The following is a 1,134,638-nucleotide window of genomic DNA, read 5'->3' as shown; positions in this document are numbered from 1 at the left end:
GAGACAAATAATGGCAAAACTAAAGAGAGTAATAGACATCTCTGTAATAATAGTAGGAGACTTCTATACACTACTCTGTTCAATAGACAAGACATGTAAACAAAGGATCAAAAGACAGAATGTAAATAATATGAACTAGACCTAACAGACATACAGAACACCCTAAAACAGAAAGATATACATTCTTTTCAAGTGCTCATGGTTCATTCTCCAGGATAGACCACAGGCTGGGGCATAAAAAAGGCTTTAATAAATTTTAAGATTGAAATTAGACAAAGCACAAGGAAGCAAAAGTACAGATCAACATCTGTTATGAATACGGACATAAAAACCTTCAAGAAAATGTTAGCAAACCAAATCCAGTAACACATGAAAAAGAATTATACACAATGACCCCACTCATTAAAGTTGTTACTTAACGCTGGGGTAGAAAGGCAAAAAGTTTATAAAACACATGGGGTTTCTTTTTGTGCTGATAAAAATATTCTAAAATTAACTAGTGGTGGTTTCATGTTATCTGTAAATATACTAAAGATCATTGAATTGTACACTCTGAATGAATTAATTGTGGATTATATTTCAATAAAACTATTGGGGGAAAGATGGTCAAAAGTGTCCTGCCTTCTATTGCTGCTTCCCCTCAAGAAAATAAACTCAAAAGAAGTTATGAATTCACACAAGCCATCTGGGGCTTCCACTTCTCACCAAACGAAGGCCTTCAGCTTTTCATTCCCTGGGGCAGAGATACCATAGTAGATACAGAAAGAGATCACTCTTGAATTATCTTCCCCTATTGCCACCTTTTATATCATTCCTGCCTCCCTACTGTTGTTCTACAGGACAATTTTGAAGGACTCAAGCATGGCCCATGGCTCATGTTACCTGGTCTGTTTGTTCATTTACCTTGCTTCTCTTCTTCCTCTCCCAGTTTGTGGTTTTGTACAAATGTCCCTGACCATGCCATATTCCTTTGTGGCTTTGTAAATGCTATTTCTTTTGCCTAGGATGCACTTTCTTCTGAAATTCCTTCAAGTCTCAGCTCGGTTAATGTACATCTTCCTCTGGATAGTTTTTCTGAACTCCCAGACTCCTTCCTCTACTTTCCGTGTTTCTCTGCTATCCCTGAGACCAATGACCATGTCACACTATCTTTGCCAAGCATATTTTGGAACTAACGCAGAAAGTACACCTGCTCCTTTTTTTGTGCTTATTCACAAAACATAAACATAATAATGGTGGGACCATAAAAAATGTGGTCCTGTGTGAAACACTTAAAATGTAATTTAGTCCATATTTTGCTTCTAGCTATCTTGGAGAATTTTAAAGCAAAGAGTAATTCTGGCTGGTTTTAGAAGGGTGATCATACTTATAATTTATAGTTTAAGCACTCCTTACCTGAATTATGTCTGTAGCAAATTCCTGTCAAAATGTTCTGCTGTTAGGTGGTTCCGGGTCAAGATGGCGGCTTAACAACATGCGCGTTTTAGTTCGTCCTCCAGAACAACTACTAAATAACCAGAAACAGTACAGAACAGCTCCTGGGGCCACATCAGTGACCAGACACACAGCATACCCAAGTCTGGACCAGCTGGACCGGCTGCGAGCACCCCCCAGAACCATGAGTTCCCAAAGCTGCGGCGGCCAGTGCCCCCCCCCCACAGGCTGCTTCCCAGAGGGGAAATGAAAGGACTTTACCAGCAGCAGGGACTGGGCACAATCAAATGCCAATTATGGAACTGATTAACAAATTCTGACTACTAAAAATAGGCCCCCAGCTTAGGTGAACCTGATCAAAGCAGAGGTTGCTCATTTTTACTCTGGCACCAAGGGGGCAGGACTGACAGAAAAGGGGGGGGGTGGGAAAGAAGGAAACAGGTTTTTGTGGCTGTGTATCTACAAAGGCTTGACTGCCTCTGGATACAGCGGCAGGACTTTTCAGGCTGCAACTGCCCCAGGCATAGGCAGAAGTGAGCTCTTTGGGGGGCTTGTCTGGAGCCTGTGCCTTCCCAAGGGGAGGGGTGAAGCCTAACTCAGCTGGAATCCCTCCATCAAGGAATTCACACACCAGGGCTTGGTAATTTGAGGCCATTAAAACCAGCCTACAACCTCTCCTCTGTCTCCACCACGCCCCCAGCAGGGAGAGTCTGCCAAAGTTAAAGGTACCGCATCATCTGATGTTGGTGGGACCTGCAGTCAGACAAGCGCCACATACTGGGCAGGATAAGAAAAACAGAGTCCAGAGACTTCACAGGAAAGTCTTTCAACCTGCTGGGTCTCACCCTCAGGGAAAACTGATGCAGGTGACTCTTTCCTCCTGATAGGAGGCCAGTTTGGTCTGGGAAAATCTGGCTGTGGTATATAATATCTAAGTAGACCCTCCTAAGTGCGTGTGGGGGGAAGGCACCACACAAGCAGGGCAAGAAACAAGAAAACAAGAACTGAAAAATTCTCCTCTGTAAAACAAAACCTAAGCTAGAGGTCCAGATAAAGCTGAAGGAATGTCAAAGAACAGATAGACAACAAATTCATCCAGCAAGAAAACCCTAGATAAAAGAAGTGAAAGCAATCTCCAGAATAAATAATTAAGGTAATTAAATGCCTAGCCACCAGCAAAAAATAACAAATCACACCAGGAAAATTGAAGCTATGGCCCAGTTAAAGGAACAAACCAACAATTCAAATGACATACAAGAGCTGAAACAATTAATTCAGAATGTACGAACAGACATGGAAAACCTCATCAAAAACCAAATCAATGAATTGAGGGAGGATATAAAGAAGGCAAGGAACGAACAAAAAGAAGAAACTGAAAGTCTGAAAAAAATCACAGAACTTATGGGAATGAAAGACACAGTAGAAGAAATGAAAAAAACAATGGAAACCTACAATGGTAGATTTCGAGAGACAGAACATAGGATTTCTAAACTGGAGGACGGAACATCTGAAATCCGACAAGAAACAGAAACTATAGGGAAAAAAATGGAAAAATGTGAGCAGGAACTCAGGGAATTGAAAGACAATATGAAGCACACGAATATATGTTGCGGGTGTCCCAGAAGGAGAAGAGAAGGGAAAAGGAGGAGAAAAACTAATGGAGGAAATTATCACTGAAAATTTCCCAACTCTTGTGAAAGACTTAAAGTTACAGATCCAAAAAGTACAGCGCACCCCAAAGCAAATAGATCCAAATAGACATACTCCAAGACATTTAATAATCAGAATGTCAGAGGTCAAAGAGAAAGAGAGGATCTTGAAAGCAGCAAGAGAAAAGCAATCCATCACATACAAGGGAAGCCCAATAAGACTATGGGCAGATCTCTCAGCAGAAACCATGGAGGTGAGAAGACAGTGGGATAATATATTTAAATTATTAAAAGAGAAAAACTGAAAACCAAGAATTCTATATCCAGCAAAACTGTCCTTCAAAAATGAGGGAGAAATTAAAACATTTTCAGACAAAAAAATCACTGAGAGAATTTGTGACCAAGAAACCAGCTCTGCAAGAAATACTAAAGGGAACACTAGAGACAGATACGAAGTCAGAAGAGAGAGGTGTGGAGAAGAATGTAGAAAGGAAGACTATGAGTAAAGGTAAAAAGAAGGAAAATTAGATATGACATATAAAATGCAGAACACAAAATAGTAGAAGAAAGTACTACCCATGCAGTAATAACACTGAATGTTAATGGACTAAACTCTCCAATCAAAAGACATAGTCTGGCAGAATGGATTAAAAAACAGGACCCATCTATATGCTGTCTCTACTCAAAGGACACGAGGCCAAGGACACAAATGGACATTTACACACCAATGTTTACAGCAGCATTATTAACAATTACCAAGAGATGGAAACAGCCAAAATGTCCATCAACAGACAGTTGACTAAACAAACTGTGACATTTACATAAGATGGAATATTATGCAGCTGTAAGACAGAATAAAGTTATGAAGTATGTAACAACATGAATGGACCTTAAGGACATTATGCTGAGTGTGATTAGCCAGAAACAAAAGGACAAATACTGTTTGGTCTCACGGATATGAACTGACATTAGTGAATAATCTTGGAATATTTCCTTGGTAACAGAGACCATCAGGAGATAGAAATAGAGTGAGATATTGGGCAATTGGAGCTGAAGGGATACAGATTGTGCAACAGGACTGAATATAAAAACTCAGAAATGGACAACACAATACTACCTAACTGTAATGTAATTATGTTAAAACACTGAATGAAGCTGCATGTGAGAATGATGGAGGAGGGCTAGGGACATAAATGAAATCAGAAAGAAAGATAGATGGTAAAGATTGAGATGGTATAATCTAGGAATGCCTAGAGTGTATAATAATAGTGAAATGTACAATGTACAAATTTTAAAAATGTTTTTGCATGAGGAAGAACAAAGGAATGTCATTATTGCAGGGTGCTGAAAATAGATGATAATTAATACTTTAAAATGTCACCTTGTGCGTGAGACTAAAGCAAAAAATGTTTATTCGTTACAAAATTTATATTTTGACTAGAGCATTTCCTAATATAACTCATGTAGATAGTTTGATTGAATGTCATAAGTACTTGGAATCTCAGGTAGGACATGAGATTTTGTTGGTTTGTCCAGAGTGATTCCCCGATGAATCCCAGAGTGATTTGATCAGTGACTGGATAAGTATTTGCAAGCCCCCTTCATGGAATGGTGAGAGCGGGGAGAAATTCAACTTCCCCAAGTTGAATTTTTGATATTCTCAGAAGCAGCGTGGACAACCAAAGCTACAGGATGCACCCCCAGTCTTGGGGTTTGTTCATATGAAACTTAACCCCGCAAAGGATAGGTCAAGTCTACTTAAAATTTAGGCCTAAGAGTCACCCCCAAGAGAGCCTCTTTTGTTGCTCAGATGTGGCCTCTCTCCAGCCAACACGATGAGCAGTCTCACCACCCTCCCCCTCTCTGCATGGGACATGACTCCCAGGGATGTGGATCTTCCTGGCAACATGGGACAGAGATCTTGGAAAGAGAGGAGACTCAGCATCAAGGGATTGAGAGAACCTTCTCGACCAAAGGGGGAAGAGTGAAATGAGACTAAGTGTCAATGGCTGAGAGATTCCAAACAGAGTTGAGAGGTTATCCTGGAGGTTATTCTTATGCATTAAGTAGATATCACCTTGTTGTTCAAGATGTAGCGGAGAGGCTGGAGGGAACTGCCTGAAAATGTAGAGCTGTGTTCCAGTAGCCATGTTTCTTGATGATGATTGAACAATGATATAGCTTTCACAGTGAGACTCTGTGAATGTGAAAACCTTGTGTCTGATGCTCCTTTTAGCTACTATATCAACAGAAGAGTAGAACATAAGGAATAAAAATAAATAATAGGGGGAACAAATGTTAAAATAAATTTAGTTTGAAATGCTAGTGGTAAATGAAAGCGAGGGTAAGGGGTATGGTATGTATAATCTTTTTTTTTCCTCTTATTTTATTTCTTTTTCTGTTGTCTTTTTATTTCTTTTTCTAAATCAATGCAAATGTTCTAAGAAATGAAGAATATGCAACTATGTGATGATATTCAAGAATTACGGATTGTATATGTAGAATGGAATGATTTCTTAATGTTTTGTTAATTTTTTTTAATTAATAAAAAAAGTTAAAAAAAAAAGTCTTCTGCTGTAAGCACCGTAGAACAAGGCAAAGACTTGTAGTGCACAAGCATTTTTCTCCAGCAACAGATATTAAAAGTTTGTCAGATACACAGGGGCAGTAGGGGGTATCTAAAACTGATATTAGAGGCATGTCTTGGGCATAAAGACTATCATAAGCTGGAAATTATACCTAAATTAATCTCAAAATTCAATACAATTCAATATAAAATATAAATAAATTTGGGGGGATTACTGAATTAAAAACTTTCACATATTAAATGAACTTGTGAGAATAGGAAAATTCTGGATGAAAAAAAGCATAGCAAAAGGTTTTAATGTTATTAATATGGTAGCAGAGAATAGAAATATCAATAAATGAAGAGAGCCTAGACATATATCTAATATCAAATGGGAATTAAGTATGTGACAAAAGTGGCATGCCAACTCAGGTGAAAAGATGTATTATTTCATAAAAGGTGAAAGGTCAACAGGTTAGCTCTTAAAAATGTTAGTATCCAGATACCTTCTTTGGATACCGGTTCTAAATATAAAAAAGAAATTATAAGAACACTAGGATATATAGGCATATTTTTTAAAATTAATTTTTAAAGTGAGAAATGTATAAACAAGACAGGAATTTACAAAGAAAAACACTGATGAATCTGACCACATAAATATTTTGGAAAAAAAATACTTACCAAAAGATAAACAGGGAGAAATTATTTACAGCATATGCCAGATAAAGAGCTCAATTTTAAAGTATATTTGGAATTCTTATAAAATGCATATAATTTTTCATCTACCATCTTGACAGATGAAAAATATGATAAAGTGTTGGCAAGGGTGCAGGGAAATTGGCATTCTTATATACTGCTGGTGGGGGAGTAAGTTCATAAATCCTTTAGAGGAGGCAATTTGGCACCATCTTTCATAATCCAAACTGCAAACACCCTTCCCAAGTTATACAAATTTATCCTACGGGTCTATCTTCACAAATAAGCGGATACCTTCCCAAGAACATTCACTGTAGCAATGTTTGTTGTAATAGAAAAACAAAGAACTTGTAATAACTTTAATGTCCACCACCAGAGATAATAAACTAAGGTACATTAACAGATGAGAATGCTATGCAGCCATTAGTAAGAATGCATAGCAATGTATTGACAGGGAAGATCTCCAAGACTGTAAATAAAAAAGCAGATGCAGGGGAGTATATATAATATGATCCCCTTCTTTTAAAATAGAGATTACATATTTGCTTATATATGCATTACTTTTTTGATAATTATTTAAGAATCTATTAATAATATTTACCTCTGGGAAGTAGTACTACTGGAGGTAAGATGCAAGAATTAATTTTCATTTTATGGTCTTCTATACAGTTTTGAATATTTTTAAAATATAAAATCAAGAAAATCCTACTCAAAGATTATGGACTGTTCTTTTATGTACAATTCTTTAAATTTATTTATTTGACTTTTTTTTCCAACTCAAATTGACTTAAGTACTCAAAGTATTTGCAGATGTATTTCTAGGAGTTATTAATAGAGTAACAACCACTTGACAGGACAGGCTTTTTTTAAATTAAATATTGCTATATTTATTTAAAGATGAAAAACCTTTACCTAAGTGGGGGGAGTTAATTTTTATTTTTAAATAATATGGCCATTGCACAAAATCAAAAACATATTAAGCAAGCAAAAAAAAAAAAAAAAACCCCTAAATTCACATATAATCATTCTTCCCATTATTAATGTTTTAGTGTGTTTTCTTTTCCTTTATGAATGTATTAAAATATAGTAATAACTATACATAAAAATGTGTTTACAAAGCTGAAAGCAAACTGTACCTACAGCTCTGTAACCTGCTCTTACTTCCTCCAACATGTAACAGGTACTCGATAAACATGGTAAATTGAATTGTTGAATTAGTATTGGACCATTTCTCCTCATCAAAAATTAATTATTCCTTGTTAAAATAAATTTAGAGTGAAATGCTGGTGATCGGTGAGGGGGAGGGGTTGGGGGTAATGGCATGTATGAATTTTTCTCTGTTTTCTTCTTTTTTGCATGGGCAGGCACCGGGAATCGAACCCGGGTCTCTGGCATGACAGGTAAGAACTCTGCCAACGAGCCACCATTGCCCACCCTTCTGTTTTCTTTTTATTTCTTTTTCTGAATAGATGCAAATGTTCCAAGAAATGATCATAATGATGAATATGCAACTATGTGATGATATTGTGAATTACTGATTATATATGTAGAACGGAATGATCAAAAGTAACAAATGTTTGCATTTGGTGTTTTTGGTATTTAAAAAAAAATTAATAAAAAAATTATTCTTATAAAAGACATTTAGATGGTTTCCAGTCTTAAATAAGTAATGAGTAATGAATATACTTATACCTAAACGTTTTCTGACTTTAAGATCACTCCATAATTGGATCAAAGAGTATAAAATGTTGAAAGTATCTGACAAATACAGTTTTTCAGAAATTGCTCTGGTGTTCACTCCTACCAACAGCATAGCATGTCTCACTGTTCCCCTGCCAACATTGACTATTAGCATTTTAAAAAGTCATTGCTATTTCATAGGTGAAAAACAGAAAGCCTCAGAGTCTTCCCATATATTTACTCAAGAGTGACAGATATCTTCTCATCTAAAAACTGAAAGTTAAAAGAACAATTGTCAAGCTTACTCATTTTTTCAAACACCATTAGTTTTCTGATCTCCACTAACAAAAACATACGGGGTTAAGTAGCATATAAGTCAGATTAAGAATCTCTTTAAAATTCTTCAAAATAACCTAATAAGGAAAAGGCATATTTTTATTCTATACTTCTTGTCTTACACTAGAGGTAAAATCCTTGAAGTATGTTTATTTGAGGCCAAAACTTCAGTGTAAAGGTGAGAGAAATAGATTCTGTGCAAGCAATTATTTTGCATATGATGAGAACAAAGACCATAACTTTATACAAACAAAATGATGTTTCACTGACTTAGGAAAAACAGAAATATAGCATCAATGTGTACTGAAAATTTCTTCCTTTAGTGATATTTAGGGTTTAGTAGCCAACTACTTTCCTGAGATAGCTCCAGGGCAGCACTTGGGGGGATGGGGGTTGATAATGTGAGATACAGGACTTCAAAAGAGCCTAGTGCAACAAAAAATGCTAAGATAACAAATCTCAAAACAAAAATAAGATCATTCTGATTTTTTGTAAAAGATTTTTTTATTCAGAGTTTATGTAAGATTAAAAACTACAAGATTTTGCTTGCAGCTGATCAGCAAAAAGAGAAAGGTTAAACATTAATTATCACGTGACTGGCTAATTAAAATGTTCTGACTCAGAGTCAAATTACTAAATGACATACTAGTTACTTTGCAGAGGTTTAAGAGTTTTGGAGCAAAATAGCTCAAAGCAAAATATGTCATCTGAAGCAAAGGGCTAATAGGTTTATAAAATACTGATTAAGAAAGCTGATGAAGGGAGGTTGAGTCAGAACTTCAGATTATTTTAGACTTCTAGCACGTGGTTACCATATGCAAGGATCTAGGAGCCATTATTTTCTAACTTTTTTTTTGGGGTGGGGGCGGTGTGTGTGTGTGTGTGTGTGTGTTTGTGTGCATGGGCAGGCAATCAAACCTGGGTCTCCCGCATGGCAGGTGAGCATTTGACCACTAACCCACCCATACATCCTACCTGTTGACTTTTTGAGATAAACAACTTTAACCCACACCACTAAACAAGAATAAAGAAACACTTTACAAATCAGTCAGAAAACATAAAGCAGTCCTACTTCTCCGGTAGAATTTTAGTTGAATTAAATCAGAAGAGAAACTGATCATTGCACATATCACATTTGTAACACTACATCTGTTGAGTAGAATTTCCATTCCAAGTGTTGTTTTCATCTTCACCATCATCTTGAGTCCTCAATCTATATATTTTCCCTTCCTTTTTAAAGTCTTCCCCACGTTTCTCCAGCACTCTTTTTCTGACTTGTTCCCTGGTAACACAAAGAAAGAGAAAAAGAAGACTATATAAAATGAAAATAGTAATACAAAGTTTTTTCTTTTACATTTCCATTAGTGCAGGCAATTGTACTATACTTTTAACTCCACCTACAGTGATGAAAGTTTATGGGAGATAATTATACCTACTAATGTAGTATTGACTTCATTAGTCTTTGGCAGTTCTAACTTCATCTATTCTCCTAGGCACTCAAGCCAAATAGTATTTTCCACTTCTCTGTGTTTCTTGATAATGTACCAAGCTTTAGAAGGGTGGGACCATTTTCTAACATTTCCTTTTTATTTATGCAAGTTGGTATATCTACTAAAACATTTACAACTTACATAGCATCTTGGAGGCTACCCAAAGGTCCATTCATGGCCTAAATGACAGAAATAGTGATTTAGCCAATCTTTAATCCTTTCAAAATCTCTTAAGAATGACTTATTTGGGTTCACCAGTGTGGAAGCTGATCCCGGAAAGTCTGCGCCTGCTCCTCCGACGATTCCGGACTTTATGGAGAACTTAATGTTCTAGATGATATTTTGACCGAGGTACCAGAACAGGATGATGAACTCTATAACCCAGAGAGTGAACAAGATAAAAACGAAAAAAAGGGATCAAAAAGAAAAAGTGACCGGATGGAATCTACTGACACCAAGCGACAAAAACCTTCAGTTCATTCAAGACAGTTGATTTCAAAGCTGCTAAGCTCATCTGTTAGCAATAACAAAAGAATAGTGAGTACAAAAGTAAAGTCAGTCACAGAGTATAAAAATGAGGAATATCAAAGATCTGAACGAAACAAGCATCTACATGCTGATCGGAAGATCCGTTTGTCAAGCAGTGCATCCAGAGAACCTTACAAGGGTCAACCTGAAAAGACTAGTCTCCGGAAAAGGGATCCTGAAAGGAGGGCCAAATCCCCTATACCAGATGGTTCTGAGAGAGTTGGGCTTGATGTGGATAGACGTGCAAGTAGATCCAGCCAGTCTTCTAAGGAAGACGTGAACTCTGAAGAATATGGCTCCGACCATGAGACTGGAAGCAGTGGTTCTTCTGATGAGCAAGGCAACAACACTGATAATGAGGAGGAAGGAGTGGAAGATGATGTGGAGGAAGATGAAGAAGTAGAAGATGACGCTGAGGAAGATGAAGAGGTGGATGAAGATGGGGAGGAGGAAGAGGAGGAGGAGGAGGAGGAAGAAGAAGAATACGAACAGGATGAGAGAGACCAGAAGGAGGAAGGGAATGATTATGACACTCGAAGTGAGGCCAGTGACTCTGATTCTGAATCTGTTTTCTTCACAGACGGGTCTGTCAGATCTGGTTCAGGCACAGATGGATCAGATGAGAAAAAAAAGGAAAGAAAGAGAGCTAGAGGCATATCTCCAATTGTTTTTGATAGAAGTGGAAGTTCTGCATCAGAGTCATATGCAGGTTCAGAAAAGAAGCATGAGAAATTATCATCTTCCATTCGTGCTGCCCGAAAAGATCAAACCAGTAAACTCAAATATGTCCTTCAGGATGCAAGATTTTTCCTCATAAAGAGTAACAACCATGAAAATGTGTCTCTTGCCAAAGCTAAGGGAGTATGGTCCACGCAACCTGTTAATGAGAAGAAATTAAATGTTGCGTTCAGATCTACAAGGAGTGTTATTTTAATATTTTCTGTCAGAGAGAGTGGAAAATTTCAAGGGTTTGCAAGACTTTCTTCAGAATCACATCATGGAGGATCTCCTATACATTGGGTGCTTCCAGCAGGTATGAGTGCTAAAATGCTTGGAGGTGTCTTTAAAATTGACTGGATTTGCAGGCGTGAATTACCCTTCACTAAGTCAGCTCATCTCACCAATCCTTGGAATGAACATAAGCCAGTAAAGATCGGACGTGATGGACAGGAAATTGAACTTGAATGTGGAACTCAGCTTTGTCTTCTATTTCCCCCTGATGAAAGTATTGACTTGTATCAGGTCATTCATAAAATGCGTCACAAGAGAAGAATGCATTCTCAACCCCGATCAAGAGGACGTCCATCCCGTCGAGAACCAGTACGGGATGTGGGAAGGTTAGAAACATTCTTTGGACTGATAATAGGCACATGTATCAGAATAACATGATGGAGGAATGTGATTCGTCAAAAGTTTGTCCTGCGGTAAAGAATAAAGAGAAAATCCTCAAATCAAGCTGCATGGACTAGTTTGTGGCTTCATTGAGGATTTCACATGGTCACCTTGGTCTCAGTCATTTTTCAAGAGGAAAATGGGGATCTTTCCTTATGTAGAAAAAAGTGTTTGCTAAAGAGCCATAGCCAGTTTAGATTAGTTAATATTCTGTTAATACAATGTGTACAATTGAAATGAGGTAGGCATTTGTTGCTAAGAACAGGATAGAAAGGAGGAAGAGGAGGAAGTCTTTATTTGCAAAAATTGTTAATATTTTGTAAAAAGCCTTTTCTTTCAGGTGTGTCTCTGGATAAGCCTTATCAGATATGGGACTTTTATAAAGGATCACTAATATTTTTTCAGAAGATGACGCCTCATTTAGAGGAGAAAATATTTAAGTTATTTTGATATTCAAGAGGAGCATTATTGGGACTGTTTCAAATTTTATCACCGTGCTGTGTTCACCCCATTGCCAAATATTCTCTAACATGTACCCACTGAATTCACACATCTTGCTGAGCTTCTGAAAAAGATAGGTTCTTTCCAAAGGGGATCAAGTGGCCCTGGGAGACCCAGCAACAAACCAAAAAAGAAGGGCTGTTGCTGTGTCTGTTTACAACTTTTCCAGATGCTGGCAGTACCTGTGGACTTAAAAGTGTTTTTTAGAGGATCGCCATGGTTATTGATCACTACTTTATGAACTAAACAGCATTTTCCAGGAAAAGGAAAGGGGTTTAACTTGTTACAGAATTGGAGAAGTCTTTGCAAAGGACTGATTTAAGCCCTTCTACCCAACACCTTTCCCTGTATAGATTTGCATACAGCTAAATCTAAAATATTCTGCTAAAGACTGTTGGATGTGTGGTTGATGGGATGCAACCTTTGGTTAAGTTTCCTTTTGGTGGAAACATCCTGTGGTAGGTACAGATAATCCAACAAGAGTCCCCATTTCTTTGAGCTTAAAAAGGACACTGTCGAATAGGTAGGAGGAAACCTGGCAGAGTCCCCTTATTTTGGGCCTAAAAGGACTGAACACCGAGATGTCTTTTGAAGTTTTAAGATAAGAGGTTTCCAGTGCAATACAATATAAACGAGTGAAGTTTTACCTCAGTTTTGCAATGGACTGCAAACTATACTTATTACACCACTACACCTTCTCTCAAGCCTGCCAGGGCCTCCATTTATGTATGTGGCTTACAGCTTAAAGTTAGTAGTTGGACTACTATATGAACTGTTCATATCATGTTTTATACCGGTCGTAAATGCACTCCCCAAACTACAAGAAAGCGGCGTCGACCAGAAGATTATGATATTCATAACAGCAGAAAGAAACCAAGGATTGACTATCCCCCTGAGTTTCACCAGAGACCAGGGTATTTAAAGGACCCACGATACCAGGAAGTAGACAGTTTCACAAATCTTATTCCCAACAGACGATTTTCAGGAGTTTGCCGAGATGTGTTTTTAAACGGGTCATACAATGATTATGTGAGGGAATTTCATAACATGGGACCACCACCACCTTGGCAAGGAATGCCCCCATATCCAGGAATGGAACAACCTCCACACCATCCTTACTATCAGCATCATGCTCCACCTCCTCAAGCTCATCCCCCTTACTCAGGACATCATCCCGTACCACATGAAGCAAGATACAGAGATAAACGAGTACATGATTATGATATGAGGGTGGATGATTTCCTTCATCGCACACAAGCTGTTGTCAGTGGCCGGAGAAGTAGACCCCGTGAAAGAGATCGGGAGCGAGAGCGAGACCGCCCCAGAGATAACAGAAGAGACAGAGAGCGAGATAGAGGACATGATAGAGAAAGAGAAAGAGAAAGAGAGCGATTATGTGATCGGGACAGAGACCGAGGGGAGAGAGGTCGATATCGAAGATAATGCACTTTTGGAAGCACTGATTGTTTAAAGATAAAAAATCTTGGTTTTTTTTTTTTTGTGTGTGTGTGTGTGTTTACAAGTAGTAAATTTATTTTCAGCTGTCTACTTAAAATTCTTTGTGTAGAAGGATTTATTATGACCCTCTTTGTTTCAAGCATGCAGTATAATAAGAACTGGAAAAACTCAAATCGGCCAAAAATGCAGTTGACAATTGAGTTGACACTTTCATTGGAGCAGAATGGAACAGTCCACGAATGTAGATACTGATTCTTTTCTCCATAAATGTTCATCTACTTATAGTGTGTTCATCCTAAGGTTATTTTCCTCTTTGTTTTCATTCTTTTGGATCTTGATTGATAACTGCCATATTTTGCTTTGATGTGTTTATGTAGTTGCACACGGTTCAGTAAAAATAATGCTGCTATCAAGTATGCAAATATTGAAGTATGATGGTTTGACTGTATGGCAGTGTTGTAGCAGACTCTTGGTTTCTCCTCCTACCTGTTCCCCCTTTTTTTAAACTTATAAAGTCACTGTTTATATTTTTTTCAGTCTTCAATGATGAGAGCAATATTAAGAAGACATTATTGCTGTCTAATTTTTAAACTTTTGGAATAATTCCTATGTTCAGCAGCATGGTTGATGCTGGTGTTTAGCCTACTCCTCCAAACTGTATACATTGGCTTGGAATGTTCACAACTTGCATGAGTGGCAGCAGAAGATAATTCCCATATTCTACATTGCTACTGTTTTTATAAAATAAATGGGTAAAGATTAAAAAAAAAAAAAAAAGAATGACTTATTTATAAACAGCTAAGAACAAACAGGATGTCCTCATCTGAAATTGGGGAGAAAACGGGTGAAATTTAAGCTAAGAGAATTCTTTAACACTAGAACAGAAAGAATAAAGCTGAAAAATAATAGTAGCAGTGAAAGCTTTCCCCTCTTAGACTTACTTATATTCATCCTTTGTCCCAACCCAAAACCTTTTCCCTTACTTGAGAAAAGTTCAAAACCCACAACAAGCTACCCTATACAAAAGCAATTCAAGATTAAATGCTTCCACCCATTGCTCAGCGATAATTCTAAAATTCAGTGTTAACAAGGTTTAGTTTAAATACTGTTCTAAGACAAGAGATAAGAATTTTTCTTTATTTCCACTTGAGGATGTACTATAGAGATATAATTGGTTTTCCTGCCTAATAGTTAAGATATAAACCAAGACAAAGGTTTAAATGGGCCTAATCACACACAGTGCTTACATAAATCATCATCTACAGAGTCAACAGGACTCAAGGCTAGGGATCTCCTCAGTGATGGCAGACAGAGGCAAGAATGTTTCATTATTTATCACAAAGGATTGGTGTGAGGATTTGCTAGAAGACCCATTAGTGTTTTACAATAGTGGGAACAAACTATAATCAAGGTGCTCCTATTATTACAGAGGGATATCATCTCACCTTCTAGGAAAATATATCCTGATATATTTACAATAACCTGTTTCAAATATGCACCATCTTAACAAACAGAAGTAGGAGCTAAAATAGTGTGGTCTATATTACTGTTCTAACTTTTGCCATCTGCAAAAAAGAAAGACCTTTTGGTTAAGGACTTGACCAAACTAATTTTCAGGAGACACCATTTACAAAAGAACACCCAGTTTCCTCAGTTTGGTCTTTCTCTGAATGACACAGAGAACACTCTCAGTCAATAATCAGGATTAAAATTACCTAGAGCATAATGATTCCTTTTTTTTTCTTGATTTTAATTAAGAAACCAATCAACATTCAACACGAACATTCTTAACATATGAATATTTACAATCAACGACTCACAATATCATCACATAGTTGTATATGCATTACCATGATTATTTCTCAGAACATTTACATCACTCCAGAAAAAGAAATAAAAAGAAAAAACTCATGCATACCATACCCGTTACCCCTCCCTCTCACTGACCACTAGTATTTCCTTTTACCCAATTTTCAATGATTCCTTTAAAGAATTTATGCAGGAAGATTGTAAGCAAATAATGGAATAAAATCTCTGTTCAGGCAAACCATGGCTAGCAAGAAAGAATTATTTCTACCTGGGAGGTGGGGGATGGGGTGGGGAATCTGCTTGTTACAGCCATAGGATAAAAACATTCAGTGAATAAAATAAAAGAGGTGAAGTTCCTTTTCATGGAATAGGTTTTAGAAAGACAACTGCAAAAACTCAGGTAGTGAGCTTCCCAAGATAAAAGATATGACAACATTTCAGAACATCTGGTTTTCCTTCCTCCAAAGCAGGGACTACAGAGGGGATTTACAGAAAGAAACCAAAGTACCCATAACAAAACTCTTTGTTTTGAATAATGTATAGTCCTTTTCGAATTGGGCACTAATAAACTATTTCTGCAAATGGAGAAAACATAAACGGATACCTTTTTTCTGAGTTGCTAGATGAGGCATGATTTGAGTGTTCCGCCGATGCTGTTCTCACAGAATTCTGTGTAGGAGGATTACTAAATAAGAAGTTGCTAATCAATCTCCAGATGGCAAGGAATGGGTAAAGTACTGTCCCCAACAACGTCCAAATGTCTCCACTCGAAGAGGGTACCATAGATGTAGCTGGTCTTCCTGCCTAGAAATGAAGAAGGCCCTGATGACTGGTTTACTGCAAGAAGGTAAAATTTCCATCTTTTGTTGTTTTTCAAGTGTACATCAACTGCTAGGTATTCCTAAAGCTCTTGCTTTTAAAGGATTAAACACAATATGCAAACCAGAAAGTAGTTCTTATTTTGAAGTTTTATAATATAATTAAAAACTCTGAGACAGAAAATATATGCATTAGCCACTACTGGTCATTTTCTATACATGAAGTCACATGAGTAAAAACAAATTCAAAGTTACACTATTGCCTCACAATATCAGCAATACAAATATATAAAATATAAGACTGGAATAGACTGAGCTAACATTTCTGGATAATGTGGATTTTAATTATCCACAATACACCTTTTCCTTTCCCTAGCACTAATTAAAAGAAATGATCAAGAGTAGAACAAACAGGAATATAATAACAACAACAAATATATCCATATACATACTGGTAACAGTACCACAGAAGCACTTGGAGCAAGTTCTAAATCCAGTAATTTCTTTTTATAATCTTCTTTGGTAAATTCCATCCTGGGAAACATGGTTGCTAATGAAAAATTACCGTAAGTGTTGCCAACAGTCTGTAAATATAACAATAAATTATAGTACCTTTATAAAGATGTTACATTACTCACCAACATATACAGTGACTTTTATTAACATTGCCTTAATTTTTAATTTTATTTAATATTTTTAAAACTGCTTTTATTGTATATCTTTATATACAAAGCAAAGAAAGAAAAAAGCAAGTTTTCAAAGCACTCTTCAACAAGTAGTTACAGGACACCTGAGTTTGTCATGAGCTACCATACCATCATCTCAGATTTTTACTTCAAGCTGCTCCAGAAAATTGGAGGCTAGAAGGCATAAATATGTTTTTTATTTCTTTTTGTGAAAAGTAACATATATACAAAAAAAGCAATAAATTCACAACAATTAGTTGTAGGATTTCAGAATTTAGTATGGATTATAATTCCACAATTTAGGTGTTTACATCTAGCTGCTCTAAGATACTGGAGGACTAAAGGAAATATCAATTTAGTGATTCAGCAGCACTGACAATTTTAAAAGTTTAAATGTAAATTCAAAAAACATTTTTAAAAGCTCTGTACTTAAAAAGTAGCTGATAAGTTAGCGAATTCAAATTTTTAAAAAGCTTCTGTAACTCAAAAATGACCACATTCATATGGTGTGTGAATGTACCTCAATAAAACTGTATTTAAAAAAATGACCACAAACTAGCAAGAAATATAGTTCCTAAAGTCATATAAAGTAGCTGAACTAAATCAAAATGAGCAATTATTTATCTCCTTAAAGTATGACTACAGCTCAGTTTTTTATTAGGGTTTTTACTATCCTTTGGCAAACTTAATATTAACTCTCACAAATAACACATTCGGATAATAGGTATATACTGGTTTGGAGATATTATGTACCCCAGAAAAGCCACATCCATTCAGTATTGCTGGGTGGGATTTTTTTTTTTAAGGAGAAAAATAAAGAAATTTTTATTTATAATTAATTTTAATTTTTATTAATTAAAAAAAATTACAAGAAACACAAACATTCCCAATACATACTATAATTAATTTACAATAATGAAACAAAAGCTGAGAAAGATTTCCTCCAGTAGAAACTCACTAAAGGTAATTCTAAAGTAGATATTATGTACAGAATAAAAGTAATCTCAGATGGGAGATCTGATCTGAAACTAATGGGAAATAGTAATGGGAAAAACGGTAACAACATATTGAAAAACACAGCATTAAAATTTGTAGAACTAAAATATACAAGTAATATTTCAAAAGAGGAGTTAATATGTTTAAAATGGTTTGAGGTCTAATGTCATAATATTCTAAGAGGAGCATAAGTTATGAAGTAACTTCATAACTTGTTCTTTTGACTTTCATTGATTCAATCAACTAAACATTCAGTGACCGCCTACCATAGACCTTAGGAATATACAATACTTTTGATTAGCTAGAAGAAAACAAGGAAAAAGGATAGGAATTATCAGGGGCAGTGGGAGTGTATTTTAAATAAAATACTCAAGGAAAGTCTCACTAAGAAGGTGTGTTGAGTAAAGTTTTGAAGGAAGTGAGGGAGGTAAAACAGCATTTCAGGCGGTGGTGCGAGGATACTTCAGCAGTGGAATTCTCGCCTGCTATGTGGAAGACCTGGCTAGGTTCAATTCCCAGACCATGCAACTCCCAAAATAAAAATAATAATAGTTTAAAAATTGCATTTCAGGCAAAGAGAATTATGCTCCAAGAGCATTCTGGGAGGAAGACCGGAGAGCTAGTGTAGTTGGAGAAAAGCAAGAACGGGAGAGCTGTAGGAAATGCAGCCAGAGATAACTGGTCCACATTGTGGGGCCTTAAAAATATTGGTTTTGGGGTGGGCCACGGTGGATCAGGAGGCAGAGTTCTTGCCTGTCATGGCAGGGACCCGGGTTCAATTCCCAATGCCTGCCCGTGCAAAGGAAAAAAAAAACTGGTTTTTACTAAGAGTGGAATAAGAATTGATTGGTTGATTTTAAGCAGAGGACATGATCTGACTTACTTCTATTTTTCTTAAAACATGTAAACTTCTACTGCCTGTTGACATTTTTTATTATCACAATCGACATTTTTTGTGTGTGAAAAATAGCATGTACACAAAAAAAGCAATAAATTTTACAGCACATTGGAACAATTAGTTACAGAACAGATTTCAAATCTTGGGATGGGTTACAATTTCAAAATTTTAGATTTTTACTTCTAGCTGCTCTAAGGTACTGGAGACTAAAAGAAATATCAATATAATGATTCAGCAATCATACTTGCTTGTTAAACACTACCTTCTCCATAAAACTCCATCATCAACTTTGATCTTTCTCCCACTCTTTAGAGGTTATGTGGGCTATGCCCACTGTAACTCTTTCATGTTGGAAGGGGTTCCAATAATATAGGATAGGGGGATAGAACTAGTTGATGTTCTGGAGAGGCTGGCCTTTCTGCACTGCAGGACTTCTCTGGTCCAGGCACCCATCTGGAGGTTGTACGTTTCTGGAAAGTTACCCTAGTGCATTGAACTTTCGTAGAATCTTTTTTTTTTTTTTTCCGGAGGTTATTCATTTTGTTGGTTTTTGCTTTATTTATTTCTTTATTTATTTATTTAAAAAATAAGAAACAAAATAAAATACATAATCAGTAATTCACAATATCATCACCTAATTGCATATTCATCATTTCTTAGAAAATTTGCATTAACTCAGAAAAACAAACAAATAGACAATAGAAAAAGAAATGAAACGAACACAGGAAAGAAAAAAAAAGATTATACCTATCATACCCCCTACCCCTTGCCTTCATTGATCACTAGCATTTCAAACTAAATTTATTTTAACATTTCTTCCCCCTATTATTTATTTTTATTCCATATGTTCTACTCGTCTGTTGACAACGTAGATAAAAGGATCATCAGACACAAGGTTTTCACAATCACACAGTCACATCGTTACAACTGTATGATTTATTCAGTCATCCTCAAGAAACATGGCTACTGGAACACAGCTCTACATTTTCAGGCAGTTCCCTCCAGCCTCTCCATTACATCTTGAATAACAAGATGATATCTACTTGATGCATAAGAATAACCTCCAGGATAACCTCTCGACTCTGTTTGGAATCTCTCAGCCATTGACACTTTGTCGCATTTCCCTCTTCCCTCTTTTGGTCGAGAAGGTTTTCTCAATCCCTTGATGCTAATTCTCAGCTCATTCTAGGGTTTTTCTCAATTCCTTGATGCTGAGTCTCCGCTCATTCCAAGATCTCTGACCCACGTTGCCAGGAAGGATCACACCCCTGGGAGTCATGTCACACGTAGAGAGGGATAGGGTGATGAGACTGCTCGTTGTGATGGCTGGAGAGAGGGGCCATATATGAGGAACAAAAGAGGCTCTCTTGGGGGTGACTCTTAGGCCTAATTTTAAGTAGGCTTGACTTAACCTTTGTGGGGTTAAGTTTCATATGAACAAACCCCAAGACTGGGGGCTCTGCCTATAACTTTGGTTGCTAATGCTGTTTATGAGAATATCAAGAATTCAACTTGGGGAAGTTGAATTTCTCCCCGATCTCACCACTCCCCAAAGGGGGCTTTGCAGATGCTTTTCCACTCACTGATCGAATCACTCTGAGATTCATCAGGGCATTACTCTGGACAAACCAACAAAATCTCATGTCCTCCCTGAGATTCCAAGTACTTATGGCATTCAATCAAACTATCTACATAAGTTATATTAGGAAATGCACTAGTCAAAATATTAATTTTCTACCAAATAAACATTTTTTGCTTTAGTCTCACACAGAAGGTGACATTTTAAAATATTACCATCTATTTTCAGTACCCTGCAATAATGACATTCCTTTGTTCTTCCTCATGCAAAAACATTTTTAAAATTGTACCTTGTACATTTCACTATTATTATACACTCTAGGCATTCCTAGATTATACCATCTCAATCTTTATAGTCTATCTTTCTGATTTCATTTATGTTCCCAGCCCTCCTCCCTCTATTGTTCTCACATGCAGCTTCATTCAGTGTTTTAACATAATTATATTACAGTTAGGTAGTATTGTGCTGTCCATTTCTGAGTTTTTATATCCAGTCCTGTTGCACAGTCTGTATCCCTTCAGCTCCAATTACCCAATATCTTACCCTATTTCTATCTCCTGATGGTCTCTGTTACGAACAACATATTCCAAGTTTATTCACCAATGTCAGTTCATATGAATGAGCCCATACAGTATTTGTCCTTTAGTTTTTGGCTAGTCTCACTCAGCATAATGTTCTCAAGGTCCATCCATATTGTTACATGCTTCATAGGTTTATTCTGTCTTAAAGCTGCATAATATTCCATCGTGTGTATATACCACAGTTTGTTTAGCCACTCGTCTGTTGATGGACATTTTGGCTGTTTCCATCTCCTTGCAATTGTAAATAATGCTGCTATAAACATTGGTGTGCAAATGTGCGTTTATGTCTTTGCCCTTATGTCCTCTGAGTAGATACCTAGCAATGGTATTGCTGGGTCTTACGGCAATTCTATATTCAGCTTTTTGAGTAACTGCCAAACTGCCTTCCACAGTGGTTGCACCATTTGACGTTCCCACCAACAGTGAATAACTGTGCCTCTTTCCCCACATCCTCTCCAGCACTTGTCATTTTATGTTTTGTTGATAATGGCCATTCTGGTGGGTGTGAGATGATATCTCATTGTGGTTTTGATTTGCATTTCTCTAATGGCCAGGGACGTTGAGCATCTTTTCATGTGCCTTTTGGCCATTTGTATTTCCTCTTCTGAGAGGTGTCTGTTCAAGTCTTTTTGCCATTTTGTAATTGCATTGGCTGTCTTTTTGTTGTTGAGTTGAATAATCTCTTTATAAATTCTGGATACTAGACCTTTATCTGATATGTCATTTCCAAATATTGTCTCCCATTGTGTAGGCTGTCTTTTTACTTTTTTGATGAAGATTTTTGATGCACAAAACTGTTTAATTTTGAGGAGTTCCCATTTATTTATTTATTTCTTCAGTGCTCTTGTTTTAGGTGTAAGGTCTATAAAACCGCCTCTAATTATAAGATTTATAAGATATTTCCTACATTTTCCTCTAACTGTTTTATGGTCTTAGACCTGATGTTTAGATCTTTGATCCATTTTGAGTTAACTTTTGTATAGGGTGTGAGATACGGGTCCTCTTTCATTCTTTTGCATATGGATATCCAGTTCTCTAGGCACCATTTATTGAAAAGACTGTTCTGTCCCAGGTGAGTTGTCTTGACTGCTTTATCAAAGTTCAGTTGTCCATAGATGAGAGGGTCTATATCTGAACACTCTCTTCGATTCCATTGGTCGATATATCTATCTTTATGCCAGTACCATGCTGTTTTGACCAATGTGGCTTCATAATATGCCTTAAAGTCCAGCAGCGTGAGACCTCCAGCTTCGTTTTTTTTCCAAGATACTTTAAGCAATTCAGGGCACCCTGCCCTTCCAGATAAATTTGCTTATTGGTTTTTCTATTTCTGAAAAGTAAGTTGTTGGGATTTTGATTGGTATTGCGTTGAATCTGTAAATCAATTTAGGTAGAATTGATATCTTAACTGTATTTAGACTTCCAATCCATGAACACGGTATGCCCTTCCATCTATTTAGGTCTTCTGTGATTTCTTTTAACAGTTTCTTGTAGTTTTCTTTGTATAGGTCTTTTGTCTCTTAGGTTAAATTTATTCCTAAATATTTTATTTTAGTTGCAATTGTAAATGGAATTCTTTTCTTGATTTCAGCCTCAGATTGTTCATTACTAGTGTATAGAAACACTACAGATTTTGAATGTTGATCTTGTACCCTGCCACTTTGCTGTACTCATTTATTAGCTCTAGTAGTTTTGCTGTGGATTTTACAGGGTATCATATCATCTGCAAACAGTGATAGTTTTACTTCCTCCTTTCCAATTTTGATGCCTTGTATTTCTTTTTCTTATCCAATTGCTCTGGCTAGAACTTCCAACACGACGTTGAATAACAGTGGTGATAGTGGACATCCTTGTCTTGTTCCTGATCTTAGGGGGAAAGTTTTCAATTTTTCCCCATTGAGGACGATATTAGCTGTGGGATTTTCATATATTCCCTTTATCATTTTAAGGAAATTCCCTTGTATTCCTATCCTTTGAAGTGTTTTCAACAGGAAAGGATGTTGAATTTTGTCAAAGGCCTTCTCTGCATCAATTGAGATGATCATGTGATTTTTCTGCTTTGATTTGTTGATACGGTGTATTACATTAATTGGTTTTCTTATGTTGAACCATCCTTGCATACCTGGGATGAATCCTACTTGGTCATGATATATAATTCTTTTAATGTGTTGCTGGATTCGATTTACTAGAATTTTGTTGAGGATTTTTGCATCTATATTCATTAGAGAGATTGGTCTGCAGTTTTCTTTTTTTGTAATATCTTTGCCTGGCTTTGGTATGAGGGTGATGTTGGCTTCATAGAATGAATTAGGTAGCTTTCCCTCTACTTCACTTTTATTGAACAGTTTGAGCAGGGTTGGTACTAATTCTTTCTGGAATGTTTGGCAGAATTCACATGTGAAGCCGTCTGGTCCTGGACTTTTCTTTTTGGGAAGCTTTTTAATGACTGATTCAATTTCTTTACTTGTGATAGGTTTGTTGAGGTCATCTATTTCTTCTTGAGTAAAGTTGGTTGTTCATGCCCTTCTAGGAAGTTGTCCATTTCATCTACATTGTTGTATTTACTGGCATAAAGTTGTTCATAGTATCATGTCATTACCTCCCTTATTTCTGTTGGGTCAGTGGTTATGTCTCCTCTTCCATTTCTGATCTTATTTATTTGCGTCCTCTCTCTTCTTCCTTTTGTCAATCTTGCTAAGAGCCCATCAATCTTATTGATTTTCTCATAGAACCAACTTCCGGTTTTATTGATTTTCTCAATTGTTTTCATGTTCTCAATTTCATTTATTTCTGCTCTAATCTTTGTTATTTCTTTCCTTTTGCTTGCTTTGGGATTAGTTTGCTGTTCTTTCTCCAATTCTTTCAAGAGGACAGTTAATTCCCTTATTTTTGCCCTTTCTTCTTTTTTGATATAGGCATTTAGGGCAATAAATTTCCCTCTTAGCACTGCCTTTGCTGCATCCCCTAAGTTTTGGTATGTTGTGTTTTCATTTTCATTTGCCTTGAGATAGTTACTGATTTCTCTTGTAATTTCTTCCTTGACCCACTGGTTGTTTAAGTGTGTGCTGTTGAGCCTCCACATATTTGTGAATTTTCTGGCGCTTTGCCTATTATTGATTTCCAACTTCATTCCCTTATGATCTGAGAAAGTGTTTTGTATGATTTCAATCTTTTTAAATTTGTTGAGATTTGCTTTGTGACCTAGCTTATGGTCTATGTTCAAGAATGATCCATGAGCACTTGAGAAAAAGGTGTATCCTGTTGTCGTGGGGTGTAATGTCCTATAAATGTCTGTTAAGTCTAGCTCATTTATTGTAATATTCAAATTCTCTGTTTCTTTATTGATCCTCTGTCTAGATGTTCTGTCCATTGAGGAGAGTGGGGAATTGAAGTCTCCAAATATTATGGTAGATGTGTCTATTTCCCTTTTCAGTGCTTGCAGTGTTTGCCTCATGTATTTTGGGGCATTCTGGTTCGATGCATAAATATTTATGATTCTTATGCCTTCATGTTGAAATGTTGCTTTTATTAGTACATAGTATCCTTGTCTCTTTTAACTGTTTTACATTTGAAGTCTAATTTGTTGGATATTAGTATAGCCACTCCTGCTCTTTTCTGGTTGTTATTTGCATGAAATATCTTTTCCCAACCTTTCACTTTCAACCTATGTTTATCTTTGGGTCTAAGATGTGTTTCCTGTAGACAGCATATAGAAGGATCCTGTTTTTTAATCCATTCTGCCAGTTTATGTCTTTGGATTGGGGAGTTCAATCCATTAACATTTAGTGTTATTACTGTTTGGGTAGTACTTTCCTCTACTGTTTTGCCTTTTGTATTTTGTATGTCATATCTAATTTTCCTTCTTCCTACACTCTTCTTCACACCTCTCTCTTCTGTCTTTTCGTATCTGTCTCTAATGCTCCCTTTAGTATTTCTTGCAGAGCTGGTCTCTTGGTCACAAATTCTCTCAGTGATTTTTTTGTCTGAAAATGTTTTAATTTCTCCCTCATTTTTGAAGGACAATTTTGCTGGGTATAGGATTCTTGGTTGGCAGTTTTTCTCTTTTAGTAATTTAAATATATCATCCCACTGTCTTCTCACCTCCATGGTTTCTGCTGAGAAATCTACACATAGTCTTATTGGGTTTCCCTTGTATGTGATGGATTGCTTTTCTCTTGCTGCTTTCAAGATCCTCTATTTCTCTTTGATCTCTGACAGTCTGACTAGTAAGTGTCTTGGAGAACGTCTATTTGGATCTATTCTCTTTGGGGTACGCTGCACTTCTTGGATCTGTAATTTTAGGTCTTTCATAAGAGTTGGGAAATTTTCAGTGATAATATCTTCCATGAGTTTTTCTCCTCCTTTTCCCTTCTCTTCTCCTTCCAGGACCCCCACAACAGATATATTTGTGCGCTTCATATTATCATTCAATTCCCTGAGTTCCTTCTCATATTTTCCCATTTTTTTCCCTATAGTTCCTGTATCTTGTTGAATTTCAGATGTTCCATCCTCCAGTTCACTAATCCTAACCTCTGTCTCTTAAAATCTACCATTGTAGGTTTCCATTGCTTTTTTCATCTCTTCTACTGTATCTTTCATTCCTATAAGTTCCGTGATTTGTTTTTTCAGACTTTCCATTTATTCTTTTTGTTCATTCCTTCCCTTCTTCATATCCTCCCTCAATTCATTGATTGGTTTCTGATGAGGTTTTCCATGTCTGTTTGTATATTCTGAAATAGTTGTTTCAGCTCTTCTATCTCATTTGAACTATTGGTTTGTTCCTTTGACTGGGCCATATCTTCAATTTTCTTTGTGTGATTTGTTATTTTTTGCTGGCATCTAGACATTTAATTACCTTAATTAGTTTATTCTGGTGATTCCTTTCACTTCACTTACCTAAGGTTTTCTTGCTAAATGAATTTGTTGTCTATCTGTTCTTTGACCTTAGGTCAGCTTTTTCTGGACCTCTAGCTTAGGTTTTGTTTAACAGAGGAGAACTTTTCAGTTCTTGTTTTCTTTTTTCTTGCCCTGCTTGTATGGTGCCTTTTCCCTCCCCACCCTTAGGAGGGTCTACGTAGGTATCATAGACTCCAGCCTGGTTTTCCCGGACTAAACTGGCCTCCTATCAGGGGCAAGGAGTCACCTGCTTCAGTTTTCCCTGAGGGTGAGACCCAGCAGGTTAGAAGACTTTCTTGTGAAGTCTCTGGGCTCTGTTTTTCTTATCCTACCCAGTATATGGTGCGTCTACCTGCGGGTCGCACCAGCAAAAGAGGTTGCGGCACTTTTAACTTTGGAAGACTCTCCCTGCTGGGGGCATGGTGGAGATGGAGGAGAGGTTGTAGGCTAATTTTAATGGTTTCAAATTGCCAAGCCCTGGGGTCTGAATTCCTTGAGAGAGGGATTCCACCTGAGTTGGGCTTCACCTCTCTCCTGGGGAAGGCACAGGTGGGAGACAGTCCTGAAAGCAGCCCGTTTCTGCCTATGCCTGGGGCAGTTGCAGCCAGAGAAGTCCCGCTGCTGAATCCAGAGGCTGTCATGTCTCCGTAGAGACACAGCCACTAAAGGCTTCATTTCCTCCCCTTTCCTCTTTTTCTGTGAGCCAAAGAGCAACCTCTGCCTTGACCAGGTTTAGAGTCTCTTTCCTTTCCCTGTGGGAAGCCGCCTGTGGGGGAGGGGTGCCGGGCACTGGCTGCCGCGGCTTGAGAAACTCACGGATTTGGGGGAGCTTGCAGCCAGTCCAGCTGGTCCCGACTGGGGTACGCTGTGTGTCCGGTCACTGACGTGGCTCTGGGCGCTGTTCTGTACTGTTTCTGGTTATTTAGTAGTCGTTCTGGAGGACTAACTAAAACGCGCACATTGCTAAGCCGCCCTCTTGGCCTGGTGGTTATTGACTTTCGTAGAATGTTATGCAACACCCTAGATATTCTTTAGGACTAGCAGGAATGGTTTTGGTTGGGGTTTGGCAAGTTATGGTAGGTACCAATATCTAACTGCAGTTTGTGTAAGAGTGACCTTCAGAGTAGCCTCAGACTCTATTTGAACTCTCTCAGCCACTGATACTTTATTGTTATACTTTTCCCACTTTTTGTCAGGATGGCATTGTTGATCCCACAGTGCCAGGGTGAGGCCATCCCTGGGGGTCACCTCCTACACTGCCAGGGAGACTTTCATCCCTGGATGTCATGTCTCACTCAGAGGGGAAGGCAATGATTTCACTTGCAGAGTTGGGTTTAGAGAGAGGCCACATCTGAGCAACAAAAGAGGTTCCCTGGAAGTAACTCTCAGGTATAGCTAAAGGTAGACTAAGCTCCTCCACTATATACATAAGCTTCACAAGAGCAAATCTCAAGATCAAGAGCTAGAAATGTTCTAAGAAGTGATCATGATGATGATCACAACTATGTGATGATACTGTGAGTTACTGTGTTTATGTGTTGAATAAAAAAGAAAGAAAGAAAGAAAAAGATCAAGGGCTGGGCCTATTGATTTGAGTGTCCCTAATGTTTAACACAGTTATCAGGGTTTTTTCCAGTGGTAAAGTTTAATAGCTTCATATTTTTCTCCCATCCTTCAAGGGGCTTTGCCAATACTTTGTAATTATCTGCTTAATATACTGTGGAATGTATCTAGGCATTACATTAAGCTATACATGATTATGGGTGAAATCTTTTTTATAGTTTCCATGGAGATGTGACCCAACAAATTGTAGGTGATAACTTTTGATTAGTTCGTTTCCACCTAATGAAATGAGTCTCTACCCATTCAAGGTGGGGTTGCATACTGGAATCCTTCAAGAGGGAACCATTTTGGAAAAAGCTTTCGAGCCAACAGAGCCCACAAAGCCAGAGCCTTTTAGACATGCTGAAGAAAACACCCCCAGGGAAACCTTATGAAATGAGGAGAGAAAGCTAGCAGACATCGCCATGTGCCCTCCCAGTGAGAGAGAAACCCTGAATTTCATCAGCCCTTTGGAGTTAAGGTATCTTTCTCTGGATGCCTTAATTTGAACATTTTCATAGCTTTAGGACTGTAAACTTACAACTGAATTCCCTTTTTAAAAGCTATTTCGTTTCTTGTATATTATATTGGAGCAGCTTACAAACTAAAACAAGGCACTTCTTAAAATCCTGAACAGATCAGAATTTTCTTCATGTTTAGAACTTTAGGAGGTTTGGCCTCCTCCTAGTCTCAAGGTATAAATAATGGTTCATAGCCAACCAACACCACACATATAATCACTGATCTAAGAAGCTACACTGGGCAGCATCATCATCATCACTTTTACAACTTTAAGTAATCTATACTTTTAAAACCTTACAAAGACAACTGTTTGTTTGTTTCATAGATGTCATAGAAAGGACTAATACCTGTTTTTCATAATTAAAAGAAATTTTTTTTGCTGTTGTCACATAGATACCTCTCACATTCTTCATTTTAACATAAGAACATCCAAAAATACCAAATTAGGCCACTGTAGTCAAGTGAAAAAGCTTAACAGAACTGATAATAAGATCCAACCCTCTGCCTCCAACCATATGACTTCCTTTTCATTTACCTGTAGGAAAAATACTAAGAAACGAGCAGTGGGTATCCCATCTTGGGAGGCCCAGGTAGGGCCCCAAGATAAAAGAAGAATTAAAGGGACTATCTAGACTTGGTTCTGTTATAAAGCTTAGGAAAAAAGTTCTTAAAATAAATTTTTACTTTGTCCATCCCAACTTACCACTGAGGCACCCAGCTTTTTGGATATCTGTCTTTTGAGAACTTTGAGGTAAAAGACTAAATGGAGAAAAGAGGTCTAACTGAAGAGATTTAAACCCAGCATCTTAATTTTAGCTTAGCAGATACATACAAGAAAAATACTGTTACATATAAGTTTAGATCCTCAAGAATACCTAATACCCAGAATTCATTATGAATAAAAAATCAGAGAATAAAGATTAATTGGAAATTACTCTTACATCTTATTTTCTTAGAAAATCTCACATCCTATTCAGATTTTGAGTAAAACAACCTTTAGAAGTAAATTCCTGAAGGAAATATTTGTTTCCAATCAAGGATTATTGATCTTTAGGCTTTGACATAGGTGGAAAAATAGCTTCCATGTACTCTAAATAACCCACAGAAAATATGAAGAGGACCAAGAGTTTTCCTTTTTGTATGAATGGGACAACTGCCTCAGACTGGACCTTAGGCAAACTTGCTTTTCAATCCTTGAGCTGAGCAAACTAATTAGTAAGAAAATTTTTCAGAGACTATTGTACAATATCAGCACATATTCCTTTCTACACAAGCAGATGTACTGCTCCTGCAGGGCACTAATACATGACAGAAGCTCCACAATATCCCAGAGATGTCGTCTGTGTTTCCCGTGAAGATGTCACAATTTACTCACATTCTGTAAGTTCTACTTTGAAATTTTCACCTACATTTCAATAACCTATACATTTATCTTTCCCACACACACAAAAAAGACAATCTACCTGTGCAGCAAATTGTCTTGCTTCTTCTAAAGGAGCATCAGAAGGGAACTGACTTGTAAAGGAAGAGCCATCAGGAAGACGGAATTGAATTCTTGCAATAGTGCTATGAAAAAAGAAGATTAAAGTCAGTACCAGTATCTCTATACATGCTCCAACAATATTATTAAAAGTTAGAGAAAACGATGTAAAAATGAACAATGACTACACTATTTTTCTGAGAAAGACATGTTTTACTTTATATTAATAAAAGCTTTATGGATACAATTCACATAACATAAAAGTTACAATTCAGTGGTTTTTACTAAAATCACAGAGTCGGCCAACCATCATCAACTACTCTACAATTCCAGAACATTATCATCACCCCAAAAAGGAAATCCTGTGTCAATGAGCAATCACTCCTTATTTCTCCATCTCCCCAGCTCCTGGAAACCAATAATCTACTTTCTGTCTCAATGGATTTGTCTATCCTGGACACTTCATATAAATGGAATCATACAATATTTGGCTGTTTGTAAATGCTTCTTTCATTTAGCATAACATTTTCAAGGTTTACCCATAAAGCAGTATGTTATCATTACTCATCTCGCTGAGTAAGATTCCATGATATGGGATATACCGCATTTTGTTTATTCGTTCACCAACTGATAGACTTCTGGGTTGTCATCACTTTCGGCTAATATGAATAATGCAGTTATAAATGTGAGTGTATAGTCTTTTGAGGAGGCAAATGTTTTAAATTTTCATGGCTATATACTTAAGCATGGAATTGTTAGAGCACTTATTAACTCTAACGTTTAGCTTTCTGAGGAACTGCCAAGGTGTTTTCACAGTGGACGCACCGTTATACATTCCCATCAGCAATGCACTACAGTTCCAATTTCTCCTGTCTCTGTCAACATTTATTATTTTCCTTTTTTTTATTGAAATAATAGCCATTGTAGTGGATATGAAGTGGCATCATGGTAATTTTGATTCATATTTCCCTAATGGCTGATGATGTTCAGCATCTTTTCTTGTGCATACTGACTATTTGAGTATCTTCTTTGTAGAAATGTCTACTCAAGTCCCTTGTTTCTTATCTAGCCCCAGGAATTAATTCAGAGCTGCAAACTTTCTGAGAAAAAATTTCCTTAAAGCCCCAAACCTCCTCAAACCTATGCTTATAAAATTCTGGGCCCAAAACAGGACTGATTGTAAAAATTCAGAAATGGGAAACTTCCGGAGAAGATGGTGTCTTAGTAAGACGCGCGGGTCTTAGTTCCTCCTCCAGAACAGCTACTAGGAAAGTAGAAACAATACAGAACAGCTCCCGGAACCACAACAGAAACCAAGAAGACAGCGTACCCCATTCTGGAATGGCTGACTGGCTGGAAGAACCCGCTCCGGTGATATCGCCGAAGGGCGCGGGCTTCCCCGGGCTGGGGCGGCAGGCGGCCGGAGTCCCTCCCTCCCTCCTTCCCGGGCTGGCTGGGAGAATTGGACAGGTGGTCCCCTCAAGCTGCAGCGGCTGGCGCCGCACCCCCGACGCGTGGCACCCCGGAGCAGCTGGGAGAATTGGATCAGAGATCCCCAAGCCACGGAGAACGGCGACCGGGGTCCCTTCCAAACACGTGGCTTCCCGGTCCGGCTGGGAATGGTGGATACGCACTCCCCCAAGCCGTGGCGGCTGGTGCCCCGGGCCGGCTGGGAAATTTGGACAGGCGCTCCCCCAAGCTGCGGAGGCCGGCGCCCCCCCACCACGCTAGGCGCCCCGGGCCGGCTGGGAAATTTGAACAGGCGCTACCGCAAGCCGTGGACCCGGCGACCCTCCCCATACGCGGATCCCCGGGCCGGCTGGGAGATTCGGATTAGCACTCCCCCAAGCCGCTTCGGCTGGCGACACCTCCCACAGCGAGAGTTTTCCAAAGTTAAAGGAGCCACAGCATCTTGTACTGGTGGGTCCCGCAGACAGATGAGTGCCACGAGCGCCACCTACTGGGCAGGATAAGAAAAACAGAACCCACAGATTTCACAGAAAAATCTTTCAACCTGCTGGGTCTCACACCCAGGGAAATCTGATTAAATGCCCAGATGCCAGCAGAAGATAACGGATCACGCTCAGAAAATCGAAGACACGGCCCAGTCAAAGGAACAAGCCAATAGTTCAAATGAGATACCAGAGCTGAGACAACTAATGCTGAATATACGAACAGAAATGGAAAACCTCTTCAAAAACCAAACTGATAAATTGAGGGAGGACATGAAGAAGACATGGGCTGAACAAAAAGAAGAAATAGAAAAACTGAAAAAACAAGTCACAGAACTAATGGGAGTGAAGGACAAAGTAGAAAAGACGGAAAAAACAAAGGATACCTACAATGGTAGATTTAAAGAGACAGAAGCTAGAATTAGTGAATTGGTGGAGGGAACATTTGAATTCCAAAAAGAAACAGAAACTATCGGGAAAAGAATGGAAAAATTTGAACAGGGGATCAGGGAACTAAATGACAATATGCAGCGCACAAATATAGGTGTTGTGGGTGTCCCAGAACGAGAAGAGAAGGGCAAAGGAGGAGAAAAACTAATGGAAGAAATTATCACTGAAAATTTCCGAACTCTTACGAAAGACCTAAAATTACAGGTCCAAGAAGTGCAGCGCACCCCAAAGAGATTAGACCCAAATAGGCGTTCTCCAAGACACTTACTAGTTAGAATGTCAGAGGTCAAAGAGAAAGAGAGGATCTTGAAAGCAGCAAGAGAAAAACAATTCATCACATACAAGGGAAACCCAATAAGACTATGTGTAGATTTCTCAGCAGAAACCATGGAAGCTAGAAGACAGTGGGATGATATATTTAAATTACTAAAAGAGAAAAACTGCCAACCAAGACTTCTATATCCAGCAAAATTGTCCTTCAAAAATGAGGGAGAAATTAAAACATTTTCAGGCAAAAAAATCACTGAGAGAATTTGAGACCAAGAGACCAGCTCTGCAAGAAATACTAAAGGGAGCACTAGAGTCAGATACAAAAAGACAGAAGAGAGAGGTATGGAGAAGAGTGTAGAAAGAAGGAAAATCAGATATGATATATATAATACAAATGCAAAATGGTAGAGGAAAATACTATCCAAACAGTAATAACACTAAATGTTAATGGACTGAATTTCCCAATCGAAAGACACAGACTGGCAGAATGGATTAAAAAACAGGATCCTTCTATATGCTGTCTAGAGGAAACACATCTTAGACCCAAAGATAAACACAGGTTGAAAGTGAAATGTTGGGAAAAGATATTTCATGCAAATAACAACCAGAAAAGAGCAGGAGTGGCTATACTAATATCCAACAAATTAGACTTCAAATGTAAAACAGTTAAAACAGACAAAGAAGGACACTATCTACTAATAAAAGGAACAATTAAACAAGAAGACATAACAATCATGAATACTTATGCACCGAACCAGAATGCCCCAAAATACGTGAGGAATACACTGCAAACACTGAAAAGGGAAATAGACACGTATACCATAATAGTTGGAGACTTCAATTCACCACTCTCATCAATGGACAGAACATCTAGACAGAGGATCAATAAAGAAATAGAGAATCTGAATATTACTATAAATGAGCTAGATTTAACAGACATTTATAGAACATTACATCCCACAATAGCAGGATACACCTTTTTCTCAAGTGCTCATGGATCATTCTCAAAGATAGACCATATGCTGGGTCACAAAGCAAGTCTTAACAAATTTAAAAAGACTGAAATCATACACAACATTTTCTCAGATCATAAAGAAATGAAGTTGGAAATCAATAATAGGTGGAGTGCCAAAAATTCACAAATACGTGGAGGCTCAACAACACACTCTTAAACAACGACTGGGTCAAAGAAGAAATTGCTAGAGAAATTAGTAAATACCTCAAGGCGAATGAAAACGAAACCACAACATATCAAAACCCATGGGACGCAGCAAAGGCAGTGGTAAGAGGGAAATTTATTGCCCTAAATGCCTATATCAGAAAAGAAGAAAAGGCAAAAATGCAGGAATTAACTGTCCACTTGGAAGAACTGGAGAAAGAACAGCAAACTAATCCCAAAGCAAGCAAAAGGAAAGATATAACAAAGATTAGAGCAGAAATAAATGAAATTGAAAACAATAGAGAAAATCAATAAGACCAGAAGTTGGTTCTATGAGAAAATCAATAAGATTGATGGGCCCTTAGCAAGATTGACAAAAAGAAGAAGAGAGAGGATGCAAATAAATAAAATCAGAAATGGAAAAGGAGACATAACCACTGACCTCACAGAAATAAAGGAGGTAATAACAGGATACTATGAACAACTTTACGCTAATAAATACAACAATTTAGAGGAAATGGACGGGTTCCTGGAAAGACATGAACAACCAACTTTGACTCAAGAAGAAATAGATGACCTCAACAAACCAATCACAAGTAAAGAAATTGAATCAGTCATTAAAAAGCTTCCTAAAAAGAAAAGTCCAGGACCAGACGGCTTCACATGTGAATTCTATCAAACATTCCAGAAAGAATTAGTACCAACTCTCCTCAAACTCTTCAAAATAATTGAAGTGGAGGGAAACCTACCTAATTCATTCTATGAAGCCAACATCACCCTCATACCAAAACCAGGCAAAGATATTACAAAAAAAGAAAACTACAGATCAATCTCTCTAATGAATATAGATGCAAAAATTCTCAACAAAATTCTAGTAAATTGAATCCAACAACACATTAAAAGAATTATACACCATGACCAAGTAGAATTCATCCCAGGTATGCAAGGATGGTTGAACATAAGAAAATCAATTAATGTAATACACCATATCAACAAATCAAAGCAGAAAAATCACATGATCACCTCAATTGATGTAGGAAAGGCATTTGACAAGATTCAACATCCTTTCCTGTTCAAAACACTTCAAAAGATAGGAATACAAGGGAACTTCCTTAAAATGAGAGAGGGAATATATGAAAAACCCACAGCTAATATCATCCTCAATGGGGAAAAATTGAAAACTTTCCCCCTAAGATCAGGAACAAGAGAAGGATGTCCATTATCACCACTATTATTCAACATCGTGTTGGAGGTTCTAGCCAGAGCAATTAGACAAGAAAAAGAAATGCAAGGCATCAAAATTGGAAAGGAAGAAGTAAAACTATCACTGTTTGCAGATGATATGATACTATACGTCAAAAACCCGGAAAATCCACAACAAAACTACTAGAGCTAACAAATGAGTACAGCAAAGTAGCAGGTTACAAGATCAACATTCAAAAATCTGTAGCATTTCTATACACTAGGAATGAACAAGCTGAGGGGGAAATCAAGAAACGAATCCCATTTACAATTGCAACTAAAAGAATAAAATACCTAGGAATAAATTTAACTAAAGAGACTAAAAACCTATATAAAGAAAACTACAAAAAACTGTTAAAAGAAATCACAGAAGACCTAAATAGATGGAAGGGCATACCGTGTTCATGGATTGGAAGACTAAATATAGTTATGATGTCAATTCTACCTAAATTGATTTAAAGATTCAATGCAATACCAATCAAAATCCCAAGAACTTATTATTCAGAAACAGAAAAACCAATAAGCAAATTTATCTGGAAGGGCAGGGTGCCCCAAATTGCTAAAAGTATCTTGAAGAAAAAAAACGAAGCTGGAGGTCTCGCGCTGCCTGACTTTAAGGCATATTATGAAGCCACATTGGTCAAAACAGCATGGTACTGGCATAAAGACAGATATATTGACCAATGGAATCGAAGAGAGTGTTCAGATATAGACCCTCTCATCTATGGACAACTGATCTTTCATAAAGCAGTCAAGCCAACTCACCTGGGACAGAACAGTCTCTTCAATAAATGGTGCCTAGAGAACTGGATATCCATATGTAAAAGAATGAAAGAAGACCTGTATCTCACATCCTATACAAAAGTTAACTCAAAATGGGTCAAAGATCTAAACATCAGGTCTAAGACCATAAAGCAGTTAGAGGAAAATGTAGGGAGATATCTTATGAAACTTACAATTGGAGGCAGTTTAATGGACCTTAAACCTAAAGCAAGAGCACTGAAAAAAGAAATAAATAAATGGGAGCTCCTAAAAATTAAACCCTTTTGTGCATCAAAGAACTTCATCAAGAAAGTAGAAAGACAGCCTACACAATGGGAGACAATATTTGGAAATGACATATCAGATAAAGGTCTAGTATCCAGTATTTATAAAGAGATTGTTCAACTCAACAACAAAAAGACAGCCAACCCAATTACAAAATGGGAAAAAGACTTGAACAGACACCTATCAGAAGAGGAAATACAAATGGCCAAAAGGCACATGAAGAGATGCTCAATGTCCCTGGCCATTAGAGAAATGCAAATCAAAACCACAATGAGATATCATCTCACACCCACCAGAATGGCCATTATCAACAAAACAGAAAATGACAAGTGCTGGAGAGGATGCGGAGAAAGAGGCACACTTATCCACTGTTGGTGGGAATGTCAAATGGTGCAACCACTGTGGAAGGCAGTTTGGCGGTTCCTCAAAAAGCTGAATATAGAATTTCCATACGACCCAGCAATACCATTGCTGTGTATCTACTCAAAGGACTTAAGGGCAAAGACACAAACGGACATTTGCACACCAATGTTTATAGCAGCATTATTTACAATTGCAAAGAGATGGAAACAGCCAAAATGTCCATCAACAGACGAGTGGCTAAACAAACTGTGGTATATACCTACGATGGAATATTATGCAGCTTTAAGACAGGATAAACTTATGAAGCATGTAATAACATGGATGGACCTATAGAACATTATGCTGAGTGAGTCTACCCAAAAACTAAAGGACAAATACTGTATGGTCCCACTGATGTGAACCGACATTCGAGAATAAACTTGGAATATGTCATTGGTAACAGCATCCAGCAGGAGTTAGAAACAGGGTAAGATAATGGGTATTTGGAGCTGAAGGGATACAGACTGTGCAACAGCACAAGATACAAACTCAAAAATAGACAGCACCATAATACCTAATTGTAAAGTAATCATGTTAAAACACTGAATGAAGCTGCAACTGAGCTATATGGTTTTTTTTTTACTATTATTATTACTTTTATTTTTTTCTCTATATTAACATTCTATATCTTTTTCTGTTGTGTTGCTAGTTCTTCTAAACCGATGCAAATGTACTAAGAAACGATGATCATGCATCTATGTGATGATGTTAAGAATTACTGATTGCATATGTAGAATGGTATGATTTCTAAATGTTGGGTTAATTTCTTTTTTTCCGTTAATTAATAAAAAAAAAAAAGAATAAAAAGTTGGCGTGACAGAAAGGTATGGGAGCACAGGTTGCATATGCCATTGAAGTTAAGCCAGTATTAAATCAAATGAAACTGTTTCGACTTAGGATGTTAAATTTAAGCTCCAAGGTAGCCAAAAAAAAAAAAAATCTGAAAAATATGTAATAAGGAAATCGAAAAATAAACTATGTACAAAGTACAAACGGACTCAAAATGGTTAGCCATAAAAAATCAAATAAACATGAAAGTAGGCAGAAATGTAAGAATTAAGGGGAACAAAAGGATGTAAGACTTAAAATAGTCAACAAAACAGCTAAAGAAAGTTCTGCATTATAGTATAGCTACTTTAAATGAAAATCAAATAAACTCCTCAATCAAATGGCAAGATATTAGCATAATGGATAAAAATTAATGCCTCAAGTATTCCACTGGGGTATGGAAAAGTTTTGGTATTGGATGGTGATGATAGTAGCACATTATGAAGGTAATTAATTATCACTGAATCATATACTTGAAAAGTGGTTAAAATGGGAAATTTTATGATGTATACATATAATCAGAATAAAAATTAAAAAATAAAAATCCATAGAACATTACAAAACAAAGACCAAACCATAATATAAACAATCACTATCATTACATCATTAATAATATAGTTATGATATTGGTTCATTAATTGTAACGAAACTATCATTAACTGTAATTAAGGGAAAATGTCCATAACAGGGAAAACTGGGTATGGGAGTGGTATACGGGAATTCTGTACTTTCTGCATTATTTTTTCTGTAAACCTACCATTATTCTATAACAAAAAACAGTACCAAAAAAAAAATCAAACTAAAATGATTAAAAATAAAATCAGTTGATCATAAATGTAATGGTTTATGTCTGGGCACTGAGTTCTATTACACTGATATCATATACATCGGTCCTATGCCACTATCACACTGTCTTTATTACTCTAGTTTTGAAATTGGCATGTGCAATCCTCCAGATTTGTTCTTTTTCAAAACTCTATTTGCTGTTTTGGGTCCTTTGCGTTCACATACATATTTTATGATCAGATGGTCAATTGCTGCAAAGAATCAGTTGGGAATTTGATAGGGATTTATGAATCTATAAATCAGTTTGGCGAGAAATGACACCTTAACAATATTAAGTCCTCTGATCTATAAACATGAACTATCCTTCCATTTATTTAGATCTTTAATTTTTTTCAGCACTGTTTTGTCGTTTTCAGTGTGCAAGTTTTACACTTTGCAAATTTATTCCTAAGTATTTTATACATTTTGGAAAACAGTTTTTAAAAAGTCATTTTTCTGATTACAATGGTTAATACTTTTAAATTGTCTACTATGGAAAATGCTGAAAAGCAAAAAGAAAATTAACCATAAGTCAACTAGCAGGAATATAGAAATATAATTTTTTTTTGTCTTTACAACATATTTTTGTTTTGTGAATTACTTCTCCTATGCTACATGTCATTCTATTTTGGTATGATTATCACTCACATTTCTGTCACCTCCCTCACCACAGGGATAGGCACATCACCTACCCAAACCATAAAACTCATACAGTAGACCTAGTGAATGATCTGGCAGTGTTCACATGAACCAAGAAGGGCTAATCAGAATTCTCTGCAGTGACTGATATGGGCTTTGAGAGAAACAGGACTAATCTTTTCTCTTCGGGATCAGGAGCTCAAAATCCTGAAAGTTCCAGGAAGCTTTGAACTCTCCTGACACCTTTAGAGTATTTCTCCTGAAAATGAAGCTAAAATAAAAGAAATCAAGGGTGGGGGTAGGGGTGGAAAGAGAGGAGAGAAGGTCGTAATACTATCCTTAAGATCCGTAGATCTAGCTATACCTAACCAAACCCACCCTTGCATTTCCCAATAGTGAGAGCTAATGTACCACCATTTTTTTTTGTACTGCCATTTTTGATTAATCATATTTGAGTTGGCATTCTGTTATTTTCATCTGCAGAATCCAAATAAACATGAGCTAACTACTATAATCATTTTGAAACCCATGTGCTTTCTTCTTTTGAAAATATTCTTAGGCTCTTTTTAAAACTTATTATAACTCCACCACCACCTTTGGTCCTTCACCCACTCGTTAGGGGTATCTGGGCTATGCCCATTCTGGCTTTTTCATACTGGATGGATAAGGTTTAATGAATGAGTGTGATTGCTCAATCATCATGCTCATGTTTCTTTTGGTCTCCAGTATCTTGGAGCAGCTGGAAGTAAAGACATAAGGTTGCAGGATTATAACCCATACCAAACTCTGAAGGCTGTTCTACAACTAACTGCTGCAATGCACTTTAAAATATATTGTTTTGTATGGTATTTTTCACAAAAAAGCAAAATATTTCTACAGGCAAATAAGCAGGTATACCTAAATTAAAAGATAAAAAAATTACTATTGTTATATTCAACTCAATGAACTGAATTCACATTCAAAGATAAATACTACTGGCAGCTGACAAACTAGTTAATAGGTCCTGGAATTGACCATAGCATACATCAGTGTTTAAAAAAAAAAAGGCCTACCACAAGCACTGCTCTCCTCAGCAGAGATGTACACATAAAATGTCACAGCATGAAATAAAGTACCTTCTTTCTCTAGCATAAGATTCCCTCTTGACTTCCATTTCTGTTTGTTTGGCCAGCAAGGCAGCAGATTTGGCAGCATTTACTCCTTCCTTTGTTTGTGCAAAACGAGCAGCTCTCTCTGCACGGTCCTTTAAAACAAGTGTGGGCACCAATTATCTTTCACTACCAGAATGAACTATTCACACATTTCCAAACACAAGTTAAGAAACAAACACAGACATGAAATCCCTTAAAATAATTTATAAACTATGGTATATCATTCTGGATCTTGTATTTATAGTTCTATCGTCAGAGGCCTGAAGTTAACATTGAACATCCAAGGAATTGATTTGGTACACTACTGTATTTCCAGACCCTGAAACAAGGTCTGGCATATAGTAGATGTTCAATAAATACTTGCTGAATGAGAAAAGGAGGAAATAATATTAAGGTAGGCATGGTTTTCAGGCATTTTACAACTGCTTATTCTAGAAGTATTTGTTGCAAAACCACACCAAGCTTCTATGATATGCTAAATCCTCTGAATGTCACACAGAAGTGTTTTTGTGTCTGAAGGAGAGTATTAGGTAGCCAGTTCTTAGCTTGTTTTCTGTGTTGACAGCCATTCTGACTACTTTAATAAAATTCACAACATAACAGACAGAAAAATTACTTTGAAAAAAATAATCTAAAGACTCAATTTTAACTGTATCTTACTTAAATCAGTGCAGTCAGTACTCTGAGTCAATTAAATCTACTATTTTTAGGAATAAACCAAAACCACTGGGCAAGGGAAAACAATTTTGCAAATGTCCTGGGGTCAAGCAATAAAAATAATACTCACCAGCGCGATCTGCTGTTTTATACGCTCTCGAGCTGCCCTATCTTCTGCCTTTTCTCTATTTCTTTCTTCTAACATTCTTTTTGTTAATTCTTTTTCTTGTTTTCTTTTATAATCCAACATTTCTTTTCCAGTTTTCCTCCTCTCAATTTCCTTCTTAATCTCTCTCTGAATAAAAAAGAAAATAAATCCTATAGCTGAATAATCTTATAGGTTGATCCAGATATTATTTTGTGTAGGGAAAACTGATTATAGGGTTCAGCTAAAAGAATAAAACATCTTAAAATCTAAGGGTCGTTTACTAACAGCATGGTTATCAATTTATAAATTTTTGCAAACATCTGTTAAGATTATGAGGTGGCCAATATAACTACATCAAGAAGAATTACATATCTTTATTTTTTAAGATGAACATGCTAGCTTCCAAAGGCAACAAAGCAATTATTTAACTGGCCTGAAAAATGATACTCTTCCTATATTAGAACCCCAAGGAATTGAGGCAGTTTAGGTATATATGACAAGTAGAATGAATGGTGAACTAAAACACGGCAAATTTAGAAAAAAAAAAACCAGCAAAATTTCTATATCTTTGTCACAAAAAGGAACTATACATTTGATCTTCTGCCTTAAACCAAACAATGTTAACTCAGCCCCTTAATTCCTTTCTTTTTTTAGATGCATGGTCCAGGAATCAAACCTGGGTCTCCAGCATGGAAGGTAAGCATTCTACCACTGAACTACCCAGCCCCTTTATTCTTAATGGGAAAGAATCATTGCAGTAGAAGAGATCCAATTTATTCCTGGCAATTTACAAAAAGAACATAAAAAGTATACACTATGATCCTACTAAAGACAACAGATAATTCCCCTTTACAAAGCTGCAATCTAGGAAGCTAGCCTAGTTCTGACAAACTGAATAGAATAATCAAACAATCCTTAATCCATAATGAAAAATTAAAACAATGCTACGTGAGTGACCTCTACCTGTTCTTCCTCTTTCCTTTTCTCTTCTCTCCTTTCTTCCAGTTTTTTGGTTAGTCTGTTTTTTCAAAGAAAAAAAGTACAATAACTTAGACATCATACTAATACATTTAGGAGATTTATTTAAGCAAAAACAACTGCAAAGATGCAGAAACCAGTGTGAAAATCCCCTGAAAGCATAACACAACTTATTGCCTCATCTCTGATCTGTAAAGATACTTATGAGTCAATGCACACTCATCAGAGGCCTAACTCCATGTCTAAGTATCTTACTTCCAACTTACCTTTACCCCTCCACTTTTTATCTGATTTATCTGATACTGATTTTTAAATATACAAATGAGTTTTCAAACAAATATATCAAACAATAACTTACAAAAAAACACTAATACCAAACTACATCATTCTCCTTCTAAGCTGTAAGAAGTTCATCAATCAAAAACCAACGTCGGGAACTAATTGGAAAAATTCAGAAATGGAAAAATCCAGAAATGGATAGCACAATACTATCTGATGGTAGCATTAACATAAGTATATGGAATGAAGCTGAATGTTGAATATGGTTGAAGGAGAAGGGCTGGGGGCACATATGAAACTAGAAGGAAAGACAGAGGATAAATACTGTAACAGTATAACTTAGGAATCCAAGAGCGGACAATGATGGTGATTAAATGTACAAACAGAGAAACATTTTTGCATGAGGGTGAACAAATGAATGTCAACAATGCAAGGTGCCGAAAATGGACAGTACAAAGGAAAAAGTACAATCAACAGAAGATAGGATCTATAGACATCAATAACATTGTAATATGCTTCTACTGAATGTAACAAAGGCATTATCCCAAAACTAAATGTCAACAGTTGGAGGGTGGGGTGGTCTATCAGGAAGGGGTATGGATTCTTTATGGAAGAAAGGGAAATTTCATATAGTTTATGATGGCGAAGGCATTTCTATTTACTTAGGTTGGATTACAATGTGCAAATAAAACTTCAAAAATGAAGAAAAAAAAAAACTAATGTTGAGACAAAGCTGAAAATTCAGGAACCGGCACAAATATCTATGGCCAAATGATTCTTAAAAAGGGTGCCACATACATACAGTGAGGAAAGAATAGTTCATTAAAAAAAAAAAAAGCTGAAAGTTGGACAGACAGAAGAATCCAGTTAGAACCCTACCTCACACCATATAGAAAAATTAACTCAAAATGGATCAAAGACTTAAGGATAAAACTGTAGAAGATAATATAAGGGCAAAGCTTTGTGACCTAAGATTGGCCTATGAATTCTTAGATACAACACCATAAGCATGAGCAAAAAAAGAAACAGATAAATGTGAATTCATCAAAATTAAAAACATTCATGCAGCAAAAGAAATTATCAAGAAAATGAAAAGACAATCTATACAATAGGAGAAAGCAGTTTCAAACTATGTACTAAATAAGGATTTTAATGCCCAGAATATATAAAGAACTCCAACAACTCAACAAAAACACAATCCAATCTAAAAATGGGCAAAGGACTTGAATAGACATTTCTACAAAGAAGATACAGAAATGGCCAAAAAACACAAGAAAAAATGTTCAACATCATTAGCCATCAAGGAAATGGAAATTAAAACCAGAATGAGACGTGACATTATGCAAAGAATAGGTACTATATGATGCCCCGATAAATCCCAGAGTGATCTGAACAGTGAATAAAAAAGTATTTGCAAAGTCCCGTTGGGAAATGGTGAGAAAGGGAAAAATCCAACCTCCCCAAATTGAATTCTCGATATTCTCACAAGCAGTGTGGACAACCAAAGCAATAGGCTGAGCCCCCAATCTTGGGGTTTGTTCATATGAAACTTAATCCTACAAAGGATAGGTCAAGACTACTTAAAATTAGGCCTACGAGTCACCCCCAAGAGAACCTCTTTTGTTGCTCAGATGTGGCCTCTCTCTCCAGCCAACACAACAAGCAAACTCACCACCCTCCCCTCCCCCTGTTACATGGGACATGACTCCCAGGGGTGTGAACCTTCCTGGCAATGTGGGACAGAAATCCTAGAATGAGTTGAGACTCAGCATCAAGGGATTGAGAAAAACTCTAGAATGAGCTGAAACTCAGCATCAGGGGATTGAGAAAACCTTCTTGACCAAAAGGGGGAAGAGTGAAATGAGAAAAAAAAAACAAGAGTCAATGGCTGAGAGATTCCCAACAGAAGCGAGAAGTTATCCTGGAGGTTATTCTTACACATTAAATAGATATCACCTTGCTAGTCAAGATATAATGGAGAGGCTGGAGGGAACTGACTGAAAATGTGGAGCTGTATTCCAGCAGCCATATTTCTTGAAAATGATTATATAATGATAGAGCTTTCATAATGTGACTGTGTGATTGTGAAAATCTTGTGTCTGATGCTCCTTTTATCTATCTTATCAATGAATAAAACAAATGGAATAAAAATAAATAATAGGGGAACAAATGTTAAAACAAATTTAGATTGAAAGGCCAGTGATCAATGAAAGGGAGGGGTAAGAGGTATGGCATGTATGAATTTTTTTCTGTTTTCTTTTTATTTCTTTTCTGAATAGATTAAAATGTTCCAAGACATGATCATGATGATGAATATGCAACTACGTGAATTACTGATTATATATGCAAAACAGAATGATAATAATAAAATTAAAACTTTTTAAAAATTAAAAAAAATAAATGGTTCAGCTGCCTTAGAACATATTCTGAAAGTACCTACAATGACTAAAACATAGAATTACTGTAGGACCCAGCAATTCCATTCTTGGGTATATATGCAAGAGAAATCAAAATATACATCAACACAGAAACTTGAACTTTAATGTACACCAGACAGCATTACTCATAATAGCCAAAAGGTAGAAACCATCAAATATGCATCAAAAAACAGATAAGAAAAATGTGGTATACCCATAGAATGGACTATAATTCAACCATAAAAAGGAAAGAAATACATGCTACAACATGGATAAAGTTTGAAAACATTATGATAAATAAAAGAAGCCAAACATAAAAGACCATATTATATGATTCCATTCATATGATATCCAAAACAGGTAAATCTATAGAGACAGAAAGACGATTAGTGGTTGCTTAAGGCTGGAAGTGTGGGGTTGGGTGGGAAGGGGAAAGAGAAATGATAGTTAAAATGTATAGGGTTTGCAAGGTAATGAAAATGTCCAAAAGTGATGGTGGTGATGGGTGCATCCATAAGTGAAGATACTTAAAACCATTAACTTGCCTACTTTACGTGGGTAAACTATATGGTGTGATTTATATCTCAATGAAACCAATTTTTAAAAAGCAATGGATACAAAATCACTGCCTGAATTTCTAAGGAGCAAGATATTCACTGTTGCAAAGTATCACCTCATAAATTACTTATTAATTAGAGAAAAGGGTACCTTTATAATGGAAAAATCTGACAGATACCATCTTAACCAAATGATCAAACAATATCACTAATAATGCATACATCTGATATTAGGTGCCTCTTAATGCGAGTAATGAGAAAGACAAAACACCACCTAATAGTGTTCTTAGCAAAGTTGAGCTTAAATCCAGTAATTTGCAACAAAGGACCAGGTCAAATGCTATTCTAGAAACAACAGTCTAGGACTCTTAAAAATGACCAAGTCTTTACAAAAATAGTTTTTGTTCTTGTTGTTTTAAAGAAGGAAATTTTATAATAATATAATATCATATATAATCCATTGGGAATATATAACAATTACAAACATGGATGAACTTAAAAACAGACCACCAAAATATACAAAGCAGAAACTGACAGAATGGGAGAGAAAAAGAGACAATTCAATAATAGTAGTCAGACTTCAATACCCCATTGTAAATAGTGTATACATCAACTAGCCAGACAATCAACAAGGAAGCAGAATCCTTGGACAACACTATAAACCAAATAAAGCCAATGGAATTTTTTTTTTAATTTTGTACCAAATACACATTTTTTGCTTTAGTCTCACACAGAAGATAAAGCAAAAATAGTTTTAAAATTGGAAATAATATGTTTTTAATATTTGTCTAAATCTACAAATACTTAACCAAAATGGTGATAAAATAAGCTATCAAGGTCTAGCTCAGATATAACCCATTTTGGCCTTTTTTCAAAGCCAGACAAGTATCATCTGTGGGTGCAAGGTGCATTGTTTTTCAATGGCCTATTTTTTCACCTTTCTGGAAATGTGTATGTGTGTATACATCCCTGTATGCATATTTAAACAGTGTGCTGAGTCCTATCTAGAATATAGAAAACTACGCAGAACACGTTGCAATCTTTATCTTTAGGACAATTTCCTTTAAGAATCTCTTTTTCCCCCTTCTACCTTTGTGTTCAGATACTGTGTAACTTAGTCTGGAAGAAACAATGAAATCAATTACACAGCCTTTAATATTGAGAGGCTTTTAATCTGCAATAAATGTAAAACCAGGAAGAAAAAAAAAAAAAAAAAAAGACCAAGCCTTAAAAAATAAAAACAAGAACAGGGACTTCCGGGAAGATGGTCGACTAGAGTAGATCTAGATTAGTCCTGCTCCACAGAAAAGTTAAAGAAAGTACAGGAGGGCAACTGAAGCTACAATTCAGGAATGCAACTGACCTGGGAAAGCCTTCTGCACCACATGTGGGAGATGTGGTAGCAAGGGCAGAGGAACTGAGAGCAGAAAGCTGGAGCCTGGAGCGGAGGTGTGTAGCCTGCAGGAGTGCACAGATGGGAACACAGGACTAGGAAGTAACCCAGGCTGCATTCCTTGGGCACACTACCCTCACCAATTAGCCCCGTAACCAGCAACCCACCCCACATCCCACGTATCTGAACCCAATCAGCTCCCCATCCCGCACGCTCCAGGCACCCCCACCCCACCAGCCCCCAGTGTATTCACCTACCCCACATCCCACCCCTAGTGCAACCCAACCCACCTCTCCTGCACACCTCCCGAGCACTACCTCCCACTTCGTTTCCTGCAGGCTATTACCAGCGCATATATGTGTGGGCACTAACCTCCATACCTAGGCTACCCCGCTCCCTGCCCATAGTGTCACACAGCCTCACTCCGCCCTCCCTGACCTCAGCGCATCTGTTTATGGCACTCCCAGGCCCATGCATGCACACAGGCTCTCAATCACATCATTCAGTTCTGGGAACCACACTTTACATCAGTCCTAGAACCACGCATGTGCACTGCCTTCAGCCTCACTTCCCAGCTCTGAGAAAGTGCCGACCTGTGCAGCCAGGTCACACCTGCCCCCAATCCACAAAGGCATAAGGCCGACCTGCTACCACAGCTCTACGCACATGCACGAAAGGCCCTGTGCCTTAGACCAGAGTACACCAGGGTTAGCCCCCCAGATCGGTGTACCGGCACAGCTACATCCTCCCTGGCCGCTGGGTGCCCACATTCACAAGCATCAGTGCAACACCACCAAGCTACGCTCGTATCTTACCCTGAAACAAATCACTGCACTGAGTGCCCACCCCATGCCCTGCTCCCTGCTGTACAACCATCCCGCAAATACAAGGCCTCAGATTACTAAAAGAAACCAACTCGCAAAGTAAATCAATAAAAATATTTACATGTGACAAAGACAGTAGAAGATCACTAAGCATATCACAAGGCAGACAGATATAACCCTGCCTGATGACCAAATTAAAACACCAGGAGACACAGATGCTGGAACAACTAATCAAAGACATTCATCAACTCTACTTAATAAAATAAGTGGGACAGCAAATGATATAAAGGAGATCAAGAAGATAGTAGAAGAGCAAAAAGAGTAATTTGAAAGAATAAACAGAAAAACAGCAGAAATCACTAAAGACTGTTGACCAAATAAAAAACATACTAGAGGCACACAACACAACACCATATTTGAAGAGACAGAAAGAAAGAATATGATATAGAGGACAGAATAATTGACTTCAAAGACTGAAAACAGCAAATGGCAAAAGAGATGGAAAAAACTGAATGGGAACTCAGGGAAATGATAGATAAAACGAAGTGTGCAAATACAAGAATAATTGGTGTCCCAGAAGGAGAAGAGTGGAGTAAAGGGCTAGGAAGAGTAGCTGAGGATATAATGGGGAAAAACTTCCCAACCCTCATAAAAGACATAAATATACAAGTCAAAGAAGCCCAAAGAACTCCAAACAGAATAAATCCAAATAGGCCTTCCCCAAGGCACATACTAATCAGTCTGTCAAATGTTGAAGAGAAGCAGAAAATTCGAAAGTGGCAAGAGAAAAACAATCTACTATATAAAAGGGAAACCAAAGAAGACTGAGTTCAGACTACTCAACTAGCACCCTGGAGGCGAGAAGGTAGTAGTATGTTATATTCAAGATCCTGAAAGAGAAAGACTTCCAATCAAGAATTCTGTACCCAGCCAAATTATCCTTCAAAATTGACGGAGAGATTAAAGTTTTCACAGACAAAGAAGTCCTGAAAGAATGTGTTAACAAGAGACCGACCCTACAAGAAATACTAAAAGGAGTTCTGCTGGCTGGGAAAAAAAAAAAAAAGGAGAGGGAAGTCTAAAGGAGGGCAGAGAATTGAAGATTATCACTAAGGGTAATTTAAATAATACAAAGAGAAAGAGGGAAAAGAATATATAGATCTGACAAATAAAATAAAAAAGATAAGACGGTGGAATCAAGAAATGCCTTTTCAGTAATACCTTTGAATGTTAATGGACTCAATTTACCAATTAAAACATACAGATTGGCAGAATGGATTGAGAAACATAATCTAGCTATATGCTGTGTCCAAGAGACTCATCTTAGACACAAGGATACAAATAGATTCAAAGTGAAAGGATGGAAAATATTTACAATGCAAGTTGTAACCGAAAGAAAGCAGGAATAGCTATATTAATATAGGAAAAAACAGACTTTAATGTAAAGACATCATAAGAGACAAAGAAGGCTGTTACAAAAAGGAACAATGTCGTGAGGCATGCAACTATATGAATCAACATGTGGGACATTTGATGAGACGAAATAAGCCAGAAACAAAAACACAACAATAGTATGATCACCTTTAGAAAATGCTTTTAAGAAAACAGGGGCTTTCCCCTTCGGGGAATGGTGAGAGTGGGGAGAAATTCAACTTCCCCAAGTTGAATTCTTGATATTCTCACAAGCAGTGTGGACAACCAAAGCTATAGGCTGAGCCCCCAGGCTTGGGGGTTGCTGACATGAAACTTAACCCCACAAAAGATAGGTCAAGTCTACTTAAAATTTAGACCTAAGAGTCACCCCCAAGAGAGACTCTTTTGTTGCTCAGATGTGGCCTCTCTCTCCAGCCAATATGATCAGCAGCCTCACCACACTCCCCCTCTCTGCGTGGGACATGACTCCCAGGGGTGTGGACCTTCCTGGCAACATGGGACAAAGATCCGGGAATGAGCTGAGACTCAGCATCAAAGGACTGAGAAAAACCCTAGAATGAGCTGAGAATTAACATCAAGAAACTGAGAGAGGGTGTCCGGAGAAGATGGCGGCTTAGTAAGATGCGCGGGTCTTAGTTTCTCCTCCAGAACAGCAACTAAAGAAACAGAAACAATACGAAACAGCTCCCGGAGCCACGAAAGAGACCAAAAAGACAGCGTACCCCATTCTGGAACGGCTGAACGGGCAGGGAGAATCCGCTGCGGTGAGATACCCGAGGGGCGCGCGTTTCCCAGCTGGGGCGGCTGGCGACTAGGGTTCCCTCCACGCACGTGGCTTCCCGGTCTGACTGGGAACGTCAGATAGCGGGGCCCTCCAACCACGCTTGGCGTCTCGGACCAGCTAGGCAATTTGGACCGGCACTGCCCCAAGTCGCGGCGGCCGGCGACCCCCCCCTCCACGCACAGTTTCCCGAGCCGACTGCGAGATTCGGATTGGCAAGTTAAAGGAGCCACAGCATCTTTTACTGGTGGGACCCGCAGATAGACGAGCGCCACGAGCGCCACCTACTGGGCAGGAAAAGAAAAACAGCCCAGAGATTTCACAGAAAAACCTTTCAACCAGCCGGGTCCCACACCCAGGGAAATCTGTTCAAATGCACAGACACCAGCAGAAAATAATGGATGACGCTCGGAAAATTGAAGATATGGCCCAGTCAAAGGAACAAACCAATAGTTCAAATGAGATACAGGAGCTGAGACAACTAATGCTGAATATATGAACAGAAATGGAAAAACTCTTCAAAAACCAAATCAATAAATTGAGGGAGGACATAAAGAAGACATGGGCTGAACAAAAAGAAGAAATAGAAAATCTGAAAAAACAAATCACAGAACTTATGGGAGTGAAGGACAAAGGAGAAAAAATGGAAAAAACAATGGATACCTACAATGGTAGATCTAAAGAGACAGAAGCTACAATTAGTGAACTGGAGGGTGGAACATCTGATTCCAAAAAGAAACAGAAACTATAGGGAAAAGAATGGAAAAACTTGAGCAGGGGATCAGGGAACTGAATGACAATATGAAGCGCACAAATATACGTGTTGTGGGTGTCCCAGAAGGAGAAGAGAAGGGAAAAGGAGGAGAAAAACTAATGGAAGAAATTATCACTGAAAATTTCCCAACTCTTATGAAAGACCTAAATCTACAGATCCAAGAAGTGCAGCGCACCCCAAAGAGAATAGACCCAAATAGGCGTTCACCAAGACACTTACTAGTTAGAATGTCAGAGGTCAAAGAGAAAGAGAAGATCTTGAAAGCAGCAAGAGAAAAACAATCTGTCACATACAAGGGAAACCCAATAAGACTATGTATAGATTTCTCAGCAGAAACCATGGAAGCTAGAAGACAGTGGGATGATATATTTAAATTACTAAAAGAGAAAAACTGCCAAACAAGACTTCTATATCCAGCAAAACTGTCCTTCAAAAATGAAGGAGAAATTAAAACATTTATAGACAAAAAAGTCACTGAGGGAATTTGTGACCAAGAGACCAGCTCTGCAAGAAATACTAAAGGGAGCACTAGAGTCAGATACGAAAAGACAGAAGAGAGAGGTATGGAGTAAAGTGTAGAAAGAAGGAAAATCAGATATGATATATATAATACAAAAGCCAAAATGGTAGAGGAAAATATTATCCAAACAGTAATAACACTAAAAGTTAATGGACTGAATTTTCCAATCAAAAGACATAGACTGGCAGAATGGATTACAACCCAGCAATACCACTGCTAGGTATCTACTCAAAGGACTTAAGGGCAAAGACACAGACGGACATTTGCACACCAGTGTTTATAGTAGCATTATCTACAATTGCAAAGAGATGGAAACAGCCACAATGTCCATCAACAGACGAGTGGCTAAACAAACTGTGGCGTATACCTACAATGGAATATTATGTAGCTTTAAGACAGAATAAACTTATGAAGCATGTAATAACATGGATAGACCTAGAGAACATTATGCTGAGTGAGTCTAGCCAAAAACTAAAGGACAAATACTGTATGCTCCCACTGATGTGAACCGACATTCGAGAATCAGCTTGGAATATATCATTGATAACAGAGACCAGCAGGAGTTAGAAACAGGGTAAGAAAATGGGTAATTGGAGCTGAAGGGATACAGACTGTGCAACAGGACTAGATACAAAAACTCAAAAATGGACAGCACAATAATACCTAAGTGTAATGTAACTATGTTGGAACACTGAATGAAGCTGCACCTGAAATAGAGTTTTTTGTTGGTTTGTTTGTTTGTTTGTATCTTTTGTTTTTGTTCTTTTCTTTTTCCTTTTTATATATATATATATATTTTTATTAGTATTATTATTTTAATTCTCTTCTCTATATTAACATTCTATATCTTTTTCTGCTGTTTTGCTAGTTCTTTTCCTAAATCGATACAAATGCACTAAGAAATGATGATCATACATCTATGTGATGATACTAAGAATTACTGAGTGCATGTGTAGAATGGAATGATTTCTAAATGTTGTGTTAATTTTTTTTTTATTAATAAAAAAAATTAAAAAAAAAAAAAAAGAAAGAAACTGAGAGAACCTTCTCGACCAAAAGCGGGAAGAGTAAAATGAGACAAAGTGTCAATGGCTGAAAGATTCCAAACAGAGTTGAGAGGTTATCCTGGAGGTTATTCTTATGCATTAAGTAGATATCACCTTGCTGTTCAAGATGTAGTGGAGAGGCTAAAGGGAATTGCCTGAAAATGTAGTGCTGTGTTCCAGTAGCCATGTTTCTTGATGATGGTTGAACAATGATATAGCTTTCACAATGAGACTCTGTGAATGTGAAAACCTTATGTCTGATGCTCCTTTTAGCGACTATATCAACAGAAGAGTAGAACATATGGAATAAAAATAAATAATAGGGGGAACAAATGTTAAAATAAATTCAGAGCGAGCCGCCAGTCGGGAGGGATCTGGGTACTGAAGAGCAACTACTAGGTGAACAGAAACAGTGCAGAACAGCTCCCGGGGCCACGGCAGGGAATGGACACACAGCGTACCCCAGTCTGGACTGGCTAGTCTGACTGTGAGACTCGGCTGCAGTGAGATCCCCGAGCGGCGCGCGACCCCCCGAGCACCGGCAGCTGTGGTGGCCGGAGTTCCTCCCTCCCTCCTTCCCGGGCCGGCTGAGAGTCTCGGAGAGGCAAGTTTCCCAAGCCGCGGCGGCTGGTGCCCCTCTTTTGAGGGCGGCTTCCTGGTCCGGCTACGAGTCTCGGATCAGAGGGCTACCCAAGCCGCGGTGGCCCTCCCCCGCGGGCAGCTTTCTGGTATGGTGGCGAATTCCCCAGGCCGCGGCGGCCTGCGACCGACGCCCCTCCCCTGCGGGTGGCTTCCTGGTCCGGTAGCGAATTCCCCAGGCCCGCTGTGGCCGGCGACCGACACCCCTTCAGGGAGAGGAGGGAATTTCCGACAGTGGCAGGGACTGGGTCCAACCAAACACCAATAGGGAAATTAACAAAGGAGCCACAGGGTCCCCTCAAGCCGCGGCGGCTGACGCCCCCACCACGCGCAGCCCCACGAAACAACTGAGAGAATTGGATAAGAAATCCCCAGGCCACAGAGAACGGTGACCGGGGGGATCCCTTCCAAGCACGTGAGACAAACGTGTGCCACGAGGGCCACCTACTGGGCAGGATAAGACAAACAGAACCCAGAGATTACACAGAAAAATCTTACAACCTTGTTGGGTCCGACACCCAGGGAAATCTGACTAAATGCCCAGACACCAGCAGCAGAAGATAACGGTCCACGCTCAGAACATTGAGAATATGGCCCAGTCAAAGGAAAAAACCAATAGTTCAAATGAGACACAAGAGCTGAGACAACTAATGCTGAATATACGAACAGAAATGGAAAAACTCTTCAAAAACCAAATCAATAAATTGAGGGAGGACATGAAGAAGACATGGGCTGAACAAAAAGAAAAAATAGAAAAACTGAAAAAACAAATCACAGAACTTATGGAAGTGAAGGATAAAGTAGAAAAGATGGGAAAAACAATGGATACCTACAATGATAGATTTAAAGACACAAAAGACAGAATTAGTGATTGGAGGATGGAACATCTGAATTCCAAAGAGAAACAGAAACTATCGGGAAAAGAAAGGAAAAATTTGAACAGGGTATCAGGGAACTCAAGGACAATATGAAGCGCACAAATATACGTGTTGTGGGTGTCCCAGAAGGAGAAGAGAAGGGAAAAGGAGGAGAAAAACTAATGGAAGAAATTTTCACTGAAAATTTCCCAACTCTTATGAAAGACCTAAAATTACAGATCCAAGAAGTGCAGCGCACCCCAAAGAGATTAGACCCAAATAGGCGTTCTCCAAGACACTTACTAGTTAGAATGTCAGAGGTCAAAGAGAAAGAGAGGATCTTGAAAGCAGCAAGAGAAAAACAATCCATCACATACAAGGGAAACCCAATAAAACTATGTGTAGATTTCTCAGCAAAAACCATGGAAGCTAGAAGACAGTGGGATGATATATTTAAATTACTAAAAGAGAAAAACTTCCAACCAAGACTCCTATATCCAGCAAAATTATCCTTCAAAAATGAGGGAGAAATTAAAACATTCTCAGACAAAAAAATCACTGAGAGAATTTGTGACCAAGAGACCAGCTCTGCAAGAAATACTAAAGGGAGCACTAGAGTCAGATACAAAAAGACAGAAGAGAGAGGTATGGAGAAGAGTGTAGAAAGAAGGAAAATCAGATATGATATATATAATACAAAAGGCAAAATGGTTGAGGAAAATATTATCCAAACAGTAATAACACTAAATGTTAATATACTGAATTCCCCAATCAAAAGACATAGATTGGCAGAATGGATTAAAAAACAGGATTCTTCTATATGCTGTCTACAGGAAACACATCTTAGACCCAAAGATAAACATAGGTTGAAAGTGAAAGGTTGGGAAAAGATATTTCATGCAAATAACAACCAGAAAAGAGCAGGAGTGGCTATACTAATATCCAACAAATTAGACTTCAAATGTAAAACAGTTAAAAGAGACAAAGGACACTATATACTAGTAAAAGGAACAATTAAACAAGAAGACATAACAATCATAAATATTTACGCACCGAACAAGAATGCCCCAAAATACGTGAGGAATACACTGCAAACACTGAAAAGGGAAATAGACTCATATACCATAATAGTTGGAGACTTCAATTCACCACTCTCATCAATAGACAGAACATCTAGACAGAGGATCAATACAGAAATAGAGAATCTGAATATTACTATAAATGAGCTAGACTTAACAGACATTTATAGGACATTACATCCCACATCAGCAGGATACACCTTTTACTCAAGTGCTCATGGATCATTCTCAAAGATAGACCATATGCTGGGTCACAAAGCAAGTCTTAACAAAGTTAAAAAGATTGAAATCATACACAACACTTTCTCGGATCATAAAGGAATGAAGTTGGAAATCAATAATAGGTGGAGTGCCAGAAAATTCACAAATACGTGGAGGCTCAACAACACACTCTTAAACAACGCCTGGGTCAAAGAAGAAATTGCTAGAGAAATTAGCAAATACCTCGAGGCGAATGAAAATGAAAACACAACATTTAAAAACTTATGGGTCGCAGCAAAGGCAGTGCTAAGAGGGAAATTTATTGCCCTAAATGCCTATATCAGAAAAGAAGAAAAGGCAAAAATGCAGGAATTAACTGTCCACTTGGAAGAACTGGAGAAAGAACAGCAAACTAATCCCAAAGCAAGCAAAAGGAAAGAAATAACAAAGATTAGAGCAGAAATAAATGAAACTGAGAACATAAAACAATAGAGAAAATCAATAAGGCCCGAAGTTGGTTCTATGAGAAAATCAATAAGATTGATGGGTCCTTAGCAAGACTGACAAAAAGAAGAAGAGAGAGGATGCAAATAAACAAGATCAGAAATGGAAGAGGAGACATAACTACTGACCTCACAGAAATAAAGGAGGTAATAACAGGATACTATGAACAACTTTACGCTAATAAATACAACAATTTAGATGAAATGGATGGGTTCCTGGAAAGACATGAACAACCAACTTTGACTCAAGAAGACATAGATGACCTCAACAAACCAATCACAAGTAAAGAAATTGAATCAGTCATTAAAAAGCTTCCTAAAACAAAAAGTCCAGGACCAGACGGCTTCACATCTGAATTCTATCAAACATTCCAGAAAGAATTAGTACCAACTCTCCTCAAACTCTTCAAAAAAATCGAAGCAGAGGGAAAACTACCTAATTCATTCTATGAAGTCAACATCACCCTCATACCAAAGCCAGGCAAAGATATTACAAAAAAAGAAAACTACAGACCAATCTCTCTAATGAATATACATGCAAAAATCCTCAATAAAATTCTAGCAAATTGAATCCAACAACACATTAAAAGAACTATACATCACGACCAACTAGGATTCATCCCAGGTATGCAAGGATGGTTCAACATAAGAAAATCAATTAATGTAATACACCATATCAACAAATCAAAGCAGAAAAATCACATGATCATCTCAATTGATGCAGAGAAGGCATTTGACAAGATTCAACATCCTTTCCTGTTGAAAACAATTCAAAGGATAGGAATATAAGGGAACTTCCTTAAAATGATAGAGGGAATATATGAAAAACCCACAGCTAATATCATCCTCAATGGGGAAAAATTGAAAACTCTCCCCCTAAGATCAGGAACAAGACAAGGATGTCCACTATCACCACTATTATTCAACATTGTGTTGGAGGTTCTAGCCAGAGCAATTAGACAAGAAAAAGAAATACAAGGCATCAAAATTGGAAAAGAAGAAGTAAAACTATCACTGTTTGCAAACGATATGATACTATACGTCGAAAACCCGGAAAAATCCACAACAAAACTACTAGAGCTAACAAATGAGTACAGCAAAGTAGCAGGTTACAAGATCAACATTCAAAAATCTGTAGCATTTCTATACACTAGGAATGAACAAGCTGAGGGGGAAATCAAGAAATGAATCCCATTTACAATTGCAACTAAAAGAATAAAATACCTAGGAATAAATTTAACTAAAGAGACAAAAAACCTATATAAAGAAAACTACAAAAAACTGTTACAAGAAATCACAGAAGACCTAAATAGATGGAAGGGCATACCGTGTTCATGGACTGGAAGACTAAATATAGTTAAGATGTCAATTCTACCTAAATTGATTTACAGATTCAATGCAATACCAATCAAAATCCCAACAACTTATTTTTCAGAAATAGAAAAACCAATAAGCAAATTTATCTGGAAGGGCAGGGTGCCCCGAATTGCTAAAAACATCTTGAGGGAAAAAAATGAAGCTGGAGGTCTTGCACTGCCTGACTTTAAGGCATATTATGAAGCCACAGTGGTCAAAACAGCATGGTATTGGCATAAAGATAGATATATCGACCAATGGAATCGAATAGAGTGCTCAGATATAGACCCTCTCATCTACGGACATTTGATCTTTGATAAGGCAGTCAAGCCAACTCACCTGGGACAGAGCAGTCTCTTCAATAAATGGTGCCTAGAGAACTGGATATCCATATGCAAAAGAATGAAAGAAGACCCATCTCTCACACCCTATACAAAAGTTAACTCAAAATGGATCAAAGATCTAAACATTAGGTCTAAGACCATAAAACAGTTAGAGGAAAATGTTGGGAGATATCTTATGGATCTTACAACTGGAGGCGGTTTTATGGACCTTAAACCTAAAGCAAGAGCACTGAAGAAGGAAATAAATAAATGGGAACTCCTCAAAATTAAACACTTTTGTGCATCAAAGAACTTCATCAAGAAAGTAGAAAGACAGCCTTCACAATGGGAGACAATATTTGGAAATGATATATCAGATAAAGGTCTAGTATCCAGAATTTATAAAGAGATTGTTCATCTCAACAACAAAAAGACAGCCAATGCAATTACAAAATGGCAAAAAGACTTGAACAGACACCTCTCAGAAGAGGAAATACGGATGGCCAAGAGGCACATGAAGAGATGCTCAATGTCCCTGGCCATTAGAGAAATGCAAATCAAAACCACAATGAGATATCATCTCACACCCACCAGAATGGCCATTATCAACAAAACAGAAAATGACAAGTGCTGGAGAGGATGCGGAGAAAGAGGCACACTTATCCACTGTTGGTGGGAATGTCAAAGGGTGCAACCACTGTGGAAGGCAGTTTGGCGGTTCCTCAAAAAGCTGAATATAGAATTGCCATACGACCCAGCAATACCATTGCTAGGTATCTACTCAAAGGACTTAAGGGCAAAGACACAAACGGACATTTGCACACCAATGTTTATAGCAGCATTATTTACAATTGCAAAGAGATGGAAACAGCCAAAATCTCCATCAACAGAAGAGTGGCTAAACAAACTGTGGTATATACATACGATGGAATATTATGCAGCTTTAAGACAAGATAAACTTATGAACCATGTAATAACATGGATGGACCTAGAGAATATTATGCTGAGTGAATCCAGCCAAAAACTAAAGGACAAATACTGTATGGTCCCACTGATGTGAACGGACATTCGAGAATAAACTTGAAATATGTCATTGGTAACAGAGTTCAGCAGGAGTTAGAAACAGGGTAAGACAATGGGTAATTGAAGCTGAAGGGATACAGACTGTGCAACAGGACTAGATACAAAAACTCAAAAATGGACAGCACAATAATACCTAATTGTAAAGTAATCATGTTAAAACACTGAATGAAGCTGCATCTGAGCTATAGGTTTTTGTTTTGTTTTGTGTTGTTTTGTTTTGATTTTACTATTATTACTTTTATTTTTTTCTCTATATTAACATTCTATATCTTTTTCGGTTATGTTGCTAGTTCTTCTAAACCAATGCAAATGTACTAAGAAATGATGATCATGCAGCTATGTGATGATGTTAAGAATTAATGATTGCATGTGTAGAATGGTATGATCTCTAAATGTTGGGTTAATTTCTTTTTTTCCGTTAATTAAAAAAAAAAAAAAAAAGAGAAGGGATAATTGGAGATGAAGGGATACAGGCTGTACAACGGGACTGGATATAAAAACTCAGAAATGGACAGCACAATACTACCCAATTGTAATGCAATTATGTTAAAACACTGAAGGAAGCTGCATGTGAGGTATAGGTTTTTTGTTTTTGTTTTTTTTTTTTCTTTCTATTATTGTTTTAATTCTTATTCTGTTGTCTTTTTATTTCTTTTTCTAAATCGATGCAAATGTACTAAGAAATGATGAATATGCAACTATGTGATGTTATTAAGAATTACTGATTGTACATGTAGATTGAAATGATTTCTAATTGTTTTGTTAATTCTTTTTTTAATTAATTAAAAAAAAAAAAAAACAGAAAAAAAAAAAAAAAAAATGGATCAAAGATCTAAACATTAGTTCTAAGACCATAAAACAGTTAGAGGAAAATGTAGGGAGATATCTTATGAATCTTACAATTGGAGGCGGTTTTATGGACCTTAAACTTAAAGCAAGAGCACTGAAGAAGGAAATAAATAAATGGGAACTCCTCAAAATTAAACACTTTTGTGCATCAAAGAACTTCATCAAGAAAGTAGAAAGAGAGCCTACACAATGGGAGACAATATTTGGAAATGACATATCAGATAAAGGTCTAGTATCCAGAATTTATAAAGAGATTGTTCAACTCAACAACAAAAAGACAGCCAACCCAATTACAAAATGGGAAAAAGACTTGAATAGACACTTCTCAGAAGAGGAAATACAAATGGCCAAAAGGCACATGAAGAGATGCTCAATGTCCCTGGCCATTAGAGAAATGCAAATCAAAACCACAATGAGATATCATCTCACACCCACCAGAATGGCCATTATCAACAAAACAGAAAATGACAAGTGCTGGAGAGGATGCGGTGAAAGAGGCATACTTATCCACTGTTGGTGGGAATGTCAAACGGTGCAACCACTGTGGAAGGCAGTTTGGCGGTTCCTCAAAAAGCTGAATATAGAATTGCCATACGACCCAGCAATACCATTGCTGGGAATCTACTCAAAGGAATTAAGGGCCAAAACTCAAACAGGCATTTGCACACCAATGTTTATAGCAGCGTTATTTACAATTGCAAAGAGATGGAAACAGCCAAAATGTCCATCAACAGACGAGTGGCTAAACAAACTGTGGTATATACATACGATGGAATATTATGCAGCTTTAAGACAGGATAAACTTATGAAGCATGTAATAACATGGATGGACCTAGAGAACATTATGCTGAGTGAGTCTAGCCAAAAACTAAAAGACAAATACTGTATGGTCCCAATGATGTGAATCGACATTCGAGAATAAACTTGGAATATGTCACTGGTAACAGAGTCCAGCAGGAGTTAGAAACAGGGTAAGATAATGGGTATTTGGAGCTGAAGGGATACAGACTGTGCAACAGGACTAGATACAAAACTCAAAAATGGACAGCACAATAATACCTAATTGTAAAGTAATCATGTTAAAACACTGATTGAAGCTGCATCCTAGCTATAGGTTTTTGTTTTGTTTTGTTTTGTTTTCTTCTTACTATTATTACTTTTATTTTTTTTCTCTATATTAACATTCTATATCTTTTTCGGTTGTATTGCTAGTTCTTCTAAACCGATGCAAATGTACTAAGAAACGATGATCATGCATCTATGTGATGATGTTAAGAATTACTGATTGCATATGTAGAATGGTATGATTTCTAAATGTTGGGTTAATTTCTTTTTTTCCGTTAATTAATAAAAAATAAATAAATAAATTCAGTCTGAAATAGTGGTAAATGAAAGCGAGGGGTAAGGGGTATGGTATGTATAGTTTTTTTTCCTCTATTATCATTTTATTTCTTTTTCCGTTTTCTTTTTATTTCTTTTTCTAAATCGATGCAAATGTACTAAGAAATGATGAATATGCAACTATGTGATGATATTAATAATTACTGATTATATACGTAGAATGGAATGATTTCTAAATATTTTGCTTGTTAATTTTTTTAATTAATAAAAAAAGTTTAAAAAAGCAAAAAAGAAAACAGGGACTTAGACTGTAAGCTTTTAGAGCTGACACATTAAGTCTGGAGTGGTGATTAATATTTCTGGATTTTGAGAGGCTATTTTATATATATAACCTGATATTTAGAGATAAGAATGAGGCCGAACAGGTTGGGGTTAAAGTAATTCAGAACATCGGGGTAAGGAAGACAGTGTCTATATATTAGAACCACATGTACTCTTTGAACTAATGGAACAAAGGTTCATTTGACTTGGAACTGCAATCTTCTATAGTGCATAATCTAATTCAACCTATCTATATAGTTCATTTGAACAACTTGAAACACAGGGAGCAGAGAATAAGAAAGAGGTCCTTTAATCCTGTATAGATTATTGTAATACCTGGAAACATCCTAGAGTATATTAAGTAGATGATCAAAAAGTTGGCAAAGTATCCAGAGGGAAGGGAGAAAGACTATGGAACTATCAAATCTTACCATTAGGGAATCCCCTGATACTGTGTCAAACTTTAGGGATACCGAAATCAATAGGTCATGCCCTCGATCATAAGGCTTACTCTTGTGAAGCTCATGTAAGTAGCAGAGAAACTTAGACAACCTATAGGCATGCCTCAGAGTTACTTCTGGAGGACCACTGTTGTTGCTTAGATGTGGCCTCAGTCTCTCTAAACCAACTCTGTAAGTGAAATCATTGCCCTCCCCCTCTACGTGGGACATGACATCCAGGGGTTTAAGTCTCCTCTGGCGCCGTGGGATCAACAATTCCATTCTGACCAAAAGGGGGGAAAGAAGTGTAATGTATAAAGTATCAGTGGCAGAGCGAGTTCAAATAGAGTCCAGAGGCTACTCTGGAGGCTCCTCTTATGCAAGCTTCAGGTAGACCTTGCTCCCTGTCATAACCTGCCAACCCCCAACCAGGACCATTCCAGCCAATCTTAAAGAACACCTAGGGCAATATATAAGATTCCACAAGGGTTCCAGGCACTAGAGTAACTTTCCAGAAACCTACAACCTCCAGATGGGTCCCTACTCCAGATAAGTCCTGAAACCTAGCCCAGCCTCTCCAGAACATTATACAGTTCCATCTCCCCTCCCCATATTAGCAACAGATACTTCCAATATCAAAAATTAAGAATTGCCATAGTCCAAACAACCCAAAAGAAAGGTATGGAAAGATCAAAGGTGATGGTGGAGTTATATATAGAAGATAGGACTTAACAAATCAATATGAATGCTGAATCATTAAATTGATAATTCTTTTAATCTCCAATATTTTAGAGCAGCTAGAAGTAAAAACCTAAAATTGTGAAATTGTAACCCATATCAAACTCTGAAATATGTTCTACAACTAATTGTAGTGCTATGCTTTGAAATTTATAGCATTTTTGTATATATGTTATTGTTCACAAAAAAAGAAGGAAAAAAGGTTAATTGTGATGATAAAGTATTTAAGCCCTCTAGCCTCCTATATTCTGGAGCAGCTAGAAGGAAAAATATGAAAGGATTGTATGGTATCCCATGACAAACTCTGGGATCTATTTTGTAATCACTTTTTGAAGAGTGCTTTGAAAACTACTGTTTTTTTCTTTGCTTTGTATATATGTTATACAATAAAAAAAGTTTAAAAAAAAAAAAAAAGACTGGGCATAGCCTAAATACCTCTACAGAGTGTGAGAAAGATCAGAGGTGATGGTGGAGTTATACAGAGAAAGCTGGGTTTAACAAATGAGTGCTAAATCATTTTACTGATATTTCTTTTAGCCTCCAGTACCTTTGAGCAGCTAGAAAGAAAAACCTAGTATTGAGGAATTGTAACTCAAACCAAACTATGAAATCTGGTCTACAACTATTTGTTGTGATGCACTTTGAAATGTATTGCTTTTAGGTACATATGTTATATAAAGAGAAGTATAAGAGAGAAGACAGGATTTAACAAATGATTATGACTGCTGAATCAATATATTGACATGTCTGTTGGTCTCCAGTGTCTTAGAGGCGCTAGAAGGAAAAACCTGAAATTGTGGAACTTTAACCCATACCAGACTGTGAAATCTGTTCCACAACTACTTGTTATAAAATGTATGTTGAAATTTATTGCTGTTTTGTATATATTTCACAATTTAAAAAGTTAAAAAAAATGAATAAAAAAAGGAAAAAAAGGAAAAGTTTTGGATTAACAGAAACAAAACCAAACACAATCATCTTGACACAGGGGGCAAAATATAAAGGCTACAACTAGAGAAACTTTCGATATAGACCATTTTAGATAATCTTACTGTATCAATTTTTACTTTCTATTTTTCTAAGTTGTGGTATCATATATAATATAAAACATGCCATTTTAACCTTTTTTAAGTAAATAACTCAGTGGCATTACTTTTCAATGTGGTTATATTATTTACACCTTCCATTACTAAAATTTGTCAACGAAATTCCTGGCTCATTAAACAAGAACCATCCATTCCCCTCTCTGCCCACCATCCCCTAATAACCTCTAGTTTACTTTATTTCTCAATTGGCTAGTTCTTAGTATTTCATATAAAATTTATCTCTAGCTTTTTTCACTTACAAAAATATTCAAGGTTCGTTCATGTTGTAGAATATAGTAGAACTTCATTCTTTTTTATAGCTTGCCATGGTCAGGTTCATGAGTCAACTTGGCCAGATGGTGGTGCCCAGCTGTCTGGTTGGGAAAGCACTGGTCTGTCCAATGCTCTGAGGACATTTCATGGACTTAAATCATGATCACACTGGCTGCATCCACAGCTGATTCCATTTGAAATCAGCTAAGGGGAGCGTCTTCTGCAATGAGTGACACTTAATCTAATCACCAGAAGGTTTTTAAGGAAGATTCAGAAGAGACAGTCACTCTTCCTGCTTCAGCCAGCGAGCCTCTCCTGAGAGTTTATTGAGGACCTTCACTGGAGCTGCCAGCGTGTGACCTGCCCTCCAGACCTTGGACCCTTACGTTCCCACAATTGCCCAGCCAGCCTCTCCTGAGAGTTCGTTGAGGACCTTCATCGGAGTTGCCAGCTTACAGCTAGCCCTACAAACCTTGGATTCTACGTTCCCATGGTTACGTGAGACAGTTTTATAAATTTTATATCTACGGACATCTCCTGCTGATTCGTTTTCTCTAGAGAACCCTAGGTAATACAGAGCTCAATATTATTCCTCTGTATGGACTTATCACATTTTTTGTTTGTCCATTCATCTGCTGATGGATGTTTCCACCATTGTGAATAATGCCACTATGAACACCAGCCAGTTTACAATTTCTTAAGTGTGATAACAATATTTTGCTAATATCTGAAAATACCTCTCATCTTAGGAGATGCATATTGAAGTATTAAGGGGTGAGAGGAGATAGTGTCTCCAACTTTTAGATAATTCACAAAAACAAAATTCATTATGTTATTCTTTCAATATTTTTTACTTTGAAACTTTTAAAATTAAAAGGCTATGCAAGTAACTCTTAGGCAAACCTATAGGTGGGCTAAACTTCTCCATTACAGATAAGCTTCACAAGAGCAGGCCTCAAGACCAAGGGCTTGGCAACTCTGCAAGTGAAACCACTGTCCTCCCCCATACATGGGACATAACATCCAGGGGTGAAATTCTCCTTGGTGGCAGGGGGGATGACTCCCAGGGATCAGCCTGGCCCTGGCACTGTGGGATGAACAATGCCTTTCTAATAAAAAGAAGGAAAAGAAGTATAACAATGAGACATCAGTGGCTGAGAAAGTTCAAATAGAGTTGAGAGGCTACTCTGGAGGTCACTCTTGTGCACGCTTCAATTAGACACTGCTACCTATTATAACTTGCCAAACCCAACCAAAACCATTCCTGTCAATCTTCAGGAACACCTAAAACATCATATAAGATTCTACAAGGTTCCATGCACTAGTGTAACTTTCCAAGAAACCTACAACCACCAGATGGGCCTCTGGACCAGATAAGTCCTGAAATGCAGAAAGGCCAGCCTCTCCAGGACATCAACTAGTTCCGTCTCCCTATCCCATATTAATGACAGCCCTCTCCAAAGTGAAAAATTACAATGGCCATAGCCCAAATATCCCTAAACAGTGGGATAGAAGGATCAAAGATGATGGTGGAGTCATACAGAAAAGGTCAGGTTTAACAAACAAGTATGAATGCTGAATTATTATACTGATATTTCATTTAGTCTCCATTATCTCAGAGTAGCTAAAAGTAAAATTCTAAAATTGTTGAATTATACACCAATACCAAACTCTGAAATATATTCTATAATTAATTGTTGTGGTATGCTTTAAAATGTATTGACTTTTTTGTATTTGAGTAATTTTTCACAAAATAAATAAATAAATAAAACTTCCCTTAACTCTTGTTTCTTACCTCCACCCCCAATTATTTACTCTTAGCATTATATACTAGTGGTCAATGAGAGGGAGGGGTAAGGGGTATGGGATGTATGAGTTTTTTCTTTCTACTTTTTTTTTCTGAAATGATGCAAATGTTCTAAAAATGATCAGGACGATGAACACACAACTATATGATGATATTGTGAGTCACTGATTGTACACCATATATGGTCTGTATGTGTGTAAAGACTTGTCAACAAAATCTTAAAAAAAAAGAGAGATTAGATAGCAAGTCACAAACAGACATAAAGGAATCTTAAATGCATATTGCTAAGTGAAAGAAGCCAGTCTGAAAAGGCTACATACTGTATGATTCTGATTGTATGACATTCTTAAATGCATATTGCTAAGTGAAAGAAGCCAGTCGAAAAGGCTACATACTGATTCTGATTGTATGACATTCAGGAAAAAGCAAAACTTTTGAGAAAATTAAAAAGACAGTGGTTGTCAGGGGATCAAGGGAAGGACAAGAGGATGAATAGATGGAGCAGACATATGTTTAGGACAATAAAACTATTCAGTATGATCCTATAATGGTGGATAATGATATCGTAGATTTGTTGAAACCTAGAGAACTGTGTAACACAGAGTGAACCCTAAACATAAACTATGAACTGATAAGAATGTATCAATGCTGGTTTAACAACTGTAACAAATGTACCATACTAATGCCAGATGTTAATAATAAAAGAAACTTTGGGGGAGGGGAGAAATGATGTATATGAGAACTCGATAATTTCTGTGCTATTTTAGAAAGTCTATTTAAAAAAATTTCCTTCACTTAAAGGCAGTTCAAGACTGAAAAACTATGTTCTTATTACACAGAAGACATAAGCGTAATGAGTTTCTGAGCCAAATGATATCAATTTTACTAGCTCACCTTTCTCCATAACAAAATTCCTTTTCCTTAGAGCTAGATGAGAAAATAACCTAAGATATAGGGTGAAGTAATTAATTTTCTAAAACCCTGGTCTCTGGAAATAGATGTTGCATCCTGAAAATCAGAGTAGGGACAGGACCAAGCCTTTGATGTGAAAGGCAGGATAGATCCTCTCCCAAAGGTGAGGTAAAGGCATAAGGTTGAAACAACAGCAGCAGGGAATCAAGATTCCCAAAAGTGCATCTCGTTTCTTTCTGTTTTGCTAACACACAGGCCTACTGCTGCACACCCTTACTAGTAAAGAAGTACAAAACAATCAGGATCTAGGTTTTGCTGAAATGAAGCTGACCTTTCTTGAGTCATGGGCAAACTTAAAGATCCAATCTCAGCAATCATTCTGAAGTTTATTTCCCACAGGAGCTATGTGATCCAGAAAATATTCACTCTAAAAAAATTTTTTTAACTTCCATGTAACACTAAGTGGTTTAAATCAAGATTAAAAATATTCCTCAAGTGTCACATAAATACCTGAAGTTTCTGGGAACAACCAGGTTATATGCAAACAGCTAAATATCTCAGAATTTAGAAATAATAGTTACAGCTTCTGAATATATATGACTTCTGTAAGAGTTACAATCTAGGACCCTTTACAATAGGCCCCAAACTGATAACCTACGTTCTCAAACTCAGCTCATCAAGTTTTTATAGTTAGTCTATATGACTGAGGCTTGATAATATTTGTCTTTTTGTTCCTGACATATCCTTCAGCATACAGTTCTTAAGGTTCATTCCTTCTTGTGGTCACTCAGTAGTCCATTGCATGTATACACCACAGTTCTCCCTTCTATTCTTCAGTTGTACTCTTAGGTCACCTCCATCCATTGATTCCATGTTATTATTTCTTTTTTTTTGAATGTTATATTGGGGAGAGGGGGTTCACATTTCATTCTATTTCCATGTGAGTATTCCATTACTGCAGCACCATTTGTTGAATTTTTTTTGTTTGCTTGTTTGGCTTTTGTTTGTTTGTTCTGGGATGTGCCTAGGCTGATTCTATGTTACTTTAACAAGGGGAAAAAGAAGACTTTTTTGTGTGTGAATACTCAACTTGACACAAAAGCTTATATAAAAAAAAAAATGATAAACAGACATTAAATTTTGTCCAGCACCGACTGTGACCAGCAGAATTCACTTTCATAAACTCCTTTTCACAACTCTCTACATTCATTCAGAGCTTATAGTCAACAATGACTATAATAAAGAAAATCCACTTCCTCCAACTCTTTACTACTTTCTATACCCATTCAGGGTATAGAAATGACTATAAGAAATAAAATCCATTCTGTTAAACTTGCTATTACCTTCTGTATCCATTTTACCTATGATTTTTATTTATCCAAATGGCACAATCAGAAATAAATCTGATACTAAATTTAAAAAATACATATATTCCTGAATATGACATCCAGGGTTGAAAAGTCTCCCTGGTGACATGGGAGATGGCTCCCAGGGATGAATTCAGACCTGGTACCATGGGATCAACAATTGCATCCTGACCAAAAGGGGGAAAAGAAGTGTAATTAATAAAGTATCAGTGGCAGAAAGAGTTCAAATAGAGTTGAGACGCTACTCTGGAGGTTGCTCTTACACAAGCTTCAGTTAGACCTTGCTGCCTATCATAGCTAACCCTCAACCAAGACCATTCCAGCCAATTCTAAAGAACACCTAGGGCAATATATAAGATTCCACAAGGAGTCCAAACACTAGAGTGACTTTCCAGAAACCTACAACTTCTATATGAGTCCCTGGTCCAGTTAAGTCCTGAAACCTAGAGGCCACAGCCTCTCCAGAACATCAGATAGTTCCATCTCCCTACCCCATATTAGTGACAGATCCTTCCAATATGAAAAATTAGAATGGCCATAGCCCAAACACCCCTAAAGAGAGGGATGGAAAGATCAAAGGTGATGGGAGTTATACAGAGAGGATGGGATTTAACAAATGAATATGAACTCTGAATCACTAAATTGATATCTCTTTTAATCTCCAGTATTTCAGAGCAGCTAGAAATAAAAACCTAAACGTGTGGAACTGTAAACCATGTCAAGCTCTGAAATATGTTCTACAGCTAACTGTGGCGCTGTGCTTTGAAATGTATAGCTTTTTTGAATATGTTATTTTTCACAAAAAAAAAGAAGGAAAAAAGGCAGTTTTGATGATTAAAAAATATTTAAGCCTTCCATAAGTCTCCTATATTCTGGAGCAGCTATAATGTAAAATCTAAGAGGATCATATGGTAGCCCAAGAAAATTACTGGGATCTGTCCTATAACTACTTGTTGAAGAGTGCTTCGAAAACTATTGCTTTATTATTTCTTTGCTTTGTATATATGTTGAACTGTACAACAAAAAAGTTAAAAAAACAAAACAAGTTATACTAAAGTTAATTTTTCAAAAGCATAAGCATATATATATGTTGTTTTTCAGTTCATATTCTAATTAACTTTGCATTTGGAATGTGATGCCGGTGAGAAACACTAAAGACTACTGGACAAGGTCTGAGACAGAAGAACAATGGTGACAAATAGGTTCAAGAGAAAAAACGTTTAGAACACAACAAAAACCTAAACAAAAACAAAGATGCACCAAAATTAGAAGGTTAGAGAAGAAAAAAACTTAAGCAAAAGAAAAGCAACAATAGGCCACAGGACATTTAAATAGCCAGTTCATTCCTCAGATTGGCAGTCACTGAAATCTTCTGACCTATTCTAACTAGGCATTTTTAAACACTTTTATTTTTGTTTCTCCCACTATAGCTCCCCAAAATCTTCTAGTTTAATACCAGAAGAAAAGTATTAATTTCATTTCCTAAAATTATTTATTTTGCAAAAACAAAGTCATTAAGAAGAAGATAAGAAAAGCTTAAATCACAAACCTTATGTATTCTGCTTTAGTTCTTTTACTTGGCAATGTTCCATTTCCAGCACAAGCTTGATTCTAAAATACATTCCGTGGCTAAGATTAATCATAAACACTACCATGTCTCCCTAACGGACATTCGATTTTTTAACAGAAATGCAGACTAACTGCGAGTTTTATTTTTGTGTCCGTTACTTAACATGATCTTCTCTCCATTTCTATTCTCCTATCTACTTTTTTTTTTTTTTTTTTTTTTACATGGGCAGGCACTGGGAATCGAACCCGGGTCCTCTGGCATCGCAGGCAAGCTTTCCTGCCTGCTGAGCCACCGTGGTCCGCCCTCTTCTATCTTCTTTGACTACCTCTTAAGTAGAATCACATTCAATTAAATAGTTTCATTAGACTTAGTGATGCTACATGAACTGGCATGACATAACAGACAGAAATGTATATTCAAAAAGGAGAGAACCTTTCCATACGCTGATATATTTATGTTCACTGTATCACAATTTTATCTGCATGTTAATGACAGAATATAGACTGAACAACTCCCTTAAGGTTGTCAAAATAATAACAATGGTATAAAATATATAAATGAATATTCAAATATCTTTCTCAAGATAAACCATCTGGTAAAAATTGGTAAAGCATGAGTCTGTATGAGTAAATGAATGAATGAATTAATTAACCTAAATGCTTATATATGGATTATTTTTCAAATTGTGGGAGGTGGAAGGGCTACCCTGATTTCAGTCCCCTAACACTACAATCACGTCTAATTTTAAAGTTTAAATAAAGACAAAAATAGTTCTACTAAAAATATTCCTGAGGCAAGCAGCAAGTGGGAGCTCTATGGAGGTGGCAATGGGCACAGGGGTGGTGGCTGCACCACGACTCCTCTAAACTGAGAGCTTACAGCCATCCCGACTCCTTCCCTCTTCTTCCCTCCCCACTTTTGTTTTCCATTTCCCTTTCCTCTCTAGCTCTAGTAATGGGCTTTATCTGCTAGATTTTAATATCCTTGAGTCTGGAAAAGTGTATAAGTTTTCTTAAAATAAGCACTAGTTTACTTGGCCTAAAACTGTTGAGAGATTGTTAATACCCTTGAAGTGGTTTTTGTGAATATGAAAAAAATGGTGAGACCCTGAGTTAGTCCCTCTTATTACACTATTGAACTTAAGTCTACTTAATTTATCAAATCATGTTTATGTCTTGCTTTTATATATTCGTATCTATCAATAAACATTATAATACTTGAAAAAAAATTCCTGATTACCCATAAACCATTCACAGTTGACATAATTTTTAAGAAAAACAGCTTAAAATATTATGAATTGAAAAATACTGTCCCATTAAAAATACTATTAGAATTTGTGACCAAGAGACCAGCTCTGCAAGAAATACTAAAGGGAGCACTAGAGAAAGATATGAAAAGACAGAAGAGAGAGGAGTGGAGAAAGACTGTAGAAAGGAAGACTATGAGTAAAGGTAAAAAGAAGGAAAATTCGATATGACATATAAAATCCAAAAGGCAAAATGGTAGAAGAAAATACTACCCTTGCAGTAATAACACTAAATGTTAATAGATTAAACTCCCCAATCAAAAGACATAGAATTGACTTCCGGGCCAAGACGGCAGCTTAGCAATGTGTGTGTTTTAGTTCATACTCCAGAATAACTACTAAATAACCAGAAACAATACAGAACAGTTTCTGGGGCCGCATCAGTGACCAGACACACAGCGTACCCCAGTCTGGACCAGCTGCGAGCCCCCCTCAGAATTGTGAGTTCCGCAAGCCAAGGCAGCCGGTGCCCCTCCCCCACAGACTGCTTCCCAGAGGGGAAAGGAAAGATACTTTACCAGCAGCAGGGGCTGAGCCCAACCAAACGCAATTGTGGAATCAATTTTAAAATTCTGACTATTAAAAATAGGCCCCCAGCTCAGGTGAACCTGGTCAAAGCGTAGGTTGCTCATTTTTGCCCCTGTGCCAAGGAGGCAGGGCTGAAAAAAAAAGGAAGCAGAACTTTTTGTGGCTGTGTTTCTACAAAGGTTTGACTGCCTCTGGATACAGCGGCAGGGCTTCACAGGCTGCAACTGCCCCAGGCATAGGCAGAAACAAGCTTGTTTGAGGGCTTGTCTAAAGCCTGTGTCTTCCCCAGGAGAGGGGTGAAGCCCAACTAAGGTGGAATCCCTCCCTCAAGGAATTCAGACACCAGGGCTTGGTAATTTGAAGCCATTAAAACCAGCCTACAACCTCTCCTCTGTCTCCGTCACACCTCCAGCAGGGAGAGTCTGCCAAAGTTGAAGATATCACATCATCTTATGCTGGTGGGACCTGCAGGCAGACAAGCGCCACATACTGGGCAGGATAAGAAAAACAGACTACAGAGACTTCACAGGAAAGCCTTTCAACCTGCTGGGTCTCACCCTCAGGGAAAACCGACACAGGTGACGCTTTCCACCTGATAGGAGGCCAGTTTGGTCTGGGAAAATCCGGCTGGGGTCTACAATACCTACGTAGACCTTCTAAGAGTGGGGGGATAAAGACACCATACAAGAAGGGCAAGAAACAAGAACTGAAAAACTATCCTCCGTGAAACAAAACCTAAGCTAGAGGTCCAGATAAAGCTGAACAAATGTCACAGAACAGACAGACAACAAATTCCTCCAGCAAGAAAACCCTAGGTAAAAGAAGTGCAAGCAATCTCCAGAATAAACTAATTAAGGTAATTAAATGCCTAGATGCCAGTAAAAAAATAACACATCACACTAGGAAAATTGAAGATATGGCCCAGTCAAAGGAACAAACCAACAATTCAAATGACATGCAGGAGCTGAAACAATTAATTCAGAATATACGAACAGACATGGAAAACCTCATCAAAAACCAAATCAATGAATTGAGGGAGGATATAAAGAAGGCAAGGAATAAACAAAAAGAAGAAATCGAAAGTCTGAAATAACAAATCACAGAACTTATGGGAATGAAAGGCACAGGAGAAGAGATTAAAAAAACAATGGAAGCCTACAGTGATAGATTTCGAGAGGCAGAACATAGGATTAGTGAACTGGAAGACAGAGCATCTGAAATCCGACAGGATAAAGAAAGTATAGGGAAAAAAATGGAAAAATATGAGCAGGGACTCAGGGAATTGAATGACAATATGAAGGGCACAAATATACCTGTTGTGGGTGTCCCAGAAGGAGAAGAGAAGGGAAAAGGAGGAGAAAAACTAATAGAGGAAATTTTCACTGAAAATTTCCCAACTCTTATGAAAACCTTAAAATTACAGATCCAAGAAGTGCAGCGTACCCCAAACAGAATAGATCCAAAGAGACGTACTGCAAGACACTTACTAATCAGAATGTCAGAGGTCAAAGAAAAAGAATCTTGAAAGCAGCAAGAGAAAAGCAATCCATCACATATATGGGAAGCCAACTAAGACTATGCATAGATTTCTCAGCAGAAACCATGGAGGCGAGAAGACAGTGGGATGATATATTTCAGTTATTAAAAGAGAGAAACTGCCAACCAAGAACTCTATATCTAGCAAAATTGTCCTTCAAAAGTGAGGGAGAATTTAAAACATTTTCAGAAAAAAAATCACTGAGAGAATTTCTGACCAAGAGATCAGCTCCACAAGAAATACTAAAGGGAGCACTACAGACAGATACGAAGGCAGAAGACAGAAGTGTGAAGAAGAGTGTAGAAAGTAAGACTATGAGAAAAGGTAAAAAGAAGGAAAATTAGAAGGAAATATAAAAGTCAAAAGGTAAAATGGTAGAGGAGGGTATTGCCCGTGCAGTAATAACACTGAATGTTGATGGATTAAGCTTCCCAATCGGGGGACATGGACTGGCAGAATGGATTAGGGAATGGGACCCATCTATATGGTGTCTCTACTCAAAGGAGATGAGGGAAAGGACACAAATGGACATTTGCACACCGGTGTTTATAGCAGCATTATTTACAATTACCAAGAGATGGAAACAGCCAAAATGTCCATCAACAGAAGGGTGGCTAAACAAACTGTGATATATACATATGATGGAATATTATGCAGCTGTAAGACAGAATAAAGTTATGAAGTATGTAACAACATGGATGGACCTTAAGGACATTATAGTGAGTGAGATTAGCCAGAAACAAAAGCACAAATACTGTATGGTCTCACTGATATGAACTGACATCAGTGAATAAACTTGGAATATTTCATTGGTAACAGAGACTATATGGAGATAGAAACAGGGTAAGATATTGGGTAATTGGAGGTGAAGGGATACAGATTGTGCAACAGGACTGAATGTAAAAACTCAGAAATGGACAGCACAATACTACCTAACTGTAATACAATTATGTTAAAACACTGAATGAAGCTGCATATGAGAATGATAGAGGGAGGAGGGCTGGGGCATAAATGAAATCACAAAGAAAGATAGATGATAAAGATTGAGATGGTGTAATCTAGGAATGTCTAGAGTATATAATGATAGTGACTAAATGTACAAATTTAAAAAATGCTTTTGCATGAGGAAGAACAAAAGAATGTCATTACTGCAGTGTGCTGAAAATAGATGGTACTTAATATTTTAAAATTTCAACTAATGTGTGAGACTAAAGCAAAACATGTTTATTTGGTACAAATCTATACTTGGACTAGTGCATCTCCTAATATAATTTATGTAGACAGCTGAATGTACACCTTAAGTACATGGAACTTTGTATAGGACATGAGAGTCTGTTGGTTTGTCCAGGTGATGCCCTGATGAATCCCAGAGTGATTTGATCAGTGAGTGGAAAAGTATTTGCAAAATCCCCTTCGGGGAATGGTGAGAACGGGGAAAAACTCAACTTCCCTGTATTAGTCAGGGTTCTCTAGAGAAACAGAATCAACAGGGAACACTTGCAAATATAAAATTTATAAAAGTGTCTCACGTGACCGTAGGACCGCAGAGTCCAAAATTCACAGGGCAGGCTGTGAAGTCGATGACTCCGATGGATGGCCTGGATGAACTCCACAGGAGAGGCTCACCAGCCAAAGCAGGAATGGAACCTGTCTCCTCTGAGCCCTCCTTAAAAGTCTTCCCATGATTAGATTTAGCATCACTAATTGCAGAAGACACTCCCCTTTGGCTGATTACAAACGGAATCAGCTGTGGATGTAGCTGATGTGATCATGACCTAATCCTATGAAATGTCCTCATTGCAACAGACAGGCCAACGCTTGCCCAATCAGATAAACAGGTACCACAACTTGGCCAAGTTGACACCTGTCCCTAACCATGACATTCCCCAAGTTGAATTCTTGATATTCTCACAAGCAGTGTGGACAACCAAAGCTATAGGCTGTGCCCCCAGTCTTGGGGTTTGTTCATATGAAACTTAACCCCACAGGAGATAGGTCAAGCCTACTTAAAATTAAGCCTAAGAGTCACCCCCAAGAGAACCTCTTTTGTTGCTCAGATGTGGCCTCTCTCTCCAGCCAACACAGCAAGCAGACTCACCACCCTCCCCCTGTCTACGTGGGACATGACTACCAGGGGTGTGGATCTTCCTGGCAGCGTGGGACAGAAATCCCAGAATGAGCTGAGATTCAGCATCAAGGGATTGAGAAAAACTCTAGAATGAGCTGAAACCCAGCATCAAGGGACTGAGAAAATCTTCTCGACCAAAAGGGGTAAGAGTGAAATGAGACAAAGTATCAATGGCTGAGAGATTCCAAACAGAGTCCAGAGGCTATCCTGGAGGTTATTCTTATGCGTTAAGTAGATATCACCTTGTTATTCAAGATGTAATGAAGAGGCTGGAGGGAGCTGCCTGAAAATGTAGAGCTGTGTTCCTGTAGCCATGTTTCTTGATGATTGTATAATGATGTAGCTTTCACAATGTGACTGTGTGATTGTGAAAACCTTGTGTCTGATGCTCCTTTTATCTACTTTGTCAACAGATAAGAGGAACATATGGAATAAAAATAAATAATAGGGGGAACAAATGTTAAAATAGATTTAGTTTGAAATGCTAGTGATCAATGAAAGGGATAAGTAAGGGGTATGGCCCGTAAAAATTTTTTTTTTCTGTTTGTTATATTTTTCTGTTGTCTTTTTATTTCTTTTTCTGAATTGATGCTAATGTTCTGGGAAATGATCATGATGATGATATGCAACTATGCGATGATATTGTGAATTGCTGAGTGTATGTGTTGGGAATGTTTGTGTTTCTTGTAATTTTTTTTAATTAATAAAAAATTTTTAAAAAATTCAAGATATGTCTGAGACTAAAGCAAAAAAAATGTTTATTTGGTACAAAATTTATATTTTGACTAGTGCATTTCCTAATATAACTTACGTAGATAGCTTGGTTGAACAACCTTGGGTAGGACATGAGATTTTGTTGAGTTGTCCAGAGTGATGCCCCGATGAATCCCAGAGTGATTTGATCAGTGAGTGGGAAAGTATTTGCAAAGTCCCCTTTGGGGAATGGTGAGAATGGGGGAAAATCCAACCTCCCCAAGTTGAATTTGTGATATTTTCACAAGCAGTGTGGACAACCAAAGCTACAGGCTGAAGCCCCAGTCTTGGGACTTTACCCCACAAAGGAAAGGTCAAGTCTACTTAAAATTAGGCCTAAGCATCACCCCCAAGAGAACCTCTTTTGTTGCTCAGATGTGGCCTCTCTCTCCAGCCAACACAACAAGCAACTCACCACTCTCCCCGTCTACGTGGGTCATGACTCCCAAGGGTGTGGACCTTCCTGGCAACGTGGGACAGAAATCCTAGAATGAGCTGAGACTCAGCATCAAAGGATTGAGAAAATCTTCTCGACCAAAAAGGGGAAGAGTGAAATGAGACAAAGTGTCAATGGCTGAGAGATTCCAAACAGAGTTGAGAGGTTATCCTGGAGGTTATTCTTATGCATTAAGTAGATATCACCTTGTTATTCAAGATGTAATGAAGAGGTTGGAGGGAACTGCCTGAAAATGTAGAGCTGTGTTCCAGTAGTCATGTTTCTTGATGATGATTGTATGATGTAGCTTCACAATGTGACTGTGTGATTGTGAAAACCTTGTGTCTGATGAACCTTTTATCTACCTTGTCAACAGAGAAGAAGAACATATGGAGTAAAAATAATAGGGGGAACGAATGTTAAAATAAATTTAGTTTGAAATGCTAGTGATCAATGAAAGGGAGAGGTAAGGGGTATGGTATGTATAATTTTTTTTTCTGTTTTTATTTTCCTGTTTTTTTATTTCTTTTTCTGAATTGATGCAAATGTTCTAAGAAATGATTATGATGATAAATATGCAACTACGTGATGATGTTGTGAATTACTGATTATATATGTAGAAGGGAATGACCATATGTTAAGAATGTTTGTGTTTCTTGTAATATTTTTCTAAAAATTCAAAAATTAATTAAAAAAAGAAAATTACTGTCTCATTAAAAATACTAAACTACAAACAACAAAAACTCTCAAATTTGTATCTGATTATTAGACTAAATAATTTTTTTTAAATAACACAGTAGACATCCACTTATGAAGAATCCAGTACAGGTTCTGAAGGTTCAGTACAGACATAAAATTATCTAAAGTTCTTGCCATTTGAAGCCGATTACCCTATGTCACAGACAGACAGAAGAAGTGACAGAAATACACATTACCAAAATGTAGACTAACCAGATGTATAGTTGACTGATGACTTCACTCACAGATATAGAAAAGTCTAACTTTCCAGATGGTCATCTTTATGGATACAAATAAATTGATCAAGAGATCACAAATTTCAGCCCAGAATTCTGAAGCTTCAGTTGTAAACTTTTAGCTTTTATGCCAATTAATGCAATTTGTCTTTTTAAAAAAAATGCTGTTTAAAAAAATAAGAGCAAACCTTTCCACTCTGATGGTGAGGTCCTCTGCAGGTGTCTGAGGTGAACATCCACTAGGATCCTGAGGAGGAGCAGCACAGCCTGAACTTTCTCCTCCTTAATTATTAAATAACAAGAAATAAGAGAAGACTGCAATTAATGTGAAGCTTTAAAAGAAGTAAATCTTTTGAGTTACAACATTTATTAATAATCTTACTTAGTAAACATTACATATTTTCTCTTAGAATGGAAAAGAAATAAATGACTTCACTCACACATATAGAAAAGCCTAATTTCTAGACCATTATAAAATAATGTATATAAGTATATAAGGCAGTTATACAGTTGAGAGCCACCAAGATGATGGTCAGGGGTAAAAAATAAAGAATTATCAAATAACCTGGCAGAATGGGGAAGAGCAAAAATAGAATAAGCGTATGTGACCATGGGTAGGCTTCACTCTAGAGCAGTGCTGTTCAATATCGAGGCAGTCCAAAATGGTCACCACTAGTTATATCTGGCTTCTGAGCACCTGATACATGGCTAGTGCAGCTAAGGGAATGTGTTATTAATTCTATTTTATTTTCATTAACTTTAACCAAAATAGCCACATGTGGTTGTGGCTACAGTATTGAACAGTGCAGCTCCAGAAACCAAGTTTGATCCTGGTATGGTTCTATATTTCAGTTAAGCTGGCCCAACAGATCTGCTTAGGCAAACCATGTGACTCCTTAGAGAGGCTCTTTATATCCATACTAGTATTAAAGACTTCCTGAAGGATAGAATTTTGTCTAGAGGGCAGTTATGGTCTAGATTTTCCTTGATGTATGCCTAAAGCCAGTCATTTCCTTCCTTACCATTTATTATCAATTAGATTCTTCTTTACATTTACAATCTTTGGAAGAGCATGTAGTATGGAGCCACAAACCCTGGGTTCAAATCCTGGTTCTGTCACTTTGATAAATTACTTAAAATCTCTGTACCTCATCTGTAAAATGGGGATATTAACCTCATACAGTTATTGTGAGAATTATGAGTTAAAGTAAAGCGCTTACCCCAACTCTCCAAGTAAAATCACTACCCTTCCCCACCATGTGGGACATGATGTGCAGGGGTGTGAATCTCCCAGGGAATGTGGGACATCACGCTGAGTGATGATATAACTCCTCCTATTAGGGAGATGACATCGAGGGCTATCAGTGTTCCTGGCAACACGAGATATAACTCACTTGCTCTGAGACTGTGGGATCAACAATGCCTTCAAGACCAAAGAGGGAAAAGCAATGTAACAAACAAAATAAAGTATCACTGGCTAAGGAGTTTCAACAGACTCAAGAGGCTTTTCTGGATGCTACTCTTACGCAAGCTTCAGCTAAAAACTGCTAATTGCCATGGTTTGCCAAACCCCAACCAACATCATTTCTGTTAACCCTAAAGAATACCTAGGGCTCGACCTGACATTCTACAAAATTTGCCTGCACTACGTTTACTTTTCAGAAACTGAAAGCCTTCAGATGCTTCCTAGGCCAGATAAGTCCTGAAACCCAAACGGGCCACTCTCTCCAAGAACATCAACCAGTTCCATCCCACTACCCTATATCGTCAACGCCCCTTTTCACATGAAAAAAATGACAATGGGCATAACCCAAATATCCCTAAAGATTGGGAGAAGGATCAAAGGAGAAGGAAGAGTTATAACAGAGGAGTTAAGATTTAGCAAAGAAGTATGACTACTGAATCATGACATTGATTATATCTTTTTAGTCTCCAGTGTCTTAGAGCAGCTAGAAGGAAATACCTGAAGTTGTGGAACTGCAACCCATACCAAACTCTGAAATCTGTTCTATAATAACTTGTCAAATTGTACTTGGAAATTTAGTGCTTTTTTGTATACTTCACAATAAACAAAAAAGTAAAGCACTTAAAACTTTACAAAGACTAGCACAGCGTAAGTTATTTATAGTTACTATACTAGGCGAAATAATTAGTATTACTTAGGCTTTATTATAACATTGTTATTCTTAATTCTCTCCTGTAGTGATTGAGGAATTTTAGACCTATCATTTAAAAAATATTTTAAAATCTTAAAAATATTAAAAACTACATAAAGAGACAAAAATGAATGACTGTGAAAAAAAGCAAAGAATAACCAAAAAGTGTCATTAAATCTAAGATGATGAACAAAGTATGAGTACGTCAACTTCTTAGGTAGCTGGTATTACATTCAAAGTGACTGAATTATACCATATCTATTTGGATTCTACCATCTTCCAATGACTTTTAAAGCTTCAAAGAACAGAAAAGAAATAATGAGATGATATCTAAGCTGCAAAACAGCAGAGCTGAAAACATCTAATAGCCTTAAATATAGGCACTAAGCTATATATATATAACTAGCTCCCAAATACTGGATCATGAAAGAATTTGAAGATCATAAAATCATAGTTGATGTCTTTGAGTAATCATAAGAAATGGCCAATATTTCCCAAATTTAAGGGAAGAGGGAAAAAAGTTGGGAATCTAAGAAATCCATCACTTTAAGCAACAATAAAATTGTAAAACAAATTAAATAAGAGAAATGCTATCTAAAGTGTACTGAAGCTGTCACACCACCATATGAGAGTTGATGGGCACATCCTTATCCAACTCTTCATTCAGTGATGTTATCTAAGTGGCTTTAAAACAGCCGTAGCAGGAATATGTATACCTTAGAAATTAGCAAATGCTACAAAAAGGGCATTCTTTTTCTTAGAGAGCCTGTCAAACATTTACCAGCATACCAATGAAATCAACCTTGAATAAGAAGGTTGGCACTTCTTATTCACCACTGGCACACCACTGGCACCCAGCATGTGTTCAATAAGAAATTAACTACCTTTCTTTAATAAATAAAATGAAAGGAAATAGGGAATATCTTGAGGCAAATGAAAGTGAAAACACAAAATACCAAAATTCTCAGGATGTAGCAAAGGCAGTGCTCAATGGGAAATGCAAAATTTTAAATACTTCTATATAAGAGAAGCAAAATCTCAAATCAAAAACTTAACCTCAGATATGGGCCAAGATGGCGGCTTAGCAAGGAATGGGATTTAGTTCAACCTCCAGAGCAGCTAATAAATAGTCAGGAACAACACAGAACAACTGCTGGGGCCACATCAGCGACCAGACACAGAGTGCACACCAGTCTGGACCGGCTGTGAACCCACCCAGAACCGTGAATTCTACAAGCCACAGAGCCCAAGCTCCTTCCCCACAGGCTGCTTCCCAGACGGGAAAGGAAAGAGATTTTACTAGCTGCAGGGGAGGAATGCAACCAAACTCCAACTGCAGAATTAATTAACAAATTCTGACTTCTTAAAATAGGCCCCCAGCTCAGGTGAACCTCCAGTAAAAGCAGAAGTGGCTGGTTTTTACCCTGGCAGAGAGGGCGTAGGGCTGACGGAAGAAAAAAAAAACATAGGTTTTTTTTGGACTTGAAAAGCTCTGGGCCCTGAAGGAAAGTAGGGGGCACATAAGACTGGGAAATACACAGACAACGTACCAACTTAAGCTCATGATTGGCAAACCCGAGGAATGGGGGTCCTGCCCTGAAAAGGATTTTTCTCTTTTGTTTTGGCGGCTGTGTTTCTATGCCTTGACTGCTCTTTAGATGCAGCTGCAAGGCTTCTCGGGCTCCACTGTCCCAGGCATAGGCTTAATTAAGCTTGTTTGAATGTTTGTCTGGTGCCTGTGCCTTCCCCAGGAGAGGGGTGGGGGCCAGCTCATGTGGAATCCCTCCCTCAAGAAGTTCACATTCAAAGGTCTGGAAAACTAAAGCAATTAAAACCAGATTACAACCTCTCCTCTGTCTCCAGCACGTCCCCAGCAGGGAGAGTCTGCTGAAGTAAAAGGTACCACATCACCTTATGCTGGTGGGATCTGTAGGTAGACAAGCACCACATACTAAGCAGGATAGGAAAAACGGAAAGCCCAGGGGTTTCACAGGAAAGCCTTTCAATCTGCTGGGTCTCACCCTCAGGGAAAACTGACGCATATAACTCTTTCCTCCAACAGGAGGACAGTCTGGTCTGGGAAAATCTGGCTCCTTAGAAGACCCTCCTAAGCAGACCCTCCTAAGGGTGGAAAAGAAAGGCACCATACAGGCAGTGCAAGAAAAAAGAAAACAAGAACTGAAAAATTCTCCTCTGTTAAACAAAATCTAAACCAGTGGTCCAGAATAAGCTGAACAGAACATCAAAAAACAGACAGACAACAAAATCATCCAGCAAGAAAATCCTAGGTAAAAAAGTGAAAACAATCTCTAGAACAAACTAATTAAGATAATTAAATGCCTAGACACCAACAAAAAATAACAAATCACACTAGGGAAACTGAAGATATAGCCCTGTCAAAGGAATAAGCCAACAATTCAAATGAGATACAGGAGTTGAAACAATTAATTCAGAATGTTCGAACAGACATGGAAAACCTCATCAAAGATCAAATCAGTGAATTGAGGGAGGATATAAAAACGGCAAGTAATGAACAAAAAAGAAGTAATCGAAAGTCTGAAAAAACAAATTACAGAATTTATTGGAATGAAAGGCACAGTAAAAGAGACATAAAAACAATGGACTATGTCCGATTTCAAGAGGAAGAAGACAGCATTACAGAACTGGAGGATGGGACATCTGAAATTTGACAAGCAAAGAAAATATAGAGAAAAGAACAGAAAAATGTGAGCAGGGACTCAGGGAATTGAATGAAAACATAACGTGCATGAATATATGTGAACTGGAGGATGGAACATCTGAAATTCAACAAGAAACAGAAACTATAGGAAAAAAAATGGAAAAATATGAGCAGGGACTCAGGGAATTGAATGACAATATGAAGCAGACAAATACACGTGTTGTGGGTGTCCCAGAAGGAGAAGAGAAGGGAAAAGGCGGAAAAAAACTAACGGAGGAAATTATCACTGAAAACTTCCCAATTCTTATGAAAGACTTAAAATTACAGATCCAAGAAATGCAGCATACCCCAAACAGAAAAGATCCAAAAAGATGTACTCCAAGACGCTTACTAATCAGAATGTCCAATGTCAAAGAGAAAGAGAGAATCTTAAGAGAAAAGCAATCCATCACATATAAGGGAAGACCAATAAGACAATGCGGAGAGTTCTCAGCAGAAACCATGGAGGTTAGAAGACAGTGAGATGACATATTTAAATTGCTAAAACAGAAAAACTGCCAATAAGAATTCTATATCCAACAAAAATTGTCCTTCAAAAATGAGGGAGAAATGAAAACATTTTCAGACAAAAAAATCACTGAGAGAATTTGTGACTAAGAGACGGCTCTGTAAGAAATACTAAAGGGAGCACTAGAGACAGATAGGAAAAGAGAGCAGAAGGAGCTGTGGAGAAGAATGTAGAAATAAAGACTATGAGCAAAGGTAAAAGAAGGAAAATTAGTTATGACATCAAAAATTCAAAAGGCAAAATGGTAGAAGTACTGCCCACACAGTCATAACACTAAATGTTAAAGGATTAAACTCCGCAGCCAAAAGACATCGACTGGCAGAATGGATTAAAAAACAGGACCCATCTATATGCTGTCTATAGGAAACGCATCTAAGACCCACAGATAAACACAGGTTGAAAGTGAAAGGTAGGTAAAAGATACTCCATACAAATAACAATCAGAAAAGAGCAGGAATAGCTATACTAACATTCAACAAATTAGACTTCAAATGCAAAACAGTTAAAACAGACAAAGGTGGACACTACGTATTAATAAAAGGAACAATTCAACAAGAAGACATAACAATCATGCATATTTATGCACTGAGCCAGAATGCTCCAAAATACATGAAGCAAACACTGAAAACAGAAATAGACACATATATTATAAGTCAGAGACTTCAAATCCCCACTCTCATCAATGGACAGAACATTTAGACAGAATATCAATAAATAAACAGAGAACTGGAATAATACAATAAATGAGCTAGACTTAACAGACATTTATAAAACATTACACCCCACAACAGCACGATACTCCTTTTTCTCAAGTGCTCGTGGATCATTCCCAAGGATAGACCCTATGCTGGGTCACAAAGCAAGTCTCAATAAATTTTAAAAAGATTTAAATCATGAAAAACACTTTCTCAGATCATAAAGGAGTGAAGCAGGAAATCAATAATAGGCAGAGTGCCAGAAAATTCACAAATACATGGAGGCTCAACAACATACTCATAAACAACCAGTGGGTCAAGGAAGAAATTACAAGAGAAATTAGTAAATACCTCGAGGCAAAAGAAAATGAAAACACAATGAATCAAAATTTATGGGATGCAGCAAAGGCAATGCTAAGAGGGAAATTTATTGCCATAAATGCCTATATCAAAAAAAGAAGAAAGAGCAAAAATTGAGGAATTAACTGCCCACTTGGAAAACTACAGAAAGAATAGCAAATTAACCCCAAAGCAAGCAAAAGGAAAGAAATAATGAATTTTAGAGCAGAAATAAATTTAACTGAGAACATGAAAACAATAGAGAAATATCAACAAAATCAGAAGTTGGTTCTATGAGAAAATCAATAAGATTGATGGACCTTTAGCGAGGTTGACAAAAAGAAGAGAGAATATGCAAATAAATAAAACCAGATATGAAAGAGGAGACATAACCACTGACCCCACAGAAATAAAGGAAGTAATGACAGGATACTATGAACAACTTTATGCTGATAAATTAGACAATGTAGATGAAATGGACGACTTTCTAGAAAGGCATGAACAACCAACACTGACTCGAGAAGAAATAGATGACCTCAACAAACCAATCACAAGAAAAGAAATTGAATCAGTCATTAAGAAGTTCCCAAAAAAGAAAAGTCCAGGAACAGGTGGCTTCACATGTAAATTTTACCAAGCATCCAGAAAGAATTAGTACCAATCTTGCTCAAACTCTTCTAAAACAGTTGAAGGGGAGGGATAACTACCTAACTCATTCTACAAAGCAAGCATCACCCTCATACCAAAGTCAGACAAAAATATTACAAAAAAAAAACTACAGACCAATCTCTCTTATGAATATAGATGCAAAAACCCTCAACAAAATTCTTGCAAATCGAATCCAACAGCATATTAAAAGAATTATACACCATGACCAAGTAAGACTCATCCCAGGTATGCAAGGATGGTTAAACATAAGAAAATCAATTAATATAATACACCATATCAACAAAAAGAGGCAGAACAACCACACGATCATCTCGATTGATGCAGAGAAAGCATTTGACAAAATTCAACATCCTTTCTTGCTGAAAACACTTCAATGGATAGGAATAGAAGGCAACATCCTGAACATGATAAAGGGAATATGTGAAAAAGTTAACATTATGCTCAATGGGGAAAAACTGAAAACTTTCCCCCTAAGATCAGGAACAAAACAAGGATGTCCACTATCACCACCGTTTTTCAACACTGTGTTGGAAGTTCTAGCCAGAGCAATTAGACAAGAAAAAGAAATACAAGGCATCAAAATTGGAAAGGAAGAAGGAAAACACTCACCGTTTGCAGATGATATGATACTATATGTTGAAAACCCCAAAAAATCCACAGCAAAACTACTATAGCTAATAAATGAGTACAGCAAAGTGGCGGGTTACAAGATCAACACTTTAAAAATATGTAGTGTTTCTATACACTAGCAATGAACAATCTGAGGGTGAAATCATGAAAAAAATTCTGTTTACAATTGCAACCAAAAGAATAAAATATTTAGGAATAAACTTCACTAAAGAGACAAAAGACATATACAGAGAAAACTTTAAGAAATTGTTAAAAGAAATCACAGAAGATCTAAATAAAAGGAATGGCACACTATGTTCACGGCTTAGAAGACTAAATACAGTTAATGGTCAATTCTACCTAAATTGATTTACAGATTCAATGTTATACCAATTAAAATCCCAAAAACTTACTTTTCAAAATAGAAAAACCAATGACCAAATTTATCTGGAATGGGAGAATGTCCCAAATAGCTAAAAGTATCCTGGGAAAGAAAAATGAAGTTGGAGGCTTCAAGCTACCTGACTTTAAGGCGTACTATGAAGCTACAGTGGTCAAAACAGTATGGTACTGGCATAAAGATAGATATACTTTGGAATAGAATAGAGTGTTCAGATATAGACCCTCTCATCTACGGACAACTGATCTTTGATAAGGCAGTCAAACCAACTCACCTGGGACAGAACTCTTCAATAAATGGTGCCTAGAGAAATGGATATCCACATGCAAAAGAATGAAAGAGAATCCATATCTCACACCCTATAAAAAAATTAACGCAAAATGATCAAAGACCTAAACATTAGATCTAAGACCATAAAACTGTTAGAAGAAAATGCAGGGAAATATCTTATCAATCTTTTAATAGGAGGTGGTTTCCTAGACCTTACACCCAAAGCATGAGCACTGAAAAAATAAATAAATGGGAACTCCTCAAAATTCAACACTTTCGTACATCAAAGACCTTTGTCAAGAAAGAAAAAAGAGGGTGGGCCACGGTGGCTCAGCAGGTAAGAGGGCTTGCCTGCCATGCCCAAGGACCCGGGTTCAATTCCCGGTGCCTGCCCATGTAAAAAAAAAATAAAATAAAAAAGAAAGAAAAAAGACAGTCTACACAATGGGAGACAATATTTGGAAATGATATATCAGATAAAGGTCTAGTATTGTGAATGTATAAACAGTGTTCAACTCAACAAGAAAAAGACAATCCAATTACAAAATGGGCAAAAGACATGAACAGACACATCTCAGAAGAGGAAATACAAATGGCCAAATGGCAAATGAAAAGATGCTCAACTTCCCTGGTTATTAGGGAAATGCAAATCAAAACCACAATGAGATATCATCTCTCACCCAACAGAATGGCCATTATCAATAAAACAGAAAACAACAAGCGCTGGAGAGGATATGGAGAAAGAGGCACATTTATCCACTGTTGGTGGGAATGTCATGGTACAACCACTGTGGAAGGCAGTGTGGCGTTTCCTCAGGAAGCTAAGTATAGAACTGCTATATGATCCGGCAATACCATTGTTAGGCATCTAATCAGAGCACAGGCGGGCAAGAACACAAACAGACATCTGCACACCATGAAAACAGCCAAAATGTCCATCAACACATGAGTGGCTAAGCAAGCTGTGGCATATACATACGATGGAATATTATGCAGCTGTAAAGCAGAATAAAGTTATGAAGCATGTAATAACATGGATAGACCTTAAGGATATTATGTTGAGTGAGATTAGCCAAAAACAAAAGGACAAATACTGTATGGTCTCACTGATATGAACTGACATTAGTGAACGAACTTGGAGAATTTCAGTTGGTAACAGAGACCATTAGGAGATAGAAATATGGTAGATATTGGGAAATTGGAGCAAAAGGGATACAGATTATGTAACAGACTGATAGTAAAAACTCAGAAATGGATAACACAATACTATCTAACTGTAATACAATAATGTTATAACACTGAATGAAGTTGAATGTGAGAATGATAGAGGGAGGAGGCCTGGGGGCACAAATGAAATGAGAAAGAAACATAGACAATAAAGACAGAGATGGTACAATTTAGGAATGCCTAGAGTGTATAATGATAGTGACTAAATGTGCAAATTTTAAAATGTTTCTGCATGAGGAAGAACAAAGGAATGTCAATAATGCAGGGTGTTGAAAATAGATGTTGAAATAGAAAATAGATGGTAATCAATATTATAAAACTAACGTGTGAGACTAAAGCAAAAAATGTTTATTTGGTACAAAATTATTATTTTGACTAGTGTATTTCCTAATATAACTTATGTGGACAGTTTAATTGAACACCATAAGTACATGGAACCTTGAGTAGGGCATGCAATTTTGTAGGTTTGTCCAGAGTGATGCCTCAATAAATCCCAGGAGGATTTGAACAGTGAATAAAAAAGTATTTGCAAAGTCACCTTGGAGGAATGGTTGAGAAAGGGGGAAAATTCAACTTCCCAAGTAGAGAATTCTTGATATTCTCACAAGTATTGAGGAAAACGAAAGCAATAGGCTGAGCGCCCAATCTTGTGGTTTGTTCATAGGAACTTAACCCCACAAAGGATAGGCTAAGCCTACTTAAAATTAGGCCTAACAACGTGGGACAGAAATCCTAGAATGAGCTGAGACTCACCATCAAGGGATTGAGAAAACCTTCTCAACCATAAGAGGGAAGAGTGAAATGAGACAAAATAAAGTGTCAATGGCTGAGAGATTCCAAACAGAGTCGAGAGGTTATCCTGAAGGTTATTCTTTACGCATTAAACAGATATCACCTTTTTAGTTAAGGTGTAACAGAAGTAGATGCTGGAGGGAACTGCCTGAAAATGTAGAGATTTGTTCTAGTAGCCATGTTTCTTGAAGATGATTGCATAATGATATACCTTTCGCAATGTGACTGTGTGATTGTGAAAACCTTGTGTCTGATGCTCCTTTTATCTACCTAATCAACAAACAAGTAAAACACATGGAATAAAAATAAATAATAGGGGGAACAAATGTTAAAATAAATTTAGATTGAAATGCTAGTGATCAATGAAAGGGAGAGGTAAGGGGTACGGTATGTACGAATTTTTTTCTGTTTTCTTTTTATTTCTTTTTCTGAATTGATGCAAATGTTCTAAGAAATGATCATGATGATGAATACACAACTATGTGATGATACTGTGAATTACTGATTATATATGTAGAACAGAATGATTGTAAGTCAAGAATGTTTGTATTTGTTCTATTTTTGTTAAAAATTAACAAAAAAAATTAGGCCTAAGAGTCACATCCAAGAGAACCTCTTCTGTTGCTCAGATATGGCCTCTCTCCCTCACCAATACAACAAGCAAACTCACTGCCCTCCTCCTCTCTATGTGGGATATGAGTACCAGGGATGTAGACCTTCCTGGCAACGTGGGACAGAAATCCTAAGGTGAGTTGGGACTCAGCACCAAAGGACTGAGAAAACCTTCTCAACCGAAAGAGGGAAGAGAGAAATGAGACAGAATAAAGTGTCGATGGCTGAGAGATTTCAAGCAGAGTCAAGAGATTATCCTGGAGGTTATTCTTACGCATTAAACAGATATCACCTTTTTGGTTAAGGTGTAGCAGAGATAAATGCTGGAGGGAACTACCTGAAAATGTAGAGCTGTGTTTCAGTAGCCATGTTTCTTGAAGATGATTGTATAATGATACAGCTTTCACAGTGTGACTGTATAATTGTGAAAACCTTGTGCCTGATGCTTCTTTTATCTATCTTATGGACAGATGAGTAAAACATATGGAATAAAAATAAATAAATAATAGGGGGAACATATGTTAAAATAAATTTAGTAGATTTAAATGCTAGTGATCAATGATAGGGAGGGATAAGGGGTATGGTATGTATGAATTTTTTCTGTTTTCATTTCTTTTTCTAAATTGATGCAAATGTTCTAAGAAACGATCATGATGATGACGAATACACAACTATGTGATGAAAAAAATGTTCATATCGTGTGTTGATTGGTTTTAATAAAAATTAAAAAAAAAACAAAAAACAACCTAACCTCACACCCAGAAGAACAAGAAAAAGATGAGCAAATTTTCAGAGTATAGAAGTTATCCTGGAGGTTATTCTTACACATTATATAGACATCCCTTTTTAGTTCATGGTATTTTGGGAGTGGCGGTAACTGATTCTTGAAGATGATTGTATAATGATATAGCTTTTACAAATGTGACTGTGATTGTGAAAACCTTGTGTCTGATGCTCCTTTTATCTAGGGTATGGGCAGATGAGTTTAAAAAATGGATAAAAATAAATAAATAATGAGGGGACAAGGGGTAAAATAAATTGGGTAGATTGAAATACTAGTGGTTAATGAGAGGGACGGGTAAGAGGTATGGAATGTATGAGTTTCTTCTTCTTACTTTCTATTTCTTTTTCTGGAGTGATGCAAATGTCCTGAAAATGATCATGGTGATGAATATATAACTACATGACGATATTATAAGCCACTGACTGTAGACCATGTATGGACTGTACATGTGTGAAGATTTCTCAATAAAAATATTAAAAATAAATGAGATAAAAATTAAAAATTCACTGGATGGGCTCATCTTCAAAAAGGAGATGAAACAGAAAAGAGTCAGTGAACTTGTAGAGCAACAGAATTATCCAATCTGAAGGAGGGGGGATAGGATTGAGAAAAAAAAAATGACGACAGTCTCAGGAATGCGCATGACTGATATAAATGTATATATTAATTCCAGCAAGATAGGAGAAAGCAGGACAGAAAAATATTTGAAGAAATACATTTACATTAAGCACATGTTTACAGATTCTCAGCAAACCCCCAAAAGGATAAATATGAATAAAACATATCTAGGTATATCATGGTCAAATTGTTGAAAACCAAAGACAGAGAAAATCCTGAAGGAGAAAACACTTCCATGTTAAAAACAATTTGAATAAACTCTGATGACAAGAAGACAGTAAACAACATCTTTATAAAGAGTTGAAGGAATAAATTAACTGGCAGCCCAAAATTTTATATCCTGCAAAAATAATGACGATAAGGCAAAGACATTTTCAGGTGAAAGAAAACAGGATTCTTCTGCCAACAGAGTTATAAAACAAGAAATACTAAAGGAAAATTTTCAGGCTAAAGGAAAATGATACCAGAGGAAATATATCTTCTGGAAGGAATGAAGAATTAGGAAATGATAAATATACAGGTGAATGTAAAAGATAATTATTCTGTTGGAGAGCTAAATGGACTACCACAATATAGTCCCTCAATACTACAGGGATCCAGAATTTGAATAATCTGAAGAGGTAAAATCTGAAAAGTATACTACTGAGAGGGAATCTGACAGCTGTTCTTCAAATACTCAAAGACTTGTCATGGGTAACCCCAGAAAACTGCATTCGAACCAACAGGAATTTACAGAGCACACAAACTGATCCCAATAGAAGATAACCTGTTTTCCATCATTATTCAGAGACTTGATGATTACTTGTCGTGGATGCTGGATGACCTTAACTTCTTGATTTTATGTAACCCTATGTTGCTTAATACAAAACAACATTATACCAAATATCTCTAACCACGATATCTAATATTCAGAATAATGTTTCTCTTTTATCTTTTAAAATATCCCCTTTGCAAGTACACCTATTTATAAATGTTCTAGTTCATATATTAAAAAACTAAAAATTTTACTTTTTAAAAAATGCAAATACTATTCCCTTAATTGTGTACTGCATTTTATAGTTTATAAAAACAATTTGAAATAGATTAGTTTAAAATCCCCTGAGATAGGTTGGGGAGAGATTTGTAAAACTCTTAGGTGTAAATATGATTTTCTCTGCACAGAAGCAGAAATCATAGATCAAGTGTTTTGGACTGCTGACCATATGGGATTGAATTTATCCTTTCCTGCCATGAAATGATACATAGATATATTTAAGACAACCCCTAAAATTAAATGAATCTGAAGAAAAATCAGCCAATACGTTTATTTTTAAAACTATTAATCCACAGCCTCTACTTTAAAGTGAAGTGAAGGAGTCTTTCTATTGTACCCAAGAGGGTACATTCAAAATTTACCTGCTGCAGTATCTGACTTTGTATCAGGAGAAGAGGGCAGTCTCTCACAAAGCTCTGTATTTTTGGACTGAGTGTTGTCACAAGTGTTGCTATGTTCAAACGAGGTGGGTAGAGTAGAGACAGAACTTTCTGACTGGTTCTCATGTGCAGCTGATACTTCACCTTTCAATGAATGCATCTAGGAAGAAAACAAATTGGAATTTAATTAACAGAGAAGATCTAAATTTGCCATGGTAGAATGAGATCAAAATATGAGTTAAAGCAATTTATATTCTATAGGAGGAAGAAATGCTAAACTCCAAGTGGATGAATCTAAACTATAACAATCACATTATGGAATTAAACTAAGCTGGTGAGAGCATAAAAAGAAGATTCTTAAAGCATACTGTTGACTTTCCTTCAAATTAGAATTGAAAGAAAAAAGTCACAATCTATATTAGTTATTTGCCCACGGAGATCCACTTCTTTTCAAAAGACGTCAAGAGGACACAACTGAGCAATTACTGAGTGTAGGGTCCTTAAAATATGCCAAGCAAAATACCATTAGGGCCACAATGTGACAGCAATTCTCCCATGCAAAACAATGATGATGTACATTATGTGACTGGCAATGAGGGAAGACAAGAGAAGAAAGAATAAGCCAACACTTAAGTTTTATGTAAAGGCACCTCTAGCCTCATAACGCTGTTTTCAAAATCAGTCCAATTACCTTAAAAGTTTAATGACATTGGCAGGTTCCTGAATTACAGAAGGGCTCAATAAATATTCCAATATCAAATTCCTGACATACCGTTTTTTCATGTTTATGCAAAGAACAGTTTCTGTTCCTTCTCACCTGCTGGACTTTGTGAATTCTGGTAACAAGTTCATCTGCAGAAATACTTCCTGCTATTACTTCCAAGGGAATTCCATTGTCTCCAATAAAGAAACTGGATGGAACACACACTACAGGATCTGTACAGTTTAATTAAGTCTAACAATTCATATGAAATAAGGGGACAAATTTATGAAACAATACTGATAACAAAGCAAAACAAATTATGTCTGTAAACTTCATGTTTATGAAATAATTTCACCAAGAAACAGAATTACCATAAGACCTAGAAGGGACTCAAACAGTATACCAATGATCATTGCAGCATTATTCATGACAGCAAAAAGGTAAATGCAACCCAAGCATCCATCAATGGATGAGGAGATTTAAAAAATGCAGTATAAAATTCTGAAATTTGTTCTACAACTAATTGTTCTGATGAGTTTTGAAATTTGTTTTTATATATGCTATTTTTGAAATACAAAAATGTTGATTGTAATGATAAATGTACAGCTATGATGACATGAATCACTGACTGTACACTTTGGATGTTTACATGGTATGTGAATATATAATACATATTAAAAAAAAAAATCCTAAAAGAGCAACAACAAGTGAATTGCTAAATAAAGAATAGTACATTCATGTAATACTAGTACCTAGTTGTTAAAACTTGTGCTTTCAGAAAATCTGTGGAATATAGGATATGCTCACAATAACCATCAAGAAAGGGGTATAAAATGATACGCAGTTAGAGGCAAATTTTTTAAATATACAAAAAAATACGTATAGTCATATATCTATGAATAAAGTATTAGATTAAAATTCAAAAACTGCGGTATATAAATAAACAGCATATTCCATTAGAAGGAATGCAGTTCTGATATATACTACAAAATGGATGAACCCTGAAAACATCATATTGAGTGAAGTAGGCCAGAAACAAAAGGACAAATATCATACAATTTCATTTACATGAAATAACCAGAACATGCAAATTCATAGAGACAGAAATTAGATTATAGGTTATGAGGGGGGCGGGATTGGAAATTAATCCTTAATGGGTAGAATTTCTGTTTGAGGTGATGGCAAGAATTTTGCAATGGATAGTAGGGATGATAGCGCAAATTATGACTATAATTAATACCATTAAATTATATACTTGAAAGTGGTTAAAATGGAAAATTCTACATTGAATATGCATTATATTTAAAGGATAAAAAAAGAGAATTTCAACTATTGTCTCATTAAGGTCTATATACGTGAAATGATTTATGATTTATTTCATGCCTCGTGAAACTAGTTGCCTCTTGCCATTGTTACTTCCAACAATCTATGTGAACTGCTCCATATTGCTTTTCAGATATTCACAATAAAATACTCGATCTCAAAGGACACTAGTAACATAGAGAGTTTCCACAATAAGAATACATGGTTCTGTAAAAACAAAACAAAATACAAAAGAATAATATGTAAATTTCATGAATTCATCAAAAGAAAGATAAATCCTCTTCCTGAATAAATTTAAAACTGGTTCTTCATTGAAAGGATACAGATTTGTGAAAATTGTAGGCAGGCTTCACTGTAAAACAAAATCAAACAGAAAAAAAGGAGATGAATATAATTGTTTCCCAAATGCTGAGCTGTTTTTATAAAAACTTACTGTACCAATCAAAAATTATTTCTCAGAAATTACCTATTTCTTTCACAATCCTGAGAAAAACATAACTCTTATTTCACAAGACTGTTTTTAGTTTGTTCTTTGTTTGTTTATTTTTGGCATGTGCGGGCTCCGGGAATTGAACCTGGGTCTCCGGCATGGCAGGCGAGAATTAGTTCGTTCATTTTATAATTTTCAGATTAAAGAATTACCTGGTTTTGCAACCCACAAACTAGTGGCTGGACCTGGTTGCTATATTTCCAGAATTAATGTCTGCCATGTTGTTTCTCCAGCAGCAATTAGGTATACCAGAATACAATATATTCACCTATTATAAGACGATTTCAATTCCTATGACCTACTTGTATATGTGATGACATAATATTTTCATAACAAAGGTTTGAAACAACCTAAATATCTTCCAACAAAAAAAAAGTATGCAACCATGGAAAAGAAAAGGGGAGAGAAAAATGTGTCAAAATGCTACCATTTTGAATTCTCGCCTGCCATGTAAGAGACTCAGGTTCAATTCCCAGTCCATGTACCTACCACCCCCAAAAAAGCTACCACTTTTGTAAAAATGGAGAGGAAAACAAATATAAATATGTTTTCCTGATTATCTGAATAAATATCTCTAGAAGGATACAGAAGAAACTAGTGACACTGGTTGGCTCCAGAAAAGTAAAGTGAATGGTTAGGGACAGCAATGGGAGAGAGAGTTTACATTGTAAAACAAATAAGAGACATTAATCAACATGGATGAATAATTCCAGTAATCAAATTAATGCTTCCAAGAACTAAAATTTTTCCTTTTTTTTCTGAATACAAAGAATGATTATTGTAAAACGTTTGAAAACATAGGAAAGCATAAAGAAAAAAATCACCTAGAATCCTATCCTTAGAAATAACCATCATAAACCTTTGATGCATTTCCTATCAGTATATTTTCAAAGCATGCTGTCTCCATATATAAACAAATAAATAAAATATCCCCAGAACATTATGCATTTTTGTTATTATTGTACAATAAAGTAAAATTTTCTTTTCATAATTTAAATGACACAGTTGATTCTATTAGGAGGTAGTCCTAATAGAATGAAATATCAGCCATCATTATATAAAGTATCCATGCATCTGGTAATGAAAAATCTGTTTTAAAATGGTAAGTAAATCAGCCTGTATATAATCACAAAAATTCTGACATTCTCATTTCTTTCACATTCCCAATAAACCCATATATTCCTCCTGTCATTCTTGACCCTAAAAGGTATTTCTGGAAGATGATGGACAATATAAATAAAATATGATATACATTAAAATATCTATTTTAAAACACACTATTACATTTCAGTAAATGTAAAATTCAGTAACTAAAAATTGTTACGATGCAGGCTGAACTATGATGTGTTTTATGACCTTTTTGTTTTATGGAAAATCTTTAAATAAAAAAGTGTTCAAATCTATAGGTAAATTTCTAAACAATTTTTATCTTGAGAGCAATTTGGTAATATTTTGCAATTGCTAATGAATTAATGTCTATAGATACTGATCACTGACAGATGATATTATCATAAAAAAGAGACCAGAAAATATCATGTGCCTTCTAATGGAGCATGCCACCACCAATAAAGTAATCTTGATTAAAAAAATTAAGCCTGAATCTGATCAAGTCTCAAGATCTAATTTATAGGAAACAGAGGAACAATTAAATGACAACAACAAGGATGCAATGAACAAAATCCAGACTGTAGAAAACTATAAAACAAATGACGTATTTTCTTTAAAATCACTTCAAGGAAAAAAGACAGGGAGACAAGGCAACAAATTAAGAGAAATCAATCATAATCAGGACCTTGTTGGACCTCGACTCTAACATACTGAGACATACTGAAATATTGATAAATGAAATGATATGATACCTGGGATTTGTTTCAAACTTATATGGAATGAGTTGAACTTGATGGGGAAACAGATAAAACAAGACTGGCCATGTGTTGATGATTACTGAAGCTAGGGGACAACAAGGGGTCATTTATAACATTCAACTGCTTTTGTATATGTTTGAAATTTTCCATAATAAATAGTTTAAAAAGTGGGGAGAGGGATAGGAGAACAAAACAGGTTTGTGGATATCAAGTACTGTGAGGAACCTAGAAACCTCCTGATTTCCAAAAATAACATCCAAAACAGTAAGTGGTCAACTTTTCAAAGATACTTAATATATAATTTACAGCTATTTCCAAATTCTTAAGAGGTGGGGATCACATTTCTTCTTTCATCCTGGTAAATGTCACAAAGCTACTTAATAGCTAGACTTTTTTTTTTTTTTAGGAGACTTGACTTTTTTTTTTCCCCCAAGATAATGAATTTGGAAACAGCACTCATTATTTAAGTCCCCAACATGCTGTAGACCTTCAAAAAATCTAAGAGTCCAAGAGTATCACTATAAATCACAATCAAAGACCATGATCATGTCAAAAATTCAACAACTATTAAAACATAAGCAAACCTTTTGGTATCGATTCTAATAGCAACAAAACTGTGTGCAGATGCTTCTGTCACTTTCTCATCTTCCCAACTTGCAGCCATCTGCGTAGACTGCTCATCATCACCTGTAAAATATTTCAACAATTCTTAATTACATAAAGCCAATATTTGCTGACTACAAATTGTATTCCCTGGAAATCTGGAACTTCAAGATTAAATATAATCTCACAAATAACGTTTTCTACCAAATTTGAAAACTGAGTTTTTCAGTACATTGAAGAGTGAATACGTTGTTGACATGAGAGCAATGAAAAATAAAACTCTATTTGGAGTAATCAAAATATTTTCTATAAGACTTCAAATTGCGATGCAAATAGCATCACAAAATAAGTCATGGGTACAAAGAAATATACAGTGCCTATTTTGGATTTTGTACAAAACATGATTTTAGAAAATAAAAGTACAATACCCCTTCTTTATGTATCATCTTTTTGTTGAGGATTTCAATGACCTGCACACAATTGCATTTATTCTCAAAATTCTTCCGTGATATACAGAGGTAGGCATAATTCTGGCTGCAGTCTGAACTTGACTTTTACTGTTTGTGTATTAATTATCATGTTATAATAGTTATGATGAATCAGAACTAATCTATGGTGACAGAATCAGCATAGTGGCTGCTTTGGTGGTAATGGGGAGGGGCTATTACCAGGAAAAAACACGAGGGCATCTTCTGGAGTACTGAAATTGTTATACATCTTGTTCTGGATGACAATTACACAGATATGTTCATATGTGAAAATTTATCGAGCTGTTCATTTTACATATGTACACTTTACTGTAGGCACACTTCAATAAATATGTTTAAAAATTATACCTATTAAGAGATTGTATCAAGCTTAGACTTATAGAATCTAGACTATGGCAATATCTAGACTCTAACCACTTATTATCTGAGGTTAGCAGAATTAAGTGCTTCCTCAAAAGTGAGCAATCTCTATCAATTCATGGATTTCAAAAAAATGTTTTAAGGCCACATTTTCAGTTTAACAAAAAAGAGGTAATTTCATCTTTTATAAGCTGATTTCTCCGCATATCTCAATCCACCCCTAGTCTTCCCCATCTCAGTTTACAGTAACTCCATCTTCTCAATTCTGAGGTCAAAAACCTTAAGTCAGCCATACCTTCAAATGACTTTATCTTCAAAACATATCCAGAATATAATTATTTCTTACCCTTTCCACTGCTACCACCTTGACTCAAGCAACCACCAAATCACTGCAATAGCCTCCTAACTGGTCTCCCTGCTTAGTCTATCCTTAACACAGAAACTTTCTTTAAAGAGAAAGTCAGATCACATCACCCTTCTGCTCAAATTCTACATTCACTCCAAACTTAGAGTAAAAAGCCAAAGTCCTGGGTGGGCCGCAGTGGCTCAGTTCGCGCTTCCTGGTACTTGCCCATGCAAAAAAAAAAAAAAAAAAAGGCCAAAGTGCTCACAATGGCACAATGGCCCACAAAACCCTATATATCAGACCTCCAGTTATCTCTAATCTCATTTCCTTTTACATTCTCCCTTACTCTGCTTCAGCCATTCAGACATCCTAGCTATTCCTCAAAATGGAAAGACACACTTCTGATTTAAAGTATTCTACCTGGAATGTTCTCCCCCAAGACATCTACATGGTTAACTCTCAACTTCCTTAAGTCTTTGCTCAAGTATCACCTTCTGTTATGGATTGAGTCATGTCCCCCACAAAGACATGTTCAAGTCTTAACCTCTGGTACAATGGATGTGAACACATTTGTAAACAGGATCTTTGAAGATTATATTAAGATGGGACTGACATGAATCAGGATGGGGCCTTAATTCAATGTGAGTTGAGTCCTTAAAGGCAGAGGAAATTTGGATGCAAAGTAAGTAGGAGTGAAAAGGAGAAAGAAGGCAGATGGTCATGTGAAAGAGGTAGAGACTGAATTCTAGACTGCTGGTAAACCACCACTAGAATGCTACAGACTTCAAAGAAAGCATGATCCTGCCAATACCTCGATTTTGGACTTCTAACCTGTAAGATTGAGAGAAAATAAATCCCTGTTTTTTAAAGCTAACCATCTGTGGTATTTGTTACAGAAGACATGGCAAACTAAGACACTTTCTCAATATGACTTTCCCTCATCACTCACTTTAAAATTATACCCTTCTAAAAAATCCAAAGCTTCCTATTTACTGCATTTTTTCCCCTGTAATACTTATCTTCTTTTAAAATGCTATGTGCTTTACTTATTGTGTTTATTATTTATCTCCCCCATCTACAATGAAGGCCCATTAAGATAATAATGTTTTATGCTTTAAAACATTATTTTTTAACTCAAATGCCTACCAGAAAAACCTGGTATACAGCAGGCATCTGGCACATAAGTACTCAATAAATATTTTGTGGAATAAATAGCTAAATTTCTACAATCATAGACAACAGTATTATATCTTGATCTATCAATATTAAACTCTAATGCTACACATTTGAACATATTTTGCATGAGATGAGATTCAGGAACAGCAGGAATAGAAGCTGAAGAAATTTGGCCATGGAAAAGTAAACAGAGGGAACAAACGTCTTTCTCAAACTCCAGAAAATAGTTCTGCATTTAAAAAAAAAAAAAAGGCCAACCATCCAATCAAAAAGACCATTTAAAAGCAGTAGTAGGGCTTTCTCCTTGTTGAAGTCTTTCCTTCCACTGCAGTCATGTCCAGGTCAGTCTCCTAAAGAGCCCAAACAGCTGTGGAAGCTCCTCATTGGAGGATTAAGCTTCGACGAGAAAGTCTAAGGAGCCATTGTGAGCAATGGGGAACACTCACAGATGGCATGGTAATGAGAGATTCAAACACTCTCCGAGGCTTTGGGTTTGTCACCTATGCCACTGTGGAGGAGGTGGATGCAGCCATGAATGCAAGGCCACATAAAATGGATGGAAGTGTTGTGGAACCAAAGAGGGCCGTCTCAAGAGAAGACTTGCCCTGCAAGGAGAAAGCAGCTCACTGAGCTCTCCCATAGAACGCCAAGTCTATGCTGCCTGGAGCATGGGATTGCTGGTTTTAGGGCATACAGTGCAGTACTCAAGACCATGAAAAAACTGTTTCATACAGAAGAGAGGACATTCACATCCAATTCCATGTGGGAATTTCTAGGGCCAATTGCCCAGGCCCATGCTCAAGACAAGAGGCATACACAGAAAGGAACAAGGAGGCCCCTATACATTGACCTGGAACTATTCTCCTAATTCATTACATGGATAAGCCCTGAAAGCGAGCACTTACACAATCGTCAAGAACTGAGAAAGGTGTTTTGGTTGTTGTTTTTGTTAGCTCCTGGCACTCAAGGAAAGCTCAGTTATAATACCTGGTGGATATAAGCTTAAGGACCAGATCCCTCAGTTTCTAAATTCCAGTGATTAATACTAAAATAACAAAATGTCCAGGTTCCAACAAAGGATTACAAAACATACAAAGAAATAGGAAGGGATGGCCCAGGCAAAGGAGAAGATTAAAGCATTAGAAACCATCAACGAGGAGGATCAGACCTGGAACATTCCAGAAAAAAAATTTAAGAAAATGGTCCTAAGTATGGTCAAAGAGCTAAAATGGACAAAGAATTAAAGGAAATACAGAAAATGATATATAAACACACAGAGAATACCAAAAGATAGATGAAAATTATGAAAAGGAACCAAACAAAGTTGAAGACCATGGTAGCAGAAATTAAAAATTCTCTAAAGAGGTTCAACATCAGATTTGAGCTGGGAGAAGAAACAATCGAGAAAACTGGAGATAAAGACTATTGAAATCATCCAGTCTGAGGAGCAGAAAGAGGAAAGAATGAAAAAAAGTGAACAGAGCATGAGGAACCTATGGGATACCATCAAACACATACACACACACATATATACACACACATTATAGGAGTCCATGAAGAAGACAGAGACAGAAAACATACAAAATAAAAAATAAAAAATAGCTGAAAACCTCCTAAATTTAATAGAAGATGCAAGTATGCACACTCAAAATGTCAAAAACTCCAAACAGTCTGATAAATCCAAATATACCCAAACACTGCCATATTATAAGCTGTTGAACGTCGAAGAAAAAGAGAATTCTGAAAGCCACAAGAGAAGCAATATACCATATAAAAGGGAGCCTTGATAAAATTAACCGCCAATTTCTCACAGGAAATCACTAAGGCAAGAAGGCAGCACTCAAAGCCAAAAATAACAATCAATAATTCTATATCCAGAAAACTGTTTCAAAAATGAAGAAGAAATTAAGACATTCCCATATAAACAAAAGCTAAGGGATTTTGTCACCATCATACCAGCCCTCTAAGACAAGCTAAAGAGAGTTCTTAAAGTTGAACAGAAAAGACAATAGATCGAAGCCACATCAAGAAACAAAGTTCTCCAGTGAGGGTAAACAAACACATGGGTAAATATAAATGCCAGTACTATTGTATTTACTTCCTACAGATCTACACAAATGTATAAAATGTGATGAGAAATCAGTGGTTTGGAGCTCATTCTATATATAAAAATATAATCTGTGACAAGAGCTACATAAAAGTAGAGAGGCAAAAGAGTATAAGAATACAGTTTATGTACACTAAGTTAAGTTGGTATCAAAGAAAAGAGACTGTTACAGATTTAGGACTTAAATTTAAGCTTCAAGGTAACTACAAAGAAAATCAGTGAATGTGCACACTCATAGAGACAGAAAGTTGAGTACAGATTACCGGGGTGGTGGGTAGGGGAACTGGGGAGTTAACGCAAAATGGGAGTAGGTTTTCTGTTTGGGTGAAAGGAAGGTTATTGTATTGGATGGTGGAGAGGGTACGGCAGCATTGTGAAAGTGATTAATCCCACTGAATGGTATGCTTGGGACTGGCTGGGATGGGAAGATTTAAATCGTATATATGTTTCCACAACTAAAAAAAGTGAGAAAAAGAGAAATCGATGAGATATGGATGATTAAACACATGCATGATACTGGATGAGATCTAAATATGAAGGAGAAAAGACTCAAAAGGATATTTTTGGGACATAAAAAACTACAATACAGAATATAAGCTTTATATCAACATTAAATTTCTTGAACTCGATAACTGCATTTAAGGTTAACTTAAGTTAACTGCACTTGTTCACAAGAAACGTACATGGCAGTAGTAGGTGTTCAAGGATTCTGATGTGTGCAACCAACTCTGAAATGTTCAGAAAATAAATCTGAAAGAAGAAATGACAAGGCAAAGGTAGAAAAATGTTACAATCATTGGAGCTACGTATCTGGGGTGTGGGACTATGCTGGAGCTCTCTGTATGGTATTTGTATTATCTTTGCAACTTGTCCTGTTAGTTTGAAATTATTTCAAAATACAGAGTTAAAAAGTAAACAAGAACTACAATACATCCACATACCTGGACTAAAAAGAATGCCCCTTTAGCATTTCCTAAATGTTGAAGAAGGACAATGAGAGAAAACTACCATTTGCAGTGAGATCATTCTGCCTTCAGCGACTATGAGGCGAGAAGAAAATAACTTAAATTTCCACATAAATAACTCAACTGGCAACCTATAAAACAGCTCTACGGGATATTCTTACTACAAACACTTCCCACAGAGATTGTGGAAAATGCAGTAACCTTTTCATTCATGCTTTCATATATCCAGTATCTTTTTTGAGTACTTATTATGTACCAGACACTGGGCTAAATACCATCTTTAAAACAAACAAGACAGTATCTGCCCTCGATACAGCTTAAAATCTAATGGTAGGGAAAAAAAATTACACAAGTATATAACCATAAATAAATAATTACAGTGATAAATGCTGTGAAGAAAAAGAATTATGAGAGAAAATAATGAGACCTCTTCTGACCAGGGAAGTCCTGAAGTAACATTTAAGGAAAGACCTAAAGCATGAAAGGACCGAGCCATGCCAAGAGCCAGAAGAACTTGCCAAGCAAAAGGAATGTTTGTGCAAAGGCCCAGAAGAACATGCTTGGAACTTTTAGGGTAAGATCTGTGTGACTGGGAGAGTCATGAATAACAGGTAACACAAAATGAGAGAAGATTTAAATAGGGGCCAAGTCATGCAGAGTCTTGTAAGCTATGGCTAAGACATCTGGGTTGTTTTTGTTGTTTTCTAAGTATAATGAAAATAAGCAAGGAAATGACATAGTCAGATTTTTTTTTTCAAGTTTTAGCCAATTGCTTGACAACTGGATTACAAACGGATAAGAATGAAATGGAGACCAGTTTATAGGCAACTTCAATGATTCAGGTGAGATATGATTGTAGCTTTGAATAGCATGGTTGCTACAGAGATAAAGTAGATGGATTCAGGATATGCGTTTATACTTAGTAGGCAAATCATCAGGACTTGGGATGGAACACATAAGGAATTAAGTGGAACTAAGAGAGAAGTATCACAGACTCCTACACTTATGGTTTCTCCAACTGACATATGGTAGTGCCATTTACTGAAATGTGTAAGACTGGAGGAGAAAAACCTAAAAGTAAATATACATTTAGGTTTAAAAATCCTGTGTGGTACTCAAGTGGGGATGTCAAGTCAGCAACCAGAAGTATGGATCTGCTTTTTGTGGTGTTGGTGCCTCTCACTCTCTTGCCTATTCTGTACCATTCAGGGTCCCAAATGTCATATCTGGGAGTCTCCATCCATGACTCAACCTAGTGGTGGTAGCAGCTACCTCACTGGGGGTTGGGGGGAGGCTGAATGGAGTTACTCAACTAAATTATGATCATTAATTATCAATTTCAGTATCTTTTGTATCTTATTTCTAATCAAATTGTGAATTGTGCCATGGAGTTAGGTGGCCTCAAGATTTTAGGAGGAAACATTTTTTGGTGGTATTGGGAACTATCCAAAGTAAAAGCACCTAAACAGAACAACACAGAACCCAAAAACAGAGTTGCAGATGCTAATATTGGTACAGTCAGTCCTTCCAACACAGATAACCCCAATAGTTCAGGTGTGTGGCCTATTTTAACCAAAAAAAATGCAGTAAATAGCATCTATCATTAAAATTTTTAGCCCATGAGCCCCCAATCTTAGGGTTTGTTCATACAAAACTTAATCCCACAAAGGATAGGTCAAGTCTACTTAAATTTAGGCCTAAGAGTCACCCCCAAGAGAACCTCTTTTGTTGCTCAGATGTAGCCTCTCTCTCCAGCAAATACAACAAGCAAACTCACCACCCTCCCCCTATCTCCGTGGGGATGACTCCCAAGGGTATGGACCTTCCTGGCAATGTGGGACAGAAATCCTAGAATGAGCTGAGACTCAGCATCAAGGGATTGAAAAAACCTTCTCGACCAAAAAAGGGAAGAGTGAAATGAGACAAAATAAAGTGTCAATGGCTGAGAGATTACAAATAGAGTGGAGAGGTTGTCCTGGAGGTTATTCTTACGCATTAAATAGATATCACCTTGTTAGTCAAGATGTAATGGAGAGGCTGGAGGGAACTGCCTGAAAACGTAGAGCTACGTTCCAGTAGCCATGCTTCTTGAAGATGATTGTATAATGATACAGCTTTCGCAATGTGACTGTGTGATTGTGAAAACCTGTGTCTGATGCTCCTTTTATCTACCTTATCAACAGACGAGTAAAACATATGGAATAAAAATAAATAACAGGGGGAACAAATGTTAAAATAAATTTAGACTGAAATGCTAGTGATCAATGAAATGGTGACTGTATAATGATACAGCTTTCACAATGTGACTGTGTGATTGTGAAAACCTGTGTCTGATGCTCCTTTTATCTACCTTATCAACAGACGAGTAAAACATATGGAATAAAAATAAATAACAGGGGGAACAAATGTTAAAATAAATTTAGACTGAAATGCTAGTGATCAAGGAAAGGGAGGGGTAAGGGGTAGGTATGTATGAATTTTTCTCTGTTGTCTTTTTATTTCTTTTTCTGAATTGATGCAAATGTTCTAAGAAATGATCATGATGATGAATATGCAACTATGTGATGATATTGTGAATTACTGATTATATATGTAGAACAGAATGATCTTAAGTTAAGAATGTCTGTGTTTGTTTGTTGTTATATATATTTTTTAATTTAAAAATTAAAAAAGGAAAAAAAAATTTTAGCCCAGGAGAAAAATTCGTCCACAGAGAACAGAAACCTTTGCTTCAGACTCCTTGGCAGAGTACTCTTCCTTCCCAGGAATAAAACCAAAATCTCTTTTTCAGTTTTACTTATTTCAATTTACAAAGCTACAATACTTGGAAAACCCTTATTAATTTGATGGCTGAACCAGCATCAATCTCTCCAGTCTCTTAACATCAGGTCTCTGATATTCTTTAATTTATCCACAAAAATTCACTAAATACAAACAGCTTGCCTAAAATGTTTACCATATGAACGGTTATATGAATCAGTGTACCCTTTCAGCTATAAAAGTATCTTTTTAATTTTTCCACTGAGTACATGTTATTCCCATCTTTCTGTTGAGGTCTCAGATATAAGAAAACCTTGGGTTCTGGCTATATACTTCAAAGTTATGAATAGAGCACTAGACAATTTGTAAATGTTTCATGAGTCCATTATCTACTTATTTCAGGAGTGAGATTAATACTACTTAGTCTAGGGGATTAATTTGCTAAAACCGTAGAAGAGCCAATAAAATTTTAAAACAGACCAATGAGCAGACTCTTTGTCAGGTTGCTAACAGTCTTTCTACAAACACTCAAGAGTCATTAACATTATAAATGTATATAAAACACGCCCTTGAGTAAAAAGTTAAAGAATGCCTATGTACACACAGCCCGAAAGTACAAGACCTAAACTTTTATTTTAGTCTTATAATAATTTTCACTAAAATTACCAAATAGGTTTCCAAATGTGTTAACTAAATTCAGTTGTTTTCAAATTAACTGATTACCACAGAATGATTTCCAAAAATGTTTGCATACCCTAAATTATGTTTTCATTTAAACATACAACTACCATAATCTTAGATTTCCTGATTGATACAGCAATTTAATAACTACACAACACTCAACAATTGTTCAGTTTTCCTCAAGAAACAAAAATGCAAGATAGATTTTTTGAAACTGCTAAAAAATGTGACTGTTAAGACATAAGACATAAATCCTTTTATGACTCAAATGTATGTCACTAACAACTACGGACCTGAGTTTCCTAAACCATAAAATGGGGATAATAAAATCTGTTCTACTTACCAAAAGGATCAATTGAGATTTTACGTGAAAAAAACTGACAGCTTAAAATGTCATAAAACTTTTAACAAGCATCAGTGTCATTTAATTTTTCTTTTCTTTTTTAATCCATTCTTTTCCTTACAGGATTTCAGCAGTTATATATGTAAAGAATAACATAACTCCAAAACAGTAACTTAAAAGAATCGAAACTATTCAAGCTCTCCAATTAACAGCACTGGCTAAAAATTAAGTACAAGTTAAAATAATTATAAACTTCAAATTTAATGTTAAATGAAATTCATATTTCAGCAACTTGTTCTTCACAGTACTGCATATACTTACAGAACTATTACCTAGTCTCCCAAGAGACTCGTGAATTACGAGCAAACGGTTGTTAAACACAAACTAAACATAATATACCTCAGTTAATTGTAATAAAAAACACTGATATGATTCATGTAACGACAACTGGTAAAACCATAGCTACAGAAGGTTTACAGTAAATAGCAAGATTTCAGTAATAAAATGAGGAAATGTAGAGCAAAATAAAATAACTCAACATATGATTGAGTTAGGGAACGCTCTCGAAGCTATGTAGGTTTTAGTTTAGAAAGGCAACAAAGGGAAGAACTAAGGCCTGAGAGCCGACTTCTTTTAAACAAATGGGTAAAAAAAAAAAAAAAAAAAAATCAACTCGCGACAAACTAATCATTCCACATTAGATTTTCCCAACAGTGTCCAAAAAAAATCAAATCTTGTACATAAAGCTTAAAAGTTTGTGATTCAGTAACATATTAACACCAGTAACCGTGAGCATCTATCTGCATCAGGTGATTTCTCTTTGTTGTTTACCGATGACACAGCTTTCTTCCTGACAGTCCACAAGTACTTGCGAACTCAACCGCTTAACTAACAGCCAGTCTCCGTCCCTACGCTACCTAACCCTCGGAACTAAACCCGGGTTTAAGCATCCCGAGGTGGGCCCCTGGGGACAGTGAGCTATCTTGACGGGGCGGGAAGGAACAGGACGGACGTCTGTGAAGGGTCTTAGCGGGGACGAAGCTGGCAGCGCGAAGGAGCCTGCCCGCCGCCTCCCTATACCCGCGCAGGGAGAAGTCGGCGGCTTGGCGCGCTTTGGAGACCAGGCCCAGAGGGTGCCAGGACAACCCGCCTGTGGGGGCCAGGCCTCCTGTGTCCCAAACCGACAAAAACTGGGGGGAGAGGGGGAGAGGAGTTGGGGAGCCGGGGGCGGGCAGTTTCGGCCTCTAACTGCACGGAGGAAAGGGGGGACGCCTGGGGCGCGGGACCACGGGAATGGGGACCCGCACGGCCTCTATGGGGAACACAGCGAGGTTGGGGCCGACCGGAAGCGCGGAAACGAAGGCGCAGCCCCAGCTTTATGAGGTTAGAGGCGCCCGTGCCTCGGGCACAGCGGACGGGTGGTTGAGGTAGAGAAAGTGGGTGGAAGTAGATCAAAAGGGGAGTCCCGGCCGCATCTCGGGCCCCAGTCCCCTTCACCTGCCACGAACACCACGAAGACCGAGCCGCTTCGCTTGGCCAGCGAGATGGCGGCCGAAACGGAGCCCTGGAACCACAGCATCGTTCTCCTCCGGCCCAGGCGCTCACTAGAGGTGTTGACGCCGCGGTCCTGGAGCTGGCCCCGCCCTCCCCTCTTAGTCGGGCCCAGCGGCCCCCAACCCGGGCAGGTACGGCCTACGCTTCAGGCTCCGCACGCGCGCACGTCCCACAGCGGCCCCCCGGGATCAGCGCAACTCGCGGACGCGGCGAGTGACGTCACACGTCGCTATCGGGCACGGTCCCGACGCCTTGTCTCGTTGGCAAGTCAGTGTACGCGCGCGCGCGCCCGCTAGTCATCAAGCTCCCCAGTTACGGAAGTGGAAGAGGATAGTGAGAAGGCTGACTAACGGCTACGGTGCGGTGGCGGGCCCGCCAAGAGGCCCTACGGGAATTGTAGTGTTTTAGGCTGGTTAGCCGCATGTTGTGGAAATGTGACTGTGGTTTCCGGGGCATGGCTAAAGGGGGCAGTAGTGAGAGTTACGAAACATAATCTGTAAAGGGGAGGGAAAGCAGTGGTCCTCTCTAATGGGAGGTTGTTATCCTCGGTCTTAATGAAGCCTTAAATATGAAGAAAATCGTCTCCGGCCTTACTCGGACACTGCCTAATGAAAAGAGATGTTTTATGATTAGTGACGACTGTGTGAGATAGGAGTCTCTCCGTTTTGAATCAAATAGGCTTTGTAGGGATTAATTTCAAGGCTTTGATTTCTGTTGACCTTAATTACCAACCCAACCTCGAAGAAAGGGCAGGGAAAAAAACTACCACAGTCACTTTTTGTAATACAGGACAGTCCATTTGCCAAAAGGGAGATATTGATAGAGTGCAGGACCTCAGGAGTTTCCTAGGCATTAACTAGAGATCATTCCACAAACTCAAAGCTCTTAACTATGCTTTTGCTTCAGCTGCTTTCTGAAGTAACACAAAAGTGCAGAATAGAAAATTGTTTTCCAAATATATTCTATGGTAATAGAAAATCAGAGAATAGATCATTAAATTTTGTTTCGAATTTTATGTGACAATGTCCTATAATCAAGATATGACACTTTGTGATTAGTTACCATGAAAATGGAAAACTGATTCATGTATAATATTTTCATGAAATAATGTAGTCTCATAGATATTAGCTAAGGGCTTGTATGGTTTATTTAAAGTTGCATATACTATTGTGCATTGTGTATCAATCATTCTTCTACAGTGCATCTATTTGACAATCTTTGCAAGATTAGGAAGTGAAAAACCCTTTTCCTATAAATTGTTTACCTAAAAGTAGCTAACAAAACCACAGTAAATCTTTGCTTTTTTTCTCAGTTGGGCATCTCATATAGCATAATTTTAAATGGAAGTATAATGCTGATTACAGACAGTTGTTACTTATATAGGTCACCATTCCTTAGGTTAGGAAGTATTAGGGTTGTTCTTTCACATCAACTTTAAGTTGAATTCTTTAAATTCAATCTGTAAATTCTTCTGGTAGAGCTTGTCTAATATTAGAATTAATATTATAGGAATCATTCCTAACCTTCCATTCATCCATCAAATGATTATTACTCATCTGTTATGAGTCAGGCATTATTCATGTTACTGAGGGATAAGAAGGTAGATTCTCCAGACAGACAAGGTCCCTGTGGACTGTACAGTCTAGTGAAGAAAGCAGAACAGGTAATTGTGAGTGATAATGAGTGCCACCAGAGGGGAAATTCAGAGGACCAAAGGTGGTCTGATAGGATCAGAAACAGCATCTTGAGGAAATGACAGGTTAAGAGAAATCTAGCTAGGTGAGAGAGGAAGAGGAGATTATTCCAGGCAAAGAAAACAATGTTGTGAAGACTCTGAAACAAAGTACTTGAATGCAAAATGTCCAGTGTGGGTAGTACATAGAAAGGGAGTTGTGGTGCAAATGAGAATGGAAAGATAAGCAAGGATCACATCACATAGAACTTTGGAATTTATTTTAATGATTTTGGACAGTTTTGTAAAGATTATAGAAAACCACTGAAAGATTTTAAACAGAGGGGTAAATATAAGATGTGCATTTTCAGTTGCAACCATATTGGCTGCCATATGGAGAATGAATTAGAAGAAGGAATGGGTGAATGTGAAGTCAGGCGAAGAAGCTATTGTCTGTATAAAGAAAGTTGGAGAAGTGGATACCTTTATTATATTTTGGAGGTAGATCAACAAGTTTTGTTGCTTGATTAGATATTGTTCTAGTTTGCCAGCTGCCGGAATGCAACACACCAGAGATGGATTGGCTTTTAATAAAAGGGGATTTATTTTGTTAAAAACATGTAGTTCTTCAGAGGAAAGGTAGCTAATTTTCAACTGAGGTTCTTTCTTACACAGGAAGACACAGGGTGATCTCTGCTGGCCTTCTCTCCAGGCTTCTGGGTTTCAACAACTTACCCTGAGCGATCCCTTTCTGCATCTTCAAAGGCCTGGCCTGAGCTGCAAGTGCTAAGATGAGGTGTATTGAGCTGCTTGGCCGTGCTATGTTGAGTTCTCTCATTTAAGCTTCCAGCCAATTAAATCAAACATCATTCATTGCAGCAGGCACACCTGCAGGCCGACTGTAGGTATAATCAGCAACAGATGAGGTTAACATGCCATTGGCTCATGTCCCCAGCAATAGAACTAGGCACCTTCACCTGACCAAGTTGACACCTGAACTTAACTATCACAGATATGAAGGTTGAGAAAGGAATTAAGGGATCTTGGGTCTCTGTCTTGTGAATCTGTGTAAAAGGTGGTACTGACACAGAAACTGTGGATTAAAAAAAAAACAAGCTAGTGGGAGAGGCACATACAGATTGTGAGTTCACTATTAGACTTGTGTTTGGAGTGCTGGAGAAGTATTCACGTGGAGATGTTAAGTAGAGAAATAGATAATAGGTTTGGAGTTTAGAAAACAGTTCTTAACTACAGATAGGAATCTGAGATTCCTCTACATACAGGGGATAATTGAGGCTCTGGAGCATGCTATCATTTAAAGAAGAGATTGTGCAGAGTGAGACAAGGGTGTTTGATTGGGGTCTTCAGGTTCTCAAAATATATAGAGTTGTACACAAAAGTATAAGCCAGTAAAGGATACTCAAGAAGGAGAACTGGGAGCTAGGTAGAGTGTAGAGGAATGGTAGAGTGTGATACCAAGGAAGCCAAGGGTAGAGTTTTGAGAAGAAGGGAGTGATAAGAATCTATATTGAATACAGCTTTTGGGTTAAGAAGACACTAAAAAACATTCACTGTCTTTAGCAATGTTGAGGTAATTAGTAAGCTTACCAAGAATAGTTTTGGTGGGTTCTTCTATGTGGTACCCAGAATGGCATTTTGTTGAAGAATGAGGGGAGGTAAAGTAGGAGAGTCAGTAAGTGTGAAGGGAAGGGGAAAGAAAAGATACTATCTGTACAGGGATTTGGATTGGAAAGGGCTGTTTTGTGTTCTTTTTTTTGTTACATGGGCAGGCACCGGAAATCAAACCCAGGTCCTCTGGCATCGCAGGAAAGCATTCCTGCCTGCTGAGCCACTGGGCCCTGGAAAGAGCTGTTTTAAAGATTGCAAAATCTTTAACAAGATTAAATGCCAATAGAAAAAAAGCTAATCTTAGAGAGGTTGAAAACATAGCAAAGAGCTATGGAAAGGGACATAGGATATGTGAAAAATATTGTTGCTAGCATAACAGTGATCATTATTCCTTGCTGGCAGAGTCCACTTTCTACTGAGAGGTGGAAACTGCCAGAAACTTAGTTTTTCGATTTTCCCTTCAGCCAATGGGACTTTGTTGGAAGGACTGAGTGTGGGAGTGCAGTTATGGGGCACTGGTAGGAAAAGCTTTCCTGATAAATAGAGACACATGGAAGAAAACACAATGCTTCTTTGCGGTTGTGTGCATATGATGTATGGTACCACTGCAGCCATCCTATGGCCATGAGGGTTGGCATTGCCAATGCTCTGACAATGGTAGAGTGGAATATGGAAAGAACTTTTATCTACTATGACATCACAATGCTCTGAAATCCAACACTAGAACTATGCAGTCTCCATACTTCTTGTTTTGTGAGATAACAAATGTCCTCATTTTTAGGCCCTGTAAGTTGGCTCTTACTTTTTGTAATCACAGCCATTCTAAACAAACTGGGATGGGATCTGTTCTAGTTTGCTAGCTGCCAGAATGCAATATACAGAAACAGAATGGCTTTTAAAAAGGAAAATTTAATAAGTTGCAAGTTTACAGTTCTAAGGTTGTGAAATTGTCCAAATTAAAGTAAGTCTATAGAAATGTCCAAAATAAGGCAACAACAAGAGGTTCCTTCACTCAAGAAAAGTCAATAAGTTCAGGGTTTCTCTCTCAACTGGAAAGGCACATGGCAAACATGGCGATGATGTCTGCTAGCTTTCTCTCCAGACTTCTTGTTTCATGAAACTTTCTTAGGGGTGTTTTCCTTCTTCATCTCTAAAGATCTCTGGCTGATGTACTCTCATCTTCTGGCTCTGCCATAGTTCTGCACTTCTCTCCTCATTCTCAAGCTTTCTCCAAAATGCTTTGTCTTTTAAAGGATTCCAGTAAATCAAGACCTACCTAGAATGGGTGGAGTCACATCTCCTTCTAATGAAAGTTTAATACCTAGGTGGGTAAGTCACATCTCAGTGGAGATCACCTAATCAAGTTTCCGAACATACAGTATTGAATAGGGATTAAGAGAAAAGGCTGTTCACACAAGACTGATTAGGATTAAAACATGGCTTTTCTAGGGTACATAATCCGTTCAGACCAGCACAGGATCCAAAATACAGGTAGATAGAAACACTCTTTCCTTTTTTTTTTTAATTTTAACTTAAAAAAAATGACAACAAAGAAACACATTCTTAATATATAATCATTCCGTTCTACACATATAATCATTAATTCAAAATATCATCACATAGTTGCATGTTTATCATCATGATCATTTCTTAGAACATTTGCATCAATTCAGAAAAAGAAATAAAACAGAAAAAAAAATTCATACCATACCCCTTTCCACTCCCTTTCATTGATCACTAGTATTTCAAACTAAATTTATTTTAACATTTGTTCGCCTTATAATTTAATTTTATTCCATATACTCATCTGTTGACAAGGTAGATAAAAGGAGCATCAGACACAAGGTTTTCACAATCACACGGTCACGCTGTGAAAGCTATGTCGTTATACAATCATCATCAAGAAACATGGCTACTGGAACACACAGCTGTACGTTTTCAGGCAGTTCCCTCCAGCCGCTCCATTACATCTTGAATAACAAGGTGATATCTACTCAATGCATATGAATAACCTCCAAGATAGCCTCTCGACTCTGTTTGGAATCTCTCAGCCATTGACACTTTGTCTCCTTTCACTCTTCCCCCTTTTGGTCCAGAAGGTTTTCTCAATCCCTTGATGCTGAGTCTCAGTTCATTCTAGGGGTTTTCTCAATTCCTTCATGCTGAGTCTCCGTTCATTCTAGGATTTCTGTCCCACATTGCCAGGAAGGTCCACACCCCTGGGAGTCATGTCCCACGTAGACAGGGGGAGGGTGGTAAGTCTGCTTGATGAGTTGGCTGGAGAGAGAGGCCACATCTGAGCAACAAAAGAGGTTCTCTTGGGGGTGACTCTTAGGCATAATTTTAAGTATGCTTGACCTATCCTTTGTGGGGTTAAGTTTCATATGAACAAACCCCAAGACTGGGGGTTCAGCCTATAGCTATGATTGTCCACACTGCTTGTGAGCATATCAAGAATTCAACTGGGGGGGGGGTTGAATTTTCCCCTGTACTCACCATTCCCCAAAGGGGACTTTGCAAATACTTTTCCACTCACTGATCAAATCACTCTGGAATTCATTGGGGCATCACTCTGGATAAACCAACAAAATCTCATGTCCTACTCAAGGTTCCATGTACTTATGTTCTTCAACCAACTATCTACGTAAGTTGTATTCAGACATGGACTAGTCAAAATATAAATTTTGTACCAAATAAACATTTTTTGCTTTAGTCTCACACATAAGTTGAAATTTTAAAATATTAATTACCATCAATTTTCAGCACCCTGCATTAATGATATTCCTTTGTTCTTCCTTATGCAAAAACATTTTTTAAATTTGTACATTTAGTCATTATCATTATACACTCTAGGCATTCCTAGATTATACCATCTCAATCTTTATCATCTATTTTTCTTTGTGATTTCATTTATGCCTCCAGCCCTTCTCCCTCTATCATTCTCACATTCAGCTTCATTCACTGTTTTAACATAATTGTATTACAGTTAGGTAGTATTGTGCTGTCCATTTCTGAGCTTTTACATTCAGTCCTGTTGCACATCTGTCTCCCTTCAACTCCAATTACCCAATAACTTTCCCTATTTCTATCTCTTGATAGTCTCTGTCACCAACGAATATTCCAAATTTGTTCACTAATGTCAATTTATATCAGTGAGACCATACAGTATTTGTCCTTTTGTTTTTGGCAAATCTCACTCAGCATAATGTCCTTAGGGTCCATCCATGTTGTTACATACTTCATAACTTTATTCTGTCTTACAGCTGCACGATATTCCATCGTATGTATATGCCACAGTTTGTTTAGCCACCCTTCTGTTGATGGACATTTTGGCTGTTTCCATCTCTTGATAATTGTAAATAATGCTGCTATAAACATTGCTGTGCAAATGTCCATTTGTGTCCTTGCCCTCATGTCTTTCAGTAGAGACAACATATAGATGGGTCCTGTTTTTTAATCCATTCTGCCAGTCTATGTCTTTTGATTGGGGAGTTTAATCCATTAACATTTGGTGTTATTACTGCACGGGTAGTACTTTTTTCTACTATTTTGCCTTCTGGATTTTATATGTCATATCTAACTTTCCTTCTTTTTACCTTTACTCATAGTCTTTCTTTCTACAGTCTTCTCCACTCCTCTCTCTTCTATCTTTTTGTATCTGCCTCTAGTGCTCCCTTTAGTATTTCTTGCAGAGCTGGTCTCTTGGTCACAAATTCTCTCTGTGATTTTTTGTCTGAAAATGTTTTAATTTCTCCCTCATTTTTTGAAGGACAATTTTGCTGGATATAGAATTCTTGGTTGGCACTTTTTCTCTTTTAATAATTTAAATATATCATCCCACTGTCTTCTCGCCTCCATGGTTTCTGCTGAGAGATGTGCACATAGTCTGATTGGGCTTCCCTAGTATGTGATGGATTGTTTTTCTCTTGCTGCTTTCAAGATTCTCTCTTTCTCTTTGACCTCTGACATTCTGATTATTAAAATGTCTTGGAGTATGTCTATTTGGATCTATTCTCTTTGGGGTACGCTGTACTTCTTGGAACTGTAATTTCAAGTCTTTCATAAGAGTTGGGATATTTTCAGTGAAAATTTCCTCCATTAGTTTTTCTCTTCCTTTTCCATTCTCTTCTCCTTCTGGGCCCCCCACAACATGTATATTCGTGTGCTTCATATTGTCTTTCAATTCCCTGAGTCCCTGTTCATATTTTTCCATTTTTTCCCTATATTTTCCTTTTCTTGCCGGATTTCAGATATTCCCTCCTCCAGTTCAGAAATCCTATGCTCTGTGTCTCGATATCTACTGTTGTAGGTTTCCATTGTTTTTTTCATCTCTGCTACCTTGCCTTTCATTCCCATAAGTTCTGTGATTTGTTTTTTCAGACTTTCGATTTCTTCTTTTTGTTCATTCCTTGCCTTCTTTATATCCTCCCTCAATTCATTGATTTGGTTTTTGATGAGGTTTTCCATGCCTGTTCATACATTCTGAATTAATTGTTTCAGCTCCTGTATGTCATTTGAACTGTTGGTTTGTTCCTTTTACTGGGCCATATCTTCAATTTTCCTAGTGTGATTTGTTATTTTTTGCTGGCATCTAGGCATTTAATTACCTTAATTAGTTTATTCTGGAGATTGCTTGCACTTCTTTTACCTAGGCTTTTCTGGCTGGATGAATTTGTTGTCTATCTGTTCTTTGACATTCAGTTCAGCTTTATCTGGACCTCTCGCTTAGGTTTTGTTTCACAGAGGAGAATTTTTCAGTTCTTGTTTCCTGCCCTGCTTGTATGGTGCCCCTTTCCCCCCCACACTTAGGCGGGTGTACATAGGTATTATAGACCCCAGCCGGATTTTCCCAGACCAAACTGGCCTCCTATCAGGAGGAAAGAGTCCCCTGCATCAGTTTTCCCTGAGGGTGAGACCCAGCAGGTTAAAAGACTTTCCTGTGAAGTCTCTGGACTCTGTTTTTCTTATCCTGCCCAGTATGTGGTGCTTGTCTGACTGCAGGTCCCACCAGCATAAGATGATGCGGTACCTTTAACTTTGGCAGACTCTCCCTGCTGGGGCGTGGTGGAGACAGAGGAGAGGTTGTAGGCTGGTTTTAATGGCTTAAAATTACCAAGCCCTGGTGTCTGAATTCCTTGAGAGAGGGATTCCACCTGGGTTGAGCTTCAACCCTCCCCTGGGGAAGGCACAGGCTCCAGATAAGCCCCCAAAAGAGCTCACTTCTGCCTATGCCTGGGGCAGTTGCAGCCTGAGAAGTCCTGCTGCTATATCCAAAGGCCGTCAAGACTTTGTAGAAACACAGCCACAAAAACCTCTGTTTCTTTCTTTTTTCCCCCCTTTATCCATCAGCCCTGCCCCCTTGGCACTGGGGCAAATATGAGCAACCTCTGTTTTCACCAGGTTCACCTAAGCTCAGGGCCTATTTTTAGTAGTCAGAATTTGTTAATTAGTTCCACAACTGGCATTTGTTTGGGCTCAGTCCCTGCTGCTGGTAAAGTATCTTTCCTTTCCCCTCTGGGAAGCAGCCTGTGGGGGAGGGGCGCCAGCCGCTGCAGCTTTGGGAACTCATGGTTCTGTGGGGCTCACAGCAGTCCAGCTGGTCCATACTGGGGTATGCTGTGTGTCTGGTCTCTGCATAGCCCTAGGAGCTGTTCTGTACTGTTTCTGGTGATTTAGTAGTTGTTCAGGAGGATAAACTAAAATGCATGAATTGTTAAGCCTCCATCTTGATCCAGAACTTCATGTCATTTCTTTTAGCAATTTCTTGTAATTTTCTTCATCTAGGTTTGTTGTATCCTTATATTTATTCCTAAATATTTTATTCTTTTTGTTGCAATTGTAAATGGAATTCATTTCTTGATTTCCCCCTCAGAGTGTTCATTACTAGTGTACAGAAACACTACAGATTTTTGAGTGTTGAAATTGTAACCTGCCACTCCACTGTACTCATTTATTAGCTCTAGTACTTTTGCTGTGGATTTTTTGGGGTTTTTGAGATATAGTATCATATCATCTGCAAACAGTGAGAGTTTACTTCTTCCTTTCCAATTTTGACACCTTGTATTTCTTTTTCTTGTCTAATTACTGTGGCTAGTACTTCCAACACATTGTTGAATAACAGTGGTGATAGTGGACATCCTTGTCTTGTTCTGATCTTAGGGGGAAAGCTTTCATTTTTTTCACCATTGAGGATGATATTAGCTGTGGGTTTTTCATATGTTCCCTTTTTCAGTTTGAGAAAGTTCCCTTCTATTCCTATCCTTTGAAGTGTTTTCAACAAGAAAGGATGTTGAATTTTGTCAAATGCCTTTTCTGCATCAATTGAGATGATCATGTGGTTTTTCTACTTTGATTTGCTGATGTAGCGTATTACATTAATTGATTTTCTTATGTTGAACCATCCTTGCATACCTGGGATGAATCCTACATGGTCATGATGTATAATTCTTTTTTAATTTAGTTATTTATTAATTTAAAAAATTAACAACAAACTAACTAAAACATTAACATGTGATCATTCCATTCTACATATATAATCAGTAATTCACAATATCATAACTTAGTTGCTTATCATCATTTCTTAGAACATTTGCATCAATTCAGAAAAAAAATAAAGAGACAATAGAAAAAGAAATAAAACGAAAACAGAAAAAAAAGATTATACCTAATATACTCCTTACCCCTCGCTTTCATTGATCACTAGCATTTCAAACTAAATTTATTTTAACATTTGTTCCCCCTATTATTTATTTTTGTTCCATATGTTTTACTCGTCTGTTGATAAGGTCGATAAAAGGAGCATCAGACCCAAGGTATTCGCAATCACACAGTCACATTGAGAAAGCTATATCATTATACAATCATCTTCAAGAAACATGGCTACTGGAATACAACTCTACGTTTTCAGGTAGTTCCCTCCAGCCTCTCCATTACATCTTGACTAACAAAGTGATATCCATTTAATGCATAAGAATAACCTCCAGGATAACCTCTTAACTCTGTTTGGAATCTGTCAACCATTGACAATTTATTTTGTCTCATTTCACTCTTCCCCTTTTGATTGAGAAGTTTTTCTCAATTCCTTGATGCTGAGTCTCAGCTCATTCTAGGATTTTTGTCCCACGTTGCCAGGAAGGTCTACACCCCTGGGAATCATGTCCCACGTAGATAGGGGGAGGGCAGTGAGTTTGCTTGCTGTCTTGGCTGGAGAGAGAGGCCACATCTGAGCAACAAAAGAGGTTCTCTTGGGGGGTGACTCTTAGACCTAATTTTAAGTAGGCTTGACTTGTCCTTTGTGGAGTTAAGTTTCATATGAACAAACCCCAAGATTGGGGGCTCAGCCTATTGCTTTGGTTGTCCCCACTGCTTGTGAGAATATCAAGAATTCAACCTGGGGAAGTTGAATTTTCTGTGGGTATTAACTTTTGATCAGAGGGAGATGTGACTCTACCCATACCTGGTGGGCCTTGACTGGAATCCTTTAAAAGAGGAAACATTTTGGAGAGAGTTCCTTTTAGAGCAACAGGCTGAGAGCCCATGCAGCCAGAAACCTCTGGAGATGAGGAAGGAAAACACCTCTGGGAGAGTTTCATGAAACAAGAAGCCAGGAGAGAAAGCTAACAGACATGGCCATATTTGTCATGCATTTTTTCAGTTGAGAGAGAAACTCTGAGCTTCATTGGCCTTTCTTGAGTCAAAGTAACCTCTTATTGGTGCCTTAATTTGGACATTTCTATAGACTTTAATTTGGACATTTTCATGGCTTTAGAACTATAAACTAGCAACTTATTGAATTCTCCTTTTAAAAAAGCCATTCCGTTTCTGGTATATTGCATTCCAGCAGCTAGCAAACTAGAACAGGACCAAACTACAGAATGAATGTTTTTCTGGCTTTTGTCCTTGAATTATTTGAAAAAGCAGCTTGCTTCTTCTGTTTTCCATTTGGGGTTAATGAAGCTAATGATATGCCAATACTGTATGATTCTAAACTACTTATGAGGTTTCTGAGTAAATAGAATAATAATATCCTTCTCTAAGGATTGTGTAAAACCGAACTCTAGCCATGTACTTTGAGTTATTTTTCTGATAATTGTATGCCTTAGTGCTTTGTTACTAAGTATAAGGAAAGAGATCCTGGGCCCCATCCCCTCCTCCATTTTGAGAGCAAGTCACATAGCTGCCTATGTGAGCAGGACAGATGTTAAAGGTCAAAGAATGTAAACCCTCCCTCCCCTAATAACCAGATCTTACAGATTTCTGAAACTCCATTGTAACCAAATTTCACAAGACTGTTAATCTTTATAAGCTGTTCCTGGACACTCCTCCCTTTCTCTCTTTTCCTCTTTTGGCTTTGGCTGGAGTGCAGATCTCATCTCCCAACTGGCCACCATTGGGGAAACTTTCTCCTATCTGTAAGCCCCTAATTAAACTCATGGGTAATCTTCTATCTAGCGTGTTCTTTGCTCTCAGGGTTATGCTGGGCTGGAAAATTTGGTGAACTAGCCAGGAGACCAAAGAGTCACTGACTATAGAGAACATGAGTCTGGGGAAGGGGAATCTGTGGAGATAATCCAGGGGTGGCCTGCTTCCTTGGGCTGAAAAGTGGCCAACCACTTACTTGACTGTGCTGCAGTTAGTTTTCTGTCATATGCAGTGTGGCCATCTATGGCAGGCTGTCTCGAGGATTTCAGGGGCCTTTGCAGTGGAATTATTTAAGAAAGAGAAAACAGTAGATATGGAGGATGCATTGAATGAGAGCCTATGCCTTGTAAATAAGAATTTAGAACTATTAGCATGCTTGTATGCTAGAGTGAGAGGGCATACCGTGACTTCCCCTGACTGGGATCCAAAGGTTGGGGTCTCATAGATTCTTTATCTGATAAAGAAAAGGAGAAAAAATAAGAAATTTAGGAGGCAAAGGGATAAGTGTTGCCATCTTGTAAGAAGTGTTTCCAAAGGTTCCCTCTTTATTACAAGGAATTAATACTCAATTCTTTAGTATTCCTTAAATAGAGCTAGTCCACACGTTTTTGCCCTCACCTGGGAAGATGAACAAAGAAAGGAGTTTCATCTGCTGTGGGCTCATAGCAAAAGATTTCACCAAATGGAAAAAATGTGACTCTATTTTGTTATATTAATTATGTCATGTTAACCAGTAACTCTTTTCCAGAACTAAAAAAAAATCTTCAGGATGATTGCTATTTTTGTTTTGCATGGGCAGGCACTGAGAATCGAACGTGAGTCTCCAACATGGCAGGCAAGTGGTTTGCTTGCTGAGCCACCATGGCCCATTCTGTTGCTGTTTCAGTTTAACAGCTAGGGATGGGCAATTGATCATGGTGGACTGCAATGCCTTGGCTGCCCTATCAAATTCTTAGGTATTGTATGGTTTGGAAAGGCAAATGCATTCCTTTTGTAGTAATTGATAAGATGCAATGTTTTCTTGGGATTATTGGCTTTCTTGGGATTATTGGGGTATTAGAAACCTTTCATTCTTCACTCAGGCCAAAATGTGAAAACTCATGTATGTTTTTTTTTTTTTTTTTTTTTTTTTTTAAAGAGAGAGGGAGGAAAGGAAGGAAAGAAAGACAGAGAAGGAAGGAAGGGAGGAAGAAAGGGAAACATCTTTATTTTTATTATATTTTGTTTGTTTGTTTGTTTTTTACATGGGCTGGGGCCGGGAATCGAACCGGGGTCCTCCCGCATGGCAGGCAAGCACTCTTGCCCGCTGAGCCACCACTGCCCGCCCCTCATGTATGTTTTGATTAGAAAAAGCTATTCCTGAAAACAGGATACCTCCCAGCAGGCTGCTTTTGAAAAGGCCAGATGGGCCAGCCCACTGGCTCAGGCTTTATGGGGTGGTGGACACAGACCTGCATTGTGAATTAAATATGACCAGTTCTGATACTGGCTTGGGTGGGGTTTGTGGCAAAGGCCAACAGGCAAAGCAAGTTCCCATAGTCTTTTGGTTTCAGCTCTGGAAAAGAGCCTAACTGTGGTCCAGCCTTGTTCCAGTTTGCTAGCTGCCAGAATGCAACACACCAGAGAAGGATTGGCTTTTAATAAAACAGGATTTATTTTGTTTAAAGTGTATAGTTCTTCAGAGGAAAGGTAGTTAACTTTCTACTGAGGTTTTTTCTTACATGGGAAGGCACAGGGCGATCTCTGATGGCCTTCTTTCCAGACCTCTGTGTTCCAACAACTTTCCCTGGGGTGATTCCTTTTTGCATCTCTAAAGGCCTGGGCTGAGCTACGGGTGCTGAGATGAGGTATGCTGAGCTGCTTGGGCTGTGCTTCCAGCCAATTAAGTCAAACATCATTCCTTACAGCAAGCATGCCTCCTAGCCAACTGCAGATGTAATCAGTAACAGATGAGCTTCATGTACCATTGGCTCATGTCCACAGTAACAGAACTAGGCACCTTCACCTGGCCAAGTTGACACCTGAACCTAACTACCACATGTCCACCCCTTGTCAACTTGGCAACTATATGCATCACCTTAAATGATATTAAAGTGGCAAAAATTCTCTTCTGGCTGTGAACCTATGAATCTCAAAACAAGTTATCTGGTGCCAATATGCAAAGGAGGACAGTCACAGGATACACGTTTTTATTTCCATAGGGAGAAATTGGAAGGAACACAGGAGTCACAAGACTCAAACTGTTCTGAAAACCTACAGAACAAACTTCATTGGATTTCAAAGTGTGAAGGTCATTTACCCTTCGGCTTTAGGAAGTGACAGTCCTAGCCTTTCCAAGGGGCTATGCCGTGGCCCACCTCTTTCCGAATTAACCTCGGGGGACATTGAGGAGACCACCTATTTCTCAGCTCCACCCTCTCCAAGCACCGGGGCCACACCTGGGCTCTCTGCCATTTCTGGGGCACACAGTCAGTCCCTCTATGTGGTGGCAGCCAGGCTCTCCCCTGTCCCCAAGGAGCTGCTATGCCTTCTCCAAGGCCTGAGGTGTCACAACTCTTCCACTGCAATGAGATGGGAGACTCATCCTCTGCACAAACTCATCCCCTCCATGTGTATGGGTGGGTCCACTCTCCTGGCCCAAGGTTTCTTGGCTTCAGACCTGAACTTCCATGGTTCTCACTCTGCAAACCCCAATTTGTCTCTTTTGTGTCCCCCTTTGTCCAGATTGGCAGTAATTCCATTTACACCAACAGTCTCTTCAAACACTTCAAGACTTCTCCATCACTCTCTTCACAGTTCCTCTAAAATCTTTCCCTTACCCATCCAAAAAACTGTTCCAATATGTCTGGTACTTGCAAGCTGCAGCAGCACCCCACCCCTCTGGTACCAAATCTGTTTTAGTTTGCTAGCTGCTGGAATACAACACACCAGAGATGGATTGGCTTTTAATAAAAGGGGTTTATTTAGTTAAAAGTGTATAGTTCTTCAGAGGAAAAGCAGCTAACTTTCAACCTTTCAACTGAGGTTCTTTCTTACACCAGAAGGCATAGGGCGATCTCTGATGGCCTTCTTTCCAGACCTCTGGATTCCAGTAACTTTCCCCGGGGTGATTCCTTTCTGCCTCTCCAAAGAGAGGTGCTGAGATGAAGTATGCTGAGCTGCTTGGGCTGTGTTATGTTGAGCGCTCTCATTTAAGCTTCCAGCCAATTAAATCAAACCTTATTCATTGCAGCAAGCATGCCTCCTAGCCGACTGCAGATGTAATCAGCAACAGATGAGCTTCATGTGCCATTGGCTCTTGTCCACAGCAACTTAACTAGGCACGTTCACCTGGCCAAGTTGACACCCGAACCTAACTACCACAAGTCTCTTAGAAAAACAACTGTGTGTGCCTGTATTACCTTACTGAAAGTTGAAGGACGTAGTCCTTCAACTTTCACAGGCTCAGAAATGCCCTGTGAAATTAGGAAGAACCAACCCCATACAGAAGTGGGTAGTACTTATCTGCTACAGGGCAGATTTTTAACAACAGCCCTTCAAGTGCAAAAATGATTGATATCCTGAGACCAGTTTCCTGTGTAGAAGAATGACGCTTGCCCCTCCCTGATGATCCTCCTGAGATGGATGTCTCTGTGTCCACTGTTGACAGATGTGACAGTATACCTAAGCTTGCCTGGTATACTGATGGATCAACACATGGGCAGTCTGCCATCTGGATGGCAGTAGTTGTGCAAACTAGTACGGACACTATATGGTGGGAAACTGGAACTATGCAAAGCAGCCGATGGGCTGAATTAAGAGCTATGTAGGTGATAATTGTTCATGAGCCAGGAGATGAAGTAATTATTTGTGCTGACAACTGGGCAGGGTTCCAGAGCCTGGCAGTATGTATGGCCACATGGAAGCAAGAGCAATGGACCATTTTGCTGCCCCTATGAGGAAAAGAAATGTAGGAAGATAATCAGACTACCTGTTATGAGCAAAAGATAACCATGTTTTATATCTCTGCCCATATCACTGATTCTTTATCTGGCAATCTCAAAGCAGATGTTTTAGCAAAAATTCATAGTCTAAAGCTTACATTGCACAAGGCTGCTGAATGGTTGCATAGAAAAACAGAATACCTTGAGTATCAGACTTTGTGGAGATTGGCACAGCAATCCAGCTGCCCATCACCAGATGATAACTGAAAGAAGTCGTAGACACCTGCCCCTCCTGTTCACTGCAATACCCAAGGATGCTTCCTCATCACCTTGGCCACATTAGCCACAAGCAGGTTCCAGTCACCAGGTGACAGGTAAATTATATGCAGCCCCTCCCCTTATCTGGAGGTGTAAAATATACTTTTACAGCCATGGATGAAGCCATTGGATTGTTGCTGACCTTCCCAGTAGGGAAAACTAACCAAAGAGCTACAATACATAGCTTAGAAAAACGGCATTCTTTGGACAGTGATAGGGGTCTGTATCAGTTTGAATCTGTGGTGTACCCCAGAAAAGCCATGTCCTTTAATTCTCATTCAGTATTGCTAGGTAGGAGCTTTTTGATTATCCGTGGAGATGTGACCCACCAATTGTGGAGGTAGCTTTTGATTAGATGGTTTCCATGGAGATGCGTCTTCACCTATTCAAGGTGGGGTTGCTTACTGGAGCCCTTTAAGAGGGAACCATTTTTGGAAAAAGCTTAAGAGCCGCAAAAGCTCACGCAGACAAAGAGACCTTGGAGATGAAGAAGAAAAATGCCCTTGGGGGAGCTTCATGAAACAGGAAGTCAGGAGAGAAAGCTAGCAGACTTCTCCATGTGCCCTTCCAGCTGAAAAAGAAACCCTGAACATTATCAGCCTTTCTTGAGTGAAGGTAACCGCTTGTTGGTACCTTAATTTGGACATTTTCATAGCCTTGCTTTAATTTGGGAATTTTCATAACATTAGCACTGTGAACTTGCAACTTAACAAATTCCCCTTTTTAAAAGCCATTCTGTTTCTGGTATATCACATTCCAGCAGCTTGCAAACTAGAACAGGGTCTGCCTCTTCCAGAAAACTAATCCAAGTCTGGGCTACTGTACATGATGCCTTATGAATATTTCGTTTGCCTTCCATCCCCACAGCAGCAGGGTTAATTAAAAGGATGAATGAGCTTTTTTTTTTTTTTTTTGGCATGGGCAGGCATCGGGAATTGAACCCAGGTCTCTGGCATGGCAGGCGAGAGCTCTGCCTGCTGAGCCTCTGTGGCCCTGAATGGGCTTTTTAAAGAGTATTTAAAAGGTGATAAGCCATCTCTGTAGCGGTGGAAACACTGGCTGAATCTGGCCCTTGCCAGCCTCAATTTATGGCCCCAAGCAACTGCTACCACCCTCATTGATCTGATAACAGTAGGACCCATTCAGGTGCCACAAATTCAAGTAAAAAGACCAGCAATTCTACAGTCACAATGAGGTAATGAAAATAGCTTGCTCTTGCCTATGCCACAAGCATTAGAAATTGGGGAAAATAAGGTTAATTGGCTGTGGTCCTGGCCAATACAGCCATATTGGTTGGGAGTCCTGGGTCCCTAGGGTATTGAGGTTACCCAAAATTTTATTAGACCACAGTTTATACACAAAATGCTAAAACTTGTATATGTAACCAACCCAGAACTCCCCAAACTCCAAGACACAGCATATATAACTCTGTGTATACTTATGCCCAAGCTAAATGTGGATTTGACTCCAGAAATCTCCCTGCAATTGGAGGGGTCAGGGGAAGTGTGGTATCTATTTATTAATGGAAATTTAGCTTGTATTCTTTTTTTTTTCCAGTGGGCAGGCACTGGGAATTGAACCCAGGTCCGGCATGGCAGGCAAGAATTCTGCCACTGAGCCACCACTGCACTGCCCACTTGTATTCTTTTTGCCCTTAGTGTCATAGCAAATATCTTTCTGCAATAGGCTTCGTCAGTAACCTACGTGCACAATAGATCTCAATGCTGAGTGTGCACTTAACTGCCCCTGTCAGGCCACAATCCAGGCCTGCCTTGGATTGTGGCCCCTGTGATTGGTCTGTGTAGAATACCCTGCTGGCTTGGCAGAATTCAGCACATCAGAAAAATCTGGAAGAGAATCTTCTCATTTAGGACTGAAATCACAGGTTTCATCAATTATCAGAAGAATGATTTCATTTCCTTTCTTAGCCATGGTGTTATCACTTTGATGTGATGGTGATACACAGAGGAGTTATCTCTGTGTAGGGAATTCCTAATATTCTATTATACTGTTAGTGATTTATACTTTTAATGAATGCAATGTCTGTCCTATGGTCAATGTCATCTGCTGTGTGTGTGTGTGGACTACAAGAACCCAGGGCCTGGGCCCCAGCCCCTTCTCCATTTTGAGAACAAGTCACACAGCTGCCTATATGACCTAAACAGATCTTAAAGACCAAAGAATGTTAAACCCTCTCCCCTAATAACCAAATTTCACAAGAGTTTGCTGAATTGCCATTGTAACCAAATCTTGTGAGACTGTTAAACTATAAACTGTTCCTAGACAGGCCTCCCTCTCTTTTCCTCTCTCAGCTTTGGCTGGAGTATAGATTTTCACCTCCCAGCTGGCTGCCATTGGGGAAGATCTTCCTTCTGTCTGTAAACCCTAGTTAAACCCATATGCAGTTTTCTGTCTAATGTGTTCTTTGGCCTTGGGGTTGTGCTGGGCTGGAACACTAAGAGTAGCCTGAGTACTTGCAGCATCATCTTGACTTGGCTGCTTATTAGAAATGCAGACTCTCAAGCTTCACTGAATCAGAATCTGCATTTCAACAAGATTACCCAGTTAAGTTATAGGAACATTAACATTTGAGAGGCATTCCTTTAGTGCTGATTATTTCATTTCCCCTTGTGACCAACCAGCCCACCTCTGAAGACCTCCCAGCCCCAGCCAGTAAGTAATTAAGCTCAGTGCTGAGATAGCCAGAGCATTCGGCTGTTTTTTTTGCTCTTGATATCACTTAATAGGAGCACTCCAGACCAGCAAAATGACCAGGTCCGGAAGCCTGGATTCTTCTGATCCTCTATTTGTTATTAAACAGTCAACAAATATTTGTTGAACAACTGCTAGGTGGTTGGGAATGTAGCAACAAGTAAGACAGACAAGATCAATCTTGGGGAATTTATATTTTAATGGTAGAGACTGTAAACAAAACAAATATCTGATATTGATAAATGATATGCAGAAAATTGAAACAAATTACATAAAAGATAGTGATTGGACAGCCAATAAAGGCTTCTCTGTTGAAACAACATTTATATGACCAGAGGAAGTGTTCCAGGTAGAAGGAGCAGCAAGAACAAATATCTTGAGGCAGTATGAGATAAGATCAGAGACATAAGCAGTGTACTAATGTTGAGCTCAGTAAGCCAGGATGAAATATATTTGCAGTTTTAAGTGTCATGGTAAGCCAGTGGGAGTTTTAAGGCAGGGGTATGACATGAACTGATTGTCTTTTAGATCATTCTGGCCATTGTGCAGACAGGGGAATGGGGTGGAATCTGGGAGAATGGCTATGAACGCTGTTTCAGTAATGGAGACATAGATAACTAGTCAGATTCAGGATTTAGTATGGAGGTACAGTCAATGGGACTTACTGACGGATTTGATCAAAAGGAGTCAGAGAAGAGAGGATAAATCAAAATTAACTCAGGTTGTGTTTTTCAGTTAAGCAAATGAGTGGATTCTGGTGCCGTATATTAAGTTGGGCAAGACTGCAGGAGGAGTAGATTTTGGGAGGAGGGTAGGAACAAGAGTTCACTTTTGCTATATTAAACTTGAAACACTTATTAGCTATTCTCATGGAGAATTCAAGAATCCAGGTGGAAATGTGAGTCTGGAGATCTAGAGGAGAAGTAAGGGCTAGGTATAGCTTTGGAAATTAGTAGTATGTTACTTGTTCTTAAACACATGAAACTGCATGAGGTCAATCAGGGAGAGTGTATACATAGAGAACAGGAGGGGAGGGGAAAGCAGAACAGAAAAGAAGAGACAAAAAGGGAAGGAAAAGAAAGGGAAAAGAAGGGGGGGCAGGACAGGAGGAAAGAGATTTTAAGTAATCTTTCCAAGGTTATATAGTGTGCCGGTTTGAATCTGTGGTGGACCCCAGAAAAGCCATAGCCTTTAATACTCTTTCCATATTGCTAAGTGGGAGCTTATTGATTGTTCCCATGGAGGTATGACCACCCAACTGTGGGTGGTAACTTTTGATTAGATGGCTTACGTGGAGTTGCGACTCCATCCATTCAAGGTGGGGTTGCTTGCTGGAGCCCTTTAAAAGGGAACCATTTTGGGAAAAGCTATAGAGCCCTCACAGCCAGAGACCTTTGGAGATGAAGAAGGAAAATGCTCTTGGGGGAGATTGATGAAATAAGAAGCCAGGAGTGAGAGCTAGCAGATGCCGCCATGTTCACCAAGTGTCTTTCCAGTTGTGAGAGAAATGCTAAATATTATCGGCCTTCTTGAACCAGGGTATCTTTCCCTGGATGCCTTAGATTGGACATTTCTAAAGCCTTGCTTTAGTTGGGATATTTTCACAGTCTTAGAACTATTATAAATTCCTCCTTTTAAAAGCCATTCTGTTTCTGGTATACTGCATTCCAGCAGCTAGCAAACTAGAACACATAGCTAATAAATAATGGAGCTGAGGTTTAAACTCAAGTACCTGGTTCCAGTGAGTATACTGTGTTCTAACTTTTTTATTTTGAAATAATTTCAAATTTACAGGACAGTTGCAAAAGTAATAGAAATCCCATTCAGATAACTGCAACATATATCCCCAGAGACCCAAATCAACCAATTCACCAATTTTAACATGTGCCAAGTTTTCCTTAATATTCTCTCCCTCCCTCTCTCTAATATATCTGTGTGTCTGTCTATCTATCTTCTGAACATCTGAGAGCAGGTCCAGTATGTGTACTCTTTTTTTATCATTGTTTTTTATTGTGAAATACAACATATATACAACAAAGCAATGAAATTCAAAGTATATTTTAACAGATAGTTATAAAACAGATTTCAAAGTGGTAAGCTGTTCTTTTTTTAAATATTTATTTATTTATTTATTTATTTTTAAATTAAAAAAATATGACAACACAGCAGGCAGAATTGTTGCCTGCCATGCTGGAGACCCAGGTTCGATCCCCAGTGCCTTGCCCATGCAAAAAAAAAAAAATGACAACAAACAAATGCAAACATTCTTAACTTATGATCATTCTGTTCTACATGTATAATCAGTAATTCACAATATCACCACATAGTTGCATATTCATCATCATGATCATTTCTTAGAACATTTTCATCAATTCAGAAAAAGAAATAAAAAGAAAACAGAAAAAAATTCATACATACCATACCCCTTACCCCTCCCTTTCATTGATCACTAGCATTTCAATCTAAATTTATTTTAACATTTCTTCCCCCACTATTTATTTTTATTCCATATGTATTAGTCGTCTGTTAATAAGGTAGATAAAAGGACGATCAGACACAAGGTTTTCACAATCACACAGACACACTGTGCAAGCTGTATCATACAATCATCTTCAAGAAACATGGCTACTTGAACACAGCTCTACATTTTCAGGCAATTCCCTCCAGCCTCTCCATTACATCTTGACTAACAAGGTGACATCTATTTAATGCATAAAAATAACCTCCAGGATAACCTCTCAACTCTGTTTGGAATCTCTGAGCCATTGACATTTTATTTTGTCTCATTTTTCTCTTCCCCCTTTTGGCTGAGAAGGTTTTTCTCAATCCCTTGATGCTCAGTCTCAGCTCATTCTAGGATTTCTGCCCAGTGTTGCCAGGAAGGTCCCCCGTTGTGTAGGCTGTCTTATTTACTTTCTTGATGAAGTTCTTTCATGCACAAAGTGTTTAATTTTGAGGTATTCCCGTTTATTTCTTTCTTTCTTCATGGCCATTGTGGTTTTGATTTGCATTTCTCTAATAGCCAGGGAAGTTCAGCATCTTTTCATGTGTCTTTTGGCCATTTGTATTTCCTCTTCTGAGAAGTGTCTGTTCAATCTTTTGCCCATTTTGTAATTGGGTTATCTGTCCTTTTGTTGTTGAGTTGAACAATCTTTTTATATATTCTGGATACTAGACCTTTATCCAATACATCATTTCCAAATTTGTCTCCCATTGTGTAGGCTGTCTTTTTACTTTCTTGATGAAGTTCTTTGATGCGCAAAAGTGTTTAATTTTGAGGGGTTCCTGTTTATTTCTTTCTTCAATGCTCTTGCTTTGGGTGTAGGGTCTAGGAAACCGCCTCCTAGTATAAGATTTATAAGATATTTCCCTACATTTTCTTCTAACAATTTTATGGTCTTAGATCTAATGTTTATGTCTTTGATCCATTTTGCGTTAACTTTTGTGTAGGGTGTGAGATATGGATCCTCTTTCATTCTTTTGCATATGGCTATCCATTTCTCTAGGCACCATTTATTGAAGAGACAGTTCTGTCCCAGGTGAGTTGGCTTGACTGACTAATCAAAGATAAATTGTCCATAGATGAGAGAGTCTATATCTGAACTCTGTATTCTATTCCATTGGTCAGTATATTTGTCTTTATGCCAGTACCATGCTGTTTGACCACTGTAGCTTTATAATACGCTGTAGAGCAGGTAGCATGAGACCTCCGAAAGCAGGATATTTTTAGCTATTTGGGGCACTCTCCCCTTCCAGATAAATTTGGTTATTGGGTTTTCTATTTCTGAAAAGCTAGCTTTTGGGATTTTAATTGGTATTGCATTGAATCTGTAAATCAATTTAGGTAGAATTGACATCTTAACTGTATTTAGTCTACCAGTCCATGAACACGGTACACCCTTCCATCTATTTAGGTCTTCTGTGATTTCTTTTAACAATTTCTTATTGTTTTCTTTGTATAGGTCTTTTGTCTCTGTAGTTAAATTAATTCCTAAATATTTTATTCTTTTGGTTGCAATTGTAAATGGAATTTTTTTCATGATTTCCCCCTCAGATTGTTCATTACTAGTGTATAGAAAACCACATCTTTGCATCTTTGCACCAAATTTTTGCATCTATATTTAAAAGAGAGATTGGTCTGTAGTTTTCCTTTTTTGTAATATCTTTGTCTGGCTTTGGTATGAGGGTAATGTTGGCTTTGTAGAATGAGTTAGGTGGCTTTCCATCCTCTTCAATTTTTTGGAAGAGTTTGAACAGAATTAGTACTAATTCTTTCTGGAAGCTTGGTAGAATTCACATGTGAAACCATGTGGTCCTGGACTTTACTTTTTGGGGAGCTTCTTAATGACTGATTCAATTTCTTTCCTTGTGATTGGTTTGTTGAGGTCGTCTATTTCTTCTCGAGTCAAAGTAGGTTGTTCATGCCTTTCTAGCAAGGTGTCCATTTCATCTACATTGTCTTATTTATTAGCATAAAGTTATTCATAGTATCCTCTCATTACTTCCTTTATTTCTGTGGGGTCAATGGTTATGTCTCCTCTTCCATTTCTGATCTTATTTATTTGCATCCTCTCTCTTCTTTTTGTCAGTCTTGCTAAGGGTCCATCAATCTTCTTGATTTTCTCATAGAACCAGTTTCTGGTTTTGTTGAGTTTCTCAATTATTTTCATGTTCTCAATTTCATTTATTTCTGCTCTAATTTCATTTTCTTTCCTTTGGCTTGCTTTGGGGTTAATTTGCTCTTCTTTCTCTAGTTCTTCCAAGTAGACAGTTAATTCCTCAATTTTTGCTCCTTTTTTTTTTTGATATAGGAATTTAGGGCAATAAATTTCTCTGTTAACACTTCCTTTGCTGCATCCCATAAGTTTTTTTGTTTTGTTTTGTTTTGCATGGGCAGGCACTGGGAATCAAACCCGGGTCTCCGGCACAGCAGGTGAGAACTCTGCCTACTAAGCCACCATGGCCCACCCTGCATCCCATACATTTTGATATGTGGTGTTTTCATTTTCATTTGCCTTGAGATATTTACTGATTTCTCTTGTAATTTCTTCCTTGACCCACTGGTTGTTTAAGAATGTGTTGTTGAGCCTCCACATATTGGTGAATTTTCTGGCACTCTGCCTATTATTGATTTCCAACTTCATTCCTTTATGATCTGAGAAAGTGTTTTCCATGATTTAAATCTTTCTAAATTTATTGAGACTTGCTTTGTGACCCAGCATATGGTCTATCCTTGAGAATGATCCATGAGCACTTGAGAAAAAGGTATATCCTGCTGTTGTGGGGTGTAATGTTCTATAAGGTCTGTTAAGTCTAGCTCATTTATTGCATTATTCAAATTCTCTGTTTCTTTATTGATCCTCTGTCTAGATGTTCTGTCCATTGATGAGAGTGGACAATTGAAGTCTCCAACTATTATGGTAGATGTGTCTATTTCTCTTTTCAGGGTTTTCAGTGCTTGCCTCATGTATTTTGGAGCATTCTGGCTTGGTGCATAGATATTTATGATTGTTATGTCTTCTTGTTGAATTGTTCAATTTATTTTTTTTAACTTTTTTATTAATTAAAAAAATTAACAAACAAAACATTAAGATATCATTCCATTCTACATATACAATCCGTAATTCTTAATATCATCACATAGTTGCATATTCATCATTTCTTAGAATATTTGCATCGATTTAGAAAAAGAAATGAAAAGACAACAGAAAAAGAAATAAAACGATAACAGAGAAAAAAAAAGATTATACATACCATACCCCTTACCCCTCGCTTTCATTTACCACTAGCATTTCAAACTAAATTTATTTTAACATTTTTCCCCCATTATTTATTTTTATTCCTAATGTTCTACTCTTCTGTTGATATAGTAGCTAAAAGGAGCATCAGACACACGGTTTTCACATTCACAGAGTCTCATTGTGAAAGCTATATTGTAAGAATTCAAGAGTTTTGCCATGCAAAGGAGGACTCCAAGAGACGTTCTCTCATGCAACACGCAAGGGGTTTATTTACCACACATGTGTGGGGCTCACTGAACACGCAGGAACAGAGAGCCCCGAGCCTGGGTTTGGGGAAGCTTTTAAGGGGTAGGAGGAGGGGGGTGAGGGTCGAGCATGGGTTACAGGTGCTGCTTCATGCAAGAAGCAGATAACAAACATTTTGCAAGAAGCAGATAGCAAACATTTTGCAAGAAGCAGATAACATTTTTCGCGCATGAGTCATGGGAGCTGCTTCATGCAAGAAGCAGTTGTCTCGTTGTGCAAAACTCCCTTACTTAACCTTCTCAGTTGCATTCTTAGATAAACTTCCTCCAGCAGTTACAACCTTGCATAATCAAGGCAGCAGATAACCTTGCATAACCAAGGCAGCAGATAACCGCCCCTGGGAAGTTCCGGGTTGTTTTTCTTAGCCTGATGGGGCCCATAACTCTTTTCTTTACAATTCTTAACTCACACCAAATGCATAGCAGTGAATATAAAATGACACAAATACTTTTGCTGGATATTTCTATCATTCAGAAGCTAAAATATATGTAAATAGCTAAATTAAGCAAGAAAAATTAGCTACTGTTAAGCTTTATAAAATCCTTCTTTACAATATCATTGTTCAATCATCATCAAGAAACATGGCTACTGGAACACAGCTCTACATTTTCAGGCAGTTCCCTCCAGCCTCTCCACTACATCTTGAACAACAAGGTGATATCTACTTAATGCATAAGAATAACCTCCAGGATAACCTCTCAACTCTGTTTGGAATCTCTCAGCCATTGACACTTAATCTCATTTCACTCTTCCCCCTTTGGTCAAGAAGGTTCTCTCAATCCTTTGATGTTAATTCTCAGCTCATTCTAGGGTTTTTCTCAGTCCCTTGATGCTGAGTCTCAGCTCATTCCAGGATCTCTGTCCCACGTTGCCAGGAAGGTCCACATCCCTGGGAGTCATGTCCCATGCAGAGAGGGGGAGGGTGGTGAGACTGCTCATCATGTTGGCTGGAGAGAGAGTCCACATCTGAGCAACAAAAAGGCTTTCTTGGGGGTGACTCTTAGGCCTAAATTTTAAGTAGACTTGACCTATCCTTTGTGGGGTTAAGTTTCATATGAACAAACCCCAAGACTGGGGGCTCAGCCTATAGCTTTGGTTGTCCACACTGCTTGTGAGAATATCAAGAATTCAACTTGGGGAAGTTGAATTTCTCCCCACTCTCACCATTCCCTGAAGGGGGCTTGCAAATACTTTTCCAGTCACTGATCAAATCACTCTGGGATTCATCGGGGCATCACTCTGGACAAACCAACAAATCTCATGTGCTACCTGAGATTCCAAGTACTTATGACATTCAATCAAACTATCTACATGAGTTATATTAGGAAATGCTCTAGTCAAATTATAAATTTTTTGGGCCACGGTGGCTCAGCAGGTAAGAATGTTTGCCTGCCAAGCCCGAGGACCTGGGTTCGATTCCTGGTGCCTGCCCATGTAAAAAAAAAATATATATATATATATATTAATTTTGTAACGAATAAACATTTTTTGCTTTAGTCTCACACATAAGTTGAAACTTTAAAATATTAATTACCATCTATTTTCAACACCCTGCAATAATGACATTCTTTTGTTCTTCCTCATGAAAAACATTTTTTAAATTTCTACATTTAGTCACTATTATTATACACTCTAGGCATTCGTAGATTGGTAGATTCTCCCTGCTGGGGTGTGGTGGAGAAGGAGGAGAGGTTGTAGGCTGGTTTTAATGGCTTCAAATTACCAAGACCTGGGGTCTGAATTCCTTGAGGGAGGGATTCCACCTGAGTTAGGCTTCACCCCTCCCCTGGGGAAGGCACAGGCTCCAGACAAGCCCTCAAATGAGCTTGTTTCTGCCTATGCCTGGGGCAGTTGCAGCCTGAGAAGCCTTTTAGAAACACAGCAACAAAAACCTCTGTTTCCTTCTTTTTTTTTTTTTCTGGCAGCCCTTCCCCCTTGGCGCTGGGGCAAAAATGAATGACCTCTGCTTTCACCAGGTTCACCTGAGCTGGGGGCCTATTTTTAGTAGTCAGAATTTGTTGGTTAATTGTTAGTTAATTCCACAATTGGCGTTTGGTTGGGCTCAGCCCCTGCTGCTGGTAAAGTCTCTTTCCTTTCCCCTCTGGGAAGTAGTCTGTGGGGGAAGGGCACTGGCTGCCACAGCTTGGGGAACTTACAGTTCTGGGGGTGCTCACAGCTGGTCCAGCTGGTCCAGACTGGGGTACGCTGTGTGTCTGGTCACTGACGTGGCCCCAGGAGCTGTTCTGCATTGTTTCTGGTTATTTAGTAGTTGTTCTGGAGGACGAACTAAAATGCGCACCTTGTTAAGCCACCATCTTGGCCTGGAAGTCCACCCTTAACTTTTCTCTCCCTCATTTTTATAAGACTATTGTTGGATATAGAATTCTTGGTTGGCATTTTTTGCGTTCAGCATTTTAAGTATGTCTTCCCACTGCCTTCTTGCCTTCATGGTTTCTGATGAGAAATTAGCGTGCAATTTTACTGAGGCTCCCTGTATCTGATATGAACCTGTGAGCACCAAGGCTTTTTCCAGGTCTTCAGTAGATTCAAAATCCATGTAGCCAAACTTCCTAGACACACCAATTCTGATGTCCATCATTTTTAGCAAAAAGGGCCACCGATTCAGGAGCAGATTTGTTGAAGTTCAGGTTTCTAACAAAAACAATGAAAGCTGTAATTTCTAACACTTCTATTTTCTGTTTCTTGGCTTCAAGAGTGGTTTACTGCTTGGACATTTCCTTCTGTCATTTTCCAGGTGCTTCTTTGACAGGCTTTTCCTCTTCTTCCTCCTCCTCCTCATCATTGTCCTCATCATCTTCATCGTTGTCATCTTCCTCCTCTTCATCTTCAGTCTTGGCCTTCACAGGAACAGCTTTTGTAGGAGCTTTCTTTCCTTTGGCTGGTGAAGCCTCCATAGCATCTTCTTTAGAGTCATCTTGCCATCGTCATTGCCATCATCTTCATCATCTTCATCCTCATCATTGTCCTCATCCTCTGGGGCAGAAGCAGTAGCTGCTGCTTTCATCACTGCTGGCTCCAATTTATCCTCATCCTTATCCTCTTCTTTGCTGTCTTCATCATCTTCCTCATCACTGTCATTTTTCTTGGCATTCTAACCATTCTTTGCCCCCTTGCTGGGGCCATGGCTCCCTTCCTACCAGGGGTTGCCACCAACACTGCCTTGCCAGGTGTGGTTCCCTTCTTGCCAGACGTTGCTACTGCTTTGGCTGGTATAGCCATCTTGGCTGGTAAGGCTGCTGCTTTTTCACCAGGAGTGACAGCTGCTTTCTTGGCAGATGTGGCAACTGCAACTTTTTTTGTTGGGGAAACCACCACCTTCTTTGCTGAAGTTGTGATGGCCTTCTGTCCTCTTTTTGAGGAATGACAACCTCTTCTCCACTGCTCTCTTCTTCATCTTCTGACATTTCCTCATTGTCACCATCTTCTTCTACCTCCTTTCGGGGAGGAGACATTTTCTTGGGGTCTACTTGATTTTTACCAGCATTCGTGAACTTCATCACAATGGCAACTTAGGATTGCAGAGTATAAGGTGGAAGAGTGGTGCAGATAAGCCCTGAGAAACACAAGCAACATTGATGGCAGCCACCTATTGCTTTTCTTTTGAAGCTTTTACAATTCTCTATCTTTGGCATTTGATATCTTGTTATGACATTTATTTGTATGATCCTGTTTGGAGTTTATCTGAATTCATTGAGCATCTTGGATGTGTAAATTCATGTCTTTCATTAAATGTGGGAAGGTTACAGCCATATTACTTATTTGAATATTCTCTTTCTCTCTTTCCTCTCCTTTTGGGACTCCCACAATGTATATACTAGTATGCTTGATGGTGTCCCACAAATTCCTCAGACTGTTTACTTCTCATCATTTTATCCTCTTTCTGCTCCTCAGACTGGATGGTTTCAATAGTCTTATCTTCAAGTTCACTGATTCTTTCTTTTGCCAGCACCAATCTGCTATAGAACCCCTCTAGGGAATATTACACGGAATATTTGTCCATGTTTCCTTTAACTCTGAGAATATTTAGGGTTGTTTTAAAAAAAGTCTTTACCTGGAATGTACCAGGTCTGATCCTTATTACTGATGTTTCCTAATGCTTTAATCTTCTCTACCTGGGCCATCCTTTCCTGTTTCTTTGTATGTTTTATAATCCTTTGTTGAAACCTTGGCACTGTAAAATTTAATGTGTTATTGCTGGAATTTAGACTGAGGTGTCTATTCCTTAAGCTTGTATCCAGTGTTATGACAGAGCTTTCCTTGAATGCCAGGAGCTAAACAAAAATACGTTGAAATTTTTTTTAAAAAGGAAGAAGGTAAAAAAACAAACAAAACAACCCCACCTTCCCAGTGTTCACAGGTTGACCTGTGTGAGTGCTATTCTTCAGGGCCCATCCATACAATGAGTTCATGGAATAGCTGAATAGCTGCAAGCCAAAGTGTAGGCGCTCTTGGTTTCATGATCTGAGCACATTATATGTCCTACAGGCAGCAATCCCTTGCTCCAAGTAGCATGACCTGATTGCTTTCCCAGAGCATTCTGTATGAGAGCTCATTGAACTGCCTTCTTCATGCAGGGCAAGTTCTTGGCCAGCGAGTCTCACCAGACAGATTAGGCATACATGCTCCAACTATATGCGTGAGTGTTACTCTCCTCCTCCAGAATTGAAACCAGGGACCTTCACTGGGATTGCAGGCCAGACATGCACTGAACCAGTAAAGGGAGAGGGAATAGTCAGCCAGGGTACCAGAAGATCCTATTTCCAAATGGCCTTCTTCTTGATTCATCACTTCCCCTGTTACTGTATTCCTTTAACTGTTCTCTAGAGCTTTTAGAGATATTTCTGTCAGTTCTTGCTGGTTTATCAAAGCTCCTTTGGGGGATGGAATCCTGCATCATATCACTCCATCATCTTGATCAAGGTGGGCTTCCCCTTAATCTAGGAAGCCCAGCTGCTATGTAAAGAAGTCCTGGCCATGCCCTTGGAGAGAGAGGCCATGAGGATAGAGAGCTACCTTGGAGGACGAAAAACCTTGTGGAACAAATGTCCATGTGAAAAACTTGGCATTGTAACTGACAGCTAGTCCTAAGATCCCAGACATGTAAGGCCATACTGAACCTTCTAATTCAGCCCTGGTTGACTACAGCTGATATTATATGGACCACAACCAAGCTGTACTCTTTGGGCTACACCCAAATTCCTGACTGAAAGCATTGTTGCTTTAAAGCACTAGGTTTTGGGTAGCTTGTTAAGCAGTGATAACCGAAACAGGGCAATAGAAAATTGAAACAATGTTTTCCTCATTTTTTTTCTTCTTTCTTTTCTTGTAGTATGTAGCTAATGGCTTATCTGTTTCAATGCTTTTACCCCCAAAGGACCATCCTCTGAGTTTTATCATTTTTCTGTTTTCTTTATCAGAAGATCTTATTGTTTTTCTTTAACATGCCCCTCCCCCCACCCATTCTTATGTTGGTGAAATAAAAACAAAATGAATCCAAGTGAAGACACTAAAAGGAATATGTCACAAATATGCAATATGTAGCCACAACATATGTGGGCATGGTTATCTTGTAAAAGCTTTGTGGTTATACAATTGTCTTCAAGAATCAAGGCTGCTGGAACACAGCTCCAGTTTCAGGTACTTCCCTCCAGCCACTCCAAACACCATGAACTAAAAAGGGATATCTATGTAATGCATAACAGTAACCCCCAGGATAACTTCTCCACTCTATCTGAAATCTTTCAGCCACTGAAATTTCATTTTGTTTCATTTTTCACTTCCCCCTTTTGGTCAAGAAGGCCTTCTCATTCCCATGATGGTGGGTCTTGGCTCATCCCGGGAGTTCTGTCCCACATTGCCAGGGAGATTTATATTCCTGGGAGTCATGTCCCATGTAGGCGGAAGGGCAGTGAGTTAGCTTAGAGAGGCCACATCTGAGCAACAAAGTGGTTGTCTGAGGGTGACTCTTACGTGTAATATAAGGAGGCTTTATATTAACTTTTCCTCTGCGGTAATAAATTTCATAGGGGCAAATCCCAAAATCAAGAGATCAGCCTATTGAATTAGTTGTCCCCACTGCTTGCAAGAATATCAGGAATTCCCCATCTGGGGAATTTCCCCAAGGGGACTTTTCAAATAGTTTTTTGTTCACTGAGCCTTGGGCTTTCTTGATTCCAATTAACATGCGTCAACTTTGAATCACACCTGCGTGTACAGAGCACATTCATGCTAGCACCACACTGAGCACTAATAAAAGGTGAGCTCTAACCTCTCCGCATTTTAAGACTACAGGTACCACATCCTATTATCTGTTAATGTGGGGTTCTGGTCCCTTTCATAAAGTGTCTGTTCTAGTTTGCTAGCTGCCAGAATGCAATATACCAGAAACAGAATGGCTTTTAAAAAGGGGACTTTAATAAGTTGCTAGTTTACAGTTCTAAAGCTGAGAAGATGTCCCAATTAAAACAAGTCTATAGAAATGACAATCTAAGGTATTAGGGAAAGATACCTTGGTTCAAGAAAGCCAATGAAGTTCAGGGTTTCTCTCTCATCTGGAAAGACACATGTTAGACACAGTCAGGGCTTCTCTCAGCTGGAAGGGCACATGGCGAACACGGCATCATCTGCTAGCTTCTTCTCTCCTGGCTTCCTGTTTTATGAAGCTCCCCGGGAGACGTTTTCTTTCTTCATCTCCAAAGGTCCTGGCTGGTGGACTCTCTGCTTCGTGGTACTGCAGCATTCTCTGCTCTCTCTGAATCTCTTTCTCCAAAATGTTTCCTCTTTTACAGGACTCCAGTAAACCAATCAAGACCACCCAAATGGGTGGAGACATGTCATCACCTAATCCAGTTTAACAACCACTCTTGACTAAATCACATCATCCAGGGAGACAATTCAATCACAGTTTCAAACACACAGTATTGAACAGGTATTATTCTACTTTTATGAAATGGGATTTTGATCAAAACATGGCTTTTCTAGGGGGCATACTTCCTTTCAAACCAGCACAGTGTCCATGGCTAGCCTCTGATGCTTTTGTACTTGAATTTCTTTCTATTGAGCAGGTTACATGGAACATTCAACTCCCAGCTGCTACCTAAAGTAGCTGTGGATGTGTTAGCTTGACTCCTCCCATACCTCTCAGGAACTGTGGGTTCTACTCAGAAAACTGTAAACTGTTCACAGGCCAGGTTTTTGCCTAGTGGATAAGGAAAGCATTTTCTTGGCTTTAGGAAGGGTTCAGATCTCTATTTTGTCAGCTCAGATACCAAGCTAATTACCTTCAATTGTCTTTGGCAGCATGGGAAAAACATTTTGTGCTCTAGATTCACAAACACACCCAACATGTCTATGCTATTCATGGACTAAAGGCTTAAAAACCATATACCACATTCTAAGCTTCCTGATATATATAAAAGTAGATCAACAGTTGTGAAGTGAACTTTTCCCTTCCTATAGAAGGGGTTGCTGGGGCTAATATTGCATAGGAAAGAATATCCCAATTTATTGATAAAAGTAGTATCTGCCCCTAAATATGGTTAGTACTTTGGGAAAACCTACTATAGGAAGGATTGCTACGAGGACTGTGGGACATCTGAAGGTGTCCTTAGAAAGATTTGAAGACTGGGTCAAATCACATCTTACATGTTTCCCATGGGTGGTACCTCCTCCCAAGATTTTTATGTAGTGGAAATAAGATTCTAGATAAAAAACAAAACAAAACAAAACAGGGCAACATACCTACTAAGGAATGGGTATGGCTGTAATCAGTCTCATACTATTCCCATGTGATTGTCAGAGAATGGATAGTGTGGCTAAAGGCTGACTTTACAATAGCCTCCTATCTTGTTTAAGCTTAAATTTTTAACCGATTTCCTATAGGCAGTATTCAGTTCCTACAGTGTAAACCAAGAGTCTAAAGCAAAAACTTGGGTTTACTAAAGAACTGAAAGCAGGGACTTGGAGAGATATTTGTGTACCAAGGTTCATTGGGCAAAGAGGGAAGCAACCCAAATGTCCATCAGCAGATGAATGGATAAAAAAATGTGGTTTATACATACAATGTATTATTACTCAGCTTTTAAAAGAAATGAAATTTTATACATGTCATTACATGGGTGAACTTTTAAGATGTTATTTTGAGTGAAATAAGTCCGAAAAAAAGGTCAGATATTGTATGATTCCACTTATATGAACTAGCTAGAACATACAAACTCCTAAAGACAAATTAGAATACAGTTTACCAGGGGTGGAGGGCAGGGATGTTAATGTATAATGGGTATAGGTTTCTGATTTGGATGATGGGAAAGTTCTAGTAATGGATGGTGGTGAGGGTAGTGCAACATTATGAGAAAGTCACTAACCCCACTGAATGGTGTGCTTGGGAGTTGTTGAGACAGGAGAGTTCATAATATTTCCACAATTAAAAAAAAAGAACTAAAGAGACAATGACAATTGAATGTAATACACAATTACTGGATGGGATCTAATAATAAAGACTCAAAAGGACATTATCAAGATACATAGAAAAATTGGAGTATAGCTTTATATCAACATTAAATTTTTTGAGTTGATAACTACTTAAGGTGATTAAGTGAATATTCTTGTTCTTAGGAACTGTTCATGGAAGTATTACATATACAAGTAGCATGATGTACATGACCTATTCTCAAACAGAATAGGTCAGAAAACAGATAGATGGATAGACGGTTAGGCAGACGATGGATGGATGGAATATTGCAAATGTGGCAAAATGTTAAAATGGTGGATCTGGGTATGCTTATGTAGGGGAGTGTGTGCGCTGGAGTTCTCTGAAAGGCCTTTGTATTATTTTTACAACCATCCTGTAAGTCTGAAAATGTTAAAAAATAAAAAGTTTGAAAACAGAATTCTAACCTCAGAGTTAAAGATATTATTCAGTGAAACTGACTGAAATAAATCATGGACTGCAGCTTGCCTCTATTTCTAGGCATGACTGAAGAATAATTCTGGCTGTTATCTGTCCCATATGAGACATTCTGAAGGAAAAAAAAGAGTTGTTAGGCCTTGGAAGAGAATGATTATTCTAGATCTAATTCTTACTCCTTCCCCTGTGTAAGGCTCGCCAATTGGACATGGTTGTAAGGCAGTTCAGAAGTTCAGAATTCAAAATGAAGTTGTTCCAGTTTATGGGGAGGCCTGAGAATCTCTGGGACTAAATGGGACTTGCAAATGTTCTAGAATGAGTGAATGTCTGCACCAGAGTCTGATAATATTTGTTGCTTTTCGCTTTCAAAGTAAACCCCTAAAGCAAATCTGTCTCTTAAGGCAAACCACAGATGGCAGACACCCACCTTTTGGATTTCCGAACAGTCTGACTTTGCCTGGCTAACAAGTGGGGAATGTCGTCCATAAATCATTTGAGCAGAAACTGGATAATTGGGTGCTCAACATATAAACTAAAAACACAAATTCTTCGTCTAAGCAAACAATGTTCTATTTTTAGTAGTCTGATGTGTGTGCAGTCTCCACATTGTCCACAACTGATTGGCATTAACTTTGTCAAAGAACAAAATAACATGAATTGTACTTATAACGTATAACACCCATAGGATAGAAAGAGATAATTTTTAGGACCTTTGTAAAATGACATGGTTTACTGTCTTTCATTGTCTGTAAGTCTGGAATTGAAATCTTCAGTACAGGTCATTAAGTGTTCAAAACAGAAACTCATTTAAAAAGGTATTTGTAATTTAAAAGAGACAAAGAGAATCTATATTTGTAAACATTTATTCTCTTGAACTGAAAAAGGCTTGCATCAGCACACATTGTACAGCCTTGCAAATTACACGGAAACTGAAAAAAAGGTTCCTTTTCATAAGTGCAATGAATCTTTGATATCCAGTGATCCGCTGCAAACAATGAAAACAAATTTTAAACCACTTAAGAAGTTTCCAGCACTCATCAAATGCACTTCCTCGGGTGACTAAAAATAGGATCCACAAGGAGGGGAATGTAAATAAGTGGCATTCAGTTACTGAAGGGACATTTACAAAAAAAAGAAATGCAAGTATTTTCCTGTCAGAATGATTCCTATATTTCTTTGAATCTAAGTGGTTTGATTAAGAGGTGTTAAGAACATAATTTACTCGACACTTAATGTTGATACTACCTAAATAAATAAAGGACCTTATGCGGAAGTTCTATATTTTATGGAAATTGTTCCTCTGTTTAGAGATTTAGGGGATGAGTAATTTTGAATTTGAGGGCTCTCTTTGGTCATCCCCCATCCTCCAAAAAAGACAGTATTTAGTTATTCCACTCCTGCATTCTTTTTTCCCCCGAATTCTAAGTTGGGTCACGATGTGCTGGCTGCAAAAAAGAAATACAGGTTGCAACTGGTTATAATTATTTTGAAGAATAATTTGCTGTACAATAGATCTGATACAAGAAATTCAGAAATATAAAACAAAATAACTATAAAAGTCAGGAGGCATTTGAACAGCATTTCCTCAGAAAAAGCTGCTAACTCTTATCACTCCGATGTGGATTCCTACAGTTATTTGAGGCAAAATGCATCTTTTTCCTGCCACTTTGCTGGATCACTGTCCTTTCTTCAAAAGCTATAATGCCATGACCACACATTCTAGGAGTCTCTATAATGTTAACAGAGGCTCCAAATACCAAGCCAATCAAAGATGGGAGAGGACAGGGTAATCATAAAGGCGAAGGTGGTTCTGTTACTGAGAACTCGCCCTTTCCAAAACATGAAAGTCATAGTGCTTCTTGCTCGTTCTCAGCTTAAACTTGCTAACTGAGTTAATTTGTTTCTTCAGTGCATTCTGTGCAGCTGAAATGGAGGGGAATGTGGCTAAGACGGTATATGTGGAGGCCAAGTCATTGGGTTTAGAGCGTTCAGGGTTGACGGTATTGTCCCCACTACCACAGCAGAGGGGATGATGATGCAGCTGGGGCTGGGACTGTGGGTCCCGGAGCCACCGGATCTTAGCGCCAATTTTAAAGAGTTCTCCAAAAAGCTTCTCGGCTTCCGTGCGTGTTATTCCATCTGGGAGTTCAGTAATTTCCAAAACTTTTCCAACAACTAAAATGAAAAAGGTGTAGGATTAATACAACCCCGCCACTAAAAAGGTAGGTAAAAAGTACTATAGACCTAAATATGATAAAAGGAATGAATATTATTTTCTGAAACCATTCAAATCTAAGAAATTGTAATTGTTTTGGCCATCTTTTAGGTCATTCTCATTTAACCCTCAGGTAGAGTGTAGAACTACCTACCTATTTCATGGTCTTCACTGACAGTTGCACACACAAAGTACAGCACTGGACAGTGGCTTCTCTCAGTTAGGTATATCACAGGCAGACAGTTTTCTGAATTTAACATTCCCATTGTAAAGTAAAGATAACAATATTTGTCCCAATCACCCCAAGGTTACATGTGTAGAAAGTTAAAGTACATACTTGAAAGCATTTTATCATAGAGAGCAATATATTTGTTCATTCAGACTACTTCCCGTATAGGCAGTAAAGGACTGCTGCCATTCTTGAAGCATACAGAGGCAAAGAGTCTCATTATGGCAAAGAATTCATTCCAGCTGTCCCTCTTACATACTTTTTTTTCCTTTGAACCCTATGCTTTTCCTAAACCCACCTTTATCTTACTATATTCTCACAACTGAAATAAGACAGAGTTAAAAGAACGTATCTGAGAACCCTAAGTTCCAGATGTCATAATTTATTGTGGCTTTTGCCGGGACTCTAGGTAGAGGAAAAGCCATTTCTATGGGGTCTTTTGTTGTTGTTGTTTCTGTGGTCATGTGGTATATTCTGAACAACTGTCAAATTAGTCAACAGTTTTAGAGCCACATTCACCTGCTTCTCCTGCTCCAAGGTCAGTGGATGCAGCCTTTTTGGCTTGTTTCCTTCCTCGGTTTCCATGCCTGTTCCCAGCCTGACCCTGGAAACCCACAAACAGATGAGAAGCAAGGTTAATGATACCGAAAATTTTGTTCAAATATTTAAAAACTTAACACTTGTACATACTCAATTCAGATATTGTACTTCAGCTGAAAACAAACAAATATTCCCAGGCCTTCGGAATTCTGCTTGTGCAGCAATGGCACTTCCTTCCCTCATTAGAAGTCACTTGCTAATGACCTCTAATGAGTAGGGGGATCCTAACCTCCCAGCCACCACACCTTTAGGTAGTGCTAGTGAATACTGCTCAGCCACACAGTGTACCATCTTCTCCCTTGCTGTCCTTAATGGAGCCAGTGACTAACATTTATGCACAAGCTGGTGGAGGCACACAGCTCTCCTTTGCATGGTTCCAACAGGTGGCCTCAGGGATCCTTCCCACATGCTGAGCAAGAGAAGTATGATGTACCAACAAAGACTAGGAGGTGAGACAGCTGGCTTTCACACCTGTTGGTTTGGAATGTGTCCATGCAGAACAGCAGGAGGGTTGTACTGCAGTGGTTGACCAAGTAATGGATATCTGGCATCTCCTGAAAGCCAATAAAATTTTTTTAAACTTTTTCTTTACTTTTATAAATTTATTTACCAGAGTTTTTAAAAGTTGTTACCAACAATTAAAACGAGAAGGATAAAACATATTTGGCAGAGTAAAACAAGTATAAGTACTGACATTTAAAAAAAATTATCATTTCCATATATCCTTTAAATAATTGGAGTAAATTTCTGAAAGACTAAGAACTAAGTGCTTATGAAGGAGGATGAATGGTAGGAACTGGGAGCAAGAGGACAGAATGGAGAGAGATGTCTTTATATTCTTCAAAATATCTGTCGATTTTTGAACCTTGTCAATGTATTATCTAAATAATTAAGGAAGATTAAAAAAAAATGAATGACAGTAGAAGGTAAAAAAAAAAAGGAAGAAGATGTGGAAGACAAAAAATGTGAGAAACTCTATAACTAAATCCTAACATCCCATGTGAAATCCACCAAAATATTTAAAACACCTATTCTACCCACGTATGATCCTAAAAACCATATCTTTCCATGATGATTACAAATGAACATGACTTACAGTTTAGGGGAATAAAAACCTGGATAAACACTAAGCTCTGTATCTCTCCAAACACATTATCAACTGCTGTAAATACATGCATATACACATTTACATATACTTACATATATATTTTTACAGTTTAACCATCTGATATATTTACATTCTAAGTCCTAGGTCTGCTCTTAATTTTTTTTTTTTTTCACATGGGCAGGCACCGGAAACAAACCCGGGTTGGGTCCTCTGGCATGGCAGGCGAGCATTCTTGCCTGCTGAGCCACTGTGGCCTGCCCTTAATTTCTTCTTAAATAGAAATTTGTATTTAAAATTTGATTATGAAGAGTGGCACAGTTCTCGTTATTCATGAGCAAGTATCCCCCGCCTTTCTGAATAAACAAATGGGGGTAGTCAGGATAAAGATCGTCCAATTATTTTCTTTCACTCAGGAGAGCCTGAAGTCATCAAATGGTAAGGGCTTAATAAATGCTGACTGAAAAAACTTTGACCTGGAGAATAGTGTTTTCATTTGTGTTACATCTCATTTTATTTTATTTGGAGGAGGGTTATGGAAGATGTAAGAAAACACTTCCAAGAAATCTAACCACTCTTCTTCTGATAGCTTTATAACAGAGAAGCAAGGTGTGCATTTCCTACAACTGCTTGGGGGCTCTTTTCCTGATTGACACTGTGAAGGTGTTTAGGCAGCTCCTTGGCAGGACATCCCCATGACATACTCCCCTCCTTCCCAAGTTCTAGTTGGAGGTCACAGATATGACATGGGAGCTGAGCACTGAGATCAGAGATGTAATGCGAAGTGTGACAATACATAAAATACATGGCAAAGAACGAGAAGTTCAGTGTTACAATAATGAAGTTAAAAAGTTAATAAGGCTCCAAAACAGTACTAAAAGAGTATAGTGAAAGTTGCTTAAAAGTTTTGGCAAACTCCTGGACAAATACAGAAGTTTAGTCCTGTGGAACAGTATTATTTTAAAATATGGAGATGAGAATTGTAGTCAAGCTATAAATGAAGACCAGATACCCTTCCTTACAAGCAAGGGTTGGTGCTCCTCTTGGGACAATTAATATTAGATCACATATTTTCTTTTTACTATATTTTACAATTTACTAAATATTTACTATTTTTTTCACAACTGTTTCAATTTAGTTTTTACATCATGCTTTATTTTACTAGATTATCAAAGTAATTGGTTTTGTAGAAACTTTTGTTGTTGCTGTTGTCAAACCCTGCGTGGAAGGCTAACTCTCAATAGTTCGCAGTGAGGGAGCTGTTCTGCAATGCAGGAAGCCCTGACACAGAAGCAGGTGGTCTATGAATGGTTTAGTACCAGGTTTTAGACGAATGCGTGGTGCACAACGGCAAGGGGGAGCCCTGGTTCTGGCTATGCGCTATCTTCCAGGGGCTTTATTAAAATTTAGAAATAGAGAATTGTTAAGGGAGAAAATAAAACTACTTTGATAAGCTCATCACTGCTTTGCAATTGGAAAATTTTGAGAAGATAGGATTTTTTCTCTATTAGAGTTCCTGTGGGTTTACAGAAATATCATGCAGAAAGTACACATACCCACCTCTTCAACACAGTTTCTCCTATTAATGTTTGGCATTAATTGGTACTTCTGTAACAACTGATGAAACATTACTATAATTATGCTATTAATTTAGCCCTCTATTTACATTAGGATCTACTGTGCGCTGAACAGTTCTCTTTTTACCTTTCCAAACACACAATTCATTAGTGTTAATCATGTTCATAAGGTTGTGCCTCCATCACTATCATCTATTTCCAAAACAGTCCCATAAGACCAAATAGAAACTCCATACCCATTAAACACTAACTCCCCATTCCCCTCCCCCACTTGACCACTGGTAACATGAGTTTTTTACTTTTTTTTCATATTCTGCTTATTTCATATATGTGGGATCATACAGTATTTGTTCTTTTGTGTCTAGCATATATCACTCAACATGATGTCTTCAAGGTTCATTCTTTTTGTAGCATGTATCAGAACTTCATTCCCTTGTTTGGACAATAATAACCCACTGTATGTATATACCATATTTAGTTTATCCATTCAGTGGGTGATGGACACTGGATGTAATATGTTGTGACATGTGAATCCTCTAATTTTGTTCTTCTTTTTCAGGATGGTATTGATTTGAGGGGTGCTGACCCTTCCATATAAATTTGACAATCGGCTTTTCCATTTCTGTAGAGAGGTCTGTTGGAATTTTTAGTGCAACTGCATTGAATCTGTTTATTCCACATACATGGAATGACTTTCTGTGCCGGTTTGAAAGTATCATGTACCCTAGAAAAGCCATGTTTTAATCCTGATTCAATCCTGTGGAGGCAGCCGTTTTTTTTAATCCTGATTCAATAATGCAGGTTGGAATCTTTTGATTAGTTTATTTCCATGGAGATGTGACATGCCTAATTGCTGGTATTAACTTTTGATTAGATGGAGATGTGACTCCACCCATTCCAGGTGGGCCTTAATTATAATTCACTGGAATCCTTTAAAAGAGGAAACATTTTGGAGAGAGTTAGAAATGACAGAAACGACAGAAGCCTCAGAGCTGACAGAGAGAGCAGATGTAGATGCTTGAAGAACAGTTGCTTCAGAGAACAGAGACACAGATGTTTGGATGCTTGAAGCCCAGCAGACACTGCCATGAGATGTTAAGCAAGCTGGAACCAGAAGAGAGCCAAGGGAATGAGGAGTCCCCACATGGACAGAGGGTGAAAGCAACAGAGCCCAAGAGCAGGGGACCAGCAGATGTTAACCACCTGACTTTCCAGTTGACAGAGGGGTTCCTGACCCATCAGCCATTCTTGAGTGAAGGTAACCTCTTGTTGGTGCCTTAATTTGGACACTTTCACCTCCTTAGAACTGTAAACTTGTAACTTATTAAATTCCCCTTTTGTAAAAGCCGTTCCAGTTGTGATTTATAACATTCCAGCAGCTTGCAAATTAACACAACTTCCATTTATTTAGGTCTTTAATTTCTTTTAGTAATATTTTGTAGTTTTCTGTGTGCAAGTCCTTTACATCCTTGGTTAAATTTGTTCAAAGATGTTTGATTCTTTTAATTGCTGTTGTAAATGGAATTGTTTTCTTCACGCATTCTTCAGATTGTTTATTACTAGTATACAGAAATACTATTGATTTTTGGGTATTGCTCTTATACCCTGCCACTTTTCTGAATTCATTCATTAGCTCTGATACCTTTGTTGTGGATTTTTCTCTCTATATAAGATGATGTCATCTGTAGAAGAGGGGGAATGTTACTTCTTACTTTCCTACATGAATGATTTCTTCTTCTTGCCTAGTTGCTCTGGTTAGAACTTCAGTACAATGTTAAGTAACAGTGGTGAATAACAGTGGGAATCCTTGACTTGCTGTTGATCTTACAGGGTAAGCTTTCAGTTTTTCACCATTAGGTAAAGTGTTAGTTGTGGGTTTTCACATATGCCCTTTATCAAGTTAAGGACGTTTCCCTCTATTCCTAGTTTTCTAAGTACTTTATGAAGAAAGGGTGCTAGATTTTGTCAAATGCCTTTTCTGCATCAGTTGAGATACTCATGTTTTTTTCCCTCTTCATTCTATTAACGTGGTGTATGGCATTAACTGTCTTTCTTACATTGAACCACTCTTGTATACCTGGGATAAATCCCACCTGATCATGATGCATAATTTATTTTAATGTGCTATTTGATTTAGGTTGCTAGCATTCTATTGAAGACTTACATCTATATTCATGACAGATATTGGTATGTAATTTTCTTTTCTTGTCATATCTTTTGGCTTGGTATTACTGTAACGCTGACCTCATAGAATGAATAGGGAAGTGTTTTCTCCCCTTTAATTTTTTGGAAGAGTTTGAGCAGGACTGGTGTTCATTCTTCTTAGTATGTTTAACAGAAGTCATCACTTAAGTCATCTAGTCCTTGGCTTTACTTTGTTGAGAGTTTTTTCATTACTGATTCAATCACTTTATTTGTTATTGGTCTGCTGAGACTGTCTATTTCTTCTTAAGTCAGTGTAGGAAGTTTATGTGCGTCTAGCAATTTGTCCATTTCATCTAGGTTATCTAATTTGTGGACATGTGATTGTTTATAGTATCTTCTGTGGGGTCGGTCGTAAGGTCTCTGCTTTCATACCTGATTTTAGTTATTTGTATCTTCTCTTTTTTTGTCATTCTAGCTAAAGGTTTGCCAAAATGATAAAATTTTGTTGTATATCCTTCCAGTCATTGCTCTCTATATGTATGTATGTATGTATGTATGTGCTGGATATTTTGTAACACTTAAAAAGTTGAGATATAATTTACATACCATGCAGATAAAGGGATTTGCTAAATTCTGAATATTGTACAAACCTATATAACTATGACCCTGGTAAGATACAGAACATTTCTATAACCTAAAAACTTCCTTTCTAGTCAATTCTAATTCCTATCCCTACCACTATCTGATTTCTAACATTATACACTAAATTTGCCTATAGTTACATTTCATTTATGTGTTAGTGTTAGTAGCTTGTTGGATCTTCTCTATTGTCGAGTGGTATTTCACAGTAAGGATATATCACAATTTGTTTATTTGTTCTATTGATCGACATGTGGGTCATGTCCAGTTTGGGCTATGACAAAATAAAGTTGTTATGAATATTGTTGTATAAGACTGTGTGTACGTATTTTCTTTTCGCTTGGCTAAATAGCTAGGAATGGAATTGCTGGGTCATATGGTAAATCATTAACTTTGCAAGAAACTGCCAAATCTTTTCTCAAAGTGGTTTTATCATTTTATACTCCCATCACCAGTGCATGAGAGAGTTTTAGTTGCTTCCTATCTTCACCAACACTTGTTTTTTTTTTTTTTAATGTTTCCCGACATACATGTATTTCTGTATTTACACATATACACATACAGAGGCAGATATGTGATACACATATTATAGGGAATTTTGTTCACAACTTTTTTTTGGGGGGGGGGGGAGGAGTAGGGGTGGGGGAGGGGTTCATGGGCCAGGAATTGAACTCGGGTCTCAGTCACCTACATGGCAGGCAAGAATTCTACCACTATACTACCTATATACTCTACTTGGTGCTGTTACTCTTTCTGATTTAAGTTATTTTAGTGGGTATTATCTCATTCTGGTTTTAATATTCATTTCTGCAATGACAAATAATGAACACCTTTTCAAGGGCTTGTTGGGTTATTTTTATATCTTTTGTGAAATATCTGTGTAATCTGTTAGTTAAAATCATTCATCATTTTGTCAATATTTTCCTTTTAAAAGATTTTAAAAACATGGCTTTTAGACAACTGCATTTCTTTTATGCATATACCATAATTTAGCCAATCCTCACTAAATAAAACTTAGGTTGATTTTCAAATTTTTTGCTATAGTATTCTTTTGTGCATTATTTTTTGTGTGCATTATCCTTAGGATAAATTCTAGGAAATAAAATGAATCGTCTTTTTAATGCCTGTTCCTCTAACTAGATTGAAGGTCGATGAGAATGAGGACCTTTGCTTTATTTAATCTTTTCACATCAAGAGCACAGTATGCCCTCAATTAATGGTTGTTGAATAAATTCCTGATACATATTACTTTAATATAGAAATCAGAAAAACAGAAAAAAATATAGAAGTGTGTGTTATTAGGATTCTAAGGATAAGTTAACCTATTTTAATTCTATCAAATAAACAATTAGCATATGACTAAATAATTATCAGATCATTTTCTCTGTGAAAATCAGCTTTTCCATTCACAATTTAGTTGTGGATCTTATCTCAAAAATTAGCTTCATTAGAATCAAGCTGTTTGTAGTTTAGCAAGAAAGTGCAAGTGAAAATTACAGTGTTTCCCAAATGAAATGAGCCTCAGTGATGAAACAGTACGGTCAGAAGAGTATGTAGTAATACAGCTATACTCGCCTTGTTGGAGAAGAAAATGCAGTCCTGAAGGAGGAATGAAAAGCAGTAGTAGGTAGAACCAAGGTAAATCACAGAGTGACTGGGAATAGATGCCTAAAAATTCTGTAAGGCTTTGACTAGTTTCATGCATACTTACCTTGCCCAGGGACATAAGGTCTAGAAAAGTGGGACATGATAGAAAGTGATGATCCAGAGGGACATACAGTTTTCAGGGTAGACAGCTGAGCTGGTGCTGGTGACTGAGCTGGTGAAATAATGGGACTATTGAGTTGAGGGCTGTGCTGCAATTACAATACATCAAGAAAATGGGTCAGTATTTTAGGCTTTTTGTAAATTTCCTTATGGGTAAACATTTTTTATTCTTTCTGATAACAAATAGTACTTGTTATTAAAAAATTCAACCATTATAGAAATAAAAAATCTCCAACTTCCAAAACAAAAAAAAGAAATCCTGGCAGCACTATTTCTATGCATATGTGTTTATACATACATTTTTCTTTTTTTTACAAAATTGGAAACAGATTATAGATCCTATTTTGTATAACGTGTTTTTTTTTTTTTTTTTTTTTTTTACATGGGCAGGCACCGAGAAACGAACCCAGGTCTCCAGCATGGCAGGTGAGAACTCCGCCAGTGAGCCATTGCAGCCCATCCTGTAATTTGCTTTTATAATTGACAAAATTATAGATACTTTTCCATGAGAGAATATAAACATTTACTCATTGTTTTTCTCACATTAATTGTCATTTTATTCTGATATTTTAGTTCTAAACAATTTCATCATTAGAGAATAACCAAAAATAGTGCAAAGACTTCCCAGATTTTCTATTTGCATCATATTGTATTTGCTTTCTCTCTTTTCTATTTTTTTTCCCTGAACTGTTTGAGAGTTGTATACATAATGTCTCTGTACCCTGAAATGCTTCATGTCTATGTCCCAAAACCAAAGACATTTTCTTATGTAACTATAGTAAAATGATCAAAGTCAGGAAATTAACACTATGATATCCTAATTTATAGAATTTATCCAAATTTTGTCAATTGTCCCACTAATATCCTTTGGTAGAAGAGAAGAAAAATTTCACGTTCTAGCCCAGAATCTAGTCTAGAATCAAGTGCTGCCCCTTAGTTGTCATGTCTCTTTAAACTCCTTTAATCTGGAATAGCCTCAGTCTTTCTTTTTTCATGACTGACATTTTTGAAGATGAGCTTCTAAAGATGATTTTAAAGATGTTATTTTGTAGAATTTTCCCTCACTTTGAGTTTGTCTGCCATCTCCTCATCAGTAAGTTCATGTAAAGCATTTTGGAAATATAGACCAGAGGTGACAGTGTTCCCTTCTCAATGCATCACTGCAGGAGGAATGTGATGTCCATTTACACCACAGTGTTGGTGATGTTCACTTTGATTACTTTGTTTAGGTAGCATCTGCCAGGTTTCTCCACTGTTAAGTTACTAATTTTTTTCCTTTCTAGTTATAAGTATCTTGTCAGGAGATATTCTACAAAAATATTCTACTTCTCATTATATATAAATCCACTAGTTTTAGAATCCAGTGATGATTCTTGCCTGGTGGTTTCCAGGGGTGATTTTCTAATTCCATCATTATTTCTACATTTATTAATTCACATTCTGCTAAGAGGAAGAACTTCATTTTCTCCTCCATTTATTCATTCATTTATTTCTATCAGCACCGACTCATGGGTCCTCATTTTATTTTATGAGCTATCATTCATTTCTATCATTATTTTGATGCACAAAAACTTCAAGTCTAATACCGTATCCTCTGACATGGTACTTTCTTACTTTCTAAGTAAGGAACTTACTTAAGTTCCTTAACTTCCTTAAGTTCCTTAAGTACTTCCTTACTTTCTAGATCAGCAACATGTTCCAAGCTCATTTTGTACTTTCCTTGTCCCAACAGGTACAGCAGTCATTTCTCCAAGAAGCCCTTGTTCCTTTCAGTGGAGAACTGTATTTAAAAACCATGATCTGGGTGGTAGTCTATCCCATTCTTGTTAACAGGTATATTTTAGGGTATATTCCTGAAAGGCACCAGTAATTTATTTAACCAGTAAACTATTGATAAAGGTTGAGGCTATTTCCAATTTTTTAGTGTAACAATGGGGAAGCAAGAAAGTACTTGTACACATATTTTCGTACGCTTGCTCCACAATTCTTAATGTGCCAATTTCCAAAAAAAAGGATCTGTAGATCAAAGGTTATGACGCTTTGACATTTTGAAAAATGTTACCAAAAGGAACTCCAAAAAAGAGGTGTACATATTTTATACTACCACCAAGAGTATATACGAGATATTTGTAACTACATCTTTGCTAACACTGCAAATTGTTACACTCCCTAAATTTCCCAAATAAAATAGATTAAAAATATTTTCATATATTTATCTGTTTAATGACCATTTAGGTTTTTTAAATTAATTTTTAATGAGAAAATTTAAAAACATACAGAAAAGTATGACGAATGACAAATACCTTTGCAATACAGGCCTGTCAAATCTTAACATTTTGCCACATTACAGATGCTGCTCGCCTGAGTTCCTATTTCACTGTCTTCCTTATTCCATCATTTCCTTCCAATCCAGAAATAACAACAGCTAAACGTGATATTTATCTCTTCCACACATTTGTGTGTCTTTATTAAAAGACTTTATTTTGTTTTTTAAGTTTTAGATTTCCAGTAAATCTGTGCAGAGACTAGAGAAATCCTATTTATTCCCACATATACAGTTTCCCTTATTATTAAATCTATCATTAGTATAGGACTTCTATTATAATCAGTGAACCAATATTGATGATTATGAACTGAAGTCAATATTTTTTTCAGATTTCCTTAGTTTTTACCTAATGTCCTTTTATTCTTCCTGGACCCATCCAGGATATCACATATTTAGTGGCTATTTTCTTAGGCTCACTCCTCTGGGCTGTGAAAGTTTCAAAAACAAAGAGGAGTTTTTGATGACCTCGACAATTTTGTGGGGGTACTGCTCAAGGATTGTGCAGGTTGCTCCTCTATTGGAATTTGCTTTTCCTCATGATTAAACAGGGGTTTGGGTAGGAAGATCACAGAGATCAAGTATCATTCTCATTATATCCTAAAGCACCAGGGAAACACTTCACATTGGCAGCTGAGAAGAGACATAACACAGGGTATTTCTTCTTCTCCCAGGGCTTAATCTCTCATTTGTGATGATCCACTTATAGCTCCAGAGGATGATTTTGGAAAAAGAATTTAACTCAAAAAAGGAAAACAGGCTAAAGAGAAGACATTAGCAGGAGGAGGTAAGAGTGGGTGGCATGTGTTACACTCCCCTATGTTGAAGGGAGGGGCCACACCAATTCGGAAGGGGCATTATGCTTCTGTCACATTATGTGCCTTGCAGTTTCCACTGGAAATGTAGATTGTGGTGGGTTAATCCTCAAAGAAAAGGGAGAGAAAGAGTCAGAGAAAATCCCTTCATCCAGGGATTATACAGAAACGTCCTTGACTTCCCAGTGAAGGTATCTGGAATCTCCCTCATTCGAATTCGCTGGAGGGAACAGACCGGATTTTGTCAAAACCTTTGACAGCCAAACCACCCTGACTGGCACCAACTCTTGTTTTCTTCATCAAAAAGTCCGTTTCAATACATGGTGACAGGTCAGAGATACCACCTGCCCCAGACCTACGCCGGACGCGAGAAGTAAGTTGGCATTCAGCAGCCCTGCAGTGGTCCCACAATGCCAGAGATCTGAACAGGAGAAGAGTCTTCCCAATAGCAGCCAGTTGGGAAATGGAAGTTAATGCTCCGCTGTCTTTTAGTTTTTGAACTAGTCTATAAATGATTTTTGATCCTTTATTCTACCTTGATTTTGTCATATGTACTGAAAGTATTTTTTCAAACCTTTTAAAATTCCAATCATATAAAAATGTAGAGAGAAGGGTATAATGAACTTTCATAAAGCCATCATCCAGCCCAACTGCAATCCCTTCTGCATTTAAAGCAAGTCTCAGCTACTCTATATCATTTTGCTATTTCAGTATATAAATGTTCTAATAGATAAAAACTGTTTTTTAACTGCAACATCATTATCAAACTACAAAATTAACATATTTAAATATTCTTTATTCTACAAAATTTCTGAGTCATCAGTATCAGCAAGATCCATATGTTGCATCTGTTATACATCTTGAGTCTCTTTTTTAATCTATAACTGCCCCACCCCTCTCATTAAAAATGCCATTTGTTAAAAAAAAAAAAAACAGGCTTATTTTGTCCAGTAAAATATCCATGGTATCACGAATTTCCTCTACTTCTTTTCATATTTCTGGTAAATTAGCAGCTAGCTATACTCAGAGGCTTGATTAGATTCAGGTTCAGATTTTTTGATGAGCAAATCTTTGGTGACGCTGCATACTTCTTTTCATATCGTATTAGGAGGCAAACAATGCTTGGGTGTCCCAGTTAGTGAAACTACCATTGATCAGTGGGTTCAAGTGTTCGCTGCCTAATCTATACGTTTTGAAGTTTGCTGTATACAATTTAATTAGTGTTTTCAGCATCTGCTCATGATCTTTGCCTCGATCCATTACAGTAATAGGGTTACAAAACTTCCATTGCTCTGCATTTATTAGTTGGATTTCTTGTATGATGAAGAACATTACCTCAGCAAGTATTTGGTTACCTTAAAATATAATGTACCCGGGAATGGTAGGAAAAATGCTTGACTCTTTTTCTCTATCAAAAAAATTATCTGGATATAGAGATGTTCAAACTTCTCTATTAATCTGCTTAAGAGAATTTCAAATTCAGCGTTAAGCCATATGGGTCTTATTATGTAACTAAAATGCTGTCAAGTTTCAAAATGATAATGAATAGAAGAAGCATTATACCTGGACAATATTGTCAACATTGCTAAATTCCAAACACTTCTGTCCTCTCTGGTGATCACAGTAATATTTGTTTTGTTTCCAGTGGGGAGGTGAGTGGGCACGAGATTGTGGATTGTTTGGTACACTCAGCTGCATCATCACCATTCCTCCACCAGGCGGCGGAGGTGGCACAGCTGAAAAACAGAATGAGGATGCTGCAATCAGTATGTTTAGCAATTACCTGTTATCTTTGAACACCTGCATAATAGCAATAATTTTACATTTATGAAGCTGTTACTATTAGATATGTATGCCAGATTTAAGTGCTTTCTGCCTTAAGCGATGTGTGCTTTAAAAAGGCATTAAAATTGACCCCACAAACATAAACATTGCATTTATCCTAAAAATAAGAGGCAAATAGGAAAGCCTAATTACCACCTGGAGGAACAAGTATATATAATCTGCAAAGGGGTTTAATTTTTAAGATGAATTAATTTTAAAACAGGAATTATTCTGAATACACAAAGGAAAACTCTGGGAAAAAATTAGTATTTGACAGAAACACTGACACAGTAAAAAGTCAGCTTTATAGAGAGTGAATTAGTAAATAAATTTCATGTAAAGGAAACCATTTTGAGACACAGGAGCCAGTAAGTGTAATTTTGGTGTCCTGAAATATCCTGTAACTCTGGGAAATCATTTAATCTTTTTAGCTTGTGTTTTCTCAACTGGAAACTGAGACTAGGTAGGTCTCTCTGGCTGCCTTTAGAGAATAAGTGTAAGATCACTTGTGTGTAAAAACACTTTGTAAACTGCATAGTAGAGATAAATGGATTATATCTCTCTTTTTATCTTATTTACTTCTTTTGCCTACCAGTACCATAACAGTACTAGTGTTGGGCACGTACTTCATCTGCCACTAATCTCGTCTGTGTTAGGAAGACATCCCATGCTCTGTCTTCAGAAACATAGTTTGCACTGTAGTAGCCATAATGGTAGTTCCAGCTCCCTAGAAATGGAACCAACCTAACGTGCTAGGCAAAACTTAGAAAGGCTTAGGGACATCATTAAGTTCTTCTTGGTTATTATAGCTTATACTATGTGCAGCCAGTACTAAGTAATTTACTTGATAATCATTTATTGATTATCTGTTTTTTTTTTCCAGGTGCTTAAGTCTATTGTCAACAAATCATTACACCATAAAATATGATTTTAAAATAAAAGTTTGTCTTTAGAACTGGGAAGAGGTGATTCTGAGTCAAAATTTAGGGATGGATGAGAAGGATTTTGGCAAACAGAAGGATGGGGAATAGGTGTTCCAGGCAGAGGGAATAATAAATACAAGGGCATTTTTGGCATGAAAAAGCATGGAGTATTCTGGAAACAAAGTTCTGTATGACTTCAGCATGTATAAATAGGAGGCTTGCTTTCCAGGGAGTTTGTATGAGAAATCCATCTAAGTTTTTTATTCAGAGAAATGACATGATGAGATTTGTTTCAGCACAGTAATTTTTGAAAAGTGTGTGTGTGTGTGTTTGGGAAGAGGAAAGTTGTGGGGAGAGGGAAGATGGACAAACAAATCACTTTAAGAGACTACTGAAAATCAGATTTGAAAAGCATTGACCAACACTAGCAGCAGTAGAAAAAGAAAGATGGTGTCAGATTTCAGGAACTGCTAACTGCAGGAATGTGAAAGAGGAGGTTAGGAATTAATCATGGCTCTGAAATTTCGACCTTGGCCTCTAGGTGGAAGGTGAGGTAAGGAATTCAAAAGGAGGAGGAAGTTGGAGGGAAATACTGAGCTGTTGTGCCTCTGATACATCTGGGTAGGGATGTCTGGTAGGCAGTCAATTATATGGTTTTTTCTCAGCAGAAGACTTGGCAAGACCCGAGAGAATTTGAGGGGAAGACAGGAAGGAGAGGCTGAAGTAGGAAAATCAGGATAGCAGTGTGGTGGTAGCAATGTTAAGTCAAAGTAGAAGTGGACTAAATATGTTAAAACTGAATTAGTATAGCATCCTTAATATCCTGGTTATGTTTTGGCATATAACAAGTCGGGAAACTTTCTAGAAATGCCTAGGGAACTTAATTTAACTACTTTTCAAGTGGACAAACCATTCCCTTTTTGTTTTATCAGTTATCTGTTCATACCTGTACAATGGTGGCTTTGTAGCTGTTGGGAATTGCATGGTGAAGTAGTTCGAGGAAATTGTACTTGTTCTGATCCTGGATGTTGCAAGTATCCTATTGATGAGCTATGGAGGATAGATAAAATCAAACACACACAAAAATCACAGCACAATATGATGGATGACTATAAAGATTCTTGGAATGAGCAGTCTAATAAATTTATTTAAATAAAATTTCATATAGGTTAGCAGTAAAAGTCAAATCTAATTTAACCTTTTCTGTGTATTATAAATACTTTATTACATAGAAATCACCATACATTTATGACAATAACACTGATTTTTAAAAACGAGGAGAAACAACTCCTAATTCCATCATTTTAATAATTTTGCAATGTATTATATATTTAGGCCTTGTATTACTCAAATGATTATTTAAAAAAGAACAAAATTAGCTGACCAAAACTTTACAAAGTGAAAAAATACACTTTTGGATCTCACTGAGCTATATTTTAGAAAAGAGAATATGTAGATTTACAATGACAAAACCCAGAAAATATTTTATTTCTTACATAATGTACTACGTAAAAATAAAGGAAATAATAGAACATGATTCAGACACATTCTAACAAATACTGACAAAAATAAATGGCTGTTAGTATTAACATCATTAAGCTTTTTATCGCTGTGTTTTTTTGAAGTCTCTGAGAGACTCAACAGAATATGGGATTTGTTATACTATGTCTCTAAGTTGTCTCTGTTTAGAAAATTCTTCTAGGATAATAGTTCAAAATCACAGAGTGATACTTTAAATTTTTCTGAGAATTTTCAACTAATTACAAATCTTAAATGTATACATAAAGCCCTATTAATTCTTAAATAAGCCCTCATTAGAAAAAGAAGTACTTCTTAATTTAGCTTGAACAACTTTTTGCACTTATATTGCATATAATTGTACTAAAAATATTATTTTAGTTCAACTTTCAAATTACAGAGAATATGGGGGGGACATGTTAAATAACACTATGATGAATACAATCAATAAAATCCAGACTATGGCAAACTTTAAGACAACAGTGTAGAAATATAAGAAATATTTGTGAGATAGTTAGAAATACAAATACAAAATAATAACAAATGGATATTAATGAAACTAAGGAATAACTGTTAAATTTTCTTTATTAATTTGGGAATTACTGTTTTTTTGGAGTCACTTATTCAGTGCAGGTTAATAAAAGGGGGAAAAAAAAGGAATATAAAGGGAGGATGTTATAAAGAGTGGTTCTGGACCATATATGACAAAATGTAAAAACAGTGCTTCCTGATATTAAATGTTAACTATGACTGGGATGCATTATTTAGTATCAGCTACCTATGGAAATGATGCAGCTTAAAAGATGATTTGTAAATGTGCTGCTACTATGAACAGAAAGTGAGCTCTCTGGGGTCAGGCAGAGCCCCCCCGATGTGGTTCTTTAAGAACAGTTCAATGGCTTACTCAAGTTCTGAGGCACAAGGGTGAGAAGGCATCCCAAACAGGGATGAGAATATTCCGGTCACTGAGATGAGTATCCCAATACCACTACATGATAAACTGCTATTCCAGTTTACCACTCTAACAAGCTTTAGTTTTAATTAGTATAAATCAGTTTTATAGCATTAGATTACCCTTTAAGTAAATAAAGTTTTAGAATGATAAAACTGCAGTGTAGGGCAGGCAATGGTGGTGCACTGGCAGAGTTCTTGCATGCCATGCTGGAGACCCAGGTTCGATTCCTGGTGCCTTAACCATGCCTAAAACAAAACAAAACAACAACAAAAAAAACTGCCCTGTAGATTTCTACTAATCTCCCTCAATAGACAGACACTTCAAGGGACATAGACTGGGCAATGACTTGCCCTCTAAAATCACTTAAAGACTTATTTTCAATCATCATCTAATTTGCTTTCTAAAAAGGCAGAATAAGAACACATTAGAAAATAGAAAAGCATGAGTCAGCCTTTAAATACCACTCTTACTTTAAAATACAAATATTTGTATAAATATGTCAGAAAGAAAAAATAGCTTTGTACTATTCTTATCTTTTTAATGGCTCTTGATATTTAATACTTGGCATGGGTTTGAGTACAAACTCTTTTTGCTGTGTGACTCTGAGTATGTTATTTAAATATGTTATTCAGGATTTTCACCAATAAACATGTATTAACACCTGTCTCAGTAAACTTAACAAGGATATTGTGAGGTTAGAAAATAATGTTTATGAAAGAAGGTTTTAAAACAGCAAATTGTCATCTTCCAACCTTAATTAAGGAGCTCTATGATAAAAGATTTTGCCAAAAAAAGCACAATATAATGCAGAAGGGGGCAGCCTCTCTAGAACATCGACTAGTTTCACCCCCCTATCCCATATTATCGACAGTCCCTTCCAACATGAAAAAGTTAGAATGGGCATAGCCCAAATACCCCTAAAGAGTGGGAAAAAGATCAAAGGTGGAGTTATACAGAGAAGGTAGGGTTTAAGAAATGAGTATGATTGGTGAATCATGTTGCTATTTCTTTTAGTCTCCAGTATCTTAGAGCAGCTAGAAGTAAAAACCTAAAATTGTGGAATTATAACCATACCAAACTTTGAAATCTGTTTTACAACTAATTGTTGCATTGTGCTTTGAAATTTAATGCTTCTTTAGTATATGTTATTTTTCACACACACAAAAAAGTTGACAGTGACGATAAATGCTCAGCTATATGATGATACTGTGAACCACTGATTATATACTTTGGATGGCTATGTGATATGTGAATATATAACATACATCAATAAAAAATAATTTAAAAATATGCAAATCACAGAATAAAATATAAAATGCTCGTCCTTAAAAAAAGGCACAATACAAATAGTCAAACAAAATGTATAGCTTTTTAAAAATATATATAGCTTTAATAATTATAGATATATTAAAATGAGATATGTCGCTATTTATGAAAAGTGCAGTAATGAAAAAGGGCCAGTACCAATTCGGATCGTAAACTGAAAAAGATTTTGTCAGTCAATATGTACCAAGGACCTTAAAAACCGTTTTTCTAGTAATTCCCCTTTGAGGGCTCTATATCAGAGAAGCAATTAAAGCTGCTCATAAGATGGTTCAATGAAGTGAAAAAATGTTTATGATTTAAATGTTCTTCAATAGGCTAAATAAATTATTGTATGTACATAAAATTGTACATCAGGAAAAAATTGTATTAACAAAAATTTTTAAGGTCATAACAAAATACATACTATGTCAAATGAATAAAATATGCGGTAGGATCTCAACTATGGTAAAACTATATATGAAAAGAAAAAAGACTAAAGAGAAAAATATTAACTAGCCAACAGCAGTTAATTGAGGGTAGTGGAAACATGGCTGATTCTTGCTCATTTATACTTTTTTGATTTTCCAAAGAGGTGTGTATACATTTTGTAATTATGAAAAGTAAATACCAAAAATACTCTGTGGAAGCAGACAAAAAAAATTAGATTTTTAAAGGTTATTGCATGGATTTAATTTCAACTAACAATCTGAATTTACTTCAGAAATCTTCGGCAGATGCTATAGCATGGCCACCTGGAGATGGTTATACTGATATTCTGCAATATAAACCTCCAGTTCGTTTAAGGGTCAGACTCTTAAGTCAGACTTGCTGTGTCTGGAAAAAAAAAATTAATTTTCTGCCTCAAACTTTCTGCAAATGGAGGTGATTTCCACCTTAGACATTTTTGTGACAAGGGTATATACTTAGGACAATATAAATAAACTCTTAACCAATCAGAATTTGACAAAACTATATCCTCAATTAATGTCAAATAAAACTTAAATTTTTTTAAAATTTTTATTGTATAACATAACATATAAATAAAACAAAGAAAAAAAAAGGAATGTTTTCGAAAGCACTTGTCAATAAGTAGTTACAGAACAGAATCCAAAGTTTGTCATGGACTACCATACCATCATCTCAGATTTTTTCTTCTAGCTGCTCCAGAATATAGGTGGCTAGAAGGAATAAATATGTATATTTTTAATCATCACAATTTTTTTTCTCTTTTGTGAAAAATAAATAAAATTTCTGTTATCTAATATCTTGGTTTTCCTTTAAATGCTAATGCCCAATTTGTCAGGGTTAAATACTCCATATTAAGAAATAATCATTTAGAGCTCACCAATACTCAAATGTGAGATATTTTTAAAAACCGAATAAGAATGAAAAACAGAGAAAAGAAAATATTTAAGAGAAGAAGAGGGAAAAAAAGATGGAAGCAGAAACACCTCAGAAGATTGTTGCTTCCAGGGAACACTAAATCTACCTTTGTGCAGCTAATATGAAATGATGAATCCCGAGGATTACACAACTCTATTAGGATGATAAAGGAAGGAAACATTTAAGCCTCTGGCAGGTGTGGGATTACAGACATATCATAATTCTATTCTGTGATAGATTTAAAGCATGTAGTTTATATTTGTAGTTTTATTTAAAATAAAACATGTAGTTTTATTTAAAGCAAGTGGTATAATGCATCTGCCAAACAATAATTTTGGCAGATTTTATTTTTAAAAATAAAAATAAAAAATTTTATTATGGCTGATCCTAAGCTATTCTTTTTGGCTATAATTTAGCTACTTCTCAGGTCTGCTCCTAGATGGAGATCATAAAATCGTCATTGACAATGAGGTGGAGAACATGCACCCCATTACTCTAACTACTTTATCAAATCTTTTAGGTATGATATAAAAAAAAAAAAGCCAAAACAGTATCATTTCACATTTTTGGACTCAAAATGTGTCTTATTAAGAGGCTGTTCTTTCCCAATCTGATTTTACTAATTATCATTAACCATAATAAAACAACATTCATACTCTATTGCGAAAGAATGATCATTTCCCATAATTTGTTTGGAAAAAAAAAGATTCAAATGCCTGCAAAAGGGCAATATGGTTCATTATTTCTTTAATTATTATGCAACTTAGAGAAAGATATAAAAAGCCATAGCAGTTCTGAAACTAATGAAGACATCCAGGTAGAGAATGCCAAATCTGTATTTAAAAAGCTTTCTTCCCATTTTCATTATACCTTCTTAGAAGTTGTTCATTAAAAAGATTAAAATAGAGTATATGGTGCTAGGTACTACATGTTATTTATTATTATAGGAAGTCGAATATTACCACAGAGCATATCTGTGAGGAGGAAATTCTCCTATCTCCTGATATTACTGGTTTCAGGTTCAATGAGTCCTCTGCTCTAACCTGGTCACTTTTGTAACTGTTCAGCGTAGGCTAGAAGAACAGCAGAGTTCTTAGGTTCTCTATGATCCAAGTTTCATGAGAAACCCAGGGGGAAAATTGGGTAAAATTTCAGAGCTATTAAAAATTATGTCCTTATTGTTGCCTTCCTTTAATACAAACAAAAAAAATTGCACCACCACAAGCCAAATCATTAGGCCTTCTATGCCGACAATGCTGACTTTTTGAGTAAGGGTTTTACAGGCTGGGCTGTTGATTTCTGCTCAGTTGTGTAAAGACTCAGTGATATTAAAAAGGAACTCTCAAATTAGGGAATTCAATTGAAAAAGGAATTGAATTAAAACACAAATATCACATGATCATCTTAATAGATACAGAAAAAGCATCTGACAAAAGCCTAAACACCTCTATGGTGAAAACTAGGATTAGAAGAAAACTTCTTCAACAAGGTAAAGAGTATCTACAAAAAACTCACAGCTAACATCGTACTTAATTGTGAAAGACTGAGCACTTTCCCCCTAAAATCAGAAACAAGATAAGAATGTCCACTCTTGCCACTTCTATTCAACATTGTACTAGTGGTTCTTGCTAGGACAAGCTGGCAAGAAAAAGACACAGAAAATCCTAAGGAATAGACATAAGAAACTATTAGAATGAATAAATGAGTTCAGCAACGTTGCAGCATACAAGGTCAAAATGCAAAAATCAACTGCAATTCTTTACACTTGTTAATGACCAATCCAAAAATGAAATGAAGAGAACAATTTCATTTGCAATAGTATCAAAAAGAACAGAATACTTCAGAATAAATTTAATAAAAGAAGGACAAAATATATACTTTGGAAACTATAGTTTCCAAACTATACAAACTATCATTGAAAGATGCTAAAGAGAATCTAACTAAAATGAAAAACATTCCATGTTCATGGATCATGAATACTGTTAAGATGGCACTATTATCCAAACTGATCAGATTCAACGCAATCCATATCAGTCTCCCAGTTGATTTCTTTCTAGAATCTGAGAAGTTTGATCCTAAAATTCATATGGAACTGCAAGAGACCCAGAATAGCCAAAAAATTCTTGAAACAGAACAAAGTAGGAAGATTTATACTTTCCAATTTTAAACTTACAGAGCAACCTAATTAAAACAGTGTAGTACTGGCAGAAGGACAGAGAAAAAACATCAGTGAAGTAGAATAGAATAGAGTCCAGAAATAAACACACATGCTTATGCTGTTTTTTTTTCTTTGAAACATTTTTTATTGTGAAATATGACATATATACAAAGAAAAGAAAGAAGCGAAATTTTCAAAGAGTAGTTACAAATAGATTTCAGAGTTTATTATGAGTTACCATTTTACTATATCAGATTTTCCTTTCTAGCTGTTCTAAAACACTGCAGGCTAGAAGAAATATCAATATAGTGAGTCCTTTGTTAAATTCTATCTTCTCTGTTATAACACCTCCTTCTTCTTTGATTCTTCTCCCAATCTATAGGAATCTTCAGGTAATAACTGCATACAGAATTGGCTCTGATTTACAGAACTGTAGCATGTAATTTTAGTTTTGATTTGTCTTTAAACTAGGTATACTTAGAGATGGTTTTAGATTTCTAAATGGGCAGATTCCTTTTGGCTACTCTTTATTTTTCTTTTTTCTTTCTCTCTCTTCCTCTCTTTTTCTTTTTCAAATAATTTATATATATATTTTCTGAGTATTTAGGAAGAATTTATTTCTTATAACACTTCCCCTCCACTTTCCTAGAGATATCCCATAGCAATGAGCATCAGAAGGTCTCATTCTTCTATCTTCTGGCCCCCCAAATTGCAGCTCTTGGCTCTCTGCTTGTTGACTTGGGTCTTGGCCATGTCTGCTCTCTCCTCAGTCTTCTCCAGCTCATGCTGGACTCTCCAGCACTTGGACAGCTGCCTGTCGTCCTATTCTTCACCCTCCTTGGCCTCTTGCCTGCTTTCACTGTGACCTGCAGCTTGTCCACCAAGTCTTGGAGCCTGAGGATATTCTTGAATTTCTGATCTTCTGAATAAAGGCTTTTTCACGATAATTGTCCTTTACCACTGTTTTTCAGAATGAATTACCCTCACAAGTGGATAATGAAGGCTTTTTGATATTTCATATATTTCTAAGGCCCTCCTCTTACATGAATTCCTTAAAAGTAGTACTGCAGATAAAAAATAACAATGATAGCTAATAATTATTGAGTACTGTATGTCCCAAATACTCTCCTCAAAGCTTTATATAAAATATCTGATTTAATCCTCACAAAAACTCTAGTAGTAGCTGTAATTATTACTATTTAAAAATAAGTAAACTGAGGGACAGAGAGATTACATAATTTGCCCAATGCTATATGGTCAGTAATTGGTGGAACAATATGCCATGGCTAAAAGGCATTCATAAAATATTTTAGTAGAGCCATTCTGTATTAGGAATGAAAATTCATATTAATATTTCTTTAACATAAATTCTCTGACGTTTAGTAAAAAGTGAGTGTGAGGCAAAAAGAATTCCCAGATTTACTAAATTTTTTTCTAGTGTGAATTATGTGATGTTCCATAATGGAAGCGAAAAAATCAAAGTTTTCTGACATTATCTACATTACATTAAGAATTATGTAGTGGGTGCTCCAGTGGCACAATAGGTCAATGTGCAATACTCAATAATTATCTAATATTGAACAAGGTGTTAACTTCATCTTAAGAGCTTCTCTACATCCCTAACATTCAAGGCTTTCTAACCGGTATGAATTCTGTAATGGTCAATGAGCTGTGAGCCAAGAATAAAGGCTTGCCCACATTCTCTACATTCACAAGGTTTGATACCAGGATGAATTCTCTGATGTTCAGTAAGTTGTAAACTACGAATAAAGGCCATTCCACATTCCCTACATTCATGGGGTTTCTCATAAGTATGAATTCGCTGATGATGAGTCAGTTGTGAAATATGAATAAAGGCTTTCCCACATTCCTTCCATTCATAGGATTTGTCACCTGTATGAATTCCTTGATGTTGAGTAAGGTATGAACTGCGACTAAAGGCCTTCCCACACTCCTTACACTCATAAGGTCTGTCACCAGTATGAGCTCTCTGATGCCGAGTAAGCTGTGCATGCTGTCTAAAAACCTTCTCACATTCCTTACATCCATAGGGTTTCTCCCCAGAACGAATTCTTTGATGTTGAGTAACTTGAGCTGTGAATAAAGCTCTTCCCACATTCTTTAGATTCATAGGGTTTTTCACCGGTATGAATTCTCTGATGCACAGTAAGTTGTAAATGCTGTTTAAAGGCTTTCCCACATTCTTTACACTGATAGAGTCTAGCATCTGTATGAATTCTCCTATGTACAGTAAGTTGTAAGCCATGAATAAAGGCCTTCCCACAATCTTTACATACATAGAGTTTCTCACCTGTGTGAGTTCTTTGATGCAGAATAAGTTGTGAGTGCTGTCCAAAGGTCTTTCCACCACATTCTTTACATCCATATAGGGTTTGACACCAGTATGAAGTCTCTGAATAGAATAAGTTCTGAAGTACGACCAAAGGCCTTCCCACATTCCTTACAGTCATAAGGTTTTTTCACCCTTATGAATTATCTGGTGTTGGACAAGGGGTGAAGCCCGACTAAAGGCCTTCCTACATGCCTTACATTCAAAGCGTTTCTCACCAGTATGAACTCTCTGATGTTGAGTAAGGTGTAAGCCATGGCTAAATACTTTTCCACATTCACTACATTCAACCAGTTTCTCACCAGACCCATTTCTCCGATGCAGAGTAAGGGAAGTGTAATGTCTTAAAAGAAGGCATGTTTTCACAGGTGATTCTTGCTTGCTTGAATTAGCATTCTTGATTTACTTGTCTCTTAAACTGAACTTTGCATTCCCAGTTATCTTTTAAACTAGAGACCTGATGATCACAGCATTGAAGACGTTCCATTATCTCCCAATTGTATGACTCTATTTCAAAAATATCTTTTTGTGGTAATTTCTCATACCTGGATTCCAACTCTGGGCACCATTGTCCTGTCATATCATTTGCAATCAACCAGGGCTCTTTCCCTTGCTCCAATAAGGAAATGACGATCAGGCTTAGAAATGAAAATCCTAGTGAGACCAAGTTACTAAAGTTCTCCAAAGTCACATCATTGTACAAGTTCCTCTGGGTAGGTTCTAGGCACTTCTATTCTTCCTGAGAGAATTCTATGGCTATGTCCCTGAAAGTCACCAATCCCTAGGCCATGAGATTTGAACTGCCTGATCTCATACAATTCCTCTGGATTCTTCTCTTACATAAGTAGAGAGTCCTGCCTCGATGATGTTTACTCTGGGCTCGGTCCTGGAGATGGGAAGAGTGGGGGCTGAAGAGCAGGGTCAGGAAGGTATGAGACTTTAAATCTGTAGGAGGGCTGCTTGCCAAGGATGGCTATTTTTTCCCGCAGTAGGATGCCAAAGGACGGTCAGCTTTCCAGTGTCCTGTCGGTTACAGGCCAACAATTCTGGTTGTCCAGAGGGTACTGGGGCCAAGCCACTTATAGTAGGAGTGGACTGGTGTTGGATGCTGGGCACATTGAAGTGAAAGGAGGGATGCTTAAGCTACAGTGTGAAGACATAACCGGTTTCGGCATCATGTTAGAACAAATCGGGGTGGTTCAGTCCAACACTCATAATCATGCAGTGAACTGAGGTTGAAAGGGTTTATTGCAAACGAGGCAGGGGGAGAGGAGTGGGAGAAGGGGAAGAGGAGGGGGAGGGGGAAAAGTAAGGTGGGGAGGGGAAAAAGTAAGGTGGGGAGGGAAAAGGGGCAAGAACACTTTCTTCAAGAGCCTGAGGAAAAAATCCCATTCCTATGTTTTTTGACAAACGTGCTAAGACCATTCAATGGGAAAGGAATTGTCTTCTCAACAAATAATATTGGGATAACTGGATAGCCAAATGTAAAAGAATGAAGTTGGACCCCAAAGCCAAAGCTGTTAGAATGCAACACACCAGAGATGGATTGGCTTTTTTGTTTTTTAAATGAGAAATCTTCACACACATACATTCTATATATGGTATACAATTGATGGCTCACAATATCATCCAACAGTTGTGTATTCATTACCATGATTGTTTTTTTAGAACATCGGCATCACTCCACAAAAAGATATAAATATGAAAAAGGAAAAAAATCATATATACTACACACCTTACTCCTCCCTTTCATTGACCACTAGTGTTCCTATCTACCCAATTTATTTTGCCCTTTGTTCTCCCTATTATTTATTATCCATATTTTTTTTACTCATCTGCCCATACCCTGGATATAAGGAGCATCAGATACAAGTTTTTCAAAATCACACAGCCACACTGTAAACGTTTTATTTTTATACAATCGTCCTTAAGAATCTAGGCTACTGGAACACAGTTCAACAGCTTCAGGTACTGCCCTCTAGCAACTCCAATACCCCATAAACTAAAAAAGGATATCTATATAATGCACAGGGATAACCTCCAGGACAACCTCTTGATTCTGTTTGAAATCTCTCAAGTCACCAAAACTTTATTTTGTCTCATTTCTCTTCTCCTCCTTTTGACAAGAAGGTTTTCTCAATCTCTTGATGCTGGGTCTGGCTTATCCCAGGCTTTCTGTCCCATATCGCCATGGAGATTTATATCCCTGGGAATCATGTCCCATGTTCAAGGAAGGGCAGTAGGTTTACTTGCTGTTGGCTTAGAGAGAGAGGCCTCATTTTAGCAACAAAAGAGGGTCTCTGGGGGTGACTCTTAGGTCTACTTTTAAGTAGGCTTAGCCTCTCCTTTGCAGGAGTAAGTTTCATAGGGACGAATGCCAAGATCGAGGGCTCAGCCTATTGATTTGGTTGCCTGGATTGGCTTTTAATAAAAGGGGATTTATTTAGTTAAAAACTTATAGTTCTTCAGAGGAGTGGCTCAGTAGCAGAATTCTCACCTGCCATGCTGGAGACCCAGGTTCAATTCCTGGAGCCTGCCCATGCCAAAAAACAACAACGAAAACAAAAACAAAACTTATAGTTCTTCAGAGGAGAGGCAGCCAATTTTCATCTGAGGTTCTCTCTTACACCAGAAGGCACAGGGCGATGTCTGCTGGCCTTCTCTCCTGGCCTCTGGGTTCCAACAGTTTTCCCTGGGGTGATTCCTTTCTGCATCTCCAAATGTCTGGGCTGAGCTGCAAGTGCTGAGATGAGGTATGCTGAGCTGACCTCTCACCTTTAAGCCTCCAGCTAATTAAATATCACTCATTGCAGAAGGCACTATCCTTAGTTGACTGCAGATGTAAGCAGCCATAGATGAGTTTCATATGCTAATGATTCAAGTCCACAGCAACAGAACGAGGCACCATCACCTGGCCAAGTTGACACCTGAACCTAACTACCACAACCCTTACCTCACATTATATACAAAAATTAACCAAAAATGGTTCAGACCTAAATGCAAGACTTAAAATTATAGAACTCCTAGAAGAAAATAAAGGGCTAAATCTTTATGATTTTTGTACTTGGCAAAAGATTTGTAAATATGACACCCAAGCATGAACAAGTTACCATGGGACTCAACAATTCCACTCCTAGGTATATACACAAGAGAAATGAAAAATATGTCTGCAGCAAAACTTGTACATGAATATTAATAGCAACATTGTTTGTAACAATCAAAAGGTAGGAACAACCCAAATGTCATTAATGGATGAACAGGATAAACAAAATGGGCTGTATCATATAATAGAATATTTTTTGGTCATAAAAAGAAATTAAGTGCTGATGCATACTACAATATGGGTAATATATTCACCTATTTTTGGACATACGGGCTCATTCCAGTTTTTAGCTATTACAATAAAGCTGCTATGGGGATTGTGTACCAGAGTTTGTGTGTGTGGACATATGCTTTTATGTCTTGTGGTTAAAGACCTTGTGTCATATGTTAGGTGTAAAGTTTACATTTTAAGGGACTGCCATTTTTCCAAAGTGGTTTTATTTTTTTTAATTGATGTTTGAGAATTCTTTATATTTTCTCCATGCAGTCCTTTGTCAGAAATGGGTTTTCAAACCCATTTTTGTTGCTTCCTCTTTCAAATTTATTCTTTTATATACAGACAGTGTCCATCTCGTACATTCCTTCTGTTGGAAAGACTTGCTTTAATAAAATTTCTTACAGTGCATGTCTGTAGGAGATTAATCCCTTCAGCTTTTGCATGTTTGAAAAAGTCTTTATTTCTGTTTCTGAAAAATATTTTTATTGGTATAGAATTTTAATTTTTTCCTTTCACGACTTGAAATACAGATATTGATCTACTATCTTCTGGCTTGAACTGTTTCTAATGAGAAGTCTGCTGCCATTCTTATCTTTTTCCTTCCCATGTGTGTTTTCTCTGGATGGTTTAAGATTTTTTTCTTTATAAATTTTTAAGTCATTTTTTTCATGTCTCTTTTGCCTGGGGTTTGCTGAACTTTTTGGATTTGTGAGTTCATAGCTGCCACTAAATTTCAAATATTTTCAGTCACTATTCATATATTTTTATTCCTTCCTTTACTCTTTTTCAAGGAGTCTAAATCCACATGAAATCAGCCCTTTTAAAGAGCACTGGTGTTCTGCTCACTGTTATTTCAGTCCTTTTTCTCACCAACAGAGTTGTCTTGTTTCATTATCCTTATTTAGATTTTAGACTCCTGTTTCTTTGCATACTTTGTCATTTTTGATTGGCAGCAAGGCACTGTGAATTTAACTTTTTTGGGGTATTACATATTTTCATATTTTTAAACAATATTTTGAGCTTTTGTTCTAGATCACAGTTAAGCTATTTGGAAACAGTTTAATTATTTTGCATCTTGCTTTTTGTTTACTTGGGACAGAGCAATTCTTTGTCTAGGGCTAATTTCCCCCACTAATGAGACAATACCCTTTTTTTTTGAGAAAATATTTTTTTAAGTTCTCTACTCCATGACCCATGTATTATGAGGTTTCAATACTGGCTGCTAGGAATACAAACTATTCCTGACCCTCTGTGATCTCCAACGATTGTTCTACCTACTCCTTTTTTTTTTTTAATTCATACCTGGTTCATTATATACAGTCAAAATCAGTGAACTATAGTAACATACAATGTGATGAATTTATCAATATAATCTTAGCAAAAAAAAGTTCCAAAAGAATAAATGCAGCTTAACATTCTTTTTATAAAGCTAAAATAACAAAAATTTAAAAAATAATAAATTAAGGACTTTGATGCAAATATATATATATATATATATGAAAAAGAAAGCAATGAAATCTTAAATAAAGAATTCAGAACTATGGCTCCCTGGGGAGAGGGAAAGCAGAGGAAATTACCTACTCCTTTTGAGTACTCCTTTCTCCTGTCTTTAATTTTTTTTTTAATTAACTTTTTAGTTTGAAATACTTTTCAAACTTAAGAGAAAGTTACAGAAATAATACAACCCTCATATGGAGAACGCCAATATACCCCTTTATTCCTCAGATACCCAGACCCACCAAGTTTAACATTTTGTCACATTTGCTGTATTGTTCTAGCTATCTATTCATCATTCAATTCATCCATCCATCCATCTATGAATTCATCTGTCGATTTACCAACCCATTTTCTAAACACTTAAATGTAGATTGTATATATCATGCTCCCTAGACCCTTAATACTGCCATGCACCTTTCCTAAGAACAAAGATATTTACTTATGTGTCCACAACTTAACTTTAACTTGTTTTCTTCTTGGAGTCCTTTAATGTGGCTTCTACCACATATTATCTTGAAGGTTACAAATGATCTCTCCTTCTCATATCCAATGTTTTTTCCTCTTAATGGTCTTCATGATCCCCAACAACATCCAACTGTGAATTTTCCTGAATTCACAGAAACTGAAATTTCCTTGTATGCAGGTTACCATGTTATGATGATAGTATTCTGATGTTGTCAGGCTTCCTATCTGACATTTTCTCTTGGTGATTTGTGGCTAGCTATTAATCATCTAGTACAGGGGTTGGCAAACTATGGCCTGTGGACCAAATTTGGTTCACTATCTATTTCTATATGGCCTATAAGCTAAGAATATTTTTTTTTAACAGATGATCATTTGCATTCAGTTTCATGATAGAGAACTTTAACTTTGAATCCTAAATAAGTAAAATGTTACCCCCTCCAAAATAATTCCATTCTTTTCATTATAAGGCCTATATTTAAAAATTGTACTTAATTATTATTATATTTATAACATTGTAAGTAAAAGCTTTGTGGAAATTTATTTTCTCTTCTTATATAAATATTTAAATAATATCCATAATTTTTAAATCTTGACCTGTAAAGTCAAATATATTTAATATTTGGCCCTTTACAAGAGAACTTTGCTGGCCCTACATCTTGTATGTATGTTAAAGTAAACAATATCTAAATTTACACTAATCTCCATCACCATACTTAATTGCTGCTAGTGTGATATTTTCCAGCAAGGTATCTCAAAACTGTCCTTAATCCTCATCTCTAATATTACCATATATTCCTTCTGTTTTTGCTCTCTACCAACTTGAAATCTCTCAAGTACTACTATTGGACATTTTTTTAAAAGACTGATTTTGTTATATCACATTCATATATCAGAAACTACAGTTACTTATTATCATTAAGATACTTAAATTCCTTAATCTGATTTTGAGACTCTGAAGCATAAGGTTTAATGGAAGAAAAAAAAAGCAAGTTGCAAAATAAAACATATAGTAAGATTGCACACATGCAGAAAAATTCATTCAATAGAAATAAAAACATCCACAATATCTACACCTCAAAAACAAAACACTAATCCTCCCTTCCCAAACTACGAGCTTTTCATATATCTATTTAAAAAAAGTAGTAAAAGTGCTCTAAACAGTGAGTATGCTATGAATAATTGCTTTCCAAAAGGGCAGCGGGTTAATCAAGCAGAATTTTAACATTTTACTCAATGTATTTTTTTTTTTTTTTTTTAAAGGAAAGACAGAGAGAAGGAAGGAAGGAAGGAAGAAAGGGAAACATAGACAGATAGAAGGAAGGAAGGATAGAAGGAAGAAAGGGAAACATCCTCAAACATTTTCTTGTTTTATTGTATTTTTGTTTTTCCGTTTTTTGTTACATGGGCTGGGGCCGGGAATCGAACCGAGGTCCTCCGGCATAGCAGGCAAGCACTTTGCCCGCTGAGCCACCGCGGCCCGCCATCAATGTATTTTTATAGAGTTTAATTTTTTAAAACTAGAGCTTATGAATTATACAATTAAAAATGCATAAAATACAATGTTTAAAAGGCATGATTCCTAACAAAGTTCATATATATGTATGGACTCCAAAATGATGCAAGTGAAGTGTACCAAAACTGACTTGTTTTTTCATACTTTTTACATTTAGGAATTTTTTGTATTTCCAAATTTTCTACAGACTATATTTTATATGTATAATCAGAAAGCCCCAAGCAAGGTAAATAAAGACTGTTTTAGTAGACAAAATACAGATTAGAATTATTGTGGGTTATTTTTCAACAACAGAAATGTACCGAGAGAGTCAGAGTCAGAGATACAAGTATCCTGTATGATCAGTTTACTTATGCATAAACAAATAGCTTTATGTATGAAAAATTACCTATTTTTGCATGAAAAATTACTTATTTAAATAATATCCTTTTTATGATCCAAATTATCACTCATTTTCAGTGGAGTTCACAAAAATGAAATAGCTATACAAAAGAAAGAAATTGGACCCTACGTCACACCATACATAAAGTTAAATCAAAGACCTAAAATAAAACTCCTAGAAGAAAATATAGTGAAGTACCTTCAAAAACTTGTATTAGTAATGGACTCTTAAATTTTACACCAAAAGCACAAGCAAAAAAATAAAAAATAGGCAAGTGGGCCTTCAGCAAAATTAAAAATGTGTGTGCTTCAATGACATTATTAAGAAGATGAAAAGACAAACTACAGATTGGGAGAAAATATTTGGAAATCATATATCTGATAACTTGGTGGGTCTGGGTATCTGGGGAGTAAAGGGTATTCTTCATATCCAGAATATATGAAGAGCTCTTACAATTCAAAAACAAAAGGACAGACCACCAAATAAAACATTGGCAAAGGATTTGAACTGACATTTCCACAAAGATAACACAAATAGCCAAGAACACATGAAAAGATGCTCAATATATTAGCCATTTTGGACATGCAAATCAAAATCACAATAAGACACTATTTTACATTTACGAGAATGGCTAGTATAAAAAAATAGAAAGGGTGCTTCATGGTGGCTCAGCAGGCAGAATCCTCACCTGCCATGCCGGAGACCCAGGTTTGATTTCTGATGCCTGCCCATGCGAAAAAAAAAAAAAGAAGTAAAAAAATAGAAAAAGTATAGCTGAGGATGTGGAGGAACAGAAATTCTTGTGGCACTGTCGATGAAAATATAAAATGGTGAAGCTGCTGCAGAAAGTGGTTTGGCAATACCTCAAAAAGTTAAGTACAGAATTACCATATGATCTGACAATCCCACTTCTAGGTGTATACTCCAAAGAATGAAAGCAGGGACTCAGATATTTGCACACCAATGTTCATAGTGGCATTATTCACAATTGCCAAAATATGGAAGAAACCCAAGTGTCCATCAAGAGATGAAGGGCTAAACAAAATGTGGTACGCACATACAATGGAATATTATTCAGCCATAAAAAGGAATGAAATTCTGATACATGTGACAACATGGATGAACATCGAAGAGTGAAATGTCAGACACAACAGGACAAATTCACAAGATCTCACTTATATGAAGTAATTAGACTATGCAAATTAAGAGTCAGAATCTAGAATACAAGTTACCAGGGGCAAGAATGGTGTGGGAATGGTGAATTAGTTCTTAATTGGTACAGAGTTTCTGTTTGGAGTGATAGAACAGTTTTAGTAATGATGGTGTTAATGGTAACACCACATTGTGAATGTAATTAACACCACTGAACTGTATACTTGAAAGTGGTTAAAATGGGGAATTTTACGTTGTACATATGCCACCACAATAGAAATTAAACAATAGAACTGTACAATATGTGTGAACTGTAATGTAAATTATGCACTCTATTTAATAAGTATAATAAAATTGGTTCACCAATTGTATCAAATTTATTACACTAATGCAAAATGTTAACAGGGAAAACTGTGTGGTAGTGGTTGTGGTTTTATAAGAATAGTATACTTTCTGTATATCTCTGCAAACCTACAACTGCTCTAAAAATAAACAAAAAAAAATAAAAAACAAAATAGCTACAGCATCCTTTTCCTCCCTTCCCATTCATGATCTTTTTTGTAATAAAATTGATATTAATAATAAATTTTGCTGATAAAAACATGTTTACACACAAAAAAAGGTTACATCCACTGAAGATGCAAAGAATGCTTTGAAAAGCCAACATTTTAGTATTGAATGTAACTTTCTCACTATACTTTATTTCCCTGGACTAGGTGTTATAACAACAGAAATGAAAATTCCAAAAAAGATATGGTTCAAATAGACAGACTTTATCGTCAACAATTATTTCAAAGGATGGCTAAGGCAAACAAAAAAGCTCAAAAAACTAAAAACTCAGAAAAATCAAATAAGTACAAGAAAGATCTTAGTAGAACAAAGGAGGTAGTGGGGAAATACCAGGATACAAAAATCAGGAAAAAAGAGAGTGTGGAAAGAAAAAGGGAGAAACTTAAAAATAGATTTTTTTCATAGAGAAAAATTCTTAAAATATGCAGTATATATTTTTTTCAAGAAGTTCCTCTCAAAATATGTTAGCCTTTTGAGATTACAGATCAAAGATTACGGTACATTAACCTTGTGAATTTTAAGACAAAACAGGAAGAATGAAAGGCAAAATAGAAAAAGCCACTAAAACGAAAGCAGTTCAAGATATTATTCCCCTAGCTTGCCACTTTTGAAGAATCTTAGTCACACATAAGATCACAATCCAGTCTAAATACAAAGGAGCCTCAGAGATAATTGAAAGGTTGTTTGGAAAGTAAAAATAATTCAAATTCTGCTTTTCTATACAAGGAATTTCTCCAAGAAAATGAGTGCTAAGCAACCCAAGCTAAGTAAGACATTTTTCAAAGCAAAGGCTCGCTCATTAAGTGTTTTAAGAATCTTACTTCTTGTTATAATCTGGTACTGGAGTGAAGACCATTTAGAAAAACATGACTGTTTGGACCCAGGACCCTGCAGCTTATAGTTGATGATACACTTTTCATCTAACAAAGAGATTTATTGTACTTGTTCGTATGGAGTAATTTACACCATTTTATTTTGAGACACTATATCCTGGATGAAAATCTAATAAAATGACAAATGGAGACAAAATGACTTCACTGCATCACTCCAGAAAAATAAATAAAAAGAAAAAATTCACACATACACCCTCTCACTGACCACTACTATTTCAATCTACCCAATTTTTTTACCCTTTATTCCCCCTCATTTATTTATTTTTTATCCTTATTTTTTTACTACTATGTTCATATACTGGATAAAAGGAACATCAGACACAAGGTTTGGGCAATCACTTGTCACATTGTAAAAGCTGCATAGTTATACCATCGTCTTCAAGAAACAAGGCTACTGGAACACAACACTGTTCAACAGTTTCAGGTGCTACCCTTTAGCCATTCCAGTACACCACAAACTAGAAAAAGATTTCTATATAATGCATAAGTATAACCTCCAAGATAACCTCTCAACTCCATTTGAATCTCTCAAGCCACTGAAACTTTATTTTGTCTCACTTCTCTCTTCCCCCTTTTGGTCAAGAAGGCTTTCTCAATCCTATGATGCCGGATCCTGGCTCATCCCAGGAGTCCTGTCCCATGTTGCCAGGGAGATTTACACCCCTGGGAATCATGTCCCATGGAGGGAGAGGGTAGTGAGTTCAATTAGAGAGAGAGGCCACATCTGAGCAACAAAAGAAGCTCTCTAGAGGCGACTCTTAGGCATAATTATAAGTAGGTGTAGCTTTTCCTTTGCAGGCATAAGTTTCATAGGGCCGAACCCCAGGATTGAGGGCTCAGCCTACTGAAATGGTTGTCCCCACTGCTTGCAAGAATATCAGGAATTCCCCAGATGGGGAACTTTAATATTTCTTCCTTTTTTCCCTGGTTCCCAAGGAAATTTTGCAAATATTTTTCTGTTCACTGCCCAAATAACTCTGGGATATTATCAGGGCATCACACTAACCTGTACAAACCAACAAGATCTCACATCCTAGTCAAGATTCCATGTAATTATGATGTTCAAATAAACTGGCCATGCAAGTTAAATTAGGCAATGCGCTACCCAAAATATAAATTTTGTGCTAAATAAATATCTCTTCTTTTGGTCTCACACAGGAGTTGAGGTTTTAAAATATGGCATATTGTCCTTTATACCCTGTATTCTGATTTACCTTAGTCCTATACAGATCAGTTTCATTCATATCTCTAGTCGAAGTCTGATCACTTTTTCAACTTTTTAAACAGTTGCTGTCTGGAGTAATGTGGCTTTCATAGCTTCAGTGCTCTAACTCTGAGTCTCAAATGTCACATAAATACCTGAAGTTTCACGGAATGACTAAGTTATACACAAATAGCTCAGTACCTCAGAATCTAGAAATAATAGTTACAATTCTTGAATATTTGTAACTGCTGTAAGAGCTTACAATCTAGGGTCCTTTACTAAAAGCCCCAAACTGATAACCCATGCTTTCTACTTCAACGGTCTGAGTTTGTATATTATATTTATCCATATGACTGAGGCATGATAATATTTGTCTTTTTGTTTCTGACATTTCATTCAATATACTGTGTCCTTAAGGTTCACTCACCTAGTTGCATGCCTCACCAAGTTCCCATTTTTTAAAGCAGATTTCAATGAAGCAAGTATTTCAATTTCTTCTCTACCACATGCCATCTGTTATCATAACTGAGTGACAATAACCTTTTATCAGCAATTATAACCCAGGTTCCTAATCTTATAAAAAGCTGCCCCCTAGCAACTTTAAAACGATGTCATGAGAATGAATAAAAGGCTTTGTAACATACTTTTAACAAGTTGGACTAAAGGTGTCCAGTTCAAGAGAAGGCTTGTCAAAGAAGTTGCTACTCTTTCAAGTTGCAGTACTTAATGAAATACTTTATGACTTGCTTTGACTTACTATCATTTGCTTCTCTTCGATACCTTTCTCTCCTGAACAATGAAAAATGAGCTCCCCAGAGCCTAAAAAAATTTGGGGATGGTACCTTACTACTAAAGTTAGATATGAGAAATATATTCTGCCCATATTTCTAGAGAAACAGTAAATATTTTCAACAAACAATTGCTTTCAACTACAAGACCTATGGCCAACTATCACTCCATTTGGATAAGTAAAAGGAAATAGACTTAATTTTTTAGGTACATGAGAAAAGATTAGATTCTCCTGTAATTTACATATGGAGTGTTTTGCTTATACTGGTTTTGTTAGAAGAAATATTAGAAAAATGGACTGCATAATAGTTTTTCTATTTTATATTAGGTAATGCCCCTTGTACAACTTTAAAATTACCAATAGACCATAATTCTGATAAACAGTGAGATGCTAGGGGATTAAGTTTCTTAGTTATACTCACCTTAAATTATTTTGTTGACTAGGTGGAATGAAACTATAGTAAACTGGCATTCCTGTCGTGGGTATAGATCCTTGATTAGACTGATTAGGAAACAGAACAGGCTGTTGATAAGTCTGATGGGCAATTCCTTGAGACCCTTGAGGCAGTGAAACCTAAAATTTGAAAGACAGTTTAAAGGGGAAAAAATTCTTCAAAACTTTGCAAGGGTTAATGTCTGTAGTTTCCATAAACTTTCGGTGTGAGTAGTGAGGAGTAAGCTTTCCTGATAAGTTAGCCACAATACTACCACATTCTCTTGAGTCAGCTATTGTTTTTGGCTAGCATTTATCAAATGTACATTAAGCTAGATGAATCAGAGTCTAAAAAAAGACACAATTTACGTTTTTGATGAAAAGTTATTCAAAAAAACACTTTTCAAATATGAATACCATTTGACATGGAAACAGTAATACAGTTTACCTTAGGCAGAGCTAAGTAAAAGTCAAGTAGAAAAAAAAGAGTCAAGTAGGGAGTCAGCATGGTACAAACAGATCAGAAAGTGTGACTGTGAGCTTTGGAGCTATGGTATCAAGCTCTATAACTTTGACTATTGAGATGGCATGGGGCAAATGGTTTAACTGTTCTTAAGGCCCTCAATTCCTTATTTGAAATGATGGGAATGCCACTTCCATCACTGGGGAAGTATTATCTCCATTATGGGATAGCACATTTAAAGGATCTAGCACAGTAGATATTCGGTGAATAGTGGATCCTTTTATTTCCTGTTTTTTTTGTATTCCCATATCGAAACCACATAGGCATAATGGGTCCTTTAGTTCTCATTTCAATTCTTTAGTTTCTACACTTTCTAAAATAGAAACCACATAGGCATGAGTTCTTAATTTACAAACATGCCACAATATAAAAGTCAAATTACAGTGATTTTAGTAAATAAAGCCAATATAAAAACTTCTGGATGATGGTGATGATGTTAGTAACACTAGCACTAATGGTAGTAATAGCAGTGATACTGATGATAATGACGGTTAATTTACTACCTTGTTCTACCAGGTTTGTTCTAAATGCTCCATGTGTATTATCTCATTGTCTTTATAACAGACCTAAAAAGGTACTTTTATCATCCCTGTTTTGTAGATGGGGAAATTGGGATTAAGTTATTTGTCCAAGGTTGTATAGCTAATAAGTAGGAATGCCAGGAATCGATGCCATGCCCTGTGGCTGCAGAGCCTCAGGTCTATAACTACTTCACTATTTTCTATACATGACTGTGTGATTTTAAGTTGATGAATTTCTAAGTCTTGCCTAAATGACATGTTCTGAAATTTGCACTCTAAAATATACAATAACTCTTAATTATTCTATCTTTGGCTCAATTATACAGTATATAATTTAACTGGCTGAATTTATCTAACTTTATGTAAGATGACATATTTCAGTTTTTTGTCTACTGAAGCAGTGTAACATTTTGAGACTATTATTTTGACTGTATTTAAGTTAACATATTTGCAGGGCAGATCTAGGAGAAACAACACAGTTCAATATGGACAGTTCAAACTATCAGAACAAATATGTAATGTGTAAGAAAAAAACCAAAGTACCAGAAAAGAGAGAACATTGCTTGAGAATGTACAGCCATGGAATACACTCTACTAAGGACAGATAACTTTTCTGATTTTTGAGATTACAATTGATCACCATCCAGCTTGTCAGCCAAAAGTAGTAGCAACTACAAAGCAGGCTGTCATCCACTGTCAGAGCAACACTTCCTGAAATCATTTATTATATGAAGTGCCATGAAAAAATTCTTTATAATTCTAGAAATATTTTCAATATCTAGCTTTATTTAAATTTATTTTTGCATGGGCTGGCACCAGGTTTTGAACCCATGTCTTTGGCATGGCAGGCAAGAATTCTGCCACTGAGCCACCGTCGCACTGCTCTAGCTCTACTTGTTTTTTTTAAACTACACTAATAATGTTATAATTTACTTAAACATTTCATTTCTCTCACTAGATTATAAGTTCCTAAATGTCAAGGGCAGATCATTTTTATTTGACTCTTTGGCATTCAGCCATTATTGGATTAACTGGCATGACCAGGGTCTGTAAGAAGGGAGAGTTCTTGGATTTGTAATGGTCCTGGTCTAATGCCTGGCTATGGGGAAAAGTAGGAAGGGCAATGTGTCAGGAGCCTAGAGTCAAGAAGGAAGGGTATGGAGTAAGGCATGGAGGATGGGAGGATGTGGGAGAAAAGAAAGATGAAAAATTTGGTTTCACAATATATCTTTTTCTGCATAGTTGCTTTCTATTATCAAGGTGCTTTAAAATCAGACATACCCTCTTAATGTTCAATAACCCTTGACAAATCTACATTTTACATTTTAATTTTCTGGAATTATATGTAATTTTCTCACACCTTTATTCATATCCTTTGCTATTCCCAGAATGTCAACCAATTTACAACACATATTTCCTTGAAGAGCTTCTGTATTAAGTCGTTAACCTGTTTACTGCTTTATTTTATGATTACCTCAGTGACTGGACTGTACTATCACCACAAACTTGTTTACATGCATTTAGATAAAATATAGGTATCTTTTATTTTCCCAATTAGGTTGTTTTTTCTTGTTAAGATACATGAAAACAGTCTTCTTTAAAAAAAATTTTTTTTCCCCTTATTTAGACTCAGCTTATGGAAAACCAAGAGGCTAATAAAACAGACCCACTTATAAGTTATTCCAGAAAGATGAGGAAATTAAAACAAATTTCTGAAAATGTGGCTGACTTATTGTCATTTTACATAAAAGGTATTTAACATATTTTAAACAAAAGGCTATATCTTAAAATGATAGGCTTTAGAACTATAAATAAAAATCCACTATATTTAAAGTACATGAAAAAAATCCCCTTTTGGGATCCAGATGGGGAAAAAAATCAGTTTCATCCAGCAAGGGAAAGTATCCATTCTTTCTTATTCTATAAACACTGACTGATGGTCCGCACTAAATCTCACCATTTCAAGTATCTATTCCCTACCTCTACTTTCTCTCCATTCTAGTCTCTTCACAAAGGAAACTTTCTAAGGAACTATAGAGTAAGCTGCTTACTTACATACCTAATATAGTTGAAATACAGGCAAAGCCAGACAAAACTTACTTCCCAATATCAATGTGGTTCTGATGTTTTTTCCCAAATATCCATAACAAATGAATAAAACAATAAAATGAGGATAAAACAAAGCTGTTCGAACAAATAAAACTCTTAAAACTATAAAGTTCAGACTACAAAGTTATTCCAGATTTATTTCCCCTGTATGAAGAGAGAAGACGCACTATAGCTATTCAAAACCACTTCTATCCAAAGTTAGTAGGAATGACAACATACCTGATAGGATGGCACTGAAGGATAGGGAATGACAACTCCCTGAATTTGATTTCCAATGCTGTTGGGTTGGCCACTGATGAGGCTCTGACTCTGGGGTTGCTGAACTCCAGCTATTCCTTGATAGTTTTGCTGCTGGTTGGACATAACTTGATAACCTGTAATGGCACAATGAGTTCAATCCTGCTTTGAATTTAATTAATTTCATCTAATGGGACATTTTCATATTTTAAGTAAGTATTTTTGAGTTCTAAAACTATGAATTTTGTTTGTACAGCTACTCCCCCCTCAACTCTCTAATATGAGGGCGGACATTAAAAAGTTTACTATGTAGGTTATTCCAGTCAGCTCTTTTTTTTTCCTTCTAAAATACTTTCAAGTAGCATCTGTGTACAAAGAGAAATTGTTTTATTTCCATAAGTGAAGAAATCTGGAGACTTGGTTTATGCAGGACAGTTACTATTCCATGTACAGTATAACCTATTATGACAAGAGATTGCTGGGGATTAGCAAAAGGAAGATGCAGGGCCCCTTGTCAAAAAATTTAAATTTCACGATGGCATTGGCAGATCCTTAAATATGCAAGCTCAGAACTTTGTGTGAATGCGGCGGTTACATGTCCATGAATTTGTACTGGCTATGAGGAAAAAAAAAAGGGGGTGGGGGTTGACTTTCTTAAAATGGTTGTATATTTGAAAAATCACACTAATATATGAATCCTTATGTGTGAGGCAAAAGGAGTTATTTAGTAATTTACAAGATTATTTCATTACTGTATTAACTTCATTTCACACAAAAACAGACCCTTAAAGAGATTAAATTGCCTTAAGTTATAAATAAACACCTAAGGGACAATGGTCCCTAAGCTAAAGACACTATTTGTAATTCTAAGTAGTAAGAGTATAATAACATTTTTATTAAGTGAACTTATCACTTCATTTAACTAAGAATATGAATTATATTTTATTTCCTGATCCTAAAGGATTCATTTAGGTAAACCAGTTAGCTAAAACTCATGTAAATTACAAGAAGCTATCACAATTAAAAAAAAAATGAAACCGGATAAAAACAACTAATCATCTAGCCTCAGGGTATCTAAAAATTTTTTGCAAAGATGATATGAGCTACAGAACTATCTACACATAGTCCCAGCACCTGTCAGTGAAATTATTTTCCTTGAGAATACTATACACAAACTCTGCTATCTTATAAATATTAGTTTTCATTTCTATCCTTTTTAATTCCTAAAGCAGTAGAAATGGCAAAGATCCTGTTTAAGTTATTGATTGTAGGCAAGAGTATCATTGCAGTTGCCTGGAAACCTCAACCAATATGCTCAGTGATTAAATAAATGAAAAGCATCTAGCATTAACCTCTAAATATATAAATAAAAAATATATTTGGGGGCGGGCCACGGTGGCTCAGCGGCAAGAACGCCTGCCTGCTATGCCAGAGGACCCGGGTTCGATATCCGGTGCCTGCCCATGTAAAAAAAAAAAAAAAAAAAAAATATATATATATATATATATATATATATTTGGAAAACAATCAACATTAGCAAAAAAAGTAAGAATATAGGTAGAATGAATTCAATGAAATAGTGAAGGTTTTATAAAATAATGTTATTTTTATGGGAGCAATGCATAACGGCTATTGTAAATGTGCATTCTAGTTCTTATCTGAAAAAAAAAAAAAGTGATCTGCTAATATACTGTTTTACCTTTCTCCCGTATAAATTTCCAATAAGTCTTAAACTTGTAGGCAGGTAACAAAAGAGAATAGAACAAATTTCTTTTTTGCTCTTCAGTCTAACATACAATAGTCAACCTTGTCTTCTCATCAAATGACAAGTACTTCAAATTCATACCAAAATACCAAAAACCTCAAAATAAATACTCACACCTCCCTACTTCCTGGAAAATAAAAGACAGGAATAGAAATTGGATGAGAGTATGAAACTTTTTTCTTGTGTTGGAAATGCCAGTTCACAACACACACCCAAGCATATATATATATTGTAGACAAAGAATTTGGATTCAGCTCTCCGCTCTGTAGACTGTAAAGAAAACTTCTTAAAATGAATGTCAAAATTTTAGTCCCCTAAAATGGGAAAAAATGTAGCTATCTCGCAAAATTCACTGTAACATTATCTAATTTACAATACTTTGGCTTAAATAGCCATATGGCCTTAAGGAAGTATTTGCATATTACTATTGTAGTTCATTCAAAGAATGCTCAAAGTTACAGGCTGTCTTGAAAGAAAGCTTCAAAAAATTTTCCAATTTATGTGCAAATGTGGTACTGATTCCCTTATCTATCCAAATTTGCCAATTTTTAGAGATTTACCTGGAAGCCCCAAACCTAAAATTCTCTGTTATGAAAAAAAGTCTGACACAGAAGGTGTTCAATAAATAGATAAGAGATTCCATGTCATAGTAGTCTAATATTGAGTCACCTAGATATTACTTCATAAAATTTGCACCAGTAAATTTCCAATAATATTTTAGATTCCTTAATCCAATTTAACTTCCATTAATATCCATACTTGCTAAATCGTTATACACCTTTACCCTAAACAAGGCACATTTTGAATATATGACAATATGATGAAATCTAAAACATGTGACTCCAGTATCTGGAGATTTGTTACAGGGATTATAAAAGGATACTTCTGAGCTGAGGATAATATCGTCAAGTGGGTGAGATAAAGAGGAGCATGACATGGATCCTATTTTTGAAATCAGGCATTCTTAACCATGACATTGTATGAGAACAGCTAGCAGTGTATGAAAATGAGAGAAATTAAACCTGATTTACATTCACGGAGGCAGTGACATTTGAAGAAAAAGAAAGAAAAAGGAAAGAACTCTCCAGTATAAGGTAAAAAAAAAACAAAAACAAAATATTTATAGAAGAGGACATAGTCAGGAGCAGCTGGATATATAAGGCATTTGGGAATGAAAAGTGGAAGAGCAAGGTCGAGTAGGACAACGATGGAGAGCCAAAAGTTTTATAAACAGGAGTGATGAAAACTACCAGGAAGTTGTAGAATTAAAACATCCTGTTAGAATTTTTAAAATACATACAGGTTAGATATCTTTCTTATGAGAAAGGAAGTTAATTTACAGACAGCTGTAACACAATAAGTAAAGATGGTATTTTAAATTAAAATACGTACTCATTAAAATGGCATGTAGAATTAGACGTCTAAGTAAGCATTCCATTTTTTAAAAAAGCATTAATCGTATACACCTTGTATTTTAGCAAATTTGTGTACATGGCAGTAGTTTCCTCAAGCCTTTTTTCTTAAATCCAATTACTGATTTTGTAAAATAGCTATGATAATGTAGCATTTTGATTAAGATATTATTACAATTGATATTAAATGTGCCCAACAAAATCACACATCACTTTTTTAAAAATTAATGGAACTTCAGTGATATGCTTGGTATCTCAAACCGTTTCTGTCATTTACAGAACGGTGCACTATACTTTTGTGTTTTCTTCAAAGAAGCATCTGAACACTTGGATCTGCTTAACACTTTCCAAAGGCATTTCATATTATAGCATTCTGAAAATGTTTTTCTTCACTCATCTAGAATGGTTTCCACACACTTGTTACCAGTTAACCATGAGTAAGACTAGTATTACTAGTAAAGGTAAATACCGAGATTAAAGCTTTTATGAAGGTTTTAAACCAACCAATAAATTACAGACTTGATTCAACAGTATTCTTGGATCTTACTTGTATAGTGATCATGTGTACAGAAGCTTAGTGAAATGTTGCTGTGAATTGATATTGTAATCAATAAAGTGCTTTCAACAAGAAAAAAAAGATTGTGAAAGTAGAAAAATGACTAGCATTAGTACTTCATTTAGTAGTCACATAATTAAATGTAGTAACATAAATTTGGAACATGCATGCTTGCTTTGGCGGCACATAAACTAAAATTGGAGCGATACAGAGATTAGCATGGCCCTTGTGCAAGGATGACACGCAAATTAGTGAAGCGTTCCATATTTAAAAAAAAAAAAATTGGAACATGCTTTTGAATAATGAAAAACTTAGAGGAACTATTAAAAATAAGAATAACAAGCATCTTAAAAATCTTCACAGACCATTCAAAACTTTTCTTGTTAATTGTTCCCTCATGGCTGGTAAATGGCACGCTTTTAAGAGTAAGGGCAAAAACTTGAACCTGATCGCCCTTCTAAGACAAACAAACACATATCAACTATCAATGGTTATGTGGGAAAGTGTGTACTTGATATTTATACTTGCTGAATAAATAAGAGAAAAATATCTTCTTAACAGAATAGCACCAAAATATATACTTTCACATGAAGCTTATTATGTTCCAATTGGCTGACTGAAAACAGCCAGTTTCTTAGTGTTCAAATTTAGTGAATGGCTTCTGACAGCAAAAAGCTGAATTTAAATTTGAAAGTGGCACACTTATAAGTAAGACTAAACACATATATTTGCCTTTTCATTAAGATGAAACTTAATATCATGAATATAAATCACATCAATCTGGAACTCATGGACCTCTACCTCTCATCAAGCCTCTCCTATGATACTGCACAGCAGCTGAATCACAGATTTCATATAATAAACCCCAATGTGCTTAACTGATATGGAAGAAGACAAAACTGTTTTAGTTTATCTCTTATATGCAAAGTTTGAAATGAAGGTATCATTTGAAAACTTCTGAAAATAAGTGGACATTAAAAACATTTAAATCATAAAGAAGGGAAAAGAAATAGAGCTATGAGAAAATATTTATACTCTAAGACTACAAAAGTGGAGATACTGATTTATACCATATATTATTCAAATTATAAATCTAAAGATATAATATAAAAAATAAATGCAATCTAAATTATGAGGTTCTATTTAATTATAAAGTAGAGATTCATATTTGGGAAACAAAAGCCACTAAGAAAAAAAATCACTTGTAAAATAATCACTCATAGATATCACTATTTACATGTCATATAAATGACTAGCATTACTTTCTATGCACAGATAACAACATACATACCAACTTACATTATTTATAAAAATGGGATCATAATTTTTAAACACATACTATCCCAAAATCTTTTTTCCATGTGTAACATGTTTCCATATCTGATCAAGACGAGTTTTACAAAGTTATAAGAAGGAAATATTTAAGTAAATTCTGAAAACATATTTCAATCTCAAGTTGAGCAATCAAAGGATGAGAAAATAACTCAACTAATCTGAACCCTCTACTAAACTTTAAGGAAGAAGACATATGTAAAGAATTTAAAAAGACAAAAAGATTCTTTTAGGATAAACTATGTCGGCTTCTTGTGTCTACTCTGGAATTCAGCCCAAACACAAATTCAGCCGCAAATTCCTCTGCCTTTTCATAAAATACTATATAATTATCCTTTCTTCAATGGTACCACAGGATAATATTAATAGGTAGCATTCAGATGATATTTATTAGATTCAGGTACTGTTCTAAGCACTTTATATATTTGAACTCATTTAGTGCTCACTATCTTATGAAACAGGTACACTGTTAACCCCCATTCTTCAGAGGAGAAAACAAAGGCACAGAGAAAATTCATACTCTATCCTAGGTTACCATCCAGTAAATGATAGAGCTAGGATTTGAACACAGCAGTCCAATTCTAAAGTTTATTTTGGAAAGACTTTTCAAGAATAAATGCTGAAGTAGAAGGGTACTATAGTAATACTACTCAAAAAAGAATTCTATAAATATGGCTTTCCATTTTCTAATTTTGGTTAATGAAGACTTCCACTGTAGTTTAACATACCTTAAGTCTCAGATAAATCACAGGAAAACAATTACCGTAAACATACCATCAATCAATCAGGAAACTGTTTGAATCAGGAATCTGTTCATTTAAATTAAAGATTATTTTGGAGTATAAGCATTACTACCTAGAATTGGAATGAGGGTGAAAGATTGTTGAGTCCAGATGGTGGCCGTATGAACTTGGGGCTACAAAAGACCAGGAGTTTATTATATGATCAGACCATAATGTCAACTTCCTGGAAGGGACTTTCCCTCAAGGGTTCTGCTCATTACTCCCAAGATTCATCTGGTACTGTAAGGTTATATTTTCTCACTTTATCATCATTAGATTTCATGTGTATAAAACAATTAGAAATCAGAAGAGGAGGCTCAGGTCCTATGTCCCTTGGCTCTGTATCTCTCACCCTAGTATTTCATGTAAATCCGCAATGTTCCTCTTTAGTATTTAGCTTTTCTGTTTGCCTTAAAGACTCCCTTTGCTCAAAATGTATACTGTTGCCATATTCCAGATCGGTCTACACCAAGATTTCTCTAGCAATGTTATCATGAACTGATAGAGGTTATATGTCCGGGTTTCCTAATGTTGGAAACATTACAAAGTTGGGTGCTTTGCCAAGAAGTCATACTTTACCCAGTGGAGCAATGCCAGCTTTAACCTGTATACCTGTTAAAGGGGGATTGTTCTATTTCATGATTGAAGTCTTGAAGTTCTGTGAAACAATGGCTCTTTTCCATATACTAAGTAGCTTTCCATTCCTTTTTACATTTGAGGCAGGAAAAACCACCAGGTATGCTTGTTTAATGACCCCACTGGGCAGGGAACCAATAGGGACTGAGGAAACTTTCTAACGTTATCACAACTAAAGGCATCATTTAATATTTAAGACTCTGTATGACTGATACCCCAGGAGGGAAATTATACTGGCATTAGGATAGGGACTTGAACTGGCTTGAGATGTCTGACTACTCATTTCAATGATTATCACAACAAATAAAACAAAAACTGAGAGACCTGGTTAAAAAGCATATCATTTTGGAATATACTCTCCAAAGAGCAGAGTTTTAAAGGCTGCAAAAAGATTATTGACTTTTTCTATTGCAATTAGACAGTGGGATTGGTGGTGATTACAGTTCTTATAATTATAAACAAAACTAGAAATATCGAACTGTAAAGCACTGAAAGCATAAAATAAACACCATTATCACCATTAATCCAATCAAAGGCAAGAAGCTCACTGTTGCCTAGGCAAGACAAAAAGCACTAACAAAATGCTTTAGTATCAACATAAAAAAAAGGAATCATCTTATATAGGGATATTTCATTTTATGTAGACTTGTTTAATAAAGTTTATATCTTAAATAATTGTTCAAGTTGCTCACAAATTCCTCTGAACCTTTTAAATAAAGGAATTTCATGCTGCTGAACATAAACTGTTAAGACAGTGGCACTTAATCAGAAGGGGCACTGTGGTTCAGGTTCATTATCTAATTATTTAGACAAAAGGAAGAGGGGGGCATAGCTCTGATAGTTTCAAAAGTGTAACTTGAAGACTGCCAAGTATGAGAAAAAAATCCAATAATCTGGAAGAAAGGGAGAAAGCTGAGGTTTAGGAAGGATGAAGCAGGTTCCTACAGAAGAAAAAGTAGCATTAGGTTAAAAAAAAAGATACAAGAAGAGTTATTTCTGGTATTTTGACAGTCAATATATTACCAACCTAAATTATTCTTTATTCATTAAAAAGTGTATGTTGGTATCGCAGAGATTAAAAATTTTTTTTTCCAGTGATATATCTGGATTTAACCTGGAAGTTAGAGGAAGACAGGATATCTTTTATAGAAATTTGTGTCAACATTGTGGGAAAGCATTTTGTAAAGCAATCAATGCCAACAGTAATTGATATCTAACAACAGAATAAACATCCATATCCTCAATCTGGATTTTATTTACCAGTCATTCTCCTTTATTGTAAGACTGCACTGTTGTAGTATTAACCCATTTCTTCCAGAACTTTCGGAGGAAAGCACTATCAATTCTGCGGGCTGAGAGAACTAGGACAATATAAACTGATGGCTCAGGCACCTCTCTAGAGGCCTCCAAATATTCCAAATATGTATTTTAACTCTCCCTTTAACAGAGAAGAGACAGAGAAAGAATAGAGGGCTCAGCAGAAAACTATTGCACAGGTTTTTAACAGGCTAGTTTTATTTTATATAGGTGACCTGAACTACCATCTTTTTTTTTTTGAAAGCATTCATTTCTTTTTTATTTGAAAGCATTTCTTAAAAAGATGGATTAGATCTAATCAGAAACATAATGAAAGGAACCAAAGAACTGCTTAATCAGAATAGACATAAATCTAAAGTTATTTCTCTTAACAGCAACACTAATATATATATATAAAAAGATTGAACTTGAGCAGCAGAAACAATGTAAGTGTAGATTTTTTTTTGTAAATTTAAAGACAAGCCATTTTGCTAACTCAATTTATTTGTATACATGTATATATAGGTAAGACAACTTAGAAGAACTGTTCCTGAGTAATCAAAATCTCAAACTTACAATCCTGGTCTGTTTTATATCTATGGTACTACTTAATACTAGTAAGCAGACAAGTTCAACTAAGGCCAGCCCTTTGGTGAATTTCATGACACAGTTTCTCTAATACCTTCACTAATCTTTCTCCTCTGTCATGCCCTGTGCTCCCACTCCTGCACCTGAAATAAACATACACGCACTCAACATTTCTAATAAAAACAACTACACAGAGGTTACAGCTTACAGCTATTTAAATGACTATAACATGGAAGAGTCTACATAACTCAAGGAAATCTATAGGGTACTTACCAGATACATCTGGCTCCAGATTTCAGGGGCAGCAGATTAACAGAAGGGAAAAGGGAAAGAGGTGGCTCTATAGGTTCTATACAATGTCTGAATTTGTACTGGTGATCCAATACTAAGAAATGCTCTCAGACTCAACAACAACAAAAAAACCACAGAGAGCCACCTAGTAATACAAGTAAAAAATTCTTTTAATTTGGGTCAAAAGTCATTGACTTTGTGACTACAGTCCCTATGCCACAAAACTAAATACTGTATTCAGTGCATCCCACCCGCTCCCCAACAGGGACATTTCTTTCTTCCTCACCTTTTTATATCCTAGTTACTTTAAAGTTTAAGTCTTGCAAGGCTGCTAAAATTCTGTGCATCTTACAGACTGTTTACCCTAAAGTGTTCCTTCTCTGGTGTGGCTCTAAGGATCCTATAATAGCCTGGAAGTAACAAAGTTTAATCAATTTGTAAACCTATAGTTACAAGTTAGTTGGACAGCTGACTGAAGACATAGGCACTGACACTTTTTGAATTTATCAACTGGTTGCAAATAGTATCTAGAGGGATACAGAGATGAATTTGACTTCTGCTAATGAGTTTGGCATACTTAAGACGTTAAACTTTGTAGATAAGCTCCAAATCAAACTGAATCTACCATCCAAATGTACTTTGGAAAGGAAATGAAGGCAATAGCTTCCACCGATTTTTAAAAATTTTAAGTTAAGTTATGTTACACCAAGGTTTCATTTAAAGTCAAATCCCTATTTCTGAGTTATGATGCATGATTAAAAGGCATTACAATTAATGTTAACATTTGTTAACACCTTAATACAGCATTAAAAGAAAAAAGCAGTGGAGACCTGAGTAAAAAGAAGCCAGGAAGCAGCTGAAAAAGAGACCGGTTCACTGTGAGAAATGTAAACCTCTCAGACAGTGCTACGGCCCCGAATCCAACAGCTCAGGAACAAGGAACAAGGCCAATTATAGCAAAATATTAAACATAAATGGTGAAGCTGCAAAATTTTCAAAAGAGTCATAATAATGAAGGCAGCTACACAGAAAAGAGCTAAGGCCTCATAAAACTAAAATTTTTATTATAATTAATCCCTATAATTACAGTCTATATCTTTATAGAATGTAAAGCTCCTTATATGTGGTATACTTTATACTGTGCAAACTATAAATTTTATCAGAGGGTTAAGTAATAAATCCCTATTATTACAAACTAGCAATTAACCAGATACTTTGAAATAGTTGCTTATAAGACTCCAGTTATTGACAATATGTTGCTAAACTATTGAAGACCAATTCTCTAATATCCCACACTTTCTGGATCTAAAAATGACTCAAATGAGAGTAACACATAGAGTCATGAAATTTTAAAGTGCACAGAGACTTTAAAAGACAATATGGTAAATCTCTTCACTTTATAAGTGAGTAAATTGAACAGAGGCCTAAATGGTATGCTTAATACCATTTAAAAATGGCTAAGAGCTGTCAGGATTCTGATTCCTATTTTGCTAATCTTAACTGCTATATGATGCAGTGTCAAGGATGTCTTAAGTTGCCAGAATTTCTTTTTCTGTCGGTACAGGTTGCTTCAACCTTGTTTTGAATGACCACGGTCAGTAGTTTCACATACATAGCAAAATATGGTATATTCATTCCCTGGCAGTAATGTCAGGACTTCTTTCAATTCAGTTTCCATAATAGATGGAAGAGGAAATCAATACTCTTGTGGTTTGCTGGAATACACAGGCAAAGAAGACCAAGGCACTTTATTTTATCCTTGAGATATTGCTCCAATTCTGCCTTTGTACCAAAGGGGAAAATAGTAGAAAATCCTCTATTTCTGTCGCCCATAGCTTAATTGGTTTAAGAATAACTTGATTCAATTGGGTCCTTTAATTTAGGGCAAAATTTCTTTAAATTAATTTTCAAAATTTATTATTTGTGTCATAGGGAAGAAAATAATTACAAATCTATCGATGCTTTCAATTCTTTTGTCAAATAATTATTTTCACCATTTTCTGTAGTAATAGAAAAGAGCATGTTTCTTGATACTTTGAGGGGTGACCACGTGTTGTTTGACAAGAAAAAAAATGAAAGGGATGTGACAAGTTATTTCTTATTTTAATAAGATTGGGAGGGTGGGATTGTATGAAAATGTAAGGAAAAAAATGCAAAAAAGAAACTCAGAAAGCACTGTGTTCACATAAAAAGATGTAAATTCTAAGATGGAAATTACTATAAATCTGTAAAAACAAAATTGCTTTGTTCATCTTCTAGTGCATTTTACTTTTCTAATAGGATACACACAACATAAATACAACTCTTCTGTAAGTTCTGACATAAAAAATGACCATTAGTTAACTATAAAAGTCTTTAGATCACAACTTTTGTTAAGAGTTCATTTTCCTAATTCTATAAAAAGGTTCAATAATCACCAACATAATAGTTAGTACTACTAGAGATTCTGTTAAAGGGAAAAGTTTTATTCAACTTATTAGCATAACAAAATTTATTTTCCTTTTAGGTAAGGATTTTAGGATACATTTCTTTTATTCTTCAAATGGAATTAGATTCAATTAGGTGAAGCTGCAAATGAGAAGAAAACTACATAAATAACTGAAAGGGCAAACTCTACTCCTATAAAGAATTACATTACGACTGACCTGTAAGAGTTAAATGCAACATCAAAAACCAACCAAAGGTACGACTCTTTTCTGGGACAGGAGTCTGTGCCTGCAATGCAGGTGTAATCTGACTTACTATTACCTTCTCATAGCAACTAGCATTAGAAAAACCCTACAATTAAAAATATCACTGATGATAAACACATGTGCCTGTCACATGGATATTCTGGCTGTCAATAAGAAGGAATACCATTTTCAGTTATTTTCCATCAAGTGGGAAAAATTTTGCAGAGATGCATTTGTACTAGCAGACTGGTCCTACTTGTGAGTAAAAGTTTTAGTTTTGTAATCAGTTTGACTATGCAGAGAAATAAAATTTAGTTATGGAAAAGAATGAACTAATAAGTTCATACAAATGTGGTACACAGGATCTTGGCACTCGTTAAGAGTGTAAGTTAATTCAATGACACCAGGTATTTGATGGAATAGAGTGAAGGTATTTTCTTTTTTAATATCATAGATATTAACTACAAGTTTAGAAGACAAAGACAAAACAATATGAAAAAGTCAGTAACCCGAGGCCCAGAAAACCTCAGAATATAATTTCTATTAGAATGCAACAACTATGCATTTAAAGCTGGGCGGCCACAGCGGCTCAGCAGGCAGAGTCCTCACCTGCCATGCTGGAGACCCAGGTTCATTTCATGGTGCCTGCCCATGCAAAAACAAACAAACAAACAATGCATTTAAAGCTAATGAGCAGTGTCATGACTAAAATTCTGGTTCTTTGTATAAAGAACACCTTGATACCTTTCAAAATTAGAGCTTACGCTAATTTACATTACTTTATGTGGAACGAATTATTAAATTTCAGGTAATCCTGAAATTAAAGAGAGTCATATTTGAGGCAGAGGATAAATTCAAACTTAACTTTTATGACCAACGTTTCTACTTAGTATCCTTTGGAAGAACGTTTGTCACACGTGTAATATGGAACCAGCAATATGTAAAAAAGAAAGAACCTACGTACTAAGCACAGAATAACTCCCAGGGTTAACAGTTTAGGGGCCTGGAAGTTCCTTTGAAGGGCTGATAAGAATCACGCCTGGTAAAAGAAGTTGGTGAGTTGCAATCATCACTGAAGACTCTTCTCAAGCAAGGAGAAGCAAGAACACTTCTGATCAGATCATTTAATGCAAAGGCATTTCTCATAGTATTAAGGACAGTAATTAATCTCAGTGGAGGGGGAGGGTCACATTGACTCAGTGAGTTTCAATGACATAGCCTGAGAGCCTCCAATAGAGATAAGCAGCTTAAAATGCTCCAAAGAAACCAATAAATTTTTTTCTGTTTCAAATTCTAGTTACAAAAGTCTGCAAAAATATCTTATTAAAGATCTGGGAGAAAAGTACATATTTAGGTGGGAAGTATACAGAGAAATGGGTTTGGTAAAATTAATTAAGGTAATTTTTTACATTGAGATTCCAACTGTTTTCACTGAATGCTTGAAGAAAGTTTGAAAAGGGGCAAAAAGAAAAGAATATTGTTTTAATTTATTTTATATGCCTAGTAGTAGACTGTATTTGGTTTAAATCACCTTTCACTACACAATCAATAAACTGAAAAAAGAAAACACAGAAAAGATATAAGAACATTATTCCTTTTTAAAGGCATCAAAATCTTATCACTATACTAAAGCTATCAATTAAAGTTAGATTGTTTTAATCCTTACTTCTGGTTAGCCATTCAGAAGACCTCTAAATTTACCTTTTGGACCCCTCTCTTCTGCCACAGGTAAACCACAGAGGAATCACCAGGCTGCAAAGAGGGCTTCAACTACAAGGAGAGTGAGGAAAAGGCAGCTGCTTGGCATGCTGCTCAGCCTGTTAGACTCTTCCTATTACGGCTCCCCATTCTTTATTATGTAAACCTGACAGTGTGATATTTATTAGAGGATGCTTTCTGAATCTTTCTGAATCTCACTGGTTTGCAAATAATATGTGCACTGGTTTGCACATAATTCAGACCCTTGAAATACTGAATTTGGAAGTACCTTAATAGTAAGATGGAAATAATGTGGGATGAAAAAAGCAATAACCACGGCTAAGAATTCATGGCATAAGAAATACTACTCACCTGTCTGTTGTGCAGGCTGTGGCAGTGGCTGATTTAGATGTGAATTGTAATGGACAGAAGGAATTGGGCGATACTGAGGTTGACTGGAGTGATAGTGGCTTGGAGCACAGTAACAGGCTGGCATCTAGGGTTATAGGTTTTGAGAGAAAAAAAATCAGTTTTAATTGCAAGATATATTTTTTCATGTAAGGAGTATCAGAGTGTAAATACTAGTAATTTTTCCCAGTACCAAACCTGTGAAAAAAATTTTCTTAGTTTTAAAATACATCGAAAAAAATTAAAAAAAAATATTTCAAATGCATTATATGTAAAAAAAGATTTGGTAGGTTTTAATTTTTTGCCATATTTGTTTCAGATCTTTTTCTCTCTTTTATAAAACCAAACACTACCAATGTAGCTAAAAGCCCACCCCATCATCCCTTTGCTCTCTCTTCCACAGAAAAATCATCATCCTATAGTTGGTTTATATCATTCTCATAAATGTTTTCAAACTTTTATTATATATCTATTATCCATAAACACTGTATTGCTTAGTTTTTAAATTTATATTAATGGTATTCTACTGTATATAAATTTTTGTGACCTTATTTTTCAATTAACATTGTTTGTGAGACTAATCTTTGTTGAAATATGTAGTGTGAGCTTATTCCATTCAACTGTTGAATAGCATTCTGTTGTATAAATACATTGGTTTATCCATCCCCACACTAATGGATGGTTGTACTGGTTCCATTTTTAAGTTTTTTTTCTTTCATATTTTCAATGCAAAGTAAAATGCCAATGAGACTAACTTGATTTTTCCTTCCAGAGCTATTCTTATTGGTTCTCTTAATTAAAAAAAAAAAAAAAAGACCACAGTTTAAAGTAAAAATTTTAATATTACATTTTGGTTTTATACCATATATAGATGCAACATGTATGACAATAGCAGCACAAAGGATGGGGCAAGGGGCAAATGGAATTAAACTCTTATAGGATTACTATTTTACCTGCAGTTTCAATGTTAACTCAAAGAGAGTTGTGATAAGCTAAAGATACATATTACAGTCCCTAGAGAACCAAACACACTGCAAAATTAAAACGGCTATAGATAAAAAGACCCTAGATAAAAGACCCTAGAAGAAAGAGAATGGAATACTAAAATTGTTCAAATAATACAAAAGAAGGCAGGAAAAGAAGCAGATAGTTAAAAAATACATATAGCTGAAAAAAAAAGAAGAAATAGAAAATCTGAAAAAACAAATCACAGAACTTATGGGAGTGAAGGACAAAGAAGAAAAAATGGAAAACACAATGGATACCTACAATGGTAGATCTAAAGAGACAGAAGCTACAATTAGTGAACTGGAGGATGGAACATCTGAATTCCAAAAAGAAACAGAAACTATAGGGAAAAGAATGGAAAAACTTGAGCAGGGGATCAGGGAACTGAATGACAATATGAAGCGCGCAAATATACGTGTTGTGGGTGTCCCAGAAGGAGAAGAGAAGGGAAAAGGAGGAGAAAAACGAATGGAAGAAATTATCACTGAAAATTTCCCAACTCTTATGAAAGACCTAAATTTACAGATCCAAGAAGTGCAGCGCACCCCAAAGAGAATAGACCCAAATAGGCGTTCTCCAAGACACTTACTAGTTAGAATGTCAGAGGTCAAAGAGAAAGAGAGGATCTTGAAAGCAGCAAGAGAAAAACAATCTGTCACATACAAGGGAAACCCAATAAGACTATGTGTAGATTTCTCGGCAGAAACCATGGAAGCTAGAAGACAGTGGGATGATATATTTAAATTACTAAAAGAGAAAAACTGCCAACCAAGACTTCTATATCCAGCAAAACTGTCCTTCAAAAATGAAGGAGAAATTAAAACATTTATAGACAAAAAGTCACTGAGAGAATTTGAGACCAAGAGACCAGCTCTGCAAGAAATACTAAAGGGAGCACTAGAGTCAGATACGAAAAGACAGAAGAGAGAGGTATGGAGTAAAGTGTAGAAAGAAGGAAAATCAGATATGATATATATAATACAAAAGCCAAAATGGTAGAGGAAAATATTATCCAAACAGTAATAACACTAAAAGTTAATGGACTGAATTTCCCAATCAAAAGACATAGACTGGCAGAATGGATTATGACCCAGCAATACCACTGCTAGGTATCTACTCAAAGGACTTAAGGGCAAAGACACAGACGGACATTTGCACACCAGTGTTTATAGCAGCATTATCTACAATTGTAAAGAGATGGAAACAGCCAAAATGTCCATCAACAGACGAGTGGCTAAACAAACTGTGGCGTATACCTACGATCGAATATTATGCAGCTTTAAGACAGACTAAACTTATGAAGCATGTAATAACATGGATGGACCTAGAGAACACTATGCTGAGTGAGTCTAGCCAAAAACTAAAGGACAAATACTGTATGGTCTCACTGATGTGAACCGACATTCGAGAATCAGCTTGGAATATATCATTGGTAACAGAGACCAGCAGGAGTTAGAAACAGGGTAAGATAATGGGTAATTGGAGCTGAAGGGATACAGTCTGTGCAACAGGACTAGATACAAAAACTCAAAAATGAACAGCACAATAACACCTAAGTGTAATGTAACTATGTTGGAACACTGAATGAAGCTACACCTGAAATATAGTTTTTTGTTTGTTTGTTTGTTTGTTTGTATCTTTTGTTTTTGTTTTTTTCTTTTTCCTTTTTTCTCTCTATATATTTTTTATTAGTATTATTATTTTAATTCTCTTCTCTATATTAACATTCTATATCTTTTTCTGCTGTTTTGCTAGTTCTTTTCCTAAATCGATGCAAATGTACTAAGAAATGATGATCATACATCTATGTGATGATACTAAGAATTACTGAGTGCATGTGTAGAATGGAATGATTTCTAAATGTTCTGTTACTTTCTTTTCTTTTTTTTTGATTAATAAAAAAAATTAAAAAAAAAAAAAAAGAGCTGACCTCTGGGGAGGTGGCTGGTTTGGAAAAACTACCAGTAGTTTCAGTTTCGGTTAGTGGCCGTTGCAATGCAGGGGTGAACTGCTAAATCTGATGGTGGAAGTACAAAGTGAAACCAATATACCAGGACCTGCGTTGAGGATAGCACAGATCAGTTTAGCAGGAGTGATCTAGTGATCCGCTTCTACAGAGACATTTTTTTTGAAAAAGTATCTTTGTATCACTTTTATTTGCATTTTGCAGGACCATAACAAATTATGTGGAAACGGCTTATGTAAATAGCATATGCAAAAATGTGATGATCAGTGACTGTTCTCTGTACTTCAGCTCAACAGCCCCATATACACCAAACCCATTAAACACAAAGAATGATGAAATGAGAAAAAAAAAAAAAAAGGCAAGGTGGGAGTCCATTTGTAAGAACTCATTCACTGTGTTCTCACTCTCCGAATGTAAGCAGTTCTGGGGGGCTATTAGACCCGGTAGCATTCTTCACGCCTGTATTTACAAATGCTTAGAGTTGTAAAGCCAGACAAAACTCAGTCCTCTGACCCACATGCTCATTTCCCCAGTGAAGGGCCTGAGCTAGGCAAGGTGCAGGGACTTATGTTGTGATGTCACCGTTTGGAAGAGCAGAGCCGCCTGACTCAGCACCTGTCACCGTTTGGAAGAGCAGAGCCGCCTGACTCAGCACCTGTAGATGGCCGGGGTATAGACACCAGGGTGTATTACCAGGCTCATGAGGTTTATGGCTCTATTTCTTTCTAATGCCCCATCAGGAAGAGCAAATGCGGGACTCCTATCAGAGAAGCACCTGACTGGAAGGGGTACAAAGCAGCCTTCTGGGGTGATGGACATGTCCTAAGTCTCCATTTGCTATTAGATTGTGGGTACAAGGTCATCGTGCTGCATGCTTGAGATTTATACATGCTACTGCACATAAATTACATCTCAGTAAAACAGTTAGCAACAACAAAAGGAAGCCTTTAAGCCAAAGGAGAAGAAATGCATGAGCCTCAACAGTTGATTCTGGGAAAACTGATAAGCCGCTTGAAGGGCAGCTGCTGTGTGAGCGCAGCTGGTTATTTTGTGCAATAATCATCCCCCAGGTGAAAGCATGATACCTGGTTCTCAGTAGGCATGCAATTAACATCTGTTGAGTTAATAAACTAAAATTCATTGCTACATAACGAATTACACCAAAATAAATACTAGATTGAGTAAAGATTTTTTAAAATGAAAGAAAAGGTTACTGATAGACCTGAAAAACAAAAAGTAAAATTTTCTACATGTTGAAAAATAATAGAAATAAGATTTAAAAGAAAATGGCAACTCAAAAATAAATATATGAATGAAAATATATTTAATAAATGAGACTAACGTTAAAAAAAATATATATAGGACAAATAAAAAATAGTAAAACAACACATTTCAATCTGACCATGTCAAAATTATATTAAATACGAAGAGACTAAATACTCCAATCAGAAGGGAAAGACTGTCAGAAGAAACAAACAGTCAAAATCTAATTACAGAACAGCAGACTAGACTGGCTCGAGATCAGCCCTGCTCCACGGAAAGGTTGGAGAGTGGACAGGAGAGTGACTGAGGTGGCAATTCAGAAGTACGGCTGACCTGGGAGAAGCTTCTGTACCACATGCGGCAGCCCTGGTTGCAGAGGTTGAAGAACTGAGTGGCAGAAAGCTGGCGCCTGGTATGGAAGCGTGGAGGCATGGGAGTGCATGGACTGGAGTGCAGGACTAGGAAGTAAGTCAGGCCGCGTTCCTTGGGCGCACTACCCTCACCAGTGCAGTTCCATGACCGGCAACTCAACCCATACACCACGCACCTGAGCCCCATCATCCTCTACCATTCTACACGCTCCAGGCGCCCCCAACCCACCAGCATCTAGTGCATTCACCTGCCTGCCACCCCATCCATAGTGCAGCCCAACCCACCTCTCCTGCACACCTCCTGAGCACTACCTCCCCCTCCGTTTCCTGCAGGCTATTGCCAGCGCATAAAGGTGTGGACACTAACATCCATACCTAGGCTACCCCGCTGCCTGCCCATAGTGTCACACAGCTTCACCCCGCCCTCCTTGAGATAGGCGCATCTGTTTACAGCACTCCCAGGCCCATGCATGCACATAGGCCCTCAATCACATCATTCAGCTCTGAGAAACATACTTTACATCAGTCCTAGACTGTGCACACATGTGCACAGCCCTCAGCCTCACTTCCCAGTTCTTAGAAAGTGCTGACCTGTGCAGCTGGGTCACATCTGCCCCCAATCCACGAAGTAGTAAGGCCGACCTGCGGCCACAGCTCAGCGTACATGTGCAAAGGGCCCCCATGCCTTAGACTAGTGCATGCTAGGATTACGCCTCCCAGACTGGTGCACCCACACGGCTAGATCCTCCCTGGCCACTGGGTGCCTATGTTCACAAGCATCAGTGTAACACCCCCAACCTGCGCTCATACCTGCCCTGAACCAAATCACCACACAGAGTGCCCACCCCATGAATTGCTCCCTGTTGTACAACCATCTTGCAAACACAAGGCCTTAGACTACTGAAAGAAATCAACTTCCAAAGTAAATCAACAAAGATATTTACATGTGACGAAGACAGCAGAAGATGATTAAGCATATCACAATGCAGACAGATATAGCCCTGCCTAATGACCAAATTAAAACACCAGAGGAGACACAGACACTGGAAAAACTAATCAAAGATGGTCATGCAACTCTACTTAATAAAATAAGTGGGATAGCAAATGACATAAAGGAGATCAAGAAGGCAGCAGAAGAGCACAAAGAGGAATCTGAAAGAATAAATAGAAAAATAGCAGAAATCATTGAGATTAAAGAGTCTGTTGACCAAATAAAAAACACACTAGAGGCACACAACACCATATATGAAGAGACAAAAGAAAGAATGTGATATAGAGGACAGAGTAATTGATTTTGAAGACTCAAAACAACAAATGGCAAAAAAAATGGAAAAAACTGAACGGGAACTCAGGGAAATGCTAGACAAAACAAAGTGTGCAAATATAAAAATCAGTGGTGTCCCAGAAGGAGAAGAGTGGAGTAAAGGGCTAGGAATAGTAGTTGAGGATATAACAGGGGAAAGCTTCCTAACCCTCAGAAAGGACATAAAAATACAAGTCAAAGAAGCCCAAAGAACTCCAAGCAGAATAAATTCAAGTAGGACTTCCCCAAGGCACATACTAATCAGCCTGTCAAATGCTGAAGAGAAGTAGAAAATCCTGAAAGCAGCAAGAGAAAAACAATCTACTACATACAAGGGAAGTCAAATAAGACTGAGTTCAGACTATTCAAGTAGCACCCTGGAGGCGAGTAGGCAGTGGTATTATATATGTAAGATCCTGAAAGAGAAAAACTTCCAGCCAAGAATTCTGTACCAAGCCAAATTGTCCTTCAAAATTGAGGGAGATATTAAAGTTTTCACAGACAAAGAAGTCCTGAAAGAATTTGTCAACAAGAGACGGGTCCTACAAGAAATGTTAAGAGGAGTTCTGCCAGCTGAAAAAAAAAAAGGACAGGAGAGGGAGGTCTGGAGGAGGGCACAGAATTGAAGAGTACCACTAAGGGCAATTTAAATAATAAAAGAGAAAGAGGGTAAAGAATATATAGATCTGACAAATAAATTTAAAAAGATAGATGGTGGAATGAAGAAATGTCTTCTCAGTAATAACTTTGAATGTTAATGGAGTCAACTTACCAATTGAAAGATACAGATTGGCAGAATGGATTAAGAAACAAAACCCAGCTATATGCTGTTTATATGAGACTCATCTTAGACACAAGGATACAAATAGATTGAAAGTGAAAGGATGGAAAAAGATTTTCCATGCAAGTTATAACCAAAAGAAAGCAGGAGTAGCTATACTAATATCGGACAAAATAGACTTAAAATGTAAGGACACCGTAAGAGACAAAGAAGGACACTAATATGCTAATAAAGGGGACAATTCACCAAGAAGAAATAACAATCATAAATGTTTATACTCCCAATCAAGGAGCTCCAAAGTACATGAGACAGACATTGGCAACACTGAATGGAGCAACAGATGTTTCAACAATAATAGCAGGAGACTTCAATATACCACTCTCCTCTATAGATAGAACAACCAACAGAAAATCAAGAAGGAAATAGAGAAGTTAAATAATTTAATACATGAATTCGACCTAACAGACATATGGGTTCATTGCACCACAAAGCACAAGGTTATACATTCTTCTCTAGTGCTCATGGAACATTCTCCAGGATAGATCATATCCTGGGGCACAAAACAGGTCTTCAGAAATTTAAAAATACTGAAATTATTCAAAGCACTTTCTCTGATCACAATGGGATGAAGCTGGATCTCAATAACCACCAATGAATGGAAACATTCACAAACATATGGATATTAAATAACACACTCTTAAACAACCAGTGGGTAAAAGAAGAAATTGCTAGAGAAATCAGTAGCTATCTGGAGATGAATGAAAATGAGAATACAACTTATGGGATGTGGCAAAGGTTGTGCCGAGAGGGAAATTTATTGCCTTAAATGCCTATATTAAAAAATAAGAAAGAGCAAAAATTGAGGACTTAACAGCAAACCTGGAGGAACTTGATAAGAACAGCAGATTAATCCCAAAACAAACAGGAGAAGAGAAACAACAAAGATTAAAGCAGAGATAAATGAATGGGAGAATAAAAGACCAACAGAACGAATTAATAAAACCAAAACTTGGTTCTTTGAAAAAAATCAATAAAATCCTCCAACCACTTTTTGAAGAGTGCTTTGAAAACCACTGCTTCATTATTTCTTTGCTTTGTACATATGTTATACTATACAATTAAAAAAGCTAAAAACAACAACAAAAGAGTAAAAATCGAGGAAGGAACAGCAAACCTGGTAGAACCTGAGAAAGAACAGCAAACTAACCCCAAAGCAAATAGGAGAAGAGAAATAACAAAGATTAAAGCAGAGATAAATGAATGGGAGAACAAAAGAACAACAGAAAGAATCAATAAAACCAAAAGTTAGTTCTTTGAGAAAAATCAACAAAACTGATGGGCCACTAGCAAGACTGACAAAAAAAAAAAAAAAAAAAAAAAGAAAGAGGATGCAAATAAACGAAATCAGAAATGAGAAGGGATGCATTACCACAGATTCTGTAGAAATAAATCATAAGATGATACTATGAACAACTACATGCCAACAAATTCAACAACTTAGATGAAATGCACAAATTCCTGGAGACAAACAAGCTACACTGACTCAGGAAGAAATAGAAGATCTCAATACACCAATCATAAGTAAAGAGATTCAATTACTCATCAAAAACCTTCCTACAAAGAAAAGCCCAGGGCCAGATGGCTTGTCAGGGGAATTTTATCAAATGTTTCAGAAAGAACTAACACTAATCTTGCTCAAACTCTTCCAAAAAATTGAGGAAAAAGGAACTCTAACTCATTTTATATCAAAACCAGGTAAAGATGGTATAAGAAAGGAAAACTACAGGCCAATCACCCTAATGAACACAGATGCAAAAATTCTCAACAAAATATTAGCAAATTGAATCCAACAGCAAATTAAAAGAAGTATACACCATAGCCAAGTGGGGTTTATACCAGGAATGCAAGGATGGGTCAACACAAGTGTATTAGTTAGGGTTCGCTAGAGAAACAGAATCAACAGGAAATATCCATAAATGTAAAATTTATAAAAGTGTCTCATGTAACCATGGGAAGGTAGAGTACAAAATCCGTAGGGCAGGCTGTGAAGCTGATGACTCCAATGGAGGGTCTGGATGAACTCCACAGGAGAGGCTCATCAGCTGAAGCAGGAAGAGAGACCGTCTCTTCTGAACCCTCCTTAAAAGGCGTCCAGTGATTAGATTAAACATGATTCATTGCAGAAGACACTCCCCTTGGCTGATTAAAAATGGAATCAGCTGTGGATTCAGCTGACATGATCACGATTTAATTCCATGAAATGTCCTCATAGCAACAGACAGGCCATACCTGCCCAACCAGACAAACAGGTACCACCACCTGGCCAAGTGGACGCATGACCCTAACCATGACAGTCCACCCCTTGTCACCTATACTCACCACCTTAAACCATACCTAATTTCTAAGTAGAAAACAATAAAAGACACTTTTTTCCCCTCACCTAACAATACTCAACTGCCCTGCATATAACTGGAAACATTAAATATCCCCAGAATAGGGTGCACATCCTTGGGTAATATTCATTCTTAAACTTGATATCTTACAACTTAAATAGTATAACACAAACAAAACAGCATTACAGTCCTCACTTCTGTAACTGATCACATGGTCATAGGTCATGTTTATCACTACCTTCTTCTACTACCCATTCCATGTTCCCTTTACCCTCAGCAAGCACTTCAGCTGACCGTGACTGTTTGGCAGGGAGGGGTGACCCAAACCTTCGTTCCTGAAGTTTCAGAGCCATTGATAGTCCTGACTGGATGTGTTGTTGCAGTTTTCAATTGATTTCAATCACAGGGCATGGCAGTACTAAAAGATGCCCTAGGGGATCTCCTATATTTCAAGAAAACTCTTCTTTTACCTTCATTGTGTAGCTGAAGTCCTATTTCCCCTTGACAGTCAGAGTCAATCACCCCAGCCAGTAATGTAATCCCTTTCTTGGCTTTTTGATCCAGGGGCATGAGAAGCCCAAAGTGACCAGGTGGCAGTCTTAGATTCCAGTTCAGTGGAATCATTGTTGTTCATCCTGGTGGAAACACTCTCCCTTTTGGAACTAAAACCTGTACACTAGTAGAGCTCAGGGTCGCAGGGACAGGAAGTAAAAATTTTCCTAGGGAATCATTAGGGGTAATAGCCAGCGGTGCCACTCCCATTACTACCCCTTGGTTCCTGGACCCATGGATCCTGGCTATGGGAGTGAACACATTCAGGGCTTCTCTCTCGGCTGGAAGGACACATGGAGAACACAGTGTCATCTGCTAGCTTTCTCTCCTGGCTTCCGGTTGCATAAAGCTCACCGGGAGGCATTTTCCTTCTTCATCTCCAAAGGTTGGTGGACTCGCTGCTTTATGGTGCTACAGCATTCTCTGCTCTCTCTGAATCTCCCATTCTCCAAAACGTTTCCTCTCTTATCGGACTCCAATAAACCAATCAAGACCCACCCAAGTGGTTGGAGACACGTCGTCACCTAATCCAGTTTAACAACCATTCTTGACTAAATTACATCTCTAGGGAGATGATCTGATTACAGTTTCAAACATACAGTATTGAATAGGGATTATTCTACCTTTATGAAATGGGATTTTGAGTAAAACATGGCTTTTCTAGGGGACATACATCCTTTTGAACCAGCACAGGGAGAAACAGCAACATATAGTGGGCGCTGATTCAGGGCATACATAGCTTCTTGGAGAACACTACCCCAGCCCTTGAAGGTATTGCCACCTAGTTGGCACTGTAATTGAGTTTTCAAAAGGTCATTCCACCGTTCTATCAATCTAGCTGCTTCTGGATGATGGAGAACATGGTAAGACTAGAGAATTTCATGAACATGTGTCCATTCCCACACTTCATTTGCTGTGAAGTATGTTACTTGATCAGAAGCAATGCTGTGTGGAATGCCATGATGATGGATAAGACATCCTGTAAGCCCACGGATGGTAGTTTTGGCAGAAGCATTGCGTGTAGGGAAAGCACACCAATATCCAGAGCATGTGTCTATTCCAGTTAGAACAGATCACTGCCCCTTCCATGAAGGGAGTGGTCCAATGTAATCAACCTGCCACCAGGTAGACGGCTGGTCACCTCTGGGAATGGCGCCATATCAGGGGCTGAGTGTGAGTCTCTTGTGCTGGCAGACTGGGCATTCAGTCGTGGCTGTAGCCAGGTCAGCCTTGGTGAGTCGAAGTCCATGTTGCTGAGCCCATGCATAACCTCCATTCCTACCACCATAACCACTCTATTCATGACCCCGTTGGACAATGACAGGAGTTTCTCAGGAAAGAGGCTGACTGGTATCCACAGAATGGGTCATCTTATTCACTTGATTATTAAAACTTTTCTCCATTGAAGTCACCTTCTGGTGCACATTCACATGGGACACAAATATCTTCGTTTTTAGCCCACTCAGAAAGGTCTATCCACGTACCTGTTCCCCAGACCTTTTTGTCACAATTTTCCAATTATGGTCTTTCCAAGTCCCTGACCATCCAGCCAAACCATTAGCAATAGCCCATGAGTCAGTATACAAATGCACTTCTGGCCAGTTCTCCTTCTAAGAAAAATGAACAACCAGGCATATTGCTCGAAATTCTGCCCACTGGGAGGATTTCCCCTCACCACTGTCCTCCAAGAACACTCCAGAAATGAGTGCTGCAGCTGTCTACTTTTGGGTAGTACCTACATATCATGCCAAACCATCTGTAAACCAGACCCGAGTTTTCTCTTCCTCAGTCAATTCACTGTAAGGAACTCCCAAAGAGGCCATAGCTCTGATCTGGGAAAGAGAAGGTAATGTGGCAGAAGTGGAGACCATGGGCATTTGGGCCATTTCCTCATGTAGCTTACTTGTGCCTTCAGGACCTGCTCTGGCCCTATCTTGTACATATCATTTCCATTTTATGATGGGAGTGCTGCTGCACATGCCCAACTTTATGGCTTGGTGGGTCAGATAACACCCAGCTCATGATAGGCAACTTAGGTCTCATGGTAACTTGGTTGCCCATGGTTAAGCGTTCAGTATCTACTAAGGCCTGGTAGCAGGCCAAAAGCTGTTCCTCAAAAGAAGAGAAGTTATCTGCAGCAGATGGTATGGCTTTGCTCCAAAATCCTAAGGGTCTGTGTTATGATTCTTCTATAGGGGCCTGTCAAAGGCTCCAAACAGCATTTCTACTTGCCACTGACACTTCCAGCACCACTGGATCTGCTGGATCATATGGTCCAAGTGGCAGAGCACCTTGTATAGCAGCTTGGACCTGTCGCAGAGCCTCCTTTTGTTCTGGTCCCCATTCAAAATTAGCAGCTTTCCTGGTCACTTGATAGATGGCCCAGAGTAGCACACCCAAATGAGAAATATGTTGTCGCCAAAATCCAGAGACCACCTAGCCATGTGCCTCTTTTTTGGTCGTAGTAGGTGCCAGATGCAGCAACTTATCCTTTACTTCAGAAGGGATATCTTAATATACCCCATTTCACAGAGGTGAAATTTCACTGAAGGCCTCTGAATTTTTGTTGAATTTATCTCCCATCCTCTGACATGCCTTACCAATGCAATGCAAATGCCTTACCAATAAGTCTAGAGTAGTTGCTACTTCTTGCTCACTAAGTCCAATCAACATGATATCATCAATATAATGGACCAGTGTGAGGTCTTCTGGGAGGGAGAAATGATTAAGGTCTCTGTGGACAAGATTATGATATAGGGCTGGAGAGTTGATATATCCCTGAGGTAGGACAGTGAAAGTATACTGCTGACCGTGCCAGCTGAAAGCAAACTGTTTCTGGTGGTCCTTACTAACAGCTACTGAGAAAAAAGTATTTGCCAGGTCAGTAGCTGCATACCAGGTGCCAGGGGATGTACTGATTTGCTCAAGCAATGATAACACATCTAGAATAGCAACTGCAATTGGAGTTACCACTTGGCTGAGCTTACGATAATCCACTGTCATCCTCCAAGATCCATCTTTTTTCTGCACAGGCCAAACAAGAAAGTTGAATGGGAATGTGGTGGGAATCACTATCCCTGTATCTTTCAAGTTCTTAAGAGTGGCAGTAATCTCTGCAATCCCTCCAGGAATCCGGTATTGCTTCTGATTTACTATTCTCCTAGGTAGGGGCAGTTCTAGTGACTTCCACTTATCCTTTCCCACTACAATAGCCCTCACTCCACGAGTTAGAGAGCCAATGTGGGAATTCTGCCAGTTGCTCAGTATGTCTATTCCAATTGGGCATTCTGGAATTGGGGAAATAACAACAGAATGGGTCTAGGGGCCCATTGGACCCACTGCGAGACAGACCTGAGCTAAAACGCCATCGATCACCCAACCTCCATAAGCCCCCACTTTGATTGGTGGACCAGAGTGATGTTTTAGGTCCCCTGGAATTAATGTCACTTCTGAACCAGGGTCTAATAGTCCCTGAAATATCTGATCATTTCCTTCTCCTCAATGCACAGTTACCCTGGTAAAAGGCTGTTGGTCTACTTGGGGAAAGCTTGGAGGAAGAGTAACAGTATAAATTTGTGGCAGTGTAACCAGGTTCTCCCCAAAGGGACCTGGCCTCCCCTTCATTTAAAGGGCTCTGGGTCTGTAAACTGTCTCAAGTCCAGAAATTGATTAAGAGGCAGTGACTGTGTTTTTGTAATTCAAGTTAGACTTCTGTTCACTTGACCTAGAGCTCTTTTGTTTATACAGCTCAAACAAGAATTTAGTACACTGCCTATCTATTGTACTTATAGGTACCCCATGATTTACTGGCCAATGCCACAAATCCCTGTGAATCAGATTATTCTGACTTCTGCTCTGAGTTTGCTGTCTATTATAATAGCCATGTCTACACTGTTTTTGGCGATTAAGTGCTGCCACCAAACTTCTGCCAACTCGGGATCTGGTTATCCCCATTATGTTTAAGGATTCCAGCTCAGTGACAGCAGTTTCCACAGCTGTGGCTGACCTACAGAGAAGTGCGACTACAGAGCTCTTCAGAGATGATGGTGCTGTGCTAGCCTTATAAATTTCTCACTGTTCTGGTAAAAGGTGCATCCTCTGGACATTCCTGGGGTGTAAGAGCAGGATTTGCATGATAAAATACACTCTAACATTCGAATCTCTCTAAGCCTCTAGATCCCCTCATCTACACTATACCAGGAATAACACTGAATGCAGAATCTCTGCTTAGTGGGCCCATATCAATAAATTCAGCCTGATCGAGCCTTATATTCCTCCCACCATTATCCCACACCCTTAAAATGCATTGCCACACATATTCTCCTGATTTCTGTCTATATAAACTGGAAAACTCACACAGTTCTTTTGGAGTATAACATACCTCCTCATGTATATTTTGTACCTCACCTTTAGGGGCCTATTGGTCTTTAGTCTAGTTATAGGTATGGAAGAAATGAAGGGTGGTAGGAGTGGGTCATGAAAGGAATTAGAAGTATCTTCTAAACCATTTGCATCAGGGCATTCATTTGCAGTTTCATCTGATGAAACAGGATTAATCACTCTATGACTAATCCCTTCAGGTGGAGGTTGGATGGCCAACTCCTCAAGGAAGACTGGAGGTCGGGTGACTATGTTCTCAGGGCAGACTATTACAGGGTTTTCTAGAGAAGACTCAACATGACCTAGGGTTTCAACCTTGCCACTGACATCACTATCAATCCATGTCACCATCCCATTTTTCTAGGTCCCACTCCTTTCCAATCAATGCCCTCACTTTAATGGCAGACACCATGCAAGATTGAGATTTCAGTTTACACTGTAAAGTTGCTACTCTAACAATAAGATTCTGAGTCTAATTTTTGGAGGTCTCAAGTCTATGGCTACATTAAATAAGATTTTCCTTCAGGACGCTCATAGAAGTGTTCACATCTGTCAGATGGTGCATGAGCTTCTCATTCGAGGCTTTAAACCCATCCCTTTTAGTCATTAATGTATACAGAGTATCTAACAACAACCAGCCAACATCTCTATAACTCCTATTTCCACAAAACTCTGTAAAGGTGTCAAAAACATTATCCCCCAGAGCCTGGCTTTGTACCAGAGAAGCATTAGAGGAATCAAATGGTGATATTTTGATCATCTCTTTTGCCAACTCACCCCACGGATCGGAAGTATCATTCTGATTATAGGAATCAGAGTCCTTAGTGCCTTTGAGTCCAGTCAGAGTAGAAAACCAATCATAAAAATCAATTTTTAAGATTCTATTTCTTAAGCACCACTCCTGGTACCAAGTTGTATTACTTAGGGGTCTCTAGAGAAACAGAATCAACAGGAAATATTCGTAAATATAAAATTTATAAAAGTGTATCATGTAACCATGGGAACGTAGAGTACAAAATCCATAGGGCAGGCTGTGAAGCTGATGATTCCAATGGAGGGTCTGGATGAACTCCACAAGAGAGGGTCATTGACTGAAGCAGGAAGAGACTGTCTCTTCTGAACCCTCCTTAAAAGGCTTCCAGTGATTAGATTAAGCATGATTCATTGCAGAAGACACTCCCCTTGGCTGATTAAAAATGGAATCAGCTGTGGATGCAGCTGATATGATCATGATTTAATTCTATGAAATGTCCTCATAGCAACAGACAGGCCAGCACTTGCCCAACCAGACAAACAGGTACCACCACGTGGCCAAGTTGACACACGAATCTGACCATTACAACAAGAAAATCAATTAATGTAATACAGCACATTAATAAATCAAAAGAGAAAAATCATGATTATCTCGACTGATGCTGAAAAAACATTCGACAAAATTCAGCATCCTTTTCTGATAAAAACACTCCAAAAGATAGGAATCAAAGGTAACTACCTCAAAATAATAAAGAGAATATATGAAAAACTGATAGCCAGCATCTTACTCAATGGAGAGAGACTGAAAGCCTTACCTCTAAGATCAGGTACAAGACAAGGATGCCCACTGTCACCACTATTATTCAACATTGTGCTAGAAGTTCTAGATCGAGCCATCAGGCAGGACAAAGAAATAAAAGGCATCCAAATTGGAAAGGAAGAAGTAAAACTCTCATTATTTGCCGATGATATGATACCATACTTGGAGGATCCTGAGAAATCTACAGCAAAATTGCTTGAGCTAATAAATTCAGCAAGGTGGAGAGATATAAAATTAATGTCCAAAAATCAGTAACATTTCTATACACAAGCAATGAGCTAGCTGAGGAGTTAGTTAAGGAAAAATTTCCATTCAAAATAGCAACTAGAAGAATCAAATACTTAGGAATGAACTTAACTAGGGACATAAAGGACTTGTACACAGAAAACTGCATAACATTGATAACGGAAATCAAAGGAGATCTAAATAGGTGGAAAGACATTCCCTGCTCATGGATAGGAAGGCTAAATATAGTTAAGATGGCAATTGTCCCCAAGTTGATCTACAGATTTAACACAGTAACAATCAAAATTCCAACAACATACTTTGAAGATTTGAAAAACCTAACTATCAAATTCATCTGGAAGGGAAAGAGACCACGAATAGTGAAAAGCATCCTAAAAAAGAAGAACAAAGTGGGAGGATTAGCACTCCCTGACTTCAAAACCTATTATAAAGCCACAGTGGTCAAAAGAGCATGGTATTGGCACAAAGACAGAGGCACTGACCAATGGAATTGAATTGAGAGTGCAGAAATAGACCACCAAATCTATGGTCAACTGACTTTTGACAAGGCCCCCAAATCCCCTGAACTGGGACAAAATAGCCTTTTTGGTAATTGGGCATGGGAGAAGTGGTTATCAATAGCCAAGAGAATGAAAGAGGACCTCTATCCTACACCCTGCACAAAAATGAACTCAAAGTGGATCAAACACCTAAATATAAGAACTAGCAGCACAAAGCTTCAAGAAAATGTAGGGAAACATCTTTAAAACCTAGTAATAGGAGGTAACTTCCTAAACTTTACACCCAAAGAACAAGCAATAAAAGAAAAAATAGATAAATGGGAACTCCTCAAAACCAAATGCTTCTGCACTTCAAAAGACTTTGTCAAAAAGGTGAAAAGGCATCCAATTCAATGGGAGAAAATATATGGAAATCACATGTCAGACAAAGATTTGATTTTCTATATATACAAAGAAATCATACAACTCAAGACCAAAAGAGCAAACAATCAAATTATAAAATGGGCTAAAGATATGAATAGGCCTTTTTCTAAAGAGCAAATACAGATGGCTCAAAAGTGCATGAAGAGATGTTCATTTTCACTGGCTATAAGGGAAATGTAGATCAAGGCTACAATGAAATACCACCTCACACATAAAAGAATGGCTGCTATTAAACAAACAGGAAACTATAAATGTAGGTGAGGATGTGTAGAAACTGGGACACTTATGGACTGTTGGCAATGTATAATGGTGCGCCACTATGGAAGACTGTTGGTGGCTCCTTAGGAAACTAAATATCGAGTTGCCCTATGACCCAGCAATAGCACTACTTGGTATATACCCAGAAGAGCTGAAAGCAATGACACAGACATTTGCCCACCAACGTTCATGGCAGTATTCACAATCACCAAAAGATGGAAACAAACCAAATGCCCATCAACAGACGAGTGGATCAACAAAATGTGGTATGTACATACGATAGAATGTTATGCAGCAGTAAGACAAAATGATGTGCTGAAGTACATGACAAGATGGATGAGCCTTGAGGACATAATGCTGAGTGAACTTAGCCAGACACAAAGGATATGCTGTATGATTCCACTTTTATGGCCAGCATAAAGGTATAATCGGAGGCTTTATAATACAGAATATAGGGGACTTAGAGATACATAGAAACTTGATAGGGTGAACCATTAGCTAATGAGGATAAACTCCAATGTAAGGGAATAGACAGGAGTGAAGGTGATTCTCTAGTGGGTCTAGAAGTATTATTATCATATTGAAGATGAACAAGATTGAAAGGGGTTGTATAGACCTATGCGTCCCACTGAATCACATTAGAAATGTGAATGAGTTCTTGTAAAAATTACTTCAAAGATATGATTCTTGTACAAAGAGTGTTTAAGTCCAGGGTACAGAGGGAAAACTGCTATTGCATGTTATGAGCTATGTTCAAAAGGAAACCATCAACACTACCACACCAACAGTAGAGGTAAATAACAGGATGAGGGACATTTAAGAGGAGGGTTAGATGTCCTATTTTGCGAGGGTGTGTTTATTGGTTTTCTGTCTCTTGGGAACAATGAAATTATCTACAATTGGGAATGCTGATGGACTGTGGACTTTGGGCCCTCTACATGATGCCCAATGACTGTAGGGGGTTGAAGGATACACTGACAGAGAAGTAGATTGGCGAACGATGGTATATACTTATGAACGAAGGTTGTCTTGCTACAAAAAGGTACAATGTCACGAGGCAGGCAACGATGTGAATGAACATGTGGGACATTTGGTGAGAGAAAATGAACCAGAAACATAAAAACAACAATGGTATGATCACCTTTAGAAAATGCTTATAAGAAAACAGGGGCCTAGACTATAAACTTTTAGAGCAGACACATTAAGTCCAGAGTAGTGATTATTATTTCTGGATTTTGAGAGGCTATTTTATATACATAACCTGATATTTAAAGATAAGAATGAAGTCGAACAGGTTGGTGTTAAAGTAATTCAAAACACAGGGGTAAGGAAGACAGGGCCTATATTTTAGAAACACACATACTCTTTGAGCCCAATGGAAGACAGATTTATTTGATTTGGAACTGAAATTTTCTGTAGTGCATATCTAATTCAACCTATTTGTATAGGTTATTTGAACAAGTGAAACACAGAATAAGAAAGAGGTCCTTTAATCCTGTATAGATTATTGTAATGCCTGGAAACATCCTAGAGTATAGTAAGCAGACAGTCAAAAAGTATTGGCAAAGGCCCCTGACAGAAGGTAGAAAGAATATGGAACTATTAAACCTTACCATCAGGGAATTCCCGGATACTGTGTCAAACTTCAGGGATACCCCAAATCAAAAAGCCATGCCCTCAATCATGAGGCTTACTCATGTGAAGCTTATGTAGGTAGCAGAGAAGCTTAGACTACTTATAGGTGTGCTTTAAGAGTAACTTCTAGAGGATCACTGTTGTTGCTCACATGTGGCCTCAGTCTCTCTAAGCCCGATTCTGTAAGTGAAATTATTGCCCTCCCTCCTGTGCATGACATACAGGGGTGAAAATCTCCCTGGTGACGTGGGAGATGACTCCCAGAGATGAATCCAGCTCTGGCACTTTGGGATCAACAATTCCACCCTGACCAAAAAGGGGAAAAGAAGTGTAATTAATAAAGTATCAGTGGCAGAGAGAGTTCAAACAGTCGCGAGGCTACTCTGGAGACTGTTCTTAAGCAAGCTTCAGGTAGACCTTGCTAACCTATCACAACCTGCTAACCTCCAATCACGACCATTACAGCCAATCCTAAAGAACACCTAGGGCAATATACAAGATTCCACAAGGCTTCCAGGCACTAGAGTGACCTTCCAGAAACCTACAACCTCCAGATGGGTTCCTGATCCAGAGAAGTCCTGAAACCTAGCCCAGCCTCTCCAGAACATCAGATAGTTCATCTCCCTACCCTGTATTAGTGACCGACCCTGTCAATATAAAAAATTTAGAACTGCTATAGGCCAAAAGACCCTAAAGAGAGGTATGGAAAGATCAAAGGTGATGGTGGAATTATACATAGAAGATAGGATTTATCAAATCAATATGAATTCAGAATCATTAAACTGACATCTGTTTTAGTCTCCTGTATTTTAGAGCAGCTAGAAGTAAAACCCTAAAATTGTGAAATTGTAACCCATGTCAAAGTCTGAAATATGTTCTACAACTAACTGTGGTGCTGTGCTTGGAAATTTATAGTTCTTTTGCATATGTTATTGTTCACAAAAAACAGAAGGAAGAAAAAGTTGATTGTGATGATAAAAACGTATTTAAGCCCTGTACCCTCCTATATTCTGGAGCAGCTAGAAGGAAAAATCTGAGAGGATCGTATGGTAGCCTATGATAAACTCTGGGATCTGTCCTATAACCACTTTTTGAAGAGTGCTTTGAAAACTATTGCTTTTTTATTTCTTTGCTTTGTATATATGTTGTACTATACAATAAAAAAAGCTAAAAAATAATCAAGACAATATCTTAAACATCTTTGATATTTAATGCCAATCATAATGCCAATGAGACAATAAATTTTTTTGGAATGTTAAAATAAACAACAACAACAAAAAACCAAACGTAATTACACGCTGTACATAAAAGACACACTTTATAAAAGCTGGAAAAAGACATACCATTTAAGTGCTACTTAAAAGAATACTGAAGTCAGTATATTAATATTATATAGATTTCAAGACAGGAAATAATACTGAAGATAAAGAGGAATATTACACAATTATATTAACCAATATATCAAGAAGATATGATAATTATAAATGTTTATGTGCATAACAGCCTTAAAAGACTGTAAAAACTGACATAACAGAGAGGGTAAATGGACAAATCCACTATCATTTACTGCTAGGACAAGTGGAAAAAGAAAAGATGTCTTTTTCCTAGGGTTGATGTAACAAAATACCACAAAACGGATGGCTTAAAACAATAGAAATTATCTTATAGTTCTGGAGGAAAGAAGTTTGAAAACAACAATCTGCCTTCTGGTCTCCCAAAATTCATGTCCTTCCTATCTGCAAAATACATTCGCCTCACTCCAATATCCCAAACTCTTCACTATTCTAACATCAACTCTAAAGCTAAGATCTTATCTAAATCAGTAACAGGTACGGTCCACCTCTAGGCATAATTCCTCTTCATCTGGATCTGTGAAACCTACAGGACAAGGTACCTTTTACAAAGCACAACGGCAGGACAGACATTCCCATTTCAAAAGAGAGAAACTGAAAGGAAAAAAGAGGTCACAGGTATTAAACCCAGAGGGGCAAATTCCAATCAATTTTAAGGCCTGAGAGTAATCTTCTGTACTTGATACTCTGCTTTTGGAGCCTGCAGGGGCTGTAATGGCTTTTCTCTCTCCAAACACCAGGGTGGTAGCTCTGCCCCTTTAGCCTGAGGAGGTCTCTTAGCCATAGGCTTCTGAATACATAACTTTGCCTTTGGAGCCAATCTGTTTTCATTTCTTCCTCTGAATTTATGGCGTTTCAATCATCAGACAAGAGGGTCCTCTACAGATCTTTACTGAATATACATATCTCTATTGCGGGCTTTTGCTGAGATGGCTGAATGGATCTGAGCCACAAGCCTAATAGCAAACATTTGCCAAGTCACACCCTTGCCCTGTTTCCAGAACCCATTATTTGGATTGGCTGAGAATTTTCCAAATGATCATTTGCTGGTTTGTTCCTGCTTAAAAATCAATTCCTCAGTTTATCTTTCCTCTCATATTTTATTATAAGCAGTAAAGAGAAACCAGGAGTATGTGTGTAAAGATTTATCAATCAATCAATCAATCAATCAATCAATCAATCAATATATATATATATATAAAAGGAGAGAGAGAGAAAGAGAAACTAGGCAAATCTTCCACATTTTGCTTGGAAATATTCTCAACTAAATATCCAAGTTCATCATTTATAAGTTCTGCCTTCCACCTGATATCAGAACACAATTCTGTTAAGTTCTCTGCTACTTGATGGCAAGGATTACATTTCTTCCATCTTCTAACAACACATTTATCATTTCCTTCTAGAGTTTCATGAGAAGCACTAACATTCATATTTTATATTACTTTTCAAGGTAATCTAGGCTTCTTCTACTAAGCATCTCAAAAATTCTTCAGCCTCTACCCATTACCCGATTCCAGAACTATTTCCACATTTTTAGGTGTTTGTTAGAGGAGAACCCCACTTACTGTTATTTCCTAAGACTACTATAACAAAATACTACAAAATGGTGACTTAAAACAATAGAAATGTACTGTTTCACAGTTCTGGAGGCTTAAAGTCCAAAATTAAGGTTCAGAAAGGCTATTCACCCTCTGAAAAATGCGTGGAAGAATCTGTTTGATGCCTCTCTCCTGGCTTCTGATGGTGGCCATTAATTTTTTTACTTCAATCTTGGCTTGTTGTCACATGGCATTCTTCCCCTGTGTATGTCTACCTGTGTCCAATTCTCCTTTTCTAATAAGGACATCCTAATACTGGAAGAGGGCCCACCCTAACTTAGTTTGGGGTCATTTAACTGATTACATCTTCAAAGATCTATTTCCAAATAAAATCACATTCATAAGACTAGAGGTTAGGACGTGGACAGGTTATTTTGGGGAACAGAATTCAACCCATAACAATGTAGAAGATGCGAAGGACACCATCAACCACTTGGATTCAACTAACATATAGAATACTAAATCCAAAAACAACAGAATACAAATTTTAGTAGAACATTCCCTAAGGAAAGACCACATGCTGGGTAATAAACAAGACTCAACAGGTTCTAAAACACTGAAATCGTAGTTCTCCAATGACACAAACTAAAATATGAATAGTAAAGACATGGTATCTAGAACTCCCCCAGATATTTGGAAATTAAACAGCACATTTCTAAATAAGCCACGAGTAAAAGAAAGAAGTCACAAAAAATTAGATAAAAGTTTGAATTTAATGTTTATGAAAACATAACATATCCAACTTTGTGACAGTAGTTAAAGTGGTACCTAGAGGGAAATTCTGAGCACAAAAGACTAAAATCAGTGACCCAAATGTCTACCTTAAGAAGCTAGAAACAAAGGAGCAAAATAAAGTTAAACAAAAAATAATAATGATAAAAGCATAAGTCACTGAAACAGAAAATGATAATCGAGAAAATAAATGAAACTATAAGGTGGTTCTCCAAAAAGATCAATAAAATCAATCAAGTTCTGCCTGAACTGATAAAGGAAACAAAGAGAGAAGCAAAAGATTAACAGTATCAGGAATTAAAAAGTGGATACCACTACATATCAGGTCATCAAAAGTTTAATAAGGAGATATTAATAACTTTATGCCAATAAATTCAACAGCTTAGATGAAATGGATAAATACTTTGAAAGACACAAATTGCCAAATCTGATATGAAAGAAAAAAGGAATAGAAGTAACCCTGTCTATTAAGGACATTGAATTTGAATTTGTAATTTAAAAACCTTCACTCCAACCCCCTCTACCCCTCACCAAAAAAACACAAAAACACAAAAAACTCCAGGCAGGTTAACTGAACACTATAAATACATGGAACCTTGAACAGGGCATGAGATTTTGTAGGTTTGTCCATTGTGATGCCCCAATAAATCCCAGAGTGATTTGAACAGTGAATAAAGAAGTATTTGCAAAGCCCCCTTAGAGGAATGGTGAGAAAGGGGGAAAATTCAACTTCCCCATTTGGAGAAGGCCTGATATTCTCACAAGCAGTGGGGACAACCAAACCAATAGGGTGAGCCCTCAATCTTGGGGTTTATTCATATGAAACTTGTCCCTGCAAAGAATAGGCTAAGCCTAATTAAAATTAGGCCTAAGAGTCACCCACAGAGAACCGCCTTAGTTGCTCAGATGTGACCTATCCCTCTCTCAGCCAACACAACAAGCAAACTCACTGCCCCAAACCCTCCATGTGGGACATGACTCCCAGGGGTATAAACCAACCTGATAACAAGCTGAGACTCAGCATCAAGGAATTGAGAAAACCTTCTTGGCCAAAAGGGAGAAGAGAGAAATGAGACAAAATAAAGTGTCAGTGGCTGAAAGACTTCAAACAGAGTTGAGAGGTTACCATGGAAGCTATTTTTACACATTATATAGTACTCCCTTTTTGGTTTAAGGCTGTGTTCCAGTAGCCATGTTTCTTAAAGATGATTGTATAATGATAATAGCTTTCGCAATGTGATAGATACCAAAACCAGACACAACATATTCAAATTTGTGACAGCAGCTAAAGCGGTACCCAGAGGGAAATTAAAATCAATGACCCATATGTCTACATATAGACAATTACAAACTATAGGCCAGATTCTTACATGAACACAGATGCAAAAATCCTAAAGAAAATAAAGGCAAATCAAACTCAGAAATATGTAAGAAAGTTGCTACTATATATTAGGATCATATGGGGTCAGCTCCAGGAAAACAACCTTAGTTTACTATTCAAAAGGCAGTGAATGAAATACATTCAATTAAAAGAACAAAGGAGAAAAATCACATGATCACCTCCACAGGTGCAGAAAAACATTTCACAAAATTCAACATTCATTCACAGTAAAGACTGCAAAGTAGGAATAGGTCATGGATGAAAAACCTACGCTACCATCACACTTAACAATGAAAGACTGAGTGCTTTCCCCTTAAAAGGCAAGAAAGTCAAGTTTCAAAACTTCTGTTAAATATTGTACTGGATATCATGGCTAGTGAAAAAAGGCAAGAAAAAGAAAGAGTATACAGATTGGAAAGAATAATGAACGTAGAAATGACCTTACATGTACAAAATCCTAGGCAGTCTGCAAAAAACTACAGGAATTAATTCATGAATTTGCAATGTTCATAGGATACAAGATCAATATATAAAAATCAATGTTATTTTTACATACTATGAACAAAAACAAAATGAAATTAAAAAATATTTTCCTATGGAATGGCATAAAACCATGAAACACTTTGGAATAAATTTAAGAAATTCATGGAACACCTGTAAAATGGAAACTAAAATACATTGTTGAGAAAAATTAAGGAAGATCTAAATAATTGGAAAAAGATAATATATTTCGGCATGGGCAGAGTTAATATCATAAAAAATGCTAATTCTCTGCCCAAACTGACCTACAGATGCAGTGCAATCCCAATCAAAAGCCCAAAAGGCTTATTTTTTTGTGGAAAGCAAAAGACTGAAAGGCTAAATCTAAAATTTGTGGAAAATGCAAAAGCACTAGAATTGAGCAAACAATTTTGAAAAAAAAAAAAGAGAAAGTTGGAGAACTTATACTGCTTGAATTCAAAACTTACTATAAGACTATGGTAATCAAGACAATGTGGTAGTGATATATGAATAAATATATAGATGAATGTAACAGAAGAGAGTACGAAAAACATGAATATGTTTTTCATATTCATTTTTTTTTCTTTCTATTTCTTCTTTTCTTTCTTTCTTTTATTTTTGCATGGGCAGGCACCGGGAATTGAACCTGGGTCTCTTGCATAGCAGACGATAATTTTGCCTGTTCAGCCATGGTCGCACTGCCCTATCAATTCATTTTTGAGAAAGTTCTTTTCCTTAACAAAGGAGACAAAGTAGTTAAATAGAGAAAGGACTATCCCTCTCCCCAACCCACTGCTGTCCCACAAGAAATGAGCCTGGACTAGCTAGATAGCTATGTAGGAAAAAATGAACCTTGATTCTCATCTCATACAACACATGAATTTCTAAAAGAAAAAAACTGAAATCATCTTTGCAGCCTTGTGTTAGAAATTATTTCAGTTAGGGTACAAAAAGCACCAGCCACATAGGAAAAAAAATGTGATTAATTGGAGTTCAAAAGACATCCTTAAGGGTGTGTCCCTTCCTTTGGCAAGTCCATGTTAACCTCTTTAACGTGTAGTTTCTCCTTTTAATAAACCTCTTTTTAATAAACTTTACTACTTATTCCCACCGGCCCTCTCTTCTCTAAATTCTTTTAGTTTCAAACCTGAATCAGGACTCAGCTGGCACCACTGCTAGCAGAGCACCGGTTACATATTCTGGTGAGCCCACCAGGAGTGATTTCAAAAGATCCCAGGAGAACAGCATCTTCCATGTAAGATACCAGCCCTCAAGACCTGTGTTTCTGTTTGCAGTAAACCACAAAGCAGAAATTCTTCTCCAACAAAAAGAAACTTAAAAGAAGCAAGAGTACATATAAGCAAGACCTGCCCATCTGTGACGTATTTGGAACAGCTCAATTTGGATAATTACTAAAGATGGCATTCTGGGCACCAGAACTCCTGATTCAACTGCACACCAGCACACAGGACGGCTTTCCATACCCAAGTGTGAACTGGACATCATTAAATGACAAAATAAATGAACAGAAAACCAAACATACTTGCCTTCCCCCAAATGCTATTTTATTCTCATTTCTCAATACTGCAAGCTATAAACCTGTACCTCAGGGACTTATGTGGGAAAGGTGGTGGAAAGATTTTAAGAGTGGTGGGATGGGATAAATTGTAACATAATATTTTTGCATTTTCCAATATTCCCCAATCCTTCCAATACTGTCAGCAATTATGCATATTGTTACATACTCTCTCACTCTATCAAATATCAAAAATTTATCTGTCAACCTCCCTTTAAGAATAAAGCGACTGAACTTTTTTAGCTGGGGACTGAAGTAGGATAAAATAGGACAACTGTAAGTCCCTGGTTTTCCTATTCAGCTCTGAAAGAGTTAACAGGCAATTTGAAGTCCTGTGTTTTTCATGTAGCTCCAAAGGAACTAATATAGAGCTGCAAACTTCCTTGAACAAAAATTTCCTTAAAGTCCCCTAACCTCCCCAAACCACTGAATCCTCCCCAAACCATAAAAGCTTGTAAAATTCTGGGCCTAAAGCAAACTCATAGTAATAGGAAGCACAGAGTCATAAAGATTGTTAACCATTTGCCCAAGACAAATTTTAGGTATGTGACAATAAACCAAGAATTCTGCTAGCTATCTCCTCCTAGAGCAAAGAAGACTCCTAGTATTCAAAGGTTACTACGGAAACCTGCCACCAACAAAACTTTCCTATAAAACAAGCTGGCCCACTCCACTCAGTGCATCTCTAACCTCTTTAACACGTACTTTGTCCTTTTTAATAAACTTTACTACTTATTCCAAAAAAAAAGACACCATAAGAAAATGCATGATCAAGCTACAGATGGAAATAAAATAGATGCAATACACATATTTGTTAAAAAAAACTTGCATCTAGAATGCATAACAAACTCTTTACAAATCAGTAGCGAGGTAAACAATGCAGTAAAAAAATACAGAGATTTGAAAAGACACTTCATAAAAGAAGATACATGAACGACCTAAAAGTACATGAAAACATTCTCACAGTCATTAAGGGAATGATATGGGATGTGACTAAAACACCTATTAGAATGGCTAAGATGTAAAAGACTGACAATATCAACTGTTGACAAAGATGTAAAGCAACTGCAACCTTCAAACACCTCTGGTGAGAATACAAGGTGCTGAAGCCACTTTTATTTTTAATTTTTATTAATAAAATTAATCAACATACAATGTGAACATTCTTAATGTATGAACATTCCATATTTGGTGTGTAATCAATGGCTCACAATATCATCACATAGTTATATATTCATCATCATGATCATTTTTCAGAACATTTACATCACTCCAGAAAAAGAAATAAAAAGAAAAAAGAAAAAACTCATACATACCATACTCCTTTCTCCTCCCTCTCAGTGACCCCTAGTATTTTCTTGTATTCAATTTATTTTAACATTTGTTCCCCTATTATTTATTTATTTTTAATCCATATTTTTTACTCATCTGGACATATCATAGATAAAAGGAGCATTAGAACAAGGTTTTCACAGTCATACAGTCACATTGCAAAATCCGTATTATATGATCATCTTAAAGAAAAATGGCTACTGGAACACAGCTCTACAGTTTCAGGCATTTCTCTCTAGCCTCTTTAATACACCTTAAACTTTGTTAAACAGGGGTTATCTATATAATGAGTAAAAATAACCTCCAGGATAACCTCTTGACTCTACCTGGAATCTCTCAGCCACTGACACTTTGTCTCATTTCTCTCTTCTCCCTTTCAGTTGAGAAGGTTTTCTCAATCCCTTGATGCTGATGCTCAGCTCATTCTAGGAATTCTGTCCCACATTGCCAGGGACATTTACACCCCGGGAGTCATATCCCACATAGAGAAGGAGAGGGTGGTGAGTTTGCTTGCCCTGTTGGCTGAGAGGCCACATCTGAGCAATAAAAGAGGTTCTGGGGATGACTTTTAGGCCCATTTTAAAAAACATTAATGTATTTGTTTATTTATTAAACATAACAACATACAAACACAAACATCCATACCGTATGATCATTCCATTTTTTAAAAAAAATTTTTATTACTTAAACCAATCAACATACAATATGAACATTCTTTTATCACATAGTTGTATATTCATCATCATGATCATTTCTTAGAACATTTGCATTGATTCAGAAAAATAAAAAGAAAACAGAAAAAAATTCATACATACCATACCCCTTACCCCTCCCTTTCATTGATCACTAGCATTTCAATCCACTAAATTTATTTTAATATTTGTTCCCCTTATTATTTATTTATTTTTAATCCATATGTTTTACTCATCTGTCCATAAGGTAAATAAAAGAATCATCAGACATAAGGTTTTCACAATCACACAGTCACACTGTGAAAGCTATATCATTATATAATCATCTTCAAGAAACATGGCTATTGGAACACAGCTCTACATTTTCAGGCAGTTCCCTCCAGCTTCTCCGTTATACCTTAACTAAAAAGGCGAAATCTGTTTAATGCATAAGAATAACCTCCAGGAAAACCTCTCGACTCTGTAATCTCTCAGCCATTGACACTTTATTTTGTCTCATTTCTCTCTTTCCCCTTTTGGTTGAGAAGGCTTTCTCAATCCCTTGGTGCTGAGTCCCAGCTCATTCTAGGATTTCTTTCCCATGTTGCCAGGAAGGTCCACAGCCCTGGGAGTCATGCCCTACATAGAGAGGGGGAGGGCAATGAGTTTGCTTGTTGTGTTGGCTGAGAGAGAGAGGCCACATCTGAGCAACAAAAGAGGTTCTCTTAGGGGTGACTCTTAGGCCTAATTTTAAGTAGGCTTAGCCTATCCTTTGCATGGTTAAGTTTCATATGGACAAACTCCAACTTTGAGGGCCCAGACTATTGCTTTGGTTGTCCCCAGTGCTTGTGAGAATATCAAGAATTCTCCACTTGGAGAAGTTGAATTTTACCCCTTTCTCGCCACCCCCCCAAGGGGACTTTGCAAATACTTCTTCAGTCATTATTCAAATCATTCTGGACAAACCTACAAAATCTCATGCCCTACTCAAGGTTCCATGTACTTATGGTGTTCAATTAAGATGTTCACATAAGTTATATTAGGAAATGCACTAGTCAAAATATAAATTTTGTACAAAATAAACATTTTTTGCTTTAGTCTCACACATAAATTAAAGTTTTAAAATACTAATTACCATCTATTTTCATCACCCTGCATTATTGACATTCCTTTGTTCTTCTTCATACAAAAAAATTTTTAAATTTGTACATTTAGTCACTATCTATACTCTAGGCATTCCTAGATTATACCATCTCAGTCTTTATCGTATCTCTTTCCTTCTGATTTCATTTGTGTCCCCAGGACTCCTCCCTCTATCATTCTTAGGCCTAATTTTAAGTAGGCTTAGCCTATCCTTTGCAGGGATAAGTTTCATATGAAGAAACCCCAAGTTTGAGAGTTCATCCTATTGATTTTGTTGTCTTCACTGCTTGTGAGAATATCAGGCCTTTTCCAAATGGGGAAGTTGAATTTTCCCTCTTTCATACCATTCCACCAAGGGGACTTTGAAAATACTTTTTTATTCACTGTTCAAATCACTCTGGGATTTATTGGGGCATCACTCTGGACAAATCTATAAATTCTCATTCCCTATTCAAGGTTTCATGTACTTATTGTGTTCAATTAAACTGCCCATATAAGTTATATGAGAAAATGCATACTAGTCACAATATAAATTTTGTACCAAATAATCATTTTTTGTTTTAGTGTCTGTGCTGGTTTGAAAGGATATATGTTCCCTAGAAAAGCCATGTTTTAATCTAAATCCCATTTCGTAAAGGCAGAACAATCCCTATTCAATACTATATGTTTGAATCTGTAATGAGATAATCTTCCTGGAGATGTAACTTAATCAAGAGTGGTTGTTAAGACTTCCTGGAAGATGGCGGCTTAGTAAGACGCGCGGATCTTAGTTTCTTCTCCAGGACACCTACTAGGGGAGTAGAAACGATACAGAAAGCGCCCAAAGCCACAACAGAGATAAAAAAGACAGCGTACCCCATCCTGGAACGGCTGGCTGGCTGAGAGAAGCAGCTCGGGTGAGATCGCCGAGGCGCGCGGGCCTTACCGGGCGGGGTGGCAAGCGGCCGGAGTTACTCCCTTCCCCCTTCCCGGGCCGGCTGGGAGAATTGGAGAGGTGGTCCCCTGAAACAAAGACGGCTGGCGCCCATACCACGCGCAGCCCCCGGACCAACTGAGAGAATTGGATCGGAAACCCCCAGGCCGCGGAGAACGGTGACGGGTGGGGGAGGCCCCTTCCAAACCCCTGACTCCTGGGGAACGTGCACTCTCTCGGGCGGGCCGCTGCCGCTGGCACCCTCCCGCCACGCTTGTTGCCCAGGGCCGACTAGGAAATTCGGACGGGCTCTTTCCCTGGCTGCGGCGACCAGCAACCCTCCCTGCGTTCGGACCCCGGGCCGGCTCAAGCCGCTTCGGCTAGCGAACCCCCAGGACGGCGAGAGTTTTCCAAAGTTTAAGGTCCCACAGCACCTTTTACTGGTGGGACCCGCAGACAAACGTGTGCCACGAGCGCCACCTACTGGGCAGGATAAGAAAAACAGAACCCAGAGATTTCACAGAAAAATATTACAACCTTGCTGGGTCCAACACCAAGAGAAATCTGAATAAATGCCCAGACGCCAGCAGCAGAAGATAACTGTCCACGCTCAAAAGATTGAGAATATGGCTCAGTCAAAGGAACAAACCAATAGCTCAAATGAGACACAAGAGCTGAGACAACTAATGCTGAATATACGAACAGAAATGGAAAACCTCTTCAAAAATGAAATCGATAAATTGAGGGAGGACATGAAGAGGACATGGGCTGAACATAAAGAAGAAATAGAAAAACTGAAAAAACAAATCGCAGAACTTATGGAAGTGAAGGATAAAGTAGCAAACATAGAAAAAATAATGGATAGCTACAATGATAGATTTAAAGAGACAGAAGATAGAATTAGTGATTTGGAGGATGGAACATCTGAATTCCAAAAAGAAACAGAAACTATCGGGAAAAGAATGGAAAAATTTGAACAGGGTATCAGGGAACTCAAGGACAATATGAACCGCACAAATATACGTGTTGTGGGTGCCCCAGAAGGAGAAGAGAAGGGAAAAGGAGGAGAAAAACTAATGGAAGAAATTATCACTGAAAATTTCCCAACTCTTATGAAAGACCTAAAATTACAGATCCAAGAAGTGCAACGCACCCCAAAGAGATTAGACCCAAATAGGCGTTCTCCAAGACACTTACTAGTTAGAATGTCAGAGGTCAAAGAGAAAGAGAAGATCTTGAAAGCAGCAAGAGAAAAACAATCCATTACATACAAGGGAAACCCAATAAGATTTTGTGTAGATTTCTCAGCAGAAACCATGGAAGCTAGAAGACAGTGGGATGATATATTTAAAATACTAAAAGAGAAAAACTGCCAACCAAGACTCCTATATCCAGCAAAATTATCCTTCAAAAATGAGGGAGAAATTAAAACATTCTCAGACAAAAAGTCACTGAAAGAATTTGTGACCAAGAGACCAGCTCTGCAAGAAATACTAAAGGGAGCACTAGAGTCAGATACAAAAAGACAGAAGAGAGAGATATGGAAAAGAGTGTAGAAAGAAGGAAAATCAGATATGATATATATAATACAAAAGGCAAAATGTTAGAGGAAAATATTATCCAAATAGTAATAACACTAAATGTCAATGGACTGAATTCCCCAATCAAAAGACATAGATTGGCAGAATGGATTAAAAAACAGGATCCTTCGATATGCTGTCTACAGGAAACACATCTTAGACCCAAAGATAAACATAGGTTGAAAGTGAAAGGTTGGGAAAAGATATTTCATGCAAATAACAACCAGAAAAGAGCAGGAGTGGCTATACTAATATCCAACAAATTAGACTTCAAATGTAAAACAGTTAAAAGAGACAAAGAAGGACACTATATACTAATAAAAGGAACAATTAAACAAGAAGACATAACAATCATAAATATTTACGCACCGAATCAGAATGCCCCAAAATACGTGAGGAATATACTGCAAACACTGAAAAGGGAAATAGACTCATATACCATAATAGTTGGAGACTTCAACTCACCACTCTCATCAAGGGACAGAACATCTAGACAGAGGATCAACAAAGAAATAGAGAATCTGAATATTACTATAAATGAACTAGACTTAATAGACATTTATAGGACATTACATCCCACAACAGCAGGATACACCTTTTTCTCAAGTGCTCATGGATCATTCTCAAAGATAGACCATATGCTGGGTCACAAAGCAAGTCTTAACAAATTTAAAAAGATTGAAATCTTACACAACACTTTCTCGGACCATAAAGGAATGATGTTGGAAATCAATAATAGGCAGAGTGCCAGAAAATTCACAAATACGTGGAGGCTCAACAACACACTCCTAAACAACGACTGGGTCAAAGAAGAAATTGCAAGAGAAATTAGCAAATACCTCGAGGCGAATGAAAATGAAAACACAACATATCAAAACTTATGGGACGCAGCAAAGGCAGTGCTAAGAGGGAAATTTATTGCTCTAAATGCCTATATCAGAAAAGAAGAAAAGGCAAAAATTCAGGAATTAACTATCCATTTGGAAGAACTGGAGAAAGAACAGCAAGCTAACCCCAAAGCAAGCAAAAGGAAAGAAATAACAAAGATTAGAGCACAAATAAATGAAATTGAAAACATGAAAACAATAGAGAATATCAATAAGGCCAGAAGTTGGTTCTATGAGAAAATCAATAAGATTGATGGGCCCTTAGCAAGATTGACAAAAAGAAGAAGAGAGAGGATGCAAATAAATAAGATCAGAAATGGAAGAGGAGACATAACTACTGACCTCACAGAAATAAAGGAGGTAATAACAGGATACTATGAACAACTTTACGCTAATAAATACAACAATTTAGAGGAAATGGACGGGTTCCTGGAAAGACATGAACAACCAACTTTGACTCAAGAAGACATAGATGACCTCAACAAACCAATCACAAGTAAAGAAATTGAATTAGTCATTCAAAAGCTTCCTAAAAAGAAAAGTCCAGGACCAGATGGCTTCACATGTGAATTCTACCAAACGTTCCAGAAAGAATTAGTACCAACTCTCTTCAAACTCTTCAAAAAAATCGAAGTGGAGGGAAAACTACCTAATTCATTCTATGAAGCCAACATCACCCTCATACCAAAACCAGGCAAAGATATTACAAAAAAAGAAAACTACAGACCAATCTCTCTAATGAATACAGATGCAAAAATCCTCAATAAAATTCTAGCAAATCGTATCCAACAACACATTAAAAGAATTATACATCATGACCAAGTAGGATTCATCCCAGGTATGCAAGGATGGTTCAACATAAGAAAATCAATTAATGTAATACACCATATCAACAAATCAAAGCAGAAAAATCACATGATCATCTCAATTGATGCAGAGAAGGCATTCGACAAGATTCAACATCCTTTCCTGTTGAAAACACTTCAAAAGATAGGAATACAAGGGAACTTCCTTAAAATGATAGAGGGAATATATGAAAAACCCACAGCTAATATCATCCTCAATGGGGAAAAATTGAAAACTTTCCCCCTAAGATCAGGAACAAGACAAGGATGTCCACTATCACCACTATTATTCAACATTGTGTTGGAGGTTCTAGCCAGAGCAATTAGACAAGAAAAAGAAATACAAGGCATCAAAATTGGAAAGGAAGAAGTAAAACTATCACTGTTTGCAGACCATATGATACTATACGTCGAAAACCCGGAAAAATCCACAACAAAAGTACTAGAGCTAATAAATGAGTACAGCAAAGTAGCAGGTTACAAGATCAACATTCAAAAATCTGTAGCATTTCTATACACTAGTAATGAACAAGCAGAGGGGGAAATCAAGAAACGAATCCCATTTACAATTGCAACTAAAAGAATAAAATACCTAGGAATAAATTTAACTAAAGAGACAAAAAACCTATATAAAGAAAACTACAAAAAACTGCTAAAAGAAATCACAGAAGACCTAAATAGATGGAAGGGCATACCGTGTTCATGGATTGGAAGACTAAATATAGTTAAGATGTCAATTCTACGTAAATTGATTTACAGATTCAATGCAATACCAATCAAAATCCCAACAACTTATTTTTCAGAAATAGAAAAACCAATAAGCAAATTTATCTGGAAGGGCAGGGTGCCCCGAATTGCTAAAAACATCTTGAGGAAAAAAAACGAAGCTGGAGGTCTCGCGCTGCCTGACTTTAAGGCATATTATGAAGCCACAGTGGTCAAAACAGCATGGTATTGGCATAAAGATAGATATATCGACCAATGGAAGCGAATAGAGTGCTCAGATATAGACCCTCTCATCTATGGACATTTGATCTTTGATAAGGCAGTCAAGCCAACTCACCTGGGACAGAGCAGTCTCTTCAATAAATGGTGCCTAGAGAACTGGATATCCATATGCAAAAGAATGAAAGAAGACCCATCTCTCACACCCTATACAAAAGTTAACTCAAAATGGATCAAAGATCTAAACATTAGGTCTAAGACCATAAAACAGTTAGAGGAAAATGTTGGGAGATATCTTATGGATCTTACAACTGGAGGCGGTTTTATGGACCTTAAACCTAAAGCAAGAGCACTGAAGAAGGAAATAAATAAATGGGAACTCCTCAAAATTAAACACTTTTGTGCATCAAAGAACTTCATCAAGAAAGTAGAAAGACAGCCTTCACAATGGGAGACAATATTTGGAAATGATATATCAGATAAAGGTCTAGTATCCAGAATTTATAAAGAGATTGTTCATCTCAACAACAAAAAGACAGCCAACCCAATTACAAAATGGGAAAAAGACTTGAACAGACACCTCTCAGAAGAGGAAATACGGATGGCCAAGAGGCACAGGAAGAGATGCTCAATGTCCCTGGCCATTAGAGAAATGCAAATCAAAACCACAATGAGATATCATCTCACACCCACCAGAATGGCCATTATCAACAAAACAGAAAATGACAAGTGCTGGAGAGGATGCGGAGAAAGAGGCACACTTATCCACTGTTGGTGGGAATGTCAAAGGGTGCAACCACTGTGGAAGGCAGTTTGGCGGTTCCTCAAAAAGCTGAATATAGAATTGCCATACGACCCAGCAATACCATTGCTAGGTATCTACTCAAAGGACTTAAGGGCAAAGACACAAACGGACATTTGCACACCAATGTTTATAGCAGCGTTATTTACAATTGCAAAGAGATGGAAACAGCCAAAATCTCCATCAACAGAAGAGTGGCTAAACAAACTGTGGTATATACATACGATGGAATATTATGCAGCTTTAAGACAAGATAAACTTATGAAGCATGTAATAACATGGATGGACCTAGAGAATATTATGCTGAGTGAATCCAGCCAAAAACTAAAGGACAAATACTGTATGGTCCCACTGATGTGAACGGACATTCGAGAATAAACTTGAAATATGTCATTGGTAACAGAGTTCAGCAGGAGTTAGAAACAGGGTAAGACAATGGGTAATTGAAGCTGAAGGGATACAGACTGTGCAACAGGACTAGATACAAAAACTCAAAAATGGACAGCACAATAATACCTAATTGTAAAGTAATCATGTTAAAACACTGAATGAAGCTGCATCTGAGCTATAGGTTTTTGTTTTGTTTTGTGTTGTTTTGTTTTGATTTTACTATTATTACTTTTATTTTTTTCTCTATATTAACATTCTATATCTTTTTCGGTTATGTTGCTAGTTCTTCTAAACCAATGCAAATGTACTAAGAAATGATGATCATGCATCTATGTGATGATGTTAAGAATTAATGATTGCATGTGTAGAATGGTATGATCTCTAAATGTTGGGTTAATTTCTTTTTTTCCGTTAATTAAAAAAAAAAAAAAAAGAGAAGGGATAATTGGAGATGAAGGGATACAGACTGTACAACGGGACTGAATATAAAAACTCAGAAATGGACAGCACAATACTACCCAATTGTAATGCAATTATGTTAAAACGCTGAATGAAGCTGCATGTGAGGTATAGGTTTTTTGTTTTTGTTTTTTTTGTTTTTTTTCTTTCTATTATTGTTTTAATTCTTATTCTGTTGTCTTTTTATTTCTTTTTCTAAATCGATGCAAATGTACTAAGAAATGATGAATATGCAACTATGTGATGTTATTAAGAATTACTGATTGTACATGTAGATTGGAATGATTTCTAATTGTTTTGTTAATTCTTTTTTTAATTAATAAAAAAATTAAAAAAAAAAAAAAAAGAGTGGTTGTTAAACTGGATTGAGAGAAATGTGTCTCCACCCATTTGGGTGGGTCTTGATTAGTTTTTGAAGTCCTGTAAAAGAGGAAATATTTTGGAGAATGAGAGATCTGAGAGAAAGCAGAGCAGAATGACATAGCCATGTGAAGTAGAGTCCACTGGCCAGCGACCTTTGGAAATGAAGAAGGAAAATGCCTCCTGGGAAGCTTCATGAAACAGGAAGCCAGGAGAGAAAGGTAGCCTATGACGCTGTGCTCGCCATGTGCCCTTCCAGCTGAGAGAGGAACCTTGACTGTGTTCACCATGTGCCTTTCCAGATGAGAGAGAAACTCTGAACTTCATCAGCCTTCTCGAATCAAGGTATCTTTCCCTGGATGCTTTAGATTGGACATTTGTATAGACTTGTTTTAACTGGGACATTTTCTCAGCCTTAGAAGTGTAAACTAGCAACTTATTAACTTCCCCTTTTGAAAAGCCATTCCAATTCTAGTATATTGCATTCAGGCAGCTAGCAAACTAGAACAGTCTCACACATAAATTAAAGCTTTCAAATATGAATTACCATCTGTTTTCAACACCTTGCAATACTGACTTTCCTTTGTTTTTCCTCATGCAAAAACATTTTTTAATTTGTACATTCAGTCACTATCATTGCACACTCTAGGCATTCCTAGATTATACCATCTCAGTCTTTATCGTCTATCTTTCCTTCTGAATTCATTTGTGCCCCCAGCCCTCTTCCTTGTATCAGTCTCACATTCAGTGAAGCCACTTTTTTTTTACATGGGCAGGCACCGGGAGTCGAACCCGGGTCCTCGGGCATGGCAGGCAAGCATTCTTACCTGCTGAGCCACTGTGGCCCTGAAGCCACTTTTTAAAACACTTTGGCAGTTTCCTATAAAGTTAAATATAAATTCACCATCTGACCCAGCAAACTCACTCAGGGGTATTTAACCAAGAGAAAAGAAGTCATACGTCTATAAAAAAACTTGTACTCAAATGTTCATAGAACTTCCTATTTGCAGTAGTAAAAAACTGTCAACAAACTGACTGCCCTACAAGAAGCCAGACACAAATGAGCACGTACTATAGGATTCCATTTATATGAAATGTTTTTCAATTTAAACTTTTATTTTATTTTTAATTTTCATCTTTTTCCATTTATATAAAACTTTATAAAATGCAAAGAGTGACAGAAAGCAGAGCAATAGTTGCCTGGGGCCTGGGGTATTGGCAGCAAAGGAACACAAAGGAGCCTTTTACTTTTTTAAAATAAATCACTGTAGTAATGTAACACAAAATTTTACATTTTAACCATTTTTAAGCATACAATTCAGTGGTATTAATTATTATATTTACAATGTTGTGCTATCACCATCATCCATTACCAACACTTTTTCATAACCCTAACAGAAATTCTGTACCAATTAAGCACTAACTCTCTATTTCCTATCCCACCCCAGTCCTTGGTAACTTATATTATAGTTTCTAAGTCTATGAATTTTTTTATTATAGAGTTTTCATGTAAGTGGAATTGTGCAATATTTGTCCTTTTGTGTCTGGGTTATTTTATTTAACATAATTATTTTAAGGTTATTCCATGTTGTAGTATATATCACATTGTAGTATGTACCAAACTGCATTCCTTTTTATGGCTGAACAATATTCTATAGTATACATATACATTTTGTTTATTTACCTCTTGATAAACAGAGTTGTTTCTGCCTTTTGGTAATTGCTAATAATGCTTCTATGAATACTGATGTACCAGGATCTGTCCAAATCCCTGCTTCCAATTCTTTCGGGTGTATACTTGGGAGGAGAATTGCCAGGTTATATGGTAATTCTATGTTTAATTTTTTGAGGAACTGCCAAACAGTTTTCCCCTAAGGGAGCTTTTGAGCATGATAAAAATGTTGTATTATTTTTATTGGATGGTGGTAACATAAATGTATATATCTGCCAAAATTTCATTGAAATTCATTTTCAAATGGGTACATTTTATTATAAGTAAATTTTATCTCTCACACACACACATCCTATAGGAATAGTATGAATAACCCTCCAATTTTTCTATTTCTTCTTGAAATGTATCATTTTATTTTCATAGCATTTTTACCTTCTCTACTTTGTCTCCCTTAAGCTAATTACAAACAAACCAACCAACCCTCACTGAAGAGTCAGAATTAGAAGGTCACATGGTTTAATCACCAACTGAAGCATTTACCTGTGATATGGCTGTCTAGTGTGTGCCTGAAAATCTCTAAGGAGGGAAGATAACTACATATTCTGCTTATATACTCAAAAATTTTGTGAATTTAAAAAGAAGCTTTCTGAAATTAAAACCAATTTCAAATGAGAGGCTCCCTGACGAGAGAAAGGATGAAAAAAGTGATGTACCTGTGGTGAGGGCTGCTGAATATATCCCTGCTGCTGGAGCACAGACTGGCTGACGGGATGACTGGAGGCAGGATAGCCAGCAGTAGGGACTGGCTGCCCGGGTGGGAGGGGAGGAGGAGGAGGTGGCGGCGGTGGAGGATGTGGTGGTGGGGCTGCTGCCATGATATACCCAGACTGCTGTGGGGGCTGAAGAACAACAGTGGACTGGAACATGGTGGCATGTGGGTCAGAACCATCAGCAGACGGCTGGCGGGCAAGGGTCATGTGGCTAAACTGAGATCCAAGGTTGTCCTGTTAAAAAAGGGAAATGGCAGAAATCAGTAAGCCTTCTAAACATCGGCCAAACAATCAAAGAGAAATACTTCATATATTTTAGAATGAATTACAGTTATTTACAACAGACATACTTTAATAAAAGAATGATTCAAGAAAAGAAAAACTGCATGGCAAGAAAGCAGGAATATTACATGTTGTCATTACAAATTATTATTTAACTATATCTAATGAAAATGTTTATCATGCAGAAATGAACACGGTATTAAAAAAATTTCACAATAAAAAAATAAAGACATTTATTTAAGATTAAAGGCACATTATGACTTCAGGATGTGGAAGTAAAACTGACCATTTTTATATTATACAGTTAATATTTTCGGAAAGGACTTCAAAGGGCAGGTGATAAACTAGGTAAGTCACTACACTTTACTTTAAATCCTTCCTTCCTAGAAGAGACATATTTATGAATCTTTGTATCCCCTCTATCATATTTAACAAACAAAATTACTTGCAAAAATTAAACAAAATATACAAAATCTACCTACCCCTGTCCTCTCTCCCCAAAATAATCTAGCAATAAAGGTTATTACTCCCTAATGTTTTTCATTCTGTTCCTGGTGTCAAATTTTAGACAAATGTAATCCAAATGACAGATTCCTACAGCTCTTGCCACTTGGTCAGCAGCCAATGGTGTCCAACCAAGATGGGGATTACGATTTACATGCCATCTGACAAATGTTTCTGACTCAACAGCATAAGGATGACTGCACTTAGCAGCACTTCTTGGTCTAGAAAAATTACTAAAATGATAATAAGGGATTAAAATGGAATTCCTCTGCTCCCAAGGAGCTACAGATGGCAATATATATATATACACCACCTTTTGTTAAGGGGCCAACTTTGAAAAAAAGTGACTTACAAAATTGGGGCAATTAAGCTGTCAGATTAAAGTTGAATTCTGCTATTTCCATCATTTACTGATTTATGCTAAGTAAATTAAGGTTATGGAGAAGATAAGAGATTGAAAAGGCAGAGGGGGACCTAATTTAATGATGAAAATATATGGCTTCACTCTTCCCAAATGGTCCCTCTGATATATTCTAGCACCCAAAGCCTGATTTGATAAATGGTTTTAAAGGAAAAACAAATCTACTAGCAATAATTATAAGCCAAGGATGGTGAAGAAGGTTGCCCTCAGCTCAAAACAATGTATCTAAAAGTGTCAAGATTTTAAGATATAGTTTGTAATCTGATATAGAAAGTAATTTCAAAATGTGAGGGCCATCTACTCTGAATAATAACAGCATCACTAGGAAAAACATGTAGACTTTTAAGGAGATTCATTTGAAGGGCAAGTAACATTTCTGAATACCTACTTGTGCTAGGCATCATGCAGGAGGTACTTTACATTGTTGTTTCACATGCTTATTAACTGTAGAGGTCAAATAGCTAATACATGGCAGTGGTGAGTTTGAGATCTTAGTGAGAGGTATAATTTGGGGGCATTCTATGTATTAAAGGAGGTATATACACACAGATTAAATATCTAGAGATCTTCTTTGGAAATAGACCTCAGAGGAAGTCCTATGCAGTTGTAACCTCCAATTCCCTACCAGTACCTGGTACTGAATATACTAGACCAAGGTATTGGTGAAAGAACAAAAAGCTTAATTCCAGATGAAAGGTGCCAAGCCAGGACTGTACAGAACCTATATATTCTTGTTAAGAAAAGTTCTTAATACATCTTAGGGCTGGAGTAGTCAAACTGAAGATTATTTCATTACAAAAAAGCAGGAAAAGGTTAGGGTTCAAACGATTACTACAATAATCCAATGTGACAAACATTTCATGGAGCAGAATAAATTAATTGAATTCAAGTACATATTAGAAATACTTTTAGGTACCTATGTATCCCTAACTTTAAAAGGTCACACAAAAAATCATATTACATAATCACATTTATGAGCATTCATCAGACATTTGCCCACAGAAACAATGCAGGAGGTGAATAGAGATATAGTACCACGGCGTATTGCTGGGTGGGTGAGACTGGCAGGAGCGGGGATGGGTAAGGGGCTGTAGAGTACTGAACAGGCTGTGAAGAGGACTGCAGAGGCCGAACAGGCTAAAGAATAACAGGTTGGCAAACAATGTTAATGTTAGAATAAAATGAGAATTGCATAAAATGGAAAGTTATACTTTTTTTTGGCAACAGGTTAAACCACATTTATAAAGTCATATTAAATATAACAATATAGGAAACAACAAAAACAATACTAAATGAAGAAACTCTACAAAGTAAAACTCATGAGAACATATCCATGTCTAAATTTATTACATAATTAGAGGGATAATGTTTTCTTTGCAAAAAAAAAATATTTCTTTATTATAGATTAATTGAAACAGGGAATTTAGGCTTTTCAAATTTCATTATCTAACCAAGATGCCTGGGTTAACTAAGTAAAAGTAAAACTACTTATCCTTACTTCTTGGTTTTACAGTTTAGTTATATAATACTAAACAATAAAAGTAGTTCATTCATTCTTACGGCAAGAAGGCAATAACAGCTTATACAATATCTATGCCAGTTACCTTATTCGCTTGATAAAGCACAACTAATACTCTTTTGGGACCAAAGGTCCTAAATTTTAGCAATTTTATAATAAAAATGTACTGTGGGTACCATTAAGAATAACAGTCTAAAGAATATCACACAAATACATAAAGCATCCATGAGCACACACATGCAAACATGAACACATCTCTTTTATATAAGGAAAATGAACACATTTACCTTGCAATAACATTTTTATTATGACATATATGTTAGAAGCTGAGAAATCAGTTACTTGAAATTTTTGGTTACTACTGAAATACTCCAACATTTCAGGAAAAAAATTATGTTTCCTAGAGCACTAAAAAACCATGTGTCTTTAAAAAACGAAAAATGTGTTAAATCATTTCTACATTTTGGGGAATGGGGCTAATCATCTATAGGCTAATGTTGGCATAAGATTTAATTTTCCATTCTCACATTTATATAGTTTGTTACAAAGAGGTAATATATACTTTGGCTTAAAGACCACAGTAATCTACTTTACAGCAGGCAATCAGACTCAGGAGTATTGAATGATTTAAGACAGCCAGATAAGCAAAGAGAAGAGGAACCCAGGTAATCTTATCTGACAAAACCTCTTTTGGTTAAAACGTATATTCATGAATTTTCTTATAGACAGTATCTCCAAAAAGAACACTTTAAAAATGCAAAATAAACTCACTGAACGCCTGCTCAGGGAATAATTTAAATAAGGAAAGATCCTTATGAAAATAAGATGGATAATGATGAGATGTACTTCTACCGCAAAATCAACACAATGGTTTCTCAAAAATGAAAAGCTTAGATTAGCTTAGAATCCAGCAAAAACTAGAATTAAAGTAAAAGCTAAAAAATAAAAGCTGAATAATCTGTGGGGTAGCCTCTGGTTCCTCACAAACCTCTAAAAGAGAAACAAGATAGCTTCCTAAGGGATGACAGCATGTGTCACAAATGAAGTACAGTAGCTTTAGTACCTATAAGTACAGCCTATTGGATATGTTAAGTCAGAAAACCATTAAGACAACTGTCTTCCAAACAACCTCACCTACTATTTAAGTGTCAGATGAAACAAAAGTGTTAGCCTGCTGGGGGATAAAAGAAATGAGTACTATTAGCATTGAGGGTACGAATTAATGTATCTCAGAGAGTGTCAAATAGTAACGAGAAACTATGGGCTAGAAGACTCACTGATCAAAGTGAGATTCTGACACCACTTAGAAAAGAAAAACTCTTAGCACATCCTTTACCTACCTCAACTTGACTTGCCTCAAAACATAGCCTATCTGACAGCTTTGTAAATCATAGCATTATTTATTTTGTTTGGTTATTTGAAATTTCATGAATGAATCACCTCAAAGTGTGAAAAAGATGGTTACTGAGCATTATTTGTTCACTAGAATTATCTCAAAGACTTAAAACTATGCCAGAAAAATCAGTCATGGAATTTGATGCATACCCCAAGACTTCAAACTATAGTTAATAAAGACATATGTTTTCAAACTAACCTGTCTACACTTTCATTTAGAATTGTTTGTTATAACTAAATCAGACGAAGTTATTTCAATCAGTTCTACATCTTGGGGAATGTAAAATATACACCCATGAATCAGTCCTTGGGACTTTTAAAAGTTGCCAGGCTATCATCATTTCCACCAAAATAAATAAAAATGAAACCAAATGAATATTAGTCCAACAAAGCTCCTGGTCAAATAAATAAACAAACAAATACAAAGCAATACAAAGACAATTATATGATAGCAGAAAATTAGAAGGAAAACTTTTTAGGAACAAGTTGAATGAAGCCATGGCTGAGGAGGCCAAGGAGGGTCTTTTATGTAGTGTAAGGTGTACCTGAAAGTATGCAATCAAATGGTGTTGTGAAGGGGATAAGTGACTCTTTGGAAATAGTTTTAGGCACTCTTCTCTATAAATATGACCTCATTTGCATTGTCTTTGAAGTATATCAAAAACCTTTAAGTCTGGGTATGGGTTAGCATTTCACAATTTCAGGTTTTTCCTTCTAGCTGTTCCAAAACACTAGAGGAAGTGTTCTTTAATTACTTGTTAAATTGTACTTTGAAAATTATTGCTTTTTCTTTTTTTTTGTATATATGCTATATTTCACAATAAAAACATTAAAATATGAAAATAAAAAAACACAAACTTTTAAGTCTTTCTACTTTAAATAAACAATCTTTCCTTGTAATAGGGGTCTTAAATGTGAGAGAGATAATTCTTTTCATGATTTTTACAATATATGACAACTTTACTAAACTGCTCATAAGTCCTTCACTTATTATATAACACAGATAATATACTTGTGAACAAAACTAATGAAATTTCTCCAGTTCAAGTCTATTGCTATACACCTTTGATAAGAAATTACTGTGCATGTCCTCACCAGTAGAATATTTAGATAGTCTTCTGGAAAAAAAGCAGTATATCAATAGTACTAACCTGTTTTTGATATATTATTATATACGCTTTCAAAGTTAGAATGAAAGTAAAAGAATTTTTACTTTTACTCAGGTTATAAGCACATTTTTCAAGGATGGATAACAGATACCCTGGGAAAATGTACATGTAAAACTCTAAATGTTTACACAAATTCAAGATGTTATTAAGAGTATTCCTGGGAATTCTAACTCTCACCCTTTTTATTTTTCATAGGGTAGGTGGGGTGGAGAGCATCTGGCAGAACATGAACAATCCACTTCAGTTTCTTCTAACTGCTAATTTGCTGAATCTTAAAACAACTCACTCTGCTTACTGGGGTGGGGTGGGGGGGGTGGGGGTGGGGGTGGTAATGAACAATCTTAGTTCTACTTTTATCCCTCCTCTCCTCTATTTCTTGCTATTGCGAAATAGGTTACAATACTCACCAGATAGGATCATGAGATTAAAAAATTCCCTTTTTTCCAATATATATTTAGAATTTATTAGCTGAAAAGCCTTTGAAAGCAATCTTTCTTTGTATGAGTAGTGACTGGAAAGTCACCAGTGGCAGAGTATTAAAGTTCTAAGAGATACTTACTTGGATTATCTTAATCTTAATAAGTGATATTAGTCCCAAATATGCAAAGGCAGATGAATTTAGCATTATGTAATTGTGGGTATGTGCACCTGTGAGAAAATGTGATTAGCTGCTTGTTGTTGAGGTGGTGGGGGTGGCAGAGGTGGCTGTGGAGGTCCAGGCACTTGGGTTCTAACTGATTGTTGAGTCATAGGAGGATTATACACAACTGGACTCCCATCAGGGTTTATGAAGGGCTGACCTGAAAAATTTAAAAAGGAGGAAAATATAATTTAGAGCGTGAAGATAAAATAGGTTCTACTAATAGTTTATAACACGTCTTCATCCACAATTCCTTATCTATAGTTCCAAAATCCCCAAGGTTCTGAATGAAAACTAAAAGATTTTTTTGCTTATGAAGCAAAACCTGAAATGAGGTTTTAATAGTCTTTATTTTTTCCACTTAGTATGGGGAACACTCAAATGTTTGCTACAATGTTTGACTGTGGGGGTGCTGCCCCAGATTCTAGAGAGGCTATTTTATAATATATAGTATTTGCCTAAAATTCTAAAATCTCTGAATTCTGAAACATATTTTGCCTATTATAATATTATGATCCTATAGGGCTGCAGCACATTTCAATTTAAAGAGAAAATACTTTACCTTGGGATGTGGAAAATTATTATTCTTTACTAGGTGGTAGGAAACAGCTAATTTATATACCACATTGCATTTATTTAAATAATAAAATTAAAACAGGATGAAAATTAAAATGACTGACAGCTTTGACCTTCAAATTGTGAACTTGATGGCAGGGTTCTGGCTTTACAACTTTAACTATGAGAATTTGTAAATAATTTATTTTTAATTTCAGCAAGCTCTGTTCATAGATAAAGAAAAAACTTCAGAGAACTTTAGGATTGAATCTAAGGATCTGTTCTTTGCTTACTCATTATTGGGGAAAAAAAACATGGTTATTTTAAGTAACTATATTTTCTTATTATAAAAAGTAACATTTTTATTGTACGAAAACAATGTACAACTGTGGATCAAAAAAGAAAATAAATTCCCCATAACCTTACAGTTAGCATTTTGGGTATCTTCTTCCAATGTTAATATTAACAGATTCATAGATTAGCACTTTTCCTTGCTATACTCTAGCTTATTAAAAAATAAAACAAAATAAAAGGACCACATGAAATAAATTGTAGGATAATAAATTGACTAGGATATCAATTTAGAATGGGAAGAATACAGAGGAACAAAGAGAAATTTGACTGAATAATGGTTTCTTAAATTGTTTTTCTTCCATGGTAAATCCTTTTCCATTTTTTTTTTGAGGAAACTTACGACATATGACAAAATAATATTTGAGAGAGAAGACCACACTATTCCAATGCAATCATGCAGGAAAAAAGCCTCTGAAGTAAAATTATTACCACTAGTTAGTTTTTGATAATTATATAAAGGCTACAGATAACGAAAAACCACGTACCCAGTCAAACAATAATCATACTCAATCATGTTTGATATTGTTGACTGATTAATTCTGAATTAAAAAAAGGCAGCGCACATTTAGGGAGAAGTAGTGTTAAGAGTAATTTAAGGGCTTTCTGAGAAAAGCTGTCAAATTAGGATGACCAATTTCTCTATCACTTTCACCCAACTGAATATTTCACGTTACCAACATATTAACTAATGTTTTTGAATGAAACAGTAGGAAAAATAATAGCAAAATATTAAATCATCTTATATTTTGCTGTTAGAAAAAAGGAATAGGAATATATAGACCTGCAGGGTAGGAAGTTAACTGTTATTAAGCAAAAACTGAATTAATTTCTGAAAAGTAAGTTATGCTAATTCATTTCTTATAACAGAAACAAGTATTTGAATATTTCTTCTTGTAAAAGAGACGCACATGAAACCTGAAGGTAGTACTATGGTTTTCACTACTAGAAACAAAAAGGAAATCCCAGGGATACTCAAAACTTTGATATTCCCAATCTGTATCTACCTTACCCAACCTCTGCCATTATGATGTGATTACACTAGCTAAGTAAGGTTATTAAAAGATCTTTGATTGTTTTTATCTTACCAAATGATTGGACTATATTATTTTGTATAGAGGCCAAGACTTAAAGTGATCTTTTAAAAAAATCATATTTTCTTTATAATGCCAATTCTCTATTTTGTCCATCAACACAGTGAAACGTATTATGATTGCAGTTGGTTTCCTTATTTGTAAAGTGGGGATTTCACCGACCTAACTGGATTGTTATAAAGATCATAAATAATGTACTTAAAGCACCTAACACAGTACATGGCACATAGCATATGCTCAGTAAATGTAAATTAGCTAATTGTAAAAAAAAAAGAATGTTTTCTTAATACTAATGCACAGTGACTACCCACTTTATTTTAGTAAAAATAAGATGTCCTTTAATTTTTCCTCAGGAGAAAACAATTACTGTGTTCAGAAGGCCAACTGGTAATAGTTTTTCCTATCTTCATTATAAAATGAATAAAAACTGCTTACTTTCTCCTTCTTTCTAAAATTTTCCCCAGTATAAAATTGTTGTACCAAATAAAGCTCTTTCAAAGATGGTTATCTCATTTATAGGAACGAGTTATACTTTAATCAGTTAGGCCATTATTTGGCCTAGAAGATGGCATACACACACAATGGGGAAAATACTTTCAGACGTAAATATGTCTTTTAACACTTTGTAACATATGTTTCCCCTAAAATTCTATGGAAAATGCTGATTATTCATGAAAAATAAAAAGCTAACAATACATATAAATACAATACATTTAATAGGTATCCTTCAATTTTCAGTTAAGTCCTGATTTCTGAATGGAAACAAACACCTTTTTCTGGATACCAACCTGTTTGTGGGTTGATCAGAATACTGCCAGGTGGTATGCCTGCCGCTTCCAAGGGAAGCAAAAAGAAGCTAGTGCTAGGAGATGCCACTTGCCCATTTAGGCCACCATCAAAGGAAAGAGAACTATGAGTGCTGACAGTTGGATAGACGACAGGTGTGCCATGAGAAGACTGGCTGAGAGCTGCACCTGGAAGAGGCTGCTGGATGTGAGAAAGAGAGCCCGTAGATGACCCTACACTACCAGAAGACTCAGAACCTAGGGGAGGAGTAATGAAAAATGGATTTTTTTTAAACCTCATATAAAAATTCAGGTTTTAAAAATATAACAATAAAATTCACATTGCATAACATGCAGTTACCACATAAAAGCATTAGCCATTTTTAAATTACTTTGCAATTTTGTTTCCCCTCCCAACCATGAACAAATATAATGCAGCAAACTGATCACATTAAGATGTCAGAGAAGTCATAGCCAAAGCATGCAACTAAGTAAGTTTATAATAGTATCAGCACAGACAGACACCAAAAAAGCACATTATCCACATTCCCAAAAGGACAAAGTTACATAAATTTTACCTTTTAGATTAACACCTAGGAATATACAGATTAAATTTTCCCCCAGGAAAAAGAATTAAGCATTTCCAAATGCCCAAAACCTCTTATATCAGAAACCCCTTATCTATAAGAACACAAAAAGATTAAGAGTAGTGTAGGAAATAACAGAAATGATAAATTCTCTATTAAGAGAAACAATTGACAAGTTTCACTGTAAAGTTTCATTTCTGCATCTTCTTATACTGTAAAGTCGACTTTAATTTTTTAATCATATTGGGGACAGATAACATGAAAAATATTCTATGTACTTACATTAGTGTCAGCTTAAAATTGCTTCTCACTGCACTTAAACTAACTTTTATTTAGTTTTTAACTGTTTTCATGTCTGCAATCTAGTTGATTTTTTATTACATGGAGACTGAAAATGCCATTGATTTTTAGCATAATGGCTAAAGGTGGACAATGAGACAATCAAAATGAGGAAAATACTTAGATGATTCATATGTTATTTAGCTTCTGAATAACAGAGATGACTCTGGAATGGAGAATTAATCTTTAATGATCGAAATAAACAAATGCAATAGATACACTATATAAATTGCCTTCCAAGGAATAACTTCTATTTTAAGTTGTGCCAAAATGATTATTGACAAGAATAATATCAATTTATCCATAGGGATTAAAAAAAGTCATTTTTTTCCTATTTAAAGGAAATATTTCTTTTCATCTCTAAAGATAATACAGATTATAAGTAGCAAATGTTCTTCAAGTGTTTAAATTCAGCAATATGCCTAATGATTTTTTATAATACATGAGTATTTTTTCTTGTTATGATACAGTGGCCATTTTTCAGATAAATGCATATTTTACACATGTGCAGATTTATTATATTCAGAAAATTTTACGTACCATTAACACTATCCTATCATACACACTACATTTTCAATATCTACATTATAAGTAAAAAAGGTGACAAGTGAATTCATATACCTTGACAATTTATAGCATTAAAAAATTACTGTCACCTTCAAATATACATCTTTAGCTTCAATTCTTATCTGGACAATTCATATGTCTAGGTTAATCCAAATAGGCTTAAGGAGAAAAAGCCATATCTGCTGACTTTTGTAGTTATTCTGGGATAAAAACTAAAGATCTGTGAGGAGCCTAAAAGAGACTTGTACTTCAGTGCTGAAGCCAGTCAGTGAAAGTAAAAAGAGAAAAAAATGTTATCAGTCAATATATTCTAAAAACAAAAACTCTAGGAGAATGAATATGTTAATGATATTTCCAGGCATTTACAATAATAATATTATTTTTCTTTGGTTTTTAAATTCCTCAGAAACTTCTCAGCAACTTTATTCATTTTTTTTTTCACTGGAAAATGAAGGACTTTATCATGAAGAATGCACTCAATAATCAATAGTACTAGCTGGAAAATGCAATTAATGTTAAATACTCCTAGGTTAGAAATCACGCCTTCCAAATACAACAAGCAATGAAGAATTTCCTATCATCTCTGGGCATTCAAATAAGAGATGACATTTCACTGAACCAACATGGTTACTATATTTATATCATATAAAATAAAAATTAAAAGTTTTATTGACATTTCTATTTTAATTGATATTCATAAATATGTTCAGTATAAAGAATGAATCTTAATGGTCAATGTACCTATTTCTTACCTCTTAAGTATTTTGGATCCTACACTGCTTTAGGAATTTTACATTTTAGGATAATTAGAAGCCATATGATAAACAAAGAGCTAAGACATGAACATTAGGAAAATAAAGTTTTCTGATTGCACAATTCTAGGGAGAAATTTATACCTGTTTTTGAAAGTCTGCCTATGCTTTTGTTGCTTCCAGAACTATCACCTCTTGTTAGGACTGAAATTCCACTGAAGCTGCTGGCTTTGGTCACAGCAGGCTTTAAGTTTCGGAGAGAGCTATCTGAATCTGTGCTGCTCCAGGGTCGTGGTTCCGAGTACTTCAGCTCATTCTCAGTGCTGCTTTGATGGCTATTTGTTGATCTCCCTGAAGCATCTTTATTAACTCTGTAATTTAGAAATAAAACTTTGAAAAGCTAATAGGGGAAAAAAAGAAAGAAGAAAAAAATGCTTCAATTTTCCAATACTATATTGAAAACATGTTTCAATACCTAAATATTTGGCGTCTTTGCTGGGTACCATTACCATCCTCGTCTTGGATTCTGTTGGAATTTTAACAAGACATTTTTATTTCTATTAACATCAATCAGACAGTTACCCAAACAAATGTCAACAAATTTCCCTCACCTTTTGTCAATAATATAATTCTCTTGGGAACACAGGGACTAGAAAGAAAGAACAGATATAAAAAATTGAGCTTTTAAGAATTACATAATGTAATCTGTGAACCAATGATGATAACAAAAATCAGTAGAGATGTATATTTTTCTAAAAAGTACACACCCCTCCAAAAAATTCAAAATGGTGATAAGGGTACACAAATAAAAGATGAGAGAATTTATTTCTGGCTTGGAGATACTATGTTTACTTTTAGCAGATACATGTCTTGAACCCATTCGTTCTGTGGTCTAAATTAATATGGAATTCAAGTATTCTTTTCTAAATTCCACAGAGATGTGATTGACCTAATTGTGGGTATTAATTAGAGGGAAATGTGACCCCACCTATTCCAGGTGGGCCCTGATTAGTTTACTGGAATCCTTTAAAAGAAGAAATATTTTGGAGAGAGCCCCTTTTTTAGAGCCACAAGAACCGAAAGAACCACGAGAGCCCACGTAGGCAGAGACCTTTGGAAAACGTCTGCAGGGGAATGTCAAGAAACAAGAAGCTAGCAGACATTACTATGTTCGCCATGTGCATTTCTGGTTGAGAGAGAAAACATGAACGTTATCAGCCCTTTCCTGAGTGAAGATAACCTCATGTTGGTACCTTAATTTGGACATTTTTATAGACTTGCTTTAATTAGGACATTTTCATGGCTTGGAACTGTAAACAACAACTTACTAAATTCCCTTTTTTAAAAAGCAATTCCGTTTCTGGTATATCGCATTCTGGCAGCTTGCAAACTAGAGCTTCAGGTTATAATTCAGCTACTCTGAATTACTTCATTCACATGTATCAAGTTTTTCTTTACTGCTAACTCTCTGCAAATACTCTTTTTTTACTTAGAACTCAACTCGGTGGTGCTTCTCTGCTGTGTACCATAGTTTGTAACATTTCTCTGCTGAATTCCCTCTTATCCCACCATGTCTCTATCTGTATATGAATTGTCATCACCTGGCCATTTATCAAAGGCAGAGGCCTCATCTATCCTGTAAACTACAGAGAAAAATAGGTCTAGTTTAGCCACTGAGTTAGTAAACCTGGGGTGAAATCCCAACTCTGCTATTTTTTCAGGTGTGTAACCCTGGCCTAGTTAGCCTCTTGAAGACCCAGTTTCCTTATATTTTAAACAGACATAATGGCACTATCTACCACATAGGGTTGTTCTGAAGGGACAGATTATAGTAACCGCCCACAGACATATTCTTCAGTGCCTAGCACAGCACCTACTATACACAGGTACTCAATTAGATTTGTTGAAGGAATGTCATAAATCCTTAACTGATGATCTACTTGTGGCAGTGTTAATATACATTAAATACATTCATATATCCTCAAATAGTACCTAGTATTGCAAAGAGGAGGTGCTTGACAGATATTGGTAAAACCAAACTGATTCTCTTTTGGCATATATGTATAAAAAATGAGACATTTAAAAGACTTCTTATACAATTACTTATAAAAGAGAAAATTAATATTAGTCAAAAAAAATCAATGAGCTTTATGTTAAAAAAACAAGTTATTTTTCAAGAAAAGTCCACTAATAAGTAGGGTTGAGAGTACATGATTTTGTAGGCAGTGATCAATGTCCTAAAAGTCTCAAGTCTGTCAGAAGTCTGGAAAGAAAAAAGAAATCACACAATCTATTTACTTTGTCCAATGTTTTTTTCAATAATCCCTGTCACCTATCTTCTTGCAAGTTTTGAAAATTTTTACGTAACAGTTGCAAGTCATATTTTTTAAAATATTAAATTAACATGAATAAGACAGAGTCAAAATTTCTAAAAGTTGACTCTATATGTAAGAAACATGGTTAAAAATAAGTGTGACGATTGATTAAACGGAGAGTGAGACCCTATAATGCAATTAGCATAATTCTAATATGAAGTCAATTTAGCACATACATCTTGGGAAAATATTCTATCTCTAGCTCTCTGGTACTCTTCTTCTCTTTCTTCTATAGATTTGCTTCTTCTGTCATCTTTCAACCGTATTCTCATCTAAAGATAAGAGAAAAATTAATCATAGAAAAATGAGCTACTGATACTGTCCTGCATCTGTAAAAATGTTCTAATAATTCTAAGTTACCTGGTTATCATCTTTGTCAAAGCTAGAGTTATCTCTCTTGAGAATGTATCGTTTCTGAAAGTCTTCACCTTTATCGTCCTTAATATGTTCATTAAATTTCTGATCAGGTCTAAAAAATAAAACCAAAGGAACAAAAAAGATAAAGAATATTTATAGTAAAAGTAAACATAACAGTTAAATTTTATGAGAGCAGAAGTTACCATGTATTAGTGGTATTAATAGATACTTATGTTATCTCATCTATTCTTCACAACAATCTTATGGGAAAATATAATTATCCCATGCTACGGTTAAAAGGCAGAAAATAATACAGTGTAGATTCTAGAGCTAGAGTGCTTGGGTTAAAAAATCCAGCTTTGAGCTGTGCTTTGAGCCTTGTACAAGTTACTCAACCTCTCCATTCCCCAGTTTCCTCATTTATAAAATCGGAATAATAATGTATGTACTTCAGAGGGTTGTTCTGAAGATGAAATGAATCAATACACATATATCACTTAGAAAAGTAAACATTCAGTAGAAGCTATTGAGAGAACTGAGATTCAAATGGTTTAAGTAACTGTGCAAGGTCACAGGGGCAAGTACATGACTGAGCCATGGCTGGAGCCCAACTCTGTTAAACTCAAAGCCAATTTATTTTCTTTCGATTTCCAACTCAAGTCTAGAAAAAATTCTGAGACAAAGCGTTATCTTATATGCCACATTCCTGGTTTGGTGTTATAAAGCTAAAAGTAATATTTTATGGTTCAATTAACTAAAAACTTAGAGACCACTTCAAAATGCATCCAAGTTACAAGAATTCTTAATTATAGGAGGGCGTAGTATTGTTTTATATTAACTGAAACAGGTAAGAAAAGAGAAGTTCTTTGTCAGAAATTAAAGTTTTGATCTAAAGTAATGATTATAAAATCTTAAAATTGTAACAAAATACATTATAGTGACTGGTTTACAAGACTTCAGTGCTTGGCAAATCAAAATTATATAAAATTTCACCTCCCAAAATATATTCTCAACTTTAACATATTAATTCATTCAACCCTCCTGAAACTTACTTAATATTATCCTATTATAAAACTGGAATTACTCTTCTGAAATATATGACATATAAAAATAAATTAAGAGGTTATAAAGAAAATCTAATGGAACTCTGCGTGTTTTTTCACATAGTTCAAATATGTTATATAATCACATATGTGAATATCATAAATACATTTTTAAGCCAAATAAACCTGCATAATGATATTTTCATCATCTAATATCCAACTAACACTTCTGAATACTTGTTTTAATCTAGTAAATATTTTAAAAGGTACTGAATCTGCCTCCTGTCAAATTATGCAAATTGAAATTGAAAAAGGAGAATTATCTAAGTTAAAGAAACGTTTATTTTAAAACAGACTTAACTGAAACAGAGAACAGATCTCCTTATAAAGCTGAATTCAGAATTAAAGCAGGAGAAGAAAGAGTAAAAACAGCTTTGTGACCACTGATTAGAAAGAGACTGCTTTCTTCAGGGGTCTGAAAGATCGTCTAATTAGTTGTGACAATGGCAATATGCTATTATTTTTGGTCACTCGACTGCCCAATTTACTCATAGCAACTATTTTTGGTAGCTGTTCTGTCACACTTTTTCATTCAAAAGGAATGTGTCCTTGGTGTGAGAGATATTATTCCAAAGTGAACCATAAGTTTTAACCAAGAGCCTAGCAACTTTTCTAAGAGCAGCTGGATTTCCACACCAAATAGCATCGGCAGGCATTTCAGCTAACCTTAAGACTGTCTTACCTCTTTCTTTTACAGATGCCTGAATTTACTGCCCTGCAATCGCCAACTTCCCGCTCCATTGAGACACCCCAGTGGACACCGGGTTGTTGACATCCGCAACACCACTGGTTCAAGGCTGGAGCGGGTAATCTGCCTATGAGGAAAAGGTAAGTTTGTTTTTATTCAATGTGGAGCAATCTCTAAGGTTTTCTGATTTGCAACTTTCTTTATATCCCAGAAGATAAAATAGGAGAATACAGTGTAACTTCAATGATCTGAAATGTCAGTTACAATTATATTATTGACCACTACTTCTTTAAGCACATCACAAATATCTCTAAATTAGGCTAACCTCTTGATTACCTTGATAAAGAGAACCCTAGACACCTCTGACTTCATTCACAGCATTCAAATAACTGAGGTTACACTGTATTGAAAACCTTAGAGAGTCACTAGTCAAAATGTTAGTTGAAATGCCTGCTAATGTATACATACTTGGGTATCCAGCAGCTCTAAGTAATGTTGAAAGGTACTGGTTAAATAGAGTTCTATTTCCTTTTACTTCAGCTCATATCTTATTGGTTACTTTCCTACTTTAGGCATGATATCACTAATTTGGGAAAAAGTCACAGTCCTAATTGAAAAGGGTATTTTAAAAAGACTAAACTAAGGGATAGGAAGATGAAAATTAAATCAGGTTCACATCTTTAGGCAACAATACTTAAAGGAATAAGGAGTCCCGCTCAAAGATAACTATCTTTATTAGTTCAATTTTAGTTGCAGAAATGATCATTTAACATACTAGGTTCCACTAATATACCTATTTACCTATCTGAACTGGAAAAAAACCAAGTTAGATCCAGCAAGTACTATGGCACTGTAACAGAAGGGACAGAGATGAATTTAATATAACCATGCAAACTGACTGCCTCATAGACCAGACCCTGAGAAATGTCTTGCTACAGGAAAAGTAGAAAAACAATGAATTGAAAAGCATATTTATGAAGTTTATTTCTGTTCACTACTATAGTCTCATTACTGCCATTTACGAGACTGATATAGAAAATTCTTTGGATAGACAGATCACCTATTATAAATTTTAGCTGACCTCAACTAGTTGCTCTACAATTAACCTTGCAAATTACACAGAAGTGGTGGCTGCTTATGTGTCACAACTTTAGGGGCGTTTGGATTGGACCTTTGCTCCCAAATATCAGCACTGATTATTAAACCAAAAATCTTCCTGCTTCCCCTTTAAAAAATTCCTCAGTAAATTATACATAGTGGAGGAGGGGGACACAACACTAAATAATATTCAATTGGCCAATAGTCTCAAATTATTGAGATTTGTGAGAGGGAAGGTGCAGAAACAGAGGAGGAAAGGGTGGTAGGCTGAAAAGGATTAATTAAATATGGAAGGGCAGAAGACAAATTCTGCTTGTTTTCACAGATTTCCTTGAGGCTGGCCATAGCTATATAAATTACGTTAATTAATTAAAAATCCATGAGAGAATGGTAATCAAACATCACAATATCATGCCCTCTTTTAAACTTATTTTGCAACCATGTGCCACAGCGCTCATTCAATCTGCCTTATTTGAGTCCAGGCTGGTGACTTTTGAGTAAAAGCTAAGTGCATTTTTTGGTCCTATCACATAAGGTCATCATGAAGCTTAATTAGGCTGCTAAACATGTGGAGAACCACAGAAGAAAGATGCTGTAGAAAGATAAAGTATTATTATACAGATATATAACATACATCTACATCTCTTGACACTTACATTCTTGTATTGCTAGTTTTGTTTACTATGACAGACTTCCCACTTTGATCAACATTGTGGTCTAATCCAAAGTAAGCGGCTACTCTGTGTAATAGCATCCTATGGTAAGATGTCATTGGGGGGAATTTTTTACGTGGAGACCTAGAGGTACAAGAAAAATCAATTTAGTAAGTCAAGGAAAACTGTGATGACAACTTCTTTTCTTGCTAAATGTCAGGACTTACTCATTATTACCAATGAAATCTAAAATTTCTTGTTCCAATTTCAGCAGCATCATTCTGTCCCTGAAACAAAATATTAACATTCTTATATATAAAACTTAACACTGCAACAAAAACAAATGAAACAAAATACTTAACACTGAAGTAATCACATCAGTAGTTTATGAAATTAGACAGCTAAAATTTTCCTAAAAATTGTACAATGAGGACTTCTGCAAGATTGATGCTATAATATCTACATGCTTTATGAAAAAGTAATGTTTTAGAAGAAATGAAAGATAACTTTAAAGTTTTACAATTTACTAAGGAAATTTCTAAACATAAACAAATGTAGAGAGGATAACATTATGAACTTTGATGTACCCAGTACCCAACTTCAACAACCATCAACATGTGGCTAATCTTAAAACAAACGCATATTGATCTATTACAATAGAGTAACACTACATTGGAGGCTGCTATGTAAATATATGAATAAGAACATATTAGTCTTTATTTCCTCATTCAATAAAGCTGAGAGGTAGCATGAACATGACTTTGTTATACTGAACTCCATAGAAATAGTACTCTAAAGGACATGCAATGCTAGTAACAACAGGAATATTCCCATGGGAATCTACTGTTAGTATGTAGATGACATGGTTAGTATGTAGACTATGGAAGAGAAACATGCACTACATTACTAACTTCTGAATCAGGAGGAGAGTACTTTTCAATTTATTCTGTAAGTGGTTATTTTTTTCTTTATAAGACTTTGGAGACTTTTTCATACATATATAAATGAACCAAAGACCCTAACATATAAAATAAATAAATATGCTAGGAAGTACCTACAAGTCCTCCTTTAGATCACTAGGGTCCTATTTAGTACAGTTAGGTTGGAACAAATTAATGGTATCACTACCCAAAGGACCTCCTTGCTCACATACCAAGAACACATCCAAGAGAATTTTCCTGGGCTAAATGGAAATTTCATGTGCATATGAAAAAAATCTTGCAGAACCTCAAAGCTAGGTTTAGAGACCATTTGGTTCAGTCCCTCAAATTTTATAGATCAAGAAAACTAGTCAAGAGGTTAATGTTTCTTTCCAAAATACTCTATGGTAGATTATTCTCAAATTCTATTAATGGTACTTCCTGCTTAGATTGCCTGAAAGTGTATCAGGCCTGAGTTTGATCCATCCTCTAAATTACAAAGGAATCTTCATAAGACTAGTAAAATCTTTCCTCCCTTTATTCATTAAACAGTTGTTTTACATTCTTATATTAGTTGAAAAATCAAGGGAAAAATATGGCTACCTGGAGATTTCAAACCTAAAGCTGAAAAGTGGATGACAATTTAACACAGATTCTAAAACATTCATTTTTGCTCCCAAGCCTGGTTCGCCTTTATTATTCCCTATCACATCAAGTAGTTCACCTATCATCCTAGAAACATGAGAATTTTAGGGCAGTTATTATCCTTTAACCCTCCAATCTAGTTAATTATTATTGAAAATATTTGTTATTTTCTGTCTCTTCTATTTTCATTGCCAAAGTAGATCAAAGCAATCAAAACCTTTGGCTTGACTACTATAATAGTAGTATATTATCTCCCTGTATCTTCCCTTGTTCCTTCCTAATCTACTCTATCTCGAGTATCATGATATTTTTATAAAAATTTTTTTTTGTGAAATATATAAAAAAGCAATAATTTTCAAAGTACATCTTAACAAGTAGTTATAGAACAAATTTCAAAGTATGGCGTGATTACAGATCTACAATTTCAGGTATTTTCTTCTAGCTACTTTAAGAGACTGGAGACTAAAAAGAAATATTAATATAAAGATTGAGTAGTTATACTCATTCGTTAAATCCTATCTTTTCTGTTACAATTCCTCCTTCTCTTCTGATCCTTCTCCCATTCTTTAGGGATATTTGGGCAATGACCATTCTAACTTCTTTTGTTGAAAAGGAGTGCTGACATTATGTGGTCAGGGTGTGAAGGTGGTTGATGCTCTTGGAGAGATAGGTAACTCTGGGTTTCAGGGCTTATGTGGCCTAGGAATCACCTGGAGGTTCTTGGCTTCAGAAAAATAAATTTAGTGAGTAAAACTTTTCATACAATCTCAGATAGAGCCCTGGGTATTCTTTAGGGTTTGCAGGAATACTGTTGGTTGGGGCTTGGCATACCATGGCAATTAGGAATATCTATCTGAAGCTTATATAAGAGTAACCTCCAGAATAGCCTCTTGACTCTAGATAATGATTTTTTTAACAACAGGTATGTGACTATAAGGCAGGCATGATCTGGCCCTCATCTCAACTCTTCAGCCTCAACTTCTGCCTGTTACAAAACTCTTGTCATTCTGGCTTGTCACTGTAACTGCCAAGATTCTTCTTTTGTATTAGATTTCTTGAACATGAGGTTACCTTTGCCTAGAATGCCCTCTTACAAGAAACCCATTTCTCCGGTATTTTTGTTTTGTAGCATTTATCACAATTATAATTATATAGTTATTTGGACAATTTGCATATAGAGGGGAATCAACAAATAGATTTTGTATGAATAAATTAATCAAATTATTTCACCCAGTTTTTTTTAAACTTTATTTTTATTGTGAAAAATAACATATATACAAAAAAGCAAAAATTTCCAAGAATATTTTAACAAGTAGTTATACAACAGATTAGTTTGGTATAGGTTACAGTTCCACAATTTTTCATTTTTTCTTCTAGCTGCTCCAGACACTGGAGACCAAATGAAATATCAATATATTGATTCAGTAGTCATATTCATAATTAAATCCTATCTTCTCTATTACAGTTTTCCTTCTCTTTTACTTTCTTATAAAAAATAAAACCTATACAAAAAAAGCAATAAATTTCAAAGCATCTTGTAACAATTAGCTATAGAACAGATTTCAGAGTTTGGTATGGGTTACAACTCCACAATTTTAGGTTTTTATTTCTAGCTCCTCGAAGGTACTGGACACTAAAAGAAATATCAATATACTGATCCAGCACTCATACTCATTTGTTAAACCCTATCTTCTCTGAATAACTGCACCATCATCTTTGATCTTTCTCTTACTCTTTAGGGGTATTTGGGCTGTGGCCTTTCTAACTTTTTCATGTTGGAAGGGGCTGTCAGTAATATGGGCTAGGGGGACAGAACTAGTTGATGCTCTGGAAAGGCTAGCCCCTCTGTATTTTAGGATTTATTTGTTCCGAGGACCCACCCAGAAGGTTTTTTTAATATTCATTTTTCCCCTTAAATTTTTTCGGAAAGATGGAGAATTTTTTACTTTAAAAGGTTTCCACCAAAAAAGGATTCCTTAACTACAAGATCCCTTTAAAGCTAACTTTTGGGTCCAGTTTGTCATGAGATAATATAATTTTTAGTAAATTTTCTAATATATTTTATTTACTGTCTTATTAAAAAAAAGAATCTGAAGGCAGATAGCTTACAGAGATAGAAACTAGTCAACAGGAATAAATATTTCCTTTCATTAAGCAAAAAAGGTGAGAATGCATAACTATGTGATTTTACTGGGAACCACTGATTGTACACTTAGGATGGATTGTATATTGTGCAAATAAAGTGTTCAAAAAATAAACAGAAGGATACAAGTGCAGGAGAAGATGTGAAGAGAGAGCTACATTTATTCACTGTTTGTAGGGAAGCAGAATGGCACCATCCCTCTGGATGGCAGTGTGGTGGTTCTAGAGGAGGTTAAATACAGGGTTGCTACATGATCTTGTAACCCTGTTATTAGACAAAGACTTGGAAGAACTGAAAGCAGGGACACGAGTAGTCATTTGCATCCTGGTGTTGATGGCAGCATTTTTCATGATCTACAATGGATGAAGGTGGCCTAAAGGTACACAGACTGATGAATGGAAGGGCAAAACATGGTGTATACGTGTCATGGAAAACTGAGTGGCTGCAGGAAGGAATGAAGTCATGCCTGCAACTCGGTGAATGAACCTTGAGGACATTATGTTGAGTGAAATAGGCCAAAATCAAAAAGACAAATAATATATGGCCTCACTGATATAAACTAACTATAATGAGCAAACTAGGAACTGAATTTGAGTGCTCAGGCACAGGCAGAGATTAGGCAATCAATGATTAAGGAGTACAGAATGTTCAAATAAGGCTAACTGTAAAAGTTCTTAGATTGTGAGCTCTTACAGAAGTCACATCTCTTCCGGAATTTTAACTGTTATTTCTAAACTGTGAGATGCTTTGCTATTTGTCTATAACCTGGTAGTTCTCTGGAACAGTGGGTAGCTGAGTGACACCTAAGGCTCTGTGTTAGCATCCTGTATCTCTGAAAGTCAGCATTACTCCATATAGCAACTGTTAAAGAAGCTGAAAAAGAGATCAGACTCCAATTAGAAATAAAAATGAAATGGACCTGGTTAAGACTAAGGTAAACCAGAATATAGGGTCAAGGATAATACTGTTTGTATTTTAAAACTTCAACTTCTGTGTAAGATAAAGGAAGAGATATTTGGCCCAAAATTTAAATTTTCTGTAGCACACTATCTAATTTAATCTGTCCAGTCACATTAGGTAAACAACCTAATTACATGGAACCTTGAACAGTGAATGAGATCTTATTATTCTGTACATGTTAATGTAATACCCAGATACATTCCTGAGTATTTTGGGCAGAAAATAAAGACATATTTGCAAAGTCACTTTAAGGGACTGAGGAAAAAAAAAAAAAGGGGGAACTATTAAAGTTCCCCACTTGGGGAATTCCTGATATCCTCACAGGCATTAGGGACCACCAATTTAAGAGGCCAAGCCCTTGATCTTCAGGCTTGCTTTTATGAAATTGATTTCTACAGTGGGGAAGCTAGGCCTGCATGTAATTATGCCTATGAGTCACCCCCCCCCCAGAGAGCCTCTTTTGTTGCCCAGATGTGGTCTTTTTTTTTTTTTTTTTTTTTTTTAATATTTGTCATTTTGGCCTCTCTCTTTTAAGCCCATTCTACCAATAAACTCACTATCTTACCCCGTATGTGGGACATGACTTACAGGGGTGTAAGTCATGTGTAACATGATTCTCAGGGATGAGCCCGGCCCTGGCATCAGGGGATTGAGAATGGCTTCATGACTAAAAGGGGAAAAGAAATGGAAGAAAAATTTTCAATAGCTAAGAGATTTCAAATAGAGTTGATTCATTCTGGAGGTTACTCTTATGCAAACTTTTACCCGATATCCCAAACTACCAAAGTATACCATGCCCCAATAACAGTATTCCTGAAAACCTAGGGAATGCCCTGGGCTCTTTCTAAGTCTCTATAAAAGGTCTTCTTAGTAAGCTTACTTTTTCAGAATCTTAAGGCTTCCAGATTGATCCTAGGCCAGATAAGTCCTGAAACCCAGAGGTACAAGTCTCTCCAAGAACATGAACCAGTTTCATTTCTCTACTCTATAATGGTAGGTCAACACCCCTTTCCAGCATGAAGATGATAAAATGGTCATGCCCAGATATCCCTGAAGATTGAGAGAAAGATCAAATGAGAGTGAGGAGGTTAACTGAGAAATTAGGATTTAACAAATGACTATGACTACTGACTCATTATATAGATTTCTTTTTAGTATCTAGTGTTTTAGAATAGCCAGAAGGAAATAACTGAAGTTGCAGAACTATAATCCAGTAGCCCTGATCTTTGATAATGATTGTATAACTATATTGGAAAAAAAATCATAGTTGCCTGTGTTTGCATGTATCTACTTCTGGATGTTTTTTGTTCTGTTTTGTATCTATCAATACAGGATATATATATGTATATATATATCCTGTATTGTCTTAGTTAACCACCTTTACTGTATGTCTTAAAATTGGGTAGACTGGCCAATAAAAGGGAGGCATAAGGGATATGGGTGTTTGGGGTTTTCTTTTTTCTTTTTTTTTTTTTTTCTGAGTAATACAAAATGCTCTAAAAATGATAATGGTGTTGAACGCACAACTATGTGATGATACTGTGAACCACTGACTGTGTACTCTGGATGGATTGTATGATGTATGAACATGCCTCGATAAAATTATATAAAGAAAAAGAAAATGAAGAAAAAGGTGAATGGAAAATAATGGTAAGAAGGTAAGATGAAGCAAGGTTTAGTTTCTGAGTCCGATACCAGACTGTATTAGGGGAAGGTGCAAAGTTCCTCAATTAATTTGCCACAACTACAAAAGAATTTCTTATTTTTTTTCTCTTAGAAAAGGTTCAAAGGGCTTATGGCTAGGTCGTAGTAGATCCAGAGTATACAAATAAGTACAAGTGCATTTAAATTGGTTTTTCTGTTTGCGCTAAACAGCAGTTATTATATAAATGAAATGTTGTTGAATGTACTGCCACTAAAAAGGAATTTTTGTCTTCATGGAAAAAACAATCTCAAAATTTCACTGGCATTGATACAAGGGCTTTCTGCTACATGCAGATCTATGGATTACAGAGAATTTTCCATTAAAATCTGGACCACGTATTACTTAAATTGAACACTCGGCCTTTATAAAACTTTTAAAAAAAAATAAGGCTGACAACTTTCCTAAGGTCCTGAGATTTACACCTCCTGCCTTTTATCCACTGTAGCATAGTCTAAACTTCCAAATTTTCCACTCTGTAAACAAAAAAATTGTATTTTGTTAACAATCTTAAGTTAAAAATTAATACTTTATAGAATAGACAAATCTACATAGCCAGAAAGTAGAATAGTGGATGCTTAGGGTTAGGTAGGAAGGGTTAGGATGGCGTTAAAGGTGATAATTTCTAAAGGGTACGGGGGTTTCTTTCTGAGAAAGAAATTGACTGGGCGATAGCTGCATGAATCTGTGAATATACTAAAAACAATTAAAAAGTACATTTAACAAATGCATGTGCAGATACCTAAAATTTGTTTTGCACTTATAGAGGAAAACAGAGACCTGCAAAAAAGAAAAATAATTTGGAATACATAAAAATGGATTTCTAAATCTTTCCCCTTACTATGCCTCTTCTGCAGGATAAGAGGAAGGAAAAATTCTGTCTGTTTAGGATTCTACCTTGTTTTACCCACACTATGTATTTCCTATGTTCCACTTCGTCCTTAACCTACTGTATTTTGGTTTCCACCATTCTAACCCAAATGAAATGACTTGTTAAAGCACCTGTCCATGACTTCTTAAATTCTCAACTTACTGCTTTTTATACATATATATCTTCCCTGAAACTGTGCCCCATTGGTTAACCTCTAGGACAAACACTCATGTGTTTCTTCTGCTATCTTCAGCAGAAGTCTCTTTCTTCTCATCTACCTTTTAAACACTGTCTTTCCGTATATTTTTATCATTTAACTCATTTCTCTGGACAATCAATCCCATCTACAGTAAGCTTCAATTCTATTGATGATTCCTCAATCTTTGACTCCAGCCTGGTTCATTTGCTTGAAAACTAGAGTTTTTAACTGCTGACAGGCCTTACCTTTTGGCCATACTTCAGGTACCTCAAACTATACTTCTACCTCTTAAATATCTTTCATACATAGCCTTTCCTCTCTATTATTCCCTATTGTTGCCTAACCAGCCTTCTTACTCTCAGTCCTGACTTCTCACTGCCAAAGTAATCTTCCTAAAATGCATTATTTGATGATACCATTACACTATTTAAAATTCCGGAATTACTCAACTTAACACAGTATTTCTCAATTGGTGCCCTATTGATATTTCAGGTAATATAATTTTTCACTGTGTCCATTACTGTTTTGCAGGGTTTTTTTTGACATCTCTGGCTCCCCAACAGTACTCTACACCCATGGAGACAAACAAAAACATCCTTGCACATTTCCTCACAACCCAAGGATAGTGGTACTATCCTAAGTTGAGAACAATTAGATATGATACACCTTTCCCACCTCACCAACATCTTAAGCCAAAGTGTACAACTTTGCCTTCTTGACTATAACACTACCTCTCTTACATTTTTGTGTCTTGGTAATCTCTTCCATCTGCAGTGCTTTTTCCCATGCTTGTACGTATAGACAGCTCCCATTTAAAGCCCTTGGAGATTAAGATTCAGCACAGGCATTAATTTCTCAGTAAAGCCTTCCCATATCCTCTCAAATAGAGGTTGGGGTCTCCTCTCTGTTTCTGTAGCACCTTGAAAACCTCCTTTTATAACATTTATTCTACTTTAATTATATATCATGTTTCTTTTTCTAGTACCCTGATGGTGAAGACTATGTCTTGTTCATCTTTATATCTACAACGTTTAGTACAATGTTTGGCACAAGGTAGATGACCAATAAATGCCTGTTTAACGGAATAATGATTTGGCATCTGTTGAAACTACTGAAGAATAAACTTGAACTGGGAAAAAAAAAAGTTATGTAGCATTGTCCATCTTCTCCCTCATTACATACCTGTAATTATTTTAGCCCCTATTGCAAAAAAAACATTTCATTTTGGTGGTTCTCTGTTCAGAGATCATGCTAAATGCAAAATAGAAAATCAAGATGGTATAACATACAACACATACAGAATGAAAATAAACATAATCTTGGAGCAAGAATGGATATGGCATGAGTCTCAGCGATGCTCAAGAGAATTGTTCATGCTATCTTCTATGTATACATGCCTAATGAAATGGTTCTACTTTTATTTCAAAGCATGTTTAATACCTATCACTGGTGGGAATTTAATACCTAAAGGAGGGGTTCTTAACCTGGGAGTCTTTTACCCCATAAAGTGTGGGGATAATGCCTCAAAGTAATGGAAGATCTGCCAAAGAGTTAAAAACTACTCATCTTAGCACCCTGGCAAAAGAAAAGTTTTCATAATTAGTTTGAAGTACCAACTCAAGTACCTTTAAGGGGGCCTAAATATCTTGGTGAGCCTATATTTCCCAAAATTCTTACAGAAAACATGAATTACTTTACATCCTGCAACATGCATAATGCAAAAAAATACTTATACATGTGCATATAGTATACCAACAATGTCTTAGCCCTATGAAACAAAAATATTTTTGGTGTACTTCAAACATCTGCAATCTTATCACTAAATACTCTAACTTAGTAATGAAAACACAGATAGCAAAATTATGGTACTCCAGAAGCAACGTAAACCTTATAAACTTAATTTTTACCTGGGATTGTTTTTTAATGTATTTACTAAAAATTCATGTAGATCTATGCCAGTTGAATCAGTGTATTCTTGACTGGAATCTAAAAAACAATAACAAAAAAACCCAGTATAAAGTTGTTTGAAAACAAATCTCTTTCCCTTTTACAGATGATGCGTATCTTAAATGAAATGAGATGCCCCACAATGAAAAAAAAATAACAAGTTAGTCAAGGGAAGTTATGCTGAACTCAGGAGACCCCAATTATTCTAGTTTCATATAACAGGCTATGCCATGTGTTAACACAGTTATATGTACATACACATTCTAAGAAAAAAAAAAATTGATCTCTCACATGTGCCAGTTAAATTTACTTTGAATTCTTGAAATTCATATTATATTCTCACCATAATCCTCACATTCAAAAACGTCTCCTTTAGTGGAACAGGGCAATGATTTAGACAACTACATTTGTAGCAAATTAAGACAGTTTAATTCAGTTATGAGTATCAGGGGAGGCATAATTTGGAGGAAGATAGGAATTTTAGTTGTCAAAGAATAATTTATTTACTTAGGTTTTTATATTTATCACTAAAGGCTTACTTTCAAAATATTTATTCTCTCTAAATGTTAAGCTCTTTATAGTAATAGTCAACACAACTAGGTTTATAAACTAGGAAACATTTTTTAACTGACCCACTATATGCTAGGTGATGGTGAAGACCCTCAAAAAGTTATGAAAGAAACAATTAGGGCTTCATGGAATATTCTTATTGATCACTGAATATTCTGGCATCAGCTTTTTGCATCATAAGGAATTAAAGAGTAATAATATTTTTAACGGGATCAACACACAAACTAGAGTGATTCTAGTATTTCCAAATGAGAACCAGACAATAAAAGATTAAGACCATTATCTTCCTCAACAACTCTGGTTACGTTGCCATTTTTTGCTGAAGCATCTTTTTTGCTGAAGCATCTTACTGATATGCAGAACTGTTGTGCCAGTTTGTCCAGATGACTATGTACATCATCCACTCATGTACATCATCCACTCAGTTGGTTCTGTACCATTTTAAAAATACAGAATGCTATCTATAATTATTTGAGGGGTAAAGGATGGAGTTATTGACAGTGAAAGTAAAATTTTGTTTAAAAGACACAAATAAATTGCAAACCTCTTGATAACATTTTTCTGGGCAATTTATCACTGGCTTTTTCTTTTTCTGCTTCATCTTTTGAGGGCTTCTCTTTTTCAAATGATTGTGTTAACTGGATCTGAATTTTCTCCTGTTGAAAGGTAAAATCAATTATTATATGAAAATATAAAGTGATTCAACTAATAGCACATGTTTACAGTTTCTGAGTAACAAAATCAAACAGAAGAAAAGGAAATGAATTAAAAAATTTTACCCAATTATATACTTCAAACTTAAACATATTTTATCACTTTTATCAAACTCCTCATAGGAAATCTTAAAATTAATGTTTTATTAGCTAAACATATCAATTGAGAAATATTCTCAAAAATATTTTAGAGGAAATATTCTCTATAATAGTTTAAACATATCTACCTGTAAAACGCTTGAAGGATCAGAATCAAGGTATTCTTAGCCTATGTTTGCAATGGAGATGCCATGACCAAGCAAATATATGGTATTTATCACTCTCGAGAACAGAAATATATGAGTATCAAGTTGATAATTAATAGCAAGTATTTCTGAATATCCATTGCCCTCATATGCCTTCATTCCCCTACCATACAAAAAATTTTCAAAACCAAATATACATTATTTCCTATTTGTGATATATGTATTGCTGTTCCTCCTTTAATTACCACAAAGCTGTTTTAGAAAGGTTTCAGACAAGATTCTTTTTCTTCCAGATATGAAATGTTAATTGTAAAGCAGCCATAATTCCGTAAGATTGAAAAGGCAAACTAATTCTATATTTTATTTTACTATCAATGTCATTTTATGTAATTTCAGAACCACAAGAAACTAGAATTTATAATGTATAGTCTGAAAAGGTAAAAATTGCAGCACTGTTTACTTAAGCAAAGTTATAAAGGGTAGAATAATTTCCAGACCATTTTTAATGAAAATAAAGGGAGTCGCTTATTTCAGTCTAAATTAAACTGATACTCTGTAGTGACAAAAACATCAATAAGACAATTGCTTAGCTGTTCTGGGAGGTGGTGGCAGTGGTGGTAGGCGCAATAAGTCAGTATCAAAAAGGATATAAATTTCAGGACTCTCAAATTTGCAACCAGCAGGATTTCTACTGAACATAACCCCCACCCCATCATTTTCCTCAATATAATTTCTGGCAGGATTTCAGATCAAATAAATTTTTTCTTGTACAAATGCTATGAACTATTTTTTATCTCTTTTCAGTCCTGCTTCCCATACCATTGCAGTTCAAACTCATGTTCAAAATACAGGACTAATTTATGCAATACAAATATTCTGTAGAATGATGAACATTTTGCTTTTGACTTCCCTTGTCTTACTTACCAAAGACACTGGCAACTTCATATATTCATCAACCAGCGAGTCACTTTTCTCATTAAGATTCATTTTCTAACCAGTGCGGCTTAATCTTTCATAATTGTAAACTAGATATTTAAATTAATCCCAGAATTATTTTTCAGAAACAGAATATGTAAAAGTTTTCCTGACTTTCAGATTTTATTCCAGTTATTTAAGGATAACCTTAAAGAACCCATGCTAGGGGAAAAAATTTTCACACTATCTCTTACACCACTATATTGGGAATTTCCATGATTATCAGATTTCATTTCTAAATTCTCTGCCCAAGGTCCTCAAAATCCATGCAGTTCTTTTCCTTTTAAAAACGCCATGCATTTTAATGACAAATATTAAATTATTTTTATTTTAAGATTTTTTTATTTTGTTAAGATGAACTACATTTTAATTATCTAGTAAGCTTAATTTACTGAAGTGTTGCTTTCCATGGTGAATATGAGACATTTAAAATGCTTAAGCCTTTATAATATAAACTCTCTGACTATAAATACCAGGAATGATAGCAACAACAATTACAACAGGAGGCTGTAATTCCTTCACTCTTCACTCTGTCACTGACACCATATTTGAGGTCACTTCTTTCTTATAAGCTCTCAGACACAAGTAACATCTCTCTTTCAACTGCCCTCCAAACTCTTGAATCTGAGTTTTATTTCAGATTATCTCAAATATCACATTCTAAAGCAAGCAAATTAGATACTAGCACATTTCATGAGAAATAATATATTTTTCAATTCCCATTCAGGTGCAATTTAGTTAAATCAAAGCTTGAAAGACTTTCTACTAAAAGGTATATTTTTTTTTGCTCAGAGGGCTAATAATGGGTTATTATCCAAAGAAAAAAATTATTCTATTAAAAAAACGTTTTGAGATAAATAAAAGTATAAAGTGAAATACCTGAATACTGATATAACTAGTCTATTTATTATCCATGTGATATAACAACTTTTTGGATGGTAAATGCAAAAATGATCTTTGATCAATAATGTGTACATTAAAATACTACATATACACCTGATAATCAGATAAATTTTCTCATATACATTTTCATTAGGCAAATTTTCTTAGTGCCTTAAGAATTTCCCCCCAACATTTTTCAGACATGGAAACTGTACTGAATAAAACTAAAGACCAGGATACGGTTTTTCTCAAAAAGGATTCACTTTTTCTGCATTAATAATCTTATGAATGTCTGAAATATCATTTCTATAACCTTCCTGGACTAAATATTATGAAATGAGGCTAAGATGGTATACTGTTTTTGGTTAATTGAACGAATAAACTGATTTAAAAATTACTGACCACTGCTCTACCTTAACAGGCATATTTTTTACTCTGGCTTGTATAAAAGATATATATATATATATATTTTTTTTTCAATTGCTATTTGAAAAAACAATTTTACTGAAATTTTCTCCCAATGTATCATAACTTTCTAGCCATGCTAGCCAGGCATTATTACTGAGTAAAATTTCAGCTTTTTGCAATAGAAGATTCATTACTTTATAGCTAAAATATCTCTATTTTATAAAATAAATACAGTTTTTTAAATCTGTGTAAGTGAAATTAAAAAAACAAAAATCACATTTAAAAGTTGAACACTATGCTCCTGACACTCGAACAAAGGAAACAGATTTTTAGGTAGTTTCTATACAACAAATAACCTATTATAAAATCTTCTTTGCCTTGCATTTTAGAAACTAATTATAGTGCTTTTTTAAAAAAGAGAATATTCTAAATCTGTGAGAATTATCTTCAGTATGTATAGTAAGCTTTTGAGGACATTACCTCATTTTTATTTTTTACATGGGCAGGCACTAGGAAAGGAACCCAGGTCTCCAGCATGACAGGTGAGAATTCTGCCACTGAGCCACCATTGCACTGCCCTTGAGGGCATCACCTTTTAATTCAAAGAAAAGTATGCAAATTTTTGCTTGAATCACTGAATGTACAACTGGCATTTATTAAAAAAAAAAAAAAAAAAGAAGAAGATGTACAGCCAGTCATGGTTTTTTATTATATCAATCACAGTTTGAGTCACTTCTTCGGAACTGATTGTTGGGATACAAGAACATTTTACATTGCTCAATCTCTTAAAGTAGAATAAGCCACTGACAGTTATAAAGTTATAACTGATAAACACTGGTAGAGTATCCAAGAATATTCATGAATAAATATCCAAATATGACATGAGACAAAGATCAAGCTGAGATTAAAAGACAAGTGATAGCCTTAAAAAGATAAAATGCAAATAAACTACTTGTTTGCCTCTCAGTTTTACACTTTACAATAGAAGACAGAAGAAGAATTAGAAATATTAGACAACTATGAAAGGGCTACACTAATATGAAATCTGGTTTCACCATGCATTCAGGTTTAGTAAGATATATCAAGAAGTTTTGGATCATCTCCTCTTCACACAGGAATGCATGGTAAATGTCTAAAAACTAAAACTCAAAGAGCAAATTTCATCACAAATGCATTCACTGGAAGAACTACTTTACTACAATTTTTCAATAGGAATCCATAATTCTAAAGTCATATTTCCAGTTAATTACATGATCTCTAAGTTTTTCAAGAAGAGAAACCATTGCTCTAAGCCCTTAGAAAGAAGCAACGATGTTCTTCCAACTTTTCATCTACATCTTGGGTGGCAAGTATTATCGAATAAATTTCACTTAGTAAAAATAAACGCACATACACAAACACACACAACTTTTATTTAACCTTAATGAAAAATCTCCAGGAGGCAGGTTATTCCACTGTGTCTTTAAATAATGTTTTTTGATTTGCTTTTTTTTTACCTGGTTCTCCTGTGTTATCTCTGCTGCAGGGGGTGGTGGAGATTCTTCACACACTGCAAGGCTCCGAACTAGTTTTAACTTTGAGCTTGACTAAAGAGAAGTATTTAAAATTAACACTACATTTCAGAAATCTAGGGCACATCTAAACGCCCCCTAGAGAGTGCTTCTTAAAGTTTTTTATAAATAGTTTTTGTCGTGGATAAAACTAGTGGAAATGTGCAAGTTAGATATACCATTAAACACCACTAAATTATTTTGTTGAGAGAGAAAACAAACAATTGCAGTTTTGAAAATTATAGCAATAGCAAGAATGGGAAAAATTCCAATTTTATAACCCAAAGAATGGTGAGAAAGCTTTTTTCTCTAAAGATAAAGAATCATCAGATATAAAAAAGCAATGCACAAAAGCAATTAAGCAAGACAAAACCCCCAAATAAAACAAAATAAGCTTTCTGCCCCAAACAAAATATGACAAAACTAAACCAAATGCAGTGCTATATGAAGACAAGGATTCATCGAGCATGAAGGAAGGCTCTTGGCATGCCAGCACACCAAAATATTTACTATACCTTAGACCTTTTTCCTGTCTGTCCAAATGACTGCAATGGGCGCTGAATATACAAGAAAGATTTGTATTAAATTTCATACTGAAACAAAGAATTTACTTCTCAATTCACAAATCTAAACCACAGAGAAACTAACTGTTCATAAAAAGTTTGGAATATGAGGAAATTAAGGTAGATTTCAGTAAAAGGGGAATGATTTTTTCCAGAAGAACTTTTGCAGAAGATTTTCTAAAATGCTTCTGTGGGCTGGTATTTTTCTTTAAGTGAGTAAATGGCCACAATTCCTGTGCTCATTTTTTTTATTTGCTTGGGCAGGCACTGGGAATCAATCGAACCTGGGTCTCCGGCATGGCAAGCAAGAACTCTGCCTGCTGAGCCACCATGGCCCGCCCAATTTCTGTGTTTATTGAGCTAAATGGAACATACAATTTAACTTCTTAGATAACAGCAAAATAAAAATTGGTTTCTTCAGTATTTTATAACATATAATAGATTAGTCAAGACAAAAAAAAATCTAAAACAAAATAGGAACTTTAAGTAGCTGTGCTGAGAAAAGTTCCACATTTACAAAGCAGAATGCTTCAAATGCACCTGGAGTCAGAATACAGCTACACACCTACTAAGGCTTTTCAGCATTATATGAAGTGTACCACCAGTTTATATCAGTGATGGAATCCTATTACCAGGTCTGGGATAAGTAAATGAAAAGAAATGAAGAAAAGAGGGCAGAGTTCTGATATATATTTTCAACATGAGGTAAACTAGTTCTAGTGTGTGATACCAGGCTTTGGTCTGGGAAAAAAGATGAAGTTTCTGTTAATCAGAGCTAGATAGTTTCTAAACTCTTTTCTTCATCACACCTCCTTTCAACACCTCTCAAAACACAAACCTCAAACAATACAGGGTCGAGGTATCTACGGTTTATATGTGTAAAAGCCAAGGAACAAATTCGGTACCAAAAGTAAAACAGAATCAAACCCCTTAGTACAAAAACCAGCATGCTTCACATGAGGATGAGAAAAAAAAAAAAAAAAGCCATCATTTCATTCTAACATCCAAATAAGCCTCCCCAATAGATAGCTAACAGAAATGAGAGCCTATGGTACTGAGTGTGTCTTGGAAGCCCCACCCTGTGTCTGAAGTTTTTGAAGAATAAAAAGCATTGTACTCTTTGGATTTTCACGCTAGATTATGCAAACTACAAATTAACAACGAAAGGAAAATAAAAGAAGAAAATTACTTTTCATTTCTTATAGAGAAGAAAATGGCGGGTGTGAGTATGCAGTTACACAGGGCAGTGCTGCCTAAGAGTACTAGTGCATACTGGTACCGCCTTCTATTTCTAGTTGTTCTCTCCCTTGATTTGTTCTAGAGAATTTTAATTGTAAGTAACCTGCATCTTTTACAGAAGTAAAAGAAGTCATGCCACCAGAGAGTCAGGGTATAAACAAGGAAAAAAAAAAGTAGGGAAAAAAGCAACAGATGAATACTAGCAAAATACACATGATTAAATGAGCCCTAAGGGAACAGAAGGGAAAAGAATTTATGATTTATTCCTAACCTTCTGTTTTAATCCCTTGCAATTCTACTTAGCAAAGGTATAAAACTTGCCACTGAAGTTTTTAATTAAAAGAGATGTAAAAGTTGTATTGGTATGCAGAAAGGTTGGACTTAAATTTCTGGCTTTGCTTTCTTGTTAGCAGGTAACTGGTCAAATTATCTATTTGCTCTTATCGATAAAAAAGTTTATATTTCATCAAGGGATTGAGAAAACCTTCTCGACCAAAAGGGGGAAGAGGGAAGTGAGACAAAGTGTCAATGGCTGAGAGATTCCAAACAGAGTCGACAGGTTATCCTGGAGGTTATTCTTATGCATCAAGTAGATATCATCTTGTTATTCATGATGTAATGGAGAGGCTGGAGGGAACTGCCTGAAAATGTAGAGCTGTGTTCCAGTAGCCATGTTTCTTGAGGATGATTGAATAATGATACAGCTGTCAAAATGTGACTGTGTGATTGTGAAAACCTTGTGTCTGATGCTTTTATCTACCTTGTCAACAAAGGAGTAGAACATATGGAATAAAAATAAATAATAGGGGGAACAAATGCTAAAATAAATTTAGTTTGAAGTGCTAGTGATCAATGAAAGCAAGGGGTAAGGGGTATGGTAGGTATAATCTTTTTTGTTTCTTTCCTGTGTTCGTTTTATTTCTTTTTTGAATTAATGCAAATGTTCTAAGAAATGATGACTATGCAACTAAGTGATGATATTGTGAATTACTGATTACGTATATTGTTTTATTTTGTTTCTTATTTTTTAAATTAATAAATAAATTTAAAAAATCATAGGAGGGGAGATAATATGGGAACTCTGTATTTTCTGCATGATTTTTCTATAAACCTACAACTTCTCTAATAAAAAAATTATTTTAAAAAAATTCATATTTACACTAAGTCACAAAGTTTTTGAAAGATTCAATAAAAGAGCAGATAAAAAGGAGGTTTTGACAACCTTAAAGAATCCTAAAGAACAGATTATTGAAGGTTAAGAACCTAATATGCAGGTGATGTCATCAACATGGTGATGTAAACAGTTACTGAAAATCTCTCCTCACAGAGCCAGTACTAACAAGGAATACTTCTGAATTATTCAGAAATCTGGAGGAGGACACGGACTGGAGAGGGACCCTACAAATCCCAAATTGAAGGAGTAGAAGACTAACAGGTAGGAAATTTCAGAATAACAGGGAAAACAGGTAGGACCCTTCCCAACAGGGAGACAAAGTATGTATTCTCTCACAGCAGTGGGACAGACACTCACCTTCTAGGGACCTTGGGACAGGAGAGAATATTTCAAGGCCCAGATCAGTGAGAGACAGAGTCAGAGAAAACATGGGCAAAAACTGTGTTTCCAGCCCTGGGTGAAAGTCCTCCCCCCACCCCTACAAGAAACAGCTGCAAGAAACCTGATCCCTGCTGGGGGAAGGCTAAAGACTGGAATACTGGATGTATACTCTGCCACAAATACAGTGGAGAACACACATTAATACTGAGCCAGAATTTGGCTGGTAATAGAAGAACAGAAACCCTGTAGTCAGCCTGACCTGGTGAGGCACAGCCTGTGCTCCAAAGGCACACAAATCTGAGGGTGAGTAAATTGGCGAACAGCTCCATCTGCTGATCAGAACAGAAAATGCCAGAGATTTGAAAGGCTTTTTCAGAGACTACCCAGAAAATTATTTCAGGGAGAGTGCAGCAGGTCTACACACGCTGAATGGGAACTCACCCTGTTTTGGCTGAAAAAACATGGACAACCCAACTGTTAAAGTAGGGCCCCAAAACAAACCCAGGTCTTACATGATGGTGAAAAAAAGAGTACCTCTGGGAGACAGTAGATTTGCTTTACCCACAAACAGAGCCACTGCTGTGATGCCTGGTTTCTGGAGGAGACTGGGTCGTGGGCAGAACAAATCTGACACCTGGCTGGTGAGAGGAACAAATAGAGAACAAATCCAACCAACAGGAAAACCCTAGGTAAAAGAGATAAAATGACCTTTAGAATAAACTAAGCAAGAAAATTAGATGCCTCAATACGAGCAAAAAATCAAGACTCATGCCAGGAAGAATGAAGATATGGCCCAAGCAAAAAACAAACTAACACTTCAACTGAGATGCAGGAATTGAGAAAACTAATTAATACGTTAACACAGATTTTCTAAATCAATTCAACGAGCTGAAGGAAAATGTGTAAAAAGACATGAAGGATATAAAGACATAGGGTGCCCATACAGAAGAACCTGAAAAAACAAATGGCAGAACTTACATGAAAGGCACAAGAGAAGTGATGAAAAACAAAATGGAGAAATATAATGGAAGATTTGAAGAGGCAGAAGAAAGGATTAGTGAGCTAGAAGGCAGAACATCTGAAATTCTACACACATGAAAAACACGGAAAAAAATGGAAAACTCTGAGCAGGGTCTCAGGAAACTGAATAAAACGAAGTGCATAAATATACATGTTATGGGTGTCCCAGAAGGAGACAAAAAGGGAAAAGAGACAGAAAGAATAATGGAGGAAATAATCACTAAAAATTTCTCATCTCTTCTGAAAGACATAAAGTTACAGATTCAGGAAGTTCAACATATCCCAAACAGAAGAGATCCACACAGACCTAGATCAAGATACTTACTGATCAGACCGTCAAATGTCAAAGACAAAGAGAATTCTGAAAGTAGCAAGAGAAAAGCAATCCATCAATAGAAGGGAAGTTCAATAAGACTTAATGCAGATCTCAGCAGAAACCATGGAGGTGAGAAGGCAGAGGGATGATATATTTAAGATACTGAAAAAGAAAAACTGCCAACCAAGAATTCTATATTCGGCAAAACGGTCTTTCAAAAATAAGGATGAGTTTAAAATATTTACAGACAAACAGACACTGAGAGAGTTCATGAACAAGAGACCTGTGCTACAAGAAAATACTAAAGGAAGCACTACAGGCAGATAGGAAAAGATAGGAAAGAGAGGTCTGGAGAGAAAAGTGTAGAAATGAAGATTAACAAGAAGGGTAACTAATGGAGTTAAAGGGAGAGAGAGAGGAAAAATAAGATACAACAGATAAAATCTAAAAAGAAAAAATGACTGAAGGAAGTATAGCTTTTAAGGTAATAGCATTAAATGTTAATGGATTGGAAGATGGCGGCTTAGTAAGACGTGCGGATCTTAGTTTCTTCTCCAGGACACCTACTAGGGGAGTAGAAACGATACAGAAAGCGCCCAAAGCCACAACAGAGATAAAAAAGACAGCGTACCCCATCCGGGAACGGCTGGCTGGCTGAGAGAAGCAGCTCGGGTGAGATCGCCGAGGCGCGCGGGCCTTACCGGGCGGGGTGGCAAGCGGCCGGAGTTACTCCCTTCCCCCTTCCCGGGCCGGCTGGGAGAATTGGAGAGGTGGTCCCCTGAAACCAAGGCGACTGGCGCCCACACCACGCGCAGCCCCCGGACCAACTGAGAGAATTGGATCGGAAACCCCCAGGCCGCGGAGAACGGTGACCCCGTGACTCCCGAGGAACGTGCACTCTCTCGGGCGGGCCGCTGCCGCTGGCGCCCTCCCGCCACGCTTGTTGCCCAGGGCCGACTAGGAAATTCGGACGGGCTCTTTCCCTGGCTGCGGCGACCAGCAACCCTCCCTGCGTTCGGACACCCTCCCTGCGTTCGGACCCCGGGCCGGCTCAAGCCGCTTCGGCTAGCGAACCCCCAGGACGGCGAGAGTTTTCCAAAGTTTAAGGTCCCACAGCACCTTTTACTGGTGGGACCCGCAGACAAACGTGTGCCACGAGCGCCACCTACTGGGCAGGATAAGAAAAACAGAACCCAGAGATTTCACAGAAAAATATTACAACCTTGCTGGGTCCAACACCAAGAGAAATCTGAATAAATGCCCAGACGCCAGCAGCAGAAGATAACTGTCCACGCTCAAAAGATTGAGAATATGGCTCAGTCAAAGGAACAAACCAATAGCTCAAATGAGACACAAGAGCTGAGACAACTAATGCTGAATATACGAACAGAAATGGAAAACCTCTTCAAAAATGAAATCGATAAATTGAGGGAGGACATGAAGAGGACATGGGCTGAACATAAAGAAGAAATAGAAAAACTGAAAAAACAAATCGCAGAACTTATGGAAGTGAAGGATAAAGTAGAAAAGATGGAAAAAATAATGGATAGCTACAATGATAGATTTAAAGAGACAGAAGATAGAATTAGTGATTTGGAGGATGGAACATCTGAATTCCAAAAAGAAACAGAAACTATAGGGAAAAGAATGGAAAAATTTGAACAGGGTATCAGGGAACTCAAGGACAATATGAACCGCACAAATATACGTGTTGTGGGTGTCCCAGAAGGAGAAGAGAAGGGAAAAGGAGGAGAAAAACTAATGGAAGAAATTATCACTGAAAATTTCCCAACTCTTATGAAAGACCTAAAATTACAGATCCAAGAAGTGCAGCGCACCCCAAAGAGATTAGACCCAAATAGGCGTTCTCCAAGACACTTACTAGTTAGAATGTCAGAGGTCAAAGAGAAAGAGAAGATCTTGAAAGCAGCAAGAGAAAAACAATCCATTACATACAAGGGAAACCCAATAAGACTTTGTGTAGATTTCTCAGCAGAAACCATGGAAGCTAGAAGACAGTGGGATGATATATTTAAAATACTAAAAGAGAAAAACTGCCAACCAAGACTCCTATATCCAGCAAAATTATCCTTCAAAAATGAGGGAGAAATTAAAACATTCTCAGACAAAAAGTCACTGAAAGAATTTGTGACCAAGAGACCAGCTCTGCAAGAAATACTAAAGGGAGCACTAGAGTCAGATACAAAAAGACAGAAGAGAGAGATATGGAAAAAAGTGTAGAAAGAAGGAAAATCAGATATGATATATATAATACAAAAGGCAAAATGTTAAAGGAAAATATTATCCAAACAGTAATAACACTAAATGTCAATGGACTGAATTCCCCAATCAAAAGACATAGATTGGCAGAATGGATTAAAAAACAGGATCCTTCTATATGCTGTCTACAGGAAACACATCTTAGACCCAAAGATAAACATAGGTTGAAAGTGAAAGGTTGGGAAAAGATATTTCATGCAAATAACAACCAGAAAAGAGCAGGAGTGGCTATACTAATATCCAACAAATTAGACTTCAAATGTAAAACAGTTAAAAGAGACAAAGAAGGACACTATATACTAATAAAAGGAACAATTAAACAAGAAGACATAACAATCATAAATATTTACGCACCGAATCAGAATGCCCCAAAATACGTGAAGAATATACTGCAAACACTGAAAAGGGAAATAGACTCATATACCATAATAGTTGGAGACTTCAACTCACCACTCTCATCAAGGGACAGAACATCTAGACAGAGGATCAACAAAGAAATAGAGAATCTGAATATTACTATAAATGAACTAGACTTAATAGACATTTATAGGACATTACATCCCACAACAGCAGGATACACCTTTTTCTCAAGTGCTCATGGATCATTCTCAAAGATAGACCATATGCTGGGTCACAAAGCAAGTCTTAACAAATTTAAAAAGATTGAAATCTTACACAACACTTTCTCGGACCATAAAGGAATGATGTTGGAAATCAATAATAGGCAGAGTGCCAGAAAATTCACAAATACGTGGAGGCTCAACAACACACTTCTAAACAACGAGTGGGTCAAAGAAGAAATTGCAAGAGAAATTAGCAAATACCTCGAGGCGAATGAAAATGAAAACACAACATATCAAAACTTATGGGACGCAGCAAAGGCAGTGCTAAGAGGGAAATTTATTGCTCTAAATGCCTATATCAGAAAAGAAGAAAAGGCAAAAATTCAGGAATTAACTATCCATTTGGAAGAACTGGAGAAAGAACAGCAAGCTAACCCCAAAGCAAGCAAAAGGAAAGAAATAACAAAGATTAGAGAACAAATAAATGAAATTGAAAACATGAAAACAATAGAGAAAATCAATAAGGCCAGAAGTTGGTTCTATGAGAAAATCAATAAGATTGATGGGCCCTTAGCAAGATTGACAAAAAGAAGAAGAGAGAGGATGCAAATAAATAAGATCAGAAATGGAAGAGGAGACATAACTACTGACCTCACAGAAATAAAGGAGGTAATAACAGGATACTATGAACAACTTTACGCTAATAAATACAACAATTTAGAGGAAATGGACGGGTTCCTGGAAAGACATGAACAACCAACTTTGACTCAAGAAGACATAGATGACCTCAACAAACCAATCACAAGTAAAGAAATTGAATTAGTCATTCAAAAGCTTCCTAAAAAGAAAAGTCCAGGACCAGATGGCTTCACATGTGAATTCTACCAAACGTTCCAGAAAGAATTAGTACCAATTCTCTTCAAACTCTTCAAAAAAATCGAAGTGGAGGGAAAACTACCTAATTCATTCTATGAAGCCAACATTACCCTCATACCAAAACCAGGCAAAGATATTACAAAAAAAGAAAACTACAGACCAATCTCTCTAATGAATACAGATGCAAAAATCCTCAATAAAATTCTAGCAAATCGTATCCAACAACACATTAAAAGAATTATACATCATGACCAAGTAGGATTCATCCCAGGTATGCAAGGATGGTTCAACATAAGAAAATCAATTAATGTAATACACCATATCAACAAATCAAAGCAGAAAAATCACATGATCATCTCAATTGATGCAGAGAAAGCATTCGACAAGATTCAACATCCTTTCCTGTTGAAAACACTTCAAAAGATAGGAATACAAGGGAACTTCCTTAAAATGATAGAGGGAATATATGAAAAACCCACAGCTAATATCATCCTCAATGGGGAAAAATTGAAAACTTTCCCCCTAAGATCAGGAACAAGACAAGGATGTCCACTATCACCACTATTATTCAACATTGTGTTGGAGGTTCTAGCCAGAGCAATTAGACAAGAAAAAGAAATACAAGGCATCAAAATTGGAAAGGAAGAAGTAAAACTATCACTGTTTGCAGACGATATGATACTATACGTCGAAAACCCGGAAAAATCCACAACAAAACTACTAGAGCTAATAAATGAGTACAGCAAAGTAGCAGGTTACAAGATCAACATTCAAAAATCTGTAGCATTTCTATACACTAGTAATGAACAAGCTGAGGGGGAAATCAAGAAACAAATCCCATTTACAATTGCAACTAAAAGAATAAAATACCTAGGAATAAATTTAACTAAAGAGACAAAAAACCTATATAAAGAAAACTACAAAAAACTGCTAAAAGAAATCACAGAAGACCTAAATAGATGGAAGGGCATACCGTGTTCATGGATTGGAAGACTAAATATAGTTAAGATGTCAATCCTACCTAAATTGATTTACAGATTCAATGCAATACCAATCAAAATCCCAACAACTTATTTTTCAGAAATAGAAAAACCAATAAGCAAATTTATCTGGAAGGGCAGGGTGCCCCGAATTGGTAAAAACATCTTGAGGAAAAAAAACGAAGCTGGAGGTCTCGCGCTGCCTGACTTTAAGGCATATTATGAAGCCACAGTGGTCAAAACAGCATGGTATTGGCATAAAGATAGATATATCGACCAATGGAAGCGAATAGAGTGCTCAGATATAGACCCTCTCATCTATGGACATTTGATCTTTGATAAGGCAGTCAAGCCAACTCACCTGGGACAGAGCAGTCTCTTCAATAAATGGTGCCTAGAGAACTGGATATCCATATGCAAAAGAATGAAAGAAGACCCATCTCTCACACCCTATACAAAAGTTAACTCAAAATGGATCAAAGATCTAAACATTAGGTCTAAGACCATAAAACAGTTAGAGGAAAATGTTGGGAGATATCTTATGGATCTTACAACTGGAGGCGGTTTTATGGACCTTAAACCTAAAGCAAGAGCACTGAAGAAGGAAATAAATAAATGGGAACTCCTCAAAATTAAACACTTTTGTGCATCAAAGAACTTCATCAAGAAAGTAGAAAGACAGCCTTCACAATGGGAGACAATATTTGGAAATGATATATCAGATAAAGGTCTAGTATCCAGAATTTATAAAGAGATTGTTCATCTCAACAACAAAAAGACAGCCAACCCAATTACAAAATGGGAAAAAGACTTGAACAGACACCTCTCAGAAGAGGAAATACGGATGGCCAAGAGGCACATGAAGAGATGCTCAATGTCCCTGGCCATTAGAGAAATGCAAATCAAAACCACAATGAGATATCATCTCACACCCACCAGAATGGCCATTATCAACAAAACAGAAAATGACAAGTGCTGGAGAGGATGCGGAGAAAGAGGCACACTTATCCACTGTTGGTGGGAATGTCAAAGGGTGCAACCACTGTGGAAGGCAGTTTGGCGGTTCCTCAAAAAGCTGAATACAGAATTGCCATACGACCCAGCAATACCATTGCTAGGTATCTACTCAAAGGACTTAAGGGCAAAGACACAAACGGACATTTGCACACCAATGTTTATAGCAGCATTATTTACAATTGCAAAGAGACGGAAACAGCCAAAATGTCCATCAACAGAAGAGTGGCTAAACAAACTGTGGTATATACATACGATGGAATATTATGCAGCTTTAAGACAAGATAAACTTATGAAGCATGTAATAACATGGATGGACCTAGAGAATATTATGCTGAGTGAATCCAGCCAAAAACTAAAGGACAAATACTGTATGGTCCCACTGATGTGAACGGACATTCGAGAATAAACTTGAAATATGTCATTGGTAACAGAGTTCAGCAGGAGTTAGAAACAGGGTAAGACAATGGGTAATTGAAGCTGAAGGGATACAGACTGTGCAACAGGACTAGATACAAAAACTCAAAAATGGACAGCACAATAATACCTAACTGTAAAGTAATCATGTTAAAACACTGAATGAAGCTGCATCTGAGCTATAGGTTTTTGTTTTGTTTTGTTTTGTTTTGTTTTGATTTTACTATTATTACTTTTATTTTTTTCTCTATATTAACATTCTATATCTTTTTCGGTTATGTTGCTAGTTCTTCTAAACCAATGCAAATGTAGTAAGAAATGATGATCATGCATCTATGTGATGATGTTAAGAATTAATGATTGCATGTGTAGAATGGTATGATCTCTAAATGTTGGGTTAATTTCTTTTTTTCCGTTAATTAAATAAAAAAAAAAAAAGAGAAGGGATAATTGGAGATGAAGGGATACAGACTGTACAACGGGACTGGATATAAAAACTCAGAAATGGACAGCACAATACTACCCAATTGTAATGCAATTATGTTAAAACACTGAATGAAGCTGCATGTGAGGTATAGGTTTTTTGTTTTTGTTTTTTTTGTTTTTTTTCTTTCTATTATTGCTTTAATTCTTATTCTGTTGTCTTTTTATTTCTTTTTCTAAATCGATGCAAATGTACTAAGAAATGATGAATATGCAACTATGTGATGTTATTAAGAATTACTGATTGTACATGTAGATTGGAATGATTTCTAATTGTTTTGTTAATTCTTTTTTTAATTAATAAAAAAAAATTAAAAAAAATAAATAAAAATAAAAATAAAAATATATTGTAATAAAAAAAAATGTTAATGGATTAAACTACCTAATCAAAAGACATAGATTGACAGGATGGATTAAAAAACCAGGATCCTTCTATATACTGTCTACAATACTCACTAAAGACGAAGGACAAAAACAAATCGAAAGTGAGAGGTTGGAAAAAAGATATTTCATGCCAACAACAACCAGAAAAGAGCGGAAGTCTAACTATACTATATCATATAAATTAGAATTCAAATGTAAAACAATAAAAAGAGCCAAAGAAGGATACTATGTAATAAATGGGACAATTTATCAGGAAGATGTATCATAAATATCTATGCAACAAGCCAGAGTGCCCCAAAATACATGAGGCAAATGCTGACAACACTGAAGGGAGAATTAGATACCTCTACAAAAGTGATTGGAGACTTCAATATACCACTCGCATCAATGGACAGAACATCTAGACAGAAGATCAATAAGGAAAGAAATCTTGAATAATACAGATGAACTGGACTTAACATTTACAGAACATTGCACCCAGCAAAAGCATGATACACACTCTTCTGAAGTATCCACGGATTATTCTCCAGGATAGACCATACGTTGGGACACAAAGCAAGTCTCAGTACATTTAAGAATATTGAAATTATACAAAGCACTTTCTTGGAACATAATGCAAAATAAAGTTAGAAATCAGCAACAGGCAGAAATTTGGAAAATTCATAAATTTATGGAGCTAAGCGACACACTCTTAAACAACCAGTGGGTCAAAGAAGTAATTACAAAGGAAATCAGTAAATATCTTGAGGCAAATAAAAATGAGAACACAACATACTAAAACTTAAGTGATGCAGCAAAGGCAGAGCTGAGAGGGAAATTTATTGCCCTCAATGCCTATATTAAAAAGGAAGAATGAGCAAAAATTGAGGAATTAACTGCTTATTTGGATGAACTAGAGAAAGAATAGCAAACTAATCCAAAAGCAAATAGAAGGAAACAAATAATAAAGATTAGAGAAGAAATAAATGAAATTGAGAACATGAAAACAAAAAAGAATCAATAAAACCAGAGTTGGTTCTTTGAGAAAGTCAATAAAATAGATACAGATGGGCGGGCCACAGTGGCTCAGCAGGTAAGAGTGCTTGCCTGCCATGCCCGAGGACCTGGGTTCAATTCCCAGTGCCTGCCCATGTAAAAAAAAAAAAAAAAAATCTATATATATATCTATATATATATCTATATCTATATCTATATCTATATCTATATCTATATCTATATCTATATATATAAAATAGACACAGACCCTTAGTTAGGCTGACAAAGAGAAAAAGAGAGAGGATGCAAATAAATAAAATCAGAAAAGAGAGGTAGAACATAGCTATTGACTCCACAGAAATAAAGGAGATGAGAGGTAACAACTATATGCTAACAAACCTGACAATTTAGATGAAATCGACAACTTCCTAGAAAAGCATGACCAACCAACACTGATTGAAGAAGAATTAGAAGATGTTCAACAAACCAATCACAAGCAAAGAGACTGTATCATTCTACATAGACTTTTTTTTTTTTTTTTTTACATGGGCAAGCACTGGGAATCAAACCTGGGTCCTCTGACATCGCAGGCAAGCATTCTTGCCTGCTGAGCCACCGTGGCCTGCCCGACTGTATCATTCTAAACTCTCAAAAAAGAAAAGTCTAGGACCAAGATGGCTTTACATATGAATACTATCAAATATTCAAGAAAGAATTAGTACCAATCTTGCTCAAACTCTTCAAGAAAACTGAAGAGGAGGGAAAGCTACTTAACTCATTCTATGAAGACAACATCACCCAAATATCAAAGGCAGGCAAAGATTTTACAAGAAAAGAAAATCACAGACCAATCTCTTTAATGAATATAGAGGCAAAAATCCTCAACAAAATACTTGGAAATCGAATCTTGCAGCACATTTAAACAACTGTATACCATGACCAAGTGGGTTTTATCCTAGGTAGGGAAAGGTAGCTCAACATAAGAAAATAAATTAATGTAATACACCATATCATTAAGACCAACTGGAAAAACCATGATTATCTTGACTGATGTAGAAAAGGCATTAGACAAAATTCAGCATTCTTTCTTGAAAAAACACTTCACAGAATAGAAATAGAAGGAAACTTCCTCAATATGATAAAGGGAATATAAGAAAAACCCACACCTAACATCATATTCAATGGGGACTCAAGTTCAGGAATAAGACAAAGGATGCCCATTGTCACCACTGCTATTCAACATTGTATAGGAAGTTCTAGCTGGAGCAATTAGTCAAGAAAAATAAGTAAAATATATCCAAATTGGAAAATAAGAAGTAAAACTTTTATTGTCTGCAGATGACATGATTTTGTACGTAGAAGATCCTGAAAAATCTACTAAAGTTACCAGAGCTAAAAAATGAGTACAGCAAAGAGGCAGGATAAAAGAGCAACAGGCAAAAATCAGTTGTGTTTCCATACAGCAGCAATGAGCATTCCGAGGAAATCAAAAAAGAACTTTCATTTACAATAGCAACCAAAAGAATAAAATATTTTGTAGTAAATTCAATGAAAAAAAAATAAAGGACCTCTACATAGAAAAACTACAAAACTTTGCTAAAGGAAATCAAGGAAGACCTAAATAAATGGAAGGACATATCGTGCTCAAGGACTGGATATAGTCAATACAGTTAAGATGTTAATTTTGCCCAAATTAATTTATAGATTCAATGCAATACCAATTAAAATCCCAACAAACTCACTTTATAGGAATAGAAAAACTGATAATCAAATTTATTTGAAGAGTAGGGTGCCCCAAATAGCTAAAAATACCTTGAAAAAGAAAAATGAATTGGAAGATCTTGCATGACTTGACTTTAAAACATTTTATAAACTTACATCGGTTGAAAAGCACTGTACAGGCATGAAGGTAGATGTACTGACCAGTGGAAACAAATTGAATGTTCAGAGGTGGACTCTCACATCTCTGGGCAATTGATCTTTGATAAGGTGGTCAGGTCAACTTAACTGGGACAGAGCAGCCTCTTCAACAAATGGTGCTTGAAGAACTGGATATCCATATCCAAAAGAATGAAAGAGGACCCCTATCTCAAACCTTATACAAAAATTAACTCAAAATGGATCAAAGACCTAACCATTAGAGCTAAGACCATAAAACGTTTAGAAGAAAATATTTTAAGGATCTTGTGATACACGGTGCTTTCCTAGACCTTATATCCAAAGCACGAGCAATGAAAGAAGAAAGAGATAAATGTGATCTTTAAAAAAGTGAATACTTTTGTGCATCAAAGAACTTTGTCAAAAAGTAAAAAGGCAGCCTATGCAATGGGAGACAATATTTGGAAATGATCTATCAGATAAGGGTTTAATATCCAAAATACATAAAGAGAGTCTCAACAACAAAAAGACAAACAATCCGATTAAAAACTGGGCAAAAGACATTAGACAGACACTTTTCAGAAGAGGAAATACAAATTGCTCAAAAACAAATAAAAAGATGCTCAACTTCACTGGGTATTAGGGAAATGCAAATCAAAACCACAATGAGATATCATCTCACACCTTCTAGAATGGCCATTAAAAAAAAAAAAAGAATCCAGAAAACTACAAATGCCATAGAGGATGTAGAGAGACAAACTTATTTACTGTCCATGGGACTGTAGAATGGTGCAATTGCTCTGGAAGGCAGTTTGGCGGTTTCTCGTGAAGCTATGTACAGAATTGCCATATGATCCAGCAATCGCATTACTTGGCATATATTTGTAGGAAATGAAGGCCCTTGCTTTCCTAGACACAAACAGATATTTGCACACTGATGTTTACAGCAGCATCATTCAAAATTGCCAAGAGATGGAAACAGGCCAAACATCCATCAGCAGAGTGGCTTAACTGGTATATATACAATGGAATTTACACAGCTGTAAAACAATAAAATCGTGAAGGATGTAACATTATGAAGACATTATGCTGAGTGAAATTAGCTGGAAACAAACAGATGAACACTGTATGGTCTCACTAATATGAACTAACATTAATGCGGGAACTTTCAGACTAAAGTTGAGAACACAGGTTATCAGGAGAAAAAAGAGGGTAGAGATTGGACATTCCATGCTCAAAGAGTACAGAATGTTCAAAAGAATTTACTGTAAAGATCCAGAACTGGATAGCATAATACTATCTGATGGCACTACAATAATGCAAGTACACTGAATGAAGTTGACTGTGAGTATGGTTGAGGCAGAAGAGCTGGGAGTATGTATGACACCAGAAGGAAATATAAAGGATAAAGACTGGGATGGTATAACTTAGCAACGTCTTGAGTGGGCAATGATGGGCATTAAATGCATAAACATAAGAATGTTTTTGCATGAGGGAGAACAAATAAATATCAACACTGCAAGGTGTTGAATATGGGATAGTATACGTGAAAAAGTACAATAAATGAGAACTAGGGTCTATAGTTAACCGTAGCATTACAAGCGTAACAAAGGCGATATACCAAAGATAAATGTCAATAAGCAGGAGATATGAGGGAGGGGTATGGGATTCTTTGTGGAAGGAATGGAAATGTCCTCATATAGACTGTAGTGGTGAAGGTATGGTTATGTGATTATTTCAGAAAACACTGATTTTTAAATTTAGGTTGGATTGTATGCTTTGCGAATAAAACTTTAAAAATGAACAGAAATGCAAGGGCTGGAGAAAATGTGGAGAGAGAGATGAAAGTATTCACTGTTAGTAGGGAAGGAGAGTTGTGCAGCCCCTCTGGAGGGCAGTGTGGTGGCTTCACCGGAGCCTATGGGTGGGGGTGCCCTATGATCCTGCAACCCCACAGTTAGGTGTATAGTTGGAGGAACTGAGAGTGGGGCACAAACGGACATTTGCAAACTGGTGTTTATGGTGGAACAAGGATAAGAATGGATATTTGCATACTGGTGTTTATGGCAGCAATGTTTGTAATCTGCATTGGTAGAAGTGTTCTAAGGGTACACAGACTGAGGAATGGAAGGGGGCACTGTGGTATATACATACAATGGAATATTAAGCAGCTGCAAGAAGGAATAAAGTTGTGAGGCATGCAATTAAGGGACTATATCTTGAGGATAGCATGTTGAATGAGATAAGCCAGAAAAGAAGAGACAAATATTACAATGCCTTCCTAAATACGGACTAACTATAATGTGCAAACTCTGAAAACTGAATTCAAGAGTGTAAATTAACAAGTATATTGTAAATATTCCTAGATTGTATGCTCTTATAGCAGTCATGTCCATTCCAGAGTTGTAACTGCTATTTCTAAATTTTGAGATGTGGAGCTCTTTGTGTATAACCTGTTCATTCCGTGGAACTTCTGTTATTTGTGTGACACCTAAGATTCAGAGCTAGAATTCTGCAGCTATGAAAGACAGCATTACCTCATACAGCAATTGTTACAAACACTGTAAAAGTGATCAGACTTCAATGAATGAAGCTGATCTGGGTAGGACTAAGGAAAATCCGAGTAAAGGGTAAAGGATGATACCGACTACTACCAAAACCAAAGGAAGAGATGTTTACTTGATGCAAAATTTATATTTTCAGTAGTGCACTATCTAATCTATCTAATCTAATTAAACCTTGAATAGGGAATGACATCTTGTGGGTTTGTATAGGTTGGTGGGATGCCTGTATACATCCCAGAGTAATCTGGGCAGAAGGTTAGAAAGTATTTGCAAAGTCTCCTTGAGGGACTGGGGAAAAAGATGGAAATATCAAACCTTCCTACCTGGGGAAGACCTGGTATTCTCACAATCATTGGGGACTGCCAGTTTGATGGGGAAGCCCCTCTATCTTGGGGCTAGTTCTTATGAAACATATTCTTGCAAAGGAGAAGCTAAGGCTACTTAAGATTATGCCCAAGAGTTACCATCAGAGAACTTATTTTGTGGCTCAGATGTGGTGTCTCTGTCTAAGCCAACTCCCCAGGTGAACTCACTGCCCAATTCTCCCCATGTGGGACATGACTCCCAGGGGTGTAAATCTCCCTGGCAATGTGATATGACTCAGGGGACAAGCCTGTCATTGGCATCATGGGAATGAGAAAGCTTTCTTGAACAAAATGGGGAACAGAAATGAAACAAAACAAGATTTCAGCAGCTGAGAGATTTCAGAGTTAAGAGATCATTCTGGAGGTTATTCTTAGGCAGGTGCACCCAGGTGATGTGAAAACTTTGTGACTGACATTCTACTTATCCAATGTATGGACAGCTGAATAAGAAAAAGAAAAAAAAAGACGATAAATAAATAATAGGGGTTTGAGGGGTGTGCCAGTTTGAATCTACTGTGTACCCCAGAAAAGCCATGTCTTTTAATCCTCATTCAATATTGCTGGGCAGGACCTTTTTGATTGTTTCCATGGAGATGTGATTCACTCAACTGCGGGAAGGAAACTTTTGATTAGACAGTATCCTTGGAGATGTGTCACTACCCATTCACAGTGGGATTACTTACTAGAGCCCTTTAAGAGGGAACCATTTTGGAATATGCTACAGATCCCCAAGAGCCACCAGAGACACCAGAATTGACAGAGCCACCAGAACAGGCTGAGTGCCAGGGAAGCCGTTAGAGAAAGTTAGCAGATTTCGCCATGTGACTTCCCAGCTGAGAGTTCAGAAACCTTGAATGTCATCGGCCTTCTTGAATCAAGTTATCTTTCGTTGGAGGCCTTTAGATAGGACTTTTTTTTTTTCTTTTTTTTAACAAACAAACAAAAAACTATATTTCAGGTGCAGCTTCATTCAGTGTTCCAACATAGTTACATTACACTTAGGTATTATTGTGCTGTCCATTTTTGAGTTTTTGTATCTAGTCCTGTTGCACAGTCTGTATTCCTTCAGCTCCAATTACCCATTATCTTACCCTGTTTCTAACTCCTGCTGGTCTCTGTTACCAATGATATATTCCAAGCTGATTCTCGAATGTCGGTTCACATCAGTGGGACCATACAGTATTTGTCCTTTAGTTTTTGGCTAGACTCACTCAGCATAGTGTTCTCTAGGTCCATCCATGTTATTACATGCTTCATAAGTTTAGTCTGTCTTAAAGCTGAATAATATTCCATCGTAGGTATACGCCACAGTTTGTTTAGCCACTCGTCTGTTGATGGACATTTTGGCTGTTTCCATCTCTTTGCAATTGTAGATAATGCTGCTATAAACACTGGTGTGCAAATGTCCGTCTGTGTCTTTGCCCTTAAGTTCTTTGAGTAGATACCTAGCAGTGGTATTGCTGGGTCGTAATCCATTCTGCCAGTCTATGTCTTTTGATTGGGAAATTCAGTCCATTAACTTTTAGTGTTATTACTGTTTGGATAATATTTTCCTCTACCATTTTGGCTTTTGTATTATATATATCATATCTGATTTTCCTTCTTTCTACACTTTACTCCATACCTCTCTCTTCTGTCTTTTCGTATCTGACTCTAGTGCTCCCTTTAGTATTTCTTGCAGAGCTGGTCTCTTGGTCACAAATTCTCTCAGTGATTTTTTTGTCTATAAATGTTTTAATTTCTCCTTCATTTTTGAAGGACAGTTTTGCTGGATATAGAAGTCTTGGTTGGCAGTTTTTCTCTTTTAGTAATTTAAATATATCATCCCACTGTCTTCTAGCTTCCATGGTTTCTGCCGAGAAATCTACACATAGTCTTATTGGGTTTCCCTTGTATGTGACAGATTGTTTTTCTCTTGCTGCTTTCAAGATCCTCTCTTTCTCTTTGACCTCTGACATTCTAACTAGTAAGTGTCTTGGAGAACGCCTATTTGGGTCTATTCTCTTTGGGGTGCGCTGCACTTCTTGGATCTGTAAATTAGGTCTTTCATAAGAGTTGGGAAATTTTCAGTGATAATTTCTTCCATTCGTTTTTCTCCTCCTTTTCCCTTCTCTTCTCCTTCTGGGACACCCACGACACGTATATTTGCGCGCTTCATATTGTCATTCAGTTCCCTGATCCCCTGCTCAAGTTTTTCCATTCTTTTCCCTATAGTTTCTGTTTCTTTTTGGAATTCAGATGTTCCATCCTCCAGTTCACTAATTGTAGCTTCTGTCTCTTTAGATCTACCATTGTAGGTATCCATTGTGTTTTCCATTTTTTCTTCTTTGTCCTTCACTCCCATAAGTTCTGTGATTTGTTTTTTCAGATTTTCTATTTCTTCTTTTTGTTCAGCCCATGTCTTCTTCATGTCCTCCCTCAATTTATTGATTTGGTTTTTGAAGAGTTTTTCCATTTCTGTTCATATATTCAGCATTAGTAGTCTCAGCTCCTGTATCTCATTTGAACTACTGGTTTGTTCCTTTGACTGGGCCATATCTTCAATTTTCCGAGCGTCATCCATTATTTTCTGCTGGTGTCTGGGCATTTGATCAGATTTCCCTGGGTGTGGGACCCGGCTGGTTGAAAGGTTTTTCTGTGAAATCTCTGGGCTCTGTTTTTCTTTTCCTGCCCAGTAGGTGGTGCTCGTCTGTCTGCGGGTCCCACCAGTAAAAGATGCTGTGGCTCCTTTAACTTGCCAATCCGAATCTTGCAGTCGGCCCGGGAAACCACGCGTGGAGGGTGGGTCGCTGGCCGCCGCGGCTTGGGGGAGTGCCGGTCCAAATTGCCCAGCTGGCCCGAGACGCCCAGCGTGGCGGGAGGGCCCTGCTATCTAACGTTCCCAGTCAGACCGGGGAGCCACGTGCGTGGAGGGGACCCCAGTCGCCAGCCTCCCCGGCCGGGAAAACGCACGCCCCTCGGGTATCTCACTCAGCGGATTCTCCCTGCCCGTTCAGCCGTTCCAGAATGGGGTATGCTGTCTTTTTGGTCTCTGTCGTGGCTCCGGGAGCTGTTTCATATTGTTTCTGTTTCTTTAGTTGCTGTTCTGGAGGAGGAACTAAGACCTGCGCGTCTTACTAAGCTGCCATCTTCTCCGGAAGTCCTAGATAGGACATTTTTATAGCTTTGCCTTAATCTGGACATTTTCACAGCCTTAGAACTATAAACTTGAAACTTAATAAATCCCCCCTTTAAAAAGCCATTCCATTTCTGGTATATAGCATTCCAGCAGCTTTCAAACTAGAACTGAGAGTATGGGATGTTTTAGGTATCTTTTTTTTAACTTTTATTTTATTTTTTGGAGTAATGAAAATACTCAAAAATCTACTGTGATGACAAATGCACAGCTTTATGATGATACTATGAACTATTGACTGTACAGTATGGATGATTATATGGTGTATGAATATATATATCTCAGTAGAATTGCATTAAAAAAAAGAATCTAACGTGACAGAGAACCAGTGTCTTAGATCTTTTTGCTAGCTATAAGACGTAAGTTACTTATGATGCTACATGCTAACTTCTAAAATGAAATGTATAATTGGGATATTTGTATGTTGCCCCTATAATAACGCTTCAGAATATTCTAGAGCTTACATGTGCATTACCTATCTCAGTTTTAATTTATGAAGAACCTGTAAAGATAAAGACTCAGAGATAAAATGATCTTAATTAATTTGACTTCATTTAATCAGTATTTTCTGAGTTCTCATTATACACCAAATTCCATGACAGGCTCTGGCTATTAAGCATAGCTCCTTGGGTATAGTTTGCAGTTCAAACTGTACCCACAGCCTTTGGAATCTCATTCCAGGGCACTTTATATTATATGTACATAAGGCTTTTTCTTGAGAATGAAATATTATTTGTAGTAGGCAAAATGGTCGCCCTGCGTCAGTATGAAAGTATTGTTTACCCCAGAAAAGCCATGTTTTAATCCTGATTCCATCTTGTGGAGGCAGCCGTTTCTTTTAATCCTGATTCAATAATGCAGGGTGGACTCTTTGATTAGATTATATTTGTGGGGTGTGGGTCCACCCATTCTAGGTGGGTCTTGATTAGATTACTAGACTCTTAAAAAAGGAAACATTTTGGAGAAACCACAGAGCTGACAGAAACTTCACAGCAGAGCAGACACAGATGTGGACACATGGAGAAGAGAAACAGATGTTTGGTGATGCTTGGAACCCAGCAGACATTGTCATAAGAGGTTAAGCTAGCCCTGGAGAGAGCCAAGGGAAGACAAGAGATGAAAGCCAGTCCTAGAGAAGCAAAGTGAGGAACCCCATACGGACTGAGACTGAAAGCAACAGTGCCCAGGGGGAAGGGACCAGCAGATATCAGTCAAGTGACTTCCCAGCTGACAGAGGTGTTCCAGATATCCAACTGCCCTTTCTTGAATGAAGGTAACCTCTTATTGGTGCCTTGATTTGGACATATGTACTTTCTTAGAACTGTAAACCTGTAACTTATTAAATTTCCTTTTGTAAAAGCTGTTCCAGTTCTGGCATATAGCATTCTGGTACCTTGCAAACAAATCTCCATCCCTTCACCCCCACCTCCAAGAGTCCTATTCTCTGGTTATTTAAGCGTACATTAATTTAGATGCTGCTGTGAAGGGTTTTACAAATGTAATTCAAGTCCCAAATTCAAGAATTTTAATACATAGAGATTACAGAGTGGGCCTGAATCAAGTGAGCCCTTAAAAGGAGAGTTTTCTCTGGCTAGAAACAGAAGGATAAGTCAGGGAGATGCAAAGCTTGAATAGGAACGTTGGGCTCCTATTGGAGCTGAGAACAAGCAAGGAAATGTGGACCTCAGACCTATAACTGAAAGGACCTGAATTCTGCCAGCATGGAAGCAAAATCTTCCCCTGAAGCACCAGAAATGGCACAGACAGATTCACACCTTGATTTTGACCTTGTGAAACTCTAAGTAGATAACCCAGCTGAGCCCACTGAAAATTCTGAGGTACAGAACTGTGGTCTGATAAATGGGTGTTGTTTTAACAAAGACTTTATAAGTTTGTGGTAATCTGTTATGCAGTACTACAAAAGGAATATACTACTATATAACTAAACTATAAATGACAAAAGTGGCATTATTCAATAAAAAAGATTTCCTTTATTTCATTTCAAATAGCAAAAAAGTTGAAATTATCACAATATATACTGACAAAAAAATCTGTCATAAAACATGCACAGACATATATGCATGTATGCATATATGAAACTGAGACTGCTTTTCAATTTATGGCCTTACAGATTACCTTTGAGATCAAAGTAAAACAAACTTGGTTAATGATTTCAAGTATTTTGCCTTTTTTTTTTTTATACAGTGAAGAAATATTAAACAGATCTAAAATTTTTTTAGAATATAGGTGTGAAAGGACACTCTAAATTTTACTCAGAATCTCAACTGCTACCGCAAATCAGCAGGCTTTATATCTAATAAAGAAAGAAACAAAAAACTAAATCTACCTAGTCAACTTAATATTAAGGTTTAGTACATAGGTTTTGTTTCCTATTGCTTTTTATGCTCTATCATACTGCCCTTCTGGACTAATATTTTCAGTAATTTTCTTTGCCTAGCTTTGTAATGCCAAGTACTGCTTAGATGTTTAAAATTTTTGTATTTTAAAACAAAACAAAAAAAACAAAAAAGGAAAGAAAAACCAAGGTACTAAGTCATTAGCCATGACATGTTTTTAAATATTGCTAGAAAGAACAGAATAATCCTTATGAAATTAACTACGTATTAACATAAAAATAATCACCAATCAAATCAATCTCTCAATTAAGAGAAAACCTGACATTTCAAAAAATAGGACCATTTTTCATTTGCAATTTATAATTATTGTCGACAGAATAAATTATAATGGCGGGAGCCTTTCAACTAAGGCTTTTACTGCAGCTTTTGAAGGAGCTTCTTAATTCTCAAGTACTTTTCTAGGTAATAGGGTTAATGGTAATTATGTGGGAGGAGATAATGAATTAAAAGTTGTTAAGTTTCTACTGAAAGGTCAAGAGCAGTAAAAATTAATTGGAAGACTAAAATATTGTTAAGATGTCAATTTTACCAAAAGCAATTTGTAGATTTAATGAATTTCCTTTCAATACTCCAACAGATTTATTTGCAGAAATGCAAAAACTAGTTATGAAATTTATATGGAAGAGTAAGGGGCCCTGAACAGCCAAAGCCATTTTGAAAAAGAAGATGAAAGACCCACATTTTCTGATATAAAAAATTATTACAATGTTACAATAACTAAAGCAGTATGGTACTGGTATAGGGAAAGATATATAAACCAATGGAATCAAATTAAGAGTTTAGAAATAAATCCTCATACCTTTAACAAACTGATTTTTGACAGGGTACCAAATCCACTCAATGAGGAAAGAACAGTCTCTTCAACAAAAGGTGATGGGAAAACTGAAATCTCCAAATGAAAAAGGAATGTGGACCCCCTACCTCATACCATATACGAAAATTAACTCAAAATGTATCAAAGACCTAAATATAAGGACTGAAGCTATAAAACTTTAGTAAAAAAAACATAGGGAAGCATTTTTAGGACCTCATGTTAGGCTATGGTTTCTTAGACTTCACAACAAAGTACGGGTAACAAAATAAAAAAATAGATAAATGGGACATCAGCAAAATTAAAGTTTTTAGTGCATCAAAGAATTTTATCATGAAAGTGAGACAACCTACAGAATGACAGAAGATATGGAAACTACAGAGGGTTTAATATCTAGAATATATAAATAAGTCCTACAACTCAACAACAAAAAAGACAAACAACCCAATAAAAAAATAGGCAAACGACCTGAATAAACAAATGGCCAGTAAGCACATGAAAAGGTTCTCAACACAGCCATTAGAGAAATGCAAATCGAAACCACGAGATACTATTTCACACTCACTAAAATGGCTACTATTAAAAAACAGAAAATAACTAACGTTGGGGAAGATGTGAAGAAAAAGGAACACCCTTTCATTGTTGGTGGGAATGCAAAATGGTGCAGCCACTGAGGAAGATAGTTTAGTAGTTCCTCAGGAAGTTGAACATAGGGTTATTTATAATCTGGCAATTCTATTTCCATGTATATATCCAAAAGAATTGAAAGCAGAACTCTAACAGATATTTGTACACTTTTGTTCATAACAGTATTCTTTACAACTGCTAAAAGTTTAGAAGCAACCCAACTGTCCATCAACCAATTAATGGATATATAAAATGTGGTATATGCATACACTGGAATATTATTCAGCCATAAAAAGGAATGAAGTTCTGGTATATGCAACAACATGGATGAACCTTGAGGATATCATGTTGAATGAAATACAGCAGACACAAAAGTCCAAATATTTTATAAACTCACTGTTATGAAATAATTAGAATATGTAAATCTATAGTAAAAAACTAGAATGCAGTTTACCAGGGGCTGGGATGAAGATAGAGAATGTGGAGTTAATGCTTAACTGGTACAGAGTTTCTGTTTGGGGTGGTGGAAAACTTCTGGGTAATGGATGGTGGTGGTAGAGGCATAACATCGTACACGTAATTAACATTATTGAATGTGATCATCATTTGAATGCGGTCAATGGGAGAAATTTCAGTTTGTATATATGTTACCAGAATAAAAATATAAAAACAACAGCAAAAACCCCAAAGAAAACAAACAAAAAAACATGCCAGATTGTGAAAACCTTGTGTCTGATGCTTCTTTTATCTATCTTATGGACAGATCAGTAAAACATATGGATTAAAAATAAATAAATAATAGGGGGGACAAATGTTAAAATAAATTTAGTAGACTGAAATGCTAGTGATCAAGGAAAGGGAGGAGTAAGGGGTAGAGTATGTATGAATTTTTTTCTGTTTCTTCTTATTTCTTTATCTGAATTGATGCATATGTTCTAAGAAATGATCGTGATGATGAATAAACAACTATGTGATAAAAAAAGAATGTTCATATTGTATGTTGATTGCTTTTACTAATAAAAATTAAAAAAAGAACTTAGGTGGAAAAACTACATATTTATTTTCACCAACCTTAACTGAAATTTACTTTTCTTTCTATTATAAATACAGAAAACAGATCATTGTAGTATTAGCAGTACCTGTGACTTTGTTGTCAATAGAAAATTGCGATTATTCCAGGTGTCTTAAAATATTTTGCACTCTTTATTATTTTGAAAATACAATGGTCATGAGAGTTGAAACAAACAAACAAACAAACAAACATGCCAGGCAGTAATTTTCACTGGCACAATAGCAAACAAGGTTTTCTGAGTCAGGATAGCTGCATTTATTTAAAATCAACTGACTGACAAATCAACTCCAATCAGTAATTTGAATATACCGTCTAACAGTTTCAGCTATGCAGCACAACACCAAAAGTCTGAAGGCCTGAGACTTAGAATCTAAGGGAGAGTCTCAAGAGAAAGTCACAGACTCTCTGGTTTGCAGTTCAACCCTTATAATAGATGAAAACAGAGGATCTCAACATCCTACTGTTGATATACACGAAAACTACTGGAGCAAGTACAAATAGTATGTACATCCACTTCTACAACTATAAGAGGTAACTGAACATCTTTATATAAGATCCCAGTTAAAAAGAAAGAGTACCAAATTCTAGAAATAATTTTAGTAAGTGCATAAAAGCAAGCAAATTACAAGTTTAAAAAAAATCAAACTCATTAAATACTAATGAAAGACAATGAGAGCATAGTATACAGATACAGAGTTTAATATAAAGAAACAAAAACATTACTTCGAAATTTTTGTCAACATATGTTAAGAAATAGTTTTAATTTTATTTCATTACTAGCCAAAATATATTTTGCATGATAAAATACGGATAAATCTGAGAAGCTAAATAGCTCTGTAATTAGTAACAACTATGTGATGATTATAATGATAATATTATTCCTAACAAAATCTAGCATTTGTTAGACTTGAACTATGTCCCAGATATATTACAAGCATTCTTATCATCTTTGTATTCACAAATAGGAAAATAACTGAGGTTATGATTAGCAGGATTTTATATACTCTTATTTAATCCTCTCAAAAGAAACTTCTTTGCATGTTTTACCAATTAAGAAATTTTGTTGCTCAGTGCCCTTGCTGATGAAGAAGTGAGCTGTGTACCCTGAGTTTTACTGATAACTTTACTGGATTATCACTGATTTCCTGACCTATAGCTTCCTTTTTTTAAAATTGATGCACTGGAACTAACTTGGGGAATATAAGATTCTCGTTTTAATTATCTAAGAGCTGTCTACAGAAACAGAGTATCTTAAACAAACACCTATTTCAAATGTTCCTTGTGTAGAAAAATTCACTTGTGCATGTCAAAAGCTGTTCATGCTCTTAACTTACTGTTAACTTAGTAGCTAACAAAGTCCATCCTTATCATTCAATAAATAGTTTGCAGGGAGAGGGCAATGTTTGAACTGCTGTGACATGTATTTTGGTTATACGGATATAGACATGTATACAGAGGAAGATCCTAGGGTGAAGCATTCGTCAAATAAAAACAAACAATTGTAAAATAATGGGAAAGGTAAGTTTAAACCTTTAATACATAAACAGGACGCAGTATTCTTTATTTTATAATTCAAATAAATGGCTGCAAAAAAAAAATCAACACAAATAATTTATCTTAAATTTGATCTGAAAAGCCTATCCTTGACAAAAATCTAACAATGGAGACTACATAAATTAATTGTACACAGGAAACCAAATGAAACATATATATTTCTTTTAGAATGCTAAAGAAAGGGATAGTAGTAGTTAAACAAAAAATATTTCTTTTCTGGATTTAGATACTCCACTGATATTCCACTTTCCCAATATTCCAAATACTTCATAATCATAGAAAATTTAAAAATTTCCTCAAAATTCTCAATAGAAACACTGTATGGTAGTAGAAAAGTTACTAAATAAAAACCCTTTGCATAGTTAATATTCTGGACCATAATGAACAATTCAAAACAGCTCAACGGCAATTATGTGGGAAAGTTAACTTCTTGGCATTCAGTTTACTACAAACAGATCAATTTAGAATTAGGTCTAAAGCACTTTAGGTAAAAGTTCGATTTTCAAGAAAGTAATTCTAAAACTTACATAAAAGATTATGGACCAAAATAAAATCTTGAATAGAAAACACAACTAACTTGTTAAAGAATAAAAAGAGCTACACAAACAGAATTACTTATAAAAGAAATTGTGAAGGGACCCTATGAATTAATCTCTGATTGGGACCAAAGAAGGTAAAATCCAATGTCTGCTGGCCTCAGTTTAGTTTGATGAAATTATTTTTTATGAAAATACATCCTTAAGAAAAGACAGTGGAAAACGATCACTATATTAAGAGAAGGTGTGATATCTCTTCATATAAAATGCACTTTTTCTAAATAAAATATTCAAGGGATAATAAGGAAAATAAGGTTTGGCAAGAGATGAAATGCCTGCTTCTTTTGGAAGGTAAATATTTCCTTTTCCCCAAGTTACTTTAAATGTTACTATGCTGTAGCAAGATAAAAGACATAAGTTATATTCATGGCCATTTATTTTCAGAACGAAAGAGAAGAAAGTGGAGAATACCTTATTATTCTATTAGAATAATGCTAATAGTTGGTTTATAAAAAATCCTCAGTAGGAAACCTATATTAATTGGCACATACATCCAAATTTATGGGTAAAAATTATAGTTTATATTTAAAAGACAGCCTTTAGGCAATACTTTGTTGCGAGATGAAATTTGAAAGCCACATGTCTATAGTATGCTAGAAAATAGAAATTTCATAATAGTTAATTCCATATTACATTAAAAGGTAACTTCATATTAACAAGATACTCTATTCCCTGCCCATGCTGCAGTTGACTTTCTTTTACATTATATTAAATGAAAACACTGGAAAAAATTATTTTCTAGTTTTATCTATCTCCAGTCCTAATTTTCTTTACTTAAATCTCTTCTTTATAAATTATTTTAACTTTAAGCTCCTTGCCAGGACCTTTAGATGGAGCCATTTTGCACCAAAACACAACAAGCAGAGTAAATGTTCTTACATACAGTAAACTCTTAATAAACATCAACCAAATGAATACAGCATTTAGTGGTCTAAAATTAAATGAATTCTTATATTCTTTTTTTTCCCCTCCTCCCAATCTTTTATATTCACCATGCTATAAGGACTACAAGGCCAGAGCACATGCCCATTTTCGCCTACTACAGTATTTCCTTGGTAAAGAGTAGGCTTTAATAAATGTTTGCGGAATGCCTGAATATCCTCTAGTACAAACTACTGGGCCATGGTGTGATGGTGGTCTGATATCAGAATGTCTTTCTGCTTAAGAAAGGCATTTCTTACAGGCAACACAACAGATGTGATCAGAATTGCAATAACGCAAGCCAGTTGCTTGTTGATAAGCATGACATGGGAGATAAAACACTAGGTGCTGCAAAAAGATTAAAATGAAATGTTTTTTATTTCAACCATGAATGCCATAGAATCTGAGAAATTTTTCTGTTTCAATCAGGAGACTGGCACAATGCCCTCACTGAGTGTGATTACAGGCATAACAGTATTTGTTGTTTAAAAAAGTGCTGTTACTAAAAATGACTAGGAAAAAGCCTAGTATGTTATTCCCCTCAAGTGCTTAGATAATTACCATGTGACTTTACTTAAACAGTGGCGCCAAAGCGCCAGAAACTGCAGAGATTGCTGTCATTTTGTAACAGAGTATCTGGAGCATGAAAGGGAGTAAAAAATTTTTGATGGAATGAAGGAAAGAGATAACCTTTAAAAGAGCCTTCTTCACTGATCCAAAATAAATAAATAAATACAAAAGAAAGCAAATAAATGAAGATAAAATGGTTGGCATGTAGCGCTCAAGGTCTTTAGAATCTATAAAGGACAGAAGTCTTTATTCATAAGTCTAAACTAAAACATTAAAGTTAGTATTTTGGGATAACTGTTTGTCGTAGGTTAAAGATGGCTACAAATTCTTTCTTACTATAAGGTGGACCCTGATTCCCCTTTGCTTGAATATTGGCTGGTTGTATTGATTTGCGTGATCACAAGACAGTAGAAGGAAGTAAGGTTCTGGGATTTCTAAGGGTGGGTAGTAGGAAGATTTGCAGCTTTTCTTGTCTATCTTGGAACACTCTCTTTGGAAGTTCTATGCTGCCAAATAAAAAGTCTGATCCTGGGCCAGTCATGATGGAGGGACCATGGGTTGGAGCTCCTAGTTCCAGTTGGGCCCAGCAACCCAACCATTCATGCTAAAGTGCTAGACATATGAGTGAGGCAGTCTTAGACTCGGCAAATCAGCCCATTTCCCAGCCAAATAATGCCAAGGGACCTCTTCTGATGCCTTGTGGAATAAAAGATTCACTCAGCTAAACTCTGCCTCATGTCCTAACCCACAAAAACCATGAGGTACATAAAAAAATGTTACTTTAAAATTATTAGCCCTTTGTTTTGGGGTAATTTGTTATACAGCAATACAAACAGGAATACTCTTAAAAAGAAATGAACACTAGAAGTGCAACTTAAAACCATTTTTATATCTTAAATCTGTAACCTGACTAATCAATGTCCATCTATGTCTGTAACTAAATTCCTTTTCTGTGGTTAGTTTTAAGTCATCATATATGCACACACATCAAACACTGTTTAAGTGGCAGCTGCTCTTTACACCAACCTCTAAAATTTTCTTAGTCATGGCTGATAAACTGCTCTCTCGGAGGATTTTTTTTTTCCAACAATTTCTGCACCTTCAATCTTTCTATTTCTCTCCTCTTAGGTTAAATTCTGAAATCTCATGGAAGTGGTAGGTAGGGACAGAATGGGATGAAAAAGTAGAAAGCCACAGAAAATGTACTGACCACATACAATTTAAAAATTATATGATACAAGCAAATCTAAGAGCTAGACTTAACAGCCAACTCCAGAGGGCTCAAAAGACCCTTTCAGAATTCTGAAAAGTAACTTTTATGTGAAAATAAGTATAACTACATATTGAATATGTACTACTTTTAGCCAGGGAAAAATCCTGTTTACCTGCAAATCAATGTTGTTGTCAATACAACGTTCATTCTTCTCTGCCAAAATCTTCCCATAGTTTTCTGATTTGATAAGATTTTCAACTCTAGTTGTATCTTTCACTTCTGCCTCCAAATCCTTCATTGTTTCAGTTTCATCTTGTACAATAACAGTATCAGACATCCTCATTAGCAATGGTTACTTTAGAATTCTACAGGGAACTCGAAGCCTTAGAAGAAAGAGGAAAAAAAATTAATGTATTTTCAAATATTTCTTCCACTCATTCACTGCACAATATTGAGCACTTTCCATGTTCAAGGAATAATGCTGAATATACATAAAGAGAAGCAAAATTCTTGCTTTCAAGGAGTACACAGTTTAGTAGTAGACATGTTCAAATAATACAGTGAGGTAAAAGCTATAACAAAGGCATGAGTTGATGTGATACACACATGTAACTTGCTCAAATTCTTAAGAAACATTAAGAAATGAGCCAGATAAAGATGGAAGGTAATGGATGGATAGTGTGCTGGCTTAAAGGTATTATGTACCCAAGAAAAGCCATGTTCTAATGCAATCTTGTGGGGGGCAGACCTGTTGTTAGGTGGGATTTTGATTAGGTTGTTTCCATAGAGATGTGGTGGAGATTAAATCCTTTTACTGGAGGCCTGGAGAGTGACACAGAGGCAGAGAGATGAAACCAAGTCACAGACGTTTGGAGATGCTAAGCTAAGAGATGAAACCCAGAGTTTGCTATGGAAAAGCTAAGTGAGGACCCAGAGGCTTAGAGAGAAAGCCACCGAAGGTGATAGAACCATTTAAAACCAGAAGCTGGGAGAGAAGGACAGCAGATGTTGCCATGCGCCTTCCCAGCTGACAGAGAAATTCCGGACGCCATCGGCCTTTCTTCGGAGTCAAGGTATCTTTCTTTGGATGCTTAATTTGGACATTTTCACTGCCTTATGACTGCAAATTTGTAACTTAATAAACACCAATCCATTTCTAGTGTAATGCATTTCCACAACTTTAGCAAACTGAAATAGAGTTATACATGTTCATTTAGATGATACACATTTTGTATTCCCTAAAGGGATATTGTGAATATCATTCTGTAGGAAAAATATTTTCTGATAATAGCTTTCATTTGGATTCCTAAAATCCCAAGTTCCTTAAATCACCCTCCAATCTGAAAGGGAATAATTTAAAAAAATAATGAATTGCAATGTCCTATACAAAACACACTTGTGAATTTGGGTTAACAATTCTATTCAGTAATATGAATCAAGTATTGAAAACTCTCCTGATTTATGTGAGTTGATGTTTAATAACATACATTAACCTGAGGATGTAGGATATGGAATCCATAGGACATCAAATATATAAGATGCCAATATATTTCATGTATTAGAGTGTTTAAGAATACTAGAGATTTTACACTGGGTATCTGTATTAGTCAGGAATGTATAAGAAATTAGGCCTAAAGATAGTTGTCACCTTAGAAGAAATATGTCAAAAACATTAGAACCTGATGTCAACAACTTATTTTGAAATATGTGTATGTATACAGAGAGATGGACAATTATACGATGAAACAAGTATGGTAAAATGTTCACGTCAGAATCTAGAGGTAGCTATACTGGTGTCACTGTAAAATTCTTTCGAATTTTCAGTATCTCTGAAAATTTTCATAATAATATCCGAGGGGGAGGGTTGACGAAAAACAACAGAACTTGTCTTTTCAATATCAATCTGGAAAATCCAAGAATTCTTTTCCTGAAAGAATGTTTTGCAATTAAATATCTAAGCAATTTCAGGAATCCATAAAAATACATTTATTTTTTAAATAAAAATTAAAGGGCAGGCCACGGTGGTTCAGCAGGCAAGAATGCTTGCCTGCCATGCCAGAGGACCCGGGTTCGATTCCTGGTGGCTGCCCATCGAAAAAAACAAAACAAAACAAAACAAAAATTAAAAAATTAAAAAAGAAACAGCTATCTGTACATTTAAGATATAACACTGCAAGGGGTTGAAAATGAATGGTATACAGGAAAAAGGTATAATCACTGCAAGCTAGGGTCTACAGTCAATAGTAATATCATAATAATATACTTTCACTGAATGTAACAACAGCATTAGCCAAAACTAAAGGTCAAGAAGCATGAGGCAAGGGCAAGGGGTATGATGTCTATGCAGAAGAAAAGGAAATGTCTTCATATAGATTATGGTGGCGAAGGCACATCTATTTACTTAGGTTAGAAACTATGATGTGTGAATAAAATTGTTTAAAAATGAAAAACAAACAAATAACAAAAGAAACAGCCAAAGAGAAACAAACTCTAAAGTCAGAGGTAGGCTAAACTGGCTAAAAACCATGTCTTCCTTAATTGTATTCCATATCAAAGTTAATTGGTTCATTCTGAAAACAATTAAGGTTATAAAGGGAAAAGGGGGCTTATTTAAAATACTCTGGCATCTGGCTTTTTTATTTCTTTGTATGCTACATAGTGGGGGTCACATTTCAGTCTTCCTCCATGTGAGTATTCCCTTATTGCAGCACCATTTGTTGAATTTTTGTGTTTGTTTGTTTGCTTGTTTGTTTCTGGGAAGTGCATGGGCTGGGAATCCAAGCCCGGCCTCCTGCATGGCAGGCGAGAATTCTATCACTGAACTATCCTTGCACCCCCTCTTCTTGCTTTTTACGGTAACATTTTGAAAGGAAAAGCGATGTGATTTTCTGAAGCAACAAGAGAGTATTACCTGATGTGTTCTATGGATTTGGGATTGTGGAGTACCACAAAAATCAAATAAAATATTCCAAGGTTCCTTTTCACTGTTGTCAGCCAGGATGTCAATTGTATTGAACCATCTGGTATCTGGCAGAAGGAGTCCCATGTCCTTGTCACCACTGTAGATTTCTGGACAGAAATAGATTGTCTTGGATCAAATATATCATACCTTTCAGAGGCCTAAAAGTAAAAAAAAAAGAAAACATTTTAACAAAACGTTCAAGGAAAATGGAACACTCCACAATAATTCAAAAATTAAAATATTACTGTCAGTGATTTTATTGTTTTCTTCTCCTGGAAAGACTCAGAACACTGAGTTACGAGTAATTCTGACATTGAGTATGTGAGCCTGAATAAGTCACTGTCTAGTAAACGCAGCAAAAGCAGAGGGGAGAAAGTGCAGACATAGTGGTCAGCATTCTCATTGTAAGGGAGATGTTATTTTCTTCTTATAGATAGGGAAAAAAAGGGTTTGTCCAAGATCACAACCAGGAGCCCCTGACTTTCAAGAACTATGATTTGTTGAGTTTTCTTCCAGAATTGCAACCCAATGGAATGAAGAAAAGACTAATTTTGAACAATAATCATACACCAGATTCTTAAAAGTACAAAGGAACAAAAGGGTATAATAAGCCATTAAAGATTTTCAAAGAAATCCATATTCCCTGTAAAAACAAATGTGTATAGAAAAGGGTAGACTATTCTTAATGACAGCTGAAAAATCAATGCCAAAATTCTCTTTATGTCATCTTTTTTTAAAAACTACTTTATATTTATTTGGTATAAGTGAATACTCCAAAGAAAGTAAACAAATCTAAAAAGCATTATACAGCTCTTCTACTTTCCGTTGACAGTTCTATTGTCAATAAACAGAATACTATAATTCTAAGGTAGAACTTAAATAAGATCTAAGTACCAAGAAATATACAACTATACAACAGTTGTTTGAAATATACAACACATTTCAAAAACTACTTTGAAATAGAATCATTTTGAACCTGATATATGTTCACATTAGTTTTAATTCCCAATTTTACAATATTTGACTAAGGGATAATGAAAACGGAGATGTCATAAACAAATGTCACAGCTGTTTTTTAAATTGAAAACTTTGTCATTTAAATCTGACCAAAGTGTTCTGCCACTGAATCAAATGACTGGATTTTATTTTTCAGTACCACCAGATTTTATTTTTCAGTACCACCAGAACAAAAGGACAATAAACAATATTTCAACATAATTTTTCTCAACTTTAACTTCTTTTCTCACAAGATGGCAGCATTCACTAAGTACCCAAATTCTTTGGTATGGAGTATGTACTCTTGGTAAGGTGACTCTGTGTTTTAATCATGAATTCCTTAAACTGAAAATAAAAAAAAATTTACTAAATGAATAAGGCATTGGCTAAGTCAGCAGCTACAAAGGGCACAATGTACTGTTCTTCCTTTATGACTACTTAGTTATTAAATGCCATTTCAACTAGATGGATAAAATGCTGTTTCTTTCTTTAGAGACAAAAGGTAGACAAAGGTAAAGGAAATAAAATGCCTACAACCATCAAACATCAGCTTCTCCCTAAGGTTATAAATTGACACAATCAACTGGTCAAGACCTCTAAAGAGAAAGGTAAGGACAATTTTATGCCACATTTAGAAGTAGTGGAAATTCACATTCTCACAATCTGTTATCAGTTACTTGAACAAGAATATAAATGCTAATACTATATAATGCGAAATGCCTGTGACTTTTAAACAGGTACTGCCTTCCAACAAAAATTTACTAACTGCAGAAAGTGATACAGCTGCATGGCCACAATAAGAATGTTGGATGTACTTAAGAAGGAGAAGAGAAAGGCAAAGGGGAAGAGAAAGAGAAAACTACCTTGACCTGTATGCATTAATTTATATATGATTTTTAAATATAGAAGTTAAAAATGACAGTTATCAACAAGTACATAAAATAATTTTAAGAGGACAGTGAAAGAGAGGGGAATTTACTTTTCTTTTTTTTTAATGTGGGCAGGCACTGGAATTGAACCCAGGTCTCTGGCATGGCGAGAAATCTATCATTGAGCCACCGTCCCATGGTTGTGAATTGCCTTTTGATGGGTTAAAGAAAGGTAGGGAATAATTTATTAGTGGAGTTGTACATAGGACTATGAGACAAATTTCTTTTAGGAAAAAAGTACATGGAGAAGTAAGATGTTCCATGAATGTATTGGATTCTGAGTAGAGAAATGGGGAAGATAGGGAAAAGGTATCCACTTAACTGAAATAGAATGTATAACTGGGTTGAAGACAAAAAATTTGTTAACATCTCATAGGGAATAGGGACTCTCATACACTGAGTCCACTTTAGAAAACAATTTATGATATCAAATGAAATTTAAATTTCACATATCCCATGACCCAATATTTCCACCTCTGGACCTACACTCACATATGTGCATGAGGGGACATGTAAAGGTAGGGAAAGACTGAAACTGATTAAAGAAACAGAAATAATTGTGGCATACTCATTTGTAGACTACTATATAGCAATTAAAATGAAAGAACTAAAGGGCTAACAATGTAAAACATTTAGAAGAAAATGTAAGGAAATATCTTAAAGATCTTGTGATAGGAGGTGGTTTCCTAAACTTTATAACCAAAGCATGAGCAATCAAAGAAAAAATAGATAAATGGTATCTTCTCAAAACTGAATACTTTTCTGCATCAGACTTTGTCAGGAAAGTAAAAAGGCAGCCTACAGGGTAGACCACAGTGGCTCAGTGACAGAATTCTCTCCTACCATCCCAGAGACCTGGGTTCTATTCCTGGTGCCTGCCCATGCCAAAAACAAACAAACAAACAAAAAAAACCCAAAAAAACAAAAAATAAAAAGTAAAATGAAAGAACTAAAGCATATGTATCAACATAAATATTGTAAATAATGTTAGGATGTTTAGTGAAAACAGCAAATTGCAGAATGATCTCTACATTATGATGTAACTTTCGTTCAAAATTAAAAAATGGGACAGAAAAGTACACACTATTTTACTATTTCATGTTAGTAACTACCTCAGGGAAGGGAAAGGAATGGGTTTCAGAGGAAAAACAAAAGGGACTTCAGTCAAATCTTCAATAATTAATTTCTTTTTAAAAAAGTTCTGTAGCAAACATTAGCATTGGTTAATTCTGATGATAAGTACTGCATATTTATCATAATATTAAAAATGTTTTAAAAATAAAATACAGGAGAATAGTATCAAAGGTGGATATATTTGAAGATATAATCATGTTTAGTTTAGTCTTGATCTCACAAGGATCAGAAAGCCTAGGCTTGAGAAAGAATACTGAACCATTAAGAAATGAGTAGGTAATCAAAGGTTAGAAGGAGATGCTAAGTTAGGGGAAGATGGTCAGGATAGAAAGTGTGTAGACCAAAGGAAAGAAGTCAGTAGGGAAAGGTGGGAGAAGCTGGGAGGTTTAGGAGGGAAGATGGATGAGATTGAGAAGGAAAATCTAAATAAATGGGAAGAAATGAGGAAATGGAGCCATAACACAAATGGAGGGATAAGTCTTAAAAGTATTCACTGTCCTCAGAAATGGAAGGAATTCATATCCAATAAACTTTAAATTTTACTTAGAAAATTGAGGTTATTTGCTAGAAGTGAGATAGTTGCAGGCGGCTGTGAGATTTGAAGAGAGCCATTAGTGAGTTAAGAAGGGGCAATACCAGCATCCAGGATTCTTTAAGTATAGTCTCTCTGGGGACAAGCCTGTAGATTATAAAAAGACTGCACTTTCAATAATAGTTTGAGGTCACTGCAATAAGAATCACATAAATGAGACAGCTCTGGTGTTACTGTGGCAAAAGGCCTGATGCCCTTTCACAGGCATTTTCAGATGTGGCTTACATCACAGTATAGTAGCTCATGAAGCCTAACTAATAATGTCAAATCAAAATGCAAAAAGTTGGAAATTAGGAATGCTAGAGTACTGAAAGAATTCTACATATAATCATACGTAGCCGGGGTCCTAGTCTGAATCAAAGCAGAAGCTACTGGAGAGCTAAAGGAGAAGAGTAGTGGTACCTCATGGTACGCAGGCTGCTAAGCCTAAAACAGAAGTGGGGAGGGGGAGAGTGTGTCACTCCTCTGAGGATGGCTTGCTGTTGGAGCACAGGAGATTCTAGACAATATGGTACCCTCAAGACTAACAATGCTGGGAGCTCTAAGAGCTAGGACCTTAGGCAAGGACATGAGAAAATTCATGGCAAGCACTAGTAACAGTGGCTGTTGGAAGTGGGCCAGAGAAGGATGAAATCTTAAGAACATGGAAGGGCTGGTTTATGTGCTCAGGTGATACCTGGAAAATCCTGGGGATAAGGGGTATAGAGATGGTAGGTAAAGCAAGAGGCAATACAATAAAAGCCAGGGTCATTAATGGAACTTTATACCTGAAGGCTACATTAATCATTCCTTAATAAAAGTGAGGGTAAAATGTGGTATTTTGTTTTAATTCTGAACCTATCCAGGATTATACTGGAAGCTCCCTATGTATGTGCTAAATGCAGAATTGGGATAAATAAATCATGTTGTAATATGATCTCTTGGCATATAATAAAATATTTTATAAAGATCATGTGTGAGGGAAAAAAGATGGATTTATCCGTGCTTCAGGAAATGAACAACAGAGACTATCCAAAAGGTTTCGGATTCTGGAAAGTGAGCTATAGATAATGACGGTGTGGGAGGAGAGTTTAAGATATTAGGAATGAAAGAAGAGAAAATACAGATTTTTCTTCCCATAATGAGTTTGAATTGATTATAATTTATTCTTTATTGTATATTGTCTACTCAGGACAACCTAAAGGGAACTGGTTAGAGGGAGAAATATCTTGACTTCAGTTATTTCTTGTAAATAATAACCAGAAAAATAAATGATTTTCCTATTATACAACACCAAAGACATAACCAACAATTAGAAAATAAGATACCAATCTTTTACACAGTCTAGTATCATTCATTATATTCTTTACTAAGATATTTTGTGCTAGTTTCATGGTATGATAATGCCTGTAGTTTTTATAGCTCAAAAAGGTGGACATTACCATAGGCATAATAATCACAGTTTCTTTATTCAGCCTTTCCTAATTTCCACTGATGAGCAGGCACTGACTATCAGTATATTCTAGGCAATTTTGTAAAAAACCTTCAATCTTTATGCTATTTTAGCTAAATTCTGATTTAGTGTCACCATCACTGCAAAATTTTATTTTACTTGATATATTTTCTACTAGTAATATATTTTCCTACTACTAATACAATTAAATGAATTTATCTCTATGTACTTCTTACCTGTGACTAGTATTTCATTCTTATCATAGAGTCATAATGAAAATCATTGGAGGGCCTTAAAAGTTCAAAGCGCCATCATCAAAGAGTCTTAGCAAAACTCACCCTGGGCTCCTGGCATATCTATTTAATCCATTCAAAGATTCTTTGATGGCTTAATGCATTTCGTCAATCTGTGAAATTCATATTCTCTAGTATTTGAATCAGTAGTTCTAACATGACCCATTTTCTTTTTATGCCAAAGATTGTTTCCTTTATATGATTTTAATTTAGATTACAATTGGCAGACATTCTATTTCAAAGCTACTAATGTGCCACCCTTCATTTCCTGAATTGTCTGCTACATTCTTTCTAACAAAGGATCACAGTCCTCTCTCAGGAAAGCACCTAGTGCTTATGTTAGGGGGAGAAGGCCCCCAAATATTTTATTTCTTCTTTCAACCAAAGAGCATTTTGTGGCAAGTAAAGTAGCATGAGATTGAACAGGTGTTGTCTTTCAGCTGTCATCATCTTTATAACCTATATAAAAGGTTGTTATGCTTTTCAAGGGTGAAGAGGTTGCTGGGCATGGTGAGTATTGCTGTGAACCGCGTGGTCTCTAGAAACCCACATTATATTATCAAGTTAGCAGACATAACTTCTCTTTAAAGTACCTAAGGTTCTGCCCAATTTAACTGGCTCAACTTCCTACGACTTTGCCCAAAATTAATATATCTGACACACTTCAGATTTGATTTTTTAATGTTTTTCTGTCATTATTTTCTAGCTGTGCTTTCTTTACAATTGTCTGTTGGAACTCAATGGGAGCATATAGTCTTAAATTTTTGTTGTCAATCATCTTCTACCTGGTTAAGTGAAGTGGTGGTTAGCTAGCACTATGAAAGTACTGGGGTGATAAAACATCCCATATTTTAAACTCTCTAATATTTTTGTGTTGTAGTCTGACATTGATATGCTTGATAATTAGCCACTGCGTATTTTTAAGCAACTCAAAAAAACACTGCATGCAATTTCTGTGGTGTTGTAGGAGGAAACCATGCATACCCTTCTAAGCATTTGAAAATAAATGAAGAAAGGTAGATATTAAAAGGACATTAAGATTGCACAGTAGAGAATACAATGATTTATAGACATATAAAGCAGGTGTTTTTAATCATTTTTAGACTATGAAAGGCTTCCTCTCAATAATCTTAAACTCAAGGATCCTATCCCCAGAAATGCAACACTCCTACACATGCTAACTTCCCAGTGCATATCCACAGACACAGTTTTGTATGTTTTAGGGATTTCTTGGTTGTCCAGAAGTCTTGTTTTATATTTAAAAATAAAACTACATGCATAATACAGATTTTGTACACACAAACAAACTAGGAGTCTGACAGAAAAGATAACCAAACAGAACAGTAGAGGCACCAAAAGAATACACATATAAGTGCTACATATTTCAGAGGAAGGAGAGTTGTATGTGAAAATGACATTTTACTAGCTCTGAAAAGATTTAACTTATACAACTTTTTCTGCTTCTTGAACACATTTTAGATGTATACCTCATTACAAGTTATCCTTCTTCTCTGACAGCTCTATGCTAGTAATCGTGAAACCATAGGGCTATTAAAATATACTATGCCTTCATCAAATTGCTATCTTAATCTGTTTTACAAAATAATGAAAACAGTGTTATGACTTGCTAAGGTTTGTGACTCCCTAAACAGGTAAATGTTAAGTGAACTCTTGGTCACAGGAGTATTTTAGATATTCAGACCTGAGACACAAAATCTTAAGAAAACATTTAAAAATGTTAAAAATTTTTTTATAAATATACATGGGTCCTCTCTGTACTAATTTTTGCAACTTCTTGTGAATCTAATTACTTGAAAATAAAAAGTTCAAAACAAAAAAACTCAAAATACATCCACTGTAATGCATTTGGAAAATACAGAATGGAATAAAACCTTGTGTAAGTATAAAAAACAGTTATCCAGTAAGCTGGAATACAGTAATGAACTGAGATATTGTCATAAATATCCTGAAAAGCCAAAAGTTAAAAACTGCTTTCTAAAAATCTGAATAAATCAAAAGAAAAAATTTTTTAATAAATTCCCTTTTAATTGCCTAAAATGTATATCTTTGAAGACAAAACATTTTCAATGAAGATTTCAATATGTGGTATTTCCAACCTACTTGTTAAGTCTTAAGCAAAGGTTTCTACATATTAAAAAAAATAAACAAAAGGTAAAATCTGCTTATTGAAAATATGGTATTAAATTCTTTACTTAATAGTCTCTTCTAGAAAGACCAAGGTTTGTAACCAGTAACTGTTATTAATTAATAAAAAACAATTTACAGTCAAGTGCAGATCTAGGTACCAATGAAAGCTGAAAACACGAATGATGTAGGAATTAAAACTGTAGAGTGTATGTGTGCGATTTAAGATTGGACAGGAAAGATGGGGGGTGAGGTAGGAAAGGGTGCAAAGTGAGAAGAAGGAAGGGATGGAGGCAGAAAGAGAGAGGACAGAGAGAACAGCAGACGGGGGGGCTGGGCAAGATGCAAACAGGGACAGAGGTAGGGAGAAAGAAAAATCACAGAGGAGAAGGAGGGTGAGATATAGGAGAAAGAAGCAGTAGGAAAGTAGGAGAAGGGGAATGACAGAAACAGGGAGGAAGGAGCATTGAGAAAAATAGACAAAGGGAGAGGGAAGGATGGACAGAGAAACAGAGAGGGAGAGGAAGAGACTGACTCAAGAGCTAGATGGGCAGAAAAAGAAAGAGAGACAGAGGGAAAGATTTGGTCAAAGAGAACTAGAAACACCACAAGCAGAAGGATAAAAAGGGTGAAGGACTGAGACAGAGTGGGAGACACTAACAAAGGAGAGACTCCAATGGGTGAGGGGAGGGAAAGGGAAAGAAGGAGATAGACAAACACTCAGAAAATAAGACACACATATACTACCCAGAGAAAAAAGAAACTAAAGGAAAGAAGAAATGGAAAAGACAAAAGATATTTTAAAAAATGTGGAATGTGATAAAGAATGGGTGAGAGCAGTTGAAGGCAAAATAGAGAGAACTGGCAACTTATTTTTAATTTTTCTTTTTTGTAGTTTCAATATAAAAATTAAATGAAAAGAAAACCCGAAGCTTAAAATGGAAATGATGGTGAAATTCTCCTGGCATTTGGTTAAAGTGATGTGTCTGATAAAAAACTCTAATTTTAAAAATAACTATTAATATTTTCACGACCCTAATTACTTACACAGTTGGGATGCAGAAAGAGACAAAAGAAAGAGAAGTGATGATGTTCAGCATTAAAAAAAGGCATTCAGTGATTTTATTCCTATCTCCTCTGAAAAAGAAATGAGTTATTTCTTAAACTCAAAGTAACTGTTTCATAATTGGGAGAGGGGTCTGAAAATGTCTTGGCAATTTCAAATACTGGTAAAAATTTCAGCTAATATCCAGTAAAAAAGCAAGGAAAACTCTTAAAAACCATAGCAAACAATACATTTATACACTAACGTTCATCCTTTAGTTACCCAGAGTCACCTATATAGTGAGATTCCAGTTTAGGAAAATCATATAAAATACAGAGGTAAATGTCAAAGTTTCCGACTGTATATTAGAAATCACATACTCCTCAAAAATTACACAAATTGATTAGCATTTGGTCTTTTTCAATATGATGTATGATTATGCTAATCATAAGAATAACAGATCAAGGTTTTGCTCTAGTAGAACCACTTTAAAAATTATTCTACCTCTTCCCTTAAAAAAAAGGGCACAAAAATTTAACATGACTTTTGAAAGTTAAGATTCTTAGTATCTCAATTTCCATTCACACTGTGTTTGTTGCACAATGCAATTTTTAAGACTGATCAAGACAATCAATACAGTACATCTATTTAAAAAAGGACTTGATAGGAAAGTCATTTTTCCAACTAACAATTTGTTCTGCTATAAACAAATACCAACGAGCATACAGGCAGACCTTTCTATCAATAACGTACAAGCTATATAGCCAGGGTAGGGGAGAATAAACTGGTACTACAGCTGAAAAGTAAATGACTCCTACTCCTAAGTAAACACATCTTTGCAAAAACAAAGAAAAACCGTTTTAAAAAGTGTTTTCATTTTGGGCACAGTAAGGATTTTACCAAACATACCTCTAGCAAATTATGCTACTAAGTGAACATGAACAATACTTCCTATATTGAATTTCTTTTTCTACACATTTAGCAAATGAATTAAGAGTCACATACCTTCATTGTACTGGCACTTGCTTCATTATACAGAGTTACTGAAGATGTACTTTCCATAATATCTGTAAAATGATGCTCTGCATTGCTCCTCTAAGGAGCTCACTGCACAAGCAGTCAGCTGATTAGTCAGTCAGGCATTTGGAGAGCACTGCTAGAGCAGTCTAAAGCACTTGCCGAGGACTCAGACAATAGAAAGTCAACAGCTGTATGTTGTGATGTCAGCAACACTCTAGCCAGTCACCACCCAGAATATCTGAAATGCATCAGGAGCTATACTGAGCTCTCATTAGCAATTCAGAAGCAATGATGCAAAAGCCCATGAAACTGAATGTGCAATGCCTGTCAGGATTTTTGAGATTTCTTGTTATTAAAATTTTATTACACACTGATGCCTCCCAGGACCAAATGAAAAAAGTTGAGTTAATTACATTTTTCTGTAACTCCCTAAAAAATGAAATGTACAGAATCTAGCATAGATAATATATCAATTTTTAAATAATTCACTCTGATACTTTTAATATCATCACAAAAGCTTAAAAGGAAAGACAGTCTACAATAGATGTCATCCCACAGTTTTTTCTTATCTTCAAACTGACTTGTCACAAAGAAAAAAACGTATTAAGAGCTCAATTCTTTAGTTCTTAATTTGCTTTTGCTAAAATTAAAAGGAACTTGTTTATTCTGGCAAGAGTGTTACTGCTTCCATACCAACAGATGAAGATAGCATTAGAGTTGTGATCAGAGGAAAATTCTGCCTCCTGTCAGAAGCCTAAGTGGTGAACTTAAAAGAAACGGACTAGAACTAATGAAAAGAATTCAATGCTCAATAATTACGAGAAGACAAACACAATAAAATGAAGAAAATAGTAGAAAACTAATTCTGTCTACTGGGCAAAACACTGAATAATCAGACAAGTGTGCTTTCTGGATTCTAACCCACTGCTTTCTGTAATAGGTAGGTAAAGGCATGTGCCTGTTTCCCATTTTGTGAAATAAAGATCATACTTTTGCTAAGCATAACAGGAACGTGGTAAGGATCCCATCAGAAAATGCTTATACATTACCTGAACTATTCCAAGAAAAATTTATACCATTAACCAGAAATACTACTGATCTCTGTACTGAAGGGTTAATAAGTCTTCTAGGATTTATATAACTCCACAGCATAACAGATCGGCAGTGCTCTCCTCTGTATATCAGCTTGGCAAACACCAAAACAAAGACATTAACTTTATATGCAGCTTCAAAATACGTTACTAGTTTTTGAAAACAAAATACATGTTAAAAAGTACATAAATCCACAAATCCTTAACTGGCTACTCAAATAACAAATGCGATAAGGCAGCTAATATCAGTATGTCTTGTCTGAAAGGTTTCACACTATTGCTACAATTTATTTAAATTTTCCCAAAATTCGTAATTCCTCAGTGCACACTTCTTTACCATTCCTTGTTTTTTTTCTGGCATCCACATATTTGTAAGATATATAAAAATCAAGTGCCATACTGAGAAGACTATATATATATATATATATATATATATATATATATATATATACATATATCTATATCTCTATTATATATATGTATATATATCTATTTTCAAGTCCCTGACTTCTCTATAAATGGTTTCTGCTTCCATCAAAGGGTTATTTATAAGAAACATAATTTCAAAGAAGCTTTTCTCTAAAATAGCAGTAAAAACTCTTGTTTTGAAACAGATGGACAAACTGTAAAGCAGAATAATGAAGCAATCTGCTTACATTGTGGCAAAACCAGAACTGAACATTTCTATTAGAAAGAAGGTTCAGGATTAAATCCACTTGTATATATGCAAGATAAAATTTCAAATGATTCTATTTCTCTTTGAGCTTTGGAAATTTATAGGTCTTATAAATTCAATTCTGAATTAATGAAAAATCTTAATTAATATATTTGAAAATGTAGTTTTAGTACTCTCAAATAGAGGCCTCCCATGAATTCTCAAGGCAAAAGACTCAGATGCTGCTGACAGTGAATTCCAGTGACAATGAACTCTTAATTTAGGAATAATCTACTTGCTAATAAGACTCCAAACCCTATCTTCAATATTCTTTTTTAATGCTACCAATGAGGTAGTCCTGTCCCTAACACACAAGTGTTCAATTTGAATCATGATGTCTAGAAATGCGCAGAAAACATATTATGAAGACCAGTTAACAAAGGAAACTTTCAAAGAATAAATGCCTAATGAGAGAAATTTAAATTAATGAGGCTTAAAGTCTTTGTTTTCATTAATAACTTCACAGTGAACTTTTCAGGGTGTGCAGCAACTACCTCTGAAAACAGAAGCACAAAGACTCTAAGACAAAACTTATGTGTACTTATAAGGTATAAAGATAATTCCCAACTGAGTTACAGGAACTGGGGCAACTATGTGATTAATAGAAATTTAATTGTCTAAATCTAATTACTGCCTGCTAATAAACCTTTCTCTTAACTTTTCTGGGGCCTTTACTCTTATGGGACTTCTTAAGTGCAGTACCTTTAAAGATGAAAACAAAATTTGAACCAATTCTCTCACATATTTTCTGAGACATTCTAAATAAAAAGAACAAATGATCACAATAATAAAGGGCCATCTTTTGAGAATTAACTTTTTAGAAATTTCATATATCTCTTAGAGTAGAAAATTGGTATTCTGTAAGCACTAATATAATGAATTCTGACAAAGATCATGAACAGATGATAAAACCCACTGGGTGAAAGAATGTTGCTGAGAAAGATATTCACTCTTCATTTCAAAAAGAAAAAGTTAATCTGTTTACAATAAGTAAGTAAAGTAAGATACTACCTTAACCACATGACCAAATTTAACATCACCAATAACAGGACAAGCTAATATTATATGCCTACTGATGTAATGCAACGGGGGAAAAAATCACATAGGCAACATTCATCTTGAAAATATTTAATCTTAATTTAATAGCAAGGAAACAAACAACTACAGACTGGGATATTCTACATGATGGCTGGCTTGAACTTTAAAAATGTAAGTATCATGAAAGAAAAAAAGGCAAAATTATAGAAGTCTAGTGACTTGACAACTAAATGCAATGTTACAGACTATTAGAGTCAGGATTTTTCAAAGAGCTGTGAAGGACATTCATGGAAAAACCTTTGAAGCACCAATATGGTTAGCATAAAGGTGATAATATTGCATTAATGTTAAATTTCTTGGGTATGATGAAAATATATCATCCATATACATATAAAGGGGGGGAAGGGAGGGAGAGGGAAATAGGGAGGGAGAGAGAATAGGAAGTGACAGAGGTAGGGAGGGAAGAAGAGGAAGAGAGAGATGGAGAGGGAGAAAAGGAGGGAGTGGGAGAGATTGGAGAATCCAAATGTGTCAAGACGTTAAGAGTTGGTGAAGTGGGAGGATATCAAAGCGTTCTTTATACTACCTTTAAATTTTTCTGTTCAATCCTGTGTAGTAGACCTCTTTCCCTTTTCTGAGTAAAATCCTGTATTTGCTATGGCATTAAAAAAATGCTATTAAGAATGAAACATATCTATTAAACTTTGACATTACTTTTATTAGGATTGCCATTTTAAAAAATTGTTGCTATTTATAAAACTGCATAGGTTTTGAGCTATTTGTTGCAATCCTATTTCCCCTCATACCAGATAATTTTGCAGAATGGGGAAAAAATTATGCATTATTGCAGATAGGCCTAAATTCAACATGGCAACTTATATATATATATATATATTACCTATAATTGTGTCAACTTTTATTCATCAGAGCTTTTCCTATTCTTTCTCTTTGCGATAATTTCCTAGGGCTGCCTGTTTGCTATACAAATTACAAAATGTGGCTGCAGAAATTTATTCCCTCACAGTTTTGGGCCAGAAGTCTAAAATCAAGATGTCAGGCCATCCCCTAGAGCTTCCTTAGAAAGGCTCTAGGAGAGGATCCTATCTTGTCTCTTCCACCTTCTGGTAGGTAGCTCCTCGTGTTCCTTGACTTGTGGGAGCATAACTCCAATCTCTGTCTCCACTTTCACTTGGTCTTCTTCCCTATGTCTCCGAGTATTCTTTTCTGTCTCTGATAAGGACTTGTGCTGGTTTGAAAGATTTATGTACCCTAGAAAAGCCATGTTTTAATCCTAATCAATCTTATGGGAGCAACCTTTTCTTCTAATCCCTATCCAGTACTATAGGCTGGAAACTTGATTAGGTTATTTCCACGATGATGTGACTCACCCAACTGTGGGTATTAACTTTTGAATAGGAGGAGATGTGACTCCACCCATTTCAGGTGGGTCCTGATTAATTTACTGGAATCCTTTAAATGAAGAAGCATTTGGAGAAAGCTTCAGAATTAGAGGAGAGCAACAGAGCAGAGTCACAAGAATGAGGACAGCAGCAGAGACACGAGAACTACATTTAACAACCAGCGACCTTTGGAGATGAAGGAGAACACCCCTTGGGGAGCTTCATGACACAAGAGGCCTGGACAAGAAGATAGAATACCTTACTATGTTTGCTATGTGCCTTTCCAGTTGAGAGAGAAACCCTGAACCTTGTCGGCCTTCTTAAACCAAGGTATCTTTACCTGGATGCCTTAGATCAGACATTTCTATAGACTTGCCTTAATTGGGACATTTCCACGTCCTTATAACTGTAAACTTGTAACTCATTCAATTCCCCTTTTTAAAAGTCATACCAGTTCCGGTACAGCACATTCCAGCATCTAGACAACTAGCACAGGACTTTAAATTGGACTGAGGGTCCACCCTAATCAAGTATGACCCCATCTATTTTTTTTTCCTTTTTATCCCCATTATTTATTTATTTTTAATCCATATGTTTTACTCATCTGTCGATAAGGTAGATAAAAGGAGCATCAGACAAGGTTTTCACAATCACACAGTCATACTGCAAAAGCTGTTATCATTATATAATCATCTTTAAGAAACATGGCTACTGGAACACAGCTCTACATTTTCAGGCAGTTCCCTCCAGTCTCTCCATTATACCGTAACTAAAAAGGTGATAGTACGATCCCATCTTGATCCTTACATTAATGATACCTGGAAAGGCCACTTAAGGAATAAGGACATGTTCTGAGGTTCTGGATGGACATGAATATTGGGGGACACTATTCAAATCACTATGCTACTGTTGTCAGTAACAAACACATTTTATTTTCCCTTTTCTCGTTGGAGATGATCTCATTTGAATTCTACGTTAAATGAATCATGCTAAACTGGAATTCCTCAATATTTCCTCATTACAAAACAAATGTATGCTCATGAAAAATAGCAACAATATAAAACCACATATATTAAAAAGGCAGCTCCATCTAGCCCAATTTCCATTTAATCCCACTTATAGGTTATTGCTGTAGAGTTCAGAGTTTAGTCTCGTTACATAAAAACATATGCATATTTATTCTGCAACTTGCCTTTGTCATTATGTTTTAATAAACATAGATCTACAGATTCCTTTGAAATGCCTAATTGTATTTCACCCTATGGCCACCTATTAGTGAACCCTTCTCTTACTGGTGGACATTAAGTTTGTCTCCAATTTTCCACTACTACAGATAATGCTACACAATACATTGGAGTGTGTCCTTGTACGCAGATCGACATACTTCTGTAGAACAGATTAGGAGCGATATTATAAATGGTTCGTTAAAGGGTATGAGCAATTAAGATGGTATCACTAGCAAATTGCTCTTAATTTAGACTACCAGTTTATACTTAAACCAAGTGTACACAAATGATCTTTTCCCCACCACTTAACAATAATGGATGTTAACAATCTTTAATTTTTACCAGCATACAGAATTGGAAAGCAATCTCTTATTCTAATTTGCATTTCCCAGCCACCAAGGAGGTTTAACATTTTCAATTGTTTGATGGCTATTCGTATTTCTTTTATAAACTGTTTTTCATATCTTTTGCCTATTTTTCTTTCAGACTGTCTTTTCTTACTGATTAACAGGAGTCTTTGTCCTATGAAAATTTTAACCCTTTGCATATAGTGTTCTTTGCAAAATTTTTTAAACCAGTGTGAAATTATCTTTTATGGCACCTTTGAGCAATAAAAGCTTTCGATGTCTTTATGCACTTTATATTTATAAGAGATACATCTAAGTAGTTCTGATTTGTGTTTTTTTTCTGGATTTAACCGCCATTGTTCAGATGTGCATAAATTTCCTGTCATATTACTATGATAGAGAAACTAAACAGATGATCCACAAGATTAAAAAGTGCTCATTTCTAAATGGCCTTCCCAACCAATTTTCTAAAGGCTCTGAACTGACTCTAAAGTATTTTATTTAAGGAAAATAACTGAATTATAATACATATTTTACAAAACTCAAATATCTTAACTTTCTAGAATGTTATAGAAGGGGGATGGAGGAAGGAGAATATACAGCAGTACTACTTTCTACACTAAATTCCCTTTACTTTTTATTTTTTATTTTTAGCATGGGCAGGCTCTGGGAATCGAACCAGGTCTCCAGCTTGGTAGGCAAGAATTCTTGTCAATAAGCCACCACTGCACTGCCCTATACTAAATTCTCTTTAAAAAAATATTTTTATTGAGAAATCTTCACACATATAAAGTACATCCATAGTATATAATCAGTGGCTCATAATATCATCACATAGTTATGCATTCATCATCATGACCATTTTTAAAACATTTACATCACTCTAGAAAAAGAAATAAAAACAAAAAAGGAAAAACTCATACACCCCACATCTCTCTCTCTTATTTGTCCACTAGTTTATCAACACACCCATTTTCCCCCCTTATTCCCCCTATTATTTATTTATTTTCTATCCTTATTTTTAAAAATTATCTGTCCACACCCTGGATAAAAAGCACGAGACACAAGGGTTTCATAGTCACACAGTCACACAGTCACAATGTAAAAGCCATATATTTATAGAATCGTTTTGAAGAATCAACACTACTGGAACATAGTTGAACAGTCTCAAGTACTTCCCTCCAGTCACTCCAATACAACATAAACTAAAAAGGGATATATATATATAAAATGCATAAGAATAACCTCTCAACTCTGTCTGAAATCTCTCAGTTACTGAAACTTTATTTTGCTTCATGTCTCTCTTCCCCCATTAGTCAAGAAGGCTTTCTTAAAGAGCAAAAAATAAAAAGCAAAGGATAAAAAAAAAAAAAGAAGGCTTTCTTATTCCCATTGTGCTTCCTGGCTCATTCCTTGAAGTCCTGTCCCACATTGCTAGGGAAATTTACACCCCTGGGAGTCATGTCTCATGTACTGGGGAGGGCAGTAAGGTCACCTGCCAAGTTGGGTTAGAAAGAGAGGCCACATTTGAGCAACAAAAGAGGTTGCTAAGGGCGACTTTTAGGCATAATTTCAAGCAGGCTTAGCTTCATCTTTGCAGGAATAAGTTTCACAGGGGCGAGTCCCAGGATTAAGGGCTCAGCCTCCTGAATTGGTTGTCCCCACTGCTTGTGAGAATATCAGGAATCCCCCAGATAGGGAAGTTGAATATTTCCTCCTTTCTCTCCAGTCCCCCAAGGGGACTTTGCAAATATTTTTTTATTTGCTGCCCAAAATACTCTGTGAAATATTGGGGCATGACATTAACCTGTACAAACCAGCAAGATCTCATTCCCTTTTCAAGAGTCAATGAAATTATAGCACTCAACTAAAACTGATCATACAAGTTAAATTAGATAATGCACAATCCAAAATACAAATTTTGCTATATTTTCTTTTGAAAATTCTGTAATTTGAAGTAAAAATACAACATTATGAAGCATAAATAGGATGTATAGGATGTTATCTTACTAAGGTAAGGATTCTTTCCACTACAGCCTGCCTAGTACCCCAACCCACTCAGCAAGTCTGGGTGAGCCAGTGGCCCTGAATGGCATTCTGTGCCGGGAACCCAAGGTGACAGGCTACAGACACCAAATGAACAAGGCATGTGAATCTGGAAGTTTCCTCATAACTTGAAGGTTCTGCTACTTTTATTGATCATGAAGTTATAATAACAAAAAAGGAAGTAAGAATTTCATTCTGACTGTTATTTTAATTTTTCAGTCAGAATAATATACTCAATAAAAACATTGATTCCTAACAAATGTCAATAAACAATAAAAGTACAAAAATCTTGAATCTTGTCTTGGAAAAACATCTATATTTATAAAGAATGATACGTCTTTTTTTCCCTTTTTAAATTCAGTTTTTCATTCTGTCAAATGAAACTGTAATAATCATTCTGGGATGTTTATTTTGGTAAATTATATAAAACATAGCATTCCCATTTTCACCATGTTAAGCACATTACTCAGAGGCATTAATTACATTTATCATGTATCTTTAGGAAAATGTTTTTTTTTTCATAATAAAATAAGGGACAGCATTTTACAGTTAGGAAGGACCTTAGAAACGTTACCTAGTCCATACCTTATTTTATAGTCCAGGAAACAAAAGCTTGGAAGTAAAGCAACATGACCACTGATTGTCTTACATTAAACTAGCTAATCAGAGTATATAAAAATTTCTAGCCAGAGCAATTAGAAAAGAAAAGGAAATGCAAAGCATCAAAATTGGAAAGGAAGAAGTAAAACTTTCACTGTTTGCAGATGATATGACATTGTATGTCGAAAACCCCCGAAAATCCACAGCAAAACTATTTGAGCTAATAAATGAGTACAGCAAAGTGGCAGGTTAAAGACCAAAACTCAAAAATCTGTAGTATTTCTATACACTGGTAATGAACAATCTGAGGGGGAAAACTACAAAAAAATTCCATTTACAATTGCAACCAAAAGAATAAAATATTTAGGAATAAATTTAACTAAAGAGACAAAAGACCTATACAAAGAAAACTACAAGAAATTGTCAAAAGAAATCACAGAAGACCTAAATAAATGGAAGGGCATACCGTGTTCACGGACTGGAAGACTTAATACAGTTAAGATGTCAATTCTACCTAAATTGATTTACAGGTTCAATGCAATACCAATTAAAATCCCCAAAACTTACTTTTCAGACATAGAAAAATCAATAACCAAATTTATATGGAGGGGCAGGGTGCCCCAAATAGCTAAAAAATATCCTGAGAAAGAAAAATGAAGTTGGAGGCCTCACGCTACCTGACTTTAAATGCGTATTATGAAGCTATAGTGGTCAAAACAGTGTCTTTATCTGGCATAAAGACAGATATACTGACCAATGGAATCGAACAGAGTGTTCAGATATAGACCCTTTCATCTATGGACAATTGATCTTTGATAAGGCAGTCAAGCCGACTCACCTGGGACAGAACAGTCTCTTCAATAAATGGTGCCTAGAGAACTGGATATCCATATGCAAAAGAATGAAAGAGGACCCATATCACACACCCTATACAAAAGTTAACTCAAAATGGATCAAAGATCTAAACATTAGGTCTAAGACCATAAAACAGTTAGAGGAAAATGTAGGGAGATATCTTATGAATCTTACAACTGGAGGCAGTTTTATGGACCTTAAACCTAAAGCAAGAGCACTGAAGAAAGAAAGAAATAAATGGGAGCTCCTCAAAATTAAACACTTTTGTGCATCAAAGATCTTCATCAAGAAAGTAAAAAGACAGCCTACACAATGGGAGACAATATTTGGAAATGATATATTGGATAAAGGTCTAGTATCCAGAATATATAAGGGGTTGTTCAAGTTAACAACAAAAAGACAGACAAAATGGGCAAAAGACATGAACAGACACTTCTCAGAAGAGGAAATACAAACGGCCAAAGGCACATGAAAAGATGCTCAACTTCCCTGGCTATTAGGGAAATTCAAATCAAAACCACAATGAGATATCATCTCACACCCACCAGAATGGCCATTATCAATAAAACAGAAAATGACAAGTGGAGAGGATATGGAGAAAGAGGCACACTTATCTACTGTTGGTGGGAATGTCAAATGGTACAATCACTGTGGCAAGCAGTGTGGCAGTTCCTCAGGAAGCTAAGTACAGAATTGCCATATGATCCGGCAATACCATTGCTAGGTATCTACAGAGAGGACATGAGGGCAAGAACACAAATGGATATCTGCACACCAATGTTTACAGCAGCATAATTCACAATTGCCAAGAGATGGAAACAGCTCAAATGTCCATACGAGTGGGTAAACAAAATGTGGTATATACATATGATGGCATATTATGCAGTTGTAAGGCAGAATAAAGTCATGAAGCATGTAACAACATGGATGGACCTTAAGGACATTATGCTCAGTAAGATTAGCCAGAAACAAAAAGACAAATACTATATGGTCTCACTGATATGAACTGACATTAGCGAAAGAAATTGGAGAATTTCAGTTGGTAACAGAAACCATCAGGAGTTAGAAATAGGGTAAATATTGGGTAATTGGAGCTGAAGGGATACAGATTGTACAACAGGACTGATTATAAAAATTCAGAAATGGAAAGCACAATACTACCTAACTGTAATACAATAATGTTAAAATGCTGAATGTAGCTGAATGTGAGAATGAGAGAAGGAGGAGGCCTGGGTGCATGAAATCAGAAGGAAAGATAGACAATAAAGACTGAGATGGTATAATTTAGGAATGCCTAGAGTGTATAATGATAGTGACTAAATGTGCAAATTTAAAAATGTTTCTGCATGAGGAACAACAAAGGAATGTTAATAATGCAGGGTATTGAAAATAGATGGTAATATTTTAAAACTTTAATGTATATGTGAGACAAGCAAAAAATGTTTATTTGGTACAAAATTTATATTTTGACTAGTGCATTTCCTAATATAACTTATGTGGACAGTTTAATCACGCACTATAGTACTTGGAACCTTGTGTAGGGCATGAGATTTTGTAGGTTTGTCCAGACTGATGTTCAGATAAATCCCAGAGCGATTTGAACAGTGAACAGGGAAATATTTGCAGAGTTCCCTAGGGGGAATGGTGAGAAAGAGGTAAAATTCAACTTCCCCAAGTGGAGAATTCTTGATACTCCCACAGGTAGTGGGGACAACCAAAGGAATAGGCCTAGCCTCCAATCCTGGGGTTTGTTCATACGAAACTTAATCCCGCAAAGGATAGGCTAAGCATACTTAAAATTAGGCCTAAATGTGGAGAAAGAGGCACACTTATCCACTGTTGGTGGGAATGTCAAATGGTACAACTGCTGTGGAAGGCAGTTTGGCAGTTCCTCAAAACACTACTAAATAAAGAATTGCCATATGACCCGGCAATACCATTGCTAGGTATCTACTCAGAGGACATGAGGGCAAGGACACAAGCGGACATTTGCACACCAATGTTTATAGCAGCATTATTTACAATTGCAAAGAGATGGAAACAGTCAATATGTCCATCAATAGATGAGTGGCTAAACAAACTGTGGTATATACATACAATGGAATATTATGCAGCTGTAAGACAATAAATTTATGAAGTATGTAACAACATGGATGGACCTTGAGGACATTACGCTGAGTGAGATTAGCCAGAAACAGAAGGACAAATACTGTATGGTTTCACTGATACGAACCGACATTACTGAATAAACTTGGAGAATTTCATTGGTAACAATTCTTACAAGCAGTGCGGACGATTGAAGCTACAGGCTAAGCCCCCAAACTTGGGGTTTGTTCACATGAAACTTAATCCCACAAAGGATAGGTCAAGGCTACTTAAAATTAGGCCTAAGAGTCACCCCCAAGAAAACCTCTTTTTTTGCTCAGATGTGGCCTCGCTCTCTCAGGCAACAGAGCAAGCAAACTCACTGCTGTCCTCCTCTCTACGTGGGACCTGACTCCCAGGGGTGTGGACCTTCCTGGCAACGTGGGACAGAAATCCAAGAATGAGCTGGAACTCAGCATCAAGGGATTGAGAAAATCTTCAAGACCAAAAGGGGGAAGAGCGAAATGAAACAAAATATACTGTTAGTGGTTGAGAGATTCCAAACAGAGTGGTAAGGTTATCCTCGATGCTATTCTCACACATTAAATAGATATCACCAGCTTAATTAAGGTGTAATGGAGAGGCTGGAGGAACTGCCTGAAAATGTGGAGCTGGGCTCCGGTGGCCATGTTTCTTGAAGATAATTGTATGATGATAAGGCTGTCACAGTGTGACTGTGTGTTTGTGAGAGTCTTTTGTCTGATGCTCCTTTTGTCTACCTTATCGACAGACAAGTGAAACATATGGGTTAAAAATAAATAAACAATAGGGGAACAAATGTTAAAATAAACTTAGTAGATTGAAATGCTGGTGATGGGTGAAGGGGAGGAGGGGTAAGGGGTATGGTATGTATGAATTTTTTTCTGTTTTCTTTTTATTGCTTTTTCTGAATTGATGCAGATGTTCTAAGAAATTATCATGATGATAAATATACAACTATGTGATGATAGCGTGAGTTCCTGATTATATAACAAGAATGGATGATCATATGATAAGAATGTTTGTGTTTGTATGTGGTTATGTATCATAAATAAAAAATAAATAAATAAATAAGTTTCTAGCACACAATACTTGGAAATGATCCAACTGTTACCCTGGCTTGGCTAACCTGCTGGCTTACTTGGTCTTACTGAGTTCTAATAATTAAAAGGTAGATAATAAAAACATGAAGGAATTATGTCACACATGGAATGGATTTCTTTTACCTTGTGAACCATGAGGTTCATTCCTAGAGTACTTTCTAAAAAAACAGGTTCTACTGTAAGGAGCTGCCAGCTATGTTAGTACTTATATAGTTGTCATACAGCATTTTTTAACATGCTGCATCTGAGATTTTTCTTTCACTAACTGAAAGTACTTTACAACTTAGTGCATTTCTTGCTTGATTTATAAATCTGTGCAATCACTTTAAAAAATACGTATTACTCCTTTAGTCCTGATTGCCTGAGATTAATACTTTTAATTGCTAAAAATGTCTTCATAAAAAATATGACATGTAATTTTCCAGGTGTACTGGTTTGAATCTATTATGTACCCCAGAAAAGTCATGTTTTAATCCTAATTCAAATTTATAGGAGCAGCCATTTCTTTTAATCCTGATTCAATAGTGTAGGTTGGAAACTTTTGATTAGATTATTTTATGGCAATGTGACACCTAATTGTGGGTGTGACCTTTTAATTAGATAGAGATATGACTCCACCCATTCCAGGGAGGTCTTGATTAGTTTATTAGTCTTTAAAACTGGAAACATTTTAGAGTAACCTTAGAAATGACAGCTAATAAAAAGAGAATTGACACAGATACTGACACCTGGAGAACAGAGATGGCTGTCTGGAGATGCTTGGAGTCTGGCAGACATCAGGATGACATATCAAGCAGGCCAGAACTTTTACAGAGCCAAGGGAAGCCAAGAGATGAAAGGCAGCCCCGGGGAAGCAAAGTGAGGAAGCCCTACAGAAGGAACAGAAGGAAGAGAAGTTGAAAGCAATGGAGCAAGGGACTAACATGCCAGCCACATGACTACTCAGCTGACAGAGGTGTTCCTGGACCCATCAGCCCTCCTTGAATTAAGGAATCTTTTCTTGGATGCCTTAGTTTGGACATTTTTTAAGTTTAGAATTGTAAACTTGTAACTTATTAAATTCCCTTTATAGAAGCCATTTCAATTCTGATATATCGTATTCCAGCACCTTACAAACTAAAGCAGATTTTGGTACCAGAGAAGTGGGGTGCTGCTGGGGTTTGCAAATACCAAACACGTTGGAATGTTTTTAAATGAAAAAGGGGAAGATTCTGGGAGAGTATATGAGGAGCTTGATAGAGAAGGCCTAGAATGCTCTGAAGCGATTGTAGTTAGAAGTGTGAACTCTAAAGACACTTTTTGGAAAAAGATTCAGAGCCTTGAGAACCATGAGAGCCCATGCAGCCAGAAACCTTTGAAGATGAAACTGAAAAAGCCCCTGGAGGAGGTTCATGAAGCAAGAAGCCTGGAGAGAAAGCTAAAAATGTGACCACGTTCTCCATGTTGCTTTTCCAGTTGAGAGAGAAACCCTGAACATTATCGGCCTTCTTGAACCAAAGCATCTTTTTCTGGATGCCTTAGATTGGACATTTCTCTATCTTTGTTTTAATTTGGACATTTGCATGGCTTTAGAACTGTAAATTTGCAACTTAATAAATTCCCCTTTTTAAAAGCCATTCTGTTTCTGGTATATCACATTCTAGGAGCTAGCAAATTAGAACAAATGATATTCAAGTTAGTGTTTAATATTTAGAATTTAAGGACTTTGCTGTCTGAATTTGTAGATTTTTTTCTTGTTGCCTTAAGATATCCATTTTTAAGTGTATTGTTCGTTTTCTTAACTAAAAATATTAAAAAAAAAAAAAAAAGGAATGTGGGACTTCTGGGAAGATGGCGAAATAGATAGGTGAGTTAAAATCTGCTCCAAGGAAAAGCTAGAGAAGGGACAGGAAGGTGACTGGGATGGTGATTCTGGGGTGTAAGTGATGTGAGAAGGTCTTCTACACCACAAAGGGAAGCCCTGATTGCAAAAGCTGAAGAACAGAGATGCAGAGAACCAGAGACTGTCCAACTAGTGCAAACAGCCTAACTATTTTTTAAATGGAATCCTGGGGTCCTCAGAAGTACACAGACAAGGAGACTGTGGACAAGGAAGTAAGTCAAGCCATGCTCCTAGAACAAACTATCCTCATGCAGTGCTAGTGCCCTACAACCTGAAACTCTCCTCCAACACCTTAACCCTGTCACCCATTCCTGGCCCCCATGTTTCAAGTGCCTCAGCCCCAATTTCCTGCCCCATAACCCTGCCCCCGCCTTGCTTGCCCCAGCCCAACCCACCTTACCCCACACAAGCGCAAGTCTCTATCTGCCCCTCTGGAGACCTGCCCACCTTTGTCCAGCCCAGTGACCTACACCTCCCACACCCTACCCTCTGCAGATGGCTGCCGACCCATGAAGGCTGTGGATGCTCACCTTATACCCAGGCTACACCTGCCCCCATCCCATACAGTTGCGCAATCCCCTTGAGCGGTGTGCATGCACGCACACCATTGATACATGCCAGCTTGGCCAACGCTGGCCTGTGCATTCCAGCCACACCCGTCCCCAACCTATGCAGTGGCAATCCTGGTCTACTGCCCCTAAGCTCTGTGCACATGTAGGACAGGGCCTCCCGACCAAAACCCGAGCACACCACAACCCCGACCACCAGACCTGTGCACCCACACAGCTTCCCTGGTGGGCAACCACACATCCATGCACCACGTTCTTGTCCCTTGTACCCCAAACCCCTGACCTACACACACGCACAAGCTTGCTCCATCCTTTGACACAAGTGCCCTGCTTCCACACCTGGCAGGTGTTCACGTGTGCACCTGTGCTACATAGCCTCCACCCTGCATATGACTGCACCTCTGCCCCAACTTAGCTACACCTGGCATCTGTACCAGGGCCCCACCCACACAACATCACCCACCACTGGCCCACATCCTGCAACCTGCGCCCCACCCCTACACACTTGCACATCTGCATTCCGAGCCGCTGGGATGCTTCCCCTTATGCAAGGACACATCTGTCCCCGGCCCTCTCTGTGCCCACCTCTGTGCGACCTACCTCACAACCTGATACCCACAACTCCGACACTCCATGCGTCCACCCACATCCTGCCTGCGCACCAGGCCCTGTGCATCCACACAGCTGCTGACTCTACCTCCTGCTGTGCCTGACCTCTGTGTTCCCCATGCTGCACCCTGGTCCTATGTTCCAAGGCCTGCCTGAGCTACACCACCTCTATGGTCCCTGCACTGCACCTCCACAACCACATGCTCTGCACCCAATGCTCAGCACCAGAATAGCATCTCCGATTTATGCCTATACATGTGTGACAAACCAGCACTGCACTGTTGTGCTGTGTTCCATACCCCACATCCTGTTCCACATCCATGCCACAGATACAAATCTTTAGTCTACTGAGGGAAATCAACTTTCAAAGCAACCCTATCAAGACATTTCCATGTTTAGAAGGCAAGAGAAGATCATGAAGCATATCAAGATGTAAACAGACATAGCCCAGATAACGATTAAATTAAAAGAATGGAGGAGACAAAGACTTCAGAACAACTAATCAAAGATGTTCACAGAACTCTACTAAATAAAATCAATGGGATGGCTAATGACATAAAGGAGATCAATAAGGAAATAAAGTAGACACCAAAATAGCATAGAGGTATCTGAAAGAGTAAACAGAAAAATAGCAGATATTACAGAGATTAAAGATACTGTAGACCAAATAAAAAATATACTAGAGACACACCACAGCATATCTGAACAGACAGAAGGAGGAATAAATGAACTAGAGGACAGGATAACTGATTTTGAACAGTCAAAACAGCAAATGGCAAAAAAGATGGAAAAATCTGAACTGGTTCTCAGGGAAATGATGGACAAAAAAGGACACAAATATAAGAATCATCAGTATCCCAGAAGGAGCAGAGTAAAGGGCTAAGAAAATTAGTTGAGGATATAATGGGGGAATACTTCCGAACCCTTAAAAAAGACATAAATATGCAAATCAAAGAAGCCCAACGAACTCGAAATAGAATAAATTCAAATAGGCCTTACCCAACACATATACTAATCAGTCTACCAAATGTTGAAGAGAAGCAGTAAATCCTGAAAATGGCAAGAGAAAAACAATCTACTACATACAAGGGAAACTATATAAGAATGAGTTTGGATTACTCAACTGCAACTATGGAGGCGAGAAGGCAGTGATATGAGCTATTTAAGATTCTGAAAGAGAAAGACTTCAAAGCCAAGAATTCTGTACCCAGCCAAATTGTCCTTCAAAACTGAGGGAGAGGTTAAAATTTTCACAGAGACACAAATGCTGAAAGAATTTGTGAATAAGGCACTAGCTCTATAAGAAATACTAAAGGAGTTACGCCAGCTGAAAAAAAAAAAAAAAAAAAAGACAGGAGAGGGAGGTCCAGAGAAGGGCAGAGAATTGAAATGAACCAGTAAGGATATCTTAAAGGATAAAAATATAGAGAAAGAAAAGAATATATAGATCTGACAAATAAAATCCAAAGGATATGGCATTGGATTCAAGAAATATATTTATAGTAATAACTTTAAATATTAACAGACTAAAATTACCAATTAAAAAATACAGACTGGCAGAATGGATTAAGAAATATAATCCAGCTATACACTACTTAGAAGAGACTCATATTAGACACATGGATACAAATAGATTAAAAGTGAAAGGATGGAAAAGATGTTCCATGCAAGCTGTAACCAAAACAAAATAGGAATAGCTATACTAATATCAGCCAAAATAGACTTTAAATGGAAAGACATCATAAGAGACATACAAGGACACCATCAATTAATAAAAGGGACAATTTACCAAGAAGAAATAACAATTCAAAATGCTTATGCTCCCAATCAAGGGCTCCAAAGTACATGAGACAAATGCTGGCAAAACTGAAGGAAGCAGTAGATGTTTAAACATTAAAATTAGGAGACTTCAAAACATCACACTTCTCTGTAGAAAGAACAACCAGACAGAGGATCAGTAAGGAAATAGAAAACTTAAACAATTTGACAAATGAATACAATTTTTCAGAACTTACGGGATGCGGCAAAGGCTGTGCTGAGAAATTTACTGCCCTAAATGCCTATTTTAAAAAAGCAAGAAAGAGCAAAAATTGAGGACTTAACTGCTCACCTGGAAGAACTTGAGAAAGAACAGGAAACTAACCCCAAAGCAAACAGAAGAAAAATAACAAAGATTAATAATAGCAAAGGAAAAACAGAAAGAATCAATGAAATCAAAACTGGCTGATTGAGAAAATCAATAAAATCAATGGACCCCTAGCAAGGCTGGCAAAAGAAAAAAGAGACAGGATGCAAACAAAATCAGAATTGAGATAGGGGTCATTACCACAGACCTTGAAGAAATAAAACTGTGAGAGGATACTATGAACAACTATATGCCAAAAACTAGACAACTTAGATGCACTGGACAAATTCCTGGAAACACATGAACAAGCTACACTGACTCAAGAAGAAATAGAAGATCTCAACAAACCAATCACAAGAGATTCAATCAGTTATCAAAAATCATCCTCTTTTAAAGTCCAGGGCCAGATGGCTTCACAGGGGAATTTTATCAAACATTCCAAAAGAACTAATACCAATTCTGGTCAAATTTTTCCAAAAAATTGAGGGAAAAAACCGCTAAGAAGATAACATCAATTTAATACCAAAAACCAGGTAAAGACGCTATAAGAAAGGAAAACTAGAGGTCAATCTCCCTAATAGACATAGATGCAAAAACTCTCAACAAAATACTAGGAAACTAGTATGTGGGACATGACATCCAGGGGTCAAAGTCTTCCTGGCAGCGTGGAAGATGACTCTCAGGGATAAGTCCGGCCCTGGCACCATGAAATCAACAATGCCATCCTGAGCAAAAGGGGGAAAAGAAGTGTAACAAATAAAATCAGTGGCTGAGAAGTTCAAATAGAGTTGAGAGGCTACCCTGGAGGTCATTTTTTTCTTTTTTTTTTTTTTTACATGTGTATTTCTTTATTTACAAGGTATTTTGTTAAATGAAAACCAGCTGTATAATAATGTATACAATATACTATATATGTATGCATGAATATATATCTTTAATACTTATTCATGTATGTGAAAATGTATGTATGTATATATTAAAGTACTTATTTGCAATGAGTTACAAAATTGTTGAGTGTTAAAATTGGATAGAAGAGTAGGGATGGTTGTAAAAAGAAATTTTCAAGTTTTGCATCATATACATTATTTGAGTATTTCATAGCATAGGTCTTCAAATAGCCCTGTGAAATTTAAAAAGGAAAACAGTTCACTTATTACTTATAGAAAATTTGTATGTTGTAGACAATATAAGGGACAATTTTGATATTGTTGCAATTTGGATGACATGCTTGGGACATAGAATAATAATCATTTCTATAATCTATGATAGTATTGTAGAATCATGATAATAGAAATCCCTAAATCTCAGTCATGTACAAATATTCTTATTTGCTTTTTTCTTTAGAGCACTTCCAATTAGATCCTCTTTTCTTCTTTTGACTTCTAAATTGTTATGTTTCCCAGCAAAGTAATATTTGGCAGATATTATTGTTCAAAGTTAATTGTTATCTGAGAGCTATAAGCATTTCTCTAGATTATGAATGATTGAAGAATCATCTGTGATAAAAGTTTATATTTTCCCTCTCAATTTCATTATCTTAGGTCATGCAATCTAAGTCTGATGTTATAAACTCATGAGTCTATTTAAAATTATTTCTTTTTGTGCAGCAAGTATATAAATGTGTGGGAGCTGAATGAATTTTATATTTTATAACTAAAAGCTGCATTTAAAGTGATGTTTATGTCATGAAGTAGTAAAGGATGGCAGATAATCTTTCATTGACACCCCAGTAGTATCATAAGATGGTTTCAACAACCTATAAAGTAGTCCCTCAATCCAAATGTAACTGATATGAAACAGAGCAGCCTCTTCTAGAAACTCAGCAATAAAAGATGTTCAATTTGTCTGTTCATGAATTCTTCAATAATCTTGAACAATTCATGTTGTTTATATACAATCTGCCAAACCTTTCTGCTTTCATCTTATAAAATTATGCTATAAAAAAAGACTTCAGGAAAAATACAGCCAGTAATGTGATACTTGGGTGCAATGGATACTTGTAGCTATAATCACGTTCCTTATAAAAAATAAACCATTACACTACTATTGTAAAACAAAAGCTTGAAATAATGTGAGGAGTTTTAAAAACCCTCTATATTAATTCATTATGTCATTCAGTTAAAAAAAAAAGACTGAAATTTTCCAATGTGTGAGGCTACAAATTAAGTTCTTTGAGTACAGAAATGAATAATATGCAGGCATTTAGCTTAAGGAATTTAGAGTTAAGAGTAGATGTCACTATCTAAATAAGTAATTACAATGAAATATCATGCGATATAAATTAAAATACGTACTACAGGAATGTTAAGAAGCAAAAGTCAGGTCTACCTAAATAAGTCAGAGATTCAGAATACTTATACTGAAACTGGAGAAGTCAGTAGGAATTTCCCAGGACAAAATACATGAGTAAGGGACAGGTGATAACACAACAGGGAGAAAAACTCACTTGTCTTACACATACACAAAAGATTATATTAATCCGTAAACATTACTGAAATGTGTGAAGGAAATTTGGAACATGCTCTGGACTTAGCCAGTTTCTATCCCCAACATTTGTGTTGGCTTTTGTTTTAGTTTTCTAGTCTGTTTAAGCAAATACCATAAAATGGGTTGGCTTAATGGGAATATATTTTTTCATGGTTTAAGGCCAGGAAAATGTCCAAATTAAGACATCATCCAGGTCTGCTTTCTCTACCAAATGTGGCATTCTGGGGCTGGGTGCCAGTGATCCTTGGTTCCTCTGTTGTATGGCAAGGCAGATAGTGGTGTCTCCTGGGTCTCTCTCCCCTTCTGGGTTCCATTTCAGCTTCTTGCTTCCTGTGGCTTTTCTCTCTCTCTGTCTGAATTTCATTCTCTTACAAAGGACTCCAGTAATAGAATTAAGACCCATACTGATTAAGGTGGGACACACCTTACCTGAAGTAACTTCATCAAAAGTTCCTACTTACATAGGGTTCATAATGCGGATAAATTAAATATGGATTAAATTTAAGAACACATTTTTCTGGGGTACATACAGCTTCCTCCTATGACCACATTTCACTCCCCTTGGTTCAAGAAGGCCGATGAAGTTCAGGATTTCTTTCTCACATGGAAGGTCACATGGCAAACACAGTCAGGGTTCCTCTCTCATCTGGAAGGGCACATGGTGAACATGGCATCATCTGCTAGCTTCTTCTCCTGGCTTCCTGCTTCATGAAGCTCCCTGGGAAGCATTTTCCTTCTTCATCTCCAAAGGTCGCTGGCTGGTGGACTTTGCGTCTCGTGGCTATGTTGTTCTGCTCTACGTCTCCTGGAGGTCATTCTTATGCGAGCTGCAGTCAGACATTGTTACCTACCATAACTTGCCAAAGCCCAAACAAAACCATTCCTGCCAATCCTAAAGAACACCTAGGGAATTATAAGATTCTACAAGGGTTCCACACACAGGGTAATTTTCCAGAAACCTAAACCTCCAGATGGGTCCCAGACCAGATAAGTTCTGAAATGCAGAGAGGCCAGCCTCTCCAGAACATCAACTAGTTCCATTCCTCATACCACAGTCTCAGTAGCCTCTTCCAACATGAAAAAGTTAAAATGGGCATAGGCCAAATACCTCTACAAATTGGGAGAAAGATCTAAGGTGATGGTGGAGTTATACTGAGAGGGTTTAAACAAATGATGTCATGGTCAGGTTCATGTGTCAACTTGGCCAAGTGATGGTACCTGTTTGTCTGGTTGGGCAAGTGCTGGCCTATCTGTTGCTATGAGGACATTTCATAGAATTAAATCATGATCATGTCAGCTCTATCCACAGCTGATTCCATTTGTAATCAGCCAGGGTGAGTGTCTTCTGCAATGAGTGATACTTAATCTAATCACTGGAAGCCTTTTAAGGAGGATTCAAAAGAGACAGGCTCTTTTCCTGCTTCAGCTGGTGAGCCTCTGTTGTGGAGTTCATCCAGACCTCCATCGGAATCGTTAGCTTCCCAGCCTGCCCTGAGGATTTTGGACTCTGCATTTCCACGGTTATATGAGACACTTTTATGAATGTTATATCTGCGAGTGTTTCCTGTTGATTCTGTTTCTATAGAGAACCCTAACAACTGAGTATGCCTGTCAAATGATTATATCAATTTTTTTTTCAGTCTCCAGTATCTTAGAGCAGCTAGAAGTAAAAATCTAAAATTGTGGATTGTAAACCATACCAAACTCTGAAATCTGTTTTACAACTAATTGTTGCGATGTGCTTTGAAATTTACTGTTCTTTTGTATATGTTATTTTTTACAAAAAAAGAAAAATTTTTTCTTCTAACCTGCAATGTTTTGGAGCAGCTAAAAGGAAAAATTTGAAATTGTGGAATGGCAACCCATAACAAACTCTGGAATCTCTTATGGAACTACTTGATGAAGTGTACTTTGAAAATCATTTCTTTTTTTAAAAAAATGATTTTTAATTGTTTAATTTTCTCATTGCTTTACTTACTTTTCTCTGTATATATGCTATATTTAACAATAAAAACATTTAAAAAATGAGGAATGTGTCATTGCAAACTGGAAGGAAGGTGATGCTTGTTTTAAAATGGCAGATAATTTAGCCAAATCAAGTACTGGTATTGGATGGAAGTCAGAATTTAAAGGTGATGACCCAGGATACTTAGCTGAGGAAACTTCCAAACTAAATGTAGAAAAGGCAGCCTGGCTTTTCCTTGCAGTTTATAGTAAAATGCGAGAGGAAAATAGAAAAGTTGAGAACTGAACTCTTGGGTACAAAGAAAACTGATGGTCTGGAAAATCTGGGCTTACAGAAAGTGAGACCACAATTAATAAGGCCCCACGTGAGCATTTAACCAAACATGAGACCAGTCAGCCGCTTCAGGAAAAGCCAGGATTGGAAATGGGGTTATCCAGAAAGGATCTGTGTAAAGGCCTATCGCCTGTTGGCTATGATCTCTGCCTACTACACAGAAAGGCAACAAGAGTGCTGCCTACTACACAGAAAGGCAACAAGAGTGTTGTGAGACAGGTACAAACAGATATGGACTAAAAGGAAGAGAGAAAAGGGAGAATTTGAAGAAAAAATGACTTCAGAGGCAGAACCATGTAAGGCAAGGTCTAGAGCCAGACAATCTTGGGCCAGGAGAATGGACCCATCCACACATGTGGAGAGATCCTCATGGCTCATACAAACAACTTTCTAAATATCTCTGGGCTTCATACCCACTGCTAACACCTTAATACAGGCCATCAGTATTTGGTGGCTGGATTTCTATGAGTCAGAACGGTACAAAAAAGTATACTCAGGGAAGTGTCATCCCCCTCTCATCTATAACATCCCACCCTTTTAGGGATCTAATCTCATTAGTTTCTGGTTTGTCATTTCTGTATTTCTTTTGTACAAATGTATATATGTGTATGTGTACGTATATCACTTTACCGATTGTGCATTTAGGCTATTTTCAATAATCTTAGACATACGGAGGCGTAGCTTTAGAAAAGATTCCTAGAAATAGGATTGTTGGGTCAAAAATAAATGCATACCTCGCTGTCAGGTACTGCCAAACCCCTCTCTAGAAGAAGGGCTGTGCCAGTATGTATTTCCATCAGCAAGTGCAAGAGGGTGTTTACTTCCCCAAAAAAGAATGTGATACATTGGAAATGGTAGATGTGTTGTTTTCAGTTGTATTTCTCTAATTTTAAGTGAACATTTTTTCATGTTTAAGGGCCATTTCTACATTGTTTGAAAGTTTTTTTATGTCTTCTCATTTTTTCTATCAGGTCTTTGGCCCATTCTACCCCCTTTTTTTTTGGTTAAGAGCTCTTCATATTTCAGGGATACATATTGAACTTTGGTATATGTTAAAAAATATCTTTTCGCAGTGTGTCAACTCTCTTTTGACTTTGTTCATGGTATTCTTCACCATGCACATTTTTCTATTTTATTTAATATAATTTATCCATGTTTTACTGTCTCTGGATTTTGAGTCAGACCAAAGTTAAAGAAGAAAACTACCAAACTCTTGCTTTCTTTTAGTATCTGCACAGTGTCCTCCATCCCTCCTTTCCATTTACAGTTGTTAACAGCTGTTTTGAGATAAAATTCACATATCATACATTTTACAAATCAATGGCTTTTAGTATATTCATAGAATTGTATAAGCATCATCAGAATCAATTTTAGAACATTATCATCACTCCAAACAGAAATCCTGTACCTTTTAGCAGTTACTCTCTTTGGTCCCAAACTCTCTCAGCCCTATCCAATCACTAATCTACTTTCTCTATAGATTTTCCTATTCTGGATATTTCATAGAAAAGGGATAATACAATATGTGCCCTTTTGTGACTGGCTTCTTTCACTTAGCATGTTTTCAAGGTTCATCCATGTTGCAGCATGTACCAGTACTTCATTTCTTTTTACTGTTATATAATATTCCATTGTATGAATACTCTACATTTTGTCTATCCATTCCTCATTCATGGTCATTTGGGTTGTTTTCACTTTTTTGCCATTTATGAATGATGCTATGAACAACAGTGTTTGGATTGAGTTTATTCTTGTGCAAAGATGTGGCTCTAACTTTACCTCTTTCTAAATGGCTACCCAGCTATCCCAGCACCATTTAGCAGAATGTCTATCTCTACTCCAGTGAACTGAGATGCCACCTTTAAAATTTCAATTTGCACTTGGGTCTATTTCTGGGCTTTCTATTTCAATGACCTATGTGTTTATTCATGTGCCAGCAGCATACTGTTTTAATTATAGAAGCTTTCTAGTATATCTCGACATCTGGTATTTCTTAATAATAACACTACTGCGGTCATTTAATATTTTTGAAATAATATTCATGAGAAATATTGGTTTGTAACTTTCTTCCTTTTTTGGTGCCATTCTTATTAGGTATTGATATGTTTCCTTCATGAAAAGAATTAGGAAGTTTTTTTTTTTATCATTTTCAATGCTCTGAAATAACTTATGGAGTAGTGGGGTTATCTGGTCTTAGAAGGTTTGGTAGAACCTCTCTGTGTGAAACCATCTGCCGGATGCTTTTATGTGAGATAATTTTGTAATAAAATTATTTCTTCTTATGGAAATCAGTCTGTTTAAACTTTTCAACTTCTCTGGGGTAATTTTTTTTTTTTAACATTTGTTCCCCCTATTATTTATTTTTATCCGTATGTTCTACTTGTCTGTTGACAAGGTAGATAAAAGGAGCATCAGATACAAGGTTTTCACAATCACACAGTCACATTGTGAAAGCTATATCATTATACAATCATCATCAAGAAACATGGCTACTGGAACACAGCTCTACATTTTCAGGCAGTTCCCTCCAGCTTCTCCATTACATCTTGGTTAACAAGGTGATATCTACTTAATGCATAAGAATAACCTCCAGGACAACCTCTCGACTCTGTTTGGAATCTCTCAGCCATTGACACTTTGTCTCATTTCACTCTTCCCCCTTTTGGTTGAGAAGGTTCTCTCAATTCCTTGATGCTGGGTCTCAGCTCATTCTCGGGTTTTTCTCAATCCCTTGATACTGAGTCTCAGCTCATTCTGGGATTTCTGTTCCATGTTGCCAGGAAGATCCATACCCCTGGGTGTCATGTTCCATGAAGATAGGGGGAGGGTGGTGAGTTTGCTTGCTGTGTTGGCTGGAGAGAGAGGCCACATCTGAGCAATAAAAGAGGTTCTCCTAGGTCTGGGATAATTTTTAAAAATATATATATTTTTACTGTGAAATAGAACACATACAAAAGAGCAATAAATTTCAAAGTACATTTTAACAAACACTTATAGAACAGATTTCAAAGTCTGGTATGGGTTACAGTTCCACAATTTCACACTTTTCCTTTCAGCTGGTTCAAGACACTAGAGACTAAAAAGAAATATTAATATAATGATTCAGGAGTTACTCACATGTTAAATCCTAACTTCTCTGTTATAACTCCTACTTCTCCATTAATCTTTCTCCCAATTTTTAGGGATATTAGGTCTATGCCCATTCTACCTTAATTCCTACTTTTTAAAAAAAAAAAATTTTTTTTAAATTCCTTCTTTTTCTACTCTGCATGTTTATTTTGTTGTTTTTCTATGTTTTAATTTGAGCTGGAAATTTACTTAATTTCTTTTCATTTTTACAGATAAATGTTTTAACTGCTATGAATTTTCCTTTGAAAGATTTAGATACTTTTAAAAAGAATTTTCTGACTCAGGGTGGAGTTAATCTTTATGCCTTAGTGAGTAGATAAAGTTTAGCCTCCCTCACTTTCTCCCACTGTTACTTGTCTGCCTTTGCTTGCCACAAAGTCTTGTGGCAGGCAGAAGTAGGGTGAGAATGTGAGAGACTGTATGCATGCTGGGATTTGATGACTACTCTTTTTACTTAGTTATTCTGAACTTTCAGAATTCTCTTCAAATTATGCTGTTTTCAGATACTGTATAGATTTATTTTTTCCTTTTTATTGTTCTATTTCTTTTTTTAGGAAAATTGGAAGCAGTAGCAAAAGGACTACCACTGTCTTTGGCTATCTGGAAGTCCTCCTTGACTTAAGCTTTTTGTAACAGCTCTACTGAGATATCATTCACTTAGTATCTAATTCGACTATACCCAGCCATTTAAAGGGTACAATTAAAACTTTTTTTTAGTATATTCAAAGTTGTGCAACCATCACCATAGTCACTTTTTTAACTAACATATTCATTACCCTCAAAAGACATCCTGTACCTTTAAGCTATCACCTCCTAATCTCCCCATTTCTCACCCAGCTATAGAAAACCATGAATCTACTTGCTGTCTCTCTATATTTCCCTATTCTAGACACTTCACAGAAAAGTACAGGCATATCTTGGAGATACTGTGGGTTTGGTTGCAGATTACAATAAAACGATATCAAAATAAAGCGAGTCACAGGAATTTTTTTATTTCCCAATGCAAAAAAAAGTTGTTTACATTTCACTATAGTCTAAGTGTACAACAGCATTATGTCTTTAAAAAAATGTATATACCTTAAATAAAATGTGACAAACAGACATGAAGTGTGCATATACTGTTGGAAAAGCAGTATTGAAAGACTTGCTTGATGCAGAATTGCCAAAAACCTTCAATCTGTAAAAAATGCAATATCTGCAAAGTGTAATAAAGTGGATCAAAATAAAATGAGGTATGCCAGTAATCATACAATATGTATGACTTTTGTGATGGGCTTATTTCACTCAGCACAGTGTTTTCAGAGCTCATTCATGTTGCAGCACATACCAGTATTTCATTTCTTTTTATTCCAATATAAAATATTCTAGTGTATGAACACATAACATTTTATTTTTCTATTCATTATTTTGGACATTTGAGTTATTTCCTTTGGTTCCTTTTGGCTGTTTTGAATAGTGCTGCCACGAACTATCTGTGCACAAGTTTTAAGTGGGCATATCTTTTAATTTCCTTTGAGCATATACCTATGAGTGGAATTGCTAGAACATATTATGTTTATCTGTTTGAGGGACTGCCAGACTGCTTTCCAAGGTAGCTGCACCATTTTACATTATTACCAGCAGTGTATTAGGGTTCTGATTTCTCCATATCCTGGTCAAAACATTTTCCAAGACGCATCTTAGACTCCTCATTAACAAAAAGATATACCAAGTCTAGGAATTTCTGGTAGTATGACCCTGTGTTAAGTAGATATCTTTAGGTTCAGGAGACGTGAGTCAGAGAATATAAAGTATATACTGACTTTTCTGAGGGGTTGAAAGGTAGCTTTTCTTAAAATGGTTGCCTAATTGAATCTTCCTGAAGGCCACAAAGAAGACACGTATTGAAAGCAATTTTAAAAATGAGACAACAAAGCCTAATCAAAGACCAAAGAACCTGGAATAATTAAAATTGATGGCATGCAAGAGCAACAGGGCTTCTGGCAATATTGACAGGAATTATCCATATTCTGTACAATATTATTAGGATTACTTGAATTCTTTAGTCTTATGTTAATTTCTACAACCTTGGTATAACTGGTGTTTATCCTAGGCCCTCAGATATCTGTAAAGGGAAATTGGTTCTTATGTTAGGTATGTGCGACATAACATAATAAATTATTACTTGTTTTTGCAAAAGAGTTTTCTGTCATTTTGGGTATATGAGCTAATTTTCCATGGTGCTGATCCTCCCTTTGATAGCAGATAATCAAATTACACAAAATCGATTTCCCATAGGCTGAAGGTTCAATTATGATGCAGTAACCTAATCAGGAACCACAAACACATAAAAGATAATCCCTTTGCCAAATACATGGGCTAGGAAGTGAAAGGCAGTATTTGCTTATACATTCCTAAGTTACAGAGACATTTAAAATCATTTAAATTTAAAGACATATAAAATAATATTTAAGAAAATGTTTTATGGCCTTATATAACATTCAACACCCAGATCATTTAACTTGTATAGCAAATAACAAAAGGTCATAGAATTAATCCAAAATGAGCTGGTAGAACATATGCATACAGTGACAGAGAATAAGGGTATTTAACTCCTTAAATCTCAAGTCTTCTCCAATACACTATTAAAATAAACGAGCCATTTATAATTAATATATATAAATTTACCATTTGAGGAAACAGATTTTTCTAAGTTGTGAACAAAATCAGCAAAAAGAGCAAGGGAGAGCTAGTACTTATAAAGGCTTTCTAGATGACAGGCATGTTCTAAGTGCTCCTTATAATTTTTTTGTGAAACAAGGGAGGGCAAGTCTGGCCCATTTGCTCCAGAATATTAAGCCAGTGGAAATAAAAAAAGTAGCAATCAAAGCAAAATATGCAGGACTTGATGAGTGGGGGTAGGGGAAGGAGAGAAGATAAATATGATGCCCATGTTTCTGGCTTGAGCAGTGGTGTGTGCAGAGGAGAGGTTTAGGACATAAGGATGACTGAGAGTGTGGGTGGCAATGGAGGAGTTTTCCCTTTGCTAGCCCCTTGTACACACTTTGGCTTTCAGGGCAGAGAAGTCCTAGGACTGACCTTTCAATTCACTTGAGCCTGTTTCCTATGTGAAGACTGTTCCCCTGCAGCCGAGTAGTGATTCTTTATCTCTTCCTTCCACAAGGTCACCATATTCCCTTTAAATAAGGTCTCCTTTTATAGTAATAATTAAAAAGTATTGTGAAACTTACATAAATACTGAATTCCATTTCAAAGGGAAAAGTGGAAAAACAGAAGACAGACAAACTGCATTCAGGAATACATTCTGAAACAAGACAAGCAGATGATTCTTGGGCATAGTTTAACTTGTCAATGAGAAGGAGCTGTTATGAGTATCATGCCAGCTTAGACATTTAATTAAAAATAAAAAGAGCTCAGTTTACTCTTTTAAAGGGAAGATATATTAGCTAGCTGCATCTTGGTATATTATGGCCAGCTCTACAAAAGAGTATTAGCTTTACCATTCTTGGAGGTATATCAGGTAAGCAGTGATCTACTAACCCCTTATCTCCATCAGCAGTAAGATTAAACTCTGGGGGTGGAAAATAAAGCATACATGCATATGTGGATGCACACACACACTGTGTAATCATTCATCTGCAAAATTCATTAACATATATGACTGAGTACTTGTTTTATTTTGTGAGTTTTCAAAAATAAAATTTCTGAGTTTCCAAAGCTAAGGCCCTCAACACTAGAGTTGAGTAATTTCACTGACATAAATGATATCTTGTGAGGTCTCTTGGCAGTACCACTCTTATCCTATTTCATCCCTTTCTAATAAAAAAACAATGCAAACTAAAACAAGAGTTTTACATAGATACTAGATTCAGATATTTCAAAATAATTGCCAAATTTACAAATCAATCAATCTTATGTTCTATCTAGTTAAAGAGTGTGTTAGCTCACAGAAGGTAGAAGTTGCTCAGGATGGTCCTTCAGATAAAATAAAATGAAAGAGTGATATCTGAATCATAAATTATTTATTTAAGAATGTTTCAATTTTCTATACCTATATAAGAATTTTTTTCAAATATATTTTTCTCTTATTGTACAAAGACATAATCCAGTTTGTTCTTATTGTTGAAGCTACAAAGAAGCACTTTAGTTTTGCACACTAATTTCTAATAGTAATTCAATTACTAAAGGATACTTTTTATTTTGCAAATAATGAAGAAAAAAGAGTTACATACCTAGAAGAAAAGCCAAAGAACATAAATAGGTATTTCATAGAAAAGAAATTAAAGATTTTGATTAAAGAAAAGCAATGAAAAGATAGTATTTTTCACTGGCAAGGACAGAAGAGACCTCTGCCAAGAACTTAAGAGGGTCCGGAACTCTGCTACCGTGAGTGAAAAATGGTCCAAACTCTTTGCAGGTAAATTCAGAATTACGTATTAAAAGACCTAAACTGAACATATCCTATGATACAGAGAAGACCATGTAGAGAATTTTATCAAAAAGAAAGAATCAGAATGTACATAATAGCATTGTAGCTCTGTTCAGAAGCGTGAATAAACTGTAACCATTATAGGACTGAGTAAATTTTAATACACCCAATAAAATGTTGCTATAAGAACTCATGTAGTGGCAGTCAGATGATGACCTGTTCCGGGTCAAGATGGCAGCTTAACAACGTGTGTGTTTTAGTTTGTCCTCCAGAACAACTACAAAATAACCAGAAACAGAACAGAACAGCTCCTGGGGGCACATCAGGGACCAGACATACAGCATACCCCAATCTGGACCAGCTACCGGCTGCAAGTACCCCCCAGAACCGTGAGTTCCCAAAGCTGCGGCGGCCAGCGTCCCTCCCCCACAGGCCGCTTCCCAGAGGGGAAAGGAAAGGACTTTACCAGCAGCAGGGACTGGGCACAATCAAATGCCAATTGTGGAACTAATGAACAAATTCTGACTACTAAAAATACGCCCGCGGCTTAGGTGAATCTGATTAAAGCGGAGGTTGCTCATTTTTGCCCCCGCACCAAGGGGGCAGGACTGACAGAAAAATGGGAAAAAAAAAAAAGAAGGAAACTGAGGTTTTTGTGGCTGTGTATCTACAGAGGCTTGACTGCCTCTGGATACAGCGGCAGGACTTTTCAGGGTACAACTACCCCAGGCATAGGCAGAAGTGAGCCCTTTTGGGGGCTTGTCTGGAGCCTGTGCCTTCCCCAGGGGAGGGGTGAGCCCAACTCAGGTGGAATCCCTCCCTCAAGGAATTCAGACCCCAGGGCTTGGTAATTTGAAGCCATTAAAATCAGCCTACAACCTCTCCTCTGTCTCCACCATGCCCCCAGCAGGGAGAGTCTGCCAAAGTTAAAGGTACTGCATCATCTTATGCTGGTGGGACCTGCAGTCAGACAATCACCACACACAGGGCAGGATAAGAAAAACAGAGTCCAGAGACTTCACAGGAAAGTCTTTCAACCTGCTGGGTCTCACCCTCAGGGAAAACCGACACAGGCGACTCTTTCCTCCTGATAGGAGGCCAGTTTGGTCTGGGAAAATCTGGCTGGGGTCTATAATATCTAAGCAGACCCTCCTAAGTGTGTGGGGGGGAAGGCACCACACAAGCAGGGCAAGAAACAAGAAAACAAGAACTGAAAAATTCTCCTCTGTTAAATAAAACTTAAGCTAAAGGTCCAGATAGCTGAACTGAATGTCAAAGAACAGATAGACAACAAATTCATCCAGCAAGTAAACGCTAGATAACAGAAGTGAAAGCAATCTCCAGAATAAACTAATTAAGGTAATCAAATGTCTAGACGCCAGCAGAAAATAACAAATCACCCTAAGAAAATTGAAGATATGGCCCAGTCAAAAGAACAGACCAACAATTCAAATTACATACAGGAGCTGAAATAATTAATTCAGAATGTACGAACAGACATGGAAAACCTCATCAAAAACCAAATTAATGAATTGAGGGAGGATATAAAGAAGGCAAGGAAAGAACAAAAAGAAGAAACTGAAAGTGTGAAAAAACAAATCACAGAACTTATGGGAATGAAAGACACTGTAGAAGAGACGAAAAAAACAATGGAAACCTACAATGGTAGATTTTGAGAGACAGAACACAGGATTTCTAAACTGGAGGACGGAACATCTGAAATCTGACAAGAAACAGAAACTATAGGAAAAAGAAATGGAAAAATATGAGCAGGGACTCAGGGAACTGAAAGACAATATGAAGCACATGAATATACGTGTTGCGGGTGTTCCAGAAGGAGAAGAGAAGGGAAAAGGAGGAGAAAAACCAATGGAGGAAATTATCACTGAAAATTTCCCAACTCTTATGAAAGCCTTAAAATTACAGATCCAAGAAGTGCAGTGTACCCCAAAGAGAATAGATCCAAACAGACGTACTCCAATACATTTACTAATCAGAATGTCAGAGGTCAAAGAGAAAGAGAGAATCTTGAAAGAAGCAAGAGAAAAGCAATCCATCACATACAAGGGAAGCCGAATAAGACTATGTGTAGATTTCTCAGCAGAAACCATGGAGGTGAGAAGAATGTAGGATGATATATTTAAATTATTAAAAGAGAAAAACTGCCAACCAAGAATTCTGTATCCAGCAAAACTGTTCTTCAAAAATGAGGGAGAAATTAAAACATTTTCAGACAAAAAAATCACTGAGAGAATTTATGACCAAGAGACCGGTTCTGCAAGAAATACTAAAGGAAGTACTAGAGACAGATACAAAAAGACAGAAGAAAGAGGTGTGGAAAAGAGTGTAGAAAGGAAAATTATCAGTAAAGGTAAAAGGAGGAAAATCAGATATGACATTTAAAATGCAGAAAGCAAAATAGTAGAAGAAAGTACTACCTGTGCAGTAATAACACTAAATGTTAATGGATTAAACTCCCCAATCAAAAGACATAGACTGGCAGAATGGATTAAAAAACAGGACCCATCTATATGCTGTCTCTACTCAAAGGACATAAGGGCAAGGACACAAATGAACATTTACACACCAATATTTATAGCAGCATTATTTACAATTGTGAAGAAATGGAAACAGCTAAAATGTCCATCAACAGACGAGTGGCTAAACAAACTGTAATATATACATACAATGGAATATTATGCAGCCCTAAGACAGAATAAAGTTTTGAAGTATGTAACAACATGGATGGACCTTGAGGACATTATGCTGGGTGAGATTAGCCAGAAACAAAAGGACAAATACTGTATGGTCTTACTGATATGAACTGACATTAGTGAATAATCTTGGAATATTTCCTTGGTAACAGAGACCATCAGGAGATAGAAATAGGGTGAGATATTGGGTAATTCGAGCTGAAGGGATACAGATTGTGCAACAGGGCTAAATATAAAAACTCAGAAATGGACAGCACAATACTACCTAACTGTAATACAATTATGTTAAAACACTGAACGAAGCTGAATGTGAGAATGATAGAAGGAGGAGGGCTGGGGGCACAAATGAAATCAGAAAGAAAGAGATAAAGATTGAGATGGTAATGCCTAGAGTGTATAATGATAGTGACTAAATGTTCAAATTTTAAAAATGTTTTTGCATGAGGAATAACAAAGGAATGTCATTATTGCAGGGTGCTGAAAATAGATGGTAATTAATATTTTAAACTTGCAACTTATGTGTGAGACTAAAGCAAAAATGTTTATTTGGTACAAAATTTATATTTTGACTAGTGCATTTCCTAAAATAACTTATGTAGATGGCTTAATTAAACACCATAAGTACATGGAACCTTGAGTAGGACATTAGATTTTGTTGGTTTGTCTAGGTGATGCCTGATGAATCCCAGAGTGATTTGATCAGTGAGTGGAAAAGTACTTGCAAAGTCCCCTTCAGGGAATGGTGAGAACGGGGAAATATTCAACCTCACCAAGTTGAATTCCTGATATTCTCACAAGCAGTGTGGACAACCAAAGCTATAGGCTGAGCCCCCGGTCTTGGGGTTTGTTCATATGAAACTTAATCCCACAAAGGATAGGTGAAGCCTCCTTAAAATTAGACCTAAGAGTCACCCCCAAGAGAACCTCTTTTGTTGCTCAGATGGGGCCTCTCTCTCCAGCCAACACAACAAGCAAACTCACCACCCTCCCCCTGTCTATGTGGGACCTAACTCCCAGGGGTGTGGAACTTCCTGACAACGTGGGACAGAAATCCTAGAATGAGCTGAGACTAAGCATCAAGGGATTGAGAAAAACTCTAGAATGAGTTGAGACACAGCATCGAGGGATTGAGAAAACCTTCTTGACCAAAAGGGGGAAGAGGGAAATGAGACTAAGTGTCAATGGCTAGGAGATTCCAGACAGAGTCAAGAGTGTTCTGGTTTGAAAAGAAGTATGCCCCCTAAGAAAAGCCATGTTTTAATATAAATCCCATTTCTTAAAGGTAGAATAATCCCTATTCAATACTGTATATTTGAAACTGTAATGAGATCATCTCCCTGGTTGATGTGATTTAGTTAAGAATGGTTGTTAAACTGGATTAGGGGATGACATGTCTCCACCCATTTGGGTGGGTCTTGATTGGTTTACTGGAATCCTATAAAAGAGGAAATATTTTGGAGAATGAGAGATTCAGAGAGAGCAGAACGATGTAGCCATGAGATGCAGAGAGTCCACGAGCCAGCAACCTTTGGAGATGAAGAAGGGAAACACCTCCCGGGGAGCTTCATGAAACCAGAAGCGAGGAGAGTAAGCTAGCAGATGATGCCGTGTCTGCCATATGCCCTTCCAGCTCAGAGAGAAGCCCTGACTGCGTTCACCATGTGCCTTTCCAGATGAGAGAGAAACCCTGAACTTCATCAGCCCTCTTGAGCCAAGGTATCTTTACCCGGATGCCTTTGATTGGACATTTCTATAGACTTGTTTTAATTGGGATATTTTCTTGGCCTTAGATCTGTAAACTAGCAACTCATTAAATTCCCCTTGTTAAAAGCCATTCCTTTTCTGGTATATTGCATTCTAGCAGCTAGCAAACTAGAACAAGAGGTTATCCTGGAGGTTATTCTTATGCATTAAGTAGATATTACCTTGTTATCCAAGATGTAATGGAGAGGCTGGAGGGAACTGCCTGAAAATGCAGACCTGTGATCCTGTAGCCATGTTTCTTGATGATGACTGAATAATGATATAGCTTTCACAAAGTGACTGTGTGACCGTGAAAACGTTGTGTCTGATGCTTTTATCTACCTTGTCAACAGATGAGCAGAACATATGGAATAAAAATAAATAATAGGGGTACAAATGTTAAAATGAATTTAGTTTGTAATGTTAGTGATCAATGAAAGGGAGGGGTAAGGGGTATGGCATGTATATATTTTTTTCTGTTTTTTGTTTTATTTTTCTGTTGTCTTTTTATTTCTTTTTCTGAATTGACACAAATGTTCTAAGAAATGATCATGATGATGAATAGGCAACTATGTGATGATATTGTGAATTGCTGAGTGTATGTGTTGGGAATGTTCGTTTCTTGTAATTTTTTTTAATTAATAAAAAATTAAAAAAGAAAAAAAAAGTTAAAAAAAAAGATGATGACCTTTCAGCTGAAACTAAAAATAAACCACACCATAAGAGCATGTACACTATGACCTGATTTCGGTTAAAAAACAAAACAAAAAAAAAAAGGGAATAACTTTAGTTAGTAATAACAATTTGCCAGGGAATATGGAAAATATACTTTTTAAAATCTGGAACAATATGTAACAAAATGTCAACACTAGTTTTTTCGAGATGGTGGTAATGTATTGGTAGCTTGTTCTTCATATTTTTTGCAGATATATATTTTCTTATTTGTCCGCTATGAGTATATAACAGCTATTTATTTATTAAAATATCAACAAAAATCTACGTGCTGGGCCTGCACTTATGGGAAATATAACTGACACATTCCTCTGCTCTGTGCTGCAGAAAACTTTATTGCAATTGTTTTATTCATTATTTACAAGGAAGGATCAATATCTTATTCATCTCATTTCTAAGTACAATATCTCGCATAAAGTAAGCAAATGGTCATAACTAAATTCCCACCCAGGGAGAGATACAAAATATGTAGTAGGAAACATAATAAAGAGCCAAACTGTAAGCATATAAATTACTTTAAGGCTGATATGTGTACATGGCTTATTTTTAATGATTGGTCTTCTCTCCCACACTCAGGTTATAAAATTCACTGGCGGGCGGGCCACGGTGGCTCAGCAGGTAAGAATGCTTGCCTGCCCGAGAACCCGGTTCGATTCCTGGTGCCTGCCCATGTAAAAAAAAAAAAAAAAAAAAAAAATTCACTGGAAATGGTGAGCCACTGTGGAAAACAGGTTGATAGTTCCTAAGAAAGTTAAGTATAAATTTTCCACATAACTTGGTACTTCTACTTGTAGGTATATACCCAATAGAACGGAAAGTAGGGACTTGAGTAAGTATTTATACAGCAAAGTTCACAGTAGTATTATTCATGATAGTCAAAAGGTACAAGCAACCCAGATGTTCATTAATGGATGAATGGGTAAACAAAATGTGGTATGTAAAGACAACAGAATAATATTCAGCCCTTAAAAAAGAATGAAGTTCTGATACATGCGACAACATAGATGAACTGTGCAGACATCATGTTTTGTAAAATAAGTCAGACACAGAAACACAAATACTGTATGATTTCACTTTTATGAAATAATTAGAATTTGCAAACTCATAGAGCCAGAAAGTAGAATACATGTTATCAGGAGCAGTGAGCAAAAGGAGTGTAGGATTTCTGTTTGAAGTGGTGGAGAAGTTCTGGTAATTGATGGTAATGAGGCATAATGTAACACTGTGAATGGGATTAATCTAATTGATGGTACGTGTTAGAATGGTTAAGACGGGACAGCTTACATTTAATATGTGAACACAATTTAGTTATAAAAAAAAGTGACTAAAGAGACAATAACAATTAAATGCAATCACTGATCCTGGATTGGAACTAATAATAGAGAAGAAAAGGTCCAAAAGGACAATGTTGGGACATACGGAAAAAAAAACTGTAACATAGACTGTAAGCTTTATATCAATGTTAAACTGCCTGTACTTGATAACTGTTCTTAAAAGGTGGTTACATAAGTGAATTATCTTTGTTCTCAAGAAATGTATATGGAAGCACTAAGTGTTCAAGGAATAAGATGAATACAACCTTCTGTTAATGTTTAGAAAACTGATAAATAGCCACACGGATAGCTATGTAGATAGCTAGATAGATAGGAAGGGAGGGAGGGAGGGAGGGAAAGAGTGAGGAAGGAAGAAAGGAAAAGCAAGTATGATGAAATATTAAAAGTTGATGGATTTGGGTGTCTTGGGGGGGGCATGTTGGAGTAGTCTGTAGGAGTTTTGTATTATTTCTCCAACTGACCTGTTAGTTTGAAATAATTTCAAAATTAAAATTAAAAAAAAAAAGTCTACTGTGCTTTGAGTACTTCCCCTAACCCAGTCTCCTTTTACTGAGGGCCACCAAGGCATCTGTTATGATTTTATATCCAATATCTTGACAAAAATTTAAGATGGCTAACAAAGAGCAAATGTATACAACAAAATTATATAAAAATCACACTCACAGAAACAAAGACATGCTAACTAAAACAGGTACTACAGATACTTGACTGAAGATCAAATTTGATAGAGTACCAGAGCCGCAAGGGCAAAAAGGAAAAAAGAAGGGACACAGTTCTCATTCTCAGAAAATGAGAAAATGTATGATAGTCTTCAGAACAGAGAGGTTTTCTTTGCTTTAAATTTAAAAGGCAATTTTTATGTATGCTTTGGCAGCATAAACCCAAAATTTAGAATACAGAGATTATCTGGCCCTCATACAAGGATGACATACAAATTCATGAAGTACTCCCTATGCTATGGATTTCAGAGTGTCCAAGTATCATTCTATAGACTACTTGCTGGTTTTAAGGAATAAATGAAGGAAACAGGCTGCTATCAGCCAAACCAAAAAACCAAACACCTGAATAGAAAATGTTTCTGCCAATTGTTGCCCAAAAATGAATTAGAGAGAGGATAACTGCATGATTTGTTTTCCAAACTGAAATACTTTTTAAAGTAAAATGGGGCACTATTATTTTTGTTTGGCAACAGGTATTTGAGAGAGGACAGAGGGAAAGGGTTATAAAGCTATTTAATTCAGCTATCTCAATTGTTTTAAGGCCTCATGTATCCCAGTTGTCCTGTGATGTTTAAATAAAGAGAGCAGGGGATTCACTCAAAGTTGAAATGCAAATTAGTGGCTGGTGGGACAGTGGGGAACAGAAAGTTTCTCAGGGTAGGTAGCAGCACTGGCAACAACACTGAGACATCTGGATTTGGATAGTTTTCTAACTGAATCATTAATTTAGGAGAAAAAAATAAAAATATGAAGTGATTTTAAAAAAGGTTCAAAATAAAAAGTATAAACTTTTATAGACTGCATCTAAGTCTATAAAAATCAATTGCACAAGTGGTAAGAAGCTGTGACAAACAGTTCATGAAGAAATTATGTCAATTTAGTACAAAGCAATAAAATGATGATTAAAAAATTAATCCAACTGTAGGCATGCCTTTTTGTTCAGGCCAGGTATTTCCTTTCCACTCTACTATGAGTTACCAACCACATCTATTCATAAAAGGAACAATATTTTAAAGGAAAGCTGACAAAGTACATCTAGCAGTCCACCAAGATGGCTAGACTAAAAGTTTAGAAACTGTATCATAGAATTAGGGATAGTTTAAAGTACAAACAAATAAGAGAAGACCTGAAAACTATCTTAGAATAATGAAGAGTATGGTGCAAACTGTATCTAGAGGCAGATATGGAATGAATAGGTAAACTGGTTTTAGCTCACTAAAAAGAGAAAAATTTCTTAAAGATACAGTTGCCCACGATGGAACTGGCCGCTTCAAGGAGTATGGAGTATGAAGCATTCTTCGGAAATGTGGTGGGGCTGGGCAGACAGATGAGATAATCTTGTTTTACTTAAATTAGACCGTGATAATTAACCCCTCAAACTCACTGTTTTAATAAAAAGACTTCTGTCTTGCACCTACCCCATAGCTGATATCATTACGGTGACTCTATCATGACCTGTTTTTTAAATGTCTCCTGAGCTAAGAAAGGTTTCTATATTTTTTAAGGATTGTGAACATACAAAATGACAAAAATGCAAACAAAGAAGAATATGTGACAGAGATGATATGTGACCTGCAAAGCCTAAAATATTTACTGTCTGGTATTTTAACGAAAAAGTTTGCTAACTCCTGCTCCAGGGTTATTGCCTTCCACCTAGTTAACTCAGAAAATCAAGCTGCTTCCAATACCCTGGTTCCTGGATTCTTGCACTAAATGACTATGCCATCTCAGCACACAGCCTCTGTGATGATCTCTTTTGTTCAGAATTCAGAATGAGTCATGTGGTATCACCTAACTGCAACTTTGGGCAGGGACCAGAAGAGAACTGGGTACAAGCAAACAATACAAGTCTCTCCCAATTATTACATTTTATTCTAAGAGAAATTCTAAATATTTCAACAATAATTTTCATTGTAGTATAAATTTAATGAAATGGCTTTAATGAAATTGACTCAGAAAAAGGTGTCAATATCACAGCTTGATCACAGTAAAATACTTTATATTTGAATTATAGCTTAGACAAAGGAATCTAAGTATTATCTGCAGGATGTCTAGATTATTCAGTTTACATAGTCTTCAAGTTTCAGTATGTCTACACTGTTACTAAGAATCATAAAAAAATTGAAATGTTAAACACTTGAGTGATTTGGAAAAGAATTGTCAGGTTTTGCAGAAAAGTAGGTCTGTGTACTGAGCTGATAAAAATCAAGTAAGTTCTAAGCTATCACTGCAGAGAAAACTTGATAATTTTGTCATTTTAAAATCTCAAAGCTTTTTATTGAATTAAGTTATGAAACAGTTGCAAGTTGAATTATCCATAATGATAAGTGAAATATTTTATAGATTCTCCAACATTCTCTATGGAGTATATTAAAAGATGTATATAAAAGTGTCTCTTTGTCCTTTAATTTAGCAAGTGAATGTTTTATTACTTGGTAAGAAGATTTAATCTACACAAACATATCCACATATCCAGCTTTAAAAAATTAGTTCACAGTTAAAATTATTCTAAAAAACAACAACACTGAAGTCAATATATCCATCCTATACCAACCTCTCAGGCATAACAGAAAACTATATAAATAAGACAATACACACCTAAAAACTCACACTGAACATTCAATTACTTCTTTAAAAAAGAAAATAAATCTTAGAAGGTTATTGGGTTAGGAAAACTGAAAAACATTGTCTGAAAAATTCAACAATCTCTCTGGCAAAACACAAAACTAGGATTATCCTTCCATAAGATGACAGTAATAATCAATTATCAATACCCAAAATAGGGAAGAACGTATGAGAAAGTACTTAAGAGAATGAACTGAAATCTATGACAAATAAACGTCCAAACAAAGCTCAACAATATATTACTATGAGAAAGTACAGTTAGTTCCACATTTCAAAAATATAAAGGGATGTGTGAGGGTATACTTCAAACATTCATGGGAATAGGTGGACAGACAGTTCAACCAACTAGTGGTAAGAGATAACAAGATAAAGATCGTCTAAAATATAAAAAGGCACATTGTAGTGTGGAAAGAGGTAGGGAAATGAGAAGGCTCGGCACAAGTATCTCTAAATTGATAATATAGCAATTAATGTTAGTCAAGAATCAATAGACCTCAGAAGAAATGTAAAACAAATACAGTAATTTTTCTAACATCCAAAATGTTTCAGGTAACAAAATATAAGAATGGTATTAAGAAAAAAAAGATAACAAGCAACATATTTTGTGAAATCATGACCACCAAAGATAAGAATATCCCAGTTTTAAGGTTTTATTAAGTAAGCAATTTAAAAATAGAAGTAGATTTTTAAAATAGTACCTCTTAAGACTTCTGGGAAGATGGCCGAAGAGAGTAGGTTGCGATTAGCCCGGCTCCATGGAAAAGTTAGAGAGGGGTCAGGAGGGCGACTGAGGCAGCAATTCGGGAGTGTGGCTGACCTGGGAGAGCCTTCTGCACCACATAGGATGGCCCTGGTTGCAGAGGCCGAGTAACTGAGAGGCAGAAAGCTGGAGCCAGGCATGGAGGTGTAGAGCCCGCCAGAGTGCACAGGCGGGAGCCAGGGACTAAGAAGTAAGCCAGGCCATGTTTCTTGGGTACACCACACTCATCAGCACATGCCCGTGACAGGTGACTCACCCCATACCCCACACCCCTGAATCCTGTCACCCGCCTCCACTCCCCACACTCTAGGCGCCCCCACCTCACCAGCCCCCAGTGCACGTACCTGCGCCACAACCCCAAAACAAGTGCAGTCCAACTCACCTCTCCTGCACCCCTCCCGAGCATGACCTTCCCCTCCCTGTTCCCTGTAGGCTGTTGCCAGCACATAAAGGATGCAGGCACTAACGCCCATACCTAGGCTACACCTGCCCCTGCCCATAGTGTTGCACAGCCTTACCTTGCTGAGCTCTGCACATCAGTTTATGATGCGCCTAGGCCCACGAATGTGCATGGTCCCCAATCACATCATTCAACTCCAGGAACTGCACTTTCTACAGTAGTCCTAGAACTGTGCATGTGCACGGACCTCAGCCATTCTTCCCAGCTGTGAGAAAGTAAAGTGCTGACCTGCGCAGCTGTGTCACATCTGTCCCCAATCCACGAAGGCATAATGCCAACATGCTGCCACACCTCTACGCATGGACACAAAGGGCACTGTGCCTTAGACCAGTGCACACCAAGTTTACGGGCCCCAGACCGGTGCACCCACAACGGCTACATCCTCCCTGGTCGCTGAGCGCCCACGTTCACAAGCATCAGCATAATATCTCCAACCTGCACCTATACCTGCCCTGAAACAAATCACCACACTGAGTACCCCAGCCCATACCCTGTTCCCTGCTGTACAACCATCCTGCAAACACAAGGCCTTAGGTGACTGAAAGAAATCAACTAAGTAAATAAAGCAAGATATTTACATGTCACGAAGACAGCAGAAGATCACTAAGCATATCACAATGCAGACAGATATAGTCCTGCCTAACGACCAAACTAAAATACCAGAGGAGACACAGATGTTGGAACAGTTAATCAAAGATGGTCATACAACTCTACTTAATAAAATAAGTGGGATAGCAAATGACATAAAGGAGATCAAGAAGACAGTAGAAGAGCATAAAAAGGAATTTGAAAAAACAAATAGAAAAATAGTGGATATCACAGAGATTAAAGATGCTGTTGGCTAAATAAAAGACATACTAGAGGCACATAATACCAGTTCTGAAGAGACAGAAGAAAGAATAAGTGATATAAAGGACAGGATAACTGACTTTGAAGACTCAAAACAGCAAATGGCAAAAAAGATGGAAAAAAATTGAATTGGCTCTCAGGGAAATGATAGACAAAACAAAGTGCACAAATATAAGACACACTGGTTGGGAAGATGGCAGACTCCAGAGTCTTGAGATTAGCCCTGCTCCACAGAAAAGCTGGAGAGGAGAAAGGAGGGAGACTGAGGTGGCAATTCAGGAGTGCAGTTGACCTGGGAGAGCCTTAAGCACTACATACAGAGGCTGTGGCTTCGGAGGCTGAGGAACTGAGAGGCAGAAGGCTGGAGCCTGGCAGGGAGATGCAGAGATACGGAGCCACGGGAGTGCAAGGACTAGAGAGCAGGACTAGGAAGTAAGCCAGGCCGCGTTTCTTGGGTGTGCTACCCTCACCAGCACAGCCCCATGACAGGCGACTCACTCCATACTCCACACACTTGAACCCCATTACCCTCTCACATTTCCTGCACTCCAGGCGCCCCCCACCCCACCAGCCGCCATAGCATGTACCTGTCCCACATCCCCACTCCAAGTGTAGCCCAAACCACCTCTCCTGCACACCTCCCGAGCACTACCTCCCAATTCCTGTTCCCTGCAGGCTGTTCCCAGTGCATAAAGGTTGCAGGCACTAACCTCCATATCTAGGCTACCCCTGTTCCCTGCCCACATAGTTGCATCACCTCACCCTGCGCTCCCAGAGCTCAGCACATCTTTATGGCATGCCAACGCCCATGGATGTGCATAGGCCCCCAATCATGTCATTCAGCTCTGGGAATTACACTTTACAGTAGTCCTAGTATCGTGTATGCGTACAGACCTCAGCCTCACTTCCCACCTCTGAGAAAGTGCTGACCTGCACAGCCGGGTCACATCTGCCCCAATCCACGTAGGTGTAACGCGGACCTGTTGCCACAGATCTATGCATGCACACAAAGGGACAGGAGGGACAATGCAATAAGAAGAAACAACAATCATAAACGTTTATGCTCGCAATCAAGGAGCTCTAAGATACAGGAGACAGACATTGGCAAAACTGAAGGGAGGAATAGATGTTTCAACAATAATAGTAGGAGACTTCAATATACCACTCTCCTCTACTGATAGAACAACCAGACAGAAGATCAACAAAGAAATAGAGAAGTTAAATAACTTGATAAATGAATTAGACCTGGCAGACATACATAGGTCACTGCACTGCAAAGCACAAGGTTAAACATTCTTCTCTAGTGCTCATGGAACATTATTAACGATAGATCATATGCTGGGGCACAAAACAGGTCTTTTTAAATTCAAAAACACTGAAATTATTCACAACACTTTCTCTGATCACAATGGGATGAAGCTGGGTCTCAATAACCACAATGAACAAGAACACTTCCAAATACATGGAGATTAAATAACATACTCAAACAATAGTGGGTCAAAGAAGAAATTGCTAGAGAAATCAGCAGCTATCTGGAGATGAATGAAAATGAGAATTTAACTTATCAGAACTTATGGGATGCGGCAAAGGTTGTGCTGAGAGGGAAATTTATTGCCTTAAAGGCCTATATTAAAAAACAAGAAAGAGCAAAAATAAAAGACTTAACAGCACACCTGGAGGAACTTGAGAAAGAACAGCAAACTAACCCCAAAGCAAACAGAAGAAGGGAAATAACAAAGATAAATGAATGGGAGAATAAAAGAACAACAGAAAGAATTAATAAAACCAAAAGTTGGTTCTTTGAGACAATCAATAAAAATTGATGGGCCACTAGCAAGACTGACAAAGAACAAAAGACAGAGGATGCAAATAAACAAAATCAGAAATGAGACAGGGTGCATTACCACTGACCCTGAAGAAACAAAAGAAATCACAAGAGGATACTATGAACAACTATACACCAACAAAGTAGACAACTTACACGAAATGGACAAATTCCTAGAGACACACAAACAAGCTACATTGACTCAGGAAGAAACAGAAGATCTTAAACCAATCACAAGTAAAGAGATTCAATCAGTCATCAAAAATCTTCCTACAAAGAAAAGCCCAGAGTGAGATGGCTTCACAGGGGAATATTATTAAACATCCCAAAAAGAACTAACGCAAATCCTACTCAAACTTTTTCATAAAGTTGAGGAAAAAGGAACTCTAGCTAACTCATTTTATGAAGCTAATATCATTTGATACAAAACTGGGCAAAGATGCTATAAGAAAGGAAAACTACAGGCCAATCTCCCTAATGAACATATATGCAAAAACTCTCAATAAAATATTAGCAAATCAAACCCAACAGCACATTAAAAGAATTATACATCATGACCAAGTGGGATTTACATCAGGATGCAAGGATGGTTAAACACAAGGAAATAAATTAATACAATACAGCACAAAACAAATCGAAAGGGAAAAATCACATGATCATCTCAATTGATACTTAAAAAGCTTTTGACAAAATTCAGCATCCTTCTCTGATAAACCACTCCAAAAGAAAGGCATCAAAGGTAACTACCTGAATATAATAAAGAGAATATATGAAAAAATGACAGCCAGCATCATACTCAATGGAGAGAGACTGAAAGCTTTAAATCTAAGATCAGGAACAGGACAAGGATACCCACTGTCACTACTATCACTCAACATTATGTTAGAAGTTCTAGCTAGAGCAATCAGGCAGGACAAGAAATAAAAGGCATCCAGATTAGAAAAAGGTAAAAATCTCATTATTTGCAGATGATATAATACTATACTTGGAAGATCCTGAGAAATCTACAGCAAAGTTACTTGAGCTAATAAATTCAGCAAGGCAGCGGGATATAAAATTAATGTGCAAAAATTAGTAACATTTCTATTACCAAGCAATGAGCTAGCTGAGGAGTCAGTTCAGGAAAAAATTTCATTCAAAATAGCAACTAAAAGAATCAAGTACTTAGAAATGAACTTAACTAGGGACGTGAAGGACTTGTACACAGAAAACTGCATAACATTGTTAAAAGAAATCAAAGGAGATCTAAATAGGTGGAAAGACGTTCCCACTCTTGGATAGGAAGGCTAAATATAGTTAAGATGTCAATTCTCCCCAAATTGATCTACAGATTCAACATAGTACCAATAAAATTTCAACTACCTACTTTGAAGATTTGGGAAACCTAATTATCAAAATTCATCTGGAAGGGAAAGAGACCTTGAATAGCTAAAGCATCCTAAAAAAGAAGAACAAAGTGGGAGGATTAACACTCCCTGACTTTAAAACCACAGTGGTCAAAACAGTATGGTATTGGCACAAGGATAGAAGCATTGACCAATGGAATCGAATTAAGGGTGCAGAAATAGACCACCAAATCTATGGTCAACTGATTTTTGACAAGGCCCCCATATCCTCTGAACTGGGACAAAATAGTCTTTTCAATAATTGGGCATGGGAGAAGTAGATATCAATAGCAAACAGAATGAAAGAGTACCCCATCTTACACCCTACACAAAAATTAACTCAAAGTGGATGAAACACCTAAATATAAGAACTAGCAGCATAAAGCTTTTAGAAGAAAGTGTAAGGAAACATTTTCAAGACCTAGTAATAAGAGATAGCTTCCTAAACTTTACACCCAAAGCACAAACAACAAAAGAAAAAACAGATAAATGGGAACTACTCAAAAATCAAATGCTTCTGCACTTCAAAAGATTGTCAAAAAGGTGAAAAGGCAGCCTACACAATGGGATAAAATATTTGGAAATCATGTATCAGCAAAGGCTTGATTTCCTGTATATATAAATAAGTTATACAACTCAACAACAAAAGAACAAACAACCCAATTATAAAATGGGCTAAAGATATGAATAGGAATTTTTCTGAAGAGCAAATACAGATGGCTCAAAAGCACATGAAGAGATGCTTATTTTCATTGATATAAGGGAAATGCAGATCAAGACTACAATGAGATACCACCTCATACCTATAAGAATGGCTGCTATTAAACAAACAGGAAACTATAAATGTTAGAGAGGATGCAGAGAAACTGGGACACTTATGCACTGCTGGTGGGTATGTATAATGGTACAACCACTATGGAAGACTGTTTGGTTCCTTAGGAAACTAAATATTGAGTTGCCCTATGACCTAGCAATAGCACACTACTTGGTATATACCCATAATAGCTGAAAGCAACGACATAAAGAGACATTTGCCGCCTGACATTCATAGCAGCATTATTCACAATTGCCAAAAGATGGAAACACACCAAATGCCCATCAACAGATGAGTGGATCAGCAAAATGTGGTATGTACATACGATGGAATATTATGCAGCCATAAGACAAAATGACGTTCTGAAGCACATGACAAGATGGATGAGCCTTGAGGAAATAATGCTGAATGAAGTTAGTCAGACACAAAAGGATAGATAGGGTATGAGTCCACTTTTATGAGCAGCAGAAAGGTATAATCAGAGGCTTATACTACAGAATATAGGGGACTTAGAGAGACACAGAAGCTAGAAATGAGTGAACCATTAGCTAATGAGGTTGAACTCCAATATAAGGGAATAGAGAGGAGTGAAGGTGGTTCTCTAGTGGGTCTGTATGTAATATTACTATATTGAAGATGAACAAGATTGAGAGGTGTTATACAGAGCTACCCCTTTCAATTATCTGATTAACACTAGAAATAAGCATTAGTTCTCACAAGAATTACTTCGAAGATATGATTCTTGTACAAGGAATGAATAAGTCCAGGGTACTGGGGGAAAACTGCTATTGCATCTATGAGCTATGTTCAAAAGGAAACCATGAACACTACCACAGCAACAGCAGAGGTAAATAATGGGGGAAGGACAAGAGTTAAGAGGTGGTTTAGATTTCCTATTTGGTGAGGGTGTGTCTACTGGTTTTCTGACTTTTGGGATCAATGAAATGATCTAAAATTGAGAATACTGATAGACTGTAGACTTTGGGACATACACATGATGCCCGATGAATGCTGGTGGCTGAAAGATGTACTAATGGAGTTGTAGACTGGCGAACAACGGTGTATACTTATGAATGAAGATTGCGCAGCTACAAAAAGGAACAAAGTTGTGAGGCATGCAATGATGTGAATGAACACGTGGGACATTTCATGAGACAAAATAAGTCAGAAACAAAAGAACTAGAATGGTATGGTCATTTTAGAAAATGCTTATAAGAAAACAGGGACTCAGCTTTTAGAACAGACACATTAAGTTTAGAGTGGTGATTATTATTTCTGGATTTTAGAGGCTGTTTCATATATATAACCTGATATTTAGAGATAAGAACGAAGCTGAACAGGTTGGCATTAAAGCAATTCAAAAAATAGGGGTAAGGAAGACAGTGTTTATATTTTAGAACCACACACATTCTGAGACCAATGGAAGAAAGGTTTATTTGGTTTGAAAGTGAAATTTTCTGTAGTGTATAATCTAATTCAACCTATGTGCATAGCTCATTTGAACAACTGAAACACAGGGAGCCCAGAATAAGAAAGAGGTCCTTTAATCCTGTATAGATTATTATAATGTCTGAATACACCTTAGAGTATATTAAGAAGATGATAAAAAAGTATTGGCAAAGTCCCATGATGGATGGGAGAAAGAATATGGAACTATTAAACCTTACCATCAGGGAGTCCCCTGAAACTGTGTCAAAACTCAAATCAATTGGCCACACCCTCAATCATGAGGCTTACTCTTGCGAAGCTTATGTAGGTAGCAGAGAAGGCATGCCTTCTACTTATAGGCATGCCTTAGCGTTACTTCTGGAGGACCTCTTTTGTTGCTCAGATGTGGCCTCAGTCTCTCTAAGCCCAATTCTGCATGTGAAATCACTGCCCTTCCCCATAAGTGGGACATGACATCCAGGGGTGAAAATCTCTCTGGCGATGTGGGAGATGACTCCCAGAATGAATCCAGACTTGGCACCATGGAATCAACAATTCCATCCTGACCAAAAGGGAGAAAAGAAGTGTAATTAATAAAGTATTCGTGGTAGAGAGAGTTCAAATACAGTCGAGAGGCTACTCTGGGGATGGGTCTTACACAAATGTCAGTTAGACTTTGCTACCTATCATAACCTGCCACCCCCCAACCAGGACCATTCCAGCCAATCCTAAAGAACACCTAGGGCAATATATAAAATCCCACAAGGGTTCCAAGCATTAGTGTAACTTTCCAGAAACCTATAACCTCCAGATGCATACCTGGTCCAGATAAGTCCTGGAACCTAGCCCAGCCTCTCCAGAAAATCATATAGTTCCACGTCCCTGACCCATATTAGTGAGATCCTTCCAATATAAAAAATTTAGAATTGGTATAGCCCAAACACCCTTAAAGAGAGGGGCAGAAAGATCAAAGGTGATGGTGGAGTTATACAGAGAAGATAGGATTTAACAAATGACTATGAATGCTGAATCATTAAATTGATATCTCTTTTAGTCTCCAGTATTTTAGAGCAGCTAGAAGTAAATCCTAAAATTGTGAAACTGTAACCCATATCAAACTCTGAAATATGTTCTACAACTAACTGTGGTGCTGTGCTTTGAAATTTATAGCTTTTTTGATTTATGTTATTTTTCAGAAGAAAAGAAAGAAAAAAGTCAATTATGATGACAAGAAAATATTTAAGCCCTCTAGCCTCCTATATTCTGGAGCAGCTAGATGGTAAAATCTGAGAGGATCGTATGGTAACCCATGACAAACTCTGGGATCTGTTCTATAACTACTTGGTGAAGAGTGCACTGAAAATTACTGCTTTTTTAAATTTCTTTGCTTTGTATATATGTTACAGTATATAATAAAAAAAGTTAAGAAAAAAAAAGTAGTACCTCTAAGTCTTGGCTATAATTATTTAAGATTTAGAGGTACTACTTTTTTTCTTTCTGCGGTGTATGGTCTGGGAATGAAACCTGGGTCTCCCGCATGGAAGGCGAGCATTCTACCATTGAACCATCCATGTACACTTGGTTAATTATATTTTGACTTTCAGAAAGAACTCCATAAAGAAAAGTTCTGCTAAGGATGTTAATTAATAAGGCCACAAGTATTATTTGCAAATAACTGAGACATATTTAAAAGACTTTAACAAACATGGAGTGGAGAATCTCTTAAAAAATATTACTCTAATAAAAAAAGAAGTGCATCTTAATATTTCATTGGTTTTACTGCTTTCATCTACTCCTTCCTTTTCATTGGTGGAGGTTAATTTTTTTTTCAAACACAAAAGGTCTTAATACATTATTGTTAAAGATGAAAGTGTTAAAGACTGGAAATGATAATAAAATCTTAAAAGCAACAATGAACTTCTCCCAAATGTGTAGACTAAAATATTTATAAAATAGCTAACTGACATGAGTACCAGAATTTTAGTATAGCATTCCTTAGATAGGTGATACTTTAAACCTTATTACGACTCAGCTGTAAACTTGGAAAATTCAAATTATAAGAAATCTATAATGGTTCTTAAAATTGACTTCATCTATTAAGAGAGAATTCTAAATTAGACTCAAGAATCTCTAGTTATATTTTTTGACTAGTTTAATAAAAATTGAGTGAAAACCACAAGGTCATGAATACTTTTGCATATGTCTAAGTTAGTTCTCACAAAACAGCTAAAACTGATACAGATCTAATTATATTTGAGATAAATAGCTTCAATTGTTGCTAAGGAAAAATATTTCAATATTCTTCATTATATTAATGGTTTATGAGGTATATGGCATTTATGCATCTAGTTACATGTATAGCACATTTAAAGACATTTGAGGTGTCATTAAATAATAATGGATCTGATTTTTTTTAAGTATGTTTAAAAGTGAAGTTCAAGAAAGCTAAAACAAAAACAAAAAACAAACAAAAAAACAAAAACCTTCCAACTGCCCTAAGTATCAAGATGTTTCTTGCCCTAGGTTTAGGAGTGAACCACACAGAAAAACATGAAAGAGTAAACAAGATAGCACAAATTATCTATATAGTAGTACCACACACCAATAAGAAATTGTACTATATAGAGATAATTAGTGAATGGAATATACATACATCAGATATATAAATATATTACTATTCAATATTTAACAACATATTTATATACAAATATATACTAATATGATATACTTACATATATGAATACTGGATTGAAGATTGAAAGCAGAGTGTTAATAAGAGAAGTAGCTGTGTAGAAGAAAAGGAAATGTCTTCAGATACAGTAAGGTAGTGAAGGCATGTTTATACAAAATTAGGCTGGACAGTATGTGTGAATAAAACTATTCGAACATGAACAGAGAGAAACAAGTGCTAGAGTGAATGCAGAGAGAGAGATGTTCCTATTCACTGTTGGTAGGGAAATGAGAGGTCTAGCCCCTTGGAGAACAGTGTGGTGGTTCCACAAGACGTAGGGGTGGGGGTGCCATATGATCCTGAAACCCTATTGCTCAGTGTATACCTGGAGGAACTGAGTGTGGGAGCGTGAATAGATATTTGTACACTGGTGTTTCTGGCACAATCTAAATCAACCCGAATAGTTCATTTAAGGAACTCAAACACATAGAGTCCAAATGGGAACAAGAGCTTGTAATTCTGTACAGCCTAATGTAACACCCAGATATATTCCAAGGTATAATGTGCAGATAATTAAAAAGTACTGGCAAAATCCCTTGAGGGACTGGAGAAAAAACACGGAACTATTACACTATCCCACCTGGGAAACCCGTGGTACTCTTTCAAACGTTAGGAACTCCCAAGTTAATAGGGTAAGCTCTTGATCTTGAGGTTTGTTTTCATGAAATTTATTTTTGTAACAGAGAAACTAAGCCTAACTATAATTATGCCTAAGTATTACTTCCAGAAAATCGCTATTGTTGCTCAGATGTGGCCTCTCTGTACATTCAACTGTGCAAGGAAAATCATCACCCAACCCTGTATGGAGGCATGACATTTAGTGGTGAAAGTCTCCCTTACAACATGGGAGTTGTTCCTGGGAGTCTGGCTCTGGCACTGTAGGATCAAAAATGCCTTCCTGACCAAAAGAGGGAAAAGAAATGTAACAAAATAAGGTATCAGTGGCTAAGCGAGTCCAAATAGAGTCAAGAGGCTGCTCTGGATAGTTATTCATATGCAAGAGTCAGCTAGATAATACTATTCACCATGGTTTGCCAACCCCCAACCATCATCATTCCTGTTAACCTTTAAGAACACCTAGGATTCTATCTGAGATTTCACAAAAGTTTCATGCACTAAATTAACTTCCCAGAAACTTACAAACTCCATATAGTTCATAGGCCAGATAAATCCTTAAGCCCAGAGGGGCCAGCCTCTCCAACTAATAAATCCATTAGTTGATTAATAATCAACTAATTGCATTCCCCAATCCTATATTATCGAAACATGAAAAAGTTAAAATGGGCATGAGAGTAAATATCCCTAAAGAATGGGAGAAGGATCAAAGGAGAAAGAGGAATTCTAACAAAGAAGGTAGGATTTAAGAAATGGGTATGACTACTGAATCATTATACTGATATTTCTTTATTCCCTTTTCTTTTTTAAGTTTAAAAGGTTTATTGAGAGACAGAAACAGAGTGAGAGCAAAGCGAGAGTAGGCAGGTGGGAGCCAGTGAAACCTGCTAATGGAAGGAAAGGAAAAATGGCTCCAACTCTCTTTCTGAAAGCTTGCGGTTTTATTATTTTATAATTTTTTTTCATGTTATCAAACATGGGCTTTTTTTCCTTAACATATGAACATTCCATTTTTGGTATATAATCGATGAAACACAGCATCATCACATAGTTGTATATTCATCACCATGATAATTTCTTAGCGCATTTGCATCACTCCAGAAAAAGACATAAAAAGAAATAAGAAAAAACTCATATGCACCATAACCCTTACGCCCTCTCTCACTTACTGCTAGAATTTTCATCTAACTAATCTTTGTTCCCCCTATTTTTTTCTATACACCTAACCACTTCCTTTCATTGATTACTAGTATTTCAATCTACTCAATTTATTTTAACATTTGTTCCCCCTATTATTTATTTATTTTTAATCCATATATTTTACTCATCTGCCCATACAGTAGATAAAAGGAGCAACAGATACAAGGTTTTGACAATCACATGGGCACATCACAAAAGCTATATCATTAAACAACCATCTTCAATATTGCTACTGGAACACAGCTCTACAATTTCAGGCACTTCCCTCTATCCTTTCTAATAAACCTTAAACTAAAAAGGGGATAGCTATATAAAGCAAAGAATAACCTCCAGGATAACCTCTTGACTTTGAAATCTCTCAGTCACTGACACTTTATTTTGTCTCATTTCTCTTTCCCTTCTTTTGGTCGAGAAGGTTTTCTCAATTCCTTGAAACTGAGTCCCAGCTCATTCTAGGATTTCTGTCCCATGCTGCCAGACAGCTTTACACCCCTGGGAGTCATGTCCCATGTATAGAGTGGGAGGGCAGCGAGTTTGCTTGCCGTGTTGGCTGAAACAGGGTATATCTAAGCAACAAAAGGGGTTCTCTAGGGGTGACTCGGGTTCAATTTTAAGTAGGCTTAGCCTATCCTTTGGGGGATAAGTTTCATATGAAAAAACCCAAGATTGAGGGATGAGCTTATTGATTTGGTTGTTACCACTGCTTGTGAGAATATCAGGAATTCTCCACATGGGGGAGTGGAATTTTCCCCCTTCTTGCTATTCCCCTAAGGGGACTTTGCAAATACTTCCTTACTGTTCAAATCACTCTGGGGTTTATCTGGGCATTACAGTGGACAAACCTATAAAAATCTCATGCCCTATTCAAGGTTCCATGTACTCATCATGTTCAGTTAACCTGTCCATATAAGTTATACTAGGGAATGCATTAGTCAAAATATAAATTTTGTACCAAATAAACATCTTTTTGCTTTAGTCTCACACAGAAGTTGAAGTTTAAAAATATGAACGAATGACCATCTATTTTTAACATCCTGCAATATTGACATTGTTCTTCTTCATGAAAAAACATTTTTTAATTTGTACATTTAGTCACTATCATTGTACACTCTAGGCACTCCTAGATTATACCATCTCAGTCTTTATCCTCTTTCCTCCTGGTTTCATATGTGCCCCCAGCCCTCCGTGCTCTATCCTTCTCACATTCAGCCTCATTCAGTGTACTTATATTATTGGGCTACAATCAGGTAGCATTGTGCTATCCATTTCTGAACTTTTACAATCAGTCCTGCTCCACAATCTGCATCCCTTCAGCTCCAATTACCCAATCTCTACTCTATTTCTATTTCATTATGACCTCTGTTCTTGAGTGAAATTCTCCAAGTTCATTCATTAATATTAGTTCGTATCAGTGAGACCATACAGTATACGTTCTTTTGTTTCTAGCTAATCTCACTCAGCATAATGTCCTCAAGGTCCATCCAAGTTGTTACAGGCTTCATGATTTTATTCTGTCTTATACCAGTGTAATATTCCATTGTATGTATATACCATTACAATTGCTAAGAGATGGAAACAGCCCAAATATCCAACAACAAACATTTGGTTGTTTAGCCACTCATGTATTGATGGACATTTGGGCTGTTTCCATCTCTTGGCAATTGTAAATACAGCTGCTATAATCAGGTGTGCAAATGTCCACTTGCGTCCTTGCCCTCATGTCCAGTGAACAGATACCTAGAAATGGTATTGTCATATCATATGGCAATTATTTACCATATGATAGATACATTCCCACCAACAGTGGATTAACTGTGCTTCTTCCTCCACATTCTCTCCAGCACTTGTCATTTTCTGTTTTATTGATAATGGCCATTCTGGTGGGTGTGAGCTGATATCTCATTGTGGTTTTGATGTGCATTTCCCTAATAGCCAGGGAAGTTGGGCAACTTTCCATGTGCCTTTCAGCCATTTGTATTTCCTCTTCTGAGAAGTCTCTGCTGATGTATTTTGCCCATTTTGTAATTGGGTTGTTTGTCTTTTTGTTGTTGAGTTGAACAATCTCTTTATATTTTCTGGATACTATTCTGTTATTTGATATATTGTTTCCAAATATTGTCTCCAATTGTGTAGGCTGTCTTTTTTTCCTTGCATGGGCAGGCACCGAGAATCAAACCCAGGTCACCAGCATGGCAGGCGAGAATTCTGCCACTGAGCCACTTTCGTACCACCCAGGCTACCTTTTTACTTTCTTGACAAAGTTCTTTGATGCACAAAAGTGTTTAATTTTGAGGAGTTCCCATTTATCTATTTCTTTCTTCAATACTCATGATTTGGGTGTAACATCTAGAATACCACCTCCTATTACAAGTTTTCTAAGTCATTTCCATAAATTTTCTTCTAAAAGCTTTATGGTCTTAGCTCTAATGTTTAGGTTTTGATCCATTTTGAGTAAATTTTTGTATAGGGTGTGAGATATGGATCCTCTTTCATTCTTTTGCAGGCGGATATTCAGTTCTTCAAGCACCATTTATTGAAGAGACTTGTTCTGTCCCAGGTGAGTTGGCTTAACTGCCTTATCAAAGATCAAGTGTTCACAGATGAATGGGGCTATAACTGAACACTCTATTCAATTCCATTGGTCAGTATATCTACCTTTACATCAGTACCATGCTGTTTTGACCACTGTAGCTTCATAATATGCCTTAAAGTCAGGTAGCCTGAGATGTCTGACTTCATTTTTCTCCCTCAGGATATTTTTAGGTATTCAGGGCACCCTGCCCTAGTAGATGCATTTGTTTATTGGTTTTTCTATTTCTGCAATATAAGTTTTTGGGATTTTAATTGGTATTGCATTGAATCTATAAATCAATTTAGGTAGAATTGACATCTTAACTATATTTAGTCTTCTAATCCATGAACACGGTATGCCCTTCCATTCATTTAGATCTTCTGTAATTTCTTTTCTCAATTTCTTTTAGTTTTCTTTGTATAGGTCGTTTGTCTCTTAAGTTAAATTTATTCCTAAATATTTTATTCTTTTAGTTGCAATTGTAAATGGAATTTTTTTTTTGTTTCCCCCTCAAAGTGTTCATTACTAGTGTATAGAAACACTACAGATTTTTGAGTGTTGGTCTGGTAACCGTGCACTTTGCTGTACTTATTTATCAGCTCTAGTAGTTTTGCTGTGGATTTTTGGGGGGTTTTCGACATACAGTATCATATCATCCGCAGATAGTGAGAGTTTTTACTTCTTCCTTTTCAATTTTGATGCCCTGCATTTGTTTTTCTTGACTAGTAGCTCTGGCTAGAATTTCCAACACAATGTTGAATAACAATGGTGACATTGGATATCCCTGTCTTGTTCCTGCTCTCAGGGGAAAAGCTTTCAGTTTTTCCCCATGGAGGATGATGTTAGCTGTGGGTTTTTCATATATTCCCTTTATCATGTTGAGGAAGTTCCCTTCTATTCCTATCCTTCGATGTGTTTTCAACAAGAAAGGATGTTGAATTTTGTCAAATGCCTTTTCTACATTGACTAGATGACCATGTGATGTTCCTGCTTTGATCTGTTGATGTGGTGTATTACACTAATTGATTTTCTTATGTTGAACCATCCATGCATGCCTGGGATGAATCTTACTTGGTCATGGTGTATAATTCTTTCATTTTGGTACATCATCCTGGAATCGAACCTGGGTCTCCCACATGGAAGGCGAGCTGTATAATTATTTTAATGTGCTGCTGGATTCGATTCATAAAAATTTCATTGAGGATTTTTTTATCTATATTCATAAAAGAGATTGATCTGTAATTTTCTTTTCTTGTAGTATCTTTGTCTGGCTTTGGTATGAGGCGATGTTGGCTTCATAGAATGAGTTTGGTAGCCTTTCCTCCTCCTCAATTTTTTTAAGAGTTTGAGCAGGATTGCTACTAATTCTTTCTTTAGTGTTTGGTAAAATATGATGCCATCTGGTCATGGACTTTTCTTTTTGGGGAGCTTCTTAATGACTGATTGAATTTCTTTACTTATGATTGGTTTGTTGAGGTAGTCTATTTCTTCTTGAGTCAATGTTGGTTGTCCATGTGTTTCTAGGAAGTTGTCCATTTCATCTATGTTGTCTAGTACATAACGTTGTTCATAGTATCTCTCATTACCTCCTTCATTTCTGTAGGGCCAGTGGTTATGTCTCCACTTCCATTTCTTATTTTATTTATTTGCATCCTCTCTCTTCTCTTTTTGTCAATCTTGCTAAGAGTACATCAATTTTATTGATTTTTTCATAGAACCAACTTCTGGTTTTGTTGACTTTCTCAACTGTTTTCATGTTCTCAATTTCATTTATTTCTGATCTATTCTTTGTTATTTCTTTCCTTTTGCTTGCTTTGGCATTAGTTTACTGTTCTTTCTCTAGTTCTTCCAAGCAAACAGTTAATTCCTTGATATTCGCTCTTTCTTTTTTTTGTTTAAAATGGAAAGTTTATTTGCTCAGTACAGCAGATAGGATGCAAGCACTGTCATGACAAATATACAGAAATATGCAGATCAACATAAACCATTAATTTAGTTTAAATGAAAGGAAATTTCTTTAAATGTTATGGTAACATATTCCCAGAAGAATCTTGTTTTCAGTTAAATTAATTATATATTTCAATAAAACAACTGTGATGATGGAGTAAGTGGAAGTTAGCTTGTGTGAATTTTTCCTAAAAATAAAACTCTAACTCTATTAACCTATACCATGTAAACACTATAACTAACATTTTCAAAGCAGTGCAAAAGGAGAGAAAGGAGTTGGTTAATATTTTTGTTTGAATAGTCCAGATAAAAATGGTTACTACAAATACAGCAGATAAACTGTTTGGTCTGACTGATGTAGAACATAGCGTAGTACTAAATTCCAGTCTCCAATTGTGCTAAATGCTCATCATTCGTATGGCACATTTTGGTCCATGATGTCTTTAATGCCAAGCTAGATCCCAATTTTTTAGAGAAACCATACATTACTGTTGCTTTTTTGTTTGCCTTTAAATATATATTTTAAAAAGCCACATATACTTCCACATACAAAGGTAGGTTTTCTGGGGAATAATTTACAGGAAGTAGTCTGACGTATGCCGGGTAACAAGGCTCTCCATGGTGAGGTGCTGGTTCAAACTGAAGAAAGGAATATTTTAGAGTGTCACCTAACTCCATCATAGCAGCCTGGTTCCCAACAATGGTAACAATAACTGGGTACACTGAAGATAGTAACCATATTCCGAGCAAGACACTAATTGTATCCCTCCATTACAAGTTGCTGGGTGTGAGAAACCAGTATGAGACCACTGACATGGTTAAACGTTTCAGAAATGTCTTGTCCAAATGTGTACTCAGCCCACGTGGAGAAATACCCCACCCACCACGATCATCTGAATCTGACCACAGTATATCACACATTGGGACCTCACGTGGAACTTCTTAATAAGGATCCAAGGTTCTTATATGATCCATTGCATCTATGGATGGAGAGAACCCACCATGGAGGCAGAATATCTGTCCATCTACTAAAGCTGTAAGTGAAAGATAATCAAATAGATCTGTGAAATATTTCCAAACATTGGCATTTCCATACTTTTGCAGACATTCATCATAAGAGTCATATACTTCGGTAATTTGTCGGCTTTCATGGTTTCCTCTCAAGATCGTAATGCGTGCTAGATAACACACCTTTAACGCCACAAGAAGAGTCATAGTCTCCACAGAATAAACTCTGTCAACATAGTTGCCCATGAACAGACAGTTTGTGTCTGGCGATTTCCCACCAATCCTAAAGAGTTCCAAAAGATCATGGAACTGACCATGAACATCTCCACAGACAGTGACAGGACAATGAACCTCTTGCACATTTGATTCTTTTGTTAAAAATTCTTTCGTTAAAATTGATTTCTTTTGTTAAAATTTCACACAGGATCCGCACTTGGTTCTTTTTAAACCATTTACATCCATTCAGCTGCTCACCCACTGGTCCAGATTCTTACACCTTGTTGTCCATGGTGGTCCACTCCACTTCCCCATTGTTTCCTGCTCCCACTGCCGTGGCCGCTGTGAACTTCCAGGAGAGGAAGGAGCCGGGAAGGGCAGCCCTGGTCCCATACTGCGCCTAAGCCTGGCAGGTGGCTCCATGTGCACAGCCTTGCGACCTCGACCCATCCTTCCCAGCCCAGCCACATGCCATGGAAGGTGGTGAAGGGTACAGCGTGGGCCTTGGTGCCACGCCCACTGGACTATCTTTCTTCTTTTCTTGGTACAGGCATTTAGGGCAATAAATTTCCCTGTCAGAACTCCCTTTGTTACATTCCACAAATTTTGGATATGTCGTGTTTTCATTTTCATTTGCCTTGAGATATTTACTGATTTCTCCTGTAATTCCTTCCTTGATCCACTGGTTGTAAAAGAGTGTTTTGTTGAGCTTCCATATATTTATGAATTTTCTAGCCCTCTGCCTATTATTTCCAATTTCATTGCTTTATGATCCCAGAATATGTTTTGCAGGATCTCAATCTTTTTTAACTTACTGAAACTTGCTTTGTGACCCAGCATGTGGTCTATCTTTGAAAATGATCGATGAACTCTTGAGAAAAAGGAGTATCCTGCTGTTGTGGGGTGTAATGGTCTATAAATGTCTGTTAAGTCTAGTTTGTTTATTGTATTATTCAAATTCTGTTTCTTTATTGTCCTTCTGCCTAGATATTCATGACAGCAGGGAACTGAAGTCTCCAACTATTATAGTAGATGTGTCTATTTCTCTTTTCAGTGTTTGGTTCATGTATTTTAGAGCACTCTGGCTCAGTGCATAAATATTTATGATTGTTATGTCTTCTTGTTGAATTATTCCTTTCATTAATACACAGTGTTCTTCTTTGTCTCTTTTAATTGTTTTACATTTGAAGTCTAACTTGTTGGATATTAGTATAGCTACTCCTGCTCTTTTCTGATTGTTGTTTGCATGAAATATCTTTTCCCAACCTTTCACTTTCAACTTACATTTATCCTTTGGTCTAAAATGCATCTCCTGTAGACAGCATATAGATGGGTCCAGTTTTTAAATCCATTCTGCCAGTCTATGTCTTTGATTGGAGAGTTTAATCCATTAACATTTAATGTTTTTACTGTATGGGCAGTACTTTCTTCTACCATTTTGCCTTTTGGATTTTACATCTTATATATAATTTTTCTTCTTTTTACCTTTACTGATAGTCTTCATTTCTATACTCTTCTCCACATCTCTCTCAGTGCTGTTTTTTCCTGTCTCTAGTGTTTCCTTTAGTATTTCTTGCACAACTGGTCTCTTGGTCACAAATTCTCCCTGTGACTTTTTGTCTGAAAATGTTTTAATTTTCCCCTCATTTCTGAAGGACAATTTTGCTGGATACAGAATTCTTGGTTGGCAGTTTTTCTCTTTAAGCATCTTAAATGTATCATCCCACTGTGTTCTTGCCTCCATGGTTTCTGCTGAGAAATCTACGCATAGTCTTAGTGGGATTCCTTATATGTGATGGATTGCTTTTTTCTTGCTGCTTTCAAAATTCTTTTTTTTCTCCTTGACATCTGACATTCTGATTAGTAAGTGTCTTAGAGTGTGTCTATTTGGATCTATTCTGTTAGGGGTACTATTTTGTTAGCTGCACTTCTTGGATCTGTAATTTTAAGGCTTTCATAAGAGTTGAGAAATTTTCAGTGATAATTTCTTCCTTTAGTCTTTCCCCTCCTTTTTCCTTCTATTCTCTTTCTGGGACACCCACAGCAAATATATGTGCATCACACTGTCATTCAATTCCTTGAGTCCCTGCTCATATTTTCCCACTCTTTTCCCCATATTTTCTTTTGTTTGTCGGATTTCAGATGTCATCCTCCAGTTCACTAATCCTATCTTCTGCCTCTTGAAATCTAATATTGTAGGTTTCCATTTTTAAAAATCTCTTCTACTGTGCCTTTCATTTCCCTAAGTTCTGTGATTTGTTTTTTCAGACTTTTGATTTCTTCCTTTTGCTTCTCCCTAGCCTTCTTAAATTCTCCCTCAATTAGCTGATTTGATATTTGGTGAGATTTTCCACATCTGTTCAAACATCCTGAATTAATTGTTTCAACTCTGGTATCTCATTAGAATTGTTGGCTTGTTTCTTCAACTGGGCCATGTCTTCATTTTTCTTAGTATGATTCATACTGCTGGCATGTAGGCATTTAATTTTCTTAAATAGTTTATTCTGGACATTGTCTTCACTAGGATTTTCTTGCTGGATGGCTTTGTTCTCTAGCTGTTCTTTTACATCCAGTTCAGTTTATTCTAGACCTCTAGCTTAGGTTTTGTTTCATGAATCAGAATGTTTCAGTTCTTGCTTTCTTGTTTCTTGCCTTGTATGTAGGATGCATTTTTTCCTTCCTTAGGAGGGTCCACTTAGGCATTTTAGACCCTAGTCAGATTTTCCTAGACCAGACTGACCTCCTCTCAGGAGGAAAGAATCCCTGCATCAGTTTTCCCTGAGGGTGAGACCCAGCAGGTTGACAGACTTTCCTATAAAGCCTTTAGACTCTGCCTTTTTCCTATCCTGCCCAGTATGTGGCACTTTTCTGCCTGTGGGTCCCACCAGTATAAAGTGATGTGGTGTCTTAAACTTTAGCAGACCCTCCCTGCTGGGGGTGTGGTTGAGACAGAGAAGAGGTTGTAAACCAGCTTTAATTGCTTCAGTTTTCCAGTCCCTGGGGCCTGAATTCCTTGAGGGAGAATTCCACCTGAGCTGGGCCTCACCCCTCTTCTGGGGAAGGCACAGCCTCCAGGGGATTATCTCCTTTCACCTGACCAGCCTCACTGTCTCTCAGACAAGCTTAATTCTACCCTTGCCTGGGGCAGTTGGAGCCTGAGAAGTCTTGCAGTTGTTAAAAAAAAAAATCCTTTTCGCAGCAGGAGTTTAAGTTGGTACATTGCTCTATGAAACTCCATATCCTATGTGTCCCCTCTTGTTTTTTAGGACCCAGACCTTTTCAAGTATTTTGTGGTGTCTGATCCAAACGAACTTGTTTTTTTTTTTTTTTTCCATGAGCCCTACCCCCTCTGCTACAGGGCAAAAACTAGTAACTTTAGCTTTTATTTGAAGTTTAGTTGAGATGGAGGCATACTTTTAGTAGTTAGGATTTGTTAATTAATTCCACAATTGGAGCTCAGTTGAGCTGAACCCCTTGCTGTTAGTAAAGTCTTTTTCCTTTCTGCTCTGGGAACCAGGCTGTGGGCGAGGGGCGCCAACCTCCGTGGCTTGGGGACTTATGGTTCTGAGCGGAAGAGCAGCTGGTCCAGCTTTTCCAGACTGGTGTACAGTGTAGCCCTAGCAGTTATTCTGTACTGTTCCTGGCTATTTTCTAGCTGCTCTGCAGGACAAACTAAATTTCACACCTCACTAAGCTGCCATCTTGAAACTTGATATTTCTTTTAGTCTCCAGTGTCTTGGGCAACCAGAAGGAAAAATCTGAAATGTGGAATGGTAACCCAAATCAAACTTTGAAATCTGTTCTATAATTATTTGTTACAAAGTACTTTGACATTTATTGCTTTTAAAAATACATTATATTTCACAATAAAAAATGTGTTATATATATATATATATATAAAAGATTAAAGAGTCAAGGTACAACCCAGGTCAAAGTTAAAGGCAGAAATGTGTGAAAACACCTGAAGCCTTGCCTCAAAGCAGAGAAAAATAATTTGAATATCAGGAAAGATTAGGAGAGTTTAGTCTTCCTGGCCAAATCAACCAAATGCCAGTTTTGAAACTGGCAGTTAAAATAATAACTAGCATCAACTGCAATATGGACATCAGGTCAATAAGAAATAATCTATTACCTCATTTAACAAAGGTTATCTACCAGGCAACTATTTCTTATTGAAGTTACTATTATGCCGGGGAAAGGAATTTTATTCAATTTAAATGTTTGACAAAGTTTTATCTTGAAGTTGAATATGTTTTAATTTGTAAAAGGAAAGTTTCTTTGTTACTAAATAATTGGAGCATTCTAAGGTATAAATCTGATATCTACTACTATCTCTTACCAATGCAAGAAATCTAATTACGTTTGAATCTATAGGCATTTATCAGGTACAGTAGTGTTTCAGGTATTATGATAATGATTTGCAAAGTCTCTGACTTCAGTTTTATTTTTTAAGGGGTGGAAACTGAAGCTAATGTGAACAAGACTGCTGGTGGTAAAATACAAAATCAAAATCCCTAATTTTAAAGATAATTTAAAAATGGAGTGGTATCTAAGTGAAAGGGGGATAGAAGGAAGGCAGGTAGAAATAGACGGAAGGGTTTTGCACGCAACAAACTATTCATAAAACAAGGTATAAAGTAGTAAGTACTATGAAAATAACAACAATAGAGAGGCAGGACAGAACATGTGGGAGAGAGCATCTCTGGCATGTTTCAAAAAGAAACTGGTATTTGAGAACAGGTTATGGTATATGAAGGATTTTGACATATATAACGAAGGTGAGATGAATCAGAAAATATTCACTATTTTCACAAATACTAGTAAATAATAATTACTAATTGTGCTGGTTTGAAAGGATGTATGGACCCTAGAAAAGCCATGTTTTAATCTAAATCCCATTTCATAAAGGCAGAATAATCCCTTATTCAATGCTGTATGTTTGAAACTGTAATCAGATCATACCCCTGGAGATGTAATTTAATCAAGAGTGGTTGTTAAACTGGATTAGGTGACGACATGTCTCCACCCATTTGGGTGGGACTTGATAAGTTTCTGGAGTCCTATAAAAGAGGAAACATTTTGGAGAAAGAAGGAGATTCAGAGAGAGCAGAGAAGAACGATATAGCCAGGAGAGCAGAGAGCACACAAGCCAGTTTGGAGATAAAGAAGGAAAACGCCTCCAGGTGAGCTTCATGAAACAGGAAGCCAGGAGAGAAAGTACCAGATGACGCCTTGCTTGCCATATGCCCTTCTAGCCGAGAGGGAAACTGTGACTGTGTTCGCCATGTGCCTTTTCAGATGAGAGAGAAACCCTGAATATTACTGGTCTTCTTGAACCAAGATATGTTTCACTGGATGCCTTTGATTGGACATTTCTATAGACTTGTTTTAATTGGACATTTTCTCGGCCTTAGAACTGTAAACTAGCAACTTATTAAATTCCCCTTTTTAAAAGCCATTCTGATTCTGGTATATTGCATTCTGGCAGCTAGCAAACTAGAACACTAATTTATTAGTTTATACATTATCTAATTATGAATCAATAAATTGATCATTAATTAAATATCAAAACTTTGCTAATATCAGTAAATATTTCAATTAGAAGGCTTGGTATAAGAAACTTAACGAGGATTTTTTTTTTCTTTCATTTTTTGTGCTTTAATGTTTCCAGCAGCCAGGTGGAAGCCCCCTCCTACAAGCACCGTGGCCAGGCTGAGTGGCCTCCTCATGCGCTCAGTCTCTTTGACAGCTATGTGATAATACAAAAATAACTGCTACAAATTCTCAAGGTCTGGCATATAAAAACAGAGCAAAAAGTATCTCAGTATTCATTACCTTAAAACAAAACATTTCAGAAAAAAATACAACACAGGTTGAACTTCCGCATATAAAACACTAATAAAATAGTCTTCTTAAAGATTAAATAGTGAAGTACCAACCAAGTCACAGACACTGTTACAGTACAAGTGGACAAGGCCGTGTCCCGTACTCATTTTGGAAGGCAGGGGCGACCAGGGCAGGCCAGGAATGGCATTTGAGGCCCCATTCCCAGGGTGCTATTGGCTTAGAAAGAGAGGCTGACAGGTGAGCCGGAGAAGACCAGCTGGGCCCCTCTGAGAACAGTGTAAAGCAGGGTCCTCACAGCTGGCTCCAGACCCTGGCCAGGGATGGCCCATTGAGGGCACAGCCCCACAGGTGGCTCACCCCAGCAGGAGCACCCGGTGGCCTGCGGGACTCGCACCCACAGCCCTCTTTGGCTCCATGGCCGCGGTCAGCGGCAACCTAGGTGGGCAGGGCCGCAGCGGACTGGTTGCCCCTGAAGTGACGGTGCCCTGGTCTAGGTGCGGCGCCGCTTGGCGGCACTGGGGCTGGAGGGGTTGCTGTTGGCCGTCAGGACTTTGTCAGTGACACGGCTGCGCTTGCGTTTGTCGGCGCCCTCTTTGGACCCCAGGTCGGCACAGCTCCTATCCTTCTCTTTGCTGGATTTCTCAGCTGCTTTCCCCAAGCTTCCTGAAGACGAGAAAATGTTGTCAGCTCCGCCGTGGGGGTCCACGTCCTCCTTCACCTCCTCCTTCACCTCCTCTTCGATGGTCACTTTTCCTTCTCGGACCTCTTGAATGATCTCTTCGGGAAGGACGAAGTTCCTCTCTGGATTTGGGAATGGAAGAATCTCAGACTCATGCAGCGCCTGCATGTCGTACATGGTGCTCAGGTGGTCCCAGATGACCTTGGAAGGGACCTGCCGCCCGATGTTCTGGCTGAACTTGTCCCAGATGCAGATCATGTGGAAGTGCCAGTTCACACCTGCGAGGAGCCTTAATGAGGATTTTAGGGAACACTAAGTTGCATGATTTAAGTGGAGTATAGGGTTAAAAGCAGTGAGATAAGAATTAAGGAAGGAAGCTGTTGGCTTTAACTGCTCATTATGCTCTTAATGCACTATATTTATACCTGACCGTATCTTTTTTAGGAATTTTATAATATGGTATTATAATGTCTCCCCTTTAGTTTGAGCTCCCCCAGAGCAAGATTCCAAATCACTGAGTTTTGTATTCCCAAAACCTAGTCCACGCTTGGTATACAGCAGGTATTTATCAGATATTTTTTCAAGGAATGGCTGACTGAACAAATGAATCAACAGTACAGCAGAACCAGATTACACAGCCTTAAGTGCTTATCTTCTTCCCTAGGAAACTGAATGAAAATTATGCAAAGTGTCACATTTGAGGGACTGTTAATTTACAGGGAAAAAAAGTGGGAATATAGAAAATGAAAAAGTAAAGTTAAAAAAAAAACTCATGTGACCTATATGTTGTCATCTTAACTCTACATTTCAAAACTCTTTGGATCCTTCATGACATTCCAAAAATAAAAGATAATTTTCTTAAACGCGATTTGCTTTGCTTTCTAAATTTATCTTTTAAAATAAAAGTCAAGAAAGCAATGAGACACTATACACTTGGATCCAATGTATTTGAATCTTTCAAATCTCCTTATGTTGCCCAGGGTTCTTACTAACTGAAAAGCTGTTATATTTTCAAAGCGGTATTAGAAAAATCAGGAGGTGACAGGTTGACTATAGAAGACAATTTTAGTGTCCATTTCCTGATAACTACAACCGAAATGTGAAAGGAAAAAAGTTAACAGCATAAAAAAGGCAGAGGTGACATTAAAAATGCTTCAAGAAAATGGAAGCCCTGATAAATTTCATTAAATAGGGCAATGAAATTTGTAGGGGCACTATCGTGTTCAAAGTTTCAGCAGTTCCTCTTGACTTAAAAGATACAATTCATATTCTTAGCCTGGCATTTAAGATGCTACAATTTTACCCAAACCTAATTTTGCACTGTTATTTCTCCTCATCTACTGCACACTAGACCCAAGCTAGACCACTCCCCTTTCACTGCCTGAGCTCACTGGAGCCCTTCTTTAGACAACATGCCCTTCTACCCATATTTCTGCCTGATGAATCACATCTATTTTCTAAATTCCAGCTCAAACTCCAACCTATTCCTTCTTCTTCTTGTCATCTTCACCTATTTCATGATCTACTTCTTCCTCACCACCTTCTCTCACCCTTGCAGTCCAGTCATGTCTCATTCTTTTCATTATTCCAGGCCATTCACTTGGCACATAATTGTTTGCTCTCATTTTTTCTGGTAACAATGCACATATAAAGTTATTAGCTTCTGTAGAATTCTAGAGAGACTATAAATATGGACAAATAAATCTTAGTAATCTAATGTAAATCTTTCTGTGGATAATTCATGACATTTTTCCTCAAGACAAACTGACTTAATAGGCCATTTCATTTCTCCATTCAGCTGTGGAATATTTCGAAGACAAAATATAATGTCAGACTTCCCACAGTATCAAATAAAAAAACAAAACAGTGCCCAAAATGTATACTTTAAATCCTTGCAGTTTATTTTAAGTCAATTATACCTGAATGAAGCCCTGAAAAAATTCCTCCCTCCGTACAAAGAGTTTGTAGATTAAATATTATGGTATAGATAATTTTAGACACTGCTCTTTCGTATTACAGTCCACAGAATAATTGGTTCCAGTTTCTAGCTAATGGAAAGACTAGGAGGCAATAGCTACCCAGGGATACAGACAAACTCCTACCTTGCTAACCATATCTTAACTATGTGCCCTTGATCCTAAAAGGTAATACAATGAGCAAATGAGATTGGCTCAGTATAAGTGCTTCCACAAATAACTAGTAGGCAAATAATATATTTTATACAAAGTTAGAAAAATACTTCTTCTTAATGACAAAATTACACAATTAGGAAAAGTTATATCTTATTATCCAAACTGGTATCTCTGATACCCCTATAAAATTACAGGTATCTTACAAATACTTAACTTGAAAATGACCATATGTGGAAGCATTATCAAACCCCAATGACTCCAAAATAAACAAAATGCAACAGTACTATTCCATTTCCCTTTTAACAGCCTCAGAACCTGAAAGTGTTTCTTTGATTTTCTCTTGTTACCTATTAAGTCTTGCTCTTCCTTCTCAGGTATGAAGAACATTTTCATGAATTCCTCTTCTACTCCCATCAAACAAAAAGGGAAATAACACTGAAAAGTTCAGCTTTGCAGAAAATTATCCCACTTTCCTTTGTCAAAACCCTCCCCACTCCCCTGCCCCAGGCCTTTCCAACATGTGTGTTGAGAAATAGTCTTCCTCTAATATCACTTTAAGCAGATGGTGATGCTAGGCTATCGATTATTTCTCTCCAATTTTAATTGGGAACTCAGTATCCCACAGAAACAATGGTGAGTTTTGGGTTAGAGTATCACTAGCATTCTACTGGAATAATATATTACAAATGCACCTGACCTTGAAATTACTTAAAACATTTTCCAGGCCCTTTTCTTAGAGATTCTGACTTAATAGGTTTTAAGTGTATATACAAACAAGTACCCCAGGTGACTTGTCAGTAGAGTGGCCATATAATTTAGGGCATATATAAAAGTAAAAGGGGGTACTTTATCAATAAACTGGGAATAAATTGGTATTGTTCCAGACAAGCTGGTGCTACTCTATTAGGTAAGATTGGGAAACACTGGCATTATTTTCTCTCTAGTTTTCAACATAATTTTTCTTCATCTTAAAACATGTGTGTTTCCTCTTTCCCTTCTAAACAAGCTGAGTTTCATTAAAATCGGAAGGCAAGTGAATATCAAAAAAAAAAAAAAAACAGAAAGAAAACAAAAGAACATGGAAAAAGCCATCATATTGGCTGGATAAAAATTTTAATGACAAAGTAGCAAAGAAATCACGGTACCATCCCCAGGTTTAGTCTCAAAACTGGGACCAGTGAGTAAATTCAAGTTTACTTCAATCACAAAGGAACTCTCTAACTTGGACTACATTTCACAATCACTTGTCCACCGGAAAGGGGGGACATTTTTATCCCTAACCTAAGTAAACCAGGTAGACAGAAGTTTGAGTTAAGAGGGACTTTCTCCGAAGTATAGAAGTAATTATTTCTGAGTAATGCCATTTGTATGAGTAACACAACAAAGTCTTGAAGAAGAAAGTATGGGGCTCTAATGCAGTAAGTCTGACTAGCTGATGATTTTGACATATTTCCCAATAAACTTGCCTCCTTTAATTCTAGGGCTAAAGAATGACAAAATAATTGACCTAATTAACTCCTAACATGATTATATACCCGGTATTATACCTGGGCTTGGAGTACAAAGATTGACGTTGATGTACTGGCTGGGCATTAACTGGTTATGGTAAGTAGTTTAGCATCTTTGAAGCAAAGAATGCCAGGTGACGAGCTATGTGAGAAATTAGAAAAAAAGAGAAAAACACTTCTATTCAGATTTTATGGTAGGATATGTAAATTTGTAAGCAATTCAATGAGTGGTTACAGATCACCAACTTGTACTAGGTTTTCTATTGTGCATTTACAAGGAGGGGGTAAATCCTATGTAATCCTTGGAGCCCCATAATTTTAATTAAAAGGACTACCCCTTGAGACTCTTGCTTCTCCTTTTACACAGCTCCAATCACTCTGTCCTACCCTTAGGCAAATTTATCCAAAGATGAGGAGAAAGAGGATGAAGATAGGGAGGAGGAGAAAACAAAAAAAGTGGAAGCTACACTTATTTCTGATATTGAAATTGTGACTCAAATGGATCTCCACTAAGTGTGAACTTTTTAAAGGTAGAGATCTATGTCTTTAAAGATAGAAGCAATTTAATTAGTAACTACTTTTCTGATCTTAGTGAGACTTTGCAAACATGATCTCCACTCAGTGGTAAGGTGACAGCAACAAAAAAGTTGTGTAGCAGCTGTATGCAGTTCTGTATTACAGAAAAGCCATAAAGTATTATTCATATGTCACAAACACAGCTTGAATATTAGACTAAAAATACACTTTTCTCTACTTTTTCTTGTTTTAATTAAATATTCAAATCAGCACACATTAAAAAGAAAAGCAAAACTCACATAAATCTGTGGAATGTGTACAATGAACAATACACAGGATGAAATCTTTTCTGTAATCTGAATGGCAACCAGAAAATTTCATTCTCAGTTTATCATACAGACTTAACAAAACTTTATAGCATGAAAAGACTCTAGATAACAAATACAAGATTTTGAACCAGGGTCTTAGAAATGTAAACTGCCATTCCAAAAATGATGACAAGTAGATGTGATAAATAGGAATCTTCACTAAAAACCAAAAATCCATTCAAATTTGAACAAGCCGTGCATCTTTGGATGAAGAATTATTCATATGTATAGTTAATATCAAACTAATATATTCTTTAAAACCCTCTTTTACTTCCAAAATTCAATGACTATATGCTGTGAATGCTAACCTATAGGGAAAATAAACACTTAGTTACACCTAATTAATATAAAACACCTAAGTCAAGCAATGGATTAGGGAAAACAGGCTAATTCTAGAGTTTCAACAAGAATGTCTAAAACTTTTTTAAAAAGGAATGATTTTAAATAATCTTTCAACCTGCTCCTTAATATTACTAAGAAGAAAAGGAATCATGCAAAATTCAACAGTATTCTCAACTAAAATGATAACTTACTTTATATTAACAAAATTTCAAAAGCTTGGAAAAATGTAAAAAAAAGATAAAGACATGAAGGACTAACATGGATTTCTGTGAACTTAATATCATGTTAGTAGGCATTTTTAATTTGAAAACTTAAAACTTATTCTTAAATTCTTCTGTGTTTGATTGTTCCTCTAAAGTTAAACACAGAATTGCTGTATGACCCAACAATTCCACTCCTATGTATATATCCCAAAGAACTGAAAACTGGAATTCAAATACAGGCACACACACGTCTATAGCACCACTATTCACAATAGCCAAAAGGTGGTAATAGCCCAGATGAATGGATAAAGAAACGCAGTAAACACACACAATGGAGTCCTACTCAGTCATACAAAGGAATGAAGTACCAACAAATGTAAAGCATTGATGAACCTCAAAAGCATACTAAATAAAAGAAGTCAAGACACAACTTAACATACTGTATGATTCCATTTATATGAAATATCCATAGAGATAGAATGTGGATTAGTGGCTGCTAGCAGCTGGAAGGATTGGAGCACAACTGCTTAATGTGTATGGGGAATTCCTTTAGGGGTATTAAACACATTTGGGAACCAGATAGAGGTGGTGGTTGCACAACAGTGTGAATGTACTAAATGCCACCGAACTGTCCTTCTTAAAATGATTAATTTAATGTTATGTGACTTTCCCTTCAATTACAAAAAATTCCCCAAGAACAGCATAAATGCCCATCAATAGAGAACTAAAAAAACGAACTGTATATTTATACAAAAAGAATTTTGTTCTCTAATAAAAAGGAACAAACTTCAAACATGCAATAATTTTAGATACATATGAAAAACATGTTGAGTGAAAGACATCTTATATAAAAGAGAATAGAATTTTTTAACTCCATTTATTCAAGTTCTAGAACAGTTAAACTAATATATGTGGAAAGGAATCAGAATTTATGGTTGTTGCTTCTTGAGGGTTGCACCTCTCAAGTCCCCTACCAGCAGTGAATAGGTACATCTCTTTCTCTGAATTTTCTATAGCACTTGTTTCTCTCTGTTTGCTATTTTTTGGGGTCTGGGAATAAGAATGATGGTAATTTTCTATATCTTGAGAAACACATGGATTACAGGGATGTGTACAATTTGTCAAAAACTGATCAAAAGCTACATAATGGTCTGTACATTTTTCCGTATAAATATCTACCTTAAAAATAACTAAATATTGAATTCTAGTTAATAATATATACGTCTGGGGGTGCATGGGTAGTTTAGTGGTATAATTCCCACCTGCCATAATGGGAGACTGGGGTTCTATTTTCAGCCTGTGCACCCATCCCCTACAAAAAAAAAAAAAAAAAAAATCAACAAATGATACTGCAATAGTGGGATAGTCACACCGAAAAAGAATGAAATGTGATCCCCACCATGCAGCATAGAAAAAAATAACGAACAGAGAGAAACAAGTGCTATAGAAAATGCAGAGAAAGAGATTACCTATTCACTGCTGGTAGGGGACCTGAGAGGTGCAGCCCCTCCAGAGGGTAGCATAGTGGTTCAGCATGGAGGACAGCAAGGAGGCCATCAGTGGGGTAGCCATATGATCCTGCAACCCCGCTGCTAGGTATATACCTGGAGGTACTGAGAGTGGGGACAGGAATGGACAATTGCACACTGGTGTCTATGGTGGCAGGGTTGGGGATTTGCAGTGGATGCAGGTGGCTTAAGGGTACAATGACTGAGGGGTGGAAGAGGGAACTGTGGTATATACATACAATGGACTACTGAGCAGCTGCAAGAAGGAATGAAGCCGTGAGTGAATGAAACTTATACACAGCATGCTGAATGAATGCAGAAACAAAAAGATAAATAATATCATGCCTCACTCATACGGACTAACTATAATATACAAAGTTGGAGAACTGAAGTTGAGAGCATGGGTTAACAATTTGGGCCTACTGTAAAGGGTACTACATGGTAAGTTCCTACAGCAGTCACATATATTCAGGAGTTATAATTGTTATTTCTAAATTCTGAGATATTGTGCTATCTGTGTATAGCCTGGTTGTTGCCTGAAACTTCAGGTATCTATGTGACATCGAAGACTCTGAGGTGGAGCACTGTAGCTAGGAAAGTCAGCAGTATCCCTCATAGCAACTTTAAAAAAGATGAAAAAGTAATCCAACTTCAATTAGAGACATGAATGAAGCTGATCTGGATAGGACTAAGGTAAATCAGAACATAGGTAAAGGATGATATGATCCACTTTTTAATACTTCAATTTCTATGTGAGGCCAAAGGAACAGATGCTTATTTGGCACGGAATTTATATTTTGGGTAGCACATTATCTAATTTTAACTTGTATGGTCAGTTTATTTGAATACCATAATTACATGGAATCTTGATTACGGCACAAGATCCAGTCAGTTTGTACAGGTTAGTATGATGCCCTGATACATCTCAGAGTAATCTGGGCAGAGAATAAAAAAGTACTTCCTAAGTCCCCTTGGGGGACTGGGGAGAAAGGAAGAAATACTCAACTTACTCATCTGGGAGTTCCTGATATTCTCGCAAGCAGTGGGAACAACCAAGTCAATAAGGTGAGCTCTCGATTCCTGGGTTTGTTCCTATGAAACTTATTCCTGCAAAGGAGAAGCTAAGCCTACTTATAATTATGCGTAAGAGTCACTCCCAGAGAGCCTCTTTTGTTGCTCAAATGTGGTTTCGCTCTCTAAGCCAACTTAGCAGGTAACTCATTGTCCTCCCGCTACATGGGACATGACCCCCGGGGGTATAACTCTCCCTGGCAATGTGGAACAGGACTCCTGGGATGAGTCGGGAACCAGCATCGTGGGACTGAGAGAGCCTTCTTGACCAAAAGAGGGAAGAGAGAAATGAGACAAAATGAAGTTTCAGTGACAGGGACTTCAGAGTTGAGAGATTATCCTGGAGGTTATTCTTATGCATTATATAGAAATCTTTTTCTAGTTTGTGGTCTATTGGTCTGGCTAGAGGGAAGTACCTGAAACTGTTGAACTGTGTTCCAGTAGCCCTGATTCTTGAAGACGACTGTATAACTACACAGCTTTTACAATGTGACCATGTGATTGCGAAAACCTTGCATCTGATGTTCCTTTTATCCAGGGTATGAACGTAAGCATAAAAAAATAAGGATAAAAAGTAAATAGATGGGGGAAGGGGAAGAAGGGTAAAAAATTGGGTAGATTGATATACTAATGATCAGTGAGAGGGAGGGGTAAAGCATATAGTATGCACAAATTTTTTCTTCTCATTTCTTTTTGTAGACTGATGCGAACGTTCTAAAAAATTATCATGTACATAAGCAAGTATGTGCTGTTTATGTGAGCTGTTGATGGATAGCATGTGTGCGAAGATTTCTCAATAAAAATACTGACAGACTTCCGGAGAAGATGGCGGCTTAGTAAGACACGCGGGTCTCAGTTCCTCCTCCAGAACAGCTACTAGGGAAGTAGAAACAGTACAGAACAGCTCCCGGAGCCACGACAGAGACCAAGAAGACAGTGTACCCCATTCTGGAACGGATGACTGGCTGGGAGAACCCGCTGCAGTGAGATCACTGAGGGGCGCGTGCTTCCCTGGGCTGGGGTGGCAGGCGGCCAGAGTCCCTCTCTCCCTCCTTCCCGGACCGGCTGGGAGAATTGGACAGGTGATCCCCTTAAGTCGCAGCGGCTGGCGCCCCCCTCCACGCATGGCCCCCTGGACCAGCTGGGAGAATTGGATCGGAGATCCCCCAAGCTGCGGAGACCGGCGACCAGGGTCCCTTCCAAACACGTGGCTTCCCGGTCTGGCTGGGAACGGTGGATAGGCACTCACACAAGGCACGGCGGCCGGCGACCCCCGCCACGCTTGGCGCCCCGGGCCGGCTGGGAAATTTGGACAGGCGCTCCCCCAAGCCGCGGTGCCGGCGACCCTCCCCACGCGCGGATTCCCGGGCCGGCTGGTAGATTCGGACTGGCACTCCCCCCCAAGCCGCTTCGGATGGTGACCCTCCCCCACAGCGAGAGTTTTCCAAGGTTAAAGGAGCCACAGCATCTTTTACTGGTGGGACCCGTAGACAGACGAGCGCTACGAGTGCCACCTACTGGGCAGGATAAGAAAAACAGAGCCCAGAGATTTCACAGAAAATTCTTTCAACCTGCTGGGTCTCACACCCAGGGAAATCTGATTAAATGCCCAGATGCCAGCAGAAGATAACGGATCACGCTCAGAAAATCGAAGATATGGCCCAGTCAAAGGAACAAACCAATAGTTCAAATGAGATACCAGAGCTGAGACAACTAATGCTGAATATACGAACAGAAATGGAAAACCTCTTCAAAAACCAAACCGATAAATTGAGGGAGGACATGAAGAAGACATGGGCTGAACAAAAAGAAGAAATAGAAAATCTGAAAAAACAAATCACAGAACTTATGGGAGTGAAGGACAAAGTAGAAAAGATGGAAAAAACAATGGATACCTACAATGGTAGATTTAAAGAGAAAGAAGCTAGAATTAGTGAATTGGAGGATGGAACATCTGAATTCCAAAAAGAAACAGAAACTATAGGGAAAAGAATGGAAAAATTTGAGCAGGGGATCAGGGAACTGAATGACAATATGAAGCACACAAATATACGTGTTGTGGGTGTCCCAGAAGGAGAAGAGAAGGGAAAAGGAGGAGAAAAACTAATGGAAGAAATTATCACTGAAAATTTCCCAACTCTTATGAAAGACCTAAAATTACAGATCCAAGAAGTGCAGTGCACCCCAAAAAGAATAGACCCAAATAGGCGTTCTCTAAGACACTTACTAGTTAGAATGTCAGAGGTCAAAGAGAAAGAGAGGATCTTGAAAGCAGCAAGAGAAAAACAATCCATTACATACAAGGGAAACCCAATAAGACTATGTGTAGATTTCTCAGCAGAAACCATGGAAGCTAGAAGACAGTGGGATGATATATTTAAATTACTAAAAGAGAAAAACTGCCAACCAAGACTTCTAAATCCAGCAAAATTGTCCTTCAAAAATGAGGGCGATAGTAAAACCTTTCCAGACAAAAAGTCACTGAGAGAATTTGTGACCAAGAGACCAGCTCTGCAAGAAATACTAAAGGGAGCACTAGAGTCAGATACGAAAAGACAGAAGAGAGAGGTATGGAGAAGAGTGTAGAAAGAAGGAAAATCAGATATGATATATATAATACAAAAGGCAAAATGGTAGAGGAAAATATTATCCAAACAGTAATAACACTACATGTTAATGGACTGAATTTCCCAATCAAAAGACATAGACTGGCAGAATGGATTAAAAAACAGGATCCTTCTATATGTTGTCTACAGATAACACATCTTAGACCCAAAGATAAACATAGGTTGCAAGTGAAAGGTTGGGAAAAGATATTTCATGCAAACAACAACCAGAAAAGAGCAGGAGTAGCTATACTAATATCCAACAAATTAGACTTCAAATGTAAAACAGTTAAAAGAGACAAAGAAAGATACTATCTACTAATAAAAGGAACAATTCAACACGAAGACATAACAATCATAAATATTTATGCACCGAACCAGAATGCCCCAAAATACGTGAGGAATACACTGCAAACACTGAAAAGGGAAATAGACACATCTACCATAATAGTTGGAGACTTCAATTCAACACTCTCATCAATGGACAGAACATCTAGACAGAGGATCAATAAAGAAATAGAGAATCTGAAAATTACTATAAATGAGCTAGACTTAACAGAGATTTATAGGACATTACATTCCACAACAGCAGGATACACCTTTTTCTCCAATGCCCATGGATCATTCTCAAAGATAGACCATATGCTGGGTCACAAAGCAAGTCTTAACAAATTTAAAAAGATTGAAATCATACACAACACTTTCTCGGATCATAAAGGAATGAAGTTGGAAATCAATAATAGGCGGAGTGGCAGAAAATTCTCAAATACGTGGAGGCTCAACAACACACTCTTAAACAACGAGTGGGTCAAGGAAGAAATTGCAAGAGAAATTAGTAAATATCTCGAGGCGAATGAAAACGAAAACACAACATATCAAAACCTATGGGACGCAGCAAAAGCAGTGCTAAGAGGGAAATTTATTGCCATAAATGCCTATATCAGAAAAGAAGAAAAGGCAAAAATTCAGGAATTAACTGTCCACTTGGAAGAATTGGAGAAAGAACAGCAAACTAACCCCAAAGCAAGCAAAAGGAAAGAAATAACAAAGATTAGGGCAGAAATAAATGAAATTGAAAACAGTAGAGAAAATCAATAAGACCAGAAGTTGGTTCTATGAGAAAATCAATAAGATTGATGGGCCCTGTGTTAGTTAGACTCAGTTGTCAACTTGCCCAGGTGAGCACACCTAGTCTTGTTGCTGTGGACATAAGCCAGCGGTACGTGAACCTCATCTGTTGCCAATTACATCTGCAGTCAGCTAGGAGGCGTGTCTGCTGCAGTGAGTGATGTTTGACTTAATTGGCTGGTGCTTAAATGAGAGATTGCAACATAGCACTGCTAGCAGCTTGGCATTCCTCATCTCAGCACTTGCAGCTCAGCCCAGGCTTTTGGAGATACAGAAAGAAGTCACCCCAGGGAAAGTTGTTGGAACCCAGGGGCCTGGAGAGAAGACCAGCAGAGACCATCCTGTCCCTTCCACGTAAGAAAGAACCTCAGTGGAAAGTCAGCTGCCTTTCCTCTGAAGAACCAACAAAATAAATCCCCTTTTATTAAAAGCCAATCCGTCTCTGGTGTGTTGCATTCCGGCAGCTAGCAAACTAGAACAGGCCCTTAGCAAGACTGACAAAAAGAAGAAGAGAGAGGATGCAAATAAATAAGATCAGAAATGGAAGAGGAGACATAACCACTGACCTCACAGAAATAAAGGAGGTAATAACAGGATACTATGAACAACTTTACGCTAATAAATACAACAATTTAGATGAAATGGACGGGTTCCTGGAAAGACATGAACAACCAACTTTGACTCAAGAAGAAATAGATGACCTCAACAAACCAATCACAAGTAAAGAAATTGAAACAGTCATTCAAAAGCTTCCTAAAAAGAAAAGTCCAGGACCAGACGGCTTCACATGTGAATTCTACCAAACATTCCAGAAAGAATTAGTACCAACTCTCCCCAAACTCTTCAAAAAAATCAAAGTGGAGGGAAAGCTACCTAATTCATTCTATGAAGCCAACATCACCCTCATACCAAAACCAGGCAAAGATATTACAAAAAAAGAAAACTACAGACCAATCTCTCTAATGAATATAGATGCAAAAATGCTCAACAAAATTCTAGCAAATCAAATCCAACAACACATTAAAAGAATTATACATCATGACCAAGTAGGATTCATCCCAGGTATGCAAGGATGGTTCAACATAAGAAAATCAATTAATGTAATACACCATATCAACAAATCAAAGCAGAAAAATCACATGATCATCTCAATTGATGCACAGAAGGCATTTAACAAGATTCAACATGCTTTCCTGTTGAAAACACTTCAAAGGATAGGAATACAAGGGAACTTCCTTAAAATGATAGAGGGAATATATGAAAAACCCACAGCTAATATCATCCTCAATGGGGAAAAATTGAAAACTTTCCCCCTAATATCAGGAAAAAGACAAGGACGTCCATTATCACCACTATTATTCAACATCGTGTTGGAGGTTCTAGCCAGAGCAATTAGACAAGAATAAAGAAATACAAGGCATCAAAATTGGAAAGGAAGAAGTAAAACTATCACTGTTTGCAGATGATATGATACTATACGTCGAAAACCCAGAAAAATCCACAATAAAACTACTAGAGGTAATAAATGAGTACAGCAAAGTAGCAGGTTACAAGATCAACATTCAAAAATCTGTAGTGTTTCTATACACTAGGAATGAACAAGCTGAGGGAGAAATCAAGAAAAGAATTCCATTTACAATTGCAACTAAAAGAATAAAGTACTTAGGAATAAATTTAAGTAAAGAGACAAAAGACCTATACAAAGAAAACTACAAAAAACTATTAAAAGAAATCACAGAAGACCTAAATAGATGGAAGGGCATACCGTGTTCATGGATTGGAAGACTAAATATATTTAAGATGTCAATCCTACCTAAATTGATTTAAAGATTCAATGCAATACCAATCAAAATCCCAACAACTTATTTTTTGGAAATAGAAAAACCAATAAGCAAATTTATCTGGAAGGGCCGGGTGCCCCAAATTGCTAAAAGTATCTTGAGGAAAAAAAACGAAGCCAGAGGTCTCACGCTGCCGGACTTTAAGGCATATGATGAAGCCACAGTGGTCAAAGCAGCATGGTATTGGCATAAACACAGATATATCGACCAATGGAATCGAATAGAGTGCTCAGATATAGACCCTCTCATCTATGGACATTTGATCTTTGATAAGGCAGTCAAGCCAACTCACCTGGGACAGAACAGTCTCTTCAATAAATGGTGCCTAGAGAACTGGATATACATATGCAAAAGAATGAAAGAAGACCTGTATCTCACATCCTATACAAAAGTTAACTCAAAATGGATCAAAGATCTAAACATTAGGTCTAAGACCATAAAACAGTTAGAGGAAAATGTAGGGAGATATCTTATGAAACTTACAATTGGAGGCGGTTTTATGGACCTTAAATCTAAAGCAAGAGCACTGAAGAAGGAAATAAATAAATGGGAGCTCTTCAAAATTAAACACTTTTGTGCATCAAAGAACTTCATCAAGAAAGTAGAAAGACAGCCTATACAATGGGAGACAATATTTGGAAATGACATATCAGATAAAGTTCTAGTACCCAGAATTTATAAAGAGATTGTTCAACTCAACAACAAAAAGACAGCCAACCCAATTACAAAATGGGAAAAAGACTTGAACAGACACCTCTCAGAAGAGGAAATACAAATGGCCAAAAGGCACATGAAGAGACGCTCAATGTCCCTGGCCATTAGAGAAATGCAAATCAAAACCACAATGAGATATCATCTCACACCCACCAGAGTGGCCATTATCAACAAAACAAAAAAAATGACAAGTGCTGGAGAGGATGTGGAGAAAGAGGCACACTTATCCACTGTTGGTGGGAATGTCAAATGGTGCAACCACTGTGGAAGGCAGTTTGGTGGTTCCTCAAAAAGCTGAATATAGAATTGCCATACGACCCAGCAATACCATTGCTAGGTATCTACTCAGAGGACTTAAGGACAAAGACACAAACGGTCATTTGCACACTACTGTTTATAGCAGCATTATTTACAATTGCAAAGAGATGGAAACAGCCAAAATGTCCATCAACAGATGAGTGGCTAAACAAACTGTGGTATATACGTACGATGGAATATTATGCAGCTTTAAGACAGAATAAACTCATGAAACATGTAATAACATGGATGGACCTAGAGAACATTATGCTGAGTGAGACTAGCCAAAATCTAAAGGACAAATACTGTATGGTCCCACTGATGTGAACTGACATTAGAGAATAAACTTGGAATATGTCATTGGTAACAGAGACCATCAGGAGTTATAAACAGGGTAAGATAATGGGTAATTGGAGCTGAAGGGATACAGACTGTGCAACAGGACTAGATACAAAAACTCAAAAATGGACAGCACAATACTACCTAATTGTAATGTAGTCATGTCAAAACACTGAATGAAGCTGCATCTGAGCTATAGTTTTTATTTTTTGTTTGTTTTTTTATATATATTTTTTGTATTTTCTATCTTTTTCTCTATATTATCATTTTATTTCGTTTTCTGTTGTCTTGCTATTTCTTTTTCTAAATCAATGCAAATGTAGTAAGAAATGATGATCATACATCTATGTGATGATATTAAGAATTACTGATTGCATATGTAGAATGGAATGATTTCTAAATGTTGTGTTAGTTATTTTTTTTAAATAATAATAAAAATATGAACAGAGTATGAATTAGCTGTCCAACAACTTCTAACGGTCTAATATAAATTTAGTTGAGTGGGTTGAACAGAAAAAATATTTGAATAGCCCAATTTTTTCCCAATCTACTGTAAACTATAAACATTGAAAACCCCAAGCACAAGAAATATGACACAAACTGTTCTAAGGCATATCATTTTCAAACAGCTCAAAACAAAGGATAGAGAAAAAATATTAAAAACAGTGAAAAAAAGTCATGTTACATACAGTATAACAAAGATAAGAAAATTAGCAGATTTCTCACTAGGAATAATGCAAGTGGACTGACATCTTTAAAGTAATGAAATCTACATGCAGAAAAACTATCTTTCTAATATTAAGATGCAATAAATATTTTTTCAGATATACAGAAGCTGAAAAAATTTATCACCATCATTTTCATACTACCAAAAAACAGTAAAGGTAGGCCCTCAGATAGAAGGACAAAACTAGTTGGAAAGGTAGATCTATACAAAGAAATCAATAGCAGTAGAAAATGGTAACTACATGGGTAAATAGACAGGGTTTTAAAAAAGGATTTAAATCTCTTTAAAAGATACTTGATTGCTTAAAAAAATAATAGCAATGTAGTATAGAAATGGACATACGCTATTTTTATGTTGTATTATACATGAAGTGATACATTATTTAATGAAAGATTGTAGTAAAATAAAAATGCATGCTAAAAATACTAAAACAACCACTGAAATAAATGTTTCTAATCAGCTAAGAAAGGAGAGCAAATGCAATAATAAAAAATTCAATTAAACCAAAATTAGGTAGTAAAAGAGGAAGAAGTGGACAAAAAACTGATGGGACAAACAGAAAAATGACAGACTTCAATATAACCATATCAATAGTCATATTAAATGTAAATAGTCTAAATTAAAAGGTAGAGATTTTTTAGATTGGATAATGCAGCAAAACCCAAGTGTTTGCTGCTGTTATAGTTTGCTAGCTGCCAGAATGCGATATGCCAGAAATGGAATGACTTTTAAAAGGGGAATTTAAAAAGTTGCTAATTTATAGTTCTAAGGCTGAGGCAATGTCTCAATTAGACAAGCCAAAGGCATCCAGGGAAAGATACTTTGGTTCAAGAAGGCCGATGAAGTTCAGGGTTTCTCTCTCAGCTGAGAAGACACATGGCGAACACAGTCAGGGCTTCTCTCCAAGCTGGAAGGGCACATGGTGAACATGGTGTCATCTGCTAGCTTCTCTCCTGGCTTCCTGTTTCCTGAAGCTACTGGGGAGGCATTTTCCTTCTTTATCTCCAAAGGTCGCTGGCTCATGGACTCTGCTTCTTGTGGCTATGTTGTTCTGCTCTGCTCTCTCTGAATCTTCTCATTCTCCAAAATGTTTCCTCTTTTATAGGACTCAAGAAATTTATCAAGACCCACCCAAATGGGTGGAGACATGCCGTCACCTAATCCAGCTTAACAACCAACCACTTTTGATTAAATCACATCTCCAGGGAGATGATCTGATTACAATTTCAAACATACAGTATTGAATAGGGATTATTCTGCCTTTATGAAATGGGATTTAGATTAATACATGGCTTTTCTAGGGCACATACATCCTTTCAAACCAGTATGACAAAAATCATACTTCAAAGGCAAAGATGGAAATGGATTAATGGTAAAATTATGAAAATAAATACTATACAAGTATTAATAAAAAAAAGAGTGGCTAATTAAAAAAAAATTTTAAACATAACAACATACAAATACGAACATTTTTACCGTATGATCATTCCATTCTTGATATATAATCAGTAATTCACAATATCATCACATAGTTGTATATTCATCACCATGATCATTTCTTAGAACATTTACATCAATTCAGAAAAAGAAATAAAAGGAAAAAAGAAAAAAAACTCATACATACCATACCCCTTAGCTCTCCCTCTCACTGACTACTTGTATTTCCATTTACCAATACATTTTAGCCTGTTTCCCCTATTTTTTTCTATACCCCTTACCACTCCCTTTCATTGATCACTAGCATTTCAATCTACTAAATTTATTTTAATATTTGTTCCCCCTATTATTTATTTTTTAACCCATATGTTTTACTCATCTATCTGTACCGCAGATAAAAGGAGCATCAGACACAAAGTTTTCAGAATCACATAGTCACACTGCGAAAGCTATAACATACAATCATCCTCAAGAAACATGGCTACTGGAACACAGCTCTACATTTTCAGGCACTTACCTCCAGAGAGAGTGACTAATTCTTTTTTCTTTTTTGTCTGTGAAAATTTTTATCTCTCCCTCAGTTTTTTTTTTAAATACATATATTGATAAACAATATACTACACAAACATTCTTAACATACAAACATTCCATACATGTTGTACAATCAATGGCTCACAATATCATCACATGGTTGTTGTATATTTGTCACCATGATGATTTTTTAGAACATTTGCATCAGAGAGTGGCTAATTTTAATAGTAGACAAAGACTTCAAAGCAAAGATGATTTCCAGGGATAAAGAACATCATTTCATAATGATATATTTATAATTTATCAAGACAGAAAGAAATGTGGGAGAAGTGCAGAGAAACAGAAATACTCAGTCGTTGCCAGTGGGAACGTTAAATGGTACAGCTAATGTGGAAGACAGTTGAAAACTACGTATATAACTACCACATGACCTGGCAATTTCTCCACTAGGTATATATCCAAAAGAACTAAAAGCAGGGACTCAAACAGACATTTGCACAATGATGTTCACAGCTGCATTATTCGGAATTGCCAAAAGATGGAAGCAACCCAAGTGGCCATCAAAAAATGGGTAACAAAAAATGTGGTATACACATACAATTAAATCTTATTCAGCTATAAAATGGAATGAAGTCCTGAAGCATGCGACAACACTGATGAACCATGAGGACATCATGTTGAGTGAAATAAGCCAGTCAAAAAGGACAAATATCATATGATCTCACTGATTCAAAAAAAAATAGAATAAGCAAACTCATAGAGTCAGAACCTCGAATGTAGATTACTAGGGGATGGCATGGGATGGGGAATGAGAAGCTTAGAGTTATACGGTCCCTGTTTGTAATTATGGAAATGTTTTAGTAATGGGCGACAATGATGGTAGCACAACACTGTGAATGTAATTAACAGCACCGAAATATATAACTGAATGTGATTAAAAGGGGAAATGTTAGATTGTATAAAAGGTACTAGTAAAAATTTTAAAAAAGAAATATGGAATTACACTACATAAAAGTGAACCAAGGGTTAAACCATGGACTATGGTTAACAGTACAATTATAAAAATGTACTATCATTTCTGACAAATGTTCCACACCAATGTAAGGTGTTCGTAATGGGGTGGTAGATGGGAATCCTATATTTTAGGCATAGTTGTTCTGTAAACTCACATCTTCTCTAATAAAGAAAAATAAATAAATACATACCACCAACAAAAAGATATTCAGTACGGGTTCGGTTTTTAAGGCCAGTCAAAAATAAAAAAAGACTTCACAATCTTTTAAGTATATTGAATGATAAACATGAAGTACCTTTGACTTAAGTTGGCAAAATTTCCTAGGGAAAAAAAACACTAAAATTTGATTTATCCAATCAACTTGATCATTATTAAAAATGCTCTAACAAAAGGTTTTTAAAATGGTTTTCAAAACATTTCTTTCCTGTGGTCATACCACCTCGAATAAGACAAAACCTAAAACCACAAAGATATTTACGTCTGGTGCCTGCTTCTTTTTCTGGGATCAAATGTGCTTTGAGGACTTGATCTAGCTTCTCAACCACTAACAATATGGAAGATACCCCAGTAAGTCTATTGAGGGCATTAAACAGTCAGGGAGACTACAAGGGGGAGAGAAATACCTACTGAGGGCATTCATAGGGTTATTTCACTCTTTTCATTTTTTAAGGAAAACCAGGCCAAATAGAAGGGTATTGGGCCTGGGCAGGGAAATTCTCCCACCCGTAAGAAACCTCAGTTTCTACTCTCTACTGTGTGCGTGTGAGAAACAACAGGTGACACTGATATTGATGCCCCTTTATAACATCTCACTTGTGTCTAAGACAATTATATTTCCTTTCCCTTGTCTATGGCCTCTCTAGCTTCACCAAAAAAAAAAAAAAAAAAAAAAAAATTATTAGTACCTGAAAGCCCTGAAACAAAGAAATATAATGTTAGGACAAAAATTTCCTTTGGAATATACTCCTATCATTACAATAGTTCAAGCAAAGGCTAGATGATTTTCTGCCTGATTTCTGTCATGTCAGAACACACAGAAGCTTGCTAAAAAGGCCTAAGGAGCACACACCCTCACTCCCCAATTTCTGATAACCTTGGAAGAAAAAAGGAAAAAAAAAAAAGAAAGTGACTTTAGAAAAGCTGCCCTGATGACTGCTCCCCACCAATCCTTGAGTACTGAGGAAGGATCAGAGGACTTCTTACATTTCAACACAAAGATTTATTAGTTCATCTAAATGCAGATAATTTTGTATAAGAAATCTTTTGGGTTAGCAGTGAGAAAACAGGAAACTGTGGATGTGTAGTGATTAAAGATCTGAGGTTTAGATTTTGCAAGTGTCCTCTAAGATCCACTACATTTGGCACTAAGACACTCTACTGCAGCAATGATTCACTTAATAAATGTGCCTAGTTGACAACACTAGACCCACACCTCAGTGTTCTTTCTGTAGTTGTTCCTTTAAATCCTTCAAGAGAAAACAGCTGAATTTCCATCAACAGTGTATGTCCATCACTCCTAGTTGATGGTTTCTGTACTTTCTGTTCCTTCCACTCAGAATGTTCTTCCTGCACATTATCCCTTTGCTTTTATTTCCTCACTTCATTCAAGGTGTTTGTTCAAATGCCACCTTTTAAAGAGATCACCTGCCTTCTTAAAAATAGATCCTATACCCCATTCTACCCATCCCTAAGGTCTCCCTCTGCTTTGTTTTTCTTCATTGTATTAATTTCTACCTGACATTTTAACATATTTCATTTCCTTGTCTCACCCACAAGAAAATAATACCCATGAGGGGAAGGACTCTTTCTGTTTTGTATCGTCAGTGCAGGGCACATAGTAAGTTCTCAAGAAATATCTGCTGAATTAATGATGATGAGTCTATATGTATCACATCCTGCAGAACAGCAATCATATCACTTTAACTTTGCAATTAAAGTTAGTACTATAATGCTGTAGTCTTTGTGGAGTTTGTTTTTTAGAACTTTATCTTTTGGTTCAGTATTTATAGAATCATTAAGGATCTAGAGTCATTTAAATTTTAACAGAGAAATACGTGCTAAACCAGCATTCTCTAATTTGAAGCAGAATTTCTGTAGTTTCCTTCATTCTTCAGCAGTTAATAGTAGGACCGGGGTGAAGTGACAACAGATTTTAAAGAAGTTATTAACTTTACTTCCTCCATTTCTGAGAAATCCTTTCACCTTGCACTTGGCTCTTCTTTTTCCTTCACTTGTTCTAACATGATCTGTATTTAAAAGGGCAGAATATCCAAAATAATTTTCAAAAAGAAGAACTAAGTGGAGACCTCATCGATTCTAACTACGTAGCTACAATCATCAAAACGGTGTGGTACTAGCATAATCATTCGTATATAAATCAAGGGAATAGAATTGAGATTGTGGACAACCCCCTTCACCCCTTCCATTTATTTGCGACAATGGTCCCAGGACAAAACAACTAAGAAAGAACAATCTTATAAACAAATGGCGTTGGGACACGTGGATGGATATCTGCATACAAAATGGGAGAAAATATTTGCGAACCATGTATCTGAAAAGGCACTTGCATCTAAAATATATAAAGAACACTTACAGCTTAGTATTAAAAAGACAAGTAGCCCAATTTAAAAAGAGACAAAGAATCTGGATAGACATCTCTCCAAAGAAGATATATAAGCAGATGAAAAGATGTCAAACATCAGAAGCCATCAGGGAAATGAAAATAAAAACCACCATGAGATGCAACTTCACAACCAGTAGAAAGGCTATAATAAAAGAGATGAGAATAACACATATTGGTGAGGATGGAGAGAAACTGGAACATTTATACACTGGTGGGGGGGAATGTAAAATGGTGTGGCCACTTTGGAAAAGTTTGGCAGTCACTCAAGTGGTTAAAAACAGTTACCATATGATTCTGTATTTTCACTCACAGCTATACAGCCAATAAAAATGAAAACCTATATCCACACAAAAGTTTGTACATGAATATTCCCAGCTACATTACTTGTGACAGTTGAAAAATGGAAACAACCCTGTGGTGGACTGAACCCCGGTTTGGATGTGTTCCTGGTCTTGGTCCACATTCACAAGATGTTACTTCGTTAAATTGTGGCCCCCACTCAATTAGGTCGGACTTTAATCCAGAACACTGGAGTCCTTGCTAAGCTAAATGAAAGCAGACAAGGAGAGAAGTCAGGTGAGCCTGTCATATGGACTGTCATGTGACAAGGAAGAAAAGGACCGAGAATCAATGGCAGCCAGTCCCAGAATGTCAGTCTTCAAGAAGAAAGCATTACCTTGTTGACCCTCAGATTTCAACCTCTCCTTCCATTAAGATTGTGAGCTAATAAATGCCCATTGTTTAAAACAACCCTTGTATGGTATTTGTCTTAGCAGTTAGGACACTAAAACAAACCCAAATACCCATCAACCGATGAATGGATTTTAGAAACACGGTATATCACCTATCGAGGATAGTGCAGAGGCGTGGGGTGGGATGGAGAGTGACTGCTAATGAGTATAGGGTTTCTTTTGGGAGAAATGTAAAAAATAACGTAAAAACTACTGTAAAATTGTGATAATGGTTGCACAACAGTGTGAATATACTAAAAACCAATGAACTGTACACTTTAAATAGTGAACTGAATGCTGTGTTAACTATATCATAATAAAGCTGTTTTATTAAAAAATGATGTTTTTATATTAAGCAGATAAAAAGTACTGGCATCTGTAGAGGGATGGGGAAAAAAAAAGGAACTATTAAACTTTACCACTGGGGAAATCTCTGCTACTGTCTTAAACATTAGGGACACACAAATCTATACGTCAAGCCCTTGACATTGATTCTTGTGAAGCTTATTTATGTGGTGGAGAAGCTTAACCTACCTACACGTATGCCTAAGAGTTACTTTCAGATGATCTCTTTTGTTGCTCAGAAGAGGCCTCTTTGTCTCTCACGCTCTAAGCCCAATTCTACAAGTGAAATCATTGCCCTTTCCCTGATGTGGGACATGATGTCCAGAGGTGAAAGTCTCTCTGGTGGTATGGGATATACTTCCAGGGATGAGCCTGGCCCTGGGACTGTGGGATCAACAATGCCATCTTGATCAAAAAAGGGGAAGTTTAACAAATAAGGTATCAGTGGCTGAGAGTTCAAATAGAGTCGAGAGGCTACTCTGGAGGTCACTCTTATGCAAGCTTCAGTTAGACATTGCTATCTACCATAATTTGCCGACCCCCAACCAAATTTATTCCTGCCAATCCTAAAGAACACCTAGGGCAATATATAAGATTCTATAAAGGTTCCATGCACTAGGGTAACTTTCCAGAAACCTACCACTTCCAGACGGGTCCCTGGATAAGTCCTGAAATGCAGAGGGGCCGGCCTCTCCAAAACATTAACTAGTTCCATCCTTCTATTCCATATTATAGGCAGCCCCTGGCAACATGAAAAAGTTAGAATGGGCATAGCCCAAATACTCCTAAAGAGTGGGAGAAAGATCAAAGGTGACAGTGGAGTTATACAGAGAAGGCAGGGTTTAACAAATGAATATGATCACTGAATCATTAAATTGATATTTCTTTTGGTCTCCTGTTTCTTAGAACAGCTGGAAGTAAAAATTTTAAATTGTAGAATTGTAACCCATATCAAACTTTGAAATCTGTTCTACACTTAATTGTGTGATGTGCTTTGAAATTTATTGCTTTTTTGAATATAAGTTATTTTTCACAAAAAGGAAAAAAAAAGTGAATTGTGATGATAAATGCACAGCTATAGGATGATACTGCGAATCAGTGATTATACACTTTGGATCATTACATGGTATGTGAATATATAATATATAGATCAGCTTTACTTTCTAATATGGTAAAAAGTGGCAGATATGACACATAAACAAAAGTTCTTTGGAGTCATCAATTTTTAAGAGTACAGAGGGCTCCTGAGACTAAAAAAATGAAGAGAACCACTACACCATACCACACTGCTAGAAACCCCGTCAATGAAGTGAGGAACAATGGCAGTAATTTATAGGCCTTAGATTTCCAAATTCTGTACTTTCAGACTTGTTTTCTTCCTCATAATCTCTGCTTACAAAAATGTACTGTTAATCTAATTAATGGCCTTCAAGCTATGTTTAGGGAGCTCTTGAGTTGCACAGAGGTACCCTCAGAGGTGCAAGGAGAACTGCTTCTTTCATGTCTTCTATTTAACATACTAGGACTTCCAAAAGGACTCAATTTAAAAATAATGCTGAAGGCAAAATTAGAAAAACTACCCTGATTTAGACTAATCCTAAACTGAAAGACTGGGTACAAAACACACTAATTCAAATAAATATTGAGCAAAAATATGAGTGTTTTCAAGCTAGTCTTTTTTAAATAGCTAAAAAAATATTCTAGGACTCTTAAATGTTATATGCTGCAATACACTTTTTATTTTAAAGAATCATTTCTTGTCCCATACTGCCTCTATCTTCTCTCTCCACATATAAAATCAGGAAGTTGTATCAGGTAATCTCTTAGGTGGCTTTGAAATTTGGGATTGCATGGTTCTAGGAAATATAACATTAAAATATGTGATTCGAGGAAACATCATTACTAGAAGCAGGGAAAAATGTAGAAAGTAAATATGCTCTACCACATCACTCAAAGATTGTTAGAATTTAAATATCCTAAAATATCAATTGAAGTTCTAAGCTAGAAAGCATCTGGCAGTTGTGAAGAGAATCAATCACAAAAGAGAACAGGGTTGTCCACATCACAGGTATATCTCCCCCAAGTTGGTGCCCTACATTTTTACTTCAGACCTCTTATCCCTCCCCTACTGCTTTAAAATATATTTTAAAATTATTGAACGGTCATACAGTAACCATAGTGTGATTTAACAAGCACTCACATCACCCTGTCTCCTGAAATTATTTGCCGGTTTGATGCTTGATATATCCTTTTTTTTTTTCACATGGGCAGGCACCAGAAATCGAACCCGGGTCTCTGGCATTGCAGGCGAGAATTCTGCCACTGAGCCACCATCACACCCCCAATGCTTGATATGTCTTTAACGAGGGGATAAAACATTTTATTACATCTTACAGGTAATAAATAAACTTAAAACATAATTACCTAGTTGAATAACATACAAGCATTTTGACAAAGTCATATCGATTGGGCAATAATCAATATAGATGACTGACATCACATTCTTTCTAGTTTATATGAAAAGGGGTTAGAAAGCGTTAAAAGGAAAATGAAACTAGAATTGGCATTCCTATAATGACAGAGTATTGATCCTGTGGTTTGGAACAGCAAGATCTACTTGAAAAATTCACAGCCATTTGTAACCATACCTCCTTGAACAGGAATACTGCCCAGCATATTTACAATAGAATATGGAAGCGTTAGCGGTGAAATTTTCTATTTCAAACAGCAGCAATGTATGTATTACAAATCCATCAAGTCTTGGAAGTGTGGTTTTTTTTTTTTTCTTTTTTTACATGGGCAGGCTCTGGGAACTGAACCCGGGTCTCTGGCACAGCAGGCGAGAATTCTGCCACTGAGCCACTGGAACACCACCTAGATGTGTGGCATTTTTAAGAATGGAAAAAATAAACTATTATCAATCCTCATGCCTTCTTTATTTCTGAGGAATTAAAACTTAACATTAGCCCAAATGGGTATAATTACGTATATTAACATGTCAGTGAAGGTAACCTCTTTTATTCCTTGGAAAAGCATGGGACTTCTGCATAATATTTGAAAAATCTTATTTCAATTTTCTTAAATTTCCCATGACTGCTGTTACCTAAAGCTCCCTTGGAGGAGCACTCAACTGTACTGGGTTCAATAACTTGGGAGGTTTGCCATAACATTATCTACCTCAGCTCTTCATTCAGCATAAGGTGCATATGCCTTGAGCCCTGGCCAGACATAACTATCAGAAAATCTTCATTAAAACACTGATTTCATGCTAATATTAAATTTGTCTGACTAGACAAACTCCAAAGACATCATGTATGATGTATATTTTACACAGAATATTTTCCAAATTGGCTGGGAGAAGAAAGGAACAGTGTGTCTGGTTGTTGCTTCACAGAAAAGAAACACTCAAAAGCCGATAAATAACAAGAACAGAAAACAAGAATAGCAAGAAAATTGTAGCCAGCATATGAGCATAGTTAATTCAAATGACTTGTTTAAGCTGAACTCTGAACTCTGTATTTCAAGTGTACTTGCCTGTAGACTGGTAGCATAATGGATTCGGATAGGAACCATGTAAACTAGATCTTGAAACAGATATCAGCTAAAGAAAATTTAAATATTACAGTAATTGGCCACTACAACATGTATTATGCTAACATTTTTATTCCAGATAACAATTTGAAATATAATCTACAAGCGTTAGCATTTTAATTCAAAACCAAAAAATCTTCAGAAGATAAAGAACTCTTGTACTAATGACAAATTTCCCATCTACCTTTTGCATAAAAAATGGCTACTTGCAAATCCCATTTAAGACATCATGTAAATAAACAGTCCAATAGTACTTCCCACCAACAGAACACATTATGGGGCTGCAACAACACCCTGTGTATGCAACTCATTATCTTAACACGCATGAAAAAATAATAATAATCAAACCCATTATGTGTCTTTACATGCTTTTTCTCTAATCCATGAGTTAAACATTATCATCCCCATTTTAGAGGTGAAGAAACTGAGCTGAGGCTGAGGGGTCTGACAGCTAGTAAGAGACTTAATAAACCTCCTGTTTCCCATCAGATATTCTGTTTATAAAGTATATGAGATGTGAAAACATTTGCTGCATAATTTTTCAACCAAAAAGTTTTAGAAAACATGCTGAGCCATATTATACTATGGCTACTTTATGGGGGGCTGAGGGAGTTACTTCCCAGGGGGGCTGAGGGAGTTACTTCCCAAAGTTGTATTTTTCTTTTTTTTAATTTTAATATACATCCATATTGCATTTAGGTTCTAAAACTATGGATCTATATCAATTCTGTATCTAAATATATTAGTTATAGAAAATAGAAAAACATTAAACTAGTGCAGTCGTCTCAGATTTCGAAGAAATCGTTCGTCTAACAGTCAAACCTCAGATATTTCTCTTTAAAGCCCAAGTTTATTATGGTAATGAAGTCTCAGAAATGGTCCTAGAATTTACTTCAGATTATAGGTATGTCTATTCCAGATTACAGGATCCATTATTTAAGGATATATTCTCTATTCTCCCAGGCAAAAAAAGCAAAGAGCAATATTTGGAAGATGAGCTCCCAATCAAAACGTATCCAGGTAATAAAGGAATACCCCAAAATGTTGCTAGGTATGCAAGGTCTTCTTAAATTTTGTTAAACTGAGGCATGCCCAATTACTCTAGTCATACTGGTATCCAACTATATAACACAGTGCATATTTCTTAATATTATATTTCAAATATTATAAACGGGTGCACTTCCAATTTGATTTTAACCATCTTTTCATTACTCACAAGTTCTTGTAATCAGGGAAATACGAACTAAATGCAAACGGCTTCTTCTGAGTTACAAATAGACAAACTATAACCCTGAGAAATGATTTTCTTCCTGGAAATGTTACTAGAAAAATAATTTTGCTATTCATTAAACCTTACTGTTTAGGAAAGCACCTCTTCACCGTTTACTTAGTTGACTTGCTAACCCAGGACAATTATACACAGAGCATGATAACCTCAACAATTTTAAGTTTCTTTATAAAACCAGGTCAAAGCGCAGAGGCACTCCTTTGCACCTAATACCACCCCCCTCCCCCGCCAGCCCCCTTCCAAAAACAAACCAACCAACCAAAAACCCCTCCAAACACCCAGGGATTCTTTTTTTTTTTTTTTTTTTTTTTGGTGGCGGTGGTGAAACAGCTTAAGGCTCAACTGTTAACATGCGTAAATCTTATTTCCCGGGTCCGTGACACTGACAACCATTCAACTCTTAAAAAAAAAAAAAAAAATCCCCATTGTGCTTTTTCTGGTACCACGAGCAAGATGTACCTACATTTCATCAACCAGTAGAAATTCCTTATTTCTTTTTTTAAATAAGCCCTTCTAGAGGACAAGGCAACAGCCTCCCATTCCGAAAATTCTCTCGGTGCAAGGCCAGGGGCTGCAGAGCCTCGGACCCGGCGCCAGGCACACGGGAGAGCAGAAGCACGCAAGGCACTCGCTTCGGCAGGCCTTCCGTGGTTGGTTCCCGAGTCCCTGGGGCTGCAACAGCAGCTGGAGCAGAAGCACCAACAGGAGCAGCCATGGCAGGGACACGAGAATCTTTCGCTTGCCTCCTCCGCTAGGCCTAGAGGGGTTTACACATGGCCCCCGGCTGGGGGCGGTGGGCAGAAGGTAGTGTCTGCAGCTGCAGCCGCAGCCGCGGGCCAGGCAAGCAGGGCTGCCTTGGAACCCGAGCTCCCAGCGGGATGGCAGCAGCTACGGGACCTCTGCGGGGCCCTGGCGGGAGCGCAGGCGGCTCAGTGGGGAAGGCCACCTTCTCACACACCAGATCTCAGCCTCTGCCTGCCTCTTGCTCCGTTAGCGCTACCGGTTGCGGGCGGGGGAGGGGAACGAGGCGCGTTATTCCCGGGGACCTGAAAGGGGGAGGGGTGGGTATCTCTTACCCGCGTTACTGAGGAGGAGGAGGCAGTTGGAGCGCGGCGCGGCGGGGCGACGGCGGGGCTGGGTGGGTGCAACTAAGAGTCTTACGATAGGGAATTAACCCCATCACCAGCCCGGACACCGGCTCCAGCGGCAGCCTAGACTGGCAGAATCCCGCCCCTTCCCACCACCACTAGTCCCGCCCCCGTTCTCTTCGTGGGGAAACCGACTAATCATAGGTTGTACATACATGGAGTGACATGAGAATCGTCCAATCACACTTGAAAAAACGCCTTTCTCTCCACCCCTTCAGCTCCTCCCCGGCCGCGGGAGAGTCATGCCAAGTCTTCCTCCACCCTCAAGGGAAAAAGGACCAATCCGTGGCAAATATCCGCCTGTGAAGGACGCAAAAGTCAACCAATGGTAAAGCTAAGAGGGCAGCCATTTTGCCCACTTGTAAAAGGGTCACTTTTTCCCACGAGTTGGAACCTGAGGTGGGGGAGTTTCGTGAGTGAGCTGGCGCTATTGAAAACAAACAAACTTATTTTTAGGGAATATTTATGATGCTTTGGTGTCAAGGAACTCATTTTCATTTTCCATATGAGGGGAAATGAGGAAAGCATTTGGCTTCTACCCACAGCGGTAACGAATTATAAACTGAACACCTTGTTTCTCCAGCCTCAGTGGCTAAGGGCGGAGTGATCGCCCTCTCGGCCTGACGGACTACAGTTACCATCGTGCTTTGCTCCCACGGTACGCTAGTCTCCCCTTACTTCCCGCAGGGCTTGATGGGAATCGTAGCTCCCAGAAGATGCCGGTGCCGCCTTCTTGGCCAATGAGAAGGGACAAAGTTTTGAATGATTTGGGGTTGAGGCGGCGAATTAGTGTCGCCAAAGCCCGTGGTGAACCCTTTTCGCTCCCCTAACATAGGAGAAGGGATAGAGCGAGAGGTCAGTAGAATCTCCTCAACATCATAGGGCGTTTAGATTCCTGGTTATTAGAACTCTCTTACTTTCAGTTTGTCCCTTTACGTCACTTCCGCTTGGGGGCGGACACAGCTAAATTTGTGGCGGGAGTTGGAGATTTCTTCTGCGAATACACTCAAGTGTGGCCCTCTGGGAGCGGCGTGGCGGGCAAGTTGGCTTTATGTGTTGAAGATTTTAATTGCATTTTTGGAAAACGTGGGTGAAGTGGGATGGCGTTAGTTTCCAAGACCATGGTGCCATTGTCCACCCCTAGATTTTAGTTCCGGAGGACCTTATTTCTTGCTTCTTGGCCTGCTCACTTTTACAATGTATCCAAATACTTGTGGAGTGTGCCTTTTGTGCTAAGTAAAGAAGAACGAACTGAGAATTTCTGAGCTAACTCCTTGTACTTTTGCAAAATTTACTGCGTTTGCCAATGTGCTGCAAAGGCTACTTTGAAAGAGGAAGGCCACGAAGGGCTTGTGGGGAGACTTGGCGTCTTCAGGTTTAGTACGCAGAAATGGTCCCGTTGGCATACATTTCTTGAGTAATGCGTCCCTGAAACACTTACGTCATCATTATAAAATTTTGGGAACCCGTAACCAAATAAACTTAGCGCGTTAGATTCTGGTTTTGCCCCCTTCAGGATTCAGGATTGACTATTAATGCTATTAGACGTCCCCCCTGAAGTACCATGGGAAAATTCATTGTAAAAAGGAGAAATCCAGATGATCAGAAAAGGCCTCAAACCTAATGCCCTTCATTCTCAACTCTCATTTCCCCATCGTTTTGGTTGATACTTTTAGGACTTATCTCTTTTCCCCATAATTTTAGCCGAGACTTTCTCAGATAAATTTTTACTCCATAATTTTACTGAGGCTTTATCTTGTAAATCATCTTATAAACATTTAATGAGCAGTATTAGGCACTAGATTAGACTCTATACCCAGGCGTTGGGTATAGAGCAGTGCCAAAAAGACCAGTTTCCTTGTTTAAACCTTGTAAGAAGAGAGAGCACAGCAAAATTAATTATAATGTTACTCGTTCTTTTATTCTCATCCTAAATTTAGAAAAGTCTTGTTTAGTCATGTTTTGTGTTTATTTGGTTTCCTCTCTCCATTATACATCGAAATTAAATATCATGTTTTTCTATTACTTTTAGACACTAATAAGTCTGTGTCCGATATTTGTAAGCCATGTTTATGCACCAGTTAGAAGATAACTTTTGTAGTTAATCCTTCTAGATGCAAGGGACATAACCATACCTTTCACAGTGTTTGTATGTCTCGCATAAAGCTTTGTCTCTTGCTTTTTGATGCAATTAAGATTTTTGTGATCATTTAATGGTGTTGTCTTATACAGAGTCTTAGTTTTCTGTCCTGAGCTCTTGCAGTATGTCAAGCCACTAAATAGTAATAATGGCCACAATTTTAATGTGTTTTCCTGTGAGCTGGGTGTGTTGTTACCTGCTTTCAGTATATTTTCTTTGCAGCAATCTAACTATTTTTGCCTGCCATTTTATAATTGAATTGGTTTTCAGTGAGACTCTTAATTGGTACATTTTGAAGCTGAGATTCGTATCTGAGTATATATGATTTCTTAGTTCCTAACCACTGCTCATACTGTCTAACATTTATTAATCCCCCACCATGTGCCAGACGCATAGGGATGAAGAAACATAAGATTCCATCCCTGGATTCTGGAACCGGTGGTCCCTTCTGAGCCCTCCTTTATCCAGTACATATTTCTGCCAAACACCTAAAACTAGAATCACCAAATAAGTAATTTATCATACAAACTGGAGCCTTTTTGAGAGTGAAGGAAAGATTGGCAAGAATAATTTACATTTGTTAATTGATCCACAGCAGGTATAAACTAGGTATACACCCTGGAAAACCAGGACTTACTCTATCTTTAACACTTCATAACACTTGTTTTTCATGTCGTTTAAGTAAGTTCCTTTTAAGTAAGTTTGTTATGGGTTGAAATAGTGGTTTGCTGGTAAATGTTTAACAGCTAACTCTACAAAGAAAATGGAATTTGTCTATTTCCATGGTGTAAATACTTAAACCATGGCTGATTTTTTTTTTATTCCTTTTTTTTTTTGGTGCATGGTCCAGGAATCAAACCCAGGTGGCCTGCATGAAAGGGGAGCATTCTACCACTGAATCACCTGTGCACCCAACCATGGCTGATTTTAAAGTACGAGATGACTTTGCTAAATGCTGGTTGGAAAGAGATATACAGTAGTATACCAATATATAGTTTCTCTACCATACAGATGTAATAGACATAAATGACCAGAAGAGCTAGATAATAGTAAAATGGGGTAATTAGGAAGTGATGAGTTTTGAATATTTATTACCTCTTTAATAATAGTTTATTTAAATGTGTGTTTATATGATTTAATTTTTAGTAGTGGTTGTGTTTAATAATAATTTTGTAAAATTTCTTGAAAATCTAGCAGTTAGTGCTTGTAAACTCGTACAGGCTATCTCTAGCACATCATTGAGTTGGTGCCATATCACTTCATATGGATAAGGTTAATATTTATGTTAATTCACTTAATTAATATGTGGGATTAAAAACATTCCATTAGTTTGAGAACAGTTGAAGGAGTTTGATTATCCTTTTGTATATTGAATTCTAAAAGCAGTCTTGTGAGTGGAAATAGAGAGTTAATATTTTTAATTTGCTGTTAATGAGGTAGAGGTTAGTAATTAAATATAGAACTAAGACAGAAAAATCCTTTCTTTTTAATTATACATAATATCATATTTTCATCTGTAATCATGTTATTTGAAATAATACGCAATTGACCCATATCTGGAGGTTCCTTAATAAAATGGTGGGTTTGGATTATGTTATGTTAGCTAAGATCTCCTCTGGTTTTAAAAAATTTACCAGTGGTTTATTTGTTCATGTTTCTGTTGGAGGGCTCTCCATTGTTGCTGGTCAGAAGGTAGCTATTTAAATGTGTTTTATGTGCTCTTGACACAGTGGTGCTGTGGGTGCTGTTGAGGAATTCGTTATCTGTTTTAAGAAGCTTATTCTCTAGCCTAGTAGACAAGAAGTGCATACCCAATAATAGTAATACCTGACATTTATTATGTATCAGGCACTGTGATAAGTACTTTGCATTCATAATTTCATTTACCTTTCATAACTTCTCTGTGAGGTTGTCATTATACTCATTTTACTGGGAAGAAACTGTTTTGTAGATTGTCCCATTTTGGATTTGTCTGATTGTTTCCTTATGTTGTTGAAGAAGTAAAGATTCATTATGTGTCCTGTAAACTATAAGTTAGGTTTAAAGACCTGATTAGATTCAAGTTGAACAGTTTTGGGGAAAAATACTTCTTACTTAATGCTGTATACTTTATATTGATTGCATTCTGTCTGGTGGCACATAATGACAGGTTGTATAAGAATTAGTGATTCAAAGTTTGATTATTGTTTAGGGTGGTGTGCTGGTTTGAAAGGATTTATAATCCTAGAAAAGCCGTATTTTAATCCTAATTAATCTTGTGGGAGCAACTGTTTCTTCTAACCCTATTTAGTAATATAGGTTGAAAACCTGATTAGGTTAGCTCCACGGAGATGAGACTCATCCAATTTGTGGGTATTAACTTTTGAATTGAGGGAAATGTGACACCACCCAGTCCAGGTGGGTCTGATTACTTTACTGGACTCCTTTAAAAGAGGAAGCATTTTGAAGAAAGCTGGAGAATAAAGAGAGCAGCAGAGACATGAGAACTGCAGAGACGACCAGCGAATGACCTTTGGAGGTGAAGAAGGAGAATGCTCCTGAGCGAGCTTCATGAAGCAAGAGGCCTGGAGAGGAAGCTAAAAGTTGTCACCATGTTTGCCATGTGCCTTTCCAGCTGAGAGAAAAACCCTGAACTTCATTGGCCTTCTGGAACCAAGGTATCTTTTTCTGGATGCCTTAGATTGCACGTTTCGTATAATCTTGCTTTAATTTACACATTTTTTGCAGCCTTAGATCTGTAAACTAGCATCTTATTAAATTCACCTTTTTAAAAGCCATTCTGCTTCTGGTATATTGCATTCTGGCAGCTGGCAAACTAGAGCAGGTGGTAGCACATCTCTCCACTGTTAAGATAACCTTTTTATCTTGTTTGTGATTAGCACATAATTTCTGGGATGGTACTTAGATTCTGTGGGCATACCAGTTTACATAATTGTTTAAGGATTTAGGACTTTGAGACTTTAGGAATTGTATAAATCAGTTTTTTAAAAAATGGGCAAAATGGTGGTTTTCTATCAATCTTTCTTCTGTACAGTGCCATACCAGTTGTTAAGTATTTTGAATATCACCACAATTAAATATTTTAGATATCATCCCATTATTTTGAATTTGTGACCAGGTGCAAAGACTTCATGACGTCATAGAGCATAGTAAGAAGGGCATAAGATGATGCAATTCTGATAGAGCCTTATGTGCCATGCTAAGACATTTAGATTTTTTTTCCTTTTAAGATAAAATGTATTTTGACTTTAGTGTGCTTCCTAAAAATGCAGATTTATGCTTCTTGCTGTGAGATTCTGACTCAGTTGCCAGCATACTTTGAGAAATACTTTTGTAGGAAATGGGAACACTGAAGACCGATTTAAGGGTTGAAATCTCTAGTGCCAACATAGAGTCTAAAACTGGTAGTCCACTTCCCTTCAAATCCAGTACATAGACTTGCTAAATTTGTGCAGCATACTGTTTTTAAAATTTGTAATTTGACAGCCTTGTGAGGCATGTATTCTCATTTTGAAGAAAGTCCACTCTATTTCCCCTTGTGTTAGTTTGCAAGCTGCTAGAATGCGAAATACCAAAACTGGAATGGCTTTTAAAGGGGGGAATTTACTTAAGTTCCAAGTTTACAGTTCTAAGGAAGTAAGTGTCCAAATTAAGACACCCACAAGAGGTCATCTTCACTTGAGAAATGCAGATTGGTCTGGAACCCCTTTGTCAGTTGGGAAGTCACGTGACTGGCATCTGCTGGTCCCTTGCCCCTGAGCTCCACTGCTTTCAGTCTCTCTCCATGTGGGGGTTCCTCACTTTACTTCTCTGGGGCTGGCTTTCATTTCTTGACTTTCCTTGGCTCTTTCCAGGTTCTGGCTTGCTTAACATCTCATGGCAGTGTCTGCTGGGCTTCAAGCATCTCCAAACATTTGTATCTCTGTTCTTCGTCGTCAGCTCTGCTCTGAAGTTTCTTTTGGCTCTGTAATTTCTGACCCTTTCCAAAATGTTTCCTCTTTGATAGGATTCCAGTAAGCTAATCAGGACCCATCTAGAATAGGTGGAGTCCCATATCCTTCTAATCAAAAGTTCACGCCCACAATTCAGTGTGTCACATCTCCATGAAGATAATCTAATCAGAAGATCCTAACATACAGTATTGAATTGGAATTAAAAGAAATGGCTGCTCCCACAAGATTGGTTTAAGGATTTAAACATGGCTTTTCTGGGGCACATATGCTTTCAAACTGGCACATCCCTTATCTTTCATTTTAGAAAATTCTCCAGACAAATAGAATTGTGAAAAGATTTATTTCAAGGCTCGTGCAGTTGTAGGGGCTGGCAAGTCTGAAATCTGTAGGGCATGAAACTGGCAGGAGCTCTTGTTGCTGTCTTGAAGCATAATATCTTCTTCACTTCTGCTGAGGGAAACCTCAGTTTTCCTCTTAAGGCCTTTTGGCTGATTGCATGAAATCCACCCACATTATCAAGGTAATCTCTTTGAAGTCAACTGAGTGTAAATATTAAAAATATCTGCCAAAATTACCTTCCCAGCAGCACCTAGATTAATGTTTGTTTGAAAAACTGAGTACTGTAGTCTAGCCAAGTTGACGCGTAAAACAACCATCACACTGCCTGTCCCTAAGCCTTATGTGTTGCATTTCTAGGAGAAAGGATACATGAAAATTAGACTGGAATCTGCTTGCTCAGCTAGGTGTAATTTGAGAGAGTCCAGGAGGAAAAGAACCAATGTTTGAGCTACCGCAGTGGTGAGAGCTGGATGAGAATGAATGTTATAGGTTTCCTGTGCTTCTACGAAAAATCAGATTAAATTTAGATTGCTTTCTTTTTTGGAATCATTTTGATAATGCATAATCTGAATTAGTACAGTTCACTACATTGGCATTAGAAAAATTATATTAGGCTTCCTATTTTAGGTACTGGTGCCAGCAGACATGCCTCTTATGAAGTATAGATATGGGCGCCTACAATTTTGTCCAGTGTTAACCAGAATGCAGGTTTCTTAATGCCTCATCGTACAAACTGTTTGTTTTCACTGCAAATGAAATAGTTTTTATTTTTGTTTCCAGATTATAAGCATAATTCATGCTCATTGTTGTATTTGTTTATTTATTTTGGGGTACTTGGTCCAGGAATCAAACCCAGATCTCCCACATGAAAGATGAGCGTTCTAACCACTGAACTACCCGTGCACACGCTCATTGTATTTTTTTTTATTAATTAAAAAAAATTAAAACATTTAGAAATCATTCCATTCTACATGTACAATCAGTAATTCTTAATATCATCACATAGTTGCATATTCATCATTTCTTAGTACATTTGCATCGATTTAGAAAAAGAAATAAAAAGACAACAGAATAAGAATTAAAACGATAATAGAGAGAAAAAAAAACCTATACCTCACATGCAGCTTCATTCAATGTTTTAACATAATTGCATTACAATTAGGTAGTATTGTGCTGTCCATTTCTGAGTTTTTGTATCCAGTCCTGTTGCACAGTCTGTATCCCTTCAGGCTCATTGTATTTTAAAACACAGAAAAATATAAAATAGAAAGTAAAAATTATCTGTATTTGATAGAGGTAACCATTGTTAAATTTTGGCAAGCATCCTTACAGATATATCTCTTTACACATAGGTACACACTCATGAATAGATGTTATTATGCTGCTTTTGCTTTTTATAAACTTTTAATTTTTTCACTCAACAGTAGGCTAAATATGTTTCCATTCAATAATATTGAATAATATTGAGTAAATATGAATATTATATATGATGGCTATCTAGTATTTCATTATATGTATCTGACATAACCAGTTCCCGACTGATGGACTTTTACATTGCTTCCACTTACTATTATAAAAAACGCTGCGGTAGGTATAATCTTTGTATGCTTGCCTTATTATCCCTTAATCTAGTTTGCTAGCTGCTGGGCTGTATTATACCAGAAATGGAATGGCTTTTAAAAAGGGAGAATATAATAAATTGTTAGTTTACAGTTCTAAGGTCATGGAAATGTCCCAATTAAAGCAAATCCATTAAAATGTCCAAATTACGGCACCAACAAGAGATTCCCTTTGCTCAGGAAAGGCTGGTAGAGTTCAGGTTTTCTCTCTTAACTGGAAAGGCTCATAATGAACATGGCAATGTCTGCTGGCTTTTTCTCCAGGCTTTTTGTTTCAAGAAGCTCTCCCAGGGGCATTTTCCTTCTTCATTTCCAAAGGTCTCTGGCTGCATGGGCTCTCCTGTTGATATTCTGAAGCTATCTCCAAAATGCTTCCTCTTTTAAAGGATTCCAAAAAACTAATCAAGAACCATCTGGAACGGGTGGAGTCACATCTCCCTCTAATTAATAGTCACACCCCCGTGGAGATAATCTAATCAAATTTCCATCCTACAGTACTGAATAGGAATTCAAGGAAGGCTGCCTCCACAAAATGGAATTAGGAATAAAGCCTTACTTTTCTGGGGTACAAAAAGCCTTTCAAACCTGCACATCCCTATAAGGGTAATTTCATGGAAGTAGGTTTAATAAGCCACTATTATTTATACTTCCTAAATTGCTCTTCAAAGAGGATGTGCCCATTTTCTTTCCTACTAACAATATTTGAGAGCACCTATTTCTCTGTTTTATCCTATACGCTATAATAGTAAAAGTCATTCTCATTAATTTCATTGTATCTGTTTGTATTCTGATGATGTTCAGCACCTTTTATATGTATATTGTCCTTTGGATTTTATTCTTTTGAGTAGCCCCTTACTAGCTATCCTTCTTTCTTAATTTTAAAAACATTACTTTTTAGGTTATTAACTCATTGGTACATGTTTTGTAAGCATTTACTCCTATTTTGAAACTTGTGATAATTTAATGCTCTTCCATGGCACAGAAATTTAAATTAAATCTGTATTTCTTTTATAGTTTCTGGTTTTAGAAGTGCTTTCCCTACCCCAGAATAATGAAAACTATATATATATATTTTTATATATACACATATATATATATATATTCATTTGATTTATAATTATCTGGAATTTTCTTTGGTATAAGAAACAAAGTAAGAATCAGCCTTTATTGTTTTAAAGGCTAGTAAGTTATCCCAGCATGATTTATTGAATGCTATCTCCCCTACCCAATGAATTGAAATGTCACATTTATCACATTCACAATTACTATATATGCTTCATTTCTTTTTGCAGAGCACAGTCTTTGATCGTATGTATACACTGTTGCTCACAATGCGCGTCCTTCAGCCACCTCCATTCGTTAGTAATCATGTATAATATCTCAGGTTAACAGTCCATCAACACTCTCAGTTTTAGATAATTTCATTTTTCCTGAGAGAAGCATAACCAGTAAAAACTCCCTCACCAAACAGAAAATCCAAACCTTCCCTTAACTCCTGTCCCTCCACCCATTTATGGTACTCTTGTATCCTGCTAAGTATAGCCATAGCATGCAATAGCAGTATCCCCCTATACCCTGGACTTACGCATTCCTTCTACAAGATTCACACTTTTGCTGTAGTTCATGCAAAAACTTATTTATATTTGTATTGTCAGTCAGACACATGGATCTATACAACCCCTTTTAATTATGTTCACTTTCAATATGGTAATATTGCTTATAGACCCACTGGTGAACCACCTTCACTTTTATCTATTCCCTTACATTTAAGTTCTACCTCATAAGCTAACCGTTCACCCCTCTCTAGTGTCCGCGTATCTCTAGGTCCCCTGTATTCTGTTTTGTAAGTCTCTGATTTTACCTTTACCGCATTCATAAAAGTGGGATCATACAGTATCTATCCTTTTGTGTCTGGCTAATTTCACTCAGCATAATGACTTCAAAGCCATCCATCTTGTCATGTGCTTCAGGATGTCATTTTGTCTTTCTGCTGCATAATATTCCGTTGCGTGTATATATATATATATATATATATATATGTACACCACATTTTGTTAATTCGCTTGTTTGTTGATGAGCACTTGTATTGTTTTCGTGTTTGAAATTGTGAATAATGCTGCTATGAACATTGGTGTACAAGTGACTGTTTTTGTCACTGCTTTCAGCTCTTCTGGATATATACTGAGTAGTGGTGTTGCTGGGTCATGGGGCAACTCTATATATAGTTTCCTAAGAAACTGCCAAACTGTGTTCCCTAGCAGATTTACCATCTCACATTCCCACCAGCAGTGTACAAGTTTTCGAATCTTCTCCAACATTTGTAGGTTTCCTGTTTATTTAATAGCAGTCATTCTTATGGGTGTGAGATGGTATCTCGTAATCTTTGGTCTGCATTTCCCTTGTAGCTAATGAGGATGAGCTTCTCTTCATATGCTTTTTAACCATCTGTATTTGCTCTTTAGCCCATTGTATATTTAGATTGTTTGTTCTTTTGTTGAGTTGTATGATTTCTGTATGTATACAGGATATCAAACCTTTATCTGATGTGTGATTCCCAAATATTGCCTCTTCAATTTTTTGACGAAGTCTTTTGAAGCACAAAAGCATTTTATTTTGAGGAGTTCCCATTTATCTGTTTTTTTCTTTTGTTACTTGTGCTTTGGGTGTAAAGTTTAGGAAGCTACCTCTTATTACTAAGTCTTGAAGATGTTTTCTTACATTTTCTTCTAGGAGATTTATGGTACTGGTTCTTAAATTTAGGAGTTTGATACACTTTGGGTTAATTTTTGTGTAGGGTGTAAGGTACTACACCCTATCTTTTTGCTATTGATATCCAGTTCTCCCATGCCTGTTTTACTGAAAAGACTATTTTGTCCCAATTCAGTGGATTTGGGGGCCTTAGCGAAGATCAGATTACCATAGATTTGGTGATCTATTTCTGCCCTCTCCATTTGATTCTGTTGGTCAGTACTTCTGTCTTGATGTTAGTACTATCCTGTGTTGACCACTGTGGCTTTATAATAAGTTTTAAAATAAAAAAGTATTAATCCTCCTACTTCGTATTTATTTTTTCAGATATTTTAAATGATTCAGGGTCTCTTTCCCTTCCAGATGAATTTGGTAACTAGCTTTCCCAAATCTTCAAAGAAAGTTGTTGGAATTTTGATTGGTACTGAATTGAATCTGTAGATCAATTTGGGTAGCATTGACATCTTAACTACATTTAACCTTCTCATCCATGAATAGGCAATATCTTTCCAACTATTTAGATCTTCTTTGATTTCTTTTAGCAGTGTTATGTAGTTTTCGGTATGCTAGTCCTTTACATCCCTAGTGAAGTTCATACCTAGATACTTGATTCTTTTAGTTTGTATTTTGAATGGGATTTTTTTCCTTGACTCCGCAGTTAGGTCATTGCTTGTATATAGAAACAAGTATTATATCTGCAAATAATGAAAGTTTTACTTCTTCCTTTCTAATTTGGATGCCTTTTATTTCTTTTTCCTGCCTGATTACTGTAGCTAGAACTTCTAGTACAATGTTGAATAATAGTGGTGACAGAGGGCATCCTTGTCTCATTCCTGATCTTAGAGGTAAAGTTTTCAGTCTCTTACCATTGAGTTCAGTGCTAGCTATGGGTTTGTCATATGTGCTCTTTATAATTTTGAGGAAGTTACTGTTGATTCCTCCCTTTTGATGTGTTTTATCAAATACGTGATTAGGTAGTATTTTGTGGAGAATTTTTACATTATGCTATGTCTTGGAGTAGGTCTCTTTGAGTTTATTGTGTTGGGAGTTTCTTGTGCTTCTTGGATGTATATATTCATGTCTTACATCAATTTTGAAAAGTTTTTTAGCCATTTTTTTCATTTATTCTTTTTGCCACTCATTCCTTCTCCTCTCCGTCCAAAATTCATATACTGGTACACTTCATGTAGTCCCGCAGTTGCCTTAAACTCTGTTCTCTTTCCATTATTTTTCCTATATACTCTTCAGAGTGTATAATTTTTATTGTCTTGTCTTCTTTTTAAAAAAATTTATTTATTAATTAAAAAATAAAGAAACAAAATAAAACATCAACATACATAATCAGTAATTCACAATATCATCACTTAGTTGCATATTCATGATTTCTTAGAACGTTTGCATTAATTCAGAAAAAGAAATAAAAAGACAATAGAAAAAGAAATAAGATGAACGCAGAAAAAAAAAAGATTATACCTACTATACCCCTTACCCCTTGCTTTCATTGATCACTAGCATTTCAAACGAAATTTATTTTAGCGTTTGTTCCCCCTATTATTTATTTTTATTCCATATGTTCTTCTACTCCTTTGTTGACAAGGTAGATAAAAGGAGCATCGGACACAAGGTTTTCACAATCACACAGTCACATTGTGACAGCTGTATCATTATTCAATCATCCTCAGGAAACATGGCTACTGGAACACAGCTCTACATTTTCAGGCAGTTCCCTCCAGCCTCTCCATTACATCTTGAATAACAAGATGATATCTACTTGATGCATACGAATAACCTCCAGGATAACCTCTCGACTCTGTTTGGAATCTCTCAGCCATTGACACTTTGTCTCACTTCCCTCTTCCCCCTTTTGGTCGAGAAGGTTTTTTCAATCCCTTGATGCTGAGTCTCAGCTCATTCCAAGATCTCTGTCCCACGTTGCCAGGAAGGTCCACACCCCTGGGAGTCATGTCCCACGTAGAGAGGGGTAGGGTGGTGAAACTGCTCATTGTGTTGGCTGGAGATAGAGGCCACATCTGAGCAACAAAAGAGGCTCTCTTGGGGGTGACTCTTAGGCCTAAATTTTAAGTAGACTTGACCTATCCTTTGCGGGGTTAAGTTTCTTATATACAAACCCCAAGACTGGGGGCTCAGCCTTTAGTTTTGGTTGTCCACACTGCTTGTGAGAATCTCAAGAATTCAACTTGGGGAAGTTGAATCTCTCCCCGTTCTCACCACTCCCCGAAGGGGGCTTTGCAGATACTTTTCCACTCACTGATCGAATCACTCTGGGATTCGTTGGGGCATCACTCTGGACAAACCAACAAAATCTCATGTCCTACCTGAGATTCCAAGTACTTATGGTGTTCAATCAAACTATCTACATAAGTTATATTAGGAAATGCACTAGTCAAAATACAAATTTTGTAACAAACATTTTTTGCTTTAGTCTCACACATAAGGTGAGATTTTAAAATATTAATTACCGTCTATTTTCAACACTCTGCAATAATGACATTCCTTTGTTATTCCTCATGCAAAAACATTTTTAAAATTGTACATTGTACATTTCACTATTATTATACACTCTAGGCATTCCTAGATTATACCATCTCAATCTTTAACATCTATCTTTCTTAGTCTCGTCTTCTTGTTTGCTTATTCCTTCTTTTGCTTGTTCAGCTCTGCTGTTAATTTTCTATATTGCATTTTTAATCTCCATAATTGTATTTTTTACCCTCAAAAGTTCTTTTAAATTCCTTTAAAAAATTTTTAATTCCTCCTTTTGTTCATTCATTGTCTTCTTGATTTTCTTTACTTCTGTGTCCATGTTTTCCTTTTGCTCATTGAACATATTTAGGAGAGTTGACGTAATTTCTCTTTTCTAATAAGGATATTATTTGTTTATTTTAATTTTTATTGATAAAATCAATCAACATACAACATGAACATTCTTAAGATATAAACATTCCATACTTGGTGTGCAATCAGTGGCTCATAATATCATCACATAGTTGTATATTCATCACTATGATCATTTCTCAAAACGTTTATATTACTCCAGGAAAAAAATAAATAGAAGAACAAACTCATTATATATCATACCCCTTACCCCTCCTCTCATTGACCACTAGTATCCCCTCTACCCAAATTTATTTTAATATTTGTTCCCCTATTATTTATTTATTTTTAATCCATATTTTTTACTCTTCTGGCCATACCATAGATAAAAGGAGCATCAGAACAAGGTTTTCACATTCACACACTTGCGAAAGCTGTATCAGTATACAGTCATCTTAAAGAAACATGGCTACTGGAACACAACTCTGCAGTTTAAGGTACTTCCCTTCAGCCTCTCTAATACACCTTAAACTAAAAAAGGGGTTTTCTATATAATGTGTAAGAGTAACCTCTAGGATAATCTCTCAACTTTATTTGGAATCTCTCAGCCACTGAATCTTTATTTGGACTCATTTCTCTCTTGCCTCTTTAAGTAGAGAAGGTTTTCGCAATCCCTTGATGCTGAGTCCCAGCTTATTCTAGGATTTCTGTCCCATGTTGCCAGGGAGGTTTACATCCCTGGGAGTCATAGCGCATGTACATAGGGGGAGGGCAGTGGGTTTCCTTGCCATGTTGGCTGAGGGATAACCATATCTAAGCAACAAAAGAGATTCTTTGGGGGTGATTCTTAGGCCTAATTTTAAGTAGTCTTATCCTATCCTTTGCAGGGTTGTGTTTTATATGAAAAACACCAAGATTGAGGGTTTGGCATATTGATTTTGTTCTCCTCATTACTTGTGAGAATATCAGGCTTTCTCTATATGGGAAAGTTGAATTTTACCTCTTTCTCACCATTCCCCCAAAGGGACTTTGCAAATACTTTTTTATTCACTGTTCAAATCACTGGGATTTATCAGGGCATCACTCTAGACAAACCTACAAAACCTCATGCCCTACTCATGGTTCCATGTACTTAAGGTGTTCAATTGAACTGTTCATATAAGTTATATTAGGAAATGCACTAGTCAAAACATAAATTTTGTACCAAATAAACATTTTTTTTTGCTTTAGTCTCACACATAAGTTAAAGTTTTAAAATATGAATTACCATCTATTTTCAACACTCTGCAATATTGACATTCCTTTGTTCTTCCTCATACAAAAACTTTTTAATTTGTGCATTTAATTACTATCCTTGTACACTCTAGGCTTTCCTAGATTATACTGTCTTCAGTCTTCATCATCTGTCTTTCCTTCTCATTTCATTTGTGCCCCCAGTCTTCCTCCCTCTATCATTCTCACGTTCAGTTTCATTCAGTGTTCTAACATAATTGTATTACAGTTAGGTAGTATTGTGCTATCCATTTCTGAGCTTTTACAATCAGTCCTTTTGCACAGTCTGTATCCCTTCAGCTCCAGTTACCCAATATCTTACCCTGTTTCTATCATTGGTAACAGAGACCTGGTCTCTGTTACCAATGAAATTCTCCAAGTTTATTCACTGTCATTTCATATCAGTGAAACCATACAGTTTTTGTCCTTTTGTTTCTGGCTAATCTCGCTCAGCATAATGTCCTTAAGATTCATCCATGTTGTTACATACTTCATAACTTTATTCTGTCTTACAGCTGCATAATATTCTATCATATGTGTATACCACAGCTTGTTTAGACACTCTTGATGGATATTTGGGCTCTTTCCATCTGTTGACAATTGTAAATAATGCTACTATAAACATCAGTGTGCAAGTGTCAGTTTGTATTCTTGCCCTCATATCCTCTGAATAGATACCTAGCAATGGTATTGCTGGATCATATTGCAACATTATACTTAGCTTCCTGAGGAACCGCCAAACTGCTTTCCACAGCTTTGTACCATTTGACATTCCCACCAACAGTGGATAGGTGTGCCTCTTTCTCCACATCCTCTCCAGCACACTTCATTTTTTGTTTTATTGATAATGGCCATTCTGATAGGTGTGAGATGATATCTCATTGTGGTTTTGATTTGCATTTTCCTGATAGCCAGGGAAGTTGGGCATGTGCCATTTGGCCATTTGTATTTCCTCTTCCAGGAAGTGTCTGTTCATGTCTTTTCCCCATTTTGTAATTGGGTTGTTTGTTTTTTTATTGTTGAGTTGTACAATCTCTTTATATATTCTGGATACTAGACCCTTAACTGATATATCGTTTCCAAATATTGTCTCCCGTTGTGTACTGCCTTTTTACTTTCTTGACAAAGTTGTTTGATACACAAAAGTGTTTAATTTTGAGGTGTTCCCATTTATCTATTTCTTTCTTCAATGCTCGTGCTTTGGGTATAAGGTCTAGGAAACCACCTCCTATTATACGATTTATAAGATATTTCCTTGCATTTTCTTCTTAAAGTTTTATGGTCTTATATCTAATGTTTAGGTCTTTGATCCATTTTGAGTTAATTTTTGTATAAGGTGTGAGATGTGGATCCTCTTTCATTCTTTAGCTTGTGAATATCCAGTTCTCTATGCACCATTTGTTGAGCAGACTGTTCTGTCCCGGGTGAATTGGCTTGACTGCCTTATCAAAGATCAGTTGTCCATAGATGAGAGGGTTTATATCTGAATACTCTATTTGATTCCATTGGTCAATATATCTATCTTTGTGCTAGTACCATGCTGTTTTAACCACTGTAGTTTTGTGATACACCTTAAAGTCCGGTAGTGTGAGACCTCCAACTTCATTTTTCTTTCTCCAGATATTTTTAGCTGTTTAGGCACCCTGCCCTTCCAGATAAATTTGGTTATTGGTTTTTCTGTTTCTGACAAGTAAGTTTTTAGGATTTTAATTGGTATTGCATTGAATCTATAAATCACTTTACGTAGAATTGACATCTTAACTATATTTAGTCTTCCAGGCCATGAACACGTTATGCCTTTCCATTCATTTAGGTCTTCTGTGATTTTTTTTTTTTTAGCAATTTCTTGTAGTTTTCTTTGTATAGGTCTTTTGTTTTCCTAAATTTTTTTTGAATTATTATTTAGAATATTCCCCAATATTTCTAAATATTTGATTCTTTTGTTTGCAAGTCTAAATGGATTTTTTTCTTAATTTCCCCCTCAGATTGCTCATTATCAGTGTATAGAAACACTACAGATTTTTGAGTGTTGATCTTGTAACCTGCCACTTTGCTGTACTCATTTTTTAGCTCTAGTAGTTTTACTGTGGATTTTTCAGGGTTTTCAATATATAGTATCATACCATCTGCAAACAGTGAGAATTTTACTTCTTCTTTTCCAATTTTGGTGCCTTGTATTTCTCTTTCTTGTCTAATTGCTCTGGCTAGAACTTCCAACACAGTGTTGAATAACAGTGGTGCTAGTGGACATCCTTGTCTTCTTTCTGATGTTAGGGGGAAAGTTTTCAATTTTTCCCCATTGAGAACAATGTTAGCTGTGGGTTTTTCATGTATTTCCTTTATTATGTTGAGGAAGTTCACTTCTATTCCTATCCTTTGCTATGTTTTCAACAGGAAAGGATGTTGAATTTTGTCAAATGCCTTTTCTGCATCAATCGAGATGGTCATGTGGTATTTTTTGCTTTGATTTGTTGATATGATGTGCTACATTAATTGATTTTCTTATCTTGAACCATCCTTGCATACCTGTGATGAATCCTACTTAGTCATGGTGTGTAATTCTTTTAATGTGCTGCTGGATTCAATTTGGAAGAATTTTGTTGCGAATTTTTGCATCTATATTCATTAGAAAGATTGGTCTGTCATTTTCTTTTCTTGTAGTATCTTTGTCTGGTTTTGGTATGAGGGTGATGTTGGCTTCATAGAATAAGTTTAGGTATCCTTCTGTCCACCAGTGTTTTTGAATTGTTTGAGTTGTATTGGTACTAATTTTTCTTGAGTGTTTGGGAGACTTCACATGTGAAGCTATCTGGTCCTGGCCTTTTTTGGGGGGAGGGTAGCTTCTTAATGACTAATTCAATTTCTTTACTCGTGATTGGGTTGTTGAGGTTGTCTGTTTCTTTTCAAGTCAGTGTTGGTTGTTCATGCCTATGTAGGAAGTTGTCCATTTCATCTATATTGTCTAGTTTGTTAGCATAAAGTTGTTTGTAGTATCTTCTCATTACCTCCTTTATTTCTCCAGGGTCAGTGGTTTTGTTTCTTCTTCTATTTCCTATTTTTATTTATTTGCATTCTCTCTCTTCTTCTTTTTGTCAACCTAGCTAATGTTCCATCAATCTTATTCATTTTCTCATAGAACCAACTTCTTGTTTTGTTGATTTTCTTGATTGTTTTCAGGTTCTCTATTTCATTTACTTCCGCTCTAATCTTTGTTATTTCTTTCTTTTTGCTTGCTTTGGGGTTAGTTTGCTGTTCTTTCTCTAGTTGTTCCAAGTGAACAGTTAATTCCTCAATTTTGGCTCATCTTTTTTGATATCGGTATTTAGGAAAATAAATTTCCCTCTTAGCACTGCCTTTGCTGCATCCCACAAGTTTTGATATGTTGTGTTTTCATTTTCATTTACCTCAAGGTGTTTACTGATTTCTGTTCTAACTTCTTCCTTGACCCACTGATTAGGAGTGTGTTATTGAGCCTACATATATTTGTGCATTTTCTGGCCTCTGCGTAATATTGATTTCCAACTTCATTCCTTTATGACCTGAGAAAGTGTTTTATATGATTTCAATCTTTTTTAATTTGTTGAGACTCTCTTTGTGACCCAGCATATGATTTAATATGGGTTATCCTCGAGAGTGATCCATGAGCAGTTGAGAAAAAGGTATATCCTGCTGTTATGGGGTGTAATGTTCTATAAATATCTGTTAAGTCTTGTTCGTTTACTGTATTATTCAGAGTCTCTATTTCTTTATTGATCCTCTGTCTAGATGTTCTGTCCATTGATGAGAGAGGGAAATTTGAAGTCCACCTATTATGGTAGATGTGTCTATTTCTCTTTTCAGTGTTTGCCTCATGTATTTTGGAGCACTCTGGTTTGGTGCATAAACATTCATGATTGTTATGTTGCCTTGTTTAATTTTTCTTTTTATTAATACATAGTGTCCTTCTTTGTCTCTTTTAATTGTTTTACATTTGAAGTCTGATCTGTTGAATATTAGTATAGCAACTCCTACTCTTTTCTGATTGTTGTTTGCATGAAGTATATTTTCCCAATCTTTCTCTTTCAACCTATGTTTATCTTGCATCTAAAATGCGTCTCCTGTAGAGAACACTTAGATGGGTCATGTTTTTTAATCCGTTCTGCCAGTCTATGTGTTTTGATTGGGGAGTTTAATGCATTAACATTTAGTGTTATTATTGTAAGGACAGTACTTTGTTCTACCATTTTGCCTTTTGGATTTTATTTGTCATATCTGATTTTTCTTCTTTTTACCTTTACTGATAGTCTTCATTTCTACATTCTTCTTCATACCTCTCTCTCCTGTCTTTTAGTATCTGCCTCTAGTGTTTCCTTTAGTATGTTTTGCAGAGTCAGTCTCTTGGTCAAAATTCTCTCAGTGATTTTGTTCTCTGAAAATGTTTTAATTTCCCCCTCAGTTTTGAAGGACAGTTTTGCTGGATATAGAATTCTTGTTCTGCAGTTTTTTCTCTTTTATTATCTTAAATATATCGTACCATTGTCTCCTTACCTCCATGGTTTCTACTGAGAAATCTACACATATTCTTAGTGGGCTTCCCTTGTATGTGATAGTTTGCTTTTCTCTTGCTGCTTTCAAAATTCTCTTTTTCTCTTTGACATCTGATATTCTGATTAGTAAGTGACTTGGAGTGCATCTGTTTGGATCTATTCTGTTTGGGGTACACTGTACTTCTTGGATCTGTTATTTTAAGTCTTTCATAGTATTTGGGAAGTTTTCAGTGGTTATTTCCTCCATTAGTTTATCTCCTCCTTTTCCCTTGTGTTCTCATTCTGGAACACCCACAACATTTATATTCAAGGTCTTCATGTTGTCATTCAGTTTCCTGAGTCTCTGCTCCAATTTTTCCATTCTGTTCCGTATACATTTTTTTGCTTGTGGATTTCAGTTGTCCCATCCTCCAGTTCACTAATCCTATCATCTGCCTCTTTAACATTATAGGTTTTTATTGTTTTTTCATCTCTTCTACTCTGTCTTCTTTTATTCCCATAAATTCTATTATGTTTTTCAGACTCTCGATTTCTTCTTTTTGTTCATCCCTTGCTTGTTTATATCCTCCCTCAGTTCATTGATTTGAGTTTTTGTGAGGTTTTCCACGTCTGTTCGAATGTTCTGAATTAATTGTTTCAACTCCTGTATCTCATTTGAATTTTTGGTGTTTTCTTTTGACTTGGCCATATCTTCAGTTTTCCTATTATGATTTGTTATTTCTTTATTGATGTCTAGACATTTAATTTCCTTAGTTTGTTTATTTTGGAGATCGTTTTCACTTTTTTTACCTAGGGTTTTCCTGCTGGATGACTTTGTTGTCTTCTGTTCTTTGACATTCAGTTCAGCTTATTCTTGATCTCTAGCTTAGGTTTTGTTTAATAGATCCTAATTTTTCAGTTCTTGTTTTCTCGTTTCTTGTCCTGCCTGTGTGATGCCTTTTTTCCCCCCTTGGGAGGGTCTACTTAGGTACTAAAGACCCCAGTCAGATTTTCCCAGACTAAACTGGCCTCCTCTCCAGAGGAAAGAGTCATGCGTTAGTTTTTCCTAAGAGTGAGGCCCAGGAGGTTGAAAGACTTTCCTATGAAGCCTCTAGACTCTGTGTTTTTCCAGTCCTCCCCAGTATGTGGCACTTGTCTACCTGCAGGTCCCCAAGCATAAGGTGATGTGGTACCTTTAACTTCAGCAGATTCTCCTTGCGGAGTAGTCTCCGAGACACAAGAAAGATGTAGGCTGGCATTAATCACTTCAGTTTTCCAGAACCTGGGGTCTCATTTCCTTGAGGGAGCGATTCCACCTGAGCCGGGCTCCACCCCTTTCCTTGGGAAGGCACAGACTCCAGGCAAGCTCTTGGACAAGGTTAATTTAACCCTTTCCCAGGGCAGTTGGAGTCTGAGAAGCCTTGCAGGTGTACCCAAAGAGCAGTCAAGCCATCAAAACACAGCCACAAAAATGAAAAGAAAAACAAAATAAAAAATCCTTTTCAGTGCAAGTCTCCCATTCCTTAGGTTTGCCAATCAAAAGCTTAAGTTGGTACATTGGCCTGTGTATCTCCAGGTCCTATGTGCCCCTTGTTTTCCTTCAGGGCCCAGACCCTTTCAAATATTTTATGCTGTCTGGTCCAAAAAAAACACTTTTTTTTTTTTCTTTTTCTTTTAGCCCTGCCCCCTCTGTGCCAGGGCAAAACCAGCAACCTCAGCTTTAACTCCAGGTTCAGCTGAGTTGGGGGCCTATTTTTAGTAGTCTGAATTTGTTAATTTCATAAATTGGAGCTTGGTAGAGCTCAGCCCCTTGGTGCTAGTAACATCCCTTTCCTTTGCCCTCTGGGAAGCATCCTGTGGGTGAGGGCCACCAGGTGCCACAGCTCAGGCGACTCATGAGTTCTGGGTGGGATTGCATCTGGTCCAGCTTCTCCAGACTGGTATATGCTCTGTGTCCAGTCACTGCTGTAGCCCCAGCAGTTGTTCTCTTCTGTTCCTGGCTATTTATTACCTGCTTTGGGGGGACCAACGTAATCCCACCCCTCACTAAGCTGCCATCTTGGGTCCTCTGACTTAATGTTTTTGATTACTTGTTCCAGTGTTTGGTGCTTCCTCTATTCTCTTAATTTGTTCTTTTGAATTGTCTATCTCTACCCATTTCTTTGTATGACTTATGATATTCTGTTGATGTTGGGCATTTGATTATTTTTTTTAACTTTTTTTATTAATTAAAAAGAATTAACAAATAAAACATTAAGATATCATTCCATTCTACATATACAATCAGTAATTCTTAATATCATCACATAATTGCATATTCATCATTTCTTAGAACATTTGCATCAATTTAGAAAAAGAAATAAAAAGACAACAGAAAAAGAAATAAAACGATAATAGAGAAAAAGAAGATTATACATACCATACCCCTTACCCCTCGGTTTCATTTACCACTAGCATTTCAAACTAAATTTATTTTAACATTTGTTCCCCCTATTATTTATTTTTATTCCATATGTTCTACTTTTCTGTTGATATAGTAGCTAAAATGAGCATCAGACACAAGGTTTTCACATTCACAGAGTCTCATTGTGAAAGCTATATCATTGTTCAATCATCATCAAGAAACATGAAACATGGCTATACTGGAACACAGCTCTACATTTTCAGGCAGTTCCCTCCAGCCTCTCTGCTACATCTTGAACAACAAGGTGATATCTACTTAATGCATAAGAATAACCTCCAGGATAACATCTCGACTCTGTTTGGAATCTCTAAGCCATTGACACTTAGTCTCATTTCACTCTTCCTTCTTTGATCAAGAAGGTTCTCTCAATCCCTTGATGTTAATTCTTGGCTCATTCTAGGGTTTTTCTCAGTCCCTTTATGCTGAGTCTCAGCTCATTCCAGGATCTTTGTCCCACATTGCCAGGAAGGTCCACATCCCTGGGAGTCATGTCCCACGCAGAGATGGGGAGGGTGGTGAGACTGCTCTTCATGTTGGCTGGAGAGAGAGGCCACATCTGAGCAACAAAAGAGGCTCTCTTGGGGGTGACTCTTAGGCCTAAATTTTAAGTAGACTTGACCTATCCTTTGCGGGGTTAAGTTTTATATGAACAAACCCCAAGACTGGGGGTGCAGCCTGTAGCTTTGGTTGTCCACACTGCTTGTGAGAATCTCAACAATTCAACTGGGGGAAGTTGAATTTCTCCCCATTCTCACCATTCCCCAAAGGGGACTTTGCAAATACTTTTCTAGTCACTGATCAAATCACTCTGGGATTCATCGGGGTATCACTCTGGACAAACCAACAAAATCTCGTGTCCTACCTGTGATTCCAAGTACTTAAACGATGTTCAATCAAGCTATCTAGGTGAGTTTTAGTAGGAAATGCTCCAGTCAGAATATAAATTTTGTAACAAACATTTTTTGCTTTAGTCTCACACATAAGGTGACATTTTAAAGTATTAATTATCATCTATTTTCAGCACCCTGCAATAATGACATTCCTTTGTTCTTCCTCATGCAAAAACATTTGCATTTGATTATTTTGATGTGCTAACTCTGGAAGTCAGATTCTCCCTCTGACTTAAGGTTTTAGTGTAGAGTGACTGTTAATGTTCTTTTTTTCAATGCTTGGTCTAGTTTATATATCCAAATTTTCAAACATCCCATTGTTGACAGACTTGGTCTTCTCAGGTCTCTCTGACCATGTATCTTCCCTGGTATTTTTGACCATTTCCCATTGTTCTAGTTTTCAAACTGCTGGAATATGACATACCAGAAACAGAACGGCTTTTAAAAAGAGGAATTTATTAAGTCGTAAATTTATAGTTCTCAGGCTGTGAAAATGTTTAAATTAAGGCAAGGCTATGAAAATATCCAAATTAAAGCAAGGATATAGAAATGTCCAAGGTAAGGCATCCAGAGAAAGATCCCTTGGTTCAAGCAGGCTGATGATGTCCAGTGTTTGTCTCTCAACTGGAAGAGCACTTGACAAAGATTCTGATCTCCTTGCTTTCTCTCCAGGCTTCTTGTTCATGAAGCTCACCTGGGGACATTTTCATTCTTCATCTCCAAAGGTGTCTGACTTTGTGGGCCCTCTTGGCTCTTTCCCGAGTGGTTCCCCCTTAAAGGGGTCTAGTTAGCAACCCTACTTGGAGTGTGTGGAGACACATCTCCACGGAACCCATGTAATCAAAATTTGCCAGTCACAGTTGGATGGGTCATGTCTTCATGGGAAGAATCAGAAAGCTCCCATCCTACAATATTGTGTGAGGATTAAAGGAAATGGCTTTTCTGGGATCCACGAGAGATTTAGACCTGCACACCCACCAAGAGAGGATTTCCTCTCACTGACCCTTCCCCCAGAGTCTTATGGTGTCGTCTTTGTTTTTATGACATTTTTCTTCACCAGTGGTTGCAGTCAGCTCAACTTCCCTCTTGTACTCTGATCTCCGTCTTTACTCCAGTTTTCTGTAGTGGATCTGCATTCACCTTCACAGCTCAGCTCCCCCTTTCCATACAGCTTTTTAGATGACCCATACTGGTGCCCTGAGTCTTTCAGAAAGTCAGATGGGGTCGATGTACAAAGACACCCAGTATTTTTGCTTAGGTGTACTAGTTGTCAGGCTCCAGCGTAACCTGAGAATGTGCTTTGTTTGCCTAACTGCCAGGGCAGGTTGATCCAGCCTCAGGGACTTACAGTTGAATGCAAGTGGCCATCGAATTGACACTGGGTGTCAGTGTTGCCTTAAGGACATTGTTTGAATGTGCATGGGCCTTCAAACTGCCGTATGGTTGGATTGATATTTAGGTATGTGCACTGGGATGCCACCGGCCTGTGGAGCCCTGACTTCCATGAGTTGGTCAAATTGCTTTGCTGATCTATGCATGAGGAAAGTGCCCGGACTGGTAAATCTATACACATTCTTCTAACATTCCCCCCAACCTCCAATCCAGATTTGTTGAGTTCTCTTGTCTCAATGATCTGTGAGAGTTTTGAGATAGTTGATTCTGCCCTTTATTTTGCTGCTTCTAAGAGGGAACATTTACCAGGATGTCTTACACTTTCTTTTTTTTATATATACTTTTTTTTTCTATTAAAGCAGATTTATTCCCACACCATACAGTCCTTCCAGCATGTTCATGGCTCTCAGTGTATTCAGAGTTGTGCTTTCATCACTTTAATGAATTTTAGGAAATTTCAATTGCTCCGAAAAGAAAAACCCCCATATCTGTTATATCCCCCTGTTATTGGCACTTAGTATTGCTGTGGAAGGTTTGTTACAGTTGATGGAAAAATATTATAATATTACTGTTAACTTTAGTCCAGAACCTGCATTGGGTATATATTTTTTCCCCATAAACCACGCTATTATTAATACCTTGTAGTTGTGACATATATTTGTTCTAGTTCATGGAATAACATTCTTATATTTGCATTTTTAATCACCTTCATCTTCCACAATAGGGTTAATCATGTTATGAAGTCCCACATTGCATCCTATAGCTTCCCTTGTAGTGACAATCACAACCGTAACCATTCCCTTTCAACCACAGTCACACATACGATGCAGTGCTTTTAATTACATTCACCATAATTTGGTACCATCATCTCTATCCATTTCCAAATATTTATAAGCAACCATATTACCAATTCTGCATAAATTAAATATCAGTTCCCCATTGTCTCCCTTCATTCTATCTTCTGGTAATCTATATTGTAGATATTAACTCCATGAGTTTGCTAATTATATTTCATTCATATTAGTGAGATTGTACAATATTTATCCATTTGTATTTGGCTTATTTCATTCTGGTTAATGCCCTCAAGGCTTATCCATGTTGTTGCATGCATGCAAATGAAATGGATTTCTTCATTTCTTCTTTCAAGTGCCTAATATTCCATTGTATTTATATACCACATTTTGTTTAAAAAATTCATCAGTTGATGGACACTTGAATTGTTTCCATATTTTGTAAATTGTGAATAACAGTGCTATGAACATCAGTGTGCAAATATCTGTGTGATTCCCTGCTTTCACTTCTTTTGATTATATACCTAGTAGCACAATTGCCAGCTCACATGGCATTTCTGTACTTACATTACTGAGGACGTAAGTCTTCCACAGCAACTGTACCATTTTACAGTCTCACCAGCATGAATGAGTGTTCCTAGTTTTCCATATCTTCTCCAACGCTTGTGGTTTTTTGTTTAATGATTTGTGGGCATTCTAGTAGGTGTGAAATAGTATTTCATTGTGCTATTTTTAATTTTCTTATTTTTCTCATGTGCTTTTGATTCCATTTCTGTAATAGCTAGTGATTTTGAACATCATTTCATGTGCTTATAACTAATTTTATTTCCACTTTGGAAAAAGTCTATTCAAGTCTCTTTACCATTTTTAAGTTGGGTTGTTTCTCTTTTAATTCTTGAATTTTAGGATTTCTTCATTTATTTTGGATATTAAACCCTTATTGAATATGTGATTTCCAAATATTTTCTCCCATTTAGTAGATTGCCTTTTCACGTTTTTTGACAAAGTCCTTGGAAGCACAAAAGCATTCAATTTTGAGGAGGCCCCAGTTATCTATTTTTTCTTTTGTTGCTTGTGCTTTGGTTGTAAAGTCTACGAAACCACTGTCCAACACAAGATCTTGAAGATCCTTCTTTGTATTTTCTTCTAGGAGTTTCATGATCCTGACTCTTATGAGTATGTCTATTTCTGAACTCTCAGTTTGTTTCCATTGATCAGTGTATCTCTCTTTATTCAATACCATTCTATTTTGACCAGTGTAACTTTGTAAGATGTTTTAAAGCCAGAAAGTGTTTGTCCTCTGACTCTCTTTTTTCTCTTTTTCAAGAATTTTATGGTGGTTTGAGGCCCCTTCCAAAGATATTTTAGAATTGGCTTCTCCATTTTTTCATAGTATGCTGTTGGAATTTTCATTTGGATTGTACCAATTCTGTAAATAAGACTAAGTTAATGATATTTAGTTTTCAGATCCATAAACATGGAATGTCTTTCCATGTACTTAGGTTTTTAAAATTTCTTTTAACAGTATTGTGTAGTTTTCTGTATACAAGTCCTTTACATCCTTGGTTAAATTTACTCCTAGATATTTGATTCTTTTAGTTGCTATTATAAATGCAGTTCTTTCTTGATTTTCTTCTTACATTGCTTATTATTACTGTATAGAAACACTACTGATTTTTTATGTATTGGTCTTGTACCCTGCCACTTTGCTGAAGTCGTTTATTAGCTTTAGTAGGTTTGTTGTAGATTTTCAGGACTTCGTAAATATAGGATCATGTCATCTGCAACTAATGAAAGTTTAGTTCTTCCTTTCCAATTTGGATACCTTTTATTTTTTTTCTTGCATTTAAGTGCTCTGGCTAGAACATCCCACACAGTATTGAATAATGTGATAGTAGACATCCTTGTCTTTTTCCAGATCTTAGAAGGAAAGCTTTCAGTCTTTCACCATTAAGTATGATATTAGTTGTGGGGTTTTCATATATACATTTTATCATATTGAGGACATTTCCTTTTGTTCCTGTTTTTAAAAGTGTTTGTCAAAGAAGGGTGCTGGATTTTGTCAAACACCCTTTGTGAATCAATCATAGTGATCATGTAGTTTTTCCCTTTCAGTTTTTTTAACATGGAATGTTATTTTCATTGATTTTCTTACGTTGAACCACCCTTGCACACCTAGGATAAAACCCCCATGTGAAAATTCTTTTAATGTGCTGTTGGATTTGGATTGCAAATATTTTCTTGAGGATTGTTGGTTTATAATTTTCACTAGGGATATTGGTCTGTAATTTTCTTTTCTTGTAGTATCTTTTTCTGGCTTTTCTATTACGGTGATGTTGGTCTCTCAGAATAAGTTGAGTAGTGTCCCCTCCTCTTCAGTTTTTTTTTTTTTTTTTATGAATTTGAGAAGGATTGTCATTAATTTCTCTTGGAATGATTGGTTGAATTTACCTGTGAAGCCATGTAGTCCTGGGCTTTCATTTGTTGGGAGGTTTTTGATTACTGATTCAGTCTTTTTTACTTGTGATTGGTTTGTTGGGGTCTTCTGTTTCTGCTAGAGTCCGCGTAGTTTCTTTGTTTTTTGCTCTAGTGTATGTTTTTTTAACTGAATATTTAATACGTTTATGGGAATAGAAGGAATGCAACAAAGATTAGAATTTTATAGTGTACATTGGACATTAATGTAAAAGATGTTTTATTCGTCACAGAAGTTTCTTCTATTTTCCTTTCCTCTTTTATCTTCCTCGGAACAAGAAACAGTAATTATTACTCTTGTAGATAAACTGCTCCCTTGTGTTGGAAAGTTATTTTTTCTTTGTGTTTTAAATTATTATCATCTCCCAAAACTCCACCCTTCATTTCACTGCAATGTTTCACAGTAAAATTGTACTCCATTTGAATTAGATGAGTCCGAAGAAGTTAGAAGGAATAGTAATCATATTCATGTGGATCAATGTTAGAAGCCCAAGGACTTATAAGTACCGATTTAGCAGTGAAGATATCTACTGGCACAAACCTTCTATTTATTCATATTATTAAAACTGCAATAATAGAAATGAAGTCCACTTCATTAAATATAACTAAATACATTGGAAATATAAATATATATTTCCTGATTAGTATGAGGTAAATATCTAAACTATATATCCTGAATTCTGGTCTGAGAGAAAAAGGTGAGAAACGGTTATAAGTAAGACAATTACAACTATCAAGGCCATATTTAAAACAATGGAACAGTCTTTTCATCCTGCTCTTCCTTGGATGCTCTGCAGCATCCCCTGATCTCTGGAGCTCCAGAACAGTTGTTTTGGAATGTGTACTGTCCCCTAGCTGTGGAAGAAGATTTGTTAGCTGCGTTGAGATTCTAGGTTCTTGGCCATGCTGCAATATAGAATTGAAGGGCACAAGATAGATCAAGCTAGCAGGTAGGAAGTTTATTAAGTTCACATGCAGAAGGGCATGTGGGCCCTCTTGCAAGAAGATAGAGGCAAGCGTTGAGTGGTCTGGCACTGTGGGGCAATTTGCTTTAATGGATTTTTGTTTCTTTTGTAATTTTTATTAACTATTTTACTCTCCTCCCCTTCTCCCACCTTTTTTGGTGATTGTAGATGACTCATTCATGCGGGATGGTTGTGCCAGGTGGTATTTATTGCTGTTCTTCTCAGAGGTATCTTTCTACTTGCTTCCTGAGCACTTCTTGCAATTTCCCTTTTGCTCATCAGCCAGCCACTGCCCTAATTCTAACTCTGCAAGTTGCTCTTCTGCCATTTTCTATGTTGTTGTCTTGATGATGCTACTACCACAAATCCCAAATTCTAACCCATAATATTTACCCTTACTTTTACATCTCTTTCCTGTATTCTCTATCTGCTTGTTTTATTTGGTCTAGAAATATTCAGTTATCATCTGTTAAAAGAGGTACTGGGACAAGAGGATGGGCTACAGATTACCTTGGTTGGATTTCTTGTTTATCAATTTACTAGTTGTGTGACTTGGGTAGGTTAGTTAATCATTCTCAATTACCTTATTTGTGAAGTTGAGATATGAAGAGTACCTATATTAGAGGCTCTTTTAAGGATTAAATGACTTAATGTATGTAAAACAATGTAAATAATGGTTGGCATATAGCAAGTATATGTTGGATTTTATTGTTGTTGTTTTTGTGGACAGGGCTGGTGCTAGATACTAGAATGTTGAAGTAAGTAATGACAAACAAGACAATCTATGATCCCTGACCTTTTGAAGGCCTTCCAATGAGAGGGAGAGATAAAAAAATCAAGTAAATGATAAAAAAGCATCATGAATTACAGTAGATGCTATGAGGAAATCAATTGATACTAAGGAAAATGTGGGGGAAGTCCAGATTAGAGCTATTGCTGTGTTCTACTTGAATGGTGATGATGGCTTAGGATCAGTGATAGCAATAGAAATGAAGAAAAATGAATGGATTTACAGTACATTTTGTGAATAACAATAATAGTATTCATTTTCAGAGCTAAAGGAAAACAAGAAATCAACGATGAAATCCACATTATTTATTTGAGTAATTTGCATGGGTTACTATTTACTGAGAGACACAACTTTAAAGGAGAAATCGAGACTTTGACTTTGGAAGTTTTCAATTGAAATAAATGTCTGTGACACGGGACATGATTCCCAGGGGTGTAAATCTCCTTGACAACATGGGACAGAACTCCTGGGACCTGGCATCATGGGATTGAGAAAGCCTTCTTGACCGAAAGGGGAAAGAGAAATGAGGCAAAATAAAGTTTCGGGGGCTGAGAGATTTCAAACAGAGTTGAGAGGTTATCCTGGAGGTTATTCTTTTTTTTTTTTTATTAATTAAAGAAAAAAGAAATTAACACAACATTTAGAAATCATTCCATTCTACATATGCAATCAGTAATTCTTAACATCATCACATAGATGCATGATCATCATTTCTTAGTACATTTGCATCGATTTAGGAAAAGAACTAGCAAAACAACAGAAAAAGATATAGAATGTTAATATAGAGAAAAAAATAAAAATAATAGTAAAAAAAAAAGGAAAAAGAAGAAAAAAGACACAAACAAACAAACAGGCAAACAAAAAAAACTTATAGCTCAGATGCACCTTCATTCAGTGTTTTAACATGATTACTTTAGAATTAGGTATTATTGTGCTGTCCATTTTTGAGTTTTTGTATCTAGTCCTGTTGCACAGTCTGTATCCCTTCAGCTCCAATTACCCATTATCTTACCCTGTTTATAACTCCTGCTGGTCTGTGTTACCAATGACATATTCCAAGTTTATTCTCTAATGTCGGTTCACATCAGTGGGACCATACAGTATTTGTCCTTTAGTTTTTGGCTAGACTCACTCAGCATAATGTTCTCTAGGTCCATCCATGTTATTACATGCTTCATAAGTTTATCCTGTCTTAAAGCTGCATAATATTCCATCGTATGTGTATACCACAGTTTCTTTAGCCACTCGTCTGTTGATGGACATTTTGGCTGTTTCCATCTCTTTACAATTGTAAAGAACGCTGCTATAAACATTGGCGTGCAAATGTCCATTTGTGTTTTTGCCCTTAAGTCCTTTGAGTAGATACCTAGCAATGGCATTGCTGGGTCGTATGGCAATTCTATATTCAGCTTTTTGAGGAACCGCCAAACTGCCTTCCACAGTGGTTGCACCCTTTGACATTCCCACCAACACTGGATAAGTGTGCCTCTTTCTCCACATCGTCTCCAGCACTTGTCATTTTCTGTTTTGTTGATAATGGCCATTCTGGTGGGTGTGAGATGATATCTCATTGTGGTTTTGATTTGCATTTCTCTAATGGCCAGGGACATTGAGCGTCTCTTCATGTGCCTTTTGGCCATTTGTATTTTCTCTTCTGAGAGGTGTCTGTTCAAGTCTTTTTCCCATTTTGTAATTGCATTGGCTGTCTTTTTGTTGTTGAGTTGAACAATCTCTTTATAAATTCTGGATACTAGACCTTTATCTGATATGTCGTTTCCAAATATTGTCTCCAATTGTGTAGGCTGTCTTTCTACTTTCTTGATGAAGTTCTTTGATGCACAAAAGTGTTTAATTTTGATAAGCTCCCATTTCTTTCTTTCTTTCTTCAGTGCTCTTGCTTTGGGTTTAAGGTCCAAAAACTGCCTCCAATTGTAAGGTTCATAAGATATCTCCCTACATTTTCCTCTAACTTTTTTATGGTCTTAGACCTAATGCTTAGATCTTTGATCCATTTTGAGTTAACTTCTTTATAGGGTGTGAGATACGGGTTCTCTTTCATTCTTTTGCATATGGATATCCAGTTCTCTAGGCACCATTTATTGAAGAGACTGTTCTGTCCCAGGTGAGTTGGCTTGACTGCCTTATCAAAGATCAGATGTCCATAGATGAGAGGGTCTATATCTGAGCACTGTATTCGATTCTATTGGTTGATATATCTATCTTTATGCCAGAACCACGCTGTTTTGACCACTGTGGCTTCATAATATGCCTTAAAGTCCGGCAGCTTGAGACCTCCAGCTTCGTTTTTTTCCCTCAAGATACTTTTAGCAATTCGGGGCACCCTGCACTTCCAGATAAATGTGCTTATTGGTTTTTCTGTTTCTGAAAAATAAGTTGTTGGAATTTTGATTGGTATTGCGTTGAATCTGTAAATCAATTTAGGTAGGATTGACATCTTAACTATATTTAGTCTTCCAATCCATGAACACGGTATGCCCTTCCATCTATTTAGGTCTTCTGTGATTTCTTTTAGCAGTTTTTTGTAGTTTTCTTTATATAGGTTTTTTGTCTCTTTAGTTAAACTTATTCCTAGGTATTTTATTCTTTTAGTTGCAATTGTAAATGGGATTTGTTTCTTGATTTCCCCCTCAGCTTGTTCATTACTAGTGTATAGAAATGCTACAGATTTTTGAATGTTGATCTTGTAACCTGCTACTTTGCTGTACTCATTTATTAGCTCTAGTAGTTTTGTTGTGGATTTTTCCGGGTTTTCGACGTATAGTATCATATTGTCTGCAAACAGTGATAGTTTTACTTCTTCCTTTCCAATTTTGATGCCTTGTATTTCTTTTTCTTGTCTAATTGCTCTGGCTAGAACCTCCAACACAATGTTGAATAATAGTGGTGATAATGGACATCCTTGTCTTGGTCCTGATCTTAGGGGGAAAGTTTTCAATTTTTCCCCATTGAGGATGATATTAGCTGTGGGTTTTTCATATATTCCCTCTATCATTTTAAGGAATTTCCCTTGTATTCCTATCCTTTGAAGTGTTTTCAACAGGAAAGCATGTTGAATCTTGTTAAATGCCTTCTGTGAATCAATTGAGATGATCATGTGATTTTTCTGCTTTGATTTGTTGATATGGTGTATTACATTAATTGATTTTCTTATGTTGAACCATCCTTGCATACCTGGGATGAATCCTACTTGGACATGATGTATAATTCTTTTAATGTGTTGCTGGATTCGATTTGCTAGAATTTTGTTGAGGATTTTTGCATCTATATTCATTAGAGAGATTGGTCTGTAGTTTTATTTTTTTGTAATATCTTTGCCTGGTTTTGGTATGAGGGTGATGTTGGCTTCATAGAATGGATTAGGTAGCTTTCCCTCCACTTTGATTTTTTTGAAGAGTTTGAGTAGACTTGGTACTAATTCTTTCTGGAATGTTTGTTAGAATTCACATGTGAAGCTGTCTGGGTCTGGACTTTTCTTTTTGGGAAGCTTTTGAATGACTGATTCAGTTTCTTTACTTGTGATTGGTTTGTTGAGGTCATCTATTTCTTCTTGAGTCAAAGTTGGTTGTTCATTTCATCTACATTGTTGTATTTATTAGCGTAAAGTTGTTCATAGTATCCTGTTGTTACCTCCTTTATTTCTGTGAGGTCAGTGGTTATGTCTCCTCTTCCATTTCTGATCTTATTTATTTGTGCCCTCTCTCTTCTTCTTTTTGTCAGTCTTGCTAAGGGCCCATCAATCTTGTTGATTTTCTCATAGAACCAACTTCTGGTCTTATTAATTTTCTCTATTGTTTTCATGTTCTCAATTTCATTTATTTCTGCTCTAATCTTTGTTATTTCTTTCCTTTTGCTTGCTTTGGGGTTAGTTTGTTGTTCTTTCTCCAGTTCTTCCAAGTGGATAGTTAATTCCTGCATTTTTGCCTTTTCTTCTTTTCTGATATAGGCATTTATGGCAATAAATTTCCCTCTTAGCACTGCCTTTGCTGCGTCCCATAGGTTTTGATATGTTGTGTTTTCATTTTCATTCACCTCGAGATATTTACTAATTTCTCTTGTAATTTCTTCCTTAACCCACTCGTTGTTTAAAAGTATGTTGTTGAGCCTCCACGTATTTGTCAGTTTTCTGGCACTCCGCCTATTATTGATTTCCAACTTCATTCCTTTGTGATCCGAGAAAGTGTTGTGTATGATTTCAGTCTTTTTAAATTTGTTGAGACTTGCTTTGTGACCTAGCATATGGTCTGTCTTTGAGAATGATCCATGAGCACTGAGAAAAAGGTGTATCCTGCTATTGTGGGGTGTAATGTCCTATAAATGTCTGTTAAGTCTGGCTCATTTATTGTAATATTCAAATTCTCTGTTTCTTTATTGATTCTCCGTCTAGATGTTCTGTGCATTGATGAGAGTGGGGAATTGAAGTCTCCAACTATTATGGAAGATGTGTCTATTTCCCTTTTCAGTAATTGCAGTTTATTCCTCACGTATTTTGGGGCATTCTGGTTCGTTGTGTAAATATTTATGATTGTTATCTCTTCTTGTTTAGTTGTTCCTTTTATTAGTAGATAGTATCCTTCTTTGTCTCTTTTAACTGTTTTACATTTGAAGTCTAATTTGTTGAATATTAGTATAGCTACTCCTGCTCTTTTCTGGTTGTTATTTACATGAAATATCTTTTCCCAACCTTTCACTTTCAACCTGTGTTTTTCTTTGGGTCTAAGATGTGTTTCCTGTAGACAGCATATAGAAGAATCCTGTTTTTTAATCCATTCTGCCAGTCTTTGTCTTTTGATTGGGGAATTCAGTCCATTAACATGTAGTGTTATTACTGTTTGGGTAATACTTTCCTCTACCATTTTGCCTTTTGTATTATATATAGCGTATCTAATTTTCCTTCTTTCTACACTCTTCTCCATACCTCTCTCTTCTGTCTTTTCATATATGACTCTAGTGATCCCTTTAGTATTTCTTGCAGAGCTGGTCTCTTGGTCACAAATTCTCTCAGTGACTTTTTGTCTGAAAATGTTTTAATTTCTCACTCATTTTTGAAGGAAAATTTTGCTGGATATAGAAGTCTTGGTTAGCAGTTTTCTCTTTTATAATTTAAATATATCATCCCACTGTCTTCTTGCTTCCGTGGTTTCTGCTGAGAAATCTGCACATAGTCTTGTTGGCTTTCCCTTGTATGTGATGGATTGTTTTTCTCTTGCTGCTTTTAAGATCCTCTCTTTCTCTTTGACCTCTGACATTCTGACTAATAAGTGTCTTAGAGAACGCCTATTTGGATCTATTCTCTTTGGGGTGCGCTGCACTTCTTGGATCTGTAATTTTAAGTCTTTCATAAGAGTTCGGAAATTTTCAGTGATAATTTCTTCCATTATTTTTCTCCTCCTTTTCCCTTCTCTTTTCCTTCTGCGACACCCACAACATGTATATTTGTGCGCTTCATATTATTCAATTTCCTGAACTCCTGCTCAAATTTTCCCATTCTTCCCACTATAGTTTCTGTTTCTTTTTGGATTTCAGATGTTCCATCCTCCAGTTTACTAATTGTAACCTCTGTCTCTTGAAATCTACCATTGTAGGTTTCTATTGTTTTTTTCATCTCTTCTGTGTCTTTCATTCCCATAAGTTCTGTGATTTGTTTTTTCAGACTTTCCATTTCTTCTTTTGTTCATCCCTTGCGTTCTTCATGTCTTCCCTCAATTTATTGATTTGGTCTTTGAAGAGGTTTTCCATTTCTGTTCGTATATTCAGAATTAGTTGTCTGAGCTCCTGTATCTCATTTGAGCTATTGGTTTGTTCCTTTGACTGGGCCATATCTTCAATTTTCCTGGTGTGATTTGTTATTTTTTGCTGGCGTCTGAGCATTTAATCAGATTTCCGTGAGTGTGGGATCCAGCAGGTTGAAAGACTTTCCTGTGAACTCTCTGGGCTCTGTTTTTCTTATCCTGTCCAGTATGTGGTGCTTGTCTGTCTGCGGGTCCTACCAGCAAAAGATGTTGTGGCTCCTTTACGTTTGAAAGACTCTCACTGCTGGGTGTGTGGTGGAGACAGAGGAAAGGTTGTAGGCTGGTTTTAATGGTTTCAAATTGTGAAGTCCTGGGATCTGAATTCCTTGAGAGAGGGATTCCACCTTTGTTGTGTTTCTCCCCTCTATCTGGGAAGGTTTAGGTGGTAGAGAGCCCTGAAAGCAGCCTGTTTCTGCGTTCGGGGCAGTTGCAACCTGTGTAATCCCAGCGCTGAGCCCAGAGGCAACTAGGCCTCCGTAGAAACAGCAACAGAAGGCTCTGTTTCGCCCCCTTTCCTCTTTTTCAGTTAGCCCAATAGGCGACTTCCGCCTTGATCAGTTTCGCCTGAGCTAAGGGCCTATTTTTAGTAGTCAGAAGTTGTTCATTAATACCACTCTTGGTATTAGGTTGGACTCAGTCTCTACTACTGTTGGAGACTCTTTCCTTTCCCTCCGAAAAGTTGCTTGTGGGGAAGCGGGGCCGGCCGCCGCGTGTTGGGGAACCGCTAATCCGAGGCTCCCAGCCGGCCCCGGAAGTCGCGTGTGTGGGAGGGTCGCCAGTTGCCGGCCTCCGCAGCTTTGGGAACCGCTGATCCGAGGCTCCCAGCCGGCCAGGGGAGCCACGTGTGTGGATGGGACGTCAGTCGCCGGCCGACACGTCTTGGGGAACCCCTGATCCGAGGCTCCCAGTCGGCCTGGGAAGCCGTGCGTGTGGGAGGGGCGCAGGTCACTGGCTACCGCGGCTTGGGTAACCGCCGATCCGAGGCTCCCAGCCGGCCCAGGAAGCCGCGTGTGTGGGAGGGGCGCTGTTCGCCATGGCTTGGGGAACTGCTGATCCGAGGCTCCCAGCTGGCCCGGGAAGCCGCGCGTGGGGGAGGGGCGCCGGTCCCCGGCTGTCTTGGTGAATCACTGATCTGAGGCTCCCAGCTGGTCTGGGAAGCTGCGTGTGGGGGAGGGGCGCCGGCTGCCGCGGCTTGTGGAACCTCTGATCCGAACTCCCAGCCGGCACAGGAAACTGCCCGTGAGCGAGGGGCGCTGGACACCAGCTGCCGCGGCTTTGGGAACTTGCCTCTCGGAGTCTCTCAGCCGGACCGGGAAGGAGGGAGGGAGGGGCGCTGGCCGCCAGTCGCCGTGGCCCAGGGAAGTGCACACTGCTCGGGGACCTCACCGCAGCGGAGTCTCTCTGCCGGTCCAGACTGGGGTATACTGTGTTGCTGGTCTCTGTCGTGGCTCCGGGAACTTTTCTGTACTGTTTCTAGTTATTTAGTAGTTGTTCTGGAGGAGGAACTAAGACGCTCTCACCTTACTAAGCTGCCATCTTTTCCGGAAGTCCTCAGTTCAGTGCTTTTGATTATGCTCACAATAATGTGTTACCGTCAATACCATCCATTTCCAAACTTTTATCTTCAGTCAATTTGAATAGAAATTCAGTACAAGTTAAACATCAGCTCCCCATTTTCTAATCCCAGTATATCTCCTGGCAACCTATTTTCTAAAGTCTAAGACTTTGAGTTTGCTTATTATAACTAGTTAGTAACAGTGAGATCATACCATGTTTGTTGTTTTTGTGTCTGGCTTATTTCACTCAACATAATATCTTCAAGATTTTATCCATGTTGTTTCCTGCATCAGGACTTCATTCCTTTTTACAGCTGAATAATATTCCATCAGGTGTATATGCCCTATTTTTTTTTATCTATTCATCAGTAAATGGGCACTTGGGTTGCTTCTATCTTTTGGCAAATGTGAATAATATTACTATGAATTTCAGTGTGCAGATATCTGTTGAACTCCCTGTCTTCAGTTTTTTGGTTATATACCTAGTAATAGGATTGCTGGATCATATAGCAATTCCATACTTAAAGGAACTGCATCATTTTACATTCCCACCAGCTGTCAATGGAGCATTCTTGGTTCCCCACATCCTCCAGCAATGGTAATTTTCTGGTTTTTAAATAGTGGTCATTCTAGTAGGTGTGAAATAATATCTTATTGTGGGTTTGATTTGATTTCCCTAATCATTAGTGTTGTTGAGCATCTTTTCATGTGCTTTTTAGCCATTTGTATTTCTTTGTTGGAGAAATGTCTGTCTATTGAAGTCTTTTTTTTTTCCTAGCATTTATGGATTTCATTTATTTTTGGAACTGGTCAGACATGTTTGCAACAGAAAAACAAAACAAATCAAGCCATGTAAAAGTTATTTTGTGGGAGTTTCTATCTCATTTTTGATCTCCAGGCTCCTGCCCAGAGGCCACAGTGTTGGTTGCCGTTCCATGTGTCCTTGCTAAGTCCACAATTTTTTTATTGTAGTGAAATTCACATATTTTTTTAAATGTTAGCTCATTGTTTGTATTAATCCACACACCATTACTTGTCTTCTGATTTTTGAAGCACTAAGTCAGACAACACTTGTCACAGTAATGTCTGTCGAAGTGACTGACCATAAAAACCCTAGCACCACATTCATTTGAAGGGAATTCTCAACAAAGGTGACTAATACTGCCTTTCTCATCCACCTTACAGTATTCCAGGACAGTCAGCTTAATTTTCTTTCTCTAATGCTTATACTTCTTGGAAATAGTGTAAGACTTCTTCCTTTTTTTAACACCACCTCACAGTCTCAACACAAGATGAAGGGTAGACTCCTTTGGAATGTTGTAGTCAGACAAGGTACATCCATCTTCCAATTGCTTGCCAGCAAAAGTCAGTCTCTGCTGATCAGGAGAAATTCCTTCCTCATCCTGGATCTTGGCTTTCATATTTTCTTTGTATCTGAGGGTTTCAACCTCAAGAGTAATGATCTTTCCTACAATGATTTTTACGAAAATCTGCATCTTGGCGGCAGCTCTGCTGCAGAGGGCCGATTGCAAATCCACGTATACATTTTAAAGCCTGCAGTTCAGTGGCATTTAGGGATTTACAATGTTCAGTTACCAGCTCTCCCTAGTTTCAAAACTTTCCATCGCCCCAATAAAAACACTTAATACCCATTACGTAATCACTCCCCATTCCCTCTTTCCTACCCCGTGGTAACCTCTAATCTGCTTTCTGACTCTATGGACTTATCAATTCTGGACATTTCATCTTTCAGAGTACACATGGATTTATCAGTTTTGGCTATTGTCAGTAATGCTTCTATGATCACTCATGTGTAAGTTGCTACATAGATGTCTGTTTTTAGTTCTCTTGTGTATGTACCTACAGTGGAACTGCAGGGTTTTATGATAATCTTGCGTTTAACTTCCTGAAGAACTCCCAACTGTTCTCATGACTGCACCATTTTACACTCCTATCAACAATGAACAAGGGTTCCAATTTCTCTGCATCGTTGCCAGCACTTATTTTCATTTTGTTTTCATTAAAGCCATCCTAGTGAGTATAAGAAGGTTTCTCCTGTGGTACACATCCTTTTGAAATATGCTTTCTCACTCTGTAATCTATATCTGAGTATGCTGTACATAATTCATTTGTAGTATCTGTGACATCGGGTTTTTTTTTCTTTTTTAATGTCTTAGTACTTAATTCCAAATGTCTTCTCCTGAACAGATTCATTGGAGAAGATTAGTTATAAATTCAGATTTCCTGGCTCATGTCCTTCCCCTCTCTTTTCACCTGCAAACTGCAGTTATAATACCTCTCAGGAAAGATTTCCACCAGGCAGGGAAGACGTTCTTCATCTGAAATCAGGCACCTTTTCTGGATAATATCATACAGGACCCAAAATTCAGAATCATTCTCACAACCCCCTATCCCAGTAGTCCACCGGATGCTCTGACAAGAAGCATGTACAAAATTGGGAGGCATTTTGAAGGTTAGGGCTGACTTAGTCCAATCCAGGTCTTCTAGCTGCATTCCTTGCCCCGTGCTTTCAGGCATGCCCCCCAAAAGAATGAATGGGGAAGGGAAGGCCTCTTCTGTGATCTGTGTGCTCTGTACAAGGCTTGTACCAAGGCCTGGCTAAGGCGGACATGATGAGGGAAGAGTCAGCTATGCTAAGACCCAAGTGTGCAAAATACCACCAGTCATTCTTCACTATGTGTGCTCCCTCTACCCTCATCTCTACACAGGGAATGTCTCAACATTACCCTTAGCTTCAGGGTCTGTCACAGGGCCTGACTCAGAGAAGTTACAAATTACAAAGTAAATAGTGGTAAAATACAAAGTAAAAACTGAATGAATGAAAAAAGTGAAGGCAGATAGGAATTATTCATCCAGAAAGACCTGATACTACGGGCTAATGAAGGTTTTCAATCCATGTTTGTACCTGACTTTTAGGTTCTCTGGACCAGACTTCTGAAACAGACTCAGGTCCTAGATGGCAGATCAATGCCGACTTAGACCAGTCCAGGTCTTCTAGCTGCATTCCTTGCTCCATGCTTCCAGACATGTCCAAAAGTCTGACTCTTTCCAGACTGGGGATGGGAGAATGCATGCTAATGGAAAACTAATGGCCCCGGTGTATGATGGCTGTGTAAGGTCCTTGGGTACCGTCCTGTAGATATCAAACCTCCTGAAGTCAAAGGGCATTGTTTTGCCGCCGCCGCCACTGCCACTGAAGGTGGGAGCACTGCAGGCCAGGCAGGCTGGGGTACCGCGTGGGTCTGAGCCAGGTGCTGCCACCTTCTCGGATTGCCCCCCTTTTTCCTCTTTTTAAATTGGGTTGTCTTTATATTGTTGCATTTTTCAGCAATAGGATTTCTTTATCTATTCTGCATATTAAACCTTTGTCAGATATGTGATTTCCAAATATTTTCTCTAATTCGGTAGGTTGTCTTTTCACTTTTGTGACAGTTTCCTTTGATACACTGAAGTTTTTAATTTTGAGGAGTTCCCATTTATCTGTTTTTCTTTCATTGCTTGTGCTTTGTGCATAAACTATAAGAAACCATTGCCTACCACAAAACCTTGAAGAAGATTCCCTGCGTTTTCTTCTATAATATAGTCCTGGTTCTTATGGTTAGGTCTTTGATCCATTTTGAGTTAATTTTTGTATATGGTTTGATATAGGATATGGTTTGAGATTTGTATATGGTTTGGCATATGGATATCTACTTCTCCCAGTACCACCTGTTAAATAGAGTATTTTTATCCAGTTGGGTGAACTTGGCAGCCGAGTCAAAAGTCTGTTGGGGGCGAGTCACGGTGGCTCAGCAGGAGAGTTCTCCCCTGCCATGCCGGAGACCCGGGTTTGATTCCTGGTGCATGCCCATGCCAAAAAAAAAAAAAATCAGTTGGCCATAGATGTGACAGTCTGTTTCTGAACTCTCAATTTGATTCCATTGATCAATTTATCTGTCATTATGGTTTTTTGCTGTGTTGACCAGTATGGCCATGTAATATCCTTAAAGTTTGGAAGTATGAATCTTCCAACTTTGTCCTTTTTCAATAAGTATTTAGCTATTTCAGGGCCTTCTCACCCTTCCAAATAAATTTGATAATTCGCTTTTCTCTTTCTGCAAAATGTAGATCCAAGTCTGTATGATGTTTCTATTTGCATATCATCACCACCTCAAGCTTTATTTATTCCTAAATGATCTATTCCCTTTTCTTCCCCATTCCATTTCTTCCATAGTTTTCACTATATCAGTAAATTGCTGTTTAGTATTAACTCTGTTACTCCAGATCTGTCTTGAATCTTTATTTCCTTCAATTTCCACATGTCCTCCATAAGCAAGTCTTGTTTGCTTTACTGCTGTACATATACCATATATCTGTATTTCTGCTAGCAAAGATGATTCTTGTCTTTTACAGCACGATAACTGGTTTCCTGCTTATACTCTTGACCCCTTTGAAGCATTCTCTATTCTTTACTCAAAATTTGTTTTTTGTTGTGATGTGTTTATGAGGACCTTGGTGTTTATGAGGACTTTGTTTAGACTGGTCTGTGCAATAAAACATTTCTAAATCCAGTTGCCTGTTGAACTGGGGCTTTGTTGACTGGCCAAGTTGTATAGGAATATTCATATCCTGACTTTCCATTGGTAGCTTTGTCCCTAGTGATTGTTTCTGAAATGTAAGTCAGATTACATCATTCCCCTGCTTCAAACCCTCCAGTAAATGCTGTCTAGTAGATCTTTCAGTAAAGGTGGAAATGTTTCATATCTCCATTTTTTCAATGTGGTGTTCACCAGCCATATGTTGCCAGTAAACACTTGAAACAAGACTGGTGAGACCGAAGAACTGAACTTTCAATTTTATTTATTTTCGGTTAAGTTTAAATGATCACATGTGGCTAATGTTGTATTGCACAGCACAGCTCCATTGGCTGCCTTTCATTCCTAAAATAAAATTTGAAGTCTTTATGTCTGATCTGACTTCTCCCTATTTATACCATTTGTCTCATTACCATTCTCTCTCTTGGTTCAGCCACATTGGTCTCTGTTGTGTATCTCAAAAACAACTTTCTCATTTCGAGTCCTTTACTCTAATGCTCTCTGCCTCGAATGCTATTTTCCCAATTTTGAATACAGACCATAGTCAGATTTTACCTTCTAAAAAGACCTTTCCTGGCCCCCCCAGAGTAGACACTGCCCTCTTAATTCCTTCCCCATGTGAGCAACTAATCTCTAATTAATCAATAATATGAGCCTTGCTTCTTTACCTCATGGTATGAAGTTTCTATTTGTTATGAATAAATACTTGTTTAATTCCTCAGATTCTTAGACAATGGGATCAGAGGTTGATTACTTTTTAGTTGACGTTTTATAAGTGTGATGGTTAGGTTTATGTGTCTACTTGGCCAGGTAATGGTGCCCAATTATCACATATTTACAGATATCTCCTAGAGAACCCTAATATACAATAAATCTATAAGTAATTGAGAAAGAAGCAAACTTGTGTTAAAGATGGAATGTGATTATATATAAACAGTTGGAAAGGTGTGATATAAATACAAAGTAATATTATTAGAGAAACGTTATATTATATTGGTTTAATAAGACTTTTTCTTGCAAAAAGCTAAAAATTTATAAGTATTTGAAATTTTTATATGGTAGAAAAGTAAAATTACAACTGTGGAACCCCAGTGGAGATGACTGTACCAATCTACACTGTGGATTCAGCTATTTAAAAAAAATTGATTTCAGTATTTAAAAATTAATCGTATTTAACAATGTTGAATTAATTTAATTAATTTAAATTTGGAGTTAATTTTGAATTCTTTAAGTAAACATTTGCCAAATCTCAGAAAATCTGATGTTTTACAAAGATACACATCTCTAACAGGATCGATTTTAAAAACTTATATTTCTGTAGGAAATTCATCCATTATTTAAAAAATTATTTAATTTGCAAATATGTAGCTGATTTATAACTTTTCAGTAAAGTCGTAAAACGGGTGTGGCTATATTATGGCTTAAAATGAAATAAAGGATGCTAAGGTTCTAGATAATACATTAAATAATTGCATCTGGACTCAGTGCTTTGAATTTTCTTAGTCTCTTAATCTGAGGGCATGATTTATCCAGCTCATATTTGTATAGATGATATATGAAGGTTGTTTATAAGCACTTTAATATTAGTATATATGTTTGATTCTGTAACATACTTAGTAATATCTGTCTTCTCACCCTACCCTTGTTTGTTTCTCTGTTTTTAGGGTCAACATGCCTAAATTTCATAACATAAAAAAGTCTCTTAAGCCTCACTTTTCTTGTGAATCTGATAAACAGCTGGATTATTTACCGGACAAATTACGAGCGAGGCTGCTTCCTTTCCAGAAGGATGGCATCTCTTTTGCCCTCAGAAGAGATGGCAGGTAAAGTATTTCTTTAAAGAAATGCTAAAAATGTTTAATTCCTGGCATGTGTTTAAAAAAACAGATGTAATCAACTGTGCATGTTTGTGCAAATAGAATTTCAAATTATTGTTTTAAAGTAGAATATCATCTTTGTACTCCTCTTGTCATCATATTTATGCTGCATGTAGGCGCCCTTTCTCTGAATCAGGAATTAAAAATTAGAAGATTTTCAGTTTATTGTGGATTTAGAACAAAGAAAAAGCAAATTTTAAGGAATATCTAATGAGGACCCTATAAGGACTCAGTGACCTATTCCTGCCGTTTTATAAATGTAATGTTTAGATGATAGTCCAGATATAAAAATAGATTATACACATTTTTCAAAAAATGTAAGCCATTCTTTTAGTTGAATTGATCATCACTAAGTTAGCTTCATCCATTTAATGTGATTGACTTATACTTCAGGTTGAGATATATTGACACAATTCTGATTTCTTAAGAAGGTAGTTTGGTTATGTTTAGTATTTGGGTTGCCATATCTCCTTTTGTATGTTGATGGCTTTTTAGAATGTATTGCTTTTACATGTCTTAATGCCATTGTATTTTAGTTAATCTCACTTTTCACCTTAGATACTAGCAACCTCTGAGAGATGCCTTCTATACTATTTGTATTTCTTTACTCTTTAAACTTCATAATATGTATATAAACTCATCCGTGAAATTGGTCCATTACATGATTGGCTATCCTTTTTTTTTTTAACATTTTTTATTATGAGATATAACATATACAAAAAAAAGTAAATGCATTGTAACAAGTAGTTCTAGAACAGATTTCAGAGTTGGATACGTATTATTGTTCTATAATTTCAGATTTTTCCTTGTAGCTGCTCCAAGACACTGGAAACTAAAAGAAATGTCAATATAATGATTCAGCAGTCACACTCATTTGTTAAATCCTGTCTTCTCTGTTATAACTCTACCTTCTCCTGTGATCCTTCTCCCAATCTTTAGGGGTATTTGGGCTCTGCCCTTTCTAACATTTTCTTGTTGAAAAGGGGTGCCGATAATATGGGATAGGGGGCTGGAACTAGTTGATGTTCTTGGAGAGGCTGTCCTCTCTGGGTTTCAGGATTTATCTGACTTAAGAACCCATTGGGAGATTGTAGGTTTCTGGAAAGTAATCTTAGTACATGGAACTTTTGTAGAATCTCAGATAGAGCCCTAGGTGTTCTTTAGCATTAACAGGATGGTTTTGGTTGAGGTTTGGCAAATCATGGTAATTAGCATTATCTAGCTAAAGTTTGCGTAAGAGTAACCTCCAGCATAGCCTCTCAATTCTATTTGAAGTCTCTCAGCCACTAATACCTTATTTTGTCACATTTCTTTTCCCCCTTTTGGTCAGGAAAGCATCGATCCCATGGTGCCAGAGCCAGGCTTATCTGTGGGAGTCATATCTCACATAGGGGTAGGGTAATGATTTCCCTTGCAGAATTGGGTTTAGAGAGAGGCCACATCTGAGCAACAAAAGAAGTTTTATGGAAGTAACTCTTACACATAACGGTAGATAGACTTAGGTTCTCCACTATAAAAATAATGCTTCACAAATGCAAGCCTGAAGATGAAGGGCTTGGCCTATTGACTTGGGTATCCCAAATATTTGAGACCATATCAGCAGTTTCCCTGGTGGTAAAAGCATAATAGTTCCATATTTTTTTTCCCATCCTCCATTGTACGTTTCCAGTAATTTTTATTTTATAATTTTTTGTTAATTGCAGTAATTTTTAATTAATTGCCCAACATAAGCTATACAAAATTACAGGCCCTCATTCCCATTCTGGATTCCCTATGTTTGGGTTGTTTAATGAGTTATCCAGAAAGGTTAGGTTAGATTATGTGCTACAGAAAATTTTGGTTTTGGACAAAGTAAACCTCTATACCTTTGGTCTCATAGAGTAAGTGAAGTTCTAAAATTCAGACACTGTCATCCTTGCCCTTGTATTCTGATTCACCTTAGTCCTGATCTTATCAGCTTCATTCTCATCTTTAATTGAAGTCTGATCTCTCTTTCACTTTCTTTAGCAGTTGTTGTATGTGGTAATGTTGACTTTCAGAGCTGCAGAATGCCAGCGCTGACTCTGAGGTATCATGCAGTAGCCAAAGTTCCAGGGAGAAACCACATTAGACAAATATAGCACAGTATCTCAAAATCTAGGAATAAAATATAACAGCTCTGGACTAAATATGACTTTTATAAGAGCTTACAATCTAGGACCAATTGTCTTATAAGTATTTTCTAAAATACAACATACGATATTTATTCTTTTGTTTCTGGCTTATTTTGCACCACATATTGTCCCCAAGGTGCATTCACCTTGTTGCATGCTACATGACTTCGTTCCTTTCTATAGTCGTACAATATTCTGTCATATGTATAAACTGCAATTCACCATTCCTCTGCTCCCTCAATGTCTCCTTCAACCACCTTCATCCATTGGGCATCACATATACTGTTCAAAGTGAACAATCCATGTCTCACAGTATGCTTATTTAGTTGTACAATCATCAATACTCTCATTTTTAGAGAATTTTCATTGCTCCAAAGAGAAAAATAACTAATAAACACACTGTTCTAGTTTGAAAACTGCTGGAATGTAATATACCAGAAACGGAATGGCTCTTTAAAAAGGGGAATTTATTAAGTTGCAAGTTTACAGTTCTAAGGCTGTGAAAATGTCCAAATTAAGAAAGGTTTATAAAAATGTCCAAATTAAGGCATCCAGGGAATGATACTTTCATTCAAGAAGGTCAATGATGGCACATTCCATTCTTTGGACCCAAAAAAGACATCTTTCCAAATATAGAATACTTTCATTCTGTAGCAATATCAGAAAGCTTAAACCATTTCAGTAACACTACATATACAATATGAACTGAGAAAAAGTACAAAATCTCATCAAAGTCACCTAAGACAAAATTCTGCTCTGGCCCTGAACCTGTACAAGTTATCTGCTGCCAGTATACAAAGGAGGGACAGTCATTGATATATATTCCCAGCTCCACAAGGAAAAATTGGAGGGAATGCAGGGGTCACGGGACCCATACAGTTCCAAAAACCTGTGGGGCATGCTCCATTAGATTTCAGAGTCTGAGAGTCAGTTATCCTTGGAGCCTTGAAAAGTGGTAGTCCCACCGTTTCTCAGGACCTACACAATGGCGAACTCTGTCTAAATGCAACCTTGAAGGACACTGGAGAGATCACCTTTTTCTCGGCTCCACCCTCTCCACTGGGCTCTTTGCCATCTCTGGTGCCCTCACTGAACCCTCCACAACAACATGATGGCAGCTAAGCTCTCCCCAAACCCCAAGGAATGCGCTCCACCCTCTCCAAGGCCTGGGCACTACTACTCCTGAGCAGTGATGTGGAAGGCTCACATTCTGCCTTCTGGGCAGTCTCCCAACGGGACTTTGCAAACATTTCTTTATTTTCGGCCCAAATTACTCTGGGATATATCAGGGCATGACATAACATGGACAAACCAACAAAATCTTACATTCTTTTCAAGATTCCAAATACTTATGGTATTCAACTTAACTGATCATACAAGTTAAATTAAGTAATGCACTACCCCCAAAATAAATTTTGCACCAAGTATACATATCTCACTGTGGTCTCACAGAGAAGTTGAAAGTTTTAAAATATGGTTGATATCATCCTTTACCCTGTATTCTACTGTCCTTTCTAGATCAGCTTCCTTCATATCTCCACTCAAAATCTGATCCCTTTTTCAATTTTTTAAACAGTTCCTGTATAGATACTGCTCACTTGCATAGCTTCAGAGCTCGAATTCTGGGTCTCAGGTATCATATAAATATCTGAAGTTTCTGGGAACCACCAGGTTATGTAGAAAAGCTCAGTATCTCAGAATTTAGTAAGTTACAACTCCTAAATATATGACTGCTGTTAAGTGCTTACCGTTTAGGACCCTTTTCAGTAGGTCCAAAGCTGATAACCCATGCTCTCAATTTTAGTTCACTGAGTTTTTATATTAATCAATTCATATGAGTGAGGCGTGATAATATTTGTCTTTTTCTATCTGACGTTTCATTTAACATACAGTCCTTAAGTTTCATTATCTAGTTGCATACCTCACAACTTCATTCCTTCTTGCAGCCACTCAGTAGTCCGTTATATGTATACACCTTAGTTCCCCCTTCCATTCCTCGGTCCTTCTCTTCCATTGTGAATCACGAACATTGGAGCATTTCCGCCATAAATACCAGTGTGCAAATGTCCATTTGTGTCCCCACACTTACTTCCTCCAGGTATATAATGCACAGTGGGGTTTCAGGGTCATATGGCAACCACACCTCTTGCCTCCTGTGGAACCGTCACACTGCCCTCCAAGGGGCTGCACCTCTCGCTTTCCCTACCGATAGTGAATAGGTGCATTTCTTTCTGCACATCTTTTCTAGCACTTGTTTCTCTTTGTCCATTTTAGTTTTTTAATTTTTAAAATTTTATTTATTAAATGTTTTTTATTGTTAAATATAACGTATACAAAGCAAAGAAAGGAAAAGCAATGATTTTCGAACTATACTTCAACAAGTATTTACAGAACATATTTCAGAGTTCACTATTGGTTACCATTCCACTATTTCAGAGTTTTCCTTCTAGCTACTTCAGAACACTGGAGGCTATAGGAAAGTTTTTTTTGAAAAATAATATATATACAAAAAAGCAATAAATTTCAAAGCACATTGCAGCAATTAGTTGTAGAACAGATTTCAGAGTTTGGTATGGGTTACAATTTCACAATTTTACGTTTTTCCTTCTACTTGCTCTAAGATACTGGAGACTAAAAGAAATATCAACATAATGATTCCTTTTTTTCTTTTTTTTAACTTTTTTATTGTATAATATAACATATATGCAAAGCATAGAAAGAAAAAAGCAATAGTTTTCAAAGCACTCTTTAATAGTTAGAGGACAGATCCCAGGGTTTGTCTTCGTCTCCCATGCCATCATCTCAGATTTTTCCTTCTAGCTGTTCCAGAACATTGGCGGCTAGAAGGAATATATATATATATATATTTTTATTGGCACAATTGACTTTTATTGAAAAAATACATATTCAGAAAAAACAATGAATTTCAAAGCACACAACAACGAGTTGTAGAACAGATTTCAGAGTTTGGTATGGGTTACAATTCCACAATTTTCGGTTTTTACTTCTAGCTGTTCTAAGATACTTGAGACTAAAAGAAATAACAATATAATGATTCAGCAGTCATACTCATTTGTTAAAACCCTATCTTCTCTATATAACTCCACTATCGCCTTTGATCTTTCTCCCACTCTTTTAGGGTATTTGGTGTATGCCCATTCAAGCTTTTGCACTTTGGAAGGGGCTGTTGATAATAATGGGATAGTTGATGTTCTGGAGAGGCTAGCCTCTCTGATTTTCAGGACTTACCTGGTCCAGGGACCCATCTGGAGTAAAGTTACCGTAATGGAGGGAACCTTTGTAGAATCTTATATAAAGTTCCAGGTGTTCTTTGGGAATGGCTGGAATGATTTTGGTTAGGGTTTGACAAGTTATGAAAGGTAGCCTTTTCTAACTGAAGCTTGCTGAAGAATGACCTCCAGAGTAGCCTCTCGATCTCTGTTCATTTTAAAACAGTTTTTTTTTCTCAGAAAAAACTTTTTTATTGTATAACATATACACAACTCAAACTTTTTCATCTCAAACAGAAACTGTGAATTCATTAAGCATATAATATCTTCTTATAATTTCTTTTTTTTAAATTTTTTATTAATTAAAAAAATTACAAGAAAGAAACACGAACATTCTTAATAAATGATCATTCTGTTCTACATATATATTCAGTAATTCACAATATCATTACACATTTGCATACTCATCATCATGATAATTTCTTAGAGCATTTGCATCAATTCAGAAAAGGAAATAAAAAGACAATGGAAAAAACGAAAGCAGAAAAAAAAGTATACATACCATACCCCTTACCCCTCCCTTTCATTGATCACTAACATTTCAAACTAAATTTAACATTTGTTCCCCCTATTATTTATTTTTATTCCAAATGTTCTACTCGTCTGTTGACAAGGTAGATAAAAGGAGAATCAGACACAAGGTTTTCACAATGACAGTCACATTGTGAAAGCTATATCATTATACAATCATCATCAAGAAACATGGCTACTGGAACACAGCTCTACATTTTCAGGCAGTTCCCTCCAGCCTTTCCATTGCATCTTGGATAACAAGGTGGTATATACTTAATGCATAAGAATAACCTCCAGGACAACCCCTCCACTGTGTTTGGAATCTCTCAGCCATTGACACTTTGTCTCATTTCACTCTGCCACCTTTTGGTCAGAAAGGCTTTCTTAATCCCTTGATGCTGGGTCTCAGCTCGTTCTAGGGTATTTCTCAATCCCTTGATGCTGAGTTTCAGCTCATTCTAGGATTTCTGTCCCACATTGCCAGGAAGGTCCCCACCCCTGGGAGTCATGTCCCACATAGATAGGGGGAGGGTGGTGAGTTTGCTTGTTGTGTTGACTGGAGAGAGAGGCCACATCTGAGCAACAAAAGAGGCTCTCTTGGGGGTGACTCTTAGGCCTAAATTTTAAGTCGACTTGACCTATCCTTTGTGGGGTTAAGTTTCATATGAATAAGCCCCAAGACTGGGGGTGCAGCCTGTAGCTTTGGTTGTCCACACTGCTTGTGAGAATCTCAACAATTCAACTGGGGGAAGTTGAATTTCTCCCCATTCTCACCGTTCCCCGAAGGGGACTTTGCAAATACTTTTCTAGTCACTGATCAAATCACTCTGGGATTCATCGGGGCATCACTCTGGACAAACCAACAAAATCTCATGTCCTACCCAAGGTTCCATGTACTTATGTTGCTCAACCAAGCTATCTACATTAGTTATATTATGAAATGCACTAATCAAAATATGAATTTTGTACCAAATAAACATTTTTTGCTTTAGTCTCACACATAAGTTGAAATTTTTAAATATTAATTACCATCTATTTTCAACACCCTGCAGTAATGACATTCCTTTGTTCTTCCTCATGCAAAAACATTTTTTAAAATTGTACATTTAGTCACTATCATTATACACTCTAGGCATTCATAGGTTATACCATTTCAATCTTTATTGTGTATCTTTTTTTCTGATTTCATTTATGCCCCCAGCACTCCTCCCTCTATCATTCTCACATTCAGCTTCATTCGGTGTTTTAACATAATTGTATTACAGTTAGATAGTACGTGCTGTCCATTTCTGAGTTTTTGTATTCAGTCCTGTTGCACAATCTGTATCCCTTCAGCTCCAATTACTAAATATCTTACTCTATTTCTATGTCCTGGTAGTCTCTGTTACCAACGAAATATTCCAAGTTTATTCACTAATGTCAGTTCATATCAGTGAGACCATACAATATTTGTCCTTTTGTTTTTGGCTAATCTCACTCAGCATAATGTCCTCAAGGTCCATCCATGTTGTTACATACTTCATAACTTTATTCTGTCTTACAGCTACATAATATTCCATCGTATGTATATACCACAGTTTGTTTAACCAACTCTCTGTTGATGGACATTTTGGCTGTTTCCATCTTTTGGTAATTGTAAATAATGCTGCTATAAACATTGGTGTGCAAATGTCCATTTGTGTCCTTGCCCTCATGTCCTTTCAGTAGAGACAGTATACAGATGGGTCCTGTTTTTTAATCCATTCTGCCAGTCTGTGTCTTTTGGTTGGGGAGTTTAATCCATTACCATTTAGTGTTATTACTGTACAGGTAGTACTTTCTTCTGTCATTTTGTGTTTTGGATTTTATATGTCATATCTAATTTTCCTTCTTTTTACCTTTATTCATAGTCTTCCTTTCTACACTCTTCTCCACTCCTCTCTCTTCTGTCTTTTCTTATCTGTCTCTAGTGCTCTCTTTAGTATCTCTTGCAGAGCTGGACTCTTGGTCACAAATTCTCTGTGATTTTTTGTCTGAAAATGTTTTAATTTCTTCCTCAGTTTTTGAAGGACAATTTTGCTGGTTATAGAATTCTTGGTTGGCAGTTTTTCTCTTTTAATAATTTAAATATATCATCCCACTGTCTTCTCGCCTCCATGGTTTCTGCTGAGAAATCTATGCATAGTCTTGTTGGGCTTCCCTTGTAGGTGATGGATTGCTTTTCTCTTGCTGCTTTCAAGATTTTCTATTTCTCTTTGACCTCTGACATTCTGATTAGCAAATGTCTTGGAGTTCATCTATTTGGATCTATTCTCTTTGGGGTACGCTGCACTTCTTGGATCTGTAATTTTAAGTCTTTCATAAGAGTTGGGAAATTTTCAGTGATAATTTCTTCCATTAGTTTTTCTCCTCCTTTTCCCTTCTCTTCTCCTTCTTTCTGGGACACCCGCAGCACGTTTATTCGTGCACTTCATATTGTCCTTCAATTCCCTGAGTCCCTGCTCATATTTTTCCATTTTTTTCCCTAAATTTTCTTTTTCTTGTCAGATTTCAGATGTTCCATCCTCCAGTTCACTAATCCTGTGTTCTGTCTCTCGAAATCTACCATTGTAGGTTTCCATTGTTTCTTTCATCTCTTCTACTGTGCCTTTCATTCTCATAAGTTCTGTGATTTGTTTTTTCAGGCTTTCGATTTCTTCTTTTTGTTCATTCCTTGCCTTCTTTATATCCTCCCTCAATCCATTGATTTGGTTTTGATGAGGTTTTCCATGTCTGTTCATATATTCTGAATTAATTGTTTCAGCTCCTGTATGTCATTTGAATTGTTGGTTTATTCTTTTGACTGGGTCATATCTTCAATTTTCCTAATGTGATTTATTATTTTTTGCTGATGGCTAGGCATTTAATTACCTTAATTAGTTTATTCTGGGGATTGCTTTCACTTCTTTTACCTAAGGTTTTCTTGCTGGGTGAATTTGTTGTCTCTCTGTTCTTTGACATTCAGTTCAGCTCTTTCTGGACCTCTAGCTTAGGTTTTGTTTAACAGAGAAGAATTTTTCAGTTCTTGTTCCCTTGTTTCTTGCCCTGCTTGTATGGTGCCTTTCCCACCCACTCTTATAGACCCCAGCCAGATTTTCCTAGACCAAACTGGTGTCCTATCAGGAGTAAAGAGTCATCTGTGTCGGTTTTCCTTGAGGGTGAAACCCAGCAGGTTGAAAGACTCTCCTGTGAAGTCTGTAGGCTCTGTTTTTCTTATCCTGCCCAGTATGTGGCTCTTGTCTGTCTGCCTGCAGGTCCCACCAGCATAAGGTAATGTGGTATCTTTAACTTTTGCAGACTCTCCCTGCTAGGGGTGTGGTGGAGACAGAGGAGAGGCTGTAGGCTGGTTTTAATGGCTTCAAATTACCAAGCCCTGGGGTCTGAATTCCTTAAGGGAGGGATTCCACCTGAGTTGGGCTTCCCTCCTCCCCTGGGGAAGGCACAGGCTCCAGACAGGCCCTCAAATGAGCTTGTTTCTGCCTATGCCTGGGGTAGTTGCTGCCTGAGAAGTCCTGTCACTGAATCCAAAGGCAGTTAAGCCTTTGTTGAAACACAGCCACAGAACCCTCTGTTTACTTTTTTTTTCCCCTTTTTTCGTCAGCCCTGCCCCCTTGGCACCAGGGCAAAAATGAGCGACTTCTGCTTTGACCAGGTTCACCTGAGCTGGGGGGCCTATTTTTGTAGTCAGTATTTGTTAATTAATTCCGCGATTGGCGTTTGGTTGCATTCAGCCCCTGCTGTTAGTGAAGTTCCTTTCCTTTCCCCTCTGGGAAGCAACCTGTGGGGGAGGGGCACTGACCGTCACAGCTTGGGAAACTCACAGTTCTAGGGGGGCTTGCGGCCAGTCCAGCTGGTCCAGACTGGGGTACGCTGTGTGTCCAGTCCCTGATGTGGCCCCAGGAGCTGTTCTGTACTGTTTTTGGTTCTTAGTAGTTGTTTTGGAGGATGAACTAAAATCTGTACATTGCTAAACTGCCATCTTGATTCCATTTTAAAACAGTTTTAATCCCGTATCATAAAATCCAACCTATGTATATAGACATCCTTTCACTATCACAATCTATATGAAGACATTTCCTTTTCTTCCACAAAGAATCCATACCCCTCCCCCATATCCCCACCTCTTGACATTTAGTTTTGGCATAATGCTTTTGTTAAATTTAGTGGAAGCATATTACATTGTTACTGTTGACTATAGACTTTACTTGCATTGAATGTGCTTTTTCCCATATACCATCCATTTTCAACACTTATCAATATTGTCATTAATTTGTTCTGCCTCAGGCAAAAACATATTTTTATTTGTACATTTAATCACCATCATTGTCCACTCTAGGTATTCGTAAATTAAACAGGCTTAGTCTTTAGCCTGTATATTTCCTTCTGGTTTCATATGTACCCCCAGCCCTTCTTCCTCTATCACATTATATGTGAATTACTCACATATATACTGAATTACTCACATTCAGCTTCAATTGGACTGTTGAGTGAAAATAGTCAGAAACAAAAGGACAAATACTGTATGGTCTCACTAATATGAACTAACATTAATGAGTGAATTTTGGAGTTGAAGGTAAAAACACAGGTTATCAGAATATAGAAATAGGGTAGAGATTGGGCATTTGGTTCTGAAGGAATCCAAAGTGTGCAACAGGACTGAATGTAAACATTCAGAAATGGATGGCAGAATATTACCTGATCGTAGCACCATAATATTACTACATTGAATGAAGCTAAATATGAGTATGATCCCTTCAGTTTTTCCAGTGCTTGCCTCGTGCACTTTGGCATTCCTTGATTGGGAGCATAAATATATTAGGTTTGTAATTTCTTCTTGGTGAATTGTCCCTTTTATTCATATGTAGTGTCCTTCCTTGTGTCTTATGCTTATGACATCTTTACATTTACAGTCTATTTTTGTCTGATGTTAGTATAGCTTCTCCTGCTGTCTTTTGTTTACAGGTTACATAGAAGATCTTTTTCCATTCTTTTACTTTCAACCTAATTGTATCCTTGAATCTAAGATGTGTCTCTTGCAAATAACATATAGATGGATTATGTTTTTTAATCTGTTATGCCAGTCTGTATCTTTTAATTGATGCTCTTAATCCATTAATGTTCAAAGTAATTCCTTTAAGTTCTTGACTGTAACATCTTATTCTTCAGTTTTTATTTGTTTGGTCTTCATATCCTTATCCCTCTGTCTGTTTTTATCCTTTAAGTTACCCTTACTGGTACTCTTTAATTTTGCATCCTCCTCCAGACCTCTCTCTCTGCTGTGTTCTTTTCTCAACCGAAGGAACTTGCCTTATTATTTTTTATACGACCTATTTTGTGTTGATAATTTTTCTCAACCTTTGTCTGTGAAAATTTTAATCTCTCCCTCAATTTTTTTTTGTTTACTTTACTGATGACTTTTTAAATTGAAATATAGCCATGGTTATTGATTTGTGTATTAATTTAAGGTTACCTAATTGCTTGAGGTTACTTTCTTACCACAATGGCAGGCTACACTCTGGTGGCATAGTTGAGTGGTTTCAGTAGAATATGGCAACAGAGCCAGAATAGATTTCAGAGTTTGGTATGGGTTACAATTCCACAGTTTTACTTTTTTACCTCTAGCTACTCTAAGGTATTAGAGACTGCAAGAAACATCAGTAAAATGATACAGCACTCAAACTTATGTTGTACCTTACTTTCTCTGTATGACCTTTGATCATTACCTTTGATCTTTCTCCTCCTCTTTAGGGGTAGTTGGGCTTTGTCCACTCTACGTTTTTTTGTGTTTGTTCTAGTTTGCTAGCTGCCAGAATGCAATATACCAAAAGTGGAATGGCTTTTAAAAAGGGGAATTTAATGTGTTGCTGGTTTACAGTTCTAAGGCCGAAAAATGTCCTAATTAAAACAAGTCCATAGAAATATCCAATCAAAGGCATCCAGGGAAAGATACTTTGGTTCAAGAAGGCCGATGAAGTTCAGGGTCTCTCTCTCATTTGAGAAGGCTCATGATGAACATAGTCAGGGCTTCTTTCTCAGCTGACAGGACATATGGTGAACACACTGTCATTTGCTAGTTTTCTCTCCTGGCTTCTGGTTTCATGAAGCTTCCCAGGAGGCGTTTTCCTTCTTCATCTCCAAAGGTTGTTGGCTCGTGGATTCTCTGCTTCGTGGTGCTGCAGCATTCTCTGCTCACTCCGAATCTCCTTCATTCTCCAAAATGTTTCCTCTTTTGTAGGAGTCCAGAAACTAATCAAGAACTACTCAAATGGGTGGAGACACATCTTCCCTAATCCAGTTTAACAACTACTCTTGATCTCCAGGGAGATGATCTAATTACAGATTCAAACATACAGTATTGAATAGGGATTATTCTGCCTTTACAAAATGGGATTTTGATTAAAACATGGCTTTTCTAGGGTCCATCCAGCCTTTCAAACTAGCACAATATTTGAAGGGGATGTCAATAATATGGAATAGGGAGATGGAACTACTTGGTGTTCTGGAGAGGCTGGCCCCTCTGCATTTCAGGGACCTATTTAGAGGTTATAAGTTTCTAGAAAGTTATTCTGGTGCATGGAACCTTGTAGCTTCTTATAAAATGCCCCAGGCATTCTTTAGGATTGCCAAAAATTATTTTGGTTGGGGTTTCATAAGTTATGATAGGTAACAGTGTCTAACTGAAGACCAGCTTTCTTTTGATTACCACTTGCATGATATATTTCTTTCTGTCCTTTCACTTGCATTATACTGGCTTCTTTGAATTTAAGGGATTTTCTTGCACACAGTTTATAGTTAGACCTTGCCTTTTTTTTGAATGCTATATGGGGGGGGTCACATTTCATTATTTTTCCATGAGAGTAACCCCTTATGGCAGCACCATTTGTTGAATTGTTTTTTCTTTTGTTTGTTTGTTTGTTTAGGAAGTGTATGGTCCAGGAATAGAACCTAGGTCTTCCACTTGGCAGGAGAGAATGCTACCATTGAACTACCCTTGCATCTCCTGGACCACGCTTTTTTAATCCATTCTGTTAATCATTGCCTTTAAAACAATTATTATTTTTTTAATGTATCTTCACACACTACACATTTCATTGAACGTATACCGTCAGTGGCTCACAGTATTCATCATCATGATCATTTTTAGAACATTTGCATCACTCCAGAAACACAAATAAAAAGACAGAAGGAAAACCTGTACATCCCATCAATCATTGCCTTTTTTTTTTTTCCATGGGCAGGCACAGGGAACTGGGAATTGAACCCAGGTCTCCAGCATGGCAGGCAAGAACTCTGCCTGCTGAGCCACTGTGGCCTGCCCAATCATTGCCTTTTGAATGGCGAGTTTAATTCATTTATACTTAAAGTCACTAGTGATAATTCAGGACTTTCTTATGACATTTTACTATTTAGGCTTTTCGTGTCTTACTCCTTTTTTTGTTCTTCAATTTTTGCTTTAATGCTTACGTTTTTATTTATTTGATTTTTTCTGTTTTGACATTTGAAAGAAAGATGACTTCTTCTATCTGTATATAGTTTTCATATATTTTCCTTTTGCTTACTAGAGGGTTAGAACTTAATCTCATAAATACATATGCTCAAACCAATATCATATTTGTATTGACATCTTTTTTTTTAGGGGTCACCATTTACATTTTTATAAAAAAGATTTTTTTCTTTATTTTATTTATTAAACATACCAGCAGACAAACACAAACATTCTCACCATATGATCATTCCATTCTACATATATAATCAGTAACTCACAGTGTCATCACATAGTTGTGTAGTTGTCATCATGATCATTTCTTAGAATATTTGCATCAATTCAGAAAAAGAAATAAGAAAACAGAAAAACATTTATACATACCATACCCCTTACCCTCCCTTTCATTGATCACTAACATTTCAGTCTACTAAATTTATTTTAACATTTGTTCCCCCTATATTTATTTTAAATACATCTGTTTTACTTGTCTGTCAATAACGTAGATAAAAGGAGCATTAGACACAAGGTTTTTCACAGTCACACAGTCACATTGCGAAAGCTATATCATTATACAATCATCTTCAAGAAACATGGCTACTGGAACATAGTTCTACATTTTCAGGCAGTTCCCTCCAGCCTCTCCATTACACCTGAACTAAAAAGGTAATATCTATATTATATGTACAAATAACCTCCAGGATAACCTCTCGACTCTGGAATCTCTCAGCCATTGACAATTTGTCTCATTTTGCTCTTCCCCCTTTTGGTCGAGGAGGTTTTCTCAATCCCTTAATGCTGAGTTCCAGTTCATTCTAGGATTTCTGTCCCATATAACCAGGAAGGTCCACAACCCTGGGAGTCATGTCCCATGTAGAGAGGGGGAGAGCAGTGAGTTTGCTTGTTGTACTGGCTGAGAAAGGCCACATCTGAGCAACAAAAGTGATTCTCCTGGAGGTGACTCTTACGCCTAATTTTAAGTAGGCTTAACCTATCCTTTGTGGGGTTAAGTTTCATATGAACAAACCCCAAGATTGTGGGCTCAGCCTATTGCTCTGGCTGTCCCCACTGCTTGTGAGAATATCAAGGATTCTCCACTTGGGGAAGTTGAGTTTTCTCCCTTTCTTACCATTCCCCCAAGGGGACTTAGCAAATACTTTTTTATTCACTGTTCAGATCACTCTGGAATTTACTGGGTCATTACTCTAGACAAAATCTCATGCCCTTCTCAAGGTTCCATGTACTATGGTGTTCAATTAAGCTGTCCACATAAGTTATATTAGGAACTGCACTAGTCAAAACATAAATTTTGTACCAAATAGATGTTTTTTTGCTTTAATCTCACACATAAGTTAAAGTTTTGAAATATTAATTGCCATGTATTTTGTTTGACATCATATTGATTCAGTATCATATACATACTTTTCCTATTCCCCTCCATTCCCCTACCAGTTTTTATAGATGTTACCATTTATGTTTTAAACCATAGATTTATCTGTACTTTTTATGCATTTGCATTTTAGCTTCTGTAGGAAGTAAAAGTGGAGCTACACATATGAAACAATGCTATACAATAATACCATCATTTATAATTACCCAAATTGTTACCATTTCTGGTAGTTTATTTCTTTTTGCTGCTTTGAACCCTTATCTAAAGCCTTTTCCTTTCAGTCTGAGGAACTCCGTTTAACATTGCATGCAGGGTAGATCTCATGGTGATGAACTCCTTTAGCTTTTGATTTTCTGGGGATGTCTTTCTCTCTCCCTTTTTTGTGAAAGAAACTGTCACTGGATATAAAAATCTTAGTTGCCAGTTGTTTCGTTTCAGCACATTACTTGAACCCTCTTCCTTTTTGCCTTCATGGTTTCCAATGAGAAATCGACACTCAGTCTAGTTGGGGCTCTCTTGTACATACCACATTGCTTTTCTCTTGCAGCTTTCAGAATTCTCTCCTTGTCCTTTGCATTTGACAGTCTGTTCAGTATATGTCAGAATGTATTTTTCTTCTTGTTTATTCTGTGTGTTGTTCTCTAGGCTTCTTGGATTTACATATTCATTTCTTTTTCTGTGTTTTGGAAGTCATCATTACTTCTTTGAATATTCCTTCTGTTCCTTTCATTATTTCTCCTATTGCGCAACTCCCATAAATGTATATATTGGCATGCTTGATGATGTACCAGAGGTGTCTCAGGCTGTTTTAGCTTTTCATAATTCTTTTATCTTTTTGCTCCTCAGCCTGACTTATTTTAATTGTCTTGTCATTGAGTTCACTGATTCCTTCTATCAGCTCCAATCTGCTCTTGAAAACCTCCTGGTAATTTTTCACTTTAGTTGTTGTGGTGTTCGACTCCAGAAATTCCGTATTGTGATCTTCAACTCTAGGAGTTCTGTTTGGTTCTTTTATAAATATTCTGTATTTTCTGAAGATTGTCATATTGCTCAGTTATTGCTTTCTTGCTATCCTTTAGTTCTTTCTCTGTTTTTTCTCTCATCTCTGTTAGCATTGTGAGATCATTTTTTTCTTAAGCCTTTGTTTAATATGTTCACAATCAGGTCTTTGTTGGTGGTGTTTTCTGTATTTTTATCCTCTTTGTTTGGATGGGCCATCATTCATTTCCTGTTTTTTTTGTCTTACATTCTTTTTTTGCACACTATAGATTTTACTGTTTTAAAGTGTTAACTCTGAGATTTATTCCCCGAAATGTCTGCTCCTTGATTTTATAACCTGCTGGTGATAGGCAGAGATTTTAAATTTATTGTTTTAGAAGAGATGTAGGTTCATGGAAAAGTCATCTGAAAGTACAGAGCTCCCATAAAGCACTCCCCATAGGTTTCCTTATTATTAACATTTTGCATTGTGGTACATTTTAAATTTGTAGAGCCAATATTATTATAATTATAATATTTACTACAACCCATAGTTTTCATTATGTTTGATCTGATGTTTTTTAAACCACAGATTTTTTTTTCCTGTTCTAGAACTTCATATGAATAGAATTGTACAGTATGTGCTGTTTTGTCTATCTACATATTTTTAAGATTCATCTATATTGTTTCTTGTTTATTCATGTCATATGCCCTTGTATTTACAAATATTTATTTATACCTAAGTGTCTACCTGGTGCCTTTTATCTTATCTGTGTATCTTATCAATTTTTCCATCCTGGGCATTGCTTCTGTATATTTCCTTTGCCATGGGGTTAGACTAGGTGTATTCTCCCATTATATATTCAGAAATTCATTGTTTCTTAGATTGCTGAAGATTTCAATCACGGATGACATCTTTATTAGCTTCTCTTTCTTTAAAAACTTCTTTTCAGCCTTAGTTTCTTTGGGTATTTCATACTTGTGCCTTCTGGAGTTGAGATGCCAATGTAGCCGAGTAGAAAGAGTATAGGCTCAGACTTTGTTTAAATCTGAGCTCTGCACTTACTATCTTTGTGATGTTGAATAAGCTTTTTTTAACAATTTGAACTTCACATTCATAAATTTTAAAATGTGTGTTATACTCCTAATTACTACAAGGAGACTGAGTTCCTCAGAATTCTTAAATACAGTAGATTCTCCTTTTTTCTTATCTCATCTTAGTAATTTCCAAATACTTGTCCTTGGACTTTTGGCCAGTCCTAACAAAATATGAATGTCTAGCAACATGGGGAAAATAAGGAGTGACCTCTTTGTAAAGCTAAATTTATTCAGTTTAAGAACGTCCATTTATTTTGGATTTAGATACCCCCTACTTTTTTGGCATTAGAATTGTTCTTTTGTTTATGAAAATGTGACGCTAATAGCTGAAATTTTTATTATAATTTATTGAAAAGACCACATTTTCCCTGCTGCATTATAGAGTTAACTTTGTCATAAATAATTTTATGTGTATATCTTTCTGTACCAGTGCCGTCTAAGAGAACATGTTACAGTGATGGAAATGTTTTCTTTGTATATTGTGCAGTGCACATAGTTATTAGCTATTACCTACTTGTGCCTTTTGAGCACTTGAAATGTGGCTAGTGCAACTGAGGAACTGAATTTTAAAAATTTTGTCTGATTTAATTAATTTAAATTTCAATAGCCATATGTTGCAAGAGATTACCATATTAGATGGTGAAATTATACATTCTTTATTCTCTTTATTCTGTCTGTTTGCCAGTCTTTGTATCAAAATTACACTTCTTAATTATTGTAGCTTTGTAATAGATAACTTGTTGTGAGGTAGTGCGAATCTTCCAGCTGTGTTGTTCATAATTGCCTTAGCTATTCTTGGCCCTTTGTAGAGGAGATTTTCCTGAATTATATTGAGAACAGTTTTTCAATTCTATTATTTTGTTTTTCTTCCTTGAAACAACAAATATACATATGTTTGTTCATTCTCCTTTGTTTGTTGTCTATAACATTTGTTTTCTTTTGTTCTTAATTTATTTTTTCTCTAAGATGTTTTTGATCCTCATTGCTTTTGAAGATTTTCTTTTTAACTCTGTGCTATGCTTTATTGTTTTCCAGCAGTACCTCTTCACTCCCGTGTTGTTTCCATTGGTCTTCATTTCAGTGATGTTTTTCTTTTACTTCTTTAACCTGTCTGTCCACGTTTCATTTCTTCATAAATTTCCTGTTCTTCTATAGCTTTGCTTTGTTTCTTATATTATAAAGGTGATTGGTTCTTTAGGTCTAAATTTATGGTAAAATATCTGATTATGATTTTCATCCACTTTTAACTTTGTTCCATGTGTGTTCTTTTGATCTTCCTTTATTTCCACCTTTTTGTTTGTAGCACTGATTTAAAAAACAAAACAATTACTCATCATTCAATGAGGAACATTGTTCCTGAGACTCTATTTGCAGAGAGATCATCTGGGGAGGAACACTAGAGTGTTTCAGAGTAGCCCTTATTCTCTTTGTGATGTTATTTTTGTATGTAGGTGATTTATTTTGATTCTCTCTTTTGAATCAAAAGAAATTGACACTGCAAATTTGCTAGCTCCTTCTCCTGCCTCTCCTACTTCTTCAACTGACTGCTTCCTGATTTGGAGTTTGTCATTGAGATGTGCCTCTTCTTCTCCTAGGAGAAAGACTAGACCTGAGGATTCTCTACCTATCTTCTTGTGCTATTGCAAATAAGGATTCTTGAATTTGCAACACAAGTGTCCCCCTTACTATGGAACTGGTCCTGATTTTTTGTTTTATGTCCTTGAGAAGTATAGCCCAAAATGTTCTTTCTAGGTCATATTACTTCGGCTTTTTTTTTTTTTTTTTTTTTTTAGAAAAAAGCAACTTTTTTAAAGAAAAGAAATGTTCAATGCTTTTGGAAACCCATTCTCTTGCTTGTTGTCTGAAATTCTCAAATGTCTTCTAGTTTTTTCAAAGATGGTAATTATCATACATTAAAATTTTAAATCTCTGCCCCAACATACTCAGAGTTAGGTATATTACTTGGGTATTTATTAGATGATTCTTTATGAACATGTGTTTATATCTGGATATGTAAACCTATGAATATACATAGTTGAAAATAATTAACAAACTTACCAATATATGAAATTTTTAGCGACAGTTAAAAAAGAAAACAGTTTGCGATTTGTTGTTAACTTATTCACATCTGATGACATATAAGAAGGCAGTCACAGAATGAATTATTAGGCTTAGCATTGTATACTATCATTGTTTACTGAAGTATCATCATTAGTTGATGCTGTTTGTGTAGATGGTGCTCTAAAATAAGAATGTATTTCATTTCTTCTGGAAATCCTGGCAGAATAATTTCTTTTAATTATGCTGGGTATAGGTGGAAGAACAGACTTTGTAGTGTTTTAAGCCTTTTGCAAAAAGAATAAGAGAAAATCTTGTTAGGCATATGTATTCTTTAAAGGTAGCACTTAATGACAACCTAATATCTTTCATTGTTTTCTTTTCTCTCTTAAAATTTAAGAGTTTTTTATTATATTACCACTTAGGTATGCTGCTTTTGTAGTGTTATAATTCTTGTTTAGTTAGGTGAAGATTATATTTTTTGCATCATTGAACAAAAATATTGTAACACCTGGTGATTTAGCTACAAGAATACTCTTTGTTTAAATTATTTGAGTATTAGGTCATAAATTACCATGCTTATCTCAACTTAATAAACTAAGAATAATTAGGTAAAATGTGAATGAATCTGAAGTATAGATGTGAAAAAGCCAGAAGAAATAATTCCTAAAAATTTACTTATTAATTTCATAGAATCTGCATCATGTAACTAATGAAAATCAAATCTTGGCATTTTAAGCATTATTAATTTGAGTTGTATAGTGATGTACTTGTTTTTCACTTCCTCAAGCAGGGAGGACCCTCTTATAGAGCATCTATTGAGAGAAGGTATGTTGCGTATCCCTCAGAGATTTGGCTGTCAAAGTCCAAAAGTAGTTGGTGATGCAGACATAAATAGTTGTACATTTTAATAGATGAACTTAATGATCTGTATGCTCTGTCCATGTTTATTTTCAGTTATCATTATTTTGTCACTTTCAGTTTTGATAAAACTTCTGGTTTATCCAACTTTTTATCTCTTAAAGTTGCCTCACAACTTCTTGCAAGTCCTTAGCTTGTGAATTTGAGGAACAATATTAGAAGTTCATTGATGAAGAAAAATATACTAATTTCTGTTGGATATATACCTAGGATTGAAGTTAAACTGTACGCCCATAAGGATGAGTAAAGCTTTTTGAAAAATGACAATATCAGGAAAAATATTAAGCAACTGCAACTATCCTAAACTACTAATTGGCACACCTACTTTGAAGAACTGTATGGCGGTGTCTTTTATGGCTAAATATATGTATGTTTTGAGAAGCAGTAATCATACTTCTAGGTATATAGCCAAAAAAATGTTGTATTAGCTCACCAAAATAATGTTCAAAGAAGTACCATTCATAATAGCTAAAATCCAAATGCTTGTTAACAGTATAATAGAAAATAAATTGTGGTGTATTCACATAATGCAAACTTTACAGCAGTGAGAATGAACAAACTACAGCTACTCTGATAGCATGGATAAATCTTAGAAATGTGTTTAGTATAAGAAATAGGCATAGAGTACAAACATTAATTATATATATATCCATTTATAAAAGCAATATTTGAGATACTAATTTATATACAATCGTGTGTATAAAGTACATTTTATATACTAATTGGTGGTTAGTAGTCAGGCAGTGGTAAAAATTGCTAATGGAAGGGAGCACCAAGGAGGCTTTTGACAGTGCTCATAATATTCTGTTTCTTGTTTTGGATGCTGGTTACATAGATATGTTCAGTTTCTCAAAAGCTATACACTTAAGATTTGCAGAAAGTTCCTGCATTTGTTATACATAAATAAAAAGTTTTCCAAAAATATTAAATGTGCTTTGCTTTTATACATAACATTCAAGCATAAGACACATATACATACATGCCTAGACCACTACCACTGTTGGAATAGTTACATTTGACTTACTTTACCAAAAAAGAAAGCAAAGTCAATTCTTAATAAAAATTGAGAAAAAAAAATATATACACACATACATACCTCCAGGTTGAACTCTTTTTTCTTTTATCACTTTATTAGTCAATTCTGTGAGGATAAAAGATTTTAGTGAAAGATCTCTTACAGAGGTTTAGGTAAGATTAAGGAAACCAAAAACTGGAGTGATCAGCCAAGAGAGTAACAATAAATATAAGCTAGTCGTGACAGGTCCTGGTCTTAAGAGGAAAAGGGGAGAAAATAAGAGTTATGGAAACACAGTGGGTGCTAGAGCTATGGAGGAGGGGCTGCAGGCAGCATCTGCGCTTCTGGAGGATTCAGTCATTACCTGAACTTTCCTTACCGTTCTCTCCTCCCAACCTCTTTTCTCGAGCTACCTCCATTAACCAAACCTAGTTTGAAGACAGATATAAAAGAAGTAACCAGAAGAAGGGAGGAAATGGGGAATAATCCATGTAACTACCTAAGACTTTGGGAAATTACTTCTAAGGAATTAGTATAGAATATGAGTTTTCTACCTTTACTTACTTGCTTCTTAAGTTCTAGTTTGGCTAATTTGCATGCTGCATATACATAATCATCCTGCTTTATATGTATGCATACGTACCATACTTTACTCATCCTAATTTATTATGTGATGTATCATACTTCACATTAAGTAAATGAAAATTATCACTGAATTCAAAATCACCACTAATTTAAAAACAATGATGATTTGTAAACAAATAATTGTAAGAGTTTGAAACAGTAAAACAAATTATGTCATTAAAACTGTGAAGCGCTAAATAGTTTTTGGGTTTGCAGGGTCTCTCTCAACCTGCTTTTGTAACACAGTAACCTTAAGTTTTGTAATAGAAAGAAAATGTTTACAATGTATTACTGTATAATGTTATTCAAACACTTTTCTGTTGGAAATTTTCAAATGTATACTAATATAGAGATATTAGTATAAGAATCCCCATGTCATTATAACACAGCCTTAATAATTATGAGCATTTTCTAGTTATTAGTTATTCTCTTTCCTACCATCTGTCAACAAACACATATTTTTCTCCTGGAGTATTTTAAAGTAAATTCAAGATAGTATATTTTACCAATAAAAAAAAAAACTTCAGTTTTTAGCTTCAGCAAAGAAGGAGTTTTTAAAAAAACATAGTCATAATGCCATTATTACAGCAAAAACATTAAAGGTATTCCTCAGTCTGTCTAATTTGTGGTTCATATTGAAGTTTTCCCAGTCATCTCAAAAGTGTCTTTGTAGTTGTGGTTTGTTCAAATCAGCATCCAGTCAAGGTCTACATATTGCATTTGATTGGCTTAACTTTTTTTTTTTTTGCATGGACAGGCACCTGCCTTGTTAACTTTTAGATCAGCAAATTTATAGGAATATTATATTTTTCTTTGTAAATTTGCCTTATTAGCCTCTTTGATTTTCCCTTGGTTTAACTGTAGTTTATTTTCATATAAAGTAATATTCTCTGGTGAATTTAACAAGTAGTTACAAGACAGATCCCAGAGTTAGTCTTGGACTACCGTACCATCATCTCAAATTTTTCCTTCTAGCTGCTCCAGAGCATTGGAGGCTAGAAGGAATATGTATATACATATATATATATATATATTCATCATAATTGACTTTTTTTTCTTTTTTGTGGAGAATAACGTACATACAAAACAATAAATTTCAAAGTGCAGTGCAACAATTAGTTGTAGAACAGATTTCAGAGTTTGGTATGGATTATAATTCCACAATTTTAGGTTTTTGCTTCTAGCTGCTCTGAAATACTGGATACTGGACTTCCACAGTAGCCCCTCAACTCTATTTGAATTCACAACCACTGATACCTTGTTAATTACACTTCTTTCCCCCTTTTGGTCAGGATGGCATTGTTGATCCCATGGTGCCAGGCCAGGCTCATCCTGGGAGTCTTCTCCCTGTGTAGTATACAGTTTTTAACTAGATCTCTTTTACCTGTAAAACAGCTTCATTTTTAAGATTTATTAATAGCCTACTTTGCTTAACTCTCAGGATAATTTTTTTGAAGTCTTAGAGATAATAAAAAAGAAAGCTGAGATTTGGATATACTTCTCCTTGGCTCTAAAACAGGTGCTTTCTCTGTTCTGCCATACTCTTTTCCAACAGATTATTGCAGCTGTGCGTTATAACTGACATGACATTCTGTTATACCATACAATTTATGATTCAGTACCTGAAAACAAAGTCACATAGCAGCAATGCCAGCACTTTGAGATGATAACCCTGGGCTATGTGTAACATCTGTGTATTTTTAAACAGGTCATATATAATTTAAGTAGACTCCAAAGGGTAGAAATGATTGATGTACCTTGATGAATTCTTCTTCTTCTAAAGTATTTTTTATTTTAAATTAGTTTCCCATCAAATTTAAAGTTCTGTTTCTCTTCATAATGCTGCTAGTCTAAGGAAAGAGTTTCATTCTTGAATCTATTTGCTTTTAAATTTGTATCCTTTCATTCCTATCTGCTTTTCTTGCTTTTTTTTTGTGAAACTGCTTCCTTCTAATGAAAGAAAGCTGAAGTTGTCTCATCATGCTAAACAATCTTATAGGAAATGTCCCACTATAATAGTGATTTTCAAAGTCTAATCATGGAACCACTGTGTTCTAGTAATGTTATAAGTAGAAGAATTTTAACATAAACAACAAAAAATTTCTGGTCTCTTCCTTTATATTTGTGGAACCTGATTTTACATATACCTTTTCAATTATCCTTCAGAAATGGGATCTTTGATGCACTGTAAAGAAAACTAAATCAGTCCTACTCTCTTTTCTTGATCTCTAGTACTTAACTGTCTTTAATAGCTATAGAAATGCTGCGACATTATTACACAGTTTCTAAATCACTGCCTAGTTACTTGATTTTTCTCTATGTATGAAAATGATTTTTAGTAAAATAGATTTTAAAATTATGAAATTTAATACAGTTAAACAAATATATTCTTAATATCTTCCCAAATACTCTTAACAATATTGAAACACATTGGAATGCTTCTTTGGAAGTCAAAGAATTTGATATTGACATAGTAATAATTTGTTTGCACATTTTATAAAATATTAAAATGTTCTGAATTACCATATTCCTTAAATAAATCATGGTTAGATGTTATCTCTGAAGTGCTGGCTTGTGAGTAGGTGGGAAATTATATGTTATAGTGTTATGTAAAATTGACTCATATGAGTGGGTTAAAAATCTCAAGAATACCAGGACACCCACACTAGAAAAAGCCAATAGGTGCCATTTCTCTTTTTACTGTGTTCCAGCAAGTGGCTTAATGAAGCTGTATTCATTAAAGAAATCTCTATAATTTCTTTCATAGTCTTGGTGAATGTCTTCCTGTTAAAAAATAATGAAATGACATTTTTTATCATTTAAAAATCATTGTTCATAGAACATAAGAGTTTGATTCAGTGGTAGAATGCTCACCTTCCATGCAGGAGACCCCAGTTTGATTCCCAGACCATGCAACAACAAAAAAACTTGATTCAGTATTTGAAGTAATTACCTTCTTTATGTTTCAGGGTCTTTTTGATTAGTTAAAATCAAAAGAATAAAGTACATCTACTTTTGGAGTATTTTAGAACATTTGTTAAATCCCATATAAATACAAGTAAAATAGTCTTTTAGCTTGTAGTATTCCAGGTCTTGATGAACAACACATGCTTATGCTGTTTTATTGACAAAAACAGCCTATTTTATAAGAATGGTAACATCTCAGATTCAGTATATTTGATAGTAAAATTTTAATAAAGAATTTATTTTTACATGGTAACATGTTAAACATTCTTCATTATATTATCCAAATTATTGTTATGCTTGGGTTTCATAAATTATATTTTGTTTGTGTGGCGTGGTTTTTGTTGTTTTTTAAACAGTAGCTCCTTTTTCACCTCATGCAAATGAAGCTTTATTGTTTTATTGAAGTTCTCAGTCCCCTTTAATGAACTCTCTTTGCCCAAACTGACAACATTAAACCATCAATTATAAAAAAACAATTTTGTTGGTAAGAATATAAACACCATTTGAAAGTAGTAGAATCTCAGCTGTTGCTGTGAAAGAGGCCATCTGCAAGACACTTGCATTTATATTGTTTAATTACTTCAATAACTCTATGATGGGTTGGTGTTATCTTTTCAATGAGAAAGCTGTGACTACAAGAGGTCTTTGGGATTTGAACCTAGGGCCATCTGACAAAACCCCTGTTCTTCAGTTTGTACAGAATATCCATAATATATCTACATTTGTACAAAAATCCTTTTTTCTTCGTCTCATTTGTTGGTGTTACGTATCTAGCATATATTTCGTTTCTATTTCATTACATGTCTGTATTGATCCAGATTTCAGCAACAATAAAAAAAATCCAACAAAGTTTCAAGGCTGTGTATCCCTTTTAGCTTTTCAAATGGGATTCTATTCAAGTTGAATCCTTTTTTTATTTTTATGGCTCTATCTTCCAGATTTAAGAAAATGAATTTAAAGTCATTAATCATGTTCTTAAATCTGATAATGATTAAAATAACTCTTTTGACCAGATAGTTGTTTATCTTAGAATTTTCGTTTAAGTAAAACATGAAACAGTATTTTTATGAACTACTTATTTGTCTTAGTAAAGAGCGAAGCATAAAGCATTTTAAGTAAATCCTAGTTTCTGTGACATATAAAAATATCTTGTGTGTGTATCTTTATGTATATCTGTTTATTTTAATTAGACTGTTGAAAATGTGGAAAAATAATGATTTGTAATTCTTTCTGAGACTTTTCTTAGTGAGAAGTTAATTTGATCATCAAGGATTTCACAGGTTTAATTTTGAATTGTACTTAGTTGTACTTGTATCTATTGCGATCATCCCCTTGGATTCATGTAGCTTTTTTTTTTTATATATAATTTATACTTTAATTTCTGTCATTTCATCTCAGATATTGACACTACCATATGCGGATAGACATGTTGACCTAAATAGTTCTTGATGATTTTTTCAGGTTTTCCTCTGTCAGAGATAAAAGCAAAATTCAAACTACTTATGAATATTGACCTTTAGATCTCTCTACTAAATCATTGTTTGCAACTGTCAGATCTGTGAAAATTTTTTATTTGTTTTTTTTATCTTGATGATAAGAAATAAGTTCTATATGCAAAACTAATCATTTTCAGTAATAAATCTTAATTGAAATGACATTTTCATAGAATTAATTTTTTTGTTTCAAAGTGAGAAACTAGTAGGAGAGCAGATGGCCTAGTGGCCCAAAATCTGTCTCCCTGAGTTTAGGAGGTTCAAGGCTTTTAAGGATTTAAACAAGGGGAGATGAGTTCGTTTCATATAGCAAGTTCAAAGCATAAAAGACAGCAGTGTTATCATTTCCATTTCAGTAGGAGAACATAAGTTGAAAGGAGGGGAGACAGAGCTGTCACTTCAATACTAAAGGAGTAAGCCAAAAGGAAGAGAGACAAGTTATCTTTCAATGGCAGAATCTAGCTGATACGGAGATTTACAAATGTCCGGGGCTGAGGCTAGTTAATGGCTGACTTAAATTCTTCATTAGCATTAGGACCTTTGCCCTACAAGAAAATGACCAGAGAAAGGCCATAACAGCTGTTAAAGTCACAAAGGCACGCGATAAGGGGTTTTATAAACATTTCAGATATCAGGGCACCTCAATTATAATTTAGGGCTTTTAGGTGTAGCCCTCTACCTACTGCAATATCCAGAAAGCAAAAAGGAATATGATTCGGTAATCAAAGTCATTCTTTAAATCCTGATTTCTTAGGATTTAAAGAATCTCTCATTTGATAATTACCTTTCAATCTTGAGGGATAGCTTGGAGACAACTTTCTGACTGCTTCAAGGCTGCAAAAAGGGGCATTGTCATTAAGGGGCAGAGGGATGAAACGATGAAACCAGTTGTTTTTCTTGGAGAGTCCAGTATGTCTGGATTTCAGAGCTTCTTTGGCATTGCAACAATCTGGAGGTTTCAGGTCTCCAGTGAGATGTCTGGATATGGAACTGGAAACCATTATTTGAAGCTTTTTAAGGTGCCAAAAATCTGGAGTGCCACAGAAGTGAGAAACCCCGATTGTCGAGCCTCTGGACTAAATTCAGTCCAGCGGCTGCAAAAGGCTTGGTTATCTGGCTTACCGTCTCTGCTGGGGCTCCAGAGCCTTGGGCATTCATCCTGGAGGGGTGCCAAGTTGTTACTGAACAAAGGTTGTGCCCAATGCAGTCCAGACACTGGGGTTTCAGAGAAAGAGAGAGGAAGAATTTATTGCTAGGTGCATAGTAGGAGAGCATATGGTGTAAGGGCTCAAAATCTGTTTCTCCATAGAATCAATTTTGTGTCTTTAATTAGTGTTCCTGAAATCAAGGTCCAAACCCCTTGTTTTTGTAGGGGGAACCTGTTCAAATACAAATCCATTGAGTGGTTATATATTTGGACACATAGAGAAGTGCTTGGAATGCAGAAATGAATAAGACAAATATCTTAATCTTCAAGAAATTCACTGGCTAGTAGAAGAACATATGTAAGTAAATTTTATTACAGTGGTATGGTTGTACAGTGGAAGTTCAAGGTTTAAAGAACGTACTGATTGAAGATGAAAACATGGAGCAAAGGGATGTTGAGAGTGCTTCTCAGGGAATTAATGTCTAAACTGGGATCTTTCAGGTAAAAGAAACACAGTGTTTAGAGTTCAGTTTAGGGAAATTTTATATATAAGAGAACTCCACATATTATTCCAGAAGATGATTTTAAGCATGTTTCTTCTTGCTCTTTGTTTTAGTTTCTAGCTGCTAAAACAAATACCAAACAATGCGTTGGCTTAACAACAGGAATTTATTGGCTCACGGTTGCAGAGGCTAGAAGGCCTGCTCCTTCCAGGAGTCAGTATTTTCTGGCATTCTTTGAGACGCCTTGGCTTTTCTTTTTTTTTATTAAATTTTTACATGGGCAGGCACCGGGAATCGAACCTGGGTTTCTGGCATGCCAGGCGAGAACTCTGCCACTGAGCCATTGTGGCCCGCCCCCCTCCTTGGCTTTTCTGTCACATGTAATGCACGTGGTGATATCTTCCCCTTTCTCTTCTGGTTTCTGTTGACTTTTAGCTCTGGCCGCTCCCTGTGGCTTCTTTGTCTGTGTCCAGTTGCCTTTGCTTATAAGGACTTCAGCCACATTGGATTAAGGCTCACCCTCTTCCAGTTTGGACACACCTTAACTAATAACATCTTCAAGGCTTCTGTTTCCAGATAGGTTCACACTTACAAGACCTGGGTTTGGGAACTGAATTTGCCTTTTGTGGGGGACATGATTTTATTCCAACATCTTTAAATAAAACTTTGCAATAATAAGAGCATTTATTAAATAATATTTGCATTGATCCAAGTTTCCCGCTGTCTCTGGTCACACTGCAGAGGATCAGTGATAATACTAATGAATGATACAATAACTCAACAGTGGGTAATAAGAGGGAAATAGAAACATGACTGAATTAACTGCAACTTTTTAATGAAAAATTAAAGGCATACTATTTTTATTGTGTTTCACTTTTTTGCACTTTGCAGATATTGCCTATTTTATAAATTGAAGGTTTGTGGCAATCCTATGTCGAGCAAGACTTTTGGCTCTTTTGTGTGTGTGTGTGTTTGTGTTAAATATATATATATACACACACACACACACAAAGAAGCAATAAATTTCCAAATGCATTTTAACAAGTAGCTATAGAACAGACTTTAAAGTTTGGTATGAGTTACAGTTTCACAGTTTTCTGTTTTTTTCCTCTAGCTGCTCTAAGACACTGGAGACCAAAAGAAATATCAGTATAATGATTCAGCATAATTTGTTAAATCCTACCCTTCTCTGTTATACTCCTCATTCTCTCTTTTTTTCTTTTTTTGTGAAAAATAGCATACATACAAAAAAGCAATAAATTTCAAAGTACATTGCAGCAGTGAGTTGTAGAACAGATTTCAGAGTTTGGTATGGGTTACAATTCCACAATTTTAAGTTCTAACTACTCTAAGGTACTGGAGGCTAAAAGAAATACAATGTAATGATTCAGCAGTCATACTCATTTGTTAATCCCTGTCTTCTCTGTATAACTTTAATCTCAACTTTGATCTTTCTTCTACTCTTTAAGGGTATTTGGACTATGCCCATTCTAACTTTTTCTTGTTGGAAGGAGCTGACAATAATATGGGATAGGAGGATGGAACTAGTTGATATTCTGGAGAGGCTGGCCCCTCTGCATTTCAGGACTTATCTGATCCAGGGACCCATCTGGAAATTGTGAATTTCTGGAAAGTTACTCTAGTGCATGGAATCTTTGTAGAATCTCATATAATGCCCTATGTATTCTTTAGGATTGGTAGGAATGGTTTTGGTTGGGGTTTGGCAGGTTATGATAGGTAGCAAGGTCTAGCTGAAGCTTGTGTAAGAGTGATTTTCAGAGTACCCTCGGACTCTATTTGAACTCTCTCAGACACTAATATCTTATTTATTATACTTCTTTTCCCTCTTTTTGTCATTTCTGATTTTTGTACGTCAGTCTTCTGTCCTGCCACTTTGCTGAATTTGTGTATTAGCTGAAGTAGCTTTGCTATAGATTTCTCAGGATTTTTGACGTAAAGGATCATTTCAACTTCAAATAATGAAAATTTTACTTCTTCCTTTCTTATTTAGATGCCTTTTTATTTCCTTCTGTCTAATCATTACAGCTAGGCCTTTAGTACAATGTTGAATAATAGTGGTGACAGTGGGCATCCTTGTCTCATTCCTGATTTTAGGGGAAATGCTTTCAGTCTCTCATCATTAAGTATGATGCAAGCTATGGTTTTTTTCATATATTCCCTTTATGATATTAAAGTTTTCTTTGATTCCTAACTTTTGAAGTGTTTTTATCAAGAAAGGGTGCTGGATTTTGTTGAATTTTTTTTTAGTCCATTGAATTTTTAACTTCAAATATTGTATTTTTCCGTTCTGTATTTTCCATTTGGTTCCTTTTTTGTAGTTCCTGTTTCTTGTTTGAGATTTCCTACCTTTCATTCATTGAAATTTATTTTCTTTTACTTCATTTGGCTCTTTTTTTTTTTAAAAAAAAAAGCAATTTAATGAGATATATATTCACACACCATATGATCCATCCAAAGTATGTGGTTATTGGCTCACAGTATTATCACACAATTGTGCATTCATTACCACAATCAATTTTGAACATTTCTATTACTCAGAGAGAGAGAGAGAGAGAGAGAGAGAGAGAGAGAGAGAGAGAACCCAAAACATCCTATATCCCTATTTTTCCCCCATCATTGACCCCTAGCATCGGTGTGGTACATCTGTTAAAATTGACAAAATAATATTAAGACATAACTGTTAACTGTAGTCCATGGTTTACAATAGGTATGGTTTTTTTTTTTTCCATATAACAGTTGTAATAGTTTCATTCATTTTTTTTCTAGTTCATGGAAGAACATTTTTATATTTGTACTGTTAATCACAGTCATCTTCCACCAGAAGATTTACTGAGTTACACAGTCCCGTGTTTTAACCTCTGGCTTTCTGTGATATACATGGTTCTAAATTTCCTCTATCAACCACATTCATACATAATTTATCACTGTTACATATACTCACAATAATATGCTACTTCACCTCTGTCCATTTCCACTCATTTAAATTCAACGTAGTTAAAAATTCTGCACATCTTAAGCAACTGCTCCCCATTCACCAGCCCCATTCTATCTCCTGGTAACCTAAATTCTAGATTTTATGTTTATGAGTTTACATAGTATAATTAATTCATATTAGTGAGGCCATATACTATTTGACCTTTTGTGTCTGACTTATTTTACTCAACAATATGTCTTGAAGGTTCATTTATCTTGTTGCTTGCTTCAGGACTTCATTCCTTCATACTGCTGAATAATATTCCACCATATATATATATGCCACATTTTGTTTATCCGTTCATCAGATGATGGACCCTTGGATTGTTTCCATCTTTTCTAAATTGTGAATAATTGTGAATAATGACATTAAGAGCACTGGTGTGCAAATATCTGTTTGTGTCCCTGCTTTCAGTTCTTCTGGGTATGTACTGAGTAGTGGGACTGCTGGATCATAAGGCACCTCTGTATTTAGCTTTCTGAACTGCCAAACCATCTTGCACAATGGCTGCACCATTTTACATTCCCACCAGCAGTAAATAAGCGTTTCTATTTCTCCACATCCTCTCTAACACTTGTAGTTCCTGTTTAATAGGGACAGTTGCAGTAGGTATGAAAATGATTTCTCATTGTGTTTTTGATTTGCATTTCCCTACTAATGAGTGAAAAATGAGCATCTTTTCAGAAGCCTTTTAGCCATTTGTATTTCTTTTGGAAAAATGTCTCTTTGTGTCTTTTGACCATTTTTTAATTGGGTTGTTTGTTTTTTTATTTTTGATTTGTAGGATTTCTTTATATATTCTGGATATTAAACCCTCATTAAATACGTGGTTTCCAAAGATTTTCTTCCACTGAGTCCTCTGCCTTTTCACCCTTTTGACAAAGTTCTTTGAAGTATGGAAGTATTATTTTGAGCAGGTCCCATTTATCTGTTTTTCTTTTGTGCTTTTGTTATGGATGTAAGGTCTATGAACATACTGCTGATCACTAGATCTTGAGGATGTATCCCTACGTTTTCCTCTAGGAATTTTATGACACTGGCTCTTATATTTAAGCTTTTGATTCACTTAGAGTTATTTTTTATATAGGATGTGAGATAAGTGTCCTATTTCATTCTTTTTGGCTATGGCTGTTCAGTTCTCCCAGACCATTTATAGAAGAGATAGTTCTGTCTAGTTGACTCGGGAGCCTTGTCAGAAATCAGTTGACCATAGATCTAAGGGTTAATTTCTGAACTCTCATCTCAAGTCCATTGACCAGTATGCCAGTATCATGCTGTTTTGACCATTGTATCTTAATATTATGCTTTAAAGTCAGGAAGCATGAGTCTTCCCACTTCATTCTTCTTTTTCAAAATGTTTTTGGCTATTTGAGGCTCTCTACCCTTCCAAGTATATTTGATAATTTAGCTTTTCCGTTTCTACAAAGTAAGTTGTTGAACGTTTGATTGGCATTGTGTTGAATCTATAGATTGGTTCGGGCAGAATTGACATCTTAACTATATTTAGCCTTCTAGTCCGTGAACACAGAATGTTCTTCCATTTATTTAGGTCTTTGATTTCTTTTAGCAATGTTTTGAGTTTTCTGTGTTTAAGCCCTTTACATCCTCGGTTAAGTTTATTCCTAGATATTTGAATCTATTAGTTCTATTTAGTTACTATTATGATGTATTTTTTCCTCCTCACATAATTTATTAGTAGTGTATAGAAACACTGTTAATTTTTGTGTGTTGATCTTGTATTCCGCCACTTTATTAAACTGGTTTATTAGCTCTAGTAGCTTTGTCGTAGATTTTTCCACACTTTCTAAATCTAGGGTCATGTCATTTGTGAACAGTGAACGTTTTACTTCTTCCTTTCCAATTTGGATACCTTTTATTTCTTTTTCTTGCTTAATTGCTCTAGCTAGTACTTCTAGCACAATGTTGAATAATAGTGGTGATAATGGGCATCTTTGTCTTGTTCCCAGTCTTACAGGGTATGCTTTCAGTCACTCACTGTTCAATGCAGTGTTAGTTGTGGGTTTTCTTATATAGCCTTTTATCATGTTGAGGAAATTTCCTTCTGTTCCTACCTTTCAAAGTGTTTTTATCAAGAAAAGATGCTGGATTTTGTCAAATGCCTTTTCTGGGTCAATCAAGAATATTGTGGTTTTTTTCCTTTTGATTTGTTAATGTGATGCGTTACATTAATTGGTTTTCTTGTGTTGAACCACTCTTGCATACCCAGAATAAAACCCACTTGATCATGTTGAATAATTCTTTCAGTGTGCTGTTGGATTTGATTTGCAAGTATTTTGCTGGGGATTTTTCCAGCTATATTCATTGGAAAGATTGGTCTGTAGTTTTCTTGTAGTATTTTTATGAGACTTGGTATTAGGGCAGTGCTGACTTCATAGAACGGGTTAGGTAGTGCTCCTTCTTCTTCAATTTTTGGGAGAGTTTGAGCAAGAATTATATTAATGTTTCTTGGAATGATTGGTAAAATTCACCTGTGAAACCATCTGGTTATGGACTTTTCTTTGTTGAGAGGTTTTTGATGACTGATTCAGTCCCGTATGATTGGTTTGTGCAGTCTTCTATTTCTCTCCGTGAGTGTAGATTGTTCATATGTTTCTAGGAAATTTTTCATTTTATCTCAGTTGTCTACTTTTTTGACATGCAGTTGTTAATAGTATCCTCTTGTGGTCTTTTTTATTCTTTCATGGTCTGTGGTAAAGACCCTCCTTTAATTTCTGAATTTATTTGCATCTTCTTTCTTTTTTTTTTTTTCTGTCAGCGCAGCTAGGAGTTTCTCAATTTTATTGATCTTCTCAAAGAATCAACTTTTGGTTTTATTGATTCTCTATTTTTTTTCCTCAATTTCACTTATTTCTGTCCTAATCTTTGATATTTCTTTCCTTCTGCTTGCTTTGAGGTTAGTTTGCTGTTTCTCTGGTTTCTCCAGATGTTTAGTTATCTTTTTTATTTTAGCTGTTTCTTCCTTTTTAATGTAGGCATTTAGGGCTATAAACTTCCCTTTTAGCACTGCCTTTGTTCATCCCATAAATTTTGATATGTTAAGTACTCATATTCATCTCAAGATATTTACTAATTTCTTTTGAAATTTCTTTTTGACTTACTGATTGTTCAATAGCATGTACTTTAACTTCCATATATTTGTGAATTTTCCAGTTCTGTGTTGTTTTTTATTTCCACCTTCATTACAGTATGATCAGAGAAAGTGCCTTGTATAATTTCAGTTTTCAAAAATTTGTTAAGACCTCCTTTGTATCCCAGCATGTGGTCTGTCCTGGAGAATGTTCCGTGAGCACTTGAGAAGAAGGTATATCCTGTTGTTTTGGGTGTTCCATATATGTCTGTTAGGTCTAGTTCATTTACCGTATTATTTAGGCCTCTGTTACCTTATTGATCCTCCCTTTAGGTGTTCTCTCTATTGAAGAAAGTGGTGTGTTGAAGTCTCCCACTGTTAATTGTAGAGTCATCTATTACCCTGTTCATATTTGCTGATGTTTGCTTCATATACCTCGAGGAATCTTGAATAGATGGATAGATTTTTTTTGTGTGGGCGGGAGCTCCTTCATGTCCCTTTTCCATCAACCTGGAGGGGGTATATTTTTAAATTTACACAAATAATACATTATTGTCTTAGTTTCCAGATTACTATGACAAATACCACACAGTGGGGTAGCTTAAACAACAGGAATTTGTTGCCTTATGTTTTTTTGTTTGTTTGCATGTTTTTAACTCTTTTTGTTGTATAGTATAACATATATACAAAGCAAAAAAAATAAAAAAGCAATAGTTTTCAAAGCACTCTTCAACAGGTGGTTACAGGACAGATCCCAGAGTTCGTCATGGGCTACCCTGCAATCCTCTCAGATTTTTCCTTCTAGCTGCTCCAGAATGTAGGGGACTAGAAGGCTTAAATACATTTTTATCATCACAATCAACTTTTTTTCCTTCTTTTTTTTTGTGAAAAATAATGTGTAAACAAAAAAAGCTATAAATTTCAAGCACAGCACCACAATTAGTTGTAGAACATATTTCAGACTTTGACATGGGTTATAATTTCAGATTTTTACTTCTAGCTGCTCCAAAATACTGGAGACTAAAAGAGATATCAGTTAATGATTCAGCATTCATATTCATTTATTAAGTCCTATCTTCTATGTATATTTCCACCATTACCTTTGATCTTTCCATACCTCTCTTTAGGGTTGTTTGGGTTATGGCAATTCTAAATTTTTGATATTGGAAGGGTCTGTCACTAATATGGGATAGGGAGATGGAACTATCTGATGTTCTGGAGAGGATGACTAGGTTTTAGGACTTTTCTGGACCAGGGTCCCATCTGGAAGTTGTAGGTTTCCAGAAAGTTACTCTAGAGCATTCCACTTGTGGAATCTTATATATTGCCCTAGGTGTTCTTTAGGATTGGCCGGAATGGTCCTGGTTGATTGTTGATAGGTTATGATAGGTAGCAAGGTCTACCTGAAGCTTGCGTAAGAGCCACCTCCGGAGTAGCCTCTCAACTCTATTTGAACTCTCTCTGCCACTGATACTTTATTAATTACACTTCTTTTTCCCCAAGAGGACAGATATTTATGATTTCTCTTTCTTTTTGGTGAATTGACCCTTTTATTAAAATGTAGTATCCTTCTTATCTCATAACATTTTTATATTGAAAGTTTATTTTGTATGATGTTAGTTTTTCTCATACCAGCTTTTATTCTGGTTACTGCTTATATGGGTTGTTTTTCCATCCTTTCACTTTTAGCCTATTTGTATCTTTGGGTCTAAATCTTTTTTTTTTTTTTAATCCATTCCATCAATCTGTGTCTTTTGCTTGGTAAGTTTAATCTATTAACATTCAGTGTTATTATTGCAAAGGCAGTCTTTTCTTCAACCAATTTATCCTTTGTCTTTTATTTGTCACATCAATTTTTTCCTCTCTTTTTATCCGTTTAATTACCCTTGCTGATAAGCTTTATTTCTATACTGTAAACCTTTCTCTTCTGTCTTTTCTTTTCAGCCAGCAGAACTCCCTTTAGTATTTCTTGTAGGACAAGTCTTTTGTTAATGAATCTCTCTCTGCTTCTCTTTATCTGTGAATATTTTAAACTCTCTTTCATTTTTGCAGGACAGCTTTGCTAGATAAAGAATTCTTGGCTGGCAATTTTTGTCTTTTATTATATTAAGTATATCGTACCACTAACTTCTACCTTCCCTAGTTTCTGATGAGAAATAACAGATTTTCAGTGTAGGCCGATCAGCCTTCAATTTAAAGAAGATGCCATCTAGGACTTACATAGCTAGAGAGAAGAAGTCAATGCCTGGCTTCAAAGGATAGGTTGACTCTCTTGTTAGGAGCTATGCAGCTGGTGACTTTTTAGTTGAAGACAGTGCTCATTTACTATTCCACAAATCCTAGGGACATTAAAAATTATGAGTGCTGTCTATATAAGTGGAACATCTGTTTACAACATAGTTTACTGAATATTTTGTGCCCACTCTTGAGGCTTACTATGCAGAAAAAAGATTCCTTCCAAAATATAAAGCTCATTGACAATGCACTTGGTCACCCTAGAGCTACAATGGAGATGTACCATGAGATGAATGCTGTTTTCATGCCTACTAACACAAGATGCATTCTGCAACCCATAGGTGAAGGAATCATTTGACTTCCAAGTCTTATTTTTAAGAAACACATTTCCTGAGGCTATAGCTAACATAGATCATGATTCCTGTGATAGATCTGGGCAGAGTAAATTACAAATCATCTGCAAAGGAGTCATCATTATAGATGTTATTAGAAACATTCATGATTCATGGGAGGGGGTCAAAATAGCACCATTAATGGAAATTTGCAAGAAGTTGATTCCAATGACTTTAGAGTTTGTCAGAAGCAGCACCTCCCCAAAGAGAGGTGAATATGGTAGAAATGCAGGTGAGTTAGAGCTAGTGTTGGGAAGTTAGTGGTGGTTAATTTATCATGTGTATCAGCCTATTTGTTTGCTTTGCTTGTGACTATCATTTAACTGATCTCTGTGATATACATGAATAAACAACCAGGCATGGCTTAGAAATCCTCAGGAAATTAATCAACAACTGAACAGTTGAAGAGGATATTGATAGGAAGTTTGTATTTGGAAGTGTTAAGAGAGCAAGCTGTGAATGCATAGTACAAGGGAAGAAGTGAGGTGATGGTCTGTTCGGTGTTTAAACAGAGGCAGAGAAAAAAATACGTTTGATACAAGCTCAAGTCTGGGTCTAGGAGAGCATGTACTGAGAAATACTAAATGGGCCATGGGAAGAGGAATTGGACCAGGAGAGACATTCCTCCTACAACTTGTCTGCCATCTACAATACAATAATAATTGTTTTCCTGTGAATCTCAACTTTAAGTGCTTTTATATGCAATAACTTTTCAGAGCAGACTTCTAAAGTTAAGGGATCCTTATACGGTAACCAGTTTAATAGAAAAGAGAAGTGAGACTCACGGACGTTATTATTTATCCAGGATCTCAAATGCCGCTATAGGTTCTTATAGTTTATTGTTCTTTCCACTACACCATGCTACCTCCCATTTCAGCAACTTATTATACTGTTGTTTTAAGGCTCCTAAATGTATTTGAGATTGTTATGCCTGATGCTCTCTAATCCAAAAATCTTTCTTATAATAGTTTCACTCATTCTTCATATGTTTTGGTTTTCACACTCTTTACTATCTTGGAAAAAATGTTCTGAATCATAATAGTCAATAATTGTGTGTGTGTGTGTGTGTGTGTGTGTGTGTGTGTGTGTTTAACACCGGGAATTGAACCCGGGTCTCCAGCATCGCAGGCAAGAACTCTCCCACTGAGCCACCATTGCCCTCAATTGATATTTGTCATAAAATAATCAAATTAGATTGTCAGCTGCTTGGTCTGCAAGATATCTGTTAGGCAGAACCATCAATTTTATTTTGTACTCAATAAATATATGATGTCATAGGATAAATACTCTGAGAATGAAGATACTATTTCCTTTTTTTTAAGTCACTTGGCAAACATGGCAGTGTCTTCTAGTTTTCTCTCTAGGCCTCTTGCTTCATGAAGCTCCCCCAGGGATGTTCTCCTTCATCTCTAAAGATCACTGGCTTATGACTCTTAAGTTTTTGTGTCTCTGTTGCTCACGTCGTTCTGTCATCATTCTACCTCTCCAAAATGCTTCCTCTTTTAAAGGATTCCAGTAAGCTAATCAAGACCCACCTGGAATGGGTGGAGTCATATCTCCCTCTAATGAAAGTTTAATACCCACAATTGGGCAAGCCACATCTCTGTGTAGATAATCTAATCAAGTTTCCAAGCTATAGTACTGAATAGGAATTAAAATAAGCTGTTGCTCCCACAAGATTCCTTAGGATTAAAACATGGCTTATCTAGGGTATGTAAATCCTTTGAAACAAGCACAGATACATACAATGTTTTTATACTTATTGTCATTCTGGGCAGAGCAAAATTAAAACAATGTGAAACATAAGCTAGAACTGTAGGAAAAGGAAGGTGATTGAATACAGAATGGTAAAGAGGAGATTTTAGAGTGATGGAAATGTTATGTAACTTGATTGTAGGTACATAATTGTATTACTACACTTGTCAAATTCATATAACTGTAAGCAAAATGTTGGATTTTTATACATTTATATTAATCTAAACTGTAAAACTCCCTACTACATGAATTAATCTTTGCTACAGGAGAAGAGTTAGCATTATGGGTAAGATAGTGACTAGAAGACAGCATAAAGGAGTCTTCTATAGTGTTGACGATGTTTTACTTCCTAGTCTTGATCCTGTTTACAGGCATACTATTTCTTTTTTAACTTACATTTTGATTACTTTATTTTAAAATTATATCAGCATATTCTTTTTAATTTTTCATCATTTAGGAATGTTTTAATGAAAACCTTTTAAAGTTTAAAAATTCAGGTTGATAGTTAATTATTATTTATAGGATGTCATCAGACTGGCTATTCCAGAGGGAATTTGGTGAACAAATGCAGCAATGACATCTTGTGTTTTTCTGAATTCCTGTTTTTTTTCTTTTTTGGAGAATGAATCAATTTGCAGAATATGAAACTGAATATGTATGCTGAGTTAAAAATAAATGTTTAATAACTCAGACTTGTACTTCTGGATATAGATTTCATTAAGTTGTCATAGGAACAGATGGGTAGGATGATGGCAGCATTAGGTAAGTGCCAGTTTAGGGGGAAATGGCTACACGAACTTAATATAGGATTAGAACTAAGGATTTCTATATCTGTGGTATTGTTTTCCTGGGCATCCTTTGATAAGTCTGCTTAGAATTTATTTTCTTCATCAGCAGAATTAACAGATTTATTCATGCCTGCAGTAGTCATTTACAGAGTACCTGCCATATGCCAGGAATTGTGCTGGCCTGGGGATGCCATTCCAGTCCTAACCTTTGATTCTATTCTCCTTCTGCTCTCCTGTAGTCAGAAGTGTTTTCTCCCACCCCAGTTTCAGTTACTCCTGGTGCTTGAATGTACTACAGGCTGAGGCTGTTTTAGAGTTCATTCTGCCTGATCAAAACATAGATCTTCTAACTAAGTCGAGGAGTAGGTTGTTGTAGTTTTCTTTTGAATCAGAAATGGTGTCACAGCAATCTGAACAGACTCCCACTTGGCAACTCTTGTCAGTTATTAAAATACTAAAGAAAATACTGTTCCTTTTACCACAGGTGACTGGCATGCCCAACCTGTGAAATAAGCATATGTGTTCGTTAACTTTCTTACGTTGATACTCTTCAAAATCACTTCTCAAAACCTCCTGTGTACACATTGCACATCAAATACTTGGAGGTAAGATGTTAGTCTATCTAGATGGGTGGTTGTAACTTATTGCCATTCAAAGATTTCAAATTAATGCTCATGCTTCTGCATACACATAATACAAAATGAAGATGGATATTTCCTTAAGTCTGCTCTGTTTGATTCTGCTCTCTATTCTTCTCTAATGCTGCATCTGTAATTGTACACAATTTGGTGATATCTAGGAATATAAAGTAGTCACCCATCAATAAAAGTGACAAATTTGAAAAAAATCACCTCTCAGCATTCTTTGAAACCAACTTTCCTTGCTCAGGAAAATACATTTACAAATGATTTGGCTAGTTGATTGCAAAGTAATCATGCCTCATATCTCATGGAAACAGCTGCTTATTATTCCATGACAGAGAACCCATCCAATTGCCAGATCTCTCAGTTTTTCAAAGATTTTTTGTGAAATATTCTCATTTTCAAATGTTAGTAACTAATGTGAATTTCCAAAAAGTACCCTTGGGCCAAAGCAATTCCTTCTGCAAGCCAGACTGTCCCTTTGAGGCCTCCATTCTTAGAACAGTGTGACATGGATTCTGGAGCCTCCATTTTATTGCTCCACTGCCACTACTGCAATTCTTACCCTTGTTCTGAAGACTTTTTAAGAAGGAAGAAGAGCAAAGGGAGGTAGGGGTGCCAAGGTGCTGCAGTGTTCCCGTGCTCCTTCCTGGCGGCAGAGGCACAACAGTAGGAGAAAGAGATATGAGGCAGAGAGAGGAGTTGCCAGGAAGAAAGATGAGTGCAGCAGTCGCGCTGGTCCTGAACAAGGAAGTGGAGCTGCCATGGCCTGGGGAAAATGATTCCAAAGGTTAAATGAAGCTAGAAAAATACATAGATAAATGCATTATTGCAGTCTCTTCAGAGGTTTGGGGGTAATATTCCATGTAAAATTGATCCCCCTGGATTAGGTAACCAGTCATAAAGAAGAAAATTAGTCTTAAAACATTCTGTAAATCTTTTAACTTGAATAAAAGTAAAGATGAAATTGATTTCGTAGTAATTGAACAGCCATCAGTAGTCAATGATTTTGGAAAAGGTGATTTCTTATTTGGTAGCTGTTACTGTAAAGATACGGCCAGCTGTGATGTCGACAGTGAACGTGAATGAGTTGGAAAAATAGATCAAAGAGTCAAAGCCTCATGGGCATGTTAAAAAGCAGGTTTTTGCGAAACAGAAACAGAAAGATAAGGGCAGCATGCCCTCCAGAAGCTCTGCCGAGGAGGACATCTCTTCCTTGACACCATTCATTATTAAAAATGTGAAAGGATGGTGCAGCAATGGCTCAGTGGCAGAATTCTCATCTGCCATACCGGAGACCTGAGTTGAATTCCCAGCGCCTGCCCATGCCCCCCCAGAAAACAAAAAAAACCCAAACAAAAAATGTGAGAGTGCAAAGGCCCATCCAGTTAACTTCCCTCTGCAGTCGTCACTATGGTCCTATCCCATGGCTTCTTTGGCTGACAAACTCTGAGGAGACGTGCATCAGAATAGAGATGAGGGTCAAAGCCTTGGTTCTTTCTTCCAATTGAAGTCCAGCACTGAATGGTCTTAGGAAGAATTTCCACGATCTTCAGTCTGATGTGGTGTGCCAAGAACAAAGTACATACTTAAAGAGTTCGGAATCTCAGAATGGAGACTTCCATCTTCACCTTAATAAACATGTGCCTTTGGCTGTTGGACTTATGCCTCAGGACTACTTTCAGTGTGCTGTACCTTTATACATATGAAGGAATGTATCTCTGGGAAGGATAACATAGTTGTCATCTGGACAGCTGTTCTCCTGTGGAAGTTTCTTCAGGGCCTTCCCAAATGGGAAGGAACTCTGTTCCTGACCATGAAAGGTCATGTAGACCAGGATTTAGTTGCTGCCCCAGATATTTTTGTGGACGAGCCCATGAGTGGCTTGTTGATTACCATCATAGGCGTCATGTTGTAAAGTCTGAGAGGGAATCACGATGATGTCCCTCCACTCTCAACATTGCTACCTCCAATGCAGAATAATTAAATCCAAAGGAACTTCAGTAAACTCATTGGCACTAATGTCCATGTGTCTGAAAGTATATGGTGTCATTTGAATTTTGATTCTAATTCTGCTCCTGGGGTTGCAATAGTTTATGACTGTGCAAAGCAGCAGTCAGTCCTATAGTTGTTACAGACCTTACAGAAGGGCTGAAGAAAACCTGTGAAACAGTGTTGGTACTGGGGGCCAGTAACATGCTGGGAGGCAGAAGAGAAACTAGCAAATGTGCCAGATGGTTGTTTTCTTGGTGGAGATAATTTTTGATGACTGTTATCTTTTGAGTTTGAACTTTCACTTGCCTGGTAAAACATCTCACACTAGAGTAGACCGCTCAAATGGTAGGTTTAACTTTTATGAACAACCAGATGCGGGAGAGCATGCTTCTTTAGTTGATCTAATTGAATATTCAATCAGGGACTTTGAAAATGGAGCTTTTTTTATTCAAGGTCTCGATTGCTTGGATCTGCCACTTACCCTGTCAGACTGACCAAGTGTGCTCTTTGCAATACCTGTGTCATTTGTAATGTGTCAGTATACCAGAATAGAGTTAATTCACAAACTATCTTTGCCAAACAAAATGAAGGATTATATAGGGGGAGAAGCACTTTTGAAAGATTATGAGAATCCTGCATCTTGCACTTTGAGAACAAAAAAGAGATTGAAATACAGTTTACAAACTGTCATTGCTATCAAAACCTTTTCTGCCATAACTATTTCAGTTTTATGTGTAAAAGAGTAATAATTTTGTTTGGGGATCGGAAGTGTCAGCAAGGTATCTTGGGTTTATTTTGGTTCTCTAAAAAGGGAAGTCTTGAGGTTTCAGAAGTGTGAATCGTCTTTCATCAATGTGCAAAATAATTACAATGTGAATGATCAGATTCTCCCTTAAGCCCCTCTTCAAGTCCTTTGCTGCTGTCTACTGTGATATCTATGCATTAAAAGCACATTTCGTGCATATTCAACCTTAAGTAAATTGAATGAAATTTAATAGAAAAAATCAGGTCTCTCTTTAAATGGCCCATTTTAGAAAGAAAGTATTAAAGAAATATACCAGTGTAATAAAATACAGAACCTACATATAAACTGAAAATGATTTTTTTTACTCTTATTCTTTAGAGAGATTTATTTAGAATTACAAATTGAGATAATTTGGGTACTGAAAAGCAGATCTGTAATGTACTTTTATATTATATCCTTCCTAAATTATTTTTAATGTTCTCATATTTTGGGGGTGTAAAAAGTTGAATTTTTTTCCATTGCCTTCATTTTTCATCTTGTGGTTTGCTGTTTTTTTTTAATGGCCTTACATTAAAGTCTTAAATATAAACCACCAATTGAGAAGTTGTTGACTTTTCTATTAATGGAATCTAGTACAAATTGGCATAACATAAAGACCTATGAAACTAGAACTATTATTAAAGAAATATTAGATGGTTATAGTTTCCTATGATATGAATTTTTTGTTATCAATGCTTTTTCTTTTATAAAATGTTTTATCTGTGATTTCTTTAGCTTAGTCAACATTTTCCTGGGTAAAACTTGATTGTGCAACTAATTTTCATAAATGAACTGGATTCTCTTGCAACATTAAAATTAAGTTTTTCAGGGAAGTGCCTGAAAATGTAGAGCTGTGTTCCAGTAGCCATGTTTCTTGATGATGATTGTATAATGATAGAGCTTTCACAGTGTGACTGTGTGATTATGAAAACCTTGTGTCTGATGCTCCTTTTATCTACCTTGTCAACAGATGAGAGGAACATATGGAATAAAAATAAACAGTAGGGGGAACAAATGTTAAAGTAGATTTAGTTTGAAATGCTAGTGATCAATGAAAGGGATCAGTAAGGGTTATGGCCTGTGAAATTTTTTTTTTTTCTGTTTGTTATATTTTTCTGTTGTCTTTTTATTTCTTTTTCTGAATTGATGCTAATGTTCTGGGAAATGATCATGATGATGAATATGCAACTATGTGATGATATTGTGAATTGCTGAGTTTATGTGTTGGGAATGTTTGTTTCTTGTAATTTTTTTTAATTAATAAAATTAAAAAAAATAAAAAAAATAAAAAAAATTAGATTTTTCCCTTGTACTTATTTAATACTTGTTTTTAATATTTCCTAGTATGTAAAACTTTGAATTGATTCAGATTAAAAAACATTGTTTTGAAGTTGAAGTTATAGTTTTCTTTTATGTAGTCACTATTGAAATGTGCTAGATTGTGAGCCATGGTGGTTCAGCAGGCAGAGTTCTTGCCCTGCCGTGAAGGAGACCCGGGTTTGTTTCCTGGTGCCTGTCCATGCAAAAAAATAAATAAATAAAATTGGGGGAGCAGGCCATAGTGGCCTCACCTGCCATGCCAGAGACCCAGGTTCAGTTCCCATTGCCTACTGTTCTAGTTTGCTAGCTGCCAGAATGCATCACACCAGAAACGGATTGGCTTTTAATAAAAAGGGATTTATTTTGTTAGTTCTTCAGAGGAAAGGCAGCTGACTTTACACTGAGGTTCTTTCTTATGTGGAAGGCACAGGATGGTCTCTGCTGGTCTACTCTCCAGGCCCCTGGGTTTCAACAACTTTCCACGGGGTGACTTCTTTCTGCATCTCCAAAGGCCTGGACTGAGCTGCGAGTGCTGAGATGAGGAATGCTAAGCTGCTTAGGCTGTGCTACTTTGCGCTCTCTCATTTAAGCACCAGCCAGTTAAGACAAACGTCACTCATTGCAGCAGACATGCCTCCTAGCTGACTGCAGATGTAATTAGCAACAGATGAGGTTCACATACCATTGACTTATGACCGCAGCAACAAAACTAGGTATGCTCACCTGGCCAAGTTGACAACTGAATCTAACTAACATACCTACCTGTGTAAAAAAAAAAATAAAAATAAAGTGCTAAATTGGACACGTTATATTTCCCCATCCCCCCCCAAAATAATTCTAGTTGACAAAGTATGGGATATGTGGCACATTATTGAAGAATAATATTAAAATTTCCATATTTCTGATATGGATTTATTGCCTCCCATTTATATACTTACCATTTAAAAATAGTTTTTTTAAATTTGTTTTTAATTTATCTAAGTCTCAGGTAATTTGGAATCATTGTTAATCATTTTCTTTTTTTAAATCAGTTCTCAAGCTGATGTTGGGAGATGGTGATATTGTTATCACCAATGCATTTTACTTATTTTGCAATGCAAAGTGTTATTCATTGAACAATACTGCCATGTAATATTGTGGGTTGCTCTATGCAGAAAATGATTCCAGTTACACAGCTTTAAATGAAAAAGTTTTCATCTCAAATGAGATGTGTACTTTTGTAGATGTTTCTTCCTTCTTTATTGGTCTCTATTCTTACCTCTGTCCCTGTGTAAACGTAATAATAAATATTTTAGGTAAAAGCTCGTGGCTTTGTCATTCAAACCTATCTACATCTCCATTCATTTCTCTGTTTGCTTTTAAGGGTTAGATCTGAGATATTACCAAGAAAGTCATATGCCGTAATTATCATGATGTCCTGGTATTTTAACTTAAAGAGGAAAAGGTACTTAATTTTGGTGGACTATTTTGATGGTCCTTTATTAGAAAGACTCTTCTTTCATTATCTGATGGTTTCACCTAATGAGATGGAATATGGAGAATACTGTAATAGTAGAATTTAAGTGTTTACTATAAGCTGTTTGGATTAAGAACTATTACAGAGTTGTAAACATTATCAAATTAATAAGCAAGACTTTTGAACTATTTTTTTGCAAAACTATTTATTTTTAAACAATTTAAAATATAACTAGGGTGAATTGAAATTCCCTGTGCGTCCGTATTAGATGGTAGGTATGGTGAAAGTCACTGTGTTTTAATAATAAATCTTGAGCCGTTTTCTCTGTGTTTCTAGAAGCACTTGCATATACTGTTTTTTGAAATGATGGTGCACAGAGTTCTTTGGATTGCCCTGAACCCCTCTTCATCATGTGGACATAGCCTGTCCCCACCCCCCTGTTCCCAGCCCCTTTCCTCATGAAGTCTAGTCAGTTAGTGTGAAATGAAGATTATTTGATTTTTGTCTAATTGTACTTAATAGTGTACTTTGTGTTTTTTTGGAGGGTAAGACTTAATACTGTTCGAATTCAGAAAGCCTTTTTTTTTTTTTCAGAAAGCCAATTTTTTATATACTTTTCAATACCCATAATATAAGATACTCTTAAATAGTATTCCCTGCTACAATCTAATTTGGAATCACTAGGTTCTGATAATATACTGCTGAAAATCAAAGTATTTGTCAAGAAATTGAATTCATGGAATGGAAAGGGATATTGCACTGTTTTCTGTTTTTGTGTACAGAGATACCCATTTTGCATAGGTAGCATGACATTATATGGAAGATTGGTTTTATACAATAGTAAAACAATCTGATTAAAAATGGATGGGAAGAAAGAGATAAATATTCATCCTGTAATTTGGCCTAGACGTATCATTTCATTTTTTAATCCTGTTGAATGAGGGCTTCAATGACATATGTGAACAAAATCTCTAAGTAACTTTTTAATATGTACTTCTAAAAATCTGTGCTTAAAGCAAGAAAAAGAAGAAAACAGGAACACTGTACCCATTTGCCATAATAAATGGATCAGAGTTTTGGTGTTTTTTTGTTTGTTTGCTTTTAAATCAAATAGTTCATCACAAAATGTCTTAGAAACCAGAAACTATTTTCAGACTTACTAGAACACTATTATGTATTTTTTTAAATGATAAGAAAGTACTTGAAAAATTCTCTCTCTTTTTAAGGAAAACTATTGTCTTTCTACTTGATGCAATAATCTGAAAATTTAGATTTAGAAGATCAAAATTACTTATCATAGGAAATTATCCTGGAACTAAAAATAGTTTTTAAGGAAACCAGATATACAGGGCAACTATCTTGCTCTTGAAGAAATTAAGTTCCAAAGGCTAAATCATCAGCTTATAGGAAATATAAAGTATACATTATAATTTCTAAGCAAGTATTATTGAGACAGGATAAAAGTTATTAAAAATTTTAAATAGGTTATATACATAGTCTCTGCTGGTATTACAACTCTAAATATTTCAGACCTTCAGAAATGTCAATTTTAATTATACCTGCCACACTGTAAATGATGAAAGATGTTGCTTTATGAATGATTCAAAATAGTGTATTTTCATTTAAATCTTAATTTGCATTTAATTGAATGTGAATTCTTAATTTGAAAGTGAAGACACACTATCAACAGTAGATAGTTTGGTTAAATATTTTTTAAGGAGCAACCACCAGTTCCATAAATGACTTTAAAATTCTAAAATACACTAGTACTATGCTTGTAATCACAATAGGACTTTTTTTCTTGTTAAACATACCAACATACAAACACAAACATTCATACCATATTATCATTCTATTCTACATATATGATCAGTAACTCCCTGTCATGGTTAGGGACAGGTGTCAACCTGGCCAAGTTGTGGTACCTGTTCATCTGATCGGGCAAGCGCTGGCCTGTCTGTTGCAATGAGGACATTTCATAGGATTAGGTCATGATCACGTCAGCTACATCCACAGCTGATTCCATTTGTAATCAGCCAAAGGGGAGTGTCTTCTGCAATTAGTGATGCTAAATGCAATCATGGGAAGCCTTTTAAGGAGGACTCAGAGGAGACAGGTTCCATTCCTGCTTTGGCTGGTGAGCCTCTCCTGTGGAGTTCATCCAGGCCATCCATTGGAGTCATCGGCTTTGCAGCCTGCCCTGTGGATTTTGGACTCTGTGTTCCTACGGTCATGTGAGACACTTTCATAAATTTTATATTTGCAAGTGTTCCCTGTTACTTCTGTTTCTCTAGGGAACCCTAACTAATATACTCCCAATATCATCATGTAGTTGTATATTCATCATCATGATCATTTCTTAAGAGTATTTGCATCAATTCAGAAAAAGAAATAAGAAAACAAAAAATATTTATGCATACTATACCCCTTACTCCTCCCTTTCATTGATCACCAGCATTTCAATCTACTAAATTTATTTTAACATTTATTCCCCATTATTTATTCATTTTTAATCCATATGTTTTACTTGTCTGTCAATAATAAGGTAGATAAAAGGAGCGTAAGACACATAGTTTTCACAATCACACAGCCACATTGTGAAAGCTATATGATTATACATCATGTATACATAGAAGGTGATTATATACAATCATCATCAAGAAGCACGGCTTCTAGAACACAACTGTACATTTTCAGGCGGTTCCCTCCCGCTTCTCCTTTAAACCTTAACTAAAAAGGTGATATCTATATAATGCATAAGAATAACTTCCAGGATAACCTCACGACTCTGTTTGGAATCTCTAAGCCATTGACACTTTATTTTGCCTCATTTTGCTCCTCCCTCTTTTGGTCGAGAAGGTTTTCTCAGTCCCTTGATGCTGAGTCACTGCTCATTCTAGGAATTCTGTCCCATGTTGCCAGGAAGGTCCATGTCCCTGGAAGTCATGTTCCACGTGGAGGGGGGTGGGTGGTGAGTTTGCTTGTGGTGTTATCCGAGAGAAGGAGGCCCCATCTGAGCAACAAAAGAGGTTCTCTTGGGGGTGACTCTTATGCCTAATTTTAAGTGGGCATAGCCTATTCTTTGTGGGGTTAAATTTCATATGAGCAAACCCCAAGATTGGGAGCTCAACCTGTTGCTTTGGTTGTCCCCACTCCTTGTGAAAATTTCAAGAATTCTCCACTTGGGGAAGTTGAATTTTCCCCCTTTCTCAGCATTCCCCAAAGGGGACTTTGCAAAAACTTTTTTATTCATTATTCAGATACTCTGGGATTTATCGGGGTATCACTCTGGACAAACCTACAAAATCTCATACCCTACTCAAGGTTCCATGTACTGTGGTGTTCAGTTAAGCTGTCCACATGAGTTACATTACTAAATACACTAGTCAAAATACAAATTTTGTACCACATAAACATTTCTTGCTGTAGTCTCATGCAAAAGTTAAAGTTTCAACATATTAATTACCATCTAACAAATAGGACTTTTTAAAACTACTTTTTTGATCCTTTAAGGAAGATTTTTAATAAGCATTCTTTTTAATAGTCATTCAAAACATGGCAGAATATGTAGTTACTATTTCTGAAAAGTGTTCCAAATGGTATATCCAGACATATTAAAAATTCTTATAGAATTTTGTAATGAGTATACATGTTGGGTTAAAGAAATGTTTTTTTAGACTTGAGAATTCCTTCATTTACTCTAATTAGTACTGTTTTCCATGTAAATATCTCTAGCCATATCATAAATGATGATTATTGAATTTTCTTAATATAACTAATTTTTTAAAGTCTGTTAAAACCTTCAATACTGTATAAATAACACAAGTAAAATATAGATTTTTATTTCAATGATTTAACTTTGTTTTTGCTTTACTCTTTTTTTTTTTTTAACTTTTCTCTTGCATAGTATAACATATATACAAACCAGATAAATAAAAAAGTAATAGTTTTCAAAGCATTCTTCAACATGTAGTTACAGGAAGATCCCAGAGTCTGTCATGGGCTTCTATATGGTCCTTTCAGATTTTTCTTTCCTTTTTGTGAAAAATACCGTTTATACAAAAAAGCAATAAATTTGAAAGCACAGCACCACAATTAGTTGTGAAACATATTTCAGAGTTTGATAAGGATTACAATTTCACAATTTTAGGTTTTTACTTTAACTACTCTAAGATATTGGAGACTGAAAGAGATATCAATTTAATGACTAAGTCTTCATGTTGATTTGTTAAATCCTGTCTTCTCTGTATAACACCACCATCACCTTTGATCTTTCCATCTTTCTCTTTAGGGGTGTTTGGGCTATCGCCATTCTAACTTTCATGTTGGAAGTGTCTGTCACTAATATGGGGTAGGGATATGGAACTATCTGATGTTCTAGAGATGCTGAGTCCTCTAGGTTTCAGGACTTATCTGTTCCAGGGATACATCTGAAGGTTCTAGGTTTCTGGAAAGTTACTCTAGTGCATGGAACCCTTGTGGAATCTTATATATTGCCCTAGGTGTTCTTTCGGATTGGCTGGAATAGTCCTGATTGGAGTTTGGCAGTTTATCATAGGTAACAAGGACTTAATAACAGTACTTGCATAACAGTAACCTCCTGAGTAGCCTCTTGAGTCTATTTGAACTCTATCTGCCACTGATATTTTTAGTTACACTTCTTTTCCCCCTTTAGGTCAGGATGGAATTGTTAATCCCATGGTGCCAGGGCCAGATTCTTCTCTGAGAGTCATCTCCCACGTCGTCATGGAGTCTTTCACCCCTGATGTCACATCCTACGAAAGGGGAAGGGCAGTGATTTCACTTGCAGAATTGGGCTTAGAGAGAGTGAGGCCACATTTGTGCAACAAGAGAGGTCCTCCAGAAGTAACTCTTAGTCATACTTATAAGGTTAAAGAAATTTTATAGTCATGTTGGAGTGCCATGAAGTTAATACTTACAGTCCAGATTGCTGTAGTTTGGACTGTTTCTCGGTTTCAAATCAGATGTATACCATTTGCATGAGAACTCCGCCATGAATTATCCAAAGTCCATTTATTTTAATATGTGTTTTGGTTCGTAAATAAATTATAGTAATTTCTTGTGTATTTTTGGAAATTGTGTAGTAATTTATGGATCTTCTTCTAGATACAGTGTGTAAATTAAAATTTAATTCACATAGAAAAAGGAGGTGGGAACTTATTTGACTATATGGTTTAGCTCAGCACCCATATATATATATTTTTTTATTCAACATAACATACAAGAACAAACATTCTTAGCTTATAATCATTCCATTCTTATAATCATTAACTCACAATATCATCACATAGTCATATTCATCATCATGATCACTTCTTAGAACATTTGCATCAATTCAGAAAAAGAAAATAAGAAAATTCACGCATACCATACCTCTTACTCCTCCCTTTCATTGATCACTAGCATTTCAGTCTCCTAAATTTATTTTAACATTTGCTCCCATTATTTATTTATTTTTAAACCATATGTTTTACTCATCTGTCCATAAGGTAGAGAAAAGGAGCATCAGATGCACAGTTTTTCACAATCACTCCGTCACATTGTCAAAGCTACATCAATATACAATCATGTTCAAGAAACATGGCTTCTGGAACACAGCTCTACATTTTCAGGCAGTTCCCTCCAACTTCTCCATTACACCTTAACTAAAATGGTGATATCTATATAATGTGTAAGAATAACCTCCAGGATAACCTGTTGACTCTGGGATCTCTCAGCCATTGACACTTTGTCTCATTTTGCTCCTCCCCCTTTTGTCTAGACGGTTTTCTCAGTCCCTTGATGCTGAGTCCCTGCTCGTTCTAGGATTTCTTTCCCATGTTGCCAGGAAGGTCCACACCCTGGGAGTCATGTTCCATGTATAGAGGGGGAGGGTGGTGAGTTTGCTTGTGTTGGCTGAGAGAGAGAGGCCACATCTGAGCAACAAAAGAGGTTCTCTTGGGGATGACTCTTATGCCTCATTTTAAGTGGGCTTAGCCTATCCTTTGGGGGTTAAGTTTCATATGAACAAACCTCCAGATTGAGGGCCCCGCCTATTGCTTTAGTTTTTCCCACTGCTTGTGAGAATATCAAGAATTCTCCACTTAGGGTAATTGAATTTTCCCCCTTTCTTGCCATTCCCCCAAGAGGGCTTTGCAAATACTTTTTTATTCACTGTTCAAATGCATTTATCAGGGCATCACTCTGGGAAAACCTACAAAATCTCATGTCCTACTCAAGGTACCATGTACTTAGATGTTCAATTAAGCTGTCCACATGAGTTACATTATGAAATGTACTAGTCAAAATATAAATTTTGTACCAAATAAACATTTTTACTTTAGTCTCACACAAAAGTTAAAGTTTTAAAATATTAATTACCATCTATTTTCAACACCCTGCAGTATTGAAATTCCATTGTTTTTCCACATGCAAAAGCATTTTTAAATTTGTACATTTAGTCACTATCATTATATACTCTAGGCATTCTTATACCATTTCAAAGTCTTTATTGTATATCTTTCCTTCTGGTTTCATTTGTGCCCCCAGGCCTCCTCCCTCTTATCATTCTCACATTCAGCATCCTTCAGTGTTCTTATATTATTGTGCTACTATCAGGTGGTATTGTGTATTCATTTCTGAGTTTTTACAATCAGTCCCATTGCACAATCTGTGTCCCCTCAGCTCCAATTACCCAATATCTACCCTATTTCTATCCCCTGATGACCTCTGTTCTTAACTGAAATTCTCCAACTTCATTCCTTAATGCTAGTTCATATCTGTGAGACCCTACAGTATTTGTCCTTTTGTTTCTGGCTAATCTCACTCAGCATAATATCCTTATAGTCCATCCATGTTGTTACATACTTCATAACTTTCTTCTCTTTTACAGCTGAATAATATTCCATGGTATGTATATACCACAGCTTGTTTGACACTTGTCTCTTGATGCACATTTTGTCTTTCCATCTTTTCGCAGTTGTAAGTTGTGCTCCTGTAAACATTGGTGTGCAAATGTCCGTTTGTGTCCTTACCCTCATGTTCTCTGAGTAGATACCTAGCAATGGTATTGTCAGGTCATATGGCAATTCTATACTTAGTTTCCTGAGGAACCACCAAACTGCCTTCCAAAGAGGTTGTACCATTTTACATTCCCACCAACAGTGAATAAGTGTGCCTCTTTCTCCACATCCTCTTCAGCACTTGTCATTTTCTGTTTTATTGATAATGGCCATTCTGGTGGGTGTGAGATGTATTTCATTGTGGTTTTGATTTGCATTTCCCTACTAACCAGGGAAGTTGAGCACCTTTCATGTGCCTTTTGGCTATTTGTGTTTCCTCTTCTGAGAAGTGTCTGTTCATGTCTTTTGCCCATTTTGTAATTCGGTTGTCTGTTTTTTTGTTGTTGAGTTGAATAATCTCTTTATATATTCAGGATATGTACCTTTATCTGATATATCTTTTCCAAATATTGTTTCTCATTGCGTAGGCTGTCTTTTTACTTTCTTGACGAAGTTCTTTGATGCACGAAAGTGTTTAATATTGAGGAGTTCCCATTTCTTTCTTTCTTCAGTGCTTGTGCTTTGGGTGTAAGGTCTAAGAAACCATCTCCTATTAAAAGACATAAATATTTCCCTACATTTTCTCCTGCAAATTTTACGGTCTTAAATTTCATGTTTAGGTCTTTGATCCATTTGGAGTTAATTTTTGTATAGGGTGTGAGATATAGATCCTCTTTGATTCTTTTGCATGTGGATATCCAGTTTTCTAGGCACCATTTGTTGAAGAGACTGTTCTGTTCCAGTTGAGTTGGTTTGACTGCCTCATCAAAGATCAATTGTCCATAGACGAGAGGGTCTATATCTGAACACTCTATTTGATTCCATTGGTCAGTATATCTTTCTTTATGCCTGTACCATGTTATTTTGACCGCTGTAGCTTCATAATACGTCTTAAAATCAGGTAGCAGGAAATCTCCAACTTCATTTTTCTTTCTCAGGATATATTTAGCTATTTGGGGCACCCTGCCCTTCCAGATAAATTTGCTTATTGGTTTTTCTGTTTCTGAAAAGTAAAGTTTTGGAATTTTAATTGGTATTGCTTTCAATCTTTTAATCAATTTAGGTAGAATTTGACATCTTAACTATATTTAGTCTTCCAATCCATGAACATGGCACACCCTTTCCTTTATTTGGGTCTTCTGTGATTTCTTTTAACAATTTTTTGTAGTTTTCTTCGTATAGGTCTTTTGTATTTTTAGTTAAATTTAGTCCTAAATATTTTATTCTTTTGGTTCCAATTGTAAATGGAATTTTTTTCTTGATTTCCACCTCATATTGGTCATTACTAGTGTATAGAAACACTACAGATTTTTGACTGTTTATCTTGTAACCTGCTACTCTGCTGTACTCATTTATTACCTCTAGTAGTTTTGCTGTGGATTTTTCGGGGTTTTTGACATATAATATCAAATCATCTGCAAGCAGTGAATGTTTTACTTCTTCCTTTCCAATTTTGATACCTTGTATTTCTTTTTCTTGTCTAATTGCTCTGACTAGAACTTCCAACACAGTGTTGAACAATAGTGGTTATAGTGGACATCCTTGTCTTGTTCCTGGTCTCTGGGGGAAAGTTTTCAGTTTTTCCCCATTGAGGATGATGTTAGCTGTAGGTTTTTCATATATTCCCTTTCTCATTTTGAGAAAGTTCCCTTCTATTCCTATCCTGTGAAGTGTTTTCAACAGGAAAGGATGTTGACTTTTGTGAAATGCCTTCTCCGCATCAATTGAGATGATCATGTGGTTTTTCTGCTTCGATTTGTTGATGTGGTGTATTACAGTAATTGATTTTTTTATGTTGAACCATCCTTGCATACCTGGGATGAATGCTCCTTGGTCATGTTGTATAATTCTTTTAATGTGCTATTGGATTCTATTTGCTAGAGTTTTGTTGGGGATTTTTCCATCTATATTCATTAGAGAAATTGGTCTGTAGTGGTTTTGTTTTTTTTTAATATCTTTGTCTGGCTTTGGTATGAAGGTGATGTTGGCTTTGTAGAATGAGTTAGGTAGCCTTCTGTCCTCTTCAGTTTTTTTTTTCAAGAGTTTGAGCAGGATTGGTACTAATTGTTTCTTGAATGTTTGGTAGAATTCACATGTTGAGCCATCTGATCCTGCAGTGTTCTTTTTGTGAAGCTTCTTAATGACTAGTTGAGTTTCTTTAATTGTGATTGGTTTGTTGTGGTCATCTATTTCTTTTTGCATCAATGTTAGTTGTTCATGCCTTTCTAGAAAGCTGTCCATTTCATCTACATTGTTGAGCTTATTAGCATAAAATTGTTCATAGTATCCTGTCATTACTTCCTTTATTTCTGTTGCGTCAGTGGTTATGTCTCCTCTTCCATTTCTGATCTTATTTATTTGCATCCTCTCTCTTCTTTTTTTCAACCTCACCAAGAGTCCATCAGTCTTATTGATTTTCTCATAGAACCGACTTCTGGTTTTGTTGATTTTCTCAATTGTTTTCATGTTCTCAATTTCATTTATTTCTGCTCTAATCTTCATTATTTCTTTCCTTTTGCTTGTTTTGGGGTTAGTTTGCTGTTCTTTCTCTAGTTCTTCCAAGTGGACAATTAATTTCTTGATTTTTGCCCTTTCTTCTTTTTTGATCTAGGCATTTAGGGCAAGAGATTTCCCTCTTTGTACTGCCTTTGCTGCAGTAAAGCAGCCCCTAAGTTTTTATACGTTGTGTTTTCATTTTCATTTACCTCGAGATATTTACTGATATCTATTGTAATTTCTTACTTGACCCACTGATTGTTTACAAGCACATTATTGAGCCTCCACATATTTGTGAATTTTCTGGCACTGCGCCTTCTATTGATTTCCAGCTTCATTCCTTTATGATTTGAGAAAGTGTTTTGTATGGTTTCAGTCTTTTAAAATTTATTTAGACTTGCTTTGTGACCCAGCATATGGTCTATTCTTGAGAATAGACCATCCATGAGCACTTGAGAAGAAGGTGTGTCCTGCTGTTGAGGGGTGTAATGTTCTATAAATGTCTGTTAAGTCTAGCTTATTTATTGTATTATTCAAATTCTGTGTTTCTTTATTGAGTCTCTGTCTAGATGTTCTGTCCATTGATGAGAATGTGGAATTGATGTGTCCATTATGGTAGATGTTTCTATTTCTCTTTTCAGTGTTTGCCTCATGTAATTTGGAACAGTCTGGCTTGGTGCATAAATATTTATGATTGTTATGTCTTCTTGTTGATTTGTTCCTTTTATTAATTCATAGTGACCTTCTTTTTCTCTTTTAACTGTTTTACATTTTAAGTCTAATTTGTTGGATATTAGTATAGCTACTCTTGCTCTTTTCTGATTGTTTTCCCAACTTTTCACTTTCAACCTATGTTTATCCATGGGTCTAAGATGTTTTTCCTGTAGATAGCAGATAATGGGTCCTGTTTTTCAATCAGTTCTGCCAGTCTGTGTCCTTTGATTGGGGAGTTTAATTCATTAACATTTAGTGTTATTAGTGTATGAGTAGTACTTTCTTCTGCCATTTTCTCTTTTGGATTTTGTATGTCATACGTAATTTTTCTTCTTTTTACCTTTAGTGATAGTCTTTGTTTCTACACTGTCCTCCACACCTCTCTCTCTCTCCTGTCTTTTCATACCTGTCTGTAGTGCTCCCTTAAGTATTTCTTGCAGAGCCGGTCTCTTGGTCACAAATTCTCTCAGTAATTTTTTGTCTGAAAATGTTTTGATTTCTTCCTCATTTTTGAAGGACTGTTTTGCTGGATATAGAATTCTTGGCTAGCACTTTTTCTCTTTTAGTAATTAAATATATCATCCTACTGTCTTCTCGCCTCCATGGTTTTTGCTGAGAAATTTATGCATTGTCTTATTGGGTTTCCCTTGTATGTGATGGATTGGTTTTCTATTGTTGCTTTCAGGAGTTTCTCTTTCTCTTTGACCCCTGACATTCTGATTAGTGTCTTGGAGTACGTCTATTTGAATCTATTCTGTTTGGGGTGTGCTGCACTTTTTGGATCTGTAATTTTAAATCTTACATGAGAGTTGGGGAATTTTCAGTGATAATTTCCTCCATTAGTTTTTCTCCTCCTTTTCCCTTCTCTTCTCTTTTTGGGACACCCACATCATGTATACTCATGTGCTTTTACACCCACATCTTGTATACTCATGTCCTTCATGTTCTCATTTAGTTCCCTGAGTCCCTGCTCATATTTTTCCATTCTTTTCCCTATATTTTCTTTTGCTTGTCAGATTTCATATGTCCCGTCTTCCAGTTCATTAATCCTATCTTATGCCTCTTGAAATCTGACATTGTAGGTTTCCATTGTTTTTTCATCTATTCTACTGTGCCTTTCATTCCCATAAGTTCTGTTATTTGTTTTTTCAGACTTTCGATTTCTTCTTTTTGTTCATTCCTTGCCTTCTTTATATCCTCCCTCCATTCATTGATTTGGTTTTTGATCAGGTTTTCCATGTCTGTTCAACATTCTGTATTAATTGTTTCAACTCCTGTATCTCATTTGAATTGTTGGTTTGTTCCTCTGACTGGGCTATATCTTCAGTTTTCCTAGTGTGATTTGTTATTCTTTGCTGGTGTCTAGGCATTTAATTACCTTAATTAGTTTATTCTGGAGATTGTTGTCACTTCTTTTACCTAAGGTTTTCTTGCTATGTGACTTTTTTAAGTCTGTTTTTTGACATTCAGTTCAGCTAATTCTGGACCACTAGCTTAGGTTTTGTTTAACAGCGCAGACTTTTTCAATTTTTGTTTTCTTCTTTCTTGCCCTACCTGTATGGTGCCTTTCCCACCCCACCCTTAGGAGGGTGTACTTAGATAATATAACTGGCTTCCTGTCAGGAGGAAAGTGTCACCTGCATCAGTTTTCCCTGAGGGTGAGACCCAGGAGGTTGAAAGACTTTCCTATGAAATCTCTGGACTCTGTGTTTTTCCTATTCTGCCCAGTATGTGGCGCTTGTCTGCCTGAGGGTCCCACCAGCATAAGGTGATGTGGTACCTTTAACTTCAACAGACTCTCCCTGCTGGGGGCGTGGTGGAAACAGAGGAGAGGTTGTAGGCTGGCTTTTATTGCTTTAAATTTCCAAACCCTGGGGTCTGAATTCCTTGAGGGAGGGACTCCATCTTAGCTGGGCCCCTCCCCTCTCCTGGGGAAGGCACAGGCTCCAGACAAGTTCTGAAAGAAGCTTATTTCTGCCTGTGTCTCGGGCATTTGCAGCCTGAGAAACCCTCTGCTCTATCCAAGGCAGATCAAGCCTTTTTAGAAACACAGCCACAAAAAAGAAAGAGAAAATTCCTTTTCAGAGCAAGACCCCCGTTCCTCAGGTTTGCCAATCAAGAGCATAAGTTGGTATGTTGCTTTGTATACCTTCAGATCTGATGTGCCCCCTCCTTTCCTTCAGGGCCCAGACCCTTTCCAGTATTATGTGCTATCTGGTCCAAAAAACCTCAGTTTCTTTTTTCTGTCAGCCTTGCTCCCTCGATCCTGTGGCAAAAATCAGCAACCTCCACTTTAATGAGGTTCAGCTGAGCTGGGGGCCTATTTTTAGTAGTCAGAATTTGTGAATTAACTCCGCAATTGGAGCTTAGTTGTACTCAGCCTCTGCTACTAGTAACGTCCCTTTCCTTTTCCCCTCTGGTTAACAGCCTGTGGGGGAGGGGCGCTGGCCACCGTATCTTGGGGCACTCACGGTTCTGGCTGGACTCACATCTGGTACAGCTGATCCAGAATGGGGTATACGGTGTGTCCGGTCAGTGACGTGACCCCAGCAGTTTTCTGTAGTGTTCCTCGTTATTTAGCACTTGTTCTGGAGGACGAACTAAATCCCATACCTCACTAAGCTGCCATCTTGACACTCTCCCCTGGTGATTCCTTTCTGCATTGTCAAAGGCCTAGGCTCAGTTGTGATTGCTTGAGATGAGGTATTATTAACATGGAAAATTTTAATGCAAAAAAAAAAAAACAAGCAACTTTGGAATAAGGGAGATTTTAGTTTAAGTGTCAGTTGTATAATTTGCTGTCTTGTTTAACCTCTCTTCAACTCATTTTGCCCATTTTAAAATGTAAATAATAATACCTACTCATTAAATAATCATGTAGAAGAAATGAAATGATACTTGTAAAGCACTTGGTACAATGCCTGGCACAAATTAGGTACTCCTTGATCATTATTCTGAGTACTTACTGTTGCACAATAAATTGTCCCAAAGCTTAGTAGCTTAATTCTAGCTCTGAAAATATATAATATGGTATTATTATCTATCATGGTTCTAGGAGTTGAACAAGCTTGAGTTAAGAAGTTCTCACTCAGGGTTTCTCATGCAGTTAGTCAGACGATGGCAGGGTATACAATCGTCTTGAAGACTTTCTTACTCATAGGTGTGGTTGCCGCAAGTTCTTGGCTGGGATCTCTGCTGAGGATTTTGACTCCTTCATGAAGTCTTCATTTTGTCATGGTTTGGTTACAGAATTCTAAGAGCAAACATCCCAAGAGCACTAAGTAGATGTTGTATCATCTTTTATATCATATGTTAAATTTGCCTAATTTCACAAAGGGTTGAAGGAGACTTTACCTCTCATTGGGATATTCGCCAGTGCTACTTTGCATGAAGTTCGTGTCTGTTGAGTGATATTGGTGCAGCATTTTTGTTGGTAGTGCTTCATTGAGAGAAAATCATGTGTAATGAGTGATATTGGTGCAGCCATGTTTAGGAAATATATCTGTCACAGTTAGTTGTTATTTATGCATATGTTTATATATATGCAAACATTTTACATATAATTTTGAGTACTTTTTTCCCACTTTTTAAGTTTTCCATGTAGTTTTGGTAATTTCTTTAGTGCATATGTCAAGTATATTATAGTTAACAGGTGGTATTGGCATTCTTCCAACACTCGGTTGCAACTTGCACGTCATTAGTCCTTCATCCTCCTGCATACTTACTCTTTTGAAGCTAATGCCATTAATTCCTTCTTATTGCTATTAATTATCATTCGTGTGATCACTTGTATGTTTTTATGGGAACATTGGCAGTTGGTACAAAAATCTTCTTTATTTCGATTTCTTATTTGTGTTTTACACATGATTGCTAATGGTGTGTGTTACAGTGAATGTCTTGCTCTTTCCCAAATACTGTTCAACTTGAAACATTTTTTATTTCTTTCCATGGAGACTGAACTACAAACTGATTGAATGAAATTTCTTCATAAATATTTGTTGAGATTTTTTCACAGTAAATGTATGGCTCTTCACAAAAATGTCATCATTTTTTAGATGGCAACAAATAGTTGCCAAGAATTGGTGTGCATTACAGAGCCTGGAAAATCTTTGTTAAAAACAAAAAATGCCAATTTCATAATCATGATGCCCAGTTCTTATCTAACTGGTCTATCTGCATGCTTTCTTCATTCACTCTTTTAAATCTTGCTCAAGTCCAATAGATCTGAGGTTCTGGTTAACAATAAGAACTCTGAAAAAACACAAATATCTTAAACAAATTCAACTGTTTATTTTGTCTGTGTAATTTAGCATACAGATTTTGGGTATCAAAACCTGTTTCCTCCCCAGGTGGCACATAAAATAACAGTTTATTTGTTTTTTTTTTTTTTGAGTGCCCTAGAGTTTCCAAATGTGCTTTAATAACTAGATATATGGGCTTTCTAAGTTGAATTTATTATAGTACCACAAAAAGAATGTGACTTCTTGTCCAAAATGGCAGAATAGATAACCACTGTCACCTTCCCTCTTAAATCCTCATTATAATATTCTCAAAAGGTGTATATTTAAAAACAAAACCTGTAATAGTGAAAAGAATAGGATGTACATTTACATATGAAAAAGTTCAACAAATTTCTGGAAAGATGCTGATAGCTGAAATTGATGGGAGGAAGTTCTAGTCTTGAGGCATAATAGGAGAGAATTCAGTTGAGGTAGCAGCTGCTTTTTCTTTTGGAATCCTCTAGAGACTTCTGGCCCCCAGCCAGCAAGGACAGAGCAAGAGAATATAAAAGAGGAATGAATATATTTCTTGTGAAACAGGTTGTTGTTTCTGTCTGTATGCTTCTTCTGTTCCCTGCACCCCAGCTCAAAAGAGCTGTCATGATTGAAAGTGGTATTCTCCAAAATAATTGAAAAAACTTAGAACTAGAGTTGATAATGTGGGTATTGGTACCCTAGAGCAGAATCATTTTTAGTCAAACTATGAGAGCTTTCTGGGACTAACAGCTTCCTACCTGCACAGGTACCCTAAAGCAGAGTCTGCCAGTTCTAAATCTGAACTCACATACAGCTCAGCCAGGTTTTCCATTTAGGGAAAAGGCTAAAAGTGAAACAGAACTACAGACCCAAAAGAGAGAAACTCAGCATATTAGCAATAATTATAAATCCATTCCTTCATTCTTAATATAAATGAAACACCAGTGATCATTCATCCTAGTAAGGAAATAAGCAGCCTGAAAGAGAAAAACTGCCACCAGAAGAAACATATTATTTTGGAAACAAAAGATAATTTAGAAAAAAATATAGTGTTGAATAGCAGAGAAAGTTGAGAATATTTACAAAATGAGAATTGGGTATTGTGCTAAGAATCTGGATTCACCCCTCCTTTGTGGAATAACATGAAAGGGAACAGAGAAAATGACTGGAACTGCATTTCTGGGGTGACAGTGATTGGGGAAGGCCTGCATTTCATAGGGAGGTTCTGGATGAGAGAAGTGGGGAAGCTGGGATGGAAAGAATGGGTTGAGTTTGTTTGGCTGTGACTTCTCCAGGGATGGGTGGCAGTGTGTAGGGAAGTATGGGTCTAAGGAAGTGGACTGCCCCTCCACTCCATCCTGACTCAGCATCTAGCTTGGGAAACATCCCTGTGTGGCCCTGCAGCTGGCAGCACCCATGAGGAGACTAGAGGCACCAAATTGTACCAAATTTTAAAATCTTTTGTATAGCTTCTTGTTAAAATGTCCTTGGGAATTTATTGCTTTTTTGTATGTATATTATTTTTCACAATAAAAAAAAAAGTAAAAAAAACAAAAACAACTATCCTTAACCCCACTTTCCCCTCCACCTATGTCACTCTGTTTTCTTCTTTTTTATTGCAAAATTTTGTTAAGAACTACCTATGCTTGCTGTCTTCACTTTCTCTTCCTCCTTTCTTTCTTCAGCTCATTCTCTTAAAATTTCACACTACCCACTCTATCAAAATTGTCCTGATCAAGACTACTAATGGTCTCTATGTGCCTAATTCCAATGTTCATTACTCATTTCTTATTTTGTTGAAACTATCAGCATCATTTGGTATTGTTGATCCTATTCTTCAAACACTTCTCTGCTTTCAGGATATTGCACTTTCTTGGTTTTCTTACCTTTCTGATTGCTTCTTAAATTTTTTTAAAAAACAGTTTTATTGTGAAATAATTTGCATATTGATATATTAACATCTAAGTTTATGGTGTGAAAAGTTTTATTAAATGTTTGTGATTGTAGAATCGTTCAGTGTTGGAACATTTCCTTCACTGTTAAAAGTTTGTGCCTGTTTGCTGTAATCCTTGCTCTTATTCCCAGACTCAGGTAACCATTGATAAACTTTTTCTCCCTAGTTTTCCTTTTCTGGGAATTTTAAATAAATAAAATCAGATATTATGTAGTCTTTTGCATCTGGCTTCTTTCATTTAGCATTAACAGTTCTCAGGTTTATTTGTGTTGTTGCATGAAATGATAGTTTGTTCCTTTGGGTTTCTGAGTAGTAGAGTAGCATTTCATTGTACGACCCACTACCCACATTTTGTTTAACCATTCACCAGCTGATGGCCATTACACTGTTTCTAATTTGAGGGTGTTATGAAAAATGCTATTAGTAATGTTCACATGCAAGTCTTTCTGTGGACATGTTTTTGTTTCTCTTGCATGAATACTTAACAGTGAGTTTACTGGGCCATATTGTAAGTGCATGATGAACTTTTTAAGAAACTGTCAAAGACTTTACCTAAGTGGCTGTGCCATTTTACATTTTCATGGGCAATGTATGAGGGTTCAAGTTTCTCTACATCCTCACTGACACTTAATATCAGTCTTTTTTATTATAGCCATTCTGATGAGTGTGTGGTGGTATTTCATTATGATTTTGATTTACATTTCTTTAATAACTAATGATGTTGAACACTTTTTTTGTGTTCCTTCGCCATTCATACATCTTCTTTGGTCAATTGTTTATTCAAATATCTTGCCCATTTTTTCATTCAGTTGTTTGTCGTCTTCTTAAGAGTTCATTATATATTATAGTTTTAAGTCCTTTATTAAATATAAGATTTGAAAGTGTTATCTCCCAGTTCTTAACTTGTCATCTTTTTTTCTTTCAATACCACATATCACACGGTATTTAGTTGTTGTGTCTCTGCCAATCTGTAACAGTTTCTCCTTTTTTCTTTGTCTTTCAATACCTTCACACTTTTGTGTACTGACCAAGTATTTTGTTGCATGTTCCTCAGTTTGGGTTTATCTGATGTTATCTCATGTTTAGACTGAGGTTATAGAATTTGGAAAGAATATCAGAAAGGTGATGCTTCTGTTCCTTTCTCACTTCTGTCTTTTGTGTTAAACAAGTTCTTTTTTGCCTGTACCTTTTTAGTTCTTCTATTTTCAGCTTCTTTTAAAAAAATTTTTTTAAAAGGTTTTTCTCAGTGTTACTCTAGAAGTTACAACATGCATCCTTAACATAATCCCAGTCTCTTTCAGGTTAATGTTGACTTAATTCCATAAAATATGAAAATTTTGTTCCAGTATAGACCCATTTCACTCCCTACACTTTGTGATATACACATATATAAAATTTATATACACATATATAAAATGCAGTATTATAGTTATTGACTTTTAAATATTTTATTTTTAAGGAAGTTAAAAGAAGCAAAAAGGAGAAAAACAAATATGTATGCATGCATGCATACAGTCTTTTCTTTTGTCCACATTTGCCATTTCTAGTACTCTTAATGCATGTGAATACAGGTTGATGTTTGGTGTCATTTCTGTTCAGTCCAAAGGACTACATAATATTTATTGTAGGACCGATATATAAATAACAAATTCTTGCACCTATTTGTTTTTCTTGGAATATCTTTGTTTCATCATTTTTAAAAGGCACTTTTGCTAGACATACAATTCTTGGTAGATGCTGTTTTTCTTTCTATTTCTTGAATGTCATTTCATTGTTTTCTGTCCTTTATTGTTTCTTATGCATGTCAGCTCTTATTACTAGTAGTGTTCCCTGTTTTATGACAGGTTATTTTTCTCTTGCTGCCTTTACGTTGCTTCCTTGTCTTTGTCTTTTAGAAGTTTGCCTCTGATGTATCTAGGTTTGATTCTCTTTGTGTTTATCCTGCAGGAGTTCACTGAGCTTCTTGGATCACTAAGTAAATGTTTCTTAATTATATTTGGGAAGTTTTAAACCATTGTTCTTTTCATATATTCTTCCTTCCCCTTTCTCTCATACTCTTTCAGGACTTCCATTATATGAATGTTGGAATGTTTTATATTTGCACACACAATCCCTTAAGTTTCTATACATTTTTCTTTAGTCATTTTCTCTCTATTCTTTAAATAGTATAATACCTTTTGTTCTATCTTCAAGTTCACTATTCTTTACAAATATACTCTTGATCCTGGTATTAGTTTTCTGCTGCTGCATACCAAATTACCACAAACTTAATGGCTTAAAACGAAACCTGCTTATCAGTTCACGTTTCTGTAGGCCAGAAGCCTGGCCTGGTGTACCTGTTTTCAGAAGTCTGAAATATGTGTTTTGGCTGGGATGAGTTCTCATCTGGATGCTTTAGCGAAAAGTCTACTTACATTCTTTTTCTTGTTCTTTGCAGAATTCAGTTCCTTGTGATTATAAGAATGGGGCTCCCATTTCTTTGCTAGCTGTCTGCAAGTGTCAGTGTCAGAACCTAAAGGATATCCATATTTCTTGCCATTTGGTTCACTCCATCTTCAAGCCACAATGGAATGTTGATTCTTTCTCATACTTTAAATCTCTGACTTTTCCTGCTACAAGAGAGAGAAAACACTGTTTCTAAAGTACACATATGATTAGGTCATGCCCACTTATTTAATCTCCCTGTCTTAAGGTCAACTGCACCATATAAAATCCATTATATTCACAGCTGTGGGAATCATGTAGGATAAATGTATTCAAGGGAGGGTTGGGAAATCTTGGGGTACCATTTTAAAACTCTCCCTGCCACAAGGTCTTATATTAATTTTTTACTTTAATTATTATACTTTTCAATTTGATTACTTCAGTTTGGTTGCTTCTTATAGTTCCCATATTTTTATTGAGATTTCCTATTCGAATAATAGTCATCAAGTTTTCCTTTAATTTTTTGAACATTTTTTTCTTCTGTTCTTTCAACATATTTATGATAGATCCATTGACATCTTTGTCTTCTAAATTCAAATATCTGGGCCCACTCAAAGTCAGTTTTTATTGACTGCTTTTTTCCTTTTTATTTGTATGTCTAGTAATTTTTGGTTGAAAACTGGACATATAATGCATTATAGTAGCTTGGTTTTGTTTTATGTTCCTTTTCTTATACATTGTACAACCACTGATGTTTCTGCTAAGTGTTCTTAGTCTTATTTTTTTTAATTTAATTTATTTTGTATTATCAAACCAAAAACAACATACAAACACAAACATTCTTAACATACAGACATTCTGTGTATGGTGTACAATCAGTGGCTCACAATATCACATAGTAGTATATTCATCACCATGATCATGTTTTAGAACATTTGCATCACTCTAGGAAAAGAAATAAAAAGAAAAAAGAGAAAGCTCACACATACCATGTGCCTTACCCTTTCCCCTCATTGACCACTAGTATTTCTATCTACTCAATAGATTTTAACCTTTGTTCCCTACTTTTTTTCTATACCCCTTACCAGTCCCTTTCTTTGTTCACTAGTATTTCAGTCTACTCAATTTATTTTAATATTTGTTCCCCCTATTATTTATTCATTTTTAATCCATATTTTTTACTCATCTGTCAATATCATAGTTACAAGGAGCATCAGACACAAGGTTTCCACAATCACATGGTCACATTGCAAAAGCTATATCAGTATACATTCATCTCCAAGAAATATGGCTACTGGAATACAACTCTACAGGTTCAGGCACTTCCCTGTAGCCTCTTTAATACACCTTAAACTAAAAGAGGGATAACTATAAAATGATAAGAGTAACCTCCAAGATAACCTCTCGACTCTGTTTGAAATCTCTGAGCACTGACACTTTATTTTGTCTCATTTCTCTCTTCTTCCTTTTGGTCAACAAGGTTTTCTCAATCCCTTGATGCTGAGTTGCAGTTCATTCTAGGATTTCTGTCCCACATTGCCAGGGAGGTTTACACCCCTGGGAGTCATGTCCTGCATAGAGACAGCGAGGATGGTAAGTTTGCTTGCTGTGTTGACTGAGAAAGATATAGGCCACATCTGAGCAACAAAAAAGGTTCTCTGGGGGTGATGCTTAGGCCTAATTTTAAGTAGGCTTAGTCTATCCTTTGCAGAGATAATTTTCATAGGAACAAACCCCAAGATTGAGGGCTTGGCCTATTGATTTGACTGTCCCCATTGCTTTGGAGAATATCAGGAATTCTCCAAATGCCGAAGTTAAATTTTCCCAGTTTCTTGCCATTCCCCGAAGGGGACTTTGCAAATGCGTTTTTATTCAATATTAAAATCACTCGGGGATTTATCGGGGCATCACTCTAGACAAACCTGCAAAATCTCATGCTCTTTTCAAGTTTCCATGTACTTATGGTGTTCAATTAATCTGTCCATGTAACTTATATTAGGAAATGCACTAGTCAAAATATAAATTTTGTACCAAATAAACATTTTTTGTTTAGTCTCACACATTTAAGTTTTAAAGTATGAATGACTGTCTGTTTTCAGCACCCTTCAGTATTGACATTGCTTTGTTCTTCCTCATGCAAAAACATTTTAATTTGTACATTTAGTCACTATCATTGTATACTCTAGGCATTCCTAGATGATACCATCTCAGTCTTTATCCTCTTATCTTTCCTCCTGATTTCATTTGTGCCCCCAGCTCTACTCCCTCTTTCCTTCTCACATTCAGCTTCATTCAGGGTACTAACATTATTATGCTACAATTAGGTAGTATTGTGCTATCCATTTCTGAATTTTTACAATCAGTCCTCTTGCATAATTTGTATCACTTCAGCTCCAATTACCCAACATTTCCCTATTTCTATCACTTGATGACCTCTGTTCTTAACTGGAATTTTCCAAGTTCATTCATTAATGTTAGTTCATATCAGTGAAACCCTACAGTATTTGTCCTTTTGTTTCTCGCTAATCTTACTCAGCATAATGTCCTCAAAGTTCATCCATGTTGTTACATGCTTCATGACTTTGTTCTGTCTTACATCTGTGTAACATTCCATCGTATATATATATACCACAGCTTTCTTAGCCACTCGTCTGTTGATGGACATCTGGGCTGTTTCCATCTCTTGGCAATTGTACATAGTGCTGCTATAAACAGTGATGTGAAATGTCCGTTTGTGTTCTTGCTCTCATGTCCTCTGAATAGATACCTAGCAATGGTATTGCCAGGTCATATCGCAGATCTATATTTTGCTTCCTGAGGAATTGCCAAACTGTCTTCCAGAGAGGTTGTACCATTTTATATTCCCACCAACAGTGGATAAGTGGGCCTGTTTCTGCACATCCTCTCTAGCACTTGTCATTTTCTGTTTTATTGATATTGGCCATTCTGGTGGGTGTGAGAAGCTATCTCATTGTGGTTTTGATTTGCATTTCCCTAATAGCCAGTGAAATTGAGCATCTTTTCATGTGCCTGTTTGCCATTTGTATTTCCTCTTCTGGAAAGTGTTCATGTTTTTTTCCCATTTCGTAATTGGGTTGTTTGTCTTTTTGTTGCTGAGTTTGAACAATCTCTTTGTATATTCTGGATACTAGACTCTTATCTGATATATCATTTCAAAATATTGTCTCCCATTGTATAGGCTATCTTTTTACTTTCTAGACACAGTTCTTTGTTACACAAAAGTGTTAAATTTTGAGGAGTTCCCATTTATCTATTTCTTTCTTCAGTTCTCGTGCTTTGGATGTAAGATCTAGGAAACTGCTTCCTATTATAAGATTTTTAAGATATTTCACTGCATATTCTTCTAAAAGTTTTATGGTCTTAGATCTAATCTTTAGGTCTTTGATCCATTTTAAGTTAATTTTTTATAAGGTGTGAGATATGGATCATCTTTCATTCTTTTGTATGTGGATATCCAGTTCTCCAGGATCATTTATTGAAGACACTGTTCTGTCCCAGGTGATTTGGCTTGATTTCCTTATCAAAGAGCAATTGTCCATAGTTGAGAGGGTCTATATCTGAATACTCTGTTCGATTCCATTGTTCTGTATATCTATCTTTATGCCAGTGCTATGCTGTTTTGACCAGTGTAGGCTTCATAACAGGCCTTAAAGTCAGGTAGTGTAAGACCTCTGGCATCATTTTTCTTTCTCAGGATATTTTTAGCTATTTGGGGCACCCTATTTCTGAAAAGTAAGTGTTTGGGATTTTAACTGGTATTGCATTGGATCTAGAAATCAATTTAGGTAGAATTGTCGTTTTAACTATATTCAGTCTTCTGATACATAAACACGGTATCCCCTTCTGTTTATTTAGGTCTTCTGTGATTTCTTTTAGCAATTCTTGTAGTTTTCTTTGTATAAGTCTTTTGTATCCTTAGTTATGTTTATTTCTAAATTTAACTATTCTTTGGTTGCAATTGTAAATGGAATTTTTTTCTTGATTTCCCCTTCAGATTGTTCATTACTAGTGTATAGAACACTACAGATTTCTGAGTGTTGACCTTGAAGCTAGCCACTTTGCTGTATTCATTTATTAGCTCTAGTAGTTTTGCTGTGGATTTTTCAGAGTTTTAAACATATAGTATCATATCATCTGCAAACAGAGATTTACATCTTCCTTTCCAATTTTGATGCCTTGTATTTCTTTTTCTTGTCTAATTGCTCTGGCTAGAACTTCCAAAACAGTGTTGAATAGCAATGGTGACAGTGAACATCCTTGTTCTGTTCCTGATCTCAGGGGAAAGTTTTCAGTTTTTCCCCATTGAGGATGATGGTTGCTGTGGGGTTTTCATATATTCCTTTTATCATGTTGATGAAGTTCCCTTCTATTGTTATCTATTCAAGTGCTTTCAACATGGAAGGATGTTGAATTTTGTCAGATGCCTTTTCTGCATCAATTGAGATGATCATGTGGTTTTTCTGCTTTAATTTGTTGATATGGTGTATTACATTAATTGATTTTCTTAATGTTGAACCATCCTTGCGTATGTGGGATGAATCTTCCTTGGTCATGGTATATAATTCTTTTAATGTGCTGCTGGATTCAATTTGCAAGAATATTGTTGCAAATTTTTGCATTTATAATCATTAGAGAGATTGGTCTGTAATTTTCTTTTCTTGTAGTATTTTTGTCTGCCTTTGATACGAGTGTGATGTTGCCTTCATACAATGAGTTAGGTAACCTTCCCTCCTCTTCAGTTTTTTTGAAGATTTTGTGCAGGAATGCTACTAATTCTTTCTTCAATGTTTGATAGAATTCACGAGTGAAGCCATTTGGTCCTGGACTTTTCTTCTTGGGGAGCCTCTTAATGACTAATTGAATTTCTTTATTTGTGATAGGTTTGTTGAGGTTGCCTGTTTCTTCTCCAGTCAGTGTTGGTTGTTCGTGCTTTTCTAGGAAGTTGTCCATTTCATCTACATTGTCTATTTTATTAGCATAAAACTGTTTATAGTATCCTGTCATTATCTCCTTTATTTCTGCAGGGTCATTAGTTATGTCTCCTCTTCCTTTTTCATGTTATTTATTTGCATCCTCTCTCTTCTTTTTTTCAGCCTTGCCAAAGGTCCATTAATCTTACTGATTTTCTCGCACAACCAACTTCTGGTTTTGTTGATTTTTTTTATTGTTTTCATGTTCTCAATTTCATTTATTTCTGCTCTATTTCTCAATTTAATTTATTTATGCTCTAATCTTTGTTATTTCTTTTCTTTTGCTTTCTTTGGGGTTAATTTGCTATTCTTTCTCTAGTTCATCTAAGTGAGCAGTTAATTCCTTGATTTTTCCTCTTCTTTTTAGATATAGGCATTTAGGACAATAAATTTCCCTCTTAGCACTGCCTTTGCTGCATCCATAAATTTTGATATGTTGTGTTTTCATTTTCATTTGCCCCGAGATATTTACTGATTTCTCTTGTAATTTCTTCCTTGACCCACTGGTTTCTTAAGAGTGTGTTGTTGCACCTCCATATATTTTTGAAAATTCTGGCCCTCTGCCTATTACTAATTTCCAACTTCATTCCTTTATTAACTGAGAATGTGTTTTGTATGAGTTCAGTCTTTTTAAATTTATTGAGACTTGCTTTATGACCCAGCATATGGTCTATTCTTGAGAATAATCCATGTGCCCTTGAGAAAAACGTGTATCCTGCTGTTTGGGATGTAATGTTCTATAAATGTCTCTAAATCTAGTTTGTTTATTGTATTCAATTCTCTGTTTCTTTATTAATCCTCTCTTAGATGTTCTGTCCATTGATGTGAGTGGGAAATTGAAGTCTCCAACTATTATGGTAGATGTGTCTATTTCTCTTTTCAGTGCTTGCCTCATGTATTTTGGAGCACTCTGGCTCGGTGCATATTTTTTGGTTTTATGTCTTCTTGTTGATTTGTTCCTTTTATTAATACATAGTGTCTTTCTTTGTCTCCTTTAGTTGTTTTGCATTTGAAGTCTAATTTGTTGGATGTTAGTACTGCAACTCCTGCTCCTTTCTGTTTGTTGTTAGCATAAAATATCTTTTCCCAACTTTTCACTTTCAACCTATATTTATCCTTGGGTCTAAGATGTGTCTCCTGTAGACTGCATATAGATAGGTCCTGTTTTTTAATATATTCTGCCATTCTATGTCTTTTGTTTGGGGAGTGTAATCATTTGTGTTATTACTGTAAGGGCAGTACTTTCTTCCACATTTTGCCTTTTGGATTTTATATGTCATATATAAATTTTCATCTTTTTACCTTTACTGATAGTCTTCATTTCTACACTCTTCTCCCTTTAGTTTTTCTTGTAGAGCTGGTTTCTTGGTCACAAATTCTGTCAGTGAGTTTTTGCCTGAAAATGTTTTCATTTCCCCCTCATTTTTGAAAGGTAGTTTTGCTGGATATAGAATTCTTGGTTAGCAGTTTTTCTCTTTTAGTATCTTAAATATATTATAACGCCATCATCTTCCTCCATGGTTTTTGCTGAGAAATCTTCACATAGTCCTATTGGGCTTCCCTTGTATGTGATGGATTGCTTTTCTCTGGCTGCTTTCAAAATTCCATTTTTTATTTTTAACACCTGACATTCTGATTAGTAAGTGTCTTAGAGTATGTCTATTCGAATCTATTCTGTTAGGGGTACACTGCAGTTCTTAGATCTGTAACTTTAAATCTTTCATAAGATTTGGGAAGTTTTCAGTGATAATTTTCTCCGTTAGGTTGTCTGTTCCTTTTCCCTTCCCTTCTCCTTCTGGAACACCTACAACATGTATATTTGTGCACTTCATGTTGTCACTCAATTCCCTGAATCCCTGCTCATATTTTTTCATTGTTTTCCGTATTTCCTTTTGCTTGTCAAATTTCAGATGTCCTGTTCTCCAGTTCACTATCCCTATCTTCTGCTCTTGAAATCTAACAGTATAGGTTTCTGTTGTTTTTTCATCTCTTCTACTTTGCCTTTTGTTCCCATAGATTCTGTGATTTGTGTTTTCAGACTTTCGATTTCTTGTTTTTGTTCATCCTTTGCCTTCTGTATATCTTCCCTCAATTCATTGATTTGAGTTTTGATTAGATTTTCCATATCTGTTCAAACATTCTGAATTAATTGCTGTGTGTCATTTGAATTGTTGGCTTGTTCCTTTGACTGGGCCATGTCTTCAATTCCCCTAGTATGAGTCATTATTTTTTGCTGGCATCTAGGCATTTAATTACCTCCTTGAGCCTTAAGACTTCCATCTTCTGCCTATCCATATGTATAGGGGTTTGGGAATGCTTTCAAATTTCCAGCCATTTCTTAAGCCTGCCTTATGTTTTGTTTTTCTTCAAGCTTTCTGTGCATTAGTCTGCAGTTGTTCAGGTGGGTCAATAAGTTATCTCCTGACTCCCTTCTGTGATCATTTCTAGTATTTCTCATCAGTTTTTTGGTTTGTCCAGTCCTTGCCCCAATTTGGACTACAAACTTGGACTAGGAATTGTAGATTTCTTTTCCTTTACAGGTGAGTCTACCACTTTTAAAATGCTAAGCAATGGTTTTTCCCTCACCCCTAATTGAATCCTGTGCACCTGGCAACAATGCTGTTGGTTTTCACTGCCAGCTAAGTGTTTAAAGTACTATTTCTGTGGAAAGGGTTGGGTATGAGGGTGTGCCTCAAATCTTACTAACCCCAGAAGAAGGCCACAGATGTCTATTATCCTTACCCAAAGTTCTAGGAAGTTTTCAAACATAAACACTTCTTAATTTGTTTTCTGCATCGATTTCTAGAACCCCCCCAAAAATGTGTTTTACAGTTCTGTACTGTTGAAGACATATTATTTTATGATCAGGAGTTGCTGGCTTCTTTATACCATATTGTGGAACATCTCTTCTTCTTGACTGCTATTTCTTAGTCTATTCTGTAGGTTCTTACTCATGATTCTCTCTTCTGAATATTAGAGTACCTCAGGAAATAGTCCTTTGGCCTATTCTCTTTTCTTTCTATGCATTCCCTAAGATATTTCATTAAGTCTCAACATTTTAAATATCATCTATATGCACATGCCTCCCAAATGTGTAACTCTAGATGAGACTTCTCCCTTGTCTCTAGAACTGTATATCCAGCTGCCTTTTTGATCAACTTAAATTTCTAACAGACATCTGAACCATATTAAGGCCCAAACTTAACTACTGATACTCACGGAAACTGACTTCTCTAAGTTTTCTTCATCTTGATTATTGTTCTCTCTATTCTTCCATTTACTTAGGCCAGTGACCTTCAGTTCATTCTTGGCCCCTTTTTCTTCATATTGCAGAATATTCTGTCATTTTTATCTTCAAAATGTGCACTACTCTTTGTACCATACTCAATACTGATCACTTACCTTTACACCATCACCATCTGTTGTAGATGATTAATTAAGCTTCTAATTGGTTGCCATGGCTTTGTCCTTTCCCCCCACAATCTCTTCTCAAAAGAGCAGTATTATAGTTTGCTAGCTGTCAGAATGCAATATATGAGAAATGGAATGGCTTTTAGAAAGGGGAGTTTATTAAGTTGCAAGTTTACAGTTCTAAGGTCCTGAAAATGTCCCAATTAAAGCAAGTCTGTAAAAATATCCAAATTAAGGCATCCAGAAGAGTTTACTAAACTTCACTCATGAAAGGCCGATGACATTCTGGGGTTTTCTCTCAATTGGAAGGGTACATGGCAAACATGGTGACATCTGCTAGCTTTCTCTCCAGGCTTCTTTCATGGAGCTCTCCCGTGGACAATATTTCCTCTTCATCTTCAAAGGTCTCTGGCTGTGTGGGTTCTACTGGTTCTCATGTTCTCTGTTGTGACGCTAAAGAATTCTTTCCAAAATGCTTCCAGTGAACTAATCAAGACCAACCTGGAATGGGTGGGGCCACATCTCTATGGATATAATCTAATCAGGTCTCCAACCTAAAGTGCTAAATAAGGATTAAAAGAAACGGCTGCTGCTGCAAGTTGGATTAAGATTAAAACATGGCTTTTCTGCAGTATATAAATCCTTTCAAAGTGACACAAGCAATCAGACTGATCCTATTAAATATTAGTGGAACTGTGTCACTCCTCTACTCACACTCTTCATTTGTTTTTCCATCTTTAAAAGTCATCGTCCTTATTTTGATGCTCTAGAGCCTACAGATACTCATTCCTGTTATGTCTCTGACGTTATCTCCTCCTATTTTCTCTGTAGATTTACTTGACTCCTCCAAACTGTAAGATTTGCATCTCCCTCATAGCCTTCGCACTTGTTTCTACCTTGCGTAGAATAATTTCGCTCCATCACCCTTATCCTGATGCCTTGATTCTTCACTACCTTCTGCTCCTTATTGAAAATTTACCTTCTCTGTGAGACCTTCCATACCTGCTGTATCCAAGTTTTGACATCTTCTTCCCCAATATTTCATTTACTACTTTTTCATTTCATTTTTTAACTTAAGCACTTTTAATTATAATATGCATATAACATTTTGCATACCATCTGTGTTCCTCACTAAATTGTTAACCCCATTGTTTTAGTTTGCTTAAGTTGTTGTTTGCAATATACCAGAATTGGCTGGAATTTACAATGGGGCTTTATTAACTTACAGGTTTGCGGTTATGAGGCTGTGAAAATGTCCAAGTCAGGGCATCAATAGAAAATACCTAGACTCTTCTTTCAGAGGGCAAGGTACATTGTTGGTCTCTCCCTTTTTTCCTGGGTTTCCTTGCTTTCAGCTTCTGAATTCTCTGTCTTTGATTTTCTTTCTTAGCTTCTGTTTCTTTATCTCTATCATCTGTCTCCCTTATCTTCTGTATGTTTTTCTTTTTTAGTTTCTTTCCTAGCTTCTCTGAATTTCATCTCTTTTTTATAAGACTTCCACCTAGGGCCTGTCTCAACTAAAATAACCTCATGAAAAGGTTCCCCCCAAGAGATCTACACACACAGGAATGGATTAGTTTTAATAACATGATCTTTTCTAGGATCCACAGTAATTTCAAACTACTGCACCCATGAAGGAAGTTTTTTGTTCTTTTTGTAAATGATTACGTTTCTTGAACCTAGAACATTGCGTAATACAGATGCTATCAATTAAGTACTGGACATCTTTAATGAAAAGTAAAGAAAGATATTAATTTTCAAATTTAAAAATTCTCTGAGTACCAAATAGAATGAAGGAAACATATTCTTGTGAAATTTCAAAATATTGGGGTTATAAAGACAATCCCAGAAGTCGTCTAGAAAAAAGAAATAAAAATTAGAAATTAGAAAATATAAATGCTGTATGATAGTCAAGCATGGATGCTTTAAGACATTGGGGTAATTCTTTTTCCCTAAATATTTGAAGAGATATTATTCTTTTCTTAGAATTCTATACCCCAGCAAGGTATCCAAAATATGAAGTCTAACTAAAGTAGTTTCACAGATGAGAATAAGTAAGTCTAAATGAAGAGATAAATGAACATTACCTCTGAGATTGTTGAGGGTTTTGTATAGCAAAATAAGCATGTTAACTAAGAGGAAGAGAGACTTAGGGTTTAACAAACAACAAAACTCACCCCCAAAAAACAATATGTACAACCTCTAGATGACATGTGGGCAACAGGCAAGAATAACAGTCAGACCATATAAATTGTGTCCAAGAAGGTAGGATAAAAATTCACAAATTAGAATAAATAGAATAATATTGGACTATGTTGAAATTGTTACATTTCTTTTCATAAAAATACAGGAAAGATGGTCTGAAATTTCAGGGAAAATATTGGAAAAGAAAGATAGACCTAATATTAGGTTTGAAATATTAGGTAAACTAAAGGCAATCAGATTTTTAGAAATTAATGGGGTGTAAGAGACTTCTTATGACCTTGATGAATAGTATAGAATGGTATGTAATCTAGGCACACTTTTTGGGTTTACTGTGAGCAATTTTCATATATACCTTGATATTATACCTGTCATGTATTTATTTTTTGATTTCTGTCTAGAACTAACTTTGTATTCAAAATATGGAAGTCTTAATCACGGTTATAGAATATAACCTAAGTTTTATTAACTTGAAAAATAAAATCTGTATTTTCTATGATGTGTTCTGTAGAGTAGAGATTACAGAGATTATGAGGGACCAGAATTCTGCAACACCAAAATCCTCGTTTTATATACTGTAGACTCAGTTAATGACTGAAGCAGTGGCTCTCAAATATTCATCACTTATTAATGTCACTTGACCAACAGCAAGAAGACAAACTAATTTAAAAATAGGCAAGTGACTTGAATAGTTATTTCTGTAACGGTATACAGTCAATAAGCGCATGAAAAGATGCTCGCCACCGTTAGCCACTAGGAGCATGCAAATCAAAATCAAAATGAGATCCCACCTTATGCCTATTAGAGTGCTATGAAAAAAACAAAAAAAAAGGAAAATGACAAGTGCTGGCAAGATGAGGAGAAATAGTCACCTTTGTACATGGTTGGTGGGAATTATAAAATGATGCTCCTAATTGGAAAACATTTTTCAAATGCCTCAGAAAGTTAAACAGAGACCTGCCATATGACCTGGTAATCTCACTTCTAAGTACATACTCTGAAAAAATGAAAGCAGAGACTTGAACAGATATTTGTTCACCAATGTTCATAGTAGCAATATTCACATAGCCAAAAGATAGAAGCAACCCAAATGTCCATTAATAGATGAATGGATAAATAAAATGTGGTATATACCTACAATGGAATATCATTCAGCCTTAAAAAAGAACCAAGTTCTGACATATGCAATGACATGGATAAACTTTGAAGACATCATGTTGATTGAAATAAGCCAGAAACAAAATGTGTGTTCCTCTTTATATGAAATAACTAGAGTGTCCAAATTCATAGAAACAGAGTAGATTAGTTTGCCAGTGAAGGAGGGTGATAGGGAGAAAGAAAAATAGAGAGTTAATACATAATGAGTACAGGATTTCTGTTTGGGGTGATGGGAAAGTTTTGGTAAAGGTTTTGGTGAGAATAGCACAGCAGTGTGAATGTGATTGATTCCATTGAATAGTATGCTTAAGAACAGTTGATGGGAAATTTTATTTTGTGTTTTAAGAAAAAAATAAAGAGACTTAAAGACAATGATAAATGCAATACATAATTCTAATAATAGGATCTAAAATGGAATAAAACATCAAAAGGAAGTTACTGATACATATTATATGTTAACGTTAATTTTCTCGAACTTGATAAAATACGTTGAAGGTAGTTTACCAAATGAATTCCTTGTTCTTAGGATAGAAACTTGGGAGTATTAAGTGATCAAGAAACATGATGTATATACAAGCTATTCTTACATGTTTAGAAGATAGGTAGATAGATTGATATGGTGATTTAACAAATGTGACAAAATGTTAAAAGTAGTTAAATCTCACTATGAGTATATTGGAGTGCTCTGTATTTTTTTTTTTAACTTTTTTTTATTGTATGGTAGAACATATATACAAAGCAAAGAAATAAAAACACAATGGTTTTAAAAGTACTCTTCAGCAACAGTAGACAGATCCCAGACTTTGTCATCTGTTACCATATGATCCTCTCATATTTTTCTTTTTAGCTGTTCCAGAATATAGGAGGCTAGGGGACTTAAATATTTTTTTATCATCACAGTCAACTTTTTTCCTTCTTTTTTTTGTGAAAAATAACATATGTACAAATGAGCTTTAAATTTCAAAACACAGCACCACAATTAGTTATAGAACATACTTCAGATTTTGACATGGATTACAATTTCGCAATTTTAGGTTTTTACTTCTAGCAGCTCTAAAATACTGGAGACTAAAAGAGATATCTATTTAATGATTCAGCATTCATAGTCATTTGTTAAGTTCTGTCTTCTGTGTATAATTCCACCATCACCTTTGATCTTTCCGTATCTCTCTTTGGGGTTGTTTGGGCTATGTCAATTCTAAATTTTTGATAATAGAAGGGTCTGTCACTAATATGGGGTAGGGAGATGGAACTATCTGATGTTCTGGAGAGGTTGGGCTGGGTTTCAGAACTTAACCTGGAGCAGGGCTCCATCTGAAAGTTGTAGGTTTCTGGAAAGTTACTCTAGTGCATGGAACCCTTGTGGAATCTTATATATTGCCCTAGGTGTTCTTTAGGATTGACTGGAATGGTCATGGTTGTGATTGGCAGGTTTTGATAAGTAGCAGGGGCTACCTGAAGCTTGAATAAGAACAACCTCCAGAGTAGCCTCTCGACTCTATTAGAATGCTCTCTGCCACTGATATTTTTAAAATTACATTTCTTTTTCCCCTTTTGATCAGGATGCAATTGTTGATCCCACAGTGCCAGGTCAGGATTCATCCCTGGGAGTCCTCCCACCTCACCAGGGAGTCTTTCACCCCTGGATGTCATGTCCCACAGAGGGGGGAGGGTAATGATTTTACTTGCAGGATTGGGCTTAGAAAGACTGAGGCCACATCTGGACAACAATAGAGGTCCTCCAGAAATAAGTCTTAGGCATGCCTATAGGTAGTCTAAGCTTCTCTCCTACCTACATAAGCTTCACAGTAGCATGCCTCATGATCTATTGATTTGGGTGTCCCGGAAGTTTGACACAGTATCAGGGGATTCCATGATAGTAAGGTTTAATAGTTCCATATTCTTTCTCCCATCCTTCAGGGGACTTTGTCAATACTTTTTGATTGTCTGCTTAATATACTTGAGGATGTATCCTAGCATTAGAATATCTGTATTGTTTTTCAAGATGTCTGGTAAGTTTTAAATTATTTCATAATTAAAAATGAATAAAATCACCTGGGAAGTGGTTTTTCTTTTTTTGTGAAAAATAATGTATATGTAAAAAAGCAATACATTTCAAAGCAGAGCTTAACAATTAGTTGTAGAACAGATTTAAGAGTCTGGTACAGGGGCCAAGATGGCGCCATAACGATGTGTACATTTAGTTCGTCTTCCAGAACAACTACTAAATAACCAGAAACAGTACAGAACAGCTCCTGGGGCCACATCAGTGACCGGACACACAGCATACCCCAGTCTGGACCAGCTGGACTGACTGCGAGCACCCCCAGAACCATGAGTTCCCCAAGCCACGGAGGTCAGTGCCCCTCCCCGGCAGGCTGCTTCCCAGAGGGAAAAGGAAAGGGACTTTACCAGCAGCAGGGGCTGAGCACAACCAAATGCCAATTATGGAATTAATTAACAAATTCTGACTACTAAAAATAGACCCCCAGCTCAGGTGAACCTGGTCAAAGTGAGGTCGCTCATTTTTGCCCTGGTGCCAAGGGGGCAGGGATGGCGGAAAAAGGGAAAAAAAAAAAAAAAAACAAAGAAGGACACAGGTTTTTGTGGTTGTGTTTCTACAAAGGTTTGACTGCCTTTGGATACAGCGACAGGGCTCCTCAGCCTGCAACTGCCCCTGGCATAGGCAGAAATAAGCTCCTTAGAGGGCTTGTCTGGAACTTGTGCCTTCCCCAGAGGAGCGGTGAAGCTCAGCTCAGGTGGAATCCCTCCCTCAAGGAATTCAGACACCAGGGCTTGTTAATTTGAAGCCATTAAAACCAGCCTACAACCACTCCTCTGTCTCCACCACACCCCCAGCTGGGAGAGTCCGCCACATCATCCTATGCTAGTGGGACCTGCAGGCAGAGAAGTGGCACGTACTGGGCAGGATAAGAAACACAGAGTCCAGAGACTTCACAGGAAAGTCTTTCAACCTGCTGGGTCTCACCCTCAGGGAAAACCGACACAGGTGACTCTTTCCTCCTGATAGGAGGCCAGTTTGGTCTGGGAAAATCCGGCTGGGGTCTATACTACCTAAATAGACCCTTCTAAGTGTGGGGGGTAAAAGGCACCATATAAGCAGGACAAGAAACAGGAATAAAGAACTGAAAAATTCTCCTCTGTTAAACAAAACTTAAGCTAGAGGTCCAGATATAGCTGAACTGAATGTAAAAGAACAGATAGACAACAAATGCATCCAGCAAGAAAACCCTACGTAAAAGAAGTGAAAGCAATCTCCAGAATAAACAAATTAAGGTAATTAAATGCCTAGACGCCAGCAAAAATTAACAAATCACACTAAGAAAATTGAAGATATGGCCCAGTCAAAGGAACAAACCAACATTCAAATAAGATACAGGAGCTGAAACAATTAATTCAGAATATACAAATAGATATGGAAAACCTCGTCAAAAACCAAATCAATGAATTGAGGGAGGATATAAAGAAGGCAAGGAATGAACAAAAAGAGGAAATAGAAAGTCTGAAAAAACAAATCACAGAACTTATGGGAATGAAAGGCACGGTACAAAAGATGAAAAAAACAGTGGAAACCTACAATGGTAGATTTTGAGAGACAGAACACGGGATTAATGAACTGGAGGATGCAAAATCTGAAATCTGGCAAGAGAAAGAAAATAAGGGAAAAAATGGAAAAATATGAGCAGGGATTCAGGGAACTGAAAGACAATATGAAGCACACGAATATACGTGTTGTGGGTGTCCCAGAAGGAGAAGAGGGGGGAAAAGGAAGAGAAAAACTAATGGAGGAAATTATCACTGAAAACTTCCCAAGTGTTATGAAAGACTTAAAATTACAGATCCAAGAAGTGCGGCATACCCCAAAGACAATAGATCCAAATAGATGAATTCCAAGACATTTACTAATCAGAATGTCAAAGGTCAAAGAGAAAGAGAATCTTGAAAGCAGCAAGAGAATAGCAATCCATCACCTGCAAGGGAAGCTCAATAAGACTATGCGTAGATTTCTCAGCAGAAACCATGGAGGCTAGAAGACGGTGGGATGATGTATTAAATTATTAAAAGAGAAAAACTGGCAACCAAGAATTTTATATCCAGCAAAATTGTCCTTCAAAAATGAGGGAGAAATTAAAACATTTTCAGACAAAAAAATCACTGAGAGAATTTCTGACCAAGAGACCAGCTCTGCAAGAAATACTAAAGGGAACACTAGAGACAGATATGAAGACAGAAGAGAGAGGTGTGGAGAAGAGTGTAGAAAGGAAGACTATGAGTAAAGGTAAAAAGAAGGAAAATTAGATATGATGTATAAAATCCAGAAGGCAAAATAGTAGAAGTACTACCCGTGCAGTAATAACACTAAATGTTAATGGATTAAACTCCCCAATCAAAAGACATAGACTGGCAGAATGGATTAAAAAACAGGTCCCATCTATATGTTCCTTCTACTCAAAGGACACGAGGGCAAGAACACAACGGACATTTGCACACTGGTGTTTATAGATGAATTATTTATAATTACCAAGAGATAGAAACAGCCAAAGTGTCCATCAACAGACGGATGGCTGTACAAAGTGTGGCATATACATATGATGGAATATTATGCAGCTGTAAGACAGAATAAATTTATGAAGTATGTAACAAGATGGATAGAACTTAAGGGCATTATGCTGAGTGAGATTAGCCAAAAACAAAAGGACAAATACTGTATGGTCTCACTGATATGAACTGAAATTAGTGAATAAACTTGGAATATTTCGTTGATAACAGAGACCATCAGGAGATAGAAATAGGGTAAGATATTGAGTAACTGGAGCTGAAGGTATATATATTGTACAACAGAACTGAATATAAAAACTCATAAATGGACAGCACAATGCTACCTAACTGTAATACAATTATGTTAAAACACTGAGTGAAGCTGAATGTGAGAATGATAGATGGACGAGGGCTGGGGGCATAAATGAAATCACATAGAAAGATAGACGATAAAGATTGAGATGGTGTAATCTAGGAATGCCTAGAGTGTATAATGATAGTGACTAAATGTACAAATTTAAAAATGTTTTTGCATTAGGAAGAACAAAGGAATGTCATTAATGCTGGGTACTGAAAATAGATGATAATTCATATTTTAAAATTTCAATTTATGTATGAGACTAAGGCAAAAAAATGTTTATTTGGTACAAAATTTATATTTTGACTGGTGCATCTCCTAATATAACTTATGTAGATAGTTCGCTGAAGAACATAAGTACATGGAACCTTGGGTAGGACATGAGATTTTGTTGGTTTGTCCAGCATGATGCCCTGATGAATCCCAGAGTGATTTGATCAGTGAGTGGAAAAATACTTGCGAAGTCCCCTTCGGGGAATGGTGAGAATGGGGGAGATTTCAACCTCCCCAAGTTGAATTCTGGAGATTCTCACAAGCAGTGTGGACAACCAAAGCTACAGGGTAAGCCCCCAGTATTGGGGTTTGTTCATTTGAAACTTAACCCCACAAAGGATAGGTCAAGCATACTTAAAATTAGGCCTAAGAGTCACCCCCAAGAGAACCTCTTTTGTTGCTCAGATGTGGCCTCTCTCTCTCCAGCCAATAGAACAGGCGAACTCACCACACTTCCCCTGTCTACATGGGACATGACTCCCAGGGGTGTGGACCTTCCTGGTAACATGGGACAGAAATCCCAGAATGAGCTGAGACTCAGCATCAAGGGATTGAGAAAAAGTGTAGAATGAGCTGAGACCCAGCGTCAAGGGATTGAGAAAAACTTCTTGACCAAAAGCGGGACAAAGATATATACAAAAAAGCATTTCAAAGCACAGCACAACAATGAGTTGGAAACAGATTTCAGAGTTTGGTATGGTTACAATTTACAATTTTAGATTTTTAATTCTAGCTGCTTTAGACTAGTGGAAATGAAAAAGAAATATCAATTTAATGATTCAGCAGTCAGATTCATTTTTTAAACCCTCCTTCTCTGTATAACTCCTATCTTTCTTTCCTTTAGGGGTGATTTGACTATGGCCATTCTAACTTTTTCATGTTGAAAGGGGCTTTCAATAATACGAGGTAGGAAGATGGAATGATCTGATGTTCTGGAGAGTCTGGGGCCTCTATATTTCAGGTGTTTTCTGGTCCAGGGACCCATCTGGAGGTTGTATGTTTCTGGAAAGTTACCCAAGTGCATTCAACTTTCATAGAATCTTATATATGGCCCTAGATGTTCTTTAGGATAGGTTGGAAAGTTTTGTTTGGGGGTTGGCAAGTTAGAATAGGTAGCAGTGTCTAACTGAAGCTTGCATAAGAGCAAACTTCAGAGTAGCCTCTCAACTCTATTTGAATTCTCTCTGCCACTGATACCTTCTTTGTACACTTTTTTTCCCCTTTTTGGTCAGGATGGCATTGTTGATCCCATAGTCCCAGGGGCAGGCTCATCCCTAAGAGGCATCTCACATGCTGCTAGGGAGACTTCTACCCCTGGATGTCGTGTCCTGTGTAGGGGAGAAGAGAATTACTACACTTGCAAAGTCGGGCTTAGAGAGAGTGAGGCCACATCTGAGCAACAAAAGAGGTCCTCCAGAAGTAAGTCTTAGGCATACCTATAGGCAGGCTAAACTTCTCTGCTACCTACATAAGTTCCACAAGAGTAAGCCTCAAGATCAAGGGCTTGGTCTATTGATTTTGGTGTCCCTAATGTTTGACACAGTATCGGGGGTTTCCCCACTTATATAGTTTAAGAATTCCATATTTTTTCTCCCATCTCCCAAGGGATTTTGGCAACACTTCTTATCTGCTTAATGTCTTCTAGGATGTATCCAGGCATTATGCAAGCTTTACAGGTTTAAAGGCCCTCATTCTTTATTCTGTGATCCCTTGATTTTATTGTTCAAATTAGCTGTCCAGACAGGTTGAGTCAGATTATGTGCTACAGAAAATCCAGATTTCAGATAAAATAAAGCTTTTTTCCTTTGCTCTCGAAAAGTAGGTGTGATTCTAAAATACAGACACAGCCTCCTACCCCTTTACTCTTAATCTCCCTAATCCCGGCCCAGTTGACTTCATTCCCATCTCTTAAATCCCAGGTTATATATATGTAAAACAGCCTCTCAAAATCCAGAAATACAGGTGGGCCATGGTGGCTCAGCAGGCAAGGACACTTGCCTGCCATGCCAGAGGACCTGGGTTCGATTCCCGGTGCCTGCCCATGTTAAAAAAAAAAAAAATCCAGAAATATTAATTACCACTCCAGACTATATAATGTGTCTGCTAAAAGTGACTACAATACTGGCCCCTGTCTTCTTCAAAGCATTTTCTAAAAGAGACCCTATGATAATTTGTACTTTCGTTTCTGGCTTGTTTTGCCTCACCAAATGTCCCACAGGTGCATTCACAATGTTGCATGCCTCACGACTTCATTCCTTCCACAGCAACACAATAGTCAATCATATGTTCTCATCATTGTTCGCCAATCCACTCCTCAGTCAATGCACACCTCAGCCGCCTACATTCACTATGTATCATGAACAATGCCCAAAGTTCACAGTCCATCAACACTCTCAATTCTAGACAATTTTATTGTTCCCAAGAGAAAGACAATCAGTAAACACCCCCTTACCCTATAGGAAATCCAAACCTCCCCCAAGTCCCATTCCTCCCCCTGTCATTTACCTCTGCTATTGTTTTGGTACTGGTGATTGTTTCCTGTTAGACATAGCCTGTAGCATGCAACAGCAACATTCCCCCTGTACCCTGGACTTAAACACTCTTTGTACACGAATTATACCCTTGAAGTAGTTCCTGCAAAAACCCATCCATACTTCTAGTGTTAATCAGTGAGACACCTAGTTCTACACAGCACCCCCCCCCCCCTCTACCATGTTCACCCTCAACATGGCAACATTACCCGTAGGTCCACTGGAGAACTGCCTTCACTTCTGTCTATTCGAACCTGGGAAAGTTTTGAAACCGGCATAAATTAAATGAAAATCGAAGAATAGCATGTTGACATTTTGGTTTAGGTGTGCCAGGTGATTCCAGTTATATGACCAATTAAATCAAAATCTTTGAGAGTGGAACCTAGGCACCAATTTTTTTTCTTTTAATTTTGTTTTACCAGGTCATTCCAGTATACAGTCACATTTGAAAACCAGAGGTATAAATTTTATGGAACTAGAATTAGAAACTTAAGTATATTCTCTAAAGTTACTAAAATAATGAACAGTAGAATTATTCATATTACTGTCATCCTTGGAAAAAAGTAATTTTATTCATATTACTGTCATCCTTGGAAAAAAGTAAGTGGCATTGTGGAGGGTGCTGGCAGTGAGCCAAATCTTTGTGGGAAGTCAAACCTTTCATAATGGAATGTGGTAATAAATCAGTATTCTACATTTGTTTCAGAGTTAATGTGCTAGTCATTTTATTTTAGTTGCAAGGGGGAAGTGTTTCTTTAGTCATGTTCCTAATTTTAGTAGAATCTGTACAGAATATTTATATAGATCACATTAGTTATAGCTAAATCAGTGAGGTCATTGTGAATTTAAACTTTCTATGGCATAGTTTACATTTATGTGAATAAATGTAATTTCTATAAACAACATTTTATCAAATGTAGTTTCCTCTGACAAGTATTTTAGTCACAACGTTAGAATTCAGCAGTGGTTGAAACTATGAAAACAAAACTTTCAGTGTTTCACAGTAGTCATTTGTCTTTGTTTGAAAATGACTTAGGGAGAAGCAACTTTTTTTGAATGCAAGATTACAGAATAAGTATGGGTTTGTTTTAAATTTAATACTAATAGAAATATTGCAACAGTTTCCTTCTGACTCAGCCTTTTTCAAACCTTGGCTGTGTATTGGACGTCCTTGGGAAGTTTTTAAAAAACTCAATCTCTTGTCTTTGAAGGTTCTTCGTTAACATCTACTATGTGCTGTGACCTCATAGATACTTTTCTAATAAGCCCAAAATTAAAGAATTAAAGAGTTTATGATTCTCTGTTTCTACAAAAGTCAATAGATAATATCTGAAATTGATGAATAATGAAATTGCAAAATAAGTGTATTTGCAAGCTTACCTTGAAGGATTAAGGAGGGTTGAGCAGTGGGAGGGACTGTTCCTCTTATTATAAGCTCTTCTCTGGTATGTTTGTTTTTTTTTTAATCTGTGCTTATGAACTACAATGATTTTAAAAAATAACAGATATAAAGGTATTGTTCCTTTATCTTTTAAATGAAAACCAAATTTATAAAATCAGTAAATTAGGGTGTGGTTATTTTGCATTAAAAAAACAGTTGTAAACTTTTTTTAAATAAATTTTTTACTGAAATGTAACATATAGAAAGGTACCCACATTGCTCTGTGAATTTTTCACAAAGGGGATACTCATGTATAACTATCATTCAGTCAAGGAATAAATATTGTCAAAACCCAAGAAGTCCAGAGTGTGCTCCAGTCACTACCCCCTCCCCCAACCACACTTCTGACTTAAATCACTTTGTTTTTTTCATTTTGAACATTATATAAATGGAATCATGTATTATGCAGTCATTGGTGTCTGGCTTTATTCCTTTAATATCATATCTGTGAAGTTTATTCTGTCATATTACATAGCTGTCATTTGTTCTCATTTCATTCGAAGAACAGGTTACAATAAAATGAATTCTACTGTTGATGGATATTTTTTTGTTTCCAGTTTGTCTATTATGAATCATTCTTTTATGAACATTCTTATGCTTAGCTTTTTTACTACTAGTTGTCCCTAAAAGTTTAGTTTAGAAGATATTGCCAAGGGAAATATAATCAGGTATTAAATGATTATGAAAATAAGTAACAAGTTAACTTTTCAGTTTGAAAAATCATGTGTGGTTTAAAAATGCATATGTAACTTGTGCCTCACTTGTTCAGGTTCTATTTTGATTAATTAGAAATGGATTAATTCATCTACCTTTTCTTTAATTTATATTTTAGAGCAGTTATAGGTTTACAGAAAAATACACAAATTCAAGTTTCCAAGAACCTCCTGCCCCCCACAAACACTTTTCCCTGCTAACATTTTGCATTATTATGGTACATTTATTACAATTGATAAAACAAATTATTGTAACTAAATAATTGTTATTACTGAAGTTCACAGTTTACATTACGTTTCACTCTTTGTATTGTAAAGTTCTGTGTTCTTAAAAAAATTTATATTTTGGTAACAGGTCATATAACAAAATTTTTATTGTGGTGACATATATACAACATGAAATTTCCCAATTTAACCACATTCTACCATCACACCATCCAGTACAAAACTTTGCTGTCATTGCAAAGAGAAACTCTGTACCAATTCAGCATTACTTCCCCATTTCTCACTTCATCCCTGCGCCCTGTAACCTGTGTTCAGATTTCTACCTCTATGAGTTTGCATATCCTGGTTGTTTTCATATAAGTCAAATTAGACAACTTTTGTCATTTTGTGTCTGGCGTATTTCACTGAACATGATGTCTTCAAGATCTATCTATGTTATCGCATACATCAGAATTTGATTCCTTTGATATGGCTGAAAAATATTCCATTGCATGTACTGTCAAATAAAAAAACTGTACTGGACAATGTTAAACAGCAAGGATGATTTTATTCAGGGACTCCTAAGCAGGGTAAAGAAAGTAGAACTAAACTCGGTTGAAATGAAGGAGATAACAGCTTTTTAAGGGCTCAGACTATGTTGGAGGAAAAGCCCTGCAAGATAGTAGGAGTGGTTGGTCATTGGGATGGGTGTGTGATTTAGTGAGGTTTGGATAAGGACCACTTGGTTCCAAATGTTTGTTTTTTTCATGGTAATTAAGCACCTGGCCTAATTAAGGACTGAGAGAAAGGAGGAGGGAGGTAAAGGATTACACATTTAGGAGCCTGTCAGGCACCTTGGTAGCCAGGTGGAGGGGGGGGTGGGATGTTTGGAGGCAAGTTTGACATTTATAATAGTTGTAAGGTCTTAAGTTGCCTTTTTTTCTTTTTTTTTTTATTACTGCAGTCTGAGTTGTTTGTTCTGTAGTTACACGGTTGCCAAATTAATTTCAGGGTGGTCAGGATGATGGACGGAGGGAGCTGGGGTGTGCAAGGAGTAAGGCTGGCCAGTGGGTTGGCCAAGAGAAAGAAAAAGAGTCTTGATGAATATATACTACACTCTATTTATTGAGTCTTCCACTGATGTATGTTTGTGTTGCTCTCCACTTCTTGGTTATTGCGAATACTTTCTTCGTGAACATTTGCGTGTGGATATCTGTCTGAGTCCCTGCTTTTGTTTGGGTGTATATCTAGTAGTGGGATTGCAGGGTGTTCTGGGTCAGACTGAGTAATTCAGAGCACACGCCTGGGAAAATAAAAGACAAAAAAAGGCACCAGGTAAGAAGCAGACATGGGTTTTTTGAGACTTGAACAGATGTTCTCCAGTGGCAGCTGTGCAGACATGTAGCACATGACAAGGATTGGGGGAGTATAAGGAGTGATATATCATTTTAGAACAAAGACATTCCATATAGTATGAGGATGTTGGGTCTCTAGTATAATCATTAAAGGGGCCTAAAACCTGATGGTTTAGTAAGATTAGTGCTTAAAATACAATAGTACCGGGGTCCCTAGCACCATACAAGGTCATATGGTAATACTGTGCTTAGGTTTCTGAGGCACTGTCAAATAGTTTTCCATTGTTTGCCTTTGGAGAAATGCATAGTTTGGCCTGTGAAGTATACAACATAAAATGGCAAAACAGGATCCATAATGATAAAGGCTAGGCTGTATATAAATTAACCTTTCCCTCCCTAGGTTTCCCAGCAGTGGGGCAGGTGGGGAGGGAAGGGCATGTAGTCAAAGGGTATAGACGCATAAATTTTTATTTTGATACTCCATTTCAAGGGCATATTCTGTCCCTTTAAATTTTTACCTCTAACCCTATGTTTTGAGATATGCCATGGCATCATTTTAGCTGATGGACTGTACTCTTGCAGTTAACTGCTGAACTACCCCTCCACTTGCCCATACCCCATCAGGACATGCAGTTTACTTCTGATTCTACTCTTTAATCCTAGTTGTTTTCTAATTTACTTGTAGCTTTTGCCATTTTAAATCTTTGTTTATCATAACCCACTATTTCATTGTGGGGGCTGTCATTTGACTTTGTTTCCCTTACTAAAGTATCTCCACAAACTAATAAACAGGCACCTCCACTTGTCATATGGAAACCATGAAGAACATTTGTTTCCTCATGGTCAACCCTGACTGAGGTTGTTCTGGATCAGTTTTCTACTCTGATTGTCTTTGTTAAATTCATCTAGTGTTATTATTATTATTATTATTATTATTAATACTTTTATTGACACATTTTCGCTCACATACAGCACATATATGTATGGTGTACAATCAGTAGCTCAGAATATCATCATATAGTTGTGTATTCATCACCATTATCATTTTTAAGAACATTTGCATCACTCCAGAACAAGAAATAGAAAGAAAAAACTCATATCTCCCATATCCCTTACCCCTTCCTCTCATTGACCACTAGTAATTCCGTCTACCCAATTTATTTTACCCTTTGTTCCCCCTATTATTTATTTATTTTTTATCCATATTTTTTTTTTTTGCTCATGTGTCCATACCCTATATAAAAAGAGCATCAGACACAAGGTTTGCATAATCACACAGTCACATTGTAAAAGTTATTTTTATGCAGTCATCTTCAAGAAACAGGAATACTGTAACACACCTCTACAGTTTCAGGTACTTCCCTCCAGCCACTCCAATATACCATAAACTAAAAAGGGTTATCTATATAATGCATAAGAATAACCTCCAGGGCAACCTCTTAACTCTGAAATCTCTCAGCCACTGAAACTTTATTTCTTTCTTCATCCTTTTGGTCAAGAAGGCTTTTTCAATCCCATGATTCTGGGTCCCAGCTCATACTGGGAGTCCTGGCTCACATTGCCAGGAAGATTTATACCACTGGGGGCCATGACCCGTGTGTGTGTGGGGGGAAGGGCAGAATGAATTCACCTGCTGAGTTGGCTTAGAGAGAGAGAGGCCACATCTGAGCAACAGAAGGGATTCTTTGGGGGTACCTCGTAGGCATACTTTTAAGTACGCTTAGCTTATCCTTTGCAGGAATGAGTTCCATGGAGGCAAACCCCAAGATTGAGGGGCTCTTCCTTTTGATTTGATTGTCCCCATCATCTTGTATTTTTAATTTGAGTCTGAGTAATCTTCTATCCCAAAGTGAACCTATCTTGATTACTCTCAGGAGAAAGTCCCTTATGTCTGATTATTAATCAACTACTTATTTAACTCTTACCTCTTATCTCAGGAGATTTATTCATCATTATATACATGGAATTCCCTGTGATCTGTCTCAACTTCCCTAATTCTACCAGAGTTCCTTGCCAGGGTGTATGGGTTTGGTCACCAACCCTGGTCACTTGACAAGTCTCCCTAACTGTAAAATATTCAGTGTCCCATTTCATCCAAGGAATTTTCCTTAAAGCACTAGGAGGAATATAAGCACTTCAGTCTAGTTTGGCCTTATTTTCCAGAGGCCATATAACTATGGCTATTTTGTGTTTGGGAGGCATCTTCCCATGGTACACTTGAAACAGTGACATAGAACATTTTTTCTAGCCTGTGAAATACCACTCCCTTTTCCTTTGGTGCTTTCTGAGTTTGGAAAAGGCTTTTGTATTTTTCAGACATTCCTGTTTGGGTTATTAGGGGAGAAGTCATTCTTTTATCCTAGTTTATAGATTTAGGTTTTATGTTGGTTGCTTATCTTGACTTAAAATTTTAAAGCAAGAAAAAGCGATATCACTTTTACAACTTGTTGAAGGCACTAAAGATACACATTTTCATATTTTGTTTCATATATTTGAGTGAATGCTTATTTATTTTTAAAATTCCTCTAGAAATGGCTGAATTCTTATTTTTTATTATGATCTATTTGGGATTATTTTGACAACTGAAAAAAATCCCAATTGTGTAGTGGAGAGATGCTCATCTCATATGTGTTATCTTTGTGTCCTTGAATTCCTAATAGCTTCATATTTTGGTATTTTAATATCCTCTTGCTAATTTTTAAAATTCTTATGCCAAAAAGAATGTCACATCCTAAAAAATTACTTGAGTGTTTACATGAATATGGTGACTTTTATTAGCTGTATAAATAATCACGATAATTAACATCATGCTAAGACCTTTATCTTTCATATAGTAATGAATTATTAAAATACTTTTTAAAGACAGGACTGTTGAGGTGCAGTTTACATACAGTAAAATACATTCTTCTGAAGTGTGTAAGTCAGTGGATTTTGGTTTTTATTAAGAACAATTTTTTATTAGGGAAGTTGTGGGTTTACAGAACAGTCATGTATAAAATACAGGATTGCTATATACCACCCCACCACCAGCACTTGCATTGGTGTGGAAAATTGGTCAATCGGCTTGACAAATTTATACATTTGTATAGACACCAGCAAAATCAAGATGGAGAAAAATTCCATCACCTCAGAAAGTTCTTTCTTGCCCTGTTGTTGTCAATCCCTGCTACCACCACCTAGCTCTTGACAGTGACTGATCTGATTTGTCCCTATAGTTTCACTGTTTCCTGACTGTCATATAAAGGAAATCATACATTTTATAGCATTTTGTGGCTACTTTCACTAACATAATGCTTTCAAAATTGATTCACATTGTAGCATATGTCATTTCTTTTTATTGCTGAGTAGTATTTCATTGTATGGATATACCACAAGTTATTTTTCCATTTGTTAGTTGGTGGACTTTTGCATTGTTTCCAGTTTTTATGATTATTCATGAGGCTACTGTAAACATTGACATGCAGGTTTTATGTGGACATGTGTTTTTATTTTTCTTGCATAAATACTTGATGGTGGGATTTTGAGACATATGGTAAATGTATGTTTAACTTTATAAGAAACAATTGTGCTTTTTTGAAAAAATGGTTGTATTATTTTGTATTCACATCAGCAAAGATATGGGGATTCCATTTGCTCTGCGTCCTTATAACCATTTGGCATTGTAGGTCTTTTAAAAGTTTTTTTTTGTTTTTTTAACATGGGCAGGCACTGGGAATCGAACCTGGGTCTTTGGCATGGTGGGCAAGAATTCTGCCACTGAGCCACCATTTGCACCGCCCATAAATCTTCTGTCCATTGTAAAGATTGGATTGTTTGTCTTATTATTATTGTACTGTAAGGGTTGTTTTTGTGTTCTGGATACAAGTCCTTTAACAGCATGTGCTTAGCGTATTTTTTTTCCCATCTATGGCTTATATTAGCTGTATCTTTGAAGGGCTGAAGTTGATTTTGTTGAAAACCATTTTATTAGTTTTTCAATACCTTGTCACTTTTGCTTCCTAGCATAACCCAAAGCGTAACCCAAAGTGACAAAGAATTTTTTCCTGTTTTCTTCTAAAAGTTTTATAGTTTTAGCTCTTACATATAATTCTGTTATCCATTTCGACTTAATTTTTGTATATGGTGTGAGTATGGATTGGAGGTTTTATTTTCCTTTGTTTTTCTATACAGATGTTATTCTACCACTGGTGGAAAAGACTGCCCTTTCCCTACCAAATTACCTTGGAGCCTTTGTTGAATATTACTTGACCATATATGTGTAGATCTATTTCTCGACTGTTCCACTGATCTGAATATCTGTTCTAATGCAAATGGTACATTATCTTGATTAGTGTAGCTCTATAGTAAGTCTTGAAATTTGTTTTTTTGTTTAATGAGAAAGCCCTCTTATTGAGCTGGTTTTTTTTCTATCTATAACTTATATCCATTGGTCCTACTTATGTCCTCTAAAATAAGATTACCTTTTATTTTATATGAAAATCCTTCATTTCTTTAAAGAGATGGTTACATTTTAATCTGTACTAAATCTCCTTATGCTCTGCTGTTCTTTATCTCAGGATATCTTTGTATCTTCAGCGTTTATCATATATTAGGTGCTCATAAAATTTGTTGAACTGAATTAAATTGAGCTCTCTATAAGGCTCACTGTGAAAAATAATCACCCTGTAATCTCCCCTTGCCTTCTTTTCTACAATTTTCCATCCCTGTAGGTATCCCTTTCAATTCTTTAAGTCTTTGGCTATTTATACCATGTTTCAATAATGTGCTACTGCAGAGGCTTTTTAATTTTTCCAGTTTTAGGCATTATTTATTGCCTACCCACTGTTGAATATGAAAAACTGGCTTTCATCATGCTTCCCACATCACACACCACTTCCACACCCATCTTCACAATATAGACTTATTGTGATTTTGGTTAGGTCAGTGTTCAGTGTTTACAGTAATCTGACCATGTAAATTCTAGTCACAGAAGGGTGATGATTTATTTTCTTTTTCTTACACAATATTGGTTTTTACTGGAATTAATAATTAGCTTATTTGCTTGTTTAGTTTTCTATACTCTCATCATTAATTCAACTTCAGACTCTGCCCTACTTGTATAAATTACTGGTCAATATATTCAGATACATTAGCTCTTCTGTAATTATTATCTTCTTAGAGATAGCTCTTCTTTTTCAGAATGGATTGGTTGCTGTCTGGGCGTTCTGCTTGGGTGTTGGCTTGAGTTCTCCTTTCTTTCACCATCATCCTGCAAGGTTTCTTCATCTCTGTTATATTGCATTTCTAAACCTAAAAATGCACTGAATATAAATACTTTGAGACCTTGCATATCTTCATGTTCTTCTTTTGCCCTGACATTTGATTGCTATCTTGATCAGATGGAAAATCCTAGTCTGAAAGTGGTTTTCCTCATAATTTGTAGGTATAATTTCTTGATTCTTTTTCATGTCTGTTGCTTTTGGTATGCTCCACTTTCTTCTAGCTTCCTAAATTCTTATTCTGATACTTGATCTTTCATATGAACTCTTTTGCATAAAAGATCTTTTGTATGAAATCTGTTCTTTCAGGCTTTTAGGATCTCCTTTTTGTCCTTATTCTGAAATTTCACAGTGGTGTTGTTGGTATTGGGGCTGTTGTCATACTTCGTACTTGGCACTAGTTGGGCCCATTCAGTGTTGAAATTTGTTTCCTTGAGTTGGGGAATTCTAGTGAGTTTTTAATCTGTGCTATTAAACTTTTAATTTCTAAGAGCTCTTTTTCATTCTCTGAATATTTCTTCTTACTAGCATCTGTTTTTACTTCCTGGATGAGATATCTTACTTCTCTGAGGTTATTAATGATAGCTTTTGTTGAGTTTTTTCATCTCTACATAGTCACTGTTTCCTCAGTGCACTTTTTTCTGTGTGTTTTGAACTCTGTCTTTTGTATTATTAGCTGCTTTAAAATATCTAGTGACCCATTTGTCCATTTAGATTAAAGAGCAGAACAGTGAAAAGGTAGTCAGAAACACCCTGACTGAAAGAGATTGGGAATTTTTGTTGACTGTGGTGATCTTCACCACGGTGTTATCTGGCTGAGCTGTTCTCTTAGGAGAATTACTGGGAGTAGTATATTTAGATATTTTCTTGTGGGCTATTTAGATACTCTATAAAGCTTGGAAAGTATAAGCCTAGCTGCTAGTACTCTGGTAGCCAAGTAAGGAAAGAAACCAGGGAGTTCTCAGCATTTCTGTTGTAAGCCTTCGCCTAATCCCCCTATCTTCACTGCATACCCCTACCCTCCACTGTGTTTTTATGTCTCTACCTCACAGACCCTCTGTTTTACCCTCTCCAAAGAATACACTCAGACTTCTGATGGGATGTAGAAAGGCAGTATGGGATCTGAACATCTAATTGCTTCATAAACTTTTTTCAAAAAAGTTTTTCAAAAGAACAAAAAAGGTTGTATTATCATGTTTATATAAATTAACAATATTGGAAACAGAGTTCAATAACAGATCACATTTAAATTTTGTAAAGAGCCAACAAATATTAAAATCCTGATTGCTTATAGTTACCAGAGTGGAGGGGCAGGGCTGGTTATAACTTGCATTTTGAGTAAAGAGCAGCAATGCCTGAGAAGAATTAAATGTTAATAATCTTTGTCTGTACTGTGAAATAATATATACATAGGAAAATTAGTGATTGTACTGATTTTATTACTTTTGCCAAGCCATTTTATCTTCCTTACATTCAATGCAAAGAAGTAAAACTTAATATGAAGAAAAATATGTCCTCATAATCATTCACAATAAAAAGGGTCTGTTTCCGAGTAGAACATATGGAAGAAAAGTAAATAATAGGGGGAACAAATGTTAAAATAGATTCAGTTTGAAATGCTAGTGATCAGTGAAAGCAAGGGGTAAGGAGTATGGTATGTATAATCTTTTTTTTTCCTGTGTTCGTTTTATTTTTTTTTCTGTTGTCTTTTTATTTCTTTTTCTGAATTGATGCAAATGTTCTAAGAAATGATGAATATGCAACTATGTGATGATATTGTGAATTACTGATTATATATGTAGAACAGAATGATCATGTATTAATGTTTTAGTTCATGTGTTGTTAAATATTTTTTTTTAATTAGAAAAAAAAAAGGGTCTGTTTCACTCTGATGGCCTGGGAGTATTATACAATAGGGGGCACTTAATGGTTCAAGTGGACCAATATGTATTGCTTTGATTCTGATCCACTGAAGAGGATCTTATATTTGGTGACTGAACTAACTCCATGGGAGCTGAAATAGACTGACCAATTCCTGTAGTGTCCCCAGATCTCACGAAATAAGAACATACCCTACACAAGGAATGATCACACGAAATAAAAACAGAGCCTACACAGTGCTGTGTTGGCATTGCTGCTGGATATAAAACTCACCACCAAAGGTAAACGATTAAATTGAACCACCTTGTAGGTGTTATTGTAACAGATAATACTTTTGGTTTTTGAAAGCCCAAGTTTGCTTCCTTTGTCTGTTGCAAGGGCAAAAGTAGATAAGAAGCCAGGTCTTAAAGCATGCTGTGAGGCATTATCATTGACCACGTTAATAACAGGTACTTTATCTGTGTCTGACACAACAGTAGCATGGAGCCCTTCAACACTTGGTAATTTTTTTTTTAATTTTTTATTAATTAAAAAAAAAGAATTACAAGAAGCATAAACATTCCCAACACATACACTTAGCAATTCACAATATCATCACATAGTTGCATATTCATCATCATGATCATTTCCCACACATTTGCATCAATTCAGAAAAAGACATAAAAAGACAACGGAAAAAATAAAACAAAAACAGGAAAAAAAATTTTTACATACCATACCCCTTACCCCTTGCTTTCATTGATCACTAGCATTTCAAAGTAAATTTATTTTAACATTTGTTCCCCCTGTTATTTTTATTCCATATGTTCTACTCATCTGTTGACAAGATAGATAAAAGGAGCATCAGACACAAGGTTTTCACAATCACACAGTCACATTGTGAAAGCTATATCATTATACAGTCATCATCAAGAAACATGGCTACTGGAACACAGTTCTACATTTTCAGGCAGTTCCCTCCAGCCTCTCCATTATATCTTGAATAACAAGATGATATCTACTTGATGCATAAGAATAACCTCCAGGATAACCTCTCGACTCTGTTTGGAATCTCTCAGCCACTGACACTTTGTCTCATTTCCCTCTTCCCCCTTTTGGTTGAGAAGGTTTTCTCAATCCCTTGATGCTAAGTCTCAGCTCATTCTAGGATTTTTCTCAATCCCTTGATGCTGAGTTTCCACTTATTCCAAGATCTGTGTCCCACATTGCCAGGAAGGTCCACACCCCTGGGAGTCATGTCCCATGTAGAAAGGGGTAGGGTGGTGAGACTGCTCATTGTATTGGCTGGAGAGAGGGGCCACATCTGAGCAACAAAAGAGGTTCTCTTGGGGGTGACTCTTAGGCCTAAATTTTAAGTAGGCTTGACCTATCCTTTGCGGGGTTAAGTTTCATATGAACAAACCCCAAGACTGGGGGCTCTGCCTATAGCTTTGGTTGTCCATACTGTTTGTGAGAATATCAAGAATTCAACTTGGGGAAGTTGAATCTCTCCCCGTTCTCACCACTCCCCGAAGGGGGCTTTGCAGATACTTTTCCACTCACTGATTGAATCACTCTGGGATTCATCGGGGCATCACTCTGGACAAACCAACAAAATTTCATGTCCTACCTAAGATTCCAAGTACTTATGGCGTTCAATCAAACTATCTACATAAGTTATATTAGGAAATGCACTAGTCAAAATATTAATTTTGTAACAGATAAACATTTTTTGCTTTAGTCTCACACAGAAGGTGACATTTTAAAATATTAATTACCATCTATTATCAGTACCCTGCAATAATGACATTCCTTTGTTCTCCCTCATGCAAAAACATTTTTAAAATTGTACCTTGTACATTTCACTGTTAATATACACTCTGGACATTACTAGATTATACCATATCAGTCTTTAACATCTGTCTTTCTGATTTCAATATGTCCCCAGCCCTCCTCCCTCTATCATTCTCACAGGCAGCTTCATTCAGTGTTTTAACATAATTATATTACAGTTAAGTAGTATTGTGCTGTCCATTTCTGAGTTTTTGTATCCAGTCCTGTTTCACAGTCTGTATCCCTTCAGCTCCAATTACCCAATATCTTACCCTATTTCTATCTCCTGATGGTCTCTGTTACGAACAAAATATTCCAAGTTTATTCACTAATGTCAGTTCATATCAATGAGACCATAGTATTTGTCCTTAAGTTTTTGGCTAATCTCACTCAGCATAATGTTCTCTAGGTCCATCCATGTTGTTATATGCTTCATAAGTTTATTCTGTCTGAAAGCTGCATAATATTCCATCATATGTATATACCACAGTTTGTTTAGCCACTCGTGTCTTGATGGACATTTTGGCTGTTTCCATCTCCTTGCAATTGTAAATAATGCTGCTATAAACATTGTTGTGCAGATGTCCGTTAGTGTCTTTGCCCTTATGTCCTCTGAGTAGATACCTAGCAATGGTATTGCTGGGTCATATGGCAATTCTATATTCAGCTTTTTGAGGAACCGCCAAACTGCCCGTTACAGTGGTTGCACCATTTGACATTCCCACCAACACTGGATAAGTGTGCCTGTTTCTCCACAACCTTTCCAACACTTGTCATTTTCTGTTTTGTTGATAATGGCATTCTGGTAGGTGTGAGATGATATCTCATTGTTGTTTTGATTTGCATTTCTGTAATAGCCAGGAAAGTTGAGCCTCTCTTCATGTGCCTTTTGGCCATTTGTATTTCCTCTTCTGAGAAGTGTCTGTTCAAATCTTCTGCCCATTTTGTAATTGGATTGGCTGTCTTTTTGTTGTTGAATTGAACAATCTCTTTATAAATTCTGGATACTAGACCTTTATCTGGTATGTCGTTTCCAAATATTGTCTCCCATTGTGTAGGCTCTCTTTCTACTTTCTTGATGAAGTTCTTTGATGCACGAAAGTGTTTAATTTTGAGGAGTTCCCATTTCTTTCTTTCTTCAGTGCTCTTGCTTTAGGTGTACTGTCTGTAAAACCGCCTCCAATTATAAGATTTATAAGATATTTCCCTACATTTTCCTCTAACTGTTTTATGGTCTTAGACCTGATTTTTAGATCTTTGATCCATTTTGAGTTATCATTCGTATAGGGTGTGAGATATGGGTCCTCTTTCATTCTTTTGCATGTGGATATCCACTTCTCTAGGCACCATTTATTGAACAGACTGTTCTGTCCCAGGTGAGTTGGCTTGACTGCCTTATCAAAGATCAAATGTCCATAGATGAGAGGGTCTATATCTGAACACTCTATTCTATTCCATTGGTCAGTATATCTATCTTAATGCCAGTACCATGCTGTTTTGACCACTGTGGCTTTATAATATGCCTTAAAGTCAGGCAGCGTGAGACCTCCAGCTTCGTTTTTTTTCCTCAAGATACTTTTAGCAATTCGGGGCACCCTGCCCTTCCAGATAAATTTGCTTATTAGTTTTTCTATTTCTGAAAAGTAAGTTGTTGGGATTTTGATTGGTATTGCGTTGAATCTGTAAATCAATTTAGGTAGGATTGACATCTTAACTATATTTAGTCTTCCAATCCATGAACACGGTATGCCCTTCCATCTATTTAGGTCTTCTGTGATTTCTTTAACAGTTTCTTGTAGTTTTCTTTGTATAGGTCTTTTGTCTCTTTAGTTAAATTTATTCCTAAGCATTTTATTCTTTTAGTTGCAGTTGTAAATGGAATTCGTTTCTTGATTTCCCCCTCCGCTTGTTCATTGCTAGTGTATAGAAACACTACAGATTTTTGAATGTTGATCTTGGAACCTCCCACTTTGCTGTACTCGTTTATTAGCTCTAGTAGTTTTGCTGTGGATTTTTCAGGGTTTTCGACATATAGTATCATATCATCTGCAAACAGTGACAGTTTTACTTCTTCCTTCCAATTTTGATACCTTGTGTTTCTTTTTCTTGTCTAATTGCTCTGGCTAGAACTTCCAACACAATGTTGAATAACAGTGGTGATAGTGGACATCCTTGTCTTGTTCCTGATCTTAGGGGGAAAGTTTTCAGTTTTTCCCCATTGAGGACGATATTAGCTGTGGGTTTTTCATATATTCCCTTTATCATTTTAAAGAAATTCCCTTGTATTCCTATCCTTTGAAGTGTTTTCAACAGGAAAGGATGTTGAATTTTGTCAAATGCCTTCCCTGCATCAATTGAGATGATCATGTGATTTTTCTGCTTTGATTCGTTGATATGGTGTATTAAATTAATTGATTTTCTTATGTTGAACCATCCTTGCATACCTGGGATGAATCCTGCTTGATCATGATATATAATTCTTTAATATGTTGCTGGATTTGATTTGCTAGAATTTTGTTGAGGATTTTTGCATCTATATTCATTAAAGAGATTGTTCTGTAGTTTTCTTTTTTTGTAATATCTTTACCTGGTTTTGGTATGAGGGTGATGTTGGCTTCATAGAATGAATTAGGTAACTTTCCCTCCACTTCAGTTTTTTTGAAGAGTTTGAGTAGGGTTGTTACTAATTCTTCCTGGAATGTTTGGTAGAATTCTCATGTGAAGCCGTCTGGTGCTGGACTTTTCCTTTTGGGAAGCTATTTGATGACTGATTCAATTTCTTTACTTGTGATTGGTTTGTTGAGGTCATCTATTTCTTCTTGAGTCAAAGTTGGTTGTTCATGGCTTTCTAGGTAATTGTCCATTTCATCTACATTGTTGTATTTATTGGCATAAAGTTGTTCATAATATCCTGTTATTACCTCCTTTATTTCTGTGTGGTCAGTGGTTATGTCTCCTCTTACATTTCTGATCTTATTTATTTGCATCCTCTCTCTTCTTCTTTTTGTCAGTCTTGCTAAGGGCCCATCAATCTTATTGATTTTCTCATAGAACCAACTCCTGGTTTTATTGTTTTTCTCAATTGTTTTCATGTTCTCAATTTCATTTATTTCTTCTCTAGTCTTTGTTATTTCTTTTTCCTTTTGATTGCTTTGGGGTTAGTTTGCTGTTCTTTCTCCAGTTCTTCCAAGTGGGCAGTTAATTCCTGTATTTTTGCCCTTTGTTCTTTTTTGATATAGGCATTTAGGGCAATAAATTTCCCTCTTAGCACTGCCTTTGCTGCATTCCATAAGTTTTGGTATGTTGTGTTTTCATTTTCATTTGCTTCGAGATATTTACTGATTTCTCTTGTAATTTCTCCCTTGACCCACTGGTTGTTTATGAGTGTGTTGTTGAGCCTCCACATATTTGTGAATTTTCTGCGCTTTGCCTGTATTGATTTCGAATTTCATTCCCTTATGATCTGAGAAAGTGTTTTTTATGATTTCAATCTTTTTAAATTTGTTGAGACTTGCTTTGTGACCCAGCATATGGTCTGCCTTTGAGAATGATCCATGAGCACTTGAGAAAATGGTGTATCCTGTTGTCGTAGGGTGTTATGTCCTATAAATGTCTGTTAAGTCTAGCTGATTTATTGTAATATTCAAATTCTCTGTTTCTTTATTGCTCCTCTGTCTAGATGTTCTGTCCATTGATGAGAGTGGGGAATTGAAGTCTCCAACTATTATGGTAGATGTGTCTATTTCACTTTTCAGTGTTTGCAGTGTTTACCTCATGTATTTTGGGGCATTCTGGTTCAGTGCATAAATATTTATGATTGTCATGTCTTCTTGTTTAATTGTTCCTTTTATTAGTACATAGTATCCTTCTTTGTCTCTTTTGACTGTTTTACATTTGAAGTCTAATTTGTTCGATATTAATATAGCTGTTTCTGCTCTTTTCTGGTTGTTAGTGCATGAAATATCTTTTCCCAACCTTTCACCTTCAACCTATGTTTATCTTTGGGTCTAAGATGTGTTTCCTGTAGACAGCATATAGAAGGATCCTGTTTTTTAATCCATTCTGCCTGTCTATGTCTTTTGATTGGGGAGTTCAATTCATTATCATTTAGTGTTGTTGCTGTTTGGGTTTACTTTCTTCTACCATTTTGCCTTTTGTATTTTGCATGTCATAGCTAATTTTCCTTCTTTCTACACTCTTCTCCACACCTCTCTCTTCTGTCTTTTCATATCTGTCTCTGGTGCTCCCTTTAGTATTTGTTGCAGAGCTGGTGTCTCAGTCACAAATTCTCTCAGTGATTTTTTGTCTGAAAATGTTTTGATTTCTCCCTCATTTTTGAAGGACAGTTTTGCTGGGTATAGGATTCTTGGTTGGCAGTTTTTCTCTTTTAGTAATTTAAATATATCATCCCACTGTCTTCTCGCCTCCATGGTTTCTGCTGAGAAATCTACACATAGTTTTATTGAGTTTCCCTTGTATGTGATGGATTGCTTTTCTCTTGCTGCTTTCAAGATCCTCTCTTTCTCTTTGACCTCTGACATTCTGACTAGTAAGTGTCTTGGAGAACATCTATTTGGATCTGTTCTTTTTGGGGTACGCTGCACTTCTTGGATCTGTAAGTTTAGGTCTTTCATAAGAGATGAGAAATTTTCAGTGATAATTTCTTCCATTAGTTTTTCTTCTCCTTTTCCCTTCTCTTCTCCTTCCAGGCCCCCACAGCACGTATATTTGTGCTCTTCATATTATCATTCAGTTCCCTGAGTCCCTGCTCATATTTTTCCATTTTTTTCCCTATAGTTTCTGTATCTTGTCGGATTTCAGATGTTCCGTTCCAGTTCACTAATCCTAACCTCTGTGTCTTGAAATCTACCATTGTAGGTTTCCTTTTTTTTTTTTTTATCTCTTCTACTGTATCTTTCATCCCCATAAGTTCTGTGATTTGTTTTTTCAGACTTTCCATTTCTTCTTTTTGTTTGTTCCTTGCCTTCTTCATATCCTCCCTCAATTCATTGATTTGGTTTCTGATGAGGTTTTCCATGTCTGTTCGTATATTCTGAATTAGTTGTTTCAGCTCTTGTATCTTATTTGAAGTATTGGTTTGTTCCTTTGACTGAGCCATATCTTCAGTTTTCCTGGTGTGATTTGTTATTTTTTGCTGGCTTCTAGACATTTAATTACCTTAATTAGTTTGTTCTGGTGATTGCTTTCACTTCTCTTACCTAGGGTTTTCTTGCTAGATGAATTTGTTCTGTGTCTGTTCTTTGACCTTCAGTTCAGCTTTTTCTGGACCTCTAGCTTAAGTTTTGTTTAACAGAGGATAATTTTTCAGTTCTTGTTTTCTTGTTCCTTGCCCTGCTTGTATGGTGTCTTTTCCCTCCACACCCTTAGGAGGGTCTATGTAGGTATTAAAGTCTCTAGCCGGGTTTTCCGGACTAAACTGGCCTCCTATTAGCGGCAAGGTGTTACCTGTGTTAGTTTTCCCTGAGAGTGAGAGCTAGCAGGTTAAAAGACTTTCGTGTGAAGTCTCTGGGCTCTGTTTTTCTTATCCTGCCCAGTATGTGGCACGTCTGCCTGTGGGTCGCACCAGCAAAAGATGTTGTGGCACTTTTAACTTTGGAGGACTCTCCCTGCTGGGGGCATGGTGGAGATGGAGGAGAGGTTGTAGGTTGGTTTTAATGGCTTCAAATTGCCACTGCCCTGGGGTCTGAGTTCCTTGATGGAGGGTTTCCACCTGAGTTGGGCTTCACCCCTCTCCTGGGGAAGGCACAGGTGGGAGACAGCCCTGAAAGCAGCCCGTTTCTGCCTATGTCTGGGGCAGTTGCAGCCTGAGAAGTCCCGCTGCTGAATCCAGAGGCTCCCAAGTCTCCATAAAGACACAGCCACTAACGCCTCCATTTCCTCCCCTTTCCTGTTTTTCCATGAGCCAATGATCGACCTCTGCCTTGACCAGGTTTAGAGTCCCTTTCCTTTCCCTGTGGGCAGCCGCCTGTGGGGGAGGAGCACCGGGCGCCAGCCACCACTGCTTGGGGAACTCACAGTTTTGGGGAGGCTTGTAGCCGGTCCAGCTGATCACGACTGGAGTACGCTGAGTGTTCAGTCACTGACGTGGCTCTGGGAGCTGTTTGGTACTTTTTCTGGTTATTTAGTAGTTGTTCTGAAGGACTAACTAAAATGCATATATTGCTAAGCTGCCATCTTGGCTCCTCCTCCCCAGAATCAACACTTGGTAATTTTTTATACTCGATCCATTTTAGCTCATCTGCCATGATGAGCTCATCAACCTGTTTCTCCTGCAGGATCAATCTTCATGCCTGAATTTCTGTTTCTGGGGCTGACCAGGTTCTCCCTGCTGTGTCAAAGACAACTTCAAAGACACATTCTTCTGTAAGCCTTGGTCATATAATTGGTTGCTTTATAAACTTTTTTTTAATCGATAATTTTAATATCCTTCTTCCGATTTAAAAATATTCATAGCATCTCATTATGAGATTTAAAATAGAAAATCTGAAACACCTATCAACATCAGTCTCCTCTAATAAGAGGATAGATATTGATTTTAATGGGTCTCCCCAAAATCAGAGAAAGAAAAATTTTAATATATTACAGCTGTAATAAACAAAGTTTGGTTTACAATTGTCAATCAATTTTTTGTTGATACGGTACCAAAGAGCTAGAATTCCTGATTAAACTGTGAGATTTTCTGAGGCAAGGCATATTTGATTGTGTATAAAGCACAGATATTAGCATGGTTGTAAACACAGTAATGACCAGTATACAGTCATTCACTTTTTAAAAAAGTGACATATTCCAAGCTATTTAAAATTTAATCTCATATCCTTTTCTTAGGCTACATCTTTAACATTAAGCTTTGAAACATTTGCTATAATACATTTAAAAATACTTCATTTGTCCAATATTGCAAGTGTACTATATTTTCAAATACGTGGTATAATTTTTTTTTGCACAAAATTTAATAAGGCATACTCTTATCTAGCTATAATTACTATGCTAATTATTTGTGTAAACGAAAGGGTTCACAAGAGTAAAATATAAAACTAAGAATAATTATTGCATTTAATAAAAAGATTACAAAACCAACTAGCTCTTGTCTTAGTAATACATTATGTCCAATTTACAACTATTAAATTTGGTAAACATACCCAGATTACGTAAAATTTATTTTTCTTAGCTAGTTTTCTTCCTCATATCTTCCCCCAATGGCAGTTGGAGATAATTTTCCTTTGAATACTTAAGTAAAATAATGTTTATATTGTTTTTTTTGTTAAACTGAGTCATATAAAATCTGCTTCCTTACTTTCATGTTAAAAAGTTTAATTTTTTGGAACTTGATTAAAATGTAACATATAACCACGTGATTTTTTGCTATCTATGTATCGGTAAAATGATAGAGGTTAATAAAGGCACATAAATACTTTTGGTATCTTTTGGGAGCTGCAGCATTTAAGGATTGTGGCCGTTTGCTCTCCACATTCTACAGGGTTATTCTTAATTTCATCTCCTAGTTTCTGACTGTTGTTTTCCACTGTTAAAAATGTTTGAGCTTTCTGCTGCACATTTTACTACATCCTTTGCCCATGGTCTTCTCTACTTTTATCTTTTCTCATTACTTCTTTTACTATAATTTCTCCTGGGATTTTTAATTTTTGCATAAAATGGCTAGGTTTTATGGGCCCAATAAAAAATTTAGAGTATTTTCCCTTAAGTATATCATTACTAAGGTGATAAAAACCATCAGTCACACTATATTGGGTACCTTATTGAGTCTTTAGCTTGTCACAGTTACGTTGGTGTCTTGTTTTGTGTCCACAGAATGCCTCTGCTGACAGTACAGTTTGAAAAAGACATTTATCTATGTGAGAGTTTAATACTGGAAAAGATAAAGGTTTAAAATATATTTTATTTGTTTACTGGAGAGGTAGTACATTGGAACAACATTTAAAAAGCAAAAAGAGTATATATGAAGTTTCCCCTCCTTTGTCTGCTAGTCTCCTAGCCTCTTCCCAACAGTAATCACTGTAACCATTTTCTTATGTATCCTTCAAGAGATCTATAAATTTACAAGCATATATGCATATGGATCAAAAACATAGTGTTTTAAAAATTACAACCTCAGATAGTGTTTGTGGGGTTTTTATGGGTTCATTAAACAGTTGACAGTGTACCATCAACTAAAATTCCCAGATTTAAAAAATTCAAGTCATGCTGAGGGAAATAAGATCTCAGACTCAAGATTTTAGAGTAAGACTCATTTACTAAGCTTCAAAGAGGTAGAAATGAGGATGAGCATATAAACTGGTGTTCGTTGATTATCACACCCCAAAATCCTAGATGGGCTTTTCATAGGCATATAATTTATATTCTTAAGAAGGGGGCATACCAGATTAGACAGCAGGTTTTCTTTAGGCACATTAAGTCACAGGTTGGTGACGGCAAAATGTATAGCAAAAATGTTACATTGTTGAATATTCTGATTTATTTACTTATAGTTGAGTTGTAGTTTGACTGCTATTTGTGAAGAGTGTTGACATGCTTTTGCAAGAAACAAATCTTAGTATTTGGCCAGAATAGTAAAACACAAGATTTTACCACTTTGATACTAACTTTTCCTCTCACTGGCAATCTTTTCGATATTGTAGCTTTTTCTGGGTATGGTGTTGGATTTCTCTTTCAAAGATTATTTTCATTTCCTTAATTCTCAAGTTATAACTCTTAGGCTTTTTCATCCAAACATAGGACTTTGAACTTATTCCTATTAAATTGCATCCTGTTGGTATGGGCTCTTTGTGTTCACTGTTCTGATAAGTCTGCCTTTTGTGTCTTTTCCTGTTTTAGTGGAAGGATTTTATTTATCAAATTTTTGTCACTGTACTAGAGGTTTCTTTCAGATAACTGTTTCTTAAAAGATGGTTCATGGATATATTGTACAGCACCTGTAACCCATATCAAACTTTAAAATCTGTTCTATTACTTCTTGTTAAAATGTGCTTGTAAATTTGTTGCTTTTTTGTATATATATTTCATAATAAAAAAAGTTACAGTATTATAAGGCAGGGGTTGGCATCTTTCTGTACAGGGCCAGATAGTAAATATTTTAGGCTTTGCAGGTCATGTGATACAGCCAATGAAATGTTGATGGGAATTCTTGGAAAGCTTGTTAAAATAGGGTAAACTTAGTGGGCCCATGTCCTTTTGTTCTTTTCCTTTTTTCTTCCTGCCTCAAGCAATGATGCCAAATTTGGAACTGTATCAGCTGTCTTGTGAAGGAAAAGACAAGAAGATTACAGGGGTGTGCACTGACATACTTGGCTGCTGCTCCGGACTTGCTCTACCTTAGTAACTCCAAACTTCCTGTTAAGTGAGGGGGAATAAAAGACCTGCCTATTGTTGTAGCCATTGTTATTTGTCTTTTTATTATGTACAGCTGAACTCCATTCCTTTTCCCAACAAAAGTAAATTCAGGTTTTGGATAAAGTCTAAGTATTAAATGGACTTGAGGGTATTTCTTTTTTTTTTTTTTTTGAGGCTATTTCTTTTGTCTATTAAATCCACTTACATCAATTTAGTTTTTGTAAAATAGCAATCTATCATCTGTCATTTATATTGTTAAATTGTTATTATTTTGCAGTTTATATTTAATTTTGTAAATCTATTCTCAATATAAAAAGTTTTTATATAATGAACGCTGTAAGCATAAGGAGTTTGTACCTAGTTATAGATTTGTACATAATTCACATAACTAAAAAAGTTCAATAGACAGCAGGGCTTTTGGAGATCATTTTTTCCTTGAAAAGAGTCTTGAGATTACTCAGTTGTGAGGACCTTTTAGGCTGATGCAGAGTTATTAGCTTTGAATCCAGCCAGTTTTTCAGTATTTAATTGTCTTTAACATTTAGATAGAAATGACTACTCCTTTTCTTTGCATTATAGTCTGCACCCTGAATAAAATTTTGCCATAGCATCAGAAATGTTTAATGCACTTACTCATTTACATGCTTGCCTCTTACTCAGACTAAGGGCCTAGCACCATGCATGGCACTCAAAGGTATGTTTGTTGAATGACTGAATGTATAATGTGTACTTGGTAGTTATTGATATTGACAAATAATATTTGATATATACTTGCCCTAATTCACTTCATATCTTCACCAGACATAGTATGGACTATAATAGAACTCAGGTTTTAGTAACATGTCTTTCAATAAATCAAAAAATCCGGCCACAGAGGAATAAGTAAGCAAAAGATAAGTGTTCTACTATATCTGAAAGATGTCTCAATTTGCAGTAAAATTGTTTAACCATTCCTCCAATGGTACTGCATCTGAGTACCAATGATACACATGTCTCTATTCATGAAGCAGTTTTCATACTGTAAATCATTTTTATGACTTAAAATCACTTCAGCTGGATCAATCAGAATTGTGACATACTTTTTAGTTGCCTCTTTTTTTTTTGTTTTTAACATGGGCAGGCTCTGGGAATCTAACCCAGGTCTCCGGCATGGCACACAAGAACTCTGCCACTGCACCACCATCACCTGCCCTAGTTGCTTTTTAATATAAACTGTATTTTTGTTTTCAACTCCAAAATAGTCTATTATGTGTTATTGTCTAATTAAACCTTAAAAATTGTCCACTAGTTGCTGCAGTAATAATCAGCTTTTTTGACCTGCAATTTTATACACAAGAATAAATAATTAGGTAAAAGCTAATATGTGAAATACTGGCTCAGTGGGAATTATTATACATCCTGAGAATAATAATAATTCTCTCAAAACAGCTGAGATGTACTGTTTTTTTTTTTTTCCTTTTAACCATCCAGGAGCATGAAGAGACTATTTCTTGTTTTGTTTCTTACTGGAAAAAGTTATAGGGCAATTTTATACTAATGAAGCCAGACTAATGAGCATAATTTTTTCAAGATATTATCCAGGATCAGGGACTGCTTAAATTTTTTGAAAGCTCATAAACATAAAAACCTATTCTTGTTTTAAATTAGTTTGTTTTTTTTTTTTTGTATACGCAAAGGGTTTACTCATACTTCCCTGAATTTCTTAGGTACCTTGAAATTATCATATTCCTTATCCTTCCTGTATATGGCTGATATTTCATAATGGGTAAAAAGAACTTAGATCACTAAATGTTATTTTAGTTCTTCAAAGTTATAACATACTATAACATATTTAGCAAATGTGAGTCATCTAACCTAAACTTTTCTTCTCTTCCTTCCCCATTAACAGACTCTAGAATTCTTTGGGTTCACTTTCCATGTGTTTCTGAATATTGGTGGGTAAGGATATGATGTCTGGCACTGCCAAGGATGGCAGAGTAGAAAGATGATATCAGTAGGCTGCTAAATAAACCAACTCTGGAACCATCCCACTAGTGTATTTCTTGTTATATTAATTCATTTGGGTGATTAAGACCTTTTGAATTGAGTTGCTTTTCTTGACAATCAAAAGCATCCTAATGGAAACATTAGGATGTTTATAAAACTAAATTAAATGTTTATAAAACTAAATTTTTAAGTCATTTACATTCTCTTTAGTTTATAATGGCTAAATTTGAAGCTACTATCCTGTGCAACTCCCATTTATCTACTACCAATATTTATTCACTGATAGTGAACATGATTATTTAGTTTATAGTGAACAGTACTCATCATCATAACAATTTTTGTATGATACTTTTCCATTTCCAAAGTACTACCTTACTTCATTTAATCACAACTCAGCTTACCTGACCTAGTCATTTTCATAAAATAGCATGAGATTAAGAAGTCTGTTATAGAAGTCTAGGGTACTTATAACTGTATGCTTGGAAATAAGAGCAATACTCAAAACTTTTATTGAATTAAAACAGTCTAATTTTATATGCAACCAAAATAAATAATATTGTTCTATAGTATTTATTTTAAACAGAAATTTCTGATCCAGGAAACAGAGTCACAGACTCAAATCAGTTGTTTAAATAATCCCTTTAGAGATTTTTTGTGTATGTGTAGGGTGTACTTAATTTTAGTTTCAGATATCAGCGTGCATTTTATGTCATAATAGCTGTAGGATATCCAGGAAAAAAAATCCTAAAAGAAGGTTTCAAATATGGATCTGGAGCATATGCTAAAAAAGTCTTAGGTACATATTTAGTACTTGTGTAAGGGTAGTACTTAAAACCAGGAGTATAAATGATAGCCTTAAGAATTTAGGTGGAGCAAGAAGGGAAGATTATTAAAGATTGAATACCAAAGAAATTGGGCAGAGGAGGAGACACTATGGAAAGGGTCAGAGAGGAGAGAGCTAGGAAGAGAATCAGGAACATCTTGTTGGTCTAGAGAGCTTTTCCAGGAAGCAGTGGTTCTTTCCCAGACGTATGAAGAGGCCCAGCAAGATGAGAATTGAAGCTGAAGGTTTCCAGACTACATATACTTTCCATTTGCCAAATCTGTGGAAACAAGAAATTTCTTCTCATTTTCAACCCAAATTTTCTCTTTTTCTTAGTTTCATGGTGTTACATTCCTATTTTGTATACTTTTGGGATTGTATACAAGATCAGAAAAGGTGTAAATCATATGTAATTATTTGTGACATATATAAAATAGCTTGTGTATACAGAGAGTATTTTTGTAAGACTACCCAAGAAATTGGTAATTTTGTTGCCTTCAGGACCAATACCTAGAACACCATCGAGGAATAGGGAATGAAAACACTTTCCACTTTTATACCTCTTGAATCATGTATGTGTAAATATGTTGACAATTCAAAAAGATAAAGGAAATTAAAGTTAAGAAAATAAAACAGGCATTTTATCATGTTAAAGTTTTACATTTATGGAGAAAAGTATTTTAAAAAATTACTGTGACTAGAAAGATGTATAACTTGGTCCACTCAAGCCAGAGTTCTGTAATTCAATTTGTAGAGGACAATTAGTGGAGTTTAATTAACATTTATTAAGTTAGCTTTGTTCAAATATATCATATTGAAGAATAAGTTGTGGTTTACTCCTACTAATGGACAAATTACATGTGTGTTCAAAAGACCAGTATTCTCCCTGAGGTAAGTGCCCAGCTCTGAGGCTTAAATATTTGTGGTAATTGATAATGCGGAACCTGTTTCCAGGTACCAAGTCCTATCCTGTACCTGTAGTTCAAAACAAAATAGGTATCTCATATCTATGTACCTCATTAAATTCTCAGTATATCAAAATATGCTCTTAGAGACTTGTGCTATTTTCTTGCAGGTATGAGTTATTCAAAGAGATATGAATAATAATGGTAGAAGAGGTTTTTTTTTTCATGTAAAGTAATTTGAGAAAAGCTTCAAATTAACACAGGTTGTTCAGTTTTGTGGGTCTTTGAATAGAAATTATGCTGATATGTGTAAAGATTCTCTACAAACTATAATGCTGTTTAGTTTTTTATTTTCTAAATTTGGATTCAAACTAGCAAATGTATGTGTGTACATCCAAAAATTTGGCTGCTGCAAACACTGGGATACGTATGTCTTGATATTTGAAGTGCATGATTAATGTAAGGAGCCTCAAGGTTCGGAGAACAACTCAGTGAAATGAAAAGTTACTTTTTTATTGTCTGCAGCCAAGCTGGAAAAATTACAATTCAAGTAATTAACAATAAATTTGAAACAAGGAATATTATTTATTATTTTTTTGTAACAAAGGAAAACTGAACTGCTTGTAAAATTCAAATAGAATTGGCACATTAAACTAGGTTTGACAAATACAGTGGTTAGTGTTGACGAAGGACGTTTCCTTTTTAACTGTGGTTAAGTCCTTATAACTTACATCGTTCTTGCCGTTTCCCACTGAGTGAAAAAGCTATTTTTATTTCCATGGATAACTGTGATATGAGCAGCTCCTTCTTTATAAAGTACTTTCAATCAAATGTTGTAAAATTTCTGTAGAGTGAAAAAGTGTTTTGGCCTTATTTTCCATTTTAAATTATAGTCACATTTTAATGTCTCCATCAATCATACTTTTTTTTTCTCACTGTTGACTCCTCCACTATTCAGGTTTCCAGCATGTGCTATAGCTACTGTCCTATTTGTCTTTTCTTTTCTTTCCGACTATTCAATATCTATTGCCTCCATTTCTCACCACCCGCATTCTCCTGAAGTTCTTTTGCATAGTACTTAAAGCGACCTCCTAATAACTTATAATAGCGGCCTTTTAGTGTTCATCCTTTGCAGCATCATTGTGGACTTAAACCCTGATCCTTGTTCTCCTTCTCCTTGAATACTTATAGTTCTTTCTGTTGCCTTCTAAATGTGAATGTTTTCTAAAGTTCTATCCATGAAGAAAACTCTCTCCTGTTTCTGCAGTTTACACGAGATTCCCATTCATCTCTACTTTCATTATCTTCATGCAAATAGCTAGTCTAATTTTTATTCATAGCTGTATTTGATTTCCACGTTCCCGATCCACATTTATATCTGCCAGCCAGATGTCACACTCATATTGTCAATAAGATATTTATTGAGTTATCTGTATACTTCTATCATTTAAAAAAAAATCATGACCTTGTTTTTCCTCTTTTTACAAGTTTTCCTATTTTTTTTTTACCACATTTCTTTATTCCCCTTTTATAGGAAAACTCCTTGGTGCTGTAATCTACACTCATTGTCTTCTTTGCTCTGCTCCCATTCTCTCTTGAATCCATTCAAATGAAGCTTTGTCCCCTACCAGTCTATTCAAGTTACTCCTGTCAAATCAGATGGTCAAGTCTCAAATCAAATGTTCATTCTCAGTACTTATTTTACTAGAGGGCTCAGCAGCATTTGCTCTAATTGTTCAATCCTCTTTATTGAAACAGTTTCTTTACTTAACTTTTAGGACTCTGTGTTCTTCTGGTACTTTTCTAAATCACTGAACATTCTTTCTCAATTTCCTTTTCTGGAGCCTCCTTTTCACTACCTCTTATTACCAGAGTACTCCAGGGCTCAGTCTATGGTTTTCTTCTATCTATACTCTTATTCCCTAGGTGATCTCATCTATTCCTCTAACTTTATATATCATCTGTTTGCTATTCTGGTTTAAGGTACTTTTCATTTCTTTTTTTTTTAAATATTTTTATTGACAAATCTTCACACACAATACAGTCCATCCACAGGATACAATCAGTAGCTCACAATATCATTACGTAGTTGGGTATTCGTCACCACGATCATTTTTAGGGCATTTGCATCACTTCAAGAAAAAGAAATAAAAAGAAGGAACTTATACATTCCATACAACTTACCCCTCCCTCTCATTGACCACAAGTATTGCAATACACCCAATTTTTTTAAGCCCTTATACCCCCTATTATTTGTTTATTAATTTATTCATTTATCCTTATTTTTAAACTCATCTGTCCATACCCTGGGTAAAAGGAGCATCAGATACAAGGTTTTCACAGTCAGTCACATTATAAAAGCTATATAGTCATACATTGGTTTTCAAGAGTGAAGGCTACTGGAATACAGTTCAGTAGTTTCAGTTACTTCACTCTAGCCACTCCAATCACCATAAACTAAAAAGCGATATCAATACAGTGCATAAGAATAACGTCCAGGAAACCTCTCAACTCTATTTGAAATCTCTCAGACACTGAAGCTTTATTCTGTTTAATTTCTCTCTTCCCCTTTGTGGTCAAAAAGGCTTTCTCATTCCCATGATGCTGGCTCCTACGTTTTCCTGGCAGTCATGTCCTACACTGCCAGGGAGATTTACATGCCTGGGAGTCATGTTTCATGTAGGGAGGATAGTGAGTTCACCTGCTGAGTTGTTTTAGATAGAGAGGCTGAATCTGAGCAACAAAAGAGGTTTTCTGGAGGTGCCTCTTAGGTGTACTTATAAATAGGCTAGCTTCTCCCTTGCAGAAATAAGTTTCACAGGGGCAAACGCCAAGATTGAGAGCTCAGCCTATTGAATTGTTTGTCCCCACTGCTTGTGAGACTACCAGGAATTCCTCAGATAGGGAAGTTGAATATTTCTTCCTTTCTCCCTAGTCACCAAAGTATCTTTGCAAAAAATTTTTTATTCTCTTCCCAAATTACTCTGTATCAGGGCATCACACTAACCTGTACAAACCAACAGGATCTCACGCCATATTCAAGATGCCGTGTAATTATGGTGTTAAAGTAAACTGACCATACAAGTTAAATTAGATAATGTGCTAACCAAAATATAAATTTTGCACCAAATAAACATGTCTTAATTTTATCTGCCACAGCAGTTGAAGTTTTAAAATATGGGCCATATCATTCTTTACTCTATATTCTGATTTACCTTAGTCCTATCTAGATCAGCTTCATTCATATCTCTAGGTGAAGTCTGATCACTTTTTCAACTTTTAAACAATTGCTGTATGGGGTAATGCTGACTTTCATAGCTTCAGAGCTCTTACTCTGAGTCTCAGGTGTCACATAAATACCTGAAATTTCTGGGAACAACCAGGCTATACACAAATAGCTCAGTATCTCAGAATTTAGAAACAACAGTTGCAACTCTAGAATAGATGTTACTCAGTAAGACCTTACACTCTAGGACCCTTTACCATAGGCCTCAGCCTGATACCCATGTTCCCCACTTCGAGTCTCCAAATTTGTATATTATCATTTCTCCATATGAGCGAGGCATGATAATATTTGTCTTATTGCCTCTGACATTTCATTAAACATACTCTCCTCAGGGTTCATCCACCTGATTGCATTCCTCACAATAAAGTTATTTTCTTTAGCACACTCTTTCTTTACCTCCCTTCAGTTTTGCATTTGCAGATTTTCAGAACATACTCCTTCTGCTCCTAGTGTCCTTATTTAGAATCTATGCCATTCATTAAATTCTCATATAAGGGAGGGGGTGTTTTCTGTAAAAAAAAAAAAAAACAAAAAACTCATATATCAAGCTTCATTGCTAACCAGACTTTGTTTTAAACTTCCCCCATCTTAAATCTGTGGTCAGATGCATTTATTGACTAATTAGAGTGGTGTACTCTTGAAGATCTTGTTTAGCCCAACTTTTTGCCATCGCTTTTTATATAATGGCTTCCTCAGCTAGATATAAGATTCATGAGTTCTGTTCCTTTCAGATAGTCTAGATCCTCTTCCATTGTTTTGTGGTTTCTCAAGTTGATATGTCCTGTGATAATCCTGTTATTTTTCCTTCATGAGTAATTGTTCTTTGTACCTGGACATATAAGATTTTATTTGTATTCTTAAGAATTTATGAATTTTACAAGGATATGAGCAGGTATTTTGTCTTTTCTGTTCAATCAACCTGGAACTTGGTTACCCTTTTCAGTTAGCAGTCTAAAGTGTTTCTTCAGCCCATGTAAATTTTCCTTTGTTATTTATTGTTTACTTGTTATCTCTCCTCTATCTAATTCCTTTTCTCCTTTCAAATACCTGTTATTCATATATTAGGTCTGAATCTATCCTTCAAATCTCATTTATTTTGCGTCACAATTTCCATTTCTTTAATTTTCCATTGTTTGCGTTGGCATCACCCTCATACTTGATCTTCTAGTCTACTTATTCAGATATGAATAATGACCATCTTTTAAATTCATCTACTCACTTTAGATTGAAAATCATGGTTTTGAGCTTTAGGAAGTGTGTGTGTGTGTGTGTGTGTGTGTGTGTGTGTGTGTGTGTGTGTTTGTTCATGCATATTGCATTAGCATTATCTTGCTTGCTCTTACAATTTTTGTGCAGGTATTTTTCTTCCTCCTCTGGCTCTTCTTTCACTGGATGTGTTTATAATCATTCATTCTTTTTCTGCTCTTTCAAATGTTCAGGTCTTTCATGTGGTGAGTTATTTTTCTCTGACAGCAAATTGGAAATCAGGTCTGACTGCTGAGCTATCCTTATTGACAGCAGGATTCGCAGAAGTGGAAGAAGGCATAGTGCCTAAAACAGTTTAAGGATATTCAACCCCACTGGAGATAATTTGAACGAAGCCTAATGCTTTATGATCTACTTGAACTCTCCCAGTTCTCAAAGTAGGGAAGAGACACCTGTATTAGTAAAACCCAGGATTTTCAAGAGCTGTTTCTATCCCTGGGGTCCTCAGATTCCTGAATCCCAAGCTATTTCAGTGATCCACAGTTCCTACCCCACCCGTTTTTGCCTAGGGGTCAAATGCTGCTTTCAGTCAGTTAGCAATTTAGTTGTACATTGGTTCTCTTTCAGTCAGTTAGCAATTTAACTGTATACTGGTTCTCTTTGAAGGTATCCCACCAGAGCTCTACCCCATATCCTGCATCCTGATGGTCTCAGCAACTGCTAAACTTTAAAAAGTTAAGGAACTTGGATGTGTCCATAAGGGGTGACAAGCTACTCTGATTATCATGTTTCATCAGACCTTGGATCCTCACCCATTTAATGTTATTTACACATTAATGACTCTCAATTTATTTTATCTCCAGCCGCTACCACTCCTCCATACTCTTGACTCACATATCCAATGGCATACTCATCAATTTGACTTGAGTTTCTTATAGATGTCACAAAGTTATGATGTCTGAACTGACCTTTTGATTATATCCCCAAACTTGCTCCTCTTCCACTTTCTTATTTCAGAGAATGGTGCCATTGGTTTTCAGTTTCTTAAGCCAATATCTGTGAGTCATTCTTTTTAAATTTTTATTGAGAAATGTCCACACATGTACAATTCAACCGTATTATACAATCAGTGGCTTACAGTATCATCATGTAGTTGTGTATTCTTTACCATAATCATTTTTTAGAACATTTGCATCACTCCAAAAAAATATGAATGCTGAATCATTGAATTGATATTTCTTTTAGTCTCCAGTGTCTTAGGACAGCCTGAAGTATAGACCTAAAATTGTGGAATTATAGCCCATACCAAACTCTGAAATCTGTTTTTCAACTAATTGTTGTGCTGTGCTTTGAAATGTATTGCTTTTTTTGCATATATATGTCATTTTCACAAAAAAAGAAAAAAAGTCAATTGTGATGATAAAAAATATTTATTCCTTCTAGCTTCCTATGTTCTGGAGCAGCTAGAAGGAAAAATCTGAGATAATGGTATGGTAGCCCATGACAAACTCTGTGATCTGTCCTATAAGAATAGAAAAAGAATTAAAAAGAAAAAAGGAAACCCCGTATATCTGATACCCCTTACCCCTCCTTCTTATCGACCGACAGTATTTCAGTCTACCCAATTTTTATCCTTTATCTCCTTCTATTATTTATTTATTTTTTATGCATATTTCTTTTTTTGCTCATCTGTCCATTCCCTGGATAAAAGGAACATCAGTCACAAGATTTCACAATCACACAGTCACATTGTAAAAGCTATATAGTTATACAGTTGTTTTCAAGAATCAAGGCTGCATGAACACAGTTCAGCAGTTTCAGGTTCTTCCCTCTAGCCACTCCAATACATCATAAACTAAAAAGGGATATCCATATAATGCTTAAGAATAAGCTCCAGGATAACCTTCCAACTCTGTTGAAAATCTCTTAGCCGCTGAGACTTTATTTCGTCTCATTTCTCTCTTGTCTCTTTTGATAAAGAAGACTTTCTCATTCTCATGATGCTGGGTCCTTTCTCATCCTGGGAGTCAGGTCCCACATTGCCAGAGATATTTGCACCCGTAGGAGTCATGTCCCACGCAGGGCTAAGGGCAGTGTGTTCACCTGCCTGGTTGGCTTAGAGAGAGAGGCCACATCTGAGCAACAAAAGAGGCTCTTTAGGGGTGGCTCTCAGGCATAATTATCAATTGGTTTAGCTTCTCCTTTGCGGGAATAAGCTTCATGGGGGAGACCGTAGATTGAGAGCCCAACCTATTGAATTCATTGTCCCCACTGCCTGTGAGAATATCAGCAGTTCCCCAGTTGGGGAATTTTAACATTTCCTCCTTTTTTCCCAGTCCTCCAAGGGTACTTTGCAAATACTTTCTTATTCTCTACCCAGATTATGCTGGGATATATTGTGATATCACACTAACCTGTACAGTCCAACAAACTCTCATGCCCTTTTCAAGATGTAATTATGGTGGTCAAATAAACTGACCATACAAGTTAAATTAGATAATGTGCTAACCGAAATATAGATTTCAACCAAATAAACATCTCTTCCTTGGTCTTGCACAGAGGTTAAAGTTTGAAAATAATGACCATATCACCCCTTACGCACTGTTCTGATTTATATTAATCCTGTCCATATCAGCTTCTTTCATATCTCTGGATGAAATCTGTTCACTTTTTCAGCTTTTTAAATAGTTGCTGAATGGAATAATGCTGATGTTCATAGCTTCAGTGCTCTAACTCTCCATCTCAGGTGTCACATAAATACCTAACATTTCAGTGAATGACCAGGTTATATACAAATCGCTCAGTATTTCAGAATTTAGAAATATATGAGTCATTCTGATCTTTTCTCTCTCTTTCATATCTTACATCTCAGTTGACCAGCAAATCCTATTGGTTCTACTTCTTAAATGTTCCCCTAATCTGACTACATCTCACTATTTCCACCTCTACCACTTGTCCATATATATATACATCATTGCTTTCCTAGTCCAATGCAGTGACCTCCTGACTGTTCTTCATGTCTTTCCCCTTCTCTATGCAGTTTATTCCGTCAGCTGGAATAATTTTTTTAACATTATTAGTTGTGAAATATATATATATATATACAAAAAAGCAGTAAATTTCAAAGTATATTATAACAAGTAGTCATAGAAAAGATTTCAGAATTTCGTATGAGTAGTTCCATAATTTTAGGTTTTTCCTTTTAGCTGCTCCAAGACACTAGAAACTAAAAGATATAATGATTCAGTATTCATACTCATTTGTTAAATCCTGTCTTCTCTGTTATAACTCCTCCTTCTCCTTTGATCTTTCTTTCAATCTTTTGGGGTATTTGGGTTATGCCCATTCTAATTTTTTTCATGTTGGAAAAGGGTGTCTATAGTATGTGATAAGGGGATGGAACTGGTTGATGTTCTTGGAGAGGCTGACCCTTCTGGGTTTCAAGACTTAAGCTAGAATAATATTTTAAAAAGGTAAAATGTTAATTCTTTCCAAAGGATTTAAAGAAAAATCCAAACTTCATGTATTTGCTGATAAAACTTTCAATGATCAGGTCCTCAGTCTGCCTTCCAACCTTATTTCCTACCACTTTCCTTTTGCTTCCTCTACTCCAGCTACATTTGTTTCCTTGTTCTTCCTTAACTACACAGAGGACCACCTTATCTCAGGGCCTTTCCAGTTGCTGATCACTGTATCCAGAATATGCTCCAGCACCCCTCCCACCCCCTGATTTTCTCATAGTTTCCCTCCTCTTTAAAATTGTCCTACTCAAGTCTTCTCTTGTTGCCTGACCAGAGAGACTTTTCCTAGAGAATAACTCCTTCCTCTCCTACATTCCCATATTCTGTCTAAACCTGTTTTAGTTTTCTTCCAACCACTTTATCACACTTGAATCATACATTTCTTTATGTCTTTTCATCCTGTCCTTCATAAGCGTAAAAGCTTTTATTCACTGCTATACCCCCAGAACAGTGCCCAGTACATTCTAGGAACTAAATGAATAATATACACTTCAAGTGACATCTTTACCAAATTTGACTTAGATTTTAAAATGAAAAAGTAGGTATCTATATGAATCTTCCCAGAAATATAAAAACAATAACATATTTTTTCAGAATATTGCTTTGTGTTTCTTTTAATTTTCCAGCCTTTGTTTTGCAAAGAATATAATAAACATTTTACGTAAACTTCAGTTAAAATATCCATTTGCATTTGAAACTTACACATTTCAAATATATTAGAAATGAAAAAATAGAAGTGAATTTTAAAACTCTGGTTAAAGTATTTATACTTGATATTTTCTACGAAACTACTTATTATGTTACCTGGCATTTTTGTATTTGTTGTTTGATAACTTAATTTCTATTTTACCTGTAACTTAGTCCTAGAAAATATATTTATTACCAAATTCTTAATTTGAAGTTTATGTTAGAAGAAACTTTATAAAAGCATAATATCAAGACCCTTGGGAATAAAGGAAGAAAAAAAAAAAAAAAACAGAAATAGGGACTTTATTCCTTGCCAGTTTTTATAATATCCTAGTACTGGGGTGCTGGGTAGTCTCTTCAGCTGAGTTTTTTCCCCCTTATTATGCACTCACTGTCTCTAAGGGACCTGTTGTGATCCTGACCATCCTTACTATTCTTTCCCTTGTTCTTTGCCTTTTCTTTTAGTTAGAACTTCAACTTATATCCTCTATCCTCAATTTTCAGTGGATAGAATTTCCTCCTGTAGGTTTATAAAAATTGAGAAAGAAAAGTTTAGCAAAATAGTAGTAGAACTCAAAATTCTGCTTGAAAATAGATTTAGCATATATAGCATAGTATATTTAATTATGTGTATAGTTTATGCTGGTATGTGGTTGACACCTTTTTTCTTGCACATTAATATAACATTTGTCTGCTCTCTAGGGAAGACCAATCTTAATGTTTAAGAATGAGGACGGAAATCAGTACTGTCATTTCCCATTTTGGTCACATTTTGAAGGGTCATTGTAGCTCATCTCCATGGATGGGCATTGGGGAAAAGCATATCTGAAGCGCTGACTTGCCCACATAGTCATATGCTGTTGGCATCTGGAGAGTCATAAAATCAACATTGACCCATGTTGTCAGACACATATATTAACACCTCTGTGGCTTAGTACTTCAGCAATTATAAACTATTTTGTGGGATGCTACTTAATGAGAACTATAAAACTATAAAAATGAATGACTTCTAGTATTTATGAAATTAATACGGTTTTATTTTTATATTTTCCAGGTGTATGGTGGCTGATGAAGTAAGTATTTTTCATGTCTTTTCTTTTTTCGCATGGGCTGGCATCGGGAATTGAACCTTCCATGGCAGGCAAGAACTCTGCCTGCTGAGCCATTGTGGCTCGCCCTTCTCATGTCTTTTTAAAAGTTCTATAGTTACTTTTTTTCCCAAGATTTAAGAAGTTAATTCGTGGTAACAAATAAGATAAATGTTCAGTATTCTATAAAATGAAATAAGATGGAGATGGACTATTATTAGAATAAATCATTATGATTTGATGAAATAGGTTTTACATGTTATTGAATAAAACCAGAAACACTAAAAGCTTTTTTTTTAATAAAAGCTTTACTGAGATATAATTTAGTCTTTAAGGTACACAGTTCCGTGTTTTTTAGTATATTCACAAAGTTGTATAAAAATCACCACTATAAAATTTCAAACTATTTTCTTACCCCAAAAAGAAACCCCAACCCAATAACAGTCACTCCCCATTCCCCTTACCCCTGAACCTGGCAACCACTAATCTACTTCCTGTCTCTATGAATTTGCCTGTTCTGGACATTTCATATAGATGGAATCCTTCAACATGTGGCTTCTTATGTTTGACATCTTTCACTTAGCATAATGTTTTCAAAGTTCATCTGTGTTACAGCATGTATCAGTATTTCATTCCTTTTGATAGCTGAATAATATTGTACTGAATGGATACTCCATATTTTGTTTATCCATTCATCAGTTGATAGACAAGTGAATTGTCTCCACTCTTTGGCTGTTATGAATATACTTTTATGAACATTGTTAAAGAAATTTTTGTGTGAACATATGTTTTCCAACCTCTTGGCTATATACCTAGGAGTGGGGTTACCAGTCACTTGATAAGTCTATATTTAATTTTTCTTTTCTAGTTTAATTTATTTTATTTATTATTTTTTAAGTTTTATAAACCAATTTAAAAATGAATAGAACAAGGAAAAAATCAACAAATTCAGAGTTTCTTAAATTGTAAATATTAAAAACTTAAATACCATTTGATCAGCTGTCAGACAAAACTGTGAGTGTTCTCAAAAAAAAGCAATTATAAAGTCTTTAAAATATCTGTCCTGTCCTTTAAAATATCTGTAATGACATTTACTAAACATTTTCCTGATTTCAGGAAAATCTGAAGATACACAATTAATATATTAAATTAATATATTAAATCTTAATTTTTTTTTACGATTAATATATTAAAATCTTAACCACCTAAAATGGATACCTTAGTTAGCTTATCCATAGGTGTATTTAAATATAATATCTAAATAATTATTGTAAAGCCTGTTTTTACAATATGTTTCATAAACCAATTTAAAATTAAAGCAAAGAAGGAAGAAATCTGCTGATATAGATATTAGAGTTTCTTAGATTCTTAATATTAAATACTATCTTAAATGCCATATGATTAACTAACAGGACTGTGTTATCAAATATCATGTAAAAAGTTATTACAAATATCAGCTTTACTATGGTAGTGACCTCTATTACTAAACATTTTCAAATTTTTTGTTTGAGGAATTTATTTTATATAATATTATTATACCTGCCTGTAGTTTTGTTTTATTTTTTAATGTTATTTTTGTTGTAAAATATAATCTATAGATACAAAGCAAAGAAAGAAAAAAGGCAGTAATTTTCAAAGCACATTTAAACAAGCAGCTATAGAACAGGTCCCAGAGTTAGTCATGGGCTACCTATTCCCTCATCTCAAATTTTTCCTTCTAGCTGCTCAAAAATACTGGAGGCTTTACCAGAGTCATAATAATGAAATTATACAGTCCTTTTGTCTAACTTACTTCACTCAGCATTATATACTCAAGCTTCATCCACCTTGTCATATATTTTGGGACATCATTTTGTCTAACTCCTACATATTATTCCATCACATGTATACCAAATTTTGTTTACCCACTCGTCTGTTGATGGGCACCTGGATTGATTCCGTCTCTTGGCAATTGTGAATAGTCTCACTATGGACATTGGTGAGCAAATGTCTGTTCATGTCACTGCCCTCCACTCTTGTGGGCATATACCGAGTATTGGTATTGCCGGGTGATAGGGCAACTCAATATTTAGTTTTCTGAGGAATCGCCAAACTGGCATCCACAGTAGCTGAACCATTATACACTTTCACCAGCAGTGAATAAGTTTTCCAGTTCCTCCACATCCTCTCCAGCATTTGTATTTGTCTGTCTAATATTAGCCATTCTTATAGGTATGAGGTAATATCTCTTTTCGTCTTAATTTACACTCCCTTATTGCCAATGAAGATGAGCAGCTCTTCATGTGGTTTATAGCCATCTGTATTTGCTCTTCAGAAAAGTACCTTTTCTTATCCTCTGCTCATTTTCTAATTAGACTTTTTTCTTTTGTTGTTGAGCTGTTTAATTTCTTTATATACACAGGATATCAAGCCTTTACTGAAATGTGGTTTACAAATATTTTCTCCCATTAAGCTGGCTGCCTCTTCACCTTTTTAACAAAAGCTCTTGATCTTAAAGAGTTCCCATTTGTCTATTTTTTCTTTTACAGCTTGTGCTTTAGATGTAAAGTTTAAGAAGTTTCCTCCTATTACTAGATCTTGAAGATGTTTCCCTATATTTTCTTTTAGAAGTCTTTATGGTACTGGCTCTGATATTTAGGTCTTTAACCCATTTTGAATTAATTTTTTTATAGAGTGTAAGGTAGGGGTTCTCCTTCATTATTTTGCCTATTGAAATCCAGTTCTGCCATGCCCATTTATTGAAAAGACTATTCTGTCCCAAGTCAGTGGATTTGGTGGCCTTATCGAAGATCAAATGTCTACAAATTTGGTCGTCAATCTCTGCATTCTCGATTTATTCCATCGGTCAGTCCTCTGTCTTTGTGCCAGTACCTAAATGTTTTATCTACTCATTTCGTATAATGTATCTTGGCAATTTTGGTAGCTCCAAAAATCCTTCCGTTTACGTTTATAAGAACAAACACTAACTTAAACTGGATTGGTTTTTATATATTCAGAATATTAGAATATCACAAAATATCACAAAATATATCCAAATAGGCTATTTTTAACCCAAGCGTCACCATTCACAGAACTAATGATCAGATAAGGAAAGACAGGATGCCTAAGATTTAATGGGCATACCATGAAGTTGTGTCTACTATTTTTTATATACTGTCTCTCTCTTTCCATCTGTATATGTGCATGGAGATAGGAAGAGGAAAACATAAAGGAGGAGAGAGTGAGACAATGTGTGTGTGTGTGTGTGTAGTGTGTCTGGAACATTTGTTAATATTAATGTTAGTAATCCAAAACTTTGTATTATTGGCCTAGGATGCATGAATGAGCTTTGAAGCATAGCCTCAAGGTTGAGCTGTTTTTTATAATACTGTCATAATACTGCTTGCTAAACTTTTAAATTTTTGTTTTAAATTTAGTTTAGAGTTGCTTACTCTCAGTGTGAAACATAATGTTAAAAGAGTATATTATCACTATACAGCTTGATGTAATTTCTGTGTTGGTATAGTCATATTTTAAATTTTTTCTATTTTTATTGAGATATCTTTATATGCCATACAGTCCATCCAGAGTATAAAATCAGTTGCTCACAATTTTTTTTCCATAGTTGTGCATTCATCACCATGATCGTATTTAGAATATTTGCATCATTCCAGAAAAAGAAATAAAAATAAGAAAATCCCATACATCCCATATCCCTTCCCCTTCCGCTTCATTAATCACTAATATTGTAATATACCCAATTTTTTTTAACCCCTTATCCCCCACTCTATTATCTAATTATTTATTTATCATCTGTCCATACCCCAGCTTTTCACAAGCATGTGGTCACATTTTAAAAGCTATATAGTTACAGTGTCTTCAAGAATCAAAGCTACTGGAATACAGTTCATCAGTTTCAGGTATTTTTTTCTAGCCGTTCTAGTACCTTAAAAACGAAAAAGGAACATCTGTATAATGCATGAGAATAACCTCCAGGATAACTTCTCAAATCTATTTGAAATCCCTTGGCCACTACAACTTTATTTTGTCTCATTTCTCTGTTCCCCTTTTTGGTCAAGAAGGATTTGCCAAGGAGATTTACATGCTTGGGAGTCATATCCCATGCAGGGCGCAGAGGGCAGTGAGTTCCCCTCCTGAGGTGGCTTTGAGAGAGAGACTAAATCTAAACAACAAAGGAGAGTCTCTGGGGGTGATTCTTAGGTGATTATAAGTAGGCTTAGTAGATGTTGCCATGTTCACCATGTGCCTTTACAGTTGAACAAGAAATCATGAACATCATTAGCCTTCTTGAAGAGCAGCATCTTTCTCTGATGCCTTAGACTGAACATTTTTATAGCCTTGCTTTAATTCAGACATTTTCATGACCTTAGAACTATAAACTTGCAACTTAATAAATTCCCTTTTTAAAAAGGGTGTATACTTGTTTGTAATACAGTGTTGCATTTAATTTACTAATATTATGTTGAGTGTTTTTTGTGTCTTGTGTTCTTGAGTTATTCTTCTGTAGTTTTCCTTGCTTGTAGTGTCTTTATCTGGTTTCATATTAGAGAAATACTGGCCTCATAGAATGAGTTAGGAAGTGTTCATTCTGCTTTCCAAAAGCCTAGCTGAAACAGAGGAGAGCAGCCACTTTCTGTGGCAGCACTGTATACTGCCACTAGACTTATATTCCTAAATAATAAGTTTACGTTAAAAGTTCTCTATTTTTATGTCCAGACGCCAGCAAAAAATAATGAATCACACCAGGAAAATTGAAGATATGGCCCAGTAAAGGGAACAGACCAATAGCTCAAATGAGATACAGGAGCTGAGACAACTAATTCTGAACATACAAACAGAAATGGAAAACCTCTTAAAAAACCAAATCAATAAATTGAGGGAAGACATGAATAAGGTATGGGAACAACAAAAAGAAGAAATGCAAAGTGTGAAAAAACAAATCACAGAACTTATGGGAATGAAAGACACAGTAGAAGAGATGAAAAAAACAATGGAAACCCACAATGGTAGATTTAAAGAGACAGAGGATAGAATTAGTGAACTGGAGGATGGAACATCTGAAATCCAAAAAGAAACAGAAACTATAGGGAAAAGAATGGAAAAATTTAAGCAGGGGCTCAGGGAATTGAATGATAATATGAAGCGCACAAATATACATGTTGTGGGTGTCCCAGAAGGAGAAGAGAAGGGAAAAGGAGGAGAAAAAATAATGGAAGAAATTATCACTGAAAATTTCCCAACTCTTATGAAAGACCTAAAATTACAGATCCAAGAAGTGCAGCGCACCCCAAAGAGAACAGACCCAAATAGGCATTCTCCAAGACACTTACTAGTTAGAATGTCAGAGGTCAAAGAGAAAGAGAGGATCTTGAAAGCAGCAAGAGAAAAACAATCCATCACATACAAGGGAAAATACAAAAGACAAAATGGTAGAGGAAAGTATTACCCAAACAGTAATAACACTAAATGTTAATGGCCTGAATTCCCCAATCAAAAGACATAGACTGGCAGAATGGATTAAAAAACAGGGTCCTTCTATATGCTGTTTACAGGAAACACATCTTAGACCCAAAGATAAACATAGGTTGAAAGTGAAAGGTTGGGAAAAGATATTTCATGCAAATAACAACCACAAAAGAGCAGGAGTAGCTATACTAATATCCAACAAATTAGACTTCAAATGTAAAACAGTTAAAAGAGACAAAGAAAGATACTATCTACTAATAAAAGGAACAATTAAACAAGAAGACATAACAATCATAAATATTTATGCACCGAACCAGAATGCCCCAAAACGTGAGGAAAACACTGCAATCACTGAAAAGAGAAACAGACACATCTACCATAATAGTTGGAGACTTCAATTCCCCACTCTCATCAATGGACAGAACATCTAGACAGAGGATCAATAAAGAAACAGAGAATTTGAATATTACAATAAAAGTGCTAGACTTAACAGACATTTATAGGACATTACGCCCCACAACAGCAGGATACACCTTTTTCTCAAGTGCTCATGGATCATTCTCTTCTGTCTCTTTAAATCTATCATTGTAACTATCCATTATTTTTTCTATGTTTGCTACTTTATCCTTCACTTCCATAAGTTCTGCGATTTGTTTTTTCAGTTTTTCTATTTCTTCTTTATGTTCAGCCCATGTCCTCTTCATGTCCTCCCTCAATTTATCGATTTCATTTTTGAAGAGGTTTTCCATTTCTGTTCGTATATTCAGGATTAGTTAGTCTCAGCTCTTGTGTCTCATTTGAGCTATTGGTTTGTTCCTTTGACTGGGCCATATTCTCAATCTTTTGAGCGTGGACAGTTATCTTCTGCTGCTGGCGTCTGGGCATTTATTCAGATTTCTCTGGGTGTTGGACCCAACAAGGTTGTAAGATTTTTCTGTGAAATCTCTGGGATCTGTTTTTCTTATCTTGCCCAGTACGTGTCGCACGTGGCACACGTTTGTCTCAAGTCTTTGGAATGGGTCTTCCCCAGTCACCGATCTCCGTGGCCTGGGGATTTCGGATCCAAATCTCTCCGTTGGTTCAGGGGCCGTGCGTGGTGGGGGCGTCAGCTGCCGCGGCTTGAGGGGACCCTGTGGCTGGTTGCGGGCCGCAGCGGGCCTGGGGAATTCCCCCCCGGACCAGGAAGCCTCCCGTGGGGGGGGGGGCTTCCGCGGCTTGGATAGCCCTCCTATCTGAGACTCGTATCCGCGGACTCGAAGCAGAGACTCGAAGCTGCCCGCAAAAGAGGGGTGCCACCTGCCTCGGCTTGGGAAACTTGCTTCTCCAATACTCTCAGCCGGCCCGGAAAGGGGGGAGGGAGTAGCTCGGACCACCGCAGCTGCCGCTGATCGGGAAATCGCACGCCGCTCGGGGGTCTCACTGCAGCCGAGTCTCGCAGTCAGTCTAGCCAGCCCAGACTTTGGATAGCCCTCTGATCCGGGACTCGTAGCCGCGGACTTAAAGCCAAGACTCGAAGCCGCCCGCAAAAGAAGGGCGCCGCCTGCCTCGGCTTGGGGAACTTACTTCTCCGATACTCTCAGCCGGCCTGGGAAGGAGGGAGGGATTAGCTCGGACCGCCGCAGCTGCGGCCGCTCGGGGGTCTCGCCGCAGCCAAGTCTCGCAGTCAGACTTGCCAGCCCAGACTTTGGATAGCCCTCTGATCCGAGACTTGTAGTCGCGGACTCGAAGCTGTCCGCAAAAGTGTGGCGCCGGCCGCCTTGGCTGGGAAGCTTGTCTCTCCGAGTCTCTCAGCCAGCCCCGGAAGGAGGGAGGGATTAGCTCGGACCGCCGCAGCTGCGGCCGCTCAGGGGTCTCGCCGCAGCCAAGTCTCGCAATCAGACTTGCCAGCCCAGACTTTGGATAGCCCTCTGATCCGAGACTTGTAGTCGCGGACTCGAAGCCGAGACTCGCAGCCGCCCGCAAAAGTGTGGCGCCTGCCGCCTTGGCTGGGAAGCTTGTCTCTCTGAGTCTCTCAGCCAGCCCCGGAAGGAGGGAGGGATTAGCTCGGACCGCCGCAACTGCGGCCGCTTGGGGGTCTCGCCGCAGCCAAGTCTCGCAACCAGACTTGCCAGCCCAGACTTTGGATAGCCCTCTGATCCGAGACTTGTAGTCGCGGACTCGAAGCCGCCCGCAAAAGTGTGGCGCCGGCCGCCTTGGCTGGGAAGCTTGTCTCTCCGAGTCTCTCAGCCAGCCCCGGAAGGAGGGAGGGATTAGCTCGGACCGCCGCAGCTGCGGCTGCTCGGGAAATCGCCCGCCGCTCGGGGATCTCACTCACCGCAGCTGAGTTTCACAGTCAGACTAGCCAGCCCAGACTTGGTTACGCTGTGTGTCCATTCCCTGCTGTAGCCCCCGGAGCTGTTTTGTACTGTTTCTGTTCACCTATTAGTTGATTTGGAGTCGGAGGAACTAAAACGCATGTACCTTACTAAGATGCCATCTTGGATCCCCTCATGGATCATTCTCAAAGATAGACCATATGCTGGGTCACAAAGCAAATCTCAACAAATTTAAAAAGCTTGAAATCATACACAACACTTTCTCGGATCATAAAGGAATGAAGCTGGAAATCAATAAAAGGCAGAGTGCCAGAAAATTCACAAATACGTGGAGGCTCAACAACACACTCTTAAACAACGAGTGGGTCAAAGATGAAATTACAAGAGAAATTAGTAAATAGCTCGAGGCGAATGAAAATGAAAACACAACATATCGAAACCTATGGGACGTACAAAGGCAGTGCTAAGAGTGAAATTTATTGCACTAATGCCTATATCAGAAAAGAAGAAAAGGCAAAAATTCAGGAATTAACTGTCCACTTGGAAGAACTGGAGAAAGAACAGCAAACTAACCCCAAAGCAAGCAAAAGGAAAGAAATAACAAAGATTAGAGCAGAAATAAATGAAATTGAGAACATGAAAACAATAGAGAAAATCAATAAGACCAGAAGTTGGTTCTATGAGAAAATCAATAACATTGATGGGCCCTTAGCAAGAATGACCAAATGAAGAAGAGAGAGGACGCAAATAAATAAGATCCGAAATGGAAGAGGAGACATAACCACTGACCTCACAGAAATAAAGGAGGTAATAACAGGATACTATGAACAACTTTACGCCAATAAATACAACAATGTAGATGAAATGGACAAGTTCCTAAAAAGGAATGAACAACCAACTCTGACTCAAGAAGAAATAGACGACCTCAACAAACCAATCACAAGTAAAGAAATCGAATCAGTCATTCAAAAGCTTCCCAAAAAGAAAAGTCCAGGACCAGACGGTTTCACATGTGAATTCTACCAAACATTCCAGAAAGAATTAGTACCAACTCTGCTCAAACGCTTCAAAAAAATTGAAGTGGAGGGAAAGCTACCTAATTCATTCTATGAAGCCAATATCACCCTCATACCAAAACCAGGTAAAGATATTACAAAAAAAGAAAACTATAGACCAACCTCTCTAATGAATATAGATGCAAAAATCCTCAACAAAATTCCAGCAAATCGAATCCAGCAACACATTAAAAGAATTATACATCATGACCATGTAGAATTCATCCCAGGTATGCAAGGATGGTTCAACATAAGAAAATCAATTAATGTAATACACCATATCAACAAATCAAAGCAGAAAAACCACATGATCATCTCAATTGATGCAGAGGAGGCATTTGACAAGATTCAACATCCTTTCCTGTTGAAAACACTTTAAAGGATAGGAATACAAGGGAAATTCCTTAAAATGATAGAGGGAATATATGAAAAACCCACAGCTAATATCATCCTCAATGGGGAAAAATTGAAAACTTTCCCCCTAAGATCAGGAACAAGACAAGGATGTCCATTGTCACCACTATTATTCAACATCGTGTTGGAGGTTCTAGCCAGAGCAATTAGACAAGAAAAAGAAATACAAGGCATCAAAATTGGAAAGGAAGAAGTAAAACTATCACTGTTTGCAGACGATATGATACTATACGTCAAAAACCCGGAAAAATCTACAACAAAACTACTAGAGCTAATAAATGAGTACAGCAAAGTAGCAGGTTACATGATCAACATTCAAACATCCGTAGCGTTTCTATACACTAGCAATGAGCAAGCTGAGGGGGAAATCAAGAAACGAATTCCATTTACAATTGTAACTAAAAGAATAAAGTACTTAGGTATAAATTTAACTAAAGAGACAAAAGACCTATACAAAGAACACTACAAAAAACTGTTAAAAGAAATCACAGAAGACCTAAATAGATGGAAGGGCATACCGTGTTCATGGATTGGAAGACTAAATATAGTTAAGATGTCAATCCTACCTAAATTGATTTACAGATTCAATGCAATTCCAATCAAAATCCCAACAACTTATTTTTCAGAAATAGAAAAACCAATAAGCAAATTTATCTGGAAAGGCAGGGTGCCCCGAATTGCTAAAAGTATCTTGAGGAAAAAAAACGAAGCTGGAGGTCTCAAGCTGTCGGACTTTAAGGCATATTATGAAGCCACAGTGGTCAAAATAGCATGGTATTGGCATAAAGATAGATATATCGACCAATGGAATCGAATAGAGTGCTCAGATATAGACCCTCTCATCTATGGACATTTGATCTTGATAAGGCAGTCAAGCCAATTCACCTGGGACAGAACAGTCTCTTCAATAAATGGTGCCTAGAGAACTGGATATCCATATGCAAAAGAATGAAAGAGGACCTGTATCTCACCCCCTATACAAAAGTTAACTGAAAATGGATCAAAGATCTAAACATTAGGTCTAAGACCATAAAACAGAGGAAAATATAGGGTGATATCTTATGAAACTTACAATTGGAGGTGGTTTTTTGGACCTTAAACCTAAAGCAAGAGCACTGAAGAAAGAAAGAAAGAAATGGGAGCTTATCAAAATTAAACACTTTTGTGCATTAAAGAACTTCATCAACCAAGTAGAAAGACAGCCTACACAATGGGAGACAATATTTGGAAACGACATATCAGATAAAGTTCTAGTATCCAGAATTTATATAGAGATTGTTCAACTCAACAACAAAAAGACAGCCAACCCAATTACAAAATGGGAAAAAGACTTGAACAGACACCTCTCAGAAGAGGAAATACAAATGGCCAAAAGGCACATGAAGAGATGCTCAATGTCCCTGGCCATTAGAGAAATGCAAATCAAAACCACAATGAGATATCATCTCACACCCACCAGCATGGCCATTATCAACAAAACAAAAAATGACAAGTGCTGGAGAGGATGCGGAGAAAGAGGCACACTCATCCACTGTTGGTGGGAATGTTAAATGGTGCAACCACTGTGGAAGGCAGTTTGGCGGTTCCTCAAAAAACTGAATATAGAATTGCCATACGACCCAGCAATACCATTGCTAGGTATCTACTCAGAGAACTTAAGGGCAAAGAACAAACGGACATTTGCACACCAATGTTTATAGCAGCATTATTTACAATTGCAAAGAGATGGAAACAGCCAAAATGTCCATCAACAGACGAGTGGCTAAACAAACTGTGGTATATACGTACGATGGAATATTATGCAGCTTTAAGACAGAATAAACTTATGAAGCATGTAATAACATGGATGGACCTAGAGAACATTATGCTGAGTGAGACTAGCCAAAAACTAAAGGACAAATGCTGTATGGTCCCACTGATGTGAACCGACATTAGAGAATAAACTTGGAATATGTCATTGGTAACAGAGACCATCAGGAGTTATAAACAGGGTAAGATAATGGGTAATTGGAGCTGAAGGGATACGGACTGTGCAACAGGACTAGATGCAAAAACTCAAAAATGGACAGCACAGTACTACCTAATTGTAATGTAATTATGTTAAAACACTTAATGAAGCTGCATCTGAGCTATAGTTTTTTTTTGTTTGTTTGTGTGTTTTTTTATATATACCTTTTGTATTTTTTATTTTTATTTTTTCTTTTTTATCATTTTATTTCTTTTTCTGTTGTCTTATTATTTGTTTTTCTAAATCGATGCAAATGTACTAAGAAATGATGATCATACATCTATGTGATAATATTAAGAATTACTGATTGCATGTGTAGAATGGAATGATTTCTAAATGTTGTGTTAGTTAATCTTTTTTTTAATTAATAAAAAAAAAAAGTTCTCTGTTTTTCCTTGTTACCCAAGAGTAAAACACTTCACAGGCTGGCCTGTTTTTGTTTCTTCCATTTTTTTCTTCTGCTTTTCTTCACCATAAATTCAAGTGTCACTTTCACTTCTCTGCTTATTGTCATCTCTACTACCACTTATTAGCAAGCTTGTAATGGACATTTTAATTCACCTCTCTAAGTCTTAGTTTTCTTGTGTTTAAGGGATAGATAATAATACTTTCCTCTTGAGATTACTTACCTAAGGCACTGAATAATCTGAGAGCCAACAGATAAAAGTTTCCTTTTCCCTTTTCTCATATTCCCAAATAACATGACTTTTCATGCTCTGATGTCTTTATATACACTGTTCTCTTTGTGATCATTTTACATTTCTTCTGTATTCCGTCCTCTCCCCAAATCTTTCTAACAAAATCATTATTCGAAACTCTGTTCAGGTATCACTTCCTCTCCAAAGTGAGTCATGATTTTCTCTTAGTTCCTCTGTACTCTCACTTCTGCCATAGTTTGAGTCATGTTCTAGTTTACTTGTATGTTTCTAATCCACAGATCAGAACTCCTTGGGCAGGAGTCATGTCTGCCTTGCACAATGTCTGGGGAATAGCAGATGTCCAGTTAATGTGTCCTAAACGAATAAATGAGTGAGAAGGAAAAAGAGAGGACTTCTTTTGTCTTATTAACTTGTCTTTGTTGAGTTGAGACCATCTGAGCTGGTCAAAAAAGTTTTCTTCACGGTGGCTCAGTGGCAGAATTCTTGCCTGCCATGTTGGAGACCCGATTCAATTACCCGTGCCTGCCCCTGTAAAAAAATTTCTTCACCTGAACAAGAATAACCTTTTGTGTGCAAATTACCAGTACTTTAAGCCAGTTCCAGTTCCCCTTTCTCCCCCAACTCTCCTGTGTACTTTAACCTTTTCTAAGCTTGGAGGTAATGAAGAAAGAAGGGATTTGGAGTATGGAATTTTTTTAAAAACTTCATTACAATATCTAACATAAAATCTTACTTCTTTCCCAATAAGTTTAAATCATCACCCAGCCTGAAAATTTTTGTCTTGAACATCAACAAAGTACAAAATGCAATTGATTTCATTTTAAATTTTAAAGAAGAAATTTACCCTGATTTCTTTGAAGGCTGATATGAATTTCTTTCAAGGCTCCTGCTGTTTTGCACAGCTGAGTTACTGCAATGTTCTTTCAGTAGTCTTGAACAAAATTGAAAATGAAAAGCAGAGGTGACAGCTATCATGAATTAAACTATAGCAAGTAGAGTCAGACACAAAACATCTTCCTGGAATATCATATTTACAGTTCAAATGAACATTTGTTTTTCCCTAAGGCACTTTTATTATTATACATTAACACATTTGAATGCATTATGTAGTTTATTAAATGAAATGCTTCTAATGATTAGAAATTGTTTTAAAATGTGAGAGGTGGATAAAGTTAAAACTCACACTATAAACTGCTTTTCCTTTTTGAATAATGTGCTTAAGTTTGCACAGAATTTAGGAATTGTTAACAGTCTCTATCTTATTTCTCCAGATACGGACATTAAGGCATTTACTTTAGCTGCTGATGAAACCAACATTTTACTCCTATTTAAACTTCTATTTGATAAATTGTCAGGAATTCGAATCCAGAAACATGGCCTCCATCAAGCTTTCAGTCAAGTAAGGGAAGGGCCGAGGTGTATGCCTCTGTGTGTATATGAAAAATATAGGGTAATGGAAGTATTGTAAATAAAGTTTAGAATATCAATTTCATGGTACTCTTATGGAAGGAATCATTAATTCCAGCTTGGTTAACTGGTGAAGGCTTTATGAAGGAAGTGTATTTGTGATACGCTGTGTAGAAATAAGTAGAACACCAGCATTGACGAAAAGAAATTTGAGGGATTTTTTAACCAGGCAACACTCCGTGGTTTATGAGCTGTGTTTCACCGAGTTGAAGATGAAACTGAGAGTGTGGAATAGCTTCAGTATAGTTGCCTTTCTTTTCTGCTTTACAGTTGTGTAATGTTGTGAGAAAAGTTAACATTAGTTTGAAAAGTTTAAAATCTGCTATTCTAGATTCTTAGCTTTGTTGTGTCCTTTTTGTACATTACAGTGATGTGTAATATGTAATATCTAATTTTACTTATCAAGGACCTGAAAGTTTTCAGTGAAATGATTCACTCTTTGGCAATTTCTGTAAGTTTAATCTTCTCATACTTCTTTTAAGCTCTTTAAAGTTCATTTAGAAAGCTAAACTGGAATATCCTTTTTATGATGTCACTATTTAATGCTTTTTTGAAATTTTATGTGTTTAAACCTATAGGGAATGAGATATTTCTAGAGAATCAAAGCTTTTAGGACAGCAAGATACCCGCTTTTTTTTTTTTTTTTTACCATAACATTTTGAAAGGAAGACATTTTCAAACGTACTCTATATAGTCTTGCTTCTTTAAACATCGTACACTGAGTATAATTTAACCTTTCTTCAGTTACTCAAGGTTATCAACTACTGGGACAGGTTAGGCCCTTTACTTAAAGCTTTTAGGCTATTTTAAGTTATGTGTCTACTTTTTATAGTTTTTCTTATGCCTCATTTTTGCTGCCCTTTGGCCTTTTTCTTCCCTGTCCTAAGTGAGGAAAACTTGAATGGTTCTTTCTCTATCTTAACATTTTTGCCAACAATATTCATGGAAGTAATATTATAAAAGACAAGTGAATCAATACTATATGTTAAATATTTGTCACTTTTCAATCTATTTTTTTCATTTAAAATCCACATTTTATAATATTTTATAATATAATTCATAGATTGAATTAGTTATTTTATTCAAACTACTTTTTTATTCTAATATTTTTAAAATATTGTTATTTTCGTTAGCTTAGTTTATGACATATAGATTTAGCATTGAATTTAATGAACTATTTTCACTACTTTTAATGTCACTGTATTTCAGTAAAATAAAATCAAGCCCAGGCTAATTCTTAATATATACATCTTCCCCATATAGATTAACATTCAGTATTTATTGTTAATTGTTACGTTCATTAATACTTTGCGAGTAACATTGATTTTGATTTTTAACCAAATTTAAATTTATTTCTGAAAGATTTTCTTATATAACAGATTCATTAAATTTTCTGAAGTTCAGAGGTATTACATTTTTTCTAATCAGATGACTCCACAAACCCAGTCAATTTTTTATTTTGACATGGATAATATTTAATAAATGAGGGCTGTGGCTGGCATATGATGCCATTGTCATAATTTTGACATCTCATTTCTTTATATGGATTATATTTGAATTCCTTAAGTAATTGATGGACTATGTACTTTTGAGGCTATTTTGCAGATAGACTTGTTTAAGAAAGTTTGAGCCATTATCTACCAAAAGAGCAAGGAAGAAAAAACAGAGATACTATGCTTGTGTATTTAATACTATATTTAGTTAAATTGAGAAAACAAAGGGCATCTCTAAACAATAAAAATGTCAGAAACCAAGTATATTTCACCTTGCTATAATACTTCTCTGGGGTTCGTGGTGACATTGTATTGTAAGAGAAAGTATCTATAGCTATGTCTAATATAAAAGTAACTTCTACAAATTCTGCTCTAGTGAGGAAAACTATATCATTTGGACCAAGAAATATCTGCCTTGATATGGGGAGGGTGCTTTTTAAATAAAAATAATCTCTGAAAATAATTCTCTAAACAGAAAAATTATTTTTGTGTAATAAGTACTTTAAAAGCATTGATGATTTTCACTTTTTTATTCCTTAATAGTTCTGTTTTTTTTCTTAATGCCTAAGCTGTTTTGAACAGCTAATTCTATTTTGAAAATATTCATGTATTTTTCTTAGAACTGCTGACTGATTTTGCAGCCTTACTTGATTCACATTCTTGTTTTCTTTTCTGCAAATAATATTTCAGCCTAACCTCAGGCTATGGGGCCATCCTTTACTCTTTTTTTTTTTTTTAATTTTTTATTGTGAAATATAATATATATACAAAAATCAATAAATAAGTACATTGTAACAGGTAGTTATGATTCAGCAGTCATACTGATTTGCTAAATCCTATCTTCTGTGTTATAATTCCTCCTTCTTCTTTGATCCTTCTCCCAATGTTTAGGGGTGTTTGGGCTAAGCCCATTATAACTTTTTTGTGTTGGAAAGGGGTGTCAATAATATGAGATAGGGGTATGGAGCTAGTTGACATCCTTGGAGGGTTTGGCACCTCTGGGTTTCAAGAGTTATCTGGCATAGGAACCTCTGTGGAGAGTGTAGGTTTCTGGAAATTCACCTTAGTGTATAAAACTTGTAGAATCTTACTCAAATAGAGCCCTAGATGTTCTTTAAGTTTAGCAGGAATGGTTTTGGTTGGGGTTTGGCAAACCCTAGTAATTAGCAATATCTTGCTAAAGCTTCTGTAAGAGTAGCCTCCAGGATAGCTTCTAACTCTATTTGAACTCTCTTAGCCCCTGATACCTTATTTTGTTACATTTATTTTCTGTCTTTTGACTAGGAAGGAGTTGTCGATCCCACGCAGTGCCAGGGACAGGCTCATCCCTGGGAGTTATGTCTCACATTGCCAAGAGGCTTTCACCCATGGATGTCATATCCCACATGTGGAGTAGGGTAATAATTTTACCTGCAGAGCTATGGTCATCCTTTACTTTTTAACTGCCTACCTACTTCATTAAGGCCCCAGGTTTGTTGTTGTTGTTGTTGTTGTTTTGCATGGACAGACATTGGGAATCAAACCCAGGTCTCTGACGTAGCAGGCGAGAACTCTACCACTGAGCCACCATGGCCTTCTCCATTAAGGCCCCATTTTTAGTCAATATTTGCATTGTCAACTGATAGAAGATGTGATTAATTAGCATTTTAGTTTTTTCTTGCTTATTACTTTCTACTTTTATATATTTAAATACGATAATACATATTTTGCCTTTTAAAAAAGTTTCTTTTAAAGCTTTTCTACTTCCTCGTTATATATGTAAGATTGATTTTTAAAAGGTCTCACTTCTGAGTCTGAGTAGTGAATCCCTGACATTACATAATTAATATTTCCAAATGTTACTGGATTGAAATTTCTTAAGTATTCTAAAGTGATTGATATGGGAATCAACAAATCCCAGTACTTATTCAACGGATAGAATCCTGAAGAAATGCAAAAAAGTTTGTCTCTGAAGCTTTTGATTGATTGCATATGAGCCTTATTTTGAAAGCAAAAGTGAGTTGTAATTTATCACAAGTGGTGACCTAGTCTATTTCATGTCCACCTCAATTTTTATGGGCCATTTTATCACTGAAGATAATATTTTAATATACTGATCTGAATTACATCATGAGATGCTTTATTCTTAATTCTGTGTTGTTTTCAAATTATAGAGGTGACACATAAAAAGGATATACGGTATCACACTGTAATTATTTACACTGCTAACATCTTTCTTTCTACAAAATCTCTAGCTGAGCTGGTATGTGATCTTTAGTGGCAAATGCAAATGTTCACTTTTGATGGTTTGTTTCATATTCCTTATTTTAATATACTGATGAAAGACCACTTTGTTTATGCTTGTGGTCAGTAAATTCACAGTGTTTTTATTAGACAACATGGATGATTTTGTATTTTTTCATACGTTTCTTTTCCCTTTAAGAATTGATTGCATTTGATTTCTTTCTGTTTATTACGACTACATATGTGATAAATTTTATTTATTCTTGTTAAATAAAGTTTTTATCAGTCTGGACTACAATCCTTTGATTGATTATCTGAAACTACAAATAGAACAATGTGCAAACTATTTGATTCTCTTTCAGATCCTTTATGAAATTAGCCTTTTTCTGTGAAATAGCGAGTTCATCTGAATAGATTGCATGGTTAGAAGCCAAATCCTTCACTTATGTAGCTGAATACTACAAAGCAAAAAAAAGAGAACATTGTACATATAATGGCTTGGAATTTTAACTGAAGATCAGTAAAGAAACAAGATACCTCAGACATGATTAATAAGCTCAAGAATAAATCCTGGAATTATTCATTCTACTTTCATTTTAAAATATTTTCTCCTAAGGAGAAATGGCCCAATATTAGGAAAAATACTGTAAATTTTTTTCCTTAAGGTTTAATGATTAGCAAAATTATTCTCAAAATGCAGTCTGAGAACTACACACATAAGAATCATTTAGAGATCCTTATTTTAAAAGCCCAAATCTATTGAATCAGAATTTTGATGATTGGTGCCCCAAATGAGTTTTTAACTAGCATCCAAGCAATTACATATACTGTAGAGCCTAGAACATAATTAAAACTTTGGAACACATTTTTTTCCTCAGCATCAAAAATTATATGCTTTGTGTTGACCTCCCAGTTTTATGAAATAGTCAATGCAGTAATCTCATAATACATATGGAAAAAATGACTAGAATCTTACTATAGTTTGAACTGATTTTAATTTTATAGTACAGATAAAAACGGATAAGAAAAACATATGGAAAGTCTTCTGAACTGTTGAGCATTACTAGTCTACCTTATGCTGTCATAATCTTTTATTTATCTCAATTTTACCTTAGAAGTCATATTATTTGAATGAATAGTACATATATATGTACTATCTAAGCATAGCATGGTATAGTTAAGTATCTCATTCTTACTATTTATTCTTGTGGCTCTTTGAACTTTAGTGTGAACTTGAGTAAAGATTTTGAACATGGTAAAAACAGATTGTTATAACAACACTAGAGATATTTCTTCTTAAGTATTATGAGCTAATTTCAGTGTTCTTTTAGACTTTTTGAAATTCAAAATATTACGTTTGTTCTTTCTCTTATTGTGTGAAATAGTTTTTCCCCAGGAAACACATAAATTTTTCCTTATATATCATCCCGCTTACTCCTTTGAAAGAGTAAAATATAAATACATAGCTTCCACATTTTTTTTTTGGCATGGGCAGACTCTGGGAATCGGACCCTAGTCTCCATCATGGTAGGCAGGAATTCTGCCACTGAGCCACTATTGCACCGCCCCACATTTATTTTTTAAATTTCTTTATTGTATAATATAACATATGTATAAAGCAAAGAAATAAAAAAGCAATAGTTTTCAAAGCACTCTTCAACATTTATTCAAAATGTTTGGTAAATATTTTTTTGAAATATGTTAGCCTTTATTTTTTATTTTTGTTGTTTTAATAATTTAGATGGGACTAGGAAAGACAATCCAGGCAATTGCAATCACTTACTTCTATAAAGAAGAATGGCCTCTTTTAGTAGTGGTCCCTTCATCGCTGAGGTATCCTTGGACAGAAGAAATAGAGAAATGGATTCCAGAACTGGGTCCTGAAGAAATCAGTGTGATTCAGAGTAAAACCGATATTGGGTAAGAATGTTTTAATCTTTTAAAAAAAGTTTCTTTCTTGCTTCTATTTAGTATTAACCATATTTCAAATGAAATATGACTACAGATCATATTTTAGAGTGGAGGGTAGTGTGGAAAATTTTTATTTTACATTGTTTTAGTATGAATTATTTTCCAAGAAAATTTGTTTCCAACAGTGTAAGTTCCTTGATAATGTATGTAAAAGTATATGTAATGTATGCATAATTTTAGAGATAAATGTAATATACATATTTTAGACATATGTAAACATACTATTATTTTAGGGTTCAAAAATAAATTTCCCAATCTCTCAGTGAATATATTAACATTTGTGAACTTTTATTCAAGTTTTATGTATTACTAAAAATTAGTTTTAACAAATTTTATTTTCTTTATATTAATTTATAAATTTCATATTTTATATCTTGAGAATTTTTGCCTCTTGCTTATTTGAGATCCTTACTCTAAAAATCAGTTATAGTAAAGTGTATCTTTTACTTGTTTCCAGAGTTTGGAATAAGTAATTCAGTTTGAATATTGATAAGTTATTACATGGAGTATCAAAGCGAATCTTATTAAGATGATCTTGCTTTCTTTATAAAATTAAGCCTTACGTAAAAAGCAATACATTTTCCTGAAATAAATGTCTGTTAATTCTTGAGACTTGTTTAATGTGTTATTATTGTATTGTATTGTGTTCTCTAAGACTCATAAAGAACATTTGAAGAAGTAAAGTTGACCTTTGTGAATGTGGAAGGAGGAACCAGACAAACTGTGGGCGGAGTGCCATTTCTCTTTCAACCTTGGTACCTAATTCGAAAAAATAGTCTTTATGAGTCCTGGGAAATTTGGACACCATTAGTGTCAACAAAATAAAATGTAGACAGTAATTATAAATAACACCCCCTCCAATATCACTGCATAAAATTTAAAAATTCGGGGAATGTAGAGTTTCTTAAAGCTTCCATAACCATTAGCTGTTCTTTATTTGAATACTTACATTTACATTTTCTTAAAATATTTCTACTTTATCAATTTTATAACATTTCTGTCATGTAATTTTCATTGTTTTGGAAATACATTCTTGGATCTCTATAGTGGTTAATATTTTTATTTGAATAATACCACAATACTTTAGAAAGGGCTCCCATCACAGAGTGTAATTTTTCTGCAGAATGTCAGGTAAGGGCAGAATACTTACCTGATGTCTTCCAGGTATTTCATGAAACATAGCTTTAGGTATATATCCACATGTGTCAGTGTTTTGATTTGATTTTATTTTTTTTTACCACTAATATGTATCCTTCCTCTGGCATGTTAGTCATGCTAGGACTATTCACTACTTAAGAGCTGGAAGGATAGAAGCTATAAAGATTGCGCTAAAGGTCTTGGTAGCCCTTGTCTTCTGTATATTTAGTTATTTAGTAATATTAGCCCTGAACTTTTATTTTGCAGAGTTTTCTTATTTATAAAAAAAAATACTCTTATTTTTGAGTATAGTAAGAAAATCATAAATCTCTGTGTTAAGTAGTGTGCTGGTTTGAAAGGATGTATGTTCCCTAGAAAAGCCATGTTTTAATTTAAATCCCATTTCATAAAGGCAGAATAATCCCTATTCAATACTATATGTTTGAAACTGTAATCAGATCATTTCCCTGGACATGTGATTTAATCAAGAGTGGTTTTTAAACTGGATTAGGTGACATGTCACCACCCATTTGGGTGGGTCTTGATTAGTTTCTGGAGTCCTATAAAAGAGATAACATTTTGGAGAGTGAGAGAGATTCAGAGAGAGCAGAGCAGAATGACATAGCCACAAGAAGCAGACCTTTGGAGATGAAGAAGGAAAATGCCTCCCGGGGAGCTTCATGAAACAGGAAGCCAGGAGAAGAAGCTAGTAGGACACCGTGTTCACCGTGTGCCCTTCCAGATAACAGAGGAACCCTGACCAGGTCAACCATGTACCTTTCCAGATGAGAGAGAAACTATGACTATGTTCTCCCTATGCTTTCTCACTAGAGAGAAACCCTGAACTTTATCTGCCTTCTTGAACCAAGGAATCTTTCCCTAGATGCCTTTGGACATTTCTATAGACTTATTGTAATTGGGACATTTTCTTGGCCTTAAAACTGTAAACTAGCAACTTATTAAATTCCCCTTTTTAAAAGCCATTCCATTTCTGGTACATTACATTCCAGCAGCTAGCAAACTAGAAGAAGTAGATTTATCTAGGGCTTGAAATGCAGTTGCCATATTGGTACTGGCTACAAGCAGCTCTGCCTTTTCTACGGAGGAGTGACTTTGTCTTGTATTTTTCACCAGATCTAAGGAATTCAAAAGTGGTATTTCTTTCTTTCTTTTTTTTTTAACTTTGTTTATCCTGCAATATAACATAAATACAAAGCAAAGAAAGAAAAAAACAATAGTTTTCAAAGTACTCTTCAATAAGTAGTTACAGGACAGATCCCAGAGTTTGTCATGGGCTACCATATCATCATCTCAGATTTTTCCTCCTAGCTGCTCCAGAATATAGGAGGCTAAAAGGCATAAATATTTTTTTATCATCATGATCAACTTTTTTCCCCTTTTTTTTGGAAAGTAGCATATATATAAAAAAGCAATAAATTTCAAAGCACAGCACCACAGTTAGTTGTAGAATATATTTCAGAGTTTGGCATAGGTTACAGTTCCACGATTTTAGGTGTTTACTTTTAGCTCCTCTAAGATACTGGAGACTAGACATATCAATTTAATGATTCAGCAATCATATTTGTTTGTTAAATCCTATCTTTTCTATGTAACTCCTCCATCACCTTTGATCTTCTGTCCCTCTCTTTAGGGGTGTTTGGTCCAAGGTCATTCTAACTTTTTCCTGTTGGAAGGGTCTGTCAGTAATATGGGGTAGGGAGATGGAACTGACTGATGTTCTGGACAGGCTGGACCCTCTAGGTTTCAGGACTTATCTAGTCCATGGACCCATCTGGAGGTTGTAGGTTTCTGAAAAGTTACTCTAGTGCATAAAACCCTTGTGTGATTTTATATATTGCCCTAGGTGTTCTTTAAGATTGACTGGAATTGTCCTGGCTGGGGTTTGGTAGGTTATGATAGGTAGCAATGTCTAATTGAAGCTTACGTAAGAGCAACCTCCAGAGTAGCCTCTTGTCTCTATTTGAACTCTCTGTCTTCCACTGATACTTTATTAGTTACAGTTCTTTTCCCCTTTTGTTCAGGGTGGAATTATTGATCCCACGGTGCCAGGGCCAGACTTATCCCAGGGCCTCATCTCCCACAGCGCCAGGGAGACTTTTACCCCTGGATGCCCTGTCCCTCATAAAGGGGAGGGCAATGATTTCACTTTCAAGGTTGGGCAGTATCTCTTTTAATTTTCATGTATTTAGTTGTCTAATTATTTCATCCTACAAACTTTCACTGGGAGCACAGTACTGTATATGCAAAGATGAATAAGACATATTACCTGCTTCACCAATCTCATGATATGATAAGGGAGATAAATATGTATTAAAAATTACTTGTAAGACAGTATGATAAATAATATCATAGTTTTTATAAATTGTAGTGATGGTTCAGAAGATGAGGAATCACTTTAGCCCAGTGGTTCTCTGCCTGGGGCAAAACCCATACCTCTTCCCACATCACATCACCCCGTGGCCCAGGACAGATTTTCATTGTCACATTACTAAGGGGCCCTATTGACCTTTGATTGGTAGGTAGAACCAGGAATGTGAAATACCCTGCAGTGCACTGTACTCCACCAAAATACTGAGTATTTCCCTGTCCCAAATACCAATAGCACCCTGGTTGAGAAACACTGCTAGCATAAGACTTAGGGGAAGATTTTATTTAGGAGCCAATTAATATTTAAGTATTCACTTTATAGTTGATCTTAGATGCATGGTAGCAAATACTCTGAGTGTCATGTTCTTAGTAAAATTTGACTTCCTATATATGTCAGAATCTTCAAAGATCATTTAACCAAAAATTTGGTTTTAGTTAACAAAAGTTACGTATTTTAGTTTCAGGTTTACCACATTTGAAGACTAAACTCTTAAGAGAAACTGGATTTCAATAGTATTACTTACCATGTATTGTTCTAGTTTGCTAGCTGCTGGAATGCAATATGCCAGAAATGGAATGGTTTTTAAAAAGAGGAAATTAATAAGTTGCTAGTTTACATTTCAGAGGCTGAGATAATGTCCCAATTAAAACAAGTCTATAGAAATGTCCAATGTATGGCATCTAGGGAAAGAGACCTTGGTTCAAGAAGACCGATGAAATTTGGGTTTTCTCTCTCAAGTGGAAAGGCACATGGAGAACATAGAGTTTCTTTCTTATCTGGAAAGGCACATGGCAAACACCGTCGGAATTTCTCTCTCAAGTGGAAAGGTACATGGCGAATACCGTCAAGGTTTCTCTCTTGGCTGGAGAGGCACATGGCAAACACAGCGTCATCTGCTAGCTTCCTCTCCTGGCTTCCTGTTTCATGAAGCTCCCCAGGAGGAATTTTCCTTTTTCATCTCCAAAGGTCACCGGCTGGTGAACTCTCTGCTTCTCTGGCTATGTTGTTCTGCACTGCCTTCTCTGAATCTCCAAATTTCTCCAAAATGTTCCCTCTTTTATAGGATTCCAGTAAACTAATCAAGACCCACACAGAATCGGTAGAGACACGTCTCTATCTAATCAAGTTTAATACCCACGTTGATTGAGTCACATCTCCATGGAGATAACCCAGTCAAGTTTCCAACCTATAGCACTGAATAGGGATTAAGAGAAACAGTTGCTCCCACATGATTGCTTAGGATTATATCATAGCTTTTCTAGGGTACATAAATCCTTTCAAACCAGCAGAATTATTTTTCCCCTTTCTTCTTTCTTTTCCTTGTATTTCTGTTTGAAAGAGTTTTGTATTCTTTATGATAAATTGGTTACTGGAATATTACTAAAGTAATGCATCTTTCTTTTCTAGGAGGATATCATCCAGCAAAGTGACAGTTCTGGGTTATGGTCTTTTAACCACAGATGCAAAGACTTTGATAGATGCACTAAATAACCAGAATTTCAAAGTAGTTATAGTAGATGAATCACACTACATGAAGTCCAGAAATGCCACCCGCAGCAAGATTTTATTGCCATTAGTACAGAAAGCCACACGAGCTATTCTTCTAACAGGAACTCCAGCTTTGGGAAGGCCTGAAGAGGTATTAAAATCCTTATTCATATGGGCTTAAAAAAAAATTGAATCGATTACTTGTTTTACCATTTGTATTTTCAAATTTCATGCCTTAAATGCTAGAAGGGGAATTTGGAAATTTTTAGACAGCTCTTAATGATTAAATGTATTTTTTACTATGACTGTTACCCTCAATTTCAAACCTGAGGGATACTTGTAGAAATGTATAAAAGATGGTTTTTACTTCTATTATGAGATCTTCATATTTACTACAAATTTTAAATATTTTTCACATTTATTTTCTTGTGGTTCTGTGTTCTCAATCTTCATTTGTTCTTTCTATTTTACATGATAAGCACCTCAGGATTGGGGCTGAATGTATTTTATCTCTTTAATACTGTGCATATAGAGCTTCTTTCTGTTCTTTCACTTCAAGATTCATGTTTAGGAGGGTAGGGAGGAGCTACAGCTTCTGTGTAGACCAGATAGAGTATCTACTTAGAATGGAGGAATTAAGTATTCGTTTGATATCCCATTTAGCTTTTACCACTCTAAGAGGTGGGTGTGGTATGGAGTGGTTCAAAGGTTGACAAGGTAAAATGATTGTGAAAACCTTAAGAGTGTGTAAGTGTCAGTGTTGCCCATGGAAGCTCAGTTTATGACCATTGGGTAGTGGAAAAAGATGGGTTTGGCATCTTGTATAGTTGCTTTGAGAGTGAAAGAAAATAACATTTTGAAGTTCCTAGCTCTATGTCTTGGCACATAGCACTCAACATTTGGTAGCCAAATAGTAGCTATTAATTTTTTTTTAACTTTTTTATTGTATAGTATAACAATATATACAAAGCAAAAAAATAGAAAAGCAACAGTTTTCAACATACTCTACAATAATTGGTTACAGGACAGATCTCAGAGTTTGTCATGGACTACCATACGATCCTCTTATATTTTTCCTTCTAGCTACTCCAGGATATAGGAGGCTAGAGGGCTTAAATATTTTTTTATCATCACAATTGACTTTTTCCCCCCTTCTTTTTATACAAAAAAGCTATAAATTTCAAAGCACAGCACCACAATTAGTTGTAGAATATATTTCAGACTTTGGCATGGGTTGTAATTTCACAATTTTAGGTTTTTACTTCTAGGTGCTCTAAAATACTGGAGACTAAAAGAGATATCAATTTAATGATTCAGTATTCATTTTCATTTGTTAAGTACTGTCTTCTATGTATAATTCCACCATCACCTTTGATCCTTCCAGACCTTTCTTTGGAATTGTTTGGGCTATGGCAATGCTAAATTTTTGATATTGAAAGAGTTTGTCACTAATATGGTGAAGGGAGGTGGAACTATCTGATGTTCTGGAGAGACTGGGCTAGGTTTCAGGATTTATCTGGATCAAGGACCCATATGGAGGTTGTAAGTTTCTGGAAGGTTACTCTAGTGCCTGGAATCCTTATAGAATCTTACAAATTGCCTTTGATGTTCTTTAGGATTGGCTGGAATGGTCCTGTATGGGATTGTCAGGTTATGATAGGTAGCAAGGTCTACCTGAAGCTTGCATTAAAGCCACCTCCAGAGTAGCCTCTCGACTTTATTTGAACTCTGTCTGCCACTGATACTTTATTAATTACACTTCCTTTCCCCCTTTTGGTCAAGATGGAATTATTGACATAATAATTGTCAGTATTATTATGACAGTGCCAGGTCTGGACTCATCTCTGGGAGTCATTTCCCATGTTGCCAGGGAGACTTTTATCCCTGCATGTCATGTCCCACGTAGCAGGGAAGGCAATGATTTCACTTGCAGAATTGGGCTTAGAGAGACTGAGGTCACATCTGAGGAACAACAGAGATCCTCCAGAAATAACTCTGAGGCATGCCTATAGGTAGTCTAAGCTTCTCTGCTACCTACAGTTGCTATTAATTTTTAAGCCAAGTCTGGGAGACAGCTTGTCATCCCACTTTTACCAGTATTACTTAGGCTCTGCTTTTGAATTCCACCCTGGACATTTTCTGGGGTACACATAAGAGTACATATATAATGATGACAAATGTTCTATTTTACTTTTTTTTGTGTTTCTTTTCTTATTCTTTGATCCCCCACCAGAAATGCATGGCCCCCAAGTAATATACTGAGGCTATATTCTAAAATTGTGTCACTGAATAATAGGATTAATTATACCCTTTTTAAAAAAGGTTATGGAATGTATCTTTCATGAATGAATGAGAATGTATAAAAGATATGTATATATTAAATAACATATAATGAATACTCACCAACTTACTACCTTGTCTAAGAATGTGAACATTGCCAATACAGCAGAGGCCCTTGTGTCCCCTACTGTGGTTACATTCCAATACTTTTACCTCTCCCCCATGGCAGCTCCCATTCTGAGTGAAAATAAATGCAATTTGTGGATTACGCACTTTAGTGGTGTGAGAGTTCTTTTTAAGAATAAGACTTTAAAATTATAAATTCCAAATTAAGTGTCGAGTCTTGGAAGGACTTATTCAAATGAGGGCCCTGAAGCTTAAGCATTATTGGCTTTACAGTAAATCTACCTCTTCAGAATCTGATGTTAATAATTTCCTAACTTTCTTTATATATTTATCACCTGTATATATGTATATTGCTAAATAATATATTGCTTCATTTTGCTTATGTTTAAACCTCAAGTAGATGGAAACATACTTTATGAATGTCTTTATGACTTTCTTCTTTCAGTATTTAGTTTCTGGCATTTGTCAGTGGTGACACATAAAGTCCTTGTTCGTTTATATTTACTGTTACATAGTATTCCATAATATGAGTATGACAGTTTATTTATTCTACATTTGATTGACATATGGATTATTTTTTTTTATTGCTATTACAGACAGGGCTGCTTTGTACATGTCTCCTAGAACATGTATGTTAGGGATTTTCTTGTGTATATATACTTAGCATAGGAACAGATGTGTTCATTAATGCTCAGCTACAGTAAGTAATGCCAAGTTGTGTACCAAAATGATTGTACCATCTTCATATGCAAACCAAGATTGATTATATATATATGTTTGTGGAAAATTCATTTTTCCTCTTTTGTGAAAAGCCTGTTCATGTAATTTGCCCATTTTTCTATTGGATTTTCTGTTTTTTACTTACTGATTCATAGAGGTTCTTTATGTATTCTCAATGCTAATACAAAGTTAGTTATGTATTTTACCAATATTTTCTCAAATTTATGGCTTGTTTTTCCTACCCATTTTCTGGAATCTTATGATGAATAAAAGTTCCTAATTTTAATTTGGTCAAATTTATTCATCTTTTCCTTTACAGTTTATCCATTCTGAGCCTTGTTTTAAAAAACTTTTACCACAAGGTCATGAAAATATTTTCCTATATTTTCTTCTGAAAGTTTCAGAATTTTGCTCTCACATTAAAATATTTAATTGATCTGAATTAAAATTTCATTATGAGGTAGAGATTCAGTTTCTTCCCTTTTTAAAAATTTGCATAAACCAGTTGTCTCATCCGATTTAGTGGATGATCTATCATTTCCCTAATTTTCACAATGCCCACTCTTTGATAAATCAAGTTTCCCTAAGTGCATCAGTCTATCGCTAGTCTTTGTATTAATTCCTTTAGTCTCTTTGTGACATTTTCTTTAAATTTAAGAAATCAATTGAAATGCTTATCTTTTTTTTTTATGAATCACTAAGATGGAAAAATGTTGTCAATGAATCTGACATAATTCCTTAATAACAGTTCTGCAGGACACATCTTATTCCATAGAAATTTTTTTTATGTATTTCAAAGGTATATTAATTTTCTTTTGTTGTAGTAAATATATTACCAGTAGTAATGGCTTTAAATAACCCAAATTATTAATTTAAATATCTGTAGTTTGGGAGTCTGACATTTATTTCACTTTGCTAAAATCAGGGTATCGCTAGGTTATTCCTTTCTGGCTACGTTAGGAGAATCTGTTTCCTGCTTATTTGGGATGTTGGAAGAATTTCAGTTTCTTCTGGTTTTAAAACTAAGGACTTTTGTTTTCTTTATGCCTGTAAGCTAGCCGAGAGCAATTCCTAGCTTCTCTAGATTGCTACATTCCTTGTCTTTTGGCCCCCTCTCCATCTTCAAAGCCAGCTTTTGCAGGTCCATCTCTCTGACTCCCTCTTCTATCTTCTTCCAGTTTTAAGGATTTTTGTGATTAGATTGGGCCCATTGGGATAATTCAGGATAGTGTCCCCATTTCAAGGTCTATAACGTTCATCACATCTGCTAAGTCCCTTTTCCCATATAAGGAAACATTCGCAGGTTCCAGGGTTTTAAGGTATGGAAATCTTTGGGGGTGATTATTCTTTCTACCACAAAGGAATTTGAAAATTTCTCCTCCCTTTTATTCTTGTTTAATCAATGATAGACAATCCAGCAATAAAATGCAATGTAGTTTCATCTACTTTAGGATGTCTTTCATTCTTAGCTCACTTAAAATATACAAGTTTTACTTTGTTTCACTGAAATCTGATTCATTCCTTGCTCTTTTTTTTCCATGTTTTTTGAGTACAGAAAAATTTTTCACTTCGATGCAGAATAATTATATAATTTTTTGGAGACATTTTTAGCCACATTAAACTTAATATGCATTGTACCAATAACGTACTTATCTCAATCAATGTAAACAGATAGGATTCAATTTGCACACAGCCACCTGGCCATCTGCTGTTGTGAGATACAGTTGATCTTAAGATGCATCCCAATTCCATAGATGTTAAATATTTTGCTTAGATGTTAAAATGTGATATAAAGTTCATCTTAGAGTCAATAAAATAAGGTAATTAGTAAAGCTTTGTAACTGTTAATCTTGTACTTTAGTTGTGTCTTTGATATTCTTGGATCTTTGTTCTGCCATATTGGTTTATTACTTTATCAAGTTCCACAAAAATTCTGTGGGGATTTTAATTTAAGTTGCATTAAATCTGTATATCCCTTTTGAGGGGGTTAACATCTTTATAATATAATATCAAGTCTTCAGATTAGGAAACATACGTAATACCTTCTTTCCATTTATTTACAAACATAGTTTTATAATTTTCTCCATAGCAGACTTGCGCATCTCCATGAGATTTATTTATAGGAATTTCACAATTCTCATTGCTATTATATTTCTAATTATTGTATTAATCATGTTTCAAAATGCAGTTGATTTATTGATTTTGTATCTAGGATATTTGTTAAATTGAATGCATACATAGATATAACCATTTTGAACCTTAGGATCTTTTAGCATCAGGCAAATACATATTAATTATATATATTCTGGCCTCATAGACCACTCATTCTGTCGCTCTGCCATCATGCAACCAACGTTTTTTTCCTTTTACTACTTTTTAGTGCAAATTTATTGAGATATATTCACACACCAAATAATCTATCCAAAGTATATAATCAGTGGCTCACAGTATCACCACATAGTTGTCCTTTTCATCACCACAATCAATTTTTGAACATTTCATTACTCCAAGAAAATAAAGTAATAATAAAGGTTTTCACAATCACACAATCACACGATAAAAGCTATATAGTTATACAATCATTATCAAAAATTCAGAACTGAATTCTGAATTCAGGACTCAGGAGAGGGTGTAATCAGTATCAAGTTTACCTAAGGATGAGACCCAGTAGTCTACCAGTCTTTCCTGTGAGGCCCTTTGATTCTGTTTTTCCTATCATGCCCAACAGGTGGTGCTTGTCAGCCTGCATCTCTCTACCAGCAAAGTGGTACAGTGCCTCAAATTCTCAGCAGACCCTTTTCCTGCCAGGAATGTGGTTGAGATAGTGGCTGCGGCAGAAGGCAGACTTAAGCTGCTTCTGTTTTCCAGCTCCTGGGGTCTGAACTCTCTGAATAAGAATACCCACTTGTGCTGTGCCCTTCCCCTTATCTTGGGGAAGATATGCCCTTTTGGAAATTTTCTCCTTCATCTTTCTAGTTACATTGTCCCGAAGACACACCTTAACTCCGCCCTTGCCTGGGCAGTGCTAAAACCTGAGAATGCCTGAAGCATTTGATGGGCTACTAAAAAGTTAAAAAAAAAAAATGGAATAAAGCTGGACCACAGCCCCCTGGGTTTGCCAATCAAGAACTGGAGTTGGTACCTGGTGCTTTGTGCCCCCCTCCCCCTTTCTTTTGGCACAGCCCTTTTCCAGTATTCTGAGCTCAGCCAACTCCCAAAACCTCCATTTTCTTTTCTTTTCTTTTTTTTCACTCCTGCCTCTACTCTGCTGTGCAGAAATTTTTTGGTTCCTTTTGTTCTTGCTCCAGGTTTATCTGTGCTCAGAGCTTATATTCAGCAGTTCAAATTTATTAATTAATTTCATAGTTGGAGCTTGATTGAGCTACCTTACCTTGGTCCTAGTAAAGACTGCTTCTTTTTCCTTCTGGGAAATAACTACAAAACAGTCTGCCATGCCAGTGGGGCAGGGGCGCCTGCCTCCACACTTTGGGAGACTTTACTTACAATTCTCCCCTGTGATCTCAGCCCTTACACCTGTTCCAGACTGCTGTACAATGTGTATCTGGTCATGGGAGTCACCCAAACAGTTGTTCAGACATTTCCTGGCTATTTACTAGTGCTCTAGAGGACTAGCTAAATTCTATACCTCCCTACACCGCCATCTTGCCCTGCCTCCTCTGTCTCTAGCCAACTTCTGAATCAGTTTCTTAATCAGCTTACTTAAGCTGTTAAAAATTTAAGAGCTACTTCTTGAAATTTGCTCAAACTGCTATGACAGTTTAGTGATCGAAGTTCATAAACTGACAATCAAGTGTTGTCTGAAAAAATATGCAACTGTAGCTTACAATAAGTGTGTGGAATAACTGAGGGGAAATGTGTTTTTAACATAACAGGAAGCATTTCCTGTTAAAAAAAATAAATAGTTTTTGCAATAACTAATAGGTTTTGAGGCAGTTTTGCATAGATTATACCATTAAGTCCTTTCTGTGCCCATTTTATCCCAAGGACATTCAGGCTCTTGGAGATTCGTTGGTTATAAAATTAAAGATTGGGATTCAAACCTGTAGTTCCAGCTCTTGAACTCTGCTTTTCCATTCTGCAATCCTAGCTAGACTGTAATGATAATGTTGTTAAGACTTTTTTCTGTCTGATTCAAAATGTTTTTTGAGCCTTTCTCTCAATTTTTAGTAAGTATTCTTGACAATTTATATAACATTTTTTAAGCTGAGAACTAAATATTTTAGTTACCAGTTGTTCAGGTAATAGAAAGATAAGTTAATTCCTGGACAAAATGTGAACTTGCTTACTTACTGAAAAATGTTGCTTAACACTAAATTTGAAGTGACTTAACTAGTCATGTATTAGTTTTGCTTGAAGATTTTATTAAGCATATAGAGAATTTCTGTTTTGGAAAGATATTAAGCATATAGAGAATTTCTTTTTTGGAAAGATAGTGTAGTGCCTTCAAGTGTTTAAAAGCATTTATGTCTAGTTTTCTTCTTTGCTGATTTACAATTCAGATATCAAAATACAAATTGGTTTATTGAATAAAAAAAGCTGTTCAACTGGGTAATTCTTCTTAGAAAGAAGCTAATTCTTCTTTAAACTATCAAATCCAAATCATATCAAATCCAAATCATATAATAGAGAGTCAGAGAGAATGAATGCATGAAGGAAGGAGAAAAAATAGTGATTACTTTGGATTCAAAATATGTCAATTAAGGGGGATGAGGAATTCTTTCACTTAGAAAAAAAATCCTTCCAATCTTGTTCTTTTTCAGGATTGTTTTGATTAATCTGGGTCTCTTTACTTTCTATATAAATCTTTTGATGAACTTGAAATCTTTGCAGGGAAGCCAGTTTGGATTTTTAAAGTATTGCATTGAATTTGCAGACCTGTTTGGGGATTATTGACATCTTAACAATATTAAGTAGTCTAAAAATCTGTTAACATGAAATGTCTTTCCATTTATTTAGGTCTTCTTTAATTTTTCCCAAAAAATGTTTTTAGTTTTCAGAGTGTGAGTTTTATGCTTATTTTGTTAAATTTATTCCTAAGCGTTTTATTTTTTTTATGCTGTTGTAAATGGGATTGGTTTCTCAATTTTATTTTGAATTGTTCATTTTTAGTGTATAGAAATATGATTGATATTTATATATTAACCATATATCCTGCAACCTTATTAGTTCAAGTACATTTTAGTACATTTATTAGGAATTTTTATATACAAGATCATGTTGTCTGTAGGTGGAAATAGTTTTACTTCTTCCTTTGCAATATGCCTTCATTCATTCATTCATTTCTTTGGCTAATTGCCATAGCCAAAACTTGTAGTACAATATTGAAAGTATATAACATATGAACATAACAAGAGCAGATGTCTTTGATTCATTCCTAACCTTAGGGGAAAAGTATTCAGTCCTTCACCATTATGTATGATGTTAGCTGTGAATTTTCACAGATGCCCTTTTCCAGGTTCAGAAAGTTCCTTTCCATTTCTACATTGTTCGGTGTTTTTATCATGACTGGATATTGGAATTTCTTCAAATACTTTTCTGTATCTTTTGAGAAAATCATGTGGCTTTTGTCTTATACTCTACTGATCTGGTATATAACCTTACTTTATTTTCAGATATTAAACTAACATTGAATTCCTTAGATAAATCATGTTAGCTCATGGTATATAATCCTTTCTACATGTTGCTAATTCCGTTTGCTAGTACTTTGTTAATGAAGAATAAAGTATAATCTGAACAACTCCTTTTAGAATTGCTTATAGGGAGGATCTATAAGCATGTTCCATTAGCTGTTGTTTATCTGGAGATACCTTTTTTTTTATTGTGTAATATAGAATATATACAAAAAAGCAATAAATTTCCATGTACATTCTAACAAGTAGTTATAAAACAGATTTTAAAGTTTGGTATGGGTTACAGTTTCACAATTTTTCATTTTTCCTTCTAGCTGCTCCAAGACACTAGAGAACAACAGAAATATCAATATAATGATTCAGCAGTCATACTCATTTATTAAATCCTGTCTTTTCTGTTATACTCCTCCTTCTTTTGAATAACATATATACATAAAAGCAAAAAATTTCAAAGTACATCACAGCAGTTAGTTGTAGAACAGATTTTAAAGTTTGGGATGGGTTATAATTTCACAAATTTAGATTTTTATTTCTAGCTGCTCAAAGGTACTGAAGGCTAAAAGAAATACCAGCTTAATGATTCGGTGCTCATACTCATTTTGTAAGCCCTACCTTCTCTGTATAAACCCACCATCACCTTTGATCTTTTCCCGCTCTTTATGGGTATTTAGGCTGTGCCCATTCTAACTTTTTCATGTTGGAAGGAGCTATCGATAATAGGGGATGGGGGTTGGTACTAGTTGATGTTCTGGAATAACTGGGAATGTCTTAGTCTTCATTTTTGAAAGACAGTCATGTGTGATACCTGTAATAGACAATTATTTGCTTGCAGCACTTTAAATATTTTATCTTACTGCCTTCTGTTCTCTATAGTTTCTGGTAAGAAATCTGAATTTAATTTTTTTTTTCTACTTAAAAAATGAGAATTTATTGGCTCACAGTTTTAAGGCCACCCTTGAATATCCTTTTCTCTTGAAGCTTTCAGAATTCTCATTGTCCTTGGCATTCTACAGTTTGATTATACTGTCTTTGAGTTTATCCTGTTTAAGGTTTGGTCTTGAATGTATATACTTCTATCATTCATTAAATTTGTTAAGTTTTCTGCCATCTTTTCTTTGAACATTTCTTCTGCCCTATTCTCACTTTCTTTTCCTTCTGGGATTCCAATAATGTGTATATAAGTATGCCTAATGGTGTCTCACAGGTCTCTTAGCACTAGGAACTTTTCTTTTGCTCTAGAAGAGTATTTACTGTTTTGTGAATTGTTAATATTTTTTAATGCAGTTATATATTTTTAATTGTGAAAAATAACATATATACAAAAAAGCAATAAATTTCAAAGCACACCCTAAGAATTAGTTGTAGAACGGTATTTTCTAAATGAAACCATACAATATTTGCTCTTTTGTTTCTAGCTTATTTTGCATCACATAATGTCCCATGGGTTCATTGACAATGTTGCATGCCTCATGAGTTTGTTGCTTTGTGTAGCAGCACAACGTTTGAGCAAAGAATACACTACAGTTCGCCATTCTACTTCTCAGTGTATCCTTCAGCCACCTCCATCCATTCATTGAGCATCATATATAATGTTCAAACTCAGTAGCTCATCAACACTGTCAATTTTACATAATTTTCATTACTCCCAAGAGAAAACTGATAAACACACCCTTCCCAGATAGGAAATTCAAACTTCCCCTTAACTCTTGTCCCTACCCCCCCCCCACCCCATTACTTACCCCAGTATTGCTGTGCTACTATTGATGTCTTCCTGTTAAACATAGCCCATAGCGTTCAATAGTAGTTTTCCCCCTATATCCTGATATTATAAACTCTTTGTACAAGAGTCATACCTTTAAAGTAGTTCATGCAAGAACTTATTTATATGTGTAGGGTTAATTGGTGGGGTATATGTGTCTCTGTAAACCCCCTTTCAATCATTTTCACTGTCAATATGGCAATATTGCTGATAGACCCGCTAATGAACCACCTCCATTGCCACTATGCATTTTCTTACTTTTAAGTTCAACCTCATTAGCTAGTCGTTCATCTATCTCTAGGTTTAGAGTTTATCTCTGATAGTATATCTCTGGGTCCTTATATTCTAGAATATAAGCCTCTGTGTTTACCTTTACCATGGTCATAAAAGCAAAATGATACAGTATCTATCTTTTTGTGTCTGGCTTATTTCATTCAGCATTATGTCCTCCAGTTTCATCCATCTTGTGTGTGCATATATATATATATATATATATATATATACATACATACTACATTTTGTTTATCCACTTGTCTGTTGGTGGACATTTGGGTTTTTTCCATCTTTTGGTGATTGTAAATAATGCTGCTATGAACACTGGTGTGCAAATATCTGTTTCTGTCAGTGGCTTTCAGCTCTTCTGGGGATATACCATTTTGTGGTATTGCTGGGTCTTAGTTTTCCAAAGAACTGTCAGACTGTCTTCTATAGCGGCTGTACCATTATACATTCCCACCAGTAGTGCATAAATGTCTCCACACCCTCTCCAACATTTGTAGTTTCCTGTTTGTTTATCAGCAGCCATTGTTTTTATAGTGGTGAAGTGGTACCTCATTGTAGTCTTGATCTGCATTTTTCTTACAGCTAATGAAGATGAGCATCTCTTCATGTGCTTTTCGGCCATCTGTATTTGCTTTTTGGAAAAATGTCTATTCTTTAGACCATTTTATAATTGGGATGTTTGTTCTTTTGTTGTTAAGTTGTATGTTTTGACCATTGTGGCTTTATAATAAGCTTTAGAATCAAGAAGTGTTAATCCTCCCACTTCGTTCTTTTTTAGAATATTTTTAGCTATTCAAGGTCTCTTGTCCTTCCAAATGAATTTGGTAACTACTTTTTCTAAATCTTCAAAATAGGTTGTTGGAATTTTGATTGGTATTGCATTGAATCTGTTGAACAATTTGGATAGAATTGCCATCTTAACTACTTTTGATCTTCCTACCCATGAGCAGGAATGTCTTTCCGCCTTTCTAAATCTTCTTTGATTACTTTTAGCTGCGTTATGTAGTTATTTGTGTACAGGTCCTTTATTTCCCTAGTTAATTTCATTCCTAGATAATTGATTATTTTAGTTGCTTTTTTAAATGAGAGTTTTTTCCTTAATTGACTCCTCAGGTTATTGCTTGTGTATGGAAACATTATTGATTTTTACTCATTAAGCTTGTATCCCACTACCCTGCTGAATTTGTTAATTAGCTCAAGAAGCTTTGTGGTAGATTTCTCAGGATTTTCCAAGTATAGTATCATGTCATCTGCAAATAATGAAAGTTTTACTTCTTCCTTTCCAATTTGGATGCCTTTCATTTCTTTTTCCTGCCTAATGGCTCTAGTTAGAACTTTGAGAAAGGGCATATTAAGGAATTCCCCTTTGATTCCTACCCTTTGAAGTTTCTGTCAGCAAAGGGTATTAAATTTTGTTGAATGCTTTTTCAGCATCAATCAAAATGATCATATGATTTTTCTCTTTCAATTTGTTAATGTGCTGTTTTACATTGATTGATTTTCTTGTTTTGAACCGTCCTTGCATTCCTGGTATAAAACCCAGTTGGTTATGGTGTATAATTCTTTTAATGTGTTGTCGGATTCAATTTGCTAGTATTCTGTTGATAATTTTTGCATAAATATTCATTAGTGGGATTGGCCTATAGTTTTCATTTCTTATAGTGTCTTTGCCCTGTTTTGGTATTAGAGTGATGTTAGCTTCATAAAATGAATTAGAAAGTATTCCTTTTTCCTCATTTTTCTGTAAAAGTTAGAGTACAATTGGTGTTGCTTCTTTTTGGAATGTTTGCTAAAACTACCCTATGAAGCCATCTGGCCCTGGGCTTTTCTGTATTGGAAGATTTTTGATGACTGATTGAATCTCTTACTTGTAATTAGTTTGTTGAAATCTTCTGTTTCTTCTTGAGTCAATGTAGCTTGTTCATGGATTTTTAGGAATTTTTCAGTTTCATCTTCTTTGTCTAGTTTGTTGGCGTATAGTTGTTTATAGTACCTTTCATGATTTTTTTTTTTATTTCTTCTGGGTTTATGACGAACCCCCCCTCTCATTTCAGATTTTCTTTTTTTTGCATCTTCTCTCTGTTTTCTTTGTCAGCCTAGCTCGGGGTCTATCAATTTTATTGATTTTCTCAAAGAACCAACTTCAGTTTTATTTTTTTTTTCCATTATTATTTTGTTCTCCAGTTCATTTAAATCAGCTTTAATCTTTGTTATTTCTCTGTTTCTATTCGCTTTGGGGTTATTTTACTGTTCTTTACCTAGTTTTTCCAGATGAGCAGTTAAGTCCTTTATTTTTACTCTTTCTTAGCTTTTTAATAAAGGCATTTTAGGACAATAAATTTCTCTTTCAGCCCAGCCTTTGTTGCATCCCTTAAGTTCCTTCTGGCTGCTCCAAAATATATGCTTTGTGATATTTTGTTGTCTTCCAGGGATATAATTATCTTGATAGAATGATTTTGAAAGTTTAATTTCCTTTAGTCATCTAAAGTTTTGTATTTGCTTGACGGGCATGTGGCAGGATGCAGGGCTTGGGATGGGGCACAGAGGTGTGGTAGCCAATTGCAGTACAGGGCTGGGGGGGAAGTTACACTGGTGCCCAGATACGGGGTTTGGTGCATGGGTTTGTGGGGGCACAGTGCTAGGGGCCGTGGATTCAGTGTGTAGCTGGGGCAGGCCTTAGAACATAGGGCAGAGTGAGGTTGGCACATTAGAAGGTAGATTGGGAGGGCTATGCACATGCACAGGGGAGTGTGTGCGGGTGCGTACATGGGGCACTGGGGTCGTGGGTATTGGGGCATGGAGGTCGTTGTGCATGGGGACTGGGCGTGTGGCGGGGGCAGGGGTGTTTGGGGTGGTGTGGACAGGTCATGGGTGTGGGAGGGCCATGGTAGGAGTGTATGTGAGGTCGTGGAGGGATAGGGGCAATACATGAATGCGAGCGTGCGTGGGGCAGTTCATATGTGTGCTCATGGCATGGGGAGGAAAGGGAAGGCCAGGCCGGGGGTGGGAGACGGTGTTCGCATGCTCAGGTCATATGGGGGCCAGGGGCCCTGGCTTAGGGGTGTAGTTGTGATTGTCAGGGCTCGTGAGTGCATGTGCATAAGTCTTGGGCAGGGCTGGGGTGGGGGTTCATGTGTATGTAGGGTAGCAGTGGCAGAGCAATGGTGTGTTCATGTTCAGGGAAGTAGGGCCAGGGAGGGGTGATAGTGTGGATGGGGTGGAGAAGGGGGAGAGGGTGTATGGGTACCAGGGTGGGCGTAGGGCTTAGGTGGAGGTGCGAGGGGGTAGGCGGATCATGGGTATCAGAGTTGGTGGGTAGGGACTTAGGCTTAGGTGATAGGAGTGCTGAGTGGTGTCACAGGTTGCAGGTCATATGGTGTGGGTGCAGCATGCAATGTTGTGCCTCATTGCAGGAACAAGGCTTGGCATACTCCCTTGTCCCCATCTCCCTATCTGTTCACTCCTGAGGGTACTGTGCCTCAGTTTAGAAAGGGACATGTTAGGCTCTTTGCACTAGCTGGATGGTCTTCAGTTCTGTGCATCTCAATTCCTTAACCTTTTCAACTAGGGCCTCCCTATGTGGTATAAAAGACCCTCTTAGTTATCCTTGCACCCTAGAATTGCTATCCTTGTCATTTTTCTTCACTACTCTAGGCTGTTCCTTAGAGTAGGGGTGAACTCAACCTATCCTATTTTACCATCTTCCTGGAAGCTTTTAAATGTAATTATATTGAAATATATTCACATATCATGTAATCATCCAAAATGTACAATCAGTGGTTTCTTGACTTGACTCTCTCACAGTTTCTACCATCCTTTAGCCGTTTTCTGGAGCTGTCAGGAAGATACCTCTGCCAATTTGTTTTGATTGTTCAAAGATTCTCTGTGGCATCAGAATCGTAGAACATCTTATACCACCATCATGGTCAACAGAAGTATGGGCTAGTTTTATTTTCTTTTGGTTTTTTTTTCTGGTCTTGATATCGAGGTAAAATTAGCCTCTTAGAATGAGTTTGAAGGTGTTTCCTCTAATTCTATTTTTTTGGGAAAGATTGTGAAAAGTTGTGATTAATTTATCTGTAAATGTTTGTCAGAATTCAGTAGTGGAGCCATCTGGGCCTAGTCTTTCAATGAATAGTTTTTTTGATTACCAGTTAAATCTCTTCATTTGTTATGGGTCACCTGGATCGTCTAGTGCTTCATTTTTATGTTTTTTGTTTTTAGCTTTCAGAACTTCACCTGTTGTTTTTTTTTAATGTTTTTTTATTGTTAAATATAACATATATACAAAGAAAAGAAAAAGAAGCAATGATATTCAGAGCACACTTCAATAATTACATATAGAGCAGATTTCAGAGTTTGTTATGGTTTACTATTCAACTATTTCAGATTTTTCCTCCTAGCTACTCCAAAACACTGGAAGCTAGAAGAAATTTTTGTGTGTGTGAAAAATATTATATGTACTAAAAAAAAATAAATTTCAAAGTGTATTAACATTAGTTGTAGAACAGGTTTCAGTTTGGTATGGGTTATAATTTTTTTTATATGACAAAGAGTTTTTACTTTTAAATGATAGTACATTAAGCAGTAACAAGCAATGCAACAAGTTCTTGATTTCTGTCTATTAATTTTTTTTAAGAGAAACTAAAAGCAGCCCAAATAATTATTCTAGTTTTCATTGTTCTTACTCTTAGCCAGAAAGGACTACTTTGAGGCTACTACTTCACACAGGTTACAAATGACTATTTACTACTTTTTTATAGTCTTAAAAGCCCTTGACTTTTAAGAAAGCCTTAGGGAAATAAAATATTTAACCCCTTTCTTTCCTCAAATAAGTGATTTTGGTACTAGATTTAAGAAAGAAAAAGTCAGTATTGCCATAGCTTGAATAAATGATGTAGGAAAAAAGACAACATATACCCATTAAATTCATATGAACTACAAAATAAAGATGAAATCTTTGGATAAGATAAACGAGGCTTGCTAACTCTCCAGAATGTGAAAGGAACTGTCATGTAACATACAAAAATAAATTTAATACCTTTCCACAAGAATATAACTCTAGTTTTGCTAAAGCTTCACATTTCGTGTGAGGGCATCTATAATGCCAATCCATGGGACAGAAACTCCTTCTCCCCTATCTGTTTAAGCAGGAGTTTTCAAGGATTTCTGGCTGGATGTTGCAGACAAAGGCCAAAAGGTTATCCAGGATTTCCTCCCTGTTCTGCTGGAAGTAGGTCTGGAGGATGGCCATCTTCTCCTGGGTCTCCTCTACCTCAGTTCTGCAATTCCTCTGGGATCCCAGAGCCCAGATACCTTGGCCTTGAACTCTTTCTTCCTCTGCTGGTAGTACTATTCAATTTCAGTCTGAGCTGCTCCTTTGGCTTGCTTCAGCCTCCAGTTCCTTTGCTTTCGAGCCTTGGACACCTTGGCTGCTGGATGACAGGCCATGGCGATGATGACAGCAGCCTGTTTATTACTTCTTATGTCAATTCTGGTAGATTGTTTCTTTCTGGGAATTTATTTTATCTCAGTTATCTACTTTATTGGCATACTGTTGTTCATGGTATTCCTGTTTAATTCTTTTTTTGTTTCAGTATGGTTGGTAGCAATGTCCCTTTGTTTATTCCTGATTTTAGTATTTTGCATCCTCCCTCTTTTTCTTTGTCAACAATTCCAACTGAACATTGTCAATTTTTTTCATCTTTCAAAGAACCAACTTTTATTTTTATTGATTTTCTTTATTGTTTTTCCATTCTCCATTTTATTTCTATTCTAGTCTTTATAATGCCCTTTCTTCTGTTTGCTTGGGATTTAGTTTTACCTCCTTTTTCCTGTGTCTTAAGGTCCAAGATTTAGGTTATTGATTTGGTTTACTACAAACATGTATAGTTATCAATATTCCTCTAAGTACTGCTTTTACTGCATCCCATATGTTATGTTATGTCTTCAGTTTCTTTCTTCTTAAGGTCTGTGATTTCTCCTTTGACCCACTGATTACTTTGAAGTTTGTTGTTCAATTTTCTCATATTTGTGAATTTAACAAACTCATTTCTTTATTCTTTTCTAATTTCTTTCCATTTTGTTGAAGAACATACCTTGTAGGTTCTCTATCCTTTTAAATCTATTTTTGTTTCTTTTATGCCCTAGTATAACATTTATCTGGAGAATGTTGCATGTTCACTTGAGAAAAATGTGTGTTCTGTTATTGTATAGAATGTTCTATAGGTCTCTGTTAGATGTAGTTGGTTTGCATTGTCTTTCTACTCTTCTATTTCCCTCTAGTATCTTTTATTGAACATGGGGTATTAAATTCTCCAGCTATTATTATTGAATTTTCTATTGCTCACTTCAATTTAGGTAGCTTTTGCTTAATTTATTATGGGCTCTCTTTTAGGCTTGTATATAGTTGTTATATCTTCTCGATGGATTGAGTCTTTTATCATCATAAAATGTCCCTTGTTATCTCCAGGAACATTTTTTCTTTTAGAGTCTATTATATCTTTTATTAGTATAAATAATACAACTTGCTTATGGTTGCTGTTTTCATGGTATATATTTTTCCATGGTGTTTCTTTTCCAAACTTTTTCTTTCAGCCAATGTGTATCTTTGAATCCAAAATGTATCTCCTAGAGAAGTTAGAGAAGGGTGATCTGGATCTTTTTCCTTAATCTAGTCTGTCATTCTGCCTTTTTATTGAATTGTTTAATCCTTTCCTGTCTAATGATATTATTTACATAGTTAGCTTTATATCTTTTGTTTTGTCTGATATCTTTTTTGTTCTTGTGTTCCTGTGCTTTATGCCCATTTGGGCATAAAGAAATGAAACAATTACAAGTGTTGATGAGGTTGTAGATGAATTGGAGCCCTCATACATTCCAGCTGGGAATGCGATATGGTACACCCACTTTGGAAAACAGTCTGGCATTTCCTCTAATGATTAAACACGGAGTTACCTATACCCGTAGGTATACCCAAGAGAAATGAAAACATGTCCACATAAAAATTGGATGTGAATTTTTCTGGTAGCATTATTCATATTAGGCAAAAAGTGGGAAACAATGAAGTTTCCAACAAGTGATAAATGCGTGAAAAAATATGGTATATTCACAGAATAGAATATTGTGTGGCTATAACAAGGAATGATGTACTAATTCATGCTACAGCATGGGTAAACTTTGAAAACATTATAATAATGTAAGGAAACCTGTCACAAAAAGGCCACCTTTGCATTATTCCATTTATATGAAATATCCAGAACTGGCAAATCTGTAGAGATACAAAGTAGCTTAGTGGTTGCCCAGGGCAGGGAGAAAGGCAGTAAGAAATGACTGCTAATGAATAGGTAGTCATTTTGGGGATGATAAAAAGGTTCTGAAATAATGGTGATTGATGCACAACTTTGTAAATATATTAAAACTCATCAAATAGTGTACTATAAAAGCATAAACTTTGCGGTTTGTGAATTATATTTTAGTAAAACTGTTATGTTTGAAAAGCATATTTAAATAACAGTGAGCCACCATTATATGCAGACTATGAGAGTTGTAAAACTGAAAAGATTTTTTGATACCATTGATGACAATAAGTTAGGACAGTCTTTTCAATGGGCAACATGTTAGCATCTATCAAAATTTCAAAAGTATATATGTTTCAACTCAGCTACCTCATTTCTAAAAAAATATTCAACCCATCTAAAATAAATTCAAATACATGGATAGTTACATATATAAATGTAGATTTAGATACATACACCTACAAATATTCACATCTATCCAGACAGAGAGTTACATGAAATTATTAAATTTTGATTATAGCCTGTATGTCCATATTCAGGAGGTTTGTTAAGTATTTTAAAATGCATGTACATAATAATGGATTGCTATTTGCACTTTTAACAGTATTATTATTGTTGTAATACATTGCCTATATAATTTTTATGTAATTATATCGTTATCTTCACATGCCATATAATTCATACAAAATATATTATGAATTGCTCATAGTATCATCACATAGTTGTGCATTCATCACCACAGTCAATTTTAGAACATTTTCAGTATTCCAAAAAAAGAAAAATATCAAAAAAAACCCCAAAACATCCCGTACACCTTAGCACCCCCCCCCCCATTACTTATTTACTTCTTTAGCAGTTATATCCACACACCATATAATCCATCCTGAGTATGTAATCAGTGGCTCTTGGTACAGTCACATAGTTTATGTATTTACCGTGATAGTTAATATGAGATATAAAATATGTCTTCGTATTTTGAAGACTAAAATCCCATACTCCTTATATCCCCCTATTAGTGACCTTTAGCTTTGGTGTAGGGCCTTTGTTACAACTAATGCAAGAATATTATAATGTTATTGTTAACTGTAGACCTTAGTTTACATTAATTGTATTTTTCCCATATACCACCCTATTATTAATACCTTGTAATAGTGATGTTCTTTTGTTCTAGTTCATATTAGGACGTTCTTATATTGGTACAATTAACCACCATCATTGACTACTCTAGGTTTTGCTATGTTACACGTTTGCGGTTTTTATTCTCTAGCTTTCCTTTTGGTGATATACGTGACTTTATCCTTCTCTTTCAACAATTTTCGTACTCAGCTCTGTTAATTACACAGCTCTGTTAATTACAATATTGTGCTTATCCATTTCCAAAACTTTACAGTCAACCTTATTGAACATTCTGTACTCCTTAAGCATTGATTGCCCAATCTCTGTCCTTTTTTCTATCTCCTGATAACCTGTGCTTTAGACTTTTCGTATCAGAATTTGTCCATTATGGTTAATTCATATTAGTGAGACCATACAATATTTGTCCTTGCATTTCTGGCTTATTTCACTCAGTGTTCTCGAGGTTCATTCACATTGTTGCATGCCTCATGAATTATTTCCTTTCTGTAACCACACTATATTCCATCATATATATATATACCATAGTGTATTATCTAGAAACCCTGTTACTAGGTATATACTGAGAAGAACTGAAAGCAGGGACATAAATAGACATTTGAATACCGGTGTATATGGTGACATTATTCCTGATTTCCAGTGAATGGAGGTGGCCTAAGGGTCCAGCGACTGATGAGCAGTATTACTTTTAATACTAAGTAAAAATATATATATATATATATAGGTATAGATATCTAGTATTTTATAGGACAAAATTTTAGCTGTGTAATAGTATGTATGATATACTCCTATTCATATGAATAAAAAGGAATGTATATATATATGCTACTATAGGCATAGAAAATGTATTGATGTATATTTAAGAAATGGATAGCAGTTATCCCTGAAGAATAGGATGGCAGCAATGCAGCATGGAGTGAATGGAGGGGGCTTGAAGAAGAAGAGGTAGATTTTTTTTCCTTTTTACTATTTTCTTAACTTGTTTTATTATAACAGTAATAGTTTACTTGAAAACGTTTCATTGTTTTGAGAACACTTGTTTTGTTACAGCTTTTCATGCAGATTGAAGCTCTCTTTCCACAAAAATTTGGAACATGGACTGACTATGCCAAAAGATACTGTAATGCACATATCAGGTATGACAAACTATTTTCTATAAGCTTTTATCCTCACATTTTTACTGCGATCATTATGCTCTATTAGTTTTGTTTCAGTTTTTTTTTTTTTTTGCATACGCAGGCATCGGGAATCCAACCCGGGTCTTTGGTATGGTGGGTGAGAACTCTGCCTGCTGAACCACCGTGGCCCATCCTTTGGTTCAGTATTTTTTAAACTTGTGGTAGGGATGGAATTATTTCTTTAAATAAAATCTTATGCGGATGACCGATTTGTAAAATAAATATAAGAAATAGATAATGGGAAAGTATTTTTTCTTTTCCACTTATTTTTTAATTACTTAAATAATTTGTATTAATTGCATAAATATATACATTGAATAAAAGTGAAAAGTAAATGCCCCTGTAGGCCTGTCTCCTAGCTATTTCCTTTTCAATAACAAGTGTTGGCAGTTTCTTAGGTATCCTTCTGGAGATAGTCTATACATATTATAATTGTGTATTATTTCATTTTATTTCTACACATGTAGTAGCACAGTCTACACATTGTTCTGCAGTTTGCTTTCTTTGCCTGATTTTTTTTGAAGAGTCTTCTATATCAGTTACTTAAAGAACTTTGGCCTTCTTTTTAAATGCTGTGTAGTATTCTGCTGTGTGGATGCAGTATAAATTATTGATGCATTTTATTACTAATTTGTGGTTTATAGCTATTGCTTATAACTCAGCAATAAATACCCTTGCACATATTATTAGGTAGTATATTATAATGGTTCAACAGCATGGGACTTGCAGCTTAATGACTTGTACTTTATTTTGTTTTATCCCTCCATAGCTTAGTTTCTTCAGCTCTTCAAACTGAGAGTAATTATGCCTTTTGCAGTGAATTATTGTGAGACTTAATTTAGCTCTCTGAGGCTTGAATAGCATGTGGAATAGTGAACATTCAATACTTATTAAATATTTTAATATTTCATGTCTTATAAAAGGGAGCACATCCATAAACTATTTTTAAAGAAGTGAAATTGCTAAGTGAAGGGAATGTGCATATTTTTATGTTACAAATGATTTTTTTCAGGTCACTCTTCAGAGCTTATATCCACTTAGGTTTCCCTTAGCAGTGTATAATGTTTCCCCCTATCTTATGAACATGTTGAATATAAGATATTTTATTTCTGCCAGTGTGATAGTAATTTTAATATATTTGTATTATGTTATTAAATACCACCATGTGTGCTTTTTTCTCTCAATTTTCTATTTATACACTTTGTTCTTCTATTAAATTTATTGGCTTTCTTTCCTTATTGATATATTGCACACTGTTATATAGTATAGAAATTACCACTTAGTCTGTGATAGGGGTTGCTCAGTTTTTTCCCCCATTGTTTCTGTTTTTGTTTTTCCTTTTTTCCTTTGTGCAGTTCCCTTAAATAATCATGCATGATCATGGTGTCCTGATGCTTTTTAAAGTGTTCCTGAGTACAGAGACTGAATGAATCCTGCCAGATTGTTTGTATGAAGCCCATCTAATATTGACTTCAAAATCAGAGAGAAGCACTCCCAAAAATAGAACCAGAGCCCTTTTGTACTTATTACTATAAATGCAGAAATCCTAAATATTAGCAAGTAGAATCCAACAACTCATTAGAAGACTTAATAATTTAACTGTTTGCAAATTAAATTCATATCAGGAATAAATGCAGGTTTTAATATTAGAAAATAATTTGATCATTTAATTTAAAAGTTTGCCTCTTTGATTAAAGTTTTTAATAAACTTAGGGTATGTGTGTATATATATATTAATGAACACTCACTATACATATGGATATTTATATGCGTGTGTGTGTGTATGTGTTAGAAAATTGAGGTTTGGTCCAACACATAACCACACAGCGAGCCGAGGTAAGGAAAAGGTTTATTACAGGGGAAAAAGGGTAATGCAAGGGAAAGGGTATAAGGGGATGCCTTCTTCAGAAGTCTGAAGAAGATGTCTCCTTTCATTGTGGTGTGTTTTTCTTTTTATACTGCGAGGTTTGCTTTCCATGCTTGGTCCTGAGTTAAGCATTTGGCTATTTGTCTGATTGCCACTGGTTGGTACTTTTACTTCCTTCTTCACTGAGCCTGTCCTGACTGACATGTTTGCTTCTTATTGGCGGAACCATGCTATGAGTCCTTATTTGGAGTGGTTTCTTGTCCTAGGTAATGGTTGGCAAGGGGCATCGCCAGTTGTGGCAAGGAGGAAGGGGAAAAGGAAAGATCACGAGTCAGTGGCTCACGAGTTTCGGCCGTTGCTGTAGGGGGAGGGGGCGGGCCCTGAGTTTCATCCCCTGTGACCTGTCAGTATGTATGTATGTCTTTATAAGTGTTAATTTCAACCTCAAAACCACTACCAATGAAACACTAAAATCAAGGGAAAATGCTAATTATCACCGTAGTTTACCTTTATTCTGGACATACTAGTCAGTTCAGTTACCCGATGGATAAAAAAAGTTAAAAATTGAAAAGAAAAAGCCAAAATTATCATTATTTGCTATTGAAATTATTTATTTGGAAGACTCAAGAGAATCAAAAATGTTCAAAATAAAAGATAATTCATTAAACAAATAAAAATTGAAAAGATAATTCATTAAGATGTGCTAATATAAAGTTGATAATAAAATGTCAGGTATCTATCTTGAAACAAATAACTAGTTTTAAAATAAAGAAAAAGAAAAAATTTATAATGAAGAAAAGATCCTATTTAAAATATTAACAAAATGCTATACCACTAAATAATAAACCTGAAAAGGAATTTGCAAGATCTTTTAATGGAAAATTTTGAAATACTTCTTAAGGACATAAAAGAAGACAAAAGAAATTTAAAAACATGTGCTCTGGTGAGAAGACTTAATATAAAAAGATTTCACTTTTGCCTAAATTTATCTGTCTATCTATCTATATATACTACATCAAGCAAACAGGATTTTTCTCTTAGATGATTGATTCTAAATGTCATATGAGAAAATAAACAGGACAGAAATGTCAAGAAAATTATGAAAAAGTAAAGGTATTGAGGAAAGGATAAAAAATCCTTTCTCTTCTTCTCACACCAAAATAAAGTTCAGATTAATCAAATGCTTACACATTATGAAGTAAAATCATAAATAAAACATAGAGTAATTCTTTTCTAACTTTAGTGTAGTAAACCCATGAACAACGGATGTATTTCACTACTTAAAATTTTAAAATATATTTGCCTTTTAAAACATACTATATAGGAAGTAATGAGGCAAATAGCTAACTGAGGAAAAATTCATTACATGCTGTAATTTACAAAGAAGGGCTAATTTCAACATCTGAGAAAAATGGACAAAAAATATTAGCAAATATTCCAAGATGAATTAGCATAATTAATGTAATAATAATTATATAGTCACAGACCAGTAATCCTTATGAATATCAATGCAAAGATCCTCAGGAAAATACTAAAGAAACAAATCCAACAATGCATTGAAAGAATTATACACCATAATCAAGTGGGCTTTATCCCAGGTATGCAAGGGTGGTTGAACATAAAGAAAATCAATTAATGTAATATACCACATAAACTGAACAAAGGAAAAAAACTTCACGAACATCTCAGTTGATGAAGGAAAGTCTTTGGACAAAAATCTAGCTTTCCTTCTTGATAAAAACACTTAAGAAACTTGCAATAAAAGGAAACTACTTCAACATGGTTAAAGGCACGTGTAAAAAACTCACAGCTGCCCACGCCCTGCAGCAGCCGACCCGCCCGCCCTCCTCCCCTCTTCCCCCTCCTGCTCCGGTAGCTCTCCAACCACCACGGTGCCCTCTTCCGCCTTCACCGGCTCCTCCGCCACCAGCCTCGACAGCCTTGCCGCCCTCACCTTTGCTCCTCCAGAACAGCTACTGGGGGAGTGGAGACAATACAGAGCAGCTCCCGGAGCCACGACAGAGATCAAAGGGACAGCGTACCCCATCCTGGAACGGCTGACTGTCTGGGAAAACCAGCTCCAGTGAGAACACCGAGGGACGCGGGATTTCCTGGGCGGGACGGCAAGCGGCCGGAGTCCCTCCCGTCCTCCTTCCCAGGCCAGCTGGCAGAATTGGGCAGGCGGTCTTCTCAGGACGCGGCGGCTGGCGTCCCCACCACGCGAGGCCCCCCGGACCAACTGAAAGAGTTGGGTCAGAAATCCCCAGACTGCGGAGAACGGTGACCAGGGGTTCCCTTCCAAACACGTGACTCCCCGGTCCGCCTGGGAACAGTGCACTCTCCCGGGCTGCGACAGCTGGCACCCTTCCGCCACGCTTGGCGCTCCGGGCCGACTAGGAAATTTGGTCGGGGGCTCTCACGTGCTGCGGCGGCCGGCGACCCTCCCCGCGTTCGGACCCCCGGGCCGGATGGCGCTCTTCCAAGACGCTTCGGCTGCCAAACCTCCCCTACGGCGAGAGTTTTCCAGAGTTAAAGGACCCACAGCAACTTTTACTGGTGGATCCCGTAGACAAACGTGTGCCACGAGCGCCACCTACTGGGGAGGATAAGAAAAACAGAACCCAGAGATTTCACAGAAAAATCTTATAACCTGTGGGGTCCAACACTCAGGGAAATCTGACTAAATGCCCAGACACCAGCAGAAGATAACGGATCACGCTCAGAAAATTGAAAATACGGCCCAGTTAAAGGAACAAACCAATAGTTCAAATGAGATACAGGAGCTGAAACAACTAATGCTGAATATACGAACAGAAATGGAAAACCTCTTCAAAAATGAAATCGATAAATTGAGGGAGGACATGAAGAAGACATGGGCTGAACATAAAGAAGAAATAGAAAAACTGAAAAAACAAATCACAGAGCTTATGGAAGTGAAGGATAAAGTAGAAAAGATGGAAAAAACAATGGATACCTACAATGATAGATTTAAAGAGACAGAAGATAGAATTAGTGATTTGGAGGATACAACATCTGAATTCCAAAAAGAAACAGAAACTATCCGGAAAAGAATGGAAAAATTCGAACAGGGTATCAGGGAACTCAAGGACAATATGAACCGCACAAATATACGTGTTGTGGGTGTCCCAGAAGGAGAAGAGAAGGGAAAAGGAGGAGAAAAACTAATGGAAGAAATTATCACTGAAAATTTCCCAACTCTTATGAAAGACCTAGAATTACAGATCCAAGAAGTGCAGCGCACCCCAAAGAGATTAGACGCAAATAGGCGTTCTCCAAGACACTTAGTAGTTAGAATGTCAGAGGTCAAAGAGAAAGAGACGATCTTGAAAGCAGCGAGAGAGAAGCAATCCATCACATACAAGGGAAACCCAATAAGACTATGTGTAGATTTCTCAGCAGAAACCATGGAAGCTAGAAGCCAGTGGGATGATATATTTAAGTTACTAAAAGAGAAAAACTGCCAACCAAGACTCCTATATCCAGCAAAATTGTCCTTCAAAAATGAGGGAGAAATTAAAACATTCTCAGACAAAAAGTCACTGAGAGAACTTGTGACCAAGAGACCAGCTCTGCAAGAAATACTAAAGGGAGCACTAGAGTCAGATACAAAAAGACAGAAGAGAGAGATATGGAGAAGAGTGTAGAAAGAAGGAAAGTAAGATATGATATATATAATACAAAAGACAAAATGGTAGAGGAAAATATTATCCAAACAGTAATAACTCTAAATGTTAATGGACTGAATTCCCCAATCAAAAGACATAGACTGGCAGAATGGATTAAAAAACAGGATCCTTCTATATGCTGTCTACAGGAAACACATCTTAGACCCAAAGATAAATATAGGTTGAAAGTGAAAGGTTGGGAAAAGATATTTCATGCAAATAACAACCACAAAAGAGCAGGAGTGCCTATACTAATATCCAGCAAATTAGACTTCAAATGTAAAACAGTTAAAAGAGACAAAGAAGGACACTATATACTAATAAAAGGAACAATTAAACAAGAAGACATAACAATCATAAATATTTATGCACCGAACCAGAATGTCCCAAAATACATGAGGAATACACTGCAAACACTGAAAAGGGAAATAGACACATCTACCATAATAGTTGGAGACTTCAATTCCCCACTCTCATCAATGGACAGAACATCTAGACAGAGGATCAATAAAGAAATAGAGAATCTGAATATTACTATAAATGAGCTAGACTTAACAGACATCTATAGGACAATACATCCCACAACAGCAGGATACACCTTTTTTACAAGTGCTCATGCATCATTCTCAAAGATAGACCATATGCTGGGTCACAAAGCAAGTCTTAACAAATTTAAAAAGATTGAAATCATACACAACACTTTCTCGGATCATAAAGGAATGAAGTTGGAAATCAATAATAGGCAGAGTGCCGGAAAATTCACAAATACCTGGAGGCTCAACAACACACTCTTAAACAACGAGTGGGTCAAAGAAGAAATTGCAAGAGAAATTAGTAAATACCTCGAGGCGAATGAAAATGAAAACACAACATATCAAAACTTATGGGACGCAGCAAAGGCAGTGCTAAGAGGGAAATTTATTGTCCTAAATGCATTTATCAGAAAAGAAGAAAAGGCAAAAATGCAAGAATTAACTGTCCACTTGGAAGAACTGGAGAAAGAACAGCAAACTAATCCCAAAGCAAGCAAAAGGAAAGAAATAACAAAGATTAGAGCAGAAATAAATGAAATTGGAAACATGAAAACAATAGAGAAAATCAATAAGACCAGAAGTTGGTTCTATGGGAAAATCAATAAGATTGATGGGCCCTTAGCAAGATTGACAAAAAGAAGAAGAGAGAGGATGCAAATAAATAAGATCAGAAATGGAAGAGGAGACATAACTACTGACCTCACAGAAATAAAGGAGGTAATAACAGGATACTATGAACAACTTTACGCTAATAAATACAACAATTTAGATGAAATGGACAGGTTCCTGGAAAGACATGAACAACCAACTTTGACTCAAGAAGAAATAGATGACCTCAACAAACCAATCAGAAGTAAAGAGATTGAATTAGTCATTCAAAAGCTCCCTAAAAAGAAAAGTCCAGGACCAGACGGCTTCACATGTGAATTCTCTCAAACATTCCAGAAGGAATTAGTACCAACTCTCCTCAAACTCTTCAAAATAATTGAAGTGGAGGGAAAGCTACCTAGTTCATTCTATGAAGCCAACATCACCCTCATACCAAAACCAGGCAAAGATATTACAAAACAAGAAAACTACAGACCAATCTCTCTAATGAATATAGATGCAAAAATCCTCAATAAAATTCTAGCAAATCGTATCCAACAACACATTAAAAGAATTATACATGATGACCAAGTAGGATTCATCCCAGGTATGCAACGATGGTTCAACATAAGAAAATCATTAATGTAATACACCACATCAACAAATCAAAGCAGAAAAATCACATGATCATCTCAATTGATGCAGAGAAGGCATTTGACAAGATTCAACATCCTTTCCTGTTGAAAACACTTCAAAAGATAGGAATACAAGGGAACTTCCTTAAAATGATAGAGGGAATATATGAAAAACCCACAGCTAATATCATCCTCAATGGGGAAAAATTGAAAACTTTCCCCCTAAGATCAGGAACAAGACAAGGATGTCCACTATCACCACTATTATTCAACATTGTGTTAGAAGTTCTAGCCAGAGCAATTAGACAAGAAAAAGAAATACAAGGCATCAAAATTGGAAAGGAAGAAGTAAAACTATCACTGTTTGCAGACGATATGATACTATACTTCGAAAATCCGGAAAAATCCACAATAAAACTACTAGAGCTAATAAATGAGTACAGCAAAGTAGCAGGCTACAAGATCAACATTCAAAAATCTGTAGCTTTTCTGTACACTAGTAATGAACAAGCTGAGGGGGAAATCAAAAAACGAATCCCATTTACAATCGCAACTAAAAGAATAAAATACCTAGGAATAAATTTAACCAAAGAGACAAAAAACCTATATAAAGAAAACTACAAAAAACTGCTAAAAGAAATCACAGAAGACCTAAATAGATGGAAGGGCATACCGTGTTCATGGATTGGAAGACTAAATATAGTTAAGATGTCAGTCCTACCTAAACTGATCTACAGATTCAATGCAATACCAGTCAAAATCCCAACAACTTATTTCTCAGAAATAGAAAAACCAATAAGCAAATTTATCTGGAAGGGCAGGGTGCCCCGAATTGCTAAAAACATCTTGAGGAAAAAAAACGAAGCTGGAGGTCTCACAATGCCGGACTTTAAGGCATATTATGAAGCCACAGTGGTCAAAACAGCATGGTATTGGCATAAAGATAGATATATCGACCAATGGAATCAAATAGAGTGCTCAGATATAGACCCTCTCATCTATGGACATTTGATCTTTGATAAGGCAGTCAAGCCAGTTCACCTGGGACAGAACAGTCTCTTCAATAAATGGTGCCTAGAGAACTGGATATCCATATGCAAAAGAATGAAAGAAGACCCACATCTCACACCTTATACAAAAGTTAACTCAAAATGAATGAAAGATCTAAACATTAGGTCTAAGACCATAAAACAGTTAGAGGAAAATGTAGGGAGATATCTTATGAATCTTACAACTGGAGATGGTTTTATCGACCTTAAACCTAAAGCAAGAGCACTGAGGAAAGAAATAAATAAGTGGGAGCTCCTCAAAATTAAACACTTTTGTGCATCAAAGAACTTCATCAAGAAAGTAGAAAGACAGCCTACACAATGGGAGACAATATTTGGAAACGACATATCAGATAAAGGTCTAGTATCCAGAATATATAAAGGGATTGTTCAACTCAACAACAAAAAGACACCCAACCCAATTACAAAATGAGAAAAAGACTTGAACAGACACCTACCAGAAGAGGAAATACGGATGGCCAAGAGGCACATGAAGAAATGCTCAATGTCCCTTGCCATTAGAGAAATGCAAATCAAAACCAGAATGAGATATCATCTCACACCCACCAGAATGGCCATTATCAACAAAACAGAAAATGACAAGTGCTGGAGAGGATGCGGAGAAAGAGGCACACTTATCCACTGTTTGTGGGAATGTCAAATGGTGCAACCACTGTGGAAGGCAGTTTGGCGGTTCCTCAAAAAGCTGAATATAGAATTGCCATACGACCCAGCAATACCATTGCTAGGCATCTACTCAAAGGACTTAAGGGCAAAGACACAAACGGACATTTGCACACCAATGTTTATAGCAGCGTTGTTTACAATCGCAAAGAGATGGAAACAGCCAAAATGTCCATCAACAGAAGAATGGCTAAATAAACTGTGGTATATACATACGATGGAATATTATGCAGCTTTAAGACAAGATGAACTTATGAAGCATGTAATAACATGGATGGACCTAGAGAATATTATGCTGAGTGAGTCCAGCCAAAAACTAAAGGACAAATACTGTATGGTCCCACTGATGTGAACGGACATTCGAGAATAAACTTGAAATATGTCATTGGTAACAGAGACCATCAGGAGTTACAAACAGGGTAAGATAATGGGTAATTGGAGCGGAAGGGATACAGACTGTGCAACAGGAGTAGATACAAAAACTCAAAAATGGACAGCACAATAATACCTAATTGTAAAGAAATTATGTTAAAACACTGAATGAAGCTGCATCTGAACTATAGGGGTTTTTTTGTTGTTGTTTTTTACTATTATTACTACTTTTATTTCTTTTCTCTATATTAACATTTTATATCTTTTTCTGTTGGGTTGCTAGTTCCTCTAAACCAATGCAAATGTACTAAGAAACGATGATCATGCATCTATGTGATGATGTTAAGAATTACTGAGTGCATATGTAGAACGGTATGATTTCTAAATGTTGTGTTATTTTCTTTTTTTTTTTTCTTTTTTTCTTTTCGTTAATAAAAAAAATAAAAAATAAAAAAAAAATACCTCACAGCTAGCTTCATACTCGATGGTGAAAGATTGAACACTTTCCCCCTAAAATTAGGAACAAGTCAAGGATGCCTGTGGTCACCAATGCTATTCAAAATTGTGTTGGAAGTTCTAGCTAGAACAATTAAGCAAGAAAAAGAAATAAAAGGCTTCCTAATTGGAAAGGCAGAAGTAAAAATTTTCCTGTTTGCAGAAGACATAATCCTATATATATACAGAATCCTAAAAAGTCTAAAACCATGCTACTAGAGCTAATAAATGAATTCAGGAAAGTGGCTGGTTAAAACCTAAGATCAATACACAAAAATCACTAGTGTTTCTATACACTAGTAAGCAACAATCTGAAGAGGAAATCGAGAAAAAATTTCCATGTACCGTAGGTCCTGTAAGAATAAAATATTTATATATGAATTTACCCAAGGGCATAAAGGTCTTATATTTGACAAATTACAAAACATCGACTAAAGAAATCATAGACCTAAATAAATGGGAGGACAGTCTACATTCCTGAATTAGACTAAATACTGTTAAGATATAAACCCTACCCAAAGCAAGTTACAGATTCAACAGAATCCCATTTGAAATTCCAATAGCCTTCTTTGCAGAAGTAGAAAAGCAGTCATCAGATTATTTGGAACCATAAGGGTCCCTGAATAGTCCAATCTATCTTTGAAAAAAATGAATACGTTCCCTATTTTAAAACTTGTTACAAAGCTACAGGGTCCAAAACAGCATGGTCCTGCTACAAGGAGAGATATATAGGCCTTTGGAATTAAATTGAGAGTTCAAAAATAGTCCCTCACATCTATGGCTTGATTTTTAGACAGGTGCTAAATCTACTTCTTTGGGAAGGAATAGTCTCTTCAACAAATAGTGCTGGGAAAACTGGATAACCATGTGGAAAAGAATGAAATTCATACCCATATACAGAATCAAATAAAAATATTTGTAAGATCTAAACAGAAGAACCAGGAATATAAAAGTGCCAGAAGAAAATATAGGGAAACATCTTCAGAACCTTGAGTTAGGCAATGGTTTCTTAGACTTTATGCCATAAACATGAGCTTCAAAGGAAAAAATAGATAAATGGGACTCATCAAAATTAACAACTTTTACGTTAAAGGACTTCATCGTGAAAGTTAAAAGTACCTACAGAATGAGAGAATATATTTGGAATCACATATCTGATAAGGGCTTAACATCCAGAATTTATTAAGGGATCCTTCAATTCAAAAACAAAAAGACAACAACCCAATCAAAAAATGGGTAAAAGACTTGAATATATATTTCTCCGAAGAAAATATCCAAATAGCCAAAAAAACGTGAAAATATGTTCATCATTAACCATGAGGGAAATGCAAAGCAAAACCACAATTAGGTAACGCTTTACACTCACTAAAATGGCTACGGTTAATAAAATTTTAAAAAACCATTTGAGAGGATATGGAGAAATAGCACTCATTCATTGTTGATGGGAATGTAAAATGGTACAGTCAAGGTTGAAGACAGTTGTCAGTTCTTCAGAAAGTTAAATATATTATTACCATATGACCCAGCAAGCCAATTCTAGGTATATACTCTTTAGAATTGAAAGCAGGGTCCTGAACAGATATTTACACACCGATATTTATAGTGGTATTATTCACAGTTGCCAAAAGATAGTAACAACCTAAGTGTTGATCAACAGATGATACATAATCCCTAATTAAGCAAAAGAAAGGAAATAATAAAATCAGAATGCAAGAGAAAGGAATAGAAAACAGAACAACAATAATAAACAATAAGACCAAAAGCAGGTACTTAAGAAACGATGTTTCTTAAAATTGTAGCCAGACTGAGTAGGAAAAAATAAAACATGGATTGCCGATATCCAGACTAAGAGCTGACACCAAGTACACAGTCTACAGATATTAAAAGGTTATAAGGAAATATGAGCAATGCTGTACCAATAAATTTGACATTATGCATGAAAGGAGTAAATTCCTTGAAACACACAAACTATTGAAGTTTCTGCTAGAATAGCCCAATATCTACTAAAAATTGAATTTGTTGTTCAAAACCTTCCCCCAAGGACAGACGGTAGCTTGAGTGGGACAGTCGCCAGGGATGGCGGAGCGTCAGGATGGAGTGGTTGTCTGGGCTGCTCTCCCGGACGCTGAACAGAGCCCTACGGCTCTCCGGCCTTTCTGAGTCAGGAACTGCCCGGCGGCCCGGGATCATGGAGGAGAAAGCACTAGAGGTTTATGATTTGATTCGAACTATCCGAGACCCAGAGAAACCCAATACTTTAGAAGAACTGGAAGTGGTATCGGAAAGTTGTGTAGAAGTTCAGGAGATAAATGAAGAAGACTATCTGGTTATTATCAGGTTCACACCAACAGTACCCCATTGCTCTTTGGCGATTCTTATTGGTCTATGCTTAAGAGTGAAACTTCAGCGATGTTTACCATTTAAACATAAGTTGGAAATCTACATTTCTGAAGGAACCCACTCAACAGAAGAGGACATCAACAAGCAAATAAATGACAAAGAACGAGTGGCAGCTGCAATGGAGAACCCCAACTTATGGGAAATCGTAGAATAATGTGTCCTTGAACCTGATTGATAGCTGTGTTAAGAGATACTGAACTGTAATTATTTGATATATTTGTTTTAACTCTTTGTAAAATAAAAGACTTCATGTGTAATAACTAGATGATTTGTACCTCAAAGCATTTTTTAAAGGATTATTTCCAAGCAAGATTTAATTATAAGGTAGTATTCAGTGTACAGCATTCTCAGGACTTGTAACACTTAAGTGTTCATACAGAGGAATATTTTCTCATTATTATGTGTAAGTTGAGTTGCTATTTTTCTAATGCCCATTCTGATACAACTACTTTTCGTGTCAAATATCTACTGTGCCCAAATGTTTCCAATTTAAATCATTACTCTGTAAAATAAAAATAAAACAGAGGTGATTCTTGTAATGATTCACGTGAGAACATTTTCATTGTCCTATTAATTTCACTGTGAATGTAGACTCCTAAAGATATTTCCAAAGCTTTAATTTTGCTGATCTGAGAATCCAGATGGACACTTAAGAGATCATCAGGCATAAGCCCTGCCTTCCTTCAAAGAAAGTCCTGAAAAAAGAGGAACAGATGAGAAACAGATGTGGAGTGCGCCATTGAACATTTTGCCCAAATTTGAAGAGCAAGAAGTCCCTCAAAGAAGTTTTGATTAAACCAATTTAAATGTTAAAAAAAAAAAACCTTCCCCCAAATAAAACCATAGGTCCAGATGGTTCCATTAGTGAATTCTACTAAATATTTGATAATACTAGGTCTTTGCACACACATACAGATATTAGGGGAAGAATAATATTCCAACTCAATCTATGTGGCCAACACTATGTTGATACCAAAACCAGCTGATGAAATCAAAGAAAATTAAGACCCAAACCCTTCATGAATACAAATGCAAAACTTCTTAACGAAATTTTTATAAATCAAATATAACAATATATACAAGAAATAATACACTATGATCAAGGGGGCTTATTCCTGCAAAGCAAAGTTGGTTTAGCATTCTAATTGAATTTAAACATTTCAAAATGGATAAAGGTGATGGTTGCACGTTATTGTGAGAATAATTAGCAGTACTGAATGGTGGGTGAATGTGCTAGAAAGGGGACGTTTAGAGTCATGTAGGTCACCAGAAGGAAAGTTTGAGGTTAAAACATGCTAATGTATAACACAATGAATACTGTGGTTGACAATGTCTGTGATTAACTGCACAAATATTAAAAAGTTCTTTCATGAACTAGAACAAATGTATGACACTGTTACAAAGAATTAATAATAGGAGGCGTATGTGGGGAAAATATACCTGTTGCAAACTATGGACTATAGTTAACAGTAATTTTTTAATAGCCTTTCATTAACAGTAACAAATGTACTACACCAATACTGTGGGTCAATATTGGGGGTGGGGGATAATGGATTTTGGATGATTTGGGTTTTCTTTTTTCTCTGATCTAGAGTAATGAAAATGTTTTAAAATCATCATGGGCATGTATGCACAACTATATGATGATGCTGTGAGTCAGTGATTGTATACTTCGAATGGTTTCAGTGTGTGGTACTTAGGTTCAGTTGTCAACTTGGCCAGGTGAAGGCACCTAGTTCTGTTGCTGCGGACATGAACCAATGGTACGTGAACCTCATCTGTTGCCGATGTACATCTGCAGTTGGCTAGGAGGCATGCCTGCTGCAATGAATGATGTTTGACTTAATTGGCTTGTGCTTAAATGAGAGAGTGCATGTAGCACAGCCCAAGCAACTCAGCATACCTCATCTCAGCACTCACAGCTCAGCCTAGGCCCTTGGAGATGAAGAAGGAAATCACCCCAGGGAACGTTTTTGGAACCCAGAGGCCTGGAGAGGCCAGCAGAGACCATCCTGTGCTTTCCCATGTAAGAAAGAATCTCAGTGGAAAGTTAGCTGCCTTTCCTCTGAAGAACCAACAAAATAAATCCCCTTTTATTAAAAGCCAATCCATCTCTGGTGTGTTGCATTCCGGCAGCTAGCAAACTAGAACACATGGTATGTGAATATGTATCAATAAAATTGCATTAAAAATGAATTAATGTAAATCACCATATTAACAGACTGAGAAAGAAAAATCATGATATTATCTCAATGGTTACGAAAGGAAGAAACACATTTGTCAAAACCTAACATCCATTCCTAGTTTAAAAACAAAAACAACCTCTCAACAAAGTAGAAATAGAAATGAGCTTCCTCAGACCTATAGCTAACATTATGTTTGAAAGTGAAAGATTAAAACTTTTCTCTGAAGATCAGAAACAAGGCAAGAATGCCCACTCACAACTTCTACTCAACATTTTTTCTTTCTGGAGGTTCTCACCTGTGCATTAAAGAAAAAAAAAAGGATATTATTGGAAAGGAAGAAATAAAACTTTATTTCTGAGTAACATGATTGCCTATGTTAAAAGAAACCTATGGAAATCTCTGAAAACCTAGAACTAAGTTTAACAGGGTTACAAGATACATGATGAACTTGGAAAAATCAAATGTATTACTACCTACTAAAAACCATTCAACTGTACTGTTTAAATTAGTGAATATTGCGGTATTTGAATCATATCTCAATAAAGCTGTTAAAATGTTTTAAAAAATTCAAGTTTATCCTAGACGTATACTTGCTCCTGTATGTTACTCATATACATATATATTATATACATACAGATACATATATATACATACATGTATACACATAATTTTTAAACTGCATAGTTAGTAAATAATAAAAATTTACAATAACGAAGACATTACGGGGTTGCTTATATAAATTAGGATATATCTGTACACTTGAATACTAAGCAATCTTTGAAAAGAATGATGCAACACCACATGCATTAATTGCAAAGAATTTCCAAGATATATTTTTTAAATAAAAAAGAAATTGCCTAATAGTATGTTGTATTACCCCTTGTATATATCTTTTAATACCAATGTACATATGCACACACACATATACTCTTTCTCTGAATGTATCAGAATTGTCAACATGGTAGCATATTAAAAGAAAAGCTGTTTGGTTTTGGGATAGAGATAGACAGGAGACTTATTTCTTAAGTCTTTTTTTTAACCTTCATATCTTATACTATTTGTATGTTTTAAATTAATGATTGTCTTTAAAACAGAAAACCAAAATATTAGTAATGTCATTGCTCCAGTTGAAGCAAGAGTGAGTGATGACTTAGTGCAGCCTTTGTGCCTTCCTTTTTTTCTGTCCCCACCCACCTGATGGCCTCTGAGCCTTCTTTGCAGACACCATAGGGCACTGTGGGACCCGTTTGCATATTGTTAGCTCAACTACCTAGACTGAGTGTGAATACCCAGCTGGCTGGAGATTTTTTGACAATTAGAGACCAGTTATCAGTTGTATGTTATCAAGATATCGCTTGGATTGTGGTCTGCATTGGAGTAAATTTCTAGCTAGAAGTTTCTTGAGGGCAGGACACTTGTCTTGTACTGTATTATATCCCTAGTATTTAAGTACAGTACCTGGCATGTGATAGTCAGTGTTTGTTGAATCATTTATGTTAGCCTTGTGTTTTTTCTTATCATGTAACTTCATGATATGGATGTCATTCATGGCTAAATTCACAGGTGATGGCAAGCTGGTGTAACTTAGAACTGCTCTTGAAAAATTGATGCATGTCAAAAAATAAGCAGCCCCAAATATTTTGGAGAAGGATATGTGACAATTTAGATATGGAGCTGAGCTCTCTGAATTGTAGTGTTGCGCTTAGTGACTTGAATAATCTTTCCCAGCCCAAAGTCTTGGTTTTCTTCGTACTGACTTTAAATCAAGAGCATGAGAAGAATTCTTCTTAGAATGAATAAACTAGTATGAGGAGTTCTTATATAACTTATGCCATAACATTTATTTTACTTTTTTTAAGGAAAAGGTTAAAAATGAGAAAAACTAGCATAATTTGTCTAATTTCTATTAAGAATTTTTTTGGGGATCCCCCAAAAAATGGATGCATGGTCTGGGAATTGAACCCGAGTCTCCTGCACGAAAGGCGAACATTCTAGCACGGAACCACCCGTGCACCCCTTCTAGTAAAAATTTTAAGTTGATACAGCTTTGTTTCTTGGTGTGAATGGTTATATATCCATATAAAGTTTAAAGTTAGTTTTTCTAATGACTGAAGGCTTAATTAATATACTGCAATCAGTTTTGATTTAAATAAATCCACTTGGATGCTGGTTTGGCCCAAGTAATAACTTGTTAGTGTTTCCCATGTGACTTTTTAAATAAAGCATAGAAATGAAAATTATACTGATTTTGGTACAGTTCCACAAATTAATGCTCCTTCCTTCCTCTCGGAAGTCAACGATAGCATCTGTTGTGAATGCTATTATTTCCCTCCCCTCTGATCTCCTAAAAAGGATCTTGATTTAGTTTAGATACACATATACATATAATACTATACAATATGAAGGTGTGTGCACGGTTAGCTTATTTATTTATTTATTTTATTCGTGGAACTCAGGGGAAGTTGACCCATTTCTTTGATGGTTTCTGGTCAGTCTAAGACAGAACATAGGCTTCTTCATAGAACTATTATTGATCTGTGATTGATCATATCCCACACATGCTGAAAGGAAGGGCTTCATTTTCCAAGAATGCAGAAGTGATACTTGCTCTTAAGCCTCATGTGAACAGAAAGCATATTTTCCTAATTGTTGGTAGTATCATTTGGTTATGTGAGATACTGAGATTACATAAGGCCCGCTTTATGGCTAGGACAGTGAAGAGGTGAAAGGAACCTGGGAATCAGCTAACCCATTAGCCTCCCTGAACCCTCAATTTCCTATTATGTGTGCTAATAAATTTCCTTTTATTTAGATTATCTTGATTCATAGTTTTAGTTTCTTACAGGCAAAATCAGGTTACTGTTACAGCATTTGTTAATACTCATTTTTAATACATTGTAAGCCTATTTGGCATTATTTTGAGGTATTGCTGGGAAGCCCTTAGTCACAATTCTTACATACTATAAATGTTGGAAGTTTGCCTACATAAAACAAACATTGTTACTAGATTTACTTTTTGAGGAATATAAAAAAAAATAAGTAGTTCGAAAGTATTTCTTAGTTTTCTGATTACAACTTGTCATATTGCAACAGAAATGTATACCTGTTTCTTCATTGCTCCTTAATTCAAGCACTGTTTCAAAGAAAAGTTTATGTTTGGAAAATGCTTTATGATTGTGGAGATTGTATTCTGTTTCCTTACTTGATTTCTAGAGTAAGCCATTTCAAGATGAGTATCATATTTCTCAAAAGGAACTTTCTTCCATTATGTTTCTCAAAAGGAACTTTACTTCTTTACCTTGAAAGCACTATGTTTCCAGATTCAGATTTGTGCACTTCCTGACATTTTAACTTAGTCTATAGAATGTTGTATTTTTTTCCATAATGTTGTGATGCTTTGAAAGTCTCATTTTCACACTACAATTTTTCAGATCCAGATTTTATATTTGAAATGTCAAGATTGTATTCAAAATGAAGTTAAGTGAAACTTGAGCAAGAAAATATAACTTTACCATTTATTAAATACCTAAGTGACGGCAAACAGAAGTAGAACAATGCAGATGTGGAGGAGTCAGTTTATACATAACACCTGGTTTAATTTGAGACACACAGAAAGTATTACTCAACCAGAACATCCTATAACCAAAAGAATTTGTATCATTCACTCTACTGGGTTATATTTACGGAAGCTATAAATGGAAATATAATTTGGGGTTGGCAGCACATTCATTTGTGAACCATTAGCACATTGAATGATCAGTTGTTTTAAGTAGAAAAAACACTCCTTTCTCATTTTTAAACACCTGGTGAGGATAAGTAACTTGTCATTTATTTAACTTTCTTCTTTTTGCTTTTTTTTTAAAAATACATTTTTTAAACATTTTCGAACATATTTAAATGTGATGTATTCACATACTATATAATCATCCAAAGTGTACAGTCAGTAATTCATGGTATCATCACATAGTTGGGCACTCATCACCACAATCAATTTTAGAACATTTTCATTACTCAAAAAATAAAAAAGAATATCCAAAACATCCCATACCTGTTATCCCCACTGTTTATAATTTACTTATTGTTTTGTCTTTATTTTCTTAAACTCATCTACCATACTCTGGGTAAAGGGAGTGTCAGTCACAGGGTTTTCACAATGATACGGTCATTCCGTAAAAGCTATATAGTTGTATAATCATATTCAAGAATACATGTTCTGGATTACATTTCAGCAGTTTCAGGCATTTCCTTCCAACTATTCTAATACACTAGGAACTAAAAGGGGTATCTATAGAATGCACAAAAATAACCTCCAAAGTGACCTCTCTACTCTTTGAACTCTCTTAGTCACTGAAAATTTGTTTCATTTCTCTTCCCCCTTTTGTCCAGAAACCTTTCTCAATCCCAGGATACCAGGGCCAGGTTCATACCTGGGGGTTATGTGCCATGTTACCAAGGAGATTTACAGTCCTAGGAATCATGTCCCACATAGAGGGGAGGGCAGTGAATTTACCTGCAGAATTGGCTTAGAAAGAGAGAGGCCATATCTGAGCAACAAAAGAGGTCCTCCAGAAGTAACTCTTAGGTATGCCTATAGGTAGGTTAAGCTTTTCTGCTACCTACATAAGCTTCACAAGAGTAAGCCTCAAGATCAAGAGCTTGGCCTATTGATTTGGGTGTTCCTACTGTTTAACATAGTATCAGGGGTTTCTTCCCATGGTAAAGCAACAAAAGAGGTGGTTGGAGTTATTCTTAGACATAGTTATAAGTAGGCTTAGCTTCTCCTTTCAGGAATTAGTTTCATGAGGACAAGTCCCCAAATTGAGGGCTTGGCTTATTAAATTGGTAGTTACTAATGCTGATGAGAATAACAGGAATTCCTCAGTTTAATATTTCCATATTTTCCCCCAGTCCCTCAAGCGACTTTACAAGTATTTTTATATTTTCTGCCTAAATTACTCTAGGATGTCTCAGGGTATTACATTAGCTTATACAAAAATAACAAGATCTCATTCCCTATTCAAATTTTCATGTAATTATGTTGTTTTGAATAAACTGATCATACATGTTAAATTAGACAGTTTTCTACAGAAAATATAAAATCTGTACCAAGTAAACATCTCTTCCTTTGGTATCACACAGAAGTTGATGTTTTAAAACACAGTCATTATTATCATTTACCCTGTATTCTGGTTTACCTTAGTCCTAACCAGATCAGCTTCATTCATATCTCCAATTGAAATCAGATCTCTTCAGCTTTTTAAACAGTTGATCTATGGGGTAATGCTGACTTTCATAGCTGCAGAACTTTAACTCTGAGTCTCAGGTGTCATAAACGTACCCGAAGTTCCAGGGAATGACCAGGTTATAACAAATAACTCTACATTTCAGATTCAGAAATAATAGTTACAACTCAGTAATAGATGTAACTGCTTTAAGAATTTACAATCTAGGAACCTTTAAAATAAGCCTTTTTAGGGTCCGTGGATGGTTCAGTGGTAGAATACTCACCTGCCATTCTTATTCCTGCTTTTAGTTCTTCTAAATACGTATCTAATAACAGGATTGCAGGATAATATGGCAACCCTATGCATAGCCTCCAGTGGAACCACCACGGTGTGTCCAAAGGGGCTGCATCATTCTGTTTCTCTACCAACAGTGAATAGGTATATCTCTCTCTCCACATGTTCTCCAGCACATGTATCTTTCTGTTTGATTTTTAAGCAGTTTTATTCACACACCATATGTGCTGGTTTGAAATGATGTATGTACCCTAGAAAAGCCTTGTTTTAATCCTAATCCCATTTTGTAAAGGCAGCCATTTCTTCTAATCACTATTCAGTATTGTATGCTTGAAACTGTAATTAGATCATCTCCCTGGAGATATGATTTAATCAAGAGTGGTTGTTGGGCTGGATTAGGTAGAAGCGTGTCTCCATCCATTCGGGTGGGTCTTGATTAGTTTACTGGAATCCTATAAAAGAGGAAGCATTTTGGAGAGAGATTCAGAGAGAGCAGAGCAGAACAACATAGCCATGAGAAGCAGAGTCCACCAGCCAGTGATCTTTGGAGATGAGGAAGGAAAATACCTCCTGGGGAGCTTCATGAAACAGGAAGCCAGGAGAGGAAGCTAGCAGATGACGCCGTTTTCACCATGTGCCCTTTTTCACCATGTGCCCTTCTAGATGAGAGAGAAACCCTGACTGTGTTCACCATGTGCCTTTCCAGATGAGAGAGAAACTCTGACTGTGTTTGCCATGCGCCCCTCCACTTGAATGTCTTTAAATTGGACATTTATATAGGCTTGTTTTAATTGGGACATTTTCTCGGCCTTAAAACTGTAAACTAGCAACTTATTAAATTCCCCTTTTAAAAAGCCATTCCATTTCTGGTATATTTTATTCCGGCAGCTAGCAAACTAGAATACCATAAAATCCATGTTAAATAAATAATCAGTGGCTTCCATTATAATCATATGATTATGCATTTGCCACCACAGTCTATATGAGGATATTTCCATGTCTTCCTCAAAGAAAGAAGAGAGGGGGAAGAAAAGATTTAAAAAAAAAAAAAAGAGGAAGCAACAATAACAGGAACCCCATGTTCTTCCCTTGTATCCCACCCTTACTGGCATTTAACTTTGGTATATTGCTTTTGTTACACTTAGTGGAAGAAAACTACAATGTTACTATTAACTATACCCTGGTTTGCATTGATTGATTTTTATACCATCCCATTCAGTTGCAATGTTACATAGATTTGTTCTCCTTCGTGAAAAAACCTTCTTATATTTATACATTTAATCACTATCATTTATTTCCCTATCTGTATTGCTCACTTTAGTATTTCTTATAGAGCAGGTCTCTTGTTCACAAACTCTTTCAGTATCTGTCTGAAAATATTTTAAATTCTCCATCATTTTTGAAGGACAGTTTTCCCAGTTATAGAATTCTTGGTTGGCAGGTTTTTTTTTTTTTTCAGTATCTTAAATATTATTATACCACTGCCTTCTCGCCTCTGTGGTTTCCTCTGAGAAATTCACAACATAGTTTTATTGAACTTCCCTTGTATATGATGGATTGATTTTTCCCTTGCTGCTTTCAGAATTTTCTCTTTGTCTTTGACATCTGACAGTCTGGTTAGTTAGTGTCTTGAAGTAGGTCTTTTCAGATCATTTCAGTTTGTGGTATGCTATGCTTCATGGATCCATAATTTTAGGTCTTTCATAAGAGTTGGGAGATTATTACCTCCATTATTGTTTCTGCCCTTTTTCCTTCCCTCCTTTTCTTATGGAACATCCATAAGACATATATTCATCTGCTTCATGTTGTCATTCAATTCCCTGAGACTCTGCTCATGCTTTCCCATTCTTTTCTCTATCTGTTCTTTTGTGTGTAGGATCTCACATGTTATTTCCTGTAATTCACTAATCTTTTCTTCTGCCTCTTCAAATCTGCTGTTGTATGTCTCCATTGTGTTTTTCATCTCTTCTGTTATGCCTTTCATTCCTGTAAATTCTGCCATCAAGCTTTTGAGTTATGATTGCCCAGTGTGTTCTTTATGTCCTCATCTTTTTTGCCATATCTTTCTAAATGCATTGATTTGATTTTTTTTATTTGATTTGGAATATTTGTTTGTGCATCTTAAATTCGTTAACTCCTGTGCGTTTGAAGTTTTACTTTGTTCCTGTGACTGGGCCATATCTTTATTCTTCCTGGTATGACTTATGATTTTTTGCTTATATTTAGGCATCTAATTTCTTTGATTAGGCATCTGATTTCTTTGATTAGTTTATTCTGGAGGTCAGTCTCTCTTTTACCTAGGATTCTCTTGTTGGTTAGCTTTATTCTATACCTGTTCTTTGACATTCAGTTCAACTTATTCTAGAGCTCTAGCATAGCTTCTGTTTAAGCGAACAGAATTTTTCAACTCTTGTTTTTCTGGATTTTGCCTTAGGTATGTGGGAACTTTTTTTTTTTTTTTTTTTTGAGGAGGTTCTCCCCAGATATGATCAAATCCAGTCAGACTTTCCCACACAAGACAGGTACATGTCTCTAGAAGAGGTTGTAATCAATATCAATTTTCCCAGAGAAAATTTCATCCTGAGGGTGAATCCCCTCAGGTTGCCAATCATACCTGAGACTCCTCTTGATTCTTTGCTTTTCCTGTCCTGCCCAACAAGGCACTTGTCAGCTGGAAGCTCCCCATTGGTGTAAAATGGCGTAGTGCTTTTAATTCTCAACAGACCTTGTCCCTGCCAGGGCAGGTGCCTGATTGAGACAGAGGCTGAGGTAGAAGGGAGGCTTAAGCTGTTTCTGTTTTCCAGTCTGAATTCTTAGAATGAGAGTCGCTTATTGTGCTGGGCCCTGCCTACCCCACCCCGGCACCTTGTTTTGGAGTAGATATGCCCTTTAGGGGATTATCTCCTTCACTTGATTGGTTACTTTTTCTCTCAGATATACCTTAGCTCCACCCTTGCCTGTGTCAGTGCTGACAACTGAAAATGCCTGGGACTTTTTTTTTAATGGACTGTTGAAAAGTTTTAAAAAACTGTCCTTTTCAGAGCCGGTCCCTTCCCCCACCCCTTCTCCCATGCATTCTCACCCCCACCCCCTGGCTTCATCATTCAAAAGCCAGAGTTGGTACCCAGGTATGTGTGCCCCTTTTCTTCGGACATAGTCCTTTTCCAGTATTCTAAGCTCACCAGACTCTAAAAGCCTTGTGATATTTTTGTGTTAATTTTTAATTTTTCCATCATCTGGGAAAGACCTTCTCTGCTGGGAGAGACCTCACAGTTCCTTTCCTGCTTGCTCTTGGTTTATCTGCGCTTGGAGCTTATGTTCAACAGCCCAAAGTTGTTAATTAAGTCTGCAATTTGACCTTGAGCTCTCCTTGCCTTGCTCCAAGTTAACACTGCTTCTTTATCCCACAGAGAAGTGTCTCCAAAGCACCATGCCATTACAGTGGAAAAGGGGCACCAGTCTCCACTGTTGGGAAGACTTTAGTTAAAGTTCAGCACTGTGCTCTTAACCTTTCACCTATTCCACACACGTACTGGTGTGCAATAGGAATCTGGTCATACAATTCCCCTCAAACATTTGTCAAGACAGTTTCTCACTATTTGCTAGCTGCTCTAGAGGGCTATCTAAATTCCACCCTTCCTTGTGCCCCCGTCTTGCCATGCCTCTTCCATTTATTTGACTTTCACTTATGTTTTTCATTCTTTTTTCACTTTTCCAGGCAGTAAGCAAGACTTAGGAAATGGCAATGGTAATAAGTATTCTTTTATACAGAAAGAGTGTTTTCCAGGCATCTTGTTATCAACAACCCCTTGCAAAAGTCATGCCGTGAAGGGGGTGTAAGGGTAGTTCAGTGGTAGAATTCTTGCCTGCCATGTGGGAGACCTGGTTTCAATTCCTGGTCCTTGCACTTCCCAAAAAACAAACAAACAAGCAAAACCAAAGAAACAAAAATTCAACAAATAGTGCTGCAATAATGGGATACTCACATGGAAAAATAATGAAATGTGACCCCGCCATACAACATACAAAAAAAAAAAACTCATGCTGTGAGACGACACGTTTGTCCTCCCTGATGTTAGGCTTAAACATAACATCCCAGCATATCTTAACAGTAATTAATCAAATTTTCTAAACTTTTTTTGCCACTGATACTTCATGCCAGTTCCACCTCTTAAGAAAATTAGTTGTCTAAATTTTTACAAGATAGAAAAATGCCATTTATATCCATTCCCAAAGAGTCTTAAGTAATGGTTCATTGTCAACTTCAAGGCATATCTTTTATGGAATCCCACTGTCTTCTTCCTTGTTCTTACCAATGGCTAGATAGAGATCATGTCCATTCCATTTGTTTGTGCCTTAAAATTGAGATAAATAATTAATAAACTGGATGGCAAAGATAAATTAGAAAGGTATCTAGAAGAAAATTAATTTTATAAATTCTGTAATCATGGTCAGATACTCTGCTTTGTGTGGAAGGAATACGAAATCCTCACCTATTTTCAACACTTTAGTTCAAAAAAACTTAAACTAGAATAACCCTAGGCTAAATAGAGGGCAGTGGTATGTCATAATTTATTTTTAAAATTAAAGTAATTTAATTACTTTTAACAATTTGAAATGGTTATGTACACCAGAAAAGCCATGTTCTTCTAATCTGTTCTTGTGGGTGCAAACCTACTGTGTCTAGGATATTTTGATTAGTTGTTTCCATAGAGATGTGACCCACCCAATTCAGGATGGGTCTAAATCATCTTTACTAGATTTGTTTTTGTGAGAGGATAAAAAGACATTATGAGCGTAGAGAGTCCAGAGAAGTTTAGAAGAGGAATAAACATCCAGAGACATTTTGGAGAGAGCAGATAATAGAGCCCAGAGAGAGAAAAATGCCCCAGAGATGCTAACAGTAGACCCACAAGACACAGAGAGCTCAGAGAGATGTCCTCAGAGGAACAAGTAAAGACCCACAGAAGCTCAGAGAGAAAGCCGCTGGAATTAGAAACTGAAAACAGTGCAACTGGGAAGTGAAGGACCAGCAGCTGCCAGTCATGTGTTTTCCCATGTGACAGAGGAATCCCAAATGCCATCGGCCTTTCTTCAGGTCAAGGCATCTTTCTCTAGATGCTTTAATTTGGTTATTTTTGTGGGCTTACAACTCTAAATTTGTAGCCAAATAAACGCCCACTGTGAAAGCTAACACATTTCTGGCATATTGCATTACAGCAGCGTTAACGAACCACAACAGTAGTATACATTAATCAAAGTTTCCATAGGACAGGGTGGTCCAACTCCACTCATTGATTAAACTACATCTGGAGTGTTGTTTAATTTTTAATTAATCCATTCATAGAAAAATATATATAGGATACCTGTTATATGCCATGCCATGTGCTAGGCATCAAGCATTAATGAATAAGATCTACATAGTTCCAGCCTACATTAAGTTTTCAAGGCAGATATTAAACAGATAATTACAATAGTGGTAATGGCATAAAAGGGAACAAAGAGAGCTGTGGCAGAATATAGCAGAGTAAACTAATCAAGTTACAGAGGCCAAAAGAGACCTGTTTTAAGAAGGAAATAGGGAATTTTTGTGCTAGGGTCCAGAGCAAGAAAGACTGCTGTGCCTCTGTAGAACTAAAAGGAAACCAGCCAAAGAAGAGGGTGCCAGGACACAGAGTTAAGGGTCATGCTTTACAGAGTCTTGTAAAGTGGCAGTATCACAGTGGCAGTAAAAAGGCATTTTGCAGGGTTAATGATTCCAATCTTTTTAAAATTATTAAGACCTGTTTTGTACCGCAGCATGTGATCTATCCTGTAGAATGTTCTACAAGGACTTGAGAAAAATCTCCATCAGGTGTTTTGGGTTACAATGATCTATATATGTCAGGTCTAATTTATGATATTTTTAACATTCTTTATTTCTTTATTGATCATCTGTCTGTTTTTTCTATCTATAGAAGAGAGTGGTATGTTGAAGTCTCCCACTATTATTGTAGAAACATCTTTTGCTCCTTTAATTTTGCTAGTGTTTGCCTCCTGTACTTTGGAACTCCTTTACTGGGAGCATAAACATTTATGATTATTATTTCTTCTTGGTGAATTGTATTAGTATATAGTGTTCTTCTTTGTCTCTTATGACATCTTTGCATTTAAAGTCTATTTTGCCTGATATTACTTTAGCTACCCCAGCTTACATTTGGTTACTGCTTAAGTTGAATATCCTTTTCTATCCGTTTGCTTTCAACTATTTGTATGTTTGTTTCAAAGTTTCAAAGTGACTCAAAGATGAGTCACTTGTAAGCAGCATGTAGATGGAGCATATTTTTTAATCCATTCTGCCAATCTGTGTCTTTTGTTTGGGGAGTTTAATCTGTTAACATTCAAAGTTTTTACTTTTAAACTCTTGCTGATTTTTGAAGGAGAGCTTTGTTGCAAATAATTTTTGGCCAGCAATTTTTCTTTCAGAATCTTAAATATATCGTACCACCTTCTTCTCGCCTCTGTGATGCCCAAAGAATAGTCAGTACTTGGTCTTATGTGATTTCCCTTGTATGATGAATCACTTTTTTCTTGTTTTCATGACTCTCTTCTTCTCTTCAGCATTTGACAGCCTAACTAGTATGTGTCTTGGAGTGGGTCTACTTGGATTTATTCTATTTGGAGTTCATTGGGCTTCTTTGATTTGCATATTTATGTCTTTTATAAGGGTTGGAAAGTTCATTATGGAGTCTTTTAAAGTATGAAAGAGATGTATATGATTGGGTTTATACATTTTGTTAATTTTTAAGGTATTTTCACATGATTCAAAATTATAAACTTATACAAGATGATATATATTTTAAAAAAACTCTTTCACCTTAGTTCCCCTCCCAATAGGCAACTACATGTAGTTTTTAATATCTTTCCACCAGCACTGAATTGAAGCAAATTCATATTTTTTTATATAGATGGTAGTGTTTTATAAACATGTATATTTTTATACTTTTCTATTTTTGTATACATAAAGAACTTTCCCATTCTTTTTCATGGTTGCATGGTAGTATATTGTTGGAAATAAGGAAGAATTTCAGGAGTGGCAGGAAATTGGGAGAATTTGCATCTGATGGCATTTTCTGTGAAATTAGGACAATCATATGTTCAGAGAAATGGAAAAGTGAAGGGTTAAAGTTTTGAGGAATGTTGATATGGTTTGAAATTTGGCCAAATGGGTAAATGAAGCAATGAGATCAGTGTAGTAATTGGTTAACAATACTAAATGTCCATTTCAGATCGGCAACTCTAGATTTATAGTGGAAACAGTCTGCTCCTAGGTCCGGTTTGCCCAAGAACAGCCAGAAGTCTGGGTTCAGGCTTGAAAATGGGTTACGGTTAGTTAGATCCATCCAAGATTGGTTTGTTTTCCTACAACTTCTGATGAATATTTGGGACAAAGAAATGTAAGCTACATTGATAAGAATAGAGTTCAAGTATGGACTCAGAAATTAAAATAGGGTGAGAAATAATGTAAATGTAGAAAAGATATTATAAATATGGAGAAAGTGAAGCAGTTAATTAATTGAAAAGTCCTGATGATACAGTGAAGATGTGGTGGATATAAATAAGCAAATGTGCTACAGAATGAGTAGTAGGGAATGAAATGTCTGGATTTAAGAGGCGGAGCTATTGTTGAGGCTTAGGTTATAGCCATGGGAGTGGTATAGTTGAAGCAGATGGAAGAAGATCATTGGAGATAAAGAATATAAGAAACTGAAAGGGAACTAAAAACATGTTAACAAATGAAGTTTTTCTAGGAAAGGGTGTTCAGAGTAATAGGTTAGCTTATATTCAGTTGTCCAAATGCCTAATATTATTGATTGCTACTGTATTTAATACAGGAAGCAAACCTTTAAATATCTAAAAAATCTGACAATTTTAAAAGGAATTAGACTTTTGTTTTTGTGACCCCACAGGACAAAACTAGTATCAAGGAATAGAATTAAATAGGAAAGGTAGATTTTGGCTTAATATGATTAAGAACATTAAAAACAGCACTATAACAATAAAAATAGAAAGAAAAAATATCATCCCAATCCTACTATACTTAAATTGTTTTATTTTTCTTTATTTTACCCTTGTCCTTATACTTAGTTTTAATCTAGCCTAGAAGTAATGTTGTAATCTGCTAAATTTCACTTAATATCACCTTATCCCATGCTTTAACATTGTCTTTACAAGTTGTATTTTTTTGTTGTTGATTCAAAGGTATTTTGTTGCTTCAGAAAAAATGATTCATGCTTATTTTAACAATTCAAACTAAGAAAAGACTAAAAGAAAAATCAACTAAAATCTCACTGTCCAGGTATAACCACTACCAATGTGTTATGGTGACCTTCCCTCTAGATAGCTTCTCTGCTTAGGTACATAAGGATAGATAAATGATACCTAGGTGGGTGGGTAGATGAATGAATAAATGGATACATAGATACATAGATAAAGTAATTTTACATAATTAGGGCCATATGATACATGACATTTACTATTTTTTCATTTTACACTATGTTTAGTACATCCTTCTATATCAGTAACTAAACAACATGATTTTTATAGGATGTGTAGCATTATATTTTACATGATATACTATGCAGTATGTTTTAGACTAAATAAATAGTGTTTTCTAATCAAGTAGTTGACTATTCCTTTCTTGCTCAACCTTTTATCTTATAGTTATTTCATTTTTCTTTTCATCTGTTTGGTTAAATATATATCTAGGCTGTTTTAGGTTCCTAGGTTCTAAAACGTATATCAAGCAATGAGTTGGCTTGACAACAAGAATTTATTGGTTCAGGATTTGAGACTAGGAAAAGTCCAAGATTGAAGCATCAAGACAATGATTTCTTGCGAAAGGCTATAGCTGGCTGCCAGTCATCTTTGATCCTTTACATTTCTGTCATATGGCAATGCACATGGCATAATCTTTCCTTTCTCTTCCAGGTTCCATTGACTTCCTTCTTCTGTCTTTAATCCCCCACGGGTTTTCACTTTCCATGTCTGATTTCCTTTGCTTATAAAGATTTCACCCGTCATGGATTATGGCCCATCCTCATTCACTTTGGACAAACTTGAACCATTAGCATCTTCAAAGGTTTAATTTACAAATTGAGTCATACCTACAGGATCAGGGTTTGAGTCATAAACTTGCCATTTGTGGGGGATGAGATTTAGTCTCCAACAAGAGCCATCACTATTTCTTTTTACTCAAACACTCCAAGAAATATCTCAAAGCTAAATAGGTTTTAAAAGCATACAAACACATAAGATAACCTGTTCTTTTATTTTTTCTATTTGGAGATCTTCCTCCTTCAGTTCTGTTCTGCTCCAGTCTGAACTGCTTTTTCTTTAGGCACAGTGTATAGCTGCTGTTCTAGTTTGCTAGCTGCTGGAATGCAGTATACCAGAAATGGAATCACTTTTCAAAAGGGGACTTTAGTAAGTTGCTAGTTTACAGTTCTAAGTCCGAGAAAATGTCCTAATTAAAACAAGTCTATAGAAATGTCCAATTTAAGGCATCTGGGGAAGATACCTTGGTTCAAGAAGGCCGATGACTTTCACCATTTCTCTCTCAGCTGGAAGGGCACATGGTGAACATGGCGGCATCTGCTGGCTTTCTCATGGCTCTACCAAAAGGGAACTCTCTCCAAAATGTTTCCTCTTTTAAAGGATTCCAGCAAGCAACTCCACCTTCAGTGGGTGGAGACACACCTCCATGGAAATCATCTAATCAAAAGTTACCATCCACAATTGGGTGGGTCACATCTTCATGGAAACAATCAAAATGCTTCCACATAGCAATACTGAATGAGGATCAAAGGGCATGGCTTTTCTGGGGTCCACCACAGATTCAGACCAGCACAGCTGCCATCATGGATTTCCTTTTCCTGTTCTGCTCTCTTAGATTCCTAATTTCTGGATTCCATGACTTTTTTTCCATAGTTTATTCCCTGATCTTCTATTGAAGATTTTATCTTGAGAAAAATTCAGTGGACACACACAAAAAATAGAATAGTACAGAGAATCCCATGTGTACTATCCCGTCTTCACCAATTGTCAATTCATGTCCAGTCTTGTTTTGCTATGTCCCCCATTTACTTCCCTCATGCCTTGTTATTTTGAAGTAAATCCTAGTCGTTATATTCTATCTATAAAACATTTCAGCATTTATAAGTAATAAGGACTTTTTTCAAAAGTCCTATAATAAACTATTATAGTTTTTGTTATACCTAAAAAACAGTAGTCCCTTAATATCAATTTAAAAAAATCCAGTAACTGTTCAAATTTCTAGGTGCCTTGTGAGTATCATAATTTTTACATTTTTCCCCCTACTTTGTTTGAATTTATACCCAAGTAAAGTTCACACACTGCAAGTGATTGATAAGTCTCTTAAGTCTCTCTAACTCTAGGTTTTTCTTCTATTTCCTTGTTTTTTGGTTTTCAATTTTTTAAAGAAATCAAATTGTTTCTATAATTTGTATTTTTCTGCTTTCATCCCCATCCTGCTATTTAACATTTTCCTCTGACTTCTGTATTTCTGTATCAGTATTTAGATCTAGAGGCTTGATTAAATGTTCAAATTTTTTGGCAATTCTACTTTATAGGTGATGTGTTCTTCTTTTAGGAAGCCGGTGGTATCTTTGTCCTCTCTTTTTGTGATATTAGGTGCTATCATTGCTCAGTACATAGATCTGTTAAATCATTTGGCATTGCAAATGTGATATTCTAACTTTCCTTCTTAATTTATTAGTTGGCATACCACCATAATGCAAAGCTTACCCTTATCTATTACTTGATCGCTCAGTGGTTAAGTTTGTTTAGGAAAGACATGATAAATTCTTGATTTTTTCTTTTATTTACCAATTTTCCAAATAATGAGTTATTTTGTTAACATCCTCTGATGGTATCCAGTGAGAGTTTTATTTTTGAAATCAGGAAGTGTGATTTTCTCTAGCTTTGTTCTTTTTCAAGATTGTTTTGTTTATTCTGGGCCCCTTGCATTTCCATATGAATTAGAGAATTTGTCAGTTTCTGCAAAGAAGCCAGCTGAGATTTTGATAGGGATTTCCTTGAATCTGTAGAACAATTTTGGGAATATTGCCATCATCATAATAATAAGTCTTCCCCTCCATAAACAAGGATGTCTTTCCATTAATTTTTTTTGTCTGTTTCTTTTTTTTTCTTCCATTTATTTTTGTCTTCTTTAATCTCTTTTAACAATTTTACACTGATTTGCACTCTCGTGTTAAATATATTCCTGAGTATTTTATTCCCTTTGATACTATTATAAGTAGAATTATTTACTTAAGTTCACTTCAGGATTGTTCGTTGTTAGTGTGTAAAAATACATTTAATTTTTGTAGATTGATTTTGTATGCTTCAACCTTGCTGAACTTATTTATTAGCTATAATAGATTTTTTGGTAGATTCCTTAGGATTTCTAAATACAGGATTGTGTCATCTGCAAATGAGATATTTTTACTTCTTCCTTTCCAATCTGAATATCTTTATTTTATCTTCTTACCTAATTACCCTGGCTAAAATCTCCGGTATAGTGGCCAGAGTGGACATTATTATCTTGTTCCTGAACTTAGGGGGAAAGCGTCCAGTTTTTCACCATTAAGTATGATGTTAGGTAGGTTTTCTTTTTACATAGATGCCCTTTATCAGGCTGAAGAAGTTCTCTTCAATTTCTAATGTGTTGCATATTTGAGGATTTTTATTTTTAACTCATGTGTTTCAATCCGTTTCAGTTATTATCCTTATTGGTAATAGGAATATTTTATTATCAAGAATATTAATACTGAGGATAAATTATTCCATCTTTGACAAATGGAACCATCTTCAGGATTGTCCTTTGGCACAACCCTCGTAGTCTTTGATTGCTTTTTTGCTATCTGATATGAGAAGATGTTCCTGGATTATCTTGTACATTTTCTGCATTCCTTCCTGTTAGCTATTTCCTGATTTCCTTCACACGTATCCCTCAGTAGCTTTCAAGAATAGGCACATAGAAAATAAGTTTTTTGAATCCTTATATTCCTGCCTATATATAGTCACTCACTGGGTTGATGAATTGACTGGATTTGATTTCTGTGTTGGGAACCATTTTTCCTCAAGCATTACTCCATTTCTTCTACTTAGCATTGTGTTTCTGATAAAGCACTTGAAGACACTGCTCCATTGCCTTCTAATAACCAGTGTTGCCATGAAGACTCACAATGCCATTATGATTTTTGATCCTTTATATGTTTTATGTATATGTGTCGTTTCCCCTGCTCTGGAAACTTTGGGGGTCTTCTTTCATCATTGTTCTTTAATTTAATAAAAATGTACCTAGGTTAGGATCTTTTTTATTCATTGCTGGGTATTAACTGTTCCCTTACAGTCTTGAAATTTGACTGCTCACATCTGTGAATTATTCATATTTAACTTTCCTCTCCTTTCCTTTATCATCACAATCGATTTTTTTCCCTCTTTTTTTGTGAACAATAAAATAAATAAAAAAAAACTATAAATTTCCAAGCATAGCACCACAAGTAGTTGTAAAACACATTTCAGACTTTGACATGGGTTACAATTTCACAATTTTAGGTTTTTACTTCTAACTGCTCCAAAATACTGGAGACTAAAAGAATCAATTTAATGATTCAGCATTCATATTCATTTATTAAGCCCTATCTTCTATGCATAATTCCACCATCACCATTGATTTTTCCATACCTCTCTTTGGGGTTGTTTGGGCTATGGCAATTCTAAGTTTTTGATAGTGAAAGGTTTGTCACTAATATGGGTTAGGAGATGGAACTTCTGATGTTCTGGAGAGACTGGACTATGTTTCAGGACTTTTCTGGACCAGGAAACCATCTGGAGGTTATAGGTTTGTGGAAAGTTACTCTAGTGCCTAGAATCCTTGTGGAATCTTATAAATTGCCCTAGGTGTTCTTTAGAATTGGCTGGGATGGTCCTGGTTGGGGGTTGGCAGGTTACAAGGTCTACCTGAAGCTTGTATAAGAGCAACCTCCAGAGCAGCCTCTAGACTCTATTTGAACTCTCTTTGCCACTGATACTTTATTAATTATACTTCTTTTCTCCCTTTTGGTCAGGAGGAAATTGTTAATCCCACGGTGCCAGGTCTGGATTTATCCCTGGGAGTCCTCTCCCACATCGCCAGGGAGACTTTCACCCCTTGATGTCATGTCCCACGTATGGGGGAGGGTAATGATTTCACTTGCAGAGTTGGTCTGAGAGACTGAGGCCATATCTGAGCAAGAACAGAGGTCCTCCAGAAGTAACTCTAAGGCATACCTATAGGTAATCAAAGCTTCTATGCTACCTATATAAGCTTCACAAGAGTAAGTATCATGATCGAGGGCATGGCCTATTGATTTGAGTGTCCCTGAAGTTTGACACAGTATCAGGAGATTCCTTGATGGTAAGGTTTAATAGTTCCATAGTCTTTCTTCCCTCCCTCATGGGACTTTGCCAATACTTTTTGATTATCTGGTTAATATACTCTAGGATGTTTTCAGACATTATAATAATCTATACAAGATTACAGGACCTCTTTCTCATTCTGTGCTCTCTGTGTTTTAGTTGTTCAAATGACCTATACAGATAGGTTGAATTAGATTATGTGTTACAGAAAATTTCAGTTCCAAATTTGTTACAGAAAATTTCAGTTCCAAATCAAGTAAACCTTTCTACCATTGGTCTTAAAGAGGATGTGTGGTTCTCAAACAAGACACTGTCTTCCTTACCCCTATTTTCTGAATTACTTTAACCCCAATCTGTTCGACTTTGTTCTTATCTCTAAATATCAGGTTATATATATAAAACAACCTCTCCAAATCCAGAAATAATAATCAGCACTTGGACTTAATGTGACTGCTCTAAAACCTTACAATCCAGGCCCGTTTTCTTATAAGAACTTTCTAAAGGTGATTATATCGAGCTGAAGGGATACAGACTGTGCAACAGGACTGAATAAAGGTGACTATACCATTGTTGTTTTTTTGTTTCTGGCTTATTTTGTCTCACCAAATATCCCATATCTTCATTCATATCGTTGTATGCCTCACAACAATGTTCCTTTTTATAGCAGCACAGCCTTCGTTCATAAGTATACACCATCGTTTGCCATTCTACTTCTCCATCAATGCATCCTTCAACGATCTGCATTCATCAGGCATCATGTAAAGGGTCCAAAGTCCACAGTCCATCAACATTCACAATTTTAGATAATTACATTGTTTCCAAGAGACAGAAAACCAATAAACACACCCTCACGAAATAGGAGGTCTAAACCTCCTCTTAACTTGTCCCCCACCTAATTATTTACCTCTGCTGTGGCTTTGGTAGCATTCTTGGTTTCCTTTTGAACATAGCTCATAGCATGCAAAAGCATTTTCCCCCTGTACCCTGGACTTAAATACTCTTTTTAAAAGAATCATATCTTTGAAGTAGTTCTTACAAGAACTCATTCATATTTCTAGTGTGAGTCAGTGGGACATGTAGGTTTATACAACTCCTTTCAGTCTTGTTCATCTTCAATATGGTAACAATTACAGATCCTTCACTCCTACCTGTTCCCTTACATTGGAGTTCAACCTCATTTTCTAACAGTTCACCCATCTGTAGCGTCTATGTATCACTAAGTCCCGTGTATTCTATATTATAAGTCTCTGATTTTATCTTTGTGCTGGTCATAAAAGTGAGATCTTACAGTATCTGCCCTTCTGTGTCTGGTTAATTTCACTTAGCATTATGTCCTCAAGGCTCATCCATCTTGTCATGTGAATCAGAACATCATTTTGTCTTACTGCTGTATAATATTCCACTGTATGTGTATACTACATTTTGTTCATCCACTCATCTGTTGATGGGCATTTGGTTTGTTTCCATCTTTTGGCTATTATGAATAATGCTGCTATGAACATCATTGTGCAAATGTGTGTTTGTGTTGTTGCATTTAGCACTTCTGGGTATATACCATGTAGTGCTATTGCTGGGTCATAGGGCAGCTTGATATTTAGTTTCCTATGGAACAACCAAACAGTCTTCCATAGTGGCTGCACCATTGTACCTTCCCACCAGCAGTGCATAAATGTCCCAGTTTTTCCACATCCTCTCCGACATTTATAATTTCCTGTTTATTTAGTAGCAGCCATTCTTATAGGTGTGAGGTGGTATCTCATTGTAGTCTTGATCTACACTTCCCTTGTAGCCAGTGAAAATGAGCATCTCTTCATGTGATTTTGGGCCATCTGTATTTGCTCTTAGAAAACTGCCTATACATATCTTTAACCCATTTTACAATTGGATTGTTTGTTATTTTGTTGTTGAGTTGTATGATTACTTTGTATATGCAGGAAATTAAACCTTTGTCTGATATGTGATTTCCAAATATTTTCTCCCATTTAGTTAGCTGCCTCTTTACCTTTTTTTATTTTTTATTTTTTTATTAATTAAAAAAATTATAAGAAACACAAGCATTCCCAACACATACACTCAGCAGTTCACAATATCATCACATAGTTGCATATTCATCATCATGATCATTTCCCAGAACATTAGCATCAATTCAGAAAAAGAAATAAAAAGACAACAGAAAAATATAACAAACAGAAAATAAAAAATTTTACAGGCCATACCCCTTACTGATCCCTTTCATTGATCACTAGCATTTCAAACTAAATCTATTTTAATATTTGTTCCCCCTATTATTTATTTTTATTCCATATGTTCCTCTCATCTGTTGACAAGGTAGATAAAAGAAGCATCAGACACAAGGTTTTCACAATCACACAGTCACATTGTGAAGCTATATCATTATACAGTCATCATCAAGAAACATGGCTACTGGAACACAGCTCTACATTTTCAGGCAGTTCCCTCCAGCCTCTCCATTACATCTTGGATAATATCTACTTCATGCATAAGAATAACCTCCAGGATAACCTCTGGACTCTGTTTGGAATCCCTCAGCCATTGACACTTTGTCTCATTTCACTCTTCCCGCTTTTGGCCGAGAAGGTTTTCTCAATCCCTTGATGCTGGGTCTCAGCTCATTCTAGAGTTTTTCTCAGTCCCTTGATGCTGAATCTCAGCTCATTCTGGGATTTCTGTCCCACACTACCAGGAAGATCCACAGCCCTGGTAGTCATGTGCCACGTAGACAGGGGGAGGGTGGTGAGTCTGCTTGCTGTGTTAGCTAGAGAGAGAGGCCCCATGTGAGCAACAAAAGAGATTCTCTTGGGGGTGACTCTTAGGCTTAATTTTAAGTAGGCTGGACCTATCCCCTGTGTGGTTAAGTTTCATATGAACAAACCCCAAGACTGGGGGCTCAGCCTATAGCTTTGGTTGTCCACACTGCTTGTGAGAATATTAAGAATTCAACTTGGGGAAGTTGAGTTTTCCCCTGTTCTCACCATTCCCCAAAGGGGACTTTGCAAATACTCTTCCACTCACTGATCAAATCACTCTGGGATTCATCAGGGCATCACCTGGGCAAACCAACAAAATCTCATGTCCTATACAAAGTTCCATGTACTTAAGGTGTTCAATCAACTATCTACATAAGTTATATTAGGAGATGCACTAGTCAAAGTATAGATTTGTACCAAATAACCATGTTTTGCTTTAGTCTCACACATTAGTTGAAATTTTAAAATATTAAGTGCCATCTATTTTCAGCACACTGCAGTAATGACATTCTTTTGTTCTTCCTCATGCAAAAACATTTTTTAACTTTGTACATTTGGTCACTATCATTATATACTCTAGGCATTCCTAGAGTATACCATCTCAATCTTTATTGTCTATCTTTCTTTGTGATTTCATTTATGCCCCAGCCCTCCTCCCTCTATCATTCTCGTATGCAGCTTCATTCAGTGTTTTAACATAATTGTATTACAGTTAGGTAATATTGTGCTGTCCATTTCTGAGTTTTTATATTCAGTCCTGTTGCACAATCTGTATCCCTTCAGCTCCAATTACCCAACATCTTACCCTATTTCTATCTCCCGATGGTCTCTGTTACCAAGGAAATATTCCAAGTTTATTCACTAATATCAGTTCAAATCAGTGAGACCATACAGTATTTGTCTTTTTGTTTCTGGCTGATTACACTCAGCATAATGTCCTTAAGGTCCATTCATGTTATTACATACTTCATAACTTTATTCTGTCTTACAGCTACATAATATTGCATCTTATGTAAATGTCACAGTTTGTTTAGTCAACTGTCTGTTGATGGACATTTTGGCTGTTTCCATCTCTGGTAATTGTTAATAATGCTGCTATAAACATTGGTGTGTAAATGTCCATTTGTGTCCTTGGCCTCGTGTCCTTTGAGTAGAGACAGCATATAGATGGGTCCTGTTTTTTAATCCATTCTGCCAGACTATGTCTTTTGATTGGAGAGTTTAATCCATTAACATTCAGTGTTATTACTGCATGGGTAGTACTTTCTTCTACTATTTTGCCTTCTGGATTTTATATGTCATGTCTAATTTTCCTTTCTTTTACCTTTACTCATAGTCTTCCTTTATACACTCTTCTCCACACCTCTCTCTTCTGTCTTCGTATCTGTCTCTAGTGTTCCCTTTAGTATTTCTTGCAGAGCTGGTCTCTTGGTCACAAATTCTCGTAGTGATTTTTTGTCTGAAAATGTTTTAATTTCTCCCTCATTTTTGAAGGGCAGTTTTGCTGGATATAGAATTCTTGGTTGGCAGTTTTTCTGTTTTAATAATTTAAATATATTATCCCACTGTCTTCTCACCTCCATGATTTCTGCTGAGAAATCTGCCCATAGTCTTATTGGGCTTCCCTTGTATGTGATGGATTGCTTTTCTCTTGCTTCTTTCAAGATCCTCTCTTTCTCTTTGACCTCTGACATTCTGATTATTAAATGTGTTGGAGTATGTCTGTTTGGATCTATTCTCTTTGGGGTACACTGCACTTCTTGGATCTATAATTTTAAGTCTTTCATAAGAATTGGGAAATTTTCAGTGATAATTTCCTCCGTTAGTTTTTCTCCTCCTTTTCCCTTCTCTTCCCCTTCTGGGACACCCACAACACATATATTCATGCGCTTCATATTGTCTTTGAATTCCCTGAGTCCCTGCTCATATTTTTCCATTTTTTTCCCTGTAGTTTCTGTTTCTTGTCGGATTTCAGATGTTCCATCCTCCAGTTTAGGAATCCTATGTTCTGTCTCTCCAAATCTATCATTGTAGGTTTCCATTTTTTTTTTCATCTCTTCTACTGTGTCTTTCATTCCCATAAGTTCTGTGATTTGTTTTTTCAGACTTTCAGTTTCTTCTTTTTGTTCTTTCCTTGCCTTCTTTATATCCTCCCTCAATTCATTGACTTGGTTTTTGATGAGGTTATCCATGTCTGTTCGTACATTCTGAATTAATTGTTTCAGCTCCTGTATGTCATTTGAATTGTTGGTTTGTTCCTTTGACTGGGCCATATCTTCAATTTTCCTAGTATGATTTGTTATTTTTTGCTGGCGACTAGGCATTTAATTACATTAATTAGTTTATTCTGGAGATTGCTTTCACTTCTTTTACCTAGGGTTTTCTTTCTGGATGAATTTGTTGTCTGTCTGTTCTTTGACTTTCAGTTCAGCTTTTTCTGGACCTCTAGCTTAGGTTTTGTTTAACAGAGGAGAATTTTTCAGTTCTTGTTTTCTTGTTTCTTGCGCTGCTTGTGTGGTGCCTTCCCCCCCACACAGACACTTAGGAGGGTCTACTTAGATATTATAGACCCCAGCCAGATTTTCCCAGACCAAACTGGCCTCCTATCAGGAGGAAAGAGTCACCTGCGTCATTTTTCCCTGAGGGTGAGACCCAGCAAGTTGAAAGACTTTGCTGTGAAGTCTCTGGACTCTGTTTTTCTTATCCTGACTTGTGTGTGGCGCTTGTCTGACTGCAGGTCCCACAGATTAAGATGATGCGGTACGTTTAACTTTGGCGGACTCTCCCTACTGGGGGCGTGGTGGAGACAGAGGAGAGGTTGTAGGCTGGTTTTAATGGCTTCAAATTACCAAGCCCTGGGGTCTGAATTCCTTGAGGGAGGGATTCCACCTGAGTTGGGCTTCACCCCTCCCCTGGGGAAGGTACAGGCTCCAGAGAAGCCCCCAAAAGAGCTCACTTCTGCCTGTGCCTGGGGCAGTTGCAGCCTGAAAAGTCCTGCCGCTGTATCCAGAGGCAGTCAAGTCTTTGTAGATACACAGCCACAAAACCTCTGTTTCCTTCTTTTTCTTCCCCTTTTTCTGCCAGTCCTGACCCCTTGGCGCCAGGGCAAAAATGAGCAACCTCTGCTTTGATCAGGTTCACCTAAGCTGGGGGCCTATTTTTAGTAGTCGGAATTTGTTCATTAGTTCCACAATTGGCATTTGTGCTCAGTCCCTGCTGCTGGTAAAGTCCTTTCCTTTCCCCTCTGGGAAGCAGCCTGTGGGGGAGGGGCACTGGCCGCCGCAGCTTTGGAAACTCTCGGTTCTGGGGGGTGCTCGCAGCTGGTCCAGACTGGGGTATGCTGTGTGTCTGGTCATTGACGTGACCCAGGAGCTGTTCTGTACTGTTTCTGGTTATTTAGTAGTTTTTCTCGAGGACGAACTAAAATGCGCACGTTGTTAAGCCGCCATCTTGACCCGGAAGTATCCTCTTTACCTTTTTGACAATGAGACGTGGAAGTATTTGATTGTGAGGCGTTCCCATTAATCTATTTTTTCTTTTGTTGCTTGTGCTTTGGGTGTAAAGTTTAGCAAGCTTCCTCCTATTACTAGGTCTTGAAGATGTTTCCCTACATTTTCTTCTAGAAGCTTTGTGGTGCTAATTCTTATATTTAGGTGTTTGCTCCACTTTGAGTTAATTTCTGTGTAAGGTGTAAGATGCAGTTTCTCTTTCACCCTCTTGTCTATTGATATCCAGTTCTTCCCTGGCCATTATTAAAAAGAGTATTTTGTCCCAGTTCAGAGGATTTGGGAGCCTCATCAGAAATCATCACCTCAAATTTGGTGATTTATTTCTGTACTCTTGATTTGATTCCATTGCTCAGAACTTCTGTCTTTATGCCGGTACCATGCTGTTTTGACCACTGTAGCTTTATCATAGATTTTAAAGTCAAGGAGTGCTAATCCTCCCACTCATTCTTCTTTTTTAGGATACTTTTTGCTATTTGTGATCTTTCCCTTCCAGATGAATTTGTTAGTTAGTTTTTCTGAATCTTCAAAGTAGGTTGTTGGAATTTTTATTGGTACTGTGTTGAATCTGTAGATCAATTTGGGGAGAATTGACATCTTAACTATATTTACCCTTCCTACCCATGAACAGGAAATGTCTTTCCACCTGTATAGATCTCCTTTGATTTCTTTTAGCAATGTTATATAATTTTCTGTGTACAAGTCCTTTACGTCCTTAATTAATTCCTAAGTATTTGATTCTTTTAGTTGCTATCTTGAGTGGAATTTTTTCCTTAACTTGCTCCTCAGCTAGCTCATTGTTTGTGTATAGAAATGTTACTGATTTTTGTACATTAATTTTATATCCTGCCACCGTGCTGAATTTATTTATTAGCTCAGGTAACTTTGCTGTAGATTTCTCAGGATCTTTGAAGTATAGTATCATATCATCTGCAAATAATGAGAGTTTTACTTCTTCCTTTCCAGTTTGGATGCCTTTTATTTCTTTGTCCTGTCTGATGGCTCTAGCTAGAACTTCTAGCACAATGTTGAGTAACAGTGGTGACAGTGGCCTTCCTTGTCTTGTACATGATCTTACGTGAAAAGTTTTCAGTCTCTCTCCATTGAGTATGATGCTGGCTATTGGTGTTTCATATATTCCCTTTATCATAATGAGGTAGTTACCTCTGATTCCTATCTTTCGGGGTGTTTTTATCAAAAAAGCAGGCTGAATTTTGTCAAATGCTTTTTCAGCATCAGTGGAGATGATCATGTGATTTTTTTCATTTTGATTTGTTAAAGTGCTGAATTACATTAATTGATTTTCTTGAGTTGAACCCTCCTTGCATTCCTGGTGTAAACCCCACTTGGTCATGATGTATAATTCTTTTAATGTGCTGTTGGATTTGATTTGCTAATGTTTCATTGAGAATTTTTGCATCTCAATAAAATATTATTGGGAGATTGGCCTGTACTTTTCCTTTCTTATAACATCTTTACCCAGTTTGGTATTAAAATGATATTAGCTTCATAAAATAAGTTAGGTAGAGTTCCTTTTTCCTCAATTTTTTGGAAATGTGTGAGCAGAATTGGTGTTAGTTCTCTCTGGAATGTTTGATAAAATTCTCCTGTGAAGCCATCTGGCCCTGGGCTTTTCTTTGTAGGAAGATTTTTTTTTTTTTTATTAATTAAAAAAAGAATTAACAAAACAATTAGAAATCATTCCAATCTACATGTACAATCAGTAATTCTTTTTTTTATTAATTAAAAAAAGAATTAACAAAACAATTAGAAATCATTCCATTCTACATGTACAATCAGTAATTCTTAATAACATCACATAGTTGCATATTCATCATTTCTTAGTACATTTGCATTGATTTAGAAAAAGAAATAAAAAGACAACAGAATAAGAATTAAAACAATAATAGAAAGAAAAAAAAACAAAAACAAAAAGCCTATACCTCCCATGCACCTTCATTCAGTGTTTTAACATAATTGCATTACAATTGGGTAGTATTGTGCTGTCCATTTCTGAGTTTTTATATCCAGTCCCGTTGTACAGTCTGTATCCCTTCAGCTCCAATTATCCCTTCTCTTTTTTTTTTTTTTTTTTAATTAACGGAAAAAAAGAAATTAACCCAACATTTAGAGATCATACCATTCTACATATGCAATCATTAATTCTTAACATCATCACATAGATGCATGGTCATCATTTCTTAGTACATTTGCATTGGTTTAGAAGAACTAGCAACATAACCGAAAAAGATATAGAATGTTAATATAGAGAAAAAAAATAAAAGTAATAATAGTAAAATCAAAACAAAACAAAACAAAACAAAAACCTATAGCTCAGATGCAGCTTCATTCAGTGTTTTAACATGATTACTTTACAATTAGGTATTATTGTGCTGTCCATTTTTGAGTTTTTGTATCTAGTCCTGTTGCACAGTCTGTATCCCTTCAGCTTCAATTACCCATTGTCTTACCCTGTTTCTAACTCCTGCTGAACTCTGTTACCAATGATATATTTCAAGTTTAATCTCGAATGTCCGTTCACATCAGTGGGACCATACAGTATTTGTCCTTTAGTTTTTGGCTGGATTCACTCAGCATAATATTCTCTAGGTCCATCCATGTTATGACATGGTTCATAAGTTTATCTTGTCTTAAAGCTGCATAATATTCCATCGTATGTATATACCACAGTTTGTTTAGCCACTCTTCTGTTGATGGAGATTTTGGCTGTTTCCATCTCTTTGCAATTGTAAATAATGCTGCTATAAACATTGGTGTGCAAATGTCCGTTTGTGTCTTTGCCCTTAAGTCCTTTGAGTAGATACCTAGCAATGGTATTGCTGGGTCGTATGGCAATTCTATATTCAGCTTTTTGAGGAACCGCCAAACTGCCTTCCACAGTGGTTGCACCCTTTGACATTCCCACCAACAGTGGATAAGTGTGCCTCTTTCTCCGCATCCTCTCCAGCACTTGTCATTATCTGTTTTGTTGATAATGACCATTCTGGTGGGTGTGAGATGATATCTCATTGTGGTTTTGATTTGCATTTCTCTAATGGCCAGGGACATTGAGCATCTCTTCATGTGCCTCTTGGCCATCCGTATTTCCTCTTCTGAGAGGTGTCTGTTCAAGTCTTTTTCCCATTTTGTAATTGGGTTGGCTGTCTTTTTGTTGTTGAGATGAACAATCTCTTTATAAATTCTGGATACTAGACCTTTATCTGATATATCATTTCCAAATATTGTCTCCCATTGTGAAGGCTGTCTTTCTACTTTCTTGATGAAGTTCTTTGATGCACAAAAGTGTTTAATTTTGAGGAGTTCCCATTTATTTATTTCCTTCTTCAGTGCTCTTGCTTTAGGTTTGAGGTCCGTAAAACCGCCTCCAGTTGTAAGATCCATAAGATATCTCCCAACATTTTCCTCTAACTGTTTTATGTTCTTAGATCTAATGTTTAGATCTTTGATCCATTTTGAGTTAACTTTTGTATAGGGTGTGAGAGATGGGTCTTCTTTCATTCTTTTGCATATGGATATCCAGTTCTCTAGGCACCATTTATTGAAGAGACTGCTCTGTCCCAGGTGAGTTGGCTTGACTGCCTTATCAAAGATCAAATGTCCATAGATGAGAGGGTCTATATCTGAGCACTCTATTCGATTCCATTGGTCGATGTATCTATCTTTATGCCAATACCATGCTGTTTTGACCACTGTGGCTTCATAATATGCCTTAAAGTCAGGCAGCGCGAGACCTCCAGCTTCGGTTTTTTTCCTCAAGATGTTTTTACCAATTCGGGGCACCCTGCCCTTCCAGATAAATTTGCTTATTGGTTTTTCTATTTCTGAAAAATAAGTTGTTGGGATTTTGACTGGTATTGCATTGAATCTGTAGATCAGTTTAGGTAGGACTGACATCTTAACTATATTTAGTCTTCCAATCCATGAACACGGTATGCCCTTCCATCTATTTAGGTCTTCTGTGATTTCTTTTAGCAGTTTTTTGTAGTTTTCTTTATATAGGTTTTTTGTCTCTTTAGTTAAATTTATTCCTAGGTATTTTATTCTTTTAGTTGCAATTGTAAATGGGATTCGTTTCTTGTTTTCCCCCTCAGCTTGTTCATTACTAGTGTATAGAAATGCTACAGATTTTTGAATGTTGATCTTGTAACCTGCTACTTTGCTGTACTCATTTATTAGCTCTAGTAGTTTTGTTGTGGATTTTTCCGGGTTTTCGACGTATAGTATCATATCGTCTGCAAACACTGATAGTTTTACTTCTTCCTTTCCAATTTTGATGCCTTGTATTTCTTTTTCTTGTCTAATTGCTCTGGCTAGAACCTCCAACACAATGTTGAATAATAGTGGTGATAGTGGACATCCTTGTCTTGTTCCTGATCTTAGGGGGAAAGGTTTCAATTTTTCCCCATTGAGGATGATATTAGCTGTGGGTTTTTCATATATTCCCTCTATCATTTTAAGGAAGTTCCCTTGTATTCCTATCTTTTGAAGTGTTTTCAACAGGAAAGGATGTTGAATCTTGTCGAATGCCTTCTCTGCATCAATTGAGATGATCATGTGATTTTTCTGCTTTGATTTGTTGATATGGTGTATTACATTAATTGATTTTCTTATGTTGAACCATCCTTGCATACCTGGGATGAATCCTACTTGGTCATGATGTATAATTCTTTTAATGTGTTGTTGGATACGATTTGCTAGAATTTTATTGAGGATTTTTGCATCTGTATTCATTAGAGAGATTGGTCTGTAGTTTTCTTTTTTTGTAATATCTTTGCCTGGTTTTGGTATGAGGGTGATGTTGGCTTCATAGAATGAATTAGGTAGTTTTCCCTCCACTTCGACTTTTTTGAAGAGTTTGAAGAGAATTGGTACTAATTCTTTCTGGAACGTTTGGTAGAATTCACATGTGAAGCCATCTGGTCCTGGACTTTTCTTTTTAGGAAGCTTTTGAATGACTAATTCAATTTCTTTACTTGTGATTGGTTTGTTGAGGTCATCTATGTCTTCTTGAGTCAAAGTTGGTTGTTCATGTGTTTCCAGGAACCTGTCCATTTCCTCTAAATTGTTGTATTTATTAGCGTAAAGTTGTTCATAGTATCCTGTTATTACCTCCTTTATTTCTGTGAGGTCAGTAGTTATGTCTCCTCTTCCGTTTCTGATCTTATTTATTTGCATCCTCTCTCTTCTTCTTTTTGTCAATCTTGATAAGGGCCCATCAATCTTATTGATTTTCTCATAGAACCAACTTCTGGTCTTATTGATTTTCTCTACTGTTTTCATATTTTCAATTTCATTTATTTCTGCTCTGATCTTTGTTATTTCTTTCCTTTTGCTTGCTTTGGGATTAGTTTGCTGTTCTTTCTCCAGTTCTTCCAATTGAACAGTTAATTCCTGCATTTTTGCCTTTTCTTCTTTTCTGATATAGGCATTTAGGGCAATAAATTTCCCTCTTAGCACTGCCTTTGCTGCATCCCATAGGTTTTGATATGTTGTGTTTTCATTTTCATTTGCCTCGAGGTATTTACTAATTTCTCTTGCAATTTCTTCTTTGACCCACTCGTTGTTTAAGAGTGTGTTGTTGAGCCTCCAGGTATTTGTGAATTTTCTGGAATTCTGCCTATTATTCATTTCCAACTTCATTCCTTTATGATCCGAGAAAGTGTTGTGTATGATTTCAATCTTTTTAAATTTGTTAAGACTTGCTTTGTGACCCAGCATATGGTCTATCTTTGAGAATGATCCATGAGCACTTGAGAAAAAGGTGTATCCTGCTGTTGTGGGATGTAATGTCCTATAAATGTCTGTTAAGTCTAGCTCCTTTATAGTAATATTCAGATTCTCTATTTCTTTATTGATCCTCTGTCTAGATGTTCTGTTCATTGATGAGAGTGGGGAATTGAAGTCTCCAACTATTATGGTATTTGTGTCTATTTCCCTTTTCAGTGTTTGCAGTGTATTCCTCACGTATTTTGGGGCATTCTGGTTCGGTACATAAATATTTATGATTGTTATGTCTTCTTGTTTAATTGTTCCTTTTATTAGTATAAAGTGTCCTTCTTTGTCTCTTTTAAGTGTTTTACATTTGAAGTCTAACTTGTTGGATATTAGTATAGCCACTCCTGCTATATTCTGGTTGTTATTTGCATGAAATATCTTTTCCCAACCTTTCACTTTCAACCTATGTTTATCTTTGGGTCTAAGATGTGTTTCCTGTAGACAGCATATAGAAGGATCCTGTTTTTTAATCCATTCTGCCAATCTATGTCTTTTGATTGGGGAATTCAGTCCATTAATATTTAGTGTTATTACTCTTTGGATAATATTTTCCTCTGCCATTTTGCCTTTTGTATTATATATATATCATATCTTACTTTCCTTCTTTCTACACTCTTCTCCATACCTCTCTCTTCTGTCTTTTTGGTTCTGACTCTAATGCTCCCTTTAGTATTTCTTGCAGAGCTGGTCTCTTGGTCACAAATTCTCTCAGTGACTTTTTGTCTGAGAATGCTTTAATTTCTCCCTCATTTTTGAAGGACAATTTTGCTGGATATAGGAGTCTTGGTTGGCAGTTTTTCTCTTTTAGTAATTTAAATATATCATCCCACTGTCTTCTAGCCTCCATGGTTTCTGCTGAGAAATCTACACATAGTCTTATTGGGTTTCCCTTGTATGTGATGGATTGTTTTTCTCTTGCTGCTTTTAAGATCCTCTCTTTCTCTTTGACCTCTGACATTCTAACTAGTAAGTGTCTTGGAGAACGCCTATTTGGGTCTAATCTCTTTGGGGTGCGCTGCACTTCTTGGATCTGTAATTTTAGGTCTTTCATAAGAGTTGGGAAATTTTCAGTGAAAATTTCTTCCATTAGTTTTTCTCCTCCTTTTCCCTTCTCTTCTCCTTCTGGGACACCCACAACACGTATATTTGTGCGGTTCATATTGTCCTTGAGTTCCCTGATACCCTGTTCAAATTTTTCCATTCTTTTCCCGATAGTTTCTGTTTCTTTTTGGAATTCAGATGTTCCATCCTCCAAATCACTAATTCTATCTTCTGTCTCTTTGAATCTATCATTGTAGGTACCCATTGTTTTTTCCATCTTTTCTATTTTGTCCTTCACTTCCATAAGTTTTGTGATTTGCTTTTTCTGTTTTTCTATTTCTTCTTTATGTTCAGCCCATGTCTTCTTCATTTCCCCCCTCAATTTATCAATTTCGTTTTTGAAGAGGTTTTCCATTTCTGTTCGTATATTTAGCATTAGTTGTCTCAGCTCCTGTATCTCATTTGAACTATTGGTTTGTTCCTTTGACTGGGCCATATTTTCAATTATTTGAGCGTGATCCGTTATCTTCTGTTGGCGTCTGCGCATTTAGACAGATTTCCCTGGGTATTGGATCCAAAAGTTTGGAAGATTTTTCTGTGAAATCTCTGGGTTCTGTTTTTCTTATCCTGCCCAGTAGGTGGCGCTCGTGGCACACGTTTGTCTACGGGTCCCACCAGTAAAAGGTGCTGTGGGACCTTAATCTTTGGAAAACTCTCACCATCCTGGGGGTTCGCTAGCCGAAGCGGCTTGAGCCGGCCCGCGGTCCGAACGCAGGGAGGGTTGCTGGTCGCCGCAGCCAGGGAAAGAGCCCGTCCGAATTTCCTAGTCGGCCCTGGGCAACAAGCGTGGCGGGAGGGCGCCAGCGGCAGCCGCGCGCCCGAGAGAGTGCACGTTCCCCGGGAGTCACGGGTTTGGAAGGGGCCTCCCCCACCCGTCACCATTCTCCGCGGCCTGGGGGTTACTGACCCAATTCTCTCAGTTGGTCCGGGGGCTGCGCGTGGTGTGGGCGCCAGCCGCCTTGGTTTCAGGGGACCGCCTCTCCAATTCTCCCAGCCGGCCCGGGAAGGGGGAAGGGAGTAACTCCGGCCGCTTGCCACCCCGCCCGGTAAGGCCCACGCGCCTCCGCGATCTCACCCGAGCTGCTTCTCTCAGCCAGCCAGCCGTTCCAGGATGGGGTACGCTGTCTTTTTTATCTCTGTTGTGACTTTGGGCACTTTCTGTATCGTTTCTACTCCCCTAGTAGGTGTCCTGGAGAAGAAACTAAGATCCGCGCGTCTTACTAAGCCGCCATCTTCCAGGAAGTCTGTAGGAAGATTTTTGATGACTGATTGAATGCCTTTACTAGGGATTGGTTTGTTGAGATCTCCTATTTCTTCCTGAGTCAGTGTACCTCATTTGTTTGTCTCCAGGAACTTGTCCATTTCATCTAGGTTTTCTAGTTTGTTGGCGTATCGTTGTTCATAGTATCTTCTTATGATTTCTTTTATTTCTTCAGGGTCTGTAGTAATATACCCTTTCCCATTTCTAATTTTGTTTATCTGCATCCTCTCTTTTTTTTTCTTTGTCAGTCTTGCTAGTGGCCCATCAATTTTAATGACTTTCTCAAAGGACCGAATTTGGTTTTATTGATTCTTTCTATCATTGTTTTGTTCACCCATTCATTTATCTCTACTTTAATCTTCATTATTTCTCTGCTCCTATTTGCTTTGGAGTTAGTTTTCTGTTCTTTTCTCAATTTCCTCCAGGTGTGTTGTTAAGTCCTCGATTTTTGCTCTTTCTAATTTTTTATATAGGCATTTAAGGCAATAAACTTCCGTCTCAGCACAACCTTTGCCACATCCCATAAGTTCTGAGAAGTAGTATTCTCATTTTCATTCATCTCCAGATATCTGCTGGAGAGAAATTCCCTAGCAATTTCTTCTTTGACCCACAGGTTGTTTAACAGTGTGTTATTTAACCTCCATATATTTGTGAATGTTCTTGTTTTTTCATGGTTGTTGAGATCCAGCTTCATCCCATTGTGATCAGAGAAAGTGATTTGAATAATTTCAGTATTTTTTAATTTATAAAGACCTGTTTTGTGCTCCAGCATATGATCTGTCCGAGAATGTTCTGTGAGCCGTAGAGAAGAATGTATAACCTTATGCTTTGGGGTGCAATGACCTATATATGTCTGTTAGGTCTAATTCATTTATCCAGTTATTTAACTTCTCTGTTTCCTCGTTGATCTTCTGTCTTGTTCTGTGTATAGAGAAGAGTGGTGCATTGAAGTCTCCTACAGTTATTGTTGAAACATCTTTCACTCCCTTCAGTTTTGCCAACGTCTATCTCATGTTCTTTGGAGCTCCTTGATTGGGAGCATAAACATTTATGATTGTTGTATCTTCTTGGTGAATTCACTCTTTAATTAGTATATAGTGTCCTTCTTTGTCTCTTATGATGTCTTTACATTTAAAATCTATTTGTCCTATATTAAAATAGCTACTCCTGCTTTCTTTTGGTTACAACTTGCATAGAAGACCTTTTTCTATCCTTTCACTTTCAATCTATTTGTATCTTGTGTCTAAGATGAGTCTCTTGTAAGAAGCATATAGCTGGATTATATTTCTTAATCCATTCTTCCATTCTGTATCTTTTAATCGATAAGTTTAGTCTGTTAACCTTCAAGTTATTACTGAAAAGGTGTTTTGATTCCACCGTCTTATCTTTTTTATTTTATTTGTCAGATCTATCTATTATTTTCCCTCTTTCTTGTATTCTTTAAATTACCCTTAGTGGTACTCTTCAATTCTCTGTCCTCCTCCAGACCTCCCTCTCCTATCTTTTTTCAATTGGTAGAACTCCTTTTAGTATTTCTTGTAGGACTGGTCTCCTGTTGACAAAATTCTTTCAGGACTTCTTTGTGAAAGCTTTAATCTCTCTTTCAATTTTGAAGAACAATTTGGCTGGGTATAGAATTCTTGGCTGGAAGTCTTTCTCTTTCAGGATCTTGAATATATCATACCACTGCCTTCTTGCCTCCAGAGTGCAAGCTGAGTAGTCTAAACTCAGTCTTATTTGATTTCCCTTGTATGTAGTAGATTGTTTTTCTCTTGATGCTTTCAGGATCTGCTTCTCGTCAAATGTTTGACAGACTGGTTAGGTGGTGTCTTGGGGAAGGTATATTTGAATTTATTCTGCTTGGAGTTTTTTGGATTTCTTTGACTTGTATATTTATGTCCTTTATGAGGATTGGGAAGTTTCCCCCATTATATCCTCAACTACTCTTCCTAGCCCTTTACTCCTCTCTTCTCTTTCAGGAACACCAATTATTCATATATTTGCATGCTTTGTTGTGCATGTCATTTCCCTGAGTTCCCATTCAGTTGTTTCCATCTTTTTTGCCATTTGCTGTTTTGAGTCTTCACAGTCAATTATCCTGTCCTCTATATCGCTTATTCTTTCTTCCGTCTCTTTAAATCTGTTGTTATGTTCCTCTAGTATGGTTTTTTTTTGTTTTTTTTTTTAACATGGGCAGGCACTGGGAATCGAACCCGGGTCCTCGGGCATGGCAGGCAAGCACTCTTACTTGCTGCGCCACCATGGCCCGCCCTCTAGTATGTTTTTTATTTCATGAACAGAGTCTTTAGTCTCTGTGATTTCCGCTATTTTTCTGTTCTTTCCAATTCTTCTTTGTGCTCTTCTGCTGTCTTCTTGATCTCCTTTATGTCATTTCCTATCCCGCTTATTTTATTAAGTAGAGTTGTATGAACATCTTTGATTAGTTGTTCCAACAGCTGTGTCTCCTCACGTGTTTTAATTTGGTCATTAGGTAAGACTTTATCTGTCTGCATTGTAATATGCTTAGTGATCTTCTGCTGTCTTCATGACATGTAGATATCTTGATTTTACTTTGGGAGGTGATTTCTTTCAGTAGTCTAAGGCCTTCTGTTTTCAGGATGGTTGTACAGCAGGGAGCAAGGCATGGGGTGTAACACTCAGTACAATGATTAATTTCAGGGCAGGTATGGGCACAAGTTGGGGGTGTTACGCTGGTGTTTATGAACGTGGGTATGAAGCAGCCAGGGAGGATACAGGTGTGCGGGTGCACTAGTCTAGGGAATGTAACTCTGGTGTGCGCTGCTCTAACGCATGGGTCCCTGTGCATGTGTGTAGAGCTGTGGAAGCAGGTCGGCTTAACGCCTTCATGGATTAGGGGCAGATGTGATCCGGCTTTGTAGGTTGGCACTTTCTCAGTGCTAGGAAGTGAGGCTGAGGGCTGTGCGCATGTGTGGTTCTAGAAATGCTGTAATGTGCAGTTCCCAGAGCTGAATGATGCGAGTGGGAGTCCGTGCGCATGTGTGCCTGGGAGTGCCATAAATGGATGCGCTGAACTGAGAGAGGGTGGGAGTGAGGATGTGCGACACTGTGGGCGGAGATGTGGGGGTTGCGGGGGTAGCCAAGGTATAGAGGTTAATGCCCGCAACCTTTATGCACTGGTAACAGCCTGCAGGGAACAGGAATGGGGAGCTTGTGCTTCGAAGGGCTGTAGGAGAGGTGGGTTGGTCTGAACTTGGGGTGAGGTTGGGGGATAGATATGTGTGCTGTTGGGGTGGGAACTTCTGGAGGGCAGGGAATCGGAGTGGATGAGGGGGTTCAGGTGCGTGGGCTGTGGGGTGAGTTACCAGTGACAGGGCTGTGCCAGTGAGGGTAAAGTGCACAAGGAACACAGCCTGGCTTATTTTCTAGTCCTGTGTACCCATCTGTGCACTCCAGTGGGCTCAGCCACTCCACACCTCCCCACCAGGCTCCAGCCCTCTGCCTCTCAGTTCCTCAGCCTCTGCAACGAGGGCCCCCACAAGTGGTGCAAAGGCTCTCCCAGGTCAGCCGCACTCCCAAATTGCTTCCTCAGCCACCCTCCTGTCCCTTCTCTAACTTTCCCATGTAGCAGGGCTTATCTCAGTCTACTCTAGTCAGCCATTTTCCTGGAAGTTCTCCTCTCCTTTCCTTATCTTTCTTTCTGCAACTCCTATAATTTATGTATTGATCCTTTAACTTCTTTTCTTTTCTTTGCTTTTTTGGGGGAGGGGGGCACTGTGGGCGATTCTTTCTCCTTTTCATCCACTCTTTCAGTTGAATTTTTTATGTTATCTAAAAAGTTGCTAAATTATTAAAAAGCCCTATATTGTTTTCTGCCCTTATTCTCCATCTTATTCTTGAAGATATAATTATATATTATTATTATATATAATAATATTAATAATATTAACAGAATAATATTGTTCTGGGGCTTCAGGTAAAAATCTTGACTGCGCTGGAGGACATGGTTCAGACTGCCCTTCCAGAATTTGTCCTGAGGGCAACAGAATGGCTTGGAGACATTTGGAACTGTTTTAAAAAATTAAGTTACAGTAGCTAGGATACAGGACACTGCATTAAGTCACTTAAGAGAGCACCAAGAATGGGAAGGAGAGGGCAATTTTAAAGGGAATACAGAGGGCATTCACTAGAACTTCTATAGACAATAAGTGAGGCGTTCCTTAGGCCTCTAGCAAGTAAAAGCTCAGGCAAAGAAGCAGGCTCCAGTACTCTGGCTACACACAGGCTCATATAAGACAGAGAGGACCCTGCAGTTCTTATTTGCCTCAGTCTGTTGTTGATTGGAGTGCTAAGCTCTTATAAAGACCCTCAGCCAAAACAAAGCCAATTTGCAAATACAGTTGAAGGTGATTTTTGCTTTGGTTTGATTGTTTACTTCGTTCTAGCATTCAAGAAAATCTTTGTCATATCGTTAACTGGGTACAAACTTAAGGAGCTGACAACTCAGGAACTCAATCCCAGATTTAATACTCTAAAATATTAAAGTGCACAGTATGCAACAATAGATTACAAGACAAACAAGGAAATAGGAGATGGTGGCCCAATCAAAAGAACAAGATAAAAATACAGAAACCATCAATGTAGAGGACCAGACTTTTGACTTGGCAGACAGAGACTTGAAGAAAAATGATCCTCAACATGCCTGAGGAGATAAAGAAAACACAGAGAAAGAATAAAAGGGCATTGGAAAACAAAGACTGAACAACATGAGAAAACTCTCTGGAGAAATACTGGTGTCAAATACCACTATAATTGAAATGAAAAATTCCCTGGCTGGTTTCACCAGCAGCTTGGATATGGGAAAAGAAAGAATTTGTAATCATAAAGACATTTAAAATGATTTAGACTGAGGAACTGAGAGAAAAAAAGAAGAAAAAGGAGTGAAAAAGCCTAAGAAATCTGTGAGACACCATCATGCACACCAATATACACATCATGTCAGTCCCGGAAGGAAAATAAAGAAAGAGACAGAAGGAACATTTATAGAAATAATGGGAGAAAACTTCCTAAATTTAACAAATGACATGAATATGCACATTCAAAATACCAGCAAACTCCAAACAGAATAAACTCAAAGGGAACCATGCCCAAAAACATGTAATAATCAGATTATCCAGTGCCAAGGACAAGGATGAGAGTTGTGAAACCCAAAAAAGAAAAAAAACAATGAGTGATGTACTAGAGAATCCCCAATAAGTGTAAGTCCTTATTTCTCATCAGAAACCATGAAGATATGAAGGCAATGGTATAAAATATTTAAGGTGCTGAAAAAAAATAACTGCAATTGACAACCAAGAATTTTATATTTGGCAAGAATTTTTTCTTACAAAAATAATAGACACTCTCTCAAAATCCAGCTCTGCAAGTGAAATCATTGCCCTCCCCCCCACATGAGACGTAACATCCAAGGCTGAAAGTCTCCCTGGCGGTGTGGGAGATGACTCCCAGGGATAAGTCTGGCCCTAGCACCGTGACATCAACAATTCCCTCCTAACCAAAAGGGGGAAAAGAAGTGTAACAAAGTATCAGGGCTCAGAGAATTCAAATAGAGTCAAGAGGCTACTCTGGAGGTCACTCTTATGCAAGCTTCAGTTAGACATCACTACCTATTGTAACTTACCAAATCCCAACCAAAACCATTCCATCCAGCCAATCCTAAAGAACACCTAGGGAAATATATAAGATTCTACAAAAATTCCATTCACTAAGGTAACTTTCCTGAAACCTACAACCTCTAAATGGGTCCCTGGACCAGATGAGTCCTAAAACCTAGAGGGCCCAGCTTCTCCAGAACATCAGCTAGTTATATCTCCTTACCCCATATTATTGACAGCTCCTTCCAACTTGAAAAAATTGAAATGGCCATAGCCCAAATACCGCTTAAGAGTGGGACAGAAAGGTCAAAGGTGATGATGGAGTTATACAGAGAAGGCAGGGTTTAAAAAATGAATATGATTACTGAATCATTGTATTGATATTTCTTTTAGTCTCCAGTATCTTAGAGCCACTAGAAGTAAAAATCTAAAATTGTGGAATTGTAGCCCTTACCAAACTCTGAAATCTTTTCTTCAACTAATTGTGCTGTGCTTTGAAATTTATTGCGTTTCTGTATATATGTTACTCTTTCACAAAAAAGAGGAAAAAATGTCAGTTATGAGGATAAAAAAAATATTCCTTCTATCCTCCTATTTTCTGGAGCAGCTAGAAGGAAAAATCTGAGATGATGGTATGGAAGCCCATGACAGAGTCTGGGATCTGTCATGTAACTCCTTGTTGGCGAGTGCTTTGAAGCTATTGCTTTTTCCTTTCTTTACTTTGTATATATGTTATATCATATAACAAAAAAAGTTTTTAAAAAAATGAGGAAGAGAGAAAGACATCATGTTCTTCCCAGATAAACATAGGCTGAGGGAGTTCATTACCTCTGAACCCCCCCCCCCCCCACAAGCAATGTTAAAGGCAGTTTAGACTGAAAGGATGGTAGATAAAAGTTAAGTAAAGAAATAAGGACCTCTGATAAAGGTAACTATACGGGGAACTATAAATACTATTACTGCTGTGTTACATTTCTGTTAGTGACTCCACTTTTTACTACTTCCAGTATTAAAATTCAAATGCATAAAAAGTAATGATAAGGGGCAGTGTGATGGTGGCTCAGTGACAGAATTCTCGCCTACCATGCCTGAGACCTAGTTTTGATTCCCAGAACTTACCCATGTTAAAAAAAAAAAAAAAGAAGGTAATGATAAAGCAATGCTTTTGAACATACAATGTACAAACTATAACTTGTAACAAATACAAAAAAAGGTAGGGGGACAGTAGGGTCCATAAACAGTGAGTATTTTATACACACACACACACACACACACACACACACACACGCACACACACACACACACATGATTGAAGATAAATTGGTACCAAATCAAATATGATTGTTTCAGTCTTAGGATGTTACATTTTAGCTCCATGGTAGCCAGAAAGAGAATACTTGAAGAATATGTTCAAATATATTCTTTTGAACATATTCAAAAAGAAATGAGAAGGGACACAAAATAGATCAATGCAACAATAAAAAAATATGGGCATTAGGCCCAGCACAGGGTTCTTCACAGTGCTGGTGGCAGTGAAGGTGCTACTCACACTCATGAGAATTCGGAAGCTCACGGGTAGAGTGTGCTTTTCACCATGCCTGAGAGGCAGAAGTTATTCAGCAGCCTGGTTGAGCTCTGCACAGTAAGTGGATGGAGCCAAGTCTGCTAAAACAGCTTGTCTGTCTTCCTCATCACACAAAGCCACTGAGAGGCGAACGTCCAAGAAGTTCAAGTATGAAAAAGATAGCCTTGTGAAATCAGAGTTACAGAAATTAGTAACTAAAAGGGATAGGGCTTCTGTGCCAGAAATCACACCTGAGGCCTCTTTTTGATTGCTTTAGTAATGAGCCTCTGGAGTTTGCTTAGAAGCAGTGTGTTGTTTCCAGGAAATGAAGCTGGTGCCTCCATGCACACATGCATGTGGATGCCTTCCCCTTAGTCACCACAGGGTTGTGAGTGACAATTTCTCAGCAAAGACTGGAGAGAGCCTGTCACACAGAGCCAGTGCAGAAACATCTGCAGGTAGCTCCACAATGCAGGATGAGTTAGCATCAGAGGTAGATAAAGTCCAGAAGCCACCACTTCAGATGGACAACAGCGTCATTCTAGATGAGGACAGCAATCAGCCAATGACACTGAGATGATTCTTGGGAAGTGTTGAGCTCATGCAGAACCTTCCACCAGTGTCTTCATGTTGTCCTTCAGTGAGCAGACAAGAGTTCAGAAAAATGCATTTCAGAGCCAAAGATGATGATGATGATGATGATGATGATGATGCAGAAATAAAAAGAATAGAATAATAGAATAATTTCTTTGCATATTTGGTCAGATAACAATTCAGCATTTTAGCGGATTTCAGGATTCAGATAAAATTTATCTCAAAGAGAACTTGTTCTTAATCAAGAATTGAGTCACAGAAGTCAACAAATAATGCAAAACACAACCTGTGATACAATAATTTATCTGAACTGCCGTAACAATCATTGAGATCGTAAAGCTCCTGCTTCCATGTTGTTATATTTTCTTATATTTGTATTTATATATATGATAAAATGATGATTTGAATTGGCTGAGGGAATTGAGATTGTAAAGCTGCTGCTTCCATGTTGTTGTATTTTCTTATATTTGTATTTATATATATGATAAAATGATTTGAATTGGCTGAGGGAGGTTGGGATTAAGTCGTGGATTCTTTTGTAATAAAAAATCTTCACTTAAATAGTTTTAAATAAATATGGAAGTAGGCAATAACAGAAGAATTGAAAACAAGAAGATAGCCTACTTAGATGGGAAAAAGTATTTCTTGAACCACATGCCCAATTCTGTCTCAGTTCAGTGAATTTGGGGGCCTTGTCAGTTATCAATTGACCATAGATTTTATGGTCTATCTTTGGACTCTTAATTCGATTTCATTGGTCAATACTTATGTCTTTGTGCTAGTACTCCACTGTTTTGACCATTATGGCTTTAAAGTCAGAAAGTATAAATCCTACCACTTCACTCTTGATTTTTTCGGATATTTTTAGCTATTCGAGGTCTCTTAGTCTTCCAAGTGCATTTGATAAGTAACTTTTCCAAGTCTTCAAATTAGGGTGTTGGAATTTTGATTGGTATTTCATTGACTCTGTAGATCTATTTGAGTAGAATTGACATTTTAACAACATTCAACCATACTATCCATGAGCATAGGATTTATTTCCAGTTATTTAGATCTTTGATTTCTTTCAGCCGTGTTTTGTAGTTTTCTGTGTACAGCTCTTTAAATCCCTGGTGTGCTGTTTTGAAATGATGTATGAACCCTAGAAAAGCCATGTTTTAATCCTAATCCCATTTTGTAAAGGCAGCCACTTCTTCTAATCCCTATTCAGCACTGTATGTTTGAAACTGTAATTAGATCATCTCCCTGGAGATGTGATTTAATCAAGAGTGGTTGTTAAACTGGATTAGGTAGAGATGTGTTTCCACCCATTTGGGTGGGTCTTGATTGGTTTACTGGAGTCCTATAAAAGAGGAAACATTTTGGAGAATAAGAGATTCGGAGAGAGCAGAGAATGCTGCAGCACCACGAAGCAGAGAGTCCACGAGCCAGCAACCTTTAGAGATAAAGAAGGAAAATACCTCCTGGGGAGCTTCATGAAACCAGAAAGCTAGCAGATGATGCCATGTTTGCCATGTGCCCTTTCAGCTGAGAAAGAAGCCCTGACTGTGTTCAGCATGTGCCTTCTCACTTGAGAGAGAAGCCCTGAACTTCATCGGCCTTCTTGAACCAATATCGTTCCCTGGATGGATGCCTTTGATTGGACATTTCTATAGACTTGTTTTAATTGGAACATTTTCTTGGTTTTAGAACTGTAAAGTAGCAACTTATTAAACTCCCCTTTTTAAAAGCCATTCTGTTTCTGATATTCTGCATTCTGGCAGCTAACAAACTAGAATACCTGGTAAAGTTTATTCCTAGACATTTGACTCTTTTACTTCCTGTTTTGAATGGAATTTTTTCCTTAATTGTCTCCTCAGTAGGTCATTACTTGTGTATAGAAACATTACTGATTTTTGTACATCAAATTTTGTATCCTGCCAGTTTGCTAAAATTTATTTATTGTCTGAAGAAGATATGTTGTAGTTTTCCCAGCATTTTCCAAGTATAATATCATGTCCTCTCAAAATAATGAAAGTTTTACTTCTTCCTTTCCTATTTGGTTACCTTTTATTCCATTCTCCTGCCTCATTGCTCTAACTTGAACTTCTAGTTCAATGTTGAATAATGGTGGTGACATTGGTCATCCTTGTCTTGTTCCTGATCTTATTGGGAAGGCTTTCAGTCTCTCAATGTTAAATATGATACTGGCTATGGGCTTTTCGTATATGCCCTTCATGGTATTGAGGATATTTCCCTTGATTCTGACCTTTGAAGTGTTCTTATCAGAAAAGGATGCTCAATTTTGTCAAAAGCTTTTTCTACACCAATTGAGAGGATCATGTGATTGTTTCCTTTTGATTTGTTAATGTGCTATATTACATTGATTGATTTTCTTTTCTTGAACCATGCTTGTATTCCTGATATAAACCCCACTTGGTTGTGATGTATAAATCTTTTAATATGTCATTGGATTTGATTTGCTAGTGTTTTGTTGAGTTTTTGCTATGTTCATTAAGGAGATTGACCTATAGTTTTCTGTTCTTGTTGAATCTTTTTGTGGTTTTTGTATTAGAGTGATGTTTGCTACATAAAATGTATTGTGTAGCATTCATTTTTCCTGAATTTTTGGGAAGAATTTGAGTAGGACTGGTGTTAGTTGTTTTTGGAATGTTTGAACCCATCTAGTCCTGGGCTTTTCTTGGCAGGAAGGTTGTTTTATTTTATTTATAAAACTTAGCTTACAAACATTCTTAACATAAAACTATTTCATACCTGTATACAATCAGTGGTGCATAATATCATCAGATAATTGTGTATTCATCACCATGATCATTTTTTGAACATTTGCATCACTGTAGCAAAAAAAAGAAAAAAGAAAAAAGTCATACATACCATACCCCTTACCTCTCCCTCTCATTGACCACTAGTATTTCAGTCTACTCAGTTTATTTTTTAACCTTTGTTCCCCCTATTATTTGTTTATTTTTTTATCCATTTTTAAACTCATCTGTCCACAGCCTAGATAAAAGGAGCATAGATACAAGGTTTTCACAATCACACAGTCACATTGTAAAAGCTATATCATTATGCAATCATCTTCAAAAAACAAGGCTACTGGAACACAGCTCTATAGCTTCAGGTACTTCCCTCTAGCCACTCCAATACACCATAAACTAAAAAGGGGTATCTATATAAGAATAACCTCCAGGATAACTTTTGACTCTGTTTAAAATCTCTCAGCCACTGATGCTTTATTTTTTCTCATTTCTCTCTTTCCCCTTTTGGTCAAGAAGGTTTTCTCAGTGAAAAATTGAGCTCATTCCAGGATTTTTGTCCCACATTACCAGGGACATTTATACCCCCTGGGAGTCATGTCCCACATAGGGAAAGATGGCTGTGAGTTCACTTGCCATGTCAGCTTAGAGAGAGGCCACATCTGAGCAACAGAGAGGTTCTCTGGGGGTGACTATCAGGCCTAATTTTAAGTAGGCTTAGCCTATCCTTTGTAGGAATAAGTTTCATAGGGGTGACCCCCAAGATTGAGGGCTAAGTCTATGGATTTGGTTGTCCCCACTGCTTGCCAGAATATCAGAAATTCTCCAAATCAAAATATCTCCTCCTTTCTCCCTGTATTAGTTAGGGTTCTCTAGAGAAACAGAATCAACAGGGAACACTTGCAAATATAAAATTTATGAAAGTGTCTCATGTGACCGTAGAAACGCAGAGTCCAAAATCCATAGGGCAGGCTGCGAAGCCGATGACTCCAATGGATGGCCTGGATGAACTCCACAGGAGAGGCTCACCAGCCAAAGCAGGAATGCAACCTGTCTCCTCTGAGTCCTCCTTAAAAGGCATCCCATGATTGGATTTAGCATCACTAATTGCAGAGACACTCCCCTTTGGCTGATTACAAATGGAATCAGCTGTGGATGTAGCTGACGTGATCATGACCTAATCCTATGAAATGTCCTCATTGCAACAGACAGGCCAGCGCTTGCCCAATCAGATGAACAGGTACCATAACTTGGCCAAGTTGACACCTGTCCCTAACCATGACACTCCCCATTCCCCCAAGGGGACTTTGCAAATACTTCTTTATTCACTGTAAAAATCACTCTGAGATTCATTGGGGCATCACACTAACCTGGACAAACCAACAAAATCTCATTACTCTATTCAAGATTCCATGTACTTATGATGTTGAACTAAACTGACCATATAAGTTAAATTGGGAAATACAGTGCCCGAAATATAAATTTTGTACCAAATAAACATCTCTCCCTTTAGTGTCACATAGAAGTTAAAGTTTTAAGATATGGATGATATCATCCTTTATCTAGTTTTCTGATATACGTTAGTTCTATCCAGATCAGCTTTATTCATATCTCTACTCGATGTCTGATCACTTTTTCAACCTTTTTTTGCAGTTTTATAATATTTCATTATCAATAATGAACAGTTGCTTTAATGTGTTGTTTTTGATGGGCAGTTGTACTGTTAAAGGGTAGCTGGGAGGACACCTAACCCCAACAAGGAAAACTCAAATTAAGCCTTTATATACAAGCAAATTGAGAGCCCTTTTAAGTGTCTAAAGCCATTAATTAGTTTGAGGCATTACACTAATTCTGAATTAACATATTTGAATAACCAGAAACTAACATGTTCAAGTTTTTCTAGTACAAAAAAATTAAATTTGCTTTAGTTATCAAAGAGCTCTATCATTATACACAAACTATATACCTCAGACATTCATGAAAATGTGAGCAGAAGGCTTATCAAAAGACATTTAATACAATTAGTTTTTAACAACCCTTTGATGGTCCACATCTACAAAGATAGCCAATCCAACCCAAGCCCCCTCCAAATCCCACCCCCATAGAAAAGCACATACCAGAATTTTTAGCAGATGTAGTTTGGGAATTTGTTTTGTTTTTTAATAAAGGTCCCCAGGGCAAGTTATTTACGGTTTAACTGCCACTCTCATCTGATCTGGACCATGACCTGGACTGGTTCCTCTGGCGATCAGATGCTGGAGACTTAGATTTACTTGAAGAACCATGTTTCTGGCTCTTCTCGGGCACAGGAGACCTACTGACAGAATGGGCGTTGCTCAGGCTCTGGCTCCTTGACTGGTTGTAAGACTTGCGACTATAAGAACAAGATCAGCTCTGAGACCTAGAGGAACCCTGGTCCAGGACTGGGACCTACTTCTTGACCTGTGCCTTTTGCTACCTTCAATTAATTTGATTTTTTCCCCATTTATTTCCTTTCCAGAAAGTTTTTCAGTAGCATTCTTTAAGTCACTGTTAAGAGGCACACTCAACTACCCCTTCATTTAATTTAGGTCGATGTACATCTGCAAAGGTTACTTCACTAGCTTGTCTCATAATATCTTTGAGATCCTACCAGCTGACTCTTGAAGATAAATTCTCAACTATAAGTAGATTTTCTGTTCTTGCAGGTGGAGCATTTCGTCTATCATTTTGAGGTCTGCGACTACTAAAACGATCAGAGTGTAGCATCCTCTTCTACCTTGAGATCAAGCCCTAGCATGTTCAATAGTACTCTTTCACTGCTGAGTTCTTTTCCATCAAGTTCATAAAGAGCATCATCTGCATCCTGTGGATCCTCAAATTCCACAAAACCAAAGCCTCTTTTCAGATCAGTATCTTGTATTCGTCCATACCCCTTTAAGAATCTTTCCACGTCTTTCTCTCTGGCTGCTGGATTTAGCCTCCCGATGAATACTTGACAGCCACTCATGATGTCCTGCTAATACTACCTACCGAACAACATCTTTGGCAGCTGAGACCCAGAGTTGTCTGTAGTCTGTGGCAGAGTTGCCTGTCTTCTCACAGACGAGGACTTAACTTGGCTACGTCTCCCCGCAACTGACCACTTTTTCAACTTTTTAAACAGTTCCTGTATGTGGTACTGCTGACTTTCTTAGTTTCAGAGCTCTGAGTCTCAGGTATCACATAAATACCCCAAGTTTGTAGGAAGGTTTTTGATGACTGATTGAATTTCTTTGTGATTGATTAGTTGAGATTTTCTATTTCTTCCCAAGTCAGTGTAAGTTGATCCTGTGTTTCTAGTAACAATTTGTCCATTTCATCTAGGTTGTCTAGTTTATTGGTGAATATTTGTTCATAATATCCTCCTATAATGTTTTAAATTTCTTCAGGATCCATGGTAGAACCCCCTTCCTGCACCCCCATTTCTGATTTATTTGCGTCTTATCTCTTTTATTCTTTGTCAGCAGAACAAGGGGTCGATTGATTTTATTGATTTTCTCAAAGAAACAACTTTTGATTTTGTTGATTTTTTTTTTTGTGCTCCAGTTCATTTCTGCTTAATCCTTATTATTTCTTTATCCTGTTTGCTTTGGGTTAGATTGCTGTTCTTTCTCTAGTTCTTCTAGGTGAGCAGTTAAATCCCTGATTTTTGCTTGTTCTGATTTTTTAAAAACTTTTTTTATTGTATAATAGAACATATATACAAAGCAAAGAAATAAAAAAGCAATAGTTTTGAAAGCACTCTTCAACATGTAGTTGATAGATCCCAGAGTTTGTCATGGGCTACGGCACAATCCTCTCAGATTCTTCCTTCTAGCTGCTCCATAATGTAGAAGGCTAGAGAGCTTAATTTTTTTTTATTGTCACATTCGACTTTTTTTCCTTCTTTTTTTGTGCGAAAAATAACATATATACAAAAAAACTATAAATTTCAAAGCACAGCACCGCAGTTAGTTGTACAAAGTATTTCAGAGTTTGACATGGGTTACAATTCCACAATTATAGGTTTTTACTTCTAGCTGCTCTAAAATACTGGCGACTAAAAGGATACCAATTTAATGATTAAGCATTCATATTCATTTATTAAGTTCTGTCTTCTCTGTATAACTCCATCACCTTTTATTTTCCCATCCCTCTCTTTAGGGTTGTTTGGGCTATAGCAGTTCTAAGTTTTATAGTGGAAGAGTTTGTCACTAATATGGGATAGGCAGATGAAACTATCTGATGTTTTGGAGAGGCTGGGCTAGGTTTCAGGATTTATCTGGACCAGTGACCCACTTGGAGGTTGTAGGTTTCTGAAAAGTTACTCTAGTGCATGGAACCCTTGTGGAATCTTATATATGCCCTAGGTGTTCTTTAGGATTGGCTGGAATGGTCCTGGTTAGGGGTTGGCAGGTTATGATAGGTAGCAAGGTCTAACTGAAGCTTGCATAAGAGCAACTTCCAGAGTAGCCTCTCTACTCTATTGAACTCTCTCTGCCACTGATAGTTTATTAATTAAACTTCTTTTTCCCCTTTTGGTCAGGAGGGAAGTGTTGTTGATCCCACAGTGCCAGGATCACACATCCCTCGGAGTCATCTCCCATGTCGCCAGGCAGACATTTACCTCTGGATGTCATCTCCTACATAGGGGGGAAAGCAATGATTTCACCTGCAGAGTTGGGCTTAAAGAGACTGAGACCACTTCTGAGCAACAACAGAGGTCCTCCAGAAATAACTCCTAGGCATGCCAACAGGTAGTCTAAGCTTCTCTGCTACCTACATAAGCTTTGTAAGAGTAAGCCTCATGATTGAGGGCATGGCACCATATCAGGGAATTCCCTGCTGCTAAGGTTTAATAGTTCCATATTCTTTCCCCCATCCCTTAGGGGACTTTGCCAATACATTTTGATTATCTGCTTCATATACTGTAGGATGTGTCCAGGCATTACAATAATCCATACAGATTAAAGGACCTCTTTCCTACTCTGGACTCCCTGTGTTTCAGTTGTTCACATGATCTGTGCAGATAGGTTGAATTAGATTATGTACTACAGAAAATTTCAGTTCTAGACCAAATAAACTTTTCTTCCATTGGTCTCAAAGAGTATATGTGGTTCTAAAATATAGACACTGTCTTCCTTACCCCTGTGTTCTGAATTACTACTTTAACCCCAACCTGTTTAGCTTTGTTCTTATCTCTAAATATCAGGTTATGTATATAAAACAACCTCTCAAAATCCAGAAATAATAATTACCACTCCAGACTTACTGTCTGCTCTAAAAGCTTACCGTTTAGGCCCCTGTTTTCTTATAAGCATTTTCTAAAGGTGATTATACCATTCTTGTTCTTTTGTTTCTGGTTTATTTTGTCCCACCAAATGTCCCACATGTTCATTCACATAATTGCATACCTCACAACTTTGTTCCTTTTTGTAGCCACACACAACCTTCGTTCATAAGTATACACCATCATTCACCTGTCTACTTCTCCGTCAGTGCATCTGTTAGCTACCTGCATTCTTCGATCATCATGTATAGGGCCCAAAGTCCACAGTTCATCAACATTCTATATTTTTTAATATAGGCATGTAGGGCTATAAATTTTTCTCTCAGCACTGCCTTTGTCACATTCCATGAGTTCTGATATGTTGCATTCTCATTTTCATTCGTCTTCATATATTTACCAGTTTCTCTATTAATTTCTTCTTTGAGATACTGATAATTTAAGAGTGGGTTGTTTAATCTCCATGTGTTTGTGAAAGTTATGCTTCTTTGATGGTTATTAATTTCCAGTTTCATCCTATTTTGGTCAGAAACGGTGCTTTGAGTAATTTCAATATTATTCAATTTGTAAAGCCATTTTTGTGACCCAGCTTATGATTTATCCTGGAGAATGTTCCATGAGCACTAAAGAGAAATATGTATCTTGGTGTTTTCGGGTTTAATGACCTATATATGTCTATTAAGTTTGATTATTTTTTCACATTATTTAAATTGTCTATTTCCTTGTTGATTCTCTGTCTGGTTTATGTTTAGAGGAGAGTGGTGTATTGAAATCCCCCATTACTGTTAAAACATGTGTTGCTCCTTTCAGTTTTGCCAACATTTGTTTGCCTCATATACTTCAGAGCTCTTTGATTGAAAGCGTAGAATTTATGATTGTTGTTTCTTCTTGGTGAATTGTCTCTTATTAATATGTAGTGTCCTTCTTTGTCTCTTATGATGTCTACATTTAAGTCTTTTTTCTCTGATATTAGTATAGCTATTCCTGCTTTCTTTGGGTTACAGCTTGCATAGATCTTTTTTCCTCCTTTTACTTCCAGTCTGTTTGTATTCTTGGTTCTAAGATGAGTCTTTTGTAAGAAGCATGTACATGGATCATGTTTTTAAATCCATTTTGCCAATCTGTATCTTTTATTTTGTGAATTTATTCTATTAACATTCAAAGTTATTACTGTAAGAGCAGTTCTTGAGTCTACCATTTTATCCTTATTTTTTATTCGTCAAATCTATGTTTTTTTTCCCTCTTTTTATCCTTTATGTTACCCATACTAATATTTTTCAATTGTGTGCCCGCCTCCAGACTTCCCTGTCCTGTCTCTTTGTTCAGCTGACAGAACTCCCTTTAGGATATCTTATAGAGCCTGCCACTCGTTGACAAATTCTCTTAGCCTTTGTTTTTCTGAGATTTTAATCTCTCCCTCAAGTTTGAAGGACACTTGGCTTGATGTAGAATTCTTGACTGGAAGTCTTTTTCTTTCAGAACCTTAAATATACTATACCACTGTCTTTTCGTGTCCATGATGCCTGTCAAGTAGTCCAAATTCAGTCTTATATGGTTTCCTTGCATGTACTGAATTGCTTCTCTCGTACCGCTTTCTGAACTTTATGCTTCTCTTCACCATTTTATAATCTGATTAGTATGTGCCTTGGAGAAGGCCTGTTTGGATTTATTCTATTTGGGGTTCATTGGGCTCCTCTGATTTGCATGTCTATACCTCTTGTAACAGTTGAAAAGTTTTCCTCCATTATCTCTTCAAGTAACCTTTTTAACCGTTTTCTCTTCTCTTCTCCTTCTGAGACTCTGATGTTTTTTATATTTGTGCTCTTTGTGTTGGCAGTGGTTTCCCTGAAATTCTGTTCCATTTTTTCCACCTTTCTTGCCATGTGTTTGTTTCTGCACGTGAGTTCAATTGTTCTATCACAATTCACATATTCTTTCTTCTGCCTCTTCAGATCTGCTGTTGTGTATTTCTTTTGTATTTTTAATTTGTCATACAGTATCTTTTATCTGTCTGAGAGCTTCTGTTTTCCTAGTAATACTTCCTAATTCTTCTTTATGTTATTCCAGTATCTTCTTGGTATTCTTTATGTGCTTACAAACATCCTTGATGCATTGTTCCAGATTCCGTGTCTCCTCCATTGTTTTAATTTGGTTGTTTGGCTGGGGCGTATCTGCCTGAATCTTCACATGCTTTGTGAGTTGCTCTTAAATATCTTAATAAGATTGTTTTGTAAGTTGGTTTCCTTCACTTGTCTAAAGTTTTCTATTTGCTTAGCTTTGTCCATTATTCTCCACCAAGCCAAGGCCCAGATCTAATGGAGGAGCTGCAATTCTACTTGAGGCTTCCCAATAGATGGCACTCTTGTGCCACCTCTTGCCCTCAGGCCCTCCTCTTCCTGACAGAAGCTGCCATCTAAACAAGATGGAGGCCTAATATCACTCTAGATCTGGGTGCACAAGCCTCCAACCCCAGGGCTGAGGGTGAGCAGGCACACCTCAGCAGAGTCTCCACTTATGGGCCTGATGGGTCAGGTGGCCCCCAGGCTCCTGCTTCAGAGGACTTTGGCCTGTGGAACTGAATATTTCAGCTGCCCTTGCCAACAGCCAACCCGGAACTGCCTGATGACTTTCTCAGGGGATGGCAGGAGGCTTGTCCCGGCATGTGGCAGGGCAGCTGTTCATGACACCTGAAGGGCAGCTGGTTATGACTCACTGCTGGGTACACTTCCAGGTTCCCCACAGGAGCTCCCAGCTGTGGCGCAGTCTGAGAAGGTCTCCCAAGCTAGCTGCAGGAGTAGGCTGGAGAGGGATGGTCCGCTCCTTAAGACATATCCTTCCCTGCACATTGCCATTGGCTTTTGATGGGGGTCATGCCTGAGCTCACTAACCATGTTATCCCCATTCAGTTTCTCCACTTTTTCATCCAGAACCCCCCTATATAATGTAGAAGACCTTCTCTGGTCACCTGTACCCTGGAACTGCAGTCCCGGTCTTTTTTTCTCTGCCCTTTCTCTTGTTCCACAGAGTAGGGGTACACTCAGCCTATCCTATTCTGCCATCTTCCCTGTAATATTTCTTTACTGAATGTTAGGCATATTAATTAAAATTTTTTATTTCAAAAGCTGTTTTGTGAAACCATCTTTTACTGTCTTTAACCTCAGCATGCTTTAGAATTCATGAGTTACAGTGGTATTATACCAATTCATTAAACTGTTTAAACGAGCCACATGATTTGCAAAAAATTTTGTACAGTAGACAAAAGAAATTATTTATGGTGTAGCTGAAACAAAATGGCCATCTTTCCTTCTCATTATTCCTGCTATGTTTGACCAGTTGCATCCACCTTTTTGGGTTCAGCTTTAAAACTAATGTGGTATCTGTATTGCCAGCCTGCTCAACTCTCCTGAATTCCACGCCTGTAATACCTGCTTTTTACTGAGGTTCTTTTGTGTATCCATGTGCGGTAGCACATAAAATTCAATATATTCAAAACTGTACTTACTTTTCCCCACTAAAACCTGTTCTTCACCCAGTATATTCAATCTTGGTTGATTAAGGTTTGATCTCACAAGCTAAAACGTAGGAGTCATATGCTACGCATAGCTTACAGCTGATATCCAGTCAGTTACCATTCCCTACTGAGTCTACTGCTTTAACACTTCTCGATTGGATACCCAGTTCTTCCCAGGCCTGTGACCCTCAGTTCAGACCACACCAACAAAATGTTTCTAAGCCAGTTGTAGGTAATTTTTTTCTAAAAATCTACCACAGGATAAAAAAGAATGTAATTTTCATCAAATTTAATGAAGAAACTGGGCATTTTACAGGTGGCACCTCTTTCAGCCCTTCCTCTCCTTATCATTTCCCCTTTGCTCCTCAAACCTTGGGTCCACTGTTTGATGATATGTGTGCATGGAGGCCATTGCCAACATTCCTTAGAACCATTGCCACAACTGTGTGTCTGAGTTCTAGCTGAAAGAGAAAGGAAATGAAAAGTTGTTCTCCAAACATTAGCTCCTATCAGGCATATGACTTGCAATCAGCCAGTGGTTAAGCACCTAGGAAGTAACTGACTATAACAGCTGCTCCTATGAATGCTCCTTCTGGAAGAGTGAAGCAGTTTTATTGTTTATCATAGGCCTGATTATAGGATAGCTCAGGATTTCAGAATAAGTCTGCACTTACATAGTGCTCCTGTTGGTATTCTACAGGAGGCTAATGAGGCCGATGTCCTGTTTGAAGACCCCTGGGTTATGTCTGTGTAAACATGAAACGATATGGTAAGAGATGGTTAGCTAGTGTGCTGCATACCTGCAGAATGTATTATGTTATTGGAGGGTATACTTCAGAATCCACTTTGGTGATAAACATTTCACAACCCAAAAACCTCATCTTCCCATTATTAGTAGTTCTTTGCATTGGATTTTTTTTTTTAACCATGAGGTCAAAATGTACCTAAGTATATGACTGCACATGGGACATCACACTAACCTGTACAAACTGAAAGATCTTAATACTATATTCAAGACTTCATGTAATTATGGTGTTCAAGTAAATTACTAATTAAGTTAGGTAATACACTACCCAAAATATAAATTTTGCACCAAATAAACATCACTCCCTTTAGTCTCACACAGAGGTTGAAGTTTGAAAATGTGGGCCATGCCATCCTTCTGCTTTACCCTAGTCCTATCCAGATCGGCTTCACTCCTATTTCCAATCGAAATCTAATCACTTTTTGAGCTTTGAAAACAGTTGCTTCATGGGGTCATGCTGACTTTCATAGCTTCAGAGCTCTGAGTCTCAGGTGTCATATAAATAATGTTTTAGAGAATGACCAGGTTATATACAAACAGCTCAGTTTCTCAGAATTTAGAAGTATCAGTTACAACTCCTGAATATATGTGACTATTATAAGAGCTTATAGTTTAGGACCCTTTACAATAGGCCCCCAACCTGATAACCCATGCTCTCAACTTAAATTCTCTGAGTTTGTATACTATAGTTAGTCATTTGAGTGAGGCATGCTGATATTTGTCTTTTTGTTTCTGGCATTCCATTCAGTATACTTTCTTTAAGGTTCAATTACCTAGTTACGTGCCTTATAGCTTCATTTCTTCTTGCAGCGACTCAGTAATCTGTTGTATGTAAGCACCAGTTACCCCTTCCATTCCTCCATCATTGTACCCTTAGGCCATCTCCATCCATTGCAAATCATGAATGCTGCCGCCATAAACACCATTGTGCAGTTATTCCAAGTATATACCAAGCAATGGGGTTGCAAGATCACATGGCAGTCCCACACCTAACCTCCTTTGGTACCACCATAGTGCCCTCCAGAAGGGCTACACCTCTCAGCTTCTCTCCCAGCAGTGAATAGGTACATCTCTTTCTCCACATTTTCTCTAGCACTTGTTTCTCTCTGTTCATTTTTAAATAATTTTATTCACACATCTTATAATCCAGCCTAAGTAAATAGACATGCCTTCACCATCATAATTTATATGAAGACATTTCCTTTTCCTTTGCAAAAAATCCAGACCCCTTCACTATGTCCTTCTCTTGTTAACATTTGGTTTTGGCATGATGCCTTTGAGTTTCTTTTTTTAAAAAATGCCTTTACTGTCAATTCATTAGTTTTGAAAGAGGAGATACAGCCTGTATTCACTCTACCGTGCTTAATACTTCAATTGGGAATAATATAACCTTAGTGCATACTGGAAATTGTTGGCAATGTTTGGGGTTGTTATAATGATTGGCTCATTTATTGGCAGTTATGGCCTGTGGCCTAGGTCTGCTACTATGTGAGATCATCCACCCAAAATGTCAGTGACACCTCCATTTACAAACACTGAGCTAATTCAGAGGCATCGGTAAATCCCAGTCTTGGATTAATTCAGTCACTAAAATTTTCTGCAGTTGAGAGTAGTATATAATTTTATTCACTATTATTTTTCTGGCCGAGGTTTTTGAAACTAATTTGCTTTCAGAAATAATAGTAAAAGCCATATTATGGCTTCTTTTCATTAAAAGAAAGTACATACCAGATAAATTGTCTTTTTACACCATCATTCTGCTTTACTACATGTTTTTTCTTCATATTTACAGATATTTTGGTAAGAGATCTCAGTGGGATTGTAGAGGAGCATCAAATCTAAATGAGCTTCATAAGCTGTTAAGTGATATAATGATTAGAAGATTAAAGAATGAAGTTTTAACCCAACTGCCTCCTAAAATCAGACAACGTATTCCATTTGATCTTCCTTCAGCAGCAGCAAAGGTGAGAATCGTTTAATTTAAAGTCATGTTGAAGATCATTTTAAATTGTGCTATAAAAGATTATGCATATTTCACAGAAGGAAAAGTATTCATTTTAAATAGTTTTAATTAATACAGAACTTGTGAATTTGCTTCATGTCATTTTAGGAAGGGAGCAACATGAATTTTATTGTAATCATCAAGTAAGTGAAAGAATACTGTCTGTATTAGTGATTAAAAAATATTTCTGCTGAATACAGGAAAAAAATACATTAGTTACAACAAAGGACATTTAGATTTAGTATTAAGAATTCAAAGATGTAGGTTGCATGACCCAAAAATTAATAAAAGAAGTTGTGTTTCTTGCTCTAGGAATTTTTTAAAGAAAAAATTAATATCTGTCTTCTGAATAATTTGGATGCAGCCCTATTCTAGAAATCATAAAGCTGTGTGATTATGTAGTACGATTTGAAATTCATTATGTGAGAAATCTAAAAGTATACTTTACATAATCTTTACCTTCAGTTTCTTTCAGAAGTATAATTTATAAATATTCTCTGTGGTTCTTCAAATCTGAATATGGCTTTGCCAATAAAGAGTTTTGAATTGTTCTGTCTTGAAAGTTTAACATTTCATAAATATTGAGTAATATATTAGTTCTGAAATAAGGATCTGATTTTCTTTAGTGGTATTTAGCATTTTAAAAAAAGGAAAATTGAGTCAACATATGATTATATTACATTAAAAAAATTGGTATCTCCTAAGTCTTAATGTTTATTTATATGTATCATTTGTTATTATAAAAATACTTTGTTGCTATATACATTTTCACTATCCTTTTTTATGCAATTTAATTATTTTATTTACTTTTAAAATGTTTCTCCTTAAGAGATTGATTTATGTTGTTAACAAAAGGGACTTTGTTTTTACTCTCAGATTGTCACTGAGTTCTCTAATGGTCCTGTATATGTGCCTGATTTATCTCTGTATTGACATTTTTAAATGAGCATTTTGGCATCTTTCCTTTCTTTTCTCTTCATATCTTTCTAAATGGAAAAAAAAATAGTAGTACATGATTCATTATTGGCTTAATTGTTCTGTCCTTTACTTTGTTTCTAAACTTATTTTCTCCCGCATAGGAACTGAATACCAGTTTTGAAGAGTGGGAGAAATTAATGAGAACTACTAATTCCGGTGCCACTGAGACCAGTAGCTATTCTTTACAAGTCGTAGGGTTGATTACTCGCATGTTTAAACAAACTGCTTTTGCCAAGGTACTCATTGTTGGGCCATCATATATATTTTAAGGTTCTTTTTATTGTGAAAAATATATACAAAAAAGCAATAAATTTCCAAGTACATTTTGACAAGTAATTATACAACAGATTAAGTTTAATATGGGTTACAGTTCCAATGTTTTTCTTTTTTTTTCGTCTAGCTGCTCCAAAGACAGTGGAGACCAAAAGAAATATCAGTATAATGATTCAGCAGTCATATTCATTTGCTCTATTTCCTTGCTGATCATCTGTCTGATTGTTTTATCTATAGAGGAGAGTGGTGTATTGAAATCTTCTACTATTATTGTTGAGACATCTTTTGCTTCCTTCAGTTTTGCCAGTGTTTTATCTCGTGTACTTTGAAGCTCCTTGATTGGGAGCATAAACATTTATGATTGTTATTTCTTCTTGGTGAATTGTCCCTTTTATTAATATATAATGTCCTTCTTTGTATATTATGATATCTTTACATTTAAAGTCTATCTTGTCTGATATTAGTGTAGCTACTCCTGCTTTCTTTTGGTTATAGCTTGCATGGAACATCTTTTTCCATCCTTTCACTTTCAGTCTATTTGTATCCTTATGTGTTAAGATGCATCTCTTATAAGCAGCATATAGCTAGATTATATTTTTTAATCCATTCTGCCAATGTTTATCTTTTAATTGGTGGGTTTAGTCTGTTAACATTCAAAGTTATTACTGTAAAGACGTTTCTTGAACCCAGAATCTTATCCTTTGGATTTTTTTTTTTTTTTTAACATGGGCGGGCACTGGGAATCGAACCCAGGTCCTCTGGCATGGAAGGCGAGAGTTCTGCCTGCTGAGCCACTGTGGCCCGCCCTATCCTTTGGATTTTATTTGTCGGATCTGTATATTCTTTTCCCTCTTTCTCTTTTTATCCTTTAAGTTACTCTTACTGGTAGTCTTCAATTCTGTGAACTTCCTCCAGACTCCTACTCCTGTCTTTTAATTCCAGGCAGCAGAACTCCCTTTAGTATTTCTTATAGGGCTTGTCTCTTGTTCACAAATTCTTTCAGCATTTGTTTGTGAAAATTTTAATCTCTCCCTTAGATTGAAGGACAGTTTGGCTGGGTACAGAATTCTTGGCTGGAAGTCTTTTTCTTTCAGAATCTTGAATATATCATACCACTACCTTCTCGCCTCCATACTGCCAGTTGAGTAGTCTGAACTCAGTCTTATGTGGTTTCTCTTGTCTATGATAGATTATTTTTCTCTTGCTGCTTTCAGAATTTTCTGCTTCTGTTCAACATTTGACAGACTGATTAGTATGTGTTTTGGTTGAAGCCTATTTGGATTTATTCTAATTGGAGTTCATTGGACTTATTTATGTCCTTTATAAAGGTTGGGAAATTATTCCCCATTATATCCTCAACTAATATTCCTAGCCCTTTACTCTTTTCCTTCTGGGACTCCGATGATTCTTATATTTGTGTGCTTTGTTTTAGCTATCTTTTCCCTCAGATCCAGTTCAAATTTTTCCATCTTTTTTGCCATTTGCTCTTTTGTATGTTTGAAATCAATTTCCCTGCCCTCTAGTTCATTTATTCTTCCTTCTGCCTCTTCAAACCTGCTATTTTGTCTAATTTATTTTTTATTTAATCTGATGCATCTTTAATCTCTGTGATATCTGCTATTTTTCTATTTATTCTTTCAAATTCCTCTTTATGCTTTTGTAGTGTCTTTTTAATCTGCTTTATGTCACTAACCACCCCATTGATTTTATTTAGTATAGTTATGTAAGCATCGTTGATTAGTTGTTCCAAAGTCTGTGTCTCCTCCGATGTTTCAATTTGGTCATTAGGCTGGGCAATATCTGCCTACATCATGATATGCTTAGTGATCTGTTGCCTTTGAGGCATATAAATACCTTGATAGGATTACTTTGGGAGTTGATTTCCTTCAGTAGATTTAAGCTTTGAATTTATGGGATGGATGTGGAGCAGGATGCAGGGCACAACAGTGCATTGATGGGTTGTAACGTAGGTATAGGCATGAGTTGGGGGTACTACAGGCAGGATGTGGGTGGGCATGTTGAACATGGGGTTCATGGGTATCGGTGTGGAATAGGTGGCACAGAGGTCAGGGCACAGGGAGGGCAGGGTGCAGGTGTGTCCTTGCGCAGCTAGAAGGGTTTAGGAGGCGCAGAATACGGGCATGCGAGTGTTTAGGGGCAGGGCACAGGTTGCAGAAGTTTCAAGATGTGGGTCAGGGGTGCGTGATGGGTGAGTGAGACCCTGGCACAGGTGTGCAGGTGCGGGGGAGGGTTTGGGCAGGGGTATGCATATGTGCGGGGGGCGGTTATGTAGCACATATGCACATGTGAGCAACTTCTAGGTGTGGGAGCAGGGTGCGTATGCTGGGGTTGGGACAGGAGTGTGCACATGTATGGAGCAGGGGTTTGAGATGGCAGAAGTCAAGAGATTGGTGCATGGATGTGTGGGTGCCTGGCAGGGAGAATGTGGCTATGAGTGTTCATGGGTCTGTGGGGCAGGGGCCTGGTGTGCACAGGTATGGGGGGGCAGAGCCCTGGAATATACATGTGCAGTGCTGAGGAGCAGCCAGCTAGGGTTGTGCCTGCTTTGGCTGGGAGCATATGTGGCCTGGATGTGCAGTTCAGCACTTGCCCAGAGCTGGGTGGTGTGGCTTAGGTGCATGCATGTGTGGATTTGGGAGGTCCTTACATTCGTGTACACGTGCGCAAAACTCAAGGGGGTTGGGGCAGTGTTGTGCGATTTTATAGGCTGGGGACAGGTGTGGCCCAGGTATGAAGGTGAACGGCCGCAGCCTGAACATGCAGGTAATCACCTGCAGGGTGTGGAAGGTGGAGGTTGAGGGGCTGGGCACAGCTGCATGGATCTCCAGAAGAGTGGGTCGGGGCAGTGTGTTTGTGTGGGAGAGGTGGTTTGGGCTGAGGCAGATGTGCTTGCACTCAGGGTGGGGGCTCAGGTTGGGAGCACTTGGAGTGAGTTAGGGGGGCAGATGACGGGGTTCAGGTGCATGGGATGTTGGGGGAATTGCAGGTTGTGGGGCGGGGGCAATGTGCGTGAAGGTAGTATGTTCAAGGAACGCAGCTTGGCTTATTTCCTAGTCCCCGTCTCCCTGTCCATGCATTCCTGAGGGCTCCAAGCCTCCATTTGGAAATGGGTGTACTAGGCTGTTTGTACGAGCTGGACTGTCTATGGTTCTCTGCATCTCAATTCTTCAGCTTTTGCAACCAGAGCTTCCCTATGTAGTGTAGAAGATCCTCCCAGGTCACCTACACCCTGGAATTGCCATCCTAGTCGCCTTCCTGTCCATTTTCTATCTGTTCCTTGGAACATGGGTGAACTCGACCTATCCTATTCTATCATCTTTCCACAAAATATATTTTTATTGGTGCAAGGTACGTCATTTTAATATTTTAGTCAAGCAGCTTTTTTTAAACATATCACAAGAGATCTTTGGCATTAACTTTTTAACTCTTTATTATGGAAAAATTCTGACATGGTAAAAATAAACAATGGTATAATGAACCCCACTCTGTCAGCTGTTGATTTCTTCCAATATATGGGCACATTCTTATGAGGAAGGATATATGCTTTACATTTTCTCTTTTAAAGGATTACATTTATCCATTTTTGTTACCACCTTTTTCCATGATTTCAGTGTATTTTTGCTAAAATAATGTTTTTTATTTACATCAACCATTTTCAACTGATATTTTTGTTTCTAGTTCCATAAGGAGGTAGATGTGCTCAGATTCTCTTTGTCTAAACATGCAAATTTGAGAATGTTTGAGCTTTTAAATCTCAATGTGACTATCAAGTAAATTCATCATATGTTGCTTGGTTTTGTAACCAACATGGTAGAACTTGTAAATACTAATGAATGTCATCTCTTTCTGATTCTGAGGTTTTTATAAACAAATTGGGCAGAAGGGTATTGTTAATTTTTTTAATTGCTGGAACATGTATACACATTATAAGATCGCTCATTTACAAGTTTATAATTCAGTGGCATTAATAACTTTCTCAATATTTTGAGAAAATATTGTCCTATATGTAATCTTTTCAGTCACCCTTAACATACTTTTAAGTGACACTTATTGAGGTATAATATACACACGATGCAATTTATTCTTTTAAAATGTATAGTTTCATGAGGCCTGACAAATGTGTGTAGTCAGGTAGGTACCACTTCAGTCTAGATACAGAATATTTCCATCACCCCCTCAAATTGTCTTAAGCCCCTTTGCAGTCATTTTTCTCCCACCTATCTCTGGTTCTTGGGAATCATGGGTCAGCTTTCAATCAATGGGTCAGCTTATTTTCCAGAATGTCATGAAAATAGAATCATATAGCATGTGACATTTTATCTGGCTTTTTCACTTAACATAAACCTTTGAGATTGATCAAGGTTGTTGCATATGTCATCAGTGTTTTCCTTTGTATTGCTGAATAGTATTCCATTGTATGGATAGGTAACAATATTTTTTGTTCCTTCATGAGTAAATGGACATTTGGGGCATTCCCAGTTAGGGGTATTAGAAATAAAACTGCTGTCTTTAGTTACCTAAGTATTGGACTGTTAGGTAATATGGAAGCGTAGAAAATTCTACACAAAACCTAGCAGAACAGATCAAGATTCCTGGAGAAGGAACAGAGGGAAGTAAGCTTTTTCCTAGAGGTGAAATAATTGCACAAAAAGTGCAGTCTTAAAAAATTGTACCCACATCTAGGGCTGAATCAGATGAAGAGCTGAGAAACTTGGATCAATTAAACATGGGCTGTTCCAAAGATCTAGAAGAAGTTTAACCACGCATCAAAGAAGAACCTTAACACAAAGCCTATCAAAACCAAAACCCTGGATAAGAGGTAGAGATGGCCCTTCCAATTTGACTCATCAAAACAATCATATCCCTATCAGCAAAATATTACAAGCTGTACTGAGAAATGGGAATATATGGCTCAGCTAAGGAAACAAATGAAAACTTCAGAAAACATAAAGAATTTGCAACTGTGAGTCAAAGAAAACCAAGCAAATGACATAATCAATTTAAGGAGATGAAGGATATTAAAAAGATAATGTGTAAGCATAAAGAATTTGAAAGTTTAAAAAGAAGCATAACAGAAATTGTGTGGGTGAAAGGCATTATAGTAGGAGATTTAAAATATGCTAGAGGCAGACAATAACATATTTGAACAGGTAGAAGAAAGAATCAGTAAACTAGAAGACAGGACAATTGAAGTTATACAGACAGAAGAAGAAATAGATAAAGAACTAAAGAAAATATTGATCAGTGTCTCACTGATTTGAATGACAGCATAAACTACACAAATAAACATCATGGGTATCCCAGAAGGAGAAGTGAAGGGAAGAGGGGCAGAAAGAATATTTGAGGAGATAGTGGCTAAAAATTTCCCACCTCTATGAAAGACACAAATATACATGTCGAGAAAGCGTGATGTTCTCCAGAGTAAATCCCAATTGACCTACTCCAAGACACATACTAATCAGAAAATCAAATGCCAAAGATAAAGAGAATTTTCAAAGCAGCAAGAGAAAAGCAATCCATTAGCTACAGGGGATCATTGATAAGTCTAAATTCTGATTTCTCATCAGAAACCATGGAGGCAAGAAGGCAGTGATATGATATATTTCAAGTACTGGAAGGGAAAAATCGCCAGCCTGAAATTCTTTATCCATTAAAAGTATCCTTCAAAAATAAGGAAAAATTTAAATATTCACACATAAACAGAAAAGATGAGAGTTTTGTTGACAAAAGATCTGTCCTATGAGAATTACTAAAGGGAGATCTGCAGGTTGAATGGAAAAAACAGAAGAGAGTTGCTTGGGAGCAGTGTGAAGAAATAAGATTATCAGTTTGGAAAACTAAGATGGTAAATGCGAAACCCCAAAACTCAGTGTACAACTCTACTCTTTAATTCCTTGAGAGTCAGAATACAATTGAATAAGAAAAACACATGTTCTGTGATAATGCACTGCAAAATATAAAGTTATAAAATGGGACAAAAACATCAGAAAGCGTGGGAACAGAGGGATATAGATGAAAAGAGTGTGTATGTTATTGAAATTAAGCTATGTTGGTATCTTTTCAAAACAGTAGGTTATAGGTGTAGGTTGTGTAATATAAACCATGGATAACCACAAAGAAAACATTTTTTAAAAATACAAAAATGAAGTAAGAAAGGAGTTAGTCATACATATCACCAAAGATCAACCATACAGAAGAGAGGGTTGTGTAAAAGAAAAAAGAGGCAAAAAGAAAGAAAGAAAGAAAGAAAACAGATATGATATATTAAAACCAAAGGATAAAATTGTTGGATTAAGTATTGCCTTTAAAGTAATGATACTGAATGTTAGTGGATTAAACTCTCTAGTCAAAAGATGCAGATAAGTAGAATGGATTAAAAAGCATGATCCAACTATGTTGTTTACAAAATTCCTACCTTAGACCTAAAGATACAAATAGGTTGAAAGTGAAAGGTTGGAAAATGATATTCCATGAAATAGCAATCAAAAAGAACTGGGATAACTACTAATAGCAGATAAAATTGACTTTAAGTTGAAAGCTATTGTAAGAGGCAAAGAAGGAGACTCTATATTAATAAAATAAGCAATCAGAATAGCTATCATATATATTTATATACCCAATCATGAAGCCCAAAATACATGAGGCATACGCTGGGAAACTGAAGGGGGCAATAGACACCTTTACAATAGAGGGAGACTTCAATACACCAGTCTCATCAATGGGTACAAAATCTTGCCAGAAGATCAATAAGGAAACAGAGAACTTGTATAATATCGTAAATGAACTTGACCTAATAGACAAATGCAGAACATTCTACCCCAAAACAGTAGGATATACATTTTTCTCAAGTGCATATAAATTATTGAATCACAAGGGGCCAAGGACCTAAATATAGGAACCAGTACTATAAACCTCCTTGAAGGAAATATAGGGAGACATCTTCAGAATCTTGTATTGGGCAATGGTTTCTTAGACTTTACCCAAAGCACATGCAAAAAATGAAAAATAGATAAATGGAAACTCCTCAAGACTGAACCCTTCAGAGGACTTTGTTAAAAGTGTGAAGAGGCAGCCAACTTAATTGGAGTGAATATTTGGTAATTATGTATCTGACAACGGTTTTGTTTCTGTTTTTGTAATTTTTAAGTATTTTTATTGAGATATCTTCAAATACCATATAGTCCATCCAAAGTATACGATCAGTGATTCACAGTATCATCACATAGTTGTGTATTCATCACCATGATCATTTTTTAAATGTTTGCATTACTCCAGAAAAAGAAAAACAAAGGTAAAAGAAATTGTCATACATTCCATACCCCTTACGCCTACTTCCTATTGACCACTAGTATTGCGATGTACCCAATTTGAAGACTTATATTAGAGGTAGGATAACAAGACAGTGTAGTGTTTTAGTTTCTTAAAGCTGCCAGAAATATAATATATCAGAAATGGAATGGCTTTTAAAAATGGAATTTATTAAGTTGCAAGTTTACAGTTCTAAGGCCATAAAAATGTTCAAACTAAGGCATCCAGAAAAAGATACCTTGACTCAAGAAAGGGCTGATGATGTTCAGGGTTTCTCTCTCAGCTAGGAAGGCACATGACAAAGTCTTCTAACTTTCTCTTCCAGCTTATTTAGTCAGCTTCTCAGGTGTATTTTCTTTCTGCATCTTCGAATGTCTCTGGCTGTGTGGGCACTGAAGCTTTTTCCAAAATGGTTCACTCTTAAAGGGCTCCAGTAACCAACCCACCTTGAATAATTGGAGAAGCATCTCCATAGAAACCAGCTACTCAAAAGGTCCCACCCACAACTGGATGGGTCATACCTCCAGGGAAACAACTTAATCAAAAAGATCCTACCCACCAATATTGAATAAGGATTAAAGAACACTGCTTTTCTTGGGTACTGTACAGCAGTTTCAAATCAGAACAGTGTATATATCAGTGGAACAAAACAAAATACCCAGAAGTAGAACATATAAACCCAGACAACTGACTTTTTTTTTCCAATATAGTTATACAATCATTATCAGAGATCAGGGGTCCTGGATTATAATTTACCTTCAGGTATTTCCTTTTGTGTATTCTTAAACACTGGATTCTAAAAAGGAATATCTATATAATAAATCAGAGCTCACAAACATTTATTAAATCCTAATTTCTCAATTACAGCTTCTTCCTTTCATTTGATCTTTCTCTCAATCTTCAGGGATATCTGGGCAATGACCATTTCAACTTCTTTGTACTGGAAAGGGTATTGACCTTCTGGGGTAGAGGAATGTACGTGGTTATTGTTTTTGGAGAGATTGCTACCTCTGCATTTCTGGTAAGGTTTTGATATCCAGTATATATATATATATATATACACAAAGAAATCCTTCAGCTCAACAATAAAAGGACACACAACTAAATTATAAAATGTGCAAAAGATATGAGTAGACATTTTTTCCAAAGAGGAAATATAAATAGCTAAAAAGTACATGAAAAGATATTCATTGTCATTAGCTAATAGAAAAATGCACATCAAAACCACAATGAAGAAGACTTCCGGAGAAGATGGCAGCTTAGTAAGGCACGCGGGTCTTAGTTCCTCCTCCAGAACAACTACTAAAGAACTAGAAACAGTACAGAACAGCTCCGAGAGCCATGACAGAGACCACACAAACAGCGTGCCACATTCTGGAATGGCTGGAACGGCTAAGAGTCTCCACTGCGGTGAGGTCCCCGAGAGGCGCGCACTTCCCTGGGCCGTGGCGGCTGGCAGCCGGAGCTCCCTCCCTTCTTCCCGGGCCGGTTGGGAGCTCTGGATCGGGTTCCCCAAGCCACGGTGGCCAGTGCCCCTCCCCACGCGCGGCTTCCTGGGCCAGCTGGGAGCCTCGGAGTGGCGATCCCCCAACCCACGGTGGCCAGCGTCCGGAGCCCCTTCCACACACGTGGCTTCCCGGGCCGGCTGGGAGATTTGGATCGGCGGTTCCCCAAGCCGCAGCGGTTGGCGCCCCTCCCCCACGCGCAACTGCCCGGGCCGGCTGGGAGCCTCGGAAAAGTGGTCCCCCAAGCCGCAGTGGCCGGCGACCACAGCCACTTCCACACACTTGGCTTCCCAGGCCGGCTGGGAGCATCCGAACAGTGGTTCCCCAAGCTGCAGCAGCTGGCGCCCCTCCCCGACAGGCGGCTACCCGGAGGGAAAGGGAAGAGTCTCCAACAGTAGTAGAGACTGAGCCCAACCTAACACCAATAGTGGCATTAATTAACAACTTCTGACTACTAAAAATAGGCCCTCAGCTCAGCCGAAACTGATCAAGGTGGAAGTCGCTGATTGGGCTAAATGAAAAAGAGTAAAGGGGGCGAAACCGAGCCTTCTGTGGCTGTTTCTACGGAGGCTTCGTTGCCTCTGGGCTCAGCGCTGGGATTACATAGGTTACAACTGCCCCGAACGCAGAAACAGACTGCTTTCAGGGCTCTCTACCACCTGAATCTTCCCCGCAGGAGGGGTGAAACACAACTCAGGTGGATTCCCTCTCTCGAGGAACTCAGATCCCAGGACTTCACAATTTGAAGCCATTAAAACTAACCTACAACCTTTCCTCTGTCTCCATTACACACCCAGCAGTGAGAGTCTTCCAAAGTTAAAGGACCCACAACATCTTTGGCTGGTGGGACGTGCAGAAAGACAAGCACCACATACTGGGCAGGATAAGAAAAACAGAGCCCAGAGACTTCAGAGGAAAGTCTTTGAATCTGCTGGGTCCCACACTCAGGGAAATCTGATTAAATGCCCACACACCAGCAAAAATAACGAATCACACCAGGAAAACTGAAGATAATGGCCCAGTCAAAGGAACAAACCAATAGCTCAAATGAGATACAGGAGCTGAGACAACTAATTCTGAATATACGAACATAAATGGAAAACCTCTTCAAAAACCAAATCAATAAATTGAGGGAGGAAATGGAGAAGGTATGGGATCAACAAATAGAAGAAATGGAAAGTCTAAAAAACAAATCACAGCACTTATGGGATTGAAAGACACAATAGAAGAGATGAAAAAAACAATGGAAACCCACAATGGTAGATTTAAAGAGACAGAGGATAGAATTAGTGAACTGGAGGATGGAACATGTGAAATCGAAAAAGAAACAAAAACTATAGGGAAAAGAATGGAAAAATTTGAGCAGGGGCTCAGGGAATTGAATGATAATATGAAGCGCACAAATATACGTGTTGTGGGTGTCCCAGAAGGAGAAGAGAAGGGAAAAGGATGAGAAAAACTAATGGAAGAAATTATCACTGAAATTTCCGAACTCTTATGAAAGACCTAAAATTACAGATGCAAGAAGTGCAGTGCACCCCAAAGAGAATAGACCCAAATAGGCGTTCTCCAAGATACTTACTAGTTGGAATGTCAGAGGTCAAAGAGAAAGAGAAGATCTTGAAAGCAGCAAGAGAAAAATAATCCATCACATACAAGGGAAACCCAATAAGACTATGTGTAGATTTCTCAGCAGAAACCATGGAAGCTAGAAGACTGTGGGATGATATATTTAAATTACTAAAGAGAAAAACTGCCAACGACGACTCCTATATCCAGCAAAATTGTCCTTCAAAAATGAGGGAGAAATCAAAACATTTTCAGACAAAAAGTCACTGAGAGAATTTGTGACCAAGAGACCAGCTCTGCAAGAAATACTAAAGGGAACACTAGAGTCAGATACAAAAAGACAGAAGAGAAAGGTATGGAGAAGAGTGTAGAAAGAAGGAAAATCAGATATGATATATATAATACAAAAGGCAAAATGGTTGAGGAAAGTATTACCCAAACAGTAATAACACTAAATGTTGATGGACTGAATTCCCCAATCAAAAGACATAGACTGGCAGAATGGATTAAAAAACAGGATCCTTCTATATACTGCCTACAGAAACACATCTTAGATCCAAAGATAAGCATAGGTTGAAAGTGAAAGGTTGGGAAAAAATATTTCATGCAAATAACAACCAGAAAAGAGCAGGAGTAGCTATGCTAATATCCAACAAATTAGACTTCAAATGTAAAACAGTTAAAAGAGACAAAGAAGGATACTATCTATGAATAAAAGGAACAATTAAACAAGAAAACATAACAATCATAAATATTTACGCACCGAACCAGAATGCCCCAAAATACGTGAAGAATACACTGCAATTACTGAAAAGGGAAATAGACACATCTACCATAATGGTTGGAGACTTCAGTTCACCACTCTCATCAATGGACAGAACATCTAGACAGAGGATCAATAAAGAAACAGAGAATTTGAATATTACAATAAATGAGCTAGACTTAACAGACATCTATAGGACATTACATCCCACAACAGCAGGATACGCCTTTTTGTCAAGTGCTCATGGATCATTCTCAAAGATAGACCATATGCTGGATCACAAAGCAAGTCTCAACAAATTAAAAAAGATTGAAATCATACATGACACTTTCTCGGATCGTAAAGGAATGAAGTTGGAAATCAATGATAGGTGGAGTGCCAGAAAATTCACAAATACGTGGAGGCTCAACAACACACTCTTAAAAAACGAGTGGGTCAAGGGAGAAATTAGTAAATATCTCGAGGCGAATGAAAATGAAAACACAACATATTGAAACCTATGGGACGCAGCAAAGGCAGTGCTAAGAGGGAAATTTATTGCCCTAAATGCCTATATCAGAAAAGAAGAAAAGGCAAAAATGCAGGAATTAACTGTCCACTTGGAAGAACTGGAGAAAGAACAGCAAACTAACCCCAAAGCAAGCAAAAGGAAAGAAATAACAAAGATTAGAGCAGAAATAAATGAAATTGAGAACATGAAAACAATAGAGAAAATCAGTACGACCAGAGGTTGGTTCTATAAGAAAATCAATAAGATTGATGGGCCCTTAGCAAGATTGACATAAAGAAGAAGAGAGAGGATGCAAATAAATCAGATTGGAAATGGAAGAGGAGACATAACCACTGACCTCACAGAAATTAAGGAGGTAATAGCAGGATACTATGAACAACTTTACACCAATAAATACAGCAATGTGGATGAAATGGAGAAGTTCCTAGAAAGGCATGAACAACCAACTCTGACTCAAGAAGAAATAGACGACCTCAACAAACCAATCACAAGTAAAGAAATTGAATCAGTCATTCAAAAGCTTTCCAAAAAGAAAAGTCCAGGACCAGACGGCTTCACATGTGAATTCTACCAAACATTCCAGAAAGAATTCGTACCAGCTCTGCTCTAACTCTTCAAAAAAATCGAAGTGGAGGGAAAGCTACCTAATTCATTCTATGAAGCCAACATCACCCTCATACCAAAACCAGGCAAAGATATTACAAAAAAGAAAACTACAGACCAATCTCTCTAATGAATATAGATGCAAAAATCCTCAACAAAATTCTAGCAAATCGTATCCAACAACACATTAAAAGAATTATACATCATGACCAAGTGGGATTCATCCCAGGTATTCAAGGATGGTTCAACATAAGAAAATCAATTAATGTAATACACCATATCAACAAATCAAAGCAGAAAAATCACATGATCATCTCAATTGATGCAGAGAAGGCATTTGACAAGATTCAACATCCTTTCCTGTTGAAAACACTTGAAAGGATAGGAATACAAGGGAACTTCCTTAAAATGATAAACGGAATATATGAAAAACCCACAGCTAATATCATCCTCAATGGGGAAAAATTGAAAACTTTCCCCCTAAGATCAGGACCAAGACAAGGATGTCCATTATCACCACTATTATTCAACATTGTGTTGGAGGTTCTAGCCAGAGCAATTAGACAAGAAAAAGAAATACAAGGCATCAAAATCGGAAAGGAAGAAGTAAAACTATCACTGTTTGCAGACGATATGATACTATACGTCGAAAACCCGGAAAAATCCGCAGCAAAACTGCTAGATCTAATAAATGCGTACAGCAAAGTAACAGGTTACAAGATCAACGTTCAAAAATCTGTAGCATTTCTATACAGTAGCAATGAACAAGCTGAGGGGGAAATCAAGAAACGAATTCCATTTACAATTGCAACTAAAAGAATAAAATACCTAGGAATAAATTTAACTAAAGAGACAAAAAACCTATACAAAGAAAACTACAAAAAACTGTTAAAAGAAATCACAGAACACCTAAATAGATGGAAGGGCATACCGTGTTCATGGATTGGAAGACTAAATATAGTTAAGATTCAAGCCTACCTAAATTGATTTACAGATTCAATGCAATACCAATCAAAGTCCCAACAGCTTATTTTTCAGAAATAGAAAAACCAATAAGCAAATTTATCTGGAAGGGCAGGGTGCCCCAAATTGCTAAAAGTATCTTGAGGAAAAAAAACGAAGCTGGACGTCTCACGCTGCCTGACTTCAAGGCATATTATGAAGCCACAGTGGTCAAAACAGCATGGTATTGGCATAAAGATAGATGTATCGACCAATGGAATCGAATAGAGTGCTCAGATCTAGACCATCTCATCTATGGACATTTGATCTTTGATAAGGCAGTCACGCCAACTCACCTGGGACAGAACAGTCTCTTCAATAAATGGTGCTTAGAGAACTGGATATCCATATGCAAAAGAGTGAAAGAGGACCCGTATCTCACACCCTATACAAAAGTTAACTCAAAATGGATCAAATATCTAAACATTAGGTCTAAGACCATAAAACAGTTAGAGGAAAATGTAGGGAGATATCTTATGAAACTTACAATTGGAGGCGGTTTTATGGACCTTAAACCTAAAGCAAGAGCACTGAAGAAAGAAATAAATAAATGGGAGCTCCTCAAAATTAAACACTTTTGTGCATCAAAGAATTTCATCAAGAAAGTAGAAAGACAGCCTGCACAATGGGAGACAATATTTGGAAATGACATATCAGATAAAGGTCTAGTATCCAGAATTTATAAAGAGATTGTCCAACTCAACAACCTAAAGACAACCAACCCAGTTACAAAATGGGAAAAAGACTTGAACAGACAGCTCGCAGAAGAGGAAATATAATGGCCAAAAGGCACATGAAGAGATCCTCAATGTCCCTGACCATTAAAGAAATGCAAATCAAAACCACAATGAGATATCATCTCACACCCACCAGTATGGCCATTATCAACAAAACAAAAAATGACAAGTGCTGGAGAGGATGCTGAGAAAGAGGCACACTTATCCACTGTTGGTGGGAATGTCAAATGGTGCAACCACTGTGGAAGGCAGTTTGGCGGTTCCTCAAAAAACTGAATATAGAATTGCCATACGACCCAGCAATACCGTTGCTAGGTATCTACTCAAAGGACTTAAGGGCAAAGACACAAACGGACATTTGCACGCCAATGTTTATAGCAGCGTTATTTACAATTGCAAAGAGATGGAAACAGCCAAAATGTCCATCAACAGACGAGTGCCTAAACAAGCTGTGGTATATACATACGATGGAATATTATGCAGCTTTAAGACAGAATAAACTTATGAAGCATGTAATAACATGGATGGACCTAGAGAATATTATGCTGAGTGAGACTAGCCAAAAACTAAAGGACAAATACTGTATGGTCCCAATGATTTGAACCGACATTTGAGAATAAACTTGGAATATGTCGTTGGTAACAGAGACCATCAGGAGTTAGAAACAGGGTAAGATAATGGGTAATTGGAGCTGAAGGAATACAGAGTGTGCAACAGGACTAGATACAAAAACTCAAAAATGGACAGCACAATACTGCGTAATTGTGATGTAATTATGTTAAAACACTGAATGAAGCTGCATCTGAGCTATATAGTTTAAAAAAAAAAACCACAATGAAATACCATCACATACCTATAAGAATAACTGCTATTAAACAAACAGGAAACTACAAATGTTGGCGAGTATGTGGAGAATTAGAAACAGTCATTTACTGCTAGTGGGAATGTAAAATGGTACAGATGCTATGGAAGACAGTTTGGCAGTTCTTCAGGAAGCTAAATACTGACTTGGTGTATGGCCGCACAATTTCACAACTCAGTATATATACAAAAGATCTGAAACCAGGGACATGAACAAACATTTGCACACCAGTATTAATAGCAGCATTATTCACAATCACCAGAAGATGTAAACAGTCCAAATGTCCATCAAATAATGTATGAGGAAACAAAATGTGGTATATACAAACAATGAAATATTATGCAGCAATAAAAAGGAATGAGGTCCTGAAGCATGCGACAACACGGATGAACCTTGAGGACATAATGCTGAGTTAAATAAGTCAGACACAAAAGGATAGAGATTGCATGATTTCAGTAACACGAACTAACTACAACATGTAAACTCAGAATCTTAAAACATAGATTATATGATACATAGATATAGAAGCTTAAGAAGGGGTAGGGATTAGTTAATATGTACAGAATTGTTAACAAGTTTGAACTTAAATGTTTTGGAATGGATAGAAGTGTTGGAAGTTCATTATTGAGTTTATAAGTAACAGTGCTGTTTTGTAGGTGAATTTGGGAAAGGGCTTGTTTAGAGTTATGTATGTTATCAATTAACACTGCAAATATAAATAAGTTCTTGTATGAGCTACTACAAATGAATGACACTTGTAGAAAGAGTTACTAATAGAGAGGTGTGTTAGTTTGGAATTGCTAAAATGTGATATACCAGAACTGGAATGGCTTTTACAAATGGAGAATTTAGTAAGTTGTAAGTTTGCAGATCTGAGCCTATAAAATGTCCATACTATGTTATCCAGGGAAAGATACCTTAATTCAAGGAAGGTTGATGGGTCTGCAACATCTCTGTCAGCTCGTAGTAACCTGGCTGTCATCTGCTGGTCCCTTGCTCCTGGATTCTGTTGCTTTCAGCCCCTGTTCCTGGAGATTCCTCAGTTTACTTCTCTAGGCCTGGCTTTCATCTCATGTCTTCCCTTGGTTGTCTCCAGGTTCTGACTTGCTTAACATCTCATGACAACATCTGCTAGGCTGCAAGCATCTCCAAACATCTGTATCTGTTCCCTGAAGCAGCTGTTCTCCAAGCATCTATATCTGCTCTCTCTGTCAGCTCTGAGGCTTCTGTCATTTCTGTAGACTCTGTGATTTCCCCAAGATGTTTTCCCCTTTTAAAAACTCTAGTAATCTAATGAAAACTCACTTGGAATGGGTGAAGTCACATCTCCATCTAATCAAAAGCTAATACTCACAATTGGGTATGTCACATCTCCGTGGAGATAATTTCATCAAAAGATTCCAACCTACATTCTTGAATCAGGATTAATAGAAATGGTGCTCCCACAAAATTGGATCAGTTTTAAAACATGGCTTTTGTAGGGTACATAATACTCTCAAACCAGCCCAAGGAATTATATGGGGGAAAATTACCTATTTCAAGCTTCAGACTATACTTAACAGGAATAGCTTAACATTCTTTCATCAACAGTAGCAGATGTATCATACCTATACTAGGGGATAATAATAGGGCGGGATATGGGATGTGGGGTATGGGGTGTTTAGGGTTTTCTTTTTGTGTGTCTATCTGATATTTTTCTTTTTGGAGAAATTAAAATGGTCTAAAATTGAGCATGATGATTATAGCACAGTAATGTCATGGTCAAATTCACGTGTCAAAGCAAACAAATGGAAAACTACAGTGTTGTAGCAGATATGGAGAAATAGGAACATTCATTCGCTTCTGATGGGAATTTAAAATGGTGCAGCTGATGTTGAAAACAGTTTGGTATCCCTCAAAAAGTTAAGTATATATTTACGGTATTACCCAGGAAGCCACTTCTAGCTATGTACTCAAAAGGATTGAAAGCAGGGACTTGAATAGATACTTATGCACTGATGTTCACAGTGGCATTACTCACAGTTGCTGAAACAAGTAAGTAACCAAGGGGTCCATGAAAAGATGAATGTGTAAGCGAATTAGAGTATATACATGCAGTGGAATATAATGCAGCTATGGAAAGCACAAAATCAGATGCATGAGACAACATGGATGAAGCTTGAAGACATCATGTTGAGTGAAATAAGCCAGACACAAAAAGACAAATATGATATGATCACACTGATATGAACTAATTATAAGAAGCAAACTCATAGTGTTAGAATCCAAAATATAGATTAATAGGGGATTGATTGGGGTTAGAAAATGTGAGGTTGATGCTTAATTTGAGCAGAATTTCTTACTTAGGTTGGTTGTAAAGGTTTGGAAATGGATGGTGCTAATGGAGGCACATTATTGTGTGTATATTTAATAGTATTGGATTATACAGGTGAATGTGGTTCAAAGGGGAAACTTTAGACCATATATGTTACTAGAATAAAATTCAAAGATGAAACACAGAATTGTATAATACAGTGAATCCTATTCTAGATAATGATCTATTGTTAATAGAAGTATAAAAATGTTCTTATATGAATTATAAAAAATGTTTGACACTAATACAAGGTGTTAATGAAAGAGTTGTAGTAAGGAAAAGTATACCTAATGTAGACTATGGATAGCAAAGTTGATAGTATATTTTAATAATCTATCATGAATTCTAACAAAGGTAACTATTGTTTTAAAAAATAATACAATTATAAGAAAAGTGCTGTCATCAATTGTAACAAATGTTCTGCACTAGTGCAAGGTGTTACTGGTGGGTGGTAGATGGGAATCCTGAATTTTATGCGTAATTGTTCTGTAAACCCAGAAATCTAATTTAATCTATTTATAGTGGTAATCTAAGGTTAGTTTAACACTGGACTAATCAGTCACTGTAATCTATCACATCAAAAAGTAAATAAAGAAAACCATATGATGATGCTAATAAAAACTTTTTGCCAAATTCAACCTCCATTCTTCATAAAACCTCTCAGACAACCTTCACTAGAAAGGACTTCCTTATTTCAATAAAAGGCATCTATGAAATATTTACAACTAACATCATGCTTAAAGCTGAAATCGACTGAATGCTATTTCGCTAAGATCAGGAACAACTCAAGGATGTCTACTATCAAATTTCTATTCAACATTGCTCTGGAGGTCTTAGATGTGCAATAAGGCTAGAAAAAGAAATAAAAGGCATACACATTTAAAAAGAAGACAATTTAAAAAAATTGTCTAAATTTATAGACAACATCATTGTCTACATCAAAAATCCAAGAAAACTTCAGAAAAGTTACTAGAAATAATGAGTTAATTTATCAAAGTCACCTGATTGATGTTCAGTGTACAAAAATCACTTGTATTTCTATATACTAGCAAGGAAAAATTGGAAATTGAAATTTTAAAAATACAGTTTACAGCAGCATGAAACCACATGAACCACTTTGGAATAAATTCAACAAAATTCATACCCTGAAAACTACAAAATATTGTATAGAGAAGGTAAAACAAAGTTAAATAAATGTAGATAGACCACGTTTGTGGACCAGAAGATTCAATTTTGCTAAGATATCAGTTGTTTGTAAATTAATTTATATATTCAGTTGAGTAATAGATATTCCACTAGATTGTAAATTTTGTAGAAATTGACAAGGTGGATGTAAAATTTATGTGGAACTGCAAAGAATTTACTATAGCCAAACCAATTTTGATCAAATTTGGAAGAATCCCACTATTTGATATAGATACTTACTATAAAGTTCCAGTAATCGAGTTTCTGTAATAGATATATAGAGTTCATGAATCAGGAAACAGAGTCCAGAAAAAGATCCTCAAACAGATTGTCAGTACATTTTAGGAAAAGGGACAAAATAACTCAATTGGGAAATACCAATCAATGATATTGGACAACTTATGCTGAGTGAGACTAGCCAAAAACTAAAGGACAAATACTGTATGGTCCCACTGATGTGAACCGACATTAGAAAATAAACTTGGAATATGTCATTGGTAACAGAGTCCAGCAGGAGTTAGAAATAAGGTAAGATAATGGGTAATTGGAGCTGAAGGGATACAGACTGTGCAACAGGACTAGATGCAAAAACTCAGAAGTGGACAGCACAATAATACCTAATTGTAAAGTAATCATGTTAAAACACTGAATGAAGCTGCATCTGAGCTATAAGGTTTTTTTTTCTGTCTGTTTGTTTGTTTGTCTTTTTTTTTCTTTTTCCTTTTCTTTTCTTTTTTTTACTGTTATTATTATTTTTATTTTTTTCTCTATATTAACATTCTATATCTTTTTCTGTTGTTTTGCTAGTTCTTTTCCTAAATCGATGCAAATGTACTAAGAAATATGATCATGCATCTATGTGATGATGTTAAGAATTACTGATTGCATATGTAGAATGGAATGATTTCTAAATGTTGTGTTAATTTCTTTTTTCTGTAATTAATAATAAAAAAACGGCATGTGATATACTAAAAAAACACTTATGAAAATGAAAATGCAACGCTTAGGCTGGATGAAACAATTTCCAATACATTCCTCCTGCTCCAGCTTCCCATATCATAATTTTTGGTTTGATCAAAATTTTTGGTTTGTTAAAGTGTTCATTGTTTACAGTATCATGACTCCGTTAAACATTTCTCAGTTGAGATATAATTATGTCTCCTTTCTTTGACAGGTGTTGTTTTTCTTAGAGTTAATAACTGTCTTGTTTATTTGCTTCCTTGCTTAGCTTTCTTTGTACTTAATACTGAGTATAAAATGACTGCTTGAGAGAGAATAATATTTATGAGAACGTTTTAGAAAAGTTTTTGTCTATGATGAGAAACCCTGGTTCGAAGTTGCAGTATTTCATAGTTAGTGGGAAGTTGCCTCCTAATTCCTAGGATCCCTGAAGGAAAAAAAAGGAGATGAAAAGTATATTGCCCCTAGTTTGCATAATATTTCCAAAGGTTAATGGCAGTAGATGACCAGTCTCTTCCACCCCAGTTCTTTAGAGCCTGAGTCATTTTTCATTCCCTTATCCGCTAGAACCTCTGTCTTCAACCACGTGTGTAAATTGGAACTATGTATTCCTATTCCTGGGCTGTAGCAAAAAATTGCTAAATTGAAATTCTTAATATATTCCCCCCCAGAAGCAGTGTTGGTATCCAGTAGTTAAGCATCTATAGAAACTGTAAATAACACTATTTGCCTAACTTATAGATTAAACAGGCTTTTAGGGAGTGTGTTGGTTTGAAAAAGTTTATGTACCCTAGAAAAGCCATGTTTTAATCCTAATCAGCCTTGTGGGAACAACAGTTTCTTCTAATCCTTATTCAGTACTATAGGGTTGGAAAGTTGATTAGGTTATCTCCATGGCTGATGATGGTGATGTGACTCAATCAAGGGTGGGTATTAAACTTGATTAGAGATGTATCTCCACCCATTCTACATGAGTCCTGTTTAGTTTACTGGGATCCTATAAAAGAGGAGACATTTTTGGAGAGAATGCCTTTTGAGAACAATGAGAGAGCCACAGCAGAGCCGAGCCAAGTCACAAGGCTGCGGGAACCACAGAGTCCACCAGTCAACGATCTTTGGAGATTCTGAGAGAGCAGAGAAGGACAACAGAACGCCACAGAATCACAAAACAGAGTCCACCAGCCAGCGATTTTTGGAGATAAAGAAGGAAAACACCTCCCAGGGAGCCAAAGAGAAAGCTAGCAGATGATGCCTTGTTCACCATATGCCTTTCCAGATGAGAGAGAAACCCTAGCCATGTTTGCCATGTGCCTTTCCACTTGAGAGAGAAATCCTGAACTTCATCGGCCTTCTTGAATCAAGGATGCCTTAGATTGGACATTTCTATAGACTTGCTTTAAATGGGACATTTTCTCAGCCTTAGAACTGTAAACTAGCAACTTATTAAATTCCCTATTTTAGAAGCCATTCCATTTCTGGTATATTGCATTCCAGCAGCTAGCAAACTAGAGCAGGGAGGTAGCTAGTTATTGATTATGTTTAACACTTCTACAAGAAAGTGTGCTTCAGAATTATCCCAAACCAATTTGTAATGTACTTTTGAAATACCACAGTTTATAAATTGGTTGCTATTTTGTCTGCATACTAGTGTTGAACAATCACTGATCCCTCACAGTGATCAACTGACTTCCTAACTTCCTTTTTTGGTGCCTAAGTGTTTTCCTGATTAATTCGTTAGACATTTATTGAGTCCCCATTATGTAGCAAGGATCATACTTGGTGCTAGGGAGGTGTGATGAACAAGGTACAGTGTCTACCTCTCTGGGAACTTGCAGTCTCTTGAGGAAAGTAAAATAAATGTTCCACTAGTTCTACTCACTGTAAAATCACTTCTTCATTAACTGTTGTATGTAATGAACAAAAGACTCTAGCGACATTGTAAATGTATAAAATCTTGTTTTTGTGTGATCTTCTGAGGTAGTGAATACATTCTGTATCCATTTATGTAATTTTATTTTAGCAGTGCTTGTTAATTGTGGTAGAAAGTAATGGGCCTAGAAAGGGCCTCTTCAGGGTCATCTGAACTCTTCATTTGCTCTAGGCAGTTGTTCCTAACGCCTTCCAAACAAATTGGTTTCCATTGATCCTATTTTTGTAGATCTCTAGGATAGGAAATATCTTTCTCTGCTATAATCTTTTCTTTTCTTTACCGCATATCCTATAATAATTTCTAGACAGATGGGAAGACATCAACGGTCTTCCTAATTAAGTCATATTGATATGATAATTTTTAATATATACAGTGATATACATTAAAATTATGGTGTTGACATATCATCCATGTGCTGTGTAAACAGTTATGCCTGTCCACTTTTTGAGATTCTTACAAAGGCAGCAAAGTAAGTACTTGTACTTCTTCGGAAGACAGAGGCTACATAAGTTTTATGTATGTTACTATCTCCTTACATTTTTTTTACATTATTAGTTTGAGATCTCTTTTTCAGTATTTCTTAAATGCCTAGTATGATAAACTGTAATCAAAGTAATGGGCCTAGAATGATCAGTGCTACTGATGAAAAGTCACAGTAACTGAGGATCTCAGATAATTAAGAAAATCACTTCTCTTTTTCTATATTACTGTTTTTATTGTTTTGTAGTAGTTGTTCAAAATAACATGGAAAATGAGCTGCTTTTTTTTTTTTTAGATTTAGGATCAATATGATACTCTGCCAGAAAGAAAAAAAAAAACAGATGTAAGTAGCGTGTATGGTTTAGCCAATTCTCAGTTAATTTAAGGTACATTAAAACAGTGCCTCATTTTAGAAAAACTCATTTTAAGAGCAGTGCCAATTATTTTTCTACAAAAATGATTAGAATCAATGCTTAATTTAAATTTACTGTTGCTTGGGGATGGCAGCATTCCTTGTGCCTTAGAAACTTTCCAGAAGGAAAATTTCCATTATGTACAAAGTGTGCTCTCTCTTTAGTTACCTCAGAAGTTTAATACAGGTGGAATCCTATTTATAATATGCAGTTAGATAAATTGAGGCTATTGCAATAATCCCTGCTGCAAAGCAACGAGAATCACATGGACTTAAGGGTATCTCTTTCTGTGCCAGTTCTGAATTTTTGGATAAGATTTCTGTCTCAGAACCAGAGACAGTCTCTCTACTGTTCATTAAGAAGGAGATGAGAGACTTCCGGAGAAGATGGCGGCTTAGTAAGACGCGCGGGTCTTAGTTCCTCCTCCAGAAAAGCAACTAAAGAAACAGAAACAATATGAAACAGCTCCCAGAGTCACGACAGAGACCAAAAAGACAGCGTACCCCATTCTGGAACGGCTGAATGGGCAGGGAGAATCCGCTGCGGTGAGATACCCGAGGGGTGCGCGTTTTCCCGGCCGGGGCAGCTGGCGACTGGGGTCCCCTCCACGCACGTCGCTCCCCGGTCTGACTGGGAACGTTGGATAGCGGGGCCCTCCCATCACGCTTGGCGTCTCGGGCCAGCTGGGCAATTTGGACCGGCACTCCCCCATGCCCCGGCGGCCGGCAACCCCTGCCTCCACACGCGGTTTCCCGGGCCGACTGCGAGATTCGAATTGGCGAGTTAAAGGAGCCACAGCATCTTTTATTGGTGGGCCCCGCAGACAGACAAGCGCCATGAGCACCACCTACTGGGCAGGAAAAGAAAAACAGAGCCCAGAGATTTCACAGAAAAAGCTTTCAACCAGCTGGGTCCCACACCCAGGGAAATCTGATCAAATGCCCAGACACCAGCAGAAAATAATGGATGACGCTCGGAAAATTGAAGATATGGCCCAGTCAAAGGAACAAACCAATAGTTCAAATGAGATACAGGAGCTGAGACAACTAATGCTGAATATACGAACAGAAATGGAAAAACTCTTCAAAAACCAAATCAATAAATTGAGGGAGGACATGAAGAAGACATGGGCTGAACAAAAAGAAGAAATAGAAAATCTGAAAAAACAAATCACAGAACTTATGGGAGTGAAGGACAAAGAAGAAAAAATGGAAAAACAATGGATACCTACAATGGTAGATCTAAAGAGACAGAAGCTACAGTTAGTGAACCGGAGGATGGAACATCTGAATTCCAAAAAGAAACAGAAACTATAGGGAAAAGAATGGAAAAACTTGAGCAGGGGATCAGGGAACTGAATGACAATATGAAGCACACAAATATACGTGTTGTGGGTGTCCCAGAAGGAGAAGAGAAGGGAAAAGGAGGAGAAAAACTAATGGAAGAAATTATCACTGAAAATTTCCCAACTCTTATGAAAGACCTAAATTTACAGATCCAAGAAGTGCAGCGTACCCCAAAGAGAATAGACCCAAATAGGCATTCTCCAAGACATTTACTAGTTAGAATGTCAGAGGTCAAAGAGAAAGAGAGGATCTTGAAAGCAGCAAGAGAAAAATAATCTGTCACATACAAGGGAAACCCAATAAGACTTTGTGTAGATTTCTCAGCAGAAACCATGGAAGCTAGAAGACAGTGGGATGATATATTTAAATTACTAAAAGAGAAAAACTGCCAACCAAAACTTCTATATCCAGCAAAATTGTCCTTCAAAAATGAAGGAGAAATTAAAACATTTATAGACAAAAAGTCACTGAGAGAATTTGTGACCAAGAGACCAGTTCTGCAAGAAATACTAAAGGGAGCACTAGAGTCAGATACGAAAAGACAGAAGAGAGAGTATGGAGTAAAGTGTAGAAAGAAGGAAAATCAGATATGATATATATAATACAAAAGCCAAAATGGTAGAGGAAAATATTATCCAAACAGTAATAACACTAAAAGTTAATGGACTGAATTTCCCAATCAAAAGGCATAGAATGGCAGAATGGATTATGACCCAGCAATACCACTGCTAGGTATCTACTCAAAGGACTTAAGGGCAAAGACACAGACGGACATTTGCACACCAGTGTTTATAGCAGCATTATCTACAATTGCAAACAGATGGAAACAGCCAAAATGTCCATCAACAGACGAGTGGCTAAACAAACTGCAGCGTATACCTACGATGGAATATTATGCAGCTTTAAGACAGACTAAACTTATGAAGCATGTAATAACATGGATGGACCTAGAGAACATTATGCTGAGTGAGTCTAGCCTAAAACTAAAGGACAAATACTGTATGGTCCCACTGATGTGAACCGACATTCTAGAATCAGCTTGGAATAAATCATTGGTAACAGAGACCAGCAGGAGTTAGAAACAGGGTAAGATAATGGGTAATTGGAGCTGAAGGGATACAGATTGTGCAACAGGACTAGATACAAAAACTCAAAAATGGACAGCACAATAATACCTAAGTGTAATGTAACTATGTTGGAACACTGAATGAAGCTGCACCTGAAATATGGTTTTTTGTTTGTTTGTTTGTTTGTATCTTTTGTTTTCGTTTTTTTTTCCTTTTTATATATATATTTTTTATTAGTATTATTATTTTAATTCTCTTCTCTATATTAACATTCTCTATCTTTTTCTGCTGTTTTGCTAGTTCTTTTCCTAAATCGATGCAAATGTACTAAGAGATGATGATCATACATCTATGTGATGATACTAAGAATTACTGAGTGCATGTGTAGAATGGAATGATTTCTAAATGTGTTAATTTCTTTTCTTTTTTTTGATTAATAAAAAATTAAAAATAATAATAATAATAATAAAGATAAAAAGATTTGAGCAAAAAAAGAAAAGGAGATGACTGGTAACAATCAGTAAAGTGCAAATAAAGCAATAATGTTATCAATTTCAGAGGAGGAAAGCAATAATATTTTAATTATATGAGTTGTGGAATGGAGGAGGGGTTATCTTGCCAATATCTACTTGAGAAGAAGGAGTGATATAAGGTTTTTGAGGTGGCAGGAATGGAAAGTTTGAAATCACAGGTGGAGGGATTAGCCACAGAGAAAAGGAAAACTAGCTTTATAAAAGGAAAGGATGGAAAATGAGGAAAACTAAGGAAAGATAATGGATTCTCCCATAATTCTCTTTTCCACGGGCTTTGGGCAGTTTCAAAATCAGCATGGAGGCATAGGCTCTGATTTTGAAGAAAGTAGAAAAGGTTGAAATTGTTTTTGTAACTGTCCAGAGAACTATAGTAATAATAATAGCAATTGTTACAGTGTTTACTATGTGCCAAGCACTGTTCCAAGCATATTTTGTATACTAACTGATAATTCTCATTATAACCCTATTAGGTGTAAGTACTTCTCCCCCTTTTTACAGATGGAGAAACTAAAGCACAAAGTTTATGTGACTTGCTCAAGTTTTCTCAGCTTGTAAATGATGGAAACAGGATACAAGCAGACAATTCTGGCTCCAGAGTCTTTGAGCTTAGCCATTATCCTAGTAGGATAGCTAAAGAAATTTAATATCTGTTAATGATCCTGGCTTTATGGTGATGCTTTTCCCCTTTGTGATTTTTCAACATCCTGTACACTCAAGTAGATTATATAGAGTTAAAAGCTTGTATGTTCTATGTGTTATAATTTTTAACATCCAAATAAGGTTTATTCATGTTTTTTTTTAGTAGTGCAAAGTTGATTGCCTTATTGACATGATCTGCAGACAGAATTTAGAAGGAAATTGATAATTTTTCTTAAAATTAAATTTGATTTTAAAAAATTGTATTAGCTGTTTTTATCAGTGATTTTCATGGTCTTACTTCCATGAAATCAACTTGTATGAAAACTTTTTTTAAAAGGTTTTATTGTTGGCTTTATTTCGTCAAAATTACAGTAAATCCAAGAGAATATATCGTACATGAGAATGTCCTTTCCTTTCTGTTCTTGCCAAAAATAAATAGATGATTGATTGCTTAAAAGATATAAAGAATGACTGTTTTACTGTATCTTGTTCCAAAAAGTTTTATGAAAAGTTCAGGATTCCAGGTTCTTTTGTAAAATCTTGTTGGTTAAGAAATTAAATTGTGGTTGATTTCTTCTCAAGGTAAAGTATCCCATCTACTTCTCAGTATAAAGGGCTGCTTATGGAACTCAATGTGAAAAGGTTAAATGTGTTGAAAGTGTTAGATTTCTAATTACAAGTATATTTTTAAGGGAAATAAAACAGGCCTAACTATAAAAAAAATAACTCTTTTAGTAATTCACCTGAACCATCTTTGCAAGTGAATTTTGTATGCTATGTGCCTGGGGTCACATTTTATTCTGTTTCCATGTGAGTATCCCATTATCACAGTACCATTTATTGAATTTTTGTTTGTTTTTTTCTTTCTTTCTTTCCTTGTTTGGGGAAAACATATGGGCCGGAAATGAACCTTTTGTTTTCTATGGAAAAATTTTATCATGGTGCTGTGTGGAAATGTCCAAAACACTAACATTATAGTATGGAGCTGCAAATCATCCCCTAAAGGCTGTCTTCTACCAGCTTTGAAAATACTGTTTCAGGTGGACAAAATCATCTCTAAAATAAGAATCATGGGGCGGGCAATGGTGGCACAGTGGCAGAGTTCTCGCCTGCCATGCTGGAGACTCGAATTTGATTCCTGGTGCCTGCCCATTCAAAAAATAATTAATTAATTAATTAATTAAATAAGAATCATGGGTCTAAGGGAAAGTAATAGTAGAAGGCAAATGTCTGGCCTTTCTTTTCTTTTTTTTTTTTTTTTTACATGGTCAGGTCAGGCACCGGGAATCGAACCCAGGTCCTTGGGCATGGCAGGCAAGCGTTCTTACCTGCTGAGCCACCATGGCCCGCCCTAGCCTTTCTTTTGTATGTATGTCATCTTTTTAAAAAATATTTTTATTGAGAAATATCCACATACAGTCCAGCCATTTTATATAATCAGTAGCTCATAATATCATCATATAATTGTTTATTCTTCACCGTGATCACTTTTAGAACATTTGCATGCATCACTCCAGAAAAAGAAATAAAAAGAAAAAGAAAGAACTCAAACATTCCATACCCCTTATTCCTCCCTCTCATTGACCCACAGTATTTCAATACACCCAATTTTTACCCTTTATCCCCTCCCATTATTTATTTTTTATCCTTATTTTTTTTAATCATCTGTTTGTACCCTGGATAAAAGGAGCATCAGACACAAGATTTACATATTCACACAGTCTACTACATTGTAAAAGCTACGTAGTTGTACATTTTCTTCAAGAATCAGTCTATTTGATTCTTGTGGTGGGTTGCAGGCATGGGGTTGAAGAATGAATAAAAAATACATATTCTCCTTTACTTTGGTACTTTCCTTTCCTCATTTACAATAACTTCAAAGGATAAAAGGTAAATTAGCTATCACAAAATAAATAAGTGAATGAGAAACAATATAAGGTAAACAAGATAAATGAATTAAAACAGAGTCACAGAGGATGGGAAATTGACTCTTGTCTGAAGTGGTGCCCATTAAAGCCTCTCTAGATATTCTGACAGCAGTAAGCAACACGTTTAATTCCTCTTGGCTAATGATGGTCAGTAGCACCATCTATAATGATCTGGTGACCAAAAAAACTCCAGTTCACTCCTCCGCTTATGACAATAAATTAAGTCACAATTTATTTTCTTGTCTACCAGGTAGAATGGAATGACCCTCCTTTGCAGATACTTTCTTAAAATGACCAGGGTAGGAGAATGGCGATAAGGTTAGTTATGCAGTGAATGGGCCCAAGCTCCTAAAATTCCCAGCGTTTTATGACTCAAAAATGGCTCTCTTAAGGTAGAAGTTCTCCCAAAACTCAAGGCTGGGTAAAGTTTGTCCTTCTTGATGACCTGGTATGCTTCTATTATGTTTTCCTTTTGCCATTCTGAGCTGCCCGACTTCAGATTTATGCCCAATTTCTGCCTTTCTAACCACCTCTGTTAAGTAATATATATTGCTTATATAATATTTTCTTCCACATTTTTTCTATTCCCTTTGGTATTTAATGTTATTGTTCTATTCATGGTTATAATTTAATTGATACAACCTTTTTTTATAAGGCCTCTCATAGCTTTTTGCAAGTGAGTACATTTTAAATAAGTAGAGAATAAATGAGGTAGAAAGACAAATTGACCTGTAGATTTCACAACTCACCATCAAATAATAATTACTGATTAGTTTCTTGCCATGTTTGGTCCCATGACACTGGCCCAGACCCAGTCCCTGTAATGAAATGATCAGGTAATCAAATGTATCAATCAAAACAAATAAGTACAGGAGGCCCTGTAGTTGAAATAAAATGGGACTGAGAGGATAGTGATTGTATATTTTGTAAATTGGAATGGATAGTAAGTGAATGTACCTTTAAAATACACCAACTTGACATGTGCTTTTTGTAAGACTTATCTCAGTAAATATAGCTCTTTATTAAAGTGATTCAGTTGCCATGACAACATGTCTGGAATTTATAGTTCCTTATTTTTGAGCGGGCTTCATTTGAACTTTATGGGGCACTGAAATCCAGGGCTAACATTCTTACTGTCCTCAGTTCTCATTGTATGATGAATTTCTATTATTTAGAAAATATAGACATACAAAATATAACTTGCTGAATCAATCTTGTGATTTTACATTCATGTGCATGTATTTTAAATAGATATTTTTCAGTTTTAAAATGCTTCTAATGTTTTTTCTTTTCTACTGTTTATTTAGTTTTTAAATTATCATCAAAGCTATATATGATCATATTTAACAGGCAGAAATAGCCATTTCAGAAAATAATAGTCCCCTAACCTCATTCCTCAGAGGCAACCACTTTTTATTCTTTTAGTTCATTCTTTTATTATTTACTTCAGACTCCTAAATAACATGCTTTTACTGCTTCTTGATTTGTATTACTTTTTGATTTATAAATTTAGCTGTAATTAATTGGGTTCTCAATATGGAATATAAAATTTTAGCTCTTTCACCCCTCTGCCTTTCCACACATGTACCTTTCCTCTATTCCCATTCTTCCAATAAAGAGATAGATAGATAGATAGATAGATAGATAGATAGATAGATAGATAGATAGATAGGCAATCAATTATAGCTTTACTAATTTTATAGTAACATGCTAATTTTGATGTGATCAGTATTTACCATGTATAATAACCATGTTTACAGTATTTATAGGTAAACTATGTAATATACTATAAATGTTAACTTTGGAGTTAATAATTTTCAAATTTTTTTTCTTGTAAAAATGTTCCCGTATTTTGTAGTACTAACCACTTATCTATCCTCAAACTCCCCCTAGCTATTTAAATCTCCTCCCAATATCTTTAAGCATCAGGTATATTAATTTCATCTTAATGTAGTTTCCCCTGGAGCTTTCTGATCTGTTCCAATTTGTTGTTCTTCGCTCTCATTTAGCAGTTTACTTTATTTCTCCCCTGTGATGAATCACCTCTTTTCTGGATCCTGTCGTTATTAGTTTACTCCCTTGTTTTCTGGAGCACAGTCTAAAGAAAATCCTAACAACAGTCACATTGGAGGTAAACTTTTTGAGCCCTCCCATATTTGAAAATGTCTTCTGTGAATGCTCCCCTTTTTTGTAGCATCCAGTTCTTGTTTTATAAATGTAATGTCTTCTAGTATTTTCTTTCCACATAGTCGATCTGTTCATATTGGATGCTTTCTGAAGATGTCTGGTTATTTATTATTTACAAGAAAGGTACTAAACACTGTCTATAAACTGTTCATGGATGTGACTGGTCTTCAGTAGTGATCTTGCTGGGATATCCTGAAGAACCTCTAACATCTGTGTCCTTTCTCTTTGGCTGGTCAGATTCCCCAGAAAAGAATAATTTTATATTCTTCTGCTCTCCTACCTAGAGGCCATAAGCCAGTCTATCTCTGTTTGGGGAACTTTGTTGATAAGAAGACTGAGAAAGAGGGACAGTTCTCAGAATATTTATTATTAAAGTTATTTGTTTTATTAAAGTTATTATGTAACTTTCAATTAACCCCCATAATTTCTGTAGGCTACACCTACCATCAGTGTGTGGGATTTCTTCATTCTAGATATCCTCTGTTTTACTCTTTCCAGAGAATAAATCTCTGCTTTTCTCCAGTGGAGCTGGGGTACCTGTTGTATAGGCTGGCAGGAGAGAGGATCTGGAAAATTGCTGCACCGAATAAACTACTTCTTAAATGTACTTTTAACCATTCTCCTCATTTTAGCCCCACCCCATCCCCACTTCCATAGTGCTCTTTCTGGATTACTGCAGCATAAACCAGATGCTTCTCAACTTTCCCTACTGCTAGTTTAAAAGTTGTCAGGTCAGTTAGTGAGTTACCACCCTTCCATCTTCCTGTTAGCTTCCTAAATTATTGCAATTTATTCCTCTTCAATTATCTTTTTCCCTATACAGTTTGCTATCAAAGTTAAATGTGTTTAGCCAGCCTTGTTTTTCTAAAATTTCTAAATAATTTCCAAGGGTTACGAGATAATACATTGTTTTAAATTTAATTCATGGTGTTCACTTTAAATTTAGTTTCTGTTTAATTCATCCCACTCTTAATAGGTAACTTGGTAGCCTCAAGTTAACTAAGAAATGACTATTCAATCTGAACTTCCTTGATTCTCTCCCTATTACCTCATAATTTCTCTGTATCTTCCCCTGTTCTAGCAGACCTCCCTCCTGTGCTTTTTAAAAAATTGTGGTAACATATGTAGTGTAAAATTTGCCATTTTAAAACCATTTTTAAGTATATAATTCAATAGCATTAATTACATTTATAATGTTTTACAAACATAAACGACATTCATTACCAAAGTTTATTAGTCACCCCAAATAGAGAGTCTTTAGCTATTAACAATAATGCTCCATGCCATCTCCTCTAGTCCCTGATAATCTCTAATCTACTTACTGTCTCTGTGAATTTGTATATAGATATTCCATATACATGGAATTATACAATATTTGTCATTTTGTTTCTGACTTCACTCAGCATAATGTTTTCATGTTTAATGCCTCATGTTGTGGCATGTATCAAAATTTCACCCCTGTTTATGGCTGGCTAATATTTCCTTTATATATATATATATATATATATTTATTTATTTATATACACCACGTTTTATGTAACCATTCATCTGTTGGTGGACACTTGAATTATTTCCACCTTTTGGCTATTAACGCTGCTGTGAACATTGGTGCATAAATGCCTGTGTGAGTCTTTGCTTTCAACTCTTGGTGATGTATCTAGAAGTGGAATTGCTGGGTCATTGGTAATTCTAAGTTTAACTTTTTGAGGAACTGCCAAACTGTCTTCCACATCAGCTGTACCATTTTACATTGCTACCATCAGTATGAGGGCTCCTTCCTGTGCTCTTGGTCCCCTAACTCCAGCTTCTTCTAAAACCTTCTCTGTGCCATAGACAATCTAAATCTCATTTCCCATTTCTCTTAGACCATTTGCTCCTTTAAATGCCTGTTTGTTAAGCCCACCTATTTTGTAATTTTAGAAAGACATGAACCAACTTTCCTTAATCCTTAAGCTTCAGCCTAGCTTTCTTAGTCTCTTTTTTCTAGTGTTCCCTAAAAATATATCTCAATACATCTGCTTTCTTTCCTTTTATTATTTTCCTTAGCTGTGTTCCTTTTAGTCTTCTATGTTAGTTTTTTTTTTAATTACCATCTAAACAAAACTACCAGACCCGTCCTATGCCACACATAGCCTATCTGACTACCTCCTTTCCATTGAAACCTTTTTCTTTTCTTTTTATTTGAATTCCTAATTCATGACTTACTCTTTGTTGTTGTTGTTGGGTAGGCACAAGCATCACAGACAAGAATTCTGCCACTGAACCACCATCACACTGCCCTGTCTTATTCTTTTTTAACTTCTCAGTTTTTAGCTTTCTACTCTCTCTTCTACCACATGACCCTTAACTGTGGTCTTCTACTTCCTTCAGCCACCTAGTGAGCAAAACAGTTAAAAGTTCATAGAAAGACATTGATTTTTGAACAGTCTCTGTTGCTTTATTAAAAGAAAATGACATTATTTTTTAACTTTTTGTATTGTGAAATATAACACATATACAAAAAAGCAATGAATTTCCAAGTATGTTTTAATAAGTAGTTATAGAACAGATTTGATTAAAGTTTGATATGAATTACAGTTCCACGTTTTTACTACTAGTTGCTCCAAGACACTGGAGACCAAAAGAAAAACCAATATAATGATTCAACAGTCATACTGATTTGTTAAAACCTATATTCTCTGTTATCCTCCTCCTCCTTTTTTTTCTTTTTTGTAAAGAATAAGATATATACAAAAAAAAATCAATAAATTTCCAAGTACGTCACACAGTTAGTTGAGGAACAGGTTTCATAGTTTGGTATGAGTTACAGTTCCACAATTTTAGGTTTTTACTTCTAGCTGCTCTTAGGTATTGGAGCCTAAAAAAAAAAAATCAGTATTTCATATGTCAATATCAATGTAATGATTCAGCACTCATACTCATTTGTTAAACCAGACCTTCTCTGTATAACTCCACTTTGATCTTTCTCCCACTCTTTAGGGGTATTTGGGCTATGCACCTTCAACCTTTTTCCTATTGGAAGGGGCTGTCAATAATATGGATTAGGGGGATAGAACTAGTTGATATTCTAAAGAGGCTGGCCCCTCTACATTTCAGGACTTACCTGGTCTAGGGACCCATCTGGAAGTTGTAGGTTTCTGGAAAGTTACCCTAGTAGTGCATGGAACTTTTAGAATCTTATATAAAGCCCTTGGTATTCTTTAGGATTGGCAGAAATGGTTTGAAAATGGCATTATTTTTAATACATGTTTTTACAACATTAACTTTTAATATTTAGGCAGGTGCTGTAAAGGATTATATTAAGATGAAGCTTCAGAATGATTCACTTAAATTTCTGGTTTTTGCTCACCATTTGAGCATGCTGCAAGCTTGCACAGAAGCAGTCATAGAAAACAAGGTGTGTTACCATTTTTTATAAAAGCCTTTTTATAATACACAAATTTAATAGCCAAGCAACAGTTATAGTCTTTTAGAGCTTTTCTGTCTTCTTTAGGTGATGGTATATAAATTATTATTCTTTATTTTTCTTATAAATTATACTTTTATTGTAATATGCTGTTAAATTTTCTCTTTTATATCAGTCTTATAATTTTCCACTGATCAAATGATACAGAGTGATTAGATATGCTACCTTAATAGACTATAAAGTGAATTCTGATTATATTCCTGAGTATACCATTTGAGAGTGCTATGGGAATTAAAAGTTAACATTTTTGTCTATCTGCAAGGGTGCCTTAAAATGTGGATGATGCAGAGGGGAAAGAAATAATCAATTCAGCCGATTTTGCTGTCCAACTGCAGTTATACTTTTTAAACTTACAGCAACATACACTGTACAGAATATGATTATTAAGATTTAGTGATTAAAAAAATTTAGTGTTAACTGATTTGAAACATACAGACCAGGTAATCTATCAAGTTGACTTTACCAAACTCGCTTTCTTACTGTATCTTCTTAGGTCCACCTTGTTTTCTAACAGTCCTGTCAGTAAAGTGTCTTCAATGTGTTCTTTCTAAATTCTGAGGGCTTCTAGAGATGCTCAGTAGCAGCTTAAATTGTTTTAGCTTAATATACATATAGCAGCAGAGATACTTGTTTGTGTAGGTAAATTTTTTAATGGAGAGGTTAAAGTCATGTCTTTTAAAACTGCATACAATGTTTTCAGCCTCAGCTAATATGTTCATAAATATTATAAAAGAAATATTCCTAGCATTTCCTGCATAGGTTTATTGTAATATAGTAAAGTACTGTACATTAAAAGGTATTTTCTCATTGATTATCATGTAGTATCTATAAAATACCCTCTCAGGAAGAGTTAATTAGCTTTAGTAATTTTTAAATGATTGTTGAGTACAGTTTGAGTCATAATATTTTTTTATCTGATTCCATTATACCTTAAAACTCCTGGAACTGTTTCAAATATAGCAATCTGTCTTCACTGAAATGTTCAGAATCCTATTTAACATCAGTAAGAGTAACAGTTAGGTGGCTGTGGGATTGGAAGTGATTTTTCCTAATCTCTCCCTACCCTGACTGATAATTTGTTTTCTTTAGAAATACCCTTAGAGGATTTTATAGCCTCCCTTAGTGGATATTAAAAGAATCATGGTCAATTTATGTCTGTTTTGTGAAGACATCAAAAGTTAATAAGGACATTCTATTTAATCATTAGCTTGGGTATTCCTTTATAAAAGTGAATATCTGTGTGTCTCATCTATTTAAGGCTAAATTTTCCATATATGTACACATATGAATAAGACTATTTTAAATCCAGGGCTTATACTTTGTTTTTAGGAAGTTAAGTAATGGGTTCTTTTTAGCTATTTCTAATACATATTGTTTGCTGCTTTTTCTCAACTCAGTCATTTTTCAAGACACTTTGTTCAGCTTTGCCTTTATCATTTCCCTACTTTTGTGAGTGCCTTGGTTCTCCATCTCATTGGAGATGATCATATCACAAAGTTTTTAAAGTTTAATAGTTTGAAAAAAGACAACTCAAATGGTAGATTAAAAAAATATTTCCCCAAGTAATATATGGGATATTTCAGAAGTAAATGTACTAAACTTTATGAATCTTTAATATATATGGGAAATATGTGGGCAGAATAATTTTCTGCCTGTCTGACATGTCTGGATTTGTTTTTACTTTGCAATTAATGGTTCTGTAACTATTAAATTAGTCTGATCTATCATTTTAAGTTTGCATATCAGGTTACATAGAATTTTTCTGGAGCAGTGTTAACTTAATTCAGCAAAGGTATATGGTGCTCCTACTAATATGCAAGGCATTGCCCTTGACATTAAAGGTATAAAGATGAATTAGACATAGGACCTACCCTCAAATAGCTTAAAAGATTTTTTTTAAAAGAAGAAATTGTTATAAAGAGTTATTAAGAAACTTGGTTAAGATTCTTCTTATATACTATTTACCAACTTGTCATCGTAACAATTTCCATTTTTAAGGTGAACATAAAAATAAGGTGTAAAATATATAAAATGAGATGGTGCATATGAGCTTCTCCTAACTTGCCCATTTCCCTTGTTAACACTAGACTCGCTATATTAGGATAGATGGAAGTGTTCCATCTTCAGAAAGAATACATCTCGTTAATCAATTTCAGAAGGATCCTGAAACTCGTGTGGCTATCCTGAGCATTCAGGCTGCTGGTCAGGTAAGATTTTTTAGGTCTAAATTTTATAGTGAAATGTTGAAATAATAAAAAGCCCATTCATTATCCACAATTATAACATTTATATCTGGATATTGGTAATATTCTACTTCACAGAGCGTAGGAAGTGTAATAGAAAGCCTTAATACCTTTGATTCAAACCTTCCTAAACTTCCAAAGTTCCTAGAAGAGTTTAATTAATTTGACTGTCAGTATTTTCTTTTTCCTTCCTTTGAATTTGCATGGAATTTTCTCATACCTTTCTTATAGCACTTACCCTACTTAATGTTTCTTCAGGATTGGAGGGTAAACAGCTTCTGTCTAAGAACTTTTGATGGAGTTCCCTGGGTTTGTCCATATGTTTCATTTAGTTGAGGTTTGGATACAAATAAATGAAAACCTGCATTAAGAATGACTTAAGTGCACAAAGTTTTATTCTCTCATGTAGACAGCCCAAGTCTAGCCCAGTGGTTCCACAAGTCATTAGAATGTAATTCCCTTCTAGTCTTCTGCTACACCATTCCTGGTTGTTGTCTCTTGTCTAAGGTAGCTGTTGGAGCTCCTCTCTCACATCTGCAATCCAGACAGCAAGCTGGAGAGAGGGAGGCTGCAAATGAAATCTTTACTGCAGGAATCTCTGCTAAAAATTAAGTGTTATGTTACAGGGTGCACGGGTAGTTCAGAGGTTAGAATGGCCGCCTTTCATGCAGGAGACCTGGGTTCAATTCCCAGACCATGTACCCCAAAAAACAAAATTATGTGTTATGTTACAAAGGAGAAAGAAAAGAATAGATATTGGGGAAGACATGACAGGGGATCCTTCTAGATTTTTTGCTGCATAACATTCTAAAATATTTTAATGTAAATGTCTAATCCAGGGTATTTAATATAGGGAAAAGTAATTCAGTGTACTGCTGTGCATTTCACCTGGTACATGCCAAATCTGGCAACTTCTGGGGCCTCTGGAATCTGAACAAGGGCTCAAAGATCTGCCTTTATGCAGTAGTTGATTTATGTGAAATTGCATGTACATAGAAAGTCCATGAGGATGAAGCAGTTATAGAATTTACTAGGAATTCTAACCAAAATGAAGGTTGTCCCAACACTTTCCTCACATTAGATTAAATTTGCAGGAATCTGAGTTTTATATCTGTTAGAATATTCCAGCCATAGAGAATATTATTGAAATTAGAAACAAAGTACTCTTAGGGGAAATTATATGTAGGAAGAAGCCACACAGGAGAGTCTGGGATGGTCTGATAAAAGGCTTTTTAAAATTAAGAAAGTATAGGGCACTCACATTTTATTCAAGGCTGTATTCCTGAAGACCTTGTAAAATTAAAAATTTATTTATTTGATGACTAGTTTCTTCATAGAAATAAAGAAAGGTAGAAAGAGCTTTCTTATTGTTGCTTGTAAATCTTCCATTGTAGTTTAGGAACATCTTAGAGTGACATTGCTCTTGCCATTATATTTTCCCTTTGTTTCTTATATGGTCATATGATGATTTTTACATATTAAACATGTATATTCCTCTTTAAATACTCTCCTTATTTTTTCAGCATTATCTCCAATATTTTGTGGAATTCCCTGTCATATTGCAGCATAGTTTAAATGGTAATTGTTTGACTCTCTCCATGGTTTCTGTTCCATTTAACAGTTATTCCAAAATGATTGATTTTTCGGTGAGTTTTTCAGCTTCAGAACTAGTGCCTCCATTTAATGAATGCTAGTATGACTTTGTTATGGGATATAAAGATACTTTAAGTAAAAATAACAGAGCATATAAAAATAACAGCAAAGCTGTCACAAAAGTTACTCACACAAGTTCCAAAGCATGTAAACTACTGCATGGATTAGATGATACTCCTACTATTTCACTGCAGAAATAGTGAGTATTTCTGTAGACTACCTATCATCATTTACTTCTATATGGCAATAGCATGAGCATGAATCACACTTCACCCAGCCTCCCAGTTTTAAAATCATGCATTTTAATGCATTTTTAGTTTGAGGAGGTTTGCATTAATTCATGTATTGATTATAAAAGGAAACAGTTAATAGTTTTAAAGTGACATTATTTCAAACTTGGGTAAAACACAATTGCGCTATATATATAGAGAGAGAGACAGAGAAAGAGACAAAAGGCAGTAAACTTCAGGGTTCAGGATGTAACATGAGAAATTTTACAGGAAGAAAACAGTATGACTGGAGACATGATTTTCTTGCTTTATGGCACAGTGGTATGAATTAAATAAATAGAAGACATCAGTGCTCTCTGCCAAGTTGCTATGGATACCGTGTATAAGAAATTATATCCTAGTTTCTAATGTATTTTATTCAATTTTCCTGGTAATGTGAATCAAATGTTCACCAGAGGATAAAGTGATATATATGTGTGTGTGTGTGTGTGTGTGTGTGTGTGTGTGTGTGTGTGTGTATCAAGTTGACTTTTTGAAATCTTTCATTACCTTTAAATGTGTTTTTAGTTTTGTTGTTTTTGTGGTTTGTGTGGCTATCTTGTCTGCTTATTGCAATCTTCATTTTCCTGTCATAAATAAATTTTTCTTAATTTGGCTTAAAATGAAAGAATGATTTGGGGGCTTTTTTTTGGTTCTTCAGTCCTTCAGTGTTCTCTTGACCACTTAACACATTCAGAAAAACTTTATTATGTATGGCTTTATATTATGTTCTGTTTATTTATTTGCATCTCTTTTTCTTTGGTTAATTTTGCATAGGGTTTAACATTTACTGCTGCCACCCATGTTGTGTTTGCTGAATTGTACTGGGACCCTGGACATATAAAACAAGCAGAAGACCGTGCTCACCGAATTGGGCAATGCAGTTCTGTGAATATTCACTACCTCATTGCAAATGGGACTCTAGACACCCTTATGTGGGGAATGTTGAATCGCAAGGTAAAGCTTGAATTTAAACCAAATTACCAACTTACTCATTGTAGTCCATAGGCTACATGAATTAAAGCTGAATGTGAGTGTTTTCAGGCAAAGGATCCTTTACTATACCAGAATAACGGAGACCAAGTTTAGGTAAGGCTTCAATCAGCAGTGCCCTATTTGCTATTCTCTGTAAAAGAGAGGGGCGTGAATTTGCATTGTTTCTCCTCTCTTCCAAACCCTATTTACACCACTTCAAAGGGTCAGCTGCAAGGAACCATAATGCTTTCAAACCCCAGGTCCCTTGTATGATCTAATAGTAAATCCTTTCTCAGAAGAATTCTTGGATTCTCAACTAATTCTGGACAAAGGACAACCTATATCCATACTCTAGAAAAGATGGGAAGGACGTTGTTTACTTTGTCCCTTCAGCTGTGTCCTCTCCCCAACTGTGCTGGTTTGAAAGGATGTATGTACCCTAGAAAAGCCATGTTTTAATCCTAATCCCGTTTTATAAATCCCACCGTTTCTTCTAATCCCTATTCAGTACTGTATGTTTGAATCTGTAATTAGATCATCTCCCTGGAGATGTGACTCAATCAAGAGTGGTTTTGATTTGTGTTTGCCCTGCAAGTTTTCAGAACTTTTTGTGTCTTATAACTCTTGTCTTCCTTCCAACTTCTCCCTATGGAAATGAAAACCTGTATCCTGTGAATGTCCTCCTTTGCATATTGTCACCAGATAACTTGTTTTGAGCTTCATAGGTCCACACCCAGAAGAGAATTTTCCCACTTTAATATCATCTAAGGTGATGTGTATAGTTACCAAGTTGACAAGGGGTGGGCATGTGGTAGTTAGGTTCAGGTGTCGACTTGGCCAGGTAAAAGTACTTAGTTCTATTGCTGTAGACATATGCCAATGGCATGTGAAGCTCATCTGTTGCTGATTACATCCGTAGTTGGCTATGAGGCTTGCCTGCTGCAATGAATGATGTTTGATTTAATTGGCTGGAAGCTTAAATGAGAGAGGTCAGTGTAGCACCGCCCAAGCAGTTCAGCATACCTCATCTCAGTACTTGCAGCTCAGCATACCTCATCTCAGTACTTGCAGCTCAGCATACCTCATCTCAGCACTCACAGCTCAGCCCAGGTCTTTGGAGGTACAGAAAGCAATCACCCCTGGGGAAAGTTGTTGAAACTCAGAGGCCTGGAGAGAAGGCCAGCAGAGATCGCCCTGTGCCTTCCCATGTAAGAAAGAAGCTCAGTTGAAGGTTAGCTGTCTTTCCTTGGAAGAACTATATGTTAACTAAATAAATCCCCTTTTATTAAAAACCAATCCATCTCTGGTGTGTTACATTCAGGCAGCTATCAAACTAGAACACCAACCTGAGGGATATTTTTAGAAAGGACTTGACTAAGGATAACAGGATGTTTTAAGCACTAGGTATAGATTCAAATGGCCAGTCATATGTAGGTTGCATTTCAAAGTATATAATTAGAATAAGGTTTTCTGACCAAAGCAAGTAGCATAACTTCTCTAGTTAGACCATTTCCTTATTAAGCACAAGAATATTGATTTAGTATTTTTGTTGTAATTTTGAATAATTATCTTACCAAGGACCATAATGTGTTAAACAATATCATTCTCTTTGTGGATAGCTTGAGATCTCAATGCAAGGTGAAGTTACTGCTCAGTGAATGTCAGCTGTTAAAATGGCTGTCAATGGTGAACTGTTGTGAAATTCACATGCTTATCACCCTACAGGCTCAGGTTACAGGGAGCACCTTGAATGGTAGGAAGGAACAACTTCAGGCTGAGGAAAGTGATAAGGAAAAATGGAATTTCCTGAAATTTGCTGAAACTTGGACACCACATGAAAGTTCTGAAGAGCTCAAGAATGAAATTTTGTTCAGTCACGTATGTTTATGAGACTTATTTTTCTTCTGTCTTGTTATATCTGGAAATTATTACTTTGTTGTTTATTGTTTTATACAGAAATTCTCAATTATTCATGCTGTTGAAAGAAGGGAGACATCACCTAGAGGTGGAAAACCTCACAACCGAAAGATACTGATGAAGGGAGGCTACAATACTGGCTGGTATCTTCCAACAGAGTTGGAAGTAATTGTTCAGATTTTTAGATAAACAAGCTGAGTAGAATCCAACCTTCAGAACAAAATATAGAAGATTATCTTTATGACACTGAGAATAGAGAAGGATGTTTTATATTTGCCACAAAATACACAAACCATAGAGAAAAAGATGGAGATATGTGACTATAGCAAAATCAAAAACTGTTGTTCGACAAAATGTACCGTAAACAAGTCAAAGATTCAGTAAAAGATTTGCGTTGAATTCTAATATATATAAAAAATTTATACAAATCAATTAGTAAAACGCAAATGATCCAATAGAAAAATAGGCAAAGGATGTGAGCATCTGAGGAGACCCAAATAGCCAATAAACACAGGGGTAGGAAGACAGTTGGAAGGCCTGCACCTGGTTCCCTACCAACTGGTTCTATCATTGTCTTCTTAACCCTGCCATTCCATCACTTTTAAAATGCTGTGGTCTCTAGGGGGTGCAAGGGTAGTTCAGCTGTAGAATTCTCGCCTGCCATGCGGGAGACCCAGATTCGGTTCCCAATTCATGCACTTCCCAAAAATCAAACAAGCAAAACAAACAAGAAACAGGCAAACAAACTAAAAATTCAACAAATGGTGCTGCTATAACAAGATACTCACATGGAAAAAGAATGAAATGTGACCCTGCCATACAGCATAAAAAATAAAAAAGGAGGAAAAAATGCTCTGGACTCTATAAATGAATTTTTTTTTTATTAATTAACGGAAAAAAAGAAATTAACCCAGCATTTAGAAATCATACCATTCTACATATGCACTCAATAATTCTTAACATCATCACATAGATGCATGATCATCATTTCTTAGTACATTTGCATCTGTTTAGAAGAACTAGCAACACAACCGAAAAAGATATAGAATGTTAATATAGAGAAAAAAAATAAAAGTAATAATAATAGTAAAAAAAAAAATCTATAGCTCAGATGCAGCTTCATTCAGAGTTTTAACATGATTACTCTACAATTAGGTATTATTGTGCTGTCCATTTTTGAGTTTTTGTATCTAGTCCTGTTGCACAGTCTGTATCCCTTCAGCTCCAATTACCCATTATCTTACCCAGTTTCTAACTCCTGGTCTGTGTTACCAATGACATATTCCAAGTTTATTCTCAAATGTTGGTTCACATCAGTGGGACCATACAGTATTTGTCCTTTACTTTTTGGCTAGACTCACTCAGCATAATGTTCTCTAGGTCCATCCATGTTATTACATGCTTCATAAGTTTATCCTGTCTTAAAGCTGCATAATATTCCATCGTATGTATATACCACAGTTTGTTTAGCCACTCGTCTGTTGATGGACATTTTGGCAGTTTCCATCTCTTTGCAATTGTAAAGAACGCTGCTATAAACATTGGTGTGCAAATGTCCGTTTGTGTCTTTGCCCGTAAGTCCTTTGAGTAGATACCCAGCAATGGTATTGCTGGGTCGTATGGCAATTCTATATTCAGCTTTTTGAGGAACCGCCAAACTGCCTTCCACAGTGGTTGCACCATTTGACATTCCCACCAACAGTGGATAAGTGTGCCTCTTTCTCCGCATCCTCTCCAGCACTTGTCATTTTCTGTTTTGTTGATAGTGGCCATTCTGGTGGGTGTGAGATGATATCTCATTGTGGTTTTGATTTGCATTTCTCTAATGGCCAGGGATATTGAGCATCTCTTCATGTGCCTTTTGGCCATTTGTATTTCCTCTTCTGAGAGGTGTCTGTTCAAGTCTTTTTCCCATTTTGTAATTGGGTTGGCTATCTTTTTGTTGTTGTTGAGTTGAACAATCTCTTTATAAATTCTGGATACTAGACCTTTATCTTATATGTCATTTCCAAATATTGTCTCCCATTGTGTAGGCTGTCTTTCTGCTTTCTTGGTGAAGTTCTTTGATGCACAAAAGTGTTTAATTTTGAGGAGCTCCCATTTATTTATTCCTTCTTCAGTGCTCTTGCTTTAAGTTTAAGGTCCATAAAACCACCTCCAATTGTAAGTTTCATAAGATATCTCCCAACATTTTCCTCTAACTGTTTTATGGTCTTAGACCTAATGTTTAGATCTTTGATCCATTTTGAGTTAACTTTTGTATAGGGTGTGAGATACGGGTCTTCTTTCATTCTTTTGCATATGGATATCCAGTTCTCTAGGCACCATTTATTGAAGAGACTGTTCTGTCCCAGGTGAATTGGCTAGACTGCCTTATCAAAGATCAAATGTCCATAGATGAGAGGGTCTATATCTGAGCAATCTATTCAATTCCATTGGTCAATATATCTATGTTTATGCCAATACCATGCTGTTTTGACCACTGTGGCTTCATAATATGCCTTAAAGTCAGGCAGCCCGAGACCTCCAGCTTCGTTTTTTTTCCTCAAGATACTTTTAGCAATTCGGGACACCCTGCCCTTCCAGATAAATTTGCTTATTGGTTTTTCTATGTCTGAAAAATAAGTTCTTGGGATTTTGATTAGTATTGCATTGAATCTGTAAATCAATTTAGGTAGGATTGACATCTTAACTATATTTAGTCTTCCAATCCTTGAACACGGTATGCCCTTCCATCTATTTAGGTCTTCTGTGATTTCTTTTAACAGTTTTTTGTAGTTTTCTTTGTATAGGTTTTTTTGTCTCTTTAGTTAAATTTATTCCTAGGTATTTTATTCTTTTTGTGGCAATTGTAAATGGAATTCGTTTCTTGATTTCCCCCTCAGTTTGTTCATTACAAAAGTGTATAGAAATGCTACAGATTTTTTAATGTTGATCTTGTAACCTGCTATTTGCTGTACTCATTTATTAGCTCTAGTAGTTTTGTTGTGGATTTTTCCAGGTTTTCGACGTATAGTATCATATCGTCTGCAAACAGTGATAGTTTTACTTCTTCCTTTCCAATTTTGATGCCTTGTATTTCTTTTTCTTGTCTAATTGCTCTGGCTAGAACCTCCAACACAATGTTGAATAACAGTGGTGATAGTGGATATCCTTGTCTTGTTCCTGATCTTAGGGGGAAAGTTTTCAATTTTTCCCCATTGAGGATGATATTAGCTGTGGGTTTTTCATATATTCCCTCTATCATTTTAAGGAATTTCCCTTGTATTCCTATCTTTTGAAGAGTTTTCAACAGGAAAGGATGTTGAACCTTGTCAAATGCCTTCTCTGCATCAATTGAGATGATCATGTGATTTTTCTGCTTTGATTTGTTGATATGGTGTATTACATTAATTGATTTTCTTATGTTGAACCATCCTTGCATACCTGGGATGAATCCTACTTGGTCATGATGTATAATTCTTTTAGTGTGTTGTTGAATACGATTTGCTAGAATTTTATTGACGATTTTTGCATCTATATTCATTAGAGAGATTGGTCTGTAGTTTTCTTGTTTTGTAATATCTTTGCCTGGTTTTGGTATGAGGATGATGTTGGCTTCATAGAATGAATTAGGTAGTTTTCCCTCCACTTCGATTTTTTTGAAGAGTTTGAGGAGAGTTGGTACTAATTCTTTCTGGAATGTTTGATAGAATTCACATGTGAAGCCGTCTGGTCCTGGACTTTTCTTTTTAGGAAGCTTTTAAATGACTAATTCAATTTCTTTACTTGTGATTGGTTTGTTAAGGTCATCTATTTCTTCTTGAGTCAAAGTTGGTTGTTCATGTCTTTCCAGGAACCCGTCCATTTCATCTAAATTGTTGTATTTATTAGCATAAAGTTGTTCATAGTATCCTGTTATTACCTCCTTTATTTCTGTGAGGTCAGTAGTTATGTCTCCTCTTCCATTTCTGATCTTATTTATTTGCATCCTCTCTCTTCTTCTTTTTGTCAATCTTGCTAAGGGCCCATCAATCTTATTGATTTTCTCATAGAACCAACTTCTGGTCTTATTCATTTTCTCTATTGTTTTCATGTTTTCAATTTCATTTATTTCTGCTCTAATCTTTGTTATTTCTTTCCTTGTGCTTGCTTTGGGGTTAGTTTGCTGTTCTTTCTCCAGTTCTTCCAAGTGGACAGTTAATTCCTGAATTTTTACCTTTTCTTCTTTTCTGATATAGACATTTAGGGCAATAAATTTCCCTCTTAGCACTGCCTTTGCTGCGTCCCATAAGTTTTGATATGTTGTGTTTTCATTTTCATTCGCCTCGAGGTATTTACTAATTTCTCTTGTAATTTCTTCCTTACCCACTCGTTGTTTAAGAGTGTGTTGTTGAGCCTCCACGTATTTGTGAATTTTCTGGCACTCTGCCTATTATTGATTTCCAACTTCATTCCTTTATGATCCGAGAAAGTGTTGTGTATGATTTCAATCTTTTTAAATATGTTAAGACTTGCTTTGTGACCCAGCATATGGTCTATCTTTGAGAATGATCCATGAGCACTTGAGAAAAAGGTGTATCCTGCTGTTGTGGGATGTAATGTCCTATAAATGTCTGTTACGTCTAGCTCATTATAGTAATATTCAGATTCTCTATTTCTTTATTGATCCTCTGTCTAGATGTTCTGTCCATTAATGAGAGTGGGGAATTGAAGTCTCCAACTATTATGGTAGATGTGTCTATTTCCCTTTTCAGTGTTTGCAGTGTATTCCTCACGTATTTTGGGGCATTCTGGTTCGGTGCATAAATATTTATGATTGTTATGTCTTCTTGTTTAATTGTTCCTTTTATTAGTAGATAGTGTCCTTCTGTGTCTCTTATAACTGTTTTACATTTGAAGTCTAATTTGTTGGATATTAGTATAGCCACTCCTACTCTTTTCTGGTTGTTGTTTGCATGAAATATCTTTTCCCAACCTTTCACTTTCAACCTATGTTTATCTTTGGGTCTAAGATGTGTTTCCTCTAGACAGCATATAGAAGGATCCTGTTTTTTAATCCATTCTGCCAGTCTATGTCTTTTGATTGGGGAATTCAGTCCATCAACATTTAGAGTTATTACTGTTTGGATAATACTTTCCTCTACCATTTTGCATTTGTATTATATATATCATATCTGATTTTCCTTCTTTCTACACTCTTCTCCATACCTCTCTCTTCTGTCTTTTCGTATCTGACTCTAGTGCTCCCTTTAGTATTTCTTGCAGAGCTGGTCTCTTGGTCACAAATTCTCTCAGTGACTTTTTGTCTGAGAATGTTTTAATTTCTCCCTCATTTTTGAAGAACAATTTTGCTGGATATAGGAGTCTTGGTTGGCAGTTTTTCTCTTTTAGTAACTTAAATATATCATCCCACTGTCTTCTAGCTTCCATGGTTTCTGCTGAGAAATCTACACATAGTCTTATTGGGTTTCCCTTGTATGTGATGGATTGCTTCTCTCTCGCTACTTTCAAGATCCTCTCTTTCTCTTTGACCTCTGACATTCCAACTAGTAAGTGTCTTGGGGAACGCCTATTTGGGTCTAATCTCTTTGGGGTGCGCTGCACTTCTTGGATCTGTAATTTTAGGTCTTTCATAAGAGTTGGGAAATTTTCAGTGATAATTTCTTCCATTTGTTTTTCTCCTCCTTTCCCCTTCACTTCTCCTTCTGGGACACCCACAACACATATATTTCTGCAGTTCATATTGTCCTTGAGTTCCCTGATACCCTGTTCAAATTTTTCCACTCTTTTCCCGATAGTTTTTGTTTCTTTTTGGAATTTAGATGTGCCATCCTCCAAATCACTAATTCTATCTTCTGTCTCTTTAAATCTGTCATTGTAGGTATCCATTGTTTTTTCCATCTTTTCTACTTTATCCTTCACTTCCATAAGTTCTGTGATTTGTTTTTTCAGTTTTTCTATTTCTTCTTTTTGTTCAGCCCATGTCTTCTTCATGTCCTCCCTCAATTTATCAATTTCGTTTTTGAAGAGGTTTTCTGTTTCTGTTCGTTTATTGAGCATTAGTTGTCTCAGCTCCTGTATGTCTTTTGAACTGTTGGTTTGTTCCTTTGACTGGGCCATATTTTCAATTTTCTGAGCGTGATCCGTTATCTTCTGCTGGCGTCTGGGCTTTTAGTCCGATTTCCCTGGGTGTTGGACCCCACAGGTTGAAAGATTTTTCTGTGAAATCTCTGGGTTCTGTTTTTCTTATCCTGCCCAGTAGGTGGCGCTCTTGGCACACGTTTGTCTGCGGGTCACACCAGTAAAAGGTGCTGTGGGTCCTTTAACTTTGGAAAACTCTCACCGTGGGGGAGGTTCGCCAGCCAAAGTGGCTTGGAAGAGTTCCAGCCGGCCCGCGGGTCCGAACGCAGGGAGGGTCGCCGGCCACCGCAGCCCCGGAGAGCGCCCGTCCAAATTTCCTACTCGGCCCGGGGCGCCAAGCGTGGCGGGAGGGCGCCAACTGCCGCGGCACGGGAGAGTGCACCGTTCCCAGCCGGACCTGGGAGTCACGTGTTTGGAAGGGACCCCCCCCCGGTCACCGTTCTCTGCGGCCTGGGGATTTCCGATCCAATTCTCTCAGTTGGTCCAGGGGGCTGTGCGTGGTGGGGACGCCAGCCCCCGGCAGCTTGAGGGAACCGCCTGCCCAATTCTGCCTGCCGGCCCGGGAAGGAGGAGGGGAGGGACTCCAGCTGCTTGCCGCCCCGCCCGGGGAAGCCCGCACCCCTCGGCGATGTCACCGGAGCGGGTTCTCCCAGCCAGTCAGCCGTTCCAGGATGGGTACGCTGTCTTTTCGAACTCTGTCGTGGCTCCGGGAACTGTTCTGTATCGTTTCTACTCCCCTAGTAGCTGTTCTGGAGGAGAAAAGGTGAGGATGGCAAGACTGTCGAGGACGGTGGCGGAGGAGCCGGTGAAGGCGGAAGAGGGCACGGTGGTGGTTGGAGAGCCGCTGGAGTAGGAGGAGAAAGGGAAGGATAAGATGGCGGATGGAGAGCCGCCGGAGCAGAAGGGGAAAGAGAAGGGGAAGATGGCGGCGGGCGCGCCGGCAGAGAAGGGGGAAGAGGAGGGCTAGATGGTGGCGGGAGCGCCGGCGGAGAAGGGGGAAGAGGAGGGCTAGATGGCGGTGGGAACGCCTCCGGCGGAGAAAGAGAAATAGGAGGGCTAGATGGCGGCGGGAGCACCGGTGGAGAAAGAGGAAGAGGTATAAATGAATTTTAAGAATACCAATGAATTTAGTAAAACTGGCAAATTGATCTTCAGTAAGTTGGGTTTCAGGCTTATTGTCTTTTAGCATATTAGTTTCTGGGCAGAAAAGTCACTCAGCATATGGGCTTTTGGCAAATTGATTTTTTGTAAATTGACCATAGAACCTAATATTAGCATGATTATGGGTCCTAGGGGCAGGGAGACCTGTGGTTAAGAAAAGGAGGAAGAGAAGAATGGGAGAAAATTTTCCAGGAAAAAATTTTTCAATTAATTTTGGTATCTCCTGCCTTTTTTTTTTCCCAGGGGCTCATTGCCCTTCAGAATTGTTATTACTTTCTCCCTATTTCCTCTGCCAATCAGAATTCTCTTTTTACCACATTACTCAGCTCACTATTGGGATTAAAAAATCCAGATATTAGGACTGATATTCAACCTGTGCATACTAGCATAAGTGTATTGGGTGTTGAAATACTGAACTATTTTTATAATGGTTGGTAAATAACCACGTTTTCAATCCCCTGTTTGTACTCCTTCACAGCCCCCCCACTATGGCTTTCTGGACCTCCCCATAATCCAGGGTGGATATCCAGCACAGCATGGGGCCTCTAGGACTCCTGACTTTGACTAATACCCCTGCTGTACCTATTAAATATTTAGAATAATACCTCTGCACAGAACTGATTTGCACAGATGTATGAGTTATAATTGATTACCGATCTTTGATATATTTACATTTTTAAAGAAATAATTTATTAACCCAAATGAGATTCAAATTGAAATGCAATTTAAATAAAACAAATAATTCCACCACCATGAGAAGAAATACTTTAGCACAGCCAAGTTGTAACCAATTCTGCCTTGGAGTCAGTTGCCAGGCAGTCCAGTTTCTCTCAGCTTCTTCCCGTCTTCTCCTTCCAAATGTGCATGATATCTCTTTCTACTTCTATCTTCTACTGTTTCTGAATATGCATTATAAGTATTCTTTTGATTGAAACGTTTTGTTTTTCCTACAGTGTCTTCCACCGAGTGGTAAAGTAGGTCTCTAGATGGAAGGAAGGACAAGTATTAATTAATGTATATAGTCATTTCCAAATGATAAAAGGTCATTTCAGAAAAAATTGTACTGAATGGAATATTCAAATAGGAAGCTTCCCTATGAAGAATGTCCCCTCCTTTACTATAACTGTGGGAAACTTGAGCCATTCTGTCTTTTTTTATATTTTTCTTGAGATATCTTGACACACATACATTCCATACATGGTGTACAATCAGTGGCTCACAATATCATCACACAGTTGTATATTCATCACCGTGATCTTTTTTTCGAACATTTGCATCACTCCAGAAAAAGAAATAAAAAAAAAAAGAAAAACCTCATACATTCTATAGATCTTTCCCCTCCCTCTCATTGACCTCTAGTATTTCCATCTACCCAATTTATTTTACCCTTTGTTCCCCCTATTATTTATTTATTTTTTTATGCGTTTTTATTTTTACTCATCTGTCCATACCCTGGATAAAAGGAGCATCAGACAGGTTTTCACAATCACATGGTTACATTGTAAACGTTATGTCTTTATACAATCGTCTTCAAGAATCAAGGCTACTGGAACACAGCTCAGCAGTTTCAGGTACTTCCTCCACCTACTCTGATGCACCATAAACTAAAAAGGGATATCTATATAATGCATAAGAACAACCTCTCGATTCTGAACTCTTTTAGCCACTGAAACTTTATTTTGTCTTATTTCTCTCTTCTGCTTTTGGTCTAGAAGGCTTTCTCAATCTCTTGACACCAGGTCCCGGCTCATCCTGGGATTTCTGTTCCGCACTGCCAGGAAGATTTACATGCCTGGGAGTCACGACCCATGTAGGAGGGAGGGCAGTGAGTCACCTGCCAAGTAGGCTTAGAGAGAGAGGCCACATCTAAACAACGATAGAGGTTTTCTGGGGCTGACTCTTAGGCCTAATTTTAAGTAGGCTTAGCCTGTCCTTTGCAGGAATAAGTTTCATAGGTGTGAATCGCAAGACCAAGGGGAGCCATTCTTAACCTCTGTAGGGCCTTTTCCTAATCTCTTTAAGCCTTTTTTTCCATGAATGAATAATTTATGGAGCAGTATCATTTATCCAGGTATTTGAGGTCCTAGATTCTTAGATGTAGTTCCTAAGGTCCCTTTCATCTATTATATGCCATAAAGTACCTTATGAGAAACTTGATGTATAAATTATTCATAGGTGAAAGGACTTTAATTTCGTGTAGGAAACAAGTCCCACTCCTGCTTAAGACGAACCTTCTTTCTGCTTGGTTTTTTTTTCTTGGAATCTCAGTAAGCCAGAGCTGCCTCCTTTTGTTACTTGAGATAAATAATTCTTTTTTCATTTTGAAACAGATCTCCAGGTAATTCCCACGTTCACCCAGAACTGCCATTCCTGGTCACTCTTTGTCAATTCTTGCTGAATCCCACACTGCAATCTCTGCTTTCTTTTTTATAAAGTGGGCTATACTGAATGAAGAGTGCTATTATTTGCATTTTCTGTGCCCCTTGTTCAGTATAGACCACATTTCCTTTCTCATAGTTGCCAACCTTCCTAATCCTGCTCAGTGCTGGCTGTTCTGACCTGGATTCCTTATAACAATCCACAGATCCCCTAGTCTTCTGTCCTTATGTCCTTTTTTTTTTTTTTTTAACTTTTTTTATTAATTAAAAAAATTAACAAACAAAACATTAAGATATCATTCCATTCTACATATACAATCAGTAATTCTTAATATCACATAGTTGCATATTCATCATTTCTTAGAACATTTGCATCGATTTAGAAAAAGAAATGAAAAGACAACAGAAAAAGAAATAAAACAATAACAGAGAAAAAAAAAGCTTATACATACCATACCCCTTACCCCTCGCTTTCATTTACCACTAGCATTTCAAACTAAATTTATTTTAACATTTGTTCCCCCTATTATTTATTTTTATTCCATATGTTCTACTCTTCTGTTGATATAGTAGCTAAAAGGAGCATCAGACACAAGGTTTTCACATTCACAGAGTCTCATTGTGAAAGCTATATCATTGTTCAATCATCATCAAGAAACATGGCTACTGGAACACAGCTCTACATTTTCAGGCAGTTCCCTCCAGCCTCTCCGCTACATCTTGAACAACAAGGTGATATCTGCTTAATGCATAAGAATAACCTCCAGGATAACCTCTCAACTCTGTTTGGAATCTCTCAGCCATTGACACTTAGTCTCATTTCACTCTTCCCCCTTTGGTCGAGAAGGTTCTCTCAATCCCTTGATGTTAATTCTTGGCTCATTCTAGGGTTTTTCTCAGTCCTTTGATGCTGAGTCTCAGCTCATTCAAGGATCTCTGTCCCACGTTGCCAGGAAGGTCCACACCCCTGGGAGTCATGTCCCACGCAGAGAGGTGGAGGGTGGTGAGACTGCTCGTCATGTTGGCTGGAGAGAGAGGCCACATCTGAGCAACAAAAGAGGCTCTCTTGGGGGTGACTCTTAGGCCTAAATTTTAAGTAGACTTGACCTATCCTTTGCGGGGTTAAGTTTCATATGAACAAACCCCAAGACTGGGGGCTCAGCCTATAGCTTTGGTTGTCCACACTGCTTGTGCGAATATCAAGAATTCAACTTGGGGGCAGGCCACGGTGGCTCAGCAGGTAAGAATGCTTGTCTGCCAAGCCCGAGGACCCGGGTTCGTTTCCCTGTGCCTGCCCATGTAAATAAATAAATTAATTAAAAAAAAAAAAAAGAATTCAACTTTCAACTTGGGGAAGTTGAATCTCTCCCCACTCTCACCATTCCCCAAAGGGGGCTTGCAAATACTTTTCCAGTCACTGATCAAATAACTCTGGGATTCATCGGGGCATCACTCTGGACAACAAACAAAATCTCATGTCCTACCTGAGATTCCAAGTACTTATGACATTCAATCAAGCTATCTACATGAGTTATATTAGGAAATGCTCTAGTCAAAATATAAATTTTGTAACAAATAAACATTTTTGGCTTTAGTCTCAAACATGTGACATTTTAAAGTATTAATTATCATCTGTTTTAAGCACCCTGCAATAATGACATTCCTTTGTTCTTCCTCATGCAAAAACATTTTTGAAATTTGTACTTTGTACATTTCACTATTATTATACACTCTAGGCATTCCTAGATTATACCATCTCGATCTTTACCATCTATCTTTCTTTCTGATTTCATTTATGTCCCCAGCCCTCCTCCCTCTATCATTCTCACATGCAGCTTCATTCAGTGTTTTAACATAATTACATTACAGTTAGGTAGTATTATGCTGTCCAGTTCTGAGTTTTTATATTCAGTCCTGTTGCACGATCTCTATCCCTTCAGCTCCTATTAGCCAATATCTCACCCTGTTTCTCTCTCCTGATGGTCTCTGTTACCAAGGAAATATTCCAACTTTATTCATTAATGTCAGTTCATATCCATAAGACCATACAGTATTTGTCCTTTTGTTTCTGGCTAATCACACTCAGCATGATGTCCTTAAGGTCCATTCATGTTGTTACATACTTCATAACTTTATTCTGTCTTACAGCTGCATAATATTCCATCTTATGAAAATGTCACAGTTTGTTTAGCCAACTGTCTGTTGATGGACATTTTGACTGTTTGCATCTCTTCGTAATTGTTAATAATGCTGCTGTAAACATTGGTGTGTAAATGTCCATTTGTGTCCTTGGCCTTGTGTCCTTTGAGTAGAGACAGCATATAGATGGGTCCTGTTTTTTAATCCATTCTGCCGGTCTATGTCTTTTGATTGGAGAGTTTAATCCATTAACATTCAGTGTCATTACTGCATGGGTAGTACTTTCTTCTACTATTTTGCCTTCTGGATTTTATATGTCATATCTAATTTTCCTTTCTTTTACCTTTACTCATAGTCTTTCTTTCTACACTCTTCTCCACACCTCTCTCTTCTGACTTCGTATCTGTCTCTAGTGTTCCCTTTAGTATTTCTTGCAGAGCTGGTCTCTTGGTCACAAATTCTCGTAGTGATTTTTTGTCTGAAAATGTTTTAATTTCTCCCTCATTTTTGAAGGGCAGTTTTGCTGGATATAGAATTCTTGGTTGCCAGTTTTTCTCTTTTAATGGTTTAAATATATCGTACCACTGTCTTCTCGTCTCCGTGGTTTCTGCTGAGAGATCTGTGCATAGTCTTATTGTGCTTCCCTTGTATGTGATGGATTGCTTTTCTCTTGCTGCTTTCAAGATCCTCTCTTTCTCTTTGACCTCTGACATTCTGATTATTAAATGTCTTGGAATATGTCTGGTTGGATCCATTCTCTTTGGGGTATGCTGTACTTCTTGGATCTGTAATTTTAAGTCTTTCATAAGAGTTGGGAAATTTTCAGTGATAATTTCCTCCGTTAGTTTTTCTCCTCCTTTTCCCTTCTCTTCTCCTTCCGGGACACCCACAACACGTATATTCATGCGCTTCATATTGTCTTTGAATTCCCTGAGTCCCTGCTCATATTTTTCCATTTTTTTCCCTATAGTTTCTGTTTCTTGTCGGATTTCAGATGATCCGTCCTCCAGTTTAGAAATCCTATGTTCTGTCTCTCGAAATCTACCATTGTAGATTTCCATTGTTTTTTTCATCTCTTCTATGGTATCTTTCATTTCTATAAGTTCTGTGATTTGTTTTCTCAGACTTTCGGTTTCTTCTTTTTGTTCTTTCCTTGCCTTCTTTATATCCTCCCTCAATTCATTGATTTGGTTTTTGATGAGATTTTCCATGTCTGTTCATACATTCTGAATTAATTGGTTCAGCTCCTGCATGTCATTTGAATTGTTGGTTTGTTCCTTTGACTGGGCCATATCTTCAATTTTCCTAGTGTATTGTTTTTTTTTGCTGGCGTCTAGGCATTTAATTACCTTAATTTGTTTATTCTGGAGATTGCTTTCACTTCTTTTATCTAGGGTTTTCTTGCTGGATGAATTTGTTGTCTATCTGTTCTTTGACATTCCGTTCAGCTTTATCTGGACCTTTAGCTTAAGTTTTAACAGAGGAGAATTTTTCAGTTGTTGTTTTCTTGTTTCTTGCTCTGCTTGTGTAGTGCCTTTCCCCCACACACACTTAGGAGGGTCTACTTAGATATTATAGACCCCAGCCAGATTTTCCCAGACCAAACTGGCTTCCTATCAGGAGGAAAGAGTCACCTGCGTTGGTTTACCCTGAGGGTGAGACTCAGCAGGTTGAAAGACTTTTCTGTGAAGTCTCTGGACTCTGTTTTTCTTATCCTGCCCTGTGTGTGGTGATTGTCAGACTGCAGGTCCCACCAGCATAAGGTGATGCGGTACCTTTATCTTTGGCAGACTCTCCTTGCTGGGGGCGTGGTGGAGACAGAGGAGAGGTTGTAGGCTGGTTTTAATGGCTTCAAATTACCAAGCCCTGGGGTCTGAATTCCTTGAGGGAGGGATTCCACCTGAGTTGGGCTTCACCCCTCCCCTGGGAAAGGCACAGGCTCCAGACAAGCCCCCAAAAGAGCTCACTTCTGCCTATGCCTGGGGCAGTTGCAGCCTGAAAAGTCCTGCTGCTGTATCCAGAGGCAGTCAAGCCTTTGTAGATACACAGCCACAAAAACTCTGTTTCCTTCTTTTTATTTTCACCTTTTTTCTGTCAGTCCTGCCCCCTTGGTGCCGGGGCAAAAATGAGCAACCTCTGCTTTGATCAGGTTCACCTAAGCTGGGGGCCTATTTTTAGTAGTCAGAATTTGTTCGTTAGTTCCACAATTGGCGTTTGATTGTGCCTAGTCCCTCCTGCTGGTAAAGTCCTTTCCTTTCCCCTCTGGGAAGTGGCCTGTGGGGGGAGGGGCATTGGCTACCGCAGCTTTGGGAACTCATGGTTCTGGGGGTTGCTCGTAGCTGGTCCCGCTGGTCCAGACTGGGGTATACTGTGTGTCTGGTCACTGACGTGGCCCTAGGAGCTGTTCTGTACTGTTTCTGGTTATTTAGTAGTTGTTCTGGAGGATGAACTAAAATGTGCACATTGTTAAGCCGCCATCTTTACCTGGAAGTCTCCCTTATGTGCTTTTAGACCATTCTTCATCCAAAACAAATTTAATTTCAGACTTAATATTCAAGGTAAAAATTGTATATTTGCATTAACAATTTATGAGATGGTTGCTGGTCTGCTATAAATACTCTATGTTGTTGGGAAGAAACACTCTTCAGCATATTTTTAAAATTTCATGATATGTGAAGTTAAATACTGTGAAATTTTAAAGATGTCCTTAAATTAAAACGTAAATTTTGCGTTTTAATTAAATGCCAACATCTGTATGAAATGTTTGTTTTGTGGGCTAAAACAGGCAAATAAAAAATAACATTTCCCATATATTATCTAATTGAGATAATGATAGTAGCAGAAAATAAAAGATGACCACAGGTGCTGCAGTATTCGAGAAGTCTGAGTATCTCATCTGAAATCCCTTGTTTCTGATTATCTAATGCACTAGTTCCTTCAGGCTAACATCTTAGATCAGAATATTTATTTAATATATATTTTAGAAGTTCAAACCATTCTGTAAATATTATATAATTAGTCTAATAATAAAGACAAGATGTGGCCTCATCGTTATGTATAGAGACATACAAATATCTCTGTCATAGATTACATCACATTGTGATATTATTAGACATTTAATTGTCTTGTATTCCTTTATGATTTCAATAAACTCAAGAATAGTAGTTAACACATTGAGTGGTTATTTTGCGTAGCCTATATGCTAAGCCCTTAATATTCATAATCTTATTTAAGATTATAGCAACACCAGGACACATAAACTGTGACCATGTCCCAGTGAAGGTCACAAAGCTTAAATAATCTGCCCAAGTTCATGCAGCCACTACATGGCCCAGCTGGAGTTTGAACCCAAGCCTTTCTGCTCCAAAGTCAGTCTTCATACCAGACTGTACTAGATGCATTACAATTAGCACATAGTGGGCCTTCAGTAAATATTTGTGGAATCATTAGGACATTGAAACATTTCACTTTGGTTTAGTGGGTTTTTGTGAGATATATGTCATATCAGCCCCTCTGGGCTTCTCCTGCTGTCCCTGGAGGAAATGTTGTTACTCTTGAATTTTCAGGGCCCAAGTTCAATGCTGGTGAATTACTGTGCCTTAAAGATGAGTGCTCCCAGAGCCTTGCCTGTCCTGCACTTGCTCTCTCCACAATAAGGGTGAAAGAACCTGCCTTGGCAGGCCCTGCCATCTTCCTGCTGTTAGCAGCAAGAAGTAGGAAGTCACATTTCACTTAGTTTGTTAGCTGGATTCTTTAATACAGCTTTTGTCAAATGTTTCCTGTGGTGCTATAGGTACTTAAAGATCTATTAATAAAGCTAGTTTCTTTTTATCCGTAATGTATTAGTATATATGTAAGCCTCCCTTTTCAGAGATTCCCAGAGGGGATTTGGGATACTAAACTCCATCCAGACTCCTAACACTGGTTAGGAGACGAGTGAAGAGGAAAAGTTCAACATGTTTCAGAGATTAAGTCAGCAAAATGATCCTTGATGTGGAACCCTGTGTGATAGCAACAGGTCTATTATTGCAGCATAAAGCAGAGGAGTAGAGGGGAATGAACAAGGGAGGAGATGGGAACTTCAGAAAGGCAGGGGAAAGCTTCTAAAGAAGGCCTGGCCAACCATATCAGAAAGGCTGCTAACTGAAAAGGGACCTTTAGTTTTCTCAGTTTCAGTAGAATGGTGTACATCAGATGGCTCAGTAGTGAAAGACAGCATATAATTCATACAATTAAATGAAGTAGCTAACATTATTTAACATTTACTATGTAATAGTCATTGTACCAGGACTGAGAGAGGCGAATAGCCTTGACACAGGGAGCAAAAGTATGAACTTTTTGTGTGTGTGTGTGTGCCTGATAGCCTTCTTTTTGCCTTCAATTTGTTGATTGTAGGAAATTGTGTGCATAAAACTACATAAAATGAAAACTAGAGCTATATTTAAAAGCCCTACCATGATCAACATAAAAAGAAAGTTCTAGGAAAGTGAAACCACAGAGAGATCACATTCTTTGGAGGAATCAGAAAATGTTTATGGTCAAGGTAACATAGAGGGACTTTGAGGTATGGATTAAATGTTTTCTTTTTCATATATATGTTAATAAGGACTTTTATACAAAATTCTTATACAAAACATATACAAATAAATGGAATCACCCACAAATATGCCCATCCCAAGAAACAAAACTCTTTATTTTTCAATTCTCTCTTGTCGTCATTAGGAGTAGTAGAATTGAAGCAGGCATTTTGTGGAAATCCCACAACCAAGGCATACAAACGAGTAAGGAGGTAACAAACTAAAGCAATAGGAGATGATCCAGTTTAGTGTAAAACCAGAGGTTTCATAACAGAGGACTTTACTGTTAATTTGGTAAGCAGTGAAGAACATATTGTGGTGGTTGGAGAGGAGTTAGCTTAAAGGCAGAGGCAAAACATTCATTCAGGACATTTTCAGTTTGAGAAACCTTCAGCCATTCAGCTGACATCAAAAAGGCATTTGGAAATCAGACCTTGATTTTAACAGAGAGATTATGACACATAGGCACACTAGAAAATGATTAATTAATTTACCTTACTGAGTCACATTCTAATGATCTGTACATTTTATTATATAACATTTTGCTGTACATTCTAATGGTCATCTTTTGATGGCATCTTTAAAAATAAGTAATAGGAGAAAGTGACAAGATGGTGGCTTAGTGAGGTGTGGAAATTAGTTTGTCCTCCAGAGCAGCTACTAAATAGCCAGGAACAGTACAAAACAATTGCTGGGGCCACGTCAGTGACCAGACACACAGCATACCCCAGTTTGGACCAGCTGGACCGGCTGCAAGCTCCCCCAGAACCATGAGTTCCCCATCCTGCGGTGGCTGGTGCCCCTCCCCCACAGGCTGCTTCCCAGAGGGGAAAGGAAAGGGAGTTCACTAGCAGCAAGGGGCTGAGCACAACCAAGCTAATTGTGGAATTAATTCACAAATTCTGACTTCTAAAAATAGGGCCCCAGCTCAGCTGAACCTCAAGTCAAAGTGGAGGTTGCTGATTTTTGCCCCAGCACAGTGGGGACAAGTCTGACAGAAAAAGAGAAAAGAAAAAAACAAACAGTGTTTTTTTGGATTGAATAGCACGTAATACTTGAAAGGGTTTGGACCCTGAAGGAAAGGGGGCACATAGGATCTGAAGGTACACAAAGCAGCATACCAACTTACGCTCTTGATTGGCAAACCCAAGGAATAGGGGTCGTGCTCTGAAAAGGATTTTTCTCTTTCTTTTTTGTGGCTGTGTTTCTACAGCTTGACTGCCTTTGGATACAGCTGCAAGGCTTTACCGACTCCACTGCCCCAGGCATGGCAGAATTAAGCTTGTTTAAGAGCTTGACTGGAGCCTTTGCCTTCCCCAGGAGAGTGGAGGGGGGGATGTCCAGGTCAGGTGTATTCCCTCCCTCAAGGAATTCAAGCCCAGGGTCTAGAAAAGTAAAGCAATTAAAGCCAGTCTACAACCTCTCCTCTATCTCCAACATGCCACCAGCAGGGAGAGTCTGTTGAAGTTAAAGGTACCATATCACCTTATGCTGGTGAGACCCGCAGACAGAAAAGTGCCATATACTGGGCAGGGTAGGAAAAATGCAGAGTCCAGAGGCTTCATAGGAAAACCTTTCAATATGCTGGGTCTCACCCTCAGGGAAAACTGACACAGGTGACTCTTTCCTCCTGCGAGGAGGCCAGTTTGGTATGGGGAAACCTGGCTGGGGTCTGTAATACCTAAGTAGAACATCATAAGTGGGGGAAGAAAAGTCACCATATAGACAGGGCAAGAAACAAGTAAACAAGAACGGAAAAATTCTGAACTGTTAAACAAAACCTAAGCTAGTGGTCCAAAATTAGCTGATCTGAATGTCAGAGAACAGATAGACAACAAAGTCACCCAGCAAGAAAATCTTAGGTAAAAGAAGTGAAATCAATATCCAGAATAAACTAAATAAGGTAGTTATTTAACTAGACTCCAGCAAAAAATAACGATTCACACTAGCAAAATTAAACATATGGCCCAGTCAAAGGAACAAACCAACAATTCAAATGAGATTCAGGAGTTGAAACATTTAATTCAAATGTTTGAAGAGACATGGAAAACCTCATCAAAAAGCAAATCAATGAATTGAGGGAGAATATAAAGAAGGCAAGGAATGAACAAAAAGAAGAAATCAAAAGTCTGGAAAAACAAATCACAGAACTTACGGGAATGAAGGGCACAGTAGAAGAGATGAAAAAAAAACAATGGAAACCTACAATGTCAGATTTCAAGAGGCAGAAGATAGGATTAGTGAACTGGAGAACAGAACATCTGAAATCCGAGAAGAAAAAGAACATATAGGGAAAAGAATGTAAAAATATGAGCAGAGACTCAGGGAATTGAATGACAACATGAAGCACATGAATATGCATATTGTGGGAGTCCCAGAAGGAGAAGAGAAGGGAGAAAGAGGAGAAAAGCTAATCGAGGAAATTATCACTGAAAATTTTCCAACTCCTATGAAAGACTTAAAATTACAGATCCAAGAAGTGCAGCATACCCCAAACATACTCCAAGACACTTGCTAATCAGAATGTCAGATGTCAGAGAGAAAAAGAGAATCTTGAAAGCAGTAAGGGAAAAGCAATCCATCACATACAAGGGAAGTCCAATAAGACTATATGTAGATTTCTCAGCAGCAACCATATAGGTGAGAAGACGGTGGGATGATATATTTAAGTTACTAAAAGAGAAACACTGCCAACCAAGAATTCTATATCCAGCAAAATTGTCCTTCAAAAATGAAGTAGAAATTAAAACATTTTCAGACAAAAAAATCACTGAGAAAATTTGTGACAGAGAGATCAGCTCTGCAAGAAATACTAAAGGGAGCACTAGAGACAGATACGAAAAGATAGGAAAGAGACGTGTGGAGAAGAGTATAGAAATGAAGACTGTCAGAAAGGTAAAAAGAATAAAAATTAGATATATAAAATGCAAAAGGCAAAATGGTAGAAGAAAGTACTGCCTGTACAGTAATAACACTAAATGTCAATGGATTAAACTCCCCAATCAAAAGACATAGACTGGCAGAATGGACTAAAAGACAGGACCCATCTATATGTTGTCTACCAGAAATGCATCTTAGACCCAAGGATAAGCATAGGTTGAAAATAAAAGGTTGGGAAAAGATATTTCATGTAAATAACAATCAGAAAACAGCAGGAGTAGTTTCAATAATATCCAACAAATTAGAATTCAAATGTAAAACAATTAAAAGAGACAAAGAAGTTCCGGAGAAGATGTCAGCTTAGTAAGGTGCGCATGTCTTAGTTCCTCCTTCAGAACAACTACTAAATAACTAGAAACAGTACAGAACAGCTCCCAAAGCCACGACAGAGACCGGACACACATTGTACCCCAGTCTGGAACAGCTGGACCGGCTACGAGACTTCGCTGCGGTGAGGTCCCCGAGCAGCTCGCGCTTCCCCGCGCCGCGGCGGCTGGCGGCAGGAGCCCCTCCCTCCCTCCTTCCTGGTCCGGCTTTGAGACTCGGAAAGGCGAGTTCCCCAAGTCGCAGCGCCCAGCAGCCGGTGCCTCTCCTTCACAGGCGGCTTCCCAGGCCGGCGAGGAGCTTTGGATCAGCAGTTCCCCAAGCCACGGCGGCCAGCGACCGGCGCCTCTCCCACACGCGACTTCCCGGGCCGGCTGGGAGCCTCGGATCAGCGGTTCCCCAAGCCGCGGCGAACGGCACCCCTCCCACACATGGCTTCCCAGGCTGGCTGGGAGCCTCGGAGCGGCGGTTCCCCAAGCCACGGCGGCCGGCGACCGGACCCCCTGCAACACACGCGGCTTCCCGGGCCGGCTGGAAGTCTCAGATTGGCAGTTCCCCAAGCCGTGGCGGCCGGTGACCGGTGCCCCTCCCAAACACGTAGCTTCCCAGGCCGGCTGGGAGCCTCAGATCAGTGGTTCCACAAGCCACGGCGGCCGGCGACCGGCGCTCCTCCTACACACGCGGCTTCCCAAGCCAGCTGGGAGCCTCGGAGGAGCGGTTCCCTAAGCCGCGGCGACTGGCGCCCCTCCCACACGCGGCTTCCCGGGCCGGCTCGGAGCCTCGGATCAGCGGTTCCACAAGCCGCGGCGGCCGGCGCCCGCCCCTCCCACACACGCAGCTTCCCAGGCCGGCTGGGAGCCTCGGATCAGCGGTTCCCTAAGCCGCAGTGGCCGGCGACCGGCGCCCCTCCCTCACGCGGCTTCCTGGCTGGCTGGGATACTCGGATCAGTGGTTCCCCAAGCCGCGGTGGCCAGCGACCGGAGCCCCTCCCACACATGCGGCTTCCAGGGCCGGCTGGGGGCCTCAAATCAGCGGTTCCCTAAGCCGCGGCAACTGGCGCCCCTCCCACACGCAGCTTCCCGGGACGGCTGGGAGCATCCGAACAGCGGTTCCCCAAGCCGCGGCAGCCGGCAACCCTCCCCCACAGGCGTCTTCCCGGAGGGAAAGGAAAGAATCTCCAACAGTAGTAGAGACTGAGTCCAACCTAACACCAATAGTGGCATTAATGAACAACTTCTGACTACTAAAAATAGGCCCTCAGCTCAGGCGAAACTGATCAAGGCGGAAGTCGCCTATTGGGCTAACTGAAAAAGAGGAAAGGGGGCGAAACAGAGCCTTCTGCGGCTGTTTCTACAGAGGCTTGGTTGCCTCTGGGCTCAGCGCTGGGATTACACAGGTTGCAACTGCCCCGAACGTAGAAACAGGCTGCTTTCAGGGCTCTGTACCACCTAAACATTCCCCGCGGGAGGGGAGAAATGCAACTCAGGTGGAATCCCTCTCTCAAGGAATTCAGATCCCACGACTTCACGATTTGAAGCCATTAAAACCAACCTACAACCTTTCCTCTGTCTCCATTACACACCCAGCAGTGAGAGTCTTCCAAAGTTAAAGGAGCCACAACATCTTTTTCTGGTGGGACCCGCAGACTGACAAGCACCATATACTGGGCAGGATAAGAAAAACAGAGCCCAGAGAGTTCACAGGAAAGTCTTTCAACCTGCTGGGTCCCACACTCAGGGAAATCTGATTAAATGCCCACACACCAGCAAAAAATAACAAATCACACCAGGAAAATTGAAGATATGGCCCAGTCAGAGGAAAAACCAATAGCTCAAATGAGATACAGGAGCTGAGACAACTAATTCTGAATATACAAACAGAAATGCAAAACCTCTTCAAAAACCAAATCAATAAATTGAGGGAGGACATGAAGAAGGCATGGGATGAACAAAAAGAAGAAATGGAAAGTCTGAAAAAACAAATCACAGAACTTATGGGAATGAAAGATACAGTAGAAGAGATGAAAAAAACAATGGAAACCTACAATGGTAGATTTCAAGAGACAGAGGTTACAATTAGTAAACTGGAGGATGGAACATCTGAAATCCAAAAAGAAACAGAAACTATAGGGAAAAGAATGGAAAAATTTGAACAGGGGCTCAGGGAATTGAATGATAATATGAAGCGCACAAATATATGTGTTGTGGGTGTCCCAGAGGGAGAAGAGAAAGGAAAAGGAGGAGAAAAACTAATGGAAAAAATTATCACTGAAAATTTCCCAACTCTTATGAAAGACCTAAAATTACAGATCCAAGAGGAGGAGCACACCCCAAAGAGAATAGACCCAAATAGGCGTTCTCCAAGACATTTACTAGTTAGAATGTCAGAGGTCAAAAAGAAAGAGAAGATCTTGAAAGCAGCAAGAGAAAAACAATCCATCACATACAAGGGAAACCCAATAAGACTATGTGTAGATTTCTCAGCAGAAACCATGGAAGCTAGAAGACAGTGGGATGGTATATTTAAATTACTAAAAGAGAAAAACTGCCAACCAAGACTTCTATATCCAGCAAAATTATCCTTCAAAAATGAGGGAGAAATCAAACATTTTCAGACAAAAAGTCACTGAGAGAATTTGTGACCCAGAGACCAGCTCTGCAAGAAATACTAAATGTAGCACGAGAGTCAGATACGAAAAGACAGAAGAGAGATATGGGGAAGAATGTAGAAAGAAGGAAAATCAGATATGATATATATAATACAAAAGGCAAAATGGTAGAGGAAAGTATTACCCAAACAGCAATAACACTAAATGTTAATGGACTGAATTCCCCAATCAAAAGACATAGACTGGCAGAATGGATTAAAAAACAGGATCCTTCTATATGCTGTCTACAGGAAACATATCTTAGACCCAATGATAAACACAGGTTGAAAGTGAAAGGTTGGGAAAAGATATTTCATGCAAATAACAACCAGAAAAGAACAGGAGAAGCTATACTAATATCCAACAAATTAGACTTCAAATGTAAAACAGTTAAAAGAGACAAAGAAAGATACTATCTACTAATAAAAGGAACAATTAAACAAGAAGACATAACAATCATAAATATTTATGCACCGAATCAGTATGCCCCAAAATACACGAGGAATACACTGCAATTACTGAAAAGGGAAATAGGCACATCTACCATAATAGTTGGAGACTTCAATTCCCCACTCTCATCAATGGACAGAACATCTAGACAGAAGATCAATAAAGAAACAGAGAATTTCAATATTACAATAAAAGTGCTAGACTTAACAGACATTTATAGGACATTAACCCCACAACAGCAGGATACACCTTTTTCTCAAGTGCTCATGAATCATTCTCAAAGATAGACCATATGCTCGGTCACAAAGCAAGTCTCAACAAATTAAAAAGATTGAAATCATACACAACACTTTCTCGGATCATAAAGGAATGAAGTTGGAAATTAATAATAGGCAGAGTCCCAGAAAATTCACAAATACGTGGAGGCTCAACCACACACTCTTAAAATACGAGTGGGTCAAGGAAGAAATTACAAGAGAAATTAGTAAATATCTCGAGGCAAATGAAAATGAAAACACAACATATCAAAACCTATGGGACGCAGCAAAGGCAGTGCTAAGAGGGAAATTTATTGCCCTAAATGCTTATATCAGAAAAGAAGAAATGGCAAAATTCAGGAATTAACTGTCCACTTGGAAGAACTGGAGAAAGAACAGCAAACTAACCCCAAAGCAAGCACAAGGAAAGAAATAACAAAGATTAGAGCAGAAATAAATGAAATTGAGAACATGAAAACAGTAGAGAATATCAATAAGACCAGAAGTTGGTTCTGTGATAAAATCAACAAGATTGATGGACTCTTAGCAAGATTGACAAAAAGAAGAAGAGAGAGGACGCAAATAAATAAGATCAGAAATGGAAGAGGAGACATAACCACTGACCTCACAGAAATAAAGGAGGTAATAGCAGGATACTATGAACAACTTTACGCAAATAAGTAGAACAATGTAGATGAAATGGACAAGTTCCTAGAAAGGCGTGAACAACCAACTTCTACTCCAGAAGAAATAGATGACCTCAACAAACCAATCACAAGTAAAGAAATTGAATCAGTCATTCAAAAGCTTCCCAAAAAGAAAAGTCCAGGACAAGACGGCTTCCCATGTGAATTCTATCAAACATTCCAGAAAGAATTAGTACCAACTCTGCTCAAACTCTTCAAAAAAATTGAAGTGGAGGGAAAGCTACCTAATTCATTCTATGAAGCCAACATCACCCTCATACCAAAACCAGGCAAAGATATTACAAAAAAAGAAAACTACAGACCATTCTCTCTAATGAATATAGATGCAAAAATCCTCAACAAAATTCTAGCAAATCGAATCCAGCAACACATTAAAAGAATTATACATCATGACCAAGTGGGATTCATCCCAGGTATTCAAGGATGGTTCAACATAAGAAAATCAGTTAATGTAATACACCATATCAACAGATCAAAGCAGAAAAATCACATGATCATCTCAATTGATGCAGAGAAAGCATTTGCAAGATTCAACATGGTTTCCTGTTGAAAACACTTCAAAGGTTAGGAATACAAGGGAACTTCCTTAAAATGATAGAGGGAATATATGAAAAACCCACAGCTAATATCATCCTCAATGGGGAAAAATTGAAAACTTTCCCCCTATGATCAGGAACAGGACAAGGATGTCCATTATCAACACTATTATTCAACATCATGTTGGAGGTTCTAGCCAGAGCAATTAGACAAGAAAAAGAAATACAAGGCATCAAAACTGGAAAGGAAGAAGTAAAACTATCACTGTTTGCAGATGATATGATACTATACGTCGAAAACCCCGAAAAATCCACGACAAAACTACTAGGTCTAATAAATGAGTACAGCAAAGTAGCAGGGTACAAGATCTACATTCAAAAATCTGTAGTGTTTCTTTACACTAGCAATGAACAAACTGAGGGGGAAATCAAGAAACGAATTCCATTTACAACTGCAACTAAAAAAATAAAATCCTTTGGAATAAATTTAACTAAAGAGACAAAAAACCTATACAAAGAAAACTACAAAAAACTGTTAAAAGAAATCACAGAAGACCTAAATAGATGGAAGGGCATACCGTGTTCATGGATTGGAAGACTAAATATAGTTAAGATGTCAAACCTACCTAAATTGATTTACAGATTCAATGCAATACCAATCAAAATCCCAGCAACTTATTTTTCAGAAATAGAAAAACAATAAACAAATTTATCTGGAAGGGCAGGGTACCCCGAATTGCTAAAAATATCTTGAGGAAAAAAAACGAAGCTGGAGGTCTCACACTGCCGGACTTTAAGGCATATTATGAAGCCACAGTGTATGGTATTGGCATAAAGATAGATATATCGACCAATGGAATCAAATAGAATACTCAGATATAGACCCTCTCATCTGTGGACATTTGATCTTTGATAAGGCAGTCACGCCAACTCACCTGGGACAGAACAGTCTCTTCAATAAATGCTGCCTAGAGAACTGGATATCCATATGCAAAAGATGAAAGGGGACCTGTATCTCACACCCTATACAAAAGTTAACTCAAAATGGATCAAAGATCTAAACATTAGGTCTAAGACCATAAAACAGTTAGAGGAAAATGTAGGGAGATGTCTTATGAATCTTACAATGGGAGGTGGTTTTATGGACCTTAAACTGAAATGAAGAGCACTGAAGAAAGAAAGAAATAAATGGGAGCTCCTCAAAATTAAACACTTTTGTGCATCAAAGAACTTCATCAAGAAGGTAGAAAGACAGCCTACGCAATGGGAGACAATATTTGGAAACGACATATCAGATAAAGTTCTAGTATCCAGAATTTATAAAGAGATTGTTCAACTCAACAACAAAAAAACAGCCAACCCAATTACAAAATGGGCACAAAACTTGAATAGACACTTCTCAGAAGAGGAAATACAAATGGCCAAAAGGCACATGAAAAGGTGCGCAACTTCCCTGGCTATTAGGGAAATGCAAATCAAAACCACAATGAGATATCATGTCACACCCACCAGAATAGCCTTTATCAATAAAACAGAAAACGAATAGTGCTGGAGAGGATGTGGAGAAAGAGGCACACTTATCCACTGTTGGTGGGAATGTCAAATTATACAACCGCTGTGGAAGGCAGTTTGGCGTTTCCTCAGGAAACTTAAGTATAGAATTGCCATATGACCCCACAGTACCATTGCTAGGTATCTACTCAGAGGGCATGAGGGCAAGGACACAAATGGACATTTGCACACCAATGTTTATAGTGCATTATTTCCATTTACAAAGAGATGGAAACAGCCAAAATGTACATCAACAGACGAGTGGCTAAACAAGCTGTGGTATATACATACGATGGAATATTATGCAGCTGTAAGACCAAATAAAATTATGAAATTTATGTAACAACATGGATGTATCTTAAGGACATTATTCTGAGTGAGGTTAGCCAGACACAAAAGGACAAATACTGTATGGTCTCACTGATATGAACTGGCTTTAGTGAATGTAGAGCTGTGTTCCAGTAGCCATGTTTTTCGGAAATGATTGTATAATGTTATATCTTTCACAATGTGACTGTGTAATTTTGAAAACCTTGTGTCTGATGCTCCTTATATCTGCCTTTTAGACAGATGAGTAAAACATACAGAATAAAAATAAATAATAGGGGGAACAAATGTTAAAGTAAATTTAGTAGTGCAGGCCACAGTGGCTCAGCAGGCAGAATTCTCACTTACCATGCTGGAGACACGGGTTTGATTCCCGGTACTTGCCCATGTGGGAAAAACTAAATAAATTTAGTATTTTGAAATACTAGTGATCACTGAAACGGAGGGGTAAGGGATATGATCTGTATGAAATTTTTTCTGTTTTCCTTTTATTTCTTTTTCTGAATTGATGCAAATGTTCTAAGAAATAATCATGATGATGAATATACACCTGTGATTATATTGTGAATTACTGATTATATATGTAGAACAGAATGATCAATTGTTAAGAATGTTTGTTATATTGTTTTAAAATTTTAAAAATTAATTTTAAAAAATAAGTAATTACATTTTCCTTTTTATCACTTTGCTTTTTTTTAAATAGAATGGTATTTTTATTTGTTTTGTTTTCTCTGTCTACAGAGAAAAGCTTATATCTAAGACTAGATCACTGTCAAAATTTTATTTAACTATTTAAGAGTATACATATTGCAAAATTTGGTGACTTCAGTCAGTCATTTCTTTATTAAAATAATTTAAATCCTCTTATTTCATTTAAATGAATTAAACCCTACTTCTGTCACTCTATATCCTTTGAAAACACATGCTTTTGGCTTGTTTACAAATATATTAATGAATACTTTCTCATTCCAGTGGCATGGCTGGAAGTAACATCTGATGGCTAGGCATCATTTGTCTGTCCTTCAGGAAGCCAACACAATCTCCCAGTTACCCACTTGTAGAAACAGAGGTTTTATTAATTCTTTGAGGAATGGGAGATGAATGACATGAATGGCTGCCCTTTGATCATAGTCAATTAAACCGAACATTCGTGCCTTTAGTTATTAGTGAGTGTTTTGCTAGAATAGCTCCAGACTTTGAAGTGTTTTATTGTTTTTTATTAGTTTTACTAAATTTCCTTTTCCTTTCCTTCCATTTTAATAATGGACTTTTAATCCTGTCATCGTGGCCAGTAGATTTGGCCCTAAAAACCAGCAGTTTACCCTGGTACAAACAAGGAAAATGATTAGGTCCTTGAATCCTTCAGATAAAACATGTATTTTGACATCTTAAGTATTTTGCACTTTTTGTTCCCGACACTTCTCACTACAAGCAATATTTTTTCATTTGTTTTTCAAAGAAGAAACATTGAACTCAAAAAAGGAACAGGTAGATATATAGTGTTAAGTATATAGTGAAAAAGAGGAATATGTTCTTCTGTCTTCTGCATTCCTTATGACATGGGCTTGTTGACTTAAGTATAGTATTCACTAAAGTCTTGTAATACAAATTGCAAAACTTAGTTCAACCCTCTTATTTAGAAACACCTGAATTTCAGTTACTTATTTCTCACATATTTAAAGAATCAGTTAATGTAGTTTAATTCTTTACAAGGACAAATAGACACAATGTTGTAGGACACTCGTCAGTAACTTATAATGATAAAATATTTTTTGTAAATGCACAGAATGCAACTAGAAAAGACAGAAGACTTTAGTTTTATCTTGTTAAGTAACTAAACCTTATAGCTGGATTGAATCTCTTTTGTACCTCAGAAAATCCATGTCCTTTAACCGTCATTCAGTTATGCTGAGTGGGATCTTTCTGATTGTTTCCATGGAGATGGTAACTTTTGATTAGATGGTTTCTATGAAGATGAGTCACCACCCATTCAAGGTGGGGTTGCTTGCTGGAGCCCTTTAAGAGGAAACGTTTTGGAAAAAGCTTTAGAGCCCACATAGCCAGAGACCTTTGGAGATGAAGAAGGAAAATGCCCCTGGGGGAAAAGCTTCATGAACCAAGAACCTGAGAGAGAAAGCTAGCAGACTTTGCCAATGTGCCCTCCCAGTTGAGAGAGAAACCCTAAACTTCATTGGCCTTTCTTGAGTGAATCTAGCCTCTTGTTGGTGCCTTAATTTGGACATTGTAATCTCCTTAGGACATCTAAACTTGCAACTTAATAAATTCCATTTTTAAGAGCTGTTCTGTTTCTAGGATATCGCATTCCAGCAGCTTGCATAAAAAAACATCTTATTAGTCTTTTTGTCTTCCTACCTATCTTTCCCACTAGGAAATGCTGATAAAACCAGTAACTTTAAAAGTATAGACCTACCAGAGCATTCTGGGTTCTGAGTATTTAACTTTCAGTATGGCTGTTGTAACTGAGGATTCTGGCCCTATTGGTGACACACATAAAGCTTGTTCCTCCCTCTAAGGGCCAAGGAGATCTATTATTGATGCATCTAATATTTGGGGGAAAATAAATGTTTATTTAAGGAGCATTTTGTTTATAGTTACTTTTCTTTCTCAGATGCTTTAATCAATGAATTCTCTTGAAACAGTATTACTCACTTTACTAAAACTGGACACTTTAAAAATTAATAAAAACATAAAAAAGAAAAATAAGTATCTGTGCCAGTTTGAAAGTATTTTGTACCCCAGAAAAGTCATGCTTTAATCCTGATGCAGTCTTATGGAGGCAGCCATTTCTTTTAATCCTATTTCAATAAAGCATGCTGGAAATTTTTTATTGAATTATCTTCACGGAGATGTGATGCTACCAAATGTGGGTGTGACCTTTTGGTTAGATGGACATTCCAGGTGGGTCTTGATTAGTTTACTAGAGTCTTTAAATGGGGAAGCATTTGAGAGAAACCTTAGAAAGGCAGAAGCCTCAGAGCCTACAGAGAGAGAGAGCTGACAGGAACTTCAGCGTAGAGCTGACATAGATGCTGACACTTGGAGAACAGAGACATGAATGTTTAGAGACGCTTGGACCCCAGCAGATGTTGCCATGAGACATTAAGCAAGCAGAATTTGGAGAGTGCCAAGGGAAGCCAAGAGATGAAAACCAGCCCACAGGAATGGACGCTAAAAACAACAGAGCCCAGGCACAAGGGGCCACAGATTCCAGCTATGTGGCTTTCCAGTTGACAGGTGTTTCTGACCCCTCAGCCTTTCTTAAATTAAGGTATCCTTCCCTGGATGCCTTAGTTTGGACATTTTTTATAGGCTTAGAACTAAAAATTTGTAACTTATTAAATTCCCTTTATAAAAGCTTTTCCAAAAAAAAAAAAAAAACTTTCCATTTCTGATATATTGCAATCAAGCAGCTTACAAAGTAATACCTCATCTTATGGATATAAAAAATTTACATTTAGTAACTATATCTACAAATCAGCATCTTGTTAAAGTTCACTTTCTTCTTTTATTAAAAGTCATGGCCTAAATATCTGCTAAATCTCCATGATAAATTGATGGTGCTATGTCTCTATCTCAAAACATCTAAGGTAATGGGTTTTGATTCATGCCAACCTTTGTGGTATCACACCTTGGAGTCCTGGTACAGGGTGTCTCTTTTACAGTTCTACTCATTAGAATCCATGTGCTGTCTTCTACTCCCCTCCTTACTGGTTTCTTACTTTTTAACTGTGCTCGCACTCCATGGTTCATTTGTTCTTTTATGAGAGGCTGCTCCAAAGACAGTAAAGAAACGAGTTACATGAGCACATTTTATGCCTACACAGAAGTTACTCATTTGCTGTGCTGGTAGTATTCAGTGTTCACCCATCATTATTTTAGAGAAAGCAGGTGGATTCCCATTAAATATCTAGAAAATTGATGTATTTGTTTCCCCTTAAAAATAGGTTCACAGTCCATGTCTACATTCACATATGAACTCTCAAGCTTTCTTTACTATGTAAATTTGGGAAAGAAATGTAATAAGACCACAAGTGCATCTTCAGATGTTTTATTCTAATCCAGTGACTCTTATCCTTTGTTGAATCTTGAGTCTCTTTAAAAATAAGAGAAGTATATAAAACCATTACCAAGAAAGATGCACATATGATATAGACATCATTTTATAGACAATTTTAGGAGTTTCCCAGGCTCCTGAAGGCCATCCCAGATCTTATGAGAGGCCCATGAATCCCAAGTTAAGAATTTTTTTCTTTCATCCAGTAACCCTTCTCTGTTCCCAACCAACATGTATTATTATTATTAGGATGTGTCAAATAGATTTTCCCACCTGTTTTCCTATTTCCTATCAGTTATACTTGCTAAATATGAAAGAAACCTCATTAGTCAATCCATATTAAGGCACAAGAAGATGATTCCAGTCAAGTAAGGCCCAGTATGTCCAGGGTTTCTCTGTCATTTGGGAAGGCACAGAGCAACATCTGCTGTCCTTCTCTCCCAACTTTGGATTCAGATGGCTCTCTCAGGTCTTGTGGGTCCTGGCATCTCCTGGGGCATTTTCTGTCTGTATCTCCAAACATCTGTCTGCTGTCAGTATCAGCTCTGAGCTGGCTGTAGTTTATTTGATTCTCTTCTTAGAGGGCTCCAGTAAAAGGATTAAGACTCATCTTGAATGGGCAGGGTCATATCTCCATCTAATCAAAAGGTCCCACCCAAACAGTAGGTCTGCCTCCACAAGATTGGATTAGGATTTAAAAGAGCCTGACTTTTCTGGGGTATGTAAGAGTTTCAAAGTAGCACAAGTGCCTACACTGATGACTTCACTGGGCCGAGAGTCAGTCTTCATAGTGGCAAAGATATGCATCAATTTCTGATTGCTGTCAGTCTGTGCTAAAATTTACTCCCAGGCCTGCCCCCGAATTTATATGAAGATTTCTTGAATGCTAATTTCCACAATTAGTCATCGCTTAAATAGTAAAAGTAGTTCTTTTTTAAAACCATTAAAGAAGATCAGCTGCAAAAAAGACTTAAAACTGAAAGTGGTGCCCCAACAAAATAGTCACTCGTGACCCTACAGTGAAGTTTCCCAGGTAGAGTTTCCAAAAGCATTTTAGTGTCTTATTCCTACATACAAATGAATAGCTAAAACCACCAGGTACTGAAAAAAGCCTCTAGCATGAAAACAGAAACAAACATGCAAGTCAAGAGAAGGGGTTAGAGGATGCAATATAATGAGCTGAAGAATGCTTAAAATACTAAACTACCATTAATTTAATAGAAAAATAAAAGGAGATATTGTACCCATGAAACAAGACTGGGGAAAGGGAAAAATCAGAGAACAAGGAAAAGGTCCGTAAATTAAAACTGATACCATAAATTATTATTAAAGAGAGAATGAAACTAATGTTGAGGAAATCACTCAGAAGGCAGAACAAATAAACAGAGATGGAAAACCTAAGAGAAAAAAAGGAAATTGAATGATCATTTCAGAAACTCTTTGCCTAATGAGAGTTCCAAAATGAAAAGACAGAGGAGAAAGAGGAAGAAAAAATAAGAAAATTTCCCAGAACTGAAAGACATGAACTTTTCTAATTGAAAGTGCCCATTAAGCCCCACCCAATGAATGGAAAACCAAAATGCATACACTAAAGCCACTACTCTCCTGATTTTTCTACCTCTCTTACTGTTCCTTTTTAGTTTTCTTCCTGGGCATCTCTTCTCATTCCATCCTTAAATTTTTTCTCCTGCTTTCTGTCCTTGATTTTCATCTTTTCTTACTCCTTCCTCTGTCCATATGTCATGGCATTCAATCCTGTGGTTTTAACCACCTATATATGTCAGAGGCTCCCAGATTTCCAAATCCAGTTTTTCTCTTGAACACCAAACATGTTACTAGGTTACTTTCTGGAATTCTCCACCTTAGGATATTCCACCAGTCCTCACACATATTCAAAAGTGAGCTTATTTCCTTATCTCTTCTCTTTTGGCCTTCTAATGAGCCTGTTTATCTTCCTGTTTTCCCTGTTATAGTAATTGAGCCTCTCGTCCCTACAGTATTACAAGTTAGAAATGTAGAAATCTGAGGATCATCCTGGACCCCTCTATGTCTCTTACCCCCTCTCATTCAATCAGTATACCTTGTCAGCTCTTCTTAATGATAACCCTAAGTTCCCAGGGAACCCTCCTATTTCTTCAGTGCTACATATGAAACAATCATCAAAGGTCATTGGATATTTGGGGAGAAAATTTATAGCAAGAAAATAATGAATATAAAAATTAATCCTGAAATAACATAACTTTAAAAAGCTCTAATTAGAAGCCAAATATGAGATGATATTGCAAGCATAAATAAGATCAGAATACTATGAAAAGGAACAGGGAACAAGAAGGAACTTTTAGAAATTAAAAATATGACTCCCAAACTAAGCAATTCTATAGAAGGATTGAAAGATTATATAGAAGAAACTTATCTGATTTTAGAGAGCAAAAAGATAAAAAGAAGGAAGACATGAGAGGGAAAGATTCCGCTGGAATCATGAAGCATCTGTCTAGGCCCCACATTCTACCTACAGGAGTTTCAGAAAAAGAGAAAATGAAGAAACGATCAAAGTCAAGAGTTAAAAATAATAAATATTATCCAAAATGAATAAGCTACGCTAAGGTCTGAGCAGAATTTTTTAAAGGTATATAGATGATATGGAAATAGATACAAATCATGGTGAAATTTCAGAACTCCAGAAGCCAAAAGAAGGTTCTGAAAGCTTCTAAAAGAAGAAAAAGTTTAAAGTCTGCAAAGGAACAACAGTTAGACTAACATCAGTCTTCCCATCAACATCATCAGGTGTCAGAAGAAATAGAGAAATATCTTTAAATATTTGACGAGAATTGTAAGTCCAGCAAAATTGCTGATAAAGGGGGAAGGCAAAATCAAGTCATTTTCAGACAAACAAAGACTCAGAAAGTTTATTTTCCTTGTGAAATCAGCATGGTTTAACTAGAAATAGCTGATAGAATTTGTTCATATTTGCTGAATGGTTGCTAGTATTTTCAAAGTTCCGTAAACTCTCTTTGCTGTCCTATTATATCAAGTAGAACATTTTCTGTAAATGTTTTACTGATGTTTCTTTTACTTTTTAAAAATACTTAACTCCATTAGTCTACTGATTTCTTCATTCTTTCATCCTCTTAGAATTTGCCTTATATATAATTTAAAATTTTTTCTTTTGGTTGATGGTTTCATCCTTTGTGTCTTCATCTAAAATCTGTAATTTCCACAAGTTCCACAGTGTTATATAAATAACAGCCATTCAGAATAAAAGGTGTACATTATTGGTGGGGTGGGGATGAAGGAACTTTTTCTCTATGATCATACATACAGAGCACTATACTAAGAAGTAGAGATAAGATTCATTATGTAAGATATCTCTTTATTATATATGGTATTTTGCTACCATTGTCTACAGGGTCTATCTTAGTTATCTTTTCCTTCATAACAAATTACCCCAAAATTTAGTTACTTAAAATAGCAACAACCATGTATTCATCTCTCATGTTTTCTGGGGGTGAATAATTCACCGAAGGCGCAATGGTAGCATCCTGTCTCTGTTCAGCCAGAGGCCTCAGAGAAGTCTGGATGATTCATCTGGAATCATGGCAAGTGATGCTGGTTGTCACCTGGGGGCCTCTATAAGGTTGTCAGTGGGAATACCCACATAGGGCCTCTCCATGTGGTCTGGGCTCCCCCATAACATTGTGGCTAGGGTCTAAGGGCAAACATCCAAGAGAAAGAGGTTAATAAGGTTGATTGTAAAGGTTCAGAAATGGACAACACAATATTGTAAGTATAATGAGCAAAGCCAGCTATGAGTATCCTTGAAACAGGAAGGGTAGGTTTATGTATGTCACTAGAAGGAAAGCTAGAGGATAAAAACTGGGACTGTATAACTTAGCAAAGTCTAGAGTGGATGATGACAGTGGCTAATTGTACAAATATAAGAAAGTTTTTACATGAATTAGAACAAATGTATTGTCACTATTACAAGGTTAATAATGGGGTAATATATAGAAAAAATACAATTAATGCAAAACTGTTCTAGTTTTCTAGCTGCCGGAATGCAATATACCAGAAACAGAGTGGCTATTAAGAAGGGGGATTTATTAAGTTGCTAATTTACAGCCCTAAGACCATGAAAATGTCCCAGTTAAAGCGTATCTATAAAAATGTCCAAATTAAGGCATCAGCAAGAGGTTACCTTCACTCAAGAAACTCCGATGAAGTTCAAGGTTTCTCTCTCACCTGGAATAGCATGTGGCAGACATGTCAACGCCTGTTAGCTTTCTCTCCAGGCTTCTTGTTTCATGAAGCTCCTCCAGGGGCATTTTCCTTCTTCATCTCCAAAGGTTTCTGGTAATGTGGCCTCTTGGCCTGCTGGCTGTCTCACCATTCCAAAAGTGGGACTCTCTCAAAAATGTTTCCTCTTCTAAAGGATTCCAGGAAAGTAATCAAGAGTGGGTGGAGTCACATCTCCCTCTAATCCAAGTAATACCCACAGTTGGGTGAGTCACATTTCCGTGGAGATAATCTAACCAAGTTCCAGCATGCAGTGCTGAATATGGATTAGAAGAAACAGTTGTGTCCATAAAATTGAATTAGTATGTGAACCGACATTCGAGAATAAACTTGGAATATGTCATTGGTAACAGAGACCAGCAGGAGTTAGAAACAGGGTAAGATAATGGGTAATTGGAGCTGAAGAGATACAGACTGTGCAACAGGACTAGATACAAAAACTCAAAAATGGACAGCACAATAATACCTAATTGTAATGTAATTTTGTTAAAACACTGAATGAAGCTACATCTGAGCTATAGTTTTTTGTTTGTTTGTGTTTTTTATTATTATTTTTATTTTTTTCTCTATATTAACATTCTATATCTTTTTCTGTTGTTTTGCTAGTTCTTTTCCTAAATCGATGCAAATGTACTAAGAAATGATGATCATGCATCTATGTGATGATGTTAAGAATTACTGATTGCATATGTAGAATGGAATGATTTCTAAATGTTGTGTTAATTTCTTTTTTTCTTTAATTAATAAAAAAAATTGAATTAGCATTAAACCATGTCATTTCTAGCATACATAATCCTTTCAAATCAGCACACAAGTAAGGTCTGTAGTTAATAGTAACATTGTAATATTCTTTCATTAATTGTAACATAGACACTATACCAAGGGTAAATGCGAATAGTAGGGGAATATAAGGGAGAGCTTTGGGATTTTTTTTCCTTTTCTTTTCAAAAGAAATGGGAATGTTCTCATATAGATGGTGGTCATGAATGCCTAATTGATTATATCAGGAGCCACTGATTGTATGCTTAGAATGTATGAGTAAAACCGTTTGAAAAAAGGGAGAGAAAGAAGGATGGAGGGACAGACTGCCAGCCAAATGGAATTCATATTGCCTTTATGACCCAGTTATACACCTTCACTTCCACTGTATTCGATTGGTTTGAGGCAGTTACCACAGACGTCCACCCAGGTTCAAGGGAAGACACAGATTGCAATGTTCAAAGGAGATGTGTCAATGTCACAATGTAAAACAACGTGAGATGGGATAAAAATTGGTATGGCAGTCTGCCACAGTCCAACATGTTACCCCATTTATCCTCTAGCAGAACTTATGTAAAATTAACTCCTTTTTTTTAACCTTAATCTGGTAGCTAATCAATTGTAGATGTATATAACCTACCTTTCTGTCTAAGAGATTGAGATTTACACATGGAAAAGAAAATGAAAGATATGAGCTAATAATGTAGCTGTTTATAGAAAAGGGAATTTTCTTGACAACAAGGTAATTATTAAAATAAGTCTATTAAAGAGGCTGTTTTAATTAGTAGCCTTAATACTATTTGATGCTTTGAGGTCAAGAGAAAATTTTAATGGGAATAACTTACTGTTTATGAACATTGTATTTATAGTTTGAATGTGAAAGTATTTTTCTAGACCCTTGATTGAACATGAAATATTTAAATACACAGTTCGCTTATTTCTCTGACATACATCTAGACCAGATAGTTCATCAGTAATATATTTTTAGCACATAATTAGGCAAGTTACCTGACATTTCTAAAGTTCAAGCCCCCTATCTGAAACAATGTAATAGTAATAGTACCTATCTCAGAGAACTGGCATGAGGATTAAATAAGTTCATTTATGTTAAGTTCTTGACATATAATAAGCACTAAAGAAAAGTTGCAAAGTGTATGAATGTGCTCATGATATTCTGAATATATATATATATATATATATTCATACATACATATATATATATATATGAAGAGTCACAACATCACTAAATTCATTTCCAAAAAGATATTCAAAGGATAAAGGAAAATGATAAATGAAATTATTTTGTTAAGCTGTTCCATTTAGGAAGAACATTAGAATGCTTCTTAATTTGATAACTTTTTTTTTCCTAGTTCAAAAAAGAAAAACAGCATGATATTCGATCATTCTTTTTATCACAACCTAAGAAAAGACCACTGGTGACTTCCTGTGATGAATCAGGGATATTCCAGGAGAAAAATACTGTAGAGCCATCAGATTCTCCCAAAATAGCAGCAAGAGATAACACTGATTATGATAGTAATTTTGAACCCGGAGCTAAAAGAGTGAAATCGAACACCATCCATGACTGCAGCAGTCGCCCAGATGAGAAACCATCGTGGCCCAGACAATCCAGAGTTCCACTCATGGACGGTGTCCAAGAGGCCAAGTCCCAGTCACCCACCCCATCCCTTCCTGGAACAGGCTGGCAGTGCAGTTTCTGCACCTTTATCAATAGTTCAGTATTACCTTATTGTGAAATGTGTGAGAATCCACAAGGCCATGCTGGTGAGTACATGGTGGGTGATCATGGAGGTGGGGCTGGCAGTAGTGTCTTCAAATAACCCAAGTAGCTACCCTGGTGCATTTAGAGAAGAATGCTGTTATCAAATGTTAGTGTAACTTGGCATTGACTATAGCTTTGAAGCTGGAATAAGAACTTCCATAGTGAAGACTGTGAATTTGTCCCCCTTTGAAATGTGAAAAGCTCTCAGTTCTGTCAAGAATATGTATCCCCAAGCGTCTGTGACATGGCATTAATTTGGCACAAATGGACATTTCTGATTAATGTCAGCAGGATGTGAATTCAGTGGGTTGGAATAGAAGCTCTGTTGCTATGGCAGCAAATATGCTTTATAGTCATAAACCTGCTGTTTTCTTTCCTTTGTCAATATTACTTGTTTTAAAGAAATTATAGATTTTTAAAAATATTTAAATAGCAAAATAACCCAGTATGACTTCTTTGCCTGGTAAATACATAAATTGTGCCATGATTTTTGCATGACAAATCATAACAGTTACTCTATGGATCTTCTTTTAAGAACCAACTTGATGTCTGATTTATGAGTTTATTCTTTCCCAAAATGTACTATTTTAAAGGTAGAGATCATGCATTTTTGAGGTATGTTTTTTAGTATGATATGCCATTTTCTGATATATAGTTTTTGAAATGGTTACTAAGAAAAATATCAGTATTTTTGAGGGGGGCTGTTGGTACATGGATTGGGAATTTAGTATTCTTTTTGTTTCCAATTTTAGAGGGAATTTTTATGGTAATAAAAAAAATGCCATGTTGACAGTTTAAAAACTAGAAATACTCATTTTATTTTATCAGTTGTAATAATTGTACATTTCTCTTTTTCTGTCCTATTTTAATTCCTCAGAGTATTGACATTAACAAAAGAATCAGCAAAGATATACACTCTAATATTGCAGTTCTTCCTTCCTGCCTTCCTCTTCTCTCTGTCTTAGTTTTGATCTGAAGGAAAATGTAATCCATGGCTGAGTCTTTCCTCTTTCAATTCTGGGTGTTCCTCCCAAAACTGACAAAGTTTGCCATCTGGGTAGTTAAAATATGGGCACCTGTTGCCTATGAATTAAATTAGAACCATAAATTTGTTCCATATAATATCCCTGTCACAGTTAGTATTATCTCACTAATTTGCAACTGCTATAAGCAGTAAAAATAATCTCATGACTATAAAATAATGTCATACGTAAAGTAAGTATGTTAGTTCAGTGATAGCAACAAAAATCCTAGATAGTATAGGCTTTAAAGTTCTGATTTTTTTTCCTTTGTGATATCAAAGGCAACACTGAAAGATCCTAGACTTATAAGCAAGCTGACAAGCTGCTTAAAAATTGAAATAAAATAAAACACAAAACCCTACCTTTTGTGACTATGATACATGTCCAATTAAGGAGAAAAAATATATTCAAACTGATACTGTTACACATAAAATTTATAATTATTAGATTTAAGTTGTTATAATTTGGCATAGTGATTTCCAACATTGATTTGGATACACTCCCAAAATACTGAAAAGTAGAATTCTGATTCATCCAAATATTTAAGCAATGCTTGCCGTAGAACACTTTGAGGAAGGAGTGGAATAAAAAAAATTAGTGAAGCAATATTGGTATATTATAGTTCTATAAAGGCTGCTAGTCCTTCTACTACATTAGATAAAATTTGGTATAGTATACATTGAATGCAGTATGAAGAAGTTGTATAACACTTCTTCCTTTGTGTAGTTCTTATCTTCACATCTGTAGTTTATACTTATCACCTTAGAGCTCATATCTCTAGGATTTATATCGCTCACGTGAATTCCAGACTGGATATATCCAGCAGCCTATGGAACATCTCCATCTGGTTATCTAATGGGCTTTTCAACCGTAATATGTCCTCATGAAATTCTTGATTCACCATGTCCACGTCTAACACACAGATCTTCTCCACCCCTGTCTTCCTTACATCATGCTAAAAACCTAGGCAGCATCCGTGATTCCTCCCTTACTCCCCACTTTCATCTGTTGACAAGTTCTGTTCGTATAAACTCCAAAATATATCTTTTGTTCCAACCATTTTATCTTTATTGATATCATCCTATTCAAAGCCATCATTATCTCTCTCCCAGGTCTCATTAGTCTCCCTATATTCTCCCTGCTTCTTGTCTTCCCTTGTAGTCCTTCTCTATACAAAAATCTAGAGTGATGCTTTAAAAACTTTTAGTCCTTTGCCTAAAATCCCCTAATGTCTTCCAGTTTAATTTAGAATCTAATCCCATAAAACAGGTCCCTAAACCAGGGTTTCAGGATCCATAAACAGCTGGCAGCTCAAACCGGATCTGTCCTAGAGCTATGTCCTGGTGGCTTTTACTAATTAGTGCCTCATCCCCTTACTCACAGAAACCCTATTTTATCAACTTTATCTGAAAAGACCCTATTTGTTTATTTGTTTACCTGATTATTGTCTGTCCCTGCCACTTACAATGTGATCTCCAAAAGCAGGGCCTTATCTGCCTTGCTCTTTGCTATCTTTCCCACACCTAGAGTACAACATAGAACTTGGCATGTAGTAAGCTCTCAATAAATATGTTTTGAAAGGATGAGCAAACATTGTTACTTTTTTCTTTTTATAAGAACTAGGTAGATTTTTTCAAGTTACTTTTTAAACTAGGCTTAAACTAAATAATGACACCTAAGTTTAACTGTGAATTATTTGTTTGGTTTTGATAATTCTACAAATAGATAGCCTAAACCATATCCAGGGTAAAAACAAAAACGAGAAGAATGATTCTAAGAAAGATAACTCCGAAAAAGTTGGGACTAGTTCTGATTGTGAAAAACAAGTTCTTGCACAGTCAGAACCCGAACCATTGGCTGAGAGCAAAGAAGAGCCATCAAAAATGAAAAGGGAAGCTGGACTCACACCCCATCCAGGTAATGGTAAGTCTTGTTTCCATTTCGACGGAGTCTAAATAATAACCATGTATTTTAACACATAAGACTTTGATTAGATTTGAGTTTCCTACCTTGTTCCAGCATTCCTTTATTCCCTTGTAGATTAAATAGTCCAACCATTTGTACCCACATGCTGGTATACCTGATGGCTGGAGAGCTGAGTGTGTTTGTTGGTGTTCAGACATCACACAGAGCAAAACTGATCAATAGCTGTGTGCGCCACCCCAGGCCTTTTGCCCAGCCTCAGCCAAGCTGAGCCCATTCACGTGGTCAGGGTGTTGTTTTGATGTCTGGGAGGCAAGTTCAATGGATCCTTAACAGCCATTTAGCAGATTGTTAATCCTTTACATATGAATTTCATTAAATGAGCTATATTTGTCATATTTTAAATTTTGTTATTTTTAAGGAACATGATTTCAAGATATATGGATTCTGATTGCATTTGGAGCCAACTGTGTAGTAGTTTGGATTTATTTACATTTACTTTTTAGTTGATTCCATTCATTATTTACAGCTGTGGTGGTTAGCAAAAACAAGGCTGTAGGTCATACATCACAGTCTTTTATGGGCCAACTGGCGAAAGTTTGTGAGTAATTTTGTATTATTTTCTTTATTACTCAGTTAGTGACTATAATAACCCACAGATTGATGTTCTCATTATAACAAACTGAAAATTGCTGGGCTGAGACTGTTTAAGTTTCCCTTATATATTAGTTACTGTTAAACGCTGATATAATTTAGAGTCAAATTCATAGTTCTAAAATGAAATATTCATTTAAGAATTTCTGAACTCAAGGCATCCTCTTTTCCTTTTCCCTTCACCTTCCTTCCCTCTAATTCCTCAAGGTTTTCCCAAACAATAACCTTGGAATGGATCCTGTTTAGCTCTATTAATTTTAATGGGCTTTAAGTAGACAATGCACACTTAAGTGGGATGTACTCTTTTGTGCACTTGTTCCAGCTGTGAAAAAGCCCTCAGGTGCTAATGAAGCGCTTGGCTCAGGGGACTGAACAGCAGAGTGGGAATGAATCTCTCCCATAGCAGGGAGAGATTCATAATTTATATTTTATAACTACTGGCTTGTTAGTTATAAATTAGTCCCTTAATGAAGACATAATATTAACTCATACTTATGAATACTTTTCAGAATTCTCTAGACCTTTAGAAAGTCTATTCTGCTAGTGAAATTTACATTGTCCTCATCCACTCCAGACATTGCCATCATTTCCTCCTATATATATCACTTCCTTTTTATTTATTCATTTTTGACTCTGCACAAGAGCTGTACTCACATCTCCCTAGTAACATGAATACCCATGAGAACAGAAAGAAGACAGAGGAGGATGCTCTATTACAATGCTTATTCTACCCATATGTGCTCTTTCAAGGTAACAGCATGAATACCAGTGTGGAACTTTATTTTGTTCTAACTTAAATTCCGGTATTCTGGAAGGATGACTATACTTTCAAAAGATTTATCTTTAGAATCAAACCATTAAATTATACTTTTTGGAAACTCCGAAAAGAGACATATGTTCCCTAAAGTAGCTGCTAGCTAGAAAGAATGAATATCGTCTGATTTTAGAATTGTTCTCGCAATGCTTTATTAAAAAATGACTTCTGACCTTTAATCATTAATGTGTTAACCATAGGTCTTCAAATCTAAAGACACAGTGACTGTGAAGTGCTCTTATTTTATGTACCATTAAGAAAGGAAAAAACACTGCCAGTTAAATTGTGACACAATACCTTAACCTTGTCCAACCTATGTAATACCTCTCTCTGCTGCTTTGACATTCCTTTCATCTGTTCTGAGGGATTTAACCATTTCTCCTACCTTCAGTTGCTTTACTTGCCAAGTAACATGTAATGCAACCCTTTGCACATTACAGTAACCAAATATAAAACAGCTTCTTCTACTTGCCGGGATCTTTTTTCCTAAGGTTTCATGACGCTCTCAGTTATTCTTTTGCAAGAGAGTATTAACTGTTGGTGATTCTTCCAATGATACATATTTGCTGCTTTAAATCAAATTTATGCTTTCCTACTCTTCACTAAACTTTTTAGAGTATTTAACCTTTCATTTCAATACCAAATCATAGTGAAAAATTTTGAAGACATTTTTAAGGTAATTAACCTCAACATATGTAGTAAAAACAATACAATTAGAGCAGTGTTGAAGTGACAACAGTGTTAACAGCTATGACTAAGCCCATGCATGCTACTTCACATCTGTCACCTGGCCAGTGGTGATTGTAAGATGTCATGATTACTGGCAGTGAGACATGCCAGTTTCATAGATGTTAAAGTAAAAAAAAAAAAGTGAATTTTTAGGTTTATGAAATATGAGAATAATCCACAAACCAAGTTTGTAAAAGTGATCGATGCCTTGACCTGGAAAATAATAATACAATATTATTGCCAAGTAGAATAGCAAACAAGTCATAGATTTCTAGTCTTTCTTTCAAAGGTCACTGAGGAACTATTGCAGAGGTTAAAAGCACACACTCCAAAACTAGATTACCAGATTTACATCCTCTTACTAGCATGTGACCTTGGGAAAGTTAAAGTACCTCAGTTTCCTCATCTGTAAAATACAATTCTTATTCTGAGAGTTGTTTAAAATCTGAATGAATGAATGTATGTTAATATGTTAATCATGTCTGGCACGTTTAAGAGCTCAGTAAGTGTTAACTATAATTATTATTTAGATCTGGTTTCAGTCTAACCCTATTTCTCCTACAGAATATATTACACAGTGGAATTGAGAAAAGAATTAAATAAAAAGAGGTTATCAGAAAAGAAGCTGGGCTAGTCACCTTCTTTTGTGAATGTGAAGCAACAAGCCATAGGGAATCAGTTATTTGAGTGACTCTGACATAGCTGTATATCTGCTGATAATCAAAAATAGTGCCCATTCAGTTTAGAACGGCCACTCGAGCAAAAGGGATAGTTTCTAGACTCCTTCAAGACTGATAACAATTCTCAGTAACAGGCAATTCTCACTTATGCCTAATATGTTTCTTTTCAACTAATTCTGAATTTGTTTATTTCTTATTGAGTCATTAGCAAAAATGAAAAGCAACTAGTTACCATATAAGCCAATATGCTGTTAGATGGCTTGCCACGATAATATTATTTCAAGCCCAGTCATATGGTCTTTGTCAAATATATTGATTATTTGGAAATAGCAGTTTTGTCAGTCTAAACTGCCAAAGACTAAAATAAACTATTTTGGATAGAAGATAGATAAGCCTTCAGGTCCTCTTTTGTCTTCTTTATTAGAACAGTTGAAGAGTTCCAACACATTGCCGGTGTATGATAACTTAATGTTTTGTGCAAGTAAGAATACTGACCGGATTCATCTCTATACTAAGGTAAACATGGTACAGGTTCTATAGGTTAAAATATATAAAAAGCTTCCTTTTTTCATGTTTCAATGGAGATATTTGATTGTATTAATGAGATAAATATCTAGTTCTTTTCTCCCCTTAAAGCTAACGCTCAAATTCCTATGTGAAATCCAAAGCAATGAGACAAAAGAGCGCTGTAGTTAAGAGCATAGGTTGCAGAGTCAGACTGCTTCTGTTCAAATCTTTCTGTTCCTTAGCAACTGTGTAATCTTAGACATATTACTTAACTGCTCTGTACCTCAGTTTCCTCAGCTGTAAAACGTGGAGTAGAGTTGCAAGAATAAAATGAGCTAATTCATGTCAAGCAATTAGCACGGTGCCTACCGATAATAAACCCACAATATATGTCAGTTCCTGGGGTAACAACCAGCAGTAGCAGCAATTCAACAAAAGCAGTCCTGCCTGTCCCTGTAAGTGAATTCTAGGAAACGTTAGTTATGTGACTGCTCACATTCCTGCCACAGCCTAAAGGTTAGCAATGCTCAAACTTTTTACTCTCAGGACCTCTTTGTACTCTTAAAAATTATTAAGGACCCCCCACAGAGCTTTTGTTTATGTGGGTTATATCTACTGATATTTACTACATTCAAAGTTTAAATGGAGACTTTAAAAAATTAATCATTTATTTATTAATCATTAAAAAAATTGATTATATATTTATAGAAATAGCATATTTTTGTGAAAAAATTATGCCTTCTAAAACGAAAAATTAATGAGAAGAATGTCATTATTTTACATTTTTCACAATTTTCTTTAAAGTGTTACTCGAAATTAACTAAATTCTCATATCTGCTTCTGCATTCAATTTGTTGTCCTATCAGACATCATGTAGCTTCTGGAAAGCTTCACTGTATGCTTGAGAAAGAATGAGAGTGAAGTAGGTAAATCATGTCTTACTATTATTACAAAAACACTGACCTTTTGGTTCCCTAAAAGGGTCTCAGGAACCATATGGGAATCTTTGGCCTAAGTGAACTAATGTGAATACTTGAGGAAAACTTTACTGAGTTTATGAATACTTTTGTTTGGCCTATATTTCAAATTTCTGATCTTTAGGAATAGAATAAGATAATATTAATAACATTTTAAACTTATAGGCCATCTAGCTGTTGAACAAATGCTTTTTTAAAGATAACTTGTCAACTGTATTGGAGCTGACCAAACTCTCAGTGTCAAGTTTTCTACCAAATCAAATTTATCTATAGATAGATGGAATGCCATGTAATAGTATTCTGTTAGAAGAAAATGCCTTGACCTCAAATAACACAAACCCCAAGCAGCCTCCTTCATGGGGTCACAGTCAAGGGAGAAAGATACCAAGGAGCAAGCCAGGCCATAAAAGTGCTCCTTTTACAGGCTTGCATCCCGTTCTCCCATGTAGAAACTCTAGAATGGTGAGCCAGCTCATGGGAGCCCCCAAGACTCTATTGTTCCCCTAAAAGCAGGTCCAAGTAGCTGAGTCTGGTTACTGAAGGAGCTTCAAGGTTGTGAAACCAAAAGGTAGAATCCAGATAGAGCAGACCACAGAAATTCAGAAGCTCTTAAACTCTTGAAATGTTTTGTTCAGTACAGTGAAAACTCTGCCTCAGGGTGGAGGCAGGGAGAGAAACGTCATGGTACTGACATAGGCCCGCTGTCAAGCTAAACTACATTGACAGCCTGGCTGGCTCCTTTTCTGGCTCTGCTATCTAATTTGTGTAGCAAGACCCATGTCACCTACTTGAGGTCTCTGCTAATGGACTCAAGTGCATTTTTATGACTGTTCTAAATGCCATAAGTTGTTATTATTCTGTTAATTTTCTAAACACAAGACACTAACAGATGAGATGCTAACATGTCTTTTCACAGCTGTAGTAAAGTTGAGATGGAAGTGTCCTCTTTTCACTTAGAATACCTGAAGCAAAATTTAGAAGCAGAAATTTGAATTTAAAATCCTAGTTCACTGGGTTGGCCATGGTGGCTCAGCAGGCAGAGTTCTCGCCTGCCATGCCAGAGACCCGGATTCGATTCCTGGTGCCTGCCCATGCAAAAAGAAAAAAAAGTTTAAAAATTTTTTTTCTTTTAGTTCACTACCTAAAAGAATACCCGTAAAAGGAAGAGCAGTAATAGACACTTAGCATCCTATGTCATATCAGCAGTATAATTCTAAAGAACTGTTCATTTTGGCCAGAATCCTAAGTCTTAATACAACATTTAGAATAATAATTATATATCTAAACTCTTAATCAACTTCTAAGTACATTCTGTGTGTTTTCTCTTTTCCAGAAGTGATTTATGGGAAGTATAACATTTCTCTTTGACTGAGACAAAGAACAGAAGTACAACTATTGCTGATACAGTAGAATTTCATATACAGAGCTTCTTTTCCTCCTTTTAAAAGGAAATATCGGGGTGCACAGATGGTTCAGTGGTAGAATGCTCGCATTCCACATGGGAGACCTGGGTTTAATTCCTGGACCATGCACCAAAAGAAATACCTCTATGTGTTTAACTAGCTTCACTCCTCTACATGGTCTTTTTTACCCTGAAGATTTCGAGATATTGTGTGGCTGGTTATTGGGACCTAAATGCAGTTCTGCTTACTCTCCATTTATGCTCCAGGTGGTCACTCTCAGGTCCCATTGGCAAGCATTCCTCACAGAGCAATATTGCTTTCAGGGAGCAAGTTTTAAAATCATTTCTCTAGAATTGCTTTTTCTACCTTTTCTTACTTCTGTTGATCCTGTAACAATGGATGGGCATATCAACCCATTTGGAGAGGGCAAATTAGACTATTTATTCATGAGCTTATTTGATATTATATTTATATTTTTTCCATAATTATAAAGTCTATTAATTAATTTGGCAGTGATTGCATTATGACTAATTCCAAGGGTAATATTCTTCTGTTTTCATTTTCAATGTACAACTTTTGTTGTTTTTGATGCATTTCTAAGATTAGGCACTAGAGAAGAGAGTATGACAGGGCGGTATACATCTAGCATCCCAGAAGGCAGCGGACACAGTAAAGGGTATCACAGAGTCTGCCCTTTCATCCTTGACTCACACTCCTTTTAGGGTGGGCTCTTGTCTAGAATATGCCAGTTGAGTTTATCTTTTAGGATACTGGGAATATAATGCCAAAATAAAATTCTTTCCTTTTCAGATAATTATTAATGCCTATAGACAAAAATGATTAATAATGTTTTCCTAATCTATCATCAGGATGGGAAACAGATGAACTGTAATTTCATTCCTTTGGATATAAAATTAGACCTTTGGGAGGATTTACCAGCAAGCTTTCAGCTAAAACAAAATCGTTCACTGGTAAGAATACTCCTGCACATTTGTTTGAAATAAATATTTGCTTGGTAACTTTAACGATCCTTTTGATTTTAATAATAGCAGAGTTCTTCATGGCCTATTGCGGAGTCAAATTACTGGTTGCATTTTAATCAATTCAGACAGTGCTTATTAATTACCCCAGAACTAAGAATAAATGTGAAATCTATTTCTTTGGCAGATGACCACACTTAGAGTTGCTATTTCTGTGGATGAAATCATCCTTACACCATTTAATTTCTTTCACAGGATTTGCAACTGTGGTATTTGTATATGAGAGAATCACATTTCATCCTTTAAGGTTAAGTTCTAACAATGACACATTCTAAAAGAGCAGGGATAATGCCATGTTGGGTGGTACACATATTGTCGGAGTCACCAGCATTAATCTCCAGGCAAAGTCCCTGCCAGGAAGACCTTAATTTTGAGCTATGACCATTTACTTCTTGTTAAGAAGGATCAACTTGCACAGAGATGGACTCAGCATGCAGGGCACCATTTTTACAAGAAACTCACTATCATTTTGTTACCCTTTCAGTGGAAATGAAACGTTGTCTATGTGCTAGCTGTACCTGTCTTAAGGAAAAGATAGCAGTGAGCTATTTTCTTTGGTACCACCTAATCCTGACTCTCTGATTATGAGAAAATAGCCAGTTAAATATAATTGACTAATAGTTAAGATTATATGTAAACCCAGTTAACATACCCCAGATGTATTGATGGCATTTTTGGGTATAATTTAGTTAGGTACAAAGTCATGCTCAGGCACACAGCTACTGTGTCACCACCGCAATACCTGGTTACCCAGTTTTACCTTGGCCACTACTTTCATTTGCATCTTACAAGCTCAAGTGAGCACATCTTCATTCTTGTTCCTTATCTGTATAAAAGAAGATATGCTGGCTGCCCTAAAACTTGCCTTTGGAGAGTTTTTGTAATAAAATTGTTTCCCTTAGAACTGACTGTAGATTGGTCATAACAAAGATAAGAAAGACTCATGAAATTAAAGAAAGCCTTACATTATGGAACCCAAAAGCCAATTTGGGGGTATAAAACTTTGGTTTTCTGATATTGTAAATAGGCTTTCAAAGGAAGATGTCTGTGAGCTATTAACCCTTGCATTATCTCATTTTCCGCCAGATTTTGAGGTTTGTTCGAGAATGGAGTAGTCTATCTGCCATGAAGCAAAGGCTTATCAGGAGAAGTGGGCAGCTATTCCATAGCCCAGTTCTTGCTTTGGAAGAGATCACAAATCAACAAACCAAACATAATAGTACCAAAAGGTATCATTTGTCTTTCTTTTTCTATTTTGAGTTTTATCACTCTTTGTAGTCATGGGATCCAAGGCATTTTATGTATTCACTAAAGAAGTCCTAGTGTGTTAGGAGGAAATAATATATAAAATGACAACTTATTTTATAGCAATATAACTAGGTATTTTGTGAATTTTATCAAATCTGATGGGAAAAAAGACACAGTGGGTGAGTCCTACTCATCAGCAGAGAACAGAGTCACAGATTGATACAACCCGTGACCTGTGAAGCCAGGGCCACTTATTAACAACAGGGAGATGTTTCTCTCTCAGAACATCAGAGCATACCTCTGGACCCTGTCTGCCCTGCATGCCTGTAGCATGAATTTTGGGTACCACACAACAGGAGAACTGGCTTTAATTGAATGCACCACTACCCACACAGTAGAAGGTATCTGTCATCATGTCCGTGATCGGAAATGAAATAAAAGAAAAGGTTAACTGGCAGACCTTTGTGACTGTTTGCCCTTATCACTAGAGGCCCCTTTCTAATATCTGTATACTTTTTCCTTTCTTAGCATCGCAGTCATCTTGACCCAGCTCAGATATTCCCTGGTGTGATCTCAAATCTCCAGTCTCTGTAGACTTTTACCCTGGCATGGAGCAAAGATTGTCAGGAAAAAATGGGCAGCAAATCCACATCCAAATTCTTGCTTTGGAAGAGTTCACAAAGCAACAAACCAAACAACTGCATCAGCAGAGAAAGCCCTTTTATCTCACTTTCTTCATATACCTCTAATCTCTCCTCATACTCATATCCCATCAATTTATGGTTTTTGTTCTCTCCATGCACACAGGTGAAAAAAATCCACCAATGGATGTGGGTAGGTGGATGGCTGGTTGAATAAATTAGGATATCACCATACAGTGAAAATCTCTTCAGCTATTTCAAAATATGGGGTATAATATGTGTATATGTGAGATAGAGTGTGATACTCATGATAAATTCTTTTTTTTAACCTTTTTTTATTGTATATAACATATATACAAAGCAAAGAAATGAAAAAGCAATAGTTTTCAAAGCACTGTTCAACAAGTAGTTACAGGACAGATCCCAGAGTTTGTTATAGGCTACCATATGATCCTCTCATATTTTTCCTTCTAAGTGCTCCGGAATATAGGAGGCTAGAAAGCCTAAATATTTTTTTACCATCACAATCGACTTTTTTCCCTTCTTTTTTTGTGAAAAATAACATATGTACAAAAAAGCTATAGCTTTCAAAGCACGGCATCACAATTAGTTGTACAGCATGTTTCAGACTGACATGGGTTACAATTTCACAATTTTAGGTTTTTACTTCTAGCTGCTCTAAAATACTGGAGACTAAAAGAGATGTCAGTTTAATGATTCAGCATTCATATTCATTTGTTAAATCCTATCTTCTCTGTATAACTCCACCATCACCTTTGATCTTTCCATCCCTTTCTTTAGGGGTGCTTGGGCTGTGACAGTTCTAGATTTCTCATATTGGAATGTTCTGTCACTAATATGGGGTGGGGAGATGGAACTATCTGATGTTCTAGAGAGTCTGGGCTAGGTTTCAGGACTTATCTGGACTAGGGACCCATCTGGACGTTGTAGGTTTCTGGAAAGTTACCTAGTGCATGGAACCCTTGTGGAATCTTATATATTGTCCTAGGTATTCTTTAGGATTGGCTGAAATGGTCCTGGTTGGGGGTTGGCAGGTTATGATAGGTAGCAAGGTCTAATTAAAGCTTACGTAAGAGCCACCTCCAGAGTAGCCTCTCGACTCTATTTGAACTCTCTCTGCCACTGATACTTTATTAATTACACTTGTTTCCCCCCTTTTGGTGAGAATGGAATTATTGATCCCACAGTGCGAGGTCTGGATTCATCCCTGGGAGTCATCTCCCACGTCACCAGGGAGACTTTCACCCCTGGATGTCATGTCCCACATAGGGGTGAAGGCAATGCTTTCACCTGCAGAGTTGGGCTTAGAGAAACTGAGGCCACATCTGAGCAACAACAGAGGTCCTCCAGAAGTAACTCCTAGTCATGCTTATTGTTAGCCTAAGCTTCTCCACTACCTACATAAGCTTCACAAGAGTAAGCCTCCTGATTAAAGGCATAGTCTATTGATTTGGGTGCTCCTAAAGTTTGACACAGCATCAGGGGATTCCCTGATGGTAAGGTTTAATAGTCTCATTATAAATTCTTAAGGGTAAAAACAGTGTAATAACAACAGATGCTATGTATGATAATATTTTTTTAAAAATCCATGGAACTACACTATAGAAACAGTGAACCATAAGTTAAATCATGGGCTATAATTAATAGTACAATTATAAAAAAATGCTGTCATCAATTGTAACAAATGTTCCACATCAATACAAGGTATAGTAGGGTGGTTGAGTATTTTGTATTTTATGTATGATTGTTCTGTAAACCCACAATTTCTCTAAAACATGGGAATAAAGAAAAAATGTTGGAGATACACATATATATGATTGCCAGTATTGACAAAGAAAGTATCTGGGAATATACCTTAGACATTCTTTCCAGAGGTTTCCTCTGGTTCTCAGTGGTTCTCAACTAAGGGCAATATCTGGAGACATTTAGATTGTCATGGCTTGGGGTTGCTGCTGTGTATGTCTAGTGGGTAGAGGCTAAGAATGTTGCCAGAAATCCTACAATGAGCAGGACTAAATCCCAAACAATTTAAAAGAATTACCTCTTTTAAATTGTGTGAATAGTGCTGCTGTTGAGAAATTCTGCTTTAAGCATTATATAAGGGAACTAAACAGGTAGTAGAAACTTTACTTCATACTTTATGCCAGAATCCCAAACTCATATGCCTAAAAGCAAGGCAGGAGACATAAATGAATAAATCAAGTCAGCTGTAAAACTAGAAAATGATGGGGTATGGAAATGGGACTGTGGCAAATTGGAAAATGTATCACCTTTCTAAAGCCATTCAAATTCAGATTTTAAAAAAACTGTGAGTCAGACAAAGCCTTTTGAATGGTTGGATTTAGCCATGAGCTGCCAGTTTTAGAATCTTGCCTAAGCTCTTCTGTACTGGTTGAATTTTTTCCCATAAGCATGTATTATTTTACATAAAATACATTTAAAATATATGTGTGTATTTATTTATATATGCACATTTCCACACACGCACACACACACACACACACACATACATATATGTATATACACATACACGTACCAAAAACATGCCTGTTTTATTTTTCTCAGTACTTCTTCCAACCTCTACATTTTCTCATTTTTGCAACCACAGTCTTACTGAAGTATTAGTGTTCTGTTTCTCACATGATCATAATTTCCTTCTTAGCTGAATTTACAGCCCACTCTAACCACTTTTTGAAATACTCTTCTCTGTTCCTTCTCTATTAGATGTGGATGACCACTTAAAGTACCATCTCAGAAAAAATGGTTGCACATATAAAAGCCAATGTTGATTTACAAAACCAGTACTAACCACAGTGAGATGCACAGTGTTCTTTACATAATTATATGTAGATTACCTATTAAGCATATAACTTGTATATGGAAGCAGTGGGGTGAATAATCAGATTTTTATTTTTTAGTCTTTTGGTAGCATCTGGAAGATTAGATTGAAAAGAGCAAGCATGGAAGTGGGGATACAAGTTGTATTAGCTTCCTATTGTTGCCTTAGCAAATTACCACAAATTTAATAGATTCAAGCAACACAAATTTATTATCTCACTGTTCTATAGGTCAGAAGTCCAAGTTGGCACCTCCAGTTTTTGTACTCTGGCTTTGACAAGGTCAAATTCAAGGTGCTGGCTGGGCTCTTTTCCAGAGGCTCTGGAAATAATCTAGTTCCAGGCTCATTCAGCTTATTGGCAGAATTCAATTCCTTGCAAGTAAGGACTGAAGTTCCACTTTTCCTTGCTGACTTTCAGCTGTGTGGCTGCCCTTATCTCCTAGAGGCCATTCTTTGGTCATAGCGCCTGGACCCCTACCTCTCAGAGCCAGCACAGTGCCCTGAATCCTTCTACATGCTTAGTATCTTTCTGACTTCCCTTTCTGCTTTCTCTCTCTTCCCTCCTATTCTACTTCATCTGTCTGACTCTTCTACCTTCTGCTGCTGCTTAAAAGGGTTTGGGTGATTCCATTGCATCTACCCAGTTAATCTCCCTATGTTAAGATCATCTAATTAGTAACCTTAATTACATTCATAAAACCCCTTTTTAGCCATATCTAGATTAGTGTTTGATTGAATAACCAGCGACAGGAATCTTGGAGGAACATCTTAAGAATTCTGCCTACCACACAAGTTAAGAGGAAAGGTGTTTAGAAGGTATGTATAGAGAGAGATCTTGGTGAATAAACAGATGAAAAGCAGGAGAGGCAGGCCTCCAGGGAAACTAGTTTAGCAGAGCCACAAATATGAAATCTTTATACTTGCAAATAGAGGGTGGGGGTTGGCAGATATCATCAGGAATCATCCAGTTCTTGCTGCAGAACCCCATTAAATTTCAATAAATGGGAGTAACCATGTATTTCCGAAAGCAGACGTGAAAGATGGGGCTGAATAATAGCAGTGATTGAAAGTCTGTATGAAGAGCAGTTAAGACCGTTGATCCCTTTCTATCCCATTTTCCTGGAAATTGAACCACAGAGGCCCCAGACTTGGAAACACCAGACTCAGCAGAAATCAAAGGAAAGGAATCATGTTGAAAACTAACCTCCCCAGACTCCTGTCTTTGCTCAGCTCCCAGAATGCCAGCAGCCACATTTATTTCCTATATTAGAGAATTCATCTCTGAAAAAATTGAATACCCCAGGGAAAAAAAAGACATTTAGGTACAGACATTTGGGGATTTCCCCAAAAGGAATGGCTAGATCTCCAACTGGATTATTCTCCAGTGGCATCCACTAGTTGGCAGACCCCTGCAAACTCAGATCTTTTAGGCAGCTTTTTAGTAGCTCACTCCTAAATGTGAATAGAAGCCACGCTCACCAGGCCTTTATTGCTTTAGTTCCTAAGTGAATTCCCTTTTCAGAGGCAGTTCTGACTCAGTTCGAGTTCTCTTCAGTTCAGAATGTCACCTAGTTAACCTATAGCCACAGCCAATCACCAAAGCAGGTCAGCAACCTAGAGGCCAGGACTATTTTCAGTGGTATGGGCCATTTTCCAATGCATGCACCTCTTATCCTGCAAAAATTACCACTTTCCACTTTCATCCCTATCCAGAAATTGGTTTATCTGACAACATTCTCCCTTCCCTATTTGCCAGAATTGGGATTTACCGTAATCCTTTTGAGAGTTAGTATACTTCCATGAACTTCCTAGCAAACCTCAATGGAAAATTGCATATTGGCAACTTTCAATAGGATTTGAAAAGTTGTCAACCCCTAATTTGTGGTTGATTAATCTGTTTCTTGTGGTTTACTAAAATTTGTGCTTAATCTTATGGGAAAGAAAGAATTTATTTTTAGCTCCTGAGTCTCTGGATCTATTTCTCAGCACCTTTAAAGTTATGAATTAGGCTTCTGAGTTTTTAAACATTTAATGATATGTGAGACAAAGCTTAATATCCCTTTCCCCATCAAAGCTAGGAAGCTTTTGAATTCATTTAGAATCCACAGACATACTTCAGGGAAGTGTTTTTGTCAAGGAAAAAAAATGGTTTAAGAAAGTTTAGGAACTCAAGAGTGAAAGTTAAGGAACTCTGAAAGAATTCTCTGTAATTTAACTTTTATTTTTTTAAATAAAGACACACAGGTAGAAAATGCAAACATATATAAAGATATTCACCTTTACTCTTAATAGGAGAGACAGAAATTTAAAGCTATGATGAGATACCTATCACTGTTACCAGAGGTTTTTCTTTAAATGACATACCCTGTGAAAGTGTGAGAAAACAGATACTAATGGATGGCTGGTAGACATAGATTGGCATAAACTCAGAGGACAGCAATTTGTTATAATCTCTCCAAATTTAATGTACCATGACCTTTGACCCAGAAGTCCTACTTCTGGGAAGTTTATTTTATATATGCTTAATATTTATAATATGACATGTATGAGGAGATTCATTACAGCATTGTTTGTGAATGACAAAGACTGGAACAACCTAATGCCTATTAATCAAAGACTAGAAGGATATATTGTAGGGTTTATCCACATCATAAGGAATAAGGCAACTCTGTATATACTAATATGGAAAAACATGCTCAGATGCATGTTTAAATAAAAAGGCCAAGGTGCTGATTATTCTGTATACAGTGCTGCCATTTGGCTTTTAAAAGAACAGATATAATGGGGAGTGACTGATAATGAGTACAGGATTTGTTTTTGGAGTGATAAAAATGTTCTGAAATTAGTGTTCATTGATGGTCATACAACCCTGTGAATATACTAAAATCCACTGAATTGTAAATTTCAGAATGATGAATTTTATTAATTATATTTCAATTAAAAATGCAAAAATAAATAAAAGTGATATACCTATACACAAAAAAAGGCTGTTTCTGATGGTAGCACAACATTGTGAATGCAATTAACAGCACTGAAATAAATATCTGAATATGATTAAAAGGAGAACTGTTAGATTATATGTATGTAATAGAATAAAATTTTTTCAAAAAAATCCATGGAGCTACACTATACCAGCTATACCAACAGGAGACCCTGAGTTAAAGCATGTACTTTAACAGTACAATTTTTAAAATATACTATCATCAGTTGTAACAAATGTTCCATACCAATGCAAGGTGGTGGTGGGTGGTATATGAGAATCCTGAATTTTACGCATGATTGTTGTGTGAACCCACAACATCTCTAATAAAGGGAAACAAACAACCGAACAAAAACCTAACAACAGAGGTAATTCTTGAAGAATGCCACAAGATTTGAAGGCTAGGTGTGGGAAAGAAACTTACTCTTCACCATTTTCTCTAGCGTCTGCGTTTTGAATTTTAATTCATGTGCATGTATAACCTAATCAAGAATTAATAAAAGTAGTTTATAAAAAGGAAATCTGTTTATTATTAAATTAACCTTGACAACATAGAAGCAAGTTTCTAAAAGTTTACCTACAACTACACAATTTCATTGTGATTTAATGTTAATTCATTGTCAAGCTACCAAATAAGTACTCAAAAATGTGAAGATTCATGTTTAAACTAATTTTTAAAAGTCTGCAATTGGTGAAAATTACTAGTGAAACTGGGCCATGCTAATTAGAAGGAATTAATTGGGTAATTGAATTTCACCTACTTAATTACCCCCATCACCTTTAATCAGAGTAACTTTAATCTTTACTTCAAGTCCCTAAACCACTGTGTGGTATTGATAGTGTTGTATATAAGGTGCTAACTCCCACATCAAGTGTGGCTTTATTTTTCATTGGAAGATTCAATAAACCCTGTATGGGCTCATAATAATAGAAACAGTCTTAAGGTTATTGAAGATGTGATTGAACCTAACTAACTGAAAAAAGAGAATCACTTTACCCAAATATACTGATATCATTATAACTGAGTAAGGTGACTTGGAGATACCTTGAAGGGAAGCCAGGAAGGAGGTAAAAATGCAGTTTGAGATTTCCTGCATAGCTTGGGAAGCTGTTTACTTAAGGCTGTGATTTGTGTGTGCATTTGATAATTTCTTTTCCCTATACCCACTCCTTTTTCCACTTAAAAGAAAATGGTCCAAAAAATAATGAATGACTCTTGGATTTCTTAGAAAAGTAAATCCTGTGAAAACTAATTTAGAACAAAGAGCTATATTTATCACATAATGGAATCCAAGATGAAGGCAAAAAATTCCACTTCTTAACTTTAGTATTAGTACAATGAATAGACTTGTACCTTGCTTTTTTTCCTATTACTTTTGCAAGGAACAGTACAGATGTGAAATAGAGGAACTGTTATTTAACATGTAATTATTTTAGGTACCTAACCAAGGAAGATGTTGCTGTAGCCTCAGTGAACAAGGTGAGGAATGACGGGGGCCATGTCCGTCTGATCATAAAGGCATTGAAGTCCCAGGACTCTTCTGCAAAGTAAGACCCGATAGTAATAAGACTACTCCTTTAAATTTATGTATGAATTTTTATAGTATCCCTTACATTAGTGTGACCACTTGACAGTTTACAAAGAGCTTTCCCAATGTAATAGCTCCTTGGTCCTCATAACAACCCTGTGAGGCACATAAACTCCTCAAGATCTAATTTAGAAATTAGAGATGAAGAAAGACACAGAGACCTTTTGGATAAGTAACGTCCAAGGCCCTGGTGATCATTGCTAAGAGATCTGACATCAAGATCTAGGCTCTTTTCCCCAATCTAGAGCTCTTTCTATCAAAAAAAGTTTTTGTTTGTTTGTTTGTTTGTTTTTTAATCCTTCAAGCAGAACCATGAGAAATAGGCAAAGCTGCTATGGTTAATTCCAGAACATGGAGGGCTTTTTGATCTAATGAAAAAATGTACTTTTTTCCTTTCTTCTAACAAATTGAGCATGAGTCCTTTCATGTTCCAATTCTAGTTCTAATTTGGTCAACTTGGAGTTTATCTGTAGGAAGCATAATATTCAGCAAGTCTCTGTCCAAATTCCCATGAATGCTGTCAACTACTTTGTTGTCACTTCACTGATATGAAGACTCTGTTTTCTGAAAGCTCACAGATGCTGAAGAGAGTGATCCTAAAACTCTTGGTTCTCTTTCCTAATGAGGTGTGTGACCCAGCACACAGAGAGAACCAGGTAGCCACCAAGAATTGGGACTAGAACAGCCTAGAACATCCACTTTGTTCTTTCCGGGCATGAAGAAGCATTTTACAATTTCTCATTTTCCAGCTTTTCTTTATATTTCAAAGTCTGTTTGTTTAAGCATCTAAATTCCCATGAGAGGTAATATATTCCTATTAAAATCAATTTTTTTTAATACACCACTCTCCTTTACTTGACATAGAATATAGAGTGCTGACTAAAACTATTTCTCTTCCACACTGAATCACAAAATCTGTGGGTCCTATTGTTTACTGCTAACTAATATAGAAACTTTCAAGACTGTTATATGAAGCAGTGACCATTTATATTAATCATTCATTAGTTACCAACTAAATGTTTTATTCAATTATAGAAAGTTTCTTGAAAATGAAGCCGGCATCCTATATCTAAATCCCTGCACAGACCAAGCTGATCTCATTGTGAAGCCTTCTGCACCCAAAGGCTATTTGCAAGCTGTGGATAATGAAGGAAATCCACTTTGCCTGCACTGTCAGCAGCCCACTTGCCAATCTAAACAAGAGGGTAAAGTGAATGCTTGGGATTCACGATTTTGCTCTTTAAAATGTCAGGAGGAGTTTTGGATGCGATCTAGTAACAGTTACCTGCGAGCCAAAGTATTTGAAATTGAACATGGTGTGTGTCAACTATGTAATCTGAATGCCCACGAACTCTTTTTACGTCTGAGAGATGCCCCTAAAAGTCAGAGGAAGAATCTACTGGATATTACCTGGACCTCTAAGCTTCCATTAGAACAGGTAAATTATAATAGAATCATCTGACAAGTGAATGGCAACATTGTTCTGAGTGAACGATATTGAATTGCTAACTTACTTTATTTCATATAGGAATTTTCAATATATATACAAAAGTAGAGAGAATAATGAACTTGTTTACCCATTACACAGCTCCAACAGTTATCAAAATTTTGTCATTCTTGTTTCATCAGTTCTCCCCTCACTTCTTTTTTTCTCCTGGAATATTTTAAATCCCAGACAGCATTTCATTTCACCTTTAGGTACTTCACTATGTGTCTTTACTAGATAAGGGCTTTATTATTTTACCATAATTCCAATACCCATTATTATACCAAACACAGTTATAATTCCTTAATAATAATAAGTCCATTTATCATTTCTAAGATTGTCTCAAAAATGTCTCTTTATACTTGTTTCATTCAAATCAGGATCAAAAGATGTCCCATACATTGCATTTGGACTGTATACCTCTTACATTCCATTTAATCTATAACAGTACCCCATCCCTTTTATATATATATACACACACAATTGATTGTTGAAGAAGCTGAAACATTTGGTAGAAGGATTTTCTGCATTCTGAATTTATCTCTCTGTATCCTCATGGTGGTGTTTAACATGTTCGCCTATCTTCTTGTACTTCCTGAATAATAGTTGTACAATCTAGGAGATTAATTAGATTCTGATTCAGTTATTTGGGGAAGCGATATTAACATATGGTGTATCATTACAGGAGGAACCTATTGCCAGGTTGTTCCAGTTTTCATGTTAATGTTAATGACGAAAGGCTTCAAAATCATAGTTCATTACAATGAGAAGGCACTTAGATATGTTCATTCCATTGTAAAATGTAATCGTAGGGCAATTCATGATAAAATATTATCTTAGCACATTATCATTGATATTCACTTAGATTTGCAAAACTCAATTGGATTTTTAATTTTATTTTCTAATCACTTTAAAATTTCAAACTAGGGCAAAAAGTGTAATTTTGTAGCATGCTTAATTAAAAAGGCCCACTCCTCTCAAACAGATACTTGTACACCAATGTGTATAGCAGCATTATTCACAATAGCCAAAACGTGGAAACAACCCTATATCCATCAACAGATGAATTATAAAAAAAAATGTGGTAAATACATACATTGGACTATTCAGTCATAATAAGGATTGAAGTTCTAATACAGACTACACTATGGATGGAACTTGAAAACGTTATGCTAAGTGAAATAAGCCAGACACAAATGGACAATTATTGTATGATTTCACTTATATGAAATATCTAGAATTGGCAAATTCATAGAGACAGAAGTAGATTAAAGTTTACCAATGGATTAGGGGAAGTGGGAAATGGGGAGTAACTGCATAATTGGTAGAATTCTGTTTGGGGCAATGATACATTTTGGAAATAGTGGTGATTGTGAGGGTAATTAATGCTATGAATTGTACACTTAAAAAGTTAGGGTGGCAGATTTTATCCTGTATAAATTATGTTTTTATAAACATTTTTTATTTTTAAATATAACATATAAACAAAATAAAAAGCAATGATTTTCAAAGTATGCTTCAACAAATAGTTACAGAACAGATTCAGATTTTCTTATGGATTATCATTCCACTACTTCAAACTTTTTCCTTCTAGCTTCTCCAAAACACTGGAGGCTAGAAGAAATATTTTTTTTTCTTTTTTGTGAAAAATAACATATATACAAAAAACCAATAAATTTCAAAGCACTTCACAACAATTAGTTGTAGAACAGATTTCAGAGTTTGGTATGGGTTGCAGTTTTAGGTTTTAGGTTATATATATTTTACCACAGTAAAAAGGGATCACTCCTGACTCCCCTGTGCCCACTAAAATATTAGATAAATTCCTTCCAGTTATACAAATCATACATTTTAATTTACTTAGTATTGCTGAATTAGGATTGAATTAATTAATAAGCATTTCTGCAAACATGAATAAGCATGTTTTTGAGAGCTAGTGAACTACCATATTTCTCTAATAATGTCCAGAGTTCCTGAAAGATTCTTTGGTCTAATTGTAGACTATCATATTGCCCCCATCCCCGGGGTGTTGTCCAGACTCCAGTTACTGTCTGCTGCTTCTGCAGAGACGTCTAGAAGGCACAGAAGGAAATGACTCAAGCACATTTGCAAAGCAGCCTGTCTAGGAATGCAGAAGTAACATAATACACAACAAATAACAAAAGTAGTCAGGGGATGCATAGCACCTCAGGCCTCGGATTTCCTCAGACTGAGAAAAGCCAAAAAGGGAGTGCTTCTTTCAAGGGTTGAATGTAGAATGTTGGAGAGTGGCCCAGGTGATTTGCTGTAGAACAAAGGCGCACCTTCCAGATCATAACGTCTGTCAGAGGGGAAACTGCTCAAAGTAAAAGAATTGTTTACAAAAGGCAAAAACAAAATGGATTTTCTTTTTCTGAGTGTATAGCATTTGCTTGATGCACAAGACTGCTGTTTGTGGTTGCTTATCACAATACCAACTTCAAAAATATAAATCATTGTATATCATCTACTTGCATTTGGAAAGTTCGGTATAGCAGTCCATGTAAGGCAAGCTGTAACCAAGTTCAGCAGGACAAAGGTTACTGCTTCAGCTTTTCTTGCTCCTAGAGTCTTGGAGTGTCTGGGCTCCTTGTGGGCTGAGCACCATTGAACAGGTCACTGTGCTGTCCTGCTGGTTTGACAAGCTTTCTTAAAAGTGCTTTAGAACCGCTCAAAGTTTCCATGTTTAATAGCCATGAAATTGGCATTATAACTTCTTCCTTGCCAAGATGTAGAAAATAAAAATGACCTTTATACTCATTTTTGCAATATTTAAACAACTGTTCTGTTATGGTCTGAGTTGGTTTTACAACCTCAGGTAAAATGCTAAAATACATCCCATTTTAATGTAGATCATCATTGGTAAAATATAAAGTTTGTATTTAAGGACTGGCCTAAATTATGAATGCTTTAAATGCCATCTTTGCTTATTTCAAATATACAAGTTAGAGAGATGTGTTGGGGAAATTTCATTGTAGTCTGTGTAACTTGGAAAGTTTCTTAGTGAATACCATAAAAATTCCAGAAGATAGTTATTAATATTTAAACCATCATTGGTGAAATAACAAATGTATTTAATTCAACAATGAAAAATCGCTTGAGTCATTAATATTCAGAGCTTATTACTGTCCAGTCTGTTCTTATTCTTTTCTGTTTTGGCACACTGAATATGTAAACTAACCCAAAGGTGCAAAAGCAACTGATATTTCCGAGTCTGTCGGGATTCTTACTATTTTATACTTGCTTGTAAATTCTTTAATGGTTTAGGTAAGGAAAAAACTTTTTCAGAAACCTGTTTTATTGCCTTCAAATTGCTAACCCAGAGGTTTTTTTTCCCCACTCATAATAAAAAGCTGTAAAGAGTCCTCCTAATGTATTTTTCCCTGTGATTTTGCTATATACACATATTGCACAATGCAAAAACCAACCATTCCTGCAGTGTATGTTGAAAATTGCTGATCCTGTTTTCTTATTGCAGCTAAATGAAATTATAAGAAACCCAGGAGAAGGACATTTCTGGCAGGTGGATCACATCAAGCCAGTCTACAATGGAGGAGGGCAATGCTCCCTGGACAACCTTCAGACTCTCTGTACAGTCTGTCACAAAGAGGTCAGTGAAGCCCACAGATAAGTTTGACTCCACCCAGAGAAATCAGATTGAAAATTTTGCATTCAAGTTGAAAGATTATGTGTGTGAATTGATTTCTCTGGTCTGGCTAATGAAAGGTGCGTTTTATTCCTATGATCACTTAACACTTGGGTTTTATCTTGAGGCCTATGTAAGTTTTCAGTCACAGATGCAAGAGAAGCTGTTTCCCTTTAAATTCATTTTAGGATGAGGAAATTTTCACCACCACTTAAAAGAAAATAAATACAACTTACATATTGCACAGCCTTGAAGAGATCCAGGCCCTCAGAAGTTCAGTGAATTGGGGTAAATTGTATCAGTGGCACATGTTGTTTGCAGTAAGGACATACTGAAATATCTGAGAACATTGATAAATTATCTCTAGGACCAACTCAGTCCAACATGCAAAGACTGAATTGCTGGCCAAAGTATGAAGCCTAGTAACATAGGCATATCATGGAGCAGTTACCTTCTATTCTATCATTTGTCTACCAGGGTGAATTTTTTAAACAGGCAGTCCAGCAGAAGGTATTAGAACCTACCTGTTCAGATAATCTTAGGAAAAAAGCATATATCCAACATGTGACTTTGTAGCCAACTTTGTACACTTATAGGCAAGATTTAAGCATTTTTCCATGTTTTCCAACCATTCATAATGTTTATCATCTACAGCAGTTGCATAATAGTCTGTTGAGTAAATATCTATCCATCATTACTTCGCCATTCCTATACTGATGAACATTCAAGGCATTTCTGTTTTGTTCTCTTTTATATAATGCTCCAGGGACATTTTTTGTACGCAAACTGTTTAATACAGTTTGAGTCCTTTTCTTGAAAGATTTAAAATTACTGAGTCAAAGTGTCTGGACATTTTGGAAACTGTAGGAGTTTATTCCAACAGTTTTCCAAGGGACCATAACCTGTTGTGCTCCCCTAACCCCGGGAGCAGAGGAGCATGCTCATTAACCTGCATCAGTGAGTTCTAATGTGATGGGAGAGAAAATGGCCTGCTGTCAATTTGTTGATTTGTTTACTAGTGACACTGATGTTTTGAGAAAATGCTCATCAGTTGTATTTACTCTTTTGAGAGCATTCAGATTCTTTGCCAGTATTCATTTTGAATGAGCTCTCTATTATCCTTCTTTTAATATTTTAGATTCCACAATTTCTTTACAAATGTAATTTTACATAAATGGGATCAAGTCATATAGGTGGGTGTTTTTATATTGTTTGTTTTTAGTTTTTAGTCTCCCTACCTCTTTCACCGAGATCACTTCACACATACATCAATGTCAAATTTGGGAAAAAGCTATCTGATTTCTCACCTGTGCAAATGATGTACACATTCAAGACCTATAAGAGAATTATGAAATAGTGAAAGGAAATACAGCTTCCTCTATAATTACTTTTTGAGATTTTTATGAAAAATTTATTTGTTAAGCAGAAAAGGAATCCAGTCTTGATCTATCTCATTTTGTTTTTCTGCATTGGCTTGTCTCTTGAGTTGGGAATGGCTTCTAGGCCTAGAAAATGGGAAATGAGGGCCTTCTGCCTACTGTACTGTGGAAAATCCCAAGATGCCATATGAGTTTCTACTTGGATGAGAAGGATCAGGGCCTCTTCTAGGCCCTAAATTCATAGTCTCACCGAGTGGTAGGACATTCCCCAAAGCTGTGTATTTTCACCTCAGAATCATCCTCATGAGCCTTTGATCTCAGGGCACTTACCAGAGCTACTGGGTACTTTGCCTTGTGATGTGGGAAGCCCATAACAGCAAAGCGCTGGCAAGTGGGTATGGCAACAAGGCAGATGTTTCCAGATTGACAAAATGCAAAGAGTTTTTGAGCTTCTGTAGCCAGTGATTTTTTTTTTCCTAACGTACATATGCATGCATATTTTTTAACTTTTAGAGAACTGCCAAACAAGCCAAAGAAAGAAGCCAGGTGAGAAGACAGTCTCTGGCATCAAAACATGGATCAGACATCACACGATTTTTAGTAAAGATGTGAAGTGTAAAAATATGTGAATGGATGGCAAATGGTTTACGTGAAAGAATATATCAGGATTTTTTCACATTCGTCTAATTTTGTAAGAATGAAAGTTTTCAAACACAAATCAATAAATCAGTGCTCTTTATTTTATATTAAACACTTTTGGTGTTGAATATCTTTTAAAGGTACTTAATAGAAACTGAGATACAACGCTAAATATTTCTAAGGTGTTGTTGATTTCAAGCAAATGCTCAATTGTGGTCCAGCAAGGTTTTGTTAAGCCTGTAATTCTCCCTGGTTATACCATAATCACTATATTATGCTTCAGTTGTGTTTGAAAAATACTCTTTGGTTTACCTGAAAAATGCTGTTGGCTTAATATTTGTTTTGGACTGTTTAGTTATAAATGGAACATTGCATAATCATAAGGGACATTTTGTAGACAGATTATCCTCATTCAGAAATTCTGGACCAAGCATGACAGCCCTGCTTAGTATGCAAGAGACCTTTTTCACTAAATACCTCCAAAATGGGTTTAGGCTACACACTTTGGGTTATTACCTTTTTGGCTTTATTTCTTAGCCAGCCATCCTTATTGAAATGATGCATTGAAAATAGGCTAATTGTACCTGTGGAATTTGTGAACAATTTGGGGGTTCTGGGTAAAGTAATTCTTGAAATTATTAAAAACCTGAAAACATAAAATGTAAAATGACATTTAAGCTTTATTTTTATTTTTATTTTTATTTTTGTAATGCATTAAACTAAGCTTACTGTCAAAGCACCCTTTGCCTTGTGGTTATTTTCTGTTTTTAAAATCGTGTCTCATTAAAAATTATGCTTCCAGTACCTCTTTTTTAAAAACTCATTATGATCAAATATTTTATAGTAAAGTACGGCCGAGTGATATATACTTTAAAAAGCACAGGAGTAATATGAATATGTTATTGATATTTTTTTAAGAGTCATGACATAAAACCTGGGCATAATCTGCAATATGTCGGAATCGTGAGAGGCTAAGATTCAGAAATACACAAAATATAGATCTAGGGAAGATTCACAAAAGGCACTTGTTCATAAATATTGTTTTGATATAAACCGTCATTAGCTTTAGCATTTTCCGATTTTACCTAGTAGCCAGTTTTTTATAACATAGAGGAATTATTTTTAGAAAGATTGTACAATCATGAATTTTCCTTCCAAAATTGTTACTAATTTCATAATTAACTCACTGTATAACATAAAATACTGTTAATTTTACAAATTCAGTTGCGCCTTCTTTGGCCTCCTTTCTGCTTTGCTGGTCAAGCTCTTTGCAAGTTTCTACCTCATTTCCAGGGTAACCTAGGATTCTACAAGATTGAAAGCAGAGGAGCCTGCACGTGGCTTTCCTCCAGCATGGGATGTTTGCAAGTGAGAGTTTGCATTAAGTAGGTCACATTTGAGTATAGCTTACTCTTTGATCAGAGACAGTAATTCTAGGGAGGACATTCTCAGATATAGGCACTATATGACAGTTTGAGATGAAATGGTTCATGAAAATGGTCTCTGTTTACACCAGGTTTCAAAAGTCTGACCACTTAAAAACATTGTCAGGAACAACAAGCATTTGCCACACAGGATGGTGACTGGCTCATCCCCATCCTTTCCTGCTCTGCCTTCCCTTAATTTGATCCACTTTACTTCTGCAGCACGTTGAGATCTAATGGAAAGACATCAGTAGGTAGATCCTGTAGGGGCATCTTAGGGAGGCTGGTTTTTCATCCTCACAGTATGAAAGAGAAGCTGATGCTAAAGGTTGTAAATGGGAGCTTCTGAAAGAAGGACAAGGAAAGCGTCAGTGAAGATCGGAAAGTGAAGAAAAAGCAGGGCGCTCCACAGGGGAGAAGACAACTGCTACCATGCAGAAGGCATAGATTAAGTGAAGAAGAATGGGCCCAGCTCTGAAAAGACTCAAAGAAGTGACAAGACAGTTTAGGCTTAGAAAAGAAAAGGCTGTGGATCCAGGAAACAGAACTAGAAAGTGATAGCTGAGGAACAAGCCAAAGCTTGTTTACAATCCACAAGTACGGACTGCCTGCACTGAGAAATGGGGTTGAGGACAGCAAAGGCAGTGCTTTTCCCAGACTTGTATGCAGCTGATTTGGCTGTGGGTAGTTGGGACCTCCTGCCCACAACTGACTCACGGACCTGAACAACACACAGGTGTTGCTTTCCTTTGTGTTTGCTATCTGCAAAAACAGTCTCTGATGACTGGTAAAACAGCTTTTAACAACCCCAGAGCCATGGAAGTGATTTTGTTTGGGATTTTTAAAGAAACCCACTCTCAACATTAATCACAGCTTCATGTATATTTCCTGGGGAGATTTTCCTGTGACAAATGAATACCTTTCTATATGCTCTTAACTGGATGGGAAAAAGAATTTTCTGCCCTTGTGGCTTGCTAATGGCGTGAATCTCTTCTCCTGATCCCTGGGTGTAACATTTAAAATGTTTATTCTTTAGAAATATGTATTTTTTAGAAATAAAATTATGAAGCACTTTATATATCAAAGAAATGATTTTTAAAATTCTTTAAAGTGAAATGGAACAATTATATTTACTTAAAGGATATGGAATCATGGATATAAAACATCAGAAATAGATTATATAAATATCTCATTTTCTGTTGCATATTATTATCTTGTCCCTCATACTTCCTTTTAATCTTTTGAAGTGGAAAATTATGAGTTTCTAGATGCTGCAGAAATCTATTTATATATCCAATCACCAAAGGAATGTCTATCTCATTACAAGTTTGTCACTTGCTCTATTTTGTCAGTTATTTTGCTACCCTCGTTGTGTTTGTATTTACTGCCAACAGATGTTATCAATATTGAAATACATTCTGGGTTCTTACCACCTTTTTGTATTTATACCTTTTTTTGTTTTGGAAATTGGCATATGAAACACTTAAAAAATATTGTTAATTATTTTGCATTTGCTACTTCACAGTCTCTGCTCTTACACATCTCCCTTGTCTACAACCAGATTTTATCATTGGATTGCAGAAATCCCAAATTACAGATTATCTGTATGACAACTAATGTTTTTTAAGAAAGATACACATAGTTTTGGCTTGGCCTACGAAATGAGCTAAAGAAAACACTACCATGGTAACTAGCAGCTGCTCAGCCCATACAGTTTGCACGAATGCCACACAGCTACTCTTCTTGGTTGTAACTCCAGATGGCCACCCTTCAGTTTTAGAACTACCTATGTGTAAGCCTACATATTTTACCAGGTTTCCACAGAATATTCTCTAGAGAACTATGACTTACTTATGCCTTGGCTTTTATCAAATTGATACTTAAAAAAAGATATACATGCAGCATTGCTATGCTGCTGATGATGTATTTTTGTGTTGAAAACTTATTGGGAGGTTTGGAGGTGATAATTTTTCTGCCTTTCTCCTCACATCAAATTTGGAAGCAGTTGGAAGCAAATGAGACAGGGTCAGATGGAAATCAAATGTCAGTTTTAAGGAAGATGAATGAAGTAGGCGAGTATGGTATGGGTCTGCAGCCACAGTCAAGCCATCTGATACTAGGTTCCACTACATCCAGTCAGGACCCTGGCACACCTCCTTCAGGGAAGTGGGATCTTATCTGGAAGGCAGTTATGCTTCGCCCAAAACCAGCTGGAGAAGAAACCCCAGGCCTATCTTTACAATAGGGGCCAATGACCTGTCTCCTTAGCACATAAAAGTAACTGAACAGAAATAATAGTTGCTTCTTTCATGCAATGTAGTATCTTCAAGTTACATCCATGTTGTATCAGAACTTCACTCTTTTTTATAGCTGAATAAAATATCCTCGTATGTATATACCACAATTTGTTTATACATTCATCTGCTGATGTACACTCAAGTTGTTTTGATCTTTTGCCTATTGAAAATAATGCTACTATGAACTGTGGTATACAAATATCTGTTTGAATCCCTGTTTTCAATTTCTTAAAAAATTATTGTGGAACATATATACAGCATAACATTTCCCATTTTAGCCATGTTCGACTGTACAATACTTGGTGTTACTACATTCACAATGTTGTATTGCCATCACCAACATCCATTGCCCACATTTTTTCATCATCTCAAACAAAAACTCTGCACCCATTAAGCATTAACACCATATTCCTCACCTCCCAACCCTGTTCCTGGTAACCGGTAATCTAATTCTTGTTTCCATGTACGCACATATTCTAGGTATTTCATATATATTAGCTCATAGAATATTTGTCCTTTTGTGTCTGGCTTACTTCACTCATTTTATGGCTGCTTATAATATTCCATTGGCTATATATACCACATTTTATTTATCCATTCACCAGTTAATGGGCAGTTGGGTTGCTTCCACCTTTTGACTTATGTAAATAATGCTGCTATAAACATTGGTATACAGCTGTCTGTCTTAGTCCCTGTTTTCAGTTCTTTGGGATATATATACTTAGAGATGGAATTACTGAGTCATGTGGAAATTCTATATTTAACTTTTCCAGTTTTCTTGTTTTCCACAGCAGCCACACCATTTCACATTCCCACCAACAGTGCACGAGGGTTTCTATTTCTCCCCATTTGTCAACATTTTTTTTTTATAGTAGCTATTCTAGTGGGTGTATGGTGGTATTTTATGGTTTTAATTTCCACAGGTCTTTGATCCATTTTCTATATGGTGTAGAGTAGGGGCCCACTTTCATTCTTTTGTATGGACTACTTTTCTCAGCACTATTTGTTGAAGAGACTGTTCTTCCCCCATTGACTGGATTTGCCTTCTTTGTCAAAAATCAGTTGAACAGTCAAGGCTCTGGGGCCAAGGCGTGCGTAAATGGCCAAGGCCGCGGGCTGTGATGAGTAAGCTCCCGCTTGGAGGTAAGGGAGCCGGGTCTGGAGCTATGGCCAGTACAGTGGTAGCAGTTGGACTGACCATTGCAGCTGCAGGATTTGCAGGCCATTATGTTTTTGCAAGACATGAAGCATGTGGAGCCTCCAGTAAACCAAGTTTTTCAAAGTCTTCCAAAATCTGCCTTCAGTGGCGGCTATTACAGAGGTAGGTTTGAACCCAAAATGACAAAACAGGAAGTAGCATTAATACTAGGTGTAAGCCCAACTGCCAATAAAGGAAAAATAAGAACTGCTCATCAATGAATTATGCTCTTAAATCACCCGGACAAGTGAGGATCTCATTATTTAGCAGTCAAAATCAATGAAGATAAAGATTTGCTAGAAAGTCAAGCTAAAAAAATAAGGTAAATGTATGATGAAAATTTTAAGTTGTTAGTTTATGTATATGATTACCAACTTTTTATAATAAAATGCCTCAACACTGTAATTTTAAGAAAAAAAATCAGTTAAACATAGATACAGGGGTTTTTATTTCTGAAAACTGATTTGTGTTTCATTTGTTTATGTTTGTAGCTGCGCCACTACCACAATGGTTTGATTACTGTAGCCTGGCAATACATTTTGAAATTGAAAAGTTTAAATACTCTGCTTTATTCTTGTTTTATCAAGATATTTTTGTAACATCAGTGTCCATAGTGGCATTATTCACAATTACCAGAAGGTGGAAACAACTCAAGTGTCCATCAACAGATAAGATGTGGTAAATATTTATAATGGAATCTTTTTCAGCCATAAAAAGAATGATGTCCTGATGCATGTGACAGCATGGATGAACCTTGGGGACATTATGCTGACTTCAATAAGCCAGACATAAAAGGACATATTGTTTGGTCTCACTGATATGGACTAAGAATAATAAGTAAATTCATAGAGTTAAAATCTAGAATATAGGTTACCAGGGGATAGATTGGGGTTAGCAAAATAGGGATTTGATGGTTAATTTGTACAGAATTTCTATTTAGGTTGATTGTAAATGTTTGGAAGTAGAGGATGGTGATGGTAGCACAATACTGTAAGTGTAATTAACAGCACTGAATTTTATAGGTAAATGTGGTTTAAAGGGGAACCTTTAGGTCATGCGTTACTAGAATAAATATTAAAAGATAAAACAAGGACTGTATAACATAGAGAACCCTATTGTAGACAATGGGCTATAGCTGTGCCAGTTTGAATCTTGTGTACCTCAGAAAAGCCAAGTTCTTTAATGCCCATTCAATATTGCTGGGTGGAATCTTTTTTTTATATTGTTTCCATGGAAATATGACCCACCCAACAGTGGGTGGTAACTTTTGGGGGGGGGGGAGTGTTATAGTGTACTATTTTTTTTCTTTTTTTTAATTAATTTTTAAATTTTTTTAAATACCAAAAAACACCAAAGCAAACATTCTTAACTTTTGATCATTCCGTTCTACATAATCAGTAATTCATAATATCATCACATAGTTGCATATTTGTCATCATGATCATTTCTTAGAACATTTTCATCTATTCAGAAAAAGAAATAAAAAGAAAACAAAAAAATTCATAAATACCATACCCCTTAGCCCTCCCTTTCATTGATCACTAGCATTTCAATCTAAATTTATTTTAACATTTGCTCCCCCTATTATTCATTTTTATTCCATATGTTTTACTCATCTGTTGATAAGGTAGATAAAAGGGGCATCAGACACAAGGTTTTCGCAATCACACAGTCACACTGTGAAAGCTATATCACTATACAATCATCATCAAGAAACATGGCTACTGGAACACAGCTCCACATTTTCAGGCAGTTCCCTCCAGCCTCTCCATTACATCTTAACTAACAAGGTGATATCTATTTAATGCGTAAGAATAACCTCCAGGATAACCTCTCGACTCTGTTTGGAATCTCTCAGCCACTGACACTTTGTCTCATTTCCCTCTTGCCCCTTTTGGTCGAGAGGATTTTCTCAATCCCTTGATGCTGGGTCTCAGCTCATTCTAGGGTTTTTCTCAATCCCTTGATGCTGAGTCCGAGTTCATTCTTGGATTTCTGTCCCACATTGCCAGGAAGGTCCACAACCCTGGGAGTCATGTCCCACATAGACAGGGGGAGGGTGGTGAGTTTGCTTGTTGTGTTGGCTGGAGAGAGAGGCCACATCTGAGCAACAAAAGAGGTTCTCTTGGGGGTGACTCTTAGACCTAATTTTAAGTAGGCTTGACCTATCCTTTGTGGGGTTAAGTTTCATATGAACAAACCCCAAGATTGGTGGCTCAGCCTATAGCTTTGGTTGTCTGCACTGCTTGTGAGAATATCAAGAATTCAACTTGGGGAAGTTGAATTTTCCCCTTCTCACCATTCCCTTTAGGGGACTTTGCAAATACTTTTTTATTCACTGTTCAAATCACGCTGGGATTTATTGGGGCATCACTCTGGACAAATGAACAAAATCTCATGTCCTACTCAAGGTTCCATGTACTTGTGTTCAGTTAAGCGGTCTACATAAGTTATATTAGGAAATGTGCTAGTCAAAATATAAATTTTGTACCAAATAAACATTTTTTGCTTTAGTCTCACACGTAAATTAAAATTTTAAATGTTAATTACCATCTATTTTCAACACCCTGCAGTAATGACATTCCTTTGTTCTTCCTCATGCAAAAACATTTTTAAAATTTGTACACTTAGTCACTATCATTATACACTCTAGGCATTCCTAGATTATACCATCTCAGTCTTTATCTTCTATCTTTCTTTCTGATTTCATTTGTGCCCCTAACCCTCCTCCCTCTATCACTCTCACATTCAGCTTCATTCAATGTTTTAACATTGGGTGTGGGCAGGCTCCAGGAATCAAACTTGGGTCTCTGGCATGGCAAGTGAGAACTCTCCCCCACACTAAGCCACCATTGTACCACCCATGGGTGGTAACTTTTTTTGGGGGGGGGAGGGGTACATGGTCCAGATATCAAACCCAGGTCTCTTGCATGAAAGGCAAGCATTCTAACCACTGAACCACCCATGCACCTGGGTGGTAACTTTTGATTAGATGGTTTCCATGGAGATGTGTCTCCATCCATTAAAGATGTGGTTGCTTACTGGGGCCCTTTGAGAGGGAACCATTTTGGACAGAGCCAATAGAGCCCACATAGCCCGAGACCCTTGGAGATGAAGAACAAAAATGCCCCTGGGGAAAGCTGTTGAAGAAGCTGAGAGAGAAAGCTAGCAGACATCGCCATGTGCCTTCGCAGCTGAGAGTGGTGTCCAGATCCCAAAGATCCCAGCAGATGCTAGCCACGTGACTTCCCAGCTGACAGAGCTGTTCTAGATGGCATCAGCCTTTCTTGAATGAAGGTAACCTCTTGTTGGTGCCTTAATTTGGACATTTCAACAGCCTTAAACTGTAAACTTGCAACTTAATAAATTCCTTTTTTAAAAGCCAGTTCATTTCTGATATATTACATTCTGGTAGCTTTTACAAACTAAGACAGATTTTGGTACCAGAGAAGTAGGGCTGCAGTTTGCACATACCAAACATGTTGGAGCCATTTTTAAATGGATAAGGTAAAGATTCTGGAAGAGTTATAAGGAATTTTATAGAGTAGGCCTAGAATGCTTTAAAGAGAATTTTGGTAGAACTCTGGATTCTAAAGATACTTCTGATAAGGCCTTAGACAGACATGAAACATGTGTTATTACAAACTGAAGGGAAGGCATTCCTTGTTTTAAAGTGGCGAAGAATCTGGCAAGATGACTACTAGTTTTAGATGGAAGGCAGATTTTAAAAGCCACAAACTTGGATATTTAGCAGAAGGTATTTCCAAATTAAATGTGAAAAGTTTGGCCTGGTTTCTCCTTGCATCTTATAGTGAAATGTGACAGGAAATAGATACTCTGAAAACTGAACTCTTGGGTACAAGGAAACCAGAAACTGATATTCTGGAAAATTCTGAACTTCTAAAAAAGGGAGACTGCAGAGAATAGTGTTCCACATGAAGATTTAAGCAAATATAGAACCAGTCAGCCAGTTCAGAGAAAGCCAGAATTGGAGATGGAGATATCCAGGAAGGATTTGTGGAAAGTCCTAGTGTCTAATGGTTATGATCCCAGTGTACTGCATAGAACACCAATAAGAGTGTTGTGGGATCTGTATAAATGGAACCACTGCCAGCTTGGACTAAGAGGGACAGAAAAGGGAAAAATTGGAGGAGAAATAACTTCAGAGCAAAACCATGAAAGCTAAGGGCTGAAGGAAGCCAACAAAACTTGGGCCAGGAAAAGGACCCACCCATGCATTTGGAGAAGGTGAGTTTGCCCTAAAGGCAGAGGGTAGGAGTTTCAGTGCCCCAGGCCTCTATGAGGGTGGAGCACATTCCCTGGGGTTTGGGGAGAGCCTTACTGCCACCACATTATGGGGGTTGAGACTGTGTCCCGGAGATGGCAGAGATCCCTGGTGTTATCTTGATGTTTGGAGAGGGCTGCTGCATAGGCCCTTGGAAAGGGAAGGACTGCTGCTTTCTAAAGCCCTGAGGGTGAATGACTCTCAGACTTTGAGATCTAATGAAGTTTGTCCTATAGGTTTTTGAGAACTGTATGGGTCCCATGACCCCTACATTCCTTCCAGTTTCTACCTATGGAAATGGGGGTATATATCCCATGACAGTCCCTCTTTTGTATATTGGCAGCAGATAACTTGTGCTGAGTTTTACAGGTCCAGAACGATACCGAGGAGAATTGTGCCTTAGGACAGACCATGCCTGTAGCTGACTTTGATGAGATTTTGTACTGTTTCTGATATCTGCAATTAGGGAATGTTTCACCTCTTTTTGTCCATTTTGCATGCCTTTTATTTCCTTCTCTTGCCTAATTGCTATGCTTAGAACTTCCAGTACAATATTGAATAACAGTGAGGAGAGTGGGCTTCCTTGTCTCGTTTCTGGTTAGAGGGAAAGCTTTCAGTTTTTCCTCAATGAGAATGATGTTAGTGTTGGATTTTTCACATATGCTCTTTATTACAGTGGGAAAATTTTCATCTATTCCTAGTTTTCTAAGCATTATTTTTGTTTCAGGAAGGGGTCCTGGATTTTGTCAAATGCTTTTTATACATCAGTTGAGATAATCATGTGGGTTTTTCCATTGTCTGATATTGAGGTATATTGCATTATATTACATTAATTTTCTTATGCTCAACCATGCTTGCATACCTGGGATAAATCCCACTTGATCATGGTATATAGTTGTTTGACTGTGCTGCTAGATTCCATTTGCTGATATTTTGTTGAGGATTTTCACATCTGTTTTCATTAGGAATGGCCTATAATTTTCTTTTCAAGTGGTATCTTTGTCTGTGTTTGTGGTTAAGGTGATGCTGGCCTCATAGAATGAGTTAGGAAGTGTTCCTCCTCTTCAGGTTTGGAAAAGTCTGAGCATGATTGTTGTTAATTCTTCTTGGTATGTTTGGTAAAATCCTCCAATGAAGCTATCTGGTCTTTCAGCTTTTCTTTGTTGGGAGGTTTTGATTAGTGATTACATCTCTTTACTAGTTATTGGTCTCTTTAGATCTTCTGAATCTTCCTGAGTCAAAGTAGGTAGTTTGTGTGTTTCTAGGAATTTGTCTATTTCATCCTTCCAGGAAAATGAGCCTGATGTGAAAGCACAGGGTCTGACTTATTTTTTTATTTTTATTTTTTTTGAGCATGGATCTGTTCCTAGGAATGCTCTCATTGCTGAGGGAATTCCCCCTTTTACAGAAGTACACTTCTTATCCAAATAAATTTTCCTCCCTCTTGAGTATTCTATTGTATGTATTAAAGCTGATAACTCTTTGTCCTACACTGCTTTGATTTTATTGGTTCTTATAATATTTTAATTCTGCCTGCAGGGCAAGTTCTGAAAGAGTGAGTCATTTTGAAGTTTCTTGGTCCAGTCTTTAGGCTGCCACCTGGTAAGACGACACCAACATATAGGCATCCCAGCATACACACAGAGTTACTCTGCTCCCTCTATAATAGAGCCAGGGATCCATGCCAAGAGCATAGGATCTCAAGCTCGGGAGGAGAGGGTACAGCAGGGTCTCTGTGAGCTTTTCCTTCCTTTTTTGGGGGTGGTGGTTGAGGGGGTGCATGGTCCAGGAATTGAACCTGGATCTCCCACATGGAGGGTGAGCATGGTACCCCTGAGGCACCAATGTACCCTTCCTTCCATTTTTTAAGTTGTGATTTCCTGATTCAGTGCTCTCCCAGTTACTGCAACCCTTTAACTGTTTTCTATAGCAGAGAAGAAGGTGATGCTGCCACTTTTTTCTAGTTGTTCTAAGATTCTGTTGGAGAATGCCTCCTGAAGTGTCTCATGCTGCCATCATTCATGGTCAGCTGGTCTCATTGTGATTTTTTATTTGCATTTCTCAAATTATTAATGCAGTCGAACATATCCTCAAGTATGTTTTGTTCATTCTTATTTCTTTTTCTATGATAGACCTAGTCTTTTTTTTTTTTTTTTTTTTTTTTTTTGCCTTTTTTCCTGTTAGAGTTTTAATCTTTTCTTACTGACTGCTGGAGGGATTTTTTTTTTCCACAATCACATAGTCACATTGCAAAAGCTATATCATTATACATTCATCTTCAAGAAACGTGGCTACTGGAATACAGCTCTCCAGTTTCAGGCACTTCCCTCAAGCTCTCTAATACATCTTAAACTAAAAAGGGACATCTATATAATGTGTGAGAATAACTTCCAGGATAACTTCTCAACTCTGAAATCTCTCAGCCACTGACACTTTATTTTGTCTCATTTCTCTCTTCCACCTTTCGATTGAGAAGGTTTTCTCAATCCCTTGATTCTGAGTCCCAGCTCATTCTGGGATTTCCGTCCCACGTTGCCAGGGAGGTTTACACCTCTGGGAGTCATGTCCCATGTAGAGAGGAGGAGGGCAGTGAGTTTGCTTGCCATGTTGGCTGAGAGAGATATAGGCCACATCTGAGCAACAAAAGGGGTTCTCTGGGGGTGACTCTTAGGCCTAATTTTAAGTAGGCTTAGTTTATCCTTTGGGGGGATAAGTTTCATATGAGCAAACCCCAAGATTGAGGGCTCGGCCTATTGATTTGGTTGTTCCCACTGCTTGCAAGAATATCAGGAATTCTCCAGATGGGGAAGCTGAATTTTCCCCCTTTCTCATGCTGGAGAAATTAAAAAAAAAAAAAAATTGTTCTGGGTATTAACTGTTTGTTGGTTATATATGTGCAATTATCTTTTTCCCATTTGTAGCTTGTCTCTTCACATTTTGGTTATGTTTTTTATAGGGAAAGAAACAGCAAATCAGCTAAAGGAAGAGACAAATAGACAGAGTCTGAGAGCATTCCATTCACAAAGCTTCCATTTTCCTCAGGATATCTTACTGTTTCAGTACTGATATATGGCAATACATAGAGTATTTACAACACTGGAAGCTCTCTTCAGCTTCAATGTCCAGAGTTTTATTGGGACTTCATTATGCAGGAATAGTTGATTGCCCACACGGTTGATCTCAGCCTTCAAGTCAAATACATGACCCGAAGCCCCCACCCGAAATCACATGGCTGGTCTCTGGTGTGACCAAACCGAACCCCTATGACCATCAGATATGAGGGTCCCACCCTAAAATCCCTGAAGTCAGCCCTGCCCTGGACAAAGACACTCCTATCAGGTCCAACATAGGTTACCTACCAGCAGCCAAGGACAAAGGCCATATCTCTCTTCATGCAAGCCCAAATTCTTTAAAGAATTTATATACTTCCCTAACTAGAAATTATAAAGCTTTTTCCAGCATGATATTCTAAACATTTTGTGTTTTCATCTTTTATATGTTTTTAACCTGCCAGGAATTGAGGGTTTTTGGTTTGTGTGAGAATTGAATAGGAATCCAATTTCATTTATTTTTCCATATCAATAGCCCCTTATCTAAGCACTATTTATCAATACCATTATTTCCGCATTGATCTTCCCTACTGTCTCTATAAATAATCAAGTGTGTGTGTATATATATATACTATATATAGTATATCTATATATATATATAGGTCTGTTTCTGAGCTTTTCCATCTATTCTATTAGATTACTTTGAGCAAATACCAGTCTTTTAATTACTATATTACAATTTCTTCATATCTCATAGATCAGTACCTCCCTACCTTATCATTCTTCTTCATGAATAGCTTGGCTGTTCATGGCTTTTCAGTCTTCCATATACATTTAACATCCAACTATTCTAGTTCCTCTAAAAACCATCAGCCACAAAACCCCTTTGGGTTTTTGAAATTGTTTAGTCACTTTGGGGATAACTGATATCTTTGTTAATACTTAGTCTTTCTAGACAAGAACAGTGGTATATCTTTCACTTTATGTCTATAATTTCTTTCAATAGTTTTATGATCTTCTCCTTTAAAGGCTTGCATATCTGTTGCCAAGTTTATTCTAGGTAATTTTTTTTTTGGCTAATCTAAATTATGTCTCTTTTAAAAACAAACCCCTTCATAGTATGCTTTTTAAAAGGTTTTAAATATTTTATCCAGAATTTCACTTGCTGTGGGGAGAGTTTTTCAGGGTTTCTAGAATGCCATTTAAAAGCTCTACCTTCATACTTTATTTTGATAGCATTGATTTTACCAAATGCAATAAAAATATCCATAGCATTCTACCACTTCTGATAAAAGGGTTCAAGTTTGAAAATATATCTCCTAACCCAGCTTCTTGGCCATCCTAACTTCATTCCTCAGAATCATCCAACCTAGTTTTTTCATTTCTCCATCAGAACACAGGGTAAGAAGGAAAAGCTAAGTGGGCAGAGAGGCAATGGGGTTATTCATAAATTTTATTCAACACAGACTTATTAAAAATTTGGCCCTGAAAATCAAAATGGTGAATATTGACAATAGGCGAAGTGACAATGGGGTAAAGGATTTACAGGATTTCTTGGTACCAATCTTGCAACATTCTGGGTTTGAGATTATTTCCAAATCAAAAATAGATTAAAATCCATCAGGAATAACTAAAATCATGGATAATACATTCTAGAGTTGCTGCCACATTTTTTTCTAAAGGATTCTTCCTTTCTGTGCCCCTACTAAGAAGGCAGCAAGCATGTCACATCCATGAATAATTTCCCAACCATGTTGATGGAATAAACCAAGACAATTAATCTGTGGGCTGGCCAGTAGTCCATAGTTTCTGACGAAGAGGCTAGATGAAAAGATGAAGTGGAACAATCAGATGTTTCAATAGGGAATTGGAAAAATGAAAGATTGAACTAGGTTGCAGCAGGAGCTGGTACTGAAAGATGGTGATATAGAAGGAAAGAGCAGCTGCTGTGGCCCTGGATAAGCTAAACATACAGAAGAGTCAAACTATGAACAAGAAATGAAAGCCAGCTGATTCTGAGACAGAAAGATAGTCACTTGGAGCCAAGTCACATTCATGGATAGAGAAGTCAAGGATTCCTGCAGCTAAAATTCTCTAGAACTGACCAAAACCCAGACCCATTCTCTAGACTCTAGACTCCATGAAACCAGGCCCCCATAGTTCCCCATGAATTCTTACATTAGCTAGTGGGTCTCTCTGTTACTTGTAATCAGAAGACCCCAACTAAATCATTAACCAATAATTTCCCAGTTGTTATCTAGTCAAAAATTGGCCTGCTTGTTACTGTGAGGGTATTTCATTCTGGAGTTTGCATCTACAATTAGTTGGTTGTATCTACAATCAGCAAAAGTGTTTGCCCTGAGCAATGTGGGTAATCTCATTCAGTTAGTTGGAAGTCTTGAAAGCCAGAAGTCACATGAAGAATTTCTGCCTCAACTTCAGCAGTGGCTCTTGCCGGTATTTCTAGCCAGCCAGCTTCCAGGGCATTTGGACTAAGGACTTCACCATCACGCTTGTTGGAGTTTCCAGCTTGCAGCCTACACTATGGACTTCAGACTTGGCAGCGTCAATTGTGTAAGCCAATTTTTTTATAGTCTCTTTCTCTCTATCCTGTTGGCTATATTTCTCTGGAGAACCCTGATACAATCATTCAGATATTTGCAGAGGTCACAGATGAAACTTTCAGTGATAAGGGCCATTATATCCTGATTCTCTCACAGTACTTGTTGGATTAAATTATTTCCATTACAACCTAGATAGGTCCTTCTTGTTCTCATCCCAGCAGTCTTCAAACGTTTAGAGGTGGGTCAACTTTTCCTGCCAGTTGGTTATACACCACCTCCCAGAAGCAGTTTTCAACCAGGAAACACCTAGGGTTCCAATAAACAAATGAAATAAACATGTCCGGCTAGATGACAAGGCCTGAAACATGTGGGCCTTTCTGGGCAGATTTTTTTTTTTTTTTTACAGACTTCCTGCAGCTAAGCTGAGACTCACATCCTGTTAGGGCTGCACCAACTCGGCTCACACCTTTAATGAAGTTGGCTGCCGCCTTATACCACATCCAATTAAGCCACACAAGCCTCCCAATAGCAGGGAAGGAGGTTTTCAAACTTATTAAAAGTGATTTTATTCTCCTACAGGGAATTCAGGCTGTCGCTTGAGAGTACTTGAGAGGTTCCTTGCTTGGAGTTACTTTTCTCGAGCTACTGAACATCCTGAAACAACAAGAATAAGGAAAAGCAATTAAGAATACTCCAAGACTCTTCAGTCCCTATGCAGAAAAGAACCTTCTGCCACTTGCCAAGGTAGGGCAGGGCGGGCAAGGTGGGGCCTGGGCCTCGGAGGCAGGAGGGCAGAAGCCCTTCAGATTGGGGTTCAGCCTTGCAAAAGCAGAGGGGTGGGCCCTCTCCCCACTGTCAATTTCCCTCTGTGACGTTATAATTTCAGTCCCAGAATAGTTGAGAACATTTGGGAAATTCACACTCTAAAAATATTTTTTTACTGTAGGCATGATAGCACAGGAGTGTGACAGTGGGTTACTAAGAATGAGGTTCCCTCATTATGTAACTTGGACAAAAATAAAGTGTTCCAGGCCAAAAATAGGTTTGAGAAAGAATGTGAATAAATAGCACTGACAGGTCATTATTTACTCAAACTGTCACTTGGCTGAAGAACTTTTCAAGAAAAGTTGTAATCTGTGTCCTATAACTTATTACCCAGGTGTGACTGGCCTCTGTGGGAAGTTGATGGCACTCTTCTGACAAATGTTAAAATTAACACGTTTTAGAGGAGGCTGTTTAAGGAAAGATAAATCAGAACACAGGGCAAAAGATGATAGTGTTTGTATTTTAGAGCTTCACCTACTGTATGAGACCAAAGGAAGAGAGGTTTATTGTGTTTAAAACCTAAATTTTCTATAGCACACAATCTAACTCAAACTGCCTGGATACCTCATTTAAACAACCCAACACATGGAGTACAGAATGAGAATGAGGCCTTATAATTCTTTATAGTATAATATAATACCCAGAAACATCCCAGAGTATGTTAAATTGATAATTTTTTTTACCATGATCATTTTTTTTATTAATTAAAAAAAAATTACAGGAAATAAACACAAACATTCCCAATATGTGATCATTCCATTCTACATATGTAATCAGTAATTCACAATATCATCACATAACTGCAGATTCATCATCATGATCATTTCTTAGAACATTTGCATCAATTCAGAAAAATAAATAAAAAGACAACAGAAAAATAAAACAAAAACAAAAAAAAAAAACATATACACCATACCCCTTACTCCTCCCTTTCATTGATCACTAGCATTTCAAACTAAATTTATTTTAACATTTGTTCCCCCTATTTTTAATTTTTATTCCATATATTCTACTCATCTGTTGACAAGGCAGATAAAAGGAGCATAAGACACAAGGTTTTCACAATCATACAGTCACACTGTGAAAGCTACACCATTATACAATCATCAAGAAACATGGCTACTGGAACACAGCTCTACATTTTCAGGCAGTTCCCTCCAGCCTCTCCATTTCCTCTTAGATAACAAGGTGATATCTACTTAATGCGTAAGAATAACCTCCAGGATAACCTCTCGACTCTGTTTGGAATCTCTCAGCCATTGACACTTAGTCTCATTTCACTCTTACCCCTTTTGATCGAGAGTATTTTCTCAGTCCCTTGATGCTGGGTCTCAGCTCATTCTAGGGTTTTTCTCAATCCCTTGATGCTGAGTCTGAGTTCATTCAGGGTTTTATTTCTAGCTGCTCTAAGGTACTGTAGACTAAAAGAAATATTAGTATAATGATTCAGCACTCATACTCATTTGTTAAACCCTACCTTCTCGTGTAACTCCACCATCACCTTTGATCTTTTTTAGAAATATTTGGGCTGTGCCCGTTCTAACTTTTCATATTGGAAGGGGCTGTTAATAATATGGGGGTGGGGGGGAATGGAACTAGTTGATGTTCTGGAGAGGTTGGCCCCTCAGCATTTCAGGACTTATCAGGTCGAGGGATCCATGTGGAAGTTGTAAGTTTCTGGAAAGTTACCCTAGTGCATGGAACCTTTGTAGAATCTTATATAATGTCCTATTGTTCTTTAGGATTGGCAGGAATGGTTTTGTTTGGGGGTTGGTAAGTTATAGTAGGTAGCAATGTCTAACTGAAGCATGTGTAAGAGTGACCTCCAGACACTACAAGTGTAGCCTCTCGACTCTATTTGAATTCTCTCAGCCACTAATACCTTGTTATACTTCTGCCCCCCTTTTGGTCAGAATGGCATTGTTGATCCCATGGTGCCACGGCCAGGCTCATTCCTAGGGGTCATCTCCCACACTGCCAGGGAAACTTTCATCCATGGATGTCATGGCCAGTGTAGGGGGGAGGGCAATGGTTTCACCTGCAGCACTGGGCTTAGAAAGAGAAAGGCTACGTCTGAGTACAGATGTCCCTTTTTAGTTTAAGGTTTATTGCAGTGGCTGGAGGGAAGTACCTGAAACTGTTTAGCTGTGTTCCAGTAGCCTTGATTCTTGAAGACGATTGTATAACTATAGGGCTTTTACAATGTGACCATGTGATTGTGAAAACCTTGTGTTCGATGCTTTTTTCATCCAGGGTATGGATAGATGAGTTAAAAAACACGGATAAAAAATAAACAATAGGGGGGATAAGGAGTAAAATAAATTGGATAGATTGAAATACTAGTGGTCAGTGAGAGGGAGGAGTAAAGGGTATGGTTTGTGTGAGTTTTTCCCTTTTTCTTTCTTTTTCTGGAGAGATACAAATGTTCTAAAAATGATCATGGTGATTGTCATGGTCAGGTTCATGTGTCAACTTGGCCAGGTGGTGGTTCTTTTTTGTCTGGTTGGGCAAGTGCTGGCTGTCTGTTGCTATGAGGACATTTTATAGAATTAAATCATGAGCACGTCAGCTGCAGCCACAGCTGATTCCATTTGTAATCAGCCAAGGGGAGTGTCTTCTGTAATGAATGATGATTAATCTAATCACTGGAAGCCTCTTAGGGAGAATTCAGAAGAGACAGGCTCTCTTCCTGCTTAGGCCAGTGAGCCTCTCCTGTGGAGTTCGTCCAGACCCTCCATCAGAGTCATCAGCTTCACAGCCTGCCATATGGATTTTGGATTCTACGTTCCACGGTTATGTGAAACACTTTCATAAATTTTATACTTATGACTATTTCTTGTTGATTCTGTTTCTCTAGAGAACCCTAACTAATACAATTTGGCACCAGAGAAGCAGGGTGCTGCTGCAGTTTGCAAATACCAGACATGTTGGAACAGTTTTTTTTGGATGGATAAGGGGAAGATTTTGGAGGAACTGTGAAGAAAATGATGGAGAAGTCCTGGAGTGCTTGAAGAGACTGTTGGTGTAAACGGAACCACTGCCAATCTGGGCAAAGGGGGACACAAAAGGGACAAATTGTAGTTTGCAGAGTGAGACCCATTCAAGCTTGAGTCTAAAGCCAAGAAACTTCGAGCCAGGAGAATGGACCCACCCATATACATGGAGAGAGTGAGCTTGCCCTGAAGGCAGAGGATGAGTCTCCCTCCCACCTCACTGCAGCGGAAGAGTTGTGCCGCCTCAGGCCTAGGAGAAGGTATAGCACACTTGTAGGGGATTGGGGAGAGCCTGGCTGCCACCATATGGAGAGGTTGAGCATGTGCCCCGGAAATGGCAGAGAGCCCAGGTGTGGCCCCAATGCTTGGAGTGGGTGGAGCCAAGAAAAAGGTGGTCACCTCAATGTCCCCTGAGGTTGATTTGGAAAGAGGCAGGCCACTGGTTTGGCCCTTAGAAAGGGTAGGACTGCCACTTTCTAAAGCTGAAGGATAAATGACTTTCCGACTCTGAAATCTGATGGGAGTTTGCCCTACAGGTTTTCAGAACTGTTTGGGTCTTGTGACGCCTGTGTTCCTCCCAATTTCTCCCTGTGGAAATGAAAACCTGTATCCTGTGAATGTCCTCCTTTGCATATTGTCATCAGATAACTTGTTTTGAGATTTATAAGTCTACACCCAGAAAAGAATTTTTGCCATTTTAATATCATTTAAGGTGATGTGTATAGTTGGCAAGTTGACAAGGGGTGGACATGTGGTAGTTAAGTTCAGGTGTCAACCAGGCTAGGTGAAGGTGCCTAGTTCTATTGCTGTGGACATGCACCAATGGCATATGAACCTCATCTGTTGCTGATCACATCTGCAGTCAGCTAGGAGGCGTGCCTGCTGCAATGAATGATGTTTGATTTAATTGGCTGGAAGCCTAAATGAGAGAGGTCAATGAACACAGCCAAGCAGCTCAGCATACTTCATCTCAGCACTCGCAGCTCAGCCCAAGCCTTTGGAGATGCAGAAAGGAAACACACCGGAGAAAGTTGTTGTAACCCAAAGGCCTGGAAAGAAGGCCCACAGAGATCGTCCTCAACTGAAAGTTGGCTGCCTTTCCTCTGAAGAACTATTCATCTTTAACTAAATAAATCCCCTTTTATTAAAAGCCAATCCATCTCTGGTGTATTGCATTCCAGCAGCTACCAAATTAGAACAATGATGAATATACAACTATGTGATGATATTGTGAGTACATGTACACCCTGTATGGAATGTATGTGTGTGAAGATTTGTCAATAAAAATGTTAAAAAAACAAAACATAAATCTGAAATGCTGAGTTGAACCAAGAAAATAAGAGAAAATTAGCCACAAAAGAAATATTCTTTTTTATTAGATACACAAAGCCCTTTAAGTCCAATCTTTCCTTTGTATAATTTTTCTTGGTTATTAACTTTCCTCATTAGAAAGCAGACAAACTTTGTCCTTGATAAATATATCTTGTTTCCTCTTCAATTTTTTCAGTCTTTAGGCCTACCTGTATGGCTTACCACTTGCAATAATGACCAGCATCTCAGAAAAAAGCACTGTAAAGTCCGGAGGTAATAAACCAGGGACTTTCCTACTTCATTTTATATGTGTGTGTGTGTGTGTGTGTGTGTGTGTGTGTGTGTGTGTGTGTGTATGTATGTATGTATGTGTATAGTCTTTTTTGTTTTTTCAACAAAAATAACATAACAGGGTTTACACAGCTCTATTAATTATTTTAAGTTACCTAGGCAAAGTTTATGCTTCAGTATAACCATTTTGACTTTGGATTGAAGTAGGAATTTTAGGCTTAAAAACAGATTTAAGACTACCAAACAGATGTTGTATAGCAACACAGTTTTAATAATAAATCCTGATCTTCATATAACTAGAAATATGCTGTTGTTATACTAGGTGCTACATATCCCCGAAAATACAAAAGTAAAATAGTGCATTAGAGTAATTCTCTACTTATTACATTAGCACATATACTAAATTATGCTAACTGCATGATAATCTCTATGGAGCAAGGCTGTATTTTTAGCATGTGCTTCTCTCTACTTCATTAATTACAGTATCCAGCCAACAACCACAGAAAAGGAATCCATGCTGTACAGCAAGAAGAGAGAAGAACCATCTACAGGACGATATCCTTTATGACAACCAAAAGCAAAACAAATAAGAAAAACATCTTAACAAAGACATATATAAAACTAATTTGCAGTGATACTTAATATATAATTTTATCAGAAGAAATATACTTAGGTCACAGTTACATGGAAAAACACAAACTATATGAAATTCTAGGATTTCCCCTAGAATATTCAAAATGCTCATCAAAAGTTAATTAGTACAATAAAGATGACCACCATGTGGCTGAATAAACAGAATGCCATTTACTATTTTGTAAACACAGATTCTAAGAATAGAAGCTACAACTAAATATCCAGAAATCTGAATTAAGACATTCTATTTTTGCATACTTGATAAATATAACCATTAAGTGTTTACACAGACTATGAATCCAAGGCAACAGCCTAGAGGATTGTCACAGAAAAGAACAAAATGAACCCATCCCACCAGAGTGAGTACAGTGAGCTACCTATTTTTCTTTTCCCCTGTTCCCCACCCTCATGCAAGGGCCATCTCTTTGGAGCTGAAATATTTTAAAGAGCTCAAGCCCATTCCCTCTGCCCCACCGTGATACAAAGAGCCCAAAGTTGGCACTGGAAAACCTTTCAGATGCTGGTATGATTCTTGATCATTCAACTGGACAGGACCCTCTTCATGGCCTCTCAGGTTCTGACTGCACAATCTCCCTCCCACAGAAGGAGTCAGCACTGTCTCTGAAGCCACAAATGAGGTAACATAAAAAGAATTAGAAGAAGGAGGTATCTGATGAAAAGGCACCTGCAAGTCTAAAGTCCTCTTTGGTGAGAACACTATACATCCGCTGGGGCAGGGCTTTGGAGTATGGGGCGGGGCGGGGCACAGTGGTTCGCAAAATGAGTTCCCGGCCAGCAGGGGGTGGGAAGTCAGAGGCTGAATTCTGCCTTCTTTCTTCTAAGGAGCCCATTCTCTTCAGTTCCTCTTCTGGTGGAGCCATGGCTGCAGCCTTGAATAAAATAAAATGCTAAATTCAAAAGGGATTCAAATGCTGACTTAAATAGTTTTGAAGGACAGATGAATAAACATTAAAATATACATCAACATGTTCTCTATTACTCAGTAATGCTGTCAAGAAGCACAACATAGAAAAATGCAAGCTTGAAACATTCCATGAGCAGCCAGAAGTAAATAAATTGGTGAAAGAGACAGAAGGGATATTGACTGTCAGGAAATATGCTTTGAAAAGTAAGGGCCATATTCAGATATCTGATGAAAACGGATAATGGTGCTGCATTGGTTTCTACACATTTATCAAGGGCCCAAGTCCAAGTTTGATGTCCTCAGTCCAGTAAGGAGTTATTTCTCTCCAGAGTCCAGAGAGATGGTTTTATCTCTATTCTTTCATTCAATTCTCTTTATGGTTCATTCACCAAATTACAACTAGGGGAACTGATTTTGCTTACTGGGCCAATATGATCCAGAAGTGAGAGGTCCATGTAGCAACAGCCCCCAAAAAGAGAAGTTCTCAATATTAAAGGCATCTTCTACTTTCATTAAAATTTTATAAAATATAAATTCTATTAGGGTCTTCATTTTTAACTGTGATCATTATATTTCTTTAAATCAATGCCAGAAGTTTGGGGGAAAATGAAACATGAAATAATGTTAGGCTAAACAGCAGCAAGAAAGGTATGCCAAATCCAGACTGCCAAAGAGGTGGTTAGTCTTAATGACCTTATGAAGTTAGAGGGATGGGAAGGTACAAGAAACTATGAGGGACAAAGGCTATTTTGTTACCTCATCAGAAGATTCAGTCAGCTTGAGAAAGGTGAGAAAAGAAACAGTGATGAAAGTGAAACAAGCAAGATGGTTTAAAAAAGGGCTAGACGAGATTTCAAGGTTATTTTAGAGAAAGCATGCACTACATTAAGGAATTTGACCCTATCATAAGAATATTAAGACAGACAGAGTCACACCACATACAACACACCTAGCTGTCAGACAGAGCAGACATATCCCACTATTCAGGCATCTGATGAACCACTAGGGAGGTACAAAGTGTCATTTAATGGGAAAATGATATAACAAAAATTTTGCTCTTCTATTGAATAATAAATAAAGATTCTAAAACAAAGTGCCCATAGCTTGAAAACAATACAATGAATTTAAGAACAGGTGTCTAAGTTATTCAATTTAGCAAGACTGAGGCAAAATCCAATCAATCATTAATTTGCTGAATTCCATTTAAATATGTATATATATCTCAAAATATATATATCACATGATCAAATTTATTAAAAATTTAGTTTTAAGGAAGTTTTAAAAATATAAAATTCCCACATGCTATAAAAATTCAGTGAAATTTCATCACAACTTCAAAATGTTAAAATCTTGATTTAATGAGAAGTGACATAAAATATTTTATCAGTTCATTATGAAGTTACATGAATAAACTAGCAATTAGCCAAACATTAAGAGCTGAGTTTAAAAATGTACCAACCAAATGTTTATTTTATGAATTACATAGTATACCAATTCACTACAAACATTCAATACAAGGTCTGAAAGCTTTAAATCTCTTAAAGTTATATATAATGTGTGACAGACATACAATGTAAGTATCCATTACCAGGGAATTAGCTGTTTGCACAATGAAATATAATGGGACTGTTAAAAAGAATGATGTACGTCTATATTTACCGATATAGGAAGATATCTTAACAGTTAAGTGCAAAGCAAGGATAATAAAGAATATGATATAGTATCCTATTTTTATAAAATATATATATATATATTTATACTATTTAAATATTAAATCTTGACAATGAGCATCAGTGAGTAATGAGATTATGCAATCCATCTCTTTTTCATAAGTCTGTGTTGCACAAATTTTTATGATGATACTTATTTTCTAGGGGAAAAAAGGCTATTTCCATTTAGGGGAAAAATTTTGCTTAAGTGCCCAAAAACAAGTAACATTTTTCAGCATTAAAAATATAAATATTTAGATTTTAAAACTTCTTAACACAAAATTTTAAAAAACTGATCAAAGAGGAAAGAGCTTTTGCAATATGAGAAAAAAATCACATTGTTGGTAATAAAGAAATCTGCTTGTTTAAGTATCTGGCTAGATAGCTAGCAAAGATATTACAGAGGACATGAAAATAAATTAGGTTTTTGGCTTCATGCCAGAGACAAGAGCAAAATAAGAAGGATCTATTTTCTAGAACTCTAATTTATAAGGAAATAAAAACCACTTTTAACTTGAAACCTTAAATTTAGGGAAGTTCCCTAAAAAAATCTCAATTTTTAGCTTTTGCTAAAAAAGCTGGTCATGATCCTGAATCTATTATTAGCTGTACTTTAAACCAACTCAATGGGTATTAGGAAGTTGTTAGTTCATGTGTAAAACTCATGAAAATTCTTTTTCTTATTTGACTCTGAGAATTAAACCCTCAACACTGGGTTCATTGTAGTGTCATCACTGTGTCAAGATATGGGGCAACCTATATTTAGTGTACTTCATAACACTTTTATTAGTCTCTAATATTAATAAGCTCTGAAATGAGATTCATCACTGGGATAACAGTGCCTCTTAACCAATAATCAAGATCACTAAGAGAACACAGGTACAAAGTATAACTACTTTCATCTTCATAAAAATTCAGTTTTAATATTTTTAGAATGTCAGAAGGGACTATTATATTTGTTAAACCTTTACCTTCATTATTATAAGCAAAGATGGTAATTTTCCAAATTGGGCTTTCTTTCTATGCTGAATTTTCATATATTACAATTTCAGTAGTCCAAAAAATATTAAATTTTTCTCTGCCTTTTTAGGAAATCTCTAAATTTAGATGTCTTCGGCATTACAAGAATAGAGTTACAATTTGAGCTGAGTTGTGAATCCTTTTGTAGAAAATGTGATTTAAAGATGGTAAAAGTGAACTCTATTCTAATTTTAGCACTGGCCCTGGCTAACTGAGCACTTGACAGTTTTTTTAACAATAGATTCAAATCCATCTTATTTCTGAAATTTATATCCTAAAATATACTTATTATCTTTCTTAAACCAATGTAGCAAAGAAAATGGATTTCAAAGACTGAGAAGTCAAAGTCAGAGACAGTATTTCCTAGATGTTCAAATCCAGTGCCTAGGTTTACATTCAGCTGTGGTGTGGAAGTCAAAACTGCCTCTTACTGAGAAGAGGTCAGGAGAGATGACAGTACAGTAAATAAGGAGGTCTCACATACCCTCTGAGCACTCACAAACAACTTGTGAATAATCCTGCCAGCATATCCTCTTCCTGCACCAATGACTAACACCTCAGGCTGCTCCAAGAGGCAACTCACAAACCTAAAAGAAAGAAGTAGTGAAAGCATGGAAAGCAATCTGCTCGGTTCACATGGTATCAGTTCTCCCAAACTGATTTTGTTGGCAAATCCTCAAACTGGTATCAACTAAATCTACCAAAACTGGAGTGGAAATTTTACAACAGGATAGACTGACATTTGGAATGAAACACCTGACAATTTTATTGCCTTCTCAAATGTTTTCATAAAAATTTTTAACAGCCTCTCTGTCAAAGTGTAGGAAGAAATATTCCATTTATCTTTTTTCAGCCTAGAAGCTTAGAAAATGCTATACTAAATAAATAGCCATCTTTTTTCTTTCCATTTGGACAACAGAAACCTAGTTTTATTTATCCAGCAAAGCAGTGATCTGTATTTCTGGACCTTGTCCTTATGAGTTGTTTCTGTGTGTGTGTGTGTGTGTGTGTATATGTATATGCCTAAAATATATGTTTTGCTAGGCAAAGTCTCAATCGTAGGCTGTGCCATTATGTGCTGGAAGTGCTGCAAGGACAGCAGAGCTAACTTATGGTGGAGGTAAGAGTTACAGGCACAGAGTCCCCATGCCCATTCCACCTACTAACCAATTCACACTGCTATCTTAGTATTGATTCCCTTGACTGGAGCTTACTCTCATTTAACAGGAAGGAATTTTCAAAAGCAAAAAAGGCTAGCAGAAAAATTCTCTTGACAAAAGGCATAAAATTCAAATAAGAACTTGTTCAAACCTATAGTAAATAAATGCCTTGTCATATAATACTAATTATTTAACATAAATAATGCCATTTGTTATGGAACTTTTAAAGCTGATGACAAATTTTTAAAATATAAGTAATTCAAGCTGCTAAACAAGATAACTGGAAGCATTTTCTCTATCAGACATTAAAACAATATTGTCCTTTGAAATACCAAGGGCAGAAATGGACAGGGATTCACACTGACAAAGGCTCAACTAGTAATAGTGCCAAGTTGCTTAAAAGGACAAGCCTGCCCCAATCATTTGCTTCACCTGGGAAAGGCCATCTGGTCACTCTTTCAAAACATATTTGGAAGGTACATCAGATGTGCACCTTAGATATCACAAATCTTTTTTAAAGTAAAACAAATGACAAGGAATAGTGAGCAGAAATACGGTTTCAAAACATTGGCTGAAAGCAAGGCTTGGGGTCACAGAGCTGATAGCTCCTCCACAGGAAACTGCAGACAGCACCTCTCTCCAAAAGCAAACAGTGAAATCTCTAGAAGTAAGGACTCTGGTAGACCTTTTCTATAAGTAGGGAGGAACAGAAACACCTGGGAAACACTCAGAAATAAAGCCAATGCTTATGCTTATTTCAAACAATATATGAATCCCACAAAAGAATCTCAATATTCTATTAAAATTTTCTCTAAAGAGAGTGGTAGCTTTTCCTTTACAGACAAAACTGAGTTAGTTAAAGTAGCAATTACCTTTCTAGATCTTCCTTTTCTTCCTCTAGTTCACATTTCTCAATTCCGAACTTGGCCTTTAGTGACTGGGCTCTAGCAATTGTAGCTTCCACATTAGTAATTTGATGGATGATTTCCTAACAATGGAAAAAGAGAAGACATACATTGGAAGACCAGAAAAAAAGCAAAGCCTTTTCAGATGTATCTTCAAAATAATTATTGCCAAGTTGGGACAACACTTTGCAAGATTCTGACAGTATATCAAACTTACTTCCAATTTCTTGTCTTCTGGATTGGGAAAGTGCAAAATTTTACTGGAAAGGGATATTATCTGCTTTATAATCTTCTTTACTGAAGAAATGTTTTCCAGACTTTCTATTTTAAAAAATATCAAAGTGATCATTAAATAACTTAGGCAAAATATACTTCCACTCTGAAAATGAACTTTTGACTAATCAAATTAAGACATTTACCTTCTTCCTTTACCTTGAGTACAGCTGCATGAATTACACAAGGTAACAGGTGTCGAGCAAGGTCTGCAGGTTTTTGTATTGCCAAGTAGTGTAGCACCTGAAGGAGAGACAAAGTTTCTAAATGATCGGCGCAGGTGTCAAAGAATTAATCAGCCATTTACATAAGTACAAAACCCAATGGACGACTGAACTGCCTTCATAATAAGAAAGTAGAAAAGGACTCTCCTTTCAGCTCAGTCCCTATTACTACTCATTCAAGTTAGTTACTATACCCAAAGATAGGACTACCAAAAGCAATCACAAGTAGATTCAGTCTTTAATACAGAACCATTTTTAAAACTTAAATCATTATTACATGATGAATACTCTTATGATTTTTTTTCTGCTTAACTATGTAATTCATGCAAATAAGGAAAATACAAAGAAAATAAAAACAATCTATAAAGTACACCATCCAGAGATAGCAGTTGTTAATAGTGCTGCATTTTCATTCCAGGACTTTTTAAGACATAGAACACACATAAAATATTAAGTACACTAATATTAGGTATGTAAACTACTGTTTTGTAACCTGCTTTTCTCACTTAGTATTTCTAAACATAGCTAGTGACATTCCACCAATTTTTCTTTGTTTTGTTACTGTTTTTATCTAAAATGGCAATTATTTTCTTATTTTTCTAAGTATAAAAATACAGAGAAGAACAATGCAAAAATTCTCCTGACATCTTATTTGCCAAGGAACAACATAATTTTTTGTTTATCCTCTCAGGTTTGTGTCTATGCTCCTTTTCAGCACCAGAGATATAAATGCATATATGTTTGTCAAGATTTGCAATTATAAATGCATGTATAGTTGAACAAAAATCCATACTATACATGCTGTTTTGTAACTTGCTTTGTTCACTTAATGATTTATGGTGGATTTTTATTTTTTGGCTTGGAGGATTTGGGTGGTTTAAGACTCTTTTTTTTAAATTAAGAAATATACATTAAAAAATACTTATGGTTTATAGTTTAAAGGAAAAATGAGAACCTCTTTGCCTACCACCCAGTTTAATAAACAGCACACTGCCAGTCCTTCTCAGGTCCCTGCTGCGTGCCCTTCCAGATCAAGTCTCCTTCCCTCACCTGACCCTCCCCTGAGGTAATGACTAATCATTTTGTTACTTTTTTTAAAAAAATAGTTTTCGCATACATGTATAGTAGCCCTAAACAATATATTGTTTATGTTTTGCCTAGTTTTGACCTTTATAGAAATGGGTTGCTTCTGTTTATACTCCTCATTGACTTTTTTTTTTTTTCTCAGCATTGTTTTTGAGATTCACATATGTTGCTACAGGCTGAGTTTATTCATTTTCACTCCTGTACTAAAAAGTTCCTCTAATAATGATGGGACTTTATTTTTTTCCTCAGTTTTAGACTACTGCAAATAATACTCTAATTAATTAATTTCTGGTGCACATATAGAATAGTTTCTCTAAAGTTGATACCTAAAAATAGAATTAGGATACATACAAGGTAATACCAAATTATTTTATGAAGTATTTCAGACTTACACTCCTATCAGTAATAAGAATTCCCATGTTGTACATCCTTGTCAACATTCACTATTCCAAATTTTATTTTCCTTATTTATTTATTTGGAAATAATTTCAAACTTGCCAAGTTTGCAAGAATAATACAAAATACTTGTATACCTATTACTAACATGTTGCCCTGTTCTAGCACTTGCCACCTGCTTCTTTCTTTCTGTGTGCGTGTGTGTGCACAGACACCCACAAGCTTCTTTTAAAAAATAATTTGAGAAGGTTCCATCCATCATGTCCCTTTATCCCCAATGATTCAGTGTGTATTTCCTAAGAAAAAAGAATGTTACCTTATATAATCAAAACATAAACTACTTTCATTATATAAATGGAAGTAAAATTAAAACTGAAAAAATACTTTTAATTTAACGTAGCATCCTTATTACAATTTTGTCATCTAACCAAACGTCTTTTATAACCTTTTCCTACCACCAGTAGAGGAGCTAGTCAAGGATCATGTGTTGTCTTTAGTTGTCTTTGAACTCAATCTGGAACAGTTTCTTAGTCTTTTTTTTTTTTTTTTTTTTAGTATGGCTACTTTTTTATTACTGTTATCACAGGGAACATATCCCTGAGGGAATTCTTACACATAGGTTGCATTTTTTTTTTTACTCTTTTTAAATTGTATAGTATAACATATATTCAAAGCAAAGAAAGAAAAAAGCAATAATTTTCAAAGCACCCTTCAACAAGTAGTTAAGAACAGATCCCAGAGTTTGTCATGGGCTTTTCTGTATATGTGATGTTTTTCACAAAAAGAGTCAATTGTGATAATGTAAAAAAAAATATATATATATATATTCCTACTAGCCTTCCATCATCTCAGCTCTTAGTTTAACTAAAGTCCATACTATATTCTGAGTTCCTTATTTTTTTTTTCCCCCTGCATGGGCAGGCACTGGGAATCGAACCTGGGTCTCCAGCATGGCAGGCGAGAACTCTGCCACCAGCTGAGCCACTGTGACCTACCTACCCCCCCCCCGCCTTTTATTTCCTTACTTTTTAAAACTTGAGATATAATACCAATAAAGCTCACCACTTAAAGTGTAAATTTCAGTGGTTTTTAGCATATTCACAAGGTTATATACAACCATCACCACTAATTCCAGAACATTTTCATCACCTGCAAAAGGAACTCTGTACCCAACAGCAGTCATTCCCTATTCTTCCCTCCCCCCAGTCTCTGGCAACCACTATCTACTGTCTCTATGGATTTGCCTGTTCTAGATAATTTCATATAAATGGAATCATACAATTTATGGCCTTTTGTGTCTGGCCCCTTTCACTTAGCATAATGTTTTTAAGGTTCATCCACAATACAGCATGGATCAGTACTTCATTCCTTTTTATAGCTTCATGAGATTTCATTCATTATAAGGGTAGAACCACATTGTTTATTCATTCATTAGTTAATAGACTGTGTCTGTCAACAGGTATGAGATACACAATAGGTATGTCTTTTGTTTTTTAAATAATTCTGTGGGTATTTAGGAAGGTTTATATTTTAATTTTTGTAGATATCATTATATTTCTACCTTTTATAGTGATCTGAATTCCCTAATTCTTTAACTGGCAAAGTCTTTATTTAAATCTTTACCTGTTTTACTCTCTGGTCTAATAATTTTAATGGTATTCTTTGACTTCACCTATTACTTATTATATAATAGTCAGTGATCATATTCTACTTTGCCCTTTCTCCCTACTCATCCCAGTTCTTTTTTGTTGCATTCCTTCTACTTTGTCCAAATATATAATAACTATTACATACTCTTCATTTACTCATATCCCCACCCTTGATTTAGTCTTAGGTGTACAGGTAAATAAATGAAATGTTTACCATGGGTCCATTTGCCCAAGTTTCCTTAGTCATCTCTTGGTTGGATGAAGTGCAGTACGACAGCCATTAGCTGCAGGTGGCCATTTTAAAAATTCAGTTCCTTAGTTACTCTAGCCACATTGTGTGTGCTCATAAAGCCATATGTAGCTATTGGCTACCATTCTGGATAGCACAGATATAAAGCAATTCTAGCAGTGCAGAAAATTCTATTTGAAGTGTAGCTCTACTAGACTCTTTAGGTGGGCACAGGTGTACATATTGTTTACGTAAAATTCAGGGAAAACATTTTCTTTAACTTTGGCACTTTTTAGGACATCTTAGCTGGATATAAAATCCTTGGTTCATATTTTTTCCTTATTTCTTGAAAATGTTGCTCCACATTGCCTTGCTTTGTATTTTGCTACCTATATATCTCATGCTTGTCTAATTCTCTTGTTCTTCTAAGTTATTTCATCTTTTTTCCTGCAGGTCCTGAAGATTCATTTCATCTTTACTGTCTAACTGCTTTACAAGGGTAAATTTCAGAGTTCATACTCCTGGTCAGTATTCCCTTATATTTGATAAGCCCTTGACTATGGAGACTCAGATTTTTTTTTATTTCCAATAAGTTTTCTTGGGTTACAGTTTTAAATATTAGTTCTATTCTGGTGTTTGGCTCTTCTTCTTCAGGGACTCTAATAAAAAGAATATTATTCCTTATTTTCCTATCCTTAATTTCTACTACTTCCTCTCCAATCCATTTTTTTATCTCATTTTCATTCTCTTGGCAGGTTTCCTGCTTTTCCTCAGTGTCTTTTAATTAAATTTAAATAAATTTAAACTATTGTCCATTGAGCCCCTTAGAACTAAGGGGTTTCAATATGCTTTTATCATTTTCTTTTGTTTCTATCCTGAGTTAAATCAGTTCTGATTTTTTTCTGTCTTGGTTTTAATATTACTAACTAAAAATGATTTCATATCACTTGTGCTTATTTGAGTATGTCTGAATCAGAAGTGTTACATTACAGTTTCTTCTGCTTCATGGTCAATATACTGGGAAATACTTTCATTAGTTGAAACTATCTGATTCACATTTTCTGTTTTATTTACAATAGTTTTTTATCAATATGATCTGCTCTTTTATAGCTATAGTAATTTCATGGACAGTTTGAAAGTGCTCTGTTCTGTATAGTTTCTGTAATATATGGTGTGGGAGGGATGGAGTTGGTTATGTCTTGTTTCTCTTTCATTTCCACAGGAGTCTTAATTTTCCCCTCTTAGTTCCTTCTTTCCCATCACTGCCATGTTTCTAAGAGGTATCATTCCTTCTCCATATATCTGATTCTCTCAGTGGCAAAGTCTCCCTGGTGATCTACTCCGAGTCCTGCTTCCTCTCAAGTCCCTTCTCTGCAGTTACTGCGGTGAATTGCCAAGACCAAAATGTGAATTTTGGTACTTCATGTTGGGATCTTTCATTCAGGGGTGACTGTGAGCCTTGTCTAAGTGCTCTGTATCCCTCTACTCTACTCTTTTCCTTAAGCCTCTCTATCCCCATTCTCTGCACCCACAGACTTACAACAGTGGGTGCTCCATTAGAATTTGGTTTATTTCTTTTATCTCCTAATAATGCTGAAGGCATGGGTGGGTCTGAGTCATTTGCTCTATTTGTTGATATGAATTTGGGGGGTGGGGGGAGATCATTTTGGGCAGTTTCATATCAGGTACCTGCCATTACTCTCTAGACCTAGAAATGTTTTTTAAATACTTGCAATGTAGTCCACTAAATGAATGTATCGTTATTTATTGAACAAAGGCCCCACCCACCTTTGGAAATTTTGGTTATTACTACTCTTTCACTAAAGAACTTGAATGAACACTCGTACATAGATCTTTGTATATTTCTCATTAGTTCCTTAATACATTTTTGGTGTGGAATTGCTAGGACTAAGGACATCCCCATTTTTAAGGTTTTTGACATAAATCTGAGACAGTCCAATGGTAAACATTCTATACAAAGTATTCATCGCCACCTTTGATCTATTTGCAACTAGTCCTAAAATCTTATGTCTATGATATGAGAATAATAATTAGAATAACTGTAACTAAATTAAGCTAATAATAATTAGATTTAAAATGCCAGAGTAATAATTAGAATTCTAGTCAGAGACCCAGTTACCTTTTCTGCTTCCCGTGTATCATCAAAGAGTCTCCTCTGCCTTCTAGCAGGAATTGGCTTAGCTGTTTCCCAGGCCTCTACCCACATATTACTTGGAATCTTCATTCGGGCACTAAGTTCTCCTTTCAGGACTACATTGCCCTTTTCATCAATCACCTCCTCTTCAATATAATCCCGGGGTGAATACCACCTCACAAAATCTTCCAGAAAGCAACCTGGATTAGCTGCCTAAAATAAGACAAAACATTTAGCAGAATAAAATAAAAATTAGGGGTTACTAATAAACCTTTATTAGCAAAATCACACCTTCACAAAAAGCCTATCTAGTCTTTATAATCCAATATATGAAATGAATTTGGTGTCTCCTTTAAACAGGTCAGATGTTAAAGTACCAAAAGCATTTTATTTTTGCTGTCCCAGTTGTACAGAAAAAGAAAACATTTTCATTTGATGAATTTGTAAATGGAACTTTGATGTAAAGTAAAAATAATTTTCTTAATCAGATATGCTATATAACTTAGTTGAATATTGTGGTGTTTTCCTAAGGTGTTTTATGTGAGTGTGGTGTTGCTTGATTCAGATCCAGGTCTTTCTACCTGTGTCAGTGAGTGTCATGCCATAACCGTCACCCACTGCAGCTCACAGCAGTTCTCTGGTTGCCACAGACCATGTCATAGGCCTTTATGTTACTGACAGACAAGGATTTTCCTGATTCTTCATGTCCTCAGGGGGCATTTCAATGCTGAGAGATGTTTAAGCTTGTACCAATTAGTTCAATGAGGAGAAATCGGCAGTTTTTCCTTTCCCACTTAAGACCAAGCATTCTCATTTGATTTTCATTTTGGTCTGACCCTTACTTAGAAAAGTATTAAAAATCTCATCAAGTAAATTAAATAATACATAACATGATCAGAATAACAACACAATGATGGAAAATTTCTGCCCTTTTCCCTCAAAAATCAATACTGGGATTACAGCAAATATTAGTCAACCTCCAAAATGTTCTTTTTAGCTATCAAATACTTGTACTTTGTATAACAAATTACCATTATATAAATTGTTTTTTTTGGGCTACTACAGAATTAAAATTCAAACTGTTGTTCCTAAGGCTTCAGAAAACCAAACTAATCAGGTAAAAGTGTTATTTTGTGGATAATTCTATGGAATTAACAATGATGTACGCCAAAAACTTTAAAGTGAGCAAAAAAAGAGGCTTCACAGTGTTAGTGGTAAGGCATGGAGGTGTTTTCATAAGTGTCGAGCAATGCCTTAATGTGAGTACTATGGGTGGGTAAATGTTCCATCCCCTTACTACTCAAAAGGATATGTGTACACACCTTAACCACATACCTTTTTTGTTATATTCTCTATCACACCATATTTTTCTTGCTTACAAATAGTATATTTAATTGCTTACAACAATAAATAATATGAATAGCAAAGAAGTGCTAAGACGAGGGTTATTTTTCTTTTATTTTTAAAAAATTAACCTCAGACCAAAATGACAATCAAGTGAGAATGCTTGGTCTTAAGTGGGAAAGGAAAAACTGCCGATTTCTCCGCATTGAACTAACTGCTACAAGCTTAAACATCTCTCAGCATTGAAATGCCCCCTGAGGACATGAAGAATCAGGAAGATCCTTGTCTGTCAGTAACATAAAGGCCTATGACATGGTCTGTGGCAACCAGAGAACTGCTGTGAGCTGCAGTGGGTGACGGTTATGGCATGACACTCACTGACACAGGCAGAAAGACCTGGATCTGAATCAAGCAACACCACACTCACGTAAAACACCTTAGGAAAACCAGAAACAGGCTTTGAGTGAAAGGGAGCCAAAGTAATCAAAAAGAAAAAAATATTCAACTCCTTTGTTATAGATTATGATAAAGGAAGATATTTCATACCAGAATCATTCCTTCTGGTTGTTCTTAATATCCAAGCTGAAAATATAGCTACCCAAAGAGAGTCAAAGCTCACTTCAGCTAGAGCATATATTCTTTTCATTGTGCATGATAGGTGCCTCTGACACATCCAACCAAAGCTCTAGGGATTCAACCAAGGGCCCCTAATACCAATTCATTCCTGTTCAAAAAGAAAAAGGCAACCATACCTATTTTAGAGTGACTATATATTTTCTTAAATATTTTATTTGATTCTCATACAGAGGCAGATGTATAAGTTGACTATTTGAAAAGTAATCAATTTTCTGATTAAAATAATGCTATGAAAGATTTGTAGTTGCCTAAGTTAGTACAAAAGAGCTTACTGAATCACAGTGTTGGTGAAGCATACCATTAAAGCAATTGTTTTGAAGGGCAAATGTATACAACTTGGAATTTCCTCCTATACATGCCTCTGCAAGGACACTGAGGCAGGACACAGACAGATGATGAGGAAGGCAGCTGGGAGTCAGGTGAAGAACCAGAGCTGTAGAGGCTATTACTTCCTGTTGTGTAAACACACCCTAAGCCAATTCATTTTTTGCCTTTTTGATTTTACACATGCCCTAAAAGCCAACTGGCTTTACTTAATCCATCACCACTACCATTTTTTTTTTAAAACAACCTATCTCTTTTCTTGTCTCACTGCAGAACAAAATTCACATGTTTTCCATACCTTTTTGGTCTCTTAAGGAAAATATACAGCCCCTAAACAGTTTTCTAAAGATTATTCATTTTAGTAAAGTTGGTGGAAATAAGCAGGGAATAAAAAGACTCCTTTTATTGTCACTTAAATTTGCTATCAGAGAAGGCTCAAAGTGACACAGGTGATCATGGGCTGTTTATGTTTTTATGAGAAAGCATAAGTATTTCAGAGAAAAAGCAAACTCAGGCAGGTCCACCCAGCACAGAAGCAGGACTTAGTAGGGATTGAAGAGATGGAGCCTATCACAGGTAGCAGCAGGTTAAGGAGAAAAGGCTGGGCCTGGTGTATCAGCAATAGGAAAGGGAATCTTGTAACCCAAGAGGCTACCTAACTGGTTGTTGTTGTTTTTTAATATACATGGAATTTGCCTATGCTTTCAAGAATATATAATTCAAACACAAAGGTCTTTTCTTCTTCCTTCATTATTGGGTTTGTAATGTAAAAAGGAGCCAAATGATACCACTCTGTGAATTCTCTATGTTCTAGACAAAGGTCTGTACCTACATGTAAAATATTCTCCTCCAGGTGACAAATGCCTACTCATCCTAAATGACAGCCTCCTGAGAAGACTCTATAGAGTCTATAGAGACCACTCAATAGAATTAGCCACTTTTTTTTCACCTTGCCTTCATAAGAAAATCCATCACATATTATAATTACTCATTTCTTACTCATCTAATCACAATATAAGGCACACCGTAGGCACTCACAGGTTTGTTGAATGAAGTTACCTACATTAAATCCTAAAGGGGTTCCTAAAAGCTGTGCATTAAATTGGCTGAAAAGCACACAAAGGAAGAAAACATCCCAATATACATATAGAAATGATTCAATTCTCAATTTTCAATGATTATTTTAAAATTCATTTGTTTTTTTGTTTTGGTTTTGGTTTTGTGTTAAACTTAAACAAGTTTGACCATTACTTTTAGGGGATAGGGATAGGATGTTGTAACTATTAATGAACTCAAAACCCTTAATAAAAAAGACATTCAGGCCTTCATGCCACTGTAGAGTGACTTTTACAGTTTCATCCCAGAATAGTTAAAAATAGACAACAGAGCTCTGAAAGTACGACCCACCTTAAAAGACTCCATGTCTGAGAGCAAACAGGCACTCTGCATGCGTGCTCGGAGGTGAGCCCCTTCTGCTGAGGTCCCCAATTTAGCTAAAACCTCTGATTGCTCTTCCAGCAGATCTTCTGTCATAGGTGCTGGTTCCTGTGAAGTGCATGAAAGGACAAAGCTCTTAAATAGCATTTTTTTTTTTTAAACAGACCAGAACTATAAAAATAGAATGCAGATGACAATATTTTAGCACTAGCAGTCACAAGATGTATATTTAAAGAATTCAAAGAAATGGAAATTTTTCAGAACCTACATAAAAAAGTGATAAATTAAGAAAAATTAATACGACTTTCAGCAACTCTCTCTCCCCACCCAGTGCTCTCCTTCTCAAAAGATGACCATATTACCCTCCACAAGGATTGACAGAAAAAACAGAGCGATTTGGGTCTGCTAAAGATCTTCCTGCCTATCAATGGCAAAGAAATGAAATCCTAATAACCCTGTTCTGTATTTCATTACTAGTTGCAACAAGGTTTATATTATAAATAATGAGAAAAGAAAATTAAATACATAAACATAAAGGGAAATGAAATGAACTCCAACAAAAAGACACCAAATAAATAAAACTAATGTCAGAGGAGTTATATAAAGTTTGGGTTTTTGTTCTTAGGATCTGAAACATAGATTTTAGTGGTAATCCGAAATAAAAAAAAGCAGCAAAGGCAAATCTTTGCTGGAAGATACAACTGCAGAATAATTAAGAGAGCAAAACATTTCAAAGCTGTTCAGAAAGGTTTAGAAAAGTTCTGAGAATTGACTCTCTTAAAAATTACATTTGAAATATGAGCAAACAATACAGAAAGATTATCTGCTTTGTTAAAGCCCAAAAAAAAACCAAAAAAACATTCTATTCCTAGATAAGAATAAGGCAAGACCTAGCCAAAGGAATAAGTGTTCAGAGTATTCTCTCAATAAATAGATTTCCTTCTAGATTTCAGGGTTTACATAAAAGCAGGGTTTCTTAACCTCAGTCTTGCTGACTTTTTGGCCAGATGATTAACTCTTGGTTGTGGAGGGCTGTCCTATGCTTTGTAGCATGTTAAGCAGCATCCCTAGCCTCTGCTTACTGGATCCTTATAGTACCACCCCCAGCTTGTGACAACCAAAATGTTCTTAGAAATATCCAAATAGGATGCAAAATCCCTCCCTGGTTGAGAACCACTGTGTCATGGTCAGGTTCATGTGTCAACTTGGCCAGGTGGTGGTACCTGTTTGTCTGGTTGGGCAAGTGCTGGCCTGTCTTTTGCTATGAGGGCATTTCATAGAATTAAATCATGAGCACGTTGACTACATCCACAGCTGATTCCATTTGTAATCAGCCAAGGGGAGTGTCTTCTTTCATGAGTGATGCTTAATCTAATCAGTGGAAACCTTTTAAGGAGGATTCAGAAGAGACAGGCTCTCTTCCTGCTGCCGTCGGCAAGCCTCTCCTGTGGAGTTCGTCTAGACCCTCCATTGGAGTCATCAGCTTCACAGCCTAACCTGCAGATTTTGGACTCTACGTTCCCACAGTTACGTGAGACACTTTTATAAATTTTATATTTATGAATATTTCCTGTTGATTCTGTTTCTCTAGAGAACCCTAACTAATACAACTTGGTACCAGCAGTGGTTCTTAAGAAACAGAATCTTAAAAATGGGTTTTTATGAGTGGTTTTCTAAACTGACTGGACTCAGAGGCACTAAGGACTCTCATTCCCATAATCGGAATGACATTGCCCATCCATGGAGTGAATTGGCAAAAGAGACAGTCAAAATATCACCATTCGATTCTTCTAATGCTTCTCTTGTATGAAGCCAGGCTCTGGAGGACAATGTTTTTGACACCTTTATGGATTGCCCTGTAGCAAATGGCTTGGAAGATACTTCTAATTCTTTTCATGACCCACCCCCACCACCCCTCATTTCTTCCAGACCGTCCCAACAGGACCCTAAAGGTGAGGTGCAAAGTATCACACATGAGGAAGTATGTTATACTCCAAAAGAACTGTGTGAGTTTCCCAATTTATATAGACAGAAATCTGGGGAATATGTGTGGCAATGGATTTTAAGGGTGGGGGATAATGGTGGGAGGAATATAAGGCTGGATCAGGCTGAATTTATTGATATGGGCCCACTAAGCAGAGATTCTGCATTCAGTGTTATAGCTCGAGGGGTTAGAAAAGGCATTAACAGTTTGTCTGGATGGTTGGCTGAAACATGAATCAAGAGGTGGCCAACATTATCTAAGGGTGAAACACCAGAACTACCCTGGTATAATGTTGATGAAGGGATCCAGACGCTTAGAGAGATTGGAATGTTAGAGTGGATTTATCATGCAAAGCCTGCTCTTACACCCCAGAAATGTCCGGAGAATGCACCTTTTACCAGAACAGTGAGAAATAAATTTATGAGACTAGCGCCATCATCCCTGAAGAGCTCTGTAGTTGCGCTTCTCTGTAGGTCAGAAATTACTGTGGGAACTGCTGTCACTGAGCTGGAATCCGTAAACACAGTGGGGATGACTGGATCCCAGTTGACAGAAGCCAGGTGGCAGTACTTAATCGCCAAAGACAGGTATTATAATAGGCAGCAAACTCAAAGCAGGAGTCAAAATAATCTGACTCACAGAGATTTGTGGCATTGGCTAGTAAATCATGGGGTATCTAGAAATACAATAGATGGGCAGTCTACTAAATTCTTGTTTGAGCTGTATAAACAAGAGTTCTAGGTCAACTGAACAGAAGTCTAACTTGAATTACAAAAAGATAGAGTCATGGTCCCTTAATCAATTTCCAGACTTGAGACAGTTTACAGACCCAAAACCCCTTGAATGTGGGGAGGCCAGGTCCCTTTGGGGGAGAACCCTGTTGCACTGCCACAAATCTATACTGTTAATCTTCCTACAAGCCTTCCCCAAGGAGACCAACAGCCTTCACCAAGAGTAACTGTGCATTGGGGAAAAGGAAATGATCAGATATTTCAGGGATTATTAGACACTGGTTCAGAAGTGACATTAATTCCAGGAGACCCAAAACGTCACACTGGTTACCAGTCAGAGTGGGGGCTTATGGTGGTCAGGTGATTGATGGAGTTTTAGCTCAGGTCCATCTCACAGTGGGTCCAGTGGGGCCCTGGACCCATTCTGTAGTTATTTCCCCAGTTCCAGAATGTATAATTGGAATAGACACACTGAGTAACTAGCAGAAACCCTACATTATCTATCTAACTCATGCAGTGAGGGCTATTATGGTGGGAAAAAACAAGTGGAAGCCACTAGAACTGCCACTCCCTAGCAGAATAGTAAATCAGAAGCAATATTGGATTCCTGGAGGGATTGCAGAGATTACTCCCACTCTTAAGGACTTGAAGGATGCAGGGGTGGTAATTTCCACCACATCCCCATTCAGTTCTCCTATTTGGCCTGTGCAGAAAACAGATAGGTCTTAGAGGATGACAGTGGATTATCATAAGCTCAACCAGGTGGTAATTTCAATTGCAGCTGCTGTTCCAGATATGGTATCATTGCTTGAACAAATCAATACATCCCCTGGTACTTGGTATGCAGCTATTGATCTGGCAAATGCCTTTTTCACAACAGCTGTTAGTAAGGACCACCAGAAACAGTTTGCTTTCAGTTGGCAAGGTCAGCAATATACTTTCACTGTTCTACCTCAGGGGTATATCAACTCTCCAGCCCTATGTCATAATCTTGTCTGCAGGAACCTTGATCGTTTCTCCCTCCTACAAGACATCACACTGGTCTATTATATTGATGATATCATGTTGATTGGACCTAGTGAGCAAGAAGTAGCAACTACTCTAGACTTATTGGTAAAGTTTTTCATGTCAGAGGATGGGCAATAAATCCAACAAAAATACAGGGGTCTTCCACCTCAGTGAAATTTCTAGGTGTCCAGTGATGTAGGGCATGTCAAGACTCCCGTCTAAGGTGAAGGATAAATTGCTGCATCTGGTTCCTCCTACAACCAAAAAAGAGACACAATGCCTAGTTGGTCTCTTTGGATTTTGGTGACAACATATTCCTCATTTGGGTGTGCTACTCTGGCCGATTTATCGAGTGACCAGAAAAACTGCTAATTTTAAGTGAGGACCTGAACAAGAAGAGGCTCTACAATAGGTCCCGGCTGCTGTACAAGCTGCTCTGCCACTTGGACCATATGATCCAGCAGATCCAATGGTGCTGGAAGTGTCAATGGCAAATAGAGATGCTGTTTGGAGCCTTTGGCGGGCCCCTATAGGAGAATCACAACACAGACTGTTAGGATTTTGGAGCAAAGCTTTACCATCTGCTGCAGATAACTACTCTCCTTTTGAAAAACAGCTTTTGACCTGCTACTGGGCTTTAGTAGAGAGTGAATGCTTAACCTTGGGCCACCAAGTTACCATGGGACCTTAGTTGCCTATCATGAACTGGGTGTTATCTGACCCACCAAGCCATAAAATTGGGCGTGTGCAACAGCACTCCATCCATAAAATAGAAATGGTATCTATGAGATAGGGCCATAGCAGGTCCTGAAGGCACAAGTAAGTTACATGAGGAAGTGGCCCAAATGCCCATGTTCTCCACTCCTGCCACATTACCTTCTCTTTCCCAGACCAGAACTATGGCCTCTTGGGGAGTTCCTTACAGTGAATTGACTGAGGAAGAGAAAACTTGGGTCTGGTTTACAGATGGTTCAGCACGATATGCAGGTACCACCCAAAAGTGGACAGCTGCAGCAATACACCCCCTTTCTGGGGTGTCCTTGAAGGACAGTGGTGAAGGAAAATCCTCCCAGTGGGCAGAATTTCGAGCAGTGCACTTGGTTGTTCATTTTGCTTGGAAGGAGAGCTGGCCAGAGGTGTGTTTATATACTAACTCACGGACTATTGCTAATGGTTTGGCTGGATGGTCAGGGACTTGGAAAGACCACAATTAGAAAATTGGTGACAAAGAGGTCTGGGGAAGAGGTATGTGGATAGACCTTTCTGAGTGGGCTAAAAACATGAAGATATTTGTGTCTCATGTGAATGCACACCAGAAGGTGACTTCAGCAGAAGAAGATTTTAATAATCAAGTGGATAAAATGACCCGTTCTGTTGATAACAGTCAGCCTTTTTCCCCAGCAACTCCTGTCATTGCCCATTGGGCCCATGAACAAAGTGGCCATGGTGGTAGGGATGGAGGTTATGCATGGGCTCAGCAACATGGACTTCTACTCACCAAGGCTGACCTGGCTGCAGCCACTGCTGAGTGCCCAATCTGCCAGCAGCAAAGACCCACACTCAGCCCCCGATATGGCACCAATTCCTGAGGTGACCAGCCGGCTACATAGTGGCAAGTTGATTACATTGGACCACTCCCTTCATGGAAGGGGCAGGGATTTGTTCTAACTGGAATAGACACATGCTCTGGATATGGGTTTGATTTCCATGCACACAATGCTTCTGCCTAAAACTACCATCCGCGGGCTTACAGAATGCCTTATCCATCATCATGGTATTCCACACAGCATTGCCTCTGATCAGGGAACACACTTCACAGTAAATGAAGTGCAGGAATGGGCACATGCTCATGGAATTCTCTGGGATTACCTTGTTCCACATCATCCAGAAGCAGCCGGATTGATAGAATGGTAGAATGGCCTTTTGAAAACTCAATTACGGTGCCAACTAGGTGGCAATACCTTGAAGGGCTGGGGTAATGTTCTCCAGGAAGGTGTGTATGCTCTGAATCAGCATCCACTGTATGGTGCTGTTTCTCTTATAACAAGGAGTGGAAATGGGAGTGGCATCACTCACTATTACCCCTAGTGATCCCCCAGGAAAATTTTTGCTTCCTGTCCCTGCGACCCTGAGCTCTGCTGATCTACAGGTTTTAGTTCCAAAAGGGAGAGTGCTTCCACTAGGAGAAAGAACAATGATTCCATTGAACTGGAATCTAAGACTGCCACCTGGTCACTTTGGGCTACTTATGCCCCTGGATCAACAAGCCAAGAAGGGGATTACATTACTGGCTGGGGTGACTGACCCTGACTATCAGGGGGAAATACGACTGCAACTACACAATGGAGATTAAGAAGAGTTTTCCTGGAATATAGGTGATCCCCTAGGGCGTCTTTTAGTACTACCATGCCCCTTGATTAAAATCAATGGTAAACTGCAACAACAAAATCCAGGCAGGGCTACCAATGGCTCTGAAACTTCAGGAATGAAGGTTTGGGTCACCCCACCAGGTAAAGAACCATGGCCAGCTGAAGTGCTTCCTGAGGGTAAAGGGAACATGGAATGGGTAGTGGAAGAAGGTAGTGATAAATATGAACTACAACCACATGATCAGTTACAGAAATGAGGACTGTGATGCCGTTTTGTTCATGTTATGCTATTCAAGTTGTGAGATAGCAAGTTTAAGAATGAATGTTACCCAAGGACTTCCACCCTATCCTGGAGAGATTTAATGTGTTTTTGGTTTTATGCAGGACAGTTGGGTATTGTTAGGTGAGAAAAAAAAAAGTGTCTTTTATTGTTTTCTATTTAGAAATTAGGTATGGTTTAAGGTGAACTGTCATGTGTCACCTTGGTCAGGTGGTGGTACCTATCTTGTTGGGTAAGTACTGGCCTGTCTTTTGCTATGAGGACATTTCATAGAATTAAATCATGATCACGTCAGCTACAGCCACAGCTGATTCCATTCATAATCAGCTAAGGGGAGTGTCTTCTTTCATGAGTGATGCTTAATCTAATCACTAGAAGCCTTTTAAGGAGGATTCAGAAGAGACAGGCTCTCTTCCTGCCTCCGTCAGCGAGCCTCTCCTGTGGAGTTTGTCCAGACCCTCCATTGGAGTCATCAGCTTCACAGCCTACTCTGTAGATTTTGGACTCTACGTTCCCACGGTTATGTGAGACACTTTTATAAATTTTATATTTACGAATACTTCCTGTTGATTCTGTTTCTCTAGAGAACCCTAACTAATATACACTGCCATAATTTTTCACAGATATATCTGTCAGAAATAAAGTAGAAGCATGGTAAAGCTATGGCGTTTAAGACATAATGCAACAAAATAAAGAACTTTTATCATCCTCATTTTTGAAACAGTTACACCTAAAACGGGACAATTAAAACACTGCTTGAGGAAATATAAAGGGTGAACCTTCCTGAACAATAATTGGGTGATCAATATATGTGAAACATTTATGATCATGCCCCCGACCCAATAGTTCCACTTCTAGAAATATCACTGCAACATAACTTATAATGGTGTGAAAAGTGGAAAGAATGTGAATGGTGAACAACAGGAAAATAATGATTCAAAACAGAAGAAATGGGAGGGAATTATTCTAACAGTGATTATCTCTGTGTTATGGAATTATGAATTTTCATTTTATTTTCTCTACAATGAAAATGTGTTACTTTTAATTACCTGACAAGTAGCAACCAGTAGTTGCATACCAGAAAATGTAGCCTGGGCCTTTACTGACACTCAGGATTAAATAGTAATCAGCAAGGTAATATCTGTTAAAAGCTTGGGCTCCTGAGGCAATATGCCTGTGTTTGAATCCCAGCTATGTGACCTTGGATAATCACTCAACTTCTCTGACTCACTTTCTTCAAATCTAATGAGTATAATAATATGAGCTTTATCATAGGGTTGCTGTGAGGAATAAATCCTGGCATGCGCTCAACAAACACTAGTAATCAAAGAAAAAATATCCAGGTTGTATTAAAAGCAATATACCTTGCTTTCTCTCTGACTATTATTTATCAAAATATCTCAGTGAAGCTCACAAATTATATGACTCTCTGATGAAGCAAGATACTCAAAACCAGAGACGTTTATTCTTTCTATTAAGAAAGAGCTACTTTTCATTGTCTTAGGAGCTGAAATCACAGGATAGAAGATAAGGGAGAAAGTGATGAGAGGATACTGACTAGCCTCCCATTAGGAAGCTCAGCCAACTGTAAGTAAAGAAGAACATGATAATAAAGAAGATTAAACAGCATGACAAGTGTACATTTTCATATATACTTTGAATATGCCTAAAGCGTTCTCATGTATGTTGTCTGATGTGATTCCTGTGAGGTAGTCAGGGCATTTAACAGATGATGAAACTGAGGTGCAAGGAGATAAAGCCCCTTGCCCAAGGTTACCAAGTAGCAAAACTACCAAGTGGCAAGCCAGGAAGAGAATCCAGGACATCTGTCTGATGCTGACACTGAGATTTACTATTTCAGGAGTGTGGGAATTCCTAGAAAGCAATGTAAAGTCTTAATAATTTTTTAGTGAAGCAAGCAAAGGGTTAATGGAACATTTTAAACTAACACCTAAAGTATGAAATTATATGGATTTGAACTGAAATCATTTAGAATCTCACCCACTTTGTAAAAGCACAAATATAATGGTGTAATTAAAATAAAATTAGCTTTAAAGGTTGTGAAGTGTCCTAGAAATTTGTCGAGCGCTATTGTATAAATATTAATTTCTAACTATGTAAACAGCATGTTGAAAAAAAAGTTTAAATTTTTCAAGACGAGGTATAAATTTGAATGTAGAAATTCAAGCATCCAAAATCAACAAGGGGGAATATACTTTTGAAGAAAAATAGAGCATAAATTAAAAACCGTTATTTTGACATCTGTGCTTCCAGAAGAGCTTTCTCAGACTCTCTATTAACCCAAATAGTGCACAAATATGTAACTATCTCACTAAAAATAGGAGTTACTATTAATTAAAACATGAAAAGAGAAAGTATACAAAAAGTAACCTTTGCTGAACAGTTACATGCCACGTGACTTCAAATATGTTATGTGATTTAATCCTGAGAAATACAAACTTACATTTTTTAAAGTATTCAGTATTTGTTTATTAAACTGGGAATATGCTGAACAAGACAGAAATAGAAATACTTCATCTGATCTTGACAGATCAGCTCTGTCAAGCACTGATCATATGACAACTTTTTAAAGCTTTTTAAAACTATAACTGATAAAATAATTTAAAGTGTGCAATTTAGTAAGTTTTGACATATACATGCATATAAAAACACATACACATACACACACACACACACACCCCTGAAACCATCACCACAATCAAGATAATGAAAATATTGGTTATCCCCAAAGGTGTCCTTATGCCTACTTCTAGAATATTCATGAAAGAGTGAATAGATAAACAAACTGTGCTATAAACATCCAATAGAAAACTATTAAGATATAAAAATAACTGAACTGATAAGCAACAATATGTGTGACTCAAAATAATAATGCAAAAAGAGTACAGACAAAGCGAGTACACCATTATTCTATTTACATAAAATCCTAGAAAATTCAAGTATTCTATCATTGTTTTTTTTGTTGTTGTTGTTTTCTTTTCTTTTTTGCATAGGCAGGCACTAAGAATCTAACCCGGGTCTCCAGCATGGCAGGCAAGAATCCTGCCTGCTAAGCCACCATGGCCCGCCTTATCATTGTTTCTTAACATGAGAAAAACAAGGCTCAGAAAGGAAACATTACTTCTACAAGCAATACTGCTAGTAAGTGTGGGTGCCAGGATAGAAATCCATTTCTCCTAGATCCACATGCAGGAGTATACCAGAAGATCTCAATACAAGTCACATGCTCCACAAGATTAGATAAATATACACTTGATTCTAGCATTAGAACAATCTATTACAAAACTAAAATTTAACCATGAAATGTCTAATTTACTCTTAAAGGTGTATAATGAAGTAAATAGCATAAGGTCCATCAAACAAAGAAACAAATCTTGTAGTTATACCACCTGGCTAAGAGAGATTATAAACACAGATAATAAAGTAAACAGAATCCAAGTTTAAAATTATCACCTACTTCAAGATAAACAGTAATTCATTAAAATTCACAACTCTAAATAAATTATCATATACTGGCAAAAAAAAACACAAGATGAGGGATATATGGGAAAGCAAATATCCTATTGTATAGATACTACAATTCATCAACTGAATACCTTTCAGAATATAAAGACTTGTTACAAACTCCTAAGTAAATCCTTGCATCTTGAAAAACAGTACTAACTAACCACTGGTATAAGAAAAATTCCTCAGAAGAATAGCTAAAAATTCAGTATTCATTTTAGACTAGAACTGTTATTTACTTAACATGTACTATTTTCATTTAAACCTCACAATTACTTTATAGTGTAGTTATTATATGAACCTATATTATGATTGAAGAAACTAAAACAAAGAAAGGCTAAATAACTATCCTAAATCAACCAGCTGGTAAGTAGTAGAAATGGAATTTGGATCCAGGCAATCTAACCCCACAGACGGTGTTATAACCATTACTATAACAGTCTTTACAGATTTGATTAGCCTAAAATAAAAAAAATTTTAATTAAGTATCGTTCTGTGTTAATCATGATAGGAAAAACACACGCAACTAAACTAAACCTCCACTGTTGCTCTACAATAGTACCTTTTATAAAAGAAAGTTTAGAATAGCTTTATTATCAATAGTAATTTGTCTGTGTAATTGTGTATGCAATGGCAAATCAAAATTCTAAGAGGATACAGCATTTACAATGAAAGAACAGGTTTTTTATGAAAAAAAAACACTTTGAGCACTTAGAATTTTAAAATGTGATTATTTAAAACCCAAAAGCAAAACAAAACAAACCAAAAAAAACTCAATAAAGAGAAATGAATACAGCAAAAAGGTACCTTAGTAATTTGAAATTTGCCTGGAATTGGGGGGAAAAAAATTAGAACATCCTGTATCTACTGAAGAAATTTAATTTAAAATTAACCCTTTAATTAAAAATATTCATACAAACAGAATTCCAAGTTCAGAGTGGCTTTACTCGTAAAGTTTTTTGAACATGTAAGGAGGTAATAATACCAACCTACAAATTCATCCAGAGAGTAGAAAAAAAGAGGAAACGCTTTCCTGATGAGGACATTATAAGAAAGAAAATTCACAGGCCAGTATCTCTGGATACAAAAATCCAAAGCAAAATGTTAGCCTATCATCCTGACCAAAAGGGGGAAAAGAAGTGTAACAAATAAGGTATCAGTGGCTAAGAGAGTTCAAACTGAGTCAAGGGGATACGCTAGAGGTCACTCTTACACAAGCATGAGTTGGACTTTGTTACCTACCATAATTTGCCAACCAAAACCATTCCTGTCAATCCTGAAGAACATTTAGGGTGTTATATAAGATTCTACAAAGGTTCTATGTACTAGAGCAACTCTACCAAAATACAACCTTCAAATGGGTCTCTGGACCAGATAAGTCCTGAAATGCAGAAGGGCCAGCCTCTCCAGAACATCAGCTAGTTCCATTCCCCTATCCTATATTATCAACAACCCCTTCCAACATGAAAAAGTTAGAATGGGCACAGCCCTAATACCCCTAAAGAGGGAGAAAGATCAAAGTTGATGATGGACTTATACAGAGAAGGTAGGGTTTAACAAATGAGTATGACTGCTGAGCAATTATACTGATATTTCTTTTAGTTTCCAGTATCTTAGAGCAGCTAGAAGTAAAAACCTAGAATTTTGGAATGGTAACCCATAACAAACTCTGAAATCTGTTCTACAACTAATTCTTGCGATGTGTTTTTAACTTTGCTTTTTTGGTATATATGGTATTTTTCACAAAAAGAAAAAAAAAGAGAAGGAAGAGTATAATAGGAAAGACAGGATTTAACAAATGAATATGACTGCTAAATAAATATATTGAGCAGCAGCCGGCCCGCCCACCCTCCTCTCCCCTCTTTGTCCGCCGGCCCGGCGCGCGGCGCCCACGCCCTGCAGCAGCTGGCCCGCCTGCCCTCCTCTCCCCTCTTTGTCTGCCGGCCCGGCGCACGGCACCCACGCCCCGCAGCAGCCGGCCCGCCCGCCCTCCTCTCCCCTCTTTGTCCGCCGGCCCGGTGTGCGGCACCCACGCCCCGCAACAGCCGGCCCGCCCGCCCTCTTCTCCCCTCTTTGTCCACCCGCGGAGTCCCCTCCTCCTCCGGCGGCTCTCCAACCACCACCGTGCCCTCTTCCGCCTTCACCGGCTCCTCCGCCACCGGCCTCGACATCCTTGCCACCCTCACCTTTCCTCCTCCAGAACAGTTACTGGGTGAGTGGAGACAATACAGAGCAGCTCCCGGAGCCACGACGGAGATCAAAGGGACGGCATACCCCATCCTGGAACGGCTGACTGTCTGGGAGAACCAGCTCCGGTGAGATCACCGAGGGGTGTGGGCTTTCCCGGGCGGGATGGTAAGCGGCCAGAGTCCCTCCCTTCCTCCTTCCCAGGCCAGCTGGCAGAATTGGGCAGGCGGTCCCCTTGGGCGGGAGTCCCTCCCTTCGTCCTTCCCAGGCCAGCTGGCAGAATTGGGCAGGCGGTCCCCTTGGGCCGCGGCGGCTGGCGCCCCCAACACGCGAGGCCCCCCGCACCAACTGAGAGAGTTGGGTCGGAAATCCCCAGACTGCGGAGAACGGTGACCGGGGGGGTCCCTTCCAAACACGTAACTCCCCGGTCCGGCTGGGAACAGTGCACTCTCCCGGGCTGCGACAGCTGGCGCCCTCCCGCCACGCTTGGTGCCCCGGGCCGACTAGGAAATTTGGTCGGGCGCTCTCCCGTGCTGCGGCGGCCGGCGACCCTCCCCGCGTTCGGACCCCTGAGCCGGTGGGCACTCTTCCAAGATGCTTCGGCTGCCGAACCTCCCCTACGGCGAGAGTTTTCCAGAGATAAAGGACCCACAGCAACTTTCACTGGTGGAACCCGTACACAAACGAGTGCCACGAGCGCCACCTACTGGGCAGGATAAGAAAAACAGAACCCAGAGATTTCACAGAAAAATCTTTCAACCTGTGGGGTCCAACACCCAGGGAAATCTGACTAAATGCCCAGACGCCAGCAGAAGATAACGGATCATGCTCAGAAAATTGAAAATATGGCCCAGTCATAGGAACAAATCCAATAGTTCAAATGAGATACAGGAGCTGAAACAACTAATGCTGAATATATGAACAGAAATGGAAACCCTCTTCAAAAACGAAATTGATAAATTGAGGGAGGACATGAAGAAGACATGGGCTGATCAAAAAGAAGAAATAGAAAAACTGAAAAAAAAAAAACCACAGAGCTTATGGAAGTGAAGGATAAAGTAGAAAAGATGGAAAAAACAATGAATACCTACAATGATAGATTTAAAGAGAAAGAAGATAGAATTAGTGATTTGGAGGATGGAACATCTGAATTCCAAAAAGAAACAGAAACTATCCGGAAAAGAATGGAAAAATTTGAACAGGTTATCAGGGAACTCAAGGACAATATGAACCGCACAAATATATGTGTTGTGGGTGTCGCAGAAGGAGAAGAGAAGGGAAAAGGAGGAGAAAAAATAATGGAAGAAATTATCACTGAAAATTTCCCAACTCTTATGAAAGACCTAAAATTACAGATCCAAGAAGTGCAGCGCACCCCAAAGAGATTAGACCCAAATAGGCGTTCCCCAAGACACTTACTAGTTAGAATGTCAGAGGTCAAAGAGAAAGAGAGGATCTTGAAAGCAGCAAGAGAGAAGCAATCCATCACATACAAGCGAAACGCAATAAGACTATGTGTAGATTTCTCAGCAGAAACCATGGAAGCTAGAAGAAAGTGGGATGATATATTTAAGTTACTAAAAGAGAAAAACTGCCAATCAAGACTCCTATATCCAGCAAAATTGTCCTTCAAAAATGAGGGAGAAATTAAAACATTCTCAGACAAAAAGTCACTGAGAGAATTTGTGACCAAGAGACCAGCCCTGCAAGAAATACTAAAGGGAGCACTAGAGTCAGATACAAAAAGACAGAAGAGAGAGACATGGAGAAGAGTGTAGAAAGAAGGAAAGTCAGATATGATATATATAATACAAAAGGCAAAATGGTAGAGGAAAATATTATCCAAACAGTAATAACTCTAAATGTTAATGGCCTGAATTCCCCAATCAAAAGACATAGAATGGCAGAATGGATTAAAAAACAGGATCCTTCTATATGCTGTCTACAGGAAACACATCTTAGACCCAAAGATAAACATAGGTTGAAAGTGAAAGGTTGGGAAAAGATATTTCATGCAAATAACAACCAGAAAAGAGCAGGAGTGGCTATACTCATATCCAACAAATTAGACTTCAAATCTAAAACACTTAAAAGAGACAAAGAAGGACACTATCGAATAATAAAAGGAACAATTAAACAAGAAGACATAACAATCATAAATATTTACGCACCGAACCAGAATGCCCCAAAATACGTGAGGAATACACTGCAAACACTGAAAAGGGAAATAGACACATATGCCATAATAGTTGGAGACTTCAATTCACCACTCTCACCAATGGACAGAACATCTAGACAGAGGATCAATAAAGAAATAGAAAATCTGAATATTACTATAAATGAGCTAGACTTAACAGACATTTATAGGACATTACATCCCACAACAGCAGGATACACCTTTTTCTCAAGTGCTCATGGATCATTCTCAAAGACAGACCATATGCTGGGTCACAAAGCAAGTCTTAACAAATTTAAAAAGATTGAAATCATACACAACACTTTCTCGGATAATAAAGGAATGAAGTTGGAAATCAATAATAGGTGGAGTGCCAGAAAATTCACAAATACATGGAGGCTCAACAACACACTCTTAAACAACCAGTGGGTCAAAGAAGAAATTGCAAGAGAAATTAGTAAATACGTAGAGGTGAATGAAAATGAAAACACAACATATCAAAACTTATGGGATGCAGCAAAGGCAGTGCTAAGAGGGAAATTTATTGCCCTAAATGCCTTTATCAGAAAAGAAGAAAAGGCAAAAAAGCAGGAATTAACTGTCCACTTGGAAGAACTGGAGAAAGAACAGCAAACTAATCCCAAAGCAAGCAAAAGGAAAGAAATAACAAAGATTAGAGCAGAAATAAATGAAATTGAAAACATGAAAACAATAGAGAAAATCAATAAGACCAGAATTTGGTTCTATGAGAAAATCAATAAGATTGATGGGCCCTTAGCAAGACTGACAAAAAGAAGAAGAGAGAGGATGCAAATAAATAAGATCAGAAATGGAAGAGGAGACATAACTACTGACCTCACAGAAATAAAGGAGGTAATAACAGGATACTATGAACAACTGTATGCTAATAAATACAACAATTTAGATGAAATGGACGGGTTCCTGGAAAGACATGAACAACCAACTTTGACTCAAGAAGAAATAGATGACCTCAACAAACCAATCACAAGTAAATAGATTGAATTAGTCATTCAAAAGCTCCCTAAAAAGAAAAGTCCAGGACCAGACGGCTTCACATGTGAATTCTATCAAACATTCCAGAAAGAATTAGTACCAACTCTCCTCAAACTCTTCAAATAATCGAAGTGGAGGGAAAACTACCTAATTCATTCTATGAAGCCAACATCACCCTCATACCAAAACCAGGCAAAGATATTACAAAAAAAGAAAACTACAGACCAATCTCTCTAATGATTATAGATGCAAAAAATCCTCAACAAAATTCTAGCAAATCGTATCCAACAACACATTAAAAGAATTATACATCATGACCAAGTAGGATTCATCCCAGGTATGCAAGGATGGTTCAACATAAGAAAATCAATTAATGTAATACACCACATCAACAAATCAAAGCAGAAAAATCACATGATCATCTCAATTGATGCAGAGAAGGCATTTGACAAAATTCAACATCCTTTCCTGTTGAAAACACTTCAAAAGATAGGAATACAAGGGAACTTCCTTAAAATGATAGAGGGAATATATGAAAAACCCACAGCTAATATCATCCTCAATGGGGAAAAATTGAAAACTTTCCCCCTAAGATCAGGAACAAGACAAGGATGTCCACTATCACCACTATTATTCAACATTGTGTTGGAAGTTCTAGCCAAAGCAATTAGACAAGAAAAAGAAATACAAGGCATCAAAATTGGAAAGGAAGAAGTAAAACTATCACTGTTTGCAGACGATATGATACTATACGTAGAAAACCCGGAAAAATCCACAACAAAACTACTAGAGCTAATAAATGAGTACAGCAAAGTAGCAGGCTACAAGATCAATGTTCAAAAATCTGTAGCATTTCTATACAGTAGCAATGAACAAGCTGAGGGGGAAATCAAGAAACGAATCCCATTTACAATCACAACTAAAAGAATAAAATACCTAGGAATAAATTTAACCAAAGAGACAAAAAACCTGTATAAAGAAAACTATAAAAAACTGCTAAAAGAAATCACAGAAGACCTAAATAGATGGAAGGGCATACCGTGTTCATGGATTGGAAGACTAAATATAATTAAGATGTCAATCCTACCTAAACTGATCTACAGATTGAATGCAATACCAATCAAAATCCCAACAACTTATTTTTCAGAATTAGAAAAACCAATAAGCAAATTTATCTGGAAGGGCAGGGTGCCCCGAATTGCTAAAAACATCTTGAGGAAAAAAAACGAAGCTGGAGGTCTCGCGATGCCGGACTTTAAGGCATATTATGAAGCCACAGTGGTCAAAACAGCATGGTATTGGCATAAAGATAGATATATCGACCAATGGAATCGAATAGAGTGCTCCGATATAGACCCTCTCATCTATGGACATTTGATCTTTGATAAGGCAGTCAAGCCAACTCACCTGGGACAGAACAGTGTCTTCAATAAATGGTGCCTAGAGAACTGGATATCCATATGCAAAAGAATGAAAGAAGACCCGTATCTCACACCCTATACAAAAGTTAACTCAAAATGGATCAAAGATCTAAACATTAGGTCTAAGACCATAAAACAGTTAGAGGAAAATGTTGGGAGATATCTTATAAAACTTACAATTGGAGGCGGTTTTATGGACCTTAAACCTAAAGCAAGAGCACTGAAGAAGGAATAAATAAATGGGAGCTCCTCAAAATTAGACACTTTTGTGCATCAAAGAACTTCATCAAGAAAGTAGAAAGACAGCCTACACAATGGGAGACAATATTTGGAAATGACATATCAGATAAAGGTCTAGTATCCAGAATTTATAAAGAGATTGTTCAACTCAACAACAACAAAAAGACAGTCAACCCAATTACAAAATGGGAAAAAGACTTGAACAGACACCTACCAGAAGAGGAAATACAAATGGCCAAAAGGCACATGAAGAGATTCTCAATGTTCCTGGCCATTAGAGAAATGCAAATCAAAACCACAATGAGATATCATCTCACACCCACCAGAATGGCCATTATCAACAAAACAGAAAATGACAAGTGCTGGAGAGGATGCGGAGAAAGAGGCACACTTATCCACTGTTGGTGGGAATGTCAAAGTGTGCAACCACTGTGGAAGGCAGTTTGGCGGTTCCTCAAAAAGCTGAATATAGAATTGCCATACGACCCAGCAATACCATTGCTAGGTATCTACTCAAAGGACTTAAGGGCAAAGACACAAAAGGACATTTGCACACCAATGTTTATAGCAGCGTTATTTACAATTGCAAAGAGATGGAAACAGCCAAAATGTCCATCAACAGAAGAATGGCTAAACAAACTGTGGTATATACATACGATGGAACATTATGCAGCTTTAAGACAAGATAAACTTATGAAGCATGTAATAGCATGGATGGACCTAGGGAATATTATGCTGAGTGAGTCCAGCCAAAAACTAAAGGACAAATACTGTATGGTCCCACTGATGTGAACAGACATTCGAGAATAAACTTGAAATATGTCATTGGTAACAGAGTCCAGCAGGAGTTAGAAACTGGGTAAGATAATGGGTAATTGAAGCTGAAGGGATACAGACTGTGCAACAGGACTAGATACAAAAACTCAAAAATGGACAGCACAATAATACCTAATTGTAAAGTAATCATGTTAAAACACTGAATGAAGCTGCATCTGAGCTATAGGGTTTGTTTGTTTGTTTGTTTACTATTATTACTACTTTTATTTCTTTTCTCTATATTAACATTTTATATCTTTTTCTGTTGTGTTGCTAGTTCCTCTAAACCGATGCGGGTGTACTGAGAAACGATGATCATGCATCTATGTGATGATGTTAAGAATTACTGAGTGCATATGTAGAATGGTATGATTTCTGAATGTTGTGTTAATTTCTTTTTTTTTCTTTCCGTTAATAAAAATAAATAAATAATTAAATAAATAAATATATTGATATTTCTTTTGGTCTTTAGTGTCTTGGAGCAGCTAGAAGAAAAAATAAAAAATTTTGGAACTGTAACCCCTACCAAACTTTAAAATCTGTTGTATAACTACTTGTTAAAATGTACTTGGAGGGTAAGCCACGGTGGCTCAGCAGGCAGACTTCTTGCCTGCCATGCCAGAGATCTGAGTTCGATCCCGGATGCCTGCCCATGCAGAAAAAAAAAAAAGGTACTTGGAAATGTATTGCCTCTTTGTATATATGTTGTATTTCACATTTAAAAAAAGTTAAAAATGAATTAAAAAAAAACTAGTGAGGGAAATGGAAAGAAATTTTAAGTAAAATGAGAGGTATTTCATGATCATAGGATTCAATACTATTAGGATATCAGTTTCCCTAAATTGATCTATAAATTCAATGCATTACGAATCAAAATCCCAGAAAAATTTCTTATACATGCTTGTATGCAGACATTGAGAAGCTGATTCTCAAATTTACATGAAAATGCAAAAGATCCTCCTTTGAAAGCGATCCTGAACAAGAACAAAGTTTGAAGATTTACACTATCAGATTTGAAGACTTATTACAAAGCTACAAAAGTATAGGGATAGACAAAGTTATTAATAGAATAAAATAAATAGTCCAGAAATAGGCCCATACACAGAGTCACTTGACATCACTGATACTGGATGGGAAAGGCACGTCCTTTCAACAATGATGCTGCAACAATTGGAGATCCATGTAGAAAAAAAAAATGTTGATCTCATCCTCTTACCACACACAGAATATAAGGTAGATCACAAACAAATGGTGATATGTAAAAAAATAAAGCTTCTAGAAAAAAAAAAAAGAATACATCTTCAGTACCTTGGGATGGGCAAAAATTTTCAAATAGGACATAAAAGGCACTATTCATATAAGCAAACACTGGTAACTGGAACTTATTGAAGTCAATAATATTTGATCATTAACAGACATCATTTCAAGAAAATGAATAGACAAGGTCCAGAAGTAGGAGAAAATATGCAATACATATATCTGACAAAAGTCTCATAATTGGAATACATGAATATTTCCTATAAGGCAATACAAAAAAGCAACTAAGTCTTAACAAAATAGGCAAAGGCTTTGAAAAGGCACTTCACTAAAGAGAATAAATATATGAAAATGTGCTTAATATCATTATTCATAAGGAAAATGTAAATTTAAAACAAGAGATATTACTATGGAGTTAGAGGTAAAAATTAAAATGACTGGCATTTCCAAGTGTGTAGAAAACAGTTAACATAGCAGGTTTGAGGCCACTATCCAAAGTGGTCACATAGCAAGATTGCCCCTTGACTCTAGGAACTTGGATTTTAGGAGGGTCCCCATCATTTCCAGAACTGATAAAAATGGCTCATTGTACCTGAACTGTGTGTGCAAACACTATGGTTTATGCTGAACTTCTACTTTCATTCTGGGAGTCTCAAATTTGCTATTTATTGGACAGAGGGGGCCCATGTGAGCAACCCCCACCCCAAAAAACCTTGGGCACGAAGTCTCTAACAAGCTTCCCTGCTAAATACCATTTCATATGTGTTGTCACAATTTATTGCTGAAGGAATAAAGGACATCCTGTGTGATTCCACAAAAAGATTCTTGGAAAGCTGGAGCCTTTTTTCCTCTGAACTTTATCCATGCAACTTTTCCCTTTGCTAATTTTACTTTGTATCTTTTCTGTAATAAATTACAGCCATGAGTATGACTATATGCTGAGTCTGTTTAATCCTTCTACTGAATCACTGAACCTTGGGATAGTATCTTGGGAACCCACAATACACCAACTGCTGGGAATTATCTGGAATAACTACAACTATTATACCTTCTTTTGGGGAACTTTAAATTGGTTCAGCTACTTTGTGAGACTGTTTAGCAATATCTAGTAAAGCTAAAACATATTTCTACAGGATGACCCAACAGTTCTACTGTTAGAAATATAACAAAGACATGTCCATTAAAAGACATTTACAAAAATGTTCATAGAAGCTTTATTCCTATTATCCCCAAACTGTAAACAACTCATGTTCATCAACAGGTGAAAAGATAAACAAATTGTGGTATATTTATATAAGGGAATACTACAAAACAATAAAACACACACAAATACTGATACATACAACAACATGGAAGCATCTCACAGACGTTAGTTATATTAAAAGAAGTTCCACACAAAAGTACACTTGTACAATTACATTTATATACAAAAGAATAAGCAATGTATGATTCCATTTATGAGATTCCATCACTTACAAAACTAACCTATGGTGATAAAAATTAGAAAAGTGGTTGTGTAGAAGGGAATATTGGGCTGTACTATCTAATACATGTGGAGGGTTAAATTTAAATAAATTACATAAAATGAGCTCAACAGCCACATGTATCTAAGACTACAGTAATGGACAGTGCAGATAAAGAATACAGAACATTTCCATCTTCACAGAAAGTTCTATGATGACAGGTATTTTCTATATGTTCATCTGGGTCGTAGTTACATGGATGTATACATGTGAAAAAATTCATCAAGATATATATTTAAGAAATGTGTACTTCACGGTATTAAGCTATACCTCAAAAAACAAACTCTGAATATCCATTTGCAGACATAAACTCTAACTGAATTAAAGTCCTAAATATAAGAACCAAAACTATAAAACTCCTAGAAGAAAACTGAGGGGAATATCTTTAAGAACTTATGTTAGGCAATAGTTTCTTAGACTTTAGACCAAAAGAACGAGCAATCAAACAACAAATTGATCAATGGACCTCATCCAAATTTAAAATTTTTGTACATCAAAGGACATTATCTTAAAAGTAAAATAATAACCTACAGAATGGGAGAAAATATTTAGAAACCACATATGATACTGTTTTAATATCCAGAATATATTTTTAAAAATCCTCTAAGTCAACAACAAAAAGACAACCCAATTTTAACATGGGGAAGAAAGTTTAATAGAAATTTCTCCAAAAAGATAAACAAATGGCAAAAAAAATAAAAGCACATGAAAAGATCTTCAACATCATTAGCCACTAGGGAAATGCAAATCAAAATGAGATACCATTTCATATCCATTAGAGTGGATACTATTAAAAAAAATTGAAAAGAAGATATGGAGAAATAGGAACACTAATACATTGTTGGGGGAAGGCAAATGGTACAGCCACTATGGAAAATAGTTTGGTACCACCTGAGAAAGTCAACTATAGATTTACCATTTGACCTGGCAATCCTACTTCTAGATAGATACCCAAAAGAACAGGGCAGGAATTCAAACATATTTGCACAGCAATGTTCATAGCAGCATTATTCACAACTGCCAGAAGATGGAAGCAATCCAAGTTTCATCTACAGCTGAGTGGATAAACAAAAATCTGCATACAGTGAAATATTATTCAGCCATAAAAAGGATGTGCTGATACATGCTACAATATAGATGAACCTTAAAGAACATCATGTTGCATGAAATATGTCAAATGCAAAAGGAAAAATATCATATGATCTCATTTGTATGAAAAACTGGAATAACCAAATTTGTACAGTCAGAATCTAGAATATAGGTTATCACAGGCCAGGGTAGGGAATGGGGAATTATGCTTAATTGGTACAGAGTTTCTGTTTGGAGTGATGGAAACATTTTGGTAATAGATGGTGATAATAGAAGCACAACACTGTGAAAGTAATTAACACCAATGAATTATATTTTTCAGTATGTTAAAAGGGGAAATTTTAGGTTGCATATATGTTACTATACTAAAAATTAAAAAAATAGGACTGTATAATACGAACAGTAAACCCTAATGTAAACTTTAGTTTAAACTGCATAATTATAATATTGTTTCATTAATTGTAACAAAGATAACACAGTAACGCAAAATGTTATAATAGGAAAAACCTTGCAAGGGTATATATGGGAACTCTGTATTTTCTAAATGGGTTTTCTGTAAACCTACAACTTTTCTAGAAAATAATAAATACTGTTCTAAGGTATTGCACTGTTGCTGTTCTACTCAATGTTTCAATAGCTTCAAATTGCAGTTTTGACAGTAAAAAAGTTCAAAACTAAAATAAAAACTAAAACTAATAAAAGATTTTGTTCATTCTCTTCATATTTTGAATTTCGTTTTTAAGACACCTGAGCATGCAACACTAAGTTTAAGGAATAACAGATCACCTTTTACATGATGAGCTACTACTTTAATGTCAAAACATTTTTTGATTTCAGAAACAGAATTTTAAACAATTCCCCTACCAAGAGCTATCATCTACTAAAATGAAGTTATAAAAACAATAAAATAAAAGAATTAAATTTTGAAAAGCCAGTCTGTCTCTTACCTGGGTTACTGGAATGTAGAGAGGTTCTCCATTATGTAGCAGTGTAAGTTTCCCATGCTGATAGAGTCGTCCTTCTGGCCTTAAATTTGCCATTTCCTTAAGTCCTCCTTTCTTACCACTCTCTTGTCCATTTCCCTTAAGTTCTTCAGTATCACTTAGACATTCAAAAAATTCTTCTTCGCTGTCACTCCAGGAATCCCAAGACTTTCCCACCTCTCCTTTTTCCTTATCTGTATCTTTCAGATTATCTATACCCAATTGGTCTCCAGCTTTTCCAGCATCCCCTGGATATATATTAGTTACATTATCTAAAGTACTTGTCTTTCTCCCCTCATCACGGGCCTTCTTTCTTTCAATACAGCAATTTAACATCTTAAGAAAATAGAAATAAACAATTATATTTCAATTAGTTGCAGTAAAAAACATCCATTCATTCTCCACCCTTCCTCAGGACCTTGTTGTAAATTACAATGACTACAGTAATCTACAACAACACAATAAGAATAGTCTATTATCTATTATTACATTTAGTCCTAGGATAAGCAACTATTAAATCAAGACCACATTTATGTAATGTCCTTATGTTACTTTACCTGTAGTTTCTGATGAAGTAAACAACATCTTAGATCTGGAGGTCCACTTGCTAATCTATCAAATAAAATAAGTGGGAAAAGACAGCTTAATTTCAGTAAAATTGACTGACATATGCATATTTTTCATACTACCATAATTTTTAATCATACTGATAAGAAGACAAAACTAGATTTGAGTTCCAGAAACGGAACAACTAAGCCTAAAAGAACAAAAAGAGTCATGTTATGTCCTCCTGGTATAAAAACCAAGAGCAAACATAATAATTTAAACATAGTAGCAAACTACTGACACTTTCAAGCTAAAAGAAACTTAAAGATGTCCAATTATAATAAAAAATTCCCTAAATCCAACTCAAGAAGTAAAATACACTGTTTATACTACACAAAATTAATTTGTCTATGCATTCAGATCTCAATTATTAATGTGGATTTTCACTATAAAAACCAAGGTCTCGGATGCATGGGTAGTTCAGTGGTTAGAACGCTCACCACCTTCCATGCAGGAGACCCAGGTTTGATTCCTGGACCATGCACCACCACCCCCCCAAAAAAAAAAAACAAAAAGAAAATCAAGGTTTCCACCTTTCTTTTGCCACTGGGTCTGCAGATTGTCTCTAGTTCTAAATCATGAGATTCCCAGGCAATCAGCCAAAGATATGCCCTCATACTCAATATGTTCCTAGACCCATCTAAAATTAATAAGTTTCATAGCAAATTATAAGACCAAAAGTAAATCTAGGCAGAGATTGGTAAATGAAATAACAGCAAATGTTTTTCGATCAATGACAATTTTAGATTATCATATCACAATATCCTCCCTTAGCATGGGTAGATAAGCACTAAGCTATGCAACATCAACAGATATACTAATTAAAATTCACTTAATTAAATGAAATGTCAATTTCTGATTTATGCAGAAAAAAAATTATAGATGTTTTAATATCTGAACTTATAACGAACTCCAAAGATGTTTCCTCCCAATTAAAAAGGCATGTTCACTGCAGAAAATTTGGAAAATACATAAAGAACAAAATAAAAATATAATTTCAAACCTAAGGTAAAACCAATATCAACTCTTAGTTATATCTCTTTCCAATATTTTTCTCCATACATAAACATTAGCATAATTGAAGGCACTATGTACATGCAATACTATATTCTACTTGACAACACATTATGAACATCATTAAAGATTCTTGGGGAAAAATATATAATGGTTCCTTCATATTCCATTGTAGAGAGATACCATAATTTATTTATGCATTCTTTTACTGTTTGATACTCAGGTTGTTTTCCTTTTTTCTTCCTATGATAGATTTGCTGCAGTGAACATCTCTACATAAATCGTATCCATGTTTTTACTACTTTCTTAAGAAAGAGTGCCTAGAAGGACAGAATTAAGTGGTCAAAAATCAAATGTCTGTTAACAAACAAAAATCTTATTTCTACAACTAGAAATTGAAATTATTACCCTGGAATCAGAAAGTTGTTTTCCCATCTGAAACGCATTTCAAGAACAAATTCCTGCCAGAGATGTGCCACTCCTTTCAACCCTCCATGGTAGAAATTGATCATACAAAGACACAAAGCTAATTTGTATGTTAAACTGTCAGATGGTGCGGATTTGAATTGATTGTAGAGATTCTAAATTTAACAAAACAGAAACAAAGCAAAATTTAACACTTTTAAATATATAATGAAAAAGTAGGTAGGAGAGATTTCAATACTAAAATGAACCTAGCCTAACAAAACTAGATTTTTATCAAATGCCTAATACACTACAGCCTAAACTGTTCTTAGGCATTTCTACGTTCTCAAGGTTTTTACTTGAATAAAAAAACTGAGGTATAGTTTAGTAAGGCTAATGTTATAGTTTTATTTTTTTTGTGGAATCTTTAAGATGTATTCTAAACCTCATACCGTTTTAAAAATCTTTTTTTAACTACAAAAGGAGTACTCACTGTAAAAACAAAACAACACCATAAAATCAGAATTGTATGAACTAAAAATGTATAAGCCTCTGCTTTTCCCCCTCACTGCATGAAGTATACTTGTCAAAAATAACTACTTACAATTTAATGTATCTTTACACCTGTCTTTGAACTGCCCTCAATTCTCCATTTATCAAAGACCTGGATAAGGAGAACATGAAAATTCCATATTTTACTTCATTAAAGAGCTCTCCATTCATACTCTTGTTCTAAAACAAGAAGTTCTGAAATATGGAGAACTGATACTGCAGCACATCTGAGGAAAATCCTACAACTGTGCACAGTATAGTGATGCTATTTTTTCACTGTTTCCAGAAACTCTTGCTATTCAAAATATCTATCTAGGCCAATGATCTCCACTCGGTTTTCCTGACTTGCTTTTTATAAAAAAGACACTTATGCTATACATCAGAAATGTAATAAACTCCTAGAGATTTAGTACATTTTAAATATGTTAATATTTAACTCCAAATCAACTTACATATTCCTCACTCTCTGATGGAAGATTATTGTCTGTTGCTGCAGTCCCATCTAATGGTTTCTCAGAAGTAGCATCAGGGAATAAGAACTTGGAGAGAAGAAGACAATATTCATACTTCAGAACAAATTTCCTATTTTGTTGATATTTATAAATAATATTGACATTATTTGACTTTCTCCTGGTTTTGCTGTTTAAACAATCAAATGGCTGAGTCTATACTATCTTCAATGTTTTCTACTTTAATTCAAAAGTACAGAAGGTTTCAGTGACTAACCTATTTCAGAAAGAGATTTTTCTTTAAAGTAACCACTTGATTCTGTGAGTTGAACAGAATGCAAAACTGAAATCTGCCCATTGTGATTTCAATTTTCATCCAAAGCCATCAGATTTTTTTTTTTATTTTACATGGGCAGGCACCGGGAATCAAACCCGGGTCCTCGGGCATGGCAGGCAAGCACTCTTACCTGCTGTGCCACCGTGGCCCGCCCTCATCAGATTTTTTTAAAGCAGTTATATTATTAAAAAGGCAAAATTATAAAAGAAAACTTAAAAACATACATATATTTATGAAGCTCTATGGAGTTAAAACATTATAAATGAAAGAGTAAAGGTATGATATTCAAGACTCATAATTTCATTTTATGAAGCATCTTTAGAAAGTGGAAAGTATATAAACCTATAAGGACCACTGCATCTTTCCACGTGGCTTCTATTTATATATGTTAATCTATGTGAGGGTGGGATGGGGTTGTGGATAGGGTGGGATGTGGTGGTGGTGGTGGTGAATAACTACTTGTCATGCCATTCCTTTTTTTTTTTTTTTTTTTTTTTTTTTTTTTTTTTAAAGGAAAGACAGAGAGAAGGAAGGAAGGATAGAAGGAAGGAAGGAAGGAAGAAAGGGAAACATTTTTAAACATTTTCTTGTTTTTATTGTATTTTGTTTCTTTGTTTTTGTTACATGGGCTGGGGCCGGGAATCGAACCGAGGTCCTCCGGCATAGCAGGCAAGCACTTTGCCCGCTGAGCCACCGCGGCCCGCCCCCATTCCTTTTTTTAAATAAAAATTTATTCATTCTAAGTAATTCAAATTGTTAAATTGATGCTACTGGTAGACATTTCAGATAGACACAGATATAGTAAAAAAATTCAGTGTTTATGACACTGAGCTATAAAATCTGAATACAATCTCCAAGGATACATTCTTAAGAAGAAAATTTGTCCATAGAAATTTAAGTCCTCTTACTGCTCTTCCTCCCAATTGTTTTCTATTATTGCTGGCTTGTAATTCCTTTTATTATGCAAATATTTTATAGAACATGCTCAAAAGATTTTTAAAAATAGAGGATATACTATATGCCAAGACTCAGTAATAGGCGCAATTACATCTTCTCATTCTCATACCATTCTGTGAGCTAGATATCATTGCTCACATCTTACAGATGCAAAAAGTACATCTTGCTCAGATAACTGGACAGGGTAAGATTAACATAAGTTTTCAAGATCAGTGGTTTTTTTTCATTACATTACTTTGGAAGGTTTTTCCCAGGATTGTCTTAATGCACAAATTGACAAACAATTATAACTACAATTCTAGTAAAAAGTAGCTCTCATTTATCAAGGCTCTCTCATTTATATGCTAGGCAGTGTAACAGAAGGCTCTTTAATCCTCATGACAATTCTCATAAGGTTTCTTTAATTTTTTTAAATTTTATTATTTTTTTTATTTCTCATAAGGTTTTTATTAGCCTCGTTTTATAGATAAAGAAACTGAATTTAGAACTTAATAAATATCATGCAATAAGTTAGGATTAAGCCCTTGCATGTGTGGTTCTAAGGCTGGGCCCTTTCTACAATGCTATACCTATACATAAACCTCCATTTCTACTTTCTATTAGTCCTCACTATAAAGCTTTCTCTATATTGTTGTCAAAGGAAGCTTTCAAAAATACAATTCTAATCATGTCAACCTTCTGCTTAAAACAGTATTAGACTAAAAAAACAGAAAAATAGCATCAGACTGCAAAATAAAGTCCAGTGCTTCATCATGTCAGTTCATCTGCTACCTCTTCAGTCTCATCCCTGGTCACTGCAAGGAAATGCCCTACAATACATCAAAATATTTAATACTCTCTCTCAAGTCTCTGCTATTCTTCTGCTTCTAAAGCCTTCTTCCCTTCAAGATTCAGCATAAAGGGCAGGCCATGGTGGCTCAGCAAGCAAGAATGCTTGCTTGCCATGCCAGAGATCCCAGGTTCAATTCCCGGTGCCTGCCCACGTATTAAAAAAAAAAAAAAAAAGATTCAGTGCATTAAAGTCCCCTTCAGGAAATGGGGAGAAAGGGGGAAAATTCAACTTCCCTAAGTTGAATTCTTGATATTCTCATAAGCAGTGCAGACAACCAAAGCTGTAGGCTGAGCTCCCAGTCTTAGGGTTTGTTCATATGAAACTTAACCCCACAAGGATAGGTCAAGCCAACTTAAAATTAGGCCTAAGAGAACCTCTTTTGTTGCTCAGATGTGGCCTCTCTCTCCAGCCAACACAACAAGCAAATTCATCACCCTCCCCCTGTCTACATGGGACATGATTCCCAGGGATGTGGACCTTCCTGGCAACGTGGGACAGAAATCCTAGAATGAGCTGAGACTCAACATCAAGGGATTGAGAAAACCTTCTCAACCAAAAGGGGGAAGAGTGAAATGAGACAAAATAAAGTGTCAATGGCTGAGAGATTCCAAACAGAGTCAAGGGGTTATCCTGGAGGTTATTCTTATGCATTAAATAGATATTACCTTATTAGTCAAGATGTAATGGAAAGGCTGGAGGGAACTGCCTGAAAATGTAGAGCTGTGTTCCAGTAGCCATGTTTCTTGAAGATGATTGTATAATGATATAACTTTCACAATGTGACTGTGTGATTGTGTCCTGATGCTCCTTTTATCTACCTTATCAACAGATGAGTAAAACATATGGAATAAAAATAAATAATAGGGGGAACAAACATTTAAATAAATTTAGTTTGAAATGCTAGTGATCAATGAAAGGGAGGGGTAAGGGGTATGGTATGTATGAATTTTTTTCTGTTTTCTTTTTCTGAATAGATGCAAATGTTCCAAGAAATGATCATGATGATGAATATGCAACTATGTGATGATATTGAAATTACTGATTATATATGTAGAATGGAATGATCAAAAGTTAAGAATGCTGGGCGGGCCACGGTGGCTCAGCAGGTAAGAGTGCTTGCCTGCCATGCCCAAGGACCCAGGTTCGATTCCCGGTGCCTGCCCATGTAAAAGAAAAAAAAAAGTTAAGGATGCTTGTGTTGTTTGGTGTTTTTTGGTATTAAAAAAAAACTTTTTAATTACTTAAAAAAAAATTATGAGCTACAAAAAAAAAAAAAATCAGTGCATGTTCCCCTTTATACAGTTTTCCCTGATCCTTACTGCCCAGAGACAGATGCATCCTCTGATGTGCTCTCAAAGCCCTTCTGCTAGACTTTTCACGTGTAACTTAGTATTATTAACTCAAGATTTATTTTCCCTCTTCCTATTACACTAAGAACATTCTGAGTGTGGAGACTTGATGTGTTACTCATTTTATATTTCCAACCCAGTGCCTGCCACATAGAAGGAACCAGATATATAATGAATATAGATTATGCATATAATTATAAAGAGATATAGTTACTTACCAAGAGAATAGTATTGAGGACATCATTATTCAGTGGTGACTCTTCTGCACCTCTGTGTTTTCGTATTTTCTTCTTTGCAGTGTGTACCATATTAGAAACTGATAATTTATGAATTGGAACTGGTGCTGGCTCTGTCAACTTTGACAAAGCATGAGTTATATCAGCAATTTCTATAAAAAAATAGAATGCATACACATTATATCACCTACTTTAGTAGGTTAGAGTGATGAGTAAATCAAAGATTATATAGAATATTTAGTCCCTCCTTCTACTATGGTTACGTAGTCTCAAAAGTATAAAATTTTAACACACATATTCATTCAGCTTTATATGCAGTCATGAGTGCCAATTGTTTCACACAAATTATTTCTTCCCAGGGGATTTCAAAGATCAACTTCTAAAACTCTGCTTTTCAAATCATCCCACAGTTTTTCTCAAAAGAGCTTATTAAATATACTTTATGTCTAAAGCTCAGTTTGCAATCTGGAGAGAAATGGTATTTGTCTAGTCCATTAAAACTAGCTTCTCTGACTTAATTCAAAATGAGAAAAAAGATTAAAAGTTGCTGGAAAAATGTGCCAAATAAAAGGCTTAGACAGTTGAAAATGGTCTAAGACAACAAAAAATGTAGGTCACCTCTTCCTTCTTCCTCAAATGTAGAGCGTCCTAGAATCTCATCAGTTGACTCCTTTCGACGGCAAACCTTGAAAAATTCACTGACAAAATCACCTACGTAGAAAAGAGTTATTCATTTTTCATGCTTATCTTAAAGAAATCTGTCCTATAAATTAAAATACATATCTCTTCACAAAAGCTATTAACAAAGATATGGTAGGAAAAATAACCATTCAAGTTTTTGCAACTGAGAAACCAAAAATGAATTCTACTTTAGCAAATAATGCTATACTTACAAAGGAAGGTTGTACTGCTACAAAAAGGAACAATGTCGTGAGGCATGCAACGATGTGAATGAACATGTGGGACATTTGGTGAGACAAAAATAAGCCAGAACTAAAAAACAACAATGGTATGGTCACTTTTAGAAAATGCTTATAAGAAAAAGGGTCCTAGATTGTAAGCTTATAGAGCAGACACATTAAGTCCAGAGTGGTGATTATTATTTCTGGATTTTGAAAGGCTGTTTTATATATAAAACCTGATATTTAGAGATAAGAACGAAGCCAAATAGGTTGGGGTTAAAGTAATTAAGAACATAGGGGTAAAGAAGACAGTGTCTATATTTTAGAACCACACATACTCTTTGAGACCAATGTTAGAAAGGTTTATCTGATCTGGAACTGAAATTTTCTACAGTGCATAATCTAATTCAACCTATCTGTATAGCTCATTTGAACAAGTGAAACACAAGCAGCACAGAATAATAAAGAGGTCCTTTAATCCTGTATAGATTATTGTAATGCCTGGGAACATCCTAGAGTATATTAAGCAGATAATCAAAAAGTATTGGCAAAAAAAAAGTATTGGCAAAGTCCTCTGAGGGAGGGGAGAAAGACTATGGAAGTATTAAACCTTACCATCAGGGAATCCCCTAATACTTTGTCAAACTTTAAGGACACCCAAATCAATAGGCCATGCCCTCAATCAGGAGGCTTACTCTTGTGAAGTTTATGTAGGTAGCAGAGAAACTTAGACTACCTATAGGCACGCCTAAGAGTTACTTCTGGAGGACCTCGATTGTTATTCAAATGTGGCCTCAGAATCTCTAAACCCAATTCTGCAAGTGAAATCACTGCCCTCCCCGCAACATGGGACATGACATCCGGGGGTGAAAGTCTCCCTGGTGATGTGGGAGATGACTCCCCGGGATGAATCCAGACTTGGCACCATGGGATCAACAACTACATCCTGACCAAAAGGTAGGAAAGAAGTGTAATAAAGTATTAGTGGCAGAGAGTTCAAATAGAGTCAAGAGGCTACTCCAGAGGTTGCTCTTATACAAGCTTCAGGTAGACCTTCCTACCTATCATAACCTGCCAACCCCCAACCAGGACCATTCAGGCTAATCCTAAAGAACACCTAGGGCAATATATAAGATTCCACAAGGGTTCCAAGCACTAGAGGAACTTTCCAGAAACCTACAACCTCCAGATGGGTCCCTGGTCTAGATAAGTCCTGAAGCCTAGCCCAGCCTCTCCAGAACACTGGATAGTTCTATCTCCCTACCCCATTTCCAATATCAAAATTTTCGAATTGCCATAGCTCAAACAACCCCAAAGAGAGGTACGGAAAGATCAAAGGTGATGGTGGAATTATACATAGAAGATAGGACTTAACAAATGAATATGAATGCTGAATCATTAAATTGATATCTCTTTTAGTTTCCAGTATTTTAGAGCAGCTTTTTTATCATCACAATTGACTTTTTTTCCTTCTTTTATTGTGAACAATGACATATATACAAAAAAGTTATAAATTTCAAAGAACATATTTCAGACTTTGACATGGGTTACAATTTTACAATTTTAGGTTTTTACTTCTAGTTGCTCTAAAATACTGGAGATTAAAAAAAAAAAAAAAAGTCCTCTAGCCTCCTATAATCTGCAGCAGCAAGAAGGAAAAATATAAGAGGATCATATGGTAGCCCATGACAAACTCTGGGATCTGTCCTGTAACCACTTGTTGAAGAGTGCTTTGAAAACTTGTTTTTTTAATTTCTTTGCTTTGTATTTATGTTCTACTACACAAAAAAAAGTTAAAATAAAAAACTACAATGTAAAAAAGGTTAATCCTACTTTAAAGGTAGCCTTGTCCTTCCTTCTCTTTTTTTCATGCCCCAAGATAGTAAAAATTTTTTTTCCTTACAAGTCCCTCTAGAAGGAAAGGAAAAAATAATTGTACACAATAATATTAAGTACATACTATATGCCTCAATGAGAAGTAAATTTTGAGCCCGTTTAAAAAAAACTACAAAAGAAACTATAAAAGAAATTCTGAAGATGTTTTTCTAGAGGATTAAGAAATCATGCAGGCTGGGCAGTGCACCGGTGGCTCAGTGGCAGAATTCTCGCCAGCTGTGCCAGAGACCTGGGTTCGATTCCCAGAGCCTGCCCATGCCAAAAAAAAAAAAAAAAAAAAAAAAAAGAAAAATCATGCAGGTTGATGGTATCTCTGCTTCAGCTGCATATTAATGGTATCCGTGGTGATATTATAAAGGGAAGGGTTATGATATTCCTAAAAGAGCTACAATGAGATTTGTTCACACAAAAATTATAGCTTAACAAGAACCACCAGTACAAATTATTTATTAATACAATATACTGAGTAGATCTAAGCATTACAATTCGTTATCTACTCATTAAGTGCTACACACACATATGTACATATCATCTGATCCTCACAATAACCCTATGAAGTACATACTATTATTATCTACCTATATTTTACTGAGAAGGACAGTGAGGCTTGAAGAAATTAAGTACCTTTGACTAGTGGATCTAGAATTTGAACCAAGGTCTGTAAACCACAAAGTTCTTTTTATCAACCCTATATTTTCTCCCTTAAACATCAGATAAATTCACCAAGGGCAGAAATTTTACCTTTTACCATCTGTGTGTTCACTAATATATACTTAGCACAAATGGGAAACGTTAATTAGCATTTGATAAATAACATGAAATAAATAATAGCTCAAAAAATAACACTTTATAGAAATGCATCATTACTATCATCACAAAATATTTAGGGATCTATCAGTTGAATAGTATTATATCAGGTGATATGGAATGAAGGTGAAATAGATGAATACAAGAAATATAGAAAATATTTTCATGTGTACTAATGACAACAGAGAAAAAGATGGAAAGGCAATTGAGGAGATGGGTTTGTAAGATCTCATATAGAAGACAGTTACACTGACAAAAATAGGAAGGAAAAGAAAATTTCACACACGAGGAAAATCCATCTGAATAGCAGCTGATGTACAGACAAACACTGATGTTTTTCAAAGAGTTCCCGTTTGTATTATTTCACTTGATTCTTCAAAGAACCCTGTGAGGTGTACAAGCTTATTTTCAGCCCTTTTCTCAGAAAATAGGCTTGGAGAAATGATATAACTCTACAGAGGGGGTCCAGTGGAGATTGTGGAAATCAGCGTTCTTCCCATTATGCTCCACAGGTCCAGTGGGATAACAAAAGGCAAACAAGTCTCTACTAACTGGAATGGAAGATGTCAACTATGCCACAAGAGGAAAGGAACAAAATGACAGGAAAACATCAGAAGAATAAAACTCATATAGGATACTGGAGAATTCTGAGGTGTAGAATTCTTTAGGTTAAACTGAAAAACAAGAAGGAAATCCTGCTAGTGCTATTAAGAGTATCTAGAGGAAGTCACTGCTGTTGGCAAAGATGTAAAAACAAACAAATGGTATAGATATTATTAACCCAGGAGATCACAAATGTAAAAAAAAAAGTCCTTTTTGCATAGGTAAAATATGGTATAAAGAATTATATTCATGGTAGCACAACACTGAACATAATTAATAGCAATGAATTATATACATGAATGTGGTTAAAAGGGGAAAATTTAGGTTTTATATATATATTACTAGAAAAATTTAAAAAAAGAGGACTGTACAAGACAGCGAACCCTATTGTAAATGATGCACTATTATTAATAGTAAAATTATTTAAATGTTCTTTCATGAATTGTTACAAAGTACCACACTAATGCATGGTCTTAATAACAGGGTAGTAAATGGGAACTCTATTTTATGCATGATTTTTCTGCAAACCTTCAACTTCTCTTAAAAAAAAAAGATGTATTCAGGATTCCTGATTTGGAAGACAGACAAATTGGTATTTCTGGGAAGGAATATAATAAACCTTACCTAGCAAACATTGAGGATTATCAGCTTTTCGAACTCGAACAGACCAATGGGGAGCTTGAATAGGATCCAAATCACTAAAACACAAAACAATAAACATAAGATCCTAATTATAAAAATTTGCAAGATTCATGGACTAAAAAAAATAAAATTTCTTAGACAAAGATGCATAAAAGCAAAAACCAAAACAAAATTAACAAACATATAAAAACGATACTTAAAAAAAGTATTCTGAAGAAGTTATATATACAGGTACTAATTAAACATTATGAACAATAAAAAAGGAATGAAAAACAAGGAAGTATGTTAGCCAACTTAAACAACCCGTTTTTAATACCATTATTAATCAAGAGACTGGGCGGGCAACGATGGCACAGTGGCAGAGTTCTTGTCTGCCATGCCGGAGACCCGGGTTTGATTCCTGGTGCCTGCCCATGCCAAAAAAAAGAGAGAGACTACAAAAATTTGCACAAGATCAAAAGTACCCTATTTTATCAATTAAATAATTATGACACATCCATTTAATGGAATATAATTTAGCTACTTAAAAAACGACAATACAGATCTAATTTATTGATATAAAAGATGAAATGATACAGTATATGAATAAAGCAAATTAACATATAGTTTAAATTTTTGAAAGATAAACCCTAAAACGTTAACAATTATTTTAAGTGATAGGATTATACATGGTCTTTACTATCTTTTTAACCTCTCTAAATTATCTGATTAAGCACTCCTGTTACTTATAATCAGCAAACACAAATTTATGAAAAGAAAAGGTGTCGTATTCCTTCCTCACTTTTCTGCATTAGACATGAGAAGGCGTTTATCTAAAGTGCCTTCCTCTTTTTCCACATTGTTCCTGGATAATTCTTGCTATAATTTTCAAGTTGTTGTCACTGCACAAGAATGTATGAATGGATATTTTATATTTATGTTTTACTATTTATGATTAGATACTATTCAAAATGTTCTAATGATCTTAATGCCTTCATAAGTACTTCATGAAATGCTTCTTACCAGGTCAGAAAAGTTCAACAGAATTATGCACTAAATCCCAAACTTAGAGGCATCCTTTTTGCTATTACCAAAAAAGACTAAGATTGCACATTAGCCCTGACCTAAGGATCATATCCCAGTGGCCTGAAACACATCTCCATTACATATCAAACTATCTAAAAATGTGATATTTAAAAATAGAAAAAAAATCAACTTCTTCAGAAAATGATGTAAAAAAAAAAACAGAAAACTGCTAATCATTTAGCAATTAATGTATTCTGATGAAATTTCTAAATCTCAATGTACTACTCAACATACTTACGAATAAACATCATTATCCACAATGATCCCTTCCGTCAGGTGAGGCCATGTAGTTGCTAAATGGAGTTCACTAAAATAAACAAAAGAAATTCAGAGAGTTTTCATGGAAAACTGCAAAACAAAGCAGGCCACCAAAAATGTACAATACAATACACATTTATAAATACATACTGTGCAAAACACTTAAAGCAAGCTCAAGACTGCAACCTACTTGCAAGGCTGGTCCTTGGCTGGTGACTGGGAACTCAGATTTAAGGAAGGTTCCTACCATTCCCTAATAAGAGTGGCTGACTGGCCAACATGACGAGCAGTCACACCACCCTCCACCTCTCTGCGTGGGACATGACTTCCAGGGGTGTGGACCTTCCTGGCAATGTGGGACAGAGATCCTGGAATGAGCTGAGACTCAGCATCAAGGGACTGAGAAAAACCCTAGAATGAGCTGAGAATTAACATCAAGGGATTGAGAGAACCTTCTCGACCAAAGGGGGAAGAGTGAAATGAGACTAAGTGTCAATGGCTGAGAGATTCCAAACAGAGTTGAGAGGTTATCCTGGAGATTATTCTTATGCATTAAGTAGATATCACCTTGTTGTTCAAGATGTAGCGGAGAGACTGGAGGGAACTGCCTGAAAATGTAGAGCTGTGTTCCAGTAGCCATGTTTCTTGATGATGATTGAACAAAGATAGCTTTCACAATGAGACTCTGTGAATGTGAAAACCTTGTGTTTGATGCTCCTTTTAGCTACTATATCAACAGAAGAGTAGAACATATGGAATAAAAATAAATAATAGGGGGAACAAATGTTAAAATAAATTTAGTTTGAAATGCTAGTGGTAAATGAAAGCTAGAGGTAAGGGGTATCGTATGTATAATCTTTTTTTTTCTCTGTTATCGTTTTATTTCTTTTTCTGTTGTCTTTTCATTTCTTTTTCTAAATCGATGCAAATGTTCTAATGATGAATATGAAATATATGATATTAAGAATTACTGATTGTATATGTAGAATGGAATGATATCTTAATGTTTTGTTTGTTAATTTTTTTAATTAATAAAAAAAGTTAAAAAAAAAAAAAAGAGTGGCTGACTGTGCCATTGTGTGTGCAAACAGTACAGTTTAAGTTTAACACCTGCTTTCATTCTGGGAGTCAAGAATTTTTGTATGTGCTAGGCAAAAGATGCCTACATGACCAGTCCCCAATAAAAACCCTGGGTACCAAACCTCTAATGAATGTCCTTGCTCTAACTTCTGTCTAAACATTTCACATGTGACAAGTTGTTGCTAGAGTAATTAAGAGCATCTTATGTGACTTCACTGGGAGAGGACCCTTGGAATCTTGTGCCTGGTTTCCTCAAGACTTCACCCCAAGTACCTTTTTCCTTTGATAATTTTGTTTTGTATCCTTTTGCTATAATAAATCCTGCCATTAGAATGATTATATACTAAGTCCTATGAGTCCTCCTAGCAAATTGCTGAATCTGGGGGGCCCTTGGGACCTCAACTGCACATACATTCATATATGCCCACACCATATTAATGCATAGGAAAAACAGAAAAATGGCTGGAAGCACATATATCAAACTGTCATTAGTGATCACTAAATAAGTGAACATTTATCTTTTTTGGGGAGGTCTGTCCACTTCTTATATTTGAAAAGTACAGAAGCCAGAAGGGCAAATTAGTTGATTTCCTTCATCTCTGGTGGTCCTTCTTGGCAATTTTTGCCTGAGACTGGATCTGTAAGGACTCTATACCAATACAATGTGACCTTGACTATGAACCGTCAAACTAGCCATTCTCAGCTCAAGCCTATTTTCTGAACCTGGTCCTACAACAGTCCCAATCAGATCTTCAAATTAGCAAATATCTTTCCAATAAATCACTTTTTTGCTTGAGTTAGGCAGAGTCCACTACTACAGTTTGCAACAAACTAATATGTTAGTAAACACGATTTTTTTTTTGCTTTTTTCCTTTTTACATGTTTACCAAGTTTTCTCCATTGAGAAATTAATTTATTACTTTCATATTAAACTAATATTTTAAAGTAAAAAAATTATCATAACTAGTATGTGATTTTTAGAATACATGGAAGAATAAAGCTTTAAAACTATAAGCTCCCAAATTAGCTATTAACTTCAGATTCAGTTCCAAAGTTTTCATAACCACGTCCTGTCCTATCGGATCATTTCTTTCAGGAAAAAGCAGACTTTGAAGAAAATCTCTTGATTTTCTTTTCCACTACAAAGATTTCTTTTCAAATGCTGATCAACATTTGATTTAAACTGTACCCATATGTACCATCTTACCCCCAACTCACTTTTGCATTCTTCAATCATAATTTGTTTCTCTGCTGACTAAACATGACTTTATAAATTAGGAAGAAATATTTAAGAACCACTTTCTTCAAATTTCTACTACCAGGTCAATTTTATTCCGTTCCACTAAAATTTTCCCTAAGCAGAACCCAAATGAATAAAACTAATTGAGGGCCACAAAGATATCTGTACGCTAACTCATTCCACTTTCCCACTCGCTCACTACATTCTAGGCAGCTGGCCTTCCTGTATTTCCTCCAGGAAACATGCCAAACTGTTTCCTAGAAGACAGCTCTTTGCATTGGCTTTTCCTTTCACCTAGATTGTACTGCCCTTGTCCCTTTCCTGGTGAATTTCAGCTGTAATTAAGACTCAGATTAAATGTTACTTCTTTTGAGATACTTTCCTGATCAATCCCCAAACTAAACTGGTTCCTCATTTTACCACATCATTACATCCTGTCCTTTTATACCACAATTTGCAATTATGTGTTTATTTAAGCAATAATTTTGTTTAATGTTTATTTCCTTCAACTAGACTGTAAATGCCAAGAAGGCAGAAACTTTAATTCACTTTTGTATCTTTCTCATTTAGCATAGTGCTTGCCACATATAATAAATAGTTATCAATTACAAAAGATATACTTTATCATTTCTCGAGTCATTTTAATTTCAGGTGTTATTATTTCTACATGGGGTTGTTAATGTATGTATCTGTGCAAATGTCTTTGTAAATTAACCAAATACTTTAGTTAACTAAATGGAATGAGATCATTTCTAGATCTGTACGATTTATATTTTCCAAATATTTTGCTATCCAGGATTAAATTTTCCAGGTCCTACATTTTCTTGAATAACTACTTCTAAAGCTTTCAGTACTTCTTCTAGAAAAACAATTAGATGACCTAAAAGTTCATCCTTGCATCTAGTCTAATTCTTAATTTGTACATTTAAAAAAAGTCATCAGCCAAAATGTAAATAGCTAGTAATTTTGGGTGATGAATAAATGAATGCTTAATATATTCTTTGTGTTTTTCTTTCTTTTAACGTTTTTTATTGTGAAATATAACATATATACAAAAAAAGCAATACATTTCAAAGTACATTGTGACAAAAAGTTACGGAAAATACTTCAGAGTTTGGTATGGGTTACAGTTACACAATTTTAGGTTTTTCCTTCCAGCTGGTCCAAGACACTGAAGACTAAAAGAAATATCACTCTAATGATTCAGTAGTCATACTAATTTGTTAAATCCTATCTTCTCTAACAACTCCTTCTCCTTTGAGTCTTCTTCCAGTCTTTAAGATATTTGGGCTATGCCCATTCTAACTTTTTCATGTTAGAAAGGGGTGTCAGTAATATGGGAGAGGGCAAGAGAACTGGCTGATGTTCTTGGAGAGGCTGCCTCCTCTGGGTTTCATAACTTATCTGGCCTTGGAACCCATCTGGAGATGGTAGGTTTCTGGAAAGTAACCTTACTGCATGAAACTTTTGTAGAATCCCTAGGTGATCTTTAGGGTTGACAGGAATGGTTTTGGTTGGGTTGGCAAATCATGGAAAATAGCAGTATCTAGCTGAAGCTTGCCTAAGTGTAGCCTCCAGATAGCCTCGTGATTCTATTTGAACTCTCAGCTACTGATTCCTTAATTTGTTACATTTCTTATCCCCCTTTTGGTCAGGAAGGTACTGTTGATCCCACAGTGCCAAGGCCAGGCTCAGCCCTGAGCGTCATATCCTACATTGCCAGGAAGACTTTCACTCTTGGATATTATGTCCCACGTAGGGGGAAGGGTAATTTTACTTGCAGAGTTGGGCTTAGAGACAGAGAGGCCACATCTGAGCAACAGAAGAAGTCTTCTGGAAATAACTCTTAGGTATAATTATAGGTAGGCTTAGATTCTCTGCTATGGAAATAAGCTCACAAGAGCAAGCCTCAAGATCAAAGGCTTGACCTATTGACTAGGGAGTCCCTAATGTTTGAGACAGTAACAGGGTTTCTCTGGTGGTAAAGCTTTAATAGTTCCATATTTTTTCTCCCATCCCTCAAGGGACTTTGCCAATACTTTTAAGTTATTTGCTCAACATACTCTGGGATGTACCTGGGTATTACATTAAGCTATATAGAATTACAAGTCCTCATTCCCATTCTGGGCTCTATATGTTTGGGATGTTTAAATGAGCTTTCTAGTCAGGTTGAATTAGATTATGTACTACAGAAAATTTAGGGTTGGACAAAATAAAACCTCTTCTTTTGGTCTCATACAGTAAGTGAAGTTCTAAAATACAGACAATGTCCATCCTTATCCCTGTATTTTGATTCACCTTATCCTGACCCAATCGGCTTCATTCTTATATCTTTGATGCCTGATGTCTTTTTCAGTTTCTTTATTAGTTGTTGTATGTGGCAATGCTGACTTTCAGAACTGCAGAACTCCTACTCTCAGTCTTAGGTATCACACATGTATCCAAAGTTCCAGGAAATACTAGGCTATACATAACACAGCATCTCAAAATCTTTTTCCGTGCTTTTCTATATTTGCATTTCCCCCCAAAATACACCAAGAAACACTTCCATAATGAATAATCAATAAATGATAATACAAACATTTTATATATTACTATAAAACCTCTTTATCTCTTAAGTTACAGAGAAAAAGACCTACCAATTATTAGGTGTGAGGTCTTTACTTCTAGTCCTATTTTCATTCCAAGAGGCTAGTCTTATAAAGCATAAAGCAATATAATACAATATCAATATATTTTTAAAATGAAATAATCCCATAACTCAAATGATATACCAAAATTCTCACCTAATAGGATCTTCACAAGCACCAAATGGTAACTTGCCAAATTCCAGGCCTCCAACTTCTCCTCCTACAAGGGCATCTATATCTAAACAAAACAGAGAAATAAAACTTTAACCTATTTAGGGTAAACTCTTTGGAACATTATTGTTTCAAAATGGCCTACAACATATACAGCAAATATAGCAAGTTAGAGAGCCATCAGGAACGAAAGACATCCTATGAGAACAACATTAAAAAGGGCATACTTATTTCCAATTTATCCATGTTTCATTAAAGCCATGCATTCTAAATTTTACCCCTTTGAACTGGTGAAATAGTCCTTAAATATTACTCGAGAGATTGTTTCTGTAAGCTTATTTATTTTCTAAGAATGTGATTAATATCAAAAGGAAAATTTAATCACCAACCCTACATTCATCACTTTTGTTGTCAATTTGTGAATAGCAAAATTCCCATCGTTAATAAAATTATATTTCGCTTGATAATAACTGGAAATATTTAAAGTTCAGGAAAGAAATTCCTTTCCACTATGAATGGTATGTGAGATGACAGGAGAATTTAGAGGGTAAATTGCCTCCACTTGATTCCATTCCTCCTTAAGAAGCAATGAATACTTCTAAAAAACATTTAGAGGATTTATTTCTCTTTGAAATAATACAGATGGTTGTTTGTTATTCTTCACAATATATTATGAATTAAATTTAAACCTATTGTTATGAACACTCCCCAGAATTGTTAAAATCATTTTTGACAATAATCTACACTCTAAGTTATTAAAATTAGTTATTTAATATGCTCAAAGACTTGATTCAGTAATTTTTCTGAAATCATTTCATCCCACTTTTTCAACTAAAGAATGATTCTAATAACAAAGACCACAATGACTAGCTTTATTACTAGATATAATTTTTTTGAGAGCTCCAAAATCTATAATAAGCAAATTTGTGGAAATCACTAAGTTAAAAATGTAACTGTAGAATGGTTTCAACTAAATCAAAAGTTGAAAAGTAACATTATGGAATGAAAAGAATATGAGATTTGGAGTCTGTCCTGAGCTTACATCCCAACTTTATCACCTGGTGACAATGTTACCTTCGGCCAATTATGTACTGTATAACAGAAAGATAATATCTGCCTCATAAGAAAAGGGGAATTAAACGAAATAGTAAATAAAACTGCTAAGCACAGTATCTGGCCCATACTACATGTTCAGTCCTTTATCCTCATAAGAAAAAAATATTTGAGAATTTATATGGCCCTCAATCCACTGAGGGAGAAGGGCTAGTATTTTAATCCCCATTCTTAAAAGTAGGCAATAGGACATTTAACAAAGGCCTGAAGAGCAATTGGAATTATAATGCTTATGATTTTAGCTTTGGGACTTCTTCAATCAACCTACCTATACAACCTTGGGAAATCTTTAAACTGCTCAGAAACAGAGAAGCCTTGGAAAAAAAGTACAAGAAAGGTAAGAACTGAAACTTCTATGTAGAAGGAGACTACAAATTGTCCAGTAGATAAAAGTTGTCTGAGGACTAAAATTACCATCACAAACATCTGAGTCTTCCTTCTTCTACCATAATCTCAGCTCAGTTTTCATTTCCCTTTGCTATATTTAGATGCAGTTCATTTATTGTACATTAGAGTTTCAAATTTTCAGTGGCACATAAAATAAATCAATAGTAGTACATATAACTGCTAAAAGAAAAGGATGTACTATACTAATTTTAATATCATCCCAAGCCTACCAATTTATTATTCTGAATCCTATATGTAATCAACTTCTTGGAACAAAATAAATAGTAAAATTTATTTCTCTCTGGAGAAGGTAGACTGAAAAATATTTTCAAGGTACTAAAAATCTTATAAGTTTGTAATTAATTAATAAATATAATTTCAGCTATATGTGAGAGAAATGCTGAGGATCCTAAACCTCACTTAATTAAGCTATATGTCTTTCAAGCTGAGTTTCTCTAGAACTTAGGTAATGCCTAAATCCAATTTGTGTCCCCAGCACAGCCTGGCCTATTATAGACTATGAATCAATGTATCAATGACAGCAGGAAAACTGATTTTAATTATACTTTTATAAGATGCAAGGTACAATATTCCACAGTTCTTCCCATAGTTAAGTGTGGTACATATACACGTGATTATTTTCTTCCTTCCTTATTTGCTCATGTTCTTCAAATTCTATTCTCTATACAGTTCTCCTCATGTCTATTCTCAGCATGTGAGGGTGGCTTTGCTAATTATAACCTAAAATTAGACATTTTAATCACTCACTACATACTGATTTTACAGCTCATGATGTTCCATTGCAGGGGATGCTTTATAAATGATATTTGCTTTGAAAGACAGATTGTTTAAAATATAGAGTAATACTGTCTCTAGAACAACTTATAGAGCTTTTATAAAATAAAAAACAAATGATAAAGGCAAGGAGATCTGACTATTACACTTTTTAAAAATTACAAATACTTGATACTTAAAACAACTGAAATAAATTGTTTGATAATTTTAGTTTCTGAATATATTTAATTTTCCTTTTATATTCAGTAAGTTAAATATAGTTTAAATGCTCTTACCAGGGGGTTGCTGAGGCCAAAAATACTGCTGCCAATCCTGAAGTACATAGGTAAACCTAATAGCAATAGTAACTGGAGGCAGTGGAGTTAAAGGACATCCCTAGGAAGGAAATGCAGAGACAATGCCATGTAAACGTGGCTACAATTTGTTCAACAGAAGTTTCAACACCAAAATTTCAAACTTAGACAATGGATAAAAATCTAACTTTTTGAAACCAGGATTTTCAGATTATGGTATTAGATAATAATAGCAAGTATTCATAAAGCATGACATTCTAGCCCTTAAAAGGAAAAATAATTTACTAGGTATTAGAGCTAAATGTAGAGAAATTAGGAAATCATTTTATGGGATAAATCCCTACAAACCAAAAGCTTTAAAAGTTTACAAAACGTGAATCAGAGCAAACAGAAGACCTTATTAAAAGGGGTACTGCTCGCAAATATTCGACTGTCATAAAAAAAAAAAAGGGAAATTAAACTCTTCAAAGGAATCACTGTATATTTGCACATGAGTGCGTATGCATTTTTCATTTGAAGAAAAAGTTGCACAGGGAAAAAAATTTAGAAACAATGCTGGAGAGCAGATTAACTTTTACCTTACTAGGAAAGTTGCCTAAATTACCCCATGGAAATGGAATATTAAAATCTATTAAGCAAAATGATCTTTTAAAATATCATATAATTTTAATTACACAAATATAATTTCTTGCAATTCATTTCAGACAAACTGAACAGGAAAAAAATGCAGTTCAATTCTCAAGACAAGGTGTTTAAGAAAAGTTAAAAGATAACTTTTAAATGAAAATGAACTCAAACTGAAGACAACTGAAGTATTTAATCAGAATTTTAAGCTAAGAAAAATAATGAATCACTCATGCAGAAGGGATTATATTAATCAACCAGTGAACAAAACAAAATTTAGACTTATTTTTAAAATTAATTAAAAATCATAAAAATGAATGCTATCATCCAAACATCTTATGATCTCAGCTTCTCTTCATAATGCTTAAGGTACATTAATATGAATTATTATCTGCATAGGAACTGCCTAGGGATCTTGTAAAGATATGGATTCAGTAGTGTTCTGCATGTCTGACAAGTTTCTAAGTGCTGCTGATGCTGCTGGTCAGCAGATCACACTTTAGAATATTTTGAATAGCAAAAAATAAGGGACTTTTAGCCAGCAGCAGCATCTATAAAACTCATTAATATCTTTAAATGCAAACTCAATCTGAGGTCACAATATAAGGTAGCTGCCAAGAAAAACACATTCAATTTGGGGCTGCTGTGCACTGGAAAAGCAAGGTAGGATTCTGACTGGTCAAGACATATATCAACTTTTTAGTCAGGATACAGAGATCAAATGAGAATTTATCCATAATAAGGTACAAGTGGTCTAGAATGCACAAATCTTTGGCACATGTGCTGGTTTGAAAGGATGTATGTCTCCCAGAAAAGCCATATTTTAATCTAAATCCCATTTCGTAAAGGCAGAATAATCCCTATTCAATATTGTATGTTTGAAACTGTAATCAGATCATCTCCCTGGAGATGTGATTTAATCAAGAGTGGTTGTTAAACTGGATTAGGTGACATGTCTCCACCCATTTGGGTGAGTCTTAATAAGTTTCTGGAGTCTTTATAAAAGAGGAAACATTTTGGAGAATGGGAGATTCGGAGAGAGTAGAGAATGCAGCAGCACCACAAAGGAGAGAGTCCATGAGCCAGCGACCTTTGGAAATGAAGAAGGAAAACACCTCCCAGGGAGCTTCATGAAACCAGAAGCCAGGAGAGAAAACCAGGCGCCATGTTTGTCATGTGCCCTTCCAGCTGAGAGAGAGAAGGCCTAACTGTGTTCGCCATGTGCCTTCTCACCTTAGAGAGAAACCCTGAACTTCATCGGCCTACTTGAACCAAGGTATCATTCCCTGGATGGATACCTTTGATTGGACATTTCTATAGACTTGTTTTAATTGGGACATTTTCTTGACCTGAGAACTGTAAACTAGCAACTTATTAAATTCCCCCTTTTAAAAGCCATTCTGTTTATGGCATATTGCATTCCAGCAACTAGCAAACTAGAACAGCACACAACCTCTACTGCAGTCATAAAGCAATGTAGATAAATACAGAAGAAGATAATAAAAAAAAAAAATAGCTGACCCTAAAGCTGCTGCTGGTCAGCAGATCACACTTTAGAATAGCAAAAAATAAGGGACATTTAGCCAGCAGCAGCATCTTTAAAACTCATCAGTATCTTTAAATGCAAATTCAATCTGAGGTCACAATATAAGGTAGCTGCCAATCAAAGGTGATGATGGAATTATACACAGAAGATAGGACTTAACAAATGAATATGAATGCTGAATCACTAAATTCATATCTCTTTTAGTCTCTAGTATTTTAGAGCAGCTAGAAGTAAAAACTTAAAATTGTGAAACTGTTACCCATATCCAAGTCTGAAATATGTTCTACACTAATTGTGGTGCTGTGCTTTGAAATTTGTAACTTTTTCGTATATATGTTATTGTTCACAAAAAAAGAAGGAAAAAATGTCAATGTGATGATAAAAAAAGTATTTAACGCCTCTAGCCTCCTATATTCTGAGCAACTGGAAGGAAAAATATGAGAGAATCATATGGTAGCCCAAGACAAACTCTGGGATTTGTCCTGTAACCATTTGTTGAAGACTGCTTCGAAAACTATCACTTTTATTTCTTTGCTTTGTATATATGTTATACTATACAATAAAAAAAAGCTAGAAGAAATAGCTGGGAGACCTAACCCTATCAAGATGGTGGAGCTTCTGGGCTCCTCCCAGCCACAGAAGCTTTCAACAACCAGCAAGATTAGCAGAAATATGTTTTTCAGAATTCCGGAGAACAGTTAAAGGACTTTCCCTTGTTGATTCAAGTGGCCACCCAATCAAGAAAAAGACTACATAAAATCAATAGGAACAGCATTTCCTTTCTCTTCAGCTTGGTACTAGTATGACTCCGACAGCCAACTCTGTGTGCCTTGAACACCGCTGCACCCCACCCTGTGCCTCAGTCCTGGTGCCAGTCACCCAGAGCTTCCTCTGCCAGTTCAGCGCTGCACCCAGGTCCCAGCAACAGCAGAGTAGAGTGGGGACATAGGCTGGGCGTCGGTGGGCCTGGTCCTTGGCATCGGCGCCTGCTACCACATTTACAACCTGACACAAGGACAGCAGCAAGGCGACCACGGACACCAGTTGTGCCACTCGCTATATGCATAAGACTTAACAGAGGGTTCATATGATGATGTCGTGAATGCTGAACTTCAGAAACTCCTTTACCTGGTTGAATCAACTAAGGATCTGATAATTATTGAAAAAAGTTTTGGTCACTGGGTAACAATGCAGCCTTTTCAGCTAACCAAGCTGTAATTTCTGAATTGGGTAGTATAACAATTGCTGGAAATGTGATCAACAGTACCAACCACATATTTAAGAAAAACCTTTAAATGTGCTGAATAACCTGAGTGTGAATGTTGAATATCAAAGCAAAATAAAGATATACACGATTCAAGTCTGTGAAGATGCCTTCTCTGATCACTGAACTCTGCTGTGCAGCTGGGCAGACTGAGATGGTTAACAAACATGACTGTTACCAATGACTACCAGCACATGCTTAACAATTATCTTATAGACCTTTTCCACATGTTACTTATAGGAAATGGAAGCACCAAGGCTCAAGTCTTGAAACTACTTGTGAATCTGTCTGAAAATCCAGCCATGACAGAAGGACTACTCAGTGTTCATGTAGATTCGTCATTCCTCTCCCTTTATGACAGTTACACAGCAAAAAGAGATTTTCTTCGGGCACTTACACTATTTCAGAATATAAACAACTGCCTCAAAATGGATGGCCATTTAGCTTTTCAGCCTACTTTTACTAAAGGTTCACTCTTTTTCCAATTCTATGAAGAATGTGCCCAGAAAATGAGAACTTCTGTTAATCATCTTGACGCAGATGTAAAGAAAAAGTTGTAATAACAAAATGCTGATTGGCAATGTTTCCAATGCAGTCAGGAAATAATATGCTGTTAGGATTCTCTAGAGAAATAGAAACAACAGGAGAGACCTGCAAATATGAGATTTATAAAGGTGTCTCATGCAACCGTGGGAATCTAAGAGTCCAAAGTCTGTAGGGCTGGCTGTGAAGCTGGCAGCTGAAAGGTCTGGACAAACTTCACAGGGGAGGCTCACTGGCTGAAGAAACAGTTTAAGCCTCTCTTTGCCCTTAAAAAGCCTTATACTGATTGGATTATCTCACTATGGGAAACATGCCTTAGTTGACCGCAGATTTAATCAGCCACAGATGCAAGCAATTGACCGACGACTTAATAAAACCAGCCTTCCAGTTTATCACCTACCACGGAATATCCTTGTAGCAAAGGTCAGGCCAGTGCTTGTCTGACCAGACAACTGGGCATAATCATTTAACCAACTTGATAGTAGAACCTAACCATCACATATATGTTATAAATCTTTCATCTTCCTTATAAAGAAATCCTTTCTGCTACAAAATTTAAACAGTAAATATCATGTTCATCATTAACACAGCTACAACTCTGCCATGTCGTCAAGTTCACTTTATTCATACCAAATGAAAGAATCGTCTTTTCATTTTGCTGTCTGGGTTGGGATATAGTATTTTCTCTGAATAAAGTGACAGTGACCTTTTTATGCATAACCTACCCTTCCGCCATTTGAAGTTATTTGCAGTTACCTGCCAGAGAGGCTATTATTAGTATGTGATTAACTTGCTGTTTAAGAATTGCCATTGGAATGGCACCATTCTTTCAGTAGCAATGAGATCCTGAGCTCTCAAGTTCCACTGCCATCCTGGCCACACGGCTTCCCCAGAACTATTCGAATCATTAGGATGTATTCCAATCATTTCTAGTCTATGAAAAATATAAACTTTTAGAAGAAAGCCTTTGCTATTTCTCACCCACTCCCATCCCATTTACCAGGATGTAAAGAAGCTATACCTAAAACACTAGGATCCAGCAAAATGTCTATCCATAGGCAACTGGTTAAATCAATTACCCAGTCTTTAAAAAGAACAAAGCCAACCTGAATGTGCTAATATGGAAAGACATCCAAGAAATATGGTTGTTTTTTAAAACATACGTTGTAGAAGAATATGTATATGATCTCATTTGTGATTTTTTACATGAGAAACATTAATGTTTTTATATGTATAAATAGTTCTAGAATGATACATAAACTCCTGAAAGTGGGACCGGGGAGTGGAGAGATGACTTTTGTAGAGATGCCCTCTTCTACTGTTTAAACTATTTACTATGAGCATAAATTCTAGAACCTTTTTAAATAAAAAGAAAATTACCCACAAGGCTATGCATATTTTACCTTAATTGATGGTACCCAATTTTATTCATCAATTTTCATCCATGTTTTGCTTGACTAAAATTACAATATATGGGGGGGGGGGTGCAAGGGTAGTTCAGGGGTAGAATTCTTGCCTGCCATGTGAAAGACTTTGGTTCGATTCTCGCCCATGCACTTCGCTGCCTCCCTAAAATTCAACAAATGGTAGTGCATAATGGAATATGAATGAAAAAGAATGAAATGTGAGCCTCACTATACAGCATATAAAAAAATTTACAAAACATGAAAATATCTCAGGACAAAAAAAAACAATAGGAAAATGTAGTTCTCTGGCATCCCCTTTTCCTCACCCACCTGACGTAGAACTGGCCCACACTCCCAGTCTGGATCCCTGGTCTCAGGTTCCAGAGTGGGCAGAGTAATGCTCGTACACATTCTAGGAGCATGCATGTCTGGTCCAGTCTGTCTGGTGGTGACCTGAGAGACTCGTTGTCCAAGAACTTGCTCTATGTGTAAAAGGTTGCTCACACAGCTCTCTATATGTCTGTGGGAGAGCAGTCAAGTGAATACCTGAGGCAATGAACTATTGGATGCAAGATATCCAATGTAGTGCCCAGTCTGGGAGGAAACTGCTTCTTAGTAAAGAGAGGATACTCATACCCATGCAAATGAGAAAATCCCTAAAGTCAAACCATATATGCCCAGGACAAGACACATGCATAGAAAGGACCAGAGAGGCCCTTATCCTTTGGCCAGGAGATAATCTCTAAACTCAATGTATAGATAAGACCTGAAGAAGACCATTCACAGAGCTCAAGATGCAAAAACTGGAAAAGGTGTTCTTTTTATTGCCTCTTTGCAGTTGTTGTTGGCTCCTGGCATTTCAAGGAAAGCTCTGTCATAACACTAGTTGGATACAAGCTTAAGGAATAGAGGCCTTAGAGCCTAAATTCCAATGATACACCAAAACATTAAAATATCAAAACATCCTGGTTTCAACAAACATACATACAAAACATACAAAGAAACAGGAAGCAATGGCCAGACAGAGAAGAATATTAAAGAACTAGAAACCATCAATGAGGAGGATCAGACCTGAGATACACCAGATAAAAATTTTTTAAAACTGGTCCCAAATGTTTGTTCATGTCACTGCCCTCAACTCTTTTGGGTATATACCAAGTATTAGTATTACCAGGTCATAGGGCAACAAATATTTAGTTTTCTGAACAATCTCCAAACTGACTTATACAGAAGTTGAACCATTATACATTCCCACCAGCACTGAATAAATGTTCCAATTTCTCCACGTCCTCTCCAATATTCATAGTTTCCTGTTTAATAGCAGCCACTCTTATAGGTGTGAGGTGATATCGTGATGTCGTCTTAATTTGCATCTCCCTTATAGCCAATGAAAATGAGCAACTCTTCATGTCCTTTTTAGCCATGTGTATTTGCTTTCCAGAAAAGTGCCTATTCATTTCCTCTGACCATTTTATAACTGCGTTGTTTGTTCTTTTGTTGTTGAGCTGTATAATTTCTTTATATACATAGGATATCAAACCTTTGTCTGATATATGGTTTCCAAGCATTTTCTCCCACTGAGTTGGCTGCCTCTTCACCTTTTTAACAGAGTCCCCTGAGGCACAAAAGCTCTTGATCTTAAGGAGTTCCCATTTGTCTATTTTTCCCCCCACAGCTTGTGCTTTAAGTGTAACATTTAAGAAGCTACTTTCTATTACTAGATATTACCAATGTTCATTGCAGCAAAATTCACAATCACCAAGGGATGGAAACAATCCAGGTGCCCATCAACAGACGAGTGTATAAACAAAATATAGTATATACATATGATGGAATACTGTGCAGCATTTAGGCAAAATGATGTCCCGAAACATATGTCAACATGGATGAACCTTGAGGACATAATGCTGAATGAAATAAGTCAGATACAAAGGACATATAGTGTATGATTCTGTTATTGTGTCTCTGGTAAAGCCTCCAATGTTTTGGAGCAGGTAGGAGAAACCTGAGATGAGGGAATGGGAGCCCGTAACAAACTCTGGGACCTTATCTGTAGCTCCTTATTGAAATGTGCTTTGAAAATAACTGCTGTTCTTTCTTTCTTTTCTTTGTATATATGTTATATTTGATAACAAAAAAAATACAGGCAGATATAGTAATATCAGATAAAATAAATTCTTCAAATAAAAAAATTTGAAAATGTTGAGTAACATAGCTCACTACTATAGTAAAGTTGATATTTGTAATAACTTTTCAGTTGATATTCCAAGAACATACACAGTTTTGATAGTTAATCAAATGGTATTTAAGATAGTGTTACTTAGATAATTTATTTAAATATGCCTATGGATAAGCTAACTAAGATATCCATTTTAGGTGGTTAAGATTTTCATATGTTAATTGTAATTTGTATCTTCATGTTTACCTGAAATAAGGAAAATGTTCAGTAATATAGGTCATTACTATAGCAATATAGATATCTATAATAACTTTCTACTTGATATTTTGAAAACATTCACAGTTTTGACGGCTGATCAAATGGTATTTAAGTTAGTGTTCAATATTTAGAATTTAAGAACTTTGCTATCTGAATTTGTAGACTTTTTCCTTGTTGCCTTAATTTTAAATTGGTTTATGAAACTCACTGCACAAATATAAGTTTTACAATGATTGGTTAAGCTAACTAACATTATCTATATATGGTGGTTCTAAGTATATTGTTTATTTTCTTAAATAAAAATATTTTAAAAAAACAAGTGCAAGAAATTTTTTAAAAAACACAATTTTAGATTAGATTTTAATGTACCATTGAATAACATGCCAAAAGTGTAAATATGTCTAAATCTGTCCAAATAAAGGAAGTTGCTGAAATGTGAAAAACAAGAACAACAACAAAAAACAACTGTTGTGCTGGTTTGAAAGGATATATGTTCCCTAGAAAAGCCATGTTTTAATCAAAATCCCATTTCGTAAAGGCAGAATAATCCCTATTCAATGCTGTATGTTTGAAACTGTAATCAGATCATCTCCCTGGATGATGTGATTTAGTCAAGAGTGGTGGTTAAACTGGATTAGGTGACGACATGTCTCCACCCATTTGGGTGGGTCTTGATAAGTCTCTGGAGTCCTATAAAAGAGAGAACATTTTGGGGAATGGGAGCAATTCAGAGAGAGCAGAGAAGAATGACATAGCCATGAGAAGCAGAGAGTCCGCAAGCCAGTGACTTTTTGAGATGAAAAAGGAACATGTCTCCCGGGGAGCTTCATGAAACAGGAAGCCAGGAGAAGAAGCTAGTAGATGACACCGTATTCACCATGTGCCCTTCCAGATGTGAGAGGAACCCTGACCGTGTTCACCACATTCCTTACCAGATGAGAGAGAAACTGTGACTGTGTTCGCCATGTGACTTCTCACTTGAGAGAAACCCTGAACTTCTTGAACCAAGGCCAAGTTATCTTTCCCTGGATGCCTTTGATTGGACACTATACAGACTTGTTTTAATTGGCACATTTTCTTGGCCTTAGAACTGTAAACTAGCAACTCAATAAATTTCTCTTGTTTTTTATTAATTAAAAAAAATTACAAGAAAGAAACACAAACATTCCCAACACATACACTCAGCAATTCATAAATTCCTCCTTTTAAAAGCCATTCTGTTTCTGATACATTGCATTCCAGTCCCAATATGCTCAAAAAGCTAAAGGAAAACATGGACAAAGAACTAAAGGAAATCAGGAAAATGACAGATTAATACAAATACAATACCTTTAGAGAGATGGAAATTATGAGAAGAAAGCAAACAGAGCTGACGACCACAGAAACAGAACATAAAAATTCCCTGGAAGGATTGAACAGCAGATTGGAGCTGGCAGAAGAAAGAATCAGTGAACATGAACAGAGAATTCTGAAAGCAGCAAGAGAGAAGAAAGAAATCACATAAAACGAAGCCTCAATAAGATTATGTGCTGATTTCTCATCACAAACCATGGAGGCAAGAAGGCAGTGGGATGAAATCTTTAAAGTACTGAAAACAAAAAACCGCCATCCAAGAATTCTATATATCCAGGTAAACTGTCCTTCAAAGATGAGGGCAAGATTAAGACATTCACACGTAAACAAAAGCTAAGGGATTTTGTCACTACTACCCCAATCTTACAAGAGATGCTAAAGACAATTATAGAGGTGAAAAGAAAGGACAACAAACAACAGATCAAAACTGAATGAAGAGATAAAGATTAGCAAAGGTAACAACAGGGGTGAATATAAATACCAGTATTACTGTATTTTGTATTTGTAACTTTACTTTTTACTTCCTGTGGGATCTAAAATGCAAATAAGTCAGTGGTTTTTGGACTCAATGTATAAACAAGGAATTAGTGATAAGAACTACATAAAGGTTGGGGAGAAAGGGAGTATGGGAACATAGTTTATATATGCTATTGAAGTTAAGATGGTCAAAGCAAATAAGACGGTTGCAAATTTAGGATGTTGATTTTAAGTCCCATGGTAACTACAAAATATCAGAGAATATGTAAGCTGATAAGAAATACAATTTAGATTATGGGATGCTACTGGAGGGCAGTGGAAATGGGGAGATAATGCAAAATGGGTATAGGTTTTGCTTCGGGAGATGGGAAAGTTTAGTAGTGGAAGGTAGTGGCAATATAGTGAATGTAATTAATCCCACTGAATGGTATGCTTGGAAGTGGCTGAGATGGGAAAATTTATGTTGCATATATATTCCTACAATAAGTAAGGAGGGGAGGGGAAGAAAAGAGCAACAAAAGAAACAATGACAATTAAATGTAATACACGATCCTGGATGAGATCTAGCAAAAGAGGAGAAAAGCTTCAAAACGACACTGAAACATATGAAACAACTGTAATATAAACTATAAGCTTTATATATGTCAAGAATCGTGAATTTGATAACTGCACTTAAGTTGAATACACAGTGAATATTCATGGTCTTAGGGAATGTTATGGCAGTATTAAGACTTCAAGGAGAATGATATATACAAGCTATATTCAAGTGTTAAGAAAATGTACTGGAAGACAGACAGATAACAGACAGACTGAAAGAATGACTAACTAGAATGATACAGAAAATATGGCAATATGTTAAAACTGGTGGATCTTGATATCTGAGAGAACAGGAATATGTTATAGTAGTTTGTATATGATTTATATTATTTTTGTTACTGCCCTGTAAGTTTGAAAGCATTTCAAAATAAAAAGTTTTTAAAAAAGAAGGAAGCTTTTCAAAATAATTAGATGTGAAGATGAAATAAAATGACAGGAAGAATGAGTGTCCTGTAGCTCTTTAAGTAGATGTTAAAAGTCATTCTTTTTTAAGAGACTGAATTTAAAACTTAAAACCTTCCACAGGGGTCACGAAGGTAGTTTAGTGATAGCATTCTTGCCTGTCATGCGAGAGACCCAGGTTTGATTTCCAACCCATGAACTTTCCAAACAAACAAACAAACAAAAATTCAACAAATGGTACTGTAGTAATGGGATGCTCACATGGAAAAAGAATCAAATGTGACCCCCATCATACAGCATACAATAAATAAATAAATAAAATTAAGACTTGGAGGGAAAAAGGGCAATTAAGAACCCAAGGGATTCAGGCCTCAAGGCACTCATAGCCAAAGTCCCAAACAGGTGCTCCCTGAAGCCTATAAATTCAGGGAGGCTGGCAATATTACTATTACAGGACATGAGGAGAAAGAGATATCACTGATAAATTTTAACAGAATGGACAAACAACAAAAAAATCAGTTTACTTTCTTTACCATTAATTAAAAATCCAACTAGATATTCTGTTTCTTCAGATATCCATAGTACTTTATAAACTTTCTTCTTTTAAGCAATAATATTATCACTGTTATAGAGAAATGTCACTATATGCTGAATAAAATCACCAAATTGCTACTTTTATCTGGATCCCAGGAAAGATGAACAACATCAATGCCAACTTACAATCTTTGATTTGAAAATGTCCAGCAGACCTGACAAATGAGTATACTGAGTTGGCACCTTTCGGAGATGAACCATTTCAAAATCAGTGCGGACACCAGGACCCTGACATTCTCCCACATACATTCTTCGCCATTTGTGATGTATTTGCACAAAGAGTGGCACCTGACTGCAAGATATAATTAAATAGGAATAAATTTCAAGCTTGTTAAACTTCGAATAACTACAAGTTTCCAAAATTTCCAATGTTATATTATTTTATTGGTAAATATTTTTTATCTCAAATATTTGAAAGTACTAAACAAGGAGCCAGTCAAAAACACAGATTTGTGTTTACAACAAAGCCACTCCTGGTAACTTTTCTCCTTAGAATAATAAACTAAATTAGTGGCATTTAGTAAAAAATTGTTACAAGTCATAAAACAGGGCGAGCCAAGGTGGCTCATCAGGCTTGTTCTCGCCTGCAGCGCCAGAGACCCTCGTTTGATTTCTGGTGCCTACCCATGCAAAAAAGAAAGAAAAGTCATAAAACAGCAGAATGAAATTTTTCTTGAAAGCAAAAACAATCATATCAGTCTTTCCAAATTCGTAACAAAACCCAATTCACAGGTATTAAATAATTCATATTAAACCAACATGGTAGTGAATTAATAGTTTTTAATTTAACTATTCAAAGATACAAATACTTTCCAAGCTAATAATGTTAGATTAGTAAATATTCCAAATCACTCCTTTAAAAAATTAGATTTTATAAAAAAATTTAAACTAAATTTTCAAAAGCAAAGCACAGGGCAGGCCACAGTGGCTCAGCAGGCAAGAATGCTTGCATGCAATGCCAGAGGACCCGGGTTCAATTCCCGGTGCCTGCCCATGTGAAAAAAAGCAAAGCACAATAGTCTAATTCCTTCTTCATCTCAAATATACACTGAATATTTTCAGTATGTTTTCCCCTAGAAAAGCCCTCCAAGGTTTTATTAATTTTGTCCTTATATAACAAATTCCAGTATATGTACTATGTTCATAATTGTGATAAAAACAGCAACTATTTTCCTTCAGATATTATAACTTCAAGGTTTCTAACTTTACTGTCTAGGTTTTTCAAAATGTTCACCTACCAGCCAGTATTTCCCAAAGCAATAGAAACAGAACTCAGAAGAAGATTGCACTTTGATTCACTGAGAACGGCATCACTGTTCGCAGCAGGGGCAATCACCACAAACTCACGCAGTCCATACCTTAAAAAAACAATCAATGTTGTTAAACAGAGAAAAACTTCAAAATACAAAAAATCATCATCTGGCAAGTTAACCTATAAAAAACGTGAATTTCCTTTGTCACAGAGGAAATTCCATTATTCATCCACGAGCTCACCTCTAGTTTTACAAATTAGAAGCAATTTGCTGAAATGACAAAACAACATTAAATAATAGTTTTGCCTTAAAAGTTAGGATTCTCCGATAAGAGACAGCAAGCACTGCTTTAATTAACTGACTGCATCATTTCAACCAATATGGAAAGTTCTGTAACACATTTCCTGAATGGCGGGAAAATAATGACCACCCATAATAACCTCTTGCTGTCTAAAAGTGAGAACAGTTTACTATATATCCTAATTAAGCAACACATATTCTTTTACTCAGTAACACTATTAGATAGGAGTCCTAAATTATAAGAAAACAGCTTGCTTTCTTAATAACTGTCTTACAATTATAAAAATTTCTCATTTAGTTGTTGTCTTTTTTTTATTTACTTTCAGTTGTTAAGTCTTTTAAAAGTCATATATTTCCAGTCAAACTTGACCAAGATATAAGTTCATAATCTTGCCTACTGAAAATTCCTCTACTAATCTACTCCTCAAGGAATTTTAATACTTTTTTAAAAATAAAGAAATTTATGAAAGGTTTTCCTTGTTTGCCTAATTTATTTTAATCTCAAGATATGTAAAGAGTTAGGAATGCTTATTTTTATGAATATTTTCCCTCAAGAAATTCCCAAAATAGCAGTAAATAAAGACAAAAAACAGAAGTAACAATCTATTCCATGATCTGTTTATTGTTTACATGATAAAAATGTCTCATTTCATCTCACCTCATCTCCACTATCCTAGCCCTAAAATCAAAATTTGTTATGTAGAGGCAGCAAACACTAGAAAGAACCAGAACTGTACATCTCAAGCTCTGAAGATCTTTAAAAACAAAGTTGTTTTTTTTTTTAAATGCCTGTGTTAGTTAGATTCAGTTGTCAACTTGGCCAGGTGAGCATACCTAGTCTTGTTGCTGTGGACATAAGCCAGCAGTACGTGAACCTCATCTGTTGCCAATTACATCTGCAGTCAGCTAGGAGGAGTGTCTGCTGCAATGAGTGATGTTTGACTTAATTGGCTGGTGCTTAAATGAGAGATTGCAACGTAGCACTGCTAAGCAGCTCAGCATTCCTCATCTCAGCACTAGCAGCTCAGCCCAGGCCTTTGGAGATGTAGAAAGAAGTCACCCCGGGGAAAGTTGTCGGAACCCAGGGGCCTGGAGAGAAGACCAGCAGACACCATCTTGTGCCTTCCACGTAAGAAAGAACCTCAGTGGAAAGTTAGCTGCCTTTCCTCTGAAGAACCAAAAAAATAAATCCCCTTTTATTAAAAGCCAATCCATCTCTGGTGTGTTGCATTCCGGCAGCTAGCAAACTAGAACAATGCTCATAGAAGGAAAAATCTTTATGAATCTGCATAGTCTAGTTAATATATATGAAATCATATAATATCAGTCCTTTCTTGTCTGACTTACTTCACTCAACATGGCATATTCAAGGCTCGTCCATGTTGGAGCATATATCAGAATATCATTCCTTTTTATGACTGAATAATAGTCTATTACATTATATATCACATTTTGTTTATGCACTTATCTGGTGATGGATATTTGGATTGCTTCCAACTTTTGACTAATGTGAATAATGCTGCTATGAACACTGGAGTACAAATATTAATTCAAGTCACTGTTTTCAATTATTTTTGGATAATTTCCTAGAAGAAGAAGTGCTGTATCATACAGAAATTCTACATTTAACTTTCTGGGGAACTACCAAGTTGTTTTCCACAATGTCAGCACCACTTTACATGACCACCAACACATGGGAGTCCTATTGTTCAGCATCTTCACCAACACGTGTTATTTTACATTTTCAAAATAAAAGTCATTCTAGTGGGTGTGTAGGGATCTCATTGTGGTTTTGATATGCATTTCCCTAACAGCTAATGATTGTGTAAGTTTGAGATTTTTGTGTTGAGCACCTTTTTATGTACTTGTTGGCCATTTAGTTGTTTTAGTTGCCGTATGAGTACTCAGCAAACAACTTTATACTTCAGCTGTACAATTTGAAAGTTAAAAGGCCCCAAAAGTACCAGTCTGAACTTGTAAGCCATAGCATTCAGAGGTAGTTTTTGGCACAACACTCTGATCTTCTTCCTCTACAGAGAAATACTTCTCAGTCAAGCTTAATGAAGGCTTGAACACAGACTTCATTTTCATGGTTAAGCAGAATTTCAATTTTGCTCAGGCGTCCACATTCCTCAATCATTACACTAAGTTTCTCAGTTTCACCTAGTTTCTCAGCAGCCTGAAAGATATTTGAAATGGCATTCAGAATAATCACAGTAATTTTTATATCTTTCACAGTTAAAAGGCTCATCAATGATTCTATTATGCCACAATGGACACAATCTGAATTATTTCACCACTTGTATACTTGGCCACAGACCATACAGCTTCCTTTTGTGTTTTAAAGACTGCCTTAGAATGAACATCAATGATGGACGAGACTAATCCATGACTCGCTATTTGGTGTATTTGATCCCAACAGCCAACTCTGGTGTTTAATGTTACCCATGAAGCTTCCTCCTGAATACTAGTTTTGGGCTAGTTAGAAGGCTGGGGAGGAAAGGCAAGGACTCCTATATGTATTACAACCTGGGTTTGTTCATTTGTCCCAAAGACAATATTCCCTATGGCTCTTAGCATCGGAGTCAAAACTGGCATTTCAGTACCTCCAAGAGGCTTCACAAGCTGGGGCACAATTCCTGTTTTCATTGCCATTTCAAGCTACTCATTTGCACCAAAGTAAAGTTGAAAACAACCCAGTAAGCATCTACCAGTACTTCTGGATCATCACAACAAAGCAAATAATGCTCAACAGCATCTAATTAGGGATATAGGATTCTTGTTTCAACAAAGGTTTGAAAAGCCAACAGAGTTGGCTGTTAGGATCAAATATACCAAATATACCAAATCCAGGTAAGATTACATAAGTAACCACATGCTAAGGATGACACATCAGGATCTATAAGTAGAGCCAAAAGAGGATGGACTGCACCATACTTGATAACCAAGTCTCAGAAAGCTAAGCCTTTCTGCTAAGCTAAGGTGGGCAGGTGGTAAATTAGCATTCTAACTGGTGGACAAGGCTGAGAGACAAAGGGAGAAAATGGCAGAGCAGACTCAGGCTTCTAAAAGAGGCACTGCAGGACCTCATTGCCACACATCAAGGCTTCCTAGAGCCCATACTGCATGTTCACTAATGTGAGCATGGGAAGATGCCAACAGAGAAATTAGTGCTGGGGTAGCACCTCCATCTACCGCACCCTTGATCTGTAATAATGTCCCAGAAGCAATGCTAGTGAGACCCAAGCAGATTCAAACTGAAACTGGAGTACAATTAGTCCTGGCCAAGAATTGGATTATGTTGTCTTTGGGGAGCTGCTTATTCTTTTAGAAGAGTTTCCTAGCAGCTTGAGAAGCTTGGAACTGATTTTCCAAATTGTTGCTATTTAAGCCTTTGACAATGTCATCAAAAGACCAATTTACAGTACCACGGTTGTTACAGTTTCCCTCCAATGGAGAAGCAGTGTCATAAGGAAATGAGCTATTTCTCCCTTTCAGCTTCTAGTCATTCCTCTTAGCTTTCCCTAGCAACATGTTAAGTTCTATATGGTCCTACCTCACTTTGGTACTTAAAAAAGTTTTACTTTTTCTTTCCCTTTGTTTTTGAATCTGTTAAGGTGGGCAGGTGGTAAATTAGCATTCTAACTGGTGGACAAGGCTGAGAGACAAAGGGAGAAAATGGCAGAGCAGACTAAGGCTTCTAAAAGAGGCACTGCAGGACCTCAAGGCCACACATCAACTGCCCTTGTAATGCCTGCCATGGTTCAACCTGAAGAAGGTTTAACATGTGACCACTCCTAACCAAAGTTTTAGTAGTTTTCATGAATAGATGCTTCTGACTTTTTTATCAGTATTTCGGCAATTGTCAGTGCCAAAAAATGGTTGGTTTTGACAACTGTTTGCAGTTTTATACTTGTGTTTTTTCTCTGGCAGAAAACAAGTACTCACAATTCACTTCATGTTGCTATTACCAGAAGCCCTCTGGACATTTACTTTTGAAAGAATGAAAATATTTCACAGGGCCTTAAAACTAATCTAAAATACCAGTATCTCAAAAATATCAGGTTCTCTCTTCAACAAATGGTACTGGGAGAACTGGATATACATAGCCAAAAGAATGAAAAAGGACTCATATCTCACAATTCCTGCAAAAATTAACCAAAATGGATCAAAGACCTAAATATTAAAGCTAAGACCATAAAACTACTATAAGAAATTGTAGGGAAGCAGCCTGAAGATCCTGTGGTAGGCAGAGGTTTCTTAGACTCGGCACTCAAAACATAAACAACAAAGAGAAAATAGATAAATGTCTGCAAAACTGAATACTTTTGTGCATCAAAGGACTTTGTCAAAAGGGTGAAAAGGCAGCCAACTTAATGGGAGAAAATATTTGGATACCACATAAGTGATAAGGGTTTAATATCCAGAAAATATAAAAAATCCTACAACTCAACAATAAAAGGCAAACAAACTAATTTTAAAAATGTGCAAAAAAGTGAACTCATTGTCCTCCCCACTACGTGGGACATGACTCCCAGGGGTGTAAATCTCCCTGGCCACGTGGGACCGAAATCCCAGGATAAGCCAGGACCTGGCATCTAGGGATTGAAAAAAACCTTTTGACCAAAAGAGGGAAGAGAGAAATGAGACAAAATACACTGTCAGTCTCTCTTTTTAGTTTATGGTGTATTAGAGTAGCTAGAGGGAAGTATCTGAAACTGTAGAGCTGTATTCCAGTAGTCTTGTTGCTTACAGATGACTGTATAATGATAGAGCTTTTACAGTATGACTATGGGATTGTGAAAACATTATGTCTGATGGTCCTTCTATCTAGGGTATTATGGACAGATGAGTAAAAAATATGGATAAACAATAAACAAATAATGGTAGGACAAAAGTTAAAATAAATTGGGTAGACAGAAATACTAGTGGTCAATAAGACCAATAAGAGGGAGTGGTAAGGAATATGGCATATATGAGTTTTTTCTGTTTTCTTTTAAATTTCTTTTTTTCTGGAATGATGCCAATGTTCAAAAAAAAGATCATGGTGATGAATACACACTATGTGATGATAATGTGAGCCATTGATTGTAGCCATGAATGGAATGTTTGTATGTTAAGAATGTTTTATGTTAAGTTTTATCAATAAAACTATTTTTTTTAATGGGCAAAAGACATGAATAGACACTTTTCCAAAGAGGAAATACAAATGGCTAAAAAGCACATAAAAAGACGCTCAACATCAGTACCTATCAGGGAAATGTAAATCAAAACCACAAGTTATCATTTCACACCTACTAGAATAGCCACCATTAAACAAACAGAAAACTAAAAGTGTTGGAGAAGATGTGGAAAAATGTGAACACTTATTCATTGTTAGTGGGAATGTAAAGTAGTAAAGCCACTGTGGAAGACAGTGTGGTGGTTCCTCACAAAACTAAGTATAGAAATGCCATATGACCCAGTAAGCCTTTTACTATGTATATACTCAAAAAAAAACTGAAAGCAAGGACACAAACAGACATTTGCACACCGTTATTCACAGAAGCATTATTCACAATTGCCAAAAGATGGAAGCAACCCAAGTGTCCATCAGTGGATGATTAGAATACGATAGAATGTTATTTATTTATTTATTTTATTTTATTTTTTTGCATGGGCAGGCACCGGGAATCAAACCCAGGTCTCCAGCATGGCAGGTGAGAACTCTGCCTGCTGAGCCCCTGTGGCCCGCCCTACGGAAGGTTATTTAGCAGTAAAAAGGAATGAAGTACTAAAGCATGCGACAATATAGATTAACGCTGAGGACATTATATTGAGTATATGAAGTCAGACACAAAAGGACAAATATTGTATGATATCACTAAAATGTACTAATTATAAGTAGATTCATAGACATAAAATCTAGAATATAGGTTACCAGAAAATAGAATGAGGGTAAAGAATGGGGAATGGATGTCTTAATTTGTGAAGAATTTTTAATTAGGTTGAATTTAAATGTTTAGAAATGGACAGAGGGGAGAGTAGCACATGACGGTGAGTGTAATAAACAGCACTGAATTATGTATGTGATTGTAGTTGAAAGGGAAAGTTTAATGACTAGAAGAAAAGCTAGAAGATAAAACATGGGAATGTGTAACACAACGAAACTGTGGTCGACAATGACAGTGATTAATATTATTTCATGAACTAGACCAAATGTACATCGCTATTATAAGAAGTTAATAACAAAGTGGTACATGGGGAATAAAATGCATCTATTTCAACCTATGGACTATAGCTAACAGTAATTTTTAATGTTTTTTAATTTTGAAAAATATTAAAAAAAGCAATAAATTTCCATATACATTTTAACAAGTAGTTATAGAACAGATTTAAAGTTTGGTATGGGTTATAGTTTCACAATTTTTCGTTTTTTCTTCCAGCTGCTCCAAGACACTAGAGACCAAAAGAAATATCAATATAATGACTCAGTAGTCATACTCATTTGTTAAACCCTATCTTCTCTGTTAAACTCCTCCTTCTCTTTTTTATAGCTAACAGTAATATTTTAATAGTCTTTCATCAACAATAACAAATGTACCACACCAATGCTAAGAGTCAATACTAGGGGTGGATATAGGGTATGAGATTTTTATTTTGTTTTTGGAGTAATGCAGCTTTCTAAAATTGATTGTGATCCAATGTACAACTATGTAATGATACTATGAACCATTAACTATATACTTTGGAAGGACTGTACGGTGTGTGACTACATCTCAATTTGCTTAAAAAATAAAAAAATTAAACTAAAAAATCAAGTTCTTTTACATGTACCTCTATCTCCTGAAAAAATACATTAAAATGAAAAAACTGAATTTTTTTAAAGGAGTCATAAGTTGAATAATTATGTTGTTTGCGGACTACTTCTTTTATTTTTATTGCTGGTCCTTTGTTGCGTCCAATAAAGAGTGATGAAAGCTGTGGGTCCAAAAACAAGGAGGAACAAATGCAAAATCATGGAGATAAAATTTGCCTTCAAGTAAACCCTTTTAGTCTATATTCCATTCTCAGTAGATCCTCTAGGACGGCAGTGAGTACACTTTTTGCACATTTTTTAAATTGGTTTGCTTGCCTTTTATCGCTGAGTTGTAGGATTTTTATATTTCCTATAGACTGAATGGGTTTACTTGAAGGCAAATTCCATTCTCAGCAGAACCTCTTAAGGCATCTAAAGCATGTATTTTCTCACCTTTTGTTTTCGTTTCCTACTGCTACTATAAAAAATTACCACAAACTTGATGGCTTAAAACTAACAAATTTATAAATGATAAATAAAGATTTACAGTTCTGTATAGGCCTTACACGGGTTAGGGGTGCATGGGCCAGGAATTGAAGCCAGGTCTCCCGCACAGCAGGCGAGAATTCTACCACTGAACTATCCTTGGACCCCATCTCTTTCAGTGCCTTTCTTTTTTTTGCATGGGCAGGCACTAGGAAACAAACCTGGGTTTCTGGCATGGCAGGCAAGAAATCTACCTGCTGAGCCACTGTGGCCTGCCTCTTTCCTTGTCTTTTACAGTTTCTAGACATTGCCCACATTCCTTATTTTCTTCTTCCATCTATAAGGTTAGCTGCAGCAGGCTAAGTTCATCTCACAAAGTGTCACTCTGACCTTCACTTCTGTCTCTTCAACTTGATGTGATTACACCAGGCCAACTCAAATAATTCAGGATAATCTCCCTATTTTAAGATCAAATGATTACTAACCTTAAATCCATACATTCCCTTGATTCCTTTTTGCCTTGTAACCTAAGATAGTCACAGGTTCTGTGGACAACTTTGGAAGATAAGGGGATTTATTCTTCTGCCTATCATATCAATTAAAATCTCTACTCAGAAGAGATTTCATGAATTTACATTCAGGCATAAATCTGTACCAATGCTAAAGTCTGGGTATTTTCCACAGTTATTTATAGTATTATAAGGAATGATACTTAATCAAAGAAATAGATTTCTAATGATAGTTTCAGAAATCAGTGATTAGAAAGTATCTAAAGGATGGATACACAAGGAGGTGCCGAGAAGCTTCCATCAAATCACTACATTAACATCAATTACGTTGCCTAGACGATAAAACTGATTATACCTACATACCTTTTAAAAATCACTTTTATAAAACAACCTTTAAAAAGCTAAACAGGCTTATAAATAATCTGGCAGATGTATCTAAAAAGTAAACTTGGAGATATCAAAATAGCTTATAATTACCAAGAATTGGCATTTGATATATCAAGATTTTATTTCCTCCATTTCAACTGATTTAAAAGTATAAGCTAATCATATATGGTATAAATTAATATTTTATGTTTCCAATACTATTGTTTTCATATTCATTTTAATTTTAAAAGTCAGTCTTTAGAGGCAAAAAACTTTCATATATTATTCTTTAGTTGATAAAAAACATGAAAAATAATTTGTATCCATGAAAATTTTAAGAATTTTAATTTTTATCAATTATAATACAAATATTCTAAGAGAAAAACAGGAGTATGAGAAAACTGTGAGATTAACTTAAGATGCCCTGTATACAGGAGACCCAAAATACCCTGATATCAAGTTGTTCTCATCACATTCCCAGCCTTGTGTTGGCATACTCATTGCTTGCATGAAGTTATCAAATTCATTTAGGCATCCGTGAATCTCCTAAAGCTCTTCATTCTGTCTTTAATATCTTTTTACCAGATTTTATCAGATTTATTCTCACTTTGCCTGGATTCAGGTAAAGTATCACCTCCTCTGAAAACATTTTCCTGACCTGATCTGCCTAAATTAGGGGCACTTTCTATGAATTTGCATCAGACCCTGAGCTGCTTTCTATGAGAACATTTATCACAGAGTCCTATAATTGTCCATTTTATTTGATTCCCAACTAACTCCAAAGCTTAATGTGGCAGGAACCATGTCTTATTATTTTTTTTTTAATTTTCATTGATAAAACAATGTACAACAACATACATTCTTAACATATAAACATTCCATACATGGTATACAATCAATGGCTCACAATATCATCACATAGTTGTATATTCATCACCATGATCATTTTTTAGAACATTTTCCTCACTCCAGAAAAAGAAATAAAAAGAAAAAAGAAAAACTCATACATACCATACCTCTTACCTCTCCCTCTCATTCACCACTAGTATTTCCATCTACCCAATATATAATTTTTTAATTTTAACATTTGTTCCCCTATTATTTATTTATTTATTTTATCCACATGCTTTACTCATCTGTCCATACCGTAGATAAAAGGAGCATCACACACAAGGTTTTCACAATCACACAGTCACATTACAAAAGCTCATCATTACACAATCATCTTAAAAAAACATGGCTACTGGAATACAGCTCTACAGTTTCAGGCACTTCCCCGTAGCCTAAAAAACCTTAAACTAAAAAGGAGATATCTACATAATGCCTAAGAATAACCTCCAGGATAACCTCTCAACGCTATTTGAAATCTCTCAGCCACTAACACTTTATTTTGTCTCATCTCTCTCTCCTCCCTTTCGGTTGAGGTTTTCTCAATTCCTTCATGCTGAGTCCCAGCTCATTCTAGAATTTCTGTCCCACATTGCCAAGGAGGTTTACCACCCTGGGAGTCATGCCCCACGTGGCGGGGGGGTTGGGGGGGTGGCAGTGAGTTTACTTGCCTTGTTGGCTGAGAGAGATAGGCCACATCTGAGCAACAAAAGAGGTTCTCTGGGGGTGAGTCTTAGGCCTAATTTAAGTCTATCATTTGCAGGGATGTTTCATACGAACAAACCCCAAGATTGAGGGCTGGGCCTATTGATTTGGTTGTCCCCACTGCTTGTGAGAATATCAAGAATTATCCAAATGGGGAAAGTGAATTTTACCCCTTTCTCGCCATTCCCCCAAGGGGACTTTGCAAATACTTTTTTATTCACTGTTCAAATCACTCTGGGATTTATCAGGGCATCACTCTGGACAAACCTACAAAATCTCATGCCCTATTCAAGGTTCCACATACTTATGGTGTTCAGTTAAACTGTCCATATATGTTATATTAGGAAATGCACTAGTCAAAATATAAATTTTATACCAAACATTTTTTTTGCTGTAGTCTCATGCATAAGTTAAAGTTTTAAGATATGAATTACTATCTATTTTCAACACCCTGCAATATTGACATTCCTTTGTTCATCCTCATGCAAAAACATTTTTAAATTTATATGTTTAGTCACTATCATTGTATTCTGTAGGCATTCCTAGATGATACCATCTCAGTCTTTATTGTCTATCTTTCCTTCTGGTCTCATTTGTGCCCCCAGCCCTCCTCTCTCTATCATTCTCATATTCAGCTTCATTCAGTATACTAATATTATTGTACTACAATTAGGTGGTATTGTGCTATCCATTTCTGAATTTTTACAATCAGTCCTGCTACACAATTTGTATCCCTTCAGCTCCAACTACCCAATATCTACCCTATTTCTATCTCCTGATAACCTCTGTTCTTAATTGAACTTCTACAAGTTCATTCATTAATGTTAGTTCATATCAGTGAGACCATACAGCATTTGTCCTTTTGTTTCTGGCTAACCTCACTAAGCATAATATCCTGAAGGTCCATCCACGTTGTTACCTGCTTCATGACTTTACCCTTTCCTATAGCTGTGCAATATTCCATCGTATGTATATAGCACAGTTTGCTTAGCCACTCATCTGTTGATGGAAATTTGAGCTGTTTCCATCTCTTAGTAACTGCAAATAATGCTGCTATAAATGTTGTTGTGCAAAATTACGTTTGGTCCTTGACCTCAAGTCCTCTGAATAGATACCTAGCAATGATATTGCCAGATCATATGACAATTCTATATTTACCTTTCTGAGGAACCGACAAACTGCCTTCCACAGCGGTTGTACCATTTAACACTCCTATCAACAGTGGATAAGTGTACCTCTTTCGCCACATCCTCTCCAGCACTTGTCATTTTCTGTTTCATTGATAATGGCCATTCTGGTGGGTGTGAGATGATATCTCATTGTGGTTTTGATCTGCATTTCTCTAGTAGCCAGGGAAGTCGAGCATTTTTTTCATGTACCTTTTAGCCATTTGCATTTCCTCTTCTGGGAAGTGTCTGTTCACGTCTTTTGCCCATTTTGTAATTGGGTTGTCTTTTTGTTGTTGAGTTGAACAATCTTTTTATATATTCTGCATATTAGACCCTTATCTGATACATCATTTCCAAATATTGTCTCCCATTGTGTAGGCTGTCTTTTTACTTTCTTGGCAAAGTTTTTTGACATGTTTAATTTCCCATTTATCTATTTCTTCTTCAGTGTTTGTGCTTTGAGTGTAAGATCTAGGAAACTGCCTCCTACAACAACTTTTATGAGATACTTTCCTACATTTTCTTCTAAGAGTTTTATGGTCTTAGATCTAATGTTTAGGTCGTTCATCCATTTTGAGTTAATTTTTGTATAGGGTCTGAGATATGGATCCTCTTTCATTCTTTTGCATGTGGATATCAAGTTCTCCAAGCACCATTTATTGAAGAGACTGTTCTGTCCCAAGTAAGTTGGCTTGACTGCCTTATTAAAGATCAACTGTTCATAGATAAGAGGGTCTATATCTGAACACGCTATTCAATTCCATTGGTCACTATATCTATCTTTATACCATGCTGTTTTGACCACTGCAGCTTCCTAAAACGCCTCGAAGTAAGGTAGTGTGAGACTTCCAAAGTCATTTTTCTTTCTCAGGATATTTTTAGCTATTCAGAGCACCCTACCCTTCCAGATAAATTTGGTTATTGGTTTTCCTATTTCTGAAAAGTAAGTTTTGGGGATTTTAATTGGTATTGCATTGAATCTATAAATCAATTTAGGTAGAAATTGATTTCTACCTAAAGAAAATCTAGTTCTAGTCCATGAACACAGTATGTCATTTATTTAGGTCTTTTGTGATTTCTTTTAGCAATTTCTTATAGTTTTCTTTGTATAGGTCTTTTGTATTCTTAGTTAAATTTATTCCTAAATATTTTATTCTTTTGGTTGTCCTTATAAATGGAATTTTTTTCTTGATCCACCCCCCTGCCCACCATCAGACTGCTCATTACTAGTGTACAGAAACACTACAGATTTCTGAGTGTTGATCTTCTAACCTGCTACTTTGCTGTACTCGTTTATTAGCTCTAGTAGTTTTGCTATACATTTTTCAGGGTTTTCAGCATACAGTATCATATCATCTGCAAACAGGAGAGTTTTGCTTCTTCCTTTCCAATTTTGATGCCTTGTATTTCTTTTTCTTCTCTAATTGTTCTGGCTAGGACTTCCAAAACAATATTGAATAACAATGATGATAGTGGACATCCTTGTCTTGTTCCTGATCTTAGGGAGAAAGCTTTCATTTTTTCCCCACTGAGGATGTTATTAGCTGTGGGGTTTTCATATATTCCCTTTATCTTGTTGAGGAGTTCTCTTCTATTCCCGTCCTTTGAACTGTTTTCAACAAGAAAGGATGTTGAATTTTGTCAAATGCCTTTTCTGCATCAATCGAGATGATCATGTGGTTTTTCTGCTTTGATTTGTTGATAGGGTGTATTACATTAAATGATTTTCTTATGTCGAACCATCCTTGCATACCTGGGATGAATCCTACTTGGTCATGGTGTAAAATTCTTTTAATGTGCTGCTGGATTTGATTTGCAATAATTTTGTTGAGGATTTTTACATGTATATTCATTAGAGAGAATGGTCTGTAATTTTCTTTTCTTGTAGTATCTTTGCCTGGGTTTCATATGAGGGTGATGATGGCTTCATAAAATGAATCTGACAGCCTTCCCACCTCTCCAATTTTGCTGAAGAGTTTGAGCATAATTAGTACTAATTCTTTCTTGAAGATTTGATAGTATTCACATGTAAAGCCATCTGGTCCTGGACTTTTCTTTTTGGGGAGCCTCTTAATGACTAATTCAATTTCTTTATTTGTGATTGCTTTTGTTGAGGTCATCTATTTCTTCACGAATCAATGTTGGTTGTTCATGCCTTTCTGGGAAGTTGTCCATTTCATCTATGTTGTCAAGTTTATTAGCATAACGTTGTTCATAGTATCCTCTCATTACTTCCTTTATTTCTTCAGGGTCAGTGGTTATGTCTCCTCTTCCATTTTTTATTTTATTTATCTGCATCCTCTCTCTTCTTCTTTTTGTCAACCTTGCTCAACTGTGTTCTTAATTTTAACTCTCAGAGTTCCCTCATCAATGTTAACTCATATTAGTGAGACCATACAGTATTTGTCCTTTTGTTCAACGCTGATTTCACTCAACATAATGTCCTCACAGTTCATCCATACTATTGCATGCTTCATGATTTTATTCTGTCATACAGCTGTGTAATAGTCCATCAGAAGTACATACCACAGTTTGTTTATCCACTCTTCTGTTGATAGACATTTGGGTTGTTTCCATCTCTTGCCAATCACGAATGATGGCATTACAAACATGGGTGTGCAAATGTCCATTTGTGTCCTTACCTCCAGTTCCTTCAAATATATACTTAACAATGGAATTGTGGATCATATGACAATTCTATACTTAGCTTCCTAAGGAACTGCCTTCACAGACAACATAATCTTCTACCCAGAAAATTAAAACGTCTTAGAACTAATAATTGAGTTTAGCAAGGCCACATGTCAATGCATAAAAAAATCAATCATATTCCTACATACTAGGAACAATGAAAACACAAAATTTAAAAAATAGTATCACTACAAACTCCTAAAACTCCTAAAAGAGAAGAAGAAAAGAAAAAAGAAAAAAGAAAGTAATACTTAGGTGTAACTCTAACAAAACATATTAAGGATCTGTACACTGAAAACTACAAAGACCTGATGAAATTAAAAAAAAAAAAACTAAACAACTGGAGATACCTACCATGTTCATAAAACAGAAGACTCTGGATAATAAAGATGTCACTCTCCCCAACTAATCTACAAATTTAAGGCAATTACAATCAAAATTCCTGCAGGACTTTTATAAATATAGACAAACCAATGCTAAAATGCAAACAGAAAGGAAAAGGAATTAGAATTGCCAAAATAATTCTGAAAAAGAAGAATAAGTTCTAGGAATTGCATTACCCAATTTAAAGGCTTATTATAAAGTTACAGAATTAAAAACATATGGTATTGGTAAGGGACTGTGCCAGTCTGAAACTGTTGTGTACCCCAGAAAAGACATACTCTTTAATCCCGATTCAATACTGTTGGATGGGATCTTTTATATTAAATTGTTTCCATGGAGATGTGATCCACTCAATTGCAAGCTGGACCTTTTGATTAGGTGGTTTCTGTGGAGATATATCTCCATTCATTTAAGGTCACTTACTGGAATACTTTAAAAGGGAACTATTTCAGAAAAAGGTTCAGAGCTTACACAGATATAGACTTTTGAAGTTGCAAAAAGAAAATGCCCTAGGGGAAGCTGTTTGAAACCAGAAGCCAAAGGATAGCAGGCACAAGCCACATGCCTTCCCAACTGATAGAGGTGTTCTGGACCCATTGACCGTTCTTGAGTCAATGTATCTTTCCCGGAATGGCTCAGTTTGGGCATTTTTATGGACTTAGAACTGTATACTTTTAACTAAACAAATTCCCTTAATAAAAGCAAACCCATTTCTGATATATTGCATTTCTGGCAGTATTTTAAAAACTACAACAGGGACAGACACACAGATCAATGAAACTAACTAGAGCATCCACATATAGACACAAACAAACAAGGGCAAATGATTTCCAATAAAGGTGCAAAAGCAATTCAACAGAGAAAGGATGCTCTTCAACAAATAATGTTGGAACAAATGGACATCCAGTTGCAAAAAAAGAACTGTGAGCTACACCTCATACCTTACACAAAAGTTAAATTAAAGTGGTTACTAGAGCTAAATTAAAAGGTGATACTTTTAGGATAAAACAGGAGAATTCTCCCAGTAATCAAGATTAACATCATCAGTGGCATGTCTTGTTGAGAGCTGGTACCCTCTGATATGATGAGATGAAAAGGGCACGTCACCTCTGTATATTGTTCAAAAAAACCATGATCCCAGGCTAAACATGAGGAAAACACTAGGCAAATTCAAACCAAGGGGCATTCTACAAAATATGTAACCAGTGCTCCTCAAAACTGTCAGTCATAAAAAACATGAAAAGACTAAGAAACCATGAAAGAGCAGAGGAAACTAAGGAGACATAATGATAAATGCAATTTGGTAGCCTGAACCGGATCCTCGAATGGACACTAGTGGGAAAATTAGCTAAATCAAGTTTAGCTAATAATAATGTACCAATGTTGGTTTACCAATTTTGATAAATGTTCTATGACAAGGGGGAAAACTGAGCAAGGGTTACTATAGCTTTCCCGTAAATATAAAATTATTCCAAAAAAATTTAAAGGTTATTTAGAAACAAAAAAATTTAAAGAAAAATTTTAAGTTATTTAAAAACAATAGGACAACTTTCCCATCTGGAGAATTCCTGATATTCTCATAAGCAGTAGGGACAACCAAATCAATAGGCCGAGCCCTCAATCTTGGAGTTTGTTCCTATGAAACTTTTCCCTGCATAGGACAGACTAAGCCTACTTAAAATTAGACCTGAGGGTGGGCCGCGGTGGCTCAGCGGGCAAAGTGCTTGCCTGCTATGCCGGAGGACCTCGGTTCGATTCCCGGCCCCAGCCCATGTAACAAAAACGGAAAAACAAAATACAATAAAGCAAGAAAATGTTTGGAAATGTTTCCCTTTCTTCCTTCCTTCCTTCCTTCTATCCTTCCTTCCTTCTCTCTGTCTTTAAAAAAAAAAAAAAAAAAAAAAATTAGACCTGAGTGTCACCCTCAGAGAATCTATTTTATTGCTTAGATGTGGTCTATCTCTCTCTCAGCCAATACGGGAAGCAAATTCATTGCCTTCCCCCTCTCTACGTGAGGCATGACTCCCAGGGGTGTAAACCTCCCTGGCAACGTGGGACAGAAATCCTAGAATGAGCTGGGATGCAGCATCAAGGGATTGAGAAAACCTTCTTGACCAAAAGCAAACTATAACAAGGGGGAACAAATGTTAAAATAAATTTAGTAGATTGAAATGCTAGGGATCAATGAAAGAGAGTGGTAAGGAGTATAGGAAAAAAAATAGAGGAAACAAAGGCTAAAATATATTGGGTAGATGGGAATACTAGCAGTCAATGAGAGGGAGAGAAAAGGGGTATGGTATGCATGAGTTTTTTTCTTTTTTCTTTTTATTTCTTTTTCTAAATTGATGCAAATGTTCTAAAAAATGATCATGGTGATAAATATCCAACTATGTGATGATATTGTGAGTTACTGATTATATACCAAGAATGGAATGATCATATGGTGTTCTAGTTTGCTAGCTGCCAGAATGCAATATACCAGAAATTGAATGATTTTTAAAAAGGGGAATTTAATAAGTTGCAAGTTTACAATTCTAAGGCTGAGAAAATGTCCCAATTAAAACAAGAGTATAGAAATGTTTAATCTCAGGCATCTAGGGAAAGACACCTTGATTTAAGAAGGTTGATGAAGTTCAGGGTTTATCTCTCATCTGGAAAGGCATATGGTGAACACGGCATCATCTCCTAGCTTTCTCTTCTGGCTTTGCGTTTCACAAAGCTCCCTGGGAGGTGTTTTCCTTCTTCATCTCCAAAGGTCACTGGTTGGTGGACTCTTTGCTTCTCGTGGCTATGTCATTCTCCACTCTCTCAGAATCTCCCAATCTCCTGGCTTTCTCTCTTGTTATTCTCTTTTATAGGATTTCAGTAAACTAATCAAGTTCACCTAGAATGGGTGGAGACATGTCCCCACCTAATCCAGCCTAGCAACCACTCTTGATTAAATCACATTTCCAGGGGGATGATCTAATTACAGATTCAAGCATACAGTGCTGAATAGGGATTATAAGAAAGAGCTGCCTTACAAAATGGAATTAGGATTAAAACGCGGCTTTTCTAGGGTACATACATCCCTTCAAACCAGGACATATGGTGAGAAAGTCCATGTTTGTATGTTGCTATATTTTTAAAAAATTTTTTTAATTAAAAAAAAGAAAGAAGCATATATATTGGGTAGATGGAAATACTAGTGGTCAATGAGAGGGAGAGAGGTAAGGGGTATGATATGCACGAGTATTTCCTTTTTTCTTCCTATTTATTTTTCTGGAGTGATGCAAATGTTCTAAAAAATGATCATGGTGATGAATATATAACTATGAGATGATACTGTGAGCCACTGATAATATACCATGTATGAAATGTGTGTATGTTAAGGTATATGCTTGTACATTGTTTTATCAATTAAAGAAAAACAATAGAACAAACCTGCTATTACCAAAGGTAGAGTTAACACCGAAAGCCCAAGCGAAAAAGATAGAAAATTGACAAACAACTTCATAAATTTATAAATTTCAGTTTTAGAAAAACACTACTAAGAGAATAAAAGATAAGCTACACTATGGGAGAAAATATTTGCAAACACTGTATTTGAAATAGACTTGTCTCCAGAATATATAAAGGACTCTCAAAACTGAACACAACCCAATTCAAAACTGAATACAACCCAAGAAAACAATCCAATTAAAAAGTGAGCCAAAGACTGAGACGCTACACCATAGAGTATATACAATGTGCAAACAAACATATGAAAAGATGTTCAAAATTCATATTAAAATAGAATGAGATACCTTTATATACCTATTAGAAGAGTCAAAATAAAAATAGTAATGGTACCAATTACTGAAGATACAGAGCAAATGGAACTCTCACACACTGTTATTATAGGAATGAAAATGGCATAGCCATACTGGACATCAGTTTGGCAGTTTCTTATAAAGTTAAAGATACATTTACCATATTGCTCAGCAATCCCACTCTAGGTATTTACCAAAGTGAACTGAAAATCTATTTTCATACAAAAATCTGTAATGAACATTTGTCTCAGCTCTATTGATAAATACCCAAAAGTGGAAGCAATCCTAAAATTCAACACATGAATGGATAAACAAACTGTGGTACATCCATACAATGAAAGAGTACTCAGCAATAAAAAGGAACAAAGTATTAACACACAACTACTTCAAAGGATCTCAAAGGCACTAGGCTGAGTGAAGATTTGTATGACATTCTTAAAAAGACTGAACTACTATGACAGAGTAATTGCCAGGGTCACAAGGATGTGAGAAAGGTATGACTACAAAGGAAAGCACGAAGGAGTTTTCTGGGGGTTATGGAACTACTGTGGTGGTGTTTATAAAACTCTATATATGTGTTAAAGTTCACAGAATTTTTCACTAAAAATATCAATTAATTTGAAAATTTTAAAAAGTAAATGGAAAGATTCTTTAAAAACTTACCAATAAGTGATTTCCATCAATACAATATTTTTTACATTAATATTTTTAACCATGGACTATATGCCAGACAGCAGTTTTAAAAATATACATGTTATGAAGTTGAACAGAAATTATATAACAGCATTCGAACTACATGTAATCTTATTTAACCCTCACAACTACCCTAAAAGGTGCATATTATTCATTTACTGACTTTATCATGATATGAGATAGGGAGATGGATCTAGCTTTTCTGGTCCAGGGACTCATCTGGAGGTTGATACTTATCATAACTTGCCAAACCACAACCAAAACCATTCCAGCCAATCCTAAAGAACACCTAGGGCAATATATAAGACTCTACAAAGGTTCCATGCACTAGGGTTACTCTCCAAAACCTACAACCTCCAGAAGAGTTCCTGGACCAGAAAAGTCCTGAAACCTAAAGGGACAAGCCTTTCCAGAATATCAGCTAGTTTCATCTTCCTACCCCATATCACTGGCAGCCCTTCCAACATGAAAAAGATTGAATGGGTATAGCCCAAAGACCCCTAAAAAGTGGGAGAAAGATCAAAGGTGATGGTGGAGTTATACAGAGAAGGCAGGGATCAGCAAATGAGTATCACTGCTGATCATTGTATTGGTATTTCCTTTAGTCCCCATATCTTAGAGCAGCTAGTTTTTTAAGTAAAAACTTAAAATTGTGGAACTATAACCCATTCAAACCCTGAAATCTGTTTTACAACTAATTAACTGTTGTGCTGTGCTTTGAAATTTATTGCTTTTTTGTATACATATTATTTTTCACAAAAAAAATTGATAATAAAAAACATATATTCCTTCTAACCACTAATGTTCTAGAACAGCTAGAAAGAAAAATCTGAGATGATGGTATGGTAGCTCATGACAAATCTGGGATCTGCTCTGTAACTACCTGTTGAAAATTATTGCTTTTTTCTTTCTTTGCTTTGTATATATGTAATATTACACAATAAAAAAGGTTAAAAAAATCCCTAGGCACAGAGCCTCTAATAATCTTTCCTCATAGGATGACACTTTGCATGTGTGACTCCACTGGGAAGACTCTTGGAAACTTGAACCTGGTTTCCTCTGGAATTTACTCCATGAACCTTTTCTCTTTGCTGATTTTGCTTTATATCCTTTTGCTGTAACAAACTACAACCCTAAGTATAACTACATACTAGTCATGTAAGTCATCCTAGTAAGCCCTACTACTGGGGATACTTGTGGGGCCTCAGTAACACACATTCTAAAAGGATACCTGAGTAAAATATACGTACCATCTTACCAGGCAATGCGCTCTCGGAGGAAAGTCATTGTTCATACACAACAAATCTTGCATAGATTGTGGAATTACGTCTATAAAAACATTTGATAATGAAAAAGTTAGTATGTTCATTCTAATACAGAATTTTATAATATTCCTTGAAGAAACACATATCTTGCTAGTCCATGTAGTTATGCAATTATTTAAAGATTTATACCTAGGGCTGGTTCAGAGAGTTGGAGGTGGGAATAATTTCTCTTTTTAATCTTTAGACAAGGTCAGCCTTTAAAAAAAGACATATACTATTCCTTAAACTATGTTTATACTATTTTTCTTTCTCCAAATCATGACAGTTTTTCATCCTTACTAGAACGCAATTTTTTATTTATCCTTCGCATATCCTTGTCTCTTTTTTCTTCCAAATTCTATTTAGGGAACTTCCGGGAGATGGTGGAATAAGGACATCATTTTGCTCCTCCACCAAAATCATCTAGAAAACAGGGAGAAATTGTCCAAAGCAGCAATTCTGGGGCTCAGGAGACCAGGGAAGGGCCATTACAACACCTAAGAGATGGCTGAAAAAACAGCAAACCAAAACTGAGAAATTGTGGTGAATGAACTTGACTGCGGCACCTAGTGCCAATCCACTGCCCCCGAGATCAGCTGTTGAGGGTTGGTCTGGTCCTCACAGGCCTAAGAGACATGGCACAATTCTGGTCCAACTGTTGGCCAACAAAGTAAACCCCCTCTGTCCTGCAGCCTAGTCTCTCAACTCAGGAGCCAAGAAGCCTGCAACTCCATTATTTCCACAGAGACTACAGGGAGAGACTGATCTTGACCGTGGTACCCGGCATCCATTCCCCACCTGAGGCCAGCATCACTGAGCACACCTGATTCTCACTCAGCTGGCTCAGCAGGCTGAAAGGGACAAGGAGGCCCTCCTCTCAGAAAAAGTAGGGGACACAGAACAGTTCTTATGCAACTGGGGCACTCATAGCTCAACTATTTTCATAAACAAAAAAGGTACGGTGAGTGATTGAGCTCCACCCAGTTCCTAGCACCCTTTTCCCACACCCAAAGCTGCCAACTCTGGGTTGAGTAGAACCCTGCCCAGTTGGCTACTGCAGTCTACGTGAATCAGGGTTAGGGGGAAAAATTCACTAAAGAGTGATATCTGATGTGAAGGGTAAGAAAGTACAGTCTGAGAAGATGCTTTTCTGACACTCCCTCTAGGGTCCTTTGGAATGGGTCTGTTACCTGCTTGCAAGGAACTCTGACTGCAGTTTAACTGCAAAATAATGATGATTTAAGAGCCAAAGGAAACCTTCAACATGAACCTAATCAACAAAAAAATCTTAGACAAGGGAAAAAAGCAACTTTCAAAGTAATCTTATCAAGATAATCAGATGTCCAAAAACCAGCAAAAAATTACAAGATGATACAGCCAAGCCAAGCAATCTAATTAAACAGTCAGAAGAGATATAGAATTTGGAACTAATTAAAGATGTTCAAACAAATCTGTTAAATAATTTCAACAAGATATAGAGAGAAATGATATTAAGAAGACACGAGGAGAGCATAAAAAGAATTTGAAAGAATACAGAAAAAAAAGAAGACCATACAGAAATGAAAGATACCATAAATGAAATTTAAAATATACTAGAGACAACCAACAGCAGAATTGAAGAGATGAAGAAAGGATCAGTGAACTACAGCAAACAAATTAGAACACACAAAAGAATAAATAGAGAAAAAAAAATGGAAAAATTTGAACTGGGTCTTGGGAAATGACTGATAACATGAAGGGCTTCAAATACACACATTATCAGTATCCTAGGAGGAGAAGAGAAGGGATAAGAGTCAGGAAAACTACTAGAGGTAATAATGGCTGAAAAGTTCCCAACCTTTATAAAAGACATAAATACGCAAATCAATGAAGCCCAACATACTCCAAACAGAATAAATGCTGCACAAACCCACTCAAAGACACTGTCAAATACCAAATAGAAGGAGGGAATCCTGAAACCTGAAGAAAAAAGCAATTCATCACATACAAGGGAATCCTCATAAGGGTAACTGCTGACTTCTTGTCAGACATCATAGAGGTGAGAAGATATATTTAAGATACCGAAAGAGAAAAACTGCCAGCCAAGAATTCTTTATCCAACAAAGTTGTCCTTCAAAAGGGAGGGAGAGTTTAACATATTCAGTTTTTCTTTTGTTTTAATCCTTCAAGGCCCAACTCAATTGCCTCATTCTCTGCAACCCCTTCTCTGACCTCCTCCACACACCAATTTCTGGTATATTGCATTATGGCAGTTTTAGCACACCAAAACACCCACAGACATAAAATTGAGAATATAGGTAACCAGGAGATAGAATGAGTTTAGAGAATGGGGAGGAGTTGCTTAATATGTACAGAATTTTTAACTAGGTTGAGCTTAGAGTATGGAAACAGAAGTAATGGTAGCACATTATTGTGAGTACAATTAAAAGTGCTGAATTGTGTGTGAATGTGACTGAAAGGGGTAGTTTAGAGTCATCTATGCCACCAGAAGGAAAGCTTGAGGTTAAAACATGGCAATGTATAACAGTGAATACGATGATGGACCATGACCATGATTAACAATATAAATATTAAAAAGTTATTTTATGAACTAGAACAAATGTATGACACTATTACAAGGAGTTAATACTAGAATGTTATTTGGGAAAAAGTGTACCTATTGCAAACTATGGACTATAATTAACAGTAATACCTTAATATTCACTCATCAACAGTATCAAATGTACTACTTCAATACTTGGGGTCAACAATAGGGGGAATAAAGGGTATGGGATATCTTGGGTTTCCATATATATATATATGTACACATATATATGTATATATGTACACACACATACAAACACACATCTTATATATTTTTTTTTTCTTTTTTTTTTTTTTTTTTACAGACAGGCACCAGAATTGAACCTGGGTTTCCAGCACGGCAGGCAAAAACTCTGCCACTGAACCACTGCTGCCCACCCTATATATTTTTTGGAGTATTGAAATGTTCTAAAATTGATTGTGGTGATGAATGCACAACTATGTGATGATAACCGGGAGCCACTGATTATACACTTCAGATAGATTTTATGGTGTGTGAACATATCTCAATAAAATTGCATTTAAAAAATTCTATAGAGAAGTCTATCAATTCCATATCTCCTTCCATGGCTAATATTTTTGGTCCCCTAGCCATCCCAAATGTTTTCATAAAATCTGCCCAGCTTACAACTTTCAACCCACATTATCTCTAAGTACTTGAATCACTATTCATAACAAAATACTAATATCAATCATCATTATTTATACTCATAAATTCACAATAAATCCAAGCATAAACAACAATCTGTTCATAACAAAAGCATTTCCTTGTGCTATATAGCTGTAATTGATTAACAAATTTATATTTTGTTAATCTGCTAAAAGAAAAAATGTGGAGAACAGTAATGACTTGACATTTTATTAAATTAAAAACAATAAGCAACTCCAAATAAATAAAAGATCAGTGTACAAATCTTCTGACCTCTGATGCATATAGTTTTAAACAAACGTGTATCTGCGAATTAACTGAGCTGATGGTTTGCAACTCACATATCCAAGTGAAAAGAAAACTACATAGTAAAACGCACATGCAACAATAAAGCCTTAACTATTTTGAATTCATTCATCATCTCTTATATCACAGTCTCCTTCATATGTTCATCTCAGAAACACTGATTCTAAGCTTCTATTATTTTTAAACCCTCTTGAAAAAAGAACTAATTACTACAACATTTTCTTTCATGTATGATCTTTCCTCAAATTAAGAACACTTAAAAATCCTCTATCTTGAAAAGGCTCCTTCCTTAATCAGCTGAACGTTGGAGAAATCCCAGGGCCACTAACAGATTTCCCACTAAATGCATACATTTCTGTCATTCCCTTACTCCTAATGTACACATATTTTTATTTTGCTTTTATTATTTTATTTGTTGCATACCAAAGAATGATACCATAATTCTTTCTCTGAAAAGACTATATTTCTTCCGGGAAGATGGCCGAATAGAGTAGCTCAAGATTAGCCTGCTCCACGGAAAAGTTAGAGAAGGGACAGGAGCGCAACTGAGGTGGTGATTCAGGAATGCAGCTGGCCTGGGAGAGCCTTCTGCATCACACAGGGCAGCCCTGATTGTACAGTCCGAGGAACTGAGACGCAGAAAGCTGGAGGCTGGCACGGAGGTGCGGAACCAGGGAGCACACGGAAGTGCACGGAAGGGAACAGGGGGCTAGGAAGTAAGACAGGCCACTTTCCTTGGGCGCGCTACCCTCACCAATGCAGACCCGTGACTGGTTTACTCACCCCACACCCCATGTATCTCAACCCCATCACCCACTCCCATTCCCCATGTTCCAGGTACCCCCACCCCATGAGCCCTCAGTGAACGTATCTGCCCTCCACCCCAAGTGCAGCCCAACCCACCTCTCCTGCACCCCTCCTGAGCACTACCTCCCCCTACCTTGTTCCCTGGAGACTATTTTTTTTTTAATTTTTTTATTAATCAAAAAAAAGAAAAGAAATTAACACAACATTTAGAAATCATTCCATTCTACAAATGCACTCAGTAATTCTTAGTATCATCACATAGATGTATGATCATCATTTCTTAGTACATTTGCATCGATTTAGGAAAAGAACTAGCAAAACAGCAGAAAAAGATATAGAATGTTAATATAGAGAAGAGAATTAAAATAATAATACTAATAATATATATATATATATAAAGGAAAAAGAAAAAACAAAAACAAAAGATACAAACACACAAACAAACAAACAAAAAACCATATTTCAGGTGCAGCTTCATTCAGTGTTCCAACCTAGTTACATTACGCTTAGGTATTATTGTGCTGTCCATTTTTGAATTTTTGTATCTAGTCCTGTTGCACAGTCTGTATCCCTTCAGCTCCAATTACCCATTATCTTACCCTGTTTCTAACTCCTGCTGGTCTCTGTTACCAATGATATATTCCAAGCTGATTCTCGAATGTCGGTTCACATCAGTGGGACCATACAGTATTTGTCCTTTAGTTTTGGGCTAGACTCACTCAGCATAATGTTCTCTAGGTCCATCCATGTTATTACATGCTTCATAAGTTTAGTCTGTCTTAAAGCTGCATAATATTCCATCGTAGGTATACGCCACAGTTTGTTTAGCCACTCGTCTGTTGATGAACATTTTGGCTGTTTCCATCTCTTTGCAATTGTAGATAATGCCGCTATAAACACTGGTGTGCAAATGTCCGTCTGTGTCTTTGCCCTTAAGTCCCTTGAGTAGATACCTACCAGTGGTATTGCTGGGTCGTAATCCATTCTGCCATTCTATGTCTTTTGATTGGGAAATTCAGTCCATTAACTTTTAGTATTATTACTGTTTGGATAATATTTTCCTCTACCATTTTGGCTTTTGTATTATATATATCATATCTGATTTTCCTTCTTTCTACACCTTACTCCATACCTCTCTCTTCTGTCTTTTCGTATCTGACTCTAGTGCTCCCTTTAGTATTTCTTGCAGAGCTGGTCTCTTGGTCACAAATTCTTTCAGTGACTTTTTGTCTATAAATGTTTTAATTTCTCCTTCAGTTTTGAAGGACAATTTTGCTGGATATAGGAGTCTTGGTTGGCAGTTTTTCTCTTTTAGTAATTTAAATATATCATCCCACTGTCTTCTAGCTTCCACGGTTTCTGCTGAGAAATCTACACATAGTCTTATTGGGTTTCCCTTGTATGTGACAGATTGTTTTTCTCTTGCTGCTTTCAAGATCCTCTCTTTCTCTTTGACCTCTGACATTCTAACTAGTAAGTGTCTTGGAGAACGCCTATTTGGGTCTATTCTCTTTGGGGTGCGCTGCACTTCTTGGATCTGCAAATTTAGGTCTTTCATAAGAGTTGGGAAATTTTCAGTGATAATTTCTTCCATTAGTTTTTCTCCTCCTTTTCCCTTCTCTTCTCCTTCTGGGACACCCACAACACGTATATTTGTGCGCTTCATATTGTCATTCAGTTCCCTGATCCCCTGCTCAAGTTTTTCCATTCTTTTCCCTATACTTTCTGTTTCTTTTTGGAATTCAGATGTTCCAGCCTCCAGTTCACTAATTGTAGCTTCTGTCTCTTTAGATCTACCATTGTAGGTATCCATTGTTTTTTCCATTTTTTCTTCTTTGTCCTTCACTCCCATAAGTTCTGTGATTTGTTTTTTCAGATTTTCTATTTCTTCTTTTTGTTCAGCCCATGTCTTCTTCATGTCCTCCCTCAATTTATTGATTTGGTTTTTGAAGAGTTTTTCCATTTCTGTTCGTATATTCAGCATTAGTTGTCTCAGCTCCTGTATCTCATTTGAACTTTTGGTTTGTTCCTTTGACTGGGCCATATCTTCAATTTTCCGAGCATCATCCATTATTTTCTGCTGGTGTCTGGACATTTGATCAGATTTCCCTGGGTGTGGGACCCAGCTGGTTGAAAGCTTTTTCTGTGAAATCTCTGGGCTCTGTTTTTCTTTTCCTGCCCAGTAGGTGGCGCTCGTGGCGCTCGTCTGTCTGCACGGCAGTCGGCCCAGGAAACCGCACGTGGAGGCGGGGGTCGCTGGCCGCCGCGGCTTGGGAGAGTGCCGGTCCTAATTGCCCAGCTGGCCCGAAACGCCAAGCGTGACGGGAGGGCCCGCTATCCAACGTTCCCAGTCAGACCGGGGAGCCACGTGCGTGGAGGGGACCCCAGTCGCCAGCCGCCCCGGCCGGGAAAACGCGCGCCCCTCGGGTATCTCACCACAGCAGATTCTTCCTGCCCGTTCAGCTGTTCCAGAATGGGGTACGCTGTCTTTTTGGTCTCTGTCGTGACTCCGGGAGCTGTTTCGTATTGTTTCTGTTTCTTTAGTTGCTTTTCTGGAGGAGGAACTAAGACCCGCGTGTCTTACTAAGCCGCCATCTTCTCCGGACTCCCTGGAGACTATTGCCAGCACATAAAGGCTGCGGGCACCAACCTCCATACCTAGGCTACCCCTGCCCCCAGCCATCCATGTTGCACAGCCTCACTCAGCCCCACCTGAGCTCTGAGCATCCATTTACAGCACTCCCCAAACCACGCATGTGCACTGGACCCCAACCACGTCATTCAGCTCTGGGAACTGCACTTTACAGCAGTCCTAGAACCACGCATGCACACGGCCCTCAGCCACACTTCCCAGCTTTGAGAGTGTTGACCCACGTAGCTGGGTCACATCTGCCCACAATCCACAAAGGCATAATGCCACCCTGCTGCCACAGCTCTATGCATGTGCACAAAGGGACCCAGGCCTTAGATAAGAACAAACCAGGGTTACACCCAATAGACCGGTACACCTGCACAGCTACATCCTCCCTGGCTGTTGGGTGCCCACACTCACAAGCATCAGCATAAAATCCCCAGCCTACGCCTACACGTATCGTGAAACAAATCATTGCACTGAGTTCCCAACCCCATGCCCTGTTCCCTACTGTACAACCATGCCGCAAATACAAGGCCTGAGACTACTGAAAGAAATCAACTCACAAAATAAATCAATCAAGATATTTACATGCAAAATATCACTAAGCATATCACAATGCAGATAGATATAGCCCTGCCTAATGACCAAATTAAAACACCAGAGGAAACACAGATGTTGGAACTAATCAAACATGTTCATACAAGTCTATTTAATAAAATAAGTGAGAGAGAAAATGACATAAAGATCAACAAGACAGTAGGAGAGCATAAAGAGGAATTTGAAAGAATAAACAGAAAAAAAGAGCAGATATTATGGAGATTAAACACTCTGTTGTCCAAATAAAACACACATTAGAGAGTGGGCGATGGTCGCTCAGCAGGCTGACTCCTCGCCTGCCATGCTGGAGACCAGGTTTGATTTCCGGTGCCTGCCCATGAAAAAAAAAAAAAAACATACTAGAAGTACAAAACTCCAGATGTGAAAACACAGAAGAGAGAATAAGTGATATAGAGGACAGGATAACTGGCTTCAAAGACTCAAAACAGCAAATGGCAAAAAGGATGAAAAAAACAATGGGAACTCAGGGAAATGATAAACAAAACAAAGCATGCAAATATAAGAATCATTGGTGTTTCAGAAGGAGAAGAGAGGAATAAAGGGCTAGGAAGAGTAGTTGAGGATATAATGGGGGAAAACTTCCCAACCTTCATAAAGGACATAATTATACAAGTCAAAGAAGCCAAAAGAACGCCTAACATAATAAATCCAAATAGGCTTTCCCCAATGCACATACTAATAAGTCTGTCAAATGTTGGAGAGAAGCAGAAAATACTGAAAGCGGCAAGAGAAAAACAAGTTACTACGAAATAATCGTATCTTATTTGATATGAAATCAAGTAAGACTGAGTTCAGACTACTCAACTAGCACCCTGGAGGCAAGAAGGCAGTGGTACGATATATTCAAGATTCTGAAAGAGAAAGACTTCCAGCCAAGAATTCTGTACCCAGCCAAATTGTCCTTCAAAATTGAAGGAGAGATTAAAATTTTCACAGACAAAGAAGTCCTGAAAGAATCTGTCAACAAGAGACTCATCCTACAAGAAATACTAAAAGGAGTTCTGCCAGCAGAAAAAAAAAAGACAGGAGAGGGAGGTCTGGAGGAGGGCAAAGAATTGAAGAGTATGGCTAAGGGTAATTTAAAGAATACAAAGAGAAACAGGAAAAAGAATAGACAGATCTGACAAATAAAATAAAAAAGATAAGATGGTGCAGTCCAAAAACTTTTCAGTAATAACTCTGAATGTTAACAGACTAAATTTACCAATTAAAAGATACAAATTGGCAGAATGGATTAAGAAACATAATCCAGCTATATGCTGCTTACAAGAGACTCATCTGAGACACAAGGATACATACAGATTGAAAGTGAAAGGATGGAAAAAGATTTTCCACACAAGTTATAACCAAAAGAAAGTAGGAGTAGCTATACTAATATCAGACAAAATAGACCTTAAAAGTAAAGACATCATAAGAGACAAAGAAGGACACTATATGCTAATTAAAAGGTCAATTCACCCAGAAGATAAAACAATCATAAATGTTTATGATCCCAAACAAGGAGCTCTAAACTACATGAGATAGACATTGGCAAAACTGAAGGGAATGATAGATGCTTCAACAATATTAGTAGGAGACTTCAATACACCACTCCCCTCTATAGATAGAACAACCAGACAGAAGATCAACAAGGAAACAGAGAAGTTAAATAATTTGATAAATGAATTAGACCTAACAGACATATATAGTTCACTGCACCCCAAAGAACAAGGTTACATATTCTTCTCTAGTGCTCATGAACATTCACCAGGATAGATCATATGCTGGGGCACAAAACAGGTCTTATAATTTAAAAATACTACAATTATTCAAAGCACTTTCTCTGATCACAATGGGATGAAACTGGACCTCAATAACCACCAAAGAACGACAACACCCACAAATACATGGAGATTAAATAACACACTCTTAAACAACCAGTGGGTCAAAGAAGAAATTTCTAAAGAAATCAGTAGCTACCTCGAGATAAATGAAAATGAGAATACAACTTATCAGAACTTATGGATGCAGCAAAGGCTGTGGTGAGAGGGAAATTTATTGCCCTAAATACCTATATTAAAAAACAAGAAAGAGCAAAAATCGAAGACGTAACAGCACACCTGGAGGAACTTGAGAAAGAACGGAAAACTAATCCCAAAGCAAACAGGAGAAGAGAAATAACAAAGATTAAAGCAGAGATAAATGAATAGGAGAATAAAAGAACAACAGATAGAATCAATAAAATAAAAAGTTGGTTCTTTGAGAAATTCAGTTAAATTGACACTAGCAAGACTCACAAAGAATAAAAGAGAGAGGATACAAATAAACAAAATCAGAAATGAGAAGGGGTGCTTTACTATAGACCCTGAAGAAATAAAAGAAATCATAAGAGGATATTATGAACACCTATACGCCAACAAACTAGATAACTTAGATGAAATGGATAAATTCCTGGAGGCACACAAACAAGCTACACTGACTCAGGAAGAAATAGAAGATCTCAACAAACCAATCACAAGTGAAGAGATTCAATCAGTCATCAAAAATCTTCCTACAAAGAAAAGCCTAGGGCCAGATGGCTTCACAGGGGAATTTTGTCAAACATTACAGACAGAACTAACACCAATCCTGCTCAAACTTTTCCAAAAAATTGAGGAAAAAGGAACTCTACCTAACTCATTTTATGAAGCTGATATCATGGTAATACCAAAACCAGGTAAAGATAGTATAAGAAAGGAAAATTACAGGCCAATCTCCCTAATGAGCACAGATGTAAAAATTCTCAATAAAATATTAGTAAATCGAATCCAGCAGCACATTATAAAAGAATTATGCACCATGACCAAGTGGTGTTTATACCAAGAATGCAAGGATGGTTCAATACAAGAAAATAAATTAATGTAATACAGCACATTAAAAAATCAAAAGGGAAAAATCACATGATCATCTCAATTGATGCTGAAAAAGCATTCAACAAAATACAGCATCCTTTTCTGATAAAACACTCCAAAAGATAGGAATCAAAGGTAACTACCTCAATATAATAAAAGTAATAGATGAAAAACCAATCGCCAGCATTGTACTCAATGGAGAGAGACTGAAAGCCTTACCCCTAAGATCAGGTACAAGACAAGGATGTCCACCGTCACCACTAATATTCAACATAGTTCCAGCTAGAGCAATCAGGCAGGTCAAAGAAATGAAAGACATCCAAATTAGAAAGGAAGAAATAAAACTCTCATTATTTGCAGATGATATGACACTATACTTCGAAGATCCGGAGAAATCTATAGCATAGTTACTTCAGCTAATAAATTCAGCAAGGTGGTGGGATATAAAATTAATGTGCAAAAATCAGCAACATTTCTATACACAAGCAATGACCTGAGGAGTCAGTTAAGGAAAAAAATCCATTCAAAACAGCAACTAAAAGAATCAAATATTTAGGAATGAACTTAACTACAGGCATAAAGGACTTGTACACAGAAAACTACATAACAATGCTAAAAGAAATCAAAGGAGATCTAAATAGGTGGAAAGACATTCCCTGCTCATTGATAGGAAGACTAAACATAGTTAAGATGTCAATTCTCCCCAAATTGATCTACAGATTCAACACATTAACAATCAAAATTACAACAACCTACTTTGCAGATTTGGAAGAGCTAACTACCAAATTCATCTGGACGGGAAAGAGACCCCGAATAGCTAAAAGCATCCTAAAAAAAGAAGAACAAAGTGGGAGGATTAACACTCCCCGACATTAAAACCTATTATAAAGCTATGTGGTCAAAACAGCATGGTACTGGCATAAAAACAGAAGCAATGAACAACGGAATTGAATCAAGAGTACAGAAATAAACCACCACATCTATGGTCAACTGATTTTTGACAAGGCCCCCAGAGCCTCTGAACTGGGACAAAATAGTCTTTTCAATAATTGGGCATGGAAGAACTGGATATCAATAGCCAAGAGAATGAAAGAGAACCTGTATCTTACACCCTACACAAAAATTAACTCAAAGTGGATCAAACAACTCAATATAAGAACTAGTACCATAAAGCATCTAGAAGAAAATGTAGGGAAACACCTTCAAGACCTAGTAATAGGAGGTAGCTTTCTAAACTTTACACCCAAAGCACAAGCAACAAAAGAAAAAATAGATAAATGGGAGCTCCTCAAAATCTAACGCTTCTGCACCTCAAAAGACTTTAAGGATGGGTCAAGTCTACTTAAAATTTAGGCCTAAGAGTCACCCCCAAGAGAGCCTCTTTTGTTTCTCAGATGTGGCCTCACTCTCCAGCCAACACAACGAGTAGTCTCACCACCCTACCCCTCTCTATGTGGGACAGGACTCCCAGGGGTGTGGACCTTCCTGGCAACGTGGGACAGAGATCTTGGAATGAACGGAGACTCAGCATCAAGGGATTAAGAAAAACCCTAGAATGAGCTGAGACTTGACATCAAGGGATTGAGAAAACCTTCTCGAACAACAGCGGAAAGAGGGAAATGAGACGAAGTGTCAATGGCTGAGAGATTCCAGAGTCAAGAGGTTATCCTGGAGGTTATTCTTATGCATCAAGTAGATATCATCTCATTATTCAAGAAGTAATGGAGAGGCTGGAGGGAACTGCCTGAAAATACAGAGCTGTGTTCCAGTAGCCATGTTTCTTGATGATGATTGTATAATGATATAGCTTTCACAATGTGACTGCGTGATTGTGAAAACCTTGTGTCTGATGCTCCTTTTATCTACCTTGTCAACAAAGGAGTAGAACATATGGAATAAAAATAAATAATAGGGGGAACAAATGTTAAAATAAATTTAGTTTGAAATGCTAGTGATCAATGAAAGCGAGGGGTAAGAGGTATGGTAAGTATAATCTTTTTTTTTCTTTCCTGTGTTCGTTTTATTTCTGTTTCTATTGTCTTTTTATTTCTTTTTCTGAATTAATGCAAATGATCTAAGAAATGATGAATATGCAACTAAGTGATGATATTGTGAATTACTGATTATGTATGTTGTTTTATTTTGTTTCTTAATTTCTTTTAATTAATTAATAAATTTTAAAAATAAGACACCACCTTAAAAAAAAAAGGCGAAGAGGCAGCCAACTCATTGGAAAAAAAACCAAAGCAATAGGCTGAGCCCCCAACCTTGGGTTTTGTTCATATGAAACTTAACCCCACAAAGGTTAAGCCTACTTGTCTGATGCTCCTTTTATCTACCTTATCAACACATGAGTAAAATATATGGAATAAAAATAAATAATAGGGGGAACAAATGTTAAAACAAATTTAGATTGAATCATCTCACACCCACCAGAATGGCCATTATCAACAAAACAGAAAATGACAAGTGCTGGAGAGGATGTGGAGAAAGAGGCACACTTATCCACTGTCGGTGGGAATGTCAAATGGTGCAACCACTGTGGAAGGCAGTTTGGCGGTTCCTCAAAAAGCTGAATATAGAATTGCCATATGACCCAGCAATACCATTGCTAGGTATCTACTCAGAGGACTTAAGGGCAAAGACACAAACGGACATTTGCACACCAATGTTTATAGCAGCATTATTTACAATTGCAAAGAGATAAAAACAGCCAAAATGTCCATCAACAGACGAGTGGCTAAACAAACTGTGGTATATACATACGATGGAATATTATGCAGCTCTAAGACAGAATAAACTTATGAAGCATGTAATAACATGGATGGACCTAGAGAACATTATGCTGAGTGAGACTAGCCAAAAACTAAAGGACAAATACTGTATGGTCTCACTGATATGAAATGACATTAGTGAATAAACTTGGAATATGTCACTGGTAACAGAGACCATCAGGAGATAGAAATAGGGAAAGATAATGGGTAATTGGAGCTGAAGGGATACAGACTGTGCAACAGAACTGGATACAAAAACTCAGAAATGGACAGCACAATACTACTTAATTGTAATGTAATTATGTTAAAACATTGAATGAAGCTGCGTGTGAGGTATAGTTTTTTTTTCTCTATTATCGTTTTATTTCTTTTTCTGTTGTCTTTTTATTTCTTTTTCTAAATCGATGCAAATGTACTAAGAAATGATGAATATGCAACTATGTGATGATATTAAGAATTACTGATTGTATATGTAGAATGGAATGATTTCTAAATGTTTTGTTAGTTAATTTTTTTTTAATTAAAAAAATTTAGATTGAAATGCTAGTGCTCAATGAAAGGCAGGGGTAAGGGGTATAATATGTATGAATTTTTTCTGTTTTCTTTTTATTTCTTTTTCTGAATTGATGCAAATGTTCATGTAGAACAGAATGATAAGTTAAGAATGTGTTTGTTTGTTGCTTTTTTTTTGAAAATTTAAAAATTAATAAAAAAAACAAAAAAAGCATTTGCAAAGTCCCTGTGCTGGTTTGAAAAGATGTATGTACCCTAGAAAAGCCATATTTTAATCCTAATCTGTTTTTTTCAATCTCTATTCAGTATTCCATGTTTGAAAATGTAATTAGATCATCTCCCTAGAGATGTAATTTAATCAAGAATGGTTGTTAAACTGGATTAGGTTGAGGTGTGACTCCACCCATTTGGGTGAGTTTGACTAGTTTCTGAAGTTCTATAATAGAGAACATTTTGGAGAATAGGAGAGTCAGAGAGAGCAGAGCAGAACCCTAAATAGCCACGAGAAGCAGAGTCCACCAGCCAGTGACCTATGGAGATGAAAGAAAATGCCTCCCGGGGAGCTTCATGAAACAGGAAGCCAGGAGAAGAAGCTAGCAGATGATGCCATGCCATGTTCGCTATGTGCCCTTCCAGGTGAGAGAAGAACCCTACCGTGTTCACCATGTGCCTTTTGCAGATGAGAGAGAAACTCTGTGTTCGCCATGTGCCCTTCCACTTGAGAGTGAAACCCTGAACTGCACTGGACTTCTTGAATCAAGGTACCTTTCCCTGGATCTCTTTGATTGGACATTTCTATAGATTTTGTTTTAATTGGGACATTTTCTCAAGCTTAGAACTATAAACTAGCAACTTATTAAATTCCCCTTTTTAAAAGCCAATAAATAAATAAATAATACAGGGAACAAATGTTAAAATTAATTTAATAGATTGAAATGCTGGTGATGGGTGAAGGGGGGGTAAGGAGTATGGCATGTATGAATTTTTTTCTGTTTTCTTTTTATTGCTTTTTCTGAATTGATGTAGATATCCTAAGAAATGATCATGATGATGAATATACAACTATCTGATATCAGTGTGAGTTATTGATTATATAACAAGAATGGAATGATCATAAGATAAAAATGTTTGTGTCTGTATGTGGTTATGTATCATAAATGAAAAATAAATTTTAAAAAATGACATGTGACATTTAAAAAGAAACCTTACCATCAAGGAATCCCCTGATACTCTGTCAAACTTTAGGGAAACCCAAATCAATAGGCCATGCCCTTGATCAGGAGGCTTACTCTTGTGAAGCTTATGTAGATAGCACAAAAACTTAGACTACCTGTAAGGATGCCTAAGAGTTACTTCTGGAGGATGTCTGTTGTTGCTCACATGAGGCCTCAGTCTCTCTAAGCCAACTCTGTAAATAAAAATCATTGCCTTTCCCTCTACATGGGCCAAGACATCCAGGGGTGAAAGCCTCTCTGGCGATATGGGAGAGAACTCCCAAGGATGAATCCAGACCTGGCACTGTGGGATCAACGTCATCCTGATTAAAAGTGGGGAAAGAAGTGTAATTAATAAAGTATCAGTGGCAGAGAGAGTTCAAATAGAATCGAGAGGCGACTCTGGAGGTTGCTCTTATGCAGGCTTCAATTAGATCTTGCCACTTTCATAACATGCCAACCCCAACCAGGACCATTCCAGTAAATCCTAAAAAAACACCTAGGGCAATATATAAGATTCAATCACGGTTCCATGCACTAGAGTAACTTTCTAGAAACCTACAAATTCCATATGGGTCCCAGGTCCAGATAAGTCTTGAAACCTAGCTCAGCTACTCCAGAACATCAGATAGTTCTATCTCCCTACCCCATATTAGTGACAGACCCTTCCAGTATTAAAAATTTAGAAAAGTTATAGCCCAAACAACCCTAAAGAGAGGGATGGAAAGATCAAAGGTGATGATGGAATTATATAGAGAAGACAGGATTTAACAAATGAATATGAACGCTGAATCATTAAATTGATATCTCTTTTAGTCTCCACTATTTTAGAGCAGCTGGAAACAAATACCTAAAATTCTGAAATTGTAATCCATGTCAAACTCTGAACTCTGTTCTACAACTGACTGTGGTGCTGTGCTTTGAAATTTCTACTTTTGCATTTTTGTTATTTTTCACACAAAAAAAGAAGGAAAAATGTCGATTGTGATAATAAATATTTAAGCCCTCTAGCCTCCAATAATCTGGAGCAGCTAGAAAGAAAAAATATGAGAGGATTGTGTGGTACCCCATGACAAACTCTGGGATTCGTCTTGTAACCACTTGTTGAAGTGTGCTTTGAAAATTACTCCTTTTTAATTTCTTTACTTTGTATATATGTTATACTATAAAATAAAAAAAGTTAAAATTCTTAAAATAAAAAAAGACTAAACTTTTACTTCAGATGTAGTGAATAACTCTTCCGCTTATATTCAGATGTGGTGAACAACTCTTCCACTTGTATATACACTGCAATGGTATATGCCCTCGTTTATAAATCTGAATGTAAATCCTATCTAATTGCTTTGTTTGTAAGAAAAAAACATATAATAGAAAATTCATATTTGTTCAATAATTTGTTCACTACCTCAGGTATAGAAGATTCAGAATCAGTTACTGAATAGCCAGGTTTGGCCAGGTAGGAGGGGAGGTGCTAATGTATAATATCTCCTTAAAGCATCACAACAGGAGGGAAGAGCCAAGATGGCGGCTTAGCAAGGTGTGCAATTTAGCTCGTCCCCCAGAACAGCTACTAAATAACCAGGAACAGTACAGAACAGCTCCTAGGACCACATCAGTGACCAGACACACAGCGTACCTCAGTCTGGACCAGCAGAACCGGCTGTGAGCCCCCCCAGAACTGTGAGTCCCTCAAGTCGTGGCATCCGGCGCCTCTCCCCGACAGGCTGCTTCACAGAGCGGAAAGGAAAAAGACTTTACCAGCAGCAGGGGTTGAGTGCAACCAAATGCCAATTGTGGAATTAATTAACAAATTCTGACTACTAAAAATAGTACTCAGCTCAGATGAACCTGGTCAAAGCAGAGGTCGCTCATTTTTGCCCTGGCACTGAGGGGGCAGGGCTGACAGAAAAAGAAACCGAGGTTTTAGTGGCTGTGTTTCTACAAAGGCTTGACTGCCTTTGGATACAGTGGCAGGGTTTATCAGGCTGCAACTGCACCAGGCATAGGCAAAAACAAGCTTGTTTAAGGCTTGTCTAGAACCTGTGCCTTCCCCAGGGGAGGGGTGAAGGCCAACTCATGTAGAATCCCTCCCTCAAGGAATTCAGACCCCAGGGCTGGGTAATTTGAAGCCATTAAAACCAGCCTACAACCTCTCCTCTGTCTCCATCACGCCCCCAGCAGGGAGAGTCTACCAAAGTTAAAGGTACCGCATCATCTCATGCTGGTGGGACCTGCAGGCAGACGAGCACCTCATACTGGGCAGGATAAGAAAAACAGAGTCCAGAGACTTCACAGGAAAGTCTTTCAACCTGCTGGGTCTCACCCTCAGAGAAAACTGACACAGGTGACTCTTTCCTCCTGATAGGAGGCCAGTTTGGCCTGGGAAAATCTGGCTGGGGTCAATAATACCAAAGCAGACCCTCCTAAGGGTGGGGAGATAAAGGCACTATATATGCAGGGCAAGAAACAAGAAAACAAGAACGGAAAATTTTTCCTCTGTTAAACAAAACCTAAGCTAGAGGTCCAGAAAAAGCTGAAGTGAATGTGAAAGAACGGACAGACAACAAATTCATCCACCAAGAAAACCCTATGTAAAAGAAGTTCAAACAATCTCGAGAATAAACTAATTAAGGTAATTAAATGCCTAGACGCCAGCAAAAAATAACAAATCACACTAGGAAAACTGAAGATATGGCCCAGTCAAACGAACAAACCAACAATTCAAATGAGATACAGGAGTTGAAACAATTAATTCAGAATATACAAACAGAAATGGAAAAACTCATCAAAAATCATATCAATGAACTAAGGGAGGATATAAAGAAGGCAAGGAATGAACAAAGAGAAGAAATCGAAAGTCTGAAAAAATAAATCACAGAACTTATGGCAATGAAAGGCACAGGAGAAGAGATGAAAAAAAAAAACAATGGAAACCTACAATGTTTGATTTCAAGAGGCAGAAGATAGGATTAGTGAACTGGAGGATGGAACATCTGAAGTCCAACAAGCAAAAGAAAATACAGGGGAAAAAATGAGCACGGACTCAAGGAATTGAATGACAATATAAAGCACATGAATATATGTGTTGTGGGTGTCCCATAAGGAGAGAAAAAGGGAAAAGTAGGAGAAAAACTAATGGAGGAAATTATCACTGAAAATTTCGAACTCTTATGAAAGATTTAAAATTACAGATTCAAAAAGTGCAGCATACCCCAAAGAGAATAGATCCAAATAGACGTACCCCAAGACACTTACTAATCAAAATGTCAGAAGTCAAAGACAAAGAGAGAATCTTGAAAGCAGCAAGAGAAAAGCAATCCATTACAAACAAAGGAAGTGCAACAAGACTCTGCGTAGATTTCTCAGCAGAAACCATAGAGGTGAGACGACAGTGGGATGATACATTTAAATTACTAAAAGAGAAAAACTGCCAACCAAGAACTCTATATCAAGCAAAATTATCCTTTAAAAATGAGGGAGAAATTAAAACATTTTCAGACAAAAAAATCACTGAGAGTATCACAAGAGACCGGAACTGCAAGAAATATTAAAGGGAGCACTAGAGACAGATATGAAAAGACTGAAGAGAGAGGTGTGGAGAAGAGTGTAGAAAGGAAGACTATGAGTAAAGGTAAAAAGAAGGAAAATTAGATATGACATATAAAATCCAGAAGGCAGAATAGTAGAAGAAAGTACTACCCATGCAGTAATAACACTGAATGTTAATGGATTAAACTCTCCAATCAAAAGGCATAGCCTGGCAGAATGGATTAAAAAACAGGACCCATCTATATGCTGTCTCTACTCAAAGGGCATAAGGGTAAGGACACAAATGGACATTTACACACCGATGTTTATAGCAGCGTTATTTACAATTACCAAGAGATGGAAGCAGCCAAAATGTCCATCAACAGATGGCTGGCTAAACAAACGGTGACATTTACATAAGATGGAATATTAGGCAGCTGTAAGACAGAATAAAGTTATGAAGCATGTAACAACATGAATGGACCTTAAGGACATTATGCTGGGTGTGATTAGTTAGAAACAAAAGGACAAATACTGTATGGTCTCACTGATATGAACTGACATTAGTGAATGAACCTGGAATATTTCATTGGTAACAGAGACCATTAGGAGATAGAAACAGGGTAAGATGCTGGGTAACTGGAGCTGAAGGGATTCAGATTGTGCAACAGGACGGAATATAAAAACTCAGAACTGGACAACACGATATTACCTAACAGTAATACAATTATGTTAAAACACTGAATGAAGCTGCATGTGAGAATGATAGAGGGAGGAGGGCTGGGGCATAAATGAAATCACAAAGAAAGATAGATGATAAAGATTGAGATGGTAAAATCTAGGAATGCCTAGAGCGTATAATGATAATGACAAAATGTACAAATTTTAAAAATGTTTTTGCATGAGGAAGAACAAAAGAATGTCATTACTGCGGTGTGCTGAAAATAGATGGTAATTAATATTTTAAAACTTCAACTTATGTGTAAGACTAAAGCAAAAAATGCTTATCTGGTACAAATTTATACTTTGACTAGTGCATCTCCTAATATAACTTATGTAGATCGTTGGTTGAACACCTTAAGTACATGAAACTTTGGGTAGGACATGAGATTTTGTTGATTTATCCAGGTGATGCCCTGATGAATCCCAGAGTGATCTGATCAGTGAGTGGAAAAGTATTTGTAAAGTCCCCTTCGGGGAATGGTGAGAACGGGGGAAAACTCAACTTCCTTCCTCAAGTTGAATTCTTGATATTCTCACAAGCAGTGTGGGCAACCAAAGCTATAGGCTGATCCCCCAGTCTTGGGGTTTGTTCATATGAAACTTAACCCCACAGGAGATACGTCAAGCCTACTTAAAGTTAGGCCTAAGCATCATCCACAAGAGAGCCTCTTTTGTTGCTCAGATGTGGCCTCTCTCTCCAGCCAACACAGCAAGCAAACTCACCACCCTTCCCCTGTCTACGTGGAACATGACTCCCAGGGGTGTGGATCTTCCTGGCAATGTGGGACAGAAATCCCAGAATGAGCCGAGATTCAGCATCAAAGCATTGACAAAAACTCTAGAGTGAGCTGAGACCCAGCATCAAGTGATTGAGAAAACCTTCTTGACCAAAAGGGGGAACAGTGAAACGAGACAAAGTGTCAAAGGCTGAGAGATTCCAAACAGAGTCAAGAGGTTATCCTGGAGGTTATTCTTACGCATTAAGTAGATATCACCCTGTTAACCAAGATGTAATGGAGAGGCTGGAGAGAACTGCCTGAAAATGCAGAGCTCTGTTCCAGTAGCCATGTTTCTTGATGATGATTGTATAATGATAAAGCTTTCACAATGTGACAGTGTGATTGTGAAAACCTTGTGTCTGATGCTCCTTTTATCTACCTTCTCAACAGATAAGTAAACATATGGAATAAAAATATTAATGGGGGAACAAATGTTAAAATAAATTTACTTTGAAATGCTAGTGATCAATGAAAGGGAGGGGTGAGGGGTATGGTATATAAAATATTTTTTCTGTTGTCTTTTTATTTCTTTTTCTGAATTGATGCAAATGTTTGGGGAAATGATCATGATGATGAATATGCAACTATATGAAGATATTTTGAATTGCTGAGTGTATGTGTTGTGAATTTTTGTGTTTCTTTCAATTTTTTTAATTAAAAAAATTTAAATAAAAGGTACAAGGAAGGATACTACGTATTAAAAAAAGGAACAATTCAGGAAGAAGACATAACAATCCTACATATTTATGCACCAAGCCAGAATGCTCCAAAATACATGTGGCAAACACTGAAAAGAGAAATAGACACATCTACCATAATAGTTAGAGACTTCAAATCACCACTTTCATCAATGGACAGAACATCTAGACAGAGGATCAATAAAGAAACAGAGAACTTGAATAATACAAAAAATGGGCTAGACTTAACAGACATTTATAGAACATTACACCTCACAACAGCAGGATACACCTTTTTCTCAAGTGCTCATGGATCATTCTCAAGGACAGTTGGGCAAGTCTCAATAAATTTAAAATGACTGAAGTCACACAAAACACTTCCTCGATCATAAAGGAATGAAGTTGGAAATCAATAATAGGCAAAGTGCCAGAAAATTCACAAATACGTGGAGGCTCAACAACATACTCTTAAACATCCAGTGGGTCAAGGAGGAAATTACAAGAGAAATCAGTAAATATCTCGAGGCAAATGAAAATGAAAACACAACATATCAAAACTTACGGGACGCAGCAAAGGCAGTGCTAAGAGGGAAATTTATTGCCCTAAATGCCTATATCAAAAAAGAAGAAAGGGCAAAAATACAGGAATTAACTGTCCACTTGGAAGAACTGGAGAAAGAACAGCAAACTAACCCCAAAGCAAGCAAAAGGAAAGAAATAACAAAGGTTAGAGTAGAATGAATGATATTGAGAACATGAAAACAATTGAGAAAATCAATAAAACCAGAATTTGGTTCTATGAGAAAATCAATAGGATTGATGGGCCCTTAGCAAGATTGACAAAAAGAAGAAGAAAGAGGATGCAAATAAATAAGATCAGAAATGGAAGAGGCGACATCACCACTGACCCCACAGAAATAAAGGAGGTAATAACAGGATACTATGAACAACTTTATGCCAATAAATACAACAATGTAGATGAAATGGACAACTTCCTAGAAAGGCATGAACAACCAACTTTGACTCAAGAAGAAATAGATGACCTCAACAAACCAATCACAAGTAAAGAAATTGAATCAGTCATTAAAAAGCTTCCCAAAAAGAAAAGTCCAGGACCAGACGGCTTCACATGTGAATTCTATCAAACATTTCTGAAAGAATTAGTACCAACTCTCCTCAAACTCCTCAAAAAAACCGAAGAAGAGGGAAAACTACCTAATTCATTCTACGAAGCCAACATCATCCTCATACCAAAACCAGGCAAAGATATTACAAAAAAAGAAAACTACAGACCAATCTCTCTAATGAATATAGATGCAAAAATCCTCAACAAAATTCTAGCAAATCAAATCCAGCAACACATTAAAAGAATTATACATCATGACCAAGTAGGATTCATCGCAGGTATGCAAGGGTGGTTCAACATCAGAAAATCAATTAATGTAATACACCCTATCAACAAATCAAAGCAGAAAAACCACATGATCATCTCGATTGACGCAGAAAAGGCATTTGACAGAATTCAACATCCTTTCCTGTTGAAAACACTTCAAAGGATAGGAATAGAAGGGAACTTCCTCATAATGATAAAAGGAATATATGAAAAGCCCACTGCTAACATCATTCTCAATTGGGAAAAACTGAAAACTTCCCCCTAAGATCAGGAACAAGACAAGGATGTCCACTATCACCACTGTTATTCAACACTGTGTTGGAAGTTCTAGCCAGAGCAATTAGGCAAGAAAAAGAAATACAAGGCATCAAAATTGGAAAGGAAGACATAAAACTTTCACTGTTTGCAGATGATATGATCCTATATGTCAAAAAACCCACAGCAAAACTACTAGAGCTAATAAATGAGTACAGCAAAGTGGCAGGTTACAAGATCAACATCAAAAAAACTGTAGAGTTTGTATACACTAGTAATGAACAATCTGAGGGGAAAATCAAAGGAAGAATTCCATTTACAATTGCAACCAAAAGAATAAAATATTTAGGAATAAATTTAACTAAAGAGACAAAAGACCTATACAAAGAAAACTTCAAGAAATTGTTGAAAGAAATCACAGAAGACCTAAATAGATGGAAGGGCATACCGTGTTCATGAACTGGAAGACTAAATATAGTTAAGATGTCAATTCTACCTAAATTGATTTACAGATTCAAAAACAATACCAATGAAAATCCCCAAACCTTACTTTTCAGAAATAGAAAAACCAATAACCAAGTGTATCTGGAAGGGCAGGGTGCCCCAAAGAGCTAAACGTATCCTGAGAGAAAAAAAAAATGAAGTTGGAGATCTCACGCTAGCTGACTTTAAGGCATCTTATGAAGCTACAGTGATCAAAACAGCATGGTACTGGCATAAAGACAGATATATTGACCAATGGAATAGAATAGAGAGTTCAGATATAGATCCTCTCATCTATGGACATCTGATCTTTGATAAAGCAGTCAAGCCAACTCACCTGGGACAGAACAGTCTTCAATAAATGGTGCCTAGAGACCTGGATATCCATATGCAAAAGAATGAAAGAGGACCCGTATCTCACACCCTATACGAAAGTTAACTCAAAATGGATCAAAGATCTAAACATCAGGTCTAAGACCATAAAACAGTTGGAGGAAAATGTAGGGAAATATCTTATAAATCTTATAATTGGAGGCAGTTTTATAGACCTTACACCTAAAGCAAGAGCACTGAAGAAAGAAAGAAAGAAATGGGAACTCCTCAAAATTAAACTCTTTTGTGCATCAAAGAACTTCATCAAGAAAGTAAAAAGACAGTATACACAATGGGAGACAATATTTGGAAATGACATATCAAATAAAGGTCTAGTATCCAGAATTTATAAAGAGATTGTTCAACTCAACAACAAAAAGACAGCCAATCCAATTACAAACTGGGCAGGAGATTTGAACAGACACTTCTCAGAAGTGGAAATACAAATGGCCAAAAGGCACATGAAGAGAGGCTCAACTTCCCTGGCTATTAGAGAAATGCAAATCAAAACCATAATGAGATATCATCTCACACCCACCAGAATGCCATTATCAATAAAACAGAAAATGACAAGTGCTGGAGAGGATGTGGAGAAAGAGGCACACTTATTCACTGTTGGTGGGAATGTCAAATGTTACAACCACTGTGGAAGGCAGTTTGGCGGTTACTCAAAAAGCTAAATGTAGAATTGCCATATGACCCAGCAATACCATTGCTAGGTATCTACTCAGAGGACATGAGTGCAAGGATACAAACAGACGTTTGCACACCAATGTTTATAACACATTATTTACAATTGCAAAGAGAGGAAACAGCCAAAATGTCCATCAACAGATGAGTGGCTAACCAAACTGTGGTATATACATACAATGGAATATTATGCAGCTGTAAGACAGAATAAAGTTATGAAGTATGTAACAACATGGATGGACCTTGAGGACATTATGCTGAGTGAGATTAGCCAGAAACAAAAGGATAAATACCGTATGGTCTCACTGATATGAACTGACATTAGTGAATAAACTTGGAGAATTTCATTGGTAACAGGAGATAGAAATAGGGTAAGATATTGGGTAATTGGATTTGAAGGAATGCCGATTGTGCAACAGGACTGAATGTAAAAACTCAGAAATGGACGGCACAATACTACCTAACTGTAATACAATTATGTTAAAACACTGAATGGAGCTGAATGTGAGAATGATAGAGAGAGAAGGGCTGGGGGCACAAATGAAATCACAAAGAAAGATAGACTATAAAGATTGAGATGGTATAATCTAGGAATGCCTAGAGTGTATAATGATAGTAACTAAATGTACAAACTTTAAAAAATGTTTTTGCATGAGGAAGAACAAAGGAATGTCATTACTGTAGGGTGCTGAAAACAGATGGTAATTAATATTTTAAAATTTCAACTTATGTGTGAGACTAAAGCAAAAAATGTTTATTTGGTACAAAATTTATATTTTGACTGGTGTATTTCCATATAAGTTATGTAGAAAGCTTAATTGTACACCATAAGTAGTTGGAACCTTGAGTAGGACATGAGATTTTGTTGGTTTGTCCAGAGAGATGCCGCCAATTAATCCCAGAGTGATTTGAAGAGTGAATTAAAGTGTTTGTAAAGTCCCCTTCGGGGAATGGTGAGAACAGGGGAAAATTCAACTTCCCCAAGTTGAATTCTTGATATTCTTACAAGCAGCGTGGACAACCAAAGCTTAAAATTAGGCCTAAGAGTCACCCCCAAGAGAACCTCTTTCGTCGCTCAGATGTGGCCTCTCTCTCCAGCCAACACAACAAACACACTCACCACCCTCCCCCTGTCTACATGGGGCATGACTCCCAGGGGTGTGGACCTTCCTGGCAACGTGGGACAGAGATCTTGGAATGAACGGAGACTCATATCAAGGGACTGAGAAAAACTCTGGAATGAGCTGAGACTCACCATCAAGGGATGGAGAAAACCTTCTTGACCAAAAGGGGTAACAGTGAAATGAGAGCAAGTGTCAATGGCTGAGAGATTCCAAACAGAGTTGAAAGGTTATTCTGGAGGTTACTCTTACGCATTAAGTAGATATCACCCTTTTATTCAAGATGTAATGGAGAGGCTAGATGGATCTACCCGAAAATGTAGAGCTTTGTTCCAGTAGCCATGTTTCTTGAAGATAATTGTGTAATGATATAGCTTTCATAATGTGACTGTGTGACTGTGAAACCCTTGTGTCTGATGTTCTTATTATCTACCTTGTCAATAGACAAGTAGAATATATGGAATAAAAATAAATAATAGGGGAAACAAATGTTAAAATAAATTTAGTTTGAAATGCTAGTGATCTAACAAAGGGAGGGTAAGGGCTATGGTATGTTTAAAATTTTTTTCTGTTTTCGTTTTATTTCTTTTTCTGAACTGATGCAAATATTCCAAGAAATGATAATGATGACGAATACGCAACTATGTGATGATATTGTGAATTACTAACTACATATGTATAACAAAATGATCAAAATAGGAATTTGCTTGGTGTTTTTTGGTATTTAAAAAAGTAAAATAAAAAAATTAAAAACAAAAAACATCACAATAGCCCTTCAAGTAGTACTATGTCATTTTAAAGTAAGAAAATTTAGATCAAGTAATCACTAAAAATAAGAGCCAGAATTTTAATCCACCAAATCCAAAGTTTGAGGTATATCTAAAACTTTAAGGCCCAGTTCAATTGCCTCAATCTCTTTAACCTCTTCTCTGACCTCCTCCAATTCAAAATTATCTTTTGTCTTCTAAACTCCAGCAGATTTTTATCTGTACTTTGGGACAGCACTTACCACTCTCTACCTCCTATTATTGCAACTTATTTAAAGATCATACCTTTCTTACAGTAGTTTTGTAAGTTTATGTTCAACAAGGCATAGCAGAGTACCTAGCACATTAGTTACTCAAATATGTGCTGACATAATTTGTCTTAAAATTAGTGATACCATAATTCTTTCTCTGAAAAGACTACTCTTACTTCAGATGTGGTGAACAATTCTGCATATGCAAAGTATTTCCAGAGGATAATGCTGAATTAAGAGAACAAAATTCATGATTCAAAATCATAAACACAATCAAAAGTCAAGGTAAAATAACATACAATAAAAACTTACCTTCTACCAATTCATCCTTTCCTTCTTTATCATTGGATTCTTGAATAAGATAATGGTAAGTGACTGAGAACTTGAAGTCAGCAAAGAAAATTTCATCTGATTTCTCTTCCCATGTGCCAGAAGTAAATATACCCTGTATTTACAAATAAAATGGAAAAAAACATTCACCTTAAAGTATTCAATATACTTTTGTTTATTGCGTTTATTAACTACAGGGATTTTTCCCCCTTTTTCTGTCCATTAATCTAAAAGTTTCATCCTATAGCTACACTCCAAATAATGAAAAAAAAGGGGAAAAGAATACTTAAGTAATAAAACCAACAGGATACTACTTTATAAATGACTGATCACACTGATTCTTTAAACAGAAATTCCCCTATTATAATATACAAATATACAATATTCCAATAAGATGTCAGTATATAAAAATCACAAATATAAAGTAAATCCTGTGCCTCTTCAATAGCAAATAATAATGCTCCTAACAAAAGCAGAATCTCTACCTTAGTTATTTTTTAACAGAAAATAATTCAGTTTTATAATTTAATCATAAATTTTCACAAGCATTTCTTTAATTTATTAAATTAAGAAAATACATAGCAAAAAATTAACATTTATTATAAAAAGCTCAAGCCTGATATCACAATGCATTACAGCACACAGTGCTACTGGACACCAGAAACTGCTTCGAAAGGAAGCAGTGTGTAAAATCAACTGAAGTGAAATACCATTTATACCATTTATTTAAGAGTTTTCTGCAAGGTGCTTTATCAAGACTTTCCATTCAAATCTTTTCATTTAAACAGAAACTTCTTGATTCAAAGCCCTATGTTAATTAAGAGTTCAAAAGAGCCCCTTATACAATGTAATCATACAGGAGAATTTTCTGCCTCCAAGCCTCTACTCTCCCATTCTTTCCAATGGAGAGAGAAATAGTCATTACATAGCACTACTATGAGGCAGGAAACACCAGATGTGCTGGTTTGAAAGGATGTATATCCCCTAGAAAAGCCATGTTTTAATCTAAATCCCATTTCATAAAGGCAGAATAATCCCTACTCAATACTATATGTTTGAATCTGTAGTTAGAATCACCTCCCTGGAGATGTGATTTAATCAAGAGTGGTTGTTAAGATGGATTAGGTGACGACATGTCTCCACCCATTTGGGTGGGTCTAGATAAGTTTCTGGAGTCTTATAAAAGAGGAAACATTTTGGAAAATGAGGGCGATTCAGACAGAGCAGAGCAGAATGACATAGCCAATAGAAGCAGAGTCCACGAGCCAGCGACCTTTGGAGATGAAGAAGGAAAATGCCTCCCTGGGAGCTTCATGATACAGGAAGCCAGAAGAGAAAGCTAGCATTTGTCTCCGTGCTCACCATGTGCCCTTCCAGCAGAGAGAAACTGACTGTGTTCACCATGTGCCTTCTCACTTGAGAGAGAAACCCTGAACATCATCAGCCTTCTTAAACCAAGGTATCTTTCCCTGGATGTCTCTGATTGGACATTTCTATAGACTTGTTTTAATTGGGACATTTTCTCGGCCTTAGAACTGTAAACTAGAACTTATTAAAGTCCCTTTTTAAAAGCCATTCTGTTTCTGGTATATTGCATTCTGGCAGTTATCAAACTAGAACACCAGTCAAGTACAGAGATAGTAACAAACAAGACAGAAAATATATAATCAGTGATTTCATGAGTTACTGAATTAAAAATAAATAGTTTTCAAGGCTGTACCTACCATGTAACATTGGAATGTTTTATAGGTATTCCTGGAAAGTTATTTAGAATTCTATTAAGTTAAATCTAATTTTAAATGTCCTAGGGGTATCTTATTTCAAAAATACATGAAACATGGGGGTGGCCAAAGAGTACACTGACTGAGAAGCAGAAAAGTGAGCTGAATGATGTACATATGATGGAAAATGGTGCGGCTACATTAAGGAACAAAGTCGTGAGGCATACAATGAGGTGAATGAATCTTAGGCACATTATGTGGTGCAAAATAAGCCAGAAACAAAAGAACAAATATTGTATGGTCTCTTTTAGAAAATACCTATAAGAAAACTGGGGCCTAGACTGTAAGCTCTAATAGCAGTCATATTGAGTCTGGAGCTGTAAGTGTATTTCTACATTCTGAGATACTGTGGTATATGTGAATAACCTGGTATCTCCCTGGAACTTTAGGTACCCATGTGACACCTAAGACTGAGAGCTGGAATTCTGCAAGTCTGAAAGTCAGCATTGCTACATAGAACTGTTAAAGAAACCAAAAAAGAGATTAGGCTTCATTTATAGAAAAGAATGAAGGTAATCAGATCAGGACTAATCAAAATACAGCGCAAAGGATGATACTGTCTGTATTCTAGAGCATCACCTACTATTTGACACCAAAGGCAGAGAGGTTTATTTTTTCCAAAACCTAAATTTTTTGTAACACACAATCTAAATCAACCTGCCTGGGTAGCTCATTTAAACAACCCAAACACATGGAGCCCAGAATGGGAATAAAGGCGTGTAATTCTGTACAGATTAACATAATGCCCAGGTACATCCCAGAGTACGTTGAGCAGATAAATTTAAAAGTATTGGCAAAGTCCCTTGAGGAACTGGAAAAAATATACAAAACTATTAAATTTTCCCTCCTGGACCGATTATAAAAACTCAGAAATGGATAGCACAATACTACCTAACTGTAATACAATTATGCTAAAACACTGAATGAACCTGAATGTGAGAATGATAGAGGGAGGAGGGCTGGAGGCACAAATGAAATCAGAAAGAAAGATAGATGATAAAGACTAAGATGGCATAATCTAGGAATGCCTAGAGTGTACAATGATAGTGACTAAAAGCAGAGATTTAAAAAATGTTCTTGCATGAGGAAGAACAAAGGAATGTCATTACTGCAGGGTGCTGAAAATAGATAGTAATTAATATTTTAAAATTTTAACTTATGTGTGAGACTAAAGCAAAAAATGTTTATTTGGTAAACTTTCCCACCTGAGAAATCCCAGTTACTCTCTCAAATATTAGGGACTCCCAAGTCATTAGGCCAAGCCCCTGATCTTGAGGCTTACTCTTCTGAAACTTATTTCTGTAGTGGAGAAGCTAAGCCTAAATATAATTAAGCTTAAGAGTTACTTTCAAAAAAAAAATCTCTTTTGCTACTCAGGTGCAGCCTTTCTGTCTCTAAGCCCAACTCTGCAAGTAAAATCAGTACCCTCTCCCCAGGTAGACATGACATTCAGTGATGAAAGTATCCCTAACAACATGGGTCCTGACTCCCAGGGATGAACCTGGCCCTGGCATCATGGGATCAATAATGTCTTCTGGAACACAAAAAGGAAAAGAAAAATAACAAAATAAGGCATCAGTGGCTGAGAGAGTTCAAATTAGAGTCGAGAGGCTATTCTAGAGGCTATTCCTATGCAAGTTTCAGACAGATATTGCTATTTACCACAGTTTGCCAAACCCCAACCAAAACCATTTGTGTCAACCCTAAAGAACACCTAGGGGTCTATCTGAGATTCTACAAAGGTTCCATGCACTATGATTACTTTCCAGAAGCCTCCAGATGGGTTCCTAGACCAGATAAGTCCTGAAACCCAGAGGTGTCAGTCTCTACAAGACCATCAACCAGTCCCATTGCCCTCTCCCATATTATCAACAGCCCTTTCCAAAATGAAAACCTTATAAAGGGCAGAGCCCAAATACCCATAAAGATTGGGAAAAGATAAAAGGAGAAGGTGGAGTTATAGCACAGAAGATAAGATTTAACAAATGAGTATAACTGCAAAATCATTATACTGATATTTCTTTTAGTCTCCAGTGTCTTGGAGCAACTAGAGGGGAAAATCTAAAATTGTGGAACTGTAACCCATACCAAACTCTGAAATCTGTTCTATAACTAATTGTTGCATTGAGCTTCTATTACTTCTATTACTCCTATTGCTTTTTTGTATATATGTTGTTTTTCACAATTAATATATATATATGTATATATATAGGAGAAAGATCAAAGGTGATAGGGAGTTATACAGAGAAGGTAGGGTTTAACAAATGAGTGTGATTGCTGAATCATTATATGCATATTTCTTTGTCTCCAGTATCTTAGAGCAGCTACAAGTAAAAACCTAAAATTGTGGAATGGTAACCCATACTAAACTTTGAAATCTGTTCTACAAGTAATTGTTGCAATGTGCTTTGAAATTTATTGCTTTTTTGTATATATGTTATTTTTCACAAAAAAGTCAATTGTGGTGATAAATACGCAGCTAAATGATAACATTGTGAACCACTGACCGTAACTTTGGATGAGTACATGGTATGTGAATTTATAATATTTAACGATAAAAAATAAACAAGTTTTGCAGGCCACGGTGGCTCAGCAGGTAAGAGTGCTTGCCTGCCATGCCCGAGGACCCGGATTCGATTCCCAGTACCTACCCATGTTTCAAAAAAAAAGTTGGGAAAACGGGTGGGCCACGGTGGCTCAGCAGATAAGAATGCTTGCCCGCCATGCCCGAGGACCCAGGTTCGATTCCCGGTGCCTGCCCATGTAAAAAAAAAAAAAAAAAAAAAGTTTTAAAAATATATAGATAGACAGATAGATTGGGAGGGTGGGCGGGTGGGCAGGTGGGTAGATTCTGGACCCAAACACAATCTTACTGAGACAGGAAGGGGGAAGGTGACTTGGGGATATGCTTTTTTTTTCCCCTCAATGTCCCAACATTTTTATTAGAGAAGTTGTAGGCTTACATAAAAGTCATACATAAAACATATAAAACACAGAATTAGCATATGCTACCCTGTTATTAATACATTTAAGTATATATTTGTTATAATTCATGAAAGAACATTTTTATAACTACACTATTTTTATAATTACACTATTAACTATATGCCATCATGTACAACAAGGTTCACAATAAAAAGTCTGTGTATTTTTGCATACTACTAGCGAATAATTGGAAAGTGAAATTTTAAAAAACTATTCTTACAAACATCAAACAAGAAATATTTTGAAAAAAATTAAATGAAAGATAAGCAAGAATTCTACTTAATACAAAAACTTCAAAACATTCCTGAAGCAAACTAAAGACTAAACAGACAGAGATAATGTCCATTCTCCCCCAATTCAACATGTTTGCTATCAAAATCCCCACAGGGATTTTGCAGAACCTAACAAGTTGATTCCAAAATTAACGTAAAAATCCAAAGAATCTAGAATAGCTAAAATACTTGTGACAAATAAGCACACTACCTTATTTCAAGACTTACTGTAAAGCTCAGGACAGTATAGTATTGGCATAAAGACAAACAAGTCAGTGATACATAATAGAGAGTCCATCGAGATTCATACTTATATGGTCCTTTGGTTTAACAATAGAGATGTCCTCCAGCTCAGCTGAGAAAGGATAGTCTTTTCAACAAAGGACCTGAATAATTAGATATTCACATGGCAGAAAACATAGGAAAATATCTTCACAAACATAGGACAAGCAAATATTTCCTAAACAGGACACAAAAGGCATTGAAAACTGAAAAACTGAACTTCATTAAAATAACAAACTTGTTATGGGGCCACAAACCAGAAAATTCCTAGATAACACCCTATCCCACCTACACCCCTATTAGTGCATCTTAAAGTGCTTGTGTACAAGTAAGCATGACAGCTATCTGTACTAGAACCACTCCTACCACGTATCAGTAACGTCAAAGAGACATGTCTATGATCTTGAAAATCCCAACTTGGCTCTACGCCTTCCTTGTTCTTGCCCTATATAGCCCCTGTATCCCCTTTGGTGGCACACAGCATTACTCTGAACATCCATCAGGACCAGTTCCCTAATAAACTGTTACCATTTTGGTAAATGGAGTGACCAGCTTCATTTTTCACTTTTAAGTACCCATGGAACTTCAGAGGGACCTATTCTGTAGGTTCATAGCCAGAAAAATTGTAAGCCAGTCAGGAGGCTGAAAACAAGCAGAGGGAAAAGGGAATCTGCAGACACAATATCACAGCTGAGGGGCGGCAGGGAGGGGAACCTGGCGTAGCCAATAACTTCCAGTATATGAGTATGTGGAGGGGGCTGGGGTGGGGAGGGGGCCCGTTTTTTAGAACAGTTTGCCCCAGGGCATAAGTACGGGATGCCCCAAAAACTCCAGGTGGAGTATGATTTGTCCTGAAGGGAAATCTGAAGGACAAATGAAAATCACAAGGAAAAGAAGCAACTGCTGCCAAAACATGGCTGTTGTTATGAGCAGTCAGATAAGCTACCGAAACCAAGTTAAAAGAGAAACTGTGAAGCCATCACAGGTGAATACTACGAAACATTCAAAGAAAACTTAATACCAATTCTACTGAAACTCTTCCAAAAAAAACCGAAGAGGAGGGAAGGCTACCTAACTCATTTATGAAGCCAAAGTCTCTTCAACACCAAAGCCAAACAAAGATAATACAAGGAAAGAAAATTACAGAACAAATTCTCTAACGAATATAGATGCAAAAATCCTCAAGAAAATACTTGCAACTTGAATCCAACAGCATATTAAAAGAATTATACAGCATGACCAAGTGGTTTTTACGGCAGATATCACAAGTGGTTCAACACAAGTAAATCAATTAATGTAATACACCATATTAACAAATCAAAGGGAAAAAACCACAGGAGCATCACAATTGACATAGAAAAGGCAAGTGACAAAATCCAACATCTTTTTTTAATGCAATTTTATTGATATATTCACATATGATCATCCAAAGTGTACAGTCAATGGTTCACAGTATCATCATATACTTGTGCATTCATTATAACGATCAATTTTTGAACATTTTCATTATTCAAAAAACAATAAAAATAAAAGTAAAAAATGAACAACCAAAACATCCCATGTCCCAATGCCCCCATTATTTATTTATTTTTTGTCTTTATTTTCATTCAACATCCTTTCTTCATAAAAACACTGAAAAACAGGAATGGACAGAAACTTCCTCAACATGATAAAGGGCAAATATGAAAAATCCACAGCTAAAATCAACTCAATGGTGAAAGACTGAAAGTTTTCCCTCTAAGGTCTGAACAGGACAAGAATGCCCACTGTCACCACTGTTATTTAACACTATGCTAGACGCTCTAGCTAGAGCAATTAGGCAAGAAAAAGAAATAAAAGGAATTCAAAGTGGAAAGCAAAAAATAAAATGTTCACTATTTGCAGATGATATGATCCTATATATAAAAAGTACCCAGACTTCTGGAAAAGATGACAACTTAGTAAGACGCGGGGGTCTTAGTTCCTCCTCCAGAACAGCTACTAAAGAAATAGAAATGGTACAGAACAGCTCCCGGAGCCACGACAGAGACCAAAAAGACAGCGTACCCCATTCTGGAACGGCTGAAAGGGCAGGGAGAATCCGCTGCGGTGAGATACTCGAGGGGTGCGCACTTACCCGGGCCGGGGCGGCTGGCGGGCAGAGTCCCTTCCTCCCTCCTTCCCGGGCCGGCTGGGAGAATAGGACAGGCGGTCCCTTCAAGCCACGGCGGCCAACGGCCCCCACCACGCGCGGCCTCCCGGGCCGGCTGGGAGAATTGGATAGGAGGCCACCCAAGCCGCAGAGACCGGCGACAGGGGTCAATTCCACACACGTGGCTTCCTGGTCCGGCTGGGAACGTTGGATCAGCACTCCCCCAAGCCGCAGCGGCCGGCGCCCCATGCTACGCTTGGCTTCCCGGGCCGGCTGGTAGATTTGGACCGGAACTCCAAGCAGCGACAGCCGGCGCCCCCACAACGCGTGGATTCGTGGGCCAGTTGGGAGATTTGAATCGGAACTCCCCCAAGCCACTTCGGCTGACGACCCGCCCCCACAGCGAGAGATTTCCAAAGTTAAAGGAGCCACAGCATCTTTTACTGGTGGGACCCGCAGACAGACAAGCGTCACGAGTACCACATACTGGGCAGGATAAGAAAAACAGAGCCCAGAGATTTCACAGGAAAATCTTTCAACCTGATGGGTCCCACACCCAGGGAAATGTGATTAAATGCCCAGACGCCAGCAGAAGATAACGGATCAGGCTAGGAAAATTGAAGATATGGCCCAGTCAAAGGAACAAACCAATAGTTCAAATGAGATACAGGAGCTGAGACAACTAATTCTGAATATACGAACAGAAATGGAAAACCTCTTCAAAAACCAAATCAATAAATTGAGGGAGGACATGAAGGAGACATGGGCTGAACAAAAAGAAGAAATAGAAAGTCTGAAAAAACAAATCACAGAACTTATGGGATTGAAGGACAAAGTAGAAAAGATGGAAAAAACAACGGATACCTACAAAGGTAGATTTAAAGAGACAGAAGATAGAATTAGTGAACTGGAGGATGGGACATCTGAATTCCAATAAGAAACAGAAACTATAGGGAAAACAATGGAAAAATTTGAGCAGGGGATCAGGGAACTGAATGATAATATGAAGCATACAAATATACGTGTTGTGGGTGTGGCAGAAGGAGAAGAGAAGGGAAAAGGAGGAGAAAAACTAATGGAAGAAATTATCACTGAAAATTTCCCAACTCTTATGAAAGACCTAAAATTACAGATCCAAGAAGTGCAGCGCAACCCAAAGAGAACGGACCCAAATAGGCGTTCTCCAAGACACTTACTAGTTAGAATGTCAGAGGTCAAAGAGAAAGAGGATCTTGAAAGCATCAAGAGAAAAACAATCCATCACATACAAGGGAAACCCAATAAGACAATGTGTAGATTTCTCAGCAGAAACCATGGAACCTAGAAGACAATGGGATGATATATTTAAATTACTAAAAGAGAAAAACTGCCAACCAAGACTTCTATATCCAGCAAAATTGTCCTTCAAAAATGAGAGAGAAATTAAAACATTTTCAGAAAAAAGTCACTGAGAGAATTTATGACCAAGAGACCAGCTCTGCAAGAAATATTAAAGGGAGCACTAGAGTCAGATACGAAAAGAAAGAAGAGAGAGGTATGGAGAAGAGTGTAGAAAGAAGGAAAATCAGATATGATATATATAATACAAAAGGCAAAATGGTAGAGGAAAGTATTACCCAAACAGTACTAACACTAAATGTTAATGGACTGAATTCCCCAATCAAAAGACATAGACTGGCAGAATGGATTAAAAAACAGGATCCTTCTATATGCTGTCTAAAAGAAACACATCTTAGACTCAAAGATAAACATAAGTTGAAAGTGAAAGGTTGGGAAAAGATATTTCATGCAAATAACAACCAGAAAAGAGCAGGAGTAGCTATACTCATATCCAACAAATTAGACTTCAAATCTAAAACAGTTAAAAGAGACAAAGAAGGACACTATCGAATAATAAAAGGAACAATTAAACAAGAAGACATAACAATCATAAATATTTATGCACCAAACCAGAATGCCCGAAAATACGTGAGGAATACACTGCAAACAATGAAAAGGGAAATAGACTCATATACCATAATAGTTGGAGACTTCAATTCACCACTCTCATCAATGGACACAACATCTAGACACCGGATCAATAAAGAAATAGAGAATTTGAATATTACAATAAATGAGCTAGACTTAACAGACATTTATAGGACATTACATCCCACAACAGCAGGATACACCTTTTTCTCAAGTGCTCATGGATCATTCTCAAACATAGACCATATGCTGGGTCACAAAGCAAGTCTTCACAAATTTAAAAAGATTGAAATCATACAGAACACTTTCTCAGATCATAAAGGAATGAAGTTGGAAATCAATAATAGGCGGAGTGCCAGAAAATTCACAAATACGTGGAGGCTCAACAACACACTCTAAAAAACGAGTGGGTCAAGGAAGAAATTGCAAGAGAAATCAGTAAATATCTCGAGGCAAATGAAAATGAAAACACAGCATATCAAAACCTATGGGACGCAGCAAAGGCAGTGCTAATGGGGAAATTTATTACCCTAAATGCCTACATCAGAAAAGAAGAAAAGGCAAAAATGCAGGAATTAACTGTCCACTTGGAAGAACTGGAGAAAGAACAGCAAACTAACCCCAAAGCAAGCAAAAGGAAAGAAATAACAAAGATTAGAGCAGAAATAAATGAAATTGAAAACATGAAAACAATAGAGAAAATCAATAAGACCATAATTTGGTTCTATGAGAAAACCAGTAAGACTGATGGGCCCTTAGTAAGATTGACAAAAAGAAGAAGAGAGAGGACGCAAAAAAATAAGATCAGAAATGGAAGAGGAGACATAACCACTGACCTCACAGAAATAAAGGAGGTAATAACAGGATATTATGAACAACTTTACGCTAATAAATACAACAATTTAGATGAAATGGACGGGTTCCTGGAAAGGAATGAACAACCAACTTAGACTCAAGAAAAATAGATGACCTCAACAAACCAATCACAAGTAAAGAAATTGAATCAGTCATTAAAAAGCTTCCTAAAAAGAAAAGTCCAGGACCAGAGAGCTTCACATGTGAATTCTACCAAACATTCCAGAAAGAATCAGTACCAACTCTGCTCAAACTCTTCAAAAAACTCAAAGTGGAGGGAATGCTACCTAATTCATTCTATGAAGCCAACATCACCCTCATACCAAAACCAGGCAAAGATATTACAAAAAAAGAAAACTACAGACCAATCTCTCTAATGAATATAGATGCAAAAATCCTCAATAAAATTCTAGCAAATCGTATCCAATAACACATTAAAAGAATTATACATCATGACAAAGTAGGATTCATCCCAGGTATGCAAGGATGGTTCAACATAAGAAAATCAATTAATGTAATACACCATATCAACAAATCAAAGAAGAAAAATCACATGATCATCTCAACTGATGCAGAGAAGGCATTTGACAAGATTCAACATCCTTTCCTGTTGAAAACACTTCAAAAGATAGGAATACAAGGGAACTTCCTTAAAATGATAGAGGGAATATATGAAAAACCCACAGTTAATATCATCCTCAATAGGGAAAAATTGAAAACTTTCCCCCTAAGATCAGGAACAAGACAAGGATGTCCAGTATCTATCACCACTATTATTCAACATCATGTTGGAGGTTCTAGCCAGAGCAATTAGACAAGAAAAAGAAATACAAGGCATCAAAATTGGAAAGGAAGAAGTAAAATTATCACTGTTTGCAGACGATATGATACTATACGTCGAAAATCCGGAAAAATCCACAACAAAACTACTAGAGCTAATAAATGAGTACATCAAAGTAGCAGGTTACACAATCAACATTCAAAAATCTGTAGCATTTCTATACACGAGCAATGAACAAGCTGAGGGGAAAATCAAGGTACGAATTCAATTTACAATTGCAACTAAAAGAATAATATACCTAGGAATAAATTTAACTAAAGAGACAAAAAACCTATACAAAGAAAACTACAAAAAACTGTTAAAAGAAATCACAGAAGACCTAAATACATGGAAGGGCATACCGTGTTCATGGATTGGAAGACTAAATATAGTTAAGATGTCAATCCTACCTAAATTGATTTACACATTCAATGCAATACCAGTCAAAATCCCAACAACTTATTTTTCAGAAATAGAAAAACCAATAAGCAAATTTATCTGGAAGGGCAGGGTGCCCCGAATTGCTAAAAGTATCTTGAGGAAAAAAAACGAAGCAGGAGATCTCACGCTGCCAGACTTTAAGGCATATTATGAAGCCACAGTGGTCTAAACAGCATGGTACTGGCATAAAGATAGATATATTGACCAATGAAATAGAATAGAGTGCTCAGATATAGACCCTCTCATCTATGGACATTTGATCTTTGATAAGGCAGTCAACCCAACTCACCTGGGACAGAACAGTCTCTTCAATAAATGGTGCCTAGAGAACTGGATATCCATATGCAAAAGAATGAAAGAAGACCCGTATCTCACACCCTATACAAAAGTTAACTCAAAATGGATCAAAGATCTAAACATTAGGTTTAAGACTATAAAACAGTTAGAGGAAAATGTAGGGAGATATCTTATGAAACTTACAATTCGAGGCGGTTTTATGGACCTTAAACCTAAAGCAAGAGCACTGAAGAAGGAAATAAATAAATGGGAGCTCCTCAAAATTAAACACTTTTGTGCATCAAAGAACTTCATCAAGAAAGTAGAAAGACAGCCTACACAATGGGAGACAATATTTCGAAACGACATATCAGATAAAGGTCTAGTATCCTGAATTTATAAAGAGATTGTTCAACTCAACAACAAAAAGACAGCCAACCCAATTACAAAATGGGAAAAAGACTTGAGCAGACACCTACCAGAAGAGGAAATACAAATGGCCAAAAGGCACATGAAGAGATGCTCAATGTCCCTGGCCATTAGAGAAATGCAAATCAAAACCACAATGAGATATCATCTCACACCCACCAGAATGGCCATTATCAACAAAACAGAAAATGACAAGTGCTGGAGAGGATGCGGTGAAAGAGGCACACTTATCCACTGTTGGTGGGAATGTCAAATGGTGCAACCACTGTGGACGGCAGTTTGGCGGTTCCTCAAAAAACTGAATATAGAATTGCCATACGACTCAGCAATACCATTGCTAGGTATCTACTCAGAGGACTTAAGGGCAAAGACACAAACGGACATTTGCACACCAATGTTTATAGCAGCATTATTTACAATTGCAAAGAGATGGAAACAGCCAAAATGTCCATCAACAGACCGGTGGCTAAACAAACTGTGGTATATACATACGATGGAATATTATGCAGCTTTAAGACAGAATAAAATTATGAAGCATGTAATAACATGGATGGACCTAGAGAACATTATGCTGAGTGAGACCAGCCAAAAACTAAAGGACAAATACTGTATTGTCCCACTGATGTGAACCGACAATCGAGAATAAACTTGGAATATGTCATTGGTAACAGAGTCCAGCAGGAGTTAGAAACAGGGTAAGATAATGGGTAATTGGAGCTGAAGGGATACAGACTGTGCAACAGGACTAGATACAAAAACTCAAAAATGGACAGTACAATACTCCCTAATTGTAATGTAATTTTGTTAAAACACTGAATGAAGCTGCATCTGAGCTACAGTTTTTTGTTTGTTTGTTTGTTTGTGCTTTTTTATATACATATAATTTTTTTTATTTTTTATTATTATTTTTATTTTTTTCTCTATATTATCATTCTATATCTTTTTCTGTTGTTTTGCTATTTCTTTTCCTAAATCGATGCACATGTACTAAGAAATGATGATCATACATCTATGTGATGATATTAAGAATTACTGATTGCATATGTAGAATGGAATGATTTCTAAATGTGTTAATTTTTTTTAATTAATAAAAAACAAATAAATAAATAAATAATAGGGCGAACAAATGTTAAAAATAAATTTAGTTTGAAGTGCTAGTGGTAAATGAAAGCAAGGGGTAAGGCGTATGGTATGTATAATCTTTTTTTATCTGTTATCGTTTTATTTCTTTTTCTGTTGTCTTTTCTATTTTTTTCTAAATCGATGCAAATGTTCTAGAAATGATGAATATGCAACTATGTGATGATATTAAGAATTACTGATTGTATATGTAGAATGGAATGATATCTTAATGTTTTATTTGTTAATTTTTTTATTAATAAAAAAATTTTTAAAAAAAGTACCCAAAAAAATCTACAACAAAACTAATAAACAAATTCAGCAAAATGGTAGACTGTTAGACCAACATGCAAAAATTAGTAGTGTATCTATACATTAGTAAGGAGCAACGTGAAGAGGAAATCAAGAAAAAAATTCCATTTACAATAGCAACTAAAAGAATAAAACATCTAGGAATAAATATAAGTAAGATGTAAAGGACCTGTACATAGATAACTACAAAATATTGCTAAAAGAAATCAAGTACGCCCTAAATAGATGGAAGGACATAACATGTACATAGATTAGAAGACTAAATATAATTAAGACGTCAATTCTCTCCAAATTAATTCAATGTAATCTCAATCAAAATTCCAAAAGCCAAATGACGAATATGCAACTATGTGATAATACTGAACACTGCTGATTGTATATGTAGAATGGAATATGTTAATATTTTTGTTTGTTTGTTAATTTTTTAAATTAATTAATTTTAAAAAGTGGAAAAAAAATTCCAAAAGCCTACTTTGTAGAAATGCAGAAAGCAATTACTAAATTTATTTGGAAGGGCAAGGTGCCCAACCAGACAAAAACATCCTGAGAAAGAAAAACAAATTTGGAGGACTCACACTTCCTGACTTTAAAGCATATTACAAAGTTATACAGTCAAAACAGCATGGTACTAGCAGCGAGAGCTATACTGACCAACGGAATTGAATTCAGAGTTCAGAAATAGACCTTCATATCTAAGGTCAACTGATTTTTTTTTTACTTTTTTATTGTATAGTATAATACATATACAAAACAAAGAAATACAAAAGCAATAGCTTTCAAAGCATCCTTCAACAAGTAAGTTATAGGACAGATCCCAGAATCTGTTATGGCCTACCATATAATCTCTCACATTTTTCCTTCTAGCTGCTACAAAATATAGGAGGCTAGAAGGCTTTAAATTTTTTTTTATCATCACAATCGACTTTCTTTTTTTGTGAAAAACAACATATAAACAAAAACAGCACTGAATTTCAAAGCACAGCACCACAATCAGTTGTAGAACACATTTCAGAGTTTGACATGGGTTATAATTCCACAATTTTAGGTTTTTATTTCTCGTCTAAGATACTAGAGACTAAAAGAGATTTCAATTTAATGATTCAGCATTCATAATCATTCCTTAATCCTATGTTCTCTGTATAACTCCACTATCACCTTTGATCTTTCCATCCCTCTCTTTAGGAGTGTTTGAGCTATGGTCATTCTAATTTTTTCATGTTGTAAGGGTCAGTCACTTATATGGGGTAGGGAGATGGAATTATCTGATGTGCTGAAGAGGCTGGGCTCACAAGGTTTTAGGACTTATCTGGTCCAGGGACTCATCTGGAGGCTGTAGGTCTCTGGAAAAGTTGCTCCAGTACATGGAACCCTTGTTGAATCTTATACATTGCTCTAGATTTGACAGGTTATGATAGGTAGAAACATCTAACTAAAGCTTGCATAAAGAGCAATGTCCAGAGCAGTCTCTCGCCTCTATTTGAACTTTCCCTGCCACTGATACTTTATTAGTTACACTTCTTTTCCTTCTTTTGGTCAGGATGGAATTGTTGATCCCACAGTGCTAGGACCAGATTTATCCCTGGGAGTCATCTCCCACATCACCAGGGAGACTTTCACCCCTGGATGTCACGTCACATGTAGGGGGGAGGGCAATGATTTCACTTCCAGAGAGTGAGGCCACATCTGAACAACAAAAGAAGTCCTCCAGAAGTAACTCTTAGGCATACCTAGAGGTAGTCTAAGCATCTCAGCTACCTATGTAAGCTTCATAAGAGTAAGTCTCAGGATCAAGGGCATGGCTTATTGAATTGGGTGTCCTTAAATTGGGGGATTCCCTAATGGTAAGGTTTAATAGTTCCATATTCTTTCTCCCATCCCTCAAGGGACTTTGTCAATTTTTTATTTATTTATTTATTTGCATTGGCAAGCACCGGGAATCAAACCTGGGTCTCCAGCATGGCAGGCGAGAACTCTGCCTGCTGAGCCACTGTGGCCCACCCAGCCAATACTTTTTGATTATCTGCTTAACATACTCTAGGATGTATCCAGCCATTACATTAATCTGTACAGGATTATAGGACCTCTTTCTTCTCCTGGGCTCCCTGTGTTTCAATTGTTCAAATGAGCTATACAGACAGGTTGAGTTAGATTATGCACTACAGAAAATTTCAGTTCCAGACCAAATAAACCTTTCTTCCTATGGTCTCAAAGAGTATCTGTGGTTCTAACATATAGACAATGTCTTCCTTACCCCTATGTTCTGAACTACTTTAACCCAATCCGCTCTGTTCTTACCTCTAAATATCAGGTTACATATATAAAACAGACTTTCAAACACCAGAAATAAGAATCACCACTCCGGACTTAATGCATCTCCTCTAAAAGCTTACAGGCTAGGCCCCTGCTTTCTTATAAGCATTTTCTAAAGGAGACTATACCATTGTTCCTTTGTTTCTGGTTTATTTTGTCTCACCAAATGTCCCACATGTTCACTTACTTCACTGCATGCCTCACGACATTGTTCCTTTTTGGAGTAGCACAAACTTCATACATAAGTCGTTTGCCAATCTACTTCTCAGTCAGTGCATTCTTCAGCCACCTGCATTCATCAGGCATCATGTATAGTGCCCAAAGTCCACAGTCCATCAACATTCTCAATTTTAGATAATTTCATTGTTACCAAGAGAAAGAAAATCAATAAATACATCCTCACCAAACAGGAAGTCTAAACCTCCTCTTAACTCTTGTCCTTCCCCCCATTATTTACCTCTGCCATTGCAACTGACTTTTGACAAGGTGGCCATGTCCACTCAAGTGGGATACAGCAGTCTCTTCAACAAATGGTGTTAGAAGAACAGGATATCCATATTCAAAGCAATGAATGAGGACTCATATCTCACAGCTTACAAAAAAATTAGCTCAGAATGGATTCAAGACCTAAACATTTGAGCTATGATCATAAACTCCTAAAAGAAAATGTACGGAAGCATCTTCAAGATCTTGCGGTAGGAAGTGGTTTCTTAGACCTTGTACTCAAAACTCAAATAATAAAGAAGAAATAGATAAATGGAATCTCCTCAAATTGAATATTTTTGTGCTTCAAAGGACACTGTTAAGAAACTAAAAAGGTAGTCTACTCAATGGGAGAAAATATTTAGAAATCACCTATCTGATAAGGGTTTAATATCCAGATTATATAAAGAAATCCTAAACTCAACAATAAAAAAACAAATAACCCAATTTAAAAATGGGCAAAAGACAAGGATAGACACTTTTCCAAAGGGTAAACACAAAATGGCTAAAAAGTAAATGAAAAGATGTTCAACATCACTGCCTAACAGGGAAATGCAAATGAAAAGGTCATTTCACACCTACTAGAATGGCCATAATAAAAAATATAGGAAAAAAAACCCAGAAAACTGTAAGTGCTGGAGAGGACGTGGAGAAATACAAACATTTATTCACTGGTGGTGGGAATGTGGAATACTGCAGCCACGCTGTAAGGCAGTTTGTTAGTTCCTCAGGAAGTTGTGTACAGAACTGCCATATGATCCAGCAATTCCATTACTAGGGATATACTGAGAAGAACTGAAAGTAGGGACTCAAGTAGACATTTGCATACCAGTGTTTATGGCAGCATTATTCCCAGTTGCCAACAGATGAAAACACCTCAAGTGTCCATCAATGGATGTGTGAATAAACAAACTGGAATGTATACATACAACAGAATATTACAGCTGTAAAAAGGGATAAACTCCTGATGCATGTAACAACAATGGATGGACCTTGAGGATATTATGTTTTTTTTTTTTTATTTTCAGAAAAAACTTTTTTTTTACTTTTTAATTTATTTATTAATTAAAAAATAAACAAAAAAACAACAAACATAATCAGTAATTCACAATATCATCACTTAATTGCATATTCATCATTTCTGAGATCATTTGCATTAATTCAGAAAAATAAATAAAAAGACAATAGAAACAGAAAAAAACGAACAAAGGAAAGAAAAAAAAAAGATTATACCTACCATACCCCGTACCCCTTGCTTTCACTGATCACTAACATTTAAACTAAATTTATTTTAGCATTTGTTTCCCTCAGTATTTATTTTTATTCCATATGTTCTACGCCTTTGATGACAAGGTCAATAAAAGGAGCATCAGACACAAGGTTTTCACAATCACACAGTCACATTGTGAAAGCTATATCATTATACAATCATCCTCAAAAAACACGTCTACTGGAACACAGCTGTATACATTTTCAGGCAGTTCCCTCCAGCCTCTCCATTACATCTTGAATAACAAGATGATATCTACTTGATGTATAAGAATAACCTCCAGGATAACCTCTCGACTCTGTGTAGAATCTCTCAGCCATTGACATTTTCTCTCATTTCCCTCTTCCTCCTATTGGTCATGAAGGTTTTCTCAATCCCTTGATGCTAAGTCTCAGCTCATTCTAGGGTTTTTCTCAATTCCTTGATGCTGAGTCTCCGTTCATTCCAAGATCTCTGTCCCACGTTGCCACGAAAGTCCACACCCCTGGGAGTCATGTCCCACGTAGAGAGGGGTAAGGTGGGGAGACGGCTCGTTGTGTTGGCTCGAGAGAGGGGCCACATCTGAGCAACAAAAGAGGCTCTCTAGGGGGTGACTCTTAGGCTTAAATTTTAAGTAGGCTTGGCCTATCCTTTGTAGGGTTAGGTTTCATATGAACAAACTCCAAGACTGGGGGCTCTGCCTATAGCTTTGGTTGTCAACACTGCTTGTGAGAAGATCAACAACTCAACTTGGGGAAGTTGAATTTCTCCCTGTTATCACCACTCCCCAAAGGGGGTTTTGCAGATACTTTTCCACTCACTGATCGAATCACTCTGGGATTCATCTGGGCATCACTCTGGACAAACCAGCAAAATCTCATGTCCTACCTGAGATTCCAAGTACTTATGGCATTCAATCAAACTATCTACATAAGTTATATTAGGAAATACACCAGTCAAAATATAAATTTTGTACCAAATAAACATTTTTGGCTTTAGTCTCACACAGAAGGTGACATTATAAAATATTAATTACCATCTATTTTCACTACCCTGCAATAATGACATTCCTTTGTTCTTCCTCATGCAAAAACATTTTTGAAACTGTACCTTGTATATTTCACTATTATTATACACTCTAGGCATTCCTAGATTATACCATCTCAATCTTTATAGTCTATCTTTCTTTGTGATTTCATTTGTGCCCCCAGCCCTCCTCCCTCTATCATTCTCACATTCAGCTTCATTCAGTGTTTTAACATAATTGTATTACAGTTAGGTAGTATTGTGCCGTCCATTTCTGAGTTTTTACATTCAGTCCTGTTGCACAATCGGTATTCCATAAGCTCCAATTACCCAATATCTTACCCTATTTCTATCTCCTGTTAACAATTAAATTCTCCAAGTTTATTCACTAATGTCAGTTCATACCAGTGAGACCATACGGTATTTATCCTTTTGTTTCTGGCTAATCTCACTCAGCATAATGTCCTCAAGGTCCACCCATGTTGTTACATACTTCATAACTTTATTCTGTCTTACAGCTGCATAATATTCCATCGTATGTATATACCACAGTTTGTTTAGCCACTCGTCTGTGATGGACATTTTGGCTATTTCCATCTCCTTGCAATTGTAAATAATGTGTTATAAACATTGGTGTGCAAATATCTGTTTGTATCCTTGCACTCATGTCCTCTGAGTAGATACCTAGCAATGGTATTGCCGGGTCATATGGTAATTCTACACTTAGCTTTTTGAGTAACTGCCAAGCTGCCTTCCACAGTGGTTGTAACATTTGACATTCCCACCAACAGTGAATAAGTGTGCCTCTTTCTCCACATCCTCTACAACACTTGTCATTTTCTGTTTTATTGATAATGGCACACTGGTGGGTGTGAGATGATATCTCATTGTGGTTTTGATTTGCATTTCTCTAATAGCCAGGGAAGTTGAGCCTCTCTTCATGTGCCTTTTGGCCATTTGTATTTCCTCTTCTGAGAAGTGTCTGTTCAAATCTTCTGCCCAGTTTGTAATTGGATTGGCTGTCTTTTTGTTGTTGAGCTGAACAATCTCTTTATAAATTCTGGATACTAGACCTTTATTTGATATGTCATTTCCAAATATTGTCTCCCATTGTGTAGGCTGCCTTTTTACTTTCTTGATGAAGTTCTTTGATGCACAAAAGTGTTTAATTTTGAGGAGTTCCCATTTCTTTCTTTCTTTCTTCAGTACTCTTGCTTTAGTTGTAAGGTCTATAAAACCACCTCCAATTATAAGATTTATAAGATATTTCCCTACATTTTCCTCCAACTGTTTTATGGTCTTAGACCAGATGTTTATACCTTTGATACATTTTGAGTTAACTTTCGAATAGGGTGTGAGATACGGGTCCTCTTTCATTCTTTTGCATATGGATATTCAGGTCTCTAGGCACCATTTACTGAAGACTGTTCTGTCCCAGGTGAGTTGGCTTGACTGCTTTATCAAAGATCAAATGTCCAATTACATCCGACAACAGTAGGATACACCTTTTTCTCAAGATCTCATGGATCATTCCCAAAGATAGACCATACGCTGGGTCACAAAGCAAGTCTTCACAAATATAAAAAGATTGAAATCATAAACAACACTTTCTCGAATCATAAAGGAATGAAGTTGCAAATCAATAATAGGCGGAGTGCCAGAAAATTCATAAATACGTGGAGGCTCAACAACACACTCTTAAACAACAAGAGGGTCAAAGAAGAAATTGCAAGAGAAATTATAAATACCTCGAGGCGAATGAAAATGAAAACACAACATATCAAACCTTATGGGACACAGTAAAGGCAGTGCTAAGAGGGAAATTTATTGCCCTGAATGCCTATATCAAAAAAGAAGAAAGGGCAAAAATGCAGGAATTAACTGTCCACTTGGAAGAACTGGAGAAAGAACAGCAAACTACTCCCAAAGCAATCAAAAGGAAAGAAATAACAAAGATTAGAGCAGAAAGAAATGAAATTGAAAACATGAAAACAACAGAGAAAATCAATAGGACCAGAAGTCGGTTCTATGAGAAAATCAATAAGACTGATGGGCCCTTAGCAAGATTGACAAAAAGAAGAAGAGAGAGGATGCAAATAAATAAGATCAGAAATGGAAGAGGCGACATCACCACTGACCCCACAGAAACAAAGGAGGTAATAACAGGATACTATGAACAACTTTATGCCAATAAATACAACAATGTAGATGAAATGGACAATTTCCTAGAAAGGCATGAACAACCAACTTTGACTCAAGAAGAAATAGATGACCTCAACAAACCAATCACAAGTAAAGAAATTGAATCAGTCATTAAAAAGCTTCCCAAAAAGAAAAGTCCAGGACTAGACGGATTCACATGTGAATTCTATCAAACATTTCTGAAAGAATTAGTACCAACTCTCCTCAAACTCCTCAAAAAAACCGAAGAAGAGGGAAAACTACCTAATTCATTCTACGAAGCCAACATCATCCTCATACCAAAACCAGGCAAAGATATTACAAAAAAAGAAAACTACAGACCAATCTCTCTAATGAATATAGATGCAAAAATCCTCAACAAAATTCTAGTAAATCGTATCCAACAACACACTAAAAGAATTATACATCATGACCAAGTAGGATTCATCCCAGGTATGCAAGGATGGTTCAACATAAGAAAATCAATTAATGTAATACACCATATCAACAAATCAAAGCAGAAAAATCACATGATCATCTCAATTGATGCAGAGAAGGCATTTGACAAGATTCAACATCCTTTCCTGTTGAAAACACTTCAAAAGATAGGAATACAAGGGAACTTCCTTAAAATGATAGAGGGAATATATGAAAAACCCACAGCTAAGATCATCCTCAATGGGGAAAAATTGAAAACTTTCCCCCTAAGATCAGGAACAAGACAAGGATGTCTACTATCACCACTATTATTCAACATTATGTTGGAGGTTTTAGCCAGAGCAATTAGACAAGAAAAAGAAATACAAGGCATCAAAATTGGAAAGGAAGAAGTAAAACTATCACTGTTTGCAGACGATATGATACTATACGTCGAAAATCCGGAAAAATCCACAACAAAACTACTAGAGCTAATAAATGAGTACAGCAAAGTAGCAGGTTACAAGATCAAAAATCTGTAGCATTTCTATACACTAGTAATGAACAAGCTGAGGGGCAAATCAAGAAACAAATCCCATTTACAATTGCAACTAAAAGAATAAAATACCTAAGAATAAATTTAACTAAAGAGACAAAAAACTATATAAAGAAAACTACAAAAAACTGCTAAAGAAAATCACAGAAGTCCTAAATAGATGGAAGGGCATACCGTGTTCATGGATTGGAAGACTAAATATAGTTAAGAAGTGAATCCTACCTAAATTGATTTACAGATTCGATGCAATACCAATCAAAATCCCAACAACTTATTTTGCAGAAATAGAAAAACCAATAAGCAAATTTATCTGGAAGGGCCGGGTGCCCCGAATTGCTAAAAACATCTTGAGGAAAAAAACGAAGCTGGAGGTCTTGCACTGCCTGACTTTAAGGCATATTATGAAGCCACAGTGGTCAAAACAGCATGGTATTGGCATAAAGATAGATATATCGACCAATGGAATCAAATAGAGTGCTCAGATATAGACCCTCTCATCTATGGACATTTGATCTTTGATAAGGCAGTCAACCCAACTCACCTGGGACAGAACAGTCTCTTCAATAAATGGTGCCTACAGAACTGGATATCCATATGCAAAAGAATGAAAGAAGACCCATATCTCACACCCTACACAAAAGTTAACTCAAAATGGATCAAAGATCTAAACATTAGGTCTAAGACCATAAAACAGTTAGAGGAAAATGTAGGGAGATATCTTATGAATCTTACAATTGGAGGCAGTTTTATGGACCTTAAACCTAAAGCAATAGCACTGAAGAAGGAAATAAATAAATGGGAACTCCTCAAAATTAAACACTTTTGTGCATCAAAGAACTTCATCAAGAAAGTAGAAAGACAGCCTACACAATGGGAATCAATATATGGAAACGACATATCACATAAAGGTATAGTATCCTGAATTTATAATGAAATTGTTTAACTCAATAACAAAAAGAAAGCCAACCCTATTACAAAATGGGAAAAACACTTGAATAGGCATCTCTCAGAGGAGGAAATACAAATGGCCAAAAGGCACATGAAGAGATGCTCAATGTCCCTGGCCATTAGAGAAATGCAAATCAAAACCACAATGAGATATCATCTCACACCCACCAGAATGGCCATTATCAACAAAACAGAAAATGACAAGTGCTGGAGAGGATGCGGAGAAAGAGGCACACTTATCCACTGTTGGTGGGAATGTCAACTGGTGCAACCACTGTGGAAGGCAGTTTGGCGGTTCCTCAAAAAGCTGAATATAGAATTGCCATATGACCCAGCAATACCATTGCTGGGTATCTACTCAAAGGACTTACGGGCAAAGACACAAACGGACATTTGCACACCAATGTTTATAGCAGCGTTATTTACAATTGCAAAGAGATGGAAACAGCCAAAATGTCCATCAACAGAAGAATGGTTAAACAAACTGTGGTATATACATACGATGGAATATTATGCAGCTTTAAGACAGGATAAACTTATGAAGCATGTAATAACATGGATGGACCTAGAGAACATTATGCTGAGTGAGTCCAGCCAAAAACTAAAGGACAAATACTGTATGGTCCCACTGATGTGAACGGACATTCGAGAATAAACTTGGAATATGTCACTGGTAACAGAGTCCAGCAGGAGTTAGAAACAGGGTAAGATAATGGGTAATTGGAACTGAAGGGATACAGACTGTGCAACAGGACTAGATACAAAAACTCAAAGATGGTCAGCACAATAATACCTAAATGTAAAGTAATCATGTTAAAACACTGAATGAAGTTGCATCTGAGCTATAGGTTTTTTTTTTTTTTACTATTATTATTACTTTTCTTTTCTCCATATTAACATTCTATATCTTTTTCTGTTGTGTTGCTAGTTCTTCTAAACCGATGCAAATGTACTAAGAAATGATGATCATGCATCTATGTGATGATGTTAAGAATTACTGATTGCATATGTAGAATAGTATGATTTCTAAATGTTGGGTTAATTTCTTTTTTTCTGTTAATTAATAAAAAAAAAAAAAAAGACAGGGGCTTGGGGGTCACACACACACAAACCCTATTTTTGCAAGAGACGAGACCATGAGCGTGCAAGACTGTGTTTCATTGCACACCCTGATTGGCTGCTGCAGTTCCCAGACTTTGGGTGCATCTTTGTACTCCCCCCCAATTTGCTTCCATTAAAATTCAAGCAAAAAAAAAAAAGATCAAATCTACATAGATGAGAGGGTCTATATCTGAACACTCTATTCTATTCCATTGGTCAATATATCTGTCTTTATGCCAGTACCATGCTGTTTTGATCACTGTAGCTTCATAAGATGCCTTAAAGTCAGCTAGCGTGAGATCTCCAACTTCATTTTTTTTTCCTCAGGATACGTTTAGCACTTTGGGGCACCCTGCCCTTCCAGATACACTTGGTTATTGGTTTTTCTATTTCTGAAAAGTAAGGTTTGGGGATTTTCATTGGTATTGTTTTTGAATCTGTAAATCAATTTAGGTAGAATTGACATCTTAACTATATTTAGTCTTCCAGTTCATGAACACGGTATGCCCTTCCATCTATTTAGGTCTTCTGTGATTTCTTTCAACAATTTCTTGAAGTTTTCTTTGTATAGGTCTTTTGTCTCTTTAGTTAAATTTATTCCTAAATATTTTATTCTTTTGGTTGCAATTGTAAATGGAATTCTTCCTTTGATTTTCCCCTCAGATTGTTCATTACTAGTGTATACAAACTCTACAGTTTTTTTGATGTTGATCTTGTAACCTGCCACTTTGCTGTACTCATTTATTAGCTCTAGTAGTTTTGCTGTGGGTTTTTTGACATATAGGATCATATCATCTGCAAACAGTGAAAGTTTTATGTCTTCCTTTCCAATTTTGATGCCTTGTATTTCTTTTTCTTGCTTAATTGCTCTGGCTAGAACTTCCAACACAGTGTTGAATAACAGTGGTGATAGTGGACATCCTTGTCTTGTTCCTGATCTTAGGGGGAAGTTTTCAGTTTTTCCCAATTGAGAATGATGTTAGCAGTGGGCTTTTCATATATTCCTTTTATCATTATGAGGAAGTTCCCTTCTATTCCTATCCTTTGAAGTGTTTTCAACAGGAAAGGATGTTGAATTCTGTCAAATGCCTTTTCTGCGTCAATCGAGATGATCATGTGGTTTTTCTGCTTTGATTTGTTGATAGGGTGTATTACATTAATTGATTTTCTGATGTTGAACCATCCTTGCATACCTGCGATGAATCCTACTTGGTCATGATGTATAATTCTTTTAATGTGTTGCTGGATTTGATTTGCTAGAATTTTGTTGAGGATTTTTGCATCTATATTCATTAGAGAGATTGGTCTGTAGTTTTCTTTTTTTGTAATATCTTTGCCTGGTTTTGGTATGAGGGTGATGTTGGCTTCGTAGAATGAGTTAGGTAGTTTTCCCTCTTCTTCGGTTTTTTTGAGGAGTTTGAGGAGAGTTGGTACTAATTCTTTCTGAAATGTTTGGTAGAATTCACATGTGAAGCCGTCTGGTCCTGGACTTTTCTTTTTGGGAAGCTTTTTAATGACTGATTCAATTTCTTTACTTGTGATTGGTTTGTTGAGGTCATCTATTTCTTCTTGAGTCAAAGTTGGTTGTTCATGCCTTTCTAGGAAGTTGTCCATTTCATCTACATTGTTGTATTTATTGGCATAAAGTTGTTCATAGTATCCTGTTATTACCTCCTTTATTTCTGTGGGGTCAGTGGTGATGTCGCCTCTTCCATTTCTGATCTTATTTATTTGCATCCTCTTTCTTCTTCTTTTTGTCAATCTTGCTAAGGGCCCATCAATCTTATTGATTTTCTCATAGAACCAAATTCTGGTTTTATTGATTTTCTCAATTGTTTTCATGTTCTCAATATCATTCATTCTACTCTAACCTTTGTTATTTCTTTCCTTTTGCTTGCTTTGGGGTTAGTTTGCTGTTCTTTCTCCAGTTCTTCCAAGTGGACAGTTAATTCCTGTATTTTTGCCCTTTCTTCTTTTTTGATATAGGCATTTAGGGCAATAAATTTCCCTCTTAGCACTGCCTTTGCTGCGTCCCATAAGTTTTGATATGTTGTGTTTTCATTTTCATTTGCCTCGAGATATTTACTGATTTCTCTTGTAATTTCCTCCTTGACCCACTGGATGTTTAAGAGTATGTTGTTGAGCCTCCACGTATTTGTGAATTTTCTGGCACTTTGCCTATTATTGATTTCCAACTTCATTCCTTTATGATCTGAGGAAGTGTTTTGTGTGACTTCAGTCATTTTAAATTTATTGAGACTTGCCCAACATATGGTCTGTCCTTGAGAATGATCTATGAGCACTTGAGAAAAAGGTGTATCCTGCTGTTGTGGGGTGTAATGTCCTATAAATGTCTGTTAAGTCTAGCTCATTTATTGTAATATTCAAATTCTCTGTTTCTTTATTGATCCTCTGTCTAGATGTTCTGTCCATTGATGAAAGTGGTGAATTGAAGTCTCTAACTATTATGGTAGATGTGTCTATTTCCCTTTTCAGTGTTTGCAGTGTTTGCCTCATGTATTTTGGGGCATGTTATGTTCGATGCATAAATATTTATGATTGTTATGTCTTCTTGTTTAATTGTTCCTTTTATTATTCGATAGTGTCCTTCTTTGTCTCTTTTAACTGTTTTAGATTTGAAGTCTAATTTGTTGGATATTAGTATAGCTACTCCTGCTCTTTTCTGGTTGTTATTTGCATGAAATATCTTTTCCCAACCTTTCACTTTCAACCTATGTTTATCTTTGGGTCTAAGATGTGTTTCTTGTAGACAGCATATAGAAGGATCCTGTTTTTTAATCCATTCTGCCAGTCTATGTCTTTTGATTTGGGAGTTCAATCCATTAATATTTAGTGTTACTACTGTTTGGGTAGTACTTTCCTCTACCATTTTGCCTTTTGGATTTTATATGTCATATCTAATTTTCCTTCTTTCTACACTCTTCTCCACAGCTCTCTCTTCTGTCTTTTCGTATCTGTCTCTAGTGCTCCCTTTAGTATTTCTTGCAGACCTGGTCTCTTGGTCACAAATTCTCTCTGTGATTTTTTTGTCTGAAAATGTTTTGATTCCTCCCTCATTTTTGAAGGACAATTTTGCTGGATATAGAATTTTTGGTTGGCTGTTTTTCTCTTTTAGTAGTTTAAATATATCATTCCACTGTCTTCTCGCCTCCATGGTTTCTGCTGAGAAATCTACACATAGTCTTATTGGGTTTCCCTTGTATGTGATGGATTGCTTTTCTCTTGCAGCTTTCAAGATCCTCCCTTTTTCTGTGACCTCAGACGTTGACTAATAAGTGTCTTGGAGAACGTCTATTTGGATCTATTCTCTTTGGGGTACGCTGCACTTCTTGGATCTGTAATTTTAGGTCTTTCATAAGAGATGGTAAATATTCAGTGATAATTTCTTCCATTAGTTTTTCTCCTCCTTTTCCCTTCTCTTCTCCTTCCGGGACACCCACAACACGTATATTTGTGCTCTTCATATTATCATTCAGTTCCCTGAGTCCCTGCTCACAGTTTTCCATTTTTTTCCCTATAGTTTCTGTATTTTGTCGGATTTCAGATGTTCCATCCTCCAGTTCACTAATCCTAACCTCTGTCTCTTGAAATATACCAGTGTAGGTTTCCATTGTTTTTTTCATCTCTTCTACTGTACCTTTCATCCCCATAAGTTCCATGATTTGTTTTTTCAGACTTTCTATTTCTTCTTTTTGTTCATTCCTTGCCTTCTTCATATCCTCCCTCAATTCATTGATTTGGTTTTTGATGAGGTTTTCCATGTCTGTTCGTACATTCTCAATTAGTTGTCTCAGCTCATGTATCTCATTTGAACTATTGGTTTGTTCCTTTGACTGGGCCATATCTTCAATTTTCCTGGTGTGATTTGTTATTTTTTGCTGGCGTCTAGACATTTAATTACCTTAATTAGTTTATTCTGGAGATTGCTTTCACTTCTTTTACCTAGGGTTTTCTTCCTAGATGAATTTGTTGTCTATCTGTTCTTTGACCTTCAATTCAGCTTTTTCCAGACCTCTAGCTTTGGTTTTGTTTAACAGAGGATAATTTTTTAGTTCTTGTTTTCTTGTTTCTTGCCCTGCTTGTATGGTGTCTTTTCCCTCCCCACCCTTAGGAGGGTCTACGTAGTTATTATAGACTCTAGCCGGGTTTTCTCAGACTGAACTGGCCTCCTATCAGGGGGAAGGAGTCATCTGCGTCAGTGAGACCCAGCAGGTTAAAAGACTTTCTTGTGAAGTTTCTGGGCTCTGTTTTTGTTATCCTGCCCACTATGTGGCACGTCTGCCTGTGGGTCGAACCAGCAAAAGATGCTGTGGTACTTTTAACTTTGGAAGACTCTCCCTCCTGGGGGTATGGTGGAGATGGAGGAGAGGTTGTAGGCTGGTTTTAATGGCTTCAAATTGCCAAGCTCTGGGGTCTGAATTCCTTGAGAGAGGGATTCCACCTGAGTTGGGCTTCACCCCTCCCCTGGGGAAGGCACAGGTGGGAGACAGCCCTGAAAGCAGCCCATTTCTGCCTATGCCTGGGGCAGTTGCAGCCTGAGAAGTCCCGCCGCTGAGTCCAGAGGTTGCCAAGTCTCTGTAGAAACACAGCCACTAAAAACTCTGTTTCCTCCCCTTTCCTCTCTTTCTGTGAGCCCAATGAGCGACCTCTGCCTTGACCAGGTTTAGAGTCTCTTTCCTTTCCCTCTCGGAAGCCTCCTGTGGGGGAGGGGCGCCGGGCATCGGCTGCCGCGGCTTGGGGAACTCACGGTTTTGGGGAGGCTTACAGCCGGTCCAGCTGGTCCAGGCTGGGGTACACTGTGTGTCCGGTCACTGACATGTGTCCGGTCACTGACGTGCCTCCGGGAGCTGTTCTGTACTGTTTCTAGTTATTTAGTAGTTGTTCTAGAGGATGAACTAAAACTCACACATTGCTAAGCCGCCATCTTGGCCCTTCCTAAGAGGATATTATCTTGAGTGAAATAAGTCAGACACAAAAGAACAAATATTGTATGGTCTCATTAATAAGAACTAAGAATAATGAGCAAACTGGGCACTGAAATCTAGAGTATAGATTGCTAGGAGATAGAAACAGGGTAGAGAATGGGCAGATGATATTTAATTTGTAAAGAGTGCTTAATAAGGTTGCTTGTAAATGTTTAGTAATGGCTAGCACAAGACTATGTGATGGTAGCACAATATTGTAAGTGTAACTAGCAATGCTGAGTGTGAGTATGGTTTGAAGGGGAAAAGCAGGGTCATGTATTATCACTAGAAGGAATGCTAGATTACAAAATATGTGACTGAATAGCATAGCGAAATCTATAATGGACAATGACTGTGGTTAATGAAACAAATATACAGAAGTTCTTACACGAACTAGAACAATTACACATCACTATTACAAGGTATTAATAACAAGGTGGTATATAGGAAAAATACAATTAATGCAAACTAAGGCTGTAATTACCAATGACATTTTAATATTCTTTCATCAATTGTTTCATCAATTCTCTCAAACAGATAAGCAACAACAGGAATGTTTATGAGGGGTATGGGACTCTTTTTTTTGGAGAAATGAAAATACTCTCATATTGATTGTGGTCGTGAATGAATGTGATTATCCCAAAAGCCATTAATTGTACACTTTGGAAGGATTATATATGGTTGGTGTGTGAATAAAACTTTTTTAAAAAAAAAGCAGAAGCTGAAGTGATTACAAGAGGTTTTAGCTCTAGAAAAGGATATTAGTATAACATGTTCCAACAATGCTAATATATTAGCAAAAAAAGTACAAACCCAAGAGGGACAATTAGAAATAAATGAAAGCATGTAAAGTTGCAAAAATGTACAGATGAAGAATGCCATGGCAAGTCCAAGTGGTTACCCAGAGGGAAGGCTGGGATCCAAAGGTCTGGGATCCGTGAGGGAGTTCAGAAGAAGAACAGCATGAGGAAATTGAAATTGAAGAGGAGTCTAAACAAGTGAGGCCATCAATATGACAAAACTGAAAACAACCAGGGACCCTGATGACCATCAGGACAAGATCCCTACTCAGAAGCAAATAGTAACGAGGGAGTGTACCCCCGCAGAGTTAGAATTAACAGAAAAGTTTAAACAGAAGGACTGAAAGAGTTATCGCCACTTGGTTAATAAGATTAACAGGATGCAGGAGAACACAGCATATGCTTTCAGGAGTAGAAATGGCAAAAATGACTAACCTAACTACACATCCCTCTCTTCATCAGCATCTTAACCAGGCACAGCGAAGACCTGATGGCATTCGAAATGTATTAAGTATGGTACATTTTTGCTGCAAAAATGGCCTGCCCTAATGAAGGGGATATGCCATCCACAATAAGCAGATGGTGATCTATGGAAGAATTGCAGGACATAGTCGGAGAACTCAGTATGAAGCATGCATTATATGCTGAACACTTTCATGACCTGATGATGAGCTGTTCAGTGCTAATATGGAAGATAAAATCCTCCAAACTCCACCTCCAGCCTGGTATGGGACATCAGCAGCTATTATAAGCCCAATAATCGGCCAGGTCATTCACTGGGTGGCAAAGGCAATAGGTTTGGGTGAGATGGAAAGAAGCGGGTAAAGAAAGTAACAAAGGAGACTTTGCAATGGAAGGGGCAGAAGAGGAATGTCCATGTAACCTGGAGACAATTATGGACTGCTTTAATTGCTGCAGGCACCCCCATAGAAAAAAAAAACATAAACAAGCTAATGTATATTAGTAGCACTCTGGCAAAAGTTGCCTAAGGGAAAAGGGTATCAGCCTCTGCCTATGTTTAAATCTGTGCCATCAGTTATCACTCACACAGCACTGCCCAAGGAAAGTAAATCTGGTATAAGGGGATGGATACTCCTTATCCCTAAAGACTATGTGTAGGGGCCAGTTACCTGCAAATACAGATGACAGGAGGCAATCAGAGGCCTTATGTAGAGCTAGTTAACCACTGGTCTCCAAAAACCATTTGCATGTTATTGCAACATGATCCTGGAGCAGAGGGTACACCTATCTAAGGGATCTCTGCAAATTTAATGGACCCATTAAGGTGATAGAAAGGAGCAGTGTAAAGTACCCTAGTATTGCAAATCAGGTGCCTCTCCCCACCACCACCACCCCAACCCTGGCCCCAAAAGTATATTTTATATATTTCTCCCAATTCTGAATATATGTTAGGGGTAAATGGGTTACCCCTAGACTTTACCACCACCATTGGTGAATTCCGCCTCTCCAACCATGCAATAAAATCAATTATACAGGGTGCTGCTAGTTGGTCCCCACTGCCCCTGCCTCCACCCAGAAAGGCCACCCATACCAAATAATATCACCACCCGGGTGGACATGCTGAAATCAGTGAAACAATACAAGAACTGGCCAGAGTGAGTATCATATGACCTGCACAGAGCCCATTTAATAGTCCTGTATGGCCAGTGAAATAAAAATTTGATAGTAGATGGAGAATGACAGTTCATTATCAAGAAGCGAAGAAGGCTTTTCTTCTTATTCATGTTTCAGTGTCAAATATTACAATGCTTCTCAACAACTTATCAAGAAGTTAGAAGAGTTCCCTTATGTATTAGTAGACAGGCTTTTTCAGTATCCCACTAGCTGAAGGTACCCAAGACCAGTTCGCATTTATGTGGGGAGCACAGCAGTGGACTTTCCAGGTTTTGCCACCAGGGTACATACACAGCCCACCATCTGTCACGAAATGGTGGCAGCTGGTCTAGCAGAGCGGCAAAGGCCACCAAATGTTGTTGTACTTCACTATATTGATGATACCATATTTTTGATAGTATTACACCACTAGAAACAGGGGCTTGCCATTCCACCACCTTTTAACAAAGAACTGAGTATGGGACATGAACAATGCCAAGATCCAGGGGCCTGAAAAGTCTATAAAATTCCTAGGGGTGATTTGGTTAGGTAAGACAAAGGTTGTTCCAGCATAGATAAAACTACAAATGTGTCCTACTCCCCACACCGTAAATGAACTGCATTTACAGGCTTATAAAATTACTGGAGACTCTTTCCACTTGACTTAAAATACTTCAACCATTAAATAGATTAAAAAGGGGGGGCTCACTCCATATTGGGGTTCACCCCTATGAAACTTATTCCTGCAAAAGATAGAGAAGCTAAGCCTACTTATAATTATGCCTTAGAGTCACCCCCAGAGAACCCCTTCTGTTGTTCAGATGTGGCCTCTCTCTCTAAGTCAACTCAGCAAGTGAACTCACTGCCCTGCCCCCCTACATGGGACATGACTCCTAAGGGTGTAAATCTCCCTGGCAACATGGGAAAGAAATCCCAGGATGATTTGGGACCCGGCATCATGGGACTGAGGAAACCTTAGTGACCAAAAGGGAGAAGAGAGAAATGAGACAAAATAAAGCTTCAGTGGCTGAAAGATTTCAAACAGAGTTGAGAGGTTATCCTAGAGGTTATTCTTACACATTATATAGATACCCATTTTTAGTTTATGGTGCATTGGAGTGTCTGGAGGGAAATACCTGAAACTATTGAGCTGTGTCCCAGTAGCCTTGATTCTTGAAGACAATTGTATAAAGATATAACTTTTATAATGTGACTGTAGGATTGTGAAAACCTTGTGTCTGATGCTCCATTTATCCAGCGTATGGACAAAAGAGTAAAAAAAATAGGGATAAAAATAAATAACAGGGGGAATAAGGGTTAAAATAAATTGGGTAGATGGAAATACTAGTGATCAATGACAGGGAGGGGTAAAAGGTATGGGATATATGAGTTTGTTCTTTTTTTCTTTTAATTTCTTTTTCTGAAGTGATGCAAATGTCTTAAAAAAAATGATCACGGTGATGAATACATAACTATATAATGATATTGTGAGCTACTGACTGTATACCATGTGTGGACTGCATATGTGTGAAGATTTGTCAATAAACACGTTTTTTTTTTAATTGGAAAGGGTGGTCTGAAGCACTGAAAAATAAAACCTTAAGATAAACAGGGGCTCTGTCTCTTCATCAAAGGCTCTTAAGAGTCCCAGCTATGGAAAGGAACAGAACAGTGATATAGATCAATTGAAAAACAACTTTAGTTTTGCTCTTAAGCAAACATGGCCTCTAACAACGACTTTGCCAATGAGTGGATGGATCCAATACTTGTATTTGGCCTACAAGTGCTTGTGCACAGGCTAGCACACTACAAAAGTGGCATGCTTATTTGCAAAAAATGGAGTTCTCTCCATTCTAGTCCACTAGGTGAATAGTTAATAAATTATTGGGGCCAGTTATGTATGTAGAGAACCCAAACTCCCCTACACCACCCATACTAGCACTAGAGTAAGTAGCATCAATAATAGAGGTTATAAAAAGAGGGACAGAAAGATAAAGAGAGGGATAGAAAGATCAAAGGTGATGGTGGAATTATCCAGAGAAGATAGGATTTAACAAATGAATATGAACGTTGAATCCTTAAATTGATATCTCTTTTAGACTCCAGTATCTTAGAGCAGTCAGAAGTAAAAACCTAAAACTGTGGAATTGTAACCCATGTCAAAGTCTGAAATATGTTTTACAACTAATTGTGGTGCTAGGCTTTGAAATTTATTGCTTTTTTTGTATATGTGTTATTTTTCACACAAAAAAAAAGATTTTAAAAAGTTGATTGTGATGATTAAAAAAAAAATTTAAGCCTTCTAGCCTCCTATATTCTGGAGCAGCTAAGGAAAAATCTGAGAGGATCCAATGGTAGCCAGTGGCAAACTCCAGGATCTGTCCTGTAACTACTTGTTGAAGAGTGCTTTGAAAACTATTGCTTTATTTCCTTGCTTTGTATGCATGTTATATTATACAATTAAAAAGTTAAAAAAAAATTTTAAAAAAGAGGGTATAGGAGCCCCATTGGAAGATGACTGAAATGCTGACAGTTCCTGCAGATGATAGCCCCTATGACAGTGAGCAATACCAGTTCAAATAACTATGAGACCATATGAATGGATGAAGAGAAATGTCTGAGAACCAGTGGCTAAGCTATGAGCTGTCAAGATGGTTACAATTTGTGAGCCTATGTCAATTTTCACATGTACCAATAGCTGATGGTCCATGTATCATGGCCTGACTCTGGATGAGACAGTGGCAACAGGAGAAATGAACCATAGCCAATAAGGATATATGGGCTAAAGTTCTGTTGGAAGATATCTGGGTTTGAGCACAAAAAACCCAAAGCCAAAATACGAATTTGGCACATTACAGCCCATACTTCAAACACAACATGGGAAATCTAGAAGCCAATACAATAGCTAAAATTAGATGGGTTGAATCCTCCCAATCCTAAAGAATATCTAGGGCATTACATAAGATTCTACAAAGGTTCCATGCACTAGGGTAACTTTCCAGAAACCTACAACCTCCACATGATTCCCTGGACCAGATAAGTCCTGAAATGTTGAAAGGCCAACCTCTCCAGAACATCAAGTAGTTCCATCTCCCTCTCCCATATTATCAACAGCTCCTTCCAATATGAAAAAGTTAGAATGGGCATAGCTCAAATACCTCTAAAGAGTGGGAGAAAAGTCAAAGGTGATGGAGTTTTACAGAGAAGGTATGGTTTAACAAATGAGTATGACAACTGAATCATTATATTGATATTTCTTTTAGTCGTCAGTACCTTAGAGCAGTTAAAAGTAAAACCTAAAATGGTGGAATTGTAACCCATACCAAACTCTGAAATCTATTCTACAAATAATTGTTGTGATGTGCTTTGAAATTTATTGCTTTCTAGTATATGTGTTATTTTTCACAAAAAAAGAAAACACATATATATTTCTTCTAGCCTCCAGTGTTTTGGAGCACCCAGAAGGAAAAATCTGAAATAGTGGAATGGGAACCCATAACAAACACTGAGATCTGTTCTGTATTTACTTATTGAAGTGTACTTTGAAAATCATTGTTTTTTTCATTTTTTTTGTATATATGTTATATTTAACAATAAAAAATGTTTTAAAAAATTAGATGGGACCCCGCAGCGGCCGGCCAGGGCGGCTGGGCAGTGCGGCGGGGGCCGGACCGGGCTGGCTGAGGGGCGCGGGGCGCCGCCATGAATGCGGCGGTGGTGAGGCACATGTAGGAGGTGCTGGGGAAGGTGATTCGGGGGCCGCCTCTGACGGAGAAGCTGCTGAGCAAGCCCCCCCTTCCGCTACCTGCACGACATTATCACCAAGGTGATTAGAATAACTGGCTTCATGAAGGACCTCTACACAGATGCCGAGATGAAGTCCAATAATGCAAAGGATAAAGATCAAAAATTGGCTTTCTTCAGAAAGCCATCAATGTGGTCATAATGGTTTCAGGAGAACCACTGTCTGCCAAACCTGCCCGGATTATGGCTGGGCATGAGCCGGAAAGAACAAATGAGCTGCTCCAACTCATTGGAAAATGCTGCATCAACAAGCTCTCCAGTGAGGATGCAGTGAAGAGAGTTTTATCTGGAGAGAAGGGAGATGCCAAAGGAAAATCCTCATTGATGCCAAAATCTCAAGAACTGGATAATAAGAATGCTAAAGAAGAGGAGTCCAGAATTCATAGAGATAAACAGGATAGAAGAAGCTCTGAAATAAAAGAGAGAAGTACAAGCAGAGATCAAAAACAGAAAGTAGATTTGAAAGAAGAGAGTAAACCAAGAGAAAAAGAAAAGGAAAAGACCAAGGAAAATGACAGAGATGGACATAAAGATTCCAAATGAGACAAGCACAGAGAAGGAGAGAGAGAAAAAAGTAAAGTCAGGGCCAAGCAGGAGCAAGAGCAGGAGAAAGACAAGGCCAACAAAGAGTGGGAGAAGGACTCCAAGTGTGAAAAGGAGAGGGAGAGGAAAAACGAGGGTGGGGAAGACAAAGAGAAATTGAAAGACCGAGACAGGGATCACAACCATGACAAGGGAAGAGACTGAGAGAAGGACAAATGGAGAGGGAAGAACGGGGAGCATTCGAGAGACCCTGACAGGGACAAGACCCGAGAGCATGAGAGGTTCAAGAGAAAGTCTACTGGCTCAGGAGAAGTATCTAAGAAGCTGTCAGATGGATCCTTTAAAGACTCCAAAGCTGGAACAGAGACTGAGGTTTCCACTAAAGCATCCAGGTCACTGATGACAAAAGCATCAAAACGGCAGTCCAAGAATTCAGTGGACGGCATCACCTTTCTTGGATGCAGATGGCAAACTGAGGCTAGGAGAGATTCATAACTGGCCAGACATCCCATCTCTAACAGGTGGCACAGCCGGAATTCCAACCCACATCTGAGGTCTTACCACTACAACCCAATGTCCCTCCACTGGGTCTGGGGCTGTCTCACTGTCCCCTCACATATCACTGTCATGCCCTGACCCACAGCCACTGCAACAAGCAGGAGCACCCCTCCCACAGCTACCCGGGGGTGGCCATGGTGGGGCCAGAAAGACCCTCTGCATCTGCAGAGAGGCTGCCCCTCAGAGGCTCTTTCTCTCTTGTCAGCAGTGGAGACATCTCCCAGACCCCTTTGATGTCCCTTCTGCCCCCTGTTCCCTGCCTGCCCTTGAAGGAATGGTGGCAGTTCCACCTGTTTCCGAGCTTTGATAGTCACACTCAGTGTGAAGTAAAGTAAATGGGGATTCCCACTCTTGGTATGAAGCTATTCCAAACATTATGCAAGGAATCTGGATAAACCATCCTCTCTCCCTCTCCCTCCCTCCCTCAGCTCTCCTCTCCTCTCCTCTCTTTTTCATGCCAGCCTAAATGCCTTCTGATAACAGCCTAAGTGCTCAGGCAATGTAAACTAATTATGCTGGTAAATTTCCTGGATAAAGAAAATTTAAAAAATCATTTCAAAGTCAAAAAAAAAAAAAAATTAGATGGGTTGACGAAAACCATGACGAGGCAGTCTGGCTACACGTAAAGAACGTATGGAATATAAAAGAGTACATCTCCCTTTGAAATACAGCAGTGTACTTATGGCCTGTAGGTCCCGTCTAACATGGGCATGACAGAGGTATCCCCTACCCCTTAATGCAGAGCAGATAATTGCAGGGATCACAGACCAAGCAACACTGACAAATAGGCTATATAGGAACTCTTATTCTGTCAGATGGATAAAAGTATGTACTAACCTGTGTAGATACTCCTTCAGACATTTTGTAGGCTTTTGGATGTCAACATGTGAATGAGCTTAAACAAAACAAGGCCTTAAGAAACTTTCCTGCATGTATGGGTATCCAAAACACAATGACAATGACCAAGGCATCCATTTTACACGTCACGGAGTCCAAGAATTGAGGCCATAACCCAAGGTACCCACCAAATTTGGTACACTTTACACTTGAAAATGCCACCCAAATGGGTTGGTATTCATATTCATGGGGGACAGGGAAAGGAATTAGCAATAACTGACTTCTATTTTAAATGGAGAACGCCCCCAATGCTCTACTTTACAGCCAGCCTCCTCTACAGAAGTCAACTTCTATTACAGCTTAATACACAGGCTCCTTTATATCATGTCCTATGTGATGCCATAGAAACCTTGGGGGCTACAGTTTGGTACTCCTCCCCAAGGAAGAAACCAATATTGGGAACTATCCTGTCAGGATATGGACCTATAAACTTCCCTATTACCAAATGGTTATGACCTCCCCATATCAGCTCCCATTAAACTTCCTGTATTTTGTCCTTAGGTTAATGGTTCTAATCTTTACAATAGAAGGAAATGATGCCTGAAATGTGCAACCAAAGTGGCTGCAACTTATAACCAGATCAACTGCTGGGTATGTGGACAGTTGCCAACTTTCACGGAAGATAGAATGCCTCAGACAATATTGTCTTTTAATCTAACAGAGTGGGGTTTGCCTCCTAACATTAGTAGGCATGGTATTAGTAGAGATGTCTTATATTGTTGTGGTGAACTCTGCCTCCAGATACAGCCCTCAGTTGCCGCTTAGGGTTATTCATATAAGAGAAGCCTGTAGAATGTAAAAGTTGGTTTTCTGAGAGTAGAGTGTGAGGCCATAAAACAGAGAAGGCATAAATTCCTAGAAAAGGCAAAAAAAAAACCCTCCTATAGGATAGTATCCTCAGCACAAATGCTATCAGTACTAGAACCACTCCTGCCCATATCAGTAACTTCAAAGAAACATGTTTACAATCTTGCAGATACCAATTTAGCTCTGTGCTTTCCTTGTTCTTATCCCATAAAACCTCCCTGGAACTCCAGGCAGCACAGAGCACTACTCTGATATCCTATGCTATTCAGGACCAGCTTCTCTGTCTGTAAGTTCCCTATAAATGTTACTATTTTGCTATATGGAGCGGTTTAGCTTCACTTTTTTTTTTTTTATCTTAAATGCCTATCAAACTTTGGCAGAACCTTATTGTGTAGGATCACAGCCAGACAATATGACAAACCCTCTCTCCCAGGTAAGAACATCTTAAAGTACATGTGCACATTCCTAAGCATAATAGCTATCTGTACCAGAACCACTCCTGTTACATATCAGTAATTTCAAAGGGACATGTTTATGATTTTGCAAATCCCAACTTGGCTCTATGCCTTCCTTGTTCTTGCCCTGTATTAGCCCCCCTGTAGACCTATGGGCAACACAGAGCACTACTGTGAACATCCTGTGGCCACTCAGGACCAGCTTCTTGATCCGTAAGTTCCCTACTAAACTGCTACTAATTTATTACATGGAGTGTCCTGCTTCACTTTCAGTCTTAAGTACCCACTGAACATCAGTGGCACTTATTCTATAGGTTCACAGCAAGACACTTGTGTTCATCAAAAGGCAAAGTTAAGGGTGGGCCACAGTGGCTCAGCAGGCAAGAATGCTCGCCTGCCATGCCAGAGGACCCGGGTTCGATTCCTGGTGCCTGTCCATGTAAAAAAAAAAAAAAAAAAAAGGCAAAGTTAAGAAAATGATTTATAGAGAAGCCATGGACTAGAGGAAGCACTTAATATACATGTAATCAGAAAAAAGAACTCACAACCAGATATATGAGGACAATAAACAAACCAATTTTTTAAAAGAATGAACAACAGACATGAGAAACAAAAGATACAAAGGATTAATAAATGCAGTAATTGCATTGAATTATCAGATGACTACTCCATATCACTATACAGCAATAAAATACAAATTAAAAGCACAATGATAAACTATTTCAAATGCAAAAGAATATATAAAAATAAAAATCTGGCAATTCCAAGTGTCAGAGAATGTGAAGCAAACTGAAATCTCATATACTGCTAGGATAATAAAAACAGTACAACTTCTTTGGAAAATATTTTCGTAGTTCTAAACAACTTTAACATGGGCCCATCTCCCCACAGAAGCTTTAAACAACCACCAAGAAATGGCAGAAAATTCTTTCTAAAACTCCAGAAAACAATAAAAGGATTATAGTAACAGGGCACACCACAAATCAAGGAAAAGGCTACTTAAAACCCATCGGATCAGCTCATGCCCTCGCTGCCCCCACCCACACACACACACTTTGCTAGCTCTCAATGAAGCCAGTGCTTCTGGTACACAATGCTGTCTCAGTTCTGGAGGAAGCAGACTAACCCTTGTGCATATACTGGAGCATATGTCTGATCCAATCTGTCTCTTGGCCCCTCAGGACCCACCATCCCAGAACTTGCTCTGCTTGTAAAAAGTGACTCACAGAGCTCTTCTACAGAACGCTGTGTGAAAGCAGTCAAGTCATGTTGGCTGGGGCAATGGATTGTCGGCTATAGGACATACAGTCCACTGCTCAGGACTATGAGGAAACTGTTTCCTAGGAAAGAGGGGACATTCAAACCTTTGTGAACAGGAAAATTCCTAGTTCATGCCCTAAAAAAACACATGCCCAGAAAGCATCAAAAAGGCACTGATGCTTTGCCTAGAGCTAGTCTCCAAAACCAGTATATGGATGAGCCCTGAAGGAGAACTTCACATGACTCAATCTGCAAAGACTGAGAACAATGTCTTCTTTCTTTTCATTCTTTTATCTCGCTGCTGTTAGCATCCAGCATTCAAAGAACGCTCTGTCACAATACTAGCTGGATATAACCTTTAAAAATATATACCTGATATAAACAATGGACAATCACTAATAGCACTATCTTAATAATCTTTCATCAGTTGTAACAATGGTACCATATTAATAAGAAGTGCCAGCAACAGGGGAGGATATATGGGAACACTGAATTTTTCACGTTTTTTCTATAAACCTATAACTTCTCTAACTTAATAAACAAATAAATAATTTTTTTAGAAAAGAACAAATGCCTCATAGTCTAACTTCCAGCAATACATTAAATATCAAAATGTCCAGGGTGCCACAAAGAAACAAGAGGCAATGGCCAAATAAAGGAGAAAATTAATATATTAAAGACTATCAATGATAGGCACTGAAAGTAGCAAAGACTTTTTAAAAATAGTCCTAAATAAGTTCATCTTTGAGTTACAGGAAAACATGGACATGGGACTAAGGAAAACAACAGATGAGCACAAAAAAAATAACAATAAACAGATGGGAAATTATGAAAAGAAACCAAACAAAGCCAAAGACCACATGGTAACAGAACTTAAAAATTCACTTATCAGGTTGAATAGCTTATTGGAGCTGGGAGAAGACAGAATCAGAGAACATGAAGATAAAACCATATGAAATCATTCCATCTGAAAAGCAGAAAGAATAAAGAAAACTGAACCTGTGGGATACCATCAAGCTTACATATATAGTGGAAGTCCCAGAGAAGAGAGAAAGGGACAGACAACCTGTGGGACACCATCAAGAATACACACATATAGAGGGAGTCCCAAAGAAAAGAGAAAGGGACAGGGAAAATATTCAAAGAAATAATGGGTGACAACTTCCCAAATTTCACAAAAGACATGAATATACACATCCAAGATAATCAACAAACTCTGACTGCGATCAACCCAAATACACCTATAGCATACCAAGTTATAATCAAACTGTCAAAAGCCAAAGATAAAGAGAAAACTCTGAAAGCCGCAAGAGAGAAGCAACATGTCACATACATGTTTGTATTATACAGCAATGGTGCAGTGACTGTGGAAAACAAAATGATGGTTCTTCAAAAGTTAAAAAACAGAATTACCACATGACCCAGCAACTCAACTTCTAGATATATAGCCAAAAAAAAAAAAAAAATTGAAAACATGGTCACAAACAAATACTTGTGCACCAATCTTATTCTTTTAAAAATTATTTAACTTTTTAAAATTTATTTCTTTTTACTCTTTTCTTTTACATTTGTGCACCAATCTTTACAGCAGCATTATTTACAATAGCCAAAAGGTGAAAACAACCCAAATATTCATCAACAAATGAATGGATAAACAAAATACATTACATAAAAACAAGGGAATATTATTCAGCCATAAAAAGAATGAAATTCTGATATATGCTGAAACATGGAAGAATCTTGAAAATATTATGCTCAGTGAAATAACCACGATACATAAGGGCAAATATTGTTTGTTATCACTTAGATATCTAGAAATAGCAGATCCACAAAGACAGGGAGTAGACTAGAAGATATCAGGGGAAGGGGGAAAGGTGAAAGGAGAAGTATCTATTTAGGAGATACGGAGTGTTTGCAAACAAAATTTCTACAAAAGGGGCAAAGGATCTAAATAGATATTTCTTTATGAAAGATAAACAAGTGACAACTAAGAGAAGATGCTCCTCGTAACCAGTCATCAAGGAAACGTAAATCAAAACCACGAGATATCACTTTACACCCACTAGGCTGGCTAGATTTTTCAAAAAGAGAGATAATAACAGGTGTTGTTCCTTCAACATTAATACTGTCATGTACATTTCTTCATGCAGCTTTGATCTACTGTAATGTCCCTTCCTGTTAATCTGCAGAACTTTCTTTAGCATCTTTTATAACTGGATTAGTAGTGACAAATTCCCTCAGCTTTTGTTTATCTGGGAATATCTTCATCTATTTTTTTTTTTTAATTTGAGGAAGAAGCCAATGATTTTTATATTATTCTTAAGCTAGAGGGTATTAAATGAGAAAAAAAGTTTTTGATTTAATGAAACTTAAACTTAAGCTAAGAGTAATTTCAAATGAAATTTTCAGAATTCTTGGCAGTTTTTTGTTCTCAGCACTTTAAATATGTCATTCTCCTGCCTCCCTGCCACCATGGTTTCCAATGAGTAATCATACCTTAATCTTATTGAGGGTCTCTTGTATGTGACATGCTGCTTCTCTCTTGTGGCTTTCAGAATTCTCTATCTTTGGCATTCAACAGTTGGATTATAACATAGTGTGGCATATGTCTATTTGGGTTTATCCTGTTTAGAGATCACTGAGCATCTTGGATGTGTATATTCAATGTCTTTTGTTAAATTTGGGAAGTTGTAAGTCATTATTTCCTTAATTATTCTCTCCGTCCTTTTGTTTCTTCTCCTCCTGGGACTCTCACAATGTATGTATTGGTATGCTTGATGGTGTTCCACAATTCCTCAAGCTCTGTTCACTTTTCTTCATTCTTGCTCCTTTCTGCTCCTCAAACTGAATGATTTCAATTGTCTTATTTTAAAGTTCTTATTCTTTCTTCTGCCAACTTGCTATTCAACCCCTCCAGTGAATTTTGAAGTTCTGTTGCGTGTGATCTTTGGCTGAGTTTTCTTTTCATAAATACTCTCCTTTGTGTTCATCTATTGTTTTCCTGATTTCCTTTAGCTCTTGGAACATAATTAGGACATTTTTTAAAGCCTTTTTCTGGTATCTCCAAGGTCTTCATCTTTGACGGTTTCTAATGTTTTAATTTCCTTTGCCTAGGCATTGCTTCCTGTTTCTTTGTATGTTTTGTAACATTTTGTAGAAGCCTGGAGATCTTGATATTTTAATGTGTTATTGTTGGAATTTTAGATTCTGAGGAGTCTGTTTCTTCAGTTTGTAACCAGTCAGCATTAAGACAGAGCTTTCCTTGAATGCTGGGATCTAACTTAAAAAAAAAAGAAACATCTTTCCCAGTCTTTGATGATTGCCCTGTGCAAACACTCTCCTCTAGGGCTTACCTATTCAATAATTTTGGAAAATTGTTTCAGGTCAAAGCATAGGGGTCTCCCTGATCCTCTGTGAACATGTCTTGTCTTGGACATGTGTGTGGCCCTACGAATTCCCCTGTTCACAAGGGTAAGAATGCAACCTCTTTCCTAACAAACAGTTTCTTTTTGGTCTTGAGTACTATCCTGTATGCCCTATAGTCAGCAATCCCTTGCCCCAAGCAGTTCAACTTGATTGTTCTCCCACAGCATTCTATAGGAGAGCTTGGGAAAGACACCTTTCATAATCAGGGCAACTTCTGGGACAGTGAGCTATCACCAGACTGGGGCAGACATATATGTTTCCAGTACGTGCATGAGGGTTACTCTGCTCCCTCCAAAACTGAGAAAAGAAATGCACACTGTGAGCATTGCTTATCTCCACACAGATCTGGTAACAGGTAGAGGACGTACCAGCCTGGGTGCCACAAGATCCTACCATTTATAAGTAGCCTTTTTCTTGATTCAACATTCACCCTTTTATTGCATCCTTTAACTGTTTTCTGGAGCTTTGAGAAAGATATTTTTGCTAGTTCTTGCCGGTTGTTCATACTTCTGAGAGAAGACAGGGGTCTAAGACTTTTCTCTCTACCATCTTTATTGGGGTCCAGTGTTTATTTGTGATATGTGGCAATGTTCTAAAATTGACTCTGGAAGATAGATGCACATATCTGTGAATATACTAAAAAACAGTGAACTGTACACTTTAACAGGTAAATTGCATCATATGTGAATAAGTATCTCAATAAAGCTTCTTTCAGCATTGCAGGAGTGGAGAAATAGGTGTTTCCATGTACTGTGTGGGGAGAGTTCAAATTGATTCAAACTCTTTTGGCAGACGTCATAGCTATTCTACTAAAATAAAAATTACATCCCCTTTGACCTAGTAATTACATTTAGAAATCAACGCTACAAGAAACATTCACATAAGTATGCAAGGGCATGTACAATAATGCTTACTACAACAGTAATGTAACTGTAAAAAGTGGGAACGATATATCTTTTAATGAGGATGTTTAAATACTTATGATACGGGTATAAAATGAATTACAATGCTACCACTAAAAGGATGAAATAGTTGTATATGCCCTGTCTTGGAAAGATGCCCACAAGATAAAAACTTAAAATAAAGATAGCTGCAGCATAAGACACATAATGTGAAGGCCTCTTTTTCTCAAATGTAATGCAGATAAACAATTATATAAGGATAGAAAAGAGTCTAGAAGAGAATAACAAACTACTAAAAGTTATTAGCATTGGAAAGTAGATGAGGCAAGTAATGAAGAGGGGACTAGCATTTTAAAATATATACATCACTATTGGGTGGGCCACGGTGGTCAACAGGGGTAGGCCATGGTGGCCTCAGGAGGCAGAGTTCTCTCCTGCCATGCCAGAGACCCAGGTTCGATTCCTGGCGCTTGTCCATGCAAAATAAATAAATAAATATACACACACACATCACATTGGGTGGTGCAATGGTGGCTCAGTGGCAGAATTCTCACCTGCCATGCTGGGGACCTGGGTTTGATCCCCAGTGCCTGCCCATACAAAAAAAAAAAAAAAATATATATATATATATATATATATATATATATATATATATATATATATGAGAGAGAGAATGAGAGAGAGAGATCAGCCTATTTATTTACACTGAACATTATTTTTGTTATTAAGGGTCTTAAAAGTAAATTTAACAAAAGATTTTGGGCTCATATGTAGAAAAAAGGAAAGGATAGTGAAACCGATTTCAGGGTATCCACACCACAGGACAACCTCCTAGATCATACGACAAAACTGCTCCAATAGTTCTCCATAAAATCCAAAAAAAATGTTTACTTATCTTCCTATATTTTTTCTGAAATTCCAGAAGCATTCCTTTAAAACTATTAAAAACTTCAGGCATCAGGACTAAATGGTGGAAAGGAATTTAAGGCTAGGAGCCCAAAAGGACTTTCTGGGCCAAACTGCGCCCTTCTTAAGTTAAGGAGCTCTGTGCTTAGAAAAGTAAGACGTTCTATTTCACTTTTATTTTACTTAGCATTTCAATAAAATATGAACTAAAACAATCGCTGTAAAATCAGGTGATTATCATCCATTCAAATATTAAACACACTAATAAGACTGCTTTCTACTTAAAGTGTAATTAGCATTGTAATTTAGAGATGAGGGCTATAAAGACAGGAAACACAGGAAAGAAGTAGGTAATTTTGGAGCATTCAACCTGTAAGCTGGCAAAATTTTAGGTTCTGGGCCTCAAGGGTCAGGATAAATAGAAGCTGAGAACAGCCTAAGTTGGAAGGAAGACAAATTTCACCAACTTAAAAATTATAAGCCCTGTTTCCAAAAATGAGAGGAAGCTATAATTTCCTAATTACCACACAGACCTATAGTCTCTCTTATACAAACTGTCCTAAAAGTTTATGTTCAAATAGGCTTTTGGAAGTGTACTCCAGCAAAAGTAAATACATTAATTATAAAAATTATATATAAATGCAAACAAGTTAAAATCTAAAACAGTAGCTTTTATTTAACCATTTCGGGGTCATAGGCTCCTCTGAGTACATGACGAAAGCTATGGACCATTTCAAAAAAAACTATGCATATTCATGTTCAAAATAAAGCATGCATACAATTAAAAGAGACCCAAGACTCCAAATTAAAAATTCCCATATATATGGTAATGAAGTTCCTCTGTCCACAAAAAAAACCTATATCCTTTAAGGGGGTTGAACTTTTAATTCAAATTACATGGTAAAATCTAACTTCCATTATGAATTTTTTAAACAAGAGAGTTCAGAGACGTGGCTAGGGATTAGGTTCCTGGACAACTCCAAATCACTGTTTTTATTTTTCATAAAGGGAGGAAGAGAGAACACTGATAACTGAGAAGGAATGTATTAAATGACCATGGAGCAAGAGTAAAGGATTTAAAAATTCGGATATGAGCAAGGGTAGCAGAGGAAGATCGTTTTGATAAACAATAAGTGGGAGAACAATATCAGGTGTATAATGGGCCCTCACAAATGAATGAATGAATGAATGAATGAATGAACAAAGCAAACAAATGAACAAAAGGAAATGGATAAAAAGGAGGAAGAGTCCCGGAAGTAGGAAGATAAATAAGCTTTTGTGTTTTAGCCTGGAAACATAACTATTTTAAACATCTCCTTGCATGTACATTCGAAATTCTCAAAAACCCTTTTAACAATCAAATTTTTAGAAAATGACTCATCCATAAAATCTGCCAATTGCTGTACAATAAAAAATTAATCAGAAAATTATTAAATCAAAGAAAAAACAGAAAACCAGAAAGTAAAGAAAAATAATTATTTACAAATCTCAAATCAGAGAAATTTCATTATCTAACACTTACTTTAAAATGTACCTCTCCCTGCCCCCACAAAAAATGTACCAGACCATCTGGAAAAAGACTTTCTATATTTAATAAAATGCTTCTAAAAATGCCACTATCACCATACTTTAATAACTCCAGGTAATTAAATGTGATTTATTTACATGGTATATCTTACTTATCCAAAGGTGGGGAACACGACAAGTTCAGGGGGTTAATCACATATCCTGTGAAGGCCGCCAATCAACAAACATTTAATGAACACATACAATGAATAAAGCAATGTGTCCTATATATTTAATAAATGAATCAGAAAATGGACTATTATTATTAATGGTATCGGAACATACCCTCTGTATGCTGGAGAGAGAAAAAAAGGTTAACAGTCATAGCAATAGGAACAAAGTTGTGAGGAATGCAACTAGGTGAATGAACCTTAAGGAGTTGTATGTTGGATGAAATATCAGAAACAAAAAGACAAATATTATCATGCCTCACTCATATGGACTAACTACAAAATAAAAATCAGTGAACTGCAGTCAAGAGCATGGATTATCAGGTTGGGGTCTACTGTAAAGGGTCCTAGATTGTAAGTGCTTACAGAAAATTCACATACATTCACTAGTTATAACTGTTATTTCTGAATTCTGAGATACTAAGGTATTTGTTTATAATCTGGTCATTCCCAGAAACTTCCGGAATTTATGTGACACTGAGAACTCTGAAGCTATCAAAGTCAGCATTACCTTATGCAGCAACTGTCTTAAAAGTTGAAAAAGGGATCTGACTTCAAGTAAAGATATGAATGAAGCTGACCTGGATAGGACTAAGGTAAGTCATAATAATGAGTAAAGGATGATGTGATCCATATTTTAACACTTCAACTTCTATGTCAGACCAAAGAGAAAGATGTTTATTTGTGTGCAAAGTTTATATTTTGGGTAGTAAATTTCCTAATTTCACTTGTATGGTCAGTTTAGCTGAACACCATAAGTACATGGAGTCTTGAATAGGGCGTGAGAACTGTGTTAGTTTGTCCAGTTTAGTAGGATGGCCCCATATATCCCAGAGCAATTTCAGTAGTGAATAAAAGTATTTGCAAGGTCCCTTTGGGGCACTGGATAGAAAGGAGAAAATATTCAACCTTCCCATTTGGAGAATTTCTGATATTCTTACAAGCAGTGGAGACAACCAAACCAATATGTTGAGCCCTCAATCTTGGGGTTCGCCCCTATGAAACTTATGTCTGTAAAGGACAGACTAAGCCTGGTTAAAATTAGGCCTAAGAGTCACCCCCCAGAGAACCTCTTTTGTTGCTCAGATGTCGACTCTCTCCCTAAGCCAATGCGGTAAGTGAACTCACTGCCCTCCCCCCAACGTAGGCCATGACTCCCAGTGGTGTAAATCTCCTTGGCAACATGGGACAGAAATCCCAGATGAGCTGGGACCTGGCATCAAGGGACTGAGAAAACCTTCTTGACCAACAGGGGGAAGAGAAATGAGAAAAAATAAACAGCCAGTGGCTGAGAGATTTCAAACAGAGTTGAGAAGTTATCCTGGAGGTTATCTAGCGCATTATATAGATATCCATTTTTAGTTTATGGTGTATTAGACTGGCTAGAAGAAAATATCTAAAACTGTAGAGCTGTGTTCCAGTAGCCTTGCTTCTTGAAGATGATTGTGTAGTGATACAGATTTTACAATTTGACTCTGTGATTGTGAAAACCTTGTGCCTGATGCTCTTTTTATCTAGCGTATAGAAAGATGAGTAAAAAATATGGATTAAAAAAATAAATAATAGGGGAGACAAAGGTTAAAATAAATTGGGTAGATGGAAATACTACTGCTCAATAAGAGGGAGGAAAGGGGGATGGAATATATGTTTTTTCTTCTTTATTTTTCTGGAGTGATACAAATGTTCTAAAATATGACCATGGTGATGAATATACAACTATGTGTTCATACTCTGAGCCACTAATTTTACACCATCTATAGAATGTATGTTAAGATTTATCAATTACATATATATAAATAAAGGGTCTTATATTCTGGAGCAGCTAGAAGGAAAAATATAGGACAGTATGGTAGCCGACCACAAAGTCTGAGATGTGTCTTATAAACTACTTGTTGAAGAGTGCTTTGAAAACTATTGCTTTTATCTTTCTTTGCTTGGCATATATGTTACATTATTCACAAAAAAGTTAAAAAAGAAAGGAGGTATAGCAATAGATATTGAATTTCCAATATTCCCCCATAAATAATTACGGCTTCACAAAAAATTTTTTTGCTAAAAATATATTTTGTCACATTTGTTATAATGAAATACGATATATACAGAGCTAACTGGGAAAATATAAGTTAAGATATCACGTAATGAAATTGAACATTAACTTAAGAATAGCTCATATGGCAGATTTCTGTTTGTTCTTTAGAGTCACGCTACAGAGCAATTTTATTACATCAATAGTATCTATAATGAATGGGTAAATGATTTTGGCTAGATCCTTTTTTTATTTGTTCATAAAGATTTTAGTGTTCACCTATTTGTTTTAATGATATTATGTCCTATGCCAGGATTTAGTTGAATGTAAAATGATATCTAATGATAATGTTACTTACCACACTGAAAGAATGTGCTATAATTAAATAATAAGGAAAAAATCTTTAGGTTTACAAGAATATAACAATTAGGAAATAACAGAACGAATCATGCATATACCAACATCCCTCATTTACATCAGATTATATCTGAACTATTTCAGCCAGAATACATTACATAAAGCTTTTTTTTTAATCCCGTATCATTTAGGCACTCAAAGAAAACAATAAATCATTTTCATTGCCAAAAAAGTGAAGTAATTTAACTTTTCATATTCTGCTCCACTTAAAAGTATCACCTCTGGTGAATACTTCTAAAGGAGAGTGGCAATAATAATAATTATTATTATTATGACTATTTCAAAAGAAGCAGTATGACCTTAGGACCCATACTCTTCATCATTATGCTATGCTATCTCTCAAAGATATATCCTGACATTTTACATTACAATAAAAAGGTCAACAACAACAAACTATAAAAACCAACAATTTGAAATAGGAAATACAATAAAATACTGACTTTTATCCTTCTTTATAATATCCAAAGAAGCAATAGCCACTGTAGTTACTATTTAAAAGCAAAATAAAAGCAAAGGAAAAAATAAGACTATAAACCTTATTTTAAATAATCTTACTCCAAAAAAAGTTGTGGTAGCTCAATATTGTATTCATTTTGATTTATTCATTTCAGAAACACTGCATTCTCATCTGTGACTGGTCTTCAACCGTCCAGTTTCAAAAAGTATCACTACACTCCCACCATAATGATAAAAAAAGCACTTTAATGTTCTATAAAAATGCAAATAAAGGGTCCTAAATTATAATGGGTATACCAGCCCCAAGTTTATATACCAGTCCCACCAATCCCAAGTTTGTCCTGCGATTATAACTTAGTTTGGAAAATTTCTCCTAACAAGAGAAAACCTATTATTAAAATTTATTTTTAATTTAAGTACTGAGTATGCCAATCTAATCTACCAGCATGAAAAATCTGAACTCATTTCAGTGCTACTATAGTCATTATTCTTCTATTAATATTCTAAAGTTAATGATTATTCTTCAATAAATTTTACAGTAGGGTAAGAGTCAGAAATATGACTAAACTGTGCTATTACAGTTGTGCTGGTTTGAAAGGATTATGTGCCCTAAAAAAGCCATGTTTTAAGCCTAATCCATTTTGTGGAGGCAGTTTCTTTTAATAGCTATCCAGCACTACAGGTTGGAAAGTTGATGATATTATCTCCATGGAGATGTGATGTGCCCAACTGCAGGTATTAACATTTGATTAGAGGGAGATGTGACTCCACCCATTCCAGGTGGGTCTTGATTAGTTTACTGGAATCCTTTAAAAGAGGAAACATTTTGGAAAAAGCTTAAGAGCCACAAGCAACACAAGGGCCCATGTCGCCAGAATCCAGAGACCTTTGGAGATGAAGAAGGAAAATGGCCCCAGGGGAGCTTCACAAAACAAGAAGCCTGGAGAGAAAGCTAACAGATGTTGCCATGTTTGCCATGTGCCTTTCCAGTTGAGAGAGAAACCCTGAATATCATTGGCCTTCTTGAACCAAGGTATCTTTCTCTGGATGCCCTAGATTGGACATTTTTATAGACTTCTTTAATTTGGACATTCTCACAGTCTTAGAACTGCAAACCTGCAACTTATTAAATTCCCATTTTTAAAAGGTGTTCTATTTCTGGCATATCACATTCCAGGAGTCTGCAAACTAGAACAACAGTTCATGATTTACCTAAACTTAGAATCTCATTTTTTAAAAACCAGTAACTTTTAGTAGCTACATAGAATCATGAAATTACAAGACTAAAAGGAGTTTAAAACTTAATTTTCAACAGTGGCTCAGTGGGAGAATTCTCGCATGCAACGCCACAGACCCGGGTTCAATTCCTGGAGTCTGCCCATGCCAAAAAAACTTAATTTACTTAGTTTCCCTGCCCTCAAGTAGATCATACACACACCACTGTGGACTTTGATCTGTTTTATTAAGCCCAAGATGCTAAAATTCCAAAAATCTGCCTTACAACCTATTCAAATACTCACCCTGAGAAATTTTATATTTACTTGATTAAATCACTGAAAACAAGGATAGAAGAGTAAAATAAAGATAACATTGATTTTAAAGGCAAGAAGACACAGGTTTAATCTTATGACCCACTGGCAGACTGACTTTGAGCAAATTACTAGAAACACCCAAAGACTCCTTTGTCATTTATAAAACGGGGGTATTACCTCACTGCCAAAATTTGTTCAAGGATTACATAGGTTATGCCTAGAGTGTATAGTGATAGCGACCTAAATGTACAAATTTTAAAAATGTTTTTGCATGAGAAAGAACAAAGGAATGTCATTACTGCAGGGTGCTGAAAATAGACAGCAATTGATAGTTTAAAATTTCAAGTTATGTGTGAGACTAAAGCAAAAAGTGTTTATTTGGTACAAAATTTATATTTTGACTAGTGCATCTCCTAATATACCTTATGCAGATAGTTGGCTGAATAACATAAGTACATGGAACCTTGAGTAGGACATGAGATTTTGTTGGTTTGTCCAGAGTGATGCCTCGATGAATCCCAGAGTGATTTGATCAGTGAGTGGAAAAGTATTTGCAAAGTCCCCTTTGGGGAATGGTGAGAATGGGGGAAAATTCAACCTCCCCAAGTTAAATTCTTGATATTCTCACAAGCAGTGTGGACAACCAAAACTACAGGCTGAGCCCCCAGTCTTGGGGTTTGTTCATATGAAACTTAACCCCACAAAGGATAGGTCAAGCCTACATAATATTAGGCCTAAGAGTCACCCCCCAACCCTCTTGACCAAAAGGGGGAAGAGTGAAATGAGACAAAGTGTCAATGGCTGAGAGATTCCAAACAGAGTTGAGAGGTTATCCTGGAGGTTATTCTTACACATTAAATAGATATCACCTTGTTATCCAAGAGGAAATGGAGAGGCTGGAGGGAACTGCCTGAAAATGTAGAGCTGTGTTCCAGTAGCCATGTTTCTTGATGATGATTGTATAATGATACAGCTTTCACAATGTGACTGCGTGATTGTGAAAACCTTGTCTTATGCTCCTTTTATCTACCTTGCCAACAGATGAGTAGAACATATGGAATAAAAATAAATAATAGGTGGAACAAATGTTAAAATAAATTTAGTTTGAAATGCTAGTGATAAATGAAAGGGAGGAGTAAGGGGTATGGTATATATAATTTTTTCTTCTTTTTTTGTTTTATTTTTGTCTTTTTAATTTCATTTTCTGAATTCATGCAAATGTTCTAAGAAATGATCATGATGATGAATATGCAACTACGTGATGATATAGTGAATTACTGATTATATATGTAGAATGGATTGATCACATATTAAGAATGCTTGTGTTTCTTTCCTGCAATTTTTTTTAAAAATTAAAAAATTAAAAAAAAAAAAAAAAAGAATCAGCCCCCCCCCCCCAAGAGAACCTCTTTCGTTGCTCAGATATGGCCTCTCTCTCCAGCCAACACAACAAGCAAACTCACCGCCCTTCCCCTGCCTTCATGGGACATGACCCCCCAGGGGTGTGGACCTTCCTGGCAACGTGGGACAGAAATCCCAGAGTGAGCTGAGACTCAGCATCAAGGGATTGAGAAAACCTTCTCGACCGAAAGGGGGAAGAGAGAAATGAGACAAAATAAAGTGTCAATGGCTGAGAGATTCCAAACAGAGTCAATAGGTTATCCTGGAGGTTATTCTTACACATTAAATATATATCACCTTTTTAGTTAAAGCATAAGAGAGAGGCTGGTGGGAATTGCCTGAAAATGTGGAGCTGCGTTCCAGGAGCCATGTTTCTTGAAAATGATTGTATAATGATACAGCTTTCACAACGTGACTCCGTGACTGTGAAAACCTTGTGTCTGATGCTTCTTTTATCTACCTTATGGACAGATGAGTAAAACATATGGATTAAAAATAAATAAATAATAGGGGGAACAAATGTTAAAATAAATTTAGTAGCTTGAAATGCTAGTGATGAATGAAAGAGAGGGGTAAGGGGTATGGAATGTACGAATTTTTTTCTGTTTTCTTTTTATTTTGTTTTCTGAATTGATGCAAATATTCTAAGAAATGATCATGATGATGAATATACAACTATGTGATAAAAAAATGTTCATATTGTATGCTGATTGGTTTTTATAAAATTTTTTAAAAAAGCACAGTCCCCACCATAGTGCATGGTACCTTAGTTGATGTTTAATGACCACCATTTCCTCCCCTCTTAAAATCATTTCCCAGTACTTCAGGCTACTGGTAACGGCAGAGTAGCTTGGTGAGATGAATCTTTCCTCACACAAAAAATATAAACCTGGACAAAAATACAGTTTACAAAGGCTGGAAACTAAGCAAGTGCAAGCGGAAACTGGAGGAGAGTTTGCCCATGAAAGGCAGCTAGTTCATCTCATGAGATTTGTATATTTATAACTTTTTTTTGTCAAGTTCTCAAATTTTTTAGACAGATATTATATGATCTCACACGAAATAATCAGAATATGCAAATTCAGAGTCAGAAATTAGAATACAAATTACTAGGGGATGGGGTACAGGTAGCGAATGGGGAGTTAATACTTAATTGGTAGAAGGTTTCTGTTTGGGATAATGGAAAAATTTTGGTAATGGATGGTAATAATGTTAACAGAACACTATGAATATCATTAACACCACTGAATCTTATATTTGAAAGTGGTTAAAATAGGAAATTTAGGTTGTATATATGTTACTAGAATAAAATTTTTTTTAAAAGCCATAGAATAGTACCACACAGTAAACCCAAATATAAACTATGGACTACAGTAACTAGTTTAAGTATAATAATATTGTTTCATCAATTGTAACAAACATCAGAGTAATGCAAAGTATTAAAATTAAGGAAACTGTGTGAGATGGGGGTATATGGGAACTCTATATTTCCTACACAATTTTTCTGTAAACCTACAACTTCTCTAATAAAATAAATATATATGCTAAAAATCAATCAATGTGTTTGTTTCCCGATGCCTGCCCATGAAAAATAAATAAATAAATATGTCACCATATGCACAGAATAAAAAAGAAAACCATACAATTACATCAATAGATGCAGAAAAAGATTTGGCAAAAATTAAGCAACCATTCACTAATTTTAAATAAACTTTCAATGAACTAAGTAAGACTAGAAAGAAATCTCTTCAGTCTGATGAAAGACATCTATAAAAACCTCCTGTTTACTTAGATTTGAAACATAAACATTTCCTCCCTAAGATTGGGGGGAAGGCAATGATATCCACTCTCAGAACTTCTACTCAACATTTTACTGGTGGTCCTGGTTGGTACAATAAGAAATAAATGGTATAAAAATTAAGGAATAAGAAAAATTGTCTCTACTTTCAAATAACATGATTACTGTAGAGAATGCCAAAGAATTCACAAAAAGATTATGAATAATAAGAAAGTTTAACAAGGTCTCGGATACAGAGTCAATATACAAAATTTTATTGTATTTTTATGCACTAGCAGCAAATTAGAAAATGAAATTGAACAATTCTACTTACAATTATACCATACAACATCTAACTCAATAATAAATTTAACAAAAGACATGCAAGACCTCTACGACCAAAAAGTATACATACATACATATATATATATATATATACATATATATATATATAGCTACAACCAAAAAGTATATATATATAAACACTACAAAGAGAAAGTAAAGATGACCTAAACAGAGAGGTATACCATGTTCATGACTAGAACGTTCAAGACAGTTAAAACGTCATTTCTCCCCAAAGTAATCCATCAATTTAGTGAAATTCCACTTATAATTCCAGCATAATCATGATCCTTTTTTATAGAAATTGACAAACTTATTCTAAAATTTATATGCTAAAGTAAACAACCTAGAATAGACAAAGTTAATCTTGGGAAAAATAACAAAACCTAGAAGATTTATACTACCTGATTTCAGAATTTACCATAAAGCTTTATTCAGTGGTTCTCAACTGGGGACAATATTGCCCCTCAGGAGATAACTGACAACACTTGGTGAAGTTTTTGGCTGTCACAACAGAAAGGGTGGTACTGGTATAAAGTTAAGTAGAGATCAGGCATACTATTAAATATTCCACAATGCACAAGATAGATCTTCACAAATAAATCGGCCCCAAATTTCAATACTGACAAGGATGAGAGACCCCAAGCTTCAGTATCAAGGCAGGTGGTACCACCATAAGGACAGACAAACAGATCAATGAAACAGAAAAGACTCCAGAAGGAGATCCCCTAGGTCAACTGCTTGAAAAAGGCCACCAAGCAATTCAGTGGAGAAAAGTCTTTTTAAGAAATGGTTCTACATTATAAGTATGTGGAATCTTGAACAGGACGTGAGATCTTGTGATGCCCCTATATATTCCAGAGTAACCTGGACAGTGAACAAAGAAGTATTTGCAAATTGCCCTTGGAGGACTGGAAAAAGGAGGAAATATTAAAATTCCACATTTGGAGAATTTCTGAGATTCTCACAAGCAGTGGGGGCAACCAAATAGGGTGAGCCCTCAATCTTGGGGTTCAACCCTTTGAAACACTCTTGCAAAGGACAGGCTAAATGTCCCAGAGAACTTCTTCTGTTGCTAAAATGTGGCCTCTCCCTCTAAGCCAACTCGGCAGGTGAATTCACTACCCTCTCCACCCTCCATGTGGGACATGACTCCCAGGGGTGTGAATCTCCCTTGCCACAAGGGACAAAACTCCCGAGATGAGGGGACCCAACACCATGGGATTGCAAGAGTCTTCTTCATCAAAAGTGGGAAGAGAGAAATGAGACAAAATAAAGTTTTGTGTCTAAGAGGTTTCAAACACAGTCAACAGAGCATCCTGGAGGTTATTCTTATGCATTATATAGATATTCCTTTTTAGTTTATGGTGTATTGGAGTGTCTGGAGGGAAGTACCTGAAACACTTGAGCTGTGTTCCAGTAGCCTTGATTCTTGAAGACGACTGTATAATGATATAGCTTTTACAATGTGACTATGTGATTGTGAAACCCTTGGGTCTGATGCTCCTTTTATCCAGGGAAAGGAGAGATGAGTAAAAATACATGGATAATAAATAAATAAACAAATAAATAAATAAATAGTAGATAAACAGGGGGGATAAGAGGTAAAATAAATTGGGTAGATTGAAATACTAGGGGTCAATGAGAGGGAAGCGTAAGGAGTATGGGACATATGAGTTTTTCATTTTCTTTTTATTTCTTTTTCTGGAGTGATGCAAATGTTCTAAGAATGACCATGGTGATGAACACACAACTATGAGATGATATTGTCAGCCACTGATTATACACCTGCATGGACTGCATATGAGTTGTCAATAAAAATATTTTTTAAAAAAAGAAATGGTTCTAGAACAGGATATCCATATGCAAAAAAACTGAACCATAATTCACCTCATACTATACCCAAATATTAGTTTAAGACTGATCATAGATTTCCAGGAAGATGGTAAATAAGATAGGCTAAGTTCACCCCCTGCATCAAGGAACAACTAGAGAAGTAACAGAAAAAATGACAAGGACAGTAGTTTTAAGGTGTGAGTGACCTGAGAGGGTCTTCTATACCATATAGAAAAGTCCAGATTGAAAAAGCTGAAAAACGGGGACACAGAGAACTGGATGAGTGGTCTCCGTTGTGACTTCACCAGGAACAAGAAGACACACCCAGGAAAGTGCCTGTCCCCACAGCTAGTTTGGAAGATCATCCCCCTCAGCTCCACAGCCCAGAGCTCCCTTGGGGAATCCAGAAGCCAGTAAACTTGCTTTCCCTGCTCATAGAGATCATCCAGCTAGTATACAGAGCTTAAATACTCCCCTTTCCATATGAAGGCCTGGAGCCCTAGAAGACCACAGATAGGGAGGTAGGGACAAGAAAGCAAGCCATGCCATACCCCAGGCCCTGCCCCACACCACAAAGAATCCATAACCATAGATTGTTTATTTTAGACATTATCCATGATGCCCAATGGATAGAGGTGACTGAAGGGCACATTAGCTGAGAAGTAGAAAGGCAAACTGTGGTGTATACATACAACAGAATATTGTATAGCCACAAAAAGGAACGAAGTTCTGAGGCATGCAACAAGGTGAATGAACCTTAGGGAGAGCATGGTACAAAATAAGTCAGAAACAAAAGAATATTTATGGTCTCTTTTAGAAAATACCTATAAGAAAACTGGGGTCTAGACTGTAAGATCTTATAGCAGTCTTGACATTTAGTCAAGAGCTGCTAATGTTATTTCTAGATTTTGAGATGCTGTGCTATGTATGTATAATCTGGTATCTCCCTGGAAATTTGTCCAATAATGTGACACTTAAGACTCGGAGTTGGAGTTCTGCAGCTCTGAAAGTCAGCACTGCTACATATAACAATTGTTAAAGAAACCGAAAAAGAGATCAGGCTTGGGTAGCTGGTGCCTGCCCATGCAAAAAAAAAAAAAAGGAGAGAGATCAGGCTTTAGTTAAAGATAAGAACAAAGACAATCAGGTCAGGACTATGGTGAATCAGAATACAGGGGAAAGGATGACATTGCCTGTATTTTAGAACTTCACCTACCATATAAGACCAAACAAAGAGAGGTTTATGTTGTCCAAAACCTAAATTTCCTGTAGCACATAATCTAACTTAACCTGTCTAGACAGCTCATTTAAACAACCCCCACACACATGAAGCCCAGAATGGGAATGAGGGCTTCTGATTTTGTATAGCTTAAGGTAATACCCAGATATATCCTAGAGAATGTTAGGGCAGTTAATTAAAGTATTGGCAGAGTCCCTTGAAGGATGGGAGAAAAAATATGGAACTATTAAGCTTTACCACCAAGGAAACCCTGATACTGCCTCAAACATTAGGCATAACAAACATCACAAGTCAATAGGTCAAGCCCTTGATCTTGAGGCATGCTTCTGTTAAGCTGATTTCTGTAGCAAAGAACCTAAGCCTACCTATACTTATGCCTAAGAGTTACCTCTTTTGTTGCTCAGATGTGCTCTCTGTCTCTAAGCCCAACTCTGCAAGTAAAATCATTACCCTTCCCCCTACAGGGGACATGACATTTAGGGGACATAACATTTAGGGGTGAAAGTCTCCCTGACAATGTGGGACATGACTCCCAGTGATAGCCTGGGTCCTGGCACTGTGGGATCAACAACACCTTCCTGACCAAAAAGGGGAAAAGAAATGTAACAAAATAAGGGATCAGTGGATAAGAGAGTTCAAACAGACTTGAGAGGCTACTCTGGAGGCTACTCTAATGCCAGCTTTAGCTAGATATCGCTAATTATCACAGTTTGTCAAACCCCAGTCAAAGCCATTCTTGTTAACTGTAAAGAACACCTGGGGCTCTGTGCTGGTTTGAAACTGTCCTGTACCCCAGAAAAGCCATGTTCTTTAATGCTCATTCAGTATTGCTGGGTGGGATATTTTTTATTGTTCCCATGACGATGTGACCCATCCAACTGCAGGTGGTAATTTTTGATTAGATGGTTTCCATGGAGACATGTCTCCACCCATTCAAGGTGGGGTTGCTTACTGGAGCTCTTTAAAAGGCAACCATTTCGGAAAAAGCTTTAGAGTCAGTAGAGCCCCCACAGCCAGAGACCTCTGAAGATGCAGAAGGAACATGCCCCTGGGGGACGCCTTAGAAAATGAGAAAGCTAGCAGATGTTGCCATGCACCTTCCCAGCTGACAAAGGTGTTCAGGGCCCATCAATCTTTCTTGAATCAAGGTATCTTGCCCTAGATGCCTTAGTCTGGATATTTTCACAGCCTGAAAACTGTAACTTGCAATGTAATAAACTCCCTTTTTAAAAGCCGTTCCATTTCTGGTATACTGCATTTCAGCAGCTTTAACAAACAAAAACAAGCTCTATCTGAGCTTCTACAAAAGTTTCATGTATTAAGATTAGTTTTCTACAATCTCCAGATGGGTTCCTAGACCAGATAAATCCTGAAACCCAAAAGGACCAGCTTCTCTGAGAATATCAGCCAGTTACATCCCCCATCCCATACCATCAACAGCCATTTCTAACCTGAAAATAGTGTGCAGAGCCCCAGTAGCCCTAAAGATTGGCAGAAGGATCAAGAAGAGAAGGAAGAGTTATTGAGAAGACAGGATTTAACAAATGAGTATGACTGCTGAATCATTATACTGATGTTTCTTTTAGTCTCCAATATCTCAAAGCAGCTAAAAGGAAAAACCTAACATTGTGGAACAGTAACCTATACCGAACTCTGAAATCTGTTCTATAACTATTTGTTACAATGTACAATGTACTTTGAAATTTACTGCTTTTCTGTATATATGTTTCATAACAAAATATGTTAAAAAAAAAAGAGAGAGAGATGGCTTGGGAAGCAAAGCAGGGAGCCCCAGGTAAGTATGCCAGTAGCAAGCAAAGCAAAACCCATTCAGAAGAGGTAATACTGTGATGGCGATATGCCATTGGGAATATAATTAATACTATTGAGTTAGTACACCAGAATGTGGTTGAATGGGAAATGTTGGGCTACTGCAATACAAAGTTCAAAAAAAGATTTATTACAGACCTAAATAAAAGCAGAATGATAAAGCTTATAGAAAAAAATAAAATTACCTTCACAACCTACCAGAACTACAATCTGAGAAGGGACTTAAACAGACTATATAAAAGAACTCCTATAATTCAATAATGATAACTCTGTTTTTAAAATGGGCAAAGAACTTGAACAGACATTTCACAAACACACACAAATGGCTAATAAGCACATGAAAACAGTTCAATATCAATATTCATTACAGAAACGCAAATAAAAACTACAAGCATCCATTAGAATGACTAAAATTTTAAAGAGTGATCACAACCAATTGTTAGTAACAATGCGGAGCAACCCTGACTCACATATTGCTGGGTGGTATGTAAAATGGCACAAATAGCATTAACAGCTTCCTATAGTTAAGGATAAATCTATCCTTTGACCCAGTTGTTCCCCTCCTACCTGTTTACCCAGGGCAAATAAAAACATATATCCAAAAAGCAGCCTCATACAAGGAAGCTTTATTCATAATAGCCAGGAACTGGACATAATCCAAATGTCTACCAAGCATACATGGGACATGATTCCCAGGGTTGGAATCTCACAGCCCTAGCACTGTGAGACTGAGTATGCCTTCTTGACCATAAGGGGGAAAAGAAAGTTTTAGTGGTTAAGAGATTTCAAACAGAGTCAAGAATTCATTCTGGAGGTTTCAATTAAGCAAGCTTCAGCCAGATATTGCAAATTGCCACAGTATGTCAAGCCCCACCCAACAGTGCTCCTAAAAACCCTAAAGAATACGTGGGGTCTACTAAGACTCTATAAAAGTTTTTCTTAGTAAGTTTATTTTTTTCAGAAATTTAAGGCCTCCAGATTGGGCCTATGCGAGATAAACCCTGGGACCCAGAGGTACCAGTCTCTCCAATAACATCAACCAGTTTGATTCCTCTACCCTGTAAGGTACTCTACCCTTTCCAGTAGAAAGAAATTAAAATGGTCATTGCTCAGATATCCCTGAAGATAAGAAAGAATGATCAAATGAGATGGAGAAATATGTATCTACTTCTGGATCTTTTATTCTGCTCCACTGATCTATATATCTATCTCTGACAATACTACACTGTCTTAGTTAATCCATCTTTATTGCAAGTCTTAAGATTGTATAGAGTGCAATACCAGAGGCCAACAAGATGGGGAGAAAAGGGGTATGGTATTTTAGGAGTTTTCTTTTTATTCTTTTTCCTAAAGGAATAAAATGTTCTAAAAATTGATCATGGTGATGAATGCACAACTATGGGATGATACTGTGAACCACTGATTGTATATTTTGGATGGACTGTATAATGTGTGAATTTAGCTCACACATTATACATTTAAATGTATAAAACTATATTTTACATTTAAAATGTATAAAACTACATTTTAAAAAACGTCTAGCAGGCAAAACAAATTTTTTTTTGCAGCATAGTATTCTCATACAGCAGAATACTATTCAGAAATAAAAAGAAAATACAGGCAGGCCACGGTGGCTCAGCGTGCTTGCCTGCCATGTCCGAGGACCTGGGTTTGATTCCCGGTGCCTGCCCATGTTAAAAAAAAAAAAAGAAAAGAAAATACAACCTAGATGACTGCTGAATGCATTACAATGAGTAAAAGAAGCCAAAAACAAAGAGTAGATACTGTATGAGTCCATATATGTGAAATCTTAGAAGAGGTTAAAGCAATCTAGGATTTAAGAAAAAAAAAAAGAATTAGCAGATATCTGGGAGAGGAGAGGTGAAGTGAGAAGTATGAGGATTTACTAGAAAGGGTCACCAGGGATCTTTCTGGGGTGATGAAATGTCCTGTAGCCATGTAGAAGTGTGAGTTACACAGGTATAACCAATTGTCAAAATCAAGCAATCAAGTTTTGGGCACAACAATGTATGTAAATTCTACCAAAAAAAAGCCCTATAAAAAAGTCTAGTGGGGTGGGTGGGAGGCAGGGAGAGGTACTAATATTCTACAATAATGGCAGAATATTAATTGATGAAACTGGGCAAAGGGTACATGAGATTCACTGCCAATATTTTATTCACTTTGTATATGTTTGAAATAATTAAAGGTTTTAAGTAAATCACTTTTCTTAATCCCCTTCAAAGAAACAGGATTGGTAAGCAATGTCCCTCACATAAATTAAAATCTCTTAAGACACTCTTTAAACTTTCTTTTCTATGCTGAATAATGCCTATCCTTTAGACTTTCTTAAATCTTATCAGTTACAGCTCACCTTGAAATGTGCTGTCTTCCATCTCTTTTATTTGCTACTATCTACCAAGGGGCTTTTCCTCCTTGGAAAGCTAAAACTTCTTTAGCCCCTATTAAATGCCTGTCAATATACTATCAACTTAACATATTATCCAACTTATACCACCAAATTGAATTAAGCATCTAAAATTTGAAACATATATGTTTACTTTTTTATTACTTTGTGCACTCACTAGAATTTACTGGAATTTTCATGGCAGCACAGATCTTATTTTATTGTTTCCTCCACCCAGTGTATAGAAATAGCTGTTGGAGAACTTCACATTTTCCCTTTATTCAAAAATGTAAATGCAAAAAATCTGAAAACAGTAAATCAATTTACACTATATATTTCAACAATCTTATATGTGAGCCTATATATAACATTACTTTTTCTGCTTATATTTATAGGGATATAGAAAAACCAAAAGCTCTTTTTTTTGATAGTCTTAAGTTCTGCTAACAGCACCATAAAGCTGAAAAACTCTAAGAAGCAAATATTGAGACCAGGGTTCCTTGGAAAGGGGTAAATTACAGAGCTAATAAATAGATCTGTAATAAAAAGGATTTATTTTACTTAAAAGGAATTTAATTAGCAAATTAAGCACCTATACAAGCTTAAGATCAAAATGTCAGTTCCCTTAAGTCAAACAGAAAAATCTACGTTTCTTCTCAGAGTACACTCTTTGGTAAAAATTTGGAGTGTGGCTTATGAGTAAAACCACCAGTCCCAAGAATTAAATTAGAATTAAAGTTCCATTTCAACTTTGAAGAATAATTTTTTCGTGCTTAAATATCCCCAAAGCGTTCAATAAGATTTTAAAAAGGGGAGGAAATACAGGAGAGGAGAGACAATACTATTAGTGGTACCATAAAATACAAAAATTGAGTAAACTGGCGATCTACTGCAAGTCCATTGTAAAACCAAAGTTTTTCTCATTGATTAGGCAAAATACTCAGTCCAAGAAGTTGGTAACTACATTATTGCTCCAATTAAAAATCTGTGAAAAAAGACTTTCTAGCAGTCTAAGGAAAAAGTAAGAGAAATAAATACCAGGAAAAACAGAATAAAATCACTCACAAAGAATGACATTATATACATAAAACTTTATTATTTTAAATAACATTTCACAAGTCTTACATTTGTCACAGATTCAAATCCAAGTACTTCCAGATACCATTTGATAATGTTTATAGCTTATACATAACTTTAAAAAATATTTCATTCAAATGTGCCAAATGTAGCAAGAGTTTAAAAAATATTTAAAGACTCATTTAGAGATACCAGCAAACATATCTGACCTTTTCAAGAGGCTTTCCAAAAGAGTTTCCAATTAGTTTCCAGTCATTCAAGACTTCTTCAACTTTTGAAATAAACCTAGGAAGGAGGAAAAAAAAAACTTGCTAAATACATAAGACAGTACATCTTTTCCTATTATACTAGTTCTTTAAAAAGGAATTTTTTATATTTTAACACGGAGAAAGCACAGCAATTAGTACTGTTTATCTAATTTATAGATGTGGAATAAAAGTAGAAATAATCTTTAGCTAAAAACTTCTTGGATTTTAATGGTTTTTTAAGTCTACTGCATACCCAAAGGCATTCAACCTTCCACAAAATATAAATTAAGAATCTATAAATTTTCCTATATTAAGAACAGATTTAAAGACTATTCGCTATCTAATACTTAAGTCTAATGATCAAGCAGACCTATTAAAAAGAAGTGAATTTTGACTAGCAACAAAATTCAAAAGTTCAAAATTCAAAAGTTCAAAAGCAGCAAATGAAAACTATCAAAACTCAGTGGCAGTGGTAAATATGTGTTATACAACACTTTTTCATAAGATTTGCTATTACTCTAAGAAGCTAACAATTATTTCATAAAAGTTAACAGATATGATGCAATCTTTCAGTAATATTGTTCTCCTAAAACACCTAGATAGTACTACTTCCCAAGTAAATTAAGACAAATTATATTCAAAGCCAGTTGAGCAGCCACTGTACCCGCAGTTGCCTCCCCGGCAGTAAATCTGAAGTGGTTAGGGAGACTGTGGACATTCCGCTTGAGGTTTCAAGAATTCTGAATACTGGCTTAGATATAAAAACTCTACCTGTGTACACCCTGGTGAAAAGGGAATTAACCCAGTAGCTTTATCATCAGTTTTAAGAAACTTTGCAAGGCCACAGAAGCACTAAAGTCACAACAGTGATACGTACTTACTAAGACTGCTATTAGTTTACTGCTAATGAAACTAAAGTAAATTAATGGTGACTAACATCCCAAGGACTTACAGCTGCTGAAAATGACACACTGACTTTCTGGAGAAATCCTGATGGGGTATGCCAAGCTCTACAAGAAGATTTGAAGACTGCATTGTAGTCAAGAATTCAGACTAAAATTACTGCAAACAGCAGTGCAGAAACATTTTCCTTTTCAAACATGTTTACTTCACATCTTACTCACTTTATATAAATGGCCCTAACACCATGGTATTGTTGTGTTTGTATTTATGTATTCCTTATTTACAGCTCTAAGAGCTTTTATTTTCTACCAAATATGTACATGAGCTGTGCCTTCAGTAGTGATGTAGTAGTTACTACTTGCTGACATTTCCATTATAAACTTCTTTATGCATAACTAGTGGATTTAAGTTATGTTGGGTAAAGTTGACAGAATCTCAGCCATTATTTATGAATTTTTATTTAGATTCATTATGTAACTCAGTTCAGTTGTTTTTACTTTTTAATGAGAGCATGGAAACCATTTCTTGTGATCTCTTTAACAAAACAAAGTTTGGCTGGCAGTTAAAGAGAACCTGAATTTTTTTTTTTTTTTTTTACTGAAAATAAAACTTTTAGAAGCTTAAATTGTAAAAGTAATGGCAGCTACAATATACAATCTCAGAGAACTGAAGTCAACAGCATGGGTTTTCAGGTTAGGGCCTACTGGAAAGGGTCCTAGATTGTAAGCTCTATTCCAGAGTTGTAACTGTTATTTCTAAATTCTGGTATTGAGCTATTTGTGTATAACCTGGTGGTTCCCTGAATCTTGGGGTATTTATGTGACACCTGAGACCCAGAGATAGAGCTCTGAAGCTATGAAAGTCAGCACTACCCCATATAGGAACTGTTTAAAAAGGTGAAAAGGGATCAGACTTCAAGTAGAGATATGAATGAAGCTGATCTGGATAGGACTCAGGGAGATCAGAATACAAGGTAAAGGACGATCTCGTCCATATTTTAAAACTTCAACTTCTGTGTGAGACCAAAGGAAAAGACATCTATTTGGTGCAAAGTATATATTTTGGGTAGCACTGTATCTAATTTAACTTGTATAGTCAGTTTATTCAAACATAATAATTACATGGACTCTTGAAAAGGGCATGAGATCTTGTTGGTTTGTCCAGGTTAATGTGATACCCCCATATATCCCAGAGTAATTTAGGCAGTGAAGAAAAAAGTTTATTTTGCAAAGTCCCCTTGGGGACTGGGGAAAAAGGAGGAAATATTTAACTTCTCCATCTGGGGAATTCCTGATAATTCTCACAAGCAGTGGAGAAAACTAAACCAACAAGTTGAGCCCTCGATCTTGGGGTTTGCCCCTATGAAACTTACTCCTGCAAAGGATAGATAGGCTAAGCCTACTTATAATTATGCCTAAGAGCAACAGAACCTCTTCTGTTGCTCAGATATGGCCTTTCTCTCTAAGCCAACTTAGCAGGTGAACTCACTGCCCTCCCCCACTATGTGGGACATGACTCCCAGGGGTGTAAATCTCCTTGGCAACGTGCGACAGAACTCCCAGGATGAGTGTATGAACAGATGAGTAAAAAAATAAGTACAAAAAATAAAAGCAATGACAGTACTTAACTTGGTATTATGTAGTTTGTTTCAAATAAATCTAATGAGGATGTTTTACTTTCTAAATTTTATTCTCTACAAATAATTTTAAAATAACTTATAAAATGAAACATAGCCAACATTCAAAATTGCTCTTTGATTTTATTACGTGAAATTTTAATATACTATTTAAACAGCAACTTTTTCTACTGTTTTAAAAATCTAGTCTTTTGACTATTTTGGCTTTTTAAGCATATGGCATCTTTATGAAACACACTAGAAGGTCTATTACTGGTAGAACTGAGATTGGGAGTTATTAGCTTGTGGCAATAAGTTAGCCAAACAATAAAAGCAAGACTACAAAGTCCTCAACATTCTTCTCATTAATTGTAAAATTAATGATAAATACTGCAAACATTGTGCGTTACTTATAAAATCACATAAAGAAAACACTTTTGTTAGGCTCAATATGAGCAAAATCATTTTAAGGCCTTACCAATTCATAGTTTCATGATTTTGTAGATTAGGTTATTTATGTTTGAAACAAAGCAGATAAATATATTGAGAAGGGATTATATTTATAGACAGCTTCTTTAATGTGTTATATCTAAAATTCAAACATATTTTTAATGTATAATTAAATAACATTTAAGGAAATCAAATAATGATACAGTGCATGCATGTCCTCAATGACAAAAAAACATGTGATGGTAATCACATTCAAAGACATCCAATTGTACCTTTTCAACATTATAAATTAATATTCACAATTCTTTCATAAGAGAGCAATGACAGAAATGACAGATTGAGTATATGATTCAACTGAACCTTCTAATTAATTTCTTGTTAAAATTAAAGGTGGTATTAATTTACTAATTCATTTTGGGGGAGCTGAATCAAATGACAATGATCTGATATGAATGTTCTCAAAACACATTATGTTTACAAAATAGAAATAATTTTAAAAATACATCCTAACCTCCGTAAAAATTTGCATGTGAAATGTACATTGCATTTATGAGGGTAAAAACTTGAGGCTACATTAATGTCAAACTGCAGTAAATTAGTAATGGTACATCCATTCAACGGACTAATACATCCTCATTAAAGATGTTTTGGAAGAATGAGAAAATAAAAGTTTTCATTTGTTAAAAGAAAAAAAGACAGTATATACAGTATTATTATGGTGTAATCCAAAAAAGTCTACAACAAACACATAAATTAGAAATACATCACAATGTTAATAGTAGTTAAGAGTACAAGTGATTTTTCTTTTTTATTCTACAATAATTTATTATAATAAAAATAACGTAAAATATAGCTTTCAAATTAAAAGAAATAAAATACTTATCACATGAATTCTATCAGTACTAGTTAAAGGAGAAAATTTAGACATCCTGTAAGTATTGAGATTTGTGCAGAAAAATTTATTCACTTCCCCTAAAAGCTCACTCTCCAGATCTTATATAAAGGGTCAGACTCTCCAGATCTTATATAAAGGGTTAGTTCCTCTGATTCATTCCGTATTAGTTTCCTTTCTCAAATGCCATTTTCTCTTTCCTAGCTCTTATTTCAATTTGTTCTTACCGACTCATTTATATTCTTATTTGATTAATATCTGTCTTTCCCACTAGACTGCATATTCCATAAGATCAAGAAATTTAACTGTTTTTACGAGTCATCACATCCCTATTGTTCTGTATTGCATTTCCCAGTTGGGTGCTTAAAAATACTTACTCAATGGACAAATGTTAAAAAGAGTTATGGGCAATGGGCCTCTTAATTATCCATATGCCTCCTAATATACTGATGAGACCTTTCGAACAATAAAATAAAGACTACAAAGTCTTCAACATTTTCTCATTTCTCATCAAGTTTCACTCTAGAATCAAAAGCAAAAAAGCCAAAAAGCAAATTTCCTACTTTGCGGCAGTTTTCTGATAACTGTATTTATTACTTCTGCATAAGAACCTAAAGAATTTAATATTCTACTTTAGGATAATTTGAATATTCAGGTAGGGGAAAGCAATCATTTCTCCACTCAAAACAATGATGCTTCCTCACCTTCATACTCCAAAACTTGAGTTACATTTTTCTACTGACCTTCAAGTCACCGAGTTACTATTTCAAACTCAAGTGGTCCAAATCTAACCTCTTCTCAGTTTGTCACTTTATCTTCATTTTTCAGGGAAGAAATCACTGCTTCATGTTTGATTCTTCTCACTCTACATTTCATCCAGCTTATCTAAATCTTTGAAATGTCTTACAATCTTCCTGTCCATCTTCCCTTTTTCCCATCCTAATTATGGATGATCATGGTAGGCAGCTGGCTTTAATTTTACCTCACCGCCTGAAAAAATTCTCGTATCACTTCACTACTCTAAAATCTATAAAGACCTTCTCACTATTGCCTAAAACAGTGGTTCTTTCTTTAAGTGTCCTGACCAGCAGAATCCAAATCACCTTGGAACTTGTTAAGAAGGCACATCTTTAGGTTCCATTTTGGACTTATTCAATCAGAAACTCTGAGGGTAGGACCCAGCAATCTATGCTTATGATGCACACTAAGACTTGAGAATCACTGGCCCAAAAGCACTAAATCTGGATTCCTTTACTTAGCTTTGGGGCTGTCTATAACCTGACTGTATCTTCCTTATTAACCTTCTTTCTTATTTCCCTTCAACAGGTAGTCTTCACTCCAGTAAAAACTATTTCTTTATGAAATCTCAAAGGTTCATTCTCACCTATATGCTCTCTGCTCATGTCAGTCCCTTCTTATGCCTTCCCACTTTCAAGGTCCAGTTCATTTCCCATTGTCTCTCTGAAAGCATGTCCCACAACTGTAGTCCACAACAATCTCATCTTTATTTGAACTTCCATTATTTTTTTTTCAATTTTATTGATGTATATTCACATACCACACAAACCACCCAAAGCATACCGTCACTGGCTCATAGTACCATCACATAGTTGTGCATACATCTGCATGACTGATTTTAGAACATTTTCATTATTCCAGAACAGAAATAATAATAAAATATAAAATCCAAACCCTCCCATACCCTCATGCTGACCCACAGTATTGGTGTAGTAAATTTGTTACTACTGATGAAAGAACATTAAAATATTACTGCTTACTATAGTCTATAGCTTGCCATAGCTATGTTTTTTCCCATATATCCCTCTATTACTTTTTTTTTTTACATTTGTTGTGGTTCATGCAAGAACTTTAGATACATGTCTTTCAACAAGCACTTTCAATCAAATTCACCTACAACACGTTACTATTACTTATAATCCCAATAATGAGCTATTTTCTCCTCTATTCATTCCCAAACATTTAAATTCAACCTCGTTAACAACTCTGAACATATTATGTAACTACTCCCCCTTCTCTAGCTTCTATCTCTAAAATGTGAAACAATTTACATTTTAAGACTCTTGAGTTTACAGTGAACTTCTAATATTTTTACAGTTAGTACCACTTGGTTTACAATTTAGCGATTTGCTGTTTGATTGTTTTTTAAACATATATGATCAAGTTTTGTTTTTTGTTTTTTTAAATACAGTTCTGGACACATTGTATCTGCTCTAAAGCCTTGACTATGTGGTTACGTCTTATTGATCTTCTTAGTAGGTGTGGGATACAACAGGTGAAATGATCACTCCAGCAGGAATATTTTTTATTGCCCCATGCCGTCTAATCACAAAATAAACACAATTTTTCTCTCTAAAATGTTGCAACAAACTAAATACAGACCTCCATATCCAGAAAACTGAAGTTTCTGTGCCAATGAGCAGAAAAACTTCTATATCGAAGTTATATCCCTCCTCTACAAACTTAGCTTTCAAGTAATTTCAGTGATAAAAACAGCTTCACCCAGACAGCTGTTCAATGCAGTTTGCAAGCACAGGAAGCCTGAGCACATTACCCACGGAAATCAAACAACTTGAATCAAAGCGTTCCAGAGTCATGTGCTAACTTTTTTTAAAAGGCAGGTTGGAGATGGTGGAAGTGTGGCAGATGGACAACTATCAACACTACGAAGAAAGGACTATTCCTGAAATGCAATGTAAACGAAAAGGAAGACAAGCAGCTGTGAAGTTTTTTTCTTATGATAAATACGTTTCAACGAGAAATGAAAACAGGAACGTAAATGGCAGCCTCAGAAATTTGTTTTTGCCGGTGGGCAACAACCAGATAATAAAAGGTCGAAGGAAAGTTGAGAGTAGAGACAAAACTTCTCTAAGAACCCAAGTCTCAGAGATTTGGCTGCTGGGGGCGGGCCGAGGTTCGTCAAACGCGAGAGACGCGGAAGAGGACTGCAGCTGGCCAGAGAAGGGAAAAGAGGAAGAACCGAAGGCCACTCGGGCCCTAATTCTAATTCTCGGGCGTCACAAGTGTTGTGTCTAGGTTGGGGTGACCGTGGCCAAGGTGCTAGTAAGCAGTGATACGACTCACTCACCTTTCCCATTCCGAAGCAGTAGTGAAGTCCGTCATTTCAAATACTTCGTTCTCAGGCTGCGGGACAAAGAAAAATAGAAAGAAAAAGATTGAGCTTGAGGCGCTGACGCGAACGAGACGAATACAGAGATAGAGATCGATAGGGAGGGAGCAAACGCCGCACCTCACTGTCGGCCGCCATCTTGAGAAGCGCCGGGACAGGCGCTAGGGCTGCCGGGATGGAGAGCGAAAGGGCAAGGAGAAAATGAGGGCGGAGAGCAGAGGGGTGTCGTGGGCGGGGCCTCCACGCAGCTCCGCCCCTCCGCTTTATCTTCGCCTTCTCTGTTACAGCAAATTATGCTTGCCAGTATCTCTCAAGCCAAAATCGAAAAATTAAGGGAAAAAAAGAAGAATGCTCTTTGTTCTCCGGTACAGGAAGAACTTAGTTGACCCTCAACGCTCCCCCTCCTCCATCTGGCTTAATAAAATTTAATAATATCCAGTTGAGAAATAAATTCAGGAAGGAACAGAAGCAAGTAGGGAGGACAAGACTCATGTGGATGAGATTGTATAAAAAAAAAGAGTGCATTGACTTTATTATCATTCAATCTCTATTGATTGCAAGGCACTGAGCTAGGTGCTGTACCCACCTACGCCGAACTCCCTGAAAAAATTTACCCAGTTTGGTCAAATCAAAGAATGGAATAAATTTACTATATCAAGTTTCTGGGAAAAACTTTTTAAGCAGTAAAGGAACATAGGAGGTGGCAATTAAAGAGTTAATAATTACATTTCATAAATAATGAAATATTTACAAATGAAAAGTTATCATGTCTGGAATGTGCTTCAAAGTAAGGAAATGGAGGGAGCGGTGCAAGGGGAGTTCAGTGGTAGAATTCTCACCTGCCATGCAGGAGACCTGGGTTCCATGCCCCTCCAAAAAAAGAAAAAAAACTTAGAGAGAAAAAATAAATAAATAAAATAAAAGTAATGGAATTGAGAAAGTAAGTGCAGCAAGGAATGAAAAAAGATTAGCTTTGAGTGGATTGTTTAGGCCAGATTGTGGGTGCATGGGTGTTTATTATACTTTTGAATCCACTTTTGTTTAGGTTTGAAATTTTTCATAATTAAAATTTAGAATTTGAATGTCATTTCAGGAGTCTGGTAACCCCTAAGAAAAGACTTGGGGTAGGAGACTAAGAAATGCAGCTGCGGCAATAACAATACTTGATTTTGAAATGTGTTATAGACATCAGAAATTTGATGATATATATAGGGAAGGTAAGGGAACTAAAGATCAGGAGAATTTTGACATGTAGTTATTGCCAGTGCTAACACTTGAAGCTATATCTGTAAATGCTCTTTCAGTTTCTGTCCACTACATTGGTGGGTGTCTTTGTGTTCCCACCGCATCAATATTTCCCGAGCGATCTGAACTTGCACTCATTCATTCAGAAGCATTTATTAAACACAACTGAAAGAAAATCACTAAGCTCTGGGGATATGAAGATGTATCATAGATATAGCCCCTAACCTCAAGGAACTCCGGGTCTAGAAGGGAAACTAGAAATTCGCTGCATCAACAGAAAGGACAGGTGCTACATGTGTTAATATCACTATTAAAATACCTTTCCAATATCTTTAAATAAGGAACGAAAACAAAAGGATTGTTATGCAAGGTCTTAAATTTAGAAAATGAGGGAAAAAATCCATTCATTCCACAAATAGTTATGGAGTATGTTCCTTGTAATAGCATTTTTCTTAAATTTATTTATTAATTTAAAAAATTAAGAACAAACAAAAACATTAACATATCATTCCATTCTACATATATAATCAGTAATTCTCAATATCATCACATAGTTGCATATTCATCATTTCTTAGAACATTTGCATCAATTCAGAAAAAGAAATAAAAAGGCAACAGAAAAAGAAATAAAACGATAGAGAAAAAAATAGATTATACATACCATACCCCTTACCCTTCGCTTTCATTTATCACTAGCATTTCAAACTGAATTTATTTTAACATTTGTTCCCCCTACTATGTAATAGCATTTTGAAAGGCACGGCATATGTAGCAAAAAGATTTTCCCTCCCTCAAGGTTACTATCAGAGAATAAACAAGAAACTAAACAGGAAGGTAATTATAGGATCAGGGGTCTCTGTGAAGGAGAATAGGCCAGTGGCTGCAATATGGAATAAAAAGGGGAAGAGAACCCATTCTAGAACAGGTGATCAGGGAAGACTTCTCTAGGAGGGAACATTTAGGCCACGATTCAGTCATTCATTCTAATCATATTTTAATGATTGATTGGATCGGTTGCAACCCTACAATATTTCATGCACCAGTTTAGGCACCGGGAAATCTGCAATAAAGAAAACAAAGTCCCTGCCCTTGTGGAGCTTACATTTTAGTAAACTGGTGACAAACAATAAATAACCAGTGCAGAGTTGTGAATGACTTGTGGGCAGAACAGCAAGAGCAGTAGCTAGAATGGTGGCCTATGAATTCAGAGAGCTATCAGGAGCTAGGGCTTGGAAGGACATCAGGGTATCATTGTACTTTGGCTTTTACTCAAAGTAAACTGGGAAGCCAATTAACCTGAGGGGTAATATAATCCAACTTAATTTTTTAAAGATTACCCCAGATGCTAAATTGAGAACAGATTGTAGTACGCAAGATCAGAAGTAATTTGGAATCCATTACAAATAGTGACTTATATCAGATTGATAAAAGTGGAAGGACTAAACAGTGATCCAATTTAGATATATCTTTTTTCTTTCTTCTTTGTTTCTTTCCTCTTTGTTTCTGCAGCAAAAACACAGAAAATTTGCAGGTACTGTACAAAGAACCCATTTTTCCTGAATCTTTTGCGACTATACTGCTAATGTAATACCCCATCACCCCAAATAATTTAGCATCTATTTCCTACAAACAAGGATATTCTCTCTCATAACCATAATATGAGTGACAAATCAGGAAATTAACATCAATACCATGTAATCCTCAGATTCCATTTAACTTTCACCAATTGTTCCAGTAATACTTTTTATTGCAAAAGAAACCAGTTTGGAATCATGCATTGCATTTAGTTAACATGTCTCTTCAGTCACCTTATGGATTAAATTGTTCTCAGTCATTTCTTGACTGTGATGACCTTGAATTTTTAAACATTACAAAGCAGTTATTTTGTAGATGTCCCTCAATTTAGGTTTTTCTGATGTTTCCTGATGATTAGATTCACATTATGCATGTTTGGAAGATGTATCACGGAAATGACATGTTCTTTTTGTTGCATCCTGTCTGGAGCTGCATGATAACAATTTTCCCCATTATTGATAATGTTTATTTTGAACACTTGATTAAGGTGGTGTTTGCCTGGCTTCTCCACTCTAAAGGTATTCTTTTCTCTTTGTACTTAATAAGTATCTGTGAGGAAGTACTTTGAACCTAGCAAATGATATAATAATCTGCCACTATGACTATTTATTTTAATGCTCAAGTTGTTTCTAATTTGGCCTGTCTTTTGGATCTTTTTGTCATGGATCTTTTTGTTGTATAGCCAAGATTCTGTGTGTACTTTGAATGTAGAATTGATACAACTTCTTTTGGGACATAGGAAATAAGGAGAGGATTCAGGTATGATTCGATGTGTTTTGACCAGAGAAAATAAGAAAATGTTGCCATTTACCAAGATGTTAAAGAAGAGGGGGGAGTAACTTGTGGGTGGTGGCAGAGGTTGTGGAAGACCTGAGATTCATTTTTGAACATGTCATGTTTGAGTTTCTTATTAGATACCCAAATGGAAATCTTTGTAATGTGATTTAGAAATTAAATGGAGCAGTCCAAGCCAGAGGGATAAAGTTGGGAGGTGCTAGCCATGAGATCAGATGAGATCACCTGGGAAGTATGGATGGAGAAGTCTGTGAAATGAGTCCTGGGACATCCCAAGGTTGGGAAAACAAGATGAAACAGCAAAAAAAAAAAAGACCTTAAAGAAATGGTCCATGAAGTATGAGGAAACTTGGTGAACGTGATATTATGGAAGCCAAACAAAGAAAATGTTTCAGGAAGAAAGGGATCACATACCACCAATAGGTCTCATAAGAGCAGGACAAAGAATTAATTTTTCAATTTAGCAATGAGGAGGTCAATGGTAAGAATGTTGGATGAGAGCTGAAGGATAAGATGGAGGCAGCAATGGGGAGTGAGGAAGCCTTCTAAGCAGTAAATCCAGAGGCTGTAAGAGGAGAGTCTGAGCTGTTTAATGAACTGAAGAGGGTTTTGCACCTAGACTATTGTGTTGGTTTGAAGCTAGATGTAACCCAGAAAAACATGATCTTAAATTAATCCATTCCTGTGGGTGTGAAACCATTGGATGGGGTTACTTCTGTTAAGATATTCAATCTGTATGGATCTTAATCCTAGTACTAGAGTCCTTTATAGGTGAATGAAATCCAGGCAGAGAGAGAGAGAGAAAGCTGCAGGAAGCAAGAATCTGAAATTCACTGGAACCTGGAAGAAGACAGAGAAGCCAACAGAGGCAGCCATGTGCATTGCCATGTGACAGAGGAGCCCAGGACCACAGATCATCGGCAGCCTACCCCAGACACCAGTCTTCAGGAAGAAAGTATCGCCTTGATTTGGACTTACTGTTAGCCTCAAAACTGTGAGCTAATAAATTCCCATTGTTTAAACTCACCCATTGCATGGTATGTGCTGGAGCAGCCAAAGAACATGGAAACAGCCATGGTGTTTGTTCTAGTTTGCTAGCTGCTGGAATGCCATATACCAGAAACGGAATGGCTTTTAAAAAGGGGAATTTAATAAGTTGCTAGTTTACAGTTCTAAGGCTGAGAAAAATGTCCCAATTAAAACAAATCTATAGAATTGTCCAATCAGAGGTACCCAGGGAAAGACACCTTGGTTCAAAAAGGCCCATGTACCTTCTCACTGGATTCTCTCTCCAGTGAGAGAGAGTCTCTCTCAAGTGGATTCTCTCTCACTGGATTCTCTCTCAAGTGAGAAGGTACATGGTGAACACAGTCAGGGCTTCTCTCTCGGCTGGAATGGCACATGGTGAACATGGTATCATCTGCTAGCTTCTCTCCTGGCTTCCTATTTCATGAAGGTGCTTTCCTTCTTCATCTCCAAAAGTTGCTGGCTGATGGATTCTGCCTCTCGTGCCTATGTTGTTCTTCTCTGCTCACTCTGAATCTCTCCTGTTCTCCAAAATGTTTCCTCTCTTGTAGGATTCCAGTAAACTAATCAAGACACACCCAAATGGGTGGAGACACATTATCTACCTAATCCAGTTTAACAACCACTCTTGATTGAGTCACATCTTCAGGGAGATGATCTAATTACAGTTTCAAACATACGGTACTGAATAGGGATTAGAAGAAACTGCTGCCTTTGCAAAATGGAATTAGAATTAAAACATGGCTTTTCTGGGGTACATCCTTTCAAACTGGCACAGTGTTTAAAATGAAGTTGGGAAGGAAGGCATGGGCCAGACAATGTAGGGCCTTCTAGACCAGGGTTGGACTTTATGTGAAGTCAATGAAAGTAACTAAAATGTTCTAAACAGGAGAGTGATGTGATCTAATTTACATTTTTCAAAAGGTCAGTCTGGATTCTATATGAAGAATAGATTGAAAGAGGGCAAAAAAGAAGAACTAGGCAGGGACAGCTAAGACATTATTAAAGCATCCTGTGATGTGGAGGCTTTGACTAGAGTGGTAGCAGAAGAGGCTAATTAACTTGAGATATATTTTAGAGATACAGTATGACAGGATTTGCTAATGAATTGGAAATAGGGATAAAAGAAAGGTGGGAATCAAGGATAATTCTTAGATTTCTGGTCTAAACGACCATATGAGGATAGTGTCATCTCATAAGATAAAGACAGTGGGAAGCAGAAAATTTGGAAATTAGCAAATATTAAGTTTGACCGGCTTCTTGAGATAGTCAAGAGGAATTTTCAAGGAGAAAATTACATGTATGAATAGGAATCAGAAGAAAGACCTGGAGTGACGCTATAAATTAGGGAGTTGAGATGACATTTAAAATCACAAGAATAGATGAGATTACTTAAAAAGAGAATATAGAAAGAGAAGAAAAGGATCCTCATCCAAAGCCCTGAAGAACTGAAGTCAATTGGATCTGGCAGCATGGAGGTCATTGGAAACCTTGACAAGAGCAGTTTCAGAGGAGAGTTGAAGTCAGATTGGAAGAGGCTGATGAATAACAAGGAAGTAGTCACTGGAGACATAGCCCCCAAACTGGATACTAGCTAGAGACAAATGTAGGGTCAAGGGTGATTGGTATTTGTCATTTACTGGGTTTTTTGTTTGCTTGTCTTTAAGGTAGAGGGTAGTAGACATCTTTGCATGCCAATGGAAATAATCCAGTAGAGATAGAGATTGATGATAGAGGAGAGCAGGGAACACTGGAAGAAGCTGTCCTTGATAAGAAGGTAAGAAATCTACAGAACTGGTAGCCACACAACTCCAGGGGGCACCATTTACATTGTATTCTAAACTTGTTATTCAGGAGGTGACAACCATAGAGTTTATAATGGTATCCCTGTGGAGCAAAGCGATACTAGGAATCCAGAGCATATGTAGCAGGAAGGAATGAAGCCTATGTAGTGAGGCTGAGCTTTTTGAGAAGGGAAAGGAGGGAAAAAGAAGATGGATACAGAACCAGAAAGAGTTGTAGCTATGAGAAATGAGGAAGATTCTGTAGTAAATATAAAAGGAAATGAATTATTTGTTCACTTCTCTTTTTAAATTCTCATCAAGTGAAATAAATCTATAAGTTTTAGGGTCAGACAGATCCAGGTTTGAAATTATTAAATTCAGCCATTTCCTAACTTTGTGACCTTGGGTAAATTACTTAACTTGACTAAACCACAGTTACCTCATTAGCAAAAGGGTGTGTAATACCTACTACTGCACAGGATTGTGGCTAAGAGAAGAGTAAATTCCAAATACATAAAACACTTAGCACAACGTCCTAGCATACGTAGGTGATCAGGTATGGTAGCATTCGTAATGAACACATTATAAAAACCATAAACCGCTACATACGTGTAAGGTATTACTCTTTTATTCCACCTTGCTTGGCCATGAAGATGTTTCAGAAATTAAGCAGTCATAAAGATTTTGCTGCATCTGGAGCTAAATTTTAGAAACTGTATGAAACAGCCTTTTCAGGTTGCTAGGTAAAGTTATCTTCTAAGATATTTTTGGTTCCTTGTCTTTTCCCTGGAGAAATTTTTAAAATAAATTATATGTTAATGCAAAGCATGAAGCTAGGATGTTAATGATCTGAAGTACCCAGGGGAGACACACTTTTATTAGACTTTCCCTGGTTCACAAAGCAGAAAGGATTTTGCATCTTAAATATTGAGAGCTATTTTGCTATACATTTAAAGGCAAGGGCTATCCATGCAAGTGTATTTTCTCTCTGCTAAGATTTTCAGTTATTTCAAGGTGTTACCAATAATGGCCACAGGGAGGATTTTGACACAGAGGCAATTTAAGAGATTAGGAGTCTGGAAAAATCACCCTTGGTTTAGTCTTCAGAGAAATGTGGTGGCATAACAGTTTAATTAGGTCTTAGTGACAGAGCAAACACTGTTTGTGTAAGGAGCAGCTTTGGGACCACACCATCCTCATCTTTCTTGGCCTTTGTTCTGGGAGAATCAGGAATTTTCTATCAGGTGCCATGCCAACAGTTGCCATAGAAGGTACAGGAAAAGGAAGAAATGCTATGAAAAAAAGAAACTCTTCAGAGAAGAATTCTCTAGATCAAAATTATTGGACTGCACTTATTCATTCAGCAACATTTATTAAGCATTGTGGTAGATTGAATTATGTATCCCCAAAAAAAAGACATATTTTTAATCTTAATCCATAGTCCCGTAGTATGAACTCCTGGATAATTAGGACCCTTTAGAGGTGTTATTTTTAGTTAAGGTGTGACCCAATTGAATCAGGTTGGATCTTAATCCATATTATTGGAGGCATTATAAAGAGAAAAAATCAGAAGCCAGAAGTCAGAGAAAGCCACAGGGAGGAGCCAGATCTGTAAATCAGCAGAAACGGGAAGAGCAGGCACAAGGAACCCTATGGCCATAGCAAATAAAACCTGCTTCCCGAAACTACGGATCCTTAGTCTCAGCCTGTTCTAACTTCACGAAACGTTCCTGGAGGCCTGCGGCCACGTTCCTGGAGGCCTGTGGCCTCGTTCCTGGTTTTCGCGCTACAGTATAAACAAGGTAGGGTATAGTAAGTAAAACAGAACAACAGCTTGTATGTGCTTGACTTAAAGTCAGTCTGCTCCAGGCTGCATTGGGGTTTTTTTTTTGTTTTTTTTTTAAAAATATATAACAAGCAAACACAAACATTCTTAACAAATGCTCATTCCGTTCTACATATATAATCAGTAATTCACAATATCATCACATAGTTGCATAATGATCATTTCTTAGAACATTTGCATCAATTCAGAAAAAGAAATAAAAACAAAACAGAAAAAAATCATACATACCATACCCCTTACCCTCCCTTTCATTGACCACTTGTATTTCAATCTACTAAATTTATTTTAACATTTGTTTCCCCTATTTATTTTTATTCCATATGTCTTACTCGTCTGTTGATAAGGTAGATAAAAGGAGTATCAGACACAAAGTTTTCACAATCACACAGTCACATTGTGAAAGCTGTATCATTATACAATCATCTTCAAGAAATATGGCTATTGGAACACAGCTCTACATTTTCAGGCAGTTCCCTCCAGCCTCTCCATTACATCTTGACTAACAAGTGACATCTATTTAATGTGTAAGAATAACCTCCAGGATAATCTCTCGACTCTGTTTGGAATCTCTCAGCCATTGACACTCTATTTTGTCTCATTTCACTTTTCCCCCTTTTGGTTGAGAAGGTTTTCTCAATCCCGTGATGCTGAGTCTCAGCTCATTCTAGGATTTCTGTCCCACATTGCCAGGAAGGTCCACACCCCTGGGAGTCATGCCCCACGTAGACAGGAGGAGGGTGGTGAGTTTGCTTGTTGTGTTGGCTGAGAGAGAGAGGCCACATCTGAGCAACAAAAGTGGTTCTTTTGGGGGTGACTCTTAGGCCTAATTTTAAGCAGGCTTGACATATCCTTTGTGGGGTTAAGTTTCCTATGAACAAACCCCAAGATTGGGAATTCAGCCTATTGCTTTGGTTGTCCCCACTGCTTGTGAGAATATCAGAAATTCTCCCCTTGGGGAAGTTTAGTTTTCCCCCTTTCTCACCATTCCCCCAAGGGGACTGTGCTGGTTTGAAAGGATGTATATCCCCTAGAAAAGCCATGTTTTAATCTAAATCCCATTTCATAAAGGCAGAATAATCCCTATCAATACCGTATGTTTGAAACTATAATCAGATCATCTCTCTGGAGATGTGATTTAATAAAGAGTGGTTCTTAAACTGGATTAGGTGATGACATGTCTCCACCCATTTGGGTGGATCTTAATAAGTTTCTGGAGTCCGATAAAAGAGGAAACATTTTGGAGAATGAAAGAGATTCAGAGAGAGCAGAGCAGAATGACATAGCTACATGAAGCAGAGTCCATCAGCCAGCAACCTTTGGAGATGAAGAAGGAAAATGCCTCCCAGGGAACTTCATGAAACAGGAAGCCAGGAAAAGAAGTTAGCAGATGACGCTGTGTTCACCATCTGCCCTTCCAGATGAGAGAGGAACCCTGACTGTGTTCACCATGTGCCTTTCCAGATGAGAAACTCTGAACTTCATTGGGCTTCTTGAATCAAGGTATTTTCCCTGGATGCCTTAGATTGGACATTTTTATAGACTTGTTTAAGTTGGGACATCTTCTTGGTCTTAGAACTGTAAACTAGCAACTTATTAAATTCCCCCTTTAAAAGCCATTCTGGTATATTGCATTCTGGTAGCTAGCAAACTAGAATAGGGACTTTGCAAATACTTTTTTACTCACTATTCAAATCACTCCGGGTGCATTGGGTTTTGAAAGAGTGGACATAGACCTAGCAACCTGAGTGATTTTTACCCTGAAGTCTTCATTCACTAGAGAACAATGTTTGGGTGTTTTCATGTGCATGTGTGCATATGTGCATGTGTTAGGAGCATGGTAATAAGGGAGAATATTTCAACATCATGGTCAAACTTCCAACCATAGTCAGGTTGAAACCTTGGCTTCACAATTTTATTAGGTCAACCTTTCTTAACCTTAATGTCCTCATCTGTAACATGGAAGGGTTAAATGATATCATTCATGTAAAGGACTAACCTGGTAAGCATTTGATAAATATCAGCTATTGCTATAATAATGCAATATTTGTACCCTGTTCAGTTGAGTATATATGATGTTATGTACATCTTTAGAAAAGAAACTCCTGTTTCCTTCAGTAAATGGCAGAAAAAAGTCTGACTGCATAAAAATGCCAGATGACCTTCTGTTATAGAGTGCCCTGGATCTGCTCCCTCATGAGTATGTTTTGTAGTCTGTAGACTCTTTGAGCTGGATTTATTACCGCTATGACAGACAAAAGTGCAGTCCATTTACTAAAGCTTCTGCTTTGGAAAACCACAAGCCTGTAAAGATAATAAAATCGTCCTAATGTAAGGGTCTCCATTCATTGGTGCTTCCTCAGGCATAACTAAGAATATAACTAGTTTGGCTGTAATTTAGTGGATCCTCCCTGTGTTTAACATATTCAGATTTAGAAAGGGGCCCTTCTGACACATTACAGGAATTGCAAAGTTGTGGCTTTCCTGGAGAAAATCTCAGTGGGAGAGGTGATAATGGTGACTGTGCCCACTATGGAAGGGGGGGGGGGGGGTTCCAACTATTTTAACCACTTAACCAGCAACTTTGAAGAATATGCACACTTGTTTTCCTTCCTGGATGAGATTGTCCTGCTTTCAACTCTCAAAGCTAAATGCACTGTGGATGGTTACCAGGGCGACAGTCCGTAAACTAAGCTGTCTCTTTGCAGCTAACTGAAGGGTTTGTGCAGGCAGAACCGGCTTTAATTAAAAAAAAAAGCACTTTGGTTTCCGCAACATTGGAAAATAAAGAAAAAAGTCTACATCTATGGTGCTTTTAAACGGATCCCTCATTGACGTGTGGGCTGACAACAGTCCCAGAAATCAGTGCCGCAATGAATTAGGATGATGCTGACTGCTGCTTCGCTTGGTGTTTCTTCAGCTGTGCAGCAACTCTCTCGGCAAAACACAGTATAGGTAAGCCAAATCTCCACTTTTCACCCCATTTTAAATAATACTATGCCACAACTTCTTTTCCTCCCGAAAGAATGGCCCAGAGAAGAAATATCAGGTAAACTGACTTAGGGAACTATGTCATAGTCATAAATAATTATATACTTACAGTCGTTGTAATAAACTATTTTAAAACTTCAAATACTGTGACAGCCCCTTCCAACACTTGAAGCAAATACCTCCAGGCCAACAGCTAAATTAGTAATGACAAGAAAGTTGTAATAAATATACTTGCTTCCATTTAATTATACCAAGGACAACTTTTATTTTAGTTTAGACACCTAAGTATGTGTTAACTTTACATGGCATAAACCTTTTTGTAACCACTTCAGTATTATAAATATGCCTCCTTGGCTATGTTTCCTCAACATGAAAGGTGATTCCCATTGCTTCATCTTAATTATGTAAGATTCCAAATCCACTGTGTAGTATAATGCAAAGGATACTAAGGATTTTGGTTTTTTTGGATAAACCATGCATACAATTAAAAATAAAAGAGACTGGGCCTTGTAGATGCTAAACCAGAAATCCCTGTGGAATGAAATGTTGCTTAAAATCATTGAGCAAATGAGTCTAAATAGAAACTTGAAAAAAGTTTTCTTATGAAGAAAGTTAAAATGAAAATTACAGACTGAAGGTCAGAAGAAGAAATGGAGCTCACTTAATAAAAAGCAATGGGGTCTGTCCATGCCAATAGGACGAGTAATCTGCATATGAGGATACTGCTATATGTCAATTCAATCTTCATTGTTTTACTCCAGATGCCACTGAGTGTGCAAGTCAACAGATGACTAAATAATGACCACATTGCTCAGTACTGTTGTGATTTGACTTGACAACTTTGCAGTAAATAAATCCAAGTTTGGCTGAAATCTTAATTTTTATTTATCTAGATTCTAGATAATATCTTTCTTGTAAAATTCTGACACTTAAAGGTTTCATTAAGGAATTAATCACATATTCATAACATGCATAAATGATGCCATTGCTAGGTTATAATCATCTCAGAAAAAAATACCTTTGAGGTTTTATTTCACTTTATGATTAGGCTTGTGATATAAATATATGTTTCTTGCCTTATTTGAAAAACTTATTTTCAGCTGTTGAAGGACAAGTTTTGATTATCCTTTGTTTCTGAAAGTATTTATTTTACCCATATGACATTGAAAATACATGTTGCATTTTCAAAAACAAGTATGTTACTCCAAGTCGCAAAGCAACTTGCTGAGACAGAACTGTGTGCCCTGGTTTTGAAATTTTCTCTGGCCTGATTTCATGTGTATCATCTGTTCCCTCAGCTCTGAATAAAGTTCCAAGTACACTGCTTATTAAATGTTAATAATTAGAATAATTACAATTAGGTGATAGCAATCAACCAGATCTCTGCTTCTCTTAGAAAAGCTGAAAGGAAATAGTCAGGCACTGCAGGTGAGTAAACTGGTATAACCACTCTGGAAAACCATCAGGTAGTATTTAGTGAAATTGAATACACCCTACCACATTTGCCCCAGAGAAACTCTTACACAGTGCATAAAAAGGCCTGAGCAAGGGTATGTATCACAATGTTTTTTGTGGAGTGGGATGTTGAAGGCAACCTTCCCCAACACCGAAGGATGGGACGATAGAATACAGTGGATTTTAGAAGCCAAAAACCAGAGATACATATAAGAACAAGGATAAAGTTTAAAAACAAAATTTTAAGTTGAAAAATACGTAACAAGATATAGAACAAAATATTATTTGTGTAAGTTTAAAACTTGCACACATACACATAGCAGCACCACGTGCCTTATAAAGATGTGTACGTGCCTTATAAAGATGTGTACGTATCCATGCATCCAAGGATACCTCTTAGGCATATTAAATTGAGTTCCTGAGAGACAGAAAGGGCAATGGGAGAGAGGATGGTAGCTGAAGGGAGAAAAATAAAACAAGAGGAAAGCCTGACATGGCCCAATGCTGTTAATGTCCTGTGAAATGTGTATGATTAACTCAACCCCCTCTACCTAAGGTCCAAAAGTGAAAACATGAAAATAGACTCGTTTTACAAATGTTTCTTTAAATATTAGTTACAGTAAGTCTTTTTGGACACCAGTACTCTCAACTCCCCAGTGTGAGATGCTGTTATGCCAGCCTACAAATGGGCTTCTCCACTGTGTGATCTTGAGCAAATGATTTTACTTGTCTGTGTCCCAGTTTTCCTCATCTCTAGAATGGTGATAATACTACTATTGTTTGAAATTAAGTAGCTACAATATTTCAAAGCATTCAGAATAGTTTATGTCACATAAACATTAAATAAACTTTGGCAATTTTGCTATTGCTATCTCATTAGTGTTATCACCTCCTGATAATACTGATAATAACTGATACTGCATCAACACTGAGCACACATTGGGACTTTAGGAACTTATTCTCTATTAGAAATTTTTTGGGGGGAGGCTAATATCGATCTTAGGAAGTTCAAGTAAAAAAGAATAACAAGTGGCAATGATAAATATCAATTAGAAAGTATGGCAAATTACAAGAAATATTGTGAATTTGAATCTTATCACTAGGTCAGTGTTTCTGGAAGTTGCCTGATCATAGGAATCACCTCAGTGCTAGATTTTAAGAAAAAGAGAGAGCTCCTAGCCTCATAACACGGCAAACTTTTATTTATAACAAGGGGGCAGGTGATTTTTATGCTCATGCAAGTTTAGAAAACTGCATTAAGCTAATGTTGCCATTTCTTTCAAAGCCAAGGAAACAACATATATTTTTTTTAACTGCAGACTTGGCTGCTGATAATATCTATTGTCATTTCGTTAAAGAAAATGCCTACCTCCAGCAGCATCCAATGCTCCTAAGTTCCCCGCCCCCATCCCCTGGACCTGTCATTCATAGTCTATGGTCAATAAGTCACAAATCCTGATGACTTTTCCTTTCAAATTTGTGTTTCTGCATTTTATTCCCCATTTAAGCCACTGTACTCTCCCATCATAACTATCTTCCTAAAACACCAATGTTCCTAAAAGATACTGCTAAAAACTTTCCATGGGATACCACTCTGTTCAGAAAGAAAGTGCAAATTCTCATCTGGTTCATCACTCTCCTTATTGATCCCTTTGTTTGGCCCTTTGTTCATGCCCTCCCCAGTCAAAACTGCCCTGTCTTCTTTCCTCTGACCCTTCAAATCCTATTGGTCCCTCCTTCTTTCAAGGGAATATTCCAGTCCACACTAACATCCCATTTCTCTGACTTCTGAAAGACTCATTATCTACTATTTGGTTTGATGCTTAATCACATTTTTTCTTTCTTGTATTTTGTCTTAACCATTTGTTTTAGTTTGCTATTGCTACCAGAATGCAATACACCAGAAGTAGGCTGGCTATTTTTTTTGTATGCTGTATGATGGAGTCACATTTCATTATTTTTCTATGTGAGTATCCAGTTATTGCAGCACCATTTGTTGAATTTTTGTTTGTTTCTTTTGCTCGTTTGTTTGTTTTTTGGGAAGTGCATGGACCGGGAATTGAATCCAAGTCTCCTGCATGGCAGGCAAGACTTCTACCACTGAACTGCCCTTGACCCCCCTGGACTGGCTTTTATAAAGGGGATTTACTTAGTTATAAATTTTCAGTTCCTTGAAGGAAAGGTGGCTGTCTTTCCTCTGTTTTTTTCTGTCATATGGGAAGACATCTGCTGGCCTTCCCTCCCAGCTTCTGGGTTCAAACAGCTTCCTGCCTGATGATTCCTTTCTGCATCTCCAAAAGTCTGGGTTTGAGCTGCTGAACTCTCTTCTGACATCTCTCTTTTAAGCCTACAGCTAATTAAGTTAAATGTCATTCAATGCAGAAAGCACTTCCCTTAGCTGATCACAGATGTAATCAACCATAGATGGATTTCAGATAGTGATGATTTAAGTCAACAATAACAGAACAACTGGGCAACATCACTTAGCCAAGTTAACACCTGAACCTAACTACTACACCATTTTATGCTATGTTCCAGGTAAATGAAAGTTGCTGAAGGGTATATAGTATCTTCCTAAATGAATTCAACAGACATTACTATTTCTAGGGTGAGAGAAATGTTCTTTTTTGAGAAAGAGGCTCTATGTAGTCTAGCCCATGAAGTCTGAAGGCATCTGTATGTTTAGAACTTTGAAGACCAATTCTAGACTTGTTTATTTTCCTGAACTTTTCTCCATGAAGTTGTACCATGAAATGAATCTTATGTTCTTTTGCTTTCATCCAACTTCTGGGTTGTGGAAAATAATTTGCCATTCAATGAAATAGTGTGTGCCTACATACACTAGCCACAGTTTCAGAAATAGAAGTTGAAATACTTGGTCTAACAAAGGATTTTGTGCTGTTTCCAGCAGCAAGAGCCTCTGTAGGGGAGATAGTTTGGTGACTCTAAAAATTACAAGTTTAAGAGACATCTCAATGGTTCAAGGAAATGAAATGGGAGCTTTATTATAAGGATTTTCCTGGAAAATCTATGATCTATGCCCATGATGCTTCTCAATGACTCACACTGGGTTGGAATTATGGAGGATTCAAAAGTATAAGGCATAGCATGTCCCTGCTATTGAGAAGTTTACAGTATTGCTGGAAAATAGGACTTCCATCAAAGAAATAATTATAGGGAACTGAATAAGCATCACTAAAGAAAATAAAATCCTATAAAAGTTTCTCCCCTTTAGAATGTAACGCTTTGCATACAGCATGTCAGATCCTTACAAACATTTAGAAGAGGGGATAATCCTTTCCAATTTAGATGTAAGAAAATGATGTTCAGGAAAGTTATGCAACTTTCCCAAGATCACATAGTTGATAAGCTGTGGAGAAGGGATTTAAACCGAGGTTCTGTCAAGTTTCAAAGTCTGAGCTCTTTATATTCTGGTATTGACGCATCCTTTCTTCTCTTGCACCACAGAAGATCTTCCAAAGTAATGGTAAAATTATTATTGGTACTAACTTAAAATATGTGTGCAAAGAACAAGGACTGGTGGGATTGTTCAATTTCCCCTTTTTGCAAAATTGTCTTTAAAATGATCATATTTTTACACATCAAAGGAAATAGGTGACAGTAAAGACAGAATGTAACATATGAACCACCCACTGCTTTGTTGGCTTTCATATAATTAAATTCTTTCTTTTCTCTTGAAGGCAATTACATGGAATTGGAAAGATGAATAAAAATAAACTGATTCATGATTTCCTGGAGGTAGTTTCAAGCGGTGATGTGGAACTCATCTGTGACCATATTACTCAAGTCCATTCCATCCTTGGAAACCTTGACTTTCAGCACCCAAAGACTGGGAATACACCTCTAATCACTGCAGCAGAAGAAAACCTAGCAGAGGTAATGTGGTATCTTGGCACCTAAGGATAAAGGGTCTTCCAAGCTAAGGATTTTGAAAATGAGCACCTGGATTTGGTGAGGGGGTGGAAACTTCAAGAATAAAAAAGGGCTTAAAAGGGGAAAATGGGATGAAAAAGACCAATTTCACTCAACCACACAGGTTGGTGCCTCCACAAGTTCTTGGGAATCCAAATACAAGTGGACTCTCAAAACTGCCTGGTCACCTTTTTTTCTCAGTTCGAGAAAGAAACTTCTCTTGATTCTTATCTCTTTTTCTCTTTTGGTTCCTTTCCATTAACACCTTTTTAAAAATTATGAAATGTAGCATATATTTTAAACGTATATGAAAATATGTATGCACAACTTAAAAATAATGAAACAAGCACATACGTACCCATCATCCGGGCCCCCCAAATAAAAGATTACCATGCTTCAAAAGCTATCTATATATGCTCCTCCTGAATTGCTTCCCTCACACCTGATAACCATTGTCTTGAATTTTGAGTTAATCATTTTTTTAGTTTTGTCTCTTCTGTATATATCCCTAAATGATAGGTTATATACTTTCTCCTGGTTTTGAACTTTATAAAAACAGACTCACACTGTATTTTCTCTGTAATTTCTTCTGCTGCTCCTTATTCAGGTATTCAAGTCAACGCAATTCTCTGGCAAGTTGTTATGAATGATAGAATTGTCATTGACTTCCCCCTCTTTTGTTCCTTTCCATTCAGTATATCCATTTCTAGACATGTAACTGTGGTTTTTTACTTTAACTGCTACTTTATATCCCATTGGCTGACTATGCCACAACTTATTTATCCATCCTATCTCTATGGACAATCAGATGGTTTTCAGATTTTTGCTATTATAAACAATGATGCTATTGCAAATAGTATTTAAATATGCTTATATATCCCCCTTTGGATAACACATAAATAAACTCTTCCATTGATCTTATGTCCAGCTACTTCTTTTCCTCTCTTATGACTCTTAACCTGCAGACCTCTGTCATGAATTATGAAAGATCTAAGGTTTTAACCTACTTGCAAGCTAACAACTTAGCCTGCCATAATTTCCTAAATTCTTGGCAGAAGATACAAGACTTCTGGGTCAGAAAGAAAGGCAGTTTATTTTTCATAAGGATAGCATTAGCCAGAGTATCACCAAATTTTATATCAGTGCCCTAAGCCCCAATTCCCACAGGATGATGGGAAGAGAGACAGATGTCTCCTGTGCACACAGTGCATTGGAACCTTAAGCTTCGGGAACCTAGATCTTCTATAGTGGGCAGTAAACAAGCCCATCTCTTACTCCAGAGGGAGACGCTATCTCAAATATCTTCCAAGGTTGTTCACTAGACAAACAAGCTTGAAAATATAGTCTGAAACAAAGACAGGCAGGGTCTCTGCTCACAAGACATGCAGAAATGTGAGAGACCCATGGAGACGTCTCTCCTAACGATACCAACCCCTGGCTTTTACATTGTCTTGGCTTCTGGTGAATTTTCCCATGAGTACATCACATCACTTGGCCAGCTTCTCTGATTAATTCAATCAGCAGAGGCTGGGATCAATTTAGACAATTCATGCAACATTGTCTCATAGAGCGTTCGGTTAAGGCTACTATTGACAAGACTCCAAGTAGCAGGACAAAGCCAACCTGCAGTATTGACCTCAGTCATGCCCTGAAGATCCTGGACCCATCCAGCTGAATGAATCCCATACACCATCAGGGTCTGTTTTAGAAAACCAGGAGACTTTCTCCTTAAGTTTTTACACTGTTTCCTAGGTATTAGTCCAGGTAAAGCAGGATGTATTAGTAATTGCACATACTCCATCCCAAGGAGGAAGTCTTGGGCAATTCTATCATCTATAACAGTCCTGGCTTGTGAATAGAACTGACCTGATTGCCTCTCGTAGAAGCGGTGGTGTCATTGCTAACATGAACTAAAGTCTGAGATGAACATTTTCCTCCTTTCCTAATTTAATGACTCCTATCAAAGGGATAATTGCCCACAGGGTGCACATAAATGACAAGTCAGTTATCCTTCAGGGAAACTCCCCAAAGTGACCAAGAGTAGCCTCCTTTTGGAGAGAGCTCTGCTGTCATCTGAGGACTACATGATCAGGTTCCTTAAACATCTGAAGGTCCCTTATGACCTTAAGGTACAAGTCACCATATTTTCAGGAGTAGGCAAGTTAATGCCTGGATTCCACACAAGAAATGCCCATGTGGGGGATCAGCAGTGGTGGTGGGGGGAATGGGGGAGTATTGTTAACAATTGTCCTACCCTCATGAAGGACCTACATAGGTTTGGGGGGTGAGAGTGGAGTGCACAGGTTGACAGTGCTTCCAATGTGGCCTCTCAGCTGAATGGCAGGCCTTGAGAGTCCTAATTTCATTTAAATCATTGAGTCTAGTCCTTGATTTTGGAGGATCATCAGTCCTGTTAATCCAGGTCAACAGCCAAATCACATTCATCCACCGACAGAATGACAGAGTGATGGCTATGGGAATGGGGGTGAGGACATATCTGGAGGTCTTGATAGGTGTTTCATATGGAAGGGGCAAGGACTAGGGGTGTTAGCTGTTATTTCTAATAGGCTTCTTGGTAAGGTTAAGGGAATTTGCAATCAAATCATGGTCAGAGCTTTGTGGCTCGGGATGGCAAACCCAGTAGTTAGTTACATTCAAAGCTCTTCCAACAGTTTTGGAAAGCCCTGCCAGGAAATTGTCCTTGAGTGGCTCTGAAAGGTAAAGATGACTGATATCGCTCTTTCCCCTGAACCTCATGGGATCTGAAATATTCTCTCCATAGGTACCAGAGTCGTTGTTCTTCCTCTACCACCACAAAATCAATATACCCCTTTGATTATAACTTCACCTCTGCATCAGAAACATAGAATGCTTTACTCTGTGTCCAGTCTGTGATGGTGGATGTGTCACCGTGTCTGATATCATGATGGATCCAGGCAGTAAAGGTGACAATCTGGGTGGTGCAGGGTCAATCAATAGTTTCATTCCAGGTGATCTCATCAAAAAATGAATGTTTACTATGGGCTTCTAAATAAGCTAACCGATGCAGTTTGTTTCCACAGTTCATGGCCCTGAAGGGAGGTGTCTATAATCTGCCAACCTGTAGTTTTCCAAGTAGCAGACCAAAGACTTAGGCTATTGGCAGCAGTGCAAATGTATTATATATATGACTAGATTAAACAAGGGGAGTACTGGCCAGAACTCTAAGATCAGCCTAGAGTTCTACCCACTGAACAGAATGACCATGTCTGTTGTTGATTCTGCGTAGCTGGCCCTGGAGCTGAACAGCTGTAATTGCCTAGTGCTCCCCATCAGGATGCAGCTTGGCTGAGCCATCAAGTGACCCAGGGTTAGGTGTGTAGGGGAATCTTAGTGAAATGAACCCCTTAGAGCCAGAGGCTTTGCTTCAGGTGGCAGAGTGAAAGATAAATTCCTGTAAATAAAAAGCTGTCCTCTTTTTTTCATGTAATGGCAAGAAACTGATGGGACCAAGTTGGATGGCATTCTTAATATATCATTTCTATTTGACAAGCGAGGCTTGCTGGGCCTTTTCCCTCTTGTTGTCATTGAGTCAAAGTTGACCCAACCCAAAATGAGTCAGAGAATCACAAAGTTTCTATAGATCAGGCATTCAGGTTTGACAAGTGCCCAGTAGCAAGTTAATACACCTTTTCAAAAGGGATGTTCCCAGTATGTATGTCAGGGAGACTAGTCCAAATTCCCCAAGGGATGCCTCTGGGTAGAGATTGCTTCCCTCTGCCAGAGGCTCCAATTCACAAAATTATCAATCTCAATCTTATAGCATAAAGAGGTCAAGAACACCAAAGACACTAGAACTTCTCTACATACTAACTTATCATCAGAATCTCCCCTGATACCTATGGGATGGGGAAGTATAAGCCTAAAATATATTAAGTCCTCCTATAATTTCAGGTGTAGAATCCGTAACAATAGTACATTGAATTGACCCAAAGAGTCCCACCCACAGGTCAAATTAGCCTGCTTTCCCCACTGTGAAACCTGCCCAAATCCCATTAACTCAATTTGGATACCCACTACCCCAAAGAATGGAGTAGGATGGTGTCTTGGGAACCTGTATTCAAGAGATTCATGAAATTCTGAGTCCTTTTCTTCTCCAGCATTCACCTACATAATTGCATGGGTGTATGGCCTTCAAACCCTTTTGCCCCACCTTTGTCTTTGGCCCCACCTTTGATACCTTTTCCTTAAAGCATCTGAATTTGAGATACAGGGGAGGGAAGGTTAGGAACATGGAGAAAGAGCATGTCTCCATGCCAATATGCAAAGCACATTTACCTTTAGTTTTCAGAAGCTTGGAGGATGCTTGTGGCTTGACCAAATGAACTTTCTATGTTTTCAGTCCATCCAAAGCCCTCTATCAGGGGCGAGATGACCACCACTGATACCATCTGTTTCTGCTTTGGGGATTCCTTGATTCAGCAGTCATAGCCCCATGACTTTCCAGCTGGGGTTATGGGATTTGTATTCTTTAGTTGACTCAGACTTGACTTGTACAGAGGGGAATTTTTGAAGGAACCTGTTTTCGTCTTAATCATTTGCTGCCTGGTTTCCATGATAACATCTCGTACATTTTCAGCTATTTTAGAAAAGAGCTAGGAGACTTTTTCAGTGCTGTGGGGACTAATTGCAAGAATTTAGATTTCTTTGGGTTAGTTTCTCATTCTTCAGTGGGTAACCCTCATCAGCATTGTAAACCCAAACTAAGCCAGTAAAAGTCTGAATGCTAGTCAATGTTTCATATAATGGTTTCCCATGAGAAATTGTCTGTCTCAGGGATTTCTACCCTAGAGGAACAAAGCTGCCTTATAGCAGTGAAAACCTACTGCAAGAAATTCTGAGACTTTATCTTCACTATTAAATAGGTCTAAGGTTGTCAGCAAGAGGCTTTGAGCTATAAGACAGCTGTTGCCACTGTTTCTTAGCAAGCAGAATGCACCCCGCCCTTCCCCACCTCCACAAATCTTCAAGTGAATCAAAGTTCAGATTCCCTAGTTTCATAGAAATCATGAATTTTCTTCCTTTCGCACTTAGTCTAGATGCACATCTCTGTAACTCTTTTCTTAAAGTGGATAGAATCTTCTGCCTACCCATGATTTATCTTCATATTAGTTGTTACTATAGAGCAGACCTGAATCTAACCAGCAAGTTGATGGAGAAGATACACAGTTGCAGGAGAGTTAGGAAAAAACAGGGCTACTATTTGAGCAGCTGTCTTTGAACTTATTTCCTGGTTTTTAGTCTGTATCCGTCTCCCCAATACTTCTGCAGTAACAGGCAATAAAGTGGAGGATTATTTATTGTGAAGTTGACCATACGGTTTGATCAACATGCTTGCTACCATTTCCTCTGAACATCTCTTAAATCCTATTTATTAGCTCATAAGTCCCTCATTCTTCCTCTGTTATTCCTATGTCTGCCATCAGCCCATCTTTTTTTATTGTTTTGTTTCTTTTTTATATGTCTTCACACACCATCCAGTCCAACCAAAACATATAATCAGTGGTTCATAATATCATCTCATAGTTGTGTATTCATCACCATGATCATTTTGTTTTGTTTTGTTTGTTTTATTAAATGTTATTTATTGTTAAATATAAGATGCATACAAAGAAAAGAAAAAAAGCAATGATTTTCAAGTAACATTTCAGTAAGTAGATACAGAACAGATTTCAGAATTTGTCATGGGTTGCAATTCTGCTATTTCAGATTTTTCCTTCTAGCTACTCCAAAACACTGGAGGCTAGAAGAAATCTTTTTTTCTTTTTTGTGAAAAAATAACAACTATATACAAAAAAGCAATAACATTCAAAGCACAGCACAACAATTAGTTGTAGAACAGATTTCAGAGTTTAGTATGGGTTACAATTCCATCATTTTAAGTTTTTACTTCTGGTTGTTCTAAGGTACTGGAGACTAAAAGAAATATCAATATAATGATTCAGGATTCATACTCACCTGTTAAACCCTACCTTCTCTGTATGACTCCACCATCAATTTGATCTTTCCCACATTCTTTAGAGGTATTTTGGATATGCCCATTCTAACTATTTCATGTTGGAAGGGGCTATCAACAATATGGGATAGGGAGATGGAACTGGTTGATGTTCTGGAGAGAATGGCTCCTCAGCATTTCAGGACTTATCTGGTCCAGTGACTCATCTGGAAGTTGTAAGTTTCTGGAAAGTTACTCTAGTGCATGGAAACTTTTAGAATCTTATATAACGCCCTATGTATTCTCTAGGATTGGCAGGATTGGTTTTGGTTGAAGTTTAGCAAGTTGTGATAGGTAGTAATGCCTAACTGAAGCTAGCATAAAAGTGACCTCCAGAGTAGCCTTTCAACTCTATCTGAGCTCTCTCGGACACTGATCCCTTATTTATTTCACTTCTTTCCCCCTTTTTGATCAGAATAACATTGTTGATCCCACAATGCCAGGGCCAGACTCATCTCTGGGAATCTGCATCACTCCAGAAAAAGAAATTAAAAAACTATACATCTTATACCCCTAAACCCTCCTCTCATTGACCACTAGTATTGCAATCTACCCAATATTTTTTACCACTTACCCACCCCCCTATTATTTATTTATTCGTTGTCCTTATTTTTTTGCTCATCTGTCAATGCCCTGGATAAAGGGAGCATCAGACACAAGGTTTTCACAATCACACGTTCACATTGTAAAAGCTATAACATTATACAATCATCTTCAAGAATCAAGGCTACTGGAATACAGTTCAACAGTTTTAGGTATTTCCTTCTAGCTATTGTAGTACACTAAAAACTAAAAAGATGTATCTACATAATGCATAAGAATAACCTCCAGAATAACCTCTTGACTGTTTGAAATCTCTCAGCCACTTGAACTTTAGTTTGTCTCATTTTTCTCTTCCCCCTTTTGATCAAGAAGCCTTTCTCAATCTCTTGATGCCAGGTTCCAGCTCATGCCAGAAGCCCTGGGAGTCATGTCCCATGTAGGGAGGAAGGTAGTGAGTTCACCTACTGAGTTGGCTTAGAGTTAGAGGACACATCTGAGCAACAAAAGAGGTTCTCTGGTGGTGACTCTTAAGCACAATTTTAAGTAGGCTTAGCCTATCCTTTGCAGGAATAACTTTCATAGGGATAAACCCCCAAGATTGAGAGCTCAGCCTATTGATTTTGTTGTCTCCACTGCTTGTTGAGAATATCAGGAATTCGCCAGGTGGGGGAGTTTAATATTTACTCCTTTCTCTCCAGTCCCTCAAAGGGACTTCGCAAATACTTTTTTTTTATTCTCTGCCCAAATTACTCTGGGCTATATCGAGGTATCACACTAACCTGTACAAACCAACAAGATCTCACACCCTTTTCAAGATTCCATAAAATTGTGGTATTTGAATAAACAGACCACACAAGTTAAATTAGATAGTGTGCTACCAAAAATATAAATTTGCACCAAATAAACATATCATCCTTCCGTTTCACACAGAAGTTGAAGTTTTAAAATATGGGCCAATCATCCTTTATCCTGTATTCTGAGTTACCTTAGTCCTATCCAGATCAGCTTCATTCATATCTCTAGTTGAAGTCTGGTCATTTTTTCAGTGTTTTAACAGTTGCTGTATAGAGTGATGCTGACTTTTAAGCTCTGACTCTTGAGTTTCAGGTATTACACAAATACCTGAAGTTCCAGGGAATGACCAGGTTATACACAAATAGCTCAGTATCTCAGAATTTAGAAAGAACAGTTACAACTCTGGGATAGATGTGACTTCTCTAGAGCTTAGAATATAGAAACCTTTACAATAGGCCTTATCCTGATAACCTATGCTCTCAATTTCAATTCTCTAAGTTTGTGTATTATAGTTAGTCCATATGAATGAGGCATGATAAGATTTGTCTTTTTGTCTCTGACATTTCATTCAACATACTGTTCTCAAGGGTCATTCAACTAGTTGGATGGCTCACCGGCCCATCTTTTTTCCCCAAACTGTCAATAACTATGAAGGATCAAGGTTTAATTTTACTTTACATGCACACTAACAAATTAGCCTGCCACAGTTTCATGGATTCTGGTCAAGGATACAAGACTCCTGGGTCAGAGACAAAGTGCAGTTTATTACTCACAATAGTAATAGCCATAGTATCAATATTTGCCTCAGTAACTGTGCTAGTTTGAAAGGATGTATGGACCCTAGAAAAGTCATGTTTTAATCAAAATCCCGTTTCATAAAGGTAGATTAATCCTTATTCAATACTGTATGTTTGAAATTGTAATCAGATCATCTCCCTGGATGATGTGATTTAGTCAAGAGTGGCTGTTAAACTGGATTAGGTGACAACATGTCTCCACCCATTTGGGTGGATCTTGGTAAGTTTCTTGAGTCCTATAAAAGAGGAAACATTTTGGAGAATGAAGGAGATTCAGAAAAAGCAGAGAAGAATGACATAGCCACAAGAAGCAGAAAGAACCAGTCAGCGACCTTTGAAGAGAAGAAGGAAGACACCTCCCGGGGAGCTTCATGAAACTGGAAGCCAGGAGAGAAAGCTAGCAGATGGTGCCATGCTCACTATGTGCCCTCTCAGCTGAGAGAGAAACCCTGACTATGTTCACCATGTGCCTTGTCACTCGAGAGAGAAACTCTAAACTTCGTTGGTTGTCTTGAACCAAGGTATCTTTCCCTAGATGACTTAGATTGGACAGTTCTATAGACTTGTTTTAATTGGGACATTTTCTCAGCCTTGGAACTGTAAACTAGCAACTGATTAAATTCCCCCTTTTTAGAAGCCATTCCATTTCTGGTATATTGCATTTCGGCAGCTAGCAAGCTAGAACAATAACCAAACACAGTTACCATAGGGCAATATGTAGAGGGCTAGGTTATACCTATATACACAATGGGTTGCATTATAGGAAAGGAACCCTGAGCTTAGGGAACTTGAAGCTTTTGTAATAGATAGTAAGCATGCTACTTATTGCTCCAGAGGGAGACACTATCTCTAACTTCCAAGGCTGTAAGCAAACCTGTCCTTTGCTCTAGAAAGAAGCAATGTCTCTATCTTCCAAGGCTGTTCACTATACAAACAACTTTGAAAACATAGTCAGTGCTTCTGCTCAGAAGACCTATAGAGACACAGGTGTCCATGGAGAATTGTCTTTCAGCAGCGTCTCTAGCCAGTGGTCTACTGCCCCAACCTCCTGATTTGCCCAAACTACTGTGGTCTGGTATCTTCCTCTACCGTTCCACTGAAACTGCCCTTGTCAGGATCATCTACAATGTCCTTTGTCACTTTTAGTTCTAACTTTACCTCTTAAGTACTTCGGACACCAATTTTTCATGAAATGTTTTCTTCCATTGATTTTCTTCTGGTTTTGCCCCTCCTTCCTGACATTTTTTCCTCAGTTACCTTCTTTCTTCCCATCCCTTAAACATTGGTGTTCCTCAATAATGTGAGGAAGGCTACTGATTCTATAACCAAGCCCATGCCTCTTACCTGAATTCCTGTATATATAAAATGTTGATCTTCCAACTGTATACCTCCACTTCCATCTCAGCCATCTCAAACACAACATGTCCAAAAGTGTCTTCACCATTTCCTTACCCAAACCCAATCCCACTGAGGAACACCAGCATTAATGATTCACATCTTATTGAATAGCATCACAACCTATTTCTCTTAAATAATTCAAACACTCGATCATTCACTCAATCATAAGATATTTATTCTTGCTCTATGGCATTACACTCTAATGAAGATGAAACTCAACAAATAAGGAAACAAAAAGCAACTAAATAAATTGCAAATTATCAGTGTTGTGATGTAACCAATACAGTGAACCCTTTTTTGATAGCGTGGCCGGGAAAGTTCTCATTGAAGTGGTAGCATTTATGCCAAGATAAAGATGATCATAAAGGATGGCATTTGAAATGACCTTGAGGCAGAGGAAATAATAAGGACAATGCATGTTTGAGATATAGAAAGCAGGCCAAGGTAACTAGAGCTTGTAGAGAGAGGTGGTAGAGTCTCACAAAATGAGGTTGGAATGATAGGCAGGGACCAGATCGTGCAGGGCTGAAAAGAAATGTAAAGACATACGGAAATGAAGAGACTCATTAGAAAGGTTTCACAATGGTTCAGACAAAAGATCTGGCAGGCTGGTCTGCACTGGCAGTAGGGAAGATACGAGTAAAAATGGATGGAAGTAGGAAACCTGGGAGTTATCTTTGATTTCTGGCTCATCATCAGCCTTCATATCTAATCAATGACCAATTCCTCCTAATATTTCTTGATTATGCCCTCAGCCTCTACATTTCCATCTCTCTTCCTCAGTGACCATCATCCCTCCATGACGCTACTGCAGGAGTCTCCTCACCTGTTTCCTCACTTGTTTCCCCACTTCTATCCTGCCCCACATCAATCTATTTCATATTTCAGCAGCAGAGTGGTTTTCTAAAACACTGATCATTTCATGTCATTTCCTGCTTAAAATCTTTCAATGGCTCCCTATTTGCCTTGAAAGTAAAGCCCTATCTCCTCATAAGGGTTTGTAATGCTTTTTGGAATTTAGCTATGGGTGACTTCTCTAGCCACATCTCCCGCTGCTTCCTCTCCATCCTGAGCTCCCATCATAGCTTAACTCCTTCCAGAGCTTTGAATATTACTTGTCCCCTTTACTTTGCTCACACTATAACCTATGCTTGGAACAATCTTTCCCTCAGTTTGATCCCTCAGGTACCATTTAGTCATCATTTTTTTTCCAAGAAGGCTTCTCTGACTCTCAAAGACTGGTTACCAGGTATCTTATAAGTGCCCCATCAGCCTCCTGTATACACCTTTATTATTGCATTTATCAGGCTGTATTGCAATTGCTTTTTTTTATGTGCTGTATGGCGGGGGTCACGTTTCATTCTTTTTCCACATGAGTATCCCATTATTGTAGCACCATTTGTTGAATTTTTGTTTGCTTGGTTTTTTGTTTGTTTATTTGTTTGTTTGTTTTTGGTGGGGGGAAGTGCATAGGCCGGGAGTTGAACCCGGGTCTCCCATATGGCAGGCGAGAATTCTACCACTGAACTATCCTTGCACCCCCTGCAATTACTTGTTTACTTGTCTGTGTTCTTCAGTAGACTGTCAATGCTTTGAAGGCTCATCTCCTATCTTGTTCATTGTTGAAGCCTCAGAACCAAGAACAGTTCCTGGCACACACTAGGCACCCAACCCATATTTGTTGAATAAATTATCTCTTCACCAGTTTGAGTACAGTTTACTCTCTACACAGAAATACTTGCAAAATTCAATATTTTATCAGCCTGTAATCTTTGGGCTTGTGGACTTTATGTTCTAAATCACAGATGATCCTAATGTGAATTCAATGTTTTATGTGAGTTTGGAAAAAAGTATTCAGATTTCTAGTTCTTAAAAAAAAAGAGTACCCAAAAAACATCCATATCTTAGAAATTTTTGTTCCCCAAATTTAACACTGCAAATAAAAGTTACCTGCACCAAAACCAATCCTTTGTTTTTATTTCCCTCTCTTTTCCTATACCATGAATCAGAATCAGTTTAAGCTGGTTTTCTATCCAGCACAGAAAACACTTTGAGTACTCAAAAACGCTAAGCAAGAATGTTGTGGTATTGCAGGTTGTTGGATTTCTTCTGGAAAAAGGAGCAGATGTCACCCTTTGCAATTACAGCAATCAAACTGCTGTCCATGTAGCTAATTGTGATGTCCAAAGACAGCTCCTCTTGGCCACCCGTGGAATCCAGGCTCCCCAAATGAAACTTCTGCAAAGTTCATGGCAAGGTGATCTCGAACAACTTCGACACTTGCTGGTTAGTTAAATTGATGTTTGCTTCTGTCTTTGGGTTGGTGGGTGGTAAAAACACAGACTACAGATGACTCTATTTAAAGAAAAATAAGTTCTTTCCAAATACAATTCTAAAAGTTTCAGGCAGGAAATATGAGAAAGATACAGGGCCGAATAGGATATTGAGGTGGAAAACAAAGATAATAAAAGAACACAGCAGCAGGCTATTTCCACCTTCCTCCAGCTGGAGGCTAAAAGAAGTCATGCAGCACCCCTGGGAAATGATGTGCTCCCAGGAAGCCCCCAGAGGACTGCTGTCAACTTGCTCAAAGGAGTTCCCTTGGCATCATTGCCATTTGTACAGTTGCTGTTTAGCTCCCTTTAGACCACTTGCAGTTATTATCTTTATCCCAAAAAGGGAATCAGAGAGCCCGTGCCTTGTCCGATATTTAATTGCAACCAAAGGTATTAAGAGGAATTATTTCTAAAATAATGTGTACTTGGGCTATTAGTCCTCTTGTGTAGATTTTCTACCTATAGATACTTTTCCCCAAAGCCATTACAAAATCATATGCATAGCCAAGGACTTATTGGTGTAAATGCACATTCTTGACAGTTACCTTCAAAGATGCTGTCAGACCACATGACCTTGCAACCGAAAGAAAATCAATTGCTACTAACAAACAGATTCTTCCATTCCCTGTGGCAAGGACTGTAGTCATTTATCTTTCAAGGATAAATACAACAAAACCAAAGGACTCTTTGGTGGTACTAATGGTGATCTAAAACTGCTGCATCTCATGAACTGAGGCTTAGAAATCTTTTTGAAAAATGATAAATTTTATTTTAATGGTTCTTTCAATAGCTGTCATTTTAATCCAAGGTCTGCTTTCATAACCCCATTTTTTCATCTCTAAAGATTAGCAGCCAAGTTTTAAGAAATTGGGACCTGTAACTGGGCCTAGAGCTTACTCAACAGATGCTGAATTAATATGCTGTTGTTAAGACTAGTTTCAGCTCAAAACTGTCATGGTGGTTTTAACTAATAAAAAACAAACACTGGTCTAAGTGGTGGTTTCTTTTCAGAGAATGAAAAAAATATTAACTAATTAATTCCCACAGTACACCTCTGAGGTAATATCATTATCTCCATTTTGTCCCTGGAGAAGCTGAGGTAGAGACATTTTGGTTATACTAACATGACATAAAGTGAAATAGAGATAGAAATTACTGAGTTACTTTGGTCTATAAGATTAAAAGTTTGGATAATTTGGCCTTAAAGTAGCTTTTCAGTTCTAAATATTCCATAGATTAATTTTCACTTGCACTATAACAAGTAATTTTGATGTATCTACATCAGTTTGCCTGTATAAATAGTTAAATGAACTGCCTTATAATCTACATTTGTTGAATGAATCATTTAAGAACAAATGGTTACTGAGTACCCACTATATATCAGGCAGTCTGCTAAGTGCTTTTTTTGTATTCTATCTGTAATCACCAAAATAACCCTAGAAGGAAGACAATATTTTTCCTACTTTATAGCTGTGGACTCAGCAACTTAGCAAATAAAAATTTAGCTCATTCATTTTTAGCAAATAAAAATACAGTGTCCCCAGTTAACTTTGAAGTTCAGAAAACAACAAATATTTGGTTAGTGTAAGTATGTTCCATTGAAAGTTATTCATCATTTAACTGGTGTCCCTTCTTTTAGCTGGCAATCCAATTAGGGAGATTAAATAACCAATTAAGTAGCGAGGAGTCAAACCCATGCCGTCTCTCAGGCCTGTGTTTTCTCACCACATCAGCTCTTTTCCAGGATAGAAATTGAGAAAGAATAATTTGAAGTTACAAATGGGAAATTGTCCAGTAAATGAAAATGCAAAGATTAGAATAAATAGAAAACAGTAATAACATACCAGAAACAAAACTTCATATTTCTAAAGGCATCTGAAAAGTTCCTGGATATAAATTTCCCAAATCAACATGGCTTAACCCCTCTGATGCTGGCAGTGAGAGATGTGGACCTGTTTGAGAGTCTCAACATGTTAACAGTCTACAAGCCTGTGGAAGTTCTGTCTGAGCTCCTCAGGCATTGCGCGTAAGTTCAAATGGTCAGTCAGCACCAGTTAAAGGATGTCGCCACCTGTGTTATTGACAAAATGATTTGTAGATCAAGACACACACACATATATATATAAATGCTTGTGTACATTCACAATGAGCAGATTGTTAGGGGACTTCACAATTGCAAAGTGATGTACAGACGTTATGTACTAGTATATTAGTATATATTAGCATATCACAATCTATTATTCTTATGATATCCAGCTCTTTGTTTTACTTGTTTAAATAATTACTGTTTGGGTAGTACTAGGAATGTCAACTAAATTGCAAGTGTACGGCTCCCCATCCCCAAGTTGTTAAAAATTATTTCAGAAAGCATTACCGATCTCTCACGACCAATTTATAATAGTGATTCCCATTTATCTAAAAGTTACTATATGTCAATATGTTCCTTTAGGAAGGAGGAACTAAACTTTTTAAAAGCTCAGTAGATTAATAACCAGTTTCTCTTGTTAAAATTGCATTTTCCTAATTCTGATATCTGTATGTCTTGACATTAAACAAAACCAGATGGACCACATTCTCTCAGTATTTTATAAAAGTTTTGTTTTAGAAAAAAGGGGGAGGGAACTTCAAGAATAAAAGCATAGTGAAAAAACATGAGATGTTGCAGAAGGATCATTTAGCAGAAGGGGATAAAAATGGAATTTTGAAGCTAGCACAGACTTCAGTGTTGACACCTGGGGAGATGGTTAAAAATGAAGATCCCTGGACACCTTCTCAGAAAGGGTGGGGTCCAGAATACAGGGGATCAAAGGATTTCCACTTGAAGAAACAGTAATTTAGGCCAACCCATTTATTTGCAGATGGGTCAACTGAGGTCTAACGAATTAAGTGACTTGCTTTTTAGGTCACACAGAAAAGTAGTGGCAGCCCCAGGATTCCTGGTCTCATGCTGTTGACTTTGAACTATAACATTTGATGGAAAAAAGATCACAGGAGAATACCGTCGTGGCTCACAGCACATTACCCTGTCCCGTAGCAATGAAGAAATTCAAATTCATAGGTTTTAGTTGGACACCATGACCAACTTGCTCCTAGTCCCAGCATGTTTTATTAGTGTTTCCCTCACTATGATCTGTTAATAGGAGGCCCATTATTTACCCTTTGTCTCCCTCTGAGCTGGTGTCTAATCCTAGGATTCAGTAGAGTTTAGAGAGGTTACTAGGGTCTATTATTCTGTTGCAAATATTATTATTTTGCAACGCAAAAAAGGAGAAATGGAAACATCCGGCAAAGAGAGAAACTTTGGATTTTATGACAAGATCATTCCTTCAGTCAACATCCTGTGAAAGAATTATACTGGCTTTGTTTTAAAGACAAATTCTATACCATCCTACCAGTGTTCAGTGATAAAAGATCTAGCTGTTAGCATGAGGAAAAGGAGATATCAAGAAAGCAAGTGGTTTAGATAAATCGCTGGAAAAACAACAACTACAACAAATCACATATTTGTTTTCATCTTTATTTGAGTAATACATCCTTAAACAATTACGAAAAATGTGGTCCATACTTGGAACATTTCTGTAAATATTAGATTTCTTAGAATGGGGATGGGAATAAGATCGAGAGAATATTTCTTTTATTTAAATCTTGAAAATTGTCCCCATCTATCTCATATATTGAGAAATCATTATTATCCCCAAACCACAAAAGGCTATTTTTGTTGATTGAATGCCAATGATTTTTTCTCTCACAATAGTTTTGTTTTTCAACAGTTTAACTAATCTGCTGATTCTATTCTTCCTAGGGATCCTAAACTCTGTGATTTCAGTGGAAAATCAGCAATACATTATGTGTCACAAATAAGGAGTTTGAGAAGGCAGCAATTATTGGACATTCTAATGAATTCTATCCCAAAACCAGGTAAATATTACTGTTCCACATCCATCAATACCCTAACTATAAAAGCCTTGTTCGTATACTTTCTTTTTCTGCTTCTCTCTGATTAATCCATTTAAAGAAATCAAGCTCACATCTATTTATTGAGTAGCAGCTCTGCACAAGGCTCGAGATTGGGTGCTATGTGAGATGTAAAGTCTAAGGTGCAGTCCAAATTTTTGAAAGTGTGCAGTATGGTCAGGGATAAAACATATATGTCTGAGAAAAAGGAGCTTTCTGTGAACTGGAAGGGAGGAGGGACTTATAGTAGCTCCTGAAAACTGGATGAGATATGGGAAGGAACAAAAAAAGGGGAAGGTTATTTTCTTCCCCACAGCCACAGAGAAAGGTATAATGAAGAGTGCCCTTGAGAATGATGTGACCTTGTGAAAGCTGCTTGACTTTAAAGGGACTGAGCTAGAGCTCCCAGGGCAGGGGACAAATCTCACTTCTCCTTTCCACTATGTTTCTACACATTAAATGAGAATCAGAGTATGAGTTTTTTTCAGTGGGCCAGGCAAGTGACTAGGAATCAGCGGTGTGCAGGTCAATGTTTAACAACCAGCTCTTAGAAAGGAGGGGGAGCACTGATGTATAGCGTTTGCTAATTTCCATGGTGTAAAGACTCCCACTATGGCCAATTTTAAGCTCCCAATTTGACATCATCAAATGCTGCATTGGGAAGGTATGCACAGTTGCATGCCGTTATTATAATAGTCCTACCACACTGGATATATAGAGCTTAGAAAATAGCAAAGTATGATAAAATTAGAAGTGATCAGTTTTGAATATTTATTAGCTTTGTTTTTAATATAGTTTGTTTAATGGAAGTTTATAGAATATGGTTTTTATTATTAGCTCTGTTTAACAACTAGCTTGCTAAAAGTCCTGCAAATTTAGTAATTGGCTCTTATGAACTGGTAGAGGCTAGCTTCAAAACACTGCTGACAAGAACTCCCATTATGTTGAGTTCTCTGGTCACAGGGAGAGTGTGGGATGTGCTGGGGTCTCTCAGCTCCCACTTTAAATTGATCACCGGTGAGAAATAGCATACTCCTTCCCTCTTCTACTTCCTACCACATGACTTCCCTCCCCAAGGGGATGTACTGCGTGGGAGACCAGAAGTACAAGGAAAGCCTTCTGTTCCTGGGAAAAAGGGGCCCAAGGCAACAAACTTTAGTACCATGTGGACCACCCTATGGCACCATGACCCCACCATGGGCAGTGAAGGTCAGCGCCTAATCAACCCACCAATTAGATTCGTCATGTCTCCTATGGAAATGAGCAAGTACAGGCTGACAGAGGAACTGGATGTATAATCCGCTATCTGGGGAATTCAGCAGCAGTCTCATGCTCTGTGGAAATATGGGGTGGGGGAAGAATAAAGAGTATACATATGGTACAAAATTCAAAGCCAGAAAATAAGATATAGCTGGGTGCCACATGATCTTAAACTGGTAAGTGGAAACTATAAGGAACTATGAAGGTAAATCTTCCATCTCTCTCTCGGGGTCACCTAGTCTCTGGCTTTTGCTTCTCTATCACATTTCTCAAAGACCAGCTTCCTCTGTTTGCTCCTCAGCTTTCAAATAGCCCCAAAATGTCTGCGTTAGTCCTGGGGCCATACCATGAACTTACAGTAAATACTTCAGTTTTCCAACTCCTAATTCCCAAAGAGTAGCTTGATAGATTCAGTCCTTCTATTTGAGCTGGGTCCAATCATAAGTCCCTCAAAAAAGGTGTTTTGGGTGAAGGTGGCTCTTGTTCCCATGATCCATGACCAGGACATGTCACGTGATTGGCTGTTCACTTACAGGGATTTCACCGGGAGAGGTACGGTTGTGTCAGGTAATGAATAGCTTCTCTAATATGGAGGGTTTCGTGGAAAAGGTGAGACTCAGTCTGATCCATGAGAGAAGTACTGTGGAGAAAGGTACTGTGTTACAAGTGAGCATGGCTCATCCCAGGAGCAAACAGGAGCCTGGAACAAAAGGTTCACATTAGAGAAAAGGAAAATAAGATAAGATACATTAAGGGCGGGCCACGGTGGCTCAGCAGGCAGAGTTCTCACCTGTCATGCCAGAGACCCAGGTTTGGTTCCCGGTACCTGCCATTGAAAAAATTAAAAAAAAGATTAGATACATTAAGAAATTGGGTCCATTGAGGTAAATGTCAGGCTGAGGAACATGATTTAAAAATAAAATAGGGTGCACAGGTGGCTCAGTGGTAGAATGCTCGCCTTCCATGTGGGGGAGGGCTGGGTTGAACTCCCAGACCATGCACCCCCCAAATTAATGATAATAATAATGAAATAGAATCACTAAAGAATTTTAAGGCAAAGAATGAGGAAAGCCATGTTTCAAGGAGATTAGCTTCTTCTCATCGTGTAGGATGGATTTGAGGTAAGAGACTCATAGCAGGGAGTTCTATTCAGAAAGGGTAGAAATGTCCATTTGATAAGAACCAGGGAAAGAGTCCTTAGTTGGCATATGGTAGTGGGTGTGAGAAGTGTTAGGTATGAGTCTGAAAGAAAGAACAGAGAACTTAGTGATAAAACGTTGATAGAGAGGACACAGAGACAAAACTTGAGAGAACTGAGTCAAAGATTATTCGAAAGTTTCAGTTCTGAAAAATGGGGGATGGAAATACAACCAACAAAATGGGGGAGCACTCTGGTTTGGTGAGGATAATGGATGGGAGGGAAATGAGTTTTAAAATATTGAGTTTGATGGAAAGTGGTGACTTTGAGGTAACAATTGTATGTGGAACTGGGCTTATGGGAAAGGACAGGATGATGTGTTAGTGTGGGAGTTATCTTCAGAGAGGAGATTGGGAGGACCTGAGAGTGACTGAGGTCTTTGACCAATTGATGATTAACAAAAAAAAAAGGTATAGAGGGTGGAACAGAGAAAGTGCACTGACAATCTGAGTGTGGTGTGTACATAGGGACTTGAGAGGAGAATCAGGAGAGAGTGGCAAGAGGAGGGAGTGGGAAACAAAGTCAAATCGGAAAAGAGATTACAAAGCAGAAGTGAGAAATTTCTATGGCAGCATGGAGGCAAACAATAGATGACAGAGGGTAAAGAATGAAAATATGGGGAGCAAGTAGTGTTCTGAGTATAGATCACTCATTTGATAAATATACATTTTAGTATCTCTTTTTTTAAAATAAAATTCACATAACATAAAATTAACTGTATTAAAGTTTACAATTCAGGGGGATTTAGTACATTCACGATGTTACACAACCATCACCTCTATCTTGTTCCAAAATATTTTCATTCCCTCAAAAAGGAAACCCAGGATCCATTTAGAGGTCAATCTCTATCCTCCTTGCCCTTATAACCACTTATTGGCTTTGTCTCTATGGATTTTCCTATTCTGAATATTTCATATAAATGCAATCATATAATATATGACCTTTAATATATATTAATATATAAAATATATAAAAGAATGTATATATATTAATATGTATTCTTTTAATGTTTTTGAAGTCATCCATCTTGTAACATGTATCAGAATTTTATTTCTTTTTATGGGAGAATAATATTCCATTATATGGATATATCATGTTTTCTTTATCCATTCATCCATTAACAGACATTTGGATTGTTTCCCTTTTTCCTGCTTGAATAGCACTACTATGAACATTTGTGTACATATTTTTATTTGAACTCCTAGTTTCAATTCTTTTTGATATATTCCTAGGAATGGGATTGCTGGGTCATATGATAATTCTATATTTAATTTATTGAAGAACTGCCAAACTGTTTTCCACAATGGCTGCACCATTTTACACTCCCACCAGTAATGTATAGGTGCTCTAATTTCTCCACATACTCATCAACATTTGTTGTTTTCTTTTTGCTTTGCTTTAGACATCTTTGTGGGTATAAAGGAGTATCTCATTGTGGTTTTGATTTGCATTTCCCTAATGGCTAATTATGTTGAGCATCTTTTCATGTGCAGTTAGCCATTTGTTTATCTTGGGGATATACAATGTCTTTTCAAATCTTTGCCTATTTTTTACTTGAATTATTTGTCTTTTTATTGTTGATATTTAAAAGTTCCTTACATATTCTGCATACTAGACCCTTATCGGATATATGACTTGCAATTATTTCCTCCTATTGTTTGGGTTGTCTGTTCACTTTCTTGATAGTAGTCCTTTGACATACAAAAGTTTTTAATTTTGATGAAGTCCAACTTGCATATTTCTTTTTCATTTTGTTGTGTGTACTTTTGCTGTCATATCTGTGAGTCAATGCCACATACAAGGTCATGAAGATTTACTTCCTTGTTTTCTTCCGAATTTTATAGTTGTTGCTCTTACGTTTAGGTCTTTGATGCACTTTGAGTTAATTTTTCACTATGGTGTAAGATAATGATCCAAATTCGTTCTTGCATGTGGATTTCCAGTTGTCCCAGCACCATTTGTTGTAAAGACTGTTCTTTTCCTCAGTGGATGATCTTGGCAATTTTGTTGAAAATCAATTCACCATAGATATAAATGTTTAATTCTGGACTCTCAGTTATATTCCATTGGTCTCTATGGATTACTGTAGTAAGTTTTGAAATTGGTATGTGTGAATTCTCCAACTTTGCTTTTCTTTTTAAGATTGCTTTGGCTTCTTGGGGTCCCTTGCATTTCCTATGAACTTTAGAGAATTTGTTCATTTCTGAAAAAAAAGTAATTGGAATTTTCATAGGGAGTACATTGAATCTGTAGATGGTTTGGGGAAGTATTGCCATTTTAACAATATTAAGTCTCCCAAGACACAAACACTAGGCTTCTTCCCATATATGTAGGTCTTCTTTAATTTCTCTCAATAATATTTTATTTTTAAGTGTATAAGTCTTCCACCTCCTTTGTTAAATTCATTCCTAATTATTTTATTATTTTAGGTGCTATTATAAATGGAATTGCTTTCTTAGTTTCATTTTTTGATTGTTCATGGCTAGGTATAGGAATAAAATTAATCCTTGATTTTTGTGCATTGATCTTGTATTTTCTATTTTTCTGAATTTGTTAATAAGCTCTAGTAGTTTTCTTGTGGAATTTTTAGGATTTTCTGTATATAAGATCAGGTCACTCTTCAAATTAAAATAAATATACCTCTTCCTTTTCAATTTGGACGCCTTTTATTTATTTTTCTTGTCTAATTGCTCTGTCTAGAACTTCCAATACAGTGTTGAATAGAAGTAGCAAAAGCAAGACTCCTTGTTTTGTTCCTGATCTTATGGGGAAATCTCTCAATCTTTCACTATTGAGTATGATGTTAGCTATGGATTTTTCATAAATACCCTTTATCATTTTGAGGAGGTTCTTTCTATACCTAGTTTGTTGAGTGTTTTGAGCAACACTGAACAAACTAGGTTGTTGAGTGTTAGATTTTGTCAAATGCTTTTTCTGTATCAGTTGAGATGAATTTGCTGTTTTTCCCCTTCATTCCATTACTGTGGTATGTTACAGTGATTTCATATGTTGAACCACACCTGTATTCTTGGGATATATCCCACTTGGTTGCTTGTTCAATATTATTTCAGTTACAAGATAAATGGAAAGAGCCATTGGAAGGGAAGAAGTTTTCGTTAAAGAGCCCATGCTTACTTGAAGTAGTCAGGACAGCAGGCAGAAGATAAACATGAGAGCAATGTCCTTCATGAACTAACTGGAGTCATTGTCTGGTGTTCAGAAACCTGTGAATTTAATGTGGTCTTAGGTGCTAGACAGGAAAAGCAAGTATGCTCAGCAACTCTGAGCAGCTATAGAACAAATATAATTTACAGCTCATTGTTGAGGACTTGCTTAGCAACTTTGCCTAAAATGAACCAGTTAATTCCAAATTATTAAAGTGATAACATTTAATCACTATTTATTTAACTTCCCAATAACTGCCCTTTCATTCACTAAAGAAGAAAAAGTTTGTAATCTATACTATTCAAATTGCCAGGTGGTCTGTAAGACCCTATATTTTGCTCTGATTTCTGTTCTTAGCCACATTGTGTTGAGACTATCCCTACTCCCATGTGTCTTAGTCTTCCAGAGCTGCTATAACAAATACCACAGTTTTGGTGGCTTAAACAACAGGAACTTATTGTCTCACAGTTTTGGAAGCTAAAGGTCTAAAATCAAACCTTTAGCAGCCCATACTTACTTGGAAATCTGTAGCATTCTGGTGGTAGCTTGCCAGCTATCCAAAACTCAATCTCTTCCTCTGGCAGATAGCTGTCTGTCTCCTGTTTCCTACTGCTTCCTACTGCTGTGTCCAAATTTCCTTATATTCAATTAAGGCCCACCTGATTCAGTTTGGCTTCATCTTAATAGGATCTTTGAAGATCCTATTTACAATTGAGTTTATATCCACAAGACTGGGGGTTAAGACTTGAACATGTCTTTGTAGGGGGCATGATTCAACCCATAACACTATGAAATGACTGTAGGTGCTTTAGAGAAGAAAAATCCAGGAGTGACTGAGCCAGCCCCAAGTCTTCTCTACCCTGCACAAGGCATAGAAGTGTTCCAGGCTTAGTTGGAAGAGACATAGAGGCTTTTCTTCCACCTCTCCACCAGTGGAAGTTCATGATGAAAGATTATCATCAGGAAACTTGAAGGGAAAAATGTCCTTCTTTAGTGTTTGGACTATTACTGAGGAGGACTGCCTAACTCTGGGCCAGTCACTGACAGTTTTAATGGTTGAAATGTTCTTGCTTCTGTCTCAGAACCCAGAAGAGGGCATTGCAATGAGAATGTAGAGATTAAGCATGAAATGATTGGACTTATGTTGAGCCAAATTCCTCATAGATCCTAAGACTTGGTAGGTGCTCAGAAGTTGATTAATTCACCCAATCTTTCTTAAAAGATATTTCCCTTGCTCACAATTCCAAGGTACCTATTTATCTTTCTCCTTCAATGACAGCAGTTGCTATCAAAGTCTTTTTTTTTAACCTTCCATTCTGTAGACTCTTGTTGTCTTCATATCACTACCTCTGAAAATTATCAACTAAAAGCCTCATCAGAACCCAGAATACTGTATCAGGAAAATCTTTTACAAAATGGAGCTGTTTTTAGAACCTAGAGACATTTCTCTAGAACTTCCTGTGAAATTGCTGGGGATGAGTCTTATCAAAACATATTCTTATGCTTGTTTTGGCAGAAAGACATGCTGAATCATTGCTTGACATTTGCCATGATACAAACTCTTCTCCAGCTGATATGATGACAGTTACCAAAAACCAAAACGTAATCTTGCAAAGTCTCAGCAGCAGTGAGGTAAGATGTTCCCTTTAAAGACAAAAACACAAAAAAACAAAAAGTGAGCTAACAAAAACTATCAAACAAATTGATAACTTTCTCTATCTATCTCCTTTGTGTGTCTTGAGTATTTTATAATAACCATATATTAAAATGGTGTATTTAAATATAATCATGAAAAGTAAAGCAGAGGGCAGGTAACGGTGGCTCAGTGGCAGAGTTCTCGCCTGCCCTGCTGGAGACCTGGGTTCAATTCCTGGTGCCTGCCCATGTAAATTTAAAAAAAAAAAAAAAGTAAGGCATAATTAGACATTCCAAGGGTTTAATTTCAGAGTAGTAACTAGTTAGTCAATGCCGTGTCTCAAGTATGGTGTGTGTGGGTGTGTATCTAATACCAAAGCAGATAGTTGAAAGTGAATCCATATTAATAAATAAAAAGTAGCTTGTCTCTATGTATGTTAGTGCTGAGAAAGAGGAGACCATTAATGTGATCCCGTCAAATCCATCAGATGGTACCACAGAGGAAGTGCTTCCTTACAGTCGTGGTTACCACCCCTGGCCATGATGAATAACTAAACAAAAATCTCCTACAGTTTAATAACGGTACTTGTAAAAAGAATTGTAACTCATAGAAAACTCTGGAGTGATACTGAAGACGTACAAACAATGTATGAAATGTTTGCCTACAGGGAGGGAATTGAACATGTACTTTGCACTCAATGCTCATTGGTACTTTTTGAAGAGCACATAAAAATAAACATAGCCCAAGGAGTTACAAATCTTACTGCTCTCTGTTGTATTAGTAAGAAATAAAATATGTTTTGCTTCATTGGTAAGAAATATGGTCACAAAATTGATTACTTTTTAGAAGTCAATGAAGTTTGGACTATATCATTTAAAACAAAAATGAGGAGTTTTGAAGATGGTGGAGTGAAGGCGTTTTGTTCCCTTCTTCCAAAAATCTTTGCAAATCAAAAAAAGAAAATAAAAAACAAAAATTTAAATTTTTAACTTTTGTGTTTGAAATACTTACAGTCTCACAAGAACTTGTAAAAATAGTAGAGACTTTCTGGGTCCTCATCAACCAGCTTTCCCTGATGATAGGGGAAATTGACATCGACATAATATAATGAACTAGACTACTACTTTCTCAGATTTCATGAGATTTTGCATGCATTCATTTTTCCTTCCCTCCCTCCATCCCTCTCTCTCTCTTCCTTCCTTCCTCCTTCCTCTCTTTCTTTCTTTCTTGTTCTATGACATCTTATCCCCTGAATCACCACAACCAAGATTTAGAACAGTCCTTCACCACAAAGGAATTGCCTCCTGCTACCCCTTTATAGACACACATCCTCTCTTCCCTAAGCTCTTATAACCACTGATCTGTTCTCCGTCTCTATAATTTTATCCTTTTAAGAATGCTGTATAAATGGAATTATACACGTAACCATTTGTGATTTGCTTTTCCACTCAGCATAATGCTTTTGAGATCCAGCCAAATTGCTATATGTATTAATAGTTTGTTCCTTTTTTATTGCTGAGCAGTAGTCCATGGTATGGATATATAGATGTACTATAGTTTGTTTAGCTTTTCCCTTGTTGAAGGACATCTGGGTTGTTCCCAGTTTGGGGGATATTACAAGTAAAGCTGATATGAACATTTGTACACAAATTTTTGTGTGAATATAAATTTTCATTTCTCTAGGAGACATTCCCAGGAGTGCAGTTTCTAGGTTGTGTGGTAGGCATATGTTTAACTGTGTATGTTTAACTGTCAAACTTTTTTCTAGAGTGGCTATACCATTTTATACTCACATCAGCAATATAATAAGAGACCCAGGTTTTCTTATTTTATATATACCGTTATATAAAATAGTAGTGTTTCCGACAATTGTGGCATCTTAGATTCAGTGAAAGATGGTAGGATGCTTCTCTAAATCCAAACCACAATATAAAAAATGCCACCAGCATTTGGCATTTTAATTTAAACATTCTGTTCAGTCTGTAGAGGTGTCTTGTTGTTTTTTTCAACTTGTATTTCCCTAATGGCTAGTGATGTTGGCCTTTTTTCCATGTATTTACTTGCCATCCATTTAACATCTTTGGTAAATTATCTGTTCCATCTTTTGCCCATTTTTTAATTGGATTGATTTCTGACTATTGGGTTTAAATATTCTGGATATGTGATTTGTAAACATTTCTTCTCCTTATTGAGAAAACTTGGCTTGTTTTTTCATCCTTTTGATGGATCTTTTGCAAAATAGAAGTTTTTAATTTTGATGAAGATTGATTTATCTGTTTTTAATCTTTGGACCATGCTTTTGCTGTCATGTCTAAGAATCCCTCAACCAACTTTAGGTCATGATTTTATCCTGTGTTCCCTTCTAAAAGATTTATAGCTTTGGTTTTGCATTTATATCTATGATCAATTTTGAGTTAATTTTTTATAAGGTATGAAGTTTAGTTAATCTTTTTTTTTTTGCTCATTGATGCCTGCAGCATCATTTGTTGTAAATATCCTCTTCCACTGAATTACTTTCACTCTTTTGTAAAAAAACAAACAAACAAACAAACAAAAAAACCAATTAGGCTTCTTTCAGTATAACTGCTATCAATTCTAAGATGCATAATTTGCATTTTTACATCTTTAAATTGGACATCTTACAATTGCCATAGTTGTATTGTAGGTGTTTTGCCTTTTTCAGTGGTACATAAAATAGTAGTGTTTCTGACAATCATGGCATCTTAGATTCAATGAAAGATGGTAAGATACTTCTCTAAACCCAAACCACAATATAAAGTCAGAAAATGGAGGAATAATAAATGGCTTGACAGCATGGAAGAAGGTAAAGTCCAGTTGCTCACGAAGGAGATATTAATGAGAAGCAAGACGATGTACCCCACAGAGACCTAGAATAGCTCAGTATTCAGAGGTATCAGGTGCTGCAAAAGCTGGAGGTTAACATGGGGTTGAACCTGGGGTGGGGAGCGGGGGCGTTGTTTGAAAATCTGTGCAGGCAGCAGAGTGATCCAATACCTACTTCCACTCTACATAACAAAGCCACTATTACAACAGAAGGCAAAATATTTTGTGGGGGAGAATTTGAGCTGGAGGAGTTCTGGACTTAATGACAACAACTGTGGTGAGGGGTGGGAATAAGGCCTCAAACTGAAAACTAGGGGAGTGTGTCTGAATATGTAACAGAGAGATGACCTCCATATCCTTCCCTGCCCAGTGCCCAGCTGGCTAGCAGCCAGTTTATACTACCACACCCAAAGTTTGGAAAATCGTTTTCTGAAGAAATTTAATGACACCAGAAAGGAGACTTACAAATGCTGACATTTCTAAGTCCCCCAAAACTAAAGCATTTCCTATTATCACCTCCAGTGAAGCCTACTGTGTTGGTTTGAAAGGATGTATATGCCCTAGAAAAGCCATGTTTTAATCCTAATCCCATTTTATAGAGGCAGCCATTTCTTCTAATCCCTATTCAGTACTGTATGTTTAAAACCGTAATGACATTATCTCCCTGGAGATGTGACTCAATCAAGAGTGGTTGTTAAACTGGATTAGGTGGAGATGTGTCTTCACCTATTCTAGATGGGTCTTGATTAGTTTACTGGAATCCTATTGTTCTAGTTTTCTAGCTGCTGGAATGCAATATACCAGAAGTTTATAGTTGTAAAGCCAATAAAATGCCCCAATTAAAACAAGTGTATAGAAATGTCCAGTCGAAGGCATCCAGGAAAATATACCTTGGTTCAAGAAGGCCAATAAAGTTCGGGGTTTCTTTCTCAAGTAGAAGGATACATGGTTAACACAGTCAGAGTTTCTCTCTCACCTGGAAAGAATGGATACAGTATTTTTTAAAAAATATTTGTTCCCCTTATTATTTATTTATTTTTAATTAATTTTTAAATTTTAAAAAAAAATATGACAAGAAAGAAACACAGACATTCTTAACATATGATCATTCCATTCTACATATATAATCAGTAATTCAAAATATCATCACATAGTTGCATATTCATGATCATGATCATTTCTTAGAACATTTGCATCAATTCAGAAAAAGAAATAAAAAGACAACAGAAAAAGAAATAAAACGAAAACAGAAAAAAAAATTATACTTACCATACCCCTCACCCCTCCCTTTCATTGATCACTAGCATTTCAAACTAAATTTATTTTAACATTTGTTCCCCCTATTATTTATTTATTTTTAATTTAATTTTTTTAAATACCAAAAAACATGTAACAAATGCAAACATTCCTCTTTTGATCATTCCGTTCTACATATATAATCAGTAATTCACAATATCATCACATAGTTGGATGTTCATCATCATGATCATTTCTTGGAACATATACATCGATTCAGAAAAAGAAATAAAACAAAAACAGAAAAAAAATTTATACATACCATACCCCTTACCCCTCCCTTTCATTGATCACTAGCATTTCAAACTAAATTTATTTTAACATTTGTTCCCCCTATTATTTATTTTTATTCCATATGTTCTATTCATCTGTTGACAAAGTAGATAAAAGGAGCATCAGACACAAGGTTTTCACAATCACATACTCACATTGTGAAAGCTACATCATTATACCATCTTCAAGAAACATGGTTACTGGAACACAGCTCTACATTTTCAGGCATTTCCCTCCAGCCTCTCCATTACATCTTGAATAACAAGGTGATATCTATTTAATGCGTAAGAATAACCTCCAGGATAACCTCTCGACTCTGTTTGGAATCTCTCAGCCATTGACACTTTGTCTCCTTTCACTCTTCCCCCTTTTGGTGGAGCAGGTTTTCTCAGTCCCTTGATGCTGGGTCTCAGCTTATTCTAGGATTTCTGTTCCACGTTGCCAGGAAGGTCCACACCCCTGGGAGTCATGTCCCGTGTAGACAGGGGAAGGGTGGTGAATTTGCTTGCTGTGTTGGCTGGAGAGAGAGGCCACATCTGAGTAACAGAAGAGGTTCTCTTGGGGGTGACTCTTAGGCCTAATTTTAAGTAGGCTTGACCTATCCTTTGTGGGGTTAAGTTTCATATGAACAAACCCCAAGACTGGGGGCTCAACCTATAGCTATGGTTGTTCACACTGCTTGTGAGAATATCAATGATTCAACTTGGGGAGGTTGAATTTTCCCCATTCTCACCATTCCCCGAAGGGGACTTTGCAAATACTTTTTTATTCACTGATCAAATTACTCTGGGATTTATCAGGGTATCACTCTGGACAAACCAACAAAATCTCATGCCCTACTCAAGGTTCCATGTACTTATGGTGTTCAATTAAGCTATCTACATAAGTTATATTGGGAAATGCACTAGTCAAAATTAAAATTTTGTACCAAATAAACATTTTTTACTTTAGTCTCGCACATAAGTTGAAATTTTAAATATTAATTACCATCTATTTTCAGCACCTTGCAGTAATGACATTCCTTTGTTCTTCCTCATGCAAAAACATTTTTTAAATTTGTACATTTAGTCACTATCATTATACACTCCAGGCATTCCTAGATTATACCATCTCAATCTTTAGCGCCTATCTTTCTCTCTGATTTCATTTGTGCCCCCAGCCCTCCTCCCTCTATCATTCTCCCATTCAGCTTCATTCAGTGTTGTAATATAATTGTATTACAGTTAGGTAGTATTGTGCCATCCATTTCTGAGTTTTTACATTCAGTCCTGTTGTACATTCTGTATCCCTTCAGCTCCAATTACCCAATATCTTACCCTATTTCTATCTCCTGATGGTCTCTGTTACCAACAAAATATTCCAAGTTTATTCACTAATGTCAGTTCATATCAGTGAGATCATATAGTATTTGTCCTTTTGTTTCTGGCTAATCTCACTCAGCATAATGATGGATACAGTATCGAATGGGGATTATTCTGCCTTTATGAAATGGGATTTAGATTAAAACGTGGCTTTTCTAGGGGACACACATCCTTTCAAACCAGCACACCTGTAAAAAATGAAACATTTTGGACAAAGGGGGAGATTTGGAGAGAGCAGAAAAGAACAGCAGAGCCATGAGGAAACCACAAAAGAGAATGCCACAGAACCATGCAGCAGAGCGTCCACCAGCCAGAGACTTCTGGAGATGAAGAAGGAAAACGCCTCCCAAGGGAGTTGGAGAGGAAGCTAGCAGATGACACCATGTTCGCCATGCACCCTTTCCAACCAAGAGAGAAACCCTGTCCGTGTTCCCCATGTGCCTTTTCAGATGAGAGAGAAACCCTGACTTTCATCAGCCTTCTTGAATCAAGGTATCTTTCCTTGGATGCCTTAGATTGGACATTTCTATAGGCTTGCTTTAATTGGGACATTTCCATGGCCTAAAAACTGTTAACATACAACTTACTAAATTCCCCCTTTTCAAAAGTCATTTGGTTTCTGGTATATTGCATTCTGGCAGCTAGCCAACTAAAACACCTATCAATTGATAAAAACCACCATACCCAGAAAACTTCTGTTCAGATTTTAGTATCTCCTTTAATATGCATAGATAACCAAGGATCTCCAGATATTTGCGGAAAACCTTCAAGATGGAAGACAGAGCCAAAGCAGGCAAACAGATGAAATGGAGAGCACAAGGAAAATGAAGGGGAAGAAATTCTTTTTGTTGTTGCTGTTGTAGTTTTTTTTTTGCATGGGCAGGCACCGGGAATCAAACCTGGGTCTGAGGCATGGCAGAAGAGAATTCTGCAGCTGAGCCACCATTGCACCGCCCAGGGGAAGAAATTGTCTTAAAAGGAAGAAAGAAAATTAAGGAAAAATAGAATTAAAGTTCTGAGAACCAAAAGAGATTTTTAGAGACAGAGAGAAAAGTCATATGCAGAGGATAGGAAACCAGAATCAAATATGATATCTTAAAAGTAACATCACAATCTAAAAAAATGGGGAACAGAGAAAGATCTCTACATTGAAAACAATAAAAGATTGCTGAAGAACTTAAAGAAAATTTAAGTAAATGGAAGAACATAACATAATCATGGATGGATAATTCAAATTTGTTAATATGTCAATTCTGTCCAAATTAATCAATGGATTCAGTGCAATCCTAATCAAAACCCAGCAGGTTTCTGTGTGTGTGTGTGTAAATTGACAAGTGGATTCTAAATTCATATTGTAAGATTATAAGACAAGGGCCAAAGTTAATGAAAATAATACTGAGAATAACAAAGTTGGAGGTTTTAGGTTATCAAATAGTAAGGCCTATTATAAAGCTATACTAATTAAGACAGTGAGGTATTCATGTAAGGATAGAGAAACAGATCCACACATCTACCTGAATTATTACAAAGCTCATGCTGCAGTACCATGGGGAAAGGATGGGCTTGTTAATACATCGTATGTGGGCTATCCATATATAAAAAAATAAGTATTTTGCAGAAGCAATTCCATTGTTTGCAGTTCCAATTGTGAAAGGTAACCCCATAAAACTGTTTTGGAAGAAAACATAGGAGAAAATCTTTGTGACCTTGCATAAAAATTTCTTAAACAGTACACAAAATGTGCTGACCATAAAAGAAAAATTGATTAAATGGACTATATTAAAGTAAATACTTCTGTTCATCCAAAGACATAATTAAGGCAATAAAAAGGCAATGTACAAAATGAAAAATGATGTTTACAATAAATATATGACAAAGGGTTTGTGTCCAGAATAAATTAAAAACTTCCACAAATCAGATAGATGGATAGCCTAATAGAAAAGTGGTCAAAGAGTGAGGAGATGCTTCGTGAAAGAAGATATCCAATAAAACATAAAACATCCTCAGCTTATTAGTCATTGGGTAAATGTAAATTAAAACTACAATGTGATGATACTGTATACCCAACAGAATAGCTAAAATTTAAAAAATTGGAAAATACCAATTTTTGGCAAGGATGTAGAGCAACCCAAACTCTCATACACTGATGATGGGACTATGACTTGTTACAATAATCTTGGAAAGCTGCTTGGTATTATCTGTTAAAGCTGAATATATGCACACTGAATGAACCAGCAATTCTTCTCATGTGATTATATCCAACAGAGATGTGTATATGTGTTTATTAAAAGGCACATATATGATGATCATAATAGCACTATTCACAATAGCTCCAAAGAGGACACTACCCAAATGTCTATTAACAATAGAGAGCCTAAATAAACTACGGTGGTATATTCATATAGTGAAAAACTGTATATAAACAATAATAAGAATGAATGAACTAAATTCCATGCAACAAGATGGATGAACCGCCAAATTATAATGTTGAGCAAAATAAGCCAGACACAGAATAACAACTATATGATTCAATTTCTGTAAAGTCCACAAGCAGTTTTAACAAATCTGTGGTGTTAGAATTCAGGATACTGGTTGATGAAAGAGTCTTTGGAATGTTGTTTGGGGTAATATTCTTCTATTTGATCTGTAACAGAAGTGTGTTCAGTTTATATCAAATTCATGAATTTATACACGATATGTGCATTTTTCTGAATGCAAGTGGTTTGGTTTGTTAAAACTGTCAGAAATGCAATACACTAGAATTGAAATTGCTTTTAAAAGGGAATTTATTAGGTTGCAAGTTTACAGTTCTAAGGCCATAAAAATGTCCAAATAAGGCACCCAGAGAGAGATACCTTGTCTCAAGAAAGGCAGATGGGTCCAGATCATATCTGCCAGCTGGGAAGGCACATGGCTGACATCTGCTGGGGTCTTTGGCTTTTGGTTTCAAACAACTTCCCCAGGGGCACTTACTTTCTGCATCTCTAAATGTCTGGGTCTTGTGTTGGTTCTGATGCTTCTGGACTCTCTCCAAAATGTCTTCTCTTTTAAAGGATTGTAGTAAACTAATCAAGACACATTTTAACTGGGCGGAGTCATGGCTCCATCTAATCAAATGGTCACACCTACAATTGTGTAGATTATATCTCCATGGAAATAATCTAATCAAAGAGTCCCACCCTACAATACCGAACCAGGATTAGAAGGACAAGGTTTTTCTGGGGTGCACAACAGTTTCAAACCAGCATAGCATGTTATATTCAAATTAAAAGAAGCAAAAAAAATGAGAGGGAGGGAGAAATGTCTTAAAATGTCTGAGAAAAAAATATATGGTTTTCATCCTAGAATTCAATGTATAAACCATCTATCAATCACATAGAAGAGTTGAATAAAGGGTGTGGCTTAGCAGGCCGAGTTCTTGCCTGCCATGCTGGAGACCTGGGTTTGATTCCCAGTGCATGCCCATGTTAAAAAAAAAAAAAAGTTAAAGACAATTTTCAGACCCTCTTAAAAGGGATACTTCTAATACATCTTTTCAGGAAGTTACTATATTCTCTATTAAATTAAAGGAGTAGATTAGGATATAGAGAAAAATGGGATCCATGATTTAAGGGAACTGGGATCCAATGCAAGAGAGAGGAAGGAGTCCCTGGTATAATGGAAAAGGCAAGTCCAAGGACGTCAACCATGGAGCAGACTTAGAAGAAGTTGCTCAGAATGGAACAGGAGAATGGATGTCAAGGGCAGAAATGGAACTGATATATTATCTGATATTGTTGACCATGTGAAGGGTTATGTTAAAAGACCACTGGAGGGTGGTGCAACGGTGGCTCAGTGGCAGAGTTCTCACCTGCCATGCCAGAGATCCAGGTTCTATTCCTGGTGTCTGCCATGCAAAGAAAAAAAAAATGAAGACCATTGGAGGCTGGGAAGATTTAGGCATTAAAAAAATAAGAAAAGCAATTAAAACAAAGCAATTACAAATAAAACGGAAATTAAGGTCTTGTCCAGGAAAAAAGTTATGTGTTTTAAACTACACTACCATTGTAGTACTACATAGTACAATGCTCACATAATCATTATTTGAACTTTGACTATAGATTTAACAAAAAAGAGTGAATTTATTGGAAGAATGGGTAAGAGGGTATATGAATATTAAATCTTAATCTACCATAAGAACTCAATAAATTATGACCAACTTTAAAACTCAAGAGGTAGCAGAATAAATGTATTATCTAGAGATGAAGAAGAAAATATCAGAAGAAATAGCCATTAAGTGATGTGACTACCTCTTAGGGAATGTATGGGGAGAGAGACTGATGATTTTGTTATATTTGTTATCATTACTTGACTTTTAAAAAATAATGTGTAGGTTTAATTTTAATAAAAATTAAAATTCATTAAAAATTTGAAATATGGGAATGGTTAATTCAGGACTCTTCTGGGGCATAGAGTAGAATGGGGAAGAGTGGAAACTTTGTTATTACCATTTGAATATTTTAACTTTGTGCTTTCTAAACAGGACAAGCTGTTCAGGACAGATTGCACTATTTTTTCTTTTTTTAATGAAATTAAAAAAAAACACTTTTATTATGAAAGTAAATACAACCTACAGAATGGGAAAAATTATTTGGAAAACACATATCCAATAAGGATTTAATATCCAGGATATTTAAAGAAATCCTATACCTCAACAGTAAAAAGACAACCCAGTTAACAAATGGGTAAAAGACTTGAAAAGGCATTTCTCCAAAGAAAATAAACGAATGGGCAATAAACACATGAACAGATGCTCAACAGCATTAGTCATTAAGGAAATGCATATCGATTTCACAATGACATACCATTTCACACCCACTAGAATGGTTACTAGTAAAAAAATGGAAAACAGCAAGTGTTGGAGAGGATGTTATTGGTGGGTGTGCTGGTTTGAAAGGATGTATGTCCCCTAGAAAAGCCATGTTTTAATCAAAATCCCATTTTGTAAAGGCAGAATAATCCCCATTCAGTACTGTATGTTTGAATCTGTAATCACATCATCTCCTTGGAGATGTAATCCAATCAAGAGTGGTTGTTAAAATTGGATTAAGAGACACATGTCTCCACCCATTTGGGTGGGTCTTGATTAGTTTCTGAAGTCCTATAAAAGAGGAAACATTTTGGAGAATGAGAGATTCAGAGAAAGCAGAGAATGCTGTAGCACCACAAAGCAGAGTCCACCAGCCAGTGACCTTTGGAGATGAAGAAGGAAAACGCCTCCCACCTGGGGAGCTTCATGAAACAGGAAACCAGGAGAGAAAGCTAAGAGATAACGCTGTGTTCGCCATGTGCCCTTCCAGCCAAGAGAGAGAAGCCCTGACTGTGTTTGCCGTGTGCCTTTTCACTTGAGAGAGAAATCCTGAACTTCATCAGCCTTCTTGAATCAAGGTCTCTTTCCCTGGATGCCTGTGATTGGACATTCTATTGACTTGTTTAATTGGGACATTTTCTCAGCCTTAGAACTGTAAACTAGCAAACTACTAAATTTCCATTTTAAAAGCCATTCCATTTCTGGTATACCACATTTTGGCAGCTAGCAAACTACAACAGTGGGAATGTAAAATTGTTCGGCAATTCCTTAGAAAGCAGTTTGGCAGTTCCTTAGAAATTTAACCGTAGAATTGCCATATGACCTGGCAATCCCACATCTAGGGATAGACCAAAAAGAACTAAAAGCAGAGACTCAAACAGATATTTGCACACTGATGTTCAGAGTGGCATTATTCACAATTGCCAAAAGGTGGAAGCACTATTTATAGTAGTGTAACTGCTTCTCCAAAGTTGCTTTAGTGCAGTGGTTCTCAGCTCAGGGGTATTTGCCACTCCCTCCTCACGGGACATTTGGCAATGTTTGGAGGCATTTCTTATGTCACAACTTGGGGGGTGGGGGGTAATGCTACTGGCATCCAGTGGGTAGAGGCCAGGGATAATGTTAAACATACTGCAATGCACAGAATTATTTTGGTCAAAGGAATTTAGTCCAAAATGTCAATAATGCTGAGGCTGAGAAACCCTACTATGTAGTAGGTTTTGATACAATAGTGTAAATCATATTGTTTTTGGTTACTAATATTACATAGTAATCGGAATAAAATACTAGAGACCTATGTATAAAGTTAATGTCACGCATTTATAGAAACTGATTTAAAAATACCCTTTTCTTTTTTGTGGTATATTTGCACTGCTTTCTTTTTAAAAGGACTAAAATCTCTTCATGTTAGAACTTTTTTCATGTAACTTTCAAACTTTTTTTAACTTTCACTATATTTTTTCTTCTTATGATTGAAAGGAACTTTGAACTCATTTTTAAGGGAGAAATAGATTTTTTCAGTATCGGACATGCCTTTTCTTCCCTGGTGCTTTCTCTAGTGTTTAAACTACAAAACTGAAGGTCATCCTTCACATCTTCTCTTTGAATGAAAGCTCAATATTCTTTTTGGTTGTCTGCAATAGGTTTTTGTAGCTTGCAAATACAAGCAGCTGTCTTGATTAAACGACTGCTCTTGAGAGACTTCTTTTATCGACTGAATCTTTTTTCATCTTAGAAAAATCTACTTTCCAAATTTAATTATGTATGATTTCTCTGCTGCTTTTTGGTACTCCTGTTGCTTGGAGATTAGAACTCTGTGATCTATTTCTAGGCCACTTGTCACTTCCTGCATTATTGTCAGTAGTTTATCAAATCCATCTGTGTTTGGGATTTGCTATTTTAATTTTTTCTCTTCTTCACTCACTAGTAGGTGCATTTCAGTTCTCCTCCTCTGGCATCTGACCACATCTTAAACTCCTTAGTGCTCAGCATTCTAAAAGAAAAGAGAAAATTCTTAACTGTTTCTGTTTTAGAGTCTTCATCTCCATTGTCACTTTCAAAGTAGATATTATTCCCTACACCTTTTGGTTTGTGATTCTTGTGCGTTTCCATTTTATTCTATGGCTAAAACCTTCATCAGGTAGATGTCACACATCATTGTTTTTTTTCTGTGCAAAACTTATAAATTAAGTTTCAGTATCCTTTTTCTCCATTTTGCTCGTTGTTGTTCTTTTCATTCTGGTTCTTTTTGAAATTCTTTGTTTAAAATTTTTCATGGTGGCAATACAGCAGAGCAGTTAAGTGCTCTGGAACCAGACTCAGAGTCTGGGTATGAATCCTAGCTCTACCACTGTCTAGCTGTGTGAACTTGGGTGAGCTACCTAACTTCTCTGGGCTTCATGTATGAAAAAAAGAGATAATAGTTCTTATCTTTAGAGTTTTTGTGAGGATCGTGATTATAAGACTGACACACTACTGGCCATGCTAAGAGGGGCAACTGCTTTGTAAGGTTAAGTGAACCAATATATGTAAAGTTCATAGAACAGTCTCTGGCACTATATATAAATACTAGCCACTGTTATAGATTCTGTAGGTTGCTGTGCCCACATTCTGCTGTCTTCTAGCTTTTCCTGAAAAACTAACTAATAAATGAACTGAGCAACTCAGACTGATCACAGACCACTAGTCAATACAGAAAACTAAATATATTTAACACTGCGAAATGAAGACTATTATTTTCCAATGTTTAGCATAAAATTTCACTGAATCACTGTAATTATGTGAAATGGTAGAAATATGGTTTGAGTTATCGTTTTAGACTAAGGATTTTTTATATTACATGTATTTATGCTAAAAAGATGAACTCAAGTAATCCATAAGCATCTGAAACTCTCTCTAGCTGTTCTATTTAATAAAAGAGCACAGGGTGGTGCGACGGTGGCTCAGTGGCAGAATTCTCACCTACCATGCCAGGTTCGATTCCCGGAGCCTGCCCATGCAAATAAATAAATAATAATAATAAAAGAACACAAATCCAAGTAACGTTAATTCCAGCTACTACATTAATAAAAATGACAAGCAATGATAACTGATAAAGGAGATGTAGGGAAACAAACCTATGCACTGCTAGTGAAGAGTAAATAGGTACACATTTTTCTTTTAATGCAATGTGTGTAAAGAAACTTAAAATTTTTTTATGCTCTTTGGTGCAACAATTCTGTATCTACTCTAAAGAAATAATGCAAAACTGGAATATTAGCCATAGAGATGTTCACAGCATTGTGTATAACCATGAAGAATTTTGCCTAATAAGCATCATGAAATTTATATTGTAAAAAATCACAGGACTTATTAAATAAATAATGTTATAAACCTCTGATAGCTATTTGCTGAGGGAAAAGCCATTGAAATGATATTTGCTTCGTAAATTGCTTATGCAATTTATGCTTGTCTTAAATGCAAAAGCTGAATAAAACATTGTATGACCCAACTATATATTTTAAATGGTTAGGAAACACACAAAGCAAATACAGTTTCCATATTAACAGTGTTTGCTTTTTAGTTGGATTATGCGCAATTTCTTTTTCTCCTCCGTTTTCAAATAATACTTTTCTCTCTTTCCTTATATGGTAGAAAGAATAAACCACACTTCGTACTTGGATGGAAGAAGAAGGAACTTGTCAGATACCAGCAGAATTTTTTAATCACCGAGAGGGATAGGCAGTGAAATTAACAACAATCTAGGAGCAGGTGAACCAGGCCAGACCTCCTACATGTCACTGACCACAAGGCTGGCCGGAGATAGGTACCTGACTTTTGCCTGGAGGCCAAAAGTACCTTAGTTACAGGAATCCTGGAATGAAATTACAAGTCTAGAGTCATAGTGCTAAAGTAATTGGGCTGCCACTCTCTTATCTGTGCTGCTGAAGAGGCACGCAGATCGGCCTTGGCCTGATTCTAGAAAATGTTCTACGCTTCTCCAGGTAACCTGTGGTCTCCTCTCCAAAACCATAGTGAAGAGCTGAGGCATTCACTTAAATGCTCGAAGGCTGAGCATTTCCCCTCTTCCTTTCAATTTTATTTTTTGTTCTGACATCAGAAATGTGGCTGTGAACTAAGAGATTATCCAATCCAAGGGTCTTCTGCTATTCCAGCTTTGTTTTCACAAAGCACTAGTACTCCTGCAATCTCAATTTTTTCTTTGCAAATTTACCAATCACAAGATACCTGGCTTTCAAGCATATGACCCTGTGTGGCTGAGCAGTCATTTCAAATATGCAAAGTCTCCATTTCTTATACAAGATGGGTACTTAGATAAACTATCTTTTTGTCTATTCTCATGGCTGCTTTTGAGTTTTGCTTTATTATTGATACATAGTGTCGCTCTTCTCTGATTCTGCAAGAAGATATGGAGCAAGCTACCTACTGCCAGCAGATTATTCATCTGAGACTCTTAGATAGAAAAGAGAACCCTTGCTGTTGGCTTAAGAAATTGAGTCATTTTGCTTCATTCCCTTTGCTCTTCTTTTAACCTCCAGGTCAAGTAGGCAGGATCTTGTCTTTTTTTTCCTTCCCCTCCCTGCATGCAGTAGAAGCCTTGTTTTATCACTGTCTCTGCAACACTCCATTGTTTAGTTGAATGCAGCAGTGGTGGGGGGTGTTCCCTAAGACCTGAGATCTTGAAGGCTTGTTCTCTAAAGGTTAGCCTGCCCAGGAATTCCCCTATGTTTACACTCCTGGACCAAAGCTATACATATTTTTTGTTTTCCATTTTGGACAAAGGTGGGCAGAAAAGAAGGTTAGTTTTAGAAGAACTCTGTGGTTGGAGCTCTGTAAGAATCTTTTAAAAGGATTAGGGAATTAGTGACTATTAATTGTTTTTTAACTTTTTTATTATATAGTATGATATATATACAAAGCAAAGAAATACAATGGCAATAGTTTTCAAAGCATGTTTCATCAGGTGGTTGCAGGACAAATCCCAGTGTTTGTCATGGGCTACCATGCAATCCTCTCATATTTTTCCTTCTAGCTGCTCCAGAATATAGGAGCAAGAGGGTTTAAATACTTTTTTATCATCACAATTGACATTTTTTCCTTCTTTTTTTTTTTTTTTTATGAAAAATGACATATATACAAAAAAGCTATCAATTTCAAAGCACAGCACCACAGTTAGCTGTAGAACATATTTCAGAGTCTGACATGGGTTACAATTTCACAATTTTAGGTTTTTACTTTTAGTTGCTATAAAATACTGGAGACTAAAAGCGATATCAATTTAATGATTCAGTAATCATATTCATTTTTTAAATCCTATCTTCTCTGTATAACTCTACCATCACCTTTGATCTTTCCATCCTTCTCTTTAGGGATGTTTGGGCTATGGCAATTCTAAATTTTTGATATTGGAAGGGTCTGTCATTAATATGGAGTAGGGAGATAGAACTATCTGATATTCTGAGAGGCTGGGCTAGGTTTCAGGACTTATCTGGAACAGGGACCCATCTGGAGGTTGTAGGTTTCTGGGAAGCTACTCTAGTGCATGGAACCCTTGTGAAGTCCTATATATTGCCCTAGGTGTTCTTTAGGATTGGCTGGAATGGTCCTGGTTGGGGGTTGGCAGGTTACGATAGGTAGCAAGGTCTACTGAAGCTTGTGTAAGAACAACCTCCAGATAAGCTTCTTTTTTTTTTTTTTTTTTTTTTTTAAAGGAAAGACAGAGAGAAGGAAGGAAGGATAGAAGGAAGGAAGGAAGGAAGAAAGGGAAACATCTTAAACATTTTCTTGTTTTATTGTATTCTGTTTCTCCGTTTTTGTTACATGGGCTGGGGCCGGGAATCGAACCGAGGTCCTCCGGCATAGCAGGCAAGCACTTTGCCCGCTGAGCCACCGCGGCCCGCCCAGATAAGCTTCTTGACTCTATTTGAACTCTCTCTGAGTGGCTGTTTATGTTTAGGGACATGACATCTGTCCCTAAAACAAAATCGCTGTTACATGGAAGAATGGTTTTTAAGCCAGATCTATACTCATCTCTGTCTAGAGCATTTAGTGTCTGTATGTGTTGATTATGCTGTTGTCTGCAAAGTGTCTTGTCTCATTAAATCACCACACATAAAGCACTACTGAAACTTTATAGACTGCATCTTAGGGGAAGGGCTTTTTATTTTAAGAGGGAAGAGAAAGAAAGCCCTCCTCTTATCCTTTGAATAAGAACAGCCAGCATTTAAGTCTTATCTATGACATTACCAGGGCAAGTTATAATAATATACACTCACCTCCAGCTGGCCCTCTGCCTTCCATAGCTCTCTTACAAGTTGAGGTTAGAATTGCAGCATCTGCCTGACAGGTGCCACATTTCTCTTGGCAGGGGAGAGATCCCTATTCTGTACATTCACGTGCCTTGGATTCTTGCGGCCTCAAGAATCTTCCAGGTCTTAATTCTCTAAACATATTACAAATCCATTATTGTGGGTACTAAAATAGTAACTACATCATTGACATATTTATGTACTCATTTTGTCCAATTTCATCATATACAATCTGAATCCAGTATTAGTTTCTCACATCATCCACAAATGTCTCTAAGAAAATTTTTACGTCTTAGTTTGTATTAAATAGAAGCGAAATATTAAGGAAAATAGATTCAAGGGAAACATGCAACTTTTTTGTTCTCAACCATTTAATTTATTGAGAGGAGTTGCTGCTGTGGTTCTTGATTTAGCAGCAACCATTCTTTTGTTTACAAAGAGTTATGGTTTTATTTGTTGTTTTGCTCTATATTGAAAACATAAAGTTCTCCACGTTATTATTTTTTTAAAGTGCTTTAAAAGGGAAGAACTCCAAAATGAAAGTAGGTATGACAACTAAGCTATTATTGTTAGATTTAAAGATGGCCCAGAGACAGACTGAGCACAAGCGAAGGAATTTATTCAAGCACCGACAAGGTAGGGGTCTGAAGTCAGACTGTAGCCTGCTGGGGAGAGCAATTAGAGGGTTTTTACACCTGAGGGTCTGGGCTGGGTGAAAAGTTAAATGCCACTGCAGTCATGCAGGGCTGTAACTGCCAGAGGGCGGACACAGCTGTCATAGGGCAGGTGTGGGATCAGCTACGGAACTGCTGTGTGGGAATATCTGTTAAGGGCTAGTCACATCATGGGGGAAAGGGTCTTACCTAACATTCCAACCTTTGGTCATATACATAAACAAACAAACAAACAAACAAACAAACAAACAAAAAACGGTTAGGGAGGGACTATTGGGCCAGGCCAGGGAGGGAGTGCAAGGAAAGGGGTCAAAGTTGTTCATTCTAGCTGCTTCCTACTGTTAGGTGTCAATTTGGGGGGTTGGGTTTTCTTCCTCCCTGGCACTGAGGTAAAGGAGGGATGGATTTTTGGGGGTGAGAGGCTGATATTGACCCTCTCACAACAGAATAATGTTTTCCATGTGGCTTTGAGTAATATTATAGACCGTAGACCGAATAAAATGCACTAGAGCTTGCATGATGTAAGGTCCTGCAGATATTAAAAGAAGAAGAGTTATTAGTAGGGTGAGAATCAGGATAAGCCAGGAGAACTGTGAGGTTTTTTTCCTTTTAATTTTTGGGATGCTGAAGGGTGAAGGTCTGTTTTCTGTATCTGCTTCCAGCTGGTCGGGAGGGGGCTGGTGTAGAGCTGTCCCTACATTTCGTTGTTTTGACAGTTTTGTGAATATAGCAGGTTAAGAGTTTTAAGAGACAGGGCCTAAGAATGAGGAGGCATATTTGGGCAGCGACTCTTGAACTGCATAAACGCTGCAAAGGTGTGTTGTCATTAAGGGTAGTGGGATGATATGATGGCGCTGGTTGTTGTTCTTGGAGAGTCCAGTATCTCTGGGTTTTAGAGCTTCTCTGGCATTGAACAGTCTGGAGGCTTTAAGTCTTTGAAAAACAAAACTTAATAAGTAAAATTTTATAGAACATGGGATATTTTTTACGGTTTTCAGGAACAGTGTTGGTTGGGCTTTGCTATATTGTGACAGTTTGCAACATCTGGCTGAAACTTGCATGAGAGTAACCTCTAGAATGACCTCTCACCTCGATTTGAATTTTCTTAGCCCTTGAAACTCTATTTCGTTTCCCCCTTTTGTCAGTTAATCCATGAAACCAGGGCCAGGCTCATCTTTGGAACTTAGGTCTGACGGTGCCAGGGCCAGTTATGTCGCATGTAGGGGGGATGTTTACAGTTTGATTTAGAGAGAGACCACATTTGAGCAACAGAAGAGATTTTCTGGAGATGACACTTAGGCACTAACCATAAGTAGGTTCAGTTTGCTGATATAAGTTTCATGAGGGCAAGCCTCAAAATTGAGGTGATGGCGTATTAAATTGGGAGCACTCTTGCTTAAGAAAATGTCAGGAACTCCCTAGGTGGGGAAGTTAATAGTTTTATTTTCTCAGTCCCTCAAGGGGCTTTGCAAACACTTTTTCATTTTCTGCTTTAAATATTCTGAAATGCATCACTGCGTAACATTAATGTGAACAGAATATTAAGATTTTATTCCTTATTCCAAGTTCTATATCAAATAAAGACTGAATTGGGTTGTTTAAATTAACTGACTAGACAGATTAAAGTAGATAGAGTGCTACGGAAGTGCAAAATAAACATTTTTTTCCCTATCTCACACAAAGTTAAAGCTTTAAAATAAGGCAATATTATTGTTTACACCGTATATTGATTTACCTTAGTTTTAACCAGATCAGTTTCATCACATCTTTAATCAGAGTTTGATCTTTTTCAGTTGCAACCTTTAACAGTTGCTGTATGGACCCAGGCTGACTTTCAGAGCTGGAGAACTAAATCTGAGTTTTAGGTGTCAAACAGACCCTTAAAGTTCCAGGGAACTACTAGGTTATACAAAGAATAAAGCATTTCAGAATTTAAAGATAACAGTTAATGCCTATAATTTGAGCTTTAATTTTTATAAGCATTTAAAAATGAAGCTATTTTTGAAAATAAAAACAGACAGTTGTTTTATATTGACAAATCCGTGACAGAGTTTTTGTACTCTTTCACGTTTACCATAATTATGTTAATTAACAGACAAAATATATATTTGTCCTGCCTTTCTTTCAAAGTGTTTCCTTCTTACAGATGGAGTTTTGACCTATAACTGACCACATTATGGGGGAAGGGGTCTTACATAATTATGATGGAATAGCTAAAATATTTTTGATGGCAGTATACATGGACTGTTCTATTTTTATTATTTTCTGTGACAACTGAAATGAACCAAGTGAAAAAGAAAGGATTTGCCTTTCTCATGAAGATGGCACCCAAAGTGAGAATGGAAGCCCTTACCCCACCCCAAACCAAAGTCAAAGCAAAGGCTTTGAAGGTCAAGAAGGCAGTGCTGAAAGACGTCCACAAAACAAGACCATCTCCACACCACCCGCCTTCTAGTGGCCCAAGATGCTGCTTCCCATAAGAAAACCCTAAAAATCCCACAAGACACAAGCCTGACCACTCTACTGTCATCAGAATCTCCCTGACCACTGAGTCAGCAGGGAGAAGTTGGAAGACAATAACACACTTGTGTTCATTGTGGATGTCAAGGCCAACAGGAACCAGTGACATTGACATGGCCAAGGTCAATTCCTGATCGGGCCTTATGTTCCCCTGGCTCCTGACCGAGATGCTTTGGATGTTGCCAACAAAATTGGAACCGTGTAAACTGAATCCAGCTGGTGAATTCTAAATGTAATTTTTTTTTCACCCCTGAAAAAAAGAAAGAAAGGATTTCCAAGCTTTCTTAGGAATTAATGAATGAAACATCAGAGTCTTTGTGACGCAGCCTGGTCGGAACTGTCAGAAGATAGGAATCTGTATTTAGGGTAAAAGCTTTTTAAGTAAGGATACTCTCAAATGTGAGATTCACCAAGATCATAGAAGCCAGAGAGCTAATTGCTACGTCTGAGTTGTGATGGGATTGCTTTAATTGCTTCTTGGTTACACCACGGTTTTAGAAATAAAAGCGAAAAAAGATTACTAGCAACAGCTTCTAATGAAGGAAAAAACATAAATTCTAATATGAAAACAGGTCTTCACTGGAGAGCTTGGGAGACTTTTTATAAAATAAGTTTGTTTTTCAATCTTGTTCTACAGCATAATCTTTATTTTCTATTAAAGAGGAATTTTGAGGGGTTAAGCACCATGATTAGATGAGAAACTGTCAGAGTGAAAACTTTAATCAACTGGGCCGTCTCCTCGCAGTCTTTAAGGTTCTAGCTGTAGCTTCCACAAGGGGCAGCGTTTCCCACTCGCACTATTTGTAAATGATGCCTCAGGGAGGTGATATGGAAAAGATCATGTTCCTTTGGGTTGTTCCTTGTGACTACGGGGAAAGGATTCTTTCCAGTTACCCCACCCCCCACCCCCGATGGAATTTGTGGCAGCCTAGCAGCCTGGACTCTGACATGACAAAGTATAAAATTTTGAGTTTCTATGTGCCTGTGTGATTTTAGCTTTGATCTTCATTTTCAATCATACAATTAATCATGTCCACATCTGTCTGAGCCTGGTGCTCTAGGGGACGGATACTTTCCCATTATTTTAATTCTTTATCCAATTTGAAAAGAATCCACAGTGTGAAACGTTAGCCTAGAAAAAGCAACATTCATTCTGCCAACAAGGTAGTACATGGAATAACTGAATTTTTATTTCATGACATTTCAGGAGCTTGACCAGGATGATGTCTGCGGTCATTCCACATTGGTTAGCGAAGAAGGAGATCCGAGTGGCGATGTACAAGACTGGCAGCCCAGGACAGAAGGTATTGGGCTTTTAACCTTGATGTGTTCACAAGGATAACACTGATGATTTAGTATTTTCCCTAATTTCAGAAGTGCTCAGTGCAAAACTTTAGGCAAACATAAACATACAGAAGAGAAGAAAAACACTCGTAATCCTATCCCTTGACCTATATCCAAATCACTAATTTTTGGCAACTTTTTCTCTCCTTCCTCTCCAAAATGAACATCTCTATTCTAGCTCTTTATTCCACTCCACCCAGCTCAGCCAGTAATTTCCCTTTTGTCTGACAACACAGTTCCCCCTTTTCTTTCCTCTTGGAATCTTCCATCAGCTCCAGAGCTCTGCTTCATTTTGTGCATCAACTGTTGTCCCCGAGCTCCTCTGATGAGGGGGCTTGGGGCGAGTGGGCAAGGAAGGTACTAGAATCTCAAATCTAGTCTTTTACTCTAAGGGGCCATAAGCCCAGAATTTTCCAGAAGAACACCCATTTCAAATATGTTATCCTGTCATACGCATAAGTGCCCTTGCATTTAACAGACCACAAGATATTCGCAGAGTCTCATCTCAGAAAATAGCCACAACAGCTATCCTATTTGTCTGTCTATTTGTCTATAAACTTCTTAGGTTAAATGTTTGTTTGAACTGCTCCAATTTCTCTCTGGCAATTTTATGACTTTCATTTCTAACACTCCAGGGAAGCTGCCCTCTTAGATGCCCTTGTTTTCCTCTTTGAACCTCTTCAAACATTTCAGTGTTCTCTTTCTGCTCTCCTTCAGCCCTTTGTGCAATTGCTGCCCTCTCCTGGGGAGATGCTGCCTCTTGCAGACTCTCAAAATCTTCCCTTCCCAGGCTGAGTACAGAGAATAATTTAGTAATATTTAAAATGATTAACACCATTAGCCCTGAAAAGAACTAATTAAATAAGCAAATCCTGGTCCCCTTCCGAAGCGTCTTTGTGGTCTGCTTTTGATTTTCACAGACTTCAAAGCCAAATTCTCAGAAGCCTAACTATGTACCAAGCAACTTCTGAGAGATTATTTAGCTTATTCTGCTCAATGTGGGGATGACTGGTAATTCTTTCGAAATTGATTTGTAATATTTTAGGTTTTAATATATGAGTTATAACATTTATAAATTTATGTAGCATCTCCACTAAGCTCTTTAGGCTTCTTGTAACTCACGTAACAAATTTGAAACCATGGTCTCTCTGACGAATTTTCCCCTCACAGTTGTTGGAGGCCTATCTAAACCAACTAGGTAATTAGCTAACTGACCAACTAACCTAACTAGTTAAGCTACTTACTCTTTTCAATCACAGAGTGAAATAAAAATCTCTGATCATTATTGTGTAATGTATATTGACTATCAATAAATCTCTTGTCATATTTACATGTTGTTTCTAATATACCTCAAGTGCATCCATACCCAATGAAGACCTTATGCATATACCATGTAACTATTTATTTTGTGTTTTGGATACACACATCTAATCATTTAATATACATCTGTCAATCATATTATTCTATTAAAAAGGGAGCATCGCCAACTAAAATATGTAAACTCCATAATGTTTGGATCATAAACATTAGTTATGGGGAACTTAGGTACTCCTGCAGTATGCATTTGCTTTATTATGTGCTTTTGCAGAAGAGAATGGGTAAAATACAATGTATAGAACCTACACCTCCCCCCAAAAAAATTCCTCTTTAGTGCAAAAATCTTGCATTCCTCAATCAGCTATTTTTCCTGAATATAACTAACTGTGTAGATTGGGAATTGACATGTATAATCACTCTTTACAAGAGTGAATAATAACCTATTTCCTGAAAGTATTGTGCTTAAACATTATCTCTTTTTTTTGCATGTAAAAGGATGTTTACTGTTTATTTAATAATAATGATACTGAGTTGATTAGAATGGTAGAAGTTGGAAAGGCGTTTGTTAAATGACTTGTGGTACAACTATATTAGAGCATATGATACACCCATTAGCAATGATACAGTAAGTATTTACTCACAGAGAGGTTTTCAAGCTCTACTATTGTTAAGTAAAAAAGGACAATTTATACAACAAAATGTAATTTATGATCTCATTTTGGTAAGAAAGATTTCTCAGTATGTCTGTGTGAGAGTCCATAGGTATATATGTGTGTACAAATGCACACGCACAGAGTCTATAAATGTTTATATATTTAGGTGGTAGAATTGTGGGTGACTGTAATGATTTTTTTCTTTTTTTAATTTATGTTTTTATTGATATAGATTACATACTCACATGCCATGTGTGTTAGTTAGATTCTGTTGTCAACTTGGCCAGGTGAGCATATCTAGTCTTATTGCTGCAGACATAAGCCAACGGCACGGTACGTGAACCTCATCTGTTGCCAATTACATCTGCAGTCAGCTAGGAGGCGTGTCTGCTGCAATGAGTGACATTTGACTTAATTGGCTGGTGCTTAAATGAGAGAACGCAATGTAGCACAGCCTAAGCAGCTGGGCATTCCTCATCTCAGCACTAGCAGCTGAGCCCAGGCCTTTGGAGATGCAGAAAGAAGTCACCCCGGGGAAAGTTGTTGGAACCCAGGGGCCTGGAGAGAAGACCAGCAGAGACCATCCTGTGCCTTCCACGTAAGAAAGAACCTCAGTGGAAAGTTAGCTGCCTTTCCTCTGAAGAACCAACAAAATAAATCCCCTTTCATTAAAAGCCAATCCGTCTCTGGTGTGTTGCATTCTGGCAGCTAGCAAACTAGAACACCATGTAATCATCCAAAGTGTACAATAAATGGTTCACAATATCATCATATAGTTGTGCATTTATCATCACAATCGACTTTTTTTCTTTTTTGTGAAAAATAACACATATACAAAAAAGCAATAAATTTCAAAACACATCGGAACAATTAGTTGTAGAACAGGTTTCAAAGTTTGGTAAGGGTTACAATTCCACCGTTTTAGGTTTTTACTAATAGCTCCTCCAAGACACTAGAGATTAAAAGAAATATCAATATAATGATTCAGCAATCATACTCATTTGTTAAACCTGACCATCACCTTTGATCTTTCTCCCACTCTTTAGGGGTATTTGGGCTATGCCCATTCTAACTTTTTCATGTTGGAAGGGGCTGTTGATAATATGGGATAGGGAGATGGAACTTGTTGATGTTCTAGAGAGGCTGGCCCCTCTGCATTTCAGGACTTATCTGGTCTAGGGACCCATCTGGAGCTTGTAGGTTTCTGGAAAGTTTCCCTAGTCATGGAACATTTGTAGAATCTTTTATAATGCCCTTGGTGTTCTTTAGGATTGGCAGGAATGGTTTTGGTTGGAATTTGGCAAGCTATAATGGGTAGCAATTTCTAACTGAAGCTTTCTTAAAAGTGACCTCCATAAACATTTTCTTTAAGACCAGTGTATATCCATCAGGATCTTAGTTACAGATAACAGAATCTACTTTATCTGGGTTCAAAAGGAAGCAATTTCTAAAAGAGATATTAGAAAATTCACAGACCATTGAAGAACCAGGGTGGGGAGGGGTAGATTCTAAATTGGATTTTCAGGAAGAATTTCCGTAACTACATCTCAGAATTGGCCACTATTGGCCCTCAAATCATGCTGCCTCTGCCACAAACAAGAAACTGACCCCACTGTCAACTTGGAACCACCTCCCTCTGCTGACATCAGCACCGACAGAAAGGATGCCTGCATTCTACCTTCTTTCATGCAACTTACATGAAACAGTCTTTAAGTCTGTCTGAACAGACAATTCCAGTGAAAAAGGAAGCTGGAAAATGTCATTTAAAAAAATCCTATGTTGGGAAGATTAGGAATTTGATTCTGAAAAGTGTACTAAAATATTTGAACCTTGATGCCCACAGCCCAGAGAGATATGCACACCCATTTAAACAGAACAAGGAGAAAAACACAGGAATGTAGACGCGTCTGGAGAAAAATCATTCTTCTTCGTTGAATGAATTAGGATGGACTGGATTTAAAATTTTCATTTTACTAATGGCTTTAACATTAACAAATTAATGATCATTTTCCAACTTTTTATGAATGTCATTTTCACTTCTGTGAACAAGATATGTTTCTGGCTATGTTTGAATGTTGCCTTTTGTTCTCTTTCTACTGTAACATTTTCAGGTGGGGTCATTTGCATCTTCTTGTGTGGAAAGTAACCTCAGAGAGGAACAAGTGTTTTATTTTTGATTGTGACGCTGCATCATGTTTCCCGGCCCTTGGGTAGTTAAGAGGCTTAATCCACAGCTCCCATGGCTGCTGACAGTATTCAGGGGACAATACAAAGAGAACGTTTGTATATTCCCAACCGATTTCAGAGTCAGTATGTTCTGTGGTCTTTTTTTGTTTTTTCTCCTTTTAGGACCCACAATTAGGAGGCAGCCATCAGCTTTTAATGATTTCCAAAATAGAAGGTATTTTTTAGACTTGCAACTTTGTTTCTTAACTTGAAAAAGAAATCAATCCGTTAACAGAATTGGCCCCAATAGTCTCATAAAGGTCATAATTTTATTTTATTGATTGAGGTGAAATTCACATAACATAAAATTAACCACTTTAAAGCATGCAGTTAGTACATTTCCAATATTGTGTACCCATCACCTCTATCTAGTTCCAAAACATTTGCATTACTCCAAAATAAAACCCCTTACCCATTAAGCAGTTAGTCCCTATTTCCTCCTGTCCCTAGTCTCTGACAATGACCAGTCTGCTTTCTGCCTCTATGGCTTTGCCTATTCTGGATATTTCATATAAATGGAATAATATAATATGCAACCTTTGTGTTTGGCCTCTTTCATTTAGCTTAATTTTTTTTGAGGTTCATCCATGTTGTAGCATGTATTAGTACCTCATTCCTTTTAATGGTTGAATAATATTTCATTGTATAAATTATAGTATATAATTTGTTCATCCGTTCATCCATTGATGGACATCTGGGTTGTTTCCATCTATTGGCTATTGTGAATAGTGCTGTTAGGAACATTCATGAACAAGGATCTGTTGAAGTACCTCTTTTCCATTCTTTGAGGTTATATCTAGGAGTAGAATTGTTGGGTCTTATGAAAATTCTATGTTTAACTTTTTGAGGAACTGCCAAACCGTTTCCATGAACCTACACCAGTTTACATTTCGTTCAGCAGTGTATGAGCCTTCCAATTTCTTCACATCCTTACTTAACAGACTTTTGAAGATATTACGTGTGCCTGAAAACATTCTGGGCATATTAATCTTCAGTAACTGTGAAAGTACAGAGTCATTCTGAAGACTGTGTTCATGTAAATCCACACTACTCTGTTTTCTAACTTTCATAGCTAAGTAGAAAAGGTATCTACCCTTTTGTACTAAAACATCCTTGTCACTGACAAGGTAACTATTCGAATACATGCTGTATGCTTTTCTTACTCTAACACGTTAGCCAGGTTTACACTCAAGAATGACTACAAAAATGTTATGAAAAACATCCATTTTCTTTTCAAGTATAAGAGTGACCTTGAACATAGCATGCAAACTCCTAAGTAGCAGTTTCTTCATCTCTAAAATGAAGGGCTTGGATCTGATGACCTCTAAGTTCCTTCTAGCTATATAATTCCAAACCTCTCATTTTGTCTTACATAAATGGTGTAGTGATAGGATCTTTAAAAAGTAAAAAAAAATAAATAAAAGTTGGGCCATTCCCCAAAAATGTCATTTTTAGATGTGTTCCTTACTATCGTATGTGAGAAGACCTGCGATCAAGTTGTCTTATTTGAGAAGCATCAAGAGAACCAAAGCTAGATATATTTTCATGGTACTTGTGGTAGTTAGATTCAGTTGTCAACTTGGCCAGGTGAAAGCACCTAGTTCTGTTGCTGTGGACATGAGCCAATGGTAGGTGAATCTCATCTGTTGCTTATTACATCCGCAGTCGGCTAGGAGGCGTGTCTGCTGCAATGAGTGACGTTTAACTTAATTGGCTTGTGCTTAAATGAGAGAACGCAATGTAGCACAGTCTAGCAGCTCAGCATTCCTCATCACAGCACTTGCAGCTCAGCCCAGGCCTTTGGAGAAGTCACCCCGGGGAAAGTTGTTGGAACCCAGGGGCCTGGAGAGAAGACCAGCAGAGAACATCCTGTGCCTTCCACGTAAGAAAAGAGCCTCAGTGGAAAGTTAGCTGCCTTTCCTCTGAAGAACCAACAAAATAAATCCCCTTTTATTAAAAGTCAATCCGTCTCTGGTGTGTTGCATTCCGGCAGCTAGCAAACTAGAACAGAGTTGGTACCGGAGAGTGGGGTGCTGCTGCGGTTTGCAAATACCAGATCTGTTGGAACTGTGTTTTGGATGGCTAAGGGGAAGACTTTGGAGGAACTGTGAAGAGATTGATGGAGAAGTCCTGGAGGGCTTGAAGAGACTGTTGGTGTAAATGGAACCACCGCCAATCTTGACAAAGGAGGACACAAAAGGGAGAGATTGGAGTTTGCAGAGTGAGAACCGTGGAAGTTCGGGTCTGAAGCCAAGAAACCTCGGCCAGGAGAGTGGACCCACCTGTATGTGTGGAGAGGGTGAGTTTACCCTGAAGGGCGAGGATGAGTCTCCCCTCTCATTGCAGTGGAATAGTTGTGCAGCCTCGGGCCTTGGAAAAGGCGTAGCACGCTCCTTGGGGGACTGGGAGAGCCTTGCTGCCACCATGTGGAGGGGTTGAGCGTGCGCCCCAGAAATGGCAGAGAGCCCAGGGGTGGCCCTGATGCCTGGAGAGAGTGGAGCCCAGAGGTGGTCTCCTCGATGTTCCCCGAGGTTGATTTGGAAAGAGGCCGGCCACCGCATAGGCCCTTGGAAGGGGTGGGACTGCCACTTTCTACAGCCGAAGGATAAATAACTTTCAGACTTGGAAATCCAATGGTGTTTGCCTGCAGATCTTCCTTCCAATTTCTCCCTATGGAAATGAAAATCTGTATCCTTTGACTATCCTCCTTTGCATATTGGCACCGGACTTATTTTGAGATTCACAGGTCCACAGCCAGAAGAGAATATTTTGCACCTGTTTAAGGTGATGTGAGTAGCTGCCAAGTTGACAAGGGGTGGACATGTGGTAGTTAGATTCAGTTGTCAACTTGGCCAGGTGAAAGCACCTAGTTCTGTTGCTGTGGACATGAGCCAATGGTAGGTGAATCTCATCTGTTGCTTATTACATCCGCAGTCGGCTAGGAGGCGTGTCTGCTGCAATGAGTGACGTTTAACTTAATTGGCTTGTGCTTAAATGAGAGAACGCAATGTAGCACAGTCTAGCAGCTCAGCATTCCTCATCACAGCACTTGCAGCTCAGCCCAGGCCTTTGGAGAAGTCACCCCGGGGAAAGTTGTTGGAACCCAGGGGCCTGGAGAGAAGACCAGCAGAGAACATCCTGTGCCTTCCACGTAAGAAAAGAGCCTCAGTGGAAAGTTAGCTGCCTTTCCTCTGAAGAACCAACAAAATAAATCCCCTTTTATTAAAAGTCAATCCGTCTCTGGTGTGTTGCATTCCGGCAGCTAGCAAACTAGAACAGTACTACAAAATGTAAATTCGGATAATAAAGATAGTAAATATTATTGTTTGTTTGTCTGTCTGTAAACAAAAATTTTCCTCTTGGAAATGTTCACTGCTTTTTTAATGTACTAATCTCATAAATGGCACAAATGTAAAGATGGAACAATAAAATGCTTTCACTATGGTGATTTCTATATATGTGACAAAATAGCCAACGTTCTTTAAAAATAGTAAAAAAGCTACTAATGGAAATGATAAGGACAATGATAAATACTATTAAGTAACATTCTCAAGGTCACTCATGGAGTTCCAGAGGAGGAGTGGAGACCCTGGTGTGTCTGATTCACAACTCCATCCTCACTCTCTGCTATTCTTCCTTAACGTTCAATCAGTGGAGCTTATTAAAATTCCTGCTCCATGTCATGTCTATTCTGGAGTTGTAACTGTTATTTCTAAAGTCTGAGCTCCTGAGCTGTTTGTGTACAACCTGGTCATTCCCTGAAGTATTGGGTATTTAGGTGACAGTTGAGATTCAGAGTTAGAGCTCTGAAGCTAGGAAAGTCAGAAGTAACCCATACAGGAACTGCTTAAAAAGTTGAAAAAGTGATCAGGCATTGAGTAGAGATATGAATGAAGATGATCTAGATAGGACTAAGGTATATCAGAATACAGGGTAAAGGGTGATATCCATATTTTAGAACTTCAACTTCTGTATGAGACTAAAGAGAGAAATGTTTATTCGGTACAAAATTTATATTTTGGCTAGTGCATATTCTAATTTAACTTGTATGATCAGTTTAGTTGAACACCATAAGTACATAGAATCTTGAATAAGATTTTGTTGGTTTTCCCAGTTAGTGTGATGTCCCAATAAACCCCAGAGTGATTTGGACAGTGAATAAAGAAGTATTTGCAAAGTTGTCTTGGGGGAATGGGGAGAAAGGGGAAAATATTCAACTTCCCCATTTGGAGAATTTCTTATATTCTCGCAAGCAGTGGGGACAACCAAATCAATAGGCCAAGCACTCAATCTTGGGGTTCATCCCTATGAAACATGTCTGCAAAGGGTAGGCTAAGGGGGTACAAGGGTAGTTCAGTGGTAGAATTCTCACCTGCCATGAAAGACCCAGGTTCTATTCCCAGTCCTTGCACTTCTCCCCACAAGCAAACAAATAAGCAAAAGCAAACAATCAAAAAACAATTGAATATTCAACAAACGATGCTGCAATAACAGGATACTCACATGCAAAAATAATGAAATGCAACCCTGCCATAAAGCATACAAAAAAAAAAGATAGGCTAAGCCTACTAAAATGAGGCCTACGAGTTACCCTTACAGAACTTCTTTTGTTGCTCAGATGTGGCCTCTCTTTCTTTCTTAGCCAACATAGCAAGTGAACTCACTGCCCTCCCCACCTATGTGGAACATGACTCACAAGGGTGTAAACCTCCCTGGCAGTGTGGGACAGAAATCCTGGGATGAGCTGGGACTCAGCATCAAGGGATTGAGAAAACCTTCTCCACCAAAAGGAGGAAGAGAGAAATGAAACAAAATAAAGTGTCAGTGGCTGAGAGATTTCAAACAGATTTGAGAGGTTATCTTGGGGGTTATTCTTATGCATTGTATAGATATCCCCTTTTTAGTTTATGGTGTATTAGAGTGGCTAGAGGGAAGTACCTGTAACTGTAGATCTGTGTTCCAGTAGTAGTGTATCCTGAAGATCATTGTATAATGATAAAGCTTTTACAATGTGACTGTGTGTTTGTTAAAACTTTGTGTCTGATGCTCCTTTTATTTAGGGTATGGACAAATGAGTAAAAAATATGGATAAAAATAAATAATTGGGGAAACAAAGGTTAAAATAAGTGAGTAGATTGAAACGCTAGTGGTCAATGAGAGGGAGAGGTAAGGGGTATGTATCTATGAGTTTTTTCTTTTTTCTTTCTTTTGCTGGAATGATGCAAATGTTCAAAAAAATGATCATAGTGATGAATACACAACTATGTGAGGACACTGTGAGCAACTGATTGTACATCATGTATAGAATGTTGGTATGTGAAGAATGTTCGTATATTTGTTAAGATCTGACAATAAAATATAATAAAATAAAAATCCTGCTCCTCCAGGCATATACAGATGGAATGAATGGCCCTGACAAACACGTGGAGAGGAACATTGTGTCCTCCGGTTGGATATTCCTCTAAGTTTCCTCAACACTGTCTACATATTGTATCATAATGCTTATCTCCTGTGCATTTTTGCCAAAGCTGCATCTTCTTTATTTCTGTATCTTTGGCACAGAGCAATAGGCTTGGCATAGACTTAATAAAAGTTTGTTGAGTGGGGAAAAAAAATGAATGAATGAAAAATCTTTAAAGTTCAGGCAATTGTAGGGTGGTTCACTTTAGGTTTTTACATAAATTTTTTAAATGTGCTACATGGTTAGCAAGGATGGATCATGTGGGTTGGAAATTTTCTGTCTTAAAGATGATACTTGGAATCATTCCAGGGAATCAGACAGAAGATGACCAAAATTACAAATAAAAGCAAATTCCTGTGAGCCTACAAAAATTATCTCATTTAATCTCACAATAGTGCTGTGAAGTAGATGTCATCAGTTGCTTTTTACAGAATAAGGCCTTGTTTTTATTTTTCAGGAGACAACACTGCTTACCACAAAACTTTATTTTAAATATGCAGAGGTTTATTATACGGGTTTTTTTTTTACTCTTTAAACAAATGTTTATTTAGACAGGAAAAACACAAAGACAACTGAACCACAGTCCCTGGTTAATATCCATTCTTTGATAATTTATTAACAACAGATCAGCCAAGTAATCAAAAATAAAATATATTGCCCCTGTTATCACTGGAATTCATTACTTTCTTCTTCCTTCTGCTACTATCATGTATTTCTCTAGGTGTTGAGATTATTGTTACATTTCCGGGAGAGGTCAGTCAGCCCCAAGAAATGAATCAAGAAGATTTAAAAGAAAACAAGTAAGGAATATTCTTTGAAATGCTAGACTGGAATTTAAGTATAAATTGATGGCAAACTATATTTTTAGTAATTTGGTACAAAATAATGGTCTAAATTAGGGGCCAGATAATAAATACTTTAGGTTTTGTGTGTCATAAGGTCTCCATTACGATGATTCATCAGTGCCATTGTAAAACAAGCACAGCCACAGAGAATATGTAAACGAATGGGGAAACTTTATTTAAAAAAATAAGCTGGAGGCTGAACTTGGCCTATGGATTGTAGTTTGCTGATGTCTGCTCTCAAGAAGTGCTGTCCAAAATGGTTCTGTGTTCCTTCTGTTACCAGTCCATGATGAGGTCAGTACAGAATTTGAGAGACACTAACCATTTAGAACTTTGCATATATCAGTTTGACAAAGTAATTTTATGTCTATTAATGTATTAATAAAAAATTGGGCCTTTTTTTACATAGTTTCATTTTTATAGTAATCCACTTTTATTATATTTTGCAAAAGTTGTAAGTCCATGGATGGCTTGAATATTTAAAAACTGGTCCTTCATCAGAGTGTTTGAGAAGCACCAGGCTAGTCAATGCCTTTGGAGAAGTAAAAGGCACATCCCCTGTGCCTCCCTTTGTGTCCCCGATTCCTCTGCTCAAGGAATGGGGACTGGAAAACCTAGACCTAAACCACATCCATTCAGGCAATGGAACAAGGTTTGGAAGTGAGTGGAAGGGTGAAGAGGGATTGCTGTCTCTGGATTAAAGCCATTTCATTCAGCAGCACCACTGGGAATAGTTCTTCAAACATTCTAGCAATGTCAGGCTGAACTGGGAAGATACGGGGAATGAGTTTTAAATCAAATGTTTTCCCCCTCTTTTTTAGTCAGATAACCTCAGAGCTTCAAGGATGGACACGGGCACATTCTGTTTCTCTTCAAAGTGAAATTGAGATAGTGGACCTCAAGACAAAAATGCCAACCACGCGCTCTTTCCTCTTGAAGAAAGAGGAAAATTCCAAGGAGTTCTGTGATGTGAACTTGGGCTTTTTGTTGCCAAGACCTTGCTTAGAACCAGACATCTCCAGCTCTCTTATCAGAGAAGATGCTTCTCACTTTCTGATGGGGCAACAAAGAAACTCTGAAGGTAAGTTGAACATTTAATTCCATGGGGATTCCTTTATTCTTTCAGTTAACAAATGTTTACTGAGTGCTCGTGGTGTGCCGGGCACTATTCTGAGTGCTGGAAGTGGAGTAGAGGACAAGCAGACAATAATCCCTGTCCCCTGTCCTCCTGGGATTTACTTTCTTGTGTTTTGACAGGGAGTCAGAAAATAACAGCAATAAACTAATAAACAAGTAAAATAGATAATATATCAGAGGGTGGTAAATGCTGTGGAGTAAATAAATAAGGAAGGAGGATGGGGTGTTTTGAGATTTTGAACAGGGTAAATGAGGGATAGCATCATAGGGAAGGTAATGAACAAATACCTGTAGAAGCAAAGGGAGTAAGCCATGTCCATATTGGGGGGAAGAATGTTTCAAGGCCAGTGTAGGTGGAAGAGAGTGAGTGGGAGGTGAGTGCAAGGAAAGGAGATTCGGACTGTCATGGGGGAACACAGATTATATAGGATCATGTAGTAGACTGAAGGAATATGTGAGATGGAGAGAGTGGGGAGGGTGATCTGAAATGAAATTTTAAGCAGCCTCTTAAAAGATGCTTTAAAATAGCTATAGAGAGACAAAAGTTGCATATTCCCTGAATTATGTGAAACCTTAGTCCTTCTTGTTCTAACTTTCATATCTTTTAACATGCAATTCATATTTTCCATTTCCTTTTCTTTCTGTGCTCCGTTCTGGGTAATTTTATTTTTATAAGTCTTCCAATTCTCTAATCCTCTTCAGCTGTATCTAATCTACTGTTTAATCTACCTACTGAGCTTTTTACTGCCAATATTTTATGATAACATTTTTCATACACATAGCAAAATTGAATTTTAGGGAACATCTGAATTCCCACCACCTAGGTTCTTTTAACACTTAACTATATTTGTTTTATCATATTTGTTCATCTCTCCATCCCTCTCTGTATCCATTAATTCACCTTATTTTTGTTGCATTTCAAAGTAATGTGCAGACATCTGTACACAGTTCCTAAATTCTTCAGCAATATAATTCACTGAGCTTTTGACAAATGCATGTGAAACCCATTTATCAAGATATAAAATGTTAACATCATACCCAAAAAGTTCCCTCATGTTCCTCCCCAGTCAACCCTAACCTCCCCAACTCCACACAAGATAGCCACTACACTGAGCTTTTTCACCATAGATTAGTTTGACATGTTCTAGATCTTCATATAAATGGAATCGCACAACATATACTCTTTTGTGTAAGTCTTTCTTCACTTAACATGATATTTTCAAGATTCATCCATATTATTGTGTGGATCAACACTTCATTCCTATTTTTATAGCTGAATGTATTCCTTTGATGGCTGTACCACAGTTTGCCTGGTTAGTCTTCTATTGATGGGCATTCGGGCTATTTCCAGTTTTTTACTGTTATAAGTGAAGCTGCCATAATTATTCCCATACAAGTTTTGTGTGTGTGTGTGTGTGTGTGTGTGTGTGTGTGTGTGAACATATGTTTTCATTTCTTCTAGGTAAATTCCTAAGAGAATTTCTGGGTCATAGGGTAGGAGTGTCTTCATATTTTAAGAAATGGCCAGAGCTTTTTTCACCGTGATTGTACTAGCTTACATTCTACCCAAAACATTCTAGTTGTTTCACAGCCTCACAAGCATTTGGTATTATCAGTCTTTTTAAGTTTTTTACTTTAGACATTCCGGAGGGTGTGTGTAGTGGTATCTCATTGTGATCTACCCATTTAGTTTTTTCAAAAAAAAAATCCTATTTTTATTTCAATGATTAGTTTCATTTCTAAAAGTTCCATTTGTTTCTTTTTTCAGATATGCTTGGCTTATTATTGAGAATGTTTTGTTGTTTCGACAAACATTTCTTAAAACACCCAATGTGTTGCTAGTTTATATTCTGTATTCGATCATTGCAATATCTGAAATCCCTGGGGGTCCAAACCTGTTGTTTCTTGTTTCTGCTGACTTGCACATTTCTTGAATGCTTGGAAATCTTTTATTGTGCATTTATAATCAATTGGTGTTTATCTGTGGGAATCTTGGGGATCAACACTAAGAATGCTTTCTTCCAGAGAGGATTTGTGTTTCCTTCTGCTTGGAACTAGGTTTGTTACTGACTTGAGACCACTTAGCCTCATTCCTGGATCCCCGAGTAAATGTGAGGGTCTAAAGTTCAACTTCTACCTGTATCTGCCCCAAGACCTTCTTTACCAGATAGTAACACTGATGCTAGCATTTTCCTTTGGGGCAATTCTGTCTTTGCTATGTACTTACCACTGTTCTAAACCAATCAGCTATAAGCCACCAGGGACAATCCTGTAATTCACCAGGTCAAGTTCATCGTCTTATTGTAGTGAAGGGGACCACACCAGAAGAACTGTGGGGCATCTCATGAAACATAGGGGGAAAATAGAGTTATTATAAAATTCGGGAAAAAAGATACAGTTTAGGTGAAATTTAAAAGAAGCAGTGTTTGATAGGCTATGTGAAAGAATTAACATCAGATCTGACCGCAAATTCTCTTCAGCCTCACATCTTGTCACTCTTCCATAGCAGCGAGATAAACATTAGCACTGCTAGATACCTTCCGTTCCTTGAACTCTACATTTGCACGTGCTATTTTCTCTGCTAGAACATTATTCCATCTTTCAAGTCTCATCTTAGGTACCACTTCCTCTGGGATGTCTTCCTGACCCTCCCCAAGGCTGTGTGAATTGTTATTCCTATGTGCTCCAGAGGATCTATGAGATCCTGACCTTACCTGCAACATGACACTTATTAGGCTGAATTGTCACTACTTGTTTGTGTGCCTGTCTTTACCAGATTATAAAGGTGAGAACCGTAGCACCTCCAGGCACTTAGCACCATGCCTGGCATATAACTGCCAAATATATGCACATCGAATTACTAACAACAATTATAATCATGTATTGAATGCTTACTATTGCAAATCGTGAACATCCACCTGTTTAGGTAATATTGACATTCTTATGTTAGAAATGAGGAAACTGAGGCCTAAGGAGCTTTAGTGTGTGCCCGGGACACACAGCTACTGAGTGCAGAGGCTGGGTTCACAATTGGAGCCCATGTGCTTAAGCACTGTGCCATCTATGTCAGAGCTCATGTCTTCCATGTGAGTCCTCTTCAGTTATGGAGGGAGAAAGGAATAAGCATATTTAGTCTTGTAGCAAAGAGGTTAGAGAAAAAGTAGGGCAGTTGGTGCAGGCACAGTCTGCCAGGGAAGATGGCTAGAGGCATCCTCAAGAAGGTCCTGAAAATACGCTCCTACCCGGAGGCTGAAGCACAATGCATCTTGAAGACAGCATGCCCAGACATGAACAAACTTGGTTGCATCAGTATTCTGTAATGGGAGCTGCTTATCTGAAAATGTCAACTAGAGTCTCCCAGGCCAATATTGATTGGGTTATTTTTAGGATTTTACTCAAATGTAATTTTTAAAAATTAGACAATCCATTTATGTTCATTGAAATAAATTCAGAAAAGACAGATAAACAAACATAAGAATTAAGAAATAAGTACAGATAGTAATTTAAGGCCATTTATTTTAGTGTACTTCCATATCTCAAAATAATTGGTTTATAGTGATATTTCTTGACTGTTCAGCTTTAGATTTTATCTATTAGAATTTAACACTTTTAAATTATTTTCCTTATACACAAACATTTCCCCAATCTTCTCAATCTTTGTGTTTAACAAATCAATATTAACCTAACATGATGAGCATAGTTAATGACATTGAATTACATACATGGATGTGGTTAAAAGGGGGGAAATTTTAGGTTGTATATATGTTATCAGAATGAAAAATTAAAAAAAAATGACTATACGATACAAACAGTAAACCCTATTGTAAAGATGGACTATAGTTAATAGGACAATTATGAAAAGTTCTTTCATGAATTATAACAAATGTACCACACTAATGCAAGGGGTTATTAATAGGATGGTATAGGGGAACTCTGTATGTTGAGCTATGATTATATTTCCTTTCTTTTCAGACATTTTATTTTTCCTGGTTTTCATAACTGCCTTATTTCATTTGTTTATGTTTTGTATATCTATTACTAATTTATCTTCATCCTCTCTGATGGACCTATAAAAGGCATCTCAATGCAGTCAGCTTTATATCAGGTCCCCTGTTGTTTCCTTTTGTGTTTGGCAACCTTCCTGCTGGAACCCTCTTTCCTCCTGTTTCACTCTGCATTGCTTTGAACCTACAGGTCAGCAGTCTAGTTGAGATTTATCTCCACGATCATCCTGGAAGTTCCCCTTGCCCATGTCCTGTGTTGGATCCCTGTGCAGTGGATACATGCCTTCCTTCTCCTTGGCCTATACCCTTAATTCAGCAGTTTCCATTTTCTGGTAGCTCCCTGAGAAAGGGCGCATGGAGTATATATAGAGTATCATCGTCTCTGTTTCCTCTGAATTCTTTTCTTCTTTCTTTTTGTTTTGTTCTTTGTGTTTTCTTGGTAAAAGCTTTTCTAATACATCTGTTGATCTTTGGCTATTTATGTGTATTTGAGAGGAAGGCACCAAAAAATGCTGTGTGTTTGAGTAGGGCTTTCTGAATGGGCCTCAAAGGAGTTGAGTGGGCAGAGACCTGTGCCTCCCCACACCCCCAGCATGTGCTCCCTTTCCTTTGGCTAGTTTTTCCTAAAGAGGATGGTCCAAGCTCCTGCCTGTAGGTTTCAGAGCTGGGAGCCAGTGTTCTTGGGCCTGAGGAGGACTTTACATTTCAGCGTGCAGACTTTCACTTAACCCTCTTGTTTACAGTCCAGTACCTCATTTCTGCTCTCAGCTGTACCTGCCTCCTTATCATCTTTGTGTGAAGCTCTCTAGAGAATAAACTTCCAGGCCTATGCACGGAGTGAGGAAGAGTGACTCCTGACTGGTGGGGTAGGGTACGGAATCTGAAGTCTGCACCATTTACAGACTGATAAGCGACCTTCTCCTTTCCAGCCTTATCTGCATCCCCACCTTCGGCAGTACCTAGTATCCGCAGTGCCTGATCCTTTCTGGGGTTCTCATTTCTTATTGAATGCTCCCCTCTGCAGGCAACGAGCCAAACAGAGAAAGCTGACAACTAAATCGGTTATAATCTGTCCTTGCAGTTTTCACTGTCCAAGTTTTTGTTAACGGTGTTCATTGGTTGTTTTATCTTGTTTTTCTTTGTCCTCGTTTACCTCTTTTAAAATTCTTTTACCGTCATTTTACTGAGGTTTGTGGAGAGAGTGGAGAAAAGCCTGTACATTCAATCTTCCATGTTTAATGACAATTTTATGTACATTTAAAAAGCTTTTAACATGTATTGCCAATACCCACCAGAAAGAATTTACCTATTCATATTACCTCGTCATATTATCACTATTTAAATAGTTAAGAATGCCTTTCTACCCCACACAGATCCTTAACAAGATTGAATAATATCTGTCCAAATATTTAAAATAAAGCTGGAATGTCGGGTCTGTGTGTTTTTGTCATGACAGCATAAATCTGTGGCCAAGTATAAGCATTATGCCATAAATCAGTTTTATTTCTGTTATTAACTTCTATCATCTCTTCGACAGAAAAACTCCCTTTCTAGAATGGGGCCTCCATGAGGACAGAGATTTTGTTTTTCTTGTTTATGATTATATTACTCTCTTCTGGGATAGTACCAGCCGCTCAATTGGCTCTCAATAAATATTTTTTGAATTAATGCATAAATAATTGGGGTGAGGTGGGGGGGTGCCTTGGCCAGCTATGGTTAAGGGGAATGCCTGTGCCTTTCCTACTAGGATCCTCTTCTTAGGTGATCAGTTTTCACCTGAGTATGGCTTCTTTAGCTGTGTTACATATTTAAAAATTCTGATGTAATACACCATATCAACAAATCAAAGCAGAAAAATCACATGATCATCTCAATTGATGCAGAGAAGGCATTTGACAAGATTCAACATCCTTTCCTGTTGAAAACACTTCAAAGGATAGGAATACAAGGGAACTTCCTTAAAATGATAGAGGGAATATATGAAAAACCCACAGCTAAGATCATCCTCAATGGGGAAAAATTGAAACCTTTCCCCCTAAGGAACAAGACAAGGATGTCCATTATCACTACTACTATTCAACATCGTGTTGGAGGTTCTAGCCAGAGCAATTAGACAAGAAAAAGAAATACAAGGCATCAAAGTTGGAAAGGAAGAAGTAAAACTATCACTGTTTGCAGACGATATGATACTATACGTCAAAAACCCGGACAAATCCACAACAAAACTACTAGAGCTAATAAATGTGTACAGCAAAGTAGCAGGTTACAAGATCAACATTCAAAAATCCGTAACGTTTCTATACACTAGCAATGAAAAGCTGAGGGGGAAATCAAGAAATGAATTCCATTTACAATTGCAACTAAAAGAATAAAGTACTTAGGAATAAATTTAACTAAAGAGACAAAAGACCTATACAAAGAAAACTACAAAAAACTGTTAAAAGAAATCACAGAAGACCTAAATAGATGGAAGGGCATACTGTGTTCATGGATTGGAAGACTAAATATAGTTAAGATGTCAATCCTACCTAAATTGATTTACAGATTCAATGCAATTCCAATCAAAATCCCAACAACTTATTTTTCAGAAATAGAAAAACCAATAAGCAAATTTATCTGGAAGGGGAGGGTGCCCCGAATTGCTAAAAGTATCTTGAGGAAAAAAAATGAAGCTGGAGGTCTCACGCTGCCGGACTTTAAGGCATATTATGAAGCCACAGTGGTCAAAACAGCATGGTATTGGCATAAAGATAGATATATCGACCAATGGAATTGAATAGAGTGCTCAGATATAGACCCTCTCATCTATGGACATTTGATCTTTGATAAGGCAGTCAAGCCAACTCACCTGGGACAGAACAGTCTCTTCAATAAATGGTGCCTAGAGAACTGGATATCCATATGCAAAAGAATGAAAGAGGACCCGTATCTCACACTCTATACAAAAGTTAACTCAAAATGGATCAAAGATCTAAACATTAGGTCTAAGACCATAAAACAGTTAGAGGAAAATGTAGGGAGATATCTTATGAAACTTACAATGGGAGGCGGTTTTATGGACCTTAAACCTAAAGCAAGAGCACTGAAGAAGGAAAGAAATAAATGGGAGCTCCTCAAAATTAAACACTCTTGTGCATCAAAGAACTTCATCAAGAAAGTAGAAAGACAGCCTACACAATGGGAGACAACATTTGGAAACGACATATCAGATAAAGGTCTAGTATCCAGAATTTACAAAGAGATTGTTCAACTCAACAACAAAAAGACAGCCAACCCAATTACAAAATGGGAAAAAGACTTGAACAGACACCTCTCAGAAGAGGAAATACAAATGGCCAAAAGGCACATGAAGAGATGCTCAATGTCCCTGGCCATTAAAGAAATTCAAATCAAAACCACAATGAGATATCATCTCACACCCACCAGAATGGCCATTATCAACAAAACAAAAAATGACAGGTGCTGGAGAGGATGTGGAGAAAGAGGCACACTTATCCACTGTTGGTGGGAATGTCAAATGGTGCAACCACTGTGGAAGGCAGTTTGGTGGTTCCTCAAAAAACTGAATATAGAATTGCCATACGACCCAGCAATACCATTGCTAGGTATCTACTCAGAGGACTTAAGGGCAAAGACACAAACGGACATTTGCACACTAATGTTTATAGCAGCATTATTTACAATTGCAAAGAGATGGAAACAGCCAAAATGTCCATCAACAGATGAGTGGTTAAACAAACTGTGGTATATACATACGATGGAATATTATGCAGCTTTAAGACAGAATAAATTTATGAAGCATGTAATAACATGGATGGACCTAGAGAACATTATGCTGAGTGAGACTAGCCAAAAACTAAAGGACAAATACTGTATGGTCCCACTGATGTGAACTGACATTCGAGAATAAACTTGGAATATGTCATTGGTAACAGAGACCATCAAGAGGTAGAAACAGGGTAAGATAATGGGTAATTGGAGCTGAAGGGATACAGACTGTGCAACAGGACTAGATACAAAAACTTAAAAATGGACAGCACAATACTACCTAATTGTAATGTAATTATGTTAAAACACTGAATGAAGCTGCATCTGAGCTATAGTTTTTTTTGTTTGTTTGTGTTTTTATATATATTTTTTGTATTTTTTATTTTTATTTTTTTCTCTATATTATCATTTTATTTCTTTTTCTGTTGTCTTGCTATTTCTTTTTCTAAATCGATGCAAATGTACTAAGAAATGATGATCATATATCTATGTGATGATATTAAGAATTACTGATTGCATATGTAGAATGGAATGATTTCTAAATGTTGTGTTAGTTAATCTTTTTTTTTATTAAAAAAAAAAAAAAGATGTAGTGGAGAGGCTGGAGGGAATTGCCTGAAAATGTAGTGCTGTGTTCCAGTAGCCATGTTTCTTGATGATGATTGAACAATGATATAACTTTCACAGTGAGACTCTGTGAATGTGAAAACCTTGTGTCTGATGCTCCTTTTAGCTACTATATCAACAGAAGAGTAGAACATATGGAATAAAAATAAATAGTAGGGGGAACAAATGTTAAAAAAAAAATTCTGTTTCTCTCTCAGCTAAATTTCTAAATGGCAGCCTATGACTGAAATAGACCCATAGACATATTTTGTTTGGCCCTCACAGCATTTTTTAAAAAGTAGAGGAGGATTTCACATAAAACCTGCAGCTCTCTGGGTTCTCTTGACAATTGGAAGGTATCATGCTGCTAGGTCAACCATCTGGATTGGATGACATCAGTGAGATCTGAGTAATGGATGCCCCTTTCTTCGGAGCACATGATATCAATTCCCACTCTTCCTACCAGTCTCACATCATTCGTTTATGTGATCTGCTTTGGCACTGGAGACACTAGAGTTTTTGGCCTCAGCTCCAAGGTGTGGTGGTAGGTAGGGCTTTAGGGGTCCATTCTGACATTTTGGCTAGAACTTCTAAGTTTTACACTATTTAGTAAATCCCATATACTCCTTTCACTTCTACTACTATATGTGCTGTGCAGAATTTATTATCTACCGTATGTTTGAGTTCAAGCAAATGTTGGGAACAGTTATCCATGGATATTTTCAAGTTTCTGCACAGTCTGTGCTTTCTGAGCAAAAAGCACTAAGAAGTTAAGTTAAAAGAGGATTGTATGGCAAGCATGGCTTGGAAGTTAGGGATAGTGAATTGTCCCAGAGAGATTTAGAGGCTTATCTCCCCAGGAGCTGTTTGCTTACTTTACAGGGTAATACAACCTAGAGACATATTTTTCCTCTTTTCTGCAGACAATTGCTTAATTTCATAGGAAAGGTCACGCGCTTTCTCGGGAGGGCAAGATTGACCAAAGTGCCAGCCACCCTACACAGGCTCCAGGTCTCATAATTTTGGGTTTTCTTGTGGTGCAATCCCACTGCATGTGCAGGTACACATCTGGCTCTCATCGCATCACCTTGTACGGAAATGTGGTATGGGCAACTGACGTGAAGATGCTCTGTGAATAATAAATGGTCTGTTTTCTGATCCAGAGTTCTCATGTACTGTCAGGAGCAGCAGCTCGAAGTTTTGTGTAATCATTCCATACCTACCTTCATGTGGATTGCGCAGGAAAAACTCTTAATTTTTACTTTTCCTAAAACCTTAGGTTCAGATCACTCCACCCCCAAAGTGTGACTTAAGTCTAAATGTGTTCCCTTTTCAACTGTGGAATATCTGATTGTTATTATTTTTCTTTCATAGAGTTTTCTGCCTCTGATCTGAATTGCAATAGCCGAAGAATTGAGGTAAGATTAATTTTACGTGTTCCTCATTTAAGAAGTAAAGTGAAATAACTTTTGTTGTTAGAGATAAACTCTATTAAATAACTCAAAACCAAAATCCTCAGCAATTGTATCTTGGAAAAACAACAACTCACATATAGTCAATAAAGGATCAGATAATTTGTGAGAAAATTATGCCTTTCTATGCTCATTTCTTTTCTGGGGTGTTTCCCATTAACTCTACATAATGAGGTGAGTAGCTCTCTCAGACATATTTTAATTTGCTTTCTTTGAACATTTCTGGAAGTAATGTAAATCATTTTTTCCAGTAGCAGAAAAATTTTCCTAGTGTCTAATTTATAAGTGGAGCATTCAGGCAGACCCTTGTAATTCTTTCTATCTTTCAACCATGTGACCCACGTCTGTATCCTGGGAGTCTCTAAGAAAATAGTTATGCATCGCTGGTGCATAATGTTATAGAAAGGAGTTTATTGACCTAAAAAAATTTAATGGCTGCTACCAGGAAGATAATTAAGCACTGGGAGAATCTGTCTTTATTTCCTGTTATTTTATAGAAATGGAAGAAAATCATATATACTATAAAACTGGGGAATCATATTACAGCTCACCTCTTTCTAACATCCGTGTTCCTAGTGTCAGTTTCCTTCTTTTTTTTTCTTACATATAGGTGGGCAACAGAATGAAAATTAAATACATAGCTCTCAATTAGCCATGATCCATGCCTATACAAATCCTGATATAATAAGGTACTTAATCTGTACATATGGAGAAATGGCCACAATAAGAATCAGGGAAGAGTTACGTAAGGAATATTTATAAGGTGCATTTATAGCTTAATGACCACAAAGCTGAATATTATACAGTGGGTTGCACTGACCTCTAGAGGTTGATAAATAAAAACTAGCTTAGTTTGAAAATAAATGGAAGAGAAAGGAGAAATTAAAAGTTATCCAGGATTGCTAAATTTATTCTTGAAATACTCTTTCAAGTGTATCATTTTATTGTTTCTAAAAAAAAACCACTGGGAATGAGATTTTAGTTTAAAAAATTATGAGCTCCAAAATAGCTTGATACTTTAAAGGCCTTCCCAAAGAGAAATCTTAGAATCTCCTCAGATTACTCTAAACCAGTTAATAAGATATTTTTATACATTTATGTATTCATTAACTTTGTCTACCTCTTTCCTTTCAGTTCCCTTTGCCACCATTGTCACTCCTGCCTATGAGACCTGCTCTCCTCACTATCCCCCAAAACCATAAAGTTCAAAAAGAGAGAGAAAGAAATAGTTCAAGTTTTGTATCCTTTATACCTAAACTGTTAGAGCCCATTAGTCAATCTGATGAGTTTAGACCATCAAATAAACAGCAGGAAGTGCCATTTAAGATGTTTGCAGATCAGACTCTCAGGTCTTCTGATAGCTCCATTTGGTCCAGAAACATGTGCCCTTTTCGCAAGGCTAAACACCACAGAGAACACTTGGAAGGGGAGGAGAATCGGAAATCCAAGGAAACAGAAAGATGTGATAAAATTGAAATCTCTCACTTTGCAAAAGGACAGTCTTTGGTGGCCTTTGAGAATTTTAAGGAAGGCAATATTCCCACGGAGAGGAAAGAGGATACTGAGTGCCATGGTAGTGAAATGAGAAAAGCAGAAGAGAGCTTTCAGCATCTCTCATCAAGCAAGAAAGAGAATTCAGTGGCCAGAAACTGTGAGCCACCTTCAGAAATCATATGTACCATCCCAAACAAGCTGCAAGGAGCCCAGCATTCAGAAATAACTCAAAGCCAGGATGAAGAGACTAGAAATGATAAACCTGATTCAAAAAGTGCTTTGTTACATAAAGATGAAGCAATTGAGCCAAATCATATCTTACAAGAGCATCCTGTACTTAAAAGCTTGTCCAACATAATCCCTGATGGCTCCTTTGAAAAGCTCCCAGAAGGTCACAGTGGCCTGGAGAAAAATGTAAAAATATCAATAGCAGAAGCAACCAAACCAGAAGTGAGTGAGATGGTGCCTCTTATCCATATTATTTTCCCTGGAGATAGAACCATCAAAGGACCAACCATGGCCAAACCAAGTCTCCAAAAAAGAAAGAATGCCCTTCATAACAACAGCAGTAGCTTCAACATACTTGCACAGCAAGAAAATGACAAGCATAAGATGAAAACCTATAGAAACAACTTGGATTCAAAGACCAAGATAAGTAACAGGACACCTCAGAATATCATGATTTCCATGGAAGGTTCCATTAAACCTGCTATGCATAAAACCGGCTTAAAAACTCAAGTTTTCCCTGCTTTAGGGCTTGTTGATCCTAAGCCAGTGAAATCACCCAAGTTTCAAAGGAGAATATCACAGGTAGAAAAGAAGCAATCAACTTATCGGGCTCTGAAACCCAAAAGACCATCATTTCCTTGCATCTGTAAATCTCCCAGAATAAAAAATTCTCCGGTTTCTCTTTCTGTTCAACCAACAGAGCCAAACCTAAATTGCCTAGATCTTAAATACAGTGATATGTTCAAAGAAATCAATTCAACTGGTAATGGACCCGGAATCTATGAAATGTTTGGGACCCCTGTTTATTGTCATGTGCGAGAGGCTGGACGAAATGAAAACAAATATTACCGCGAGATATGCTCAGCTCCATCTGGCAGATGTATCTCCAACAAATGTCGGTCTTCACACAGTGAGAGAGGCAGCAATAGTAGAGCAAGACTTTCTCAGAAAAGATCACATATTAAACCCCCAAAGACTTTACTTGGGATTAAACAAAAGCATAAAAGTTTAATTTCTAAAGAAACGGGTTGCAAGCTTATGGCTAGTAACCTAGAAGACATTGAAAATGATATTTCAGAACCAGACTGGCAGTTAAAGTCCTCAGGAAACAACTTTCTGTCTTTCAAAGATGAAGTTCAGCCCATGAACTTAGCTCGATCTCCTAAGCAGTTCATTGATCAGAATGAATTCTTTCCTGCCTCAGATTTGTCCATTGTTGAAGAGGTCTCTATGGGACAGTATGTCAATGAAGAAGATGTTTCTAACAATCAAATACTCACCACGAGCCTCAGAGATCTGCATGAACTTGAAGAGCTACATCACCAGATCCCATATGTCCTTTCAGAAAACAGTTGGGCATTGCCCAGTGAGAAGATGTCCAATAAGCATGTACTACAAGACAAACAGAATATAGGATCTTTTGGTAATTTGAATACCAATCAAATACTGTCTAAAGATCTAGGATTTGATACTGTTTCAGATAAGTCTAACACACTCATGAGTTTATCTTTCCAAGAAAAACAAGAAAGTGCATCTTACCAAACGTATCGAAATTGGATACATTCTTTGGACCACGATAGTTTAGCAAATACATCGATTACATATCAAACTCTTGGAGAAACTTTAAATGCTGCAGATCCGATTTCTCAAGAAATTCTGGACTCTGTAAAGAATGAAGAACTGACAGATGAACTTTTAGGTTGTCTAGCTGCAGAACTATTAGCTCTAGATGAGAAGGATGATAACTCTTGCCAAATAGTGGCAAATGAAACAGATCCTGAAAACCTAAATCTTGACCTCAGTGGGAGAGGAAATACCATGCAAGAATTGGGCAAAGAGACAACAAATGTCAAAATACAGGTTGGTACAATTAATATCAGAGATTTACTGGGGCAGGAAGGAGTTGGAGACAATTAACCCCTTATTTTCAAATGAGGAATCAGGAACCCTAAATGATTAAATACTTTCTTCAAGGTCACATTGTTTGTGCCAGAGTCAGGTTGGAACCCAGGTCCTCTGACTCCAAAATTAAGATTTTTTTTAGTACGCCATCTTACTTGGAATTTAGCTAGTTTGACATGCAATGGAATTGCTTCGGGTAAATTAATACACACAAAAAACCAAAAAACAATGTATTTAAATAGGTCAGTGCTTTATTCAATGATGATGTTTTCTAACACCAGATAACAGCAGAGAGATAATTATGGGTAAAGCATTGCTTTAGGTAGTATGTGAGCTAGAAAGAAGTAAACACGACCCCTGAAGAGGCTCACCATCCAGTTTCAAAAAGCATATGAAGATGCGCAATGCGCATTTCTGAAGGATTTCCTGTACCCGAGCATTTGCTCTTGGGTGGTTCACTCCTATAACAACAAAAATATTATTGATGCCTACTGTGTTTCTGGCACTAGACTGAGAACTAGGGACATTATGGTATATAAGACACAGCTCTTGACCTCAAGGAAGTATAGGCAAAAAATCCTAAATTAAAAAAAATTAAATTTTGTTAGGCATGGGAGCTGGGATGACGGAGAAGAATAGCCACAGTTAGTTGGGCTTTTTTGCTTGTTTTGTTTGTTATTTTAGTTCTCACCAAAGTATATGAACTTCCTATTCTATTAAAATTTTAAAAATAGATACAATAGGTTAAGCTGAACTGTTATTTATTAATTACTAACTCAGGTGATATCACACTATATCTGACTCAGGAATAATTATTCTAAAATGTTGAGTAGAATACACAAGGTACAATAGCTAGGTTTGTAGAGAACTATGTATGAGACACATCATATTTTTTATGCTTCATAACAGCTGTATGAGATTGATGCTCTAGGTACTAATACATCCCCATTTTGCATATGAGAAAATTAAGGTTTAGAAAGTCATGCAGCTAGTCATGCACCTGAGTGTTCTGATTTCAGCCCCACATCCTTAAATGTTACACAGTAAGAACGTTCCCTATCCAAAAAGGCCAGCAAGCCTCAATGGGAATAACCTAATCAAAAGGTCCCATCCACAGAAATTTACATCCACAGGAATAGATTAGCTTTAAGAACTTGATCTTTTCTGGGGTGTATACAGCTTCAAACCATCACATAATGTATGCATTAGAGTGTATATGTGCATATATCTGATGTATAGATGAGCATGTATGTTTATGAATTACATATAATTTATATTTATGTGAATGCATATGTGAATATGTGTTTATATATGTTTATGTATGTATGTGTGTGTGTGTCTCTCTCTATATGTTTCTTTTTCCAAACCTGTCTATGTTTAGGGGGAAGTTAACTGGGATAATGGGAATTTTGAAGACAGAGTTGAGGGTGGGGAGTTGAGGAGACAGCACACACTAATATACGCCCTCTCTTATTTTCCAGACCTTGTGTAAGCTCATTCTCAAAAGACAGTGGTCAGTAGTCTGTAGGTCTAAGTAGATCCCAAGATAAACAGGTCTTGTACCTCCCCCTGTAAAATATACAAGGCAAAATGTGGCTTGGAAATGTATACAGTTACAGGGCTGGGTAGAAAACTAAGATATCCTGTTGGTTATTTTGGGGGGGAAATGTCACAATGTAATGTCACAGAAGTTACTGTGAACAATAAGAATAGCCATGGACAAGTGCATATAAAAGGAACCCCCACCTCCCCACCCCTTCTCTCTATCCCCATGCCTTAGAGTTTAATGGTGATTTTCCTTTTCGTCTCATTCTTTCAGAGGTCCAGTAATGGGTTCAGAATATATGACAGGGAGGAGAGATTTCTCAACTCAAAGGACAAGAAGACCTATTACGAAAATAGTTTAAAGTGTGAGGAGCCCATCTTGTGGACCAAGGGTGAGATCCTTGGGAAGGGAGCCTACGGCACAGTAAGTTAAACTGGAAATGTGATAAAAGTGCTAAATCTACCTCTCCTTGGCCTCTCTCCTTCCCTAGCCCTGCCTCCTCCAACACACCCTTTTTTTCTGTGATTAATAACAGAAAATCCAACCCAAAGTGGCATAAGGGAAAGGATGCTTATGGCTTATTTATAAAGGCAAGGTCTGGAGTAGTTCTGACGGTGGGCACACTGGCTTCAGGGGTCAAACAATGTCAGCAGCATCCAGTCTTGTATCTCTCAGTCTGGCTCCCGTTCTCAGGGTCCATGTGGCGGCCCAATGGCCATTGTATCTCCAGCCTCATTCTCCCAGGTCCAGGTCCCTCAACAGCTCAGGATATGAAACCAGGAGTTAGGAGAATCATTACTGGGTAGCAAAAATGAAGATTTTGTGAACTACATAAAAGACCACCTGAACTCCTAGCACTTTAGACAGTTCTGACAAATACAGGTAAAGAAAAGACTGGGCTTAGATAGGCTCTGTTTCTCCTCTCATTGAGGCATTTCAGGAATCAGTGAGAAGGTGGGAAAATATGAAGCCCCTGAAGTCACATCACAAGGGTGACTGCTGAGTTGCCCAGGACTTGCCTCCCCTTCTCCAGAAAGCTTTAGAGCTGAAATGGCTCCTTCAGTGCATTGAAGCCTGCTCACATCACCATCAAATGGCAGTACTGGATGTAAACCCAAGGTTTTAGAATAGAGATTAGGGCCAGATCCATATTTGGCCCCATAAGTGGAGAATTTTGTGGAGCTTTATTGCCCTCTGAAAATGTATCACACATGGGAGTTTTCCCCAAAAGTATCCTTAAGCCTTAGAGTTTCTTGTTTTCCCAAGTCTTAAAATTTAGATGGAAGCTATACCTATAAAACACATCAGAATTATTATTTTTCCATAAATCTCAAGGAGAAACATTACTTAAATTAACATTTATTGGGTGAGGTGCTTTCTCAAATCACTATCTTATGTACTCATCATGGAAATATGTCAAGGTGAGTATTATGTCACAGCTTATGACATATTTGACATAAGCTACGACAGTTTTACAGATAAGAAAAAGTGAGGGCAAAAGGAGTTACTCAAGGTTACATTGCTGGAAATGGTAAAGCTGGGATTCTAACCAATCCAGGCTACTTGACTCTGAGCCAATATAATTTCCATTCACCATACTGCTCATTCTCATCTTTCCTACACTGAAAAGTGCAATTTTCTTATTTTAAATAATTTGAATTTAAGTGGGAAATGTATCTGCTTAGAGAAAGGCAAGGGCTTGGGGGGAGAAGGGAAAAACTAGTGTCACATGGAGGAATTTTGTGAACATGTCATTTATATTTAATAAGAAGGTATTGGTTTACTTCTAGGTATACTGTGGTCTTACTAGCCAGGGGCAGTTAATAGCTGTAAAACAGGTGGCTTTGGATACCTCTGATAAATTAGCTACCGAAAAAGAATATCGGAAACTGCAAGAAGAAGTAGATTTACTGAAAGTACTGAAACATGTCAACATTGTGGCCTACCTGGGGACGTGCTTGGAAGAGAACATTGTAAGCATTTTCATGGAGTTTGTTCCTGGTGGCTCGATCTCTAGTATTATAAATCGTTTTGGGCCACTGCCTGAGATGGTGTTCTGTAAATATACAAAACAAATCCTGCAAGGTGTTGCTTATCTCCATGAGAACTGTGTGGTGCATCGAGACATCAAAGGAAATAATGTCATGCTCATGCCAACTGGAATAATAAAGCTGATTGACTTTGGCTGTGCCAAGCGTTTGGCCTGGGCAGGCTTAAATGGCACTCATAGTGATATGCTTAAGTCCATGCATGGGACTCCATATTGGATGGCCCCAGAAGTCATCAACGGGTCTGGCTACGGACGGAAGTCTGACATCTGGAGCACTGGTTGCACTGTGTTTGAGATGGCCACAGGGAAGCCTCCGCTGGCTTCCATGGACAGGATGGCGGCCATGTTTTACATCGGAGCCCACCGAGGGCTGATGCCTCCGCTCCCAGACCACTTCTCAGAAAATGCAGTAGACTTCGTGCGCATGTGCTTAACCAGGTAGGAAACTGAAAGCGGGAGGCGGAGGATCAATCCCTGGAGATTCCAAGTAGCTACATTTCCTTTACAATTTATGGCCCATTGATAGCACTGCTTCTGCTATGATGTTGAGATTTTGTGCTGAAAGGAATCATGATTAGCCATATGGGTAATTGTGCTCCTTGGTGTACCAAGTATATGGGGCAATGCTTCAAGCAGAAAGTGCCTAAGCTAGATATCTTACCAGGTGCTGATAATACTCGCCCCAGTCTATGAGTCTGCAAAAATAGCTCAAGACCTACTTATTTACTGATGTGACATCTTCCCAGGGATCAGCGATGGAGAAAGGGCACCACCTATGCTTGGGCTTCCCTTTCCTAAGCTGTCTTCTCTTTCAGAGAAGCAGGTTTGCATTTTCATTTCCTCCCTTTCAAAATCAGCTGTCAGGAAAGAATGTGAGAAACTCATTCACAGTGAGGTATTAATGATTGATCAGGTTTAATGTGTTGGTTCCCCTAGAAACACTTGCATTTAAAGTGAAGGGAAACAATCTGAGACAAGGGAATGTATCTCTGGAGTATTTTAAGCATCAAGTGGGGAGTATCTGGGGAAGCAGAAAAGCCTGACAGCTGCCTATTTTGGCCTTGTCCTGATGTGCCTTCCTGTCGGTGGAAAAATACTGCAGGGTAAAATGTTCGAGAAAGCCTAACAGTTTTCAAATTTTTCTTAACCAGGCACCTTTTGCTCATATAAGTCTTAATCCAGGGAATAAAATATATAAAAGCAGACAGGGATGACTCTGGTTAATGTGTGTGTGTGTGCGTGGGTTGGGGGGTGGGGTATGCTGGAGTCCACCCACCTGGCCTTTGGGATGAACTTAACCCACCTAGTGAGGCTCAAACTTTAGTTGCATGTGCAGGAGAAGGAATGCCTGATATTCAAATACAATTTCCTGTCTTTCCCTGAAGAGTGCTTTCCTCCACATTTACTTCTTTGCTTTCTTATTCCTACATGGAAAACCCTATGGCCCCAGTGTTTAGCAAGAACAGATGGCAACCTCCAACTTGCAGGAGATCATTATCCTTTCTTAATGAATCTGCACCCCCAGGTCTCCAGGCCAGCTGTTGACTGTGCCTCTGTATTTCTCTCCCAGCACTCTACTTGATTTCAGGAGGATCACGTAGGTGAGGGCAGCAACACATACTGCAGAGACACCTTAAGTGTTCTCCCATGGGTTTTGTGGACGGGTCACCAGGCACAGAGGCCCCTCTCCCCCTGGTTAAAACCCCATAAAATGGAACATAATGGTTGCTAAGAATACCATACGGACTAGAACTAGTTTGGGAGATTGTTCTAAAACAAGCAGTTGCCCTTGCTTGGGGCTTGAATTTAACAATGAATTATTTTTGGCTCACAGCTAGAAAATACTTGCTAGTCTCATTTTCTCTTGGGTTGTTCTTATATGTATACACATACACATGCACTTAAAGAACTTGAAACAGGAACTTCCTTCAAAGGAGCATGGGAGAACCAACTACAAATGCTCTTTATAATGATGTCCTTAATGCCTGTCATTTGAAGACCCAAATCCATGAGTTTAGTTTCACTCCCTAGCTTCTGCTTGGGCTTAGTCCTTTGAGGAAGATTATAGGGTGGTCTTACTAAATACCAGTGGGAGCCTTTCAAAAATATACGTCGAATCACTTCCTCCCTATGCGCGAAACTATCCCATCTTACTCAGAATAATCTCCTAAATCCCTCCTGTAACTTTACAGGACCCTATTGTGACTGGTACTGACTGGACAGATAACTGTGGTACTTTGTCTTATTTTGTACCCCTCTTCCTTACTTGTTCTGCTCCAGGCACACTGGCTCCTTCCTGGGTCTCAGCAGCTGAGTCTGTTCTTGCCTCAGGGCACTGCATAGGCTGTCCTCACCACCTGGAATGTTCTGTCCTCAGAATGTCTCCTGACTCCCTCCTTTCATTTAGGTCTCTGCTCAAATGCCACCTACCCAGAGGATCTTCATGACAGCCTAGCATGTCACTGTTGCCCTCTTACCTAATCCATTTCTCTTTACTGTACTTATTTCCATCTGACCTATACTATCTTTGTTTCCTGTCTCTTCCCATCAGTGTGTAAGCTCCGTAACAGCAAGGACTTTGTGTGTTTTGATCACTTTTGGATCATCAGCACCCAGAAGAACAGTATCTTAGACACTCAGATTTTTACTGAATGAATTAATAAATGACTATTAATGGAAGAAAGAGAATGATGAGGTGGAATGAATGACATAATTCAGAATTAAGAAAAAAGTTAATTATCCCAAAAGAAGAACAAGACTTGATTGACTGTGTAGTAGCAGTCATCCTGTAAAAACCCTTGATACATTGACAAAACCTGAAAATAATTAACGTAATGCAACTTTTCAAATGTGAACCCACTCTAAGCCTTTTCTTTCAGAAGCTAAGGCTCTCCATTTGAACCATTCCTTCATAAACAAAGCAATACACAACTCACAAGCCTAATAATAACTTAATTAGGGTTGTTGTGAAGGTTAAGTGAAAAGATGTACGTAAATTGCTAAGCAGAGTATAGGACACATAATTATGTCTCCATGGTTGAAAGCCATTAGGGAGAAAAATAACACACCTTACACAATTAGTATCTTATACAATGTAGCATATAATTACCTCCTGAAATTCTATGGCAAAGACCCTAAGGATCTTAGACTCTTACCTGATGTACACAATAATACTCCTTGGATGCGGGGGTGGATAGGCAGAAATAAGAGGCACTCTTAAAGATTCTGAAATAGAGGTGATCAGGTATAGAACAGAAATAAGGAATGCGGCGTGTTTAGAACAGAAATGAATTTTTGGAAGCCATGAGAAATAAGCATGGGTGCAGGTACTGCTATAAAGTCCTGGGAAGTCAAGCCAAGGAGTTAAATTTTGTTGCAAGAAGCAGTGAAGAGCAGCAGGGTGTGAACAATTTGGGGTAGAGAATAACATGAAGAAAAAGGCCTTTGGCAAAACTGGTCAGATGGTAGTATACCAAAGGGCCCGGAATGGAGGCTGTTTGAGAGTAAAAGGACATGCAGGAATCCAGAGCTTGGATTTTGATGGTGGTAGGAGTGAGATTGTAATGAGGATTCCAAAACATTTCAGAGGAAGGTGAATCAGGACTTGGTGGCTGTTCAGATAAAAGAGTCAATGGTGAAGGATGATAGGATTTCATGGTTTTGAGTCTGAATAATGGAAGAAATTATAACAAAAGTTGTGAGAGGGGAAGAGATGAGGAAGTTGACGAGGATCCCCTTACAGCTAAGGAGAATATGGAATTGGATGTACAAGTTGAAAATTATTACAAGGTTGATAGTTATAGTCATGAAAAAATATTAGGGGGCTGAGGAAAAGTTTTTGAAAATGCTCTTGGAGAAAGAACACAGAATATGCACAGCATTAAGCCTAGCACATAACTGGAAAGAAGGGATGAGAAGATGGCCCAAGGTAAGAGAAGAACCAAGAAAACAAAGTCTAAGTAAGTGTTAGTTTCAGCAAGGAGGGATTAGTGAATATTTCAAATACTCAGATATGACAATGAGGATGAGCTCATTAGATCTGATAATGAGAAGGTCATGGTTAATTTCAAGAGGACAATTTCTAGAGAGGAGTGGGTCAAATGGTTTTAGGAAATAATGAGTGTTGGGGTAGGGCTTGGCCATTTTAGAGAAATTTGGCAGGGACAGGAAGAAAAATTGGCAGATAGAAACGGTAACCAGGTCAGGGAAAGGATTTTGAAGTGAGGAGAGATTTCTGCCTATTTTGAAGACAAGAGAAAGAGCCTCTAGTAGGTGAGAGGTTTTAATTTTGAAATGATGTAAGGTGACTTCTTTTAAAAATTATTTAATTTTTATTTCTATTTCACCTGGCTGTTCTTGGTGGCCATTCTGCTTTCAGAATTATCAAAGGGTAGCTAATCTAACCAAAGAATGACTTTGGAATAGACCACTGCAGCTAACTATTGAATGACTGACTAGTTCATTGGTTCACTGATTGATGTAGTTCCAAAAGCTTGATTTCTTGAAGAAACAAACTAAAATACAATAGTACTAACTGATCAATTTTCTTTATGCTCATTCAAGAGTACCCCAAATGAGATTATTTTATATTCACTAGAAGCACTAAATCTTTTTCTAATATAATGTCTATGTTTTAAAGTCTGTTCAATTCTGGATTCGAATGCCTCCAAATTTTAAAGGTAAATTAAATATTCATTAAAGTACAATAAATTGTACACCTAGAATATGTGAATTTTACTATTTTTGAATTATAACTCAAATGAACTAAGTACAATGAAAAAGTAGGGTCTAATTTTTTAAAAATCACAATAGCTATCATTTTTGAACTTTTTAAAAGTAACATTTTGGAATACTCACATTGTGCCAGACACTTTATTTCACTCAGTTGTCCCAAAGAGTTAGGTATTGCTGTTATCCCTGTTCTACATATAGAAAAGAGTTTATTACCTGCCCAAGATCACACAGCTAAAAATGGGAGTCTGATCTCAACTCAAATCTGTCTGACAGTTAGAGGTTGGATTTCCATCTTTGAAACTTGCATTTTCAGTCAAATAGATCTAGTTGGCTGGCATATTACCAGGGGCTGCTTCTAATGTGTTTTTCCTTTCTTAGGGACCAGCACGAGCGGCCTTCTGCTCTTGAGCTCCTGAAGCACTCCTTCTTGAAAAGAAGTCACTGAACACACATCAAGACTTTCTTCCCAGTTCCACTATAGATATTTTGTTATTGCTTACTGGTGGGGAATGACAGTTAAGGGAAATTTGTATTCCTATTGGAACTTAGATCTAATTCAACTTAACCAGACACTGCAGAGTCATTAATTTAAAGTTTTAGCTACATATTAGTCTCCTTAGGCTTCAGGCAAGAAGTACAAGAGGAGAAAATTTCCTTAAACCTATCCCAGTGTTTAAAGTTTTGACTGTTCAGGAAACACATTCTCTATTGCTTTATATAATCATTTCCTTTTATATTTGACCTATACCTATCAATTTTAATGTCATTAGGTTGAAATAAATTGTAAAAACATATTTTCTTGAAAAGGAGACTAGAAGGTAAGAAGTTAAAAGGGGTAGAGAGAAACTAGTCACAGCTTATTTTGGTGGCAATTTTTAATTTGCAGATTCTAGGAGCCTCCAGGTTGAACATGAGCTAGCCAAGGGCCAAGAGAGGGACATGGCATTTCAACATCAAAGGATCCCCCTACATACAAGAAAGAAGTTGGGCTATTCTTAAATTGGGCTCCATAAACCTCAGGCTCCTTTCCCTGTAGTTTAGAGAGTTTGATTTGAGGTTTTCACCTATTTGCAGAGTGAATTAGTTCATGACTGCATCAAATTGCCTAAGCCTAAACCAGCTGGTAAAACAAAAGCTAACTGTGATAAGGGGTCAGCCTATAAACTTTTTCAGACAACTTTGTTCACTTCAGTGGAATGAAGAATATCCCAGCTGAGGTCACTTTTCAAACACTTTCCTTTATTTTCAGAACACTGGTGAACATCCCAAATGTGGGCATGGATAGAGACTTAGAATTATTCCAAGCCCTTTTGTTTTAAGTCTGTGAACTTAATTTTTTAAAAAAATTAAAAAAGAAGTTGTGGTTTACAGAAAAATCATGCATAAAATAGAGGATTCCCATATACCACCCTATTATTAACACCTTGCATTACTGTGGTACATTTGTTACAATTCATGAAAGAACATTTAACAATAGTTCATGGTTTAACTTAGGGTTCACTGTTTGTGTTGTACAGTTCCAAGGGTTAAAAAAAAAAACTATTCTGGTACATATACACAATCTAAAATTTCCACTTTTAACACCATTCAAATATTTCGAATGTTAATTACATTCAAAATATATAATTTAATGCTGTTAATTATATTCACAATGTAAAAGTTTGTCCATTAACAAAACTTTCCAATCATTCTGAATAGAAAATCTGTACATTTTGAGCATTAACTCCCTATTTGCTACTCTCACTTCATCCCCTAGTAACCTATATTCTAGATTTTGACTCTATGAGTTTGCTTATGCTATTTATTTCATATCAGTAAAATCATACTATATTTGTCCTTTTGTGTCTGGCTTATTTCACTCAATATGATGTCTTCAAGGTGCCTTCGTGTCGTCAAATGCATCAGAATGTCATTCCATTCCTTTCTAATAGTTAAATAATTTTCCATTGTGTATCTATGCCACATTTTGTTTATCCATTCAAATGGCTGATGGACATTTGGGTTGCTTTGATTTTCTGGCAATTGTGAAAATGTAACTATGAACAAGGGTATGCAAATATCTGTTTGTGTCCCTGGGTTCAGTTCTTTTGGGTATATACTTAGAAGTGAGATATTGGGCGTCATATACTAATTCTATAATTAACTCTCTGAGGAACTGCCAAACTGTCTTCCACAGAGGCTGCACCATTTTATAGTCCAATTAGCAATTAAAGAGTTTTCCTATTTCTCCACATCCTCTACACTTGTAAATTTATTTTTAAAATAGTAGTCATTCTAGTATGTGTAAAATGGTATTTTGTGTTTTAATTTGCAATTCCCCAATGGCTAATGATGTTGAGCAACTTTTCATGTACTTTTTTAACCATTTGTGTATTTTCTTCGGAGGTATGTCTGTTTGAATCTTTTGCCCATTTTTAAATTGGATTGTCTTTTTGTTGTTGAGTTGAAGGATTTCTTTATATATTCAGGATATTAAGCCCTTATTGGATATATGGTTTCCAAATATTTCCTCCCATTGTCTAGCTTATTGTTATACTTTCATGATAAAGTCCTCTGAAGCACTAAAGTTTTAATTTTGATGAATTCTCATTTATCCACTTTTGTTGTTGCTTGCTCTTTGGATGAAAGCCTACGAAACCATTGCCTAACACAAGGTTCTGAAAATGCTTCCCTATATTTTCTTCTAGGAGTTTTATAGTTCTAGTTTTTATAATTAGGTCTTTGATACATTTGGAATTGGTTTCTTTGTATATGTGTGAGGTAGGAGTCCACCTTCATTCTCTTGCATATGGAGATCCAGTTTTCCAGTTCCATTTGTTCCAGTTTTCCAGTTCCATTTGTTCTTTCCCAATTGAATGGTCTTTGTCCCCCTGGAAAGAATCCTCATAAATGTGAGGATTTCCGAATTCTCAATTTAATTCCATTGATTAATATTTGTCTTTGTGCCAGTATCATGCTGTTTTGATTACTATGGCATGGCTTGATAATAACTTCTTCAAAGGCAATTTTATTGAGATATATTCACATACCATATAATTATCCAAGCTGTACAATCAGTGGTTCATAGTATTAACATATATTTATGCATTTATCACCACAATCATTTTTAACATTTTTATTGAGAAATCTTCACATACATACAGCCCATATATGGTATACAATCAATGGCTCAAAATATCATCACATAGTTGTATATTCATCACCATGATCATTTTTAGAACATTTACATCACTCCAGAAAAAGAAAGAAAAAAAAACCACACATCCCTTCCCTCTCATTGACCACTAGTATTTCAATATACCCAATTTTTTATACTTTACCCTCCCCCAATATTTATTTTTATCCTTGTATTTTTTTACTCATCTATACCCTGGATAAAAAGAGCATCAGACATAAGGTTTTCACAATCACATGGTTACATTGCAAAAGCTTGTTACACAGTTGTTTTCAAGAGTCAAGGTTACTGGAACATAGCTCAACAGTTTCAGGTATTTCCCCTTTCAGCCTCTCCAATATACCATAAACTAAAAAGGGATATCTATATAATGCATAAGAATAACCTCCAGGATAGCCTCTCAACTCTGTTTGAAACCTCTCAGCCACTCAAACTTTGTCTCATTTCTCTTCCCCCTTTTGGTCAAGAAGGCTTTCTCAATCCCATGATGCCAGGTCCTGGTTCATCCCAGGAGTCCTGTCCCACATTGCCAGGGAGATTTATACCCTTGGGAGTCATGTCCTATGTAGGGGTGAGAGCAGTGAGTTTACCCGTGGAGTTGGCTTAGAGAGAAAGGCCACATCTGAGCAACAAAAGATGTTCTCTGGGGGGTGACTCTAAGCCTAGAGTCTAACCAAGAGGTTCTCTGGAGGTGACTGAAGCCTAATTTTAAGTAGGCTTAGCCTATCTTTTGCAGGAATAACTTTCATAGGGGTGAACCCCAAGATGGAGGGCTCAGCCTATTGAATTGGTTGTTCCCACTGCTTGCGAGAATATCAAGAATTTCCCAGATGGGGAAGTTTAATATTTCCTCCTTTCTTCCCAGTCCTCAAAGGGGACCTTGCAGATACATCTTTATTCTAACTGGACAAACCAAGAAGATCTCATGCCCTATTCAAGATTCCATGTAATCATGGTGTCCTAATAAACTGATTATACGAGTCAAATTAGATAATGCACTACCCAAAATATAAATTTTGCACCACACAAAGATCCCTTCCTTCGGTCTCATGCAGAAGTTGAAGTTTTAAAATATGGACCATATCATCCTTTACCCTGTATTCTGATTCACCTTAGTCCTACCCAAATCAGTTCCATTCATATCTGTAGTCGAAGTCTGATCACTTTTTCAGCTTTCTAAACAGTTGCTGTATGGGGTAATGCTGACTTTCATAGCGTCAGTGCTCCAACTCAGTTTCAGATGTCACAAATATACACCAAATTTCAGGGAATGACCAAGTTATATGCAAATAGCTAAATCCTAAGTATCTCAGGATTTAGACATTACAATTACAACTCCAGAATAGTTGTGACTGCTGAAGAGTTTACAATCTAAGACCCTTACAATAGGCTGCAAACTGATATGATAATCCATGCCCTTGACTTCAATTCTCTCAGTTAGTATGCTATGCTTAGTTCATATGAATGAGGTATGAAAATATTTCTTTTGTTTCTGACATTTCATTCAATATACTGTCTTTAAGGTTCATTCACCTAGTTGCATGCCTCACAAATTCATTTCTTCTTGCAGCCATTCAGTAGTCCCACCGTATGTATACATCACAGTTCCCCCTTCCTTTCCTCAATTACTGTACCCTAAGGACACCTCCATCCACTGTGAATCACAAACACTGCTGCCATAAATACTAGTGTGCAAATGTCCATTCATGTACCCATTCTCAGTTCCTCCAAGTATTTACCTAGCAATGGGATTGCAGAATCATATGGTAGAACCACCACACTGCCCTCCAGAGGGGCTGCACCTCTCAGCTTCCCTACCAATAGTGAATAGGGACATCTCTTTCTCTGCATTTTCTTTCACACTGTATACATCATACAATCCAACCTAAGTAAATAGCCATGCCTTCACTACCATAATCTACATGAAGACATTTCTTTTTCTTCCACAAAGAATCCATACCTCTCCCCTGTATCCCCCAGCTTGCTGACATTTAGTTTTGGCATAATGCCTCTGTTACATTTAGTGGAAGCTTATTACAATGTTATTGTTGACTATAGACCCTAGCTTGCATTGATTGTACTTTTTCCTGTATACCATCCATTTTCAACACCTTGTAATGTTGACATTCATTTGTTCTCCCTCTGAAAAAGTTTATATATATATATTTAATCACGATCATTGTCCACTCTAGGCATTCCTAAGTTATATCATCTCAGTATTTATCCTCTACCTTTTCTTCTTGTTTCATACATACCCCCAGCCCTTCTCCCTCAACCACACTCACATTCAGCTTCATTCATTATAGTGTTGTACTACCATCACATTGTACTGTGCTTTCAATTTCTGAATTTTTGCAATCAGTCCTGTTGCACAACTGGTATTCACTCAGCACAAAATGCCCAATCTCTACCTTATTTCTATCTCCTGATAACCTGTGTTCTTAACATTAACTCTCAAAGTTCACTCATTAATGTTAGTTCATATTAGTGAGACCATACAGTATTTGTCCTTTTGTTTCTGGCTGTTTTCACTCAACAGTGTCCTCAAGTTTCATCCACACTGTTGGATGCTTCATGACTGTATTCTTTCAGCTGTATAATATTCCATCGTATGTATATACCACAGTTTATCGACTTTTTCCTTGATGGACATTTGGGCTGTTTCCATCTCTTGGCAATCATGAATAATACTGCTACAAATATCAGTGTGAAAATGTTTTTGTCTGTCTTCAGTTCCTCTGAATATATACCTAGTAATGGGGTTGCTGGATCATACAGCAAATCTATACTTAGCTTCCTGAGGAACGCTATACTGCCCTCCAGAGTAGTTGCACCATTCTACATTCCCACAATGAGTGTGTCTCCTTCTCCACATCCTGTTTAGCACCTGTAGTTTTCTGTTTTATATACATACATATATATATATAATGGTCATTCTAGGTCTGAGATGAGATATATGTACATATATATATATATTTATATATATAATGGTCATTCTAGTAGGTCTGAGATGATATCTCATCATGGTTTTGATTTGTTTCCCTAATAGCCAGTGAAGCATCTTTTCATGTGCTTTTTAGCCATTTGTTATTTCCTTGTCTGAAAAGTGTCTGTTCATATCTTTTGCCATTTTTTAATTGGGTGTTTCTTTTTGTTGTTGAGTTGAAGAATTCCTTTATATATTCCGGATACTAACCCCCCTTTTTTTTTTTTAATTTTTATTTTATTTTTTCACATGGGCAGGCACTGGGAATCGAATTCAGGTCCTCTGGCATGGCAGGCAAGCATTCCTGCCTGCCGAGCCACTGTGGCCCGCCCTAAACCCTTTTCTGATATGTGGTTTCCAAATATTGTCTCCTATTAGGTAGGCTGCCTTTTCACTTGTCTGACAAAGTTTTTTGATGCACAAAAGTGTTTAATTTTGAGATCACATTTAATGATTTCTTTTTTTCATTGCTCATGCTTTGAGTGTAAAGTCTAGGAAACCACCTCCTATTATCAGATTTATAAGATGTTTCCCTACATTTTCTTCTAGACGTTTTATGATCTTACCTCTACTGTTTAGGTCTTTGATTCATTTTGAGTTAATGTTTGTATGAGACATGAGATAGGGGCCCTCCTTCATTCTTTTCAATATGGATGTCCAGTTCTCCAAGCACAATTTATTGAAGAGGCTAGTCTGTCCCAGTTGAGTTCACTTGACCACCTTATCAAAGATCAACTGTCCTTAGATGATAGGGTCTATTTTTGAACATTCAATTAGATTCTGTTGAGCAGTATATCTATCTTTATGTGAGTATCATGCTATATTGACCATTGTACTTTCATAATATGCTTTAAAGTCAGGTAATGTGAGACCTCCCACATAATTTTTCTTTCTCCAGATATTTTTAGTTATTCGGGGCACTTGGCCCTTCCAAATAAATTTGATTACTGGTTTTTCTATTTCTGCAAAGCAAGTTGTTGGGATTTCAATTGGTATTGCATTGAATCTATAAATCATTTAGGGTAGATAGGACATCTTAACTACATTTAACCTTCCAGTCGATGAGGACGGTATGTCCTAGGTCTTCTTTGATTTTTTTTTAAAGTAATTTCTTGTAAGTTTCTGTTTACAGGTCTTTTGTGGCCTTGGTTAAATTTATTCCTAAATATTTGATTCTTTTGGCTACTATTGTAAATGGAGTTTTTTTCTTGACTTCCTCCTCAGATTGTTCATCACTATGTATAGAAACATTACTGATTTTTGGGTGTTGATCTTGTAGCCTGACACTCTGATCTGGATGCCTTTTATTTCTTTTTCTTGCCTAAATGCTTTAGCTAGAACTTCCAGCACAATACTGAATAACAATGGTGACAGTGGACATCCTTGTTTTCCTAATCTTAGAGGGAAAGCTTTCACCATTAAGGATGATAACTGTGGGTTTTCCATATATTCCCTTTATCACATTGAGGAAGTTCACTTCTATTCCTATCCTTTAACGTGTCTTCTTCAAGAAAAGATGTTGAATTTTGTCAAATGCATTTTTTTTCCCCAGCAATCGAGCATGTTCATGTGATTGGTTTGTTAAAGTTGATAATAACTTTTAATATTAAGAAATGTGAGACCTCAAACTTTGTTCTCTTTATCAAAATGCTTTTGTCTATTCTGGGTCCATTACCTTTCTATATAAATTTGATGGTTAGCTTTTCCATTTCTCCAAAGAAATTGTTGGAATTTTTATTGGTATTGCATTCACTCTGTAAATCCCTTTGGGTAGAACTGATATCTTAACAATATTCAGCCTTCCAATCCATGAACATAGAATGTCCTTCCATTTATTTAGGTCTTCTTTGATTTATTTTAGCAATGTCTTATATTTTTCTGCTTATGTCCTTTACATCCTCATAATTAACCCTAGATCTGATACTCAGTTGCTTTCGAAAATGGCAGTTTTTTCTTGACTTCTTCGATTGTTCATTACTAGTGTATAGAACACTACTGATTCTTGAGGGCTGATCTTGTACCCATCAATTTCCTGAACTCATTTATTAGTTATAAGAACTTTGTTGTGGATTTTCAGTATATAGGATCATGTCATCTGCAAGTGGGGAAAGTTTTCCTTCTTCCTTTCTGATTTGAACGCCTTTTCTTTCTCTTGCCTAACTGTTCTGGCTAGAACTTCCAGTACAATGTTGAATAACAGTGGTGACAGTGGGTATCTTTGTCTTGTTCCTGATCTTAGAGGGAAAGCTTTCAGTCTTTAGCCATTGAATATGATGCTACCTGTGGATTTTTTATATACACTCTTCATGTTGAGGAAGTTTCCTTTTATTTATAGCTTTATCAGTGTTTTTACCAAGAAGAGGTACTGGATTTTGTCAAATGCCTTTTCTGCATCAATTGAGATGTCACATATTTTTTTCCCTTCATTCTGTTAATGTGGTGTATTACTTTAACTGATTTCTTATACTCTACTACCCTTGCATACCTTGGGATAAATCTCACTCGATGTGTGTGCTAGTTTGCTAGCTGCCAGAATGCAAAACACCAGACACGGATTGGCTTTCAATAAAAGGGGATTTATTTAGTTAATGTACAGTTCTTCAGAGAAAAGGCAGCTAACTTTCGACTGAGGTTCTTTCTTGTGTGGGAAGACACTTGGTGATCTCTGCTGGCCTTCTCTACAGGTCTCTGGGTTCCAAAAATTTTACCTGGGGTGATTCCTTCCTGCATTTCCAAAGGCCTGGGTTGAGCTGTGAGTGCTGAAACGAGGTATGCTGAGATGCTTTAACTGTGCTATGTTGAGCTCTCTTATTTAAGCACCAGCCAACTAAATCAATAATCATTCATTGAAGTCGGCACACCTCCTAGCCAATTGCAGATGTACTCAGCAACAGATGAGGTTCACATGCCATTGGCTCATGTTCATAGCAATAGAACTAGGCACTTTCACCTAGCCAAGTTTACACCTGAACCTAACACCACAATGTGTATAATTCTTTAATGTGCTGTTGGATTAAGTTTGCTATTATTTTGTTGAGGATTTTTTGCATCTATATTCATAGGTAATACTGGTCTATAATTTTCCTTTTTTTTTTGTATCAGTATCTGGCTTTGGTATGGGGATAATCTTGGCCTCATAGAACAAATTAGGGAGTGCTCTTTTTTGGGAAGAGTTTGAGGATTGGTGTTAATTCTTCTTGACATGCCTGGTAAAACTCCTCTGTAAAATCCTCTCGTCCTGGGTTTTCTTTGTTGGGAGGATTTTGATTACTGGTTAAATTTCTTTACTAGTTTCTGATTCGTTGCAATCAAATGCCTTTCTTACTCTATTTTTTCAAGTTTTGAAGTTAGGTTTCTGACTTGACATCTTTCTTCTTTTTTAGTGTACACATATAGAGCTATAAATTTCTCTCTGCGCTGTCTTGCTGCATTCCTTAAGTTTGGTATGTTGTGTTTTCATTTACATTTGCCTCAAGGTATTTCCAAATTTTCCTTGTGATTTCCTCCTTAACGCATTGGTTGTTTAAGCAGTTGTTTTTAATTTCCACATATATGTGAATATTTTTTTTTTTTTTAAATTTCTAGCTTCATTCCATTGTGGTTGGTGAGGATACATTGTATGACTGCAATATTTTTAAATTTATTGAGACTTGTTCTGTTATGTAAGATATGCTCTATCCTGGAGAATGATCCATGTGCATTTGTGAAGAATGTGTATTCTCTTGTTGGGTGAAGTGTTGTACATATGTCTGTTAGGTCTAGTTGATCTAGAGTATCATCCAAGACTTGTACTTACTTGTTCATCTTCTGACCAGATGTTTTATCGAGACTGGTATATTAAAGTCTCCTACAGTCAATGGAGAACCATCTGTATCTCCCTTCTAAATCTCCGTATTTTAGGGGCTCTGCTATTGGGTGCATACATATTTTTCTTTTCTTTTTGCATGGGCAGGCACCAGGAATCAAACCCGGGTCTCTGGCATAGGAGGCGAGAACTCTGCCACTGAGCCACTGTGGCCCATCCTGGGTGCATATTTATCTTTAACTGTCACATCTTCTTGTTGAATCAATCCCTTTATTAGTATATTATGACCATCTTTGTCCTCTTAGTTTTTTGTTTTACTTGATGTATAGCTACCTCAGCACTCTTGGGTACAGCTTGCTTGCATGATGCATATTTTTCCATCTTTCAACATATTTACATCATTGAATTTAAGGCGAATCTCCTGTGAACATTGTAGATTTGGGTTGAACTTTTTATACATTCTATCAATCTCTGCCTTTTGACTGGAGGGTTTAATTCATTTATACTTAATGTCATTACTGATAATGTAGGACTTTCCTTGGCCATTTTGTCCTTGTGAGTCTTATACTTACAGAAGATATGAATATGGACATCTAAGAAGCCCATCGAACAAATGGGATAAACTTAAAGAGAAATACTCCTGTGTTCTCCCTTTATGAATTTTCCCATTCTACCCCTTTGTTGGAACTCCATTCTACTTTCTAAATGGGATGCTGCCCAATACAAGAAAGGCTAGATAAAGCTGTGAGACCTGAATTACATAAAAACATTTTATCAGCAGAATACTTTCCCTTTGTGAGGGCTTTTACATCAATCACATTTAGAAGTACATTTTATTATGTATTGGATCTTCCTCTATGCTGTGAACTCAAAATCAACCAAAGCAATTTTAAACTTCAAAAATAGTCCCAATTCTACAGCATTTCTCTAACTCTTAAACTACTTTAGTCCTATACCCTTTTCTCAGTGACTGCAATTTCTCAGTGACTGAATTAGGAGTTGCCACTGAAAATGAGTTCTGGAATATGGGAACAGACATGCAGTATCCCATCTCAGCTTTATCCATTCCTTCCTGCATGACCACAACAGTGGCTCTGGACCTTTTCAAGTGTAATGATAATCTCATTTAATCTGCTTAATGAATAGCCAGGAGCCTTCAACTCCTACTGGCTCCAGTTTTTAGTCTTCATACTTGTTGCACTCTGTTTAAAGCAGCTAGTCAAATGCTGAGATGTGCATTTTAAAAAGCTTTCTGGGTGATTATCCAAGTTTAAAGTTCCTGGTGTAATCAACAGTTAACTACAGCATACTTTGTGTATATTGCTGTACTGTGAAAAATTGAAATAGCAAATAGTCCTGAGGCAAGGCTATTGTCATGACTGCTCAAACTTGTAAAAAATACAAACAAAACCCATGGCTTAATTGGTCACTAAAGTAGATACTTCTTTGGATGATGACCTGAAAACTTGGGCTTGTTTATGCATGGATATTTGTAGGGTCTAAATAAGCCTGGTCTTAACTTTATGGCAATATGATCAAAATCCTCATTAGTGAGGCCCTATATTCTTTCGGGAGATGGTGTTTGGGGGAAAAGGGATAGGCAGACCATAAACTAGAGCTAAAACAAACAAAAATGTTTTTCATTGTGCTGAAAACAGCAAGGGGGGGAAAAGAGAGAGAAAAAAAAATGAACCTGATGACTGTGGTTAAGTGGAATTACAGACTTTGTAGAGTTCTTGAGTATTACCCATCTAATTTATTACATGCTAATAAATAAAGGAGTAAACCCTTACTGATGTCACCAACATGGGATGAAGACAAATTTTTAAAAATGTGATTTAAAACCATTTCACATTTAGGCTTAAAATACATTTTAGAGGAAGTTAACGATTCTTAGTTCTATTTTATGAAAACTATTTCAGTTAATTTTCATTTCCCGTCAAATGGAAACTGCAGGAAAAATATTAGGAGACAGGGTAAGCAGCAGTATTAAAAAGCACTTTATGACAATATTGTTTTCATAGTTAATTCTCCTTTCAGATAGTTCCAGTCATGTTTTTGTTGGGGTGAGACGAGTTTCAACAAGAAAATCCAAAGTACGAATTAGATTGAACAATTTAAAGATAATTCCGCACAGAGTAGGCAAGCAGTGTTAATTCACTCTCGGGTTTTAAGTACCTGGATTTGGCTTTCACCATTGCCTCTAATATCCAAATTCTACCTTCTCAATCAACATTCTTTAATAACATCTTTCCTATATTGCACTCCCTGACCACCCAGACCGTAAAACCTCACAACCCCATGATGGATACCATTTCTGACATTTTGTAGGTAAGGAAATCAAGGCCCAAAGAAGTAATTCATCCAAGGTCATTTAGCTATTAAATGGAAAGGCTGAGAAAGAGGGCAAGTAAATCTGACTTCAGAGCCCATACTCTCTGAGGATGTAGTAACTTAGGCTGAGTCAATTAATTAGAGGCTTCATTTCCCACATTTCCCAGGGACAGAAAAGTTATTTCTGATTCACATTAACAAGACATGTTAGAGCCTGGGGTTTATGTTGTCAATAAGTAAATTTTATTAATAATTCTTTGTATGGAAACAAAGAAGCTGAAATCCAATGACTAATTCATGTCGTATACACATATTCCTGTTATGGATCTTCAATCAGCAAACATCCTGTTCAATTGGGTGTTTTGAGTACATTCAGAAAATGAAATTCCAGTCACTGCTGACAACAAATGAGTACATGTGAAGTTTTTCAAACCAAGTGAAACTGCTTGAAAAACAAATGCACCTTATAATAACAATGTACTCATTGCCTAGCAAAGAAAACCACAAATTAAATTAAACCAATTATTAAACTTAAGTGCCAATACTCAGGGGGGGGGTTTAAGTGAGGTTTCCTCCCCAAACTTGCAAGAAAGTCAACAGCCCTCAGAATTTATTTTTGAGATCACAGCCAATGGGTTAAGTCACCTTTTATGAGAACAGAGTTACTCCTAGCCATGCAAACCTTCAACGTATCTTGCTTATTAACCAACCTACAGAATCTGTGAGAAAGAACAGATACTGGCAAATAACAAAACACAAAAAGGGGAGTCAGAAGGCAAAAACTGGCTGTGCCCAAATCAACACTGTAGAGTTGCATGCATGGCATTCAGAGTCAAAGCACTGAACATTCTAGCCTGTTAAGCTCATATCTACTGTAAAAGATGGATTACTTCAGGCAAACTTTTCTTACAAAATAAGCAACGTACAGCAATCAAATAGCTGTTAGTTCTCAAAATAACACATTAATATTCACAACTTGACACCCTACAAGGACAGGGACAATGCTGCTTTTCCAATGCAAAAACGCGCACATTTCATCTCATGAGCTCGGTTAATGCAAGATTCCCAAGAATGGGATTTCTCGATACTTCATCTGGGTAAATGAAGCAAGATAGTGAATTCGATTCCTTCCCAAGACTGTCTCTTGGGGGAGACTGCCAGCTTTCTGGAATTCTAGAAATAACGATCAAGGATTTTTCATAAGAGGAGTTTCCCAATTTTTCTCAAGTAAGGAGACCTAAAAAAACATCGGAAATTTAAGCAAAGTAGAAGGCAAGAAACATTATCTTTCTGTTTAAATAAAATCTGAGAATAGTGAGATAGTTTGAAAATGAAACTATCTTCCTTTACAGATCTTACTACGTTAAAAAAATTCTCACTCCTCTCCTTAATAAATACAAAAATCCCTGGAATATCTAATCAACCAAGGGTACTTATATAATACGTATTCACGCACATATAAGCAGTTTCAAATTCCTTATTTCAAAGGTTTAAGGAATAAAAATCAGCAATTAAATTCTCAAGTATAAAAAAATGTGCTTGAAATGCTTTTAAGGCAAGGCATTTTTTAACTAACAAAAACAAATTTGGTTCTCTGAAGTAGATCAAAATTAGTCGTTTTTTAGTTCCAAGAGAACAGACAGGCCAAAAAAGTAATACATAATTACAACCTACTGGTATAAAGTAATGTAAGTGGTCCCTCATGACAAGGTAGCAATTTTCTATACATGACTCTGAATATTAAGAACTTTAACCAGAATGAATCTGCATACACAGAGGAAGATCAAGCACATATAACTGTTTTCAAAGAGGAACCTAGAGATAATTACATGACTTTTCCACAAACACCTGCAAATGGATCAAGGTTAAACAGGAGGAACTAGGAAAATGCAAGGCCTTACCACTAGTTTTGTAAAAGTAGGCCTCTGAGAATATTTCTGTGAACCAATACCCTCTTTTGCTTTGGTTCCAGTAACAGCAGATTTCAAAGTAGCTAAGGCAAATATTTAGGGGCACAGCTAATGCTTGAGAATTAGTTGAAAGAGGTAGAAGTAAAGTCTTTCTTTTCAGTGTGCTTCAGCATAAAGGTATCTGTAATCTAGGGAAAATAGAACTTAAAAATGAGTCACTCTTTTACAGGATGTTTAAAGATAATGCTTTTTAATATTTCAAATTAAAAAAAAATCTCATCAAAATGTGTCACCTTAACATTACTTTGCACATGTGGAATTTTCATACCTAAATTTGATCATACTATTTTGGTTTATTTATGGCTATTTACAAGACTCAGTCATAATGTCCATTTACTGGAGTCTTTTTCTTTGGTTGAGTCTATTGGGGCCAAGATGATGAACTATTTTATGTAACTGGGATAAAGTAAATTCATGGTAATATGAATTATAAGGGTTTTCATTTGATGGAAATGAAACTCAGAAGGATTTCCATATTTATCCCCATTGTGGTTTTGGAAGCTTAATATATATATATATATATATTTATATATATACCCTGTTAGAGGTTAAAGAGTTTGAATAGCTCACACAATCCTGTAAAAATTACAACTGGCTGCCTTTTAATAAATAGTCATTGTAAAGAATTACATTTACAGAGTGAAAAATGAATACACAGCATTTCAAATTCAATTTTGGAAGTACTATTAAGTACTGACCCATAACAATATACACTAGCTACCTTTTTAAACTGTCCATCATTAGCACCAATAAAGATTCCACAAAATTATCTTTATTCCCACATCTCAAAACAATTCTGCAAATTTTTAGTGAAGTTTAAGTATAGTCACAGACCTTAAATATTCACATTGTTTTCTATGTCATACTGAAAATAAGTTCACTACTTTTCTGGATATTCTTTACAAAATCATATTAAAACTCCTGGTATTATCATTCCCAATTATACAGTAGCACAACCACCCTATGCTGTTTCACATGATAGCTCTTTAGAGGTTTCACATCTAAATCACCAAGAACAAAACCCTTCCCTCCCTCATCTTGAACTCAGCTTAATTCTACACTAGTCCTTGGATTATGTACCACTGTAAAAAGTGTAACTGTATCAAAATTACCATGTTTATGAATATGATAATATGCCACACAGAGCAACAAAGTTACATGTAATGACAAAGTTACTAAAGGTATGCAAGACAAGAACAAATGTTAGGACATGCTAGCTAGGCAAAGTCCCTAGAAATAGGCTCCTATTATCCTAAATTCAAATAACATTGACAAAAGAATGAACAATTATCTTAAAAATCATAAAGCTACTGGCAAAGTTGATAACTGCTAAATAAAGGTAAAGCACAAGATTAAACTCTAATATTTACAACTGCAACAAACGAGTAAAATTACAATTGTGCACATATCAGTGGCTTTGTAACAAAAATAATTCATATAGAGGAAAAATTAAGACAGTTTTCTGTTCAATAGAAGTTGAATTGAATCCAGCTTAGAGACATAAAACTGCTCAAAGAGTTACCACAGAATAAATTCAAGATAAGTTGATAAATCAGAGCCATATTACTGGCATTTAAGAGAAACTTTAAGCAAGTTAAAGTCTGTTCAAAGTTTGTTCAGAAGTCAGATAGATGACTGTGCAAACATCATCTCAACAAGAATAGACTGAGACATGCAAACAAATGTAAAGCCTCCACTAATAGTTTACCTGGAGGCTGACCTTTTTTTCTCACAGAGCTTCCTGATAAGACTCATAAGCTATTAATACAGGTAACAATGCACAGTCAGTGATCTTTTCTTTTTATTTATTGTTAGAATATAAAAGAATTGAGAGCAATCGGTTTAGTTTCATTTTTATAAGGAAGACTGCATTCACCTGAAAAAGAAATACGGCATCACACAAACACGCTTCAGGGGAGGTTTATGTTTAAGAATATGCTGTTATTCTGAATGCTACAGGAAAAGCGATCCCTGTTTACTGTTAAACAAACATGTAGTGTTAAAGTTCCTTGCTTAAGAAACAAAACTTACTAATTTTTCACTATGTAAGTCTTTGTGAATTTAGTTTTCAAATCACAGTAATCTACATAACCATTATTAACAGCTCTGTGTTTATAGTACTGCAACAAGCCAACAAACATTTAAATGCACTTCACATCAAGAGTATGTAAACTTTATTTTTTCCTCTTCAAGCCTTCAGAAAATTAGGGGCTATTTCAGCAGCCAATCTGGTCAGAACCTCTGAAGGCAAAAGTTCAGTGCCCCACAGTGTAAATGACCATCACGGCACTGTATACCCATCATGTAGTGAAGTGTCCCCCTTCAGTGGCTTCCAGTAAGGCCTAGAGTTTAAGGTTAACATGAAAAAGTGCCACTTTTTTTTTTTAGATTAGTGATGGACTCTGACACAAGATAAAATAAAGTTATTTTGTATATTGTTATACTTACAAGCAGCTCCAATCCTGAGTATTTATGGTAATATCTAAACATACAAAAATGTATGTACATTTTTCTCCACTTTCTGGTAAACAGTTGTCAGTATACTGTTTTATCCCTTTATCATTGAAACATGCAAATCATACATACAGATATAAATACACAAAAGAAAACAATTTACACTCATTCAAAAGCCAAGCAACAACAACAAAAATTAGCTACAGTATTCAAATTATAAATAACAAATGCTTGAGGCACCTTATACGCCTAGAAGCAGCCAGCCATTCATCCTAATGTTCTTAGCTGCAATTGTGGAAATACTGAGTTTTGCACCTTCCATGCTTTTACAGTATTTATAACACTATCATATGTGGAGATAAAGACTTGTTTACTATAATCTCTTCTTTTCAGAATGAAGAATAAAGCAGCACTTACAAATATTGAAGCAGTGGCAGCAATAGCAGATGTTACCACTGCTAGATCACGAGGAAGTTTTCCATTCTAACAATTCTTAAATTAAAAAAAGTAAAGGATAAACTGCCCTAAACAAATGATTACATGTTCATTCCTTGGGCACTTAACAGTGAGTCCAGCATGTCGAATGTGTCTTTGTAGTCCATATGCTGGCTGTTTGTACTGTACTCGTGATTGGCATCAGGACCGTTGGTCTCCACTGGCTTCTTGTCCAGTTTCACGAGGGTGCTGAGATGTCCGTAGCCCACCTGGTATGTGACAGGGGGAGGAGGGGGTAAGGGATGGTTAAAAACAGAGTTGTGAGAGGATATATACTGCTTAACAGAGGAGGAAGAACTAGATGAACTACCTGAACTTTTGGAACTTTTGCTCATTTTGGAGTGGTGGTTGTAAGATGCATCATTGACATGCAGCTTCTTCCTTGAAGAGCTGGAACTAGAGGAAATGCCATCACTGCTCAGGCCAACGGGACTCCTCAGAACAGTGGGTGGTACTCCATCAGCACTCTGTTTACTGCCACCACTGCTGCTACCACTATATGAGTGGGAATGCTTGTGACTGCTGGTGTGGTGGCGGTTTGAAGGATGCTCCTTGTGCTTCTCCTTATGGTCTCTGCTAATATGGGGGCTTGAATGCTTGCTCTTTCCACCGCCTTCATCAGAAGAACTGTGTCTTTCTGAGGATGAAACTTTTATCTTCATTTTCAGTTCTTCTTTACTGATATTTTTATCAGTGGGTGGTATTGGAATCCGTAATTTCAGCGAGCCACTCTTTTCCTTTTTATCTGCTATATATTTCTCAGGTTTCTCAGTATTTGTGATGGGAATTTTCATTTTTATAGGAGAAGTTACAGAACTGCTGCTGGCTGCCTGTGACTGCATGTGTTTGTGTTGCTGTTCTACCTGGGCAGCTACATAATGATCTCTTACATCCAGATCGAGAGTTTCTAGCTTACGTTTTTCTCTATATTTATCTAAAGACATTTTCTGAGGAATTATTCCAGGAGTAGCAGAAATTGGCCCATGGTGTTTACTGCTCCCTGCTTTATGAGTATATTCTTGTTTAATAGAAGAATGATCAGAAATTTTGTCAGACCTGTGATGTAATCCTGAATGCACTGGTACAGAAGGCCCCTGCTGGAAACTGATATTGTACTGGCTACCAGACAAAGATGCTTCCTGTTTCTGTGAATATATCTGTTCTGTCCTTGCTGATTCCTGATGCTGAGGCCATTCTTGGTGTGATGACAAACTGTATGAGGTACTTGGCATTCCTGTTGCTAACAAGGACAAATTATCAGATGTATGGCTGTCTTGAACAGAAATATTTCCTGAATTTAGAGGTACTGGTGCAGGGAACGCTGATGTAGATGGTTTCTGAAAGCTTGGATTTGTAGGCACACCAGTGACACTATCTACCAAAATGGAATTCTGAACCAAAGATGAACCAAGAAGTGGTGTCTCTGATACTTGTGCATCTACTTTTGGTTTCGTAGCCGCCTCATTAGCCTATTTAAATAAAACACAAAAGAAGTAATGACAGCAGAGGAATTTAATACAAAATTTCTCTGCTTATAAAAATTCTATATCAAATATACAGAAATAAAATCACCTGCAGTTGAAGCAAATAAATGTTGCCAGTAAATAAATGAATACATAAATGTCTTATCAGAGGCATAATAGAAGGTGATAAGAAGTTAAAAGCACTAGTTTTGGAATAAGATCCAGGTTAAATCCTAGCCCAGCATTTGAAAAAGTAATTTTCTAGGTCTTAGTTTCCCCATTTGTAAAAATGATTTTTGTCAATTCTGACTTTTGTCAAAATTGCTGTGAGAATTAAATAAGAAAATGTATAAGGTATTTAGCAAAGTCCACTGGACAGACTTAATACTAAGTTGAATAAACTATGAGTGTATGTAACTTAAGAATTTGATACACTATAATAATTTAGGAACACTGGAAGAATATTTAACCATAAATATTCAAATTGGTTAGCTATATAACTGTTAGACAAGTGACAAACTGATATTATTATTCTGTTAAACCCTGCCAATTATCTTACCCTCCAGTTTCGAATCCTCTTCAACCTACTAGGCGTTTTCTCCAATATTTGTAGAAACTCATGTGTTAGCTCTAAAAATAAAATTTAAATTTAAAACTTAGAAGGTGCCTTTAGGAATTATATTTCTCTCAAGTGGGCAATATTAAAAAGGACCTCAAGAGTTCATGTACTTCACTGCTATCTACTATTCAACAGCATATACAGAAGTAGATTATCAACCTGATGCTATTTTCAAAGCTGAATCCTTTTTTTAGAGATTACTTTTCCCTTTGAACTTAAAATCTGTGGAGAATTTAGTAGCATTAAAAAAAACAAAAACAAAAAACCCCAAATGGGAAAACATCTACTGGGCAAACAAACAATATAGTAATAACTATTGCAGGCAAGATCCATTACGTGGATTCTTTAAAATTACTGACAGAGGTTTGAGGAAAAACAGACTATTTATATAATCCCAATGTATCCCCACTAAATATTTATTAATTACAAAAAAGACAAACAGTAACTTTTCAGTGCACCCAGCAGGAACTACTTTAACCAAGTGATCATGGTTGTCAATAATCAAACATGATACGATGTATCCCTTGATTTAATGATGACTGAGTAGGGCACAATTCACTTCTGTGGTCTTACTGTAAAAAATGCATAACTTCAATTTAATCTTGAGAAAATATTATAGACAAACACCAATTGAGAGACAGTCTATAATGTCAAGAAAAAAACCTGACCATTTATTCTTCCAAACTGTCAAATCACAAAAAACTATCATCGATGGGAGGAGACAGGAAACATGAAAACTAAATCCACATAGGCTCTTGGATTGAATGCTGGAACCAAAACAGGTTATTGATGGAAAAACTGGGGAAATCCAAATAAAATCTAGAGTGTAGTTAACAATATTTTATCAGTGTTAATTTCCTGGCTTTGATAATTATACCTCAATATAAATGTTATCATTAGGAGAAGCTGGGTGAAGGGTAGTTTAAAATCAGATGTTAAATAGTGGAAGAAATTTCTCCACCCACGATCACATTTTCTAGCAAGAAATACTATTAATACTATTATTAGTATATCACATTGGTTGTATTTTTATACCATTTTTTTCCTTAAAGTTAGGATTATAATAACATGACTCACTTTTCCAAAGTAGTAAGGTTATGATGAATTATAGTTTTATATCCCACAATAGCGTTAATAAAAGTTACTGGCCACTCTTAAGACAAACATATATTAGTTAAATAAATAACATGTAAAAATTCTGCACAATAATATAGTTCATGAGCTCTCTAAAAGCAACCTGTGAAAAAGGTGTGCTAATAATTACCCCATAAACTAAAATTTGTAATTTTTCAAGATGCAACTTCTTTGGCAATTTCATTACTGTTCACTGGAAAAGTCTTATGAGCTTTTTGATCCAGATCTAGGTGGAAAAGACAATCTTTTTTCTCTACCATAGTAAATCTAGCAGATTTACTGGGGTAAATACTTTGGGGTCCAACATTAACAAGAAATTGTTTTGACTCAGTTTTTACACAGAATGGTTATCAAAGATGGTTATCAGAATGGTTATGATTAATGCATTTAAAGTTCCTGGTTCAAAAACTGGTATATGGAAGGTACAAAATGTAAGTTTCATTTTTCCTTTCTTAAGTATACTACTCTTTTAAATTTCAGAGAAGAGGAACAATAGAATCTGCCAAATAATCACTGTTATGATAAAAAATAGAGGGCTCTCTCCTTCAAAGCTAATGCAAAGAAAGATTTAAAAATACAAAAAAAACACATGGAACGGTTTGTTATTAATCAGAAAACAAAAACAGAACCAAAAAACCTTATAGCGAGGTTGTCTCCCAAGCCAGCTGTTTTTAGAATAGTCATTAAGTGAATTATTTCAGTAGACTTCAATGCTTCCTATACCAAGCTAAAATTCAGATACCTTTGGTGCCTTTTTACATGTGTGACCAAAACTGAGAAAAGGATGACACACAAACATTATACTAAAAGTTTCCAAAATTCAAGTTTTGCTGTCCAAAAGAATAACAGAGTTGGACTCTTTCATCATGGAAATCATGGAAGCAGAAGTGGTCCCTTTTGTGTCAAAAACAAAGAGAAATCCACAACTTTATGGACAGGAAAAAAGGCAAATTACTTATTTCTGGTGTGCTTTAGTTCAGCACCATGCATATAAACTAATTTTATTAAGGTTATGTCTACTTTATCTTAACCTACTCAGTACTACAAGTAAGAAAGTAGCATAAACTGATTCTCAAATCAGATGAAAAAATGCAAACAAAAAATCTACAGATTTTCAATTCATTTAAGATTTCCTCTCACTCTGGACAAGTTCTTTTAAACACCTCTGATAATTTAAGGAAAATAGCATAGTCATGTGACAGTAATACTGCACACACCCTGGGAGCAATTTATTAGGAAGGAAAAAATAATCAGAAAATAAAGGTCTCAATAAGGAGCATATTTTATAACAGGAGTCAGCAAACTATGGCCAGTGGGTCAAATACGGCCTGCTATCACTTTTTAAGTTACTGGAACACAGCCACATGTATTTCTTTACAAATTGTCTATCGCTGCTTTCCAGCTACAATGGTAGTGCTGTGCACATTATGGCCAAAAAAACCCTACAAGAGTTACTATTTGGCTTCTTAACAGAGTTTGCTAACCCCCATCTAAAAGAAACATTATAGTAAGACCACATTCCAAAGCTACAGGGGTCTCTCACTTTATGTATTAGATGTCCTCAGTAGCAACAGAGGTAAATTTGGTTTTCCCATTAGCTTCAATTTTGTAAAGAAGCTGGGAAAAGCTCACAGAAAGAATAAGCTTAGAACCTTATTTACAAGTTACTGAGCAGTTTAGGCCAGTTATATAGTGTATCTATTTCCTTTATGAAATCAGTAACTGGTTAAATATCCTAATTCCCAAGAATCTTCTATCTCTGGCCAAGCTTTCTTTCTCAATGAGAGAAATTTCTTTTTTACCAGGGGACCGTCAAATTTCACCTTCATAATTTACAAAATGCTTATTCCACACTTTTCCCTTGTGTATTCACATGTAATGATATACTTTACCATGAGTGGCAGTATGAAGCAATTATTCAATAAGTTAACACTCAACTTTGAGTCTAGACATTTTAAACTCAACAAAATTATTATACTTTAAAGTAGGTATACTTGCATTATCAACCTAGTATTATAAACCACATTCTGTGAAAAGTCTTGAAAGGGTTTTAGATAGTCAGTGGCAGTTAATATGCCTTCAATTATTTTCTACTTTAGGCTAATGAATCTCTATTTTCAGCCTGTTCATTTAATCATGGAGTTATATTAAAAAAATTCTACTGTCAAATTGTTAAAATGGGATAATTATGTGTCTTAAAAAGTCCTTATCTTTCGAATACAAAGTGAAAAATTAATGGATGAAATGATATTTGGTGAGCATCAAAATAATGGCAGGGAGGAAGTTAGAATAGCCAGAATTGATAACTGTTAAGTTGGGCAACAGATACAGAATACAGAAGTGGAGAGAATTTTTCTGCAATAAAAAGTTTAAGAAATATTTTGAAAGTAAAAAAAAAGATTTTTCTCAAAAACCCTAGATTCTGCTTACCATCTAATAATTCTAGAGTAACTGTAGGATCCACATATTCCCACCAATGCTTTCCATCAGTAGACACAGGAATCTCCCAATTGGACCATTTGCAAGCCAAATGAATACATACACATGCTATCACTGTTGGTTTGTACTGAAGACAGAAGGTGGTAAGATGCAGACTGTTGTAGAGCAAGTTTGAAAATGAAGATCCACAGAAATTCAAATATGCAAAACAAAGAAAAACATTCACCAGTAAGATTAGCGTAAAAACAAAATTATAAAGGTTTTCTTCATCAAGTCTACAGAATAAAACCTTATGTTTATGAAATTAAAAGCTAACACAATAGTTATAAACAATTCTAATATTAAAACCTACAAGAGGTTTTATGAACATTTCCCTTGCCCCCACCCCAAAGCTTAATATTTTATCAGCACTATTACGTTAATATTTTAAAAATTTGTTTTTAGATCTAAATTCAAAGTATTTTTACTTATTTATAAAGGGAGGGGAAGATAGTATATTTGCAATAGTCACTATTTAGTAACAAAAAAACAAGTATAACACTTCAAACTTTTATGTGGTATTTTTGTTTCTTTTGTAATTTCATGGCTAAAATGTAAAGAAAAGTGGACTACTTTGTAAAACTGACAAAATAAGTTCAATGGCATATTATAATCAGGGATTATATCACTTCAGTTTAACTAATATTCTTATGACTAACAAAATTCTCAAGGAAGTCAAAGGTTGATGTAAATCCATCTTCTTTTCAGCAAAGCTATAAAAAAAACTTACCTTCTGCTGAAAAGCTTCAAGGCCCAAAGCTAAACACTACAAAAATACTACCCCCATCTTCCTCCATTATATGCCCAAAACTAGGCATGTAACATGCCACACCTAGTCTTTTCTACAAAATTTTGAATTTAAAGTCTTTTATTTTTGCTTATAATACCCAAATAAATTTTAAATCCCAACAACATGCATCTAAAAAAATGGATAGGTATTTGCCAACCCAAAAATTTAAATAAAACTTCTTAGTGTCACAAGAAATTAAGGAACCACACAAGGCTGGTTTGCTTCCCTCCTCCCGAAAAACACATTAATAAACAATCAAACCATTAATATAATCAATTGAAAAATACACTAGATACTAAAGGCTCTTTAAAACTATCCTTCCAGTAATTTTGGAACTGATAAAAATGTTTATTGATCTGCCTGAAACCCATACAGAATTTGCTTTATATAAACTGATAGGAAGGAAGATTTTTTTAAAAGTAAAAATTGTATTTATGTAAATTCATGCACTGACAGGACCAGACTACTTCTAGTTTACTACTAGTGGGTATTAACTGAAAAAAAAGTCCTGCTATATATAAATTTTATTTATAAAAAAAACTTTAAGATTGGATCAATGTGAAAATTTTAAAAAATGTTATTAACTATAATTGTAAACTAGAAATAGCTTTATACTTACCAAGTTGCTCGAATTTCTACGTTAAGTTTAGCTCTTTGTAATCTTTAGCTGCTATTCAGGCTACCAAGTTTAGACTTATGCACTCACAAATCGAGAATATGTCATCATAAAGCACCACTACACTTCACATTGTGCATTTAACCCCTCTGTGCCAAAAGTCCCTTGTACAATACACCGCAAAGCAAACAGGAAGGTACCACCACAGTAGATGGTCCAGTCTCCTGTTGCAACAAGGGTAAGCGACACATCGAGGGGGCCCTGCATTAAAGGAAGCTATAGTGTGCTACAACAGTGCAACAAAGAGGGTCAGGATAACAACCTGTTGGTAGCCATGAAATAGGATGTCTGTGCCAAATCCTTGCTTGCTGTAAGAAAAGAAAAAAATGAAGACAATAATATCAGCTCTAACAGGCTACCATCAGAAAGTTCTCAACACAACAAAAACTTCAAAGATTTGTACACAAAAAGTAAATTTTACTTACTACTTACAAATATCACAAGAGCGCCATCATTTTCTATACTACTGAAAATCTTCAACAACATTCACTCAAATGTTTCTTGCTATCCCCCAAAGATCTGAGAAACAAGCCGATTTGCTTTTAGCTAGCCAGTTACAAGGGCTAAACTTGTTACTAAGTTAAGCATCTAGTCAGCTAAAAGTTGCAATAAAGCATTCTCCTGGATTTAAAAAAAAAAAAAAAAGAAGAAGAAGAAGAAGAAAAGATTTTGAAGTCTAATACAAAATACAGAGTTGCCTGCCAGACTTAATGCTCAGTCATATTTAAGTTGGCTTAAGTACTTCCATCAAAAGAAAATAAAACAAAATAAGCCCCCACACCCCCCAAAACTCAGAGAGCAAAAACTGCTCAGTTTTTCATCATGCTACTACTAAGCATCAACAGAGAACAACCTAGAAATATCATAAGTGTGTGTGTGTATATATATGAAGCTCCACTGTATTGTTTATTTATAGAATCCAATTAAAACAATGTTTTAAAAGATAGGTACTCTGGGGGAATGAGGATGCTTCAACAATGGTTCCCAATAGAAAAGCAATTTTCAACTTAAGGCATTGAAACAAATTGTTTTTCCTTCTTCTGCCTCATATTATTCTTACTAACAGGAAGATCCTTGCTATAGTTTCTCCATTTTCAATTATAACCATAATCACTGACAGACCTCTCCCATCTGTTCATCTAAGGATCAGTACACCTCAACTCCACCTCCTTTCCTTTCTAATAGGTCTCAAATTCCTTTCTAACTCCTATTTTTATTTGTGGCACCTGTAATCCCTGTTGCCCATGTGGATCATCAACATAAAGTTTTGGGGGGGATTTGAGCTTAGCAGAGTTGTGCTAAGGAAGAGTGTCAAAGCATCAGATGTCTTGGAGGCAGTGTGACTTAAGTATGGCATTCTTTCCTGGTAGGGAAGGAAGGAGAAATCACAGAAGTGAAAGGTCCCTGTAAAATGACATTAGCCAATTTTGTAGCAAAGTAGCAAAATAACAACTTTTCATCTCCAAGGGGGAAAAGGATTTGACAGAAACCAGACCTATTTACAAAAATAATAAAACAATAATGTAGAGAAGTAAAAATAATTTTAAATAGCTGTAGGTGATTTCATGAGGAACATATCTATATTCAGTGACCTATAAAGTCATTATGTTGCATAAACATACATTATGCAACAGAGGAAGAATGCAGGGGGAAATGTTCTTTTGTTAGCTGAAAGTTATAAAAGATTAAAGAAAACAAAAAAACAACAACAAACATGACAACATTTCTTAAATGGAGTGAGGTACAAAATATAGCTACCTGAAATGTTAGTCACACAAAATGCAGTTACATATGTGTGGTTTGTACTCAAATTTAAGAATGGATCACATTTTAAACATTAACAACAAAAAAATCAGATTGAAATATTTTGCTTTGGCTGATATATCAAGTCTACAGCTTTTATTAATGTTTTCAAATGAAATGACTTCATGTTTTCTAGATTCTTTATATGTAGAACATATACAGAAAGTATTAAAAATGTTTATTTATAAAAAGCTGACTCAAATTTCACAAATAATAATACTAAGCTGAAAATACAGTTTCATTTCTTACTACACTTATAAGAATATATATTTAATCTATATTATCTTCTTTCAACAGGTTCTCAATTTAAAACAAAGTATATGGCTTTCCATTATTGTGACAAAATGGCTTACAGTTTCTCATGTACTCTAAGCTTCTTAATTCAACAGCTGCAATGGTTATCTATGTAATTCTTACACTGTAGTACTGGGGATACAAAAAAATAAAATATATACATAATAACCATAAGGAATGGCAACTATAATTAAATATATTTCAGTTTAAAAATGATAGCATGTGCTATTAGGATAAAAAATGGGATTTTAGAAGTTAGCTTGAAACAATGACACTGTGGTGCCAGATGATAAATATACATATATTTTTAAATGCAGCCATTAATGTAATAAGAATTTGCCTGGGCTTAAAACGAATTCAACTTAGAATGAATAAAGTGTGAACATATTTAAGTAAAGATAAAATAAAAATAAAATAAGACTTTAAGAGCCTCACCCATTCTGTTCAGTGTAAATCTAAAGAAGTGTGGCGAAAGAATGAAAAATGCAAAATTTCATTTTCAAAAATAACAGAAAAAGGCACACTAAAAGTCACAAGTGAGTTGTTATTAGTTCATACACTTCAAAAGGGAAAAAGGAAAAGTAGAAGCATAACACATGCGATGTGTAAAAAATATTTCTAGGATGCAACAATAGATACATAGGATTCACTAACGAGCAGAAAAATGTACTGCATGCTTTACAAGCAGTAAACAATGCAACAACTTTGTACTTCTGTTTATAAAGGTGTAAAACGCACATCACAAACTATACCATGCTGTACTATATAATTATTTTCCCGAAATACATTAAAAGAAAAACATTTTTAGGAATATAAAAGAAGTTTGAAAAAGGTATTAAATCAATTGTGCTCAAATGAATATGGGCAAAACATTTCAAAAATGAAAAAAGACAAATATGCTAACAAAGGCAATTTTTATCTGAAAGATCTGAAGTTGACCTCAAAATTCTTAAACTGTCACCATTCTTCAAGAAGCCAATGAAAATTTCACATAAACCAGAAATTAGCATTATTTATCACACCTGTGTGCTACTGGCCACATCTTAACTATTAACTGAAATGGGACTGGCAGAGCCTAACTTGGAGGCCCTCCAAGTTTTAATGGAATGAGACTCTTCACCTAAGTATAAAGGAAGCTAGTTTAGTACATAGAAAAACAAAGGAAACCAGAGAATTAGGTAGATGCAGAACAGTTAAAAAAAAAAAAAAAAGACATTTCTCCCATTGTACAACCCAGAGGAAAGCTAGAAGCACAAAATAGCATACAAATCAATTACTGATGATAAAAAGCATTACTACTCATGATAGAAGTTTCAAAGATCACTTACCTCTTACTAACTGGGTACATTTCACCACATCTGTGTGTGGGTGTTCAATGGTGATCTCAAAACCTGAAATGAAAAGTACTTTTTTCCCCCATCACTCACCACCTACAACCACTTATCATCTACAATACTGTTTCAGAAATGCTATCCATCATTAACCATATATGTAAAACATATTTTTCAGGATTAAAAACTTCAAAGACAAAATTAAATTTCTCATTACTGTTATGCTCATTATATACTCAATGATAACAAATAATTTGTTTAAAAAAAACTGCCCCAATTACGAAAATAAAGTTTTTGAAGAACAGGGAATAGTCATTTAAACTTCTTGAATTATAATTAATTTGAGATTATCTTCAAGTTAAAAAGAACATTTTTCAAAAAGATAAATCTTTGGACCACAATCGTAAAAATGACCTTTTAAGTGATATAGTTTCCTTATTTTCCTACCATATCTTAGGTCAAAGGGTCTCAACCAGTTAGTTTATAACTTTTTTATTACTGAAAATCATTAAGGTAAGCTAATCATTTAGGTCTCAAGATTCATGAAATCACGGTTGCTAAAAGCTTTTAATGTTCAATAAACCCTTAGGAAGGGTAAGGTTTTTCCTTTTTTAAAAGGGGATGCTGTATCTAGTGCCTTCACTTATTAAGTTACTGTGCAGTCTTTCTATTACAATTAAATCTGCAATATAATAGTTGAAAGAAAGCCACAGAGGTATAGCTTCTAAATTCTAATGTTTCCCTTAAATTAGTGCTATTCATTCTTTTTGTTTAAGAATCTGTCTTAAATATGGATATTATACAAAAATTTTATACAGTAAAACATTAAGTATTAATTGGTACATAATGCAATTTCTAATTATTCATTTTCAATATTACATTAATGTTTGCAATTTTTCTATTACATATACATTTATGTAACGGAACAATAACTATTGCAAATCATTTAGAGGGAATAAGAAATTTCTTACTTTTATTTTGCATCTTTTTGTGTTATAAAAACTTCAAACAAGCTACTTTTATATTAAAAAGAACCTGTCATGATGAGAAGCTGTGCTGATAATACACTTTGTTCAACACTTGGGAATGGTATAATGAAATAAAAATATAATCAATAACTATGTATGTTATATCAACTATGTGGCAATGGTTATTTTTCATCTTCAAATTCACCATGCAATGCAGGTATTATCATTTCACTGTACACACAGAGAATGGAGGTTCTACAGGTAAAGGAACTTTGCCCATGTTTATAAAAGCAAGTCAGAGGCCTGCAGATCTACCCAAAGGGCATGTTCTACCCACCACACCCTGCTAGGTTCATTCAAAGTGAAGACTAGAGTTTCCAGTTGTACACACACCCAAATATGGAAACCGCCACCACTTAACTATGATTTTAGGCAAGTCAATCTACTTAAGCCTCAGCAGTAGTGTGAAAGTTAAGAGTAAATGATTTTTAAAGATGGCTTAAGTTGCATGAACCTTGCATAAGATAATGTAAGTTTTAGAAACGGAAGATTAACATTGAAATAATTACATTTTACTTTTATAGAAGACATGCTACATTCATTAAATACTCATTATAAGCTCAAAGAGAGCAAGGACTGCTGTGCATGCCTGTATACATCACAATCATATGGCAATAGTCCTAAAGGACCATTTTACACTCCAGTATACACTGAGAGCCAAGCATAGTGCACAGGTGGAATGAATACAAAAACAGTTATGGTTCAGTCACTCAACTATTTGACAACCTAAAAAATTACACTGAAGGCTATGTTTGCTATTCAAATTAAGACGAATTGAAATATTGCATGGAAGTACATACCTAGCGTTTGTAGCATTATGGTTTCAAGTATAACCAGTTCTTGAGTCTGTTGAAGGTAAGCCTGTCATGTGAAAATAATATTAAAATGCTTAAGATAAACACGACTATTAGATTATAGGGCCATTAAAATCTCTGAGAATTATGGACTGATTACAAAAGAACTACAGTAGTTCAGAAATATGGGGAAATAAACTGAAGATGATAAAGGCAATTTTCCGTAAGAAGTCTAAACGGAATTATTTTCTAATATAGGAAATGTAAACAAAGCAAAACCCAAACCAAAACAAAAGATAATATGAAAGGGGTAAGTTAATTGAAAAAACAAACCTATAAGTCTGTAAAGTAAAACTTAATCTAGGCATTTAATAGTGAAGCACTTCAAAACACATTAAGGACAGGAAGTACTAAACCAGGTAAGAAGAGAAAATTTTAATCTGAAATAAGAAAATGTGAAATGAAAAGGATTCTAAATTCCTTCTAGAACATTTCATGTGGTAATTCCTTGAAAGTCACAGTAAATGAGGGAGCTAGTTTTAAATAGTCATTATATAAGGACATACTGTTTAACCCAGAGATTGAAAGCTAATAATACCCCACATTTTCAAAAGGTCACTAAGCTGATTTCTTTTTAAAAATATTTAAAAATTAATAAAAAAATTAAAAAAAAAATAAAATAAGTGCAACTAAAATGTTGATAACAAACCAGTTTTCCAGTTGTTTGGAAACTAACATTATACTTTAGGAAAATTAAAATACTTAAAAATGCTGGCCAGAAAGCAGTTATCAGAAAGATTAGTTTGTTTTTGCATTAAAACAACACTAAATAGGCTAGTCTAGATGCAAATCCACAGGCTGTTCTATTCCTTCATCTGCTGACAATCTGACATGAGAAAGTAAGTTATCCTTTGGTGTCAGACACAAACAGAGGTGACATAACTTAGTCTTTAAATATATTACAAGTTTGCTGTAAGGATAAATAACAAAATGTGAAACAGAAGTACCCCTGAATCGAAGTAGTCTGAATCAAAGCCTTATATGAAATATGCTTCTGCTAAGTTACTTCCTGGTATCACATTCCTTAGTGGTAAGAAAAATAAGCAGCATTTTGGAAGGCAACACTAATTGAAGTGTATGCTTATTAGACCTAAATTATGAAAAGTTTCAAATTTACAAAGAAAAACCAAAAACATACATCGCATTTAGTATCCAGTAGTGGCTCTAGGGGATGAAGACAAGCATGTGCTACTTTGATAACATGTTCAAGTTTTCGAGCTTGTTCTTCCACTTTTGCAGCCAAAAATAATGCGGTTGGTGATATTATCTGTAGAAAAGATTAAAACTTGGTGAATTTAAGATAAATTAAGATTTGAAAAAACCTTTACTTTCTAAGGGGGTGGGGTGAGCAAGCAGAGGAATTGAACTGAATAAATAGCACGACTTTCAAGTTGGGTTAGGACAAGATTGATATGAGTTTTAATAAAGTGTAGAAAACCAGTTACCCCATCTATACCTATTCTATTTATGTTACAAGCAGAATGCCAAAGAAGAAAAGGGAGAAGACTTATGCTTTAGCTAAATAAGAGAAAATTTAAATGATACTAATTTGCATTGGGAGGAAAAGGGAAAAGAAGGAGAAGGAAACTAATGAAGCCACAGCTTCAAAAAAAGATGAAAAATGGGTAAAGTACAGCCATTGTACTCTTTTATTTTTGGCACAGGGTCACTACTTTTCTAGGATCCTTAAATTAGACAGTGATTCCTTATATAACTAAGAGCTGTACAATCTTGGTTTTAGGGACAGAAAAAGCAACTACAGAGCAAAGTAAGGAAAAGAGAATGTTGAATATGAAACTACTACCTAATATCTCTATTACTCCACTACAGTAGTATTAAAAGCAGATTAACAAACCAAGAATAGAAACTCTGTCAAATGGAGAGCAAAAAATCAGCAATTTCTTCTTAGCTTAGTATTTATGTTTTTGGAATAGAAGTTCAAGGACTTAGTACTACAAAGTAAGATAAACACCAATTTGGAGCAAATACTTAATTAAAAAGTAATGAAACAACAATTGTGACTCAGAAAACAGGCAGACTTCAAATTCAAATAACATTCTAGGATTACATTAAAAAAATTTCTCATGGAATGGCAATTCTAAATGTCAAGAATCAGGTACATATTTCTCAAGAGAAGAACACCTCAGTCTCACTGTATCTTGGGGGTCTCAACAATCATAACATAGAAACAATAAGAGAGAGAGAAAGAAAGAAAGACACACACAAACAGAGAGCAAGGCACAAGTCATGCCACAACAAAATTTGGGTAAGTAACAAATTTCTGATACAAGAGAAGGTGAACCTTTCCCTTTGAGAGCTTTTAAAACAATCAAACTTAGAAATACTGCAGACACAAAACTTATCCATTGATTCCAGATCTGAAAAGGACTTTCTCTAGTCCAGCGGCATTTGCAAATGAGTAAATGGAGTAAAAATAATTTTGAGGTCTTTTAAGTTTGGCTCCCAACTACCAAAATTAATTTTACAGCTTAAAAAGACTGGGCAAATTCAACTTGGACTTTCAATTAATTTCCATATTTTAAAATTGAAACTACTACAAGGAAAAATACAGAATGCTAAAAAACAGCAACTTATTCTTAGTTTTAAAAGATTTTGAATAAATCACTTACTCTTTATGACAGATTTACTTAACCAACTTTAAAATGTTAACATTTTTGAAACAGCAGTCTTCCAGGAGGGTAAGCTGAGAGAGATAGAAAGGATGAAGAAACCGAGAACAGAAATTATTTCCTCTCTGTTATTTTTTTCACATACTTAAAGTTCTAAAACTCTACCACCTACTTTAATGATTCTTCTACTCAAAGGCTTAAATGAAAGATTACCTCATCCCTAAGAGAAGTTTCTGACAGAGTGTATTGCCCTCCTTCATTCAACAGGAATTTATGCATACCTCTATCACTGTACTTATATTGTATTCTAATTACTGTTTATTAGTTTTTGCCTGCCAGTCTAGAAGTGACTTGAACAAAGAGACTGAGTTATTCATTTGAGTTCCTACTATCTAGCATTATGTGGTTGCTGTTCAATGCTGAATGACTGTGATGTGAATAATTATACAAAAGCATCAATATTAAATTAGAAGTATTCCAAAGGCCACAATAAAAATCCATGAGCCAATATCAATATAAGAAAAGCAAGAAACATCAATAAAATGAAGTTACTTTTTGTTTCCCACAATCTTTCAGCTATTATCTCAATCATGTCTAAGAGGGAAAAATAATTTAATCCTGACCTTTTCTCCCACACTTCAAATGCTAGCATTACTTATCAAAGAGGGAAGCAATAAAAGCTTAAGTCAAAAGTCACACTGGACTGACTTTCCTAACTGTCAGATGGTCCAATTTCTCTTGCTCAACACTTATGAAAGTCTCCAATGAGACTTTCTTGGTAAAATCTCGTAAGACCCAGTCACAACATTCTTTTCAAACTTTTAGTAGTGGTAATTGTAAGCCATGATATCAAAGGCATACTTTCAAACTACACAGCTTCTCCATAAAAGACGGTCTCTTGGAAGCCAAGAATGTGTATACTAATAAATGATTCTAAAATCTACTAATAACTTTTTAAGAATTAGACACTGAGGGAGCAAAGCAGTGATTTTCAGGGTAGATTCCTGGTTTATTTACCCATACTCCTCACAGAAGTCTTTCTGTTCCCTCTAAACAGGGCTCAATTCTCATTCTCCTCCTCCAGTGCAACACTAATACCCAACACTCTTCCAAAGTTCCTGGTGAAATCCACTAACTCCATTCATATTTCCTCCTCTACAGCCTGCAAACATTTTACTCCATCAGGGCTGTAAAAACAAAACAAAACAGAACACCTTTTTAGAAAAATACTTTGTGAATAACCATGTGAGGCTTTAATTTTAAGGATGAATATGGAAGGGGATCAAACTAGGTACTTTGTTTTTTTTTTAATGGAAGGCTGATTTGTTTTGTGACTTATTAAAAAAAGAAAAGAATTTCCAAAGTTTTGGGTAATAGCAGTATTACTTGTTGGTCCATGGCTTTCAAAGATAAACATAATTCTTTTAAAGGCAACAAACATTCATTGGCACACATAAACCTGTTTCAAAGAATGCACACCAATATTGCTGGAGGAATACAGAAACTCAGTTTGGTTTAGTGAGCAAACAATTAGAGTTAAAAGTACACTGAGGGCAGGGACTATCTTGGTGTTCTGGTACCTACTTGAATAAGCTTTGTCAATTAACAGTACTAAAGGGAAGAAACAATGATTTTGAAATAGTGTCCAGTTTGTCACTCTAGCAGATGTGTAACTATTTTAAAGGGATATTACATTCTTAAAACAAGACAAATTTCTACAAAATATACAAGTCTTAGAAGCAGGAGGAAGTAGTGGTGATAAAACCAACTGTAGCACAGTAGTCAGAATGCCTCAGTGGAATTCTAGCTGATATGTGACTAGCCTAGGCAAATTATTCTTTGTTCCCCAGTTTCCACATCTGTAAAATGGGAGAAATAGCACCTACTTATAAAGTTGTAGTGAAGATTAAACGAATCAATATATGTAAGGCACTCAGAATATTAGCTGGAACAGAGCAATGAGTCTGTAGTATTACTATCTTGAACAACTAAATATTATTCGTGTATTGTCAGTGTTGGTGTTGGCCCCACTGGTGACATTCTTCACTTTCTCTTGCTGGCTTCCATCTTGATAGGTGGAGGCAAGGTTAGTTTGAACGAACAAGAAAACCTGGGTGATTTCTAAGTCACTGAAGATGGCTGTATCAGTCACTTTCAAACTAATCACTCTGTACAAGAAATGGTTTTTCCTGTGTTCCTTATTCTTTTAATGTAGTGCTTGCACATTTGTTTCAAAAAACTAGCCACAGCTGTTTATTACACTTACAGTTTCTTAATCCAGAAAAATATCAACAGAAACAGAGAAAAGGCTTCCAAGTCTGCTTTCCATTTGCTAACATATTATCAAGAAGTTCATTTGAATTTGTCCTTGTGTTTCGTCTTTATGTTCTACTAATGGCTGGTAAAGCCATTTCCCTTCTGGCCCTGAACTGCCCCTAACACATACCACACCCCAAACTAAGACTGTTTTCTGTGCTTTGGAAAGGGCTTCACCAATAAATATCCAGCTACTTCTAGGTATCACAATTCAGATTTTGGAAATTATTTGCCTAATACCATAGTTTAAGTTTAGGAAAAACTGGTAATGGTATATAACCTTAGCAAAGGCTCACAGAAAGAAAAGGTAAGGAGAAACTTAAACGTAAGGAAAGATAAAGGGAAGCACAGCTTCAAAAAAACAAAAGAGAGTGGATTAGGTCAAAATGCCTATTTGCTGTGCTGAAAACACTGGCATTACAGCACTTTCAAAAATCTCATAAACTCAGTCTGGCATATTAGCTGTTTTCTTACCCATGTTAATATGTGTGAAAGTAAGACCACCGCATAAAAAACTTATAAAATCTTTAGGCTGGATGTTATTTGGGACATCTAATTATATATTAAAAGAGAGTTGGCTTAAAAGGTTGAATAATAATAGTAAATAAACAGTACTGCTGAAAGCAGTACAGCCTAAAGAACAAGGCTTGATTCTGAGAGAGTATCTACTTTATAGTTAAACAATATACTGAATATGCTTCAATCTGACATTCATTGCAGACGACTTCAGTACTATGAATGTGTTTCTAAAATGAAAAAAAAAAGTCAACTTAGAGTTTAAAGTATTATAGCTAAGACTAACTCTCCCTTAACTTGGCTCTTATCAGTCATAATATGCACTCCACTAAAAATACTATCTTCATATAGTTTTGTGAAAGAGGAATATTAACATTGCATAGGTATTCAAAAATTCTACATAAATCTTACAAAGGCCACCTTCTCTCAGACTGCTAAAAAAATAAGAACTAATGTTAAAAGTGACCTGCATTGTTAGGAGACAAATAAAAGAACTAATGTTACAGAAGACTTAATATTGCAAAGATCGTAGTATTCCTCAAATTGATTAACAGACTCAATGCAATCCTTATCAAAATTTCAGCTTTCTTTTCTATGAAACTAATCTGACTCTAAAATCCATATGGAAATGCAAGGGATCTAGAATAGCCAAACAATCTTGAAAAAGAAGAGCAAAGTTGGAGGACGCATACTTCCTGATTTTAAAACTTACTATGAAGCTACAGTAATCAAGACTGGACAACCAAAGCTATAGGCTGAGCCCCCAGTCTTGGGGTTTGTTCATATGAAACTTAACCCCACAAAGGACAGGTCAAGCCTACTTAAAATTAGACCTAAAAGCCACCCCCAAGAAAATCTCTTTTGTTGGTTTGGCCTCTCTCTCCAGCCAACACAACAAGCAAACTCACCACCCTCCCCCTGTCTCTGTGGGACATGACTCCCAGGGGTGTGGACCTTCCTGGGGGCGTGGGACAGAAACCCTGGAATGAGCTGAGACTCAGCATCAAAACATTGGGAAAACCTTCTGGACCAAAAGGGGGAAGAGTGAAATGACACAAAGTGTCAATGGCTGAGAGATTCCAGAATCAAGAGGTTATCCTGGAGGTTATTCTTAGCCATTAAGTAGATACCACCTTGTTAGTCAAGATATAATGGAGAGGCTGGGGGGAAATGCCTGAAAATGTAGAGCTGTGTTCCAGTAGCCATGTTTCTTGAAGTTGACTGTATAATGATTTGGCTTTCACAACGTGACTGTGTGATTGTGAAAACCTTCTGTCTGATGCTCCTTTTATCTACCTTGTCAACAGACGAGTAGAACATATGGAATAAAAATAAATAATAGGGGGAACAAATGTTAAAATAAATTTAGTTTGAAATGCTAGTGATCAATGAAAGGGAGGGGAAGGGGCATGGTGGTATAAATTTATTTTTGTTTTCGTTTTATTTATATTTATTTATTTTCTGAATAGATGCAAATGTTCCAAGAAATGATCATGAGGATGAATATTCAACTATGTGATGATATTGTGAATTACTGATTATATATGCAGAATGGAATGATCAAAATAAGAATGTTCGCGTTTGTGTGGTGTTTTTTTGGTATTTAAAAAAAAAATTTTTAATTAAAAAAAACCAGAATTAGGTTTCTTTTTCAGAAGATATATCTCAATTATTTAATTAGTAATTAAGCTGGAAATTTAATTTACCTAATTAGTTCAGAAAACCATTAATGTGCTCATTTTGTTAGCAAAAATAACTAGAAGGGATTTATAAGCCTCTAAAAGAGAATCTGATATCTAATAATTTAAACAGCTACTCATAATAGGCATTCAGTATATCATTTACTAAGCTAGAGCAACATACAGCACCTAAAACACTACTTCGGGATGTGGAGGTCTTGGAAAAATCTGGTATTTTTCAATCCTCCCTGAATGAATGTACCATTTAGACTGTCCCTAAATCCCCAGAACTTCCTTTTTCCTTTTTTTTCAAGCATCAAACTGTATTTGTTTTTATAATCTCCAAATTTGATTTGTGATCAGAAAAAATTACCTTTCCCATTTTTTCAACTTCTAAATGAACTCTCAATTTAAAAATTAGTTTGAATGCTCAAATTCGTCTACAGAACAAATTACTGCTGTGTAACCCCCAACAGCTATTTTATTTGTTGATGGATACAAATATCCACAACTTCCATTATTTCACCGCTATAATTTCCTATTGTTTGAACCAGCACTGCCAGGGATGTGAGCCACAAACATAATTAAAATTTTTTTAGTAACCACATCAAAAAAGTAAAGAAGCATGGGACATTAACGTATTTTATTTAATCCAAACATATAACCCATATAAAAATAAAGTGATATTTTCCACTTTCCCAAACTAAGTCTCTAATGTGTATTTAACACTAACAGCACATCTTAATCCATATGTTAATTTTTCAAGTTAAATGCAGTCCTATCAAAACAATAAAGTTGTGTTTATCAGAAAAATATTTTATATTGCTTAAGTTTTCAGAAGATATATATTATTTAATTGGTAATTTAAATTAATTGAAATGTAAATTAATTGAAATTAAGTAAAATTTTAGAATTCAGTTCCTTGTGCATCAGCTATATTTTAAGTACTCAGCAGCTGTCATATTAGACAACATAGACCCACAGTTGGTATTTTGAAAAGTCACTAAAACTACATTAATTTAAAACGTGTTAAATGTTCATAAGTTACCACAAAACAGCTCAAATTGACTACTGTTTCTAGTCATTTCTATTTTAGGGGAGTTTAAATAAATCACTAAGTATTTTCTCTCTCTCTCATGAGAATATAAGTCCCGTATGCAAAGTGCTATGCACTGTGCTATTTATTTAAAAGAAAATAAATACCATTTTTTTAATACTGTTTGTCACAGTACTATGCACTCAATGTTTGGGCAATGAATATGGTCACAAATATACAGAAGTTACTAAATGTAAGCCATTAGAATTGAGTATACTGTCTTCTAAAAGTGACTGAAGAAAACCTTTCACCCATAAAAACCTTTCACCCAGAAAAATAGAGCAACAAGATAGAAAACCAGAAACTCATAGTTTTTAGCATCTGAGCAGCAAGAAGCAAAGAGAAGTATTAGGGCATGCACCAGACTTAGTAAGAACCTCAAAATGGCAACAGGCATTCAGTGGAAATTATGGTGGGCCAATGTGAGAACAGAAGCTGAAACTGGGAGGAATTCTACATGTGCCTATAGTGGTTGAATTTAAGACGCCTATATACAGCAAGGCCTAAAAGATTGAAGATATCTTCTGTGGACTTTAAAAATTTATCTGTCAAGCTCTCCCCCTAGGCAGGGTTCCATATTGGAGAGAAACCTCTGAGAGCAAAAGCAAATTTGGCAGAATAGGGACAAGGGAAAGGGAAAATAAAAGCACAGGAAGAGAACAGAGGCAAGATACCTCAGAAATCAAGCTGCCACATTTCTGAATATTATAAGAAAACAACAAAAAAGTGATCCTTGTTTGTGAAGTGAGACAAGCTATCCCAAGAGCCTTCGTCTGAAAGTTCAGGAAGACTAATTTATCACAGAAGGGAGCAACAGAAGAATATTTAGTTCATACAAACAAATTATAAGAAAAAATTTTTAGAAGAGCTGTCCCTAAAGCAAGAAAATCACAACAGAAAGAATTGCTAAATAAAATTGCAATGTATTTCCAAAGTTAAACACGCTAGGAAAATGAATCAAAACACAAGAACAACAAAATTAAAAACCTATTTGAGGGGTGCACGGGTAGTTCAGTGGTAGAATCCTCATCTGCCATGTGGGAGACCGGAGTTCGATTCCAGGCCCTTGTACTCTCCCAACCCCCCCAAAACTGAAACCACATATTGAAAGAACATACCACATCTGAGTACATCAAACCAGAACAATCAACATTAAGATATACTGCTGTAAAATTATGGGACTTTAAAGGAAAAAAAAAAATCCTTTAGGCAAAAACAAAAGTGAAAGCAAATTAGACTATAACTAAACTGTCAGCAATGCTTCATGCTAGCAAAAAAAAAAAAATGCAGTTACATATTTAAGATCTCCAAGAAAAGAAAGTCAGATAAGAATTTTATATTCAGCAAAAACCCCTAAGTACAGCAACATGAGAATATTTTTATGATCTTCAAGAGAACTTCAGACAAATAAAATTATTATAGAATTCAACATAAACTGGTAGTGGACAATAGACTTGCAATTACCCACAGAACTAGGATTAAGTGATGATTAAAAGGGAGAGTTTTATAGCTTGTACTGATTTGAATCTGTTATGTACCCCAGAAATGCCTAGGTTATTTTAATCCAATCTTATAGGGGCAGGCCTATTGTTGGGTGGGACCCTATGATAGGTTGTTTCCATGGAGATGTGACCTGCTCATTCAAGATGGGTCTTAATCCACTTGCTGGCGTCCTTTAAGGGAGAGAGACATTTTGGAGAGAAGGTCCTGCAGATGTTGCCACGTGCCTTCCCATCTGACAGAGGCAGCCTGCATGCCATTGGCCTTTCCTCTGAGAAGGTATACTCTTGTTGATGCCTTAATTTGGACATCTTCATAGGCCTTAGAATTGTAATTTAATAAATCTGCTTTGTAAAAACCAATCCATTTCTGGTACACTGCATTCCAGCAGCTGTGGCAAACCAAAACACAGTTATATTGAGATTGTATAGAGTACAACATTTAAAAACCAGGGGTGGGAGGGGAGAAATAGGGAGACACATTTAACTGTTCTCAGTAATTATGTTGGTGGTGGTAGTAGTGTTATTCTGAGCCTGTTATTTGTGTAACGTAGATTAATTACTGAATAATTACGGGATATTTAAATTTTATTATCCTATATTCTTAAAAACTAGGACTCTGGGTGTGAAAGAATGGTGATAGAGATGTAATACAGAAAAGGTTAAGTAAAAACCCTGCTGTCTTGCGCCAGATTATGAGGTATTTAAAAAATATATTTTTTAAAAATAAATTCATCCAAAAATGTGGCTAACATAAATACATTTCATGTAATGTTTAACGTATAAATGAATAACATATACTTAAATCAACATGCATAGTAAATATATATTTTTCCTAACTGTAGGAAATAAAGAGATGAAGTAGGGATATATGCTGCAAAATGGATGAACCTTGAAAGCATTATGCTAAATGAAGCCAGTCACAAAAAACTACATATTATATGATTTCTTTTACATGAAATGTTCAGAAAAGGCAAGTCTATACAGAAAATAGATTGGGGTAAGGAGTTTCTTTTTGGGATAATGAAAATATCCTAAAACTGACATGTTGAGAGATGTACAATTCTATAAACATAGACATACCTTGCTTTATTGCACTTTGCACAAATTGTGATTTTACAAACTGAGGGTCTGGGGCAAACCTGCATCAAGCAAGTCTTTCATTGCCATCTTTTCAACAGCATGGACTCATTTTTTGTCTCTGTATCACATTTTAATGAAGGTAAGAATACTGTTCCTTAGATATGCTATTGTACACTTACTGGGTTACAGTATAGTGTAACAATAACTTTTATATGCACTGGGAAACCAAAAAATTTACGTGACTAATTTTATAGCAATATTTACTTTATTGAGGTGGTCTGGAACCAAAGTAATAATATCTCCAATATATGTCTGTATACTAAAAGTCACCAAATATATGGGCAAAATATACGGTATGCAAATTATATCTCAGCAAAGCTGTTATGTATTAGTGAAAGACAATTATCCTGCCTTTTCTAATGAACTGGACCAATGGGTAGCCAAACAGTAGATGAATCAAAGCATTTCATTGCAGTCAACACAACAAGCAAACTCACCACCTTTCCCTGTCTCCACCTTCCCCCATCTACGTGGGACATGACCCCCAGGGGTGTGGACCTTCCTGGCAACGTGGGACAGAAATCCGAGAATGAACTCAGACTCAGAATGAAGGGATTGAGAAAAACCCTAGAATGAGCTGAGACCCAGCATCAAGGGATTGAGAAAATCCTTTAGACCAAAAGGGGGAAGAGTGAAATGAGACAAAGTGTCAAAGGCTGAGAGATTTCAAACAGAGTAGAGAGGTTATCCTGGAGGTTATTCTTATGCATTAAGTAGATATCACCTTGTTATCTAAGAGGAAATGGAGAGGCTGGAGAGAACTGCCTGAAAATGTAGAGCTGTGTTCCAGTAGCCATGTTTCTTGATGATGATTGTATAATGGTGTAGCCTTCACAGTGTGACTGTGATTGTGAAAACCTTGTGTCTTATGCTCCTTTTATCTACCTTGTCAACAGAGGAGTAGAACATATGGAATAAAAACAAATAATAGGGGGAACTAATGTTAAAATGAATTTAGTTTGAAATGCTAGTGATCAATGAAAGGGAGGAGTAGGGGTATGGTGTGCATAGTTTTTTTTCTGTTTTCATTTTATTTTTTCTGTTGTCTTTTTGTTTCTTTTTCTGAACTGATGCAAATGTTCTAAGAAATGATCAGGATGATGAATCTGCAGCTATGTGATGATACTGAGAATTACTGAATATATATGTAGAATGGAATGATCACATATTGGGAATGTTTGTGTTTCTTTCTGTAATTTTTTTAATAAAAAAATTTTTAAAAAAGCATTTCATTGTACAAATAGTCCAATTAATAAACGAAAACGAAAAGATAGAATAGAGTATCATCACTTTGCAATCCCCAAATGAAGTATCTAGGCAATGAATACCAACATTTGTTAATGCCACAAAAAGCGAAACAATCAAATATTAGGCAACTCCTGATGAAAGAACACTGCCTATATAGTTTTGCCAAAGGGACTGAACATGATGAGCCTGATCGAATTTCTGGACCCACCTGGCAATTAGCAGGGAATATAGAATAGAAAAATATGATAAGCTGCACCAAGTACTCAATCAGCAAAATCCAGACAAGTAGAAACTCTACAAGGTCAAATGTTCTAGGTATTACCAACAAATAAAATTTAAGTGAAAGAAAGGGATTAAGGGGAAACCTGTATATTGAGACTTAAAAGACATCAAAATTTTAATAATGGGCAAGACTAATAAACTATGAAGTCTATAAGTACAGAATTACTGTAAAAAGAAACTTAAAGTGATTCCTTCTACAGCAAGGATACTTATTACTTCATGGAGGGAGGAAAAGGGGTTGAAATTGAGATAGGGCAAGTGGAAGAGCTTCTAGGGAAGTTGGCAAAGTTCTATTCCTTAAGTGGTAGTTACAAGGCTGTTTGTCTTATAAGAATTCACTAAGTTATACATTTGTTTGGTGGTATATAAAAAAAAACTTACCTTATACATGTACAGTTATACCACAGCAATAAGGAAGAACAACAAAATGGAATATAATAGGATGTGACTAGGAAACACAGGATAAGATCAGAGATAGAAATTCAGAAATGGAAGAGCGAAGCTTTAATGCTTTCTGAAGAAGTTGGAAGTTCCACTGAGCCTTAAAATCTGATCGATCATGGTCACATGGAACTCAAAGAGAAGACAATAAGGAAAAACATCCATGTACAATGCATAAATGCTAATATACAAAAGTGATGTATTACTGAAAGAATCTGGGGCTTATAAAAAGGGCTTCATTGCAAATCAAAATAATGTAGAATATTTTCATTTTTTACTTGTCGGGTAACCTATCTCCTCCTTAGAAATCCCTGGCATCAAGTACCAATCACATAATGGCTTCTGTGATTTGGGACAAATCACTTTAACTGAGTCTGTTTCCTCAAGAGGATAATACCCTATCTGTGATGAGTAAACAAGAGCAACATATTTTAAAGTGCCTGACACATAGTGAGATATTAAATTTTCATCCATACAATTTATATTTGAAAAGAATTTTGGAATAATCTACTCTAATCTCAAATTAATAATATATTTAACATATTTAGCTAGTATCTACCATATTGGACAGCACAGACTCAGGATCTGACCATTATCACAGAAAGTTCTACTGGTCAGCACTGCAGTATTCCCTGGTAGTACTAATGGATTCTTGGCATAAGATTATTCTTAGATTATTTATTTTATAAAATTAAAAAGAAGTGAGATATGAGATAAACACCTACTCAGAGTTCACAAGACACTTTAGAAGTTAAAGAAATAAAACACATGCTGATTTGATTCCCATAAAACATGATCACAGTATAATAATGGATCATGAGACACACATGGAAAAAAGCAAAATATAAACCAATGTTCTTCAACTTAGCAGGCATCAGAATCACCTGGAAAGCCCTAGTGTAAAGAATCCCAGGTTCCACCACAGACATTCTGATTCCATAGGTCTAAGTTACATCCCAGTAAAGCATATATATTTTAGCAAGCATCCTGATAATTCTGATTCAGGGAGTTGGTGACCCATACTTAATTCATCACAAAGGCTTTACAGATACTGCTTTCAGTGAGAAATTTCAGGGCTATAAAGATACTCGTGGAGGGAGGTATATGGATAACCGCACGGGCTATGGAGCCTACATCTCGGTGTGACTTGTATTTTTGTCATCCTGTTGCTGTATGACTTCAGAAAAAGCAATCAACTTTTATAGTTCTTATCTTCTTTATATGCTTTTAAAAGAGGCTTATTAACCTCAAATAAATGTTTAGGAACCACAAAGTAAACTTGAAGATTAAATTAAAAACCAAAAAACCCCATTCCATGATATTATTTAACTTATATATATAATTATCTCTAAATAAATATAATAAAGAAAAATTAAAGGCTGGTGGATTTGATAACTCCCCAAAATATGCCATAAACAAAATTAATGTGATATGATTCATTACAAGCTCAAACGAGGCTAAGAAGCACATTACTACCTCTCAGAAGGGCAGCATTTATTAACAAACTAAATTTTAGACTTTAAACACTCAAAATTAATCTTGTGGCTATGATAAAGCTTTAATATACTTTCTCCTTCACTCAATATTACCTCTTTAGGTTAACATAGGGTTTCTCAACTTCAGCCCTATTGACACTTCGGACAGGGTAATTATTTGTTGTAGGGGCCTGTCCTGTGAGTTGTAGAATGGATAGCAGCATTCCTGGCCTTGACCTGCAAGATGCCTGTAGCAGTCCCCTCCACTATGCACTCCCCAGTTGTGACACCAAACGTCTTTAGACATTGCCAAATGCTCCATGGTGGGGGTGGGGGCAGTGGTGGTAAAACTTCCTTCTGGTGCCATCTTAAAAATTACTTCCGCAGGGTAGCCACATCCAACTCCAACTAGGATGAGTCTAATTCTTTATGTTTCCGTATTATGTTCTCACATTGTTGCTGTGTACCAGATCTAAACACTGTGGGGGAAAAAACTCTCTTTTGTGTGAAAAAGATATTTACATATATGCATTACACATGCAAAAATTATCATTCTTTATACACAAACTGTTACTAGCAGATGTTGTGGGGTGAAGGGAGGGGCTCAGACTGAGTAGGTTTATTACAGCCCCCTTTCTTCTGTTTTTATTCACCACCTGCCTATGTTGTTCTTAATATAATAAATAGAGGAAAATGCAGAAAGCTTTACTCAATAGACTTGTGAGCAACAGGATAATTTGACAGACATTTGTGGAATATGTGAGACATTCTCCTAGAAATGATTATATAACAGCCAGTAAAGCTGAAAAACATAAAAGGCCCCTACCCTCATGGTGCTTATCCTCTAGTTTAAGTGTTTGCATGGGGGGAAGTTTTTAAACTTTATTTACATTCCTGTATTTGAGATTTTTAGGGCTTTCACATTAAAATTTAAAACAATTCTATCTGACCAATTCCCCCCAAAGGTTGGTTTTCTTTCACAAAAGGCAATTACGGATGACAACCTACTAAGATCTTTGAGTATAAACAAACATACTGTAAACTGGATAAAATCTACTTTTAAAAAGAATGCCTCAAATGGATTTCTATTGTGAGGACTCGTTTTAAAAATAATGGGAGGGTGCCATCTTAGCATAAAAAAAAACAGAGACTGAGTACTTCTCTTGTTAGATTAAAAAAAGTCCCTCTTCGAAATCATTAGTCTTTATATGGGGAAGAAAGGAACACAAAAAGAACATCTTCAAATTTTCAAATGACATCTACTGGTCAAGAGCCAAGTCAACTGTGAAAAATTATAGTAACAATGTGGTAATCAAACTGTAGCATAAGCAAATACAGGTTTGCTTATGAGTAGCAAATCAATCTAACTTAGATGTATATGATGAAACGCAGTTAACAACATAGATCATGTATTCTTGGAAGTCACTATGGTCATTCTTTAAGATCATTAGTCCTGAGTAGTTTTGCAATCCAAGGAGTCTTTAACCAAATGTATTCTCTTGGGATTAAACAGAACTACATTTAAATGTCATACTACATGTGGTTTTTTGCTTACATAATGATATATTATTATAATGTATATTATATAATATACAATGTATAATATACATTGTATAACACTAAATGATTATATAGAAGATTACATGATTGTTGTAGCTCAAGAAAGAGGCAAAAGAATGAAGACATTAAAATGATCACATGGAATAAGTAGGATCTATGAGATGAAACCATCACCAGAAAAAACATAGAAAAGAGTGTGTTTACACGGAGATCTTAAGAGACCCTGTCAGACTTGGAATTGGCATAAGAAATAAATGCATCGTAAACCTGACTAACCAAATTAATAAACCAAGTTTCTAAGGTTGACACCGGGGAAGATGTTCTCCCCTAGTACATATGTAAGAGGCATTGTTGGCCCCAGACTTTTATACTTTACTAAACTGACCATGAGACTGATCCAGTAAGGTAATTCTAATCTCAATGACATAAAACCTTACTGAAAAACAAACAAAAAACAACCTCACTGTATTCAATAAGCAAATAAGAGATTTATCTAGTTATTAGATTAAACATAAAAGTGATTCACTGCATATAGTGGGCCAATCCTTCAGGCACTGACAATAGAACTCAACTATGAGGCAGTTTCTGAGTCACCAACACACATCTTGACACTGATTTTACTTTTAAATGCAATAATGCTTTGCTTTTCAAGAGGAATTTTTCTTTAAGTTTATTAACATGGGAAAATAAAATGAAGCCACTGTATGCTAAATAAACACCTTTAAACAATTTTAATATAATTAATACTTATGTATGAACTACATATAATTTGTCACTACCATCTTAACATTTAAATTTGTTATTCCATAGGGTTTAATTTACCTAATGGTGTTCAGTTTACTTGGTGGTCTTCATGATTTTCCCAAGTTTAATGACATTCCATTATGACTCTGTAAGAAATTTTTTTCCAAAGATGTGGGCGAGTATGAATTTAAAAGTGACTCATTTAATTTGAGACTACCCCCTTCACCCTAAAAGAATGGGGGTGGGGAGATAAAAGAAATGAGGCTCTGCAACTGATGTTAAGTGTACCAACACAAATATCAAAAACACTTTGATACTGTAATAGCAAAGATATAAAAGACAACAGTAAGATATAAAGGGTGCAATGTTACTTTTCAAAATAGAAATTTACATCACATTTCAATTATCCTTCTAATACTGACATAAGAATTAAGTCAGGTACTAAAAATTAATACTCTGGCTTTTTAATTGAATGATGACATTTAAATACAATAGTGAAATAGACTGCTAGAGACATGGGCTTCACCAGTAAATTTAAAGTTAAAACTGTGAATTCTGGCTTTTATTTGTTTCAAGGCACACCAACCAGACCATAGAGACAAATTATGAAAGAGGGAGGGTTCAGTAAAAGAAGTGAAATTTTGTGGTGAGATCATTTACCAAAAGTATAAAAGTAAAAAATGATTCAGCAAATGGGACATCCGGAGCCATATAAAGAACTTCCAGAACTAATTTGACTTGTGATTTCTAACAGCATCTTCCAAGGCTACTTGACACTTTAGCAAAGTCACATTTATATTACTACTCATTAGTTCACTACAGCCTTTGAAGAAAATTTAAATAAAAATTTAATTTTCCCGATCGAAATGTTATTACCAGCGGCTCCCTCTCTATTGCATAACACTAGTGTTGACTTAAGTGCTGTGCACAAAAAAAAAACTAGAAAAATGGAAACAAAAGAACAAAAATCAAACAGATTTAAAAGAGTAAGAGAAGCAAGGGGGCTGGAAGAGACCAAAATGTATATGAAATCATATACTGTTCAAGATAAACCTATATATCAATCTAATAAAACAAGTCAGATATTTGATCACAAAAGATTAAAACAGATTTCATCTCAACCATATATAAAGAAAGCTTTTCGTTTCATTTCAAAAGATACTCAAAGGACATTTTCAAAGACTTGTTTTCTTAACAAAGTCTTAATGACTATCCACAAACGGCATTAATGTCTTCAATGCTCCATTTTTTAATCCGTACCTTTCAAAATAGCATTCTAAACACAACCATGATATAAGAGTAAACATTAAGGATAGTGTGAATTAAGAAAGGGTTAATTATCTCTAAACACTATACAATTTTCTTTGTTAACAAGATGCATGTAACTCTGAAAGAATAGACATCAAATTCAGGTCTTTCATCACTTAAAAATTTTAACTGAGCACCATTATTCTTTTTTGTCAAGACTTACAGGTCATGTTAGAAATCAGTACCCAGCATTAGAGTGTAAATTTTACTTCAAAACTAATTATATAAACATACTTCTGACGCAGTATGTCTGAGGCAAGAAGTGACACGTAAATCAACAAAAATTAAAGGAGACAACTAATACCAGTGTGTGATGAACAGAAATGTCTGACACCTTAAGAAATGACCCTGTTACAAATAAGATAGCTTCTGCTAAACAACTCTTTCAAAAGACCATTTCAAAAAAAGTTACAATTAAATTATGATCAGGTCACAATATTTGAAACAATGTGTTTAACATAATTAAATTAAATCAGATATGACCAGGCTTACCTTTGTACATTACTAATTGTACTTATTCAAACGTTAAATATAAATTTTAAATGAAGAATACCGAGGTAGTAATTCTCTGATAAAAGAAACGTTTCTTATCTTTTGGCTCGAGACTCGGCAGTTTAATCCATCGCAAATTAATGCGATGACTCGCACTTGAAGCAAAATTTTAATCACGTGATTTATCTTTAACTGAGAACACTAAATCCAACAGTAAAATCCATGAGCAACTAACTTTTTCTGCATATGGATTTACCTTAAAATTTGTAGTAGTAAAACAGCAATAAAATAGTACTTACATTTCTATTGAATTTGGTGAAAGAATGGTGCATATAAAACCTGTGCATATAAACAATCGCAGTGTTTATTGTAAGCTGAGAGCTGGAACATAACATTTAGGAAATACTTGAGAAAAATAAGATTTCGTTTCCAAAGCAATTCTGGTGGAAAATTCCCATCTACTCTTCTTTTTTAATGCCTCCCATTCACTCAATACCAAATCAGAAGCTGTTAATAAATAAAAACCCGCGGGGTAGGGGGAAGGGAGGGAGAAAGGCTCAAGGCCAAATATATAGTAACAATATTACCTGGTGGGCGCTTCACTCTAATGTCGCTATTTAAAGAGCCCAGAAAGTATTTCTCAACGGTTACACTCACTCAAATAACCGAACTCAAAATCAAACACTCGAAACGCGCGCACACACATCCATACAAAGCCACGCCGAGAACATAAAAGACCTCTAGTGCGCTCCCAGGTACAAGAGTCGCCATCAACCGGGGAGGAGCGCGGCGAAAGGCAAAGGAGAGCACGCAAGCCTTTCAGCACCTCTAACTCTACTTCTCAACCCTTCCGTAATCGGGAAGAGGTCGAAGAAGTCGTCTCTTCTCTGTGATAATCCTTAATATGCCTCTCTCACCTCGGCGGCACTCCCATCCCCCGCCACCACCACGCGCCGCACCAAACAGATTACACAACGCAGCCGGCCCGGCCCGCATTCCCGAGCTCCTCTCTTCTCCTCCCTCCTCTGCTGGCTCCTCGCGGCCTCCCGAGCCCGAGCCTGCCTTCTCTCAGCGTGGCCGAGGCCCAGCGAAGGCCAAGTGGCGGCGCCATGTTCAAGAAGTACCAGGCCGGCGATCGGGCGAGTAGTAAAGGGGACAGGGCGTGAGCGGCGGAGGGCCAAGAATAGGAAAGGATACACATTGAGACGCTGTCCCATTTCCTGGATGAGGTTGGCCGCCTGCTGGCGGTACGAGAGTTCTTTATCCGCCTCCACTCCGCAGCGGCGGCTCGGCGTGTTCTCCAACTGTTCCCGAGTAAAGAACCAGCGAGAAGAAGCTCCACGGCCCGACGCCATGACACTTCCTCCTCCGCCCGCTCCCTCATCCACCCCCGCCCCTCCCGGCTCGCGGACCCTCTGCCAAGGCCGCGCGACCCCGCCCCACTCCGCTCGCCGTAGACCACGCACCGCCCCTTTCCCCCTTCCCGCTGCCGTCCGTGCGCATGCGCGGGAGCCGCCCTACCGCCTCTCCCAGGTCTTTTGCTTTCCTTTTCCTTCCCCCAGCCTCGCTTTTGCGCTTGAGACCACAATGCTCCGCGCAGCTTGTCATTGGGAGGCGCCGAAGGTGGGGGTCGTCGCCTAAGGAAAAGGTTGGCGCAGTGCATGCCGGTCCGGGATTGGCGGGTCGAAGGGGCGGGGTTGAGAGAGAGAGAGACAGAGAGACAGACAGACAGGGAAAGCCAGTCTCCGGGCGGTTCTGTTGTGAGTGTGTAGTCTGATTCAAGTCCTGTCGGGTTCATCTTGGGCCCAGAGTCTGGCGGCGCATTAAAGAGAGGAAAATGCCTTCCTCTGTTCGAATCTCACACCACAACCTCCATTTTCCCCTCAGATTCGTCGGAGCAGTCTTGTAGTCGTTGCAC

General features: G+C 36.7%; 7 protein-coding genes, 1 long non-coding RNA gene and 14 pseudogenes across 48 annotated transcripts; 11 read left to right on the top strand and 11 right to left on the bottom strand.

The window, feature by feature from the left end:
- Nucleotides 1-8,846: 8,846 nt before the first annotated feature.
- UBXN4 (UBX domain protein 4) lies at nt 8,847-105,586 on the bottom strand. Its single transcript, XM_077153671.1, has 13 exons — nt 105,317-105,586; nt 94,575-94,677; nt 91,959-91,987; nt 90,427-90,545; nt 89,592-89,769; nt 75,966-76,059; nt 41,331-41,385; nt 40,350-40,514; nt 39,527-39,654; nt 29,581-29,683; nt 16,810-16,941; nt 16,144-16,343; nt 8,847-9,643 (listed from the first exon to the last, which is right to left on the bottom strand). Exons 1-13 carry the CDS (start codon nt 105,396-105,398, stop codon nt 9,505-9,507), a joined length of 1,527 nt encoding a protein of 508 aa, XP_077009786.1. The 5' UTR covers nt 105,399-105,586; the 3' UTR covers nt 8,847-9,504.
- Nucleotides 10,122-13,931, top strand: LOC143676776 (YTH domain-containing protein 1; the record flags this gene model as incomplete). Its single annotated transcript, XM_077152116.1, has 2 exons — nt 10,122-11,716; nt 13,097-13,931. Coding segments are annotated over 2 exons (2,214 nt in total), but the record flags the coding sequence as incomplete, so codon positions are not given.
- On the top strand, nt 105,088-193,676 carry LOC143677577 (uncharacterized). Of its 3 annotated transcripts, none has more exons than XR_013172687.1 (5): nt 105,088-105,731; nt 149,689-149,724; nt 152,296-152,408; nt 154,082-154,202; nt 193,518-193,676. It is a non-coding gene; the product is annotated as an uncharacterized LOC143677577 (long non-coding RNA). The 3 variants fall into 3 exon arrangements; XR_013172688.1 differs by lacking the exon at nt 193,518-193,676 and adding an exon at nt 191,624-191,752; XR_013172689.1 differs by lacking the exon at nt 193,518-193,676 and adding an exon at nt 155,144-155,219.
- Nucleotides 132,461-133,753, bottom strand: LOC143676775 (nucleolin pseudogene; annotated as a pseudogene).
- R3HDM1 (R3H domain containing 1) lies at nt 139,869-297,857 on the bottom strand. 13 transcript variants are annotated; one of them, XM_077153646.1, is made up of 26 exons: nt 297,760-297,857; nt 295,021-295,231; nt 264,936-264,977; nt 264,367-264,456; nt 260,192-260,303; nt 259,038-259,116; nt 249,918-249,977; nt 249,694-249,834; nt 246,152-246,260; nt 245,968-246,063; nt 244,028-244,065; nt 243,892-243,942; nt 243,561-243,787; nt 241,175-241,429; nt 238,395-238,546; nt 234,699-234,800; nt 232,400-232,690; nt 193,860-193,983; nt 180,442-180,596; nt 177,059-177,210; nt 156,130-156,233; nt 154,000-154,172; nt 149,243-149,387; nt 142,537-142,619; nt 141,985-142,069; nt 139,869-141,196 (listed from the first exon to the last, which is right to left on the bottom strand). In XM_077153646.1, the coding sequence occupies exons 2-26, from the start codon at nt 295,189-295,191 to the stop codon at nt 140,835-140,837; spliced, it is 3,399 nt and encodes a 1,132-aa protein (XP_077009761.1). In that variant the 5' UTR covers nt 295,192-295,231; nt 297,760-297,857; the 3' UTR covers nt 139,869-140,834. The 13 variants fall into 13 exon arrangements, with proteins under 13 accessions (XP_077009761.1, XP_077009764.1, XP_077009768.1 ...); XM_077153649.1 differs by lacking the exon at nt 234,699-234,800; XM_077153653.1 differs by lacking the exon at nt 241,175-241,429.
- On the top strand, nt 184,364-184,463 carry LOC143678489 (U6 spliceosomal RNA; annotated as a pseudogene).
- Nucleotides 297,858-348,582: 50,725 nt separating the features above from the next.
- LOC143675734 (serine/threonine-protein phosphatase 2A catalytic subunit beta isoform pseudogene) lies at nt 348,583-365,597 on the bottom strand (annotated as a pseudogene).
- Nucleotides 365,598-369,081: 3,484 nt separating this feature from the next.
- Nucleotides 369,082-399,623, bottom strand: LOC143677576 (MRG/MORF4L-binding protein pseudogene; annotated as a pseudogene). The gene is made up of 2 exons (XR_013172686.1): nt 399,611-399,623; nt 369,082-371,951 (listed from the first exon to the last, which is right to left on the bottom strand). The product of XR_013172686.1 is annotated as an MRG/MORF4L-binding protein pseudogene (transcript).
- A 259-nt stretch (nt 399,624-399,882) lies between these two features.
- On the top strand, nt 399,883-781,987 carry ZRANB3 (zinc finger RANBP2-type containing 3). 10 transcript variants are annotated; one of them, XM_077153662.1, is made up of 21 exons: nt 399,884-400,010; nt 442,486-442,644; nt 561,689-561,707; nt 580,564-580,742; nt 585,727-585,958; nt 606,108-606,193; nt 676,088-676,259; nt 677,377-677,511; nt 710,728-710,847; nt 713,004-713,123; nt 715,859-716,038; nt 717,782-717,934; nt 754,588-755,002; nt 757,748-757,939; nt 761,247-761,338; nt 764,579-764,680; nt 765,836-765,978; nt 773,916-774,026; nt 775,103-775,505; nt 779,050-779,181; nt 781,110-781,986. In XM_077153662.1, exons 1-21 carry the CDS (start codon nt 399,925-399,927, stop codon nt 781,206-781,208), a joined length of 3,330 nt encoding a protein of 1,109 aa, XP_077009777.1. In that variant the 5' UTR covers nt 399,884-399,924; the 3' UTR covers nt 781,209-781,986. The 10 variants fall into 10 exon arrangements, with proteins under 10 accessions (XP_077009784.1, XP_077009777.1, XP_077009775.1 ...); XM_077153660.1 differs by having other exon boundaries at nt 757,748-757,945; XM_077153665.1 differs by lacking the exon at nt 399,884-400,010 and adding an exon at nt 400,058-400,340 and having other exon boundaries at nt 757,748-757,945.
- LOC143676773 (ubiquitin-ribosomal protein eS31 fusion protein pseudogene) lies at nt 437,108-437,722 on the bottom strand (annotated as a pseudogene).
- Nucleotides 483,565-485,324, top strand: LOC143676278 (suppressor of cytokine signaling 6-like; annotated as a pseudogene).
- Nucleotides 616,110-619,083, top strand: LOC143676277 (cytosolic iron-sulfur assembly component 2A pseudogene; annotated as a pseudogene).
- On the top strand, nt 661,332-662,200 carry LOC143676276 (UPF0688 protein C1orf174-like; annotated as a pseudogene).
- On the bottom strand, nt 666,886-667,704 carry LOC143676275 (serine/arginine-rich splicing factor 5 pseudogene; annotated as a pseudogene).
- Nucleotides 781,988-786,035: 4,048 nt separating the features above from the next.
- Nucleotides 786,036-786,480, top strand: LOC143675733 (mitochondrial import inner membrane translocase subunit TIM14 pseudogene; annotated as a pseudogene).
- Nucleotides 786,481-796,580: 10,100 nt separating this feature from the next.
- RAB3GAP1 (RAB3 GTPase activating protein catalytic subunit 1) lies at nt 796,581-990,105 on the bottom strand. 5 transcript variants are annotated; one of them, XM_077153644.1, is made up of 25 exons: nt 990,048-990,105; nt 989,886-989,941; nt 982,881-982,956; nt 919,678-919,810; nt 893,304-893,382; nt 873,282-873,401; nt 872,170-872,335; nt 860,783-860,882; nt 858,198-858,279; nt 853,072-853,140; nt 851,751-851,824; nt 847,537-847,629; nt 846,901-847,070; nt 843,211-843,297; nt 842,210-842,382; nt 840,739-840,793; nt 840,146-840,517; nt 817,549-817,686; nt 813,823-814,050; nt 808,245-808,341; nt 808,043-808,146; nt 807,793-807,908; nt 806,245-806,347; nt 802,792-802,996; nt 796,581-796,707 (listed from the first exon to the last, which is right to left on the bottom strand). In XM_077153644.1, exons 1-25 carry the CDS (start codon nt 990,063-990,065, stop codon nt 796,682-796,684), a joined length of 2,940 nt encoding a protein of 979 aa, XP_077009759.1. In that variant the 5' UTR covers nt 990,066-990,105; the 3' UTR covers nt 796,581-796,681. The 5 variants fall into 5 exon arrangements, 3 of the variants coding, with proteins under 3 accessions (XP_077009759.1, XP_077009760.1, XP_077009758.1); XM_077153645.1 differs by having other exon boundaries at nt 796,610-796,707; nt 802,796-802,996; XM_077153643.1 differs by lacking the exon at nt 796,581-796,707 and having other exon boundaries at nt 800,953-802,996.
- On the top strand, nt 863,916-864,794 carry LOC143676772 (armadillo repeat-containing protein 10 pseudogene; annotated as a pseudogene).
- LOC143676771 (uncharacterized) lies at nt 874,877-876,380 on the bottom strand (annotated as a pseudogene).
- Nucleotides 876,435-881,859, bottom strand: LOC143676770 (importin subunit alpha-1 pseudogene; annotated as a pseudogene).
- Nucleotides 954,739-955,878, top strand: LOC143676769 (TRAF3-interacting protein 1 pseudogene; annotated as a pseudogene).
- A 28,137-nt stretch (nt 990,106-1,018,242) lies between the features above and the next one.
- Nucleotides 1,018,243-1,086,014, top strand: MAP3K19 (mitogen-activated protein kinase kinase kinase 19). The gene is made up of 12 exons (XM_077153642.1): nt 1,018,243-1,018,427; nt 1,020,349-1,020,503; nt 1,022,280-1,022,395; nt 1,029,571-1,029,686; nt 1,051,023-1,051,119; nt 1,061,538-1,061,616; nt 1,062,483-1,062,742; nt 1,072,551-1,072,594; nt 1,073,783-1,076,230; nt 1,078,092-1,078,241; nt 1,079,609-1,080,306; nt 1,084,981-1,086,014. Exons 1-12 carry the CDS (start codon nt 1,018,371-1,018,373, stop codon nt 1,085,045-1,085,047), a joined length of 4,287 nt encoding a protein of 1,428 aa, XP_077009757.1. The 5' UTR covers nt 1,018,243-1,018,370; the 3' UTR covers nt 1,085,048-1,086,014.
- A 13,437-nt stretch (nt 1,086,015-1,099,451) lies between these two features.
- On the bottom strand, nt 1,099,452-1,134,328 carry CCNT2 (cyclin T2). Of its 13 annotated transcripts, XM_077153628.1 has the most exons (11): nt 1,133,308-1,133,405; nt 1,133,020-1,133,059; nt 1,117,939-1,118,108; nt 1,116,922-1,116,995; nt 1,115,430-1,115,558; nt 1,114,238-1,114,298; nt 1,112,407-1,112,469; nt 1,109,244-1,109,289; nt 1,107,468-1,107,631; nt 1,103,844-1,103,914; nt 1,099,452-1,103,290 (listed from the first exon to the last, which is right to left on the bottom strand). In XM_077153628.1, the coding sequence occupies exons 6-11, from the start codon at nt 1,114,251-1,114,253 to the stop codon at nt 1,101,863-1,101,865; spliced, it is 1,788 nt and encodes a 595-aa protein (XP_077009743.1). In that variant the 5' UTR covers nt 1,114,254-1,114,298; nt 1,115,430-1,115,558; nt 1,116,922-1,116,995; nt 1,117,939-1,118,108; nt 1,133,020-1,133,059; nt 1,133,308-1,133,405; the 3' UTR covers nt 1,099,452-1,101,862. The 13 variants fall into 13 exon arrangements, 12 of the variants coding, with proteins under 12 accessions (XP_077009743.1, XP_077009749.1, XP_077009742.1 ...); XM_077153634.1 differs by lacking the exons at nt 1,116,922-1,116,995; nt 1,117,939-1,118,108; nt 1,133,308-1,133,405 and adding exons at nt 1,133,918-1,134,024; nt 1,134,242-1,134,328 and having other exon boundaries at nt 1,133,020-1,133,101; XM_077153627.1 differs by lacking the exon at nt 1,116,922-1,116,995.
- Nucleotides 1,134,329-1,134,638: the final 310 nt, after the last annotated feature.

Source organism: Tamandua tetradactyla, chromosome 3 (assembly GCF_023851605.1).
Source record: "Tamandua tetradactyla isolate mTamTet1 chromosome 3, mTamTet1.pri, whole genome shotgun sequence".
NCBI classification, from domain to species: Eukaryota; Metazoa; Chordata; class Mammalia; order Pilosa; family Myrmecophagidae; genus Tamandua; species Tamandua tetradactyla.
Note: the sequence above shows the minus strand (reverse complement) of the source record. Positions and strands in the feature narration are given on the sequence as shown.

What these genes read in the sequence shown, in the direction of transcription:
- UBXN4 (XM_077153671.1), bottom strand. Translation starts at nt 105,398, where the DNA reads ATGCTGTGGTTCCAGGGCTCCGTTTCGGCCGCCATCTCGCTGGCCAAG. An exon ending in CTTCGTGGTGTTCGTGGCAG is followed by an intron (nt 94,678 to 105,316) that starts GTGAAGGGGACT and finishes AATATTTTACAG; the next exon opens with GTGATGATGAGCAGTCTACG. An exon ending in TCTAGCAACTCAGAAAAAAG is followed by an intron (nt 9,644 to 16,143) that starts GTATCCGTTTAT and finishes TTGTGTTACCAG; the next exon opens with GGAACAAGTCAGAAAAAGAG.
- RAB3GAP1 (XM_077153643.1), bottom strand. An exon ending in TTGGCCTCAGCAACCCCCTG is followed by an intron (nt 858,280 to 860,782) that starts GTAAGAGCATTT and finishes TGTTTTGTTTAG; the next exon opens with ATATAGATGCCCTTGTAGGA. An exon ending in CAGACATGGAGTCTTTTAAG is followed by an intron (nt 814,051 to 817,548) that starts GTGGGTCGTACT and finishes GTCTTATTTTAG; the next exon opens with GCAGCTAATCCAGGTTGCTT.
- MAP3K19 (XM_077153642.1), top strand. Translation starts at nt 1,018,371, where the DNA reads ATGAAACTTCTGCAAAGTTCATGGCAAGGTGATCTCGAACAACTTCGA. An exon ending in CAACAAATGTCAAAATACAG is followed by an intron (nt 1,076,231 to 1,078,091) that starts GTTGGTACAATT and finishes TCATTCTTTCAG; the next exon opens with AGGTCCAGTAATGGGTTCAG. An exon ending in GGAAGGGAGCCTACGGCACA is followed by an intron (nt 1,078,242 to 1,079,608) that starts GTAAGTTAAACT and finishes GTTTACTTCTAG; the next exon opens with GTATACTGTGGTCTTACTAG.
- CCNT2 (XM_077153634.1), bottom strand. Translation starts at nt 1,134,328, where the DNA reads ATGACAAGCTGCGCGGAGCATTGTGGTCTCAAGCGCAAAAGCGAGGCT. An exon ending in ATGTACCCAGTTAGTAAGAG is followed by an intron (nt 1,109,290 to 1,112,406) that starts GTAAGTGATCTT and finishes CTTTTCTTACAG; the next exon opens with CAAGCAAGGATTTGGCACAG. An exon ending in TATTTCATGGCTACCAACAG is followed by an intron (nt 1,107,632 to 1,109,243) that starts GTTGTTATCCTG and finishes GCTCTACAACAG; the next exon opens with TCTGCATCTTACCACCTTCT.
- ZRANB3 (XM_077153660.1), top strand. Translation starts at nt 399,925, where the DNA reads ATGCCAAGTCTTCCTCCACCCTCAAGGGAAAAAGGACCAATCCGTGGC. An exon ending in TTCCTTCAGCAGCAGCAAAG is followed by an intron (nt 676,260 to 677,376) that starts GTGAGAATCGTT and finishes TCTCCCGCATAG; the next exon opens with GAACTGAATACCAGTTTTGA. An exon ending in AAACATAATAGTACCAAAAG is followed by an intron (nt 765,979 to 773,915) that starts GTATCATTTGTC and finishes TAATTATTTTAG; the next exon opens with GTACCTAACCAAGGAAGATG.
- R3HDM1 (XM_077153646.1), bottom strand. Translation starts at nt 295,191, where the DNA reads ATGAGGATGTCTGATACTGTTATTGTACAAGATGAAACTGAAACAATG. An exon ending in AGGCAGACTTTCAAAAACAG is followed by an intron (nt 241,430 to 243,560) that starts GTATAAATTTCT and finishes CTCCTCCCCTAG; the next exon opens with GTTCTGAGTCTTCTGGTAGT. An exon ending in ACCTTATGTCCCTGGGCAAG is followed by an intron (nt 142,620 to 149,242) that starts GTAAGTATGCAT and finishes ATTGGCTTTCAG; the next exon opens with GAGATGCCAGATATCCATTA.